Source organism: Melospiza georgiana, chromosome 9 (assembly GCF_028018845.1).
Source record: "Melospiza georgiana isolate bMelGeo1 chromosome 9, bMelGeo1.pri, whole genome shotgun sequence".
Lineage (NCBI taxonomy): Eukaryota > Metazoa > Chordata > Aves > Passeriformes > Passerellidae > Melospiza > Melospiza georgiana.
The window spans coordinates 24,354,961-25,508,393 of NC_080438.1; the positions used below are offsets into that span (position 1 = coordinate 24,354,961).

The 1,153,433-nt window shown below is 40.7% G+C and overlaps 3 protein-coding genes across 11 annotated transcripts; 1 reads left to right on the forward strand and 2 right to left on the reverse strand.

The window, feature by feature from the left end:
• Nucleotides 1-9,969: 9,969 nt before the first annotated feature.
• Nucleotides 9,970-887,768, reverse strand: LOC131087102 (BEN domain-containing protein 5-like). 5 transcript variants are annotated; one of them, XM_058030503.1, is made up of 14 exons: nt 887,282-887,322; nt 870,009-870,131; nt 840,615-840,739; nt 840,420-840,473; nt 674,159-674,253; nt 539,881-540,097; nt 425,615-425,654; nt 214,359-214,448; nt 189,291-189,405; nt 153,779-153,890; nt 102,475-102,627; nt 88,386-88,548; nt 21,283-21,379; nt 9,970-10,103 (listed from the first exon to the last, which is right to left on the reverse strand). In XM_058030503.1, exons 1-14 carry the CDS (start codon nt 887,310-887,312, stop codon nt 9,989-9,991), a joined length of 1,530 nt encoding a protein of 509 aa, XP_057886486.1. In that variant the 5' UTR covers nt 887,313-887,322; the 3' UTR covers nt 9,970-9,988. The 5 variants fall into 5 exon arrangements, with proteins under 5 accessions (XP_057886486.1, XP_057886488.1, XP_057886487.1 ...); XM_058030505.1 differs by lacking the exons at nt 840,420-840,473; nt 887,282-887,322 and adding an exon at nt 887,717-887,768; XM_058030504.1 differs by lacking the exon at nt 840,420-840,473.
• A 38,812-nt stretch (nt 887,769-926,580) lies between these two features.
• Nucleotides 926,581-988,802, forward strand: ELAVL4 (ELAV like RNA binding protein 4). 5 transcript variants are annotated; one of them, XM_058029896.1, is made up of 7 exons: nt 926,581-926,636; nt 946,315-946,555; nt 968,873-968,976; nt 978,958-979,111; nt 979,461-979,686; nt 981,089-981,127; nt 985,323-988,802. In XM_058029896.1, exons 2-7 carry the CDS (start codon nt 946,327-946,329, stop codon nt 985,648-985,650), a joined length of 1,080 nt encoding a protein of 359 aa, XP_057885879.1. In that variant the 5' UTR covers nt 926,581-926,636; nt 946,315-946,326; the 3' UTR covers nt 985,651-988,802. The 5 variants fall into 5 exon arrangements, with proteins under 5 accessions (XP_057885879.1, XP_057885878.1, XP_057885876.1 ...); XM_058029895.1 differs by lacking the exon at nt 926,581-926,636 and adding an exon at nt 927,185-927,431; XM_058029893.1 differs by lacking the exon at nt 926,581-926,636 and adding an exon at nt 927,637-927,696.
• Nucleotides 988,803-1,149,097: 160,295 nt separating this feature from the next.
• DMRTA2 (DMRT like family A2) lies at nt 1,149,098-1,151,635 on the reverse strand. The gene is made up of 2 exons (XM_058030249.1): nt 1,151,143-1,151,635; nt 1,149,098-1,150,987 (listed from the first exon to the last, which is right to left on the reverse strand). Exons 1-2 carry the CDS (start codon nt 1,151,633-1,151,635, stop codon nt 1,150,107-1,150,109), a joined length of 1,374 nt encoding a protein of 457 aa, XP_057886232.1. The 3' UTR covers nt 1,149,098-1,150,106.
• Between the last annotated feature and the right edge of the window lie 1,798 nt (nt 1,151,636-1,153,433).

Sequence of the window (1,153,433 nt, forward strand, 5' to 3'; positions counted from 1 at the left end):
GAAGAGTGTTCTGACATACTGCGTATTTAAAATAAAAAATGAGGAAGAATGGAGGAATCATTTGTGCAACAATCCCTAACTGAGCCTTCTTGAGCTTTGCCTGAAACCTTGGGGCACTTGGTCTGCCAGTCCTTTGAACTACAACTACACCAGAGTCAGAGGCCAGGGAGGGCAGCATTGCCCCTCCAGGCAGGGGTAGTTTCCAGTCCTGACCATTAAGAAAATCCAGCTTTACCTACCAAATACCCTGTTCAGAAAACATTAAAACCCTGTGTTCATTTGTAGGCATTCCTGCTGTTGGAGGAATTGCTGATGAGTGGGGCACAAGGCTGAACTTCCCTTTTCCACTTGCTTACCACTATCCCACTTGACCAGCTGTAAAGCACCTCCAAGTAGGAATGTTCCCTGTGTGCCAGTCATAGCATTTTTTTCTGTTTTGCATTGGTTTTCATAACTTTATTAGGTAGTGAGTGAATGTCTGGGATCAGAAGTGGTTTTAGTTGGGCTCAGCTCACTGTTAGGAGGTGTTATTATCCACACCCGTTTCCAGTGTAACTTCCCGGGAGCCCACATATTGGATCCCAATCCATAGCCATTCTGCTCATTTAACTTCAGCTATCTCTAAAGTGTTAACTGCTGAAAGCAGAAACGTGAAACCCTGCAACAGAGAGAGCTGATTAGAATTCAGCCCACTGTATCACCCCTAAATAGGAAATAAAGAATACATGGCTGTGATTAATCGTCCATAAATGGCCACTGCCTGCTTCCTCTGCTCCATACAAACACAGTCCACGTATTTATTCAGCTCACCAAAGGAGTAACAAGATCATTCCTATTTGTTAGGACCTGGGATTTAAGCAAGTACTTAAAGGGGAGCTCAGTTCTTGTGTGTCTGTAGACATGCACACACATCTACTCTTCTGTCTGGTTTTCACTATCCATGAGATAAATCAGAATTATTTTTTTTTAAAGGTGTAGTTGCCTATAGATCAAAATACATTGAGATGCAAAATCACAGCAATGTCAGTTTTAGTAAAATGATTTTTATGCTATTACAAACATCAGTCTCTAAGGATTGGCAATAATTGTACCATTAAGAAAAAATGTTTTGGCTTTTATGCGTTGCAGCTTGGCCAAATCTGACACCAGGACACTGGGAAAAAAATAATAAAAAAAATCATGTGATGCACAGAAATCTGACCCGTAGCTTGAAGCACTGGTGGGTAAAGTCTGTTTTTACCAGTTGTGGATACATTTCCATTGGAGCACCAGCTTGCCTGCTTCAGCTGTTCAGCTGAGCTCAGCGGAGCAGGGCTGCCTGCACCACTGCTCCCTGGCAAAACACAGAAACATCTTTCCTTTGCTGGGATTTGCACTCCGAGGGCTGCATCTGTGAACAGAGTGCTGCCTCCTGAACCTTTATCCTCTGCTGTCACTGGGTGCTTAGAAATTTCCCTGGAAATGTCACTTGCACAGGCATTGCAGTGGCAGTGGTGGTCTGGGAAGGGGAGGTGACACTTTGGAGATTTGGTCCCTTTGCCCCCAATTTTCCTGAATATCTTTAAGCAAATCCTTTGGTTTGTGGATGCCCTAGCTGATCAAAGGGGATTGATAACTACAACTCTCATTAAAGGCACTGGAGATCAAGGAGGGAAAAAAGCTGCACGAGAGCCAAATATTTATATTATTACCCTGCAAGATGGTGTAATTGCTGAGAAATGGCCAGAAAAATTGTCAAAATCATGGATAAGAAACAGGAAACAAAATCACAGAATGGATGATGTTGGAAAGAGTCTTGAGATCACCTTGTCTATCCTCTCTGCTCAGGCTGAGTTACTTACATGGAGTTGCACAGGGCTATACCTGGCTGGATTTTGAATATCTGCAGGGGTAGAGACTCCATAGCCTGCTCCATCACTTGACCACCCTCATAGTTAAAAAGAATTTTCTTGTGTTCAGATGGCATTTAATATATTTGTTTAAATTTGTGCCCTTTGCCTCTTGTGCAGCATGTGGCCCCCAGTGCCCCCCGGGGGAACCAGTGAGGCCCAGACAGGGACTGCATGTGACCAGATGTGATCTGATTTTGCCCAGTCACCTTTGAAATCCCAGTGTTCATGCTTTTTTTTCCCTCTTGATCTTCCTCAACAGGCTCCTTTTGCTTGGAGATCAGTCCCAGCTGGTGGAACCAGTGGGTGTAACAGGCTCCCATCGCCTGGAGATGCTCTAGCACCATCCAAGGCCTCCACACCCCCAGGAAGTCAGCAGAGATTACCCAGCAATAGGGAGCCTTTCCCAGGTGAGCCTGTTGTAAAACAGTGATTACCACCACCACAAGATTTCTCTTCTAGGAGAGAAAAAAAAAAAACCTCTCTTGCCTAAAGATGTTATCATGCATAATTCAGGGAAGAAATCCATACTGCATTTAAAAGATTACATCTTATCATCCAGGGTACTTATTAGCTTGATGATTTAAAAGTAGATGGGGATAGAGCCTTTCCTGCTATTCTGCAGTAGCATCAGTGGTGTGTGCTGATGAGTGATGGCCTCGTGGCTTGGTTTGTGGCTGAACTGCTTTTCTGATGCCACAGCTGGTCCAGATGGGATGGAGAAATTCCCAGTTCACAGCGAGCAGCCCTGGCTCTGTCTGTGTGTGTGTTTCACCAGACCACCATCCCGCTTCTTCCTGCTGGGTTTGGTTAAGTTTGTGGCAGGCAGCCACAAGGGGTTAGTGGTGTTTAGTTCCTCTGGTTAATGCCCTGTCCAGGAGCACACAGCACTCCCATCTTCCCAGGGGCAGGGGAAGATGCTTTGGGACAGTCAGGGGCACTGAAATGGTGAGGAGGTTGGAACAAAATTCAGGCAGATTTACCCTGGACAGCACTGGTTGTTCTGATGGCCCTTGGTGATTTCCAAATACATGTTCCCCTTCCCAGAACATGCCCTCCTTTTGACCTGGCATGTCCCATGCTGCATGAAACTTTGCTCAGAACAGGGCTGGGTTTCCACCTCTGCCCTCAGACTGTGCAGATTGTCACCATTTTTCTAAATCAAGAAAAACCTCTTTTTTTGTTTTTTCTTAAACCAACTCACACATGGGCTGGTTTAAATCAAATACAAATTTGAAAAGTATAGTGTAAGTTGTTTAAAAATGGCATTGCCCCAGCAAATAATTTCTTTCAAATACCAGGTGCACCAGATTGAACTTGGAGAGGGAGAACTTGGTTATGACCTAGTTTAATTATTTATTTATTTATTTATTTATTTTTATTTCTTACTATTTTTGCACCATCATTCTGTCCGTCTTATGCCTTGTGCCTCCCCTGCATCAGGAAGCAGGACATAGCAAAACTGAAAACTGGCCATTCACGGCAAAATTACTCCAGGTCACCATCTCAGGACCTATCTGCAATACCTAAATGAAGTAGCTTTTTTTTTTTTTTTTTTTTTTTTTTTTTTTTTTTAGTTTTTGGGGCTTATTCTAGGCTACATGCATATATTAAGAGTGAAAATATGCTGAAGTTGAGTGAGGTTGCTTAGGAAATCTTGATTTTTTAAATCAAATATATCCTGGGCAAGAAAAATTAACCCCAAAAGTGGCATGGAGGTTTCTAGGGTATTTCTCTGTGTGGCTTTCCATACAAGCTCTCATCTCAGAGATTTCCTGATTATATCATGGACTTAGAACTAGATGATAACCTGAGGACTCTGATTCTTACAGCCATTTCAGGCAGAAATCCTCAGATGAATGGCTTGGGAAGTCTCAGGATGGCTGAATGACAGCTTGGTTCAGGAACAGGGTGTACTGAACATGAAGCGTGAGAGTGAGTAAAAAGGAAGTATTCTTAAAAAAATCCTTCTCCTGTTTCAAGGTTGAGAGGTATGAAATGTCTGCATTTAACAGTTATTATTAATTACTGCTTACTCTCTGCCAACACTGCCTTGGGAGCATCTGTGATGATTTAGCCAAGCACCCATGGCCATCACTCAACTGGCTGCTGTGACTAAGCCATGGAGCCTCATTCACTTCCCTCTCTGGCTCTGTGACCCACTTCTGTCCTGTTTTAGCTCACTTCATCTGCCTGAGACTTGGGCCACCATGTGAGAAATGGGTGTTTCCTCACATGGAAAAAATGATATATAAGGAAACATTAGTATGAGGTAAAATTCATGGGGGTTTGGATGGCAGACATGAATCACAGAGATAAATATTCCTCACCTTATCCTAAATCTTGCAATATCTGATCCATAGAAGAGCTAAAAATTGCAGTCAAGATTTCCAGGTTAAAATCCTTGCTTTATTAAAAATAGCAAAATGCTTCTTCACCTAAAAAGAGCAAAGGTTCATTCCTGGAGGCTGAATCACAAGCTCTGTGAGACCCATGTTCCCATGCCAAAAAAGGGAGAAGAGGGGAGGACTCAAGACTTTCATGCTGAAGAACACCTCTATGCTCTAACCAGTTTCCTCAGCTAAAGTTAAACTCTGCTTCTCCCCCTTTTTTCTACCCTCTTCTTCCCACTTCTCAGTCAAGCCTCCTCAGACATACTTTGTGTTTTCCACTTGGTGACTCAGCATCAGCTGCTCAAACTCTTTGGGAGTGTGACAGGGCTGTGACCGACTGAGAGGGAAAAGAACTCTGCCTTAGGGGACACAGAAATGATTAAGTGCTAAGTACAACATGAATTTGCCAGAAAACAACATCCCCACCAAGAGCCTGCTGTCTCCCTGCAGGGCTGTGCTCAGCCTTCAGACTTGTGAACACCAGCGAGCAGATTTAGTGCTCATGGCAGCTCTGGAAGGGGCATCACACAACAAGGATAATGCTCAGGGCCTAAAATAATCACACCTCTAGAAATTTATTAACCCAGCCTTAAAATTGGCCCTAAATGCTGTAGAACAATCCTCATCAATCTTAGCAATACATGCATGGAGCAGCCCCAAAAACTTCCCTGCTTTCACCTGGCACCAAAGGGAAAAAAGTACAAATCCTCAGCATTTGTTCAGGCTGCTTTGGTTGAAAGTATCAGGGGTAACAACCCTAAAAGTGCAAAATGAACAGGGGGCTCTTTATACCCAGGGTAATTTTGTGTACAGTAGGATATTGACTCCCTTATGGCTGTCAGAAAGACTTCATCCCCAATGGCATAAGTTGCTCCAGTACTCTTTTCTTCCAAACCCTAGCTGGTAATAAAACTTTCCTTCAGATACACAGGCTATTGGTAGTGCAGTTTGAATTGGCTGGTTTCTGTTCCCATTGCTTCCAGACAGTAAATGTCAAGCTTTACTGGAAAACCAGCATTTTTATACTTCACAAATTTGGATTCTTTAAAACATTTCCGAAAATAAACAACTTTTTTGATGAAAGACATAATGAAAAAGAAAAATATCTGTTACATCCATGCCCATCAGTACTGATGCTCCCAGTCTCCCCTGTGTTCCTCCCACAGGAGGATTCAAAGCCCTACAGATGCACTCAAAAACATTTCATCCTTCCACATGTGCTGCTCTGCCATGGAGAGGTGCATGAGATGTGAAATAAATCACACCTTTCCGTACTGAGCAGCACTCCAAAGCATTTCATCCTTCCATGTGTGCTGCTCTGCCATGGAGGGGTGCATGAGATGTGAAATAAATTACACCTCCCCATACTGGGCAGGTGTGACAGCCCCTGACAGCCACGCTGCTGCCCTTGGATCTCTGCTCAGAGGCAGCAGATGGGGAGGAACATGAGTTATGAGAGGAGCTCCTCCATGCCAGGCAGAGCCACAGGAGGGGTATTGGCCTGTCCTGAAACCCTCTCTCACCACAAACACCCAGTCCCCAGAGCACTCACCTGCAGGGAAGGGACGAGGCCATGGTGGTCACTGTGCTGCTGAGGGTCACTCTGCTGCTCTGGCTGTGCTGTCCATGCCTGGAGGTATCGTGGCTGCACTCCCAGGGTGATGTGGAGGCAGTGGCCAGGCTGTGCCCATCCTCCCCCTGATGGCCCTGGCCACAGCAGCTCCATCCTTGGAGCCCTGGGTTTGCAGGGAGCCAGGGAACTTGCTCTTTGCTGCTAAACTGTGGTTAATACAGATGCTGAAGCACAGGGAAAACCTCCATCAAATCTGGCAAAGTGCTTTGAAATCTTTTTTCTGCAGAAGGACAGAGAGATTTTAGGGGATGGAAACCAGCTCCTTTGCCAGCCATGCCAATTGTTTTCAGCAACCTCCAGTGGGAAAAGAAACATACCGAGCTCTGCTTATGTATCGTTCCCATCCAGCACCATTCCCCTGGTTGCTGAGGAACCTGGTTTAACTCATTTTAATGTGCAAAGAAAGAGGTAGATAGACATGAACACACACACAAATACATAGAGCACACACACATAGACACACGTAATCTAGGAGGCAAAGAGAGAATCTGTACCTGCATTTGCGATATCTTCCTGCACCAGGTGAGGAAAGCATCTTTTTCCTTTTAACTGGGTGCTGTACCTACATTGTTTCCTTGCAGTCTATCTTTAGGTTATAGCAGTTCACAGGTTTTTTCAGCAGATGTGTTATTCAATTACTTCAGGGCTTTTCCATTTGTAATATTGCGAAGCAATGATAGCCAGCAGACTTCACCTGTCTTTTAGAGATAGCCAGCCTGGTAATTTTAACTCTGCCCATTTTATCCACACCAGTAAATCTCATAACATGGTTATAGAGAGATTCCAATTTTTGTAGAACCTTCTCCTGGGAATTCCTGTATACAGTATTGCCATAGTCTGTAATGGACATAACCTGTGATTGGATTAATGTTTCCCTAGTGAAGAAGTCAAAGCATTTCATGTTCCTATAACTGGTTTGCAGCTCTGCAGTAAAGGTCTTTGGTGTGGCAGAGAGAATAATTGCAAACTCAGCCCCAATCAGAATATATAATCCCCTCACAGTGAGGGTCTATCTCAGTGCAGTTAGACGGCCCGTGCAGGGGTTTGTAGTGGGATTTTCTTGTCAGGAGAGCAGAATGCATGGAAAACAAGTTAATTTCAGCATTTTAATATTCATCATCCAGTCCTGCAGAAGGGAGGCAAATGCATTGCTACTGCTCCAAGGGAGCAGCCTTGGGAACAGCCAAGGGAGCCTGCAGCTCCCCAGAGCAGGGAATGAGAAGAGGCAGGCAGGGCTTTGCAATGGGCCACTGGTCTCCTCACAAGAAAAGCCCTCCACTCGTGTTCAGATAAACATGTGCCTTTGTTCTTAAGAGTAAATATCATTCTGTCCAAATAGAAGCCTAGTTTTGGATGCATATTGGCTTCTGAACCTCTCAGCATCCCTGATGTCACCTAACCTTGGTCCTGACACAAGTGACTAATAAGGAATTACTCTTGGGAGTTCAATGTGCATTCCTTACATCTCAGACATGGATCATCTCCAGGAAGAAGAGGCTAATGGCAAGCCAGAAGTAGATTCTGAAGCAGGATCTGCCTGCTCAGGTGGAGGAAGAGAACTTCAGCACTCACATGGGAGGAAAGGGAACTAGACACTGGGAAAAAAAGGTCTCCTATATTCACCTCCCATGCTAGACTCCCCAAAAAATGGGGCTTGTAAACCCTCAGGCAAACTAGCAGAGACCCCTCAGTGAAAGAAAGGCTCAGGCTCCCATCCCCAGATTGTCAGGGAGAGCTTTGAAGAAACACAGCTGAAAGCAGCTGTGGGTCTCTGAGGAAAGCACCATAAAGTCAGCTCTGCCTATGGGCTGCAGGGGAGATGTGACTGGGATCTCAGCATGGAAAAGTTGGGTACTGGCAACTGTGGCTCGGCCAGAAGGTGCCAGAGACAAACGGAAAGAGGAATGAAATGGGAGGCAAGAGCAAAGAGCTTGAACAAGACATTCTGGAACGAGGATGGGTTCCAGGATGGGCGTGCTGCCCGGCTGAAGAGCAAGGCAGATGCTCTTGGCAGATAACCTTCTGTTTGGATGTTAAAGCATTGCTGGGCAGGTGGAGAGGATGGGAAGGTTAGCACCATGGGACTTGACAAATGGGATGTCATCATTCCCCATATGGGTAACTGTCTCCAATCTGTGCTTCCTGTGCCACTGAAAGGTTGGAATATCTCGGCAGAAAGGCAGCATCTCTGCCGGAGATGAGCAAACTACTTTAGGTCTGTCCTAAGACCTACAGATTTCAGGCTGTGGGGCAGATACCTGTGCACAAGACAGGTAAGAAGTGGAGACAGTGATTTTCAGGAAAATCCAGTTATTAAACTTAAAGTATTGACTTTTGCAAGTGTGGCAGAGGGAACCTTTGACAGCTGATAGCAGGGCAGCACAAGGGCTTGCCACAATCCAGCTGTCTTGGTTTTGAAGTGATCTGGGAGCCTGTGAGGAGGAAGAAATGGAAATGAAACAACACACTCATTCCACAGCTGCTTTTATCACTTTATTCATATTTCTAGAGTGGTCTTTTTGCAGCTAAGCAAATATTGAAACTCTCTCATTATATATATATATGTATGCATGTATATATAGTAACATCCAAAAATAAATAATGAAGAATTCTCCAAGTGTTTTTGCAATGAACATGGGAAAGAACATTTTAACTCCAGTAAACCAACTTTGAAAATCTTCCACTAAAACCCTATAAAACCCAGTGATAGTCATAAATTAGCACTAGATTAATTCAAAGGAGAACTTATTCCCCCCCTGCATACCTTCTAATCCATATCTCCAAGAGGTCATTTTAATTATCACACTGTCACTGCTATTCATTACTCTGCTTTTGGAGACAGAGAGCCAGCACTGTGCCTTTTGGAGGCCTTGGAATTCATCATATGAAGGCATTTTATTCTCCCCAAAAATGCACACAGTTTAACCCTCTCACCTTGAAATGCTGATGGTAGCAAGTTTTCTTGGTGTTCTAAATCGTTTTCCTTACAGTGGGATACCTCTTTCTTGCTTTCAAGCGAGTTCCCCTTGTCAGACAGCAACTAAGGAAAGCCCAGCTAACGGGTGGCCAATGCACAGATGCATTCAGCTCAAGGTTTGGCAGATCCTGAGTAGCTTGTCCTTCTTCAGAGACATGCAGAATCAAACTTTCAGCACTACTCCTGACTCACACTGCCTCAGTCATACATCTCTTGGCTAGTCTGGTCTTTCTGGACCCCAAACAGTTTTTCATGGAGGGTCATTGTCCCTGCCTGTTGGACAGGTCTCACAGCAAGTTTCATGCTGCAGGCTGACAGTCCCATTTCTCACATGACCCCTCTCCTCAAATGATCTGATAGAAGAGCAAAAAACCCAGCCATGCAGTGGATGATAAACTGCACACTGAGGAGCACCTGCCTGGCTCCCAGAAGCTATTTATCAGGCTCTTTTCATGCAAGCTAACAGGACTAGCACATGCAGGGCTTCTGAGCCCAGCACTAAAAGGGGAGACATCAGATGGTGCAGTAGAGAAGCCAGGACTCCCTCATTAGCTCATTGTATGGATTACCCCTTTAAAGAGAGAGAAGGAGACTGGTGGAGGAAGGAGAGGCTTTCTCATTTTAACAAATAGCTTTTCAGACACCACAAATGATTTCTGCAAATCTATCAGTTCACTCTTTTTTTTCCCCCTCACAGATAGGAAAAAAAACCCAAAAAAACCCCCTGAAATTGATTCACCATCTATAAATAAAAAAGAATCAATAGTAAAATTTCTAGCTAATTTCCCTCTGCCTCTTTGCTCCTTGGACTATTTGTTATCTTAGAAATATTTGTCTGAGGGAAAAAAAAAGAGAAACATCATCGATTCCTGACTGCGACGTGTTCCTCCACCTTGCCCTACAGCTCTCCTCTCCTCTCCTCTCCTCTCCTCTCCTCTCCTCTCCTCTCCTCTCCTCTCCTCTCCTCTCCTCTCCTCTCCTCTCCTCTCCTCTCCTCTCCTCTCCTCTCCTCTCCTCTCCTCTCCTCTCCTCTCCTCTCCTCTCCTCTCCTCTCCTCTCCTCTCCTCTCCTCTCCTCTCCTCTCCTCTCCTCTCTCTCAGCGTGTGGACACAGAAGAGTCCTTCAGGCTCCTCTTCTCAGGTTTTCCTCCAGCGTGGCAGTTCCCAGGGCCCCGTTGGGCAGTGCATTTATAGGGTGGCACGTTGTCCTTCCTGCCAAAGGAAAAAAGAGAGGATAGATGCTGTCAGCCCCTGCAGTGCTCCAGCAGCAGGTCAGTGTGAGTGGGGTGTGCTCTGAGGAGAAGCTGTGTGTGAAGTCTCACTGTGAAATGCATCTGTAAGGAAGGCTTTGGCAGCTCGAGAAAATTAGAGGTGTTAAAGACCAGCTGGTCCCATCCCTCTCTGGCCAGAGCAGGGTTAGTCCTTCCAGGAGGATTCAAGGGCTTTGTGCTAACTCTGAGCTCTCCAAGAGAAGGGTCCCATTACTTCTCTTTGGGTGAACCCCTTCCCACTGTTTTCTCCCACTGAGTTCCCTTCATTTCTGCTCATGAACAGCCCTCCTCTCACTATGAATATTTCCTTCTGGGGCATGTACCATCCCCAGGATGGCTGGGTTCACACATCTGCTCACAGCTGGATTGCCTCCAATGCCAGGAGTGTTCACAACTGGGTCAGAGTCTTTGGGGACAGACTGATTGTGTGGCCAGGGAACGCCCAGCACATGATGCCAGCTCTTCCAGCATCCAGACCAGTGCCTTCAAAGAGCCCACAAAGATGTGATACTGCTGTTTCACTGTGCCCATAACTCCAATTTCCTAACTCAAATTTTCTCACTCTAGCCAAATTTCAGTTGTCAGTATAGTTTGGAGTTTCCAGTGCCCCTTTCAGGCTGCAGCCCCAGCAGAGCTATGGGAGTTTTTTAACTGGCCTCCAAAGGAGCAGGGTTGTGATAAATACAAAGTGCTTTTTGCAGTGATGCCCCAGGAGTTCACAGGCTAAGAACTGAGCTTTTCACAGCCCAGCACCACAGAACCAGCTCCCCAGCTTCCCACAGCTTATCTGGTGGAAAGACTTGCTTTGTAACACTTCAGTTCCTGATAAGGAACTAAGTCTCATTACTCATTTCCCAGGCAAACACTCCTCTGTGTATGTGTTTACAGTGTGCATGATGAATTTTTGCTACTTTAAGGAAAAATAAATCTCTGTTAACAGTTAATTCTGCAACATTTCTGTTCTGTTTACTTATAGAGCCATTTTGGTTAGAGGTTGTAATTAAAATCCTCCATCTCACAGCCTGCCACTCTCGCTGCCCCTCTTCCCCCCAGGTCCTGGCACACTGCTCACAGCAAGATGGGCACAAGTGACCAAGACAGACTCAGCCCTGGTTTGTCTGTCTGTCTGGGCAGAGCCTGGCCCGGGGAAAAAGTGTCACGACTCACAGCATTGTGTCCAGAGTCCTTGCTTGATGAGAGGCTGAATTGCAGAGGGTGTGGGTCCTCCAGCATCATCCTCATTCAGGGAGGCACAGCCAGCACTGAGCTGTCCCAGAGCAGGGACCTTCCCTTCACAGCCTCTGCCAGCACTGGTGGCTCTCAGTGGGACTGAAAAGCTGACTCTGAGAAAAACACTGGGACCAGGAGCCAGAGGAACCATCTCTGGCTGCCCTGTAAGCCTGCCTGTGAGATTCCAGTGGAGAGTGGGGTCCCTCTACACTCACCCTAGAGCAGCCTGCACAATCCCCTGCAGGATACACCTTCAGACAGCTTCTCCTTTGTACAAGCAGCAAAACCCAGCTATCCATTCCCATCCCAAGGAAGGTAATGAAACTGTGCTGGCAGTGTTGCTCACAGCAGCCAAGGGGCTCCAGTGACCTTTCAGGGTGCTCCCTCAGGCAGCTCTTGGCCCCCTCAGCTGTGCCTTGCCAGCTTTGCTCATTTTCCCCCACTGCTGTGGCAGGGCACAAACGACGGTTCTCTACTTGTGCCTGATACACTCTGAGCTCTCAGTCTGCTCCCTCTGAGGTCAGTTTTGGTATTCCCCAAGGCAGCTGCTGACCCTGGGCAGGCTGGTGCTGGTGCTGTAGCAAACCCTACTGGGCCTCAGACACTGGCAGGGAGAGGAGCTCTGTCACACATCTGTGTCACACATCTGTGTCACACGTGAACTGACCTGCCAAAGGCCATGCAGCAGATCTGGGAAGAGCTGAAAAGAGCTGATGGAACCCCAGTTTTCTTGATCCCTGCACCCTGACTAACCCCAAGGAATTGGGCTTCTCTGTAGTGACGCAGAGAAACCTGCCTTCTTCACCACAAAATTGTTTGTTTTTCAGTACTTCTGCTTTTATTTGCAGAAGGAAGTTTTAATATACATTTTAAAAATTTGTAATAATGTAGTTGCTGATGGGACCCAGGGCTTAGAGGGCTTTACCTCCACCAGCCCCTCCCTCCCCACTGCCACAGCTGCTACCATTTACTGCATCTCTACAGTTCAATCACCAACCTAAGGCATAGTGCTATTTTGAAGAGATAAACATTGAGATAAAAATAAATAAATGAGGACCCTGGGAGGGAGACCTGAAAGGCACAGTGAAGTGAGAACAAGCAGTTTCTCTGGTTCTGTGTCTAATTACATTGACATGTTCCTAGACAGCACTGGAGACCCAAACACAGCAGCAGCTGTGAACCAAATGGAGACTCATGAAAAACATCAGGAAGCCAGGCTGGCAGCCCATCCCTTGCCCTGGGGCTGCATCAGCACTGCCCATGTCACTGCTGACAGCCTTCCTGCCCTCTCCCAGTGCTGGCTGGGCAGCAGGGCTCAGCTCCTGGTCCAATTTCTCTGCACCCACTCCAGTCACCCAGCAGCACTGCTGAGTGTCATTCCTACACTCCTCTATGCAAGTGAAGGAAACAATATAATGCAAAATATGAAAAGAGGATAAAAGTGGGTCCTAAACTTCCTTTTTCCTGATTTGGTTAACATAGGACAAGGAAATCCTGTCATGCCAACAGCACTTAGAGATGAGATTTTTAGACTCTGGCCTTTTTCAGCCCTCCACTGAACTGAAGCATCATGAGGATCAACCACTCAGTTCACATCAGGTACTTGTGACAAAGTGGTTTTTTTTGGACATACAGCCATAATCAAAGCACAGCTCTGCTACATGTTCATTGCACAGACAACAGTTAATCGTGCAGCCATGCAAACTGCTTTGCAAATTGAAATCTCAGAGGCATAGCAATTACAATACCAAATTTATACCACATCTCCCACTCAACTAATTGTACATCCAAAAAATCACCACTTGAATAATCTGAATACATTCACCTTTAGAGCTAAAAAAGCCTTTGCTACATGCTTGATCTCAACACAATTTTGAGTTACAGAACCCCATGGGAAAAAAAATGCCAACCTCTGATTTCAACAGGAAAATTGCTTCTATCTAAATACAGCAGATGCATAATTCACACTGACGTCTAACAGCCTGGTGTTCCCAGCAAAGCTTGTTTTTACTCTGCATAACTGGGGATGTTGCTATTGCTGCCTGCAGCTCTCCCAGCCCATCTACAGGACAAGCCCTGCTCTGAATGTAGTGTTCACATCCAAAATAACAGCACCTGGTTTCTAATTGTTAGCAAATCTTAAAGGCCTTAAAGTGAATTAGCAGACCTACAAACTAGGCTGATGTTTTGGATGGGTTGAGGTTTGCAGAGCCACCACTGGGGGCACGTTTGTGCTGCTGTGGCATTTTGAGCTCTTTCACACACACATTTTTTGACTTTTGTTTCCATCTCGTGAAGCAAGGCAAGGTGGGGAGATTTGAGCTAGTGACTTTGCAGCTGGTGTATTAAAGAAAGTCAAAACAGAAGAGAATTGGTGTTTAAATTGCAAAGGGAGGTAAAAATAAAGTTATCTAAGCCATGTGAGTGGGATCAAAAATGAGTCATCAAGGCTGGAAAAAGGGTAACCTCTGATCCCTGAGATTAAGAAATCTGGCTGCTGTTGTGTTGCTGCTGATCTAATTTTTACACTTTCCCTCCAAACAGAGGAGACACGTTTCCATTGTGTCCATCTCAGCTAAACAATCAATGCCTGATCAGTCCCAGTGCTTCACTCTCAGGGATGCACAATTAACCAGCTCCATGTTTGACACTGCAAGGGGAGCTCAGTATTTTCTGGGAATGCCTGACAAGTTTCAATCATACAGAACACAAACCAAATGACCCAGCAGATAATGACAGCCTGTGCCCTGACAGTTAGATAATGTGCATGCTCCAAAGCAAGGCCAATTAGAAGCAATAAAAACAAATTTGAAATGTTAGAGCAAAGGTCAGAAATGCTCAGACATTACAACAGGCTTGATTTTTCTTCTTCTCAAGCGCTCACCAGCACTATTTGCATTAAGTGAACATGTAGTCATGTTTGCCAGGTGGCCACCCGTCCATTACAGTGCATTGTGACTTCTGGGCCATACAAACCCCACTAAAGTGATGTGTGGAGAATCCCAGCACTACCTGGAAATCTCATCAGGTCCCTATCCTATGGCTCTGCCCTTCTGAGTACAGGGGCTGGCCCATACTGCTTATAGAGAAGGCAGATGTTAGAGGGTGTGCACATCTCTCCCGCCACCACAGAAGGGATTCTGCTGCTTGCCATCCATCCTTCACTTCCTGGCCTCCCCCCCCCAGCTCAGTGCAGCAAGACACACCTGCTTTATCCAGGAGACAGTGCCCAGAGGCAGGAATAATTAGTTTGTAGCTGGAGCCACACTATCACATAAGAGAAGGCGCCACAATTACAAGCGCGGCTCGCACACAGCCAGCGTTGTGTGCCTCTGCTGACCCAGCTGCAGAGAGCACAGGAATGGGTTTTGTCTTGGCTCCTGTCCTCCCATTTCCAAAGGAGCAGCAGGACAATAATGGATTGCACTCACCTGAGGAGATGTAGCAGAAAATGGCAGTCTCTTGAGCTCGTTCAAGTTAACAGCAGGATATTAGGATTAACATCCTGTGTGCATCAGACATTATCCACATCAATCCACCCCTCACACAGGTCCCTGTCTCTGCTTTCCAAATCCCAGGCCAGGGTGATGCATGAAGTAGCACAAACACTGTAAATCTTCTTATTGAGCTCTGGCTTCCTCAGAGCAGCAAGACCAGGGAAGGAGAAGGAAAGCAGGTGGGTACCTGCAGGCATACCTATGTGAGGATGCCTGGGAGAGCTAATCTAAATGCATTTAGGGTTTAAATGCAAAGCTGATTAGTGAAACCACAGCAAGCTCTTATGTGATATGCTCCTTCGGAGTTAAAGTAGCCATAATTCAATTTATTCATTTAGCTCATTTCCAAAAAGTAAATTAAAGTGTAGTAAATTAAATTAAAACAGCTGACAGCACCTCCATTTTGAAAAGGATTGTTAACGTGGACCCTGACTACTTCATACAGTAATGCAGATTATTTTTGCTTGCCAGGCCCCCCATCAGGCACATCAGCTCCCCATCCTGAAGTATTTTTACACTCCCTCTGGTCAGGGAGTCTCCAAGAGCAGCACCAAGCTGGACATGTGCTTGGGTGTTTGCACGTGCTTCAGTGTGCTCAAATCCAGGGTAAAATCCCTGCAGCTGGCAGCCTCGTTCCCAAGTGTTGGAGAAGCTAATTGTTGTAATGAGGAATTTTGGTGAAGCCTCTGCTGGGAGCTGGCCAAGCACTGCACATCTCTAAACTCTATAAATGGATCCTTTTCACTGAACCCATGAGAATGTCACTGTTCAAAACCTGGAAGGTGTTCTTTAGTGACAGCTACAAGTATCAAGAGTTGCATACAATGTGCAGATGTGTGTGGGAGCAAGCTGATTATAATTACCAATAAAGAAGGGGGGAGAAACCCCACAAAAATATTTTTTTAGGCAAAACCGATAATTTACCTTTAAACCTTAGTATTTCTTCCATTACTAACACAATTTACAGACCTGGAAACCAAATTGAAGTTGTTCTATTTTGCTGCCCTCATTCCATTTCCTCCCTCCTCTGCAAATTGTAAGAGGTTTTGCTGACCTTTCATTCATTTAGTCTAGAACATTTTTCCTGTTTATTACACTCTGCTCTCCTCTTAGCCTCTGAAAATGGTGGGAGAAAAGACAACAAGACAATAATTTAAGTTTGGGACAAGTGAGCTGGTGATGGAAGCACAGCCTCTCAGGAATAAAGCAGGGAGGTGCTCTCACTCCCAGCTCTCACGTCAGTCGTGGCCAGGTCAAAGAAAGCACAACCAGATTTAGGTGAAACCTCAAAAATCCTGAGCTTGAAAGTGTGGAGAGGAGTTTTTCTGAAACACGGGTAGAGGTGAACTCAGGAGACCACTGCAGACCCAGTGGGGCAGAAGGACCTGCACTCAGCACACGCCAGAGAGCAGCACAGCCCTGGCCTGGTGTCAGAGCCTGCCAGCCCACACAACCTCTGGGCACAGCTGCTGAGCGTTGAGGTGGGGCTCAAAATGAGCTGTCCAGGCAGAAGGACCTACCTTTGGTCAGGCTGTGCCCACACACAAAGCCTTCCCCATGCCCAGCCAGTGTGGTGCAGCAGGCAGCGCCCATGGCCTGTGAGCATGGTGGGACAGTCCCGTGGGCACATCCAGCCTGCTGGAGACACAGCTGGGCTCTCATACATCATCATTAGAGCTGCAAAGTCAAGCAGCAAAAGGAGGAATTGCCAGAATAAAGGCTGTCAGAGCAATTTTAATTCAACCTCCTGGCAGATATGCCTTCTGATGGGGTCTTTAATTACCTCATCACAGCCTACTTTTTCTTCAACAAGGCTGCTGCTTTATTCAGGGCACGATGGACAGACGGCAATTAATGAAGGGCCAGTCAATATTTTGTTCTGTCCTTTTTTCATTCAGTGTGTGGCTCCAGGCACTATTTGCCACATGCCATCAAATCCATGCTCTTAGAATTATTCATCTTCTTGGCTTCTCTCTCATGTGTATCAGTATAGCAATTGTGAGGTTCCCACATAGGAAGGAAATTCTTTTCCAGCACTTCTGTGAGCAGAACACAGAAACTCAAAGAAGTTCTGTGGGTTTTACCTATAGGAAAATATAGGGCAGACATGACCTGCAGAATGCTCCATCAGCGAGGCCCAGGTGGGATTTCTCAGGATATCCACACTGTCTCTGTTCAAAGCCCATCTTCCCTAACCTCTGACAGAGCTGTTTAAACACTCAGGACATCTAGAATTTGAAATTCAGTGTGCCCAGAATATGAGTAACATGGACCTGGTGGCTCTTAGAGAGAAAATGTCAGTGGTCTAAAGAGGGAAGATCTCTGGTGATGCTGGGCTCTGTCACAGCCAGGGAGCCAGAGTGAAAGAACAGAGAAATGCTGATATGGGCAAAGGGATGAGCTTCAGGCAGTGCAAACTGACTGGCATTTGTGAATTTCTCACCAAAATTCTTCTTTTCAACCTTAGTCATTCTCTGTAACAGCTGCGCTCTGCTGTCTCCTAATCTCTTACAAATTTTTCACCTTTCACCAACCTCCTTTCAGAGGAAGACATTTCACACTTTCAACCCAAGAAATCTTAACCTTTCCTCTGGCACAAGTAGAAAGAGGTGAGAGCAGGACAGAGACTTTGTCTCTGAAGAGTTCCCTGTGTCACTGGCAGCATCAAAGGGAGCCCCACTCAAATGGTTCCCAGTGAGTGCCCTGGGAGTGGAGCTCTGGTCACTGAGCAGCTTAGGAAAGGAACAAGAGGAGAGGGATGGCATGAACCTTCATTGCTGTCCAACAGCCCCTTTCTGCACAGCTCTGTGCCCACTTAACCCACCCTTAGAGAGCTGTCTTGGTGTCCAGGACAGGCTCTCTGAGCCTCTCTCAAGCACAGCTAAGTGGCAGTGCTCTCTTCTCCAGCAGGCAGCACAGAGCTCTCTCGTGCCCTGCTAGAAATTCATGGGCCTGCTGGCTTGTCACTCCAAAGAGCATCCAGCATTTTCAGCGAGGCTTTTAATTCATTAGCTCACAGAGGAAAATATTCTAACCTTCTTGCTCTCCTCAGCTGAGTCACTGATGCTTTCCTGCCTTGCTGCAGACACATCACCTTCAGGAAAATAATTACTTAGCATGGAGATAACAGCAGACATTATCTTTGTGAGCTGGGTGTTTGTTTGGCATCACAGGGTCTCCCTGCCTTGAGGACTGCAGGACACGCTGGGGTTACTCCTTCAAACCTGACCTTCCTTTGCAGGCTGTGGGAAACTCTGTGGTCACTCCAAGGGGAACTGGGGGATGCCTGAGGGAGCTCAGTAGGAGGAAAGGGCTGAAGGGTTCTGGGAGGAGCTGGATGAGCTGTGCTGGGCTCCATCACTGGAAGAGGTTGCCCAGAAAAGCTATGGATTCCTCATCACTGGAAGTGTTCAAAGCCTAGTTGGATGGGGCTGGTCTAGTGGAAGGTCCACCATCTAGGGGATGAAACTGGATGATCTTTAAAGTCCCTTCCAACCCAGAACAATCTATGATTCTGTGATATGGTGGCATTTGGGCTCCTGTAGGCAAGGACAAGTGGAATTTAACCCCAGGTCCAGCCAACCAGTTGGATTCACTTACAGGCACATACTGATGTCATACAGAGTATACAGTTATTTCTCTTGACCCTTGAAATAAGCTGCATTTTGGTAGCAGAGGGTGCCCCACCTCCAGCCTCAGACTTGTTCTGTAACCAGAGCTGGATCAGTTATTGCCTCTTACTCCAGATGATCCTGATCCCATTCCCACTGAACTGCCTGCATTGCCTGTGCTGTAGGATGGCTGCTCTCTCACAGCCTGACTGCAAGGACAAAGCTCTTGTAAAGGTGCCTGAATTTGGGTACCAGCCCTATTTCTGACCCTCAGGTCCACCTCTCCCTCTATGTGCCTCAATTTCCTTCTCCAAAGCACGGTGATTCCAACACAAACATTTCCTTCCTTGCGGCCAGACATGCTCTGGAAGTGTTGCAGGTTGTTGCTATTTCCAGGCCTGTCATTCTAACACATTTTGGCTGCACTAATTCCCTCAAACAGAAATTGTTCTGCCTGTCCTAGTCTGGGACAAAGCAGGCAATTAGCTGTCCCTTACACGTTTATTAACTCTGCAGCTTTCTTTCAATGACTATGTGAAATCCAGTAATGTTTAAATATATTTTCATAAACTGTGGGCACAACATGTCCTGTTTCCACTAATAACCGTGCCATATAATTAGTCCTGATTACACAGATATTTAGTATCATTTTACATATTCCAGTCCTTTCCTAGTGCCACTGCCTAGCCAAGGCATATTTAAAGCTACAGCCATCTCCCTTCTGTTTCCCAGCAGTTTGCAGCAATTCCTTTTGAAGAGGATTGCAGTTAACACAGCAGCTTCAAAGAACAATTTCATGATGGACATTTTAGGTGCATATATATATATATATATATATATATGTATATATAAAGGCTCTGATCAAATGTCAGATGACAAAGCCCAGGATACAAATACAAGGCATTTATCTACTTGCAGGGAAAAGCTAGTATTTGAAATCCATCAGGAAATTAACAACATGAATCTTTTAAAATCCATTCCTTAAACATCTGTTGGCTTAGGGCTGAACATTGACCGTATTTAGGGCTGAACATTGACCATATTTAGGATTTTACTGGGAGGTAGCACCCCCCAAACAAAAGATCCCTCACTGCATTAGGCTCTGGTGGGGGGGACAAGAAGAATTTGCTCTCTGCAACCCGATTAGAGATGTGTATCTTTCCCTGCTGGCGTGGCTGTCTCTATAGAGATGGACATGGATATTTGATGAGATTAAAATGCTTCACTTACCACTGTCAGTGGTTCTTTAATTTAAAATGAAGAAAGCAAACAACCATTCCTTTTGATGAGGTAACTGGATGATGCTATGGAAAAGCACTTTGCTGTCAGGTGGTAATTAGGTTCAGTAATAGTTGTGGGTTTTTAGCCTTGGAGGCTGTGGCCCCTGGGAGTCTGAGAGAAATGATACATTCAATTTCCGGAGGAGAGGGAGATGCTGGATGCTGTTCTCTGCTAACCCTGCAGGTCTCTGCAGATAAGAGCATTCAGAGCTGCAGTGCTGACAATCCTCCTTGAGCCAGCCTAAACTGTGGTGTCAAGATCAAGCAAACAGAAAAGGGAGATGGGCTCAAAGCAGGCCTGACACAGGCAGCCTGGCTCTGACCACATGTGTGAGGAGCTGCCAGAATGGCTGCAGTGAGAGGATTTTTAAAGGAACTCCAGCAATTGCTCTCTGGTCTGGGCTGATATTTGTAACATCCATCTTACACATCACTAGAAAATCTTCAGTAGGAAAGTGTTCCTTTGCAAACAAGGAACATTCCCACAGCTACTCTTTTAAGGGAGGAAAAAAGCAGGAAAATCTCAAGGTTCAGCTGCCTCCCTTGCCAATTTGGAATTGCCTTTTCCATTACAAAATATAAACTATATATCAAAATGTAAACTGTATATATTGGTTGTGCTGTTAAGAGTTGAAACCCAAATGAAACATTCCAATTGGTCCAAATGCATTTAATTGAAATTTTTCAGTTTGGAGGCATTATTGCTGTTTTCTCAGAACAGAGGCAAATACTGAGTATGATGTTTCCCATGAAACAGGTGCTCAGGTTCCTGCTCTGCTCCCCTCTGATGTTGTTACACAGCTCAGTGGCATCTCCCCTGCCCCTCACACAAGCTAAGCGACACTGAAAGGATGCAGCTGGCCAGCACCAGAGAAGGACCAGCAGTGCTGCAGGGAGCCAAGCCTGGGCATTTCATGCCTTTGTGCCTTGCCCACCAGTGCCTGACTTCACACCCCACTTCCTTTTGGGCTAGCACCCCCTGAGCTGATTTTGAACCCGGAGCAGGGGCTCGGGGTGAGAGGGGATCCCTGGACGGAGTGTCCAGCTGGGCTGGCAGCAGGATCCTGCCTCTGGCTGCCAGCACAGCTCCAAGGGAGGGAGAGCTCTGCCTCAGCACAGGCTTGCCAGCCACTTCCTGAAGCACTGAAAAAGTTTTCACTTCCAGAATTAAAACTTTGCGAAATAAAAGCGGGTCTGATTCGCTCTCGGGAGATAAATGAAGGGTAAGTCCATTAAAGATACTGGGGTGAGATTGGTGCACAGCAGACAGAATTCAGGAAAGATATCGATATCTCCAAAATCCTCTGAATATTTTTTTCAGACATAAACCAGGTATCTTTCCTGATCACAAGTGCTTTATTTCCAAATGGAATTTCAATAAAATAAGCGCAGTTAGACTAGCACATGTTATAAAGCTGTAATGCAGTAGCACTGAAGTTTAGTCAGGAAAGGTATTAAAAGAGCAGCCCAGCTGAAGCAAGAGAAATTGCTTTCTGACCTACCGAGTTTTAGGAGTCGGTGCGAGTGGTCCCTCCACCAAGGAGTTCAGCCTGTAGTAATCCAAGAATGTCCTGGCCACATTTCTTCCAAGCTTCATATCTGTGAGTTTTTAATTAAGGAGCATTTTCTTAATCATTAAAAGTACTACTAATAATAATAATAATTTTAAAAAAAGAGCAGAGTCTAAAGGTAAGTTATCGCTATTTAATGCAAGAGCAAGTTTTACATCAACCATCCCACAGAGTTCAGTCTCCAGGCAAAAATCACTTACACTGGCAGATAAGGTGGGGGTCATCTTGTTTGCTTCTTGTTTTCACAGGCAGATGCTGCATAGAAACACAGACAGGAGGAAACAATCTCCCTTTCCCCCCACACCTGGCTGCAGATCCCCGTGGTTCTCGTGAAATAATGCACTAGACAAAAGGGGCCCTCCAATTTCCACATTCAGGGAGAATAATTACCTTAAAATGCTTGGATACAGGCAGTATTTCTGTATCCAGGATACAAGGTCAGCTACACCACAGTGTGAACCTGCCATGGACCAGCGTACTGGAGGTTGGGGTTAATGCTGTAGTCCTGCACACCTTTAGCTCTGACCCCCAGAGTGTCGTGGGAGCATTCACTGTTCTCTCCCTGTGTTGCATTCAGGACCTGAAATGGTGATTTTAGCACCGACCTGGAAGGACAGCAGGTTACCTTAACAAGTTCAGCAGTAACTCTGGTGTTTCTTCTCACTAGCCACGATTTCTCCTCCAGCTGACCCCTAAACCCAGCATTAGGGAGCTGCTGCACATCAAAGCTGCCATGGGGACCTCAGGGGCACAGGAACCAGACCTTCCTGAAGACTCAGCTGCTGACAAAGAAGTTGAATAACCTGTGGATTGCACTGAAAAACAATATCCCAGACAACATGTCCATGGGGTGAACCTGCTGCTCATGTGAGAAGTCAGCATTAAGCCTGCCTGTTACAGAGCAGCATCCCCTTACCATCCACAGGGTGATGTCCAGCTGGGAGATACCAGTGGGCTCCATTATCCACAGATGTGTTGTGGGGACTGAAGGCTCCTTTATTTTCCTATTTTGAACTGATGCCTACCCTCAATAACCTCAGGGTGCTCCAGGGCACTGCCCCAGGGGGTGGTGGTGAGGAGCATTCAGCAGGGCTGCTGCAGCAGCTGAGGTGGGCACAGCACCTGGGGAGTCTGAAGGGATCTCTGCATCCAACACCCAGCAGTCCAGGAGGATAAACCATTGCTGGGGTGTTTTGTGTGTGTGTATGCGTACTCTGCTTTATCAGTAGTTGTCTGCTGATGTTGCCATTAGAGGAAAATTCCAGAAATGCAGCATCCCAGGGGCTTCCAGCAGCGCCACTGAAGGCACTGGCTCCTAAATGAAGCTTTTATTACCCGCCCACTTACATTAGACACATCAAAACAAGTCAGCCTGAGACATCAGGTTCACACAGCATTGTGAGCTTACTTTATCGTTTATTTATTTGTAAGGAAGGTCAAGCTGATGTGACAGTCTTTACTTCTCCAAAAATCCAGCCGCCAGCTCTGCTAGTGCTGCAGTCAAGTCTAGTGGCTGAGGATGACTCCTGATGTTGCTTTTCTCTCCAATGACCTTATCCTTCTTTTCCAGCTCCCACTGCTGTGCCTGGGGATGGTTCCATGGCTCTGTCCCTCCTGAGGGTCTATCCTGACACACTCCTGATCTTCATACCATGTGTGCTGTGGGCACCTCTGTTCTCCTGGCCAGCAGCAGGGCAGAGCTGGAGCAGCTGGTGCTCCCAGCTGTTGTTTGCATGGACAGGGAGAGGCAGCTTGTGGATCAGCACAGGCTGTGTGGATCAGCACCAGCTGTTCCCCAGCTGTTTCCCAGCTGTTCCCCAGCTGTGGCAGTGCCCAGTGAGCTCCCCTCGCAGCCTACCAGCACTGCTGGGCAAGCCCTGCATGCAGGGAGGCTCAGAAAGTTGGAGACAGCCTGAAGTTCAGCAATTCGAGGGAGGGCAGTGTTGCTCTGGAAGTGTTTTGTGGTTGTTTCTGGAATTTGGGGACGGCTGGGGGCAGCCTGGTTGCTGCAGATGTGGACTCAAAGCGGTGGTGAAGGTGAAGAGTTCAGAGTAGTCTGAGGAAGAGAGGAAGAAGGGGAGAGGGCTGTCAGACACTTAAGGGATTGAGAAGACTAACATGGCTTGATCTTGTGGTTTCTTTCATTTGCTCGTCACTTTAAAGACATAAAGTGGTAATTGGACTCAGTAAAGTCTTGAGGACATTTTGTCAGTGGCAATCTCAGAAAGCTCCTCTGCCAGAAGTGGCCCTGCTGCCCTTTTCTTTGTCTCTCTGCATTGCTTTTGTTTGCACGGTGGGAAGAACCTGACCCGCTGTCCTGGGGGAGGAAGCCCTTGGATGGCAGTGGGTGCAGACCAGGATGTGGCTCCACGAGCTCCTGCCTTAACCCTGACCTGCAGGAATCCAGTTCCACTGCTGAGCTCAGCTTAGGAACAGCTTTCTGAAGCTGGGGACAGCTAACCACTGGAATAAGCTGCCTTAGCACATGAGGAAATCTCCAGACCAGAGCTCTTCAAGAACAGGCTAAACCCAGAGCAGACATAAATGGTTTAGGTGTAACTGGCGCTGCATGAGATTTGGGTAAGGAAACATAAAAGGGCCTCTCAGGCCACTTCATCCCATTTTCCTACCGTTCTGAACGTATTTTGCACCCCACATAGAGACCTGTTTGCTAAGATAGCCAAGAAAGGTAAGGGCATTTTGCAGAGCATGGACACAGATGGAGAACGTGAAGAAACTGGAAATGCAGTGCCACATGCATCCATTGAAAAGTCACAAAATGGGAATAACTTGCAGTCAGCAATGATGAAGAGAGACTCAAGCCAGCATGGGATAAAAAATGTGCATGTTCTAATACTAGTCTCTCCAGCCATCCTGCCCCCTCTGCTCTGCCTGTCACTTCTGCAAGGGATGAGTGGTTCTGTCATGGAAATCAGGCACCTGATACATAAAACCAAGGGCAGAGCATTGGTCTCTCGCTGTGACTGTCCAGCCTGGGCAAGAGCTGGCATGACTCTCTCAGCAAGTGCCAACAGCACGTGTGTGCAGAACTGGTAGAGGAAAACAAATTAAAGCAATAACATTTGCATTCTTCTGTGGTGCACGGAAGGCTCAAGCTCCACTTTGGCATATAGAGTATCCTGAGCATGTAAATAACAGCTACTGCAACCCAAACCCACTTCCACTGGGTGGATTGGTCGGTTGGTTGGTTTTTAACCAGCTTCCTTTCTGCAGTCACACGTGCTGTGTGCCCACAGGAATTCCCTTCCTAGCCTGAGCTGCACTTGACAGAAGGCCATTTCCCTGCTACTCCCATCATGGGCGCTCAGCTTATACAAGACAGCCAAAATGCATTTGGGAGAGTCATGTTGGGAACAGCTGGGTGTGTCCTTACCTTCACTGGCACCTGCAGCTCCCTCTGATCTCTCTTCTTCCTTCAGAAACTCATTCCTTCACACTCCGTATTTCTACTTGGAAATGGAAACCAGTGTCCCTCCTGCAAACGCCCTTCTCACAGCATTCACTCTGTGAATGGCATCAGCAGATTTGGGGAGATTTCAGGACAGTCTGTTTATGCCCAACTCTGCCAAATTTCACAGATGTTCAGAGGTTCAAGAATCGTGCTGGGCTCTCTGCAGAATCCTGCACGTTTATGATCCCTACCATGCCCCACAGCCCAAAACTTCCAGCCCTGGTAAGAAGGGAGCACAGAGGAGTGGGGACTCTCACAAGCCATTACTAGTTTTCAGCTGACACGATTCATTGAGCCTATTGTGAACAGTCTGCTTAAGCTCCAGCCTCTGCAAGCGCAGACAGAGCCTTGTTCTGTCTGTGCATGGAGGCAATAAAAATCTCAATTTGGAAACCAGTTAGCAGTACAAGTCATTAGGGGAGGTACTAAATGTTGCTGCTTTAATAGCTCACTGATCCTTTAATAATGTCACTGCTGCAGAGCATGGTGGCACCGTTTGCTTGCTTTTGTTTTGCTTTTTGAAATTCAGGGTCATTCCACTTTCAAGTGAGTGGATTATCTCTCTTTCCTCCTTCTGCCAGACACTGCAAACTGCTTTAAATAATTAGAAAAAAAGGATGGCTCCTTCAAATTCACCATCTCATTTTCATAAGGTCCAGTGTCATGGCTTTGGAACGGGAAGAGAAACCATGATGGTGGTAAGGATTTGACAAGGGCAAAACAGTTAGCAGCCCCCACTCATCTTTGATAAGTCCTGTGGGGTCTCTGCCAAGCAGATTGGATCTCTGGTTTTATGTCTCATCTAGAGGACGACACCTCCATCAATTTGAAACACTGCACTGGGTTATTAGCTCATGGAATTCATCCAAGTTTAATCCTTAGTAGGATTTGAAATGTGACCATTCAGTCCGGAGGCACCACTGGCCAGACCCACGCAAGTCTTTTGTTTCAGACAAACAGCTTTAAGTTATCCTGAAGACAGACAGAGAGGAAGAAAAAAAAATGGAAAGGGAGAAAGAGGGTAAGGAAAATGAGAACAAAGAGAAAAATGAATCTTTTTAATAGCTCAAATTAAAAACCAGAAGAAGCTCTTTGTTTGACACAACTGAATTTTACAGCAAATCTCAGTCCACCCCAACAACGATCCTGTTATTTATGAAAAGAGGGTTATTTTGTTTGGGAGAGTCCCAGATGACTGTGGTCAGCGAGCATACTGTCAGCTTCACACAATCTCAAGAGAAATATGGATGAGGTTTTCTCATCTGCTTATAACAGCTTCCATCAATGGATCAAACCCCTTCCTGACTTGAACACGAGCTCTAATGGAAAATGGCATTACAGAGCTTTAAACCACCATGTTATATCATGCCAAGCCTGATCAGAGCTAGTCCTCTATTTTAGCAGAGCTGTTTTCAGCAGTTACTTACCTATTTTGTTTCACAGTGCTGACACTGCTCTCTAATAAACAGATGCTGCCCCAATCTCATCTCATGGGGGGCAAAGCAAAGTGTGGCTGGGGCAGAATAGAGACTCTGTGGTGAAGGAGGGTGGGGAGAGGGGCCATTCCAAGGCTTTTCACCAGCATTTAACATGGTGCAAGTCTGGCTGCTGATGATGCATCCTTCCCTGGGACTCACTCCAAGGAAAAAATGCCCCCAATTCCTAGCACAGCTGTTACATATTTCAAAATCTTTATCAAAGGAGGAGGAAGCTTCTAAAATGGGAGTGTGGGGAGGAGATCGGGCTTTCTATAGCTCCTGTAAGAACCAGGCTCAATGTGGGAATTACTGGGGATACCCTCTCCTGGTACTCAGCAGGTCAAACTCGAGAAACTCAGCCAGACCATCCAGCCTTAAAATCTATAAACCCTGAACTGCCAGCCTGGAAATAGCACAGGGACTTTCCCCAAGGAGAGCATTTCATTCCCGACAGCCCCAGCTCCTGATTCCAGATGGGAGAGACACTTTTGGAAGCCAAAGGTAACAGCAATGACGAGCCTTCATTTTTATTCCTCTTGTGTGTCATCAGGGAAGGAACCGGGCGGAAAGATCCCTGACTGACTATTTCAGGCTTTCAGGCCCTTTTCCTGAAATGCTTGATTGTGGTGGAAGAAATTACCAAGATGGGAGCTGTGTGCTCTTCTCCCTGAGTAATCAGAGGCCTGTAATTTTCTCTCCTGCTCTGAAGGAGGAGATTGGAGAACAGGTATCTTGGAGAGCACTGTTTTATCTGTGCTGGAGGGGCTGTGCTCAGGGACCACGCCGTGTGTCCCATGAACTCATTTCAATATCAGCCATTGCTTTTGTCCTCCTGAGCCGACCTGAAACAGGCAGATCCCACCTAACACCTGGGCATGGAGAACAGAGGAGGTGGTGGTGCTGCACAGGAGCCTGTGTGTTGGGAAGGATGAAAGTTTGACAAGAAAGCCTCACAGATATGTATGCTTAGCAGAAAGATTTTTAAATGTTGAGTCTGATGAAGGAATAGAGATAGAAGCAAGTTTTGATATAGAAGAAAGAAATTGCTGAGCCAGTCTTACTGGCTAACCAAGGAGGCAAAGGGTGTGTTAGTTAGAAGGGGTTTTTATAGCTTAGAGCAAAGGATAAACCCACCTCAAACAAGATGTTTTTACCAAGCAGAAAGACAGCACAGGCAAACAAGCCTGCCAACGTTGCAAGTAGAAAAAAGGTCTCAGAATTTTCTGCTGCAAGAAAACTGAAAAACAACTTCTAGCTTAAACTGTAATGTACTAACTTTTAGTGATTGGAGAATAGTAACGTGAATATGGTAATTATTGTAGTTATGATAAGCTATAGAAAAAGGTTAAGGTATAGATTGGTTCTACTGCATTAAGATGCTCAGCAAAGAAAAGTATATAATGCATTGTAACCAAAACCAAAGGGTCCCCAGGCCTGCCTGCAGCTGGAGCTGACAGCTGTAGGCACAGGCTCTGTCACCCTCAACCCTGGACTGCTGTAACCTCTTGGATGCAATAAACTGCATTTGGAGACCTGCCTGGAGTCCCACATCCCTCATTTCAGCTCTTACACCTGTGGCTGGACAAGCCAAGGGCTCCTGGCCCTGCTGGGGTGCTGGATCAAGGGGCAGCAGGGGCTGGAGGGGAGCAGAGTGTGGGGGAGCCCCAGTGTGCCCCAGCTCTGCAGCTTGTGAGACTGGGCACTGTAAGGAGGTGCCAGCTGAACCCATCGTGCTGCTGATGGGAGCCTGCCCGTGGCACTGAGCTGCAGAGTGCTGCCACACGTGTGGCCATGAGAAGGGAGCACCTGACTCAACAAGGATTCGAGACGCACAGGCAGGTACAGGAAATTCAGCGTGCCCAAACAAGCACAGAACAGTGAGGGCTGAGATGTCTCACTGGGAACACCACAGGCCCACAGCCCATTTTACCTCTGCGTCCATGTGCCTTTCCCAGAGCTGTGAGCATGATTTTACAGGGACACCTCTGACTGCTGCTCCATTGTCCTCATGCCATCTTCACATTGCTCCATGCAAGTGACATTTTGTCCATCTTACGGTCCCTCTGCAGTGGGAGATGGAAATGGCCCCTCCTGTAAATGGTAATCTGCCCTAAGCTATAAAATGACCAAAGAAAATGGTTTATTAAATATCTTGGCATTGCTGACTCCTGATGAGGTTTTCTGAGGGACAGAGGTCAGAGCCAAGCTCACATCTGAAAAAAGAAAAGACCCTGAAAGAATGAATTTCAGCATCAGTACATTTTAATTCATTAAAATATTGCAGCAGCATCACTTTGTAAATTGGTATACTGTAAAATTATGCATTTAAAACCTGATTGTAACAGCTTCTATCAAACTGTCCCAAAATTAATTTGGGCCTGAATTTACTGGTCTCACATTAATGTCTGATGGATCTTTAATAAGAATAGCAGGAAAACATAAGATGAGTCTCTTTTGTGATTTTAACATTTCTGATCTTTGCTATTGTTTAATTCTGGTTACTTGCCAGCTCTGGGAAGGAGCCCTTGTGGATTAGCTGACCTCAGCTCTTTACACAGTCAATGAAAATTACAGAGCTGATTCTCTCTGATGTACTGAGAAGGGATGAGGACGGGGAAGAAATTTCCAAGTGAAAATCCAGCATTCACATCCTTCTATCACTGATGAATGTTCTCAAATGCACGGGGGGAAAACAGCATGAAAAACAAAGCCTTAGCAGTTGTTTTCAGCTTGGTTGGAAATGCAAGAACAGTGCAATAATCTCCAATTGTAATTAACTCCCCCAAAATACGCTGGAAAATCATAAGCTGAACTCTTTGGGGATCCTCTCAGTCCCTCACAACATGACAATCCCTGTTGCTCCAGGTCTGGAAGTTCCCATTAGACATTCCACCCACTGCTTTGGGCATAACATTTACTACCACCCAAACAAAATCAGTTTCAAGATAAATGGTAGAAGGAGTGTTTCGACACACCAAAGTGTAGATAAACCATTTCTCATCTCTAAATTGCTGGAAGCTCATGACTTGTATAAATCACAACCAGGCATCTGTGATCTGTTGTGTGCTGCATTTTCCCTCTTCGGCTGCAGCTTCCACTGGCAGACAGGGCACAGTCAATAGCTTTGACAAGAGCAATCCTACAAAGAAGAAATTAAGAAATGGGATTGACTTAGAAATATGAGGAGCTAAGAAACATGGGGAGCTAAGAAACAGAAGCCTGAGTGTAGGTGGGTTTAAAGTTTTTGAGTAAAGAGCACTGAAGAGTGCTGGCAGTGATTGCAGGATTCACTGGGATTTTAGGGAACCTTCCTTCCCTGCCTGGGATACCACAGGTTCTGCAGTGTCCAAGGGGAACTGCTTGCACTTGCATCTGCTCTCCAGTGTCTGAGCAGATGTGGATGACCTCCTGAAACCTGCCTGAGGTCACCCAGCTGAAAAAGGACTCGGTCCAGTGGCTGTTGGATGGTCTAAGTCAAGATGCCTCTTAATAACTTGCTCAGAGTCACATTGGATTGATCCTGCTTTTAGTCAGTCTTTGTTAGGTCAAATCAAGGCACCATTGGCACTTGTAGTGGGCCAAATGCAGGGAAGGGACCAATTGTCCTCAGGAATTGGCTTAGCCCCTCTCTCAATCTATCCTGCAAGGAAAAAGGACCATGGCCTCAGAGGCTGTGCCTTTAAAAACACTTTCAGTCTCCAAGTAATAGTCATGCTTCAGTGTGTTCAACATTTCAGCTGAGCTCAGTACAAAGTGCAGTGATTTAAAGCCGGGAGATCAGGCGGGATTCAGCAAATTCAGAATTATTTATTTCTTTAGAGCAGAAAGTCTGACTACAGATTATTTACTGCAAATGGGTCTGTTTGGGGGAGGGGAGCAAGGCGAGAGGGTAGAGAAGGTGTGAATTGATTGATTGAAATTTTTTTCAATTAAAACAAGCAGTTTTTAAAAAAGATTTAATGTTTTATTGAAAACTGTGAAATAATTCAAGAGTCTGGAGCTGCACTAAGGGCAGATCATAGAGATGAAAATGGGGGGAGAAGAAACGAAATTTTTTATCCTGTGGAAGAAGGGAAGGAAGAAGAAAAAAAAAAAGAGAGGGGATTTATAATGGGAACTGCCCCTGGCCAAAGCAGAGGGGGCTTTCTCCCCAAAGCAGGGACACAATGAGCTGGGCCAGAGCTCTCCCCACACCAGTGTGACACACCTCACCATGGGTGGTCACTCCAGAGAGGTGGTGCTGGAAGGTAAGAGCAGGATTAGGGCTATTACTGGTAGGTAGAGCAACTAATGATATTTTTGTCATTGTAGGGAAGAAGTAAAATATTGCTATAATCTCCACCACTCCTAAGTTAATTGCCTCTTTGCTAATATAATTCCCATTCCCAGATAAATTTAGCTTTTTCTAAACCCTTTGAGTTTTCCTTTGTGTTTTACACTCAAGCTGGAATGCAGTGATAAGACACTATGCATATATATATATATATATATATATATATATACACGTATATATTTAATCTACACACACACAAATATAGTTATATATAGTCCCTGCCACAAATAACACTCTTCTGACTGCTAAAACAGCTTCTCCCTCAGGCTGAGCTGTTTTCCTCCATCCTGTCCCTGGGGAAGGGATGCTGGCTGTGTCCACAGAAGGATGCTGGAAATGTCTGCAGCTCTCCCCTTCTCCACTGCCTGTCTCTTCCCTGTGTTTCTCTGATGGGAATAAGCCATTGCCAAACTTCAGATCCACCATCTCCTGTCATTGTCACAACCACCAGCTTTCCTGGAACAGCTGGCAGTGTCCTGCTGTACAGTCAGTGTAGGAGTGGCCCTTGAATTTTGAAAGGGGCATCTCAGAGGAAGGTCTTGTGAGGGAATTGAGCATTGAGCGGTGGGGTAGCTTTGTAGCCACTGCCATCCTTGGTGAAATGGGGTTCACAGCAACATGCTTGTGACTGTAACCTAATCGGCAGCCTCTGGTTAAATTATTTTATGTGACTCTTCAATTAAACCTATCCTATTTTGCTATTGGCACAGTCTCACTCTCTGCTTGTGCTGCCTATATCTATTTCCATATTACTAACAAGAAGTAATTCCAGGAGCACTGTTTGCCTCTATTCCCAAGTTCCAGTATCATCCTGGAGGAGTCTCACTGGTGCCCAGCTCAGGTGACAGAACAGCTCCTCCCTCTCGGAGCCACACCTGGAATCACTGGGGAATATTCACTGGGGAGTATTCACCTACCAAAGGGTACCAAAGGATGTTTGCTGCAGCTGTGGCCCTGGTGCAGAGGGCTGGGGCTGTGTTTTCAGTGAGCAGCACCTCTGGTCCCTGCATGGAGAGCTCCCAGCTGCATCCCAGGCTCTGGTGGGAAGCAGGGTTTGCCTACTGTAGGGACATAAAGCTCCTGAAGTTGGTTTAGTTTCAGCTTCATTATCTGGATACTTCAAGGGCTTAAAAAAAAGGCTGATCAGGAGTATAGAAAGTCCAAGGAAGGAAAGCTGAAAAGATTTTTGGACTTTACCTCAAGGAATAGTGATAGAAAATGTGCAAATCAGTAAAGGCTGCTGTAGAACAGGATAAACTGTTCAGCATCTGCTGGTGATGGGACGAGAATCAACGGCCTTAATTTACAATAAAACACATTAAGATTAGACTTAGGGGGAAGCTTTTCAGTGATAAGACTAGTGGAGCAAAAGAAAAATATCTCCTGGAGAGGCAGTGGCATCTCCATCTTAAGACAGAATTAGGGAAAACAGCTATGAGGCCAGACAAAAGGAGAGTTGAACCTTTTTGAGGATGGAGGGGTCAGCAAAGGGTTGCCCTATAACTCAGTTCCTTGGGCTGAGGTCTTGCTGTACAGGAGCACTCTCCACCAGGTTTTTCTCAGACCTTAGTAAGGCAATTATGACAAGCCTCTGCTCCTTTTGCATGTCCAGCAAGAAGAATAAGGGGCACAAAATCACCACTTGGTAGCCCACAAGCCTCAAAAGACCATTATAACCAGCTCATCATTCACCACCTGCCCTGAGACTGAAAATTCAGCTCCTCTTCAAGGGCACCACTGTCTTCAGCTGAGTGGAATCCCAAGTCTCCTGTCCCACATGCATCTGCTCTTAACTTCTGAATTCAAACACTGCTCCTCTTTAAAAGCCTCTCTGCCTTTTGCTGATAATTAAAACATTGGTTGCACTCTGGGCTCGCTTTTCCAAGAGGTCTGGACAGCGTTGCAGGCAGTTCAGACAAACAAACACCCAGACAAACAGAATCCATTAGGAGCTGCCACTGCTGACTGTCGCCCTTTCGCATACATCACAGTGAAAAGGTTAATGCTTCCCAAAAGGGGTGGGAGAGACGGGTGGAGGGAAGGGCAGGAGGGATCCAATCCTGCGAGGACCAGATGTCAGAGATGCTCAATACCTCACAGAACGGGCTCCCCCGCCAGCAAGGCAATTGCCCATCTCTTGGCAAAGCTTCCCTTTGAGGGATCTATAATTTATTAGGGAAGGTGGAGTGCTGAATAAATTGTGCATAGAGATGAAGCAGAGATGATCACTAACTCAAATCCCTGGGAGCTTGGCATTTCCAATCTTTAGCTCCCATTTGTGTCCCCCCCCGGTCCCTCCGAAGCGAGCGAGCCAAAGAGCTGAATATCGACAAAACATAATGAGCTCATTGAGATCTAAGCGCTGCAATTAGCAGGGTGGAATGGAGCAGAGGGGCTGGGAGGCAGACTGTAATTATTTATAATGTTGATAATCACTTATGTGTAGTTAAAAATATAAATACATCCCAATGCTTGATGGCATTCACCACCCTTCAATTAGCTCCGTGCCCGCTAAGTAAGCGATAGCCAGGTACCCGCAGGAGAAAGGCTGAAGGTCTCTGTCTGGTGGCTGTGCTCACACACTGGTGGTGGCTGGGTGGAAGAAAAGCAGTTAAAGAAGGTGCCTTTGTGATAGCTCACACCACTACCTACTGCTAATGGAGTTGTGAAGGAGACAGTTCAGACAAGTGTTCTCGTGGCGGTGGATCACCCTCTGCCATCTTCTTTCCTAAATTTCATCTCCTCAGGTTGTCATCCAGAGGAGCAGAATTTGGTTAAATCAAGGGATGGCAGTGCAGAGAGCCCCCACTGGAGGTGAGGAGCCTTTTGCTGTGTGACCTGTGCTGCAGTCACAGAAGTACCCGTGGTGCATTACAGGGACACTTGAACTATCATGAGAAGCACTCAAACTCCAGCCTCACATGTCCCTGCACAGCTCACCTCATGCTGTTCCTCCTGTGCCTAAACCAGCTTCTTTAAAAATAGCTTGAGTCCCTCTGTGCTGCAGATACTTCCCTACTCCTGAAGATTTTCACTAGGAATAATTTTTTCAACAGAGTTATCCAGTCTGGATGATTCCAGAGATGGGCAATCAAAACCCTTCCTTTTTAGCAATATTCCATCTCCTTGTGGATAGCAAATCCAAATGCCTCTGTCACAAAAATATAAGGGATTTAATTAAATAGTTGGTCCAAATACAGTCATGTTTTACCAGCAAGAGGGAAGGGAGATAAAGAAATAGAAAGCAGCAAGTGTGAGTTGTAGGCATGCTCTCAGGGAAGATTCCATACCTGAGAACACCTTCACTTGACAGTATGCAGAAATGACCCTTATCATCCCCATAGTGCACTCCATTGGCATAAAAATTTTAATGAAAAACCAAGTAAGAGTAAAACCACAAGAAAGGGGGAGATTGCTGTACATCAAAAACAAATACATTTTGGTGTGGGAGAGTAGGTAAAACCCCAATCTGCCTGTACCATTGATTTCCTTCCAGGTGAAAGGAGCGTTTAACACACTGAGGACTTAAACTTGGACCCTTTTCAGTGCAAATTTACAGAGAGGACAGCAGTGAAGGAATGGTCACCAGAGTTTAGTGAGGGAGCTTAATGAAAACATGGACAATGTGGAAAGAAAACAAAAAGGAAAGAAAGAAAGAAGGCAAGCAGCAAGAACACAAACAGACTGTGTTGCAGTTGAAAAAGCTCTGAGAAAATACAGGCAGTGTTCAGTGAAACTGAAAGAGAAAAGAGCAAAAGCAGAGTAAATGGAAATTGTTCAAAGATAATTGAATGTATGTCCAAGCGCTGGCGTGTGCCAGCCAGCAATAAATGCACTGCCTGTGAAAACAAGCTGGTAGGGCACGGGGAGGAACTCCTTAAAGCAAACAAGGGGAGCAAGGAGCAGCTGCAAGTGGGGTGCAGGGCCAGGAATAGGGGACAAGGGATGGGGGATAAGGGATGACAGGCTGGGAAGGAGCTGGTGAGGCTGGAAATGAGGCAGAACAATGTGTCTTGAGCTGCATGCAAACAGGACCCCAGATCTACCTTGGGCATGGTGGAAATGTGAAAGAAAGGCAGCTGGATCACACTGCAAGGGCAGCCTGGCAGTGGCTGGGGGAGTTGGTATTTTTGGGATTGTGTTCTGGTTGAATAACCAACCATTCATTTAGTAAGATGGTGCAGGAAATCAGTCCTTGCTCTGTGCATGGCTTTGCAGGGGCTGAAGCAGCTAAAAGAGAAATATACCTCAGCTATTCTAGCAGACAAAGAGCAGAGAAAGCACAAAAAGGACAGCGAGCTTCTGGGGTGTCTAGAAAAAATTCCACAGAGAGAGCAGGAATAAAAGATTCTTTCACAAGAAATACCAAGCCAGTTCAGACCAAGCCTGACCTACTCCAACAGCCTGTCTTTGTCATCAGCCAGTGTCCAGAGGAAGAATTATAAGATTTACACCAAGGGATGAGCCTCTTCTCCCTGTATGAGGAGCAGTCTTGCTCCTGCAGCAAGGAGCGTTCTCAGTTCCTTGGGCACTGACCAGGACAAACACAGCTCAGCCCTTTTCAGAACCAATTTCCCTTCCCTGTTGCCTGGAAAGCCTACCAAGACCCCATACAACACCACACAGGCACAATTTCAAGTCCTGGGCCAGGAATCAACCAGGTATCACATCCTTTGAAGTGTGTTCCCAAAGGAAAAATTAGTCTAGAACTTAAGGGGTGTAGAAAGCTGGTCACCACAACAAATAAAACAATACCTGCCAATAGCAGAAACCTTTCAAAGGCTGCTGGGCTCCTCCATCTGACATAGATTAAAACAAAAACACAAAAGGGGATGTGATGTTTGCAACCATCAAGGAAAATGCAGCAGCACAAACAGGAAAAGGAGCCCTGTCCTCACTTGTTCCATGAGAACACACTGTCCTGGATCAAACTGACGCTTGCACCAGAGGAGACAGTGTAGACACATTGTGTGGAGAGAAGACCAGGGACTAGCATCAAAAATATTTCTACAAAGATTTTCTGGGAAAAAATCCCTTTGCCCCATCTGCATTTGTGTTTGCTGTGCACAGCCTTCCTCAGTTCTCAGGCAATCAGTGCAGAGCCGGCTCAGCTCTCACAGCCATGGAGTGATGCCTCACTCAGGTTCAGCAATCTCAGGCACAAGGAAACAAACCCAGGGAGAGGAGAGGAGATCCCACTGGAAGCAGATCCCCTGTTAAAGCATGGCTCTTGTGAAGAACAAGCCAAAAATTGAGCAACCACCCAAAAACTTCTTGGCAAAGTAATTTTTAGCTGATGTAGCTGAGAAAATGTGGGTCTATTTGCAGATCATTTGTCAGAGTATGCCAGACTGCTCAGAAGAAACACTTGAGCTGACTGCAATTCTGGTATTTTATTTTATTTTATTTTATTTTATTTTATTTTATTTTATTTTATTTTATTTTATTTTATTTTTAATATCAAAATGACTATAAGTGTTTTTTGTTTTCCAAGCAATTTGTTTCCAAAAAAGAGTATATGTTGATATCAACTACTATTTAAATATGGAGAGAAAATAAAAAGTAGGACCTTTCCAGTGGAAGCAACCTCAGCATTTAAATTATTTCAATGCTACAATATTGTTTCTTTGATGCAACCAGATAAACTCTAATTAGTTCTGACTAAAGCATCTGCTTTAGCAACACCTGGATCTACAAGCCAAGGAATCCAACAGAGAGACTTCTACTTACTTCAGTGTGCTTTGTAGAAGCTTCATGTTGGATTAACCAGTAAATTCAGTCAAAAACCCAGAGAACAAGGGTGAAATTAATTCAGGCTCCCCAAAAAGGAAAGAAGAGATTCTGGCAAGCAAATTCTGAAAGAGCAAAAGTGTCTGGATCCACCACCCTTTTATTTCTCTTTACCTCTTGCAGTAACCTGATGAACATGAGATGAATTTATGATGGTAGAAGCCAACTCAGCCAAGCCTACAGTGGCTCCAGAGCCTGCTATTCCCGTCCCAAGAGCCTGATTCCTTTATTGCAGTGTTTTTCATGGATGCTAAAATCCCCTTTATTCTCCTCTGAGCTGCTGTTGCCTTTGATTGTACAGAAGGGATTTCTAAATGCTTATTTACTACCATCCTCCTGTAATTCCTGCATCTGGGAAAAAAGGGAGACCAGTTCATTTTGAAACAAGATGTTCATCTTTTCGACAGCTAGCATGGACTGGGGCATCAATAAATTAAGGGTTCTAGGGATTAATTGATTGGAACAAGGTTGGTTAACTAAATGGGAACTAATCTGCTAGCAGGCAAACTGGAGCTGGGCTACATTTGTCCTCCATTAGTTTGGGCTGTGAAAATGAAAATTTGCTGATGATAGCAGTAATGCAAACAGGGATGCTGAGCAGAAAGGGAAAAAGGAGGTTTTTCTCCCTAAAGGAAATGTACACAGGCTCTGCTAGATCTGAAATGATATCTCGCTCAACCTCTTTTCTTTGTGAAAATCACTACTTCTGAAACAGGAATTCTAGTGAAGGGAAGATCCCATTATCAGCAGCAGTCACATTTCACAGCAATGTGATTAACTGCCGGTCACATGCGCCCCTCACTCACCACTTGTAGACAGCTCAATAATTTTAACGAGGAAAGAAGACTGTCTTTGCCTTTCTTCCTTCCTTTCTTCCTTCCTTTCTTCCCCCTCTTTTCTTTCTTCCCTCCCCTCCCTTCTCCCCTTTTAGACTTCCCTTACAAGGCAGGCAGTTGAGGCTGACCCTTCAGGAAAACCCCACCGGGACCTGGATATCACTTATCAAGTCTAAATATGCTGTCCTGGCCCAGGTTGATGTGAAGAGCGGCAGCCACGTCTGAGAAATCTCCCCCTTTCAGAACAAAACCAGTCACCTTGGCTGGGAAATACACTCCTTCCATCACAGTCACACTTCAATCACCAGCCTTTCCCTTGTCTCAGCTCCTGTCCTTGGTTCGGAGTATTTACAGCCCATCTGTCTGTCTCAAACACACTTCTCACTCAAGAGGGAAATTAATCTCTCCTTCTCTCCCCTCTCTGCTTTCTCTCTCCTTCTCCCTCCCCCCCTTCCCCCAACACTTGCAATTTGCCATGAACAGCTTCCCTTTTCTCATCTAAAATTCTCGATGACTTTGAAAATTGACTGCACCCACACACCTGGGCACGGTGAGAGATAATTGATTGCATTTTTATTTCGTCTCTTCCCTAAACTGTTTTCCTTGCTAATGGCCAGTTCTCTGCAAATTTTTTTTTTAAACTGACATTCAGTGTGAGGGACTGAGGGAAAGGAAGAAATAACCAGCTGCTGAATATTGTCTCTCCTGCCTCTCCAAGGAATTAAGAGCTCGATGAGTGATGAGGATCTTGCGTGGAGACAGATCAGCTCTCACAGGGTCCAGGTGATAGAAAGCTTTGCAGGACACCCTCTGGGGCTTTGCAAAGGGACGTGTCCTGTAGCACTGCTAAAGGCAAAGGTCACACAGGCTTCCCAACCACTAACTAGGGGTACCCCCACGTTTTTCTGTTCCACTTTTAAGGCTTAAGTTACTCACTGCTCCTGCACCTTCTTTCCAAACAGAGCAGGCTCCCTCTTTTACAAACAGGGAAACTGAGGCACAGTGGGGAAGGATGATTTCCATGAAATCTCCTGAGATGGGAGGCATTGCAGCTGCCAAAGCACAGAACTGGGAGAGAGAACATCCTTTTATGTCCAGCTTGGTATCAAGTGAGGGCAGAGGAACCAAATTATTTAGATATGAGCACTGACCTTGGCTCCTAAAGACTCTTAAAAAGTCAGACATGTTATTCAGGTAAAATACTGGCTGTGATTTCTCTGGCCCAGTTTCCCCATGGTAATAGTGATAGGCCAGTTTGATTGTGAATCTGCCTCTCATCACCAGGAATTGGTGGTAGTTCTTTTATGTCTCTCAGGCTGAAAGGATATTACCAGAACCTTTGCTCCTAGGAAAAAAATCTGCTTCTCCTCCCATCCTCTAACTCGTCTGTAAATCTTACTCCAGAGGGTGTAGTAGAGCTTATGGAGACTGAAATTAGGATGGAGAGATAAAGGATGGATTTCGCAGGGGGAATGAAACGGAATGGGTAAAACCAAGTCAATCAGCTGAACCTAGAAGGCTGGTTAGGTGAATTCTTCCTGCCTGTGTTGGCCTCCTTAAGGTCTTGTTTCTTGGTTAGTAAAAACTGCTCTTTGTGCTGGGAGGTGGCTCTCAGCACAGGAGTGTGCTGAGGGAAAAGCACAAGTTTCTGAGGTGTGCTGGGTCAGTCCATCTGCAGCTGGAGGCCCAGCAAGACCAAACTGGAGACAGATGGCAACACAGGAGAAGACACCTCTGAAATGACACACAGCATTTGACCTCAAATCCTGACAGACAGACTCTGTGTATCCAAATTGCCTGGAGAAACTGAACACACCCCTGGGCAAAATCACATTTGTATCTTACAAAAGAAGAAATAAACGGGAAAAGAAAAGGGCACAGTCCACAGTTTGAGGAAGATTATGAGCATTTCTTTTTGACAGTCTGGTTTAGCTGTGCAAGGAAAAGAGATGGGGCTCCTGAGGAGAAGGAAGGAAAAGGTCTGGATTCCACCTGCAGTAGGCACAAGCCTCTGATTCCCATTGCATCCATGGCCCACAAGATCCTAGCACTACAATCAGCCTTCAGCTTAATTCTATACCTGAGTGCTATGAATTGAGAAAAAAATAGACAGAGTTTGCAGTCATATATGATTTCTGCAGTGCAAGATGACAGAAATCCTGTAAAGTATCTTGATTTTGCCAGATTACTTCCCAAAACCTATTTTGGCACTGTGCAGTTTAAAATATACCCTGTGCTTTAGTTCACATCTATAGAGCAAAACTTGATCCAAAAGAAACAAAGAAATTTCTCCATGCACAGCTGCAGCCTCTCCAGCAAACTGTGAGTTTGCACTTAGCTGGGCTAAGCCAATTTACCTCAAGTCTCATAAAGCCAAAGCTACTCTAACATTTTGCTAATCTGTAAGAGACAGGAACATCCTTCACTTCTAACCTTTCCAGCAAGATCAGCTGATTAGATACATCAAATACGGGTGTCAGAGATAAGCCAGAGCAGCAGCAGTGGGAAATAAGATTTAGCCCCCACCTTCATTTAATTTTTATGATCAAAATGTTTCAAAACCCAGTTATGTCCAAGGGTATCCTCAGGTTGGATGAAGGTGTCAGGCAGGTACTGGACCCTTCTTTTCTCTTAGTTCATTGCAAAAGACAGAAAGAACAGGCTGGTGCTTCCAGGGATGCAGGGCAGCTTTCCAGGGAGAGATTCCTGGGGGTACATTTCTGAAGGATTTCGAGGCAAAGCTTATCCAACAATAGCATTTAGAAGAGAGTGGATGATATTGTTAGGCAGAATATAGGTTTGTCTGAAATATTCATCCTCTCCACACAAAACTGTTTCCTCTTTTGTCTATTTCAGTGAGAGCTCTCTACTTCTGTACTCTGAGATGTTTACATAACCTTCACTCAAGGACCACAGATTTAAGCACAAACATGTTTTATCCTTTCCTTTCACCTCATCCATGGATTTCTGTAAATGCAGGAATGGAGAAGTGCTCCCCAAGGCAGGCCCCCCTCTCATCAGTGTGCAGTGACCTCAGGGCTCAACCTTTGGCTTTGCCAAATGTGCGCAAACACAAAATTCGTACAGGGCTGCCATCCAATTCTGCTTTAACATTCCCTTTAGAAGTCAAACCTCCTTGTTATTTACTGCCAGCCTTCAGACCAAAGCAGCAATACCCATTCCTGGTGTGCTGACCTGTCACGACCTGCCCAGCCTTCCTGGCTATCCCCAGCATTACCAAAAACCATTCCAGGGCTGCTGGATGTCAGCAAGAGTTAACTTCTGCTGCCCCTACACAGCTCTATCCTCACAGGGGCCTGGAGGCCAACAATTGGCAGTTCCTCTATTTGCCAACTGGAAATCAGCCTCCTTTTTTCCTGAGTGCTCCATTAACAGGAACCCACAAGCAGGAGGATGAGGGACTCCAAGTCCCAGCCCAGTGGGAAGATTTCCTCTGTGTCCAGCAGGCCCTGGATCAGGATTCTGCCCAGGCAGGAGTTACTTGAAAAGAAAGAGCTGTTGTAATCTTTGGGGCAGAGCATCATCCACAAGTGTTAACCCTGCTCTGGTCTGTCAGCACCTCTGCTCCTTCCCTGCCTTACAGCATCATTTTTGGGGTCAGCATCTCCAGCTCAGGTACTGGGTATGACTGGGTATGCACTCCTGTGGGAATGAATGAAAAATCTTAAATTTGAAACGCAGAAGATGAAATCTCCAATGGTCCACATGACTCTGACTCTCTAAGCATCTCTAATCTTTGCATCTTTTTGGCCAGGCTGGGCTTTCTCTTTTTTTTTTTTTTTTTTTCCCACAAATATATTTCAAACAACAGGGGAAATGTAACAAACCAATCATTTAATTAGCAGGTACAGCAGAAAGCAGGAAAAGAGCAATGCTGTACACAGTGACTGTGTTTCCTCTCGATTTATTTCACACAGATGGAAGTGTTAGTGACAGCAAAAGAACTAATACTAATTCCTGAAAGAATAATTAAAAAAACCAAACCAAACAACTCCAAAGCCAACAAGAAGTTAACAGTACTGTTTATAGGCAGGCTGTAAAATGAGCAGCAGAAGGCTCAGCTGCATACAGAGAGACAAACTTAAACCTTTCTCTCTATAACACCCAGGGCTGCAAGTGAAGATGGTCTGTCTCCAAATAGAGATGAATAAGGAGCTGATAAATATGTCTGGAGTGGGCCTGTGCTTTAGAAGGGACAAGAAGGTCAGGTGGGCATGACAAAATTCTGGAAAAAGCTTGGAGCAAATATTGTTGGAAAAAAAACAAATGGACCACGTGCAGCATGCAGCTGAAGGAAATGTGGTGGTTTTAGGTCCATTTGCCAGTGGAAATGTGTCCACAAGACAAATCCTGCTGCTGAAGGGGTTGGCAGCCTTGTTGCATATTTTCACAGAATAAAAAGGCACTCAGTATGCTATTGAAAGTCTTTACTTTTCACTTCTAAGTCTGGTTCCACCAGATGAGGGCTGAGGCACAGGGGCATGGGTAAGCTCTCCTGTGGATACAGCTTTTTGGGGCTGTTAATTCAGCACTAAATTCACACACATGGGAAGCATTCTCATCAGAAGATATAAAAGCAATTCCTTGTATATGTCACACCATTCACAGTATCTCACAGGCACTCTCTGGAGCTTTCAAATACAGCACAGTCAGACCTGCTGAGACTTGGAGACACTGGGTCACCTCTGAATGCGCAGTTAGAGCCTTTCCCTACACCCCAGTGACCGGGCTGGTAATGGATGTTTCAGTGCAGAGCCCAGAAACCCAGAAACTGTCTCACAGCGATTACATCTGAGAGCACTGGGCTCTCAGAAACACAGCCTGCACTCAGCAGCTCTGCACAGCAAAACAAGCTGCAGGCAGCTGAAAGCACCTACTCCTTCAGGGAAACCTAAACCTTCAGGAATGCTCCTGAAACACCCAGCTGCAGCAGGGCAAACAGCAATCTCTCTCTCTCTCTTTCTGTGCTGCAGACCCCGTTTTCCAGATCTCCAGCTCTCATTCAGCTTGGGCAAACACTTCTGCCATGGCTGGAGAATGCTGTGGATGATGCAGGTTTCCCATGCTCAGAATTGAGGCACTTGAGAGCTGTGTTGCTCTACTCCTGCCTCTTAGCCTCAGTCAAAATCCACTCATGGACCTCACTGAAACACGTTGTCATTCTCTGTAAAGAATGTAAGCACCTCCAAGTGACTACAGGGGCAAACAAAGCCATGAGGTGAGGTCTGAACTCAGGACATCAGTGCTGGCATGAAGAGCAGCAGCAGCAGGGAATCTGAGGGGTGCACACTGACCTAAGGGCATTTCAGGGAGCAGCAGGGCTGTTCTGCAGCTCCACCAGCCCTTTCATCCACGGGCTCCACCTGCCTGTGCCCTCTCCTGGCTGGCTGAGCTCCTCACCAAGGTGAGCAGATGGAATTTGCCCACCTGGGCTTGTGCTTGGTTATCTTGCTGCATGCCCACTCATGGAACAAAGCACCTGCCAGTTTAGAAGCAGTCAGTGCTTAACCTTTACAAAGCCCCAAGAGGGATGGAAAAGGTGACGAGGAAAGATGAAATTAAAAAGAAATGAGTGATATGGTTTTGTTAACGGTTAATTGTGAAAGGTAACACCCAATTTTGATTCAGAATGGTGTGGCAAGGTCAGGCTGGATGGGGCTCTGAGCAACCTGGTCTAGGCTGAAGGGGGTTGGCACAAGGTGGTCTTTAGGGTCCCTTCCAACCCAAATAATTCTGATTCTATGCAAAAAGTCTGGTTGTCTGTCTCATTTGCTAAAGCACCTCTTCCCCAGCACGGTGATGACTCTACTCTTCGGTAATTCAGTTTAATTGAAATTCTATGCCTGTTAAATTCTGAGCCCTGTATCGATCAACATATGTCAACTGTGGAAAATTGTACTAAATTGTGTTGTTTTACTGTGCAGCAGTCAACTATCTGTTGGTGTCTGAAGTTAGTTTATTTCACCTACTCAAAATTGGGCCTGGACTGATATTGCATCTAGAATTGGATTTTCTGTTCTTGATTTTTAATAACTAGGATTTGCACCACACTCAGAGAGATAAACACAGCCAGAAATTGGGGCTGTGGATCTATCAGCTCTTAGGCACGAGGCAGAGCCCTGCCTGGTTTGGAGCTGCATGGGAAGCCTCAGGACCAGTGAGCCCTTGTGCAAGGTGCTGCTGGGATTTCAACAAGAGCTTTCTCCTCTCCCTGCTGGTCCTGAGCCTATCCCATGGCCCAGGACACTTGCCACTCAATCATGCTCTCCCCCTCTGTCTGGTTTGTTCCCATGCTGAACGGCCCTGAGTTATACTGACCTTTCTTCTCAAATCCTGTTTTCCAGATCTCCAGTTGTTTCTGCAGTTGTTCTCCTCCTGACCCACAATTTTTGGGGGTGGTGATATAAAAAAATAAAATCCGCACTCAGAACTAACCTCTGTGCCCTGGCTGTGACCTCACAAATGCTGAGGAAAGCAGAGGGCTCATTCCAGCACCTATTTCCATGAGAAAATGCTGGTTTCCCCCCAACGCAGAATTTATTTCATGCTGGTGATAGTTCCCAAATCCTTTTCATCACTAGTTTGCCTCCTGCCTCAATCCATAGAGCCAATTCCTCCTGCTTGTGTATAAATTCCTGCTTTACTTTCACTGAATTGCATCCTTCCTCTCTTTCATTTTTTTTTCTGAACATTTCTCCAATTTGTTTGATCTTCTCAAGTGGAAGCGCTTGCACTGAGCAGCCTCTACAAATACATGGTGCAGTTTAAATTCCCCAGTGTTAAAAATATCTGCTTGACTGTAAAACACTCTACTTTTTATATGGAAATAGCAGCTCACTGGGACACAAGTGGCGCTGTGCTGTATGGCATGCCGAAGCAATCTGGGAAAAAGGAAAACTAATACATACCAAAAGTAAAAATACAAAGTAAATACATAAATAAATAAATAAAGTAAGCAAATGGGATTGAATTTACAAATATATCAAAAAAGTCCTGTGTGGAGACATTTACTTTCCATGCAAAAGTAGTTTCTTATCCGCTCTTTTATCTCCATGCTGTGTGCACACTGTGCAGCTCAGGGGACTGACTGCTTGATGTGTTATTGATTTCAGGGGGAGGGGGACATACAGAACTGACAGAAACTTCTTTAGCAAGTAGCACAACTATTCACTCAACATCCATTGGCCTCTGAAACCAATTCTGTCCTCTTTTCCATGTTTTCTCATTTTGTTTTCAATCACCACTGACAGGTACCTTCAGCTCTCCTCTCTTTCACACCGCAGAGGGGAAGCAGCAATAATTAATTCTAATCACAGAGAAGAAAAGCACAACTGCAGAGAATGTCCACTGGAAAAATATGGTCAGAAACTCCCCACTCATGCTCCTGCCTGTCTGCAGCTATAATGCACAAAGAGCTGTGAATCCAAAAGGGAGAGGAAATGAACCTCTTGCTCGGTGTTCTGTGCTTGATCAGGAGTGAATGAGAGACAAAGCAAAGCTCTGTTTAAATTTCTGTGCAATGTGTAGATAAATAACTCAGAGGGAATGCACAAATGAAGATGGTCAGCAGAGCCCTCAGGACACATCTCTGCCACACTGGGACAAACTGGGAGAAGAACCCCTCAAGACAATTCCCACTTTCTGATACTGCATCCAGAATTTTACTGGCTAAATAAAAACTATTCTAAGTGGGAGGCCACCAGTGGACAGACCTGAGCTGCTCCTCTTGGTGTTTAACCCCTTAGGTAGAAGGTCAAAACGTTATCTTTTTTGGAGAAGAGAGACAGAAGTGCCATTAAACAAGAAAAGTTTTGAGGGAAAGAGACACAATTCTTTTAAGAAATGCCAATGGTAGAATATTACCTAAATAGTAATTTTAGAAAAACAGCTGTATAAAACCAAAATTAAACAAGGAAAAAAACCCCAACATTTTGTCTGATAGGTTTCTCTAATTTTTAAGTTTCTTCATTTAGATGCCTCTATCCTTGGGCTTAAACAAGTGTCTCAATAGCCTAACAACAGTGTTACAGGATTTGGTACAGGGATTTAGACATGTTTTCCTTTGAGGCAGGTGATGCCTCTAAATTTCATAGTGTTTTTTGAAATTCCACACGTTATATTTTACACCCTTTCTCCTCCAAGAAAAACATATGAACTGACTTAATCTTACAAAAGGCCGCAATATTTTTTTTTTCTCAAGTGATCCAAAATGTTTTACTCATGACTAATAAGGGGCTACGTCTGCATAAAAACATGAGTAATCACTTAGCAGCATCCATTAACACAAAGTAAAACCCCTTTAAGACAAAAACGATGAGCAATAAGTCTGCATGAGAAGTTCAGAGAGGAAAAAGATCATCACATCTGCATCACAGTTTGGCTTAGAGTGGTATCTGCCAGAACACCAAACACTAATGTCAGCTTTTGGTATGATACATGATGTGATCCAAGGGTGTATGAATTAAAAAACAAAACAAAACAAAACAAAACAAAAAACAAACAAAAAAAAAAAAAAAAAAAAAAAACCAAAAAAAACCAAACCAAAAAGAAACCCAAAAAATCCAAAAAGCAGTGAATAATTTCAATATCTCTGACTTCATGAAAAAGAGATGGTTACTCCAGCCATAAACTTAATTTGGAGGGGTCTGGGGAAAATAAAGAATGGTCTTATCTTGAGGTTTTGGATTCATGGAAGCTCCCAAAAAAAGCAACTGCTGCAATGTCCCACTTCTCTAGGGGCACAGGAGGGGTATTCTTAGATATTTATGGACATTCTTACTTGTGGTTTCTACTAGAATACGAAATAAAGAGAGCAAAAAGATGTTTTGCAGATATTTTGAACCCAAGAAAACATTTGGTTTGCCCTGGGGGATATACAAAGCCAATGGCCCTTGGAGCAATTTTAACTGGTATTTATTTCTCCTGCTTGGTGTAGGCACTCAGGGAAACATTTCTTGTGCTATTTCAGTGGCTTTATACTGCATAGAAGCTGAAAATCTCTGTGTCCTCATCTCTCTAACATATCACTGTGCTGACAGAGACAGGAAAAGCACCCAGCAAATGCAGTGTGTTGACTCGCTCCTGACATGCATAAAAGGAAGCAAGGAAGATGTAATTTCAGTATTTTATTATACTCCAATTTTCACTCAATCTGATTGTAACCAGCCATTTTCAGAGCCAATACTTCCATTCAGAGAGGCCTCAGAAGCGGGGACATTTTTTTATCAGTGTGAGAGTAGCTTATTGCAGTGTTGATTTATACCAAGGAGCAGGTGGGATAGCTCGGGCCAGCTTGAAGCTTTACCATTTAATAAGCAATGGGCAAATGCAACTCATCACTGTGTGGTCTGCTGGGAAAATACTGCTTGCTATTTTGATTTCCACAAAAGAGCTGATGCTTTTTTAAAGAATGTGTTGTGCTCCTGGAGGTGACAGAAACTCAGGTGATATGAAAGACATTGATTAATCAGGTAGGCATCCTCCAAAAATACATGTTTAATCTAAACATGCATAATTATATATGGATACTGTCTGGGGGCCCTCTTATAGATGCATTTGTTCTCATGTCAGGCCTTTTACCTCCTTCTGAAAACCTCAAAAAAGAAAAGGCAGCAGCAGGGCCAGAGGTGAAGAAATCTTAAAATCACAGAAGGGTTCAGGCCCTCCATGAGTTATGGGCAGTAGTTGGTCCTAGAACTACCAAAGGAATTCTTATTTTTTAGTTATTCCATCACTAATTTAGTTACCAGGTAGAGTTAACCAAAATACTAACAAATCTGAATTGTCATTATGTTCTCAAATGAAAATTTCAGGTTATTTTTACTAGCTTACTAGGAGTTTGTCGTTATTTATTTATTTTTTATTATTATAATATATAGGGACAGTGCATTCCTCAGTGATGCAGCTGAGATTTCAAATTCCAGACAGTGGCTGGGAGGAAATGGCACTGACTTGGCAGGCATGAAACATAGTTCTGTTTTAGCTGTGCAATTTATTTCCTATCTCACTTTGCACCTGCCTTTTCCTTCTCCCATAATACATTTGTCCATCTAAATTGAACAGCCTTCCCAGCAAGGATGGTCTTTCTCTTACTGTTTGTATCTGGCATCACTCAACAGGGCTCCTGTTTCCTCTGGAGTCCTGAGCAGTATTGTAACTCAGGCAATTAAGATGAGCAAAAAGCCTGATTATTCTGCCTAAAATAAGTCTGTAATGGAACTAACACTGTGCAGATGGGAGAACAGATACCTCATATGACTATTTTGCTCCATTACACAACAAAGAGTCAACTGTGAGCAGCTCTCTAACAAGCTGGATGTTGGTAATTTTTTGTCCGGAGCACTCAGCAAACGCTGATGAACAACAAGTGAGCGTGCATTTACGAGTGATTTGCTAACAAAACCTGGGAGCCAGGGCTGCTGCACAAGCTCTGCTGAAAAGAAATGGGCACACTTAGTTTGCTGTCAGCAGCAGAGGCATCTTCAGTGGTGCTAATGGAGGCTGGGGCTGCGGGCTCTGCAGGGCACGGATTTGGCTCGGCGTTCATACAGCACTTAGCACAGTGGGATCCTGCTCTGTTATGGGATGCCATGAATGCTAAATTAACACAAATACATATTTAGTAAGGAGCAAATGATAGATGTTTTGTGGACAGCCAGGCTGCCGCGTTATTTGGATTGCAGAGTTTCTCCTGCAGCCCAGGCAGTTCTAAGGAAATGCTGTAAAGATGCCCAGGAGCTGCCTCATGCAATATTCAATCAGCTGAAGTGATCCGAAGCACTGCTGGTATTAGAGAGCACGCTTTGCTGTATTCATCTGTGAGCTGTTCCCTTACAGAAATCTGAGCACACCAGAGGTCCAGAATCACAGGTAACATCTGACAGAAGTCTCTTTCTGTCTTAGAAATTCAGCCATCAACATCTGCTGAGATGGGTTCTGTTTCAGATGAGGTTTATGGAACAGCTATTGATTAAACCACAGCTTTAGTTCCATTTACCACTTACACACACATACACAAACAATTAAATACATTACTGAGCTGAATAGCATTTCAAATTAAAGGTGTTTCTGCCTTCAAAAGCACTTAAAAACATTATCCTCAGACATAAATATATATATATATGTTTGCACTGTTTAATTGACATTGTTTTCCCAACTCCTTCAAGTCACCTGTAATATCAAGTCAATTAAGTATTATTTTCCCAACCTATTTACTGAGCTACCTAGCAATCAATCCACCTACACACAGAGAGAACAAATGCTCATGGGGGATGGTAGATCTTAAAAAAAACACTGAAAAACTGTCAGCCTTCTCCAATGGCAGCCAGGCTCATAGCTTTGCAGGATTACACAGCCTGACATCTTGCAGAAAATAAGTCCATGGGATAAAAGCTCCATATTCTGACAGTACCATTCCCTCCCTGCAATCAATATACTCCTGCGTGGAATAGCATTACTATTTCAAGTTATACACATGCTAAATATGTTTTGGATTATGTTGGTATAAATAAATAGATGAGAACACATTTCTTTTCCATCTCTGGTCAGGAGATCACCCTCAGAACAGAAAGCAGTGCTGGGACAGGTCAATAACACTTGGGTAAATCAGGTTTGGTTCCTGCCATTGCCACCAGGTGACCTTGGGCATGTCACAGAGGGCCTGGCTTCCAAAGGGAGCTGAGCACAGGGAGGAGAGGCAGAAAACCCCAGGTGCTTGACATCATCCCCCTCAGCTCACAACACACTCAGCTAACCAGAGTCATCCCCCCAATATATTAAATTTTGCTGTATCTGTGTGCATGGCAATGCAGAAAGAAGAGGTAATATATAATCCACCACTTTTCTGTAGAAGGAGTCTAAATGAGGGTCAGTTCAGCTCACAGGTGGTTTATTTGCCAAGTCTCACTGTGGTCTCACTCACCAGGAAGCATGGGGGGTGATGGAACAGGAGAGGCTTTACCAGGTCTGAGAGGAGCTCCCACTGCAGCCTGAAGTATGGGGCTCCTCTTGTGAAAGGGCACATGATCCTACAGACAAATATTTTTTCCCTATATTTTTCCCTATTTTTCTATTCCCTATCCTTGTAAATCAAAGCATTAAATCCTGTTTTTTCCCCACTGCATCTCAGTTGGTCAGCACTGCATTTGTGCTGCATCTCAGACTCCATCCCTGAGCACCAGCACCGTCCTTAGCACAGGTGGGACTCCAATTCACACAGGAAAGTCTGGGTCTTTCAACCTGGACCAAAGAAATAAATCCTGGCCAATAAATCCTGCACAGAGCCAGCGTGAGGCTGGAGTCAGAGATGGCCCATAAAGCTCTTTCAGAGTGAAAACTATTACTGTTATTATTTGTAGTGCTTCATTTAGTAGAAGGGCAAGTCACACCCCTGTACAAGCAGGTACATTTTGGGGCACCGAGCCAGGTAGTAAAACAACTGTGACTTGTCAGGTGAGACAAGATCAGTCAGGCTAGGATTTGGAGTTCAAATCACTATTGGAAATGGAGCTTCCTGGGAGCTAGAGCAAACTAAATTAAAGCACAGATATTCACACTGCCAGAGGATTTCAAAATGAAATTTAAAGGGCTTCTTCACAGAGATGGGAGGGTAATGCAAACAAATGCCCATGAATATTTGTTCACATTTTACAAGCTTCTGCTTTGGCCATTTTCAGCCACCTTCAGTAGTTTAGTGTGTGTTCAAGTCATCCATATCTTGTGGTTCAAGAGTCACAGCATTTCAGTGCTCACTGCAGATAGGTTGTCTAACATTTTCAGCTGGGGAATAGCACCAGATGATTCCCCCTGCTCAGCTGTATCTGTTGGGACAGCCAACTTTGGAATTCAATACCAAATGAAAGTCAGAAACTTCCCTTCTTCTCAGACCACACCAGGTTTAGCAGAGGGACCTGCTTAGTGTTTCCAGAGCAGGGTTATTTATTTTTAGCCTTCTGTGCTCTTCTTGATCTGAAGAAAGATCCAGCTCCCATCATGAGGGCTCTCTGCTACCTTATGCCTAATGCCCATTCCTCTTTTTACTGCCCCGAGTTAATTTTTCCCTCATTAACAGCTGCTGTGCCTCCACATGATGTAAAATGGGATCCACCAGACCTGTTGTGTGAGAGGGTGCACACAAACTCTTCCCACAGCCCTTACAGCCTGCCTTTCATCATACTCAATGTGAACAGACCACAAGGAAAGGACAGAATTTCAGTGTAAATCAGCCACTCTTATATACTGAGGACAGTTCTGGAGCAGCCATTTAATCCCTTATTGTTCTTTTTCATAAGAAAAACACATTGCCTTCCATAAATCTTTGTTGTGAGTCCACAGGGTCATCTATTTGCCAAAAGAGCAATTATTGATTATTCCCAGCCTACAGCTGCTGTGGCTGTTCCTGAAGTGTGTGTTCTTCTCTAATCAGAGCTAAGGTTATGACACAGCTTTTGTCATCTGCTTTCCCAGAAAACAACAATATCCCTATGACATCCACAACCAGTGCAGTGGTATAAAACACCAGAAAGAATGGCTTCTTAGTGAGGGATCTTCTCTTATTAGAATCCCATATTTTAGCAGTCCTGATGCTCCTTTTAAATCAGTCAAATAACTGCAGTTGCAGTCCAGCCTCCGGATCTGTCTGAGCAGGAATCTCTGCCAACTCCTTCTAGCACATTGAGGCTTAGAGGAAAAATTAAGCAGCATTTCAAAGCACCAGTTAGGTGTAAGACTTAGCCAGGCACTCAGGGTAACAATCAATCACTTGAAATTTTAAAGCTGGGTGTTCTGATCCTTCTTTCTCACCAAATGATCCCGGTCTCACCAAGGAACAGTGAAAGACATGGGTGTGCTAAGTGATGTTCAGAGGTTTTGTATGAAATCCTCAGCCACTGCTGGGCCTGGCTGGCCCCAGGAAATGCCAGTGACACTCCTGCTTAGATCATTAGTTCGAATCAATGGTGATGGCTGGAAGGGGCTGCCGTGAAATGAGTTGCTAATAATCATCATGTGTACAGGCAGCATTTCAGGGTGGGCTGGCATGCCCCATGTCAGCCTCTACTTTATGTTCATGTGTATAATCCCCATATCAGATAACTCACACCCATTTAAGAGTACCAGTCTGGGAAAATAAATCCTCAGATAACCCGCACAAGTCAAATAATACACCAAATCAGATGTGGTGGGATGACCAAGGGTAGGAAAACTATTAGGGAAAAAGGTGCAGACTGTGGGAGTCAGAGGCAGTAGAGCTTGACTGGAGAGGAGAAGGGATGCTGAAATGTCCCCTCATCTCATCCATAAGTGTGGGCAGAGACCACACTGTTCCCAGAGCATTTTGGCTTGTTTTTTTCACAGAGAGTGAGCAGCCTGTTCATGAGAGAATCTAATACTATATGGAATAAATGAGATTTGAAAACTGCATATTTTCCACCCACACTACAATGGGCATTATTGCTGGCAGCCAGCAGTGGGAATAGCTGGGTAGACTAGCCTTAATTAGGAGGAAGGCATATTCTTCTCAGGAGAAAGCTAGGCTTGCAAATGTTTGCATCGAGCACATTCCGTGGATTTCAGACATAGCAGCATTTGCAAAGCAAGGTCTGATTGAAAATGGGTGTGCACTGTAGGGCATCATTTTCAATTCCTGCACAGGACATTTCTCCAGACAAGCAAAAGAGGACAGGATTTCAGATGCTGTCACTTCTTCCTTTGTGAATTGTAGGTGATGCATTCACCCAAAATACAAAATGTCAGAAGCAAGGGCCACAATATCTGCAGGGGCTGAGCCCTCTGAAACACTGCAGACCCTCAAGCTGCCATCTGGGAACCCTAGCTGAGCCATAAAGTAATTCAGAGTTGGGATCCTACACAGCCTTAGCATGTGTGGCCAAACCTGGTCTGCACTGATGCTGGGGAAAGTGTCACAGGCATCTTTTATGAAAAATCCTTTCTTTAGGACTTTTCCTCCTGAGAAGCTGAGAGGCTTCAAGAACAAAATGTAAACATTGATTATCTGCTACTATGGAATGCAACGGGTGGATCTGTGATTGGTCCATGTTGAATGTTTCTAATTAATGACCAATCACAGTTAGCTGGCTCAGACAGAGATTCTGAGCCATGAGCCTTTGTTATCATTCTTTCTTATTCTATTCTTAGCTAGCCTTCTGATGAAATCCTTTCTTCTATTCTTTTAGTATAGTTTTAATATATTATATATGATAAAATAATAAATCAAGCCTTCTGAAACATAGAGTCAAATCTTTGTCTCTTCTTTCAACCTAAGACCCCTGTGAACACGGTCACAGGAAAGAACAACTTGGACTGTCTTTTTAAGGTCTGCAATTGACAATAACGCCCCCTCAAATCATGCTGATGTTATTAGGGGGACCTCCTTTGGGATCAAAAGGGGTTAGGAAGGCCAGACAGATCAAGAGTTCCTCAAGCAGATAAATAATGTGAGCTCAACATTTGTAGAACAGTTTCGATGCCCTTCCTGCATTGGTGTTGTTTTCAGGAAACAGTTTGGAAACAAAATGCAGATTATTCTTCATGGTGAAAAGCCGAACTGTTGTATTGTTTATCCTGCTTTGGAAGTGTTTTGGCTGCAGACGTCTGGGCCTGGCTCCATTTCACTTCTGCATGGCTTCCAGCCTCCCCTGGAGACATCTCACACGCCTGCAGCCCTGTCCTCTGCCCTCCCACCAGCAGGCTGCCACCAAGCCAGGAGGTGCTGCTTCCTCCAGAGCAGTTGTCAGTGTCAGCACATGAATCCTCTGACAGATGGAGACTGAAAGCCACGAGAAAAACAGCCCTGCCCTCGAGATCAAATCCTTCAGCTTCCCACCACGTCTCGCTCCTCTTGCTCACCCAGGAGCTGCCTCCCCGAATCCCCCTGGAGGGGGAATTTCCTTAGGGCCAAAGCACAGAGCTGCCAAGAAGCTGCTGCAGCCCGGGTTTTGTTGTTTCACACTCTAATTACACATTAAGGTTTGGAATGTTTTCCAGGATTTTTTTTTTTTTTTAGAGGCAGCTGAGTCTCTCCATCCTGTCCCATCCAGATGGTGCTCCAACTGGATGCAAATCTTCAGACAACACTTCTGAAACTAAAAACCCAACAACAACAACAAAAAATGGAACTGAGTGAATTCTGTGCCTGTGTAAGAGATATGGCTGTGAGGGGGCAGGAGAAAAGAGGGAAATGCCTCAAATTCCTCCATAAGAGACATTCAGAGCTGGTGGCATTTGAGACATTTGAGCCTGGTGGCACCCAAGGGTCAGGATTTGACCCCACCACCCCACACCTGAAATGTCTGTGCTTCCAAAATACCAAGCCAGCATGGCCTGGGTTCAAAGAAAAGCACAACACAGTTCCTTTAGCTCCTTTACATTGTTATTGGTTGGGTCTGACTTTTAAAATTTCTTTTAAACTTAGAAACAAGAGGAGGTCATTGCCAAGTTCTCTCTGCGGGAGCTGAATCAAGACCACAAAGTCATGTAGATGGGAAGGCAAATACTGAGTTTTGGTCCTGTGAGGTGAAGGATTTGTAACCTTTCCTGAACACCCATGAGATTATTTACACAAATTCCTTTCTGGGTCCTGAGCTTGGGGAGCCAGAACGGCTCCTGACACAAGAACAGCAAGTGAGTACACAACAATCCAAGAGAAAGTAAATTGGAGCTGCTTTTAGATCACCTGCCATGCCATTATAAAGGAAGCTCCTCTATCTAAATGGCTTCACATTAATTTTCTTCATCTGTTTCACACTCTTCCCCCTTTATTGCCCCACTTCTCCAACAATACAAATTATGTTGGCTTGGACCTATTTTCTCTCCAGCAGTTCAATAATTTGGAGACAGCGATGCATCAGAGCTCTCAGTTGGAAAGCACATTCAAACATTTACTATTCTCTCCTAGGCTGATTACTCACTCAGAGTGCTTAAAAAAAATAATAGCAACATTAAAAACCAACAAAAATATCAACCTAAAACAAAAAGGAGAATATTAAAGTATACAGCATTAAAATAAACTCTGGCTCCCTTGCCAAAGTCATTAATAATTTTGGCTTTCAAAAAAAACCCAAAAAACCAAAGAGAAAAAATTTGGATTGCTCTGCTCTTCAAGTATCAAAACATCCAATTAACACAGCTAATTAGCGTCACAAACAGCAGTCAAAAGAATGGTAATTTAGATTCAGGATTTCAAAGGTTTCTTAATCCCAGGCCAATGCAACTAATCTCTCAGAGGCTGAAAGTGTTTTGTTATTGCAGTGCAATTGTGTAGCATCCCATCAATTAGTGGCATTGCAGGGAACACTCACTTACATGATTCATTTGTATAATCAGAACCTAAAAAAACCTTGGTGGAGCTGGGGGGGAAGGAGGGACAAGAAGGAACAGAAAAATCTGGTCCCTTAGAATGTGCAGTATCAATTTTTCTGAATAATTTATACCATAGCTGGAAATGATTGTGAGTAGCACCACATCCTTCCCCAAATGAGCGAGCAGGTGGAAGGGCTTCTGCTAGTTCTTAAGAGATTAATAGGAAAAGCAAAGCCAGCCCCACAAGTGACATTAGCTGGCCTGCAATTAGATGTGATGGCTGATACGAATGTTTTCTTAGAAAGGGAAATGAAAAGATCCCTTTCTCACCACCCTTCCCTTTATGCAGGAAACACAAAAATGGCAGGACTCTCAAGAAACAGACACTCTTACATCACAGTTTTTGCACATTCCCCAGTGATAATTTCACCCCAAAACCTCCTGGCAATCCCAAAGTTTTCCATGTATCTTATATCATCCTTCCCACTTCTGAAAATCCCGTCTTCCAGTGGGTAGGAATGCCTCACTGCTGGCATCAGTTTTTTTGTCTTGACTACAGAATTCATCAAATAAAGCTTTGAAGGTGTATCTACCACACCCTCTACTCATTGAGATCATGCATCAGCTGTTTTAGAGGTTAAATATGCTGAGAAATGAGCAAGGTCCAAGTTCAACACAAACTCCCTCTTCATTTGCCACGTTTCTCTCTAAGTTCTAGATCAGCTCAAACCTCGTTTCTGATCAAAACAACACAAAGTAGTGCCAGAGCTCTGGAATCAAACCATCTCTTCTGTCAGCATGACAAGATGAGAGGATTATGACAAAGATAATGACAAAGACATTTCATAATAATGGTGGTAAATCACTGATTTACTTTAAGCAGCCTCTACGCAGAGCTGAGCTGTTCAGTACAGCTCACACCTGGAAGAACAGAGTTTTCCAAATCTAAAACCAAAGTTTTTCTTTCCAGTATGTGCACACACTGCCCCACACCTCCCCACCATGGGACTCTTCAGCTCCATTTCCTCTTGGGTACAGAGCTGACTTCGAAACCATCAGCATTTCTACCACAGAGGTACCTGAGGGCTTCACTGCTCTGGGTGTCACAAAATTCAGTCCATGCTTAGAAGAGGCTGAGGGTAAAACACTCACTACAAAGCACTTGGTTGTACCCATGGTATCTTTTCTTCAGGTCTGAGAAAAAGAGAAATCCTGACAGCAAATGGACTTGAATCAAAACACAATCAAGCTGATGGAAAATGGATTATTTATGACAGGAGGGAACATTTGCCCTCTCCAATTCTAATTTCTAGCTCCTGTATCAAACCTGCCCTAAAACTGCAGTTAATAAGACTGCATTGAATGAGACAACCCATGAGCAGAACAGGCTCTGTAATGAGGTAAGTGCATGGCCAAACCTCACTGAAGCCAAGAACTGGGAACATACAAAAGCTGGGACCACTGTCTACATGAGCCCAGTAAATGATCCCAGTATCAGTTCTGGCCAAGGCAAAGTAGGTATAAAAAAGGTGTCTAGAGGTGAAAAAAGTTAATGCACAAATACAGTGCTCCCTCTTGAAACCACGACCATGTTTTAAGGCATAAAGCACTAATGAAGATGTATAGACTCAATCTCATGGACTTATAGACTGAATCTCTGCCTCACTTATATTAAGCTCTGGCTGGTCTCACCCACTCAATCATCCTTAACACACTCATTGGCATCAACAGCTCCTTTTTTCTGTACAGACAGGGCTCCTCATATGCTGCAGGTTTTGATATGAAGTCTAAAGAATGGATAATTATTAAAGAGTGCTTGGTTGTGGCTGGACACTGTGCTGGTTGGGTTGAGCTATTACCATTCACTCAAGAAAAAATAGGAGAAAGAAGACCTTTAGGAAAACCAGACAATGCAAAAAAAATCTCTGAACAGTATAGTTGATTAATGCATGTTATTAGAAATGGCCCAAATGGGAACCTTATCTATGAATTCCTTCACTGTTTTGGGACCGAGGAATTCTCAGATCAAAGTCTGCCTGCATTATTTTCACAATGGAACAGGTGTTAAAAAAGAGAAAGGAAGAATCTATATTCATTTCTGGTTGGCAACAGTCAGGATGCTTACCAGCCTTGCAGGATTCAAACCTCAAGGGCAGGTTTCCTTAGGGAAGAGGATATAATAGAAATATTTATATTATTTCTTTTAAAATACTGAATCTCAGAGTCAACAAATCACTCAATAGCATAAGGGTTATTTCTCCTCCCATCCTTATTTCTCCTCCCACCCAAACATATCCTAAATCTCTGTACAATTTAGCTTAGCCGACACTAAGGCAGGACATTCTCTGCAGCACATATGCATACGGGTGACAAAATTCAATTATTCAAATTATGTGACACTTTAACTGTTGTTCTGTTGTATAAAGAACAGTTGCTATCAAGTGATTAAAGGCTCATTCTGGTTCTGCCTCAAAGGAGAAAGTGATATTTTGATCAAGATGGTTCAAGGTTTTTCACATTCTGCTCCAGCTTGATAACAGAGCTCATGGACAAAAGAGAATGCAAAGGTAGGAGCTTAAAATATCTTAAATAACACTGCAGAAGTTACCATGTGGCTGGTGAAGTCAGGTTTTAGCTGAAATCATGCTTCTCAGCCTCAAGTTTGAGCAGTAAGGCTTGGCTAATTAAACCACAATAAAGCCTGTACTTATAAATAAACACATATAATCTATGTATCATATATTCCAGTAGATCATTTTCCAAAACTCACGTTCCTAATTTATGAAATGAAAAGAATATCTGCCTTCCTCTCTAGAGCAGTCTGAAATTCATAAGCATAAAGGTTATTGTTTCGGAGCTCTGAAATACTTCTCTTTATGTAGGGCACATTTACACAATTTCTTTCACCTTGCTTTTTCTAGAACTGTTTGGAAATGTGCAGTAGATTCACAGGCAGAATGAGTCTTTGTTTGACCAGGAAAAGTATTTTGAGGTCTGGCCTTCCTGGGGCTAGTGAGTCTAAGTCAGGTGCTGAAATGTGATCTTAGCATCATTTCTGTGTATATTAGCTCAGAGTTAATAGATAGGTACATAGATCTACATTACAATTAATAAGTGTGGCCAGGGAAAAGTAGGTCCCCCAGCACACCTTTCAGAAGCAAGCCGTTATTAATCAGCATTTTAACGAAGCATAATTACAACAGCTTATGGCTCCCACCAGGTAAAGCAATAATTATAGGTGCAACCAAATAAACAAGGAAAATAATTACCTATTTCTCAGAGCTAATATTAATTTAACCAGGCTTGGAGTGATGGCTAGACAGACAGCTTGGTGCTTTCACCAGGAAAAAACTGCTATGATTAGAGCAAAGTCACAGCTGCCATTGTCACAGAGCAGGGAAAGGCACAAAGTGTTTTTCACCTCCAGGATACCTCCCAGATACTTCAAATTCCCTGTGTGTGAGAAGCACATCTTCTCCTGGGAAGATGGGGTGAGACATCCTGGACTGAGGCACAGAGCCGTGCTGGATGGGCAGTGTGACACAGGCAGCTCTGAGTGCCCACCGTGGGAAGGGTGGGCAGGACACCACGCTTCCAGGGAATCTCTGCTTGACAGGAAAGTGAACCCTGATACTCAGAGCCATGCTGGATGGACAGAGTGACACAGGCAGCTCTGAGTGCCCACCATGGGAAGGGTGGGTGGGCAGGACATCACATTTCCAGGGAATCTCTGCTTGACAGGAAAGTTAACCACTGGCAGAGGAGGTCCCTGGGTTAGCCCCACCACTGTGACTGCCTCAGAGTAAGCGGTGCTGTTCAGATGGATCAGCAGAATCTGTTTAATAATTACTTTCCAGAGCAATTTCTGCTGTGCCATCCCTTCTATCCACGGAGAGCAGCAGACGCAGACGCACCAAGTGCTGCTGTAATATCTGGAGCACTCCAGGCTTCCTCTGGATTATGGTGGCTTGTAAGCACACCCCCTCCTGCACTCAGTGAGGCTTTCTGATTGCATTGGGGATCTCCCACTGCATCAATGCAGGCAAGTCCCTGGCATATGAAATAAAAACTAATGAAAGTTTTGGAATTTGTTTTCGTGATGCTCCCATCTCTCTATGGAAACACAAACAAAGAGGCTGATGATGATTTATTGCCCACTGCAGCCCAGTGGTGTTCTTGATTCCAGCTCTAATACTGTTAAAAATTAATACCTTAATGATTCTAATGCATGCTGGTATTACCTGGTGATCCTAAGGAAGGAGGTGGGGGTCACAGAATATGGTGGAATGCTGCCAAGCACAGGCTGTTCCTCCAAAGTCTTGGATTCTGCAGCGTGGTAGCAGAAATAGGCAAGGAAAGTATGAAGGTAACAGGACTAGCACTGCACAAAATCACAAGCTGCTGGGTCAAGGCTGAGACCAGATGATATTGGTAGTGATGTCATTATGACACAATCACAGCGTGGCTCTGCTGAGCCCACATTTGTCCTCAGGCTCCTTCCCAGCCCTGTGAGTGTTTCAGCAGCACAGTTTCATTGGGTTCTCCAGTGTTTCAGAACAAGTTGCACTGGTAAACAGATCTGTGACAACACTCCATGATGAAAGACCAGCTCTGTCTTTGAGCAGCATCGATTCCTCAGGCTGACCCAAGTCAGCACAGACCTGTCTGACTCCAGCCAAACAGCTGGCAGGGGAGAACCAGCCATTCTGAGAGCTCACTGAATTTAGTTCACTACACCAACCATTAGTGTTCAAACTGACAAACCATTTTCCCTCCTCTCTGAGTGTTGCAGTGTTGGGTTGCCCAGGTGTGAGGACCAGGCTCTGCCAAAAAACAAGTTCAGGAGTGGAGCATCCTTTGCTAGGGTTGCTTTGGCCTCATAATCAGAACAGCTCCTTCATTCTCATTTTTTCCTTTTTATTTATTTTTTTTCTCACAAGAATTACCAAGCCTGAAAACACTCACTTATATTTCATATTTAGCAAAGTGACTTTGCACATCCATGCTGCAAAGATAAAAGGAAACCACAAAAAGATATGAGGTGGGACTTAAGGCATTTCTGATATTAATAAAAACACAGTGACATAAGCACTCCTTAAGAAACCATGTTCTCCTGAGTAGCTCCATAACTAATCATTTGGGAAAAGGTTTGATATGTTTCAGCTAAGCTAAACCAAATCCCAAAGCCTTTTTAGCTTCACCATCACTAAATGGAGGCTTATGCCACTGTAATTTGGGTTTGAATTGAAGACATGAATGTCAATAGAGTCAAGAGGTTTGGATACAAGTGGGGTGGAAAATTTACCCTGCGGAACAGATTTTACCCCTTGCAAAAGCTGTAAAGCAAGGATTATACAGCAAATGAAGCTATATTGCCAAGAGGAGCACATTTAAACCCTTTAGGAAACTTTTATGTAATTTTATTATTCCTTTAATTTAATTTCTTAAAATCTCTTTCTCTCCCCACTCCAAACAGTAACCATGAAATGATGCACTGGAAGGAGACGTGGTGGTGCCAAATTCTCCTCAGCTGAGATGCTCTAAGCTCAATTTGAACTGACAAGGTGCCTGCACGAGGTGCTGAATCAAGTGCTTGTCTTGTGAAAAGCAACTTTTGCTTGCAACAAAGGGCATTCCTGGTCTGAGGATCATCATCCTACCACTCTCCCTTTTCATGGCACAAAATAGAGGAAAGCTTCCAACAGTACAAGAAGCAATAGATTTGTGACCCAGATGTCTGGGTCGCCCACGTGGGTTTTCTGAACCTAAAATGTTGTCCCAGGGATTCCTTAGGGCTAGATGCAAAAACAGAGCTAAAACCACCACAAGCAGTTAAAAAGCAATCAGAATTCCTAGGACACTGCTGGAATTAAAATAGGTTCAAGCCCTAGGTGTTTTATAAAATCTTGGGAGAGACTTATCTGTATTTTAAATGCCTCTAAAAACCTTCACCCGTCTTTTGCCTCAGTTCATCTATTTTAAGTACAGTAATAAGCATCATCCCTTGCCTCAGAAGTGTGCTATGACATTTCCTGAAATACATTAGTCAACTCTCGGGAGAGGTCCAAGGGGCAGCAAACTCTTTACATAACTATTGGTGAGGAGGAGAACTCATCCCATGCTAACCATGGTAGCATTTCACAGGAAAAAGGCTCGAAGTAAAGAAATGTTTTAAGAAAACTGTTTCTATTTAGCTGCTGTCTAAAGAAAAAGATGAAGACTCCACTGAATTTCCCCCTAATTTTTTTCTCCTTGGAAGCTTGTGTGATACTCCAAGTAGCTTTAGGAATCTTTCTAGGCAAATCAGACTCAAAGCTGTTGCTGCTGGCTGTCTGAGTCACTTGTACAAAGGTTTTCCATGCCACTTCATTTAGAAGGATGTTACCTTAACTTCAAATTCCAAGTGTAATTACAGGAAGGGTTTTGTTTAGCCTGGATGTACATTTAATGCCTGGCTGATCAAAGCAGGCTCTGCACATATCTGACTTCACAGAGCTACGCTGGCAAACTGGTGCAGAGAAGGGAAATGCAGTGGAACAGTGAGGGATCAGCAAGGATGCAAAACCATCTATCACTGGGACAAAGTCCAGGTAAGGGCTGGAAAAAGCCCTCTGCAGAAAGAGAGCCTGAAGGCCAAGGTGGCTTCTCCCAGCTGGTTGCCATCTCCTCACACTCCATAAAGAGCTGCACCATTCAGAGAATCAGTAAAATGTCTGTTCTGCAGTCACCAACAGGCACACATTTAGAGGAATTACCATAAGTCACTCTTTTTCTTTTACTTAAATGGTAAATGAAAATATGAGCGAGGTATACCTAAAGTCATCACTGTCCTTTCCCATCCCATCTCCTGAGTTCTGAAATACCCAGACCTGGCTGGAGGTCCTGTCCCCAGCCACCCCCCTCCATGTGTCCTGACGACCAGAAATGTGGGAGCTGCTGGTGACAGAGTCCATCTGAGGACCTGTGCAGCTGGGACCTCACCAGCTTGGGTCAGAAATGTGGCCACTCATGCAGATCTGAAAGAGATTTACCATCTCATCCACCTCCTCTTCCTCCCAGGCTATGAAGCCAGGCTTACAAAGAATTGCAGGTTTCTTCAGGTCTCCATGAAGCCAGGCTTACAAAGAATTGCAGGTTTTTTCAGGTCTATGGTATCCCCTGTAGAAGTCAAGGCTCTGGGAGCTGTATGATTACTTGAGATTTCCCCAGCATTCATTTAAAAATGCAATTGTATGCTTCACAGTTGGAGAGAAAAGCTTAATAATGCAACTGCATGCAGACCTAAATATAGACTCAAAAAGATTTAAAATACTCCCAAATACACCTGGCAGTGCTAGATTCCAGCTTCACTGGTGCATTCCCTTCTCTTCAAGCTTTTCTTGCAAGCACAGGGAAACCGGGGAGAGAATTAAAACAAACCAAAATAATGAAGAGCAACACATAACTGTGAAGGTTCAAAAACACTGAAGCAAGAATTAGGAGAAGACACAGTGACAGAAATTAACTCATTTACAAAGCCTGCCTGGGCTGCTGGGGTCCCTTTAACTGAACACAGCCCAGAAATGAGTCCACATTTATGCAACGAGAATGCTGATGAACGTCATCACCGTGCAATGGCTTCAAAATTGATTTGTAGGGGGTAGGAAGATTTTGTTCCACCTCCCTTAGTGGGGAAGCCAGACAGAGCTTTAAGCTTTATTGACTCTGGTATTACAATCACAGTTGCTGGTCTTTCAACCTGTTTCAGAATTGGAGAGAGGTTTTCTTCTCTGTATGACTGGGTACTGTGGCATGGTCGATTCTGTGCTGAATTGAAATTCATCAGAGCCTGCTTTGTCTCAACAGAGTAATAAAAGCCTAAAACGTTATTATGCATGAAATGGTTATGGAGCTGGTGAAAGGGTTGTTTCTCCCCCTTGCTGCAAAAAAGGGGAGGAGAGGGGAGATATCTGGCCTGACAATAAAAAGTGACTGGAAGAAAGATAAGTGTTTCACATAAAATGGGCTCGACCTGCAAAATTGTGTAAGAGAAGCAAAAAACATCAAATGGATCTTGGAGAAGGAGCCCAAATAATGAGATAAGAACCTCAGCCAGGCCTGGTGCTGCTCAGTGCAGGAGACTCACCTGAAATCTCTCTCTGCTCACAGTTAACCCAGTGTTTAAATACAGATGCAGTCTGCACATTCACCTCTTTTCTTGATCTCCTAACATGAGACATTAGCAGATACTCCAGGGCACAACACAGTTGTGCCAACACAAGACAGGGCTCCCCTGGCTCCAATCCTGCAGAGAATTCTGCACTTACAATACCCCTGTGGCCCAAGTGAGCATTTTTAAAAATTCCTCATGGAATCAAAAGGCTTCAGCAAGACCCAGCTTTCCTAATGGAAACTAAATTGGGAAAATATATGCACACAGTCCCAATATGAGTAAAGATAGAAGAGAACCTTTGTAGCAGATGAAGATACCTTGATCTTTAGAGGCTCATCAGTCCCAGCTTAAGCATTGCCCATGAAATACCTGTGTTTTAGGCTGCATTTTGTGCTGTTTGAGGCAGACTGGAGGTGATGCTGCTGTGTCAAACTCTGGCTGCATGTGCAGTTGAAAGGGGGCAGCTCACACAGGCACTTCTGGATGAAGGGCACACTCCGTGCAGCTTTTCTCTCCAAGTGCCTATTAGAGTTAATTAGCAATTAAGTAATTGAATTATATACAATTGCACAAAACACATATGCATAGAGACAGATAAGTACTATGCACTAGGGTGCCTATGTAAATATATATAGATATATCTATATATATCCACACCTCCATATACAGTCTGTTAAGTAGCACATACACATAAAATAAAGACACAGGAGGAACTTTACCCTTGCTGAACTAGACGGGGGTTTGCTAATTTGTTTGAATGGCACCCAGGCTCTGCCTGTGGCTGTTCCCCAGCCATTCTAGAGGCAGTTCCATGGTAGGGCAGCCTGCACCTACATACCATCACCTGCACTGATGAGACTCCCTTGCTGAACAGGGTAGCAGGAGATTTAAAGCCATGCCAAGCATCCTTGAGCTGCTGGGCACTTCCAGTTTTGAAGGAGGTAAGGAAAATTCCCAGACATGTGCTAAACAAACCTACAATGTCTGTGTGCTTCTGTAAATAGCTCGATATAAACCACACATTGTTTACCCTCATGAAAAAAAGGCTCATGAAAGTGTCTGGTCTCCAACCCCCTTGGATTCTCTCAGAGGGGGGGCTCTCAAAGCAATAACTATTAAAGTGTTCCTGCCATTTGTCTAATGCAATTCCATGCTCCACATCCATCTTTGGCGAGCTGACTTTCATTAACACTTCAAAAATAATTTAAGGTTTTCGCGGTGAAGGTTAGAAACTTTTCACAGCCCAGAGCTAATAGCTCTGCTGTTTACATGTTATAATGTCTTGATAACCTTTTCAAACATGCTGTGGCCGGCAGCTGGGACCTGTCCCTGCTATTTTTGTTCCCAGAATGTAACAGCAGAAACGCAATGACTTTGTGCCCCTGAAATGGTCACATTTCTTCTCTTTAGGCTTCAATTCCATTATAGCACTAACAGAAGGGGCCTCACCTTTTCAAGAGGCTCCCAGTGTACAGAAATACAACCCTGGCTGTCTTTTCCCTGGAGGAATGAAGCATGCTGATTGTCTCACTGGAAAATCAGTCTTGGGGGATAGGAGGAGGCCTTGCCTTGCCAATCCAGGGGTGCCTTGGAGAAGGCAATGAACATACACAAACCATTTTGCTTGGAAGAATCAGGTTAGGATTCCTGTTTTCAGATGCTGGATGGACAAAAGCACAATTCTAGTGTTTATTCCAGCACTGCAGCAAAACAAGTTCTGCAGCTCTCTTGCTTTGAGTTGTGCAGAGATTACAAATCTGTGCTGGTGACATGGCAGGCTGGCAAACAGTAGCTGGATGCTGTGGCATCCACTGGCTAGAAAATGCTGTCTCTGTCAAAAAGCAGGGGTCTCACTTGCTTCACTCTCCTGCCTGCTCAACAGCTGGAACAGGGAGGCAGGATGGAAGGTTGCTGTAGTTTCTAAAAGCCTTTCTAAAAACATCACACCAGCCTAATTTCAGCATACTGTCCTTAAAATTACTGGGCCAAAAAATGCCCTCAGACACAATTTACATGGAAATATTCAATCCCATGGAGAGCTCCAAGAGGGGTTTTCTCTCCCTTAAACCCAGAAGCAAATAAATGCAGCTGCTCCAAAGTGATAGTGAGCAAAGGCCCTGAAGCTGAGAGAATAGGACCAGTCCATTCCTATTAAGTTAAAACATTAAAAGTCCTGGACAAGCTATAAAAAACAGAGACATGATCAACTCAGTCAAATTTAGCAGACCTGGGGGCACATCCATGATTTTCTCTCTCTCCTGGGAGCTCTGCTAGATACAGCTCGGAGCAGCCAGAAGCACCACAGCACGTGTTACAAACAATGCGCTAAATGAGCCCTAAAAGAAATCGTTTTAATGATCATCTTTCTCCTTTTGGGCAGGGAAACGAGAGGCAGAGGTCAATTTGTGCCAGGATCCCTGTAGCCTTCTTGATGCCATTCAGAAACCAGATGAGGTGAAATGAGGGGTTGTGGATTCTTCCCAATCCAGAGAGGGTTCCAAAGGTGCCCATGGGCTGCTGCCACCACAGAGAGCTGGTCCTGGAGAGATGGATCTGCACATGGGATCCTAGAGAGCACAGGCTAAAGTATTTCTGGCTACTAGAGAGTCACCACCAAGTATCTTGAAGACAAGTACAGGCTTTTGATCTCCATCCAAGCGCTTTAATTTTTTAAGGTTGAGAAGTGATGACAAAAAACTTTTAAAAGATTCCTTGGCTGGGAAGGAGAGGGGAGTAAATCAAAGAGCAAGGTGTACATCCTACAATTTATTGTGGCTTATTTAGGCAGCCTGGCTAAATACTCCACAGAAAGCTGCGCATTCAGCAGAAATTTTGCAAGGAGTTAGCGTAGCAAATGAGAACAGATAGTGATCAGGCTACAGAACAGCAGAGCAGAGTCACTGTTAATTAAGAGACCTAAACGATGAGGCCCAGTGAATTAGGTCAGTGAATATGCCCCTTCCTGCCCCAGTTTTAGGCTGTGCAAATGACTCCAAGCCGGGTCGTTTTCAGAGTTCCTGTGGTTGCCAGTGGGGCCGTGTAATGGACGTGAGAAACACGGCCAAGAAACACCCAACAATTTAGATCTGCTCTAGAACTGGGTCAACATACGGCAAAAGAGAATTTAAGTCAACAAATGTAAAGTAATGTTCATCACCACACGATCCTCAGAACCCCTGCTAGGCCTAATTTATATAAATGGCTCAGAGAAGCTGACTGCAAACTGGTTAAGCCTGCTGACAACACAGAATTGGGGAAGTGGACACGGAGAGGGAAGGAGCAAGCAAGCAGAGAAATTCTACAGGGTCCTTAGCTTTGCTGGATAATTTGGACAAGGTGCAGCAAATAGCTCCTAATGTTGACAAATGCAAAAGCAATACAATTTATTTGCAAGACCTCAGGACAAAATGGGAATTGCCTTCAACTTTAGCAAGGGGAGGCTAAAATGGCTACAGCAGGAAGTCAGCAGCCTTTTTCACACAGAAGCCAGGTGGCACAGCCATATAATACATTTTTGAGCTAGGAAAGAAATCAAGGTGAAGGGAAAGAAAAAAAGCCACATTGAGGTTGCCTAAAGATAATCCCCCCAAAATCAGCAAAATGGACCTGCATTTATTATTACATCTCTACAGAAAAGTCTTTAGCTGGCAAAAATACCTGCATAGCTGATACTCTGATACTTATAGCCTAAGCACAGGTAAGACCTGGCTATAAGTGAACAGAGAAACCTTTGTGTAAGCCAGATGGAAAGGAGCTACAGCTAATTCTGGGTGACTTCTGAGTTACTTCTGGCAAGCCCTGCTTAGAAATTTCACTCCTGTGCTACATGAGCAGCCCCAGAGCACAGAAATGACAATGTCCAAAACAAAAGCCAAGTCTTGGAGAGAAGTTGTTTCTGTCATTGCCTCAAGATTGATTCTAGTCATACCCAAATGGGTTGCAAGGAAGGCTTTTCCAAATGATCAGGGATTGAGAGGTGTCAGGATAGGAGGCAGTGAGAGGCCAGTTTTGAGGGACAGCTGTCGCACAAGTTCTAACCCTGCCCATACCAGCCTAGCCAAGCTCCCACACTGCAGCACAGGGCAGGCTACAGAGATCAAGCCTAAAACCGAAAAAGAGGCAGAATCAACTTATTTTAAAAACAAAACTTCCCAGACTGTCCTCCATCTTCATAAAAGCCGTAGAAAGTAGCCTTTTGGAGTACTGTAGTTCAGACATTAAGAGCAGACTGCACAATGCTTTGGCAAATATACTACACAGCCATGGCTGACCTAGATACAGAGAAGTGATCCATGCTGTAATAGTGAAATGAGCAGCAGGAAAACCTATAGGACTACTGTAGGCTATAAAGGGGGAGAGTTCAGAAAGGAACCTAAAAGAGAGGGAATAAAAAATACAACACAGATGACATCACAACTGCGGTAGTCAAGGAAACATGTTTCATTTTTTCCCTCAGTTCAGAGCAAGCAATCATAAAATGGACAAAAATAGGAATTCAGAGCCATTCCTATCTTCTTCCCTGAGATTATACAACTTTCAGAGACAATAAAAAGCAAGGTTTAGTCAGTGTAGACTTAGGATCTAATCTTCACAAAGGTTTGATCTTTCAATGTTCAGCTCATAGTAATTTTGTTCCTCACTTCAATGCCCATTGCATCAGCCCAGGAACAACAGAACACTATGTACATGGTGAGAACTCCTTATCAGCCCCTTTTTGGGGTAGTCTATCAATCATCAACTATGTGTAACAGCATTTTATTAGCTACTCTAAGTTAAATGCTAGCAGCATTGTCAAGGTGCTGCAATTGTGCAGCTGAACTCCATTTTGAATCATTTTATGAATGCCATCTCCTTGAGCCCAACAGCCAACAAGCCATTATGTTTCTTACCCCAAACTAAATACCTCGGGCTCACAGGACCTGCAGAATGGTACCAGTGTCCCTCTTCCACTGTCAGAGCTTTTTACTCTCCAAAATTTAGAAAGCAGCTTAAGATGATTTGCACAGAAATGTGCCTCACAGCCAGGGAGACATCCAGAGAGGATGGAAACATCTTCTCCCTGAAACAATTCAATCATAAAGCAGCAAGCAAGACCACATCAGAAAAAAAAGGGAAAATAATGAATGTCAGGCATTGTATTTTGCTATTAGTTAACCAATGTATCCTAACATTGCCTTTCCTAGGGCAACAAAAACAAGTATATCGGAGTCCCCACCTCTCTACACTATCCTGATTAAAGTAGCTCCCAGTCATTTCCAAATGTAAATTTATAAAAGATGCTTCTCATTTTGCAAATTACTCAACATTTCTTGAAGCAGTGTCGCACATTTTGTCACAAGGGGGTGATGCACACTCCTCTACTGCAGGGCATGCAGAACCTGGAAAATGCCCCCACAAAGATGTAGTCCAAGGTGGGAGGCACGGGCCATCCAGTTGCATTCCAAACCTTGGGTGTTCATTTTACCAAACAAGCCTTCCATATGAGATCAAGAAAATACTGGTCAAAAAATATTGTTCCTTTTATTGCTTATATATTTATTTATTGCCCTCGCTTACGGAATGACCTAGTGAAAAAATATTGTTGTCTTTTATTTGCTTTTAAGTTATTGTATCATCTTACATTTTTATGTTTGTAGAGATTCCTAACCTTTGAGTCAACACTGTAGCTAACATTTAGATACTAAATTGTGAATGACAAACAGATCTGTGGCTATTAAAGCTAGCCTGATGCATCCTGTGGATCAGAAAGTTCTTGATGTCCTGACTGCAAAACCTGGGTGAACACTGCAGAATTTCCTCGGCCTTATGTCTCCCAGTTTGATTCATCTTTAGCACTATTCAGTAAAACTTTATTGCCACTAAAAGCTTTATCAAAGTGCATAGTGTTGCCTGAGGTCAGACCAGCCAAGCCTTGAGCCTCATATGAACTGTTTTGATGCATAGAAAATCTGTCTTTAACAATTCCAGCCTCTCCTAATAAACTGGCCCATCCCTGAAGAGCACCGACTTGGAAATATAATTAACCTCGATGTATTCTGCCTTGTGCAGCAAATAGCACTAGGAAGAAAGAGGGTTTTTATCTGATTCACTCTTAACTACTAAATCATGATTCCTTTTATTACGTTTTTGTGCATTTCGTCCTAGTGGGACATGGAAACAAGTTTGGGTAGTTTCATTGCCTGAATTTTCTGCTGCATACCAGCTGTCTGGTGTGGCTACATTCTCTGCCCTGGAAAAGAACATTTATTTCCCATTTCTATACTGTCTCCACCACTTTCCTAGGAGGGAAAGATCTTTTCCCTAACACAATTAAAATAAGTATAACAAAATATTCCTTCATCCTATATCTAGGCATTGTAAAGCCATTTTGTGGTGATGAAGTTATACACCTCCCAGTTCAGTTCAGTTTCATTGCTGTTCAGTTAAGCTGAAGCTTTGGCAGAGTATACAGTGCCATAGAGAGCCCAGAGCAGGCAGGACTAGACCTTTCATGGAGGTCTTGCTCAGTGATTGCTTCCCCACATGCACTGGTGATCTGGGGAGCTCCTTGCTAGCAAAAATCAAGGAAATTAAGAACTTGGGAGCATTGAAAAGAGAGGATGTGGCAGAGCCAGAGCACAGAAACATTGTCTAGCCTGTGGACCAGGGGAGAAGGTGGGATGAGCAGCAGGGAATGAGAAGAAGAGACCCAGCAGGTTTGAGGGAAGATGGACAAGAAGCTGCACACCTCAGCTGCACACCTCACACGCATGGATCTCCATGCCTTTCCCAGGTCACCCTGAAAATTTGCTGCTGCAGGAGGAAGGGACAGCCCTCACAGCCAGCTTTGCAGGCTGGGCACAATCCTGCTCCTGCTGCTTGTTGGATAACCAGGATGGCCTTGTTTGGCAGGGAACTTTACACACACGTGTCAGGTCCCCAGGGCAGCACAGCACCCACCACAGCAGCACCAGGCAGGTGCAAACACACCCACCCCTGGCTGGCAGTTTCAGGAAAAGGCTCTGTTTAGCTCCAGGTAAGCAAGGACCAGCAGAATGTGCTCCCTGCACTGTCCCTGTGCCTTGCAGGCAGCCTGCACTGCTCATTGCGGGGCTGTGACCAGCACTACATTCTCTCTTCCCCCCACATGCACTTTGTGTAGTATCTGGATTAAGGATGCCTCCTCTTGTCATTCAAACTGTCTGCTCCACTGCCCAGAGCTGAGCTGGCTGGAAAAGGAGAGGCACAAGAGCTGATATTCTCAACTTCCTTCCATAAAGAAGGGATTTAGTATATTTGTTATCTCAGTTTAGGTGGAAAGACAAGGAGACAGCAAACACCCATGAATTCGGAGGGAATGAAGCTGCATAAAGAAAGTTGGTGAGAGGAGAGGTGTCCCCATAACCACCAGAAACATCTAATCTTCCTTCCTGCCTTGCTGAAACAATCCTTTTGTTGTTCGCCCAAATGCAGCCATCGCCAGCTCTCATACCCAAAATAATTAGACTTGTGACATTTAAATGAAGGACTTTGGCAGGTGAGAAACAGCAGAAGAAAAGCACAGCAAAATGGCATTCTATGCCAGCCTTCCAGGGATATGGGGCAGCCACAATCTGGCTGGGAAAAAGGCTGCAAAAGCTCAAGGTGTCTGCCTCACTCATCTCACCTGTGTCTCTCAAGCAGAGGAGCAAAGTGCTGTCCCTGCTGGCTCCTGGTGGGCAGCAATGAAAGGAGGCTCACAAAGTGATATTTCTCTCTCTCTTGCCTTGAGCAGGTGCCAGCAGAAAGCTTTGGCAGCTGCTGAGTGTTGTGCTCTGGGAATTTCTGCAGCACAGAGTGTTGGTCTCACTGCCACAGTTGGATGACACCAGACCCGTTGGTGACAATGAGCCTTACAAGGAGAAGTGAAGGTGTAAAAACAAGATGAAATCCAAGCTGTGCTCTTTTGCAGGGCAGAAAGCATTTACTGACGTCAAGAACTGCAGCCCATTCCATTTGAGGTGTGTGTGGTGCCCAAAATGAATTCAAGAGACCACAAATTCACCTGAAAGATTGATTTCATGGCCTGAGAGTCAGAACATTAACTGTGCATCACTCAGCCCCAAAGCAGCCCCTCTTTTTCCATGTGTGCTGCTCCTCACAGCCATCCACCTTTCCCTGCCAAGGCTGGGAGAGGGCTGTGTGTCACCCCCCACTGCCACCACTGCCCAAAGGCACTAGGAAGGCAATGCAGGGAGAGGATCGGGGAGCTGGGAAGGGTGTGGGATGAGGTGTGAGGCCAGGGAGAGCAGAGGGCTCACAGGGCTGGTGTCACCTGTAACCACGGGCAGGAGCGTTGTGCCAATCCCACAGCAGATGGGGTAACACCTGACTTTTATTCCCAAAGAAGGTAACAAGTGGCAAGAAGGATTGCTTTCTGCAGAAAGGAATAAAGGCAATGCTAATTAAGCACCAAGCCTTCCTCTCTGCTTTGTTGCCAGCATTGATCCAAAAGCTACAGGGGTGACTACTGTGGGACAGATCTCATCTTTGGTGTCACTTTGATGATTTCAGTAGAAACATAACAGATGATGCAGGAGGAAATCAGCCAAGTAACTTCAACAAACTTGCACCAAGGTGCCAAACATCCCCCATGTACAGTCACCACTTCATCATCCTCACCATGAAGGGTGCCCTGCTCTGCTCACTGTCTCTCGTCCTGACCCAGCTCCTTACACATCCCCGGTGCAGCTGACAAAGAGAACAAACAAAATACAATCTGTGTGGCCTGTGCTTCAGCCACACAGTTAGCTCTACTCTAAGTCCAGCTCAAGCTTTCCACTCCCTGGAGCAAAAGAAGAAGCAATCAGCTGGCCCAAACACAAAGATCCCAGCACCAAAGCAGATCAGGAGCCACAGACAGGGAGCTCTGGGAAAGGGGAAAGTGTTTGCTGCCTCCTTCTTCCTTCCAACCCCTTCAACCTCCCCAAACATATTGCACAGATTACACAGCTGGAGGATGAGGATGAGCAAGAGCAGTGGCATTTGCAGAGACAGACAAACAGCAGCCAGAGAGTGAGGAGACAGAATCCCACCAGGAGCTGGCGTTCAGCATCTCTGTTTGCCCTGAAGCAGTTTCTGAAGCCAGAAGGTGCCTGCAAACTGTCTCCCAGTGTCCCTGCACCACAGCTCAGCTCTGCCAGGGCTCTGGGGAGGTGACTGGATCCCTGCACTGCCTTCCTGCAGCACTCCCCCTCTGCAGCTCCTTGTCTGCTGATGCACCCACTGTGGGTTTCCAGCTCCTGACAGGGTTAATTGGCAGCCCCAGCAGGGGAAATAAAATGTTTCAGCTCTGTGGTTGCTTTTTTTTCTGTCCTTGTTTGCTCAGGAGGCTGAGGGAAAGTGCCGGCTCCTGAAGGGTTACAGAGCAAGCACAGCAGGCAGCCAGCTGCTCTAGCTCTCTACCATTTATCCCTGCCCCATATTTGTGCCCCTTCGTGCTGCTCAGGTGCATTTGGCAGACAGACACCCCTGCTCCCCAAACCTGGGGCTATGGGGAGCAGAGGGCACAGGTCAGAACTGGGGGATGCCTGGGGCTGAGGGGGACAAGCCAAGGGGCACAGCCATGGGCACTGAGGGCCATTCTGCACCCAGCAGCAGCAGGAGCTTCTGCAGCCCTTTTTCTCTCCCTCCAAGGCTGTGCTTCAGCAGAGACAAAAGCCCCCTCCCAGCTTCTTCTCTGAAAGCACTCTCATTCCTTTTCCATTTTCATCTAAGTTTCCAATGAAGATTTATTACTCTGAGTGATTACACTGTCAGCCAAATGAGCAGGGAATAGGAATATCCTTTCTTCTTGCATTCCAGCCACTAGTCCGTTTGGCTCTCAGCAAAAAGAGCAGATTTAGCATGATTTTAGTCCCTTTTTCTTGCAGGTATTATTTATTTTCAGGTTGACAGCATGTGGGAAAACCCATCAAGAATCAGTACCCTGGGGCATGAAGCTGGGTTGTTATTCTCCTATTTAAAACCTCGAAGGAATGAGGTGGTCAGTTAAGCCTAAGTCATGTAAAACTCCAAGGCAAAGGCTCCCTATCAGCACTGAAAACCAGTCAGATGTGGCAGGAGAAGCAACTAACAAAAGGCAAAGAGGGCGGTGAGGAGACAGAAATGTCAAAGCAGAAGACAGCAATAGTTCCCATCCTACACTCAAAAAACAGGAATTGTACACAGCATGACAATTGCCAAGGAGATGAAGCATGCACGCATATGCAAAGAGATTTTACCCAAGACCTATGAGATCAAGATTTATTTTTGAAGATTGATTTGTCGGGCTTTTTGTTGATGTTGTGTGTAGGGTTTTTCCTCCCTGGGATAGGTGGAGAGTGGGACATTTTTGTTTTTAATTTTCATTTCCTTGTAACAAGAATATTCCCCTGTCATGTGAGAACGCAGCTGCAGCAATAACACCACACTACACCTGAATGACAAGGGCACAAACCTAAATGTAAATAAAAAGAGTACCCAACTAGTCTGATTTTGGTGCCCACCTGTGAGAAATGCAAGTAACAAACAGATTGCATCAAAAAAAACACCCCTCATGCTGGATTTCTGACATAACTGGTTAGATTATTAAAATGGTAATCAGTAAAAAGGGCAATTTCAATCAATCAACTTCATCTCCTAAGGAGAAGCCACAGGAGGGAGAGTGAAGGAGTCAGGAGATCTGGTTGTGCAGATTTAGGCAAATCACTTTGCTCTGTATGCCTGTTCCATTTTCCTTTTATCTCACTAGACTGTGTCCTAGCACTGTGTCATTGTCTAGACAACGCCATTTCTCCTGTCCTGCATTTTCATCCAAGAAAAAACTGGGGGAGGAAAGGACAGGGAACCGAGGCTGCAAAGCTCTTTACAGAGCCACAAACAGATTCACATCTCCACATCTCAACATCCCCAGTCACCAGCAAATGGCCAGAAAACCCTCTGGTAAAATGTTCCTTTTTTTCTTTCCTTATTTTGGTGCAACAGAGAAGGACAAGTTGCTGTTCTGTGAGTCCAAGCACAGCACCCTGCTCGGGGAGCCCAGGGCTCAGCCCTGCTGATGTTCTGCTCCTGTCAGCACAACACCACTTCTCTTCTCGGTTTGCTGTGACAAAACCCAGGAAACAGTGCAGAAAGGCAATGTTAACAACAAAAAACAAAAAACCAAACCCTGTCAGGATGGCAGAGCTGAAAGCTGCTAACTGGGGAAGGCAGGGAGGGCAGGAGGAGGGAGGGAGGTGGTGTGACCAGCCCCAGCCACAGCAGGTGTGGTGACATGGTGACATGCAGGGCGACCCCTTCACCTCAGGGTCATGCACAAGGTCCCAAAAGGCCCTCAATCAAAGCAGGGCTGAAGCATCCTAGCAAGGTCAGTGCAAACAAAGCTCACAGGAAAATCACAGCATTTTCAGGGCCTGCCTGTGCCAGCGAGGTTTGCCTGGCTCCCCTTGCTGGGCTGCGGATGGAGCCGTGGGATGGGGCTCCCAAACTGCCTGAGCTGCAGAGCACACGGGAGAAATAAATGACAGAAACAATGTCCCTCTGGGTTCTTCTCTTTCTCTGCATATGATGGTGTCACTGTGCATGTCACCCTGTGATACTGGGTTATTTATCATCACTGAGTGCCTAGATTGGCCCCGCTAGAGAAAAATCAAAGAAAGCAGCAGGGGCTGGGGTTTGATGAGGAGGAAACAAATTCTTCCCTTCAAGAGCATGCAAACTTCTCTGCTACCCCTTGCACACCCACACACACAATCCCAGGCTGCTCCTTTCCCCTGCCAGCAGCTCCTCCTCACGCATCCCTGCTCCTCTCCCTTTTCTCTGCTCAGACTCAGTGCCTTGTTTCTATGGATTTCTGTGTCAACTCCCTGAAGGATATTCACTGGAATGGACACATTTACAGGATTACTAACATTCTGAAAGCAGGTGGTGCTATTATAGTCATACAAAAGCCACCTATTTTTGGTGCCTTGTGCTGTCATCCTGTTAGGCTGTGCTTTGCTTTGCCTGGTTATTGTACCAGCTTTCAGCACCATTTCTGTGGGCTGCTCCACTTCCAGCTCTGTCTGCAGGGGCCTGATAGAGGAGCATCTTTGTTCACTGGCTTGGAGCTTCCCCACACAAAGAGAGGCCTGCAAGTTTCTCTTGCTGTCATCATTCATTTCCTTCATGAATCTTGAGAATGTACTTAAGAAAAAAGTTCTGCTATATGTGCATATCTAATGTATGCATACACTCACGCATGTAAATTTTCCTATGCAGAGCAGCAGTCTTAAAGTGAAATGTTAGAAGATGACTATATTCACTTTATCCTTATGTCACATTTCAGGTAATCACTTTGAAAGTCATCAGGTAAATTTTGAGTATTGTCTATGTTCTTCAGTTATGTCTGTTCATATTAACTGCTTTAATATCTCATCTTGTATTGGCTGGAAACTCTTAGATTGTCTAATCTCATTTCTTGGCACATGGTCTTACCTGTCCCTGCACTCCTGGGTTTGGTTGACAGCACTGCAAGGGTGCTGCACTTACCTGCAGCCACAGACGATCTCTGCCTAAATTCCATCTGAGCACCCAGCACTGAGAAGTAAATCGAGGTGAAACACAGGCACAAAGTTTAAATAAAATCACATTATCAGCAGCCACATTTACAGAGCCTCAGTTCTGAGACCTTACTAAACTACTGGTGAAATGATCAGGAAAAAACAATGTCAGCATGTGACAGTTTAAAAGTGCATGGAACAGAGCAGGGATCACTGCAGGAAGATCCTCAGGCAGACCAAAACCACCAGGATCTCCTCTGTCCTTTTCACCTTGAAGGGAGAAGCTGGATTTTCACTTTCAGCTCGGCACTTTGCAAAACCCGGCAATCTTGACTCCAGCTCCTTTTACTCCACATGAAGGCAGTGGAGGGCAGTATAAATTGTGCGTGTGCTTCCCAAAGTGTTTTATGCCAATCCAGCTCACGTGTGAGGGATTTGCATTCAGAGGGCTTACGGTAAGTACAGAATTATTAATACAGCGTTGCACTCGATAGCTGAGACACTGCTTGTAACCAGGGGGAAAAACCACCACCCTTCTGCTGTAAAGCATCTAAATGGGAATCAGGCTCAGCCTTGTCTCATAGCATAAATGTCCTGACCTGCTGTTCCCTACTTTGTAACACAAATTCAGCTATAATCAATTATGGCTTGAAATGTTCCTTAAACATAGAGAAAAATCCAAAGCACATGCAAAGGCCTCTGATGGTAACTGATGTGATGAAGCAGTGCAGGAAACTCCTTTTTCTTAAGGCTGATTCTCAGTGCCTCTGCAGACAGATGCAGTTGCTGTGCTGTGTACTGCTAACCTTGAACTGACATTAACAAATGTATCCAAACTTTCCTTTTCCAGCCAGGATGGGGACTCCTCTGGCGGCTGCGGCACATTCCCCTCTCCCCTCATTTCATGACCAACTCTCTCTTGGTAGCCAATAGAGGTCAAATCTAGATCCCATTGGTATTCATGGTGAAAACTATTGACACCAACAGGTCAGAGATAGCCAAGAGAGGATTTGTACAACAGAGAGAACATGAGCAGGAAAAGGCCACCTCAATCTCAGCTGGTGCAAACCAAGATAGTTACAGATTTACAGTAACAGAGAAGGCACTGGAAAAAAAAGACAAAAGAGAATAAAAGTATCCTTATTTAATCAGCTGGGATGCAAACACAGTCTTCTCACAGCCCTGTGCCACAGGAAAGCTTGGACTTGGCCAGGCTGCTGCAACAGGGATGCTCCGTATCCTGTAACCGCTACCACCGCTGGGGCAGTCCGGACACACGGGGGAAGCAAAGCGAGAAAAAACCCGCTTTGTTCCTGATTTTGGCCACCATCAGGAGCACATGCCCTGCTCTCAGCCGGCTGACACGGGGGGACGGCACGGTCGGTGCCAGAAGAGGGCACTTGAGCTCCAGCAAGCGAGAGATGCGCGGCAGGGCTCGGGCTGGACCAGCCCCGCCTGCGCCGCGGCACCGGGGATGCGCAAAGGACCGGGATGCGCAAAGGACCGGGATGCTGCTCCCGTGAGGGCACCGGGGATGCGCAAAGGACCGGGATGCTGCTCCCGATAGCGGCACCAAGCGCCCTCCTCGCTGTTCTCCTGCCCCAGGGCTTCCTCCAGCCCCTCTGTGAGCTCCTGCATCACACAGGTCCCTAACCTGGCTTCCATGGATGGTGTGCCCGCTGAAATTCTCTCCTTGCTGGAGCTTTTTGTGGTCACTTGCCCAGACTCCCTCTGGAGTGAAGTAACATTTACACTTCCTCCAGTCTTGCCCCCAGCAGAAGCATTTCTTGAGTCTCTTTCCTTTGCTCAGCTGCTTGTTCTCATCAAACTTGCCCAAACTTAATACTGCTGAGAACTTGTGTTGGTAGAAACCAAAAAAAAAATAAGGTCAGAAGTTTTGGGGTGAATGTGTATCAAACACACAAAAGCCTGCTGCCCAGCAAAGCATCCTAAACACAGAAGCTGTCTGCTTTTCCCAGCTGTGTCATCTGGTTCAAAACCAGACTAGTTTCCCTATAAACCTTACTCACTGAAGCACAAAACCTGCTCCCATCCCTCCAGGCACAACGTAATCAGCCATGCCTCATCTCCTTAGAAAACTCCTGACAACAAAATTTCACAGATTATGCAAAACCCTGAATTAAAGGCAAGAAAGGCCAGAGGAGATGAAGAAAAACAAACTGAATGATACAGCAAGTATGGCAATTTAGGTGTTGTTTTGAAAGCTTTGTTCTTTTTCTGTGGTGTTCCCTATGACAAATACGAAGCCATTTTCTTGTTTGAGATAGGTGAGCACAAAGTAATGGCTAATGTATCTGAACCAGCCCATAAACTCCCAGTGCATCAATCTATACCATCTAATTCTAAGTGGCTGCCTCAGAGTGGTTAGCCCTGTGTTTGCATCCCAAAAGTTTCCAGACACATGAATAAACCAAGCACGGATAAATCGGTCTGAAGGTCTGTTTCTCAGATGGATCTGGCAGCTGCCTCGGTTTATTGGCAGCTCATTTATCATCTCAAGAAAAATATTGATGGTTCTAGAGACACAGGCCCTTTCTGTGTCCTGGCTGAAGGAAAGCTGTCCTTCTGGGCAGGCTTTGGAAAGAAAGTCAATGCGGCGAAATCTGCTTGGCAGAAACGTGAGGGATGTGGTACAAAGAAGAATCATTAAGTAAGGAAGAAGGAGCACCAGGATGATAACCCTGTTGGCCTAGAAATAGCCCAGCCTCAAATCTTCACAGTATTACAGCAAGAATAGGAGATTGTGAGAGTGCTAACAGGCACAGTCATGGGCATCTTCTCAAGTGGAGGTATCACTGCTGTGCAGGAACAGACAAAGAGCCTGAAGCTGTGTTCTGCCAACAGCCAGCCACTCAGCAGACCCTGAAGAAATTCACAGAAACACAGTGATCAAAAGGCTTGAAAACAAGGGGACTGAAGGACTGGAAACTCTCTCCCCTTGGGCTGGCAGCATCATGCAGTCCTGACTCCATGTAGAGTGCTGGCAGTCCAGCTGCCTCTCTCCTTGAAGGACACTGGGAAGACAATTGCAGCCTCTGAGCCTTTTCCATTCCCTATCTTGACTAAACCAGCTGCATTCCATTTGAAGAGCATATTTAGGGATTTATTGAAAGCAATACTGAGATTTGTCATGAATTGATGTGGTGGGAAGAGATGTCACTTTTCACATGTCCCCTCAATATTCCTACAGCCAAATGTACAGAGACCTGTGTAAGTTTTGGCTACACATGGCACTCCTCTGCCCTGCAGATCCTCCTTGCTACACGAGAGGTCTTGAGCAGCTAACATTCATATTGGATTTCTTGAGAGACTGGATGATGGAGAAAAGATGAGTGGATTGTCACCTATCACTTGATATTTTATGCTATCAGATGACAATTGTGTGTTTAATAAGGATTGCTTAGTTTCAGAAAAAGAAATAACCAGCCTGACAGAATCACGAATGCAACCTGACTGTGGGAGCATGTTATCCAGAAGCTGCTTCACTGCACACCAGTCATAATGACACAAAGCAAGGTATTTGGGATATTGCAGTTTTCAAAAATGTAATCCCTTCAACAGGCAGTGTTGCCAGAATCTTTTAACCAAATGAACAAAAACTCCAGTGTATGCTGAACAGGAATTCAGTTAGTTTAAGAAGTTCTGAATCCTTCCTAAGTACCAGGAAAAAACCAAGAGGACAGGAGAGCAATCACAGTGTTAAGTGCATCAGGAACTGAACACATGATGTTTACAGTCTGTACTCTAAAACTGAAAGCTTTATTCTTCATTTGGTTCTTATACTTGCTGCTCATGTGACCAGAGTGCCATTTATCCTGAATGCAAACAAAAATCATACAACAAATACCACTGGAATCACTGGAGTTGATTCTCCATTACTTGGCAAGTCAAACAGTTGTGAATAGCCAGAGAAAAAATGTAAGATGACAAACCAGCTCTAGACATGGTTACCTGATCTGGTAATATTTTTCTGCTTATGATGTAGCGGGTAAGTACACAGCAAATAACTAAGCAAGCTGTGAAATTTCAAATGTGAAATACAGGTGGCTGATGGTCAATGCTGCTCCCAGGGTGACAGGTAGGAATCACAAAATAAAGCTTTCTGATGGTGGGCTTAAAACAAACAAGTCATTAGTAACCTATGGAAATCCATGACAAGGAAAGTTGTGGATGCTAAAAATGTATACAGGTTCATGGGAGACACATCCACTGACTGTTATCTCAGATAAAATCAATGTGTGGGTTTTGGTCTTTTCTCCCAAGTAACAAGTGATAGGACTAGAGAAAATGTCCTCAGGTTGTGCCAGAGAAGGTTTAGGTTGGATATTAGGAAACATTTCTTCACAGGAAGGGCTGTAAGGTACTGGAACAGGCTGCCCAGGGAAGTGATGGAGTCACTATTCCTGGAAGGATTTAAAGGATACATGGATGTGGCACCTGGAGACATGGTTTAGTGGTGGGCTTGGCAGTGCTGGGTTACTGGTTGGACTTGATGATCTTAGAGGTCTGTCCCACCCTAAATGACTTAATGAATTCAATAACTCTGGCTCTGGGATCCCCAATCCACTAATTGCTGGAAACCAAAGAATATTCTGGGGAAAATAGTTGCATGCTTATTCTGTTTTCAAATTCGTCTCAGGCACCTTATTTTGACCTCTGTGAGAGACAAGGCACTGCAGAGGACTGGTTTTGATCGGAGCTGATTTGGCTCTCCTCTTCTTAAGAGATGAGACATGAGAGAATCAGACCCACTCTTGCTCTTATCAAAACACAAAAGTTTCTGAACACCAGATCAAAGCTGCAGGTTATCTTTAGTTTCTGCCTGAGACATGTTCAAGCTTTGCTTTTCTGAACTGTGGACAAAGTTTCCCCTCTGGATGACAAGAAACACAGCTGGCTTAGGGTGGGCCTGCACTGGCCTTGGCTTGGATGGGTATTCCCACCACCAGGGAACTGAAAACTGACAAATTTCTGGCCTTTTTTAGCAGAGGTTTCATGGGGAAGGTGCAATCTGCTTTCCAGAATGCCACAAGATATCCTTTGTTAGGGCTTTCACAGGGGCTAGGGGATAAGTGTAGAGAGGGAAGGAAAGTGAAGTCTCAACTCACCAGGGCCATGCTCAGAAAGAAAAGGAGATGTTGGATCTGTTTCCTGTGACTTTCATGCCTACTGTCCTCCTCTGGTTTCTAACAATAGACATGCAGCTGTCCCTACTGGAGAGATTAATTGTGGTCTCTCTGCTCATTCAGCCAGCTATTTTTCATGAAACTCATAGGAATGTAATATCTCTGAGACCTTCATCACTGTCAAATTCAGTTGCAATTGGTCAAGCAGCTGAGAAAGACACACAGAGAGACATTTGTTTCTTTGCAGTTTCCTAAAAATCATCTCTGATCTTCTTTCAGAAGGTTGGTATTTGAGACTAAAGAAGTGGTTGTTAAAAAAGAGATTCTGCTCCCACCCTGGAAGTCCCTTTAATCAACAATAACCAAGATGATAGTAGCAAAATATGAAAGCAAGAAGGAGTAGTTTGGGTGAAAGGCAGTAAAAAGTGAACAAAACCACGAGACTGGGCGTGTCTGAGTAGTGAAACACCTCCTGGGAAAAGTCCCATGGGCTGACAGAAGGGCCTGGGGTAGGATTAATGACCTGAATGCCAACGAGATGGTGAGAACACAGGCAGGACAGGCACAGGGGAGAAAGAAAACTCAGTCAGATTTGAAGAGACACAGAGAAGAGGAAAAAGAACAGAAACATGGAGACACACAAACAGCACCACAGGCTGGCAGAAAGGGAGAGACCTCTCCAGAGACACTGCAATTTGGCTGTTTATTGCTTTTTGAAAAACAGCTTGTTCAGAATGGCTTTTCCTCTCTTCAATCCCAATGACATTTGGGAAAGCTTCAAACCACAGCATTGTCTAAAGCCCTTTCCTAACCTAAGTCTCCAACCCACAGACACTAATAATAACCACTCCCCTCAGACATTTCCAACAAATTGTTAATATATTTTAAGCCCTGCTCTCCATTGCCTTTCAGATTAGCCTTGCCCTTTCCTTTGCACTTAAGTTTAGCAAGTGTTACTAATAGGAATTTAACATTTACCAAAGAATTATTTTAACTACGGATCTAATAGCATTTGTATGGTGTTCTGAGCACCCAAGAGCCTCATATCAGTTCTATATGCTTAGTTTTGTCTAAGTTGCTTCTAAGAAAAAGGAAAAATGCATGTTTAAGGAAAAGAAAATTCATAACAGAGGCATTCAAACCCAGGAAAGCCAGCTCCAGGAAGGATAGCAGCAGTGTCTGGAAGGAGCTTTCCCTTCTTTATGTTATCCACAAACCTGCATTCACTCATGTGATCAACCTCACCTTCCAACTTTTCAGCAAAACCTCAACTTGTGCTTGGTCTAAGTTATTTTTTTCTGTGTACAAAAGAAATACCGAAAGAAAAAAAAGTTATGATTATTACTGTGCTTATTATTACAATATTATTATTGATCCATATTATTAGCTGGCAAATTTTATTGGTTTTTAAAAATATACTACCATCAAAACCTTTTTGAATTAGAGAGTTTTGTGCTTGCAGACCAAGAGTCACTGAGAGCTTGAGTGGAAAGCACCAGGGAGGCTTTCAGTCAGCAAAGCCTCAGTGACAGCTTGGCACCAGGAGCATTGGGTGTCTCACAGGGACCCCAAAGGCTGCATTGGATGAGACCATTTTTAGAGCTGGGCTTGTGAAGCTCAGTCTTCCCATGCCACTGGATACAGCCCTACTTGGGCTGAGGAGCACATCCTGAGCCAGCTCTGGGTTGAGGGCAGCTGCTGGGATGCCGGGGTGGTATTTGCACACGTGTCTCTAAGATGCTCAGCTCTGTACAAGGTCCCAGTTGCTGAATTCAGTTGTAAATATTGGTGGTTCTCAAATCAACCTGTCCAAATTCCCTAGTCCATGTTCACAGCTACTCAAGCCTTCCTGCTCTTCAAAGGAGGCAAACTCCTGTATTCATGTTTGAAACTGACTTGAGGGCATTTCTGTAAGTCTGAATATGCATCTTGCTTACATTCTCATCCCACAGCCACCATCTGTTCTATCCCCTGTACCTTGGGAAAGAAATATGCATACACAAGAGGAAAGAAAAGGTAACTGGAATCAGATGGTTAAATGGAATAATTTTGAAGATGTCTTCCAAGACTGATATTCTACAGTTAAGCAAAAAAAAAAAAAAAAAAAAAAAAAAGAATCTTTCTATAAAATAGAAAAGCACCCTTGTAATACACTTTGCACTTTTACTTTTATAGCATCTTTCATCTGAGGCTATCAAAGCACTTTGAGGAACAGATCCTAAGAAATCCATTACAAAAATTATGCATATTCCTAAGTTGACTGTAGTCACTTCCCTAAATTTCCATTTCTCTGACACTCCCAGACAGATTGACACAGTCAGTGCTACAGGCAACCAGATAGACAAATCTACATAAATATAAACTCTCCCCCGCAAACAGCCTCCCCTACAGAAGAGAAGTGTTTTTGTGCAGCATTGTCCACTCCACTGAGCCCTTTGAGGTGTGCATACTGCAGCACCATGTACTGCCTTGTACTTTCATTCCACTGCACTTCATTAAACAGACTTTCACTGTTTCTTAATTTTCTTTGAGCAGGTCCCACTGTATATACCCGATATGAACAAACACACAGATTCCTTCTGGGTATGAGCCAACAGCTGCAACCCTGAAAAATATCAGCTTCTTATATCATTAACTGAGTTTCCATGGTGCCCTGGGGCAGAGATATTGATGCTTGACAGCATTATCACTATAAAGTAACTTTACAACTCTATAATTTAACTCTATGCTTCCAGTAATATTAAGAGCATTTGAAATTGTGGCTGTAAACCTTGACACTTTCACACAGACTGGGGAGCTGAAAAGAGGATTTTGTTTCCTCTCCTCCAAACCAGCCCTAAACATGGTACTAAGAAACAAACACGACGTGCCAGGAGGTCACACAGAAAAATCTGCAGGATTAGGATTAATGCCATGTTTTGCAACACACAGAAAGGAGCCTGTTTGTAGGGCCTCAGCAGAAGAAGGAGACCTCTGGGTGCCTCTCCCTGAATATGTGCCTGATTTACTTTGAAATCATCTTGGCAAGAATCTCTAACACAAGTTCAAACCTAAGCCACGCTGAATAACCTCTGCAGAGCTCCCTCAGCTTTATCAGCACAGCTTTTCATACCTCATTGGCTTCTGCTAGTAATGTTGCCTTTACTGGCTGGGAATGAACTTGCAAAGGCCATAATCTGTCTCATAAGGATCTTCTCTTAAGGATATCACTAACAGAGATAGGAGGATCAGGACAGGCAGTTGCCAAAAAAAGAAATGTAAAAAAGCCCAAAATAACCAAGTACATTTGCCCTAGGGGACTGGCAGGTACATGAAGCTCTAAAAGTTATAGATGCTTTTACTGGAATTGTAGTTTGCATACAGATTCCTTTTCCCCAGGACAGGCATTTACTGAGATCCAAGTACTCTTTAAAAGGAATCTGGATGTAACAAATGACTGTTTCCTCTGGGGATTTAACTTCTCAAGTTCCCAGTCAAGCAGCAGGCAGATATTTTGCTTGAAGTTAAGAATAAGAATGAACCCAGTGGTCTCTGTGTCAAAAGCCCAGGATGTGAGCTCCTGTTAGGTGTTTGAAGAGATTCTAGTCAATCCAAGCCTTCATTCGATGGCTGTAACCACATAAATACATCTTTATGCCCACAAACAAGAGAGAGTTCAGCAGTGCACCTTTGGATGGGGTCCTTCTCCACCTGGAGGAAGCTTGCAATTGAGATAAAAATACACAAAAAAGCTATGGACATGCTGACAATTGTGATGCCCACCCATCTCAATGAACATTCTCCCCTACAGCTATGGTCATACCAGTTCCTGCCAGGTCTTCATCATTTCTGCCTTCCTGCCTCATGGCTGGGCTGTGGAAGAGTAAAATCCTTTTATTCTCTGTTATGAACTGCCTCCTTTGCAGCAAGCATCCAGCTCAAACACTCTAAAAAATGAACCAAATAGATTTTAGAGCTGTTGATGTGAGAGTCCTTTGCTGGCTGCTCTCAGGTCAGGCTGCCATGGCTGCTCTTCACAGCTGTAGTGGGATACTGGAGAGCACCAGCTCTGGGTGTGCTGGGCATTCCTCCTGCCTCCCCCTCTTTATCCCTTGTTCCCTGCCCAGCTCTGAGGCTGGTGAGAATCGAGGCAGCTCAGCAGCTCAGCTGCTGCTGGTGAGTGCTGCAGAGCAGTTTACAAGCCTCATGTCATAAGCCCTGTAAATGCCTAGTAAAACATGGAATTTAATGGAAGCGTATCAGCTCATTTTAAAGCTCCTTCACCTGGTGCTGAGCTAACTGTTGTTGTGCTGCCTTTTTTAATCAGTTACCGCCAAATGTGTGCATGTGTGAGAAGGGTTTTAAACGTTTCTCTGTCCACTTCCAGGAGAGTAACAGACAAGCCTACAATCCTCTTATTATGCCTTTGAAACAGAGTCCATTCACTGTTATCTGCAGCGCGTGTTATCATGGGGTTTTCTGCAGAGCTTCTGCATATCCCTAATGTTTCTCACACTCCAGGTATGTATCTGTTAGACACAGACCTAGCAGGCACACACACAGCTCTGCAGGAATGTCTAAGTGCTTTGTTTGCTGGGTGAAAATACAAGAGGAACTCCAGCAGTAGCCATTAGTGATGCCATGTCAGTCAAGGCCTGAGACATTGATGCAATCACGTTAATTCTCTGGGTTAGAAAAGGACAGAAACTCAACACTCTGCATGATGTTATCCCACCATATATGCCCCAAACATAAACACCCTCCACCAGGCTGGAGGAAGACCCTTCTCTCCTGGATTTCATTTAAACAGTGCAGCCCTAGTAGCCAATTTGTTTTTAGAACATTCCAGGTGTCATCCTCTAAATTCTGAACCAATTCATTTACAACATTCAGTCATACTAACTGGAGTAATTTGAAACTGATTTTCATTTCTAATGGTACCTTTCCATCCATTTTTCTTACTGAAAAAAGTTACTGTCCACACTAATGGGTAGAATTCAAACAATTAGACTGAAAGTCTGTCTTCCATTTTCATGCATGTAAGGTATTCATATATCTCAAAAATTACAAAGAATATTTCAGTCAGTCACACAAATCTGAAAAAAATGGATAATCTTACCTAATGTTAAAACATATCTATTACTGTCACACAGAAGTTTGCATGGATCACAGAGTTAGCATGTAAAACCTGGAGAACACAAAGAGATAAAAAACCACCAACAAACCTAATCCACTTATATAATGGCATGAAAGGGAGTAGTACTGTGATCTTACTTGCTACAAAAGCTGTAAAGAAAGGAAGCTGACAGGTATCATTACTTGTCACCAGAGCAAACACAAGTCTATTCAGAGTTTGTTCAGTATTTCTACCTGTCCACAGGAACAACATTAGGCTAAATTAATATTTTGCAGAATCTGGAGATCCTAATTGGTTTTGTTCTCTAAAAGGAGCCAGTATGGCTAGTTCTGGATGTGTGATCCACTTTGTAGTCTCTTTTCATGGTTGTGGGTGACCTGAATTTGAGGCTGAATCTCAGTCTGCACTCCTTAATCCAACAGTAGAAGCTTTGAACAATCCTAGCCTCCCTGATCCTGTTTCCATTGAAAGGAAAGGGAAATGGGAAAAGGGAAATGGGAAAAGGAAAAGAGAAGGGGAAAAAGGGAAAGGGAAAAAGGGAAATAACAAATAACATCACAGTGGGACAAAAAAAGCTCTAAGAAATACATCTTTAAAGACAGATTTCCAGAGTACTTGCACTATCAATTCAGTTCTTGGGCTTGCTGTATTTCTTCCTTTTTGTGCTTGAGTTGCTGCCTGCATGTAAGTAGATAGTTAATAGAAGCAGCCCTGTCCTTGGAGGCCAATATGAGCTGACTGCCTGTGTCTTTGGTTCAGGTCCATTAAAAAATCCGAGCATTAATTAATCACTGACTTGCAAATAGCCTGTTCCAGGCTAAATTGGAATGCTCTGCAATTGTTTTACTTTCGGTCACAGGCACTTCAGTGATGTGAAGCTTCCTCCCCTGCCAGGACAGGATGTGCATAAATCCAGTGGCTACTCCTGTGTTGGATCAGACCAGTCTAGAGCCTGTTCCAAGCAGCTCCATTGCTTCCACTAACCAGAAAACTGCACACGTGAGGAAAAGACCTCACAGGCAGTACTCTGGATAGAATTCCTACTCTGGATAGAATTGAAAAGGAAATAATAAAACCTTCCAGGGCAAAATGCCAGTGCAGCATACTCCATGGGCAAAGAGCCTCCCTCTGCTTGCTGTCTGCCAGGCCAACCAAAACCTGCTTCTCCTCCTTTTCCACTCAGCTGGGTGGAAACCCTAACTGCAGAAACCAAGCTGCTGCTTGAGCTTTCCCTGTGCCAGGGGGAAGGTTCTCTGCTCTGGATCCTGTTTTCTGTGCCCCAGCTGCTGATGGGATGAACAGGAATGGAGCAGGGAATGGAGCACCTCTGCCTGCAGCAGGCAAGGCAAGCCAAGCACATGGAGATGTGGGACCCCACAGGTGAAACTTCTGCCATGTGAAGCACACACCAGAAATCTTTATAGAAAAGGAGACTAAGCCAGTCTGATCTACCAGTCATGAAGGAAAACATATCCAAGGGAATCATGATCTCGTGTATATAGGGGCTCTTTCCGTTCCTCGCTGGAAAAACTGTGTTCTTGATAAATAAGGAATAGAAACAAGTAGTTTTCAGCATGAGCAGAAAATGAGGAAGAAAATTAAAGGTAAAACTAAGGCACAGGTTCTTGAAACACCAAAATACCATCTTAAGGAAATAAATACCTAAACCTAACAGTAACAACATTTTCTTCCACAATGGCAAGATATACTACATTTGTGCATGTTGCAAGGAGCTTTTCCTTCAGTTAACTTTACTGGGCAAAAAAGAGCTTCTATTGCAAATGCTCAAGCCTGGTAAATCACTTTTAATATATTCATCTCCCTCCTTCCCCCAAATTTCACTTTCAGTGGAGAAGTCAAACCAGAAAAGCCCAAATGAAAAACAATTCCTCTCCCTGCTCCCTGCTCCCTGTTTCTTGCTCTTATTCCCACACTGAGAGCCTATATACATGGATGGTGAAGAATCGTATCTCATATGAAAATTTCTCCCTTGCTATCCCCAACTTCCAAAATGCAGGGGAGAGGTAAATAGGCAATCACGGCTAATCTCTCTCCCTCTGCAGTGTTTCTAAACCTGTGAGAATTTCAAAAGCTGCCATGATAGAATGACAAAATGAAATAACACACCCAGCGCTGAAGTATGGGCACTGGCTGTTTGATTGAGCATGGTGACAAAAAGACAAAGAAAAACATAAAAGCAGATCATAAGACCAGTCAGAACAATTCTACAAATTGCTGATACATTGAGATAGCCAGATGGATATGTGTTTTTTGAGGAATGAGACACCGCTTCTATTTGAGCACTCAGAAAGGCCAACAACTTTGATGGTTTTGTTCTCACAATTTGACTTCTATTTCTTTGTCAACTGGCATTGAAGATTTGTCCTCGAGGCAGCTGCAGAACCTAATGGATCCTTTTGGCTGCAGTTCAAAGGCAGAGAAGATATTTTACTCAGTACCAAAGATGCACTCTCAACTTGCTATTAAAACAATAACACAAACACAGGGCTAATGAGGGAATAAGGAGAGAAATGAAGAAAGAAATGGAAGGCTGTGGAGGGGAATGGATCACAGACTCTCCAGGACTAGCTCCTATAACAAGTGTGTGAGACAATCTCCTACAAGAGGGAAATGGCTTATTTGATCTAATGTCTTTCTCTTCTTGAATTTCCACAGTATGGAGAATCAATATGAGGGAAATTAAAGCATCAGGAGCAGACTCACATTTCCACTTGTGTGTGTTCCTATCTCAGCAAACTCTTACGGAGACACAAGTATTTACCTTAAGTGCCCGGTCCACGTGTGCTGCAAGGGGATGGATTTCAGAAGGATACAGGCTTCCTCGGTGTAGGGCACGGCAGGAGCAGCTCCAGCCAGGATGTAGCTGTAGAAGGAGACCTCCAGAGTGTAGCAGTAGGATGTGTCATTGAGGAGCCCCCCAAGGAAGCGCCGGCCTGTGCCGGCTTTCACAGCGTCCCTGTTGAACGACGTGCTGGACTGCAGGAGCAAGAACACAGGAGAGCTCAGGAGTGCAGCAAGGGAAGGAGCCTCTGAGAGGACAGAAAAGCTTCACTCACACTGCCAGACCCCATTTGCCCTGTATAGTCCGCTCTGGGCTTTGATCACGGCCTGGAGGGGAAGCACGAATCTGGCACACAGGCTATAAATGATGCCTGGCAGACCCTCACAAAATTCATCTGGGCTCACCATTAATATCAGCTTTTCCTCTTCCCTCTCAGATAACACAAAGCAAGGCTGTCATATGCAGGAGTTGAAAGTGAGCCTTCCAGATCCCCCTTGCTCAGGAGTTAAGCTGCACCATTACCTGGATATTGGATTCCTTTGTCTCCACTGCATTCCCCTGTATCATCACCATCCCCCCCAACCCTTCACCTGGGCTCTTAATCAAAGCAGAAATACAGTGGCATTTATGTTTTGGTGAAACTTTCTCACCTAAGATATTTGACTGGTTCTTAAATTAGGTCACAGAAATTTCCACTTCACTAACTTCAATGTTAAGGGGGTTTTGCTCTCTGGGTGGAAAAATCTACCTCACTATTCTACAGCACCAGCAGCACAGTATAAAAGGCAGTATTTTGTGCTATTACTGAAGATCTGGCTGTAAGAACCCTATAGCTTTATGACTATTCATTTCAGGGGTGGAGGGGAGGACTCCAAGCATTTCCATAAATGAGTTTTAGCTCTCCTTTGAAGGCATGACATCTGGAGACTAAAGGGCAGCTCATCTTCAGGTCGATTGAAGTCTCAGAGCTTGTTCCTACCAACTAGACAGAAAAATGGATTCTGATTTCATTTTGATTTTCAGACTCTATTCAGAAACCTCATAACCATTAGGCTGAGCCAATCTGGGCTGAGCACAAGCTAGTGACAACCACAAAAAAAACGATCCAACTTGGATCTGTTGTATAAAAGGTCATTACATCTCCTGCTGTAAGAATTTTATGTTGCCAGTGAAACACAAAGGACCCTTAACACAGCTCAATGTTCAGTCATTGTGCCCATGGTGAATTCTTTGAGCTGTCCAGTGTCTACCTATGGAGCCTTAGGGCTGCTACCTTTTCTAGCCAACACCATGTGAATATTTATGAAATCCATCTCTTACCAAAACTGGGAAAAGAAAATTTCCTGTGTATTTAAGAAATGGGATGCAATGGTTCAAAATACTGAACTTTTCTAGACTGATTTTTCTAGAGAAAATCAGGTTAATACTGAAATGAGCAACAACTCTTGATAAATACTGTATAACAGGAAAAAAGCAGAAAAAAGCAGAAATACCTGTGGGTTTATTAACATTCTGAATGTCTTGAAATCTCTCTCATGTTGTAAAAAGGAAGGTTTTCCAGTTTAATTAGAATAAAATGGAATTGGGTTTCTTATTAGCATTATATATAGATGTTTCCAAATGCAACTTGTTGTCTTTTTGGTAACATAATATTTAACTTTGTGGTAATTTGTACACAGAATGCATTTTCCTATGTAGATATCATATAATTTCTGCCAAATTACATAGCAGAAGCCTGTAGGATATTCTGAATACCTGTGGGAGAGGGAGCAAAGCACTCATAAGGAATGCTGGGAAAATTAACTGTTAATTTGATATATGGGATAAAATACTTTAAGAGGTCTACAAGAGGGAATGTTCTCTGGATTCCAGCAAAATAAACCTTCAAAAGGCCACTGAGATCCTGAGGCAGAGGGAAGCTTTGGCCTCAGTTAAATTTCAGAAGCAGAGGAAGATGATCATGCTCAGGGGATTGCTTCCTGAGCCAAGTGAGCACCAACTTCAGTGGAAGGTGAAGGTGCTCCATGTTCAAACAAATGCCTGCAGTGGAACTTTTAATGCATGAGAGCATCAGCTGCTGGTGGAAACAAAGGAACAGGAAAACAAATGGCTCAGGACAGGATATTGGGCTTTGTGTGCAGAGGCATCGCTCACAAAGGGACTAAGCTAATTCTGAGGCTGTATTTGGCACAGGAAAAACAAGGAAAATGTGGGAGGAGGTGACTCAGGGAAGACATTAGGGATATAAGTACTTCAGTGAGTAGGAGACTCAGTTACTGATATGGAACATTTGAGAAGATTATGGAATCTCATCAACTCTGTTGAAAACAAATTGTACAAGTATCTGCTGAGTACAGTTGGTGGTTTTGGGATACAGTTTGCACATGAAATCCTTCTCCTATTTCCCATTATCTTAATCAGGCTAAAAAGAAAGTTATGAGTAGAATTCCTAATAGATGATTCTTGAGATGAATCTTACATAATATTTTCATCACAGTTCTTGGCACGGCAAAGGAGGAGCATGCCAACAAAATTTGCTGATGACACACTGTAGAATGAATCATCATTATGGAGGAGGTTCTGAATATCATACAAATAAAAAAGCAGTGGGATGACTTTGAGGGCCAGAGTGATTGTAGTCAGATGAAACTCAGCCACACAAGTGCCTGGTCATGCACTAAAGCATAATAATAAAAAAAAAAAAAAAATCTGCAATAGGCTAAAACCTTGTCAGCTGGAAATATATGGAGAGAGAGTCGGTTGTGTTACTTCACTGAAGTGGTTTTTGCTTTCTAGAAGAAGTTGAATCTAGTTATTGGCAAAATTGTATTTGCTGTATTTAAAAAGTGAGGCATAAGTAGTTTAAACATTATCAAGACAGTTACATAAATGGTAAAAAAAAAACAAACAAAAAACCCCACCAAAATTAACAACTTTTCACAGTTTGAAATTTTATAATGCTATTTCACGGAGCTTGGGGCTTTGGGTTTTATTTTGGGGGGTGAGGGACTGTGTTCCTTTTTCTTTTTCTGAGTATTTGTTTAATAGAAGAGTTTCAGTTTCAGCTGTCCAAAATTACTTGAAATGGTAAAGCATTAATAAATTCCTCTGTTATTTATTTGCCAAGTGGTAATGAATTGCCAGGAATAAAAACCGACCCTTCATTTAGGTACTCAAATGTAGATTTTTCAGGTTATAATTGTCCTCATTTTGAAAAAAACAAAAATCTGATGGCATAAGCCAACTTGGTGTCTTGGGTAAAAGATAAAATCTCTCATTTGACTCAAGAAGGTTGGGGTAGAACATAACAAATACATGTTCTAAAACAGCAGCTTGGGCCAGGCTGTAAAGAGAGTATTATAAGCCAAAATATGATTTGATATTTTATAGGAGAAAAAGAAAACTACAGATAAAAGAAAATTTAGGTAATGACAAGAAAGAGCAGCAGGTACTTGCTGAGTCTGACCTTCTACTCACTGTTTTAGCTCAAGATAAAGGCAGTGGGGAAAAAAAATTAAAACAACAACCGGCAAAACTTTGACTCCTCACCACAGCTGATCTTGAAGTTTTGCCCATGCACATTTATTTAATCAAACCCTAATCTGGGGAAAAAAGGGGTGGGGGCGGCAAGAGGAGGGCAAAAACACAGGGAAAGTTGTCTGCAAATGAGTCTCTTTCTTTTCTGGGAGAATCTATTTCCCTAAACCCCTTTGCAAAGCCAAACTGAAGTCATCATTAAACAAATGCACTGAGCAGGCACAGCAGGAGAACAGCTAAACAAATATTTATTTCTCCAAGGCTGAAACGCATGGGAGTGTTAACAACAGCAGCAGTGAGAAGCACAGTCTGCAGGGTGGGGGGAACACCAAAGACTTTGAAGTTCCTAAATAGTGATATTTGTATAAAATCAACAGTAATGCATTATTAAAACACACAGATACATTAAAGCTCACAGAAGGACTTTGCTTCCCAGCTGGTGTGAGGAAATTCAGTGAACAAATAGCTATCCACAGAACTAGAAGATGCCAAGAAATCCAGTGTAAAAAGAGCAGAGAAGGAAGGGTGAAGGATTCCCTTACTTTCTGGTGGAAAGAAACTCACCAGAAAAAACAGATTTCAAACACATTTGGGAGCCTCAAGGAGTGTCTCTCTACACATCAGCCATTAGTGGCAGCTTCCCCAGGCCTCCCTACCAGACTTCATTCCTCCTCCCCATGCTGTGCTGAGTGCCAAACTGTGTGACCAGTTTCCCTGCTGGGAATGGCAGGGAACAGCCAGGCAGTACAGAGACATTTGGGAACCAACTGGACCTTATTCAGGCATTGCAGCAGACAAAGATGTGTGGAAGGAAATAAGAAAAAAAAGGAAAAAAAAAAAAAAAAAAAAAAAAAAGCATGTAAATTCTTTTTGGAGTGATTTCAAAGCAGAAAAGGATCTTGGCCCTTGGCCCTTACAGATTCCCTGTAAGGACACTCAGTGGTCCAGTAAGGCTGGTGCCCCACAGTGTGTCTCCTGAGTGAATTCAGCCCCCTGGTAGGCAGTTTGTGAGCTCCACAGCCTGGGCAGCTCCCACAGGCCTGAGGGACGCTCTTGGCTCCTCAGCACTGCTCCACCTTCCCACTAACAGTGACCGGTGTCACAGATACATTTTATGAAAAATCCTTTCCTTAGGATTTTTCCTCCTGAGAAGCTGAGAGGCCTCAGGAACAAAATGTAAACAGTGATTATCTGCTGCTGTGGAATGCAACAGGTGCATCTGTGATTTGTCTCATGTGGTTGTTTCTAATTAATGGCCAATCACAGTCAGCTGGCTCGGACTCTCTGTCCGAGACAGAAGCTTTTGTTATTATTCTTTATTTTTCTATTCTTAGCTAGTCTTCTGATGCAATCCTTTCTTCTATTCTTTTAGTATAGTTTTAATATAATATATTATAAAATAATAAACCAAGCCTTCTGAAACATGGAGTCAGATCCTCGTCTCTTCCCTCATCCTCAGACCCCTGTGAACACGGTCACAACCGGAATGAACACACTGGGCAGTCCATGTTTACAGTGTGCTGATTGCCTCTGTGTGCCTCTGGCAGTCACAAGACTGGCTCCAAAAGGCAAGGAGGGACGTTTCTCACACATCTGAGACTGAATTTGTCCCATGTACCCTTTTCAGCCCTGATAAGCTTGGATTCTGAGTGGCCATGCATGGTGGGAACATTGGCTGGCGGGGTCTCCTCCTCAGAGAGGTCTCAGAGGGGACTAGGCCTGCTTCAGCACCTGAGAACCTCAGGCTGCACAAAAGGAGAAATTGGAGGCAAACACCACTAAAACTGGATCCAATCTGGAGTGGAAGAAGGGATAACAAAAAGGGATGAAATGTCAAGCAGGCTGTGTCCAGCCAGTGAGGAATAGGATCTTCATTCTCCCTTTCACTGATGGCAGGACAAAGGGACCTTGTCACCCAGAACTTTTCTGGGGAATGAATCTTTGTCATCTTCTGAAATTGCTCAGCACATTAAGAAGAAAGGAGCAAGGTATGACCACAGTGTAAATCAGATCTTGCCAGGTTCATAACATGGGATCCAGGATATGGACTGCACATCATTTATGACCAATCCTAAGGTGTTTCCCCAACCTAGCAAGAAAAGAAAAAAAAGTAGAAGGCATTCAGAAAAATGCCAACCAGGCAGAAATCTGGTCACAGGCTTTGACAGAATGCAGAAGATGAAATTCTGGCATAGCAAGGTCCAGGGAGGTTCCTGAAATTCAAGAGAGAGATTTTTACCAGCTGTTCACATCTCTTGCAACACAACTGATTATGGATGTGCCTGTGGAAGGAAGTAGCAAACTGCATATATCTTCAAAAATCTGAGCTCTAGTGTGCACATGAATGATTCCCAGATGAACACTTCTCCTCACAAAGAAAGTACCTGCATGAAACTCAAAATAAAGAGATCTTCCCTAAAGTTTCTAATATGTACATAGACAATGTAGGTCCAGGAAGGGTTCTACAATAGGATGTAGCATGTGCAACTGAATGCTCAAAAATCATAAAATTATGTTAGGAATCTTTCCTGGAGAAAAGCAGAGACAAAAACACCAAGAGGATTCATAATTAGAGAATATTTTCATATTGCAACATACAATTAAAAATATGCTTGGTCAGCCTATGCCATTTCCATAGCTGTGTTTCACAGCTGAGCCTAACCACTCCTAAAATACCCCACTCCAAACCCAGCAAAACTGCCCACATTTTGCTCATTCTACAGATAAGAAATAAACACTTTACCTGCTGGGGTAAACTGGGATTATGCATACAAGTTGTTTCATGTTCTTCAGTGATCACCACCCCACCAGCAATGGCTGGGTGTAATCAGGACTGATTTACAGCATCACCAGAGCTAGCTGCTGATGCTGCTGTTATAGATGAAGAGAAAGGTTTTTTCCCAAAGCAGGTCCGACCTCTATGAGCCCTCAACTCAGTGCCAGGTGTGGGGGAAAAAAAAAAAAAAAGATAATAAAAAAGTTAGTGCTCTAGGAATAAAGGAATGGTGCACTTGTCATCAAGGTAGAACAGACGTGCCATTGGGAAATGGACTTGAGCCCAGGCAGTGTCAAATCCATCTCAGAGAGCAGTTTTACAGTATCAGCTATAACTCACTCTCTCTCATTTTCTAGAATGCTTTATTGAAGTCTGCAAAAGTTTGAGAAAGGGCACAGAAATGCACTGGCTTTGGCATCTTTGCCACAGACAGAGCTGATTCCTGCCACGGTGTGTCCAGCTGCAAAACTTCACCTCCTTACTTCTCTGGAAGCACTGAGCAAACTTCTCACTTCAAAAGCCAGCTTAACTCTCTAACTCTGTTACAGACTGGAAAGTAGATGTGCTGGTGTGGTTTGGGGTTTTTTTGGGTATTTGTTTTGGTGGTTTTTGTGATAGGCTAACACCAACTCCATACCTGCTGGGTCTGGAGACTTGGAAATTATGGCGTTTGGGAGGCTGCTACCAGGCAGGCTTCTTCCAATTTATTTAACAAGCTGCAGTCAGCATCAATCCCCAAAGCAGACAGCTGATCTGAAGGAGGGAGCAGGCAAAGAGGAAGGATTCTGGGAGCAGAGGTGTGATGGAATGGGAACAGAGCTCAAAATTACTCCACAATTCATCTCACCTTGCAGCTTAGCCATGTTTCTGATACACAGAAATAAAACTTATTTCATCTCAAAACCAATTGTGACTACTGAAATCTGGGAAGAGGAGTTTTAGAAAAGTTCAGGATCATTTCAAAGAGGAATTCCATTGTTTGAGGCTTTTCCAGGTCCTGTAGGAACAGGCACATTGGACTGATAATTTCTGTGAATAGGGCTCACTCACTCTCACAGAAGGCTCTGCAGTTGACAGCATTTCCATAACTTCTGTGCCTGGTAGGAAACACTGAGGTGGGCAGAAAAGTCTGGGTTAGCTGGGGAATATTCTCTGATCTAGAGTTTGATTTGCTGAAGTCTGAGGAAAGGCAGGCAGAGGAGCCCTGGAATAGATTGACCTGCACCATGAAGGTGAAAATACCTAAAACTGAACCTTGAAGACCAAACAGCCTCAAGCCCTAAAAGATTTTTAATAATTCTCCTCCCTGTTTCTTTTTTCCTTTTTCCTCCTGCTCAATGGAAAGCAATCACCCTTTTCTAGAGGTAGCATCACTGTTGTAGGAGTACCATGAACACAACCTGCCTAGCACCACATTCTCAGGCTTTAAAGCGCAATTCTCCTCAGAGAAATAACAGTTTAAAGGTACATTGTCACCACACACACATCTGCTCCCCGAGGGGCTTCATTATCCCTCTAATGTGCAGTGCAGGAATACCAGATCTTTTCCCCTCCCAAGTGTCCTTCAGTCATGCCTGCTTAAGTTTCCTGATAAAAACACATATTTGCATGGTCATTAGGAGAGGTGTTGGAAGGAGGGAGCTTTATAAGCTCTCAGTTTATGCCTCAAGACCAAAAGTACCAAATTAGTTATTTTTTTTAAAAAAGAAATTCCGCAGCTAGAAAAGAAACTGGCTCTCACGGTTCAGGGTTTCAGCTGTTCACCTGTGAGAAGTACAATAGCTGCACTTTTTACTGCTCATTAATATCTGTGCTCTGCACCTTGAACCAGCACCAGTGCAGGGGTCTGGCCTGCATTTCCCATTCCCCAGAATCCTTCCCCACGTGCCCCTAAACTGGTTGTACTCCCAGCTCCCACCTTCCCCAGTGCTACAGCTCTGAAGTTGTTCATTGAGTTTGCTGGCTTTAGCTCAGCACTAACACGACTGGGATCCAAATCAAACCAGCAGCTCTCCTGAGGGACAGCTCCTTAAACAACACCTGCAGGGTGGAGGTGGCCTGAGACCTTCACAGAGCCAGGCAAGGCTTTTCCTACAGAGCTGGGCAGCCCATCACAGCCCACCTGGAAAGAACAAGAGGAGGAGGCAGATTCCACCACATCCTACCCTCAAAGCAAACCTCAGAGTTCTTTGTTACTGGATCTGCCATCCTCAACACACACACTCAGAGTGTATATCCCAAAATATCCTTCCTCAGGTCCCCTCAGCTCCTACTTTAGTGAGCCTGCATCTCCCCATCACCACAAGTGACAATGTCACCTACTCAAACATTACCCTGTCACCCATTACCCACGGTTAGGCTGGGCCTTCTCTCCCTTTTATGAGCCCACCCAAGCAGTGACCAGTGATGCACACAAATAGGGGATCTGAAATGTGTCAGGTTAATAATGAAGGAATGCTTTTCCCCCTTTTTTTTTACTAACAGCAGCCTCTGCTTCTCAGAGCACCTCCTCCCCCAAAGATGGCAATGGTGGCATTTCCTAGGCTAAGCTCTGCAGAACAATCACACTGTTTAGAAAATAACTCAAGTCTCTGGAGTTCTCACTTTCTCCATTTGTCAGTAGAAAACGAGACATTTCCTCAAAATATACAATAAAATAGCCTCTAGCAATAGCCTGCAATGCTTCTCTTTACAATACTTTTATGAGCGTGAGCGTGGTCTCCTGGGAGTGCTTTCATAATCATTTATACAAATGACAGAAAACTAGGACAATGAGAAGCAAAAAGGAAAATACAGCCATCATGCACCCAGTCGCTTTGAATAGTTTGCAGAAAAAAGTGTTTTTCTCCATGGCAAAGAGTTGTCCTCACTTGCAGGCCTAAATCAGGGGATCACAACCTTCCTGAGGTGGGACAGGATGCTGCTCCCAGAGCAACACAGTTCAGCTCATTGCTCACACTCCTTCTTGGCTCTCTCACTGCCCCAGGACAGTTCTCTGAGCCAGAGGTGTATTCTACATACATTAAAATATAATGTGGTTAAGAAGATAATACCCAAAAAGATATCCTTCATGAGGGACAGGTGTCCAGTTCTTTACTACCTCCCTGTCCCTCCTGCACAGCACAGTTTGTCCCATCTGAGGGGATTTGTGATGCTCTGCATGAGGGGCAGCTTGCAGGAGAACCTAGAGCATTTCCTTTCATTGCTGCTGCTCTGGGAGGCTGTCACCTGCTCCCAGCACGTTGACATTAGGTAAGAGTAATGTTGGTCTTTGAAAATAAACCATAAAATTGCTATGAAATCTTGTTTATTCTGTGTACATTCTAAATTTCTACCTGTGTGGGGATGGAGAAGGGACTGTCAACTCCTGCATGCACAAACAACAGGGCAAGAAGGTACTGAAAGAAAATCCATTTGTTCCAACACATCCCCCACCCTCCTTCTATTTTCAATACAAATTCAATCCTCTGTACACAAGGAAGGGTGAACTGGTGCAGCACAACATAATGGAACAGTTTCATTTCACTGAGACTCTCCAAAAGGCAGAGTCCTTGTGAGACCAAAGCCTGTAACACTGAGAAGGACAGACTTTACAGTCTGCTCCCTGTGCCACCAGAAACAATAAATAAATAATTAAATAAATAAATAAACAAATAAATAAATAAATAAATAAATTTCCTGTCTTGGCTCACCCGGCCCCCAGAATAAATAAATAAATAAATAAATAAATAAATAAATAAATTTATGGAGCAACACGTCCAAGAAGCAGCAAGCAGGAATGCATCCCAGAGGGGTGCTAAAGCATATAATAGCCGTATTTGTCTTCCTGCATATGCCTTGGTACAAGACTGCAAAAACAGGAGGCAGGATCATTTGTTGTGCTCAGGTTTTAAGAGATTTCTGAGTAGATCTGTTAAGCTTGCATGACATTAACAAAACCTACCTGAACACAGCAGCTTTTGCCTTTCTGGGAGAAGAGTCTTTTTTTACCAAAACAGCAGAGAGGCACTTAGGAGGGGGTGATGCAAGTGAGTATGGATTTTACTTCAGGATAAATTCCAGGCAACTTTTCTACCGCTTCCTCTTCCTTGCCCAGCCTCATACAAGCTGGGTTTTTTGTTATTTCAGAACAGATTATAGGGATTTGATCATTCAGTGCTCATATTACTGCCTCAAGCATTTGCACCACCACTGCCTTCAGAGGGAGGTGTCCAGCCAGGGTGAATCACAACAGCCCAGAGAGGCTGCCATAGGATGGAGGAGGTTTGCTGGAACAAACACATTTTCCCTAAGAAAGATTGGATGGGGGGATGCTGTGAGTATGAGAACAGCAGACCTGGAGTTTGTGGATCGAAGAAAGAAAGTCAGCAGAAGATATAAAGAGATTAAAATGTTTTTCTTCGTTGCTCTGTGTTTGATATCCAAACTAAAAAAAACCAAAAACAACTGAACAAAACACCACAGAAAGTACTAGTGCAAATCATTCAATATTTGCATCTTCTCATATTGCTGAGACAATGAGAGTCTCTAAAATATGTTTTAGGTGACAGTGTTATGGCATTGGAGTTAAGAACATGCTTCCCTAAAGGAAACTTGGTGGGTTGCTGTCTAGAGACTTCACTCTTGAGTGTGAGCATGATATAAAACAGGGAACTGCTGACAAAGAAACAAGACTTGCTCTTGGGACATCCAAGTTTTATTCTCCAATTTCTTCAAGCAAATTATTTCTCATCCATTTGTTATGTCTTTCTCAGCATGACTGGAAGCTTTTAGGGCTGTAGAATTCCTCAGCAGTTACCCATCATAATGGCACCCCAAGTTTTTTTCAGGGTCTTTGGCTAACTCTGGCACACAGAGGTCAAACAGTGTTTATAAGGAAGGTTGTCTGCTGGGAGGCTGAATACAAGAAAATTAAATGAGAACTCAAATGTATCCCAAGTGCTACCAGTTCACAGTCTAAAGGAAAAAAAAAAAAAAAGAAACCAAACTGACTGGATCAGGCCAAATACCTCTGCCTGGTTTTTATCCTTTAACTGAAAAGAAAAGCAATCTTTGCAAAGTGTTAAAGCCACCCAAGAATGGCTGCAGTTGTTTCTTTTAAACGAACCAGAGAGAACAGATGGTGTCCTCTCATTCTGTCACAGAGGTCAAAGTTAGCCACCTCTAAGACTAGCAGGTTCTTGAAATGCTCAAACGCTCAAGTCTGGTCCTTATGACTAATCCACTCTCCCCAACAAGAAAGGTCAAATGAAGAACATCCCTACAAAAACTGCAACTACTCCAAGCCATGGCTGATGTGTAATGCACTCAGACATGGTGTCAACAGCTGCTCCTAAAACACAGTGAGTCAGCCTTTCAAAAGAGCATGCCAGCTTTCACTGTTAGACCTTTCATATGGATTACATTTACTCCCCAGTGTTTAAAAATATCTTTCTTAAACATTGAAAATATAAAATGTTTTCCTTAAAGATTTTGTCCCTTTTGCCCAGGCAGCTGCCCAAGAACGTCTCATGTATTTATTTGGGAGCAAAACATCAAAACATCCTAGCCTTTCTTCCACTTTCCTTTTCTCATGCTGACAGCTAAACCAAAGGAAGGCCTCTGTTTTCTGAAGTCATGTACCAATGAGGAATTTCTGGTCCCTTTCACAACTTATGCCTCTGAACCACAGTCAGCCTTCCAGAGAGCTGTGGGATCACGAGTTCTGCCCAGCAGACAGGGCACAGAGACACTGGGTGACTCTCCTTTGGTCCTGTAACAGGCATGTGGGTACAAATCCCCTATCCATCCCCTACTCTAATCACCAACCTCCCTTGGATACTGTCATTTCAATAAAAAGGCCTATTGGCAATGACAGGTGAAGAAAGCAGCCCAGGCATGAAATGCACTCTAAAGTATATTAATAGAAGGTTGCCAGACGAAACGGCACAAGGCATTTGATCGCATCATCTCAGGCTTGTTGTTCATGCTCCTTTGCATCTGGCTGTGTGATTCCTGCCAGATTCTTGGCTGGAGGAGCAGAGGAGGATTTGCCTGCCTTCCCTAACCCGTGCCGGGCTCAGCTGCAATCACGCAGAGCGCTGAAAGAAATCCCTTTGAGTTGGGATTCATTCCGAACATGTAAAACCCAAATGACTGCTTCTCCAAAGTGAATCCCATTTCACAGCAAGTAGGTTATTAGTGTGGAACTCCATACAAGTAGCCTGCATTCAAAAGCCCTCTGCATTATTAATAGAAGATGAGCTTTTGACATCAAAGGAGAACCATTATGTATGCTAAACGGTGGCAAAAATTGTACCCGCACTTCAAACCTTTTCAGCGCTTTGTCCCTTGTAAATCAATCAAGGTTGACAGATGCTTTAAGGAGAGTAATCTTTTCAATGATACTGTCAATGGATAACATAATGGAACATTGTCTCTGTGCTGTGTGAAGACATGGAGCTAGTCAATTATGGACAACACTTCATGCAGCCGCCAGTTTTCACTTGAAGTGCTGCTGTTGAAGTATTATAATCCCAACAAATGGCCACAGCAGCATACAATGTAAATGAGACCTCCTGAAGCTTTGGAAAATTCATTAGTAACAACAGTGGTCCATTCCCACACTTTCAAACACCAGCCTGGTAATGTTAACGATGCACTTCCCCCCTTCCCTTTGAGCAGGCAGTAGGGCATATTTACATACACTATTTTAAACCTTCAGCACATTTCTCCCCCCCATTTTGGATTCCTTTCCTCTCTTCACCTGATATTTTCAACAAGTCACATAACCCACATGGCTGGAGGCTGGAAACAAGAAAACAGACCTTCCTACTTGGGGACAACGTCGTCACTTCACACATGTGAGACATTGGAAAAATGGCCTGGAGGGATGGCAGGGGAAAAGCTTCCAGCCTCAATGCACCCAGTGCCAGTAGCACCTGGGTGGAACTCTGCTCCAGAGTCAAAAGGGAGAGACTGTGCTGTTTATTTAGCTATTGGCTTCTATTTCCTGCATCATCTTCTCAAGGATTTTCCCTTTGTCAAGCAAGGCTTGTGCTAAGAGGAACACTTAATCTCCCACAGTAGCAGAGAGAAATCCCACACTTGAGCACAGAATCTCTAAACTCCTATCAACTGCAGGTTTTCATTGCTATGATCTGTGAATGCCCCTTACCCCTAACGTGTTTTTGAAACCAGGTGCACACCAGAAACTCAATCACTGAGGGTAAGAACAAGCTGTTCCTTGAACCCAGCTTCCCCTTTCCCAGTCTCCAAGATGCAAGTATTGGCCAATTGAAAATCCTCTTGCAGAACAGTTTTCTATGGTAATATCAAAGAATTTCATAATTATACATTCTCTTTGCCACTACTTTCAACAGATGTTATCTAACCTTTTCTTTCAAGGTGATTAATTTTATTTCTATTTGCTAGCATATTATTATTTAGAGTATACAAGTAAAATCTTTGACAAATTAATATAAACATTGGAACGATAAAGTTGATCCATTTGATCAAAAGACAAAAGATCTGACATGGTGTGCCAGTAATTCAGAGCCAAAGGTTATTAAACAGAAGATGGAAAACCTGCTTTTGTTCATGTGTCTGATGACATACATAAGATCACAACTTACCACTGCTGGATAAGGTCAATTTGAGAGGGAAGATGGTAGCTAATAATAAAATTTTTAAGTAAGCTTTTTTTTGTACTGAAATAAAATTCAGTCAAGTAAAGCCAGAGATTTGTCATAAAGGCAAAAAAGAAAACCCAAAAAACCCCCAACAAAACAAAAAACTAGGAAAAGATAATTAAGAAAAACTGACTTACATAAGAGAAGTCTTCAGCATTCTGACAGAGTAGCTTGGGAAAAACAGCCTGTCTCTGAAATCTTTCCTCATCCTCAAAGATGTTCCCATACATGAAGCCATTCATCATGGTGGAGTGGGCATGGATGTCGATATAGAACTCCAGGTTAATCTTCTGTTGAGGGAAAACAACAACAACAAAACATTCAGCACGAGATAAATCATAACTGAGTTATGCAGGTGAAGCCTCCCATAAATCCAGTCCTGCCATTCTTGAGCCCATCCATGGTGCCAGCAGCAGGGAGCCACGCTGAAGATCTCACTGTGATGCACACAACCTTCCTGCCTCTCTGTGGGGGCATGTGAAATACAGCAAAGGACCATGACAGACATTTCTTTGTCTTTTTTGAGAATATTGGAACATTATGCACAGGACACTGTGCAAAATAGAGCCAAACCATCCTTCATTGTGATACAGGGCTTACTGCCAGTGATAAAAATATGCACCTTCCAGTTCTAGAGCATGATTATTTGGTCATAGCTTTTCCATCTCTGCACAGTTCTGCACTGAATTATGCAGATGTTCCTTTCTGCCAGGTGAAACAGGCTCAAAATTGTGTAAAAAAGACTCCAGTATTTCCTGTGCAGTTTATTTCTTGTGTAGAAGGAGAAAATACTGCAAATGTTTTGTCTTCCTCCCCTTTCCAGCAGTAACTCAACAGAAAAACTCTCCAAAGCAAGTGACTGGAATACCTCTCTGCTTGTGCAGGACTCTGCACCAACTCTTGCTTCAAAAGAAGACAGCAGGACCCCCGGCACAGAAGTGCCTGCTCTGCCCACACCCTTCCCATGGCACCAGTGGGAAAGAGGGAATGTTCACCTGGATCCCTGCACACAGTGCCATCAGCAGCACTAAGGAGTGGTACCAGAGCAAATTCCACTGAATTACCATGATTCCCCAAATTCTTACAACCTCTGGACCTGAACGGATGACATGGCAAGCAAATCCCTGTCACCTGGCCAGCATGGGGCCATTGGGGCTGTCCTGGTGCCCAGATCTCACATGTCCCTGCCTCAGCAGAGGGATGGAGAGGAGCTCTGTTGGCAGCAGGATGCTCATGAAGCTTCTCCCTGTACTGAAACACATCAGGGAGCTCTGCAGCCCCAGTCTCTCCTGCACACAAAGCTTGCTGGACTGCTGGGGAGCACTGAGCCATGGGGCACTCCAGGGGGACAGGAAGGCAGGTTGGGCTGGGCATCATTTGGTATGTGACACTAATATAATACAGATTTACTTTCCCCCTGGCAGAAAACCAGTGTTTAATAATACCCAGCAACTGTTTAGTTTAATTAAACAACCTAGAGAGAGTAATAATGCATCTTATTAAGCCTCTGCTATGTTAAAATGCTAGCTAATGCAATATCAATATCTGACCATGCTTCATAGGAAAGGGAACATTTGATTGTGTTTGACTCTAATACAATAAATTGTTTGCTCCTGCCAAAACATTCTGCTGTGCTATAGAGGACCAGCCCTGCAATAAAGCACACATCTGCTATTTGGAGATACAGCACTGAGGAGAAAGATTAGCATTGACAGGATGAAACACCACACAGGATTTTCTTCCTCTCCAAGCATACAGAAATTAAAAACCAAGATTAAGTAATACTATTTTCATGAGATAATTTCCCCATTACAAACAGAATTTGATGAGATCAGATGCACACTGGCATATCACCATAAAACAGAACATCTTGTAGAGTCTCAAAACAGTGATTTGATGAAGTGAGCAGATAATCTAGTTAAACTGGGTATTTGTAAAGCATGAATGTCCTTCACACAGAAGTCAGTGACCTAAGTCATACTTATTTTAGAACAACCAGACAGAATTCTTTATAGGAACATAGTTACTAACATAAAATAATCGAGAAGCACAGTGAGATATATAACAATGGACTAGAATAATTTGTGACTTAAGACAAATAAAATTGCTGGTGTAAACTGCAGGATTTGTGGTATGTCATGGTGTACTTATTAATTGATGGTTTTCAAGTTGTTTCCAAAAGAAGGTGGCCACAAACAGAGATGCAGATTGCTAAGACAATTTTCCAGACACTATCCAGCAAGAAATTCACCTGCAGAACACGAGTGACCTGAGCCTCAGCTTAGTATTCAATTATCAAGCTATCCAGTCTAACACAGTGTCACTGGAGTATTTTCTAAACTCTCCTAGGACCTTCACTCAAAAAAAATTGTTGGTAGAAGTGTCACAGAGAATATTAGAAAGTCTCCTGGTGTACTGAAATTTCCTTGGAGATCTTTTTTGCTCACCAAAACCATTTTCAAATAATCTGCTTGCAGTGGTTATTTGTAAGGGAAGGGTGTCCTTCATAGATATCCCCTTCACTTTAAGATGAACCTTCCAGATCCCTTATTTGGAAGCTGTGACATTAAACAGGTAGCTCATCGCCCAAATAAGTGTTCAAAAACATTTTTCAAGTCATCCATTTCAAATTAATTAAAAAGTAATTGTCTAAGTTAGCCCACAATGACTATTCAACTGGAAGTTTTTTCTGGTCTTTGTTCCTTAGCCTCCAACTGAACATATAAAAATTTCTATTTCACACATTCTTGTGCACTAAATTTAGTCCAAACTTGCAACTGCCCATCCTATTCAGCATGTTTTTAAACATTGCAAGAGTAATTGCTAGTTAGATGTACTACTTCCAGACACTGCTGTGTGTGAGCAGAACAGCATTTCAGTGTTTCACATTTCTCCTCCTCACATTCATTACTTTATCAAAGGGAAACATGTTCAGCATTCTCCATTACAGAGCAAAATAATTCAGTGCATTGTTGATATAACACGAGTTTCTAATGGAAAAAGTCCTTTTATTCCCAGACACAAAGTTATTGTGGCCTTAAAATAGACAATAACAGCCACTAGGACGCTAAAGGTTTGCCACCTCGTGCCTCAAGTGGTAAACCAAGCAGCAGACAATTTGTTGGCACTCAAGAATTATGCTATGCTCCTGAACAATAATTGTATTTCTGCTTCCTCTTTAGAGTCATAGATATTCATAGGTGCTTTACAAGTAAGAACTGTTTCCCCCACTGCCACCTAAGCAAATTTCAGCAGGGGAATAAAGTTTTATACTTCAGTTGAGGTTCTCTGGAAGATTTTGACATAATTACTAATCTCCAGCAATTCAGGTAGGATCACAGAATTAACATTTTATGGAATATATAATGTCACCTACTGATGGCAATTTCAGCAAAGTCAGCAGAGAGGTGACCTCCTGAAATTGTTGCTCTTGGAGATAGGAGAACTTTAGTGGGAGAATGAAGTAAATAAACAAATGTTTGCATTTACATGAGCACATGCAAACACACTTAACCCACTGCTCTCTGCTGCCATACCCCAGGGGTACCTGCCAATATCTACACATCACAACCCAACCCCATCAGGGCTTCTCTTGCTGCAGCACCTGCAAGTGAGAGGGGGAATAGATTCAGACATGGCTCAAAGTCTCATATTCACATTTTCTTTATGCAGAAAATAATGAATAACTAGGCTCAAACGGCTCTGGATGCCAGAGCTGCCTTCTGAGAGACTTACCAGTTCCATCCTACAATATGATATTAAACTCATCATTTTCTGCTTTAGAGGTAGAATGCAAAATGATTCAGAAGCCTTCTGAAAGTCATCATGCAATTTAATTCTCTCAAGAGCCTTTTCTTTGTGCTTACAAGCAGTGGCAGACTTTTCCTCTCTCACAGTGTTTCTTAAGTAAAGCTGTAATTACCTGGATGACCCAGGTTACAGAGCTCCAGAAAACAAAGGCAGACTTGGTCTTTCTTTTCTCTGAGTCTCAAAACAGAAATCACTTACTAGACTGACAGAGACAATGATTGAACCCCACTTCTTTGGAAAGAAAAGATTCTCTCCCTTGAAAAGGATGGTTTTTATCTCTTCTTGGCACTTACCATATAAACCTAGCATAAATAAACAAGCAAATGAATTTCTGCTCTAAAGTTCATTTGAATCCCTACTGTTGTGACATGCATTTTCCTATTGAGTCAGTCTGAACATTCTGTCAGCTTCAGAAATGTACATATAAATTAGGGGGTGGTGAAAATGAAAGAAATCATGAATTAAGAAAAAAAACTCGCATTGTCAAGAGAGGAAATAGGTAAAGTAGTACAGAAGCTGGTTCATGATGGCACAGAGAAAGTTTTGAGAAAATAGAATCTCACTTGTCTGCATTTTTATTTCCTTCACTGAATGCCTTTTGGAAGGTCAGTAATTAAAGAGTAAAAGGAAATAACTATGTTAATAGCCAGTGCTGATGTGACCAAACTTAGACTTTGAACAGTGCAATTATGATTCTTAAGAAAACAGAGGTTTAATAAATAAATAAATAGAAGTCAGTAAATGCTATAATAAAAGGATAAATGTGCATTGAGCCCAGAACATGAGCCACTAGAGAGACAAGTGATGCAGGAAGAAGCCAGCTCTGTCCACCAGCTGTCACTTCAATATGGATTTTATTAATTCTTGGGCATAGCAATTGGTTTAGAGAGAGAGGCATCCAAAAGCCTTCTCCACTCCAATATTTCGTATAGGGGAAGGGATAAACTCCTTGCAATGTTTTATACAAGCTTCTAAAACCATGGACTGTCATTTGTTGCAAGGAAGGGAGCAGCCTCCAGGCAGATTTTGTGCTCTTGCTGCTGAACCACTGTTTGGAGTAAATGGACATTCAACAGCTGGCTCAGCAGATGGAGTGTGCCCCTTTTCATTCAGGGGACATTCAGAAATTCCCAGAAGAATAGGTCCTTTGATGCTTCCTCAGGTATGTCTCCGAAGCAAAATTCCTCAAAAGAATCTCTCAAAAGAAAATTTTGCACGTGTGTCTAAGACATCCCTTTTGACACAAACACATTGTTACCTCAGGATTAGCTATTTTGGCAATGCTTACAGTGGTGACACCAGAAAACCACAGGAGCACAGCATTCTCCTAAGGAAAATGAAGGAAAACTGAGCATTCAGCATCACATGGCCAGCAGTCCACATTCAGCTACAAAGCAGCATTTCTTCCTCTTTTAGCCCAATTGAATTGTGCCCGGTGCTTTGAATTACTCCTTGGAGATGTGTGACACTTGTCTCCTTCTGGCTTTCCAAGGGAGCATGAGGTGGGATTCAAACTGCCTGGATATGGTACACACATTTTCAAGCTTGAAATGCCTGCATTTGGATGCCTGGTAAGGTGGATTTTACCCAAATTACTTTTCTAGCCCTGTATTTCCCTCACCACCCCAAAAAAGCATTAAATTCTTCCACATTTTCCTCTGCTATCCTTTATATAACCTTTGACAAGTTAGTCCAACAGAATCATCCTCAGTTTTTTCAGACAATGCCAGCCACCTCTTATCAGAGGCACTATTTCACATTTATACCACTCCCCTTTTGTAACCATAGGGACAACATCTTTCTCCTTCCATTCATCATCTCACAGACCACCTGCTCATTCACCTCTGCAAACACCATGGCAACAACAGCAATTATTTACCCAAGAAATTAATCGTAGGGAAAGGAGTTACTATTTTTAAAAAACCTCAAGCAAAAAAGGTTTCCTCATCTTGTTTCCATAGAAAGGAAGATGCCAGTTTAGAACCACTCTTGTTCTCACTGATATGAAGCACAAAAGACAGTTTTGCTTTTTCTGCAGACACCTTTACAGTCTGACAATGTCTTTTAAGTGTCCCTGCAGAAGCCAGCACTGATGTGCCACTAATTCTGCATGACCTTCCAGCAACTCTTCACAACACTTCAAGCATTTTTTTCAGAACATTTCAATGATATTCCAGGAGCTGTTTTCTCTCAGAATGAACCACTCCAACCCAATTGCTATTCATAAGTAACTATTTACCAACCCTGTTTCATGGCAAATAATGATAAATAATGATACCTCTTGATGGTAGGAGTAACCTGGCATGACTCCCTAGAGCCTCAAAGGGGATGGAGAAGAGAATTCTGTTTGTCTGTGGTTCAGCAAAAGGATGGAAGCCCATCAGTACTGCTTTCCTGCCTGCCTTAAAAAGCAAGGAATGCTTTTATCCAGAGAAGAACAGGAACCTGAACCCTACTCTGGTGTGCCCATCAGCCACCCCAAAAGGAGCCAAACTCAGAGTGCTGGCCTCAGAGTGGGAGGTCAGCAACATGCATATTCTGATCCTGCCTTGTTATCTGCTCGCTTCTCTCACCTGCCAGAGCAGATAACAACACCTCCTGAGGATTAGCTGACGTTTGGAAAGCACTTTGAAGATATAAAGCATCACAGTGTGTGCGAGTGAAGTGTTAATTCATCTGCGGGGCCGGTTCGCTCTGACCCCTCTGCAGAGACGTCCAGTTAATGTCAGCTCTGGCAGGTTTTGCATTCAGGCACCTGTCCACCAGCCCCTGGACTGCAGCCAGCAATTCACACAGGACACACAGGAGCCGTCAGATGGCAGCAACATTTGGTCATGACAGGCCTGAATTGGATTTGAAAGGGTGACCTGGAGGTGAAAGGCTCTATCGAGAAGCCACTGCTGCTCAAATGCATATTAAATTAGAGAGGCTCCAAAGAGACAATGTTAAGACCCAGATCAAGTTTAGGCAAGACTTTCAGCTCAGCTGCATGGACAATTCTTGTGTAATTTTTGCTCTAAATGATCATGACCAGAAAATATACTCTTATGGATTTAGGGTCTGACCTCAAGCCAAAACTAGGAGTGTGAGCCTGAAGAAGTCCAGTGCTTGTTCTGTCTCCTCCTTCCTCTGTCTCTCATATGAAACAAATGTGCACATACACTCAGCACCATTGTTTTTTGACCTTCACAATTTCTGAAATCTTTCCTTGCCTGAATTATTAGAACAAAAGAGCAGTGGGACTGAACAGGGTCTTGGAGCATTTCCTCACCCCAAACTTTGCTGGTTTTACTGGGCTCTGCCCATCTCTGCCCACTTGTGTGTCACCAGCAGATGATCCACAGAAAAAATTTAGAAATTAGAATTAGAAACAGAACAATCAGAAAATGCTTTAGAAATCCTACCTTGCTCACTCCTCTGCTACTGAACAGCATTGGCTCTACAGAAAGAGGGCTCTTCAGAAAAGACAAGTGGCAAAAGAATCAAGAGCTTTTTAGAAGAGGGGAGAAATCCTACTAGAAAAGAGAATAAAAGAGAGAATAAAAGAAAGCAAGCAAGAGGGAAAGAGTAAAAGAAAGGCAGAGAGAAGATGAGGCAGTAACTGTTACTTATTCTCTTATAATTAAAGCAAGAAAATTAGGTTATGAAACAGAAATATCTAAATGACCATGTTTTCACTGGATAATTAAATTTAGCTCTGGTCTGGTTGTGAAGGTTCTCCCAGCTGAAATGCTCCCAGTGGCTGTATTGAAGGTTTTAGCATGCCTTGGTGCTGATCCTCAGACAGCAACTTGCTTGCTGTGTGACAATACACAAGCCATTTAATATCTTCAGGCATCATTAATTGCTGCTTATACGCCTGCAACTATATTAAGGTCAAGAATTCCTGTTCAACTATTCACTTCATAGCAGTATTAATAGCTTTGTGTTTTACCACTAACTTTTAATTATACCCCTGCAGAACCCTCGAACCAAGGAGCACAGACTTTACAAGTACATAAATAAGGACCAAAGACATTGCCTGCTTCTCTTCTAATTACAAAGGCAAAGAGTGGTAGACTAAAAACAATGGCTAGGAGTTATGGCTCCCTGTCCCCTAATTTCCTAGGAACTCTTGCAGTTGGACAAATTGTGTGTAAGCAAATCAAACTCTTTAACTACCAGTTTCTCTATATTCTCTCAAATAATATATATCATTATTCACTATTTCTTCTTAAATAAGTAGCAGCTGGCAGAATATAAAGTCATCAGGCAGAAGACCAAAGGCAAACAAAATGAAGTGTTTTTTAAATTAGCTTATACTGCAGCACTTACTGCCACTAGATTTTGGCCAAAACACAGGTGAACAGAAAGATCAATTAGAAAAATTCAAAGAAAAATTATGTTCTCACACTCCAAGCAGTGAGCACAACACCTTGAACATTAAATCCCAAATTACACATTATCAGTAGCTTTGCTCTCTTTTTAGCCTATCCCTTAGCATCTGCAATAAAATTCTGAGCCAAATAGACCTTGGGTTTGATGCAGCATCACTGTTCTTATTTTCCAATTACACCTTAATTTATGCTGCAGAATGAGACTTCTGTAGTTCTTAAAAAGGTAAAGTGTTGATTGGTGGTGAAAAGTATGGGTATTTCTACAGTTTAAACTCAATCTCCAAAAAGAGATTAGACAAATGACTCTAAGGCAGATCCTGATCTATATAAAGCTTTCAGCTCAACAAGCCCTAAAACAATGAGAACAATAAGCAAGACATCAAAGGTCAAAGTCCATTTTACAGATGTAAAATATTTTAGAGGCCCCCAGATTATCCAGGAAACTGGATTAGTTGGACTTTTTAGAGGACCTGTAAGGGTTGCTTTTATTTTACATAGATTTTTGTGGAGTAAGAAGCAAAAAGCCATACCTGGATGTCAAATGCAAGCCTGCTCAGCCAGGTGGGAGGAAGCAGCACTGCCTGTGTCATTCAGAGGTTAGGTGGGCCTCCATTTGCTTGAGAAGGCAGGAAGGCTGTGCATGGACACTGTGTACATGCTTTACCAGGGGACTGACAGCTGAAAGCCAAACCAGCTCTTTGAGTTCACCCTGCCTGGCCACAGGCAGGAGCTGTCCATGGTCCAGATTATCCTGACCCTGTTCCATGGTCGTTATCCTGACCCTGTTCCATGGTCATGATCCTCACTCTGTTCCATGGTCCTTATCCTGACTCTATTCCATGGTCATTATTCTGACTCTGTTCCATGGTCCTTATCCTGACCCTGTTCCATGGTCCTTATTCTGACCATGTTCCATGGTCCTTATCCTGACTCTATTCCATGGTCATTATTCTCACTCTGTTCCATGGTCATTATCCTGACTCTGTTCCATGGTCCTTACCCTGACTCTGTTCCATGGACCAGCTTATCCTGACTCTGTTCCATGGTCATTATCCTGATCCTGTTCCATGGTCATGATCCTGACTCTGTTCCATGGTCCTTATCCTGACTCTGTTCCATGGTCCTTATCCTGACCCTGTTCCATGGTCCTTATCCTGACTCTGTTCCATGGTCCTTACCCTGACTCTGTTCCATGGTCATTATCCTGACTCTGTTCCATGGTCATTGTCCTGACCCTGTTCCATGGTCATTGTCCTGACTCTGCTCCCTTGCAGGCTGAGCCTTTCAGTTCCTTCCTCGTGCTCAGGGTGAGCAGCCAGCACATGGAGGAAGAGATAAAAGTGAAAGCTGATAAACAGGAACACAACAGCACCGAAGGAGATTAGGGACTCTACAGCAGACATAAGTGCTGAGGGGAGGGACAGCATTCAAATACCAAACAGAACTGACCCTGGTGTTTTCTTGCTCACCCATGATTCATCCACAATGGGAAGAACAGGTTTTCTTGGCTTTGTCCTACTCAGAGACAACTGAGCATAACATTTTGTACCAAACTGTGGGATGTTTTCTCTGAGCTTTACATCTAGCAGTATTTATGGTCTGCACAGTGCTATAAAAGCTAAAATGTAATGCACATTTTGGAAGGGTCTGCCATTGCAACTGAAAGCACAACATATCATGCCTTTTCCAGGGCATGTTATCAGCATCAATTCTATATGAAACTTTTTTCTCCAAAATTCCCCTATTCCTACTTGGCCAAGAGGTGTCCTGGACTGCACCAAAAGCAGTGTGGCCAGCAGTCAAGGGAGGTGATTCTTCCCCTGTACCCTGCTCTTGACACCTCATCTGGAATGCTCTGTACAGTTCTGGGGCCCCCAACATAAAAATGACACAGAACTGCTGGAGCAAGTCCAGAGGAGACCACGAAGATGCTCAGAAGGATGGAGTGCCTCTCATGAAGACAGGCTGAGAGAGCTGAGGTTGCTCAGCCTGAAGAAGGAAAGTTCTTCTCCGGGGAAGTATAAGTCCTCCTCCAGGAAGGACTTGGAGCACCTTCCAGTACCTCCCTTGAGTGACAAGAAAGCTGGAGAGGGACTTTTGACAAGGACCTGTAGTGCAAGGACAAGGGAGGGGCAGGTTTTGATTAGATACTTGCAAAAAATTCTTTACTGTTAGGGCGGTGAGGCCCTGGCACAGGTTGCCCAGAGATGCTGCGGATGCCCCATCCCTGGCAGTGTCCAAAGCCAGGCTGGACACTCCCATGGGGCCCTGACCAACCTGGTCCAGTGGAAGGTGTCCCTGCCCATGGCAGGATATAGGAACAAGGTGATTTTTAAGGTTCCTCTCAACCCTAAACATTCTGTGGATCTGTGGTATTACTGCAGGCAATAATGCCACTTCGTGCTCCTCCTGTCAGACCAAACAGCAGGACAGCTAACTGTGCCTATAAGAAGAGTCACAACTTCTCAAAGACAATGTCTCCCCTGCAAGCACATCCTGGGGACTACTATTTTTTAGTATTTCAAACAGAAAGAATATTCAGTTCTTGCAGAAGATCAGGGGACTCAAGATTCAGCACAGTGCTCTAGAAAATAAGTGACAATCTCAAGAGGAGCCACCAGGGCATACTTAACAAAGGTATGGTAGACTCAAAAGAAGATTTCCCACCCTAGATAGCAGCAGCTGACCCACATGATCAATGGTTCACTCAGAGATTTAGGCAGTTTCTGCATGCTTTTTCTTCTATATATGTGTATATTCACCTTTATATGTGTGTAAAAATGCATCTTTAAGTACAAATATTTAGAACTTGCTTTCATCCTCCTCCTCTGTATCTGTTACAGCTGTCTGTAATGGACTACAAAGCAATTTGCTCTGAACTGTAAATAAATCAGACCAATATTTAATCCTTGCTCTCTTAAATGTTGCACATCACTGATGGTTTTCAGGTTGAGCATTGTGAACAAAAATATTGTGATTTAACCCTCTCAGGCAGATAAACACCACAGAGCCACTCACTCCCTCTGCAGTGGACTGGAGAAAAGAACCACGAGGATAAAAGTAAGAACACAAGGTTTGCTCTCCTATTCCAACCACAGACCACACAGCAAGGCAGAAACCATCTCCACTCCAAGCAGCAAAGTCTTGCACAAAACTTTGGCAGACAACTCGTGGGCAAAGCAAACTTTTGGTGAACTTTCTGTGTTTTTCCATAGTTTCCCTGACAGTTTCCTCCCCTCCACACTCCCACACACCACACTGAGAGTTGCAGAAAGTCCAGAGCTGTGCTTTAACTTTGCATTTCTCTGAAGGAAGGAGGTTGCTGCTATCTCTGATGGTTGGAGCCTGATCCTGTCATCATTAACTTTCACAGAGGCTCTTCATTTGCTGAATATTGGTCTGTAATAAGAAGCAGGAAGGATAGGCATTTTTATAGCAACTACCTGCCAACAGATTTCAATTCTTTATCCCTTCAAAATCCCACATCTGTCCATGTCTCCAGGCACTACTGGAAGAAGCTCTGCATTAGTTATTTTTATTATCAACATAAAAATCTTTCCATTTATTTATTTATTAAGGAGAAAAAAACAGCTATCTACAAAACTCAGTTCATTTTTTCCTTAGGCAGACATTTAAAGCTGTCTGCCAATATCTTTCCTTAATAAAAAAAATAAGCTAAAGTCTTTATTACACACTGTGTAACAAAATATGACCAGCTACATTCACCCAGCTGAGACATGCACCATCCATCTATCAGAAAAGATTGCTGTCACTGGAAGAGGAAACATCTGCTAAAGGAGGTGTTGTCTATCCCATACCTGAACCTGGCCACTGATGGTGCACCAGCCAGACCCCCAAAAAACCCCACTTTAAGGCTGGGTCTTTGCTTTTGCCTCTTAGACCGTGATATGAGTATTTTTCTGTGGTATATGTATTTTTCACATGAAGGCTGAAAAATACAACCCAAATTACTTCTGTACCTTGCACAAATACCCCTTGCCCCTTGGATGCATCTTCTGTCCCACATTTTGTGGCCTATATCATAAAAATATATATCCCCATATCCCTGGAAAGCAGGAAGGATTTGGAGGCCTGGCTGGGCTGTGGCTGTGTGGCAGAGCTGCTGCCTGCTCTCTTTCTGGGCTAGTGACTGGCATGTTAAACCCAAACAACACATCTTAGACTGACACAAGATGAAGCACATTAGGCAGATGGCATGTTTTTTCTGCACAAGCCAGTGCCAGAGTATTTCCTCCTAATGATCTTCTGTTCTTGTTCTCACAGCAAAATTAGTTTTAAAGCAAAGAGAAACAACAGGAAAAAAAAGTATGTAGCATGATGAGAGCAAAGATTACTCTGTGGGAAAAATATCAACAAGAGCAGGGTTTTGTTCTTTCAATCCCATGGCTTTTATTTATATATATATATATATATTGTTTATAAAAACAAACACCCTATTTTGTCAGACTTGAAAAGTCAAAATTTACATTTAAATGGAGACATTTAGCTGGGTTTTTTTCTCTCTCTCATCTCTTGAATGCAGAGTACAAAAGATTAAAAACTCTCAATTTTCCTAAATGGACGGATAACAGGTGAACTTTGCATTCTGAGAGCTATTCATTTAGTGAACAATGTTCCACTCAGCAAAAGACCAAAGCCCGGCTGATCAAGGGGAAAAGAGCACTGGCTACAAGGCCTGACACAGATTTGCTCAACAGCTGAGACCAGGAGAAGCTGTGATCCCATTGTGTCCTGTTCCCAAGGAGGAAATTATGCCATGTACAGCAACACCTACATCTCCAGATGTACAGTGGATCACTATCCAAGTGAAAATCGCTGCAATTTTAGAGATTGCAGTGCTACAATAGCCCTGGTTTCATTGCCAGAGCTACTGCAGATGTTTAAAATGTGAGGTGGTCTGCTTGTAAGAGAAAATGAGAAGACTTAAAACAAGTCCATAATTGCATGGCATTAAAGCTATTGTAAAATATCAAAGTGGACACAAATACCATGATGACCCTTAAAGCTTGCTACCAATTACCTTCCTTTAATTTTTTCCTTTTTTCTTTTCTTTTTTCTTGTTTACTTCCTGGCCAGGAAAATAATTACTCATTTTAGGCAGGGAGTCTATCAAGCAGGTACAAGTGCAAGCAAAGTGCTCAGATAATTCCACGTGAGCCCCATGGGAAGGTGCAGCAGCAGCTCATTCAATTCTGGGCTGCATTTCTCCTCTCTGCCTTTTGCTACCATACAGCTGATCCACAGTGTTAAAAGGAAAAACAAACCAAATGCTAACCTCGCGTTTTTTAAAATAAGGGTTATCCACAGATCCAACCAGCCCTTTGTAGGGTCTAATTTTAAAGGCTTTTAACAGTTTGTCATGTATTTTACTTAGTGAAATGCATCTATAAACCCCCACCAACAAACCACAAGAAGCCTCAACCACCTCCCTCTCCCCTGCCAAAAAAACCCAAAACCAAACCCCCAACCCCCCCAAAAAAGCCCACAAAAACCCCAAAAACTAAAACAAAAAAAGAAAAAAATAAAATCCACAAAAAACCAACACAAAAAACCCCCAGGAATAGTAATAACTGTTTGGAAAAGGCACAGACACAAAATCTAAATGCCTGGGAGGTGAATGCACTATCACTCCGTACCCAGCAGTAGGAAATTACTGACTCACTCTTTTAAAAAAGTTGCAAACAATGTTTCTAGACTCCCAGGACCAGAAGCTATCCCAATCACATTCCTATTGGGATATGTATTCTGATGTTCACCCATCATCTCATCTCTGTCGAGTTTCCCTTTCTGTCACTCTCACAAACCACACAAGAATCCATTGTTTAAGCAACAAATGCTGCCAGATTTTCTAGCAGTTCCAAACTTAAAAGCATTAAGAAAAATAATACAAGAGAATGGAATATGTTAAAGCAATTGATTCTGAATTTAAGCCTTATCCTGAGATTAAAAGGATTTTAACTGAGCCAGCAGGACAGACATCAGAATGTATGAAGAACTTGTATCCTGGTTTTCTTCTCAACCAACCAGGAGCATCTGGGAATATTTGGTTGTATCTGGAGCACTGACTTGACTGGTATCCATGTGGTACTGCTCCGAATAGTTTGAGAAGTCTGCCCAAGAAATAGATGAGCAATGCCTCCTTTCCCAAGCACACCTCTGTACAGCTGTGTCCATCCCTGTGGTTCCTCTACCCCAAATATGAAGCAGAGCTTTAAGGGAGTGCTGAGACCATTATGCCATCACTGCAGCTGCTGCAATGCTGTTTCTGGACACAGACTTAGCCAAAAAGCAGGAGGCTTTTGCTTCAGGCAACCCTTAGGACAAGATTTCAGCCTCCAAGTGATATCAGCTTGATTCAACCCTGAGTTCTCCTGAAAATATCACAGGATCCAATGAAACATTCCCGTTCATTGCCATTTCCTACCATGACCTGTTCTAACAATACTACACAAAGCTTACTGTGTATTTATTGTGTTGTGTGGGTATATATGCATTGTGTCTATTGTGTTGGTTTATTTACACATTTCATGTGGCATCCATGCCCACAACATCCAAATCTGACATCTGTTAATTCCACACAAGTGAACTCAGCTGGTCAAGAGGATATAAAGTGATATAAAATGTCATCTTTCGTGTTCTCTGGCTAAAGCCAGCCATGTAATCAGGCACTCTTTATGATGGGCATATCATGAGTAAGCAGTGATGACAGAGTTTATCAGATACCAAAGGCCACTCAAACACACTCCTGACTTTGCCTCTGCAGGAGTTTTTCAATCAGTGGTCCCAAACTTGGCACATGGTTATCACAGCAGGTGGAAACATGAAAACCTCTGGGTTACCTTCAAGCCCTAGCAGGAATTAGCATGGCCTTGAATTAACCTTGAATCTTACCCAAGGGAAGAGCTGTCCAATATGTTGAAACAAGCAGTACTAACTGGCTGCAGAGTGTGAGCTTTGGGACAGAACAGGGCTAATAAAGATACTGAGCCCTTCCTCCTGCTCCTCCAAAGTATGGCAGCTGAGCCCAAAGGGCCAGGCAGCAGCTAAAGCAGAGTTACATCTCATGCTGAATGCCCAGCTTCTCTGGAATGGCTTGTCTGCTCTGAAGAAGCATCTCCTGGGCTGGCTGGGTGGCCACAGGGTCTATGTGACACTTCCTTGAGTTACCTGAAACACTTTTATTTAAACTAGGCATTTCTGAAATTCCGTGGGTTTTTGCATCAAAAAATATTCTCGTATTCTTTTCAATAACCAATTTGTGGAGAAAAGGACTTTTAGAAATATTATTCAAAGAAGAATAAGCTCAGCACACAACTGCAGTCAGGTCCCTCACGGAAAGTGGTCCAGCCTGAAGGTACACAATCCTTAGTACCACCCCAACTTTTTAGCAGTCTGTCTTTACATCCGCAAATTTCCCTGCACAGGAGAGACCTTCTTCACATAACTCCTCCTTTTCCTCCACCCACCCCAAAATAACCCCACAAGCCAACAACCTATAGCTTTATGTGCAGTAATTTGACAACGTTGCAGTCCTAATCTGCAGCTGGGAAGCAGAGACACAAAGGCCAGTACCTGTGAAGAGAAGCAAAGCACAATTCAAGCCTGATTCTCTTCTGTGCCAACATGAGGGATTCATACTCAAACCACCATAGCTAAAACTGTGCTGGGCTGCTCAGCTGCCTGGAAAAACCAATACATATCATCCCACCATGTTCTGAGTGCTGGCTATTTTTTTTTTAAGTTTGGTTTGTTCTAGTTTTGGGGGTTTTTTGGGGTTTTGGTTTTTTGGGTTTTTTTTGTTGTTTTGTTTGTTTTGTTTTATTTTTGTCTTTTTTTCTTCTGGTTAATAGGTTTTGTTCTTTGTGGTGAGGTTATTTCTTGCTTTGTTTACAAGGGCTCTCCAGGTTCCAGTAAATGACACTGGGTTGTGTATAAAGCTGTGGCATTTTATTCTCTAATACCAGGAAATTAATATGCACACATTTTTCAGTTTTTTATCTTGTGAATACAAACACTGAATCAAAGCATCAAAAAGAAAGAAAGTGGGATTTTTTTTTTCTTGCCTAAGTTTTCTGGGACTCAATAATATTGTCAGTTTCTCTTTCTCTCCTGCTTCTATTTTGTCTTAAGGCTCTGCATCTTGGAAGACTGTGAAGCTGCTGTGTGATTTTTATCTCCATGATTAAAGTGTTACACTTTATTGAGCTCTTTGCATCAGCACCAAAATCTGCAATGCAGGATTTTACATAACACTTCATTTTCTCCTCGCACCATTACTGTTATTAACCTGGTCGCAATAAACAGAAAATACAGCTTGGCTCATGATGTACTCCTGAGTTTTTTGTGTGTGTGTGTGTGTGTGTGTGTGTGTGTGTGTGCATAACAGAAAAGGAAAAAGAAGAAAAAGAATGGAAATGAAAGGGCCTCCACCCTGTGAAAGACTAGTAATGGCTGCATGAACTTGTCATTTCCTTAAAGAAAAATCTCAGCCTTTCGGAGATAAAAGGAAAAGTTCTGTGCTGGACCTTCTGCATGTAAGGATTTCTTAAAAAAAAAAAAAAAGATCAAAACATAACATCCAAACTATTTCCAAATTCTCTAACTCATTGGACTTCTCGGATGGAAGATTTGACTGATATCCTACTTTCATTGATATCCTACTTTGGGATGTTGCTCGTTTCTTTATTTAAATGACAAAGAATGTGAGATCTGCCAAGGGGACACCAACAAAGGTTTGGAAAGCAGCTGAGGAGATGGATGTGCCAGCACAGGTGAACTTCCCCCTCCACCAGTGGCTGGAACCTGTGTGTTTCACAGACACAAGATCTCCGAGTTCCCAGGAAAATGAGAGTTTAATACCCAAATGTGTAGGAATCTGGGTTACTGACAGATATTCTCTTTCTGCTGGGGCAGGAGAGACCTGCAGGTTGTGGAGCAGAGACATCTAGATGTGTAAGCAAGCTACAGGAGCCATGAAAAAAGAGATGGGTTGTCCACGAACAGATGGTCACCAAAACTTGATTGAAGCCTAATCGGGGAAGGAGAAAGAAAGCCAGTGTGGGGAACCTGGCATGTCCCAGAGAGAGCCCTAAGAGGCAAAGTCAGTTTGGGTATGGCCTGACAGAAATGTTTCAGGAGCTTAGGCATCATCTCCAAAATAAAACAATTAGGAGGCCAGGCTTCCTAGACTTGCTCTTCCCTTTAGATAACAGAAGCTCTCCTTTTGCAGTCCTGAAATGCTGGTGGTGGGGAGTTGGGGGATATCATAGAAACCTGTGTCAAGCTCTCTGCACTCAGGTGCTGCAGGACCATGAGCTGCACTGTGCTGCCACAGCAGCCTCAGGCATCTCCTCCCAGGGTTGGTCAGGAAAGTCAATGCAGACTGGGCCCAGTGGCACTGCTATAGCTTACCCTGAAATGTTCTGGTTATTTTTGAAGGATTGTTTTGTTTTTTAACCCAAGAGAAATGTTTTAGGAAGCTCGCCAAGCTTCTGCCCCCTACTTATGTGGGTTCTGCTCTTTACTCATGCTATTTATTTTGTACTTGCTCTTTACTCAGTTTACTACAGCTTGAAATATAGCAGAACATTTTTCAGTTCGTCAGTGTGTTGTTTGCTGTCAAGGAGACGAAATGTTACTACTTTCCTCTGGAGAAGCTTAGGACATGATGGATGAAATGTCACAAATAATTAGACTTTTCTTATGAATTACATTTTTTAAACTTCTGTTTGCATGTCAGCAGGTGTGTTACGGATAGGCTGCATGGAAGGACCTGGGGAAATTTTAGTTCTCTGGGAACAGCAGTAATGTAATATCTGATAAGCCAGCTGAGACAAACTTTAAAAACTTCTACTATGGCAGTTTGGGGCTAGGAAAGATCTGAGTCCAGTGGCAGAATCAAAAAGATCCAATCCAGCTCCTGAATAGCATGGACATGATTAGGGATTTAAAGATTGCCTGACACAGTCTGACCTAAAGCCCATCCACTGCAGTGTCTTGTTTCCAATGGTGATGTTTTGTGGCACTGTTAAGCCCTACATGATATGACACCCAGTGATAATCTAAATAACTATCAGGCTTGGAGGAAATAAAAACTGCAGTTCACTTTCACACTTTGAGCAGAGATGTACTGCAGATAGGCAGATACTCAGATTGCATAAAATTATCCAGGAGACAGACATGAACAAACCCTCCAACTCTGAACTCTCCCTGGATAACTGCTCCACACTTTATGGACTGGGCACACGCCAATGAACACCCCCAAATACCTGAGGATGCTGAAAAATCTGCACAAAACAGTCACAGGTACTCACACACTGCTTCTTCTTTAGGGTTTATGTGAGTTTGGAGATCTCTCATCATTTTAATCTCCAAGTTTATAAATGGCCAGTTGTTACAGCAGTAAACACTGGATCAAACATAAAGCTGCAGCTGAATTACTGCTTTGAAATCTTGTACCACATGCAATGACTTTAAATTGCTTGCTTTGCTAGAAAGGCTGAAAAAATGTGAAGCCGTGACACTCTAAATCACACTAATCAATGATGCAAATCTTAACTGTATGAATGTATCAATAATGAGGAATGTTCCAGGGGAAAAAAACAGGGGAACTGCACACCTTTAAGACATCCCTTCCATAACCAACTTATTCTCATACATTGTAGAATCATCAAGAAAATATAAAGATTAATAATGACCTGGCAAAATTTACTTAACCCCTTTGATATGGAAATAAAGTCTTATTTTATCTATGGGGAAAAAATGCCTCTCACATGTTATTTGCCCAGCAATCTCAACTGATTAGGAGTGATTCAATTAAAATGGAAGCATTGCAGTGAATGACATAAAAAGCATCACTGAAATTTTCTCAGGAGATTTGAAATGTTATTTTTAATGCTAAAGATAAACTGTATACACACAAATGTTTGAAGGGGAAGTGGAGCCATGAAGTTCCAGTGTTCATAAACAGAACACAGCTTGTTTAGGTCATCACAGCATTTCAGATAAATATTATAGAATATTATAATATTATAGATTATAATATTATCAAAACAGGGCCTGGGAAAATAGTTTTCAAATACCAGGAAAGGAGGGGGAGACACCTCTCAAACCCTTTTTTTCTCCTTACTCAGAAAACAAAGCTGTGATCATCGACTCCTCTCTAAGGATCATAAAACAACAAAAGAAAATTGCCTCCCAATGGCTAACATGATGAGAGGGAAAAGAGGGAACTTGAGTAGCTCCTTGACTGTGTTGCTTCCTCCCAGCAACAGCTAATGAGATTCCCTGCCAAGGAGGAACCTGCCACACATCCTCTACATCAAAGGGGATCTGGAGGATATTCTATTGCCTTTGACTACCACGCTGCCTAGTGTGGCAGGAAGCCACATCTGAAAGTCCCCATGACCCCCAAAAGTCACATATTGCTCTCTGAGGGGCTTGGAAGCTGATAAAACCCATAACCAAGCCCTTGTTTTGCTGCTTCACAAACACTTGTATTCTAACAGCTGTGTGCAGGTTTATCAGAGAGAGGTGTTTGCATCTCTGCCTTCCTTAGTCAGGCCCATCATAACTTACATGGTCTGATCACTGTCCATCCTTCCTCTTCCTTCACACTGCAGCTAGAAGAAGCTCAGGAACCCTCAGATTTCCTGTAGTGAAATCACAGAGTTGCTCCTATGGTCGGTTCCCAATCCATGTTCCAGGTGCTACAAGCCATCCCTGTGATGGTGTTCACAGGGGTCTGAGGGTGAGGGAAGAGAGGAGGATCTGACTCCATGTTTTAGAAGGCTTGATTTATTATTTTATGATATATATTATATTAAAACTATACTAAAAGAATAGAAAAAAGGATTTCATCAGAAGGCTAGCTAAGAATAGAATAGAAAAGAATGATAACAAAGGCTTGTGGTTCAGACTCTGTGTCCGAGCCGGCTGACTGTGATTGGCCATTAATTAGAAACAGCCACATGAGACCAATCACAGATGCCCCTGTTGCATTCCACAGCAGCAGATAACTATTGTTTACATTTTGTTCCTGAGGCCTCTCATCTTCTCAGGAGGAAAAATCTTAAAGAAAGGATTTTTCATAAAAGATGTCTGTGACACATCCTCAGTGGGGCAAGGCTCAGTTGGCATCCCAGACACCTGTGGCTGCTGTCCAGCGTGCCTGTGCTCCCTGTGCCACTTTCTAGCTGGTCTTCAAACACTTATTGAGTTGACTCAGGGGGCAGGGTCACACTGCAGCCCAGCAACCAAGGCACAGGGGGAAAACAACCTGCCCAAGGTCACCCAGGATGTGAGGAAAAGCCAACCAGTGCTTTTGGTTTCTGTCCATTATGCTGCTGCTCTTGTTTTGGAGGGTTAGGGAGAGGCTCCAGGCGCTGAACTGAAACCTTTTCCATGTTAGACCCTGTTTTCAAGCAGAGTGAAGGTGGAGATTGTAACTACAAAAATGACAGGGAGATGGGAGGTCACTCATCTCTTTCTCTTCTACCTCTTCTGGGTAAGTATTTTGTTTAGGGGGGACAGGATGCCTTCATAGTCAATGCAGCTTCTACCACTGATCAGAAAGAAGCTGGTTTTCAGGGAAACTATTCAACAACCTTGCTATTTGCTGCACTTTACACTGGGAACCTTGCTTCCTTCATTTTGGGGCAGAGATATAAAGAAGTATTCCAACACGAAGGCATAATTTTGGCTCTGTTCCACTCGACTGGAGATAAGGATGCAGTGTCAGCTGCCTGGGAACATAGCTCCCAGTGCTCTGATATTTTTTTGGATTCCTCTGGTTGGGTCCCAAGTCACTGTGCTCATTTATCACACATTGAAGACTGTTGTTTCCTAGTACTCCTGCTACAGGGAATACTTCAGGAGGCCCTGCCTCCCCTGTTCCCAAGCCAGCAGAAACAAAAGGGGCAGAAGCTTCCATCTCATGCGGTGACATGTGCATTGATTCCTCAGCTCTGACACGGGCTTGGCATTTGACCTTCAACAAATCATCCAGCTCCCCCCAGCTCTCACTCTTATAATGGGCATGGCAGAAACCAGTTTGTTAAATCTCCATAAATCACCACCTCCTCATGAAAGACACTTTTCCATAGTGCCCAGTAGTGCAAATTCAATGGGATGCTGATCAGAACAGGAGCTGCTGTACCCTATATAGCCTGCCATTACACACACCTAAACACAGCACCCTTTTCTTGTGCTCCAGGGTGGAAGAGCAAGAATTACTGGTAATAGGAACATCTAGAAAAAATGTTATTTCAAAAGGTGCTGTTTACTTAAGAAATTACCCCTACTTTGTATTTAATATTTCATACCTAAGGTTCAATCAATGCAGGAAATTCTCCTTCTATTCTCGTATCTCAACAATAATGATGCAAAAGGTCATACAGCGTATCATCAATAAAATACTGTCTCTTGAAAATCAGTTTTCAGATAGTCAAATTATTTTTGAAATAGAAGTGCCATTCTTTAACCCTGACAGGAAGTTAGAGGAACAACATTCAGTTTCCATTTAAAAATCAGAGTGTAAAAGGGTAAGGAAAAAAAAATGCCCAAAAATCACTAACACAAATGTCATTCAGGCCTGGCAAAAAGGAACAGAGATTAAATGTTACCATTTATAGTTTGCAGCCTAAAGAGAAGATCACTGAGCTAGAGCATGACAATAAAATCTATTGCATGTATGCAAACTAGCCAGTCAAATCTCCAGTTCTCTGCAGGCTGGAAAAAATAACCAAAGGAAAAAGAAACAACAAAACATCAGAACAACTGAAAGAAGAAATAACACTTCAAAAACCTTTCTGTTTCAACTACATATAATAAGCTGTTCCTCATACTGGGGAAAGTCTGAGGGCTGAGTGTTTTTTCTTTTCCTTTTAATGTGAGATTTTTACTCTTACAATTTATCTTTAATGTTACTTGAACATAGGTTACTCTACCTGCACACCAAAATATACTGACTTGGAGTTTAATTTTGAGACACTTAACATTACATTTTCCCAAGCAATGGTTGCTCTTCTCCTGAATTTGATGGCTCGTTGAGCTTCCAGGTAAGAGCTGGTTTTACAGGGATGTCTCTGTACATTCTTTACAGTCCTTATAAAACTGCCTGGCCAGCCAGAGCACTCATTGCCTGGGGAACTTTTGGTAGGGGTAGGTTAATCTATGTGACCCCCATAGTTCATCTGAAACTGCTGCACAACTTTCTAAAGGGCCATCTTTATTTCCTCCTCCATCTCTGAGTGACTCCCAGCACACACTTTCTTCTCAAGGATAGATGGATCAAACACAGAGGTGAGCATAAACACATTTCTTCCTGGGAAAACATTTGCAGTGGGGTGGATAAAGACTCAAGGCTGCCCACTAACACCCACAGTCCCTTGTACACCAACTCCAGTGTAAAACCACGTAAATGTGCAAACACAATGATTGTGCTCCAGCAGAAGTATTCCTATTCCCACAAGAAATACAATCCAGATGCTGGAAGGGTTTTTTTATTAGCAGGGATCTGTCCTTTCCACTAATGAAAATAATTTTTCTGTTCTCTGAAAGAACCAGCAGATTCCATTCATTCCAGGTTAAAGTCTTTTTCCTGTATGCTAATGTGTTTGATTTTTAAGCTGATGATGGGTAGTCTGTCAAAGTTATTTCAATGTAGAGCAAAGGAGTAGCTCCACAGAGCTTGCGAGCCCTTCCTTCCCCATCCTCTGAAGCAGCATTAATCAGAACTGCTGCCTAAGCCACGGAACATTTTGCAACTCTACCCAGCCTTCTTCCCACCCCTTAACACCTCCTCTCCTCTTTCCCCCCACCCCATCAGCGCTGCTCCCCCAGCACAAATTGCCACACATCTGTACAAAGGACAGGCAGAAGAATAAGGTGACAGATCTTTAAGGAAAGAATAAAAATGCAAATTAACAAACACCAAATTTGCTGTAAACATTAAATACTTCAGACATGAAGCCTTCTGTGCTACAAGAGCGCTTTCAGCATTATCTATTCACAGCAGTTCCTCTGCTCCTGAGGGTCATAAACACTGAGAGATGGAGCCAGCAAAAAAGCTCTAGTTGAAATTCAGCTCACAGCAAAAGCAATTTCCGAGTGTGCAAAGTGCTGTCAGCAGGCCTGATGTTTGTGTATGAAATATAGACAATATGACTGGCCCATCGGCAGTCACTGTCAGCCTGATGGATGGGGCCTGGGCAGGAGTAAAGCGGCTGCCGTTAGGGCCCAGTCTATCAGATGCCTGATGGAGATTCGGGGGCTTAATGGAGGTAAAAGTTTCTTCTAATCGGGCAAAATTTTCCAGGGGTGATCACAGAGAAAATAAAAGGGATAACGATCTGATCCGAGGGCACGAGCAGGGCTGCCCCGCCTCGGCACGAAGCAAAAGAGGGAAGAGATGCATTCTCAATATGGAGGGAAATTGGTGTCTTTGTTCTTGGATGTCAGCTGTCCCAGAACAGACAGGACAGCCCTAAGGGTCACTGTGTGCACAAGGTGTTCCCCACTGCCCACACTCCTGGCATAATGAGAACATCACTCTGGTGTCCGTCACAGCATACCTCTTACTGATGGACACAGCACCACACCCATGCAGAAATATTTGTGAAACAGCCAGTTCAAATGTCCTCACTCCTTCTACCATTTGGAAACCAGCATCCTCACTATTTCCATTTTTCTTTTGTCTACAAGGTTGTTATGTGAGTAAAACCTGATGTGTGGGGCATCTGCAGTAAAAACACAGAGGGCTAAACTCCACATCCTACCTCATGCTATGGGGTCATTACCTCATGATGCCCCTCAGGCAGAAAAAGTAGAGACCATAGTAAAAAGGTATGGCATGGATCAGGGCACTTGTAGTGGTTCAGTTATTAGTACTCGTGCCAAGAAACCATGAAAATCAAAAGACTCTGTTGAAAAAACGCTGACCACTTCAATAAAAATAGAGAGCAATTAGAAATGAGCTTGTGCTTCAAAGTCCACGAAGCAGTCTGCAGCCAAACTGTATATATTTTGAAACTAAAGAAACCATAGCTTTGATCCATCCCTATTTGCAAAGGCAAAGAAGGGCTGACAGCTTGTGATGTTTGCCTCCCTTCAGGTATGTGAGAAGGCAAGTTCATATCCTAGGGAAAGGCAGAATTATTGCAGGTTTTTACTCCAAACCAGGACTGCTAAGCAGAAGAAATTTCAATGAATGCTTAAATTTCTTAAGCAAAACCACCATAAGAACTGAGGCAAAATGCAGAACAGGAAATTAAGATTGTGCACAAATGGGAAACGATCTCAGGTCTAGCAGTCTGTCTAACATTTTGGAAGAAGCGATATATTTCTACAAGAAACCACAGGTTGAGAAAACCCTTCCTCTCCACTGGGACTTTATACTTTTCACCCATCATTACAGGCTCTTCCTTGATCAGAAATAAAGACAACAGTAGCTGCTGGGGGTATTTGAGGACTTAAAAAATGGTCATTTCTTTGCACCAGTGTTTAAAAAGCTCTCCAACAGGAGAAACAGCAAACTTTTCAATACCCTAAATTGTCATCGTCATCATAATGGACCCAGGTTCAAGAGGATGGAGTACATTTGAATAGTTCCTACCTGACCTTCTAAACATACAACCTGCTGGTTCTTTCACCTCTCTAGGCATGTTCTCTGCAGCTGGAGATTTTCTTCCTTGGAAAACCTCTCCCCAAATACATCCATCCCTGCTCTCAGGCTGGCAGCTGGTCTTCACACACCAAACCCATCAGTGTTTCCATGATATTCTGTGGGGCTTCTCCTCTAGAACCCAGTTTGTTCTGCCCCAGACTCAGCTGGAAATTCTACATCCCAAAGCCCCAGCTTAGAACTTGTCACAAGGGCTGGCTGTTTCCTACTTACCAAAGGGACACAAGAGCAGGCAGGACTCAGCTGGAGACTCCTGGTAGCAAAGCAGCTCCTGACATTAATATCCTTTAGCACAGGCTCCACGAGAGCTGCTAACTGTGAGCTTTTTAAAAAGATTGCTGCATCCTTAAAAGGTTTTAAACCAAGCTCCTTCACACTATTACCAGCACCTGATGAAAACCACTACCCTATTGAACTCACCAGCGGGCCATTAGAAGTGTGTCAGATTATATTAACTAGGCAATTAAAAAAAAACACCCAACCAGCAACAACAAGGAGCAGCAGCCCGGCTGGTGAGGAGAGCCTGTCTGTCGTTTTGTAAATCCCCAAATTAATTTTGAAAGGCCACTTTCAGCCTGGAGTTAAGGCCAGATTTACCCTCTGCGTTGTCTGCAGCGAGCTGAATCTCTGCAGCAACCTGATGAAACTGATTATTTATGATAAGTGACTGACATTGGAACAGTGCCCAAAAGGCGAGGGAATGAAAGCTGCTGTGACCCCAAATGAGATGATTTTCTTTGATCAGCTTGCACCAACTTCTAAAAAAATTATGACTTTTGGTTTCGTAGGAGATCAAATAATTAAACAAACAGATGTGCAGATATTAATAACAAAAGGTGTTGCATGAGGGAAGCATTCAACCACAAACAAGCCATTTATTTTAAGACTTAAGTGTTGCTGAAATTCCCAATCAGAAGAAGAAAGAATGATTTTTAAGTGTGGTGTGGGAGACATTTTAGAGAACTGGGGGTAATTTAAAAGAGAATATGCTTTTTTGATGAGACTGCCAAAACCAAGATGCCTCTGGATAAAAAATAAAGCAAAAAAAAAAAGTTAATTTACATACAGACAGAGCTGTCAAGTGAGTCATCAGCAGAGAGAGGGATAACAAGTCTTTGGGTAACAACTCCCTTGTTAGGAAGATGGCAGCAAGAAGCAGGATCAAGCGAAAAGGAAAGTCACTGTACAGATGTTTTAAAGGAACAGTTAATATTTTCTCTGGTTTGAGGGGCTGAACATTGCAGCTGCTGGCTCGGTGCACGTGGAGAAAGCACCTGCATGAAGGATGCACAGCTGGGGAAATAATTGAGTAATGTCTTCTATTTCTGTTCTGCATACAAGGGTCTGAGCAAGGAGTTTGGGTCTGGACTCCAACCTGAATTTTCCTCAGGCTTATGCTGCTGGGGAAGGCAGGAAGGATGTTATTTTGGGGCTTTACCTCTCCAGGATAGTCAGAAGTGACTTGAGGAGGCACTGGGGACAGAGTGACAGGCCCTGTCCAAGAACTCTCAAGGAGTACCACACACCCACACACACTCCTTGAGTGCTTCTGGATGAAAAGCCCATGATAAGAAAAATAAATGAAAAACCTTTTGTCTAGAAGTGAATATTTCATGCAAAAATCCATTTTTCTGTTCTTATATGCTACCAAAACAAATCCTTACACTCTGCTGAAGCTAAATATCCCACAGAGAATTTATTTTAATAAAAACTAAAGTATGGCAAAGGCTTTACAAAGAAGAAAACCTTTAGGACCAGAACTCTCCTTATTCTGTTTTAACATGGCCATTTTCATGTATGTGTGTGTGGTGCAGAGCATTGTGCATGTGCACGGAATTTTACATTTGTGACCATTAACTATTTGAGTAAATATCAATGTGATTGTGGGTTTCTTCATGAGAGTACAGGAAATAGCTGTTAGAACAGAGCAAAGTGGGTTTTTATTAAAAACCCCAAAAACACAGTGGGGTAAGAAACAACATGGGTGTCTGTGAGGGTGAACTGGTTAATCTTGCAGTGTTCCTGTCTTCCAAGTTGCTACAGAAGTGACAAATCTACCCAAATTCCAGCCCAGGTGGCTCACAATTATCTGCATTTCCCCATCATGATTGCAGTGATGTAGACTGGAGGTGGGGTTCAGTTTCAGAAAGCAACACGTACCCACAACTCAAACTGACTTTGTCTGCCAGAAAATGCACAGAGCTCAATGCATTTGGTCTTACAGGAAACCACCAGCAAATTTTCCAATGGGATATTCTGAGAAAAGAGAGGTGCCCATCCAGGAGAGGATTCCTGGCTCCAGGGCTCTACATGCATCCAAGACATGATTCACACAGACATAAAAATGATCAGTTCTTTATGGCACATGGCCTTTCCTTCCTTTGCATGACCAAAGCAATGCCAGGATTCAAGACAAATGCCACATTATGATGTTGGGGTTGGTGGGACACACACACATATGACAGGGAGTGTCCACAGGAGCTGAAACAGCCTGGCATCCCCACCTTGCCTTGCTAATGCCAAAATGTCTCTGTGCAAACAGATGTTCCACTCCTGTGCAGCACCCTTCCCTTTATCAAGGTTTTATACCCTTCACTAAAAATCCTTCCCAACATTTTCCTCACTCTGACCTCGCTGCACAAGAGAACAGCAGCACCAGTGGTAATAAAATGTGTCCTTTAGTTTCAGGAGTCTGCCTTCCATTTAAAGCATGGAAATGGGAGGCAGCAGCTGCTGATGGCTGTATAAACATAACTGTCCACAGAGCATAACTGGCACTTTGCTGAACTCATCTCTGCAAAATAATAGATGTGGCTGGTCTGATGTGATAATACTTGATTGATTTACCCACATGGTATTTAAAATGTGGCTGATGTGACCCTTTTGCAACAGTCTACCCACAAACCCATAGATTTAAACTCCACACATTAAGTGGATTTGTTGGAAAGCTGGAATTCACAAATCAAAGAGGCTGTTAAGGTTCAATAATATGGTTGCATGATGAATGTAAAGCCAGAGCCCATTGCACGCTAAGTGTGTTGGATAAAAAGGCATCTCAACAATATCTTCGTGTGATCCCCATTCTTTTCTGCATCTTGACCCTTACCAAAGTTTTCCAAAGCTATGAAACCCAGATTTACAGACTTACCAATACAAAGAGCACAACTAAATAAAATTTCTTCTGAACACGCACCCACATGTTTGAGTGTTTATTCAGATTTCACCTGGACTTCAACCCCAGCCAGGCTTGAGCCCTCATTAACAATTGTGACTCCAATCCAACATTACCCAGTGACTCTGCTTGACAGCCACCAGTGCTTAGCAAGTCTGTAGTTCTTTATGTCTTGGAGTAGAGCATCATTTAATTTGTCCATATAGCTCAAATGCTTGCTTTGATATATAACAGAAAGGATCAAAGGAATCACTCACGACTGTTTTTCAGTGAGGTACCTACCAACACGTTTCCAAGAGCTACAGGCAATTTAGGGGGAAGATGTGGTGGGAATTATGGGTAAACAGCAGCAAAAATTACAATAAAATAGAGGAAAAACAAATGTTGCAACCACAGCAACAACAACCAGGAAAAAGCAGGTTTGTTTTGTTGGTTTTTTTTTTTTTTTTCCTGACTGGATTAAAACTTGTTTCCACTAACCAAAACAAAAAGAAAAGCTAACATTTCTAAGTAAAAAAATCCTTCTGATTGGAAGTTTTTATTTATTCCTTCTGTGAGTTTCAAAATAAAGCCCTATCAAGGGAGAAACTGACTATTTGCTTGTTTTTACCCTTGACAATCACAAAACCACATGTTCAGACAAACCTTTTAACTAAAGAAAACCTTTCTCTCCTCCCTGTGTTTCCCATATGTACACTCCCTATTATTCACCCTTTTTCATCAATAACTTCCAGCACTTGGAATTTATGTGCAGTATTTAATAAGAGCTGGTGTGAATGTCGAAAGCATCTTGGTAAGATGTTATATGTCAAAAAGCGATCATGTTACAGTGTGATGGATTAATATGAAGAAACAGCTTGAAGACAAGGTATTCATCTTTTTTTTCCTTTTTTTTTTTTAAATGACAACACTAATACATTTGTTTCAATTCTGAAATTAATTTCCTAATAGTAAGAAAGGTCAAAATGAATGAGAGACATATGAGCCTTTTTGTCATCTTTGACAAATTATCCAAAACAATCCTGTCAAATCAAAAGGGATAACATTTTGAGTAATAAATGTTAGTACTGATTAACTGGTCAAAGTTAATTCTTTCCAGGAATTGCAATATGCAAAAGGCAGGAATTCATTCATTTGCTTTGTTGTTTTTTGGTTTGTTTTTTTTTTTTTTTTAAATATTTCTTCTATCATGTTTTCAACATAGTTTTCTTGGAAACAGGCCAACCTGGTGTTTTCTGGGAATGATGCCTGTTGAATGGTACAGACTGAAAGTGGTATCTTCTGCAGTGCTCAGATGAGTGTTTTTGAAGTAATTTGAAAGATAAATGAGATTATTAATCAACAGAAAAGGGAAGGGTCTGTTTTGCAATGCCTCCTGGTTTCCAGATGCTTTGCAGTGGGATTGTGTTAGGGGTTTCTCCTGAGAGACAAATTCTCCTGAGTATGCAAAGAGTTAACACCCAGTTATAGAAAACTGAAACTTAAATCTACAAAACAGAAAGCTCTTCATCACGGCTGCTTCCAAACTGGTAAAGCTGCTGCGTTCTCTAGGGCTGGGTTGCTCTTCTGAGTGTGTTCAGTATGTTCAGAGGCTTTGAATTATTAGAAACTCCTTAGGGTAAGACTGGGGCAGAGAAACCACAGATCTCTCAGGGGATTCAAGGATCTGTCCAAGGGCAGAAGCCAATAAAGTCCAGCAGATGTTATGGGCTCTTCACCTTTTCCACCTGTGGGACTTCCTTTTGAAAAGAAAAATGGTCCCTTCATCCTATTTCACAAGCAACAAACTATGTGGGAAAGATGTAAGTTGCATTCAGTATTCCCCAAAACTGTGGAACAAATTGTTATGAACACCTGGTTAGAAAACCAGAATACACATAATTTAAATAGAATTTTGGGAATCTGTTTTTCCCAGGTGAAAATCCAGCCCAGCTCTCCAGGGACCAGATGTGATTCATAAGATGTGACTTCCTGGCGGAGTGTCTGCATCACAAAACAGTGACAAAGTTGTCTTACTTCTCCAACAATACCAGCTGGGCTAAGGAAAATTATTGCCTCTTCTTAAAAACCTTGGGGGTTTTCTATTCTGAAACTGTGGCAGCCACAGGAACATCATACCTCATCCCACAAGAACACCTTAACATCTCCCAAAGGCCTCACTGCACAGTGCAGAAAATCTTTTCTGTGTTTTTGTGAGGAGATTTCACCAGCAGAGCCTGCAGGTGCTGCACACAGGCACTGCTGTGCAATGGTGTGCAGGGAAAGGGCTGCTCTTAATTCAACCCACACAGCCACAATAATTTTCCTGGCTAAGCAACATTTCCAGCTTCATGCTGCCTTTCTGTCCTCTCTTGGTGACTTCAGCTGCTGCTGTGCATCAGTTCCAGAGGATCCAGAGCAGTGCCCAAACCAAGCTGAATTGCAAACAAGCTGAATTACAAGCATTGAGATGCAGCCACGGCGGGTACCACTGCAGGCTGGGCCCACCAGTGCCCATGAAGTACCTGGGATGCTGCAGCAACACACCCTCCACCACTGCACAGCCCCTCATTTAGGATCTTCTACTAGAAATACCCTCCTAGTGATCCCCACAGAACTGAATCATGGCCAGGGTCATCCTGACAGAAAATACCCAAATAATTTCTCTGTGCTGGTTTTCAGGCTTTTAGAAAAATTTCCTTTTTTCCCCTTTTAATTGGAAGACTACTCCAGAAGTCTAAAAAGAACCCCCATACTAAGGGAAGTTTTCCCCTTAACTTATTTCTGTAAACTTATTCTGCTAAACCTTTGGTCAACACTAAATAAATCCTTTTCTCTTTGGGGCTTATGCAAGTCAAAAAAGATCTGGAAGAGAGCACAGAGTTAGGTGACAGGGATGGGGAGAAATACGCTGAAGTCTGATAATTGCTCTTCTCAGAATAAAATGTTTCCAATTTATTACAGTTGGAAGGATTTATGCAGCATAGAGAAAGCTATATCAGTCCACACATATTAGCACAAGATTGGGCTCTCTATTATATCAACACTTTTCCAAAACAGGCAGCAGCATGACTAATCTCAAAGCTCCAAAAAAGAAAGTGTCTCTTCTTTGTTTGGCCTCTCAAATCTTCCAAATAATTCTCAAAATATGTTCCCTTCTCTTCACCTCCTCCTGCAACTAAAAAAAAAACCCACAGAAACCACAAACCCAAAACAACAACAATAAAAAACCAAAACACACACACACACACAAAAAAAAATCCCTGAGAAGAATTTAAAGAGCTCATTCAAAAGTAAAACACAAAGATAAAACCTCCAGTGGTAGATTCTTTCTAACTGGTGAATTTATTCTAAACTCAGTGCAGAGAACTGAGTAAAATAAAGGTCAGCCCCTGTGCTGGGAATTCCCCTGACCTTTCAGGCTACATCCATCATTGGTATTACACAGAATTTGCCATTTATCACACCAAACAGAGAGCAAATCTTTAACTCCTTTTCTCTTCCCAGCAGTACAGACCCAACAATTATTCAGATTTTAAAACAAAATCGATGTTTATCCAGCTCCTTCTCACAGCTCTGCCTCTTTGGGCTCCTCACTCTCCAAGCTCTGGATGTACAGCAGGAAACTGATGGAGCAGGGAGCACATGAGAGCCCATGTGTCTTGGGGAGATGGGTGCCAAGGGGTGGATTAAAAATCCATTTGGAAAGGCCTTTTAAAAAGGGTCTGCTTTCCTACTGACACCTACTGAAGGGTACTTGTGACAATCTACTTCCAAATTCAGGATCATGTCTGGGGAAGCCTGGCATTACTGAGGAAGAGGATTCTCTGAAAGTTTCAGGCCCTCAGATAGCATCAGGGAATTGTTCTGCTGCACTTTCTGCAGAAGTTTGGCACCTGCATACATCAGATTTGGATGGTTTTGAAGGATCCCCCCTGATGTGAAAGCATCCTGGATGGACGCAGTGAAGGGAGCAGCCCAGCCCTTGAGGTCACAGCCCTGCTCATCACCACAGATGAATTTCTCTCTGACATGGAAATCTCATTTTATCCTCAGGCTTTCTGGTAGCAAAGTATAGTCAGTCCAGAAGTGGAGACAAAAAGAAGAGAATATAAGGAGCAGCTATTTCCATGTGGGAATTCACCTTCCTCAAAGCCTGTGACCAGAGAAGCACTGCCCCTTCTCCAGGACTCATTCCAGAGAAGAAAATAAACAAGTCAGGGTTCTGGGGTCTGACACAACCACACTTGGAGCCATAGAAAGGAGGTCAAGGATAACTTCATCTCCATCTAAATGATCTCCTGTGTTTACAGCTGCCCAAAAATGCAGGGATGCCCTGAGAGACCTGCTCCCTGGGATGCCCCAGCTCAGCTCCCCAGGCTGACAGAGCATGGCAGGATTCAAAACAAGCCTCTTTCACCTCAGCACAGGGATCTCTTCCTTCCCTAAAAGCTGTCAGTACCTGCCTGAGCCACCCAGTGCCCTGGTGCCATTCAGTGGCTGCTGCTTGCATTCAATATTCACATTATCAGCACTAAGGACCAATTTGGGAGCTCCCAAGCTTCTCCCTCACTGAGAATGCAGGAAGAGGGGGCAGTTGCCAGGATATTTATGAAAGGGTGCATGGGACAACTATATCTGTGGAAGGTTAAACAGCCTAATGCATGATATGAGCATCTGTGTCATGAATCAGTGATTAAAGCAAAGCCTCTTTCATCAAAATTCAGCAATCCCAACCATGGTAAATAATAGGCTAATTAGGCATCTGCTCATCCCATGTCCAAAGGGACAGGCCAGTTCCTGGCACAAAGCAAAACATTTGTTGCACCAGCGAAAAGACATTTTCAAGCCTGTTGTCTACCTACAGCAGAAGAGATCAGCTCCTTCCTTTGCCAAAGGATGCTCTTCACAAGGAGGAAAGCAAGATCCCCTTCCTGCTGTCAGGGCTTACAAACTGCCCTTGGGTGGCTGAACCCAGCACCTGGTCCAGAGTGAGATGGATGGGAAACTTTGGACTAAATTTTAAAGCACTGATTGATTAGAAATGATAAAGTGGGGAGCTGGAATGTTCTAACTGCCCAAATGTGTCAGCTATAAGCTTTGAAGTTTGCATACAGTTAACAAGGGGACAGAATCTGACCAAGTTCCAAAATAGGCAGGTTTGGCCACAACAACAATTATTTTTCCTTGCATGGACTCAGTCACCCACGACATGCCCAATGGTTCCAGCAAAGGAACATGCTTTATTTGGTTCAGGACTGCTCCTCTCCACTCCCATCAAGTTAGGCTCACCTCCCTGTTCCCTTTGGCTCTGTAGGTACAGCTTAGCAGAGAAACTGATGCCTCATGTGCTGTGGTGGGGACAGCAGTGTCTCCACAGCTGGCTGTGGCCCTGGCACCGCTGCAGGGGCCAAATCCATTTGAATGACAGCCAGATTTAAGAGCAGATCTCCTAAGGCTGATTGAAATAACCCCAGAACTGCAAGGATTACATGCCAGCAGGGAGGCTGCAGATCCATCTTTATTCAGAATAAATGCCATGTCTTCCCAAGCACCCTTATCTATCCCTCACACATACCTCTAAGATCCCTTCAAGCAGTGAAGTGCTGCTGCCAGGTAACTGCATACCTGGAGGCCACTTGGCACCAGGCTGCCCCTCAAGCAAAATTTGTCACTAATTTTTCTGCCTGACACACTTTTAAAAACAGAGAAGTGGAGATTTTTTGTCTCAAGTTTTTTTGTCTCTTTTCCTCCTCATTTGGCTGGACATTGCAGAGGAAGGCTGGTCACCCCCTCCTAGAATACCATAAGAATAATCAGCAGCTCCCCTGAGTGTAATGAGCTATTTCTCAGATGGTTTTGTGCTCTTAGCCCACCACCTTAATGCCTCTGCAAGGTTCTGTATGCTCTAAAACCAGCCATGTGCCTGCTGTGGCATTCCCTGGTCTCCTGCACTGCTCCCCCAAGACAGACCAGATTTCCCATGGCAGCTTGCAGCAGACTTCAGAAAGGAAAGTTTTGCTAAATGCAAGATGGTCATGAATAACACAGGGAGTTTAATAACCTGTGTGTTATTTATTTTGCTCCTAAATTCAATCCATGCACTTTATTACATTCAAGGGTGTCAACTCACAAAATATGTCAAGCCTGCTCAGTTATTGCCCAATGTACAGTAAAGCTGTTTTCACTCATATTCCATGAGGTTATTCAAAATGACTTTAAAATGCTTACTGCTACAAGAAGTTCAGGGGAAAGCTAACATCCTCCCTGTGCCCTTCTGTCTCCATTTGTCTGGCTGAATATTTGTCCTTTTGTACCTTCAGCAAAATTTCAGCAAGGTTTTTCATACATATCCTGTCTGAGAGCTGTTTCTGAAAGCCATTACCAGATGCATTTTTAAAGGTATTGAGAACAGGGAGAAAAAAGTCGATCCTCTTAAAAATATCTTCCTTTTGCAAATACAATTTCTGATGTCAAACTGTTACAGCCAAATTGGCTCTTTCCACATTCTAAGTTTTTAAACATAAGTCACTTTGCCTTCTGAATTTTTGTATCTCCCCCTCCTCCTCTCCTTTAATTTTAATGTAGAGGGACTGAGTAGCACTGTGAGAAAAGCTTAGGCTATACAATCACTTCAGACGATCAGAGGAAAGTTAAAATAAATGGAATTTACTGGTACTAAAATAATAAAGCTCAGAGACATCTAAACAGCATTCACTTGCTTGCTTACCAGAACTAGTTATTTTGTGTATTGAAGTGACAGCCTTTCACACAGTGAAATAGCTTCACCTGTGCATTTCTACAACAACTCTACTAAGCTGATCAAATCTATGGTGAGGTGAAATCTGCACTTAGGAGGAGATAATCCAATATGCTCTGTCTGCAGTCTGTTCTGTCATTTCCAGTCCAAAGGATAAAAATCCTAAAATACCCCATCAAGTCCCAGTGTGGTTCAGGAGGACATTGACTTGGTTATTAACAAAATTAGCTAGGGTACAGAGGCAGTGAGCCCAAGTGCATTTGTTTATTCTCTCTACAGGTTGCTGAGCGAGGGTGGCAGCTGGCAGTGCCCTGCATCACACGAGTCAGAGCAGGAAAATTCCTCTCAGCCCTGGCATTCAGTGCCCAGGTTCCTGCAGGATGGCTCCCGCAGCTGACTGAGGGGCTGTGCTCCAGTTAGCACAGACCCTCCTGATGCTGGCCAGCCTGCAAAGCCAGATGGCAGCTCCTCCCTGGCATTTTGGGCCTGGGTACCCAGTGCAGAGCACAGCTTTTGCAATAGCCTGGTGAATGGCTCCCAAGCTTTATTTCAAATGCTCCAGCCTCTCCCTGAACTGCAGCACTACTAGATCCAATCATACTTCTGAACTCCACGGGGAAGAGATGCAGATAAATTCCTTTGCAAAATGCGTAATCAACAGGAAAACAATGCATAAAACATACTATAGGTGCAATATATGTATAGACACATACACATAAGGCTTTCCCCACTGCTCTCAGTGCGCAGATATTAATGGTTCAGGTGATAAAAAAAAATCAATCTGCATGGCTAAAAGCAGTCACAGTGATCATTTACAGCTTCCACTGACTTCAGTCAAAGATACCGGCACTCTCAAAACAAGACTAAAAACTAAAATAATGCTGCACTTGGATGGATTTCGGTGTTTCAGGTCTAGCAAGCTGCATTTGAAGTTATTTTCACTAATAACATAAAATCACAATGTCTGATATCCATTTTCATTGCCCTTTCCTATTAGAACGCTGCTGAAATCAACAAATTCGTTTGCAAACACTCTGTCCAGAATCCCACCTTATCCAACAGTGGTATATCTAATACAACAGTGGTACATCTAGTTCAACAGTGGTATATCTCAGTTTGACTAACACACAATAACTGCTAAATACTTGGTTTTGCAGAGAGCAATCCACTACTATGATAACTGTAAATAGGGTTGGATGGGGCTGGTTGCACCACTTCTCCTGGCAGCCCACTCCCAATCCCCCTTTCCAAGGGTCTCTAGAGGACACCTGAGCATTTACTCCCTCCCTTCCCCTAATCCTGTTAGAATGTAACCACACCACGTGGAGAATGGAATTAACAGGCTACAACCAGGATGAGATGGGATCAAGCAACCAGCATTTCAAGGAGAAGGAGAAAAGATGAAAACAGTTTTCACTTTCAATCAGATAATCTATCCTCCACCTTGGATTCTGGGGGAAAAAACCCAACCTCCTGATCTCGTAGTTAATCCTGTTCTCTGACCATCACCCCTTCCCAGCTATGGTGTCAGGCTTTTAAAACAGACTAAAACAGGTCAAAATATTCTGTCATGGTGAGACATATTCATCATCACAGAGCTGGAATATTATTTCTTATTTCCAGGGACAGCTGGGGGTTTGTGCTAGGAAAATCAAGTACACAGACTTAAATTGTTTTCTAAACAAAGAGCCAAATCCCCCAGCAGTATTAGGAGATTCAGCAGTTCCCACTCCTGCAGCTCTGCTTGGAGTTGCTGCAAGTAAAAACTCAGGATCAAAACCTTTTCTCCTGGCTTTTGCTTTCTAGTGAAAATTCCTTGCTGAACTGAACAAGCAAGGAGATGATGAAGTAATTTGCCCAGAGCTGTCAGGCTGGACAACATCCTACCTTCCTCACCCTTCTTACTCCTGGCTCAGGGCAGCTTCAGCCACTTTGATAATTTTTTAAAAGAAAGGAATACTCACTTATTTGAAAACAGAATTCGTAGGTGGTTTTGCACGCTGTTGTCACTGTGACTTATGTTTCCAAACAAGTGAAAATTAGGCTAACCTTTAAACCTTGCTGCATTGCCTGGCAGTCAAAACAAAAATGACAAAAAATATACTCTAATTTTAGCAGCCTCCAAGTGTGACATAGGCCAGGTTCTGACACATGCCATTTTCCTGAGTCACCAACATGTGGCATCCTGCTGCTCCAGCTTTCACACACCGTGGCTGAGGGATGATGGAATGTGTCTGCTGGTGGCAGTAATAGTCTGGTACCCCTAGCAACATTGGGCAAACTGTGAACCTTTGCTTACATCAGGCCAGATCAATACAGCCATTATCAAGGGACATAAACAGAATAAAAGGCTGTCTCTATTGCATGAGTTAACTGCAGCAAGAGGAGAACATCCAGTTCCTGAAGGGCAGACTCACCAACCAAGCACAGGCAATAACGTTTCCATGGACTACAAGTCATCGGGGAGGATTAAATCTGCTCCTGCTGAGATTTAATTCTACAGTGAGCCCTTTTTGGGGGAAGTCATAAACCACCACAAATTCTCTAGCAGAAGACCAATACTGAGATGAAGGCAGTTTATTTTCAAAAAAAACCCAAAACAATAGAATAGCTGGGCTCAGAACAGAAATAGATTTTTCTTGATGCACATCTAAGTAAACAGCCTTCAAACAGTGCTCTGCTGATGGGATCTTTTCCAGAGGTGACTATATTTCAGTAGGAGATAAACTGATTCCTAACTTGCATTTAAACTTCACAGGTTTGTCTTCAAGATATAATGAGACAGGACAGGATCCTATTTCAGAGGGTGCTGTTGAAAATCAAAACCGAAATGCAAGATATTCTCACAGTTAAAAACGGAACTTTGAGGGGCCAGCCCATCAACAAAAACATTTAAAGCAACAACATGTTTAACAAAATCACATGATAATCCTAGCAGCATTACATATTATGTACATACATGCAGTGTTGTTAGTTGGGCAAAAGCACCAAAACTACCAAAAAAACCCCATTAAATTCCGTATATCAACACATTTAAAGGGTTTATCTTGACTATGAGCTGGCAGGGTCCTTGTGGCCAAGGAGGTCCAGTGGGGTGAGCCTCAGCCCAAAGAAGAAGTTCTGCACACTGAGTGTGACAGTGCTCACAGGGGTCTCAGGCTGAGGGAAGAGACAAGGATCTGACTCCAAGTTTCAGAAAGCTTGATTTATTATTTTATTATATATATTACATTAAAACTATACTAAAATAATAGAAGAAAAGGTTTCATCAGAAGGTTAGGCTAAGAATAGAATAGAATGGAATGATAGCAAAGGCTCTGTCTCAGACTCTCTGTCTGAGACAGCTCACTGTGATTGGCCATTAATTAGAAACAACCACATGAGACTGATCACAGATGCACCTGTTGCATTCCATAGCAGGAGATAACCATTGTTTACATTTTGTTCCTGAGGCCTCTCAGCTTCTCAGGAGGAAAAATCCTAAGGAAAGGATTTTTCATAAAAAGATGTCTGTGACAGCTGAGCAGGACAGAGCACTGGGGCAGGCTAACCAGGCAGGTTATGGATTTGCCTCTCTGGAGACATTCCAAACCCACCTGGATTTGTTCCTGTGTAACCTGCCCAGGTGACCCTGCCTTGGAGGGGGCTGGATGATCTCTGTAGATCCTTCCTAAACCTAATGTCCTGTGATATTAGATACCAGACAAAAACACCGGGATGAAGGAGGGAGCAAACTTGGCACACACATGATTTTGCTGAGCTCCCTTTTCAGCAGTATCAAACACATTGCTGATTTTTCCTTCTTGCTCATATGCTCCATGGTGTGTGTTAACTTAAATTTTGCTGTTTATGTTCAAGAAACTCTCTGAATCTCCCAGATATACATTTATGGGAATCAAGGATTATCAGTCTTTATAATATGATCCCTCTTAAGAAATAATGAAATAATTATCAGCATTGTCTCTAAAGCAGTCACCCTGGAACACAAACAAGCAGCACAGAAATGAAGGAGGCAGCTCACAGGTTGGAGTGTCCCTGGCTTTCAGCATGCTCAGGCAGATTTATCACATAAAGGATGGTCAGATTCTGCAGCTCAGGCCAGCAAAATGACCCAGCTCAGTAATCCAGCTCTACACTGCAGTTTCCTATATGTCACTTCCCAGAAGGTAGATGACTGAGGAGAAAAAGAATTTTTTTTTCTTTTTTTAGAAAGAAAATAATTCTTTTAAAGAAAACCACCTTACCAGCACAGGAATGGAGTTTTGAAGATATTTGGAGAAAGATTTGATATTCCAGATGCTCTTGTGAGATAAATCCTCTAAGCTCTTTTAGATCAGTCATTTTCTCTAACAGCTAAACCAGCAGAAGTTGGGGAAGCTCAGACTTTGATGCCCATTTAGGAAAACCATGATGGATGATATTTAGTACTTTGTAAGTCAGACTAGATTATCACGGTGATTCCTGTCTGCTTTTAAAAACCTATTGATCCACTGGTGTCAGCACTGCAGAAGACAGCAAGCAGAAGCCTTCAAAATACTTTTAAGATGGGGACTATTGCTAACTTTGATGTGGTAAAATTCCAACATCATGATGTATCTCCTGACAAGAAGAAAATTAAACTTCTGTTAATTAATACATTAATTTTAATTGGATTTTTCACAAGGCATATAGTAATCAGATTCTGAAGAGATGACTGAATGCACCCACATAGGAAACATTGATCTGTCCTGTAACACTAACTTGAAAGATTTAAGCTACTAATTCAGTTTTCTTGTCTGAGGAGCCTTTCCAGCAGGTTTGCATATAGTGGTCCTCTGGGTTTGGGAGAGTTTCTAAGCATAAACTGGGGAAGGAAGACAGTAAAAAAGCTTTAACAAGAGTAGGAATTAAGTCTTGTTCCAGTGCAGCTTGAGCAATGCTAGGAATAGGTCATATACATCATGGAAACCAGCCATGAAATATAAGAACTTGCAGCTATCCAGAGACTGATTAATGATTCAAATAAGCAATTTCTTTTCATAATTGCACTTAGGGAACATTAGAGACACAGACCCCATTCAACAGCTTAAAATGGGCTCTAGATCAAGAAAACATATGCAAAACTGCAGGGTTGCTGCCTGCAAAAGCCAGCTAGTAATGCCACCAGCATTAAGCCATTTTTTGATGTCTATAAAACTAAAAGAGCAGTTTTTCAGGTTTAAGGAAAATAGGAACTCTGGAAGCAGCTCTGCTTCGTTACAATCCTCATAGGATGAGTTTGCAAAAGGAAAAGACTCTGGCAACCTGAAATCATAAAGGGTATCTATTATACTTTGCAGAAGGGAAGCAGAATTATCCGTTCAGCTCTAGTCACTCACTCTGTAACTAAAACCTATCTGCCTAAATATCCCCACTGGATCCATTAGTTGCCTTCCTTTCAGCTGTGAGGCAGTTGCTCTGTTTTCCTCACAGGATTCCTGTTCTCAGGCACGGGCTCTGGTTGACACAATAAACCAGGCACAAAAAATAAGCAGTGGAGAATCCTGTCTACAGGATTTAATACTATTTTGGCGTGGCATATGCCAAGAAATCAGTGGGCCCAGCCTATACCTCTGCATGTTGTCACAAAGACAATGTAATAATGGCCTCCCCTGAGGATAATGATCTTTTATCCAGGGAAATCATATAGTATGTAAACGTTTCCCATCAAAACACAGTTTCACTTCTTTTTCCCCTTCCTTTTTTTTTTTTGTATGGCACTGAAAAGTAACTCCACTAAAACTCAGATGTCCCCAGGCACCAGAATTGGAGGAATGCAGAGGTACACAGGACAGAACAGAGCCCTCTTTTAGGCAGAAAAAACACTATTGATTGTTCACAAACCTGATAGTGCCAACCCAGCCATCAAACAGCTGCTTTAATCAGGGAATAGTACAAGAGGCTGTGTCAGAGGAGCTGTCTTTTCTTTGCCATGCACAAGCTCATGAAAGAGCAGCCACACCGACCCCTGGATGTGGGCAGCAGAGGATGTTTAAGGAAACAATGCAACTAAAAGCAAAAATGAGCAAAAAAGCTCTGATCGTCCAAGAAAACTTGGATTCTTCACTTCTTTAAAATCATTTGGTTAGAAATTTACCAGTGCTTTTCAGAAATTCAAAATAGGCAACAGGTTGATTGCCTTTATCTTCATGCTCATCAAACCCCTCAAAAAAGGGTAGCAGATGTATAAATTCCACCTTCAAAAATGAAAACTCCCATTAAACCACTGTTATCCATGTTATCTGACTTGTCCCCCATAAAGAGCAGCTCTAATTTGGGAATTCCCTTTAGGCTCCTCACTGTGAACACCAAAGCAAATAACTCATTTAGCTTTTCTGGAAAGACCTTATTTTCCTTGAGCACTTCTTTTACATCTTGATCATCTATCAACCTTATAGACCTTCAGGCAGGCTTCTTGCCTCTGATGTGTTTGAAAAAGTTTTTATTATTAGTTTTTATGCCTTTAGCAAGTTATTCTTCAAAATTGTTTTTGTCTGCTATTATTATGGGTTTGCATTTGACTTACCAGAGTGTACTGTGGGTTTTTTTTTTTCCTTAGTTCATTTGGGCAAGACTTCAAAGGGTGTCCTTTAAAGCTAATGACCTTCTTCAGTCTAATAATCCCCTTTGCTAACTTCTCATGTAACCTTTTATAAGTTTTGGAGTTTTTCAAATAGGGATAACACACTGTATAAAGGTAAAACTGCAAAAATGCATCCTACAATGGTGATTTTATATAGCTGCCATGTCACCCCAAAGTGTTATTTTGTTCTGTTTTGCCCTTTTAGCTAATGCTTTTAGATTTCTTTTCCATTTTATGTTGGCCTCCTTTCAGAAGTACGTGCCCTTCTAAGGTCTTTCTGGTTTTCATATTCCACCAGGAATGATGAATTTGAGCGTGTTTTTATTTATTATTACGGAATATTTCTATCTTCAATCAAGACTTAATCCTCACTAAGGGATAAATTAAAAAAAAAAATACTCTTTTCTTCCAGGCTCTTTGATTTCTTGCTTCCAGAAGACGTAATTTTTAAAGTCTATAAATGTGGTTTCTACATCAATTTTAATCATGACCCTTAATTAGGCCCTCTTATTACATTCTTTGAGTCCTCATTGCTTCTGTGGCAATTCTGAGCATGACAGTAAAGTTGCTTAGTGCTACCATTCCATTTTGACATGAAATTTTAATGCACAGAGATCGTGGGATTTTTCAGTACTTGTTGATACAATTCCATTCCCTGCCTTTTTTTTTTTTTTTTTTTTTTCCTTCTTCTTTTCTTTTCTCTTTTTTGCTTCTGATCTTTCTTTGAACTGTAATGTCACTCCTCTGCTGGCTTGGTTTCCTCTGTTATTAGTGTATAATTTTACACTGCTATTCCAGTGCTGCCTGATTGAGATGCTATTATGTCAATATTCTCATTTAAAACCAGCATTTCACTTTACCCATCTTCATTGCATGCACTGGGCTAATTGTCCACTGGCTCTATTACTGCTATCTCACACCAGTAGAATAGCATGAACAGACATAGTTAGGTCAAACACTTGGCCAGCTGTCTCTAAATCATTTTTGAATACTAAGAGCTCTTTTGTATTAAATAAAAAAGCCCTGGCAGTGACTTTGCCCCTGTGTCTTAAAAGGCAAATGCAATCCCAGGGAAACGGAACAAAGGGCATGGTCCCAACACCTTCTGAAGTGGGGAAAATAAAATGGATCAGCTCCTTGCAGGCATTTCCACTTGCATCCTGTGAGCAGCCCTGGCAAGAGGCAGCTGGAATTGAGTGCTGCATTGTGCAGGAGCTCATTCTCCTCACTGCTCAGCAGTTCAAATGCAAGCACTGAAGCAGACTTGGCAGTGACCTTGGCTCTGACCCACTTTATAGAAGCACTTGGGGAAGGAGCAGAAGCAAAGGGGGAGTTTTTCATAAGTGGCTAAAAAAAAAAAAAAATAATATCTCAAACTCCCGTGTCTCGCTGCAAAACTGAGAAGGGGAGGAGAAACATGAAACCAGAATTACTGAGGAGGAGCTTAACGATATCTCCCAGACTCGAGGAAACTCTCAATGCAGCACTGAACACGTCAGCCACTCCCTGATTAATGCTACTTAAAATTAAAAAATCCGAAACCCTCTCTCCCCAATGCAGATGATAAGAGGAATTCAATAACATCACATCTGTAAAAATTACAGAATGTATAAGCAGGAAGAGGATGCAACAGAAGGAGAAAAGAATCCATGCTGAACCCCTCTTGTACAATCAGTCCAAGAAAAAAAATACATGTATTATATAAAGGGAATGTTTTCCTGCATTGGCAAGGAGTAAATTCTTTGAAGAGAAGGCTCTGATTCATCAGCAGGGGGCTGGCAGGTGCCCCCAGAAAAATAGAGAACATGGCTGTACGTCTTCAAAAAACTATTTTAGGAGACACTATTTCCTCAGAGGGATATTTGAGTTGTGTTCAGCCCCCTAGGCACATCCCAGGAAAACACAACCATGTTTTGATGGTAGAGAGGATACTAAAGCTTTGATGGATAATATTTTGATCCAAGGTAAAAGAGAGGAGTTTGACTAAAGGCCCTAAAGAGCCATGGAAAGAGACTGAGATGCTGAGCTAAAACTAAGAAAGCAACACCATAAGTTCCATGTAATAGCAATAAAACACCTGGAACAGAAGATAAGGTGTACAGTAGATCACTGCAAAGTGGAGGTCATAACTAACATGCCTGCCCCAAACAAACTGCAGCAGCTCACAGAGACTCCTCAGAGTGGCAAACTCCTGAAAAACACCCAAAAAAATCCCCAAAAAATTCCTCAGAATGGCAAACTGGAAAAAAAAATGGAAAAAAAAAAAAAATAAAACCCCCAAAAATTTCCTCAGAATGGCAAATTCCTGGAAAAAAAAAAACCCAAAAAAGTCCCCCAAAACTGCTTCAGCTGTTTAGAGCAGTACCAGAGGTACTACACACAGACACCCCACATCACAGAGAGAATGCAGGAAATAACAAAACCTGTGAGAATATCAGAGTTGAGTAAAGGGACACTTATCTAGAGATATTATAATGATCCACACATTAATTTGTCTGCAGTGCTTCATGCAAGTGTCTGGGTATCATGGAGAAAAGCTTAGAAGTGTCAGGTACAAATGAGAACTGGCCATTACTGTGCTGAAAAAAAGAAAATTTTAGTCACTGGGATTACAACATTTCATTCTATTTTGTGTTATTGGTTTTATCTGAAACTGTTCCTATTCTAGATAAAAACATCACCAAAAGGGATAGTAAAAAAAACTGTTCAACCTAGTCAACCAAAGAAACCACAACCTGTGCCAGAGATTACCACCATGAAATGATTAGCAAAATGATTGAGTGCAAACAGAGAGAAATTTTGTATCTGTAGACACATTTCAGACTTGTTTCCTGGAGACTCTGGAGTATTTCACAAAAATACAGTGGAGCATCATCCAGAGCTAGACTGTGAACATGCAAGTGTGATCAAAACAAAACAAAACCAGCCAAAAAGCCAGTCTAGTTTATATGAAATGTGATTTATAATTTCAAAACACAAATTTTACTCAGCAAAAAATAAGACTATTAGCACTGGTTGGCCTGAATAGCACTCCCTTCCTTGACTATCACTTTAACAAGGAGTTCACAGTTACAGGTAGAACTTCATCTAACAGTGTTAATGATTCCTAAAAGTTACCAAAGAAATTATATATTCACTTTTATATATACATTTATATTTATGAAGATTTACATGTTGAAAACAAATCAAAGGGAAGGGATAAAAATCATAGATTAATTTGAGATGAGAAGGTAATCTGTAGAGTTTATTGAGTGTATTCAACTGCCTCAAAAGGGAATTAACTCTATCTTAACCTTTTTCCAATAAATACCTGTCATAAAACCCTCCAGTGGCAAAGATTCAGCATCACCTGCAAATAATCTGTTCTAGTGTAAAACCAGCTCTGCTATTTGCAAGTTTCTTTGAATACTGTGTGTGTTTAAAGGGCTGTGGGAAGAAAGTTGCTAAGATCAGAAGCTGCTTCACCAGGTATGAACACAGAACATATTACTAGATCAAGACAGAATGTTTACTCCAGGAAGCAGAATTGTTAAAATTGCATGAAAGGAACTGGGGAGTTCTTCTGAATGCTCACAGATAAGATTGCTTATCAGAAAATGCCATAGCTAACAAACTGATCATGCACACCGCCCTTGCTTCTGTCAGCAGATACCAAATTTATCCTTATTTAACAATGAGTGGAGTTTAATGGGAATACTTTTAAACAGCCTATATGAAGTAGAATGTCAGCTAGAGCATTAGTAATTCTGATTATGCTGGTCCAACAGGAAGATGTGAAATAGTCAAAATCCATAAGCTTTTGGTGGGTACATCAGACTGCTAAATTACAGCACTGGGAGAAAGGTTGCCCTCGCTACTGTTCAACAAGGCAAGAATGATATTTTCAAAATACTGAAATTTACACTTCATTCAACAGGAACTTGCAAGAGAGAAGTGGCACAGGGCACTCCTGCAACACCAACAAAGTGGCACAAACGTGAGCATTGCCATAGCAAATGGACACAGGGCTATCACAGCTGAACACACAACTGCATCAGCAGAGGGGAGCCCTCCTCCAGTTTCAGGAGGAGAGAAATAAGAGGCAGCACATTGGCCATTGTGCCTAAGAAGAACTCAGAATAACATATACTGTATTATCCCAAGGATTGTTGGCAAAAGATGATGCCTGGCAATGGCTGTTTTGATATTGGAGTGAAAACCATCAGGTACAAATGACAGCCCAGGGTGTCTGATACTCTCTGAGTATCACTTCCTAGTGGGCTGTTAAAATTCAAGATTGAGTTAAAAATGATTATTCACTACTACTATGTTGTTTAGTAGGGGAAAGAAGTGAAAGACCTCTGCTAACAGTAGAATGGAGCCAGGTAGTGTGTGATGCTACAGAGCTCATTACCCTGTGTTAATCTGCTCTGACTCCCCACACCAGATGATGCAGACCTCAGCTGATCTGTTTGGCTCCAAGTGAGTTCTGAGCAACACCAAACCCCAACCCACAGCCTTTCCAAACATTTATTAACATCCAAACTGGCTTCAGCTAGAATGAGAATGAGCTTCTAATTTTCCAGTGAAATATTTTCCAGTTTGCTGCTCCGATTTATAACAGGAGCAGGGGAGATGATGAGGGAAAAGAAGAGTTTTTGAAGAGAAAACAATTGCTTGCAGTCATTCAAATGTTAGATTAGAAAATGCTACTTGAGGGCTTATTGCACAAGAAACCTAAATGTACGGTTTTGATGTGAAAACCTTGCAAAATCTGTTGTTGTACTTTACTTGTCAAATATCCAGTATCACATTGATGGTAATACTAACAACATCATTTCAGGAGATGAGTGGAAGCAGAGCCTCTGAGATTGACACACTTTACAGGACTGACAAAAATAAAATTTATGTCACTCTGCAAGCAAAGCACACACATCTTGGAGACCAACTGCATATTTCTAAATGTGGAGCTGTCTGGTGAAGAACGTGGCACTGTCCAAGGCAAAGCAATGTTGATTTGGGATAGCTGCAACCTGCAAAATATCAGTTCCAAGATTCTATGTCTATTATTCTGTGACTTAGATTTCCATAAAAACAGAATGCCTCTCTCAAAATGTAGCAGGGATAGGAGAAAAAACAAAAATCCTGATTTGTTTCATGGCAAAAGTTGAGGATAATGGGGAAATTGGGGGGTTGCATGTGCTGCACATGGAGCAGTCCCACAACACCACAGCTCCTGCACAATCACAACTCCTCTCCTTGACAGTACACTCCAAATGGTGCTGAGGATATTCAGCCCAAGGAGGACACCCATCAGCCTCCAAAGAAGGGTCTGAGGAGAGATTATAACACAAACCCAGTGGACTGTATGTTCAATAACTTTGGAAGAAAGCAAATATATTCTCTTTCTGAAGAGGAACACAATCATCTGCTGAAGAATCCAGTTACATTGACTTACCAGGCTAATTCCCCTGTACTGCTTGCCCACTCAAACCTACCTGGATCAAAAGCTGGGCCTCCTCAGAGACAGGAAGATTGGAAAATAATGATTTTTTTCAAATCTGAGCCTGCACACAGGATCTTAAAAAAAAATCCTCAAAACCACAAAAAGTGTCATTTACCCTTAAATATCAACCCTCCCCATGCCTAGAGTATTGTGTTTACTCATCCTGCCTTATTACTAATGCTGCTGTCAGCAGATACCCCCAAAGCCCTCAGGCTCCTTCCCTCCCTCTTTCCTGTCCTCAGCAATTGCAGATTGCCATCCTCTATCAGCCAATTCATCAGCCCTTGTGGCAGATGTCTGTGTGGTGGATCTAAAGGTTCCAGCCCAGCAGATGTTTAGCATGCTGGGGCTTTCATTTTCCATTGAAAACTTTCACCCAGAATAGTATTAAAAGTATGCAACATCAAGCACTCCAAAGTCAGGAATGGATAAAGAAATGTCAGTTTTGCAGAAATAATTTAAATTTTAGTATATATGTGCATGACAAAGGAGATGCTAATTAAGAGGCACATCCATTAAGTGGTAAGTTGTTTTTTTCAGTTTTGGATGGGTCTCTGGCTCACTCAGGGCACAAGGTGAACAGCATCTAGCAAAGGAATCATTTGCTTGTAGGACTCCAGCTTCATTTCAACAGGAGGTGGAAAACAGGCAGAACAGAAGAAATACAGAAGAAAGAACACAAACTCCAGTGTTGAGAGTGCTTGGGAGCCCTGAATCCCATGTCTGCATTTTCACTTGGGAGGAGCAAATGACTTGAAACAGATTCATCCCAAATGAATCCCAGTCACAGCCTATTCCTCGTCTCCTAGGTCCTAGGAGGACCAAATGACAGAAATAGTCAATCCCAATCTTCCATGCAGAAGCAAGGGGTAGATACAAGACAGTGCAGGTATCAGTCTTTGCTGAGTGACATGAAACAAATCTGATTCCAGGCATTCTAAACCATCTATCACCAATGAGTAGGTGTGATCACAACTGCTTCCTATCCACACAAGGATGAAACATTTGTCTCTCAGAGGGGTCCCTCCCCAGAAATAATCCACAGCTCTGCAATGCTCCCAAGGTATAGCAGTGAGCGGAACAAAGGAGCCCACAAGGAGACGAACAGTTTGTCTTCAGAGCAGGATCTGCACAGGCCACAGCAAACACAGGACAAGGCTGTACAATGAACACTGAAGGTAAAACATTGAGTAGCTGCTTATTGTGTGGGAGTTTTCCTTTGGAGAACTCAGTGAGGGAGAGGTCTAGAAGGGAGAATAACACCAGCCCCTGGGGAAAAAGGCCATAACACAATGCTCATAGCAAGGGGGCTGAGCTGACAGTGAGTGCACTCACTTAATCTGTTTTTAAAGGGTGCTGGAATGGCTCACATGAACATGCTTTAACAAACTGCAAACATGAGCCATCTGAGTTGGTTTAAACAATACATTCATGCTCTGAGATCATTCTGGTACCTGCTCCAGCACAGACAGGGAAAACATCAACAGGTATCAACTGGTGGAGTGATGGGAAGACATTGCTGGCTCGTGTATGGGCCGGAAAAGGGCTTGGGAACTGAAATAGCCCCAGCCAGCAGCACATGATTTAGAGGAGACTATCACTTCAGTCTCATCTGCAAGATTGATACCACTAGAAACAGCTGAGAATATCCCCTCACTCCATGTAGGTCAACATGATGGCGCAGATCATCAGAGTTACGGAGTCAAAATCAGTGGAGATCAAAATTCCTATTGTTTCTCATTTCTCAACACATCCATTCCCTCCCAAGGGCAATGTGGTCCTTATGGAATCTGAAACACTTTAAAAATAAAATAAAATAAGCTCACTTTGTAAAACCCAGAAGAACAGTGAACCACAAGTGCTATGGATTATTTTTATACAGTAACTACAGCAAACACTCAGCCTTGGAACACCCAGTGCTGGAATCTCTGTGGCTGTGGCATTGTGCGTGTGCCTCATACCCACTTCACTTATTTCTGTGTCACTCATCCTCCCTGCTCCAGAATGAACTTTTTTTTCAAAGGAAGGAGCTTATCTCCCATACTGCAGAGCAGAGGAAAAATCCTCCTATGCAGCAATATTTAAAACATGGTTTTATGGTCTTATGGCAGCTAATTTTCCTTAAGTGATTTAAGGGAATGAATACATCTAAAAGTCCTGCACTGAGCTGCTTTGCAATGGCAACATGAAGCCAAACTTCCCCTTGCTTTAAACAACCCAGTCTTCTGTGGACAGCCCTTCACAGCAGATCTTGTCTGCAATGGGAGGGATGAAGGTTATTTTTTTATTACATAATTCCTCAGGGAATTGGGTTTTGCATTTCATTTCATTTTCCCCAGTGTGGGAAGACTTTAGATGGGGAGGGGGTGGCAGGACAGATGTGTTCCAATGCAAAATGCCTGATGTGACACGGTTTGACACCAGCTCTCCTGCAGCAGGTCACCTGTGCATGCAGCCAGCCATCCATCATGTATTAGTCATCTGAAAGTAACATTCTACCCCTGAAAAGCACCGAACATTTTTAGCTGCCTGGAGGGATTCAAAGCAGGTTTTATTCCGGCACTCTGTCATAACTCAATAAGAGCAGTCACTGCTAAAGCAGCGCATGGACAGCCCCATGGCAGCTGTCTTGTCTCCCCCTTTTGTCCCAGCACTTTGGGTATGGTCTTTTCAGACCAATATTACTGGGATCACAGGGAATAAGAATCTGGTATTTCCTGAAAATAACAGTAATCTCATATACTGCATTGCATTGCTGAGCATCCCTGAAACTGCCAGAAAGGCTGGTGTTGACAAGGCCAGACAAGAACGTTTTTTTGGTGGGTAGCTAATTCACTAAGAGATGGAATTCTGAAGAGCAGCCTGAACTTTGCTGGTACTTTAATAAAAAAAATTCTAAAAAAGTACTTTAAAAAAAATAAATAACTTTGAAAATTAAATGTTTTAAAAGCTCCCTTTTCTTTCCCTCAGAAAGAAATGAACTGGAACTGGTTCATCTCAGGTTGATCACTGGGGAGAGCGGGAGACAGAAAGATGTAGGAAAAAAGAATTTCCATTTCAGATTAGCTCTCACCAAACAGTTTTGGTTTTGATTTTTCATTTTAGCCACCATAGCAAATTAATTCATTCTTCACACATAGCACAGCTGGAAGCTACCAGAATTTTCAAAGATTCCTTAGAATGGGATGAAGCTGAAAAGAACTTCCCCCTACCTCCAAGAATAGCTTTACTTTACTGACAGTGATTTTTCATAATTTCAGGATTCATTGCCTTACTGGCTACAAGCACTTCCCTACACCCAACTTTCTTGTAATGTTTAAAGACCTCTTCATTCTTGGGAAGAAACCTCTTCTTAAAGCAATCTGCATGCTCACTCCATTGACTAGAACAAAAATTATTTTGCTGTTCGAGGTAGAAAACAGAGGAAAGACCAGGCTGGCTTCAAAGCTCCTTTCTGTGCCTTTCCATCATCATCATCATCACTATAATGAGCTTAGGAGCCTTGGTCAGAGGCACAACGCACAGTGCAAGGTGCTGCAGAAACTGAATAGAAAGACAAATTCAATGCCAAACAATTAGTGGTCTAAGAAAATATTTTTCATGCAATTGGATTCCAGTCCATATGTAATGATCTTATCTATCACCCTATCTTCCTTGTACCTAAAAACTCCTCTGTACAGGTATTACTGGAAGATAAAAAGTCTAATTAAGATGTATTGGGAAAACCAGGAGTTAAATTAAAGGAGGTTCTATCCTATACATGATGTAGCCAGGGGTAAGAATCCTCTTTCTTTATTAGCAAGGCTAGCCAGGTTCTTTTTTCACAGAAACAAAAAAGGAAAGAAAGAAAAAACAAAAGGAAAAATTAGCAAAACTTCAGGGGCTTAAAGATTCAAATTCCCTCTCCATTGTGAGAAGCAAAAAGAAAAGACAAATACCAGGAATCCTATAATGAAAAAAATAATAATCTATAAAATCTCCTCTTATTTTTTGGTAGTGATTTTTTCCCTACCCATATCCATTTTTTTTTCCCCAGCAGTTTTTCTTAGGTGCCACGTTCAATAATCCTTCCGCGCTTTGATGTCAAACATTCAATAGCTGTCTGCCTCCCTCCCACTCCTCTTCTCCATATTCTCCTCAATCCATCTCCTCTGATTAGCTAAGATTTCACCTTCAAGAACACCTCTGCTTCTCTGAGTGAGCATGAGCGTGTGCGTGTGTCTTTATATAATATTTGCAAACATTCTCCCGCTCCTGCCCTGCACACCACACAGCCACCACTGCCAGAGCCCCGGATTAAGCATTGCTGCCATTCCCTAATTCAATTTGGGGGGCCTGCTGTTTTGAATCCTGCTCAGAGCATGAGAGCAGCTCAACTGAATTTAAGCCCCGCTTTCAGAATTATTCCGTAGTTAATCTGAGCTGAGCATCGTTCCACGCGCTTTCTCCACCTCTGGTGCTTCCCGTGGCCAAAGCCCAGCTGTTCCCCGCTCTCCTGCAGTGGAGGGGTGGCTCCCCCAGCACCAGGGGGGCTCAGCAGCCGTGTCCCCACTCACCGGGTTGTTGTACATGTCAATGATGAGCTCCTTCACTCCGTGCAGGGTGGGGTGAGCCCACGGAGAGGGATTGGCCCAGTGCCGGTTCAGGTCGAAGCCCAGCAGGGAGCACCTGCACACACACACACACAAAACAGACACAGAATTAGCAGGGCTGTGGCCTCTCCTTGGATCAGATGCAGAATTGGGGTTACATTCTGTGGCTGAAGTAGTTAAACGTTGGTCTCATGGGGGAAACAAAGCAAACCCTTCCCTGAGGAGAGCCTGCAGCAATGGCACCTCTCAGAAATGACATGACCAGCAGAATATCAACTGGAATATCAGCTCTGGCCATTCAGCCTTCTCCCTTCTCCACAGCCTGTGCTTACTGTATTCTTTGCCTTTCGCCAGCTTGGCTGTCACCCTGGTTTTTTTTAAGATTTTCTAAGCCTTCTGCTGTTGACGTTCTTGTAGCGAACTTTCTCACACACCTTCTGTAAATAACTCATTGTTTTGCATTCCTTTATGGAGGAAGAGAAAGTTGATGGACTGTTGGTTTGACCAGTGTCATTGGAGAGGTGGCACTGTCACCCTCCAATCCACTGTCACTTTTGGAAAACTATAAATGTTGGAGTCAGAAAATAAACTTCCCTCTTTTCCTTCACCTTGAGAATAGCAGTGTGAGCTTTCGTGTCCTATAGTGACAATTGGCAGCCTGGAGCAGCCTTGCCTGACCTTGGAGGTTCCCTTCTCTTTGGAGCTCAGGCTGAGGGTGATTCACACACTGCACCACCAAACTGGACCTTCAGCTTGTCCTCAGACAGGCTCTGACTCAGCAGGGCTCTTCATGATCAATGGCCATTAGGTTTGTGCTTAAGGGACTTAAAGCATGAACGTCATTGTTCCACTAACCCCGGGCCTCTGTCTCTTCCCCTCCTGCAATTGCCTGCACAAAAGTTAGCCAAGCAAACCAACAAGTTAAAATGATTATTGGCCGTCAGATCCTGTAGGCATTGGAGCATGGATGCCACCTTGGCTTCTCCTTCCTGCCCTGGCTCAGGTCCCTCCCAGGACACTGTCCTGACTTGGATTCTGCTGCTCACAGCCCCACAGAGGAGCATCCAATTCTTTGTGGGGCCCGACTGAAACTCAGGAGGGTGTTGACAGAGTGAGCCCTAAAATTGAAAATTTGAAATTTCAAAAAGAAATTAGAAATCTGGAAGTGGCACAAGTAGAAATCAGATACTCTGCCTACTGCAGAGATCACCTAGAAAACCTTTGGCTACTGATACATGCAGGAAGAAAACTGTGTCATCTCAAGCCAAGCTTGGGATGAGTTGGGTAAACTCTTGCTCAGGAATTCTGTAGAAGATCATACAAATAATACAAGCCCAGGTAGAGATGCAACTTCTTCTATAGTTAAAACAAACAAACAAAAAAATCAACCTTGCTGCTAAGCCTTAAAGCTTCTTGAGAAAAGAAGAGCTTTCATTGATCCCATGTCTATTACAAGAATGTCTGTTCAGCCTTAATCTTTTAAACACACCTATGCAAACTGGAGATTCACTCCAGCAGTGCTATCCTCTGACAAAAAAAAAAAAAATCTAAGAATCTGAAGACCCAAAACATAGGTTTAATTGGCAAAGAGAAAGGAAAATAAAACTAACAGAGGTGAAATACTTAAAAAGGTGAGGGGATGAAACCAGAGGATGAAATTCATTTCCAAACCTGATGAAAAAATATTTTCCTATGAACCAAAGGATGCAAAATTAATGTGACATTCTTTTGTAAAAGTTCCTATGGGTACCTAGGCAAGCAGGAGCTGCACTGCTCCTTGGGCTGACACAAGCCACCCATCAGCTCTGGGAGCTCAAACACCCAAGAGCAGCCCTGCAGCCCCATCACTGCTGCCCTGGGTGCCTGCAGGGGTGCAGAAGCCACCTCCTTGTCGTGGTGGCCACTTCTCTGCTTGTATAGAAACCAGATGGATTTTTTTTTTTCCTGGACATTTTAAACAACTACAATTCCACAGACAACTCAGAAAGTTGCTGCCATCCTACTCTACAGCATACTGTGTCAGATTTCTCTCTCTCTCTCTTCTTTTTGCCTGTATGTAAACTCTCTGCACTCGGCTCTACTAAATCCTATCTTCTTTTGAACTCATAGACATTAATAAAAACCAGAAGTACTTCCAGAGACGCAGGTGGAATTACACCAGGATAAAACTGGCAGAAGAGCAGAATGAGAGGAATGAGTTTTTCATTTAATAAAAGCAGAAACTGCCACGAGTTTTACTGTATTTTGGCACAGTTCCCAAGAAAACAACATCCTTACTGTAGAAAAACTTTCTTAAGAGCTCAGAATCTGAACCTAGATTTATATACTTAATGTGTCACACTTACATTTTCTTTTAATAATATTTAATACCAGAGAAAATGAGCATACTGTCAATATTAAATTTGGGGGTTGGGACTTTTTGGCTAACTTTATCTAAGTCATCCCCATAGAGAAAAGAGGTAAGTAATACTTAATTTTTATAAGATCCTAAGTAAGGCATTGTAATTTGCAGAATTTGGATGTGTCAGGAATGTCTGGTAAGAGATGAAGCTCATAGTTCATTTAAAACAACAAGAACAGTTGAAAATAGTTGTCTTTACTTGAAAAGACTTCATAAACAGAAGGAAGCAACGCTTAACAAACAAGTTATTCATTTGGGAAGCTCCTCTGAGCTGTTTAATAGGAATCCAAATTAATTTCCAAATATCATTTAGCTAGTCTTTGATGTGGTATATCACATATTTATCAATGTAACAACAATTAATTAACTTTCTGATGTAGGCATTACTATTTCTCTCCAGTCTGGAAACAGCGTAATATTTTCTCCCCGCTTCCACTTTCCAAGTCTTTTTTCTTTCCTTTTTTTTTTGCCTAAAGACAAATTTGTATCTACCACAGCCTCTCTTTATTCATCTGCTGCAAACTTGTGGCCTCTCTAAGGAAACATCAAGTTGTGTTCCTTGGTACTTCAGATTTGGTTATTGACTCTATTGCACGTGGAGCTGTCTCCCAGAGCTCACGTATATCAGGACATGGCCAAAACACACGGCGAGCGTCTCCCCCGTGCCCATTACAGATCCTGCATTCATTTCATTGTCTGGCTCCCAGCTGATGTGATCTCCCCCATGGCTAAGGCCTCCAATGCGAGAGCTTGAACAGGGTAACTTTAAAATTGCATCTTGCACTGCCTTTTAATTCGTCCTCCCAGTCTTAAACCAGCTAATTTCTGGAGCACTTTCCACTGCTTAACTGTTTGCCTGCTGCTTCAAACACTGGGTAGGCAAAGTAGAAATGCAGATATGCTCTGGAAACAGCAGGTCCATGGTGGGAAACAAGTGTGTCCTAAAATAATACATAACCTCTCAATATTTGAGACCAGCGCTTTTACTCAGAGTGCAAGAGTTGTCATTTGCTTCAATGAAGTTCCTCACATGGCTGTAACTGTTCCCTTAATTTAGAAAGTGCCTCCAAATCTGCCCTATACAGATTAGATTTATGTTGTGCTGTATATAAACTAATGTGCTCAGTATAAAATTAATAAAGGGAAAAAATCCCCTAAATTATATCAAAGAACTGCTTAAGGATGATCTTAGAAGGGGGACACAGAAGGCAAAAAATCAGGAAACATTACAGACTCCAGGAGGTACAAGGGAAGACAAAAAGAGCTTCAGAATTAGTGAGGGTTGGGACAAGGGCACTGGAGGATACCCCATTCCATGAGCATTAATGACCATGCCCATGAATGCTCTTATGAACATGGCAGGTCACAATGCCACAGAGCCTGATGAGAATGAGGTGTTGGCACAGACTCTCCCAGATCAGGAAAAAACATAAAATAGATAGCTACAAGCAAAGTAACAACCTGCAGCTATTACCTGATTTTGGTCTTCATTCCTACTGTAAAAACCTAGGATTTGGTCACATAGTCATTGCAACAAAAATGACATGTATGTAATTTAAAGCATTTAAGCTGATAACCATTGTTTGAATTTTGCATTATGCTTGCTATAGTTTGCTAGATGTAGAGACCACATGCTGTGCTTCTGCTTCGTGGCTGAATGTTCATTTAAATCAGGTTCTGTGAATATTCTTGTTGAATTAGAATTCGTGTTTCACCAACGTTTTCCAGCCTTTTCCTAAAATTTCTGTTTTCTGTAAGTAGATAAATTTATTACAGTGTTTATAAATTTACATAAACACAGTGCAAATGCAGTCAAAGCAAATGAGTTTCAAAATTGCACTGGAAACTGAAACATTTTGCAGTATTCATCCCTCCCTACTTGGGAGGCAGCCAGATCTGAAGAGGTTACCAGCTCAACTCAGTAAAACCAAAGATGTTCAGACCAGCACCCAGCTTGCTGGGCAGTTCTCTGGACAGAAACCCTCTCTGGGACTGAACTCATTGCTGCTTTTAAGGATTTCTTAAGCAGCTGCTTTAGTGACAACATTCTGAGGAAGGATTTAGTACCAAGGCCCATGCTGGGTTTATTTTTCAGGGCTTCTTCCTATTCTTTCAGGAAGAAGAAAGGATCTCTTCTTCCTGGAATGTCCAAGATACAGAAACCCGCAGGAACTCTGCCTTCCTTTACCTTCAGTCCTCCCTGCCCTGCTCGTTTTTCCTGCCGTGTGAGCCTAAATCTCTCCCTTACAGACCCATTTCCACAAGGTGAGATACGGAGAATAATGGAGGAAGGGAGCTAAAGAAATCCTTTTTCACGCCCTGTGATTTATTACAAAGGGAACCGTGCACCCTTCCCTCCAGCTCTGGAAGGCTGCGTTGGTTCATTGGATCAGCACCAGGTGAATCTCCAGATAATCTCCACACACACAAAGCCAGGGAGCTCCAACCCACGCCTGGCACCACCAGCAGGGTCAGGGTTTGGGGTTGGGAAGGCAGAGGGGAAGGGGGAGCGCTGTTTTAGAGGGCAGACAGGGGATAGCTGGTCCCTCTGGCTGCTGTCCCTTGCAGGCAGTGCCACGGGGCTGCAGCAGGGATGGCAAAGGCAAGGGCAGCACACACAAGGTTTGCTTCTCTTCACAAATATCACCTCAGAACTGATATGTTCTGTTTTACAAATCAGCTCCACACCTGCCAGCCAAGTCAGGTCTTCATTAGTGTGTGTTTCACCGTCTGGGTGCTTGGGGTTTGCCATTTATGCATTCGCCTATTATTCATTAAAAAGGACTCACTCAAGCCCACATATTCTAAAGCAATTAGGTTAGCAAGACATCCTAACACTCCAGCTTCAGAGAACCCCTGCTCTGAAAAGTCTCTCCTCCTCCCCAGCTTTCTGCATTTTTAATTTCGAGCTCTGGAAACCTTCACAAAGGCTATTTAACAGAGGCACTGCAGTGTGCTCCAGGCAGAGAGCAGCATTAGCTGGCAGAGACCACACGGTGGAGTAGATGTTTGCAGAATGAGCTCTGCCGGGTGTACTGACATAATTTTAAATCGTACATGACGGTTAAAGATGTGTTTCTCCATTTTCTGTGTAAACAATGTTAAATAAGAATAAACACAAAGGGATATTTTCTCCTTCTGATGAATACATGCATTTCTCAGGGCTGCTAATAGGTGTCACAGGCACACACACCAAGGAAGACACACATCCCCTCCTGACACAGGCACACTCTGATCTTCAGGATATGTCTCAATTCTTGTATTAACCCCCCTTACACACCCCAGGTAATGCCAGAAGGATTCCTGGGCACACAGCAGCATGCTGGAAATAAAAACCCATCCTGCAGGTAGGAGAACTCCACCCAGTGAGTGTGCCTGGCGTGTCAGAGGGTGAGACCCCTCCCTAGAGCAGCTCACCCCTGCAGCTGCCACAGGACTCTCTGTATTCCCACATGTGCATCGTGCCCAGCCCAGTTTCCAGTGGGACAGGGTTTCCAGCGCTTCCCCTGGGATGCAAGCCCAGCTTAGCAAAGCTCTCCCCTGGGAAGAGCCTGTCCCCAGGTGTGGATCTCTCCAGAGGACCCTGCAGGTCCAGTCCCACCTGTCCTGTCCTGCCCTGCCCTGGGAGGGCTCTCTCAGCTCCTGCTCCCAGCTGCATCTGAGTCACTGCCACGCCAATCCCGGGCACTCAGGTGTTTTAAACAACTTGATGGCAACACCTACAGTGCTTCCATTTTAAAGCCTGATTCATTGTTTGGCCTTTTCAAAACCAAACACATCACTGACTTAATGACACAGGAGACGGGTTTTTTTTCCAACTTTTGGATCCCAAAATATTTCCACTGTAGGCACAAGGCCTTCAGAACTCTCACATATGTAGCCCATAATGCAGTATTATGTAAACTTTCTTTTCTGATGTCCAAAAGCCACCTGCTCATGGATCACAAGCTGTGAAACACTGGGGAAGAGAATTTTAATATGTGCTTAATTTACTGGACTCCCACTCTGTCAACAAGTCAAACTCCTCTAGGCCCTCCTGCCCTATCTACTTGACTTCCCCAGAATGTCCTAACAAATGTTTCCCTTCAGATAATTAACCCTTCTTTAAAACATTTGTAATTTTTGTTGGTCTGTCTACATTCCTGGAGGGGCAGGTTGGGTGAAAATAAGTGTTTCATCATCGCAGTGGTTCACATTTCTGGAGATATGGCTGCTCTTGAATTGTGCTTTTGTTTCCACTTCTGGCCTTCCTCAGACACACAACACGTCTCAGAATTATTAGGGAATACTCCAGCTGTTATAGGATGGTATAGCTCCATATTACACATCTCCTATCCTGCCTGGCACACAAATCTGGAGCTCTACTCACTTCTAGGAAAGGGGAAAGACACATCCTGCTCCCTGCAGACCAGCATGATAAGAACACCCCCAGAAGATTGCTGAGCTCTCACCACCAGACCCATCACACACAGAGAGCTGCACTCAAAGGAGCCAACCTCAATGTCACAATGCTGAGTTCTTAAACTTAGGACAGAGCCTTCCTCAGCCCTGTGCTTGTCACTGCTGTGGCACAGACTTTAATTGCAGATTTAATCTCGCTTTATTGTCACAGGATCCTCACTGGTCATTAATGAGTGGACCATTCAGTATTTTGGCTTTTCCTTATTGTTCAATATACAGAGCTAGGCTGCTGCTTACTGCATGCTACTCAAAGCCTGCTCCAAGGACAGAGCTGTCCAGCTCTTCTTGGCTTTTCTAAAGTGCTCAGCACTGCAGGAGACAACTGCTTTATAAGCACTGATGGACTAATTTTCCCAACAGCACTGTTACAAGAGGGGACCACATTGTCCCCAGTTCATAAAAGAGCAACTGGGACAAAAATTGGCTTACATAAGAGACAGCCACTAATTTGTACCATTCTATCTGAGACGCCAAGGACAGGACTTTTTTAGGATAACATGGGTTTACATAGCATGTTACACATCCAGCACCTAACTCTGATTTGACCTGAAGCTGACTGTACTCAAGGCTTCTCTGTATCTGACAAAAAATGGCACTGTGAGTGGACAGAATATTAGAAACATCGAATTTTGTCAGAGATTACTAGAAAAGGGTAAGGTATTACTGGATCATGAATGGCGTTTGGGTGGGTTTCAGTTATACCTTAATTCAGCCATTTTTCTTGGCTTTATATCCTGATACTGCTGCATTCAGCTGTGTCTGAGAACCTGTTGTAACATGTGGTGGTTAGAGCTAGCACTGTGCCTGAGATTTCTTTGACTCTCCTGAATAGATTTAAATGATTACTTTGCTACATTTCAGGGTACCAGGCTACTTCCACCCAGGACATCCTCATAGGTCATGCCAGAACTCAGCCAGAAATCATCCACCTCCATCATCACAAAGGCCTTTTCCTCTTGGACATGCTGGAGGAAGGGTTTGACCTGATCCCAAGCAGCCAAGAAGGTGTGTGCTGGCCCTCAGGGAAGCAGCACAGGACTGGCAAGCTGCTGGCTGAACCCTAACAAGCAAAGTTTGACTCCCCAGCACCAAAACACATCTGATGGCTCCCTTTAATAATGTTTGCTAACAGGCTCTGACACACTTAGGTACTTCTCCCTCCCATACATAGCCAAAATACTAATTGTATTCCTGCATAGCCTTGCTGCATCTACAAATTGTTCAGCTTGAAAGTGACTTTTTGCATTTATAAGGAGACATTTATTTTGGGAAGGCCCTTTTGAATTTCCCTGCATTCCCATACACATGGTGTGCAAGCAGCCTTCTCCAGCTGCATTGGCCAGCAGATATTAAATGTCATCAGGAGTTAGAGCCAGGGACATGGCCATTAGCCAAACACTCCCTTTACCACAACTAACTGAAAGTTTTACAGTTGTATGCAAGCCCTGAATAAAACCCCAGTTGTCACCATACAGGGGAAGGACAAGTGACACAGTGGTTCACTCATCAGGGTGACACCATGGGACTGTCCTGTCGCTGCCTCTTATCCAACCCAGGTCACAACTGCAATGCCTCAGTTCTTCACTTGTAAAAATAATCATAAACCCTCCATGGTGTTTGGAGAGGGAAATACACGAAGGATTATGAAGTGTTTTGGTGCTACAGAGATGGGGATATGTTGGTGAGGGTCCAGAGTGACCCAGGGTCCCCAGGCAGGGGCAAAGGAGAGCTCTTTATTCCAAAACCAGGCCTTTTAAAGCCTTGTTTTCAGCTCCACAGTTTTAAACCATAACAAACATCATTCAACCAACCACCACACACCACAATGTGAACAAACAATGGTTACAGAACTTGTTTTTCTACCCCTAATTCAGCTGAGCCCCTTTCCCACAGTCCTGTTCTGCTTAGCCAAAGTACCAGGCCTGAGCTAGGGTTTTACAAGGCCTTCCCTTAATGCTTTATATGCAACAGGGTTTTATTGGGTTCCACAGATGGAGATTATGGAAGGGATTATGTTCTACAGATGGATTATGGAATCCAGTGATCTATGGAATCAAACAAAGGTTTTCTGATAGACTCTGAATTTTGTTGAAGTTCATTTCCAACAAGATTGCACAAGTTTGTAGTTAACAAACAATCCTGCAATGCCTATAAGAGCATATAAGATAAAATAACCATGAGATATCCCAGTCCAGTTTTTGAGAAACATTCTCTAAGGGTTTGGATGGAGAAAAGGGGTTGTGTTGGGTTGTGCTGTTGTATCAGTGAACATTCCCTCCTGTTTCTTCTACCCCTTACCACCTGTAAGTAAAGAAATTTTCCTCTCAAATCTGTCTTTATTCTCACTTTGAATTTCAAGGTTATCTGGCCCACTGGGTGTGTTACATATGGCTGTCTAATTAAAGAGTGAAGATTAACCTTATTCTATTAGATTATTTTAACACCTGCCAGGTGACTACTCTGCTTTAGCAAAGGCACAATGTGGCCAAATCAGTTAACAAAACTCCTATCAAAAAATCTAAACCCAAACAAAATACCACACCAAAACCTCTAGATTATTTCATTTTTGAAAGTCCATCAGGAACTTTGGAAAGTCCCAGAATCACTACCATGATAAACTAACATTTCAAAGCAGAAATAATACCAGTGTTATGTTTGTCACATAACATTTCAGAAGATGGCAAAGAAGTTGTAAAGTCCTGCTCTGCCTCTGATTGCAATCAATAAAAAGCCCAGATGCTTTAGAAGGGAGTTAAATCAGGCTCAGATTTTTCCCAATCACTTGTTAATTTAAAGGGCAGAGTTTTACCACCTGAGCTTCTCTGTGTGGTGCTGCCTCAGCCCAAACAACACAGAGAATGGGGAACTATTTGACAGCATGGTGGTCTCTGGTCCATTTCCAATTCCTACCTGAAATCACTTAGGCTTTAAACTGTCCACAGTCCCAGCAGTTGGGCACATTGTACACCCCAGAGGGGAAGATACCTGGCAAAGAGACATTTCTCATGATGCTCCGTGACACCTCCTCTTCCTCACTCAAAGCCACGTGAGAGGGATTTGGTGCCATCCCATGGGACGTGGTCACTTGTCTCATTTGGATGCTTGGAGCAGGAATGTAAAGCATTCAAAGTGTGGCTTCTATCAAAGTGTGGCTTCTATCAATCACTGCAACACACCAGCAGAATGTGATTTGATACCAAGCCAAGCTGAAACTACCCATTTCAGTTCCAGAGCACTGAAATATCTTATTGCAATGAATAATGGTGCAATGATAGATTAGTTTGGGAATCCTGATGAGAATGTTAAAGCTGAAAAATTTAAACCTTCAGGGATTCAGAGTTTTTAGTTTTGGTTTTTTTTGTTGGTCTTTTTTTTTTTTTTTTTTTTTGTTATGCCTCAAAAATAGGTGCCAATGGGTGTAAAATTGTCAGAAAAATGTATTATTATACCCTTTTCTGAGATGTATAAAAGAATGCAACAATTAATAAAGGCATGTAACTGTTCAAGAAAAGAGGTGAGGATGAAACACCAGGGAAAATGAAATCTGGTAATTGTTATACAGAAAGCCTAGGAAGGAGTTTAGGTGGAAGCTGATCATGGAGGGATTTGGGTTGGAAGAGACATTAAAGATCATTTAGTTCCAACCCCCTGCCAGGGGCAGGGACACCTTTCACTAGACCAGGTTCCTCAAAGCTCCCATCCATCCTTGGACAGTTTTGGGGATGGGACATGCACAGCTTTTAATCTCCATTGAAAAGATTATATAATGAAGTCAACTTTAATTAGGCAACAGAGAACTCAAATGAGGGGAAGACCCTCCCACATTATGATTTTTTTTTTATCCATGGCGATTTTCAAATCTTGCCCGTAAAAAGCCAAAAGTAACCAACACAACACCGAAGTTAGCCCCGCTTTGAGAATGGCTGAAGACCTCCAGAGTGCTACATTAAACAATTTTCTTTATAATTCTAAGAAAGTCCCAGGCACAAGAAAAGTTTCACTTGCTGCTCATACCTCAGTGGACACCAGGGAGCCCTGCTGTGGGACAGGCAGCTTCACAGGCTCACAGAATTACTTTTTTTTTTTCTTTCTGCATATTTGCAGCCTCACACAGTTCAGCACCCTCGAGATAAAATCCTACAGCAAAAATGTACAATGAATGGGAACATATATGAATGGGAAGCAGAGGAGCAAACAAATTTCAATTTCAAGCTTTCATGGCTTAGCATAAACAAACATGAAACAATTCATCCTCAAAATATGGGGGTGGGAGGGGGATACTGACAGTGTCCTCAAGACACACAGGGAGACTGAGAATGAGGGAGCCTGGAGCGAAGAGAACATTTCAAAACCTCTTTAAAGCCTTGGGAAAGTTTGAAGCAAAGATGAAACTTTCCTGATCCATTCAGTGGGTCTGCAAAAACAATTCTCTTCATCCACTGCCAGCCCCCAGACTGTCAAAAATAAGCCAGCTCTGTCAAATGTTGTTTTCTTCTTAACAAAAATGAGCTTTTAAAATATCCGTCAAAATTTGGAATGGGTGAACAGATTTTGAAAAAATAAGAACAGTCTAATAACTTTCTAGAGAAAGATGCAGAAATAGCTTCTAAAGAACTCACACTGAGCTAATTCTCTTTATGAGCCTGCAAAGTCTATTTAAATTTTATATTTTCCCCTCTTTTATTTTTCATGAATTCATCCTCTGCCTGCATCCGAGCTGATATGGGAGTAAAACTCAAAACTCTCATTTGGGATGGTGCCCCATTTCTACACCTTTTGGCAACAGGGAGTGCAGTGATCTGGAGGTGAATATGAAGTGATTAGGGGGATGGTTTGCTTCTGTTACAGGCTCTTGTAAACATTCATTTGAGCTGTAAATGGACAAAGGAAGAAAGTTCATCTTCCCAGGGGATCTATCCATTAGCTTGTTGTATCCCACACCATACAAACATCATACAACAGTGATTAACTGTGCAGGTTCTGGCTGTTTTAGCACAATGTCATCCTCCTGACAGGGCTCAGAAATCAATCCCTCCAGTCATATTCCACCCTGAAAAGTAGTTCAGTGTTTGTCAGGAGAGAAAGGAATCTCTTCAGCAGAGCTGTTACCTGGGTTGTTCAAGGCAGGACTAAGGTCTGAGTGTTGTGGCTTCCACTGTGCACTCATCTAGTTCTTTGATTTTGGTAGCCAGTGCTCCAAAAACCTTGGAGTTGTTCAGAAGTTGGTTCTTGCTGCCTTCTGACAGCAAAATGCAAGGCCCCATGTTTGCCAAGTCTCTCAAAATGTGATTATTGGAAGCATGTAGGGAAAAGAGCAATTCCTTACATTCAGAATCACATGATTCCTCTACACTGGCTTGACCTAAATGTCTGCCAAGAAAGTTGTGGTATCTCTTTCCAAAACTTACAAGGCAGAACTAATAAAATAAACCAAAAATGGGTCACTCTGGCCATGGATGGGCTTGAAAAAGAATGTGGAGGTAAACAAATCCGAGGATGACAAAAATTTAAATGCTTCACCTGCAGTCAAAGCTCATGGAAAGAGCAGTTTCATGGCCAGGAAGAGATGGAAATTACTTTCTCCACTTTAAAAGAGAATTTATTGAAGCCTTGAAGACAAGAACAGAAGCAAAGAAAACAAAAGAAAACAAAAGAAAACAGCCCAGAAGAGCTCTGAAAATCCAATCTCTCCCATCAGCCTCTGGAAAATGGATAACCTATGCGTGGTATGATTGAATTTCTCTGTTTCATCACCCTAGTGGAAGCATCTTGTATGAAACTCTGGTTTATGAATTGAGTTTTGAGAGGGACCTGGGAGAGCAGGAGTTATCCCAATCTAATCAGGATGTGACAAACACATGCATCAAAATGTTGCATTGTCAAGATCCAGAAGCCACTTAATTCCAGAAAGATTTTAAAGTTGAGAAAGGAGCTTTGGCAACAGGATTAGAAATGATGAGAAGGCAGATGAAAATCCAGACAGAGGAAGATAGCCCAATTTTTTTTTTCAAAAACATCCTTTCAAAAATTAGGCCATGTCCCTCCATGATTTCTTATTAACTTCTTATGCAAACCTCTGTTTTATTCAAATGAAGGACACAGTTGCCTTCTTCCATTTATTGTACCTTCTTCCTAAACATATGCTAATGATGGAATGAAAGACACCTGAACTGAGATAAATAACACCATAAAATCCTATAGACCCCACAGGTTAAAACACCACAAAACATTCTGAGCAAAATGCCCAACAAAGCAGATTAAATACAAGAATAACATGCAAATGTCATTGCCACAGAGCAGAGAAATGTGCTAATGCCAATGCCACAGGACAGGAAGCAAGATTCATGAGATTGATTTGTGATGGCTCCTAAACAAAAGCAGGGCACAAAAATAGCCTGTGATTATCAATAACATGAGATCAAATCAGAAAGCGTGTGCATTAAGAGAGATGGCATCAAATGCTTCCTTCAAAAGAAAAAGAACATCACAATCACTTTGTATTTGCCTGGTCTCAGCTTGCATTTCCTATCTAACTACTGAAGATAGTTTCACAGGATAAGTACAGATTAGCAAAATATTCAAGGTGATTGAATGGATTAGCATTATTGTTTAGCACAATGCAAGGTGATAGGAAAATCCACAGAAAAGAAAGATCTGTTATCTGGACAGCCACTTGAAATTATGCAGCTCACAGGCTGAATTCTTACATTTCTTGTAACATCATCAAGTGTCACAGTGGATGCCTGAAAACATTTCCAACTAAAGAGTGAGATTTAAAACTGGGGATCTTGAGCAACAGGTGGAACAAGGATTCCTAAGTAAACTGCTATCTTGTTTGTCACACAAATAGAAAATCCATATGCTAGTGCCAGAGGCAAAAAGAACATGTTCTAGCAAACAGCACAAAACACCCCAAACCCTGAAGAAACATTTGTCTGTAGGAAAGGGGTGGGAAAGAAAAAAAGAGATTAAATGCATCTAAAAAAGTCAAAATTACCTATAGAGTAATTAACTGTGTACTAAATCCCAGGCAGGTAGAAAGCACAAATGCCTGCATCCCCACTATCCTGGCCACTGTAATCATGTCCAGCAGCTTGGGCTGCCCATTTTCCCCACCCTTGTGGAGATACCCAGTGTAGGTAACAGATGTACTGATGTGCTATGCTCCCCTCAGGCCCCAAGGATGCAATACCTGATCAAACAGACAGACTGCTTCACACTGTGACAGGGATATTTGGGTTTTTTCTAGGCATCCAACGTTAATAGAGGTCAAACTGTGAACAAATCCACATAACCTGTGACTAGGGATGGAGATTTCGCATTCAGACATTGCAATTCCACACAGCTTTCTTCGCTTCCAGAATCAGAGACTTTGTGCCTCAAGAGCTGAACCAAATCCCCTAAAATTCAGACATCTCTGGTTTGCTTTTCATGGAGTTTTTTGGAGCATTTCACAAGCATTAATGGAATGTCCTCCAATGGTTCTGTGAGGCAGGTGCACAGAATTAGTTTCACTTTGCAACTAAGACCAAGGAGCAGAGGGGGATTGAGTGAATCAGCCAAGATCACTGTGCTTTTGTTTGACAGAGTCAGAAATAGAAATCAGGATTCCACAAAAAGTAAATAAAACCTCCCTCCCTGGAATATGCAACAAAATATTTGGCTAATTTTCACTGCATGCATCCTTACTGGGTTACGGCCAGGAAAGGAAACATCATTGCTCTGAGCAAGGTCACTCCCACAGCAAGTCCAGACAGACCTTCAGCCATCAATTGTGTGTGCAAATCCTCAAAAGAAATAAATATAAATATGAATATTTAAGATCCAAGATACTGGTATAAGGATTTCAGATATCTTAATAAGCCTCATTTATTGAAAAAAATCCAAATTAAGCCCTGTTTCCTCACAGGTAATTATGGAGGAAGAACTAAACAGCAAATGACACTGGCCAAGCAGACATAGATTTTCAGGTTAGCAAAATTACCTTCAGATATGAAAAAACAACTTGCCCTAGGCTGGGACAGACAAGTTTAGTCAATCTAAAGAAAAAACGTAGTGTTGATTCTCTTGAATTGGTACACTCTCTCCAGTGTAGCAGAAGAGCTTAACTGGTCTGTGTGGGGAGGTAAATAAGTAAACCCAGAGAGCCCTGCTTGCCCAAAGCACAAAAAACACCTCCCCACTCCACAGAATGTAATATCCAAGCTTAACTGAAAAACTTACAAATACATTATTTGGGATAAAAAGTCTGTTTGCTTTTTAATTCTCGTGACGTTTCTGACAAGATGACTATCAGACAAAGGTTCAGAAGATGTATAGCAGAAAAAGGGCCAATTAACAACTTTTTGCTCCTTCAAAAAAATTTGAAGCTGCTTTCCAGTAATGAACAATACACAAGCATATTACTGAAAGCTGAAAGGTGGCTTACTTGAAGTGATCAGCAAAATAATTGGGACAGTTCTCAAAAATAAAATCCTCTCTCTCTCCAAATTTGTGTTCATAGCTCTTCTGACTTCCCTCCAACCCCTGAATTATAAGTCAGGACTTTAATTTGCCAACATAGGCCATTTCTGCATTGGCACTAAACATCCTCTGTAGTCATTGCTGTGTTCATATTGGTCAGCAAAGGAGGATCATTTTAACTTTTGAGTAAAAATCTGACATCACAAAAACCTCTTTAGCCCTGTTTGCTCCATTTTGCCATGGAGCCTTTTCTTGTGTTTAAGGGGATGACAAAAAGTTGAGAAACTTTTAAATGTAAGAGGTTAGAAGGAGTTCTACATAGAGCAATAGACAGCCCTGGCCAAAATGCAAGTGTCTACATGACACTTGTAGCCACAAATGACAGCAAAAGATTCATATCACAAGGGGACAGGGGGTAAGGGGGAAGATATAAAAGAGCAGCAGATCAGTAATCAATGTAAGAATATTAGCTTAGTCCTCTATAGCAGTTCCCACGTTGAACACTTCACTGCTAATCAGACTGACCATTCATGTATAGATACTGAGCCAGAATTAGATCCTAGATACCTACATCCAGTATGATTACACTTTCTTAGAAGAATAAATTTTTTAAAAATTCCAGAGGGCTGATCCACACTCAGTATAAATTGGTACAAGTGTTGACAATTGTACGTGTGGATATCAGTAAATTTGAGATTTGAGTCGGATCTCCTGACTCTTGTTAAACAGCTTAAGAGAGGCAGGATAAATCTCACTCTAACCCCAGCCCCAAGTTAGCAGGGTTACAGAAATCTGTTCAAATGGCAGCTTATCCCACTGACTGTGGATGGCACAAATCACTTTCTGGGAATGCCCCACTGACCACAGCCAGCTCTACCAGTCCAGAACACATGACTAACTTTTAGATGGCCAAGACTAAACAAAACTAATCCAACTTGCATCATTCAAAAATGTATTTAAAGTGTAGGTGGTGTTATACCTACTAAGCAAAATCCAGAATCTACAGGGCAGGATCTGACAACAAGAAGACAACAATCCCTTAATCAAGTACACAAAATCTTTCAGGCTTTTCAAAATACTAAAACCCCAAGGGAAATTTTGTCCTCAACCAATTTCAAGTCAAGTTTTACAACCCAATGAGGTGCACAGTTTTTTCCAGTGAGTTTTTACGAATGGAGCATGCAAACCTTTGAAATTCTCTCATGGCTCATTTGTAGGCATCTCACTGTATCCCAGTGAGAGTGGATGAGAGGGATAATTGAAAATGGGACACACAGGCATCAAAACAAGCAAAAATGACCCCCTCCTTTCTCTTTTCCCTTTTCTTCTGGTTCATGCTTCTAAATGAAATCCCAGGCTGCCTTCCAACTGCTACTCAGAGCTGTCACACAGGAGGAACACGTAGAGAGCACTAAACCACTGACCTATTTCCATCCTTGGAGCTGCTGTGTCTAAACCCCTCGTTGTGAATTCTGCACACACACATGCACATGTGCACAGCAATTTCCCTGCGTGCTCCCACGAGGAACTATTTCCAACGCCTAACCTCAGCTCCTGGAGGAGCTCTCTGCTGCTTCCTGAACAGCTGTTAACCCCACGGCCTCAGTGCCCTCCATAATTAGGTTAACTTTTGGGAGCCTACCCTTTGGGGAAGACAATAGAAGCTTTGGCTCACTGACCCATCTTTTCTCTTCTCCACTGCATACTGCTCTATGTGTGAGATATTTGTATACAAGGAATCCTTTCATTTCTTTTAAAAATGCAAAGCACCGCTGCAGAGTGAATTAATCTAAAAGAGCACATTAATATGTGCAATTCATGCACACAGCAAAAGGCCACTGGAAATGAAACCAAGTGGCTTGTGCCTTCCTACAGCACCCAAATCACTGAAACAGCAAAAGGTGTCACAACCTGAGGGCTCTCAAACCCTCCCGCCCTCTTTTAGAGTAAAATAAAAAATGAAAGAGCTTTTTTACCCTATATGGCTTCTGAGCTACTTATATCACTTCCTAGGAAGAAGCAGCCACTGTCTTACTGATCTTGGCTGAACTTCAAAGATACAGAAAAGTTAATTGGATGAAATGAGGCTTCCAAAGAAAAACTTTGTGTGAAAAGCTCTTCAACCAAAGATGTGCATGCAATCGAAGGAGCTACAATATGGAGTGGCAGCAGCATTATTAGTGTTGTAGAGGAACGCATAATGCTTGGGAGAAAACTTTCCTTTGCTCTTTTTCCTCCAAAATGTTAAATTCTTTTCCTTTTCCCCTGCCCCACCTTCAATTTAAAGGTGTATAAAATAAGAAATGTAAAGGAAGTTAATGAAGGTAATATGGAACATTAAACCTGAGATTATTTTTAAAATGGCCATATTATCAGCCCCTGAAAAAGGATAAAGTAAATGTTGTTCCATTTTTATTTCTTGTTATAACAGTACTCTGACAAAAGTGAGTATAATTGTTGCACCTGAAGCTTTTTATCATTGTTCGCATAAGTTTTCTATTTCTACTTAATGTGGGTTTGTACTGGAGGAAGCCCTGGTCAGCAGAGTGCCAAGTACTGCACAATACAATTACCTTCTGGGAGTAGAGCAAACTTCTGGAGGAGATTTTTAGACAGTTATGCAGAACTGGACCAGAAAACTAAACTTCAAGGGGCCCAGACACCACATCTTGTCTACCAGTCATAGGGCATCAAACTCTGAATTTCTTGTTAGCAGATTCTGTCCCATGAAAAGTTGCTGGAATAAAGGGGAATTAGGCACAAGCTTCCTTTAAAAATATGTCCCAGAGCAGCTGCAGTCCAGGTAGTCAAATTAAAGCAAGTGTCATTGCTTGAAAGGTAATTGAAATGCCAAAATCAGTATGAGAATTTGTGCTAAGTCCTCTCTCAGGACTACACCGAGGCTCGTGATTCAATTAGGTATTACAGCACTAAAGCCGGACCTTCACTCCTAATCTCTGGGCAGAGGATTCAGTATTTTAGAGATAAAAAAAAGCAAATGACAGCACTTTCTTCCTCCTGTTCAGGTCTATATCCAGAAGGCCTGTTCTGCAGCTTTTTTAGGAGATTAGAAGCCTGTGTCTCCCACACACTGTAGTCACAGACGTGTGTTATAAGGCAAATGCCATTTCATTAAACCATCTCTGAAGAGGTTTTTTTTCTCTCTTATTTTAATTCTGGATAAAGCAAGTTCTAAAAACAACTCAGATTGTTGATCTTTTAGGACAACTAGAAAGAGTCTCCAGTGCAGCCTTAAAACATGCAGCTGTTACATTCTTGTTATTTACAGATCTAAGAATTTCTTGCAGATACCCTGGATCCTACTTGCTGTAGCATCAACTGTGTCCAGAAATACAACCTAATGTAGAACTACATCCATGTGCTGAAGAAGAATTACAGAGCTAGTTATAGAAACCTAACCTTACCAGAAAGCTGAATTTTTTGATTCTTTTAATTGATAATCTGCATAAAAGTTCTATTTAGCAAACAATGTCTTAAACAAAGGGAACCATCTTAAACTATATATACCAAATATTTCTGTCTTTTTGTTTTATTCTTGTTTTTAACAAACAGCTCTAGAAACCCATGTTTCCATGATGTTCTTGGGAGAATTGTAATTCTCAAGAGAAAATAGGGGAAAAAAAAGAGAGAGAGATAGTACAGCAAGGCATAATTGTCTCCTGCAGCTGAACACACTTCTCAAAGTTCCATTCCCTATATTCTGTGTGTCCTGAGATGCCCCATCCTGCCCCAAACCAGATCCTCAGCTAACAGGACAGAGGCAGCTGCTCTGGTCCCAACTCTGCTGCATTTATGCCTGCAGGCAAACCCTTGGGAAATTCTTCTTGCAGCTGGTTTACACCCACTCGTCCTCTTAGGCTCAGTCATGCAAAGGAACAAAATCCAGTGACAGAGGCTGTGGGAGATGAGAAATGCCAAACAGGCCACCAATACAGTGCATCTGAATGGAAACAAGCTCTAAGACTGCAATCAGAAGAGGAAATGTCATCCAACTCAAAATCCACTTGTCTCTCTCTTTCATTTACAGGACAAATAACTGCAGAGCCTTCCCCTCACCAGTGAGGGGCCACACTCTAAATTCCAAAGCCAAACATTGCAACATTTCACTCTCTGATTTGAGGAGTGCTATAAAGGACCTGGAGTATTAAAAGCTACTAAACAATCTTCATCTGGACTCCAGAAACCTTTGAGATGTCTCAGGCTCGCCAATCTCAACTTCAGCACCTGAGGACTACAAATTGCTAATGAAAACCACAAACCCCCAAATCCAGGGCAGAAATCTAAGGCTTTCCTCAAGAGCAGAGCAGGAGGCACAGCCTTGTACCTGAGCCACATCCAGCTCCAGCAGGGTGGAGTGAGAAGGGCACAGGAGCTTGGGAAGAGCACAGAACTGATGTCCAGGCTCCATCTCCCCTGAGATGTCCTGAAAGTACTGATTTAAGAGACATGGACTGGTATAAAACAAAGCTCTTACTACCAGCCAGTTATATTAAAGTAATTCCAACCATATGAATGACCACTTAGCATTTTTACTGTATTTTGTCACTGGCACTAACTCTAATTTGCAAGGCTACTTCTTTGGCTGTACAGTATGATGAACACATATATAGAGAGAAATTTAGGTGGTTGCTTTAGTTAAGAGGAAAAGCAAATATATTCTGTTCTTGACAGAACTCAGTACTAACTTTGACCTTCACCACTGGTCAAAGTCACATTGAGACCATTTAAGATCTCAGAGTTTAATACAATTTGTGACCTAATGATATAGGAAAATACTTTATTGTTTCCAAGACTACAGAAAAAAGATGTGGACTGAGATATCCATTATTAAGGATGTGGCCACATTCTTTTCTTAGCTCACAGCAGCACTCAGTCATGGCCTGCATCCAACTTAAGTAATTGTTCCAAATTCCATGTATCAGCCTTTTATTTTGCAGGTTGGAGATTGTATCTTTATAATAATAATTTTAAAAATCTATTTTTAATGTTTGACCTTAAATAAGGCACCATATCTATAATGAATTTGTCACCAAGGAACAGGCAGGTACAAACTATTTCTGCTTGTGGCAGCAATGGTCAAATGGTCAAAGCTGACTTTCCCCTTGCTTCTGCAGACCTGGAACATCTATAGGGCTCACACAGCTTCAGCTTCTGCTTAAGGCAAGTGTTCAGGGAGGCATCAGCAAAGTTAAATGGATTTTCTGAGGGAGTACAACATTTTATTTTGTGATGTTTCTTCCTTACCCTATTAAGCTTACATGATACCAAACCACAAACCCCCTCTGCATTGCAAAGTTGAAAGGAAAAGCCTCTAGCTTCCATTGATTCTAATGGAATTTGTCATTTGAAAGGAAGAAATTCTCTCCAGAACTCATAGAATACTTCAATTAGATGGAATGACTTCGTTTGTAGGCACTGTGTCAAATTTTCCCAGTCAAACAGTCCTTTAACTCTGAGAAAGACCAAGAAATCATTTGGTACATGGGCTTATTGCAAAAGAAAACTATGAGCACTACACAATAGCTTGAAAATCATACATTTTCAATCCAGAAAGAGGTTACTGTAATCATATTTGCTGATCTACCATTCATACACAAAGACCTTTTTTGAAGCCATTTTCTTTCACAAAAAAAATGAACCACCGCACCAAAAAAAAAATCCCAAAACCAATAAAGAACAACAAGAAAACAAACAAAATCCCAAACAGATATTTAAAAAAAATATTTTTATTTCAAATGAAAACAGTCCATCATGGAAAAAATACCATGTCCTCTTAGACTTGAATCTTCCTTTCTTGAGAAGCTGTTTCAAGACATTCACCTCTGTCATTCCCTCCCCTATTACTGTGAAAAGCACCCTTCCTGTTACTCCATGTTTATGTTCCTTATGTACATGCTCAGATCACAGACCACTCAGGTCCCCACATCATTCATTCCCTTGCTTGCTTTCTGCTAAACTAAACAAACAAAGCTCCAGGACTGCCTGGTGATAGAACAGCTTTTTCAAAACTATTCTTGCTGGTCTTTAGAACAGGTCAGACCTGTGCCAAACACAACTGTTTGCACATCAATGCCCTTGTCCAACTGGCTTTTGGAAAGCTGAATTTCCAAACATTCTGGGTGGTTTGAGATAGATCCAAGAAACACAGAGGAAAACTGAATGGTGAAATGGACTCAAACCCCCAGGATTCTAAGAAACAGAGTATTTTTTCATACATGAATGAGAAATAAAAGTCTGAGGTAGATTGATTGTTCAAAATATTTTGATTTTCTTATCAAGCAAGCTGTGGTTGTCTCCTCCTCCTGCTTCAAGATTAAAAAAAAAAAAAAACACCTCAGTTCCTGACTCAGTTCCTCTAAGGTAGCAGTCATTTGACTTCCATGGGAATTTATGAATCCTCAGCTGTGTTGTTACTGTTAACAAGAGCTGACAGTTAAATGCATTTCATTAACAGAAACGAGAACGAGAATGACAAAACTTTAGCAGATCAGATCTGTAATTGAAAAGGTGACCAATGTAAGGAGAAAGAGCTGTCTGCCAGGATTGCACTGCCTCGCCCCCACGCTGATAAGAGCCTTATCTGCTGCTCGTGGCCTGTCGCTCTCCCACACAAGCCAGCACAGCAGCAGCACGATGGAGATGTCAGGAGCAAACCCATGCCAGCATCACCTCTCCCTGCACATCAAGAGCAGGAGCAAAAGTAAATCCTGCTGGAAGGATTAAAACCAAAGGTTTTTCCCAGCTGAAAATGTACAGAAGATTAGCAAAGGCACAGCAGAAAGTAGAGGAGGGTGACAGGCACTTTGTTAATTGATTCTTTTCAGACTTGGAAGAGCAAGCAGAAGACCCAAGGACAACTGCTGGGGTATAAAACTTGCTGGGAGTGCTTTTATGGGATAGATATTCTCACTGTGCAGCTTCCTCACCAGCAAGCACTGCCAAAAGATTGGCTAGGCCTTGAACATCTGTGGATTTTCAAAACCTACTGAACAAACCTCTCTCCAGATGCACAGAAAGACACTTTAATCCAGATGTAAAACAATGGGTAGAACCATTTCACTGCTCAGCTGCAGCAGAATAACAGCAATCCTGGTGCTAGAATGTACTTGATGATTGAACTGGGAGCTGAGAGAGCTCCACAGATTTGCCCAAGGAGTAAAGAAGAGGAGAACATCTAAAAGTAATTTATTCTGAAGAAATACACCTTTTGGGTCAACCATCCTTTTCAAATGTATTTTGTCACTGAAAGCTCCTTCCCTGGGTTCACCAAATTTAGAGTAGTCCTACTCTCAGTGGATATATGAAGGTTATTCAGCCTGATTGTGTAGTTTGCTATTGTGTTCCCTTCCACCAACTGGAGGGAAGGAAAGGAAACGTGAAAAAGGAAAAAACCCGACCACTATTCATCCTATTATATTTAGTGCTCTGTCTTCCCCTGCTGTAACATCTTGCTTGATTGCCTTGTCCCCCTGCTGTGCCATACTCTTTTAGCTTTGAAAGCACTTGGGAAAGTGAGGATCATTTATGATACACTTGTATAGCATGTAGCAGGACAAGGCCATGGCTTCTGGTCAGCAGGGCAGTGTCAAGGCATTATTGACCATCTCAACATTCAGGCTCCCTTGCTGACCTCCATCTATTCAAACTCATGTACAAAATTTATTGTTAACAATACAAAATACAACCAGTCTGAGAGGCTTGGGCCACCTCTGTGACATCCTTCATTCAGTTCTTGGGAGTCACAAAGATACAGCCTTACTGCAAGCCCTTCCACGATGCACCTCACTCACTGCTTTGCAGAGAATCAAATCACAGCTCAGCCTACTCTGAGTAGACATTGGTCTTGTAAACAAGAAAAACATGTTCTTTCACTCAGATGTTGTCACAGACATCTTTTATGAAAAATCCTTTCCTTAGGATTTTTCCTACTGAGAAGCTGAGAGGCCTCAGGAACAAAATGTAAACAATGGTTATCTGCTGCTGTGGAATGCAACAGGTGCATCTGTGATTGGTCTCATGTTGGATGTTTGTAATTAATGGCCAATCACAGTGAGCTGGCTTGGACAGAGAGCCGAGCCACAAACCCTTGTTATAATTCCTTCCTTTTCTATTCTTAGCCAGCCTTCTGATGAAATCCTTTCTTCTATTCTTTTAGTATTGTTTTAGTATAATATACACCATAAAATAATAAATCAAGCCTTCTGAAACATGGAGTCAGATCCTCATCTCTTCCCTCACCCTCAGACCCCTGTGAACACCGTCACAAGCTGTTACTTGGAGAACCAAGGGAAAAACCTCTGCATCCTTTTCTTTCCCTGGCCATGATGTAGAGGCACTTCAGGGGGGTCAGGCTTTTCCAAGCTCCAACAGAGCTGGCAGAGTCCCAGGATAAATGCTGCATGGGGTGCTGGGAAGCTCCAGTCATTTTCCCAGCATTTGGATGTCTGAACAGCAGTGATTAAGGGAGGGGGCAGCTAAACCCACTACCACCAACAACAGCATTCCAGTGTTGTTAGAAATCCAGCTGTTCTCTGCAAAATGACAGGATTTACTGTTCCTATTTTGGTTAAAGAGACAGACAAAACTCCCCTTCCCCACCCATTATCATTGTCTAATCTCTCCAGCTCCGTGGCTGAGGCAGCATTGGCATTCCAGGCACGGGCAGCACAGGAGCAGCAGGTTTATGGTCTGTGCAGCCCAAGATCAGCACTGCTCGCCCCCCAGCAGCTGGGTGACACCCAGGAGCTGCACTGAAGCCACCTGCACCTCCAGGAATGTCCATCCTCCCCAGCCTGGGAGGGGACGAGGAGCCACAATCCCTGTCCCACGCACGCAGGCAGAGACACACAAGGCTTTTGTGGCTGGACACTGCACGTCCAGAAACCCCACATCCTCTTTCTGATCCCAGCTCCTCCAAGCTGGCAGAGAGCTCTTCCTGCAGCTCCCAGGCACCAACCAGGCAAGGCCATCAGCTGTCACATCTCCCTCCTCCCAGCCTGACATCCCCCCTCTGCCTGGCGCCAGGGGCAGCAGGGAAATAACCTGCTATGAGATTAATTGTTCCCTCTGCCAGGTCAGCACAGCTATGGTGGCTTCTGTATTTATAGGGAGCAGAGAGAAAAGGGGTCTGGGGGCAGTTTTTTTTGCCATGTGTACATGATAGGGTACAACAGTTGCATGGAAACAGCTTGTTTCCAGATTCTGACACCAAAAAGCCCCTGTTTTCTTAAATGGACATGCCAAGTCACCCAATTTATTACCAAAGAGTGTAAATAATCATTTGCTGCTGTTAGGAAATAATAATCCTAAAAATGAGATCACATGGGCGTGGCTGCTTTTGAGCACACCAAAACCCATCAAACAAATCACTGGCTGCCACTGTATTTCATTTCCAAGACCCCCAGAATCACTGCAGAACAGCCAACTACAATTTATGCTCTGGATTCAGAGTTGCTTTATGTCCATCCCACCCAAGCTGCCATGAAAAAAAAAGGATCCCTCTCTGCTCATTCTTCTCTCTGTCTGGTCCCACTTTTCTGGCTGCACTGGGAGTCAAGTGAGAACAGTTCTGTCAGGTTGGTTTTCTGTAGGATCAGTGTTTTTCTAGCTCACAGCACTGCCACACAAGCACCAGCAAAAAGGAGATGGCAGGGATGCACAGCCAGGAGGGAAAACGGAGCTGAACTGCTCCTCTGGGTACCCAGAACACATTTTCCTGAGCTTAAAGCAGCTGTGGAACAGCAGTGTCCCATCTCTTCGTGCTTCAGCAGAAAAGGGATGTGTACTAGCAGCTAAATAAAGTTTCCCTTACAAACACAAACTAAATTTTCAAATCAGCACCAGGACTAGTTTATAAGAGCTCAATGCCTTGCAAGCTCCTTAAACTCAATATTTAAATATGTTTCTTTTGGGACACTTCCCTTACAAGAACTAAGCCAAGCAAAATGTTTTTATTTTTTTTCAAACAGAAAATGAAAGATCACAACTCTGAACCTCTTAGAAGTGCTTCACAAGGCACTTCCAAATCACAAAGAGATTACAGTGTCTGGGAGTTAATGTGCTGACCAAGACATATGAGTGGGAGCTTTGGGCAGGTGTCTGCCTCTACACTCCTCAGAAGGGATGCACATCCTCAAATTCTTTAATCTTGTTTTATTAATACAATATTGGTTTAGATAATGAATGCTTATTATTTAGCTTTGTCTCAGGATTGTTTTGACATTACATGACACTGCCCTTAGGACCAATATTATAAATTAAACAGCAAGCTGCCATCATTTTAAGTGCTGCAATTTTAGAAATAAAAAAAATAAAAGAACAGCTGTCACCCAGGAAAAGAAAACAACAAAAGTGGAACCTAAACAAACATTCCCTTAGGCTGCTATTGTTTTCCTAATAGCTTGGATGGTTTTTCACCCTCCCCACCCACACAGCAGCAGCTGGAATAGGAAGACTGGACTTTTCTATGGCCAGTTGATAAATTCTTTCCCAATTTAGAGTATTGAACCCCTCCCTTGTATAGCATCATAACTGTATTATATACAATTATGAGTACAAGGAAAGAGGCTCTAGCAGAGATCAAGGGAATGATCAGTAGTTGCTGGTGATCTCGTGTAAATAGGTAGACTTCAAAAAATTCCAGGATGTCTGTCCAGAAAGGTCTTCAGGAAAAGTTAATTCTGTACAGCCTGCCCTGGCAGCTGGTGAATCTGTGCAGGTGAATAGATGTGGCTGAAATGGGACAGGGGAAGTGAGAAAACATTGAAAAAGATTCTGAGATGCTGCTTGGGGTGGTAGATTCTGAAACTGGGATACACTCTAATCACAAGCTGGGCCTTCCTATGGTCACAGACCACAGGCAAAGCGCCTTCCTCACTCTCCCTCTTTAGGCTGTTCACTCAAAAGGAACTATAGGTGCTCTCATGAAGGCAGAATTTGACCTCTAATTGGTAATTTCTAGAGTTAAGAAAAGAATTTCCCCTCTTGACTTGCAATTTCCATTTTTCACTTAATTGTTGCCTAGGCAATCCCTGCTGGCACAAGCAAGCACTGGAGCGTAACCTGTAAAGCTAAAATACAGAAGCAGCCTGGTTGCGCTCCATGCACAGCTGAGAGAGGGGTCCCAGCTCTCTGAGAGTCACAGAATCATAGAATATTCAGGTTGGAAGGGACATTTAAAGGCCCTATAGCCCAACTGCCTTGCAAAGAGCAGGGAGATCTGTAACTAGATCAGGTTGCTCAGACTTGGAAGTTTTCAGGGACCAGGCGTTTACCACCTCTTTGGCCAGCCTGTGCCCGTGCTTCACCATCCTCATCCTAAACATTTTTTCCATTATATCTAGTCTGAATCTACCCTGAATCTCTGAATGGTTTTATTTTAAAACCATTACCAATTGTTTTGTTGCTACAGGCCCTGCTAAAAAGATTGTTCTCATCATTTTGTAAGCCCCCTTGAAGCGTTGAAAGGCAGCTATAAGTTCTCCCTGGAGCCTTCTCCAGGCATTCAGGAAGTTCTGCCAAGTACCACAGCGGTCCTGTACTCCTCACCAGGAGTCAGCACAGAGAAATCTCTTCCAAAGTCACTCCTGAAGATGGGGCAGAATGGAGGAAACTGCTTAGGGAACAACCCAACCCAATAGCTGCGTTAGAGGGGGAAAACCAAACAGTGGCAAGGGCAGGAGGGAGAGAAAGCCCAGAGGGAACCAACACAGGCTCCTGAGCCACGGTGCTCATTCTGGGACCTTCAGCAAAGCAAGAGCAGCACAAACCTTGTTTGGGGGAATGGAGGAGACAAACAGGAGTTGGAATGGGGATTGTCCCCATTGCTGACACCTACACCTTATCGCAGGCCTTCTCCTCTTGGATGAAGCACCCAAAGGACCTCTCTGCTGCCCTTTGCCACTGCACTGACACTCCCCTCTGGTTTGCAAAACGAAAAAAAGACCCACAGCACGCTGGCAGAAGTTTACTAAGTCGTTCACATAATTTAAAAAAACCCACAATATAACCCCAAATAAAACACAAAAGCAAGGCAGTCAACCCAAAGAAAAAAAAAATCACTGGAGAATTCAGTCCTTTGTTTGCTGCTATGAACGGAACTCAGAGCTCCAACCACCAGAGATACAAGCCAGATTTATAGAGGAAATTAAAAAAAAGAGAAGAAAGCCAAATATGTTTAGTTACTTAACTGAAAGTAAATCTAAGAAACCCAGATGGGATTATTCAGGCCTAAGATCAGCTATTCAGGAGAGAAAAAAGAGAAGCAAATATTTCAACCAAACTGACTTTAACACCCCTGTTAATTACAAATACATTCTGGAAGATAAAGATATGCAAAAGAAATGAAGTCAGTGAAGGTCAAGAATAGGTTCCTGCAGCAGCTTACAGACATAAATGGCACTTAGGTACAAAACTTTGATTCACTTGGCTGGGATTCATGAGCTGGATGCTTATTCTCTGCATAATGGCTCAAAGGTAATAATCACAAATGGTTCTATTTAAATGGAAAATAAATAGCCCTGTCTCTTTAAGGACATCATGTCTCATTCTCAGTGGAATAGTGGCAGCTATAAAAAAAGCTATGATTTCAGTATTTCTTGTGATGGCTTCTCTCCCCGTTCATCTAAAAATAAAAGGCTACTCTGTAGCTCCAGATCAATCTAACTAAAAGAGAAGAATTCGCTTACAAAAACAAAATAGCAGCTCTGACACTAGTTAGGTATTCATCACATGTGGAAATGGCCCATAATGCTGCCTTCAAACCTTTCCAACAAGTTGTATTAAATTAGGTTGGGTTGGGATTTTTTTTTTTCCTTGCACCAAAAGCAAAATAAATATAGCTTTATTTAATGCTACTAAAACGTTCAGATTCAACTGGAACCCCAAGGCATGTGGCTTTGTTGTTAAAGCACATATAGTGACTCTATTGATTGGTGCAGTCCTCTGTGCAAGAGAATTTGTCACATCAATAGCAACTGAAAAATACTCAGGAGCTGTAATATGGTTTAAATGAGCAGTTACCACATCAATATAAAGAGCATTTCAACGGCAATAGATAGGAACCCTTTTGCAAACCTAGCATTTGTTTTAAGATAAAGCTTGACAACTTTTTTTTTTTTTTTTTCATTTTACAAGGGAGATTTTTTTAAGTAATGGCGAGCAAAGCAGCAAGCCCTGTGGCTGTGCTGTGGTGACAGCACTCTCTGGGCAATGAAAGCCACGATGGACAGAGAGCTTCCAGATGGGGAAGGAATGGCAATGCCACAAGCCAGGTGGGTGTGAGGGTCACAGATAACTCTGCTGCTCCTTGGGTTTGCCATTGCTGCTGCCCAGAGCACACCTGGGTCACAGCTGTGCACCCACCCCTGAATTTGCTTCCCAGAGCCCCAGCCTGGCTCACACATGAGCTGGGACATGCTGGATGTGAGAAAGACAGAAGTGAAGGTTTCCTTGCCCATCCTCAATGCCAAGAAAGAGCTGGGGGAGGAAAAACCTTCTGCCCTGCCTCTCCTCCAGCCTCCTGGGAGAAGGTGAACCATGAAATGGCCATTCCCAGCTGATATCCGATCTAGGTGGGCTCAGAGAGAGACTCACTGGCCTCAGTCACATGCAATCCTGTAGCCATGATATTTTCTGGAAAATCCCTTTGCCAGGATTTTTCTCCTGAGAAGCTGAGAAGCCTCAGAGGAAAAGAAAAACAATGATTATCTGCTGCTGTGGAATGCCACGGGTGCATCTTTGATTGGTCTCATGTGGTTGTTTTTAATTAATGGCCAGTCACAGTCAGCTGGCTCAGACTCTCTGAGAGCCACGAGCTTTTGTTATCATTCCACTTCTTTCTTTTCAAACCTTCTGATTAAATCCTTTCTTCTATTGTTTTAGTGCAGTTTTAATATAATATATATCATAAAATAATAAATCAGCTTTCTGAAACACAGAGTCAAGATTCTCATCTCTTTCCTCATCCTGGGGCCCCTGTGAACGTGAACACCACCACACAACCCTAGTTGAAAAGTCAAGCAAGGTGAGAAGTACAGGAAGCATCCTGAATGTGTGCATCGTGGGTTTGTGGGGTCTGGCACACAGAGCTGGGCTCCCAGACCTCCCCAGGGCATGCAGCCTCTGCTTTGGTCACAAATGAGTTGGAAAAAAAATATATAAATAGTAAATGCACGGCAAGGAATGAACCTCCATTTCATGGGCTGGAGGAATCCCTGTTTTTCAATAATGAGAAATAGTTCTGTGTTTCCCAAGGAGGGAGCATGCTTTTCCTGACTCAGTGTGTTTATAGAGCACCAACCTCTCTCAGCCTCATCCCTCCTTCCCTTGGGTTAAAGTGCAAGGGACATTCTGGTCATCCAGGCAAAAATCCCACTAGGCAGATCAAAACTGGAATGTGCTGCAAGTTTTGAGTAAGATGAGAAATTTCACACTATCCTGATATCTTCTGGGTAACTGCTTATTTTATGATGACTAATAGGCAATTACTATGGTAATACTGCAATACAACATGTGTGAGGTTTGGAAATGAGAAATTATAGGTAACTACTTTGGACTCATTTCTATGGTAACAAAAAGTAATTGTCATTAAATACCAGTTATATTGCTGCTGTACCTGGTAATTATAGATTTTTTTATGCCCAGTAACATAAATAAAACCAATAAATTTATTCAAAAGGTCCACGATTGTTTACTTATACGTTTCTATATAGAATACACAATGACAAACACCTAATTAGGAAAAATAAACTCCATTGAGAGCTTCATCTTGTCATCTGAGATGGATACTCTGTTTTTCAATTTAAGGAAATGCATGAATTTCACATCTATTAAATGAAGCTAAGGGGGAAAAAATACCTTCTCTGCCAGAAAAATAGGTGAAAATTAAAAAAGAGACAAACAAATTATACTCTGCATGTGTGGAGCTGTGTCTTACAACTGAATAAGTGATAGTAAAAACCACCTGACATATCCAGTCCCCCCAAAAGGGACATAAATAATAAAATAATTTGCATAAAGTCTACATGTGCCTTTACTGTTAAAAAAACTTCATGAATTACATGTGAACATGAATTTTTTGATTATTTCTTCAGTCACAGAAATAAAGTCCAGAAAAACATGTTCATGAGAAATCTGAAATATTTCATGCAATCTAAAGCCTAGTTTTCTGATTGTATTTCAGATCTTTCAAAAGTAATGTTTAGAAAAAGTCAGTTTTTAAACAAATTGCGCCATTAACAAACAAAAAAGGAATAAGACTGTCCTTTATAAAATGCTGGTATGAATGATTTAAAATGTTTCTCAAGCCTTCCCTTTATTTTTTTTACTGGAAACAGTCTGCTACATTTGACTTCCTTTTACAAGCTATTAAAGTCTTTACAAAACTGCATTTCTGAGACAAGAATATATCATTTTCTCAAAACATGAAATCCCAACACAGTTTTCACATGGACACTGACATTTTATGGTGAATTTGGTTTTCCAGTCTGGGAAGGGCTGGCCTCCTTTCTGTTCACCAAATTAATTTGTTAACCCCCTACACAAACAAGAGGTAAGGACTGTTTTGAGTTCAAAATATTGTCACTGACAGTGAAATGAGAAAGGATTGGAATCAGTGTGTGCCCTCTCCTCCCCATTCACACAAATTCTTTCATTCCCTACAATCTGGCCAGAAGGATACAGCAGTGGTGGGGTTTCAGACAATTTCAGCTAATTCATGGCTGTAATTTACTGAGGGCTGATGCTGCCACAGCTCCCCCAGAGAAAAAGGAGCAGAGAAAAGGAATGGGAGCACTCACTGGGACATGCAACAGACCCTACAGGGAAGGGTCAGGATATTTCATCTGCCTTGCCATGGCATTTCTGGGGTGCCTCAGTGAAGAGCTTCCCAGACTAAGCCACACATCCCTTCTGGTGCCCGTGTAGGATTTTGCCTCTGAAAGGTGAGGCTGACAAATTGGAACTAATCTAAGGCAGTGTGGTACAGTCATCTCGCCTGCAGGGACACATTTCAGCATTCAGCTGCAGAATGCCAGCTTAAGAACAAGCTCTTGATAAAGGAAAGTTCAGGCCAAGCCTGGGGATGCACAACTTTTAAATCAAGAACATTTTTTTTTCTCCCCTTAGTCTACCCCTTCCTCCCTGGGGATGGCAATATGATAATGCTGTACTGCAAATAGAGAGAGAAAAGTTGAGAAATCTCTCTTCACTGCACTAGTTTCCCTTTATTTCCTAAAGCTGTTTCACAGTTTAATCCATCAGAGAGGGTGAGATTAGTGTTATGGAGAAACTCACAAACATTTTTATTTTTGTGCCACATTTTTTTTTAAACTAAAGCTAAAGATCCAGTTGTGCACTACCCCCAGCAAAAGGAGTCCTTCTATTCAGGTGAGAGCTGAGGACAAGTTGTCAGCTAGAAGTGAGGGGAAATTATGCTGAAGACTCTCTGTTTTAGCTGGGTGAAACAATGGCATCTTCCTGGGCAATTTAATTAACAAACCCATGCAGCATAACATCATCCATGCACTGTAACTGCAAAGGCAGTTGCACTTAGAAGTGTAATGATACCAGGCTTTAAAACTTCAAGAAAAGGGAGAAGCCCGTCTTCCTGTTTTGGGAAAGACTCTACATCCTTGGCCACAGTGAACAGCAGGTACCTGTCATGATTCTGTATTTCAGGAGCAGCTGTAATCATGCAGCAAGAAAAGGACTTGGAGGGTGGTTTGTTTCCCACTGAAAAGAGTTAAAAAAAACCCAACAAACCAACCCCCCCCCCCCCAAAAAAAAAATAACCAACCCAACCAAACAGAAAACCGCAAAAACTTTCATTCAAATTGTGTATAGACTTCCTAAACATTCTGAATTAAAGGAGCTGCTTAATCGCCCCTGTACATCCCACAAGGCACCTTATCTTTTCATTCCTAATTGTAAAGGAATAAAAATTCTTAAACTCTTGCATAAACTTGAATAAATCAGTAAATTTTAGCATCCCATTTCCATGTATCCTGATACACTGAGCTCTGACATTCATTTCCATGACCATTTCTTTAAGAGCCACCTGAATATACCTGCAACATATAAACAATTTTCCTCACAGGTGAGTCTGTGCTTTATGGTTGCAGTCCTAAACTCACTTGTTGCTGGTGATGAAAATTTCACCACATCCAAGTCAGAGTCACAACCCATTTTGTTTGTTCTCTTGAGAATAAGCAACAGTTTGTGGAAAACAGGCAATTCATGGTGGCATTGTTGCAGATGTGGCCTAAACTCCTAAACCTCAGGTCACAACAACAAAGGAAGGAGGATTTTGGATGAGAGCACAGGACTCACACCCTCAGTCAGCCCTGCATCCCCCAAAATGGCAAGGAAGAAAATCTCACCAGATTAGCTGTTATTTTATCACTCTGGCTTGGTGAGTGGTTGGTTCCTGTCCTGGTGCCAGGAGAACAAGTCCATCCCATCCCATGGCATCCCATGGCATCACATTGCATCCACCGCATCGCATCGCATCGCATTGCATTGCATTGCATTGCATCTCATCCCATCCCATCCCATCCCATCCCATCCCATCCCATCCCATCCCATCCCATCCCATCCCATCCCATCCCATCCCATCCCATCCCATCCCATCCCATTATCCCATCCCATCCCATCCCTCCTCCCAGAGCTGCTGACGCTCTCAGGCTCCTCGTGGTGCCTGGGATTCCAGAGCACAGCCAAGTGCATCCAACAGTGCTCTTTGCCAGTTGTGCAAGGCTGCGCACTGGTGGGGTAAAAGAAAATCCCCTCTCACGCTGGCAGGAGATCAATTTACAAACTCAAGCATGAGGTTTAATTACCCATTTCATTATCTTAGCTTGCATAGTCAGAATGTGAACCTCCAATGAACCAAAGAAATAGTCACCAGCTGCTGCTTTGAGAAGGAGGGAGATAACAGGAAGAAGTTCAAATGCCTAAAACTGCTCTTGCTGCATGTGGCACCCCTTGGAGGTTATCCCCAGCCAACAGATCTGTGTTAGACCCCACTATGTGGAAAACTTCTGAAAGTCCTATTTATGTGCTAATCTGAACAAAGACCAAAAGAGATGAAGCAGAGTTATCTAGCCAATCACTGAGAAGCCTCAGAGTTAAATTTTCAAACACAAGCAAGTGATCCTTGGAGATTTTTTTAGACATTCATCCAGTAAATTCAAGTAAATAAATTGTGATGTGCTTGTGGATTTTGTATGAGCATGAAATAAAGTGTTTGCTGCAAATTATTCACTCAGCACTAGTTAACTGCAATGCTGGCACATTACTAGGCTTTTTAATATTCTTCTCGAGACAACAGGTAGCATTTTGCTTATTACCCTCATTTTTAAGTTATTAGTTACATTAGGCCATTTGTAAATACAGTGAAGAATTGCAAGAAAATAAAATGGTTTTTTTCATTTTTTCACTAGCTCATTAAAATTCTCTTTAGTTCAGGAGGGCTGAAAATCCTGCATATCATGGAAAGTTAAACCAAGATTACACCATCAAGCTCAGCAATTCCAAATTAATTCACATGCCCTTTCCCACTACCTGGCTTCCCAAAAGGCTTTTCAAGTTCTGAGCCATATGAATGCCTATAAAAAGCTGCATGTCTCTCAAAAACTATAAATAACAGAGCAGGGGAAAAACCCTACAGGGCAAGCGAACTTAGGGGAAAAACAAAAGCTGCTTAATTGCAATTGGAGTTTGCTTATGTGCAAGGCACCTGGAAGAAAGGAAAGTGATGTAGCATCAGATTCTAGAGCCATTTTGGGGCTTTATTCCAGTATAGTCACACATTCTGATAAATTCCCGGTGCTGTCTGATGCCACCCCTGCAGTGTCACTGACTGGTTTGGGATTTGTCAAGCATCACTGCAGCTGCAAGGAGCCACCTGTTCTGCGAAGCTTCACTCAGAACACACAGAACCACTGTGGAAATCACCCCCACAACTCCCTGCTGCTTCAGCTAAACAATGAGCAAAGAAAGGGAGGGATAAGGAGCACAGATCACAGGATCATAAACGCTGGAAAAGACCTCTAAAACCACTGAGCCCAGCCATTAACCCAGCACTGCTAATGCATGTCCCTAAGCACCACACCCGCACATTTTTTTAATATTTCCAGCGACAGTGATTCCACCACTGCCTTGGTTCCAATGCCTGATCACCTTTTCAGTAAAGATTTTTTTTTTCCTAATTCTTAATCCAAAACTCCCCTGGCACAACTTGAGGCTGTTTCCTCAACAAAGAGCTGCCAGCAGCCCCATGTTCTGCACCTTCTATCTTCCTCCTCCTCGGTGGTCTCCTCACCCGCACAATAACCCAGCCTTGTTCTGCTTAGCAATGCAACACCTAATTAGATCAAAGGTAGCCTGGCTACAAAGTGAATTGTGTTATTTAGTCTTGCACAGTAAGCAAAACCACATGCAGTATATTTCATTTCTCAGGGGCTTCTCCAGAGAACTGTGTGGTACATGTAATTGCCCCCACAAACAAATCATCAACTAATCAACTGCTTTTCATTATCACCTCCAGCAGCACATTTATTTTGTAAATAAATGCATTAAGAGCAAACAATTTTAGGGAAAACAAAAGATTATCTGAATACGATCTCAGCAGAGGAGGTGGTAAAGTAGTAATTCAAACACTAAAATGGAGCAAAATTAGCATAGGGTGGAATGATTATTCCATTCCATGTATCCCTATCTATTACAGTACAATAACAGAGTGAAATCTGTGACTTTAATGGATGATCTGGGTAGTTTAAGGGAGCTGTGATTGACTGACACATTTACATAGAGGCTGATGAGCAGCATAATGAGTGCATTCATAAAACACAGCTAAGGTCTAACTCTAAGCTGACATTAACTCCCACACTTAGAGGAAGCCTGTAGAGCAGATACTCTGCTGTCTTGAAGAGTTGCTCTCTACCTCCTGAAGCAAACAAATTCCCTATTTGCCCCTTTCCTAGGTGGGAATTTCAGGAAGCACATGGCCATGTGAGAATCTCCAGTTTAAGGGGAATTAATTGAAACAAGCCATGTAAGATTCAATGCCAAAACAGTGCAGGGTGTATAAGGCAAATACAACAATACATGGGTTCATCCCCCACACCATACCTGTAATTTCCTAGGTAAACTCCATCAGGATTGAGCATGGGAGCAATCTTGAACACCAGGTGGTCTCTCAGTACTTTTGCAATTGGATGGTGGCTCACGAGGAAATCAATTATACCTGAGGAAAAAAAATTAAAAAGGAGCTTGAAGAGGGGGGTCTGTGACATCAATGATTTCCAGGTATCTACTTGAAATTTCACATATAGAGGATTAGAATGATGACTCCTCCTGGTTCCTGGCACTGCTCCTGCTTCCAACAGAACAAACCACTTGCAATCATGCAGCACCTGCTTAAAACTCCAAGAACTTTAAAGAAAAATACGTGAATCTGTCCTCATAATGCAAGTACACCATGGCTGCATTACCAGACACTGTTAAGTTTCCACAGAGGGAGAAGTTACTGCTCATCAGCTAAGCCACAATAACAAAAAGGAGAAATGGAGTTACCCCTCACACCCAGCCTGCACAGAGCTCACCTTGTGAGTGGAAATTTGTGGAGATGAGCCATCTCAAATTCATTTCAGCATACATCCAGACCTACCCGTGATGTATGAACACAGATTTCAGATCACCTGCATGTATGAAGGGGTGTAAAATGCCTCACAAAAATTGGGAGAGTTGCACAATATGTGCACTGGGCACAGGGATATTGTGCAACTGGTGGACTGGAATTTATGAGGCCATACTCTTCACTTCTTCTGCACTCATAAAAACCAGAAGTAGCTCCACATCAGCAACTCCTTTAGTGTGGAGCCCAGGCAAGTGATGGGGAAGCAGATCCTAAATGCCCTTCCTTTGGGCACATCACAGCACCAGAGCCTGCAGGAAGAATCCTTATGATTCCTCTTGGCCTCATGCTTGGGGAGCCACTGAATATTCCTCAGCCCAGGGCTGGTGCTGGGGCAGGAGAAGGAACCTTGCAGCTAAATTCACTGCTCACCCCTCCACTGAGTTGCTACTGACAGAAATAGCTTCCAGGGAATTAGTGTGGAGATAAATTGAGTTCCTGTGTAATCTCAGGACACCCACAGATAGGTCATGACAATTCGCTATTTATTGTAAGGTCCATCCTGTGAAGCAGGAACCATTTACTGAATTTCCCCAGAATAAATCAATCACTACGGTCTAGTAACAGGATAAAATTAAGCAGAGAAAAATTAAGGCTGCTCATCAGTAAAATTTCAGTAATGGTGAGCTCTATTAGAGTGTGGAATTGTCTCTCCAGGGTAAGAGTGGAATCCCATCATCAGAAACATTTAACACTGGGCAGGGTAAAGCCTCAGGGAATAGCTATAACAAGCAATAATTCAGCATAGAAGGGATGGCCTGGGCTAACTAGCTGACTTCAGACCTGATGTTTTGTGATTCAATCAAAGTGTTAAAAAAAGCCCCTAAACCCCATGTTCATGCCAGGTTAAATGCACTTGTTTACAGCTTGGCTGGAACATGCATTAAAGATGAGACCAAAATCTCACATTCTGCATGACTCCTTCATTTTGCTAATTTCCTAAGGCCCACTTTGTATTTCAAATACCAGAAAGTCTGAACCTAGGCTGCTGTTGGAATGAATTCGAATTTTCTGAGGCATATGGAGAAAAATGAGGCTTCTGAAATGTCTGAGCTGATCAAGGCATAGTTGACTCTAAAGATCAGCAATTTTTCCATGTCTCAGTGACTAATCCTGAAGAGGAGAGAGGAACTTTCTGTAACCAGGTCTTCCACTCGAGAAGAAACTAAACCTGAATTTCTGAGGCAAATTAGCATATCCATAATTATATTTCTCAGGAAATGTTCCTGCAATTACCTCCTCTCGATGAAGGAAACTGAACATCGATCTGCTTTTTGGCTGCTGTTGTGACTTTCGTTCATTATCCAACAGCAAGAACACGGGGACACAGTTGGATCCTGAATAACCAGATTTCCTAACTGTATGCAAACACAAAAAGCTTAGCTACGTTAAACTGCTGCTCTGACTGTTTCCTGGCAGTGTCTGAAACACACACCACAGTACTCACACCTGGAGGGCGCAAAATCACTTAAAGGGAAACAAGCCCTTACTTAGCCCTTGGATTCCCAAGACCCCGTGCTGGTTTTAGTTTTAAAGAGCTTGCAACTTGACTCAACTAGACTCAAACTCATCAGTTTGTGTTTTCTAAAACACTTGGAGGAGTTAACTATTCAGAAATCAGTGTGTCCAGAACAAGGTTTATCCTAGGTTAGATAAGACCCTTCAAGTGGAAATAAAACCAGCACAAATATCGCATCATGTGCATTGTAGATCATTGCCTTTCTTTCAGGAGGTGACACAAGAGCCCAAACTCTCTTTTGCTGTGGCTGTCATGGTGCCGTGGAGAGGCTTGTCCAGGTTCTGCCCGTTTCCTGGTGAGGTCTCTGGTGTTGAGGTGACTCCAAGGTGTTAGAAAGTCTCTTTTTCCCAGCCCCAGGACCGAAGAAAAAGCAGAGATGTGTCAGTTCTGCTTTCCAAGGTTGTTTATTTTTTCTTATCTATAACATTCTTTCTCCAACCTGCTGAGGTCTGTCCAGCAGGTTGGGTTGGGGCACTCTGGCTGCCCTCAGGAGGGTGTTATGTTTTTATACTAAAAACCACATGTGCTTTATTTACAATAATTTTCCAATACCTATCACCTATGTTAGACAGCTTGTCTCTACTCTAAACCAATCCAGAAGTGCCACCATCCCAGCAGAAGATGGAGGCCAAGAAGGAGAAAGACAAGACACCCCCAGGTTCCTCCATCTTGCCTCTCAAACCCCTATTCTAAAACCCCAAAATTCTACTTTTTCAGCCTGTGACAAATTCACTATCATTCCATTCAAACCCCTGTGTCTTGTAACTCTTTGCACAAAGTTGGTAATTGTTTCCATGGGTAAAAATCAAAGGCACAGGTAGTTTTGACTCCATGCCAGGGTCCCTGAGCCCCCTGCCAGGGTCTCAAGCCCTCCAGGGGCAGTCAGAGGAATGTCCTGGGTTCCGAGAGTTTCCCCCCTGTTATTGCTGCAGCCTCACTCAGAGTTTGGCAGGAGCATCTTGGCAAATGAAAGCTGCAGTTCTCAGCTTCAGCAAGCAAATCCTGTTCCCCAAGAAAAAGCATGCAGTGGTGTGGAAGGCTGCACATAAACATGCAGAGGGTGAGGGTCTGCTGTGCCTGATTCACTGCTGCACCCAACTAAAGGATGCTGGGCGCCCAGAGCTTGGTGTCAAATGTGACCCAGCATCTCCCCAGGCACCCCAATCTGCCTGGGCTGCTGCAGCCAAGCTACCCATCAAAAGGAGATTTACTTGATTTTCTTACTTGGAAGACAGTTAAACCTGAAGAAGCCTTACCCCATTGGTAAAAATACCAAGGAAGAGTTAAAAATATCTCTCAGAATTCTAACCTGGAAGTAGAGGCAGTTCTAAGGAGCATGAGAAAGGCATGAGACAAAAGCATACGTTTACATATACAAAATTATGTATTTTATCACCCTAAAATTATGTATAATATCACCCTAAAATTATTGTAAGTATCCAAATAATCAATACAACTAGGAAATAGCTTTGTCCTTCAGAGGAACCCAATAGTTCTGGGCTGCCTGAAATAGTCCAGATCAATAATTTTTAAGATAAAAAGAGAGATATCAGAGTATTAAACAAAAAATACCATTGCCGAGAACTTGGTCCTCCTGTTAATAAATCAATACAAACTAAATTTTACAGCTCCTGTAATCAGCAAGAGACATATCAGTGTATCTCATTAGGCCAGGGTTAAGAATTTGGCAGCAACCAAAGCCCATTTAATATCATTTACTCCAAGGCAGACATGGCAATACAACAGATGCCCTAATTTATTTGTTGATCTTTGTATTAAAATAACAGTTTGCTGGTAAACAGGAAGGGTAATGATGCCAGTCACCCTTGTTAGTGGCTAATAATTGCTTAAATTGTCCACTAATTGACCTGTGGTACTGTTGAAGCACTGGATCGTGTTGCAGGGCATGAAGTAAACAAGGCCACTGTAATGTTGCTTTGGAGAATGACTTCTGGAAATAGAACTACTTATTGCCATAAATTTTCCTTTCACAGATGAGCAGATTAATTGGTCTGCCAATTAGTCTGCTATTAAAGAAAAAAAAAGGGCTGCCCACAGATTGGTTGGATCTTCGAACTGTAGCCCCAGTTTGGGTCAAAGGAAATAATCCAATCTGAACCAGTCACATCAGCTATGGAAAATAAGACAAGCATTATTTAAAGACACAAACCTCTGTGGCTGGAGATCAAGGAAAATAGCCAAATAATGAAGTATTAACTCTTCAAGAGACTTCAAAATGAAATAGAGGATGTGATGGAATGGGCCTACCGAGGCACATTACAGTGTGGAAAAGTTCTCCAATTAGAAGAAGCAAAACAATATGGATTATTTTCCTCCCAAGCTTTCTGGAAAGCAATTAAAATCTTTATATTTCAAATAATTATGTGCAATTATAGATGCTGCCTGGAACCAGAACAGCTCAGAAATCAGCATTCAGCCATGACACAGGAAGAGGCTTATTCATAGTCCACTAAAAATCCACCAAAGTCGTTACATCAACTTCAAGGAGATTTTCATAGTTACAAGCAAAAGGGAATAAAGAATTGAAAACAAAGAAAAGGGAAAACAATACACACAACTGCTAGCATTAGAGACATACCACATTGACTTAAAAATGTCAGACTCTTAAAAAATTTATTTCTTGGTAAACTCAGTTTAACTGAGATGGCACTAAATCTGGACCAAGCCCCTTCTACTCTGAGTCACTTCCTTATCGTTATTCTTTCTCAAGGCTGAATGCACTTTTTCAAATTTCTCCTGCCTTCTGCAGCTCAGCTCCTCTCATCTGCTCCAGTGTTAGGTCCTGTGGCATCTTTCTGCCCAGCCCAAATTATCTGCTGATTCTTCTCAAGCAAATTAATCATTCACCCCTCCATAACATGTCATTTCCACTGTTCTGTCAAGACATTTCCTCAACCAACATCCTTAAACTCTGTTTAAACTTCCTGCTGGCTCTAACATGACCTCTCCACATTTGCTCCTTCCAAAGAAAAGCCAGTCTTATCCCCTGCTTTTTCCATTACTCCATCCTTTCACCCTCAGTCTGACAATATATTTAATTGTGCAGCTATATAATACATTTGCCCTGCTCCTATTAGTGAAAATCTAATCAGCACAGACCCTAATGCAATATGGCAACTGCTAATGCAAACATACCCTGCACTGTATCTAGTATATGCCAAGAAAGGAGTGATTTATGTTTTCAGACCCATTTCCTAATGCTGGGTAGCTGCTGGTACCCTTCAGTCAGATCACCACAGCCTGCAGGTTAAAGAGAATGTGACAATTGGGCTCTAACAGCCATAGGATCTATTCACTGGAAAATAAATGTAAGGGAGTCCCAAATACTTATGCTTACATGAAACTGTTGAAATACACTGTTAAAGGAGACTGAATCCAATATGAATGACACTATAGTTATGTTTCTGTGGAGAGTAAGAAAGCAAAAATATGGGGTTAGGCTTTTTGGAGAGGGTTTTTAGTGTGACAGTGAAAAAAACCCAAACCAATCCAGACGCTAATGAACAAGCAGTTACAATCTCTTGCCTCCAAAAAGCAAGTGCAATACACAGAATAAACGACAGCAAGCCACCACCGTGCCACCATTTGCCTGAGAAGTGTTTCTCCTTCAGCAACAGGGCCCTCATCTATTGAGCCTTTGCTTTGTCTCATGGAACTGCAGGGAAAAAAACATAAACCAAAATAAAAAAATACAAAACATGACGAAGACAGATGGACCCTCTTCTCCACCCCAGCATGGTGGGGAAGGCATCACACTCCCACTGAACCCTGCCCAGCACAGGTCACAGCAATGCTGTGCCAGGATGGGCTCCAGAGAACACTCAGCTGCTCCTTCAGTGCAGCCCCAGCAAGGCCCAACAGGCAGAAATGGCCCAAAAATGCCTTATTCTGAGGTGCTTCAATGTTCAGCACAAGAACAAAAATAAAAGCATGTGAAGGGTGATGAACGAGCAGAGCTGACTCATAGTGAGGCTACTGACATGACCTCACATCATGCTGTCACCAAGATCATCGCAGAGGGATCCACATGCACAAGATCACCACAGATGCTGACTCTGCCCCTTCTTCCAGTTCTGCTCCTCCTCCTAATGTGGAAAAAACAGATTGGAAAACTCCAGTGTGTTTTGTCTGTAGTATTAAACACTTTTTTAGAAACACGGTTTTTGGGCAGGGGAAGGGGTGAAGAAGGGTGATGGTGACATCAATCCAAAGAGAATCAATAGATTTTGAATACTTTATTAATAGGTTGCTTGTGACAGTGTTCACAGGGGCCTTTGGATGAGGGAAAAGATGAGGATCTGACTCCACATTTCAGAAAGCTGATTTATTATTTTATGATATATATTACATTAAAACTATACTAAAAGAATAGAAGAAAAGGTTTCATCTCAGAAGGCTGGCTAAGAATAGAATAGAAAGGAATGAATGACAAAGGTTTGTGTCTTGGACAGAGAGTCTGAGCCAGCTGACTGTGATTGGCCATTAATTCCAAACATCTGCATGAGACCAATCACAGATCCACCTGTTGCATTCCACAGCCACAGATAATCATTGTTTATATTTTGTCCCTGAGGCCTCTCAGCTTCTCAGGAGGAAAAAAATCCCAAGGAAAGGATTTTCATAAAAAGATGTCTGCAACAGTTGCTTTGTCTTTCCAAAGGTCCCTTTGGAATCCATGGCAAAACAAAGGTTTATCTCATCAAAATTACAAAAGCTAATAGGCTGGTGAAGAAGCACTGCAAAACCAAAACAGGCACCTGGTTATGGTGTTAGAGGAAGGGAAATTTGATGTCTGAATTATGTCACCAGTTTCCTGGTGTACATCTGCATGCACGTGCCTCTCTCTCCGTAGTTTCTGGAACTGGGACCGGGAAAATCCAGAGCAGTGTCTGTTTTCCCTGAGCCCTCCCTGGCCACCCTCAGCACACCCAGGAGCAGGGCAAGGGAGGGCAGGATGCTCTCAGAGGGATGCAGCACCTTGCACCTTGCACCAAACCCGAGTGAGCATCCCTCAGACCCCACTTTCCAGGTCAGACTCTTCTCCTGCCTTCTCTGCTGATGTTCAGACTCCATTTGGACTTCCCCCAGGAAAGGCTCAGAGGGGACCTGCACAGGCCTGAGGGTGGCACATGATGAAAAGCAATCCAGGTGTTTGAAAATGCAGAGAAGTGAACAATTTTCCCCAGTGGCTCCTGTGGACAGGAAAGTCTCAAGGGAGACAACCAAGCAACAATTGCCCATGGCAAAACACATCAGAGCCACCCAAGGCAGGTGAGACAGCTCCAGGAAGGACATCCCTGGTTACATTATTTCTGAAGGGTACAGAAAGAAAAAGACTCATTGATTCTCTTGGAGTATCAAACCTTTTGATCACACAGCAATTTGTCCCCAGATAGACAGGTAAATATTTCAGGGCTAAGTAAGAAGATTTTCTTGCATGAGTTTGTTGGTTAAAAGCACCCCAGATAAAGTCTGTAGGTTCCCATGGCTATTTCAAGTTTTTTTTAAACCTGCAACCATAATAGCTATTGTAAAAAAAATCCAAAAAAACCAAACCAACAGTTACCACTTGTGCACTGTGCACAGAGCCCCACTTCACCTATTTTTAAAGAAGTTTTAATCAACCTGAGACAGAAAAGTTGCCCACCTAACTAAGGATCCAGCTGCAATAAGCAGATTGATTAGAAACACATCAAGCTATATTATGGCATGTTTGTTCTTTTATCTACCGTTTAGTCTCTCATCTATTCTCTGCTGTAACTCTTGGTCTCTTCAAAACACAGGATTAAAAGCAAAGGAAATCTCAAATAATGGGATAAAATGAATGTGCAGGAAATGAATGGGTGAATTAGATTACAGCAGATGAAACACTGAGGTCTCAAATGCAAAATGCAGGGAGTTTATTTAATTTGTTACTCTTTTAAAATGAAAATATGCTCACTGACTTGAATTAGTAATTTTCCTGTTCTAAGATATGTTAGGCCATTACAGCTAGGCCTGTTTCCAGAGCAGTGAAATAAATGGAAAACAGCCAGTCTCCCAGGGAACACAGCCCTCACTGCATTTTGCCAAGCTAGTGGAACACTGCTAATGTCAGCTCCAGAGAAAACCACAATTCTGCTGGAGGGGCTGCTGCAAAGGAATTGAGAATGACTGGCAACAAATACTTCAAATGGCAGAGCAAGGCACTGTGGATTTCCTCCAATTTTAATGTGCATGGTAAGCACAGACAGTAATTGATTTAAAGAAGATTTTAAAAACCCATCATTCCTGACCATTCCCTCCCTCCCACCCTACTACAGTTAGCCCAGGGTTTCGCAAATAATTAATCTGGAATTTGGTGTTGATGGAACAGAAATCCATGGGTAGCAACGGGAACAGCAGTCTGGAACCCCTAGCTGGATTCTGTCAGAATGAGAGAGAAAATAATTTCAAGTGTTTTCCAGAATCTCATAAGCATAAAAATCCTTCTCACACCACTGTAAGGATACAGGAGACACTTCTGCCATCACAGCCTCAATTGGCATTTGGCATCTATTCACATTGCAACTTCAATGAAGATTTGGAAAAATTGCGCCATAGTAAAACATTCTGGGACTCCTGGGTAAAGAAATGGACCTTGTTTCCCATTTTTATGTGTCTGCTGACTGGACAGGACTGACTGGGATGGAACCCTTTAAATTTATCATGGATATTCCACATAAAGGAGGCAAATTTACACCACTGCCTTTCATGTGCACTATCCTAGTATTTTTGAGAGAGTCCTACATTTAGACTGTGCAAACAAGGCCTCAGAACACCAAAGAGTTCCAGACCCTGATACTCCAGATGCATTTCAAACAGGGAGAATACACAGAGAAATGGATGTGACTGGAATAGCCAGTCACAAATCAGCAGTCTACAAGTACAATCAGTTCAGTGTAGAAAGTTGCTAAGTGATGAGTGTTTGGGATTTCCTATGTATTTTTATGAGCTGTTGCTCTTTCCTCAGAAAAAGATTCACATCTGCTTTGAAGGATATGCGGCTGCTGGTGCTTGGCTGGAGCACAACATCCCAATTCAGTGCTGAAAAGATATAGATATGCATTGCCAGCAAAACATAATTAAAGTTGGCATTCCCAGTGACTGGGATGTGGGACCAGGAGCCAGAATGCCAGATCTCAGTCTCTAGCACTGCTGATTTTTGGCAAGTTGCTACCAGAGTCTGCTATCTTAGTGTGTTCAACTTGAGATAGCAATGGCCAGATTTGCAGGGCAGCAAAACTGGCATCTCTGGGGCCAAAACCAGCAGATGGATTTTCCAAACAAACTCATGAAAGCTCATTGGAGCCGACTGTAGCTGGAAACATGGCAAGTGGCCACAAAATGCTAGGTGTTGAGTAAAATTCTGAAACTTTTCTGCTCTTACTCAGCTGTCACTAGTGACATCTGAGCTACTCACAGTCCATCCCCAACACACTCTTCCCTAAAGGTAAGCATTTTCTGAAAATCAGCCCTGTAGGGGTCAAGGTGGAAAGACTTTTGGTGACAGAAACAACAAGTGTTGCTGGTCAGTTCAAAATTGCAGCCCTGAATACTCTCACCCTTCCTCCCCTCCCCTCTTTTCCTTTCCCTTTCCTTTCCTTTCCTTTCCTTTCCTTTCCTTTCCTTTCCTTTCCTTTCCTTTCCTTTCCTTTCCTTTCCTTTCCTTTCCTTTCCTTTCCTTTCCTTTCCTTTCCTTTCCTTTCCTTTCCTTTCCTTTCCTTTCCTTTCCTTTCCTTTCCTTTCCTTTCCTTTCCTTTCCTTTCCTTTCCTTTCCTTTCCTTTCCTTTCCTTTCCTCACAGAAAGGAGCACACAAAGTGTTCCACAAACTATAGCTGTTCTCAGAACCTCACAGGATTACCTGGAGAGGGTAAAATGTGGCATATAATTTTGCCTGTTAAAATTGTCAGCCAACAAATAAAAGACAATTAAGCATTTTGCGAGGACAAGTCTAGTTCCTACTTTAAAATACTCTAGATATTTTATACTACCCAAAGCCTGATCCTGTCTGAAAATCCAAAAGAAAAAATAACATTACTAAACAGACTTGAGTAGATGATGAGACCGCACAAACGATCTTGTTACAAAAGATGCCCCAGGTCATATAATTCATGTAATTATTAGGTCATACATTCATGTAATCTTGTTCTGATAAAACTGTCTTCTAACATGCCCTTAAGAGTTCCTCTGAAGCTTTGGCACTTTAACAGCTGGAAACCCCAAGGAACCAAACAGTCTGACCCTTTCCTACTTGTTGGATGCAGCAATTTATGGCCTCAGGACTCATTTGGATGCCATTGAATTGGATTGTGCATATTTTCAGACTTTAGAATAAGAATAGAATGAGGAAAAAAGCCCTAGATTGAAGCTTGGGTGCTTGGATACTTGATCAGAGCAGCAGTGGGGTGCTGGTGGCACAATTTCCTGCAGCTCTGGGTGCAGGGCACTCGTGCTCTCCCCAGCAGCACCACCAGCCCAGGTGGAGCATCAGGTTAATCCCTGCCACCATTTCAGTGGTCTCTGCCTTTCCTCTTCCTTGCAGCAATGGGATGCCCACAAGTTTCAAAGCAGCAGACTAATTTAGGAGAGCAGAATGAGGCCAGGGCTGGATTTGTCTGTGAAAAGTGCAAACCTGCACGGAGGGAAGCAGACTGTCTGCCCTGCACAGAGATGAACTCATATCTCAGCCCCTTAATTACCCTGATGGCTGATGGTGCTTGCTTAACCTCAAACTAATCTCCCCTGGCCCAGGGGCAGTTGTGCAGCTCTCCAGCAGAACTGATGCAACAGCAAAGAGCTGTGACTTGAAAGAACCTGTCAGGCTGACAAAGAGAGGAGGTATTGGCAGGAGCACACAGCTCCTGCTTCAGGATTGCCTGAAGGGTTCCTAAATTCAGTGCACAGCACAGACTGAGTGGGTGGCTTCCTTGGCTGGCTTTCCTTTCTTTATTTTTCTTAATATGCTGTAAGGAGCTCGGAGTCCTCTTTGCATCAAAATGAGCCTACCAATACCCCCTGGATAATGCCTCTTTTCCTCCTGGGGAAAAACAAAAGGGTTCCTGGAGAAGCACTGCAAGGATCAGATGATCTTGTTTCATTAATGAATTATTTGGGATTTATCAGAATTCATTCTCAAGATGTTACCTCAAGAATATGATGTGCTTGTTCATTATTATTCAAAGTATGTCCCTCCCATGAGTGTGAGTCCCCCCGTCAGCTCAAAAAAATATTCACTGCATTATGGCCCTCAATTTTTACAGAATTAACTAATGGTAAATCCAGCTAGAGTTGAATAGAAATATGCAGAAGATTCCATCTATCCTGATGAGCGAGACAAGAGGCAAACCTTGGTTGCAAAGAGGGGAAAAATAAACATAAGGGGAGTAAAATCCAGAATGCATGAGCCAGAGTCAACCAGACTTTTCACCATGGCCCTGAAGGGGAGTTTCAGCTGTCCACTAACAGCACCAGCAAGGAGGTGAAAAATCCAGAAACAGAAAATCACTTCATTCTCCAGTTTGCGCTACTTAGAGCTGTAAGGGTCTTGGAGGGGAAACAGAGAAACTGCATCATTATTGGAGTGTTGCTGCTCTACCCAGGAGCTGGCTGAGCTCCCCGGAGCCTGGCAGATGACTGCTTTCCTGCCCATCATGACAACTGCACATGTGGAGGTCAGAAACCTTCCCAGGGCTGGCAACAAGACTGCACCACAAGTGTAAATTCCCCAAAGTTGCCTGCACTGGGGAAAAGATTCCCAGCGGAGCTATATAAGTGATAAAAATAAACTCTGATGGACACAAGGAGGACTAAGCAGACTTAGTTCTACTTGGGAAACCACTAAAAGTTGCAGGGAATAGCAAAAGAGGATGAACCCTCTCCTTTCAAGCCTTTTGTTGAATTGTCTCCCCAGACTCAGAGCACTTCCTATATGGCCAGAGATACCTTTCATAACCTGGCAGAGGTGCCTTTCTTTGGGAATTAGGAACCTTTGGGATTTCAGTGTGCTTGGTTAAACAAAGCTGGGCACTGGGAGCAGAGGCTGCACTAGTTTTACCCAATTTTACCCAGTTTTATCCAACTTTACCCAGTTTTACCCCTGGATCTGTCACAGAGTGCTGTTCTGCAGACCCAATGAACAAAGCAGCAGCCACACTGAGCTCTTACAGAATTATCTGTGGTCACAACAAGAACTGCAGAAACCTGAAGATGGATAGAGCAGCCCAAGCAAAGAACGTGCTGTAAGCTGAGAAGGCAAAAGGTGGATTTCTCTGGAGGCAGACAGAGAATACATTTACATATGAAAATCTAATACACAGTGAAAAAGGGAAAGGGCATTACATAAATAATGCGAGGCGAGGAATGAAAAATATGTATTTTTAAACACATTCTAAAAACGGTTTCCAGCATCTGCAAACATGTTGCTCAGCCAAGCAAAGACCCAGAGGCAGCAGGTTTGAGTCAGGCAGGCACACACAGACCAGAGGGGCCCTGCAGAACATCACTCATTCACACCAAGGTCCCTTCAGCTCTAGGGTGTTGGAGAGTATTTGGGGTATCTCCACTTTTAATTTGCCTTTATCTACAACAACCTGCAGACATTTGCTGCTGGCCACATCATAAGAGGGCTCCTCAGCCAGACAGACTCCTGGTGGCACCACTGCTGGGATGAAAGTGGAACACAAATTGCTGGGAAGGAGCAAGAGCACATTGATGCCCCCATGGGCGATGTGGTGCCCTAAAGCTCTGGTGTCACAGACATCTTTTCATGAAAATCCTTTCTTTAGGATTTTTTCCTCCTGGGAAGCTGAGAGGCCTCAGAAACAAAATGTAAACATTGATTATCTGCTGCTGTGGAATGCAACAGGTGCATCTGTGATTGGTCTCATGTGGATGTTTGGAATTAATGGCCAATCACAGTGAGCTGGCTTGGACTCTCTGTCTGAGCCACAAACCTTTGTTATTCATTCCTTTCTATTCTTAGCTTAGCTAGCCTTCTGAGGAGAACCTTTTCTTCCATTCTTTTAGTACAGTTTTAATGTAATATATATATCATAGAATAATAAGTCAGCCTTCTGAAACATGGAGTCAGATCTCCGTCTCTTCCTTCAACATAAGACCCCTGTGAGCACCGTCACACTCTGGATCTCCAGAGGACACAAGGACAGGACTCAGGAGAAAATTGGGATGTGGGAAAGGAACTCTTTCTTGTACTTCAGCCCAGGACTTTAATCCACTCACCTATGAAGAGCTGAGGTGTCCCCTCCTTAGGGCTGAGCCCCAGCTGCTCTCTTCTGCTGCAGATGTGGCTTTTCCATTCACATGTGGCACATCACACACTCCCCAGATGCAAACACTGGCAGCTTGGCCTGGCAGGAACCTGCACAGCCATTCCCCTCATTTCCCCCGTGGGCACGAACAACCAGATCGCTTTGTGACTCCTGATACACAGAACTTGCACTAAGCTAGCTGTAATGGCACCTTTTGGCTGCTTCATTGATTTCCACTTTACTGGGTGTGCAGGTTACACTGCTTCACTCTTACAGGATTTGCCTGTCCTTCCCTTCAGAGTGACTGGGAAGGCACAAGGAAGTTTCTCCCCTTTCCAGGGAGGCAGAGGCACCTGCAAGGCTCCAGTGGCAGAGCAGGGCACAAAGTCTGCTGGCACTGCAAGGCAGCAGCCCTAAAATGGACAACCAGAATCAGAGAGAGAGAGAGAATCCTGTTAATGGAGAGCTGTTTTACACTCTCCTGTGGTTGTTTATGGGCATGAGAAAGGCAAGAGTGGCATCAGCTTCCTCAGAGGAGGCTGCCTGTCCCCTGGAGCCAGAGGGAGCTTCCTGCCTGCTCTGGGTCTACCCCTCAAAGACATCCAAAAGTAACACATCAGCAAAACCAGAACAAAGCAGATATCTGTCCATCTCCTCCCTGACAGATGGCATCAAGGTAGTAGAGGCTGAGTTGTTCCAATCAGTGCCAAAGGACAGTTAAAACTGAAATGAAACATGGAAGTCCATTTGCACAGCAAAGTCTGGAGCTTCAGTTTTGACAGGTAAATAAAGCAGGGACTGTATGACTGTATTTGTACGTATTTTGTATGTAACACCTGAACTATTTCTGGGGAAAAGAAAAAAATGAGTGATTTATTAAAGAGAAACCTAATCCTCAGGAAAGATCTGATGGCCAAGAAAATGCTGGCTGCATCTGAACTTCCCCCCCTTGACTCAGAGGTGAAAGCTGTGGATCTGCAAGTTGCTTTCAGTGGTACTGGAGGGGACTTGTTGGATAGCTGCTTGCATTGGGTTCCAGCAGGAAAAAGCCTTTTTCCCTGTGGTTTATTTTTCTGTCTTATAGAAGAATAAAAAAAGTAATGACCATGTCTCTACATGAAGAAAGAAATTGCAAAAGCTCTGCTCTGCCCCTCATTGCTGGAGATGGATCTGTTCTTTTATTTACACTGCATGACATCCAGTCAAGGAAAAGCTCCACAGAAATAAATTAGGGTCACTCTCTGTCAGTGCAGGTGTGCTCCTGGCTGTTAAGCAACAGAATGTGGCATAAGCCCCTTCCTCCACTCCAGAGCAAATGTTGCTGTGAAAATGAAGATGCATTGCAGATCCTAAAGGTAATGGTAATTAGCACTGGAAAGGGAATAATCAGCAACATTTCCTCACATGACTAGGACCACCACAAGCATCTCTCCTTGTAAAGAAGTGAAATTCTCCAGGAGGGTATAAAAGTATATGTTTGCATCTGAGAAGTATGAGGGAGAAAAGTCAGAGGGATATAACTTTCAGGAGGCCTCCAAGGATTGAGGGGGTTTGTTGTTGTTGTATTAGGAAGAAGCAGCTAAAAAAGCCCCACTATTTCCTAAAGAATTCTGTTTGGAGACAGTCTTATTGCAAAATCAACTTTGAAGCATATTAAACTGAGAAGGCATAAGATGCTCTCATTCCAGACTAAGAATTGCTGTGGAAATGTTCTAATGCACTCTACATTCACAGTCTGCCTCAGATGCAAATGAAATCTCAAGTGCCAGCAAGCTCCAGACAGAAGCTCTCCCCAAGCACTTTGCAAGGATGGGTTTGAAATCTGGCAGCACTGTGACCACACCAGCTGATGTCAAGGTGCTCTTTCCCTCATTTCCTTGGCCACTGGGAGCAGTGCCAGGAAGAAAAATCAGAGTTCACATGTGACCAGGGGTGAGGACTTTCTAACTTTCTACCTTGAACAGAATTTAAAGGTCTTAAAGGTAAACTTAAGTTTAATAAACAGCCACTCTTGCTGCATGAAGGAGCCAGATTTCAGAAGGGAGAGGAGCCACAGAACACACTGGGCAAACTGAGATCCCAGTCATCTGCTGTCCCCAGGGCAGGGAATTACTGCAGGGAATTAGGGGTGCAGTTCCAACAGGTTTCCAGCTCTGTTCCCTGCCTCTCCCCAGGAATGAGAGACACACCCAGGCTTTGAAAGACGGCACCTGGACCAAGGCTGGATCACAGCATTTTCCAGTTCTACTCCTGACTCTCTGACAGATCATGTCCCGTTTGATGGAGGGCAGGTGAAGCTCACTGAGGCTGAATGGCTTCTCCTGTACCTGGAATTAGGCACCCTCCTGCTCTCCCTTTGCTGCTGTGACACCAAGCCCAAGTGTTTCTAAGGGAACAGGACATGAAGCTGATCAGTGTTGTACTAAAGTCACAGCAGCAGTCAAACTTTAATCACTACAAAAATTGAAAATGCTCAGTGATGCTCCTTTTGTGTAGGTGGAGGCCATGCAGAACCAGAACTTGCCCTGTTGTCATTGCCTGTGTCACACTTGTTCTGTAGTCACCCAAAGATTTGGCTTCTGCTTGCCAATAATATAGACCACATCCATCTTTATAACATTTTGCCTACACACTGTTCCACTGGCTGAAAATTTTGGAGTAAACTTTTATAATTTTGAACAAAATATCACATAAGGAGACCTGCAGACTTTTCCTTACCTCTTCTTTTAACTGACCACAGATCTTTGGCTTTCTTTGTTCTTTCCCTTCCCCACCACATTTTTTTCCCATCAGTGATAAAGTAACAAAAAAATAGAGGAACAAAAAAAAAGAGAAAGGGAAAATAGGAGAAAAATTAGTGAGCTTGTATTAAATTTGTAACAAAGCACTCTTTGAAAACCTGTGGCATTAGAAAAAAAAATACAAATTAATTATTTTTCATCCATGTCCAATTATCTTGTAAATTTAGCAGCAGCAAAGACTAATGCCATAACCTCCAAATCATAACACAGACACCAGGAGTGCGTTACCATTTGTGGAACATGTAATAAGTAATTTGACCTTTGAACTAACACTATGGGGCACATCTGGAAATTGCCACTTAGGGGTGACACCAGTCACTAGGGAACCAACCTTCCTGGCCAGAGTGACATTTTACAGAGCCCTTTTCCATTGTTCAAAACTCCCCTAAATTTACCCTTCCTGCCTACAAAGTGTTTAACAGAAGTTTCCCCCTGCATCAGGGTCCCAGCAAAGCAATTTGTGCCTACATTTATTCTTAGGTGAAATTAAGCAGAGCTGGCAATGAATGTGCCCCATTACCCTTTCCTTCCATGCCCAGAGTGCAGAGAAGCCTCAGCCTGCACTGAAAGAGCAAAGCCAAAGCCAATCTCTACAGGGCTGTTGTCTGCTTTTATCCCAAGTGCCTTCTCCTTGCCCTCCAGACAGGCTTTGCAGCCTTTTCTCTGTAAGCTGGAGAAGCCATGGCTCTCATAAACATGTGCACAATGTTTAGGCACTGACGAGCTTGTGAGTAATCTGTGCAGGGGCAGAGGGAAAGTTTAATCCCAGTGCCCTGGGGTCAAAGGAAAGTTTGCAGCGGCCAAGTCTCAGTCACTCATCAGGGCTGGCTCCTGAGAGCAAAGCAGGAGGAGCAGGAAGGTAAGTGCAGGGCACCTCGAGAGAAAAGGACTGAAAACAAAATGAAAACAACCCCCCAAAAAAATCAATTCAGCTGAACCCAGCCAGGGCAGGCAAAGAACAAAGGGTCAGAAGACAAAGCTGGAAACAATAGACCAGCAAGATGAGTATCAGTTGTGAGGAAGAGCCAGGGCACTGCTGGAGGAGAATGGAAAGGGCTTAAATTATAAAAACTAGAAGAGATTCCTAATTGTGAATGCTGACCTGCAATTTGATCAGCACAGCTCTCACACACTACTGCACTGACTGAAAGGGCTCATCTCAGTCTTGGTTCCTTGATGGCAGTGATGGTCACTTATCAGAGCCCTTGCTTTGCCATTAACAGAGTCATGAAATTGAGGTCTAAAGACAACCCTGAACCTCCTGTGGATTTTACATCTTTGTCCTGAGTTTTGCATATTTATTTCATGCCTTGGCCCTGAGAAGATCTGTTTCTGGAGCAATACTGCTCCCTAAAAGTGTAGGACTGGCTGCCCATGGCCATACAGAGCAATAAGCACAGAAAAGGACCCTGATAACTAGGCAGACATATTTAAGCACCTTCAGAATCCACTCAGACTGATTTTTAGTGGGAAAACCAGGTGATATTAAGGAAAGCCAAGTCATCATGAAGCCCAGGTAATCAGTATTTTCTCTTTTTCCTGTCCTCAGACATCAGCAATGTGCCCCAGTGTGTGCAAATGTGATGTGCTTTGCCCTAGAGGGAGGTTGGTAGGGCTGGGAGGAAATTATCTTTAACCTATGTTATCCAAAAGTATGAGCAGTCAAGAAACATTGCAAAACCAGGATGTTCAGGAGATTAATTGGGCAATCTCACATGGAGACAAAATAAATTTGCCTGTTGTTCTACAGCGAAAGCCTTTCTCAATGCTCCCCCTTGAAGACCAAGGGCTCCTTTAGCTCTGTGATTCTCCCAAAGAGGATTAGTTAAGCAGAGCTAGTCAAAGCTCTGGGCAAAGGGCAAACCAAATCAAACAAAGCCACTTTTGACATTTCTGAGCTGCAGAGGCACAGCTGACCTTGCTGTCCCAGGGCTGAGGAGTTACTGGGAGCAGAGGGATGAGCACACAGGGGTGAGCCTGCCTGAGCAGCCCAGCTTTCTGTTCCTGCTGCTGCAGATTGAACAGAAGAGCTGGGACAGCAGCCTCTGCTGCTGGTGGGGAGAGATGTCTCAGCCACAGATGACACAGCTTCTTCCTCAGGGAAAGCTCAGGTTTCCACAATTCTGGGGTTCCTCTGCAGTTGCAAACATGAACATCCAGCTCATGCATTGTCCACCTCCACACCCTGCCACCATCTCACCTTCTCTCTGTGCAGGAGTTCCAGAAAACACCTTGTAAAGGTGTAAATCACATGACTCCACAGCCTGAGGAATTTAAATCATCATAAATTTCCTCCAGTTCTGGAACCCAGGTGTATAACCTCTCACACCTGCCTGACACCACAGTGATTTGATTCAAAGTCTGTGGTACCTTGTATAAGCCAATGTCACACTGGGTGTTAGGAATCCCTCTAACAATCTATTTGCAACAACACAACTTGAAAAGGAGCTTTTATTTCCCTTACTCCAACATGGATGCTTTAGTATTCTCAGAACAACCTCTCTCTCCTGGGATACTTCACACTAAAATCTCATCCAGGAGATTTACTAGGGACAGACAATAGTGATTTTCATGTTGCTTTAGAAGCCAGGGAGAGTGTGTTTCCCTTTGTATTAAAGCTTAGGAGCTATGCACTCGAAGAAAAAAATCTTGGTGGGAAGGATGAATGCAATTTAACAACCTTAAGAGAGTCCTGCAGCTCATTTTATGGTTGGGCTGTTGGATTCTGCTGCCTTTGTTTGCTTCTCATCATTTGGTTTCCTGGACTCCTGTAAAAGAGCCCATGAACTGCAGCTCCTGCTCACCACATTCCATCACTGCTCCTAAGAGGTGAGCTGCTCCTGAAAGCATAGGAATATTCCCATCCTCCTGAAAGCAGAGCAGTGTTCCCATCCTCCTGAAAGCACGGGAGTGTTCCCATTGCCATCCTCTCTTGACACAACTTGTGCATGTCACTGTCTGGATGCAGAACACCATTAATTCATGGAAAGATTCTACTCTTCCTTTGACCAAGAGCAGTCACCTCAAGGGTAGAACTCTGCTCTAGGGGATGCACTTTCCTATGGACTGAAGCCAGAAAAGATTTTCATAGGATGTCAAAAATATTGAAAGGGAATGGAAGTTTTGTGTCTTTATACCTCAAAGGGTAGGGTGGCAAGAAAGTATAAAAAAATACCCTTAAAGTGGAGCTTCTGTGTTGCTCAGTTCTCTTCAGTCCTAGCAATGCAGCCACGAAGAGGAACACTGGAAAAGGCTCCCAAAAAAGCATTCCTGAACCAGAGAGTACCCATTCCTTGGCTGCCTGGCCATGGCAGAAACCCTCCTGCACCCAGAGATGCCTTACAGACACATCCAAAGAGGAATTGCACACTAAGCCTTTATACATATGCATTCCATTCACTTGGAGCCTAGAAGTAGCCAGGACAGCAGAAGTGTTTGCTTCCATTCTCTTTCATTTGGCAGAGAAGGCAGAAGTGAGACTTGACAGTAATACAACAAACATGCAATTACAGGATTCCTATCCCCTGTGGAATGGTATTTTCTTTCCTCCTCTGGTAGGAAACATAGCTTGGAAATGAAGATGAATTGGCTTGCTAGACAGAAGAATAAAACAGATCAAGTGAGATGCAAGCCATGCATTTATTCAGGTGCACCTTCAGTCTGATGGAAATCTGGCAGATGATGTCCCCAAGCTTCTGAGGACCCAACCATTGCCACCACACGGATTTCTAGGGGCACTGCTTTCTTCTGCAGTGCAGCTGCTGTTCCCAAAAGCATCTTACACCAATGGCTACAGAACTCAGTTTATTTCCCTTAGGAGGAATTTATACCCTGGAGACAGCTAAGCAAGGTCATCACCTCTGCTCCTTCAGAAAGGCTCTTTTCACAGGTAAAGGCTGAATTTGCACTTTTATATAAAACATGTCCTGGCCTTCAGTTACTATCACTTATGTCCTAATGCTCAAAAGATTTATGCTTAATAAAAGAAACAGAAGAGCAGCTTTTAACCCTGACAGTATATTCCTCCTCTTTCTTCATAAGAAAAGACAGAGTTTGGGTAAAATTCCAAGTAGAAGAAACAGGCTTCACAAGGATCCTTCTCATGCTTATGACTGTTTCCCACAAGAAATATAAAACACAAATCCCAAATAACAAAACAAAACAAACCCCATAACACAACCAAAAAACCCACCCAAGTCACATTTATTGTATTTTAGCAACTTCACTCTCCTACCAACTCCCTCAGGTTTCCTGAAGGATCAAATTCAAAGGATTTGAAGGCACTGCCTCCACAAAATGAACTAGAAAACAGTTTTAAGAGGCCACTTTGGAATCTGTCCAGGAGTTTAATCCTTCCTAGCACCTGGAGCACCTGACACAGAGAGCAAGTTCAATTACCCACCAGCCCAGTGAGTTATAGTGCAACATCAGGACTGGAGAGACAGCTGCTGGGAGACTTGTTTTCAGGCAGTCTGTTCCCTGCTATTCCATGCTTCAAACTTAGAATCAAAATTTGTACAAGTTTTCAGATTTTTTTTCCCTGCCCTCTGCTGGCGAGAGGGTGAGGGTTAAAAACACAGACAAAGGATGCAAACAGAAAATCAAGAGACCTTGCCCAGTGCAATCTGTTCTTCCATTTCGTATCATCTGATTTAAGGTGAAGCAAGGGAGAGCATTCATTTAAGCAGCTATAAAGAAAGAAAAAAAGATTTATTGAAAAGTAATTTTTTCTCCGTTTCTTATGGAAAAGAGTCACAGGTGTCTGTTTTTCTTATATTTTCTCTTTAATGGCTGTTCCCTTTTCAGCCCATAAGATTCAAGGTCAGCTCCAGGTTAAATTATACTGAGCCTGAGAGGCTCAGCAACTTCAAACCCAGTTATGGGATTCCTCTCCCTTCTGTATTGCACTGGGCTCCCATTCTGGCATCCCAGCCTGGAAATTCCTATTAGACGCTTGGGGTACAAATTTTCATTTTTGCATTTAGATGGCAAGATGGGTGCCACGGTGGAAAATCAACAATTGGCATCCCACTAATAGAACATGCTAAATCAGTGAGTAAAATTAATGTCCTGGTGCATCTAGACATGTTTAACCTTGGAATTACTGACTGCTGGCAAAAGTCAGAGCATACAGGATAAACTTAAATGTAGGAGTGTCTCCTACAACTTTCCATGGATGTGAATAGTGAGGGACAGTTGCTTTTCTCCCACAAAGAATATAAAATCTAGCAAACATAGGAAAGAAAATAAGACTCTGAGAATATTGGGGGCTAAAAATACCCCTATTGCCAAGTCTTGGATAAAATCCAATCCTTTTGAAAGCTGCCTTATGGTCAGTGTTTGGAGGGTAGGGGCTTGCACAGATTACTAGTGCACACTGTTACCTGACATCTGTAAGAGTCAGTTTATTTGCCTTTACAGTAAAGTATGGAAGAGAAAACAGCTCACGTTTTCTTAAAAGAAAATACTATGAGGGAGAAAAATGAGGAAAAATATCTAAGAAAGGAAAATAATCTAAACCCACAACTTCAGAACAATCCCTCAGAAATCTGAACAGGCCAAGAGAGAAGAGTTTGGGCTGTAAGATGAATTTCCACTCCTTTGTGCTCACTACAAAAGCCCTCCAGGAGTAGCAGTGATTCCAGCAGTTGGTTAAAAAATGGTCTATAATAGCAAAATGAAAACAAATCTTCTTAATCCTGGATCCTACTCCTACTTATTCATCCCTAGGAGTGGTGCAAACATCAATGCTCATGGTGACCATCACCATCTGAGCAGGAGAATGCCACCCTACCTTTGGATTGAAAGGTACTCATGTGAATATTCTGAATATCCTCTCTGATGGCTGGGTCTCCATTTCCAGCCCTGAGCTCCACCACAAGCAGTTAGGAACCACCAGGAAAACTTCCTAAAAAGGAGAACCATTGTACTAACTCCTAAAAGACCAAAACAGAAACAAAAGGTTCTTAATCCATCTTTTTGTGAAGAGGCCCTCCAGGGTTTTGTGGCAGCTGCAGCATGTGTGAAATATTACAGCATTTCTTTGTGACTGCTGGATGAGGTGCCTGATGGTTCTGAGGAGGTCTTGCCACTGCTGCAAGCACTCCACGGCTGGAAGGTGACAGAAATATCTATCCAAATTTAAAATACCTGCACATTTGCAGGAATGAAGGGCATTTGTATCCAAAACTCAGCTTTCAGTGGATTCTTCACAGTAGAATATGAAGAAAAATGACAGAGAAACAATTTTGAACAGAGAGACGACAAGATTTTTTAATCCCACAGGAATACAAAATCCTTGCTTAGATTCATAATATGTGGTTAAAGTGGAGGACAAAGGATTAAAAGACGAGCACAAGCATCTCATGATGTATTAAAGCTAGAAAACTTGCTTCTCAGGGGCCTTGACTAGTCAAAAACAAAAAAGTCCAAACAAACAAAAAAACAAACAAGAAAAACCCAAAAGCACATGCACACACACCAACCCCCCCCCCCAAAAAAAAAAAAAGGCAAACAAAAAAAAAATCAAAAAAAAAAACCCCAAAAAACTAAAAACCAAAGAAATGGGGCCTGTAATATGTAGTTTCTACCAGGTCCCAGGAATCTCCTGTTTGGAGTACACAGCTAAAAATCCCTCAGCAAAAACCAGCCCAAAGAGGGCAGGAAAGGAACTGGCCAGCTCAAAGAGAGGTAGAAAAGGGAGTAAGGAGTCAGATATTATCTTCAGGCTTTAAAGAAGACAGTGACTGAACAAATTAAAACCAAAGATCAATGGGAAAAAATGAAAACCAAAAAATATAAAGCTTTTTGCTCATTCTCTATTCCCCTGTGGACTGATTCTCCAAGCTTGGGCAGTCACAGTTCTGGTCTTCCATCCATGAGATGCTCCTGAGGAATATTTGGGATCAGTTTCCAGATCTTAATACTCCAGGTGGTGAGCATCATCAAACATTCAAGAAGAAATCTCTCCACCAAGAAAAAAAATAGTCCTGACATGTTCCATATGCACTGAGCTGGCATCTGGATATAAAATCTGCAACACCTAACTATGCCAAAAACCTTCCTGAGACTCCAGAAATAAAATTCCTAAGTGTGCCCTCAACTTGACTGCCAGAGGAATCTTTTTTATGCCTTCTTTTTATCCTCCCACACATAAGTTTCCAAAGATGGAGCAAGCACCCAGTTTCACATTTGGCAGTGCTAGGAACAACGCTGCAAAGGCCTTGAAATGTTTGACATTTCCCCTTGTGTGGATGCTGATTCTGCACAGGAGGCAGCTCTGCCTGCACGGGGCAGGGGCTCAGTGCAGAGCCCAGAGCCTCTGGAACCCAGCCACAAGTTTCTGATGTGCTTCTCCAAAACTCATATATTGATATTGCCTTGTTATTTTTCTTGTATTTCCTGCTTTTTTTTTTTTTTTAATTTGTTTGTGTTTTCTTTGTTTGCTTTTGGCTTTTTTTCTTGCAAAGCACAAAGTTTCCATGAGACAATCAGAGCATGACTTCTATCTAGCTGTTTCATCAGGCTAAGCATGCCACACGCTTTTACACATCCTTTTTTTTTTTTTTCCTGATTATTTCCCTTTTGAATAAACTCTCCATTATCAAAATAAAATAACATCATTTACAAAGCACCACCTCAGCAGCATGCCTCAGCTTTCATTTCACAGGGCTATGCCAGCAGCCACAAACAGAATCAAAGCAGCCAATTAAAAATCCATATTCATTAACAAACATCATGTGTGCTGTAATGCCCTGCATTGACTGTGGCACGGCAGGGGATGGGGAGCTCGCTGAGTTTCCCTGCTCTCAGTCTGAAGCATTGTTTTATTAGAGGAAGGGCTTTACCTTCGCTGCTCCAGGCCAGCAAGGAGAGTGTCCTGGGGCAGCTGCTCAGCACCTTTTCCCTCAATGATAGCAAATATAGCCCCTTTTCCCTCAATGATGCCAAACACAGCCCCTTGCCAGGATTTGGAGCGCACAGAGAAGACCATGAACCTGTGCCAGACCCTCCCCACCGAGGTCTTTGGGCACCAGCAGGGCCCATGTCAATGGAGCCTGTGGCACCACGAGCAGACAACAATAATAATAAACTCTGCATATGCTTGATTGATGCAGCTCATGGGCTCAGCAGGGCCAGGTCCAAGCTGCTGCAGTGAATTACCAAATTGCCCTGGCTCCAGGGGAGCTGCTTTGATTTACACCATCAACACTTCACTGCTGCACACGGTCACATGCATAAGTACAATATTTCAGGCCTGCACAATGAAGTTATATGAAGGCGTGCCGGGGTTATTTATTTATTTGTACCCACGAGCCAAGAGATTTACAACTCTTTATAAATACAAGCTGGGCAATTTGCTTTCTATTTTTAGCAGGAATGCTTTGTGCAGGAAACAGCTGTCAGCCACTGGGAGCTGTGTTCCTCAGAGCAGCAGCTTCAGACAAAGAGAGGCCTCTTAGAATTCAACTGGAAAGCTAGGGTCACTGCTTTGTGATGGAAAAGAAGCTGGAGATGGTACACAGCAAGAAAAAATATAAGCAGTTAACAGAATAAACCCCAGCAAAATGGGCTGGAAAAGCCATAAGAAAAGGACCTTTACACAAATATATTGCAAATGAGTGTGGCTGTCTCATTCTTCCCAAAAAAGCTTCAGAGCCCAGCTCTGTCCAAGTTCAGTAAACCTTCACAAGACTTGGAGCCAAGCTATTCCTGCAGCCTCAAGGAAGATGAGCAGCTGGGTATTAGATGAGAGACTCTGCTGATATCCTCACCGTGGAAAAATCTGCCACGTCCCATTTCAGAGCTAAAGCTATCCCCACCAAGCAGGAGACCAGACCCATCACATCTGCCACCTTGGGGCACACACTCACCTTGGCAGACGAAGGAAGAGGGAGTTTCCCCAGGATGGACCCGTGCTGTGATGAACACCACTTTCTGTTCAGCCCCTGGACGCAGGTTTGCTGCAGCAGAAAGGGGACAGAGAGGGAAAAAAAAAAAAAAAGAAAAGAAATTAAGATTATTAAACTGTGCCCCAGATGTAACAGCAAACAATTGTTAATTTTTAAAACACATCCTTTCATTAGAATTGGTGACACATCATAAACAAGCACAATCCCTGACCAAAGGGGCATCGTCACCAGGTCTCCTTCCCAGACGGCACAAGGGCTGCAAGAATAATAACATGCAGCCAAACCTGCAACAACAAATTTAGGTCTCTTTTTAAAGCCCAAGATTTACTGCAGAGAGTTTAACTGCACTGTAATTGTGCTCTCACTCGTGATAAATGTCCCCCTGGGCCACAGGAACAGCACTGGGGCTCCGGTCGAGGTAAAGCCAATTGCACCTTGCATTGCACTTGGTCCAAGCCCTAACAGTGCCAGGCAATGGCAAAGTGCTACAAATTATATTTATTAGGCTTTGCTCTGGAGGATTTAGAGGTGATTTTTTAAAAATCTTTTAAGTGTTTGGGACTGCATCTGCTCTAACTGAAAGAAAAGTTTTTAAAAAAAGTATAGAAAAGAGACCAAGATTAAATCCAGGAACCTTCTCCAGTGAGGGCATGAAAATGTGCCATTTCCCCTTCAAATTGCAGATAGGTGGAAGACAGATTTAGATCCCAACTATGCTGAATTTAACATGGGTTAATCCCTCAGTTTTGAAGCCACACCACTTTGGCCACCTGCTTTAGCTATAAACTACGTGGGTCAACCAGGATCCTTCTTTTGTTTGTGCTGCGACTGCACTTAATAAATAGCAAATGAAAATTATGCTCTTGCAAAATGGGTTCTGGGAATTTTAAAGACTATAAGAGGTCAGGACCTCAGTTAGATGGCTTATCTCAACCTGAACACACACAGCAGGGGTAATGCTAAACACAGCAGGCTCCAATTGCTAGAGACAGTTTAAATCTTTGTTTTGAAGTAAAAAGTTTACAGACTGGAAACTAAACCCAAGTTGTTGGGTTTTTTTTTTTTTGGATTTTTTTTTCTTCCTCTTTTAATTAGGTAGATTTATTGCACACATATCCAAAGTCAGACTTTTATTTTCAAAGAAGTGTGAGTCCTCAAGACCATACCTTAGTTAAATTTTTTTTCATTTCCCAAATTCTTAGAAGTGCTCCATTTTCCCCAGAGCAAATCACACCTTACAGAACCATAGGAATAATCAATACATTTTTTTGCTATTCTCAGGAGACAATTGAAGAAGGTTTCTTCTTTTATTTCCTTAGCATCTCAAAGTCCTGCAGCTGCTCTCCCTATAACTCAGCCATCCATTTGTTCTCTCTTACACCAGCTTCACCATTCCCTGATGTTTTTAAACCCCAGAGGCAAAGAAATATAAGAAAGAAAGTCTCTGCCAAACCCTGCAGCTGGTGGGGTCAATTCTCTCAGTAGAAGAAAAGTGGGAGGCAGCAAAAAGGAACACAACCACATCAGCCAGGAGTCGCTGACCATCCCACATAATTTGCATTAAGTAGTGTGGGAGGAAGGAGATAAATCACCAAACCAACTTTAGGGAACAAAAGGAGAAGGGTTGGGATCACTTTAGCAAGAGGACATGAGTTTTCCTCCCCTCTTGGCAAACCAGCATTGCATTAAAGGGTCTGTGGCACAGCACAGATGTGATGCTCAGCACCATGGCTGCTTTGGGTCTGGAACAGCACTGTCAGGAACCTCTTGGACAGAGGATTGCTTTGGGGTGTTTTGTGGCTTTGGCTTTGTTTTCAATTACAAAATTGTTGCTATTTATGCTTCATAACACTTATTAGAATCATTATTATGATCAATAACTTTCACTATGCAAGTCTATTTTAATTGGCAATGAATTAAAATCCCCACAAGTCAAGTCTGCTTTACCCCAATGGCAATTAGTAAATGATATCCTTGTCTTTCTCTTGACCCATGAGCCTTTCCTTTTTATTTTCTCCCCCTGTCCTGGGTAAGAGGGAGCAGCTGTGTGGGCATCTGGCTGCTAACCAAGGTTAACCCACTAAACAACCAGAAAACACAATTTCATTTTTTAATTTAAATGTTACATTAGAAATACATCCTATTTTCTACTTCAGGATTGAAAAGATCAATCAAAATTAAGAAGATTAGAAGTGTATAGCTTTGCTTAGTAGATGCCAAAAGCGCTTAAGCAAAATGACAGAAAGGCACACTCCATTCAGCCACAGCTTTCAGACTTGTGGAAATGCAGAGAAATCTGTTGTGGTACCACTTTTACCCTTGTCTACACCATACCAGTGAATCTTAGAAACAAAACTCTTTGACGAAACAGGTTTTTTGGAAAGAAAGGAAAGTAGACATGTCTGGAATGGTTCCTTTTCCATTTTATTTTCTGGAACATATACTGAAGATTTAAATGAACATTTTCTCTTCCCTTTGAAGTCTACCACTATCATCAGCATGGATAATATTTGCCTTGATTTATGAGAGACCTAAACAATCTGTCACTGTGTGTTACACCCCAGTGTCCTGCTCCTCACCCACTCAGAGGAGAATTCCCCAGAGCAAGGCTGTGGAGATCTGAGATGCTATTCAGAACAATCAACACTAATCTCAACATCTCTTCTGGCTCCCCAGCAACCACAGTAGTAATAAACACCGAGCAAATTTCACACTGAAAAGAAACTGAATGAGCTGCAAGCAAGCAGCTCAGACCTCTCATTCTGAGCATCACTTGTGCTGCTTGGCCCTCAACCCATGTTCCTTCCCCTCTAAAGCTTTGGCATGTCAAGCCAGTCACTTAACCCCACTGGCAGCACTCCCTCAGCTCTCACCCAGGAAACAGCAATTTCCACTCCTGGTTGCTTTATTGTGCTGCTGCAGCTAAAGCAGCACAGAAAAGATTTTCTACTTACAAAGAGAGAGAGAGTCAGATCGAATTCTAAACCTTCACGGCAAGGCAAGAAATTCACTTAGCCATTTTCATTCAATTTTCATTTTTATGCTACTATAAAAAACATGAAAATGATAGTATTTGTATATAGCAGCTTAATGGTAGGTATCTAGAACATTCAAGCAGAAATATTAAATTTATGGAATTCCATTTGCACCACCAAGATGAAGTACTATAACAGAACTGAGGTAGAACATCACTCCTCAACGTCCAGGATCTTCTCTGCCACCTTGCCAGACCAGAATCAGATGGCAAATTTGTGGCTTCTTTAGGTCTTGCAGTCATTATGTAGTTTATAATTCAAATTCACAAATTAGCACTCAGGATGAGAAGTCTGACCCTGGAAGTTGGGTTCAGAGAGCCTTTAGCCTGGTGCCTGTCAGGAGATCTTGGGAGTGAATTTCACTCCTTTGCAGAGGACTTCAAAGTTGAGAAAGGTACCAGAAAAATCTTGTCATCTCTGGAAGACCAGAAGGCTCCAGTCCATGGGAATCCATCATCCGACAAACATATGGCCAAATAACAATTTGATTTAAATACCCACGTACATTTTAATGGAACGTTATCCCCTGCAAATGAATTCCATATTGTCATCCTGTCTCAGGTACTTTGCACTACAAGGTGGGCTGCTGCCAGCATGTTTTTATTCAAAACCCTGTGAGTTAAATACTCCACAGAGGAAATCAAAGCAGCTCTATTACATTCCCCTCCTGTGTGCCACACCAGCTCGCCTGTGCCCAGCAGAGCTGGAACATCTGTGTTGAAAACAGCCCGGCCCCAAGTGCCTCATCCCCACCACATTAACCTGCTCCAGCAAATCAAATCCAAGCAGCATTTACTGCACTCTGGTTTTTCCTAAGAAACCAGATAAGCACCTAATCCCATTTATTTTTGCTCCTTCTGGCCACGAATGTCATTTCAGGTAGGAACGTGCATCTCAGCAATGCAGGAGTGCAAAGGAGCAGCGTTTTTGGTCACTGCTGAATCCCACTGGACTCGGTGGGGTCAGATTTTCTTTCTCACCTTCTTATAGTTGGCTTCAGCAGAACAAAGAAACTAAGAGAGACAGAAGGTGGAAATGATGCCATTTGTACCACAGAGTGATGAGCAAAAACTGGGATATAAGTTGTGGAAGTCAGACACCCGTTCCTATGCAGTTTTACCTGAAATGGGAGGCAGCAGCATTTTGTCTCCCATGCAAAAGCCATGGAAGGCCAGGTCTGTGATGAGGTAGCCCTGCTACAGGGGACCCTCACAGCTGATGGACTGCCCTCACCTCCACTCTGTCCTGCCTGGGGTTTTTTCAGCAGTCTCCTTTGTGCAAGGACCATCTCCTCAGCAATGGTCCTGCCTGTAATGCTCAAAACTGCATCCAAAACCTTCCGAGTTTTGGGTGTTCATTCAGGCTCTGTCCTTGACTCTGTCAGGTGCTTAAGTACATGATTTGTTGGATGGACTTGCGTCGTGCTCAAAAATGTGCTTAACCATAATTTTGGCATGAGAGCTCTGCTGAATTGGGGCCATTTTGCAGGAAGCCTGCCTCTGAGATCATTGTCACAATGTTTTAAAGTTGGAGATTGTGCAACTATTATCCTTTATTGCTCGTTTTATGCCAAAGTCTCCCTTTCTTTTTACATTCCTCTTAAAAGAGAAGCTATTTTGGAGCATTTAATATTATTTAATCTCTTTACTCTGGCAGCATAGAAATTACAGGAACCATTACAATGGTCCTGTGTGAGCGTATGCTTTATTGATGTATATGCTGACCTAATATCAAATTGATTTTACTCAGCTTTTCTGCTGACCATGGAAAAATGCAAATTGGGTATTATATTTGCACACTAATTTTATTGGGCCCCTGTGTCTTCATAAAAAGATAAAGTTTGGGCTAATAAAAATAAAACATTTCTGGGGCTAATATAGGCAAATGTTTATGTAGGCAGGTAACAAATTGGTTTGTCATTTAGGGGAACATAAAGAGCACTAAAATCATCTTTAGGCAAAATAGATTGGTGGCTTTTGCTTAGGTTTTAGCTTTCATTTGCAAAATCAATTTAATGTAGCACAGTGTCTCAAAGAAAGGGTGACACAGGATTAAGACATTAATTGTATTCCCCCTCCATAACTCCCCCTTATTCAGAGGCCCTGGGATTTGGGTTTGCTCTTGCTCAAAGCAAATTAAATATATTTCAGCAGAAAACAGGAAAAAGGAACTTTTAGACTTTTGCCATGTGTGAGCATCCCATTGGGACAAACAGGGGCAGGTAGCAAAGTAGGACTCAGTGTTCTGCAGGCAGATGCTGACAGAGATATCAACACTTGTCAGTGCCACCAGGAGTCTGAAAGCACAGTGGCTGTGTGATGTTCCTCCTGGATGTGGCTGTGTCCCTCCCTCCTCTTCCCTCTCAATCCTCTGTAGCAATGCCTTGTGCATCCTCATGGCCTGGAGCCCTGCTGGAATACATCTGAGTGAAGTTCCACCACAGTTTAAGTAGACAGGTGTATATCAACAGCCTAACTTCGTTTTATTGAAAGGAATTGGCCTATTTACATCTCAGAGCAGGCACTATTTCCACCCAGCTCTTGGTTTTCATCCCTTCCCCTTCCCTGCCTCAGTTGCAGGGTGTTCTGGAGGGGTTCCATGGGGTGGGAGGTTACATAAACAGTTTTGATGTTAATACTTGACTGCATTTTCAACGTAATAGCCCAGCAAAGGGATCTGACTGTGAAGCAAAAGGCCAGAAATATCTCCTGGTAAAATTATGCTGAAGCACAGATCGAATGACGCTGCAGAGCTATTTGCAAAATCAGAAATGGCAAATGCCTACAGAGCAAGAGCCCCCTTACCTCCCAGGCACGTTTGCTTGTTTTTAATCTTCATTACATCTTGTAAGCAACCATTTTTCCATTTGGGCTTTCTGATACTGGCAGCTCACTACGCTTTTGAGGCAGGAAAATTAAATGCACGCAAAACCAGTCAAGATACACTCACATCTTCCCTTCCTCCTCATCTCCACTAAAAAAAAAACCTCCAAAAAACACCTCTAAAAACCTGAGGTTTTGTTTTTTTAAATTATACATATGCATTTGAACGTTGGAACATACAGTCCTATGAATAAGAATAGAAATCTGGAATATGAGCAGCACATTATTCGTCCTCAAACAGCCAAGGTGATGACAACTCACAATTAAGGATGCAGACAGTAGCATTTAATGTCACCTACCTGCATCACTGTCATATCATAACAGTTTAGCAGGCAGGTCCCCAGCCTGCTTTCTTTTTCCCTTTTCTGCTTTGCTATTTATAAAGTCAGGTTGGAGTGTAGATCAACCTCTTGCCCTCCAGAGAGCGGAGGCACGCAGTAAATTATGGGAAGGCTAAGTGGTACATCAAATGTGTCTCCTCAAAGCTATACATCATCTTGTTAAATTTGATGTCTAATCCCAGAACCCCAGAAATCATTCCCAAAATCCCAGAAAATGCATGTGTCCTTCAGATGATATAGAACAAGAAAGTAAAGTTTACCTGCAGGGAAAAGAAAAAAAAAACACCAAGACAAAAACATTCCAGACACGATTTGCTAAAGCCTTCATTTTACTTGAGTGTCTTTCAGTGCCATTTCCTTAAATGCCATTGACTCAGAACTCACCCATCTGCACTTGAATACATGAACTCTGATCTACTGTACTCACTTCATTTTTCCTTGCAGTGGTTGACAATGAATTACAAACTGAATAAACCAAACATCCTATTTATCTCTCTCTAAAAATCTTACATCAGATAGAAATGCAGTATCTTACACATGCAGCAGCCCTTTTCCAGTCACCACCAGTGACAGCAATAATGATCTTCAGCCATTCCACAGGCTGACTGAGATCCACAGTGAGCCCCTCACCAGTGAGGAGAAGATGGAAACACTCAGGAGCTGGCCCAGAGGAAGCAGACTTCATCCTTTGGGAAGGAATCAATACTAACTGGTATCTTTCTTGCTCTCTCTGTTCACAGCTATCATCCCTCTAGAATTCTTGCTATCCCAGTAGCCTTTTTACAAAGGGATGGAACTAAAATATTCAGATGCAAGACATTTCCACCTGAAGTACTACATTACACGGGTACTTTTTCAGTTTGTCCTTAAAATCCAGGGATTCAGAAGATGATGTTAGGACCTGTTAAAAAGCAACTCTCTATCAGCTCTCTCCAGTGGAGAGGGCTACGGCTGTGTTTGTTTGCTGTAAGTATGCATGGACTTAAAGATAAGAGAATAATTCAGTCAAGGCAGAAAAGAGGGAATTACCACCCCCCTCACAAAGTAGTCCAGCAGTTACAGGAGCAGCCAGGACACCTTTGATCTGTTTTGGATTACTTTTCCAGTTTTGCTGTGGCTTTGCTTGTGATTAACCTTAGTGCTCAGGCTTTCCCATATAAAAACTGAGCAAAACCATGTGCACTTCAGAAAAGAATTGAGAGTCCCTGTACAGCTATTCCCAAAACTCTTCTAGTTTCTTTGAGATGCACAGCCACATCCTTGTGCTCTTCATGGATTTTTCCAAGTAAGGCAGCACTGAAAATGAGATTTAAAGCTGCCATGAGATTCAGCTCCAGAATCTGTGAGTCCAGCATCTCTAACCTCTCAAGGCCAATGGATAAAAAAATAAGGAAGGAACAAATTGCAACACAACATGCAAAAATTGGGACAGATGTTTCTGGGAAGCTGTAACTAAAAAACCTCCATTCAATGGGGCTAGTTCTCATATTATTCACTTAAGAAACAGGCAAAAAGTGTAACAAGAAGAGAATTAGGAAAAAAGAAAAAGTTGGAGCAGCATGAAAGAGTGGACAAGGCTGGAGACCTGCTCAGGTCTCCTTCTGTGAGGAAAAGAACTGAAAAGCAGCCAAAGTTTCAGCCTGCTGGGCTGAAGTCTCAGACCTGGGGGAGCAGTGAAGCAACACAACCAACACTGTCACCAATTCATCTCCTGTGTTCCACCTTTTTGACACTGACCTGAACAACATGAACCCTGCTCTCTTATTCTTCCTGACATCCATTGAAAAGAAGTGAGGACATGATCAATTACAGGACACAGGAGATGATTATTTTTTTTTGATTTATGTGTTGCATCAGACCCTCCCTGGGCAGAAGGACAAGGGCTGACAGGGTTAGGAAGAATAAAACCTTCAGTGCACAAAACCTTGAAAGCAGCGATCCCAAGCAAGATATGCAGGGTGTTCTTGCAAGGGGTTTTGGCTTTTACTGAACTATGACTTTGAGCTCTTCAGTAGCTGAGCTAGTGGTCAATAAAAAGCAACCTGCTGAAATGAGATTCATGAAGAGCCATGCTCCTCAGAATGTGACACTGACCTCTCTGGGAAGCACCAGCACTCTGTTTGGAGAGAGGCTTGAGCACACAGGCTAGAAAGAGACACCAGTAAATTGTTTCTCTTTTCATATTCATTGCTTGCCTGAAATCAGAATTCAGACCCGAACCCACAGCACCGAAAATTGAGATGCTCAGTAGAAGGTCTGACGCCCCAAATTCAAATTTTGAAATACTTCAGCAGGGTGGGGGATGCAGACAACCCTCAGGGCTGAAGTGCACATACCCCTAAGGCAGCCAGGAGCAAATCCTTCTTTACTGTCATGTTAGACATTGGCTTTAAATCAGGGTGAGAAACCTGTTCTTAATGTGAGCAGGGTGGCAGAGATGGGGTGGAACAGGCCCCCTTCTCACAGGCCCCTGCTTTTGTTCATTGATTCTTCTCAGATTTTAATCACAGGGACATGATGTCAGGGAGTCTGTGGCTTGGGAGGAGTTGACAGCCCTAAATCATCTTTGCTTAGGTGTATGCACTCCATTCACTGGCACCTGACTCCAAGACCAGCAAGGGTCACAGACACGGCCTCAGACAGAAGTGCACCAGGAATACTGGACATATATCATAAATCCCAGAGCCTGGCAGGACAAAGTCCTGTCACACCCTTGTCCTTTCATTCAAAAGGAAGCAGTGAGATACATGCTTGGAGGCAGGGCACTTTCCATTCTCGTTAAGGGCTAACAATTAAGCAAGCTGCCATTCTTATTCAGATGCTGCTTATGACATTTCCCCTCTGCTGCAAAAACAATTATCGCAAAGATGTTGAAATTCCACCTGGGCACATAAAACCTTCTCCTTCCCCAGCCAACCTGCTGCCTTAGCCCCCTGCCTTGTAACAAACTGAGAACAGCTCCTCTCACAGACGTGATCCCTCTCAAAGATCCCTGTAAGCACCACATTAACTTCGTGTGCACGCAAGTGCCCACCGATCCTAATTGTCCTTTTTGTCCCATCATTAGTTAGCAATAAATTCCAGAGGCACAGTCAATCAATACAGCACGGGCCATAAGGGAAAACACATTTTGTTGCCTGCACTAGGCACACACTGCAAGGCTGTGAGAGCTTTGCAAAACCTATCTAGTCAGCAAACTGTTAAAACCAATTTATACACACTCACATTCCCTCTCTCAAGGCAATAAGCCTATGGAGAATTTTAATTAAAGTCAAAGGAGCCTTTAAAAGTGGAAGGGGAGAAATCTAGCACAGCGAGAAATAAATTAATAAAAACACGCTCCAAGTTGAAGCTCAAGGGGATCACTTTCAGTCATCATTTATTTAAAGGATGGGACACGTCAAAGATGGGAATGTCAAGTGGGAGATGCTGTGAAGCAGCAGAGGACAGAAGAGGGGCTGATGAACTGCATGCCACAGCTTCTGTAGCAGATCATTTTTTGTCACTCAGGCTGCCCACCTGCTGCTTGATATTCACTAGCTCTCAAAGTTAGGCACTGGAATATCTGTGTGCCCTTTCACAGGTGAGCTGAGGAGGACCTTTTGGCTCATCTAGACCATTCTTATCTGGTCAGCATCCAATTTCTGTAGAAAATTATTCCTTTCTCTCAACATGAAGGAGTTTTTCTTGGTATTTAGCCAGTGGGTTCTTTTGCTGAATTTCATTCTATTTGTCACTTGCTTCTTCCCTTGGTGTTTATATCTTTTTAAAATTACTTAATTTTAAATACATCATTCTAGCTTTTGCTTGGGCCATAAACTACTCCAGAAGAATTGACTGACCCTTCTACAGGCAGGCAAACCACAGATCTGGTCAATTCTCATGTTCAGGAGCTCAGAGGAGGGCTGGCATCCTGCTCTTCACCTGTCATTTTCGCAGCCACCAAATCACATCTTGCAGCCTTTTCCATAGCACAGGCAAGAGATTTCTTCACTCTGGGCAAGTTGCAAACAAGCAATGCTACATTTCTTAACTTTAACAACTCCCAGTATGAGCTGCTGGAGCAACTTCTCATCACCTCCTGTAAGAGCTGAGTGCAAGAGGCTTGTGTGGATCAGTGCCCTCAGCAGCCACCTGGCTGCCAAACTGTGGCCGAGGGAATATCATACTGTGTCAAAACATCCCCAGCATCAGATGCAAATTAATCACCCATAATAATCATGTGATTGCACTGGAAACCAATCCACTCTCAGCCTTCAACTACAAGAAATATGGAGATCAAATATTGACTGCCTATCTTGACAGTCATTATCTTATTTAGAGAGTCCTGTGCTGTCAATTTTCCAGCTAGATCCCTTGGTAGAAACAAAAACTTCATGGATTAAAAAGACCCCACATTGGTTTCCATGTAAAAGCCTGGAAATACAATTCATTTCCAATGTAGAAAAAAAATTCAATTATTCAAAACATTAATAAGTATATTTGATAGTCAATGTAAATTGAGTTATGTTTTGCCCTTTCCCATAAAACAAACCAAAACACCCTTTTCATGGAAAGAGGGTTAGAAAGGTTAAAAAAAAATGAAGAAAGTCAAAGTCATTATGTTCCAATCAAACTTGATAAATATGTAAATTACAGCAACTAAACAATTGTCTTTGACAAATGGCTTCCACGTAATGGATTTTTCATAGTAATGAGGCTACAGTGCAATTGTATTTTTAAAGCCTTACATTTCTCATTAATAAAAAGTGAGTCAGTGTGCACAATGGGCATATTTACCAAAAAAAAAAAATTAAGAAGGAAATAAAATTTTCAGACAACAGTTGACATCACAGAGAGATGCCTGAGATGGTGTCATTGCTTCCATCAGCATTGACACATTGTTGACTTTAATTAAGGAAGTAACTTTAAATAAGTAAGTTGAGTTTAATTAAGTGGCTTGAACTTGAGGAACTACTCAGAGCCAGAAAAAAGCCCAGGACTTTGCCACTTGCAATTCAGTTGGGGTTTGTTTCTCCATCCAGATCAAAGATGCCAGCTGCAAATGCTACACAAGCCCTACAACACCCATGAAAATGGCAAAACGAGCAAGAAAATCACTTCATGGCATATCAGTAACTTCCCTGGCCACCAGCTTCTTCCTGCCTCATTGAGTCCACTGGCATTTCAGACTATGTCAACCTTCACACAGCACCTGTGCATCTCTTTATCTTTCTAGTGGAGTTTGAATGTGACTCCAAAGAAAAAGATTCACAGAAGAAGATGACCCTGGACCACACAGTCCTGCTTATCATTGTCCTCAGAACATTCCAGTACTCATCAGGGCATCTCTAAGCTTCTTACTCTTGATTTCTGCTCACTTGATGCACTTTGGACCAACAGAAGGGCAGCACCCAAGGTGGTTTGAGCCTGCAACAGCTTTTCCACGTAAAGGAGCAATGGCTGCAGTGAAAACATCTCAAGAACCACAAAGACTCCCTTGCCATGCACCCAGCTTTAGCAGGACACAGCACCCAGGGTCCCCTTTAGTGCAGGCTGCTGGCTATCCCCCCTTTCCAAGGCCTACAGCAGAAAATGGATTTTTCTCGTCTTTTCCAAAGGCCTTTCCTCTGCAGGCATCTTGCCACATCTGCAGAAGCAGTGCTGTTTTCCCCACCCCCACATCCATATTCATTCAAATAGAAAAAACAGGCTAATTGAAGGGGGAGTGGAAAACATTAATCCATTTTTCCAAGTTCCCCAACTTCCCCATCCTGTGTGTTATCCCCTATCACTGTGGTGCTAACAGGGCTCTGTTTACACATTCTGTATGGTACAAAATTCCTGAAGTATTGGGAGAATTTCAACATGCATGCCTACCTCATTTAATACAATTTTGGCTGCTCAGCCCTTCCTGTTTGAGGGAGGACTGCAGTCACATCCCCTCACTATAAGGAATTCTGCCACCTGGCATTTGAATTCCTGAGCCAAGGATACATGACTGAATTTGTATTTACTCCCAAACACTCTCTGTGCACCCAAGGGTCAGCCAATACAGGGTGGTGATAGATCAAAGGCTCTGCTGCTGATTTTAAGTTATTTAAAGTAAAAACAAACCTTCTCACCCCAATCTGCTGAAAGTACCTAAGGGTGAAGAAGGGAAAACACAGCCAGGGGGAATGTCAGTGGGAAATAAGGACAGAGGAGGTGGAGGAGAGGACTGTTTATAAGTCTTTTAATAAGCCTATAAACCCTGGCTATATCTCTGCATGCATGCATTTCTTTTGCTGATATAGGATGCATACTTCATGTAATGCTATTCTTGTGAGCCAAGAGAATCTGCATGTAAGACAGCAGGAGAATGCTAATGACCTTCAGCTGAGCTGGAATCCAGAAGCACTTCCCTTTATCCAAGGTAGGCTTCAGAGCCACCAGTCAACCTTGGGGTTCCTCATGGAGCTGAGAATCAGTGAGTACAACATGACCACACACATCCCAATCTGTGCTGTGTCCCCCACTTGCACAGGAGTTGGCAATTCTTCCCAAATACCCCTCAGGCTGTAGAAAAGGTATTTTTTAGGCAGCACTTTGTCAGTGAGAGAAAAGAAATTTCAAGCCCATTCAAGTGATGGATCCTTGAAGCAATATGGCTTAACCAGCTCATCCAGCACAGACTACTGAGTGGTTGGCACAGCCACCAGCAAAACATCTGTACCCCAACTCCCCACACCACCCTGGCCCCATCAGGCTGAAGGGACACTCCCTGGTCTCACCCAGACCTCTGATGAAAGCAATGTGTGTTACTCACACACCGTTACTCAGCCACACTGTTCTCCAGTCAAAAATATTTGAGAGATCTGGAGCTTTTTCAGATGAAAGAATAACTAATAGGGATACTCCAGATAAGTGTGAAAACAAGATGTCACCCTGCTGTCCTTAGGAGTATGTGACACAAAAGCTTGATTTGAATGAAAATCTAAGTCAGCACTTGCTTGTCTTCTCAGTTTATGGACTGATTTAGGAGAAACAGAGAACAGATTAGTCCTAATTTGCTTTATCTTTGCATTCCCAATCTATTGATTATAATAATTGTGGAAGCTATCTTCCCATTAGCCACAGTTATTACCATACAGAGCACATGCAAAAGCCAGAGTGGATTTAAGTGGTTTTGTTTCCAGTGTTGGTTTAATGTAGCCCTGAACATTTCCAAGGCACAGAAAGAAAAAAGAGAGCTTCCATGCCATTAAATTCAAGCAGATTTTTCTCATCATTGCAGAATTTAAGCTTTCAAACCCAACATGTCCACAATGATGATATTTAGGACTGAACCCTGGAGAGGCTTTTCAGAAGTTGTCAGGGCTGAGCCCAGACCACTGTCCTAGTTTTGAGAAAGCTTATAAAATGATGGAAAACTTTCTGAAGGTCATTGTCCTCTATAAAACACATAATGTAGCACTGTCTGAATATGAGGAGAAAAGTCAAAAATCCTGTGTTCTTTCTGTTGCTCTTCCACTGAACTGATGAGTAACCTTTCAAAAGACATTCAGGAATAAATCCGCAAACAGATTTAGCCACTAAAGTAGCCTAAATCCCATTTAAGTCCATAGTTTAGATCTTCAAAAACTGCATTCAGCTGTCACCTAGTTCAGGAGATGTCAGTATCCATGGGCAACTACAGCTCTCCCTTTGGCCAAGTCTCCCAGAAATCCATGTCCCTCTGCCTCTCCTGCTAGTTTTAATAGATATTTCCAAATTGTACCTAAGGGAAGAGCACCACAAAAATCACAGAGGTAAAAGAATAGTGGCAACAATCTCCAAGTTTTCAACACTCATAGGCTAAGAAGACTTGCCCAGAATTAGGAAAGTCTCCAGGCAAAACCCTTTCTTTAGGCTGAAGACACCTGAAACCACATTTGAGCTTCCAGGAATATCCTAAACACATTCGGCTGAAGAAATTTTTTCATTTTTTAAAGTACATAGCATTAAATAGCACAGGAAACAGAAACCTGTTTTACCTCCTTCCACACTGACACCCTGAATAGAAGATTACAGGATCCTGATTGCTCTTGCCCAACAGCTAATCCAGTGAATATTAACTTAGGTGACAAAGAAAAGTAGCGTCAGCATGGAGATAGAAGCACCTCTTCCCATCCCCAGAGCATGAAGACTGGGATTCTCTGAAAACTCAAATTTATAACACAGTTTGGAAACCCTAAAATTACAGGGGTATGTTAAAATATAGTTTCCCTATCCCAGCTCTCCCCTGACGTGTCTGTGTAACTTCAGGAGGGATGCCAGGGTGAGAGGACCTTCCCAGTGCTGACAGAAGATGTGAATTGAAAACAGGGACAGAATCCAAGGACTCTCCTTGAGTACACTCTACTTGACTGCCTTGAGTTCACTGGGCTTTTTCAAACCTTATTTTGGGCTTTTTCTGGGAGCTCAGATGACTACTGAAAAACTGATGGGTATTTTAAGCAGCAGACCAGGAACCTTCCAAACTGAGAGTGGTGAGGGAGGCACAGGTTGCCCAGAGAAGCTGTGGGTGTCCCATCCCTGGAATTGTTCAGGGCCAGGCTGGACAGTGCTCTGAGGACCCTGGCCCTGTGGAAGGTGTCTGCCCATTTCTGCAATGAGATGATCTTTAAGGTCTTTCCAACCCAGACCATTCTATGAAGAAAATTGGTACAGGGACTGTATATACCTGCCCTGCTTTTTTTTTATGTCTGTTTTCACAACTCTTGCTCTATTTTCCTTCATTTTGAAAGCACTAGTAATGATTATCTGGTTTCACACATTGCTTTGAGATCCTCAAATCAAATAAAACCTTCACATCTCTTTGCATTTATTACTAAAGCCAAATTGTGCCTGTTTCTTCTGTTCCCTGTACAACAATCTGGAAAGCACTTTCCCAAAAATCTGCACCTTGATCATGCAGTATTTTATCTACAAAAATGCAGATCTCAGGTTTTAGGGTGTTTTGTGGTTTTTTTCCCTTGAATGGATAGAAGACATCAGAAGAGGGAGAAAAAAAATCCCAAAACAAACGAGCAACAAAACTTTCCTGGGAATTTTTTTTGTTGTGTTCCTTTCCTACTCCTCTAGCTGTGGGTCACATATGTAAGTGGCCTTTCATGGCAACATACACCCACGATTATACCAATATAAATAAATAGTAGATATATTTTAGTTCAATTTTTAATACACCATTCAATCGGTCTTTTTCATAGAAAAAGAGAACCTGAGCTGCATATAAATGGGTCACAGTACCTCATGTTTACTGTTAAACATGAATTAAATCTGAGTAGCTTGGCATATCTCTATAATAAAAAAGGAACTATTAATAAGATTTCATTAAATGGGGAGCTAATATGTAACAGCCTTATATCAGATATGTGAAAACAGAGTTTCATAACAAGGTTGGGAAAAGTATTATCAAGGACCTAAGCAGAAAATCTGTCTTTCTCGATACTGGAGGAATTTATATTTGAAGAGTGTTCTTTCCTATTGAGATCTTCATTGACTTGTACAAAAATACCCCTTTTAATCTCAAATCCCCACTGGCATTTTCATATAAGCACTGAAAATGCTATTGGGCTTTAGAGATTTAATTTAATGAAGGAAAAGTATTTCTATTAAAGTGTGTAATTTTTTTTTATTTTATTTTTTTTCCTCAACACAACATCTTCTGAGAAATCAGGGAAACAGGATTATTTTAAGCTCTGAAAAACTGACTAACCTGTGCCCTTGTAGAACTCCTGCTTCACAAAGGAAGCTTAACAGCTGTGGCAAAGCCTGTAGGTGCACTTGAAAAGGGACCCTACTGTCCCAAGTCATCCTCACTGAGAATGCCAAGCCTGGAAAAGGCAGCAGGCAGAGAGGAAAAGAAATGTCCCCATGCAGCCAGGTTGTTTGTGCTAAACTGCTGCATCATTAAGCTCCATTTTGAAATGTCAAAGATGGGAAAAAACTCACCAAATAGTACTAAATCTTCTGCATTAATAGACTGATCCTCTCATCTGTTTGTGTCAAAAGGCATTAGGTCTGGCTGGGTAGGTAACAAATTCACTGTTGGGGTAAATGAAAGCCACTCCATCAATTTGGGCAGAATTGCACCCATTGGCTCCTGTGATGGACTGGGCTGAATTGTGTCATTTAAGATTCCCTCCATCCTGATTCTCACAGTGCTGCTTTTGTGAGGCTAAAATCTTTGTTTCATCTGCGGATCGCCCATGTCTTTCTTGTATGAATATTCATTACAAGCATAAATTCCTTTTCATATTGAGAAGGCAAGTGCACTTGACACCAGGAGGCCTCTCAACAGGACACTGCCAGGGCTGACAAGCTCAACAGCAGTTGTTCTATTTGTGTGCAGAGCCTGCACCAAGTTGAATTTCCTCAATTTAAAAAAAAAAAAAAGAAAAAGGTTGGTTTTTTTCTTACTTAGGAACAAGCTGATCACTGAGTTACAGCAATGCAAACCTTACAAGTCATCTACTACAACAACAGCTGGGCCCAGGAGTTAAATGAAAAAGCACTGTGACAGCAGGAGAGGGTAGAGCAGATATAAATACCTGACTTCTCATGAGATCTCCTGCTTATCTCATATTTGGACAGCCAGCTCTGCAGAGAGGTTATTTCTGCAAGGAGGTGCAGATAACAGAGTACCCAGACACCAACACAAAAAAGGAAAAGGGTCATCTCCTGCTTCTGAAGTGAGACAACCTCAATGGAAAGGAAGTCTGAAGGTCTGATTCCTCATAAGTTGCTTTAGGTTTCACCAGACCTACAGCCCAAACAAGAGCCTGCTGAATCTCACAGTTTCCTTTCCCAGGTTTAGCCGCCCATCCTCTCTGTTCAACATCCTCAGCCCTTCCAGGTAAGTAATATTTCCCCCAAGCATGAAATTGTGGACAAAAAGATAATTGTGCCATTGACCTCAATAGATCCATGATTCCCTTGTGTGCTCAGCCACAAGTATTTCACTCCCTGGGGTTTCTGTGGCTGCCCAGGGAAAGTCAAATTTGGGATTTCACACAGCTTCCTGCATCAGGTTTGTGGTTTGTGCCAAAGGAACTCATGCTTCATTTCCCAAGGTTAAAAAGTCAAATATGACAAATCTGGGAATATGGGCAATCACCTGAAGTAGCTGGAAAAGTAAATGCACCAGAGTCACAGATGGAACATAAAATTAATTTTCATTTAAGCCTAATTAAAACAGTGGTCAAAGATCATCCTTGAATCTTTATTTAATAAACATATTGTTTGGTGCATATATGGATAGCTACACATCTGAGCTAGACACACAACTATTTTACTCTAATTGGCTTCATTTATTTTTTATTGTGGGTAGCATGATGGACCACACTCTGATTTCATTTATTGCTCCTGAAATAGTCCCATGCAGGTGCACAGCTCAAGGGCAAAGATAGACACAGTGTTGATGCTTGGATTAACAAGCATCCAGAACTTCCCATTTCTACTCAAGTGTCACCCAAAAATTTGCAAATAGTGATTATACAACAGATTCCTTTTTTGTTTTGAGTGAAAGCAATCATTATTATTAAAACATTTTGACAGTGACTCTGATGTTTCCTTACTAAAGAAACAGGAGATGCACTGGGTTATGCCCTGCATAAAGCTACAGTCCTGCCTCAAAGGCTATCACAAAAGTGGCAGATTTGTTCCATCCTTCCACAATCTAAGCATAAACAGGAGAATAAAAACCTGATTTGATGGCACATGAGCTGCATAATATGAAGGTCCATTCTAGTTAATTTGTTTATTTTAAAACATCAGCAGATTCTTTTCAATCAGAAGCCAACCTGTCTCCCTAAACCAACTTACCCAACTTTTGATTCAGAACAATTCTGAAAGGTGCTGTTAATCCCTCATCATGAACAGCCTCAAACTTCGGACACAGGTGCAAACTTTACAAGTGACCTCTGTCACCTCAGGACACTGAACAAAAATCCCAGTACTGCTGATAAAAAAACCAAACAAAAACCCTTCTGGGTAAGGCTGAAGCCACCAGGGACCATCCTTCAGCCAGCACAAATTGTTCCTGCTCTGCTGGAGCCAGTGGAAATGTGACTCCTTGCCTCAGCTAAGGACTGGCCCCAAGTCACTGGCTCATCTCTAATGGCACTGCCAGGGGACAAGGTGGGTGGAAAGGAGAAAACAAGCAGGGAAAAAAGGTTGATGTGGAGCAGCAAACAGTGTTGTTGTTTTTTTGTTATTTTGGTTTTTTTAAGCAGCTGGCACTGTTAATAGAAATCCCCCCTCTTCCACTGCATTCTTATGCAAAGCTCAGATCTGAAGGTTACCTGCTTCCCCAGTGACTTGAAATGGAATTTTTTGTAAGGTAATCTCTTCAATCTGTCTCTTCCTGTATTTACAGAGCATAAAAGTAACCATAAAATGCCACCTTTTCTGAGCAAATCTAATCTGCCCTCCCAGTAATACCAGGCCACAAGATGATTATCTCATTTTCTCTTTGACAAATGTGGACTTATTGGCTGGTCATTGTCCAAAAATTGCATGTGTCTACATCAGATACATAGCGGTAAATACAAATAGAAACTATGGAACACTGAGCATAGGCAATAGGAGGCTGATGTCCCTGCCTGGTGACCTGTTCTGCAGAGTCAGTGACACAGAGCATCCTGTCATTTTCTCTGCTCTGTTTATGGCTCTTCCACTCCTCTTTTCCACTTCAGCTCCAGACAAGGAAAGAGGTAAAAAAGGACAAGAAGGGTAAAGAAAACTACTTCTGCATGAAGGGCAAAGGAATTACCAAGCTCTTAACAAAAGGAAAGCAGTAAAACAGCAAAAAAGGTTTTGGACACCTTGTTTGGGGTGATCAGGATGTCTATAAAGAGACAAGGGCAAAGGTTTCTAGGGAGGAGGTTTCACTAGATTTTGTGTGGATGGAGAAAAACTGCAACTGAAGCTCAACAAAAGAGGAAGAAGAGAGGAGGAAGAGAGGAGGGAAAAATAAGTATCTATTCTGGACTCCTGCTATGAAGGACTGGGAGAGGAAGAACCAGCCCTTAGAAAACCCAAAGCATTACTTAATTCAGCAAGCAATAACAAGCTGCCCAAAGGGAGCAGTGACAGCCTCAGTGGGGATGCTGCTCCTGCAGCATCAGGAGCTGCTGGTGTGCCAGCACAGTGACACTCAGCCTGAGTGGTGACAGCCCAATGTGACCACTGCAAGGCACAGCACAGCCCTTTCCCTGGAGTTTCAGTGCCTGGCTGAGCAAAGCCCAGCCCTGTCTGGGTCAGGCACACAGACTCAGGTTCTGAGCTCAAAGGAGAGCTCTCCTCTGCCCTCGGAGGTGGAAGCCTTGGATCCCTTTGCTGGGCTGGCTGTGGCAAGGTTTGTACCTCAGTCACAGAGCCAGGCTGGTGGGAGAGCTCCTTTGCCAGCAGTAGCGACAAGTGTTGCTAAAAAAAAAAAAGGAAAAAAAGGGGAAAAAAAAAGGGGGTAAAAAAAAGGGTGAAAGAAAGGTAAAAAAAAAAAGGGGTGGGAAAAAGGGGGTGGGAAAAAGGGGAAAAAAAAGGTAAAAAAAAGGGTGAAAAAAAGGGTGAAAAAAGGTGAAAAAAGGGTGAAATAAGGTAAAAAAAAGGTGAAAAAAAGGTAAAAAAAAGGGTAAAGAAGAAGGGTAAAAAAGGGGGGAAAATGGTTAAAAAGGGGGGGAAAAGGGGAAAAAAGGTAAAGAAAAAAGGGTAAAGAAAAAAGGGTAAGGAAAAAAAGGGTAAGGAAAAAAAGGGTAAAGAAAAGGTAAAAATGGTAAAAAAAGGGTTAAAAAGAAGGTTAAAAAAAGGGGGGGAAAGGGTGAACAAAAGGGTAAAACAAAAGGGTAAACAAAGGGGAAAAAAGGGTGAAAAAAAGGTAAAAAAAAAGGGGGGTAAAAAGGGGGGAAAAAGGGTAAAAATAAGGGGGGGAAGGCTACAAAAATAGGGGGGAAATGGTGGGGGAAAAAAGGGAAAAAGGGGGAAAAAAAGAAAAAAAGGGGAAAGGGGTAAAGAAAAAAGGGTAAAGAAAAAGGGTAAAAAATAAAAGTCACTTGTAGCCTTGGGCAGAGGGATGGAGAGTTCCTCTGGCTCCCTGGAAAAGCACAGGAGAGCAAAGCCTGACAAAGGAAGTACTGAGGCTGCAGGGAAGAGATTAGGCAGGAACACATCCAGGAGGATATTCAAAAAGCTCTGTCCTTTTTGGATCCACGGGATTTAGTTGATAAGGAGGAATCAGGCACCTAACTGCCTTCCTGTACCTTGGCTTTCAACCAGGATTCATCCCACCTGGCTTTCAGTATTTAAGTAATGAGCCAAGCACCTCCAGAGAGCAAAGCAAGCCTCAGTGGGACCAGGCACCCTTTGGAGCTTCCAGTCCTCTTGCACTGATGCCAGGGGAGTGTGGAGCCTCCAGCCTGGGCAGCTCAGATAAATGCTCATGCTTAGTTGTGACAAATCTGGAGTTTAGCCTCTCCCTGCTTCTCCCTCTGTGCAATAAAGGTCAGCCCTCTGCTGCCACAGGCACATCCATACCTACCACAGGCAATTCTCAGTGTGAGGGATTCATCCCTGCTTCTGCTTCACACAGGAGTTCTGCAGCTCAGGGATCTGAGGAAAACCTCAGGTCTGAGATACAGTTCTGTGAGGTGTGACACAGCCTGCATTCTATTCTGTGCCCGCCTTGTCCAAGCCAGGACCTGGGACTACCCGGTGTTGGGAGAAAATTCAGTAAAACCTTGTCTGTGTGGCGTGGAGAGCAAAGAAATGAGGGGGGAAATGCAGAAGTCTTGCTTAGGTCCAGCAGTCACATTAAAGAAGGCCCTTCACAGTCATTACACTTTATTCCTGCACTTCCATTTTCCACTATCATGAGGCACACTCCAAAGGCATATTTGCATTGCCAAGGTGTTACCAAAGTGAAGTGAAAGAGCTTAAAGCTTCTTTTATAGACAATGCATCTATTCATGGTAGATAAAGGGATTAAAGATCCTACTAAAATCCATTAGAATCAGGAGTAATACTGCCACATATAGTTTTATTTTGCACTTTTATTATACCTTTCCTCACAGGATAAGTGAGCACTTGTCAAATGAGAAATTAGGCTCTGCTACTTTAGCAGCATAAAATAAAAACTGTGCTTTCAGATAGAGAGGACAGCTCCACTGACAGCTGAAGGTCACACAGGAATAGAGCCTGGCTTGTGGCTTTCTGCTCTAAAGCCCATTCTCTTTTTCAATTAAAGGGATGACAGTGCCACATACACACAGTACTTGGGGTAAACATTTGTCTGAGTTCCTCATCTCCTCCTACCATTATCTGCACCATTTTTATTTGAATGCCTCATCTTTTTTTTCTTTTTTTTTTCCCCGAGTTTTCTGCAAAATTCAAATGAACCGTGAAGAGGAGAATGAGAGGTTTATTGAGCCATAGCAGGCTAACACTACCCATGCTCCTGCATGATTCGAATACTCAAGTGGCCCAGATGCTCTAACATTCAATTAATGAATTCCAGAGATTTGGGAAGGGGGTGGAGGGAATAAAAAAAAAATTACACAAGATGTTGGCTTTGCCGTTGCATTATCCTAGGTGTCTCAGTCTGATGAAGGTTAATGAGGAGAGTTCAAATGCTAAGACATAATTAAATAGCAATAATTAAAGAAGCTGACACTGCTAGAAGCAGCAAATGGAAAAAAGGTGAGACTGTTTCCCTTTAAAAGAAAGTAGGATGTTATTGCTCTAAACACAACCCTAACAGGTTTGTGAAATGAATCCCTGTATCCCAAAACACGAGGCAAGCACTCATTAATTGGTATCACTGCACATTTAGTGCTCTTGCCTTGCCCTCCCCAATGCCATTTGCCTGGTTTTGGATGGGATGCTCAGCACAGTGAAGCCCATTTGGCAAGGCTGGACCCTACTCAGATGGACATGAGCTGGTCCTGGCTGGCACAGAACTAACAGGGGTTCAGACATTGCCCAGATGAGCACTGACAATGAAAACCACTGTAGGACAGGCAATGACCTGATCTATGATATTCTAGAAGCAGCCAGTGCAGGACATAAAACTGAATGTTTGGAAAACTGGAATATTCAGATCCTAAAAGCTCTGGACATTTGGGTTCATTGGATGTCCTTGCTTTAGACTGGCTGGTTCACACAGCATGAAGCAGAAAGGAGGAAAAAGAAATGAAGCAACTTCTAATTTATTTTTCTAATTAATTTGCAGCTGCTAGTTAACATGCATCTTTTGTTAATGACATCAAAACTTCCCACTGTTCAGAAAATTTCACTGATTTACTGAACACTTAAGAATCACTCAGCACTGTCAACATGGCAAGGGCTGCCATGGTAAACACCAGTTTGCCTGCTGTTGAATTCCAACCCTGCATTAAGGGGGAGGGAGACAAGAAGATCTCTCCTAGCTGAATAAAGTTATGTTTAGATACATATGAGGAAAGGAAAGAAGAATGTGTTGTTAAAAATTCAGTGCGAGCCAGCCTCCCTCAGAAAGTGTCTTTTTTTAAAGCAGATTGATTCTGACATTTCACCTTTCTCCTGACCACGGGCTCCTGCAGAACTGGCACAGCATCCATCACTGCAAACACCTGAGGAGCAGTAAGTCTCCTTTTGTAAACCTGCCAGCAGCCAGTCAAGGCAAAACCTGCAGCTTTTTAAACAAAGGAGAAAAATCCAGTACCAGAGCAGACAGGTAAGAGCTCATTTTCATCCCAAAGTCACACCAGGATTTAAAGATGGGTCTCCACGGGTGAAAATCCAGTTCATCAAAGCACTGAGCTCCCATGAATGCTTTCTTGGGTAATTTTGTCTTTCTAAGAAACTTAAATTACGAGGAAAAAACACTAAGACTAACAACAACAAAAAAGCCACCCCTCCCTGCCCATCTCCATGAGTAAGGTGTGCTGCCCTTGCTCGGTGGTGAGCAAGGGGAATCTGTTTACAGATGACTGGTGGCTGAGCTTTTGGCAGCAGAAATGTGTCTCCCACAATTCTGTCCATCTAAGCTCAAGTGCTCTGCTGTCTCTTTCTACCTACAGATGTCTTAAATTCAAGGCAAGAACTTGGCAGGAGTCAGAAACCAGGCAAAAAGTACTGCAAATATATTCATGGAAGTTGTACATTTTGAAGCTTAGCAGACAGAAACCTAATTATAACTTCATAAGCTCTTCCCAAGGTTGATTCCACCAGTGGCAGAACCTGGATAATCAACTTTCTGAAGCTGGTCACAGGATAAAAAAAACCCTTATTTTCAGGACATGTTCAGGAGGGAGAAATTCTTCCAGTTATGCAGGAGTTCCAAAGCAATTGGCTCCAAAAGATCAACCATCCATTGTAGCCTTGGTACCAGCTCAAAAATAAAATAGTGATTACAAAAATCCAAATGGACAGCCCCAACCCAAAATCTGTAGGCAAAGGGCTCCTGACTCAAGAATTCACCCCCATTTCAGGATCTGCACCAGCAGAAATCCAAAGGGTGCTCACGTTAACTTTTAATGTGATAAAACCACTTTTGCCCTTCAAGGCTTTTTGCAGAGATTTCAAAGTGTCAGAAACTCAATTTGCATCCAGAGAAATGAGATAAATGCAAGCCATCTTTAGCTTTTAAGGCTAAAACCTGCTGAAGTTCCCATGACAATGACTAGAGGGCATTTAGATACATCTGCCTGCTCATGACATGTTTTCATTCTTTCACTGCCTCAACTGCTATACTCAAATAGCCTTTCCTTATTTTATCTCTTATGTTTCATATTTCTTTTCAATTTCTTTCTTTTTTTCAACCTTTTGTTGAGGTTTGTTTTTAGGGATTTGGGTGGGGTTTTTGATGTGCTTTGTTTGTTTGTTTTTAAGGATGAATTGCTTGAATGGCTCAGAAAAACACAACACGTAATTACCAATTGTGAATTGTTAAGAGCAACATAAAAAAGTCACAACAAATATTTACAGAACCTGCAACAACAGTCAAGGCCTCAGGTACTGATCATCAGCCCCCAGAAAATCAAGAGTTAAACATGAAGATCTTAACTGTTTTCTCCTTTGAACTGTTTTAATCAATCAGGATGGTCTATATTAACAGCCTTTAAGAGATTACAGGATGCAAAGACTAAAACTGGCCCTTAATAATCTAAACCTAAAATCTGGTCAGTTCAGGTGGACTATAGAGACAGTAAATATCCAGAAACAAAGACTTCTAAGAATTACTAACAAATCTCTGTCTGAGGAAGATTTTTTGCTGCTCAACTCTTCATCTCACTATTTCTTAAAAAATATTTTCTTGTTTTCAAGACAGTTTTTCCTGAAATAACTGCACCTAAAACACCAAGATTCTCTAGTCTGCTGTTAGAATAACATGTTCATGACAGAGGAGATAGAAAAGGAAGGAATAGGAGAGGAAAATAAGGAGGATATGGGGATCAGTTTCTGTGCATCAGCAAAAGACAAGTTTTATCAGGTTGGGAAAGCTGATGGAGAAAAAGTTGGAAGTAATTTATAGTTCTGTAATCCTACATAAATACAGCTATGATTCTGCTTTTATGTGTAACCTTTTCTTCACCTCACACATGGCACATTCTGCAGGCCAAGAGCTGTACCATTGTCTTTTATCCACGGTTAGGCACTTTTGCATTACTCCAAACTAATGAAACATAATGTTATCCTAATCTCCTCTGTAAAGCTTATCATCAATTGTCAATTATCCACAGCATTGGGATGAGAAGGGGAAATAAAGTTGGCTCAGCAAAAGAAATTGATAAGGTGAAGCACATTTAAATTCAATAAATCAGTCACTGTTTTTAAGATGTATATTTTTGAAAGGTGAATTTAAGAAGTAGGGTGAGATCATCAATGTGCAAAAGGGTTTTCAAAAGATTGATATCAAGATGATTCCTAAATAACATGGGTAATTGGCTGGTGAACAATCAAAAGACTTGACTACACTGCAGCTTCTTTCTTTCTTGGAAGTACATTTAAATGCCTCCTTTCATCTCTCACTGTGATTTATACTACTTTTACATAGTCTGCATTACAAGAAAGTTTTGGCCTTCAAATCAGATAGGTCCTCTAGGAACTCAATTATTCACCCAATGAAAAGCTACATGAAGGCCCTTCATATAATGATTTTTCCTGGAAGGTATTCCTAATGAAGTGATGCTCCAGTCAAACAGGATGGTGGACAAAAGGGGGCATCTGCAGGCAGCACATTCAAAATTATACATGCACAAAATTAAATTACTATTGAACCATCAATTTCACCATGTCAAGTTTTCTCATAACTAATGAGGAGGCTATTCTCAATTTTCGAAAGTATTGTGTACAAGGCAAGGCCATATACATCTGTCTCAGACAAAATCAGAAGGTTCTGCCTCTTAAGATTGCCAAAAAGTTGTAACATTCAAGCACAATAATTGAAAGTTTTGGCATTTACTTCAACATAAACACACAGAACACACATGCTGAGTACAGCAAAGAAATTTAGATTCTACTTTTAGAATCATATGTAGCAAATGTCCATGCCAGCATTCACCTGATTTCACTAAAAAGAGGGAAGAAACTACTAAATGGACTTATTTCTTTTAATAGGAAACCCTATATTTATTATCCTAGAGGCCAGGCATATGAGAACAGACACAGAACAGACACATTGTTTCCTCATTCAAATGTTTCACATTTTAAAAGGAGAAGAACAACAAAATTAAGAAAAGTTGACTTCTAAGAGGAGTCATCAAACGCAGTGGGGTTAAGACTGATTACCACATAAAACCCTGCCAATACCATTAGCCCTCTGTTTATAGTGAACATGCACAAGGTTTATTTTTCAAAGGCAGACCCTCCAGCATGCCAAGCCTGTTTTTTCATGCGGAGATGATGTGTATACTTCAAAAATCACATTTCTAAAGCTAGGAGACATATTCTGCAATGAAGCTGGGAAGGCACCTACAGAGTTTTGCTCATTTACATCACACAGTGTAGCAATCCATGATGCAGAATCTCTGTGGTACCCACTGCCCCTTCCACATTTAACTGATAACAACTCCATACTGGGAACCAAGTTTGTACAGAGAAAATTTTCCTTAACAGGAAGAAAACCATGCTAAAACTCCATCAGATTGGTATTTTACCTGGGACAGCCTGCCTCCCATCCTTCAGTAAACAGCCCAGTATGAATATAATATTCCACTGAGCCACCTAATAGTCCACTCTCTTCCCTCACTCCCTTAAGCACGAAGAGAAATTATATATGGTTTTTAAATTCATTCTTTTGGTAATAAAGAAGCTTCTTATCAGTGATTGCATGCATTTAAGTGATGTCCCCTGGAGGTGTAATTTTCCAGCCTACTCATTTTAGCATCTGTTGGACCAAACTGTATTTACAATCTCCCTGTGTACCAATATCTGACCCTTGGCCTTGAGGTAGGAATGCTGATTCCCAGCATTTATCTGACAATTCTCCTTTTCCTGCAGTGGCCTCCAAAAGTAAATGAAGATTAGTTTGCTTTCAGGGCTTATTGATTAGGCCCTGTAAAGGATGGTGGTTGTGAACTAACTCAGGTCATAATTGCTAAAGAGGTCTCGGGAGCCAGAGCAGTCATTTTCCTGCAAAGATAACTGAAACCACAGAGCAACACAAGCAAGATAAACACACCCTGGGTTTAGGGGTAGCTGGTGCTTTGTGCTGCAAAGAAACACACAAACAGAAGCATGTTTCCCCCTGCTTCAAAAAGACTCTCATCACTTTTTCCCTTAAGCTCAGGAAAGGAAATGGGGCGATCACAATCTCCAAGATGCTCCTGTGTGGTCACATATTTTCTTCTTGCACAGTGCTTTTCATCAAGGATCTCAAATTACTTTTCAAACACTGATTAAGCCCTACCTGTGAGATAAGCATTCTCACAGACACAGGAGGACACAGAGTGTTCAGCAGCTTATCCAAGGACACAGAGTTCCTGAGCTGTGGAGCTGGAATCCAAGCCCAGCCTTGGCAGGGGATGTGATCTCCAGAGTACACCTCCAAGCCACGATATTCCCTGCAAAGCTGCACAAACACACCACCCCTCCCTCAGAATGGCTTTATAAACACCTTCAGTTATTAAAGACAATCATCATGGGCCTCAAAATAAAATTCAAACGTCCTGTAGGAGCAGCAGTGGGCAGGAGGATGGCCTCGGGCTGGAAAGACATTGTGTTGGAGGAGGCTGGGAAAAGTGGGCCTGACAAGGGTTTCAGCCTTAAATTGGTTCTTGCTGAGGACAACAACAGATCATCTATCACCTCCCAATAGAGTTAAACCCCAGATCTAAGCCCAGGCCCCGGGGAAAAAGCATAAATAACAGGATTTGCACTGGGGAGGAACACAATGAAGAGCACTGCTCACCACTGACTTCTGTTGTGGAAGCACTGCAGTGGGAACATGAACTCAGGGTCTGCAGGCTTTGATGAGGCAAAACAACTGAGCTCAATACTAAGAAAAAACAGCTCAAATTTTGCACAGAGAAACAGTTTTTTTAACCTGTGTTTAATATTTCGCTTAATTCTCGTGAACTAAGTATGCTTGTAAAGTAGCCAGCTATAGGAAGTATCCAGATATGGGAAGAAATACAATATAAATATGTAAAAATATTTCAAATTTCTGTAGGGGATGATGAAGAAAAGTGAACTGCTTAATAAAATGCTGTTTAAACTTTAAAACAAAACAAGAGTAAAACACTTAAAATCTGAGATAAACCATAATTTAAAGCAGCTATACGGGGGAGTAATATTTGAAGTATGCACAAAGATACAAACTGAAGAAAGTGCAGAAAATATTAGTTGAGTAAAAAAAAAAAAAAAAAAAAAAAAAAGTGCAGCTTTTCAAATATTATGTATAATAAGCAAATTGCTGAAGTCTTGTTTCTCCTTATTCAGTTCCTGAACATCTGCCCTCATTTTTCTCATCCTGTGTCCACAAACCTCCCTCTCCCATCTGCAGAACCCCAACCCACACACGAATCCCTCACCTCTCCTGCCCTCTCTGCCCCTGCATTGGTTATGCCATCCTGTTTTCCTGCCTGGAGTTCATGCCTTGCTATTAAACACAGTAATTGCACTCTAGCCTTCAGCACAAAGAGGCAGTTTCAGGTATTTCGCCTGGATTCAATGTAGATTTCTGTGGTGGTTGGCCAGTAAGCCAAACAAAGACTGACTCTTAGTGAAGGGATAATATGCCTGTGTTCCTCACTGTTCACCACACAATTCTGCTTCCCACTTACTTTGATCATACAAGAGCAAAAAAAAAAAAAAGAAATTAGGATTTCTGATGTTGTTTCCTTTTTTCTTCTAGTTCACTTAAGGAACTAAAATCATACATCTTATACAAAATTATCACCAAAAGGACATATTTTGGGCCCTACAGCACAATCTGCAATGAGCTGTGCTGACATCCACTGTGTCTAACAAGATGCAGACCAGCTGAAGAATTTCTGGTTCTGCATTGACATTCTTCAGGCTGCAGAGCAATGTGCAGCTCACAATCATTATCTCATTAATATCTAAAATAATTCACGTGGTATTGTGCAACAAACACTGAGAAAAGATGCAATCAGTATTTCAAAACCAGCACATGGGAACCAGCACAGGAGAGGGATTTGAACCAGCATTTGTTGTGCAGAAACAGGTGTCGCCACTCATCTACACCACACAGAACAGCAATAAGGGAGAAAAAAGTATCTGTATATACTGTCATGAATTTTGCCTTTGCACATGCAGTTAGAGGAGGTTATTTATGGAATTCAAAGGCTAAATTTTTTTCTTTCATATCAAAACTCTTGAATATAGTAAAAAAACGTAAAATCAGATGTCATTTCTCAAGATGTTCCATTGGACTAAGGGTTGACAATTGATTTTTCTGGGCTCAGAAGATGATCCCAGGTAGGATTTAAGGCAATTGTGAAGTTAAACCCATTTTCTTCAGTGTACCTTTTGTCTTAAAAAGAAAATAATAGATATTTTTATACTAGTGTATATATATGTATGTATACACAGGCCAGCACTTCAGGCTGATTGAAAGATTACCTGCACAAAAAGACCTTGTTGCAAGACTCCTGAATCACTGATAATCAGTAAGCAGAGATGCAAGGGACCATATCCAAGGGAGAAAAGACTGTGTAAGCAGAGTTCCTCATCACTACCCTAATATCTAAATTTGGAAAGAACAGTAAAAACCACTCACACTTGCTTCACTGACGCGATTCAGCCAAACATCTGGAGAAACAAGTGTTTAGAAAAGCTCCTTCTTCCTACCTTTCTATTTTCTGTTCTTCCATTTTAGGATCCACTTTCAAGTGGTGCTGGTTATTTCGAACAGGCCAATTATATTCTTGAACAGGATTATTTCCCCTCTGCAAAATATGGCCACTCCTGTTCAGCAGAACTTGAATCCACTTGATTTTTCTAAAAATGAGAACACAAGCCCTCATTCCCCCTCTAAGCCTACTCCTCCTCCATTTCATCTCAAAATGCACATTTTGCCTGACATTCTGCACTGTGGTCTGCTCTGAATTTCCGTGGCTGGGGTAAAAAGCCAATTTCCTTTGCCTCAGCAAAATATGCAGAGCATCCAAGAATAAAAGCTCAAACCTATGATCAAATTTCTCAGTCCTGAGAAGCCTCTCACCTGGGACAATTCCTGTGGTCCAATGTGCTCAATTTGTGAAACAAATTCTTTGTGCTTAAAGATTAAAGCTTAAAGCAAAAGGTGTTGGGGCAGGATGATGCTTCTGCTCAGAAGGGCACAAGTGGCCAGAGACAGCCAGCAGGGCTCAGCTGATGCTGGATAAGTGGATGGGCTGATGGAATTTGGTCAGGTCTCATAAGGTCAGGCACACTTTGCCAGCACTCATTCTGTGTGAGCTTATAAAACCTGGCTATATTCTATGTGTATTACACCACACAAGGCAATATTTTAAGGGGTTGTCCTCAAAAATCCTCACCACACATTTGGGTAAGTGTCCTAGATGAAGGAGGCACTAAAGACTTGTTATACTCAGATGTTTTTTAACAAGCTCTGCCTGCACATCCCTCCACAGTTATGCTTCAAGATCTTGATGTTTATTTCTTACACACAAGACCCTTAGCTGACCGAAAACAAACAAAAAGCTTTGCCCTGAAGCAAGATACTTGACTGCTGGAGAGATGTTTAACTTTCCCTTTGTTCTTGGCCTGGGAGAGGAGGGGAAAAAGAGCTGAAATTCCTGGTTAAAGTTACTCTCATCATGCTGCATCAGAGCTGGCTAAATCAGTCACGCTGCATTACTCTACATGGCTGATTTAGCCTCCTATGATGAGTCACTGCAGTCAAGCGTCAGCAAAGAGATGTGCTACTTTAGAAAATAAAAAAAAAAAATTCAGGGCAGGTGCTGTGTGCCAAATTTTGCCTTCCAAATGGATTTTTTGTTGTTGTTGTTGTTGCTAATTTTTAAGCATGGTAGGAGTTTATTTGATCAGCTGTGACTCTTCAAAAAAAAATTTTTATCACCTTCATTCTTTATTAATTTTTGTCTGGAGGCCCCCAGTGCGGGTGGGACACTGTCACATTGAGCACTGCACATTTGTGTGGGAACAGGCAGTGACAGCATTCCCTACCATCTCAGCACTCCAGGGGAAAGAAAGAGCTCAGAGCAGGAGGAGTCTGCCTCAGGGTTCCCAGGGCCCAGACTATCATAGTTCTCTAAACCACCAAAAGCCCCTAAAATTAGTTCTGCTTTTCCACGTGTTTTAAAAGGCTCAGGGATGAAGGAGAAGGGGAAAAGTGAGACACAAGGATTTGGGCTCTGACAATAAGACAAGAAGTCAAGTTTTAGTGACCTTGACATCCTGTCCTTCCCCATTGTCTCTGCAGCTTTCAATGAGAGGTCCTCAAATCTTCCCGCCCCGAGAAAAAATGCAATGCCCAGCCTTGCCTAGGAATCATCAACGTGCTGCAGAAAAGGGGATGAAGAACAAACAAGCCACTGTCCTGCTGTTGTGGAGCACAGGCTCCACTGGGCTGGCTGAAAAGGCTTTTTTAGCACTTAAAGTTTTGGGTTGTATTTCTACAGAATCCAGAGACTATTTCAGTGCTCACAGATTGCAGAATAATCCAGGAAAACTATATAAATCATGGTCCCAAGATAGATCTCTTCTTCCTTTTCTTTTTTTTCCCCTGCCTTCATTTCCTACTTCCTCTCATTTGCTTTTAGATGCCTGGGTAGATTTAGATTAATCTTAGGGCTGAAATGTTACACTGAAGGGTTGTATTAATGCCTGATCCAGCTACTGCATCCTACTGTAATTCATGCACATCGGTAATAAAAATAATCCTCTGGGAAAAATATAGTGGGGAAAGGAATTTTTTTTTTTTAACTCCATGACTGTCAGCACATTTTCCTTCTAAAGAAAACTAAAAAAGAGTTTCTAAAAAGATACTGCAGTAGAAACCTTTAATGGAAATATCTCTAGGTAGCTGATGATTCTGATTCACTACGGACGCAGTTTGTTTTCAGTCTAAAATAAAACGAGTGGGAAAATTGCAAACCCAAAATATTATTAACTGCATTCCACATATTTCTTTCCTTCATTATTACTTTGCAGTTTCTAGTTTAAGAAGCCAAAGATCAGACTTCTCCACATATTGCAGAACCAATTCAAGTGCCACTTAATCACTTGCCGACAGCTAAATGGGTGCTCCAAAAAGACCCAGTCCTGTCCTCTTCACATGAGCATAATGTATCAGAACCCAGGTGCACCACTTCTAAAAAGCACAGTTTGCACCAATTTTTCCTACTGTTAAGCCTCTTTTAAGCAGCCTTCTAAAATAAGCATATTCTAATTGAACTGTTTGTAACACTTGGCAGCATCTTTTGCCACAGAAAAACTTTAAGTGCTTTTTCCATTTCTAAAAAGGCATCTAGGAAAAATAATAATAATAATAATAAAAAGACAGTTCATCCAAGGCCATAAGAGATCAGAGATTTTCTACAGAATTAATATGCACATATGAAGAATAAACAAGCATTTATTTACAGGGTATATTAATGGAGGAAAGGAAAAGAATTTTCCTTTGCATCACTACACCCACTGACATGAACAAGTAATCATTCAAATGCTTTTAAGAGATGCAGTCTTGCTTGTACAACTCTGGAGTCACAGAGAAATGAATGTAGATTACAGCAGCAATAGAGAAGCTATAAATACACATACTCTGCCAGTCACATCTGGTGGGGTTTTTTTAATATAAGATCATGGTATTGATATATTTCTTCTTGCAGATGATTTAAACAGTTATTTAGGATGTCAAGATTAAAAATAGTCTTTTAAAGAGCAGCAAAGGTATGATGGTATGATTCCTTGACTTCATTTACTACATTTTCATTTCAGAAAAAAACCCTGCTTACTTATGGAATATCCCAGCCATCAATCAAAGATAAGATCTTTAAACAAATAGGAAGCTTAAAATAAATTGTATTATGTGGGAAAATAAAATAAAGTAACACACCAATTAATTCAAATGAGTATTTTGCTGGAAAGGATTAATTTTAACACAATTTGAATTTCAAAGTTAAGGCAGTCTTCCCAAGTCTCCTACCTGTTGTTCATGCCTACCTTATCTGCATTTTCTATTTCACTGGTTTACAGTTAAAGTGGGGAAAGGGAGATTGAGTTAGAAATTTTAAAAGGCATGTTTTAGTTGACTTGTTCTCAAACAAAGATACAGCAAATCCTCCCTCACCCAGCTCAACCAAAACAAGCCTGATTGTTTATGATTTCAAAATGTGAAAGATTTTTAAGGTCTTAAATTGTCAAATGGTGACACCCCTTTCTGCCTACTTTAAATGATTATACTTTTAGCTTTTTTAAGTTCATCAATTCCTGACATTCTGTCTGACCTCTCTGCCATCTTAAATAAACAAAAGGAGAACACAAAAAAAAATCCACTCTCCCAGCAAAGACATTTGTTCAGAACAGATCAGAACTCACACAGGCCAGCATCACTGGAGAAAACTTGTATTTCCTTCTCAAACTGGTAATCACAGGAAATTTCTGATAGAAAAATATCTGGATTTTCTATTCCAACATTCTACTTTAGAAGGACTAAACTCAAAACTGAATGCAGTTGAGTCAAGGTATTTTCATTCCCATGCACAGCACAGCTGATCCCCAGGCAGAGCTAAACTGGGGAATTTGCATTTCCCCCTGCAAGGCCCAACAGGTCATGAGAACCTTGGCAACCTCCCAGCAGCCAATTCTTCCACACAAACCAGTCACAATTTTCTAAAATAAATTCTTCAGCAGATAAACATCCAGCAAGACTTTCTTAAACTGGGGACAAGAAGATTTTTTTTCTCTTTCCCCTTATGTTTATCAAATATTTATTGTTGCCATTGCAAAGAAGATATCACTTTCTAATTCCCAAGTACTTCTGTGTTCCTCTGGAATGGGGCACCATTTTGTTTTATAATCTCTAATTTTTTATAGATCTTCCCCTGCCCCTCAAACCTCAAGTGAAGGAGGACTGGCAAAGCATTATTTTGTATTTTTCTATGATTATATTATGCTCAGCACCAAGAGTGAATTTCAGAGGTGGTGATATCAACTATAATCCTGACTTCCTCTGAAAACTGAAGAATTCTGAGTCACTCTAAAACTTGATTTACGGTTTGGTGCTGTGAGTAATAAGCTGAAGCAAATAAGAACATGGTCCAAGTCAGCATCAACATACAGATTTTGCAGAATTATGCAAGCCAAGGATTGGGCCCAATAGGTATTTAATGTGAGCAGTAGCCTTTGCAGCATGCCACAACTCAGGACCTTTCAGACTGAGCAGAGCAAGACATATTTCTTGTATAGATGTAAACCTTAACTCAGCTCCAGCAAAGGCAGCTTTTGTAAAAGTAACACTGTAAGACCATCTAGAGCAGGACATAACACAACTCATCTTTATTAGCAAGCATGCATCATTTTTCATGGGGGAAACACACTATATCCAAAAAGGACAGGAAAAGGGAGACATAGATCATTTAATCTTCCAGGAGACAGAGGCAGATCCGTGTGAAAGCTGCCATGGAAGAAAACAGGACAATGAGAGTTTGTGATGAAAACAAAGGGAGAAGTTACAAGCAGAATACTTGAACATGACAAAGAAAAGGAACTCAGCAGTACAAAGATATGCCACACACTTACAGATCAAGGTTATCCAAGATTGATTTGAGACAAAAATCCTTTAATCCAAAAGTTCACCTGGCTATCCTAAAAACACCCTAAACTGTAGCTGCCGAATCATAAGGAAATGTGTAGGTAAGTTTTACTTTACCCACTGAGGTCTGTACTGCATCTTCCACTGAGCATGAAGCATTTCCAAGTTCAGTATCACTCCCAGAATAACATTACAATGTGCACAAAGCTATTTGTCAGCCCATAACCAAACACCCAAATTGGGTCTGACAGAACGTGCAATTGCTCACCCTGGACAACACTTGCTGTCCAAACAGATAGAGATTTTGTAGCTAAAGGGAACAATCTTTTAATTATTATTTTTAATCATCAGTGCAGACATCTCATTAATACGAACCAGAAAGGAACTTGACCTAACACAATATACCATGTCAGAAACGAACAAAGGACCATTCCTGTCTCATCAACAACCATTTTCAATTAAAATGTCCACATTTGGATTCAAGATTATTGCAAGAGACTTACTTTGGTGAATAATCTGGCTTTCCTAAGCAGGTCAGTGTTGGGTGAATAAAAGATCAAGGACAGTCTGTAACTATTCCCTCAGACAATCATGTACTCTGTATGTACCCCAGAAAAGCATTGGAAGGACTGGGTGCTAGGTCCTTGCATTCCACTGGAGACAGTTTTGTATGAATTTGACTCACTTCTACCCATGGAGTGCTCCAAATTTCCCTTTTGCTCTTCCATTTTGATTTTTTTCTTTTCTACTCTTTGTGTTTAAGGCAGTCCAGACTTGCTGGGCCCAGATGAACTTGGGATAACATTTTCAGGCACATTCAGCATCACAAAGAGCTTCAGTCCACTTCCAGGAGTTCTCAGAGACAGGCCCAGCAGACACAGCCAGTGGGGCACATTTTCCAAGAAACTAATGCAATAAGCAACAGAGTCTCCAAGTCTGGCGGAGAAAAAGAGGTCACCACATGTTTGGCAACACATCATTAACTCCCTAATTATGCACTAATGGACATCTGATTTTTCAAAACCACTACTTGATGCAATTACATTCCACTCTCTTACATTAAAGGAGAGCTGGAGCAGCACTACATCATCCACCTGCTGCATTTTTTTAAAAGTCCACTTAGTTCAGAAGGAATTAATCCCTTCTACCCACTGCTAATATCAGGCACCAAAAATAAAAATGTTTTTAGTATTTGAAGGAAAAACAAAATGCCCCATACTTTTGATCAGCAACCAGTCTTTGGTACTAACAGCTGTTAGGAATAGGTGGCCACTAAAAGGTTTCTGCAGAGCCCTGAGGTAATGGATGACAAGGTTTGGGCAAAAATCCATTCAAGTTATGCCAAATTGTACTGAATGTGTGCGAGTTCCTGGCCTACAACATCTGAGCCAATGCTAACAAAACACTTCTCACATGTTTTAATTCAGGACTAATTGCATATGCACCTATTCTGTCAGCTGGGGTAGTAACACATGGTTTGCCATGGCAGCAGAAGTTGCTGACTCCAACTTATAGCAAAAAAAATTTAAATAAAAGCAACACCACATTTCCATTATTTTTCCTGCTAATCCAAATGTACTCAAAAGCAGTTGCACCAGCACTCCAATGCTGGACACTTACCAATGTGGTGAGTGACTCCAAAGTTCTGGTACAAATAAAAAGTTCCCTCTTTTGTGTCTTTAGCCAGACAAGGCACCATTTCCCCGTTCTCAGAGCAACCACATGAAGACTTCCCAGGTACTCATGTCATGGACAAAGCACCAACAGACACTTTCTGAAGAATACCTGAAATAGAACCTCAACCTTTCAGGCAGAGCTGACCCAGTGTAGCTCTGACATGAAAGAGAATTTATAAAAAAAAAAAAAAAAACCAAAAAAACCAGACCCGAACCCAGTTTTAAGCCATTTATTTTAAGAACAGCCTAGTGTAGCCAAGGGAAGAATTTAGCCTCAATGAAACATAAATGAAATCCCATCAGGAAAGGCCTGTTTACATCCCAGCCCCAAAGGGCTTTTTTCAGAGTTCCTAGCATCCTCAGATGATTTCACTGCCATGATTTATATATAGCTAGGGAAGACCTTAGATGAAAATCACATGTGGAAATCTGCAGTGCTGCCAGGCGGCCTCTGGAGGGAAGAAAGTGCTGTGAAACTTCTGGAATGGTTTAAACCTCTGAGCCCCTGCAAGGCAATTTGGATTACACGATGGCCCATAGCAACATGCTGTTCCTGAACACACAAAGCATAAATATAGCAAATCGAGTTAATAGGTTTTGTGCTGCACATCTTGTTTTGTTTGCAGACAGTGCTACTAGAAACAGCTTCCAACCAGCTTTTCTTTTGTGATTGTTTTGGTCCAGCTCATGCCTGTTTATGCAAATATCCATTTTAAAGTTGTGACTGTGAAAAGCAATTGAGAGTGAGAAAGCACCAGTCAAGGGCTGGAAAGGATTGCTTGGATCAGTTCCCTCCCCACTCCAGACAATCATGGAAGAAAAGCCAGGATCAAGGAGGCGCTTAATGGTGTCTGCTTTCCCACTTTTCTCTCTAGCCCTTCTTTTGACCTTCCCAAAGGATGTTTCATCTTCCAGCTCCAGTACAGAAAGGGAAAGGCCTCACTCACGGTGTTGACTCTGGGCAATGCTGCCCAAGTGGAAGGAGACCACCTTCAGCATCACCTTCAGAGACAGAGACTGCCACAGCCACACCTTTTGTGTAATAAAGTCCTGCAGATTCACTGTGGACAATCCTAACCTGATGCAGCCAGGATTCAAGGCAGTACTTGGCCAGCAAGTGATCAAAGTGTGACTGTTTGCCTGTAATAACCTACTGCATTTTCTAATATTTTTGCTGCCCTTCCTTCTCAGAGCAAAGGCAAACAACCCACAATATTTGAGCCCCAGGCAACAGATTATCTACTTAATCCCAGTCTGGAGGTACAGAAACTAGCTGAAGGTTCACCTCCTGCCTGCTCTGAAAAGGCTCCTAGCAAACCCACTCTTCCTTAGCAGCAAACACTAAAAGAGCTCTCCAAAAAAATGGCACTGTATCCTACACATACTTTGGGTAAATTACACAGCTATATTTTTTTTCATAGCTCAAAAGTAGCCAAAGAAATTATTCCATATATTTGCAACCTTTTTCCATTCTGTGGTGGATTGTTTAGCAACCACTTGCAGGCACCTGACACGTGGAGGACTGCTCACCCCTCTGAGTCTAGTGCCCATTTGCAATCCTGGACCCTTTCCACTCTGCTCAAGGAGCCTGGTCCCTCTTGAAATGCTCCAGAAGACCTCATTTAATCTCAGCACCTGTAAAACTTGTCCCTGTTTAGCTTGCAGTGAGTGAAGAAATACACCAAGGTGTTGTTACTGTGCTGGAGGATGAGGGGGTAGAGTAGAAACAGAAAGTCACACTAGAGGCGAAGGAAAGCTTCAAGGGCAGTCCAAGGATCAGGAAATGTATCCAGCTCAATAGACCCAACATAACTTGGGTATTGACTTCATAACATACACAATTGTGAACTTTCCCAGGGCTTTTTACACATTAATTCATAGTTCACCTGGCACTCCCAGCTCTGCAAGCCTAAGCTCTACACTCCAGTTGCTCCAAAAAAAAATCCTCTCTGGGCTTGGCAGTCAGCTCTGCTCCCTGAGTTTTTCACAGCTACAGCTGAACGCGCCACCCACCACTGCTCATCCAGGGAATGCCACCATGCACTCAGCCCCTGGAGAGCCTCCCTGCAGGCCAGGCCACCAACTTCCTCAGCTGTGAGGGGTTTGGGAAAGCCACGGAACCACCTCAGCAAGCAGCAGTGTGCAAGCACTGCAGGGAACTGTGTCAGCAAAGGGAACCATTACACACAGGATCGGGGGTGGGAGTTGGTACTAGGAAGCAAGAGCAGGACCAGTGTGGAGGCCCTGGAGGGGTTTCTCCTAAGTTACACCCATTGGCTCCTTCCCCTGTTGCTATGCCTGAACACAGGTGCTCCTGAGGCTCTCCCTCCCTTTTCCCTGATTAGGCCTCACCTTGGCACTGCCTGGAGACCAAGGTCAGCCAGGAGGGCCCGGGGGAGAGATGTGAGGGTCTGAGGGGAGAACATCTCACTGCACAGCTGAATTACACATCTAAGGATATTATGCAAAAGTCTTTTTTGCTTCTTTACCCTGGACTTCACTAGCAGCAATTCAAACTGCAACTCAGCCCCTGGAGAGCCTCCTTGCAGGCCAGGCCACCAACGTCCTCAGCTGTGAGCGGTTTGGGAAAGCCATGGAACCATCCCAGCAAGCAGCAGTGTGCAAGCACTGCAGGGAACTGTGTCAGCAAAGGGACCCATTACACACAGGATTGGGGTGGGAATTTGTGCGAGGAAGCAAGAGCAGGACAAGTTCAATAGGAACTTGGCACATGCATCAGCTCACTTCATTGACACTGCAGCCATTTGAAAAATGCATCAACCAGCAGACGAGGGAAATTATCCAGCTGGGTTGCAGTGTCTGTCTCTCCGGAGCATTATCATCTCCAAGTCTTAATCCAGAGACACTTCAAGGAGAGTCAGGGATCTGGTGTCCCATCTCCTGCTGATGAGCTGGCAGGTATGGCAAGGAGACTTGGGAGATTCCCTTTTTAAATAAAAAATGCAGTTGCCAGCGCCAGCTGATGGGCATGAATGCAAATAAGCCATCCCAGAGCTGAACTCAGCCATGCCACATGTCAGCACCCCATCACTGCACTACATTATGTAAATCAACCTCTGAGAAAAACACAGCTAGGAAAGAAGCCGTAATCCTGGCAGGCCCTGCTCTGCCAAGTGCAGCCCCAGCTGCCAGCTCCATGCAGGAGTTACATCTCAGTGCCTGCAAACAGGCTGTAGGCTTTGCACTGGCTCTCCCTCTGCCTCTACTGCTGTTTTATTTACTCTGCACTGCCTACGTTAAGGGCAGGTCCCTGAGGACTGAGGGAGGGGGATCTAAGGGAGAGTCCAAATCCATGCTTTGGAACAGCACATTCTGCCCAGCTCCTTAAATTGGAATAACCATCCTGGCCCAGTTCCACCTCCCAGGTCAGGTCCAGGTCCACCTTAGCTGCTAAACTCAGCCATGCTTTGCACTACAAAATAAAGAAAATAAAGTGAAAAAAACAAAACCAAACTAGTTTTAATGACTTATTTAATGTTTTGTCAGGAACACTGAAGTTGCTCAGCAGTGAACTCTCCTGTTTATCTTCAGGGACTCAAACCACTCTGCCATCTGCTTTTGCTCACTTCTTATTTGCTCAGTGAAACCTCAAGCTTTGTTTTCAGGAATCCAGGACTGATCTAACTCACATCTATCCACAGTCCAGCCTTGGTACTTTTTGCTTTTCACTGGCTTTCTGTCTGCCCAATGCACCTCCCCTGCAATTCTGCTTTTTCCTACATGCACTTGTGCCCAATCCCATTTTTCAGTCACACCACTGGCTGCATTTCACCCACGACTCCAAACCCAAGCTTCCTGCCTCCCACTCACATCTCCCCAACAACTCATCCTCCCCCTTTACTCCCTGTGCTCCCTTCCAGGCTCCTAAGCAGCTTCTCTCTTTTGCTCACTCTTGTGGAAGTCTCACCTTCCACCCATGCATAAAATCTGCTATTTCTTACGTGCCTGACCACACTCCTTCCATTTGTGTCCCTGCAGAAACATCGCTTTGGTGAGAGCTTTCAAACAAGCTCACCAACAAATTGTAACAAACAGCTTGAAGACCAAGGTTTGGTGGTCTGATTCACCAGACCTATTTGTCTTGGATGTGATACTCACTGCCCTACTCAACTCATGAAAGCACTGAAGCAGGGACTGTGATTTCCTGTTCCACAAGGCACAGACCACACTGTCAAGGCCTAATAAACACCAGACAACCTTTCATTTCCTTATAATTAGTTGCATCATTTGACTCATGTTACAGGAAGAAAGGCACAAGAGCAATGCACAGGATTCATGCTATTTGGAAAAAAAAAAAAAAAAAAAAAAAGTGGATCAAATTCAAATGTAGTATCCAAGAAATATTTAAAGAACAATAAATCTTCAAAGACAGCATCATAACTGAAAGTAATCCTACAGTAGGGATGACATGCCCTATTCAGTCAGAAAAAGGAAATGTAGAATAGAAGTTTCTGTCCACATTATCTTTACATTATAGAAATGTTTGGTGGGCACAGGGGGAGGAAAGAGGGGAACAGGACAGGAAGTTTTCCTTTTACTGTGCAACATGTTGTACATTTTTAGCAACTCAAGATGTCAGAGTCTTCTCCTGGTGTGTGATTGCTGGTTTCACTTTTTGCAGGAAGAATTAGGAACTTCAGGGGCAGAATTAAATGCAGGAAAAGAAACATAAGCAACAAAAACTGGAGATGCTTTCAAGGTACCAGGGTAGCTGGTAAAAATATATTATATAGCCAGGAACTTCTTTTTATATGTTGTGATATAAAATAGACCATGTCCTAGTTTCAGACTCATGGAGGATGGTCATACAAGTATTTACATGATCCCATAACACCACACCCACACCCTTTGTGGGGGCTGCTGCTGTCCCCAGCTCCTCTAGTCAACCTGCAGCTGAGCTTTGCAAGAATCCATGCTGATCTGACTGTGGGAAAGAATAATTCCTGCAGGACACCAACCTTCCCATTGAGGCTTTAAATGCTCCTCTAGCTGGGGGTCACTCAACAAAGGTTGTGGTATCCCTCACCTCCATCTTACACCTGGGTGTGCCAAGGCCTGAAAAAAGGATTTTGGGAGGGACTGGAGGCCAGAAGAGCAGAGGCTGTGTTGGGGAGGGTTCAGCAAGATTAACTACCCTGGTATTAGCAGGATGTGTGTCATTCAAAGGGAGAATATCTAGTTTCAGTCTGCCTGATAACGTCTACAAGAGATTTATTGCAAGAGTGAGGAACAAGAAGCAAAGTGTAGAGTCTCAGTGGAGGAAGGGTGAACATCTGGTCTGAGGCAGATGACACTTTTGGAAATGATGGCCATGCAAATCACCCGTGTGCACGAGCTCAGAACAAAGAGTGCCCACAGCAGATGATCTCCAGGCTCGTGCTGCCATTTAAATGGGATCAGCTAAGAAACAGGAATGCCATTTTCATCTGCAGCAGATTTGTTTCACGGCATGCTGGGCCTGACTGGGCTTCTCTGCTAAAGAAATGAGAAATTCCTGGAGCCAAGGACATTAGGAGATGGGACGTGGTGCCTGCCAAGTCCCTCTTTCCCCAGGATGTGGAGGCTCCCAGCTCATTCTAGATCAGTCACAACACTGTGGGCAACCTGCCATCTCAGCCCATTCAGACACCAGCCAAACATCATTATGAAAGCTACAAACTCATCCACTCAGAGAAGTGAAAAAACATACATAGCACAATCAAGCCTGTCATCTGCCTGGGCTTTGGTTTGTGTCCATGTTTCAGAGTCACTTAATGAAGTGAAAACCAGATTTCATCTCTGAGTATCCAATAAAGTGTGGGGACATGCCAAGACAGAGAGCAAGGAAATGTGCTCTGTAACAGCCACAAGCAGGTGAGCCATCACATGAGGTCTCTCTAATTACACCCAAACAGAGCAGAGGCCACAGATTTTGTGGCACATGTGAGAATCAAAGGGTTTGGAGAATATTGATCTGGGCATAGTCCAGCACAGAGGAGACGCAGATTGGGGTGACAGGGAGAAGAGAACAAGGCTTATTTTGAAGGACAGTAAAAGCTTTTGTAATCAGGAGGGATGATGTAGTACAGCAATTCCTAAATTCCTTGGGAAGGCAAGACAAACACCTCTCACCCTGGCACCAAACCACAGCTCCCTCCAGATTCCTGTTACTGTCACTGAGACATAACAGCTGGGGATTACAGGAGAGTTAAGCTGCCATTCCAAAAGCAGAACACCACCATTTCCCAACACTTTAAATCTTAAATGCAAGAAGAAAGACAGGCAAACAGTTGAGAACCAGCACTCAATGGAAACTTTATGGATTTGGGAAAATCTCCACTCTCCCCTTGCCCTTCTCAAGTCCTTGGCTCAGCAGTTCTTCCTCCCTGGTTTAGGGTACAGCTTTAGGGCTGGCAAACAGACACCAAAGAGCCCATCAGCCCCACAGCTCCCAGCCCAATTCTGCTCATGGAAAAGCTGAGTGGGGCTTGAATTAGGATTGAGTGGCAGCTGAATGAACCTTCCAAGGCTGTCAGCCTTTGCTTGCTGCTCCCAAAAAAATCTCGCATGGGAAAATTTTTACTGGGGCACTTGAAGAAGGAAGAGCCAAATCAAAGCCCCATGAAAGGTCTGAGCAAGCCCACCACCCTCACAGGAGCACCTCAGCAGCTGGACTTAAAGCTGACAGGGCAAAGTCTGCAGTCTGCAGGTCACATCAGAACCTCTGCAGGCATTGGATGAAGCCTCCATCCCAGCAGACTCCCATCCCATCACTGACTGAAACAGCCAGACAAGATGGCATAACCTTCCTCCAAAATCCCTCCTGCAGCCAAGTCTGCTCAAAAGCTCTCCATGCAGGTCTTTTCTCTAAGAGAGAGCTGTTCTTTATCTAAGAGCAGCTAAGTCCAGCCTGGTATTTTAAATCTAGGCAGGGGACACTGTCATAGAAGTGCCCCATGAGCCATCTTCCACCAAGATTTTAGAGGTTCACCTTTGAGGCTACCATTTTCCTGTCAGATTTGGTTAGCTGATAGCAATCAGTGGCTCCAGAAGTTATGATGACACACTGCAGAGAGGAGGAATAAAAACAAATCATGGGAATAAAGTCTTAAGGGCTCCAAGTCGAGCGCTTAGGTTTAGGATTTGACAGGTGCTGCCCACACAAGTACAACCTGTATAACTGCTATCCAGTGGAGTAAGCACTATATATCTCAGCTGGCAGCTGGAATAGGGATGTAAGTCACAGAAAAGAGTTGTTTCCAAGCCAGCCATCACATAAAAGTAACTCTTTGTGGAGTTTCTCACATGCATTGTTAAAGCTGAGTTGTTGCTCGAAGGTACAAAGCAGAAAACCAACACAATCAAAACAGACTTTCAGAAGGGCAAGGAAATATGCCAACAAATACACTGCACAGGGCTTCACCTTGTCAAGATTTTGGCATGCACAGACTTGAAGAAACAAAGGGGAAAAAAAAGAAATCACCTTTTGCCACTTGCTTTAAGAAATTTCACAATCCTCTGAAAACTTACAATGAATAGCTTGTTTTGTCAGCGCTGATAAGCAGCTCCTGGATGGAAGACAAGGCAGCTCTCTGTTGAGCACGGCAATATTTTGTCAGGAAACCAATCAACAATATTAATGGCAAGTAAACTCCTTTATTAAGGGAAAGCGATTTCTGCTCACGTTCCTTGCACTGGCAGATGGCCTCCCATAGATTGCACACTTCAAGTCTAGCCCCAGAGAAAGGAACTGGGGGGAAGGTTTGTCCTTAGAAATAAATAAGCATAGTTTGATTTACCCTTAGAAGGGAAAAAAAATTAGATTACTCAACTGGCTCAGTTGTAAGAACACACAGAAACTACACTGACATTTGGACTTTTTATATTTTCAGAAAATTGAACTGACTTTCTAACTAACTGTCATCCTGCCTCTGCCAAAGGTCTTCCAGCTAGATCCAAAATACTGAAACCTGAAGAGAAACAAAGGTACTGTAATGAACAGAGAACATTCCTGAGTACCAAAGCACAGTTTATTCCTCACAAGATGCCTGACAACTTCCCATGCACACAGCAGGTCATTCAAGCCAACATCAACTCAACAAGAAGAAAGCAAAACTTTCTTAATAGAATATTAATTTATCTCCCTGTTCAAGCCAAGAGGGCTGAGAGACAGACAGAAGACTAAGAAGCTTTAGGAATGCTTATTGTTCTAACTCTGACAAAAAGTTTTCGTGTACTTTTTACTTATTAATTCCCTAGCTGCATTTTGATAAAGGCTCTTCTGGACAGAGATCAGTTGAATTCCTAATCAAAACCATGACAAGCAGGAGGAAAAAAAAAAACCCAACCAGAAAAAAACCAAAACTCAGAACCACTTCTGCTTCCCAGCATGAAAAATTCAGTGTAAAATCCCATGAGCTGCAGTCTAATGACATCACACTAATGGAAGAAGAGAAAACCTTCTAACAATTAAAAAGAGCCTTGCTGAGAAAACACACAGGAAATTGTCAAGCTGTCATTTGTCTCTCAGCCACAGCACATGGGACAGTGCTGGGGACTGCTGAACACCCATTTGTCTCTGTAATGGGCTGCACCAGGAAACAATACAGGCTCAACACTGAAGGAGGGGTTTCTTTGTTTGCTCTTAAACAGAAGGGCAACATCAGTTAAAGGATGCTGTGGTACCACCCACTGCTGCCTTTCCCATGTCCATGGTCCCACGCTCCCCTCTGCAGCACCTGCACAATCCTGAAGCATCTCCAAAAACATTGGAGCTCACCCATTGAACATAAAAAGGAGTTTGGCTTAATACATATTCAGTTTCCTGATAACAAAATTTGCGTAGACCGGAGAGCAAATTTTATTTTTTTTCCACATCCTGCACCTCCAGCAAAATTGCCAGGGAAGGTTTGGTTCCAGCCCCGTGGCTGCTGACACGGTGACGTGCACGGCAGGAAGAACACAGCTTGAGATTTAGATGCCAGGCTGAGCATTCAGCACAGAAACCTTGTTTTGGCTTTAAACCTGAGCAAATCTGATCTGGGAGTTCACTGATGGAGAATAAATATGGAAGAAACTGATTTCAGATTGTGTCTTTTGAAAGGATGAGTTGACAGGGCAAAAATAGCAAGTGCAATGGGTACCTGACTGCCATTGTTACATTTGTTTAAGCAGAGATTGCTGCAATGTTCAGGAGCTGCATAAAAGGCTCTGCAATATGCAATCAAGTCACAGGTCTGAAAACACACCAAGAAACATCCAGTAACTGTCACAAATGATAAGAGCTGGGCAGATAAAAGAAGCAATTACATCTTCTTTGAAACTCTATTTTGCTATTTTTAGTGCTTTAATCAAGGGCCCAATTCTTCCACCTTTCTTCACACCAAGTAATCCTTTCCTCTTTAATTATTTTCACTAGTATGGCTACAGGCAAACTAAGCTACAGTGGAGCCAGACTTGAGGGAATCGGAACCTGGCCCAAAACAATTTGGATGAGAAACAGAGACTCTGACAAAACACCATCATCACTGGATAAAAAAGAAAAAAAAACAACATGCCTTTTCCTCTTGGTGTGATGGACCCAGCCCAGAGCTGGAGGCTGAGGTTTGCTCACTGTGATATTTAGCCAGGGGCCTCTCTGGGGCTTTGCTAATCAGACCAACCGAGCTGGATCGTGGTCTGGTGCAGGGAAATACAGATGGCTATTAAGGATTGGACTGTGACCAACTCATTCACAAATGCTATCAGGCTATCAGACACTAGCCATTTCTGGGCAAATCCCAGAGGAGAGGGGTAAAAGGTGAAGTATTTCTTCAACAGCAGGGTTTTAGTATGAACTTCCACAGCAAATCCTGCCACGAGCGCCAGGCTGGGGAGCAATGTTCACACTGAGTTCTGCACTGGTTCAGTGGTCTGAATCAGAGTAGAAAGATCCAGAGCCAGAGCAAGGCTCCTTTTAATTGCTGTGATGTGTCTACACCAGCAAAGAGTCCAGCCCTGGAGAGGAAGGTGCATGAGCAAGACCCAGACAGCCATACCTAATGAGTTTGCTTTGCTTTGGAGCCCTGTCAGCACAGCACCTGGAGGAGGCTGTCAGTGCTGTAAACAAGAATCACCATTTGTCAGGTTCTGTATTTCACCTTCAGGACTTCATTCTGGTTCCTAACTGTTCACATTCAGATGCTCAGTGCATGCTCTGAGCCTTGCTCAGTCAGTATGCAGCACCCACTGCCTCTCTTGGTCCCCCCTCTAAGTCCCCATCTAGTTTGCTCTGTGTGCTGCACGTTTCAGGAAAAAATAAAGCTACAAAAACAACCCAGAAAGGAACCAAAGACAGGATTAGTGTCCCATTGCTATTTGTTAAGGTATGTTTCTGTGAAAGAAGCCAAATTTCTCTTTCCTGTCAACTCTTCTTCTTGGAGGAAGGGAGGACATTAATACAAAGAGAAAAAGCTCAAATGTACTCGAGTACAGATATTTCAAAACTATCTAGATCAGCAAAATAATAAAAATAAAAATAAAAATAAAAATAAAAATAAAAATAAAAATAAATTATTTTTCTGTAAATAAGTATGTAATAAATTATATATGTTTACATAATAAATACATAATAAATTATATATAATTTACATATGTTATATATAAATAAATAAACCCTGAACTTGATAGGGTACTGATCACAAAGTCTGCTCCCCCAGGAAGCACACAGAGCTTAAGTACATCTGGGAAAAGTGTCTCCAGGCACTGTGCTGCTGTGCCAATAGCAGCCCTGTGCTCCTGGGAGTGCCATTTAAAACACCATGGGGACAAGAGAAGAGCAGTGAGGGACAGCCCTTCACCCACCATCAACCCTTCACCTATTCCTATATTTAGGAAGCAGAATGTTTCCCAAAATTGAGAATAACCCCAAGTGGACCCTTAGCATCCCCCATCCCAACCTCCATCTAACAATAGAGTGCCTGGAAGTCTCTCTCTCCCTGCAGCATGATCCATCTCCTCTTCAACAGCCCTCCCCAGTCCTGTCCTCTGAAATATTTCCCATCTCTGCAGCCTGAGTTGGGGCTGCATGTGCCCAAAATGCCCCTTTTGTGCACAGTTTTAGGAACAGATTTCTGACTTTGGAGGAGTCCTGCTGTACCAGTGAATCCAGCCCAGGTGAGTCAAAGTGCTTCAACACAGTAACTCTACATCAGAGCCTTGTAAAATACAGGTGTTGCTGCAGTTCGCAGCTATTTGTCACAAGTAAGAAGTAGAGTGACACCTCTGTCTTACTGCCAGCACCAGGACAGAAAAGTGCCATCATTGAGGTGTCCGTGGGGCAGCCCACAAGCACAAGAACAGTAGAATCAGACAGGATGGGACTACAGGCTGGCACACTGCCACAAATGAGGTAATGGGGAAGGATTCTGAGCACCTCTGCTATCATACAGAACAGAGAACTGTGAAGCTCCTTTGCTCCAGAAAGGATTTCCTGCCAAAGCCCCAAACATCAGCCTCACGAGAGGGGTGCAAGGTACAGCAGTGGGAATTAGCTGTACAAGCAGCCCTGGTGTACCCTGACCCGAGTCAATTGAATAAGTGCTGTATTATTCCAGGCCCCATTTCAACAAGAAGCCATCTGACAGCTGCTACCTCACAAATTGCTCTGTAAAAACAGGTGCAAAATGGGCAGAAAGAGCTATGCTTCCCTTCCTTACTGAACTGGAGCACTCAGAAAAGATGGTCACTAAGAATGATGTTTTCAGAGGGCAGGAAAGATTGGAAGACCCTTCAGTTTCTTCTACAAAGCAAGGCAGCCCTGTAGCAGAACTGAAATGATGTATAGCTTAATTACAATCATGGTTTCATAAAATGGTCTGGGTTGGAAGGGGCTTTAAAGATCATCTTGTTCCAGACTCTCCTCCCACCATGGTCACCCACTACCAAATTGTTAATTTGTGAGGTCTTCAAAGATCCATAGCTGCAAAGGTGCTAAAAATGCAAAGTGTGTTTTTTAAAGCAATAATAATATATAGATACATATATATATATATATTCCTAGACTTCAGAAAAGCTCTATGAATCCAAAGAAAAGTAAAGAAAATGCCAAAACCCTGCATTTGGAGGAATGAGGCATAAAACACTTCAGGACATAATCAGTAAACACGACAATATTTCCAAACCAGCCTTTTGAAACTGCACAGAGTAAAGGCACACATATCTAGATTCTCACAAGGAAAGAGCAGCTCACCCACTCGTTATTTTGGTATTCTAAGAGGATCAAAAAGGCCATTTTAATTCTCCAAATCCTTCACAAAAATCTCTCTCAAACACATTTCAGGCAGGCTGGATGGAAAAGAAAGAAAACTGTGATCAGACACATCACGATTCGGGGAGATCTGAGTGCAGAAACCTGTGAGCATTTCCACAGAATGCAAAGCAGTAATTAAATGCTTCCTATGGAATAGAAAGGTTGTCCCTTGGACACTTCTGTCAATCTGCATTTAGGAGACACAGCAGCCCTCTCAGTTCAAGCACACAAGCACTCTGGTTCTTTGCTGGAGTGACCTTAGCTGTCAGCCCAGCCTGTCCTGTTCAATATCTGTAGCTCTGCCTGGTACCTTTTGTGAGCACGTGTTGGGATGAGGAGAGGCAAAAAGGAAAAAGCACAATGAAAAGGCAAAGCACTGGCCCCAATTAAAAAATTAAACAGGTGTCCTGAGACTGTCAGCCTGAAGATGGAGCATCTACATTTAATTAAAGGGATAAGTTTAACAGAAAATGCCACTCCAGCTACTGTCAGAATGCATGATTAATCTGTGATAAAATACCCAGCACTGTCTAACAGAAGCAGACGGCTGGGGGACACATATTTACACAATCACTTGTTATTTCTTCAAGATATTACCAATGACCCTGAGCTTAGTGTCAGTGCATTAAAACAAAATTCTCACATCTGGTCTTTTGAAATCTCAGACTTGCTGGAGGCTTTTCCCAGGCAGCCCCACGCAAGAGCACTCTGCTGGAGGCTGCAGCCTCTCCACCAGCAGTGGGGATCACCCCTTTCAGCGTCAGCTCATCAGCCCATCTCCTGCAGTGACACCAGGGCATGGCTCTTCCTGCAGCTCATCAGCAATGCCAGTCCTTTCCAAGAGGTTCCTTAACAGCCCTTTCATTCCCCTGCCACGGCAGTGGGTGCTGCGCCCGCCGCTAATCAACTCCTGCTCCAATTAGTGGCTAGGGTAGGGGGGTTCCCCTCGTGATTGATATACTCTGCTATTGAGCTGCTAAAGAGCACAATTATTTCTCCTCAGTCATAGAGACTGTTTGGCAAACCATTCAGGTCAGATAATATGCTCAACAGTGGCCTCAAGTTTAACTTTTCCTGCCCCTCTGAGCACGTTTAAATAACAGCTGCAAGGTCCTCAGTGGCTCTCAGCTAAGCTGGGTTTGTTTCCAGCCCCTGAGAATGGAGAATTGGCTTCCAGGACCTTTCTACATCTTCCCCCAGGGAGGGAACATTGTCTTTGCCTGCCTTGGGCTGCCTGAGTCCCCACCTGTAGATTCAGTTGTGCTTTGTTTCCTCTTCATGGGCTGGAAAGGTTTTAAGCATTAAACAAGGCTCCAAGGACACATCTGTGGAACTTCTGCTGGGCTGCTGCCCTGGACTGACACTCTGGCATACCATAACAGCTACAAACACCTGCACTCAGGGCTCTCACACACCAGGTACTCTCAGAAAGCTGATATCCATCTCTCCTCATACCAGCAGGTGAACGCATGGGGCCCACACAGAATGTGCCAAACCCTTCCAGGAATGAAATTATCATTTCCCAGAGCACAGCACAGTGCAACTGGCACGGAACAGGACATTATTTGATGCATCTGACTTCTGAATTTTAGGTCTTAATTTTATCCCTGAGAAAGATGAGGGAAAAAAAGGCAGGAAACACTATCTTAAAGTTCAGCTCTGCTTGATGCCAACAGTTCTTTCTACCTCTGTCCATGGCTATGCTCCTAGAATGAGGCTTCTCTTTGGAGACATGGTGGAGATTATTAAGACTTTGCTGAGATAACTTTGACTGTTCTACAGCAGAGCCACTTAATCAGCCACATGCTAAAAGCAGGCAGTCATGCCAAAGGTGTATTGTCACCATAAATACAAGATGTGTCACTGCTTTGACTGCCACTGAGCAAAGCTTTTGGCTGTCCTGGCATTTCTCTTAGCTTTTAATAATGGCATTTTCTGTAACAAGTTCATGCAATGTAAATAGCTTTTTATTTATTTTATTTACTTAGCCATCAGCTACCAGTCAACTACCACCAGCAAGGACCTAAATGGATGATAACCTGGAATACTACTACTTCTGCTTCCGCAGAAAGAGAGGCAGTGCTGTGAGAAAACCATTCTGTAAGTCTACAACTGGCTATAGGCATAGTTATTTATGATTTGTGTAGTCAAATGGTTGAGCTGCTCTTCAGTGCCCCTGAAGCATTGAACCAGACCTGAGGACACAAGGCTTGGACAGCAAACTGCCTGTCCCTCAAAACTGCTGCCTCCAGACCTCAGCTGCAGCATGAACTGCCTGCTTTGGCCTTCATTCCCAGAAGGATCAGCTGTCAGAGGAATGTCACAAACCACCCATATCATATTTCACATCCCCACTTGCATGCTTGATTAAATTAATAGTTATTGTGCTTGGTACCAAGACTTTCTGAAGGACAACACTTTGGTTTCTGAGACATTCCCCACCTCACACAATGTGCCTTCCATGATCTCCAGCCACAGTTAATAGCACTGTGGAGTTTTGCTCATGGAATTCACTTTCCTTGCCCATGGCTCTGTGACCACATTTTCTCTAAATGGTAGAATGGGATACAAAAAATCTCACAGATTCAGAACTGAGGACCTCACCCGGATGATAGAGGAAAAAGGAAAGGAAAATGCAGAAGAAATAACTTATTCAAGAGCGCATCCCATAACCCCTTGGAGAGAATTGGTATATTTTATGCTTTAGCATTACATGAGGATGAAATATACTAACTATTGGGCTCTTTGTCCCCTTTCCTAGCTGCTAGACTAACTCATTGCTTCCTTTTGCTCCCAAACAAAGATGGATTTTTGCAGGCTTTCTGCAGTTCTAGCATTTTCAGTAATTAAACTTATCTCTGAGGCAATCACATTTAGGATTACTGGGTTTGCTATCTCCAGGCTAATAGGGTCAAAATGCTTAGCTGCCCTCCTGCCTGCCAGTTTATAGCATTTTGCTAATGGATCATTTCCTTCCATGGGGATAACACTCTGGCTATTAGGTGTTCTCCTGTTGCACAGCAATTTTAGGTGATCAGGCAGTAATAATAAGTGTTCTTGTTAGATGGGAGACTTTATTGCCAGGTTAAAGAGCTACAAAGCAATAAGAATAACTTTTTGCTGGCAAAACAACTTCAGTCAAAGACAAGGAGCACTTCTGCTACTGGTTATCCAATTTTCACCTTGCTTATGCTCAGTTTTGCCACACTTGTACCCTCAGACTGCAAAACTGCTCAGATGATTATGCTTCAATGTTCTCATGTTGGAAGAATCCAAGTCCAACAGGTTTTTCTGTCTATTTTAACTGCATCCCTGAGAAGCTCTGTACCTGCAGCACCTTGTTTCTTGTTTTTATTCAGCATTATTCCCTTATCTTATGTCTCAGCCTCCCCTGCCCACAGAAGATCAGTGCAGCAGCCAAAGGTCTGAGCAAATGGGCACCCCTGTGCCTTGAAAAGTGGGGGGAACAAGAAAAAAAAAATGGTGCATGCAAATCAATTCTTTCTATGAAATGGAGTGTCTGTGCAAAATGGCATCACTCAGGCCAACTTCAGACCCACAGAAACCACTGTTTCCTTCCACTCTTTTCACTCCAAAGGGAGTTTATGCTTCTGTGGACAAAAACAATTGCAGTCATGTCTACTGCATTCTAGTCTCAATGCAAAGTGGAATGACAGTGGCTTACCCCCAGAATGTGTTTTGCTGGTAGGACCATTTAATATTACTCACTAGACCCTTCCAAATGAATGACTTGAAGGGAGAGGATTTGGGATTTTTTTTTTTTCCTAAGTTACTTGAAGGCAATTACATTGCACAGAAAGTAATAATCACTTGTCAGGCTCTCCACTTCACACATAGAGCCTTATTTCCATAGAGGTGAACACGTAGTAGTTCACTTGAATGCTCTTATTTTAAAGGATTTGGTGCAATCAGTGTGAACCTCATATTTTCTCTCTCTCTCTCTTTTTTTTCCCTTTTTTTAATTTTTTTTTTTTAAGAAACTAAGACAACCAATCTGGCATGAGTTCCATTCTTGAGAGCTCAAGAAAAGATGCATTGAAGTTAATTGGTGGCAAAATGAAGCAGGTTAAAGTGTGTCTCTTGAGTTCACAAAACTGGAATATGCACAGAGAAATCTATTCAATTATCTGTGGTAGTGAGATCTGTTTTGAGGAAATCCTTAATACTCAATCCATTTGTTCCTCTCACAGTCTCTGCCTGTGATCCCACCAGGCTGGGCCCATCTTGCAACTGGAGACAGTCAATGGAATTCAAACTTGGACTCAGGAAAAACAGTGCTGCTGGTTCTCTTCACCAGCACCACTTCACAGCCCACTCCTCTGATCAGACTGGAAGTGAAAAGGCAGAGAAGAAATAATAGGATTTTAGAGAAAACTCAGGACCACAGCCTTAATCATTTATTTCCAGGAAGCCTTAATCAGTTATTTCCAGAACTTTCCAAGAAGTTATTCTGGAGAATAACTGCTGAGCAATTCTAATTTATCTTTGCTAATGTCTACCAAATCTCAACTTATTTGCCTAAGCAAATATTAATCCTGAGCAGTTTGGTTAACAGCAAACACATTTTCCCTGGAGATAGCTGCCTTTCAGCATTGGGTGGCAGAACTGCACCCCAGCATCACAAACCCAGACTTAATTCTCCCTGTCACAGACCCACCCCTGGCTGGGGGGGTTCCTGAGCTCTACACAAGCCCCCAAGCTCTACACAAGCTGAACCAGGGAAGGCCAGCAGCTCTCCCAAGCTCATGGGTTAGCTCAAGCACAGTGCTAAAGTGGGAGCTTGACAAATTATTATTTTTCATGCCACCTAATGGCACTGTGGTACAAATGAAACATGCCTCAGACTGGCCCAGGCATGCCTTTGACTGCAGAATAGGTTTATCACACTGAGTGCAATGTACAATTTGCTCTGGGATCTCTCTGAGTGAAAGACAAGTCATTAACGTCCTCTAAACATCCTCCAGGAGCAGTAAGACAAAGAACAATCATGCACAGGCTCCGCTTTGAATAGCATCCTGATTTTGGCATCTTGTTTCCTATCCTCCATCAGCTTTCAGCAGGTGAGCTGAGGGGGAGATCTGGCTGCACTGGGCAGCAGGCTGAGCTGTGTTTGTTTGCTGTGGGGGTGGCTAATGAAAACAGCACAGCAGGTGCTGGGAAGGAGGGGCTGCTCTGCTGTCCGAGCTGGGCTCGCTCTGCCTCCTGCAAAACTTCCTCACTGAACTCCCACCCACACCAGGCACCAGGTGCAGGGATGTCTGGAATATGGAATCAGCTCTGAAGCAGAGAGGGAGGGAGGGAGAGCAGAGGGAAGATCTGTGCCCTGCCTTTTTCACACCTTTTGATTCTGCCAGGGCTGCAGGCATCGCCTGGCTCTCCACAGCTGCCTCCCACAGAAGCCCGGGCCATGCCCTAAATGTCAAGCCTGAATTTCCATAGTTATGAAGAGTCTGGATGTCAAGTGGCCCCTCCAGGCCTCACATTCATCTGAGGTTGGCAAGACCAGCACAGAGAGTGCTCACAGTTCAATTACAGGCATGACTAAAGATCAGGCACTGGCCAACAGACTGTACAGCAAGAAGCCCTTTCTCTTTGAAACACTCTTCAGCTTGGGCAAGTCTGTACTAGGACATCTTATCAGGTTATATTGTGGATAGATAAGGATTGGCAGAGCTAAAATTTTAAATATGGTTGTCACAACCTACAAGGATGCAAAGCCATTTTCCTCTATCTTTATCAATAGTTTCTCAGGGCAAATTCTTCAGTACACAGAATCCTGCAGCTCTAAACTGCAAGCCTACCTGTTGGCATCATATATACATATACATATATACATACATATATATATATATATACACACATATATATATACATATACATATGCATATATATACATATACATATATATTAAAAATATATATTTATAATATATATACATATATACTCATATATATATACACACACATATATACACACACACATATATATATAGAGAGAGAGTGAATCGTGCTTTGGTTCAAGAAAATCAGCTTAAAAAATCATACTAATACTACCCCAAGCTCACGGATTATTGATGGAAGGTCTCAATGTGTTTTTTTCCCCCTCAAAAAATACTAAATATTCTTTTTTTCCTGCTTCCTTTATGCTGTTTCCCTTTGATGAGTAATAAATAAAGAAGCAGTTGAAAACAGAATGTAAGTGCAAAGCCCCAGATCTGAAAGGGACAAAGACTCCATCTGTCACAGAGAAATCCAAAAATCCAAGTACCAGCTCAGAGCCCACCTGCCAAAAAGGTTTTATGTTTATGTTAAGTGTGGCTTTAAGGAACAGAAATGTTCTGGCAGATAAAGGCAGCCACGAGAATGACTAACTGAGATGCACAGACAATAATTCCCTCCTTTGATTTCCTCCACTGTCACTGCTATCAGTTAGACATCTGAATGAAAAATCAGCTTAGAAACTTTGATCCCTTTAAAAACAGAAAAACAAACTCTGTAATCCGGAAATCCTTGGAGGAATATGGAACTGCAGCATCCCCCCTATGCAGCACATTTGCAGCAGCTGTGGGGAGCAGGGGTCTGTGCCTTGGACCAGGCAGCTCAGGGTCCAGCACAGAGGTCTCTGCTCCCTTCTGGGCCTGATGTGCCTGGGGGAAGAAATTTTGTTCTTCAGTGCTGCTCCCAGAGCACGCCCACCCTCATGGCTTGCTTGCCATTTTGCACGTTTTAACAAAAGCAGAATTTCACTCTGATATTTCCCAGGCAGGAATGGAGATGGTTAAGTAGCCAGCTGTACCAAACAGGAGGTCCCCTAAATAGCTCAGATTCCTCTATACAGGCTTGTTTTTCTGCACACTCTGTTTTGCTCCTAGTAGACAGAGACTCTGAAATATCCGTCTGCTTCCCCAGAGCTCAGCCCTTTGCCTTCACCTCAAACACGGGAGAAAACACTACACCTTTACCTTTATGTTGAATTGGAATTAATTTTTTTTGTTTCTCTGGCCAAAGGCCAAGACCCAAGTGCTGGAGAATGAAAACACAATGAGCAGTACTGAAGAGCAGAAAGAGTAGAGACTGCAGAGGGGCAGCTCAGCAGCAGCATAATGAGATGTCCTGAGATAGTTCTTGAAAGGGCTGAAAGACCTCAGCACTAACCCTGCTTGGATATGGGAACACAGCCCCAGCACTGCTTTGCACTGGATGCAATGAACTCCAAATTGCAGAAATATCCCAAAATTCATCATAAAGGATCAAAATCTGCCACAAATCCATAGTGCAACCTGCTCACTCGGTCACACAGCACACCAGTGCCACTGGAGACTTGCCAAGCCATCCCCTTGACATTGGCAGGGGGATATGTACAAATCACCAATGGGACGGGGCTGCTGTGGAACGTGCCTTGAGCTGTTTTATTTTTCAGCATCAGTCTCATTACATGATTATGACAATGGGAAGATGCCAGCAGCTCACATCTCAGGCAGCAGACCAAGAATTTAATGTTACAACTTACTTTATAAGCTTTTTGACCAATCACACAAAGCAAAAGCATACTGACAGTAGTTCTATGTCATCACCATAAGCACATGAACCTTTGGTTAAAACAGTGCTTACTTACTTCGAATACAATACCTACTTGTAAGACTTAAAACACAACACTCAGAGCTCTATTATTAAGCTTCAACCTTCCTAATATCTTGTTAGATAAACTTTTCTGTAGCTTAGGGAGTTATTTTAGACAAGTGTTAATACACAGACCATTGTTCTATTTGTCTTTGCTTTTCTACAGTTTAAATAATTTTTCTGCTGACCTATCTCATGGTTGCTGCTTAACTCTAGTCACAGTTCTACTGCTTCCAGGGCCTGCCTTTTTCAGCTTTCCCAAAACCCTCTGATTTTAGATTCCCCACATCCCTTCATGACCCAGCTCCGTGCTGGGTGCCGCCCTTCCCCAGCTGGGCTCACCTGCTCCAGGTGGGATGGGGCAGCAGCATGGGCAGCAAGCCAAGCTCCTTTCTGAGGCACAGGGTAGGAGGAGGGCACACAGCTCCCATTCCCAGCTACCTCCCCCATACTGGTGCAAAATCTTTCCACAGAGCCACCCTGACTCACCCTGGGTCCCCTCAGCATCTGTGTCACCTCTGTGTGTCCCTGCTCCCTCCAGGGCCCTTTGTCTGCCAGCTCTATTAACCCATCTTTGCAGAGCACACAAAATACCTGACCTTTCCAAAAAGCCTCTCATATCCTTGGCCACTAAGGCAACATTTTCCTTCTGGAGTTTCTCTGCATCCTACGCACAGAAGGAAGCAAGAGCAGCTGGTTTCAGAGCCTCACACCTGAGGCAAACCTTACACTTTTGTCCTTTCCTAGCAGAGCCGTCCTCACTGATGGTTTTTTTCTCTCTGTGCGTGTTCAGTGCCTCTCTCCATCATCAGGAGAGCTCTGGGGGGGAATGTGCACCCCAGAGGATGCCCTTCAGTGGGGTCACTGGGAACAGCCCCCTCCTCCAGCTCCTGCAAAGGGGCACTGGCCCCAGCGTGCCACAGATGGAGAGCAGCTATGAAAAACAACAGCCCTCAACACCCCTGCACCCTGACCATTAACTATAATTGTATTCTACATCAATCACAGGAGTTCTCCCCTTAAAGGTTATTAAGTATAATTTCTACTATGCAAATAGTTCCAGCTTCATTAATGGATTTTTGGTTTCGAGTAGAAGTTGTTCTTTGATGAATGTCTCCAGATGTCAGTATCTGAAAAATGTATTGGGGGGGAAGAAAATTCTCCCTGATGCAATGTAAAAAAGGTCCACTGGAGAGAGTGGGCTGGGGAAGACAGAAATATAATTAAAACAATTAAAATTCCTATCTCATGACCATTTACAGATGCTCCAAAGTAGCTCTAAATTAAAGGGAAATGTCACAAAACATGGATGCTTCTGCCAAAAAGTAGCATTAAAAATGACAAATTCCAAAGAGCCTGAACATTCTCGTTAAATCCAAGGCTTTAACAGCTCAACCAAGGCAAGCAGAGTGGGTAGACAAAAAAAAAAAAAAAATAATTCACATCCAACAGTCAGCTGTGGAAATGAAGGAGAGGTGACCAGGGAAAAGCCATCCAGCAGAACAACGAGCCAACATGAGACCTATGGATTTTCAGATTTATTCCCACCAGATCAAGTAGTTTTTCTACCATCTCATCTTTAATGGATTCAGACTGTCTATTACTATGACCCTGGTTGCTGCCTTTTCTTAACCACAGATTTATTTTTTTATAAGTGTTTAAAAGCTCTGGTGATGAAAGGCTTCATCTGATATCAAGATTTGCTGGATGAAATCTCTCATGTACACTCACAACCCAGGTCCCAAGCCAAGGCAGAGAGAAGGCTGTGGGGTTGCATTTCCTCTGCTTTTTCTATTGTTGTTTTTCTCCCTCCCCTTCACTCCTGGGAGAAATTTCTTTTGGAATATTTTCTCATTTATATTGTAAGAAACCTCTGCTGGTGTGCTTGGGTAGGGAATCTTGGTTTGTTTTTTTTTTCCTAAATGCCATCTGCCTAAACTTCTTACACTCTCTCCCATTTAGGTTTACAGTGGAGAAACTCAATTATAAGAAATACAATAAATATTTATTGAACTGGCGAAGGCAATAGCACACGCCGAACACACTCCGTTTTCCTGGATATACTTTTTTTCCCCCCCCCCCTTCCCTGCATCAAGCCCTTGTTCTGTCAGGATTGTTTTCATGTTAGTATTAGTCAGTCACTCCCCATGTGTCAGGAAATGCAAACCATGCCTGCTGTGAGACAGGGAGCGCGGGTGCCACTTTGCAGCTCCTCGGGATGCGAGCTGGCACACAGACAAAGCGCACACAAAGGATGGGAGGCACCACAGCCTGCTCCTCCAAACAGCAAACTGGGCAAGTGACAACGCCTCGGGAGCAGGGCTGAGCTGGGGAGGAGGCAGCACGCAGGTTTGGGGAAGCTGAAGTGGAACTGGAGCAGGTAGAGGAGGTTTGCTTGGCAGGAAGCGGAGCTGCAGGGCACAGCTGCTCGAGGAAAGGAACATCTGTGCGTGGGGTCAGCCACTACAACCTGGAAGCAGAGCCTATTAAGTGGCCATCTGTAGATGGTTTGCTTATTTACAGGCCTTTCAGCAGTACAGCTCATCATTACCTAATAAGTGCTAATGAACTTGGCCAGATTCTGCAGCTGCAGAGGAGGTGGGGTTTTCATTCCTTCTCCAGCCTACAAAGAGCTTTAACTTTGGATGACTTCACCTTCAGGGGCTCAGCACTGGTTTGGTTGGGAGTATCCCTCTCTGGCTAAGGACTAGGTTAGACCTAGAGGAGGATTTGGCTCAGGCTCCCCTCTCTGTGATGGCCAAACCATACAGGATCCAACCTCCAGAGCACTTGGGGGCTGCTCAGCTGTTGTAGACATCTTTTATGGAAAATCCTTTCCTTAGGATTTTTCCTCCTGAGAAGCTGAGAGGCCTCAGGAACAAAATGTAAACATTGATTATCTGCTGCTGTGGAATGCAACAGGTGGATCTGTGATTGGTCTCATGTTAGTTTGTAATTAATGGCCAATCACAGTCCAGCTGGCTTGGACTCTCTGTCCGAGACACAAGCTTTTGTTATCATTCCTTTCTATTCTATTCTTAGCTAGCCTTTGGATGAAATACTTTCTTCTATTCTTTTAGTATAGTTTTAATATAATATTTATATCATAAAATAATAAATCAAGCCTTCTGAAACATGGAGTCAGATCCTCATCTCTTCCCTCATCCAAAACCCCTGTGAACACGGTCACACTCAGCAGTGCTGAGCAGGCTGCTGGCACACGGAGCTGAGAGCTCTCTGCAAGCCCTGGGGACGAGGTCCAGACCCAAACACACTCAGTGCAAGTGCTGGAAGAGCTAGCAGCTCAAAATCTTCCCAGGGGAGTCAATGCAGGCATCCCAAATGAGGAGTGAGGGCCTTCACGTCTGATCTCATCATGCAGAAAGCGCTCGCTACAGTCCGGAAATTAGCTCAGCCTTTCAGCATGCAGTGTGTGCTGCCCCAGCCAGAAAAAATTATAGGACAGGAAATTATTGTTGACTGGATCCATCATTATTCTTTTACCATCTGTTACCTTCAGGTTAGTGTTTCTCATAGCTCATACTGCTTTTCAGCACTGCATCCAATTTTAACTGACCAGAAGCTAAAAAAAAAAGTTCAGATTTTGATCAGTTCACCTTTAATTCCCAGGGAAGATTTCTGTCATGAAAAATGCTACAGAATCATTAATGAGCAGTTGTAGTGGAGACTTCTGTTTAATCTCCCATCCATCAGACAGCACCTTTGGCATTGCTGTGACCCCAGGCTTCCCACAACACCTGGCACTTACATAGTGCTTCACCTTCTCTAAGCATTTAATTGGCATAATAGATTAATGCTTATTGATTAGCTGACTCAGAAGGAGACCACCACATTCCAGGTTCCTGGTGTCCCTTTTTTGCAGCACATAGCCTTTAGCTGGTGGATAGGAAGGAGCTAGTTAACCTCTTAGTGTCTGGAATTTCACAGGTTTGGCGGTACAGGGAATTAGGAGGTACCAAGTGACATTCACAGGAGTGATAAAAAGCAGACTCACAACTTAAATAACCTCAATATTAACTATACTACATTTCTACAGATAATATCAAAGGAACAGTGTCAATCTGCTTGTCTGACCAAGGATTACTAATTTCTTTTACCTGTTCCTTTGGGAGCACACTTCCCCTCCCATCCCCTGAGCCTGGCTCAGGCCCCCAGGCCCAAACACAGCAAAAGGCCAAACTCCCACAGTAAATAATTACAGAAGTCTTCCAAAACTCCAAACAACTGTAAAAAAAAATAAAAATAAAAGTGTTTCTTGCCACTAGGCAGGCAGGAGCACCGTCTCCATCACAGGCAGATGTGCACGTGAAAAACAACAAAGCCAGTGAGGTGTGGAGCACATATCCTGTGAGGAGCAGCTGGGGGAGCTCGGGGTGTTTAGCCTGGAAAAGAAAAAGCTCATGGAGGACCTTATCTCTCCCTACACCAGCCTGAAAGGTGGGGCTCAATGTCCTCTCTCAAGGGACAGGACAAGAGGAGATGGCCTCAAGTTGTGCCAGGGAAGGTTTAGGCTGGATAACAGGAAAACATCTTCAGTGAAAGGGTTGTCAAGCATTGGAACAGGCTACTCAGGAAAGTGGTGGAGTCACCACCACTGGAGAAATTTAAGAGACATGTAAACGTGCTGCTAGGTTAATGGTTTAGTCAATGGTTTAGTCAAGGGTCATGGTTTAGTGGTAGACCTGGCAGTGCTGCGTTAGCAGTTGGACTCAAAGACCTTTCCCAGCCTAACTGATCCTATCACTCTGTGTCCCTCTACACAGGCACCTCGAGGAAGAACAGAAAAGCTGTTTGAAATGTCTGGGCTTCCCTTTTATACAGCAAAACCTACCAGGGAAAGGAAGTGTCCTCCCTTCAGGCAATGAGCACTGTTAGTAATGGATAACCACCAGCTGAAGAGGAGGCTTAGCAAGCCCAAATGCTGCCTGTAACAAAACACTTTTGGGCAGAAATAATATTCTTTAACACCTTCTTTGGCTAGGATTTAATACGTGTGAAATCAATGTTATAATCAAACGTAATACTCATTTCCTAGAATAATCCTCTGACACAGCACTTGCTATTTCAGCTGATTAGAAGCATTGTTCAAATAATAGAAATTCCTGATCAGTAACCCACAAGTCCAAGGCAAGATTTTTATTGTAGCCTAAGGCAGTTACTTCCCTTCATACTAAATGTTCACAAGTGGAGAAACACTTGTAGGAATTCTTCTGTTGCCATCAACTTAAACACTGTGTTCTCCCAGCAATGGACAAATAGTGGCTCATTAAGCTGTTGGTGCCTAAGCACCAATAAGTTTATGGTTAACAGCCAGACCTGTGCTCTTAAGGCCTGGTTTTAATTTTATTTTTCATACTTCAATAGGCAGAAGCAGAGAGGGAATCTCAGACTGCAAGACTCAATGGGGGAATGCAGGAAAGTCCTCAGGCAACAGGGATGGGATGCTGACAGTCCTAGGTGAGTGCTACAGGTGGAAAACATCTACCTTCAAAAGACTCACTTTCAGACATGATAGATTTCAATAAAGAGATGAAACTGATGGGAGGTTTTCTTTCTGCATTTCTGCCTGCTTTTGGCAGAGCAGACCTGAGCGTGCACGAAGGAGTTATGACTTGACAGCAGAAAGTTGTAAAGCTTTCCCTTCTTATCAAGGCAGAGCAGCTGAGACAGCCTATTCTACAGTTGGCTTTTTAATTGAAAGATTAGAAGTTCTCTTATGCAGCTTGCACAAAACACAGCATTTCAGAGAGGTCACCCAAGGTCCGTGCTCTGATAACTCCAGGGCTGGAACTGGCAGTGCCAGCAGCAAGGGGACAGCACGAGCTCAGGAGGCCAAAGTAAAGAGTTTGATCAAGCACCCTCATCTCAATTCAGTGTCCCTCAGGCTCAGGGGTTGCTGGGCTGCACAAAACCCCTCAAAGCAGAGTGGGGTGGTGTTTGTGGGAAGAGATGAGAATCTTGATTCCATGTTTCAGAGGGCTGATTTGTTATTTTATGATATATATTATATTAAAAGAAAATTATATACTAAAACTATGCTAAAGAAAGAGAAAGGAGACATCAGAAGGCTAACAAAGAAGAATGATAATGAAATCTTGTGGCTGACCAGAGAGTCTGACTCAGCTGGACCTGTGATTGCTCATCAAGTAAAAACAACCACATGAGAACAATCAAAGATGCACCTGTCACATTTCACAGCAGCAGATAATTATTGTTTACATTTCATTTCTGAGGCCTCTCAGCTCCTCAGGAGAAAAATCTTAATGAAAAGATTTTCATAAAATATGTCTGTGACACCAGAGCTCTGCCCTTTCATCCCCCAGTGCCTCGGGCTCCCCGGGGCCAGTGCAGTAGGACCAGCTCACAAATGAGAGCACAGATTAAAGCAGCTCAGCCTGGGACTGAGCCCAGCCCAAGGACCAGGGCTGGTGCCTCCAGGGAGGCTTTCCAGGCAGGCAGCAGCTGCAGCTCCTGCCCAGGGAGGGAGAGGCTTCAGTGGAGAGGGCACCTTGGCAGAATCATCAGCGGGACTCTGGTCATGCACCTTGAGCTCCTATTGAGGCCATCACATTTCATTCATGTAACTTATCTCTGACTCCTGTAACCCCCCAGGGAAACAGCAAACACTCCAGCTCTGCTGCCCAGGGGAAAAGAGCCAGGAGATGTCTCCCAGCAGAAAAGAGAGGAGTTTCATCTGCTGCATCCCCCTCTCAGTCCAGCTGCCCCACGTCCTGGCAGGGAACAGCAGGGAAACACCTGGGAGTGGGATGCAGGGACACCCACCCAGCCCAACACATCTCCCCAGTTTTCTATGCCACAGAAAACACCCACAGCCCTTCATAGACTGATCTGGAGTCAATTTCCAATAATTTCCAAGATGCAAAAATCCAGGCCATAAAATCCTGGTGTCTACTTGCAGCACAGACAGCAGAGGCATCTGCCAGCACCCTGGGAAACAGGAACCTACAATAAACACCTCACCAGAAATGGTCCCTGTCAAAATAAACAGGTGCACATTCCCATTTATTACTGCACTGCCATACACAGCCCAAGACTTATTTCCAGACTCAAGTGGTTCATTACTGAGGAGGATAAAAAAGGAAATGAAGACAGAGTCACTAAGGGAGAGCACGTTGAGTGAACATTCTCTGCTTCATGTTTTAACACCTGGGAGAATAACACAAACCTGGCCCACTAGAGTAGCTCAAGGATCCCTGGCATCCTGTGCCTGAAGGCACAATTACATTAAATAAGACAAACTTTGTTTTCCTCAACATATTTGAAATGAAACTCCATTAAAATGGGAGAATGTAGATTTTTTTTTTTTCCAGCTGATAATCTATTTCTGTTTTGTTTTAATCAGGCTTAAATATAAACAGTAAAAGGAAACTCTCCTCTCTTTAAGCCTTGCACAACTCATCCATCACCCATCTGTCCACCTTGCACCTCATTATTTATTATTCAATACTCAACAAGCTAGCATGCCAGTTAAGATTTTCCCTGAAGAAAGCTGGCATCTAGACAGACAGCAACTGCTATCAAAATGTTTCTTTTTGATTTCTCTGCCCTCCCTCACTCCATCCTCTGTGGTGGGAATAAATATAAAACCTTTAAAGTAAATAAAACACTTTTTAATGAACCAGCAAAAGCAAGAGGAAAAACAAAACTAAACAGAAGTCTGTTTTCTTTAGTCAGACTTTATCAGTGCTCCATTAAATCATTTTTCTCCTGGTCCCTTTCATCCTCCTGAGTTCTCCCTCATAAGGAAAATCTGCTCTCGGACACGTGCACGCTTCTGGATACAAGGCACATCTGTTGTTCAGACCTCAGGCCCAAAGCAGAACTCCAGCCATGGTGTTTCTTTTCCAGGCATCCCTCTAATGAGATGATTTAGCTGAGTGGATGCTGGAAAAAAAGCTACCATAATAACCCAGAAGTCTCATCTCAGCTGCTGGCTGCCCAAGCCAGGGAGCCAGAGGTACTGCCAGGGCTGGGTCCATCCCCTCCAGCACCACCCCACCCTCCCATGGGCACAGGGAGAGCCTGAAGGTCTCTGGAAATGCAGCCTCTGTTAAGGCTGCAGGTCCCCTCAATGCCAGGGGGAATCCCCAAAAGCAGAATTTTGCTTTCTGACTGAGCTATGCTGGCAGCCTCCAGCCAGTTTGGCTCTGCAAGCAGGAATTCCAGCAAGGATTCCCCCTGTTCCCGTCACACTGCACCCACAGTGCTGTCCAGAGGCAGCTGTCCAGCTGTGTCCAGGTGCCAGGGCCAGGCACTCACTCCTGCTGCCCCCAGGTGTCCCAGAATTTGTGTCCCTGCTGGCTCTGGGTGCACAGGCTCTGCCAGGCATTCAAACCATTCAGGGATACCAGCCCTGGACTTGGATCCTCACCACCCAGTGCACTGAGAGATAAACACACAGCTGCAGCTCCCACCTCCTCCTCCTCTATTTTGGGATTTGCAGAATAATTTAGCAGCGGCCTCCACTCCCAGCCTGAGGGTTACAGCCCCACAAGGCAGCTCCATTCAGAGCCCTGCACTGATCCATGTTAAAACACACACCTTAAAAAGAAAATAAAGCCCCAGACACCTCTGAAAAACAGGCCTTCCCCCCCCCACACACACTCTTCCAGACAGAGAACAACCTTGTGGCAAAGGCAGAACAGGGTAAACAAAGTGCCTTCCTCGCCATGATAACACCTTCCTATTTTTGTATCTTGTATTAAATAACATCCTCCTTTATAACACTCCCAGCAAGAAAATTTATCAGGAAAAACATAAGACAGAAAAGGTGAGATTTTTATTTTTTTTCCCCTTTCTTATCTCAAAGTTTCCTGCCTGTCAGGGTTTCACACATTGGCTGATGTGCCTTTCATGTAATACATGAATATAATTTATGCACGGATGTATCTGCAAGTGCTTGTGTTAGAGGGCTCTGTGCATAGGGGCACCTCTGTGAGGGCACAGCTTACACAGAGCCTGTGTGGATAGCTGGGTTAGGTGATTATGGGGAAAACCTCAGTTAATTTTCAGAAAATTTGGGAAGGAAGGAATGACAAAACTCTGTGACACGAGCTGGGCTTGGGGACAGAGGCTCACAAGTGGTGACTGCCACCCTCAGCTGCAGCTCAGGAGCTCCAAGCATGAGATACTCCTGGCACATCCAGGTCAGGCATGTGCCAAAACACAAATACATTTGTTAGCCACTCACCAGAAGGAAAAATGGAAAAAAAGAAGGAAAAAAAAAGCCTCAAAGTTTGGTGTTGGTTTGTTTCTTGTTTTCAGTATCCATTGCTCCCCTTCCTGAATGCCTCATTTATTTTGAATTCCAGTGACTTATACCAGTAATATAATGTCCTCATTCCCAAAATTCATTATGATCATTAAGGTTTAAAGCCCGCTCAGCAGTAAATGGAGACAAGGAGTAAATGATTCCTCTCTGGTCACACTACAAGGGGGAGGGAAAAGCCCTGGACACCCAGAGATGCTCACACAGCTGTGCCAGCCCTGGAGAAACACAGCTGCATCTTCCTCATCCTCCCTGGCTGAAGCATCAGGTCCCCTCTCTTACCAAGTACCTGATAATGCTTTAAAATGTCCTATAAACAGAGCTTAGCTCCACACACACCCCCAAAGTACAATGTTCTGCCAGGGAAATGGTCTTTTCTAATATCTTGTCTCCAGAAACAGCATAATCTAAAGTGTCAGTTGTTTCATAAATACAAACTAGCAAGACCTGCAGTTGTGGCTGGGGTTTTTTTATGAATCTGCTTTACTCCTTTAGCTGCTTACTCATTTGCACTTACCTTTTAGTCTGATCATGTAAGAGGTTTTGGAACAAGTACAGAGGAAGAATAAAAACATAATGGTCTCTCACTGCTCGAGGGCATAACTCTAATTAAAAAGAACATTCTTGCTTTTAGCACCCAGGCTCCTCTCTCCAAAACCTGAACTTTGACATTTTCAAACTGAGATTTAAAACAAGAAAATAATTCTCAGTGCCACGAGGAAGGACTGCCTGCACCGTGGAGCGGGAGAGGGGAGGGATGAGGGAGAGAGAGGTTCAAGGCTAATAGACTTATCAGGGGATGGGAGTCAGGAAAATGCAGATTTGCTCATCAGTGAGTGAGACCCGGGCTGGCAGTGCCACAGCTCTGCAGTGCTGCACCTACCTGAGGATGTGCTGCTCTCTCTGTTTAACCAGGGTGGCACCAACACACCAGCCCTGAACAGGGGATGTTCTCTGCCACCAGAAGACCTTCCAGGGCCAGGATCAGAGCCAGAGCTCCCCACTGGCAGAGGAGTTTTAAGGATGTCTCTGCTCACAGGGCGCTCTCCCAACTCCACAGCTCAACAGCCAAGCCCGCAGTGCTCCTCTTACAGCCTCACACTTGGAATGACAGCATAGACAGCATTGTATTCCTGCTGCAAACACATCCCACGCTCCCTAATCCAGCCCTTTACCCTCTCCCTGCCCTTCTTTGCAGACACAGCCTCCAGCTACAGGTTTAAGTCATTGAGTGAATTGGCAGAGCAGAATGGAAATTGGCAGCGCGTGCTGCTGAGTCACAGGTGTGGCAAAGCAGCTCCTTCTTCACAGGATAGGGTTTGCCTACAGCTCCCTTTACTCCCGAGATATATGAATTATAAATCTTAAGAGTATTTAAAATGTGTATTTTATAATTAGCTTCTTCTAATCAGCTGAAAACCATTCACTTCTGAATTACGACTGGGGAAAATAACAAAAAGTGTAGAACTCAGAAAGCAAGAAGACAACAGACACAAGATCAAGAAAGGAACAAATGAAATTTTTCAGGTTAGGAATCAAGAGTCATTGAAAAGAGCAATTTGGAAAGATGCATTACAGTTACAAAATTGACAGCAATACAAAATTAACTCGTACTACTCTATTTTAACTTCAACACATTACACACCACAGTTCATTTCCTCTTGTAACAATTCAATCAAGGAGCAATTAAATCATTATCACCTCCATCCAATATTAGTATTAATTTTATTTTAAACATCAATATAGAGGAAACATTTACCAACAACAAATAAAATCCCACACATATATGGATTTCTCAGCTGAAAATCAGCCCATCAGCTAATGTGAACGGATGAGTAAATAATTCCAATGGTTCACATCCAGCACATATTCCTACAAAATGCACATGTAACTGCTCCTGATGTGGCAGAGATGGAAGGATGTACAAGTGGGAAATCTGCATCTCCATGGGCCAGGCTACCCAGTGCAGGAAAGGAAATTCTCCATAACTCAGCATTAACCTGACTGCAGAGCTCTGAGCTAGCAGTGCAGAGAGCTAATGAGTGCTAGCAGAACAGCACATGTGCCCATAGAAACATTTGTACGAGAAGCATCTTTGTCATAGGACATGCAGGAGAACCCAGGAGCAGCTGCAGGATAACTTATTTTTGATTTGGAGTCCTCATCCTGTATAATAACATTAACTAGCTTCTTGGTGATTGACCAGCTTCATCCATCAGATGTTTCAAAGGAAAATAAAGCCACTCTGGAAACATTACTATGGGCAGATTTTCTTCCCCTTCCCTTTTTTTTTTTTTTTTTCCTCTACAGGAAAGGAAAAAAATTCTGGTCTTCATTTGCAATAGCAAAAATCCTTCTGCACATGAATGAAACCTAGCAAAGGCTGGGTATGGACACAAGATATGCAGAACTACAGGTCCCAGACTTTGACAAAGCAGTGAAGGAAGAGGGGATATATGGACCATCCTCTCCACCAGCATTGAGGGTTTGGCTGGTTTAGAAATATCCTTCAGAGCAGTGCAGAATTTTGCAATCATTGTCCTGCTGGGGTTTAGTTTATCTGGGATTTTAATTGTGTCCAGCAGTAATGTGTAATGAGAATGAAGGCTGTGCCAGCACACACAGAGGGGTTTTCCAAATAATTTAAAAGTGATTTAGATACTTGGAAAAAAAAAAGACCCAAACCTCAACTAATTGTTAACTAAGATATGGTCCAATTTCAATTATTCCACTGATTGATCTTTAAGTGATAGATTTTCAAACGGACCTATTAATGAAAAGTGTCCAGTTCCCATTAAAATGTAATGGGATTGATACATAATCTGTTCAGGCTCCTTGGAAAAATCCAGTTTAAATTAATCTGTGGAGAAGCTTTGTACTTCCCAGTTAGTAGAATTTACTCTTGCACTGCATAAATCTGATGAGTGCTAAACGAGATGCTCCTGAAGCATCTGTCCATATGTCTCTGCCCTGGACAACACCATCCATTCTAATCCAGTTCTGGACTTGGGCAATAGAAATCTCCTAATTTCCACTAACCATATGTTAGCTTTGCCATATGGAAAAGAATATGCAGTGATGACGGTGGTGACAGAGCCAGATTTCTTCCCATATGTAATCTAGAGTATGACAGTCTCTCCAGAGGAGGAAAAGCCAGGTACAGCCTGTGTATGTCCTGCAGGGAGAGCCCAAGTTGCCTAGCAAACACACTGAAAAAACTCTCACACAGAGTCTTCAAAAGTATGAATTATCTGCATAATTATTTTATAGTACCCAAATACAAAAGCTTGGTTTTCTGCCATGACCACTAAGACTTCAAACTGCAAGCAAAACCCTGATTATTTGGTATTACTGAGAATGTCACCCTCACAGAAATTCAGTGGTGTCCTGATGGGGTTTTATCAGCATCTCAGAAAAAAAAAAAAAAAAAAGTATAATTTAGGAGAAAAAAACACTTCATGGTTTTGAATTTGTGTTCTTCCAGTGTTAGGGTGCTGCTAGACATTTGGTCTGACAGGAGTGATGCAGGTGGCACAGTGGGGACAGAGTGAATATTTGCCCATCTTTGCCCAACAGAACTTGAGTTTAAGTCACAGGCAGGAGTCCAGTGATGGCAGCGTGCTCCCTCTCCTGCCCATCTCCTCACAGACTGAAAGCTCTGCCAGCAAGGCAAAAAACCCCCCAGGAATACAGGGAAGAGATTTTGCAGGTCCCCAGCTGTTCAGCTCAGCTGTCCATCCCCCTGTCCCACCTCACCAGGCTGTGGAAAGGGCTGCTCCAGAGCAATCCTGGGGAATGTCACACCCAGAGTATGTGACCAGGGCTGACATGGATCCTGCTGGTCCTGGCATTGGATTAGACCTCATCCACTGTGCTCAGGCAGCTCCCAGGGAAATGAGAGAGGCACAAATTATCCCCTGTGCTCAGCTAATTCATCCCTCTGCAAGGAAATCCACATCTCCAAGTGAAACAAAGCTTCTTCCTTCCTTCCATGGTGCCTCCAAGCAGATGTTCACATGTTCACCATTCTGAGTGCTGATACAGCCCAGAAAGGTTATCTAATTACAGAAACAATACTTATTGGATGCACTAATGCTTCTGCAATTTTAATAGCAATATGATAGCTAGGATTTATATTATTTTCCTTTTCTGATTAATTATTTACATAGAGACAAGCATAGATTATTAAGTACGTGTGCGCTGTGCCAGGCTGCAAAGAGATTTTTTAAAAAGAAAAGGGAAGAAAGAGACTCTAAACTTTTTTTTTTTTGGAAACAATCATCCAAGTGCTTTGATATCCTGTGATCCAGCAATTTGCATTGAGGCTCTTGGGACATTGGTGCAGAGCACAGATTTGATCCGGGACACTACAGGTAATGTTGTGAGAGAAAAAACACTGCTGTCAACACATCCATCCAGGAATGCTGTGTTCAGCCATAACTCCAACCAAATGCCTCAGAGGAGTGCATGGCACTGGGAAACATCATGAAATTGAGGTTGTTTTGCAGTGACTGTTCACCTGTTTCACATTTAACATGTCCCAAATGTGCTGACTGGAATCAGGAGAAAATTTAGGGACAACCAAGACTTCAGGGACAGACATCTACCATCCACCCAACCCATCTCAAAGCATGGCCATGAGTTCCTCAAGTAGATTGTACTGTGGTGGAAGCACACGTTTCCCCTCTTTTTAGTAAAAAATCCTCCAACATCTGTCTAAAATGTATCATACTTTCCTAAGATCAAGTAATTCTTGGAGGTTTGCCCCAATATACTTTAACAGATGTGTTAGATAATTATTGCTAAATGGCAACATTGAGCCTGGCCAGCTATTCAGGTGGGATGATCTCATTTTCAATATTTCATTTAAAAAATTCAAATTAGCTTAAGACACTTAAGGCTAGAGATAAAACTCTGCCCTTTGCAGAAATCTGAAAACCATGGCCACTGCACAACCATTCAGCTGGAAACACAAATCTGTTTAACACCTGTGCAAATTCCTCCCCATTTGTTTATCATTTTCCTTACCAAAAAGCACTTTGCTAACTTTCTGCAAATCCAGATATTTCTATGAAATGGTGTTTTGGTGCAGTGGTAAAATTAATGAGAGGAAATTCCTAAGGATGAAAAAGACAAATCTTTAGGCTTATGTCATTAAATTAATTTGGCTTGGAAAGAAATTAATCCTATCAAGTTTTAATCAGGTGGTGACTTTGCTTTGATTTGTGAATAACAGTTTTAATAAAATATATTTCACAGAACAGAAGAATCTCTAGTGCAAAATGCCCCACAGTCTCCTCCTCTGACTGGAATTTCTGGTCATTAAAAAAGCCAAAGCAGAACTATCACTACTTACCTCATCTGCAGCTATGAAAACGTGAGTGAGAGGTCAGAGGAGAGGGGAGAAAAAAAGAACTCTTGGAAAAAAAAGGGCTGGAAAATAAAAAATCTAATTAGAGTGACTCTAAAATTCTTCCACCCCTCATAGGTTAGGAGGGAACAATAGCAGGAGTCCACGAGCCTTAGCAGAGCACGCAGTTCCCTCTCACATCAGCTTTCATGGTATTGCAGGTGGATTAAGTAAATCACCTCAGGCATAAATTTATCATAAAAGATGGAGGGAATTCCTCCTTCCCCCAGCAGGACCAGGCAGCTGAAGGCAATCCAGCAGCCTGCTGGACCATGGGCAGGGCAGTGGCAGTGCAGGGAAGGGTCCCTGCCTGCCCCATGTGATGCCCTCCAAGTGGCTGGAGGACAGAGAGATACAAGAGATCCCTTCTAATCCCTGCTGCTGGAATACAGGTGTGCCACCCTTGCAGCTCCCAGGGGTGACAGCCCATGTCTGCAAGAGCAACAGCTCCAGAGGAAGAGGAGATTTGGGAACAGAAATATCCATGTATCACACAGCTCATAGAGGTCATGGCTTAGCCACAAAAAGAGCCTAGATCCAAATCAAAGGTGGCAGAAACATGGACCAAGGATAAACCTCATCTTCTCCAGGATCTAAAAGGAAACCAGACACTCTGGGAAAGGAGCCAGAATGGTGCAGATTCGTGTATCTGGGAACTGCAATGGTCTTGGTACCTTCCCAGCCTTGGGTGCTGGGGAAGGTGACACACACCAGAGGGAAAGCAGAAATACTCATGGATGGAAAACAGAAATACTCAGGGATGGAAAGCAGAAATACTCATGGATAGATAGCAGAAATACTCATGGATAGATAGCAGAAATACTCATGGTGTTTGCAGTCATGCTGCAGCCCCGTGAGCACCTCAACAGCATCTCTCATGGCCTGGCAGCCCTGCTCCCTCTGCCTGCTCTCCTGCAGCAGGATGGGCTGGGAGCAGGCACCTGTGTGCCTGCCAGGACCAAAGGCAGATCTAGACAGAGCTCCTGCCCCCACTATTTTCTGGTGAGGACTTCACAATAGAGTAAATCTCAGGTAGCAACGAGCCCTGCTGCGCGGGGAAAAGCTGAGTGTGACTGAGAAACCCTTCCATCACGCTGTCACAGAAAGCAAGTTCCCTGGGGCTTGAAGGAAGGCTGTGCCTTAAACGATTTGCTCTTTAATGGGCTTTTTCTTTGCAATCAGCATGTGAACTTTGAAAAACCACTGGTTTGGTTTCCAGAGTGTGCAGCCCTGAGCCCACGGAACCCACGCAGCTCGCTGCTCCCCCCGCGCCCCGCCAGCCTGATTGGCAACCCTGCCCAGAGAGCCTCCCTGCAATTTCTGCATCCTGCATTGTAGTAAAAATAATGTGCTGCTGATTTTAAAAAGGGTTTTTAAAAATATGCCATCCGAGCACTGCCTTGATAAAAGCTGAAAAAGATGCATTTTTAGTAACAGAAATGTGAGAAAAGAACAAAGTCTGGAACGGGGGAGTTTGGCCCAGGTGAGCACTGCAGACCCAGAGTCAGGTGGGATCCTCAGGAACCAGAGGGATTCAGGGTGGGAGTAAAGGATCCTTCAGAGCCAGTGAGAGTGAAGGGTCAGGCCTGGCTTTGTTCTTACCCCTCTCTAGAGAGAGGACAGGAGGTTCCTGAGGGTGACCTAGCGCAATGCACACACTGCACCAGAACTGGGGGGCTCTGCAAGACCCAGCTTCAGCCAGAAAAAAGGGCAGCAGCTGGGTGGGATGTGCAGGGAGGAGACTTCTCACTGCCTGCCATCCCTGCCCAAAACCCCCTCAGAGCCTGCTCTCCATGAGCATTCATGATTTGGGCTCCAGCACACACCTAGGACAGGACAGATGTTGTCCCCCAGGTCACACGTGATCCAGTGGACCAGAGCACTGATCCAAGGCACCATCTGTCACCTCTACAGCCAGACCAACCCTATTCCCCTTGTGCCCTGCATCTCCCACAGTGATTTCCTCCTGGCCTCTTTCTCCAAGGGCCCAATTGCCATCAGCATTTCTCATCCTTTAGGAGAGATGCAGAGGACTAAGGCTGAGCAGCAGCCTCTAACCCCTTCTCCTGAAACAAGCTTAGTCTTTGTTGCACTGTATTTACTTCTGTTTTCCAAGAGTAGGGAAAAGCAAACAATGTAGAAAACCTTTAATTTCACATTTTTTCCCAGCTGGTAAAAATGATAGCTGGATATGCACACATCAGTATAATCGTCTCCTAAACAAATGGCACAATGACAAACCGAGGGGGCGGGGAGAGGGGGAGCAGAGCACAAGCTGGTGTTTTCAATTTAGAAAGTATGCATTATTTACACTGCCATTATTCCACTCAATTTGAGTTCACGCTTTAGTCCTAATTTCAGTATAATCAAAGTCAATGAATATTTAATCAGCATTGCTTCCAGAAATTGAGTAATGCCATTAACATAATGTCCCCAGGACTTCAATGCCGATTTTCCTCAAAAGCATGGGACTTTCACTCTTCCTGCCCTTCCCCCCCATAACTTTAACCAGTTGATGCTCTGATCCCCACCTTTGCTGGGCTTAGCAAGGAGGGACATGCCCAAAATGCACAGAATGGGAGCACCACTTCCCAAAAGCAGGGTGTGTCCCCACTGATGCTGGTCCAGCCCCAGGATAGGTAATAAAAGCAGAGCATTTCCCCTCAATATGTCTCAGTATGGATAAGCATCGTAATAACAATAATCCATTTGCACTTCTGGAGCACCTTTCAATGGAGGGGCTCCAGTCCTTCTGCAGGCATTAATTAATGCCTCCCACTCCCCTGCAAGGAGGGCTCTTATTTGTGTGATAGCTAATCTACAGATAGGAAAGCTGGAGCATGATGAGGTTAAGCGCCTGGTTTGCATCCACCCAGGAATCCAGTGGCATTTGGGCAGAAGTCTGGAGCTCCGAGTGCCTCCAAGCTTCCTTCCCCAACCAACAGACTGTGCTGCTTCCCTAAAACGAGATCGAGAAAAGCAGCAGTACCTATGAATATTTATGAACAATACAAAATTACAGCATAAAAAATTGTACAGACATTTCAGAGCTGCTAAGTGATGGCTCCAGAGCTGTATCTCTCTGTGCACAGAGCATTCAGCAGTCAGGGCACACATGCCCCCTCCAGTGGGGCTGCATCTAATCTATCATCTTTTCTAACATGACTATCACTGTAATATCTCAGCAATGCCTTCAGCTGAAGACCTATCACAGCTTTCCATCTATCTGAGCTGGTTTATAAAGCTTTTCTCCATGGTGCTGGAAAATCTGTGGGGCATGTATTTTAAAATATTGGATAAATTCCCCACTTTCCCTTCTGTAAGTCTAGATAGAGCTTTAATGCAACCTTTATCAGTAATGAACAATCTCTTGTTGTCCCATAAAATTAGAATTAATCCTTTTTTATGTTAATAAGGAAGGAACAAAGTTCAATTTTGTTCACACAACACATACAGTTGGGAAGTCTGAGGTTACATATAGAAAGTACTTAGAAAGATATTCTAACCTGATTTTTAGAGGGTTTGACAGTTTGGGATCATCACACTTTCATAAACTCTTCCATGAACAATTTCTTATCACATATCTGTTCACTGGTTGCCTAATTTGCAAATCTCTCTGTTCTTCTCAGCAGGTTCCAGCATGGCACAGGCTCACCTTAGTGCAGGTGTTCTCTTCAGTAATGACATTAAGGATCATTTTTCAACTGCCGAAGATTTCTGAGTTGCACAGGTGCATGTGGCATATGGAAATTTTCATTCCCTACCTCTGAGAGTGGTCTTCAAAAATATTTTTTCTAAAAGTTTGCAAAGCTGTTGAAGCTCAAAACCAGAAATACTAATATGTGCTTATTTTGCTGAATTACATCATAGTTGTAACCAACTCAAGCACAGTCCCGCTGGCCTGGCCATGCATTTAGGCTGAGGCTGGCAAAGATGAAGTAGCACCTGACAGATTTACACTCCAGCTCCATGGAATTACCCTGATGTGTGTAAATATGAAGATCCAGTTTGCAATCATTTAAAAAGCTTTATTCTTGGCTCGTGTCAAGAGTTTGCACTTGGAGATGGAATGGGGGAAATAAAGGGTGCAGATGGAACAGGGATGGAGGAGTAAAGCCTGTGCCTGCAGAGGGAATGAGGAAGGACTTTGCTGGAGTAGGAGTGGGGATGTGTTTGTTGTGGTCTGGAGAAAGGCAGAGACGTGCTCAGCTCAGGAGCTCAAGTCAGCAGCAAAGAATATCTTGTACATGTCACTGGCATCATAGAATGAAAGCCCCCTGTAATCTCAAGGAAAGCCCTTCTGTGAGCCCAGGTAGCATTTTCCCAACCCATCTTGTCCTTAATAACAAATATTCTGAAGCCAGAAGATTAATGGTTTTGTGGCAGTGACACATTCTGCTGTCTCTTGAATGAAGTTGTCTCAGCCATGCTCCAGCAGCACCCCCTGACACCTCCCATTAATCCCAATGGCTTTAAACACCAACCTTAGCAAACACCAGTGCCACCCTGGCTGAGAGGGAGCAAACCTGGCTCCAGCTGCCTCTCAGCAGCAACAGGAATGAAACATGGGGGTTCTGCCCTGGAAAATCCACCTTCAGCGACTCTGAATGGAGACCAGTGGCTCTGACAACATCTAGGGATTCTTTCCTTTGAATGAGGGCAGAGCAGTCTCACTCAGGGTCTGCAGCACACCAGCACCCACAGAAGGGCTCTCACAGCTCTCACAGCCCTGCTGGGAAGGATTTCCACAGCCCTGCTCCTGACAGGCAGAGTAAGAGTTAAGCTGGAGGGTGGGGGAGAAGCCAGGGGATTGCCATAACATATCATCAGTGGCTCTATTAATAGGGTTCAGGTTATAACTTATTCATGAACTTGTGCACTTTTCACTCGTACAGCATGGCAGGGTAACTCAGGAACACTTATGAATGACACCACTAATGCACCAAAGAGAAAGGAAACACAGCTCTGCTGCTGTTGCACATTAAACCCATCTATTGCTCTTCAAGACCACAGCAGATCAGTCAGGCAGACATGGATACTGCTGTTAAAGGATCAGCCCCCAGAGCATCACCACCCCGCTGGGTCTGGCACGCCTTTGGCAGACACACAGCACATTAAATCTTTTCGTCTTGGCAATACTCGTGCAATTTGTCCTATGATTCCTGTCTCTGCAAACCCTCCTGAGCATTGCCAGATTCAACAGGCATCATCTCTCTCCACGGCCGTGGAGGCCCAAAGGCATTCCTCTTGCTCCATGCAAATCCATTGGAATTGGGAGCAATAGCCTCCTTTAAAAGTTCCACAATAGAACTCACAATGAACTGATGCTGATAAACTGGGACAAAGCAGAGTCCAAAGAGCTTCACACCCTGAAAAATCAGCTCTGTGGTTTTTGAAGTTCACCTCCATGGTTCTGAATGGCCCTGAGGGAAGGTGAGAACAATCCCTGGAACCAGGAGGTTGTGGCTGAACAGGCAGCACCTGCAAACATCAAATGGAGCTCGCAGAAATGTGAAGGCTCAAATTCCCATTGCTACTTCTGTTCCTGAAGGAGCTGAAGGCTTGTGCTATGGCACAAATCATTGAGGACTTAATAAATATGGCAAAGGAGATGGGTGTGTGAGTAGCAAGGCTGAGGGAAGAACCCAGATATCCCTAGGGACCAAGTGTATTCCTCTCACCTACACGCCTGGCAAGAGATTTAGCACTTGTCACCGGTCACTGTTTTATCTCCAGTGTCTTAATTGTCTTCCTGCTAGTTAGGGCTCATTGTATGTTCTATTGATTGTTGTTTCCCCACTAATTGACTGTGTGGTTGTTGGCTTCTTTAATTGCTATCCTGAAAGGCACTGTAAATTGTCCTGCATCAACATTAGTGATGGTAAGAAAACCAGAGTTGTGCAAGGAATTTCAGTATTAGTACAGTGGGGAAACAACAAGATCTTGGAATGCTCTCAGCCCATGTAATCCCCTCTCTCAGCCAACTCATTCTAACCTTGTACACCAAACATTAAAGTTTTCACTTTCACGTGCTGGATCAGGTTCTGGTTTTGCCCTATATTCTGGTTCAATATTAATTAAATCATATGATGGACATGCAGCACATCCTTTCCAACACTCATGGGCTTCCCAGCTCCTCCTCCAGTTACCTAAATCTGGTCCAAGACACAGAAGTCAGTGGGTATTTTCTTTAGACTTCCACAGACCTTTTGGCCCAGATCTTGAAACATTTATTATTTCTCACAGACATATGGGTACAGACAAGGGACCAAGGAGATTTTTCTAGGGGTCTAATTCCTACTAATTACCTCAGCCTTGTTAGAGCCTTTGAAAGTCTGACAAAGCACTCACCAGCATTTTTAGACAGTTGAATTGCTTTACCTGACTCAGTCCTCCAGCGCCCATATTTGCAAACATTGTCTGGTTATGCCAAACTCTTAATCCAGGTAACAGGACAGGATGAGTCAGTCATGCAATACATTTAACTGCTCTGGAGATGACAGAAGACTACAAGAAGAAAGATTAATTAAAGACCTAGACAAGGAAAAAAACCAACCTTTTTTTCCAGAAACCATTTAGCAGTGAAAGGTACTGGGCATTATTTGAGGCTTATTGAATCCATGCTGGCTCTCTCTTTTCTGGAATAGCATCAATACTGCGATTGATTCCAGACCTTTTCTTAGAAGAATCCCAGTTCTAATTTAATCCTATTGAGCAGCAGTCAGAAGCCCACCAAGGGAGGAATTCCACTCATTTCAGCCAAGCAGTGGTGGGTTTGACAAAACCAAAAGACATGCCTCTTGCCTTTTTTGAAGGCTTTTTGCCTTTTTGAAGGCCTTTTGCCTTTTTTGGAGGGTAACTGTCACTGCAGCAGTCCCTGTCACTGCCACTGCCTACTCCAAGAATGCAACATCCAGGATCTTGTTTGTTTTCCTATTAAGGCAACAAAAGTGCTTTGCTAGGTTTTGTGTAAAAAATGAAAATGTATTTTTAAAGATGATAAATGGTCCTTTTGGCTCCTGCTGCTTCCTTTTTTCTTTTCTATTCTGTTTTCTATTTTTTCTCCTAGGTAAGAAAAAAATCCCTCCCTTCCTGTGCAAATTCACACAGCTTTTCAACCGGTCAGAACAGGAGGTCACATTTCAGCTGATGAGAATATGCTATGAAAACTTGTGTGTGCTATGCCTACATATCCTGATCTCCCTCTTATTCCTTCTCACCCCTCCTAGATGCAAGAAAAGCAACAGAAAAAGAGAAATTCCCCCCTCAACACTTGAAGTCTATCCCCCAGCCTTCTCCAAAGCACTTGAGTAGTTGTTACTGTAAGAGAGGAGCTAAGGGGGACTTTGATTTATCCTGCCACATCCACAGGCCTTTCTTTAATTTTAGGATACTGTTCTTGAACTTTAATGGAATGATTAGTGATGTGCAGCAGCAGCAGCAAGAGGAAGAGCACAACTGAAGCCAGGAAAGCCTAGGGATGCAATCCCATCCATCTTTAGATGCCACATCCCCACCAATATCTGCTGTGAGCCCCAATTCATTAGGCTGGTGCAATCTCTTCAATAAAGCCCCACCTGTCCCCGCTGAGCAGCTTGTTAAACCTCACAAGTCAGTGCAGAACCAATTTGCTCAGCCCTCACTGCTCCCCAGCACTAACCTTATTAACCTTTAGGCAACGCAAAAGGGCTGTTCATTTGCTGGGATATCTGCTTTGGATTGAATGATGAGGAGTGTGATGGGAGCACCAGCCCAAGGGGCTCTGTCTCATCACCTGAGCAAGTGCCAGGTTCAGCTGGGTTTTTTTCAGAGGAGATGGATGGAGGAGCTCTATTTCCATGGGTCCTGCTGCTCTGTGCATATGTTCTGTTTGGCTTCACTTTGCCCTTTCATCTACAAATAAACCAGCTCACCTCCCTCTCCTTCAGAGTTCTGCATTCATGTGCACCCAGGGTTAACACTGTAGCCAAACCATGTCTTTAACTTAGATAAATTCATTCTGCTAAAACTTAGATAAATTCATTCTGCTAAAACTTAGATAAATTCACAATTCTTTAGTTGCCTTTCTGCCACCTCTTTTATGGAATTGTCTCTGTTTTCCCAGACTACTTTGGATCACCTTCTCTCTGAAAGCAGATTCATGCTCAGCAGCTTGAAAAAGAAGAATATACATCCACACACACACAGACCAACCTAATCCACATCTAATTCTAAGAAGCTGATGGCTGCTTGAGGAATGGCTCACTTTATAAATGAGAGTATATGAAATACCCTACAGAGAAGAGAGGGTACTCAGTACTTCTGCAGCTTTGTGCAATGCTCAGGTATTCTGAACTATTTCTACCTTTTGACAGTTTAAGCCTGTTTTTCCCCTGCCTTCTAGTCCACTCCCATCACTTATTGCAAACCCCACAGGGAGAAACAAAATAAAAGTATTCTCCTTTATCTGCAGCTCTCATGTCCTATATGTGCTACTTGTCAACATTATTTAACTGCAAACTTCTTGCTGCAACCTGATCTGATGGTCTACATTATTTCCTAGCTCTGCCTCATTGTAGGAGCACGAATAGAGAAGGTGGCAGAGTTCTTAAAAATGAAAGGGAGCAGAGACAATCTCCGAGAGGTTTATATCTGCATTTTGAGGTGCCTGACAAAAGTTTGCAAGCACATTTTGCCTGTGAACAGCACACTACCCACCACGTCTGAGGGTGCCAAAAAAAGCAAAACTTGGAGCACACACAGGGGAAGGACTGAGTTGAAAAAAAGCCAGTTCAGGATCTATCTGCTCACAACAACCAACAAGCACATAAATGTGTCTTGCACTCTTCTTTCCTCATCTCCACTCTGTGGCCACTCTCCAAAGAGAAGGCGGCGTGATGAGCCAGGGGAAAGCAAAGCAAAACACTCCTGTTTCAAGATCTCATTAGCTGGGAAGCTAATAAGTGCACTGGAGCTTTCATTCCTCAAGCTGAAACAGGAAAAGTTAAGAGGGGAAAAAAAAAACACCAACTTTTAAAGTGTCAGAATTTTTTACTTCTCATCTTGAACAGTGCCTCTGTACATTTTTAATAGCTGATCCTCCATGACACCCTTGGGAGCAAGGCTAGGGAGCCAGAACTTACTGGAGTGCTCACATCCCCATCTCAAAACCCAAAGCCTTTCCACAGAAAATAAGTTGATTGAAAAGCTGCATGAAGTGTCTCTCCTATTCAATCTAGAAGCTTATTAGCTACTTTTTGAGTCTTGAGCCATTGAGGTTTACTGGCCCCATGCCTTCAGCCTCATCTCCCCTTCCTCTGGGCCAAAAAACCTTCCTTAGCTTTCCTGCCCCAAACTTCTCAGAATTCACCCTTACTCTCTGCAGTGGAGGGGAGGAAGGCAAGGAGTCAAGGAGCTCTTTGATACAGCAGCTAGAGGGGGTCAGAGATTTAAATTTACCCAGAGGACAGATGATTAAAAAAAAAAAAAACAACCAAAAACCCAACCACCCAGAAACAACAAGTGAGACTGAAGGCTTTGTCTTTGTTTCAAGAACAAGAACTGAGTCAAATGCCTGTGATCGTGACCACGGGATCCTCCCACCTTCAGAAAAGCAAAGCACAATCTGCACACAATGGTAACGTTTTACACAGGTTATAGATAGCAAAAGGGTCTTTAAAAGAGAAAGTAATCTGAAGGAAAGGAGAAGCCGGATGAATTTTTCAAGTCATCCTCTTATTTAATAAATACAGGACAGAATCAATGGCTTCTGCTGAAATTCAGCAAAACATCCTTGGCGTTTTGGAGCATCCCTTTTAATTTCCACTGGGGGTGATTTTTTTTTCTCTTTTAAACTAATTTTTTTCTTCTTTTGAAGAATTTATAATCAAAGACCATAATTCCTCACTTACTACATGTTTATTTGCTTTCAGCTTCTTAAGACCAATGTACTTATGCTTAAAAATAATCACAAGTGCTACTAAAAGTGCAAATAAATTCTAAGCAGCCTAGCAAACAATGCTTCTAAACAATAGTCAGTGTTTATAAGCAATCCTATGACAACAGATGTGATAAAGAATTAACTATTACTTGTTAGGACTTAGGACTTCAGATCACTACAGAGAGTTGACCCAAATCCTCTGCACAAGACCCTGGGGTATGCATGATCCCACTTTTCAGAAAGTCTCTGTACTCCAGGTTGTGTGGTAGCACTTAGCCAAAGTTAAGAAAAACTTTTCATTTGTCTAAACTGGAGCCTGGTAGGCTTTTGTTTATTTTTGTCTGCTAAAAGTGACAAAAATATAAATTTCTGTTACTTAGAAATCTGATATTTATCAGGGAGCTCAGGCCAACACCCCTCACTTTCAATGGGAGAGAAGGGCTGGGGTACCCTTCAAACTGTGCCCTAGAGATGGCAGGCTGGATTTCATCTCTTCTCTTCTCTTCTCTTCTCTTCCTTCCAGTAATGTTTAAACATTTTTTAACTGATATGGAAAGAGACATTTTTAGGATGAATAAATGCCTTTCATTTTCTTGAGGGAAACTAAAGATGCCTAAACACACCCATGAAATTTGGAGTCCAGTTGTCTGCCTTTAGGTAGCTGTAAAAACATTTGGCATACAGATGCTGATCATACAACACGACAGAGCTAAAGGAGAAACTGAAACTCAGATATGCCCAGATCTTTATCTCTTAAATCTCTTTGTAAAACAGTGAGAAAAATGCACAGCTCCAGAACACCCCAGCCCCTTGCCCAGCATGCCAGGAGCGTGGTTGGGATTGCAATTATTGCCAACCATGGCGTTGCCCAAGCAATGTCATCACCACTGTCATGGAAGCCCAGTGGTTTTGTCACAGGGAACTGAAACCTGGTGCCTGGGAAACAACAGTGAGAGCTCGAGTTCCCATTCCAGAGTTCCCATTCCAGAGTTCCCATTCCAAAAGCAGCATGTGCCTCTGGCTCGGCAACCTCCTCTTCCCTGTCCTGTGGCCACAGAGGTCACTGCTGGAGGAGGAGACTCAGACTGTTCCCCTTAAGCCAGACAGTGTCTGAAGCTGGAGAAAAGTTTTACTTTCTCTTGTACTTTTTCTGATTTTCACTTTGGGTCACTTCCCTTTCAGCAGCAGAAGAGGCAAGAGGATTCACCCTTGGCAGATGGAGTCAGCTGCTGACAATACATTACACTTAAAATTCCTTTTAATATTCTGCTTAGACACACTGTAAAAGAAGAATGGATATCCCGAATAATTAAAATATGTTTAATTTGCATGGAGCTCAGGGCATTGTTCTGACATCAAACATCACTGTCAACCATATGTGGAATTTCAACTGCCAAGTGCTTCATTTATGTGAAAATTAGCTTAAGTGTACAAAGAATGAAAAATTTATGATTATTTCACATTTTAATAAATGCAGTGCTATGCATTAATTTAGACTTCTAAAACAATTTTGACAGTGACAAGGGAATCCTTCACAGACTAAGTGCTGCAGCGCGCCGTGCCTCACATGTCCTGCGGAATTGTGTGCTGGAGTGTTAAGGCAGTTAGATTTTTGTGTTTTTAAACAAAGATATTATATGACTATATCACTTAAAACACTGCCTCACTCTTCCCATGAGAGTGGCACAGAACCCATCAATGGCTTTCAGACAGATCAGCATCTCGCGTTACACAAAAATGTTTGCAGTGAGAAGAAAAAAAAGTGCATAAATTACATTGCTCAATGTAACAGGCACTGGCAACTTTCCTCAGACTTTTGTTGTACAGGAAAATCACTTGGGTGGTGACAGGATCTTCCACAAGGTGCTAAGATCTGGCACCAGTGCATTATTTTTCATGAGCATGTTCTGTTCTTCATGGTAAGACGTGAAGCTGCACCACCTCTTACCCCTTACAGGCTATGGGGGGTTTCTCCAGGCCTAAATGGAAGTCCCACCACGTTTTTTGGGGCCTGGGGCACCCCAGACTAAGAGAGGAAACATTGGCAGGCCCTCACAAACTGCTCCTTCTCTTGGTCCAACCAGAGGTCCCCTTCAAATGCCACTTTTCATATCACAATCAACTTTGCCTTTTGCATGACAAAATTAATAAAGCACTTCTGCAAATGTGGACTCGTAGGATCACAGGCTAGTTTGGGTTGGAAGGGGCCTTTAAAGGTCATCTGGTCCAGCCCCCTGCAATGAGCATCTTCAACCAACATCTGAAATTCTGTACAAACCCCCTGAACTCCAAATGTAACTGACACAAAGAAAGAAGAGAATTTTAGCCATTGTCAGCGCACATTAGTCTGACTTTTGTGCTTTGTAAGATCTGGCATTTACAGACATGTTAAACAGAGTACACTCCCCTCTCTGCATGTACTGCATGCTCAAAATCTACATTAAAAGAAGGTTATTAACACCATCCTGGCAGAGTTCAGAAAAGAGACCAAAACCAACTTCATTCTGCCATTTCCTAAGGTGGGGCTCTTTGAACAAATCTCTTTGGTGTATTTCGATTTCTTCTTTTCTTTCTTTCTTTTTTTTTTTTTTTGAAAGAAAGCAAACTTATAAAAATGGAAATTCTATCACATAGCCTCACCTTGAGCACAGATGAATTATAAACAGGGTTTGATCCTTCAGATCCACCTAGAGCTCTCAGCATGTGAGCTTATCTAGTAACCAAAAGCAGCAAAAAGCCTTCATCCTATCTGAGAATCAGCTCTGAAAGGAGATGAGATCAGAGACATGCTTTGCTATTGGCTTTCATGGCTGTTTCCTGACAGCAAAATAGTACTAAGAATAAAGAACCTTAAGACCCATTCCAGCTGCTTTAAACAGGTGTGATCTGGCAGGCATAGCCACTTCTGTAAGCTCTGAAACGTGAGTCAAAATCTCCCCTTCATGGTCTGGTTACTTCTGGCCTTTGCTGTCCAAATGCAGATCTCATTCCTTGTTGCAGGAACAAAAAAGAGCAGCATCAACCTCTGCTAGGGCAGGAGGAAACTTTTGCTCTCTGTGTCTTGGGCACCAGAAAGCTTGGCCTGGCACAGGGAGTGAGTCACTTGGAAAATCTGCTGGCTGGGTGTTCAAGAAGCAAGTGCTGTATGTGTTTATATGGCATTTTGCAGGTCCATGACCTGCACGTGGCCTTTGGGTGAATGTGGGAATGGCCATTTTCTGGGGTTGGGAGCAGAGCCCAGGACACTGCTTGAGTCCCCCCTGTGTCATTGTTTGATGGTTTGGATGGCACCAGCCAAGCCCAGACTGTCACTTCTGGCCTGGGTGGGCAGGCACAGGTGGCATGCTGTGGTATTTTTGGGGTCCCCTCATCATGGGGAGGAAAAATGAATCTGACTCCATGTTCTTAGAAGGCTAATTTATTACCATATTATATTATATTATATTAATTATATTATATAATGCTATACTAAAACTACACTAAAGAATAGAGAAAGGATACAGACAGAAAGCTAAAAGATAATAATGAAAAACTCATTACTCCTTCCAGAGTCCAGTCACAGCTGGACTGTGATTGGTCATCAAGTCAAAACAATTCACATGAAACCAATCAAACAATGACCAGTTGGTAAACAATGTCCAAACCACATTCCAAAGCAGCAAAACACAGGAGAAGCAGATCAGATAATTGTTGCTTTCATTTTTCTCTGAGGCTTCTCAGCTTCCCAGGAGAAGAAATCCTGGCGAAGGGATTTTTCAGAAAATATGACAGTGACAGCATGCCATGGGCCAGCTGGAAATGGAGGACAATGGAAGGCTAATTTATTATCATGTTATGTTATGTTATGTTATGTTATGTTATGTTATGTTATGTTATGCTATCCTAAAACTACACTAAAGAGTAGAGAAATGATAGTTACAGAAGGCTTAACAAGATACTAATGAAAAACCCATGATTCTCTCCAGAGTCCCAACACAGCCTGACCGTGATTGGTCATTAAGTCGAAACAATTCACATGTTGGATAAACAATGTCCAAACCACATTCCAAAGCAGCAAAACACAGGAGAAGCAAATCAGATAACTGTTGTTTTCATTTTTCTCTGAGGCTTCTCAGCTTCCCTGGTGAAAGGATTTTTCAGAAAATATGATGGTGACAGTTTTGGTCTGAGACTGAGGTGAATCCCTTCCCCTGCAACTTCTCCTGTAAGATGTCACTGGAGGCAGAGCTGGTGCTCCCTGCCAACCTGGCACCACACAGGGACCAGGCAAATGCCACCTGCCTTGCTTGGTCCTCCCTGCCACTGCTCTAATGCCTCTGTAGCCCTCAGGCTGAGTTTGCACTCATTCACTTGGTGTCTGTCAAAGAAAATGAAAATGCAAGCAAGAAAATCGATGTTTGGGGTTTTTTAAACAAGTTACTTTACTGACATTTATGCTGCAGGTGCTAGGTGGTGTTTGTTTAAAACGGCCTACCAGGGCAGGGGAAATAATGGTTCAAAAAAAGTCCCCCTGGAATGAAAACATCTCCATGGGCTTTACACTGGATAGTAGATATGTCATAACTTACATAATCACCTCAAGTGGGATTTCAAAAGTATTCTGCTCTAGTCTTATTCCCACCCCAAACTGAAGACAATTTTAAGCACTGATTTGAATAGAGACATTTAAGAGCCTCAATATTTCTCCAACACTTTTCACTAAGCTTTTGTGCAGCCTGTAAGTGAGATGAGAGTGGTATTTGCATATTTGTAAAATAGCACGTGGATCATTTTTATCTGGAGAATACTGCTGAAAACTGCCATCAGAAATTAGGGGAAAATCTAGAAGTGTGCATTTAGAAGCAGATGAGAGGCTGGTCTTTTATTTGGCTATAAATTTGTGTGGAATACAATTGTCTGAATTTGTTGGGGGAAAAATTTTCTTGCGATTCGAGGACCACAGTGGGATGTTTTCAGCCAGATGAAATTGAGATCATCCTGGTGTTAAATATTTGCTGGAGGAGGTTAGGCCTTCAACCTAATACCAGCACTCTGCCCCAAGGAATTGTATCTAACTGCAGAATGTTTTGTCAAAAGCACTATCATCACATGCTATTTTCAAACCAGAAACACTAAACCAGAGAAATGCAGCTGGGAAGAGGAAAAACAGGGAAAGAGCAGAAAAAATAGAAGGAAAAGGGAGCTTGCACCAGCCAGGAGAGCCAGCAGCAGCCAAGAGAGCTCCTTTTGTTTACATCAAGGGTGACCAAAACTGAGCTTTCCCTCCCCATTTTGCAGCAGCAAGGCAAGCCAGCCACATACAATCCTCCCTCCATGGTTTGAGCAGTTTGAAGGATGTGCTTGGGGCTGTCAGTGATGAAACACCCTCTAAGGAGGCTGAAAATGCAGGGGAGGAGACGGAGCTGGAGATGGAGCTGAGGGACAAAACAGGATCAGGACAGGCTGAAACTTCACAATTGAGACTCTTACATAGAATGAAAACAAACTGAAAATTTGGTATCACCTGTCAGATACCAAAACAGGAATTGTCTCTTCCCCCATCAAATTATATGTCCCCAGAACAGTAAAAATAGGTTTTGTGTGTAAAAAGGTTTTGTGTGCAAACACTGCTGCTGAATTATGATGCTCATATTGTGGGCCAGGATTTCTGCACTAGCCCAAGGCCACAGTCCAAGAAGAATTGAGAAGACAAAAATCCTTAGATGTAAACTCCTCAGAAGCAATAAAAATGCAGTCATGACTCAGATTGGTCACCACAGTTTTGGTGAGGATACACATGCCTGAATAAATATATATTATATATCTGCAGCTGCAAATCTAGCACAGGCATAACACCTGGAGAAACCCAGAGTGGCTGCAGAACCCAGAGACACAGAATATTCAGCCAAGCCCTGCAGCAAATCATCAAGTTTGGAGAAGACCTCCAAGATCATCAACTCCAACCTTTGACAGAAAACCCCCTTGAAGAAACCACCTTGGCAGGGTTGTCTGGACAGCTCCCACCCACAAGAGACAAGCAGAGGTAGGTACACAAAGCACAGCTACACCATATTTACCACCTGGCAGAACAGCTAAGATCTGTTTAAGGGTCTGTGCCAGCCCCAGCAGGTCCCTGTGTGTGCAAACAGAGCCAGGGGGGTCCCTGGTGGGACAATGCCCCCAAGGTCCTGCAGTGGTGACAAAGTTGGGCTCTGTGCCCCTAATCCTGCCAGGAGGAGGCAGAGGATGAGCTCAGCCACTGGAAAAGGGATGTTGAACACATCCTTCCACACCTCCTGCCAGCTGCTGGCAGCTGCTCACCTTGGTGGGAGGTGCAGTGCCACAGGAGCAGGTAGATGGAACAGGAGGAATCTGTCAAGGACTTCAGAGAAACAAAAAAGGAAAAAAAAAAAAGAATTAAATAGAAAAAGGGGTTGGGGGATAATTACAAAACAAGTATTTTTAATGGTTGCTGGCAGAAACCCCAACCCTTGTATTTAAATGGCTTTTTTAATTAAAAAACAGCAGGCTATGAATGCTAATCTCTCTGAGCAGAAAGCTCCTGATGGTTTGCCTGTTTCCAAAAGACTAAATCAATCAGCAAGAAGGCTAACCCCATCGTGGGAACAGCATTGCAGAATGTTCCTCAACTTTCAGAGACTCCATGTGCTGCACTCCTGAACACACAGGGCAAGGTGTAAACTAACACCAACACTGCAACATTCACAAAACATGTCCAAGAGTGCTTTTACTTATTTTTTCCTAGATCTGATCTGTCTTTCCTTGTTACTTCAGAATGTTGTTTTTTTGTTGTTTTTTTTTTTTTTTTCTAGCTAAAAATATCAATGGAGGCCTGCCAGGCTAAAATGTGCAGTTTGAGTCCCTAAGTGTTTGGGTAGGGAATATTCCAATTGCTCCACATTTTTGCCTATGTAAACTATTTAACTTGCAAATCAGAAAGCAATGTTGTATGACACACTTGGGTTTTTCTTGGAATCTCAGCAGACATGCAGAGAAAAAAAAAACATATTACCAGCAGAGAGAGTGAGGAGAAGAGAGAAAAGAGAGAAAGAGAGAGAGAGAGAGAAGGATGTCAACCATATAGTACAAAAATAAATTGTTAGCAATTTTTTATGAACTGAGTTTTCCCAAATGTAAAGCAATTTAACAATTTTGTGCCATTGCAATTCACATAATCTATGGGTAGAGGGATTTGAAAGGAAAATCCAGCCCTATTTTATTCTCTGTCAAGAATTATGTGTCATTTTGTTTCTTCCCCACATTTTATATTTGTATAAAGTGTGAGAGAAAGGAAGGCTCACCAGGGAAGGCCACTAGCAGGGAAATCCCTAAGAAAATCTGGTGTGGAAGGCTACCTAACCTGGCACCGCCATGCAGTTTGCAAAAAAAACCAAATAAAATCCAAATATTATGTATATGCATTTAAGTTAACCCAGTCTACTGGTCTCACAAAGATGTTCAAGAAATATTTTGCGCCAAGTTGCTACACAGAAAGAGGAGGTAAAGAGGTCCATCAGTGATGTGCACATCTTTTCTAGAATCTGGCTACACCAGGAGCCAAGGTTCCTTCAAAGGCAGGAGGGTTTACTCTGCACCAAAGCTGTGACTGGGACAAGTGAAAAGCCTCAAAGATATCAGCACTCACTCTGTGTGACGACACTTGATGCACCTGGATGCTCTGTACAGCTCCTGCCATAACTTTGAGGCGCCCTGTAAGACTCAGTGATGGAAGAAGATTTGCAGAGGTGCTGCTCAAATTACTGCCTGGTGCCCTTTCCTTAAATCAGGCTAAGCTTTCACCGGGATCAAGGTAGGGAACAGCTCCAAGGAATTTCTCTGCAAATTCATTTTGCAGGATGCTGATTTCTCATTATGAGAGAACACAAATCCATTTGACGAGAAATGTTCTCTTTCCAGTCTCATTTCGTTTCACAACCTGTGGCCTAAACCTCAGGTGGATTTTCAAATAAGCCAGAGCTTGTCCTTGCAAGGGAACCTCTGAAGGAAACAAACACAGAGAGCACGTTAGCATCTTTTGTGTTACTGCCCAGTGCAGCAAGAGAGCACAGGAACACCTTGACAGAAGTGACGTGTGCCCCTCATTCTGCGTGCAAGAAACCAAAAATACTTTGCAGATTTCTGTGAATTGTGCCACACAGCCTTTCCAAGTTGCTCTTTCCCCCCTTTTCTCAGATGGGGGAACTTGAGGGATGGCTGATAGGAAAGCAGGCCAAGGGAAACTCCCAAAGTGATTTGGGAGCTAGAACAAATGAAATCTCCTGTACTTCAAGAACTACACCACTCTGTGCTCCAAAACCCACAAATTTTTTTTCATACAGAAATGACTGACTTCATACATTTTGCATCCAAGTGCCACACTGACACTTGCCATTCTTGGCACTGAGGAGCTAAATTTATCACTGTCTTCTTTAATATGCCCCAGGAAAGGCAGAATTAGAGATGTCCTGCTGCCTGGCTTGCAGCAGCTCCCCGTTGTTAATCCAGCCACGGAACATCCCCACCAGAAATCTCTTCCAGCTTGATTTGCTCTCTCCACTGAACAGCAGCACGTGGATCAAACCAGCCCAAGCAGCTTGCTGTCCACCTGCTTCTCAAGTGCAACCAAGCAGAAGAAAACCACTCTGACAATTTGAAAGGGGACTACAACCAATTTAGAAGGAAATGATCGCACAGAGCCCAACCCGGTGCCTCGGACGGCGTCACGGAGCAATCCTCCATCACTTGATGTGCTGGGGCTGTCACTCTGCTGATTTCAAATGAGCTCAGGTAAACCAGTTCCACGAGCATGATTCACTTTAAAACACTTCCACTCCAGGGCATCACTCTGCATCGCTGCCACTTGTGTACTTTCAAAGAGTATTTATACCATGCTTTTCATTTCTTGAAGCAGATTTATAGAGATAAAATGTGGCAAAGGCAGCCCCTTTAATGACTAATAATCTGATTTCTTTATGGGAAGCAGGAAAGCTCTGGTATGGATGTAACCATCAATTTGTTTATCATGTCTAGGCCAAGTTCTTCACCTATGACAGATCTATGCTAGTTAGGTGTGGAGTAAACAACACTGGGAGCTATACTTACCTAAGACTGATCCTTAAAATCCTCTGGATTTTCAGATGAGAGAGTCATATTTTTGTTTGGTTGAACACTGTTGACCTAAACATCACTTGCTGCCATGGAACTGCATTAAGTATTCATTGACTTTCAGACTCAAACTACAGTTCAGCATTTCCTTAGGTACTTCAGAAAGAAGCTTGGCTGTAGCATTTTATCCTGAAGTCTCTAATGCCATCCAGTATTAATTTCTTTGCCAAGAATCAAGTCAGTCCAAGTCCCTCTGTGCTCCAGGAGACTGCAGGGACTGCCAGAGCAAACCTCACAGGACATTGCTAGAGAAACCTCAGGAAGGCAGTGGAAAGCCAAGCTGAGCTCTGTTGCTTTTGGGACAGTATAAACACCACAGTGGGTAAACCAGCCACAAAACAAATTTTAGAAAAACCAACCAAACAAGTAAAAAACCACACAAGCAAACAAAGCACGAACATACACTTCCAGGGAAGCCTCAGGGGGGAGGGAAACAGCCTGCTGTGGTGGGTACTTGAGGTTGATAATGGTCAAATAACATGACCTAGAAGGGATCAGCAGGATCTTTAACTGTTATATGGCTACAAGCTGTATGGCTAGAAACTTCAAATACTCCTGCAAGGAAACATCACAGATAAAGCACATCCACAGATTATCTTCTACTTTCCATATACCATGAATGGAATTTTGTTTGAAACTAAACTGACTTTTTCCAGGTCTTGCTGTGGCTTCTCAAGGGAAAAGCATAAAAAAGCTGCATAAATTATGGCTAACAGAGGTGGGCTTTTTTTCCCCCAAAGAATTTGAAAAGCAGAAGGAACCTGCATTGTCCAGCTTGTAACAAAGGCCCTTCCTCCCATTAAGTGGCTACACACATTTTAGCTTCTCAGTCCTTCTCATGGCATTAGGTTAATTATCAACTCTTTAGGGCCCCAAGTCTTACTTGTGAGGTGGTAAATGAAATCCAACTCCTTTATGGTCCTGCCCAACTTCCTAATAAAGTCCAGCAAGGTTGGCAACAGGAGAATCTTCAATGTTTTCAGGTGAGCATTGCTTCCACATTGAACCAAGTTACATTTATTATCTTCTAGTCTGGCTTCTGTATTTTAATTCATAGAAGACCACATTCACCCATCTTTTATCTGCAAATCTGACAGCTGTAATAAAGCAATACTGCACATTTCCCCTGGTTGTGGTGTTATTCAGGCTGGGAAGAGCCATTCTGCAGGGCAGAGACCTGGGGCTGCCAGCTGCACAGGACAAGGGGAGGCAGCCCCAGCGCCCCCAGCAGCTCCCACAGCTGAGGGCTGACCCGGTCCCATCCTTCCTCACACCCCAGATCAGATGTTCCAGACACTGAGATGTGGGTTTTGGAGCAGGGGAGTGGGGAATCAGGGAATTCAGACTGCAGGGAGGCCATGGCACAGAGCCAGCAGGATGGAGCCATGGAAAGGCTCTGTGTCGGGATCTTTAGCTTATCAGAGTGACCCCGAGAAAAGTTGGAAAGTCTCTTTTCCCAGCCCGGTGCTCAAAGAAGGAATCAGGGCTCTTCATTTCTCGGTCTCAAGGTTGTTTATCATATCTTATCTATAAAATTCTTTCTCCTGTCCTGCCGAGGTCCATCCAGCAGGACAGTTCCAGGCACTCTGCCTGCCCCAGGGTAGTGTTACCTCTTTATACTAAGAACTCTGTATACAATGTTTACAATTACTTTCCAATATCTATCACCTATACTAGACAGTGAGCTTCTACTCTAAACCAATCTGAAAGTTCCAACATTACAGCAGAAGATGGAGGCCAAGAAGAAGAAGAAGAAAGGCTGGACACACCCAGTTCCCTCCATCTTGCCTCCTGAACCCAATACCAAAAACCCCAAAATCTACTTATTCATCCTGTGATAACTTCACTGTTATTCTACCTAAACTTTGTGCCTTGCTGATCCTCATCTAAGGTTGGTAATTTGCTCCACGGGTCACAATCAAACCCACAGGGGCATCTTAGGCTCTGTGCCAGGGTCTCTGAGCCCCCTGGCAGGGTCCTGGCTCCTGACAGCTCTGCTGCAGGGACTCTGGAGGGATGCACAGGCAGAGCATCCCCGTGCTTTGGGCACATCTGGCTGCCTCTGCACAGCAGCCTCCTGGCACTGAGGCACCTGCTCATGAGCTCCTGTGAGGAACAGGAGCTGTGCTCATCCTCATCCTCCTCACCCCCATCCCACGGGGGGAGGAATCCAGCCCTGCCCTGACTCCCTGCACGGGGTCAGGCTGTGAATTTGGCCTCACTGGATCCAGATGTGCTCCGTGGTGTCCCAGTCCCTCCCTGTTTAACGAGGATTTGTCCCAGCAGCGCCCCTCTGGTGCCTTTTGGAAGCTCTGGCTGCAGCTGCAGAGCTCACTCTGTGCTTCACTAAGAGCAAACTGGGCTTTCAATGACATAATTACAGCCCTATATTAAAATGTTATATTTAAATGATCTCATTCTTCATCAGCAAAGGATATCCCTAACCAAAACAAATTCTTCTATATCATTTATTGTATTTAAGATAATTTAATTCATGCTGGAAGGCAGCAAATGAATAAATTCCACAGCACTTTATTTAAATATTTTTGAACAAATCTTGAAAGATGTTTTCATTTAGCTGAAAGCATACTAATAGCAATTTTTTTCCTCTACCACAATAAAAAATATGGGTTTCTTTTTATTGCACTTGTTAAAATAAATGGCATTTTTAATAAAGACTGTCCCCATAACAACATATATGATTTGATCACATTATGAAATAAATGTCATGTGAGATTATACATTTCAAAGCAGACAGTTTATGTTCCTTTAGTTATTAAATTCAATCAGTTTTACTTTTTTTTTTTTCCTGAAGGCAGGTATGGTTTTGATTAAAATGTGACCCCAAAAGCAGAATAATTTTAGTGAGAGTGCATTTTCATTTTTTGAAGGTTTATCTACCTTCCCATAGGAACTTAGAAGAAAAAAAAAAAAAGTATGGCTTTCAATGGCAGAATTATAATTTAGTTTCCTTTGACTGACATTTTTATTCCCAAGAAGACCATGTTACAGCACAGTGCTGAGTGGAAAACTTCAAGCTAACTAACTAGTTACTATGTTTTTAGCCCATAAAATGGATCTAATGTTACAAATGGTCCCAATATCCATCTCTTGTAGAAACTCAGCCCCGAACCACAGCCTGTGCCATCAGACCAGGCTGTGACAGTGAACCACCACAGGACCTGCAGGGAATTTTGATTTCCCCCAGAAACTACCGGAGAACTATTAGATACGAGCATGGGGATGCAGAGGACCATCCAGAAGTGACCCACAGGACCATACCCATGGCTCCATACAGGCTGGCACTTCCTCCACAGGTTTTGGATTGTACCCTCACCAAGAGCAAACCCTCTTTCCTGTCTCTGAGTGTCTCCTTCCTGCCCACCCTGGTTGCTGAGGGACATGATTCAGGGTAAAGTCCCTCCTCGGGAGGCCCACAGGTCAGAAGCTGGTCCAGCTCTGAGATGGAAGTTGGGTCCTGGAGTGGTTTGGCCATTCCTCCTCACACAGGTGCCCCTAGCACCACTCTCACACATCCATGGTCAGTACAGTGGGACACCTGCCTGGACAGCAGTATAGGAAAACCAGCCCATTTTGGGCCTGTCCAGAATGCCCATTGATAATTTCTGGATCATTTCCCTCTTTTAGGAACGCAAAAATCAGAGCACTTTGGAAGAGAAGGCTTCATGGTGCCCCTGAGGTCTCCCTCACAACACCAAAGACACAGAATGTGGCTCTGCCAGCCCCAGGTGTGACTATCACTGCTGGCTCTTCAGACACTGAATTTTTCTTCAGTCTTTCTAAAGCCCTCCATCCTATCTAGACACTTTTACTGCACAACAGCCTTGTTTCAACAAATGAAGCTCCTGTTAAAAATCACTGACAACACGGGTGTTGGCTTAATAAAGAAATTACTTTTAATCTAAACATCACCATCTGTCAGGCCCTGAAAAGGAAAAACAACAACAAAAAAAAAGAAAAAGTGCAGCGATGCACAGCCATGGAGCAGCATTTGAAAGCTCCCATCCCAGCTCTCACCGAGCATGAACACTGAATATTAAACAAACACCTGAAGCTACATGTGCCACCAGCTCAAAGCATCACTTCATTTTCTGCTGCGTGCTGCAATTTAGGGAGAGCATCGCGGGCGCTGCTGTCTGTGACGCCTGGAATTATCCATGGGAGATGCTCACACCACATCCCACAGATCCTGCAGGAGCCACAGGGGTGCCACCAGGGCAGGGCACGTGTCCTGGAGCTTGTCCTGGCCACGTGTGGTGCCCAGGAAGGTGGGGACAGGCACAGGCTCTCTGTGATGGTGTTTGCAGAGGTCCTGGGAAGAGGGGAGGATCTGACTCCATATTTCAGAAGGCTTGGTTTATTATTTTATGATATATATTGTATTAAAACTATATTAAAACTATGCTAAAAGAATAGAAGAAAAGATTTCATCAGGAAGCTTGCAAGCAAAGGAAAGGAAATGGAATGATAACAAAATCCTGTGACTGACCAGTGAGTCTGAAACAGCCAGACTGTGTTTGGCCATTAATGAGAAACAACCCCATGAGACCAATCACAGATGCACCTGTTGCATTCCACAGCAGCAGATAATCAATGTTTACATTTTGTTCCTGAGGCCTCTCGGCTTCTCAGGAGAAAAAGTCCTAAGGAAAGGATTTTTCATAAAACGTGTCTGTGACACCTCTCCTTGGGCAGGAGCAGCTGAGGCTCTTTCTCTGTCTGCCCTGGGGTGGCCTGACCCCCATGGGGGCACTGACTCTGACCTTCATTCATGGAAAAAGCTTCCTAGACTTTAAGATAGACTAGAATCCACAAAAGTGTTAAATAGATTATAGAGAGAATTGGTGAGAAATTGAGGGTTTGGGATTTTTAGTGTGCTATGGATGGAAGCAAGATGGAGGACACCACAGGGTGTCCTCCTGGGTTTCTTCTTCATGCTTCTTCTTCCCTCTTCTCCATGGGTTTGGGTGGAATTTTGTAACTGGGCAGAAAATTCTGCATTGTGGGCTCTGTGGGATCAGTTATTGGGTTAAAAGTTTAGTCTTAAAAGACCTTGTAACAGGAGACTGTTGGCCATTTTGTGCCTTCTAATGAAAAGCTGCCCAACTCACTGTAGTGAGACTGATAAGAAATAATAAACACTTAAGTCTGGACATGAATTACTGCATCAAGTGCCTTCAATCCAGACCCAGAGACACCCACAGCTGGGACTCCCACGGGGCTGCATGCCTTGCATCTGCACCTGCCCCAGGAGCTGCTGAGGGCGGCTTCCATTGACACCCTGGGCCAGCTGCTGGAGGCAGAGCTATGAGAGGATAAAGAGGGGAGGATGCAGATCAGGAGCAGCTTTCTGCAACACTGTCAGGAATTCTGCTGGAGCAAAGTTTCTGATGGCTGACTCGTGCTGAGGTTGGATGAATTGGTGGGAAGACGGCTGGGTCAGGAGGAAAGTCAGTGGTTGACTTCCCCATCATTCCCAACAGCTCTGAGCAAAAATAATCCCGGGATTAAATGATTCCATCAGCAGCTGAGCTCTAAGGAAGCTTGGTCTGTGCTTGCTGTACCTCCCTGTGACATTCCCATCAAACTTCCACATTATTGCCCAGTCCCTCCACCTGGCAGAGGAGCAGCAGTGCCTGCCCACCCCATCCCACACCCAAGGGCAGCTGGGCAGCAGGGAAGGGGCTGGAAAACAGGCAGAAATACCCTGGCAAGCACCACTGGCAACCCAGGATGGCTGAGTGAATCCAGAGTGAGCAGTCAGATGTTTTACAGACATTTAACTGATCTCCCAATATCCTGCTAAATCTCTCAGGAAATGCTCAGTAAACCCTACTGCCTGCACACTGGAAGTGACAGTCCTCTGCAATTAAAAATGCCTGGAAATGGCTCTCCACTCCTCTGTACAAATAATCCAGAGTACAAGCAAATAAACAAAATAAAATTGCTTTCTCAGAAGCAGCTGCGGGGCATCTGGAAAAAAGATGTTCAGGAAACTCAAGCAGAAACAGTGACCCAGACTTGCTCCTTTGGCAGTTCCTGCCCCACTGTCTCCTGTTTTCTGGAGCAAACTCTCCTGCTTATGCCTTGAGGAAAATTTGTACTGAAAAATTTAAAAAATGCAAAAAAAAAAAATCGCACCTTTACCAACCAGCATCCTTCTGCTCACATGAGTTTCTTGCTGTGCTGGTGATGGTAGAAATAAAGCCAATTAAAACCAAACTCCAGAAGTCAATCAAATTTTTTGCCCTTCATCCCTTTGTTGTGAGGGAACACTGCATGTTCTCCTCAAGTTACCTCCCCAAGCAACAATCCCATTTACTTTTTGACCTCTGTAAATTAAAACAAGTTTGGAGCTCTCTTGGTTCAGAGCTGTGACTCCATTTACTTGTGAAATTGTTTATTCAAGCAATTCCCACTCTGTAGCATCAAAGTTTGTTGTTAATAGTTGCAGACCACTAATCTACACGATGAATATAACAAAGCTTGAGGAGGAATCCCAAATGGACGGGCGTGATAAGAGATGGGAGAAAGAGGAAAGAGGCTGGCAAAGCTCCAGGTATGCAATATTTTTGTGCCTGACCTCTTTAATTACTTCAACACCAAGCTAGACTGGCAGATGAGCTCCAGAGCTACTCCAGTGATACCAAGGACTTTCATTTCTGTTAAAAAGATGAGGCTTAATTTTTATTCCACAGTATGGAGGTGCCTCCATACTGAACAATTCACCCCAGCACAAAGAGGAAATTACTTTAAAACTGAAAAACAAAGAACTTCACAGCACTTTTCTGCAGTAGAATGTACACATATACCAGCAAATGTACACATATACCCTTCTGAGTGCCACTGCCAGAGAAATATCTCATTGCTAACAGGAGATCAGGGGTTGTGTTGCCACCTCAAGGTCTCAGATGCAGGTAACTGGGATGGGGACTCTGGAATGATGTTCTGGCTGCTTGTTCCAGCCACTCATCCTAAGGGACCACCATGGGGACCAGGTCTGCAGCCACTGTTCCTGGCCCTGGGGAGACCAATGGCAGAGATGTCTGGGTGAAAGGTTATTGCTAAATGAAGGTTCTACCATTTCAAAGGTTACATTTTTATTCTCTGTTGGTGGGTTGGGTTTTTTCCCCCTCTATTTTTTTTTAAGATCTACAACACTTCAAAACAAAAACAGCAAAATGAAATATCTATCTGCAGCTAAAATCAGCAAGCTGGAGAGATCCTGACTTCTGGAACTTCTCCCTAAGTAGCTGGGATTTTTATCTTTCCCCTCCCAGCTCGTCAGAGGCCTGTCTCCTTTCCCCACATCTTTTATGAGGTCTATCATTGAGAAGGTTTAAAATCCCTCAAATGTTTTCACCAAATATCTGTAACTCTCCTCACCCTGGGATTGGAAACTGGGGAGGGAAAAAAGATTTTTCAGCCGCAACTTGTCTCAAAGCATGAAGCCAAGACAGAATCCTTCATTAGGTTTTGTGCTATATACCCTCTAGTAAAATTAGCAACATCTGATTTTGGAAGCAAAAAAAAAAAAAACAGATCACAATGTAATATACTATCTTGCCCTTCACAATTGAAAAGATCTTGTAAGAGTGAATAAAATTTCATTAATTTCATGATAACAAAATTTCATGATAACAAAAAGTTATCATTATCAGGTACATTTACTGAAGAAAAACATTCAAATGACTGAACTGATCTTACTCTGTTAAAAATGGCAAAACAACCACAGGAGTTTCTAAAGCAGAGCTTAGAAATTCAATGAAAAATGCCTGGTTCAACATTACTGATTTGGGTGAGCAGCTTGGGCTTGACTGATGCTCATAATTTTTTTCACTGTGAAGTGGAATTGTTACTGACCCTCCAGGCTGAACTGGAAAAATAAATCTGTATTGCAGTCTTGTCAATCCAGAAAGTATCAAGACCTGAGCCTGAAACTTCATTCTTAACCTGAGATACGGAAGAAAACTCTGCTGCTGGTGAGAGATCTGCAAAATGGATTAGGAAGAATTTTGCTTTTGGTTTGATGTTCAAATTAGATTACTAATTCACAGAGTCCTTTTTACTGTTTAATAAATTCAGATGAAAAGGAAAGATACAAATTCTCACAGTTCTCTTGCTACTTAATACATTCAGATGAAAAGGAAAGATAGAACATAATCAACATGTGTTAATTTATGCAGATCTTTCCCTAGCTCCATGTTTTAAAATGTCTTTTTTAGATAAAAGGCCAATAACACTCAGCATTTTTCATCTTCAAAGTGCTTTGAAAATATTAAGTAGCAAATCAGCACAGCACAACCATCAGGGTCCATAAAGATTAGCATCCCTGTTTAAAGAGCAATTCCAAGCAGAAAGGTTATGGGATTTCCTCACTAACCAGCAGCCTATGCCAAGGAGAGGTGCTGGTTAGCAAATTCATAACTTGAGGTGCAACATCAGATAAGAGCTGGGCTCTAAGTCATTCATCACAGGCAATGTGTGTTCTAAATCTTGGTGACCGGCACTACCTGAAGCTTAAAAAATGCAAAAAAAATGGGCATCCTGCAGAAAAAAGGTGAATTGTTGGGGAGTGCTTCAGCAGTGCATCCTTTTGTTCAGGAGCCATGAGATAAGAGAGACTCACTAAGTGGGGGCTAAATGCAGCTCTCATGCTGGATCCAGCATCTCACATTGGGCTGTGTCAGCTCCCTGGAGCTCTCCATATCACACCTGGGCTGGGAAGAGCACCCCACACTGCCCTGAGCACAGGGATCAGGCAGCACACCCAGGTGAACCTCTGGATGTGCTCAGCACACCCAGGTGCAGCTCTGGATGCCCTCAGCCAGTGCCTCTCAGAGCGCTGAGAGCTGCTTCCTCCCAGCCTTCCCAGAGCACAGATCTTCTGATCCAGATATTCCGATCAGTGCCAAGGGTTGCGTGGGCAGATGCCTTTCTGTCACAGACGGCACAAACACATTGTAAACAAACTGCTGAAACTCCTCCTACAAAACAAGATCACTTTCTAGCTCTCCCACTGGCAGGTCCTTCCCGTCGCCCCTGCTCAGCCTGAGCCACACCACTGGGGAAACTTTCACTACGAGCAATTTCAATACTTCTCCTTTCAAGCTCATTGTTTCCTCCCTGTTCATTATTTCCTGTCCATAACATAAAGGCACTTTCCTGAAGATCATCAGTAAGGAAACAGGGAAAGGGGTGGGTGTGGGTGTGCATTAGATTCACCTCAGCTGCTAAGGGCAGGTAGTGTGAGAACTGGGAATATCCCACAGAAAGGCAAAGTAACAAAGACACAAAAAGTGAAAATCATAATGGTTTATGCAAGGATGTAAGCCACAGCTATAGAGAAGGCTTCTTTTGGTGCCATTTTATTTTCTTTCCTTTTTAAAGATGGACAGCACAGGGCAAAGCGAGGATCTCTGGGCGACAAAAAGCAGAGCTGGAAACATTCCCAGGCTGTAAGTGGGTCATGTGCAGCACCAAATCTTGCTGCAACATCAGCACACCAAGGGCCTACTTTTTTTTTTAGACCCAGGGTGTTGTTGTGGGCTGTTTTGGGAGTGCCCCCAGCAGCAGCAGATCTGCACTGGCACTTTCTCCAGTCATTCATAACAAGGCTCAGTGATGCAAGGGCAGGCAGCAGCATCGATGGGCTGCGGGCCAGGAGGTGAAATGCCACAGCAATGTTCTAGCCCAGGGCCTCTAAGACAAACATCAGAGTGAGAAAGAGGAGTTCACCAGAGTTCAGGGCTCAGCCACGCTGCCTGGGCCTGCCCTTCCCCACAGCATCAAACACTGGGGCCTGCCCTTCCCCACAGCACCCCACGACCCCACACTGGGGTCCTGCCTCCACCTTCAAAGCCTCTCCAAATTGTCAGGAGACCTCTGAGAATGGTGTCTGGGCTTTGGCTGGCACTGCACTGTGGACTTTGATCCCAGATAACCCTGTCCCTTCCTGCTGGAGGAGCTTCCTCTGCCTCTTGAGCCCTGCCTCACAAGCAGATGCAGAACCTCAGGCAGGAGGGTTTTTCTCAGCCCCCAGCCCTGGGGATCTGGGATAAAGGATGGGGTTTCCTCCTGTCCCAGTGCTCCACCCCATAGCCACACTTGCACACCTCCCATGCCCCATCTGCCCCTCAGCCCCTCTGACAGGAGGAAGTGTCGCAGACATCTTTTTATGAAAATCCTTTCTTGGGTTTTTTCCTTCCTGAGAAGCCGAGAGGCCTCAGGAAAAAAATGTAAACAATGATTATCTGCTGCTGTGGAATGCAACAGGTGCATCTGTGATTGGTCTCATGTGGTTGTTTGGAATTAATGGCAAATCACAGCACAGTTGGCTCTCTCTGTCCGAGCCACAAGCCTTTGTTGATTCATTCTTTTCTATTCTTAGCTAGCCTTCTGATGAGAACTTTTTCTTCTATTCTTTTAGAATAGTTTTAATGTAATACATATCATAAAATAAAAAATCAAGCCTTCTGAAATATGGAGTCAGATCCTCATCTCTTCCTTCAACATCAGAGCCCTGTGAACACCATCACAGGAAGCAAACACCAGACCCAAGCAGTGGGACTCAGCTCAGGGCTGAATCAAGGCTGAATGTCATGTGCCAGCACTGTCTGTAATTATAACTGTTTACTCTTCTGAGAGCAAAATGTTCATCTACTCCAAAAAACCAGACCCACCTCCCAACATTTAAATACTTTCTGAATACAGTGCCTGTCTTACAACACACTTTATCAAAGGTCTGGGCTATCAAAGGTTGCATACTCCGTGGGAAAAGTAATATCCGCTTTAGCTTTCAAATATTTTGGCTTTTATTAAAAATGTGTACAACAAAAGCTTTATGCTGTTGTCATATACAAAAGAGATAACAAATGGCATATACAAAGCAGATAAAAAATGCAAAGAAGTGGAAATCTGTCAGCTATTAATATCAAAAGGCCACACAGAGAATGAAAGGCAAAAAAGTTTTTCTCTACATGAGCAAACCAGGTTACTGTGTTTTCCAAGCAGCACATGAGGGGACAGCCAGCAGTGCAGGACAGAGGTGTTACCTCAGCTGACATCTGGGAAAAGTGGCACCAGAGCCAGCACAGGCATGTCCCAGCTTCCACAAGTCTCTTTTGGCTTTGAAAGCTCTAATCTGGTGCAAAAACTTTGAATAATTCACTGATTTGGGTGCTGTAAAATCCACACACCCATTGTCAGAGGGCATTAGACAGATCAGCTCCTGACTCCTGTCATTTGCTCCTGTACACACAAAGGCTGAAATGTCTGTCCCTGACAATTCCAAATGTGCAGAAAAACAGAAAACTCCACAAATAGCAGCAACTGAAGCTTCATGGGGATGTTTTTAGTCTTACAATGGGGAAAGCTTTGGGCAGAATGGAAGTTTGTTGGGGAAAAAAAAAACTTTAAACCTGGGGCTAATGCTTTAATTTCTAACAATAAAAATACTACTACTAAAAAAAAAAAAAAAAAAAAAAAAAAAAAAACAAACAAAAAACCAAAAACCAAACTGCAACAAACAGAAATTAGCTTTAACTTAGCATTTCAGGTATGGTAGAAGAGTGATGTATATAATAGAAAGGATTTTTCCAATGGACAGGAAACTACATTGGGAAGAGGGAGGAATAGGATTCTCAGCTCTGGAAGAAACCAAGGCAACAAGTTTAAGAAACTTTTGCCACAAACTCCTCTGTTTCCAGGTCGCTGGTGAAAGGAAGGCAAGTTCTTTTGTGAAAGGGTTTTGTGAGCTGTGAGCACATAAGCACAGAATAAGCATCACTTTTAGATTATTTTACAGGAAGATAGTTTTTCCCCTTCATTCAGAAAGATAGATACAACTTTTTTCGTTTGTTTTTTCTTTTTGGAAGGTTTTTTTTTGTTTTATTTTGGGGTTTTTTGCTTCATTTCATAGCTAATCTGGATTTGGAGCTTGAAATTACCCTTCTTTTCTCATTAAAAAAATCTGATGAGGCCGCAAATAATCAGATTTCAGTACGCATCTATGAAAAGTATTTCTACCTTTTGTTCATCTCTATTCCTGTGTAAAGTACTTATGTTTTCACACTTCAGGGTCCTTTAAGAGGTAAATTACATTTGACAACCTATGCTTCTTTTTATTAAGGAAAAAATTGATGGCTGCTGGCTTACATCACTATCATAGATGATTTGGAGGCCTATAAGGATAGAAAATGAAATTATGTTTGTTGGTTTTTTCCCCCCTAAACTGATATTAAACTTTCCTCCCTTTGACCTTTTGGACTGGCTTGCCCACGACACCATTTCATTTGCATTCCAGCCAAACATAGCACTGTCAGTGCCATGTCAGGTAGAACAAAGCCAGACAAACTCAAAATAACAGGTGGTTTGGATTTTCAACCACTGGCAATGACACCAAGGTTAAGATGTAATTTCTTTTTAGAACAGCTGCTGGGAAAAAAAACTGCTGAAGGAGCCAGGCATTGGAAAGCTCTCAGCAGAACCATCTATTGACAGAGAAGGCTGATCCAAAGGGATATTTCACCAGTTTCCATCTTTCTGCTGGGAAAGTTTAAAGATGAATTTCTTTGTATTTGGCTAGAGAGTTTGCTCAGCAAGTTTGCTCAACTTATTAAAGCACTGCAAGGGGAAGTACACAACAAAACGTGCTCCCATGCACGTGAGTTTCGTGGGCAGAAAGGAGGAAAGGAGGATAACACTGGGGAAACTCAAACTAGAAGCATGGGCCATTGCATTCAGAGTCCAAATATTTGGCATTGACAGAGCAATAATTGCCTTGTGAACAAGACACTATTTAGAAATTCAGAAGTACAAAATGTCAGTCACAGACGAGTCAATCAGTACCATATAATGAGAAATAGAATATAGAAGCTCATGGCTTTGGGAACCAACATAAAGAGAACATTTAGAAAAATGGTTTTTGCTTGCCACTGCTTCCCTGCACCAAAGGTGAATTCTCCATGAGGTATTTGTCACTCTTGGTCACCAATGTAAAGTTCAGTTGGTGAAACTGCAGGCACACAACTCCAGCAACCAAAGCTCAGGGTGTCCTTTGCTAGCACGAGCGTCCCATCCCATGTGCATCACAGGAAGGTTTGTCTCATCTCTCAGGGAACCTGGGAGAAACTGAGCACATGCCCACAGTGTTCACACTCCTCCCACACCATTTCTTGCAGTCAGGCCTGCATCACTTTGGTTTCACTGATGGCTACCCCCTTGTCTCTCTCTGACTCTCCAGAGAGTGATATTTTAATTGTCTGTGCCCTTTTTTTGGTCTGTCAGCTCCCAGTCTCAGCTAAACAGCTGGGCAGCTTTGGCTGGAGTCCAGAATTAACATAAGTTGTTTTTAACCTCTCAAAGCAAAGGCCTTGCACGTGGCTCCCCTGGGTGACCTCTGGGCACAAGGATCTGCTATTTAAAAACATCACCATGTGCAAACCACCAACCTCCTGAGACGGCTGTGCAGGACCTTGGCCATGGCCTGGGCCTGAGGGGCATCTGGGCACTGTCACTGAGCAGAATATTATTCTCACCCCTTCTGAGCCAAACAGCACCAGAAACAGCTCCAAAGGATCTGGGAGCATTTAAATACCATTCAAGTTCTAGTTTTTACCAGTTTAGCACCCAAACCCCCTTCTAGAGCCAGACAATCAGGTTTCCTGTCTAAAGGGGGACTGCACAGCATCCTGTCCACTGTCCAAGGCAGGCAGGGCTGCCACAGGGCGAGGGGAGGGTTTGAAGCACAGGCATGAAGTTCACTATTTAAGAGCTTGGCCATGATTATCAAACACAAGCTGCCAGTGATCAGTGGCTGCTCTGCTCTGCAGCAGCAAATCCCTGCTCCAAAGTGCTCAGGCACAGCTGTGCCAGAGCTGCGTGGAATTTGCTGATGAAAGGACTTTGAGACTGAAAGTTAGTCTACTTTCTCCAACTTTCCAGCTCTCAAACAGAGATATTACTGCTTTCTACAAACCCTTGAAACATCAGGACATCTCTGCTCCAGAGGTGAGACGAGGACTCGGGCACAGCTCCGCAAATGTTGACTTACATAACTTCCAGAGTCAGAGCACAGAGCGTGGTGTGCAGGGGCTGTCTGAGAGATCCAGGTGCTGTGCCACTGGCAGAGCAGGGATTAATAAGTGCTCAGCAATGCAGGGTAGGCTGCTCCTCTTTAATCGCAGGGATGCACAAAGCATGAGTGGCTATTTGCTCACCTGAGCAGCTCCATCAGTAAATGGTGATGCAGGGAGCAGCAACCCAGCCTGCCCCACACTCAGAGCCTGAGCTGCCTGCTTCGGCCATCAGGACACAAAACCTGGGAAAACTACACCCACTTGAGCCTGCGTGCTTGACAGGGCCCCCAGATATTTGTGTTGACTCAGTAATTCAAGAGTTCTAATCCCATGGCTAAATATCAGCTGGCCCTCATCAGTTCTCATTGGGAGAGGACAGAATGAGAAACCATTAGTTTACTTTTGGCTTCCCTACAAAACAGTGCATTCTCCCAGGCAGCAGCCATCCATTCCACCAGTGTTAGCAGCGAGGTCCTGGTCCAGGACAGGGGTTGCTAAGCAATATGGAAATACAAACAATAAATGAGTAACAGCCACCTGCAAAAGATTACGCACCGAGCTGTACCTTGCCATGAAAGCCTGTGTTTGAAACTTCATCTCATTTGGATTCAAATTTGCTGAAATCAAATTTATAAAGAAGGAATGATTATTGTACAGAAGGTTTTGAGAGATGTAAACACTTTCTTTTCTATTACTGTGATTCACTTTGGGTTGTTCTCTACTGTTAGGCATTTAAAGCATGCAGCTCTGTGGAACACAATGGCTGGTTTCCTTATTACAGCACGCACTGGAAACTGCTTAAATATATTTTTCTGTCAACACGTATTTGTGATTCCCATATTTGAGGAGCGACTGCTGCTCTGTGTACACGTGCCACCAGCATGACTGATGCCAGAACGGTGTTTGCACAACTCCACTTCGGCAAAGATTAAAAGCTGCTCCTAAGAAATCCTCTTTACAATGCCCAGCTATGCAAACAGCCCATACTAGGACATCTCACCAGAGAAACTTCCTCTCAAGGCCACCTCGCACTGGCTGTACCCGCCCTGAGCTTGAGCAATGGGGCTGCTACTGTGCAGAGGGCAGATTCCTTCCCTGTGGGCTTGGTTTGTCACCCATTGGAAAGGTTCCATTGCCTCTAATAGGACTTCAGAGCCTCTCTGCAGCACGTCCCGCGCCCAGGGCTGGCCAGGGCCACAGAGAGCAGGCACAGAGCAGTGCAGGCAACAAGATCCTCAGGCTGGGGCTTCAGGACTCCATTGCGCCTTTGGAATGCGATCCACAGAGTTAAGAAACAAAAGATGCACCCTCTTGTCTACATTTTTGTTGCCCTTGGACCTGTGAACCAGTACAGCTATGTCATTCTGTGTATTGCCATAAACAAAGCTAATTTGGGGGTTTTCTGGTTGCATATGAAACAATGGGAAACGAAGGGAAAAAATCCCATTTTTTGACAGCGGAAAACCAGCAAAACAATTCACTCTAAATCTTGGCATCCAGCTCAGCCACAGCAGCACTCAGACTCCTGTTCTGGCCATGTGGGAACCAAAGCGACCTCCCCTTCTGTGCACTTCCACAGCAAAACCCAGAAGTAGTTTGGCTTCTTTTGGCTCACAGAGAGAGGGTTGAGGTTTGTAGCCACCGTAGACCAATTGCTCTCACACACAAACACAAAGCTATGTTTTGCTCAACTGCAGCAATTTAACGACAAATTTGAACGTTTGTCATCAAAATATTATCCTACCTGGGGCTAAATGCTCTTCTCAACCTTTGTACACAGCTGGTATAATCTTGCTGTGTACCCAAAACAAAAAGGTAATTTGCCTTGGTTATCTGGTGGGAGGGTTTTGCTGGGTTTTTGGGTGTTTTTTGTTTGTTTTTGAGGGTTTTTTTGTTTGGTTTGGCGGGGTTTTTTTTGAGGTTTGATTTTTGTGTTTTTTTGGTTGGTTGGGGTTTTTTTGGTTGATTGGTTTTTTTTTGTTTCGTAAGTTAAGAAGCTTTCAGCTGGAGTTTCCTCCCTGGCTCAGAGACAGGAAGGTGGCTGCGGATGGGCAGGTAAAAGATGGGCAGGTAAAACTGTGCAAATCCCAAAGTGCCAGCTTCTGTGGGAAGGTGTGTGGTGTTTGGGATTCTGGGCAAGTGAAGCAAGGCCAGGCAGTGCTGAGGCAGCAGAGGGAATTAGACTAATCCCAGCTCCAAGGGAGGTGCCAGGTTACAGAGCCGGATGCGGAGCTTAGCATTCGCTTTCTCAGGAATTCGCTCCCCTCCTAACTGGGCTGCTGAGGAGATTTCACTCCGCGTTATTGCTTAAGCTCACAATCACTCCGTGCTTAAAGATTAATCTGCACAATAAACACAACAACAGCTACTAGAATTGAGGGCATCAGGGAGCAACGTGAACATTCGGGGTGGTTTTTTTTGGGATATTACGCATGCAGCTCAAGAGTTGCAAAGTTCAAAATTAATCTTGCCACAAGTCCTCAAGGCAAACAAAGACCGATGAGTGGGGCATTACAAACCATTAGCTCACCTGAGCTATTCATGTTTCATAAATAAAAACAAAGAAAAACAATGGTGGAGCTCAGCCTGGTGTTGCAACTGTACCATGGGGAAGAGCAGGTACAGTACCCCAGAAATCAGAGCCATCAAAATATCAAAAAATGGCTAAAATATTCCAAGTGTCACTATCTGAAGCTACCCAAGAACCTTGAAAACACAGCTCCCATTAAATTTATCTTCCAGATGACTTTCCAGATCCCAGCCTCAAGTTTGCACTGACATTCCCCAGTTTATAAAAGCCTTTTGATGGTTTTCAGGTAAAGATCATACAGTGTTATTTTATGACTTTTAGAACAGAGGACTTGGGATTGTGTCGTCAGTGCTCATTTCTGACTCAAGGTGCAATGCTGAACAAGTCACCAGCACCCTGTTTTTGAGAACTATCAGTCATTTACTGACAAGAAAACTACTTTCCCCACTGGGACAATTTGAGGCTTCATTAAAAATGTTTACAAACAGTTTTAGAACAGGTAAAACTCTGCATAAAAGCAAAGGCAGTTTTCATTTATGCACTGGTTAAGGACAGACTCTAGAGAAACAAACTAATGGCACCATACTGAGAGGTAATATCAGTATGATGTGGCAACAGAGAAATATCAGATGGGAAGTAGAGATCCTTCCAGATGACTTTCAGAAGTGGAATAATGGAGGTGAGATTAAGTTTGACAGCAAGTTCCTACAGTGATAGGAAGTCTGCTATACATTAACTCAAAGGAAGGATAACAACCTCAGCAGAGGCATTGATTGCAGCTGAATTATGAGCCCTCAGCATGACAAAGCCATGAAGATATTTCTAGAGAAAGGCATTTCTGGAAAGATAATGTCTCTGTAAAATGTACTGTTACCACCCAAGATAAAACCCAGCACAAAAGCATCACTGATGGGGAAAGATCAGGCAAGTGCAGGAGACACTGAGCAGGATAACAGCAGATGAATTGGTGAGTGTATCTCCCAAGAAAAAATTTAAAAGACAGGTCAGCCTAGCAAAGGTAAAGTGGATATGATCTCTCATAAACTCTTCAGAGACAGGAGAAAAAAGCCACTCAAACTTGGCAGTAACTCAAGAACAAATAAATAGACTGCTGCTCGTGAGTAAATTCAAACTGGAAGCTGGGTGGGGGGAAACATAATAATCAAGTTCTGGAGAACAATGTTCTCAGTTTATCTGCCATTAGCACAGAAAAAGCAAAATTGGAACAGATTGACCCGTGGAACAGTGGGACTTCAACAGCACAGGACCAGCAACTTCAGTCCTGTGTTACAGGTCCAGCAGCAGGTCCAGACACTTCCAGGGCTGCAGAATAGTGGAACAGATATTCTTGGAAAACTTTCCAAAATGAGCAAGGAGACCCTTACATCTTCTAAATTCTTCCTTTCTATAGCAGACTGTAATGCTTATTTTAACTCACCTGAAATATCATCTTACTCCTCCACTAGCCCAAGCCTTCCAGTTAACCTGAACTATCTGACACATTCATACAGTTTGATGTGACCTGCAGCAAGGCAATTCAGGCTACAGCTGGAATGATTATTTCACTATTTATTCCCTCTTTCAAGAAAAACCACATATATATCACAACGCATGAATCCTTGGCTTGATAAGGTGTTGTGCTCTTTTTAATACACCCTTCCCTGGGTTTCACTGGGGATACACCCAGTATCCATAATGCCCCAGAGACACCACCCACATTTTCTACCATCATCTTTAATACAAAGAATTCATTTGTATCCTTCTACAGGCAAGACAATGCCAGATGAATTTAGGCAAAGAAGAGATTGTCACATAGCTTCCAACCCTGGGAGTCAGCAAGGGATTAGCAGCAACAGGACTCTCTGTCCCGTGCTCAGGCTTCACTAAGCAGTGCCAAGGGATTCGTGGCTCTGCAAGGATGTAGGCCATGCCAGAGGGGACACAGGCAGTCCTGCAGGAGCCTGCAGGCAATTAAAAGCAGTGATGCAGCCGAGCATCACCACGGGCAGTGAAAAGGGACTTCCCCTGAGAGTGGAAATCGCAGACAGGAACAATCTATTCGTCTCCCATGTCCCTGACAAGAAGGGAAGACTTAGTTATAAAGGCTTTAAAATGCAATGAGTCACTTCTCAAAAGAGGTCACTGAAATTTTGCCATGAGTCACTTCTCAAAAGAGGTCACTGGCTACTGAAATTTTGCTGAAGTGTTTAATACAGAGAAAACCCTTGAATAACAAATACAAATCCCTCTAATCATACCATGTCTGATTCTTACAGTAATTACATTTGGGGTACCTGACAGTACAAAGGGGAGATTTTCACATGCAGAGCAGAGGCAATACTGGCCGACAAACCATCCCTCTGCTAAAAAAGCCCCACTAAAGTTCATTTCCCAGACCAGGAAAGAGTTTGTTACCCAGCAATAAAACAGGAGATCACAAACTTCTGTGGAACTGCCTGTGCAGTCCTTGCTCAAGGAGCAGGATGCCATGCAGGTTCCCTGAGCAGTGCACACAAAGCACCACCCACCCTAAACGCATTCAGCAAACTCTGCAGCCTGTGGGACTCTCTGCATCTCACCACAGGTCATTGATGAGAAGCTAAACTCTCACACACAGAGGGTGAAAATCCAGCAAGATCTTGCACCACAAAGGTGAAACCTCTCAGGTACAGGTTCTACCTGAGCTCCCAAACAGGAAATCGGATTAGCCGGGCGAGCGAGGAGACCTTGAGAGCAACTTCTGCACCACCCATAACCGTGCAAAACATCAGCAAGGCCTTGCCCAGAGTGTTTTTAATAATCCTGCAGCACTGGGGTAAGGGCATCAGCTGGTTTCTGCCCTCGGTATTACAACATGCACCTAAACTGCTCTGACCTAACTCCTCCCATCATTAAGGCACTAGTTAGTTAAAACCTTGCCAACCCCTCCCAATCCACGTGGGAAAGGGTGGGAAAGGGTCACCTTCCACCAGCCCCAGAGAGGGAGGGAGCCCAGACCAGGCAGAATTTGCCAGAACCTTTTTTCCTGAGGTCATCAGATGAAGGTGATAATTTTAACCAGAACAGCTCAGCAATGATGTCCTGTCCATTCTCTGGAAGCTGGACAAACCAGCATGTGAGCTTTCAATGGGCAGAGATATTAATTTCAAATCAATAGGAAGCTCAAAAAATATCAATAGGCATTTAGGAGTGAAAAATTAATTACTTTTCAAAGGGTGCAGTACACAAATTTCCTGGTGCCTTTACAAATAGAAATAAGTCAATAACACGATTTCATAACGTTTATAAATGACTAAGTTAATTAACACGGAATCTTCAGAGAGATGATGAAGGAAATTTAGAAGAACCTTGTCTAGCATAATTCAAAATTCTCAAAGGAAGGAAGTGATTTCTTAGAAGAGATTAATTGTAAGTTTTTTTACTTTACCTTGATAGAATATCTGTTTACATATTTAAGCTGGTTTTGACCTTCAAAATTCTGGCAAAGAACAATTTTCATTAAACCATCTCAGTGGAGGAACTCGGCAGTTCCTCATCTCATCGGTTAAGAGGGGATATTGAGCATTTAGCAGGAATGGTCAGACAAAATGTGTGTAAGTCATATCCAAAGCAGCCTTTAATTTCTCACAGCAGACACAGCAAGGGCTGATGCACAGCAAGCTCTGCTGTCAGGTCAGATTCCTTCTTGGGACTTGGCTGGAGGCTCCAGAGTGGAGCAATTCCACAAAAGTTGAAGTTTCTCCCTGGGGATACCCTACCCAGTTCTAATATCACAACATAATGATAACTTGTGATAACTCTTCCCCATCCTTTGGCAATTCAAAGGCATCTTCATCCAAGGCAACCCTGCACATATCCTGTAGACACATTCCACAGGAGTAAAATGGCTCTGGCTTCCCTTTCTTCCAAGTTTTACCTCTTCAGTGTCCTATTTTCTGTGAAACTCTGTTCACCTGCTGCCCTTCACAGCCCAGCTGGGCCCCGTCACCCACCTGCCTGGCCCAGCTGTGAGTGCAGGAATGAGCAGCTGGAAAAAGCAGGAGGAACGTGCTCTGTCTCCTCACTGGCATGTGAGAGGTACAGAACCAGAGGAAAGTGGAGCAGAGATAAACACTCATTTGAAGAACAACATTTCCAGGACAGAGCTACACTTAGTAATAGAGTAAAAATACACTGGGACATCAATTGGTTAAGTATCGCATTATATCAGAGATTTTTTCTTCAAAATTAAATTAAGGTTGGCCCACAAAATGAAGTTAGTATTGTATATCATATTTTAATACAAAGTGACGTGTCCTAAACCACTGGATTGTATCACATTAACTAAACCAAACACTCCTATAGAAAGAATTTCCATAAAACTCAAATGAGTTTGGGTAGTCATAAAGGAAAAGCATTTCAAAAAATGAGTCAGTCATGACCTAGAAAATCTGTGGTGGAAGGAGAGTGAAGGCACTCAGTCAGTCTATTGAGGTGTTTGTGAGCTGCACAAATACTGGGGGAAGGCATTAAGACAGGCAAATTAAGAGCTAGGAATAAGTTAAGCCAGAAAGACTCACAGAGAAATAAGGCACAAGTTGGGCAGCGAGGGCAGTACTAAGCGCTGGAATAAGCCACTCAAGGAAAAGATGGATTTCACACTTTGATGGATTCTCAAGAATGCTTGATTTTTCTGAACAGCACTGCTGTGGTCCAGCCAAGGTTTCTTTTCAAGGGAGCAGCTGAGTGAAGTTTTGTGATGTGTTCTGCAGGGAGCCACACCAGCTCATGGAGCAGCCCAGCAGCCACCACAGCCTGCACACCTCCAGGCACAGCAAAAACACCCTTATCAGGAGCCACACTCAGATCACAGCATTGGAAATGGCTCTTTCTTGCCCAGTTCACCAGGTGGCTGCTCTCACACAGCAGCTGGGAAAAGGAACTAACAGAGGGCAGATTAAAGCCATAGATCAGAATGAATCTGTCAAGGTGTCCAATGTTTTCCAGCACTCACCTGGGCACTGCCATAAGGTGTGAAACTTCCAGGCCACTGACCCTCTGCAAAAGCAGGGGAACCTCTGAGAAATGAATGTTTTTAAGAGATACTGCTGAAAGATTTACTTATTCCATGTTACCACTTAAAGACCTCCATGTGAGAATGAAATTTTCTTTGCTACAATCTAGGCACTGACAGGGCAGGGGGGGAAAAAAAAATAAAAAAAAAACAAGAAAATGCTGCTGTGTGAAGTCCCTGAATGGCAAAGTCTGCCTTACAGTGACAGCAGCACTACCAGATCTCCCAAGGAAATGCTCTAGTTCTGTGTCAGTCACCCCCAGGAATAACAAGCAGGTATTTCACTTCAGAGCCCTGCTGACAATTTGCAAGGCAGGAATCATGAAACGCTCCTGCCTTGTCCCTCTGAGGCAAGCACAGACTCCCATTTGCAGAAGGAACAGCACGGAGAAAGGAACACCAGGAAAACAGGCAGGGCTGGGGACCATCAGGAATATTATCCAGTTGTGGGTTTACATGGCACAGGCAGATTTACACAGAATAATGGCACATCACACCTGTACACACACAGCTGTGTATCTGGAATAGATAGAGGTCCCTGGCTGCAGAAGAAAATGCTGATTTTGCCTCTTCCTAAAGGTTAAATTCTGGGAGTTTTAAGAGTGATTGGATTTTTTTTAATTAATACAACTTTTCACTGATTGAAACCTTAAATTCCAGGTAAACTGCTTGGGATTTTGCTCTTTGGGTACTGACTTCACCTCAGTTACACATACTAACTGTCTGGGGGAAAGGGGGAAAGGACTATGTGACCCTTCTACCACCTCTTCTTTGCCTTCTTCCACCACCAGACTGGGATGCCCCTCCACACCAGGCTGGGTGAGTGAATCTCAGCTATTCTGTAAGCTCAGGAAAGCCGCAGAGTGGAATTTGCCCACATCCACCAATGTGGCAAGAAACCTTTCTTGGATGAGCTGCATTAGGGGACAGTAGCTAAAGAGAAACCAACCCTCCAGGGTGTCCTTCCCAGTCCTGGAAAGGAGGGTGGCTCCTTGCATTGTCCTCCAAAGGAGAGATGATCCTACAAGAGCACCTTCAGCCTTGTTTAACCTCAAAGGCACACCCTGGGTTGCTTATTCCTGTAGGGATCTACAGCAAAAAGAAGAACTTGATCCTGGAAGATGAAAGTGTCCTTGCAAATGCCACGAAAACCAATGAGTGTCAAAGAATTTTAATATACAGTGCAGGAAAAGAAAGCAAACTCCTACTTTACAGAGTTTTAGTTTTTCATAACCTAAGACTCTTAAAGAAATGAAAACACAGAACATTAATTTGAAGGCAATGCTTTGACCCATCCACCTTCCATCCTACACACTTTGAGAATTATTCTCTAAAGGTACTTCCATAAATCCTGCAAAGGACTCCATAAGGAAAGGCAAAGTCATAGTTCATCTGGCTCACAAATACAGAATGTCCAAATGGACTATTTTCAAGTATCAGTGGCTTAATACCCCAACTGAAACATGGAGAAAGACATCTCCCAGAATGATACTCAATTAATTACAAGAAAAATGAGAAATACATGAAAGCACATCTTTTTTTTTTTAACTAAACTACAATTCAGTAAGATTTAAATAAACATTTGGGCTGACATTAAAGATATATTTGAGTATAAAGGATATGAAGCTCCCAAAAAGCTTTTTCATCTGAGTCTCCTGTGGAAGGGGCTGGTAGCAGTGTGATATGGCACTACCAAGGCACATTCCCTCTGTTGCTGTCCCAGGGCATCATTCACATCCAGCAGGGTGAACACCAAAGGGTGCTCACAGCCAATTCTTCTAATGATCAGCTATCCCATGAAACCTGCACCCCTCTCCACTCCAAAAGCATGAAAGCTCAGGCCAACTATAAAGGATACAAAAACACCAACACACGTCACTTCTCATCTTCTATTTCACAGAACTTTTAGCAATTGTTATGTTACAATAAAAGCTAAATCCTCCCCAGCCTATGCCTCTCTTGGGTTGTTCAGGAAATTTTCTGTGACTCTTTAATTTCAAATCACTAAAGACCAAAATTCAGCATGACAGTAGGTAGCCTGATGCAATAAACATATATATTCATAAAGACTTCAGTTCCATTAAGGCTTTACTATCAATAAACAAGGAACATAAAGTTGATATAATGCTAAATGTGGAGGAAACAATTTTCTTTGTAGGAGGAAGTTTTCTAGCCAGAAGGCAGCACAGAAAAAAATCCTTTAGGCTCAGCTTCTTCCTCCCCTCCCAGAGTCACTTTCCCCTTTGCTCTGATCCAGCCATAATGCAACTTCATCTGATGTTGTAAGTGAGGTATTTTCCTCTTTATGGTAAACAAATGATCTCACAACCACAGAACCATGATTTCACTGCATGACAAGAGGGTATCTGATGCACGGAATGAAAGTTATTGTTCAAACATAAACAGGAAAAATAATTGTAAAAGTAAAACAGATGAACAAGCACATAAATTAATTCCTTCCTGAATCACTGCTCCTGTTGTCCAAGTCCAAATGATTCTCTTTCCCTATTTAGGAACCCTGAGGGGATGAAAAAATATCCAAGATGGTGAAATTAAAAATTAGCTATTGAGCACGAAACACGCAATGATTGCACTTCATAACGCTTTTATTGCCTCGGTATTGTATGAATCACTTCAGAGTTCCACACTGTTATGATGAAAAAAATGACACCAATAAAGTCTGAGCAATTGATGTTATGACTTCATCAATCCGAGACTAAAGGCACAAACAGAATGACAAATATTTTCAAGAGTATGGAGAAAGCTACCACCTCATTCTGAGGAGGCAGAAGTTGTGTCTTTGTCTCTTTCAGAAGAGAATTCTCATGTCAGAAAGATGGAATATTGAAATAATCCTCAGCGCAGCTCCATGTGACACAACCTTGCTTTCCCTTTCTGAAACCAGCCAGATTTGGTGTTCTCAAGAGCTAATACACAGTGAAGCCACAGCTAATACACAATGTTCCCAATTCACACAATTCTCTGAGCTTCTGCATCAAGATTGTATCATTTTAACAATGACCTGCACTTAGCCTTAATTTTTAAAAGTCTATAGATTCTGGAAGTGTGAAGTAGAATTATCTTTGCAATTTCAGTAAATCCCAAAAAGTTCAATTTATTGCTACTTAAAACTTCCAAGAGGACAATAATCTCTGCTTAAGACAACAAAGCAGCCATCACAGTAATCTCTCAGATACAACATCAAAGGTAAGGTGCAAAGAAGTGACCTCCCACAGGGAGAATGCACCTGCTTTTGACAGCCAACAACAGCTAACCAATGCAACCTTGAATTCCTACTTAGAGTTCAACTTCGACATAAGTATTTTACTATTTTCTTTAAAAACTCTCCCATCTCTATAAAGCACCCGTAAATCCAAACCTGTTCTGGAACAGCAGAGGTGAACAATTTTTTCCCCTCTCTAATAAATACTAGTTTTCTTTTTTTTTAATTGAGTGGCTAGATTTCAGCTATTAAAGTCCCTGGTATGATTCTTTCCTTTAACACAACAGCTCATATCCCTTATAAAATCACTAATAGAAAATAAAGCCCTTTTTGTTAACTCTAATCTTGCTTCCTTGCAAGTGTGCCAGAGGCACTTTAATATGGATCAGATCATGAATATCACAAATTACTGCAGCAACGTGTGGCAACAGAAGATCAGATTATTCATACAACAGCAATATCTCCTTCCTGCTTTGATTAAAAAAAAAAAAAGAGTAAACTGTCACTTCCTCTTAAATCCATGTCTTTCTGATCCTTACAAATCCAGGTTTACAGTATGAGGTAATGGCATAGCACAAACCTTAGAATGACGAATGAGGGGTATTACAGGGTGTAATAAAACCTACTTCACTTTCTGTCAAAAATCTCTCCTGTTTCTCATGATGTACAGGTAAGAAGTTACCCTAGAGCAGGAAAAAGTTAGTAGGGACTCTTTTCTGTAAAGTTTCCTATGGCAGATTCACAGCAGACGCAATATGAACAAAGCAAACTATGTACGGGCAGGCACAATTATGGAAAAATTAATGTACCAACAAGAACAGCCCTGGTCATAAACGCAGTGCAGGAAAATGAAATGAAACTCACAGTTAATTTATACATCAGTTTTGCAATGCAGAAAAGCACACCTCATTAAAGTTCCTATTTTTCTTGGGTATTGCTGGAACATGGAACTGCAGCCTATTTCCCTACTTCAAACAGACACACTAGGAAACAATTGTACAACCTTGATACTGGCTCATGGGGAGGGAAAGGACAAGAGTAATGACCAAATAAAAGTATAAAATGTTATTCACACACCCATTACTCCCTGCAGAGCACTCAGCACGCTGCCATACAACCACAGTGTGCAGAAATGGCTTATTATTAGCAAAAAACTTATTTTCAGTATCCAAAGATTTCGTTCAAGTTGAAACACAATGTTCTACCTTTAATATATCCTACTTCTTTAACATGTCTCAACAAAGTTTCGAGTGGCACATTAAACATCACTTGCCCAGTCCAACAGACACATTTCTTAGCCCCCATTGACACTACGTTTCAAAGGGAACTGAACTTTTTTGTGCCACTCAAATATCCGTGTTGAACTCAAATGAAAACTAGCCCGGGCTGATGAAATCTCCAGGAAAAATTTAATGATGCCTTCCAAGATACTGTGCCCAAGGAGAACATTTTAATTCTTCAGCAAAATGCAGTATTAACATCTGATGGGACTAGTACGTCAAGGAGAAGCCCTAGAAAGGTGATGCTGGTTTTGCAGAAGGAATTAACACCTCTGATTTTTGGGGCCAGCCTGGAGTCCTAACTCTAATTAAATTCTAAGCTGCTTTTTCCAGGTTTCATAAAATAGGCTTATCTTCTAAGAAGTTCAGCTTGATCTTCTCATTAAAGAATGTGTTACAATGGAAACACATTAGTACTAAAGCCATAAAATACTAAGGAAATTATGGGCACTTTCCCCAAAATAGCGGGTTGCCTTAGTATCACGTAAAAAAAACCCAACCCTGTACATTCACAAGTCTGCTTGAAAAGGGGAAACTTGCTGTTTAAATGTTTTTTCAGTGTTATCTCTTTTTGTTCTCTTTAATTAATAAAAGGATACATGCAGTGACATTTTAAACACTAATCTGCTATTTAGCATCCCAAATTAGGAAACATAAACATTTATGCACTTCATTAAACACTACCTAAGAACACTTTTGATATTAGCAGGAGACAAGGGAGGCCATTCAAAGAAACTTCAGGGCACACATAAGACACTGGAAAAACACACTCCTGCTCTTTCCACCCCTCACCACAAAAGCTCTGGCTCCATCCCATGGGAAGCAGCTGTTGAGAAATGAACCCCGGAAACCAATGGGATCTGACACACCAGTTCAGTCACACTGTGGGTTAAGGGAAGGGACAGGAATGCAGGTGCACCAGTGGTGAAAATTTGGTGTTCCTGTTTGGCAGCACAGCACGAGGCTGGTGCAAGGTAACCATAAAAGTGACTTTAGAAAGCATAATGCAGACACTTAGCTATGAGTTAAGACACTAATTACATACAGGTGAAGTACAGGGAGAAACAACCTGCTGTTTATCTCATCTCTTCCAAGAGAGGGAGGGCAGGTCTAGCACACCTCCTCTTCCCCTCTTTTTCTTACACTCACCCAGCCCTTTAAAGCGTTGTCATCTTATTTCAAAGCTCCCATACCTTTTCAGTGATTTCTCACGGACAGCTCCTCACAGCACTGACTCTTCTTCACAGCACAACCAACAAATTCCAACTGTCCTCTCACCCAGCTAACCCCCTCTTTTGTAGCACTCATCTCCTCATTGGAGACAGCTGTGGCCTGTTAAGTTCAGGGCTGTTCTTAATCTTTGGTGATGAGCACAGCTGCAAGTCCTCAGGTGTGAGATTGCCTTCTGCACTATTCTCTCACATTCTATCCCTCCACATTAAAGAATTGTGGTATCATTTAGGTTGGAAAATACCTTTAAGATCACCAAGTCCAGGCATTCACCCAGCACTGCCTATCCCACCACTAACCCATGTCCCCAAGTGCCACATCTATATCTTTTATCATTTAAATACTTCCAGGCATAGTGAGTCCACCCCAGCAGCCTGTTCCTTTCCACATTATCTACATTACAGGACACTGAAAAAGGCTTCACCTCAGGGTGAACCAGTGCTACAGGAAGGTGATAAAAAATGGGAAGTTTTTCAAGACTACAGGAAACAGAATTGCAGTGGTAAAGAAACAAATGCTGACACTTGGGAACAGGTAGGCTGCAAGGGAGACAATCACAGCTGTGAGCACAGAATAAATGGAAGGTTAAGTGAGACCACAAACCCTCAAAATTCATCAATCCAGATCTCAAGTTATCTCTAAATCCTTCATGAAAAGAGAATATTTTGCTTCACTTACACGCAATAACATATAGTTCAATGACAAATGACATTTTTGATGACAAATTATTTCTAAAAACTTTGCATCGCAAGTCTAACTTCAATGTAGAAAATTATTTTTATTTGTAATTAAAATTTGTGCTAAAAGTGTCCATTGTTAAATGATGGACCCAAACAAAATTGTACTAAATTTTCTACTGTACATACTCTTGCCATAGTGTGGCAAATTTTAGATTGTTTGAAAGTACAAATACACTAAAAAGGTAATATTTCAAGAACAATAGTATGGACACACTGAGAAACTTTATACCACAACCAGAAATTTGAAGTGTCTAGGTCCCTGTAAAAGAAGTGGTTTTAGATTTATTTATTAAAATGAATTATCATCAATTTACAGCTTACAGCTTTGGGTTCTTTGTTGTTCATTGTTTAGTTTTTGTTTTTTTAACTGTGATGGTAATAGTGATCTGCCTACAAGATAATTGAAAAAGAAACGTTCTTTGTGTATTTTTGATCAAATATATTGTTAGAGATCAAAACAAAGATTTATAAAAACAAACGATTGAAATTTCATTTCAGAAAAAAACACTTTGTAAAATACAGTAAAATCCTTTCCAATAGCAAAGTGAATTTTGTACAGTTCTTCCTTCTAAGCAGATGTTTTACTGCAGCTGAGATCCAACAACTCCAGCAAAACTCAAAGCAGGGCAAACGGGTCGGTGTCCACAGAGCCAGAACCAATGTACAACCGCAGGTAACAAACTGCAACTTGCTGGAGAAACCTTGGAAACTTCAGTTTTCATTGGGAGTGAACTTACAATATATCTTACATTAGTTAAAAGCAGTTTACACCATGACAGAACTGCTCAAAAAACGAATCAGTTATAGGCAGAGAGCAACGCTTCAATTCAGCTTCTCCCATCAGCAAAAATGCCACACAAATCAAAAACCAACACTTAAGTAAAACACTAAGACTTTATTAAAAATCCAAAATTTATTGCAAATTGTACTTTGCAATTTCCCTCCTTTCTTCATTTTTACATGATTTATTGATATCCATGATTTTTTCACAGATGTACTTGTTGACTTTGGAGAGTCTCTGTGCAATTTCAGTTTCATCCACAGTTTCTTGTGCTATTCTATCATACAAACATTCTGGGGAGAAAAAAAAAGGAAAGAGTCATTAGGATATTTTTAGAAAACACAATAGCCCTGAGTTGGGCTGACAACTCAAGAGACAGCAGTGAGTAAGCACTGTGTATATTTGTTGCAAGACAAGAGAAGCTTTCCTTGATTCACTGTCTATCTTGTTTCAGTCAAGATTTGTCACCAGGCTTGAATCAGTGGCATGACCAACTTCCAGTTATGCTGTGACTACATTAATAGGCTTTCCATACAGAAACAAGGCTAAACCCAACCTTTTACAGTGCCAGCCTTGCCTGCCTGACCCCTGCATCTGTCTGAATCTCCACAACAGATTTAGTCTCCTCCCAGGTGAAGTGTCCCACCAGAGCTGTATCCACAGGGAGTCACTCCCACCTTCACCCCTTCAGCAGGGTATGGAAATGACAATGCTCAGGAAGAGAAGCAGTAAACAGCAGGAGAACACCTTAACTCATTTATTTCATTTTTTGTATCTCTTCTGTATTAATGTTCGTGTCTTTATCAGCTGCCCTGTCCCTGGGCTTATTTCATTTTTACTGGTGGATTATTCAGGACAAGTGCCATCTCCTTGCATGTTTGATCAATACACATTCTGAAATACACATTATCTGGAATTCAAAAAGCAAGTGATAGCAGTAACTGCAAAAGCAATGTGGGCAGTGAAAGTTGAGACAATTTTTCTTCCCAGATTTGGAAGTTTGGTGCCAGAACCCTGCAGAAGTTACTGAAATCTGAAGTGGAGCAACACACATAACTCCTTAGTGACAGGCAGGTTTGGGTTTTTTTGGTTTTCATAAACAGACCAAGTATTTTGTTGTGTAGGCTTCCCAGACTGGTTAAACAAATTCTGTTCTCCTTTGCCTAGTGATCTATTCCATTAGCTGTTTATTGCTTCATATACAGAAAGCCATAGAGATTATTGCTTAATTAATGTGCTTTACAACATTTCTAATGCACCATATTAAAAAGTTATGAAAATTAAGTACTATGCATGTTTTGTAGTTCATTTGGAAACCTCTGAGAAGTTTTATAAAAGGTTATTTTGCATTAACAAGGTTTATAACAGTGCACATCCATCACACTTTTTATCATTTCTTTATTACATACTACACAGTGGGGATTTTTAAGAAGCTATAGAGATATCAGACACATTAAGAGCTAATGTTGTCATTCAAAAATCTATTTTAAATAAGTTAGTCTGTGTCCACAGAATGATGAGAACATCTAAAGCAATGTGAATTTTATGTTGTAAGATGTACTGAATATAAAATAAATGAAATTAACCAGCATGCAGCCTGATAGCTGAAATGCTGATCATCCATAAACTATGATTGGAAATACAACACCTAAGAAGAGGCACATCACATCCCTGGGAGCCTGAAGAAGGGCAGTGTGTTTGCAGGACACAAGCTGGCCCTACAAGGGTGTCAGAACACTCCCAGGCAGATACACCCAGTAAGGTGAACTCCCAGTGAAAGACAGGCTGTGTTGTTCATTTAGCCACAAAGCCAAGCAAAGAATCACTTAACACAACTCATTCAAAAGCTGTAATTTTAAAAGTTGGTGTGAATCAGAAAGATCCTTGATCACAGTTTTTCCTCTCCATCTCTTCCATTTTTGTGAGAGGGTGTACAAGTAGTTTAGTGCTTGCATAAGGACACTGGCTTAGGGCTTCAAAGAATAATTTAGAGGTTCTGCTCCCTTGTTTTTTGGCTTTACAGGAGCACCCTTTGTACTGCTGAATACCAAAGATTCGAGTAGACCTCAAAGGCTAACCAGGAGCTTCACTACTTTTGGTGATGCCTGATCCAAATCACTGGCTGTGGAAAACTCTCTCAAACCTCAACTATTTGTCCCCTTGCTGGTCATTAGCTTGTTTTGTTTTGCTTTCTTCTCCATGGTGGGGCAAGACCTGCTTACACTGACGCAAAGGACACGACAACATGGAAAATCATGGTTATGAACTACCCAGTCCCACTGATACAGGCAGCCTGACACCTCCAACACTGGCCATGCAGATTAACTGGTTCAAGAGGAGATTGTACAGGCTGGAGTCTAACAAAAGGGAAACCAGAGACAAGGTGAAAGAAACACTAAAAAGAGGAACATGGAAAACCAGGGCATGTAACAGTAGAATTCAAATGAGGGTTGAGGCTTGAAAGCAGAAGTATGACAGAAAACACAGAAAAACGAGGAAATAGGGAAGAGCTGAATTGCTGGAGAGTGTAAAGGTATGGAAGAGAAGAAAGGGAAGGGCCCCATCTGCCTCTCATCATGTACCTGTTGGAGCAGACTCCCAAACTCACTGCAGCCAAAACAAGGGGAGTTAGAAGAAAGCTGTCATTTAAATGGCTTGAGCCATTAGAGTAGCCCTGACAAAAGTAGAAGAGGAAATTCTCACAGAAACAACCTTGCCAGCAGCACTGAGGAGCAAAAGCCTCCAGCAGGGAAACTGGAAACCACATTGCAATGGGCCAGTGGAAAATAACCCCCTTGTGCTGCGTGCTTGTAAATGCACACCAGGGCAACCAATTCTGCTTCCCCTTTGGGAGAGCCACTGCCACAGAGTGGATACCTTATGTGGCCAGTACGTCACTGCTCAGCTACATCTGTAAAGATTGTACCTAAAGACCCCAGACAGAACTAGAAAATCAGCATGGAACAGTTTCAACCCTTTCACATATAATCCTGAAGCAGCTTAGTGGAAAAAAAACCCCACGTCCTTTCCTCATTTCTTATAAACTAAGAAAGATGACAGTACGGAGATAAGTTTCCAATTTCTCCCCACACAACACAGACGCAGACACACACACACACTCAGAGAGGAACTGTATTTCTTACTCCAAAACATGGTACTTTCATGGCCAATTACACCACCTCTTAATGAGTTCACAGTTAAGAGCACATAGCAACTAAGAACAGGAAATGCAGAATAATGAAGCTCTACCAAATGGGGAGGTTTCTTTCAGCCCTACTGCAATTTAGAATGGACACAAAACCTAAAAATCCAATTTCAGTATGCATTCCATGAGGAAACAACTCAGTTCTGACTTAAAAAGAAGCCTGAAATACCAAGAGAGACAGAAATGATGCAACACAGGCATGATGATGCAAAGGGACTGAAATTCACCATTCACTTTAAATAAAGGAGAAAGCCTCCTCTCTCTCAAAGTACTACACACATGGACTCAGGCTTGCAGTTACTGAAAGTGTCATTGCAATTTTCCCTACCAGATGAGGTCAGCGATTCACACTTCCTGTCCAAATTCCAATTCAAGTGCAATAATTAATTTTTACTATTTCCATTTTCTTCACTTAAAAGGGTAGAACTGCTCTTTCTTGCCTTTGAAGGTATGCGTATTTTTATAGTCACAGCTATAATGGTTTCTGTGCCTCATGCCAGAGCTGGTTATGTTCTGGATAAAAGAATGTCGTAAAGCTACTCTCAGTCTTGTTTAAAGGAATATATGCACTTTAAAAAAATCAGCATGTTACAAATGAATTCTAGAACAACATGTTGTTCTCCAGGCTCAGAGTCCTGCCCTGCAAGTGGTCTAAAGTGATGATTTTCAAACCTTACTGAAGTCAATGTACAACAATGTACAGCTGTGGAGGCCTGCACTGTGCACAGCTATTGCAATGTGTTCTACTGCTCCTGGGTACGTATGCACTTCACAATGCAATAGCAATCTGAATTACAGTTTTTAATCAGTTAATTTTAAATGAGCTGAAAAGAAGCATCTTTCAACTCGTTGATTAATGGTTAAACTCCAAAGCAGGAAGCAAAAGTTTTCAAATAACCTACCTCTGACAATGCTTAATTTGTGAGGTGAGAGAGGTGGCTTGGGAACGGCATCTTTCTTTTTTTTGGTTGCAACTCCTGTGACACTTCTGTTCTTGAGAACATCTGTTCCCCAAATCATAACCGCTAGATTTTTTGTATACTTTGAATCTCCTTGTGTTACTTGCAGCTGGTGCCATTTCTCCTCATCTACCCAAATTCCACTGCCAAGATGGACCTAGAAGGTAGTAATAATAACAACTTATCTATGGTATGTAGCACACAACAGTATCCAAGTGCTGTAGGAACATTAATATTAGGAACTAAAATAACAGTAATTAGGGCTGAACAAATTCATTTTGCCTAACTCTGAAACTCTTCCAACTTTGTGGGTCAGGGAGTTCAAGTCAACCTCAATAAATAATATAGTTCCTTTTAGTAATCCCTACTTTTCCCCCCCACATAACCTCTCTCCTGAAAGACTGTGGTCAGGAACAGAGATCGGAGAAGGAAACAGTGAACACATCCAGCATTATATAATTATGCAGAGCATATAAACCAAGCAGTTGCACCAGCCTAATTCAGGAGCAAGATGAAACACTTCCCTTTGGCTAAAACACTTTACCCAAAGCATATTCCAGAGGCAGTAGAGACAGAATTACTTCCTAAATTGTATCCTGTACCTGTTGGCAAGAGCCAGCCTGATTGTTTGAAGTAACTGGAAGGGGAGAAAGGATTTTGAGAGCTCCAATTTCAATATAAGCCAGGAGAGTTTGGAAGCTTTGAAAAACTTCCAGTTCTAACACTAAGTGTGCCTATCATGTACGATCAATGTAAATGCACCACATGAATACTGTTTTGTGGTTAGGCAATGACCCATTGCAGCAACATCATAATCTTTCCATTATCTGAACAATGGGAAGTCGAGGTATTTCACTGAAGTAGTAAAGCAGGATAATATGGGCACTGGAAAAACACAGTGTGAAGCCACTGGAGAGTCTCCATAAGGAAGATGCTCAAGTCTAGTTTTGCTTATTAGCCTTGGTCAGCACTGACTGTGCCTGGCTGTCTCCCACAGGGCTACCCTATGTCTCCACCCCAAGATTCCCAGTGCTCCAGTCTAATGCCATACAAGAATCCAAGCACCATCCTTAGACTGCCACTACGTGCTTGAGCTGACAGCCCTGACCCTCAGGACACCTTCCAGCACCAGCACACAGGTAACTCCACCAGTAACCAGCACAAGTCTGACACAAGTGCAACCAGGACACACACGCTGGCCCTGCATGGAACCACAAACACTTTGCACCCTGTCTGTCCATGCTCCAGCTCCTGGAGTACAGTGCAGGCTCCTCAACTACCTGTGCACACAGCAGCTTTGTTCACTTCACTCATTGGGACACACACCTGCTCTCATCATAACAAAGGTGTGACCTACAGCTGCCAGCTGCTGATCAGAGCTCACTGCACTCACCTTCAGACAATCTGGACAAGTGCAACATACCAAACAATTGGATTGCTACATAGCCAAAATCTAGCTTTGATTAGGTCTGGTCCAATGGGGGTTCTTCCCGCAGCACTAACACTTAAAACTAACTTTTGACCTTCTTATGATTAAAAAAAAATGCTATCAACAAAATCCCACAGCAAAACTGCATGAGAAGACTGTTTGCCTTAACTGCTCTGCTGTTAGTTTTCTGTGGTTTTATTCATTTCATCTGGCTTTACATAAACTGTGCCTGCTACCCACACAAATCTGAGCAGTATCACAGAAGTCCCATTAAATGCAATGAAAATTGGAAAAAGCTACTGTAAAATTTTATATACCAACATTTTACTGCCTGTATTCAACTGAATACCCTTTTTCCTGTAAATGGAAACCTGCTTTAATTATTAATGAGGACTATAACCCCAAGAAATTTCTTGTTACACAACGGCATCCTTCAAAAGCAACTAGATGTTTAAAAACTTAAATAGAGTAATATGACTGGTTTGACTACAAGCTATGTTATATTAAAAAAAAAGAAAACTCTACCTTCCTTAAAGCATAAAACCATGCAGCAAGCTGCCTCTCCTGCAGAATCTCCTGCACTAAAGGGATTCTAGGAAGCTTTTCACAAGTCTGCATGGACAGAAATTAAACTAGTAACAACCACAACACAAACACCCTCTTTTTTTTTTCCTTTTTCTCTGTTGTTGAGCCTCTTCATAAATGGTTTTTAAAAAGGCACACTCTTTTTGGTGCTCTCTACATATTTTGTTAGGCAACTTCAATGAGCAGTGAGCAGTCTGTGCTCAAAAATAATTTCAGTGCATTTTTTAATTCAGTTATTTCTGGTTAGATCTTGGAAAAGTTCTTCAGGAAAATGTCTGAAAGTTACCTAGAAAATAACTAAGATTAGAAATGTTGTGACATAGCAAATTTTGGATGTTTGTATTACATTAGTGGTAGGGATTGCTGTATTTCATCAAAAATCGAACTCTTCTCTGCCAAAATTAGGGTTTGCCTTTGCCAAAGATTATTTAGTCTCTAAAGCCACTACATTATTCATTAGCTTGAAGTTACTCAAAAGAAAAGAACAAGTTACAGGAAGTATTTTTAATATTTATGCTTCAGAGTGATCATCTCTTCCTTTAACATGCTTCATTTATTAAAACAGCAATTGCTGGTATGAAACACCTATGGCAACTACAACTATGTGACAGACAGCCACAGCCACAGCATTCTTACATCTCCATTTTCTATTTCTAGCACTGTTAGGGTGAGGAATTCAATCTGCCTGTGTCTCAGTTTACCTCTCTACAACAGGCCCTACTGTTTCCTATCAGCCCCAAAGCTCAGTGAACTCCACACTCAGCAGACATTCCCCTCTTGCTGGAAGAGCTGCCCCACGAGCCAGACTCTTGTCTTGATGAAATCAATGGGAAATTTACTCCCAATTTCAGCAACTGTGGGATCAACCTTCAAGCACAACGCAACGGAGACGGCAGCGAATTCAAAGCGACGCTCACCAGCGTGGCTGTGCTAACATCTGCAACAGATCTAAAACGTGTCTCAGAAGATGAACCCTTTTTTTTCCTTTCTTTCTTCTTCTTTCTTTTCTTTAAATGAATGCCATAGGCTCTTTTTCAGTGACTCCGTTTTCCCTCTGGAGGGAAGAAATTTATCTGTTCTGAAAGAATCCTACTAAGATCAAATCTGGTGCCACAAAGGGTAAGATTTGTAAAAAAAAAGTACTTCAACTACTCTAGTGGTGCATATCAATAAAGGAATACTGAAATAAAGCCATAAACAAGGAAAACTGAAGAAAACTACCCTCCAACACTCTAAATTCATTATTAGTTCACATTTTTGGCATCTGAGCTGGCTGCAGACCTATTAAATAGGCAAACCAAGAAGCAAAATTACAAAAAGAAAATTAAAGAGATACTTATATGTGTAAAGACAGAAAACTTCAGCAAAAGTGCCAAGAAGCTGACAGATGAAAAAGGGTGCAGAAAAAGCTGCATACAAATACTAAAGGATGTGCCCTATCCCACAGACCTTAAGTGGAAGAGAAGGAGGTAGAGGAAACTCACACAGTAATACACCCTAAGTACTCATTGCACAAATTTACACAAAATAATCAAGGAAATAACATATTTAAATATATTAGCCAAGAAATGCTATCTGAACCAAATACCTGTCAAACTGTCAAGATTCTACTATTTTTCACATACATTCTGTCCCCAGTGATTATGTTGAATTCTTCCTCAAGAGGGACAGACATTGTGCAGTCAATCTTTTAACACCAATCTGAAAACGCAGTTTCATGCTATATTCCTTCAGTAATTCCACTGCACAGCAAAGCTGGAATGGATGCTTCCTCCCTAAAGATTCTCAGATTAGGGTCCCAAATGCATCTCTGTACACCAAGAAACAGGATCTGCACAGGCAATTCTGAAGGAATTACAGTTTTGTAGAAGAAACATCACATTTATTTAATGATAATGAAAACAGCTGTAAAAGCAGGCCTAGGTAGATGAGCAGTTAATGTGTTAAACAGGCTGAAATCTGAAAAGCTCTCAGTCAGGTCCTGGCAAACTAGAGCTAGATGGTATTTCAGCAACTTCACAAAGTCTCTGGAAAGTAGCACTACATCAGCTCAATTCAGTGGCAATGCTCCTACCAACAGCAAGGGAGCCCATTTTCCTTCCAGGGTTCATAACTACCTCCTGCACTCGAACTCAAACATGAGAGCTTCTCTGCAATATGACTAAAGCACATTATAAACATTAAAAACCCTTTAGGAAGAAGTATTTTGGTTAAGTAGACTCATTTGGTTAAGTAATTTTATAACATGGGTTATTGACTTTGGTCAATATTTGGTGTATTTATGGATGCCACCAACTGAAGACTATGTCAATTTGCCTGTGCATGAATATTTATTTAATATCTATATTCCTCATGTTGCACATCATTCAATGCTCTCACCACTGAGAATATTTTTCTATGCTCTTCATATCTGTGTAACTTCACAATTCTCCTCAGCATAACAGCACACCTTCATGAAAACTGAGGAAGCTTCTACAAGCTGCTACCATGCAACACCCCCACAATCAATGAAAATTCCACACGAACATCACCAGATGGACATTTAAAAATGACTCATGCTATATTTAATATAAAATACCTTTCCATTCTCGAGAATATACTTGTCCATTACTGGAACAGGGGCAGGGTAGTACGTTGATGTATTTGCTTCCTCACTGAAGGTCTTCTGTACCTCAGGTTCGGGCTCAATTGTTTCAGGTTTTACTTTTTCAACCTCAATGGCAGGTCCTAGACAGTTAAGAAAAGAGAGCTGTCTGCTATCCCAGAGAACATGAAATCAATCCCTTCATCACCCATGATTAGCATAAAATAACATATTAGTCATGTTCAATTTAATGTTAGAAGTAATCTAAACCAAAATCCTACTTCTGAACATAAGTAACTAAAAGCAGGATAAGTATTCCTGCTTTATAAACATTAAAATGTTTAATTTTAATTTAAGTGTTTAATTTTAGTCCTAAAGCATAAGGACAATTACAGATATGGGTAAGATTTCTTCACACTACGGAAATTATGTCAAAATGACACTGAAATTACAAAGCAAAAGCAACAATAGTAATTCTTCAAATAAGAATTGCCATATAGTTGCATAGGAACCTGCATAATTTACTGTGATAATTACATAAATTATCCACACAGAATTACAAATATTATAGAAATCCAAAATCTCTTTAGATATAACAGAGGTGTATAAAAGTAGGGAGGATCTGCAGAAATGCTATGAAGGAAACAGACTTAGGCTCCTTATGCTGAAGTATCATGCACAGAAAGAATATCAAAGGTTAAAAAACCCCACATAAATTAGAATTTTGATTTGTCCAATTCATCCAACACCGATTTTTGTTTTTAATCAACAAAAATAATGCACAAATTAAACAACGGAATACTACTAAGCCTATGTTTGAGACTTAAAAGTGGATTAGTTATTTTGTTAGTCATCAACTTTTCCAGAGCGAAGACATAAAATGTTCCTAAAAGGACAGAAGAACAAACTTAAGTGATTTGTGAACTGGATTTCCTGACTCCATTCCTTGCAGGGGTTCCACCAGAAGTCTAGGCTATGGCCCCAAGCCTATCAGTGTCCCTTGAAGTGTGGCTCTAGGGTCCCAAGAAGCTCCAGCAGGCACTCAAGTTCCATGCAGGGCCGGTGGCTCCACAGCACAGCAAGGTTAGACTCTGGACACCATGTCCAGAACTCTAAGGATAAACTCACCCACTTGTCAGTGCTAATTGTCCCAGGCTGGTGCTGAGAGCACTGCAGCACTCTGCAGCCCAACCCTGACATCTTCAGCCAGCAACAACTCGATCAGGAGGTGACCCCTGAGCTCCCTGCTCAGTGTTTGTGCACACAGACCCAGCCCTGAGCTGATCCAACTCTGCGAGTCACGCTGGCACCACAGCTCAGGTCTTAGTCACGCATCCTAAATAGTTCCTGTGCCTGGAACAAGCACAGCGTTCATCCCTCCCACTTTGTGCAGGTTCATTTAGAGATTATTATACAGCAATAGCAGTGCTTCCTCCGTTGTCAGCATTTGACATTTATCCTATAGCTTATCCTACACCTACAGAGCCAGCTCAGTGTTCTCAGCTGGCTGCCACTCCACGCTCACCAATGACTAAAAGTTGTCTTGGCAACTCAGACAATCCTACGCTGCAGTGCCATCAACATGAGGGTCTTATGAGCCAGCCCCATGGCACAAACAGAGAAATCACAAAACATCCAATTTGCATCATAATTTCATAGTCATCTTAGTAAACACCTCTAATACAATGAATATACAACAGTACAGCCAAGACAAGCTGAACTTCCTAAACTTCAGACTGTAAAGCTGATTGAGACTGGGGAAGACCTGGACTGGGTAAAGCACCCAAAGCCTGCCCTCAGCATGGGCACAGCTGAAGAAGCAGATGCAGGGATGTCATTGCCAGTGTGACCTTAAGAAGTCATCTCTGAAGCTGTTACTTCACATTCTTCCACAAAGGGCTATTTTCTTATACTTTGAAAGTCACTTTAAGGGAGACACCTAAGTATAACCACCTTCTTCCTAGCAGGAAACATTTATTTCCCTTTAAACACTTTTACTACTCCCTATTTAGAAGACTTTTACTGTTTTTAGTCATATATTGACACAGCTGGAATTTGGTTTCCAGAGCTTCCCCAAGGAAAAAGCTGATTAAAGTCCACAACAACCACAGCTCTCACAGGTCAGAATACCTCTGCTCCAATTCATGCTTTAACCACTTGCTTAGAAGTCACCAAAAGAAAGCCTTTAAAATCTCTTTTTCATATCCTGATTTTTGATTCCCAAACAGAAACCTGCCTCTAACCAGGCAGTCTCCACAGCCACTTCCACAGCCACTAAACTCTGCATTTTCAACCCTGCAGGCTGGGAATTGCACATGCAGCCTGCACCCCTGCCTGCCAACAGAGCACTGTGCCCCATTCACCACACTCCAAGCTCCCCCTCTCTGCATCTTATTTTAAAGAAGAAAAATGGGACATACAAAAATATATACCTCCATCTAAAGGCTTAACAATGACAGCACTTATGTAATAAGGATCAGGGAAAACCAAAAAAAGACGATTTTCAGAATGCAAGAAGGAAACAAATGTTTTATTGCAAAATCGTTCTCCTGACTGCTATTTTTTTAGAATATCCAAGAGGCCAGCAAACTCAAATCAGGATGAAGTGGTAGAAGGCTTCCCTTTACCTTCCCTTTTCCTCAAAAATGCATCTTAGGCTACATGCTACTCCTGAAATTAGTAAGAAAGTAAAACCAAATTGACTGATAAAGTGGTCAGCATACATTTGTAAGCAGTAAGTTTTTGAACATGGTCTACCAGAATTTGAAGCAAAACAACACAAGTGTGAGAAGTGGTAATATTGGTACTTTCTGTACTTGAAAGAAACCTTGGGCCTTTTTTTTTTTGTAAACATCAAAAAGCCAAACAAATGTAGAAAAGCAGAAAAACAGTAATTCCTGACATGTGGGTAAGACACAAATCCCATTTCATTCTCCCTACTCTGGTGTCAGTCCCCAAAACAGTGCAAACTGGATCACTAAAATTAAACTGGGATTAAAAATAAAACCTTGGGGGTCTGTGTGCACATGCTGATGAATCAATGTTTCTGAATGAATGTGAATATACCACCTGACTTTGGAGCAACACTACTTCTCAGCAATCTAACATGAAGCTGAAGAAATTATCAGGGAGCTAAAAACACTCAAGCATTATCCCTACAGAACTTCAGTACTTCTGACCATGTTTCCAGCCACAGGAAATGGCACAGATGTTGCCTGTGAGACAGCTATTTTTTAAAGAAGTTATTGAAATTTTTCTTTTGCAATCCAAGGGCTATTTAAAGTCCCTACAGGGGAGGGTCAGTTATTTAATTCTTTAAATTATCCTACTTTCTAATGATAAAAAGAGGGCCAATTAGGTGTGTTTTCAGGTGCAACAAAACAAACTGCAAACGCCTACAGCTGCAGGGCTTCCAGCTCCCCACGTGGGCAAGGCAAGAGGCTGCACACATTATTCCAGGAGCTCAAGAGGGACACCATAACCTTTCCCACAACAGTCATCCCATTTTTCCACTGCTCTGGTCCCTAGATGGTGAAATGCCTGCCTTCTCCACGAAGGGATGTGCCTGGAAATAATATACTAAAATCATGAAGATGGCATTAAGCATTTCTCCATGGATCAGTACTGATTTCACTGCTGTAGTTTGCCACAGCCGCCTCCAAGGCTCTTTTGTGACAAAGAGCAATTTGGTGTCACCATGAGGAAGATGAACCTCCTCACTCCTGCTACAAAAGTGGCTCCAGTTTAGTAGCAGAGCTGAAGGCCTAAATCTCAAGTACAATGCATTGACTTCCAGCTCCTCACTGAATTCAACACGTTGATGGGAAATTAGGAGACTGACTACTTGACTGCACGTTAGCTCAAGAGACTGTTCTATATTTGATCTGCAAGTTTAAAATGGCAACAGGCAAGCATTTCCCACAGCTGCAATTCATCAGCACAAACCAGCTGTCATCTCATGCAAAGAAATCACAAGTCTCTAAGGTGAAACAGAAATGCAATTAGTTTGCATTAAGTCCAGCCTGCTAGAAGTGCAGTGTAACATAAATTACATGTAATTTGAAACTCTAGGTTTAAGAGATCACTGCAACTGCAGATGAATTCAGGATGTAATTTATTTTCAGAACAATTTTCAGATATTATTCACATACCCAAACATACCTCATTTATAAGCTGGAAAAGTAAGGAAGACTAAAAAAGTCTTTATATATCTATTCTTGATTAAAAGTAGTACTTTTTCATACTGTCATCAGACTCTCTAATTTAGAACATGCTGAAGATGTCTCCCTTGCTAATTATTCATAAGTTTTGTATTGATCTTTCTAGAACATGGTTGTTTCTCTGCTGTAAATGAGGCTAAAAGGAAAAACAACAGAGTAAGCAACAGTTAATACACTGAGTCTTAGGAAATTCAAACCCTGTGAAGGACAAAGCCAGCACGGCCAAATTCCACCTTTACCATCCAATGTTCCTTACAAGTAATATTAACAAAGAATTTTTTTTTGGAAGTGTCATATAGCTGATGTTTTTCCAGGCATGTGATTAAATTTAAAGAACTTGTCTTCAACGGAACTGGGATTTGTTTTCAGTTGTCACACTGATACATACAATAGAAATGCATGCCCAATATTTAGAGAAGATTCAGTATTTTTTTCCCAGGGTTTCTTTTCCTCTTTCTTTTCTTTTTTTTTTCTTTTTTCTCTTTTTCTCCTAAAGTTTCTTTATTTGGCTGAAGCAAAAAAATGCATCTTCTTTTTCTTAAAGTGAAAGAAAAGAGATAGAATTCAGTAGCTGTCTTCATTTCACTGCTGGTCTCACCACTCCAACTGCTGTCAAGTCTACCAACTAAATTGGTACTTTACGCTGTTCAGCCCCATTGCCTACCAACATCTGGCTCGTGCTCCATTCCCATAAATTCCAGCTAACTACTTGCAGATGAAGAAACATCTTTCCATCCAAGGAAAATTTTAGAAAGCTCAGTGGAATCTCCTGCCAACCACATCGTCTTTTTCAGGCTGCGGCAACCTTGCCTATTTAGTTTTATTTAGAAAGTTAACTAGAATGTTTATGGTAAGTAACGACATTTTAATTGTGCACAGTGTAACAATGATGAGCATTCACAATCAGACACCCAGTTTAGGTTGTGGGACACTCCAAGAACCTGGCTCCAACCTGAACACATGCTACAGCACAGGCACATGCTCTCCCAGGTCCAGCTCTGTATGTGAGGGTAACTCAGACCCACATGCAAATTGCATGCACTCGTTCCAGTCCAGGAGAAGAGCCAATATCCAGCTCACATGCAAAAATTAAGTTTCCAGATACACAAAGGCAGACATAAGAATGGCATGCTAAGTTTGGATGCATAGATTTCAACCAAGTTTCAGTCACCGAGCAAATCTTCAACACAGCAGTACCACATTCTAATTGCAAATAAATGTAATTAGTCAATTTTTGAAGGTATTCCAAGGGTACCATCTTCAATGAAAAGGATGAACTTTTTATTTTGTCTTTTTTCCCATTTATTCCAACATAATGCTTAAATAATTGTTATAAACTCAAACAAAGGAGCAATTGACCCAAGATATTTAAAACTGAAATCCAAATTACAAAAACCTGCATTTTGCAACAAGTGTTGATAAACGGGACACTAACATAAAGCCTTTTTAATTATGCTTTTAACAATCCATTGTTTTCCAAATAGCATGGCTGTTTAAAGCCACTGCTAAAACTTCAGGAATATATCACATTTTAATAAGCTACTAATGGGAAGAGGGGTCAGAAAATGGAAGGTAACATAGTCACAGAACAACAAACAAAATCCCTAACTGCAAAGGATAAATTAGTTTTAGCCCAACTATTCATATTCATTCCAGCGCCTTTTCTTTACTTTTTTTTTTATAACTGGAACATATTGGTATATTTTGCAGATGACGCTTTATTAACTTTTTCAGCATATATTGGAAGGTCAGAGACTCTTTATAATACAGCTGCTTAAAATGGAACTCTGATTCAGCCATACCAGCACAAAGACCTCTAGTTTTTAAAGAAAACCCCAGACGTACATAGCATACAAATTCGACACATATTGTACAGCCACAGCAGAAAACCCTTTTAACATTCAATGTCCAGCTTCACAACCACTGCTATTCTTCAAATCCATTTCCATGACTATTGATCACACCTGCAAAATTCATTCAAACCAGTCCCACTTAAGTCCGGCACTTACCACTACCTAGTCTTAGGAGCAGTACATCCTGGAGCCTCCTGTTCAAGTCTCTGAGCTCTTTCATTTCTGACACGAGTGCCCCATACTCCTTGAGCTTCTTTGCCTGTTGCACAAGCTGTCTCCGCGTTCTCTCAAGCTCCTGTTGAATGTGTCTCATCTCTTCCTGTTGCTGCTGGTAACTCCTCAGCAATTCCTCATAGAGAATCCGAGGAACTACAGCATCGTCCATATTGTTCATGCCTTCTGTAGCCTCCATAAAAGCCTCCTCAGGGCTGGAAGTATTACTGAGACTCATCCCGTTCTGTTTCTCAAGGCGAGCAACAACTGCTTCAATGCTTTTGTGTGTACCTTCACTTTGTTTCCTCCCATCTTGTCTCTGCATGTTATAATAAAAAACAAATAAATTAGGAGAGTCTTGGGAACTGGTAATATTCTTGTCTTTCAAAAGACTAAGACAAAGCCAATCTGCAAAAATATTTTGCCTAACAGGTTCTTATGGATATAATATGCAGCACAACTAGCATGCAGTTGTAACTCAGCTAAATGCATGTACAAACTTCTGAGGCAGTTAAAGGCTTCCTGCATTTGTGCAACACTTACAAAGGCAGTGTATACAGTTCACTTGATTCTGTATCATTAATTTCTTTTTGAAAAAGTTGATCCACATCTCTTTTTCTTTAAAGTTTACCCTTAACATTCAGATTCCTGACAGCAATTGATTTTCTGATAAGCAAGAGAAAGAACAACTGTGTTCTCCACTTGTCACCTGTGACGACACCAGAGGTGAAAGCAGCACAGGTACAAAGCTGTTCTGTGAACTGAGGGCTTGTCCTTCCCACACTTTGGGAGACAAAACCTTCACTGAGTATCTCTACAGCACGTTTACCCAACTGTCTGATGCCAGTGACTGAGTTAACACTATCAGCAAACACTGAAAGGGATTTGAAAACACTGAAGCTGGAGACAGAATATATCATCCAGCCTCATCTTCCTTATCAACTGATTCCTTCTATATTAGTACTGCATTGCAGAGGCTTCAGGACCTGGCAACTCTCAGTGGAATTTTACCTTCAGTCATCTGCACAAACCCTACAAATTAAATCACACCACTTTCCTGGGGCCTGGATAGTGGGATTAATATGTGACAGTACACGTAAAGTCACTAAGTTTTACTGGCCAAATAAGAAAAGGCATTTGAATTTCCAAGCAACTGCAAAGAAAGTAAATGCAGCTCACAGAGTAGAGGTGAGAAGCTCTACTCATATCAAATTCCCCTACCACAATATCCATGAGTAATGTGGTAGAAAACAAAATTATTTGATGTTACACCTCCAGCATTCATCTTCTAAAAAAAATTAACAATTAAAAAAAGCTGGCCCAACACAAATTCCTTGTGTTTTCTCCACACACAAGGAAATGTACTAATATCACTCCTGCAGCTGCAAAACACATGAAACCATGGAGCAGTATCTTATTCTGAAGGTTGGCAGACTTTTAAAGAAATAATTTGATATTGAAAAATAAATACATTTCCATAGTGGGTCTCTGGCATTTGAACCTAAAAAGGCAACTGGGAGTTATCATGGAGGGATACAGTCCTGTCAATTCTTCTTTTCAATCACTGCAGTTGGGCAGTCTCAGAGCACCCTTCCCAATGCCAAACAAGCAGTGAGCAATGTCACAAGTGCCACCAAGAACAGCTGGTACAGTTGGGTACTGGTGACTTTTAAGGCATTTAGAGCCAAAGTGGAAGAGCATTGTTGCATCAGTCCCAGGTGGCAGTCACACTGTGCAGACAGTATACACAGGAAAACATCTGACTGCACTTAAATCAGGTTTTGAAAACCCATACCCCACCCCCACACACAATGTGACCCAATTTCACCAAACACACTGTTTTAAGGGGATCAAAAGCAAGCCTGGAATTCTTAAGCTAGGATGTTCATACATGCCCCAAGCACTTACAAAAAAAGATAAAAAAAGGAGAGGAGGGAAAAAAAAACCAGAAAGACTTCAGTACCTTACTGTGTCTAAGCTCCACATCTTCTTCCCCATAATCTGTAACTTCCCCAGCTTCTTCTATGTGATTGAGAGAGAGTTTGGGGATTTTAATTTTCTTCTGCATCACACTGTTCTCAAGGTCAGTTTTGTCCTCTAAAATGTATATTAAAAATAAGGTTTTGTTACATTAATCAGTGTTCTTACTTTCAAATACTACATGATTTAGGCATGACCAGTTACAAAAACCCAACCTCCCATGCTCCAATCCCCTCATAATACCATGATCAAATTAGTCCATGGTGTAAATCCACTGATGCCCACTGGCAATTCTAGAGTTTCAACTGGGGATCAGGCTGGCCCAACACACAGATAAATACAGAAAAATGCCAAGCTAAATTCAAGTGATCAAAAGTGTTGATGAGTGGCTTGTACTATTACCAAAGTAAGAGCTGAAGAGGCTGTAAATAAAACTTCCTGCATTGCTCTAAATTATGTTTACCAATGGTATTTTCATATTCATAATCCATTGCTGCAGTTCAAAATCTGCTTAGGGTTAAAGTGAAAATAAACTTGGTAATTCATCCCATACTCTAACCATCATCTGTCAGCAGCACAGATCTATTTGCACACATGGCAGATTCTGCTGTTCTGCAAAGTGCAGGGCTGGAAAAGGGAATGTTGCTGGAGAGCCTCAAAGTGCACTACACAAAAGTTGCATAGGAACCAAATCTGTAACAAAATTACTCCACAACCCTATTTCATTAATTAATGGATTTCATCCTTTTCCTTTAGATACTATTGGCGAAGGCAATAAATCTTTGCATCTCATTAAAAATTTGAAATAAAGTATTTTCAAGTCTGTAACATTTTGGTGTATCTCAAAATTAGGTATTTAAAAATATTAATCTGAAAATACATTCAAAATATTTTAATATTCCTGAAAAGGTAGAGAGGGGACAGTGAACCAAGAGTCTCCCAAAATGTGCCTGTGATAGGTAAAACTCCTGCAGAACAGACAAGGTCTGAGAAGATTCATTTGCTCCTGGCAGAGTCAAGGAGAACTGCATTTAAACTGTCAAGCATTGCCTTTGTACACCGAGAGCTTATGAACAGGAAAATATTTTGAGTCTTCCTATCCACCTGCAAATTTTATTCTGCAAATGTCCCATGAATATTTTTGAAAGTGCCAAGGAGGATGGCCCCTATGAGTGCTTAGTTGCATTGACTTTTGCTTTCTCAAATTAGCATCTCTCCACAGGACCTCAAAATGGTTTGTGTTGACAGTGTAGGAAAGGGAAACAAAGGTAAATCACTGTTTAATGAGGAGCAAGGCATTCATTAGAAATGAATTACACAGATGAATGCAATTCATTTTGTTACAGATAGAAATGGATCTCTTGTAGGCAAATGGTGATATTACAGCCCAAGGCTATGTAAAAAGAATAGGCAAAGAACATGCAGAATGAGACATTAGACAACCTGAAATGAAACGCAGATGGTAGCAATAAATACTAAGACAGATGCAAAAAGAAACAGATAAACAACAAAAACCAGCTAGGCTTATTTTAGATCATTCTCCATTCCCCAGAGCATCGTGGATGCTTATCCCAGTAAAACAAAAAGGCAATCCAACTGTTTCAGTTTTAAAAAATAAACCCCTATGTTTTCATTTATCTGGAAAATGTAGGTTCATCAGAAAAGTGAGATAAGCCAATTCTAATGCCAGAGAGATGAGAAGAAAATATGGAAGCCCTTCCCAAAAAAAAACAAATAATACAGACTTCCAGACTAAAGGATAGACTGATGGGTATTGGTATTTACTTGGAATTTGAAAATAAATGAATCCATATTGAAAAGGGCAAAAAAAGAAAACCACCAACATTTTCTGTGTTTATGTATTTTGGGGTATTGGATGGATTGAGGAATCCTTTGCTAAACTATGTTCTCTCAATTCCTTGGAGGAAGAACAGCACGTGGATACTGCAGAGCCAGCTTCTCCAGACTGTTTGACCAAACCATCTTCCATAGGACATGAACTCCTTCTTCATTTAAAGAATTCAGATCAGCTTCTGTCCTCTGAAATAACCCTTGGCCTCACAACCAGATGGACACAATCCTTTACTTGACACAGTTACCCATTTGTCTGCTGAGAACTCTCTGGGGTCACCAGAAGCCAGAACCACACAGCAACTGGACAGAGACACAAGGTATCCTCCCCATGGCAGGGAAAGAGACTCTTGAAACAATCAAGGACAGGGCTCACAGAGGAGTAAATGCCTGTGCAGACTACAGAAGTCAGCAAATACTTTCCAGCGAAAAAACCAACATTGAAACAAAAACAATGTGGAAGAATAGTAATATTTGTCTTTGATTTTGGCTTTTAAAGTAATTTCAAAATGGTTAATAACACATTCTGTGCACTTAACAATGAAAATGAAAGAAAATATTTAGTTTGGGGTCAAAGAGAACAAATGCAAATTATCTGAATTCTTCATTCTCTTCACTCAATTTCAGTTTGTTTATAAAATTTATGTTTGCAAAACTTCACTGGTTTTGAAGTTTGTTTAGACATCTCCTTACGAATGCTTAGTTTGTACATTGCTGGCACGTAACTATCAACACAGTTCTCTTTCTGTTCATTTGACTTTTTGTTTTACTGCTTATCTGTACATGAAGAAGTAACACAAAAAAAAGGAACTGTTTTTTCCATACACAAAATTTGAAGAAACAATGAGTTTATATAAGTTAAAGCTCAGGAACTTTCGATGCATTCAGCAAGCAAATAAATGTTCCTCTGCCTTCCAACAACAATACATGTAATATTTTTTTACATATGCTCTGGTCTTTGAAAGCTTATTTATACCTAACACAATCCATCCAGTGTGTTGAATATGAAAAGGCCTTTTGTTCTTTTTCTTTTTTTTTTAAAGTGCATTTCTAACCTCTGTTGTCTTCTGCATTAGCTGCAGATAGAGCCAGAAAAATCTCATCCTGAATTTGAGATTAATGCTGGAGTTCTGGCTCTTGTTCTGTAAATATTAATGGAATTTGGGAAGGGGTGGGAGGGAGAGAGTGGAGACTGGGGGAAGGGTAGGAGAAACATGAATATGCATTTACAGCAGTTCTCCTTAGGATGCTCTGTCTCTTGTTGTGGCAGCAAACAAAATACAGGTACAAAAGGACAATCCAGCAAAAAACAACACACCTGTGATTTTGAGTCAGAAGAACACCAGGATAGGAACCAAATATATGTACAAGCTCCAATTCAATGCCTGAGGCTACATAAAAGAGAGAAGGGCAGCCTAAAAGCATTGCAACTCAGAGCCTCATTTTGTAACGACCTAAATAATTTGTCTGGACTTTGTTCCCAGTCATTTAAACCTTGCTGGAAGTTAAAAATTACACCTTCCCCTAGGTGGCTACGATCAGCTTGTTAGAAAGTTGTGTCTATTGTTTTCCCTAGATATGCAATGAGTGGTGCAGTGATATCAATTACTGAGAACTAGCACTTAACATACTTAATTAGGCACTCATAACAAAATATGCAGGGTGGAATGCAAGATACAAGAATGGATTCCCTCTGTTCTTCAGGAAGGGACATTCTGAAAGACACATGTAAATTAGGAAAAACTGCTTTTGTTCACAGAGAACCTGGCATTCTGTGATTCAAGATAAAGAGCAAAGCATGCTGAAATAACCATGCCCCAAGAAAAGGTCAGACTTGGAGAGATCTTGGCAGCCAGCTCCTCCTGGTGCTGAGGCACAGGGCTCAAGAGCCAGGGCACATGACAGGGTCCCTCCCCATCCAGATTTGGGAACAGGCAGTCAGGAAAAAGTGAACTGCTGAGGAATTCCACGGTGCCTGGGAACACACTTGGCCTCAGCTCAGCGCTCTAAGAAAGAAAAGCCAAAAAAGCAACTCTGCATTTAAAAATCTCTATCAACTAGCAAAGGATAAACTGTTCCTGGAATGCTTTCTTCAATGAGGCCCTCATTCCAGTGTCAGGATGGGTGGATCCAAGCCAAAAGGTGACAGCTTCAAGTCCAGAGGGGAAGGGAACTGAGGCAGAGAAAGCAACTTCAACAGGGCAGGGAGTTGGTTAAATGCAAGGAGAAATATGTTAGTGCTCTAAAACTGAAAACTCTGTTGTGGGATGTAAAGTAAAACTATGAAAATCTCGAAGTCCCCTTAAAGCATTCCTTACTTTCTAATTTAGAAATAAGGACTGAAGAAACTAATTCCTTCAAAAAAGAGTTCAAATACTGATTTTTTTTCTATCTTTGGAATGAAAGCTGGAAAATTAAAGGAAGAGAGCTCTGCACTCCAAATGGATGAGGGATGGCAGGTCTGGTATCAGTCCAAAGAAGGGGCTTGGCAATGCCATAAATCTTACAGTAATAAAATGAAAGAACCTTGAACAGAATTCATCCTTCCCTCAAGCCTTCAAAAAAATTCCACTCCTTGTGAAAAATGATATGCTGACAGATGAAAAAACTTACCATCAGCCTTCCCATTTCCAGGCATGCACCCAGCACATATGGACAACACCTGCACAAGATTCCCCTCACACTGCTGCACTGAGCAGCTTTGGTACTGATTCAGCCAGGTTGCTTCTACAGAGAAGGTAAGATCACCTGCCTGGGCAGGCTGTGCCCTGGTTACACATCAGGAAAAGCAAAAGATGCACAAGAACCAAAGCCAACACATAAGCACAACAGGGCATGGATTCCTAAGTGCCACTTACACACAAATAAACAATATTCAGCACTGCTGTGACTGAGAAGGAAAACAGCATGATAATAATAATAATTTTTTTTTAAAAGCCACCTAGCTTATTTGAAGCTGGGAAAAAAAGAACTATAAATTACTTTCTTAGCTAATTTAATGCAAACATTAAAGGAGGGCTGGAAGAGGAAGAAGAGATGATATTTCAGAAAATGTAATGATCCTGCAGGCTCAGGAGATATTCAGGATACAAAGCAGGAAGAAATGTGCCTCACAGGAGTACCCTGAGATTATGACCACTACCAAGGAAGAAACTGAGAATGACAGTAACAAACACAGGCCAACAGACAGCAGCAGAAATGCAGAAGTTATTTGAAGAGAACAGGTGCCATCAAAACCAATGCAGCTAAAAAGGGAGGAGTGTGCAAAGGCAGGGTCAACCAGGTGCTGGCACAGTCAATTCAAGATTTGGATAGTAAAATTTACTATAGGGTTTTGCTCCTTTTTTTTTTTTTTTTTGCAGACTAGAGGACAGCTTTGTTGGAAGGACAGAGAAAATATTCCAGAAATAAACACTGGGCACAGCAAAAGCACTTCAGAAGTCTATTTAGTTGGACATAAAGGTATAGCTGAGTGTAAGCAACAAAGCAGATGAGGAGTATGTAAGAGACAGCAAGATTTTGGGTTGGGAATGACAAACGAGATTATTCCTCCTCTTGACTCCAAGTTCAAGACAAATGGACAAAAATTGTAGGAAAATACATTGGGACATCCTAAGCATAAACTGAAAAAGATTTCTGCTCAGGGTGTCAGAAAGGGAAGCTGAGAGAAAATGTGAGAAAAGTTAGCAATAAAAAGGCAGAGCTGAGAGATGCCATCATCTGGGCTTGTATCACTCCCAAAATTTTAAGAACTAAGTTGTTCTGCAGCACTTCACCAAAAAGAGCAAATGACAGCAACACACAAATGAGTGACTGGAAGGTTGTCTTCAGAGCACAAAGAAGAGTGAGCAAAGAAGTCAGGGAAGAACAACACATCAAGCAGCACTGTGACAGGCAGGGCTGATAAGCACAGGAAGGTGAAGACATGCACTTGAGGAGCTGGCCCAAAAGGCTGCTAAATCTTGTGAAGTGAATTTCAATAAAGTCTGAAGAATAGGAAACAGGGTGAAAATAATTCTTAATCAAACTGGGGGAAGGCAAGATAGAAAGGTCTCAAACAACTGCTTGACAGATTTAGAGATGATGGGTAAGAAGGATGATGTGCCAGGAGCCTGAACCAGGAGTGCTCACTGATGATGGAGAGAAAGCCACACCTGCTCCATACAAAGGCACTAAAGAAGGGAGAGAAAGATTAAGGAGCCAAAATCCTACAGAAGCAGAGCACAGATTACATAAACCTCTTAAATCCTCTCTGAAGTCCTACATCAAGTCTGGCTCTTGCTCATTAATATTTAATACAGGAACACAAGTAAATGCACAGAGCACGGACCTGCTGCTGCTCTCACAAAACCCAAAACAAACTAAAACTAAAAAAAACAAACTACCATGCCAGCTACTGAAGCAAATAATGTTCAGGTCTCAATGCAATTTTTCTTCCAGTGGAACAACTGAGATACCCAGTCTAATTCTGGTAGGAGTGACAGTTATTGATATGGGCCACCTATCTGTAGTCAAATTTCTAATGCACATGAGGACACTCAAGCACTTTGTAACATTCTCCTTTTGCATGCACTCACTTACCAGCATTGCTCAGATCTACAGTCCTGAGTATCAGCCCAGATACTCTGCTGCAAGAAAAACCTACGTGTATTTTCTTCTTTAATTTCCATTATAAACAGAAAATCTATTTTTCAGTTCTGAAGTGAACACAAAGTCTCATCAAAAATAATTAACAAAAGGCAACACAGCTCAAACTAACACAACTAAAAACAGCCATTATTCTTTGTCAGCAAAACTCTCCCTTTCACTAAACTTTCAGTGATACCAGAACTTGGCTGCAGCACAAACACATGGAGCTGGACAATCAAGTTATGAAAAGACTACTCTGAGAAACAGGAAATCAGGCTCTCTACAACACTAAGGATAGTTTTAATCCTGGCCCAATATTTACTGAAATACTGACCTTGAATAATTCAAACTTTTCATCTTACTGTCTCCATCTAGCTCACTGAAGTGTTGTACAGATTTGTTAATATTTGTACAATACTCTGCACATGTCAAACACAAAGGATTACAGCTATTATAGAACAACTCTCTTAATCCTTTCTGAAACAAGTACACTAATACAGCATTACCATCACATTTAAAAGAAACCCTGAAAACAAGCAGGATGTGAAAATGCCATCCTTTACATCTTTCCTCTGCACCTACACATGAAACTCAACTATGGGCATTACTTTTCAAAAATTGGAACAAAAATATTTATAACAAAGCTATGTATTTCTTTAGAAGTTCAAAAGCTCATTTAAAGAGCTCCTCAATCCCAATGCCAGCTACAATTTGTCAGTCTGGCTGCCCTCACCAGTCCCTCTGTATTAGACTGTACAATTATACTGGGGACAAACCCTGTGATGATCTGATGGTCACACAAAGCCATGGAGATGCTGTCCAGCAGGTAAAGCCTGCAGAGAACACTCCAGGAAGCCTCCACATCCCTGCCCAAGGAATAAGCTCACTGTGGAAATACAGGGTAGATTCATGCATTTTTTCAGCTTCCATACAAAAAATGACAATGTGGTTCAGCCTCTACTATTTATAAAGAAATTCTTTAAAAACACAAATAATTGACTGACTGGCACTTAGGCAATACACTGGAAAAAATGTTTTACTGTTAAATTATGAAAATAAAAACATTAAGTTACATTTTCTCCCTTTTCACTCCCTTGCAAATTTTAGTACATTTTAATTAGTTTTAGTTACCATAGCTACCATAACCATACTATCTTTGAAGTCAGTTTTATTAAAATCCTGAATTTCATATTTTTACTGTATGCTGGCTGAGCTTATACAACATTTACAAGTATAAGTGATGTCAAGTGGTGCAACATAATACTAAGACCATGAAAAACAACAATAGTGTAGGTCACCTGTATTTCCTTATGTTCCAAAAATAAATTAGATGATTTCTTACCATTAAGATAAAAAGAAAACGTGACTGAGGAACAAGCAGGTCAGTTGAGAAGGGTTAAAGGCAAAACAAACAAAAAAATGTATATTCAGAATAAGCAGGGTAATACAGGAAATGAGGAAATTAAATATAAGTGCAAGATCTTCTTGCACAGATAAATCCCAGCTTTTTAATCAATTTTTACTGTCATTTTAGCCTGCTGATGACATCACCCCTCTCATTAGGGTTACTCCAAACCATGACTTAGAAGTTACAGTTTTAAAAGTTCCAAAATTTTTTTGCTGCTGCCATTTAGCCTTGTGTCAATGTGCCATAATAAGGCTTCAACACTGAAAAAACATAACACCAAAAAGACCCCACAAATTGTGCCTTTGTGGAAGTCCTTCCTAGCTCAGAGATGGTCCTACACTTGAATTTAGAAGAAGGGAAAAAATTCCTCCACTCTTCATCTTACATGAGTTAAAAATAAACCAGAAATGGATCAAATACAAAATGAGTGTGAAATTTAGCTTTAAATATTTTTCATGAATACTGCCACACTTGTGTTCAGGACTATATTTAGGAGTGTGAAGCAGTTGGTTACTCTGTTAGAGAAAATGATTTGCTGAACCTCTGCATCCAGCCAGCTTTTACTTGCTGAAAAGGTAAAACACAGCAGTAGCATATCAGCTAAGGGTGACAAAGTAGGCCATGCACATCAAATATCACAGTAAAAAATTTAAAAAATGGAAAAAAAAAAGCTATTCTGAACAAGGTTACTTCAGCACTGGCTGAACTGCTGGGCTTAGTTTCTCCCAATGACTGGAGTGGGCTCTTGGCATGGCAAGAGCTGCACAGGCACAGGAGGTGACACCACCGTTAGGGACAGCTGGACTGGCTGCTCAGGGACAGTGACCCAAAAGCTCATCCCAAGTACTCCCAAACTAGCCCAGGAAAAACCAAACTGATTAAAAACAGCCTGTGAGGAACCACTACCAGTACTGGGATGTTTCCTACAACCTCTTCCTGATTTTTCTTTACTCAGAACAACCCTTGGCATCACCTGAGAAGCACCTGCAGGTGCTTTGACATTTTTCCTGGTGCCACTTCTCCCCAGGTCTCAGTCACACACCATCCAAGCAATGCATCCCAGCAGGGGACAGGCCCAGAGATTCCTGGGAACAAAGAGGCAGCTGTCCCTGCCACAATGGCTCATTCACCCCACTGACTGCCCTGGGAAAGGAAATGGGACAGATGGAGCATGCAGGAACAGAGGATGGAGCATGGAGACAGTGGCCACAGCCAGGACCTGCTTCAGCTACTCCCCACGCTGAATCAGGCAAGGAGGAAAATCCTCAGAGAAGCTCAAGACTATGGAAATACCAATAAAAGCTTGGATTTTAATATCACACATCAAGACAACTTCCTGACCTAAATTTTGTATATTCTTGATAAATCTCTTATTGCAAATTTTTCAGTGTTCCAGAATTTGACAAGGGTCCATGAAATTTCCATAGCAAAGAAGTTTGGATACACACTTAGTTGAAACACTCTCAACCTTACTCAAGAATCATCTAAGTTAAAATCTTTCTATGAACAGATATTTTATATCCTTCTGAAATTCATAGTAACATCTCACCATGGGCTGCACAGGCTCTTAAAGAAAAAAAAAATCACATAACCTACTCCAATAAAAAGTGGAGCTAATATTTTATAAAGGGGCAAGAAAGGATAGGGATGCTCCAGGTATTAACACATTTGCTGGGGCAGTTAAGGAATTGCTGTGAGAATCTGATGGAGATATGTTTGCTATGAAAGTGTGGGTGGGAAATGTTGAGGGCAGCAGCTAGAGAGCACAATTAGTTACTGCAGCCAGGAAAGAACACCTCCTAGGAGAAGACAGTCATTATTAACTTGTTAACAAACATAGCCTGAAGTAGGGAACTTTTAGAAGGCTCTGAAACTCAATTCATTCCATCTAATATTCATCACCTAGAAAAGAAAGGAAAAGCTCCAATGGAGTCATCTAAAGATCATGCTGCTATAAGATGCATATGCTCAGAGACAACATCCTGCTAGTGACTATCAGACAGTGTGGAAAAGCTGCAAGTGGCACGTGTGTGTCAAGGAGAGGGACCAGAAAAAACAGCTCTGGGGCATTTTGAGGAGAGGACAGAAAAGAAGAAAAAGGAAGGGTGTGGATGATCAGGAAACAGACAAGCTGTCTGCAATTTTTGTATTCTCAACAAGACAGACCAGCTACCATCACCTCAAGACTCTGTAGTCAAACTCCAGGCTGCTGAGCTCTATCTTCCATTCAAGAGCAAGAAAAGTTATTCCTTTATTAGCACATAGCATCAGCTGCTGCTAGCCAAATGGTGAACTTGTTAAGGCAAGGGACACTGACTGTAACATGCCTTCTGTGGCTGGAAGGTCTGCAGCTATCTGAGTCAGGCCAGCCTTTCTGCTTTGAGCCCCAGTCTTTGGCTAATTTTTGATAAAGTGGAAGGTTCCCAGGCCAACTCAGCCCAGCAGTTCCCAAGCCTGCACACAGGGACACAGGGAAGGCACAGCTGCTCAGAGTTCATCTACAGCTCTTCTCTAACACTATCACACCACTCACCACAGAATGAAACACAACAGTATTTATCTCCACAACATACCAAGTCTCTCACAATTACCTGATGATCATGAGCGTGATCTACACACTTCCCTCTTTTATTTTTCATTTTTGAACTCATGATGCCTTTAGAGCAGCGCTCTCTGCTCTGCAGAAACAATATCCCTCACAAGTGCATTGGCTTCCAACCATCCAACCTCAGCACAAAGGATCAAAGATTTCCTTCTAGACTCTCTCAAAAGAGGACAATTGTTTTATGAACTCTTCACACAACCAGTGCTTCAATAAAGCTTTGCATTGTGGGCATAAACCTGTACTTAGGCCTGTGTGAATTCCTACATTACAAGGGTAGATGTTTGAAAGGTATCTAAATTTCTTTAGACATAATAGGAAAGGAAAACTCTTTTCAAAAGAAAAAAAAAAACATTAATGTGTCTTGTATCTTTTCTTTCCTTCTTTTCTTCAAGTTGCCAGAAAGGAAAAACAAATGGATCTGTTTATCAAACTATGACTAATTTCCACTGCATGGACACTGTTTGATCAGGAAAATATATATAAAAAGCTAGAACTTTGTTTACTTGACCAGCTTTACATGCAACAAAATTGGTCACCATTTAAACTGTAAAAGAACACTTTGCAGGCTCAAAAAAACACATTTTCCCCTCTTTTATTCTTTTTTGTTGTCTGTTTATTTTAATATCTGAAATTTATTTTAATATCTGTAGCATAACTTTGATCCTGAAGCCTCTTCCCTGTGGGGAATTCTTGGACCAAAGCAGTAAACCCATAAAGTCATTGATGTATGGTTTGTGCAGTTAAGAGTTCCTTCCAAAAAATTCACAATCAACTATGTATATTTTAAATACAAAAGTAACTTTATACACATTATTTTCCTTATTACTAAGGCTAAAAACCTTTGGAATTAAAAGTTCTGTTCTGGTACATGAAACGTTACTGCAGACTTGCAAAATTATTTTTAACTAAATAAGCAGTTTGTATAAACATTGTATAACTTGCAATGTTTGCCACAAAAACTTGTCATAATCTGAGTTGGTCACTATAAAGCAAGAATTGTGCTATGATGTCTTCATGAAGACCAAGTTTTCTCTTCAAGGTTTTTAACCACAATAAAACCAAATACCAATATTAACATTTTGGGGAGAAATGAAAACTTCAGAAGTGACCCTTGGTATACAACTTCTGTTGAATTCACCTAAGGTATTCTTACATGGTACAAGCTGGGAAGAAGGAGAGAAGTAAAGACTCTTGGTGTTCAAGTGAGAAGTTTTCCAAGAATGCAAAACCCAGATCTAGTCAGAATACACTGAGATGAGAGAGCTGTAAAAAAGACAGCTGTGTGTTTCCTTGTGCTCCTGGCTCAACAGGAGAATTTCCTGTAGAAATTAGAACCTCTGGAGAGCAATTAGTGCAGATCACTAACACAGGTAACAAATCTTGTTCTCTAAAGGAAACAGTGTATATTGGTTTGTTCTGGTTCAAGATACATGAAACAAAGAGAAACTGTACAGAAGAATTCAGGAGGGCACATCTTGGGCAGACACAGGCTCTGCCTGGAACAAGGGAACTGGCAAAGATAAGCACTTGCTGCTGGAGAACTGAGGCAACCTGGTGGGCCCAACATGGGAGCAAAGGTCTAATCTATCTAAATATCATTTCTAAATGTTTCTCTGGAGCATTTTAGCTGTGTTGAGACAGGGAGGAGGAACTGAAAGGGCACTGCTGCTGCAGGTGCCCAGAGGGACAGAGGAAGGTGAAGAGCAATGGGATGCTGTCTGTGGGAAGAGACCATGCCAACTCTGGGCGCTGGGATTGTTGCCTTCCATGGATCCGACAGGGAAAATGCAAGAAACACTTCACAAACACTCCTCTGCCACAGGCAGGGCAGCCAGAACATGGGCTGGCACAGGACTACAAAAACTTAGCAGGAGAATCCACTCCTCTGCTAGATGGCCTAAGTAGAGTCCTCCTGAAGTTCTGGTGTTGCAAATACTCAGAAACTGGAAAACCTTTGCAGGGAACTCATGTGTAGCTGTTCCTGGTTCTTTTGAGGTATTTGTTTATGGTCAATATTAGAAAGAGGATAATGGCAAAAGTCACTGCCGAGCCAGGAACAAACTGGGCCACCACCAGTCTAAACTGGCTCAGGAACGGCTAACTTCTAAAAATAAAATTAGAAAATTACCAGTTTTAGGTGGCTTTAACACCAAGTTACTTTGTTTAGACATCAAAGCTCAGCACTGCCTTCTAAGAGCTCCAGACTAAACAAAAGAGTTTTCTTAGCCCATTCCATATTTGGGGAATTAGACATAACCAGTACTTCGCCCAAACTGAAAAAGTCAGGATAACAATCCAGTGTCCTCTTTGCTGCCCAGACTGACATTTCAAATGGTCATTAAAGTCTTTCAAAAGCCTATTGGGCAAGCCCACACTAACCAGCAATTTGCTACAACCACCAACCTCCTTTCTATGTCAACTACGACTATGGCAGCGAGGAAACTTACACAAAGTCTTCACGGAAACACTGCCAGAGTCGCTATCTGGGGGCAATGTCCTGACAGCACTATCTCACCGGGGCTGAACACCTTCAGATGGCCAAAACACGGGGTTATTTCAAGCATACGCTTGAATTGGTCCCCTTAGCTTGGAGACATTTGTTATCTCTGGACACGAAACAAACCAAAGGCAGCCAAGCCCACGCTCAACACGAGCAGTACCTGGAGGTCTGGTTCCACTATTGGTGAAGTCACTTAAACTAACAAAGCGGACATAAAGCAGCACCCCTCACAATTGGCAACAACTGCAAAGGTACACAAATGACTCCATGCACTATAAATAAGCCGTAGACGAAAACCTAAACTTTTTTTTTTTTCTTTCTTTTTTTTTTTTTTTGTTCAGTCTCCACAGCCCCCCTCCCCGGCGGGGGCATCACGGGGGGGTCGCGGCTATTTTGGAAACCGAGCCTTGGGCCCCCTCACGGACCCGGGGCTGCCCCTCCCCACCCCGGCCCTCGCCCCCCACCATCCCTCCCCTCCCCTCCCCTCCCTCCTTCCCTCAGCGGGGAGGGGGCGGCATCGCCCCCCGCCCGCGGCCCGGCCCGCCCTCACCTGCCAGCGCCAGGATCTGGGCCTTGTGCAGCAGCAGCCGGTCGCCCCACTCGCCGGGGCTCTCGTCGTCCTCGTCCGCCGCCTCCTCGGGGTTGCGGTACACGGTGTAGACCTTCTGGTTGTCGAAGTCCTGCTGGGAGGTGGGGCTGAAGTCCCGCACGCGGGACACGGGCAGCGCGTAGCACACGTTGTCCTCCAGGAACCGCACGAACGCGTACATGGTGCGGGGCGGCCGCGCGGCTCCGCGCCCGCCGCCGTATTGTTCCTGCGGCCGCCTCTGCGCTCGGCTGAGCGGGCCTGGCCGCGCCGCCCGCCGGGCCCCAGACGGCGCCGGCCAGGCGCGAGCAATCTAGCGCGGAGCGACGCGAGCGGGGCGGGCCCGGGCGGGGGCAGCGGGAGCGGCCGCGGCCCCGCTCGGTGCCCGCCGCAAACAGCGCCGCACACAGCCCCGTACACAGCCCCGGCCCCGCTCGGTGTCCGCCGCACACAGCCCCGTACACAGCCCCGGCCCCGCTCGGTGTCCGCCGCACACAGCGCCCCGCACAGTCCCGCTCGGCCCCGGCCCGCCCCGCACAGCCCCGTACGGCCCCGCTCGGTGCCCGCCGCGCACAAACGGCGCCCCGCCCGCGGCCCCTCACGGCCCCCGCCCTGCCGGCCGCCACCGTGCAGCTCCGCACTGCCCCGGCTCCCCCGCCAGGGACACGGGTCCCGCCTCCCCCGTACGATCTCGCCTCCGAGAAGGGCCTCGGGAAGGTGTTTTTGCCCCCAGGTTGAGAACTCCGTACGCGTGTGCCGCAGAAAAAGGCTTTGTTCCAGAGAATCATGGAGTGGTTTGTGCTGGAAGAGGCCTTAAAGATCGTCTCGTTCCAGTCCTGCTGCCCCAGGCAGGGACAGCCTCCACTGGACCAGGTTCTCCAAGCACCATCCAACCTGGCCTTGAACACTTCCAGCAGGGATTCCAGGGATGGTGCATCCGTGACTTCCCCGGACAGCCTGTACCACCCTGACCACTCTAAAGCATTTTTTCCTGGTAGCCAATGTAAACTTGCACTCTTTCATTTTGAAGCTGTTCCCCATTGTCCTGTCACTACAAGCTCTTGTAATAAGTCTCTCCTCATCTCTCCTCTTAAGTCTCTTTCAGGTGCTGCAAGGCCATAGTAAGGTCACCCTGACGCCTTCTCCAGGCTGAGCAATCCCAAATCTCTCAGTCTTTCCTCCTTGGAGAGGTGCTCCATCGCTCTGATCACCTTTGGAGGGGTAACAGAGAGGTGACACGCAGTGGGATTTTTGAGAGCCAGGGCAGAGCCAGCAAGTGCAGCGAAAGGGGCAGGAGGGAGCTGTGTGAGGAGAGTGGATCCTTCCTGGGCTGACAACAGAACCCCACACTCATCTACCACTTGGCAACAGCACTGGAGCATCAGCTTTTGCATGGAGGTCCTCCTGGGAATGCAGAACCACCTGCATTCCATCATTCCCATGTCCTCTCCCAAAAGAGCACAGAGAGCTGAGAAATGCTGTGCAGGTGTGTCAGAACCAGGCTTAGAGGCGGCACAGGCTTTATCACAAATTCCCAAACTTTTGGAGACTTAGATACAAAGTATGGATGTTTTGAGGTTCACGTATGAAAAGGGTTAAGTGGCAAAATTGCTTTAGGTTCAGAGCAAACTCATACTGCTGTTGTTAGTCCTGAGATCTGTTTTACCCAGCTAGACCTAGGAACAGAACAGTCACATGGGGAGAACTATGTAATGTAAAAATAGAAAGAAAAAAAAATCACAGAATGAGTACAAGAGAGAGGCATCACCAGTTTTTTGTTTGCAAAACACCAACACAAAGTGAAACCAAAATATATCTTCTTTCTGGGTTTTCATATCCCTGGGCATTTGCAGTACTATCTGTGCCCATTGCACTGAGTAAAACCACACTGTGCTTGTTTTTCCTGGTTATCTTTTATAGACTTCCTCCTCTACATGGGGTTAGACCACAAGCTGGAAAACATAGAGTTCAGTTTTGACTGAGCACTGGCACAGGTTCCCAGAGAGCTGGTGGAGTTTCCATCTTTGGAGGTAACTCAGAACCATCTGGACATGGTCTTGGGCAACCTCTTGAGCAGGGGCTGGATTAGGGGAGCTCCTGAGCCCTCTCCCAGCCTCAGCCATTCTGTGACAGTGCCAGAAACTTTTGGTTGTGCCCAGCAGAAATCTGTCTTAAACAGCACATGAAAACACAAGGAATCTATACAGATGTAGTTAAGCCTATGTAAGTATTTCCCCAACAAGCTGCAAACTTCCCATGCAGTAATGGCAGCTTTATTATTTTAGCAATTACAGAGTTTTGCAAATACTCCAGTTTAAAACTGGGGATTTAAATGGCAGTACTTTATGTTAACAATAAAGTATTGCCAGACTCGTGTGTAATTACAGGCAAATATAACTCTGCTACAAAGTATGGATGACAAATGTATTCTAGTAGCAAGTCTGCAAGGGAAATGAAATTCCAGCAAGGATTGTGTTGCTGATCAAACAATACCAGCTGCTGTATCACTGCTGTCTCCTCTACCTCGTGTTACAGTGGGGTACAGGGAGCTGCAGAGAGATGACAGGACAGGCTGATTGCTGGAATTACTCCATGGACATTGTTAAAATGATATGAACTACAATTTTGTTCTACTGAGTTCAGTGGCCAGTGAGGGATTGGGTAGGCTGCTTCCTGCCAGGATTGTATTCCCTCCACAGCTGAATTCTATTAGGGAATAGGAACTCAGAGCAATGGTAAAACTGGAAATAAAAGGAAACAAAGAGAAGGTCAGGACTCAAAAATTAGCTTGAGTTGGAAGGGGAGAGATCTCTTTGGGTATCCAAGAATGCTTGGATAATTTGTCTCAATGAAAGGAAACCAAAAGGCTTCATGTGAAGGCAGTTAGCATCATAGTGTGTTTGTTGGTTGGTTGGTTGGGGCTTTTGGGGAAAAGGAACACTCTAATCTGGTGTTTAGATTATTTTACGTTTGAATGTTCAATTACAGCCAAGACTGTAAAGATTTTTGCATCAGCATCAAAAAAATAAAAGGTCTCAAATCCTTTAGGCAGGCTGTTTCACAGTTCTCCACTGAAGGACATTTTTGGGAACAGATAAGGGTTGGGATGATAAATGCATGTTTACTCTTGGTCCCTTGCACACACGTTGAGCCAGAAGGCATTATAATGCTAAAGAATTAATAATGATTGCATACATTTTTTTCTTCTGCCTACAAGGAACAGTGTTAATTTCTGGCTTTAAAATCTATAAATAATCTGCACTGGTTAGCTGTGAAGCTGAGGAAAAATCCATTAAAGCAGCGAATGAAACACAAGTCACTTGTCACTCCTGTCTTTTGGACCTTTCCCATTTCTACTAATGGTTAGCCAGCTGCTTTAACATGGAGTTGAGCTTGAAGTTTAAAGGTGCAGAATTTTTTTAAAGGTATAGATTTTAAAACTCATTGTAAAGGGAATTACTGGAACCTTACTGGATTTAAATCCCTGAGCCAGTCCAGCCTTTTAGAAACAGCACAGCCCTGCTGAGAAGTAAATTGTTGTACTTTCAAAATGCAAATGAAGCCTCAGCTGAGAAAGTAATACTGTCACTCCAAGAGTGGAAAAACCACAGAACACAGTCCCAGCCCTTGTGGGACTCCTGAGTGGCTCTTTCTTGGAACACTACTTATATTTTGCTGGTGTTATTTTTCTTGAAAAGTAAAAAAAAGCGTTCAAGCAAAAGCAAATGTCTGCAGCTTTCATGTGCAGTCTGTGCTTTCACTTAAAGATAGAAAATGAAGAGCTAATCGTTCCGATAAAAGTTATGCAGGTGCCAAATCTCTTTTCCCAGCAAAACATTAAAATTAGGCTCATCATTCACATTATTGCATATTTAGTACCAAATTCTCAAAGGACACCATATTGACTTTAAATCTGCTAAAGAAGAAATTCCCATTTTCTTTTAATGTCCCAGTGGAGGTGCTTCACTACTACCTGACTTTTCAGCAGTAACCATGCATTGGACTACAAATAGGAATCCCTACACATTGAATATGTGGTTTAGAAAACTATTGTTTCTAAACTTCTCATTTGTTCTCTGGGTAGCGCATTTTTGACCCAGTTGTTTTCAAGCTCAAATATACCTTGAAGGAAAGATATAGTCACAGTTTTTTGGGTAACACTGTATTGGAGCAATGGCATTAAAAGTCATACAGATTAAAGAAGAACTCAGCTAACAGGCACAAGAACTGAAGAGTGTTCAAAGGTTTATATATGTTCAGGCACACAATATACTCACAGTCTGGCTAATTTTTATGAAGAATATGATTGGTAGAGTGGTCAGAAGATACTTCCATTCCATGGTTTACATTTTTTACCATACAATGAAGTGCAGGACAAAGTCATTTCCATGTATAAATGTATTTTCCTCTGAACAAAGTCAGATACAGCTTCTAGGTGTTTTAAGAGAGAGGGTGGTTGGAAGGAGGGAATCTACTACCCAGACGGAGCATTCCAGAGGGTTTTTCCCCTTTGTATTTGAAAATAAATTTTAACTCTTGAGACACTGTCACCACACTGTGCTTTCAGCATCACAGTGATTACATGTAAAAATACAAGCAAACAAAAATAAAGTCCTTTCCTGTGTGATCCTAGAAGATGGATAAGAAAATATTTGTGTCCATATATAATTCTGAAGCACTCTGTTACCAAGAGTAAGGGAACCTAGATTACATAGATAAATTCTGAAGATTTAATCTTTTCAGATCTATGGTCTTACACCATCCTCAGTCCCAATTCCTCAGAGTGATCTAACTTTTCTCAGGGCTGTAGTCAATCATCTTTTACAGTAAACTCTCACACCCTCACAGAATATTCTTTCAAAGAAATGAAACCCAAGGCACATTTCATGGATCCATTGGCATAGGAGACACTTATTTCCCAGCTGGTGCATTCTGTAGCATGAAAAGGTAATGATTAAGCCAAAGTGTCCACAGGAGAAGGCACTTGTCTCACTGTTAATGACTGGCTGGAGAAACCAAGGACCAAAGAAAAAGCCAGACAGTCATTAACTGCTGAAAATTCCTGACCTAAAGGTCATTATTACTATTATAAAATTGGAAAATAAAAAAGTAATTATCGTCTTTGGGTCTTTATATGATTAAAAATATAAAATTCCGGTGTCTGTTGCTGTGGATACTGGTCGGTAAGGTACTTATCTTTCCCATTCTGGCAGGCTATGCAATGGATAGATCTGGGACTGGCAACCCTTCAGGAATGTGTGCCAGACTGTATTTTCCTCTGCCAAATTACAGGTTAAACGTGCCCACAGAAAGTCAACAGGAACCAGGAGACGCTGCCAGTCGGCACCATCTCTCCTCGGTGAAAGCAGCCATTCCCCCACCCTCACCCAGCCCTCTCTGGAGCTGCAAATGACTCTCAAACATTGTGTCTTTCAGCTCTACCCTCATGTACCATTCCAAATCCTGCTAAATGCCATCTTTTGCACTCAAGTAAAATGCTGATTTCCATGTGATAAACTCCTTTCCTGTGAGGAGGGCAGGGAGGGCTCTGTGTGAGCTGACTCGTGCACGGACTCACCTGTAAAACGCGTCCTTCAGGTGCCATTGCCGCTGTCTGCAAAAACCGCTCTGGAGACGATATTGCTCTTGCAGCCCAAATGATCTTTATTGCTACTACCATCCACTGATGGCTTCAGCCTATATATTTTCACTCTAACTGGAAATTTTATTTGAGATTTGCCCTTTCCTATTATAAACCAGACTTTCCCCTGACTTTTGACAGACATTTTACTAATACGACTCTAAAAGTAGCTTTACATACCTAGATTTTGCACCCCTGCAATAATTTGGCTCCTTCGTCACTTCAGATGAAAAAGTGACTTTCTTTTGGCAAAGACTAAAGTCTTTTTGTAACCTTTGGGCTTCAGTGTAAAATATCATTACTAGACACTGCCTGTGATTATGTTATGGTTTAGACAGATCCTCTAAGATGATATTAATGACCCTTTTTCATAATATTTTCATTTTGGTTTTCTATTGTCACATCTGTGCAGCACTGCTCTGTCTTGAACAAGCAGTTGTGTCTTATACTGACAGGGAAAATGATCCTGCAGCCCTTTTCTGCAGAGAGCTATTCTGCTTGAGAGGTTCATACAAGTAGTGTAGGATAGACACAGAAGGAAAGGAGGTCAGCTACTAAAAATGCAGGGCTGCGTTTTTTCCAAAAAGGTACCTCCACATACTCCCACTTTCCTTTAGAAATCTGCTTATAGCAAGAGCGTGGACAGGCTCCAGAGATGGTTCTTGCTGTTTTGGAAGCTTCTGGACAATCAGCAGCTGCAGGAATTGGATTGAGTGAAGGCAGAGTCAAAACTGCTTAAATAGATGTTCTCACAACGCAGTGCTTTTTAATTTATACTCCTGTCATATTCCTTCTAATCCCTTTCAAGACTGGTTTATATTTCATTATAAAGTGAGTTGAGTTTTTAGAAGATGTTCCCAGGACTTAGTGCTCACATCTCACTACTTCAGAAGGTAGAGTTTTCTACTTCTGATGGAAGTCACAATCAGAAATGGACCAGCTGCTCTTCTGAAGAACTTCAACTAATGCGAGCACTTAAAATCCTGTTGTGGAAGGTGAAAGGGAGATAACAGAGCAGGAATAATCCTTGGAATATTTCAGGAAAGTGCCTTCCTCAGCTGTGCATTGTTAATAATCATGTTTAAATTAAAAGAACAGAAAATGAAAGCTGAAACTTCTGGCAAGTGAAAGTGCTCCCTAATCTAAAATCCTTCACTATGCTCTCTGAACCTCTCCACTCTAAATAAAACCAGACATATTTATCATTTATGAGTTACAAATGAAGCTGCACCTGGTCTGCTCTAGTAGGTGAATTAAAAAAAAAAAAAAAAAAAAAAACAACAACACGCAGCAAGCAAATGTGAATGTGAATTGGAAGGAATTGCTGTGACTCAGCTCTCAAAAATTCATATAAGGGGGTAACTGTGATAGACCCCTCCAAGAATTGTTCTAGTTTTTCAAAGCAGAGTAACTCCTTTTGTCTCACACAGTGTAGATGATTGGCATAGCATAGGAAACTGATAATCCAAGAGGTGTTTGAAACCTCAAGGGTCTTCTTGCTTTGCTGGTATTTTCCACCAAAGCCTGAGCAACATCTATTGTGCAATAATATTTAACATTCACGGGAATCAGGATAATTTTTAAAGTGTGATCAGAAAAAAAGGGCCTTTCCTAGGCTGTCCCAGAATTCCTCATAACAAAGAGAGCTTTGTTTCATAAAGAAATACCTTGCACTGGAATACCCTAGGGAAACCAGGGTTTGGGGTTTTTTTAAACAAAGAAGGGAATGTTCGAATTCGAGGTTTCCTTTAAGTACTCTTCTGAAGTGAATATTTTTAAGGATGCCCTATTAAGTTCATGCATGAAATGTCACCCAGCCGTTAGTATATTTCTATGCAAATACAGCTGTGAAAGCTAATAACTGAAATCTGCATTTTTTCCACATTTCCAGTGTATTAAGCAACTTCTCATTCTTTCCTGTTTTGTAACTCACGTTAGCCTCTTGTATCAATAGAACAAAGCTCAGGTTATACTGCTTCCTGCTTGAATTCATCTGCAAACATCACAGGTGGACATTTGAATAAGCAATTTAATGTATACATTTTTATTCAGTTCAGTATACTGATTTTCTCCTGGCAGGAATAAGAATTCTGCAAGATGACTGCAGAGAAACACACCATTCAGAATATGAATTGGAATATTCTTGCAGTGCTTTCAGTGAGGATGGTGTGATATTAAGATTAGAATCCTGCATATAATCAGATTTTGATGCTTGTACACATAGTGTGGTATTTCTTTTCCTTTACAAGATTTGTATGCAAAAACACAGCAATCCAATATTTGGAACATGCACTGTCTGCAGATACTACACCATTCAAACTGATGAAAAAATAATGTCAAGGAAAATAAGAAAGTGTTTGGGGCACTGCTGAATACAAACTTTGCTAAATTCATCAGAAGTAGTTTTACTGTTCTGAATACAGAAAATATTGCAAAACCAGTCCTCCCAGAACAGTGAGATCAAACAGGGCTTGTGTCCATCCCTTTATTAAATCTTGGACTAAAGATTGACTCTTGGGAGCTGTGAATATTTCTCTAATCTTTCAAATTCTCTGATTTAAAACACACAGAATTTCTTTCAAATGGCCTATATTTTCTAAATTCCCTCTCTTATTATTTACCAGTACATATAAGAGGTAATAAAACAGAAAAGATAAGATAGGTGGGGATTTAATTAGAAGCAAAAGGGGGCACTACTGAGAATATATCACAGTATTTAAAGAACATAAATACAATGCATACCTTCAGCTTTTATCCAAAAATGCAAGAGAAAAGACCACAAAGCAAAGGAAATCTGAATTTTTTTAAGGGCCAAAAGGAATCAGCCCAGTGCAGTTGCTCAAGATTTTGGTTCAATGGTTAACTGATTGGGAAGTAAGCTAATAATGCTTTAGATAAAATTTCACTGATGACAAGTGATGAATTGACACATTTATTTAGAAGCAATGATAGTTCAGTAGACACCCTTATCTGTCCTGCCTCTGACATGGAGGCATGATCTAGAATCACAGAATCATGGAATCATTTAGGTTGCAAAAGACCTTTAAGGTCATCAATTCCAGCCATTAACCCAGCACTGCCAAGCCCACCACTCACCCATGTTCCTGAGCACCACAGCTACACCTCTTTTAATTAACTCCAGAGATGGCAACTCTACCACTTGCCTTGGCAGCCGGGTCCAGGGATTGACAACCCTTTCAGCAAAGCATTTTCTTTCTAATGTCCAATCTGAACCTCTCCTGGTGCAATCAGAGTGCTCTGCCCCTTGTTGTGGGGAGAAGAGACCGACCCCCACCTGGCTACAGCCTCTGTCCATGGAGATGTGGACAGAGAAAAGTGATCAGTGACAGTGATAAGTGACAGTGACAGTGATCAGTGACAGTGATCTCCGCTGACCCCCCGTTCTCCAGGCTGGGCCCCACAGCTCCCTCAGCTGCTCCTCCCCAGACCTGTGCTCCAGACCCTGCCCCAGCCCCGCTGCCCTTCCCTGGGCTCGCTCCAGCCCCTCAATGTCACGAGGGGCATGAGGGGCCCAGAGCTGAGCACAGCACTCGAGGTGTGGCCCCAGGACAGGGGGACAGTCCCTGCCCTGCTCCTGCTGCCACCCCATTGCTGGGACAAGCCAAGTGCCACCTGGGCACAGCTGGCTCATGTTCAGCCCCTACTGACCAGCACCCCCAGGACATTTTCACGGTCTCTCACTAAGATCACTCCTGGCAGCTCTCATGGGTTTCATTTGTTTCGGGGTTTTTTTGACTCTGTTAACCAAAAGAACAAGGATAATAGCCGTTCTTGCCCTCACATCATGTAACAAAATGAACTCAGAGGTTGGATGTAGCAAGGACTCTGGTGGACCTCAGATATCTGTATGCAGCTTTACAATCCAGGAAAAGTGAGAGAGTTATTGCTTACCCTGCAGGGCTGTCTCAGTACAAGATCTCAAATACCATCTGTGCTCAGCGTGGAAGCTGCCAAAACCCCATCCACGGAAACAGGGAGCACAGAGGGTTGTAACTCCCATCTTGCTCTGGAGCAAAGAGTGAAAAAAGACACCTCCATCCTCTTACTCTAACAGCTTAAAATTCTAACCCCTGGCAGGTGCAGATACAAAGTTCCTTTCAAAATTAGACTAAGGGAGATTTCTTTCAAAATCCACCAACAAGACCGGGGGATCACCAGAGTGATGTCTCCCATTTTTAATTGATAAGCTCCTTGCTGGGACCCTTGCCTGGCAAGTGAGGTGCCTGGCTTTGGTCCCCCCATTTGCCTGAAGGGGTTCAGCCCTCCCACTCTGCACGTCCACTCATAAAATCCTTTTCTTCCCCTAAACACACATAATTTCCTCTAGTCAAAACCCCCAGGAGAAGGATGCATCTGTCTCCCAGTCTCCTGCTCAATGCATTGCACTCCAGATGAGTTCTTACTGATCACTTGTAAAGGTAAAAGCACAGTAAGTGACTAAGCTACTGCAGGGTCATCTATTTCTCCCACTGAGAGCAAACTACTTTGAATTTACTCACATTCATAGAATCATTAAACGGTTTGGGTTTGAAGGGACCTTAAATATTATCTAAAATCACCTCCCTTGACCTGCTGACTGCCCTGCTCTTGATAGGTGTGGCTTTCTGGGCTGCAGGCACACATGGCCAGGTCATGTTGAGCTTCTCATTAACCAGCATCCTCAAGTCCTTCTCCTTAGGGCTGCTCTTAATCCATTCTCTGTCCAGCCTGTATTTGTGACTTGGATTGCCCCAATCCATGTGCAGAACTTTATTTTAAGAGCTCATATATAAGAGCAGTCAATGTAAATCAGCAAATTTGCAGAACACTTGTTATTCCTGAGTAATTTCTTTAGGGGTCTGTATTCTAGAGAGAAAAGTATTGCTGAAGTGGGAAGTAAAAAATGTAAGTAGCAATTAGATTTTCTCTTAAATACTCAAATAGCTCCAAGGTTATGTTTTCTCTGAAAAATATTCTCAGTGAGTGTATTCGGTGCTCTTGTAGCACATTACATGTTTTAGCTTCTTTGGGGATTCAGTTTTTTATACCTTCAGATTTTAAGGCAAATGGAAGTGGAAAAAATGCTTACATATGAATGCCTTGCTTTAATTGTTTTAACATTTTGGGGTTTATTTGATTGTGGTCCTTTCTCAAATAGCAGGGCCAATATAAATGCCATGCTTAAAATGCTTAAAACTAGAATTCCCTCTGTTTTAAAATTTTGCCTAAAATGGCAGCTGTATCTTTGAGATGCTATTTAATTAACATCAGTGAAAGACTGTCAGTAATCAGTACTGCTGAGTGGTTTATTTACTTGGAAAAAAATATGGGTTTCAGTGCTTAACTTTCATCTTTTTAAGTTTAGAAGTTTTGGTACCAGCGATATAATTTGCAAAGTTATCTCTAGGCAATTAAAAAATATTCTATCGTTTAACCTTTGGATGATGTATAAATATGCATAGACACTCCTACAAGGCAATTTGTCTGCCAATCTGGAAAATGCTAACGCTGTAGTCAATAAGTCAACAGTCTGCAATGTTAAATTATGAAATCATAAAGAAGTGCAACTCGCATTCAATCCAGATATAAAGATCCTAAGGATTTCCAATTTTCTGTGTGGGACAATAAATTTCAGAGGCGATTGTATTCTGCCCCAATAATCACGATTGGCACAGCGTGTTCAGGTATTGTTGCAGAGATTAAAACCACAAAAACAGAGTGGAACAGCTCAGCATCAGATAATCACAAGCAATTCTGTGTCAGCAACAGACAGCTGGAGACATATGCCAACAATATTGTAAAAGTGGGAAAATGGAGATTTCGTGACAGCAAGGACGTGGGTTTCATACATTAAGCTAAGTTTCAACCCAAAACATTGAAATTGGTGTTCACAAATAACAGCTCTCTGTCACAGTGTTCAGAAAGTCTACTATTTAGCATAAAAAACTATGTAAAGCAAAATTAGGCAGAAGGAGGTATTTGTTTCTCTAATATTTTGCATGTTGACCAGCTATTTGATTTCAGTGTTATCATAGACAAAGAGATCAGAATATTTTTTGCCAGATCAGCTGGAAGAATTGTCCAGTTGTGGACCCGACTAATGATTTGTGAGACTCCTGTGTAAAAAAGCAGTTAGATGGAATTTTATCTACAAATATTTGTCTAAAGATTTTTTCTTCCAAGTACAGTTTAAAAGAAAATGAACAAATCTTGACCTAACTTGAGCTATTCTGTTTTTCCCTTTCCCTTGAGTTTCAAGTGTCCCTGTTCTTCCTTGATACTCATTCCCCTCTATCCCCACTTTTGTCTTTCACTTTTTAAAATTAAACATCTACTAAGAAGTAAGTCCAAGAATAAAGGCTGAAAAAATCCTATTATATTTATTGCTGTGAAGCAGAAGAGAGTGCAGGGAAAATACTTAGACTTGTGAAGCAAAAAATAATCTACCTTTCCACTGTTTTCTCTCAGAGCCTCCTTTATAGACCCATAAAATCCTTTTCTTCCTTTTTTCTGTAGGTGACCATATAAAATCAAGATAAAAAATTCAAGGCTCTGAACCCAAAAACCCCACATTTCCTATTTTCACAAAGAGTTCTCAGAAAACCCTTTGTATGTTGGATTTCTTGTAAAAACGGGAAATAGATTGAAAATATTCATGAGGAAGTAAAAGCTGTTCTGATGAGTTCACTTCCCCTGCATATGAAGAGCAGTTTCAAAGTGATGTTTTACAGAGGTGGCTGGGCCCGTTTTGTGATTTTGCTGTTGAAGCCCCACCTTTGTGTCCCAAGTGCTTTGTCCTGGGATCTGGCTGTGATTCCTGAAGCTGTGACTCTCAGCGAGGGTAATGGAGACGAGTGGCTTGTGAGGAAGCTCAGGCCCAGGTCCCTGAGGTGTTTGTGTTTTAGGGCTCAGAGCCTGGTGCAGGTTGAGGAGCGATGTAAATGCTTCAGGCACCACAGAAAGAGTTTGAAAAACCAACGCGACAAGAGGCGTCAGCGGGGAATGGCAGATTGATTGCAACAAGCAATGCCAAAAAGTTCTGCAAAGAAGAAAAATGTCTGAGTAAAAGAAATAAAGAAGAAAGGAGGGAAAGGGTAGTAAGAGCTTGCACGCCTCCGGCAACTTGCCTGCAGATCAATGTGCATTGGGGACAATTAATCGAGCAATTCCTATGACTGGCTTTTTACACTGGTGTGTAAACCTTGATGATGCTGTTCAGTCCAGATCAACAGGTTGGATGGACAGGATCTACCCTAAAAATCAACTTTACTGAAACTTGAGTGGCTTGATGAAGCTCGTCTTTTGGATCAATGGAAGGCCAGCACCTCCAGATGAGAGATCACCCATCAATTTAGGGGTAGGAAGGACCATTCTCTCCTGAAGTGATTATTGGTTCCTCAAATATGGAGCACAGGCTGGACTCATGGTGTTGGTGTGGCTGAAGCAATATGGGGTAAGTTCTAACCTACACCTTCTCCTTCCCTCCAAGATTAATACCTTTTGTGGTAGCTTTTTTAAACAGACAAGAACAGAAGCTCTTAATTTTGGGATGTAGTGAACCACACTCTGAACCACAAACCTGTGTGAACAAAGGCCCAAAGCCAGCATATCTAATCCTGAGAGGCTCACAGAGATCCAAAGATGATTTCCAGCCCCACAGAGCCCATGCACAGCACCCATCTGCTGCCACAGCAGGATGTGACTACAACAATCCTACATCTGATGATTAAAACCTGCTTTTACTCGTGTTTGGGGTCGCTACCATGCAAAATGCATTACAGCAGCCTCCATGCTCCTCTCCAGCTGGAGAACAGCCCATCAGATCAGCCCTGCTGCAGGAAAACTAAAGCCACCTCACAGTCTCACCTTACCCAGGCCAGAACACTGACTGCTGCAAAAAACATGAATCAGGAGTAAAACAGAGGGCTGAATACATTAATCAAAATGATCACCGTTGCAAGATCTGCAAAGAACAAAGAAAACAAATCCAAGGAAAGTTAACACCAGAAACCATTTGCAAGGCTGTACAAGTCAGCTAATGAAATAACTGTCAATGTAGACACAAACCTTTTGTGCTTTCACACAATTTAAATATAAAGTAATTTGCATTCAGGTATCCAAGTCTCCCTGAAAAAAAGATTAACAATAGGATTCGCTTTCTTTCTACAACCTTTTTTCTCCCCCCCCTTCCCCCCAGGGGTGGCTCTGATAAGGTCACCTTATTAATGCAGATCTCTGTTTTTCAGAAAGCAGCCAGGAGTTTAACTGTTTCACTGTGAAATGATCTATGAGATGAGAACAGTCCATTTTTTATCCTTGATTGATCATTTCAGCATATATAACAGCAAATCCTAAGGGACACCACTCAAATCCCTGCCTCAGAATGACCTAGAGACTCAGCTCTAAAAAGTGTTGCGCTCCACTACACAATCCTTCAGCGTTTTTTCTCAACTTTGCATTTTCCACTGAACATAATAAAGTTGCCTTGCATCATTACAGTTCTCTGTAGGAAAAAAAAAAAAAAAATCTCATAAATAAGTAAAAAGTTTCAACAGCTGAGAATTGGGTGCCACTACAGCCTGCTGAGGAGCTGAGCCATCAAGCAGTTAATGCCTTTTCCCTAGGCACAAAGGCAGGAGCAGGTCTATGATCTCAATTCAGGTGTCACGGCTTCTCATTTCCTTCCCTGGCCACCAGACACCTGTTTCCCTGCTCTTAATAGGCTGTGATGGGAACTGCCTGGTGCCAAAATCACAGGCTCTGGCTCCTCTATGATGAGTTGAAAATAAAGCGATTGCCCTTTTTTTTCTTTTTTTTTTTTTTTTTTTTTTTTTTTTTTTTTGTTATTTACTGTGTCTAAGCTTTATCTCAATTCCATTGTTGGTTTATTCTTCTCCATTCTGTGTGCTTCCAGCCAACTAATCTTCGTTTTGCTTTTTTTGATGACTTTATGCTGACATATACAGAGAACTTAAATAAATCATTACGATTATAAATAGCAATGGCTGGATTACAAAGGATTCTGGAACACTTGTGATAGTAAATTAGCAGGCAGGCAAACCTACAGCTGCCAGCAGCTGATGTAATATTTTAGAGAATTGTTTTCTGGATTGCGTAAGGGAGAATTGTTGTCCTTTGAGCTTCGTTCTCAGTTTCTTTCAGTCTGTCAAATGGTTCAACAATGTGATGCTCACACAAAGTTCACAGAGAAACAGCTTATAAATCCTAAATATCATACACACAGCCTGTTTCAGACTTCACAAGTTAGAATTTAGGAAAAAAAAAAGGTCCACAGAGATATCTGTCTATTGCTAACAGCACCCCTGAACAGATATACATTATATCCACAGAAACAGCTACCACATCAAGGAACATTTGCACTAATTTCCCCCTTTTTTCCTTCTATCCTTTCTTCATAAACATCAAACTCCAACAGGCTATTGTATTATAATAGTGCAGCCTGTAAATTCCTGTAATCAACTGTTGGAGCAACATTAATTATGGAGACTTTGTACAGGCCACATGCATCTTTACATCCCTTTATAAAATGCTGACACATTCCCCATCTAAAAGGGATTACAATCACAGAGGATGATCCTGCAAATGCCCACTATTGAATGTAGCATTTGCTATCATGAGTAAGCCCACTGAAGCTACCAGAAACTCACATGGCCAGACGAAAAGCTCTGATTCACATATATGACTAACAAAGGTGTTCAGACCACAACATTTTCTGTCTGATTATGCATTGGCAGACTGAGATTTAGGGGGCTGATGCTTTCAGATTTGAGAATCAGTCTGGGACAGCAGTCTGGCTGGGAGATGACGCAGGTAGGAGGTGCAAGAACAGGCAGTGGGTGCCCTCAGAAATAAGCTTAGAGAAGGAAGACAAAGTTTGGGAAGGAAGGCATCAGGTATTTATGTTGTAATGATGATGAAGTTGAGATGGGAGGGGTACATGACGTGCAAGGGATACAGGAGATAATAGCAGAGATGTACTAAAGACAAGATTTGGATTAGGTGGGATTTAGCCAGCAGGGACAGAAGGCTCAGTGCTAATATTGAAAAGATGGGGAAGCAATAAAAGGATTCAAAGAGCAAGAGGCTTAGTTGTGAGCAGCAGGAGGAGTGATTCTTAGCCAATCCATTGCACTTAGGTAGTAGCTGTTGCTCAAAGGCAGCATGCAGAAGGTGTTGTCCACAAAAAGTCTCATAAAACTCCCAGAGTAGGGCATGGAGTTGGGTTCCTGATGCTGTGCCGGTCTGGCAGGCAGGCTGTGGGGTGAGTCATGCCATGAAGCAACCCTACAGACACCCTGTGAGAGCAGCTCGTGGAGCGAGCACCCCGAGATGGAATGCCCTTGGATTGAAAGGAATACGTTGTTCCTTGGCACAATGTGTAACTGCCTTTCACTTGTCTCGTTTGGAGAGAGTGATTTTAGTCTTTGGCAGCGATGAGTGGCACATGTTGGAGGTGTTTTGCCTAAGGTGTGCTATTTCATTAGCTGAATGTTGCTTAACAAAGCCTCATCATTTCAGAAGGCACGCTGTAATGAATTATTTGCAGGTTATCACTGATGGATACATAAAATCCACTGAAAGCATCAGCTGTCACTCAGCAATTGCACGGCCTGAATATTTATTACCTTTTATTTATTTTATGCCTATTCTATATCATGGACAGGTAAGAATTCTAAGACATGTTAAAAATCATTTCTGCTGATAAACATCCACAATGTTAAAATCAATCTCTCTTCATCCCCACCCAAAACAAAGCAATTCTCTCTCCTCCTATGCCCTGTATTATTAAAGGCCTGAGTTTAGGGAGTGTTCTTGCTACAGTGCCTGGTGTTGGCCAACTCATATTCTCCCACAAATGCCCCTAAAAAATCACCATTAGCATGCAACGATCCAGGGACAGAATAAAGCAAGATTAGTGTAACAATGATTAGCTTTAGTGTAGAGCATTATAAGGTCAAATTTCTGGTTGCTGGTCTGGGTGACTATTTTTACAGCACAGTGTAACTGAGAAAGGGGCTGCTGACTATTCTCAGGTTTGTGTTAAGGCTCTTGCTATGCCCAGTGGGAATGAGAGCTTTCCCAACACTGTGACACCACACAGGGCTGGCTTTACCTTCGTTTTCCATAATAAATTCTTGCCTGTTGAATATTAAAGTATACCTTCAATCACAGACTATGTAAATATTGGTGACATTATTCTGAAAATCTTACACTTCCCAAAGTGATTGTTTTAAAGGCTATTAGTACTTGAGAGGTGGGGGTCTTTGGAATTACACAGTCTGTATACAGCAACTTTGGGATGACATGCTAAGGAGAAGTATGTCTGGCGAAGACGTAAAAACAACAAAGATAAGAATATTTTTAAATTACTTCAAAACACAACTTGAAGCAACAAACACAAAAGAAGGAATGAACACTTGTCTTCTATTTTGCTTTATAAAGAATAAACCAAATGAGAAAGGGATTGGGATCTGAGGGTAGTTCAGAACAATTGTAACACTGCAGCTAAAGATTTGTTACTCTTCACTTTGCAGATCATGAACTTCCATAAACATGGGAGGACAGGTACAAACCCAGGACTGGCAATAGGTCAGAACACAACTGGCTGCAATGGGGAGTGCTCACAGCAAGTCTGAACCATGAAATACAAAGCCCTCCTGCAGAGACAAGGCAGGTGGAATAGCTGCACTTTACTTGATAAAGCACATCATCTGATTCATATTTCTGTCATCAGATTGTTTTCTTGTTTTGTTTGTAATTTGCATGAAGTATCCTGAGTTGAGCCTGGATTTCATTGAGGTAAATAGACTAATTTTTTTAATGACCTTCACCTGCTGCTTATATACTGGTCTCTTAGGTCCAAAAGGGATTTGAGGATAAAGGAAAATATAAAACCAAATCAAATCAAAAGAACAAGCCTAACTGGATTAAAATAAATAAGCCTGTATATACTGTCCTCAATTATTGACAACTCTTTGGATTATTACTTCTGAATTGAAGCTGACATGCCCCCATGTGATGCACTAAAGCAGTTTAAAGCTTTAACAGATACAGAAATTTAAGGACTCAATTCCTATCTTAACATAAAACTAGAGTGTTTTGATTTGTTGGAACTTGGGCAATTAGTAATGATACATTTGCTGACAGGTCTTGAGCAGGAACAATCACAAACACTGTGACTCGGTACAAGATTTATTTGTCAGAGTGCATGCTTTTTAAATCTGAGTAAAAATGGATTCTGTAAACTGATTGAGATTAATTAAAGGTATAACTCAGGGAAGGAAAAAAAATGACTCACTGCACATTTATTTTCAGATCATTTTTCACTGGAAAGTTTGCAGGTCTAACAAGCAGAAGCTACTGACACAGTGTGCAAATGGTTCTGCTTTCACATCACAGGAGAGGGATTTTTTTCTCATTTTTCTTTCCTTGGCTTGTCTGATAGCCAGGTGTCCAGTCTGTGAGGTTCCTGCCAAGGCACCAGGGAAAAATGTATATTTCTGAGCAGAAGCTGACCTTACCTACTTCAGGAAAGAGAATGATTCTGGAAGGTCTGGGAAAATACTCCCTGTATGAAATTTCTCAGCAGTAAGGAGGCAAATATAGAAGAGCTTAAAATATAGATTTGCTCATGTATTTTTTTAATGCTTGAGTCTATAAACACCAAAGAAGAAAAAGAAAGTGATGTAAATTATAAAGGCTTCAGCGAGTGGTTGCAGGCTGCAGTGTCCCAGGGTAAGCCTATGGCTTTAGCCACTTCCCCAAAAGGCTCTTTGAACAACTGCAGCTTTTATTGTAATTGAAAACAAAACAAAAAGCTGAACCCCAATAGATTTGTATTTCAGGTCATTCAGCTGCTGTAAATTGATACCCCATCAAGGGAGGGGCTGAAGTGACACCCATGCAGTTGTGTCCCATATCACTGTTGCAGTACAGCCTGGGGCAGCTGGTGAGCAGAGCCCAACCCTTGAATCCCTTACCCAAACCCCTGATTTTTCCCTGGAGGAGCTGGGGAACTGCTCTCCTACAGCACACGCCTTTCACACAGGTGGGCAGGACCCCTCAGCCCCAGAAGCAACAGTGCCATAAAACCTGATAGCAGCAGCAACCTGATTTATTCCTTGCAAGCAAGAGCAGACGTTCCAGCCCCTTCCTGGAAGGAACATTTTCTGTGGGACAGCACAGGGAAATTCAGGGAGGTGACTTGGAGGGGTGAAAGGCAGGGACATGGTCCCTGGGAGAAATGAAGGGGGAAGTGAGAGAAAAAACATGACTGGTTCCCTTATTATCCAGTTGAAACCCAGCAGAGATTTCAGGGCTTAACGTGATACTGTGAAACATCAAAATTATCAGTTGTGCCCAGACCTAAGGACAAAATATTATTTGTCATAGTATTGGGCAAAACTTCAATGTAAGAATGGGCATCAAGAAACAAAAGGACATATTTTTAAAAGTGATGTTACTCCAGAAGTTCCTTCAGGTATTTTTATTCAGTGTTTCAAAGAACTTGTTAACAGAAATACTTCTCAAAGTCTTTCTTTTTTCCACCATTTCCATCCATGCCACTGCTCCTGCTCAAAGGGACAAGTCCCCAAAGCAATAGAAATGAATGGAAAGTGAAAAGAAAGTTCAGTAGCCAGAGCTGCTGCCTTGCTTGGTTATTCTGGTACTGCTCTCTGGGAACACTCTGCTCCCAGCCAGCTCTGCAGAGAGGGACTCTTGCCACCTTCCAGCCAGGCCAGAGAGGATAATCTATCTGAGTGCCTGTGAAAATCACATAATCCTTTTCCATCAGGATTAATATCCAATGTCACACCAGTCTGATACATACAGGATGAAGTCTGACACTTCTTGTTATAAAGGTCACGGAAGGAAACAATCTCTGCCGTCCCCAAAGCAGAACCCATAAGTGACAAATTTCCATTCCCCTCTGTGTGTGTTAAAGAGGCAATCTTCATCATCACTATTTTTATTTATTCCTGGGAACAATTTCCACCTGGTGAGCCTGGAGCCTGCGTCTGGGTAGTTTTATTCCAGCTGCAGCAATAGTTTAATGGGAGTGAAGCTAACAGCAGCATCGCTCCTTCCCTGTGCAGTTCAGCTGCTGCCTGTCCCCCTGCAGAGATACCTGTTGTGATTCTTGCAGGAGAAAAATGACCCATTTTCAGGTACACACAAAGAAGCATTACAAAATAAACCAAACTGCTGCCTGCACTTCATCACAAGTTACAGCAACCTCATCACCTGCAGAAAATGTGTTATTACATATATGAGACAGATCATAACTGGAAGTTGGAGGCTCACTAGTCATAAATTCAGGCCCAAGCAGTAAGGAAATGTATTTTTCCTCGTTCATTTTTAGCCAACAGTATGTGAACAGCAGTTTGAAAAGCTGGTGATGCAGGGAGGCTTGGAACAACTACAGCACATTCAATCGACATAAGGACGGGATCAGGTCTTGTTATGTATTCATCTTATTCTACCTTGTTAAAATCTAATCCAGCTTGCACCATCTTCAAGACCTGGAGCAGGCCCAGAAGAGCAAATCAAGCTCTCCTCGATGGCATAGAGCAGGCAGGTCCTGCCTTTTGGGATTATTAAAAGATCCCATTTTACATCTTAACCCTGCAGGCAGAAACAAGTCTGCAAGTCACCTTACATGAGGAAATGAAGGAAGGTGTTACATCATTAAAAGCCAGGCTAGGGTTTCTAAGTGGAGGCACACACATTAACTAATTGAATCACTATCTTCTTATCTTGGGGAGACAAGCTGCTGTTACTCCAGATTAAAATGCAAATGTTCACCATCTTTCAAATAGTAATGTGAATTTGAAGTTGGGGACTGGCCTTTCTGTAAGCTTTAACTGCTCTCTTTGCTCTCCAGGCCTGCAAACAGACAGTGTTATTCTGATTGCTCACACTGCTGAACCCTGAATGTCTATCCATACTGGTGTTTTGCCAACTTTTGCCATCTTCAGCCTCAATGTTTTGTAATTTTTCATAACAGTTCAATACTTCATAAACAATGTACCTTAGGAAATAATAGGTATACATACATCTTACTGATAGTATAGGCATCAGCTTACTAACAACCTTTCATAGAGACCAAACAACTCATAATAAATTACAGAATTAGGAAATAAGTTATCCAGACTGAGTGTCCTGTTCCTCCCCCTTCATCATTTTCAGGGATTCTTTCACTGGTATTGACTTGAAAATACCACAAAAAAAATATTATAGGACAGGATTAAAATTCAGAATGAGCATGACAACTTGAAGAAAGAGCCTGATGAAAAAATGGTGAGAGATCAATAAGGACAAGGTTATACATAAGGAATACCTAACTGAACAAATGCAAGCTAGAAGACAACCTGAGAGATTTTGCAAGAAACTGTGACATATCTTAAATCAGAAACTCAACCCAAGTCAACAGCATCAGACTTTACAAATGAGGCAAATATGAAATATAGGATTTGATCTGCCTGCTTTTATACAGCCTGAGCTGGAGCAGTGGAGAAATTGTTGTGCAGGGAGTCCTGGGCAGAGCAAGGACCTGTACAGAGATGACACAGGGGAAATGGCTGGAAGGAGTGAGGTTGTTTAGTCTTAAAAAAAGCAAATTTCAGGTACTTGAAGTCTATTGTGGAAAAGGAAAGAAATTATTTAGTCTGTATTGTGGAAGGGGTAGAAGGAATGGACTTTTTAGTGCAGCAGGGTCAGTTTAGTTCAGGCATCAGCAGACTGCTCTGAGCTGAGGCTGCAGGATGGGGATGGGGAGTCTCTGTCCCTCGAGGTGACACAAATATCCCCCAGAAAAATACATTTTTTCTCTCTCTGTCTTTCCCAGTAACTACTCTGAAATCAGCCATCCATCTGAAATGCCACAAACACATGGTGACTGTTTCCTTGGCTTGGGCTGGGCCAGATGACTCTCCAGGAATCTCCTGGGACCACTGTCCAAGACTTTGTGGCACCATCTCTGGTCAGGATAATGTAAGGGTGCTAACCCAAAGGAAACAACTCTTGCAAAATCCCAGAATCACGCTGTGTACCCCTGAGCCCAGACACCTGGCATTTCAGGGGAGACCAGAAGCGTGACAGAGAGATGTTTGCTGCTGCATTTTGCCTGCAGCAAACCCAAACGCACGGCAGTGCCACGTGCCCATCCTGCAGCAGGGGAGGGTGCTGGCACACAGCCATGGGGCAGAGGGGCTCAGCAGGCTCCTCTGGACTCTGCAGGAGCTAAAGACTGCTCAGCAATGTGCTCACACCAGTCACAGCCTGGAAATGCATCCCAGGCTTGCTCCTGTGGGAAGTGCAGGGGTATCTCATGAAGGAGAGGCTACTTCAGCAGGAGCAAGCAGGAGGAATAGAACCATGTGGACTGAAACAATAAATTGCCGTCACATCTGTCAACTGTTCCTTTTATTTAGTCAACAACTATCCAACTCAGTATATTTGCTTTGAAGGAGGGAGAGAAAAGCTGGCAAAACCAAGATGAATTCTGAAGGGGGAAAAAAATAACCTTTTTAATTTTTTTTCTTTTTTTTTTTTTTTTTTTTTTTTTTTGTGACCCATATTTTTAAGCATTTATTCACATTGACTTTTTAAGGGAGAGAAAAACACATAATTTGCACTTTGGGATAAGTTGAAGGTGTCCATGCAATTTCATGGATGGCAGAATACCAATTTTGCTTAAATGATAGAGTCCCACCACATGTCTCTTATTTAAATGACCTGAAAATAAGAGATATGAAGGCATAAGCAAGAACAGAAAATGAACCTAAATATATAAAACTAGTGCATTGTGTGATATTTCTTGGTGTGTATTTCACTGTGCATACCAAGCCCACTCTTGGACATTGTTATCCCTGGCATTAGCCCTCTTTGGAGTGGTCATCCTCATCACAAGCAGCCCAGAGCTCTGCTGGGTGTGTACAGAACAGCCAAACACTTAGGGAAAACTCCCAGCTCACTAACAAAGCCAGGAGATGGAATTTTTGTTCATAAAACCCACACTGTGTTGGAAGAGCAATATAGCCCTTCTGTGGGACCCATGGTACAATAAAAGCAGCAAAAGCTGGATGCCATCCAGGATTCCCATAGCATTTGAAACATTGGCATTGAAAGAATTTTGTTTCTGAATTGCAACAAACAAACGAGGGAAAAAAAATTAAAGAAGTTAAAAGTGAGGTGTCCTGAAGATAATAATACCAGGTTTTGTTTTCAAAACCTGAAATATTTATGTCTTATATCATAAAAAGATATTTCAAACATAGCATCATTCCAAATTTTCTCTCAACTTCATCCAGTCAACTTTGGCTTCATGTACTTTAACTCCTCTTCCCCTATTTATTTGCTTTGTTTTTTAATACAGTTTCCTGAGATCCTGCTGCGTCCTCTCTCACTTTTCCTGTTTCTCAGAGGAACAGATGGCAGAAAGTTTTAATACATTTTTCTCTCTGTCTTTCCCAGTAACTACTCTGAAATCAACTGTCCGTCTGAAATGCCACGAAGCCTTCAACGTCAATGTTCTTTGCCTCGAGTTTACCCAGGTATTGTCATCTTGGAGCTTTTGCTCTCACACCTCCCTGAAAACACAAAGCCTCTCCTGGTTTTTAGGTAACACCTGACGTCTGAATAGAGTTCCTTGCCACCCAAATCGAGCTGGGATGTTTGACTCCCAGCACAGCACCCAACCTGCTGCTCTAATCCAGGAGCTTGCTGTCTTCTTGTTCTCCCTAGCCACATCTGCCCCTCAGATCCTTGCCAGCCCTTAATCTGAGTGTAACTCTACCCACACATCCTTCATGCAAATAACTTCTTAAAAATGCTTTTCCAAGAAAGCACATCAGTGTAATTCCAGAGAAATAAATGACGGAGGCAAACATGTTTTGAAAATTCAGGGTGAGCGAAGTGTGACCTCCTCTGCTTGGAAATTTAATCACTATGAAATTCTCTGGCATTGTGTGCCTTTATTTATTATTCCCATGTAGGATCTATTCCTGTTTTCCCTCACCTCAGTGGCATCTGGGTGGGTTATGAGACCTTAACTTCCACTGAGAAGAAAGTAAATGCTCATTTACACCAGCCCAAGTGGCAGAGCACCTGTGTTGTCCCTAACACTGTCAGTAGGTAACTTGTTCCACTCATGCAGGGGGTCATTCTGTTGTGTGCCAAAGGGAATCCCACTTTCAGATTGGATCATTTCATGCACAGCACCTTTCTGAATGCCCAGGGGCCCAAACCTGAGTGAGTTCTGACTCAGGGATAGGCAAGACATGAAAGATGGTGCCCCAGTCCCCAGCCAGGAGGCTGCAGTCAGCAGCTCTCAGAAATGAATCTGTGGCTCATTTTTTCTTGCACATTCTTTATGCACTGTATAAGTGTTTAATAAAAGCTTTACAGTAGTGCTTTTATTTTGCCTAATTCTTTTTAATTTTCCTATGCTTTAATTAGCTGCATTTAATTCACACAAAATAAAGTATTAGGTTTGTGCTTTCCTCTGGGCCAAGTCATCGTACTTCCAGGAATCATTAAAGTACACATGGGCCCAGCAATGTAAGCTTACTTGTAATATTAAAAGGACTATTTAACAAGAGCAGTAACTGTTGATTCCCTTTCCAGATTTGTCACAGTTCAAATGCTGAAAGAAAGTAAATAGTATATTTCATTACACACATTATTCTGACATTTGTTCAAATAATGTGCTTTGTTTTGTATGACCTTAAGAAAAACAAGTGCCTTACTTCAGAGCAGGATATGTCCCTTTGACTTGTAAAGAGCAGCAGATTTCAGCATGGTTCAGTACAAGACATCCTTGTGCAATTCCACTGAAATTAATTCTGAGTTTGGGGGGTTTTGGGGGCTTCTCACTTTATTTCAACTATGTCATCTCTGGGAGCTAAGTAGTTGCTCTGGCCATATTGGGAGGGAAAGTGTGTTAAGCAGTGAACAGCAGTGTTTTCAAGTGTTCATTCCACATACTGAAATAAAGGAATTTTGTAAAGGCGCCCTAACAACAGCACCCAGCATTTCTGCAGCACTGAAACACCCACCCATTCCTGGGATGGGCAGAGTTGTAAAATCTAGAGGATTTATACAAATACAGATGTGCAATTCAGAGCAAACTAGGACAACAGAAACATCCTGTTAGGCAGTGCACAATGAATGCAGAAGAAATTTCCTATGCACATTCTCTAATTGCCCTGAGTGGGGAGAAGAATAATAACCTAACATTGAATAGTTATGTTATAACTGAGAAATAACATACTTTCCTGAATTTCTTGTTGAAAAAGGTAGTGCCCCCTGGCTTGGCTGCTGTTGTGGGACAAAGCCCAGCAGCAGCACTCCCTGTGCCCAGTGTGACAGAAACCAGAGGGAGCAGCCCAGGGTGGATGGCTCAGTCACTCTGCAAACCCACCCAACAGGAACATCCATCACGTTATAAATATCCCATTGCCACCCTCGAGCAGATGGAGCACAGCACTTGCCTCGCTAATCAGCAGAATATAATTCACCTGAACTCTCAAACCGAATTCATTCTCGCGAGGGGAAATCACTCAAATTCACCTACTGCTTTCCTGAAGGAGTGCAAACCGCAGAGGGGAGCGTGTGCCTTTGCTGACAAAAGCTCAAAGAAAAATACTGAAAATTAGGGAAAAGCAATAAACAGAAAACCCCATATGCTGTGGGGAAAAAAAAAAAAGAATAAGTTGATGTGCTTACTGGCTTACCAAAATACAGACTTAATGTACTTGAAGAATTGAGGTATTTTCCATATTTTATTTAAACAGAGCAGAGAAGGTATTGTGAGGCAGATTTTTTGAGCTATTTAAACATAAAGCTTCTAAAAAATTATAGGTTTACCATCCTGAGTTCCATTTGCATTTTCTTGCTGTTCACATACCCTGAGAATACGCAGTGACCAAAGGTGGGGAGCAAGAAAGGAAACTGGGGAAAGAGAAATGTAAATAAATTCTAAAAAAATCCAACACATTGATATTGTTGATCTGGAAACAAAATGAAAGGCAAACCCAGAAAGGCCCAAGCTCTGAAAACAGACTGCTAACCACAAGAAAATAAGGGTTTCATGTGGAAGCTTCTTTCCTATTTCAATCCAGTTTTCAGCTTTTCAATGCTACCAGCTCATTTCATTGTTCTCTCTTCCCTGGATTCCCTATTTCTTTACCAGGTGACAACAACAGGCAACTCCCAGATGTTCAAGAGAGTAACTGAGCACCTCAGTTCTTCTGCCTGTGATCAGCAGCTGGTATTTTACAATCTCCTGACTCTGACTTCAGGACCCTTGTGCAGAGAGGGAAGTCAGTCACAGTTAAACCACAAGTTTCTACCCTGCTTCACACAAAACGAGACAGATCAGGAAGGCAGCTCCCTGTGGGTGTTGCTCAGCATCATCTGATCACCCCCTATCTGCTGAGACAAATGAATTTCTAGTAAAAATCATGAACTGTAGGAACAACAAAACTCCCTGCAAGTAGAACATTCCTAGAAGTGCAGAAATTGCTTTTGACCTTGAAAGGGAACTATTGAGAGCAAAATTGTGTGAAATTCAGAAGTCAGGAAAGAGCCTGATTTGAGGAATCCATTTATCTGAGTAACTGGTAACTTTACAAAATCAGCATTGTAGTATGTGTGCCCACAGGAAGGGCTGGGTGGCAGCCTGCAGTGTGTGATCCTTGGGAAGAGGGGGAAATTCCACCTGGAGCTCTGCTCAAGGCCAATTTACAGCCCTGTGTAAAGGACATATTTTATTTAACTGAAAATACGGTACAAAAAGCATTACCTTGCCTCATCCAAGGAACTTCTGTGCAATGATTTGTCTGATTCTCCTGCAGTTTTAAAATGAAAATGCCATTCTGCCTATTGGCTTATTATCTTACCTGGACTGAGAAATTAAAATGACACATAGGTCTTGTGCACGTGCCTGTAAACTCTTTCCTGAATTTAAACCTTTTTGTAAAACTAACATAAAATTTGGCTGTTTCACAGCAATTCCTGTAACAATGGAGTTCTGTTATCCTGTTTATCTAATCTTGATGCAAATAAATAAAAAAAAAAACAAACCAAAAATGACCTGATGCTTCAAAAGAGCCAATTATTCACAGACAGACAATCAGGCAAATTTGAACTGTGGGAAACCTTTAAACTTTTGAAATGAGAGCAAGCTGAATCCTCCTTTAGGCAGGCTGCAGCTTTCAGCCTCTCTTGAAACACGGATGGGATAAACTGCCACCAGACTGGAAATGGCTCAGAAAGAGCTGGAAAGTGAGATGCCAAGAGAAAAAAGGGATTGCACAAGGTGGGAAAGAAAGGTCATGCTAGTGTTGGGGAAAGACCAGGAGAAATTTTTGAGAATGTTTCTCTTTGCACATGAGCCATAATGAGCTGGGTGTAAAACTAAAGGGCCAAATTATGTATTATGAAAGAGTTCTAAATGACGGAACATATGCGTTAACATATTTCAAGTGATATGTTTTAAAAACATTATCAAGCTTTTATGCACATGTTGCATCGTTCAGCTCCTAAATTCTGCTGCGAGATCTGTGGGAGGAGATAGCCTGCTTGCTTTGATTCCCAGCCTTCACTTTGTGTGCTGCCTGAACACACATTCCCAAATGTGCTTGGAGAACAAGATTAACCCCTGACGTGCAGCCACGCAGCACAGTCCTGTGGGAGCTGCTTTTTCTGTGAAACAAAGAACTCCATGCACATTGCTTCATCACCAGGTGACTCAGAAATTCCTGCTCTGCTCTCATGGCAGACCCAAGGACGGCTGGACAGGTGCCCTTTCTGCCTCAGATCTAGGGGTACATTAAGAAATAACATATGTGCACAGTAATGTTTTAAGGAATTTTGCATTTATTTTCAACCTCTTCATATAAAGGGGAAATACCCCAGACATCTGAAAGCACAAGGGGCAGTGAATGTTAACCCAGTCCTGATGTGCAGCCCTTGACCAGACTGCACAAGGGCGGGAGCGCTACCCTACACAAACACTGCTCAAGCCAATCCTTAAACACCCTGACACACACAACTGGGATTCATACTGAGCATTTCAGCATCAATTATGGAGATCAAGGGGTTTGTATGACTAAACAGCTTCAGGGGTCTGACAGGTATTTACTGTACAAGTCAAATAAAAGACATCTGAGAGATGCCAGAGCCCAAACCCACAGTGACAGTGGGGCAGGACACAGGAATTGGTAACAAAACTTTGCAATGATTTAAAATCCCAAAAATGGTCATTAGGGATTTTAGGATTGAAATAACTGTGCAAGAAAGCCATGAATGCCAGCCTTGCTTTGTCTTTAAATGGGTATTCAAAATATAAAGTCGAATTTACTTAGGAAAGCTGCAAAACTTGAAGATTTTGTGTAGCTGCAAGAAACTTGGAGATTATGTGTAGTGAATAGGTTCAAAGAGAGAAGCTGTGGTTACAGCAGCAGGCAGTGGACATTTCATGTTAGCAGTTGCTGCAACACCACGAGATTATCAGCGCTGGGGAAGAGTGATCTGACAGCTGAAAATGGGAAGAGAAGTGGCAGCAAGGTTAAGGCATGGTCAATACTATGGAGAAAAGGGCTCTGGCTCCTGTCTCAGTAATTTCTTTGCTAGCACTGGTGGAAGTGGAATAGGGATCTTGTCTGTCATCTTCATTCTCCTAAGATTTTGTTTCTTTTTTGAGTAGGAAATTTAAGCTGGTGCGTGGGTGAAAGCAAGAACTCATGAAAGTAAACATGAAACAAACTGAGCACCCCACATGTCTGTGGCTGGATCCTGTGCAGCAGACACTGCTAGAGCCTGCAAGGAGAAGTGACACTGCCCAGCCCTGCTCTCCCATCCCTCTCCCTGAGCAGTGCCATTTGGAATTGCCAGGGACAGGATTTGTACTTGGCACAGGAATAACTTCCCTGCTCTGTGCAGCTCCGTTCTCACCACAATCCCAAAAAGATCCAGAAAACCTTTCCCACTGGGCTGCCAATAAGAGGCAGAGATTATTAAACACGCACAGAGACTCTTTCAAGGGAAATTTTAGCTCAAGTCCATATGGTTCCTTATCAGACACTGGACATCAGCTACTGCTTTTTAGCTGCAGTGGCACCAACAGAGAGCCCATGTCCAGCCTGCTCTCACCAACATCTACAACATCACTCACTAAATGTGCCCTTCATTGCACCCTCCACTGGCTCCCTCCCCAGCATAGAGCAGCCACCACCTCAGAAGAGATGATGAGCTTTGCTCTTCACCACCAAACTTCATAACGGTTTGTCATTCAGGTGGCTGAATAGTTCATAGCAGCTAAAATTACTCCTGTGACAGCATTACCTGTTAATTGTCTGCCCGCTGATAGAATCTCTCCTTACAGTTATATATGCCCTCTCTTTAGGAAGCAGCCAGTTTCAGTAAAACACCATTAATATAATTAATATATTTCATTACCTTTGTTCTGCTTCAGTTATTTTTCAATGGAAAAGCTGAAGAATTTCAATAGCTAGGAGAAGAAATAATGTCACCTTGAACATGGAATTTCTTCATTATGATTCCTGAATTTGATTTCCAGCATGGAAGTGGAATGTATTTGTCAGGATAATGGCCAAAAAGGGAAACAATAGGAAGCCTTTGTTATTTTAAATAGTTAAGTTGTTACACAATATGATGGACTTCTTCTGTTGTACCTTAATGGATAGTAACACAATCAATAAATGGCTGTAACAATTTCATTCTGCTTCACCTGCTGTAATTGAAAAATAACTCAAGCAGAACTTTGGAGTAGTTTGTGATGTATATTTTTTTCTTCTGCCCTCCCCTGTCCTTTTCTTTTTTCCTTTTTTTGATTAAGATAAAGATTACACTTTAGTGATTGGAGTAGGTGTAATTGTTATTATAAACACCTTTCAACAAGCTGTTGTACCCTGAGAACAATCCTGCAAGGCTGCAATAGAATGAATGAAATCAAGGGGAAAAAACATGGATCTGAGAGGCACGAACAAGGATGTCATTGGTAGAGAGAGAAAATAGGAAGGGATGAGGTGCTGCCATTCACTGCCTAAGACTGTTCAATCTGGAGTGGCCACCACATCCTCTGCTAGAAAATGACTAACAGAAAACTATTGAACTAAAGTCCATCAGCTCTGCTTGGGACAAACCTGAAGGAACTCTAGGAATTCCAGGCAGAAGATTTCTGTGTTATAAATGCATGGGGGAGAAATTGTTTCAGCTGTATTTTTACCCAGCTGCAGTATTAAGAACACATGTACTGCAGTCATGTCCAAAAGAATTGTTTGTAAGAACTTATGTGTGAGAATTCCAAATGGTGATGCAGTAATCATGAAAAGAAAGACTACAAACTATGGAAATTTGGAATGGAAGCTATGTTTAAAAGCAGATATGGAAACAGTTAAACAGCACTCAGCCCACCATGCATGCTTCAAGTGCACAGGAAAGATTAAAAACATGACAAAAATATTTTTTGCTTTTTAAGAAGTGAAGTGTAACAAGCACATCCTATTTTCAAAGTAGGAGCTCCTAATTTTGCTCCCCAGTACAAGAGACATGACAAAATTATCCAAAAGATTGACTTTGGATCCAATGATTGACTTTCCATGGGTTCAATATGTTGCTTATCACAGAATCTTAGGCTAGAAGGGACCTTAATGAACATCTAGTTCCAACCCCCACAATACTGGTGATAAGAGACAAGAGGTTCCATTTACTGCCTTAATTACTTTGCAAAGTGATTGGTTTGGGGGTTTTGCGTTTTTGTTATTTGTTTTGGTTTTATTTTTAGTAAAAATCTCTGCCACTCTATATTTTGTACTACAGAAATCAGGGCTAAAGAAATGTGACCTGAGTTGTGATCATCTTGTGTTCCTGTGGATTTGTTTCACCACCAGCCCGAGAAAGTTCTGCCCTGCACAAATGAGTTTCTTATTACTGCAAAGAGTGAGTTTTGTTGTGTGGAGAGACTGTCACTGTGGACCTGCTACAAAGGAAGGGGCAGCCTGATGAGGGAAGAGTTTGAATTTAAAGTTTCCGGATGTGACCTTCCATCTGATGTCTGGAAGCTTTGTTTGGAAGAAACAATGGTGACAGTTGTTATATTTTAGTCTTTCACCGGGCAGCCATCAGTCATGTAAGGTCTTCAAAGATAGAATGATTTGCTGCATTGTGACCTAAATGCTGCTAATGAGCAGGTCTGATCTGAAGCAGCCAGTGAAGAGGCTTTGGTGATATCATAATGGACAGTAAGAGTAAAATATTACCAAGTTGTCAGCTGTTAATTGACACGGTTAACTACTATAGTCAACTTAAAGATTTGAATTCCAAAGAAAACACAAATGTTTTCCGTAGTATTTGCCAAGCATCAAAGCTGATGGTTTATACGTTTCCCCCTCCTATTTAAAGAATACTTGGGGGAAAATAATCCACTTAAAAAAACCCTTCCAACTTAAACTCTTCTCTTTGGGCACTTCAGTCCACAGCAGTCTCATTTTCTGGGTTCCCTTACTGCTCACTTCTCTCTAATTAGAGCCAAGAGAATAGATCACAGCAAGTAACTTACTCAACAAATTTAGCTTCTTTTCTGCTCTCCAAATGTCTGCAAGCAGATTGCAATTTCCTCAAAACTGTTCATTATTCAAATTTACTGTATATATTTTTTCTCCCTCTGAGTATTTCTCTATGGATTGATCAAGAACAGTTTGCTTTAAGTATTCTGTATTCAAAATCCCAGCTGCCTTCAGTAGTTGTGATTAAATATAGAAGTCATGTGATGCCATCCCTGCTTCTCAAATGCAAAAGCATAACTCTTTTTTAGACCCCAATTTGGCAAGGAATTTAAGCATGTGCCTAGAAGTAAGCCTAAACGTTCTGCACCACAGAGATGAGACTATTTACCTCATTAAAGTTTAACATGCTTTAAACATTTTCTTGGATCCAAGCCAAACAATATCTTCTCTCCTCCCCCTGCTCCCCCCCGCCCAGCAACACGAGGAATTTTACTCATTTACTTGGATTATTTGTTCCCCTAGCTCCAATCTTTCACAAAACATTTAATATATAGGACACTGCTAAGTCCATGATTTGCCTTCTCTGAGTCTCTCTCCTGGCCACAGAAGTGCTAGTTCCAATGATCTCCCCAGTCTGGGAATTATTTTAACTAAATTCCATTCTTAGTCTTATGACAAAGCTAAGAACACTTTATATTTAACATTATTATGTTAGCATAAACACACAGTCCATATAGGAAATCCACCTGATATTTCCATGTAAATTCAGATGGAACCATCACAGGGCCCAACTGCTTAAATCCCACTAGAGCAACCATTTGAAAATTCAGATGGAAATTCTGCAGTGATGGTCTCCAAGAGTTTACAGGAGAGTCCATTTGACAAAGTTAAACATTTCATGTTGCAGGAGTTCACACATTTAGTCCTGTACCTCTGCATCAGAGATCAGTGTGTTCGTGGTGGCCTGAGGGGTGAAGCTCTCTCCTATCCCATGGCAACAATATTTTCAGATGCTTTAATAGCAAGTAAGACTTATGTAGAAGAAGGTAACAAAACAAAAACCCCAATGAAACCCCCACCTTCCAGAAAGAGAATTAACAACTGTGAAGACAATGTGTTTATTATTATCTTGTCTTGTCAATGATGAGTTTTAAGAGTGATTTACCCAAGCTGTTCATCAGCAGTCTCAGGACTGTGTAATGACAAACTTCCTAAAGGTCTCTCCTGAAATTCTTTAGCAGTTTTTACTAAAGGCTGCAGGAACATTATGTCAAGACTATATCCAGATTAGGATGCATCAAAACATCCTCCAATGCCCAACACTTTGCATATTTATTTTTAAATAGTGCATATATTCTCTGATACGTTTTGTAGTACCTAATGAACCTATGCTGTGTGACAGATGTACAGATTCTTCCTGATTTCATGTTGATTTTATACATTTATTTTGAAACAAGACCACGCCCTGGCCAGTGCACAGCTTGCCAAAATAGCAGTTAATTCTCTTTGACTCAAGTTATATGCACAAGGGGAATTCTGAGGGTTTATGCTGGATATTATATGGGAAAGACCTGACTCTGTGTTTTGAAATGGGCTGTATAGTTCATAGCAGGCAATTTTCCTCAAAAGTGCAAGATTCCACAAAGTAGAAGATGTGAAGCAAAGTGCAAAAATATCTCTGATTTTTTTCTCAAGCTTCCTGCTGCAACTGACTCATGCCTGTCGTTCAACATATCTCTCATCTGGTCTTTCAGGTGCTGTCACTGTGAGCAGGATGAACAGTGGCTGCAGGATTTACTTGGGGGGGAGATGGCAAAGTGATTCAGAACAAAAACTCGCTGACAGACTGGCTGACAAAAAAATCCCAACACAAAACAAAGCTTTAAGGACAGATAGACCCTGGAGTCATTCAGCTTTTGATCTTGGTGGCAATGTGCAAAGCCTGTTACACAAGATGTTTCTCACTGCATGGACCAGTGTGTCCAAACTTATCACATCCAGCACAACTTACCTGGACCTGGCATCTGATGCACGTGCTGAGATAATTTGAGAGATGTCTCACGTCACTGGCTCGGACTCTAACTTCAAATGAGCACTAATTTCTAAATGTACCCTTAAATAAACACACACATAACACAAACAGGACTTGCAAGCTCATTTAAAAATAAATTAGTGCATTCAGTGGATGACCAGGAGAGGGTGTCTTCAATGCCTTTCAGCAGTTCTACCCAGACATCCAGCAAAAATTGCAGTGTGGAAACAGAAATCCTCATCTGGTGGGAGCTTGAATCAGTAGGCAAACAATTTCAAGGTAATCATTCAATGGGGAAAAAAAAAGAAAAGCTATTTTTCAGTACATATGAAAGAACAGGAATATGCAGACTAACAAACCTCACATCTCATGGCTCCTTTGAAGATCTGGAAGGCTACAGTGGTGCTGGGTAGTGCTAAGCAGACTGTGTCACACACGGCGCCGTCGCTGGGGTGTGAAATGCAGATTCTGATTACGCTGTCAGTTCTGAGCTGAGCTTTTTCTGTAGCCTGTATTTCTAGAACTCAAAAATATTTATATAGCATCCATTTCTGTCGCACCTTCCATCCCACAGAATCCCGGAGTGCCAGCCAAACAGAGATCAACTCCGTGCGGGGATGGCTTCACCCAGCGCCGAAAGGCAGCAGCTGTGGAGCTGCACGTGGCAATGCCCCAGACCTTGGTGTGACAGGGAATGGCACCATGCAAGCTGTGTGCAATGGGAACACAGGGAGACCAGCCCAAATGCCATTGCTGAGGCTGAGATCTCAGCCAGCACCCATTGAAAGGGCTAAGCAGCATTGCTGCCTTAATGCGCTCCAGGCCGGCTTAAAATTCTTGCAGATTTTGAGGTTAATACCCTAATTTATCTTCCAGTGCCTTTTCAACTCCTGCATATTTTGGAGCAGTTGTAATCAAGTGCACATGTCACTTTAAAGCAAGAACTAATGATGAAGCAGATTCCATTGCTCTGGAAGGCACAGTTTCCATGATGTATTTTGGTGAAACCTTTGTCAGCTAGAGGTCAGGCTGCTTTAATTGTACAACAGCAAAGAATGAAAGGCCTAATAGATGTATTCACACCTGAAAAAGCCACCAAAAAAAAAAAAAAAAAAAAAAGAAAAAAAAAAAGAGGGGGAGAAAATTCAAGTGCGAAGCAGTAAATTTTTTAATGCTTATCAGCTGCAGAAAGGTATCCACATAATAGACTTCACAGGACAAATTTATGATTCTGCAAATGTTCCCTTCATTTAAATCAGCATCCCAGTGACTTTATATCTGCAAATCACCCTAAAATCCTGATGGCCTGAAATTCTAAATGCCACAATGGACCATCTCATGTTCATTCTTCCTGGTAAACAGGGAGGAGGATCTATCATAATGACACTGGGGCCTTTTTGAGGAGCCCAAGGTCTGGCAATTATGCATATTAGGCTGAGTGTTTAAGTCCAATAATGGGGTTTTAGTGATGGATGGATCATCCTTTCCTGTACTTCTAAGATGCTTGTGATAGCTGAATTGTCCCCAAGTGGCACCCATAAATTTTGGCCTTTCAGAAAGGCCCACATATTGTGTAGGTATCACCCAAAGCCCTCATTAGTTAGACTGTGACCTTTGGTGCGTGACTATCAGGCAAAAGCCTACAAAAGGCCTGTGTTCGATTAGCACTGCAATTTGTTCATTATCTCCTGACAGGAATTTGCAAGTGTCAAAGACAATTCTGTTATGAAAAGGTCAAGATCTGAGTGGTGGGGAGAGAGAGCATCACTCTCAGAAATTCTGCCCCAGCAGCAGCTGAAGGCACCACCTGATTCTCACCCACTTCATTCTGGGTACCAGGAGCCAGGAGCAGGTAAATTGCAATTTCACATAATTCATCATCACAGGAGTTAAATCACTTCAGGATAAAAACGGGTTTTCTGCTTTTTTACTTAAAATTATGGAAATTGTTTCTGACAGCAAATTGCTCCTAATTAATTTACGGTCTCTGCTGGGAAAACGCACTGTACTGTTGATTTCTACCTTCTACAGACTTAATTATTAAAAAAGCAAAATTTTCCTAAACTATTAACTTCTGTGCTGCCAGAATTAAGAGTTATAGGAACTGGAAGGGAGGCTGGGTCTGGCGTGCAACCAGTCTGAGGTTTCACTGCACACCTGCAGACAAATGATCCCTCCAGTGTCACCCTGGTAATGTAAGGAGCATTATCGCCATTTTAGAAGACTCGATTTTGTTTCATTTTGGAAAAAAGTCAAGCTTCTACAATTGCAACATTGGCTGTCACACCACTGAGCTGCCCCGTAGCTCTTGACCCTTGCCTTGGATGAACTGAGACCTGCGGTGGGTGATGGACACCCAGAACTGGTCTGTCCTTAGCTCTTGGTTTTCCTGTCCCCTACCTGAGGCTGTGAAGCAGTTCACAAGGCTATAAATACTTCTCTGATGACAAGCTGCCACGGCACTAATGTGGGAAGGGGGAAAAGTGACCGTGCTGAGAGCTTCAGGTTCTCAAACTTGTGGAACCTCTGAGACAGAGCAGAGTGGACAAGATAGCAAAGATGGAAACATGCAGGTTCATAGTCAGGTGAAAGCCAGACTGCAGCAATACAAATTTCATCAGTACACTAGAGGCAGAAGAGAGGAGAAGAGAACCATTACTCCTTTGAGAAAAATGGGTGTTGAATCTTCAGGGCTGGGGACTGCAACCAACCAACAAAAAGGAAAGAAACTGAAGGATCACAAAATCTCTGTAATGAAAATTAGGGGATTGAGGGTGAGAGGTGAATGGCCAAAATCAGGACTAGGCTACTAATACTGAAGGGCAGAAAATAGAAGAAAAGTTCCATTTTGAGTCACAGCCCATGTTTACAGTGCAGCCCACCTGCACCTCCTGGACACAACAGAACAGCCTCAGACTGGTGGTACAGAGGTCTGAGAGGGCACTGAAATGTCTCCTAATCCACAAGGATAAAATCCTCTTTTCTTGGATGTTTTCACCTTTTCCATCTAGATTCCAGCCAAGTCTCAGTGCCAAATTCCTCATGGCAGCACAGAGGTGTAATATGCGCTGTGATCCATTCCCCTGTTATTTTCTTGAGGTGCAGGACATCCAATTACTCTCTTTGTTGGAATTCAAAACTTGTCGTTATCTCTTTGGCAACTGATGATAAAACCTTTGGTAGTGCATACTGGCATTGGTAAAATGTCAAAAGACCTACTGTACAAGCACAGAAAATTTGACCCACTTTTGTAATACTACAAGGGTCAGAGTCTTACAGTAAATCCAGTGGGAAAGTTTGGCACAAGCCCATCTGATCCATGATATTTAGTTCTATGAGTTAGATTTACCCAGCTGCTTTCATTTTCTAAGCTGTCCCTGCTGAATGATTCCCATCGCTTGCTGCGTGAAGAGAAAGCAGCAGCAGATCACAGAAGAATCTAGAAAATGTTGTTCTAATATTTTTTTACATCACTCCTTTGCTGACAGCTGTGACATTTAAGAGGAGGGAAGGATTGGTGAATGAGGATTCACGGCATTCTTGGTTGCCATCAGGGAAACAGCAGCATTGGCACAGAGGGGATGTGCATATTATTAAAGTACCAACAAATACACTCGAGCCTGATACACTTTAAACCTGAGATACACGAAAAGGAGCATTGTTGCCATCAGAGAAAACACTTCATATTATCACAGAGGAAAAAAATAAGTAGGGTTTGAGAGTTTGAGGGCAAACAAACCCTGCAACAATTTGCACAGCTATTAAAAGAAAAAACAAAAGAAACCTCCAAACAATTAAAGGAAACAAACAAAAACCAAACAAAACCAAACTTCACTGCAAGAATCAACTAAAAGGCCAGGAAAACACAAATTAAGGCTGGGAGCTAGTAGAGAATTACATAGCACACAAGGCAACCTTAACTCTACCCTTTCAGCAGCAATTTGAAAAAGAGTCAAAACAAAAGAGGAAAATTGTTAGAAATCAGGATATTTGGGATTACTGTGAAAAATACTGCAAAACACCATAAAATATTAATACAAAATGGGTCACTCAATAGTCTCCATTCTTTCCTTTGTTTCTTATAAACAGACATTATTCCAATTTGCTTGTTGTAAGAACAGTGGCCAATTTCAACTTGCAGTAATAGTTTTTCTCAAAAGGTCATCCAGTGATCAATACTGCTTCCTGCCCACAAAACATTTAAACATGTACCTTGTTTAGAATTTTAAATAAACATTTATGATGCTTATGAAGACATGTTTGATGTTCTTCACTGTCTCCTGAAGCAGGCAAACACCACAATCTGAGGTCATCTCAGGAAAGTGTAACCTGTGAGTGCAGGCAGCTGGGGCTGGAATGTTACCTGAGCTTACTGCTGCCATTAGGGAAAACACCTGAGCTGAATGACAATTGAGTTCTGCCAGTTCAGCTGGGAAGGGAGCACTGCTGGGCTTGGTGGTTGACACAAAGAGAAGTTAATAATTACAGAATGTAGCATATCATTTTGAAGGGACTTAAGGGAAATTTCCTTCTTGATAAAGGGAAGTTTACTGCTCCTATGAAAAAAAAATGCAGGAGGAGCAAAAAGATAATAAAATGCAGGATTCACTAAAGATAATAATCTAAAAAGACATTGATGATTGTTAATGTGCTGCCTCATCAGATGGAGAAAAAGAAAAATTTAACATGCAATAGGAGACTTCAACCTCCAAACAAGCCCCCTTTATCCTGAGGGCATTCCCTAGGAGGCACAAGGAATTACACAGGGAGTTTTTTACTGACAGGCTCAGGTAGCGACCCTGGCAGGAACAGTCAACAAAAGCAAGCAGCAAGTGAAACTCTTGACTGCTGCAATGAGTGTGGTGTGGGACTGACCCCGAGGACATCTGGCAGCTTCAGCTGGTGCAGGAGGTGGCTGCCTGCCACCGAGGATGAGTCAATGGACAAGAGCATGCTGCACCTGCTCTTGGGCTCCTGCTGGCTGCCAGTCTCAGTCCAGGTGCAGGCTGAAGTGCTGGTTATTAACTATGGAGTCCTTGGGGATGTAGCAACTCAGCGACCTCAGAACGCCAAAAACCACGGCTCGATTTTCCTGCGATCTTTAGGAGCAGCAAAAGGACTGTCCCAAATGAAATGGTTCTTGATCGCCATCCAGTTCAACTGCCCAGCATCCCCTGTGGCAGCCTTCTGATGCAACTGGTGAGGGTTTCTGGACACTCTTGATGCACTGCTCTACCTCATGGTCCCCCAGATCATCTTCCTGTATCTGACCTTTCTGTGACAGCAGTTTGGATCCCATCAGGAATCTTCTTGATGAAAACCAAACGTTTTTTCATCAAAACTTCAGCATGAGCAACAATTCTAACTGCAAAGCAGATGGTGATGAGTATGCACTATTTATTTAGAGTTAAGGTTTTGCCTTTCATTTAATGCTGTGCCACTTGAATGCTCCTGTGATGGGTTTATAAATGTCTGCAACTACAAAATGCAGCAGGTAAGGTGGAGCAAAAGTCTTTATAAAAATGGAAGTAGGAAGAGCAGAAATGTACTCCTGTGACACAGTTTGCTGGGTAGAGGTCTGGGACAGAGGCCATGACTCCCACAGCCTTTCCTGAATGTGACACTGAGTGACATCATGGGAGCTGTGTATCTCTGCCAGGTAAACATAAGAGATGAAAAATCCCCAATTCTTACATAAAGACTGATATCATGAAGTGACAAGCTGTAAACTATACTACTAAAATCACCACCATTAGCACTTGTGAATAACCAACTTAAACATGAAAATATTTCCAACAACCGAAATCCCAAGTATTGATGAGGATATTTTCTCAAATTTTCTTGTCAAAACAAGAAAATTTTACAGTCATTTTACAGACAGAAAGAACGACCATCAAGTCTTTCTTATGCTCAAAAGAGAAAGAATCATCAGGTTGCAGAAAATTCCCCACTTTTCCAAACTCTCTCCCCATGGATAGGGGACCTGCTGGCCAGCTACATCTCCTTTGCCACTACATCTTTATAACTGAACTTTTATGTCCTGAATTCTAGTGGGAACATAAAGTTTCACAGGTACAGTAAGTGAAGACAGCACTTTTCATGGTTATTTAAGTAAAATATCCTAAAATAAAGTGTTAGGCTGCCAAAATCACTAACTTTTTCAAAATCTTCTGATGATGGATCTTTATTATTTGTTAACAAGAGGAACATTTAGCAATAACTAATATTGGACAGAAATCAAGAAGGGTATTGCTTTTTGCCAGCACAAATGCTCCAGGACAGTGTCAGCTTGGCAGAGGTCAGAAATAGCATTCCTGGTTGGATTTTTCCTGACTATTTTGACAGATTAAAGAAAACTGCATTTTTTTAATAAGTTTTTGTTGGGTTTTTTGCCCAGGATATGCATGCTTACAGTAACTCTTGAACCTGTTGAACAATTTCAAGCTCTTAGACAAAGGGTAGTAGCCTGCAAAATCAGAGGCTCCTTCACTTTTAATGAAAACAGGCAGACCATTCAAGGAGAAAGAGACTATTAAAGCGTCTTCATCAGAGGAAAATTTGTAGTATGAGCTCACTACTTATTAAAGACCAGGAAACCCATACTTGCAAGCAGGCATTATTAATCTTTCTGCTAGGAGAACTGCTTATTCTAAAGAAGTGCCATGTGCTGCTGTGCTTCCAAGATACAAGATGACAAATTCATTAAATGTCAAAGGAGCTGTGTATACATCAGAAATGGAGCAGACACGGGCGCTAACCGGGCTCTTTGTGTGCCTGAGGTGAGCTGCTTTCTCCCAGCCCGTGCAGCTGAATTCCTCACGCTTGTTTGTGGATCAGAAGGTGGTACACGAAGAGAGGGCGAGGAGCAAATCTTGGGGAGGCAGAGCAGAGCCAGGCAAAGTGCAGAGCCTGTGCCAGAAAGCTTTTTACACAGACCTCGCATGCCTGTGCTGGAAAAGAGGCGAGAGCTCTGCATCTGGCCCGTGCAGCTGCCAGAGCCACCCCAGGAGTGATGGAGAAAAACAGAGCTGAGGAATGCCAAGGGCAGCACAAACCTCTGCGCCAGCACCGGGACGCGATGCCAAGTGAGGAGCAGGATTGCATGCCTCCACCTTGAAATGGCATGCCTTTTTAATAAAGGAAATTTGGATGGAGGAGCAACTTGCCTGGGCACATTTTTTACATGTTTTTAGACTATGTAAAAGGAATAAATGACCAAAACACTTGTGTCTGCACCTATAGCGAGCCCAGCGGTAGTGTGAAAGCTGCCAGCATAACTAAATGAAATCTGCACTGATGCCAACCACAATCCTCAGCTGAGCTGAATATTGCAGAGCTTGGCAGCTGGGGTCTCTGATTGCCATTCAAACAGGTGGTGAGGAGTACAAATGAGACCTCAGTATCTGGTGATCCCAAAGAATCAATGGATTGAAATTATGATGCCCGAGATTGCAGAAAATGGTAAAGAGAAAAAAAATGGACAAGAGTGAAGCTAAACTACGACATGAAAATTCAGGGTAGGCCAGAAAACCTTGCATCCCTCAACAAGAAAATAGCAAAAGCATACTGTATTCCCTATTTGTATTTAGGTCATGGACTTTTTTAAGGCGTAAAAGCACATTAGTATTAGAATAGCCTCTGAAGCAGATGAAGCACATTAACTCTGCAGTTCACTGATGATATGACATCAATGTTGTCATGTATCCATTTGCAAAAATCCAGATTATTCCTTCCTTTGATCCCTGAAAAAGAGAAGCCTCAGATGCCTTTGAGAAAATATCCTCATCAATACTGAAGCACTTGCAGAGCAGTCTGCCACAGGGAGGGAAAGGACTGAGATTGAAAATGAAACATTTGAATTTCAGCCTTCCTCTATTCTTCTAAAACAAAGGAATATAGGAGGGGTGCAGAGTCCATGGGGAATAGCCATAAATTAGACAACTTTTTCAGGTGTGCCATGACTTCAGAGCCCAGGCTGGTGGTGAATGAAAGTCATGTCCATCTGTGGGCTGTTTGCTGGCAGAGTAGTTTAGCCAAAGCTTCTGTGGCACAAGCCCTATTGCTGGCTGTCACAATTGACACTAATTAACACCCTTGCTGACAGCCTTGGGGGAAAAGGCCAGGGGCTGGATGGGCACAAAGGCTGGGTTGGCCTCTTCCCCCTCCAGCTTGTCTCCTTGAGGGGAGCAGTGGAGGCACACTGGGACATGCTTGGCCTGCCAGGACCTTGTGGTGTCTGTTCTGGGCATGAACACACCAAACTCCACGGCTGGAAATTGCTGGGCTGCCTGGCTGTCTGCAAATCCATTCGATAATAAGAGAAGAACCAGAGGGAGTATTTTACAAACAGAGTCTAGAAGAGACATTACAAAGGTAGCTATAATTTAATTGTTTGTCAGCATTCAGTAGACTCTCCATTAAAATTCAAAGAATAGCCCAGACCCCACAACAATTGGAATAAGAAGTATGGTTTATGTAATGTGATTTCTATTTCTTATGCACAGGAGCATTTTTCTTCTAACACCGTGCTGGAAGTGTTAGGTTACCCTGTCAAATTTTTCAAGTCTGCCACTGAGAAGAAGAGACCAACGCTGTGATGAAACTGAAGAAATGTTCTCAGAGATTTTTAATGCACCAGCTTTTCCAGAAGACAGTGACTTTGGTGTGTCATTGAATGAAGTCTTCACACTCTAAAAGCTGATATCCAGTGTGTAAAAGTCTAGAGCCCTTATGCAAACACAGAGTAACCCTGGAAGCTGGACCTTGTTTATACCAAGTAGCAAAAGACTGCTACCAAGTGAAAAGCTATACAAACAAATCTGCTAAACAGAGCAGTGTTTCTGGGGTAAATCCATCTCAAATTTGGCTTTACTTCAGGCTTCTGTCAAGTAGATGCTCTCCTTACAGACCATTTAGGGAATCAAAACTAAACAGAGGAATTAATAATACTGCGTAAAACTCTCCACTTTTCATTGTATGCAATCCACTCCATGGCCAAATTTTTGACCATTTTCCCCACTGCAGGCAAAACAAAAAATACCTTCCCACTGTTCAGTAAGAATTTCATACAATTTTAAGGCAAGAAGAGAAAAAATTGCTTCATAAAAGGGAAACCTCTAAAAGCAATCCACAGAGAAGAAGCTAAGATAGTATCAAAGATGCTTATCAAATCATTCTTGAAGTGAGATCAATTGATTACTGTGAGTTCCACAGAAACAGAGCATTAACATTTGGGAACAGACTCCACCTCCTGCCTCCTTTCCAGCACCAACCCATGCCAATCCTTTCGCAAGAGGAAAAATGCATTTGGCAATTTTGCAGATGTAGTATCCTCGGACACTGTGTATCAGGCTCTGGTGCATGAAATGTGATAATTCTTCAAGGTTTTTATACTTTCAGGCTATAGCAAATACAGCATATAAAAGTGTGATATTAATTCAAAACAGAAAACTGAAAAACCCCAACAACTTAGAATCTTGTTTTGCCAGTTTTAAGAGGAGAGACTGCTTCTGGATGCTCAGGGATACACCCACAACAGGCTTTTACCTGCTCAAGAATCCACCCACAACAGGCTTTTTTTTTTTCTCATGGCAGGCTGAAGCCTTAAATATTGCATGCAATTTTCAAGGCTTGCAGCCAAATTTCAGGGTAGCAACACGTAAATTCTTAGAAGGCCTTAGTGAGCCTGTTATTCTCATTTGTCCATTCTGATTATTACTGGCCTTTTTAAAATGGTAAAATAGTAAAATATACTCACAGGCAAAAGAATTCGGGAAATGAGCACATATTTCATTAAGAGAAGTATTAATTAGCATTTCTGAATGGTTTCACATTCAATGGCAACATAATTTTGCTTATCAAATGCAAAAGTCCAACCTTCCAGCAGTAAAGATAACAACTACTAAATATTGTTCAAAACATAAACCAGCAAATACTTAGATGCTTGCCTTGCCTTTCCACATGATGCATTACAATAACAGCTGCTATTTTACTTTGTTAACAGCGATTTTTCTCTCACTAAATTAAACAATACCCAAACCAAATTGAGTGAATTTTGGTGGTACCCTGAGTTAAAAATAATTTTGGATAAACATGTTTGACAACTAGTAAGTTAATGAAACATTTATTTCCTCCATATCACATCCTAAGCATTTTAAGTTTTGAAGCCTACATATCTGTGCATCTCCTCATGCTTTGGTTCACATCACAGAGCAATCCTGAAGCACACAAAATGGATTCCCCTTGGATGAAATTTAATTAGAAGATGTGCTCCAATCACCAACAGGCATTCCAGCCACAGGAGCAGACCTGAGCTGATCCAATGGGAAAACCTCAGGAATGCACACAGTAGGGTATGGTCATGTGTTCAGTGCCAAATGTTCCGCTCCAAAAAATCCAATTCTGTCAGTCCATACAATTTGTTAATCTAAACACAGCCTGAGCAACAGGCTCTGAGTATTTATCTCAATTGTCTCCACTCCAGAGTTTCTTTGCATGCTCAATGTAAATGTTTTCAGATATTTCAGCTGCATGGGGCAAAGAGGAATGAACATTTTGGTTCTTTTCACTTCTTGTTGCAGTGCCATAAGTGGTGGCTGATGGGAAATAAAACAAATACTGCAGATTGTTTTGATTCCTGTCAAGGCTGTTATTACACTGTTCACATATGACTTTTTTTTTTTCTAAAAAACCACTTTGCAAAATAACATGTCTGGTGCTTCACATTGCTGTTGTCAAATAGTCCAGACTATCTCAACATTCTTCCTGTCATATTCCAGAGTATGGCAGAGGAATGATCAAAATGATTTTCTGGGTTTCTGAGCTGAGAAAAAACACGGATTTCCACAATGAATGCTCTTGTTCTTTGGGAGCATCCCCAGTCTTTGAATTCCAGTTGCTCTTCATAACCACATTAAAGATGTGCAGATAAAAACCCAGATTTTTTTATTGCATTTGGAATAGAAAAGGGCTGTATGTGTAACTTTTAAAATAAATGTCTCAGGCACAGTGATGTTCAGTACATTGCTTTAATTGTTTGGAATCTGAAAGTTAAATTCTATTACCTCCACCACAACTTGAATATGAACTCTGAAGAAATGCTCTTATTTGTCAAGTTGGCTGAGCGAGGAGAGCACTACCCTTACAGGGATTTCAAATCAATCCTACTCCAGGAGGTAACTGCCACTACTAATAAGGATTTTGTTTGCAATTTGCTGTACGTTTCCTCAGGATGTCACTTTGCTCATCAAGCAAGCCTGCAGGCACTCACTCCACTCCAAACAATATAAAGCCATTAAATTCTTTTGCCTTGTTAAGGGGAAACACAAACTTCCATCCACCCAAATAGAAAGGTAAGTGGAAAAGTAATGTTCTACCCCATGCAAGTGATTTTTCTAAGTTATTATTTTAGCAATGTGAGCTCCCTTCCAGTTTGATCTTTAACTTTTGTGAGACTGTCAGAGTTTCACATACGAAATAAGAGTAATATGTTGGGGGTTTTTTTCCAGAAGCAGATCTGCTCTGTTCACTCACTCCTTATTCTTCATGCTTCCAACAACTTTTGCTTTCTGGGACATTGCCAATTAGCCCAAAGATTTCCAGAGGTAGTTCATCACACTGGACACTCAAAGTGGAAGAGGAGTGAAGTACAACAGAAATGTAATTTTTGGTAGGCTGCTCAATGCTGTGTCTGATCCAGCCATTTTGGGTGTTTTAAGCATCATCTCATTTGTCCATGTAGATCCATTAACTCCAGAGTACTTCAGCAGATTATTGTTCTTTACTCCCCTGTTCTCTTGTCTCTGTTTCTTGCTTAGCACAGCATGAAATACTTCAACTGGTTTACATGATGTAATTGGTCACCTTGAAGCCAGGAGAGATGCACTGAGTGTTTGAGAGCTGACTGTGAGCTCTGCTCTTGTGTTGGAACTATACAGACTCCGTTCTAAAACTTCACATATTCTATTTAACTCTGGCTGTTTCCACTTCTCCTTGGTAGCTTTTCTAACTCTAGAGCTCTGCACTGGCATAACTCTTGGCTGTGATCACACCCTGGTAGTACTTGGATATGTTTATTTCCTCTGACTAAAGGGCAGATCTTCCCAGAAATCCATCTCTGATGCTCTGCCCATTTCGACACTGTCTGAGCACCACAGAGAGATTCTGAGCAAAACAAAGCTGTAAATTATTTACCTGCTTGATTCTAAACCCAGGCAAGCAATGATTTCATCCCTCCACAGCAAGTCCATATAATTTCAGGCAGCCTCGGAGAAGGCCAGTCCAGCTCATGCCCCACCCAGTTCAGTCAACATTACTGGAAATATTCTGCTTTAAATTTCATACCAGGCTGTACAAAAGACCTTTGCCTGTTGCCATGGGATTCTGCTCCTGATTGTAAGAGATAGACAAAATACCTTTTGACAGTTCTTTGCTGTAAATATGTTCCTGTTGTAAATTGACCTCTTATTTTGTCCGTGCCCAGGGACATAATTCCAATTAAAACTTTGGATTGTGGCTCTCCTGTTTGTGTAGCACAAACAGGCACTTGCACTTTCTCCACAAAGGCAAATTGCATATGTGATTTGGAAATTGTCTTTTTTAAAAAGCAAGTACACACATGCTACCAGTAAACTCAAACCTACCTCCAAATGTGTGTTACAGCATCTCCCTGTCTCACTTTTATGACCTAAACTGAGTTTAAAGTCTTATAATTTAAACTGGTTTCTCAAATTTTGATACTTCAATGCCTTTTATTTGTAAGTGAAAACAAGAATAACATGTGTTGAGGTATAAAATATTTTGAGATACAGTTTTGACATTCTGATGCATTCTGTGTCCCTGTGTATATTACATAAAAAAAGAAAAAAATTGGTTTGAATACATCTCTTTTCAGGCTTCATCCAACTTAATTACTAGACAAACACAATCCCAAATTCTTTTGGTCAATACTGCTCCATCAAACAGGCTCTGGCTGCATTCCTGGCTTTAAGAAGCAGAAATCTGGGGGTTTTCTTTCTATGCTGAAATGCATTATATTGTGTGAAGGATCCAGCCAGTCAGGAGATCAGGGTTGCACTGTGTGACAAGCCTTTCTACATCTTTCTTTACCACTCAGCAGTGATGTTTTAATCACTGACAAATCATCATTAGAGGTCTCATTGGGCCCACTAGGGTGAAAGGAACCCATTAAAGAGAGCCCCATTCAAGTGAGGCTCCCCCATGATGAGCGATGTGTGAGATGTGTCAGTTCACTGAACTTTAACCTGTTCCATGCATTCTATATTTTAAAAAGGTTGTAAGGCACTAAATCAAACACCTTATAAAGTTTATGCGGCTTCATCAACATATATGTGATATACTCAAAGGCCAAAAATAATTGTTTGACAAATCCTTTTTCTCTCCAAACACGGACTGCCTTTCATTAGGATTTAACTTTTGCTAACTAAACCTTCATCAGCCTTTTAATTAGTTTCCTGGGGTTGTTGCCAAAATACCAGTCTGTGCTAACCTGTGTCACACGAGCTGCCTTCCTGAGTATTTGCACAATAAAAAGGCAAAGGCACCCCCCATTTCCAAAACACATTAATTTAGCAGAGCATTGGGTCTGAGGTGATCCCAGCTCCTACCAGGACTCCTGTACTCCTGATTTAAGAGTGTTTATCCCCAACAAAATCCCTCTCTGTTATTGCTGGACTTGAAAACATTTTGCCCCAAGGTGACAGAAATTAAAAGAAACTCTCATATGGGCCTTTTGAAAATCATAATTTTGAACTAAAACCTGAGTTTTAGTTTATTTAGAATTAAAGATATCCCAGAAAATAAACTAAACTAGAACTTTTTGTTTTGCCCACATGGATTTTTCCTTCATGTCTTTTATTTTCTTTTTTCTCCCTTTCTTTTCTTCCCCTTCTCCTATTTATTACTTGAAAGCTATTTATGTCCCCTATTCCCATTAAGGCTAAACATTTGCTATTAATTTTAAATGCTTTCTTCATTGTGTCACTGAACCATAACGCATTTTTTAGCTAAATTTGTTTTCTTTCATGTCAAGGGATGTGGCTTTGGAGATATACAATTAATATATTTTCTTACCAAAAAAAAACCAAAAAAACCAAAAAAACCCACACAGAAAAAGAACAGAAAAGTATTTTTGCTAAAAAAAATAAATATTTGCTAAGAAATTTGTACAGCTGTGGGAATTTAATCCTTCTCAAGCACACCATAGTACACCCTTCTTTTATCCCTTACTGAACATAAACTTGCTATGATTATTGGGCCAGTAGTAACTTGTAGTTATTGTTGTATTTGTCCATAATCACGCAGCTCAAAATACAGGATGCAGTATCTTCAACTATTAAAAAAACCATAAACTTTAGAACATCAATTCAAGCTCCACTCCATAGTTGCAGATCCTACAGGAAAAAAAATAAAAATCACAGCTCTACTTGATTTCTTTTCAGATGAAGTAATTTTGCTGATCACCCTCATTGTCTTTCAGAGTACCTCTGCTGGCTCTGCCACCTATTTTGTGAGCCATGCATTGTTACATCTAATTTATTCTTTAGTTTTGCTGGCATCAAACACCACATTTTTGACTGCTTTTGTGCTCTGGGATGTCACTCCTGAGGGGTTGGAACTCCTCAGGTCAAGAGAACTGCTCAGAAATTTGGGGCACAGCATCCATATTATCTTTAGGAGCTTTCAGCTCCTGTATCATGAAATGCAATCCTGTGGGTAGGGATTGCCTTCCTGGACTTCCTTGTCCAAGTCCATCACAGCTGAATTGCCAGCCACATTTGGAGGAAATCTTGCCAACCACATTTGAAGAAAATCAGGAATATGCCATTATTCTGGCTCTGGATCCTAAATGGACCATCTGCCTGAGCTGCCTGCAAGTCCTGGACAGAACCAAAGTTCAGTCGTGTCTGTCTTCTCTGTGTCACAGGAGCACACAACAGTTTCAGTTACAATAAAGAAAAAAAGGTAAAAGTCATATTACTGCCCTATTATTGTACCACAAACATATTTGTAACTCCACAGCATCTCCACGTTCCTCTGAGCTGGGCTGTGTGTCTGTGCTCCAGTGGGGCAGTTTCTGAAGGCAATACCAGCATGGACAGGGTGTTTCTTTCTGGAACTGATCATCTATGAACAATGGATACAGATAAAACAGGGGAGAAAATGTCCTGCCTTTCCCAGGCACTGATGTGTGACCCACAGAGCTGCCTCAGGTAACACAATGGTGTTGTGTAAAGTTTCAGCAACACGCTGCTCATTTCCAAATTCCCTCAGCTGTTTGCTGGGAAAGCTCTGAAGCTACACTGATGAGCTGTGCAACCTAGTGCCCAGCTTTTTCAACTGCTCCTATAGATAAGTCCATATAGATACTGTTCATATAAACAAGGGCTCTGTTTTGCATTTAACTTGGCAAATAAAGACCTAAATACACAAATATACAAAATTTAATCCAAAGCGTCTCTGCTGTTGATATAAAGTTTGCAGTAAATAGAAGATAAAATATGTAAATATTTGAACAAAAATATAATTAAAATAAATGAGAGAAACTCGTGTTTTCACATCTGGTCATTGGTGCCAATTGCCAGCCTCACATTTCCTCTTCAGGACTCAGTTGATTAAGGTAGCCATGACATATTTTCTGTCAAGAAGCCATTCATGCCTATAAAGATATATATCCCAACCTCACTCTCCCAAAATAGCAAATTCATTCAGATTTTGTAAGACATGCAAATGCTGCAGCTTCACTGATGCTCATGGAAGGTATCTGCCTCACTTGGGATACATGCAAAAGAGTTTTATTACTTGTTGGATTTTTTTCTCTTTTTTTTTATCACCTGCTGTTGTTCTCCCAGCTCCTCACTTTCCAATACAACTTAAAAACACTCAACCTCCCACAAAGCCCATTCCCTAGCAACAAAACTCCATTAGAATGAATGTTCTAGGAATGATGGTCCCTTACTACAATAATTGAATTATAAAATCCACCTTGGCCTCCTCACTCTGTATCCAGCACCAAGTGGACAAGGCTGGGAGGCTCCTCCCCTCCCTGGTATATCTCAGCCTTGGTGTTGAGGAACTGTCTTCTCCTGGGATGAGAGCCTAATTTATCATCTCTGTAATGATGCATGTTCCTTGTTTCATCCAGCTGCCTTCTTTGGAAGAAATGGACAGCTAAATAGATTTAAATAGATTATATCCTAATTAATAATTAACATTTAAAGCAGATATACAAAATGGCTCACAGCCAAGTGGGAAATAAACCCTTTTCTTCAAGCTACAATTAATTTCTTCCAGAGATGAAATGATAAGAAGTACAAGAAAATATTTAGCAACATTTATCTGCACGTTGAAATAGAACTATTATGACCTGAAAAATGTGTGGAAATGTTCCTGACATCTGGTCCTCCTTGATAATATTCTTCCATGGTGCTCAAACAAAATGCTGAATAACAAATACAACACAAAGCTCTGCCTCCTATCCCATAAAGTCTGCTTTTCCCTACTCTTTTTTTCCTCCCCTTTGTCTAAAAATTAAATAAAATACATGAAATTAATCCAGTGAAGAAAAAAATATCCCAGGATTCAGAGGAGAAATCCTTAAATTTCTACTTATTCTCAGCAAAGTCTGAAAAAAAGTGAGCTTGAGCACTGACCAGATTTGCAGACCCTCTTACAGCAAAGATTGCAGGGCCACTTTGCTGCCACTTTTAAGCTCCAGGCTGCTGGGCTGTGAATGTAGGAAGGGATATTCCACGGCATTTGAAGACAAGCTTGAAAACATGCATTACATATATTTAATGTAGTAAATAAAGCATTCTTCCCCCACAGCTCCAGCAATGCAATCCAGTGCTGTTAAACTCCGCGCTTACATTTGCCTTTGCTCAATCCCTTTCTATCCAGAGAGCATTCATTTCCTCTTCCCTCCAAACACAGCTGCTCTAATCCCAAGGCTCAGAATAAGCCACATTTCAGCACAGGGAGCAGGAGCAGAGGCCAAGGAGCCAAGCCAGACCTGCCAATTCTCCAGGCTGCTGTCACTCCCTCTGTCCCAGGCCTCCACAGGTGATGTTTCCCTCTATTTCCATATTTCCATTCTATTTCCCTCTATTTCCATCTTTTGGAAACAGCAGGCAGAGATGGGGTTGTATCATGTGCTCCACCCTGATTTTTGATATATATGGGGCCCTGAAGAACCTGATTTAGGGAAGAGGCAGGGAGGAGAACATGATGATTTTTACCACCCCTTCCAGTGCAAGCCATTCTATGATTCCATGATGTATTTCACATGGACAAAACATGAAGGATTGAGCTCTTTTCCAGATGGGGACTGCACCCAGCAGAGGATTTACCTGCTGATGGATCCTTTGGCACCACTGCAATAACCCAGATAATTACAAATTGTTATCTTGAGCCAGAGCCTACAGGTCAAACTGGCCCAGAGGCTTCAAATGGAAGCTCACATCACCTTTGAGTGAGTGAACATTAAAAGAAAGGAAGCAGACTTTATCTTTAAGGCTGTGCTAGGCAAACATCTCTTGCAGAAAGTGAATAATAAATATGCTGTGTGCCATGGTAATGTCCATGGGGGGAGGTAAGGAATTGCTATAAAACATGGTATTCTAACTACTACAGATGTTGCTGCTAGAATTTACAGTTTTCCCTGTGTGCTTATCTCTCCTCACCAGTTTCTGCACATTGAATCACATTCAAACATGAGCCATTTGAAGCCATCATTTTATTATTTTAACCTTTTTTTGTTTTGGAGCTACTATTAATTTCTTCTGTGCTATTCTGTAATGTTAAATAGATTCAAGAACTGTATTTACAAACCACATGCAATCCTATTTTGGCACATGTAAATTACATGCAAATACATTCTAAATTAGTTTGTTTATCACTCCAGAATTCTAATCCAAAGGTTTTGTTTTTTAAATTTAGTTTTTATTCTGACATGTTTACAAATGAGTTTGACTCTGGAAAATAACTTAATAAACTCAGGGTTAGCTATGCAATTAGAGGAGGCATCGGGGAACCATAAAACCTGGAAAACAACATTTACATCTTTTGTACATCCAAGATTCCACCTTTTTTTTCCCTACCTTAAATTCATCATTTCAAAATATTGCTGTTATTTTCGTATGAGGACAAACAGCAAGAACTCATTTTTATAACCAATGACCCCTCTCTCCAACAAGCAATTCATGGGGTAGCACTGGATAAAATGCATAAAGTAGAAGATTTCATTATAAAAAAAGAGAAAATGAAAAATAACTGAATTAACATTGATCATGACTTTTCAACAGCATTTCTTATTATTACAGCCAGGCAAAGTCTCCTGTGGGCAGTAAAGCTTTCCCATGTATTATTAGCCCTCTACAGAAAGCTATGAAAAGACACAAATCTGTTTTGTCAAAGGACAGAAGAGCATTTAGTTATAGGAGGAAGTATGGCCATAATCCATTGTGGGGTTGAAGGTGAAGAAAACAGAACTATAACACGGAGCCTTAAGAGAGTAATACCCTGCAGTTAATTCCTGAGCTCCATGGCCAGGCTGGCCAGGCTGCAGCGAGAGCTCACTCCCAGGGCAGCCTGGCACCTCCAGGTTTGTATTTATGGGCAGCAGCACTGCTGCCTGCCAGCGCTGCTCGTGCTGGGTGCTCCCAGAGGCGATTTTGGGATGCCACAAGGGGCCACTCAGCTGTTGCGAGCACCAACACCCTGACAGAGCTGTCCCTCAGAGGTGGGAATGCCTTGCTTGGCTGTGCTGCTGCTGGGGATTCAGCCCAGAGTCCAAATGAGACGTTTATGAAAGTTCCCCAGCCCATGGAAAGATATTTGAGTGTTTGGATAACAAAACTGCAGCCCACCCCCTGGAGTGAGGGGCTCAGCTCGGGATCAGCATGAAGTCGCTTTCGTTGTTTGGTTTGTCCAACCTCCAACAAGAATTAGGGGTTTGGTCCAAGTCAGCTGCAATTTAAGTGCTCTGGACCAGATCCCAAAGCAAACGTGCAGCAGGTCTAAGTGAGGGTTCCTTTGGCTTCCAGCCACAGGCCCTACACCCTCGCAGTCCCTGGAAGGAAGGTGGGCTCAGCACAGGGAACAGGCAGCAGCACAACAGGATTTGGCATCACTGTGAGACTCCTTGGAGGATGGGCAGGAAAATCAGGGTCTCTACACTAATCCTTCCCTTCCCTTCCCTTCCCTTCCCTTCCCTTCCCTTCCCTTCCCTTCCCTTCCCTTCCCTTCCCTTCCCTTCCCTTCCCTTCCCTTCCCTTCCCTTCCCTTCCCTTCCCTTCCCTTCCCTTCCCTTCCCTTCCCTTCCCTTCCCTTCCCTTCCCTTCCCTTCCCTTCCCTTCCCTTCCCTTCCCTTCCCTTCCCTTCCCTTCCCTTCCCTTCCCTTCCCTTCCTCCCTGTAGTCCCCAGAGGACAAAGACAAGGGATGCAGCTGTGCAACAGGGCAGGTAATAAAATAAAGCATCATGAATAACACAATCTCCTGCTATCTCCCAGCTATTTGGAGAATGGTTATTTTCATTTTGGTTCATATGGCCCAGAAATGTGACTCTGGTTTATGCTGCCTCCTCCCTCATCCTCTCTGCCTTGTGCCCCTTCCCCTCCTGTGCCCGGCTCCTCTGGCAGCAGTCTCTGTCCTGGCACTCTCAGCAGGGTCTTGTGCCACGTCAGGAGCAGAGCCTGGTGTTCAAACAGAGCTTCACCTTCCTTTAACTGCTTCCTAAGGACACTGCAGTGCTGCCACTCTAGCAGCCCTCACGTTACCTCATTTAGCAGCAGCTCAAATGACTCCCTCCCAAACTGCACTGAGCTGTGTGATGAACAAGTCTCTTTTCCACCATGGCTTATGCTGCACTTACAGTCAGAATTCACAGAACCAGCACACCTTCCCCATTCAAATCTCCGCTAAAAATTCCTTTGTTATAAGCTCAAAATAATAATAAGAGCTCTGGGTTATCCTTTCTTGAGGGTTTCCCTGTGACCTTGGCTGACTGCTTTAACAGAAACGTTCTGCATACAAAAAAAAGAGCCCACTGGCAATCCTTAGAAACAAATGAGCTTAGGAAAAGAGCTCTGTGCAGTTCCTGCTCCCGTCTTCCTCAGTCCCACTCATTGTTGCTGTACAATCACCACTGCTTCTGCCATTTTCTGTTACACCAGAGATTGGAGGAAAGGGAGAGCAAAGAGACATAGTTCTATAAAAATAACATTTTATTTTTGACATTCTCTTTCCATGTTTCCCATTCGCTGCCCTGATCTTTGTCTGCTTAAGTTGCCAATTATTCAGGAGCAGCTTGGTGTCACTGCATCCAGCAGGATGACACCCCTGTGGACTGGGGTACATGGATGCTGCTAAAATAGAAATTAAAAAAAAAAATTAAAATACACAAGCTAAAATTCAGGCCCAGGTGCAATTCAGCTGTACTGGGGTAACAGCACCCTAAAGCCAGTGAGAAAAAGACTTGGGGCTTATCTGTCTCTGGCACAGAAGCCAGGTAACAAGGCTTGGAGGGAGCTGTCCCCACACTGGTGAGGCTTCAGCACAGCTCTGCTGTTCAGGGCTCTGCTGGCTCATGCATTTCTGCACTGTGTTCCATTTTGTAGTGTCAATATAATCCTCTGCTGCCTTTTAGATATTTAATACAATGATTTCCACTTAGTCTTGTTCAGGTCGCTCAGCAAGAAGAAATGTGCCTAAGTGAAGAGTGACAGATGACCTTGAGAATTAAAATTTCATTAAAAAGGAAGAATGTTTTCCATCCTTTCCATCTGATACTGAAGAAATAAGGTGTTTATGAGAAAAAAAGTTCTATTTTAAGTTTTCCCCTAGCTTACACAAGAAGAGGATCACAATACACCTGTGCACAGACTTGCTGATTTTCAGTCCCTCTAAATGAGGGAGATGCTCATTGTGAAGTAAAACAGAAAGTATTATGTGCAAACATTTACAGCATAAAAAGCCTTGTCACCTGGGATACTTGCTGCTCCTGAAAATTCTGATCAAAGATAAGAACCAAGACAACTCACTGTAATCAATTATGCACACATAGTCCTCAGCCTATGCGCAATTCATAAAAATAACACTAAAAACACAACGTGGATTTACATGCAGAAATGAAATGTGGACATGGTCAGAACACTAATCTTCTGATTGCTATCTTAAATTGGCATTGCTGGCACTTTGAGCAGGTCCCTGGCTAGACACACTGTTCCCTTGAAGAGATTTCCAGCAGTCCTTCAGCAGCTCCTGCTCACACCAGAGGAGCTACAGAGCCGCAGCCCAGGGCTGGAGGTGACATGAGGCAGCACCCAGGGAGTGAGGGCTGCAACAACCTGGACGTGGGTTTTATGTCCATGCAGGCAGCGATGATGAACCCCCACACACATCCCCAAAGTCCTCATGGTGCATGGAAAGCCTTCATTTGACAATCTCACTGGATTTAACACAGGAACGATGCCCGGCCCTAATCCCATGTGTAGCACAGAGCCCCCCCGTACATGGACTGACCAGAGGCAGTGGTCACTCTCCCATATTGATCACTAAATCCAAAAGGGAAGTTGAAGATGCATGAAGATACACCTTCAACCGGCTGGTTTCAAGCAGGCATGAACATGCTCCGATTGTTGTCCTCACAAATACCAAATTCACACTATGAAGTCTTTTCTGGCTCTTTCCCACCCACCCTTATAACAGCAAAGCCAAGGAATTCATGTTGCAATATCAATCCTCTCATCAGCTTTATACCCCTCAAAACCTGTGAAATATTTAGATTTCCACGTGAGGATTTGTTCCTGTTTTGCTGTAGCTGACATCCTTTCCTCACAGGTGTTACACATTTTTGCCCAGGTGAGCCCTAAAGAGTACCCAGTGACTTAATGAGCAGATCAATTACTGTTCATAAGAAAAGATACTGTCTCTTTAAAGGTTATTTGAAGGTTGATTGCTATCTTATTGCTTATATCCTGCAAATCTATTCAGCCTTATGAATGAATTTGACCTTTTTATACTTACTGGGGGAAAAAAACAGAACAGAAGTTAATTTAGAGCTCTATAATACAACATTTTTTCCCAGAGAAATGAAAGGGCATTCAAATCGATACCTGCACAATAACACTCTGATGAATGTTTGCACCCAATTTTCTCATTTTGCTAACTTGAGATTGGGCATTTTGAATAGTTCTCAAAGAACATATTCTTTATGTGCTGTGAAGTATGTGGTATTGTGTCCAAACAATGCTAGAGGATAATCATTATAGGAGTGTCACTGGGCCTGAAAAGGTCAGTTAGTTAGAAATGTCAGCTTTCAATGCAACTGTGCTGGACCTTCCCATGTAAGGAACCAATTAAAGGGACATGCCAAGGTGCATGGAAACACCATGGTGACCCAGAATAATAATAAGGAATTGTGGCAAAGCTTGATATTTTTCTTCAAAAGTAATGGATTAGCCTTTAGAATATCTTCTCTGCAGTCTTATTTTGACTTTGCAAATATCACTTCTTCTACATGTATCCAAAAAAAAAGGTCACTTTTTTAAATGCAAAGGTGGGGATGAAACAGCCTTACTCAAAGTAAACATTCTGCAAACAAATGGGGATAAAGTTCTGGTTTCATTATTGAATCAAAAAAGTGCCATTTCTGTAGAACTCAAAACTGGGATATTGGAGACGGATGTGGGTGATGGTGAGGAACACAGGTGGAAATAGGTCAGGAAACAGGCAGAAAGATCAGTGAGGACTCATTCTCTTGGGACATGGTGTGAGGGAAGGGAAAAGGCACTGCAGTAGGAGGCATCTCTGCAATTATTATTCTGGCAAATGCAGAGGTATAACTGAGAATTAGGAAGGTACTGATCTGCATGAAAGAGTAATTACAAGCAACAATATTATTTCTCCTTATCACAGCAAATGGAAATTCTTGCAGCTCTTCAGATGAGAAATTGGATATAGTAAAATTTCCTAATTAGCCTCGGGACAGCTGAAGCCAACCTAATGACACAAAAAAAGGAAAAAGAGACCACGTCTTCCTTCTGCTCTCTGTTAGTGCAATTATCTTGCTAAAGTTTCATCAAGTCTGGAAAAAACTTCTTCCTGTGGCTTTATGGTTCAGCTAAGACAGGCAACACGAGAATTTCACTTTGAGCAGAGATTCTAGCATTTGTATTTTATTTTCATGGTAGGGAAATTCTTGTACTGTGGGTTCAGACAATCCATTGCCATGCTGAGCAGTGAGATTCTGACTCCCCCAGTTATCTCATATTATTGTGGGCAAACGGGTGGATTAATACCCAGTGATATGGGAAATAATTCACTGAGCATTAAAAGACTCAATTATTACTGGAATTTTAAGTAATTTCTTTTCTCCACCAGCTTTGCAAGTAAAGGAGTGTAAGAAGCTTCAGTAACAAACACGAGCAGTGGTTAAGTTAGGCTGTTTAAAATCTTCAATGCCATCCTTTGACACATACTTAGACCAAAATCAATCTGCTATTAATTAATAAGGACTTGCAAAAAAAAAAAATGTTCCCGAGTTTTAGCAGCAAACAACTTTCTGTCACATTTTATTAGTTGGTATCATTTTTACTAATACCTGTCTTATAGCTTCATGACTTTGAGTTCATATTATTTTCATGCTTCAATTAGAAAGAAGTTGATAGCCAGACTATCCAGGAAGGTAATGGAAAGTCTTGTAGCAGGGCTTAGTGGTGAAATTTATAGTTAAATGAAACTTTGAAATATACTATAAAACTTCTCCTTCCTTTACGCACTTTTACTTGAGGTCTCATAAACAGTAATATGTAGAAATGCAAAACTTAATCAGCTAAAAAATATAGCAAATCCCACATATCACTTTATGCAATGCCAGGAGAGCAGAAATATATTTTCCTAACCAGAGGAAATTAACTAGGCAACAGTCCTATATCTATAATTTAAAGCAGTAAAATATGTATGGCAGAAGCTAAAGCCACCTTAAAAGAATTCAGGGTAGCAGTATATCACAAATTAATGAAATGGAGACATTTTTAGAGCATGCAGCACTGATGATATTAAAGGGGGGAGAATATTTCACCACATAGATCAGACTGATAAATACTTTTAAAATCAAGCTTTTTTCCCTGTTTAAATGTGTAAGATCTTGAATGTTAGGAGGAAGCACGTAGAAGCCATTAACACTTCTGACCAAATCTCAATAGAGATTAGGATTATTTTACTCTGTCCCTGCCTGTAAAGCTCTGATGTGGTTTACACATTAGGAAAATCTGAGTAAATCAAAAGCCAGGAATTACAGAGTCAGCACTTACATTTTTTCATCTAAAACAGAGCTGAAAGAAACTTAAAAAAAATGGCTTTATATTCTGTGCTGTAGCCAAGCTGGACACTACGGAATATTCAACCACCCCAGGTTTTTTAAATGCAATCAATTTACTGCTGCCAAATGTAGTAGGTTTATGTACATCTGGGAAACATGCACCTACGGTGCTGATGAATTTCTCCTGACATTGCACTGATTTCAAGAGAATGTTATTTTAAATTGGCAGTAGAGAGACTGGTAGAGAAGGATAAAGCCCTGAGGATGGCTGAATCAAAGAGAATTTCAAAAGAATTTTCCTGATGGTTCTTGGATAATATCACATGTTAGCTATTTTCAAAGCCAATAGTTTCCAACACACTTCCATTTATGGTATCAATAATTAAAAAATACTTCAGTGGGAGAGGAACTTACCTTACTGAGAAGAGAAATTGGAAAGCTGTGTTATTATCATAAACACAGGAGATGCAAAAAGCTGTGTCTCCATGGAGAAGCTATGGAAACAGGGGTATCTTATTTGCAGCTATTGAGTGGTTACCACAAAATGTGATGTGATTGCATGTGCGTGTTCAAAGTGCTACAAGAACATGATCACAGAGAAATGAAGGGCAGATCCTCGTCTCCTTTGTGCAACAAGGCCAAATTAAACCACTTCAAGCTTTGGTCCTACACCTCAAAGACAACTAGAATAGCGTTAAGGACATGTTTTGGATCCAATTCAGGGGTAAAGCTGTGTTTAAAGAAAATTTAAATTACCAAAACTTAAATCTCATTATGTCCCACTCCCTGCCAGCATGTCCCTGCTAGCTCCTAATGAATTTTTAACATCCTTCCCCCACCCCACTGCGCACACCAGCCCTGACTCGGGCACCCTGAACTGTACAGCAGCACTCTAATTGCACCTCACATGTCAAGGGGCAAGAAGAAAGCAGTGTGGTGAGAGCATTGGTAAATTTAACTTAACATTCCTCCAGCTCCTCAGCAGCAAGGCAGAGCAGAGAACTCCCCTCCACATTTTACAGGGGTGTCAGTTACTTCAAAGGAATGTATTTGAGCACGAGGGAGCCTGGCTTGCTCCCAGCTTATGCATCATTTGTGTCTGGCTGTTTCTGGAGATCCACAGCAAAGAAAAGACTTCCTCCAGTTTGGGGCACAGTGTGGAGCTTGCCATACCTGCTTTATTAGGGTGCTGGAAGAGGTGAGCCCTGCATGTTGCATACAAACAGCGTAGTTGGAGCTGCAGCTCCAGCCATCTGTATTCCTGTTTCTTTTATTTTTTTCACTTTTGCCCAGGCTTGTTTCAGTCCAGGGTATAGATTAATGGTCTATACCTCTTCGGTTTAACATACAGATGTGCTTTTACCAGTTCAGGCAGGTTTCAGGAAGCCAAGCACCCATTGCTTGGGAGTTGGAAGCCACATGGAGCAGGGCAAAAGGCAGCGCTGGATCACTCTTGGTGTGGGTTCAGCACAGCATAGGCAGGGGCGAGGTTCAGGGAACAAGAAACAAATTCTGATCCTTCTGGGGGAATTCTGGGGCATCATGCAGCAGCCATGGCCATGGGGAGCAGGGTGACTGTCATGAGACAACGTTAAGGTTTCTGTGATTCCACAAACTCCCTTTAAATGTTTCGGTGCCTGAGTCTCAACAAAACTTACATTAATGGCATTATTTAACCTTGTAATTAGTCTCATTAATTGGCTGATCAGTTTTTGGAAATTGTTTTAGCAGCACATGGAGAACAGCTGTTGTACTATCTGAGAGGGATCGCCATCGATTCTTGACGAAAGGTAGAAAAAACTGGTTCAAGAGCTTCACACACACACAAGAAAAAGAGATGATATTCATTGTGACAGAAGTGCAAATCTCAGAGGTCACCTTTTCTTTTGAAGCCCTTTGTCTATTCTCACAATTAAGCAATAGGGTTTTGGTGGCCGACACCCCTAGTGGGACACGGAGGACTTTCACAATTCCAACTAAAGCTGTGTGACCTCTGCCAAAAGCAAAGGCTGCCTGCCTGCGGCAAGGTGGAGAACACAAACAAGTCCCAGAGGATTGGCAGGTGCAACTAAACAGCTCAGCCCCTCATTTGAATCAGTAAATTAAGGGTTGACAGTGATTATGGCTGATCTCAGCCATCATAACTGATATCACGACTTTGTAAAAGCAGACTGTCAATGTCAGATCTTAGAACTAGGACTCAAAGAATTAAATATTTTAAAGTAGCAGTCTCCAAAGACAGATAAAAGCCCCAAGGCTATGATTTATTTTATTTTATTTTTGTATTTGTAGGGCTGAAAGTAGACCCTTTAATCCACAGGCTGACATTTTCCAATCCTACTAGGAATTGAGTGCCTAACTTTTTCAACCCCTTTGAAAAATCTCAGCTTTAGGCTCTTTGGTAAGTTTGGCCTGATCCAGCACCAAGCTTCTTTTGAAAATGCCTCTACTGAAGGAAAAACTACAGGCACATTATTATGTAATCGTGAACAAATATTATTTTTTCCCCTCTGTATACAGTTATGGTAGATTTCTGGTTAAATATCAAAGGCTAAAATTTGCATTTCAGAAAAGGTATAGAAAAGGTATTTTCTTTGTTATAGAAAGCTTTTCCCCCACTTTTAGTGCAGCATGCTTACCTACACAGTTATTGAAGGTCCTTCTAATTGCTGTGTTCATTTAGTAGATTGCTTTATTAAACAGAGACCTGATCAGCTATTTACTGATCACATCTACACACAAACTCAACCCAATCAACCCTTTTACACTGAATACTGTGTCAGAAATTATGAGAAAAGTATCATAAGTTTGTTTTACAGAAAAGTCTCATATTAAGTAATTCTAGCCCCTAACTCTCATTTCTCTTATTGAAAAAGTGCCTGTAGACTTTGGTGCCCTTATCCAAGATCTGAGTGTGTGCTATGATTAAGACCTTCAGACATCTTTTTTTTTTTACTTTTTCCTCTAGAAACAGGGAATGCTGAAGATATGGAAAATGAAAAATGTGCCATGTTTGTCCTTGAAGTTACAGTTAGAATAGTGACAATAGCTGTATCACACTGTATTGTTGCTTTTATCAGCAAGTGCCCTGAGCATACATTAACATAATTGCAAACTGCGTGAAAAGTGAACATGCAAAAATGTGATGCAATTGCCAATAGCCTCAAACATCTGTCCCAACAAAGTGCTCCTCCTCCTTATTTTAATTCTTATTATTTTAACAAGGTTAGTGAAGGAGAAACCATGTCACAGATTATATCTACATTCAGAGTGTCAGAACAATTATTGATGCGAAATTGTTATCCAAGCAAATGTGTGTCACATTTTGTTCACTTCCCATAACACCTGTTCACTCTGCTAGCACATTATTACCAGTTAAGGCCAGAATTCATTAGTCCCAGTTAAAGCCCACCTGAAAGCTTAATTCATACACACATCTGAAAAATGGACAAAGTTAAACCTAAATGTGGCACTATTTGAGCAGGGCTTCATCTGAAGCTGATGGGCAGCAAACTTCTGTAGCAGCTAATGGAAAGAAAGTGAGCCAGGCAAAGAGGAATAAATTAAAAGCCACCCAGCCTTAAGGGCTGAGATCACAGAGGAGCACAACTGAACCAACCTGCATTTCCACCACGGTGCTGAGACTTTCAAAACTCGCTCTTGCCACAGCCCGACACTTTCCCAAGAAGAACAAATTTTGGTTTATCTTCTCTATAGGTAAATTACAAAAGCCATTATGAAGCAGATGGTTTAAGGCATTTTAATTCCTCCTAAATATTTCCTGCCCCACTTTGGGGTTCTCAGCCCTGAGCCTGGACCTTGTGTCTCCTTCCACACACGTCGAGTGCCACCATCTCCCAGCTCCCCAGACTGCTCCCGTTTGCCACCAAGGAAAGTCAAGCTTGCATTTCTGTGATACTTGAACACACTCCGTGAATTTGAGGGCATCTGCCCTGCAGATATACCACTAACTGTAACCCCAGGAGGCTTAAAGAAATATCAGCACTCCAATTCATAGAGTAAAGGTCTGAGGAGGCAGCTCTGTGAACGGATAACTGCCCGGGGCTTTGCCGAGCACAATATAGCTGTCACTTGTTATTAGGTGAAAGATTTTCTGGGGAACAGTGTTTTTCATTTTGCATGTCAGAGACGGGGGAAAAAACACATTTAGACAACCATCTCTTTAAGAAAAGAGAAGAGAGCGGCGCGGCAGAGCTCACTTACCGGGGCTGGTTATTGTCAGGAGGTCAAGCCGCCGCTTCTGCTGAAAAACAAATTATAAAGGAATTGTTAAAAGGGGACTAATTTTAGCGGGTCAGCTTAGACCTGCAAAGTAAGTGTTCTGACATTTACAGCAGGATTAATTACAAGTTACATGGCTCACTGTAACTCTTTTGGAAGGGATCCACATGTATTTTATGAGGGAGTAAAATCCCCTTCCTCAGTCGTTTTAATGTGTCTTTATTTGCCCTTATAACGTGTTACTATTTCTTTTTTGGAACATATACTTGAAATGGATAGCTGGAAGCACAGATGGACCGATATATTTATAAAAGTGATTTCTGATTCCACAGGGAAGAAGACATGGAACCAGGACAAGCAACTCTAAATTCTTTATTCATATCAATCATTGACTCAATGCCTGTATGTGATCAAACACAATTATATCGCCTTGGGGTGAACCTTTCAAAGATGTGCAGAAGGATCTAGACAAACCCAGGACTGATAAAAGGAAGGCTTCTTTACATGCTGAGTGCAGTCAGCCCATGGATCTTGTTGCCACTGGATATCCCTCATCCCAAAAGCTTGCCAGATTTGATCATCACTGGATATGTGTACAGACAGCAAAATACAGGCAGTTATTATGGCAAATAACCCAGTTTACACAGAGGACTGGTTTCTGGAATGGCTGCAAACCTTTACAGGATGAACAAACCCATACTATGAGAAAGTTAGGAAAATGTTTGGCCTGGAACAAGCCAAAAATCCCACCAAAGCCTTTGTGACGGTGAGTACATCTGAGGTTCCCTTTTCCTGTAACACATAGCCAGCGCTGTTACCTACTCCATGTTCCCAGTCTCAGATGATCTCTCTACCACTGTCTCTCTGTAGCTTGCCACTTAAATCCAGGTGCTCCTGGACCATTATCATCTTTTCTCCACTTTTCTGTGGGCTGAGAGCTTTCTGTCACAAGCAGGACTTTCCCCATCTCACGGACAGACTGCTACTGCCCCTTCATCATAGCACTTTCCAACTTACTGTCTTCTTCCTAACTTTGCCCAACATCAGTGTGTCTAGCAGGTATTGAAGATTATACTGTCCATTTTAATTTCTCTCTCCTAATTTGCTCAATAATGTCTGTGTTACTTTCATTTATTGTCAGCCCTATTGATCTTCCAATCTAATTCTCATCACTGCGCTCACTGTATTCCCTATGTGACAGCCGAAAGTCCTTGAGGAGGAAACATTGACTTGGCATTCCCTACCCTGAGAGCTCTTCCTTGGAAATCATGACTGATGAAACTCCTTTCCAAACCCATCACTTCCCTGTGGTAAAGCTTCACTGTCTGAAGTGCATGGACACAGTTGGCCATCCACTGAATACACTTGAGCTGTGTGGGGCACAACAGCAAATTTGGCCTGCTGGAATGCCAAGTGGGGTGTCAGGCTGGAAAAAACCATATTTTCTGAAACCTTCTTGGCCTTCAGTTCCTTACCTCTGGCACAACAAAAAATGTATTTGAGAGAAAATTCCTATCTATCTTTTTCCAGAGGTGCTCCTTGTTCTCTTCACTCTGCTAAGTCATTCCAAGCATGACCTTAGCAGTGTGCTAAAGCATATTTGCTTTAGTCTAAAATACTGGGGCCAAACCTTTTTCCAGGTGTGCCATGGTAAAAGGGAGCAGAAAACCCTGCTGCTGCCTTGTGCAACCTGCTTATCCTCCTCCTTTCCTGGGAGCAGCAAAGCAGGGTAAGAAATCCTATGTGTGAGCACAGGACCCACCTTCCCAAGGGGAGCTGTGAGACAAAACATCTCCTAATGAGCTAAATTTTATATAGATCCTGCACCTTAATCCTGATTCATATGTACAAAGCTGTGAAATGCCAGAGCTCAGCCCCCACTGGGCCCAAAGCTTTGCTTACATTTCTCAGCACAACTGGAACTCCAAATGCTGTATATCTAACGAGCAGCCAGAGCAGAAAATATATATCTGAAGCCTATACTCCGTGAAAGCCTCTCTGCTAGGAAAAAAGGTGGAATATAAATATCCTGCATTAAAGAAAGTTGGAAAATGTAAAAATATGGAACAGAGAGAAAGGCATGCAGCCCAACTGGCCCTCAATCCTCAAATGGGGTAAAAATAAACATTAAGTGAAAAACCAAAATAGCTTAGCTTGATGCGTCAGGAAAACAAAAGCATATAGGACAGGTCAGACAAATGGGAAGTAAAATGAAATTATTACAAGTCAAATGTTCAGTTTGTAACTTTTTTCCAGGTTGAATGCTGCCTTCAAGCTGACCTTGGAAAAAACAAATTAACTCCAGATCCAGGAAATCTTTGTGTATATGTTGAACTTTAAGCTGAAGTCATTTCTCTGACTTCAAGTAGAGCAGCACTGATCTTTTGCATCTAACACCTAACTGCTGCAAGGGATTTGAAATGCCACCAGCTTCCTGACACTGGCTCCACCCAAGAGCTCGAGGCTGGAGCTCGGTGATTCCTGCCTGCCTGCTGACAGAGGGAGGAAAATATTCTCAGCTCTGACCTTCACTGGACCTTGGAGAGCTTTCTCTGCTTTAGCTCCTCCAGGGAAGTTTGTGTACACTCACCCCAGCCCTGCAGAGAAGCAAACAGCAGAGTGCATTCCAGAATCATGCATTTAAACATGCAAAGATGCCCTAATTATGGACACAATCACTTTCAGGAAATTCCTGCCTGCTCTCAGATCTCAGGGCTAGCTCTGCCGTTTCCAGGGCTCGGCTGGATGCAGGCAGCCTAGTAACTAGATGGATTAAAAAAAAAAAAAAAAAACAAAAAAACAAAAAACCCAGACAGACTCACTTATGAGCAGCTATAAAAACAGCAGTATTTGAATTTAAAGAGAGAGACATTACAAATGTCACACCCATTAATAAAATAATTTCATCAGAAGAATCGTGGCTGTGGGGCTTTATGTATTTGCTTCTTTCTTCAGTGCTGAAAGATGCAAATTGCAGCTGTGGCCCCCCTCCAGCATGATCACCCTCTCCCTGTTTTGACAGATTTCTTGAAAGACTCAGCTCACAAGATGTCTGGCTTTTTTTGTTCTGCCTTTAGGAATTTTCCACTTCTCAAACACCTGCCCCTGCTGAGATGCTTGGGACCATCCCAATCTTCAGGCAACCCACTGTCCCAAGAATTTCTTACAATCTGAGCACTGAAATGTGATGAGTGCTGTCCCCGGTTGGGAAAGTGGTGACAGCATCCCATGTCTCTAAGGCTGGGTTTCACCCACGTTGACAAAAGGGCATTCCACAAGAGACACAAAAATGATCCCCACGGCATCAGCCATAATTTACAAGAGGCAAACAGAAATATTCCCTGCATCATCACAGAATCGCTGCTGCTGCTGTAATCCTGTCCTGCCCTTAAGGGGCAGCATCCTCTTTTCCACTCTGCTGAATGTTTGAGATCCCAAGGGCAGGAAGAGGCCACTGGTGATTCATCCTGTTCCCACCTGGAGCAGTTTCCATCTCTGGCACTACCAGAGGCACAGTCCCTCCAGCACACCAGGGCTCAGAGCAAATCTGCAGCGGATCGTGCTCACTTCCACAAAATTAACACAATCCTTAATTAATGCAATAAGCACTGATGAGTAATAAATCATATTAAAATACAAGGAAGGCAATTTTTTAATAAATTAAGCATTGATTCACTCAATAAATATTAATCTGCTAAGCATCAAGAATTCATTACATTTTAGGGAACCAGCTGAAGAACGTTGTTGGTGAGCCGGTCTGCAGTGTGCAGAATGGTCCCTGTTCACCCATAATATACACTTACTTTTAACTAATTCCTGAATTTATCAAGTCAAACAACTTGCCTGAAAGTAAGTCTGGATTATTATTCCATTGCAAAATGCAATTTTCTCAACACAGATTCTAACTAACCCTTCAGATTTTTTCCTGTTTCTTAGTAGCTCCTTTTCTAAGTACCTCCTTTCTCTTCCTTGGTTTTGGAGGTCTTTAAAATATTTGCTGACTGGTGTCACTTAATTTTCACCTCAATTAACTTAGCAAGAGTTGCAAAACTAGGAAAAAAAATTGCAGGGGGAGTGTAAATTAACTCATTCATTTAAGTTTAGCTTATCTATGAGATGTTCTTTCACACTTTGCTCTCTGCAGAGTTCCTCCAACCTTTTATATAGATGTGGGATGTGCTGCACTTGCTTTGACTGTTATCTACAGATTAGCAAAAGAGAAGGAAAAAAAGCCAGATGCAAAGATGCCCCACGAGACTGATATGGAGCTGTTTCTGTAGCAACCGATGATTTCCTTCTCATGTAAGAATGAGCCTCGTCATATCTAATTCTGAATGTATCTGGGCCTTCCTTGCCAGCCAAAGCTGTGTCAAGTATTAAGTCAATATAGTCAGAAAGAGTGATAAAAAAGCAATTATAAAGTCATCTTCCTACTCCTTCTCCAGCCATGATCCAAAAAATATCCTTATCCCTGCCTTCTGTCCCAGCACATCATCTCCAGGCCCCAGCAGCGCAGGTAAGTGGGGATGGAGCTGGCAGCAGCTACTCAGGGGTCTATTCCACACACGATGCTGGAAGCTCCTTCAGCTTCCCAGCCATGCACATCCCAGGAGCCAGCAGAGCTTTTCCTAAACAGCAAGGCCATCTCTTCCTGCCTTGCTCCATATAAAATTCCTAAGCCTGGAACTGAGATCACTTCATCCCTAGAAAGCTCCTGCTGGCTTTGTGCCTTTCACTGCCTTCACTCCGTGGGCAGTTTTTGCTGCAGCTGTGAACCCAAAACCAGGCTGCCCACCCACTGACAGCTCCTGCCACTGCCCCCTCACAGGAAGCTGCAGTTGACTCTCTGGGACCTCACAAGGACTTTGTCTTCTTGTTTTACCCAGCCTGGTCTGTGCTATCGATTTCTTCCCCCTAATTTGAGTGTGTTTTGAACATGTGTCTGTCCCTCACCACCTTCAATTTACTGTGCAGAGGGTTTAAGATTGAAATGAATTGCACAATGTTGGTTTTTTTTTTTTTTCCTGGAAACTTTGCCACAAGTTGTCACTAATGGCACCTTTTCTTTTTGACTTCAAAACGAGCGTTTCTTTTCTGTAAACTGTGTTGACACAAGAGTAATTGAAACCAGTGTATCTTATCACAAATAAAGCTGAGGATGCACTGAAGGGTGCATTTCACATTTCTGTGGCCTCTATGATTGCCACAATGTGCAATGTCAATGCTTTGGAAATCTGTCTTTCCACATTATGGCATGAAGGAACCCAGGGGTTCAGAAGAGGATGAAGGAGATCCCAAGAGTGCAGCTTGGCACAGGTGGGTGGCACAATGTGAGTGCCCACAGGAACCACCATGGTTTGCACTGGAGGGAAAACGTGCAGGATGGGCAGGCTAAAGGCTCTATCCCATCCTTCTTGTTGCCACAGGATAAGAAATATTCAGGGCTGATCAACATCTGGATAAATTTTTTAAGGAAGGCTTTGATGAAGGAAGGTGGTGGGGAAAAAGTGATCATCCATATCTGCCCAGTTCCTAGTTACTCAAATGCAAATTTCACTCCTTGTACCTCCTTCCCTTCAGAGTGCAAGAGTTACCTCCAAAGATAAACTCTTGATTTAAGTAATGGCACCAAAAAGTACTAATTCAAATCCTACAAAAATTGATAATTCAACGATTTAAAGCTGTCTTCCCCCCTCCCCCCTCACATGATTCTGAGCAATAATCTTTTCTTTCCATCCTAAAATCACAGACTTTTGTTCACATAATGAAACAAGGTCTCACATTTTGTACTTCCTTTATGATTAGCTGCTAAGTTTCCTGATATAATGATAAAATGAACCAGTCAGCTTGTTGACACTTGACTGGGATTTTAGCAAATTGCATCTGCTGTAGCCTACCCTGTGGAATCAATTATTGATAATATAGGTGTGGAAGAACATTTATAAAGTGGTTTGGGATATGTTATTGCTCATGCTAAGAACTATAATGAGCATTTTAAGCCATTTTGACAGTGACCTCTGCAGGTATTTGATCACTGCAATGTGTGGTAACTCAATTCTGCTTTAGAATCAAAACCAAGCCCAAATAATGAAAGACAGTGCCAAACTTTTAAGCTAGTTTACTCATTCTTCCAGTGCACATCCTCTCCTACTTAATACCTGACACTTGCCTATTTCTTTCCAAAAACCAGTGATGCATGGTGCCTTCCTACTTTCCCAAGGCACTGCCAAACAAGTAGCTGAGACTTCTCCTTCTCCCCCCTTGAACTATTTGTCTCAGGAACAAAAGATCTACACATAATGTTCTTACAGCCCTGCTGTGCTCCAAAGCTGTGCAGAATGAACATTAATACAACAAAGGTTAAGCAAAGGTGGAAAAGCCATTTTTTAGCACACAATCTATGTCAGTAGGAGAAGGTTGCAGCCCCTTGGTAAGCAGGTAGAGCTGTAGATCATTGTCCAAGCCATGGGAGACATTCTCAGATTTATGGGCCCCACAAATTCATGGCTTTTTCCACATGTTCTTGAATGACATCTACTCATCATTCATCTATAGGTTGCCTTATTTCCATATGCAGCTGCCATAAAGCAGTAACCAGATTCATAGTGAGTCACTAGGAATGCAAAAAATGGCACCTCTCTGTTCTCTGTGTAATTAATAATCAGAACAAAAAGTTGTTGAGGCTATCTCATCTCTAGAAAGAACTGGTCCTTAATTTTGCCATAAAAGTTATAACAGCAGAAAGCCTCTTGACTGAGGGAAAAGAAAGGATGATATAGCCAATACCTTTGTTCTGCTCTTCCCCAAAAGCTCTGGGCCTGCAAGAAAAGAAAGAAGAGAAGAGAAGAGAAGAGAAGAGAAGAGAAGAGAAGAGAAGAGAAGAGAAGAGAAGAGAAGAGAAGAGAAGAGAAGAGAAGAGAAGAGAAGAGAAGAGAAGAGAAGAGAAGAGAAGAGAAGAGAAGAGAAGAGAAGAGAAGAGAAGAGAAGAGAAGAGAAGAGAAGAGAAGAGAAGAGAAGAGAAGAGAAGAGAAGAGAAGAGAAGAGAAAAGAGGCCCATTCTCCATGGTCTGGCCCCACATCCAGATTGGTATCAAGACTTTTTTTAGCTGCACTTTCTTGTGCATGTTTTAAATGTACTTCTATAGCAAGGGTTCAGGATCTACTCATTCCACAATTTAACTCAGCACTCTGAGGGGTTTGTTTTGGTGAAACACTGCCATGCAGGTTTTTCATAGTTTCTTGTATTACTATGTAAATTGCAGAGCTGTGGTTATAATCCTGTGCTTGTGACATCAATTACTTAATGCCTATAGAGATTATTGTAATGCTGCAAACAACAGATTATGTTTTAAAGTACATAGTAAGCAGCAGGAACTAATAAACTCTTTTACTTAAGATTTATTTATTTTGAAAAATAGAGTAAATAAGGGCAGGAAAAACTGCACAGACCCCACACAGTGCCATTAACAACCAAAATCCATCCATGACACACATCCCTCCAGGCACTGCCTTGCAATCCTTTAGCTGAGATTCCTGTCTTACATTAAGTTTTACCAAGGAAAGGAGAAGCATTCCTGAAAGCAATTATGAACTTTGAAAGTTCATCATTTGTTGGGGGGCAGGGGGAGAGAAGCAACAGTGTTCAATGAATGCTTAATTAGAAACAAAGCATATCTACCTATACCAGTAATGGGATATTGACTGACCAGCCACTGTTTATGGGCTGGTTTAGATAACAGGACAGATTAACCCCCAACATAGGCAATTTTTTAAACTAAACATGCAATTGTAGAGCCTGTGATTACATCATAAGGGAGAGACAAATTCAGGGGTTCTTGTCCCTGCTCTGGACCTTGAAATTCAGCTCTGAACCCACAGATCGTTTCTCCCAAATATTCTTTTGCTGTCTATAGCTAAATAAATTTTTATTCAAATTGGTACTGCAGTACCAAAATTCATATTTGACCTAAGCAGCTTAGCTACCAGCTAGTAGCAGTTTAGTAGCAGTTTTCTATTCTCCTCATGTCAACTAATACTAAGTTTAATAAGCTGTCGTCATGCCAGAATAGCCATGACACTGGTGGGGAGAAGAGTGGCTTGGGTTCAAAGGCATTACTGGTTTGCAAAAAAAGGGAATTCTAGGAGAAGGAAAAAAAACCCCAAAACCACCTCAAGTTCTGAAGATGTTGGGAAAATTTCTGAAACATGAGAATTTTTCACTGAGAGAGTGATTGATTTCAGCCCTCCAAACTCTGCTCAGGCACCTCTGCAGCCACAGACTTTTCTGCAATAGAGACAGGCAGGGGGAAAGGGGGTATAACTCTGTATTTTCACATTTAAACTAGGAGGATTGTTGAAAATCCCTCCCTCAACCCCCACATATTATGTAATGCCTCTTAATTACTCTATATGAGTTAAGGCAACATGATAAAAATTTCATCAAAAAGTTAAATTAGAATCTGTTATGTATGGACAAATATATAAATTTATATGCTCAACTATTGTGGTCTCATCTAATTTGAAGGTTTTCATCTAATTTCAGTTTGAGTCTGTTTCCTTTCACAATCCATGGCAGTGAGTTTGTTTTCCTATTGCTCAAAATTATTTTTTTTTCCAAACCAGACCACTGCTTGTCATATTCACTTCAACAAATGATTCAGAGCATCCCAATCTTTATTCCCCCAAAACCTGCCTATTTAATTACAGCCCATGACAGCGTTGTCTGGAGAAGTCAAATGGCACAAATGAGCGTGGGCTTTTCTGAAGGTAAAAGGAACAATCTGACTTTCCAAACAGACCCATCACTTTCTCATTTGTTTCTGAAGCAATCTCGTTGTGCTTTCCTATGAAATGTGCTAAAATCATCACTAATTCCTGCAGCTGAGGCACCAAAGTTGTGGAACAAGGTACAATCAGGCTGCAACTGCTATCAAAATTCCTAAGGACTACCAGGGCAGCTCTGGGACTCCCCACAGCCCCTCCCAGGGTCACTCTGCCTTTGTACACTTTGTAATTCATGTTTAGTCAACGGGTGGTGTCTCTACAATTGTTGATAAAAAAGCCAAATGGAGGCTACTGCAGCCAAGGCAGCATTTCACTCCATACATCTCAACTGGGACAGTTTAATCTTAGTTTTTAAATTTGGCATTTTAAACCCAAATCCTTCAACCAGGTGCTTTAAACTGTGAAAATCATTCCAGGGGAATTTTTATTCACAGCAGTTGAAGAGAGTTATATGTGTTGTAAATAATATGTTATGTTATATTAAAGGAGAAAATAAAAGTTTGGTTCATCAGAATCACTGAGCTGAATTAGTTTTCCTGGGAGCAGCCTCAGTGGGGAGTTGTACAAGAAAATGAGGCCATCCAGATATTACAAGTTTGCTCCTCTCCTCAGTCCATGTCAGGTTATTCTGACTAATAAAACAGGGGACAACATTTGTCCTGTCAGCTGAAGGGAGATAAGGGGTCTGAAACCCTCATTTCATTAGCCTCGTTGCTAACTGGCTCAAATTATCTCTCTTTTACAGTTGTTCCATAAGCAATTCACTGGGGACCTGCCACCTGATGTACATCTAAAGGTGCTTGAAAAACCCAGAGCACACACTGGTGAAAAATCTGAGCGCTGGTGAAAAATCTGGTCACTGGCAAACTGGGCACTGCTTTGAGCAGGAGGAGCTACTGGGAGAGGGAAGGGAACCAAATGCCCTATTAACCAATCTTAACATGAAACTGCTCATTTTTTGCATCACAAATGTGGAGATGCTTCAGGGTCCAGCCCAGCCAAAGGCTGAATTTCCCCCTGGTGAGTCCCTGGGGGCAGGTTGTGCCCCTCAGAACCAGATCCCCACCAGACAGAAGCTGAGATTTGCTCACATGCAACAAACATTCAACCAAGGACATGGTAATTCTGTCATGAGACAAAGCAGTTGTCCTTTGGGCTGCACAGAAAATATGTTTCTCTGGGTAATTTGAAATGTGGATGTTCAGCTATGATTTGTGAGTCACTCTGAAGTTTCCATTTTTTTTTTTTTAGAAATAGATAGTTGTTGTATTTTAACTACCATTCCCTTATTTACATTCTTCATTTTTTAGAAGAAATCCAAGAGGTTTCCAAACATCCATTGAGCATTAACCTCAAAAATTAATTATCTAGATGTTTGCAACAACATTTACACACTGTGTTAGGAAAAGCAATTTGCTTCCCCAAAGAGTACCTATTTTTCAGTTAGCAAAAAAAGCTGTGGTATGTCAAGAATAACTCAGGGGGAAGCATCAGTCCATCATTTCAAATCAATTTCACAGTTGCAGGAAAGGTGAACAGAGTTTCCACAGGTGAAAATGCCAGGAAAATTTATCCTTGTTCTTAGCCTGAACTCCATTGTGTCAGACAGCAATTTTTCAGGGGTTTTTTAAAAGAAAAATTTTTTTGAAAGACCAACACAAATGTAAATGTTCTAATTTATAGTGGCAAAATTAGGTGTCAGATTCATTCCTTGTTTTCAGTGAGCTCAAATTTTTCTTTTGGGCACTGCAGACAGAGAACATTTTTCCTCCTGAATTGTGGCTCCCTTTGCCACGGTCCTGTGGGTTTGGGTTATGGAGGAGATGTGGGAGCCCAGCTCAGCTTTGCCCTCTCCACTCCAGCTTTTCCCCAGAGAAAAGTTTATTCCCCACAGACCACTCCAGAAGAAACTGTCTCTGCTATTTCAGCCACCAGAAATATATCTGTGCTAATTTACAGCTGGAAAAAAAAAAAAATGAGACTTCACATCTCTTATATCCCCCAAATAAATAAACTAAACGGTTCAGATAATACAATAGAATCAGTATTTTCAAATGAGCTTTTTAATGAAGCCTGAATAGATTTCCAGCCCACATGAGCAGAAAACTAAGTAAAATAATTGGGGATTACTGTTAAAAAGCTCCTTGAAAAATAAAAAAAAAAAAAGAAAAAAGGAAAAAAGGAAAAGAAAGAGAAATTGATCTTAGGGCAGAAAAGGCACTTTGCATACAAGGAACTGGCAAAGCAAGGGGCAGCAGAGAAGAAAGTGTTAAGAGAACTGAAGATAAAAAGGTGCCATTAGGAAGATGGCTTTGGAGCAAATTACACAGAAATAAGATGAATTTTTTCTTAAAACCAAATAAGCAAACAAACCAGCTCCCCCAGCCCTCTGATCAGCAAAGAAATCAGAACTGTCAGCTTTCATCTGCCTCGCACAATAAACCTAAACTCAAAAGAATAGTTAAGTTTTGATTCAAGCCACACAAAGCTAATTTTGCTGGCCATGGCTTTCCCTAACTAGGTGTTTTGGACTCCGAGGAACGTGAGATTTTCTAGGTTGGAGAGTGTTTTAGTATTGCTACAGTGTCAACTTTGAATTATGCACGGGTTTTTAAATATGGATCTGTTCCTCTACTTATGATGACAGGCACATTCACATCATATAAAATTGGGAATGAGGAGAGCTAAACAAAGCCAGTGAGTTCTGAATTGATCACCTAAAACATCTGCTGTATTGCTTAGGAATTGCAGCCCATATGGTATTTCAGAGCATCCAATATTTGGAGGCACACTACCTATGCAGAGCATCCATAAAATGTCAGAAACACCCATTTTGGCTATTTCAGTCTTAACTCTGGATGTTCTTTTTTTAAAATAAAAAGCCTAAAATTATTTCTGGGTTTATTTTTTCTGTTTTGTCGTATAATTTGATTGCAATCAACTTATCTCCTGCCCTAAGTCTCCCCTGCGTTTCTGTACACTGGGAATGTTAATAGTGTTCAAAACAACAACAAGAAATTAATGGAAAAGAGAAAAATAAGTGATCATCTAAATGTTATCCTTCCTATCTCAGCCAATCTGCCCCTTGCACTTATTCTGAATCTCACCACCATTAAGGTACAATAATCCCACAGCAACCCTAACACAGTATTGATTAACAACAAATCAGAAATATGCATTTAAAATGGGAGTTTCCTCTGATTTAAAAATCCTGCTATATCCAGGTCTTGCCAAGAGAAAGGATGTGACATTTTTCAGCAACTGACCTCAGAGTGAATTAGACACCCAAATAATTTTTAAGCAGTAATGTATTTTTGAGAATGATTCTAAGCATCAAAATCTCACTAAAACAAGTCAGACTGGAGCCTCTAATTTTGCATCAAAAAATAGCAAGGCAAAACATCTCAAATCATCAAATAAAATTATTTTTTTTAAATTCTACTGGCCAATTACCTGCTTTGCTTTGCAAGTTAGGCTTTGTTTTGTGGGGAGATAAGAAAGGCTGGATGGTCACAACCACTCAGACCACATCCCAAAGGAGGAGAGAGCTGCTGTGCAAAACAGAGAAAATACCAAATGGGGCATTGGAGCCACAGAGCCAGAGGAGCCATTGCATTGAAAATAAATTCTTCAAATGGCAACTAGTCTGGGGAACAGTGCAGGTTCAGAAAAGATGGCAGAGATCAGCTGAAATACTTGCAATTTCTCATGACAGAGTTTCCTTTAACCAGTCCAAGCTCAGAGAGAGGTAAGGGTGAACCATGAATCAACACTCACCGAGTCTCTCTGGTAAACTTATTATTTGTTGTTGCAGTCTCTTGCACAACTCAAGACAAAGGCTTTCCCTCTGCAGATAAACACTAATAAAAGTGCCTGTATTTTCCCTTTCTGCCTCAAATCTAATCCATGGGTAAAAATCGGTAGCAAGTTGCATAATTCTTAGAATCCCTCCAAAATTTATTGGATTATGTTCTACAAGTGATTACAAAAAAACCCCAGCACTAATTGACCCTTTATATCATGAGGCAAATTGGATATATCTTATTCATCCATCTCAAACATTCAGAATTTCAGAATTAATTCAGTATTTCAGAATAAAAATATCATTTTGGAGTGGCCAAGAGGTGAGTTAGGTACCAGTTTTGGCAATTCCAGCTCACATAAACAGAAGGCAATCTGGAGCCCAAACTGCAACACACAAAATTGTATACAATTTAAAACAAGTTCTGTGCCTAGCAAGAATTGTCCAGTTTAGCAGGATTACTATTTCTAATGCTGGAATGCTAAAATATGTTATTTAATGAAGCTGCAATGTGTACTTCATGATAGCCAGCTGAATAGTACTGAAAATTAAAAGCTTATTTTCTCTCTTTGTACCCTGAAGTCGTTGAAACCTAACAGAGCAAAACTCACAGCTCACATTATCTCTGCCATAAACTTATTCTAAACCTAAAAGGCCTCAAACTTTGTAAGAAAAACAAAATTCGGAGCTTTTTGTAAAAGAGCAGATCCCAAAAGCAAAACCACTGCTAGAGCAGAGAGAATTCTGTCAGGGCTCCCTCTTTTGGCAACAAAATAAAAGCTTCGCAGATCATCATGAAAAGCTTTTCACAGGGGGTTCTTTGCTCGCAGGAGTGCAAACCTCACATCACACAAGGCCTGGCTGCATTTTATCTTCTAGGGAAGACCTCAGCTGCCCAAAAGTCTTCATTTAGCCACACAAAAAGTGCTGCTGCTGCTGCTGCTGCTCATGAATTTTGGAGTTACTTTCACTGTCCCTTGATTCTGAAGATTACTTGGAGCAAGAGGAACCACTCAAAACTCCACATTTTGCTGGGAGCAAAAATCTTGCTGGGAGCTCAGAGTTATAGGACTGGCCAGGAGCAGGCAGAAACAAAAGCAATTTGGCATTGGCTGGGATAAAAATCACAGGATTACTCAAGAAAATAGGTCACAGAGGACAGGCCAAAGAACAAGTGTGAAAAATGGCTTTTTCTGATTAGTCCCTTCCTGGGAAGTGTGCCAGAAAGTACAGAAGGTCCCCAAGAAATTTCCTCAGGCTAAGTTTCACTGTGCAGCTTTTCCACAGAAGCTGTCAAATGGAAAAAAAAAAAAAATCTAGAAATTTTTTATCACTATTGGGACTGCTGGTACAGAAGATTTGTACCTGGATTTTACACAGGATTTCTAAGAGCTGCTGATGGCTTGGGAAGGGACAGGGCCTGAATTTGTCACCTGAATTAGTCACTTACCTGGGGGCTGGGATGTGCAAGGAAGGAAAATCTGTTCACCTGAGCTGCTCCTACATTTCTCAGTAAAATGGAGTTTGGGGTCAGTATGCACAACCCACAGGCAATTTAAGGCAAGTTCTTTAGTATTATACTAAAACCACAGACACATTCATATTAATTTGGCCTTGTAGGCACATATAAATATATATTTATATCTAATAAAATATAGGAAAGGCTTTGGATAACTTTTTCCTGATATTCACCTGATATTCTGAAACTCTGGTTTTTGTTTTTGTTTTTGTTTTTGTTTTTTATAATGGGAGCTTTTTAGCAACTTTTGGTAAGGATTATTGAAATTTAAAGGTTCATTGTGTTATAATTGTGTCATCCAGGCCCCAAAGGCTTTTGTGTTACTGCTGTCCTGTGGGGAATTGAGCAACGGGATGCTGGTTTTGTGAACTCAGGGAGAGCTCCTTATAAACATGACAGATATTATGGGGTCTTTCAATTTAAATACCTTGTCTGCAAAAGGCAGATTGTTCTGGATTTATACACATAAAGAGAATATCATGCTAACTTTTTATTAAAAATTAAAATCTTTTGAGTCACAACAGAAATCAATATACCACAATTTGAGTGAAGTAGAATGATGATCCTGTGGTTAAGTAATTGAAAAGGGAATTGAGTAATCTGTCATTCTCCCTGCTCTGGGCAACTTAGCTCTGGATGTCTTAAGCACTGCATTGTAGGCTCTTAAAAGAGTTAGGCATCATATTTCCAAAAGCAATTTCAGCAAACAAGGCAGCATTTGGGGTACATTCCTAAATAAAAGTTGCATTTTTTACATTTTGCACATCCTGGAATTGTGGCCTTTTCCAACATGCTGGACTAAGAGGTTCAAGGAGCTCAACAAGGTGGCCAGTGAGGATGGGAGGCATGATCTGAGACAATCAAGCATTGCCCATCTCTAACCTGGCGGGTGAGAACTGACTGTGGCTGTAGAATGTGAGGCTGGGCAGGAGCTGCTGAGAGCTCTGAAATGTGCAGAACCCAGCGCTGGGCCTGCCTGAAACTGGCTTTGAAAAGCATCCTCTGACACCTCGAAGCTCTTCTGAAAATGAGACTGAACCACCTAAAGTGTTCATGCATTACTCTACATGGTCTTGTGCATGTCAAGCTCTAAATTCAAGAGCTCTTTGGGAAACCACGCTGCTCAGCTAAGCAAGAAGGAGGCTGCATTTCCTTCCTTTTGTTCTTTCCCTCTTTTACCAGCACCAGTTTTCCCTGTCTGGGAGAACCTCATGCAGTGTTGAGGTGCTAGAGTCAGTTTTTTGTGCAGATTGTCCTTTGCTGCATGTACACACACAATCTCATCACTGCCTGGCTGTCGCGTGGAGCGAGGTGGGCGCACGTGGGTGACCACGAGGGTTTAAAGAATAAAGGCAACAAAAATGCAAAAAGATGGATGGTAAAGACAGGCAAGTGATGATGCAATTCTGTATGAAAGTATATCTGTGCAATCAGTGTGGGCAAAATCTGTCCAGGCTACCTGAATCTGGAGGGATGCTTCTTTCCATTACAAGCCAACGCAGCAGCTCAGGAAGAGAAGTGTTTGCCTTCATTTTGAATTTGCCTGCCTTTTGCCACAACCTTAATTTCACTGAGTTGCTGAGTTTTGTGTCTTCATAAAATGCACCATTCAAGCTTCCAGCAGACATGCAGATTAGCCTTATCCCAAAGCACCTCATCTCTATTTATCCCGGGATAATTAGTCACATAAATTAGAAGTCATTACCAAAGGCTACAAAAACCTTTAGCAAGGGCTTGTTGACAGGCTAAACATGTTTAAAATATTTTTAGGGTGGGAAGAGAGGGGTGTGTATGTGGGGGGAGGTGGGGGGAAGAGAAATATCATCATCAGAGGAAGGAAATTCTGTCAGAGGAAATGGGGCTGTGTTAATCTGTATTCATCCCTAAAGAAAGACTTATAGCATTCTGTGCTGCCACGGTGATATATAACAGAGGACATTTCAAATGCCAAGCCATAAAAGTGTATTTTCTTCATTACATTTTCGTTGAATGCTTTGATCTTCCCATTTTACACTATAAGTTTGATTCGTCATTACTTTCCAGTAAGAAACTGCCACATTTGATTGTGGAAAGAAGAATTCTTATCTAATTGCAATTTGTAAGCACAGGATTTAGTGTATTGTTGCCTGAAAAATGGAACTGTCTAAATTATTTTCCCTGAAACTAACATCCTCAACAAATAAAAGCAACATATGATAGCTGGGAATAATTAAAGAAAAAATGACACCTACTGTTACATGAATAAAGAAAATATGTTGATGACAAGAAAGGGGGGGGGGGGGAAGTGATTTCCCTGCAGTTTTGGTAAAACACAAAAGCATCACATTTTACTTCTTTTAACACATTTGCTCAATGAATTGGAAAAAAAAAAAAAGCAATCCCATCCTCCAGAGCAGGCTGCAATGTACAGTTATTTCCCTGCAGCCCGAGCAGAGCTCGTCAGACATTTTGGATTTGCTGTGCAGGCACAGCAGCCCTGCCTGAGTGTCCCGACACCCAGCAGCCTTTCCCGAGTCACGAGAGAGCGGCCACGAGAGTCTGGGCGTGCAGAAAATCCTCCCTGTTTGCTGCCTCACTTTCAACAGCCATTTTGATCTCTTAAGGTGTCTGTACGTGTTTTAAAAAAATCAGTTTTCAGGCAACTTTCTGCTTCTTCGAACCTTTTCTTTTTTATTTTCTGCTTTATTGCTCGTCGTCCCAGCTCCCTCACATGTGCTTATCTATTCCCTTCCCCAATATTAAGCAACTCATAGAAAACCTCTGGTAACAAAACATGTAATATTCTGTTATCATTTGGCATTTTACCATCCAAAGCTTAGAGTATTTGTCTTTTTTTCCTTTGTTTTCAGCACTGTCCTGCCTCGCCCCTCCCCACAGCATTCACATATTCATTACAGATGCCTTGATAAACTCGTTTCCACTCCATGGGGTATGAATAGGGTTATGGAAATCACCTATCTATAGCAATACATGATAACAAATATGCAGTGATAGCTCTGAGAGATGAATTATTCCCCACTCTCAACAGCATCACAACGGTATAATTTGTAACTTGTTGGAGGAAATGCTATCCTGATATTAGTGAGTTTTCCAGCCCATTCTGAGATCAATTCTGCTCCAGCTACTCCCCCAATGTACTCAAGAAAGTTTGAAGCCAGGCTGGATTTTTCTACCCAAGTTGGCAATGCAGCTTTGACTGCAGAAAAGATATAATCAGAAGATATCAGACAATAATGTGTAATGTACTTATAGAAATATACCTAGAATATGACTAAGTACTACAGGAGCACTATTACAATCTACTGTAATAATTACCTGCAAGCAAATATAAACACAGTCAAAAGAAACACTATTAATCTCTAAAAACAACCAAAAAAAATCTGATTATGTATCTTCATTGTTTACAAATGGTCCCAAGTATTGTCTCAAAATACAGAGCATTACTCCAAGTAGAAGCACAGTAGTAATGAGTGGGTTTGCAAGACAAAAATAAATAAATAAAATGGTTACTCTGGAATTTGGGTCATACTGCAGCAGCAATGGGGTTGAGCAGCTGTGTGAGGGATGCAGCCAAAACCTGGTTAGAAGCCACTGGCCTTTTGTGGAGATAGAAGGAACACTCTACATGAGTCACCTTCTGAGCCACCTGCAAACTGCCTGTCAGCAAGCTCTCAAAATAGCAAAATCCTGCTGGGGGGTGGGCATATGCATCTCTTTCTTGGAGCAGGATCTCCATTTAGTAATAATAAATACTTAATGAAAAGAGGGCTTTATGCAAGAGTAAAATATGTTTTTCAAACATCCAGGTACTGAACTGGGTGTTAGAAATTGGCAACAGCTGCACAAGAATTCTAGAGCTGGAGAGAGGCCTAAGTCAATGAGATAATAACCACCTTGAAGATGAGTGCCCATTTCACCAGGATTCCTCTGATCACGGCTGCAATGCCATGTTTCACCTCTATTACATGGAATTGTTCTCTGCATTGCCAATCATTAGGATTGGAGCAGAAGAATTTGCTGTGCACCTCAGGTGAATATCATGTAAAATCCAGGGAAATGAGCTCTAAACCCAGTTATTCCAGTGCTGGTGTCCCAGCATCACTGGGAGCAGCTGCTCAGCAGCCCTGTCACTGCCTGCAGCCACAGTTCCCCTTCCTAGATATAGAGAAGGACCAACCCGATTAGGAAACACTTATTGGCATTAAGCATCCACTAAATGATCTCCCAAGCTCCCTTCCAACCTCAGTGATTCTATGAAATATTCCTTTATGTCACTAAACACGAGCAGATCTGATCAAATATTGATTTCCAGCACTGCTCTTCCCCAGGCAGGTTTTCTGTAACATTGTGAGGAGTCAAGTGATGGGGAGGATGAGGGATGTTTTCCCCTACCCTGCCTCTTTTGGAGCCTCAGGGAGTTCTTTACAGATTCAAGAGAAACAAAACACATGTGGCTTTGAAGAGAGACAGCTCCTTCTTAGGACTGCCAGAACTGCTTTGGGTCTGAGGGGTTTCTCTTGGACCATTCAAAGGAGAAGTTTTGGACCAGGCTCTGGATGTCCCCTTCACCACGTGGACTCCACAAGCTTCTCCAAATCTGAGATATTAATGAAAATAAAAGGAACAAACAAACAATACCGTTTCCTGGCATCTTAGCTCTGGCAGACTTCTTGTTGCTTAAAAGGGAAAATTTCCATTTCTATCAAATAAGTTATGGCTATTGCTGCAGTCATTCACTTCACATGAAAGATTTCTGGATACTGCAGTGTTAGATAAAAGCCCTAAAATATCTGGGATAAGGGACTGTCCCTGGCCCACACTATTTCAAAATATTTGCCAGGCAAAATCAAAATGTGACCTTCTTCAGTAACAAAAAGAGCATTATTTATTTATTTTTCAATTTCCCCTAAAAGTTCCCCAATGTACAAAGAAAGTGGCATTACTGCAGGGCATATCACAAGCATTTGGGCGAGTAGGAAAGAAAAAGGAAAACTCTCCCACTGAGCTCCTCTTTTTCTGAAGCATCATTCTATGATCAGGAGTGAGCTGTTTTGATTTCTTTCTTTGGTTTGGTTTTTTTTTTTTTTTTTTATTGCTTTCCTATATTGTACCAGATTTTTTTTTCTTGACTGCAGAAAACATTTTCAGTCTGGAATAATTTTTAACTACTTCATTAAATTGTCCTAAAATACAAAGAATTTCAAAACAGTGTGCTTTTATGATGTGAAAATTCTTTCTAGAGCTTTATGGAGCTACTGCTGTGAAATCATAAATCAGCATGGGCAAAACAATGAACCATAATATTTTGCACGGATGTGGGAGGAACAGTTCCTGGTCTTTTATATAACTTCTAATCTATGTTAAGCAAGAAGCATTAAGAGTAACTTAGAGACACTGTCAGAGTTTGAAAACAGGTATGATAAAGAAAAAGAATTCACTATTGGGTCTGAGTTTACCCATGAAACAGGGTAAACTCAGACCCTTTCAAAAATTATCTGAGCATCCTCAAATCCAAAATGAAGTCAGTGGAGTCCTGCAGCAGCTCTGTGGCTATGAAACTCAGTTGCCCATTTTTTAATGGAGAATGGCAAAATACCTTGTGGGGATACAGAGCAATTTAAAGCATTATGAAGACAAAACACTAAGTACCACTTCTTACTGTACACACCATTTCATCAGGGCATTTTTAATCAGCATGCCTCCGAGAGAGCCGGGCTCAGCTCCACAATATTTAATGTCAATGGCTGCTGGTTAGCAGGGGTGGCAATTCTGCTTAGTGGGGACATCTTCCAGTGATTTAGCAGTGATTAGTGCTGCTCAGTCTCCTGCTGCCTGTGCTGCTCCTGTCTCCAACAATAGCTGCTTGCTGTCCTCAGCACTTCTGCCTGCTGGAAATTGCTGGCAGTGATTTTCCAGCACCCCCTTTCTTCCTGACACCCTCCCCAATTCCTGGAAAGAGCTTTGCTCCCCGGGGCTTGGGATGAGCCCACTGCACGAGCAGGGATGCTGTGGCTGGCAGCACTGCACTGCTGGGGGAGCATCCAGGCCCTTTCTCAATGCATCCAACATTTAATCCCCCCTCCATGGAACTGTTCAGTGGCAGCAAAACACTTTGACACAAGTTTTCAGAACCTTGGGTATGAGCGCTGTTGTGAGAAGGGAATTTTTTATGATCTCCTTCGTCCATTCAACAGGGAGCTCAGCACACACTGGTCCTTTAAGAAATTCAACAATTTTGATAATTTTTGTATGGTCCTTTTCTCTGGGACAGAATTATTCTTTTGCACATTCTGTCTCTAGCGTGCTCACACATTAAATACCAGTAAATGTATTAGTGTTGCTGAAGTCTGCTAAAAGTCCAGACCTGCAATTTCAATACTTTAAATCAGTAATACCATTTGACTGCTTCCTTCCCAATGAAAACAGTGGTTGTTCTTTTGTGGGTTGGACTGGTTAAATGATGATTCATTAAATTCCAAGAAAAAAAAATCTTTCAGTTTTTAATAATTAGTTTCATTCAAATTTAATAACAATGCAGCTTGAATAGAATCCTGATTTAGTGACAGAAAACAGCAGAATCAGTCCTTGCTTTTTATTTTGTCTCACAATACCCTTCGTCTCTCACAGGACACTTTGGGCTTATTATATCAGCAGTAGATGATACCATGTTTAAAATATCAGTTATCTGCTATTGGGTTTGCCATAAATTTCTTGTGTAATCTTCAGCAAGTTACCAGTTTACCATCTAAAGGAATTAACTTCACACTGTGCTCTACCTGTTCTGGACATTATATGGTTTCCTTAATAAATATAATAGCAAGAACAGATAGGAGGATATTTTTAAGTGTTTTAAAGGAGAGAAAATGATAAAATACTAGGGGGGCTTTTTGTTTGGTGGGGTTTTTTTGTTTGTTTGATTGATTTTTTCTTCTTTGCTAACAACCAAAGAACCTTAAAGGAAGCCTTTGAGCAATAGCTGGTATTGCTGGTATCCACTGCTGTTAGAAGAATTTGCAATTTTTTTTGTATTCAAATGGCATCAATAAAATGATGGTTTATGAATACTCTTTAAAATGCAGAGAGGGAAAGAGAATACAGAAAGCTGTATAGTAATACAATATTCCAAAAACTGCAGCCTGTGAACCCCAGACAATAAGGACTCTATAACAATGGAAGTCTACAGTGTACATAGAGTTTTGATATCAGACTATTTTTTAATCAGAGAATGAATTTTATCAATGTTGGTCTAAAGTAACCTTGGGCACCGTTAAGATTGCTAAAGGGGGAAGGAGACTGGATAAAATAATTACATATAAATCTCCAAGAAGAAATTGCATTTGATCCCAAGTACACATAGAATATATTACAGCCAGGCTATTTTTAAAATACTTACTCAAAGAGATTGAACAATATGAATTTTCTTGGGCATGAAAAGGAAAAAAAAGCACCTGCTTTTCATAACCATTTTATAAATTGTCCTTATACTTCTTTAAAGACTGCAGGAGAAATACTCACTTGACATAATTGGTTCTAGACCTGCATCTTCAGAAAGTGTCTAGAAGCAAGACCCACAAGGTCTCAAAATTTGCACCCCTACATTGTAAACTACAAGCAAGTTTAAGTGCCAAGATTTTTCAGCATTGTTCAGGAATCAATTTTTTCTTTCTTTCTTTTTTTCTTGTTCATCTTTATAGTGAATTCTACACACGTGGAAAACCATGCTCAATGAGTGATAAATGTCCACTGGAGACCAAAGCTCCTGAGATTGGGATAAGGCCACATCATGAACTTCTCCCTCAAAGTTGCTGCCGTGGCAAAGCCACTGAGACTCGGTGTGATTGAGGCACCCAAGTGAGGCTGAGCTGCATTCCTTGCTCAGAAACAATTGGGTGCACTGATTTGCATAATGGTGCACACATTTGCATTGTGAGCAACTTTTGTAATATTGTATGTGGATGCTCCTTGTGCCATAAACCGACTGAAGTTCACAGCCTTGGATATTTAGAAACCATTAAGTGTAAGTTAGTTATCTTGTCTCTCTTTAATATCAATGGATGGATTAAATCCCTTCCATAGGATGAATCTTTTTACTTCTCTAGGATAAATGTCCTAGGGGAGAGTGAATCATCTTTTAGAGTTTCCTTGCACACACCAGCAATTTAGAAAGAGCCCAAATTGGCAGCTCAAACAAGGTCTTAACTAAGGTTTGTCATCAGATGAAATTAATTTCACCCTAAAGTTTGTAAAGACTGGAAGGCACATGAGGACAGCAACTTCCCTGTGCCATCCAGCTGCTGATGCTTCTTTCTGGATTAGGTTTTTTAAACTTAATCTTTGTAGGAAGATTCTCAACACAGTTGTGAAGAAAGGAGGCAGAAACTTCCATTTCTAGTTTAAGTCCCTTTAGCAAGAGATGCTATAGAATAAGAAAAATCTAAAAATAGAGAAAGGAGTTTTGAAATACTTAAACCACATTACATAAGCAGAACTAACAAGCAAAACAAGTCAGATGAATTTCAAATGGTACTATATATAACCTTGTAAATAATACCATTCTAGAAGGCTGATTTTCTGAATCAGAGAGCCAGTTAGCATTAATGGACATAACTTCTGTGAGAGATAACAAAACGAAAGGAGGTTAAGGGTTGAACATTTTGCTCTGTTTATTCTCTAAAATCCAATTAACTTCAGGTATTTGAGAAGACAAAGCTTGAAGAACACATCTGAAGAAACGTAAGGGATTGAGACTCCTGAAGGAACAGGAAGAACTCTTGATACAAACATTGCCACACATCCAACAGGGTAAATTCTTTGAATTAGGCATGAAAGAAACAAGAGCTCTTCCCAACAGTCCGGAATGGAGGTATTTTTGTAATTTCTGATCTTCTTTCTGTGCCTCTAAAGTCATCACCTCCAGCAGCTTGAAATCCAGCACTGCTGCCTGTGCCAGGTACCTGTATTCATTAGCACCAGCATCTGACAATTGCTGGGTGGCACCTGCTCAGCACTGGGGTTAGGGGCTCATTTGTGCTCCTTGGATGCACAGGCAAGAAGAAAAGTTGAGATGCGTAAGCAGACATTGCACAAACAATTTGTCAGTGATTTAAAAATAAAAAAAAAAAAAAAAAAGAAAGGGAAAATCTCCCCCCAAAAGAAAGGGAAAACATAAGGTACTGTTCTGGAAGATAGGTGTGCTACAAACACAGCGTAAGTTTGTGAGCTTAGTAACTAGCAAAACTTTTGACAAAGGTGTATGAAGGTGGATCTGCCATGATGCAGCTTTGAGGGAAAAGCACTCAGTCACAGAGAGAGGAGTAAACTCTGACAGGATGAGCTGCAACCTTCCATCAGTCCATCCACGTGAGCCCCACAGGTTGCTCTGCTTTCACAAGAACAAGTGAAAAGGTAAAAGGGAACAGCTCCATCCCACTGAACAATCAGGATTGACCCAGGAGAGAGGGACACCATTAACCCAAGCAAATACATATACACAGGGACATATCCAGCTTCCAGAAACTGATAAAACCCAGACCGTGACTCAGCTAGGGGAATTAAGTGTGCCTGATGTCAGTCATGCTTGCACTTATATATGAAGAAAACTATCTGCTTAGAAACAATTCATAAGCAATGACAGGCAAAATGTTTTGGGGTTTTTTTCCCATGTAATGGCTGGGATGGGGAAGCTGCTCTGCAAATTAAGCCCCTGCAAGAAATCCAGGGATGAAGTGACTTTGTTGTACTGAACAGGAGTTTCAGCTAATTTTGGGCAAAAGCATTCTCTCATTTTCACCCAAAGTTCTATATCCCCCTCATGGAGTTCCAGTGCAGAAACTGATATTAACTTTTACTGTGTCATTATAATAAAAAGAAGAAATTTTAGGAAAATAAGCTTGGAGATACTAAATATCAGTAAAAAGAAATGTTAGCACAAAATTAATAGTAATTTGTGTTGCTGGAAGTGAAGATAGATAAACACCTGAAGGGAAACTGTACAAATTGAGGATTTGTGCTCTCCTAAAGTCAGTAGGGTTCTTGTATTTCTGGGCCATCTATATTCTCTCAAACACTAAGTTTGCAGAAGAACTTTCTCTGTATAGACATGTTTTGAAAATGGCAGTCTGTCAAGCCACACTATGTGGGATCCATCTCACTTATCTTTACAGGATATGCATCAAAGCTGAACTGGTCAACTGGGATTTTCTTAAAATAAGAGAAACAGGCCCCTCCAAAGGACTGTTAGTCTCATCTATTGTAAACAACAAGCTCAGGATGGAGCACAGTGCCCTGTACATCTGGGGGTTTTTTTTGTCTTCATCTATTCCTGCAGAAATCCAAGTCTAATTGGTAAGGTCAGACGAGAATAACTCTCCCCAGTAAGACAACACATTAGCATGTTCTCCTGGAGTCACAGATACGTTTCAGAAATAAAGAGCAGCCTTGGCTGAGGGAGGGAATGCAGAATTGGATCCCTATAGTGCTAGACAGAGTGTCAACAAAATTGGCTGTAGCTGAAAGGTATGAAATCAGCTCTCCATCTCAGCGCTGTCCATGCAGCTCTGGATTCCCTGTAGTGCTGCTTCTCCTCTTTCACCCTATTCTAGTTGATTTGGGATTAAAATATGAAAGCAGCTGGAGCAGAGTGGTTTTATTAAACAGCTGCTGTAGAGGAAGGCTTTGAGCTACCTCCTGTTACTTTGAAAGATACAAGGCCAATAAATCTACTTCTGAGCAATGGTAACAACACGCTCCGTGTTAGCGCTGCTCCTGCCCTGTTTGCTTGTCCTGTGAGAAAGATGAATGGCTGTCATGCCTCACATGAGGATCATAAATAGCCTGGTATGAGAAAACGAATTCGGCGTTTATGGGGCACCAGTGCCAGCGAAAGCATTTGTTGGGAGCGTGCCAGCTCTGGCTTGCTTGTGAAAACCACTGAGTTTTCTTTTCTCACATCACTCCTTCCACTAAAGAGCCTTTGGAGTTTATGCCCACACCAGCATGAGCGCTGTGAGGGAATCAGTGCCTGCTTTTAGCTGGAGAGAGGGTTACCAATGCTTCCACAAATTATGTTCTAAGCCTGTGGCTGTGGCAGCAAAAAAAACCCCAAAACCAAATAAACAAACAAACAAACAAACAAACAAACAACTAAAAAAAAAAATTAAAACCCAAAACCCAAAAACAAACAAAAAAACCCCCAAAAAGAACCAAAAAAAACCCCAAAAAACACCAAAAAACCCCATAAAAAACATAAAAAATCTTCAAAAAAACCCTACCAAACCCCCCCCAAAAACCAAAAAACACAAAAAAAAAAATACAAAAAAACCCCACAAAAAACCAAAAAAATACCCAAAAGAGCAAAACCAAAACCCAAAAAACCCCAAAACCAAACGAAAAACCTAAACCACCAAAAAAATTTTTTCTGCCTCTATGAAAACTGAGGTAAGATATTTCATACAAATGGTAGCTCGAACTGAAATGCTGGGCAGCACTGAAGCCAGGAAAGGAAAAAGGATTTCTCTAAAAGGTCTTCGACAAGGTTATCAATCTAGATAGGCAATATTCTTTAATGAGGAGCTTGTAGGCAGAACAAAATAAACAGTATGGGTGGCAACTTACAGTCTCAATTATCTGGAAACAACTGTATTTGTTGAGAATGATTTTGAAATCAGAATGTCTCTCCAAGTAAATATCCAATGTCAGTTATATTGGAGGACTTGTTTACTCTACATTAAGGAGGTTCTCATCCATTTGTATCCAGCAAAATAAAGCAGGCACTGCCAGCCAATTAAACTGGTTCCAGTTACTGTCTATAAATCTGTAAATGGTCATTTTTAAAATATATTTGTCAATTCTTATTTTAATTATATAAGAAGTACATTTTATGATCATCAAATTAAAATAGCAGCTAACCCATCTCATTAAACCTATCTGAAAGGAAACAAAATGCACACTGAAATGACAAATACCAATTGTTGAATCATCTATCAGAACTGAGAGCCAACAAGCATTTTCCTTAAAAACCCTGAAAAAAAAAAGTGAAGCAGCATTTCTGAAATAAATGAGTCTGGCAATACAAGCTGAAATGGAAAGGGCACTCCTGCACATTGCTCACCCCACCACAGCTCTCAGTGTGCCTTGGTTTTGGGTAACTGGGAATGTCAGGTGAGGAGAGTTCCACAGTGCAATAAGGAGCTCCTGGGACTGGGATTTTCTGGGTTCTGTTTTGAGGGAATAGAAATAGCATTTGGCTACCAAACTCCTGACTCCATAGCTCCTACAAATTGGAGCCAAGTTCTCCAACAGGGAATGCTTAGAAACACAGATAAATGTGTTTCTACTCCATGCCCTGCAGCATCTCTAATCTTGATTACACAATGAAAACCACAGCCCACACTCCATCGCAGCTACCCTGAGTCAAACCATGGGTAAAATTTCTGGGCTTCTTGGAGTCTATGGGCAGACCAGTTGATCAGACAGCATTTGGAGCCAGATTTTCTGCTGGCTTAACACCATTAGTGTTGGTGGAGTTGTGCCAACAGAGAATTTGGCCCTTGAGCTTGGAGTCAGTTTTCTGAAAACCTGTCCATCTCCAAGCAACCACAGAATGTGCTGTGGAGGGCACACAGAGACCAAAGCAAATAAGAGGTGCTTTTTAAAAAAAAAAAAATCCATATGAGTACTTTTGGTCTGCCACCAAAAAATAAATAGTGCCTTCAGCTTTCCACCATCTGCAGCACCTGTAATTGCACAGCCCAGGCTCAAAAGGGGCCTGCAGGCTGAAACTGGTTTTGGTTTTAGATCTTACAAATGCTCCATCTCCTGTGAGGTAATGCTGGGTTTTTTAAGACTTTTTCAAGGTTTAATTGTCTCACGGTACATGTGCAATTCATCCAGGTCACTTGCATGCAAGCACTGTCTCTAATATGTCCTGCCTATCTTTTCAGACCATTTTTTAGTGATCAGGAAAGATTTTTTTCACTGTTTTCTTTTCCTCTACTGTTCCTTTTTTTTTTTTTTTTTTTTTTTTTTGCCTGCTGGCAATAATTATAAGTTGTGCAGACACAAAAAAAGCGGATATTAAATACTCTGTATTTTATTAAAAATACTGTCATAGGCTTCAGTCCTGAACCAGCAGTCTGACTAATACATATTTGCCTTCCTCTGGGACATAAACATAGTCATTATTCCTGACAAAACAAAAAAAAAAGGGGGGGGGGGGAAGAATTGTAGCTATTTAGTAACAATTTAAGGTTTTCATTTACTGCCTTGCAATGCAATAATGTACATGCATCTGTGTAATTGTTTTTCCTATGCATTCCAGTTGAAATGGATCCTACCTCTTAGATTCATGGCAATGAAACATTTATAGCACATATTCTGAGATTAATTTATATTTCACATATTCTGAGATTAATTTATATTTATCCTATCATATTACATTATTAATATTAACATGCCACTCCTCCCCTTTAATTGTCCTTTTCTTTTCATAATAATAGTTTCATAATAATAATAATAGTGAGGAAATCCAGCACAAAATTTTTTATCCTATCCTAGTCCAAGGATGTTTGGCCAACTCTTGAGGTGTTATAGCACTAGCTGATTTATACCAGCTGAAGGTCTCATATCTCATTTCAAACTGTGTTTCACTTCAGTTCTCAGACTGTTGTGATAATTCTTCAACTTGATCAGCTCTGTTTGTGCAGTTGTCAAACCCTTTCTTTCAGTCCTTGTTTGCTGAAGAAAGGTGCATGTGAAGAAAGGTGTAGGTGAGGAACCTACCCACAAAGTTAAATTCTGTAAAAATCTTTGACTCAATACACAGGGAAAAAAATTCTCTTTATTGGCCTCATGCTGTGTTTGCTGTTTTCTGCTTGGTTTTTAGAAATGTTTGCTGATCACTGTTCAATGCAATTCTGACTGGAATCACACAAATTGGACTGGGCTTGAATTGCTGGGATAAAATGCTGTTTTACAGCTCAGCTCTGTTTTCTACAAAATGTGAGAAAGAGAAGACCCTCTGCTGAAGTTCTATTGGAACAGCTGGATCAACGTAAATGAAATTGTGCAAAAGCTCTGACTGCTGAGCTTTGGAGTCCAGAGATAGTCTCAGATAAAATATCTTTAATCAACTTAATACCACAACAATTAAGGAGAGATCTCATGTCATGTTCTTAGGGTGAGAGATCAGAGCATTCTGAATTTGTGTATAGATAATACAGTGGCTTGGATATTGGTTTCATTTCTGCCTGATCCAGGAAATGGAATTCGCTTCTTGGGCATACAAAGCACCAGATAATACTCTCACAGTCCCCTGCTTCTGGGCAGTATCTACCCTCAAATGATCTGAAAATGTATTACATGGAGTGAGCTGCACAGCGGTTCAGCAAAGCATAAAGATTGGAGTTGATTATCAGACGGCATTAGTACTACAGACCTCAAAAATATTTCCTTACCTGCTGCATTAAATCCTGATATCTCAAAGAGTGTTAACTCTTGGAAACAGATGAAATAAGGGTTGTGGGCACACAGCAAAGGCTGGGGCCTCCTCATTTGGAGGGAACAAAGGACACAGCAAGAAATGGTGCAAAAGAATTAATCTGACTGACATTTACCACTATTAAGTGGCAGGAGACAAGGACAGTTTAATGAAACAGAAGGGCTGAACATTTGAAACATTATATGAATAATTCTTAAAATATGCATAGCTAATCTCTGAAACGCTCTGGCACAATCCAGTAAAGAAAGATTTAGTATGATTTAAGAATTATTTGATTTCTGTGCATCTAATGAGAATATTCAGGGGTACTTCTGGGTAGAAAGAAGTAAAGGAATTAGCTCTTTGCTTAGAGTAAGACTTTAACCATTTTCTGGTATTTTAAGAAGAAATCAGGCCATAATATGTAATTTCATGGCTGCCCACTTTAGGAACTCTCAATGATGTGCTTGTTACAGCTCATTACTGGTTACAGGATGAAGCTGCTCGTTGATCTGATTTGGTGTGTGGTTACTTTTTTACAAATGCTTGGGGTGAGGTAAGAGTGATTTACCTGAGGTGACAGAGAAAATCAGTGACACAACTGGGAGCAGGTCCCAGGAGGCTGAATCTCAGCTCCAATAGCTAAGTTGACACTACTCACTTCTCAGTTTTGTAAATAAAGGAACAAAGACCTCTTAAAGAGGGAAAAAAGGCACATTAACTTTGCAAGCATGAGGCATTTATTATCTGTGTGCACATATCACATTTTAAACCCTGTGACAAAGTAATATTCCAGCCATTTTGCAGATGAAGCAGCGCTGGAATTGGTTTAGGCTCATTCAGTAAAAGAAGGAGTTAAAGCACATCTGGTTCCTGCAGTGGGTACTGAAATGTGCACACTGAAATGTGTCAAGGCACACTGAATTTTGCCTTCTGCAGCCTCTGCACTGCTGCTGCAGCTGCCCCTGTGCTGGGAAATGCATCACCCTTGGCTGTCTGGTGACTCCACCTGCACCTCTCTGACCCCTAAAACACCTTGCCCAGGTCCAGGATGGGCAGACAGGCAGAGGAACCACAGAATCACAGAATGGTTTGGGTTGGAAGGGAACATAAATGATGATGTAGCAGCAAGCAGCTTGCCAAGGCCTCTAAAGCAAGTCCCCAATGCGACTCAGCCTCTAAATCTATAGCTGAATTAACAAGCAATACCAGTTTCTTTTTAAATCAGTAGGATTTCAGATGTGTTACCAAATAATATTTTTTCTATAACACCAGTTAATGCCCCTATAGAAATAATGATTTCTGCTGCCTGTTCATACACTGGTAACTAGCCACAAAATAACTAGCAACTTGAACTTCTGCACTGGGTGAAAAGATTCAGATCAAATCCATAATTTCTAGATACCACTGGTTTCTCAAGTAAGTGAAGTTTCTACCAGGAAGTAATGAGAAAACAAATTCCTAGAGATACATCACAAATTTATTTTCTATGTGAATCCTGTTAAGCCTAAAGCAGGACACACTTCACTCATCTCAGATTTTTGGGACGTACTGATGTACTTGAGCACCTTCATGTCACTTCCACTACTGCCAGCAATCTTCCCCAAATCTGAAGCATCTGGTTTCATTTCTGATTAACATCAGGAAAGAAAGCATCCCCTGTGAAGAGCTGAGTTTGACTTGAATATAAACTTAATTATCAGCCTCAGAGCATATGAATCACTTGGTAAACTATATCCTGCCTTAGTCCTGCTGAGGTCACTGCCAGGGGATCAAAAAAGAGTGAAAGTTGGAGTGAAAGTTGGAGTGAAAGTCCAATACATCAAGTGCAGACGAGTGAGATGTTACAAAGGGATGTGGATTTTGAGTTTAACAGAGGCAGCTCTAAAACATTCAGAAAATGATCATTCATTGTCATGGCTTTCATGGTCCAAAGGCTACTGGCATCTTATTTCTGAAAAAGCAAGTATACTTCTCTTTCTAAGCTCTGCTCTGTGTATGCATCAAAATGTACTTTGTTTTGACCATCTTTATGCAAAACCCTATTTTCTCTTTAATTATCACCACTACAACATGTGTTTAAATAAGCAATCCAATCTCTGTGTGAAAATCCACTGCATATCTGTTTGATCTGAAGACAAACTGATGTGTTCAATCTACTGAAAGCAAATCTGTGACATGAATATTCACAGTCCATTTAAACAAAGCTTCACAAAATAATTTGAGTGGTTACTGAGAAGCACTGCAGAAGGTACTGTGTCTGGTGAATTCTCTCTTCTCAGATGTTTGAAGAGATAATTGCTGCCTACACCTTCTATATGGAGAGATTAAAAAAAGGCTTTGGACAATAAGATGCAAAGAACAAATTACTCTTACCAGTGGGCTGAAATATCACATCCATGTGTACAGTTGACATAAATCCAAATTAAGGCTGATGTGGAGAGCCTCATGCTCTGATTGCCAGTTCCATACTTGCCTTTATACAAAGTCTTTAGCCTCTGAAAGACTGTCAGGTTTATTTTCCTGAGCTCAGCATTCATGCATGCAGATAGATGCATAAGCATTCACCCTCTTATCCATACTTCAATTTTTGTATACAGTAAGAAGACTCAGAAAGCAGAATATGCTGATATAATTTCATTAAGTTTGCTTCTAAGATGGTTTTAGTCATCAGGGTGCGGGCTGCTGTTTGCACTGGATGACTATCCCCAGGGCAAAGAGCTACCTGAAGGAATGGGGCTTTGGGGAGAGCTGCTTTTTCTCTGTGAATTCACTCCTGCTTTTGAATTCCCAGCTCCCAAGATTCACAGCTCATACACCACTGAAGGGGAGGAGAAAAAATGCAATTAGAAGATAAAGTATGTACCAGTGTGAGAGCTGAACAGGAAAGTGCTGGCACATCTCTGTTAACCCCATGCATTTGTATCTGCTTCCTCATGGCCAGGAGGGTTTGGTGTCAGCCCAGGTCACAGAGCAGAGGCAGAGTCAGGTGTTTGCACATCCAGGGGCAGCTCAGGGAGATGCCAACAGAGACACTAGCGCCCCTCTCTTCAGTTTCCTCATAACATTTAACACTCTTTTTTTCCCTACTTTTTTGTGTTCTGACTATCTACAGCTCCCACATCAGCTCACAGAGTCCCCGTGAGGGCTCTCACGAAGCCCTGCCCCATCAGGGCTGGAAATTCAGGAGGATCAGGGACCCACCCTGGTAACTTTCCCCTCATTATTGGCCACTGGGGCACTGCTGGAGCAAGAAGCTGGAATGCAGCTTAATGACAGTAAATAATGAAATAACATTCATTCTGTGGTGTCCCCCAGAATGAATGTTATTTCATTATTGACTATCATTCCTGATTTTTGCCCAGTCACATGGATGTCAAAGCACCAAGCCAGAAGCTCCTCACAGAACCTGTGAGCTGACCACGCTGTCCTCATGCACAGTCCTGTGGAAATAATCCAAAAAACTTTACCATTTATATATATGTTCAGGGAGAGTTAAAAATACCCACAAACTGAGGGAAGCCAGGTGTCCATTCATCCATGCACCTGCACCTGTTTTTCAATTTTGGGTTCTATACGTGGTGACATCAGCATTAGTGACCCAAGGGAGCATCCCTGATGCCCACAAAACTAGTTTTTATTTAGAGAAATCAGCCTTTAAATAACGACACTGAAATGTTCTTATTTAGTTGCATCTGTAAGGTTTTACTCAGGCATTGCTTGGTATTAACATGCTGTGTTTATCTCTAAGTACCAAACTCCTTTCTGTCCAAAAAAATGATACTGAAAATGCATAAAAGCAACATACTGTGAATAAACAGCTTATCTTGGGGGAGAAAGATAAAATTCACAAAACTTAAAATGGGGGAAACCTCCTTCACTGTTGAATTTACCATTTATAGATTAATCTGTCCATTGTGTTTCTATGAAAAGCTTTTCTGGCATTCTACTCAGAAAAACAAAATCTACATTTAAATGAATGTAAGAGTGTAATACAGCAGGAGCCTGTCAGATTGTTTTATACCTCATTGCTATAATTTAATGTTATTGATGCAACCTAGATTATGTTTGAGAAATGAGATCGTGCAAATTCTCTCTCATAAATCAACCAATGTGGCACAAAATATTAGGCTACAGCATTATGTAGTTCTGAAACTATTATATGACCTCAAAGTTCCCTAAAAGGCTTCAAATTGGCATAGACTAAGAATTTGCTAAGGGTATGTTTTCAAAGGGAATAGCTGTTGCTTGTTCATGGCTTAAACATTATACTATGCCAGTAATAAAATACCAGTGATGCATGCAAATGGAAAATCGTGCTGCTTTTTGTGGTAAAAAGGTTAATTCCTTTGGAAGAAACCAAGTCCCTGGATAAAAAGCATATCTCAGCCACCTGACTAACACACAGACATTTCAGTACAGTTTTATTGTATACAAGGGCTAGGAAAATCTAATAATATCCTGCTTTTTTCCCTAAGATTCAGCAGGTAAAAGCTCTGATTGAATTTCATCTTGATTTCATTAAATATTCATAAAGGCCAATTAGAAGGGCAGCTAAGTAGGCCACAAGGCTCCCTTCCATCATCCTGTCAAAGGCAGTCCATCAGACAGTCCTGTTTGCATTAGGGCCTGTAGTCAATATCTTCATTCAATCTTTATGTAGTATCCCTCTAAATCACTCCTCCATCCCACTTTACGGCTTTTATGGACAGACAAGGGGGGAAAAAAATCTAATAATTCTGAAGGCAAGATGCTTACTCGGTAGAAAGCAAAATGCAAATGAGAAAAAACATCCTCAATCAAATGTTGGAATGAAAATCTTTTCTTTAATGAGCAATGACATTGGTAGAGCACTGATTACATTGAAGAAAAACTGTTTAAAATTCATAATCAATCAAGCAAGTTTATTTTAACCTTTCATGACTAAACCGCTGGGTTACAGTTTAATTTATTGATGGTGCTTATCTCTCCCTTCAACCACTAATTTTAAAATTACAACCCATATAGAATATGCTGAGTTGAGTCACGAAAATATATACTGATGTTTATATTCAAAGAAACCTATTAGCTCTGCCTGTTTCCCTTTAAAGATTCAGTGGCCTTTCCATACATGCCATGTTATATATATTTGCAGTTTATGCAGCTGAAATGCATTAACTCCACTGATGCCTCGCTGGACTGAAGTGTCCTGGCAGTTTTCATATTCTGGCCTGTTTGTCAGATAGAGCTGAGCAATTATTATTTTTTCTAGATGAGCATGAGGTAGTGCCTCATCCTGCCACTAACCACCCACTCCTGGCTCAGAGGGCATTGCCTTCCTTGAAACTTCATGAAATTTGAGGATTTTGCAGATAGGCTTTTACTGTGAGCTTTCTAAATTTGTCTATATCAGGTATCATAAAAAGAAAATTATTTGCTTTACTATTGGCTCTCTTTCCAGAAGGACTTAAGGAATGCTGTGGGTTATAGCAAGGTAAGATTGGTTTATATCTTGCTTGAATCAGTTACCTTTGCTCAAATTGCTGTTTTATACAACATGAAAATGTTGTCCCATTTTGGTTTTAAAAGACTTTCAAGCTCTCTCTTCCATTTTCTGAAAACAATGAAATATCTTTCCAACCTAACACAGGGCATGGAAATGTAAGTTTCACCATTCTGAGTTTAAAAATACATTACTACAAATTCCAGAGACCTAATGAGAACAAGCCTCTCTAGTTTCTATAGGCTGTCTTCATTTCCTTCATGATGATTCCTTGGGAATCTTTAGCAGAGCAAACTCTGTAGGTCATTTTCTGTAGAGCAGCTCCGTGTTTCCTTCCTACAGTATTTGCACGTGTTCAGCTAAGCAAGCTGCACCTAATCCTTAATTAATATTTTCTGTTCTTTTCTTTTTTCAATGTGTTTAATTACTAACTACTTACTTCTCTTGGTGACAAAGAAATTGAAGGATGGATATCGCTGAGAGTTGTTAGCAAGTAGGGGAGACAATTGTGTGTCTTTGTTATGCAGCTTCACCTGAGGACACTTGACAGTCTCAAAGGGGTTGCCATGAGAATAAATATATTTTTGAACAGTACTCTTTTATTTTCTCAGCAACTTATTAGATTATTAAAATGTACTTCCAGCATTCTTTATATTAAAAATATTGCCATAAAATTTACTTTATTCAGTTTTGAACAGAGATTGGATTATTCCTTTCTACCCGGCTCCCTGCCCTTCTTACTATATGTACAGCTCCATTAGGGTAAAATGTGGATCTCTGGGCAATTCTGAGTTTGGTCATCTGAGAGGCTGAAAAATATGGTCATCCCATTTAACATGCCCTGTAAACTACTGAGAGACAACATTTAGTCTTTCTGGACTGTGTTTGGTCTGCACTTAGTCCTGCTTGCTTAGGTCAGGCAAGAACCATGAGCAAATTATTCAGGGTTCCCAGTAGGGTGAAGCGAAACACGATTTTCATTTGCTTTGGGAAGGCCAGCTCTCTGCAAAGGAGCTCAAATCTCTTCTTGTCTCTCCAGGCACATCCCAGGGCACAGCCTGGACACTCTGGGTGTGGGTAGGGGTTGGCGCAGGGTCCCCTTTACTCCACCACATCTCTGATTAATCCTGCAGTCCTTACTCTGTCTCTCTGCCTTAACAAAATGCCTTGTGTGGTAAGGAAATCACACCAAAAGGCTGCAAGCAGATCAGGGAAAGGGAAGATATTTATCATCTTGTTTGGCCTGCAAAGAGTTTGATATGCCGCCCACAGGCCACTGGAATGACAGAGCCTTTAAAATATTTGAGTATCATTTTAATGGAGTAGACATTTTCTACCTGCTCTCTGTTAGCTTTCTTAAATCTTGGTCCCATTTCAGTACCAGTTAATTTGAAAAACAACAAGAATAAAGTACACAGAAGCTGCTTTAGGCAGACCTAAGATAACCTGCTGTATTGGACATTCCTACCCATAAACTTCTGGCATTAACCATAAACCATCCTAATCACCACTGGAGCTGCATTTCTGTCGCTTTCCTAAACTGTGAGCAGAGAAAATCCCTGACCTGTAAAAAAAACTAGAAAAATGTCAAATGGCTGAGTTTGTATCTTGTGTTCAAATGATTATTTAAAGACTCCATCCTGAAAAATTTAAAGCTTAAGTAAACTACTTCTTTCCATTCCTCCCCTTCTGTGTTAAGAAAAAAAAACCATGTCAAATATTCACTGCCCAGTTGTATTTGCTACAATGGCAGCCAAAAAATCCCCGACAGGATGTTGGGAACCCCCAGGAAAGCTGTTGCATACAAGCCAGGATGATTTCACTGCTATGCACACCCTTGTGAACATGAATGTTTTGAACCTTGTGTTTGGTTCCTGCATTCTAGGAAGGACACGTGGGGTACTGCATCCAACAGGAGGAGGATGTGGATCAGTCTGAGAAGAACACAAGGATGATCAGGAGAGTAAATCACCTCTCCTGTGAGGAAAGGCTGAGAGAGCTGATGTTGGTCAGCCTGGAGAAGAGAAAGCCCTTGTGCTTTCAGTATTACTGAGGCCTGTAAGGAAGATGGGGACAGACTTTTTGGCAAACAGTAGGACAAAGGGGAAACCAAAAGGGAAAAGATTGCAACTAAAAAAAGAATAAATTCAAACTAGGTATAAGGATGGCTTTTTTTACAGTGAGGGTGGTAAAACACCGGCACAAGTTTCCCACAGAGGTCATGGATGCCCCATCCCTGGAAACAATCAGGGTGAGGTTGGACAGGGCTCTAAACAGCCTGATCTAGTTAAAGATCTCCCTATTCATTTCAGAGGTTTGGACCAGATGGCCTTTAATGGTCCCTTCCAACCCAAATCATTCTGTGATTCTACATTTCTATTACATAGCTCAATGAACTTTTTCTGACTCCAGGACATAGCACAAGGACAGAGGGTACAGAGAAGGGTTAAAAATGAGTAAGATAATGAAGAAACTGCCTAATGAGGAGAGTGAAATTGCTGTTTTTTTTCAGCTTGTAGGGAAGTCTGTAAGATGGGATAGAGGGTTGCAAAATCCTGGAGCTTGTGGATAATATGAAATCAGAAAAGAGAGTTGTTACTCACCAAATATCCCAATTACAACCAGGTGCCATTATTCTTACTGAAACTAGTGAAACACAGGGTTAACCCAGACAAAATTATAGTGTTTAAATAGCAGAGACTGAAATTCTGGAATTTGTAGCCATAGGAGGCCGTGGAGACAGATAGCACTGGCAAGTTTAAAAAGAACTCCAGGCACATCAGGTCCACAAACAGATCCTAAAGTGAATAGGTGAGGATGTAGTTTTTAATATCCCTAATCCAATGCTGGTGTCTGCTGAGAGGTTGAGGAGGGAAGGCACTGCAAGCAGTGGCCAGCCTGATCCACCCTCTGTATTGAGCATCTCTTGCTGCCACTGTGGGAAACAGAGCCCTGAGTTAGACAGACCCCTGCCTGCCTCAGCAGGGCCCTTCTGATGTTTCTATATTGCTCTGCAAAAGTGAATGTTCTCTGAAAGATGTGCAGATTGCACCTGTGGATGGTAGGTTTAAAAATAAAAAAAGAGATAAGTTGAGCAAAAAATGGAATATGACATGTTTTTAGGGGGTTACAGAGGAAGGAGACTGAAGTCTATTATAGTGAAAAAAGAATTCTAAGTGTCAGGGATCAGTGGTGAGAGGAATTGAAACCAAAAGTACAATGGGAAAATTGTTTTCTTAGGGCTGAAAGGGTGGTGGATACCCAAGTGCAGATGGGAGAGCATGAATCATTTGTGGCCTTAGTTCTGCTTGTCTGTTAAATGAGGTTTATGCTATTTATCCTGACAGAAAACACAGAAGCTTAATTTGTTATGTTTCAAAGAATTTTGTAGAAGCTGAAATGCAAATTGCTTGGAGATGGATCCAAAATGTGCATAATTCAATAAGGCAATTTTCAATAATTTCCAAGATGCCCTGTGGAAACCAGCTCTTAGCACTGCACACCAGGTTTAGCAGCAAACTGCTCAATGAGGGCATTTGTTTTGCAAACCATGCTCTCATCATCTTCTGGAGGAAAACAGGGATGGATGAACTTTTAAGTTCCTAACACTGAATGAAACTGGAAGTAATTTCCCCTACCAGAGCATACCATGTTGTAGTTACCATCCTAGATCATCAAGAAAACAAAAAGGTGACTTCTTTTTTAGGATAAAGAGAGCTATTTATACTGAAAAACTATTCTTAGCTCTGTACAAATAAAATCTGTTCAGGAGCAGCCCTTAATGAGTTTTGTAGCTTTTAGAAATGTTTGCTGATCTACACATCTAGAAGAATCATAAGAATTTGTGGCGGTTTTTCTGCTTCTTTTTAAGAGCACATTTCTTTCTCCATATTTCTGCAGTTTTTCACATTCTTGTTCTGGATACACACAATTACTTCCATTAGGCAGCCTAGATACACCAAGAGAGAAATAGGAATGTTTCCCTTTATCCTCCAAAAGCAAATGTAATCATGTTCCCTTGCTGATTTGTGTTTTGAAATTACCATTCTAATCCAATAGTTTAATTTTATTATACCCTTCAGTCTAACAGACCAGGCAGAGAATGTGTAATCACAAACAAAGGGCCAAATCCTGCTTGCCATACTAATGGGAGTAGTCCCACTGATTATAATGGGACTACATCAAGCCTTACCCTTAACTAATGTGAAATGAGATAAACACACTCAGACTCTGCTGCAGGGTTTTCTTGGAGCATTTCTCCAGGCTTGTTACTGAGATTTTAAAACACTGTCTAATGTAGTGCTGAAAGTTCCACCAAAGTGGAAAAAAACATCTTCTTCATTGGAAAGTGCAAGCATTCTGATATTTAGCCCATGTTGAGATAAAAAGCCTCAAATATAGTATTTATATATAGGCATTTGAGGTGTTTAAATGTAATATATTTTAGTACCCTTTTGCAAAAGAAGCCATGTGATCTTTCAGGTCGAAACCCACAGATTTAACCATTTCCTGCTCCTCAACAGAATTAGCTGTAAATCAGAGTGGTGATGGGGAAAAGGACATTTCACCAGTTCTCCCTTTAGCTCTCCTGGTGCTCATCCCATATGGAATTCCCTTTGCCCTGAATCCCTGACAGGTCACACAGCATCTGCAGAACTGTGGGGGGAAATCTCTCCTCTGGTTTTATCTCAGCTCCCAAACCCATTCTCGCCTGATATTCTCAAACCTTCTCAGTCGAGCCTTCAAGGTAAAGAAAATGTAAGTTGTAAAGGGTAGCTGAGACTTATAAAAGAAATCAGGTGGGAGACTTGTAGAGAGAGGTGTTAAATAGTTGCAATATGGGCAAAGAAAGAGCTATAAAGTGAAAAATAAATCCTGGGAAGTACAGCAAACCTATGCTGCTGCCTAAGCAGTATAACCTTTGCTAGGCTATTAAAAACCTACTTTAAAATAATATAATTGATTCCCTACCTCTCCACTCCAACCTTCTGTACAACTAGGATGGAAAAATTTGGAAAACATTTCGGGACATAAAAAAATAAAGAAGGGGGAAGGAGAGGTTTAGTACTTGGGTTAGGGATTTTTTTGTGAGTTTTTTAATATTTTTTCCCCTGAAATGGTCTGCTCTCAGCTCTTTCAGAACCTAGGTGGCTGTGTGTAATATTCAAACTTTTCAATCCTTTAACATAATGTTTATTTCTGTCAGCTGAGCAACCTTTTTATCCAGTTCTCTGATTTAGTATACTGCAAACAAAATACAGCTTTAAAGCCTTCATACTTTCCCATTATCAGGTCCTATGTGCACATTTGGCTTTTTATTCTTGACTGTATGTTATTTACACAGAACATCTTTCCTTGGACTCATAAAAGTGTCTAACTGACCATGTTTCTGATATACAAGAGCCAGTCAATATAAAAGATGTAGAATGAATTGATGACCAAAACTTGCCTTTTCCAAGCCATCATCAGCAGTGCAATAAAAATGATTCAAACACCCAGCATGAGTCATGCTGGCAATCTGATGGGATCATTGTTTCCCAAAAAGGAAGCCTGTACAGAAGCCTCTGTGCTATTCATTTCACCAGCCTTCTTTTAAAATAATAAAGCAACACAAGGCTTGTCAGAAATCAGGTCTTACCCAAACAGGACCACTGCTCAAACACCCCTGCCATTCCCCTGTTCCTAAGAAAGCCTGGGGACACACCACAGCCTTAGAGCACACAACTCAAATGGGAAAAAAACAAAAATCCAGAGTACTTTGGAAGTACTTCCCAAAATCAGGGTTCCTTTCCTGAAAAGAAAAGCTGGCACCCTCTCTTTTACACTGCTTTAGATCCATTCATCCCTGGATTAGGTTAAGGAGGTCACACTCCTTTGTAACCGAATTGATACACCTTATTCAGGAGTTAAGTCACCCTAAGCAACCTGAACAGCTAAAGGAGAGAGACAGACACCTCCAGAAAGCATTTGAGCCAACTTAAGATCAAATTCACTATGGAAGTGCCTTTTTCTTCACTGATTACCAAGAAAGCCCCAGATCAAGCTCCTAGCTTAGAGCAAATCTCAGCAAAATGCTAAAAAAAGGATCAGTTAGGGCTGTAGACATCTGCAGAGGCAGGCAAATACCTTAATCCAAACCAGGCAGCCAGTAGCTATCACAGCTCACTAACAACATCTACCCTCATTTTACACCAGTGTTCTCTACAGAAAGATGTTTGTTCTGTAAAGAAAGACAAAGCATGCAAAGAATTTGGATCATCAGTGAAAATGAGAGAAAAAACTGGCCTAAACTCACCTGCCTTCTTCCATTCCCCAATGGCACAAAGGGGAAGGGTCCCCTTGAGCCATTTCTATTCATATATGTTCAAATCATATATATCTATATATTTTTTTTCACATTTGTATTTCTATTCATATATGTAAATAAGGAAATACATTATATATACAATGTTCTGGCCTAAATAGTGTTGGTGAAGTGGACAAGATGAGCCTGATGCAAGGCCGTGATGATGAGGATGGTGCTCCTCATCCACCACTTACATTAGGGAAGTTTTGCTCATAGCACATGGCAGCTGTTCACGCATAACAGCAAATAGTGCCAGTTCTGTTCAGGAGAAAATAATACAAAACTGGCTATCACTTCTTCAGTTCTCAAACTGAGATACCAAGATTCATGATATTTTGGCCCAGAAGTGATATGTGGCATCTCAAAATACATACTTAAAAAAAAAATAATAGTAGTTACTGACCTTTCCTGTCTTTCTGGGTAACAAGACACAGTCCAGTCAAGCTCCTTTTGAGTTTTGCTAAGAAAATAATTTTAAATGCCACAGAAGGCACTCCACAGCCTTTTCCCCACATGTGTGTCAACCCTTCATGAAGGGTTCTCTTGACACAGAATTTTAGAAGCTGAAATACAAAAAGGGAGAGCAAGAACCATCAGGACAAAACCATGTGAATCTTCTGCCCCTTCAGAAGGAACATATGGAGTGCATCTAAGTCCTTGAAAAAGTGGCTTGAAAAAGTGGTTTGGAAAAACAACCAGGCTTTTATACATGATAAAAATTGGGCGAAAAAGACACCAAATGGGGACAAATGTGCCTGAGCCTTTGCCCACTGAGGCAAGAGGCCAAGCTGCAGATGAGAGCAGGCCCAGGAGCTGAGATCCCGGCAGCTGGAAGGGAAATTGGGAAGTCTGGGAGGGAGAAAGGAGAAAGACATCCAAAGATTTCACTGGGGTAATGTTCTTCCAGCTTGGAGCAGCACACTGAGCCACCCTGCAGGGCAGAAAGTGGCACAAAGACTTTTAATGGCTCTGATTTTGTACTCTTCTACCCTCCTCTGATGGTTTGTGTGGGCAAGCAGACTCCTTGCATGGTAACACAAAACAGTCAAAGCAGTATTATCCAAGCACGCTTCAGCAAATTGGGAGATCAAGAGGCAGACAAAACTGACAGACTGAAACTGGAGGTGCCACAGAACTGTAATATGATAAATAACAGCTATAGCAAATTCAGAGGGTATTTCGTTTATTCTTTGCCAGAGGTAGAACAAATGTTGAGTGGCCAGCAATGGATTGATTTTTCTCTGTCAGCTGATGCTGTTCAGAGTCTGAATTGTAATTACTATGCTACTATTACCTGAGTTACAAAAATCTACTCAAGGTTTTCCTTCATCATGTGCAGAACAGGAAACTTGGGAGTAAAAACTGAGCAAAGAATTAATACAACTATAAATATAAATGCTGATGTGAGAGGCATACATTTTCCTCTGACTGGAGCTGCTCACACTTCCAGTAACTAATACCTCATTCAGAAGGGCTGAATTTCAGCCATCCCACAAAGCAAGGACAAGGACTCACGGTCAGCTACAATGTGGTGCACCAAGGCAGGCATGCCAGCTTTCTATTATCACGGTGAGATTCCATCACTGCATTAAGCCAAGTTGCTTGACAGCTATGAAAAAGACAGCTTCATCCACTTTTATCAGAACACTGACCTTCTCAGGAAATAACAGGATATATCCTGCTATCATTCCTCACATGAAACTCCTGTTGGGGTCAATAGGAATTTGGCTAAAAATGTGAAATCAGTACTTGGCCCATAATGTTTAGTGCCACATAACAGGCTATTGGGAAAGGATCCAGCCTTAAGCATCAGCTCTCATTAACTACACTGCAGATTCCATTTCAAAAGACTTTCTGAAATTTTCTGTGCACATTAAGTACCAAGAGCCAGATCCTGAGCTGATGTAAATCAGAATATCCACGATGAAGTCAAAGAAATAAGGTCAATAAAAATCAGTCAATGAACTCAATACAGCTAAGGAAAACTACGCAACAGAGAATCTGGCCCAATGAATAATTCTTTAGTCCAAGCAATGCTGCAGAATTTTTTATCTGCAGTGACTGATCTTTTCTGCATATTCTGTGGTTCTTCACCTGTGGAAGGTCATTAGATGAAACTGCTGGAAACCCCAATACAACAAAGACTGTACTGTGAATAAATTAAGTTCTGGACTGTAAAACAGCATTTTGCCCTACTATAATAAATAAAATTCTTTTCTGAATTTTGTGATGGTCTGACTTTTCTTGTGATAGAACAATAGCATAATTTACTATCTAACAAATCCCTGACTACAGGAAAGGGGGGAAATTCTCTTCTGCCTACTTATTTTCCTGATTTTTATAGTCTTCTGTGTTATGTAAAAAAGGAAATAGGCTCAAATGTTTCTTTTTAAATTAAGCACTGCTAAATATGTAGCTTTCTTTCATCTTGTTTGCATATAACTTACCCAATCTAGAGCCCTGGCCAATATTTTTGGATCCACATTCCTAAGAAAATATATTTGAACTACCTTACAGATTACAAGTCTGCAACATAAGTGTTTGTAGAGATCAAAAGCCTCCACACAGGTATTCAGTCAACAGGTATAAACATTTGGACAATAATTTTGATCATGTCATAGAACTCACTTTTCCAAGCCGTTTTTAACAACAATAATTTACAGTACCATAAATTTCCTAACAAGAAAACAGGAATATTTTTAAGCTAAGCACTGCACAAATGCCAGCCAAGGTGAGAGTTGCAAAAATAATAATACAGAAGTCCTGTCACAACCTCTCCTACACTCCAGAGAGCAAAAAATGGAGCAGTAAAAGCAAATACACTTTATGATACTGCACTGCAACAAGTCACCTTCTCTCTGTGTACAATTTGGGTTTTCAGGAAGTCTGTGCACCTTGGCATTTATTTGGTAAAACTAAAAGCTGGAGATGAATCTGGAATGTGTCTTAGACCATGCAGCATTCTGGCAGGATCAGCAAAGCCCTAAAAGGGGCCCACATAAAAACCAACTCCATTACTCTACCTCCCTCTTTGCAGTATTCCTTCAGCTTGTGCTTGAAGGCCATCAAAATATGAAATTGCCTTAAATATGGAAGCTGCATGACAACATTTCAATTAAAAAGCTTTTAGGAAAGGTCGTGGAAGGCATCTATAACATATATCCAAAGGTCTTGGGATGGAGAAGGGTACAATATGGGTCATGTCACAATTATGGTAAATTGGGCAAAGCAGTTTCCTGAGACTGCTCCAAGCAGAATAAAAGTGATTGAGAAAGTCACAATATGACAGGTATTAATAAGTACTACCTATCATAATGTTTGATATATCTTTTATCAAAAGGATCCCAGAGCACTTTGTAAAACTCTACGTGAACTAATTTCTTTTATCACTAACACATTCCCATATTTCTGAGAAAGCAGTGCACTGATGAACTCTACACAGCAGCACAGCATGAAATTTCTCATAATCCCAGAAAGTGAAGAATACCATTTCTGTTTGAAGTTTGGGCAGGGAAATCTGCATTTAGGGGTAAGTTCTCACTGGCACAGTACATTTTCAATAGCAAACATCCTGAAGGGCTGCTTCCTTCTGTCCAAAGCCAACAACATCCAGCACAGCTGTGCACTTTGTAACAACTTTTTTAGAGTAAGTTCAGAAGAGGAGCATCAGTCACTGAATCACCAGGAATATGCCCTTCCAAATCCATGTCCAATACCAAGGTTTCCTATTAAAGCACTGCCTCAGATCAAGATGATCTGAATTATCAGAACTGAAGAGATTCCAGTCCATGTGACACAGCAAATCCCACACTCCTACATTATTTAACAGTCAGTAAAATATCAAAACCCTTCCTGGAATCTTACCTGAGGATCTAGGAATGGTGACCTAAAAGCCATAAAGTGTTTAAACAATAATTTTAAAAAAGAAGCAAAGAAATAGATTGCTGAAGAGGAAATCTTCAAGGGCCTGGATTTGACAGGCTTGTCAATATTAAGCAAAAATATGTGCCTAAAGTAAGGAGAGGATGAAAACAAAAGCCTATTACCAAGTCCAAAATATTTCCTTTTGGTACAGACTGCCATCTTCTTACCTTGTCTTCCTTCAACTCTGAGCCTATTCTTTAAATATATATCATCCATCTATCTATCTATCTATCTATCTATCTATCTATCTATCTATCTATCTATCTATCTATCTATCTATCTATTTCTCTACCTGCCTATCTTCAGTGAAACAACAATGCAAAAATGCGATTTTTTTCCTATGCCCAGAAAGCTGGGAGGAAGCATGCCTGATGTCATAAGGATGCAAAATTACAGGGAAAAGAGCTCTCAGAAAACAAATCTGTCTCTTGTGTCTTGGGAGGAGTTTGATTAGTGTGACTATGTATTTTTTCTGGGTATTATTATTTTTTCCTGTGCCTGTGAAGGCTAAATGAATAATTATATTGCAAGAGTTCAGCCTAAGAAAAGTATTCATTTGCAAAGAAAGGTATATACAGCTCCATTTGTTAATCTTAAAATCTCTCCTTTTCCAGGCCATACAATTGAAAATGTGCTGGCGTTTTTTTAATATGCCTTTCATAATTTTGATGATGGCAAGACAAATGTTCACTTGATTTTTCAAAGGATAGTTCGAGGTCTTTAAAATCTGTGAAACACTTTTATTAAATGAGATATGTCTCAAATGAGGATTTTCCAAAATATGAAACCCTTCCACATTTACATGCATTTGTCCAGGTCGTATTTCTCCCTTGCCTTGAATTTTTCCCTGACTTCAAAATGTCCCAGCAGGGCAGTGTAGGTAAGAGGACATTGCAATCCTATGGATCCTATGGATCACCATTCCCGTCGCTTCTATTATTCCCTAGAAATCATCTGAGATCTGCACACGGGGATTCCTGCCTCCCCAGCCCACCACATGCGCACACACACACAAGCACACAAAGGATTATTTTATACTGACATTCAGCTGCCAGCTCATTTTATCCTGGTCTTTATAAAATAATATCCTAAGTAGCCTATTAGCTTTAAGGTCAAAGTCTTTGTCTATTTTCTAAATCTGTTCCCTGCTCTCCCCCCCCCCCGCCCCCCACTTCCTTTCCTTTCATTACCCTTTCCTATCAATTATCTCATCCCTGCCTGCTGCCCATCTGAGCGAGCCAGCAGGACCCCCTCAGTGCCCGCCAGATTGTCTCATTCAGCGAGCTCTCAGGTTGCTGCTGATTGCCGTCTTTATTCATTACCAAAACACTTGCTACGCGCCGCTCGGGCCCTGGCAACCGCGGGCGAGGCGCTGCCAGCGAGAACGTAATTACTGCTGCACCACAAACAGAGCAGGGACGGAGGGAAGGATGGAGGGATGGAGTGATGGAGGGATGGATGGGCTCTGCTGTGAGTTCTTAGGAGCAGCAGTGAGACGGGCCTGGCCTGGTTCCGTGCTGGAGCTGGCCGCGGGTTTGCCGCGCGCTAATGATCGGCCCGACTCGCGGTTCTGACGGGCCTGGTCTGAGACAAAACGCATCTCTAAACAAACAAACACAGCAGCGATTTGCAGGTGTGGGATAGGGTATGAGAGGAGCTCTGCCTGAGCTTTCATCCATGGGTTTGTGAAGTGCATGGCGCTTCCACAGAGCCATGAGCGCTGCTTGGATGTGGAAGGTGGGCTGGGGGCCTGCTCTGATCCATGGGAGGCTGCCCATAAGGGCAGAGCTCCTTTTCCTTATTTCTTCACTGAACAAAAACAGTTATTACACACGGTTAGTCAGCCTGAAGTCTCCCAAGTGATGATTGTCTTCCCAAAGGGGCTGAATGTTACTTTCAAATGATCTCAGGCACAGACTATCCTTTTCTCTCCTTGTGTGCAAATTGCACAAGTTCTTATTTTGTCCCCTGTATTTATTGCCCTTCCCTGTAAAAATCCACCTTAAAATTTCACTCTTCCATTGGGGAAGTAAAGCTGAGCAGTGTTGCTGTTTCTAAAACATGTTTATTAGGGGAAGATCATTCTAACATCAGCTGAAAGCTTCTCTGTGCCTTTTGTATCTGCTCTTCAAATCCTTAATCTTTAAAGTGCTCACAACGAGGAAAATGCCTTAATGCTAAGAAGTCTCTAGCAGATTTGAAAGTTAAATTCAAGCAGCATTTATCTCACCATCAATGGGAAGGATTTATCCTATTACCTATTACTGCCATTGACAAGAATGGGTTCTGTGTATCTCCAACACACAATGGGAAGCAGACCCATCTAAAACTTCTCATACAGGAAAAATCACCTTTGATCCAAGCAGTATCAAACTGTATGACAGCAGTTATAGTGATAACACTGTACATCACATGGAGAATAATTGATGAACTGAAAGGAAGCCAAAGAGATAATTAAAAAAAAAATAAAAGAAAAAAGAGAGAAAAAAAAGGAGAAACCTTTCATACCACAGAGTTACAAAGACCTTGCCCCTGGATTTGTTTGCAGTGCTTTGCTTAAGGTTTAATTCTATTGATTACACATTCCATTTTCCAAAGTGCCATTTGCCTGAAGGAGCAGGTGGTGTTTGCTGTTTCCATTTAACTGATATATTAGCCATGTGGTGCACTGCATCAGTGGGCAGTATTAATCAATTTACGGCAAGATGACAGAGAGAATCACTCACAGCAAAATTGCAAGGGGGAAAAAAAGGACAAAAGCAGGAAAATAATGACCATTAATGGGGAACTTGAAAACAGAAAAAACCAAAATCTGGGCTTTTAATACTTCTCTTTCATAACAAATGGAATTGGAAAAATTTAGGAGCAGCCAGTGTTTGAAAGGAGACAAATATTGCTGTGTTCAGTGCAGTACTTTTTGTAAGCACTTTGCTGTTTGGCATTGTGTGATGAATACACAGTCACAGACCTCAATACTTGCTGAGAAACTTAGATTTCCCTCCCTTAACTAAAAGCAAAATGCATTATACAAGATCGAAGTTAGTGCAGCTCTTTTCTTGCAAGATCCATTAAGTTTCTATATGTGAAAATTATTTTTGTGCTACTTTATATATTATTTGAATAAATATTTTCAATTTGTGAATTTAGTATGAAAATTTCTATGACACTGAGGCGTTCAGGTTCAAATCAGCCGGTTCCTTCTATCTGTAAAGTTTTTATTTAAGAAAAAAAAAAAAAAGAAAACAAATTTCACATTGTTCTGTAATTATGTTTCTTCAAAAATATATCTTGATTTAAATTCAGTGAGAAAATAGAGAAAGACACATGCAGAGGAGGGCAAGTGACTTCCTCTCAATTTGCAGTCAGGAAATTCATACCTTTCTTCAGGAATCACAGGAAAGACACCAAACTTCAACTAAATAGTTTTGCACTCCAAATTGCTTCCTCATCCACAAAATAAATTGGCAGAGGAGCTTTAGGCTCCCCAAGAGTGTCTCCAGCAGGAGCCTGGAGGGCCTTGCATTTCCCAGTGAGGTCAGTCACGCCAGAGGAAGAGCAGCACATCCCTCTGCCACAAATCCCACTGTCCCTTCCCCATCCAACATTTTCGCCCTCCAAAACTGGGTCCAGGCCCACCCTGCATCCCCTGCTAACAGAGAAACGCCCTGGCCACATCCACGCTGGGTTAATTTGGATGCTGCAGCAGAGATTCTCCAGGGAGCAGAAGTTGAGTTCAGGCTTCAGGGCCAGGCTGGATCAGCCCCTGAAAACCTGACCCAGAGAGTGCAACCCCTGCCCATGGCAGGGGGCTTGGGGCCAGCTGAGCTTTAAGGGCTTTTCTACCCAAACCATCCCATTGTTCAATGATTCTGTAAGCCACAGAAAAGGCCCAGGATGGCTGAAGATTTCTTGAAGTTTGCAGAATCAAAGGATTCTGCAAGAAATGCAAACCCTCCCATTGAATACCTAGCAACACAGGGACAAAGAGCTGAAAGGAATGTGAGCCCATGTAAAAGGAGAGGCTCCATTTAGGAACTGTCAGATGTTCCTGAACAGCATGTAATCCATCTCCTTTGTCTCCTTGCACATGCTGTCTCCTATAAACTGACTTATCCCTAACTATCTGATGCATTTTGTTGTTTAACATTCTGTCCTTCCTCATTGTTATAAAGTATGAGGATGCAGTGAAACTATGCTTCATAAATTAACAAATAATAATATAACACTGCTTCAGAAACTTGTCTAAATGATGTAATGTTATCATGAATCATAGCCTTAATGAGGATAAAGGAAATATTTGGCAATATAGTATCATACTGCAAAATTCAATGCAATGAAGTTATAAAAGCTTTCAGAAGTACCTCATCATTAAATAAATTTAGCAAAATTTTCAATTTGATGGCTTGTCCTGGATTAATAAACTTGTGGAGAGTTTGCTTTTGCATCTTTTGTGGTTTTTCCTCTTTGCATCTCTGGACAGAGAGGGAGTTTGAGCATCTGAGCAAGTTTACAGGGTCTAAGTGAAGATGACAATAATCTGAAAAGCCGAACTGGGAAAATCACTTTAAAACATTAAGTGAAATTGTACATGGGCTAATTTACAGACTAGGGACTCTTAAGGGAAATTTCTTTTATCCTCCTGAGCTACTTCATAGCAAAACATTATCAGGAAACCATTTCAAAAAATCATGCCAGCTTAGGAATTGCCACAATTAATGAATCTCATGGACCAATCCTCCCCATTGTTCTTTCCTTAACAATGTCTAATAGCTTGTATTTTGGAAGAAAATGTGAAAAAACCCCACAGCCTTGCTGCACGCAGCTGTAAGGTTACTCCCTTTGGTCTCCTCACAATTGCTAAAATGAAATAATTTAATGCTGAAGCATATGCTTTAATATTATGGGAAACTTGTTAAGCAATTAGAACTCCAGCTTTTCTTTATAAGCATTCAAGGAGCTGATCTTAGGGGAATGTTTCTGTATTTTTGGTCTCTGTTACACCTGGTGTCTAACAGTTCCACAGTGGATTTTTTCATGGTACTACTCCAGCAGCAGGCACTATTCTTGCCACCCTGTGGATTACCATTGTTTTACATAGATTTTGGTCTGTTTGCTGTGATTTTTGTTGCAATACACTGTGTAAAGACACAATATAGCAGCTGCTGAGTGTTCCATCACCTTTGCCAAGCTTTGCAGCTCTCACTCAGACAGGCACACCCAGGATTTGAGATGCTAATTAGTTCAGGAGATGCAGTGGGAAGGACTACTCACATCTCTACCCACCGAAACAGAGGACATGGAAATAGAGCTGTGAATTTCTATTTGCAATTTCTGCTTTAGTATTCTCACTCTGTGCTTTCTGCTCAAACATGAAAATGTCTTTAGTGATGCTGTAAGTAACTGCAATAGATTGCCACAAGCCACGATGAAGGAGAAGGGCCTTAACATCTCTAGCTTAATATTTTCATGATAATTTTTTTATACACACCCAAACACATAGTTCTGGTGTCAGGCTGCTTATATGCTGTTGTGAAGGGATTCACAGAATAATGCTGCTAAGGGAAAGATGCTTTAGGAGCTGCAGTGCCTCCATCTCTCTAAAAGGAGTGGTGGGACAGCAGAGTGACCTGCCCTGGCAATAGGAACGATGCCACTCATGACTTTGATCCCAGAGCACATTGCCAATGCACTGCAGAGCACCTTACAGCACTGCTCTCCACCTCCATCAGCACCACAGCCTTCCAAGAGCGGCGTGATTGCAGCCCTGAGCCCATTCCTCTCCTTGTCTCCTAAGGAACACAAGCAATTTATTTTCTCCTCTGCAGCAGTGCCCTCCTTCCTGGCCTGGCACATCACTCCAAGTCACTTGGTGTGATGTAAGGGCGGGCAGAGACTGGCTCTCATCAGCAATTCTGCATGGTTATGCCCATGTAGAATAAAGGCAGCCTTCTCCACACCAGGCTGCTTATTAAACAGCTCTTAATGGTCTGTGAGACCTTCCCTCTTCCCTCTGCCTCCAAAAATGTACCTTGCTTTATGGGACTTGTGGGAACTACAGGCTGACTACGTGGAACTAGAAAAGGATGAATTCTAATTAAGAGATAATGTCAGTGGAATAGAACTTTGTCACAGGATAATGATCCCCTGCTGTTAGATAAATATGGAAGCAAAACTTAGGCAGTTTTTGAAAATAAACAGTGAGGTGATGCCAAGATGTTTATATTCAGGAAGGGAAACATTTATCCCTCTGCAGTATTTCTATTTCATGGGGTTTTTTAATTAAAAAAAACCAATCCTTCCCTCCCACACAACAGAAAACATCTTCATTAATGACCTTGGCCTTGCAAACCATCAGCAGTGTACAATCCTCACTGAAATCCAAGAGAGGTGGAAAGCAGCACTGACAGGTTCACCTTAGGGAGGTAATAGAGTTTTGAGAACGTCATCAATAAAGCTTAGCAATGATTAGTAATATTTTTCCACTTATTAATACTCAAATTACTAGCTATAATGAGCCAAACTACCTTCTGGCAAAAGTCCTTTTTGTCAATGGAAGTACGCCAGCAGGCAATTTGGTTCAGTGTTTTACATTTACTGTATATGTATTCAGTGGGCAAATTTTGATCTGTTACCTGTTTATATTTGGAGCACATCAACAAAAGTCAGTGGAATTGCAAAGTGAAAACTATGCAAAATCTGCTTATTAATGTTTTCACACTGTATTTCTTTAATTTACAATTTCTTGGGAGCTGGGAAGAAAATAGAGCATGCAAAATACAGTGACTTATCAAAATCTGAAGGGAAAAAGCTGCAGAAGTCAAACTGCATGGCAGTGACTTTGTTTGCTATGTCTGCCAAAATAGTTCTCTTCCTCCAATGCAGCTGGAGGTCACATGAAAAAAAAAAAAAAAAAAAGTGTGGGGAGAAAACCTGGCTGCTGCTTCAGGCTGCAGAAAAGTGCATCAGAAACACCAAGCTTGGAAGTTCCAGGTAACCAACCAACCACAGGCTCTGGTTTTTAACCTCTGTTTAAGGGAAAAGCCTTGCTCCCACTCTATTTTCTGGTTTCTAGTCAATCTAGGAAGGGATACAATCAGGGTGCACTTGTTGGTCCCAAATCCTTGGATATGTTTGGGGTTAATCCCAGAAATGAATGTGAGCCCTGCACCAGTGCCAATGCAGCTCTGGAGTGGCTTCTCCACTACCCCCAGCAAGAAGGAAGTTGGAAATTTTTTGAAGGATGACACAGAGGCATCAATGTGCCAGCAAGAAAAAAAGCAGCACTGACATGCCATCAATTGGAACTTATCTCACATGACAGAACCTATGCCACGAGGATTCAGCTGCTTCCCTCCACAATTTAGGCTCCATCCTGTCCCAAATTGCAGATTTTGTCAACTGACAAAAAAGCGTCGCACTGATATTTCAGCAAGAATGAGCATAGTTTTAGTTAAATTGATTAAATGAATCTGGTACACTTCTACATTGTTTTTTCTGATCTGTTATTTTCATAATATGGTATTTAGCTGCCAGGAATTACGATCAGGAAAATTCAGTGTCTTGTGTTTGTTTTGGGTCTTTTTTTTTTCTAGATGAGCGAGTATAAAATAAAATCAATTAAAAAGCAGGAATGCAATTTGTAGTGGCACTTCGCAATGACTGATTAATATTTTTTGAATATTTTTCCACCATAAATCTGTTCAGCTTAAATCCCTTCCCTAGGAAACTATTTAAAAATGAATCAACTTGTCAGCATTTTGTTTAAATGTCTTAAGTAGCATCACTGTTTTTGTTGTTGTTATTAGTGGAGAGTAACTTTGGGGTTTTTTGCCACACAGAGGATTCCAGGAGCTCTGGCTCCGTGCGTGGCCCAACTATTTGATATTCAGGCTGCTTTGCCCCCTCTTCCATTGCTATGACAAGGTTACACAAAGTCTGCAGCTCGGTGAAAACAGGTTCCTCTGGAAGCTGCAACTCTGACAGACTTCGTGCACAGCAAGGCACCCGTGACATCCTGGCGTCTGCCAGCTCCATTCCTGCTTGATTAGCTCTTGGTTACCTCAGTGATAATGTCTGGAGGCACTGATTAATGCACAATAATGGTACATCTCACTGGAAAGATAAGCTTATAGAGGATCAATTAAACAGTGGCAATTTCACAGCCTGCAAGCTGGGAGAATGGTACCTGCAGCCTTTTCTGGGAGCTGTTTTTTACCCAGTCTCTTTTGCTTGCTCTAGAATTTTCATTTAAAATGCTGACTATCATAGGGGGGGAAGAAAGAAACACCCTGAAAACGAAAGGTGATGGTATCCATTAAAATTACAAGGGAAAATGAATATGAATCAAGGCCCCTGAACATTCCTTCAGCTGTCAGAGGGCTACAAATTCTGCTTAGATGATAAGACAAGAAGTTTTTTCAAATGCAAACTTGCCATAAATGGTACATAGGAGAATGCCATTGTTTCATGCAATTACATTGTTGCCTGGGCAACCATGTACAAAAGTTAATGTAAGTACAGGTTTAAAGATGAAGTGTCTCCCTGAATTGGAATAAAACCCCATTTAATAGTATAGATGATCCACAGGAAAAAAAAATGACCTGAATGTAACTATAAAAAGACCTCTTCTTCAGAAGGAGTATAAATTAAAGGTTATCTTCCTCCTTCAGTTTTTAGTCAGTCATTTTAATAATAATAATAATAATAATAAAAGCAGAAATCTTCAAGTACTATATCTTAATAGACATAACAATGAAAATTTAAAGAAAATTAATATCATCTTCATATCAGAAAGATTTAGAGAGATTCATCCTCTAAATAAAAAATTCACAGGACAGTTTTTCTCATAAGGGCATTTAGCACAGACAACAAATTATTTTGCCCTAGAAAACACCACTATGAGAAAGTATTTTATTGAAATGCATCCAGAGATTGTTCTTCCAATAATTATATTTAATGCTGATGGGGAGGGAGAAAGCTCATATTGTACTGGGCAGTCAGTTTTATTACTGGAATGACTACACTTCTTCCTATCATCAGGCTGGAATTAATGGCAGAATTATGGCCCATTATGTCTATTGCAATGACTTCTCCGGAAGAGGGTGACCAAAGACATATATTTGAATGTGGAACTAAAGCACACTGTTGAATGTATTCTTTGGAGTATTTTGCCTCCCTGGTCACAAGCCAAAGTGGAGAAACATCCAGAAATCATGACAGACAGAGGACATGAAACAGCAGAAGAGCAGAAATTAAGAAAGACAAAGATCTCCCTTGTTATGCAGTCATGGGTTTGGGGTTTTTTTAAATCAAAATATAATCTGTGAGGTGTAAATCCTGCATTTACACCCCTATTTATAATGACAACAACTGCCACTGCCTGTCAAATCAAAAGAAATACCTTTCTCAATTTGCAGGGAAGATTAAAAATAGTCTTCTTTCTTTCCTTTACAAATACAGGTATTATTTTTGAAGGAAAAATATACTCTTGTGCAGTCTCTTTCATTGTTAAAAAAATAAAACAAAACAAAGATGTGTCCTGTATTTAGAAAGGACAAAACACAAGAAAACTTATTGAAAGGAACAATGCTGTACTACTGCAGACATGGAGCAGCTGACCTAGCAGGCCTTTTCCATCTCTTATGTCTCTGACTCTGTGAGAAATGGTACAAATGCATAATAAAGTCTAACACATATTCACTAAGACACCGAGCAACTGAAATACGTAACAAAATAACACAATTTTGCCTGCTAGGAAATGGTAAGTGTGTTTTGCTGAAAACGTCAGTTAGGAAGAAGAGATTTCTGGCCGATGTTGAAAGAAAAACCTCTTTGTGTTAATCCAGTTGGGCATGATTTTCACAAGTGCAGAACACTTAAAACTCCACTTGAAGTCAATAGAAGCTGCAAGTGCTCAGCACAGCTCAAAATCAAGCCCCTCGGGAACTGGTGAAGAACAAAGAGCAAGGAACTTGTGCCTCAGATAAACTGACTGTCAAAATTTGTAGAGCTGCCATCATCTTCTCATTTAAACATGTTCTTAACACCTTCCTCTGCCTCTGAGTGATAGCTATAAGTCACTCCAATCTGGCACTGGTTAGGCAAGCAGCAAGCTAAGATTTCTGCATTTATGCTAATGCATGTGATTTGGAATGATCATCTTGCGTGTGGAACTCCGCATCTGTACCTTTTAATGCATTTAACACACTCGTGCTGTTTCCTACACAGGTTAAAGTTATTAGAACAGATACCTTCATAAAACATCAATTAGATGCGATCAGTTCTCTCTCTTTTTTTTTTCTTTTTTATTTTTTTTTAAATTCATTATTATGGATCTCTCCAAAGCTGGAAGACCAAAATAATCAACAAATTATTCAGCTTCAGCTTGGTGGTTATCAACCTGAGCTTGTAGAAATTGCAAGATTATTAAGCGACATTACAAACCACAGGTAATTGGAAGGTATCAATCTTTGGGTGTCTGTCAGATTAGGGTTATAAATCAACACAGTTAAGAACAAAGAAGGAATTGGACATTGAGCCATTTTCTTAAAAATGTACTGACAACTCCAGTAACTGCAGTTTGTTTCTGAGGAAATAGGAGAACTTAAAACATTGTCTCTGTTTGATAAGAAAGGGGATCTTATTGGAATTCTTATGAAGAGGAAAAAATGTCTTGTTATGACTCATAAAATAATAATAGTATGAATAATACTTTGCATTGTTTTAGAGCCTTCTATCTCAGAAGCTGAAAGTAACTTTATAAAAATTAATGGATTAATCTTGACACTTCATCTTTGAGGTGAACCATTATCTTTGTTTTACAGATATTAAACTAAAGGCAAACAGATTCTACACATCTTGATAGATTAACACTTGGAGCAAGCATTAAATACAGTCTTTGCAGGAAATGCTGGCCTTCTGTGGAAGCAAGGCAGAATTATCAGTTCATCTGTTGGCATAATCCAGATCATATGAAATTGCTTTTGAACCTGATGGTCAGTGACACTTGAAAGAACTGAAGTCAATAATTGGTAATTTCCTCCTGAAGTCTGGAGGCAAGCAAAGGCAATGATCCAACATAGTGTCCCTCTGGCATCAAGGTCTACATTTTCCAGACCTTTTATTTGGCAACAATACCTGATAGCCAACAGGAACATACAACTCAGGACAAGCCATGGTTTGTTTCCTTCCACCCAGAGGATCTCCTGGAGCACATCTTGTGAAAAGGGGAAAAGGAGGGGTTGTGTTGGGGCTAGGGGACACAGTAAACTGATCTGCGGGATACCAGGATTAAACAGTTCTATGTATGCTTAGTTAAAAAATAAAATTTATTTCAGAAACCAGTCCCTTTAGGAAAAAAAAACATCAAACACCTGAGTGCTAAAACACATCTTTCAATATCTATCCTTCATTTTTGCCTAATGACATATGCCTGAATAGCCACCAATCCAGAGTACTTTGGAAAAGATCTTAATCTGTCTGAAATGGAAGAGCTGTCACACTGAGATAAGCTCAAGGACTAAAAATTTGTTTTACTAAAAATTGCTATCTGGAAATTCTTTCTGTAGCAAGGTAAACAGTTCCAGCTAACCTACTTTCTACAGAGTCAAAGGAAATATTTTCAAAGGATACCAGAGGTTCACATACCAAAACGCAAATGAATTTCTCCGTGCTTGCTTATATACTTGTGTTTATCATGACTGGGCCCCTATCACAGTGTCAGCTTAACAGAAGTGAAAGTCAAAAGCCATCTAAGTATGTGTTCCTGTGCACACCTGCAATAACACTTCACTGCATGACTGAAGGCATAAATGCATTGGCACAGCAATGCGAATAGGTGAGGTTCAAACTGATGAAAACTGTTTGGAGATGCATATCCTGGGGATGGGCCAGAATTGCATGGTTTATTATTAAGACCCTTGGGGTCATCCAGGACAGATATTACTGACCATAGCCAATTCTGGGAGTGTACTGTTGATGGTGTATTATTCATGTAGTGCTACATAAAATTAACACAACGGTGAGGAAATATTGGCTACAATCCTAGCAATAAAGCTCTCACCTAATATGAGGGCCATTATTAATGAGGAGAAATAAATTATGTGCTTTACCTCTTCCTTCATGTTCTCCAATGTAACATGGGCTCTTTTACACCTTGTATAGATTTTGAAGACTGGTGTAAGGCTCATATGGATCTCTTTGGAAGATAAAAGGTTTTTATGTATGAGGTATGGAAGACCACGTAGTTCAGTTCACCTCAGCTGCAGAGCTCTAGTGATAATATATAAATCATCATGCCACCAGGGCTAGGTATCTTTGAAGGATCTCTACATTTGAAGCTCTCCTAATCTCAGATCTGATTCTCTTTATCTCTTCAATCAGAAGACGAGGCAATATATAAGAGAGCAAGGTGGAAGCATAGCTGATGAGTTCCTCATTTAACAACTAAAGCTAAAAAGAAGAAATTTCCAGGACTTGAGAACTGTCCCAAGGTCAGCTGCCTTCACTCATGCTCATTTTGGAAGGGGAAGATTGGTTTATAGACATGGCTTTGGAGGATGCCTCCAGTACAGGAAGTTTACACAGGACCACACGTTTGGCTCAATGCAGGATGTGATGCCGTGGGGAAGAAGAGCATTTCCCTGAGCTCTGGATGCTCCCAGTTAGTGAGCACACCAGCTCAGCACACCGGGGAGAGCAGCACAGTTGACAGGCCCATCCGATTTCAATTAGCATTTCAGCTTCAGCTGACAAGTCAGAAAGACAGAGTAGGGGAAAGCCGAACGCGAGGCAGCGAAACATGGCACAGAAACTCAGCAGACAGGGAAATAACGTAAAGGCTGCTTGATTTGCAAATTGACTCATGCAGCAAAAGCAGTTTCCTTATTATTGTTTTACAAGACAGAAAATTAAGGTGGGGGGGGCAGATATATAACTACATGAAATTATTTAAACCTCAAAGAAAATATCTGGAAAATGTGGATGGCTCATCCACTTGAAAATGCTGTAGAAGTAACAGGCAGGGGGAGCTCCTCTACTGGTCACAGGTGAGATAAAAACCAGAAGGTCCAGGAGCTGCTGTCATCACTGAGCTGGGGCAATGCTGGCCACCTGCTAATTAAAGGCTCTGACATAGCTACCAAAAAATTCAAGGCTATGGGATTTCCCACCAGCTACAAGATGAGTGGACACAAAAGTCAGGATCTATTACAACTGGCATTTTTTGGCGAAAATGAGCTACACTTCAGATCTATTTTCCCTCAGGGTTTTGAAGAAGGGGGACAGATGGTTGGATAATTTATACCATTTGGCATGAGGTTACATTTGAAAAAAAAAGAGAAGAGAAAATAAAGGAAACCGAGAGAGACAGAGAGGCATGAGCTATACATAACTGAGCAGAGAGGCAATCACTAGACACAGATCTGCTCAGGCAGCACCACCAGTGTGTGTCGCTAAATATTATAATGGCAATTTTAAATGGAAGATAGGGATTGGTGACGCCACTGAGGAGAAATTAGAGTGGACAATATGAACATTTATTTTCTAAACATCCCCATCTGAAGATCTCAGAAAGCTCTTGCATCTGTTTGTTTACATTAATACATGATCATGCTTTTCAATTCATATTCTTACTCATCACAAGGTATCAGCTTTCAGTGGTTCACTTTCTCCAGACTTCAGCTTGCAGCAAATACCACCATTTTTCTTGTACAGCAATGGACAGTAAAGTTCTAGTTAATACTAGATCAATTTTAGGAGTGATCATATTAAAAAATCCAAAATATGATGGTCAATTGCAGTGTAATGAACTTCAGAGCACATAAAAGTGAGATGAGCTCAGCGGAGTAGTAAACGCTACACATTCCCAAACTGAGAAATAACAAATCATCTAAAGGGCACTACAAAGGGAAACACAGCAAATGGAAGTCTTTTTCAGCCTGGCTTCCTGAGGAATCCAGTTTATGTAAAAATCCCTAATAATTTTTCCGTCTTCTCTACCATCACTGCACCCAGTAGCCAGTTGTCATTGAATCTCTCAAAGACACCTGATTGATATATGGATATTGGGTGGTTTAGGCACAGGAATGGGTTGCCCAGTAAAGCTGGGGATGCTGCATCCCTGGAAATGTCCATGACCATGTTGGATGGGGCTTTGATGAAACTGCTCTAGTGGAAGGTTCCCCTGTCCATGAAAGGGTGTGGGACAAGGTGATCTCTAAGATCCCTTCCAACCCAAACCGCTCTGTGGCTTTGATTCTATGATATTGCAGTTAGACAGGTTTTACAGGGGGAAATAAAGGAGAGACACTCAAAATAGATCCACAGCTGAGGAAAAACTCATAGCCTATACTTCATGGTGCATTACAGCACAGCTGCCACACAAAGCAGTGCCACAGGGAGCCTCTGTCTACTGTCCACTGCTTCCATGCGCATCTGCAAAATGAATCCAAACCAACAAATATTCCTGAGCCCCTCTGGCTGGTGGAGGTGCAACACTTACCTCAGCAGCCTCAATTCCCAACCCCAGCACTGCTCAGTAGCTAACATTTACTCTCTTAAACGTGTTTCTCAAACAGCCACCTCGGGAAGGTCTTGGAAAAAGCCAAAGCAATCAAAATACGTACGGAGAGCTGTGTCAAATCTAAAGCTGTAAATATTAAAAAGCCATTGCATGAATATTGCAAAGCTAAATGCTGCATGTTGGCAGAAAGCCCACAGTTGCCAGTGACCTTCTTTGGGAAGGGAAGGCCGACCTCCAAACAGCCGTATGGGGGTTGCCTGTGTTTGTGTTTATTGTGCATATAAATATATGCTGGTCTGTTGACCAAGTTTGTGGGACATTTACAGTAGTTATTAAACTCAATCTGTATTGTTTCAACCTTTCCAGAGCTCTGACAATGTTTGTACAATACATGCTGTCATCTACAAAAGAAACTGGGGGAAAAAACTAAAAGGAAAGGGGGATAATACGGGACAGAGAGGCTGTCACAGCCTTGGTGTCTTCCCAGGTGGGGACAGGAGAGGCTGAGACCAACACAGGGGTAGCCAGTGCTGCAGCTCAGGAGACTCCAATTCCTCAAAGCTGAAGCAAAAAGCAGCAGCTCTGTCCTGGCCACACACAGGCTGCTATGGAGGCAGCTGTGGCTGTACACACTCTGCTGCATTTGCACCAAAAATCTGCCTTGTACTTGGTGCAGACTGGGAGAGGCACAGCAAGAGCCAACGTGATGAACCTTTGAATACACTTAAATGTTCAACATTTACACCGTGACCAGACAGCCTTGCTGTGCTCCTTGGACTTGGTATTTTGTTGTGAAGCCATCTCTGTCAGAATTAAAAATCCAGATAAACCCCACCACAGTGAATCTGAACTTGCTTCAGTGGAAAAAAGTCAGACCATGTTTTGAAAATCCCCATCATCTTCTCAGGGTGAAAGAAACCCCAGAAGATGATCTTTTAGCAGAGGAAGGGTTGGTGAACACCTTAGACACATCTCTGGCACTAAGGTTTTTATTCACTGGGCTTTTAATTTGTTTTCACAGCGGTTTGAACAAATTGAATTTGTTAATTAAAGCGGTAAAATGAAATGCTGAACATTATTGACTAGATGCTAATTACATTAGAAGAGATATCGGGGGAGGGAGGAGTCCTTGTTTTCAATAGCCAGGACAAATCATATTAAGAGAGACAAGTGATCAGTCTGAGCCTAAATTCTGCAGGGAAAAAACTGTTTACATGTTGTGGTTTAATGTTTATCATTCATGATCTTCAATTGGCAATACCAATAGAAACATGATTACTGCAGCTTGCTATTGTACCTCTTTTCAAATTTCACTCTAGTTTATAACATTCACTAAGCAGAGGTCATTACCCAATTAAATGCAATGATGCTCACTGTGCTAATCAGGAAGGACATTATTTTAAAGTTGGCCTCATGAAAATGCAAGCAGTTCACATTCCATGTCTGAAAAACCCTTTGAGTGTTCAAGCTGTAACTTTTAGTATTAAAAAAATTATTATCAAGTTGATTGTTTTGTTTCTTCATACTCCCTTTCATTTAATGACTTTAATTTCCATATTAGCATATTATTTTCAGCAAAATTTTAATTTCACCCTTCATCTATTTGCATGGGAATGGCTGGAATTTGGTATTACTTTCCTCAGTGTAATTTAACATAAATATAACCATAGTCCTTCCTGTTAATGACCACTACACAATTTCTGTTATGTGGGTATCCAGCCCCAACCTTGTGAGTTATTTGTAAACAAAATGCTTTCACCACATGACTGAAATCACTACCTTCAAAATAGTCTCTCTAAAATCCTGCTGCTGTGGAATTGCCAAGAGATTTTGGCTCCTGAGGTACCTAAATAATGTCTGAAAATAGAACTGAGCCCCTAGATTACTTAATTGATAATTAATATTTTACTCTACGTGCAGTAGTTCCTTTCCAGATTGGAGCTATAGATACCAACACATCTGATCAAAGTGCAATCCAGCTCAAGCCCTCAGAGTTGTATTGACTTTGCAGTGTGAACAGGGGCAATAAAGATTACCAGAAGCTCAACAGCTCAGAATCCAGAGAGAGGAGATTTGCTGAGTAAGAGGAACCATTTTTAGACTAACCATTTTCTTCCTCTCTGTTGTGCTCATAATCATGACCCTTTTTTGAACACCACCAGGATACTTAGTGCTTTACAAAAACACAAGGAGACTTTCAGAAAGAATGAAGGCATTTCCTTCTAAAAGGCATCAAACCTCTGCTGCTCATAAATACACTGTAAACAATAGATGAAGCCTCATTATAAAGAAACAAAGAACAATTGTAGCACAGAGAATCAGTGTTAAACCTTGCTGGGCAGAGGGAATAAACATTGTTCTTCCTTTAGAGTCACAGCAGAGAAGTGGCAATAAAATGATAAAAGACTGATTAATGTAAATGGAATAAACTGAAGCATCAATTTCTATGTCTAAGAAACAGGAGCAGAGCAAAAAAAGCCTGAACTGCAACCATCAGGAGCAGAAAAAGCAGCTGCAAAGCAGGGCACAGCCACCTGCATTAGCTTAAGCAATGAGTGCAATAAAGCCCCAAGCACAGGAAGGTGATAAATTAAAGGTTCTCAGCTCTGGCATGTTGAGAGTGCCTTAACAGGGACAAAGAGAAAACAAATACTCTTCCTGTTAGCTGTTAAGGGCATGTACTTTGCTCTCCTTTCCAGTATGGACAAACAGTGCACAGAATGGCCTAAATGACACATTTCCATTTACTTTCTTTTGGGAAGTGAATTGCCTGGCAGCAACACAACCTGGTTGGGCTCAGTAGGGTCCTGAATGCTCAGCCCATGTGTAACTTCATGCACTCAGGCAGGCTCATTGAATCTGTGGGTTTGCACAATGGGCCCTTTGAGCATGGCCAGTGCTCAGGAGAGTGGTGGCCCTGGGAATGCTGGTGCTCCAAAGGCTCTTCAGCCAGGAAACAAAGCCAGTCAAACCATGGCACATACACTGAGAATGACCCCACACATGGCCAGTAGGTCTGATAAACAGAGTATAGATTCATGATGCACAAGAAAGGACTTATGGATGCAGAAACGAGGCATAAATTGAAGCTGATTTTCACAATGGTTCTATTTAGAAAAATAGATTCCTCCAATAATAGTTCAGGATTTTTTTCTCACACGTCTCTTATAAAGAAAACAGAATGTGACCTTATGATATCTAAAATCCAGGTACAATACAGAGAGCTGACAGGTACAGCCTTGGCTGATGGGTCTGCAGAGATTTCTTCAAGGTACAGATGTGCAGCCTGCACCTCTGGGAACCCATTCCTTCAGATGACACCAACTTCAAACAGCATCATGCACTTATTCTCTGCTTATTCCTTTTTGAAGTTCTTAAAGAGAGTAGAATAACAATCAAGAGCCTGATCCTTCCTGCCTAACCTCATTCTGGTCGTTTGAGGTTTTTGGTATCTGAAACAAACAAAATCTGGTTCTGTGTCTGTCTAATCATAAATCTGTTGAAAAACTACTCTCTAATAAAGCAGACTTAATCCTACTAAGTCTGCCCTTTGCTAGTTCTAACTTTTTATTCATATATACTTTATTTACACTCTAAACTGTGAGTAGCTTGGGTACTGAGGTTTTGGAGGAGTCTCCTCAACAAGTTTCCTTGAACGTTTTGAGTGGAGTGCGTATAACACAAAGTTTAAGCTTGAGCCAAATTCTTGGCCAAAGAAATGGAAGAGAGAAAAAAACCCCAGAAACCTGAAGTAAAATACATGGGAATGCCACAGCAGAAGTTATTAGCACTAATGCTTCCGAGCTCCTGCTGCGTTGACGTGGTTTTACAGATACTCAGTGAAGGTCTGTTGCTCAACAAAAGAATTTTGCTCTATGTTTGCATGGAAGAAGTAATAAATTTATTACAATCAGTGAGCAAAATCCAAAAAGATTGGACATCTGCCTTGGAATCTGCTCGCTATAGAGAAAACTGTTTAATATTGGCAAAGAAACAAATCTGAGAAGAGCACAGGACCTAATTAAAGGAGACGTGCTTAGAAAACAGATACCAAAATGACAAACACTGCCTTTGGACTAGAGATGAACCATGAAGAGAGAGTATGAATTTCAGGGTGCTTATTTTTTGAGGTTTTCAGGCAGGCTTGTTAGAACTCTGTGGTACCAGGGCTGGTGAGGCTCTGGCAGTGCCCTCAATGGCTCTGTGTGTTTCAGAAAGGTTCTCTTTCCAAACTCTTCTGGGAGGACTGAGCACGCCCTGCTCCACCAGAAACATGTACTACAGAGAGGAGAGGTTTTAATTGATTGCCTTCAATATAGCTGAGGAAAAATGCACAGAACAGACTTACCATGAATTTACTATTTAGATGTTTTATTGATTAAAAACAAATGGCCAATATGGCAAGTCTCTGTCTGCACATTTGTTTCCTTTTTATTTCAACTAATGCTCAAACAGAAAAGTAGCTTTGCTCCAGGGTCCCTCCATTTCATTCATGTTCTGGCCTGCAGAAGTTTATATCTGACATCAGAGGGATATTTCTTTTAATATATTTTTTTAAATTCATATGGACATTTTATTATCCTTTTTTGCCTTAACCAGTTTAATTCATTTTCTGACGTCATGAGAGGAGGAATTTCACTTTTTCCATGTGACAGAAAATCAGGTCTTAAAACTTCAAATGTAGTGTCACCATTGCCTTTACCAAGCCACACTGGAGCTCAGGACTGAGTTCTGCAGGACACAGCTGTGGACAGTCAGAAAATTCTAGGCAACATTACCCTCTGGAGCTGTTTGTGTTTTGAGAATTGTGTCTGGATTCCAAAGATCAAAACTTTACTTTCTGCTTGCCTTCCACCTGCATTTCTGAAAAACAAGAATTCTAACTTCACAAGGATTGCTTGTTAGATAGTGCTCCTGGCCCTCGGGAAACTTTCAGAAGCTTCAACTGGCTCAGAGGAATCTAAAATTAAAGGATGACCTTAGTGACCTTCATCATGAAAGTCTGTGCCAGCTAGCAATAATCTGGTTCATATTTTGGGAAGTCAGTAAAACATCACCAAGGAGAAAAGTTTTAAAAATGAATGTAAAAAGCCAAGGGTATTGAAATTAGCACCAAATTCGGACAGCCATTTAAGTTTCCATTTCCAGTAATTCCTAATTGTGGTCAAAGAACATGAAGAATTTCAGTCCATTTCCTCCAGAACAGATTAATGCTGCACTCAAAAGCAATAAACTAAAACACAAAACATAATTGAAAAAATGGAACTGGAAGTCCTTGGTCAGGCTAATGGATGTAAGAAGTGAAGCAATTTGTGAGCTCTTGTTGCTCCCTCTGAGCTGTTCCCTACCACTCTGGTAATGAGACAGTACCACAAAGTTTGTCACTGGAGTGTTAGAACAAATCAACAAAGAGTCAAAAGGTACCACACCTCTCAAGAAACTGTCTCCAGATTTGTCTTAGAAGCAGAAGGAATTCATATTGCAGTGCTTTGAAGTAAACCTATTGTGTGTTTGGACTTATTTAGATCTGCACCTGTACTGAAAGTGTTACCAAACCTCTAACAACATTTGCTACAGAGCCACAACACACTCTTGTGACAAAAACACACTTATGTACACAAAACCTAGGCTGTTTTACCTAAAATATCCCAACCAGACAAGCTGTGAATGTCCCTGTACACTCTGCATCCCAAATGTGGGGGCCATCCCAGCAGCACAGGAGGTGACACAGTGAACTGAACCCTACAACAGGTAATCATGGCACTCTCCATTGCCAGCAGCACTGCACAACTGCTGCCAGTAATGATGTCCATCACACAGCACTGCAGCTGGGTGATTAAAGAAGAGGACTCTGGACCTCAAATTTCTTTGTTTTGCCATTCACATGCTATGGAGTCCTAGATTCTTTTCAGAGCTGATATGTCAATGCACTCATTATGGTTTAGCTGAGGTCTGTGTATTGTTCTTCATATATATTCACAGCATACAGTAAACTCTAATAGCTCCTTTGGAGCTTTAACACTGTATGCTGTAAATGGTTATTAACAATAGTATTCATTCATTTACATGTAATGGATTCATAATAGCAAAAGTAGAGTGAAAATCTTATGCTGTAATATAAAAAGTAGATACTGCATAAAGGCAGCATTTTAATACTCAATACTCTGACTGCTTTAATTATTTTTTAAATATCAATAGGTCCTGCTTCAGTAGCTTGTAAAATTACACAAACCAAAGCAGCCCTTGTGTCAAAGGAGCACAATGAATAGGGTGCACAAAGGCAGAGATCTCCACAGGCCGCCTTCCCACAGACTTGCCCATGGTGGGGATGGGAATCCATTCACACAAGGATCTCTCCCTGTGAATGGGCACCAGGATGGAGATGATCCCACCCCTGCAGTGCCCAACATGGAATGCCTCTCCTCCAGCCACTCACAGGTGCTCCAGGGAGTTGCAGTCCATGTGCTGGAAGGCAGAGGAGGCAAAAGAAGAAAACCACCAGGGAGAAATTCATAATACTTTCCAAAATCTACAGGCAAGTCATATAATCTCCACATGATCACCTTTAACAGGACATTCTTTAACCACTAAAAAGTTCTCTGGAAGGGAAATTGAAGCTGACATAAAAGTCCAAAATGGCTCCATGGAACTGAGAAATGAAGTCCTCCATTTCTGACTGCTGCCATAGAGGAATAAATCCTGGTTCCTCCAAATAGGAAAATCCCCAAAAGACTCCTCACTGAAAACTGTCCTTCTCAGCGCTTTTCAGTGTACATTGCCAGATCCTTGTTTTTTCTACTGCTTCAAATAAAAATACCAGCAAACAAGTCAAATGGATGCAAGTTAGGACAGACAAAGACATTCCACAGAAAATGACTGAGGCACTCACTCCCCACAGCCACGGTGGCAAACATCTAATGGAACTTTACAGATGCAGCTCACCACTGGTGCAGAGAAAGGGGCAGAGAGAAAGCAGCAGCTCTGTGGACATTCCTAATAAACTGAGGGAGAAATAGTCTTTCTTTGTGGGTTATTTTAGGGTTTCTTAAAGTTCAAACGCTGCTAAAGCTAATCAAAGGAACGGATTTGAAAATGGAGTCACTGGCAAACCATGAACACACTATGAAGACTGACACCACTGTGAGAAAGCAGTTGAGATTCCAGTATAGGTTTGCTAAAGTCATGTTTTATCTATCCAAGAGTTTAGTACAGTTGGGAGTGTATTTTCTGTGGATTTTTTTTTTTTCTCAGAATTTGAGATAGCTTCTTTCAGCAAAATCTGAGATGGTAGAATAACATAAGGATATCAGGTCTCATTATATCAGCTTAATAACTGGTTTCTTTAGTCATTCAGAAATCTAATGGAAACTGTAAACATCAATACAAATTTAGCTTTAGTTGGTATCCTCTGAATACCACTAATTTAGCCATTAGTTAGATTGCCTCATAACATAAATGCAATGCCTTTCTTCTTAAGCAATAAGATGAAATAGAAGAGGAAAAACATACATGAATTCATGATAGTGAGCACCAGATATGCCATTAAAGGGATTTTTTGGAATCTGAGAAGGTTCATATATAGCTAAAGGATACTGAAGCTTTTGTCTAGCAGAGAAAAAGGAAAAGAAAAAGGTTTTTAAGGGATTCACTGCATAAACTGTTTCTGGAAGCCAAGTCCAACACCCAGTAAAATCCACCAGCAGTTATTTATCACACAGGAATAATTTGCTCCAATACTTGAATACTTCAGGGTGAACAGTAAAGAGCAAATGTTGTTCTTTGTTTTGCTGTTTCTTATTTTTATTTGGCTAATCAAAGGTACTGAAATCACACTGACATCAGCCATGTTCTAATTTACCTGTGGTTTACAGCTGTTGTTTTCGAGCTTACACTAAAGGTCAGCAGGGCTGCTTGTATCCCTGTCAAGGACGTTCACAACATCTTATAAGTCAGTAATATTTGGGAAAAACAAGAATCAAGAAGATTAGCTGCAATGCCATTTATTTTTGTCTACTTATTAAACTACTATTCCAATGTATTTTATATCTGTAACTATTTAATATAATTAGCTGCAAAGCAATGACATTTTTTATAGCATTGGAGATAAAAAGCTAATATGTTAACCCCCAGGACCCAATTTTTGTGAGGTGAGAGTTTGCTCATTATATTCAAATTAGTAGAGATACAAGAGCACAGGCAGTTATATAGCTTATCTTTTCTGCAAATATATGTAGACCACTCTAAAATGATTTGCCTCTTTTTTTCCCTGGCTATAAATAACTGGAAAGATAGGTTTCTGGTTTGTGCTAAAACTGAGTCTTAAACTATGAATATCACAGAAAAAAAAATTGTTCTTTTACATCTGAATGTAAATGTTTACTTCTATATCATAACTATCTCTTTGTTCATGGGAATGAAAAATAAAGCTTAATATATTCAGAGTTTCATTGCTATTAGCAACACAAAACCCAGCTTTGTCTCAGATCACAACTGATTAAAAATAATATTCAATTGTAATTATCAAAATTGTACCCAATCAAAAGAGCTGCTGTATTGCAGGCATATTCAGAACTTCACGGACAGAGGGCAAGGAAGGAGGTTAGAAAATCTTAATGTGAAAGCAATTTGTATGATCTGCATAGTAACTTAATCAACAGCAAAAACAAAGTCATTTCTTCCGTGCTCCTCGTTTGTATTTTTATATTTAACTGTGTTCTGAGTGGTGCCAATTACCAATGTGAGAGTTACAGAGTTGATTATCTCCCTGATTCTAGAGAGTCCTGTTCCATTGATAAGAATATCTGGTGTACAGCCTGTATCACACAATGCTGCTCCATCGCCTGATATTGAGTTAAAAGGACCATAAATCCTGCTTGGCAACCTGGTCTGCTGGAATAATGGAAAGTACTTGGCAGCAGTGGCTGAGCTGTAATTCAAGCTCATCTCCTCAGACAACTGGAGAGGGACACACATGGCCGCAGAACTCATTTCGGAGTCTGAAAGCCATTAAACATCTTTTGCTGGCTTCTACACCAAGGACTGTGATGCCAGAACCTCAGTGCCAAGGGATACCCAAAGGGAAGGCATATGGTCTGCTTTCACTTGTGCTAAAGAGTTCATTCTTGTTATTTAAAGAAATAATGGAATGTGTGCTTCTTTCTTTATCAACACCCTGCCTATTTTAAAGGAGGTATAATGATACGTAATTAAATCAAATACTGTATTTAAGCCTCCTTCACACTGTGCACTGTTGTATCTGCAGAATGGTGGATGTGCAAAGAAGGGAAAAGTCCCAGGAGGGAGCCCAGCTCACCTCTGTGCTCCTCCAAAGAGTGCCTTGAAAAGAGCGAGAGGCATCGCTCATCCATGCTCTTCCAGTCCCACAGCAAACCATGCTGTGGGGACATTTTCTATCAACAGGGCAAGGAATGCTGCTTCTGATGTATAGCAGGTACCAAAGACTCACTCTCAGGCAGAAATGAATGCTTGTAAAAGCAATCAATGTTTCCCCTTGTGTAACCTTCGCTTACATGATCTAATCTCACATCAAACCCCTCATCTTAGCACGCAACTGAAATCTGCAAAATTAATGTCAATATTAATAAAGTTGTCGGTGCAGTGTGTTAGAACTGTGTGCAAAAAACCTGGAGTTGGTTTAGAGCAACTGGTACAGCACGAGCTTATTGTGAGTCTTTATTTCATTCCATGTAGGATTTTTTTCATTTTTTTTCATTTTCATTCCTGTAGGATTCACAGACTGGCTGTGACACCAACACTAAATATAACCAGCAGCCAGAAATAAGGAACAGAAAGAGCAGGTACAAAGAAATGGGAGGACTCTGTAAGAAGCTGGAATGAGGTTAGAATTCTTTGCATCTTTTCTTCAAGCATACTTATAGGGGGAAAGGAGTGGAGCTGGAGCTGCTGGATAAGCAGACCAATGCTCCAGCCTTTTAGATCTGCTGTTCTTACAGCTCATTTAAAGCCTTGCCTCTATTCCCTGAATCAATACTCGGGCAGCTATTTTGACAATCTCACTCTGGTGGTGTTTCTCCTGGAAGGATGGACAAAGGGGAGAGGGCAATCATCTCAACAAGGTCCAAGCCCTCAAAGGTTTCCAAGGCAGAAAGAAATTGAAATATCAGATACCAATTGCTGAGATTGGCATCACAAAACAGCACCTGGTCAAGGAACACTGGGTGACTGAGTCAGTGAGAGAATTCATGTGGCAAGACAAACAAGCTATTGTTTATAAAAAATATAGACCAATTTAAATATATAGTTTCCTGTTATCAATTAAAATTTCATCCTTAAATACCCACATAGACAACACTACAAAAATCTGAATCCTGAATAGATCAAATAAAAACTGGATACAAATCACATCTGAAGTACGTATTCCTTCTTCCCCTCACCTTTTGTTCATCTAGGAAATGGAAATTTCACAATCAAATGATTTCATAAAATGCAAGTTTCATAAAAGAGTTAAAAAACAAGTCAGATAAATGAAAGCAGGTACTACTCCACCTCCCAGAGTAAACACACTAATGGAGGGATAATTATTCCATTAAGACACAGGCTACAACAAGACAATGAAACTGAACATAGAAACATCAATTTTATAACTCACTGTGCTATAATTATTCTCTGGCTCAGTGAATGCATATACCCTTTCAGAAACCTACCGTGCCTTTCATCTTACATAAAGGATTAAATCTTTAACCCACACACAGGAAATACAGCCTTCTGTAACATTCCCATATTACTCCCTGCACACTGCTAGATACTGCTCATTTATAGTAAAATCTGACTATTTGCAACATCTGAGGAATGTTGTCCAAATGGCTTTTTTTCACATATGTGTATGTATCTCTGACCTGATTACATCTTCCTCAACTACACATCCAAGAGTATAATACATTCCTAAGCAGCAAACGAAACTATTCATGGGGAAATCTGGGAAGAATTCAAAGATCTTCAGTGTGAATGATAATTATGATGTATAATTGGACGACAAACATATTTCCCTTGAAAATCCAGGAACAGGAATGACCCCTTCCAAATAACACAGTACAAGATATCTAAACGCATTTTCCGAGCAGCATTCACCCAATTAAAATTACAAACACACACACAAAAAAGAAACCAAATTAATGTGATATAAGAGTTTCATTCATATCTACTACAGCTCTACCTGAACATAAACCAATGTGCCATTTACACAGCAGATACTCTCAGTAATATTCTGCTCTTTCTCCATGCATAAGACACTCAATACTATGAAGAGGAGTTTATATGTATAGGGAGATGGAATCCAAATTAATCTAGTAGAAATTTGAATAAAATTCCTCCTGTAAATTATTTGTGAGGTCTGCTTGGTAAACCATTGACCATTTTTTCTGTACTGTTCTTTCAAACACAGCCAGTGCTTTGTGTAGAACATACTGCTGGTTGTGTTTCGTGTATATACAAAAATACTGATTTACAACACTTTTCTCTGCCCAAGCAATACCACATGAACACACACATCTGGTAAACTTGCTGATAACACTCACACAGAGAACCCTGTGAGTTCATTCTGAATTATAATATCTCTGTAAATCTGAGTAACAGCAGCAAGCAGAAAATCATTCAAAGGTTTTCCTGTAAAACACGAGGTTAGTAACCAACGGTCAACTTCACTGGGTTCCTTTATCCCTATCGAAAGTAAATCGTTGCCATGCAATTTGTTTGCCCTGAAGCTACAGAAACCAGGCACTGACTCCCTCTGCTCTGTCATTCCTGCTCCCATCCTTTCAGCTGGTAAAAGTGCCAGTTTAGTGCTATCAAATGTGAAGAATCAATATGCTGGCAGACACCAGTAGCACGTTGAGCCATCAGACCATAACAGTCTGAGATCAGTTTTATTTTTTTCCCTTTTGTTTTTGTGCTGCTTTTTCCCTACTGTCTTATCTGGAGTCACTGGATAGAAGCCATCTATCAATCAAGAAAAGTCTCAACAAGGTTTATTACTCAGCTGCTCAAAATAGGGAATATAGATCAGGCCTCATTATTATCACAGAATATGTTAGAATCTACTTTATTTCTGCAGTGATTCTTTCTCTTTGCCACATTAACCTAATGGCATAACTTTAATTGACCCACAGGCTACTGACTTACTGAGAAATGTAGCTGAGACTTCCTATAAATAAAAGGTCCCTGAACTAATTGGAAAAAAATAATTTGCAATGTCAGTAATACCCGTGGTCAGTATTTTATTTACCTTACTCAATTGTGTTTGTACATGTGCCTGCAGGAACTGATGGCCACAGACCATTTCTTTGAATTCTTGGAAATGTCTTCTCCCCAGCAATCAAAATTTATTATTCCCTCCATTCTAATGCAAAGCAGGTTGTTTTCCAAAACTGTTCTTACAGCAGAGAAAACTGAATGCTTTGTGTTTTCCACCCTCAGTAGAACTAATCCTGGAATAAGAGTTACCCATCTATTTCTGTGCATCAGTGGATGTAGGCCACAGAGAGAAGAAGATTTGCAGAGGTGTGGAACTCGTATGTGAGCCAAACACCACCTCCACACTGGATTCTTCTGTCCTCATCTGTAATGAAGCTGATCATCTGAAGGATGAGTCAGCCTGGTACAAGGCTGGCACACAACAGCAGTTTTCCTTACTGCTACATAAGGGACAGGAACTGGGTCTAATTTCTTCCCCCTTAAAATCCGAACTTTCAAAATTAGGCAATCCCATTGTAATTTTATCATAATTAAAGACTGAGGCGTACAGTGACAGCGCTGCTCTCTGAATTCACAGAGATTCATTCCGGGATTTCTTGCTATCCTGTAATTAGCACAATGAAGAACCTTGAAATTCACTTAGCAATTAGCAGTGATGAACAAAAATGAGTTGCCTTTAAGGCACTTAGGCCATATTCACACATCTTATTTTAAGAACCAAGCTGCCTAATTTCCACACCTGCAAACCATGCTCCTGGATCTGGAAGGATGATTCAGACAGCTTAAGTTAGGACTGAAATTTTTTGTATCCAGAATCACACTGACACAGTTTGGATCCAAGTGCAGGCACTGCTTTCCTCCCTGTTGCCAGTCACACTGAGTCCTACCCTGGTCTCTCATTCTAAATGTGAGATATTCCACGTCTAAAGGCTTTAAATCCCAGGTCAAATAGCAAGAGAAGCCAGCTAAAGGCCAGCTTTGCATGTCATGGCTGATGCTGTCCGGAAGGATTTCCAGGATGTGTCAGTATTAGACGTGTCAAAGAAGCGAGGAGAAATGCCCTGCATGTCAGGAGGCTTGTCAATAACTCTAAACCTGAGAGCAGGAGAAGCAGATAACCATAAAATGATGCTTTGCATATTCAACTGTTTGATAAGCTCTGAAAATGCAATTTAATGGCTCTGTACAAATGCCAGGATTGTTGCTCTTTTAGAAATGAAAAGATTAAAAAACAATATATATTGCATTATCCCTCTCCTGTGCCACCGAGGAATGTGCCAACCAATATTCCTCATAGAAAAGCCCTCATTCTTCACCTCACCTTTTGCAGTTTACACCTACTTTTGACAGCAAATACCTCTATGATTAAGCATATAATCCCATTTCTTTGTTGTGACGGATTGCTGACCAAATAATTAAACTATTTCTATTTTTTATTTTGGATCTGTACTTAAATAGGTGAAATCAGTAACAGGCATTACTTTAATCCCATTGTGGTTTTAATTTGATTTACTTTATGCATGCTAAGAAGGTCTTTGTTCCACATCTTTCCAGAAACCAAGAACGATGAGGTGAAATCCTGGTTCTTTGCTTGGATTGAGACCCAGAATTCCTGCTGAGTGCAGGAACCACCCAAGTGCAAGAGATGGGAAATAAAAAGCCACTGGAATGTCTTCAACTTCCTAAAACTCAAATGGTTCTAGATGTTTGATTGATTGATGCATAAATTTTTTTTGTGCCATCTCAATGTCAGTAGATAAAAGAAAGTACATTAATGACAGACTAATTCCCCTTGTTGCTTTGTTGTTGTTTTTTTTTTTTTACTTGAGAAATGCTTATAATATGAAAGCATTTTTTTAAAAAGTATTTTTAGATAAATCAGTCTTCTATAAGGAACCTAGCTACATTTTTTATTTTTCCATCTACTTAACTCTGGTTTGTGAGAAAGAAGAACTTCTGTTATCAGACTTTTTAAAAGTAAAGAAAGCTTTCTATCTAACCTATTTTACATGTATTTTTATAAACCACTAAAAAAAATAGGAAAACCCTAATGTTCACCCATAAAAGTTCAGAGGACAAATAATTTTGGTTCACACTGAGAGCGAAGGCTGACCGGAGAGTTCCATGGCAGGCTGAGAAGGGAGACCACCACAGCATCCTTATTTAAAACACATCCTACTCAATCATACCTTCTTTATCACCATGGCACACCTCACACTGCAAAGTTTCACAAAAACTGCAACTGATCTGTGTCATTTATTTCCACTTGAGCCAATTAAAGAACAGTGATTGGAAAAGCATTCTCTGTAAATTATTTCCATTTGGACTACAAAGCTGGGCAAATCTGGAGTTTTGTGATAACCTTGTTTCAGTATTTTTAAGCAACTGATAGATAGAAGAGAAACAATACCAAACAGATTAGGGCATTATCTATCCAATTAAGAAAGAGAAAGGAACACTCCAGTCTTGGATGATTTGGCAAGTAATGCATTTGTGTGCACTTTCTTTTCCCTTTATTATTACAAAGCAATGACTTGGACCCACAATGCTTTATTGTTGTAAATATTAAGCACTTTACTTATAGATGGTTCAGCTTCATTTCACTAAACCATCTTCTATTCACCTCCTTAAATGCATGCAGGCATAGGGAGGAGGAACTTGATGATAAAGGTAAACATATTCACATATATTTTTGGCTTGGACCCAGAGGTCAGGTCTTGCTGCCTCTCAGTACAATGGAATTTTTTCACTGACTTCAGTGAGAGCAGGATTGGACCACTGGGCTACAAACACCCCATCCCAGCATTGTAATGAAACAGGGACATAAGACTCTGATCAGTGTGTTCCTGCACTGACTGGTGGAAGAGCTGCCAGCTGTCATTCAAAAAGAAATTTCTCGGTCGAAATTTAAGCCACAATACTAAGTAGATGGTTCTAAAACTTTAGGTGTTATCAGTGGATTTCAAGCTACCTGATACAGATGCAATGAGTTACAGCAGAACAAGAAATCACCTATTGCACCTGGGTATGCCAAAGTACCTTAGAGCATATCTCAGCTTTAACCAAGAAACTTATGAAGACTTTGTGGATGAGGAATGGGTCTGAGAAACAGCTTACTCTTTATATTATCTTCCTCTGTGACCATGGGAAAAGCATTCATCTTGTTTACTCCATCTTTAAAATCAGGCTAAAAATATATTATTCATCTTTAGGCAGGGCTGAGTTATTGATGGCAATGGCTGTGTAACTGTTCACCATTATTCATTATTATCAGAACTGAAAGCTTTGCAATGGATCAGACAATAAAATCTAATAATTTCTGTTTATCAGTGAGTCAAGCTAAACAGAACTTGATTTTCTTGTAACAAAACTAACATATCTGTGCTTTCCCTCTCTTTCTCAGGTAATCCAATGATTGAATCCTCCTACATTTAGAAAAGCTATTGAGAAAGTAAATGTGCAGAAAGTTTGCCATGGAAACATATTGGACTGTAAACCTGGACTTCCTGGGTCTTTTGACTTTAATTTTTTTCTCATATACTACAAAAGAGATTTTGAAAGCTGACGTCAGTAGTTAATCACAGTGGCATCTTCTAGGCATCATTTTGTATTCCAAGAACTTTACTGTGTTAAACTCCATCTAACCCATCTGCAACCCATTCCCAGTGAATCAGAGATCAATCCCTCTGACACCAGGAAAGCCTTCACCCCACGCTCTGCAATTTGCAGGGGCAGCTGAGGCAAGTCCTGGAAGGAGCTGAGGAATTAGCAGTTAGAAGGAAACACAGAAAACATGTGCCCAGTTGCCAGTCAGAGAGTCAGACAGCTCCAGGTTAGAGTTATTTCACCTTGAGCCCTAGAAAATCTGAGTTGAAATTGCACATTTCATAATTTTTTTTTTCTAATACAGTGCAGTTCACTTTCAGAGGTAGGAGGCTCATTTAAGAGGGTGCATTACTGCAGAACTCATGAGCACAAATATTTCTGAGCTAACCTGTTCTTATTTCATGGAAAATAGGTTGGTGCAATGCAATCGTGCTATCCTTAATCAATGGATCTCCCATAGAAACTCCCTTCTCATTTCCCTCCAACACAACAGCTCCAGAGGAAGCAGAATGTTGAAGAAAGAATGTGAAAGATCTCTTGACTGTGTTTGTTGCAATTTCATATACAGACTGATGGCAGTGTGAATCATTTATGTCCCTATAAAATTAGTGCTTAGAGCTTCTAAAATATTACTGTTTTCCAACACAGTTTATATTTTTTGACTTGTAGAAGTTATAATCAAGATACCCTATGGATCTTCAGTAATTAATGAGATACAGAAATCAAAGGCTACTGAAGCACCACAATTTGCTATATTACATTATTTATGCAAGCTAAGAAAAAAAATATAAATTTGCTCTTGCTGGATGACTGTCACTAGTGGACATGTAACCCACAACATTTTGTCTACCTCCATGAATGATTAATTAAAAGAAAAAATAGTTAATCAAGATAAACTTCTACACCTAGCTAACAGAGAACTGAAAGTTTATCATGTCTAAATATGTTTCTCATACATTTACTGCAAATTAGTTTTTGAAAGTGAATTTCAAGGTCTGCTGGCTCCAAGGTTCACTAACTCAGTTTTCATTAAGTTTTCACAAATGATCTACTGTAGCATTATTCTTTTATAGTAGTGGAGATTTAAGGCCCAGTATGAAAAGCAATTATACTGTCAGAAAAGTGTATTTTGACTTATTAAAATATTGAAAGGTTTTGTGAAACTATTTATTTTGGTCCTCATTTGGAGTGCATGTTGACAGTGTTATGAAGAAAGTCTTGTTTTGGGTTGTATCTCTCATTTTACCTCCTTGTTGAAAACTTGATATAATCTTACTTAGGAGTTATGTTAAATACTTGTGTAGGTAATAAATACAAAGTGATTGTGGTTCTGCCCTGCAGTTGGCCCACTGGATTTATTGTGCTTGATCTGTTTTATATTAATGATGCTTATGTGTTAGTTAAAAGTATATTAATTTTATTTCTGTAAATACTGAAGATGTTTAAAAGAAAATCTGGATATTTAGCAGTCTGATGAGTTACATGAGTCATATCAAGAAACAATTTTGTCCAATTTTCTTGGATCACTTGTTTCAACTGCATTGCATTAACTTTTTCCAATTACCTCATTATCTGGCAGAGTGTTATTTTTATATCCTGTTTGAGCACTATTCATCTCAAATAACTGACTTGGAGAGCAACCACAATGCTCTCTTTTGGCAAAAGTCTGGGGAAAGCTTAAAATATGAGGAAAGGATTTACCCTCCAATTGTTTCATGGCACCTAGGAATAAATTCAGCTGTTTGCCTCTTGACTTCCTTTCCAGAGCAAGTGACTAAGAAGTATTTAAGGAAAGGACAAAAAGTGGGTGATAATTGATTCAACTTAACCCTTGATCTTGTTACACAAAAGCCATTGTTCAAGACACAAGAGGAAGAAGAGATGACATTACTACTTAGTTACTTCTAAAAGTCAATGCCTACACAGGCAACAGAAAATAAGGGGTTTTTTTCTGCCTCTAAAAAAAATAGTACCATGTAATTTCTTTTTTACCCATCTCAATTAGATTACTTCGATTACTGTGTACATTAGTCATGAAAAAGAATAACTTCCAAGTTTATCATTTTTGCCTGGCTTTGTCCAATTGTGTAATCATGTAGATTGACATGAAATTCTAGGAACTACCAGAAAGGAGCTGGTGGTTTTCTTTGCAGGAATCTCATTATGTCCAAGCCAAAAAAACAACAGTAGGTGTGAGATGAATGTATATGCTAATGCAAGGCTTGTAGGAAATAAGCAGGAGGAACAGGATGTGTTAAACAACTAATAAAAACCTTTTTTTATTAGCAGCAAGACTTGGAGAAATTATACATAGAATTATGTGTAGAAAGGTGTCTGGGGTCTGATTAAACCCTCGAGAAAGGAAGAGGGCAGTGAAAGGAGGCATGGATCAGATGACATCTTTTGAGAAGGGAAAGGCAGAGAAGAGTAACATAAAGACAAATAAAGGCCTACTTTCAAGACCAATAACCTCTGTGAGCTGCAGGGTTAGATAGCACAGGACACAAGTGTAAACCTATTAATGACACAAATACGAGTCATGGCACCATGCAAGAAGTGTGCTCATTTTAGTGAGAGACAAACTTGGGGAAATCCCAAGCTCCCCAGTGACATAAAACACAGAAAGAAATGGCACAGAACATGAAAATACATATTACAAAAGTTAAGAAGTAGACTTTGGAGAATGGAAAGAAATAAAAGGGCCAGAATACAAAGTGAGATACAGCAAGGAGGTCCAGAAAATTCCCTACAGGAACATTTTCTAAATTCAATAACAGTAGAGCTAGATCAAGAACAAATTGCTCACTATTACATACAGAAGAAAAACTAGCAGCAAACATTAAGATTGCTGAAGTATTTAAAACCATATTGTTCCAGCCTTCCTGAAAAACTTCAATTATTAAGAGAAAGTTGTGCTCAGAATGCAAGCTACACAGCCCTTTGACTTCCCTCAGCAGAGATCTTTGGCTCTTTCACAGTTTTAATACAATAAATGCAGTATGGAAAGCCATAAAGTTATTTCTACCAAATAAATGTATTCACAGTACCATAGCATGGTTTTCATTTTACCTTACAGCCACTTGCAAAACAATGGCCTCCATATCACAAGCACAGGAAAAATTCAGTTTGAAGTCATGTCGCATGGTACTGGCCCTACCAACTCCTGGTTAAATGCTGACACATTGAGATTTTGCTATTTTATTGATTTCCCTTAATTACATTGATTGTAGAGGTTATGCACTGTCATTGTTTAAGCTGTAAATACTCATTACATCCATTAGGATCGTTACTTTGAGAAGTGAAGAGGAAGCTCTGTAATAACTACAGAAAAAAAGTTTTAGTTATAACTTATGGTACTAGAAACAAATTGCCAATAGGATCCAGTTCTTAGGTGTTAGTAATGAGTCTTTTCATCAACAGAGTTAGCTACTAATTAAGCCTCCAAGCTCGTGGTCTATTAGCATACTCTCTCTAAATGCATTGATATTCTAGCACACAAGGTAAGGGATTTATTTTCCTAATTCTAAAAGCTAAGGGGCTGGTCCCCTTTTGACAGGTTTACAAAACTCTTCATATTTTTAATAGTTCTACATGTAAGATCTTGCTCTGCAAACAACCTAATTAGGGCTAAAGGAACAGATACAGATTTAAATAAGTTAGTGTGGATTCTTTATAATTAACTTTCCATGAGTTCTCCTGGCGTTTTCCCAGCATGATGTGGCTTTCTCCTGGCTCTTCACTTCTACATTGTCCGCTCCTCCAAAGGCCATAGATCATTTCCTGTTCTGCAGCTGAAATAGCACAGCTTCAAAGGCTGTGACTAACATCATTTAAACCATTATCATTTTTTTACCCAACTATTATTAAACAAATTGATTTCCCCCCAGTCTCCGCGATAAAGAAAATCACTCATTCATTTTGTGTGTTCTTGGAAATCTATGTTTCTTCTTTAAATCACATAATAGCAGGAATTAGGAAAAATGATCATTTATCTGATGTCAGTAAGTTGGGGAAAGCTATTACATTTGTCATCATGCAGGAAACTGCCATTACATTAGGCCAATTTTTGCAACTAATATTTTTTTGATTCATTCACTACTCAAAAATTGTAATTGTCTTTGAACCTTTTTAATTGTCCCACTGGAAATAAGAATACTTTGGACTGTATCTGATGTGACTTAAAAATAAAATTTTTGTTTAAAATAATCTCTTCATGTTCCTCATAGCAAAAAAACTTTTCTAGACAAAACAAACAGGTTTTGAAGATGGGAAATGTTAGCAAGATACTAAAATACTTTTTCTTTTTTTTTTCCACCTTAAAATCTAAAGCACTTGCCCCATAAGTGTGGCATAGAGACTGAATGATCTGCCACGTGTCATGTTCCATCATCCCACAGTCCTTGTCATCCCCTCATTGCATATTCTGCCTATGCAGTAGGACTGAAGTGAAAAGGATGATGGTGTTTTTGCCAGCCATAAAGTCTGCATATCTCCACAAAAATCTTTTGTAAAAGGATATAGAAAGTAATACAATGACATCTGTGATGAATCTGGGTAGCCATGTGAGAAATACCAAGCTCAGCACACATTCTGGTAAGAAACAGCTGATATCTGTTCCCATTTAATAGAACTACTCTTGCTAGTAGAATAAACAAAGTTTTTATTTATTCTGCAGTTAGTTATATAAAATCATTTCGTGTGAGTGCCTGCTAGCAGAATCTGAAGAAAGCAGCCAATCCTGTTCGTTTTCATGACAGATGGTATAAAGTAGTGTTTAAGGCACTGGTGGGAAAATGGAGACAGAGATTTTAATCTTGAATTCCCCACGGAGCTGCAGTACAGCCTGTAATGCCAGCTCACTGCTCTGTGCCTCTGTTTACCTTTTCCCATTTCTACATTTCAGAAGGGAGCTTTTCTCCCTGGGTACAATCATCCAGTGCCTGCAGGAAAAGGCCACAGTACCAGTGAGAGCACTAAGCAGGGTCCCAGGACCAGCAGTGCCACCAGTTTTATGTAAACCTCTTATTTACTCCATAAAAGCACTGCAGTGTACAAACAGGATGCACTGAGAAAGGCTCCCTGGTAGAGATTTTCTCTCTGAACTGTTGTTTTGCCACATAACAAGAGCTTTAAGATCACTGAAAGGGTTATCTGAATTCCATGGCTAGTAAATGAGCGAGGTTTTTGGCAGTAAATTCATGCAAAGCCAGGGCTGCTGAACTTCAACAGCTGACACTGGCTTCTGCAGGTGCGAAATCACAGATGGTTACATGTCATTACTGCCACAGAAGTGCTACTGAATTCACTAACATTTGCCAGGCTGTGCAGAATACTGTACACACAATATGCTATAGGATTCAGGCAGCCCTGGACACCACATATTCAGGATACTCCTCTGTGCTCAGTAATAAACAAAATGATTCAATGTGTAGGTCCTATATTAACATCCATATCTTTGTTCTTCAGACTTCACCTTCTCCTTTTAAAGAGGATTACAGTTCACACCCAAGAGGACCTGGTTTTGTGCACAACAAATGGCAAGGTCAAATTAGACATATATAAAGCTTTAGTCTCCAACATGGTGTCCCTGACACTGTGTTGTTAGGGATGAGAGTTTGGCCAATCATCAATAACAATTTTGTCCTTGCTTTCCCTCCTCCTGCTGCAGGAAACAAGCCCCAGGCTACTGCAGGCACTTCATACACTGGGACAGAGCAGGCTCAGTAATTCAGGACCTATTATTTAGCAAGAGAATGGGCTGTGATCCTTCTGATCCTCCACAGAAAATAACATAGAATCCAACAGGACCTTATGTTTGCAACAGTCAACTCACACCTTCTCATTGATTTAAGTTCTCATTTTTCTGTCTCCCTTTAAGAGGAATTTTTTTATATTGAAATTGCACTCAGGGTAATAACCAATTTACAACTTTTTTCACATTCCTATTGCAGACAAATAGATTGTGATCAGAAGTGTTTTAAAACCACAATTCTACTAATGCTATCTACTTGACAAATTGCCCATAATACGTGAGAAAACCAAACAAAGTCATACTAATCCAGACTTCAGAGAACAAAAGTATCAGCTATGGCTCATTTTGTAGTTCATTTTGCTTCCACTCAGATACTTAGATCCTTATCCTTAAAATGGAACAGAGATGAAGGACAAAAAATACTGAGAACACTCTGTTACTTAAGAGGAGCTTTACAGATTGACCACTAAGTTGCAGGTGTCCAGAGGGCAAAATCTGGTCTTTATATATTTTCTGAGATAGAGAACACTTGCTGTAATGGGAGATTATAGAAGTGGAAAGAGGTATTACTTTTTTTTTTCCCCTAAAAGATAGTGGAGAGTAACTACAGGCTAAGAATTCTCCTTTGCTAACCTGTCTAAAATACAATAATTACATGACAGAGTAAAAGTGATCCTGTGCCAACAGAAATCCATGGCAGCTAATCACACTGCTGTATGGCTGACCACGTACTTAGTGATATAAACAAATTAATTCCCAAAAGATAGTTAATCCAGCTTTTCTAGCCCCCTAGTAACATTGTGGAGCCTGTGCACTAATACCTAACAGCATGTACTTTATATCATTTGGTGGCAACTTTTCCATTAACTGGCAACAAAGGACTTTTTTATTTGGATTTAGAAATTCCCAAAGCAAATTTTCTGAAGGGCAAACTTACATAACACCATTTAATTTGTAATGATTCCAGATCCCAACAGTGTGAGGGCTCCTACTGAAGCCTGTTCTGTTGCCTTTAACCAGAAATGTGATGGTTATAACAACAGACCAAACCAGAAATGTGCCTGCAATGTAAAAAAATATTTTTACAGATAAAAGATGTGATGAAAAAATAAACATTTATCACACATTTTGGTTAGACCAGCATGGGGCTGAAGGAAAGGACACACAGTTGTCTAATGAGCTCTTGGAGCTGCTCTAAACAAAAAACCAACAAATTAACCAAAAAAAGGGACCAAAATCTCATTGCCTCATCTGCAAACCCCTGCCCTTGGTTAAATGGAGGAAGGGTCTGACTCCACCCAAGTTTCCCCATCTGCTTCTGAGGGGCACAAAAAAAATAACTGTTGTGTCACATTCCTATAATGATGCAGAAATTATTAGCTCTCATAAATTCAAATTAATAAAATAAAACAATCTCATATGATCCTCTCTCTTCCTTCCAAAATAAATACGTCAAATTTATCTCAAAAGCTACTTTCCATAAGTGTCCTATTTTCCTTTTACATTATGTGGCAGCATTAGAATATCATTATTCTCTGAAAATGGATGTTTAAGAACACTTTGATAGTGTTTAAATTTTTTCCCTTTTTCTACTGATTTATTGTACATTCCAAAAATACCCTGGAGCAAAACATTTGTTTTGGTTTGGGAAAGGAGAAGTCAAAAATATATTTGCTATATTTGTCTCAGTCAAATCCAAATTTGAACTCAGTCTTCAAGGTACAAAAAACTCCCAAGAAATGAAACAAAAACATATATATCCCTTACTTCTGTCCTTCTCCTTCGTTCTCTATATTGATACAGAATTTGTGTCGCTGGAGGCATAACCCTTTATTCCTGGAGTTAATTTTTTTCCTCCAACTGGTTATACTGATAAAAATTTAATATCATATTCTGAAGTCTTTGACTTTCCCTTGCATATCTTCATTCTTTGCGATTTCTGTTGTGGGCCCATATCTAACTTCCACATTCCTTTGCTGTAGGAATGTAGGAAATAATGAATATTTGCATAGTTAGTGATAAGTGATGAAAACTGGGACAGGACAGCTGCATAAATAATTCTAATTGTGAAGGAAAGTCTAATGACCCACCTGTAATTCACCCTGCACCCTGGTAAAGACACAGGGGCTGAAGTTACATAAAGTTAGTCTAGGAATCCAAGTTAGAACAATAAATATTTAAAACATAGTTATAAGTGATTGTTAAAAATTCCTTTATACTTTAATAACTGTTTCTAATAGAAAGTTGCCTGTATCCTCAGTCCACAGATGGCTGACAAATATTTCTTAAGAAAAGCAGGGAATTCTTCTGATATATAGGTAACTGAACAAAACAAACAACTTAGCAATGAAAATTTTCCAATAGAGCTTTCTGATACAAGTCCATATATTTCATATGTTACTCGGTGTGAATTCAAGAGCCTCCCTCTGCCATTTTGGGATGGTTTTGGTCTGCTGGGGGTCTCTGCCCCATTTGCTGAGCCAGTGTGAATGCCTCAGCTACTCAAGGGTATCCAAAGCAGTCCTAGAAAAACTTCTGAACAACTGAATCTTGTCTCAAATAATGCCAGAAAACTGGAGTTAAACAAGTGGAAGGAAGATCAAATAAAGGCGCTTGATGTCAAAGATGTTACACACTTTCTACTCTCCAAAACTGATAACCAAGCTGGGAAAATTCTCTCATTTAATTTATGATGAATGGTATTCTACATCCAACAAGGAAATATTTTTCTCACGCTTCTGACTCCATTTTCTGTCTTTGATTATCTTTTACATTGTCTGTAGCAGTGTCCCTTCATGATCAGCTTTCTGAAAATACCCTCTAAGGGGAAAAGACAAGTCATTCTGAAGAAGAGTTGTTCTCTTTGGACTGACTTTAACTGGTGTAAGCTGACACCATCTTCCATTTATCATCAGGTCAGAGCACACATATAAGCAGTTACTATGGAGCAGCTTATGCATTGCAAATTAACACCTCTGTTTAAATATCACTAATTTATTCACATGCTCACTCCCTTAATCTTAGCAAGAGAATTGCATTAGACTGCAACAGCCACAGAAAGACAAGAAATTAGTTATAAACAAGCCACATTCACATATAAGATTTTATAATATTTTCAAATACTCTTTTGACCCGCAATCCTCAGTATTTACAAAACAAAAAATTATACATTTCTAAAGAGATTGTTAAGAGAAAATTCCGCTAGTACTTGAACGATTCAACCCCCACTCATCTTTCTACACACAAAATGTATATTGGGGGAATGGTGCATATGGAAAGCATATGGACTGTGGCTAAAATGGAGCAAAACCACCTTTTTTGGTAAGAATCCTGTGTGAAGCACTCACATCTGCAGAGTAACAGTGATGGCCCTTTAACATATGCAAGTTATTCTCCCCTCTGAATTCAGCCAGTGGTTCTTTAACCGACAGACACCAGTAAGAAGCCGTGGCTTCATTCCCAGCAAATTCATCTGTCTCAGGGAGCAAAGGAGAATGTAACATTGGAATTATGCATGAGAACCGAGCATGGAAACTTATCTGGATTGACCAAGAAAGGAAAAACAGCCCAGACATATGGGGTGGTGTAGGAAAAGGCACAGATTCTCCTGTAGGAGCATGGCACTGCCAGAAGAGCTAAGCATAAACAGCCAGCTGAGAGCAAGAAATGTCTGAGAATGAAGGGCAAAATGAGCTGGGTAGGAGGGAGAAGAAACACCAAGCGGAAAATGAAGGGATTTGGTTTGGTTTAGAATGAAAATATAATCCAGCTCTTGGATTTCAAGGAAGAGGGTAGTAGAGAGTATCAAGTTAAGACAGCTAAGTTAAGGGTGTGTTTCATGAATTTCAAGGTTGTTCACTCTCCTTCAAAGAATCCAGAGAAGTTTATAGTGCAAGATGCTAAAAATATTTCTAGATACTAACCTAGCAATGCAGATCACATTAACATACAGCTTTGTAAGGAATGGTACATAAATTAGAACTATTTGCAAAGGAATGGAAATAATAAGCTCATATAGAATGATAAATGTGTGTTATTAATACTCTGTTGTCTTAATTGCAAGCCTTTTGTTCTCTAATACAGAATGAGAATATTCCCTGCAATACAATTATTCTCTTGATTGTTGGTTAGATTAGGATTTGCCACAGGGCTTTCTGCTTCACAAAATATTTTACTTGTATGAAGAAACCATGAAATGCAGGCAGATATCAAACAGTGAAGTCAAAGAAAACAGATCATGTTTGCTCTGTCATTCTTCCTTAACTATCTAACTGGTCATTTATGGATGGGAGTGCCTCCCACATGAGGAAGTGAACAGGACTCACATGCTCAGTTCAGAATTTGATGGGTGGGTATTCTGTGTGTTATTCCAGAAAAAAAATAATTTTAAAAATGGAAGAAAAAATTGTAAGGAGCCACTTTATTTGAGCCATTTCCAATTCCTTTTGGCCAAACCTGAAATAATCTTATTTGTTCACACACTGCCTACTGATAGAGTAATATGAACATCATGGAACTGAAAATACAAGTAAACAAACCTTTCTTTTAAGACCTTTATGACTCAGCAGGTCATGATTTTCCAATCACTAGGTGAGTCAGAACTAAGCCTGTGAAATGGTGTTAGAAAGTACAAGACTTGATCATCTGCAGTGCAAGAATCACTGTCCTGACCATCCTTGTAATTAAGTTATCCATTCCTGTTGTAATGGAATGTGTCCCAGCCGAATTCCCACTCTGGTACTTTCTCCCTGTCCCAGCTTGCTCCTGAAATTTCATTTGGGTGTAGAACTCAGTTTGTTCTGCCCTGAACAGGGAGCTGAGGCTGTGTGTGGCTAAATGCTGTCCTGGTTAATGTTTATTATGATGCCACTTTGAGATACTTCAGTGAAAAGCACAACAGAAACACAAAGAACAGGTCCCTGACTCCAGCCTGGAAGAACCAGATCAAGGGAAGATATTTGAGAGACAGATTGAGAGAACCACCCTGTGAGGTTTCCACCCAACCAAATGGAATCTTGCAGCATTTTTGACAGAAGCAGCAAGGTTGCAGGATGTGTGCATATCATGGCTTGTTGCTAATGGAGATTATTGTCCGTGTTTATTCAATCAATATCAGCATGTCTGAGGGGACTGGAAAGGCACTAATAAGGACACACATTGTTTGGGGTAAACACAGAGCTGATTACAGCCACATCCACTTGGTTTGGAACTAAGATGTAAATGGGTATTTTCGAGATGCTGATAGTGGCAAGTACAATTCACCTGGCAATGAGAGAAGAGGACAGAACCTTCTGGGCTCTCTGTTGCTCCCAGAACAATCCTTGGACTCGCCATGGGTCTGGCTCAGCTCCTGGCAGCCTCTCAAGCCACTGCACTGAGAATATTTAGTGTACAGCTACACTCTGCAGCGGGGAATGCAGACACAAGCCAGGTAACTCACCTAGATATTCCCCTCCTATTGTATATACCCAGGCTGCCAAATTGTGCAGCCTAAGAGACTGCAAGCCAACAAAGGATTTGTCACAGAGAGTATGTGCCATGGGACAATGAAGCACAGAGATGCTCAGAAGTTGGCTCTGAGATCACAGCTGGAAACTGAATGTAAATTACATTATGGAAGTCTATTGCACATCGACTTCAGATTTGATCAGAAAACAGAACTGTGTGATTGCTGCACAGTGAAGAAATCCTTTGAGAATAAATATTCACACTGTTATTGTTTAGAAGATGAATGATCATATTGGCCCTCAAGAATGCCCTCACAGAAATAATCTGTTCAGACTTTTCAGTCAGATATGTGTATGCCATTTTAAGTGAGGAAAGAAACAATCTTGCCTCGATAGAGCTTATATTCTGACAGGAATGTCAGCTACATCACTAGGGACTCTGTCTAAAAAAAGGACTTGGAGGCATAAAATTGAAATCAGGAGGAATTTTGGTAGAGAAACCCAGAGCTGTGATCCCGAGTTGTGAACCTCAGCTGCCACTTGTATCCCATTCATTCAGCATTTTGTGGCTGTAAAGCTGACTAGAGACTAGCAAGTTCTGCTTTGGCACCCACTCAGAATTGCCTGAGTTTTGACAGAGCTGAGCGGTTTGGCTCTTAACCCAGTCAGGCAAAAGGAGACTTGGCATTGCTGATGACAAAGAAAATAGTTTTTGGAGAATTAAATGCATTTTTTCAATTTGCTGAAATAGAGTAATTCCAATCATTAGCAGAAGTACAGAATGGCCTGACCATTGCATTTCAGACCTTGGTTTTTCTATGCACACAATGGTACAGCACATTAACTCTTCTGCTAAAGTAGCCCTGGATGACATTCCATCTGTACTATGATGGATCTCCAGTCACTTCCTGGAACAAGGTGCAGTGCACAAAATCCAACTTTGTGCCTACATAGATTTTTTTTCAGATATAGGAACTTAGAAACCAAGAGCAAAACTGCATTCACATAGTACTCAAACTTTGTCACTATTTTCTCATCCTTCAGGAGATTACTGGTGACAATTGTCTCCAGGTCTGGTGGTGCTAAATACCTGCAGTTCCTGTGAAAGTTCAGTAGAACTGAGAATGCCTGATAATTTGACAAACTCTCACAGCAATTTTATACTTGCTGCCAACAGAATAATATGGGAAAAAATAACATTTGGTATTTTCTTAGAACTTTGTCACAGAGCAGTATCTGTGAAGAAAAATAAATCTCGTGGTCATCACCCATAGACAAGTCTGGAAGCTGATACCTGGAAATACTTTAAAAGCAATGACAAAATTTATTCACTTTAACAGTACAGGACAGCACACATGAAAAGGTTGTTTAACTGTTTCTCTCTGAGTTGTAGCATTCAGATAGACACGATTCTGGAAGTGTTCAAAACCTGAAAAGCAGCCTCTGAGATCTTTGACAAGGTGCAGAAATACCTCAAAATAAGCAAGTCTTATCACCATAAAGGAAAATTGCACATGGCACAGCATCACCTCCTCTCAACCTCCACCTCCCTGGAAATCCACCAAGAGTGCTGAGGGAGAGGCAGAGGAAAAGGGCTGGGAAGGCAGGCAGGAACAACACCATTTGCGCAAGAAATGTTAGATTCCTCTCTCCTTTAAGCTTTTGCACGTAGATCCCTCACAGAGCAGGGAATGTTAAACACTGCTATAGACTAAATGTCATTCCTTTACTAACCTCAGAAGCTGAATGAAGCCAGGAGGAATTGCTCTCCCAAAAGTTGCAAAGAACAGGGAGTAAACAGAAATTCTTCCAAACCCAGGTAAGAAACTGAGGTGGCAGCAGACTCAGATGATCTTTGCTCCACCTGCTCATGGGGACTTTGCAGGTTCCAAGCAGGGAATTGTTCATTCCCAAGTTTTTCATATGTACTTGTATGTATGTTCATACATACAAGTACATATGAACATAAAATATGCTATGTTCAAAGAGTTCCACGATAAACTTCCAACATTTCAACAAAACAGCTGGAGTAAAAGAATGAACTACAGTATTGCAAACTGAACAATGAAACAAAACAAAACAAAATCGCAAACAAACAAAAACCCCACAAAACACCAAACAAATGAAAAAAAAACCACCCCAGAGACAAACCCTAAACATATGGCAGTAGAATTCAAATACTTCTTTTCTCTTTATTCACAGCAAAAGGCTTATATAGACATACAAGCTACAAATGTCACTGTCTAATGTATCTAATATGCAATATATAGTGTTATACTGTAATGGCTAAAACTTTCATCTTCTTCATGTAAAGATGAATGTACTCTTTAACTGGAAGAAGCAATCATAAGGAATGCATCACTAGGGCTATTTACTATTTGTTATTGGCAGTTCAACATTTCCAAGCATGTTTGGAAGGAATATTTGGACCGTGTATTCAGCAATTTTAAAGATTGTCCTGGTATTATTTACAGACTCCAAGCAGAAGTGTTATTTCTAATAATTTAAGGCACTGTTCTCAAAATTCTTCTGTCTAACACTTGTGCCTTGTCTCTCTCACAATACATACATTTTTTACCTCTCTTAAACCTTATCCCATCACCCACTCCACTTTTACTAGTTTAAAAAATGCCTGTGGCACCCCAAATGCCACCAGCAGCACTCTGCTATTCATCCCTGCTCCTCTTCTGTACATTGTCTGCAGGTAAATATCACATTACTCCCAGGATTACAAATGAGCCTTTGGGATTTTTCAAATGGAGGAAAGACATTTGTGGGGAACAAAATAACACAATCCTTAATCTTCTCCCCTATAAAAGGAAGCCACAGCTTAACTTGAGACTGGTATAATTTTCTTAAATCTCGGCACCTTCAGAGGAGCAGTCATCCTCAGGAAGGTCAGCTCATCCAAGCCACCCCTGACTTTTTGATGTGATAAGCTCAGAACAACACATCAAACCTGAAATTCAGTGTAAATATCCATCATTTAACTGCTTTGCAACAACTCACACACAAGAAGTTCTTCCCAATTTGTCACACCAATGGCAGGCTCAGTTTAAGGTATGATGATGACCACTGAAAATTGCACCCTTTTGGCCAACATTAAGACAAAAGGTATTTTTAACAGACATCATTACCTGTTGAATTAATGTTTGCCTGTACATATAGGCTTATATGTGTGTGCCTATATGTAATTACATTTCACCCTCCCCAGCCTTTTCCTCTCTCACATTCCCACACATGCATCCTTGGAAAGGAGAAAAACCTTCTGTGTATTTTTATTGGCCTGTCAATCTGCTAACTTTTTTTTTCCCTTCCATAACTGGAATGTCATGTAGCATGTCAGTCCTCCTGCTTTCCCTTTCACCAGAATTAAGCACCCTGCATGACTGCAGAGAAAGCTGCTGGGGGAAAAGGCAATTTCTTTTCAACATTTAGATTTGATACAAGAGGTGCCATACATTGCCTATCCAGGAAAAGAGACACCAAGATCAAATCCAACATTTTAAATCTAAAGTATTCCATTTCCTGTCCTCTGTTAAAATACATACTAAGAAAAAGACACAGATTTCATTTGGTGGAGTGAAACCAAGCAGAATTCTTATCAACCTGGGAATCAAACCCAAAGCATCCATAACAGGCTTAGAAATGAATCTTTGAAGTCTCACTTTAAAATTGACCCCTGAGGTTCTGGTGACCATCAAAATGTTACAGCATGAAATTTAGGAGACAAGGTTTATCACTGTTTCTTTAAAGTAACCAGCAGGTGATGCTTGCAGTGATGCTGCCATAAGGATACTCACTCACCATTCCAAATTTTCCTCTTCCATTCTGTTATTCCATCCATCCATCCCCCTCCCTCCTTTCCCTGAACACCCCCAAAAATATAACACTTAAACTGGATGAAAAAATACAGTAACTAAAAAAGTTCCTATAATAAGCTGGGAACTGGCATGACTATCTGTCTTTAAGTGTGAGCATTCACAGCTCTGTTTCAAAACCTATTCAAACCTGGATAGCCTTTTGTGGGGACAAATGGGGCTGCTGCCAGTTTCCACCAAGTTATAAAATTTTCAGCGTCACAATAAATTGTGAGACAAGGAGAAGAGAAATTCAATTTAACAAGGAACTCGTAACTTTTCATTGAAGGAGTGCTCAATTGTGGGACAAGGAAGAAAGAGTGAGAGGTACAGTGTGCATCAATATCTTATCCCTTTCTTTCTGGGTTGTCCTTGGAGGCTTGTCCATAATTTACTTTCCCAGGGGAAATTTAACACAAGTGTAGCAATTTTTCCTTTCATCCTCCTGATGGACTGAGCTAGCCTCAGAAAAAAAGGAAGGGGTAAAAAAAGAAGGAGAATGGGAAGATGCACAGATATTGTTTACCCTGCAGATCATGTATTATTTTTACCTTCAGATGTACATATTTTGATAGTAGTGCTAACTGTGCACACACACACGCACACGCCGGGGCAGTGTGATCAATGGCAGGGGTCAATAATCCCATTTCAGAAGCAGTTCTGCTGCAGACTGAAACGAAACAGAGTAAAGTCTAAAGTAATGAAATGTGACAGAGCCACATTCACTGCCATCCTCCAAATATGGGGAGAAATACATTTCTACACGAGGAAATCCAAACTGTCAAATTAGCTCCGCTCATATAATAAACAGGGCTACACGTGGCATCATCCTTAGAATTTGCCTTCTCCAATTAACTGTAATATGATCTCACAAAGTCTGATTTTTGTTGGAGTATGAATGACTAACCTTCAGGTTTCCTTGTGAGCAAATAGCCTATCTCATTAGTTCACAATATTAATCAAATCTTTTATTCCCTCTTTATATTTGCTGTATCACAGTGATACTATAGCTTCTTCAATTGGTTAAATCAAAAAATGATCTATAAACAATCACAGTGCCTTTAGTACCATAATTGTCAATGCATCTCATTACATTGGGCAGGGCTGGTGACAGCTGGCAAATCTGTCTTTGATCTATGAGCAATCCCAGGCCTGGCTGAAGCTGCCCCTCAGTCAATATAAACGTCAGAAGCAATAGCACTGTGCTGTAAAGTGTGATCTCAGAAACAATGGAGCCTCCTTCCAAAGCACTGGGCAGATCCAAGGCTGCGAGCAAGCCTAGGGGTCTCCCTGTGGCAAACTGTGGGTATGAGTGCAGCAAAATCAATTTGGTGGAACTCTGCACCCCTGCATTAGAGCAGCCTAGGGGAATAGGAAAAGCAGCAGAGCAGATATTTAGGACTTTTACTGCTGGAAGGAAGCTGCACAGAGATGGGTGTTTTCTTGTCCTGTCTTTGGGTTTCCCCCATGTCATAAATAAAGTTAGTTATGGACAAAATAGATTGTTTTGTGTATCTCTATATTAGCCATTTACTCATCCTAATCCACCTTTTCTGTCCTACTTTTCCTTTTCCCAACTTCTGCTTCTGGAAAGGTGACTTCCATTTCTATAAAATTAAAAATCTCAGTACAGACAGGAAATGTAACTGATGTCTGCAGCAATAATTTCATGGCGCTTTTGACTTGTTTCCAATTGTCACTAGAATTTAAAAATGGATAATTCCATTAATTTAATAAAGTATAAGTTCAGTTCAGGAAGTGCTAATTGAAGAAAATTCCCCAGAAGTAGTAATTAAAGAATGAACATGTGATGCAGATGTTTTTGATGGAAATCCCAAAAAATAGGTATTACCTAACCCAGTCCAATCTCTGAATTGAGAATCTAAAAGAAAAGGTGGACGTACTACAGCTGTCATATGTGGCCAGCAGAGAGCTGGAGAGGTGACAGATGATGAAGAGCAGGTTAATCATAGAAAACTGGTCACTGTGTTATTTGGACCACTTCAAAGTCTGTGGTCTAGATGCAACGAAATATGGAAGTATACATTTATGAATAAAAATATCTACAGAACAAAGGAACTACCCATCTGGTAGGGATAAAAGTAAAAATCCAAATAAGTGTGTACATGAGACACATACATAAAGAGACATCAAGGGTAACAAAAAACACTTTATAAAAAAAAAAACCAATTTATAAACAAAAAACACTCCAGTAAGAGTGATATCAAGGGAAAGGCTACTCTGCTCCTTAAGAAAGAAGTGAAACATGATGGATGATGGCAAAAGACTAATGAATATCTAATTTTTTCACCTCAGTCTCTACTATAAGGTCAATCACAATCATGTATCTATCACAATTAATTTCACTGACAAAGGGCCAGACTTGAGCCTCAAATAGGGAAGGTACAATATTTAGAGTACTTAGATAAGGTGGATGTTTTTAAACAAGGTGAGTCTAATGAACTTCATCCACCAGTACTTACAGAGCTAAATGGGAATCTCAAAGTCAAAGTCTCAGGGCTTATTTCTGAGAACTTAAAAAGGACAGTGGATGATAAAGTGGAAGCCCTAGGAAAGGGCCAGTGTAATGTCTACCTTTAAAAAGTATTTTAAAGAAATAGGCAAGCCTGACAATTGTAAGCCAATCAGCTTATCTTCAATGCATGGAAAAATACTGAAACAAAGAGCCCAACCCTTTGTGAGTGCCCGGAAGGCAATGAGAACATGTATAACATCCAACATGGATTTGTCAAGAGCAATCATGTCAGAGCAATCTAATTTTCTTCCCTGATAAGGTAACAGGCCTTGTGGACAGAGGGAAAGCATCAGATGTCATTTGTACTCTGGACTCTTTTTGATCCCCTTCCCCATATCAATCTTCTAAGCCAACCATGGAAGCACGATTCAGATGGAAATAGTACAAAGTGGCTGCAACACTGATTCAGAAAAAACATGCTTGGGGCGTGATTAGCAATGTTCCTATTGACATGAAATGCTACCTCAAGTGACAATCTGGATGAGGCCCTCCTAAGTCTGGTAACATTTAGGATTTTGATTAATGACCTGGAAAATAGCATCACATACACACTTGCTGTGACAATATCCTTCTCAGAGGCATTAAAAATACACTGGATTTATAATGACCAGAATTCAGAGAAAACTTGATGAATTTAAAGATCTGGTTCGGAAGCCACACTGCTTGTTTAGTAGGGATAAATGTAAAGTACTTCACTGAGCCAAGAAAAATTAACTACTTGGGATGGAGAAGCACTGACATTGGTAGCCATTCTGTAGAAAATTAAAACTTACTGTGGATCACAAGCTGGATAATCCATCAACAATATCACGCTGCCCCAGTAAAGATGAATGTCCTACTGCAATAGATAAATTAGTTCTACTTTGTTTGACACAGAAGAATCTTTCTACTCAGCACCAGGAAAGCTGCAGCTGCATTTTATTTGATCCAGTCTGAAGAACTGCACCTCCAAAAACTGAAGACCAACTTGTGATAACCCAGAAGAAATTTATGATTTAGGGAACACAAGTAAGAATTGAGGTTGCTAAAAAAAACAAACAGAGAAAAAAAAAAAAAAAAGAAGTACAGATATAAATAAAATGCTGTTAAAATCTAAAAAAATAAAAACAAGCCAACAAAAAAAAATTAAGGGGGGAAAATGGAAAAGAAAGGAAAAAAGCCCCAAACCACAAAACTGGTAAACAGCTCTTTGTGCTGATGTTAGATAGGGCAAGGCAAAAAAGACTTAAAGAGCAGCCAGGGAGACTGAGGCTAGATTTTAGGGAAAAAACTGTCAGGCAGTAAAAAGCAATAAACAGTAGAGAAGACAGATTGCCTGTGGAAGTTCTGGAATACTCCTGGAAAAAGCTGTCAGAAATAACACAGAAATCCTTCCAAAATAAATGTGGATCTTGCCACACTAAAAGGGTGATCCAGGCTGCCCAAAGGTCCTTCCCACTGGTGTGATTCCACGAGCCCTACTGAAATGTCCCAGAAATCAGATCCTTGCACATCATGTTTGGGAGCAGTGAGCAAAATTAAATATCTAAATTTTTACAAATAAAGTATTCTATAAAGCTGAATGGAATTATGGAAATTTAGAACCTATATTTTAAAAAAAGATGTTGAGAAACTGAAAGACACAGCAAGAAGCCACAGGAAATACTTAAGGGGGGAATATATCTTGACATGAGACTCAAATACTACAAAGTGCTGCATTACAATTACCATTAACTTCCCATCTCTATCCCCCCCCCCGTAGAAGCAAATGATTTCTTAATCTTGTAGCAAAAAATTAGCTACCAGAGGAAAAAAAAATTACATAATCCAAGATTGATTCAACTCAAAAATTAGATTTATGTTTTTAACAGTGAAAGTAATCAGACACTGGAACAAATTACCAAAGGAAGCAGTAGATACTCTGCTTCCTGAAGCCTTGAAATCAAGACTGGATGCTGTCCCAAAAGACAGACTTCAGTCATACGTAGGTTAAAAGTTCAACCCAAGGCAATACAGGTTTAATTTAACAGTCTGTGATGTCCTAGAGGGATCCCACAACTGTTCAAAGTCCAGGAATTAATTTAAAGTGAGCCTGAACTTCTTTTCATCTGAACAGGAGGGTCCCTACACCCAGAGACTGGTGTTGCAGCCTGAAGTGGCACTGTCTCCATTGCCATGGGGTATTTTCATACACTGGGCTTCTTTTTCATAGCCCTATGAACTCAGAAATATCCTTTCCCAACAGAAAGTTGGGAAATGAAAAAATTATATTTTAAAATATAATTTTAATATAATAAAAATATGATATATAAAATATAATATAATATCATGTAATATATATAAATATATATATTATATACATATATGGAATATACATAAAATATAATACTCACCCTCCCAAACCCTCAGAACTTATTTTGCTCAAACAGCAGAAAATGAAAAGTTCTAGAAATCCAAATGGGTAATTTGTGATACGTTTCTCTTTTTCAGAACTTTAAGAATCTGCTATTTAATGCCTTATTTAGTCTGTAAAAGTTCTGCCTGCTTTAAGAGCAAAAGGATTAATGGTTTCAAATTCCAGCGTGTTGACCTTTATTCAACATTAAAATGCTTATTTGAGCATTCTGCCATGGTACCAGTAAGCCTCTGTCTAATGAAAATTGTAAGGGAAAGAAAGTTTAACTCCCATATGCCCACAAATAGAATTATTTTGCATTAGGAGGTTTAGGGGATCTTTTGTGCACACACACACAGAGGTAACATTGGTGCAAAGTGCACTACAACCACAGAGTACACATGCTGCTGCTCTGGCTGCAGGCTGAATGTTACAGCAATATTAATGATGATGAAGAATAAAAATGGTTAAGAGCTCCTGCTCCCGAGTTATTGCCCTGAATTATTTGTGACAGCAAATAATTTGAGGCAAAGTCAAACAAAAGCAAATCATACCAGTTGCTTCTGAAATAAATTACAGAACTTCGCTTCCAAACACCAAAAAAGCCTGATGGAAACCGAAGAAGGAATTTGCATACCAGGGTACAGGGTGTGTGCTAAGAGAGCAAATCAAAGTGGGGAAGGGGAGGCCAAGGTGATGCTGAACAGGAGAGAGGGGAGGCTGTAAGTGCTGGGGCTGGTACAGCAGGATGGGCTGGAGAGAAGCTGGGGGCAATGAAGAGACATTGCTGCTGCTGCAGACCTGCAGGGCACCTGCTGAACACAGGCAATTGTCCCTGGGGGCTGATGCAGAGAGAGAAAGCCTTCAACACTCTGAATCACCACTCTGATACCGACTCCAGCAACAGCTGTGCAAAAAGCAAAGCAGGGGGAACGTCTTTGTCAAGGCAGGCTCCAACTCACCCCTCTCAGCTGAGAAGGAAACAGGATCGAGTGCAATCTACAGCATCACAGGGATGGCACATGCAAGGGATTAATTGCCAGCTAAGGTTTTGTGATCACACTCTTACCATACTTCAGTAAATCTTTTTCTTTTTATGAAAGACTACAGGTCAGTCTTTTAAGTACTGAAAGGCTTCTTGGGCAAAACCACAGTTGTTACAACAGTTTTTTGAATAAAAAAAATAAGTTGCTCAGAACCTAAAGAGCTGAAATAACTTCCCAATGGTAAAAAGCAAACAACAGCTTATCTGAAGAAGGGGCATTGAGCAAGCACATTTTAAAATGTTACAATAATTTTGTAAGAATTACAAAATGTGTCATAACTGAAGTTAGTCGTGACTAAGAAATTATGCATAGGACAAGTAAGGAACAGCAGAATCAACACTGCAGGAATGTGCAGGTTTAAGGAGATGAGAATAGGAGACAGGAAAATCAATTTTTTGCATGATAAATGTTCATATGCAAAATAGCATGAGCAAAAAAACCCAGCTGTGAAGAATGTGGCAGTGAAGGGGATCAAATCATTATGCATCAGAGTGAATATTTCATCATTCTAATTCAAACTTCCTGTGCAAATATTAACAGAACCACAGGAAAAGAAAATTCCTATAAAGCATGCCAGCATTTTGCTAAAAATACATACAACCACTCCAGAACTGCAAATATAATTCAAAATTCCCAACTCTCTTAGAAGTCTGACTTCACTGAACATAGAATAAATTCAGGCACAGAGGAAACCAGAATGGAGAAGGCAGAGGTGGATTTATTTCTGCCTCTTAAACAACTTTAAATAAACTAAAGGCAAGGCAAGACATGCTTAGAGTGAATAAAAGGAATAAAGTTGGAGAGGGAAAAAAAGTGTTCCATAAAGATTCCTTTAAAATTATGTTCCTTTATTACGTATTGAAAGTCGAAGTAATTGTTTTTTAACCTAACACTAAAAGGAACAAAAAAGCTTTATTTAAAAAATCCAATCAGTGAGTGACTGCAAAAATAATGGTGTCTGCCAGGAGTACTGATGCCTCTAAAGAAATATATATTTAGTTTGGCTTACTCAGCAGTGCTCCAAAAAACTCTAGGAATCATTCTGGGTGGAATATGCATTTTTAATAAATACCAACAAACAAAGGGAAAAAAAATCAATTCAACACAGAAAAAAAAGGCCATAAAGTTTCTTCCAGCTCTGAAATGCAAGCATTGTCTTAGCCCAGCTCCTTTTTCAGTCATATACAGACAGCACAACAACGAAACACAGCAAGCTTGAACTGAGCTCTCTGACTTTCTGTAGGTAAAAACGATGGCACTGTATCCATCAATCCTACTGCAAGGAATTGGCTGCCAGGACAAGGACTGGGGGATACCCGCAGTGTGCCATCCCACACCACAAGGAACAGAGGGATTGGGGCCAATCTATGCAGCAATTGATCCTTACTGCTGCCATAAATCTCACCTGCAAGCACTGTTGTACTCTGAATCAAAATATCATTTGCCATAGCTCATTGTTCATCTCATTCCAAATTTAATGCCATGCAATTAACAAAACTACTCTAAATTTATCCCCAAAGCTTATGTGCAGCATGCTGGACTTGTGAGATGAAACAGGCATGTGGTAAAACATGCTCCTGTTTTTGCTGATTCTCAGCATAAATGTTTCCTCCCCTCTTATCAGTTGCCTGAACACCAGCATGCTACAATCAACTTCCTGCTAGTTAGTTAAGATTCTTGCCTGCTTGCCTTTCTTCTCTAAATACAGCTCTCTCATGCTGCTATTGATCAGTGACTGAAGAAAAAAAAGGCAGGATGAAACTCCTTTTTCTTTCCTTTCCTTTTTTTTTTGTTATTGATATTTTTTTAAAAGGTCCTTTCATCTCCTCCTCTACCAGGAAAGCATTACTGGATGGAAATACAAGAGTAATGAATCTAAAGCTGTTCAGCACCAAACTACCTAGAAATGGGAAACATCCCCCTAGAATTGAGCCTCCTGCTTTCCAGTGAAGCAGCACACATGCACTCCAATTACTTTCCCTGTTACAACATTAGTAACTCAAGGAAATTCTGCTCCAGTCAATTGTGCTTCCAGAGATTACATGCCATTGGGAAAAAGGGCAGAATGTGACCCACTTCTTTTTCGTCATAAAAAACTATCAAGGATGATAGGTAGCACATCAAAATATTTAATATGATTTTATAGTTTAAGATTTATAGCCTCACACTGCCCATGAAGTCTCTACTTCTAAGCAGTTTATGCCATTAGCAGGAGGGGTTAATTCCAGCAGAAGTTTTGAAAGCCCCTTCCCACCTCTCTGGTCATCCCTCAGAGCACAGGAGTACCAGAGGCAGCTGAAAACAGAGCAATGTATATTTAGCCTGCAGTGTTATATAACCTGTCTGTTAACAAATGCAAGACACAAAGTAAAGTCATGTAACCCAATTGAAACAGTTCGTTCTGGAGGTTGATTTCCCTTGGGAAACTGAAACATCAAGTAAGAAACTGAACCAGTTAAATATAACCTTTTTAAAGGGCAAAAGAATTCAAAGGTAATCAAGGATTTTTTTTTTCCTCAGAAGGGCATTTATAATTATATTCCACTCTTATTTATAACAACCCTTTTAATGTTGGTACTACAAAGAACTCCACAGAAAGCCAGCTTTGCTTTATATAACAGGATTCAATCTCCACGTGGTTTTTATATGCAAAACATCTTCTACACAAGGTATGCAGTGACAAAAGCACATTTCCCTGAAGAAACAAGGAATGTGTTTTCAAAGTGGTTCATGAGCCTTCAGCCACGTGCCTTTTGCTAATATTGTGGGAGACTCGAGAAGAAATCCTTTACTCTTGTTTTGAGAAAATAATGGCAAGTGACTCCATGTGCAAATACAGTGAGCTCAGAACCTAGTGGATAATTCCCTTTGTTAACCTAGAATAGAATGGTTTGCTTTAATCTCCTGATTACTGAGGAGAAGGAAACAGAACAATTACCAGACTGTTTGTTTCAGTTTCTTTCCACTGGTTAGGCAGGTATAAGCTAAGAAGTAGAAATGATGGGCACGAGGCAAAACCTCCTGAAGCAGAAGCACTTTTCAAAATTCAGCACCAGAGTGACCAGGTGGTCTGTGATTAATCATTTAAGATCCCAAGTTTCGTGTTCATGTTGTGTTAGGACACAACATCTTGTGTTATGAAAACAACAGTGGGAATTTCAGAGTGGGATCTGGAGGTGCACAAAGCCAATGAGAAGGAAATCTACAACAAAGGGTAAGGATAGGTTTGGGTGGGACAAGCTCCTGCACAGAAGGTCTGCTGGATGCAGTAGAAATGAATTATACAGAAACCTGCTGCTGTGCATCTTCTACAGACCCAGCAGATACTCGCACAGTCTCACTCTGCAGTCTGTTACCCTTGAACAATAAAAACAATGCAAAGGGCAGAGCCTTCACACAGCCAGAGATGCTCTCAAATTATGCTGCACAGATTAAAAACGTGCAGGAGTTTCCCAGGATGCTATAAATTATTGATCTATCCCATTTCTCATGTTGCCCAAATGCTTGTAAATGTTACCACACAAAAAACATCTGTAGCAAACCGCCCTAATAAATTTATTCCGCGAAGAAAAAGAAAAGTTAATTTAATCTCAGAATTACATGAGAGACATTCTGTTTGAGTAGCAGCAAGCATGCAGGATCCCAGCATGGATTCCATTGTGCATACCTGCTCAAAGTCTCAGCAGACACACACTGAACACCTGCAAGAGCCTGACAGAGGCAATCGGGCTGGTGATTTCTTACCCACAACAGGCAATCTGTTGATACACTATGAAACCAGTATTAGGAGATGCTTTAGTCAAAATGCTGCAGGTTATTAATCACAGCTCTGGGGTTTCTGACAGGATGTTTTGATAAAATAAATCTATTTTAAGTGACTGTAATGAAATACTAACCGGTTTTTGAAGGGCTTTTAAGATGTTTTTAAGAAGTTTCAGATCAAAGGCTCAGTTAATGTAACCTCCATGCATTAAATATTTAGTACTTATTCAGTCACTTGAGCACTCAGGCATCTTGACATTGTAAAAGGAGGAGAGGGAAATTGAGTTTAAGTCAGTTTTACACAGTGGGATTTTTCAGTTTTTATGTTAAAATCCCAGGCATGTAATTTTAATACAAAGGGGTCTATTCTTCTACAACAGTATATGCACCACCCATTAAAAGAATTCTTTGTTCACCTGCATAGATGGGAGAATAAATCCTCTATAGAGTCACTTCAGTAGAAACTGTTGTGCTGGGATTAACATCATGATTGAACATTATTCTGTCTCTGAGCTCTCTGATGGACAAAACCAAATGCACACACTTCTCCTTCCTGAACAAGGAGGCTCTTACAAGGAACACAGAATTTTAACAATAGCAGATAGACTTAAGCAAGTTCTTTTTAGATATCTGGATTATGTGACTGTAAGATTTATCCCCTTTCTAGCATCACCAAATTCCAACAGCTGCTCTTTACCATTTCATTTCTTCCAAAAAGTGCTCAGAGGTCTCCAAAACAGATGAAAGAAATAATCCTATTTGGGGGCTTATTAAAATAGATGTCTTAAATTAATAAACTGCAGATAAGTAGGGGCTGGATATCCATGCTGAAAATGCAATACTGTATATAAATTTTACAATTTCTGAAGCACCACCTTCCTTTTGAAAGCTCAGTGAGTGTAGTAGGAGCTTGAGGATGACTTCAAGCAGAATGATGACACTCCTGAGTGCATTTCTTGGCTCACTTGCAGAGGATTATAGACACTAAAATATTAAAAATTGCCTTTGAAACTATTGCCATGACCCACATTAACAGCTATTCTCAGAATCAAGGAAGGTATTGTGCATTTCCATCCTGTTTAACACAAACATGGACACATCCAAGTTCTTTGATTTGCACAGTTGCTCCAAGGCTCTTGTGTTTCGCATTAATTTGTAATAAATAAAGAAAAGGAACAACCTTACCTCAAACACTACCCATATATGGAAAAAATCCAGCAAACGGTTCTGCATATTTTTCACAGACATTTCCCAAATTTCATCACAAACATTTTCCCAAAATGTACAACGTGATTGAAGATGACTGCACCCTAACTTGAAAGAAGCTAAAACTGACCTCTGAAGTAATGGCAGCAATACATATTCCCAAATCTGGTAAGGCATCATCATTTCATGACCTTATTTGTCATAAATGTCTTCTGAATGTTAAACAAGCACAAAGGCTGTGTGTCACCACGGGCTGAGCTGTGACACAAAGACAAACAGCCACTGAAAGCATCCACATGGATCTCATGGTAACCCCATGATCTCATCTGTTTTTCTCAAAGAATTGTCTTGTTCTTTCCTGCTTTCACTGCTGGCCATGGCTCTGGAGCTCCTGTCTTCTCTGCCATCTTAAATTATATAAACACATGGTGCAAGAAGGTGCAAGGTGATTTTACAGGATTTTACATTTCTTTGTACATCACTTGAGTATTTCTTATGCATGGTTGCCTCTGTGTGCACGCCACTGTAAGAAACTCCCAAACAGTAAATTAAACAAATTAATCCTTGCTCTGCTGAAGAAGAAACTATGTCAGAACTGTTCTATGCAAAGAAATCCAAACCACAAGACAACCCTTGCCACATAAAGAATGTTAAATACTCCAACAGGTCCCTCACTGATTTACCCAACAGTCAGAATGTGTCTACAAGGTACTACTGAATAACCTCATGTCTGTGTTTCTTTTATGGCTTCTCTGATTGTTTTGAGAGTGGAGACCTGTGTTAAAACCACCTAAACAGCCAATGAATCAAGATGATTCCTGAATAATTTAGCTGTGTGAAAGTAGATCTCTAAAGATCTCCTGGAATCTTACAAATCAGTTATATCCTCAAAGCAGGAAGCTTAGGAAAAGGCAGAGATAAAAATATGGTTAATTATGAAGCAAAAAACAAATAATCTAGATGTAATCTAGGAGAACCTTTATGGTAACAGCTCAGGAGAAGTCAGGTTTCAGATCTTGTCCTGCTGCCTCTGTCACTGACATTGCACTCCAAAGGAAAGCAGCTTGGACAGGGGGAGGGTAAGGAGGTTCTGACCAATGCTCCAGTGCAGGTGCCATGAAAAATGAGAGGAACAATAGTAGTGGTTTTGATAATAGTAAAAGAAAAAAAGCCTTTACCCAGTTCTATAGAAACTGAATTCAGCATTATGAAATACTCAGCTTGACTATGGCACTTTCAGATGCTCTGTCGATTAAAAATGAGAAAGGAAGGAAAAAAGAAAAAAAAAATGGAAAGGAGAGGCTGTCCAAAATTAGCAACATTAAAACATTAAGTATTTCAAATGGTATTGATCAGAAGACAGGAAATGTGAGAATTATCACATATGTTTCCTTATAGAAATTAATGCCATTCAGATAGATTCCAGTCTATTGTTAGTTGCATGTTTCAACTTGCAATGAATATGACGTTTTGAAATCAGGATATAGCCACACATAATGCTTTGAGATGCAATGGACTTCTGAAAAAAAGCAATCTTGGCTGTATGTTAGCTATTAACAGAATTGTCCCAGGCTTTCAGAATTTGGGACCATTTGAGTAACAATCAGTTTATACAACTCTAATAGGGTGAAGGTGTCTCTCAGAGAGATTAAACTTGGACTGTCCTGGAACAAAATGTGTAAAATTTTGTGCTCATGTTGGCTGCACCAGAGGTGCAGATGGGTATTCCCAGCACACATGAGGTGGCATGAAGCTGCTGTAAGGAATTCTATCCATGATCATTGCTGAAATACATCTGCCACCAGTGCTAAGTGCAGGCAGGGAGATCAGATCCAGAGGTTTACTACTACAACACATTGCTGCTATGCAGACGGCTGTGATCCTTACCTTATCATCATTATGGGGTTTTTTAAATCAGAGAAAGAGTATGTTGAAACACCTTTGTGATTTCTAGTTAATTTCTGTGCAATACAATTCCCAGAAAAGCCCAATGTTCTGAACTCTGTGCACATGGGCTCCCTGTTATGTTAAAGCCACATCTCCTGTTGACGTTTTCAAATAAATCATGGAGTGAGTGCTGCTATCCTACTTTCTAGTACAGGCTATCCTACTTTCTAGCACATGGAACAACTTCTGAAACTAATCAAAGAAGGTGTCTTTTGTGAATTAGTATTTTAGGGATGTTAATCATCACCAGTCCAAGGTCTTTCTAAACCTCTTGTTGTGATTCAGCACTATTGCATGTAAAGATAATAACTTGTGACTGTATGAAAGAAAAGAGAGCTTATCTGCATTTCAAAAAATACATAGACATAAAAAAGGGTCACTCCCCTAGGTTATCTTAAAAAAGGGATTAAGGACCAATTACTCTGTGGTCCCCATTTGCAGGAGAGAATTTCTTTCTTTCTGAGTAAGTTTTCAGATTGAGCATGTCAGGAAATTTGTGCCATTACATGCAAACACATGAAACTGGGGTGAAAATAATTTCTAGAATCCAGTTTGTTAATGAATGAACACAGGTGCAGTTCTTATCAAACAAGGAAAGACAGACGTGAACAGGGAAATTTTTTGCATGCAGTTTTCATTAATTTCCACCAAAAATTTGCTTGGCTGGTGTACAGGAGTTTCTGGAGATGGCTGCTACAGGAACCATCAGTTTACTTTCCTTGGTACCACCTGATGGTTTCTACTGTCTCTGCAGTACATAGAAGGGGAAGTGATTGCTGTCCAGGAGCTTTGCAATACATTGATTTTCCTTTTTTTTCTGATTTAACTTTCTAATGAGCAGAGAGAGACTGGCATACATAAATTCTTTGTATTGTAACATACATAAATTCATTGTCGTTCTAAAGGAAGTCCAGATTTCTAAAAGAAGAGTTTTTATTTGCCTATATTTCTCTAGGAAGATGAAAAATCTGAGATTTCAGAGACCACAGTCATTTTGCTCCATTATTGTCATAGCAACAAATTATCTTGAAGCACTGTATGCAACATCTATAGCCATTTGCAGTATAGCTCTAGCTACTAACTTGTTTCTGTTAATGGCTGGCATGAACCAGTCTCTGTAATCTCTGCAATTTAATTGATGAACCACAAAACAAATGGTCATAGTTAATAAAATTATATTTTGCCATCTGTGTCCAGTAATGAGAAAATCTGAATTATAGGAATGAAAAAGAATGAAGTTTTCTTCCAAACAGATCAATGCATCCCACCTCTTTGTCAGCATTAAATTAGATGTTATCTGTTGCTGTGTATTTCCCTCTTTGGTTGCCATGGCTAATGGGAGTTTCAGCCACGATGGACAAGAATTTTGTTTGACCATGGGGAATATAATACCTTTTCCTCTGTTTTCCTATGACTCTGTGTGGTATGAGTCTACAATCTTATTTGGTCTGAGTGCATCCAAGTCTCACTTATAGGAGGACAATTTTGTTCAGCTCTGCAGTGTTATTTGCTGTTACAAAACCTTATCTATTTCTATAAAAGAAATCTAGAGGATATGTGCAGTTTTATTCCTAAAGCTCTAAAGGTTTTCAAAATCAGCTGGAGCTGAGGGCAAATCTGGTGCTGCCACAGTATCTTGTAAGGATGATTACAACAGCACTAAGGTACACCTTTGGAACACATATTCTGTTTTCCTGAGTTCACATTCTGAGCAGTTTGTTCCCTTGAGAGCAAGGACATAAATTGTCTGGACTCTTCATAAAGAGGCCACTACAATTTAAAGGAAAAACCAAAACAAAAAACAACCCAGCCCAAAACCTTTTATAAATTTTCTAGGAACCTCTATATCATTAATTCCCCTAACAGATAGATGGTCCCCATACAGAAGATAGCAAGGTATTTTATGGTGATTAGTTGATTACCTAGACCTTGCCAAAGATTTGGAGCATTTCCTTAAGCTTTAGAGAGGAAGACAGACTAAGGCAAGAAGGAGAGTATATTATATCCACTCACAGGAGACAAAGAAGATGCAATGCTGCTGAGCACCCTGTTGTGTGCAGCAACACTATTCTTGTTCTACATAGTACCTTTCAGATTTTGAAATATTCATTGTTTGGATTAATATCTATGTCTAGGTCTCAGACAAGTCTTGATGGATCTCACTGTATTGCCAAATACCTCCTCTTTTTTCACCACAGTACCATCAACCCCTGTTTTAGTCATCATCTGTTAATCTATAAAGTGCCCTTAATCAGTCATCTCTGACATTCCTATAAATTTCCCATCAGACATAACACATTACAGGCTATTTTTCATTCTCAGAAGGCAAATAAGAAAAACAGACTTGAGGTCTTGAATCACATAAACTGTGCAAAATAGCAGACTGCATTTCTAACTCTTTTCCTGAAAGCCACAGCCATAATTTGAGGAGCTCAGCAGCGACAAAAATAGGGCCTGATTTCCAAACCACTAAACTTGTTTTTGGGGTGCAATTGTCAGCAGTTGGGGCTCAGTTTTGTGCATCAGGAGCTCTGAAAAGAGAAGTTTGTGTGAAGTGAATGTGAAAAGGTGCTGGGAGCCGCTCGGGAAGCGCGATGGGCTGCGCTGTCCAGGGTCCTGACAAGGATGGGAGAACTCGGTCCTGCCCTGAGCTCCATCTAAATTGTCTGGTTGCTGAGGCTGACCTCTCAAAATGAACACCAAAGGCTTTCCCACAGGCTGCTTCCATGCAGTCCAGGTTTCTGCAATATTCTCCTTTCCCACAAAATGACACTGCAGTCAGAACAATGTTATGAACCTTAACTTACTGATATTTATGCAATATTTCGGAGGCTGTCAGAGCAAAAGTTCAAAAAAAAAAAAAAGTTTTCTTTAAAGACAGGCATGAGATTTTCCCTTATTCCATGCTGAGAACAGTGCAGCACTCATACATATGGAAAGACTAGTTAATATTTTAATTTTAAGCAACATAGATGTTTTTAAAAAAGGGGGGGAAGGAAAAACAAACAACATTTAACAATATGCAGCTGTTACTAATGAATTTAGAAGCTGAATTTAGATTAAAAATAGAATTATGGATATTAATGTATTATTATAAGCCACCATAATGTAGGAGAAAAAAATTATGTATTATAAAATCCTGAAGTTGTCAGATTTTGAGAAAGTAATAGTCACCTTAAATTTTAACTAATTAGGACTAAGTGCAAAATTGGACGCAATTAATGAGAAACTAAAAATAAATGGGAGGGAAATTATTTCTAAAACAGATTCTTCTTTCATGCATACTCATGAAAACTCCTGAGATGGATGGTACCTCTCCTTTGTCTTCCTCCATGTCACACATTTATTAGAACATCAGAAAAGGTGGTTCAGAAAAACACATTTTCTGTAGAAAGGTATGTCCACAATTCTAGGGAATTCTGAGTGAAAATATTTGACTGTGGGCCTAAGGCTAGCTCTTTTTTTTTCCACTGGAAATGTCATGTAACTGGGGCCTTTTCAATCCGTGTTCATTTTCTCAGATTGTTCTCTGCTGCCACAGTATGGTGCTCAGCTGCTGTTTGAAAACATGAAAAAGAGGATCTTTATCAGAGACTGCAGTTCTTTTCATGTACCAATATGACTGGTTGCCATGTAAGATCTCTTTTAGAGTATTAAAAAGGCTTTAAGCTGTATCTTATATTTCCTAAGAAGTGAAAAAAATGATTTTCAATTAAGTACCTACTGCTTTACATTAAAAAGTTTCTGTCTCCTTGTGTTATTTGTATGTCATTTGGTCTTCAAAACAAAGATAAATATTGCTTTCAGTATTTGTGGATAATAGCAGCACTTCAATAGCAGCAACATTTTCTACAAAAACACTCTTTTTTAATCTTTTCCAGGAATATCATAGTCTTCTAAAATAAAATATGTTTGAATGGAACACGATGTCTTAAAATAAGGATGGTATTGGCCTCCCTCACATGTAGGTTTGATGTGCTTCATCATTACACTATTCTTTGATTCAAAAATACTTTGCTAACAGTGCAGAAAAGTAAGGGTCATTAAAATCACACTGAAATCAACCACAGATCACAGGCTACACATAATATCTCTCAGCTGTGCTTCCTTGTATGTGCTATATTTTCATGACCCTTACTTCCTCTCTTCAAGTACCTATCTTCAAATACTTGGGTCAACACTAAGGATGCACTCAGCAAGCTGGGGCCACATGAGCTACACTGCCTTGGTCTCTCCTATCTTATAATCTGCATCGAAATATGTTCTTATGTCTTTATTTTCTCATTTCTACATGATATCTCCCCAAATCACTTCTGACATACAGGCAGAAGTCTTCTCAGAGCCTGCTTTTAGCTTTCAAGGCTTAAGGACAAAAGAGATAAAGTCTTACTGAACATGTGCATGGCAAGGATAAAGAACTTCAGGATTAGCACAGATCCCTTATGCAGAAGACCTCAAATGCAAACCTTATTCATACAATACTAAAAAAAAAATAAAGATTGCTGAGCAATGATGGGATTCACTTTATACACAGATATTTAGCATATTTATAGAAAAGTGCAAAAATAGGGGTTTTATTACTATTATTTTTTGCCTGTAGTCATGTTGTTATAGTGGTAGTACAAGTTCACAACAAAACATTAGGGCACCAGGCCTAAGTGCTGTTTGTTTTGACCTTGGAGCTTAAGGACATTTTACACGCATTAAACTTGATGTCATGAACTGTGCCAGTGTCTTCAACATGCCTATTTAGCATATTTAACAAGTTTAAAGCTACACTTAAGTGTTTTGCTGGATCGAAGCCACAATGCTCAGTTTACATAAATTATGTGAACAAGATTTTGCCTGAGGTATTTAGAGATTTTAAAATATTATACGTACATTCTAGAGCTGGTATAAAGTTAAATCAATAAATAGTTCTTTCTTTGGTTAAATTAAAAGGCATAAATCCAAATCATTTGGACTGTGCAGACTTTGAAATTGTTAAATAAGCCTTCAATCCCAAGGTTTCATCCCTACAGGTAATGTGAGCCAGGCTAACCATCTTTGGGGTCTACAGTCAAAGAATAAAGATTAAAAATACTGCTCCAGCCCCACAGATGCATTACACAGCCACCACTCAGGAGATCTGAACAGAAACCAACTCAAAGACAGCCAAAATCCCAGCAGAGTCAATGCAGTGAAGTGCTACGGGGCAAATGTAGTTAATAGCTCCACATAGCACAATTTCCCCTCCGCGCCAGCACATCCAGCATCACTATCAACATGGTAATTATTGCTTAGTGCTCTGCTGCAAAGCAGGGAAAACACATTTCTGGAAATGGAACTGCAAGAAGACTGAAGGCATTTTAGGGTTTTCTCAGGGCCCTACACAACCTCAAAACATACTCATGTTTTGCAGGGCAACAAAATAGATTTTAAAACCATGAAAAAGCTTTATGTTGGTGTACACACAGGACCTCAGACTGAGGGGTTTTTATGAGATTATATTAATTGGTTGTGCCATGTTATTTCCCAAACACCAACTAAATAACAGGGATTCTAGCCAGCACTGAACATGGGAAGTAAAAATAGGTTCTCTGTGTCCCCAGAAGCTTAGGGTGCAGTAACTAAAGGCAACTGCATAGATCAGAAGTTCAACTCACAGTATGGACAAAAACAGTAGGTTTCCCACTGGGATTAAAATTACCCCATGGAACTTTGTGGAACTCAACCAAATAGGAGAAAGTGCTGAGGACAGGAATGAATAAAACCTGCCTTTTACTTGTAATTTGCCATTGCCATGAGAAAAGGAGCCAGACCCTGAAATGCCTTCCTGCACGCGGCTGTGAGCTCAGCCATTTCAGGACATCTGACTGGATCACTAGTGTTCCCTTTCTGGGTTGAAACCTGGACAAGCAACATTTTATTCCAGCATTTCCATAAAATACAGGAGTACATATTAAGGGATGGAGCAAATAGGGAACAGAAAAGACAGAAGGGCAAGGAAGACAAGTCCTAGAGCAGGATGTGAAGTCATGTGAAGTGGCACTGAGGTGGGGATATGGAGTGCATAGAGGAGAAGACGACTACCTTGTGCAGTCCTGGTATTTAAAAGACCTCACAGCTATTTTGGATTTGCCCTTCAGAACTCAAAGAGATAAGGGGAATGAATAGGAAAGAACAAAGCAGGATAAGTAACATAAGAGCAGAAAACAAATACCACAGCTTTTTTCTTCTAGCTATCTTAGGAGTACAAACTAAATGGAAAGAAAAGGGAAGGTTAGATCTGAGGTAAAGAAAGGGCAAGCCAGATGAAGGACAAGTGTGGAGTAAAGGTGAGATGAAGAGTCTGACTTGGAAATGGGAAGAGCCATGAAGCAAAAGGCCAACCTGAACAGCTACAAAAAGTCCAGTGAAAACTTCAGAAAAGTCACTGAGTTTCCAAAGGTTTCCCTGAGTGGCTACAAGATGAAAGGGTAAAGCTTGGGACCTGTGCAAGAAAACAGATTGCATAGACTAACTTTGCCACACACAATTCATTTGCTGTCATTTCTTTCAGGAAGTTTCTTCTTAATAAAATAGATCATAACATTTTTTTTTTTCTTCAGATGATTGCTTACCTCAATGGGCTTTTTGTGCTCAAAGCTTCTTTTTTGGTCAAGTGCTTTTTCCAAGAGTTTTTATTAAATGGAGAATAGTAGTTATAAAATGTGAGCTGCAAAATGGACTTAAGATTTGAATCCTTCTTCACAATTCAAGATTTTTTTACTCATAATTAGATAAAGAGCAGTTAGGGCAAATGCTTCTAGAAATTATTTTACTTTATCAAACAGTGTTCTTTCTGTAAATTAAGAAATAACCAGCTTATGCACTTAGTAACCTTGCATGATATTAGCTTCAAATTATGGTTTCATTGTTTGTTTTTTTCAAAAAATATATACTGCTGCCAACTTACACCAAAGTATTTCTTGTTTTTACCATGAACCCTTGTGTATATCCCACAGACAGAGGGCAACATTCAATAGTAACATCATTTCACCTATCCATCCTACTCTGCGATTCCCACAGGCCAGGTTATCTCCCAGAACTCCCTTTAAATTGTAACAAAGACATTTTCCTTAAAACTGATGGTATAGAATAGTCCCCTGTAATTTTTCATGTTATTTATATAATTTCCCTGGTAGCACGCTGTGCTATTATATGCTATAAATCATATTTTATTTTGGAAAGAACTGCTGGTGGTGCTATTTTTAGGTCTAAATCTACTTCTGCTGATATCCAATCCAGCTAAGAAAATAGCTGTAGGAACATTTAAAATCTCACATACAGTGTTGGGATGACATCCACATTACGAATGTTTTGGGAACAGCAGCACTATAGGAGTGAAAAATACACCACTGCATAAAGATAATGTGTCCTGAACATATACATAGCTGCACTTTTAAACTACTGAGAAATGAGAAAGGGGATTTACTTTTCCTAAGCACGATTTCTGTGGCCTTTTTCAGGCCAAGTAAATTGCCACAAATTACATTTACATGACATTTCAACCTAGTTACAGTCAAATCCATTGGAAAATACAGTATCTGACACCAACAGGATTTCAGAGGTACATTACATTACACAGAAGCCTGTAACTTCTATTTTTTTTTCCAAAGACCAAGAGTATACTTTTCTTTTACAGAGCTGTTATTACATAACCCAGAGTTGAATGCAGAAATGGGAATTTTAACCTTAGAAAAACTGCCTATTTTCTTTGCTTCATGCTTTAAAACGTTCATAACTGAGCAGTTAAAAATGGACCAGTAGAAAACGGCAGAACCGATCAAGAATTTTTACTGGGGTACGAAGTCATTTAGTCAGTAAATAAAGGAAATTTGGTCAACCAAGCGGCAATGTGACATCTGGTGTGCAGTTTCACAGTCTTAGGGCATCATTCTGCTTCTCTCTGGTACCAGCATGAATCAGGAGTAACTCATGTAAATTAAAAGCCAAAGTGGTGTGGAGTCAGGAGGAAGCACTCTGTGTCCCAGTCTGTCTTTCAGTGTTCCGTATCTGACTTAAGAGATGGGCTCGTTTACAGAGCCCTACATTAGACATATTGCCTCCTTGTTTTAAAATATGTGTGTTTAATATTTAATTTAACAGAACTCCATATTCCAGTCTCTGTGTACTGTGGGAGTCCCTTTGAGGCTCGTGGTTTGCATGTGCAGTCACAGTTCTCCTCGAGTGTAATTTGGAAGCACCATTGCCTAATGGAGTGAAAGGAAGTATCTGGCTCTGATTAATCCTGGTTCTCTTTGGAGTGAGTAATGAAAATAATGCCCAGCCAGTGTCAATTTGTAAAGTGGGCTGTAGGAGTTGAGCCAGGCTGTCCAAAACTCATTTAATTTATTATGTATGTCGGTGGAATAGTGGTGGAGGCACAAGTCCCATCAATTGTCCACACACTTCAAGCACACACAGGCAACTTGAACTACCAGCTTCAAATGACAACACACTCCAAAATTTTGCCAACTCTTAAAAATTGGTTATAATGCTACACATATAGCTATTGCACGTGAAACTGAGTAAGTATCATAAAATAGGTACTGTAAATATAAAATGTGCCTGTGCTTATATTTTCATAGAAATATAAAAATTGGTTTAATTATGTTGTGCTGTGGAATATTGCATAGCATTTGCTGAGAGGAGAGACACATCAATGATATGCAAAAAAGTAATTCTACAATTCAAAAAAGTGCTCACAGATTTTGGACTTCTGATCTGTTGGGGCAAACCAAAGAAAATCTGAAGATATCCAAGGCCAATAACAGCAGAACGAAAATAGCAGTTTAAATGGCACCTGAGTGACCATCTCAGCTCACTTGCAGGAGAGACTATTTTCAAGAACATTTGGCACATCTAGTATGTGGGATAGCTCTCTGAAGTAAAGAATATAAGCATTAAAAGGTCAGAAATAGTACAGCTAAGTTATCCATTTAAATGGGAATGGGAAACTTTGCCATTTGGCTCTGAACCATTTTGTCATTCTCCATCCTAATGACAATTACATGTCCCATACCGATATTTCACTTTCAATTTTCATAGAATTAGTGATAGTATTTCAGGAGTTAACGGAGGCAGAGTACTTTCTTTAGAGAAGATATGAAATTAGATTAGAAATTAGATTGCCTTGAAAACATTATATGCAGCAAAATGTGCACTCAGCCTCCAGGAGTAATCCTCTAGGCATGGCTTCTTGTGACTTGAGTTTTTATTTTTCACAGCAAAGGAAAAAAAAGCAAAAACCAAAAGAGATCCAAAAATCTGTGGTGAGATTCTGCCATCTCCAAGAGACACAGCTCAAAACCACCTAATCCAGGAGAAGTGAAATTACAAACACTTCCCCATCCTCCCAGTCACAGACTGCAGCAGGGGGCTGTGAGATTCCCCTGGGATGAACCCGAGGGGACCAGCAGCTGCGTGGCAGCTGGACAGATGTGCTGCAGCTTCCCCTCCCATGTTCTCCCTCCTCAGCCTGTGCCCAGCATGAGGAACCAAACAGAGTTTGTCCTCAGATGGCACCTTTAAAATACCTTTCCCCATGTGCTGCCAGGGGTACCGTCCCTTGGCCAGGAATAGAGCTTCTGAGGGCCTCTTTATGCCAATCTGATTCCTCTTATCTTACATAAGGGGCCAGGGCAGGGACAGAGCTCTCCTTCTCAGCTCTAAATCTATCCTATATGGCACGCAATCCTCCAAAGTACAGCCAGCTTCTGCTTTTATGGAGCACTGTGCAGTGAAGAATGAAGGATCCTGTTTTTCACCATTTAAAGATGTATGATAGCAACAAAGCTCTATGTTAAAATATTTAACTTGCAGAGAACTTATGGAAATTGTCTATTCAAGCTCAGCAAAGACATTAAATTACCAAGCTGTTCTAGGACAGTTGTGTGTGGAGAAAAGCCAGAAATGCTCTGAGATTGTAATGTTGCTCACAAAGATTGCAGCATGAGCCTGATTCAGAAGCTTTTTTATACAGCTTGGGGAGCTGCAAAATGTTACCATATCAATTTATGCAAAACATACTGTGTGTGTACATATAGATATAAAAGCAGGACTTATACACAGCACATTTCCTGCCACATTTTGAGTGGCATCTGTTTGTTTAGCATGCGGAAATATGAAAAATAATATTTAGCAACTACTGGTAACACAATGTTAACAAGATTTAAGAGTATAGCTCTGTCTGTCAAAATGCAGATAAAAGACAAATCCTTCAATCTCTGTGTTTTAATCAGTCAGATCAGAGGTTTGATGAATATGCAAATTAGACTGTTTATACACTAGTTTCAGAGTGAAAGGAAACAAATTCAGTTTCATTATAGAATTAATGACAGCTCTGTCCTCTAAGATTAATAATTAAAGCCCTACACACATTAAGATGATAGTGCTCTTTCCGCCCAGCCTCTGCAGATTTTACTTTTCTGTTTTTTAATACCCCTTTCCCTTATAATTGTTTGTCCCCCTAATTGGAATGATTAATAATTAATGCCAGTTCATGGATATGCAATAGTCATCTTTAGAACAAAAACTGTAGTTAACCTACAAAAAGGGTTAAAAAATTACTTCCTTTTAAATTCTGATTTTGCTCTTGCCTGTAAGTTAATTTTTTCTCCAAGTTTAATGCCACCATAGGAATTTCAATGGCCTGCTTTAATGATTGAAGCTTTTCATTTGTTTCAGTGCAGGACATACATATGATTTCATTTTGATGCTCACAATATATGCTGGGTTTCTTTTCAAAGCCCCTGCTGCTGGTATCAGCAGCCTTCACAACTTTCTGATTCTGAAAGACACACTACAAGTTTCAACCAAATCAAATCTCAGATAAAAAGATTAAGAGTGTGGTACAAGTGCATTATAAAGTTTGAGAAAGCAAAAGTTAAAAAAAAAAAGAAGAAAAACAGAGAAAAGAGATTTGAGCTATTATTTTTTAATCTGATGATTTCTGAGTTGACATGGGAGTGGCTGAGTCATGCTTGCCAAATCCCCTGGACAGGCAACATTTCAGAGGAAGATTATAGCAAAGTGAACAGACGTTCAGCCTTACCATTAACTCCCCTTTCTGCTCCAGAAGAACTATGACACTTCATTTTCTGTGGCCATTAGGATCTACACAGAGACCACTAAATCCCTTCTAATTGCAAATGACCAAAGCACGGATTTTTAAGATAAAAGAAAATTGCTGGTTTGTGCATGTTTTGCATTATTTTATCAAGAAAAGTTGTCTTCTGGGTCAAAAACCCCATATTTCTTTCTGAACAGAAAAGCTCTTCCAGAAAGACAAATGGTCAGAGTACTCTTAAAATCACATTTCTACAATAAAGCTGTTTGGGTTTCATATTTTAATTTCCTTAGAGGTGAAATGATCCTACGGAGGAATCCAGCATTGGCTTGACTATCTCAAAGGAAATATTTTATGTGACATTAAACTAGCATTTGCCTATACTCCACCATGCAGATCCACCCACTTCCTCCTGTGTCATTGACAGCAAGAAAACAAATCTGTGTATGTGGGTGCTTTAGCAAGGATGATGAATGGTGCTCTGGAAGCATTTTAGGGTGGACAGACATCCATGAGGAAGCTTGCTGGTACTTACCACGCTGAGCCCCAGCAATTCCCTGCAGAAGTAGTCCATGTTCCTCCTCTGGAGGTTGTCCAGGTAGTGCTGCAGGCGGGTGTAGGTGTAGGGGTAGCAGTAGGCAAACTGGTAGGTGTCGTCCTCTCGGTCGAAGCAGAAAGCAAAGGACATGACATAGTTCTTCCTGTGGTCTGGGCAGCGGTAGTAATACACGTTTTTGGAGGGGATTCTTTGCCTGAAAAAACAAAAACAAAAATGTGTCTGTAAGTTAATTTTTTCCTCCAAGTTTTATGCCACCATAGGAAACTCAATATGTATGAATTGATGCGTATCGACATGGACATTAGAGATCTGATCTGTGTGAGATTCAGATTCCCCCCAAAGTAAACGAAGTGGAGCAGCTTGAGCAGCTCAGGAGCTGGTGAGGAGATCCCAGAGCCTGTGTTTGGGAGCACCTGTGCAGAGCAGGGCTGTGACAGCCCCAGTGCCACTGTCACCACTGGGAGTGCAGCTCTGCCCTGTGCCCAGGCTGGCAGAGCCACCAGAGCAGGGAGAGCATCATTCAGCCAGGGAAACCCATTCCCACAAAGTGAAAAGGATGCACAGGCTGTTCAAATACCCTCTACTTCACTATCAGGCTGCTGCAGCCTCACACCACTCATAACTCAAAGACAGGCTCCAGCCAAACCTACACCCTTTCTTACAGGTTCAATTCACCAGCACAGAGAGGAGGCACAGCTAATGAAGGAATGCCAGCATAAGGCAACACTGACAAAACTATTCCTGAAAACCAGAACAACTTTTTATATAGATATCCTTATCAACATCTAGCCAACGAAAAGATAAATTCTTGAGGTTAAAAAACAAACAAACAACAAACAACCTAAAAATCATACAAGAAAAATTCAGGTATGGGAAATAACCAGATCTTAAAACAGAAAGCAAAGAAGAATTCCTTTGTTATATTTGTTCCCATTCTAAATAGGACTGCTGGTCTCCTCAACATTTCTGGTTTATCTGACAAGATAGAAATGAATGTACACAATGGTAAATAATTATATTAAAGGCATTTATGAAATTGTTATCAAGGTGGTATCTCTTTGAGGAATAACAAATATCTGCCTGCAATCTCTCACACAGCTCAAGTTATTTTCTTACTTTTCAAGAGAAATAAGTAATATTTCAGAGGTGGGGCAAAAATTTGTTCTATGGATGGGAGATGTTCACTATTTCTGCTTGTATGCTTGGTACATTTCTTAGGTGGAATTTCCAGCTTCATTCAGACAGGAATAGTCTCCAATCATGCCATGCACTTGTAATTTGATGTAAGTAACTTACCAGTCATGTTTGGCAACAAAATGCTATGGTCCTGCAGACTTTACCTGATTCAATTACACAATCTTATAAACAGGTCTCATCTAATGATTGAAGCAGATCTCAGCTATACTGGGATCATGGTGAGGGAGAAGCATAACAAGATTTACAGACATAGCACCAGTAATGTGTGTCTTTGTAATCATTCCCAGAAGCTGGTCTGCTGCAGAGCCTCAGTTTTGGCCTCTCATTGCTAATCTGAATTAGAGGACAAAACCCTCTCATTATACACAGGTACATGTTTGCCAATTAGCAGCAGTTAACGAGTCTGACCAGCAAGACTCAGGATCTGCAAAGAGAAACAGAAAGGAATTGAGATCTTCTTGAGAAAGCAAAATAAAGAACCAGTGATGCAGTTAATTACAGTCAGAAAAAGAATTTATCTGCCCTTTTTAATGCCCTGCTTCTTGAACATTCAGGACCTCAATAACTTCCCCATCATGACTGAACATGAGCCAGCTGTGCCCAGGTGGGCAGGAAGGCCAGGGGCACCAGGGGCACCTGGCTTGTCCCACCACCTGGCTCGTGGTGGAGTCACCATTCCTGGAGGTATTTAAAGGATGCATAGATGTGGCACCTGGGAATGTATTTGAGGGGCAGCATTGGCAGTGCCAGGATAAATTTGTACTCAATGATATTAAAGGACTTTTCCAACCTAATGAAAACTAATCAAATCCATGATTTGATTTTTTTTTTTTTTTTTTTTTTTTTTTTTTTTTTTTTTGTTAAATTTGTTTACCACTAAGATCTGGAAATTCTATTTAACACTAATATAAAAGACAGAAAAACAAACAAACCTTTTATTCTTTTTTAAAAAGTATCAGTAGGGAAAAAATGCCACCAGCCATCTGCATGCAGCCCTTTTACCTAATGGTTTTCTTCAGTATCTTAACATATTTCTATCATTCTCCCTGACTCTGGAGTGCTATAGGACATCCCTCATTTGATCTCAAATCAAGCAGATGATATGGCAGCGGGTAAATCTATTCCAGCTCCCAGTCCTCAAACCGTAATGCAAGTTTAAACAGTGTGTTGCTGAGTTGTTGAACTTTATTTGTTTCCAAATTAGCATGGGGAAAATAATAAAGGACAAGCCTCACTCTGTACTATAAAACTTTCATGTAAAATGAGACCAATAGGAGGAAATTCAGGATTTGAGAAAGGCTAATGCTAATTGAAATTCATCTGCTGATAGTTAATGTTTAAATGACACATAGTTCTCCTTGGTTCAATAACTTTCTACTTTTAAGCAAGTTGAAGACAACTTTGTTAATGTATTAAAGGCACTTCTGATATTTCATTCCCTTTCCCCTTCATTATAAAAGCTAAGCATCTGTTTTATTATCCACTTTGACACATCACTTTATGGCTGCATTTGGCTATTATGGCTAATCTTGATGTCTAGGACATCTGGTATTGACATTTCACTATCTGGTGTCTGACACAACAGCAGAAACCATCCTCAGTTCCTAGGTTTAAACTCACCCTCTCAGGGCACAAAGTGCCCAAACTCTTAATTCAAACCATATCTTCCAAAAATAATTATAATAGTACTCTTGTCACTGCTAATCTATTTTTATCTCTCCTAGCACTTTGTCACTGCTAATCTATTTGTGAGTCATACAGAGAAAGAGAGTTAGCATTTAGATACCAACAACACATCTTTACACACAGGAGCTTAATCAGATTGAGATCTTATCAGGGAATTAAAGAAGAAAAGAAAAAAGGGAAAGAAAAGGAAAGAAAAGAGACAAAGTGCTAGATATCACCAACTGAGTTTTTGATAACGAAAAGACATTGCTCAGTTCTTGAATTAACCTTTGTGTCCTAGACACACTATTGTTTACTCTTTCCCTTTTTTGTTCTATGCCTTCTGGAAAAGGACACCCACACACTGTGGCAGCAGCTGCTCCTATTAATTTAAAGCTATTACAAAAATTAAAATTAAACCCAATTACTTTGGCTGGTTTATAGCTGGGGAATGGCTTAGTCTGATTGTTCCCTCTGGTTATGGACAAAAACAATATTCCTACCTACAGGCAGCTGCCAGTGGAATACTAATGCATCTAGGGCCTGGCAGGAACAGATTCAGAATGCAGAGTCTAACTGCATTTCTTACTAAAGAAAAATATCTTATCACGGATCTGCAGAAATGCACCAAGTCCTCACTCTGAGTCACAATGAAGCTGATTTGTAGTTAGAGGCAGGAAGGCAAAATGATGGTGGAAACCTCAGTGCTCTGATTTGTCCCTCTGCATTTCCAGGCAGCTCACACTCAGCAATGCATCCTGCTAATTGATGCTCAGCTGCCCGGATGTCTGAGCTCCCGAGTGGTTCTTTAAAGGAGAACCACCCCCTTTCCAAGCACAGCCACAGAGAATAACGTGCAAACATCTCGTTTCCAGTCTGGTTTCTAGGTGTATTTAAAGAAATGGAGCTTGATATCATACATTGGTTTGACACTAATTCAGAATGCCTAGCCTTAAAGATAAACACAAAAATCTTTCTGTCCAAGGAAGGAGGAGGCACAGAAATGGGGAGTTTCTCTCTATTTTGATGCTAACAATCCAGTGGCAAAAACTTGAGCCTTTGAGTGTCTTCTCCTCCTGTCTGACAAGGCAGCACACCCAACCCAGAGGATTTGTTGCTCCAAGTGTGAATGTCCATGAGCTCTCCTGTTCCTCTGTTGGCAGCAGTGCAGTCTGGAGTCAGGACGTTTGCTTTATTTTGGTAGTGTGCAGCAGGATCAAATTTGTCAGTGTACAAAAAATAAAAATTAAAATTGTAGTCCTCATTCAGTATCAAAAACCTGATGGCTCTAGAGGCCCCAAGATCTTAGTCCTTGGTACTGCAAGAGGCAGTAAGGAGTATAATTCAGAATTTCGAAAACTTTATCCTAACTATGCGTCTAATTTTATATACTCCATACTCTACACTACAATTTTAAATTCAGGTCTAATAATTTTGACTTTAAAATCAAACTTTTTATTCTCTGTCATGCTTTTATCTTTTCTTCTTATTATTTTTTCTGCTACTTTTTGCTTCTTTCCATTTGAAAATTGGGAGTTAATCAATGCTTTGGAGGACAAACACTGGTGGTACTGATGGTACTGCTTTGTGGAATGTAAGTTTTAAACATGGAAGGGTGATAATCAAATCCTCTTGTGGCACCACAGCACAAGTAATTACGAAATAACAATTTTTGGAACGCTTTCCTCTCCCTATTGCATGACCAAAGCAGGGAGCTATGGCCCAGCCAAATTCCCAATGACTTTAATGAGCAGCATAAATAGTCTTTGGACTGCTTTTAATATGGCACTCATAAAGTAATTATTCAGTCCCTTGCCTCCACAGGATGGGGTTAGACATAACCAGTCAGGAGACTTCAAAGTAAGATGATGATCTTTGGAGCAAAAACAAAAAACTGCAGGTGCTGTAAAAAATCGATGGCCAAAAAAAGAAAAATTCCTGGATCTGGCTTGTAGAGAAATGCTCAAGTTGTGGTGCAGCATTAACTGTGGTGACACACTGTGGTGAGCGTTTCCAATTGCCATCACTTTGCATGGGGAGGGATAACACTGAACAAATTCACAAATCTCCAAGCCTGCCTATAGAGCTCAAAGGGGTGGGCCTGAGTCACAATCTCAGACAAAATTAAGCCTCCTGATCCAAAACTTGATTCTGATTCAACTTTGAAAAATAACCTCCAGGTATTTATTGATGTTGTCCTAAATACTAGATTTGGCTTCTCTTTATGAGTGCTTAAATTTCAGTCCTAGAGCTGGATGTCCCCAATTATTCACTGCAAGAAATCCAACAAACTCTGGACAAAATCTAAGGATGTAAATCTTGTGCTGCAAACTCCTCTTCTGGAAGGCAGCCCTTTTCTTCCTCATTTCTTTCCCTGTTAGTCTAAGCCATTATTTTTCTTCTTGCTTATTCTTGTTGACAAGTGGAGCTGACCATCTTCAAAATTCTTAGCTTACTTGTGACAAAATAAGTTTGTAGGGTTTTTTTCCTTGCACATAATTTTATATTTGATTCACAGAGCATGGAGTGACAGTGAATATGTCAGATGGTGTTAAATATTTTTTGCAGACAACTGAATGGGTTTTGGCACAGCTAACTCAGTTTCAGACACTGCAAAACATGTCCTGCTTTCTTTCTTCCTACTGTGTATTACAATGTTCCCCAAATATATTCATAACTTAAGACCTCAAGGTTTTCCACCTCTAACAGTATCTGGTTTCTTCTTAAGTATAAAAATCAAAATATTGTGTAATTCAATTTAATAAAAATCAGAAACTCTACACATTAAGCATGCAGCTTTCATTTTAATTGAAATAATTAACCAACATCTATCAAAACTGTTAGAGAATTCAAATAATATTGAATTGCACAAAGATTGCTTGTAAAGTCTCTTCATTCTTTACAACTTCAAGGAGACAACACTGCATTTTTAACCATTTTTTCTCTAAATTCCATTAATTCATTAAGCTTTTTTTTCCTTTTTGAGAGAAAAAGCAGGGAAGAAGCAGGGAAGGGTCATGATTGCAGGATATGAAGCAACACTAAAAACCTGTCCCCAAGTTCTGCTGGCAGAAATGAAGTCACCATCCTTCAGTTTGCCAGAATTAGGAGAATTAAAGGGAGGGATGATAAAGTGGCAAGAAATAATTTTTAAAATTACTGAATTAACTTTAAGCAACTTCATATCAGATAGGGCAACACTCAATCCCTCGAATGGTGAAAAGTGTTGGTCCAGCATCTCCAAACTCAGTTTGGTTTTGTGGGAGGAGGCTTCATTCAATGCCTCTATTACTTCCCACGTGTCTATCTCCCCTAAACATGAAATCTGTCCACAAAGGTCAAAAATTATCACTCTTTTGACAAAACACTTCAACATGTCTGAGAGCAGCTGTCAGCTGATAGCAAAATCCAAAATCTTCTGCCAGCAGCAGGTACAAGTGGGATTTCCAGTGCACAAGCACCAATTCCCTTTCTCCCTCCCTCCTGCCCACCTTCAGAGCCAGAGCCACACTCCCCCTTCCATCTTCTGTTTATTCTGTCCAGTTGCTAAATCTCAAACTGCAGGGACTTCCCTCTGTTGGAGCAGCAGCTCCAACACTGCAATTATTCCACAGAAACTCTCTTTTAAACTGCAGGGATAATGAATGGTGCTGAATTTTTCTTCAGTCAAAATATGATTTGCCTACTGACCACAGGTATTCTGGCCATAGATTGTTTCAACAGAAATATCTCTATGCAGTGCTTGTAAATGACAAAAAAGAAAGAGAAGGAGAAAAGACAATTTTCCATACATATGTTGTGATCCTCTGAAGATATCATGAGTGCAAGAGAAGGATTCAGGGGCCAGCATTTATGTCTTGAAATGCAGCTACCAAGAGAAAAAAACCAAATTAAAAATAAAATTTAAAAATATTTTAATTTGTGATAAGAATCCCTGAATAAGGAAAGGTACAAGGGAAGTAAAGGAGTGATACACCACTGTAGTTCCAAAGTTTGCAGTGTAGAAAAGAAAAACAAAAGGGTTTTGAACAAACTGAGAAAGGGTAGCCACAAATGCTGTAAATAAGTGGAAAAATTTAAAAAATAAAGTCAGCATAAATAATGTTGTACCAGAAAAAGGTGAGGACAAGAAATGTTCCACCTCAGCACAATGCCTGTCCTGGCTTTGACCTGTACCAGACTCTCTGACCACAAAAGAGCAAAGCTCCTGACAACTTCAGAATACAGTTTGCATATACTGACATCAGGGAGCAAATAAGCAAATAAAATCCAGAAGAATGTGTATCACTGACTGCATTGGGAAAGAAGGTAGGTCAGGAGACAGAGAGAAGGGGACAAGGCTGGCACAGCACGAGCACACTAGCTACAAATTGGCCAGGAACAAGGTAATGGGATGACTTAAAATAAATGCCCTTTTAGGTCTTTGCTTCGTCTACAATCTCTGGAAAGAAAAATCATGCTTGAGAGAATCATGACCTGGACGAATTTTAGGAAAGGCTGCTTGGTGAGAAATAGTTAATTCTTACTAAGAATCTCCTCAAAACACATTTATTTCAATTTTTTTTTCAACAGACAATTCAGATGAATTCCAAAGAATTTCACCAAACAATTTATCCATTAGCACAATAATTTAACATCTTCATGACCAAATTCAGCATTTTACTCCGTAATTCTTTCCCGTCTCCACTATAATCTGACATACAACCCCTTCAGATTATGTTGACTGGAAAGCACATACAGGATGATACAGGCTGTGAAACCGAGTCCTTAGGATGTTTGGAGCATGTGTTGGCCTGGGAATGAGGGACCAACCTCAATCCCTCAATCCCAAATTCAAGTCCCTGAACTGCATTACCAGTAGACCACTGGGTCAGCTCTAATAGCCTCTTAGCCTCAATTACCTAATTAGCCTTTTCTTCAGTCTCCTCTTCTCCCTTTCCCATCTGTTCATATATTCCCACCACTCCCTGTTCTTCTGCAAGAATAATTTTTAAAATCTATGTTAACTTCATTTAGGTTAGTCTCAGGTGACTTCTCTATGCAAGAATAATTTATAAGTCTCATAAGAGCCCCAACTTGAAGAAGCTTTTCAGTAACATATGAATTCTGAAATCCATGCTGAAAATGTTGATGATCTCAACAGTCTAAATACAAAGTTGAGATTTTTAATTTAAATCATTTAGATGTGAATTTTAAGTAACTACCAAAGGAAGGAGAACAGATAGGAAAGAGGTTTCTGCCAATTGTAGCTTGGTTGATATTGAACTGCCCTTAGCAAGATCTCAAACCCTCTGGAAGCCTTTGCCTTCCCAAAGTATATTATTCCTGATAAAGATCAGTGCATCTCTGATAGTAGATGATGTATGAGCAGGATAAAGACAAAAGAAAACAGGAAATTGTCATCATGGATCCGACTTTGTTAGCTGGGGAAACTTCCCCATAATATTTTGCTTTATCCTCTCATCTGTCTACACACAATGAAGACTGAGTTCAGTAATTCATTTTTAATGCCCCATTTCTTACGCCTTCTAGCACCTTGTTCCCTTTTTCTACCATAACAGCATCTCAAACGACTTCTGCTGTGGAACTGCCAACAGCAATCTTCAGGGTTTTTCCCTTTAGTCAGAGGATAACGTTTTTGTGTGCTTTCCTCCACAGACTAACTTCTCATTTATCAGGAATGAACCTTCTTGCCAGATCACCCAGAAGTTTGCAAGAGTGTGCTACAGGCTTAAATTACTTAAGTAATTACACGTCATTTGTAAATGTTACCACCTAATCCTTCACCTCTCTCTCCCAGGATCATTAATAAAGATATTTAGCATGTGACCTGATAGTTAACTTTAAGAAACACAGCTGCTGGCCTTTTAGTGGGATGAAAACTGACCACTTAGCCCTCTGCCTTTTTGTTTCCTTGTCGGGTTTTGATCTATGGGGATACTTGCCCTGTCACCATATGTGACTACTTAGCCTTTGCAGCAGTGTCTTGTGACAGACTTTGTCACATGCTTTTAAAAAGTCAAAATACATTATGTCAGGCAGCTCATGTCTCCTAAGCCTGGGAGCTGAAACCCAAAGGCGAGGAAACATTCCCAGGAATTCCCAGGGGGAAAGTGCACCTTGGCATCCAGTGCAACCCAAGGGAGATAAACTGGGAAGGTTGGTGAGAAAGCCAGAAACACATTTCATTGGCAATATTGCAGCTATTCATCTAAGTAAAATTATATTTTTTTCTGTTACAAAAGGAGTTACTTCATCAAAAGGAGAAAATGTGGAAAAGACCACGTCAACTGACTGTCCAAGTGAGTCAATCCAGGAAGAGTTATAAAGCAGCAAAATACAAAGGTTTCACCTTAAAAAAAAAAAAAAAAAAAAGTTAAAAAAAGGGGGTGGGGGGTAAAAAGGAGACTCGTCTTCAAGTCTTCTGCAAGACATGCTAGTCCCAGAAGCTGTTTAAGCCTCTCTTAAGAGCTGGGAGCCTGTGCTTGGTTCTCAGCCCTGTGCTTATTTTCCAAGGTTTGAAACAACAAAACGAGTCAGCAGAGGGGTGGGAGATGATGGGAGCAGTGGGTGAGAGCACCATGGACTGCAGAGCACCCAGAGCTGTGGCCAGCAGAAGTTCTAGGTGTGGCCTGCCAGGAAATGCTTGGCTGGGGAAGTGAAGAGCCAACAAAACAACACAGTGGCCTCACTAGATGAAAATACTGCTGGTACAGTTATAGCTTGGAGCTGGTGATTGCTACTCTGAACATCCAACCTGTTGGAGTCCTCTTTGATCCTTTTCAGGAAAACTGAAAAGGGTGGTCTAACATTGCTTATTTTACCACCCAATTCCTATTTGTCAGTGAGGGAAATTCTCTCTCTGAGCACCAGTGAGTTCAGGACTGGTTTCTGGGAAAGGGATGATGTCAGCATGTCAGCAGATGACCCCCTGAAATTCAGACATGGCTTTTGTGGCTGTCAATCAAGTCCAAGGGAAAAGGGTTATCTAAATCTTTTTATTCCTCTCTCTTTTCTGTGTGGCCGTGACAGGGCACTGACAGAGGAAGGACGCTGGGCTAGAGGGAATTTTGGTCTGATCCAGGATGATCATTCTAATTCCTTTTTATGGGCACATCCACAGAGTTCTAAGCAATGTAGTCAGACATGGTTTTCCTTTGCTGAAGCTGTTCTCATTAAAGTCTCTCACATCATGATCTTCCAGGTGTTTTATTATTCCCTTTTAAATTCCTGTTTCGACCATTGGCAATGTGCAGATGTAATGCTTACTGGTCTAAATATAGGATAAACCCCAGATACTTGCCAACCCTCTGGAAAAGAGCTTGGTTTTAATGAGAGTGCATATCTTTGTTAGCACTTCACCTAATTCATTCCTAATCTTCCTCAGAATTCTTTTATACATAAATCATGTGGGACTGATGATTTACTACTTTTTAATTAATCAATTTGCTCCATCTTCTCAATCTCTGATAGTGCCTCATCTTTATTTCCAGAAAAGAGCAGGTCTAAGATAGGTACCTCCTTTTTTGCCATAAAGACTGACTTATGCTCTAGAACTCCTGATTTCTCTGCGTGAAAACACATAATTTTAAAACATGTACAAGACATGACAATGTGAGAGCAAAATAATTTAAATTCAGCATCGAAAATTTTTTGTTTCTTCTCCAGGCTACAGATCTTGCACGTACACAAATTTTATTCTCCATGCTCCTCTGTAAGCTCCTTCAAATTCCCTCCTTTCACCTCCCTCCATTAAAAAAAAACTACTTTATGACATCCTCCTACTCTTGAGAGTGTTGCAGAGTACCCATCTCCAAGGGTGCTTGCATTTCTCTACAACAAGAAGAGGCTGTAGTTCTCCCATTTACCCCCTGTGCCAGCATGTGGCCTGTTAGCAATGGCAATGCTGCATTTTCAGAACTAAACATGCATTGTGCTGGGCAGCCCTGCCTTTTGTGTCCTTCGGTTATCCCTTCTGGAGACAGCACTCAGAGCTATCACATTAAACATACAGCAGAGAAAAAAAAAAGAATTCTGGAAGGAAAAGCCTCAGTTTTCCCAGTCAGAAGGGAGCAACAAACATGGCGAGCCCTTTTCTTGAAAGATGAAAGTGAATGAAACAGGACTTCAGTACTCTGGCTCACAGACCAGGGGCTGCTGCTTTGCAAGCACCCTGGGCCTCCCAGCTCCAACACCTGCTGACCTTGATCCCAATCCCCACTGAGCCCAGCTCTAAGGAAAAACACCCCCTAGATGGCCACCTAGAGAATAAAATCCTTATTTTAGTGAGAGGAAAAAAAATCTAGTATTTTCTTGCTGCTCAAATCCTTTGTCATCCCATTCACATTGCTATGTTTGCCCACTGGGGCTGGTTCAGAAACAACCTGAGTAGGGTTTCTTCCCCAGGTAACAGAGATGGACTCAATGCAAAGGTGCTCAGTCTGCAGGGGAAATAAAAGACAATTTCCTCCTTCCCTCTTTTCCAACATTCCTAGCTACTGACACCCAGAGCAGTATTGATCTAAGAGAAGACTAAATATCCTGCTCTCTCAGTTTCTCCTTATTTGCAGTACACGTGGAAACATGGGAGCAGAGGGAAAAAGATGGGAGCGGGGGGCCCAGGCAGTCAGAAACCATTGTACACACCTGGGATTTCTCATCCCAGACACAAAGTTAAAAAAATGAGATGCTGCAATGGTTGGAGCTGTTGAAGACAGGAGAAATTGAAAAATGGTGTGTTACACTAATCTTGTTTTTCCAAACTGTATGCGTGATATCACCCAGGCCACTCCAATTTTTCACAATAATAGTTACAGCATCATTTTTCTTGATAGCCCTTTAAAAAATATTCATTTTGGGAAAACTCTGTAGTTTGTTGCTTTGCTTTTTTTTTTTCCTCTACCTGAACATTCAGTGTCACAAAATGGAGCAACTGCAATCCTTATGCATATTTAAAAGTACTGCCCCATTTCACCGTGCTGAGTTTGTTTAGACTACAAGAGCATTACCTCCTTTACCCTCTTCTGCAACATAACTAGACATGATGGCAAAGGGAAGGGAAATGTAGGATACATTTCGTTAAATTACACCAGGTTTTATTTAGCCTTGAAAGACTCTTCACATTCTCCTGCAGCTGACAAAGTTCCAGACACTTTTCCACTTTTCCTTCCTCTTTGGACTGTTATAAAACACAGCGAGAGAATGCACACACTGCTCCCAGGTCAGCAGGGAGGCTGATACCCTGAGCTGTCTATCAGGTAGTTGTCTACAAGCCAGTGATCACCAATGCAGTGCAGAATTTGATATCTGGTCAACAAAAGCATTTTTTTGTCTGTGCTCTCAGGAAATGTAATCAAAATAGAGGAGACTCTCCTCGCTCTTCACCCCTCAAAGATTCCCTGAGCTAAATCCTCAGGAAGCTCTGGGAAGAGGAATGGAGGTTTATGGCATGCAGTTTGAGTTCCAAGTGACAGACATGTACCTGTAAAAACCATGCCTCCAGTGATTTCTAGGCACACACTGTAAGGCTCCAGAGAGGTTGGTTACTCTTAAAATCATTGTTCAAATGTTTGCACTTCCAGGGCCCAATCAATGAGATAATCTAAGCAGGTGCTGCACTGGTTGCTAGTCCAGGCCAATTACCACAGATTCCTAGTGAAATACATGTGGTACTCATAGATTCCAGATGAGGAAAAAGTGGGAGGAGAAAACCCTAAAAGAAAACCTTAGGTTAAAAAAAATTAAAAAAAAAGGAAAACAGAAAATAACCCAAGATGATGGGGTATCCTTATTTGTTTCTCAGTATTTCCTAAACTGTCAGCAGCAACAACAATTTAACCATGAAATCATACACGGAAGGATGTGAAAACTTTAGGTAAAGCAAAATATGATCAATTCCATGCACTTTGTCTTTCTATTTTTTAAATGAAACATTAACAATTAGCAGTAATGCTCCTCAGTTTCTTTCAGGTTTTTACCCTGCATCACCATAATGAGTTACCCTTACCTTCACCATGTTAGACAACCCTGCATAAAAACATTAGCATCTACAGAAAAGCCAATAGGACTATCACTGCATTTAATTTATATTTGATGTAAGGTTTTCTGGGGATTACTTTACATTTCTCCCAGGAACTCATCTGTTTCACATATCTAAATGTTTGGTCCAAATATTATCTTCCATTTTGGACAAGTAAGGCTTTGTAGGACTGGCATGTTTGTTAAAAACAGCAGTCTTTACAGCAATAAGGATGAGGTGTTGAAACAAAGCATCTAAAAATCTTCCAAACAGTGTCAGGAAGCTGTAATATTTATGCCTAAATAAGAGAAAATAAGAGAAAGCAACATATGGGATACAAAAACTTTTATAAGCAAATCATCTTCAAAATGCTCCATATATTGTGTATTTCCAGGAGAATGACAGGACATTTGTCAAAATACATGTAGGAAATTTTTGTAAGAGTACTTGAAAAATAATATACACAGCTCTCAGTTTAAAAACACAAATGGTGAAAATTTAGCTTGTAATAACATTAATTTAAGCTTTTAATATTTAAAAGCTTTCAAGTAGGAGTCACAATTTCTTACCTGTTGCTTTTCCAGGCAATACCATGTATTAAACATTGTCCCTCTGGTCTTTAAATGGGACCAGAAGGCACAGAGGTGTTGTATATCCAAACACAGGTGTGTGTTAATTATTATGGCCAGCATCTTAGGAAATTTAGCCATATAATACTGTAAACATGAAATACTGTAAACATGTAAAATGTATGGAATTTTCACTGAAATAGTGGGGAAAATTCAATACACATAGACGTGCAATTAATTAAAAAAATACATCAAGCTATTACATAGCCCATTGGTTTGAAATCTTTGTGGAAGACTTTGCATCTGTCTCATTTTCTCACAGCTGTACATTAGCTCAGCTTTGAGCAGAGTCCTGCTGAATATGAACCACAGTTTTAAGTAGGATTCATAAATTAGGGTTTAGCATTAAGAGGCAGGAAGGTAGATGCCATTTCCTATTCCATTAATGACTATAAAAATTCAAGCACAGGAAAAATATATGCTGAAAGGTCTTAAAAGTTAACATCTGACTTTAAAAAAGGAAGCCATATACTATATTAAAACATGAAAACAGAAGAACAAAAATTATTTCTGTGTCATTTCATACACTATTTGTATATATAAAAACATAGGTATATATTAAATCCCACAGCACTAAAAATGAAAATATAAAACCTCCAAAAGTTCTTTAGCTTTATTTACCTGGATTGGAACTGGGAGAAAAAATGGTATCATGGCTTATAACATTTTCAACTGGATGTGATCATGCTCATATTCCTTTATGAATCTCTGTCTCAGAATCATTAAACTTGATGTCCATTAACGACGAGGGCCTGGCTGGTTAAACCACTTACCCCAGACATAATCCATGAGCCACACAGCAGTGCTGGTGCAGATAACGCGGCCCTGCTGCACACACTGCTGGGGTCTCCATCAGGAGATGCCTGGCTTGTGTTTGTGCCATGGACACATCAAACTCCCAGGGGAGCAGGCTAAAAGGCCAAGGCATTTTCATAACTCAAGCAAACCAAATCTGAGCCCAACTTTCCCTGACAGATCAGTTTGTGCTGCTCTCAGCCTGTTCCTAGCACTCCATTGTTAGAATGCAATGTGGGTTTTAAGTGACAAGACACAGCTATTGCAGACAGCCAGCACAAAAACTGCCTTTCACTGTTATTATTTTAAAATTGCTACTATTAAATTCAAAACAAGCAATATAAATGGAAACATTAAAAAAAAAGTATTGTCTTAAGTTGAAATTACAAACATCAGAAGGGAAATTAAATGACCTCAGGAATAAATAGGAAGAGCACACACAAACCATAACCCAGTGCTTTTGTTTCACAACTGTCTCTCCAGTGCCTGACTGACTGAAGCCTCTAATTTGCTAGATAAACATGCTGTAAGTCATCATTTACCCCCCAAAACCCCCTGATCAGCCCAGAGCTGTTACAGCCACACAGTGTCCCAGGATTTGCACAGTCAGGAAAAACTCTTCAAAACCATGCAGGAGAAATGCTGCAAATCCAAAAACGAAGACCTAAAGAAAGGCTCGAAAATGCAACATTTCATACCTCCTGAATGACGACACAAGATCTCTATGACAGTTGTCTGAGAGAGAGCTAATGGACCTGGCAAATTCAAGAGAGATAAGAAAGGCACAGTAGCATTGTCTATTAGAACAACAGATTGAACTGGGAAAAGCAAACACATCCAGCCAGAAGAGCTCCTGTGCCTTAAAGCTTTCTGCTTTTCTCAATTCAGCCAGCTCATTTCATAAAATATTCTACCTTTAGCTCGTATCCACTTCATGACTGAGCATACTTGTTACAGGTTAGTGGTGCCTTTGATTCCTTTTCGGTCTCTCCCAAGCAAACACTCTAAGTGACTCATCCTACATCTCCACTTTTCCTGGAATCGTGTCTCATGATTTCCTCCCACCTTCTTCCACCACTGTAACACATTTCATCAGCAAAAATGCAAAAACCCACCACAGACTTCCTTTGAGAAGCTGTGGTCATAAGAGAAGTACAATGATTTAGAACAGTATTCAGAAATCAGAATTGTTGTCTGTCAGTCAAACCTGATAATCAGAGTAAAGACTTTATGTGTAGCTTAAAACCAGGACTATCACCTAAATTGCTAGGCCACATTCAAGCTGACCAGGGAAACATTAACATTAAAATACAAATGACACCTGCACTGACAGAGATGAGTGATTGGCATGTCTGACCTCAGCACTTGCAGGCATTACTATGTAATACATTAAGCCAATCTAAACAAAAAAAAAAATTGTATTACAGTAGCTAAATTTAAGTCCTGTCTTCTATTTTCCACTGTGTCTTGCAGCCTTTTACCCTGCAAAATCTCATATATTAGTATTAAAACCTTTTATTCCATCTCAGAGAATGATCCTGTCTCTATCAATTCCTCACTGTATCTCACCAGCCTTTTAAGACCAGTTTTAGGCATGTAAAGAATAATGAAAAGTTCAGAAATTTATTTTGATTTCCTGCAATATGCTACCCAACAGTTTTCTGTTGTGTTATATGACCTTTCTGCCTAGCTAGTGTTTTGCTATTGATTTTAATTACTCAGTTTAATTTACTGCATGCCAACACAAAGCTGTTTACTCCTACTTGCCAAAATGTTGTCGTAGTCTCCCAGAGGAGGGCAAAATGAGAAAACTTTACATGTTTTACAGTTACATGCTATTCATTATAAAGAATTTAATAGATTCACTTCACATAAATGTCACCGTGCTCACATGTAGCCACTAAACACACCAAAACATCACACAGGAAGGAAAATCCTGAGCCATTCAGAGAAGAGGTAAGAATGTAAAAGCCTTAATTTATAAAAGGCTTTGACTTGAAGCAGTTTAGATTTTCTGCTTTGCCATTCTCCTCGGAACAAGTGAGGGAGTTAGGACCATATGTTCTCCTTCTGCATAAGAAAAATCATGGACAGAAATGAATGAGTCCTGGAACCACACAGTGATTATAAATCCAGGTAAATTCTACCTTGCCCCATAATCCAGTTTCAGGGTGAGAAAGAGGGAATGCTAATTTCTGACCACTCTTTTCTTGCCACACATCACAGAAATGATGAGAAGAAACCTCTTTGTGAGAGGATCCTACAAGCAGAATGTTCTTCCAAGAGAAATTATGTTGGCATAATAGAAGTTGGCAATGCTGGAAGATGAAGGAAGCTCATTTCTGAGGTAACAGCTGAGCCCTTTTACTGAGCAGTGCTCATCAGTCCAGTTCCTCTGTGAGGAGGCAGATAGGAAGGGGTAGTAGGGCTGGAGAAACTCAGGAGAAGAATCTCTGTCTCTTACTACACCTTGGAAAACCTATAAGGGAATTAAACCTTTTATTTCTTTGTAGAGAAAACATAAAAAAAAAAAAAGGCAATTTCAAAACCCTCATACCAGCTCAACATTTCAGCTAGACATGAAAATTCACAAAAGGTAATTTATTTCCCATATAATTATTTTGAAACCTACTGATCCATGGTTATGGAATCCTATTGTGCTGGGATTCTAGAGACCCAAAACAAAAAAGCCCAAACTTGCTCAAGTGATGAATGAAAATAGTTTTTGGTGCATTTGATCATCTTTGAAACTATGCATTATACTGACTAAGATTCATGTTTTTTAAACACCAGGTCATCTACCACCTCTTTGATTTCAATTGTGTTTAAAAATAGGATCATCTGATGATAGTACTGTGTTATAAAAGCTTCACCAACTCAGCTCAATTGTAGAGTGCTCTTGAGGAATGATAAGATCTTTGGACAAAGTTGAATATCAAGATGATACATGCTAAGAATATGAAAATTCTCTATTTGAGTACCTTGTTTACAGAGTGAGAGTCAATCTCCTGCAGAACCTTTGAAAATTGTATTTTAAATTAGGGGGGAAAATGATCGAAAATACGAAACCCATTAATTTTTCATAGTGCTTTTTATTTGTTTATTGCGGTTTTATATTTACCATAATATTCATCTGAAATTAGAGATTTTATCCTGAGACTCTCACCACTACAAAGCATTTATAAAGCTATAAAGTCAAGCTCTTAAAACAACACTTGTTCAAAACCATGGTGATTCACTGTGAAAATATGCATAGCCTAAAATTTTCTTATGACCTTGATGTAAACCATAAACTGAACAAGACTTCCCTAAAATCCAGGCCTGTGTTGGTTCAGTGCAGGGACAGATTTGCTTGAAGGCTTCCATAAGAGTTGAAATGAGGCTGGGAAACTTGCCTTTGCTCCATCTTCCACTGTACTTTGTACAGCTGAAAGACCAAAGGCTCTTTGGAGGGGAGGCATTGGCTAAACCAGCAGCCAGTGCCTTAGAGCATTGGCTGGTAGTTTAGAGCTAAATGTTCAACAGATTCTCAAGTCTAAATAAAGTGTATCTGCTGCCTGTCCAATACAAGAAAAGAGTCAGACACCTCTGAATGTGAGGCAGCAGGAAATGCCCGGAGCCAGGACAATTTCATCTGCTCTGTGATCACAGGATAATTCAGGTTGGAAGGGACCTCAAGAGGTCATCAAATCCAACTTCCTTCTCAAGTCAGGGTCAGCTATGAGATCAGAGCGCGTTTTTCAAGAGGTTTATGCAGTCAGGTCGTGCAGACCCTGGTGACAGTGGCAGTGTCATTTGCTGGACACTCTATCAGCAGTTAACACCTGCCCAGCTTGAGGGAGACCTGCCATGACTGTCACCTCCGCCCAAGAATTGTCCCCTCGGGGCAGGGACTAACCAGGCTGCTGCTGGCTTGGCTCACACAGGAAAGTCCTCTCTTCTTACACACATGGTCCATTTTACATGAGGAGAATTCAAGCATTTCTTGGAGAAGAAAACTTACAGCAGCCCAGCAAAGATATTTTCTTCATCTACATTATATATATTTGTTTTCTGCAAAACCTGGAAAGTTCTCTGGGAAGATCCCACTCATGAGATTAAGCCCAGAACAGGCTGAAGAATACCCAGTTTACAAGTCTTGGCAGAAGCTAAAGATCAGGATTTGGCTCCTGACATTATTACAACTGACAAATGTATGGATGCATCCTAGATAGGTCTTTAAACATCCAAGAAATTCATAAGTCAAAACGTAGGAACTTAGAGACCAAAAATATTTGTGAACTTACAAACCTAGACAGCAGCCCTGCAGGGACTTTAAAACTTCACATCTATACTTGGGTTTCAATAACTGGAATCAGACTCAATTCTAAACAAGTTCTTGTGAAGATCCATCTTCTAGACCAGGAAACTGGCAGAATATTACAATACCAAATGGCAACAGTACCAAAACACAGCAGACCTCAAGAAAGCTCATTAATAGCCCCACAGAGCTAAAACAAATATGAAGTAAAACAAAAAAAAAAAAAATCAATATTCAAAACCTTATTCCCAAATTCTCCAGGTGGCACTGTGTACAAAATTATACATCTAAACTCAACATCCAGTCTTCCAACACCCAGTATTAAAAATGCCAAATCTGAAATCATTTACCAGCAGGTGTAATGCTTGCTATCATTAGCAGCACTGCTCTAAATCAGAGTGGTAAATAGTAAATCAGAGAGACTACTCCTGGCAGTAAGCATTATGCCCACAAGTAATAGTTTATAGTTGCCAGCCCAACAAATGTCGTGCTATGATTTTCCTAGCTGTAGCAGTAATAAGATGCCAAACTATACTGTGAAAAATGACATAGATGTTGAAAACATATTTGGCTTTTCTTTTTTTTTTACACATGGTCTACACAGATTCAATAAGGAAATGGAAGTCTGTTACTCCAATGCTGTAAGAAATAAATTATCTGCACTGCATAGTTTATTGTTCCATCCTGCAGATATTTTTGACCACTAGTAAATTATTTTAAAGTAGCATGCAGACATGTAGCCTACTCTCCCACATACTTTCTAGGGCTGAAAATCCTTTGTCAAAAAGAAAACATCTTCACACAAGGCTCTACACCCAACAGGACAAGCAAAGTACAAGCTGTTTCTTGATAGCCCACAAGGGTTTGCATGGGGACTCTTGGAAATCAGTGACTGCCCTTGTGAACATACCTGTCACCAGCTGATCCTGCTGAAAACACAGGGCACTTCCACAGCTGAAGTCATAGAATGGGCTAGAAGATCTACTTTAAGCCCTGAGATCTACTCATCTGCTGCTTTATGACATTTTAGAAGTAACTTCATTAAAAAAAACAACAAAGCCATAACCAAAGAAACAAAAAAATAAAAAGAAAAACAAAAATACCCCACTAAAAAAAAAAAATTGAAACATTCAGGTAGCCTTTTTTTCTTTTTTTTTTCTATTTTTTTTTTTTAAGATACTAGCCTCTTTCACAGGTTCTTTAAATTATCATAAACTCTAGTGCAAATCCTTAGGACAAAAAATCCTTGATCCTAGGAGACCAGTGAGAGTTGTCCTAAACCTGTCTGACAGTTCCTTACATATCACAGCTGTGAAGGTTGTAATGGATCATGGACTGAATTATGAAATTCTAATATGCTATGGCTTTTTTTCTTTACTCTAAAATTAGGATTTTTCCCTTGAAAGGTCATTAAAAGTTTTCCCCATTATTTGTTATGATAAATCAGCCTTTACCCATAACCAGCCTGGAGACCTTTACAACTTCTGAGCCCAGAATTTCCATTTGAATGAGTCATGTTTTTTCTCACAATAACCCCAATTCTCTCTCCTTGTTAATATGGTTGCCCCTGGTGCTGCATTAGCTAATCCCTTCAAGAAGGCAGCTAGCAGGACCAGGAATTGGGAGTTCAAAGGTCACCCCCAATATCTCCCCAGTGGCAACATGAGGTGAGCAATGACATAGAGAATTTCTTATTTTTTTTTAAATAAATCTAGCACCCTTTGCTGCTGCCAAAATTACTCCCTATGACTTCACAGCATGTAAACATTTCCTATTTTATACAGTGCCTAGAGTTTTTCTGCTAAAGGAACATGACTCTTAAGATTTATACTCCTGGTCATATTGCATTTGAAAATATTTTAGGCTACTCTGTTTATTTATTCCTCTTCTCTTCCTTACTCATAATAATACCCTAGATACCTAAAAATGGTATCACTTTTCTTATCTGAAAGTGGGCTGTCTGCCAATTTCTGGAATTTAGCTCTCTAGCTAGACCTAGTCTTCTTTAATATTCAGAAGATACAGATCTGTTATTTTAACCAGAATACATTTCACTATGTACAGATTCTTGGACTATCTCTATTAGAAGTGCAATTATATACAACACAGAGCTTAACTTCATTTAAAGAGTTTGTTATGCACTGCTCAAAAATTATAGATGTGCTTTTACAAACCAAAACCAAAACAAGCCAAAGGTATATAAAACTTACTGTGTCCACCAAGGATTGTCAGGCTGTCTCCCAAGAAATCAAAGACGCTTAAAAATACCAGATATCTTTTTTAAAATTTTCAATCCCTCACAGAGAACTATAGGGCAAAATACTTCATGGGCACACAAAAAAAGCTCCTGTTCAGAGGTTCTTGTTATGACTTATCTCTCTGGAGACCGTATAAGACATTGTCTTTTCCCACTGTAAAACCTTTTTATATGTTCTGCTCGGTCTGATTTCGGAAAGAAAAAAGGACATTTTCTCTCTTGCAGTCTGATTCAGAATAAAGCATTCATCTAAAAGGAAGGTATAAACTGGGCATATACAGATGGGTCTTGTAATTTACTGTGTTCTATGACATCACCTAAAACACCCCTTGAAAGTGACTACTCTGTTTTCTGCTTTTGTCTGTGAAATAAATTTTCGTACCAATACACGTGTCCAGACTTCTGCTAGAAGTTTTGCAAAGATGGTCTTGTGAGATTAATCTTTGACATTTGTACTACAAAGTCCACTTTAGCTTGGAAAAAAATGGGTAAATAACAGGGGTTTAACTTTAAAAAGATACACCTATGTAAGGAAATTTTTAACAGATGTTCTTCACATGGTTATTTTTCCATTCATAATTCCACTTCTTAGAATGCAACAGCTACCTTGCTGGTACAAAATAACCTTGCATTATACTATTTCTGCAAAGAAATAAAAAGGGAAAGGTAAGTTATAATATATTTCAGAGGTGAAGGAATACTTATGTTACTCTTTCCATTGCAATATCATAGCTTTGCTAATGGCAGCCTGCTGCGCAGGTAAAAAGAAAAAGGGAAAAAAAGGAAGAAAGGAAAAAAGGGAAGAAAGGGAACCTGGTTAATTAGAGTACAGTTGCTGCTTTATTGCAGCATTACTGCTAAGTGCACTGAGATGCCTTCCCATAGGCAGGTGCCGGTGGCTGTACAGCTCATTTAGCCTGGGTGAGTAATGTCAGATCAGGAGGAGAGAGAAAGGCTTGTGTCTTCAAACTTTCAATCTGCCTCCATTATCTGTGATCAAGGTGGAACCACAGGGGAGTGGAATTACTGGCAGGTCTAGGACAAGTGAAGAGACAGTGAATCTATAAGACATATTAATCATCTTTCCCTTCTCTTGGCTGGCGCCAGCCTGCGCCTCCGACTCCCCGGCGCCAGGCAAATGGATTCTCTGTCCCCACAGGTACAAGCCAGCGCCTTTCAGGGGCAAGTCATCAGAATAATAATTACTGACACTGCTGAGATCAGCCCTAACCAGTCCAAAAGAGAAGAGAAAGTAGGAGAGAAACACATTTCCTGAACTTTCATACCGGTATTTATGGCACTGAGATATTTTTCAATTACATTAAGGACTTTCAAATTCTATAATTCTGAATCTAGGTTTCTCAGTATTGTAGTAGCATCACCAATGTAGTATGACTATTTAAAATCTTTACAGTTTCTCTTTAAAACATAATTTAGATCTGTTGCTGAGGTGTGAGCACAGAGAAGTGGATATTGCATCAGCTATATTATGACAAGTGTTAAAACTCAGTTGATATGAAAAAGAACATGACCCTTGCATGAGTTCCTTTGCTTAGCTCTGAAACAGAGGTTTGATGTATCTGCTCTTAGAAATAAATATGAAATAGGCATTAATATAAAAATCATTATAAATACCATGCAGCAATTGCCACATATATGCATAAATAAATATATAAACTCAGAAATATTTTAAAGGCATAAGCATAATTTTAAAACAGTTAATTTAACACAGTATGACTATTCTGAATTTTATTGCAACAAGGAGAATTTTTAGTGCCTTTTCTCTCCAAAGCATTATTTATAAATACAAACAATATAATACAATGCATTATCAAACCTATATAGAAGAATAAACTCCAGCAAAAATCTATTTCTGTTTCAATTCAGTAATTGTACCAATATAGAAAGAGTTCAGAATAACAAATAAGGCAATTTGTTACATTTTACACTAAGAAAATCTTACATTACAACATATTGTACATTACAGCACAGAACATGAAATATTTTCTTGGTCCTGATTACAATCAGTTCAATATCTGACTGTCATTGATACTGAGCTCAATATAAGAGTATTACAGCAAAATGTCAAATTACTTGCCAGAATAACATGACAAAACTGGCTCATTAACATATGCTGCTTGATGAACCCTCCATGTAAATACAAATCTTAACTTCAAGAGTTTACATCATAAAGTATCTGACCTTGAGTTCAGCTTGGAGCTCGCCACACACCTGCAGCCATGTAAGCAACAATAATGCTAATATTTGTGTTTGCCATTTTGTGTTAAGGACCAAAAAAAAGAAAAGAAAAAGAAATGGATTCAAGCAGTAACATGTGTTCATTTATTTTCAAATCAGCAATTTCGAAGTTTACTGACAGACAGTGCAGAGCAGGGGAATGACTTGAAAATGCAAAATCAAATCAAATCCCTGCTTTCTTGGTGATCAGCTGCAGCAGCAGCTCCAAGTCAGCCAATCCACACTCACTATTGATTTTTCTGCTGGTCTTAAGTGACTTTGGACACTGATCAATGTTCTAAAAGAGAAATATTAAATCTCATAAAGGAAAATGCACATCTGACTAAAGAGCAGCAATGAAAGCAAAAGTTTGCCAAAAGATAAAAGGATGTGCATATTTAATGGTAGCCAGGCTCTCAGGACACAGACAGCCACTCTAAAAGCAAAATTAAGCTATAGCCTTTTTTTTTTTTTTGTGAGAATTGTAGAATAAAAATTTCTTTGACGTGCTCTCAAAGTTATTTAGAATTTTATCTGGCAATATAAACAATCCCCCTGTGCCTGCAGTGTTTACTGCTGTTATAGATATATAGACCCCTAGAAGATATAAAATAGCAGTGGAAAGCTGTTAGATTTTTAAAGTAAAATATGTTTTTTTAAGAAATATTAAAAGTTCATAACTATTCCATTATTTCCATATCCCAGTGTTTATTGTAATTTCACTCTTTTTTTTTCTTTTCAGTATAGACCACAAATTTTTCAGAAAGTTTATCATTAATTGAATGAGCTATAACTATTTTTTTTTTAACTCAGCTATTTACAAAGGGGAACCTTGATGCACCAGCAATCCCAGCTAAGACCCTGTGATAGATACAGTGTATTCAGATATCAGCTGGCGTGACAGTGCCTAATCCTGAGTAACGTGACCAAGAGCCAAGGGAATGCTATTTCTCTCCGTTGTTCCAAACAACAGATGCTGTCAATTAACTTTAAGCAGCGTCCAAGAAAACCCTTTTGTTATATTTTGCAGTATTATGCAGAAAGTGTCACCTCTGGAAATGAGGGAACAAGCTGTTTTTCATTATCATTCAATTGTCCCAATCAATCTGACAATTACAAAGAGAAAAAGTCTTAATCACTAGACACATGCTAGTTGCTGCTAGTTTTACCAGCTGCAAAGGAAAAAGGGAAAGGAAAAGAACTACAGCCCCCCACAAACAACAGAAACAACAAAAATAAAAACAACAAAAGAAAAACCAAACAGAAAAATTACAAAACTGTTTTCCTATTTAGAGATGTAACCCAAAAGCATACCTGCATTAGGGTGAAAGATAATTGAATACACAGTGTTATGCTAGGTATGGGAATAGCCATTGCAACAAATTAGTAATTAAATCAGCTTATGCTGTTGATTTACTGTGGCTTTTATAGAAGTACCATTTGCTGTGTACAAAGAAACAGCCATCAGCCTCTTATTCATTTGAATACAAGAAAAGTTGTTCATTAAAGTTGTGACTAGTGAATTTCCATATCATTAAAGTACTGTATACATAAGCAATAAAGGAGCTTTCTGGGAGCTGGTGAGACAATGAGTGTAAATACAGATGGCCAGATTCATCTATTTGGCTGGGAGGACTGAGGCTGCACAAAGGTGGCATTGCCAGCGGGGACGTGGGCAGGGCTGGAACTGCTGCTCTGGTGACTCTCCTCAAGGGCCTCAAACAGTAAATGCAGTTTTTACACTGGAAAAACTCCTTTTTATCTTCTGATCTGTGCTTTCCTGCACGTGTAACATTTTTATGCAGAAAATTCAAGCAATAGCATACTGTGCCTATGAGGAAGGATTCTCATACTCTCAATTTCTGCTCTTTGAGTCTCAGTTGTTTCGTAAACTGACCCACCATAATACCTTCACCTGGCCTGCTCATCCCACCAGTGTTTATGAGAAAATAAAGGATAGCTTGGTGGCCCATTCCTCAGGGAGCATAAGTTCCTACATAACCTCTATTTGAACAGTAAACAAGCTACAGATTTGGCCTGCCATCAGGATTTTGAAGGATTCGATCTATCTGGAATTTCTACAGTAATAAATACCATCCCATGGAAAAAATAATTGTACTTTTCAGTACATTCAAATGTTCTCTCTCCTACCATCACCCAGAATAGAGCAGCAGGCAGCAGCTTTTGGAAGAGAACTGGCATCAGGAGTCTCTCAGTGACACATGCACTGGCTGGTGAGTGACATCCATTAGAATAGGTATTCCAGTAAATGCCAGATATGTGACACTGAAAGTATCTGTCTGATGCAAGTCTTTCAGCGTGCACCAGTTATGTTTTGTCATCTCCTCTCAAACAGCTCCACTGTCACTAAAACACAGAGAACATTCCGTGTTCCCCACCACGCTGCTCTGGCCATCAGCACCTGGCCACTAAAGGGGGGCCACAGATGGAAACTATTCCAGAACTATTGGCAACCTTGTTGAATCCTTCATCCTGATGCCATTCTTGAAGGAAACAAGGGTGAAAAAAAATGCCTTGGTTTGCTGATATTCTCACTCAAGAAGCTACATGTGGGGTTTTTTTGTACCTTTATCAAAAAGGGCCCACTTTCCTTTATCTGACTGTGTAGGATCTTTCAAAAAGTTGCACTACAGTGAGGTCCCTGGGCCCTGAAGCAGTTCACATAAAAGTGTGCTTACACTCTGGAGGCCAAGACTATGATGCTGGTACATAAACCTGGATTTCAGTTTTCGTCCTCAGGAAATCTGCTAGTCACAATAATTCCAAACCATGCACATAAAGATATAAAGATCAATGCACAAAAGAGATTCACAGTAAGTATTAAAACAAAACACATATCTTACAGCAATCCATAAGACTTAGATGAGAAGGAAATTTGATACCTGAGGCATGAAGAAGAAGAAAGAACAGGTAAGCCTTCCTGATAAAAAAAGAGAACTCTCAGGTGCTGCATTTGGCAATCACACACAGTTTTGTACACTCTGACCAATAAATCTATGAAACTGCAGTCCAGGCCCATAAGGCAATGAACAAAGTGGGACAACTCAGAGAAAAACAAATAATTTTGATTTCTAATCTCTCTGGAGATAAGACTTGTAGACATCATGGGCCCTGAAAAGGCCACCTGCCCAAGATAGAAAAACAATCTTTGACCCCAAACCTGTCTAAAACCAGGAGATGAGAAGACTGCAAGGGGAAATTGGCTCTGAGAGTTTTCTCAAGAGGTGGCAAATTTGTGGCTGGTTGTAAAACTACTCTTTCTTCTTGGCAGGCTTTTCTGATTTCTAAACTATTCAAGGTAGTTCAGGTTTCACTAAAGGCACATAAAGATGGAAAGAGGTTTTTGTCTTAGCTAGGCCCTTTCAATGGGAATTTTCTGCCCTCACCCCCAATTAACCTGTAAAATTGATACAAGTCACTCAGAGGGGGAATCTCAGTTACTGTGGGATTGCTTATCCACTGAAGACATTTTTTGCTGTAGAAAATCTTTATTTTATAACATAAAATTTCCTTTACTACCTACAGTGACAGCACAGATCCCATACAGACCTGCATTACTTGTGTAGGGAAAGGCTAGCTCTTTCTATAAAGTATAGAAGATGGTACTTTAATTTTTATTTTTGAAAACTAGCATCCCTTTGAAAAATAATTTTTAAAGAGATAATGTATTTTTTGAGATGTATATGTTTGTTTGTATAAAAGAGAGGAAAATCAAGCTAATTACTCTTTTAATAGATCTTTTTGTTTTGGTGTGATTTTTTGTCCAAAACTGAGAAATAAGAATGTTGCTTGATCCATTTCTCTTTGTACAGTTCAACTGCCCTTGCCATAAAATTAAACACTTCGGTAAGATAAAATTACCATCCTTTTGCATTTTATCTTGATAGTGGAGGAATAAAGTACTACTTTTTATTGTAATTATACTGATCTGCATGTGTCTGTTCAGTCTTTCAAGATCTCTTTTAAATAAACTCTTGAGTCTGTGCTGCTTCCTTCTTGAATGTTTTTCTTCATTCTACTGTGTGGAAGAACTTACAGAATAGAGAGAACAGGTGTGTTTATTAACAGTTATGAGGCACTCAACCAGAATCTTACCATTTTCATTTACAGTTGGACTGCAAGAGTGCATATGTAAAAGTGCAACTTCAGAATGACTGAAACTATTCAAAACACCAGATCCAGATGAAAAAAAAGGGAAAAGACCAATTATCACAGAAGAAGCACCTTGTTTCGACTTACTCAGAGTAAAATGTCTTAAAAAACCCAGACTCGTTTTGAAATGTATGAAGATTTAATTTGCAACAGACATAGGTAGCTAAAAAGAAAATATAAGAATTTTAAAAGTAAGGAACATGAATGAAATTGTGCACAAAGCTCTATAGCACTGGGGAGTATTAGAGGACACTAAAGACCGGTGACTCTCTGAGACTCAGCTTGGCACTGTCAGAGATCACAAATACTGCATGTGAGCACTCAGCACCTCCAGAGGAAGGCAGGAAAGGAGGAATGAAGCCAGTTCAGGATTATAAAGTGTGTAGAAGGGGAAAAACATTATTTTTTAAAAAATAACTAATTAAATTTAAATAGAACAAAGAAGTTTCTGCAAGGAGCACAGGCAGTGATGGAGGTGCAGCTCCATCTTTCCACGGGAACTCAGAGCCATCTCAGGAAATCAGCAGCAGCCAAAGCTCACCCTGTGCCAGCCCCCACAGGCAGTGGGGTTAAATGGGGAGGAAGTTCTCCTCTGCTGCTCTGGGCTGCCTGTCTGGAGCCAGAGGAGCAGGAAGTAATTCCTCGTCTCACACTGCTGCTTCTTGGCCTCCACCAAAATCTCCCTGCTGTCACTAAGGAAGAGATGCTGCTGGAGTACCTCAGAAAGATGTATGAAAAAAATAACCTCCCAGAAGCCAATTAAAATGTAGGCCAAATGCTCAGGGAAAATTTCTGTAAACACAGGTGGAGTGTGCCAGCTCTGTGGAAAGTGGGTGTTTTTAATAAAAATGATGGAGAAGGGCTGCAAGGCAGACTGCTGAGGGGAGTCAGAAACCTGCAGCTGCTTTCTGGGGATGGAGGGGGAGGATCCATCCATGGCAGGATCTGGGTAGGCCTGGCTTTCGTTAGCAGGGCAGGAACAAGAAAAAACAAGGAGTATGATAAGGAATGATTGGAGAAGCTGGCTATCAGAAGGCAGAAATAATTTAAAACGGTAATAAATGAAAAGAGTAAGAGGGAAAATGGCACTTTGGACAGAATGCCAAAGTGCACTTCAGGTGACCTGGGATTGTTGGCTTAAACCACCAGAGATGAAAGGGCAGTCTGGAATACATTTAAAAACACTCACTCTTTATGCAATACAACAAAGTAGGGATGAATTTGGAAGAAGTTATGGAACAATTCTTAATGGTATTTAGAAATCTACACAACCTTCCCTAATCGTACAAGGGTCGGGCAGGAAAGGATATTCCTCAGTATTTTCAGCAATACATTTTGGATAATCTCCTCATCTTGGCCCATTCCAGGGGAAACCTCACTGCTCTGAACCCATTTACCACAATGGATGCACCTCTAGTAGATACAAAATAAAGATGGGAAAGAAGCAGAGCCCAGCCCTGCTGCAGCTAATGGCACTAATCAGCTATTGATGAGTCCTCAATGTCAGTAATAGACCAGGCATTAATGAGGAATGCTCACTGCTGATTTATTAGCAAGATAATCCTATGACAGAGAAGAACTGTTGTTGGAGAAAATGCCCATTCAGTGGGAGAATAATAACAGAATAATAATAAATAATAATAAGTGGGAGCACCACACACAGGTTCAAGCCCTTCTGTGTTGCCCATCCCTGGCAGGCTCTGTCAGCTATTGTGGAATGACCTTACTGGGAAGCATGCAAAATACAGGATGCATCTCTGCCTCAGGAAGCTAATTAAAAAGAAAAAGCAAGATAAAATACGTGGAAATACCTTTAGCTAATTCAGATCTTTGGTTGATAACAAAGCAAGACAAATTGCAAAGATCTGATACAAGTTCTGTGTGGGTTTTTAGCTATGTGAAGTATTTTCTTTGCAAAATTGGATGGAGCATTTTTATTCTTAATAACTGAAAGTGTAATGTACTGTATTTTATGCTATTATAGAATTGTGTAAAGGTTATTTTGCTGCTAGTTCAATGCATATTTTCATATGCAAATGACACAAATTAAATTATCTCGAATAGTAGCAGAAATTCCAGGAGAATAGTATTTTAAATATAAATCCTCATCCCCTCAAGTCATATTATAGATAGAAAATTGCTTCTGTATTTATATTTTTTCATTAAAAATAAAATTATTAATTTTACAAGTTAATTTACCTTCCCCATCACAACACCAAAATTGAAATTATATATTCTAATGCTTAGAGATATTAAAGACTGGTTTATTGAAAGCAACTTACTGTTTTAGGAACATCTTCTTGATAAGTGCATGCTGCTGCTACACTCCTACAACATTTGTAAAGATTTTATTGAACAGACTGTGCATTGCTGCTTGGGTTTTGCTAAGCTTTATAGAATTCGGATTTGCTCAGGAACGTACAAGAGGTTTTATGCACAACCTTACACTTTTTTTCCAGTTTTGGATATTTGAAGGGAGCTCTGCAGAAGCCTTGGTCATGGGTTTTAGGGAAAGGCCTGGCTGCAGTGCAGTGACTGTCTCAGGATGGTCTCAGAAGGGTTAATGGGAACAACCTGCTCCCCCCACACACCACGTGGAAACTCACTTTTATTTCCACACAGCTTTCTTTCTATTATAACCTGATCATAACCTTCAAAGATGAATCTTGGTGAACCATAGTAATGGGTTTATAAGAATAAGACGTGAAAACACCTCCAGCATTTTCACAGCCTCATCTCTTCCCTCAAAAGAAATCTTCCTTTCATTTAATAATAGGGCTTATTCTTTCTTCTATTAATAAAATGATAGCTTTGCTCTCTTTTAGATTTTTATATTGTGCCTAACTAAGGTCAAAGAAGGCTCAGGTTGGGCATCTCTTTGCAATAATTTCATGTTGGAGGAAGAAGAAATATATGTAGCAGGGAAATTATCCCACCAGCTAGACAAGAACCCGTGTTTAGTCACTGAGCCACTTGAAGGTTAATCAGATATCCAACCAATCCCATCAACAGGGATGTGATGAATATTTGATTCAGACTAATTAGTAGGGAAATCCAGACATTCTGAAGGTATTTGGAATGGCTTAGACAGTGACCTGGAAAAAGAATAGAGGTAGCAATACTCCCCATTATTACACTCCAAAAATTACTGCACTCCCCCTTAGGTCACCTTCACAACCCCAGAAGGGTTGCAGGTGTGAATAACAATAATCAGAAATAAAGGTAGGTGTTATAATTTCTCTTTCTTTTGTCAGTATTTCCCCAGAAATGGAGATTATGGACATCATGGCTGTGCTCAGCCTGGAGGAGAATGTAGTTCCAAGGGGTTAGGAGACACTTACACAAAAGGTATAATATTTGTTACTTTATGCATCTCCAAAGGCCTGAAATAAGGTGATAAAACTTAGTGCAGCCAATACTTTCAGAAATACCACCTTCACACCAACACTGTTCTGTTCCAGAAGAAAATGCTGCACAGTCTAGGGCAGAAAGCAAGTCCTCCTCCCTCTAGCTGGACCTTTCCCTCTCCAAGGAATTCTTCCCTGGAAAGTTTTGTGCGCTGCAGACACATTTGACACACAGTGCCTCAGATCAAGATAAGCAATTACTGCATTATTAGCAAAAGAAACTTAAAACCTGTGATTTCTATAACACTGTGATTGGTAAATTGGTATCATCACTCTTGCCAAACCTTGGTGAATTGGTATTATCACTCTTGCCAAACCTGCATTTTCCCCCCACCAAAGTACTGCAAACCTTGACACAACAAGGTTTATAAACCAAATCCACCAAATCCTAAAGCTGGCCTGCAAGCAGTGCCATTTAGAATTTCTAAATGGATGAATACAAAAAGAGAGAAAAAGAAATGCCCTGAGTGGCCTTTTCCCCTCACGAGACAAAAGCCTTTACAAGGGGAACTCTTTGTTGGTCAGATCATTTCTCTTGTCAGGTTTTGACTCTGTTTCGATTATACAGTCAGTAATAACTCTGTGAGAACATCGCTATTAACTAAAAAGGTTAATATCTTGACTTGGATTTCTCTCCTTTCTAAGAAAGAAGTTGAAACAAAATTTCAGATTAAAATGAAAAAAATAAAAAAGGCCCCCACAAATTCTAAATCAGAAATGTCAAAAGTAAAAAAAGTGATATGTTCTCTCAAAATATGATGATGTAGAAAAAGAAACTTTCTCTTGAGTAGATACCAGTGTGAGCATACCTTGTCTTACATTTCCCAGTCAGCAAGGGTGCAAATATTTCATTTTGACTGTAGAAAAAATATCCAATTTTTACTGAAGGAAAAAAGAACTGTGCTACAGAAGGAATTTCAAGTAGTTTTACCACCAGTGACAGACAGAAACAAGAATATAGAAATAAATGGGAAAAGCCATTCACTGAATAAAGGGTGCCATTACACAGGGTGCTAAAATTCTTCCTTTTAATGAGGCTTGACCATGTCCTAGCACTCTCCATGGTCACTTGGACTCAACATGGCTAACAAATTGCAGGCTTGGACATGAATGATGGATTTCTGCACGTTAATAGAAAATGAATAATTGGAATACATTTTTTTTCTTCTTCAGATCAGACTACTGAGAGATCTACACAGGCCCACATGTACACAGAGCCACACAGTTTACAGGAAAATAGAAAAAAATCACACCAAAGTGTGATCCATGACTTAAGTGACCAGCCTACATGATCAAATGGGGTGTTCCAAGGACACTTTTACTCCATGGGTTTCTAGGATTGGACCCTAAACTAAAAAGTCAAGTGATCTAAAGGCTTTTGAAAACTGACTTAAAAATACCCCACGGCCCTTAAAACACCTCACTTGTCAGTTTATAACTTGAGCTGTAAAAAAGATGCAGAAATAGAAATAGATGCAGAAAGGAAAGAGGAAGATGGGAAATGGCTAAAAGAACCTGCTCCAAAACAGAAATCCAGTGTCAAACTATACCTGTGTTTATCCAGCAACTGACCACAAAAATTACATTTCCAGGCAAAAGTACACAATTTTTGTAACAAGCTGCAGAAACCCTTATTATAAATCCCTACTAGCTTTATGCCAAAAGTGTGCCTAAAAACAGTCTCATTTTTTATAGCACTACATTAATGCATTTGACTTTTTAAAAATCCTGTAAAGCCCAACATTCATATTTAACAAATGCATAAAAAGAAAATTAAACACTGAGATAAATTATGAGAGTAACATTTTATAGGGATCTGACTGTTTTGCTCAGAAAAAAAAAACTTATTGATAGGTATTTCTTTATAAGATAATTAGATTTCTTTCATAGTGTAAAGAAATATAAAAGATATTTAGAAACTACACAGGCAAATTTTCTCTTTCATGTTTTCATTACACATCCTAGAAATATAACAAAAAGACACATTTTTGAAACAACAAAAAAATGTCTCTGAACGAGCCAATATTTCAAAACGATAATACATGACAAAATATATCAAAATAATTATAAAAGTGATTCAGACAAAATTGACTCTACATATTTTAAGTTAAATAGCAAGCTGTTAGTCTAAGCAAGATAATCTTATGCTTCTCAGTCATTTTTCTTCACAGCTTTTAAGGAAACACAGAATGCTTGAGGTTGGAAGGGATCTCTGGAGATTGTTTAGTCCAAGCCCTGCCTTGGAGCAGGGTCAGTTCCTGCAGGTTCTCCAGGAATGTTCTCAGTGGGGCTTAAATAACACCATGAATGGACACTCTACAACCTCTCTGAGCAACCTTATCATTAAAGAAGCTTTTCCCAGCATTCCAGATATGTTCCAGCAGCACTGAAGGGAAAAGGAGGATCCTGTCCCTCATCCTTCCGCTAAAGCTTCCCTGCTTCCACTTCTGGCATCTCATGGGCTTTCTCAAATTAATGAAAACACATTAAACCACTGGAAGTTGTTAATAAAAAAATAAATTAAGCTCAAAGGCAACAGCTTAAAAAAAATGAGATGAGGGTTCAGTGTGGAAATATGGCCCCACAGTTCTCAGATTCTATTTAACAGCTTCTATAAAAAGCAGAGTGGTTCTGAGAACAGTGCTGTAAGAAATCCACATGCTTTGCTTCTAAGAAAAAGGATGTTTTGACATTAGTTTTAGGTAGGTCAAGCTTTTACTTTCAGATTTTATTTGTAAAGCAAAAAACTGTTATCACAGAGAGGAAAAAGAAGGTATGCTAGCTAGCAACAGGGAGTTGATTAATGCACAGCTGAAGACCTAAAAATGCCATGAATTTCCTGGCAAAGTATGTTAACGAGCAACAGGGAGCTGATGCAGCTGAGGACAAAAAATTCCATGAATTTGTTGGCAAACCCATAGAAACTGCACATGTTACTGCAGGACACTAAATGCATAGTCCTGCAAGATGCTGGGTCTCACCCCAGCAATTAAATCCTCCACAAACTCAAGTCCTGTTCTGAGCTCACCACAGATCAGTTTAAGGGCCCTATTTTTGTTATCTTCAGCACATTGTTTACACTTCTCGGAATTAGTCTATTTCCTTTTAATTACAGTTTGGCAAATCATTGCTCCCAACTGTTTGTTCAAAGACACTTTGAAAAACAAGCCTTTAAGTTTCAGAAGAAAATTTTTACAACTGCACAGAGTTGCTCTCAAAATCCAAACAGGAGCGTGGCTTTCTCACTGAGGAATTCATCACACTTCTTTCTAGAATCTGGATGAACCTTCAAGGTGTAACACCTTTGCAAATATTTAATCTTCCAGACGAGGATTCATGCCCAATGGTATGAATTATCAGGGGGAAAAAATACACAGACTAGGTGTGTTTGTGGAAAAAAAGCTGCATTAGGACTGATCAAAGATTCATCCAAATTGATGTTCAATTCATAATAATGAACAAAAATAAGTTCTGAGGATAAATATAACAATGCCAGTGCAGCTATTATGAAAAGAGTTAAAGTGCAAAAAGATTCAAAATATGACGTTTTCATCTCATGTACAATCCACAGACAAATGTAGAGATATGCAAAAAATCAGGCAGGAAGAAAAACAGATGATAATTACCAACAAGCAATAGGATCTGCAGAGCATAGGTAATTTCAAATAAATAAGATTACAGTTTCATAAAGATAACAGCGCAGCAACACAAAACAAAGTTATCCCATCTAAGAGACTGCTGAGGAAACAATAAGGCTACAGAGATCCTAACTTGGGTCCTGGAAATGTGCCTTATCACAGTACTGACACCTCCAACAGAATATTTCCCACTTCTCAGGAAGGCTGGAGGTGAGGGAGAGATCACAGGGAAGCAACTGCACTGTTCACACTTCTGTGGCACGCTGGGTACACCCTGGGGTGAGGATCTCTCCTTTGCAGGGCAATGACAGGCACTCTATCAACATCCCTGCTTCAGGCTTCACAAAGTATTTGGCTTCCTCTCTCATAATATTTGGAATGAAAACAGCACTATCCAAATGTCATGAACCTCCATTTTCTTTAATTAAATTGACTACATTGATGGAGCCAGAAAGGCTTCTGAACATGAGGAATCACTCCATGAAATATTTCTAGTGTGGGCCCCTTGTAAATTTACCCTTTTCTGGCAGTTTTGTGAATAAAAAAAAGAAAACATGGTGATATGGTAGGTGACATATGCAGAATACACTTTGAGAATAATGACATGGATAAATCACTGGGGTGATATATTTTAATATAAGGAACATCATCATGGGTTAGGTCAGTGGTCCATCTAACTCAAAACTGTCTCTGCGTTTGGCAAGTTCTGCAGGACACAACCTAAAAAGAGACAGCAAATCACTCAGCAACTATTTTACTTTAGAATAAGGAGACACTGGGTAGGATAAAACACCACGGTAATTAGACCTTCAATGGACAACAGCAAACACAAATACTGACCACATACATGCAATGAGTTCTGGTCTGCACCATCAAGCAGAATAAAGTTGTGATAGAAACACTTCAAGAGAGAAAAAAAAAAAAAATAAAGTTGTAATAATGGAAAAGTTTGGAAGAGAATCATATTTCATCTGTGGCCGGCTGAAAGGGCATGTCTGCAGTGGAGGCCCTGCTGAGGCTGCAGAGCGTGGTCACACTCAGATGGGCTCTGCAGGCTGGCACAGGGCACAGTCATGCTCGGGCAGCTGCAACAGCCCAAAAAGCTGCCCAGGTTTGTGGGTGACATTTAGAAGGCAGAAACATTTGTAACCTCAGCTGAATGAGGGCTAGTGAAGGCCCGAGACTGAAAGCTGAAACTACAGTAGTTCAAGCTAAGAACAGCGCGTGCATTTTCAAACAGGAGGATTATCGATCATCAAAAAGAAAAAAAAATTAAAAATAAATCTTAAAAGATTCTGTTAATCGCTCTCTATTACCTGACATCCATAAATCAAAAGTAGATTTTCTGGGAGTTACACTGTAACATTTTGAGCTCACTGCAGAATTTATGAGTATTACTCTCAAATCTGTTCCCTGTGAGAAGCAGCACCAGATCACCACGGTGGTACACGATACTCTTAGCAGCCAGGAGAGCAGTGCTCTCTGCTTTCTTATGAGTGCAGATACTGGTTTATTCCCTATGGATTTTTCAGTGTTCCTAGAAGGAGGTATCGCAGATAGGGAGAGGAAAGAGGCCCTTGGATTCTCCTAGTGCTCAGGCAATGGAATCAGCAAGGTGGTGAGTACAGAACTTCCATGAAAGATAAACTCGATCCATGCAACCCAGAATTTGTGGTAGGGATAATTTGGGTAAAGAGAGAGGCCAAGCAGAGCTGACACACATGTACCAGCAGTAAAATGTTTACATCTGGGTTCTGTTTACTGGCCACATCTTTCACAGACCTCTTAGCTTCTATTTACGACATATCTTCTTCAAAAATTATAAATTGTTTTAGCTGGAACTGTCAGCACTGTGCTGACAATGCTTAGTTGTATTGATTTTATGATGGAATATTATTTGCTTTGTTGAAGGTTTTGCAGAGCTGTTTCTAATCTAGTGATAGATGTTGGCAAACTATCCTTAGGAATTTTAACATTCTGACGGTTCTTGCAGTCTGAATATAATTAATAAAAAAAAGCTGTAGCAAACTGCTTAGTGAAACAAGACTATGGTTTGAGTCATTTCATTACAGTCTTTGACTAACAAATTGGAATCAATTTGTAAGGACAGAAGAGAAGATTATTTTGGCATTTAGAGTATATTTAGAATGAGGGAAACATGAGATACCTCTTTTTGTTCCATCATTTAACCCATTGTCTCCAAGATACACATTTTATTACTTTGGGGATTAATCATTTTAATTTCCTATTTTTTTTTCCTGTCTGTTCACTTGTATTTACCTACTTTCATCTCTCTTCAGACTCAGTATGAATCAGGCCAATAATTTGGGATGCAGTGAGAAAAACTGAGAATTATTAGCGAATTTTTTGCTTTGTGCATAGCAAAAGAAAAACAGGAAAAAATAACAATAAAAATGAAAAAATATTATAGAGCAGAGCTGGTTTGATATGGTTTCCAATAGAGTTTCTCCAAGACAAGCAAAAGAAATGAGCCCATTTGAGCAAATTAAAAGTTGTCTGGGAGGAGCACGAGGGAGCACAGCACAAGAAACAAGAGCAGGGCTCTGAACAATGAAAGCAGGGAGATGCTGGATTTTGTTGCTTGCTTTTCAAGCCATCTGCTCCTCAGGCATGAAGGAGTTTAAAAAGTGACCCAGAGACGTGACTGGACCATACAAAACACAATAGTAGGCACATGCCTTTTAATTAAAATCAGTGATTACACTGCAAAACATCTGCTGAAGAAAAGGTTTTTATTTGGCCTTACAAATTGATAGTATGTTTTCAGTTAAAGGAAAATCTTAATTGTCCAATTTTTGATGCTGCAAGTATTTTCTAAACTAAAATAGGGATAACTGTGGTGTATATTTATATAGGAAATGACCTTCCATACTGTCTTTATCTGAGAACTCATCTCTCTTTCATCATCAAAAAAGACATAATACTACATAAAGAAAATACAATATGGATGTTCTTTCATATTAGATTTTAACCATGATTAAAATAGGACTCTAAAGCCAGAGCTGCTGAAGTCTCTGGGATTTGCAATTATACTTGGCAGCAAACAAATGGGAACTATAGGGGAGAAGTGTATGCTACAGCATATAAACAAAAGGCAGGAAGATAACTATGAAACATTTTATCAATGCTCAGCAAGAAAGAGCATTTATATCTTGAGCTGAGAGATGAGTCCATCCTTCATGGCTTAAACAGAAAAAAATGTTTTTTTGGATCCATGCAGACAGACTGGAAATGACAGTGGGAGCATTAGATTCTTAAAATTCCAAGCTAAGAAAATTTCAATGGTATCTGATTGGTTATGTCTTAATTTCATAGCACATAAGTATTCAAGATAAGAATTTCCCTACTTTTCAAGTGATTAGAGGCAAATCTCTCAGCCAAAACAGCTAAACAAGGTATTATTATTTTAAAATGCTTCAGAAATTCTGTAGATGTTAAAAACCAACCTGCTTCAGCTTTATTTCCATACAAGGGCACAAAGCTAGCTGCCAATAAAAATAAATTATCTGGGAAGCAATCAGAAAACCTCACAAACACTAAATAAAATGCCATAAGGTACTGTACCAGGAGTACCATACCATAAGGTACCATAAGCACTGAAATATATTGTGTGTCAAACCGTGTTAGCAAATATGCTTCACTAACACTCATCAAGGAGCAGAAAAACCCGAGCTTCTATTCCCCTAATCCTTAGAGCAGAAAGCATTTTATAAATAGATGTTTTAAAAAAACCACAGTATATTGCTGTTGTTCCAATATTTTACTGTTACTGCTCACTTACAGTATCTGACTTGCTTCCTAAACACATGTAAGGAAATTCATATTTAGAGCTGACTTGGAGGGCAAAAATTTCAATCTCAGACTGAAATCAAAGTTGAACACTGCCTGGGCTCAGAGCTTTCTTAAACGCTGCCCAGGTCTTCAATACTCAATGAAAACAGTTTCCAAGTCCTTTCTCTGCCAATTTATCAGAATCTTATTTATAACATACACTGACTTTGAGCTTCATTTGCTGGGATAGAACATCTGAGACAGATGATGGGGGCACACAAATGAAGGTTTAAGCTGAGCCAGGGGTGTCAGGTGGGAGAGGAAGGAATGAGAGGACACTGCTGTCACTCCTTGTGCCCCACTCTGGCAGTGCCAGTGTGATGTGCTGGGTCTGGCCACACAGCCCAGCCTTCACAGAGATGTGGTTTGGTGCCCGCATGGAAATGGGGAGGAGCTGGAAACACCATTTGCACCTTCAAAGAGCAAACACCAACACAGATCTGGGTAAACCGCCCTGCATTAAGTGTAAGCCTACCTGAGGATTCTATATCCCCTCCAGTGTTAAATAAATTCCCACAGGTATCCCCTCAACAATGCTTCATATTTTGATGCCTATAAAATTTAAATACTAAATATGAAACACATCACAGGACCTCTGTTCTGTGGATAATTAAAACAGGATAATTAAAACTATTTGTTCATCACCACTTCTCCCCCTTGAACTTTCAAAAAGGGCAGAAAAAATCAGAAGCCTCAAGTATAATTATAGCTGTGTTCAGCTATTCTTCCTCCCTGGGAACTGACTGAACTGCAAAAAAAGAAGGCAAATATGGTGGGCATGGACAGCAGATGAGACTGGACACCTTCTAGAGCACTCCTGATGCAACTTCTGGATCTTTGGGAATAGATCCATCCTTTTTAAAGAACACAGCCCTAAGAAAGAGTTCAGGCAAACTTTTGACCTGTGTGTCCTCAATTCTCAGTGACCCACAAATTGCCAAATAGACTTTGATTTACAATGCTCTTTCCCCCTCTTTTCTCATAAAAACAGCTGCCCTAAGAAGAACATTAAAGTGCCATGTTGCTTAAAACATATCACCTGCTAACATCTTCATTAAACAACAGCATTTGAACCCTTAATGCCAATTGTAAAGTTTCTGTTGGATTTCTGGGATTCTGTTTAAAGCAGGAGTTATTTTGCTTCTTTAATGTTGGTGGGTCCCTGACAGCTGACATCATTACTCCAAAGGATACAAAGGACTTAAAAGTACCTTTCAGGCATTGATTTAAATCAAACAGCAGTGGAGGAAAATGAACTTGTGTGTGAAAGGTTTGAATCTTCTGACATACATTTCCTCACATTTGCAAGTAGGTTGAATACTGCAATTGAATAACTGCATCAAAAGAAATGAAAGATATGAATACTTGCACTAATTTTTTTTTTTAGTTTGTATCTCTCAGTGCTGATAATCTAACAAGGATATATTTTTCAATCACATCTCATTACTAAATGAAAGTAAGCTTTTATACTTCTTTAAATGGAGATTGAGAAAATGGTAAAGTCAGCATTGGAATTCAGCAGTGCTGAAATTTGCCACCACTACAAGACAAAGTAGGCTTTGTTGTCATTTCAGCATGATTACTTTTCCCATAAGATTCTGACTCACCCCCACAATAATTTTCAACCAAAAAAAAAAGTAGAAGGAGAAAAAATGGGCTTTTTTAAAGTAAAATCGTAGCTTCTAAAATAAACTTCCCTGAACAAAACATTTCTTGTTTTTCAGATTTCATGTCCTTGATTAAATATTAAAGATGAAACATTGCAGAGCATCAGCATATTTCTTCATTAAACCAAAGGGACATCCTGAAGATATCCTTGTGCTTTATTTCTGCCTGGCTATACCACGGGATCAGCAAAATATGCAACAAATATAACCTTGACCACTGCCTTCCATTCAACAGGGACCTGAGGGTTTACATTGCATTATCCCTGGGGTTATCTATTTTAGTTTTTCTATTTTTATGTGTTTAGACACAAATTATTTACAAACTGCTGGTTTGCAGTGACTAATTTCAAAAAAAAAAAAAAAAAAAAGAAAAAAAGGAAAATCAGCAAAAAGAAGAAAGATCTTTCAAAAAATTCAGTACAATCTTGAGTAAGCAGGAGATGGGGAACAAACAACCAGAAGGAGCAAGAGAACAGGACAACAGCTGAAGCCAGAGGGTTTCTGTTCAAGAGCAGTTTATGATGGAAGGTACAAAACAGAGATATATCCCAGGCAATTCCTGGATCAGAAGAATATTGACTATCAAGAATATATTCCTGTCCACAAATCAAGCTCAATGTAATATAAAAATAGTAAGAAAAACAAAATTCACTGCTGAGGAGAGCTATGAATCACTAAAGAGTAAAAGGCAGGTAGCTTGACATGAAGACAAACATCTTAAGAGGTTTTTTCCTCTGATGAATTATGAAAAAATGTTTTTTGACTTGAAATGCTGCACTTTCCATTACACCTATGCATGGGTCAAAGCATTTCAAAACTGCTTTTTACAGAAAATAATGGTGTGGTGGGGTAATCAACAAACCCACAGGAGAAGATCATTGATCAATGGCTAAAAAATGCAGAGAGACTAAAGCGACACTTCCACCAAATTAATACTTATTTAATTAAATCTAGTCCAGGAAATGAGCACAAGGCATTCTCATAGGAGCCAAGAGCCTGGCAATGGATGCTCCTGCATGTGGAAAAACAGGCTCTGGTTCAAGGTTTTAGCTGTGGCAAAGCCAAAAAACTACTTGAGCCTGGGTCCTACACATCTTCAATAACTTCATGAATCTCACCAAAACTCCACCCTGAACCTAGGAAATTGTTAGCCAGTGAAACCTTGAATATGAAGAAATATTTGTTAAAAAATAAAAAAAAGTCCATTCTTTTATCTTCCATTTTTCAAATAGTTCATTTAGTTAAAACACTTCCTGATAGTTCATTTCTCTGACCAGGCAAACACAGTGAAGTGCTGCACACAAAGAAAACTCCAAGCCCAGAAGAGCTTACATTTAAATCTTTATATCTGAGAATCCAAGAATGAGACAAAAAAACCCAAGAAAAGTTTCTTTTCATTTAGAAGGCTAAATGATTATAACTTTTCCTTTGTTAATGTGCAGATTTCTTTTTATTAGCATTGAAGATTAAATGAATAGGAATTGACAAAAGACGGAATTCTGATTCCAGCTAAGTCAGTTTGTAAAACAACCCTTTAGAAATGAAACTCTTCCTGTACAACTTCTTCTAACAGTAATGGAGCGTGTAGGGCTAACAGCATAACAAGCTAAAAATAAGCTCTCACAGATATTAAAAGTAGATGCCAAGAAGAAGATCTGGACATTTGTTTGAATTCAGATTCTCACTTGGCAGTGTTCTGAAGGCAAACCTAATTAAAGGTTACAGTTGGCTACATTGCATTACCCAGACATTACAGACTGTAATTGTTCTAGGACCATGTGAGTGTTTAATTTCTACAAAAAAAAAACACCTCACAGTTAAATTAAACATTTATCTATTTGAGATAGTGAGCTAAACACCCACTCAAAAGAAAAGAAAAAGAAGTCAGAAAAGGTAACTGAATGAATAGCAACATAACAGTTAGAAAACTTTTGCTAGTTCCACTTCCATTATAATACTCAGCATGAAGCTCACAGCACTACCACATGCAGAAGGATGTTGCATAGAGAAAATTGGTTTATTGTCTGAGAAATACAGGAAATCCCTCTCTCCTCTTTTGTTTCTGAACAATTAATGCAGTGCTGGTTAGGCACAGTCTGGAATTGGGCACCTAACACAATAATGGCCAAGACTGAAATGAAATTAAAGAACCAAGTTCCACCTTCACTGGAGCAGAGGGCTGAGCACCACTGTGGAGTGCCAGACACTTGTTCAATTAGTTCCTACACCCAAGTGCATCTCAGTTGAAATTTTCCACCTCTCAAGATGCAAGCTATCCTTTTTTTGGGTGAGCTGCTCTCATTCCCTGCTGCGATGACTGCTAAGAGCTCTGTCCAAATGGAGCAGGAAGAAATTGGCCCATGAAACTTGAACCTGGTCCATTGATGCATCTGAAGCCCACCAACCCACTGATTTTCTTGGGCAACTTAACCTTGAAGACACAAAAAACTGTGTAAGAAAACTCAAAAGCTCTGGAGTTAGGCCTTAATTTCCTGAGCTGAGCCCCCACGATCTGATTTTAGCACACAGCAACCTCTCTAAAGCCTCCCAGAGGCACTTGAACAGTCAAATTTGGTCAGGACTGTACTCTCTGGTGCTGATGCCTCACTTTTTTGCAGCAGCGTGATGGTTGGATTACTCACACTGGGAGTAGGAGGCAGTGGATTTAAATCTCTGAACATTCTGATGGAACCAAATTTGTATTTTCCATGTCCTGGGAGAATGACTAAATCCCTGCCTCCAGCCTGATGACTCTAAGTGAGTTTCCACGCTCCACTCCCTGCAATGTACATACATTTTTACAAGAGATCTACACTGGATAAAAAAGAAACATTGTGGGTCACCTGATGTAAATGGTACTATGAATCTTTAAGTGTTTGATGAAAAGTTGAACTGTTTTAAAAATATATCACTTTCTTGGACTTCAGAGATCTGTGAAGGACCCTGCACTCCAAGTGAAAAGGACCCTGCACTCCAAGTGAAAGCTTTAATTCCTGAGAATAAGAGGGAGAAAAATAGTGCTAGAAGTGGTTTGAGGATATGTGCCAAATTTGATGTGCAATTGGCACAGATCTGGCTCAGTGCTCTTGCACAGCTTGGGTTGCCAGGGAATGTCACTGTTGAACTGGATTAGTGCCCCCACCATGCCCTGGAGTTTCAGGGATCCCAGCTGCAAAGACCATCCTTAGATTTGCATCCTGGTAGACCCAAATCCAGACAGGTACTCATCACCTTATTGCTGCTTCCCCAAGGTCAGCCTCAAGTTTCACATTGATCAGCTGCATCCCAGTGAAAAACACGGCCAAAGCCTGGTTTCAGCTAACAGCTCGTGCTGAGGCTGCTATTTAATTTCGCTGTCTTAGAACAAAACTTTCAGAGATGTTCTGTTTGCCTAAAGACAAAAGGCTTATTTATACTCTGATTTTATATCCCTACCAGATACTTGCATTTCCAGAGGATGGCTATGTTTAGAAATTCATCTATGTAAATAAAGTGACTTACACAGCTCTGGGTCCCTGAATAACACATTTACAGATAAATCAATGGGTTTGCTCTGTTCCAGCTGGAAATCTTTCACCTGAAGCCATGCAAAGTGGATCCTATCTTACATTTTACATCACCAGCAAAAACTCTCAGCTTTAATTTTGGCAGAATCACATTTTCTATGAGTGACAAAGAGGAAGAGGTAAAAGAATTGCTCTGTTTCCAAGAGGAGGTGGAATCTGCAGAATCTGGCTGCAACAATCTATGTTTTTCAAGTCTCCATGTCTCATGGGGTCCTTTGCACTTGTGAGCAGGAAGTAAAAGTGTGAAAGAGAAGAAAGCTACGAACAGATGTGCTGCCCCCTTTATCATGAAGTCTGTGACTTCAACATTTTAAGTCATTTTATGTTAAAATACGAAATTCACAAAAAAACATTCACAAAAACCCATTAGTAAGGCTGGCAGATTTAAATCTCTGTGCTGAAATGGAGACTTCCAACACAAGTGAAGCATGTAGTAATGCATAGAAAATACAGTATATTAAACACAAAGAACAAGGTTATGATCAAAAACAACATGAACTTAAAAATTCATGGTTACTCATGCTACACCATATGTCTTCCACCACCTAGCCACAACAGGGTGCCCTTTAATTACTCTGCTAATGTGCTCTTTGTGTCTAAGTGCTAGAAGACATATGGTACATTTCAGTTGTAGCCATGAATTTCATGTCTTTAATGCTTTCTGTCAAAATTGAGATGTCCTTTTAAATGTATACATGTGTATACATTTGAATTCAAATGCTGATATTGTCACCTCTTTGAATCCCTATACTGTTCTGCACCTCATGGTGCAATTCATTTATACTCCATTTCAGGAGCAAATGGATAAAAAATTGAAATCTATTATATTTTTATTGCACAGACATATTAAAACCAAACAAAAACACAGCACCACCTACTTAATGACCTGGAAGAGGGAGGGAAAAGCAGCTAAATCACCAGTTATATAAAAATGGCTTTTTAGTCTCAAACTTTCTCGCTGAGCTTACACACCGAAATACTAAGTGAATCGACTGCACTTCTGCCTTATTCTTTGAGATTGTATCAGAGAGCAGCTTTGCAATTTATTGTCATGTGCTGCTGTCCATTAACAGACAATATTTTTAATATATTTTTTCATTTCAGGTTGAAAAGGAAGAGGGTTTTGTCAGTCTCCTCAATTTTTCTGCTAGTGACAGTTCAGATAGGAGCTGATGAATGAAAATGCCATTCTGATGTGCCTAATGTATTGTAGGCAGCAATCAGATCTTTGGTATAAACAAGGTGCAACACGGACTTCAGAACATGGTATTCCTCATCTTAAAAGGTGTCAGTGTCTAGACAAAGAGGATGACATCCTTTAAAGTGCCTTTGGAAATTAGACAGCGATTCAATGCACCCTGGACTCAGATGGTGGTGATGTGCTTGATGTATGTACAGTCAAGACAATTAAGTTACATTAATCACATTCTGAGTCAATTACAGTTCCAGAGAGATTTGGGGTTTGCCCTGTGTAGGAAGAAAGCTCATTTTATGTTCCAGTTACAATAAAGAATTTCTCAAGCATCTCCTGTGTCATTTAGGGTTTAAATCAGAGACAGCTCTCGCATCAGCCACTGAATACTACGATGCTTCCTCCAGTCCCCCAAACTGCCACCTGCAAAGGCTTCAAATGCTGCTGCTCAGACCGAACAGATCAAGGTCAAATATTGTGCTAGAAAACATAGGCTTAAAGTACCCCATGCCATTTTATGAGTTAGGAAAGTTACAGACTGTTCCACTTTACAATTAATAGCCAGTGAGAAAAACAGAAATGTAGCTCTGTGATGGGTGGAGTTTATTCTTTCAGGCTTGATGATGATGCTGCTGCACTTTTAAATTAACCAACATTCTGATGCTTGTCTTTGATCTGTAAACTCACAGGAAGTGCAGTTTCTTACCAGGAGGAATGCTGGGTACAACCTGGAAGTCCAGCATTTGGCTGTTCTTACTCTGGAAACCATAAATAAATCCCTCATCTAAGCCAGTTTCTGAATATGACCAAAACACAATCATCTCAGTACTAATCACAGGAAAATAATTGTAAAACTGAAAGACACAGAGAAGTTCCCCTCTACCATGATTGCCTAGAAGTGCTGTCCTTTTTTGTTGCCTTTATCAGCATAATAGCTCCATTTGAGACAAGGGAGCAGGAGAACCATGGCACGAGGAGATTAGGTTATTGGGGATTAGGTGGACAAATTCCACACATTCCGACATAAAATGAAAACTCTCTGTAGCCATTTATGATTCAGTTTTCTTGAAAATATGCCAACTGAATTATAGCTGTTTGAGACCAATCTGCCAAAATTCACAGGATAAAGCAAAATGTTTACAAGGTAATGCAACTCAGTGCACAAGATGGCTAACAGCACATACAGCTAAAGATTCACAGCTATTCAGGGGAAAAGAGACAAAGTGCTGTAAACAATTTTCTATGAAATAGCTTTCAAAACACTGCCCAAACCAGATAAAACACTAGAGGCTATAAAAAATTGCCAGAAATTGCAAGTTCATGCTTTCAATAACCCTCCAACTTGGCAGTGTCTTTCTACAATTGCGTTAAAAGAAAATAAATTCTATTTACATGGGCAATGAGCTCGGTTTCCATATTTGCAACTTCCAAAGACAGTCCGAGTGCAAGGCCAACCTGGGAGGTCAAATTAATTACAACTGTCTCTTGTAAAGGTTTGCATATTGGAAAATTGCTGCTAATCTGAATTCATATCCAGCACAATAAAATGACATTTGAAGCAGAAGAACAGAATAAACTATTTCGTGGAGGATTAGTTAATTGCAAACAAAGTATAATAGATTACTCTGAATCAAAGTCTCCTTATGGGAGATCAAGGATTATGCTTATTTTAGCACTGGGACAATGACTCAGATTTCTTCACACAAATTTAAGCTGCGAAAATAAAACTAAAAGGTAAAAATTCAGCCAGACTCATTATTTACTATTATTCTCCCTAGAAATAGCAAAAAATAAAACATTTTGCCTCAGAAATATGGCATTAATTTTTTTTAGATGATTTTTTAGTAATGAACGCTTGAGTGCATCCAGAGGAGGACAAGGAGGCTGGTGAGAGCCTGGGAACACAAATCCTGTGAGGAGCAATTGAGGGAGCTGGGGGTGTTCAGCCTGGAGAAAAGGAGACTCAGGGGTGACCTTATTGCTCTCTACAAATTCCTGGAAGGTGGCTGTGGTCAGGTGGGGTTGGTCTCTTTCTATAGGTAGCACCAACAGAACCAGAGGACACAGTCTGAAGATGTGCCGAGGGAAATACAGGCTGGAAATTAGGAAAAAGAAAATTATGGAAAGAGTGATAAAATACTAGAATGGTCTGCCCAGGGAGGTGGGGTAGTCACCACTCCTGGATGAGTTTAAAAAAAGCCTGGATGTGGCACTGGGTGCCAGGGTGTAGTTGAGGTGCTTGGCCTGGGTTGGACTCAATGATCTTGAAGGTCTCTTCCAACCCAGTCATTCTGTGAGAGTATTAAACAGAACTATACACCACTGATAAAATTAGAGAAAGCTTTAAATCCAGCAGGATTTTCCATTAACATTTGACAAACACCTTTTTCTTAAAAAAATATGCTTCTGTGGTTCAGGCTTGACTTTATATCTATGACTGCATTGAAATAAACTGAGCAAAGACCTGAGGGATGCCATATGTGTGGACAGAACAAAAAGTGAAATGATATTTAGATAGGAGGATGGCTTCAACTATCAGTGTCAGAAGTTTAGATGGCCTATTACAGTGAAGAAATAAATAAAAGTCCCTTTGTTCTTTTAGGCTGGGGGTTCTGGGGGCCTTTTTATTTTTTAGTTTTCATTAACTACTAAACATGAGAAGATTTCTTTCTCTCTTTTGTCCAGAAAAATAAAAAAGTTCCCTTGTGGTTGATTTTCATCCAGTTTCTTCATGAAAGAACTATCAAAGAAAGTTACAGTGTATATTACTTTTCATTTCAGAAGGATTTCAGCAATCCCTAAACCTCCAATAGAATCTTCTTGACAACCTAATCTCTTTGTAGTAGTAGCTAAATTAAACCAAACTGTCATCAGTGAAAGCTCTCAGGAGTCACTCAAGGATATTCAGTACATATGATCTATAAGGGTACAGTAACCCATCTTTAAAAAAAACTCTTTAGGGTAAAAATTGTTATTAAAGACCAAAGTCTTCTCAGGGCATTTGTATTTAACAATTATTTTTGTCTATTCTCATCTTCCAAATGACCTCAATCTTTTTTATTTGAAGTTTATTTGAAGTTTAGCTTCAAAAATTATGTCTTCATTGGCCAAAAAAAAAACCAAAAAAAACCTCAACCCCAAAATAATATAAACTTCTAGAAAAACAAATTGTTGTTGTTGAGTTGAACATAAAAAAAAATACCATAGATTGTATTTTCATATAATTAGTGTAATGTCCAGACACTTAGATCTTTTCAGGTATTTCTATGAGAGCAAGAAAAACACATTGCACAAATGATGCATTAATGCTACATTTTGAGTAAGGGATGAAGGTATCCAAACTGCTTGACACAATACCACCATTATGAAGAAAGAAACTGATTTTCATTCCTACAAATTGAAACAGAGGATAAAAACAGGTGTGAAAGAAATTTTACTTGAGCTGCTGATCACACTTAACAAGTTTTTATACCTGGCTGGACCCTGAAATGCTCAATGATGGGAGCAGGATTCAGATCTGGTCAAGACAGAGTATCTGACCACAAAATCCACACATTCCACAACCTGCCACCCCATAATTCAGATACTGACACTTTAATTTATTCAAAAGAATATGTGAAATGTGCTGCTAAACAGAGAAAAAAAACAAAAAAGCCCTGAATTCCAAATTTCACCAGCATTTTTCATTCCATGAAAGGAAGTGGGGCTGTTTTAAAATATCAGGAACATTTGTCTTTGTGAAGTGTATCTATGGTATTTTCCTTGCTCTGAGTGGAGAATGGGATATACACCATGATAAACTTTACTACTAAACGTGATAAACATTAACTTCCATACTGAGAATCCCTAAAACCACTGATATCAATTACACAGCCTGGAAAATGTCAAAGCTCCAAACTACTATCATGATTTTCACTCCATGTTGTCCAAGGCCAGAAGGATAAATCCATTATAGAGCACCTACAGACTTTTGAATACTGATTTTGCTGCAGGTAGTGCAGCTTTGCAATTGAAAATCAAACTCCTTGCTACTGGCTGTACATGTAGATTTAAAGTAAGAGTTTAGAAACCCAAGTCTGGAGACAAGTTATCTATATTCTTAATTAAGGAATGGTTAAGAAGATGACACAGACCCAGGAGCCCCTGGGACACATTGCTATGGAAAAAAAAGTGGGGAAAAATGCTATTGTGAGCAAAAGTAGATCTCACTGCTTTATGCTTCTGGTTTTCTTCAGTTTGGGGAATTTTTTTTTTAAATTAACACATGAGGAGATGATAAATAAAACCTCTCAGACATTTTTTTATGAGACATGAAACTAATTTGCATGCTGTCTTGCTTTCAGGTTGCAGCAACAGATACCATTTTCAGAGACAGGGACACACTTGTCACCATGATGACTACAACTGAGTTATCGTTATCTCTGTAACACCACAGAATATGTTCAAGATGAGGGAACAAAACAAGGAGAGTTAAAACATTTTGTTTTCCCATTTGTAGGAAAATTGCAGGAAAATTTGTGGGAAAATAATTCAAAAAAATGGGAGGAAGGAATATGTACAATCCACTTTGCAACTCCTGCCACAACCTGAGGAGTCAGGTGAGCCCAGCACCTTGAACCTCCAGCTTTACTCAGCTGAGTGGGTGGCAGCTATTTAATGAAACAGCATTTTAAGAGCACCAAGGAAAGCTCCATCCCGGGTGTTATTAGTGCATTGTGTCCTCCGTGAGAGTGATGGCAAGCAGGAGCTGCTAAATGGTATCAGTCAAATACAGCGATTTGTTAGTGGTGCTGTCACCTGCGCGCGAGCGTTGGCTGCTCTCGCCGCGCTCTGCTGTTCACAGCCAGGGAACACTCGGCCTCTGTCTGTCTGTCAGCCCCAGGTTATCTCTGAGCTTTTGTCACCTGAAGGCATATTTAGACATGGCAACACGCAAACCACCTTTTTCTCACTCATCAACACCTTGTATTACAGTGTCAGAGAGAGGATATTGCACAAAGGACCCTGACTAGCCAAATTGGTTGGTGAGATGTCAAAGCCATTTTGTGGCAATCAAATGAACATATTTATTCACAGATGAAATAACTGAACATAGATTTACCGTAGTTTTGATTCAGTCCTCGTCTTTCCTGCAGGAACAAACAAAAGCTTTCATCTTGGACAGCAATGCAGATGGTAAAAGCAAAAGAACATTACAGAAAAAGATCTGTCTTAAAATTCAGACTTTATATAACAAGTTACTTGAAAGGGCAAACAGAATGCTGTCATATTTCTTTCCATCTTAGAAGGAGCCCCACAACAGAACTTCTATTTTAAATAAAAAGAAATACTGTAAAAAGTTAAATAATTAAGAAAAATCTTCAAGCCCTAGTAATTGGAAGGGTCCCAAAATCCCTTTGTGTTTCATGCTGAGATGCACAGAGAGTTGTTCCTATTTAATTGAAAATGTATTAACATTACAATTTCAAAGGATCAAAAATAAAAGGAGTTCCCTGAAAATTTAAACCAGGCTTCCAGTGTTTCCTGTTGTGCTGAAGAAAGATCTATTTTTAATGGTATAAACTGTAGAAAAGGACCTAAAGAGGGCAATTTCTTCATTCTTCAGGGAAACTGGTGGGACGTAAAATGGTGTATAATTAGTTTTGGTGGGTTTTCTTTTCAAATATATTTAAAACTTTGTGAAGATTAATGCTCCCACACATCTGCATTCAAGGACAAACTTTATCTGAAGGGTGTTTTCAATAATTTTAGATCCCACTAATTTAAATTTACAAATACTAAAGACTACTTTGAAACCCTTAAAAAGGTTTACACTTTCTTTTTCATGTTTTAAAATTCTGACTTATTATAATATTGCATATTCTTTTAATGTTAATTATTTTTCCTTCTTGATATATTATGGATATCTTTGTAGTCTCAAGAAAAGACCTTGCTTATATTTATAAAAACATATATATGAACTAAAAGTTAAAAAAAAAGGAAGTTAACACACTCATAGAATGATAGAATTGTTAAGGTTGGAAAAGGCTTTAAGATCATCATGTCCAACAGTCACCATGTTCACCATTAAATCTTGTCCCCAAGTTCCATATCCATACAATTTTTTAACACTTCCAGTGATTGCAACTCCACCATTTTTCTGGGTAACCTGTTCTGATGCTTGGCAGCCCTTTCTGAGATTTTTTTCTTTTTTTTGTAATGTCTAACCCACACTTCCCCTGGTGCAACTTGAGGCCATTTCCTCTCATCCTTGTCACTTAACTGGGAGAAGAGACCGACCCTCACCTCACTACAGCCTCCGTTGGTGATGAGGTCCCTCCTGAGCCTCTTTTCCTCCAGGATAAACATCTCCAGTTGCTCCTCACAGGACTTGTGCCCCAGACCCTGCCCCAGCTTTGCTGCCCTAAGATCCTATTTCTGAATACCATTTCTGAATATTCATCTTCCCAGGTGGATGTTTGTGACTAAAGCGAAAGCAAGCACAACCAATTTAAAGGAATTGTCAGCAGGAATCGTACTCAAACACCCTGGTATTATATTTTATATAAATTTTTTGAAAGCTGCCTTCTTACAACTTGTGATGCCTCGTAAAAACTGTAATTTCATAACAAGTAGTCACTCAGTGGTCATGCCATTTTATGGGAGAGTGCAATCAATGGCACAACAGTAATTGGGAAACATCATGCTTATCAAAGTGTACTTTTACTTTGGTCTCCAATTATCCCAAACTTTGAAAGGCCTGATGCATAAGGCAGTCAGAACGCCTTAGATCAATACTGGTGGAGTGAGCAACTGACACTTCTTGGCACCATAAATTAAATGATTACATCAATCATTTTTCCTTTTTTATTTAAACAATGTTAAGGCAACAAAACACTGCCACAGGATCAATGTCTCCTGCTTGGAAAATAAATTCTTCAACACTTATGCAGCAGCAGGAGATTGCTATTGTACAACAACAGTCTATACCACTTTCTTAATTACAGCAACAATCATTAGTGTTTGTGCTGGGTTTGGGTGAGATAATTTTATTCCTAGTAGCTTCTATAGTGCTGTGGTTTGGATTTAGGGTAAGAAAATAATGCAAACACTGATGTTTCAGTTGTTGCTGAGCAGTATTTACACTTGTCAAGGACTTTTAGGCTTCTCTGCTTTTTATATTTTATTTTTGGTATATCATTGATATAATTATTATTTAAATTATTAAACTGTTCTTGCCTCAACCCACAAGTTTCCTTACTTCATCTTTCCAATTCTCTTCCCCATCCCACAGGGGAATATGAACAAGCAGCTGGGTGGTTCTTAGTTGTTGGGGCTAAACCTTGACACTTATGAGGAAGAAATACTGAGTTTCTCTTAAAACATACTTCCTTGCAGGGCATACTTGTACTGCTTCAGAAGGGGCAGGAGCTGGTTTTGTTTAAGGTTTTGTTTAAGGTTTTGTTTTAACAAAACATAAAATGACCCAAAAATAGGAAAGGAAATCCGCCCAGGATGCCTGACCAGCGCTCAAACCCCTGCACTGGAGCTGGTCAGCCAGCAGCAAGGCTGAGGTCAAACCAATTTGCTGCACAGAGGCATCCACACCTTCTGGCTGGGGTACACGTCCCCTTCAGTGGCTCCTCACAGGTGACATGCACGCGAGCAGCAGGAGCTGCTGGCTGTGGTTCCCTCTACAACCTACACGTGAACCCTCCCCATGCACCCGTGTTCCTCTCAGAGCTGTGCCAGCACTCTTGGCTGAGCACCTACAGTGGGCATATGGTGCACCTTGAGTGTGTGCTGGCACCTGGAGGATGTGCTCTCACACCTGTGTGACCCATCCACACACACTCCTCCAGTGCCCTCCCACAGCTCTTTCAGCCACGTGGCCAGCCCTAGGAGCTGCTGGTTTTTCCAATCATTCCTTGTTCAGAAGTCACCCCTGCAAATGGAGATGCAGCTGGTCAGGATTGCATCTTTTGCCAAGATATAGGTAATCCTGGTTTTATCCACTGCTTGCTGTGAGGAAACTGCAAATGATGCTGGAGCCCAATATAATTTCAAGTATCCAACTCTACGGGTGCCAATTTTTATTTCAGGCATGAATTTGTGTCCTGAAAATGCAGCTCATCAGTGATGTTGACTGCTCACACACTTCCATCAGCACAGCAATGATAATTCACTTGTTAATACCACAATACCAAAATCATGTGCAATAAATCTGCGATACATTGGGTTCCAGTTAGCTCCTTTTAGAGACTGAGATGTTCTCCATCACCTACAGCCAGTGCTAATTCTTTGTGTTGAGCAGAAGGAATGCTCCTTTTCCAGTTCATAGATCACCTCGAGCCATGCCCAGGAAAACCCATTCCTCTGGATTGAGCCAGGCTTTGTAAGGCACAGCCTTGTGGGGGATTGTTCCCTGAACTGGCTTTCTGCTTTGCCTAAACCAGGAGACACTTCATTGCTGTTCCCAGGGATAACACAGTATTAAAATGTTTCATCTTTTTCTCTTATAGTTCTTTATCTAAATATATTCTTCACGTAACCTACAACAGAAAATTAGAATCCAGGACTTCTTAATTTATTTTAATTTTTTTCATATACAAGCACCATACAAACCATACAGAAATCACAGATCTCTGGCCCTTATTATATGTGAAAATTTACAGGGACTTTTGAGAATAATGTCCAAGTACCTCTGCATTTCTCTATGGGTTAATGAGTAGTTAAACTTGGTAAAAACACAATGCTGGCTCGCCAAGCATACCATTCAAACAAAATTTCCAAGAGCATGTAAAAGTAGATATTTATCTCTCTAATCAATAAAAGTGGAATCATAAGTTCTTTGTGCTTTTTGTGAAATAGCTGGTAGCTTCTATTCAGACAGATTATGCCAATTTGGATGTGATACTCCACAAAAAGGGTTCACATTACATTTCAAGAATTAGATTACTGGAGTAAGAGAAACAAAATATTTTGATCACATCTCATCCAGCAAGAATATCTGATCTCCTCCCAAAAAAGCAACAACTCAAAGCTTCAGCAGAATCACATTACTCTGCTCGGGGATATTGGAGAGGCAGCTTCCATTACAAGTGTCTGCACTGCCTAATTAGCCAGTGGGCTTTGGGGCACAGTTGCCTCAGAATACCCACTTTTGTCTTTGGCACTTGGAAATGAAGCTTTGTAAGAGAACACTGGGCCCTTGGGGATGAGCATGCAATTTGCAGAATGCAGCTGAGACCTCCTGCCTGCTCGGTAATGGAGCAGGCAGGCAGAGCGGGGCTGAATCTGGGAGAACTTTCTTAGAGGGTGACAGAGCGGAGAGAGAGGCTCCTCTCCACTCTTCCCCGAGTTGAGAAAGATGTCTCAGGATTGCAGACTTCATTATTCCTTCTGAGAAGGAGCTGGTGGAGGTGACTGATGACAAGTGTGACAGATGTGATTGGGAACATCGGATGTGACCCGGGCTGTGCTGCCCTGCTCTCAACAACAATGCAGTCAGAGGAGACTTTCACTCCGAGCCTTTGCTAATACTTCATAATAAAAAGAAATTCCATGATGAAAAAAAGGAATCAAAAGCTCAGCCTTAACCTTGAGGTGGTTTCATCATCTGAAGCAGCTGACATATTGCCTCACTGGATCACACACACACACTCACATCCCCCCAAAAAAAGATATGGCAACAGTAATAGATGTCCTGAAGCAAGAGTTTCAGTTTATAATGACTCATGTAGCAACTGCATTCTCAGAAATTAAGTATAGTGTAAATGATATGACTGCTTTGCCAGAGTGGGGTGTAAGCTCAGATGAAACATCCAAGAGAATAATCCTATTATGGCCTGGCAGCTGGGTAACTGTGAGAAAAGAAACAAGTTGTTTATACATCTGAGTCATCATCTACTGAACTGAATTATTTGAATGTGAGGGCTCTGAGACCTTTCATTAATGAACATGTGGGAAAAACATGCCTACTGTTAGTCCATAAAGACAGGTGGGGCAAAAAATTTGCTGCAGAAAAAACCCAAATTATATGTAATAATATTAAATAACAAGGAGGAAGATTTTGGTATTAAATACAAATCTGGAGGGAAAAAAAGTTCCAAAGAAAGTAAAAATTTTGTTCAGGCATTTACCCCTCTGTCTAGTTCGTCTTCATCTATTGAAAGGATGAAAGGTTGCAAGTGAGAACTACCATAATGAGATATTTTACTGGACACATTTACCCATTAGACAAAAACAGAATCTTTGCCACCAATAAGAGTTCTGATTGTTCCATTTAAGCCAGACAATTTTCGGCCAGGCTGTTTTGTCATCAGTCCAGTCTGTTCTCACTGGTACCTGAAATTTGTATCAAATGCTGGAGGCTGGAATGTCCCAAATCATTAATTTTGGGCAGCTGTTAAAGAAGTGCAAGCCCAGGTCAGGCACTTGCTCTTTGCCCACGTGGGTGCTTGGCTACATTGAGCCTCCATAACAAAAGACACAACCCCATTCAATCCAACTCTGAACAACTGAACACACAAGCACCCAAATCACATTGAAATTGATAAAGTTAACCATATTCCTGCAGGTTTTGCTGAACAGGTGCTTCAAGGAAATATTCTGAAAAGTACAATTTATTCATAGTTGTGGCTATAAAATTAGGAGATGTCAACACTTATGTCACACTTCCAAGTTATTGACTTTTACCTTTCCTAGCAATAGGAAAGAATTTGTAGTAGGTGCCAAATTGGGCCAGCACCAATGATAATCAGCTAAAAAGCAAAATATATTTGGCACCAGATACCAACAAGGTTCACCACTGCCACACTTAATGAATAACACTGTTTGTTTCTTGTGTGCAGGCAGCTGTCATTTTGAAGCAGATAAGACAAACCTTGCTTTGCATGTTCTTCTGGAGATTACAGAACACTACTCAATTCAACTGCTGCAGACAAAATTTTGGGGATGCCATTACCCTGCTGGCAATGCACAGTTCTGCTCTATCAGAGGGCCCAGGCACACTGTGACAGCATCATGGAGCCACTAAAGATGCAAAAGAACTCCAAGATCATCAAGTCCAGCCTTCGAGAAAACACCACTGAGCCCACTAAACCATATTGCAAAGTGCCACTTCTGCTCATTTTTGAACACTTCAGTGACTCCACCAGCCTGTTCCATCTCTCCCTCACAACTGATTTGAGCTCTTCAGGCCTGCCACAACTAAATTAGTGCGTGAGAAAAGGGTCAATAACAGGAAATGGTCAGAAGGACATAAGACATGAAAAGAAAAACTACAGAAGGATGCAGTTATAGGTGCCTCCCCAGAGTGGACAGATTTGCTCATGATCAGGGTTTCTCCCAGCTGACCTACTTCACCTTGAAGCAGCCAACATTTCTGGGCTGTGTAATTCATTTCTCACATAGAGACACACTATTCTTCAATAAAAATAAAAAAAAAATATCCAAGTTCTATACATTTGTGTCTCAGCTTCATCACTCAAATTCCAAGTCGCCTTCCCTCTGTGATAAACAACAAATCTCTGTGCATTTACAGACTAGTAGCTGGTAGCTATGAATTTTAGCAGTTTACCTTGCTGTCTTTTTAGGTGTTTGGTCTTTTATAGGGGACAGCTACCAGGGGGGAATATTTTGTGGTGAAATTGGTGCACATACATCACTTGGTCAACACTCTGCAATAATGAGCTCTGTGTTGTTTCACTCCATGCAGGTATCATCACACAAAGGTGATAACACCACAGTTAATTTTTCATCTGGTTTCCAACAATCCCACTTACCCAACGTTTTTATTAATCAGCCTATTCCATACTGATGCTGAAGCTATTATATGCACACATTTCAGTCTTGGAGGAAAGCTGTAGTAATTTTACTATGCTTGAGCATGTTTTGAGACAAGTGACACTGGGGCAGCAGTTTTAATTGCCTTGAGTTGGTGAGAATCAGATATAGCCAAACACTGTCACACTATAAATGGAAGTGTAATGGGTATCTGAGATAAACAGAAGCACAAACAACTCAACTGCAAATGAGCAAAATCTGTTCACAAGGCAGTCTTATGAAATAATTGAGCACTTCTGTGCATTATGTTTTTGCTTGGACTATTACCAGTCAGGTGCATCAGACATTATTGCAAATTACAAACCTGATTTCTCATGTACTGTGGAAAAATTTGCCCTGAAAACAAAAGGCCATCTCAACCAGATTCCAGCTCTTGTTCTCAGATTGCTCCAGCTTGTTCTAGAACTCTCTCCCTGCATTTCACCCCTGCTTCCAGCCCTTGGCTTTGACAAGAGTTTAATGTTTGTTAATAATAAGACTCCTCATCCATAATGCTGACCACAGCGAGGAATTTTGGGCTCTGTACAACCACTCCAGTGTCCCTGCTGTTGCAATGTTCCAGAGCTGGCCTGACTCCATAGGGACCTTGGCTTCCCTCTCAAATGATTTTCCCATAAAGTCATGGCTCTCGCTGATCACTCCTGACCAATAGATTCCAGCACTCCAAGGTTCTTACTTCTCACTCTTAGCAGGAATTGGAAAATATTCATTTCTGCCAGTTGACATGCCAACAAACATCCCAACTGTGGGTCATTGACTCAAGCATTGTCCCCCTTTCCTGCAACCACGCTGCTCTGAGCCAGCTGGGGCTCCCAGCCACCCTCCCCTCCAAACAATAATTAAGACCAAGGAAATCAAAAATCTCAAAGTTAACCCCTTCACCGATTCAATCCTACAGAAATGTAAACTTGAAAAATACATAGTAGCTCTCTACCAACTTTAAACATCTGTATCATCAGGATAACAGCAAGTTATCCTGACAATAATAACATAGCAGCAGCAAGTTTGGCCTGTGATTTATGCCAGTAAAACATAGATTCATATTCTCATAATAAGAAATTTCACTGTGAAGAAGATTGTTCATTTGTTACAAAATTATCTTCATAATATAATAATTTAATACCTCCCTACTGGCAACAGATCCAAATATTCAGGTTATTCTTAGAACCAACATTTTTAAAGTAATTTTTTTTTATTATAGCTATTTATGTGGCTGCCACAGCATAGCATTAGACTATTTGGTCCCTGAAGAACTAATTCTAAAACATATTTTTGGCACAGCAGGCTATGCTTTATGGATTGGAAATTTAGGAAGATACTGAAGATTAACCAAGGAATGAGCACAAGACCTGGCAATCATACTTTCCACCCCAGTTCAAGCCCAGAATCTGTTATTTAGATGCCTGAAAAACCCAAAAAACCAACCCACACTCCAGTGGGCACCACCCTCACAGGATGCTCTCACAAACCAAGCAGGCCCCTGCTCAAATGTCTGGTGTGGGTGAGCTATCTAAAGCTGCAGCACAGCATATGAGTACCACACACTATCATATGCTTGGAAGTGCACATCTGCTCAAAAATGAGACTTTACTCCCCTACCAGGAGGTGTGTTCGGCCAGAAAGGAACCCCCATCACACAGCCTGACACACACATGCCACCTTGATACAGGAGGCATTCATAAGATGCCCACATCCAGAGGAGATGCTGACATTTCAGTCCCAAGAGATGACCTGCAGACACTTGGGGAATCTCCAAGCAACCCCTTGGATAGGAGGAGCAGAGAGCAAGACAGCCAGGTCATTTTAATGACACAGAAGGTCAGCAGCCCTGATTTAAGCAGCATTTAATAAAAATGCATTGCATTAAAGACCTGATAAGCTGAGAAAATGAATAGAACGTAGCTGAAATTCATTAGTTATTTATCATTTTTATCATTCCTCTCATTTTAAATGAATAAGTTATTATACAGTTTGAACAAAACTGCTTAACAAAACCATACATCAACTGCAGAGCCTAAGATGGCCACCTGCTCAGCTAAAATTATAGCATCAATACATTAAATAATCATTCTTCTCTAGATGTATATATATCTACACCTTTTTTAGCTTTGGTATTTTGGATGAAATGTTCAACCACTACTTGTAACTACAGGATACGATCAAGAGGTGGCAGCAGAATTGCCAAGAATTCCTCTCCAGACATACTTTTTGTGCACTTCATTCTAGAAGCAGACCATTTCCTTGACATCCCCCATAGAGGAGCAGTTCTCAACTCTCATTATAAACTTGGATTTTTAATCACTTCTTCTTACAAGTTTGGTGCATGGAATAACACATGTTCATATATATACTGCACTATATTGCCAAGTAGGCAACGTAAGAAATGTTCTTAAACTTGACTGTGTTTATACTTTCAGTTTTTCTGGGATCAGCTGACTGTGCAGTCACTACTACCAGCTAATTTAAACAACTTAAACTGACAGAACATGTTACAGCAATTCCATGTTGCACCGTGACACGTGTACAAGCATTAGCATCACAGCCAGAGTGTTACAGCTGAAACATAAAAAAGGAGCACAGGAATAAATCACTAATTTTCAGGATGTTCTTGTTTGTGACTACAGATACATAATTCTAGGACAATGATTCTGTTCCAGTCAACAGAACTTCAGCATTTAAAGACAAATTTTTTGTCTTTTAAAGACAAATTTTAATGCACAAATGTGCGAATCAACACAAGATTGCATGAGGTGCCCTGCCTCCTACTGTCATTCTCTGCATGTGACCAACAATAGAAATTGGAAAAAGTCCAGCAGCTGTGTTTAAGTGTCTGCAGTTTTGCACAGATGCCCAGTAACATTCTGGTCAGCACTTGTACCATACATAGCACATGGGAAAGCATGGACAAGCACAATGGGTAGAAAAATAAAGGGCATGTCAAAATAGCAGCTAGTCTGCAAAATTAAATAGATTAATTTTTAAATCTTGACCCATACCCTTCCTGCATATGCAAAATAATGAATTTTTCATTGCATAGCGAAATCTTCATTGCCTGTACTTCCCATGGAATTCAAGCAACATTGAGGAAACAAAAGGCAGGCCACAGTTATTGATGTGCAGCTGCTCTATACTTTGCTTTCTCTTCAGTGCTCAATACGTGGCCTCCTGACTAACTGCACACTCTGCAGAAGGGGCAATCAGAAAATCAGCGCATGGGCTCATCACAGGCACTCATTTGGGCTGTATTCCCTTGTTCCCATATTTTTCACTGCATTCTGTAAGGAGAAGCAGAATTAAGACAGGAGCTGTTCCTCCTGACTGGAGAAGTGCAACTTCCCCACCTTGGACTACATGGGCAAAGCTGGGGGCTCTCTGAACCCAGAGCTCCAGAGCAGGTGGAACCGCAGCTCCCAGTTAGTCCTTTGATAGAACCACTATGCCCAGTTGGTCCCTTGTCACACCACCAAGAGTGGTGGAGGACACTCCTTGCTCTCAATGCGGCGATGGCAAACATCTCCTCAGGGGTAGGGGACAAGCAAGATAGCGGCACTGTCTGGAACATGTAGAAAATGCAGAACCGCCAGTTTTTGGAAGTAAAATAAATAATGATTCTTTCTGTCAAGATGTCAAAACACAAATCCTTATGCATTCTGTGGGGAATTTACTAAAAAAAACCTTTAGTTCTAGGCTACTCATAGATCACTTACATTTGTTAATGCTGTTCAAATAAAAGCCTTGTTTTAAGGGAAAAATAATTGTACTTGTGTTGACGTTTTTCATAGTTAAAACCAGTGGCACTGCTGGAAGATGTATAAAATATAAAGCACACTGCACAACTCCTTTTTCAGTTAATTATACTGTCATTTGATGCATCATTCTGGGGTTATTTCCCCCCTCTTACTGAGCCTTCAGCCAACTCTGAAAATGCTTTGGTAGAGTAAATTGAAACCAATACTGGAAGCTGTTTCACACTTAGGAATTAGGTCCTTTATGATGAAATTATACACTTCATGATAAACCTGATATCACAATGATGCTGCTGGAACAGAACCCCTTAGTTGCTGAACAGACACATCAATCCCTTCAATTTTAGAACAATGGTTTTGTAACTCATTTATGACCTTACATATCTGAAGTAGGAAAAAAAAAAAAAACCATCACAAACTACAGTGTAGCAAACTATGAAAGAAAACACCAATATTTTGTGGTTTAAAACTGAAGTACAAAAGTAGTTAAAATGACAGCGCAGCTTACACATCCCACTCTCTTGCTAATAATTTTGCTGTTGTAGCCAGCCATAGCAAAATCACCTGAGCTCCTGGGGATCACTGGCATGAGTGCAGAAACAAAACCCTCACATGCTGCACAAATCCCCATCACCCGGGGCTTTTACCACGGGCAGCCTTGGCATTGCTCAGCACCCCACTGCTCCTGCCATCCTTCGCACGCAGTTATCGCCGTAGGACCCGCCGTCGTTTAGATGGAGAACATGAATTTGCATCAGAACAGAAAAAGGCCTTTTGGCCCCAAATCCGCACTTTCTGAGTACTTTTCTCAACATAGAGACTGACACAAAAAGAACACAACCCTCCTTTTTGAACTGGACCCCAAGGTAAACCAGTAAGACAAAATAACAAACCACATGCCATAGGGAAGCCCGGTAAGAGGGGAAATGGGGCCTCTCCCTCTCACAGACTGCTGACTTTCAGGCAGACAAAAATATCCATAAAACAATTCAATTAAAATGATTCAGCAGGCCAACTTCAGCTCTCCTTACCAACAGACTACTGTAATGCCACTGAAATTAAGATAATTATTCTGCATTATTATTTTGCATGAGTGCCAGGGGCAGGAGGATTTGCCTGGTAAATGACCTACAAGTCTTTAAATCACCATACAATAGAAATAGCTCCCTAAAAATTACTCATTCAGTGTTTAAGTTCCATATATTAATGTATATCTTGTGCCTTCATCTATATTCAATGTAAACTCATTTGTAGAATAAGAAAAACCAGAAATGAATTATGGAGGGCTTGGTAAGGATTGAAAGATAATAACAAATTCAGATGACTCCCCTTATTTTAATAGCAGAATTAGAATGTACAGATCAGGGAGAAGAAGTCCATTCAAATAGGAAAAACACAAAAGCCAGGAGTGAAATGACAATCCTAAACCAGTTGTTTCAGTGTCTGCAGTGAAGGGTGATGGGCCAGACAAATCTGATTCACAGCAAGGAGCAGGATTTAGTTGTACAGTAGCAGATAAGAGTGGAGATGAGGGATGGCAAGCTTTCGTAGAGTTGTGGTGACTAAGAAAAAATATGTACCAGGGACTGGACAGATAAAATATAGCTGGTGATATAAACCAGAACAGTATGTCAGTATTTCCACTGGTAAACTCAAATATTATACAGCCCCCACATCTGCATTGCAGCCTGGAAAGAATTTATCAGTATTTATGTTAATCAAATATTTTAAATCCAATATATTAAAAATTATTATATATTAAAAATAACGAGTCACTATTCTCTCATTCTTTGTTTAGGCTGTAACACAACAGCTGTGATAACATATTTTCAGTTATCTGATGCATCCACAAACCACAGTCTCTACGAACACAACAAATTAAAAATGAAAATAAATAAATAACTGCATTACATTAACAAATTAGAGAAGCCATGCTCAATAGAAGAGAAACCTCTGAAGTGATGAACTACTGATAAAGTGTCCAGTCCAAACCTTGTGCAGTGCACAGACCTTGGCAGGTCACCAAAAGGTGAGAGGTGTACAGGTTTTACCAAAAATACTCAGCCTTCTCGGGCACCTACATCTGGTGCTCTCTGCAGGTGGCCCAAACTCCATCCCAGCCACTGCACCTGGAATTTTATCTTGGCTGGCTCCAGCTGCCAGGGAAGGTAAGTCAAATGGAAACACAAGATCCAGAGGCTGGAGTTTACCCATCTGAATAGAGCAGCAAGGCAGCCCCTTCACTGGTGCCCATCTTTTCAAAGATACAGGAAGGAAGGCACACCAATATCCTAAAACATCCATGCCATTCTCACCCTGTGCCCAGGCAGCACCTGAATCACCCCTCCTCACACTGTCCCTTTGAGCCACATTGACTTTAAGAAAGACAAGACTTCAGTAAATCTAAAATCAGCAAACTGTGAGCCTAATCCTACACAGCCAACAAGGAAAAGAACACACCAATAGTGTCTCTGAAATTTCACATACAGACTGAAACACTTCTACCCTCCAGCAGGAAGCTGGTCCTGCTGCTCCCTGCACATGCTGCAGATCCAAGTAACTCTGCAAAGGTAATCTTGAACAGACCCCATCACAGTAAACCCCAGCAAGAGGTGAAAATCTATAATTAATGATCACTGTCAATTTAGCATCTCCCATGAGCGATTCCAGAAAGCTGAAGTCTTGACATTTTGAGAGTTATCATAATCAATTTAATTAGTTGAAAAATGGTTATTCTCAGTATAATGGCCACTCTAACTGTTCCTAAAGTCCCGAGGACACCAGGATTTAAGAGCATTCAGAAGGACTTACCTGTTGAGAGACTGATGCACTCCATGAAGTGGAGATTATGACAGATAAGGTGCAGGGAATAAAAGGCTTTTAGAAGGATTATAAACAGACACACAATCCTAATGTTTCATAATAATTAAGCAGCCTGAAACAGTTATCCCAGCCGCTACTCTACATGTGTGATTGATGCAGACTTTTCCAGATTTAAAAATTACAGCGTAAATGATTATGCCATAGCAATTCCAGAAAAGGACTGGTCTTCTTTTCCCATTAAATTAAGATTCAGAGAGAATGTACTGGAGAGAAAGCCACCCCACAACTCAATCAGTTCTTTAAATAGATAACACAGGACACAGGAATTATTCAGGGTTTTAATGAGACTTAGTGGAAAAAGCAACAACAAAAATCCTGAGGCAAAACCTCCCCAATTAGGAGACTTTTTATCTCGCTTTATGTTTAGCTTAGAAACCTTAGCATCCCTGCAGTCTACAAGCAAAAAAATTCTTTACATAGCAGGTTTCAAAGATTGCCTAACAATCAATATTTGGGAAGAGCTACATGAGAAATTTCCCCTGTGATTTGGCAATGACTCCGATTCCCCAAGGTCTGTGTTACTGACATTGCTGCAAATGTAGTGCAAGCAATGAAAAATGGAAGCTGCACATACTGTGCTTTCCCTGTTGCCTTTACTCAAGTCATAACTCACTCTTGCATATACTGTAATTTAACCTGTGGAGATCCCAGAGGGGGCTGTACAAACACCGTGTGGAAACTTAACCCCATCATTAAAACAGTATCACAGATTTTGCTGATTATTGAGTGTTTTCCAGTAGATCACTCAGCTGAACTTTCTTGCGTTAAGCAGAGCTTCGTCCAATTCATAAATTAATTTCTCGTATTAGGCAAATCCCCACAGAACTTTGGCACCTAAAATCAGCCAGGAGCTGAGAAATTAAAGCCATGTATGTCAAATAGCATGTCCCTTAAGGTGTCACAAGTCACTATATAAAAAAACAAGATACACGACTACTGGTTTTAAATTTGGAGCTGGGCATCTGCTGAAGTTACCCTTGGAGGAAAAGCTCGATCTTTGGGCAAAGACTGTGCTCTGTCTCACAAACACCCAGCTGAAGTCTGGCACCCCTTCAGACCTGATACCCTCCACTCAAATTGTTAGCAGGTATTAGCTGTCACGTTCCATTAGCCCCTCATCATGCTATCTTGCATCATGCCAGCATATAATGTGATTTAATGGGACATGACGTGACATATGTGAGGTGACGTGATGTGATGTGACAGCTACCGTTTAAAGGGGAACACACCTATTTTTGAATTAGATGTCCATTATCAATTAAAGCTGCTCTGGTGATGGTCAGAAATTTATATGTCAAGCCCAAGGAAACTAACCAGCATGTGTTGCCTGCACTACTGAACTGATGAGCTGGGAATCCGCCAGCCACCCAAATTATCCTTGGGTAATTTGACAGATCTGTAATATAAGCTCTGTGTATCAGTTCCATGTCATATTTGCTCAGTACTACTGAAAGCATGTTTTTGCCATTTTTCTCCTTCATCCATCATAATTAAAATCACCTAAAACGGTGATTTCCAAGCTGTAACTTTGGTTCTGTTATTATCAGCTGCTGTGCTCAGTACGTGAGAGAAAAAGAGGACAAAGAATATTCTGCTGTTGCTGCAGTGAACAAAGTGCTGAGAGCATGGCAAAAATGGTCATTTAACTGACCAGATACAATGTGGAGCTAATACTAAAGTTAGGAAGAGCAGCACACACCGTGAGCAATAAAACCTTTTTGCATTCACTCCTGCGCAATGATTTTTTCTCCCTCAGTAAAGACATTAAGTGCTTGATGCTTAAAACCAAAAAAGATTTGCATAGGTGCAATGAGATTGTCATAAATCTGTTGTAGGCAACAGGCTATGGAATGTATGCATAATTCAGAAGGAGAGAGAGCCTGCAGATGAGTTCGGCGTACGAGCGAAATTCAGACGCTGTGGTGCAGCAGCTTTACAATGCATAAGGAACGCACATTATCCTTATGCAGATTAAAGTATTGATTCTTCATCATGCTATAGCTCAGCCATTAATATTCATGCAAACCCTCGGGGCTGGTCACCTTGCAGGGAGGCACAGAGCGGTGCGGGATCAGCCCCGTTTTCCGCCGGCGCCTCAGCTCTGGAGAGAGCTCTCTGTGCATCACCGTAACATGGCTTCCCTTCCCGGGAGTGATATCCCTGCTCTTGCTGCTCAGTTGACTGTTTCTGATGATCTTGCTGCTGCTGCAAAAAAGGGTAAAGCTGCTGCCTCTAGATTTCCCGATGCAAAAATTGCACTTCAAGGCCGGATGGCAGCTTGAAGGTCACACACGCTGACGCCTTGCATGCCAGAGACAGGAAGCCTAATTTTAGCCCACAAGAAAGCTAGAGTGCTGATTAGAAAAAATGAGATTCTATAATGCTTCAAAAGCTTTACAGGGGAAAATTATTCTTAGCACAAGATATCCCATCATACCTATGGGATGCAATGCTTCAAGGATGTAGAAAGAAAAGGTTTCCATAATAAGTGGTGGAAATGAATGAAAAGTAATTACACAATTGTCTAAAGCAGTGAATGTTGAAAGAGAGTGTGGATATAATAGGATTATATAGTGATTCTTTACCTTATGATCATCCAGCATCATAGGATAATAGAGAAATAAGTAGCAGGCTGTGGATTAAAGGCGCTGGAAATATTTATAGTTGTATTTCCTGGCATAGCAGTTTCTACAAAAACCTGCAACATGAACTGTAGACTGTGCCACCTTTTCCTCCACAAAACACTCCCAGATTTAGTATGAAGGCTTCCACACAGGTCTGTCTTATCAGAGAGCCTGGTCTCACCCGAGTGGCCAAGCAGGAGCAGACAGTCTGTGTGGTATCTGCCCCTGATATTCTGCCAAGTGCCAATGGTTGTTCCATGAATTGGAGCCTGGTGCCTTAAGAAAGGGAAGTTATGTTGCTAGGAGAGGTTGTTTCACAGCCAGCTCCATTCATGATCACACATATTTTCCCTTTCTCCTCTTTGTAGCCCGTATCATTCTTGCAGAATATATTGCACTCACTTGCAGAGACAAACAGCTCTCTCCCTGCACTCATTTCTAAAATGCTGCTTAAAAGCATTTAGTGACCAGAAGAGATGGGCAGACAGAGAAGGGCCATGACCAGCTCCCTAAACACCACTTGCAGCTACTGCTGAGAACCACACCAGGAATCTCCAGCTGGGCAAACTCCTGGAAGAGCTCAACAGGAATTCTGTGGCTCCATGATCAGCTCTGCTGTCACGCACTGGTTACATCCAGTGTGCCACTAAGGCACTGCACATGGTGACCATGACAGAGAAACGTTGTGCCTTCCACGTCCTTTGTTTCAGTAATAAAGCAGCTTTGGGGAAGCTTTTGGGAAAGATTTATTTGGAATTTTCACTTTCCTGATCACAGTTACATATATTGCTTAACATTCACACAGTCCTCACTGTAATTTTCAAGTTCTCAAATGGTTGCAACAATCATTTCTGAACTTCATACAATGCAATTACAAAACAAGCATAACCAGTTCATAAAACATGCCACAAAGATCATTACCAACATTTCTGCTCCCCCAGACTTTTTGTCTGTGTCAATTCATAAGAATAAAGTTGAGTTCTGGATTTACTTTTGTAAGCATTTCATAATGCATTTCTCCTAAAGCTTTTCAATAAAAAAATTAAAATAAATGTGCCAGAACAGGAAGCAGTAAAGTTAAAGGGAGCAGTGCCCATTCAAAAGTTTCAATCAAATTCTCCTATAGGCACCTGGCATATCTGATATGTGAAATTTATTTGCTTGCATATACCTATTGATGGAGATTTGACAGATTATTGGCATAAATTGCTGGATTATTAATCTACAGTGCATTTTTCCTACTTATTTTCAGGATAATTTTGAACTAAATGCTTTACTTCATTCTGTATAGAGAATTCTGTCCCTTTACTTCATTCTGTATAGAGTTCTTGAAAAAGCACTGCAAACAAGCAGGAACTGCAAAGGAAAACCAAGGTTGAGTTGTTTGGGGTTATATTCCTGTATTTTGCACTTTCAGGCACAGTGTTTATTTAATTATAATGATATATTTATCACTGGGGAGTTTCTGTTCCCATCCAGATTTAGATGTTCAAATCAAGGTCAGAAATTGCATTTTAGACTCAAACTTCAGATTCCAAGTCTGACCTGTTTTTTTTTTTTCAAACACACACAGAGTACACAATTCCTCAAATTCAGGTAAACTTGAAAAGCAATTGAGAACATAAAAACAGCCATACTGAGCCCAGAAACCCCTCTTGCACTGTATTACATTTCCAACAACAGCCATAAGTGGATAAGTAGGGAAAAGTATAAAACCAGGAAAAGTATGAATCATTATTTCCCCAAATATTCACTCAGATTTCACTTTTTCTCAACTTAGGGACTCCCTGAACCAGACACAATAACCATGTGTTCAGCTAAACCTCAGTGAATTCCTCCTCCATGAACTTGACCATTCTCCCCTTAGACCAATAGAGAATTTTAGCACCCATCAATCTTTTGGCAAGATCACCTAGCCAACACATGAGATCTGTGTCTTTTTATTTCTTTTAAATCTGGCTCCTGCTACCTTCATTTGATTTCCCCTGGCTCTTGGACAAGATACTGTGATGAGAATGTGAACAACTGAGCCTTATCAGCACTTTATGATTTTATAGACTGCTATCACAGTCTCCATCAGCCCTCTCTTTTCCAGACTGAAAGATCCTCATTTATTTAATCATTCCTAATACAGAAGCTCTTCCATTCTTTGCTTATCTTTTAGACCTTTCATGGAGCCCTCCTCAGTTCTACTGCAGCCTTTTGGAGACTGGGGAGGAGGGAGGTCTGTAGGGCTGGCAAAAACTTCTCAGTGTCTAGCTGGGGGCAGATCATGGATTTTCACAATAATTATATTCTTCATTTCTTTTTTATTATCATTTTTCTAATTATTTCTAACATTTGATTTGTTATCTAGCCATTACTGAGCAGTGAACTGACTCAGGGACTTAGCTACTGTCAGTGGAATATCTTACCCCAGTAGATGATAACATCACACAACATCATCATAGATCTAGGCAGTATGGAATTTTTTTTTCCTCATGTGCACCACCTGACATTTACCTACACTGAATTTATCTGCTATTTTATTCTGCAGACACTCACGCTATCTGTTTTTCATTTGTCAAGCAAAACAAGGCAGATTATCTGTGTGTACGTCAGCATCCTCTGGACACATTTTTAGAGTGGGCTATTTGTCCCATCATCTTTGAATGATAGAAATTGCTCCTGCATTTGTTAAGGTATTTGCCCCATCTGTCCAAAGAGGTCACAGCATGGATTTATTCCAGTTTAATTCATAAAAATAATATCTTGCTGGAGGGTTCACTGTGCTAAGTCCCCACTTCTTAGACCTCAGAATACATGCACACAAAGCTGCTCAGACAATCTCAGACATGTTTTTAGCTGAATATTGAAATAAAGACGCTTTGCAGAAATTTCTAAACATTCAGCAAACCTCAGGCATAATCCTGGAGGACTCTTGCCTGTGCCTCCCAGCTCAAAGACAGGTTTGAAGCTCCTGGTTGCTCCCAGGTTCAGCAGTGCTGTGGTATTCCCTGGACTTCCCAGCCCAAGCCCCTCTGGAGACAGTTTCTAGATAAAGGTCTTGGTGCAGCCTCTTTGGGTCCTGGAAACTCTGACAGCTGAACAAAAAAGCTGCCAAATGTTTCCAGTTATTTTTATAATTTAAGGAATTGTTTTAGCAAGCTGATCAGTTGCTCTGGTGTTATTTATTAGCAAGCAAACACAACCAGTGGGAATTGCGTTACCTTCTGCCCACAGTTACAAGGAATTTCCAAGGTTTGCTGCATATTACCTATTTCCCCTTGGAAAAAATCTGGATTGTCTTTGATAAGGAAAACAATGCAAGATTTTTACAAAACAAATATTTGCATAATTATACTGTGGGTTTGGTCTTGTTTTCATATTTTCTGGTTTTGCACCCATTTGAGAAGAACTTTTTCACAAATAATTTTTTCAAAACCTCGACCAAGCACAATTTGTTCTTTTAAAGGGAAAAAAATTGTTTAGATTTCTGCCACCTTCAGATGACTTTTTTGTTCAATTTCACAGGTGTTAAGGATGTTCATTATTTAACAAATCACATCATCAGGAGGATATCTAAAATCAAATCTATTAAATTGTCAATAGCCAGAATTAAGACTTCAGATTTATTTCAGCAGGAAAATAATTTATTTATATGTTCATATTGGCAACTGTTTCTCCAGAGGAAAAAAATTACTATCCATATACACCTTCCAAGTCCCTAATGAATTCTTCCATTGCCATGTGAAAACTTTTACACTTGAATAATCAGCTGTTTGATGGCTTACCATTAAAAGTAAATAAATCAACAATTCAAGCATGGTTTAGATTCCCATGCAGGGGAGTGGCAGAAAAATGAAACAAACAAACAAAAATCACAATTCTAAATATTTCTAGAACATATTTTCATCTAAAACTAAGTAGCATTTATTGATGAAAAAGCTTCAGCTATATTGGAAATTCAAAACATCTGTTTTCAGAGCAGAAAACCCCAAACTACTAAACTTCTCAATTCTTATAGAGACCTTTTCTCACAGATCTGTGCCTTGTACTCTAATTCCTGGAGATGATCTTTACTCTCACTGATCTAAAAGGGCAACTTGAATGATGAAGCATTGCAGTAGAGGTCTACTGCATTTCAAATTTTAGATCCCCAAAAAAAGTGAAAAATTTTTGGCAGCATCATGAAAATATCTGTTCCTCCTAAAATAGAAACAACAGAATATGCTTCAGCGACTCTTTGACTACACAAATCAGTAATTGCAAATATCAGATGATTGTTCTTTCAGTACAGGAAAGAATCTCAATAGTTTCATAACAGAACAATTCCTGTGTGATTTTTTTTTTTTTAGAAGACAAAATATAATCATTTTAACCCAAGGATTGAAGTGCCTTTCTCCTTCAATTATATAAATCCTACACCAGATTAGAAGACAAAATCATATTTCTGTCTACATTACAACCTGAAATGAAACAGGTTTTTTGCTATATTGACAGAAATATTTATCTCCAGGGGCCTGCATTTGCTCTTACTGAAGTTAATGCAAAAAATCTAATTGGTTTCAATGGCAGCAGGAAATGTTCTGAGGCTCCATTCATGTGCCTTTCTGAAGAAAACACAAGGAGAACTTTTGTGGCCGTTATCCCCTCCCTCTTTTATCATTTATCGATTATTTTCCTTTTGCCCACATTTCAAAATTTTAACAGTCAGACATAATTGCTGGGGCTTAGAAAGAAACTGCCATGTGGGAAATGTATTTCTTGGGCACCTTTGAATTATTTTAAACTGTCACCTCTCGGAGACTGCTGGCTGGCAAGACTCCTGCTCTGTTCCACAGTGTCAAATTCTACATTGGATACTGCCCATTTTTTGGAAAGATGTACAGAATTATATTTGTGCTTTGCATTAAAATATAGCTAATTTTTTTTATACACAAAGTGTTAGATTCACAGGGTGCTGTTTTCATGAAGGAAACAAGGGAAGGAAAAACATGGAAAAGGCAAAAATTGTTTTAGGCACAAGTGAAGAACATAAAAATATCCTGCTTCCATCTAATTTTTTTTTCCTATAGGGATGCTTTTAATTGTTGGTTGGGTGGGGTTTTTACCAGTATACTTGAAATAGAGCAGACAAGGGCCCATGGCCAGACAGTAATGGGAAAGCTAAGACACTGTTACTGGAATGGGCTGGGTTGGAAGATATCTTAAACACCATCTATTCCCAAAGCCCTGCCATGGGCAGGATCACCAGCCACTATCCCAGGGTGCTCAGAGCCCCATCCAGCCTGGCCAGGAACATTTGCAGGGATGGCACAGCCATATCCTCTCTGGGCAGCCTCTGCTCTCACAGGAAAGAATTTCTCCCCAACACCTCCTTCCTAAACACAGCGACAGAAAAGGTCAGAACTCACACTGCTCACATTAATATTGCAAATCCACCTCTACAGAAATGGGAAACAAATTGAAATTAATTCATTGTTTGCTGGTTTCCATATCCTCGAGTCTTCTGAGCAATCAAATCTAAAACTAGTACAAGGTGACTACTCAAGTATCTTTCTAAAAGAAACCAACTGCAGAAGAGTTTTTCCTGATTACTTTGTTCACTCAAACCAAGTGTTTCCACACTGCTAGAAAAAGTATTTCCATACGTAAAGCCCAGGTGCAATCTAGTCACACACACACTAATAATACACAGCTCTTTCCCCAGGCATACTATTTACATTATGGATTTATTATTGTCTTCTGTTATGTTGACACGAAATAATCTTCCATCTCCTTCTATGTTAAAAGAGTGCAAGCGTCCTTTGCTCAGTAAATAATTCAAAGACATATAAATATTTTAAGAACAATAAGCAGTATATTTTAGAGCAGTGGAAGAGAACTGAAATTAGTTATTTGTAGCTGAGATCTTGATTGCAGCAACATAATTGTTTTTCAGTTTTCATTATCCCACAGTGAACCAAATTTCTCCCTTTACTTTGAGACACTGAATATTTACTTTCATCTGCAAAAGTAATTTTTATGAAAAAACACAAAAGCGTTCAAGCATGAACTTCCAATGCTTCCAAAATCTCTGTGCTAAACAAAGGGAAATTTACTTATAATAATTTGTTGGTCCTGCATACAAAATTTTAAACCATGGTATATTAATCTTTTTTCTCAAATATTATGTTTATGGGTTAGTAGATACAACCTCATAGAATATTTGAATATAATTAACTTGTGAAAAAGTTTCAGTTAAAAGGAGCTTTTCTTGATCACACTGAAATAACAAAGAGGAAAATTTCTTATTCTTTTTATATTCACATAGTAACTATAGTTGAAATGATAAATCAAAACTGACCTACAGTCAAAAGTAATAGAAGTTTAGAAAGCTGAATAATGTGCAGACACAGCAAAAATTCATTTGGGAATCAGTTATTGCTAGCTATTCTTCTATGATCTGAGGCTGGCCCTCAGATCTGCAATGCAGATCTCCAAAATCTGGAAGGTGACAGGCTATAAGGCCTGGCAGGAGATCCACATTAATATTGTCAATGCATTCACATGTCATCTTGTTTCCCTTAAAAGATTAGCGCAGAATTTGTGTCTCCCATTCCCTTTTCACTGTCGGCTAGGCCTGCCCTAACACATGTGTAAGAAGCAAATATTAAAACTCTGTGTAGTAGTGAAGTTTTAGGCACAGTTGACTTGGTATTAATTTTAAAATATGAAGGGTGAAAAGTTTCAGGGATAAAAGAAGAAAAAACATGTAAAGCTATAGATTGCTTGCAGAACAAGCAGCCACCCATCTCTGAGCAGCCAGCCCCTGTCACTGGATAAGGATATTTTGTAAGGGAGCATTTGGCTGCAGTCCTTCAGCATGGCTTTGACAGCTGCAAACCTCAGCGCTACAGACCACTCTTTAAACCCTCAGAAATTAACAACTTCAATTTAAACAGCGCTTCTGAAACACTCAACAGTGCAAAACCCAGAGAAAAATATCTGTTTGATCAGATATTTTCTATGAAGGTGATTAAAAATATACTTTAGGGGAAGTTTGGCTATTTGTGAAATAGGTAACAGCAAGCATGTCCCATGCTTCAGTAAATTTTAAGTGGGGACCTCATTCCACCTCCATCACACAGCACTGCATGACAAACACAGGGCTCAGAGAAACTTTGTCAAATGGAAAAGAAATATTTTGAGGAAGAGAGATGACCAGGAGTATGAAAGCCAGGGACTGACCTCACCCAGTCTCTTTTACAAAGTAACACATCCTTTTCGAAATCTTTGTCCATTTAAAACAAGGAGATTTTGTAAGTTTTGGGTTAAGTCCCTTTTTCTTCATCCTATTGTCCCTTTCCTTAGCTTTGTCCTGAATAGGGCTTGTTATCCTTTGGTTTTTCCCCCTCTTCCTGTTTGTTTTAGAAGCCTGAGGGTTACATAAAATACTCTTTGAAGTCCAACAGAAATTTAGTAGCTGCCCTTGTGACCTTGATAAAGATCAAGGATAGACTTGACTTAACACTGCTAAAAGGCAGTAGCAAAAAAAAAATTGGAAATATCCCATTAGAAAATACAGGAGAAATAACCCCTTCAGCCCTCAGCAATATCAGTGACACATTTGCATACTCCCAAACACGGAAAACAACAATTTCAGTACTACAACTACCTTTTCAAACATATTTCTAATTTTTCAAGAGAGCAGGTTGTAAATGCAAGTGCTTATTTAATTCTCTAATGCACCTTTTGTCATAGGCATTTTGTTGTGCTTTATTTTCAGATCCAGACAGAAGTATTGGAAAATACCTAACCAGAATTCCTCCAGCTCCAGACACCTAAGGCAATACCAATATTTTCCCCTCATACAACAACTTCACAGACCTTTTACCTGGAGACCTGCAGGACCAGGTGAGGCTTTTTTTAGATTTGGACCAAGTTTCCAACCTAAATCCCTGGCAATCTCAACCTCAGCATTTTGGGAGATACATGATGTTTCAGATGAGTTTCATTATGACCAGAGTGACCAGTGAGGGCCATTGCACACACCACAGTGAAGTATTTTGAGAAAGGTCAATCTAGGAACTTTAAGAAATTAGTATAACCATGGATTTTGTTTAGATTACTTTATGAGTAAAAACATGATAACAAGACATCCTAATTGACTATATCCCATGGACTTTAAAAGTGTCAGAGCAATTTAGCCTTTAAAGCACTACATAAAATATTTTATCACATCTCTGCCTCAGTAACTTTAATAAACTACACAGCCTTCAGGGACCAGGCTCCTTATAAATTAACTGCCTTCAACTTGCTGCACAAGGGTCTTTATCTGTTGTCAGCTTAATTATGTGTTTAATTTTATTTTTAACATTTTTTTTAAATGACCCACACCAAGAGAAGCCTAGATTGTTTAATTAAACAAATGAATATGGTTATATCTAGCACGATCAAAGCACTAATTTGTCATACTAATGTTTTGTACAAAGCTGATAGTTCCATTGTAGTGCTGATACACTAGTTTAGTCTCAAGTTTATCAGCTCACCTTTCCAGCAGTAATTTAAAGTTTAACTTTGTTCCACCGCCCTCTTACAACTAATTGGCTGTAGCTTTTCCCTGGTGCCTCCACAGAAGCCAGGCTCTAATAAGTTATTAGGCAATAGTTAATGCATTATTGCTTATGCATGTGATCCAAACTCACACTGTGCTCCAGGAGGGCTCACATGAGTGTCTGGGTAGCAGAACACAGCTGCACAAGTTGTTCACTTCAGCTGCAAAGGCCTCAAAGCACTTTAGCCACTTACGTTAAAGGGTAACAGAAATGGGAGAAGAGGCTTTCAGCTCTCTCTGCTGATTTGGCTGCAAGAGGGAGGAAAGGAAAGAGAGCCAAAGTTTGTCAGCCCCAATCCTCAAAAAACACTCACTTGTAACAGGAGTCTTCATCTCCCTATATGCTCCCAAAAAGGAGTTTACTTTTCACACTGAAGTATGAAATTAGAACAAAATTAGAACAAAATCATTGGAAACCAGGTTATTCTGCTGCTGTGTGACAATACAGAGCAGCAAGGCTACCATCAGACAATCAGTCTCACTGCGTGAGAAGCTTTGACAGGTGAGATTATCCTCCCTTTCCTTCCCTTCCCAAGCAAACTCTAGATTAGACACCCAATTAAGGAATGAGACCCTGATTTTGATAAAAACAGGAGCTGAAGGCAGGTCTTTCACACTTGAGAAAGGCTCTAAGACGACATGACTGCATAGCAGCTGTGCAGAAGGAAGAACAGTAGTTTTTGGGGGTGGAAACAGGTATTTAGAACCCAAATTCAGCACAGCTTCTCATTGGTTTCAATGAAAAGACACACTCCCAGGGCACTGAGGAAGGTACTAAGCCCTTGAAGCTGAATTTAAATTACTCATTCCCCACACTTTGTAAAGAGTAAGGAAGAAAAAGGGGAGCAAATGGGATTTTGAGGAGACCCACAGAAGAACTTGAGTGTTTGACATCTAGTGGGAAGGCACCCTGTCTTTCTGGAAGTTGTGTCTCCCTTTGAGGTCTCCATATTCCCACTTTCCCCTAAGAGCAAGAATTCTTCTTCATAGAATTATTAGTGTTTCAGTCTCATGATTTTCAGTCGATATTGTGATTTTTTTTTTTTTTTTTTTGATATTCTGACTCCTGACCCATGCACACCAGGACTGGCAATAAGGTCAGAGCACATTTGCCTTCTTTAATATTAATATCTCTTATGTAGCCCTTTTAGGAAACTGCTTAGAAGTCACAGCCATGCAACACAGTAAAGGGAATCAATTGTTTCACATTTCCTGAAGGCCCACAACAACCCTCCTTCCCCAGCTCACAGAAGTGACAAGGCAGCAGATGTGGGAACATGATGAAGCACTAAGCACTGGCTGTAGGGTCCGTTTGGTCAAGGGGCTCCTCACTTGTCAAAAGCAGAGGAGGGGCAGTGGCTGGGGGTGACAAAGTCCATCCTGTCACAGAGGTGCCAATTATCACAATGGCTAATTTATAATGGGAGGTCACTTCTCTTAGTGTGGATTTAAAGCTCAGGTCGGCAGAAGTCAAATATGTATTTTTTGAAATCTTCAGTGCCAGGATGACACCAGGCAGTAGATGGGAATGGTGCAGGGTGACACAATTTGATTGATGGTGGCTCCACAGTGCATATGCAGAGCAACTTCAGCAAGTGATAGAAGGCACCTGGTAAAAGTCCATGGTGAAGGTCAAAGCTGCCAGAACCTTTATATATGTGGGAAGATGCCAGGGAAAGAGCAATAACTTTTAGGAATGCTAAAAGAAGTAAAAAGCTGAAAAGTACAATTGCAAGATCTTGTGGAATTTATGGCTTGCTTGGTTAATGTGTCTGGCTGGCTGATTGATAGCTCCATTGTGGCAATAATGCAATAGCAGAAAGTGAAGTTCAACTGCCCATCTTTCTAGACAAAATGTAGAACTTTCACTTTGTTCACAGTGCCCTCAGACCAGCAAGGACTGACTTGTTTTCTCAAATGCATTGCAGATGCTCATAAGTTATTACCCAATTACTTTTTTGCCACATGCATCCAAGCAGTTAGTACATGAAATTTAAGACTCACACTTAATGGAAAACTTTGAGAAGGATTTTGGTTAAAATGCTTCTCTATATAAACCCTGGATTCTTCTGTTTTCTTGGATAAATTTTCTGCAAGTCCTTTGATTTTAGGAATTTCATTTACTTCTCTGTTTTTGTCTTCATCTGAAACCATTATGTTTTACTCATTTTTCTCCACAGAAATTATGTCATCGATGAAGCATGATGGCTTCAAGGCAGAAACAGAAAATAAACATTTAATGTTTTCAAAATTAAAATATAAAAATATTGGTCTAACATAACCAAAATATGCTAGCTTCATGTTGCAAAAGTAAAAGCAATGAGCCGCCAAAGGGGCCAAATCATCAAATGAAAGCAATAATTGATTTAAAAGGTTCTGTGCTAGTTTTCCCCTAGCTGCAAAACTAGCTGAATTAAAGATATGATTGACAGCTTCTTCTTTTCAAGTTTTCTGAATCATAACTCACTAAGAATGGTTTTCACTTGTTGAAATTATGATGAAGATCATGATTTAAGCCAAAGCTTCCCACACTGAATCTTTGGACTTAGATGTTCCTTTGACTGTTGCGTGAACTCTGCCCAGATCAAAAACTCTCATCACAATTTGCTCCTCTCTGTACAAGTTTGTAAAATTCCAACTAAATTTCCCCAAGATTAATCTTCTGATTTGTAGCAGTCACCATGTTTTCCTCTTAGGTTCAGTTGAAAATAAGCCAGAAAGTTTTCCTCCCATACTCCTGATTTCTTTCTTCCCCACAATGAATCTCTGTGGAGGAACCCTTTTGAAAGTAGAAGATCCAGACCAAAGGAATTAAAGAAGGAAAGAAAGAAAAGCAGACCAGGTGGCCAAGAAACTTTTTGAAGATGGGATTTGTTGCTAATGATTTATCCACTCCACTGGAAATACCAGAGCTGGGTTTGCAGCCAGATGCCAGGATGGCTCTGCAATTTCAGCCCCTGCACACCCCTGTCTCAAGGAGGGCATTCCCAGACCCCACAGACCCTGCCCCAGGAGCACTGTGCTGCAGCCAGCAGAAAGCGCCCCTGATCTGCCCACGAGCCATGCACAAGTACAAATTCTGGTGCTTTGCCTGTGTGCAAATCAAGGCTGTACAGCATCCACACCTCTGGGTGCGTACATGGAGGCAACTGGGCTGGCCTGATAATTTCTCTGGTTTTATAGATTGCTGTGGAGTTATATTTTGACATATAGTTCACTATATTAAATAATTATTCCATATCTATCAGGTAGGGGTAAAGGGATCCTCAGCTACCACAGCTGGTAAGAAATGGTACATTATAAATTACATTTGCTTTTATAAATCAGTATAATCAGATTCCCAGTCCAGCTCTTAAAATCATCATTACTTCAGGTAACGTAGTATATTACAAGACTCACCTAACTTCTGCAAACTTCTAATTCTTGCTAAGAAATCCATTCCTTCACAGAAGCCATCAGATATTTCACTTACATTGAGAACTCTATTCTATGACAGTACCAGTTAAACATCCATTTATTTTTTTTCTATGCCTTTCTCATTTGCTGAAAGCCTGGGCAACAGTACACCTTAGGTTAATCCCAACATTTTAATTAGTTCCAAGCTGACAGCTATTTGTACTTTCAGTAATAAATTTCAAAGTCACTGAAAAGTAGATTAGTGTGTAATTTAGGAGAGCTTGCTCGTGTGTTTCACTTCTCTGTGAAAGAGACACGCTCATGAGATTAAGCTCTAGCCTGGCAGAGAACCTGCTTTTCCTAGCACATATTTGCTTCTGATACCATAAATTATGTTTAAATCCTGACTTGGCCAGCCTGATGGTGGCAAGCAGTTCACAGAAGGTGGCTCATTTGCAGGTTGAATACTCAGGGAAGTTGTCCCATTCTTTGAGATACTGCCTGGTTAATCACCTAATTTGATCTTCCTCAGTTCTTATGTTCTTCATGTGCTGCTCCAATACAGATGCTCATGGAGGTCACTGCATTTCCAAGCAAATTAACTTGGTTTTGCCATCATTCACACCTCTGGATGCTCTCTCTCTCCATAAATACTTCTTGATGACCTGTACCATCAGTGCTTCCATTCACCTGAGACTACTGCATGTCATCTACGACAGAAAGAAAACTACTGTGCTCAAAGGTAAGGTCTTATTGGAGGGTTTGTGTGCTGTTTTATTTATTTGGGAGGAAACTGGTTCTTCAAGCAGAGAAAGTGACCCTGAGGGTTTGACAGGGTCAGGTCAGACTTAGCCAGTGACATAAAATTATGCACCAGTCATCATTCTTCAATATATACTTCAGGGAATGAAAGAGAAATGAAAACCTGTTCCAGAGTATACAAATCTTCTTTCTTTGCAATCTAGACACTACACAAATACACCTGATTCCAAATGTCTTACAATATTGTAAAGTTATAATATCGAATTTTACAAATTCATTCCCTGCTGTACCATCAGATTTGAACCTTCCTTGTGCTTCCACAAATAAAATAGGAATGTGCTTTCTTTTACAGATGCTGGAAATGACTAGATAATGCATTTCACAACCATGCCAATGGTTATTTTCTTTCACTCATCATCTTTTGTTCACTGCCAGTTATTTCAGTTGGCAGATGTGGTTTCACAATCCTCTATAATTGTATCTGCTAACATTGCATAGCTGAAAGTTCCTCCCCAGAGCCTCTTTAGATATTTCTTATGCCCACTTCAGGTCTGTTTCCCATTAGTTATTTCCTTACAGAATAATTTCTTCAGTAAATGCCTCTTGCCCAACTGTGGAAGGCATTCTCCTTACCCAACGGAGATAGGAAATGGTAGCACACATTCCCTTTTCACTTTCTGGCTGGCCCAGGACAAAAATAAAGCAACTGTGCTCCTCAGTAGGAGCTCAGATAACCCCACTGCAGGAGCTTCTGTATTTCCTCTTTCTATGTTATTTATTCACATCCCTGCAGGGGATGACTGGAGGGGCACCTACCAGAGGGTTTTCCCAGCAAAAGGAGCAGAATTATTTAGGCTATGCTAGGTCTGATCTGTACAGTTGTCAGTAAATGTAGACCACAATAAAAACGGATTTAAAATGTTAAGAAATTCTCCAGATGTTTTAACAGTAAGCATTAACAAGTGATACAATTGATATTAGAACAGATACAGTAATTAATTCAAAATAATTTTCCCATTTTGACTCTTTCCCCCGCCATCCCAACCTTAGAAAGAACCAAACACTATCTAATCAACACTTTATGTTTTCCCCACCACTTCATAAAGATATTTTTAATTTCCTTCAGGCAGTCATATTAATAACAAAAAGTTCAGTTTCTGTTCTAGAAATATTTTGAAACCCTATGCATACATACACACAGGAAGTGAGAGTAAATAGTTGCTGTAAACATAATGAAAAACTGCTAAAATTTAGACTTTGCTAAAAACTAATTTGATTTCTCAGTTATGTTAAAATCATCACAAACACTAATCTACAGCTGGTAGTCTCAACTGTTCCTTCACTCGTAGGGATTAAAGATGAGTATAAAAGTCTAAAACAAATGTGAAAATTAAAATTGAAATTTCAAAAATACCCTGCCGAAAATAGGACAAGAATTTTTTTAGAATTATTTTCCTTCCTTAATTATATCTGAATTGCAGCTTATTTCCTACATCATAGAATGTTTTTTGTTGGAAAAGACCTTGAAGATCTTGAAGACTATCTAGTTCCAACCCCCTGCCATGGGCAGTGATACCTTACACTAAGCCAGTTTGCTCAGAGCCTGCCCTCTGAAGAATTTCTTCCTACTATCCAGTCTAAACCTACCATCTGTCAGTTTAAAGCTATAGAAACCCACCAAAAAAGAAAAAAACAAACCACCAAAAGACTCCCCCACAAACCCAAACAAACAAATAAAAACCACAAAAACCCACAAAATCCAAAACAAAAAAATCTCAAAAAACACCCCCCCAAAACAAAAATAATCAAAAACACACAGACACACAAAACCCCCAACCAACCAAAAAAAAACATCAACAACAACAACAAAAAAAAAAACGTATCCAAAAAACAAAGGCCCAAAAAAACCCAAATCCCAAACAAACCAAAAAAAACTCAAAACCACCTGCAGAGATTCTGCCCTGGATGAATGATGATAACTAGACCACAGAAAGGGATTTTTCTAATTTTAAAGGTATTTAAGCATTTCCTTAAAGAGTTTTAAATATACTGTGCTGCTTTTGACTGTGACAGAGTAGTTTTTTTTCATAGCAGTCAGTATGGAGCTATATTTTGGGCTTTGCTGAAAACAGTTTTGATAGCACAGGTATGTTTTAGTTTTTGCCAAGCAGTGCTTACACAGAAACATCAACTAACAACAAATCGTTCCTGTGATTTACACCCTTTCTCTGACAGAAAAAAATTTACATTATAATCAAACTAGTTGCCCACCCTGGGGGAGCAGCTGTGCTGAAGTCTCCACAGTCAACAATATTGGGATGTCTCCTGTCAGGCAAATGGGAAGGATGGCTGGGGTGCAGTCTCACAGCATCCAGCCTGGGAAGCACAGATATGCCCTGACATTTGGGACAGATACCCAGCAGTGATGCTACAACAGAGATGAGCAATATAACCCACTTCTCAATCCTCTAGTCAATTGGAGCTGTCAAGTGGCACCTCGTACTTGGCTAATGTGAAACTCTTCAAGAATGTCCAACAGTTGGGTGCTGTCAAGTATTTTGCTGAAATCTACAGTCCTTAAAAGCAAGGAAGTCTAATAGGATATGTATGTAAATCATGCAAAGTACTGCTAAGGATGTGACAAATCATACGATAGGAACAGCTTCAAAGCCCAGCAGCATGTGCCAATCTGTGCCCTGATTACTGATTAACATTCAGAAACATTTCAGAGACAAGCCAGGCTCAAGACAGGATTGGAAGTGATATATGTTATGTGAGAGGTACATTCATTTTCATAAGTGACTCTTCAGAGACTTTTGATAATTCCCAGAGGGACCTCCCTCTAATGATTTAACAAAGTGATCAAGGATCAAGGCACCTAGAATTCATGAACAGCATGACTCTGCCTCCCTTTCATGTCTGACATCCTAAGGACAAAGAAACTATGAAAGGTTCACAGCTGCAACAAAAGTGAGAATTGTTAAAATACAGCAGCGATGGCAGTTCCAAAGGAATTAGTCTGCACTCAGCAAAACTTTCCAACAAACAAATAATTCCAGAAAAAATTCCCTCTAGCCTATTTCAGTATAAATCAATGATACCTTTTCAGATGTGCCCCATACTCTTCTACTACGACCCCACAAATATAGCAGCATATTAGTTGGACTATTCTTAGATCAGTAGGGCAGACTTTATATAAATTCTTTGTGATTTGCCTTGTCTGTATGCCCACCTAACTATTCTCAGCTGTTGCTTGTATTTGCTTTCTCCAGGGCACATCATACCCAGCATAAACTGATGCTATGACAAAGAGATGAGAGTGCTCTATTTTGCCATTTTCAATATCCCAGGATGCTGTAAGAGAGGAGTGCTTTACCAGGCATGGTTTACTTTTGCTAGAACCCTTCCAACTACTAAGAAACTCTCCATATATTCATAAATAAAGCACGGATAGGTACACATAAAATGAGACAAAACAGGACAAGAAGTCACTGAGAAAATAACACAGTACAGTCTCAGCTTCTTGTGGAGAAGTAGAAAGACACAGAAAGGAGCAAGTAAAGCACAGAGGGATGCTAAAGTCCATATGTTACCTTGAGAAAAAAGTGCTCCCAGTGATCGGCATCTGGGGCCAGCAGATGCCAGGCTTGCCTAATGAGGGGCCACAGCAGCTCCCAGCTCTGTCACAGGATGAAGGGCAGAGGAAAGAGACCCATTCCCCACCACAGCCCACAGCAGCAAAAAGAACACCATGATCATTAAAAGAGTGAAAGGGAAGTCATTTTAAAAAGCTTAAATACCAGACAGGTGTTTACCACTGCCATACACTGCAATCTAGATTTGATAGCAATGCAATATTTGAATATGATGACTAAACACAATTTTTTCTGTCACATATTGAATTGACTCCTAGGCTCCTTTTCCCACACCCTTGCTACTTAGCAGCTACTAAAATAAGGTCACTAATTTCAGAACGAATTTTGCCCAAATTCTGTTCCACCTCTTTTTGTCCTACTCTTGAAGGGAGTTTTGCTCATTTGCCTGATTAAACTGCTTTGGTTGCTGAGAATCTGGAAATATCTCAACAAGTCAGGATACATTTTCCTGAGAAACAGGAATTCTGGGAAGTTTTATTTCATTAATTGATCCATTCCTGTGAGTGCAGATAAATATGCACTGAGCAGTACATAATTTGTTTGCAAAATAGGTACACATAGCTTAAGCTATCTCAGCTGAAGTCTATGGAAATCACTGAGTGACCTCTATTAGAGGGCCTTAGGATTTTACACTGAAGCTGTAAGATCCAAGGGGCAATTACTAAGGAAAGAAAGCAATAAATTATGTGAACTGAAATGTGTGTGGTCTGTCTGCTGCTATGGATATTTCTAAAATAGTATTTGAAATACTGCCTTAAGGGAGCACTGACCAGTTCAATGTATTCCATACAGCCCTAGGAAGAAAGTTCCAAGCCAAACACCAAATATTTTTTTAAAGTAAATAATTAAATAAATAAAAACATCCTGCTTAGCGTTGCTAAACATTGAGCATGGAAATGAGGTGCAGGTTAGCATTACAAAATTTGACCCTGAATCAATACATTATAAAATATATATTTAAATAAATGTAAATTCTTTAAAACAAAGATGAGACACTTGTGAACAGATTAAGAGTCTAGACTTTGATATTTTATTTATGTTTTAATAATTCTGCTGTTTGTATTCTCTCCTCTCTAAGTGAAGGTTATACCTGGAATTGTCACCAAGATAGGTGAGAAGCACTTCAAACTATTTACAGCCAGATTTGCACTTCCTCAGAAGTTTTTGGCACTTGAATGCAATGATTTTTTTAAAGGTCCTCATTGTGTCAAGGAGACAAGATAGGATTCCAACTAATGCTTTCCTCCTTTGATCCCTTGCAGGACCTTGCAACATTTCTAAACACAGTTTCTAACTTTTTTCAGTGGATAAAATCCAAATCTCTGTGAAAACGGTGGCAGAATTCTCCTTGTCCCTAGCAACCTTTGGAACAGGAGCTGTATACCATGCTGACTGCAGGTATACTTAGGAGTGAGTCTTCATTTTCTTTTCATTTTACTCCATCGTTATCTTTTCTCATAAATTAATAGCAGTGGCTTGTGAAATTTAAAGATCTGGTAGAAATGTTCTACTCGGAAGACATCGTAAAAATAGGTGTACCTTTAGTGTTTGCCAACTGCTTACTAGATAATAAACAAACTCATAATGCCAAACACTGCAAGCAATTTTCAGTGAAAACTCCTTTAGCAACCCCTGTCTAAAATTTGATTACTGTATTTGGTACATTGATTTAGCAATGAAAGTAACAACAATATCATAATTTTGAACTTCCTTGCAGGAGTGTTGTAGAGATACACTTAAGTTCATGTTTGTGTAGCTTTCCCTGTCTGCTTTAAATTATGAAATGCATTATTTAAGGAGAGTGATAACAGCTCTAATTGCAAATAAAAACAGGGTGTATCTTTGAAAAGTGCCCCTGTGAGACGTTACAGCTAAACCCAGTACTACAGGAACAGCACATAAAACCTGATAGATTATAGAAAAAAAGCCCAGTGACAGTTTTCATGGTCTGTTCACCCCATATTGCATTTCTGAAGAAAGCATTCTTAGTTAAATTTGCTCAGTGAGCAACAGAAACACTGTTATTTATGTGTGCTTAGAAGCTCCTATTACAGACTGAGGCCTCACTGTGTAAGGTGCAGTACAAATATTACAGAAACTTGCCCAGCTGGAAAGGATGCATGATGTGAATATTATAAATATGTTCTGTTTACAGTTGTATTGTAACCTTTATTTTTCCGTTCAGACACCTCCTGTCCATTGCCAGTTATTTCTGATGTCCCACTGAATTCCCAAGCACTACCATGACATCTCACACTGGGTTTGATGTCACTAATGCCACACTTGCTCTGGAAAAAGAGTAGGAGGGGTTGTCTGCTATTTAGCTCTGATAAAAATCCATAAACATTGCAAACATTGTTTGTCCTTCCCTAACCTCCAGAAATTCTAGAGCACACCCTCCCAAGGCATTCAGTGTTTGGACAACATTCTCAGACACATGGTGGGGTTCTTGGGGCTGATGCGTGCAGGGTCAGGAAATGGACTTCAATGATCCTTGTGGGTTCTTTCCAGCTCAGGGTATTCTATGATTCTATGGAAAAACTTAGAATAATTGAAATTTTTAGCACTAGATTTAAGGTTGGCTTTCACTGATGCACAAGGCTAGCTGATTTTAGTTTTAATGATATTTAAAAAGTGGTAACACTATCAACAATAGGAGTAGACTATTTGTTATGCAGATGCCATTGGCTGATAGAGAACCTACTTTACTCTCAACTCATTTCCATGGTTTGCGATATGCAAAAATTGAAGACAAAGTTTTACCTTGATAAATGCCTCTTTCTTTTTCTGAAAGCCTTTAACTCAGACTTCCAGATTGTCTGATGAAGCATGCAATGCTCTCAATGCACCTCCCAGCTAGTGGGACTGGTGACTTTGCCTTCAGTTTTAGCTGTCTCTCACTCATAAAGCACAAAAATATAATTAGTATATCACTCAGCACTCAATGGTATGTTCTTTATGTTCATGTAATTTATCTCCAATTTGTCAAAGCTCCTGTCAAATTGCCTACCGCTACATGGTGCCTTATTCCAGGTCTGTCCACTGACATGAAAGTCTTGAAACCAGGCAGATGGTTTTGTGAAGTAAAGACTGTTTTGCCTCAAGCAAGAAGCTTGTAGATTAAAAGAAAGGTTAATTCAAAAATAATCCAAGGTAAAGATAAAAATTTGACAGATGTGCGCGGTTCTTTCGCCAATCCCCTTTTCCACGGTGTCACTGCAGTATTTATATATTCTAGATCATACCTATGTGGAAGTGTACAAAAATTTATCATGGGAGCAAGGATCTGAAATTAATTCCTAATCAGCAAAGAGTATCCTGGCAACATTACTGGGTCTAAATTCCCTTAGCCCACAGGCCACGAGAAACCCCTGCAGCTCCGCGCTTTCAAAGTCCTCCGAGCAGATATTGTCAGGACTTTGTGGTATAGATTATCTGGTTTGGCACTATCACATTCCGCTCATGTGGAATGTCAGTGTAGGCTTGTGAAATGATCTTTAAAAAGCAAATTAATTTTTAGAAAAACGCGATCTTCCAAAGGAATGTAATCAAGATGTCACATGGGGAATTGCAATGCCTCCTGGTTTCAGGAGGGTAGTGAAGAGGAGAACAATCTCCGTTGTATCTGTTGGGTTTATGTCAAGTTCTACATAAATAATTAAAAGAAAACCCCAAACTACTAAGATGTCTTGTGCCTGTCTATTTTTGGAGGAAAGAGAAAGAAGTAGGTATTATTACAGAGTAACAAATCAAGATATTATTTCAAATTTGCCCACCAAATCTGTCCCACTCGTGCCCAAGGGGTCTTTACAAACATTTATGACTTAAAACCACACCCTAAATTAGGGCTCCTCTTACTAAAATAGACAATAAATGAATGGTTGCAATGAGAAATTATGAATGAACTTTACAGACTTTGGATGTTTGCCTTAATCCACATCTGGCAGTTAATACAGCACCATCATAAAAAGATTTTACTTTGAAGATGAACATCTTTGAAATAACTGGATTTTGTATGTTAAAAAAAATTCTTCCCCTACTTCAGGCTGCAAAATGTCTTAGAAATGTCTTCAACACAGCCTTTTCCATGGCATTCTGGCATTATTTTAGAAGTGTTTTATATGTTTATATTTCTATTTTAGAATTGTCTCAAATAAGCCAAACAGCACTTAACAAAACAAGATAATTTGTGGCATATGTTCTTTGTGACTATGCCTCAGATTTAACTACAACAAATTTGACACTTCTAAAGTTTTTTGATAAGGATTTCTTGACATTCCCATCTCAGGTTTCCCACTGTTTTGTCTCAGGACAAGGAGATGACCTTTACAACATTTCACTACCAGCAGCTGAGGCCCAGGATCTGGGCAGGGCTCTCCCAGCTTAGCAGTGCCCACCTGGTTTATCCTCTGTCTATGGCACCACAGCAGTTTTTGTATAAAAATTACAGGAGAGGTAAAACTGGCACCCAGCCCTGCCAGGGAGCACAGAGCAGGGTTAAGGACAGGCAGGAAAATTCCTTCGGATTTGGCTCAAGCCACTTAGCTCTGAGATCTTAAACCAAAGCTATTAAAAAGAGACACACCCCAAACAGCCTAAACTTTGTGATCAGATGTGATGGATTTTCCTGGAGCCTCAGTGCCTTAGCTATGCAAGCCACATTTTGCCATGCTGAAACAAGAACTAAATACCTTTGCCAGTCACAACCTCAGAACTGAAACAGGGACAAAACCTGTGAGATCTATAAACCTCCATCCTTTTTTTTTCCTAAACCTTCCTTTCTGACCACTAAAACTATTCTCATCCTATCACAGTTATTCTACTTATCTCAGTTTCATTTGTATCTCTGTCATACTGTATGCACTAAGTGATTTCCCCAGTCCAGATTTAGGAACTGGCTCCTTCCATCCTGTGCCAGAAGATTTTTGAACTCCAGTGTTTGCAGAGGTTGTTTCTGCAGTCAGGCATAGCTAATGGTAGCTATTCTGAAACAGCCAACATCTGCTTCAGTACTTTTAACTCAATTTTATCAGCCACTCCATGTCCACTATTCTTGTTTTCTCCTGCTGTCATTTTATAGGATATTTTCTCAATTTTGCTTTTGCAAGGATTACTCTGATTGAGAGTAGATAAGTGAACAAATGCAATCGGCAGCGCCACTAAGCAGCAATGTTTCATCCAGCTCCCAGAGGTTAACACTCAGGCTTTAATGGAACAGAACTGCGACTTCTGTAGCTTTAAGAAAGCTGTCCATGCTAACCTTAGTTTTTCCTTTCAGTATGACTTCTAATTTGATCAAACCCTGTAAGTATCTAGTGTGAAACAGATGGTGTGTGTTTGGGAAAGTTTAAAAAGGGAGCATAATATACTCCCTTTGGCGGGCGACTGTGAAATGCATCTGTTCTCTCCGCAGCGCGGCTCCTCTCCCGGCTGCAGGCGGGCGCTGCGAAAGCCTCCCCACGCCGCGCCCGCTCCGTGCGGCTGAATCACTCTGCTCCCGTTCTGCTCGGGGCCCCGCTCCCCTCGGAACTGAATGCTAATCAGGCCGCCACCCTTCATTTATTTATTTATTTAAAAAAAAATAAAGGGCAAACATTAACAAAATGAGGCCTTGGAGAGAGCCCTGTCACTCGCGCGCTGCGGGCCGAGGTTTGGGAAGGTTCGGGATGCTCTGCGCTGATCAGGAGCGCAGCGGGGTTTAGATGAGGGGTGAGCAGCCCCTGGCCCACACAGCCGAGCCAGACACTGAACAGCAGCAGGGAGATGTGGCATATCTGGGAGTGAACAGCGACAGCCACCAAAACCCGAGTTCAGCAAGGGCAAGGAGCGAAACAGATGCTGATCACCAGGCTGAGGGGCAACCCCACACCTTAGTGCCTCCTGGCACACTTCACTTTCTCATGCAGGAAAAAAAAAAAAGAGCAACACAGGTGGAAATCATCCCCCTTTAAAAATGGGAAATCTGCATTAAAATGGTCACAAAATTATTTATCAGCTTGGAAAGGCAATGCCCATCAATTTGCCCCAGAGTCCAGAGTGGAGATCAGATGACTCAATGAGTTAAATCAACATTCATTTGGTTTTCCTGTGTATCATCCATCAGAGATATGGTTTAAAATTTAAATTTAACCCCACACACATAGCACCAGTGCAATATTAAATCAGAGCCTGGCTTAAGCTGCCAGCAAAAATATTTTTGGGGTCTAGTCACGAAGATGGGAATGTGCGTAACACGTAAGCTTTAAGGAAATTACTAGCCAAGAGCACCAAGATCTCATCAATAATCACCTTTGCATTAAAACACTGATGAGTCATGAGCAGTACTCTGTGATTATCCAGACTGCACAGACACTGGCTTCAGAGAGAAACTGGAGCTTTGATTCCAGCTTCACTACTAGAGAAACAACAGAGGAAAGGAAACTGAGCCAGACTAACAAAAAAAGCTGAAGCACTCTGTATCCAGAATGCTGTTCATTCTATGCAACCTCTCTCCAATTTATTTTTTTTTTTTTGCTTTCCAATGGTTATACATCACTGTTATGTGAGGAAATCACTTGAACCCATTATTCACCTATGTTATTTCAAAGATTTTGGGGCTTATTTTTATCAACAATTGCCCACTGGCCAAACAGATTTACACATCTGTTCATAAGCAAAGCAACTCCAGGTACTGATCCTGGAAAATCTTAATTGTTTTGGGCATTTCAGTATAATACTTCTTTAAAAATCAAATCACTGCAATGCTCTTTGAGATTGCAAATATATTATTGCACTTCTGAATTTTGCTAGCTCGAGTGACATATTTTGATTTCTGACATTTCAAATTGGTTCTTTTCATCTGTTAAATTTAAACCAAAGGTAGAGGAACCAAAAGCTAAATCTCAGCAGCACTTCAGGGTAGTAATAATCTTGTGAAATGACCTCTTGGTTCCTGTATTCCCCCAACACCATTTTCCAAAAGTCACTTTTTAGGTAGTATAAAAATTTAATTAAAGTTAATGAATTGCTTTGGGACTGCCAGATTAATACAAAAAAAATACAGTCAAGGAAAAAGTGTTTTCAATACTGAAGAATTCAGAAACATTAACACACAAAGAGGAAAACACCATTGTAAAAATTCAGGGCAAGTTTAGGGCGTTTCTTTAGATAAAACAGATTTTATTTCCCTCTTCAATTTTCAGAATAAAAGGTTGGCCATGGGATGTACAGCTGCTACTCAGATATATAGCATATGAACCAATCTTCATAGAAAGTAGTCGCCCCTTCTACATAGATGGTTATGATTAAGCACTTTATATTATCCCTTTTTAAAAACATAAAGCAATTAAAAAGTAACAGGGCATTCTGGAAAATGGAATTCCTCACTGTAAACCCCAGTCTCAGTTGTTATAAATACTTAAACACAAAAAAATAAACTTTATCATTTAAAGGCAAATAAAGCTACGCTTCTCTCTCAAACTGGAAAGTCCCAAAGGCTTTATATTCTAAAGTCTTTCCTCTAAAAGATCTTTCCAATTTATTTTCAAAATAGAAACCAGCAGGACAAAGGACTAAAGGGTCCCCGTGGAATGGAAGTGTAGGCATGATCTTCCCTTTCACTCTACTCAGATTTGTTTAACTACAAAATTCTAACACATTTGGCCACGACTGGGAAGAATCAGCTTCGCTAACTCGGCCGTTGTGCTGTCCGTGCCCTTGTGGTCAGTATAAAACTAAACAAAATTTATTCAATACTTTTGGCTAACTGCATTCCAATAAAGAATTACAGAACTTCACCAAGCTAGAATGTACAATCAAGAGCACAAACCAGGGACAGCTAAGCTGATTCTTCAGCCATCTGCAGTGGCACTGGGACAACTGCTCACCTTTGGCAGCAGAGAAAGCCACAGAGCCAGGGGGAGCCCCGGGGCTCCCCACCTGCAGCTGGGGATGTGTCACCTGGGCAAGGTCCCAGCAGGGCAAAAACCTGCAGCCCAGCCTGGCATCACTGCCCCTCTGCTCTCACAGGGCTGGGCACTGGGCAAACCCTGCCCTACTTAGCTGGCAGAGCTCTGCTGCTCAGGGATGAGAGGATGAGAGATGTTCATATCAACAGCACTTGCAGCAGGGCTTGTGTTGATCAGGAACCAGGTGAAGCAAACCAGAACTCACTGTTTTCCAGTTAAGCACCATATGCAACGCTGATGATGAAGATGGAGGTGATAAAAGGATCACTGATCGGATCCATCGTTTAAAATGAGTTTTGCATACAGTGACAGACATGCAAACATTAGTTTTCTGATGAATACCATGACTGTGATAGCACTGACATTTTGCCAGAGCTATTTTCAAACATTTATGGTTTGCTCACCACAAAAGAATACTGGTGAGCTTGTGAGTGTGTGAAACATCTGGGGAAATGCTGCATCTGCAATCAAAGCCAGCAGAGTAGAACAGCAGGCACATTTTATTTACAGGTTTAGACATTTATCAATAACTCAGTTATGCTCAGTGTTACTCAGGCATGAGGCTAACAAACCTTTTAATAGACTAGGATTAAAAGTCAAATGCTGAAGGAATATATTTGTAGCTGGAGTTTTACTAGTAACAGAACAAATTGCATAATTTGTAAAGTCTTTGGCATAGTGATTCTCTCAAACCACAATACATAGACACAACCTGAATATAATTTGGCTTTAATTATAGCTGTGATAGCAAGCACTATATGAAGTTTATTAGTTCTATAAGTTAGAAAGGTAAACTTTACTTTTGAAAGCATGAATAAATTGTAGAATATAAGCAAATTTAAAACGCAAAATCTCCATTTTGTATATACTAGCAGCCTCCAAAAAAAAACCAACAAAAACTGAGGAAGCAGAAATAACTGAGCACAAAAACCATCACATTTAAAAATGTAAAACCATTGACAGCACAAGCTAAACCTTTAAACATGATAGATAATTACATAGCATTTGAACGCTGATTATTAATTTGGATTCTGTGCTATGCTTGCAGCTAAAAATTACTCTGGCATTAAAACCAGAGCTAAACCCAGGCAAACAGTGTGTTATTTTTACAGCATATCTATGTTTGATTACAATACCAGAGGGAGAAGGGAATACAGACAGAATGGCCATGCCTGCACCTCTCACACAACAACAAACAAGTGGCCAAGAGTTCCTGCAGTGCTCCTGGTGCTCAGGTGCCAGAATCCGTGCTGCTCCTGAAGGAAACCTGCTCCCAAGCTCAAGCACAGGCACAGAAGAAGATAGCAAATGCTGTCTCTGCCCACAGAACAACTGAGGCTGTCAGGAACCTTTCTCGTGGCAAGATCTCAAACATTTTTTCTGGATAATTCTTATTCTACTCTGAGAGACCCATATAAGAAAAAAAAAAATATCCACCTGTTGATTAAGCTGTTCATCCAGAAGACAGGGGTAAGAATTCAGGAGTAAGAACTTCTGTTTCTCCTGTCTTGGGCCTAGAGTAGAAATAGCTTTTGACTCATTAATTTTCTAATGACTAAAGGTGACACATTATTTATGTCATTTTGTAACTGTCTCAAAATATGAGGTAGAATTATTTCTCTGGTTGTTGGACAGCTGCTTCAAAACCCCCTTCCTCCAGTATTCAGAAATCTTCTAATTTCCAGTCTAAATTAATTCATTGACAGTGTTACCCATGTGGTTTTCCTTCAATGCCAACTTTTCCTCTTGGATATCAATCCTAAATTATATTACTAGGGTAAATTTTAGCCTTTCTCTGGCTTCACTTTACTGGAATAAACAAAAAAGATCTTCTGTGTGACTGCTCTTTCCTTGGCCTTCTCTGTACCTGTGCCAAGGTACCTTTTATGAAAATAGATGATAAAAAATATACACAGTACTCTACAGAGTATCCTTTGGCTTTAAAAAATATATAGCTCAGCCCAGAGAATGACTTTTTGAGTACTCAGAAGAGAAAGACAAGGCACAAACGGACAAATTTACATTCTCTGTATGATTAATTCCAAGCCATCAGTCCACCTTCTTCATTGGGTATAGTATTAATAGTTCCCTAAAATGAGACAGCCATCTGATCCACAAAAGCCACACTAGGAGGTGTACAGGTGTACATAAGAAGTCTTTTTATTTGCATAAAGTAAAAACTGGGCCTGTGTTATTTCATTCCTCCTTTCCTGGCCCCAGCACTAATTTATAGGATGACTGTCTAATCGTCTAAGAAGGCTGAAGTGGGAGGTATTAAAAATACATTTTAACTAGATCTTGAATGACCAAAAATATAATTTGGCCCGAGTCTGACTTTCAGCAGACAGAAGGGAATCCAGTTAATGCTGGATCAACAGTGAAATATATTTAGAAATGCAATAGAAAATGCCCCAGTAGATCAAGGACCTTTTGAATCTCTTCACTTTCTTTCCTATATATGCATAGAAGTATCCTGCACATTTGCTATTTTTTGTTTTTTGCATTAAGTCTGCCTTTATAATACATCTTGCCTATTTTTTATATGTTGGAGATGAGTCATGTCACACTCCAGTCACCACTAAAATCCTACTTCTTGTACCTACGTGGGTATCAACATATGCTTGGGTTATTAGAGATTTCAAGTAGAAATTAAAAAAATACCACAAGATACTCTACTCTAACTGGTCAGATAATCAATGCTGAAATAAACTGAAAGCCTTAATTATTTAAAAGAGTGATGAAGACAGTTCTGCTTCTGCTTACCCTTGTGAATGTAAGAAAACTGTGGCATGAAAATCTCCTGTCTCATCACAGGGCTCCTACATGTTCTGTTTCCAGAGACTTTTTGCTGTTTGAAATTAATTCTAATTTTAGGGAGACACTGAAACTCAAGATAAGATTAAATGCTAAGAACCATGCATACCTTCTTTTTCAGTCCTTTTAAGTGCATATGTTATTGCCCACACACATCTAGCATATAATTGTTGGCAGTGATGTTTTTTGGCTGGCACATCCTTTGGTGGTTGAAGGTTTCTGTATTGCTAAAATGAAATTGTATGACTGCCTCAGAGCGAGACAGATAGGGGGGTGGGAAAAGTTCATATTGACATACTGCACTTTCCCAATTAAGTTAAATATCACCACACTCAGAAAATGCTCTGCTGAGAGATTTGGTGTCTACCTTTGCTATAAGATTTTGGCAGTTTGTTGGCATTTAGCAGTTAATTTTGCCAAACTGCAGACGAGACTAAGGGACAAAAATGCCTCCATTATATTTCTGACTGTCTGGCAGACTTACATTTGACCAAGGGCAAATCTCTCAGATGAATATTTTTAAAGCTAGAGTGGCTCATCCAAATTATCTCTTTTCAGCTGCTGGGGATGCTTGGTATTCTCTGGTAATCAGAGGGCAGCAATTGCATATTGGGCACCTGAAAGAGCAAAAGATAGATATCACATAGAAGCCACTTTTGTTTCTCATCATTTACAGGCTTAGGATCCTTGATTAGACAAAGGATAGATAAAACTTGGACAGGGTCTGCAAATTTCACATCGTCCTGCCAATTCGCCTGAAGCCTTATCTGGAAAGACTGCTTTAAGATGTCAGAGGGAAGTTCATCCTCATGCTCACAGAAGCTGCCAAAAAGAATGTAATTGTGACAGGTTTTGTTTTTTGTTGTTGTTTTTTTGAATGTGAATACCATCAGTTCCTTTCACACAGACTCCCAAACAACCATCAGATGATAATGAATTTCTGTCAATACAGACCCGAGCCAAATTTGAACTGGCAAGCTACAAATGAAAGGCTCTCTATCTGTTACCTATCACCTGGGCTATCCATTCCTTCCTGCTCACACTTATTCCTAATTTACAAATAAGCTGTCATTCAAAGTCAAAGACTAAAATTAGTTGGGGAAAATAAAGAAACACTGTTTAAATACACACTTCACACCCAGATTTTACAGTAGCAGCAAACAGTGAAGCCATGAAGTGGTGAGGAAATACACTGGGTGCACCATTGCTGCAGCTACAAGTGTTCTCTCTGAAGTGTTAAGCACAATTCAATATTCAGCCAGGACTTTTCATTTTTGGCCCAGCCTCACCCACTGTCACTGAAGGAGGACATGGGAGAAGAGCTTATACACAGGAGCTTTTTTACATAAAGATGTTTCCCAGATGAGAAATCCTGAAGAGGAAACCTCTGAGTCCTCCATATTTCAAGTATGCAACAGCCAAGACCCCTCATTGCTCTGGTCATGAAAATGGCAGTAAAAACTCAACTGATTCCAGAACCAGCTCTGGAAGCAAACTTGGATACCTACTGTGGTCTCAGCCTTCCCATGTATGGAGTTCATCAGACCTATCCATGGGAGATGACACAATGCCATTTACAACAGCAGGAAATGAAACTGAGACTGATTTAATTTGGTACATCTTGATCGAGTGGACTGGATCCTTCTAAAGGCTGCTGATATTTTTTTAATGTGTTCTGACATTCAAAGAACTTCTACATAGTCCCCACCAGCAAAGAACTGCAATTTAATTGCTCACTGCTTTTGCAAAACACTTCCCATTTCCCAGCTAGACTGTGTACACTGTATTTTAAAACATTAACATCTATTAAGTGAATCCATTTGCAATGCACACAAAATGTCTGGGGATTTGTTTTGTGCAGCAATGAGGAAATGGCTGAGAAGGAGAGACCAAGAAAAAGGATGGATATGGGGATGGACCTAGGGCTGAGAGAGACATCTCAACACCCAGTGAAGGGAAGAAATACCTACCCAAGACCAGCCCCAAAGGAGATTCACAGATAAACACTACTGAAACAATGAGCATTAAAAAAAATTCTCCTGAAGACATCCAGGCATGGCTTTCTAAACAGCAAAGCCACTCCACTAGCAGCTTGGGTTCAAATTCCCAGTGCTCTTCCACATGAAACTAAAGTCTTTCCCAATGCCATACAACCTGGCATCATCACAGCCCAATTAAAATCTTTGTTCCAGTAGACTAAATGAAATGAAGGAATAGATGTGGCTAAACAAATTTAAAATACTTGTGAATGGCATTTAGAAATGTGAAGAAAAGTTCTTTGTCTATGTGGGGAAGCCACATGCATCAATTCTCCAGAGCAAGAAGTGGGAAAGAAGCTCCAGTGTTTGTTTACCTCATGTACCTGCGGTTTTGGCTCTTAGCAGGGAGCTTCCAAACACTCCTAACAGAACAGAGCCCACACTGTTTAATTCAAATTGAAAGATTTCTTAACCTGAACTCCCTTGACTTTACCATGAGGATTTCTTCCTGCTGGGTCACTCAATCTCTGCCTCCAGTGGAGCAGGAGCATGGTTAAAATTGACCCTTCTGCTATAACCTCCCACCTGCAGCACTGAACCTGATGAAACAACCCTGGGCATGGGAAGGGTTCTGAGAACCTGAACCCAGTGGCAGCAACACACTGTGATACACACAGTCCACAAGACAAGGCTGAACGAATAAATGAGTTAAAGTGTTTCAAGTACTGAAAAGCTGACAAAAATTTAAAAATATTAAACTAACTAACCTCAACCTACAGAGAAAAAAAGGGACCAATTAATAATTTGTTTAATGATTAAACCAAATGTCAGATAAATGTCTCCGGTTTGGTAGCAGTGGCACATGGTCCATGACTGTATGCTGTGGTTTCAGAAAACCATTGTCAGTGGTTTTCATTTAAGAGCAGCAGAGGTCCCACCTAGAGGTGGAGACGTTTGTTCTTCTGCCACCTGCAGCCCCGTGGTTACTGAGAATAAGGGCTATTACATGTGCAGTTTACAAAACATTAGTATTTCATATTCCTCTATGTTAATTACTAATGGAATGCAATTAACTGATTCTCTCATGAACTGTGATACCAGATATAACAAGCCTGATTCCTTTCTCACTGTGACATAAATTAGCAGTAACTTCATTAATGCAAATAACATTATATTGTATAAAAAGGATGAATGGATGAAAATAGAGATGAGTTAGGATAATCTAATATCAGGGCAACACATTAGAACAATACATCAAGCCAAGGAATAACAGAAAACATTTTAAAGGACTAATACATTTTTAAAACACTGCTATAATAATGTGTTCAAAACTGCATTTTTTACATTTCTAAAAGCCTCACAAAATGCAAGGAAGCAGTCAGAAATGCAGATTAGGGAAGGCTACCTGATGTTTTGGCCATCCTCTGCTGAAATGTAGCAGCAAGCACAGAATTTGGTGTTTCAATTTTCACTTTTAAGGGATTAACTTTTCTCCCTCATGCTAATTTAAATTTCACCTTAATTTGCCTCTCTAAGCTGTGTGTTTGAGTTTTCTAATTAAATGTAAATACTTAGTACATTTTTTAAAATAATCTGGTTTAAATTCTGTAAGAAAGTAGCACGTAGTCTTTAAAAATGTCATATCTGAAAAAAACCTAAAGCTTTACTTACAAATAACAAGACTCCAAAGGTCAGAAGTGAAATGTTTAATTTCTATGACTGTTGTCTAGAATCTTCCTAGCCTCCCACTAGTGGGCTTTTAGGCACAGCCTCCAAAGGTCAGGATCCTGCATGTGACAGGAATTAAGAAAGGTACAAACATTTCCTGGAGGCTGCAGTTTGGCACACAGATGGTTAAAGGCTCCATGTGTTAATAAGTTGTCCATGATTCAGAAAAATCTCTATTTATCAAGATCCAAACTGCACAGTCTGGCTGGGGGAGAATAAGTGGATAAGAAGAACAAGAAATACCATCCCCCGCTGGATACACACCACTGATTCTTTTGCACCTACCAAGTAGAAGGGCTTGACAAGATATATTTGTTTTTCAGTTAATATTCATAAAAGGTGTGAATAGGATTCAGAACTTTTTAGTACAAAGCAAATCCAAACAAAAGGAATACTCAAATTAAAACTCTCATTTTTTTTCAAGACACAGCAGCCTTTTCTAAGCTTTATTAGAAAATTATCATGCCAGCTGTCTCTTTTCCCTGACTGTTATTCACACAATATGCCTCTCTCTTGTTTCTTTTCAGCTTTGTACATGTATAATAATGAGTTTTCTAGAATGGAAAACCCAGCGGAATATTAAAATTGCAAAGAGCAGCTCTTTGAGTTAATTTCACCAAAGTGCATCACAACATAATACAGTGTAGTAAGAATGAATTTCTAATAGGAATTCATTCATGGAAAAATTAATTAAAGAAAATGTTATTGCTAATATAGCTTTTCATATATGTACTGTTATGTATTGGCAGTAATAAAAGCTAAACATCCAAAAATCCAAACTGCACATGACATAGTTCCTGCCCTGTTTCATGAAAAATATCTTTTCACAATAACACAGCACATATTCACTCTAGAAATGTAACTTATTATGATATTACTGAATTACAAAGCAGGGGGAAGACTACTCCCCACAGATACTTTTTTACCAAATTCTTACATTAAAAAAGAAGTTCTAGCCTTATCAAAATGAAAGTTGGTAGATCAATATTTTCATAATATTAATCAAAAAATGTAAGAATAAAATGAAATTTCCTAATTAAAAAATTAGACAATGTCAACATCAAAGATTGGGATATCACATATAAAGAAAAACCTTGAGGAGTAAAGTAATAGAGGTAGGATGAAATTCAGTGCAGTGAAGGGTATGTAAGTGGAGACTAAAAATTATGAACCTGAGCTGCAGAACACAGAAAAGGGAAGGAAGAAAAAGATATATAGGATGATATGTATAGACTTAAAAAAAAAAAAAAAAAAGGCAAATGTGATCACAGAAAGAATACATCAATCAGTTCATTTCCTAAAGAGCTTTAAAAAATCCTCCCAGGACTGCTTAAAGCACTGACAAGGCCCTGCCTGGGTTCCTGTGTACTGGAGGGAGTTGCAAAAGATGCAGGGAAGTAAAATACAGGAATTAGGAAGGGCCATACTATCAAATAAAATAGTCCAATACGAATTTCCTCATCTGGGAAGTCAAAAAAGCCTGTAGATAGAAATATTTGTTCAAGGGGGAAAATCAAGCTAAAAATCAGCGCTGGAACAGAAACAAATGGCCATGAACAAAATCAGAATAAACCAGTCATGAATAAATTTAGCCTAGGGATTAGGAGGTTTCTAACTATCAGAGAACCAAAGCACAGACTCAGCATCCAAAGGTAGAAAAAGATGCTTCTTTTAACTTGGAATGTGATAGATTGTGAAAATTTTATGTGAAATAATTGCCTGTGATAGAAGAAGACCAAGCAATATGGTTTCAGGAGATTCCTTCCAATCCCAAGTTCTTAAATTCATATTCAACTATGCAAATTACACTCACTCTTTGTCAAACAGAATACATACATCTCTCTCTCATAAAGATCAAAATGTTTTCCTGTTTTTCCTCTGGTTTCAGCATGTCTCAATTATAGCTTTCAATGTTTTGAATTTTTGTTTTTCCTAATAGGCTCAAACTTGCCTTAAATATTTGCTTATGAAACCACATTTATACATCTGATTTCATGTCCTAGGTACTCACTGCTCCTGTTACACAACATTTCTGTGGCAGAACAAGCAGAAACAATCCCAAAACAAAGCAGTCTTTACCTTGGTACTCATTCATCATGGGAAATGCAAGTTTTAACCTCCTTCAGCAAAGGAGAAGCCAAACCCAAGACCTCACCTAGTACGTGAAAACTCTCAATACATCCCACAGTATTTGTCACATAAGCACATCACCAAACCCTCTAGATTCTGTCTTGGAGGTTTTTCTACAGATATACACCCAGATTCGACTTCATGAATATTTTAAACACAAGTTTCAAATGTTTAGCCACACGCAGGAAAGCAAGTAATGAGCAGGCAGCAATCAGAAGGGGACAGCCTGCAATGATCACAGAGACAGGCTGATAAACCAGCTGCTGGCAAGGTGCTTCTCTTCCCTCAACACCACCTTCTTCTTTTTTTAAATGTGTAAAGTGCTGTTCAGAATATCTGATCGACAGAAAGGAAAGTCAAATAATGATAATTTTCCTGGAATATATTACAGATGGCTAGTCATTCATGTGTCAGCTTTCTTTAAATCTGTGAGGAATGAAAGTGATCTCAAAAGCCTCACTGTGCACAAAGTTACATATTTAAAAGCAAGTTTAAAAATCTGTGGTTTAGCCCTTTGAAGCTTTTTGCAGCTTTTCCCTTTGTTTCAAGGCCTGTAGACATGTTCTCTTTTTTGTACCATCTAAACATTAAAATTGCAGCTCCCTTAGGATGAATGACTTGTGCTCAGAGTTGACTTTTTATCAATCATGTTAATTTGGAAATAAGCTATTGGTTTGACTTTTTATTCATCATAGTCAAAAGGGGATTGTGTTAGCCCTGTCCCATTTGCCCTTAATTAACAACCATTGAATCCCCATATTAATTAGCAGAGCTATTAGTAATTTTACATCACTCTTCAGTATAGTAGATAATTAAAAGTCCAATTAATAAAACTGTGGTATTCATAATTTGTATAAACCTATTATGAAACAATAAACCTGATTACACTATAGCTTTTTACATGCTTGTTTATTGATATAACACTGCCTGAATTTAAAAATAATTTACAGCCTTATAAAGGTATTTAAGTGGTGCCTTTAGTTTAATTCATCTGGCACATGAAACTTCTGAGATGACAGACTCCAGTACCTCCTGAAAGAGCCCAAGAAATAATTGCCACTATTGGAAATGAGCAACATTTTTGTACATGTCGTTTTGGGGACTTCTTTTTACATTCACAAAACCATGAACCTTCATTTTTATTTATAACACAGCACCAGAGAGTGATTGATTCCTGCTTGTGCACAGGAGGTGCGATCCAGAAGACAGCAACTCTAAATGACAGCTACAGCTTAATTGGCATCATCCAAGGGAAGCTGTCCTGCTGAAGCACTGAACCATCATTTCCCTAAGGCACCTTGGCCTTGCCACATCCCCAGTCAGCATCACTTTTGCATTTTCAGATAAAGTGCCTCAGGGCCCTTTGCTGGAAGATCTGTGCCAAGGACCTCTGAAACCATGAAGCCCAATGCCTTAAAACTTTTTGTCACGGTCTTTGATGAAAACGAGGCAGAGATTTACATTAATAAAAATCTGGACAGGTGAAAATTGTCAAAGATGCTCGGGTGACAGGGGCAAGATACTTAAAGCTGAATCAGTCCTGCCTACCTTGTACCCACAATACAACTTCTGGGGTTAACTATAAAGTCAATGACTTATTCCTCAAAACTGAATTAATACCATTTGAACCATTTCAGAAGTCTGCCAGATAACTAATAGGTAACAGGTAGAAGTATCATTTGTAGAGGAACCTACAGATTCTGAGTTGCAAAGAAAACAACAAATCATAAACGCAACTTGCTGGACAGGTAACACCAAATTTATTTTCGGATACTTGCCCAAAACCTTTCATCAAGACTAATTTACCTCTACCTGCTTTCCTAATAGTAGTTCCACTGTTTTTAACTGGTGTTTATAAATCTTTGGTCACAGATTTCAAGGGCCTTCAAGATCTTCTATAAAATCTCCTGTTCCACAAGGTTTTGAAAACCTGATGTATGTTAAATGTTTCCTGTTCAAGTCAGTGCAGTGACTGAGTACTCACAGCCCACAAAAATGTAAATTCCTTTTCTTTTGGGTTTTTATCCTGGGTTATAGTCTCTAATCATCACTTAATATTTCTTTATAGACAATTTATAAATATAGTGATAAAAGCCTATTCTCTGGGATTTTTAAATCTTCTCTGTGAAATAAGCAACTCCTCTGATTTAAATTCTAGGAAGACATTCAAGAAGTCACTGTTTCCTCACCAAAGAAATTCATTTAAATTTCAAGTTTAAAGTTAAATCTAATTCTGCATCCCTGTTTAATTAAGAAATCTTTAGCTCTTTTCACTGAGGATTTGTAACTCCCTACTGCATTCTCACTAGAACTAGTTCGATTTGCCGAGTTTAATTTTTATCACAGTTCCCTGGCTTTCTACTTCTGTCATGTACTCCCAGGCAAAAACCACCTGTTAAAAAGCCCTACAAGCTTTCATTTGTAATAAGAGGTTAAAAATTAGAGAAAAGCAGTAGAAATGTATGCCAACTCTGACATTCCCTCAGGAAACGTTGCAAGTTAGGGAAATTTTTCAATATTATGAACTAAAGGCTTAGGCTGTCATTTCTGTGGGAATTGCTGATATTCTGCTGCTATGACTTTTGTGCAAATGAAACTCTGTGTGGGTGAGAACTGTATTTAAGTAGAGTGGCTGTGAATTTATAAAATGCAGACAAGATGTTCTGCTGCAATTTAGTAAGATTTTGCAATTGCAAACAAACAGGAAACATACCTCAAAGCCAGCTTATCAATATGCAGGTGAAAGACAGAGAAGAGAGTATCTCCCACTACAACCTCTCTTCTCTACTCTTTCCTTCAAATAAATGTATTCTCATGTCACAAAGTATTGCTCAGGAAAGCACTAATATGAAAAGAAATGATACCTATTTAATATATCAACATCTTGAAAGGATTTGCATCTCAAGTTGTGGTTTGTGGAAAAATGGATATATCTATAATAAACCCTGATCTTATAATTTACTTTTCCTACATTTGAAATTCAAGATGGTGACTCACTTTCCAGCACATTATCAACACAATGCAATATTGATTCTGTGAAGTAATTTCCTAAAGTTACACAGAATTTCCAGCATCCAGGTATTTTGATCATCTCCGTCACTCATATTTTATAATCCTTTGGAAGAAGCTGTGGTTATAAACCAAATGGCAAGGAAAATATTTCCAATATTCCTTAAAAATCTATCTAATATCTCTTACAAAGCACCATTTTCAAGGATTTTAAAATAGCTAGAATACCAAACTTCTGATTTATGTTTTTAAACAGAAGTGTTTTACCCATTTTTCTAAAGAAAAATGAAATCACTCTTCTTATTGATTTTTTAAAGGTTTCCATTTCAACAGCAGCCAACAACAGGAATCTTGGCAACATCAGTATAACTCAATTGCAGACATGCATTTTAGTGGTGTGTCCAAACCTCTTTTTTAATTTTGTGAGCAATATATGTGCTGGAATCATTACCTTACCATAGAAGGTTTTTCCCTGCTTTTCCCTCCTGTTAGCGAGGAAAGACACTGGGCACAATGACTAAGGTATAAGAACAGAGATTTCAGAGTGCAGAACACTCCAGATACATGGTGAAAGGAAGGAAAACTCACACCTCATTCCATACCCTAAGCATGAATATTTAGGCTCGGTTTCATCCCTGCTACATTTAAAATACCTTCCCTATAATCAGCACATCACGCTGACACATGCTGGTGGTGGATCTGACCCTTCATCCACAGCAAGGCTTCCTTCCCAAGCAAAACGCAGAGCCCTACATCTGAAGTGGCTATCAGGCATCTCACAGAAACAACACAACGTGACAGCCCTTCAGAAGAGGAAGGGAAGATGACAATTAATTGGAATTTCGAGGGAAATTTTTGGAAGGGTATAAGTGGAATACTAAGAGTATGTACTACTCTGTAAGACTACTCTTTTTAGTAAAGAGGTTGCACACATTGCTGGCTTTCCAAGAAATAATGCAGGACATCATTGACCTCAGCCTGAAGTGTTCATGAAAGTAAATTGCAGCAGCTATGCCTGTGTTTGTAGGGTCCAGCTAAATCACTACTCAGTTAAAATAAATGCCTGCTTTTCATTAGATTTGATGAAATCACTAATAATGTCTCTAGACTAAAAAATTACAATCCTTTTATCTGAGGAAAATAGTCATAGATTGGTGGGAATTAGAACACCTGAAATGACTGTCAGCTTGTTCTGTTTGAGTCCAGATGGCCAGGAAAAAGTCAAAGTCTATGATGGGTAAACTTCTTCCCTTTGGCTGTTTTAACTGTTCTACAGAACAGAATTTAGGGCATTGTTTTTTATTATTAAAATGCTACAACAAAGATAATCAGAGTAACATCCCACACTGTGATGAAGTAGTAAAGAGAGCAAAGAAATTAAAACAATCATTGAAAAATCCAGAGAGCTATGACTCCTTTTTATTAGAGATGCTCTGGACTGTGTGCCAACAAGGTTGCAAACTGAAGAGGAATCTCTCACCCTGTCCTTGTACACTGTCATTCATCCTGTCAGCTCATTCCCCAACGTGACCCTGGAGATACTCATTAAATGAAGGGGTCTAAGTGACAAGATGGTGAAAAGAAGACCAAAAAAAAAAAATAAACCACTTTCAGTAAGCTGAAAATTTTAAACTGTGCTAAGGAGATCTGCCATCTGGGATGTTGGAATGCAAAGAGAAGGAGCATTTGGAGTTGGGAATATGAGTCTAGTATGGGGCATATTGTTTCTACTCCTATGGATTCATCACTCTTCTCCAAGCCAGCATATTCTACTTCCTGTAACTTCATAAGCAAGGATCAGAATTCACCAACCAAACCTCAACAGTGTCCTTGTGTCCAGCATGGTGGGAGATTAACATGGACTAATTTTGGTTCAGTCTTTACTGTTTAGTCTGCCAGCAGAGACATTCCCACCAGAAGCAGAACTACACATATGATACCCTACACTGCTACGAAGAGTCACAACTGCCCCATCACAGCCAGGCATTTCTGAGAGTAGCAGTAGATCCTTGCAGGTCTGAAGAAGGATATTTTTATCACTGTAGAGGTGTGCATATGTAGATGAAAGGAAGAGAGAAGCCCCGCCAAGTCTTACTCATCTGATGGCAGACAATTTCTTCACCCTGCACCTATTTTAAGACATCTTTTAAAAGTATCTGTACCTACAAAAAAATAGGCAGTGTGTATTTCAAGAAGACATTTAGAATCACACCGTTTAACAGCAGAAAAGGGGGTAGAAATTTCTCTGCCCAAAGAGTGGATGGCCTTTCAATAAATCTTTAGAAACAAACACCTCTGCGACCTTGAATTTCAGTGTAGAAAAATTCTGTTCTGCATAGGATTATCTGTTAAACATATGCTATGCCTAAAGTAGGCCACCAAACACAAACAAATAGCAACTCAGAAGGAATTACCTGAAATTTGTTATTTCTGTGTTTTGACTGAATAATCAGAAGAGTACTTCCTCGAGTATTCAGAGCCTGTCTCTCCTGCCCTGCCTCCAGCAGTTCAAATTTTCTGTTTATCCTATCTATAAATACGTCATGAATGACCCAGAAGAATTTGAAACTTCACTGTCACCTCCCAAAATCAGTGTGCACAACTGGCTCTGCAAACACCCTGCTCTGCCACCTGGGCAGCCACCACAGCAGAGGCTGCCCAACACCTCAAACAGCCAGGTGGGCAGCACTTTGCTGCTTCCCCGAGTCAGTGAGCCTTGAAACAAGGAGGATCAACCACAAGAACCCTGCCACCTTGCCAATGCTGTCCAGTTCTTTCCTAATGTACCCAGCAGCAAAACTGGAGAGCTAAACATATCAGTTGTTTTTTCCTGTTTCGAGCACAGAGCGCATATTAACAAAGAACAAATTATTCTGTTTTTTCATCATTCCTTGAGAAACGAAGCATCACTGTGTGCTATCACAATGGTTTATTTGCTGTGGCATTCAGTTCAGAATGTTCCTTTAAAAAATTTATAGCTGCATTAAAGTGAGTCCTTGTGAGGAGAAGGAGACTGGCTGGAAGAATTGAGGTGAGCGGAGTTTCAGGCTGTGTCAAGGCTACAGATTTCTGCCAGCATCACTGCAATGACTGTGGATAAGTACCAGTTAAATCCCTGCCATTGGAAGAGTTCACTCAAATGCTCATAATCTAAATCCACTGACCAGCGTAAAGTGCAGCAACTCCATCATAATGTTATCCTGGGAAAGAGTTTCTACTATAAGTGCAGACCTCCTAGGTGAAACCAGAGACTGATACATGTTTCAACTTCTGCGGAATAGCTATTCATTTCATTCATGCTTTTTATCCCCCAACTCTAAAATTTTGGCCTCTCTAACTCAGTAAAATCAATTCTTCAAAGAAATTCAGAGAAATGATACCTGGCAGGTCAGAAATGCACAACAAACATGACAGATATTCAACAAACTGGATTAACAAATGCTTAACTTGCACCTTACTGCCTACAGTACTTCTTCCCCTGTAAATCAGGCTGCAGGAGGACGGAGCAGGAAGAAGTGGTGCACAGAGAGGGCAGAGACAATGCTGAATCAGAGCTCCCCAGCCATCAGCAGAGCTCACAGCAGCGCCAGGCTGACTCATCCCAGGCAGGACTGAGTGTCTCAGGACCCGCAGCCTGGTTCCCGTCCATCACCTGCAGAGCCTGCCCTGGCATCATTCAGACTCCACTGCACTGATTTCCTATCCACTGCACTGATTTCCCATCCAAGAGGGGCTTGGCTTTGAATGGTGACTTTGCAGAGGCTGGTTTAGGGATCCAAAGCACCAAGTGTATCACCTTTAATTTGCACCATGAATCAGTAAATGATTTATTACTGTCATCCACACTGATTTCTCCATCGCTATAAAGTCAGTCAAAAACTTGGAAAAGTCCTTAATTGAATTTTAGGCAAATCTGAATTTCCCTTCTCTAGAAAATTTTGAATAAACAGCTACATTCAGTATTTTTAGTGTTACCTTATCACAAAGCCACTTAAAAGGATTAATTTGAGACCACTATCTGACTGGAATGCTTTTATTTACATTTAAGATTTTACAGAACACTGCTTAAGAGCTTGTCACTAGACAAATTCACTTAAAGATATTTTCAGTTTCTGTGAAGGATTTTCTGAACTTCAGCTATAATATATTCCTGGATTCTTTTCACCCTTTGTCAGCTGCAACTCCCATGTCTACAGTAAAAGGCTGGGCCTCTCAGATATAGGTGTTTATATGATTCTATTCTCTATGGACTGGCTTCACTAGATAGTAAAACACCTGGAAGCCTTTAGATACAATGGAAGAACACCAATAAAGTAACTGGAAATGTGTTTTTAATAAACTGATTCTAAATTTCCTTATATGCATCATAAGCTCTTGTATCCCCAAGAGGGCTTATTAGATACAGATAAAATGTTTCAGAAAATTCCTATCACCTAACTACTTTAAGCTGCATTAATCATTTTAAATTCTACCCAAATCATGAGCAAAAAGTCTGCGCTCATTTAATGAATATAAATGCTTTCACTTCCATAACTAAATTTCTTGGGCTGAAGTTTTACAAACATTTAATGGGAGATGTTCACAGAAAATCCATTAAACAAATAAAAGGTTGCATGTGCAAATTTCCTGTGCAGTATGCTGTGTGGAAATTCATCCCCTTTATTACTTAGCATTTTCTTTTCAAATATCAGGGTTGGATTTTAAATACTGAAAAGTCATTATTTCAATACTTTGTATTTTTTTTTTTACATTTCATTACTTATAATATTTCTTTAAAAGCATTTCCTTGCAAGTCATTCCAAGTCTTCCCTAGCCATGCAGAAAAAAAAAAAAAGGTGAGGAATGGCACAGAAACCTGTGGACATGTTCTTAATTCATTCTCCTATCTCCATGGCATATATACCACTGAAATGCAGATGTTTTTGTGAGATTAAATTTCCTGGCTCCTACATTTATTATCTAAATAAACAGCAATTAATTCTGGCAGGTCTGGTTCTATGTTTCAGACTCTGAAATCTCTGATCAGAAACTTTCTCGTTTCCTTTGAGACCCACGGACTCTGTCCTTCCCCATTTTATATTCCATGTCTGTGCCGAGGTGCCAGCAGGCATCCCATAACGCCGTGGCCACGAACAAGGACCTGCAGGTGACACTTCCTCCTGCATTAAGCTGCAGCCAGCTGTCCCAGGGTAGGATGACACCAACGACTTGAGGAAGGCAGCTGGCTGAAGTGAAACCTAGATCACGAGATACCAGATTAGTCAAGGATAAATGGCAAAGGACTGGGATTTGGGAATTCTCTGCTCAGTTTCTGTTTCTACTCCATTTGTGACCGTAAGTAAATCACTCAGTCCCAGAACCCCCAAGAGGTAATTAGACACCAAATTTCCAAAGATTTCAAGCTCGTTTCAGTTTCCAAACCTAAGCAGGTCTAAACCCTAATTAAAATTTCCAGGTCTGATCTGAGCCAAAGCTGTGAACACCAACACTATTCTTTCTATCCAGGTATATGTCATTATGGGAAACTAATTTTGGTGAAAATTATGGCAGGGATGCATCACCCCAGTGCACTTGAGGCTCCTCTCAATAAAGCAAAAGCTCTGAGAAGCCAACATGCCCTTCAGGCTCTCAGCACAGAACTGCAGCTCATGGGCAGAGCTCAGTGCTCTGTTTGAGACACCCATAAAATACATTTCTGGAATACCATAAATTAATTTAGTTAGACAGAAAACCAAAAGAGAGAAACCAGTTCTGGAATGAAGAACTCTGCCTTCTCAGTGTGAAAAGGGTACAAAATCTCCTGTGCCACTTAAATGGAAAGTGCAGGAATAGAAACAGTTGCACAAAGCAGCTTCTTCCATCCTTTTTTGACTGAGCAAGTATGCTAAAAATTCAGACTACTTACATTCAGAGAAACACTAATGCAAGAGCTTCCTTGGCATGCCACCTAGCACTCTGGGAATTCCTCTTCACAGAAGCTAAGCAACTGGCTCAGTAGGTAGGATATTTTTATCAAGTTCAAGAAGATTAAGTGCCCAAATGCAAGAGAAATAAAGTAGAAGTTTTATGTTTAACTCTTTTCAGCCTTCTTTGAAAATGAAGAACAGTACTCCCAGGTGAATTACAGCTTTGACTTCATGACTCCTAACTTTGCACATACTTTCTGTATTAGTAATAACGTCTCCAATAAAACTCATCCATGCAATAAGCTCACTGAAGCCAAAGAAATTACAATGATGACTACTTTGGTCTACTGTTTCTTAATTAGCTTCTTTCACATTCAATTGACTGTGTTTTAGCCAGCTCCACAAAACCAAAGGTTATTGTATGGAGAGTCACTTCTTTGCTGTGCTGGTTGTAAATCAGAGGGATCTGCAAAAGCTTCTGCATCCAGCCCTCTCCATGCCTGCCTGGGAGCACAGGGAGCTGCCCTGGGGCTCAGCCACATGGGCTCTGCTGAAGCTTCTCTGCAGGGCTGGACATTTGCAGCTGGGAGGAGTTTGGAGTTTGGCCACAGGCACAGGACAGGTAGGCTGTAGCCAAACCTTCCCTCCTCCAGCCAGAGCAGGATGAACACTTCCACAAGTGGTGTTTGGGGTTTTTTTTATCTTTGCTGGCAAATTCTCTGAAGAGCACTTTGGAAACACAAACCAGCTGGAAGCACCTGGCGCTGCAAGTCCCCCCGGGGCAGGGAGAGGCAGAACTTGTGCAGTTACAGGAGGGCACAGGGACACTTAGTGACACTTACTGACTTTGTGGGATGTTTGGACCTACACAAATCTCAGAGAAGCAGAAAATTTTAAAGGCTATGTCCCTGGGGTCTACAGAGAAGAAAAAAAAAATATGTTTTCCCAAGCTGCAGATTTTCAGTGCGTACACTAACGAAAAGAACCGTGTGCAATTTCTTGGCCTTCCCATATGTATTTTATGTATTTCCCAAAGGGTAAAAAGTGGGTCACAGATGAATGGAGACACAGATGAATTTCTACCATCAAATATTAACAAGCCTGAACAATTTTTTTTAATCCAAAACTCATTTTGTTAGGCATTCCTGAACACATTTGAGGTTTGGAGTTAACACCCACAAGAGTCTAACACACAGGCAAGTTGTCCCTTAAATGCCCTCCACCAAAAAACACTTTTGTGCTTCCACACAGCTCTCTTCAGGCCATCCTTCCCTATCTGAGACCAAGGCCTGACAACTCTTCCATCCCACTTTAGGTCCTCTCTGTTAACTGAGTGGATCTGCTCTCCCTTCTCCAAAGACCACCCAGCCAGGCCCTGTTTTGGAGCTGTCTGGATAAATTCCCATGGTGAAACCTCACTCAGAGTCCACGCCGTGGACACACCTCAATGGAAAGGACACATCTCTCACCTCATTCCTACTTTCCATCTTTAGGGTTCTTCTGTTCTTTAAGCTATATTTACTTCAGGGGTTCAAATCCAGTGTGAAGCGTTTCTCAGATCCAGGCAGAGGTGGGAGGGCAGAGAAGCAGAACCTTGTCCAGACAGTGGTTGAGGTTGGTGGTTTGGTTGGGTTTTTTTACAGAGATGGTTTGAACTTTGCATAGTCATTCAGGATGGATTTTCATAGCTGCTCAGGCAGATTCATGTATTTTAGCTGTCCCTAGAGCCCCACTCAATATTTTTTCGGACTTGCTTGAAATTTGGACTTGCCACTGCTTTTAATGGATGCCCCTTCAAGCAAAGACACAGATGCCTTGAAATGTTTATAGGAAAACACAGGAATCAAACACAAGGAAGTTCACTGCTTAAGGAGGTATCATTTCAGTGGAGACAAGAGAAAAACAGCAGTGCAGGTCCATATGGGGAATAAAGTACTGAAACTTATTTTCTATTTTCTTACAATTCTTAACTACAGCAAAAAAGGGATAGATCTTTTTATGGTTTTTGCTCCAATAAACATGTAACAATCACATCCTGAAATTTTACAGTCCCAATAGGTCTCCATATTCTAGAAGGATTAGCATCATTTTTTCTCTTTTTTGTCTTTTCCAGGATAGCCACAATATTTCAGGGCCTAATATAGCTTAGCTGGAGCTCAGCTTTAACAGCAACCCTCAAATACTTCCTTTATAATTTAAATACATATATAACTAAGGAAAAAAAGGAATAGAAAGTTAAAAATCCATTTTCAAAATCCTTCTCTCAGGAATGTAACCCAGAATGATAAAGAACAAGGCATTAATCTTCATTTGCAGGGAACAACATAAGACAACTTGGTCTGCTTTGCCCCTTGTGATTTGTTTCAGCACCCCAAATGTCTGAAAAACAAAAACACTGCTATTGTACTTATCAGAACTCTCTCCATATATTTATTTATATTTTTTTAAATCTTCTAAAAGGCACAAACAACCTGTCAGAGATATTCAAGCATATGCAAAATTCTAACTAGACAGACAAAAATAATCTTTGTTCTTTTTCCCATGTGCACTGTGGGAGTTTTGTCTTGTTTGTGTGATTGATCAGTTTGTATTTTACTTCAGCAAAATCATTTTTCACACACAGTACATGCAGTTTGGGAGCAGAAGAAAAATATTCCAGCCAGAGCTCTTACTGGACAATGTAAAGTCAATACAGAGAACTGCAATGTTCAACAAGATTACAAAGAGTCCCACCAAATAACATTAGAATCCCTCTGAGAAATAATAATGATTTCAGTTTTTCTTGCCTAGTAGCCAGGTTGGTTCCTGAGTTGTTGGGAGGGTGGGGTGGGTGATCAACCCCAAACAAGATTTTTAACATCCACTCTATTTTCTGTGAAAAATAAGCCTTTTGGGGAATCAAATGGCAAATGAAACATCAGAATATTGGCAGAAAAAGTTAAAGCCAGCAATGAATGCATCAGTCACCTTCAGAAAAGGTCACATTTCTTTTGATCATTCTTCAGTATGCTGCAATAATAGAAGCATAGTTGTACTTCCCATGTATTCCTCTTCATGTTCTCCCTTCCCAGCTGACCTTACAAAGATAGCCTCTATGAATTCCTATTTTGCCATCCGAGCACAGCAATGCTCTTTTTGTCAGCAATGAAGGTGAAAGATAGTCATGCTATCTTTCAACTGTACTACTTGGAAGAGAGTTCCTTGCTTTTGCCCCTAGCAATCTTTAAATAAATTTGTTAATCGTTAAGATTGCTTCCTATGACTGATCCCACAGCTGCCTTTCTTTTTGACACTGAGTTTTACAATTTGCATTCCTTGTACATCTCGAGCATCCTTGCTGATGTAAGTCAATGGGAGATCGAGACAGGTGCAGAAGGAAGAATTACAATCACTGTCCATAAATTGCTTTTAATTCATAGCAATTCTTCAGAGTTTTTTACACAAATGTGTTGACAGGTTATGCATTTCCTCAACAGAATTTACTTCTGCACAACACCCATCTAAAACAAATCCTTGTATTTTTTCCCTTTACTTATGGCAGCATTTACTAAATTTGGTGAAACTACAAAATTTCTACAGTCAGAGGGTTAAAAGCCACAGAAGTGAAAGATATCACTACAACATTGCAGACACTTTTGTGCAGATTTCCAAAGCTAAAATTGTACTTCATGCTCAGTGTAGCATTTTCCCTCGTGTGAGTGCATGTATTCTGCTAATCACAGTCATCACTGCATCCTACTTCACTGCTCAATGACGGGGGGAGAGGATCTTTCATTCCCAAAATAGCTCTGATCTTATAAGTGTGCTCATCAGCCAGTTTAGACAGTGCCATCTAATTGAAGTCAATCACAGAAAAATTATTAAAAAACAAGTTTGAAAAAGCAGCGTGTATGTGGCAACAATGCAGCAAACCCTCTCACAGCCTTCTGCCTTCACAGTATTTGTTGCTTTTGCAATATGTAACTTGATCATTTTTCTAGACAGGAATTTTTAGAATCCTCTACAAATAACCCACAGTATCAATAGTAATCAGCTCAGCAGGAGTCACCATCTTTAACATTTCTATATTTTTTTTTCAGAACCATACTGCTGTTTACCCAGAAGTTTAAAGGAGAATCCCATAATTTCTGGGGGGGAAAAAAACGTAAGTTGCTGTTTTAGTGTGTTTTCCAGATACTCATCCCTTACTCTGACACTCTGAGTGACCTTAGGCATTTCAATTGACCTCTGTAAGCCTCAGTCAGCTCAGCTAAAAGACAGAGTCCCTTTGAAAAGCAGATGTTGTATCAGTGCTGCGTTTTCTTGGATAAATGCATTTAAAATTAAAAGAAAGCTATGACTGCTCAACGACCTTTCAGTACACTTAATGTCAAGGGCCTTTCTTTCGGAGACTGAGTGTCTATCTGGAATTGCTAATGCAATTTAAAGGAAAAAGAGAAAAATCAAATTGCAACAGCTCACAGAGATGCAGAGGTAGGGATTGCCTTTTCATTGATATTATATGCCTTGGCTCTATCACATCTTTTTTCTGGGTGCATTTCAAGATAAATCATTTATAGTATTGTAATATCTTATATTCACGCAGCTTTTAATTTTAAAGTTCTGTATTTATGCTGGATCTTTCATGCCAAAACATCTCAAAATACATCCAAACTTAAAATTTTAATGAAAAAAAAAAAAAAAAAGAAACCAAATTGACAGGAAGCTAAGAAACAGCCCTGGGTATGTGCAAGAAGAGAAAACACAGTTTACATAATGAGGATACAATCTCCCACCACATCCCCAGGCCCTGCCAGCCGAGCATGGATGTTTGCACTTGTCAGGTGCTGATTCCACACGCTGTGCTGAGCAGCTGTGAGCCCCCAGCGAGCACAGTGAGCAGGGCAGGGTTGGTGGCAGGGGTGACTGACGGCCCCAGGGCTGGGGACAGCTCTGGCAGTGGCTGGAGCAGCCCCTGGGGTGGGCAGGGGTGTTCATCAGCTCCTCTGGCAGTGACTCAGCACATACACGCATTCCAGAATGGCTCACTGTAATCTCCTGTAGACTTTAAATCCTTTTAGTCACTGCCTGCTCTTTTCACCATTACATCCCCCCTCTTTTGCTTTTTAAGGAAAGATATTATAATATCCACCAGTCTTCTTTTTCTCAAGTCCAGAGAGCCAGGTGTTATTTTATTTATCTAAATCAGTTACCAGTTACTTCTTAACTGGATCCAGCCCTGTCTTCATTTAAATGAAACTGCTTTCAGTGCAACTCTCCAGGATGTATTGTCTTAAGAAAGGCCACATTCTGCTTACTATTCCATCCTCTATCACACAAGTGCAATGACTTGCAAACACAAGTACATCACTATTTCTCACTGTAAACCCATCCCAAGTTTCTCTCATCACCAGAGGTCCCATAAGTATGAGGAAAAATGGAAGGAAGAAATAAACATAACACTACAAATTCCCACATTCCAAACCCACAACTGCTCGTAAGCCTTTGCCAAACCTATGTGTGCTGCAGATCCCTGCTCTAAACATGCTGTAAAGTCAACTTCAGAGTACTGTTAACTCCATTTAAGATGAACTGCACCCACAACTGCAGGAAAAGGTGACAAAGAAGCTGTTTTGGTGTTTCACTTCACCCTCATCCCTGTGCTACACAGTTTACCTGAAGCATCTGGCTGCAGCAGACTGATGTGGCAGAAACCTTGTGCACAAAGTGAATTCCTGGCATGTTTGCTGAGCTGCTGTCCAGGGAGAGAGGAAACCTGCCCAGACCATCAGTGCCTGTCACCTTCCCAGTGGCCACTGTCACTTCCTTGGGGAAAACAGCACATGTTCCTTCCCTCCAGCCCTCCCAGTTCACAGCCTGGTACTACCAGCAATGAACAATGAAAAGCAGTAATTATTTACTAGTAAAGAGGGATAACAAGTAGGAGTTTTAATGTTACTCTATTACTATTAAACAAACACACTTACTGTGGTTTTAATGCATACTCTTCATTATCTTCTGTTGGCTTGAGTTCTATGTGTAAAAAAAGAAATTGCAGGGCCTTCCTAATAAATAAGATTCAAGTAGTGTTTATGCTTTGCAGCCTTGCAAACAGTAGTTGACTTTATCACTTGAAAACATTCTGAATAATTTTGAATCATCCTCTGAAGACTCCTAACTGAATTCCCTCAGATATTTTGGGAGTCTCTTTTTACATATAGATACCTGAGTTGATACCTGAGGACTGTATAATTGTCCATGCACTCAGACCAACACAACTCACAAAAATATCCTCAAGGGCCATATCAAAATCCTTGTTAAAGTTGAGGTAAATAACCACTTTCCCATGTGCCATCTGCAAGGGCAATAGAAGGCAACCAGGCTGATTAAGCATCCAAATGCCTTCCTCTTCACAGCCCAGAGATATCTTCTAAGAGAACCTGCTCCATACAGGGCCCAAAATGGCCCTCTAGGCCATTTTGAAGATAGGGACATTTGTCTTTCTCCAGTCAATAAGAAACTCTCCCTGTTTCCATTTCCATTCCAGGGCAACAAACAGTGACAGAGGACATCAGCCAGCGCCCTGAGCACCTTGGATGCTGCTCATCTTCCTCCATGGCCCTGGAGGGAAGGAGCTCCTGCAGTCCTGTCCCTGAATCTGTCACACCAGCAATGCAATAACCAGTGTGAGAGTGGGCACTGCACTTCACATATCTGCTCTGCACAAAACATTTCTTATGCTGTCTCTGTCTCACAACCTTATCATTTCCTCACAACAGAAAGATCAATCAATTTCATAAGCAATGTCTCCCAGGCTGGCTTTGATACTAAATGGTGGCATAGCATTGCCAACACCTTAATCCTCACACGCTCAAACACGTTCGGCTGCAACAGTTTTGACATGCGGGTCAGAAGGTTGATTTGAAAATAACCAAAGCAGTTCATAAGGTTAATTTGATAACATCCAAACCTGTAATCTGCAATCAGCTGAAGGAAGGAAAGATCTCCTGCTGCACAGGTGGTACAAAGACACCCATGTTACCCATAGCAGCTGGGAACAAAAATCAACAACATTGTTGTAGTAAATTGACAATGTGTACGCAAACCCTTTGAAACAATGTGCATAAACACCTCCTGTGAGAAACAAAAGCAGTCAAAAATGAAAATACAACAGTCTGCTGTGAGCTACACTATTTAATGTCTCACATGCAGTCATGCCTATGATTTTGCATTAGTTTCGTTTCCCATGATCCCAGGTTTGTAATCTGGGACTGCTGAATTCTCAGACAGGAATACTGACCTGCCAGATGTTTTTGATTTGGGATCATATATTCCCTCTACTTTATTTATCCCTCACAATTAGAGACTCAAAGCCACATTACCTGTGCCTTCCTGCACTGCCAGCAATGCTTGTGACAGCCTCTGTCCTCTGTGGGGACTGCAGGGTCAGCCTGGACAGCTGATCACCCTAAAAAACCCCTACAACACACAATCCTACACTCTGCTTTCAGACAGACACAAAAATCACTGAAAGGACCCAATTATGGCCCTGCTGGTTGAGCACACAGGCAGAGCAGTGGTGAATTGTTGTTTCTTTATGCCTAGAAGAAATCACACCTATCAGAGATTCCAAAAACTGACTGGGCTCTACTTCTTCCCAACCTAGAATGCCACCACCCCTTTGGAGCAGCAGTGCCATGTTCCCCGCTCCTCTCACCAGCCCAGACAATGTGTTCTTCCAGCAGCTTCCACAGACAAATGCTCTTTGCACATTTCCTACAGACAGGTCCCCTACTCCAGCTGTTCCCCGAAGAGCTTGACAATGTTCCTTCCCAGAACCCCACAATATTTGTCAGTAATTTCTGCTATAGATTCCCTGTAACACATTGTTTGTGTGCTCTTGATTATGTTCTACCAGGCTGCTTACCCCATTTTCCGTGGCTTATTCTGATGTTACCATGGTACCATAATAAGTACAAGTAGAGACTCTCCAACAGTAGATCACCTTTTACTGCACTACCCTTTCACTGAAAAGGAAGCAATCCACCTCAGTACTGCTTCTTTTATTTCTTCTTTTTTTTTACTGAACTATTACCTAAAAGCCCCAAGAGCTTTCTAAAATATTTGCCCTCCACAGTTTAAACTTTTTTTCTTATTTGAAGTCTTCCATTGAGTAAGACAATTCCCAACAAAGTGATTTCAGAAAGAAAAAAAGAATACAAAACCCCCCAAAAAATACAAAAAAAAAAAAACACCCACAAAAGAAACAAAAAAAAAAAAAAAAAAAAGGAAGAAGAAAAAAAATTAAATCTCAAAGAGAAACTACCAACCAAAATGACAAAAAAACCATCACAGATTTGAATACCAGATATGTAATGAGTGGTTATGGGAAATGCAGACTCGTAATCACCACACTCCTATTTCTTGCTAGACTCTCATCAACAACAGAACAAATCTATGTCAAGCTTAGATGAGATCAGATTATTAAAAGCAGAAGGATTTTTGCAAGATACTGGCAAATATGAGATCAACTGGATTTCAAAATTTCCATCAAAAAATGGTTTTCACAAGCTCCAAAGAAAATCAGATTTTTTAAAACAGCACCCACGTGCATCATACCTAGAAGCATGTGGAAACACAACCTGCAAGATGTACCAACCCTACAAGTCCTGTGGGCTCCAGGAAGAAAGTTTCGATTACATCAATGATCATATATACAATGATATTCATATTTTTCATTAATATGAATATTTTTTCCACCAGTGTCTGGTGAAAAAACGACTATCACTGCTACAAGGAATAAGTGGTAATTGATCCAGAAGTGCAGGCACCATCTCAGTCTTGCACAGCTGTGGTGAAGCTCCTTCAAAGTCACTTTTCCAGCAGCCAGGCAGCACCTATAGTTTCATTACTAAAAGCAGCATGCTGGAAGCAAGAGAACAGATAAGCCTGGGAGGGTCTTTGAAATTATTCATAGCCTTTCTACTGACAGTTTCAGCAGAACTTTTAACATTAAACAGCTTGCAAACAGAGATCAACAGCACATCAGCTCGTACTGACTACAAACCTGCCGCAGGTTTCAAGCGATACGCAGTGGGCATTAGCACAGCTCAAAGGGGTTTTAAAAAGGCTGCAGGAAGCTGGAAAATGCAGATATTTCAAGCATGATTCATGATCTAACTGTTGCTCATGATAATTTTGTTGGGCAATATACACTGTGTAGTTCTTGAAGGGAATAATTTGTATTATTTTCTCATTATACAGCTCATTTTTTTAGCTATTGGAAAATAAAGAATGGCTGGATTTGTACCTGTTTCTTTGGTAATGGGACACTACATGATTGACAATGCAATTACCAGTGAAAAGGTTTTGATATGCCAAGTAATACTTAAAATAGAACTTCAATATTTTTCATGTACAGAGCTGTGGGTTTCGTAACAACCTGTTTTTCTGCAACTCAAGAAATCTTCACAGGTTCAAGAAAAATTCCTTTAAACTTGATATTTGTGAAGAGACACGCGCATATAAGAGACATTCGAGCATTCCATGTAAAGGTTGGGGAAATTAACGTTTCAATTACATGAAGAGTACAGTTACACTTTTATAGATCTTCATGAACTGAAAGAACCTTTTTTATTTGAAAAACATTAAAAATCTGTCTCTTCTAACGATATTGAGAGATATTTTAGACCTCAATTTCCATATCTACTTTAAGCCAAGTTAGTATGTGGGCATGTTACATTAATGTCGACTTATTCCTTCCCCTTTACTATCATTTTTCTCCTCTAAGCTTGCCAGGTACATTCTGACAGTTGGAAGACACTGAGATTTACCAGATTCAAGCTCTTGTATAGAGGTACATCTATTACTGCCAAAAAAATAAAAAATAATGTACTATAATTATTTAGTTAGGCCATTAAAAAAAAAAATCCTTATTTCACCTTTAGACTTAAATCTTCACTTGCCTTGAAGAAAATGTGAATGTCTGTCTCTGCTGTGACTACCCAGAACATGGTCTGGATTCTATACAATACAGATGCAGTTTCACAGTTCTGGTTTGCATCATGCTTCTCTTAGGACTGATGATTTAGGATATTTCCTGCTTTCTCTTAGGGCTTTCCTACTATTACAAATCTCTTCCTTTTACTTTCTGTTCTTTCTCTCCTCTTGTTTATTACTGGTATTCACCACCATTGCTGAGAGAAGTTTTCCATTTCTTGATGGAGGACAGTAACCTCCTCACTCCTCCAATCTGTTCTGGTAAAAGAGACTGAAATGCAAACCCTGCTGGGGAGCTGTCTTCTTTCACCTTGAATTTCAGCACTCATGACCAAGCCTGTCTCTGTTTGTTATCCCAGGCCAAGATACATGGCAGCTTCTAAGAAAAATGTGGGACCACACCTGGAGCTTGCCAGTGTTTTCTGAGGACACCAGGAAGGCAGAACAACTGAATCTTCAGCTGAAGAGATGCTGCAGGTGTGTTCACAACATATCTTGGCAGGAAGAGAATAGAGTGTTCCAGCTGTCCACTCAAGGAAGTGAATTGAGGGGGATTTTTATATGAACCACAATTTTCCTCGGCTAGCGCATGATCCAGAACCATTTGCTAAAATGAAAGATTTTTCCCCTCCTTGGAGAGTTTGACTTTAGCTCCAGCCCCATCTCTCTCTGCCTTTAGGTGGATCTCAGCCAGCTGCTCCTCACACACGGGTGCAGATCCCAGCCAGGCAAAGGATGTCAGGGACAAACTCCTCAGGAACAGCAGTCAGTGGGATTTAGGGTTGATGGCCACCTGTGCATTTCTGGCATTTGGGAGAGGTCCACATCCATCAAGGCACTTAAAAATGTGCCCCACTCTGACTGCAATCAAACTCTCAAAATAAAGGGAATGCTTCACCTGAGACCACAACATCCCACAATGTGATGGAGGAAAGGAGCCAACCTTACATTGACTTAAATCTAAAAATGGCTCCAGCTAAACCCAGAGGTTTCTCCAGATTTTCCCTGATATGAAAATGCCTATTGTATTCACAAGCCCCACAGCCACCACACTAAGTTCTTTATCTTGTAAGTTCATTCTTTACTTTCTCAACAGAAATATCTATATAATTATTCTATGCATGAGTAATATTGGCTCAGAAAAATCAACTAACATGGGATTCAGCAGACCCAAGAATTATGCAAAGACTGTTTTAAGCAGCTTACTATTTAAAAGAAAGAATTTTTTTTAAAGTACATCTACCAAAAAAAGCAATAAAGTTCTTTGCATACAAGCAAATTAGCAATATTTTTTCACATCAACTGAAAAGCTGCCGACATTGAAAATTAAAAACAGTCACTGCATGAGGAGAGAAAAGCTGCATAATTACAAAAAGTATAGTTATAAATGTCCTTTTGTGAGAGTTCATAAATGAGAGTTTGATGGGAGAAAGAAGGAAAATAAGAATAAACATAAATTTTTTTAAAACAACCCAGAGATTAGTGGGTCCAATATTCAGAGATATTGGACCCACTACAAAAATCAGCCACAATCCCCCTATTTTTCAGCTGTAGTTTTACTGCAATTAGTGAAGCCACACCAGTCTGCTTAAAGTATAACATCACCTAAATATATTCCATTTCTAAACAATATTTCCTTACAATTGTTTCTTTCTCATTGTTCCTACCCTTCCCCTACCTTTATACTGTCTTTGAATGCCAGTGGGTGGTTATGGAAAACATTTGCTGTCATATCAAGGGCTTTCAGCCTCCAGTAACCCTGTTAGAACAGGTCTTTAATTAGCATTACAAATAATTGCTGACTACATTTTTGTTCTGGGATGCAGAGAAAAGTTGATTTGAAACTAATTCCAATTCAGGAATTTTATTTCTTTTTCTGCAGTTCAGAGATAGAGATGGAAGAATGGTCCTCACTCAGAAGTGACTGGCAACCTCTTTATACATTATTTTCCAGGTCATTTCACTGAGTGTTTTGCAGGTATTCCATTTCATTCCTTGGCAACTGACCCAAAACTTTGAGCTGGATTACTTGAGAGATAGGCATTGTCTTTGGTATCCTTGGGTAAAATAAAGCTATTTTTCTAGCCTTCAATTCTTCCCAATATACCAGTCAAGATTTCCCCTCACAGCTCTCACATTTTTTTTCTTTATAATGGCATTTTGGCCTTAATTATTAGGATCAGAGGAAAAACATCCATATCTTTATAAATTAGAAAATGTTTAATAAGAATGAGCTTGAACAAATTTTTGTTATAATGAAAGGATTAAGATGCCTGATAGCATTAATATTTAGGAAAAATTAAACAAAATTGCTTTTTATCTGCTGCAAACTATGTTAAATATTTAATATGCCACATTATAAGGGCACCATTTGCACAAAGGGTATGACAACCTTTGTGTTATGAACCTTCATTTCAGCAGTTCAAACTTAGTTGGAAAAACTTCTAAAAGCTAAATTTAAAACCAAGTACAGGGGGGTTTTTTTGGCAGTTAGAGCTGAGAAAAACTTCAAACCTGTGCAGGGCTCCAGCAGAACATTTTGCAAACAGTTGGGGCTAAAGAGGCTGCCTCTCCTGACCCAGCACATGGTTTATTTAGGAGGGAGCACTGAGTTTAATTGTTCTGGAACTTGTGGGAAGCCTTTCTGTTGCTTAGCTTGGAGTGTCTGGATGTATTTTTAGACAGCTTTGAAACATTAAAAAAAAAAAAAAAAAGCAAGTATTCTGAGGTGATAAAGGGTGATTTCTTTTTTCAGTAATCTAGCAAGAGATAACTTTAATGTAAATATTGTGAGAGGAAAACTCTAGCTCTCAGATTATAATAAATGAGTATAATATTCCTTTATAACTAATAAGGTGTGATAAATCTGCTAGGATCAGTAGTATGCTTCTGAAAAAAAAGAGAAAATCACTTTCTGAAGCCTGAAATCCTGGAAATTTTCAAGCTTTCCCTGGGAGTTTAAACAAATAAATCTCCAGAAAAAAACCAAAATAAGTAAGCCCCAGAACCCAAGTTGGGCCTGCTTACAGCCACCTATATAGAGCATGAAATTTTAAGGTAATAATGTAACAGTATAATGTAGTAAATTTGGTACTGGATTTTTACTGCTTGCAGATCACTGAACTGAGAAACAAATAAAATGAAAAAATTCTGAGGTTGTGCCTAAGCTGCTCCTTACAATGACCTTGAAAAAAAATCTATTATCTTTTGCTTTTCTCTCTCCTCCTGTAAAATGTGATAATAAATACTAGTTAGACCTTCTATCTTGGGATGGGACTCTGAGCAGAAAACAGCAAAAAATTACAACCACTTTGCTTTTGCTGGCTGAGTTTCCAAAGTCAGCCTCACACTCTATAACAACAAAAATGTTACCAGAATCACCCCAACTCTTCAAAACCTATTCACAATTATTTTATTGTTACTGTGGTGTAACTCAATCCATGACCAGCTTCTGAACACTACTGGGTTTTCACAGCTGTAACATCCTTATTTCCAAGGCACAGCTGTGTGAAGTTCACATCTCACATTCGAGGAAATCCAGTATTAAACAGGAAAAGGAGAAAAGTAAAACAATCTCAGAGACACTGCAGTTCCTTATTAGCTTCCAGATTTTCTGACTCTGGTATATATAGTTGCATTTAGATATAATAGAAAAAATTAAGAGACATTTTACTATGTTGCAGTCTTATAGACAGGAAAAAAGAGTAGTTGACCAGCATTTCAAAGCTACCACTGTTTCATTTGAAATTAAGATAGAAGATATCCAGCAGAATCTTGCACAAAGTGAAGGTAAAAAATTAGTATTGTTCAAAAACTCTCCAGATTCAAGTCTGATTTACCACTAGAACAGTAACAAGATATATCTTTATGTATCTAGATTTTAATAAAATCAACCTAAATTATATTTTTTTGACCTTGACTACAATATCTGTATTATGTCACTTAGGGTCAGAGGTTTTTTTGACATTTTAAAGTGTTTCTAATTCCCTCCCAATGCAAAAGTGGTAGGATACCAACATGAGAAATGAGTACAGAAGCACACTGGAACTCAAAATATCAAGTATCTCTACTTAAAGGTACATCTTAGAAAGTACACTCCAATAAATAGCTTTTACTGAGGCATTAGTGATCATTAAGCTCTCATGCATGTGGCTCATGCTGTCAGGCAGATCATATTAGTGATACTTGTAAATGTTGTGCATCTGCTAGAAAGTCTCAGCTTCACTTACCAGAAGGTTTTCTAAACATTAATTCACATTTTTGGTGGCTTCAAGAGAGATAGATTTTATTAATTACATGTTAAATTAAAGCTGCAAACAGCCTTTATTTATGTTAGTACAAGATTCTGTCAAGGGATATCTTTATTTCATTGCACTCTACTTTCCAAGAACTGAAACCTTCAAAAGAAACTCTAATAACAAGTTTGGTTTGGACCTAAAATTGTATACTAACCTTTGAAACAAAGAACAAAAGGAAACCTTCAGTTTCGACTGTAAATATTAGGGTATTGAAATATCAGGTTGTGCTGAACACATACATTTGGAGGGCAGAAACTTTTCAAGCATGAAATCCCTCCCTCAAGGAAGGCAAACTGAAATCAAAACCAAAACTACAAAAGCAAACCTTTGGAAATGCACCATGCCATTTTCACTGCCATCACTCTCCTTCCCACACCTGCTGCTGCTTTGGGTGTGTTGATGTTTTGCTGGAGGAGAGCTTTCCTTACCTGCAGAATTTCAGGGGAAACCACACAGTGGCAGTACTGTGAATGCAAACACTCTGCTCTGTTGTGCAGAAGCTGCTAACAACTAAAATACAGTTTTCCAGCCTTGCTTGTGGTTAAGTTGGCTGTTTCTTTTCTATATAGAAGAACATGCAGTCAACATGTAATTTATTTCCTTTCTAAATTTTAGTATCCAGAGGCCCCAGGCACAGTCACAATTCACTCCAGGCTATTTTCTTGCCCTTTGTACCCCCTTCACTTCCTCTACCCAGATATGTTTGTAAAGCTCCGTTCCTTAGTGAACACTTGGAATTCTTTGCCAAAAGAAAAGGAAAGGGAAACAAACTGAAGGAGCATCCCCATACAAAAATAACAACACACCCACCCCAGACATTTATGATTCATCTGGGTTATTGGTTTCTGTCCTTTCACAGCACACAGAAACAAGTTGATGAGTATTAGAAATGACAAATCCAGAATGCTCTGTTCACTTCCCTGTACTCTGAGACTCTTGTCAAAGACTGCAGCCACACAGATCACAGATGTCAACTTCTGATTTACAGGCACTTCACATCAGCTGGGAAATTTCCATTCTTTTGGAAATTTCCTCCTGGTGAACATTCTCTGATTGTAAATAATTTTCTGGTTTTAAAACCCCCAGATTTCAGGCAGGAATGTAACAGTTAATATGAACATGTATTCTTGACGAGCATGACATACAGCACAGGGTTTGTAGTTTGTTTGTTTTATAACTTATACAGAAAGGTCTATTTACATCCATCATTCCCACCTAAATCAATTCCCCTTCATTTCACCAGGTACACACACAGTATTTCTCTCTTTTTTTTTTTTTTTTTTTCCTCCTTTCAAAGCAAGAATCAGCTTTTTTTCCCTTCAGGGGTTAACACTCAGTGAATCTGAATGTGTTTCCTTCCCTACTTATCTTTGCTTTTAGCTACAGAAGCTGTTCCTGAAGGTAAAGCCCTTCTGACTGCACATGCAGCAGCACTTTTCCCCTGGCTGAGTCATTCCTCAAGTTCACAGAGTTGAAACAAGCCAAACACTTCCAGGGCAGGATTGGCATCACAATCCTTTCCACCAGCACCCCCAGGATAGAGACAGTCCCTCAGGAGAGCCCAGGGAATTATGTTTAATAAAAAACTTCACAGAAAAGTACACATGCTACATGACTCCCCTTCATTGACTGAATGACATTTAAAAAACAACCATAAGAACATTAAAGTATCCAGCACCATAGCAGATGGGGGAAAAAAATTCTCTTTCTTATCAAAGCTAGATTATTATATCACTTCTGATTGTGAAGCCATGGGTTACTGGTGTTTTTTAATTCCACTAGGAAAAATATTAGGAGAGGATTTTATCACATATTAAAAGGCACAGTAAGTTATTTTAACTTGGATATTCCTCAATTTATTTCTAACGTAAATCTATCCTTTTAAGTTGAATCTCTTTATCTTGAGCTGAAATGTCTCTGCCTATAAATTTTGTAAATGGTATCACATATTTCCAATAAACAATTCCAGAAGAATTCTCCGCAGAATGAATTCAGCATTTTTACAGCAGCATCTCAGAAAGGCTAAAAAACCAATGATGTTTTCAAACAAAAAACAAAAAGAAGTACCATTTTCTTCCCCAATCTCAATAGCAATTCCCTATTAGGGAAGTTACTAATTTTACCATTTCGTGTCATTTTACGACAAGTCCAGTTACCTGGTACAAGTCCCTAATAAATTAACACCAAATCCTTACTGAAAGTCTAATCCTTGAGCTGCTGAGAGGACACTCTCTGCTCATGACTATGTTTCTCATGGCACGGTACCTTTGGCCACACGTTTTGGGGCAGATCAGCAGAGTGAGCACACACACCTTTCTCACACACCTACAAGTATCTCTGATGGGACAGGCTGTGCCAGAAAGTCCCACAGCCTCTCACCAGGGATGCCAACCTCTCATGGGGCTTGGGAAGAGCATAGAATGGGGAAAAATTGAGAATAAACCTAGAAAAGGGCACAAGGCAGCCCCTAAGGGAGGTGGCCCAAGGCAGGCCACAGCCCGGCCTCACGCGGGGCGCTTGCTTTCCAACAAACCAGTCCAGCTAAAATAAACACTTTATGGCTTCTTTATCAACATTTTTAACAATTCCCACACACCAATCATTGTTAAAAGATAAAATCAGGTAAGGGCTCACATGCTGCTGGTGTAGGAGCTGAGGAATCCCTCCCGGGGTGTGTGGGGATCCCCTTCTACCTCAGAGCATCCGGCTCCCTGAGGGGCTGCTTTGAACCACCTGCAGCAGGTACAGCCCTGAGGGTGGGCACTGCACTGCTCACCTGAACTGCTCACGCACCTGCACTGCCCACCTGAACTGCTCACCTGCACTGCTCACCTATCTGAACTGCTCACCCACCTGCACTGCTCACCTGAACTGCTCACCCACCTGCACTGCTCACCTGCACTGCCCATCAGCATGGTTCACCCACCTGCACAGCTCACCCACCTGCATTGCCCACCTGCACTGCTCTCCTTCATTGTTCACCCCTACACACCTGCACAGCTCACCCATCTGCTCTGCCCACCCACACTGCACCTCTGCCACCCATCTGCACAGAATGAATTCAGCATTTTTACAGCAGCGCCTCAGAAAGGCTAGAACCCAGTGATTTTCAAACAACAACCAAACAGAAACACCATTTTGCCCGCTCCTCACTCATCTGCTCTGCTCTCCTTCACCCACCTTCATTCCTCTCCCCCACCCACCTGCACATTCAAGCTGTGGGCATGCCCAGCCTGGGAATGCCACCCCAGGTACCAGGAAATGCCCCAGACCAGCTGCCCAATACCCTGGGAGCCCATAATGACAACCCAGCCCTGCATCCCACCCAGAGGAGCTCAGCAGAAGGCAGGGAAAGCTGCAAGGAAACCTGAGGGTGGTAATGAAGGCACTGTGTGGTTCAGACCTCTACCAAAGACCCGTGGTTTCCACAGGGATGCTGTTCCAGCCGGGAACCAGCCCTGCCCAGGCCACTCACCCAGCACAGCCCATCCCCTCCCCAGCAGCACTCTGATTTTCCAGAGGCAGGGAACTGTCAGCAGAGCTGCCAGCTTTCCCCTGAGAGCCTGGAGCCTCACCTTTCCATTACCCAAAACATCTGACAGCCAGTTATCCTCATGCTGCCTGAGCAGTACTAGACAGAATGATTGGAATTAGTATTTGCTGCCAAAAAATATTGGATACTTTCTAATCACACTAGGAGAGCTCTTGCTAGGTTTTCAATCTCAGAGATGCTTAATATAGTGAAGCAGGAAGACAAAGTTTCACTTTCAAGCTGGAATTCAATAATCCTACTTGAAGCAGTTTTAAAAAAAAAACTTTAAGCACTGCCTCAGCATCTAGAGATACAGGAAAGACCTTATCCCTATTGTATTATCATTACATTTTAATTCTTCCAAATATGTGCCATATCATACAGAAGTTAATTCATAACTTATCCCTAGTAATCACAGCATAAAACCCAGGTTTTTTATCTTTTGGGTTTGTATACAACTGTTGAATCCCATGAGTCCAAGTTCAATATACAGCACCTATTATTTTAATGTTCTGATGATGCATTATCACTTGCCATACTTATTTACTGCTTATTTTCTCTACAGTTCTCAATTTCCACAGTACAGCAAAATGTTTTTGTCTTCTATTTTATTTTCTATTAAAAGAGAAATTGAACTCATTGCTTTGACTTTTTCCATGGCACCTCGAATATAAGGCAAGCACCCGATAACGGTCTCACTTTTATCAGAAATTCACACCTTTTCCTCTGTACTAAACATTGTTTCTTCACAGCAAATGAATAAAAAACTTTGTTGTTAATGATATAAGCAAACACTTAAAAATATTAGGCTGGATGTTTCAGCCTTAACTTTGCTTAGAATTGTATTTCTGATGTATTGCACATTCTATGCTTTTATGTCATATGTAAATTTAAACAGGACTATGTATTTTTAAAACCCTGTGTTGAAAGATCTTTAAAGTTGCAAGGCTAAGTGAAGGAAAGCCAAAATTTAACCTGACTGTGCTGCGTCCTGGTGCATTCTCAATTATATTATGTCATAGGTTATTACATCTTGTTAAATTCAACTTGTCTAGCACTCTTCAGACCATTAAAAGATTCTTAAAGAGATGTTACATTTTCTGATTACAGTTTTTGGCTCTTATTTGTGTAGTCTTGTGTTAACAGTCTGATTTTCAAGTACATTTCTTGGTGACACTCAGCTTTGTCTGTGTAGAGCTCTTACTACTAAGTACTTACAGCTGATAAATGCCATTCTTAACAGAGGTGATTTTCATTCTGCTTCACTCCATTAGCCCAAAGTATAAAATTGCAATGAAAAGCTGCAATGTCCTCTTGGTAGTTTGACTCTACTTTGAGCTCAGTGCTGCCCATATTTATCTAACTTACAGACTCATTTCAGGGGAAAAAAGCTTCAATTTTATGTACTTTTTGTTAAACCTGCCAAGGTTAGGGACCCAGTTCTGTGAGCACTTTTTCATGCAATCAGTTCCACCAAATGCCCATCACCTGAGGAGAGAGAATGACCTGTTTCAAGATGGGATATAATGCACAGCTCTGGTCATATTTTGCAGCTATTAAACTCAATACCATGGACTGTAGTGGGAAAAACCTACAATTCAGTTGTTTTAAACTGCCACAAAATCTCCCAACTGCAAATTTCATTGTGGTTTGCACTGGTGATGGGGGAGCTATTTTCACACAACTGTATGCTTTTAAGATTTTTTTGAAGTTCTCATCAGAACCCCAGTAATTAAGTATTTATAGATGACAAAAATGCACCTAACAGGAACAAACCCATTTGTTTCCTATGGGCTTCAAACCTTTCATGAATAAAGTAGTGCCAAGGGTAACCTTTCATGAATACAACCTTAGGGATCACAGAGTGCCCTCAATCAATGCAGGGAACTCATGTTGACAGAGTATATGGGAAACAGATTGAGGTATTAAAGCACATAGCCTCTGGTGTTTTAGATGTAAATACTATAACCATCAAATATTTAGACTCTTATGTAAACAGTATGTCATTTTTTAAACAGTTACTGCTTGGAATAAATCTTTAAGGATGGAATTTTCAGAAGTTCTCAGTATTGGTCTAACTTTGCTCTTACTGAAATCAATCATAAAATTTTCACAACTTTAAAAAAGGACTTTGTCTGTTTATATGTCTCCACAGCACTAAGCACAATAAGTCTTGATCCTGGCTGGGGCCTTTTGACTCTGCTGTAATCTAAATAAATTGATTTATAGGAGATCAGTTAGATAAATGAGAAAACACACACATACATATAAAACAGCTAGGGTTTTTCATGATGGCATAGCAGCCTTTGGATCTTCTTCATCATTTTATCTTGGAATCCTAAAACTCATTTGCTTTTCCTTATATTAATTTCTTTGTTATTAGTTTTCTCCAACATAATTCCATCTTAAATTTGCAGTGAAGTATCCCTCCAATAAAATGTAGCGTTGACACAAATCCCATTTAATCTACACAATAAACACATTAATTTTGGGATCTGACTCAAACATTGTTTCAGCAGAATATAATATCTCCTCTATTCCACAAAAGCTGTTGTTAATTACAGTGATATGTTCACTTGGAACATATCACTGGTAGAGAGTAGATTCCATATCAGTGGATTCCATATCAAGCAGAGAGAAGATTCCATATCAGTGATATGAAATCTCCTCACTACTTCCAGGAATAAGCACCTTTGCTGATCTGGGAAACAGGAAGAGAGTGTGTTTATTTTACAGGTTTGTAGAGTGGTTAGAACCAGTATTTTTTGTTATTTTGCAAGATTCACACAAACATTAATTTACCCAGGGATTGGCAGTTATTTCACTTTAATATACATGCCAGCCTGAAACCTGTCTAAAAAGATCTTATTTTCTGCCAAAGACCTGCACTAAGACCAAGACAAAGCTTCTGCTTTTCACTCAACGTGGGATTTCAAAAGGTTGATACTGAAATGCTTTTCTCCCTATTTTCTCCACATAAAATGCTGTAAGTTATTTAAATGAAGGCTATTGTGACTGTGTTCACTGGGGTTCTTGGATGAGGAAAGAGATGAGGATCTGACTCCATGTTTCAGAAGGCTTGGTTTATTATTTTATGATATATATTACATTAAAACTATACTAAAAGAATAGAAGAAAATATTTTGGCAGAAGGCTAGCTAAGAATAGAATAGCAAAGAATGATAACAAAAGTTTGTGGCTCGGCTTTCTGTCTGAGCCAGCTAACTGTGAGTGGCCATTAATTACAAACATCCAACATGGGCCAATCACAGATGCACCTGTTGCATTCCACAGCAGCAGATAATCAATGTTTACATTTTGTTCCTGAGGCCTCTCAGCTTCTCAGGAGGAAAAATCCTAAGGAAAGAATTTTCCATAAAATTTGTCTGCAACAGCTGTGGTTCCCCAGACAGTTCTCAAGGCATTTTTGTGGGAGCTGCCACCCCCATTCCTTTGTCTCAGCTCCCTTACTGCTCCTGTGGTTGGAGCTGTACAGCTGATTTTGGATCTCTGCCAAGACCCAGACCAAGACTAAATCCTATTTCTCTTCCTTCAAAGCTTGGTTTTAACCACTGCCAGGCTGGTGCTGCCGTGCAGAGCTGTGCAGGATGAGGGAGGAGCTGGAGCTGCACCAACACCCACCTGTGCCACGGGGACACATTCCTGAGCCTCCAAAAACATTCTCACCACATCCCTCAGGAAAGCAGGAGCAAGCACACATGACATCACAGAGCTGGCAGAAGAACAAACCTCCAGGAGTAGCCAAAGTTGTAAAATAGGCCATGGAAAGAATCAGGTAATGCTAACAGCTTGCTCATCTTCCTCACCTAAATTCAGGTGATGCTATCACTAGCCCCAGCCTGCCACATATTTTATAGTAAGCAGTTTTAGTCTTTCAGATTAGCAAGCTATATATATATTTAGTGCTTTATTCTCAAACTGTTTCACCACAAATGACAGCTCATTTCACAAACAGCTTATCTTATGGCTAAAGATATATAAATACATACTAAAAATGCTGCTGAAAGTCTCAGAATGTATAATGCAGCCTGGTAGACATGGTAGTGATTGTAACACTGCATTGTAGACACAAATGTTAAAGAAACTTGGCAAGAAGCAACACATTTTAGCTACTCAAAATTCAGATTTTCTCAGACTTGTCCCCTTCTGATGAATGGAACATATGGGAGTATTGTTCATAAAACTTACATTGCTTTTCTTGATGTCTACCAAAATTCCTCATCATGACAATATTTACCAAGATACATAAAGATTCAAATTTGAATTAATTACCCAGAAGTTTTTCTGTGCTTCCAGGTTTGCTGGAAAAGAAAAACACTTCAGAAGCAATGTGTTATGAGCGTTCAGCAGTAGATGTTTTAGCAGCAGAGGTAGCAGAGTGCTTGCTGGGGAAGGGGCCTATCCAGTTAAAAGCCATCACTGCTGAGTGAGATAAAAGACAGGGAAGAAAGAAGCTGCTTTGCCAAGAAGCAGTTTGAAATCTGACATTATAAACAAAACACATTTAGATCTAGACATAAATCCTCCGTATGCTGAAGGCTCAGTAATATTTTAGCTAGCATTATTACTCACAAACAAACAGTTCCTGAAATACAGCATCAAAACTGCAGAACAGCCTTTAACCTTGTGTTCATCCACTCAAGAGCCATGTTATTTATTATCCTTTATCCCTTAATTATGGGGACTTCACCTACTGCTCTCTACTCATTTGAAATGCAGAATAAAATACAATGGATGTCTAAAGACTTAACAGGTGTCAACCAGATATTTGCCAGCTACTGCTACTATTCTACTGGGAGGAGTTGCTGTTCTATAAATACTAATTAGAGTTTTGCACATGATCTTGCTGAAATACCTAAGGTGATGAGTGGCCAGTTGTTACTTTTAAAAGATTAGCACAATTTGAAAAACTAATGTCCCCAATGAGGCAATGCTCACACTGAATAATCAAGAGTTATAGCTGCTCTCTGCCCAAAGGGAATATTTGCTCACTTCATCATTTGGAAAATCTGCTGCCTCTCGAACAATTCACTCTTCTATTTAACTTTGCGAAACTTGTAAAACTTTGTGCAATCAATAAATTAGTACAGTGTATGGACTTAGATGGTCTTCCACTGCTATGCCCACGTGGCAGGCCTTTTCACTACCTTTACTTCCAAAGACAGAGCTCTTAGTGTGAAAACATGATTAAGAAACTGCAACAAAATAATGTTGCACTTAAATCAAGCAGCAAAGTAAAATAGGATTATAGCACAAAGTCCATAAACCCAGCAAAAATTCAATTTCCTCAAATCCATCTCCCTTCAAATTCTTCACATCCACTAAACAGGAAAAACAGACACAGGCAAATCAGAACAGGTCTCTATGATACTGAGATTTTATATTAAAAATTTATATCTAGTAATTTTTGATTTCAAAATACCCTCCAATTCTCTAAAATCTTGGTGCAATATAGCTGAAAAAACAGTACATTTTAAGCAAAATATTAAAGTGACACAGCCTGTTTCCTTGGTTTGTAATAAAATCTTGAGTTTTATCTTGTCCAGTCTACTGTGGAAAGCAACTGATGTCACAAGGTGTGACACATTGCTGTATTTCTATATGTGAGCTGTGCTTCAATGCAGTGAATTTGATACAACTGATATAATCCCTTACTATTTAGTGTCCATGACCACATGTGGGTAAAACATACACATCATTTTAATCAGAATTTTTTTGCGGGCTTTAATTTTTTAAAAAAGAAATGTTTTTCTTTACAGTGAAACCTATATTTTTCTTTATCCCTCAAGGATGTCCCTACTGCTTCCTCTTTTCCAGTAGCTCATTACTGGAAATGTTTGGCCTTGCTTCAAAAGAGAAGAATATGTCAACACCAGAACATCTGTGTCCACATAGAGTGCTTTGATGACAGTGATATACTCCATTTACATCAGTAACACTGAGCTGAACCTTGATGCTGTCTGCATTTAAAGATCTTACCCCACAGGGCAAGAGAATACAGGTCAAAAACGTTGATCTCTGTTTGACACACTCTCTACTTCAAGAGCACTTGGCAGCAATTTGTTCCAGAGTCAAGAATCAAACTCACAAAGTGTTGCAAAGCTCGGAGCCATGTTTGCATAACCACATTCAAAACAAATATTAAAATTCACAGTCTCTGGAGGCCAATCTACTTTTGATATGCAGGGGTTTGTGAGCAATACAGTCAAATTCTAGCCTGAATACAGGAGGAGTTTTCATTTAAATCCAAAAGCCTTAACTCGGGCTTCAACATCTGCTATTAAGAGGGATAATGTACCTATATCTCTCAAATGCAAAAAGGAAAAAAGGCACTTTATCATCTAAAAAAAAAAACTGATCATCTAAAAAGGGAGTGGAATAGTTATGTGTGACACAGGGTTGTGCCTATCAGTGTGGTCAGAGGACGTTGGGTGAATTTTGGTACAGTACAAAAGAAGGCACAATAATGATTAATTCCTCAAATATTTCATAAAGAGGAGTTCAGAGATGAAGCCTGACCTACAGAATATTTGTAGCCCATGGCTACTGGTAATCTTCCCTTTAACTGGATTTTAAAACCTTTAGCCTTTTTTTCAGCTTTTTTTAATTAATATATCATTTTCCAATTTAATTACATTGTGCCCACAAAAACTGCTATGCTGACATAAACCCTAATATGAGGTGGAGAGTTCCAATAGTTTCCCTCCACACCTTCTTCCCCTCATGTAGAGCTCAGCACTTTTGCAGCATTGAATGATCCGGTATTGCTTACAAGACTAATACATACAGAACATCAAACAGGATCCAATCAATGCAGCTGGATATTGCCCTGCTCGTGCTCAAGGACCACAGCCACCTGTGTGCTGCAACAGCAGCTGCCACTGCTGCTAAATCCTATTTCAGCAAACAGAGAAAGAGAAAATTTTGTTTACAGGTTGCACTAGAATGCCATGGAAACAGATACAGAGGTAACTGTGAAAGGCATAATCCAAATGGAAGACAGCCCTGATAGAGCTCATATATCCAAAAATAATATATATGTTTTCCCACTTGGCAAACACATGCATAAATCCTATTAACATCAAGACAGAAAATTATACTGAGTAGACCCCAATATCACCAAGGTCCCTGATAACAGTATGAATTAATGTGCACCTTCAAAGCAGAGCAAGATGTTTTCATATGCAGACTATTAGAAAAAAATAAAAATATCTTAATAGAATAATCATCTTTTTAAAGAAAAAAAATTACATCTTGAATTTTTGAAACAGGATTAAAGTATGGTAGTAGCCCTGTAAAAGGAAGCTGCTCAGCACCTGCTGCCTACACTGTGCCTGGCTTCAGGCAATGTTATTCATTCCTCACTTTCATGGGAGCAAAATACACCCTCTAAAAATATAAAACACAAAAATAAATAGATCTCCAGGGAAATTGAAGAGAAATCGGTTTTAAAAATAGTGAAGGAGCCTCTGTGTTCTAAAAAAATAAGTCCATTTTGCATTGTTTTGTAAGATTTACACTTTAATTTGAAACCAAAGTAAGGCATAAAATTTGTATGAAAGCAATATCTGATTTATAGATAAACTTAAAACACAATACACTTAGCTGCAAATACCAGACCCCAGTGAGAGAAGCTAAAGGTTTTGAAAGATGATTAAAATATGCTTGATAAATGTGGCCCTGAAATGCCCCAAAAGATTTTTCTGAAGTTAAATAGTAAACACAATTAACATGGCTTTTGCTACAAAAACACTAAATGCAATGGATTTTTTAAATTAATTTTCAATGTTATTACATGTTCCTATTGAGCTGGAATTGACTCAATCCACTAACTGTACTGTGAGTCAGTTCTTTTGTCCATATGACCTTGCAATCTAGACAAAAAGCCAAATATCCATTCTGTTGGTCATATGAAGAGGAAGCCACACAATGAGAACAATTTTATGACCACCATTTCCATCTTGTCAGTGGAAAATTTGTGACAGTTGAAGCATTTAAGAAAGATATATTCATAAAACCCAGATAATGTCCAGCTTGATCAAATGTATCACTAATTAACCAATAAAAAGCAGCAGCTGTGAAGGCCGACAAGAATAACTTACTGTACACCTCTGGCCTAACCTCACTATCCATATTCAAACAAGTCTCCTGGCAAAGGCAAATCAAATAATTCTTGGGAGTCTTGCATGCATTCAGACTCACTAGATTTACATATTATTATTCACAGTAGATGTTTCATTACATTTGCTTTGAGAAAATGTACAATCTATATGGGTATTCACATGTTTAATATGCACATGAGTTCCCATTTTGTACATTTTATGGAGCGGATGATGAGGTTGCTTGGCCTCCCTCTGCCTTAGACCAAGCACTGCTCATTCACATGAGGTCAACTCACGTGGCAGAGCTCAGGGCTCACATTCTCCCACCAAACTCCAGGCACCCCAAAAAAGGCAGAACAATTCCAAGCAGCTTTTCAAAACCAGACCAACCCCAGTCCATCTCCCATAATATTTGCAGATTTTTTGGGGGGAGATAAATGCAGGCGAAAAATGGTACAATTACTGTCCTAAGAGCTGGAAAGTTGCTGAAAAACAATTTGCCCCAAGCCCTGACTGCTCAGTTTGCTCAAATGGACATCCCTTCAGTCATGGCATCTGTAACAAGGCACTACAGGGGCCTCCAGAATTCACATTCACATCTGCTCCAAAGAGAACCCGTCCTCACAACACTGCTGCATCAAGGTTCTCATACTCTCAGGTAAAAGCGCTCCACAACCACGGGGTCTTTGGTACAAATGCCAAGTAAAACACGTTTATCTCATTAATTCTTTGAGAGAATAACTCACCATTTTGGTCGGCTTGTGGATTTCACCATTGGAGCCATCCCATCTCTGTAGAGGCTTTTTGTTTTACTGAAGTTGACAACATTGAAAATTACTCTCTGGAGAGGAAAAAAAAGGAAAAGAAAAGACATCAGGTACAAATTCTGAAAGACTTTCTACATGTGTTGTCTATACCAGATGCATAAAAATATACACAGATAACATATGCAATAGATGTGTAGCTTATGAATTATTGGTGTTCTCCATGGACTCAGATAATGGATATCCTGTCTGTTTCAAGTATTTAAAATGTCCATGTTGTTTCACACTGCATTGATACATGTGAAATATATGTTTTTAATTTAGCACGCTGATTTTTCAGTTGGAATCCTAACCAGATGAAAAAATGAGCAGAGTGTGCTGCAGTTAACATTATAGAGGTGGATGGAAAGCTGGGAGATGGAGTAGCATTCCTTGAGAAAACCTTCTAACTGCTTCACAGAATCATAGGATAGGAAGGATAGAAACATAGAATTGCTGAAGCTGGAAAAGATTTCCAAGATCAAGTCCAACCATTAAATCCAGCACTGCCAAGTCTGTGGATGAACCATGTCCCTGAGTACCATGATAGGAATATTTCTCTTCCCCTGGCAAAAGGAAGAATTTTCTTTTGCAAGAAGTGTACAGGATATCTACCCAGAAATTGCACATAGCCATCAGTTGCTTGAATATGAAGGAAATATTCTAAATCTGATCTTAGTTTAAACTAAAACTTTGGGGAAAATGAAGATGATATTTAACAGGTCAAGGGAAGAGTAGAATTTAGATCTTTAAGGGTAATGGACTGATACTAAAAGCAAATTAATGCAGGGGGAAGACAAGAGAAAACAGAGAAAAAACCTTTTTCTTTACCATCTGTCTGCTTCAAGTCATTTCATACAAAATTACTTATTCTGTCTCTGTTAAGAAAATCTAAATTGGATCTAGCTCATCTCATGGAGAACACTGACTTTTCAGATGGCAAATGCAGCATCCCTCATTTGTTGTACTCTTTTGATACCCAGTGTTGATGTACTCCAAGAAAACAAAATATGAAGTCTAAATTAGTTTTTATAAAACAGTCCACAATATAGTGATACATTCAATTTCTATCTCTCTTTGTTTTTTTAAAGGTAAAAGTGAAGACAAACCACTAAAAAATATATTCACACTTTTCTTTTAGAGCAAACTATTGTAACATTGGCACCCTTCATAATGGTCCAAAAGAAGCCTAAGAACTGATTGATCACTGTTTAGAAATTAAACAATTTTTGACTAAAACAACAAGCTTTAATATGTAAAACTTTGCAAAATCAAATCTGGACCTTCCAGACAGTCTGCTCAGGCTACAGGGAGTGAGAAGATTAAAGTGAAAGGAATCAGCAGTGGGACACCAACAGGAACCAGGCACATTTATCCTTTCATATGGGACAGGTAGGAAGCCAGGTAAACTGCATAGCCCTAAGTGGCTCTGTACTCAAGAAAAATTAAGGTTTTTTTGAGGTAAGGTAGTGCTGAAGATTTTGTGAATGGGAGCACATACTTCTATGCTGCAAATTCTGCCAATCAGTAAAAGCAAAATCTAAAAATAACCTCTAGGTTTGACTAGAACTGACATGAAAAACTAGCAAGTTGAGAAAATCACTTTTTTGAAGGTGGTAATTCAATTTTGCACCAAAAGCAGTAGGGAAACTACATATCCCTGCGCAAGAGTTTCCATGCATTTTGAGATTTTCTAGTGGTCATGAGATGAACTTATTTTTATAATTCTGGATAAAAGAATGCACTTAAATTTACAGAATGTTATGTTTGTAATTTTAGGTATTTAGGCTATTGCTTATCTGATGAAATATCCACTTTGGGAGGTCTCTAGTTATTTTCCATCTTGCATTTATAATGGATGGCTTTAAGTTAGAGAATGGTATTCATGCTTTATGCTCTACATGGAAACATTCCCCTCTATTAGAATGCTCAGATTTTCCTCTGTTACTTAACTCTGTTCATATTTTTGAAAACAAATTAAGTTGCAACAAATTGGTTTGTTAATCTTGATGTTTGCATGGAGTGAATGAAACAAACAAGATCTCCAAACCAATTGCCTTAAACTTTGGATGCAATCATGTCACTGTTGGAAAGGGAAAGTTGCTAATTTTGTTACATACTGACTCAGAGCAGACAGCTGGTAGAGAATGTTCTTATTCCAATCAAGCTTATTTTGTATAATGAGTTGGGCAAATGTACACAACTGGGTAAGCAATGTATATAAAAACAAAAATATGCAGCTCATTTAACAAAACACCGCCGATTATTGCGTCCCGAGCGTGGAGCGGGCGCTCAGCAACGCGTGCAATTCCCCCAGCATGGCACCGAGCTGGATTGGCAGAACCAAAGGTTTAACAGCACAGAGCAGAACTTTATCAACACACACACACACCACTGAAGCCATAAAGCACACAAACCGAAGCACTCAAATGAGCAGCTGAACTCCGTCAAGTGCTCCTGGTGATGGTTAAAACAGTCCATGCAGCTCAGCCAGTGGAGTGTGCGAAAATGTAATGACTACAGGATGCACACTGGATACACGCGCTGGAAAAATATGCAGCTTGCTCAATAAGGTATGCAAACAGCTTTGAACTGAATGCTGTCATAAAAGGCTGTGATACAGCAATCAAAGTTTTGCTGAACAGATCTAATTTTTAGTCTAATTTCTGTCTATACTTATATCCTTTAACACAGCAGTTATGCAGCATAAAGAGCAAAAGGAAGAGAAACAAAGTGAGCACATTCTAATTTTTAGTCTAATTTCTGTCTATACTTATAGCCTTTAACACACCAGTTAGGCAGCATAAAGAGCAAAAGGACTAAAAACAAACTGAGCACGTTAAAACATTTTTTGCAAGAAAATGATCACTATTCTGAATTATTATATCAGTCATAGAGATGTGCAAGATTGTCATCTTACAATCTTGTAAGCAATATAATTGAGATACTCCAAAATGAGTATTCAAGAATTTAAGAAATGTCAAGTTAAGAAAATAAAATTAGATTAAATGTACTTAAAATTCCCTATAAATTGTTCTGGTCTCCAGAGCATCAATACAGAGAAAAATGGTGGAAATTCTTACAATAAAAATACCTGTTGGGTATTTGGGAGTGTACGAACACCGCTAATAGAAGCAATATTCAAACTGATGCTGTACCAGAAATTATAATTCTGTGCTTTCGCTTCAGTTTTAGGATAAAATCTTAAATCCATTGCATTATTTTGGCAAACTGATCTGCAGTTTCTGGGTAGGTGGAAGAGGCATGGTGCAGAAAATCCTCTCAGGAGAGCACCGAGTCAAACCACGCTCCTGGGGATGCACCAGGATGTGTTGTGGCTTCACAGCATGAGGGAAGAAAACTGCTGCTGTCTCAGGCTCTGTGCTTGGGCTGCCAAATCTGAGACAGATGTTGGAGAACATGAGACAAGGCAGGCAAGTTCTGCCTACTGAGAGAAGAAGGAGGAGGACCTCTTTCCATAACATGGGCAATAAGTATGAAATTGAAGGTGTCTTGCTCATAAAACCACTCAGACAGAAAACAAAGGAAAAGCTTGGTACCTCCTTTAGCCTTAAAATTTACATAGAAATTGAATTTATGTCTGATTTTCCTTACAGTCCTTTGCAGACTTACTTCACGAATTAAAAGCACAATCAGGTATTAAGAGACGCTCAAGTATATTTAAGGTGAGCAAGATAAAGATGAGCCATGAACAAAAGGAGGAAAGGTGGCTGAATTACATCACATTTTCTTCTTATTGCCAGCAGTTTTCCTGACTGGTGCTGGAAGGAGCTGCTGGCTGTCTGGGGAGCAAGCACACAGCAGGGTGGGTTTGGTTTGGAGCTGAAGGCTCTGAGAGGGGAGGGTTGCATTGAGCATCACATTCCAACAGGCTGGTGGGAGCACAGGGTTCACCCAGCTCCTGGCAGGTTTTCCAACTGGAGCAGGTTTCCAAAAGAAAGTCACACCTTTGACAAAGGTTAAGCGCCTTCCCCCAGGATCAGGACACATTAGGTCCCTTCAAAAAGGCTCCCAGGTTTATTTTGCACGGTTTTCCCTGGCTGGCTGCTCACAGAAATAAATGTGCAGCTCTGGCTGGCATTAAAAGGGAAAAAAAAAAAAAACAAACATACCATAGAACACCACAAAATTCTGCCTGAGGCAGACACCTGGCACGGAAAATTTTGTGTCAAATCATTACAAGTATGAGAAGTTTTAACTAACCGAAAATAGGGTTTGCAGTAGGAAGTGTCAGGTTTCTTAATACTGTACATTCACAGATGTAACATACATGTATTAAATATTTAAAATTATATAATATATTTAATATTAATAGCATAACAATTTCAATTCAGCGGACAATGCTGATTGCTACCAGTATGAGCTATCAAAGTACCTGGGGACCAATTGTTTGAAGTCAGTCATGAACAATTTCTTCATTTAATCAGCCAAAATAAGACAACTGGGCACTAAGTGTTACTATTAAGACATTTCAGCTGAAATTAAGCTGAGCTTCTTTTCTTTGAATGAACATTAAAATCCAAAGGTGGTGGATATCATGGGGCTCTGCCTCGCTTATGCTGCTTGATCTTGCTTTCCTCTCCTGTAGATTCTTTAGATATTACAGTGTTTTGTGAATTCCTGAAACCTGCACCTTTTTTGAGTTGGGTTCTTGTCTTGGAAAGATTCTTGGTTATCCTTTCCTTCGTTTTTTTAAAAGGTAAAGATATACGTTTTCATCCCTTTAAAGGGCAGATCTACTTCAGAAGGAGAGAAAGGGAAAAAAAAAAAAAAAACACAGAGAAAGAAAAATGAACCAAACTCATGACTTGTGAGATTTTGAGACACCATTTGTGAATGTGAGAAAGTGGCAACAAGGGATTGCTGCCTGCTCACCAAAAAAAGTGCTGCATTTTGGTATTTGAGTCAGAAGGTCTTTAGGATCCTTTCTGACAAAGCACCTTATACAAAGCTGTACAAAAATAAATTACACTGGAGGGACTTCCAAATGGCAAGAAAAAAGTGTCACCTGCAACTGTTATCAATGCTGAGGAAAACAAGTAATATAACAGTCAGCTCTGTGCAAAATCCCCAATGAGAACTTACAAATAGCGTTTTTCTGACCTTTTCAAATTTAAATCATTCATTACTGCTAACATTTTAAAATAAGCCATGCTTTTTCTTTTCCCTTTGTAGGAACACTTGTCCTTTCAAATGGAAAAGTTTTTAATATTGACAGCATTTAGCCTTTTTCTCTTCAGCTAAGGAGCTTTCAAAACCTGCTGATGCTCAGGAGGGGAACATAAATTCTCACTTTCAGAGGGGGGAGGATGCTGGGGACCACTGAGAGCTCCACCAGCCTCTCTCATCAGCTGCACCTGTGTCTTGTTAACTGGAAACTGCCGAGTCTTTACAACACAACAAAATTTTAGGAAAGTGACGCAGCAAATGTATTACAGATTGTGAATTATTAGTGTTTTTCCCTTGGTAGAGATCTTCATTTAGTTACTTGAAAGAGAGGAATGCTGAAACCTGGGATGTTGCAAAGAGCAACATTAAAAGGAGACCCAAAGGACTTTAATACCACAACACTTCTGATATAATGCTTTGCTAACTATTAAATTAGTTTAGCCTTTATTGTGGTATTTGTCTGTGTGTGGGAGATATTCTTGGGTTTGGTGCCAGCCCAGCCCCCTTAAGCTGTATGAGTGGTTTTCAGGCAATGGTGGGTCAATGGCAAAAAATGCTTTTACAAATAATTACAAGTTTAGGCATTTGCCCAGTTATCTGTCCTTTCTGCCAGTACCTTTTTTGCCCTCAAACTCATAGGCTGAGGCATAGACACACAGGAGTTGTAAGACCTGTGCAAGCCAGTGTTCCTTCCCCATTTGGAATTTCACTTTTACCTCACTAAGTTCTATGACAGGGGGAAGCTGTGGAGAAGATCCTGGTCCAGCAGAAAGATTTCAAAAGGATTTTCAGCGGAATTCCTACTCCCTGTGTAATCCCATGCTGTGGAATGACCACTAACCTGGCTCCTCTGTGTGACCTGTTGGACTTGAAAATTATGAGAGCAAGAAGCACTCCAAGTTTTCCCAGCTCAACTTTTTTTTGGAAAAACAGCAATTTTTTCAATGAACAGAATAACAGTATTGTTCTCTTGCAATCGTAAGTCAGCTTTCTGTTCTAACTTTTCATCTGAACATCAATAATCTGACACTTTCAATTGAAAACTCAGAAATGTCCATTTGGAAAGCCAGCACTTGTGTAATTAGACTGACTCCTGTTCCTTGCTCCCTTGGGCCAAAATCTCCAATAGAATTGCAAATGTGTCACAAGACATATATTGAATTGTGTTGATTCATCAAAAAGAAAATAGCACAAGTCCTGACAGGGCATATAACCAGGCTACACAGTTATTTAAAACAGGTTGGAAGCTGAAACCTTCTTGCCATTTTTTTCCATTTTTTGTAGCAAAAGGTCAAATTTTTTGCAAAACTAACAAAGACATCTTTATTTAATTAGCTTGGGGGGAAAAAACAAGTACTTCTATTATTTCCTATTTCTTAATATATATGCAGACTTTGGCAAAAGAGGCACCTCTAGTTCCATTGCTGGGAAGTTGCAGAGCTACAGGGATGTGAGAGCAACTTTTTATTTGCTAACTGACAGGTGCCTGAGCCCTGTTGGTCTTGCCATTGCCCTTTTCCACATCCATGAATATCTTCAGGAATCAGCAATACAAGAAAACAGTGCACAGTCTTTCTCTGAGACTTTCTCAACCAGCTGAATTATTTCCTAATAGATTCCATGCCACACTGCAGCCACTGCCAGATGACATTTGAAGTAGCATCATGTATTAAACTCATTCTGCATAATTACAGAAGCTATCCATGTTTAGGTTCTATATTCTTTTCAATCAATATTATGGCTGCAGGTGGATAGTAACAGCTGGCTGTTCTGGAACGTGTTAGCAAAATTTGCGGATATCTTACATCCCTCAAGAGGAAGCAGCTGAAAAGACTTACATTTTCCTTTTCCTAATAGAAATTATTTAGCCTGTGAGAAGAAATGCTACAAGGTTTTGTAGGATTTGAAATGGTTATAATAGTAACATCTTCTTGATGGGACGAAAAGGTAATGCTGTCAATGAAATGTTTTCTACTGCAAATCCCCTTCATGGTGCAGGCCCCATAGGAGGCTTCAAAACAATGAGATCAGTCTGGAAAGGGGAAAGAGCCAAAAAAAGTCAGCACATACAGGAACTATGGTAAGAACCAAAAGCCCATGTTTATGAGCACTGGCATAAAGTGTGTCCTGAAGAGCAGAGCACGAAGTGGCACTAAGTTCATGTGGGAGCATTCCACACACTCTGCTCAGACTGCTTTTCTGGGCCCCTCATAAAGTGCAAATCAGCCCATGATCCAGAATGAAAGCCTCCCTTACCAACAAGGGATGCACTTCCCTACAAATTAGACCCTGGTGATGGACACCAAAGGGATGCAGAGCTTAAAGCATGCAGGTGGAGTGTGAACACTCTCACCCCAAACACTGCAAGGCAGCAGGTGACAGCGGCACTAACAATGACAGAGTGGGACTGATATTTGTATGGATCATGACTCTGCTCAATCCCTAAACACACAGAAGGTAGCAATCTCAATTTAAATAGCGTGCAAACAGAAAGGCAGAAATCCATCTGATACCCAGGCTGGAAGATGAGAATGAAAAAGCCTTTTCAAGTGTAGGTCCTTGTGAGGAAGATAAAGAAAGCCCTGTTAAGGGAGAGATTTGGATGAAGCTTTTCCAGCAATTGTTTACTTTCTATTTTTGCAGCTGGCATTTTTCACAGTTAAAAGCTAACGTTTGTCTGGAGCTTGTGGGAAAATTCTGTGGGGGAAAAGAAGGAGATGATAACACATAGAAGGCAAAACAGGATATATGGGAGAGCTCAAAAACCAGCACCAATGTATTTGCCTCAGTGTTCTCTGATGGGTTAGAAAACAATGACATTTTGATGTGTACAGCCGCTGGTTATTACTGCCAGTGGTCTTGGTCATGTTACTATGATCATAGCCTTGCAAACATAAACCCTCTCTATTTACTTCTCCAGTAACTAAGCACAGATGGGCTTTGTGTCCAGGTTATTCATGGAGGTCCTTGGTTTTCCCTTTATTTTCTTTAATTCAAGCATTTTAGAAGCTATTACAATGAAACCTTTGAACCTTCTATGTTCTTCCATGCATGGCTCTGAATAGTAATAGAATAAAGGTTTCCCATATTGTACAGCTCCTTTATATTTAGACAGAATTTGAATTGGATCCTTACTGGAGTAGCTGCAGCACTGATGAAAAAAAAAAAAAAAAAAAAAAAAAAACGTTTTTTGAGAGAAAATATAAACTACATGCTATCAATTTCATGAAAATGAGAGATATTATTATAGCACGTACCCTCTAGTTTTCTTTTGCAAAATTAATAATCCATTCTATTTCTGTATTGCAGGGTTCAAATAATGGGGTTTTTTCTGCTCTTTCTAGCTGAATCCTTTTGCATTACTGCAACATTCACACAATTCACCGATTTCTATAAGAAAAGGTAATCGATGTGTTAGTGCACATTGGAATCTTAGCATTGACAACCAGGAGCTTGCAGTATCGATTTGAAAAAAAAAATGCTCATGATTTCTACAGTTCTTTAGCACTATTTCTTGTATTTTCAATTTCCACTGCTTAGAATTCTACTCCAAGAGTTTAACTCATGTACTAACAGACTATTCAAAGTTTTGTGCTTCAAAAGAAAACCCAGGGGTAAGTAGAAGGAAATCTGATCTAATTCCTGCTGGTTTTTGTGTGCCTATTTGACATTTAGAATAAGACCTCAGAACTGCCTTAACCAACCCTAATAGTGAGGGGATATACGAATTGCACTCAAAGCTTTGAAAATCCCATTCTGGAGCTGAGATGCTGAATGTTAGATTCAAATGCTGATCTCTGTCTGTTTGCAAAGGTGATTCACAGCATGTGGAATAAACATGTTTTGGCAGTGTCATAAACAGAACAGCTAAACAAAGGAGCAGGGAGGATTTCAATAGGCAAGTTAAGTGTCTTAAAGCAAGGTGCCCTGCGCTGTGTTTGTGTAACATGGGTGTCATTCCCCTCTGGCATTCCCTCCCTGGCACTGGAATGGGGGAAAAACGCCTAAAAATGGCAAATTCTCATTACTGGGGTGAGCAGAAAAACTGCAATCCAGTCACTCAGGTCCTTTTGCTTTCAAATGCCAGAGGTAAAACTTCATTTTGCCCTGCCTGAGTTTCAAATGCGGATAAAAAAAAAAAAAATTTGTGTTCAGAAAAGCTCTCAATCACATAAATATTTAGCTCCACTTTAAGTGTTCCTAGAGGCTTAAAGTTAAGCAAACATTCACACTTTCTTGCTGAGCATGGGTGGATTTCTGATTCAGGATTTAAGGCAGCCTAGAATTATGGGAGAAAGATGCTGGGTTTGCCAAAACTCCCATAGGCACCATTTATCCTTAGTAAGTGATCACTGTAGATTGGAAGTGACGTTTCTGCAGCTTTGTGATGCAGCCACATTTTTATCACTGTTACAGATCAACTTTAAGTGTAATATTGTTTTGTTAGTTTATGTAAATCAATCTGCTGTATGAATAAAAGGAATTTGGAAATGGATTGCCCATCTTTATTGGCTTTGAAGTACTGAGTATTTGGTACTTTGCTGAAACTATTATATTATATTGAGTTATAAGAAACATTGCTCAGATACTAAGCAAGTCTCAGCACAAATTCTGGTCATTTTCCATCAAAAACAAGGCTCCAAAAAGATATAAATATGGCACAGGGCTGAACATCTTTCTAAAAAAAATTGTATCATGTACAGCCAAAGCCCCTTTCAATATGATACAGATTTGATTTTCCTTCAGATCCCTTCCAAAAGGTAGAGTAGAAATCTGCTGCGAAGTGCCCTCCTAGTAGAGAAAACATCATCTCTAAATGGTTGCTTATTCTTCTGCAAAGCAACAGTAACAGCAGGCTGCTATGAGGCTACTATGAATGCTCCATGCATTTTAACAGGTAAATTCTGCACTTTTAATATGCCAGGTTGATGGAATATTCAAAGTTGCTGAAAACCCTTCTGGGGAAATGTGAAAATTGATAACATTGCTTCTCATAACTCAGTATTTTAATACATCATCTCAATATTAACCGTAATGCTGCAAAAAGATCTTTCACACTTTATGTTGTTCAATTTTTTCATTTTGGAAAAGACTCAAGTTTTTTTGGAAACCATATGTAAATATAATTCCTTTCAGATTTCCTAGAATTTTAAAATTGTAACAGCACAAGATACAAATTATTAGCAAAGAAAAAATTTGTAATCAAAGATCCAAGACACCCCTCAGTTCCCTTCCGAAGAAATCACAGCTGATCATCTCTCATTTCCCAGAGTATCATTTCAGCCCTGAGCTTTCCAGAACACTAATGCAGTTTACATTTATTTTTACTGCAATGCATATGATAGTTTTTTCCTTGATTTTACTTATATCTATAGCTACATCACCTCATGAACACTGCTCTGACAGCCAGCCTATAACCACGTATCACACAGGCAAAATCTGCAAACATTATTTTGGTGGCCAAGCCTGGGGAGGGGAAGGAACCCACTTATCACTAAGGAGGCAGGAAAATACAAACAAAACAAGTGCATGCAGTGGCAGGAGCAGAAGACATTCAATAAACAAAAAATGCTAATATGACCTTAACAATAATGAGGAGTTTCCCACAAAATTGAAACGGTGCTCTGTCACCAAAGCACAAATTCCCATTGCATGGGAGAATGCTTTTCTGTGCCCCTTATGTGCTTGACACTGGATTCAACAGGAATTTCAGTTATGCTAGGAATGAAGACTGAAGCTGCAAATGTGACTGCGAGAAATAAGATGGTGATTGAGATTTGGGATGTCAGCTGCAAGAGCAGCACACTGGGTGCCTCAGGAGGGTGAAATACACTGCCCCAGTTCTGGATCATTAGGGATTTACTGGGCACAAATCAAAGAAATCTAAACAGTCCAGCCCAGCCCAGCTGCTGAGATCCCTGGGGTGGGAGAGCTGAGTCATCCACGCTCTGTGGCAGCACTGACTGCAAACTTGGCTGTCACCCTGGGTTTTTTTTAAGTTTTCTAAGCTTTCTGATGTTTACATTTTTCTAAGGAACTTTCTCACGTGCTTTTCTGTAAATAACTCATTGTTTTGCACTCTTTTCTGGAGCAGAAATTTGATGGACTGTTGGTTTGTCCCTGTCATTGGAGAGGTGGCACTGTCATCCTCCAATCCCCCGTCACTTTGGAAAACCTATAAATGTTGGAGTCAGAAATTAAACTTCCTTATTTTTACCTTGGAGATTCCAGTGTCTGTGTCATTTTATTTTGTGTCCTATAGCAACACTCAGCCACCCAAGGCTCCCCCATATGGGACCCTCCTTCCTTCCACTTGAAAATGTGATAATGATGACAATGCCAGCACTGCACTGCTAACCTGTGACAGCACAGCCCCAGATCAGAGCCTGGAGATAAACAGGCCCCTCACACCAAAATTTCAAACATCCTTTCCTTATATCTGTGACTCCTTAAATAAACTTGCAGAGCGATGTCCCCCATCATCACATAAAAACCTTGCCACTAAAAAAATAATAATTAAAAAAAATAATGAAGTGTACATGAGAAAGTCATATACAAGTAAAAAATTACACAAGAGAAAAAGGAGAAGCTTCAGAATTAATCACTGCGACTCAGACCGTGGAAAGACTCACTTATCAAGTCTAAGAGGGGTAAGAAGAAAATAGGAAAAGCAGAAAAAAGCAAACAGAAGTTGTTGTTGTAAGAGTCTGTGGTTTGGGAAGGAAAAAAGCTGCTAAATCCCCTCCTGGAGCTCATTTCTGTAAATATACAAGTATGTTGTACTGCTTGCTAAAGGAAAGGTTACAGCCCATCATGAACCAGAGCCCTGTTAAGAAATAAGAGCATAGACATAAAAAAGGGGAAATTTTTACTTCACTCCCTTGTGCTTTTTACTTCACTCCCTGCAAGCCCTTGTGCTTTCCCTGTGTTTTAAGGCAGTTCTAACAGGGCTGCTGATTTGCCTTTACCATGCCAGCCCCTATGGAATGCTGACATAAAAATATTACCATGAAGATTTTGCCATGTTAAAAAATGCCCAACTTCCAAAACTGAGTTGGGTCAAAAAAATGAGTCAGGTTCCCTCTTTTGGAAAGGACAATTCCTCTTCTCATATTGTTCCTCACAGCACATGCTTTGAGCCTTTTCATCCTCAAGGAATTGACTTCTAAAAGCATGCCAATAGGAAAAAAAACAACAACAACAACTGCCTTGCAGGATAGATTAAAATTTTGTCCAAGTTTGTAACTCTATTACCCTAACAATAAACCAGATTATAGGATATTTTACTAGAACACTGACAATTCTAAAACCTATTAAAAATATGAACAAATCAATAAAGATAAAGCTGAATTATACATATAAGGAACATTTTCTTTATTGAACAATTCTTATAGATCGCTTTGAAATAACATTGTTCTAGATGTTTGCTTGGATGATCTTATTGCTGAGTTCCAATGTGATAACTACAGCAGTTCTGCATTATGTCCTTACCAACAGCAAACAAGCAGAAGAAAGGAAAGACATTCAGATATAAACATACATGAAGTCTCTTGTAAATAGCTTCAAGGGTTTAATCACATTAACAGCATGTTTATTATTTTTTTTAAAATTTCTAAAACACAGCTGGGAATAGAAAAAGTTTCATTACAAACACAACCCTTGGTAAATATGTTGAATTACTCTAGTTAGTTACTTCTGCTGAGACCTGTGTAATAGAATAGAATTGGTAAAGAATTATGATCCTTTATATATGCATGAAAAGTAAACCAGAGAAATGGTCTGGTAAATTAAAAAAATCTGTTTTGAAGTTTATAAAAATGTTTTCTCTGCATTTTGTAAGTTTCTGTATATAAATACAAGGTTAGCAGAGTAAATTATAGTTTGAAATCAGGACAGCTCTGGTCTCCAGAATTTGGTATGGCTGACCACAAAAGGATTGTAAGGTTTATTTTAACCTTAATAGATTTCAAATTGAGTAAAAATTGTTATTTCAGTGCCAGAACATGTTATGGCAGACTCCATTTTCTAATATACACATAGGTTTCCCAAAGAAAGATACCATTGCATAGCCAGAATTTTCTTAGGAAAAAGTCAGGGCAATTCATTTCTCTTTGCTTCTTTCACCCCTGGGAGGACCTCTCACAATAAGAATTGTCAGTGCCTTATTTATAATGGCAGATCTCAGGTTTGATTCTGGCAGCTTTTGATCTCTTGATGGCCCAAAAGCTTTCAAATACAGAAGAATCTGATGCTTTTTTGGCATCCTGCAGTGTGCCTAAACCTCAAAAGCAAGTTTTAGTCCCAGAAGTGAATTACTGAAGCAATGTAAACAAAACACAAACGTCACAAAATGATGAATATCTCAAACAAAATGTCTTTGTCAGACAGATGACAACCTCAGATCACTTGAAAAGCATTTGTAGAAACTCTGCATTTTGCAAACAAACTTCTGTTTTACAACCTAAAACTAAAAAGTACACGAAAACAATGAATTATTAAAACTGCAAATATTCTTTTTTTGACATTGATATAAAAATTCAAATATCTCCATTCTTTTAAACATTTAGTCCCTGTAAAAAAAAGATCCCTGCATGCTTCTACACCACAGAAATGTACAAAACTACCCAGTCACAACATAGCTGTCAGAAAAAGGATACAAGAGCTCCACTGAACACTGCCTTCAACAAAGCTCTCATATTTGATTTATTGAAAAAGAACAGAACAAATGAGAGGCAAAATATTTTATATCATTTGAAGAAATAACTTCTGAGCAGTATGTGACAATGAGAGCTATTTTATGCCCAGAAACCTCTTTTTGGATCGTCTGTATTTTAGGTAAGACCTCTGTGCGCATGCAGAAGACAATTTTACATTTCAAATGGGAGAATGTCTGCCTTTTTGCTCCCATTAATACATTATTCTTTAATTCTTAGCAAAGCCTAAGGTTTTCTTTTTCCATTGTGATGATGGAAAGGGAAGGCAGAGAGGAAGGAGAGGGAAGGGACCATGCTCTGCTACAAAAGGTGTGGGGGATGTTTGTTTGGGTTTTTATTTTAGCACAAAGATGCACTAAATGTGGTTTTTTCAACCAATTTTCAGGTTTATGTCCCTCAGTGCTGCTTTCAGGTTGCAGTGGATGCTGTAAAATACCAGATCTATGCCTCAGCCTATTAGACATCATGCTTTTCCTTTTTTTAAGCAAACTGAAAACAGAGATAAAATGCTGTAGACTAGCAGGCTTGATACTGTAACCTTTTTATACCAGCTATAACTACATTAACATAAAGATAGCTACTGTAATATCATTACTGGGAATCAAGGCACTTTGAAAATCTTTGCTCCTTGTGCCAATTTGTGATGGAGTTAAATTAGCAATAAAGCTCTGTAGTAGTAACACGGCCATTAGTTAAAAAAAAAAAAAAAAAAAGTTAAAAAAAAAGTGAGAATACATTTGGAAATAATTCAAAGAGATTGGGGAATGACAGCAGAGGATTTGCCAGACTAATGAAATTCCTCATTCCTAACCTTTAAATACCTGCATGTACTGTACAAGGCCCCATTCTGACTAAATCTGTGCTGCTAGGTTTACAAATAAACCTGCTAAACCTTTTGCATTATTGATCAGGGATGCCGTGCTTAACCCACATGTCCTATTTACATTCTATTTCTTTTACACTTCTGAGATATAATGTGTCTTTTACAAAACAAGAGCTCTTTGCATTTAAACCCTGCAGTTTGTGTTCTTCATACAATTTAATGGCTGTAAGCAATTTAGAAGGTTAGTCTTTGAATAGTAGATAAAACTGGCAATATTTATTGGTAAATAAATGCCCTAATTATAATAATTTAGGAACATTTCCAATATATGCTTTTTTCCAAATAAATAGCTGCAAAAATTATTTCCTTCATATAATAATAATATTTAAATAAAGACTGTGTAACAACTCTACATCATTTTAATGTTATCATAAGATGTTTTCCACCTATTCTAAACAAAATTCAAGCATTTCTAAACTTAAAAAAAAGAAATAAATATGTGGATTCAAATATAGCAAATTTAACCTTGTGTTCTGCACACAAAAACTAAGCCTACCTTTCCAAGGCTTGTAAAAGAGAGGCTGGCACTGCACCAAAGACAAGTTTAGATGAAATAAGACAGGTCTTGAAAAAATTTTCTGTTTCAGGACAATTGGGAAAAATTCTGCCTCCTTATTCCTGCTTTCTGAGGAATGTAATGATCAAATACTCTTTAACAGTAGGTGTGCTACTCACCCACACCCTTGCTGACCAGAATCACCTTATAAATTCTTTAAAAGCACCTAAAAAGTTTTCAAACAGTTCCTCAGGTTCGAAATTTGCCCATTTGTACCACCAGGCATTTTGAGTGTCAGTGTTTCTGAAGCCAGAAAAGGAAAATCATCAGCCACTTCAAGCAGGTCCTGCTTTGACATCAGAAAGTCAATTCACTCAGCTTAGCAGCATTCAATTCTCAACAACATTTTGTTCTGGGTCTCTGTCAAGTTATTCTAGGCTGTGAAATTGTCAGGAATGATGGATGACTATCAGCCTTCTGCTATCTTTTTCTTTCTCCTTAGAGATTTGCGGCTGCTGACTGCAAAGCAAATTCCTCTTTTCTCTTTTTTTTTGCACAACACACCAAATGAACAACAGTAATTATGAGGAAGCCTACACTACAATTATTTTAGCACTTAACTTTGTATTGACATCTGTAAGAGACAGAGCTCTCTAGATTGATTAGCAATGATATAGCTTCCTGCCTTTTACTACTATTGCTGCAGTCATGCTTTACATGCAATTTGTTCAAAATAAAAACCCCCACTGGTTTTTTCTCTTAATATTTTAAATTAAAAATTCAACTAATCACTGAAAAATTCTAATACTAATATTAATATAGGGCATTATCACTAATATACCAGTATTTCAGTCCATGTAATATTTGTAAAACAATCAAAGCTGACTAAAGAGAATAATTTAAGGATAATGGGATTTTGTTGGGGAATATGCTAAAGCTACATTATTTGTCCAGGTTGAAATCCTTGCTTGAACAAATCCTGTTTGGCCAGCCATTGCAGTCCTGGCATACCTAAAGGAAAAATTACTGAAAAATTACTGACAGAATTTTTTGTCAAGAATTTAAACCATGTACTAAAACTAAATACAGAAAGAAACATCCAGCCCAGGAAATGAACAATTTTGGAAGGAAAAATGAGAGAAAATAAACTGGAACATCCTTCAAACCCATGCAAATTATAATCCAGTCTCCCATATTTCTACTGTATTCAAAATAACTGCAAACTTTCTCACAAACAGCTCTCCAGCAATAACAATGCATTAATTAATCTCCATTACTCTCAGCCACAAAGCTGTTCCCTTCAATTACACATCAGATCTGCTCAGCTCACTACACAGGGCTGCACACACAGTGGGATGGAGCCTGTTCCATCCCAGAGCGTGGACAAGGCTGAAAAACAGAGTCAGCACCCCCAAGGAAACCATTATCAGATACCCTCATCATTGACTTTAACATCACATTCAAACAGAACCAGAACATTTTCCAAAAATCCTAAATAAAGCAGAAAGATTTACCCTAAATATGCCCCAGCCAGGCCAAAGGCTGACATTGGTCTGTCTCATCTCCCATGAAATACATGGGAGGTAGAAATAAAAGTCTGACCCTCGTAAGTTCCTATGATGAGGCAGGAAACATTTTTGTGGTTTAGAATTTACAAAATACGAAAGTGGATGCATACAAATGGGGTAATACTCACACAAAGATTTCCTCCTTGACCTTTTTTGTTTCAAATTCCTTTTTTATGTTGTGTTCTGTTTCTTTTAAATAGCAAGTGTGGCACCCACAGACATTTAATACAGATTTGGTGGGGTTATTTGCTATTGTTTCAGCATTCTCTCATTTCCCTCAGCCTCACTAATGGATAACCATTTTATTATGGGATAATTCTCAATGAGTAAATCCAAATGAAAGGATACAGACTACAGAAAAATAGAAACTCTGCTACCTAGAAAAACAAAATCTGAGGAATAATGGCAAAATTCAGCTCAGTGCCTTTTCATGACATCCTGCAACCACCCCTGGATTCACCAGAATCTATGGAAGGTCCTATCACTTGTTATGTGTTTTTATTTTGTTTGCTGTACAGAAGGACTCACCAGGAAACCAGGGATGGATCCAGCTGGTATTAACAGTAAATTACCTTCATGCTTTGCCCTGTTGTGACAGAATTCTGTCATAGCACTTGCAAAGGCATTAATAAGTGTTTAAACTGCATGGTTCACTCCCACAAAAAATATCAGAAGGTCAGCTTAATATTTCTGAACTTCAATATATAAAAGTTGACTTCTCCTAGGTTTTAGAAAAACAAGCAGCTTTGACTTGTGAGCAGAATGTGCTTTTCAGCACAACACCTGCATACAGGGATTTGAACACCATTATGGTGAACCAGAAGTAATATTAATTCTACAGAAAAAAATTGACTGAAACAAAAATCAAATTAGCCCAAACTGAAGTTTCAGGACTTGGTCATGAATGGAATTGTCCCCACCTTACTAAAAAAATTACTTTCAAACATGGGGTCACTACCAGGTCAAAGACTATCAGGATCTTTAATCTAGAAGTCTGTAAAATATGGAGTCAAATTTTACATTGAAGGTACCTAATCAGTGGGACTGTATTACCACAATTAATCCTTAATCAGATAAATTAACTCGCTGGTATGTTTAAAGAAAATTTCAATCTTTTCCTGCAGTAGAAAAATGAATTTATCCTCTCCTAGGAAATGTCCTAAATGTCTCCCTCAAAAAGTCATTAGCTGGAATCAGTGGTATATGGTAACTTAATGTCAGAAAAAGAGGTAACAGACGTTAACAGTCCCTTAATGAGATGAAATGCAATTTAAACTGTAATCTCATTACCTAAAAATAAATAAACCTCTTCTGCTTTACCTTTTGGACTTAGCTTAGGCCTATTTGTTTTATCTCCATTTAGATTTCAACTTTAATCATATCTCAGAAGCTTTTACACAGAAGAACTGCAGTAGCAACTGAGTTTGTCTACAATATTTGCTTGCTTGTAGCTGTTTACTCTGAAATTTCTCATTTGCTGCCAAATAGAAGGCAATGTCCAAAGCCATAGAGCAGAGATAAGAGTTTAAATCTCACTATCAAGAGAATCAGCCTCTCAACAGAAAAGTTGGAACCATATTAAATTAAATATTACTTTACCTTCAATGCATCCATTTATTTTTCTTATACCAAGAGTATCCAGATATGTGTATAAATAAATGTGGCATGAACCCTTTTTTATCATTTTGTAACATGATTCTAATATTATCTTCCAGCTTGTAAGAATGCCTTTATTGGTAGCTGTGTGAAAAAATATCTCATATATGGATATCTGCCCATATTATATAAAAAAATCTAAGAGGGGATAAGAGAGTAAAAGAAGTATATTCATCTTCATGCATGTATGTATTAAATATTGATAATTAATATCTGCAGCAAGAATGAGTTTAAAAGGAATTTCCAAAAAGAAAAGCAAACCCATTACCACTCCACAAGACATTTATGCACAACGCACTGTATGAACAGTCTTTCAAGGAAACCACATGAAACTAAAGCCAAATTAATTTCCATTTCCCCAAAATTTCAAGTACAGCATATTTCCCTCTAACTCATCATTATGCTCCAGCCAGGCTGCTATTTACCAATTTTCTTTGATTATATTCTGTGTAACATACATACCCCATGTATTAAGTAGAAATTAAAACACTTCTCCCTCCCAAGCTTACGAACCAGAAATCATTTGAATGCACTTATTGTATTCTCAAATCCGCAAGATGAGAGTGGGTGCCTTTAGAAAAGGTCATATTTTCTTTATCATTCTCCACCCCTTTCTAAGCTTTTATTTTATCAGAAAGAGAACATTTCCTATAACTCTTAGCACCCCAAAACGAGATGTTCTCCTACACAACTCCACCAGGGGCTCTCTGGTACCATTTTGCACGAGGGCATGGCTTGGGACACGTTGGCTCACGCTGATAAACACAAACAAGGAGTGACAACTAAACAATGAGGCCAGCTGGAATCCCAGTCTGTGGAGGGCAATGCCACAAAGGGAGGTCCCAGTTTGGGCAGCACAGAACTGGTGAGGTTTCTGTGTAAGGAGAGGTCACCTTCACCCTCTTGGTGGCACCTTGGGGCAGACACAAGAAGAAATCTTTGTAACTCATAATTCAGGTACACAGCATGGCACGTCACGTTTTCCTCTAAGATTTGTGATTCTACTGTTATCAGGTTTCAAATTTCATTTCTCAAAGCTTGAATATGTTACTTAGATCAGATTTATCTATCTTTTCTTTAATAAACCCATAAAGCCCTTTTGGTACATTCCTCAGTGAACTGTCTTTTCCCTTGATGTATTTGAAAATGAAAAGAGATAAAAATTCTGCAAAATTTGGTTAATGGAGAAGAAAAGAATTTCAACATTGGCCATTTCCTAGCTGAAGACTCCAGAAGTTTGCATGGAGATCTATGGGCTATGGTAGTTCTCAGAAATGAAATACATTTTACTGAATAAATCCTTTCTCTTCCTTTCAGTTCTTTCATGATTTGTTTTCAGGCAAGTTGAATTTTTGACAGAACTCGTTGAAAATGTAACAGTGTAACCTATCCATTAATCAAGGAATTATTTCAAAGCTGAGGAACGATCAGATTTCAGACAGCATCAGGAACAGGAAAAGTTTTGAAGCACTGTGGGAGAAACCTGAGTAACACTCAACCAGCTCTGAGTCATGACCATCTTTTGTATTTTCACAGAATTATAAGATTAAAATTGAGCAATCTTCACTGGATATTCAACTAAAAAATTTTGTAGGTAGAACATTTTTAAGACCTTTACTTCTACATATAAAGATATAAAGATATTTATCTTATGGCCATGTCTCATCCTTATCATGTTTTAAAGACTGATCAACTCCTCAGTTGTACTGATCAAGTCATCAGTAATATTTCAATAAGAAATTATCAAGACCCCTGTTATATGCCTGCAATTAAAAATTATATTTTTATATTATGCCTAATAGGGGAAATAATTAAAATTCCATCATTATTCATATTTTTTCATAGTTATCCATATTTAGTCTAGTGCCTGGGTAAGTGAACAGCAGCATTATCAGCTGCAAAAGATAAGATGCTCTCAAAGTTCAAAATGTTTGGTCGCATTCTACTTTTCAGATGACCTGATATTTCTGAGACACTTTCACTTCCTTCTTCAAAGTAATCAAATAGACATTTGAGGCTAAAAAACTACTTTAAAAATTGATATTATAGTTTTGAAATCTCAGGCGCCATGGAGAAGAATATACCTTTTCAACCAAGCTTTCAATTATTTTTTCCCCATCTGGAGAAAGGAGCTAACATAGTTTATTCTGCAGTATCCCCACACATCTCACAGTAATTTCAAATATATTGACACTGCCAACACTGAAAGTCCTCCATGTCCCCTCTGCCATATCCCCTGAAAAACCCTTACTGGCCACACCAGCCATCCCAGGGGCAGCAAAATTCAATTTTGCCTCACTGCTGACAAGCCTTAAGCTGCCTCTGATATGAATAATAAGCAAAGATCCCATTGGACTCAGCGCTGCACAGAGACACAGCAATGAGTTGGTCCCTGCCACAAAAGCTTACAAGCTAATTAATGAAAAAACAGGTTTAGTCCTATCTGTAAAACAATGCAAAGATGTAAATGGGAGCCCCAGGGTGGGTGGTCCAGTGCTGCAAAATTTTTGAGTTTAAAAAGGCAGGACCTGGGCACATTTCTAAGTTATCTTAAAATTATTCTCCTAAAGCCATCCAGAAGGAAGTAGGGAGAAGGGAAATGTTAAAGAAAAAGGCTGCAGTTAGAATTGTCTCTCTGCTATAGGCTGGGGTTTAATCCAGTTATCTCACTCTGTTGTTTTTTCCATAATCTTGGCATTTAAGCACTTTTTGATTCTTTCACTTCACTAAAAAAACAGAATGATCACATTAAAGTATTCCTCCTTTGTGACTTTTAACAACCTAGCAAGAGAATATAATCCAACGCAGTGTTATATCCTCCTACAAACAGGTAGAGGTGATAACTCTAAACTGTGCGAACTGCACTTTTTATCTCTCTGATGTTACTATTATTAACTGCTTCACTGTGGATAATTTTAGCACAAACATACAGAAATTCTGCCTTATAGTCAAAAAACAACATTACATTTCTTTAAGCTAAGAAGAATCCATCTTCCACAATGCTTCCTCAACCCCAGCAACTTTTTTTTGAATACTTTTTTAATGAACTATTTGGCAAATCTGCTGCAGCATGAAAACAAACTATTAAATTCAATGAAATATAAATAGCTCAAGGTGCTACTAAGAAAAAAGGATGCACAATAGCACTTTAAACAGTGGCTCCCAGTCTGGGTGAAAATACCAGTTGCAGTGTTATTCCCACTGGAAAGGTAATCTTTAAGTGCAGAGGCACAAAGCCTGTAGGATTCATCTGCAGAAGAGTTTTCTCCAGGGTTTACACCTACCTGCCTGTGTGCTTTAGAGGGTGGGAAATTCACAGGGCCCTATCTACTGTCTCATCCCTTTTTTTTTTTTTTTGCAGATTTTGTATGGCTGCAGGCTCCAGAGCATCACTGCTATAAGCACCAGGAGGCTTGAGGAAAAACTCCTTGAATAAAGCCAGGTAAAACTCGGTCTGGACAAGAGAAGTGAGGCAGTTTGAGTCACAGAATTTTGGGGTTCAAGAGGAGGGAAGAGTAACCCCACTCTGTATGGAGTGTTCTGCCTGCAGGCTTCTGCCTTGCACAAGAAAACTCTGAGAAGTGATTCTTTGTTAATTCTTATTAAATCTTACTTTAGCCATCCTGTTTCCCCTGGGACAGTGTCCCTTTTTTCATACAAAATTTAAAACAGGACTAAAATTTCAGGCAAACTTGCCTACTGGAGAGCACATTAAAAATATCAGACAATGAAAATAACTTGCAATTGAAATGGGGTTTTATTAGAAGAGCTTTAAACTGTGGTCTTCACAATACAAACCATATGGAGTGACCACAGCTTCTGACAGAGAAGGCTGTATGCAGAGAATATATCTAAATGTTTAAAATTAATTATCCCAGTCTATTATTTCTATCCATTAGGGAAATGTTTGGTTTAATTTTTTTATCTGCTTTAATTAGAAAGACAAATATGAAACATAAATAAATTAAGGAAGAGGAGGTTACTAGGGAGAAAAAATCCTCAGTAAACTAGAAAATTCTTTCCACATTGTCCAGTCTTTCTTGTAAAGAATCAGATCGGAATAAATCTAAATAATTTGGAGTGTCTAAATGTAATAGAAAAATTACAGAAAAACAAATACTAAATAACTATGCAGTTGCCAGAAGAAATGGGAAAAAAAAATCACAGTATCCAACATAACACAGAATTCTTTGTTACTTATTTGCTGCAGTTGGTCTAGCAGATACACAGCCACAAGATGCTCCTAAGTGTTTCTGAAATCAGACAGAATGGATCTCTGAATTTAGTGTCTGTGTCACAGACATCTGCCTTAAAAATGGAAAGCACTGTACTCTGACTTCTATTTCTGAAATTTCTATTTATCCTCTAAGAGCATATTTTTAGGTTCTTCAGAAACTCACAGATGAGATTACTCTTATTTGACTCTTCCACTTGTCCTATATATAAAGTTGAGAGAAATTTCAGCAAAATGCATCATTTACTATAAATTTATCTAGAAATGTATTCAGCAGTATTTGAGAAAAGTGGTCCTTTTAAACCTCTGAAAAATTCCTTTGACTTCTGGAAGTCTGGAGTCTTCTGAATTTGCTTTTCCTTCTCAGAACACTTTTGATTACCAGGAACGAATTGTTGAAAATTACTGTTGTGGCAAAAAACAGTTTCTATGTTTCCAAATACTTTTATCTCCTGTTTATTTTCCAAAACTTTCAGGTTCTGTTCTATTAATTTTTCTCTGCCTGGATGCACAGCTAACTGCAACATAAATCATCTGACGACACGGATTTATCACATCTGGAAGATTCTCTTCAGCACTGTCTGCAAGGTTAAACATTTGCTTTTTAATCCACCTGTATTTCTCATTTCCCCATTTTATCTGGCACATTTAAACGAGATGCAAAATATACTTTCTACTCACTCATGAAATAACTGTGACAGGATATAACAGCTGTGGGAAATGGAGAAGACAACCTTTAAAACATTCACAGAAAGGGATACCAGGACTCTGGGATGCTGTTCCCACATGCAACATTAAGCAGGACTCAATGAATCAGGATACTATGGCAGGGAAAAAGTTTTCTCAAATCTGAGACAATTTTTTCTCAAATTTGAGACAATTTGTGGCTGGTTGGGCACTGGGCATTTTCACAGGAGCGCTGCTCAATCCCATCTCACAGCCCTGGGTCTGACACTGGCAAATTTTGTAATCATAAGACATCTGTGGGCCCCACTTTTCCATCAGCAGGACTAAAATGGCAGCACTTCTTCCCTTAGTTAATTGGTGTCAACTAATTAATATCTGAAAGCTGCAACATGAATGAAACTCTATTTATAAGGACAGTTACTTGTCCCTGATAATGGACAAACAGGATAGAAAAAGAGAGGAAAGAGAACCTTGATTGCCAGTGCAGATTTCTCCTGTTGTTATCCTACCTCATCAGTCCTTCCTGCTCCAACACTCCAATTTTCAGCTTTTCCACCAGTGGGAAAAAAAAATATATCTGCTCCATAAGGCTGGAAGTATATTTGCAAATGAAGTGCCCCAGGCCACTGTGCAATGATCAAGTGGGAAGCTCCAAATAACTACGAAGTGCCAAGGTGAAAGAGCATCCATCCACAGGCAGTGCAATAGGATTTATCCCTAATAGGTGAAAAATGTGAGCTTAGATCCAAAATCCTGTGAGCCTTTCTCAGCTGGGACTTCAGCACTAGCAGCATCCAAGCAGCTCTGGTTTGTATTTGACTGCCTCATTTCAAAGAGTATCTCAAAGAGACACCCAAGTAGGAAAAGTTGAAATGTGTGTTAAATATCAGGAAGTATAAACACTGACATTTATCTGAAAGTATTTTTAATAATGGTTCCACTTTTCCACAAAAAAAAAACCTATTCTCAATAACACCTGCCTCCTTCTGTTATCTGGAGGAGGCATTTCTATGACTCTAGTGTGAAATAGGAAAAAAGGAAATAGAAAATTGGAGCAAGCCCACATGTGCTGCTGAACAAAATGGTTTCTGAATTAAAACGAGTCTGACGTGTATTTCTAAAGCTTGCACTGCCTAGATAGGTTTGAAATATAAGCAGCTTTGCCAGTAAATAAGCAAGTAAACAGCAGAGGAGGGCATGATAAGGGAAGGACCAAGTCAACACTCTCCCTGGAAAGTGAGAGCCTACAATTAAGAAATAAGATAACACCAGGAGGTTTATCTCCATTTCAGTCGCAGATGTGCCCATATGATTTATATGTGAAAAACAATATCAAAACAAACCAAATCAAAACAGTCTTCACATTTATGGGGCTGTGAGTTTGTACTTCTCTTCAGTTACAGTGATAATTAAGAGTAGACATTTGAAACACCCACTTCAAGAAACGAACATACTTAATATAGGGTAAGATAACACAGAACTTAGTAAAGATGTCAGCTCAGTCTAAAATCATAATTACTGTGTACAACTTGCTCCTGAGAGGTTTTCCCAGTAGAAATAATTGCATTACTTCAAGTTCCTTTTATTAAAAAAAAAAAAATTATAGATAGGCATAACATGTAATTTTGCAAACAAAAAATACTGTTTTCCTTTTATTCCCAGATTTTATATTTCCCTGGCAAAATGCTGCAGACTGCAGGGAAAACAGTAACATTCAGCTTGGAGTAAACTTTAACACTCTGAATCAGATTATATTTAAATTAAACAGCTGCACAATTAATGATAGAATGAGCAAACTTCCTAATTACCCAAAGTATAACTTTAATTTTTATGATCTTGTTATCTGTTACCCACCAGCTGGACTACTGCATTCCTTTCTGGCCCTCATCCTACCCAAAAGAATATTTTGGTTGTTCTGAAGGAAAAAACAGTTACAGAAGGGTGATATACTGAGATTGAGAATACAAGGAGTAGCTTTGCTTTTGCATTTTAAATTATTGCCTAGCCTCCACAGCACACATATCACCACCCCATAACTCTCATCAAACCTAAAATTTTTGATACAATAATGTGTTTTTACAAAAGCTATCAGGCTGATTAAAGATTTCAAATGATACACAAGTCCATTATTTCCTAAGTTGGTTGAAAATGTTGAATGTCTCCACTGCTGCAAATGCATGGTGCCATTCTGTGGCCTGGATTTGTTCCCACCAACTGGATAATCCCACACCTTTGGAGAAGGAAATGTGAGCTGTCCCTACCCTGTGTCTGTGCAATGTGGGCACAAAAGGTCTGCAGGTCCTCCAGTGCTGCAGCAACAAAGGAAAATCCCAGGAACAGGTAAAAATGGCATTTATGGTATTTACAGTAGCCATATGCTGAAAATATTGGTTCTTTCAATCTCCACAACCCTCTGGATCCCCCACTTGGATTATATTAGGCTTCATTTAAAATGAAGGGAACAAAACTCCCAGCATTTCAATATATTAGTTCCATTAAAATGAGGTTTCCTTTTATTGGCACAATCTGGTCTTAAGGCTGAAAGTACTTACTTACAGAGATGTGTTATATCTATGAAATTGTGCAACATATTAATACTCAATCAAGATAGAAAAAAATAATTTTCTTGTTTATCTCTTTCCCACAGAGGCTCTTATCAAATGCTGCAAAAGCAACTTCAGTCCTTATAGATACTCCCCAAAATTTACAGACTATCAGTTACAAATCAGCCTTGATCAGCTAGGGGGCAGGGGGAGAATAAAAAACCACCTTTTACTTTAAAGTCTCCATATCCAGTTTTTCCCTCATATTTGAAGTTAAGAAGAAAAGATTATTTTTTTACTTTTAAATGAATCAGCATTTACTCATAATCTGGCAACTGACCACAGTCACATTTTTCTCCAGTGAGTTTAAGGCCCTTGAGACTACAAATGAGACTGTTTTTTACCCCTTCTTTTTAAAGTGACAAGGCTGAAAGTGGAGTAGAAATGCAGCAAAAGTACTCAGTGCATGTTGTAGTTTCCAAGCGATTAAAAAATAACCCAAAACCACTCTATGTGCTTATGCATGTTATTAAGCCAAGATAAAATCATAGAGTGATGCGTAAATTCATGGTTCTGGGTGCATCTATCAGGAATTTAGTGAGAACAAAACTGCAGTTGGAGAGCCCTCATTTTCTCCTTTGTGATAGGATGTGACATTGCCAATCACCATGAAACCAGTTGGAAAACAAAATTTCAAAGGGAACCTCACAACAGCACCTCAGTCTCAAACACCCCTAAGCTCAGAGAGAAAAATTTCCTCCTGGAGGTTGAATCCAATTGTTACAAGTGAGCTGAGCATGAGGAATGATCCAAACAAACCTTCGGTGTGGGAGGAGTTCACTTTTGGGTTTGAACTCTGGGCCAACCTTCATGAATTTCACAAATCAGCTGTGAAAACAATTCCATTCACAGTGTGAAGATTTCTGAGCTATTCTATAACTCATTAAGTGTGTGTTAAAAGTCAAATCAATTATTTCCTCGTAGACACCAAACAAGTCCTAGCTACATAATAAATAGAAGAAACACTATTTATTAAGTAACAAGTGTAATTATTTCCTGAGCAATCACATTCTCTTCCCTTAGAAATAATCATTTCCTTTGTTCTCCCAGCCTTAGGCTTCTTCCCCACTCATTTTTCTCTTCTGTATAAATTTTCTCGTAAGAAAGGAGGAGTTTCACTCAAATAGCTTTTCCCAGAGAGAGTATTTACACCCACTTTTCAGAGCTGGGAAAAAGTAGGCAGTTCTTCATGTCTTATTTCCTTCCCAGGACATGGTAGAGCCCCTCTCACTGGAAGTTTTTGAGATAAAATTGTTCAGGGTGCTAAATAATCTCCTCTAAGCTCATTGCTCACAAAATGGTTCCCACCAAGCTCCCTTCAAAACTGGGCTATTACATGATTTTGTACTTTGAATAAAGAGAATTTTTCTCCCTCCAAGCAGCAAGTCCCATGGATTCTAAAGTGCTTGCCAGCTCTGCAAGGAAATGGAAACAATTGGAACAATTGAAATAGTGACAGGGAAGGACAAGTTATCTCTGGGTGACCTCTGTGCAGCAAGGCCACTGAACCTATGTGGAGCCTCACTATTGTTCAGCAGAAGTTATTTGATAAAATGATGATGACAACTTTCTTTATCACAATCTTCCCCTCCTGTTCCATCTTCATTTTAAATTTGAGAATTCAGCACTATATTTTATTAAGCATAACTTGATTACGTGAAGACACTGTGATGATATTACTATTGACTAGGATATTAGAATAACCTTGAAAACCAGAATTCTTTTAGAACATTAAATGATCCTATTAATATTTTCGACCTCTGCTCCCTGCTATCACTACCCTCTACGGACTCTGTAGTACAAAAGTAGAAATTAAAGGAGAGTGATAACGTGCACTCTCTATTTTCTGTATATTTTTATATATGTGCATATTGTGTTCACCTACAACTAAATGCACAAATCTCTGCTCTTGAAGGTCAACCTACACATGAAGGCTGACCATTTAAAGGTCAGTAAATTCCAGACACTGAGCATCAGGTGGTGATCAGTGTTGGTCACATCCAAAGAACAGGCTGAACAGAAGAAAAGGGAGTTTTCCTCACAGGTGGCAAACAAAATTTCATGCTGCCCTGCCTCACTTATTCGGCCTTCAGCAGCCCCTGTGTGAGATAAATTTCTCACCAGGGAGAGAGGAGCAGCATCACCTGAGACAGTGCTCCAGCCCTGACATTGTCAATTCCCATTTCTGCCTGTCAGCAATGGGTTCCCTCCAGCAGGTCCAGCTGGGAGGTGTCCAAGCACCCCCAACCCCACACAGGAACAGCCCAGCCCCAACCCTTTCCCCAGAGTCACTGCACACACCTGGAAAACAAACTGCACTGGGGGAAGGCTGATTTAGCTGGTGGGAGAGAAATAAGAGACATCATTTGTGCAACAGAGATGTGAAAATAACTGATTTCCCAGCCAGACAGCTGAACAAAAATGTTATCAGCTTAATCAGGTTAGCAGGTCTCATGTTTTCAAAGTAGTTTTCTTTAGCCTTAAGAAACTAACTGACTGAAATCCATTTGAACTTGGTCCTAGAACCTTGAAAATCTCCGGAAAATCTCCACTGTATATGGCCACTGACTTGTCATCAGAGAAGGGATTCCAAATTTTCCTTCTGCCACTGAGGTGAGTGTTTCAGCCTCTAGGTTAAAGGGTTTCTGCCAATTTGAATCTTCTCAGCATTATTTTGCATTTCCAATGTCACAACATCCCTTATCAGGTCACTTCTGAATGTTTGTGCCCTTGCTTTGATCACAGCTGTTCAAGAAACTGCTGCAAAAAGTTTCTTCTCCCAAGTCAGTTGCTTTGGCCATACAAGCCTTTAAATCCCTGCACACATTTGTTTTCACAGCTGTATCCAAGTTATTCACCTTCATTTGCAAAACTCCTTACAGGCTCGGATCAAAACAAGCATTTCAGTAATTTTGTTTCTCTCCTTAAGCCCTCACACAAATCCCAGCATACTGTATATCCAAATTTGATGAGCTGTAATGAGAACAAAATAGTAAATGATCACGTTCCTAACCATCATATTAAAATTATGCAGTGGTTAAGGAATTATATCCTGAATGGAGCAGAGCACTGCTCTGCTACACCAGTGTAAATCTATAGTAACTCCAGACAACTCACTGAGATTTACACAGATGTTCTGGGGACAAAATCTGACCCACAGACCTTTGGGAAGTATATTAGGCCCGTGAGGTTTTGTAAGTAGGGCACAGCGAGGATTACATCACATTTTAATAGAAAGCCTGTTCTTAGAAGTGAAGGGTTTTGCACTTGTTGGAAGGTGCTTGTCAAATGAGAAATAGGAGAGCAGGAGGAACTGAAGAATAGCAGCCTTATGTCATGGGTAGTCTATGAAAGGCAGCCTTGAATAGAGTGCACTATAAAGAAAGAATATTGTTATGTTTTCTGACAAGGATCTGGTTTGCTAAGTGATTCTTGAACTCCACGGGGGGACTTGTCTCTTCACCTTGATTTAAAAGAACGCACAAACAATACCACTTAAAATATGCTCAGGCTGTCTTCTGATTTCACTGAAAGAATCTCAGAACAAGGCAAAACAGATGGTACTGAAGCCCTTTCCTTTAGCTAATACTGGCTGTACTTATAAGTCTGGAAAGAGCGAGAGGTTTAAGAAGAAAAACAGACCTTATGTTTTCTTCTTTTTTTTTTTTTTTTAATTGTCAGGGCCTATAAATAAAGAGAAAGTTATTAATCCAATTATTTTCTGTGAAGTATTGATTCACTGCAGAGTGATCCAAGCTAACTGATACTGTGTGTTGCCTTTTCATCAACAGCAGAAAAGAGCTTAGTACATTGGATCAGTTCTCCATAATAAAACATGGACTAGAGTTTATTTATCATTTTGATTAAAGTAATTTCCCTGTAGATCTGCAGTTTCTTATGTTAGAAACAGAATTCTCTGATGCAGTTATAGGTATTCTACTTGTTATACATAACTCTCTCATTGTCATTCTTTTCTAAAAAGACAATGTTCATTTTACTATTTCTTGCATTTTTAATCATATTCTCAAGGAGAAAAACAGAAACCATGCATTACCACAAAAGACCAACCCCCTGTAATCATGGAGAAAATCTTGTAGTGACAAGATGCTTGGATTATTACAGAAAATTTATAAATGCTAAGAGAAATTAAAACAAACTGTCACAAATATTTTTTTTTATTATCTATTCATGCAGAGGATGAAAAGGCAGAAAAGAGAACCAAGAAGTCTGAGATTGAAGAGAGCCTTTGTTACCATAGATACTGGGCAGGTGTGTCATTCTCAACTATAAGCACACATATGATAAGAGTCTTCTGACTGCAAATGCACCTGAATAAAATGAGGAAGAGTTGTAACAAAAAAAGAAAAGGAGGCAGAGAGACTGAGCTGTTTCACACCTCCAGCTTATCTCGTAGTTGATGTGTTATCAAGTCTCTGAAATTTCCATCTAAACAAAGAGCAAGCAGATTTTTAGAATTTGCTGGGTTGTGAGCTTTCAAATCTGTTCGCCCTGCATTCCACCACTTTCACACAGATTTTAATACCAAATAGTCATGAGATGAGTGGTATTTCTAGATATCCAAGCCTGTCTTTCAGACCTTTCTGTCTTCATACACAGAAGTTGAAAAAACATTTTTTTTTCTTGGAGATCTGTGTGAAAAGCATGGGAGAAAAAAATAGCTGATGGCAACAATTGTTGTTTAGAAAAGAGACAAAATGTTTAAAAATTCTGTTTCTCAAAACTTCTAAATGCATATTAGAGATGCACTTGCTAACACTCAGCAGCAGTAACAACCTACACAAAATGATAGAAAATTCTTTCAAATTGCCAGTCCCAACATTGTATTCTTGAAATGTAAAGAAAAATGTTCATGTAAATGTTCAAGGCAGAAGTCAACCTTCTTTGGATGCACGTGTGATTATCTTTGGAAGATTATTACAGCTGGTTTCATTAAATGACTTCCACTATTCACCTACAATACAACTGATAGTTTGCATCAACTTTGTGCACATCAAAGGAAAAAAAAATGAAAGAAGCAACAAACACTAAGCCATTTTTTTAAATTATTAATTTTATATCACCATAACTAAGATATAGGAATTTCCTTTTCCTTGCAGTCAAATTCATTGGTGATAATGGCTTGGAATGTGAGTTATTAAACAAAAAGTCATTCTGCCCACTTAATCTACATATTGGCTTATTTGTGAGATAATTCCCTATGAATTTTACTTATTTCTTCCCAACAGGCAGGAGACTGTCTTTCACAAGATTTTGCTAGAGGAAAAATTACAATAAAACTCTGACTTAAGTGTTTCTAACCTAAAAAAAAAATTTAATTTCAGCTGTAGATAATGATTTTATCTGAATCACGAGTGTTCATGCTCATCTCACTTCTGTTACAACACCTTCACATACATTGCATCAACATCACCAGATCTTTATTCCTGAAAGATGTTTCATTGAGAAGGCAGAAAACCCTGTGTGAGCCAAAGCTTGGCAGGTATTTCATCAAAGAAGGGGTAGGCCTCTGGGAATATAAAGCATTAGTCATTACAGGGAAATTAATGATGATCTTTACCTTAAATATCTTCTTCATGTCTGTGAATAATAACAACTTGCTGTATCTAACTACGTTTCTACCTCAATCCGCAACTGTGGGCAGAAATTACCTGCAGTGTTCCAATAATAAAATCCCATTTCAATATCAGAACACTGGCTGCTGCTTTCTCCAGCTGGCTACTCCCTGGTCTTGCAGAAGAGCTTTGGTTTCTCCTTGAAGAACCACCTGGTGACCCAGGAGGAAACTGAGTTTTCACTCTGAGGTTCCCAGGACGTCACTGTGGACAAGGTGCCACCACACACCTCACATGTGATTTTCAGAAAGAAGGATGACTTCATCCCTAGGTTTTGAAAATGCCTCCTTTCAATGCAACAAAGTGAGTCCTGACCACAGGATGTCACTGAAGCTCATGCTTCACAGGAGCATGGGATTTTGCATTGCCATCCTAGTCAAAATGCAATACCCAATCCTTCACATTAGCTTTAATTAGATCCACTCATGTTCTTCAACTTGATGATAGTATAGACTTCTATGACTAATTACTCTCAGTAATCACAATGCTAATAAAAATCTTTGTATAGCAGAAATCATCCATTAATTGAACGTTAATCTCATGAAGCCATTTACCCATTTATGTGTTTTCACTAAAAGCCAACGGCACATATACGTTTTTCAAAGAAGCAGAGGCTTAAAATATTTTTCTGATGTTATCTTGAAGCTATGTTCCAGATGAAGCAAACTCCATTCTTCACCTCCAGCCATCAAGCCTCACACCAAAGACCTATTCAAACTCTGAGATGTATCATCAGTCTATCCACAGACAGCAGTACTGCCCAGATCCAGGTACCAAGAAAATCCTGCCTACCTGCTTCCATGATCATTGGGAATCCTCATTAACACACAGGCCATGTCCCTCTACCAGCCAGGAAACCAGGTGATTTCACTTCAAGAATTCAACAGGTTTTCAACAAAAAAAAAATATTAATGATTGTCTAATTCTTAGCCATTTCATCTCTGTTTTCCCAGCTGGTAAAAGAGACGTGGGAGTGACAAATCCTCCCTTGGCCCAATTTGACGTTTCCTTTCTTCTTCAAGAATGCAATAGGTTGTCTAATAGTGAATTCTCTTTCACCTTCCTTACCTACCTTGATAAAACAAAGTCAATTACCATCCAAATCCAAGCTTTGTTGTCACAAAGAAATATATCAAAGGCTGCCTAAAAGCTCAACTGAGTTGAACATCTTCCATTAGCACAATGTGGATTGCAGCAAGGATTAGGAATAGAGGTTACCCTAACATTGCTCAGTTTTTTGTTGATGGAGAGCATTTGCTCACCGTTTTTCCCCTTGGAACACAGCAGCATGCAATAGATTTAATCTCTAGAGTTCTCTGATATGCCAGAGGAAGGGATGTCTGCTAAAATTCCTTCAGAGACCCCATGCCTTGCATGGAGGGACACATGCACAGGGCAGATATGAAGCACTACACACCCTCTCCACATTTCAGTTGCAGAAACATTCTTTTCATCCAGATTGGCTCTGTGTTAAACCAAGATCACCAGATTAACCATCAGTGAACTGCTGAAACCAAACTGAGGAGCAGCCCTGGTGAGACCCTGTGAGAGCAGGTGATACTTTGAAGCATTGCCATTGCAGTGCAGGCTTTTTTGGAAGCTCCCAGCTGGGAATGTCTGAGCCATTCTCCAGTCTGATGATTCTCAGACTCCACTTCATTACAGAAGCTGTGAACTGCCTGGAAATTTGACTAGAAATTGTTCCATGCTTAATGTGATGGTCTGGCTTCATTGATGTCTGCTGCCATGTATTTCCCTCATCCCATCCTCTCCCACAGACCATCAAGTTCTTCAAACTCCCATCTGCAGAACACACCAGCAGCAGACACCATAAGGTTCAGGGATACTTCCTTTTCTTTGGTGCCCTGTTTTCTTACAACTCCTCCTGACAGAGAAATTATTCCTAGGAAAGTTTAAACAGCGAAATACAGTGCATCTCCTCAGCCACCAAGATTTTCAAGAACAGTTCTGAATTCTACTCTCTGCATCAGCTTCCCCTAAAGTTTAAATAATTCTCTCCTCCGAGGGATTTATGTGCCCATCCCAGTGAAAAAGCCTCCATGAAAAGGATTTTATGATCACAACTCTACTTCTGACACAGAAGACGGGTACGGCTCCACCATGTATCAGATGAAATTTTTTAATGAGCTGCTTTGGAGCCTGGGATAATTTATGCCACAGTCTATGTCATTCCAAGTACACACTCATTTGACCTGTTGGCTGATAACAAAACCCTAACATGATTTGAAGAACAAATGCAGGGGGAGGGGGTTACATTACATGATTGCCCTACAGGAGGGCAGGACAGAAGTATCACTCATGATGAATCATGGGTCTGTGGCAATGGCTTAATGAAAATATATGCTGTTACTTCTAATCCAGGATTGTGCTTTTTTTGCCATGTTTCAGGCAAATAAATGGAAAAGAACCTCAGTTAGCTGGGCTGCAGTAACACACAAAGAGGACATTTGGTTCTGCCCATACTAATTTCTAATATCCTTGCATTTTCCTATAACTTTAGGGTTTTATTAAATGAAGTCCATTTATGAAAGCTGTTACGGAACAGATACAAAATCCTCTCAGACTTAAGTCAAACAAAAACTAAACATTAGCTAGTGCAGAGGCAGGAAAGGACTAATGTATATTTCTGTTGTTTTGTGGGGTTTTTTTTCCTGGGAATTTAAAATCTGCATTTAACAGTGGTAATGGTTGAGAGATAATCCCTGGAACCACTTAAGACAGAGAACTTTGTTACTGCTTGTCCTTATCTGGATAATCAAATAATAAAGTCCAACTGGCTACCAAAGCAGAGCTTTCAACTTAACTCTGAAATACTTTAAATGTAATTTGTTCAGTAAACTGCAGTACATTAAATTTCTATATTAAGTAAATTATAAGGAAGAGTGCACTTTGCAAAATTAAAAAGTGCTCCGTTAACTTATCTATTACTCCTCTGGGAAAGTTTCCAAAGTGTGTCTAGTACAATTAGGTACTTTCCTTATGGACAGTCTATAGCCAGGAAAGAATTCTTGCAGCTCAGCAAATGTGTTTCCAGTATTGTTGTAGACTTCTTTTGATTTTCCAAGGTGAAACTACTTGATCACAAACACCATTTTTTTTTAGGTTGTATGGACAGATTGAAGAGTTTTAGATAAAAATAACTACCTAAACCTGTATCTGGCAGTTAGAATCAAAGAAATATTGATCACCTGCTTTTAAGTGACTTTTTAAAAAAGTACTCTTTGTAAATGCATTTAGAATAAAAGTAAGTGGGATACAAGATACAGTGGATTTACCTCAATAAAGTGTCCCACTACACAGCAATTACGAAATACCTACATCACATGCTATAGAAGAAAAGGAGATATTACATTCAAGATGTCATTTTTAGAGGAAAAGATACCAATGCTTCACAAGGACATGAAAAATAATTGACCCCAAACAGAAAAAAAAGGGTTTTTTTCTGTAAAGTCTTCCATTCTAAACCGATTTTTTTACTATTTGGATACAGAATTCCGAGCGTGTAGGAGTCTCAGTACCCTATCATTGAGATAACCCAACTGATCAATGCTTTTTAGTTACAGTCTCTTCTTAATTACTGTAATGGCAAAAATCTTATTTGCATGAGATATTCCACCCTTTGGACCTTGCCAGACAAAGTCCAAGAGGAAAAAAAAAAAAGGAGGGGAGACCCCTCACTTTACTGCCATTACAAGAAATGTCTGTAAAAGCCCTCTGTTAAAAGAAAGTTAACATTTTTGAAAGCATTGTATTTTGTTAGTGTGTGTAGCCAGAAAAATAAATAAACTGAAACTGCATCTGCGGAAGCTTATAGGAGAATCAAAGATTAAGGTCACAGCGTGGCCAGGCTTTCAAATCAACCATATTGAGAGCTCTGCAAAAGCTGGAAGACCCTGGAGGTTAGATACAACAGGCACCATCAGAAACCTTCTCTCCCAAAGAGAAACTGCATCAGCTGAGAAGTCACAGATATCTCCAGTGGAATGTCTGAACTCCAGGTCAGTGATGTGCTTGCTAGAACTTCAATATCACCCTTCCCACAGAAAATATTCCCACATCATCTACTGATTTTAAATGCCACCATCCCAAAAAAAGTTTCACGTGAGCAGTAGTCATGCTAAAAGCAGAAAATAACTCCTATCATGTGTGTGGTCTTTTAACACCACAACTAATGTTTTGTTTTTTTTTTTTCACTCACCTATTTTTCAAAGGCCTGGGTTGTGCATCCCCAGGCCTTCAGCAGCTGGCACACAGCTGGCCACAGCTTCCTGGACATGTTAAAATAACAATGACCATTTGCCATATGAGGGAATGGTTTGTGGGTGGCAGGGAGGACCTTGTCAGTGCTCTGCTCTTGCTGTAAGTGGCTGCAGACTCCAGTGGGATTAGAGAGGTGGCTTCTACACCTTTTGCATCTGTATGAATGATGCATTGTTTTAACAAGATCGTTCCAAAGAGTCATCTTACTGAAATATCTCTCAAGGATTAAGAAAGGTTTATTACCAGTTGAATGCTCAGCAACTATAAATACACTACCCATTTTATTCCAAACTGCCTTTTCATGAGCTGGCTCTGCCAGGGCACAGGCACAAGGTGAGCCACACACTGCATACAGAAAAGCCTGCAGAAGAACAAACAACCATGGATAGCTCTCTGGCTGGAGACAGCTGGTGCTGACTCAGGTACAGAGGAGCCTGGCAGACACTGTCATTCACTTCCTCAAGCCCTTTGAGGAGCTAGTTTGAAAAATAAGCTCTGGAGATGTGTGTATGTGTGTCATCATGCCAGCTGTCAGGGCTCTGACAGTCCCCCCTCAGCATGTGAGTACTGGATCAAGGCAACGAGGCCAAAAAAAGGAAGTGTTATCTTGTCTTTCTGAGCTGTTTAACAGTGTGGTGTCAGCGAAGGCACCATGTAGAATGAGTTCTGATTCCTTAGCTCAGGCACTTCTCTGCCAGTTCCCCATTTCCCCAAGACAATGCCAGAACTGTCACGCACACTCAAGCTGAGGAACATCGGGGAAAATCCCAGTCATCCAAGAAGCAATAATAAAGACCAAAGATTATCATCGCGCCCACCTGGAAGCTGCAAACGTAATGAGCTATTTGGAAAAGCTCATGACAACCTCAAACTCGAGTGACTCTTGCTTCTGCCAAAAGTGAGCCAGCTCTGAACCTCGCTGCTCGCAGAGCAGGTCTTGCTGAGTGGTGCAAGTCTAACACCAGCTCACTTCCACATCTTGCAAACCTGGCTTTGTCTTCGCTTGGAGCTCTTCCCAGCAACATTCTTTCTGAGAGGCTCTTCAGCTACACTGAGGATGTTACATCTAAAAACAGATGCCAGCTCCTGCCAGCAAATGCAAAATGGCTCGTCGCCTTGCAGCTTAATCTGCCCACGCTCGGCTTCTGTACCAGTGGCTATTTGCAACTTTTTACCAGGATTTTCAGGCTACTTGTGCACATTATGCACTTAATTTTCACAGAAAATTTCTGGTAGTTATTATCACGTAAGCTAAAGTGCTTATATCATATATTCCCCGTTTTAATTTTTAAGTAGATCTACAAGTGCTGGAAACCAAGCAGCAATTTGCTTCCCTCCCTAGGATTCTTTTTCCCTTCCATTCCTCAAGTCTGTGAAACATTTGTCACAGGTAGCATATATAAAATGCATTGAGAGACATTTGCCTTCCCACTCTTCCTTACAGAACAATCTTTAAACCTTTTGGGATGCATGCTGCAAATAGGATTTTAATTTTCAGTATTTGTACATTTAATGCATAGCAGATGACTTAACTCCTACTCTTATTTGCTTGGAGCCTTTCATTGTGGATAACTTTGGAGGATTGCTGTGGAAAGTGTGTGTTGGGGGGGAAATTCCACAATTTCATATGCTGTACTAAAGTCAGAGGACTGCATTTTAGTTTAAAAGGGGAAGAAAATATTTATATTTAGAGGTATTAGTAATTGACAACATCATTGTCTCAATGTAAGCATTTGACTTAGGGGATCTGGACCACTTTCTGGCAAAACTCACCTCTTCCAGTATTTACGGTACCATTATTTATATCCACAGATGTTATAGAAATTATGTCCTTAGAAATGTGCCTGAACTGTAGTATAGTTAGATATCTACAATAATCCCAAGTCATAAATGTCCATTAATACAAATTTTTGCTTGGAAGAACACTTCTCAAAATCCCCCTTCTCTCCTCCTTTCCACCTTCAGGAGCTTGCAGCCTGCTGACACCCTCCCATCCTTTTCCCATATTTTCTTTCATTCCCACAGCTGCAGCACCAGGATGCAGCCTCTGGACTTATCCTACCCAGCCTGAAACCTAAAACCAAGGAGAGAATGCCAAGAGAAATTTTTTTCCCCAAACTGGCAGTGTCATTCCCAACCTTGCAGCTTTACACCAGCATCTATGTTGCTTTTGGTGCCCAGAACATAAATGAAAACTGCTTTTGTGCACAGCAAAGTCCTGAGTGATCAAACTGCCAAGCAAATACCTGGTTCTCCCCACATCCCCTGCCATATCCAGAAGTCAGGAGCTGATCTTTTTGAATGCTGCACCTTATTGCAAGTGGCACAGCTTTGTCAGGTCTCTATTGAGCTGTTCCAGACCCTGGCTTCTCCACAGACCTGACAGAGCACAAGTAGAAATGTCTTCTCACTCATCATCAGATTGTTAGTAAACAAGGCACATTAAGCAGTGTTTCTGTTCAACAAAGACCCTGCTGGGTAATTTTGGATCGTTTACCCCCAGTTAACCATTAATTGCTACATAAAATTTTAATCTCCATTTAAACAGACTAAAGCTCTGTGTCTGTTTCTGTGTCAGCCTCAAGACAGCAGTAACTTTGCAGCTGTGGAATACTGACTGCTTCATATTTCCTAAGCAGAAAGGCAACATCATGCACAACCCAAATGTTAAATGAGGAACTGAAAAAAAAAAAAAAAAAAAGACAAAAATTGCCATTGTGAATAAGAGAGATCAAGAAAGGGTGGAAAGGGAAAGAGCAAGAAGGCTCTTTAAAATTAAAAAATTAACAAAAGGTAAGTCAGATTTTTATTTTTGATACTAGGGTAAGTATTCCCTTTAAAGGAACTGGGAGTTCTTTAACACTTTGAGGGAGTTAACTGCCAAAAAAAATTTTTTTGAGAATTGTTAATATGATGAATTAACCAAAACCTAACAAGTTTTGCTCCCACACCACTTTCCTCTGTGACTTGTGCTCAGCGACCACCACAGGCTCCCTGCATGGGTGGCTTCTGCTGGGCTCTGCCCCTTGGCAGAACAATCTGAATTTTGGTGATGTTAAAAGGGATGTATTGATTCAGAACATCACATGCTTAACAAAATCCCACATAAAAATAGCACATTTATAAACATCTTCCCTTGACATAATCACAAAGGATTGAAGGAAAAAATCACTTTTCTTTTGTGCACCTCCACACACACACACACAGACACTCAGGGGAAGCTCCAAGCTTCTTGCCAGGAAGGGACTGATCTCCACCTGCTGAAGGGAAAAGCAGATGTCCCATGGGCAAAGTCAAATGCAAAGCAAACAGCTCCTTGGAGCCTGATTTCTGAAGAAAAGGAGAAATAAAGAAGATCTATGGCTTCCCTCAGCCAGAGAGGGAAATCCTGGCTCCACTGATGCCAGTGGGATCCTGTTCCTGCCTTCAGTCAGGCTGGAGTATTAACCAGCATGTTTAAACAGAAAGAAAGGGAGCTGCTTGTAACCAATTTTACCACCTTGTTTTATCCTAAACATTAGGGAACTTACTCCCATCTCCATTTTGTGCCTATCTTTTTTCCTCTTTTCTCAGTTTCTCCCTCTTCTTGGACTTTGCAAGCTCCACATGTAGTCCTAGGCAGTATTTAATCCTCATTTGCATCCTGAATTAAATGAGGCACCATTGAAATGGTGAGCTGTGTGCAGGCCCTCTAACTAGGAAAGAATTTCCTGCTGACTTTGGGATGTTTTGACAGGATCCTGCTCCTCAGCTCTTGGCATCATGAGTCTTTTCAGCAAAAGCATGCATCTGGTTTAGAAAGAGTTTGACATACTAAGGACTTCTACATCCAGATCTATAGCTGAAAATACACGGAGGAAAATCCAACAACAATGCATTTTACTAATATCCTTCTCTTCAGTGTTATGAAATTGCTAAAAAGCATTCACAGGAAAAAGTTATAAAAATTGATAGTTCCTACATTGTTAGTTATACAAAAATAATTTCCTTTATCACAAAAATGGTCTTACAAATGATTATTTTTATTATTTTTAATGTTATTTTCAAAAAGCAAAAATGTAAATCTTCAGGCTAAGACATATTTAAGGCATATTTAACCAGACTCAGGAAGGCAGATATCCACATTTTAATTAATAGGCCTTCAAAGGCAGATCCTGGGAAACTATCTATCTGGACACAAATCTGTTCCCTGCTCCTCAGAAAAAAAAAAGACAAGATGTCTCACGGATTAAATATAAATGTAAATGAGGGAGATCATTTGTTTCTTTTTCTGAATAAAAGTATAAAAAAAAAGTTACTCTTCTTTGTTAACTGATTTCTGTGTTGAGGCTAAAATAATGAACAACAGCCAGGGGAACTATAAGACTTTCTTACCCCTATATATATATATATATATATATATATAGCAAACATCTGAGGATAAGGATTTTATGTGGGTTTTTTCCATCACATGAGGCAGTAGTGGAAATAAATGAATTTTTATGAGCCATATGAAGATTTTCCAGACAAAATTATGCCAAGGAAGTCTGCCAGAAAAATTTGGGCTTTCTCTGATTGATCTCCATTATTACAAAAGTCCTGGACTAGACACAGCAAATACAGCCTTGGAATTTCAGCTATGACTTCTGTAGTGAGCAAATCTATTCCCTTACCATCAAAAGACTGAGAATCCCAGTAAAGGAAATCTTGAATATGTGTTTTAATTGAGGGAGAAACAGTGAGGCACTTTTCTTAGATATGTATTTGCTTTTGATTTTTAAAACACTTTTGGCTGGAGTAAATTCAGTGTAAGATTAAATCTACAGCACACCCTCCAAGATTCCATCAAAATTCTGAGGCTGTAGGGAAAACTTGAATAAAAGTAGCTGTCTTAAGGCACCAAAAATGCTTTTCAACATACTCTGAAAGAGGAAAGTGTTGCTCCTTTGTGTATATAATGGTAGGGAAAAAGTGCATCAGTGAATTGCTGCCGTGCATGAAGAGGGTTCAGGTAACACTAAAATCCTTGCTCATCACCTCTCTGTAGATTTTCAAGGGCGTGCAATGAAATGTCTCAGTAGAAAATTTGTAAGACAACACCTGTGTATTCAGCTAACCTGACAATTCATGTGAATTTGGGACACTGACTTCAGACACCAGAATGGTCATTCCTCATATATGATTTGGGTTAATAATGTTCCTATATGGAAATTAATTCAATCCATATTATATGATGGTCATCAGAAAAACTCCTTAAACACAGAAAATGTTCCTCACCAGACAGACAGCAAAGTGACAAAATAAAATTGCATCACCAAACTTCAGAATTCTGGATTATTAATAATTCTGAATTTTCCTACAGTTTGCTCTGACAAAGTACGAGCAACAAGACCAAAGGGGTTCAGCTCTGTGCCACCTGGCATTTCTGTTCCCATAACAGCACAGGGAAGAACCCACAGTCCCTGTCCATCCCCTCCACGAGCCCAAAGGGTGGAATACAGATTTCTTGTCAGTTTTGCCAAATCCTGAATTGTTGGTAGCTTTTGGCAGCCCTTTGGAAGTGGCTAATTTTTGCTCAATCTTACAGTTTGATCTCCATGCATAGAAATACAATGTTGGTGGCTAATTAAATTGTGCAATCCAAACAAATGTTCCATGCTTCTGTCATGCCCCAAAGATCCTCTACATTTAATAACTCTTCCTGTACTGCATTTCTACTCTATTATAAAGCACCCATTCAGATTTGGAAAAATTCCAAGCAGCAGCCACATACAATTTGCAATGACTTGGACTGAAATAATAAAAATTCTATTTCCTGTTCTTGCTGACTTGCCACCTCCCCTAACACCAAGACTTTATGTGAGAAAGCAGTCACCTGTTACATTTTTCCTTTCTGGCTCAGTGTGAGTACAAATTCCTCCCCTAAGTCCCATAAGATGCTAAGGTGCTTTCTCAGAAAAGCTGCTGCACCACAGTCATTACTCTGATTTCATGGAGAGATTGTGACAGGACCAGAAGGAATAGCAAGGCAAGAAATAGTAAAAAAAAAAAAACAAAAAACCAAAAACCTTCAGATGGGACTTGGAAAAGATAAAATTCAAATGTTTGTTTTTCAAAACAGAATTAAAGATGCATTAAATTGATGGTTGACAATCATTTATGGACCTTGAATTATTGAATACAAATTAGATTTAAACTTACCATTATTTCAGAACAGTTTGGAATATGAGCTGAATATTTTCCAAGGCCTAATAGCAGGAATTTGATAACATTATGCAAAGTAGTATATCCAGCATAATACTAAACCACCATAGAATAAAACAGAAACAGCAATCACTGCTATAATATGTAGGAGTTGAAGGCGTGAAGCAAACACAAGCCATTGATAAAAGTCAACATTTGCCAGGCATTACCATACAGTTCCTGCAGATACCTCCCATTCTGAGTGGAGAAAAATCCCAACGAATCGTTCTATACTACTATGAAATAACTGATGGCATGTTTATGACCTTTTCAGATCAAAAGCAAATTATAGCTTATAATGAGAATATTTACACAATAATGTGAATTCAGTATGCTGCATATCAAATTTAACCACAAGTCAGGAATTGGAACAGTAAAATGCCACACAGTACTTCATTATGATTCAGGATAGCCAGGTGATAATTCTAGTGCTTTGCTGATTATAATTTCTTTAGCAGACAATGTAATGAAAGAAAAAATGGGAACAGTGGAAACATTTTGGCATGATTAAATGGCCACTGTGTTCAAACAAAAGTTCTGATCTAAATCTATTCTGAATTAAATAGCTGCCAGAGAGAGTATTAATCTAACGCCTGGGCAGTGGAATGGGACTTGTGATTTGGCTTCTTTCTCCAGCCCCACGGGACACTGCACCAAGCCACTGTTTTTTAGAGTTTCCATTTCTATTTTACAAATGGATATCGCAATGCATTTTACAGCCAATGTAGTGACGTATTAGCACGCTCAGGAAGCAGACAGGAGTGCATCTACCTTTTTCCAACAACAAGTCCAGCCCAGAGGGTCCAAATGTAATTGAATGTGGACAGCATGACACATGAATTAAAATCAAACCCAAGTAAAAAAGGTATTTGGCACACAAAGACTTTTTTTTTAATGTGTTTTAACTGTCAGTATGATTTAGTTAAGTTTTACAAAGCTTTCTGTTCCACAACTTTACAGCTATGATATAAACAAAAATTCATACTGTCAAAACACCGAGTCTAAATTGTGTTGCTTTATTTTTACCATAATAAATACAGCAGATATGGCTCTGCTAGAAAAGCATGGCAGCATTTTGTAAATGGAGAGGACCAGACCTGGGGGATCAGTCAGCGTGTCCAAGGGCAGGGCTCTCACCCAGACTGGAGAAAAGGGCAGGCAGGAACCTTATGGAACTCAGCAAGGAGAAAGGCAAAGTCCTGCAAGCCCTTGCTGTGACCGTGGTCACAAGGGTTTGCAGGATGAGAGAGAGACAAGAATGTTGATTCCATGATCAGAAGTTTTGATTTATTATTTTATGGTATATATATAACATATGACTATACTAAAAAGAATAGAAAGAGAAATTCTCAGAAGGCTAGCTAAGAATAGAAAAGAATGATAACAAGGAGCTCTCTCCGACTCTGTCCCAGAGAGAGCTCAGTTCTTGATTGGCCATTAATTGTACACATCCAACATGGGCCAATCACAGATGCACCTGTTGCATTCCACAGCAGCAGGTAACCATTGTTTACATTATTTTTCTGGGGCCTCAGCTTCCCAGAAGGGAAAATCCTAAAGAAAGGATTTTTAGTGAAAAGGATGTCTGCAACGCCTTGCCATGACAGGGAAGTTTCACACAAGCCAACCATGTGCACTAGCAGCAAAGCAGGACAGCAGCACCCTTGGATATCTGAACAGGAGCATGGCCAGGGGATGTCACACAGCAATTACTCCTCTCGGCTCAGCCCTTGTCTCGATTTCCCCTTCAGATACAATTGATCACCTGGAGCAAGCTCAGCTCTGGGGTGGCTGTGGGGTGAAGCTCTTGCTCTGGGGCGGAGGGGCAGGCCTGGCTCAGTCTGGAGAAGAGACCCCAGAGCCTCCAAAGGGTTCCACAGAGGAGGGACCAGGCTCTCCACAGTGCTGCATCCCACCAGGACAAGCAACAACTGATACAAATTGGAATTAGAGCAGATCTGATGGCACTGGAGGAGAAACTTGTTTCCCATGAGGACAGCACAGAGAGGTTGTGCCATTGCTGTCCTTGGAGGTTTTCAAGATCTGACTGGATAAAGCCCTGAGCAACTTGGTCTGATTTCACAGCTGGCTCTGCTTTGAGAAGGAGGCTGGACTAGAGATCTCCTGAGGTTCTTTCCAACCTCAATTATTCTGTGATTCCACGATTCTGTAATTAACTGAGCATGAAACCTAAGCTGGAAAGAAATTAAATTGCTTTCTTCTTACCCCAAACCTCTGTGAAACTATTTTTTGTTTAATTATTTCTGACAACTGACATGGAGAGCTAGCTTTCAGTATTCTCCAGTAAATAAAGTTATGTAGCTTGACTGACTGCACAAAATTTGACATATTAGAACTTGGTGCAGCAAAGAAAGCATGTGGATTTTTAGCCTGATGTGTATATTTTTATACTGAAAACTGCCTGTGACTCAGAGCAACTTAAGAAAGAAAGAAACTCTGCACAGCTGGATTCACAATCAAGGACCAGTTTACTGATTTTAAATTTCCTGCATATTTACTAAAGCATTGCTTGATGCACTTTCCTCTTGCATATCTCAGTCTTAAAGGCAATAGAAACTGCAAAAGATATAGTAAGTTCAATAATTATAATCCTATCTTAATTAGCATCATTCATTTTTAGACAGACCTTTAATTATTTGCATACAAGCGAGTCTGTGGAATCTCATGAACAGAAAACAACAAATAGTGGGCAAGGGCTTGGATTTGGAGGCAGAGCCCTTCTATATGTATTCTGTCAGATGTAGAGGCCAGATGACCTGCTTCTTTGGAGGCTTTAGAAAATGAAATGGAAATGATTCTGTGGAGAACAGAGGCCATGATCTCTTCATATCCTACTCATAATCCCTTGCCCTTCCTGCCTGCTTCTCTGGGATTATCTATTTTGACTTCACACAGAGAAGTTTAAGCATACAAAACCCAGGGACCTTTTACCCACCCCAGATGTAAGCTCATATGTCTTCCTTAGTGACTGTGAGCACTGTGAGCACTGCGCTCTTCTCCCATGAGGGAGCCTGGATCATGCTTAAATTAGTTTTTAGTTTCTCGAGATCAAATGAGAGAATAAACATGATCAGAGAAGAAAGAGTTAAGAGAGCCATGGCTAAGTTGTGGCTATTTTCTCTCCTCAGTTTGCATCCTCCTGAAGGCAGCCAGGGTGGCTCATTGTATGTCCAATCCTGGATATTGACAGAATGAGGTAGAAGTTAATGGCTGAATGCAGCAACAGGCCTTGTAGCTAAAAAAGCAAAATAAGCACATTGCACACAGCTCTATTTTTTATTAAATACAGTTTAAAGCCTGGCATTAAGGGTGCTGTTTTTTGTTTTTCTAAAAATCCCAGATCGTTTGAGGACAGGCTGCCAAGTTCATCCATCAACTCAGCAACTGAAATATTGGTGTTCTAAAAAATTTATACAGCATGAGTTCTCCACAACCTGAAACTGTGGAGACTTTTGTTTTTAAATTATAGTCTTCCACTTCATTTCAATCCTTTTTCTTAAAAGGCAAGGCCTCTGTTTTAGAAAAGCATGTTTGCCTTTTGTGAGCTACATGGCCTTGAGAAGAACAGGTATTTTCTGCAGGATGCAGGACCCAGAGGCTGGAGGATGGGAATTTTAAGCATGTATTTAGCTGTGTCCATGTTAGAGCTACAGTTTTCTTCTGGGAAATCTCATTTTCTATTACCACAAGTCAGAATGTTCTACAACGAACTCTGACTTCTCGAAAACACAATTTTAGGCAATGAAACATCTCTTTCTACAATAAACACACATCTTTCGACTGTTGTTTTTATAGAATCAGAATAATTCAGGTCAGAAGCAAATTTGGGAGGTTATCTCAGCCAAGCTCCTGCTCAAAGCAAGTTTTATATTCAACAAGAAAATATAGGCAATGTGTAATGATTATGCTGGAACTTAATTAGCCTCAAAAAGATAACATCCTAACCTCTGTCCAGCTCTCTTTCATGCAGACGGATGACACACAGTTGGAAGTGTACAAGAATACAGCCTGCATTGTGAAACAAAAATAGATCTGGCACAAATGTCATAAGGCATAAAACAGTAAGGGAAGTTGTAAAGGTAAAGCTGAAGTTTGCACATGGAACAATACAAACCAAATCTCCCTTCATGACAAGTTTCCCTTTTCAAAATAATTCAACTTTTTGAAGAACAGCAAAAGGGAGAAGCAAGCGATTGTCATTGGTTTACTTAGGAAAAATCCATCAAAATGCATTTCAAATGCATTCAAGTTTGTGTATCTATGCAAATTCCTGATTTTATTTCCTTATGACTAAAAAGGGCTTTAGTGAGGGAGAGCCTGACCCTCCCTCATGTCCAAGCTGAGTAACATTTGACTGACATGGAGCCGGCAGAAGATAAGGATCATATCTCATTATTATCACTAAGATGCCAAACAGTGCAGTGATTCCTCTTTAAATTCAGTTAATTTTCCTCATTAAAACATAAGACAAAAGTTCTCGTTGACCCTAAAATTCTCTGCAAATCCCAATGCAAGGTGTCTGGTAAAAGGCAATGAAATGCAACCCACATCCAATACTTTATTTGATATTGAAAAGAATGTAAAGCCATTCCTGCAACAGACAAACCACCAGTTTCATTAAACTAAAACAGAATTGTTCCTAACATGTGGTGGTAAACCCATTAGTTCTGCATGACGGTGTAACTTTGCAAAGTAAGCCATATGTGGAAGTTTAATTGTTGTTTGTTTATTAAGCTAGTTGCAAAACTGTTAATTATGTACTAATACAATGCTTTAAAACTGTCCAATAATTAGCTAAATACGTTGGTTGTTTTCTCTGATGAACCAGCCTCACACATTCTAAGCAAATATCTACATATCCTGCTCTAAGGTCAGATTTTCACACTGTTCAGCCTCTCTGAGACTAAGAACTGAGTCAATGGCAGCATGGATACACATAATCACCACAGGTAATTTAACCATTCCAAAACAACTTCTGAAAGCAAAAGATCTCTATGTGTTGAAATACAGACTCATGGAAGAGAAAAATAATGTAATTACTTCAGAGAGTGTTAAAAGTGTGACCAAACTCAGCTTACATAGATTGGCCAACAGTGAGCCTATTATTTAGATGCAGAGTTTCTCGGGAGCTGATGCCCCTGAAACAATACAGGGCTAAAAATATTGTTACAGTTACCACTTGCAAAGGTAAAAGCCATCAAGGGTTGGTCAAAAGAAGGGAAAAAATCCCAAACAAGCTGAAAAATCCTATTAAAAATAAACACAAACAGCTTTCCTTTTGCTCTATACTATTTTCAAGGGGAGCTCCCTTTAACCAGCCAAGAGATTAATCGCTTTTTTTTTCCTTTTCCTTTTTTTTTTTTACAATATCACACAAACACAAACCAAAACACACAAATAAAACTTTGAACGCACCAGCACCCTGAACCGCACATACAACTGTTACTGGCTCAGGCAACACTTAGTGACAAAGCTTATGGCTTTCCATCTGTCACCCGGGGAGCCGGCGGCGGCGGCGCGGAGCCGCGCTCGGTGACCCACCGCAGGGGCGAGGATCCGCTCCTCAGCTGGCTGCTGCACAGCTCGGGGAATGCCCAGGACAGCTGGGCACACAGCGCAGGGCACGGCTCATCCCAGCCGGGGAAACGGCCCACGCCGCCCTGGAAGCGTTTCTGGATTAAGTCGCGAAATGGGAAACGGGCGCGTGGCGCACTCGGAGAAAGAAAAGACCATGGAAGCTCAGAGGGACCGTTCTCTGGTTTGCTGGAGGCTCTAGAAGTAAATTACGTTCGGTCCAGTTTCTCCGGCCCATGTGAAATGAAGTTTCCCTCAGCACAGGCAAACTACACCATCTCCTGCAAGCAAAGAGTTTCCTACGCCAAAGACAAAATTTATATTGATGCGAATCCTAGCTCTTCCCAGGATTCAGCCTTTCAAGTTGAAAAAGCCTGAAAAAGGCAACAATTTAATAGAAAACCTAGCTTAGGCCTTTCCTATTACTGTCTGTGACACTGTAGGGGAAAATATGTACAGTCTTTGCCAATCAGTTCAATGCACTCATTGTACAATCAGAGAAATTGCCAGTTTCCAGAGAAAGTGGACTGGGGACATCCAAAAACCTCTGAAAAACACCCAAAGCCTTCATCTTGTGCTCAGAGGAGATTTTCTGATTTTAAAAAAGACACAACTAGAGTAAGCCCAGATATATGATGGCAGCAGCAAAGAATAATTTTCATAACCAGACAAAAGTTGTAATTAGTTTAAACCCTCCTTGTCTGTTTGTATAATATTTTTGAGCAGATGGCTTTGGCAAAGAGCTGGGATTTGCACGCCCACTTGCATTTTGCAGTGATAAAATAGAGATGAAAGACATATCTTGGGTCATCCAGTCCACTGCCCTATCAGTGAAGGATTGATCCCTGCAACATGCAAACCAGCAGTCAACCATTTGCCATCTGATGCACACAGTTATCCAAACAGAAGGGATCTATAGGGAAGATCACCAGGCATAGAGAGAGGGGGGTGAGAAATGCATAAGAAATCAGGAACGTTTACATTGGTAAAGGAAAAAATATTTACTGCGGAATGAGCTTCATGGAGAGTCAATAGTCACAAGAGAGCAAGGCTTCAGCTACAAAAGCAAAATGTTTTGTAAGATAGGCATGTAAAACACAGCAAATCGTTGGTCTTGCTACCAGTATAGAAGAACCATCTCTGCTGCTTCCAATGCTTGTAAAGAAATGGCAAAGGAACTGGAGTCATCCTTGCAAAGTTAGACATTTTGCAACCACAGATAACTGTATGGCTACCAGGCAGCCTTCCCAATCCTGAAACATGGCAAGCTGGAAATGCCTTCACATGGATTCTGGCATACACTTAATGATGAATCCTCCTGGTATTTCTAGTACATGTTTCTCCCTATTTATCATTTATTTAGTGTTATAGTCCCCCCATTTTCATGACTAAGCTTCCTCTCTTTTGTGTTCTTTCTTTTAAAAAGTTCTTCTGACAATTGTCTATGATCAAAACCAGGTTGAAGCAATGACTTAGACTGTCCATACCAAGAGAATTTAGAGTGTACCTTTCTCTTTTTGCATTTAAGTACAAAGCCATCCTGCAGGTCTTTCACCAATTCTGCTCCTACATAATCCATATTTATCAGTTTCATTTACTATAAAAAGCCTGCAGTACTTCCTGTAAAGAACAGCTCTGCAAAACAAAGGTAAAATACACATACCTCTACATTGTGTGTCAGTCCACACAAGTGAAGATCTGCATTATATTCTATTTTTATATATACATTTTAAAGCCCCAACCGTTTCCATTTGATTTTCTCCCTCGGATATGTACTTAGCATCTAAATATTCTAATTATTATTTGAATGATGGCAAATGAAAAGCCCCAGTAGCCCATTGATGAGTGCTTATCACATCTCCAATTCTCATCTGAGCACTTCTAAAGCCCCTTTTGAGCTTGTATTTCAGCATTCCCCTAAAAATAATGGGAGCTATAATTAGAGCAGTGCAGTAACAAGACTTAACAAATAACAATCAAAGGACAGCCACCAACTGCTAAAATACAGAAGAGGAGCACCATCAAGGCCACATATCAGTGAGAACTCTCTATAAATCAGAGCAGCACAAACAGAGCTCAGACCTCTGGTAAATGTCTACATCAGAATTGCTGAGGTTAGATTGGCAGATTAGAAAAATAAATCCATTTCTTTCTGTCTGAGAGGGAAAAGATACAATGCTGGGCACAAAGATTACAATAGAAGCTTTTGCATTGTTACTCCAAAGGCAAATAATTGGAGGCCTTTTCTTTAACCAAAATAATAAAAAAAAAAAAAAGGAAAGTGGTTATTTATATGCCTTTAATGGATTTTCTCACCTTGCAAGGCTACTGCCATTGAAGGACACTGAGCTCAGACTTTCCTCACACTCCAGAAAAGAAAAGAAAAAAAAAAAGAGAGAAAAGAAAATTAAGAAAGACAAGAAAAAACATAGCTTTCCTTCAGGAGAGGTGGCATTCTAAAAATATAGATGTGCAATGGACTTAACCACATCATACACAGACACGGAAACAAATCTAATAACTACACTTCTGGCTAGATAACAGAGGTAAGTACAGTCCAGAAGGCTTACTCTTGCTTTACTTTCAGCTTCTTACTTATTTTTAGATTTAACTGGATGGAGACTCTGAATTCAGAGAAACATAAATCAGATATGACGAAAAAAATTCCTTGCGCACAAAGAAATAGCACATAAAGACTGTGGGCTTTAAAATTTTTTCTTGGAAATACCATTTTGTACATCCTATCGCAGGACTTCAGTGTCTTCCAACATTACAAAAAATACCTGCAAAACACACTTTGTGAGGGGGGACACTCAGGATCTTGCTGAAGGCTGTTCAAACACCAGCTGCCAACTTGAGGGCAAATCTCAGAGTCTGCGCCCTTCCACTTTGTGCTCTTCCACCTCAAATGCTTCCCCCCATTGCTGACAGCAGGGAAATCTCAATCTACCAAAGCAAATTTTGATTTTGAAGCAATCAAGTTATTTCCTGGGCCGAAATGTCTGCTGAAAAACCCTGCCTGGCTCAGTAACCAAACTTGTACAGTATTGCAAAGCTGGTGCTGTAAAGCAGCACAAAGTCCCAGTGACTGCCAAAAGGAAAGGGATCCTGTTACTGTCAATAGGATTTTCTTGCTCTGCCTCCTCCAGTTCATGAAATATCCTTTGATACTAACCAAAATAAAACCTAACGATTCAAAATACAATAAGGAAACAATTACAAAAATTATGTCACACATCAGTATAAAGGGCGTCTTGGTTCTTTGTGGATATGCCAAAGACAGTAGCGTTCTGCATTATTCCATCAATTTACTGCTGCAAAATGGAATAGATCTGAAATTGAGCGCAAACTGCAAGGAAGTCTTGAGATCACACCCTTCCCTTTCAAAAACTACCTAGGAGTCTGGTTATTGAGGTATATTTTGGTGCTCCAGAGACTCTAATTCCAGGCACTGTGCTGCTGAGTTTCCATCACAAGAGCAGCTCGTTTTATACCTCAAAAATGACTCCTCCTTTTATTAGCATTTCTGAACAATGGAAACACAGTGTTTTGTAGTTTTGGAACAAATAAGATTGTCACACAAAACCTGCCTATTATCCCAACTTACAAGAATGTTTTTGTCAGAGCAGTGCTAAAAAATTCCCTTATTCCAGTTGGCTAAAGAAACCCAAAAAAGCACCCAGAACAAAACAAAACCAAACAGACACAAAATTATCTCAGTGTAACAGATTGATCTCTTAGTAAGATCATGAGAACTGCAATTGAAAACGTGTCACAGCCAGAAAGTCCTCTCCAAAAATGCCAAATTTGAGCTGAGTCACTTCTCTTGGGCTAAACAGAGAGAGTCCATGCAGGGCAGCCATGGGAGAAGCTTTGTCTGCCCTGCACCCAAGCAAGGAGATAAAACAAGAGCTCTGCTTTCCTGGGGTGCAATTGTTCCCCACTTCAGAGCCACAAACAAGGCTTCTTGCTCATCAGCACTGAAAGAAAAGAAATCATTCTGGCAGACAATAGTGAAAATTATGATTAAAGAACAAAGATTCGGTGGAAAATAGGCCCTGGGAATTGGAATGCAAGCCTGCCTTGGTGTGTTCAAGGGAAATGCAATGTCTTTTACCCTAAAAGACCATCCTTTCCTACAGGGACTAAAGCTTCCTTTAGACTCTTTGTGAACAGAAATGTTGTAAGGGTTAGACAATAGTCCTTAAACACCTTTCAAATGCTTCATTTAAACATGAATGCAGTAATATAGACGCTGAGAAAAGAACCAGCTGATTAGCCAGTCTGATTTAGGATGTGTATTTAATAAAGATGAAAAACCACCTTTTTCTGCTTTCCAACAAGTAAATGCCTTATCTATCAACCTAAATTTTTCCAATGTTTTACTCTTTGAAATGAAAAAATATTAAAATAGGACACAATCAGCACAAATTGGCTGCAAGAAAAAAAAAAAAAGAAAATAAACCTTTTTACAGTTTCATTGCTATTTGCATGCCAAATGTAAACTTGAAGCAAAGTGACCTTGGTTATAAAAAATAAGAAAGCAATGTCAGAATTCATAGGACATACCATTAGTATTTCATTCTGACAGGTAGGAAATAGGCATGTCAGCAGTGAATGTTACAGACTGAGCTGTGGCCCTGATCGCAGTCAAAGTGGTAAATTTCTGCCTACAAAAGTAATTTCCATCAAAACAAAAAGTACTTTAAATAATACAACTATCTCCAGATGAAAATAACTTTCTATGGCTGAGCTCAAAGGCAAACAAATGAAAATGCAACAAATAGCTTTTGTATTGTGTAAATGCCAGAAATGTAACATTAGGTGCCATTAAATTGTACAATGGTTAAATATTCTGTGAGCTTTCCAGTTCCTAGAAACTTCTTCCATAGGAAAACTCTACTGAAAAGATTGGTTACACAAAGGCTTCATAAATGGACTTATTATTGTATTCAAAAAATCTGAATTATAACACTGAAACTAGGCAAGCAACATCTGTACCTATTTAGCTAATCATATTGTGATGTGATCAAATAATCACTCAAATGTTCAATAATTAATAGATGCACGAACCAAAGTTTCCATTACTAATATAATCAGTAATGAAAACTTACTACCATTATTTCAAAAAATTTAGGTAGAAAGAATAAATTAAATACCAGTTAAACCAAGTTTTTACAATCAAGGCAAGTCCATGACTAATGCAACAAAGTTTTAATAAGTTTACTTTTATTTTGATACATGAAGCTCAAAGGCCATTCCTGCCTTCATTTTCAAACTGCATTACCAATTCTAATATTTCATCTCCCTGGAGAATCTCATGGAATTTCACATTGTATGCTACCACCTACACTACCAAGAAAATGGAAAAAAAAAAATCTTTGTAATTGGAAAGATCTAACATACTTTACAAAAGTGGTAAAAAAATCAGTAAGTTACAAACCTAATAACAGAGGTCTTTACTAAGAGAGGATGAATCCACAATTTATTCACCTCTTGAAGACAAGGTTTATATCTGCTGTCATCATTTGCCATCAGCTTCATACACCATCAGATTCCTAAATGCTACATCATTTAACATTTAGGCATTCCTCATGCTAATCCAAACAATCACCAGCTAAGCATTCAATTAGGAGTGCCCTAAACCAGGACAATTAATATTCCACTCTTTTCCTTCAGTGGAGGCAACTATGGACCATCTCGCTCTCACACTCTAACTGGGCAATCCTCTGATTAGGGAAAAATAAATTATTTCCTACTGAAGGAGCTCTGTTGATACATCACTTGGTGATGCCTGTGGTGCTTATATGTGAAAGGATCCAGTGAAAGGACTCTCCAGACACCACTGGTGTACACAAAAACTGTAAACCAAACATTTAAAACCCATCACTGCTCCAGGCCCAGCTGGTTCTCCCTCCTGCTCCTGTCAGCATGGAGATGTGCAGCTCCACAGAAGCACCACATCCCACCCTGGTCATGCTCCTGATGGAATCCTGTGCCCAGGTATCTGGTTGCCTTCTGTGACTCTGGAAAATGAGCATTGTCTTTGGAAGTGACTGATCCTTTCCACTGACTCCCTTTCCACTTCTCTCCAACGGAAAGAAGGCACACTTAGACAAAACACTAGTTTTAAAGCAATGCAAGACAAGACCCATCCCAGCTGTACTAATAATGGACAGATTAGTCAGAAAATAACTTGAAATTATGAATGATTTCTCTTTTTTTGCCAGGATGGTGCTTTTATCATGCCAAAAAGTATCAGGAAAGAAACCCAACCAAACTGGTCTAGGGAAAGAAGAAAATCAGGTGTGGTTTGGACCATATTATGTTACACCCATTAGTGAACTTCTCAGCAGGTTCTGCATAAAGCTCATTCACGCCCTCTTTCATTGAAGTGAAAATTGGACATTGGAAGTAAAAGGGGATGGAACTGGGGAAATGGGGAATAATTGATTACAAGTTTTACAAGAATTACTAAAGGGAATGTCAGTTTCCCTTGGCTCCTGACCAAGATTTAGTCATATTCATCACTAAGACACACCTTCATCCTCCTACCAACAAAAACAATGTTCTAAAATATTATCCACTGTACAAATATACAGCCTTCAGGGAATAAACTTTGAACATTCTTTAAATGTGAAAAATTTAACTAGAGCAACATTATTTCAACTTTTTCTCCTTTTCATCACATCTTTAAAAAAGGCTAGAAGTACTATTCCCTGAAGGATTAAAAAAATAGGTCATAGATAAATGCAAAGCAAAACCATTTAAATAAAGATTTGATAAAATAAAAGACTTTGTGAGCATCTAGTAGAAATAACATACAGAAAAGCATCTAAGATAGGAGGCAATCATTCAGAGACATTTTCCCATACTCAGCCTTTATTTTAGGAATGCACTGTGTAAGGGATTTATCATGACACAGTGGGAAGAAAAACACCCAAGTCTCTCTGACCTCACCTGCCTGCTGTTGCTGGCACCTCTGAAACCTTCCCTTCCCCCCCAGTGGACTCTAATACCTCTGATCTCATTTCCTTCTTATAATTGCTGAGCACACACACGGTTTAATACACGAACTTGTACCTTTCATATTGTCAGAAGAACTATCAGAATACTCACGCTAAATCCTTGTACATTTTGCCTTATTTTACCAAAGGATTACGTACCTCTCCCATTCACATATAAAACATGTCTTTTAATGATGTACTTTTAGAAAAGTCTAATTAAAATTCAATGCATAAAAGCGTGCAAGGGCTGATAACCCACAGAACTCAGCAGACCCTAGTTAACATTCTAATGCATCCTCCATTTGGAGAGAGACAGAAAGACTTTTCCACCTCGGTGGCAGACACTAATGATACTTGCAAATATGACTAATGTCTTCATTGGTGAAAAATTAATGCACCACAATAATTTTTCTACCTGGGGTTAATGAACATGTCAGATGCTGAAAATGAGTTGTTTGAAAGTAAATTACTATAATCTATATTTAGAAGACTCTGCTCTTGGAAAAAAAAAAACCTATGGTGTGGTTGATATCCTCTGCTTATTTTTGTCATGAATTTTGCTGTCCACACAGTGAGACTACACTATGCTGTTTCATTGGTGCAAGGGGATGTTTTATTTTTCCTAAAATGCCCAGTTTCTGGAGGGGAAGTCCAGTTTGATTCCACTTGCCACAAACATTATTTCAGCTATAAGAGCAGTAGGACCAAGCTGTCCATGAAAACCAGCTTATCTTCACTAAGGTTAGACCCAAAGCAGCATCTCACTGGGCATTTTGGAAAATCCAGACAGTCACTTTACAGCTTGTCCTTCATCTGAAGAGGAGGGAATAATTTCCCAATTTTGATTGCTTCCTCTCCCATAACTCCCCTTTTTCTTTACACCAAAGTTAATGAATGCTCTAGGAAGCTGTGTGAATAGAAAATACCTTCAAGAAATAGCCATAGCAGAGAGAAGGGAGTTGTTCTGTCAGTGAAGGGAGTTCACTATAGATCAGTCTAAAATTTTTAGAGCCATGCTCCTTCCAAAGCACTTGGGGTGTCAGCTGTCTAGTGGGATCTGGTATGATCTGGTTAGTGGGAATTAGTAACAATTTTGAAATATGGGGCTTATTCCTTATGTTGGAATCATCTTTTGCCTTCAACTGTGATCACTTCTTCAGAAAATATGCAAATGCATTCATCTTCTAAATGCCATTTCTAACAGAGCACAGAACTCCAACTCCACATTTAGCACTGCAAGTGTAACTCCACAACATTTCTTTCAAAATGCGCAAGCAGAGAAAAAAGGGTACAGAAGAGTATGCCTGGCCTTTATTCAGGTTTCAGCAGTAGCTCATGGTGAGTTTAGGGAGTTGGAAGTATTCTGAATCGAAATTTAAAGGCTTTAAGTAATGACAGACTCAATACATTCCTTCACAACCCATCCCAAAGGCTAGGTACTCCTTCCTACCGTCAGAACATATGCACTTTATTTACTTCTGGTACCTTGCTGACTTTAATTCTGGCCAAAAGACATTTTCATCTAGTTTTAAAAGCATCTCCAGTATTAGATGCCTTTACCTACATGAGCAGTTACACACCATGACTTGGCAGCTTCTTGATTACGTGCTCAAAAAGTAGAGAAACAGAACTTCTGTAAATGACAATGATTCAGTGCTTGAGGCTGCATAAATATTCCATGTCTCTGGATTTCCTGGTCACATATGGGTGTCTGGCCAATCTGAGCCAGCCCTATGGAACCACAGTCAGTTCTCAGAATCAATCCCGTTCCAGGGAACACCTGGAACTGAGTGATTAATCCAGTCCACTTCCAGCAGAGCAAAGACTTTTTCTGAGAATTATCAATTCACTCTAGCACAGGAAATATGCTCAAATTTAGGTCTCACAGGGTTCTGAAATAATCACTTCCCAGATGACAGAATGTTTACTATTTCTTCAGATTCCCATGGATAAAACATTAAGACTTTTGCTGCTAACCTTTTATCCCCCAATTTCATTTCAACTTTCTGAACAATGATTGCTTTCCCTCATTTCTTGTTTTTTACAGTACTTTGAGTTAGGATAGCAAACACACAATAGAACTTTACTATTCTTAAATAAGCTGTCTACCCACAAAAATTTTGTCACTCCATTTTGACAGATCAAGTAATAATTTTATCTACCATGGGAGAGTATAAACTGTACCAGTACAGGAATCATAGTGGGCGTATAAGCTGTAACCATCATAAATGACACTTTTTATTCCCTTTGAAAATCCTCCTGATTTATTACATTTACTTAGAGACTGTCACAGCTTATTTTTACTAGACACATTTTTTTTTAACATTCCATCAAGTGAACTCCTATTTGATGCAGAGCAAACTGATAGAAAATGGTGACACTCTCACCCAAGCTGTCATTATTCAAAATGATTTCTTCTGCTCAGGTTGTTTTCATTTAGTAAAATAATTTGATTTTTCTATGTCTGCCCACATTCTATTCACAGGAGGAAAAGGAAGCTCAAAACAATGTCTTCTGCATTTAATATGCAAGGAGAATGCTTAATAGAATCATTTGCAGGATAATTAAAAGTCTGCTGATACATCTTAAGAAAGTGTGAAACAAAGTACAAAATGAATAGAGCCAAATGGCAATTGCTTATTTCTGTAGAATGAGTGCTAAGTCAAAGAGGTCATAATTGCTGTTTTGCATATGGAAAACAGTTAACAGGGTTTTATAGATATATTTTCTGCATTAAAGCTAAAGCTGATTGTTTTCATACAGAAGTTAGTTGAATATCACAAATGAAAATGTTAAAGGGTAGTGCTGCTAGCTCTGCCTGTGATATCAAGGAAAAGAAGTCCACAAATTCAAATACAACCAAGGAATGGCATCAGTTGAAGTCAATTCCTGCTCACATTTATAAAATGGCACATTCAGCTTCAATACAACTCCTCTGAAACAAACATGACATTTTCTGGCAAACCAAAAGAAATCTACCTAATTCATTCATACGACACCTATCAAAATGCTAATGCTGTAGAGTTAATAAATGGTTGCACAGTGTTCCCCAAGCCCTGTCCCCACACTCTGTAAGTTCTTATGTTTCAAATCTAAGAGAAATTTTCTTAAGTAACCACTTTCTGAGGCAGATACATAAGTCCTATTATGAATTATGGGAATTGTGTGTGCTCACTGAGGACAGACTATGGCCACCAGCTGTGCCAGTTATCCTGATTATATTCATTTCTCATGAAGTGGATAGCCCCTTATCTGGCTTTTTTATGACTACAAATTAGTTCTTAATTACAGTCAGTCATTGTAATTTCAGAGCAACTGCTAGCTCAAGCATTGACCCATTTTAGTGAATTATAAGCAAAGTAGATAGCATAGATTCCTTTATTCCCCAAACACTAAAAAAAGAGAAAATTCTTAAAATTTGGCATTCCTGTTCCACTCCTGCCTACTGTTTAGACATTATCACAACTGTTCCCTACATCTGCTGATGTTCACCTCCAAATAACAGTTGCCATGAGACTGTGCAATTGAGGTTAAAAAAAAAATAATGTAAAGATCATGCCACCCAAATTAATGCAAGTCAAGGATCTCACTGTAGGCACAATGCATTCTGTTAGCTCTCTGAGACAGTAACCAATTGCTGCAGTGACTTTACTTGTGACTGCTTTTAGGTCGAGGAAGAAGAGAATTATGCCACAGCCTCTAATTATCTGCATTTAGAGAGTGTAAGCATTGTAGTGATCTCTATTCAGAGACAGAAAAACTTCTGCCTGACTTGAATTGTTAATGCTATTGTTGTGATTTCAGTAGCATGGAGGAAATTACAAATCCAGGTGGCATTAGCAGTGGGAACCTGAGGCACTGCATTGTTCTGATGTCACATTTCATGCCTGTGCAACTCTTTGGCACCACCACAGACTCACTCATCCAGCGGTGACTCCAATTTGAAAGCCAGTTAAACCCAGTGAAACACAATGGAAAGAGTGAAATCAGCATTTCATTTTCTTGGGTTTCAATTGTTAACAGTGCAAAAACTTTCACAGCACATTGTAAAGTGGTGATTTCCCTTGATTCCAGCGGCTCCTGGTGTGCCAGATTGTGCGCGGACGTTCAAGTATTTCTATTTATGTTTTCAGTTTGTATCTGTGTTTCAACTTGTATTTTGCGTTCTACATCTTCAGAACCTACATCTACATCCACAAGGGTCTGTTTTCCCACATTGCAGCCCTGAAGCTCAGCAGGCACCTGTGCTCAGCACTCCTGGGGAGGTGCCAGTGCCCTGCTGTGCTGATTCCCCCTCAGATCCTCAAGGCTGTGCCCTGGCTGATGTCTGTGGAAAGGATACAGCCTGCTCCCCTGGTTCCACCAGCTCCAGCAAACTGACACAAAGGTCGAGGGGTAGAGACAAGGGCAAGGGCATGGCCTGCTCCCCTGCCCACCTGCCCCAGGGAGCAGCAGCAGAGCTGCCTCTGCGGCGCTTTCAGGTGCCAAGGCAGAGGAAGCTCCTCGCATCCTCACCAAAGAGTGTGCTTGTCACAGAGAGCCCCGAGCAAGTATTAGAATTCAGCTGCCAGAACTAGAAAGACCAAGACACAGCCACAGTCCCAATGTCTGTCATGTTGGGAAGTGAGAAAAATGTAACACATCCACTTGGAGCATTGACAGATACTGAATAGGAGCTGATGCTTTTCCTGCCTAAGAGGTAACACAGAGACCAAAACAAAATTCATGCACTCGTCTTACACATCTTGCACTGACTTGAGACTAATGCCATGTCCCACACAGAGCAAATGATACATTAATTTCCTTAGCAAATACATAGGGATCCATTTTGTTTACTTTAAAGCAAAAACACTGCAAGGGCCTCCACTGTGAAGAAAGAAAGAACAAGTCTAGCTATGATATGCCAGGAACCTTTTCACCATCAGTTTTCAAGTCATTCTTCCTTACTCTTCTGCTTCTGGGCTAATTAATTATACACTAAACATACTGCTAGTGTGATAAAAATAATTAATTAAACATGGTCACAGGCTAGAACATTAATTGTGACAATATATTACACTTACTGCTGCCTGTCTCTTTGAGCTAATATGAACTTAGCAACATGCAGGGATTCCAGCCTGGCAAATATGTCTGCATATTTACTGTAATAAAAATGTGCACAGAACAGTATTTATTGTTAGTATGGGGCAATGTCTGGACAGTAGTAAGGAAATCTGCATTTCTTTATACCATGACAGGAGGTCAACACTTCCCTGGGTTCTCAGATCTCTCAGAAAAAAAAACCAAACCCCAAACTAATTTTGTCTGATTTTTTTTTCACTGGGGGTTCTCTGAAGAAGCAGAGTCTGAGCTGCTGAAAAGGGCAGGAAAAAGAAGGGCTGGGCAGAGAATGAACAAACTTCAGCAAACACAATATTAAGCCGATTTTAGGGGTTCCAGGGCTGGCAAGTACACAGGTATTATTCTCAGCAAGACCAAGAAGATTCTTTAAAGAGATTAGTAACATTTACCTTGAGCACAGGAAATGTTCTGAGAATTCATCACTTGATGCCTACAGTGCTGAAAACACAGCATGTTGCAGCAGCATTAAGTATTATTAGTGTGCTTACCTGCAGCTCCTATATCCTACCAGATGGCACACAGAGTTTACTTTCTCTTTTTAAATTGCCAGAAAAAAAAAAAAAAAACCAAACATGTTATTCATAAGAAGGTATTATAGCATTTTTTAGTGTATAAAACATGAAAATGATGATTTTTAAGACAATAGTTCTGCTGGATGCTTTTTCCCTTTCACTGGGAGGGTCAGACATGGCATGTACACAGCACACAGGAAGAGAATAATTCATAGCACACACTGAAGTGAACAAGACCTTTGAGGCAGATTAAACTACATACCATAAGAGAGAAAATCAAGACCTAAAATACCTTGCCAACGGTTTTGGGCTTTTCAAGCTTTAAAGAAAGAAACTGTGCCATAGATACATAACAATTTAATAGATAAAACATTTAAATGATTTGTGCTGGAACTTTTATGTGTAGTGTGTGCAGTTAAAGTGCTTTTTAAAAATGATGGTTAATTTTTCAGTTGTTCTATCATTTCTCCTTGGCTGGAAAAAGAAGAGTTTTATGACACCTTTCTTGGCAAGTGGATTTAGCACCTTCTAGTACTGAAGTTCATTCATTAGCATAAGCTTTTATTACAAGCCATAAACTCCTCTTTATCTCAACTGCCAGGGGTGAGGACACCAAGGCATCATCTCCCATCATTGGTAGATGGAAAAACATCTCCCATTTGATTTCAATATACACAGCACATGTTTGAACCTGTAATGTGAATATCCTCATCTTTTAAAGGTTACCAGTAACAAAGCAGCATCTAAGAGTCATGACAAATATATTCAAAAAATAAAAAAAAGAACCCTAAAACATCAAAACACAGAAACAAAGGAGAAATGTAAGTGAAATACTTTATTTCTATCACTTATTCCACCTCACTTATAAAGTGGGATTTTTTTTTAAATGATGCCTTCTACAACTTTGATTATTTTTACTACAAGGATCTGCTGCAGTCATGCCACCAACCCTGAACCATGGGCCAGGATATTATGCTAAACCACTATAATCATTAAATAAAATCTTCATGGATAGATTTTTTTAATATAATAGCTATAATAAATAATTATAAGAGCTAAAATACTTTTTTATCTGGGCATTCCAATTTACCCTTATTTTCGTTTTCAGAAATAAAAACTGTAATGACACTGGTCATTAAATTGATATCTTCCATCTTTTATGGTATTTTTTAGACTTTATCCATATCAGTCTGGTGTAATTTGACTTGTATAAGCACCTATCATCAGAATACTGCAAAAAATGTTTTTATGAAAATAAGATACAAACAAGAGAGTCCAGAATAGAGACTTCATAGCAGTCTTGCTTTTCAAGAGAAAACAAACAGAGACATAACTTTAGTTTGTATTATGTTGCTTCCTAAAGACAATGAACTAACTAGAAAAACATTCCTTTTATTTTAATGTTCATTCAAAGAGAGGAAAAAACACTCATCAGAATTAACCTGTAAAGACCATAAATCTTACCTGGAGGACAAAAGTACAGCATTATTGTTTAATATTCTTCTTTGTTGCCAGGTCTTTGGAAAACACTGCTTTGCTTTACCTTACAGAAATACTTTGCAGCTTTGCATACAACTCAGTCAGAATCTCTGATTACAAAGATTCCAAATCAACAGGATGGAGATGACAGGGACACAATACCAAGTTCAGTTTGTCACACCAGTAAGAAGCATCACTGTGTTTTACACCATAGCACTCATATTTCTGAGACTTTTAGCATTAATGTCAAAGCTTTTCCCCACCAAAAAAAGAAGTCACATCTTCTTTTACACTTCTGTGAAACTCCCACTAAAAGTAACCAGAAATGAGTACTGTGCTTTTCCCAAAGAAAACCCCTTTGTTCTTTGATAAAAATAAAGATTACAGGATAATGCTTTCCATTTTCCAAAGAAAGAATAATTTAGGAAGCTTTCTAGGATTTTCTTTGAACTGCATTTATATTCCTGTGTGCTGATAGCAAGCACAAGGAAATGTGCTTTCCTCTATTTCAGCACTTAAGCCCCACTCATAAAAATTAGGTGCTTAGGAACCAATTAAATAGCTTTGCCTTAGTGAGCAGAGTGTTACCAGTGAGGGAGAAGAGTCACCTGTGGTCCCAGTTTGGACTCAGATTTCCCATTAATAGTTGTTTCTTATTAACAGTTGTCAGGAAGAGAAAAAGAAAATATTTTGGAAATTTAATCACACCATCACTTAAAGGATAACTCATAGGTAATTGCATATGAAAAACTACAAATTATTTTGTTTTGTATGCAAAATTTGAACAAAAGAGAAACCACTGAGGATTAGTAAGTTAGAAATAACATAGATATTGTCTGATTTACTGATTTGTTGGTTTGATGCCATGTGAACAGGCTGTTCTTGGTAGATTTTATATTGAATATTCATCAGGGGCAGAGAAGAAGAAGGAAAGGGTGGGAAGAGATTTACTCAAGGTATCCATGTGTCATCCTCTTTGGGGACAATTTTTCCTAATTTTGTGAGACATTAATCACCTCCCTCCCATAAAGTAAAGTAACGTGAGTACTTCAGATTTTTACTTCAGTCTTTTGGGCCTCAACATCCAGAGAGATGATGCATATCCAGGGGGGTAAAACCCCAAAGCAGTTAGAAGTTAAAACCCCAGGGCAGTCCCACTTGCCCACCACATCTTTACTGCCACAACCTCCTGATGACAAAGCATTCTGCTCGAGCACAGAACAAAAGATTGTAAAATGCATTTTCATAGCAGAGCCAAAATTGCTGTGGTAATAAAAATTTATTTTCTTTTCCTCTTTGAAGGCTACTGCATAGGCAATCCATTATTAGTGGCTCACGGCCAGCAACTGGCTGTGAATTGAGCTGGTGAATTAATCAGCCTATGTAGAAAAGACCCAGAATTCTGGTCATATTTCTGGATATGTGAGTGTGCAAAGGAGGTCCCAAACAATGACAATTTTTCTGTTTCTCTAATGCAAATGGTTTAATGATGGATGATCCCATTCCTCTAATGTCCATGTGGATGTTTCATATAACTACTTGAATTTGCACCTGAACTTAATTCCTTTCACCATCACTGATGAAAATACTGTTTCCTCATATAATCCAAAAACAGCAATGCATCTTCCAGAGAGTTGAAATATGAGATATACGTTGCTAAATCTGCTGCTTTCATAGCTGAGCTGCTTCTTCACAGTGGGGAGAGTGACTGTGCATATCCTTTCCTTTATAAATTTGGCATATAGTGCTGCTTGTTACCATTGGATTAATCTATCTTCAAGTCAACTGTAAAGTTACACAAATATTTGAGCTCTGACCTTCAGTGTATTCCCAGGTTTCTCCAAGTCTTTTACCTGATGATGATCCAAAAACATTTCTTAGTGCCTAATGATGGATGCATCCCTCTGGCATTGCTTGGCAGAGCATTAGAGGAGAAGAGATATCTCCATATGTAGCTGATATCTTCCCATAAATCTAACAAAATTTAACCTCCTTACTTTGGAGGATAGATAAAAGCAGGAGGAACCCAAGAACTCCAGATCAAGGGTTGTCTTGAACAGAACCTACTCTTTTAGTTCCAAAGAACTTTTGCCTTCTCCATATCTGTCTCCAGCCATAGAGATACTTGGGGAAAAGTTCTGAAAAATACTGATAGGTAAATATAGCCCAAAAATAAAGGTAATAATCTTACTGATCCATTGTTTCCAGCTTCTTTGATTCTGAAAGCTTGTGAACAATTTGTAACCAAGAGAGGAATGGTATAGATCATTTACATTAATTATAATACAGGTTTCAAACAAATCTTCCCAGACACAAAATAGTTACACTTTCATTTTGGAACTTCCACAGTTCACTGAAGGAAAAAGCAAAGCATGAGTGTAATGCCTTCTCTCATTCTTTAATTTAAAGGGCAAATATATAAGCCCTACAAGAAAAAAACAATAGCCTATGAATTCCTGAGAAGCCCCTTGTGACAATTGAGATTCCCATGAACCAGCAACAAAATCCACAGTGGTCTGCAGTGATACCTAAAACCTAAACTCCTCCATAGGCTAATATTAAAGTCAAAACTCCTGATATTCCATCTTGGCCAAAGTTCTGCTACCAGTCCACTGGGAAATAATGGGAAAAATAAACAAACAAACAAACTAGCATTCATGTATCTGTCTTGATGGTACAATTGTGCAGAAACCTCCTGAAACTAATTTTATGAAACTAAAATACATCCATAGCACTCACTTTAAGGAATATTTGATTGCACTCACTTTAAGGAATATTGATAAAAGTACTCTGGGCTGTACCTCACCAAGATCAAAAGCAAATTTCTTTAGAAATTCAGTAAACTCAGTAACTTCAACACTTGACATTGATTGCTCAGTAAAGAATTTTGTCCAGCAACTAAAGAAAAAGATATTTCTATGACTAACACAGCACAGATGATCTTTTTCATTTGTTTCCAGAGGCAGATGTTTTCTCTGGGTATTTGAACTCCTAGAAATGAGGTGGAGGACAGAATCACCAACACACACAAATATAAACTCTCTCAGCTCCAGCCAGATTTGCAGAGCATGGGGGAATGGTGCCATGAGGGTGGGAATTCTCTGAAGGCTTCCATGCCCCAGGAGCAAGGCTGAAACAACTGCTGCATCCCATCCCTACAGAGACCAAGGATAATCCTGCCTCTTGGAAAACACCCTTTGGAACAGAAAGCCTTCATGACCACAATCAGAGCTGCCACCCCTTACTCTGTTATAATTACTGTCAGAGTAAACAGAACACTCATGCAAGAATCCAGGATAATGATATAAAAGCAAGAACACTTGTCAGAGTCCAGGAGGATATTGGATTTTGGCGCTGTATAGAGCAAAACAGCAAAGCTGTTGTTGAATGCCCACACTGACAGCATTTTTTCAGCTTATTGAAAACTCCTCATGATTTGCACAAACACATTAACCGTGTCTTCTACTCGGCCAATATGTCTTTGTCTCTATTCCTGTAGGAATAAATATTAATTCCCAAATTATTACATTATAAATGAGTATATAACATATAATGAATATATATATTCATTATGTATTATATATGTATATGAGCATATAATGAATTTATAATGACTACACAATTTCTGTCATAATTTTTTTTTTTTTTTTTTGCAAAATGCAAAAATTTCTTGTCTTTCTAAAATGTTGAAATAAAAGTATATCTACATTAAATAATAGATTCTGGGGCCATGGCCAGAGCCATCATCTCCTGGATTATCTTTAGGCAAGCACCCATAATCCAGTTTTCCTTAGCAACAGTTGATTTTGTGCAAGTGACATGGAACTGAGCAGAAGCATGTTGTTGACATTTCAGTGTACATAAAGTAGCAGAGAAAAGACCCAGTGTGGAGGTGACATGTGATATTTACAGCATGGAAAGATCTCGTTACAACCTTTCCCTGTTCCATGAGGGACCTCTCCCTGAGGCAAGCCTATGGTTTTCTGCAGTCAAAAATGGCACACCTTGCCATGAACAGCCCCTTGCTCCAGGGCCACGGGTTCTCCTGCCTGCTCCTGCTGCCTCTATCTGGTAGCAATTCTTTAAAGGTTACTCATTTTTATTACACCCCAAACGCCCCTCATTTCTTTCCCCTTGCTCTGACAGCTCCCAGTGAAACCCCAATGGTGTTAACACCTCCCAGCAGCACTATTGTATTCCTGCTCCTCGCTGCCTACTGCACTTCAAGGTAATTCTTTTCCCAAAATCTTTCCAGGATGACCTTGTCCTCCACTATTCCCAAGCTGTACATGGAACACAAAGGTGGGAAAATTCAGCACATAATATATACAGGTGCAAAATCATCTTACAATACCAAATGAGCTCTCAAAATGAGAGATATTTCTCATCTGGACCACTGCCATTATCAGTGTATTTTCATTAATTTATCACTTTTTTTTTTTTCTTCCTCTGGTATCTCTTCATGAATATTTTCTTTCCCAGCTAAAATTATCTTTTAAATTTATGCTGAGTAGTAAGACAACGTGTTTACCGTAAATAATTCAGCAACGTAAAATATTTGAAAAAACTCTGGGGGAAACCAGTTATTTACATAACTAAACTTTCTAACGGATACGAAGCTGACAATTTTACTTGCTTCATCATCAGAAAACTTCAGAGTTTTTGTCATTGACCAGGACTCCGTGGTGCCAAGTGCTGCGTTAGCAGAGAACAACACCCCAGCTCCTGCCCCAGACAGCTCACCATCTGCAAGGCAAGGGGAGCACGGACAGATGGAGAGGGATGGAAGGTGACAAGATGCTTGTGATCACTGCTCTAGGCAGCAGTCAGAGCAGGACAACACTGCTGTCCAGTTTTAAACAGTCACCACAGAAAAGAAGAGTTTTAAGGATGTACAACTCTCCTAAGCCACTGGAACAGATCAGCGATTTGCCATTTATTTTTACTTTCTAATTTGAACTCTCTTTTTCCTCTCTCCAGGCTCTCAGGTTCTCTCTGAATAAAAACATGTAGTAAAAAATCAAAAATACAACTACTACTTTCACTTGGAGAACCCCTACTTGCTGATAAATTCACATTATGTTTAAACACCCCCTTCGAGCTTTATAAAAATTTTAGCATATTTTATAATGTATACAAGAGCATGCACTTGCTTGAATGCAAGATTTATACCTATTTTACTGTTGTTAGCAAAGACATGGCTTGAAATTCAGACCTAAACCACTCTGTCTGTAGAAAAAAAATGGTGAAATGACCAAATAAAATTGATTATGATGATGATGTAAGCAGTAAGGTTTAATATACTACAGTATAATCCAACACATCAGGCTAAATTTCACCTCAGTCTGCACTAACTCCTGCTGGAGACTCTGAGCATAGCAGTAACAGGGAAGCTACACACAGACAAAATGGAGTTCATAATTTTTACAAAAGAAAATAAGAGTGATTATGGCTCCAACAAATCAATATGGATAGGGGGGAGAGAAATACACTCCTCCCCATCTCTTCAGATTATCTACATTCTGGTAAATTTCATAACTTGTCTTTCATAGTGAAAAGCAAAACATGCATCCTTAAAAAATTTACACTGCCTGATGTAGCAGATTTTAAACAATTAAAGCCTAACTCCTTTCTAAGTGGATGCAATTTTAGGACAAACACGAAGTAGAATAAGTATTTCAATTAGCACTTACATTCCACTCTGAGAAGCATTTTAAAAAAGAAATAATTATCAAGAGTCCAAGCCAGGGGTGTACACTTCACAGATGCAAACAAACTGTGGCTGCCAGGAGGAATCTATCTCTACAAATCTTCATTTTCAGTCACAGTGAATTCTCTGAATGATTAATATATTTACAAACCAACTAAAAACCACAAACCAAATTATATACATTCATGTTTCTCCTATCAGACCAGGCTCCTCATCTTGCCTCAGACTGAAGTGATATCAGCACCAATCATCTTGCTGACATAAATATCATCCCTGAAGCCATATTGAAGGGTAGAACCAAACTTTAAGCAGGTTTAATTTGACTATTTGGAACAGTTTTCTCCAACTTCCTGTGCATTATTCCCATCTAAAACTTCTTTATGCAGCTACATGTCACAGATGACTTGGACAAGGCAAAGACAAAGCAAAGACCCTCCCCAGGTCAATAAACATATATATTTCAAATCAATGCACCATGGTGTCCACACCCAGTTGTGATCTCAGGTATTGCAGCTATACACATTTTACCCCAGAAAGCTGTAAGACATAATTCCCATATTATCTTTTTCCCTACCAGAAATGTCCAGCTGCTACAGCCACATTCACTTGATTCCTCCTCATCGCTACCTTGGTTTATTTACATGTGGTAATATCTCAAACTTGTAAAAATACCTTGCTTAGTCCACAAGCTGCAGCAATGTATAAATTGCTTTCCAATGCCTTTGCATAGACCAGGCTTAACATAAAAACAAAATGCTGCCATCCATGTGTCAGAAATATGATAAATAGCAGAGATGGAAGGCAGAGAGGAGGCCTGTGTTTAAAACTTGTGTAAAACTTCCTCCCTCCCCTCTGGTACATCAAAGAGGGTTGGTGCTCTGAAGCACCACAAAAGATGAGGCAGGTGATGCTGGGAGCTGTGGCAGGCAGAGCCTGCTCCCTGCACATGGAATACTCAGCCAGAAGCACAGCATGCCCAAGAGGCTGCTCAGGAGGAGGAGGAGGATGGAAGTTTGGGGGGAGAGCGGAGCGTGGCAGCAAACTGAAGATGCAGAAGTTAAATGGCAGTAGGTTAAGCTGGCATGGCACACGCAGCCAGACAAAAGGTACTGCCTCTTCCTCAACAGCACTGAGCTGCAGGAAGGAAAGGGAGAATAAAAAGAAATTATTGAGGGAGGTAAAAGAATAAACATAATCAACAGAACACAAGGGAAAAGAAAGCAAAGCAGACTGAGATATGAAGTGATTCTAGAAACGAAACAAAAATCTCCCAACAGCACAAATGCAAAATGGGGACAAACTGTGAATAAAAATGGTTAAAGGCAGGCCTCAGTTTACTGCTGGCATAGTTAACATGCTGCACCAGGTTGGAGGGAGATAGCTGCTGCTGCTCTGCTGAAACACCCACCCAGAACAGCGCTCGGTCACAGCCAGCGCCACTGCTCAGCCTGGGACCACACATGGCAGGAGACACCAAAACAGGGCAGCAAGCCACAATACATTCCTGCAGGAGACAATCAGCCACCGATGCTATATTGTAATAGCAGCCAAAGGCAAGAAAAGAACAAAAAAAAAATAAGTATTCTTCACAGGGAGAAGTCTTTAATGTTTTGCAGATACAAGAAAAAGAGATGTACTGCACCTGCAGCAAACAACGTGAATAAAAAGAATTGTATTAGCAGGAGCTAAATAAATATTTGCTAAATAATACATAATATGCATTTTATTTTTGAGTTTTCAGCTGCTCTTTTCAAACACCTCTAATGATTCAATAGCTGAATTAACTAACTGGGGGGGAAAAAGCCCCAGTCTCTGGAAAGCAGTTTAGATGTGGAAAGAGAAATACTCTGAATTAAGGTATCTTAAGGAAATAAACCCAATCTCAGGGTTTAATTTACTCAGTTTGCCTCCAAGAATTGAACAAACTTGGGTGGGCAATTTGAAGACTATTTAATCTCATCCCTAATCTATACACTAATAACAAATGTAGTGATTCTCAAGAAGCTGTTAACTGAACAAACAACAGAAAGAGAATCAGCTGTCTGCCATATGTTTCTTGTTTATTTAAACAAAAATATCCATTCTGTGTTCAATCCACTGTCCATCCAAGTCAATGAAAAGACTCTTACTAGTTTGAACAAGTAAGTCAATGGAATAAAGTCAATGTGGTTTTACATTTGGAATCTTTTTGTATATTAGCACTACAAGTGAACCAAACCTCATCAGCTGAAAAACTAAATAAAACTTTAAAAGGTGTGCTTAGTTGGTGTGTGTTGACGTGTTAAAACTTTGCACTCCAGGAATTCAACACAGCAGCTGGTTTCTTAAAACTCTATTCAAAAGTCTAAATGCTCATGGGTACACTCAGCTCCCTGCTTTGTGGATGAAAAAATTCCATTTGAGCATAAAATACCCATTGCTTTGGGTACACAAAGGTAAATCTTTTCTCATTTCAAGATGTCTTCCTATTTGCATTCATTCCAGAGGGAAGACTTTGAGAAATAAGAAATTAGTTTCTTGCGGGCTAAATAGATTCCCTAAAATTTGAGATAAAACCTGCTTTCAGCAAATAAAGGTATTATTTAAATACATTAAATACTTGGATTTCAATTTATTCAAATATCTTAATTATTACATTTAAATACAGTATTTAAATATTTAAATATAGTGTTTAAATAGATATTAATTAAAGATAGAAAGAAGCATTACTATGGAACAAAATGTAGAACAGCCCTGAAGAAGCAATATTAGCCTGAGTTCTGGAACAATGTCTTTGCTTCTGGTCCTACTCACAAAAAATATGGAGGATCATTCTAATTCTGTTTCAGATGATCTGTTTCCTATTTCATTCTCAAGTGGCTCAATTCATGCACAGACACTTCACAAACTAAACTTTCCCTCATGCAAATATTAAGTACCAGCATGCAAAGTCACCATATCCTGCAAACCTGAAAGAGATTTAGAAGACATTTACTCATTAAATCCTATTTTTCCCTTTTACATAACGTTGTTTTTTGACAACACTAACAAGTCCCTTTTTTTCTTTCATTAAATATTGACATCTTGCACCTTTTGCTTCATTCAAAGCAGACATTCAAAAAAACAAAACAAACCCAAACCACAACACCACAAAAACAAGAAGAAAGGTCTCTTTGACAGTTGTACCTGACCTTCAAAGAGTCATTCATCTGGGCCCAAAACATTCTAAGAAACCAGATGTTTTTCCCTACATGGAAGCCACAACTGGGACGTGCTGGCTTAGGAAGTCAGTCCACTGAGATCTCCTGTAGCAGCCAAACCCAGCAGCCTCCTCTGCCACTGCCTCGAGGAGGAATTCTGACCCAGTCAACCATCCATGTGATGGATACAGTGACAGACAGAAATAAAGTGTCTTGTGTAATTTGCCTGCCCGCAATTCAGACTTTGCAGAAATCCTTGACCAAACCCTGGAAAACGAGCACACAGGAATCCAGCATAGTTTGAGCTGCAGCCTCCACAAACGTGGCAATGGAACAGCTTGAAACGTTCAGACACATTAAAAGTGCCTGGAAATTTTCAAATATTCATTTGCAATAATTATCGTACCTCAAAGCCCGAGTCTTCAGACCACCACTCCCCCAAAGAGCTGTGCTAGAGAGCAGAAATGGAAGGTTCTTCCAACAGGTGGGCAGATGCAAACTCATTTCCAATTGCCCTCCAGCTTGGATCTGTGTAACCCAATGAAATCTAGTCTCATCACTTAGTTAAATTTAACTATGTTTACATTAGGGCAACACTGAAGACCATGAATTTCAAGTGAATTCAATTGTTTTCCTTTTGAGTGAGTCCCCCTCCTTCAGTCTGACGTGGCAATACAATAATCAGCTGACAGTGCAGCACGAGCATGGCAGGAGATGTAAAAGAAATTCTATTGACTTGGGCTACAGGAGGAAATCCCTCACCAATGTGAGAGAAAATGGGGTTTGGACAGAAGTCACTGGGCTTCCTGTGCACCCTTTGCCTCCCAAGTTACAACAGAGATCCTTGGCTACTGCACTCAACACACCCACACTCCTCCTCCTCATCCTCTCCCAAATAACTGGCACTACCAACATTGCTATAATCCAGATCTGGGTGGCCTCGCTCCTCCAGCTCCCTCTTTTTGTATTGAGAAGAATGAAAAGCTCAGAGAATTTATTTCAGTGTCAAGCAGATTTTACTTTGAGTCAACAACAGGATTTCCAGGAGCTTCAAGGGACATGGCAGTAGATCCTCTGGGTGGCAATGTACATTCCAATGTTGGATTAAACTTAGAACTTCTTTCACAAGTTTATTTTCTCATCCCAGAACATTGGCAAACAATGAATTCTATGCTACTACATAACTCTTGCATTTTCTGTCAAGATACTTCCGTATAACATTAGACACATTACTTTTCATCAAAAAGAATTGCAAAATAATACGTGGATGGAATTTCTTACCATGAAGATGTTAGTCTAAATGTTTTGATTGTATTATGTGAAACTCATAAAATGAAATTTCTACACTATAAAAGCATTTTTAGTAGATTACAAAACACTTAAGTAGCGGATATGACTAATTCAATAAAAGTCAATAGGAAACTGATATGATTACACTTTTTCCATTTTTGCTTCCGCTTCATTTATCATTTACTCACAAAACACATGCCTGTATCTTCACAAAATTTCATTTCTATAAGCAACATTATTCATGTTTCATGAACTTGACCAAGTTCAGAAACTAAAATTACTTGTAATCTACCTTATTGGGCTCCTACATTAAAGTTCTGACCCTGCTGGCCCCAGCTAATAGAACCAACTCTGGTGTGAGGCAGGTTTTACTTAAGCTGAAGTAAAGAATTTGTATTTTCCATTTAATGCTGCAGCCACGTGTCAAAGTAAATTATTTAAACAAGTAATTCTGCTGGCAAATGTATCCATGAAGTGGCAGATGGTGTACAGGAGCAGGAAGATAGCCCTGCTCCAAGGCCAACCACAAGTGTCCCTCCTACAAGGCAGAGTACTTCACTGCTGCAACCAAAGTCTGAAGTTATGAATGCATAAAGAACCATGTAGTTCAAAAAAAAAAAAAAAAGCAATCTCCATAAACTGAATCCTGAAGTTCCTTATTTAATTTTAACTCAATCAAATTTCCCTTTCAATAATATTTAAATCTTGTTCACCATAGATCTCAAAGTACTTTACAAAGCAGCATAAGCCTTATTATCTCACTGAAGTTAAAAGGAGATTGTCCTAAGGAAGGAAAGAACAAGGATTTCAGGATTTGTCTCAATAAAAAGTATAAAAAACCTGCTAGAGTTGAACAGATCTATTATATCAGAGAAAAGCTAAAACTGTAATGTTTCCTTTTTTTCAATTAGGTTTTTTTAACAAATTAGTCAAAATATAATCACTACATCTTGTAATACCCTGTAGACTAACATCAGAGCATTTACTTACTTAATTTGTGGTTACAAGTTTGGGAACTTTTTCATGTGCCAAGGAAAATTTTCAGATAGAAATTTTATTTATCATTTACAGAAGAGATTAAGGGCAGTTTACAAGAGAGCAACAGAACCATTTTGCCATCTGTCCATGTAGAAAAGGGATTTTCAGAGCACAGAGCACAATTGCAATGGTGTTTTCTAGCTCAGTTTAGCAGCCACAAACATGAAGCACTGCTGGATGCAGCCACTGTCCAGGAGTGCCTGTTGTGATGTCTGGGTGCTGGAGGACACCTGCAAAAACTGGGCACACATTTTCCCCTGGAATTTAAAGGGCAATGAATGTGTGGGACCACCAAGAGATTTTGGCCCAGGGACAAAGCTTGTCACAGCTAAGGAGCAGGGACGTGAACCTCAGGTGCAAGAAAGAATTCCCTAAAATAGTCTTGGAAAAGGCCTTTAGCGATTCCCAGCAGGGAAACAACCCTTGGGGAGGCCAAGGAGAGCTCGGGAACAAGAGCAGGCCTCAAACACCATCAGTGTGGAAAGGACACTCCTTCCTCTGGGATCACCCCAGGCAAGAGGCCAGAGGAGAGACACCCTCCATTATCAACTAAATTAAAGAATCATGGGCTGAGCACTTCTCTCCAGAGCATGGGTGGTGCTTAGGGGGGCCAGGAACAACCTTGGCAGCTCTGGCAGGCAACGGACTGAAGACACAGAAAGAATTGTAGCAGCAAAATCTCAGGTATCCACCAGACTTCAGACATCTGAAGGCTTGAAGGATTTAAAAGATCCCATAAATTAGGTGAAATTTACACACCATTTGCTTGCCAGTTCCTGGAAGTACTTTTCTTTTAAAATCACATCCTTTCTATCTGTAATAGAAGGCAATTATATATTTGGACTTGAGAGCATGTAATATTTTGAAAATTTACAATATAAATATTTCTCACAGAGTTGTAATTTTCCTCAGGTGATCATAAGAGCTACAGCACATTCATCTGACTAACAATGCAGGAAGATATATACATATTTCAGGATTAATGATAGGGTGCTTAAAGCAGCTTGCAATAATACTCAGAAGAATAAGAGATTGTCATTAAAAAAAAGGCAGAGGAAAATTTTGGGATTGCAAACTAGAATTATTCTGCATAGGTAGTTCTACTTATTACTTCTTGAATATGATATAACTTCATTGATGTGAATGAACAGAAAGGCATCAGATATTGTTTTCTTTGTTGTCACTTAAGTGGTTCCTGATTGCTGGAGGTATCTTCATTAGGCTGGGCATAAAGAAACCCATACATTTTAAATGGGTGCTTTTTTTTTTTTTTTTTGCCCATTTTAACAACATTCTTTTTGCTAAAACATCCAGAGGAAACTGTAAAATAAAATTTTCTACTTCTGCAATGACAAGGTCGCCAGTCCCAATTCAACATTGTTTAAAAAAAATGGATGGCATTATAGCTTGAGAAAATTATTTAACATTCCCTAGCCTGCAGTCTGAGCCCCTTGTTACAGGCAAAAATGCCAGTGGTAACATACTCTAAAAGCCTCATCTTCTACAACTGAAAGAAATACAACATTTGTGTATCACTCACAGTATGAGGTATTTATTTATAATGCTGCAAACTGTCAGCTCCCGTTTTATTTCCATTATATAGAGGATGTCAGGAACTGTCAAGAGGAAGAGTTTTTCCAAGGGACCAGCCATGGAAAGGCAGTGGATTGATGGGGTGGATGCTGCAGTGAACTCACACTGCTGGCCATCAGGGAGATCTTGTGGGGCAGCCACAGGATTGTGGGGCTGAGCACAAACTCCTCCAACTCAGGGTGCACTGGGGGCTCCTGACACCAGAAAGAGGCAGAATTAAAACCTGCACATATAAAATGTATCAGGGAAGCTGTCATTTAAGGAAGGAAAAAAAGCATTTATACTAAAGAAAACCCCAAGCAAGAGTAAGAGAACAGCAATGATTAAATTTAGACTGAGAATTCGTCGACTATTTCTGACCATCTGAGAGGCGAAGTTGTAGAAACCCGTCTCACTATGAGCGCTGGGTTAATAACCTAACCCATCCTGATCTGTGAGGCTCAGACTGAAGGAAACACGGTGTGCACAGCTCCACGGAGAGTGGGATCCCCTCACAGAGATGCAAACCCACTGGGAACAGCCAAGGACACGAGAGCAGCTCAGGAGCATTAGCACAGCTCCCCACCCACTGTTCGATTTCTCGCCTGAGCTGTGCTTCCCCTTCCCTCCACAGCACCACAGACAACTTCATATAAATGGCTTTTGGAATCTGTTCCCTCTCTCTTCACACTTATTTGATCTTTCTTCTCTCTCACTACGCATTCTAAGCTCTGCCCTTGGCTTCGTCCAGTCCTCCCCTTCTCCCACAAAGACTATTCTCTTTGAATGCTGCATTCCCTTTCATAATTTAACAGTCCTTTCCTCTCCCACACATCCTGGCACCCACAATTTTTATTCCCATCTGCTGCTTTATGCCTAGGATTGAAATATTTACCAGAAACATAGTAACTAGTGAACTAAATGAAGAAATGGAGCCCATTTTCCAGAGACAATATGTAGAGAGCAAACCAGATCATCTTGTTCATCTTCAGATAGATGCACTGATACCTCTAAATCCATACTGGGAAAACAAAGAAGCAGCTTCTGGCAGGGATGAACAAAAGTATAGAACAGTGAAGCCCAAGACACAGCAGCTTTAAGAAGACTTTCTTTATGACCTAGACACACACATCCATTGCACAAAAAAAAGTCCTGAACATTTTATCACTGCATATGGAAATTCCTTTCAGTGTGTTCTTCTCAAACTTAAACCCATGTTTTCTCACATTCAACCAATGTTGTATAAAAAACCTGGAGAGTCCTTACTCATCAGGCTTTGTGGGAAAGAGAGAACACTTCATCTTTCCTTCCTGCTTTCTCACATCACAGCACTTTTGTGCTCCTGAGGTGGGATTAAAGGTGACAGCAGGACAGATTAGCAAAACAATAATAGGCTGTCTTCAGGTGGATCTTCTGCACCAAATTCTTCCACCAATATCTCCTTCATCTCACTGTTTTCATAAGGGGCACCTGAGTTGAAGCAGACCTGGTCTTGGGAGTTCTGTTCATCCCATGTTTCCCCAAGGGTTCTCCTCCACATCACCATACCCAGGTCTAAACACACAAATTTGCTGACTGTGGTTAGAGAAATATTAGAAACTCTGATACAGCTGTTACACATGCCCCAGCCTGCCTGCTGTGGTGGGGAAACTGTGCCTCACACAAGCAACAAGGGAGACCAAAATGGAAGTGGCAAAGCAAAAGAGGAGAGGAGGACTCCTTCCTCACTTGTGAGCACACCTGGGCTGCAGACACCAAACACTGCCAGGCTGAACCTGTGGGCTTGCACAGACATTTCCTGGACAGGTCAGTCCATTTGGCTGAGAGTTGCAAGTGTTAATTTTTTTACTTTTTCCTAAGGAATATTTTCCCACTGCTTTTGTGTTTCCCTTTTCCTCCAGACCTGCTTGTCCTAATGAGTGTTTTCCCATCAGGGAAAAAAATACCCACTGATAGAGCTGTATAAAAACTAGGAATAATCATAGCCATTATGTACCTTTCCCAAGAATAGAAACCTTGAAGTTTTAAATTTCAAGAGGTCTCCTGCATCCAGATTTGCATTTTTGGTCTATTCAATGGAGATAATAAACTTGTCATTAACTTAACACAGGAACTGCTGCAGATATCATCAATCATGCACTTGGTTTACTTTTACTTTTTACTTTCCACAAAATTGAGTAGAGAAGCCACTTTGCTTCTTAACATGCTAATCACTTTCAAAACACCTGTATCCCCTTTGTCAACCGTGCATCTTTTATTAGTATTGGTGAATTGGTTTTAAACAGAATTCTCCAAAGTCCCAGATATGAAAGAACAATCAACATGTCAACTCACATATTAGTAAGAGACTATCACACATCAGATCTTTTCAATGTTTGTGATTCTATTGGGATAATATGGATTGAAATAGTATATCACAAACACAGAAAGGAAAGTCTCCAGTGACAACAGTACATCAATGATGTCAAAACACTGTCAAATAAAGCTATTATTCTTCCAGCTGATACTTTCACTTGCATAGTTTGCCTTTGTTATGGTGTAATTTCCCCTGTATTTTCATTGTTCAAGATTCAAGCAGTTATTAATTTTATACACACGCGTCAGATCAGACATTAAACACAGGAATATTTTAAGCTTTTGGGAGTTATGCTGTTCACTACAGAATTGTCTTCCCTCTTAGGAAAGCTTTTCATGCCTTAAAGGGTACCATAAATGTACCCTTTGTTTTTAAACACCACTGAACATATAGATGAAAACTGAAAAAAACAACTAAGGAATGCACTCTGTAGTTGAAGACATTCAATTGGAACACATTTTATTTCATAGTTTACTATAGCAATGGGCAGAACTATTTTAATCATGAAAAAATTTTGTAACATTATGCCCTAAAGCCCTCTCTGAGCACAAAAAGACAAGACTTTCCTGGAAAGATTTATCAAAGCCACCCAAAAAAAGCAAGATATAAATGTTTTCTAAGAGCTCTCATCAGCTTGTGCAGGCTTTGAAGTTATAGTATGCCTTAAAAGTACGTTATTGCATGTTACAGTACACAAAAATATTAAGAAAATATCTCTGTTGTAAAAAAAATAGATAAGCAGCACTCAAGTGAGACTCTTACTAATTTACTATCCATTATCAGTGCAACTTCGAGTGAACAAACCCCCCAGCTCTAAACACAACATCTGTGGAAAGAAAGTATATTTCCCAACTCTGTAAAGTACTATGAAATTCTGGGTGAAAAGCAATTTCTTAATACAAAACTCATCAGCCCTACAACAAAAAACATTATAATTGATATTAAAGCACTAAGCACATTCAGCAGGAACTAATGACAAATGCTGCTACCAAGCTCCATGTTTAGTGCTGCATCTTTCCTCCTGCCTCTCTTCTGTGCTGTTCTGTGGAAATGTTTATCTTTTCTCTATTCTTGGGGGAAAACAAACCCAAAAATATCTAAATGTCTTGTACTTGTTACCTATGGAAAGAAATAACTCAGTGTCCTGTCCCACAGTGCTCATCTGTGCCAGTCTAGGAGTAGAGCAATTAAACACAGATAGATATCTCTCTAAGCTCCAGTCACAGCTGACATCCCTGAAGACCTAAATCCCTTCAAACACATGGATTTTTCAGGCTGAAAGACAGGATATTATAAATAGCTGCAAAGAGACAATTCAATAATTATATCACAGCTTCACCCAGTCTAAAAATATTCATAGAGTAGAGATTTTTAGTAAGTTTCAGGAGTTTAGAAATATGACTGTTAGCCCATGATTATATTCCTGCTTTGAGTATGAAAGAGCCACACAATTTTCCTCTAACACATACACACCTGTAACAACACACAAAATATAATACCTGCTTCCTGACAAAACAATTTGTTGCATATATCTCTGTAATGGCAAAATGGAAACACTGACTCTTTCTCCTTTAATCTCTGTACTTCTTTTTGAAGACAGCATTGGGCTGGGTTTTTTGCCTTTTTCTTTTTCCTCTAAATGAAGAAAATAATACCTTTGGCACATTCTGTCAATGATTCTGTCATTCTGCAACCTGCCCACAGAAAACCTGTCTCCATAGTCCCTCTTTCATCTATTTAGCATCACTTCTTCACAAGAAGCAACTGCACTTGTAGCTGTACCAACGTCCCAATCTTGGGCTAAAGCCTGAGATTAGAGGTAAATATGATCTGTCTGGGGAGGTGATGTTGCCCTCAGGGCAGCCTCTGGCAACCAAAATATAATAAATCAGAGGGTTGGGGCTCCCCTTTAAATACTGAGAGGGCAGCTCGCTTCCCAGGATCTAGTAAGCACAACTGTCATGCCCAGATCTTATGACTGTGACTAAAGAAAGCCATTATTTATTGGTATGATTGTTATTATAATAGAGTCCTAATAACAGCTGGCACTGGACATGCATGTGGTGCTTGTGCTGAGAATATTTTCAAATAAGTCTAAAGAGAATGTGGAGATTTGAGGTAATGCTGTAAAAACAGAAGTGATACTGTTACGTTGGAATAAAACCTGGCTGCTTCAGCCTTTGTCCTGGGACAGCAGTGGGGAGTCAGGGTTTACCACAGGAATTCTGTATTTCACATGATTAAATTAACCCATTTAATGATTTGAAACAATTCTATGGTTCCAGCCAGGGGCAAGGCACAAAGAGCACATCCCTAGGGCTGCTCTGGTGGTGCTCTAAGACGGATTCTGAAGAAAGAGTTGGCATCTCTTATTCAGCCAAGTGGGTACTTGCCCACCAAGTTTTTGACCCCCAAAGCACTTCCATGCTCAATATCTTGTTTGTTCCCTCCTACACTCATTTTATCAGTACATCTGTTAAAAAATAACAACCAAAACTACTGCTCACAATCCATAACCATCTTAGAAGATGGATTCTCCATGACAAATAAGACTTTAACAGGACCCTAATACAGCTCAATAAGGGACATCTAAAATCCTTCCCTCAGTGCTTCCTCTGACTTTAATGCTCCGAAAACAAACTGATTGGTTTGGAGTGAAGTTATAAAAAATGGCCAAAAAATATTTTTCCTCCAGCAAGCAGCTTCAATAACCTTGAAATGTAAAAAATATTATCACATTTTGAAACCATATTTCCTAATTCCATAGCCTGGTCAGATAAAACTTTCAGAGAGGAGATCTCTAAGCAGTATTCACTTTTATGGCTATTTAGTTTGCATTTAAATTAAATTAATCAGAAAGGCATAATAATATATATTTATTTGGTTCAATCATTGCAAGCTGACTTTATTTGGGAAGTGTTATATACATCTTGCTGAGTCTAACACATTTAAATTTAATGAAAATAATTTTCACCAAGTATCTTTCCTCATATGATCACTCTCAATAGTAATTTCCTGTTGTTATTCTCCTCTCCTTAATCCAAATTTTGTTCAACTTGCTTAAGTAGTAATTTGTCCTTCTGTGCATGATGGTTGTGGTCTCTCATCACACTTACAGGACTTTTTCCACTCTAATGGCAATTTCCTTTGTGAGAAGAAGAGCTCCTCTTGATGATGATGACTAAATTATGTGCGTATCAGAAAACGTGGCTCTGATTAAAAATGGAACTGAGTGGACATGTTGTGTCTTTTACCCATCAGAGCTTGGAGGGGAGACAAAAAATACAGAGAGAAGACCAAGGGAAAGTCTTCTGAAAGAGTCCTGTGAAGCACAGCCACTCCCCAAATCGCCACTGTAAATCATTTGTACTGCACTGGAATTGTGCAGTGGGGAGAAAAGGGCAAGGCAGAGCTAACACCAGGCTTGGTGCTTCTATTTCATCTGTTCAGGGAGAAACAGAATGTGGCCACAGCCCACAAAACCAGGCTAGAAAGGTTAAATTTGCTTTAGAGCTGCACCCAAAGTGTTTGGCACCTTCCACACTCCTCTGCACAGCGCTGCAGTCCAGCAGTTCTGGTCAATCTGAAACTAATTATTTCTTGGTAGACAAGTGTATTTCTGTAGGATGAAACTCCATTCAGCACTTGTCTGCAAAGCATTTAGAATCTTATTATAATCCATGTGACCTGTTTCTATTTTAAGTGGAGTAATTCACCAAACTGACACTGATAATTCCAACTAAAGTTTTACAGTCAGTCACAGGAAGTACTGCGTGGGGAGATTTCTTTCTTTCTCTTCAGTATTTTTTGTGTATCTCTGTATATTATGAAAGTGGGAATTAATCTTGAACCAATGCAGTTTTTGGAATACACTCTATACATCCTTAAGACCCAGGCAAGGCTGGCAGCAACTATTCAGTTTTCAGAGTTGATTTCTTAGATATAGAATAAGGTGTTTTGAGAAGAATGATACTTGAATAGTATGATTTCTTTTAAATATTTGGTTTATAAGCACAAGAACAAGATAAAGTCAATCTGGTATGAGAGGAACTAATGTGGTAACCTGCAACAGAAACAAAAGGATCAACCTGAGATCTCAGGCTATTCTACCATGTGTATCTGTCAAATAGTTTTAATTTTTTTAATAAAGAATCAAAAGCCTGTTTGATTTTTCATGTGATTTAGCACCTTTTCTGTGTGACAGTAAAGGGAGAGCCAATATCTGCATGCTTCCCAGACTCAGTGTGTGAGATGACCTTTCGAAAGCCACTTTACCATGGAATGGCTCAGCTCCCCATCCGTAAGGTGGCAAAATTTTTCTTATGACACAATAAGCACTTTCAAGATCTACTCACAAGAAGTGTTCACATTAGAACATGCCAGGTAATACTTAGGCAACAACAACAGTAATGAGCTTTAGGCAATAAACAACATTCTTAAAAATGTGTAATTAAATGAGAAATAAACACCCCATTCTGCTCAGCACTTGCTCAGACACACCAGCAGTAAGATATCTAGGTTTGGTCCTCTCCAGGTCATGAGAGACACTGAAAACCTGCCAGTGATGCAGTAGGAGGCCACCACAATGATTAACGTGTTTGAGAAGGTAAAATACAAAGAAATGTTGACAGTCTTGGATTCGCTCAGCTTAGAGGGCTGAGAGCAGCAAGTACAAACACTGGCAGTCAAAAACTGCAGCTAACCTTGGCAAGAACCATGCCTTGACAGATCCTAATTCCGCTGAGAAGTATTCCCATAAAAGTCTACATAGTTTGTCTTGCTCTGGAGCATTAAAATGTAGGAAATGCAAGGAAAAGACCTTATGGCATTTGAATAGCCAATTCTATTGATCCAGTGCAGGCACAAAGATCAAACCCTTGCCTGTCCACTCCAGACTCTGTGAGAGATGTTTGCCAATAGGGCTTGTTGAATGCATTTCTGCGGCAGAGGAGATGAACCACAGATATTGTGATTCTGTGGGAAAACACACCAGCTCCCCAGACAAATCCCCCCTTTGCATTAAGGAGCTGCTGTGACACTTGCTTGCTTGTTCATGCAAAGCACTGCTCTGCTGGTGTCTGTCATTAAATGGACACTTCAGCCAGCAGTGGCCAGGAGCTTTCACCATTGCTGTCACACAGCAAAGATTGAACCTCTTCTCACAGGAACCCATCCAGGGAACACCCCTTGGGTTGGTTTGTTGGGATGGATATTCTGCTACTGGCTAAGGGAATCTGGTCCAGTGGCAATATTAAAAAAAAAAAAAAAAAAAAAAAAAAAGGAAAAAATTTAAAAAACCGAGTGATCCTCAAAGCTGGTAGACTAGTAGAATTCTGATATCTGGGCAACTCTTAACAAAATCAGCAAATTATCTGATCAATAAAAAGGCAGGGGTAAACTGACCTAAGTACAGTCACATCTGAGCTGGAACAACATGACTTCTTCCATGAAGAATTTTTACCCACACACACAGAATGATAGACATCAGTATCCATGTTTGTTCTTCATATATTGGATAGGAATATCTGAAGACTATAACACAGCACATGAATTTTTTGTGCAAAATTTAAGGTGTTCTTGAACTTAAAGTATCCCCTATAAAAGAGATGAGGACTGAAGGAAAATGAGCACCAACAATCGCTTACAAGAGAACCAACAATAATGCTCTCCACATATGGGTCACATGGAAATAACAATAACAAAATGATAGCTAAAAACTTACATAATGCACATCATTGGCAATGCTGTCAGAAAATCAATCCAGACAAATTTAAGCTTCATATTGAATTCATTACTTTTCAAAAATATTTCAGATAATCCAAAATGCTTCCCCATGCCAGGAATTTACTCACAGCTGCATAACATGTTGGTGGGAACAATTTCCTTGAGTGGAGGAAAGGATACAAAGGAATGCAATTGTAAATGTAATGGGCACAGGAAAAGAAAACCAATATATGAGGAGTTGCATTAGATAGCCAAATAGATATATTTCTGCTCAATCATCCTGACTATGTGCACAATGCTACCAGCTTTAAAATTATTTGCAACATTAATATGTGTTTCACTGTCACGTCCACTGCTGCATCCATGATGAAGTAAAAACATTAAACCTTTCAAGAGAGGATTCTGGAGGCCATCCAGTAATTAATTTTACTAGGAAAACTGAGAGAAGAAAGTGAATGTAGATAACAAAGGATGTGAAGCACATAACAAAACAGTGGCCACAAACATTTTTGCTGTTGATTCAACAGAGGTTGGTGACCTTACTGGATAAACAAAGAGAAGCAATAATCACATTTAACTAGCATGAGGCACCTCCACATCCAGAAGATTGTAGAGGTCATTTACTCATATATTCTAATTTCGTGAACAAAGAAAATCTGTACAGGTTTTAGAGATGATCAGTACATGCTGTACTGCCATTTGAGAAAAGGAAAGAAAATAAAAGCAAGTTTGGCATGCATTAAAGAAGGAAGTTCAAGAGGAATTGCTGTGGTCAAGGCATCATAGACAGCAAGCAAGCTTACATTCAAAAACCATATTTATCTATAAATATGACAAAAGTGAATAAAAACAAAACTGATGGGAAAAAAACCGAATGAAATCAGTTGATATTGATATCAACTCCCATAAGTGAAACAAGATGATTGTAGCAGCAAGTGTTTAATATTTCTAAGCCTTGCTGTAAAAAGCAAAAACAACACTACAATTAATCTAATAAACATTAAAAATATAATTTAATCATCATTCCATTCCAGCAGCCTTAAATGAAGATTTCAGTGAAACAATAAAGTATAAACTACATGTACAGCAGATCTTTTCTCAAGGAAAGGTTCACAGTGTTTGTCTATCATTTGTGTACACCACCATTGCACCTTTCCCTGCGTTGTGCCATTTCATAGAGCAATTATTTTGATTGGTTATTCTTATGTGCATCTTTTTCTGCCCAGTGCCAGGGGCAACGAGGAAAACACTCAGGTCTCATGCTTCAAACACATCTGAGATGCTCCCATTTTTAGTTTTCTAACTTTTAAGGCAAGGAGTTGAAGTCTACTAAATTTCAGCACTTCCTATAAATTGATTCCATTTATTTAGATAATATTTTTCTGAGCATTTACTCTAAAAAGAATCTGAAATTTGACTGTACACTTCGTGCTCTTTCCAGCTTACACAGCTATGCAGCACTGCATAAATTATATTGGTATTGAAGATGCACGGTTTCTCTATAAACTGTACATTATTGGAGAATGGATGCTGTGTAAGTAGGTGACAAAAGCCTGCTGTCACCAGACATCAATCAGCCCTGCATATCACCAGGCTCCAGCATTACTGCCAGAAGATGGGAAGGGTCCCACATGAGGAGCACCAAATGCTGCCCAAATGCAGAGAAGGGGACAACAGCCTAATAAGAGCTCTGTGATTAGTAGGAATTAATAATTAATCCCACCTTTTTAATCTTTGCTTTTAAACAGTTAAGCTGCCACTTAGAAGAGGCATATTGTCAGCAAAACCTAATTCTTTTTAATCCATGTGCTGCCTGCATGACATTCCTGTGGTTTTTCCCACACACACTGAACTCGGAGGCAATGCCAAGGAGACAATATCTTGCTTAACACAAAATCTGTGTTAAGCCTTTCACAAAGTACAATAACTCCTTAAGTACCCATGAAAATCCATGGCAAGCACTTTCAGACATGGGATGATGTCTTTCATTTTGACTTTAAAGCTGAAAATTCAGTCAGCCTGAAATATTGTGTATCAAAAGTTGAGACAGAGCATCCATTAGCATTGCTCCACTGAACTTCATTGTTTGGCTACGAAACCTCTCACCAATGATGCTTAATTTATACTGCATTTGCAAAGGCAACAATTACCTCTAATGCCATTTTTCCTTTGTTCTGATGGCCTTTTTTGATCTCTCACCTCATTGAAAAACCCTGTGATTTTAATCAATATGTAGTTAACAGCAAAATGTTGTAAAAACATCTTCTCTGACTATGTCAAAACTCCCCTGTATACCATATCCAGCATCTAGAGACTGATAAAAAACATGTCAAGTGCAACATCACTAAGCAGTAGCCAGCTCTTATTTTAATAGTATTCATAAATGGTGGCTAATTTAAGTGCATTGTATTGGACTGATAATGGAGTCTCAGTTATTGCTCATCTCTAGAAGCATCTATTCATATGTAAAGCAAAGACATTAGCCATGTAATTAGCCTGCAGCATAACTATCATCCTTCACTCAATCATTTCAGTTCCAACTGCCCAAACAATAGTAACATTTCACAATGTTTTCACTTGAAATAGCTGGTGCCTTAATCATAGTGTGAATTTCTTATGAAAAGCTCCCACAGATAGTGTACACCATGCTGGGAAAATGAGTTTAAGTACAAGAAACCGATTAAAACTCTAACAATCTCCTAAGGATAATTTGTTAAAGGGGCTTTGTTACTTTGCGTTCTCTCTAAAAATAATCTAGTTCTTTATTAAAAGGTTCAGCACCTAAATAACTACTTAAGATTGTATAAGAATAATCAATGTTTTTCCCTTTGTTGGCTACATACATTTATATTAAACAGAAATGCAATTTCACTGTTAGTTTTAATAATATTTTCGCATATTTCTATTTCATTATTCATGATTCTGTTCTGAAAGAAAAGAATATAATCCCTCAAAGCAATTATTAGAAAGATCTAAGTTTATTTTAGGATGGAAGTTAAACTAAAAGGACCTTTATGATGTTTTCTGCTGTAGTAGGGCCCTAGATTCTAAGACTTGTGCATCCCATCTTCCTTTTGTTCTTATGTTGCTGCATTTATGAATGTTGTTTTCAAGACATATTAAGTTATCTATAAAGAGCATCCTTAGAAGCAATCTGACACAGAAAGGCATCAGCAGGTGGGAAGGAAAAATAAAAAAGAGAGGGGAGGATTGGGATCCAGAAAAGCCAAAAACAGCCACTTGGAGCCTTGAAACACTCAGAAAAATTATTTCCTCCAGCCATATCACAGATATTCTCCTTTGTATTCCACTCATTTACCTAAAGAACAGTAAAGTGAGCCTTTAAATTTATTCTCTTCCCACATTATTTTTTAGCATTTCATAAAAACATTTAAATCTTTTCCTCAAACATCTTCAGTTGGGGAGAAAATAATGGGAAAACTACTACAATTTGCAAGAAAAGTCTACATAAATTTACCTCAGTATATTATGTAAAATGACTGAATACCTCAAAGCTTCAGTGTGTGTTAGCTGGCAAGTTTCAGTTCTGTTCCAATAATTTCTACTCCAATAACACGATGATAAATAATTTTACTGAGCTAAGATGGAACTGAAGTTGTGTGCACTTTCATGAAAATATGATTATCTTAAAATCAAATATGAGATTTCCACCTGAACATATGAATAAGAGCTGCAAATGTGATGTCAGTGCCTAGCAGGGACCCTAAGAGTAATGGAAGTGAAATGACATGTATATTGTATTATCTTTACAGTAGTTTGGAGACCTGGTTTTATGGACAGAATGGCAAAACAGCACAGGAAAATGCGAATTAATTGATCTAAATGATAGTGCAGAAGGCAGTCTCCAACCTAAGCTGCAGATAATGACAAAAAAACAGGGAATTGCACTTCTTAACTTGCCAGAGTCCCAAGGTGAAGCAGGAGAAGAGTTCTCAGTTGCTCAGGGAAACTTTGAGCAAGCCCAAAATGGAAAGGGCCACTGAAGAACTGCGTGCTGGACCAGCTCCATTTGTTTAATTTAAGGGAGACAGCTGCTGCGATTTACATAAATTGTGCTTTATTGATCCACAGAGATTCTTGTGGCAGCTTGCCTTCCCCCAGAAAAAAAAAAAAAGAGAGAAAAGAATGCCTTGTCATCCTCCCCATGTCTTAGAGGCACCAGAAGAAATACTGAGCAGGTTTTTTGCATTAACTCAGAGTTTACGGTTGAAGTTTGAAGACGTGCAACATCAATTGCAGTATCAGAGACTAGGTTTGGGTTTCACGTGGGAAGAAAACACATCAGAAATAGAGATGGGAGGAAAAGCACTTTGTAAAGCACGTAAAACAGAAGGATAAAGATGGGAAAATTAAAATATTTTTGCATGAGCTTGGTTTTCTTCCTTGGCAATTTTTTTAAAGAGAGGAATTAATATATTTTTGGGAGACTGTGATAAATATAGATCTCTGAGGGCAGGGGGCAAAGCATAAATGAAGGCCCAGAGGATCCAAGCTTTCATGTGAGCTGCCACTTTAATATGCGCATTGCAGGAGACAGGTAGGATCAATCAAACAATGTTTGCATAGTGTTGTGGAAATTTCAAGTAATGTAAAATTGCTAAGAATTATTATTAGGTATAAGACACATGCAAAGGAATCTGTAAAATTAAAAAAAAAAATCACACAAAAATAACACTAGCTAGCTAACCAAGATATTCTAATTAAACACACATACTTTTATCAGGTACTCAAACTTGTCTCCATGCCAGTGTCAGCCTCTGGATTAGCCATGGGCAACTGCTGGGGAACAGCAAGAGCAGAAAAGGAAGAAAATAAAATGTCTGTTGAGCCACAGGGTGTTGGGAAAAGAAGAAGGAGGCACTGGAGAACTGCAGCATGATCCTCAGGCAGAGCACTCTGAGTGCTCTGCCCACCCACAGCCCACACATTGCTCTGGGCTAAAACCCAGCTCAGTCCCAACGCAGCCAACAGAAAATGACATTTGCGACATCCTAAGGTTAGCCTAACATTAATTAAACCATCACAGCGCTGCACTATTATCCTCTTTACTTATTTCTTTTGTGGATTTTACTTTTCCTTGAGAAACAGTCATTTCCAATTAGAATTTCGTAATAAGTCTGAATGTCAGAACTCCCCAAGTATGAATGTCATCTTTGTTTAGAGGCTGGAAGGAAGAACTGGAAGCAGAGATGTCCTTGAGCACTAAAATTAGCTGAAATTCTCATTTACCACAGGAACCTGAACGTGGCATTAGACCTCAAAGTGGCTAAACCAGATTTGCTGCAAAAGAACATTCCAGCACTTCCTGTTTCCCTGGAAGCCTGTGGTGATCCCTGGCAGTGCTGAGATTCCCAGGGGAAATCAGAACCTGGCAAGTGCCAATCCAACACAGCCAAACCATCCAATGCTGCACACAGCCTTCAGATTTTCCCTTCTCACCAATATTTTACCAGTGAGGATTTCCTCCTCCAAAAATCCCTGCTCTGATGCTTCAGGCCCACAGGAATTTGGACCTGAGGGATTTCATGCAAGTGGCTAAGAGTGAGCCCCTGCTCTTCCCAAGGTTTTTGTGCAAATGCCACAAAACCTCTGTGCAGGGGATGTAAATCCACCTTCCCAATAAAGGACCAGCTGCCTACATGGTCATTTCCCTACCATAATCTGCTGCACTGAAAGATATTTTGGGTAGATCACCAGGTAACACCTTCATGCAAAACTTGCAGTAAGAAAACATGGATCCCATCATCCAGATTCCCTTTGAAGTATTATTATATCTGGTGTTTGATTATTCACCTCCATCTATTGTTAGACACTCTGCATTTTCCTAAGAAAATTATGGTGCTGTTTATTAAGCAACAGATTATTTTTTTTTTGCCAAAGGGTACACAACAATAAAATGCTTTTTTTTTTCAAATATAATTGTTTCTGTTCAGAACAAGTGTTTATAAACATGTTGCCATGTGAACTGAATCAAGAAAACTGCCCTTTCTTCTTTTATCTCAGCCTTCAGGAAAAGTGAGAACTGCATTAAAGATGGGGTTTAACCTTTCAGTAAAGTTGTTGCAGGCATTTTGAATATTTTCATATGGCTAAGTTTGTTCAATATTTCATAGGTAGTGCTTTGTACTGAATGCCAGAGCTGCACACTTAGAAAATGGCAGTAGAATTTAGCAATATTGCTGCATACCAGAGGTAAGCCTACATTCACTACTCCAACATTTCACTCCGCCAGCCTTCACTCAAAGCAATTTAACATGGAAAAAAACTTAAATCATTGAGATACAACAAGGCAAAATACATCAGTCATCCAACAAGAGAACCTGACACTGCTGCACAATGTACAGATCATTTGCCAAAGTCAAAGGTGACAGAAAATTAAGAAATATACAAACACAACTAAGAGCACCAGGTAAACCTGAAAAGGCAGAAAATAAATCACTTTGTCCTGCCAAGGTTAAGACTGAACCATGAACTTTCTTGCATTTGGAATTTCATAGGAGGGAATAGATCTTGAGATCTCATGCACAGAAGCTGGGTTAATTCCACCTTAATTTTTTTTACTCCATGGCTCACCTAGAACAGCCAATGCTTCATTAGCATCAGTTTTAAGCTACTCCAAGGTTTGGAATGTACAAGAAACATGGAATTATTTACTGCAGTTTGGGCTCTGATAGTTACCAGGACAGGCAGAGGAAAAAAGTAAAGCTGCTCCAAACACAGAACTCTGGGTTAAGCAAAACTTGTCTTCTCCATTATAACAAGACATTATAATCTGCACAATAAAAGTCTTCTGGACTAAACAATCATTTTCTTGGTTAAATGCCTCTTACTGTCAGCATTGAGGCTTGTTGCTTTGGAGAAAATCCTCCTTTTTAAAATAAAAGAGGTTAGTTTTGACATGCAAAATTTGCTCTTCAACTGATAAGAAAAGTCATAGAAACAATACTTGTAACCTGAGGATGCCTGCATCGAAAGTGAAAGCAAACTAAAATATGATAAACTGCACAAAACCAAGCAAAATTGTTTCTTTGCCTCATTAAAGTATTAGGTGGAGGAAATCTGTTCTGATTCGTTTTCTTGCAAATGAACATTTTTACTGAGATATTTATGTATGCAAATATAACAGAATAATTAACAGTACAGGAGTAATATGAGTGTGTACAAAACTGCCCATTAAGATTCCACACACTGTCCTAATTACTGACATGGGAGAGATTCTTATGACTTGGAAAGCTCAACAAGAGAGTCCTTTAGTAGTAGGAATTGTATAAAATAGACAGTATTGAAATATTTCTTAAACTATTGCCAGCATCTATAATGACAAGATTTGTCATTATAGATGACAAAATTTGAAAATTTGACTTTTCCATTGTTTGATTTACAAACTCCCCCTAAAATATGCTTACTTGTAAAGCTATTTATCTTTCTCTCAACCAACCCACGTGGTTTATGGTGGTGGTTTGACATTGTTATTGTATTTCACCACTCAGGTATTTGGATACCCAATTGTATAAATGACTATTTTCAAACAGTTAAATCCCCAAAAGAAAACAGGATGTGAGCCAAAAAAATTTTAAGTGAGATGAACCGAAGCCTGGAATACATCTGTGTTTACACATGGTCTGTTAGTCTGCAAATATATGTGGGCAACTGTGCACACCTAATTCCACAAATCTGAGTTCATAAATTCATTTCCTTCACTCCCAGTTGACACTGTCAATGCATTCTTCAGTCATTTTGCTGAAAGAGGATCAAGTGTGCCAGCCACGAGAGTGACTTTCGAGGCTGCAAACACTTTCCTAGAGAAAGGGACTGATAAAACTGCCTTACTTTGCATATGGTAGGAAAACAGAAGATACCAAAGGTTATTTACTACTGATATGTTCCACATTTAAAAGAACAATCTTAAGCCCACTGCCTGTCCCTTGAGCCATCTGGTCCCTCCATTATTAATTGTTCTACCCGACCTTCACAAGAGAAGAAAAATATTGTTGTATCTTCTTTTATCTTGTCTTATAATAGGAATCATGTTTCATAGTGTTGAAATAAATTACTTGCACAGTGATCAAACATCTTAGCTTCGTTTCAGCATTTAATCACCCGTGAAAGCCTTTTATTGCGTTGTATACTCCAAAGTCATGAACATTATTTCCTATCTATTCTATGGAAAGTATCTTTCATTTTATTTTTCAATTACATCTCAAATTCTATCGTTCTTCCAGCAAGCATTTTGGTGTAATCCAAATGCATGAAAGACCTTTGTTTCCCTGGTATTTAAAGCAAAATACTCTGGCTATAGTAATACTAATTTCATTGACACTACTTTATTTCCACTCAATATATACATTAAAAAGCCTCAGAAAACAATAATAAATAAAATCAATACATCAGGCAATGGAACAGACTATGGTTTTTCTAAAATCCATTATGTTTTCTAGGCTGCTTGTCAAAGCATCATTGCAAAACAATAGTCCTGCACCAATTCTGCCCAAAACCCTCACCAAGTTTATGGATGTTTAAGACAATTATTTAGTGTCACAAACCTCAGTATAGGTTGGGCAACATACCTAGATTTTTGTTTGGTGAGCTAGCTCAAAGTCAAACTGCTCTTTCAGATGCATAAGGAACACTCACATGTTTACAAATTAGAGAAAAAACCCCACCCTTCAAGATTTTTAATAGCAAAACACACACCAATTGCTACTCTAGAAAGCCAGATTAAGAGAGGTATAAAGGAGGGAAAACATTTCTTGAAAACCCAGTCAATCTGTGTCACAATCAGGGAGTTTTATATCACATCCTACAAGTATTAGTGCAGCTGAAATAAGTGCAACAACTTAGAGTGACAGAGGAACTAAAGCCCCATCTAACATCTGTGACCAGGCCACGCACAATTTGAACCAAATTTAAGTGGGCCCTGTTTTGGGCAGGAAGCTGGTTCTCAAAGGAAACCCCACCTTTTCTATTACTCTGCTCATCCATAAACCACAGGGGTTGTTATCAGGAATACTTAACAATATATTAATTTAAACCATTCATCATAATAACCTTTTCAAAAGTTCTAATTTTCAAACAAGCTCTAGGACAGTGCTCCAGTAGAAGCATTGGTGGCAAAGCAAAATAAACAGTTTTTAGATAAAGTTTAAAAACTTTCTGCCCCATCAGCCACCTGCAGCAATGCAGGACTGGCACAGATGAAACAATTGTTCCCTCTTGAATATTCCTATGCTCCATTGAAAGCCTTTTCAGTAAACAACCATTACATATTTTTTTTTATACAGAGTATAAAAAATTCTGGTATGAGAAGAAGAAATATTCACCCTTTTACAGCTTCATCCAGTTTAAATTAGAGTTATGGCTAATAGTTCACTAATTTCTGATTGTGAAAATAGAAAATATTTTACATCTTATATAAATTCACTTTTATTGAAATATGATGGCAGTGAATTTGGATGCTGAATTCCAGAATGCGACAAATGCTATTTCTGTTACAGTAGCTTTTTCTACCCCTTGAGAATTTTTCCATTCTCATTGGTTTCATAGATTATGAGTTTTTAGATAGTAGTAAAGCTTCTTATACATAAATATGAGAAAACAGTAGAAAAGAATAAATAAACAGCATTTGTTTGGAATGATTATTTAGCTGATAGATTTTGGTCTTAAGCAAACAAGGAAAAATGCATCCTCTAAAATGATAAATGTTTGAAAAACTTAGTTATTTACTTCTCCCACCTAAGGCTGGGGATATTTTACACTGAACATTACTGAGAGCACACAAACAGATTATATTGATTTCAATTAGAAAATCATGTGAATAGATCTGTCACCCTTGATAACCTTTCACTGGAACTTTGATTGTTGCATTATGAGCTGAAACTGCATATATTATTAGAGACAATACTTCAGCAAAAAAGCACATTTATTCTAAAGACAGATTAATTTATTTTAAATCGTCTTAAGTATTAGCAGCACTACTACCAGTATCAGTTAGTTTACCAGTATTATCATGAAATAGTTCTCTCAAAGTGAAGGGGTTTAGGGGGTTTTTACAATATACTTAAAAAATAAATAACTATTTCTAGGAAGAAAATTAAGAACTCCTTCACAGAACTCTGTACAATTCCCCAATAAATTTTCTAAAGCTTTAATTCCATGTCAGAACACATAGTCCAGGCTAATCAGCTCTGGACAGGCTAGAAAGAGTAACATATAAACCACGTTCCTCAGACTCTCCACTGTGACCTTCAGCCAAATTCCCAGCACCACAAATCCCCCAGTCCAGTTTCAGCAGGAAATGAAGCCACACTGCAGTTAAAATATTGTTTTAAATATCTTTTTCAGGCTGTGTCTAAGCTTTAGGTCAAGGTGAAGCAGCAGCTCACAGGCAAAATATGTTGGCAAAGGAGTCAACACATGTTGGGGATTACATCACTGTCCCACTAATACAGATATGCCAGAATTCCCCAGATACAGAAATCTTAATGAACTTCAGTGTTCAATTCACAATGAACAACAAACTTTAAAAATCCAAAAACAAGGTGACAGAGGTTTCACCCAGTAACTCCAAATAGAAACATTTTACTAGGATGTTAAATAAACCTTTCAAAGTGTTTCAAGTCAATTCGTAGAGGGTTGAGTGACTGAAGAGGAAGATATTTCAAGCTAGCTTGTACCAGAGAAAAATTTGAGATACTCAACCTTTATTCTGAAATTGACTGTTTTTTGTAGAAACTGTACACAGCTGCAATTTGAGGAAGCTACCTCAGAAAGGAGAGGTGCTTCTCCTTTTTTCTCATGTATATGTGCTCACCAACAGGCAGAGATCACAAGGAGAAGCAAAAGAGGCCTCCAACACCCATCTCTGGGAGCACAGGCACTGCCTCAATAGGCTGACCCTCTCTGTTTAATTCCCATTACTGGAGAAGATCAACATCATCTGCTGGAAGGTGTCCCTGCCCATGGCAGGGAGTTGGAATTAGATCATCTTTAAAGGTCCTTCCAACCTCAACCGCTCAGTGATTCTGGAATCATGTTCAGCACCACAGCTGACCTCTTTATTTCCAGATTATTCTGATTTTAAAGACTTTGAGCATTTCTTTCCATAGTTTCCTGTGTGAATCTCCTGATCTGACAAATATTCTCCCTCTCCCCAGCCACCACAGATGCCCTCTGCACTTCAGTCCTTACTGAGGCAATAACCAGAAGAACCCATTTGCTCCCGTGATTTCTCCTGTGCTGCTCATGTCATTGCAGCACACACTCTCCTGTTTACAGAATATCTAGATTTGCAGAGTGGGAAGGCTGCAGATGAGCATCTCACTCGAAAATGAACTAAATCACTGCTATTTTTACTCTCTCTATACGTTCTCTGCCAATCCTCACCGATTCTATCTGTGCACCTAACAAAGTCTCCTTTTGTCTCTTGCTTGACCACAGACCTTCCTCCCTGAGGCCTGCCCTCTGGTTTTATTCAGAATTTGTCAGTCCTGCCTGCCCACAGCCTGTTCTGGCTGGGCCAGGCTCAGCACTAAGCTCCCTTTTGTCCAGCTGCCTCCAGAGCACAAAGGGGGCTCCACAGCCAGGTTTGATTGCACCAAATGCCCACTGGTGCAGGTCCCTCCACTAATCTCCAGCCAGACAAAAAGAAGGGCTTTAATCCTTGAAATCCTCTTAATGACCTTCCAAAGACATGGCCATCAGTCTTCCTGCAGTCCCTCAGGCAGAATGCTCTAGGTTTAAAAATCTTTCCAGATAACTCCCCAAAACGTTGACTGACACCAGGAAAATACATAAGGCACACATTGTAATAACTGTAATACAGTAACTGGCAGTACTAAGAGGAGAAATAATAGCTTTTCAGGCAAACATTAAAGTCAGGGCAAGTTAACTCAGTCTGAGTAAACAAATTGTACAAAAGTCCAATTTTTGTGAAATGAGTCCTACTGAGCACAATACTTCCCATTAGTCACACAATAATTATGCAACCACACAGCAAACAAACCACAGCCTTTCCCTTTCTTCTGTCTTGGTTGCTGAGGACTCATGAGGATACAGACATTATTGAGTAAAAGCATTAATCTCTGAAAAAGCATGTTTGCAATGCTCATTTTGTCCCATGAAAGAAATATGAAACCAGAAATTACCAATAATTTCACTGTGGAAGCACAGGAAAGTATTTATGAGGTACACCACTCACAGTGCTCTGAAGGATCAGAGCACAGAACTGACTGAAGATTTTAAATTAAGGGTATTTATCTTAACTAAACATGTGAAACAATTTTAAAAATACAATTAACTGGTCAAAACACCAGCAATATAGGATGTTGTGGAACATACACATGTGAGGTTTTCACTCCTGTCAGCTAAGTACACAGTTCTTAAAGCTTCCACTCTTGTCAAAGTATGTTGGAGTTTGTATAAACTATTTCCACAGTTCTTCACACTCAATCTTAACAAAAACAAATTCAAATCTCAGTACAGTTTTAGTTACAGTCTATAATAACAATGGCTGTAACACAACCATCTTTCCAATGGTAGAGAAAAGAAATCTCTCTTCTCAGTTTGGTCAACAGCTTGTGATTGGATCAGATCACTATTTTCAAGTTAACCAATATTTTGTGATTTATTAAAAAGACTTAATTTCACTCTCTTCAGTGGGATTGAATATTTAGCTACTTATTTGAAGCCATCATTTCAATGATTTCAGAAAGTTCAAATATCCCAAACTCATTAAAATACATACTATAGTTAGAGTAAATCAAGGTTTTGAGGATTTTGTTTTAGTTCTGAAAAAAATCCCAAATGAACACGCCACTTCAGATGTTAAATAATACAGGAAGGGATATTAGAACTGAAAATAATTACAGGGATTACATTTCAGTTCCTAGATAATCCTGTTACATAAGAAATTTGAGTTATACCAAGATTTGAGATGGACTAATAATTATTTCTTCAAATAATAAATCCCATTTCTTTAAGAGCTGAAATAAATTTATTCCAAATAATGGTTGTGGGGTGGTGGTGTTTTTTTGGGGGTGGGGGTGTTTTTCCCAAATAAAGTAAAATTGTTTCAGTTACTCTGTTCTACAGCATTGCAGGTTTCTGCACTGGGAATGCCTTATACTAGGTGGTTTCTTGGCCTTAAATCTAATTAATCTCGCATCTATTTCCTCCAAGCAGAGTGACTGCAGAGAAAGTTCATGGTCAGGATGTTGCCACAAACTCAGATTTCAATCAGATGAGGAAAAAACTGAGGCAGAGCTTTTAGGCTTTAATATAATGGAACATAAGAAATACCATTTGACCAAAAAGTTGATTTCCAATTTGGAAATGGATTTTGAGCTTGCTTCTATTTTACTTCACCGGAGCATTTTTTTTTCTGGGTTAGGGAAGAGGGGGGATTACTTGGTTTTGTTGATCTGGGGTCTTTTATCAGGCAGTAAAGAGTATGAACTGTTTCTTTGCAGTTTGAGATGGTGAAGAGTCACCTAACTTTTCTCTGCATGTTAAAATCAGCTATTTAACTATAAAAGTGACAAAATTCCCTGCAGAAAATACTTCCAAATCTTTCATATTTAACTGTGGGCAATAATATAAACCAAAGAAAAACTTTAAATAAATCTATAAAATATGGTAACCGGATCGAATTATAAACATTTTGAGATACCTTTTTAAAAGTTCTCAGGCAAGTTTAAGCTATCCAACGTAATCTGTGTTTTTGGGAACTTAAAAATTTTAAGCTTTCATTGATATTGACAACACTTGCATTTGTGATCAGTTTCAATATGTTTTGGGAATTTTTTCAATATGCCAAAACCTCATTGTTTTTATTCTTTTCATTCCTCTCTGGAAGATACTCATAACAATGAAAACTTCCATTAAAAAAAAACCTTAAAGGAAACTTTAGACATGAGTTCACATGTTACCAACCTCAAGAAGTTACAATAAAGGTCTGAGCCAGGAAAATCTCCCTAAAATCCTTCAAACAGCAAGACTTAGGTGCAGAACACAAAGTTACCTCCAGTGTAATTATTGCCCATCTGAGGGATAACCCACATGCCAATGAAGAGGAAAAGGTAAAGGTTCAGTGGCAGGTGACTGCACAGTCATGGACATTAAAGATCTGAACATTTCAGGGAGTCAGGGAAGCTCAGTGAGAATTGTCACTCAGCAGTGAACAGCTGCCTCTCTAAAATTCAGATTAGAGCAAATGGCCTCAAAACCACTCATAAAGCCAGGACACCAGAATGAACATTTAGTTTAAGCGGTGCAAAGTTAAGGGAATGAAAAAAAGCTTCAAACTCCTGCCTGGCTGACATTTTTATTTGTAACCACTGAGTAAAAACCATTTTCTAGAGCAGCAATGATGAGATGTTTAATATGAATTATATATCTAATGACACAACCTCACCTCAGGATCAATTGCATATCTTGCAGCAACAGCAGATTTCCAAGTTGCTGTGATTTCTGTTGGACATGCCACATGCCTGTGCCTCATGGCACAAAACAACTATTTTTAAAAGTGGCCTCCCCGGTTCAGTACTGGCCACAGGTGTCAGAAATCAAACACAGGGCTGTTTCCCACCCCATAGGGATCTCAAGCAGAAAGGACAGCCTGGGTCACAAGATCCACAGCATCACTGGGATGGAAGAAACCTTAAAGATCATTGAGTCCAACCCATGCCCTAACAGCTCAACTAAACCCTGGCACCCAGTGCCTCATCCAGGCTTTGTTAAACACACCCAGGGATGGTGACTCCACCACCACCAGGCAGCCATTCCAGAACTTTATCACTCTTTCCATGATTTTTTTTCTTTTTGTGTGGACAAGGCAGCCAGAAAAACAATTATTAGCACATCAAAGCATTTTTTCATAGCAAATACCCTTATTACTTCAATATTATCCCTGCTGTGAGCAGGAAGAGGGACCTGACCATGGGCACAGTGGGAAGCAGCAGCACAGACTGTGTTTGGTCACACCTGAGGAAAGCCATGGAACAGCAGTGCAGGGAACACTGTCCAGGCAAGTCACACCTCTGATGGACTGCAGCACAATTTGGCCTGCAAATGTTACAAGAGTTTTAGGGCAATGACCCTAATAACCGTATCCTGGCAGAAGAGCACCTTTTTTACAGCTCATATATGCATTTAAATCCATTTTCGATGAAATTTGGAGAAGAATTTGAAGGAAAATAATCAGATTAACTGAAATTAAAACCTGGCCATTTAATAGAGAAACATTTGACCTAACAAGAACTTATATTAATGCAAAACATTGAAAAGAGGCCCAGTTTGGACTCTTGCGCTCCTCCTCTCCAGCAGAGCCATTTGCTCTGGTTCATCACTGCAGCTTGGGAGAGACCCAGGCTGGAGACAAACCCAGCTCATGAGCAGGCCTAAATGCTTTCTGCCTAAACAGACTGCAAGAAATGACTGAAAAACTGCAAAAACCACGAGCCTGAGGCAACACAATGTGTCAATAAAGCTGCCAAATATCATCAGCACAGCTGCACTCCAAATCCTTGGTTTAATCATTCTGCAGTCTTATGTCAAACATGTCTTGCCACCTATTATTCAAAATACAAACACAAAACAAAGAAAACCCTCCAGTGTTTTCTAGAGCTTTTCTTAATCTTAGTAAGGCTCATTGTATCAGCCACATGGCAAGGAGCTGAAGCAATGTTGTGGGACTTAGAAATGCTATTTCTCAGAAGGAAAAGTTTGAAAAAAATTTAACTGTTTACTATTCCTGCCAATAAATGTGTTCCTGACAGTTGCAGTTCTATTACTATGCTTTGTCTTCTAGCAATAAGAAAACACAATGGTGTAGAATTTAAAAAATTATGCAAAAGAGTGTGAAAACAGAAAATACAGGAGAAAAAATTATTTGTTTTTAAAAAGTCTTCCTTGGGTATTTCTGCGGATTGCAAACAGAATTTTTTACAACGTTTGACAGAATTACACTTATTCCATGGAAAAAAAGTCTGCTGTATTTCTAGGAAATCTCTTCACTTACAGGAACAAATTGATAACACCAAGTGCTGAAAGGCACAAAGGTCAAAAAAATGGTCCTTGCCCTGTCCCTCTGTGCTGAAGGACAGTTACTATCTCATTGTCTGAATTTATTTTCTTTAATAAGGCATACTCCAAAGCACATTCTGTCGCATGATCATCATTATTAATTAAATTAAAACACCATTTTCAATTAAAGAGTAAAGTACACAACATAATGCAGTATGTCTGAGATATTGGTTCCATATATTCATTTACTTCCTAATTTATAGTTTGATCTTCTTGAATACAAATAGAAGTCATTAGTGCAAATTAATGATGTTCTTATTAAAAGTTTAATAAGAGAAGTGCTCTAAGAGTGTGACTCTTAGTCATTCATCTCTGTGCTCATCTTGCAATAGTTGGATGGTATTTCAGAACCAAAAACAGAATAGGACACTACAGCCTTTACCCCTTTTTACGTACCAATACCGTCATTAATTGATATGAATAAAGAACTCTTGGTCCTGCATGATGAAGAACCTGTGTAAAAATAATTTCTTTACTTAACCTTTAATTATTTATGGCTGTTGTATTTTTAAAGAAAATTAAAAGTACTTTTTTATTACTGCAGTGGTTATAAAACCCCATTACCAAAGGAAGTACTGTGCCTGCCCAGCTCCCAGGAACAAACACAGATTTCACCAGCAGGACTGTGTCATTCCTTGACCCAGAGCACCTGTCTGGAGGGAGTTAATGGAGGAGAGGAGGAGCATGAAACAAGCACAGGGAACAGCATGAGAGAAGGTGGGCAGCTGTGTGGAAACACATAAAGGAAGCTGTTAAAAAAAAAAAATCTGCAGGAATTTATAGAGTGAGTAGGAATATGCAATAAAAAGCACCCTGGCCTCGTGATACAATGAAAGGTATGCCTTGTTTTTCTCATTTACATTATACTTTGAACATTCTCAAACTATGACCCTTTTAGAATGCAGCCTTAGCAGCAATCTGTAAAAAGTGGGACTCTCAGAACTAAGATGCAGCCTACAAGAAGAAAAAAACAAAGCCTCAAACAGCAGCTTTTGCATAACAGTCCTTAAGAGTCAAGATTATAGATCCAAATCCTGTTATGTAATCCCATTTCCCCAGTAGAAAAGTCCCAATGGCAGACACTCAGGAGTCCATTATATGAAATTTCCAGGGACTCTTTCTCTGCAATATCTCCTTTGTATGACACAGCCTTGACACCCTCTCCCCCTGCTTCTGGGACACCTCAATTTAGCCAGACCCCAGTGTTTCCCCCTCAGCCTGACCACCCTCCCTGGTGTGGCTCCCCAGAAACTGCAGCCAAATGAGGGGAACCAGGACCCCTCAAAAGGCACCAACAGCTTTCAGTTCTTTGCTGCCTATAGGAGGTCACTTTAGGAAAATCCCATCTGCTTTCTGCAGCCAGGCAGGCAGAAACAACTGTGAATTGTGGCACCTGTGAACTCGTCAATTCTCCCCTTGCTCATTTGTAACTCCTAGTTCTGCATGTGCGTTCAGTCTGTTATTCAAAAGAGTTAACTAGAATCTATCTTCTTCAACCCTCACAAAACCCTTCTGGCTTTTAGTGCTTTCAGTATAAAATAGAAATTACTTCAGAATGGAAAACAAGCATCTTTGATTTCACCTTCCAGAAATTAGTGTAAAAAGCAAAAATTTAGAGTTGAGTCCTTCTCTATTGACTAAATATTCCTCCCTAGCTTATTACCCATGGCACATAACAAAGATCTCTTCTCTTTTTTAAATGTACTTTCTCCTAACGACTAAAGATACTCATAACAAAGAAAACTTCCATTAAAAAAATCTTGAAGGAAACTTTAAACATGGGTTCACATCGTGAAGTCTGGATTAGAAATGTTTCTGAAAGATCGTTTGATACTAAAGGTAGAAATATGTTCCAACAGTCCTAAGACAGTGTCTAAGGAAATCCCTGTTTGCCTTCTCAACCTTGTTTTGTCACTCATCTATTAGTTATGTGCATATTAATCTCATGTACAAGGTTAAAATCAGTATTGGACAGAAAGTGACAGGAATTCAGTCCCTGTTCTAAAAACTCCTGTCATGTCCTGGAGCTGTACTTACAAATATTGCACAAAGTAGCTGAAATATGTGCACGATAACACAAATTGTGAAACATTTATTTGACTTCAATAATGCCTTACTTGCAACGTAAATTGCTACTTCAAAACTGCCATGTTAGCCTACTTAACTTTAGGGTGTCAGCATTTATAAAATATGGATGCTGAGCCTGTACATTCAAATACAACAGGAAATTAATATGTATGCTGCAACCACTTGCACTTAGAGACACATATCCTGGAGTAAGAGGTATATTATATTTCCAATTTAAAAGAAAAAAAATTGATCAGATTTCAAGTATCCTGAAGAAGCCCCTCATTGTTTCCTTTTTTGAGCATGAATCAATAAAGTAAGCATTAAAGTCTCTGACTGAGGAAAATAAAATGAACCCATACCATTTAGAGCCATGAAATTTAATATTGGAGAGAGTGACAGGAACAAATATGCAGCTGTATGAAGTGAATATCTTAAAAAATAAACCGCACCAAAATGGTTGTTCTTAATCTCAGACAGTCAATGTTGCATTATTAAATAAATTCTTTTTTAACAAAGCTCAAGGTTCCTTAAGTTCTGTAACTTGGGTATTTCTCTCCTAACAGTTGTCAATTCATATTCCAATTTCCATATCAGAGTGTGGCCTCCCAGGATATGAAAGCTCCCATTTTGAGTAAGTTCTTTGTATCACCTATCAAAAACTTTTTTCTCTACTCAGGCAAAAATTACCCCAGCACAGAGGACCAGAGTAAAACACAGCTCTTAAATAGATGGATTATGGTGCATCAGTAACACAGGCACCTTTTCTTTTGTTCAGAGAGATTCAAATACACATTGGAGCCCATTATGGTGCTGAAAGTACCCATAGGAATAAGTAATTTCCTTCTATCAGCAGAAGCAGTTTTTGTGCAGCACAGTTCTCACTCAGGCAAAGGTCCCATGAAGTCATACAATTAAATTAGAACAGTTTTACTTGATGATTTTCAGGTCAATTTTGAAGAATGGAAAAAATACTCTTTTTTATAGAACACCACCAAAACTTAATCCAGTGAGAGCTCTGAAGAATTAAGAAGTCTCAGGCAAATACTTTTCACTCTACAGAGCACTCCATAAGTTTTCTGCTTCCATTCAAACAAGTTGTACTTGTGGTTTTTATACTTGAAACAATTTGCAGCCATATCCCTTTGCCGTACTGTATCACCACACTTATCAAACTTGCCAGAGTTATACACATATTGATTTCTTTTGCATTGTCTAACTACTAAGAATTTATCTTGCTAGCCAAATTTTGGCCTGCTGCCTTCCATCAAAATCATATACATATATGCAGAATTATCTGTATAATCTGCAATTCATAATTGTTATTGAATTGAATAATGGTTATTCAAGGACACATGAAGGAATGAAAGCTATTCCTACAAGTTTGCTTATGAGTTTTGCTGTATGAGCAGCAGAATTTCTTCATTTACCGACTGTACGCCAAGTCCAAAACCCAGAGGAAAGTTCGCTTTCTATGTTCTACCTGTGATTATTTTAGATTTTCTGGCAGATAATCAGGCACAGGTCAGTGCTGGAACATGTCCCAATAATCCAAACACAGCACAAATGGTCATGTAGAAATTTAAGTCTACGCTGCACAGAGTTTTCAGTCTAGAAGAGTTTCTGTATGAACCAGATTGAATAATTAAAAATTTTTTAAAAAGCCTAAAGTCCATTTTATTTTACAAATTCAATGCCACAGAAGTGTGGATCAGTTGTTAGGAACTTTCTGCCCTTCCTTTGTGGCACCAACTACACAAATCAGTTCATCTCCAAGCCATTTATTTGCTCAAATTATTAACATCAATTTAAATAACCCCCATTTATAGTTTCTATCCTTCTGTCTTTTTTGATTGGAGAATATCTTCTTTGCTGTTACCTCAGAATAAAATCAGTTTGCTGGGGAAGGGAATTCTCAGCTTTAAATGACAGCTGTCATATTTTGTTATGGAAGCGCAACTCTATTTAATGGACCCGATTGCGCAATTTGCTGCGCCTACCTCACATTGTGTGGGCTCCTGTGTCTGAGCAGAGCTGCAGGATCAGTGCCAAACTAAAACAGAAACATGCAGTGGGGGAAAGTGGGGGCAAAAGAAGTGCCAGGAAAAGCTCTTGTGTCACAAAAACCAGGCTGGGCACATTGCAGTGCCAGCCCCAGCAGGTGACACCTCAGGTGGGCTCAAGGACAGCTCAGCATCTTTAACTGGGAGCAGGAGAAGAAACTCTGGGCATGGAACTCTGAGCATCCCCTTCCCAGAGCAGCTCTGACAATCAGGATTCTGCTGGGGCCCTTGTCAGGAATACACAAAGTGACTCAGAGATTTTGTGCAGCACTAAACTGCAGCGTTTGACTCATTCAGGAGCTCCAAAACTGTTTTAAGAGAGGCACATTTAAAATAAAATTCTGTTCTATTGTAAGTGTACTATATGTCCATAACTTAATATGGGATACATGTCTTTTTTTCTTAAAAAACAAGATATTTTCAGAGAACAGTGATAAAGGACTAGTGCTTCAAGCCCTGAGAGTGTAATATGCCAGCTGTAATGAGAAATCAGTGATTACACCTGAGATAATTTAATAAATTCAAATTTTTTTTCCAGTGAGAATATGAATTGCCACCTACTGATATTTAAATTTTCTATGGCAAAATCTAAGAATGCAACACTGCTGCTGTGATTTTTTTCCCCACACATCCCTCCCTCTCTCCTTCAATGAATTGCACATTTTACTGAGATATGCCCCCTGCCCTGGGCTAACAGACTGGATCAATACTCTCTCAACATAGGTATAAACACAAAGAAAGGAGGAGTCACGAGGGGGAAAAGTCAAGAGTTAGGGCTAAAATTCCTGTTCAGCTTCCTTGGCAGGCTGACTCCCTAAACCAACCTTTGGGAAACACAGTGCTGCTGCAGCAATCCTTTTCCCACTGTAGTTGTGAATATTTCAGAAAAAACAAATACTTTCAAGAGTGGCCAGTGGCAATTACAATTTCCATCTGAACCAGAAAAAAAAATAAAAAGCCAATTCAGTTTCATTAGGGAACAATCTTCTCCTCTTCCTTGAAAACTCAAGGGCCTGACAATGAATTAAGATTTATAGAAAAATCCTTTCACTACCTAAATGGAATTATGATTTTGCCATTAACGCAGAGTCAAGATGTTCACTCTGTGTATGAAGATAACTTTTTAGCAGGGATGGCATGGGTAAGTAATATCATAAACTGCAATTCTGTGGCAATTTCCTAATGGTCTGCAAGGAGCAAAAGACACAATGAATTTAATGTGTCCAAAAAGAAGACTGATCACTGCCAGGACAGGAATAAATGATGCTGAGGCCAGAGCACAGCAGACCCAATGATAAAAGACTGGTGAAAACATACTTTCCTGCACTTTCTTTACTCTGCAAACACTGAATTTATTTCCTTTCTTGTCCATTTCTCTTCAGCAAGCTGGTTGCAGCAAACAAAATTAACCATTGCCTCTTATAAATCTTGCAAATGCAGATTTAGAGATAGCAGAACACATGACAGGCATTTGTTATCTTGGATGGAGTTTCTGGAAAGCACTCGATTTTCCAGCAGCAGAGAAAACCATAAGGAAATTCAGGGCTGGAATCAGCCCTGAATGTCACAGAGGACACTGCTGAAAAAACACAGTACAACCCACAATGGCCAGGCATTCTGAGACCAGTTTGGGGTTTTGTACGGTTTTTCTTAAATCTATCTGAATTATTCAGAACTTTTGTGCTTTAGTGTTCAACTACAGTAACTTTGGATAATTTCTTTTTTAAGCAGTTACTCTTAAAAAAACTTGTGGCCAGTAGGCTAAAGAGATGCTGGAGTGATCTGCCACTGGTTTCTGCTTTTAACAGAGTTCTGTGGGGGGAAAAAAAATATCGTTTCTTACAGTCTTAGAAGGCAATGAAAATATTAATAAAGAGCCAGGCAGATTACCCCAGTTCACCCCATGAGGATGTTAGAAGAAAAAGCTGACAGAGGATTCAATTGATAAAGAATTAAAGGACAAAACATTTTAAAAAAGCCAATCAAAACGATTTTATGGAAAATGAGACTCATAAAAAGTTGTTTTATTATTTTAAAGGGAGGCTGATTGTGTTAATCTCGCATGTAATATAGGTTTTAAAGCTATTTCAATCCATACTGCATGCAAGTAATTTACAGATTAGCTTAACAAAATATCAGCAAAGCACATATTAGATGTACCAGAAGCCAGCTAACTTGGATGTGATTCCCCACTGGAAATACTCTGTGAAACCCATCAGCTGTTTTAGAAAAGCATTGGAGGGATTAATGTGCACACGGACAGGGAACATGTTCATCTAAAGGGGAGAATTCAGGTTTCTAATAAAACCTGCAAGCAAATAATACAGAGGATGAGCGGCTCAAGAAGTGAACTAAAATATCTGTTTTGCCTTATGTGCATATATCGAATTAGAATTTGGTTTTTTAATCTGGGAGAAAAACTGAAAAGGAACAAACTTTTTGCTAAGTATCAGAAACAGGAGATATAGGAAATGCCAAGTTCATACTGAATGAGTAATTAAACATTGGGACTCCCTAGAGTGCTGCAGAGGGGCAAATTTGACTCCTGAATGCCTAAACAAGAATAAAATAAGAACTACAACATTAATTCTACTTAAGACCCTGGAAAGTCTGACATTCAGGCTGTACATAGTTCCAGTGTTCCTGTTTTAAAAGTGGTTGTTGAAAAGTGAATTCCCAAAGTGATTTAAAAGTACCTTACAGCAAAACTGCTGGAGCTCAGTGCTTTTAATTAAAAAAAAAAAAAACTAAACACAAGCACAGTCCAAGAAGTTAGCACACTGTTAAAGTCATTTCACAGAGAATGAATTACAGTGCATTAGCTCTGTATACAAACAGTTTTAAATTATACTCTGGCCTTTATCCAAGGGAGCTTCTTCCACCACAGAACCAGCAGAAGGACAAGGACCTGTCTCACCCACAGCTCTCAAGGAGCTGCTGCTTCTGGATGGAATTTCACACAGCTTTGCCAGTGCAGGCAAGGGCAGAGGAGGGAATGAAATGCAGTGTGTTGAACCTTTCCAAAGGACAATAAATGCTTTGTTCTAAGTGCTTTTTAAACATGGAACCAGCCAGACAGCTCTTAAGAACCTGTACTGCTAATTTTTTAATTTAAAAACCAAAGGTTAGAAGATATTACCGAGTTTAGCAATTCTTTTCTCTGTTGAGATCTTTGAATGATGATCAGACATTTTCAGGAGATATATTATGATTAAACACTGTTTATCATTAACAGATAGAATGCAAGACTGATAGCATGCAATAAAGCAGATGAATTATGTTTTTCTGAAAGGCTTTAATTGTAACTACACTGTACAGCCAAGTTACTGATTGCATTTCAAAAGTTTAGGAGATTAAGTACAAAGGATAGTCAGATCAGTACCACAGCCTCTGAAAGATACTGCAAAAGTGAATTTGGAGATCTCAGGTCAGCTCACAGTCAAAAGCTGGTTCAAACTGAGCATTATGCTAATGTAATTTATTTATTTCATGATAAAACATTACAATTTATATTAGCATATTCTTCAAATACCTCAGAGAAGTATTACAGCAAATAGAAGTATTTAAGGGCAATGACAAGCACATGAAATTAGAAATAAAAAAAAGAAACTATATAAAGAGAATTAAAATCAAGCACATTTTTACATTATGCATCATACAAATTAGTCACTAATTATGAAAATGTTCTCCAGCTTCACAAGTGGTATTGCCTGTACTATTTTATCCTTTGCTAGGCATCTTTTTGAAGCACTTTTTTATATCTTCTTTCTATTAGGCTGTCAGCAGTAATCAATGTTAATACACTCAATTACACACAGCAATTTAAGAAATAATCAGTTTTAAACACTACAGTGTTGCCATACTCCTGGTGGCCTGTATTATTAGGTCTTCACTCTGTAGTACATATTCAATGCAGAGTTTAAAATGGTGTAAAACATTCACTTTCAAGTCATAAACTTATTTTTCTCACTCAAGTGTTCTCCTCTCTGAGAAAAGCTGATTTGCTTGAATGTTCTAGGTGAGAACATAAGACTGAAGATTTCTGGTGCTGCTAGCAGCAATAAAGTTAATGATGTTTTCTCAAGAAACCTTCCTTTTCTCTAAAGATTCAGTTTAGTTACATAACAGATAAATTACCATCATACATTGCTCACAAGGCAGATATATTGCATTTATTTAATTCAGATATGCTTCTTTAACAGCTTTCAACTAAGTTTTGGAGCATTGTTAAAAGTTACATGCAGAGAACTTGCAAATTAGACTTTTTGTCCTATAACAGTGATAAAGTTATTATTTCATCATCTTTATTACGGAATAAAAGAGGAAGCAATTTTCTGAAAGCACCTAATCTCATAAACAAGTTATGTGCTTTTGAAAAATGGGAGTCTGCATTGTTGAGCAATTTTGAAAGTTTTCTATCATTTTACTCACCTGTCCCAGCTTAGTGAAGATGATAAATAATTCCAAACATTGCAGCATTGTAAACCACTGCCTCTAAGTCTAAACCTGACAGCAGGACCACACAAGATCCCACTCATATAAAAGCACAGCTACACAGAATGCTTTTCTCTAGCAGGAACTCCAAGCACACTGAAAGCAGCTCAAAGGGGAGATTCTCACAGGTGTTCCCTATTTATTTCAGCTTTTCCGTTGGAGAGTTGTGGAATGGTTGAATAGACTCAGCTGCAACTGGAGCAAGCAGGAGCTGTACATCAAATGAAGTATTGTGTGCTGGTGAGTAGGCACAAAAATCAAGCCTCAGATGTCTCAAACTGGGCACATACAATATGCCTGACATTTGTCTGTGCTTGAGAGCAGAAATAGTCTCTCCTCAACAAACATGCATTAAGGTGGCAATTTATTTCACATTGTAAGACACTCCAATCTCACCACAATGAGTGCTATAGAAAAGCCCATGAGGAAGTTCATTATTCTGCCTTCAGCACAGCATTTAAATAGTGTATAGTAAACAGCCTATGCTGCAGCCTGGGACCACACACTGAACAAGATAAAACAAAATACTGGATCACTGCTCATTAAATTCTTATCTCTTATGTGAAAGCAATGTGAGATTACATATTTAAAGACTGCAGAGCAGGGCATGCTCACAAGGCAGGCTGCTGGGGCAGCCCACAAGCAATCCTCACACTTTTCAGAGGTGCAGTCTGCATCCAGTGCTTGTCCTACCTACACTTTGCATTTCTTTTCCTTTTATCAATTATGGGTTTTTATTCAGAATCCTCAAGTGAGTCACCAATAACAAGACAGAATATTGTCTTATCTCTGCAAGAGCTCCCATAATCCCCAAGGCCTCATAGTCTCAAAAAAGTCACTAAACCTTCAGTCTAAAAACTCTAAAAACAGAACACCCCACACTTCTAATCCTCTGCCTTCCCCACCCTTTATTTGTTATCATCTGGTTATAAATCCCTGCTCTCCCAGTCCTGTTATGAATTTCAAATAATCATCTCTCAAAACCAACTGTTTAACCTTTTCTTCCCTGGTGGGAAAAAGCAGATCCCATCATACAGTTAAATTAAAACTGCAGGCAGCCTAACTTATACATGTGAGATACTGAAACTTTTGCATTCTTTTTTTAGTAAGTATGGTGGGTTTAAAGTATAGAAAAGATGGTAGTGTTTGGAAATGTGATGCATTTCACAGCATCTCAGCACAACAGGAAGTTTCCTCCTTTGCACTCCCACTATGTTTCAAAGAAATAACTTTGCTTTACATTTTTTCTCCAGTGTTTTACAATGTGAAGAGTAACCCTTGACTACCATCAGCCATCTTCTGCTGGATCTGAGGATATCTATCACACAGTGGAAAGGGGTGGCAAATGTAATGTTATAGATTTCCACGTTTCTTTTCTTTCTGCAATGTCCATATCTAGTTGTTTAAATTATTATTAAAGTGATAATTAGTCTTACTGCTGGCCAGGTAAACACGGCCTTGTGTTTGAATGGCAAGCTGGGCTTTTCCTGCCTGCATTTGGAACAGCAAAAAACAGTTTGTAGATAAAATTTCTAATACTTTTCTCTGAGATACACTGTCAGAAATACAGCCAGGCTCACTTCCACATATTTGTGGAGACTCCACTGCTTGGCCTAAGTCTGAGATTAAGCCAGGCTCAGATACTAGCACGATCACATGTACAGCCTGTGAAAAAGAGAGGAAAGCTTCTCCCTTGCCTCTATCTCTAGTGAATCACCCCCCAGCTTCTGACAGAAATGCAATCTTGTTCTCAGGGCCCAAACTAAGTACAGAGGGAAAATACTGCACTGTGGAACAGCCAGGAGTAATTGGTGACTGTTAGCAGCAAAAACTGCAGGCTTGCATGGCCCAGTGTTATGTACAGCAATACACAAACACTCATATATGTGTGTGTTAGCCCAATCCATGCTGTTTAACACTAAAACATTGGCCTGTTACTGAATACAAGCTTTCAAGGCAGTAGAAGCATTAACTCATCAGGCCTCAAAAAAAAAGAAAATGGCAAAAACTTTTTTGGCAATTCCACAGAGGCATCCACGGACTCAGCTGAGGCTCCCTTGTCCCCAGCCTCCAGACTGAGATGCCAAGCAATTGATTTAATTAATCAAAGTACTTCCATAATCTGGAGGAGGCAATATGACCAATGGTTCAAGCACAAGGCCTGGGGTTCAGTCAATTCTAATACAACTACACAGTGGAATTTTTCTGCAAGATTTTCATCAGCTCATATACTTTTTATGCCTTAAAATAATTAAAGGCTTGACCACTATCCAATTTCTTCAATTTTACTGTACAGGAGACAAAAGCAGCATTTGGACCTGGCTGTTTTACTTTCTGTAGTTATTTTTTTTTATCCTACCATACAATAATTATTGAGGATTTTAAGTTAGCTTTGCAAAGACTTGCTGACTTCCTCATTCCCACTTATTTCAATGAGTCAAGAAGCAAAATGTCCCAGAAATAGTGTGCCAAAAGATTTTTAATACTTGTAAATACTTGTAAAAAATGTAAAATATATTTTAAAGTGAGGTGAATTGAAAACTATTAATGTCTTCTAGAATTCTATTATTCATGCACATATTTCTTCAACTTGTAAAACAAGCAAGTTAGATGCCTGCAACCACTACAAGCAAAGCAAATATTCTGTCTTCAGTTTCTGTATGGTGAAATTGGCATCAGGACCAACATAGACACCCCAAGGAAAAAAAAAATAAAATAAAATCAGAGATCCCTCCTCTCAGCAGAACTGTTCACATCCAATTTCTCAGATCCACAGTTACAGAAAGAAACTACCATATGCACCTCAGGAAAAAAGGAAGAGGAAATCAGACTCCCTCACCATCCACTGGCTTCCCTGTTTTACTCCCTGTCCTCAGCTTTTATTTAAGGAGATATGAAAACATTAGGATTTATTATAAACTTTGAAATTTATGCACAGTGGACAAAAGAGCTTATATTTTACTGCTATGCAAGGAGTATGAACATACAGCAAATTCACATTCAGGCTGAGTACATCTGAAGCTCTTTGAATCACAGAAAAGGCAATTAATCTTAGTAACCTCACAGAGAACTGACAGTGTGTTTTAACATAGTCAAAATGCTGAAGGTCCTTGAATGCTTTCTAATAAAAAAATGTTATGAATTTTTGAATTTTATGTTTACTGTCTCATCTCTGTGGGGAACCTAATGAAAAATGCAGTATGGGAACACAGTATGGATATTTCATGTAAATAATTGCTGTAAATGTTTATTATTGGAAATGCAACCATACATGACTCTTAAATGTAATCTATATTACAGACTAATAAAATAATTGATTGTGATTACTGATCATATCAAATTTTTGTTCACATTAATAGTGTTTCTAGGGAAAGATGACATGCTAGGTAGAGCATGTGCTTAAGAGAAGCCATGCTTTGAAGAGCAGGGGAAGAATATATTTATTATTTACTGGTATTTATTTCATAACATTCATGCAAATTCAGTACGTGAGTGACTGAAACAAAATCTCCACTACTGCTTAAAGTACAAAATTATGCAAAGCATTTTCACAATGCACTGTCATTTTCAAGGCATTAACACCATCCCATATTATCACAAATTACAATAAAGAAAGAAGAGGTCATCAGTTAATGTTCTTAAGCACAGCCCTTTTTCTTATTCTGGGTGAGCATTTACAAAAGAATAATAGTCCATTTTCTTTGATTAAGGGATTTGTTAGTTGGGAAACGCTTCAATACTGCTCTTTCTGATGCATAAAAAGTACTTTCTTTTATATTCACAAAATCACAGAAAAGTCAAATTTGGAAGAGATCTCTGCAGGATGCCTTGTCCAATGCTCTTGCTTGAGCAGTGTGAACTAAAGCAGGCTGTCAAGGACCACATTCTGACAAGTTTTTAATACCTTCAGAGACAAACTCCATACCCTCTCAGAGCAAGTCGTTTCAGTGTTCCATCAGACTTGCAATAACAAATATGTTTAAAAAATTATGCCCTCATAGTCCCACACTCCTCCTGTGTCCCCTGCTCCTGCCATGCCTCTCAGGGTTCACTCATCTGGGTATTGTCACCATCAATTTCAAGTTCATGGCCTCTTGCCTGGGGCTCCCACCCAGAGCTCGGTCTGGAGCTCAACCTGCAAACTGAGCTGCTCCAGGTGTGCTCCTCAACACCAGCTCCCAAAAGATGTTTATGCTTACTGATTACACCCACTTCCCTGTCAATCTACTCTGTTTAAATTTCCCTTCACTTCATCCTCCTCCATCAGGGGTAAGCCTTCCATGCTCCAGGCTTCACATTGGCCTCAGGGAATTGAGAGCCTTGAAAAGCAGTCTGACCAACAAACACTGAGAAATTGGTCAAAATTCCTACTCCTTCCCTGTGTCTTGTATCACCACACTGCCCCTCTCCCTTGGCAGCAAGCCCACAATTTATCTTGTCTTTTACAGATAACTTCTTGTTTCCCTCCAAGTCCCTGGAAAACCCAAATCCAGCTGGGTTTTGGCTTTCTTAACCCCATCCCTGAAGGTTCAAACAGTCTCTCTACTTTTTCCTGGTCACCCACTCTTCTTCCATCTCTTGTACATTTTCTTTTCACATCTGAGCTTTTCCAGGACCAACCTGTCCACCCATGCAGGACTCTTGCTCATCTGATTTCTCTCTCATCAGGATAGATGATTCCTTTAAAACCAACCATCTCTCCAGGACCCCTCTTTCCTCCAGGGCTGTAACCCATGGGATTCTTCTCTAAACAGATGAAATTCTGCCCTTATGAAGTCTAAGAGGTCATTTTAGATTTCTGCTTCCTCTCAGGAGCATGCACCATATTGTCCTCCCTCTTCCAGACTTCACTTTGCCAATAATGAGTAAGGATGTGTTAATTGTACTCAGAAATAAGATATAGATTTTTTTTTTTTTTTTTCTCAGCCCTTGATGAGCTAGACTGCTCTGTAAATTTGAACCTAGCTTATTTCTAATAATAATGGATGTATCACTGGGAACACCTAAGAAGGGACTATCAGTCCTTTCTGCAGCTCTGCCTTAAATTCACTTCTCTACACCCCTTAAAGTGTCTTCAAGGCACACAATACTATAGTAATTAGATATTTTAACTACACATTTTTATACCTAAACTTTTAAAATCTACTTATGACAGTTTCTATTCTTTTTCTGGGGTTCATGGAAACTTATTAGGGCAATAAACCCATTAATGAAACACTGTGGTTGAGAATTTTAATGCAGTGAAGTCAAGAAATGAGCTTGAAATTACAGTTCTGCATATGAACCAGTGCATATGAATAACCTATCTCATATGCATATTGACTAAAATATTCATCACTCTATCCAGCAAGACAAAATTCATCACACACACAGTGTAATCCCTAATAAATGCTGAAATACTGAGGTTCACTCTTGGATTCCAGAACTATGTCAAATGCCAGGAAAGAAATGTTGATATATTTGGATATAGGACAGGAACCAAGGTAACTGGCATAAAATAATTTACTATTCCAAAACGAAGAGGGGAAGAAATTAAATACAAGCTGAACTGTGACAAAACCGTAGACTTATGCTTAAAACTTCTATTTAAGATAAGTATTTCTCTCACATTTTTCTTTCTTCTTACTGATCCTGGCTACAACTTAATTGGTAATTTATTTTTTTCTGCATAAACACTAAATGAACATCTTACTGCAACATTGTTGTAGACCTGATGGTGTAATGAAGGCTAAGTTTGTAGACTGCTCCTCACATACAAAAAAAGTCACTTTTCTTTACACATTTTATTATGGATGTGCATTGAATAATTGTCATTTGTATTGTAATAATAATAGTAATTATTTCTGCTGGTCTTTCCTTAGATACTCCTCACAGTTTAAAAGCTCCTCTACAAGCATTCATGGTAACAAATATTATTTAATGGGAAGATGACGTTCAAGAACACAAACAGTCTATAAAGAAACACTCTGGCCATGAAGTGTAAATGCATCTGCAGTCTTTGAGATAAAAACAGTTCTATGCCCAAAAAAAGTGTGACTGAATAGAAACTTCTCTATAAAGAATCATTAAATTATTTTCCTTAGGAATTGCTTTTAACAAAACAAATTGCTTTAAGAATTTTTTAAGAAAGTATTGATTAATCAGCTATAACAAAAATGGAAAGAGGCACATACTCTAGAGAAACTATAGGCAGAAGGTTATTTGGGTTTAAGAGGAACTGTAACCAGGCTTCATTTTATTTCTATTTCTTGTATTCTGTATTTCAAGAAGATGACCTACATAAATAAATTTTCATACAATCACACCAAAAAACTGTTGATATGATGGATTGGTGTATAAAGGGCCTTGGGAAACCAAGGAAGAGCAGAATTCAGAAGTGTCAAAGCATAAGGAAGCTGTTTTGGGCAGGAAAGAAAACTTACATGGCCTTCCATAACCACAATTCCCATTTTCACTGGGTCCATCAAGCCTGCTGATATGTGCTGTGGGAGATGGCTACACAAGCACCCTTGAGTGGTAGGGAACTGAGGTACAGTCCAGGGAACACCTGGGTTTGGAACTAAATCTGTGCAGAACAGACCACTCTGTTTCCAAAAACAGCAATATAACCCCTGTGTTTGCAATGCAAACATGCACACTGATATTATATGCCACAAGTAAATCAAAATATAGTCAACAATTAAAATCTCCAGAAGCTGTATGGAAGTTAAACGTGATTTATGTAAGGGGACACTTCCTGCGTGGGCTGAAAAATAAATCAAAAGAAACTCAGGTGCAGAGCTCCAGTCCTCTCTCTTTGTCTTATCACGGACATCACTCCTGTGTTGTCCCTGTTGTTGCTGATTTCCCCATTTAGACACATCACATTTTATCAGTGCTTTTTAAAGGCCATAAATCTGGAATTCTCTCTCCTGAAGGCTTGCAAATCCTCACTCCAAATAGTTTCTAGAGACAAAGTGTCACTTTGGTTTTGTATTTCTCTGTTCAGTAGATTATAAACAATACATATCTCACATATGGCATTATTCAGTATTAAATCCTGAAACTGCTTTAAAAAGGAAGTCACTAACATTTTTCCCATTATATAGATGTGGAAAATGAAGCAAGCTGATAGGCAAATTTGGCCTGGCCAGTGAATATGATCTCCTAAGTTTCAGTTCAGTGCTCTGTCAAATAGAATCACTGCTTTTAGCAATTAATACAAAGTAGTTTATCATTTTCTTATTATGCAGGGTTCATTTAGCTACTCTGATAAATGTGGTTTATATGTTTACAGGATTATTTATGTAGGCTACATTTACAAGAGGGTTGCCTACTTCAGTGATGGATCAACATACAGAGAACTTGCAAATGAACACCTAAAGAAACACATTTGTAGAAAAGATAGTGTAAGAATTACTCAGGAACTTCTATCTTAATTATGTGATGAAGTACATGAAAAACATGTAGTCATAGCACAGGCATATATTTATGCAGACAATGAGAAAACCAAGTTAGTAACCAAATTTTATACCAAAAAAAAAAAGCACGTGTTTGATCTGAGTGTGGAGTTAATACTGCCACACAATCGGAACACATCTCCCCATAATGTGTCATCCAGAAGTATCACTAACATTTAAAACCATTCAATGCCAAACCATTGGCAGTAGTTGTTACACAGATAAAGCCCGTCCAGAGCAAGTGATGCAATTTAGGAAAGACTGCATAAAGCAAAGTCTGAACAGGGACAAGTGATCAAGCACATTTATATTTTTAGAAGGCCCAGATTAACAAGACCTGTGGTAAAGGGCGAGTGCCAATCTCAGTCACAGCTTGCCACTGCTGCAAGAGAGCTCTGCTTCCAACATCCAACTCTGGAACATGGCAAAGAATTTAAACTGGGGTTAATTTTGTTCTCTGCTTAACAACCAGACCTGAATTGCTTTAGTATTACCCACCTACTCAAAAGGCAGAAAAAGCAATTTTTTCCTGTGAATACTGTCTTTCATGAGAAAGTTGTTAATACTAAAGCAGCACCAATTATTTTCCATCGTGTAAATCTAACAAAAAAAAAAAAAAAAACAAGCTTCATGCTGGTTTCACTAGTGGCACAAATTTTTTCACATGGTGAGAACCTGCAGAGAAATGAGTCAGGTTCTAGATATCTCAACCATCTCTGAATCTAGTACAGTCACAGCACAGAAAAATCATTTTAATATTTCAGTCAGCCAACCAGTTTATCAGGCCCAAAGCAGCCTCAAGCCAACAACAGGACCCGTGAGAATTGTTTACACATTAAGACATTATACTTCAAACCATTTTCAGACCACTTGTCAAGAAAAGTAGGAATTGTCAATGCTTACCACATCCAGCATCTGTTTGAAAAGAAATCGATGTCCCTTTCCAGAAATCCATGATTTCTCATGGACTTCTGCTCCTCAGCACAAACAAACTCCAACTGTCCTCTCACTCAGCTAACCCCCTCTTTTGTAGCACTCATCTCCTTATTGGACACAGCTGCGGCCTATTAAGTTCAGGCCTGTTCCTAATCTTTGGTGATTAGCACAGCTGCAACTCCTCAGGTGTGAGACTACATTCTGCACTATTTTCTTGCATTCTATCCCTCCACAGCATTGGTAAAAAGAAGGAGATGGTGTCCCTCAAATAGCATTTCAGTCATAGCTGTTTGTGTTGTGCCATATAATCCAGTTAACAGCTCTTTGGAAGATCCAAGTGTGGGTCTCTTTTATCCACAAAGTGTGGTGAGTAAGTAGAATATTTGATTCAAGAATCAAGCACATATTAAACTCAGTCTAAACAACATCCTTCACAAGTGCCTATGAGGCCATTACTTAGACAACCAACATGAAAAATGAGGTGAAAAGGACTGTTTTAGCCACTTCCAAGGTCCTGCTAAGTCAGTGCTCACTTGTAAACCAGAAGATGCATGAACACTCAAAGGAACCTTTTTTGGTTCAAGAGCTCTCATTGTTACACTCTTCAGATGCACCAAATTTAATTTCTGCACCTGCAAAGAAAGCAGCATCAAGAACCCAGTTCAGAGTTCTTAGCTCGTTGCCTTCAGTAAAGGCACAAAGGTACAAACAAGGTGCTGTCACTGACTTTTGTCAAAGTCTTCCAATCTCTGTGTGTCTATTGTGCTTTAACAGAGGTGCCATTTATGTCACTCTACACTTAAATCCTGTGCTCAATAAATGCTTTCCCTCAGGTTGTGGCTTCCAGCCTGGATCAGGCCCAGCCCAGCAGAGCATGAGTGGGGTTTGTGCATCTCCAGCCTTGAATAACTTGTCAAAGAGTCTCCATCCTTCCTGTAGTGCAACACCATATAGGATCCTACAGTATTTCCTATTTAATTTAAGTGATGTAATCTATTTTAGAACACTTTCTTTGGTTTGACAAAAACACACATGATAGGCATGAATCTCCTTTTAATTTGGTTATTGCCACTTTTTGTGTCATGAAAAATTTACAATATTATAGACTGCTGATAAATATATATTTGATAATAAATTAATATGGATCATATTAATATTTCTTTATTACTGCTTTGTTCATTTTCTTTATTATTTTAATTAATTCTTTATTTATTATTCTTTATTAAGATATCAATTTCTTCCATTGCTGTCAGTTGGAGTTTTAATAGACATGAATAGATATTCAAAAGACATGAATAGACATTTTAATACTTTTCAATAGTATTCATGCAAATTATTATAATACCAGCAATTATTTTCTCTAATACTCTTGTATTCATGTCCTTCAAGTTTTGTGAACCACTGAACTGTCAGGAAAAAAAAAACTAAATGATTTTTCCTTTAGCAGTATTATTTCAATTAGATTAATATTTCCCAAGTTTATAATTAATTTGACAGAAATGTCATTATAGTAAAAAGTCAATACTCCTTCTGTTCCTTGCTGGCAAACTTTCCCTACAGTGTAGAATTTTATAACAGTGCCAAAAATCATCAATTTGCCTAAATATGGATATACACATGTCAAATATTTGTTTCTTTTTACTTATTCCTTTAGCACCTATTACTATACTAGATAGATGAATCTTCTGTTATTTATTATTTGAAACACAATAAAACAATGAAAATAGACATTTTATATAAATGTCCAGTACTTCTGCAAATGTTGCCATGGTCCTTTGGGTTATAAATATTTCTTGTGCTAGAGCACCCCACCTTAGAGTAACAGGAAATATAATTTTATATATTGAAAATTGGAGACCATATTATGATAATTATTTTCAGCCCAGAAGAACTGAAAACATCAGACATTTATTGTATGAAGTGTTTACAAGTGCTGTGATGGCCAAAAGCAAATTTCACACAAAGAATTTTATATTAATTCTTGCAGGTTTAAAGCTGTCTTCATCTCTCTAGACTGTGAATAAGAGAGAAATTTTGTAATTCTAATGCCTGAACTAACATATCTTAAAACCCTCTTTAAATAAGGAGGGAATACTTTATGCTGGTAAGTTCTTAGCCATTCCAGATAATTTTGATAATTTCTCATCATGATAAAATCACATTTCCTAAGACAGATGTTTTGAAATTGGAGAAGGGAAAAAACAGCTCATGTTCCCTATTCCAATAATTAGTGCAGCATTGTTTTAACAATGGTACCTTCTACTAATGTTTGTTTCTGTTTTTTAAATGTTAATTAGTGTAGCTGCCGTTTAGTCACACCTACTTTTATTTTGTAATTTAAGCATCTGCTGGTGCCCACAAGAGATTCTAATAGACATTTTTTCTGACCTCATACTATGACCTTTATGTTTTTATGCACCACTAGTCTTGGAAAACTATTGCAAGGTGTATTGATCTCATTATCAAATCTTCATCCTCATGTGTATTTGGATATTTTAACTTCCTGAAATTGGACCATGGCAGTATTTTATTTCCCTCCATTAAATTTTAATAGTTTCCCATACTGTCTCAAAATACTCTCCTTTACTTTTAAATATTTACAGGGCATCACCATGTACCTTTCCCAATCTTAGGTATTATTTAATCAATTCTTACCCTGAGGAGCATTTAACAAACAATTCACTAAATTTGATGTCAGCACACCTATTTATACCTTTCAGCAGGCATTTTCTCTTGCTGCACCACAGCCTTACATAATTTTTTCCAGCCTTCCATAATTTTTTGCAGTTTTTCTCTTGACTTCAACAAACAAGTGCTTTTCTGAATTGAATGTCAACTACAAAAAATTTTTCATACACACTTTAAGCTGCTCCAACATGAAATTCACACTTTATAACATTTTTTACAAACTCTAAATGAAAACCTAATTTGCAGTACTTGAAATATTTCATATCTCATTTCAAGAATGGGTTTTGTCCCATATGAAACTTGCTTTTGCTGTTGTTGATCTACATTTTTACAGAAATTAAAAAATACTGAGGTAATTAGAGGAAGTCCACAAGACCAAACATCCAAGAACCATAGGAAAGAAGAGCTGAAAGGAACCATGAGGGGTAACTGCAGGACCAGAAGAGAAAGTTATTATAAACATTGACAAAGACCAAAACTACTCAGATATTTACCATTCACACCCTTGTGATTTCATCTTGATCATACATCCCTTTCTATGAGAATAGTTTTTATCTAAATCTCTAATGAAAGAGGCTTCACAAACCAGACAGTCTGTTCCATTCACTAACTCTGTAGTTAGAAAAGCTCTTTACCATCTAATTTAAATCTTTTGCTGTGGGTAAAATTCTATGACATGAAGATATGAAGAACCACTGTTTACTGTATCTTTAGATTTCCCTCCTCTAAAATTTCAAGTTACCTATATCCTTCTTGAGAAAAATCCTAAAGCAAGACATGTTATCCATTTCAACACCACCAGCCAGAGAGAAATTGTAATAATTATCTCATGAGATAATTATTATATATCATAGAAAAATATGTCCTGTTTTGCCATTCAATTGCAATAATTCAAATTCAGTTTTTACTTCACTATTGCCCTCCTACTGTCATATAGTGCAATTCCCTAATCAGTGACTTTATATTTTGTACTCAAGGTTTATTTTTCCTTCCTAAAAATAACACTTTTGTCCCCTTGTTACTGGATCATTCCTGCAGGTCTGTCCAGATCACTCAGAATACTTAGAACTTCTTTCAATGGATTTGCAGACCCTCCCATTTTAACTGATTACAAAATATTAACTTATTACAATCTCATGAAAACCCAAACAAGAAAAACACTAAATATTTCACTTGGGTTTTCACTTCTTTGGTTTTTTTAATTCTTTTATTTTTGAACCTTTAATGTAATAATAATCAAAGTGACCTTTTGGACTGTAGCAGTAAAAAAAATTAGACTTAAATTTGTTATGAAATAAATTTATGGGTGTGTATGCCAGCTCAGAGGTTTTTCCAGCGCATCCTTGACAACACAGGGATGGCTCCAGTGGGTTAATTGGAAACTGCCCCAGAGGCAGCTGAGTTGCTGGCAGCACAGCACTAGAAGTCACATATTTCTGAGCTACAATGTGCTAGTTTTTATTAATTATTACAAGTATTAAATGATAGTACCATTAAAGCATGGTAACCACTTCATTTCTTCCATAAAAATTACAGAGAGTGACCCTTGGCACAAAGAAGTTGCTTAATAAATCAGTTATACATTAACTGTGAAGCAAATTTATTTATTGGTACCTGCAATTTTTTAAGATTCAAAGCACAGATAAAAGATTCTGATATATATCTTTACAATAAAAAAAAAAAACCTAGAGGCCATTCTCTCAAAGATGCAATGACAGTGGAAGGGCATCTTGCTGAAGTAAACTAATATATGAAGCAGTTAAACTATGACAAAAAGGTGAAATATTATTAAATATAATTCATTTATTCACTTATGAATACTGTATGTGCATCTACAAAGGTATGCTTCTTAATGTAATTTAATGGCTTTGAATGTAATTTTCACACTATTTAAAGATCTGACCCTTCTCTGCAACATCAGTTTCTCAATAATCAGCACTTTTATGTTTGCTAACTCCCAATAATATCTGTAAAATAAAGGACATCACAGAGTGATCTCTGCATCTTTTAACTTCAGTCTAACCTTTGCCTTGTTCTGCATAGTGCCATCCTGAGAACCATCTCAGCTAAGCTTTCTAAACAAAGGAAGTCTCAGTTATCTCTCTTTCCTTCTATAAATATTGTCAACCTAGCAACAACGTGATTAACTATGATTGTTACTAATAAAAGTAGTAGGTAGTTCCCTGCATATTTCCATTTTAGTTTCTAGACAGAAGAAAAGCCTTTTTAATATTGGCAGAGAATGGATTTTCTTCCTACTATGAAGTATTATAGCACTGAACAAAGTCTTTCTGATCAAACCATACCATAATAGCTTTTGTCTCGTGTCACTATATGTTAGCCAGCATCAGAAGAGAAAATAAGCAGAGGCTTGCTATTGTGCCTCTATTTTAAAAGGGCCTTCCATCTGGTAGGAAGCAGAAGCCATCAGCACTGTAATTAAAATGCAATTACTGTCCCCCGCCGCAATCCCAGGACGACCATTCCATCTGTGTGATATACAGTGGAAAAACCACAATTTTTTGCACTTTTCTAGCCCCATTAAGTTTATTCTCTTTCTATTAATTAATCTAACAGCACTAAGGGATCGTTCCTGTTTTGCAAGCCATTGTGTCACAAACTGCGCGCTCACAAAGACTGAAACCACATGAATTTTTAAAACTCTCCGCTATCACTGTGACATAAAACCTTAATTACTTCTGACTAAATCTGTAATTAAAATATATCACCGCAGCAGATTTACCTGCGTGTGGGTGTTGGAGTGCATGCTTCTGTGACTGTCACAAATGAATCATTCGGAGACGGTGTCATAAAAGGGGGGATTAGCATGTATGACAGAAAGGATGGGGAAAAGGGACTTGAAAATGAAAAAAACTGGATGCAGTCTAGGAAAAAGTTGTACACTGGTAAAATAAGAAAGTAATTCTCTTATTTTGTGGATTTTTTTCCAATATAAATATTCATAATGTGCATGGACACATAGCAAATGCTCCAACGTAAATTTATTCCTCTGTGTTCCTACATTTTAATGTGCTACCTTGACCTTACAACAATAAAATGACAATAAGTATAATCTCTGGTACTGCAAAACAAAATCCCATAATATTTTTCATAGCAATCCATCTTGTATTCATGAAGATAATCTCATAATCTACCCTTCCTTTCATTCACAACTGTGCAGTCCAAGGCCTTCCATCTGCAAAGCAAGAAAATCTTAAAATCTTTGTGAGAAGTACAAGCATTGTGCATATCAAGCAGAATTATTAGCTAAATATTAAGGTGAAATCTTAGCCCTGTCATAGCTTGTTGGAGTTTTGCCTTTGACTTCAGTGAAGTCAAGGAGTATTTTGTCTTTTCTTTTAAAGCATGTTGCTAGGGGAAAACAAAGAAACAAGGCTCTCTGCAAATGCCCAGCTGCAAGAAGTGAGCAGACTAGCAGTGAACCTCAGCACAAGAATCCTAGCTGTAAAATGTCATGTGAAAATTAGATTAAAAGGCCTGGAAAATAATAAATTCCCTAGTTCCTTTTTTTTTTTTTTTTTTTTTTTTTTTTTGAGCATCTTGGAATCCATTAAGGTTCAGCATGTGCATAAGTGTTTTTTACAAACTCAGCATTTGGGCTCAATATGTCTCCAACAGAAGAGAATTTTGGCATTTCGTAATTTTAATAAAGGGGAAGGACAGAAGTATTTATGAAATGTTTAGGACAGCTTCCTGCAGCTCATAGGTCATTAAATGTGCCACTCACCCTCTTATTTAGTACAATGACATGGTTTTAGCCAGGGCATAGAGTCCCTTGTCAAAGGTACCACAGAACATGGAGTCTCAATTTCAGAGTTTACTCCAGCAGACAATGATTCTGACCAGTAAGAATTTGCACCTCCCTCCAACTTGTTTTATCTGGTTTAAGATTCCAGCATTAGTTTCTACCAAGGTTCTGTGCATGAATAAAAAAAGCTTTTTAATACCCCATATTTTCTTCCTGTGAATTTACTTGCACACTGTAATCATGTTACCTATCAATCTTCTTTTGATAAGATAAACAGATTGAGCTATTTAAATCTCCCACTATAAAGCATTTTCTCCAGCTCTTAAAATGTGTCTTCTTCCTGCACCTCCTGCAATTTTAAAAATGTTGAGAACAGCGTGTAAAACACTCTCCATCCTCAAGGTAAGACAAAAATGACAACATTTGCTGCTTTATGTGGTTACTAAAATAAGCTGAACTAGGAACTGGCCCTCAGCAAGGAGAAAATCATCTCCCATGAGTGGCTCCAGCCAGACCCTGTGGAGAGAGGCTTCCCACAAACACTGTGGAGATCTTTAGCTTGCATGCAGTAGGCTACCAATGATACCCTAATTGGCAAAATCTTGTTTACTGCAAGGGAAGTCTCACAGGACAGGCAGCTACAGAGAACCTACAAGAATTTAGTGGGTTCACAAGTTACTGTCTCACTGGAACCAGATGGTTTGGCTATAGCTTGTCTCTGTGTAGGAAAGCAGTTCTCACACACTTCCTATAAATGTTGTCATTCAAACTGGTATTTTTTAAATCCACAAGAGTGATGATTTGGTGTTGCTTAAAAAAAAAAGAAAAAAGAAAGTGATATCACATGTTCCCCAGCCTCAAATGCTGAGTATTCCACAAATGAAGGTATATTATTCTTATTAAGAAAACACAGAAATATTAACTACATGTGATTGAATGAATAAAGCTTAATATTAAACACTGGTCATGTATGAGATATATTGGCACTTAGATACATAAAAAGGAGCTAAATTTACATTAAAACCTATAACATTTTATAGCAATCTCTCAAACATAATTGCTTATAACTCAAGCAAAGATAAAGAGGTTCGATATGTTGGCTTTCTGACTACAATACAGTTTTATGATAAAGCTTAATAAAATAATTGTTTTTAAAATTATTCTGAACTTGCCTTTTAAAAAAACATGAATATCCAAGCGGGATTTTTCATTCTGCTCCAGTGCTGCTCTTCTCATTACCTAGATCACTTCCTGTCCAGGGGAAGCATATTACACACACATCCAGTAAACATCCAGTTCTAGTGCATATGACAGCACTTAGTGGCCTACTTTGAGGTCCTTTTCACCTTTAGACCCCAGTGATACAATATATTTAGAAATAAACTGCACACAAAAATATCCAGCCTAAGAAAATATAAACATGACACTGTGGGCCTACATAATTCATCTGATGGGGGCGAGAGTTGAATAAGACCAGATACACTCTGCCAATTATTCTGTCAATACATTTATAGGTGTTTGGAACATAATAATTGCATACCCCCAAATGCTGTCCAGTGCTATTAGTTTCACCTCCTAGGGACACCCTGCAGAACACCAGCTACTGCTGTGCCACAGGAAAAAGAAGTCTGCATTTAGTAGGAAGACCTAGATGGAATTAAATTAACTAACAAGGAACTGGAGGATATACCAGGGACCTGTCTCTGCATGCCCTCTCCAAAGCACCTCCCAAATAAATACATTATAAATTGGAATGGCAACCCATACTGACAACAAATGCTAAGAATTTTAAAGAAGGACAGAAGAAAATTGGAAGGTTTTTTTTACAGAAAACACACAAGAATATATGTTTAAAACATGGTATCTGCTTCAAGCCCTTCCCAGTGCACAGAAGCTGCCTGCAAAGGTAACAAAGACCTCCTGACTGCCACCGTGAGCAGCAGCCACACACTGGGATCTGTTTTGCTAACACAGTGCATAAAGCAATGCAAAATTAGCTTTCATATCATACAGTCTATCACTGTTTGACCCTCTGGGCTCTTTTTATTTATAGCGTGTAGTTTCTTGTTTACTTTAGTGTTTTCGTATTAAATAAATATTCATGAAAGTGCACTCTTCCTGAAATTGGGTCATTTAGGGACTATCCCATTAAAAATAGATTTACTTTTTTTACAGGTGTTATCCATTAAGGTAGGGAATAGACAAACTCAGCCAATTGTATCTGTCAAGAAGATGTTAGTCCTTCCAGAAAGTCTGTCCTTTACATATATAGCACTTAATAGCAAAATGACTAACTTCATACTTTGGGGAATTTTTTATTGTTGCACGATTTGTATCTGAGGGTTTGAGGAGATATTTTAATCCTTCCAAGTTGTTCAGATGCTGGCACCAGGCTTATAAATAAAAGCTTTCTCTTATTGGCTAAGATGTGGGCAGCCAATTGCAAGAGTGGCTCAGGGAAGAGGAGTTTAACTCCTCGCTGGGATTAAACACAAACCAGTGGCAGAAGGAAAAGCAGAACAGTGGCATGGTCTGTCCTAGGGCAGAGAAAATTGGAATTTCCATGGAGCAGAGCATCCAGTAGGGCTTAGTTTAATGAGGCTCTTGGTGAAATGAACTCGTGTAGGGCTTGTGCAGAGAACAGTGTGGGTTCCTAAATTCAGCCTTCATCTCCCATATATACCCAAATGTTGGAATGAGTGTGGAATGAGAGTTCTTGGAGCATGTCTAGAGAGCAGGTAACGTCTGTGACAGATGCCTGGGAAGAACTGGCAAGGCTTGGACATGAGCTGAACAAAAGCCCAGGACTGGAGGAATGGAAAGAGGCAGGCACTTCTACAGAGCCATCCATCACCCCACTCCCTCCCACAAACTGCTTTAAAATGGGATGAAAAGCCTTTCAGAGGGACTTGAGTGGGGTGAGAAGCACTCAGGGAGTTTGGACACCTAAGCTAGACAGGAGATCTAAACTTTGGACTGTGACATTTAAGTGAAATGAATTTTAGGATTAACATGGACACTTCATCAAAAGATCCAAGCAAATTTGTCTGGTGCATTTCCCCAGTCAGAACTGGTATTTTTAGTCCAGACACCACCAACCACTACTATGGATATTTCACACTAGTTATGAAATAAAACTGTTTGAAAATTAAATCTTTGCAGAAAGAAGGCAGGAAAACATTTTGATCATTTTCATGCCAGTGAGCCTGTGATGAATCACAATTTCATCACATGGCAATAAACTCAGGTCCAAATTTTCAGAATGTAACTTGCTGCTAATACACTTCTAATAATTTGATATTGCAGCTATTACCAAGAGATGAGCTATATCAGCCAACAAGTTTTCTCTTCACCAGACCCTGTTGTATCAAATGACTAACAAAATGAAAATAGATGTTTTAAAAATTTTTATGCACAGGGGAGTGTTAAAAAGAAATTATTCATTTTCCATGGATATTTTCCTAGCAACTTGAATAGTCTTGGAAAATATTCTTAATATGTTCAATAGGATATTAATACAGAATTCAATAGCTTCCATTCAAAAGATAAAAACAACTACAGAGAAAAGCAATTTTCAAATGCAGCAATTGTTGCAAACATTGGTTGTTTAAAAATAAGACAAAGATTATAACAGAACATTAAGAAGTGAAAGAAGTCACAATAACTAACCTCAAATCAGCCTTGCAAAGTCTTAATTGCCCACTGTCTGGAGTGAGAAATTCTTTTGACGGGCAAGTAAATTATCATTAGTCTTGTCTATTATGGTCAATCATTGTGTTCAAATGCTGATGAGTGAATTTATGTCTGGGCTGGTGCATTCTCATGTCAACTTTCAAATTAAGTCACAAGTCAGGGCACAAAAGAATCTAAAATCAGCTGTTTAAATTTATTCATCTGCATAATGATATCCATAACCTTTAACCTTTATTGTAACAGGAATTCCTCTAAGTGGTTTTAAAAACCATAAAAGTGTTTGTGTGTAAGAAGGTATATATGTGAACATCTAACTAAAAGATCCATGTAAGATCCTCCGTTTCCTTTCATGGGAAACTACTCTCCAACACTTCAGTCTCTGCTGAATAAAACTGCAAAGCAAAACTCAGGTAGAAGAGCTGAACAGGCTTCAGAAAGGAGAGCTCCAGTTCTGGGCAAATGAGGCAGATTTATTCCCTGGCTGGCTGGCAACAAATAGAGACTGAGGAATCTCCAACAGCAGCACTGCTCTTGAAAGAGCTGAAAATCTGAGAGTATAATATGGCATTGCTGAATGCAAGTGGCAACAACAACAAACCACCATTATCAGATACCCAGCACCACACTGGAGCAGCCCTTAGCTAAAGAAATTATTAATAATAGTAACGAACTAATAATAGTGATGAATGCAAAGCAAATCTTGCTTTCTGAATAGTTTCAGCATTTTGCCTGGAACGAGAATGAAGTTTTTCTAATACATTGATACATGGATGGCATAGGTAGTAATGCTGCTAATAACTGACTTCTAATGCCCTTCAACCAGCTTTGGAGTTGTCTATAACAAAATTAACATGTCTGGAAAATTTTACATTAAACAAATACATTATACATTCCTGTGGTAGTAGCTAGAGAGGAATATTGAAGAGAAGGAACATAACACCTTCTTACCTCTAATTAAATATTACTAAATTCTCAAGTTTGAGAGCTTATAGTCCTGAAAGCTTCACTTCCATTCTATTCATACAACAGCACATTTTTATTTTTGGCATTAGTCTAGGACAGACTTTCCATTCATACAGGTACTTCATGTCAGGCAGGCACACAGGCTGGGTTGGGTGAATGACTTCTCAGAATCCCCAGGATGATCACTTCATCTTCAGTGTGTGAGATTATTTGTATTTGGGGACAGAGGGGAGAGGGGAAGGTGTGATCCTGAAATAAGCATTTTTGTGTATTTTGCTGGAAGAAAAAACAATTAATCCCATAGTTTATAACAGAGATAAGCTCTAGATATATGTTTCAATAGACTCACTTTTCTGTGGCCATACAGAAAAAATTCAGATGCAGTGGCCATCAACAGGGACTCAGTGCAACAGAGCAACGAAAGCAGCTTGAGAATTTCACAAATTTATAGATGAAAGGCCTGAGGGGATCATGGTGATGATCTAATCTAACTTTTTTGTAACAAAGGCATGTACTAATTCTCTTTTGAATTAAAGTAGATATTTTAGGGTGAAAATATCCATCAGTTGCCATTGATGGAGAATGAACCAGCCTATGGTAAATCATTCCAACATTAATTAATTTAACGGTTATAAATAATCTCAGTTTCAAATTCCAGTCATTCTATTTATACTTTTATTTACTGAATTGAAAATCCCATTATCAAAGTTTTGTTTCCTAATATTTTTCTCAATCTTGTTGCTCTTCTCTAGAGCCAGACCTTATATTTTCTTTACCTTATACAGTCAATTCATAAAGAAACTTGAGTCAATCTCTGTTTTTTTCAAGGTCCTTTTTCCTGTGCCAAAGTTCTTTCATCTAGATGGACATGAACACCTATCCCTTCCATTATTTATTACTTGCTCAGCTCTTCATCACTGTCTTCATCTGTCCCTCTGTTTTCCAAGTGCATGAGGCAGAGCTGAAATAAGTGCAGATGCTTTTGGGAATGTTCTTGTCTGTCAAGGATTGGACTGGGACTAAGGTTTCCTTTACATTAACAACAAAAGAAATGTTTAAATTAATTGCATAGAGTTAGGAATGGTAGCAGTTACATCCTATAGAAAAATATGCTGAAACTATCTAAATTATCATATCAAGGCCCAAGAGTTCAAATCAGAAGATCAATTGCAAATGGCTATGCCTAGAACTAGTGTAAAATAATTCTGAACTAAACCCAAGTTTCCTATGGTGCTTAAGCACCTACATAGTAATTAAAGTTTAGCCTTAAGCGTAGGACTCCTTTGAAAACCATGAAATAAACTGGTAGCATCTAGTCATTTCATTTTAAATGCTTTAGTGATTTATTTATAGAAAATAACATTGAAAAGCTTTGAAAAAGTAGATGGTTAGCATTATGACCATGTGTCATTCTATGCTAAAAAATACTCTAAGAAATAAAGCCTGCTGTTACCTACAGTGAACAGCCATTTATCACTTTGAAGAATATATGATCTAATCTTTTCAGAAAAATGGGCAGAGCTTTAACTTGAGTACAGGGCAGACTTACACTCAGACAAAATCACTTGGATAGGTCACTTCCTGATCAGATTTCTAATGTTTATTCAGTTCTAATGTGACTAACCCATAATCACTGGTAAGGAGCTGATAGTTATTTTCCCTATAAAGGCACAGAGTACTCAATTTTGACTACTTTTAAAACCTACAGACAAAAACTACAATAACTACAAGCACTCCAGAAAAATATTATTGCTGATAGGTGTTAATTTTGAAAAGAACATTCTTTGCAAAAATGTGGCCATTATTTGATGCTTTTTGTAGGTACTGAAAGTAACTAGGTCATTTCCTTGCATTCCCCATAGATCCTTTCTGTCCTTAAAAGTCTTCATAAACACAAGCTATCATTTTTCCTGTGCATACTGAGAAATGTGCTCGTTACAGGAGTTATATTTTGATCAGGCAGAAGGGAATGAAGCTCAGTTGTGATTCACCATCTACAGAAATCTTCTCCCAAGTGCAAACTAATCTAAATGCTACATATATATCTTCCTTAACGATATATATCAGCAATTAGCATATATATGGGCATATACACTATATATTAGTGTGTGTGTGTTAGTGCACACACAGTAATTCAGAGTTGAAGGAATCTTTCTAATGTATAAATGTAACAGCATTATTGAAACATTTCTTAGACTCTATCACACTAGATACTGTGCTTATACCATGCCTATCTACTGTCTAATTAACTCTCTTGGGATTTCATCTTTTGTACACAATCCAACCACACAAACCCCACTAATAACAAGAATACATCATCTTCAAAATAACCTTACCTTGAACTTAGGGTTTAACCTTAAATTTTCTTTCCTTATCAAATTAACTTTAAAAAGAAAATTTGTTTTGCATTCCATTAGAACTTGAAAAAATAATAGTCTAGGGGGAAAAAATCACAAAATTAAAAACTTAGATAATTCCACAAAAAATAAGAGAATATGATACTATATGTGCATATATATATATTATATATTTGCTGCTCCCCGTGCTCTGAAATATTCTTATTGATGGAAAACATTATGTAATTACAGTTAGGAGCAATTGCAAGCTGCCATGAAATTTGGACAGCTCAGTAAAAACATACTAAATAGGACATTACACAGGTAACCAAAGAGTAAATATGCTTCAACTTTCACACTATTCAAAAATAGACTGCCAAAGGCTGCAGAGGGAAAAGGCATGTCAATTAGTTTGTTCAATGTACCCTCAGTTGCACTGATCTCAAACACCTGAGATCACAAAAATGACACCTCTAACACTTTCAGATCCCAAAGAAGAAATTGGTGTGTGAGTTAAGAACAAGATGTTCCACTGGATTAATATGAAATTATGTAGCTGTTCTGAAACACCAGAAATTCTATGGATTTTGCTACTTTTACTGATTTAGGCAGTCTATCAATAGTATTGAGGTAATCTTGTGGGTGCTCATTGTCCTGGGTATATATATGAAAAGAATTTGGGTCTAAATAAATAGACCTAAGCTTCAAAAATAAACTAGATACATGGTGTTGTATCTAGTTTTGAAAAGTTTTTGACCTTTTGTGGAATCACCAACACACTTCCATAAAAACAGCTGGTCATTTATGCTTGTTTATAAGAAAAGGGGTTCTTCATCCTACTGTTCTTATTTTTATGGGACTAATGTTTGAGAGTTATTAATTGTCTAGTCTGGAAACAAAAGTTTTTATACTACATGCCTGTACTACATCACAAGGATCACATAATATTATATTTTCTGAAGTTTTCAGGGACTGGGAGCAGAGAAAGCCAAACAGGTTTCATTTACTTCTCATAGGGATTTGTGGATTCTGTTTGCTTGTTTGGTTTGGGTTTATATGTCATCCTTACAAGAAGTGAACAACACCCCAATTCTCAGAAGCTCTGGGTACTGTTCTCACACATAACTCAGTGCTCTATAAACATATTTGGAGCTAATATGACCACAGTTCTTCTACTAACCAAGCTAATTAAGTTAGAGTTAGATCACTGGCTTATGTAGACAAACCTCAGAAGGCAAAAGTTGTGCAGAATAGAATAAATAAGTGATTAGCTTGCAACTGAGTATATTTTACTTTTAAGCTGAAGTGATTTTTTTAAAAAAAATTTCCTGCTGGCATATCAATAGCAGAATAGATTTTCTAAAATTATTTTTATCAATACTTTAGAGCAAGACTTCTTTTGGAGTGATACGGTCAAATTCAGGCAATAATGTATTGGGTGAAATTGTTACCCCTGGCTATATTTTGATAAATAAAGGGCTTTCTTATTTAAGATTCTAGATCAAACCGTTCTACTTGAAATCATAGAGCAGGCCTAGTTATTAAATTTTACAGTGACATGAAATGAAAAACTCAACAATAACTAATTGTGCTAATATTTAAATACGTATTAGCTTTCAATCATTAATTAAGCTTGTTTTGTATCAGTTCTGCAATTAACAGAACTTCAGTTTGTTTTCACTTTCAACAAGTAACAGTTAAAATAAATTGTTAGAATTTAAAAATCAAATTCTATCATTCTCCTAATGAATCACACCTCATGTTTAGCACTCTTTATTCCAGAACTAATTACGTGGTGCACACAAGCATTCCTAAGATAAATGTTTATTACGGAAATGATAACATGACTGCAACATAATGGTAATATCATGATGCAATTACAATGAATCACTATAATCCGTGGAGTGTTTTGAGATACTCAGATATGCAGTACACTTCAGATACACCATGTTGTGTTGTCTCATTCACCCAGGCATAGCAGAAATCTAAGTTCTTCTTCATTATTTTGCCACTGTTGTGTACTGCTGGTATTATCCTCATGTTTGGGAGTTTCAGGCCTTGTGCAATTTCAGATTTTTAATCTGGATTGTGCCCAAAATCAGAGGGAAGAAATGGTGTTGGTTGAAGGAGTTTTAAGCATTAAGATCAAGGCAGGCACGTGGGAAAGCACAAGGAAACAATGAAAGTGTTGGTCAGCCCCAGTCACTGTGGCCATACACAGAAGTCTGGTCACATCGCCTCACCATCTGTGCCAAGGGGGAAAAACCAGTTTTACAAGACAGGAAAAGAGAATAATGGGTTATTTTCATAACTGTAACCACAAAGCAGTAAACTAAATAATGACCACAATTCGCACCCCTTCATGCATTGCAGTGTGAAGTTTGAGGCAGTTGTCAGTGGAATCAAAACTTTTCTTTCTTTTTAAACATATTTTCTATATGTGAACCTCTGAGATTTTTGAGATTTTCTAACAGAATTTAGATGTTCCCTGAAAGAATCTTCCTTTTTTTTTCTTTTTTTTTTTTTTTTTTTTTTTGTTCTTTTCTGGAGTTTTCCTTATTTCAAAACAGATATGTTCCCAACTGTAAACATGATTTTCCCCTTTGCATTTAAGTCAGTCCTATATCTTTCCCACTCGTGTCTCTATGTATAATGAATACTGAATTTACTATTTCTTTTTTGGCATTTACAAATGAAATGTAATTATAATAAGCCATTTGTGACTTTACCTGCAGGCTTTTGGTATTTAAATTGTCCCTTTGCTCTCTTCTGTGGCACTTTTTCATTCCACCCTTTACATCTGGAAACCCTTCCTTGGCTACATCCTCTTTTCTCACTAATTGGATACTTCCCAGAGACACACACAAAAAAAACTTTAAAATATATTCCCAAAATATCTCACCAAAGCTAAATAAAGATCAAAAACTTAACTAAAGTGTGGTTAAAAAAAAAAAAAACCACTCAGATTTTCCTGCATTTTATTACCATCCAGTACTGGATACCTTGAATTTATATTCTGTAAGAAAGGAACCTTCCTCTCCATGTTATCTGCAAAGCACTGAGCACACCTGTGGTGTTAAATGAAAAGTTATAATAGATACATGGGTGAATAGCATTAAATGGCAGTGGGCACAAAGATATTCACTGGATCACCTGTTCTGACCAGCCTAATTAATGTGGTAATTGTGCATGCATTATTTAGTGCACAGACTTTCCTCAGTGACAAAAGCCACATTGTGAGTGGCCACCAGCCCCATCCTGGTAATTTCACTCACACGCAACAACTTCCAGAGTTAAAATCTGTGTCCCACGTTAAAAAGAGAAAAGAAACCATGCCATGTTGTGGCAAGCGACAAAGGAATTATTAAGCAAAAAGACAGAAAATAATTGCACTAATTTTTTATTCTATCTTCTATCATTTTTGAAGGGACACAAATTTAGTATCCTCGCTTTCCGAAACCTTCGGCCTCCTAACCAGCTTAATTGGTCTCTGTTCATTTCTTACTCAGATCATTTATAAGCTGCCTCCATGGTCCCTGCTGCCTTTTCAAAGCAGCATATGGTCCCTCCATTCATGATAGTCACAATTTCTATTAGTGAGTAAAGGAGAAAAAAAATGTTAATGTCATAATTAGACTGCAGCAGAAAAAGCCTGAAACAAAATTTGGGATTCAAGAATGAAGGTATCAATGGAGACAATAAGTCTGAAACATCACCCACCCCGGAGGATTTTTAGTGCATTTTTAGTCCATTAACTTCTACAATACTCAGTGTAGATATTAGGCTATGTTTAAAAAAGAAATTCAGGTTTAAATACACTACAATAAGCATCTGTTGCATATGTTGTTCAAACCTCAAGGATTGTCTTTCTTATTGTGCTTTTACATGTGATTAAAAAATAATGCCAATAATGCCACATAGCCTCTTACATTTAAATCGAGCCAAGATCAATTAATTAAGAAAAATGTCTCAGTATTGAACTGATTAACTCACAAAATGCAGAAGAGAGTTTAAATACAGAGAGTTAGTGTCCATCCCATATGATTAAATATTGCAATTAAAAGACAAAAATACAAGTGGCCATTACCTTTAGGCCTCTCTTTTACAAACTATGCTATTTGAATTATTTTTTTTATAAATTTATCAAATAGTATTTGAATTTGAATTTTAACTACACCAAGAAATGTTTCTACAGCTATAGGAATGAAGAGTGAGGTCACAAGTTCTAATTCCTTCCAGTGGTTAGCAACAGGTAAGGCCCATTGTTATTATAAATATATTTTAAATTCTTCAAATACTCCTTATTAGTTTCAACCTTTAAAAAATAAATACATATTCTATCAAACTTAGGCATACTCATGGCTTAATGTCATTTTGTCCTTTCTACTGGCATTTTCTAAGTTACAATCAAAAATAAAAATATTTTTAACTTCTCTTTCAGTTCTTAGATTTTTATTTCCTTTTTTTTGATAGTTAATCTATTTAGTTTCACTCTGCTAGCCAGCTTGGATGAAAGGTTAACGCATTGCTAATTGAGATATACTGGGTATTACTTTGAACAGCAGAGGCAGCTTTTATGGATGGTGATATGAATTCAATAAAGCTGAATTAGCATGAAATAAGGCTAATTTAGTGCCTGCATACTTATCAATTGATTTCAAATTTTCTTCTTTAATGTTTTTTTTTTTTTTTTCATTCAGGAAAATAACTATTTGTTATACAGGTCATTAACTTGTTTCAGCCCAATAAAAGCACCAGTTGTGTCAGCTCCAGAACTGTATATTAAAAAGTCCTTCTGTTCTCATCACATCTCACCCTCATTCCCACCATCTCACCATTTGCACAGATTCCAAACTGAAATGACCCTACAGGTGGATTTTATCTTTAGATCCCTCGAATTAGTATGTTTTAGGTGTATTTTCTATCTGTTGAAAATATTTAAGAAATATTATTATGTTTAAATATTCGGAATTTTATATGGTTAAATATAAGAAATATTACATAGTTAAAGTATAAAAAGGAACCAGCTCTCTTATTACCTCTTTTAGATATATACAAAGAGTACATCATGATTAAGTTACTTGACCTGTTTTAGGAATGACAAAATCCAGCTCTGTGTTCTTAAGAGGATACAGTAGAAATGTGTAGGGTAAGAATCTATTATTAAATAGTTCCCAAGAAAAGATAAGCCTTCCTATATAAGGATACAGTTCTTATTTCTCGGTAATTTTACACAGGACAAATTTTTTCATAAATAAAAATTATAATAGAAACATAAATTTTAATATAATAGACCATATTTCAACAAATTCAATTTGCATTCCCTCAGTGCAGGTGGTTATTTATTACAGTGTATACACACATAATCTTGATGTTTTGAAGGTGACTCAGAGTGGCTGAGTGAGTAAGCCAGGGACAGTCAGGGAAAGCATTTACTCAGCATCTAGAGTACATATTACAAGCTCAGCTCTGCATGAAGGGCAATTTGGACTATGAAGAAGCAGCAAAAGGAATCAAGGACAACTGTAGTTTGATACTTCCAATCTCATCAACTGAGAGCAAAATCCCATTTTTAAAGGGGGAAAAAAAAGGCTAAAGATAAAAACCCCGTTCACAAAAATAGTTCAAGTACAGCCCTGAGAATTTGCAATAATGAAAGTGTGTGTATTATTGTGTGGTTAAAAAAATAACAGCTGCATTTTTCTGAAAACTATTTCAAGGCTAGTAGATCTGTTTAAGAATTTTTCTCTTTTTTTCTTTTTTTTCCCTTTTCCCTTAAATAGAAAGCAATTTGATTTTATGCCACTGCTACTTAAAATATATAAATAAAACCTGGAGCAGTGAGGAAAAAAAGAAAAGGAGAGAAATAATAAAAGTGATCTAAAGTCAAAGAGAAAGAGAGAAAGGAAAAGAGAGGTTTGAATCTAGAAGGAATGATGGAAGACAAGTCCTGAAAACAGTGAGAAAGGGAAATAGGCACAAGAAACTGCAGGTAAAGACACAGAAGTTACTCTGAGTTGGACAAAAACATTTCTTATAGAATACTTTACATATGTATATGTATTTTTGCAAAGAGACCCCCAGAAGACACCTTTTTAAAAAAATCTATGTAATAGCAACATATTTACCCAAGAAAGGTGTTCCCCAAATTTGAATCATTTTCAGTAATAGTTTAAAAGTAATAAATCATGTTTACTCACAATTATAGGTTACACTTTTTTCCTTATTTAACACTGAAATAAAACTGACATAAATTAGCTCTTTGAGATTTATCCATCAGTAATTTTGTCCCAGTCTCCTTGCTCTGCCTGATACCCCTGATTTACTCTGCTGCAACACTGACAATCTCATTTGTAATGCCTTGGCAGTAAGACCCATTTAAATCAATAGATACACATGTATGTTCTCAAACTTCATCTTTCTGCCAACAGCCTTAATTTAGATGCCCACAGTCATAAGGATTTTATAGGCTATTCTATTTCTTTTATGTTATATGCAGCCAACTTCCATGAAGTTGTTAATTTTACTAAAAACCCTACCAGCATTTAGGCATTTTACATCATTGCAGTTATTATCTCAAAGCTAATCAGAGACAAGCAGCACTAACAGTTCCAAATTGGAGGTGCTTGTGCAAAATAAATAATAAGTAAGAAAAAGTAATTTAACAAATATTAATAGCAATATCTATGATGCAGATAGCATTTTACATGTATGTCTACAGTACTTACAGAATACAATATGTACTACTGTCTTTTACCAATTAGTGAAACTGGAGTAAAGTTTTAGGTAGCCCTGGAAAGAGAGTAAAGAAGGAATCTGAGCACACAATTTCCTTATTCCCAACTTTTGGGCTCACATGGCTCGCATCATTAATTTCAAGACATAATTATGCTTTGATTGTCTCAAAGCTGATTATGCATCATAATTTTCAGACCTATAAAGTAACAAATGAAGCTTTTGACCAAATAGGATGGAGTCCAAGCCGGATGAAGCCTATCCTGGCCTCTATCCAGGAAAGCACACTCCTCCCTTCCAACAAGACTTACACTGGCAATGGGCACAGCTAGTTAAATATCAGTTGGTATTCATCACAAAATACCATTTACAGAGTTTAGCAGAACTCCTTCCAAACTATCCTAATCCTGGAACTTATTACTTATCCCAAAAGCAAGTTGTTTAATTCAACTTCTTGGGTAAATCAGGTTTCCACCTGTGAATTAAGGTTTATAAACTAATCCCTATTATTGTCATTTATCAAAAGGAGCATGTGAAAAGATGCTAATTTGAATGCAAGTACGGTTGCACAATCCTGTTTGTACATATTTCATTGTCAATATTTTACATTGTTCTATATGCAAACCAATTCTAATGCAAACTATTTAATTTCCCCCAGGTAATGAGAAGGTAAAGGATGTAATCAAGATATAAATCTAGATTCTGCTCTTTTCCAGCTAGTACAAATGTAACACGAATTAAAGTTTGATTTACCAACAAAACAGGCAGAGTTCTAAGGCAAATGGCCTCAGATGTCATTTCCCTCATCTCACTACCATACAAAATAATTTGGCACTCTGGGCAGCTTCCTGTCTAATCCATGTTGTAGATTTCTAATGACAGACACCACAACTTTTCTAGGAATATCATTTCAGGGATTCTCTGCCTCTACCTAATACCTGCTCTGAATTCTCCTGCAGCACTTCCAATGTGCTACAACAGTTAAAGTTTGTTGGTTACTGCCCAAATCACAAGAGACCACACATACTCAAAATTGTCATGTTCCATCTCAATATTCCCTCTAATAAGCTGAAGTCCTTCAATTTTTCATTGCAGATCACCTACAACACTTCAGATCATCATTTCCACTCTTCTCTCAGTTGCCTCCATCCAGCCCACAGTTTCCTGGAAGTGAATATGCAAAACAGGATGCAGTTTGTCCTTGTTCATGCTGGGAAAAGCTAAAAAATTACTCCACACATGTTCTAGGCTAGGCTTCTGCTTCTATAGTCCAGAATGCTTTTTCCTCTCTCCAAGTGAAAGATCATTTTGAATTCTAATTTTTTTGTCTGAAAAATCTGTCCTAGAATGTTGTCAACACATAGAAATTTAATTCCATCATCTAAGTCTAATGAGGAACAGAATTCCACTGAGTCCCACCCAATAGGTTTTTTCACAGCTTTGACTGTGAGCTACTAAACCATTCTCTGGATAAGCTTTCAAAGAAATATTGTATCAGCTATAACATAATCTCATCTTTTTGCTAATGATATCATTTGTTAATGATAATATTATTAGTAACAAGGACAAAGCCCTTCTGCACCTGCCATTTCTTCTCCAACCACAAAACTTACAAAATCTTCCTGTTTTAAAATTGTACAGAATTTGTTGTTTAATTTATATTTCAGTATCTATTTGATTTCACAGAACTTTTTTGCTTCAGAATTGTTTTATAAAAATGGCAAAATTAACCCACCTATCTACCTCCTAACCATAAGCAGAACTTTAAAAGCATTCTAACACTTAACTCTCCTCTGTTAAACAAAAAGAATCACACTGCTTTTAGAGTTTACTGTGGGGAATCTTTCGTCTTCAGAGACAAGCAGAAGATGTCTGGTAAGAAAAGAGATGGGGAAAAATATCCTCCCTACGCTTCAGCATTCACAAGATGTGTCAAGTTTAAATGAATCATGGAGGGGAAATAAAAAGGCTTCTTCTCTTATAGGGGATCACTTTTGAAAAAGAACAGTCAAATGAGCATTTTGCAGAACATCACATGGTGCTTGGATTGTATAAATAACAGAGTACTTTCCTTGAACATCAGTTGCACCAATGCACAGTTACTTTGCCCAGAAAAAAAAAAAATAATAAAATTTATTAGCCATGTCCTGTTGCCTCGTACAGTATCTTAGCGACCTAATGGTATTACTTGAGCAACATTGTTGTCAGAGTAGAGATGGCCCCAAATTGAATTCAAATACCCTTGAGCCTCACTTAGCTGAGAAATAGGCTAGGACACAGTTGTTAGACCAGGTCAAAGAGGGAAAAGGTAGAAGAGAGCTCACAAATGCTTGAGGGAAGAAAAGTGAAAATGAAATGGATTACACTGCAAAGAGAAAAGAGCAAACAAAAAGGATTATTTAAACAGGAAATGCTAAAGAAGAACAAAAGGTTTTTAGAAAGGTAAAAGAAGTATGAGTTAGCAACCATGAACTATACAACTCTGCTATGTTCCAGCCCCCTCATTTCTTTTCTTACATTTATAAAGTTCTTAAATAAGAAGCAAATCAGAGGTTTAGATATTTAATTATCTCTACATACTATGCAAACTCTTATTATCCTGTTGTGCTCTGGCACTGGCATACCTCTATATTGACTTCAGTGGGAATACTCAAAGTATGTGATGCTACATGCACAAATCTCTCCAGGAGCACAGCTTTCCAGAGTCTGACCTCCAAAGAAACCCCACTGGCATGTTAGTTCTGCCTGGCAAGCAGACATCCTCCATGGACATCCTCCATATTCAAAGCTAATAGTTTGTCATTTCCAGGGAATCTTATAAATAGTTAATGGGGAGAAAAATTTTTTTCCCTTCTCTGTTCCTTTAGCAAAGTAACCATAGCAAGTATATAAAATCTTCATTCTTCTGATCATATTGTCAGCCAAATTCTACCTAAAGAAATTTAAGAAGTCTTTTTTGATGTTTCAAGCAAAGTGAGAAAAGTATCTGTTAGGGTCACTTATTTTGAACTTATGTTTTTCTGTCAGACTTGAGGGTGGGTCTGCTTGTCCTCAGTTCAGAATTTCTGCTCAGTAACTTCTGCATTATTCTGTCTGATGAAGTTAGAACAGCCACTCTGGGGGAAAAAAGAAGTTATTCAAGTTACAAGCATCCTAAGGAGTAACCCATTGTGTTGTCCAATTTTACTGAACATACAGTACACACTTCCCAATCACAACCCAAAGTTTAAAAAGCTTTTCTTGCAATGGTTATAAAAAATGTATTTAATGTTAGAACATTGATCAGACTCGATGATCTTAAAGGTCTCTTCCAACCTAGAAATTCTGTGATTTTGTGATTCTGTGTCATACAGAAGCAAATAAGGTGTAACCACTTCTGTTCTTCAGTTTCCTATGTCCGCTGTGGCAGGTACCTTCCCTGAGCTGTGACCCTCAGCTGTCCTTTGTCATGCTGGAATGGCCCCTTGGAGCCACCTCCTCAAAGAGGCAGCCAAATAAATTCTAATATTCAGCTAAAGGATCCATTTTCTTTCTGGACATGCTGAGGTTTTTAAATGTTTCTACCACTCTTTATTTTGATCTATGCAGAAGGATGGAAGTTACAACAATTTAAAGTTTTTAATCATCCAAGGCTGCATAAACCCAGTCACCTACACATTTGGAGAGGAGGTTAATCCATGTATCCCTAAGACTTCCTGCCCAGCACAGGAAAGACATAGATATGAAATACAAGTATTGCTCACCTTCTTCTTTGGTGTTTGTTTAAAGTTATCTTTGGAACCAGATGACCGTGGAAATAGGATAAAATTAGGGTTGGGGTGGGGGTGAAACCCTCCTTAAGTCTTGAATTATGAAATTTCCCGTCCTGTGGATGCTAGATACCCTAGCACTAGCTTTGTGACCATGACAGCATTATTTGGCTTCTCCTAACAGATGCTGGCCTAAAAAGACCATGTGAGTTGCTATTTCTGCTACATAGAGGGAAAGTTTTCAGCTTCAGTGTTGGACACACTTAGTGGAGTGATAAAGGACTTGCTCTGCCTCCCTGTGTGTGCCTGTTTGTACTGAAGGGACACCACACCAGCTGCTGAAATACATGAACTGCTCCCTTATCCCAAGCTACCTTTGTACACTTCATATTTCCGTGACTGGTATACAAATGGAATCAATCTTGCTCTGCCGGTAATTTTTATATTGAATATTTTTATTCACAATTTTTAATGTGCACTTCCTCACTAATTTAAGTATAGCAGCCTTGGAGACCAGTCTCTGGTGGTGGCAAAGACCTGGCATTTGGGTGGGCTTCTTTTCCATGGGAAATTTTCCACCAATTTTGCTACCACCTGAGAATATTCTGTGAAATCACCACAGCTTACCAGTATTTTAAAAGAAATTGTTGCTGAGAAAGTTAAAGACATAAAACATTTTTGTCAAGAGGAAATTTTCTGCACTTTCCATTTTTATTCCACACTCTGATTATAGGTAAAGATGTAGTTCTCTGCTCCTATATATTTACAGACACATATATCCCTGGAGTTAATCTACTTAATACAAAAAGTAAACCCTGTTTTTCTGGAGATTTGAATTATTAGAACATATTTTCCTTTTTTCCTCATCTTTTTTAGAACCAAAGCTTCTGTAATTTTGCATTTCATATGTGTAAGCTTTTTATAACATGTTGGAGCAGAATCAGAGGGACTTTTAAATTGAAAGTCTTTTCCCTGTGAAATTAATGTGGATGGTATTATTGTAGAAAAATACTCAGACAAGAAAGACAGGCAACTAGGGAAGTATTCCAAATATGGTTGGAAGGGGATTTCATCTTCCACTGTCCTGGATAAAATGCTGTAGGATATAACTCTGTAATCTGAAACACAGAAATCTAATTAAGCCTCATAAAATTAAGCTGTTTTATAAAAAAGCCTGTTTGACTGACATGTATTTTGAGCCTAACTTTCCAACTCTAGTAGTGCACCATTACTTATGCATGTGCTCAGCACATGAAACACAACCTACCTTATCTAACCGTAGGAAACCATGAGATGAGAAACAAAAACCAAAACGAAATCTAGTCAATATATTTAGTCGATACTTTTATCTTTGAAAAGGGTCCCAGAAGCTTTAATGTTCACCAGAGATCAGGATCTAGAGTTTATCTGCACCTTCAGAGAATAACATCTCCATCAGCACTCCTTCTGGCATCACTAATTAAAGAACAATCTACTGATTTACTGACATGAGCTGGAATATAAGAGAATTCACACAAAACTGCTTTGGAATGAATAGTCCTGCAATTCTAAAATCCCAATACACTAAACCATGTTAACTTTAGTGCCATTTGGTGGGAAAAACAATACAGATATCTGTAAACGTGCTTAATATGCAAATGAGAATATAATTATATTTTAACATCTTCTCTTAAAGTTTAGGTCATGTAATATAAATATGATCCAAAACTTTGAGACCATAATATTTTGTTATAAAGTTATAAAGGCACTGTATGCTCTCTGCCCATAATTTAAGGACTCAGTAAACATGCCCAAATGCACGAAAGCAAACATGCATTTCTATTTTCAGAAGTCAGGAGGGTAGCTATACAGCCACAATTCTTGCATGGAAATTGGAATTTTTCTGCAATTTTGACAGCACAATATGAGCAGCAAGTTATCCATCTTCCTTCACTAATCAAACAAGGAAAAATAATTAAAAAGAGACTTAAGCAATTTCATTTTTATTAAACCAAATGGATGATTAGGCTGAAGTTTAGTAGAAAATGCCAGACAGTTATAAACTAAGAGAAAAAGGTATAATGATACCCACTGGTTTGAAGCTGAAACTCAACAAATACACACAAGAAATAAGGAATATCTTGCTAATGAAGATAATTAGCAACTAAAACAACAATTGGGACAATTTTTTTTTCACAATTTATGGATGTTACGTAAAGAAGGCATCAGTCATTTCTTGTACAATAGGCTTTGCACTTATCAGTAATTGTAACAAGCTTTATCTGTACTGATTCCTTTCTAAATTCCATTAAACACTCCATGAACTGGAGACTGTAGGTCCTACTGATGCCTTTGGTGATACCAATGCAACATTCACTTAATGTCTATCCAAGATTATTTTCCTAAATACATTCTATTGATGTCTCACAGCCACAGCTGATCAGCACATACCCTCAACCATTTCTCACCCTTTGTGTTTTGCAATTAATGGATTCCTCTTTGTGACAGTTTCATGTGATTAACCACTAAATCTTACAGTTCACACTGTCCTACCTTACTTCAGTTGTGCTGCTGAAGTTCCCTATGGGATAAATATAATCTAGCCTGATCCTTGCCTTTAATAGCCACACTTCCCATTGTCATGGGTGTGATCCAATTATGAGAAAACTCCTTCTGATGATACCAAGAAGCAGTGGAAAGCTGTGTTCCACAGAAGAAACTGCTGAATTGTTGGTCTGATGTTCTTTCTAATGCAAATAAAAGAAAACCTTAAATACCCCAGAATCAACAAGAGAAAACAGGACTGACATCATATTTATACCCACAGATAGGCAGACCTGGGACCTGAATGACACACCTTGCTCCAGTGGTTGCTGTGATTGAAGGAGAACTGAAAAGGAGCCAGAGAGGGGCTCTTGGTCAGGGACTGCAGTGACAGAACAAGGAGTATTGAGTACAAATTAAAAGAGGGGGAATTTAGGTTAGATACTGGGAAGAAATTCTTCGAGGCCAGTGTTGGATGGAGCATCCTGCTCTAGTGGGAGGTGTCCCTGCCCATGGCTGGATGATCTTTAAGGTCTCTTGTAATCCTTAAAATTCTATATGATTCCATGATTCTGTGAAACGGTTTGCTGAATATAATATAATTATTGTAGACTGACAAGGCCCTTTTCCACTGTGTCCCTTCATAAAACAAGGGACTCACATCTGTGTTTACATGAGGCAGAGGGATGGACAGATGGAGAACAGACTGAAAAGTCTCCACGGGCATAAGGTGGGAAAATAAAGCAGGGAGTCTACCAGGATATAGCCTGTAAAGACTGGGAGTTAAAGTTGGTGTCTTTAGAGCTCGACTGAGGTTACCTAGTGCACCAATTATTACATTAACTAGGGATCTCTCATCCTGGAGCCAAACACATTCCTGATTTTTTGCAGGATCAAGCTCTCTAAGCAAAATTCATGTGACTTCAGAACATCACTGCAATATGCAAGCTGGATTAAAATATGTAACACTGTTGGGAGGTGGCAAATAGGAACTCAGCAGCAGCAAAATATAACAAGAAAATGAGAAACAGATATAAGAGAATAAGTTTTAGTAAGATAATGTCTTTAGAGAAGTAAACCTTCAGAACAATAAAAGAAGTAAACCAATAATATATGTATTCCTTTAATAAAAGCAGAATGCAATATTCTATTTTAATTGAGTAAATTGAAATGTAGTATACACTTTGGTTTATGCACATTATTTAATCCTTTAGCTAGTTTTCTTTAATTTTTTTAAATTTATAATGATTTCTTAAATTATTACTTATATAACACAAGACTGAAAGGCAAGCTTCATAAATCAGCTCATACCATAATAAAAGTTGCTTTATTTCTTATTATGAGGGTTTTACAGGATTCTACAATGTCATCCCACAGTCTGCCCACTCCTTTTTAACTTTCTAAAAGAAATATTGGAAAAGTCCATGCATGAAGGCATTAATACTTAAAATTCCGCATTAACATATTTGCAGACAAATTATCAGTCAATTTTTGCAGACAGCAGTTTGCAGACAATCCTACAAAGGCAGACATACTTCATAACTTTGTATTATTTACCTGGAGTGCACTTATTCATTGCAAAGTTAATCGAGGTACAAATCTCTGCAGAATGTAAGTCAGGATAGTATCTTGTCTGGGAATATATTTCTGCAGATATAAACAACCCCTCAAATTTGGAGAAAGAATCACTCTGTAATGTCACACACATATATATATATTTGTAATTTGCACCACGAAACACAGCGAGAGTTATCTAAGTCAGTATTTTTACATTGCAAGAAGACTCTCAAAAGGAATGCAGTTTTGAAAAGTAATAAATCCCTCTTTTTTAAATCACCAATAGCTTTAGTTCAGCAAAAGCATCATCACTTGCTGTTTGTTTCTAAAGACTCTATTTTTCAGTTTTTAAAAATATGGTCAACATTTTCTTTATGGTTTAATTTTCTTTTCAGGGCTTCTCCTTTTTATACTCTCATTTTCTACCTAAACTGAAATAATGTTATTACCTTATATTCACATTTCTAAAACCTTCCAGTACCTTTGAAGTATTATTGTCCTCATTAATATACAACACTTTCCAATTTAGTACAATCTAAGAATGTAATTCAAGGTCTATTCCTCCCCCACATCATTTACGAAATTGTCAAATAAAATTAGACTTATCACCAAACCTGGCAGTCCTTTAATGAGCAGTTTCATCTTGGTTGTAATTATTTTTTGTTTGTGTACATTCAGTGATTTTTCATTCTACTTCTCACAAATTATAGCAACTTTTACATTTTACCCGGTGGAAATCATAATTTTTTCCCCTTTTCACTTTGGAATCTCTATGTACCACATTACATAGATTGCTTTATGCCTATATAAAAATCTGAAGAAATTAATAATATTAGGAAGCTGCCTAGTAGAGTGTTTTATTGCATTTTCTTTCTCTTTAGTTATTGTTGGTGTTGTTGCTTTTGCTGCTAATTATTCTAACAGGAACTCAAAGGTAATTACACATGATCATGAGGAAGTGCATAAACCCACTAGTCCCTGTTTCCTCACTGTCTCCTTAGACTTTGTCCCACTATTCCATAAGGCTTTCCAAGATAATTCTCTTACCCTTATTTAATTCCTCTATTTATTCATATTTTCTGCATTTTCTTTTCATATTTTCTGGTACTTTCCTGACAGTTCAGGAGGTTTTTTAGAAAAAAAAAAACTTAAATTTGTAAAATATATTCAATAATTTCCATTAATAGTGTCGTATCCAACTAGCATAAATTTCTGCATTTTAGTAATGATCCTGAAAAATTTCTTTCTACATGGAAAGTCTGTAAGCATTAAAGGATACCTGTCACACTTTTCATATGACAAAATAAAACCTGAATGATTTCTATGGTCTAAAATCCTGAAGATCCTGTGAATTTGAGGGAGTTCCCACCATTAATGTTGCAAAAGAAATTTATTTCAAATTTAAATCATTCAATAAGTATTACATCAAAGGACTTATTTTTAAAAGCAAAAATGTAGATTTCAAATAATCTCAATACAATTCATTACGGCAGAACACCTATTTTTCATCACTGAAGCTCTAGCTAAGATATTATATTTTCCTTTGCAGTGCAAATTGTGATATTTCCAACCTCTACCACTAAAAAAAAACAAACCTGGCACAATATGGCAAAATAATTATCACTTTATCACTGAACACTATCATTAAACTGAATTTCAGTCTTGGAGGGAAGAGGATAAATGATACCATAAATATGCAACATTTCAGTGTGGTGCAAGATACTACTCGTAATTATCAAGTTGTGATTAACATTATCAAATGCTATTATCAAGCTCTATTATTGTAGATCTGCTGCTGCACAAACTGGAGTTTTCTCTCCAATTTTGAATCTATTTTGTTATAGGTGTGTTTGGCTCTGACTTCTGCACCTTTGGTTATTGTATTTCTATAAAAGCCCTGAAGGTTATGTAAATAGCAGCTACATTTAAACGAAAATTTTAAATTTTCTTTATTACTAGAACATGGGTAAAATTTAGCTAACAATTTTGTGCAGTTAAGTTTTTTCCTTTAGCACATATTTGATTCACCCTTTCCCAAGCACACCATATATACAAATTGAATTTCAAATTGTATCCTTGGGCATATTCACAAGGTAACTATCTTTTAAAACTCTTTGTCTTTTGAACTGATCTTGAGATCATACAGCCTTCATGATTGCAAGGTGGACAGAAATACAAGTTTTCAGGCTGTGGTATCTTACATTTTGTGATTTGTGTCTCATGTCATTAAAAAATAACTTTTCATTGTCTAACATGGCAGGTAAACGAGCAGTGCACTATTTATATTTACTATTCATGCATCTTTCCTCATATGTACCTTCAACTACCAATATTCTACTTATTAATCCATGACAAGCCATTAACCAGTAAATGGAAAATTCTGGTAGTTGTTACAAAATTATCACACTCAACATTTTATGAGTTCCTGAGGTCACCTTTCTGCAGGAACAAAATGGTTCTATTTTCATTGCACTACAGTGTAAAAGGGAGACTTTCAGGAATTTTAGCAGACCATCAAGAATAGTTATTAATGCTCAAAAGGCATCTGTGTTGTCAATTGAAACAGTATTATGAGAAAGAAAAACACTCCACTGATTTCCCATATTTGATAAAATTCCTGCTGAGGAATAACCTGAAACCTGAAAAAACACTTCTGTGGTAACCAACCTCACAGATATATTTCTTCCAGTGCTTTACTGCTCAGGGGCTTTCCAAGGAAAATAAGAGGTCACAGTTTATACTCATTACTTTCTTATTTATATCTTATGATTTTGAGATTACAGTTGATATTAATGGAAGAAGAGAATTAATGTATTGATCAAAGAGCATGTCTGGCACAGAGAATTCTTTGTGCAGTCCTGACACTGTTATTTCAACCTCGAGGTAGAATTCCATTGCTGTAAAAGAAACTGAAAATTCGCACCTGGTGTTTTACATGAGCCAGTAAATGCAGGCACATGAACTTGAACGGGCAGACTCTGGTGACTATTTGGGTACTCTCACAAAAACATCCCTCACTTTCAGATGGAAATGGAAATACTGTTCTGCATAAGTTCTAACAGGAATGAACAGCTGGGAGGCAGAATTGATGGTTAGCCTTAAGGATAATATTGTCAAAAGAACAAATGAGTCTTATGTGGTCATTAGTGCATTTAGTAAAGAAATTTGAGGGCCTCAAACTTTCAGAGGACTAACATCTCAAACAGGTTAGCTAAAGGAATACTTTATTTTGAAGCATAGCTGGCCAAATTAAGGAATTTATAATAGCAGGGAATTCATCTGTCTGCAATAGAAACTCTCTTCTGTCCAGTATTGTATTATTTCTGTATATTTCACACAGCAGACAGGATGGCAGAGGGATATTCAGCCACTAACCACTAAGTTCTCATTATGTCCTAAATTCCCTCCTTTCTCCAATTTTAACCTTTTAAAATTGAAATCTTCAGTTGAAGATTTTTTTTGTTCATCATCCTATTTAATTTTTTTCAGTTTAGAAGGAACTGATATAACATCCTACTCCACACTTAGGACTTTTTTATTTGATGTATATCTAAAAACACACAATAATCACAGGGGTTTTTTTATTCAGTAGCAAGACAATATTCCTGTATAGAAATGCCAAATTATTCTCCTATCTGACTGTGCTGTTGGGTCATGGAATCCTTCATGGAGACAAAGCAACTGCTTACTGTTAAATAAGCCTATCCAAATCATGAATATAATGCTAGGTTTCTCTAGGGACAAGAAAAACAATCCCACAAAAAGCAAAATTATAACAAGCAATGTGCTGGTTGAACTGCATTTCATTTTCCATTCAGTAAGCAGTCAAAATAGAAAAAGACTATTGTGTTTGGTATGTAAATTTAAGGGGAAAAGCCATGCTGTTTTGACTCTATAATATGGATTATTTTGAACAAAATGGCAGCCATCACCAGTGTCTGCAGTGTATTTCAAGCAGCATATTGTACAATTCAGATAGAGTATATATCATGTTGCTTGCACCATACCATAAATGGGTGTAGGAATAACACTCTGGCACCTGGAGCCAAAATGATCTCTCACGTTCTGTGGTGAGAATTTCTTTCTAAATAATATACACTTAGCAAAATACCATCAGAGAAGTATTTTCTACCCTGATGTTCTGCAAATTGAGGATTAGAAGTGATGCTCAGCCTTTCAGAAAGAAATCATTATCTAGTCATTAACTTTTCTTTTACCCTCCCTCTCTTCTTAAAAAACCAAAGTGTAAATGAAACTGTTTAAGAAATAACATTGCAAACAACTAAATGCTTATGCCCACACAAATGACTAAATAGGAAGGTGAAACATAATTATGTTCATTTACAGTCTGATTTCTGACATCAAGCACTGAGTGTGTTCATTCACTCTTTTATGGGCAAACACCAATTTTTAATTAATTCACTCAATTTGAAGAAACCAAGTCAAACTGTTGAACACATTCATAGCAATTATATTTTAAAACAACAGAAAGATAGTGACTATGCATCTTGTTTAAGTAAAATAGGAATCTCATTAACTTGAAAAAGATATTGCTCATCTTCAGAGAGAGGCAGATACAACAGCTACTTAAAAAAGGAAAAACTGAAGATAGAAAATAGTACAGTACACATAATATAAATAGAGATAGTGTCAATTAGGTGGGATTATTAATACACTGGCAACTGAGTCTGTGGAGAAAGACATTATTGAACAATCGTGTTTGTTTGTTTCAGTATAAAAGTCAGATGCAATTACTTTTCAAATGCATTCATTTGACACTCCACTATTTCTGTAAGTACATTTGTGTATGCATGCCCCTCAATATTATGATATTTTGAAGAATTTTGTCTTCTCTCCTGTTAAGTACCACCTATCCAGAATGTCAAGCATTATTCTTCAGAAGGCTGCATGGAAGTTGAGCATGCAAAAATGGGCAAACACACTGCTCAAACTGCAGGACTTGGTATGTTTACAAAAGAAAGCTTTTATACACACTCAGCTAAATCTGAGTGGGCAGCCTTGGGAACCTGACCAACATGTTTCTAGGCTTTTAAATGCATTTGTAGCATGGGCAATGATGATACATTCATTTAATAGGTTAATGTATTTAAATAATTGGCAAGTTCAATGATAAACATTTTTTTTTCATTCGCTCTAAGCACTACAAATATATCTAAAATAACTTTCTATGGATTTTGCTGTGGGGCCAAATGCGTGCAACCACTGCCTCATGAGCTAATTTACTTCTTACCCAAAACTTAATCATAAATACTTAGTATTGTTTAATCTCAGTGAAAATTTGCACACAATAGAGCTTCAAATACAGTTGCAGACTCTTCATCATTCAACGTGCATCCATGATGCCTTTAATCAGAATAAGGTACTTGTAAAATGTGGACAACACATACACCAATAAGTCTTCAGCATGTACAAAGCAAATTTTAGGGTAAAGGGTATAAATTATTTGACAATAGCTTTTTAATTAAAAAAACAAATTTGTCAAGGCTGAAGCTTTCCAATGTTTCTGTATTTTCCCAATGACTACACATTTTTTTCCTACAGTAAATGATAACCTCATGTGAATCTCCTTCTGTTTGGTTTACCTGTTGAAAACATTCATAAAGATGCAATAAAAAGAGGCAATAAATTCATTTACAGCTCAGCACTGAGGGACCTGTGATCCATACTGCTCAAGCTGTGAGTAATAACAATTTCTAAGTGAGGCCAGTAGTGTATATGGTGCGCACCATTTTCTCTTCTTTCTAACATCACAAGGTACAGTGGCATCATAGCTGAGAGAATTGTGGAAAACACACTGGCTTTGACTGGATGTCCCAGTTGGAAGCCCAGAGGAGGGTGGTGGATAGGGTTACATCCAGTTCACAAGTGGTTTTCCCCAAGGGTCAGGACTGGGGTCAGTTCTGGTTCATCTCCTCATTGATGATCTGGACAAGGGGATTGGGTGCACATTCAGTTCACAGACGACACCAAGTCAGGCAGGTGTGTGGATCTGCTGGAGTACAGGAAGGCTCTGCAGAGGGATCTGGACAGGCTGGGTCATTGGGATGAGGGAACTGTAGGAGGTTCAATGAGACAAAGTGCCAGATCCTGCACTTGGATCACAACAATACCTGTCAGTGCTGCTGATCACTTTTCTCTGTCCACATCTCCATGGACAGAGGCTGTAGCCAGGTGGGGGGGTTGGTCTCTTCTCCCCACAACCAGGGACAGGACACCAATTGCACCAGGAGAGGTTCAGATTGGACATTAGAAAGAAAATTCTTTGCTGAAAGGGCTGTCAAGCTCTAGACCTGGCTGCCAAGGCAAGTGGTAGAGTTGCCATCCCTGGAGATATTTAAAAGAGGTGTAGATGTGGTGCTCAGGGACATGGGTTAGTGGTGGGCTTGGCAGTGCTGGGCTAATGGCTGGAATTGATGATCTTAAAAGTCTTTTCCAACCCAAACTATTCCACAGTTCTATGGTTTCTGTCTTGATCACCAGGATCCCTATTCTAATCATATTAACTTTCACTTTTAAAAGGCAAAATGTTGTATGATCTGTGAGGCCTAACCAAAAGGGCACTCAGAAGAGAATGTCAGATATCCTTTCATGTTTGAACTAACATTATCAACTGCTGCACGTTTACATACAAATAAAATGTTAAATTAATGTAGTTTATTTACACAGGTTGATGCAAGTATGTATGCAAACCAATGGGCACACTGTAGCTTTGCATAAACAAACCACTCCTCTAAAGGGAACTATGAATAAAAGCTTTATTTAGCACAGCAGTAATTTATCCTCTAAACAACTTCACACAGTTAGAGGGAATAAAGTGAAAAACAAAGGAATATAAATGATTAAAAGCTATTTGCTGTGATACTTCACTAGAAATGAAGATTATAGAGGGCAAGAAATTTCCAGTCAGGACAAAAGGCTTTTTAAATCTTTTAAATCTTTTGTTGTGCCTGTGACTACAGGTTGAAATGATTGATTTTCCTCTATGACAGTATCTTAAATTGTGTGTCACATAGTCAAAATTTAAAGCTTGATAGGTCCACAGAACAGTTTTAAAATCATTCAAAGAAGCTCAAAATTTAATTAGGAAAAACATTAGACCAATTAAGACAAAATGGTAGCATAAAATATTAAGGTAAAACATGTATTAGTGTGACATTTGCATTTTTATGAAGTATGAATCACAAAGAAATAAAAACTGCTGCTAAATTTCAGTTAAGTCCCTTTTAAAAATCTTGTTTCCATGGCAATGCTGAGGATGTAAGATATGGATTTTTTATTTAAAAAAAAAAAAGAAACTCACAACAGTTTAAATGAGAAATAGCAACATCATGGCCTCCTTTCAATTTCCTAATATGCCCAAGAGGCACAGAAAATAAGTCACCAAGACATCAATGCCAGGAATAATGCAGGAGGGCAGAACCCTACTTATTCCACTGGCTTGCAGTATGCTGCTAAATAAACACATTCACCAGTGTAATTCTGCTGCAAGCACACTAATTGTTAGCAGGCAACAGTATTTTTTGCAATCTGAAGGCCTGGTAGAGCCCATTCAATCAGGAAAGCTTAATAACAGCACTCATTACCAAGATGAGCTGAAATTCCACTACAAAGGCTACCTATGACAAAAGTAACCAAGTGATTATTCTTTTACATTCCAGATCTAAGAAAAGTTGTTCAAGTCTCTAATGAGTAATCAGGGATTGAGGTTTCTAGGCTACAAAAATCCTGTTATGGCAAAAAAGGCAGAAACCTAACACCCAAATCAATACTGTATTACTCTCTCCACAGGCAAGAGCTGCTGGGTCAGGAAAATCATGAAAAATTCATAGTGAAGGTGGTCAAGTCATCCATAAGATAGAGAAAATAATGCTATATCTAAAGATCCCTTGAGCAATCGAAGACATTTTATAGATTTCACCATGGATAAGTGCTGGTTTGTCTCATCTATGTACCTTAATACTGTTCCTCTCTTGTTTCTAACAGTAAATGAGGATGGTCTGGTCTATATTTACTGCCTTTCCTATTTACTTTATTAATTTCTCTCTCTTTGTGCTCCACTGTTGTTGCAACAGCTGCCCTCAAGAGAATTCTGAGTCACTCCTGCTAGAAGAATAAGCAGGTAACATCTTGGAGGAGTCCTCTATCTACATTCCTCAGCAGGGATGAGCTTAATTCAGACTAAGAGAAAAAGTTAGGAATATCCTGCTCCTTTTTTGTGACATCAATTCTGCCAAAGGGGAGCAAGCAACAGCCTTCATTTTTATCAAGTCAAAACTCTCAAGCATAAAAAAGAAAAATACAATTTTATTTCATATAAGGGTAATAGAAGGAAAGGAATTGTTTCAAGACACACATATGGACAAGATTTGAGCATGATTAATAACTGGGTTTGCACATCTTCATTCCTCCTGCAGCATCAAATTTGTGCCTAACAAAATAACAGTAAAAAAAGTAAAATGGCAAAGCAGGTCCCCCTGTACAATATATAATAAAGTAAGTAATAAAAAGGAACCCTAAGAATAGCAAGAAGTGATAGAAATCTAACTGCCAGATAGAAGACATAGCACTTTCTAAAGGTTCATAAACATTTCTGAAAACTGGGGAAAGGCACATTCTTCCACAATGCACAGAAAACCAAAGCTTTCCAGTAGGATGAGCTGCACAGCTATCCCACACCTGTAAAAGATTTAAACATTCTATGATTCAAGACACGAGACACTTTGTGGAAAATGGATATAGTCATGATTAAATCTGTTATGCCAAAATAAGATAAACAATGTAAGAAAGACTGTGCATCTCTCTGCCACTGAGGAAAAAGAATTAAATTAAGGATGAAAACTGCTAGTCCATTTTGTCAATTGTCTGCAGGATGCAGCACTGTCTCCTGTTCTGTAACAGCAATGCCTATCTAGTGAGCCATTTAAGAAACTGTTAAAGTTTTTTATTGTGTTTAAAAAATATTATTCACCTGGGAATGTAATAGTCCAAGTATATTGCCTCTCCAGATACACATTAGACTCAATCATGTGCAAGTTCTTGGAATAATCTAGAATATAATCAATAGAGGGGCAAGACATGTTCTCTCTTAAACTTGAATGTGCTGGACATTCACCTAGAACATTAATAAACATCTCTGGCCTTGTTATATAATGCCAGTCAAAGACCCAGAGAACAATTCCATACATCAAATGTATTTCACGTTTTTAGTTTGGATTCCTTTTCTTTAGGAAAATCAGGAAAGAATATAGGAAGCAAAAGCAGGAAAAAATTAATTGGACAGTAGTGGGAGACTTAGCTCTGAAGGCTTATGCAATTTTACTTGAAAGCACATGAGAGAATTTATAGAGATTGGTGCCAAGGAATATAAAGGCCAATTTTCCAAGGTGCTAATAGTACTGAAATGTCACTAAAGCCAGTGGAAACTCTGGTTATATTGCACTTCTTAGAAAATGTTTGAAAATAGCGAGTCCATAACAGGGACCTTGTGAAATCACTTGTGGCACCTGTATTCCCCTAGCAGAGCAAATATCAGCACAGAAAGCAGAGGTTATTTTGAAGTAGAGGGGTGCAATCAGCTGCCAGGTAAAAAAGGACTCATTATTGGAACCATGTAGCATGATCAGGCAGGATGTATTCACACCATGGGCCAGTACCACAGAAGACGACACACGACAATATGAGCCACCAACACACTGCTGTGTGAAAAAGAGTGTTCAAACAAATTCACCAATGATTGTTCTTGAATGGTAGATCAGAATATTTAAGGTTGGGGTTTTTTTTAAACTGCATTGGCCAATGTCCAAATCTATTAAAGTTTTAAAAAAACTGTTTCCCAAAGAAAACAGGTCTTCTAGAGAGTGATACAAAGAGTCATGAACGTCAACACTTCTGGGGATGCCAGTACTTCACTATAAATGGATTAATATTTTCACCTAGGTGAACATAGCAAAATGTTACCTTGGTGACATGAGAATAATGGAAATCTGGTGCTTCAATGAGAGCCACATGTGGGGCTAAACACTGATTTTTGTCAGAGCTCTCCATTGCCACCAGCTGAACTCTGCTGATTCCAGAGTAACCCAGCCTGTGGCCAGGCTCTGCCTCAAGTGCCTTGTCTAGGAGTTTCCATTTACATGGCTTAGGTTTCAAGTTCTCTGGGTTAAAACACTTGCAAGAGTAGCACAAAAGATGCCAGTTGTCTTCTTTTAGCTTATGGGTATTTATTATGTATTAGCACTAACATGGTTATTTGCATGGCAGACAGAATTTTTCTTTTTTTCATTTCTCCCCACAGAAGTTCTATAAAATATTCTGTTCTAAGACATTCTTATAATAGCATGTAGATACAAAAAATATAAGTTTCATTAGAAAAGAATGAATTATTGGGAAAAGGAATACACTATTTAAATAAACAAAATCAGTGTTTCCTGCATAAAGATAAGGATACTCCCTAGGAGAATGTTGAAAACTTTGCATTTGTTCTTGTTAATTATACACTTTATCTTCAAAACCAGGAAAAAATTCAAAATATTTTTCATTAATTTTTCACATATATATAGCACATCTATTAATAAAATAATCTTTGGGTGTAGCAGAATACATTTTACAACCTGATAAGCATTGCATTACACACAAAGTAAAATGGCTGTATCATTTACTGTGCTCCTCTCAGTTAATATCTGTAACAGCCTGCATCTTCTCACAATATTCTAACTTTACATTGCTACAAAACACAATTTCATAAATTGTAAAGGTCTGTACAAACAAGGAATGTATTTTAATAGAGAAAACTTGACACTATCACTGCACTTTTCTTCATAAATACTCTTTTCTTTCTTTGACATTTTTTTGGCTTACACAACAGGGTGCCAAACATTTGTGACAGCTTACAATAGAAAAACAATATTGCTTTTAGTTAACAATGTTAGCTATGAATATATATTGACAGCATTTTCACTGCAGATTTGCTGCCAACATAATACAAAGCAAATAGCATTCAATATGTTGGAACACTCAGGGGAATTAAAGAGTTTCAAAAACAAATTTATGGCATTAGGTGCTGAATGCTAAATCTAATGAAAATGCAAATTCAGAAGTATCTCCTGCACATACTTCATGCAAAGGAACACAGTTTGGCAAAGTGATAAAATTAAGATTGTTTAAGTCAGGAGAAAATTATGTTAAAATGCCTCTGCTTGTTTGGCTTTTTAGAAAGCCAGTTTTACCACAAAGATTAATTTTTTTCCAAAATTCTTTCTGCTTTTCTTCCTTGAAGTACATCAGAGAGAGATCATAAAAAACCTCTGAATTCAAAATGCTCCCAAACGTTTTGAGAGAATACAACTACATCATTTTATAATTTTAAAATTTGTAGGTTCACTACTAATCACATACAAACCCAAGCATCACTGTTCCCTTGAAACAACAGAAGCCAAGTTTTCCATCCAACTCTGTATATTTATTATCTCCAAAACAAGCAAAGGAGTGCATAGAAATTATGATTTCAATGTAAATAATAAAATACAGTAATTTACTGCAACATTGTAGTCTCATCTCCCATATATTAACATGTATTTTTAAAATCAAACATTTCTTGATCATACTTTATACCTGACATGACACTAATAGTTTTTAAACCATTTACAAAGAAAATTAATGGAGGTTAACAATATCACAATGCCAAGAAACAAAAAATTGATCGGATTTTGTAGCTGTTGAAATAATAATATTTTATTAATTTTTAGGTGAACGTGATGTTTATCATGACTGAAACATAACAAGCTATTCAACACTTATATCTAACAGTCTCCTTGTAAGACATAAAAATATTATCTAAGTTTTAAAATAACTTGTTTAGATAGACAAAAAATTACATTGTTATAAAAACAAATTCTTCAAAGGTTGCACTCTGGTATTTGTGAAGGCATTTTGTACGCTAAATAACAAAGAAAAAACAAAAGAAAAAGGAAAAAGTATTTGTAGAACAATATTTAGGTATAAGCACTGAAGTGTGAAATTATTATAATCCATAATTATCAAAGTCACTATAAGACACAGAAATGTATGAATTTCAGGTTTATTAGAAAGCTGAATGGAGCACATTTTAGGATTAAGCTTGGCCATCACACACAGTTTTCCATGAGGCTCATACTACTTGCATTATAGAATAGCCTAAACTGCAAAATTATGCAGTGCTTCCCACTCTGGCGAGAGAGCCACAACTCCACATTTAGATCTGCAAAGGAAAATGAGGAAATGCAAAGCTTCCCTTTGGCTAAGCTATGAATTTCAAAACGTGCTTTAGAGCTCACCCAGTGCAATATGGAGCCGTGTTCTCCCAGCACCAAACGAGCTGATTTTATAGAAGCTGAAAGACTGAAACTGGTGAGGATGGAATAAACACAGTTAATTTGTTAACGTCTACTCTGTCTCTTTTCACTAACTGTCAAGGAAATCATATTTTGCATTTTTTTTCAGTATGTGCTTGGAAAGGATTTCCCAGTAACCTACACTCAATCTCACTGAAGGGTGACAACAGAAATCAATATGTGTCTCTGAAGAATAATCTAGCCAAACATTTACATTTAGAAAATTCATTTGTATCTATGCATGAGAAATTCCTGGCGAAAAAAAAAAAAAAAAAAATTATCTCCCTGCATACATGCCATCTCTTTTTATAGGCTGATTTTTATAATGAACATGCTTTAAATCAATGAAATTAATATATATGACTCCATGTAAAATAACACTAGGTTATTTTGACCTAGGTAGGTAGCTTTATTAACTTCTGGTTCAAATAAATCCTTCTGCAGCCATAGTGAAGGGACAACCCACAAGGAACAGCTATTGTAGCTTCATCCTGGATATTCCAAAGCCATGGAATTGCCATTCCACATGCCTGCTAGGAAGGATATTCAGTTTAATCTGGCTATTGAGGTGATTCTAAACCTAACACTGGGGTACTCAGCATCACTGTCAAATTTGCAGGGCCAGGGAATGCCCTGCCATGGACCCCACAAGACTCTGTAGGGCTCTGATTTTGGGATTAGTTTTGCCCACAGAGTTCACAGAAGATCAGAACATGAACACACAACAAGCTGGAAAGCTGCAATTCTGCTTCCCTGCATCACTCCTGAGTACAACATGGTCCTGCATGAAACCATGCAAAGGGAAAGGAAAACCTGCTGGGAGAATCTGCACATTGGTGTAATATTCCTTTTATAAAGGTTTTAATAAACATCTTCTGCAAAGCTTCATGAGAATTTTCAGAGGGACAATGAACACAGCACCGTTCAAAAATTATGCTGCACAATTAGAAAATTAAATAAGTGTTCTGTAGAGCACCATCAGTTCAAGACAGGTAAAATTGCCATTCCAATAAAAGCTTGTTACAATGTTCAAGGTTAAGGCTCAGAATTCATGCATTTTGGTGTTTAGTAGGACAATACATTTATTAAGTGGGCAAAAATTTTGGTAGCACTGCTCTTCTCACAGTTGAAAATTATAATTAGGAAGTGGTTGTCCAATTTGTTGTCTCTAATCTTGGAAAATTATTAGGGAAAAAAGAGAGTGGTAAACAGGAGCCACAACCCTGTTCAGTGACTGGCTTAGAGAAAACAAATATTTGGGGCAGATTATTTGTATTCCTTATGCCAAGGCACTAAAAGCTTCAGAAAGATTATCCTTTCTATTACAATGTAAACGCCATTCAACAACATGCACTAGATTTAGCAGAAAATACAGGCAGTTGTTTTAAATCTATGCTGAATGTGTTCCACTGTATATACATCCTCTAGTAAAAGGAGTAATAAAAAACTCATTTCTACTTGAAAAAACTTGCCGAGGTTTAGTTCCTACATAACATAATGCATATTTAGACTATCATGTTATTCTGTAAAAGATGTCCAAACAAGATGATTTGATGTTGGAATAGTCATCTCAGAACAACCAGAGCAATGTAAGGTAAAATAATTGTCAAGTCAATCTCTAGCTTAAACTTTATTGCAGAAATAAATTGAACTCTGCTCTAGCTTTTTGACACGTAATTCTGATACTAATGGGTTCAAATCCATTTCTCTTTGCTCTCCTTCCTAACAGGAAGCCTTATGTAATACTGTGTCAGAAATCTACCAGTTACTGGCTAATGTTTCCCTTAAATAAAAAGTCTCTGCCTGTAATAGTATTAACAGCTGCCATCAGTTTACAGTAATGAGCCTCAGTTCATCATGGTAGTGCTGCTATGAAAATTAGAAGCTTCCATGGAGCTTCTCAAACCACAAAAAAAATTACCAGAGCCATCCTGAGCTGTGGTGTAACAGCAGATGTTGCCTATCCAGGGTGCACAGGTCAGATCCTAAACAGGGGGAACTGTACTCAATCATCAGAACCACTCAGCTGATTATTCTGCATTCTGTATATAAAACACAACAGCTCTATGTTGAGTCACTTTATAAATCCAGTGTTAATTTTCCTTAATTTCTCAAAGCAAAAAAAAAATGCACAGTAGTTTTACATAGTATTTCACAGCTTCTTCAATAGATAAATTAAAATATATTTTGCTAGAAGAAACTTAATAATTTTACTACACATAATGTAATATCTCAGGTAACCTATACAGTTTTCCAGTTTCAATTAACAGTGAAAACAAACAAAGAAACAAACGAAAAGAAACGTAGCTACAAATCATGGCATTTTAATTTTAAATTGAAAGTGGATATCTTAATGTGTGATAGCTCCAGAGTTTTATAAACTAAGCATATACTTGTAAGCAGTATTGCAAAGGAACAAAATATTAAACTGAGATCAGGATGGAATTCTTCTGTGGCATTTAACACTGTAGGAACTTCCCTCCCTCCGAAATCAATGGGAGACATGGATTATTCTGAATTATTAAAAAATTAAAAATTATTCTGAATTTAAAAGATAAAAAAATCTAAAAGCAGGAAAGTTCAAAACATTTCATCTTCACTTCTTCAATGCATGCTTCTACATTCTGATAGAAAGACTTGTCAGTAATAAAAGGAAAATGAAACCAAATTTGCATGGAAGACAATTCACTCTGGAACTAAAAAAGGGAGTATTTAATCAGAAATCAAAAAGGTTTTAAATTGAAAGAAAAGTAAGCATGTCACATCACTGACATCAAGATCATCACAGCGCTGATTTTGTTGATGACATCTATAATGTGTTTTTGACATTTTGAGTGACAGATGCCACCAATAAGGGAATTAAACACACCTGGCCATTAGTTTCCTGGAGGCAAAAGGCAGTGTTAAATCTGAAGAGTACAGTATGTGTGCAGTAATTACTGAACACTGGAATCTGAAATGTTCTTACAGACACCTGGAACAGAGAATGTTTGTGAATTTAACACTGCCTTGCCAAGAGTGAATATTTCACCAGGACAGAGGCTGTTCTGGTCATGCTGACTGTTTCCCCTGTTTACCAACCTACCTGCATTCATTACTTTTAAATTATGATACCTGTCATGACAGCTTTGGATAATTTCATGGACATGCACACTGTATTGCACTTACCAAAGTTTCACATGCACCCTCAATCTATTCCAAGCACAACTGAATTATTGATCCAAAATAAAATTATATGTACATGAAACGATTCCAACTTGGAAGAATCATCATTTATAAATCTAATTTTATACATGACCAATATAGACACAAGTTTCCAAAATGGTAACATTATTTTTCTCCAAAACTGCAGTATGTTCAATAGATTTTTCTTTTTTAAAATGTTGAGACACACATGCAATCTATTTTAAATGTCATCACTTTGTTTCTTATTTCACTATAATTTCATATGGCTTCCTCAGTAAGTAAATTATTACCTCAACTGCTATAGGTATCATCTAACCCTGTGCACATTTGACTTATGATAAAATTGTACCACTTTCCAACACAGGGATCAGTTAAACTACTTTTAAAAATACAAAGGCTCCTTTGAAATAATCCATTTTAATTTTTAATACAAATTTCAGATAATTCAAGCCCTTGCCTAAAAAAAAGTAACAGACTCATATTACCAGGTGCTATGGTACCACAAGGTCTTATTTGCATCATGATTCTGCCTCTATCCTTCTTTATCCTTTTATTTTTCAAGTTGAAGGGCATGTGCTACTCACATAAATAATCTGCTTACCCTGTAGTAAATCTGTTACTAAAAAGTTATTATCTCAATGCACTTACCTCAGTCTCTCGTGTTTTCTAGGGAGATAGGTGTAGATTTATGCACGATTTTATTATAAATAAAATATACATATGCACACAAACACAGCTTTAAGGAACTTGGCCAGTGCAGGATATGCAGTGCAACATTGTCATACACAGAGATGCCATAGGATTAAACAAAAACCAACTTAAAGTCCAGACTTTTGCTGCTTCGAAATTATAAAAGGAATCCCAAAGGATACAAACACAGAACTGATTTTGCTCAACTGTTGTCATATTTGCTAGTGAACACCAAAGAATTTTCACTGAAATCATTCTCTAATTGAGATTAATTTTTTTTACTTGATTTTTCCTGATGAAAATGTTTCAAGACATCTTTGGCTCCTTTTTAATCTTACAAAACTGATTATAACTTCAACCTTTATGCAGTATTTGCTTTTCTCCAAGGGAAAATAAATCATGATATGATATGACATGATAATGACGAATGATAATGACTGGCAAACCCAGCAGCCTTAGATGCACGCCAAAGTTTAAATTTTAACCAAGTTCAGCCACAAGAACTGAAATCCACTATTTGATAGCTGAGAGAAAAGGAAAAACTTCACTCACATATGAAACAAATAAAAATTTGATACTGCTCTAACTAAATCAATACTAACACTACAGTAAGCAGGAAATGAAAAGTTATAGCAGTGGTGCTACTCACAGTTACACCTTGAAGGCAAAATGGGAATGTGAGCTGGTAGTGTCAGCTGGGTTACTGATATCCATTTAACCTCTTAAATATAGATGGCTTTCAGGAAAAGTATCAGAACTAAGGAAACAAAATAAATTCATATGACAAAAAACAAAACTGGGGTGTGAAAAACATCAGGTTTTGCCTACCTGTGTAAACAGTGACTGAAATACCAAAATACAGGAAGAGTTGGACATCTCTTTCCAGAGTGCTAAAAATTCACATAAGAGTACATAAAGATGGGGAACAGCTGAAGGCTTCCTAAACAGGGAAAATTCAAATAATACAGTGATTTTCCTTGCAAATTATTAACAGCTATTTGGAGAGATTACAGGAGCTGACCAGAAGAGGATTAATAAATTATAATGCAAATTATTAATAATGAGTGATGTATACCTAATTTATTAATAAGGCATAAGCAATGAAACACACTAAAGAAATTACGCATTTAAGGTTGGTTAGGAATTGTTGCAAAAAAATGCTTTATTCATTCACTTCATATGTATTCACTTGAAAATTCCAAATCTGCACTCTTTCATAAAAGCCTGCCCTTTTACATATGCATTTTCCAAAGCTAGGTAAATGCAATATAGCCTTTAATACACAGTAAAGAAAATATCTGTCTTCTCAAATGAGAAGCTGGAAAGAGTATAAGATGTTATAAAGCATCTTGATACCAGTAACTTAAATCCCCAAATGACAGTAGAGCAAAGCAAGTCTGCTTAAGAAGAAGAAAGTAAAAAGGTAGCCTGTTTCCAACTTTAGCCTGCTTTTGATGTCATATTCACTCCATCTTACTTTGGATGCAGCTTCTGCAGGAATTAACTGCACAGAATGAGTTCTTAGGTCAGAAAAAAAGGTTGAGTACCTCAAATTATGCCTGCTTTTCTTTTTTTTCCTCCCTGCTCCTCCAAAATGTGTCAGTTGGCATGAAGAGAGACATTGTCTCTCCCTATACACGTACCACTCATATCTTTAAACAATCACAGCTGTGGCATCATAAAGAAGCAGTTGTCTGCTAAGGATCATTGAGTTGTTTTAGGACAGTAAAAAAAGGCCTGAACATATTAAAAAATCCACTGTCAATAACAAGTATTTCCTGAATATCTAATCAATTAAAGACAACAGAGATCTTACAGCCTTTTATATTTTACAAAACAGTGTAGGACAAAAAGAACATAAAATTCTACAATGACAGTTCCATGCATTCGTAATAATGTCCAGCTATGATAATCTCTGTCTTACCTCAGCATCCTGTTTAAAATTCTGAAGAGCAGGCTATCCTTTTTCCTGGTCCATACTCACACATAAAAAACTCCAAAAAATTCATGAGTCAAAATTCTAGTTTCAGTCCAACAGCAACTGAAGTAACAGAGAAAATGCCTTTGAAGTAAATAACATTTGGTTCTTTGATTTTAACCTCAATCTGGATTGATTTATTAACTGTAAGTAATGATCAAGTCCTAGCTGCCAAATATCCATTCTTCTCCTCTATCCTTCTTGGTATATTTTGTCAGTACCTTTGTGATGAAGAACTCCAAATGTGTTTATCAACACTTACAGAACAAAATTTGGCACTATTAGGAAACCCCTTCTGTTGGAAATTCTTTTTTTAATCTCAGTGAAAATACCATTTCTCAACATGATTCATCCGACAGCAGAGCTCCTCAGGGTACACACACACACAGAATTTGTCATGAGGCCTAGATGTACATTAGTTAGTGGTATAATATGGCTGCTATGTCTTAAATCAAAAATCCTCAAATATTTTTAATCCTTTCATTGATTTCTTGTATTTAACTCTTATCTCTTCTCAAATTGCTCAAAAGAAAATTTTCTAGGACAAAGATCATCTTTTTCCAGTGTGGTTATAGTATCTGGAACAGTGAGTGTTGAGAAGAATTCTGGCTATGGCCCTCAAAAACAATAATCATTCTTTTCGCCTGTAAAATCCTCCAATATCAGTATACCAGAATATTTTTTATAATTTATCACACGTACACACATCTCTTTTTTTTCTCAAAAAGCTCAAATGAATCACTGTTGCTAGTAATAGCATTAAAGCCATTCTAGCTCAGAGGTAATCTTGCACCTGAAGCACTGTGTATTTAAAATACTTGAAAGGCAATTGGGAGATGAAATTTGTTCATCCAATTTCCGACTGCGCAGAGAAGAAATTTAGCAAAATTTGATGGTGTTTGAAGGGCCATGGCTGAAATGAATAGGAAGCAACCCCTGCCCAGTAAAGAGCATTATCAGGAATAGAGAGCAGCCTGTGACATGTATATAATTAGAGAAATTGGAGGCTTTGCCCATGAGACCATGTGTTCCACAGCAAATCCTATTTCCTTCACTCTCCCTTTCATGTATATGTGTAAATCATAAAAGTCTATGTATTTTCTTTACATATAACATATCAGTTTCTTTACTTCTTTTCCAATATTGGTGTTAATTGAATTCACCAAACAAGTAACAAAAAAAGAACCATAGCTCACATCTTTTCAGACCGAGTACCAAGTCATAAACCATGTAAGGAGACCAAAATACCAAATTTTACATCTTGCAGATATCTCACATGATGGCTCATTTCCTCCCATTAATATAAGGTATTAGCTTTTTTTAAAATCATTTTTCCTTGTTAAAAAAAGTACAAATAAAACTGACAACAAAAAATGCCTGATGTGAAAGCTCAAATCATAAGGAGGAAGAAATTAATTTACCAACTTCCAAATTAAAAAAAAAAGTCTGTTGGTTCTACTTCAACGTCAGGAAGTGAACATCAAATAAACCAAGTTTATAATAAAATTCTAAAAATAATTCTGGAAATATTAGGGCTGTCACTGGCATGGCACAGAGCTTAGCTCTATTACCTATGAAGCACAACAGTAACCTCAGACATACGTAACAGGAGCAAGGAAGCAATCACTCTAAAAAAGACTTCTGTATGATAGGGAAAAACAAATTAGGCCTGAGTTTCCATAGTGATACAGCAACAAAAGGCTGCTGCAATTTCCAGCTGTCTACAGTGAGGCAGTAACAGAGCAAAGGGACTCGAGCCCCTTCTCTGTAAATTGGTATTAACATACTTAGAATTATCCAATAAATTTTAGTTCTGCACTATAAAGAAAATATTGAAGGAACTGGAAGAGGAAGAATAATAATAAAAACAAGAAGTTCTGCAAGAAGCAAAATTACTAAATGCTATGGATTTGGATTTCATGGTTGGATTCTCTGGTATCTTAAAATGCAAATTCCAATGAGTACTTTCTCCTATTCATCTCCTCTGTGAATTCTCTGATGTTTAATAAGAAATGATCTCATACTATAGCCTGTCTGCCAGTGGGAACACTAATGGGTCTCTTACCCATCTGGCAGCCTGTTTTCCCAAAACTTACAGGAATTCCTGTCCAGTGATGCTGAAACTGGCCAAGAGTTAAGAAGCTATTGAAGGAGAAAAGAGAGGAGAGGGGATCAGCAGCCATACAAACACCTAGGCTAGCAAGTAGACAGTGTGATCATACAAGCTTTACTTCCTTGGGAAACCGGGATAATTATCAAAGGACTGAAAGACTCACTTATGATGAAAGTCTAAAGTCCCCAAAGCAGAAAAATACTTAAAAGGTAAAGTGGTCTATTGGATATAGGGCTGAAAGAACCAAACATGATAGCTAGGTTGACACACAAATGATGAGGAATGTTGTAATTCACAGAAATATAAATGTTAGTCAGGGATGATGAGGATTTATTTGTACCAAGAGGAGTTATTACTAAGCAGAATTGCAACTGGGAATTGTGGGATTAAATAAAGGAAAGCTTTAGGCTAAAAATCAAGGAACACTGTAAGTGAGAGGAGTCTATAAAACAGTTTTGAGACATAGGAAATGGAAGCTCCATGATTTAAGAAAATTAAAACAAGAAGAAAGCAAAGAACCTGTTTCTTATAGAATAATGCATGGATGGTAAGATTAGCTGGAATGTCTAACTGGTCTTTCTTTTCATTTATCAGTAGATTAATAACACAAAATTCTGCACTAATAGATAATATAAAAAACAAAAATAGCTACTCTTTGTGACTCCTTATCCAAAAGGCTGAAACCAGACCTAATATATATAAATGTATTGATGTGCCTTCTTCACACATTACTTATATGATATATCAAAAATAAATACAATATTATCTAGGTAACGATTTATAGAGAGCTATTAAAATATCTACTTTTATACATAATGTGATCAAAGGTCCTCTGTATTTGCATTAGTGAAATGTTTTGAAGCAATACTGAATAGTTTGGGCTTCCTTGTTACTGTTTTCTAGTAAAACATAAAATAATCAAAATGCAGAAAACAAATTACATTACACAGTATGTTTGATGTAGCAACTTCTAACTTTCATTTAATATAGCTGAGCTGCAATGACTAATGCTGCCCATGGCCTGTAGTACAAAGACCTAAAAAAGGTTCCAGACTAGATTACGTCCAGGCAGGTCCCATTTTAACGGAAATTGGAGAGATGAGAAAAAGATTATAGCAGCACACATTATAAAAACAGACCTCACAAGTCAAACTTAATAGTGGAACCATTCTCTTTCATGTAGACAGCCATGAAAACAAATATCCTGTAAGCACGAGATATATATTGTATCTTTCTACCCGATCTCTTTGCCTCCTTGAGACAGATTCCCATTCATCTCATGACTATATAATTTGATCATAGTTGAGTAAGGCACAGCAGGGGAAAGGGTCTGTCTGATAAAGTATCAGGCTCCAGGACGATAGATAAACAATTTCATGATTTCCAGTTGTAACAGGAATGATGCAGTGCTGGATATTAATACAGGAATACAACTATCAAGCCTCTGCATTTTCTCTTACTAAATATGCTTTATTTCCATTAAGTAAAAATGACAGACTGATTCTGATAAACTAAGGCAGGCCACCAGAGCAAAATTCAAGGCGCATGTGAAAAGTGAAATGAAATTTTTGTATTATTATTTTTCAATGTGAAAGTTAGTATATAACTTTTATTAGTGATAAAATAGAGCAAGGATGTTTCTTTCTCAAGGGGCATCTTTACTGCAAAAAACATTCTTTAAAAGTAAGTGAAACAGTTGCCTATCAATTTGCTTCACATTTAAACCTCCTCTTTCACAAGGGACACGTTGGCAAGCAACTCTCCTCTGCTACAAGTCACTGGGGAAATGCCTGTTTGCACAGCTACCCCATTGTTCTACAGGTATTAAATGAAGGCTTGAGTGATAATATTTGAACAGCTATGATGGACTTCTTTTTCGTATATTAACACACATATTTGGTTAGAATGCAAAAGCACAAATATTGGCAGCCACTATTAATACCAGTTTTGTTAGTTGGCAAAAATTATACTGCCTTTGCAATTACCTCCTGTCTTGGATAGCCGAAAAGCATGGTCATACCCACTCCTGCTGATACCTGCTTTTATTTTAAAAAAAATCAAAGAACAAAGATACATTTTAAAGAAATTTTTAGTTGCAAACCCGGGGTGCCATCTTCTTTATTAAAGTAAACATGTTCTGGAGTAAGCAATTTTTGAATTTCTAATTTATTATCACTTACCTGTGATTCCTTCACGTTTTCCACGGTGAAGTTGAACCAGACTCGGAAGCGAGGGTTGCAGGTGTCTGGCCTGATGAAGAGGTCATACTCAAACTCTGAGACGTGGTCCACCCTGCCAAGGTTCCCTACCAAGAACAGATGAAACAGGATGAGTTTTCATGAATGCCTGATCAACTCTCCAGGAACAACACTGAGAAAAGTTTTTAAAACTCCTGCCTCCATTTGTTGCAATATACAAGTAAAATAGGCCTTACAAGAGTTCACAATTATTTTTTAAAGGTAGCTCAGAATTATTTTTAAAGGCTTCATTGTAGTCAAGATAAATTATATAGCAGTAAGCTGCATGCACATGAATACATTAAAAATAAGACAACAGAGATTTTTATTATTCAATCAAATTGACCTTTTGTCTCCTCTTATCTGAATACTCCAATTATGTGTTCTAACATCCTTTTAATTGTTTCCTTTATTCTTTTTTCACTTTTCTAATGATGTCTCAGCACACCTCTTAGTCCCCACCTGATAGGATTTCTTTCTTTCCAACTGTTGCTCATGCTCATGTAACATTAAAGAGTCCCCAGATTTCTGCCTGGCCCCTCTGGCTGTTGCTCTAAGCATCCCTCTCTCCCCACAGATGGTCCAGCCTTCATCTCTTCAGTGATTCAAAAAAAAATCTCAATCCCTTTCCTTCACCACTTACAGCCACTATCACCTCCTTCCAAAGACACAAATGAGATTTTGCTTCAGCTTGTTCCCAGTGAATTTCATGGAATAGTATTTTTAACTATAGTCAGAGCTACATTGTCCCCTATGGCATTATTCAGCAGGCAACTACACAGGCTATAGAAATGAAGTTCAGCACTGGAAAAACCCACTAAGTGCTTTTAAATTGCTAAAATGGCATTTTTCCTTTGAAGTGTGCCAAGATTTTTAGAGACAGGGTTTAGACTGTCCATTTCATTTATACACTACAAAAATAAGACTTTACTTTTCCTGATCCAATCCAAAACCCATCTCATCTTGTAAGACAGGGCCATGTTTTAGCTCACAGGCTAAATTATATTTCTTTTTTAAAAGTAGCACTGAAAACCTGGGTTTATGGTTTCAGATCTATTTCTGGGGTTAGATATATCTTCTTGGGTTGGAAATATACTGTTAGGTTCTAATGTGTATTTATAAGGTTGTTTGAGCTAAATGATTCCCTCTTCAGCAAGTCCCACTGCAGTCAATAGGACTGTTCTCTGGCAACACATTGCTCAATACCAGCATGAGCAGCAAAATTCAGCTGATCTGCTGCTCTGGGCTGGAAAAGAAGAGGAAAAAAGACATTTTTAATTCTGTTTATCAATACAGCTCCGGGATTTCTACCTTATCCTAAATTGTTTTTGGCTTTACTAATGGAACATGCTTAATCTTCTCTATTTTTAATGTTATCCTCTACTTTCCTACCCACATCCTTCTTTTCAGAAGAAAATTCTCTCCACTGCTTCCCTCTGCAGAGACCTGCTCCACGCTCTCAATCTGTTCCTGAGGGCTTGCCTCAAGGAGACACTTGGCATTGGAAATATTTGGAAAAACAGCTCTATTGCAAAGCCAGGAGGCCTCTGCCAAACACAAATAATGTCACCAGCCGTGGTGGGTGCCCGTGCCCAGGTGCTGGAGTGGGCTGCAGGCCTGGCTCTTGGGGAGGCTGTGCTGCCCCTTTCCCTTCCGGCTCATTCCTGACAATCCCAAATGGCTCCAGAAAGCCTCACCCATGGCCAGCCCAGCCCCTCAGCCCAGGTGGTGAAAATGTGTCCAGTGAAGGGCAAAATCCTACACAGGCAGAGGGGCGAGGGAGCCTGAGGAGGACTGAGGAGGAGGAGGGAAGGGGATGCTCTGGGAGCCAGGACAGAGAGCCCTGTGTCCTGTGGGGAGAGGCTGGAGCAGGTTGGTGTCCCTTGGAGGAGCACTGACCCACAAAGGGTCTGGAGCAGGTTGGTGTCCCTTGGAGGAGCAGTGGCCCACAAAGAACCCAGGCTGGAGCAGGTTGGTGTCCCTTGGAGGAGCACTGACCCACAAAGGGTCTGGAGCAGGTTGGTGTTTCCTGGAGGAGCAGTGACCCACAAAGAACTCAGACTGGAGCAGGTTGGTGTCTCCTGGAGGAGCAGTGACCCACAGAGGACCCAGGTTGGAGCAGGTTGGTGTCTCCTGGAAGAACAGGGACCTACAAAGAACCCAGGCTGGAGCAGGTGCTCCTGACAGGACTGCGGCCCTGGGAAGGGAAAAGGCCCAGGGTGGAGCAGGGGAGCAAGGAAGGCTCAGCCCTCACCCCTTGCACAGCTCCTTGTGTGGGGAAGATGATCCTGGGGAAACAGGGAAGGGCAGGGAGAAGGTGTTGGTTTAGTTTCTCTTTGATTTTCACTATGCAAAGCTATTTTAACTGGCAATAAATGAGTCTCCTCAGAGCAGAGTGTTCTGCCTGTGTAGGCCATTGGTGAGTGCCCTCCCTCTCCACACCACCACCCAGGAGCTTTTTCACCTCATTTTCACCCCTGTCCTGCTGAGGAGTGGTGGTGAGAGAGCACTGGCTGGCCAAATCCATCCCACCAATGCTCCTTGTTTTATTTTTCATTAAATGCCATGCATAAATGACATAGCTGGGATAATAATATTCCTTGGATATTTCAAGATTTAGGTAGTCCAGGGTATTCATCCCGAAAGTTTAGATTCCAGTTGCGTCACAGGTCACAGATTTAGATCTCTCTGGACAAAGTTTGCTGTGTGAATTCACTTCAGCCTGAGCTGTGCATGTGATCCTGGCAGAGTCTCTAGGGTTAAGGCAGCAGGCTGCATGAACACAGATGGTGGGCTTGGTCCATCTTGTCAACTAATAAACTAATATACATGCCTCCCAGCAATCCCAGCAATTCCAGACATGGATTAAGTTATCTGCAGCACAGAGCAGAGGTGCAAATTTTGATGGAATTACTCCCAAAGAAGGACACAGAAGCAATTAAATTCATACTTAAAGTTCAAAGACCATTAAAAACTTGTACTGCAAGGCATAAGAAACTAAAAGATTATTAAGTGAATAATTAAAACAGAGCAAAATGAGACCTTGATTTTGACCTTTTGCACATTTCAGTTTCTTTTTCAACATCAAGCCAACCTGAACTGGATAGGGAACAGATGACCCAGAACTGCTTTACAGGGTCCTCAGGATCCCTAAACTAGCACTGGAGAATTGTACTGATGTCGGGGAATCATGGATGGTGAAGAGCTGGTGTGCTGAAGCAACTGCCATCCAGTCTGCTCTGGAAAACTCATCTCAAACCCAGCACAGCCCTTTAAAATGTAATCATCTGTGTGCTTGACTCCTCAGGAACCCCAACATGGTTTTCTCTCTTGATTTGAATACTCCCTTCCCTCCTAATGCACTGGGGCTTTTTTCTTTCTGTGAGTTTATTGGTTTATTATTAGTTTTTGCCTCTTACCAGGCACACATCAGCTGCCATTGTCACCTGCAGCCCTCTGCAGTTTGGTGTCATTTGGACATTTCATTAGCCCACTATTTCGTCTCTGTCTCCCAGATGCTAAAGAGGCTGGACTGAGCACTAATGCCTCCGGTAACTAATTCAACAAGTTCCTCGTGCTCAATAGACTATTGTTTGTAATACCACAGCCTTTGCTCACAATCTGTCAGCCTAATTTCAGCCCACATAGCAATGTCATTAAACAAGACAGCAGTTTTGGTACAAAGAAGCCAAGAACTGTAGGAACAAAACACCTCCTCACTTGAAGAGATGCTTTGTAGAAAACTGATAATGCCACCGAAAAACATTTCTTGGTGTCCAAGCAAGGATTTAAACTTCCCAATGTTAATCTCATAAAAAAAAAAACTTCACCGTTTTTTGTCCTGCCTTCAGAGTGCTGTAATCATGGCAAATGCATTTATTCCAATGGATGAGAATTATATTCCAATACCACAGGTCCCACAGTGACATGCATTAGGAACTATGGAATTTAAACATTGATTACAGCATTCCATTTAGAAATTAAGCCATTTTAACATTTTAACACTCAAAATAAACAATTTTTTTCGTACATGCAAACCACCTCTAAACTAATTTTTTTTAATACATTTTAATTCCTTTTTTATTTCTTGCCTTTGTGCTAAATACACAGCAAGAGAGAAAACAATTTAATAAGTGGGTCGACAGCAAGTTCCTCCTGTGTCCCAGGATTTTCTGTGCAATTCCACAATGCATACACTGTACTTTGCAGCACCTGCAGCCAACAGTTTCTGTGCTGAAAATGTGACAAATGTAAGAGAAAGCCAGATAGCACCAATTTTGTGAAATGAACCTTTCAACAGTTTTCAGTTATGACACAACTGCTGTATGACCCCTCGTGTGCACAGTTCTTATTCTGTGTGCATTACTATTCTGGTCACTTGTGGTATCAGTAAGAGAGTCTGTTCACAACCTCATTGGTTAAGTATCTTCTTCTAAAATCAGAGAAAAAGTCTCACACCACTGAAACATCAGCTTTGCTTTACTTCACTTTGAGTTCATGCCCATGTGAACTCATCACTACTCCATTCCATAAATACAGAACTTGTATATATGAGAGTATAGAGAACTCTTCAAAGCCTCATCACGTCATATCTAGTGATTAGCACTATATTTGGGGGTTAAGATTATAAAACACAAGATATTAATGTTATTTAAGGTACATGTATGATTAATGAACTGATTAATGAGATCTGCCACAGGAAAAAAAAACCCCAACAACACTGTAAGCAATAAAATTTGAACTGGTTGGCATTCTAAGACAATTCTTTTTTAACTTTTTTTTAATAATTTGGGTGCACATCTGTATGCAAATGACTGTCTGACTACATCTACATCTACTACATCTTTTTACCTACAAAAGGTAAAACAAGAAATTTATTAGGGTAGCCAGCACTTTGCTAAACATTTTGGACTTTCTCTCCTATGCACTCTGAAATTAGTTGTGGGGGTTTTTTTCTATTATTATTTTACTTTACAGAAATATTAGCATGGATCTTTTTAAACTGATGGGGAGATGTGAACAAATCAAATTCCCAAATGTCTATAAACTGACTTTCACTTAGCCTTGGGGTTTGTTTTTAAGGCACGCTCAATTTTCAGTCACAGTTCTGTTCAATACTCTTAGCATACTGAGAAAAGAGGAGACATACTTTCCTTTAATCATTCGAGCTGAAATTCTTAATTATATTTGCTTAAATTACTTCACAGAGTAATGTTTAGTGCAATGCTCTCAAAATGTGAATAGTGAAAGGGGTCAATAGCATGTTTCAAGTTTCTTTAAAAGTCAGAAAAAAGCCCAATGATACTATTTTATTAATCATGCAACACACACTTAGTCCTCATAAAATATTAATGTTATTGCTTCCTGCATCAATAAAAAGTGTACTTTACACAAAGAAAGAAAACCTGCCGAAGAAAATGCTAGCTAAAGTTACTAAACATTCTAACAATTATCATAAAAATGCTAGAAAAGAAAATATAGATATGTTAAGCAATCCTAAAATCTCCTTAAACCGCACATTGTGCTTGCCTACAGAGAATTTTTAAGATGAAAAATAGACCTTGAGGGTCTTAGACAAGCCTGAGGCAATATAAAGAAAAAGGTCAAACACTCTGCTAAAAAGGACCGTTATCTTCAGAACAACAACTTATCAGCCAGCTTGCAGCCCTGCTTATTTACAGTTATTGGTCCCAGAGGAAGTGCACTTCAGCGCAGGGCGCGATTACTTTGTAATGAGTTTGCCAGAAATGGTAAAGGAAACTAATTTGTAACAATGCGCTGCTCCCGGCACATGAACTTTCTCAGACACTTTTTTTTTTTTTTTTTTTTTTTTGTCCGGCCATGAATAACTAACTTCAGCCTCCCTAATAAGCAGTGAAAACAGAAGTGCTCTAAAGCCGACTGAGTCGCGAGCATAAATGTGCTGAAATATCAGTGATTATCCCTCTCAGCTGTCCATTACAGTACTCATGATGACCACCAATTCCCCTGTGGTGGATATATAGAATGCAGGTTTCAGGGGGTGGATTTGCACATGAAAATTAACACCATTTGGAAGAAAATAGCCTGCACCTGTCACAGATTAGCAACAAAAGGTCAAATGCCTCCTTTTACACCTAGAGCACTTGCATATTGTATGTCTTGCTTATAGGAGCCTAATTCTAGTTTCTTAATTCAGAAAAGTGAGCACCATGGTGAACTGGGGAGAAAAAAAGAATTAAATCTTGGCTAAAAGCTATCAATAAATCTATTGATCAAGATACATATGAATGGAAGTAGCTGAGGCAATCTCTGTCTCTAAAAGAGGTAGTTTTTCAAAAGAGAATTACACAAAGTGCTCTTCTGTTTTTGTCAATATGCTGCCAGGTTTTGAAATGCTATTTTTCATCCACACAATAAAAATCTTGACAAGTAAGCAATAGAAAATCACTAATACACTTGCAGCTGCATTTCAATCTATACAAATTCTTTAAACAAAAACAACCAAGGAACAGATTGGAATATACATCATTTTCACCAGTTGAACCTGGGATCAAGTCCAAGATAGCCAAAAAGTATTAATCTATATTTCATGCAACTCCACATTTCCCAAAATAAGGTAAAATGTTGAATACAGAATAACCTCTATGAAATTCATCCTTACAGATCATAAAACACATTGAGATGATAATGCAAGTAAATTTTATTTATATGTTCTAAATGGAACAGGAACTACAGGGACTGAGATCTGTAAAAACTTCTCTCTAGTGAAAGATTAGATATCTTCTGAAAGGAGTGCATCTAGGAATATCAGATGTAAATTCCCACTCGCTTTATGGTCTTTGCCTGTGAAAAGAGTTCATAAAAAATAGTTTGGCAATAAGTCCTAAAGAACTTCTAAATAGTATTTGATTTCTAAATAGGAAAAAAAAAATCTAATGAAAAAGGGATGATATCTGAAAAGCCATGACAGTTTTTGCATTGCACATTCTCCTAGACTCATGCTCAGAGCAAATGTCAGCTCAAGAGACTTGAAACTACAAAGCATGATTTCAAAAAATAAAATGCCATAAAAACCACATATACAACACCTGTAAATTATAGTTTAAATTATTAAAATTGCACATATCAAGCTCTGCAATGCAAAATATTATCTTCACTACCACAGTTGAATCAATGTTCTGCAGAAAATCTCTCACTAATCTTCACCAATATAGCATTCTTTTAAAAATCTGGTGTTTCCGTTAAAACCAAAGCAATGCTCATGACTCCACTTTTGGTCAAAATCCAGATTTCCTTTGAAAAATGGTCAAGAATATCAAACAGGCAAAGCAATTCAAAAGTACATGGCTCAAAAAGCTGGATGCTTCAGAATTGAAGTCTCTTTTCTATCTTCCCTCCTCAATTAAATAAGTTTAAATTGTTGTTTCCATCATGTTTTAAGTTTTTATCAATAGTGACATCCAAATAGCAGTATATCAGTAGTTTTTTGTGAAAAATACTGTATGGAAACAATGGCTTAGTCTTAGCAGCAGCTAAGGTAAAAGGCCAGGTTCCATCTCTGCAAAGGGCAGATCAGGATGTAGAGCTCACAGAGGCCGAGAAACTCTGATTGAACTTTTAATGTAAGCAGACCATGTGAGAAAATCTAATTGTGACTGAGAGCACATGAAAATTCTAGCTTTACGCTTTTCTTGTTTATCAATGTAAGCAGAATTAAAATAAAATGTATCAATTTGGTTGGAGGGGGGCATATAATTATGGATATCTACTGGTTTATTTGTTTCTTTTGGTGTTGATCTTAATTCACAACAATGAGAGCCTGATCTGCTTTCCACACCTTTTCAGGATCACAGACTTCCATTCTCTCCAATACTTTTCCTCCCAGGTGCCACAAGTGAGGTGCACTGGATCCATTTCCTGGGGGCACTTGGCCCACAGGCCTGGGAACACAGTTACTGCTCCTCAGTGGTCCCCAAAAAGTGTCATGAACAAATCTTTAATTCCTTTGCATTGAGTTAAATTGCAGAAATATTAATGATGTGTGGCCTAGACTAAAACACCCACAGGAGTTTTATAAATTAAAACTTTTATCTGAATTAGAGTAGGAGGCAGAATTGTCTTCCACGCAGAAAATTAAGAGAATTAAAAACCTTTAAGAAAGAAGAACTGGTTGAAAAAGGAGAGAATCATAATCAATCTTAAATCTATTTGTTGAATATAAAAGAAGGAGGGGTGAGGTGGCCAATGCCATGATTTATTTTACTAAAAGCACTTAAAAATATTCCCATATTCTAGGAGTCCAAGCAGTGCTGTCGATGGATAGATTTAGGATGAGTTCTTCCTTTCAGAAAAAATATTTTTTCTTGGTCACAGGTGTTTGAATGATGTCTGGGCAAAGGGGAAGGGGGAATAAAAGGATTAAAATTTATTAAGTAGGCTTGAGGTTCCTCCTGCAATGAGGATACAGTTACAGAGAATTTACATTATAAAATAACTGTAAAGTTCTAGCATGTGTTAATGCCAAAGGCCACCTACTGACATCACTTGCAACTTTCTTTTACAGACCAGGAGAATAAACAATGCAATTTAGAAACACAACACAAGCAGCTAGAACTGGAATATTTTCTGTCTTTTTATGTTCATTAAGTAGAGCAGTCTTATTGGTGATGCCAGTTTAGAGCACAGTCAAAAACAGCAACAAGTATTCGTGAATATTTAGTGATCATGATTGCTCAAGAACCAAATAGCACAGAATACAAGTAACAGATATCCCAAAATGCTACAAAGATCATTGTGTAAGCAGCCGGCTCACATATGTATTAAGAAATTATACAATACAATCTTGCTGAAAGAATTCAATAGTTTTGATCAAATTAGATTGATATTTAATCACTTGCAGCCAAAGAGCCTTATTTCAAAATTGCCCTTTTCAATAAAAACTAATGCTTTCAGTCAAAGGACCCAAAAAACCTAGTGCTGCAAAGAATAAAAGGTCAATGTTCACCGAGTAGGGAAATTGTAACTGATGAATAAAATGGAGTCAGCCTCTTGACTCCTTCTCCTAGATCTGTGAGAGTCTTATAAATCACAGAAATATCAGCAGAGCCCAAGACTGCAGGAAAAATGCTCCAAAAATTCACAAAATCATGTAAACACACAAACTAGCAGTGATAAAGCTGCAACTTAGTGGGGAGTGTCAAGAGTGCTTAAAAATCAGAGGCCTGTGCCCTAAGATGGCCATCCCACACCCACTACACCAAATCCACCAAATCCCCAGAAAAACAGATTTCTCAGCTCCCTCTTTATCAACTCCCCAAAGGCCTCCAATGACAGATGGGCAGTTATTTAGCCACGGCAGCGAACCTTTGTTAGAGGAAAATCAGAATACAAAGAGGTTTTGCATTAGCGTCACGAAACTCAGCTCTCTTTAACAAAGCGTGCGCTCCCAAAATGAGCCTCTCACGGCCGGGCTTGTACCACATCCTTCAGAGCAGAGCTCTTAAAGGAAAAGCAATTTGGGGAAATTTCTGTTTGGAAGTCACTTAGCATATAATGGGTGCTATCCTAAATAAATAATGAATGAGTTAATAAATAAATTATAACGACGTCTGCAGCCTTAACCACGGAAGCAACCACCAGCCAAGGCAGATGAGGGAGCAGGAACTGCAGGACCACAGAGGGATGTACCATCACTGGTGTCACAGACAGAAACATGTCCCAAATACTGACTTGTTGGGGCCTGATGCTCCGTGCACACCACTGAAATCTGTTGCTCTCTGCAGCCTCTGATGCAAAACAGCACAAGTGTGCCAAAAAAAATGTATTAAAAATGGTTGAAAAGTTTTTAAGCTGCATATTCTTTATTCTTTAGTACATCACAGCAGTGCTACTTATGTAATGCTTCCTACTCAATATATTCATCATTTTGCAAAGACCCTGAGAATTCTTGTAATGCAAAAGACAAGGAAGTTCTTTCATCCTACAAGAGAGGATATTCCTGTTGATTTATTACTGCACAGTAATGCTGTAATTCTGCATTTGGCCTAGTTTGGTACCTTATACACAGAATCACCATTTTTTTCAGGAGAATCCTTCCAATGTATAACTACACACTGATACTTGAATAAAAATTAATAGATGGAAACCTTAATCAGAGACCTACAGTTATGTTACATTCTCAAGGACCTCTCAAAAGTCACCAGAACTGTAAATAAAATCAGAAGTTTTTATTAAAGAATATTAATGGAAAGGTTCCAGGTATTGCCCTATAAAAGAATCTTGTTTTCCTGGATAAGAACCTTCTTTAAACAATAAATTACTGGATTTATAGCTGCAACTTTCTTTATCTTATAAAAAAATCCTTGGAAAGAGGTACTGCAAGGATAGGCTTTCCACACAAATACTGAATGTGAATAATATCTGTCCTACATACAGCTTTTGCAGAAGAAACAGTCTTATTTTAGTTTATTATAAAACTGAATTTGATTCTCTATGCCATTATCAATCTAGTCACAAAAACAGTTTGGGGGCTAGAAATGTTATTCTCATTCAATACATTAATCCCATCATTTCATTGCCTAAAAGTGGTATCTTACCATATAATCTCCATGATAAAATTTACAGATAGACTTTCCTGCAGTCTGGGTGCATTTTTAGCCATTTCATCAGATTAGACTGATACACAACTTTTCTGTTCATCTCCTCCTCCTCCTCTGCAGCTCCTACTCTGACATTCTTTTGTAGAACAAGGTGATTTCTCCACTTTTCTCTTTATTATACAGCATTTTGGTCCTTCTGTAGGTAATGGGACTTGCTCCTGTATTTTCACTTATACAATTTTCTGACTCCTGTGTCTTGCTATTTTCCTTTCCTCCAGACACCAGCCTGTTCTGGAAGCTCCCCTTGACTTTCAAATTTACCAATATTTATGAAATGCCAATACTATTCATAACATAAGTACATTATGTTGGTTTTGTTTTATAATGCTGCTAGAATTCATACAGGCCTTTGTAACTGTATCCACATGGATGTAACAGAAAACTGCTTCCCCTCATTTATCTTTGTTTAGCTAAAGCTTAAATTAGACCTTAAAGAACTATCCAGTTGATGTCATTTTTTCAATCAGAAGTGATAATTTAAATATTGACATTTTAGATGGCACCAACATGTTTTTGATTTCTGCATGGTTACAATGGTTTTTTATATCTCAATGTCTGTCTTAATTTTGTTGGGGTTTTGGTGTTTTGTTGGGTTTTTTTTTATTATTTTGCTGAATTCAGAAGCGTTTCTTTTTATTTCAAAGTATTTCTATGTTTGTAGTAAATTAAACATTAATCTTTCTCTGCAAATGTCAAGTGATATTTAAATGTTTTTCTGGCAGATAAATGATTATTAATATTAATGCAATAAAATCACAGCTCTTTGTCCTTTCTTTGATATTTAAGAAAAAATTAAGAATGTCAAAACAGTTCTGCAAAAAGAGAATTCATTGGTCTACCATCCACTCTTCATTAGCCTGAGAGGTAAAAAATTACTGATCTTGTGAGACAATGTGTTTATAGAATCAGAAAGGGTTGAAAATGAATTACTCTATCAGTGGTAGAGTGTGTATCACTTCAATGTGAAAATGCCTCGTTAAAGTTCATTTTAATTTAAAGCCCCCTTTTGTCATTCAAAACGCTTTAGCACAATGAAAGAATCTTTGTCACTTTCATAATTAGCCCCTCTTGCACTAAATGAGAATAAAATCTGATCAGAAGTCCATACAGGCAAGGTCATAAATCAAAGGGAAAAGCTCCACAACATTCCTGTAAGATGTCCAAAGGCACACATAGCCTGGAATTAAAGCACTGCAGTCAGGATCCACTCCCAGAAACACAGCACAAAAAAAGCCCCAATAATATCTGTTTGACAGGCTAAATTTATCTCCATATTCTGTAGCCCTATAAACACATTTTGCTGTTTAGATACAAAAGCAATTTCAGCACCAAGGACAATCCAGGAAAGCAAACAGCTGTTAAAGTGCTACTATCACCATTTGCCAAGCAAAGTCAAATTAATTTAACTTAATGCTCTCACTTCAAACTGTGGCAGTAAAACAAAAATAAAAGAAAAAACACCATATATGATAATTGTCATAAAGTAGGAAAAAAGTTGTATTAACAGAAAAAACTCCTTAGGAAATCAAGTTTGATTTTATACACAGCAGTGAGTATGCGGCCCAGCTCAAATGTAAACTGGATTTTATTCAACTTATTTTCATTTTCAGATGAAAGTAAAAAGACATTTTGAAAGATGTAATAGAATTCTCAACCTTGGAGAGTTATGGAGAGAGTGACAGCACATCACTCTCTCTACTCAGGGATCATAAGAACACCAACAGATATCCAAGCCATCAACATATTATTTTACTCCTCATGTTAACACAAAATGAGGATTTCATCAGAAAATGATGCCTAAAACATGGGGAGAGAGAAGGGCAAGGAAAGGGCAAGGTAGGAAGTTGAAGGGAAGACTGCTATAAAGTGGCAGCCAGCAATGAAAATTTGTACTCTACAATAGATACACCTTTTATAATTCCATGTATTATGTTAACATTAAATGCTAATTTTATATTTTAATCAGATGAGAGTACTTTTAAAGGAGCTACATCCATACAAACAGGAACTTTCATGAAAATTCACATTTACATCTATAAAGTATACATATATGTGAAGACATTTGTATTTGTACAGCTCTACCTTGAAATACATTGCTAGATCCACTAAAATTGTGCAACTTTCCTTTATGAGATTTTGGGTTTTAACAATATTTTCTCTGCAGAGCCAAGCTATTTCTGTAATTTTTTTGCAGAACCAAGCTATTAATGTTCTTTCTCTAGCCATGCAAACACCAAATTGCTTCCAAAGGAATGCCTTGTTTGGAGGACGTGGTTGCTTCCACATCTCTCACATGTTCCCGAAATTCCTCGTTACAACAATTATATAATGACCACAAATAATTCAATTCCACATATTTGGAGACATGTGGAATTGGCCTGCTAAGCAACAGACTGAAGAGATCAGTGTGACAAAAAGAGAGCACTGCCTTTCTCCATCCCCCCACAATCTCACCCTTCAGTTTGCCATCATTGAGCTTCTCATGTTGGCTCAGGTAGGGAGCACCTTGGTTTCCTCCTGGACACAGCCCCCCTGTGCTTTAGGCACAAAAGAAATGTAATTTCCCTTGTCTCTCAGACATACAGGTATCTCAAAAGTGCAATTTGCAAACTCCCATACAAGCAAAGCAAGCCTGGGAACTGTGACGAGGGCGTGCAGGTGATTAGAGAAAGAAAATGGATTTAAGATGGATGGGATGAGAATCTGAGTCAGACATATTATTGAAATTGAACTCCCTAGATCTTTTTCTTATAAGTGAGTATTCCAAAAAGCCAATAAAGCTTTTAAACAAAAAGCAGGCTTTTTTGCTATATAATAACCTAGATTAATTGGCTTTTAAATACAGAAAACTCAAAATGACAAAGCATGACAGAACAAAAATCAAAACAGAACTCTTGTGCCCATTGTGCATTTACTTTTCACCTTTATCTGAATCTCAAAAAATGTGGAGGAAACTATGATTTTAAAGCAAATCACATCACATACTCACTTTTTCTGCTTTTCTGATAATTCTTTGATATCCAGAAGTTTCTAGCCTACCAAGACGCCCACTTAAGCTTGATTTAGGATTCCAATTAAGTGGAGCAAATTTTTTTTTTTATTTGACTGTATCTCCAATTTTTCTTTTCTCACTGGGTTTGAGTTTGGTAGGAACATATTTTTTCCAAAAAGCAAAAAAAATCTAAAAAAGAAATATGTAGATTTTCAAAATAGACAAAATTTTCTCAGAAATTATTTTATGAACCCATTAAAAAAAAAAAAAAACAGCATTTCTAAAGCAATTAGTACTTAAATAACCTTACAGTGATTGTTGAGCTGTATTATTGTGTCTCATGGGCATGAAGTGACCTTGATCAATTATACAGATCCAATGTTGCTTTTGACTCTTCAAAGGCAGGGACTTACACACACTTTGCAGTACTACTTCTATTCAGAATTAGGCTGAATTTCTCAAGAGGGGTGCCAATTTACCTCTACATAAGATTTAAAGAATATCAAAAATTTCAGTTAAAAACAACAACAAAACATGCTACTTTTGTTACATATTATGTTATACTTCTAATAGTACACCCCAACAATATAAGAAGCTGCTGATATAACAGGAGCTCTTTAGAACATAATAAACATTAACTATGAAATTAAGGGGTTAATTAAAATTACTTCTTTAAATATATCCATGGTTAATTCCAATTTTCAGATTGAATCTACATGTATGTGCTTTACAACACATTCATTCATTACGACATACAAAAGTCTTTGTGTTATTAAATGCATTGGAAAGTTTTAATACATTATGAAACACTGGACAAGAACTTAAATAACAAAACAATTACCATCTTAAGAAGCAAGTAATTATTTGTGGTTCCTAATTTCAATAACATTCTAGTACTTTAACCTCAATAACCTGTATTTCTTTAGTTTACTTACTTGGAGGTAAAAATTAGATATTTAATGTGTTAATAAAAAAATTTTTACATGTTGCTATCCATATTGAAAACTTCCAAATAAAGAAGTTAACAAATGCCAGTAACTTTAACCAAACAGACCTGCTGTTGCAAAAGCCAGTCTTCAAAACCAGGAACTTTTTAAAAGTCTGTCTGTTCATGTTCATATTTTTACCACACTGACAGAAAACATTATCTCTGTGACTGAGAAATTACTTTCTGTCACACTGCTGATGTGAAGGCAGTCAGCAACAGAAGCACCTTTGGCTTCAGAACACCCCAGACTCACAGGAAACATGGCAGTCCCACCGTACCCTCTAAAGATGGGAATAATTTATACTTTGGGAATTGTAATTAGAGTGTAAAAGAACTCCAATTCTGAACAGGTGGGCAGCTTCTTACAATTACTACGATGGCAGAGGTATTGTAAATATCAATTTATAAACTCTTTTACCAGTAAGTATATAAATAGGGGATATCAGAAAACCTAAAGGGCTAGTAGCTATATTTTAATTTTTTAAAAAACCCAAGTTTTGTTGTTAGCAAAGTTATTTTTTTAAGCTCATATAAAGTTTCACCTGAAAAAATCCGTTCTATAAACACTGAGCGATTTGGCCTCAGTGTACAGAACAAGTTATTCCAGGGTCACATGGATATTTGTGTCTTTTTTGCACTTTCTCTCATTATTTTTGCTTTTGCTGCTGCATTTTGCTGCTCATCAAGGCCTAGAACAGGCTGGAATGAACCCCCAGAGTCACCCTGAGCACTGCATGGCAAGGGCGTGGTCCAAGGTGGCCCCACCTGTAAGTGCCACACCAGGACAGTGACACTGCCCTCTGCTCCCACACTGAACTGACCCTCCACCTTCCTGTGCAGGGCATCTGACACCAAACCACACCAGGACATTCTTCCAGTATTGTCCAGCAAAAAAAAAAAAAAAAAAAAAAAAAAAAAAAAAAAAAAAAAAAAAAAAAAAAAAGGAATGATAAGGAATGATTGGCTAACAAGTTTATTTAACTTGGTTAGATTTTTTTTTTGTGTTGAAATCCTTCTGCAAGATTGGAAATAATTCACAAACGTTATCTTTCCAATATAACATCCACAGTAAAATGACATTGGATTGCATAATTAGCCAAAACTGAATTTTCTCCACATTTTCTACGTCATACCCTGTAGAATTTTATGGTGTTAGAATATAGTAGCCTATATTTGCTCTTACTAGGAAGTCATGTAGATAAAGAAGACCAAATCACAATTATCAAATTACAATAATACAGCTTTCTGATTTCAGCATTCTTCCTTTCTCAGAAGAAGCAACAATTTAACATATGTCTTCCAGTTATTATTATCAGTTAGCAAAGCTTGTTACAGAACTGTCAAAGAACACAATATTGCTTTTCTCCTCATCTAGGTTAAATCAGCCAAAACTGAATAGGTTGCAAAAGATAATGCTTGTTCTCTCTCCTCTTTCTTTACTCAGCTGGTTCATTCTTCATTAGTCTGACTCAGAGAAGATAACCTAACACAATTTTTCCAACAGTATTTAAGTTTCCCCGTGCTGCTGAAATAATATCAGTTATTGTTACATTCTATCTGAAATAGTATCTATTATTCCTGATACCTGTTGAAGCGTGGCAGACTATTATAAAATAGCATCCCTACAAAGGAAAGTCCATCTCAGCCACCGTGATTCAGGATGACACATACTTTGTTCAGTTTTAAAGAGTAATCAGAGGTGTGGGCTTAAATCCAATTAGTGTGCTTCAAAGAAGATAATGTCAAAATGCTTCAAATGGTGATTCCACCATGTAACACTGAAGCTCCAAACTTCTGGGAGCCTCAGATTTCTGGAACTATAAAATGAAAACAAAAGTACCTTGTAAAGCACACAGTGATCTCCTGCTGTAAAGGACTATAAGCAAAAGTTATTATTAACTAGGCTAACATTCTAAATAGAAAATAAGATCAACATATTCACATCCTAAGAAGTATCTAGATGTCATTGTGACACTGCAGATACATGGGACAGACACTTTTAATTGAATTCCTTGTAATCACTGAGAATATTCTCCTTTTCCTGCCATCTAATCAGTTCAGACCCCTCTGGCATCCCCTCTCACTGACCTGTGGCCAATTGAGTGACAGAGCATTTGCCCACTTGCCACACAACTACTCATTCATAGAAAGTTTCACAAGCTGATGGCCTGACCCAAAACCAACAGAAACTAGTTATGCAGAAATTTTTCCTCTGATTTCTGCTCTGGACCAGGCACTGAAGATTTGGTATCTGTCGACACAGACCCCCGTCCTAAAGAAAATATTTAGAGTGCACAGCTGAAGTTGGAGTTTTGGGAAAGAAACATTTCATGTCTAAAAGAGCATGCAGACTGAAAAAGGACAAACATCAGGACAATAGCTCTGGATCTCACTTCTTTTGAAGGTTAAATATATATAAATATAAATTAAGACATTAAAGAAGAAAAAAAATAGGAAGCATTTTGGAAAGGCAGATTTACAAAAATCTCTCAAGGTGGAATACTGGTAGAGGAAATTTTAAAAATTGGAAACTTGATTAAAATAAAATGGACAAAATGTTTACTGATGAAAATTAAATGCAAATATGAGGGAAGGAAATAAATTGATCTCTAAATCCAAAAGGATAAAGAAGAGCACACAGATGGGAATAATGAAAAACAAAACAAATTCTAATGGCAGACCAATAACATGGAGTCCTAGAGGTGATAACAGCAAGATTTAATTTGATACAGCAGTTAATGTACAGGCCCAAGGAGTGAGGCTCCACATTCTCTCAACATTCTCTCAACAAGAAGATACTTTAGCAATAACATTTACACAAATGCAGAGAGTAAAGAGAACTAACAGACAGGAGAGCACGGAGATAATCAAGTAAGAGGATGAGAAGTGTCTGGGATGAGTGAGAACCACCCTGAAGCTAATGAAACAGAAGGGCCACTGAAATACACACAGTAATAACCAGAAGTCAAGTTCCAACTTGCTATCAGCTTTTATTTCTCAGACAAAAGTATAAATTAATTATAACATTGCTGCCCCATTCCTTGTTTTAACTTTACTTTTAGTAAGGAGCACAGCTACCATCCATCACCCCGGCGAGCTCAGGCACAAAGCTCTGGTGTTCTGACAGCAATGGATCTGTAACAGCACAAAACTCCAGAGTGAACTCACCCTCCAATCTCAAGATATTTTTGGCTGTGCTAACACTGCTAAACAATCTGATTTAACTGTACCTACACAAGAGGCCATCAGCCCAGTGCAGGTACATGGGCAGTTTTATGTTGCATTGAAGGTGTTTCATTATACAACTTAACATCATATGAAATATATATGTAAACCCTCTATAATTGGATCCTAATATAATAAAAACTGCAAGTAAGAAGAAAGACCAAAAAGGAACACAAGTGTCAAAAAGAATTCTTAGTCAATCATTCAAAAAACTCACTGTGAACATAATTTCTTAAGCTGACCACCAAAATGCTAAAAGGAAAAGGAAAACACCCTAGATGTATTATTCCTTAGCTCTCCATATTTTATATTGCATTCATGATATAGGCTTAAAAGTTTTTTCACATCAGAAATATGACATTCACTCAAAATCCTAAAAAAGGCTACTAAAATGAATTATTCATAACATAATACAGTAGCAACAATAAACATTCAAACCAATTTTTTTTTTAAACAGAATAAATTATTCTTCTTATGAAAAAGCTACAGTTTCAGATGAGAAAAAAGAGATGTGATTCCACCAGAAACTGTTAGAACATAATAATAACCCTTAATATATTATGGTAATTTACCTTCACATTATGTTATTGTAGTAGATACTGGAATTCCAGTAGCTGTCTAAAGAAACACAGTGATAATTTATGGTTTGTTCCCAGTTTGTTTTCAGAAATACAAACACTAAATCAAAATTAGCATGCTAAAGGCTGAACCTAGAAGGCAATTAGGTTACTAAATAGCATCGATAAATGCAAAATGAAGCTCTGCATGTATCCAAAACAATGTGCTTCCCACCTAATAACTTGTATCCAAATTCTTGTTAGGCTGAGCAAAAAAAATTCCAAAATATTTTCTCCTGAAATCAGATAGTATCCATCCAAGAATAAAAACACTTATTGTTTATGAAACACCTCTTCTGAAGTATGTTTTCCAGCCAGTATTCTTTCAAAAGTACAGACCACTGTTTATTTCACAGCATTTTGTCTCTTCTTGCATTAGAGTGGCAGCTCAAACAAGCAAAGATCTTAATTTGGCTTGTTAACTTTGGAACAGCAGGCAGTTGAGAATTTTTAAGTGATTTAAAGGACAACAAGAACAGAATCTCTCTAAAGTGTATTCTAATTTCAGGACAAAAAAAGAGAAAGTATTAATCTTGTAAGTGATCTCTTAGGGATTTCTGGAGATGGTCTAGTCCTACAAGAGGGTCAGCATGAGGAGGCTGCCCTGAGCTGCATCTGCCCAGGTTTGGAGCACCTCTGTGGATGGAGACTCTATGGCCCCTCTGGCAGCTTGTGCCAGTGTCTTCAGCCCACTGGGAAAAAAATCAAACATGACCACACAAAGGGTAGGATTTACAAGGTAGAAGGAAAGGGTGAGGGAGCTGGGCCTGTTCAACCCTGGGAAGACGTGACTGAGAGGGGCCCTCATCTGCCTGTCAGTGTCTGCAGGGAGGGATCAGAGCCAGGACCAGGCTCTGCTCGGTGGTGCCCAGCAATGGCACAAGAGGATCAGGCAGAAACTGATGCACAGGAAATTCCACCTGGACACGAGGAAGAATTTTCCTGTGCAGTGACTGAGCAGTGGAAAAGGATGCCCAGACGGGGTGTGGAATCTCCCTCACTGGAAATATTCCGGAACTCTGTGCACACAACCCTATGCCATGTGCTTGAGCAGGAAGGTGGGACAAGGTGACACGCTGTGGTCCCTTCCCACCATCCTGGGATTCTGTGAAAGGTATTCCTGTATCTGGGGCTGGGCAGGAAGTACAAGGATCATTGTTCTGCCAGCTGGTGCTGCCTGAGCCCTGTCCTGAGCCAGGAATAGTACCACCACATGTTGGGTCACACAGTGGCAGAGAAGGAGCAGCTCAGCACCGCTGTGCCCATGGCCAGGGGCCCTTCAAGGGCAGGGGCTCACATGAACATTTCTAATGGTTCTTCTCTGCTTTAGTCCCCTTCCTTCTGTTCCCCTATTCTTTACAGCATCCCTGTTTGATCAAATCTAGTAGACATAGTACAAGATATGAAATTTCCTACATTTCAGTCTGAATTTGGCTCACATAGATCTGATGCAAAGCACTCTCAATGTTTCTCAGCCATTTTGCACTCATTTCACACAGCTGAAATTCACTACAAAAGGCACTAGGCAGACAAGAACCAGGGCTTTTGTGTTCCTGTCTTCTGCAAAACAGGGATAATATTACAGGTTACTGAACTAACTGAACAAAATACCACTATTTAGTGAAGCAGAATATTTCAATGTTCTCCCAAGATGAAAATAAAGCCTTTCCAATACCTCTTAGCTCCCAAATATTTACTGTTCAGGTGATACTTTTTCTTTTATTCTGAGTACAGCCACTCCTTGTGATAGTCTATATAGCACCATCTGCATAAGCAGAGTAAAGAACACTTCAACTTCTTCTAGTTCTGAAGGGCTCTGATTTCAAAAGATAGAGGTTAAGCATACAAACAGGACAGTGAGGGCAGAGTACTTTACTACTTTCAGGAAATAGCAAGGAGCAGCATTCCTGGCAAAATAAACAACTCCAGAATTTTTCCACTGGCACTGCTCTACATTGTATTTTCCCTGGGTTTGAGAACCCAGCAAGATGAAATTTGGGAAGGGTGGTTGGCAGCTCTTTTAAAGGCTCAAAATCAGATAAAAACCTAAGGTACAGTTAAGGTCTGCACTGCATCCATCAGAAGAGATTGACCTGGACCTACCAATCACTCAAAACTAACACGATTCTCTATTTTAAGAAGCAATTATTCAAAGCAATTATTTCCTTAGTCAGTAACTGAGGCAGAGGTCACTTGTTATTCTATAGAGTAACCACAGATATATTCAAATCCAGGGATTCTATATGAGAAGAATTTTGCATCTCCTCATTAGTGACTTCCAATGGTGCTAAAAAATCTTTAGGTACAGCACAAACTCATCTAGACATTTTTCCTTCACACTTTTAACTGTCCCAGCCTTCTATTCTGTCACTATATATACATACCTCTATACATTCCTGATGTCACATTCATGTTCATATTAACATGTGCAGTTTGAAATAAACACAGCTGCATTTATGTCAATGATTTTATATTCAAATATATCTGATTATGCTGAAATAAACACAGCTGCATTTATTTCAGTGATTGTACATTCAGATAAGGATATTTGTTCAGTGTAATGTAATGTTCCTTCACACTGGCAGGGACATTGCTATTCTTTCTTGTATTTCCCTCTATCATTTTTCCAGATGGAAAATTTTGAACAGAGCCAGAAAAATGGAAACTGGAAAATTTATCTCAGAACCTGATATGTAGGAAAATACTTTTGCTTATTCTCAAAAACTACTTTGCCATCTTTATAGAAAGTATCTTTGTTGTTGAGGGTCTTCTTAATTCCTTCTCTGTCATAGTACTTACAAAAATCCCATGAAAACTTTAAAATCGGATGGGAATCTAGTTTCAGAATGTGCAAAATCTTAAGAACAGATCTGCATCAGGTCTGTTGCTGGACAACACCACCTTCAGCCACTGTCCTCCTTAGAAAAAAAAATTTGAATAGAAACAAGAACTGTAAGATTTTCCTTCCTATTATTTGATCAAAGTATACTTTTGCATGATGTTAATTTTGGCTTGCAACTATAACCTCAAATCTGTTTCTAGAAAATAACAGAACATTATTAAATGTACTAACAGTGATAAACCATTTAATCAGATGCATCTATCAGGTGAGATCAAGGTCCAGCTCAGTAACTGCCAGAAATGGATCCCTGTAGAGGAGCAGAAGAAAAACAGCAATCATTGGAAGACACAGCCTAGTATAATTCCCTAATTTACAAGGTACAGTTTATGAACCTTCTGAGCCAGAAATGGTGTCAGTGTTTGGTAGCTCTCAACTGATCTTTCTTTCCTGGGCTTGTCAGTTTGTTTTTTTTATTGAAAGCATGACACATGTCAAGTTTTAGCATCCACAATGTTCTGCAGGAAGAAGTTCCATAGTTTAATTAAACAACATGTAAGGAATCATTCTCCTTTGTTTGCTTTCAACATATTAACTTCTAGTTTCATTTGATGGCCCTTAGTATTTTGTACAAAGAGAACAGACAGGGAAACACTGATATTTTAACTAGAAGTCATGATTTTACAGACCTTTAATATATTATTCCTCAGTTGCCTTTTTTCTAGACTAGGGATCCATACTGTATTTAGTTGTTTCTGATACTGGGACTGTTGTAAATCTGCTGTGAGCTTACAATATCTGATCACAGACATTTCTGCTTTTGTTTCCAGTTGCTTATTCTGATGCCTTTCAGGTCAGTCAAAGAGCAAATCAACACATGTTCTTGAATATCAGCTGAGGAGATACAAACACTCGGGAAGAGGGAGGAGAGGACTGGTCCTGAAGAAGGTTGTGTGAGAATCAGATGGTAAATTGACTGTAAAAATCATAAGTGTCACAACAACTGCAATTATCATCCTAGTTCTTCGCTCTTGTTGTTACAGTAATACTTCCTGCATTTTTTAGTTCCATAGGTCATTAATATCTATTTTCCACAAGTTATGCTATCTGACTAATGCCATATGTGTTGGCTGGCATCACAGTGACATCAAGCACTCCCCATTTGTAAAAATGCCTTCCATACTATATCTGTTTAGATATTTAAAAGGTTAATATTTAGTTCCATTTGCAATGCTGACCTAGCAAGAAAGAAATTAATTTGGCATTACAGCAGTAACATCAATTTCCCATGTAACTTTAGTAATGCATTTACTGGAAAGAGATTAATATCAATTCCATAAATCATTCACGTGCTTTTTCCGGAGTTTGAGACATCTGAGTAATGTCATATATGTTAACTGATAGCACTCTGTGCATGCTACTTCCATTAATCTATGCCTACTGTCATCATTAAAACACACAGAAAAATTAAAATCAATCTTTTGCTCATACTTTTTTCTGACTTTTAACTTGCAGTAGTCCAAAGGTATTGATACTCTGGTAGAGTAAAACTACTCTGAACTGGGAACAGACATGTTCAGAAATGGGAAACATTTGCTAAATTATCCCTACTGGCAGCAATAACCACTTCATGCCTTTCTGTGAAATGTGACATAAATTACTGTCGAAAAATAAGAAAATAACTAAAATGTTTCATTAATCAGACACACCTTGATGCCTCAAAAGCAGGCTGAAAACAGACATCATTACTGAAATAACACAAAGACTTTCATTCCTTTGTTTCTACTTTACAGATGAGCATCCTTGTAGAAGTGAAAGACAAAACAGTTCCACCTGACTTAGTGATTCTAGATATACATGAGATTATAAAACAGGAAAATTGGAATATCAACTATTTTTGCTCCAAAACACAGTTTAGCCTACTACTAAAAGTGTTTGCACTGGAAGAAAGTATCCTTACACAGCTTTTGCACTTTCTATTTCTACTGAGGTGCCATTATGACACTTGCCTGTATTGCTTTATTCCTGTTCTAGGGTATCATCACAGTGCTGCTGAAATCAGGGGGAAGAAGGGTTTTTCTGTTCATTTAAACACAAACACACAGAGGGTCAGATTGTTTAATAATTTTGCAAGCACACTACAATTCTATGTTAGATGGCAAAAATACAACTATTTCTTAGGCTGGATTTCAGTTTTCCTTTGAGCATGATACTTAACAATATCATCGTATGTGTTGTCTTAGTTTTCATTTTTAAGTTTTATCAAACAAAAATTTCTATTCCAGAAAATGCTTTGCAAATCAAATTGTACAATATTTTACAAATTACAACTAAGAATAATCACCCCTAATTTTAGCTGTCTAAAGTTACATGTCAAGTCTTAACAACTGGGACAGAAGCAGCCCCAAAGGGCAATCCATCCTATATTATCTGTGCTTTTGTTCAGAAGATATCTTTCATGGTAAAGCTCAATGGCCTATTTCACGCCTCTAAGTGGTTACAATGAGATCAGCGGAATTACAATCACTTATTGCAATTTTGAGTGTTGTGCAAAGTGTTTTATAAGTACATTATCCTATTTTTGAAATATAGAAGGATATTTAAAACCTTAACAAAAATGATACGAGGGTACTTCTCAGTCATATGAGATCTCTTAATACATTGTAAGTTTTAACTTTTTCCAACTGATTAATATCATTTGCAATCCGTCAGCACTGAATTTTTTTATCAGGTTTCTAATGCAAAATATTTTACAAACCTGCTGCAGGAAAAGACAAACCAACGTTTGTGAATCATTTTCATTGCAAGGTGGTGGTACAGCAGTTAACATAATTTGAGGCTTACAGTAATTGAGATTGAATCTAAAATTTTACAAAACTTTAATTACAATCTTTTGAACATAAACCACAATACAGAAATTACCCAATCATAACATTTTTTCATAAAAAAAATAAGAATTCATCCAAAGGATAGAAGATTTAATGACTCTTGGCGGAGTTCCACTTTTTGGTTGAAATGAGAATAAAAGCAGACAGCAGCTTCATTTCTAATTTCAAGAAACACAGTATTTTTTAACAGTTAAACAGCATTATATTTGATTAACAAGCCAAAATATATATTTTCAAAGCCTTATTAAAAGCCCCTGTATTTAACAGTGTAAATGCTGAGATTTACAAACCTCTGTGAGCCAACACTGCTCCTTCAATTCTCAAAAGTAATTATAAAACAAGCAATTTGAGCCACAAGCAGCAGAAACTGTCGAGCTTGGGGTTTTTAACCATGCTCACAGCACATCACAGTCTGCAGCCCGACTCCAGCTCCCTCCCATATTCCCTCTCCATCCCAGGCCAGGCAGGACTGGGGTGCAGCCCCGAGCGTGCCAGAGCCACCAACCAACCCATCCCTGGGGACTGCAGCCCAGTGACACCAGGCAAAAGCAACACTTGAACCTCCCCTGCATTCTTCTGCAGCAAAGCCGCACCTGGCAGAGTCAGCCCAAGGTTTTCATCTGCCAGTTCTGCTCCATGGACAGCCCAGGGAGGCAAAAGCTGGAGAACAACAAGAGCCCACCTCTGTGATGGAGCCAGGGAGGCAACTGGAGGATACATCCTGCAAACAGCCTTGGCACAATGAGGAGAAAGGTGGGGCTTTGTAAGAGCTGAGTAATTCAGTTTATGTTTTCTTTGTTCACTTTGCAAAATACATAGAAAAAGCTTCTCATGCATCATGTTAAATTCATTAAAAATTTGTGACCTCATGCAGAAGCAAAGTTATTGCAGATATGTAAGCTCCCAGAAAAACAAGTGGCTTCCAGCCCTGGAGGTATCATCTCCAAAAACATCTCTTACAGTTAAAATGACTAAGCAGATAAAACAGCTCTTAGCCACAATACAGAATAGGCTGCTGACTTAATGGATGCCATCAGGAATCACAAGCACGAAGGCAACAAAAGACAGTAGAGGCAGATGGCTAAACTTTTAAGTCCTTTAGATAAAATGTCTGAAATACCAACTCACCTTGAGTATGAAATGCCAGATTCTTTGAGGAACATGTTCATATCAAAATCTGGGCCCTCTTTAATCAGGAAGGACTTTTTTGCATAGCAGAAATTAATACATCCTTTAACCCAGAGCACTATGTTGTGCAAAATTCCCATTTTGACAGAACAGAGGGTGGGATGAGAGGTAAACATTTGTACAGTTGTGCATTGCTGCGAAACTGATGAAACTGCGAAATTAATGAATATTAGGAAACACAATTACAACTGACCAAATGTATATATTTCAGATGTATACATTTAAATTTGTACTGTGTATAGGTAGCTGTGCTTCCATTTTTCACTGAAAATAACTCATGTTTCTTGCAAAAACTTAAATTATCGGAAAAGTATGGCTTGGTATGCAAGAAATCTGAATTTTTATCATTTTCTTTCATGCTAATGATAAATTAATGTAAAAAGTTTCTTTTGGCTGTATAGATTCTTAAATATTAATAAAGATAACAAGTAAGATTACAGGCAGAACATTAACTATGGGAACTTGAACTATGGGAAGCACAAATTCCTCACATACTTGCAAGTTGATAATTCTCCACCTTCTTTACTCCTCTGTCAGTTATTAATAAGATAAAGGGCTGAGGCCCCTTTCTTCATTTTCAGTAATTGCATTTATTTCACAGCAATGATTTTTTCCCTGGTAATAGATTCATTAAGGGTAAGAAAAGTGCCAGGCACCAGCTGCACTGGTTCAGCTCCTTCAGAAAAGGACCTGGACAGTATAAGGGTTCACAAGTTTTATAGAAGTCAACAGTACCATGCTATTGTGAAAAAGATTGGACTGTCACATTGCAGAAGTAAATAGATTGCAAGGCATGTCATGTAATAAACTCCACACAGGATTGGCACCAGCTTATCTGGGTATCATGCTCACCTTGGACCACTGCCAATCAAGAAAGGCAGAAAACAGCTGGAGATAGGCCAGAGGAAATAAAAACAGCTGGAGATAGGCCAGAGGAAATAAAGAATGAGAGAAAATTCAGAAAATGTGAGCACTAAGGAACCATTGAAAAAAATAGCAGTTATTTAACCTGAGGAGGGAAAGGCCAAGGAAAGATATGATAGCAGCTTTCCATTAAGTCAAAGAAAAAAGGAATAATCTGCTTTCTGTGCCTATAGGACTGGACAAGAATTAATGCCTTTTTTGTAAGAACATTTCTACATAGAAAGAAAATGTTTCTTATATTGAGCAAATTGCAGTATTAGAATGGATTGCTGCTTTCTCATTGAAACTCACTGAAAGTCTCTGAAAAAGATAAATATCTGTCAGGAATGGCAAAAATAGCTTAATTTGCCTCTCAACAACAGAATGGATTAAAGAGAAATCCCAGTGCCCAATTCTATGTTTCCTTATTTTTTTTTGAAAGCATGGCAGTTCAAAACAGCAAGCTGGACATTGGTTTTAAGACTACATAAAAACACACCTCTGTCTCAAACAAATTCATACTTTTCCATGTTATTTAATACAATAATTATAGCAGTTACTAAAATGAAACCACTTTAAGTAGCATTTCTTCTGCATGTATTAATAGTTTTCCTGATTTCTACAAGTTTAATACCCCTTCTCTATTCTGAAATCTGTTTACTTCCATTTCTACAACATAAAACAGTCATTGAAAAATAGGTGCTTTCTTTCTATCAACCAGACCTTTCAAGAAAGCAGAGAATGCAGCCAAAAAACGAAAATCCCACATTAAAAAATATTTAATACTACTTCTATTTTAGAATCATAGAATGGCTTGGGTTGCAAGGGGTCATAAATATAATTTTGTTGCAACTCCCCTGCCTAGGACAGAGCCACCATCCACTATCCCAGGGTGCTCAGAGCCCCATCCAACCAGGCCTTGAACACTTCCAGGGATGGGGCAGCCACAGCTTCTCTGGGCAACCTGTGCCTCCCCAGCTTCATTGTAAACAATTTCTTCCTCATAGCCCACCTAAATCTCAGTTTAAACCCCTTTCTCCCTGCCCTGTCCCCACAGACCTTGGTAAAAAGTCTTTCTCCACCTTTTTTATAGGCCCCCTTCACATCCTGAGAGGCCACAAAAGTCTCCTCAGAGCCTTCTCTCCTCCAGGCCAGGCCAGCCCAGTATTCCCAGCCTGTGTCCATAGCACAGGAGCCCCTGGAGCATCTCCAGGGCCTCCTCTGGGCCCCTCCAGCAGGTTCCTGTATTTCTTCTTGGGGGGACCCCAGGGCTGGGGGCAGTACTGCAGGTGGGGTCAGTTTTACCATCTGCTCTTTGAAAAAGGCACTTTCAGTAGGATATTATATTTAAGGTGGTACTCAAAGAGCATCAAAACAATATTATAAATGCTGTATCCTACTGTGTGGACAATAGGGTGGGATAGATTTCATTATTATCAACAATTTCATAAGTTATCCAGAATCAGTTAATTTGCTTTGACCAGTCAAGGTACTCTAAGCAATTACTTGGCTGACATAGAACAAAAGATGAAGTGAATTTACATATGAAGTGTACACAATATTACTCTCACTCTTGCTAATACATTGTGATCATGAGAAAGTAAATGAAGGTATTAATTTCATTCACACTTGTGTTTTGGAAGCGTCTGAATATGCCAAGCAACATCACAGCCTCATCATGCTATAATGTAAATAAATACAGTATTTCAAACAGCACCTGCTTCTATCATATTCTATTATTACCAAAGTATGTAAAGTGTGAACATTACCTTTGAACGGAATAAACATTTTAATTTAAAAATATAATTAATTCCATTGTTCAAAAACTGGAATTAAACCATCATGCAATGACTCATAATACTTCACAAATAATTTGATGACTGCTACTGATCTTTATTCATTGCAGAGAAGTTTAGCACAATAAAGTAAATTTCCCAGCTTGGCCATGATTCATTTCTTAAGCTGTTTTCTGATACAAAAATGCAAAAACCCCACATAACTATTATAAAATAGCACTCAAAGTATGTTTAAAAATACCAAACTATTGTCTGAACCTTCAGAGACACACCTTAAAAAAATAGTCTTTATTATTCACTGCATCATTTGCACTTCTTACATAATGTAATCACAGGATTTAAATAACTCAATTTAATATTTATCCAGTAACTGGCAGCCAGTATTCTACCCTGAGGGATGTAACTTTTTATAAAAAGCTCATTTTACAAGACACTGGAGTAGTTTTGGCATTACCATCACCTCTCACATAAACCATGCAGAAAACTATAGTTTATCCTGCCAAATGCCTTTTCTACATATGGTGTTTAACAGTGCTCTGTAGGTCTGAAGGCCAGTAATAATAGATTTAAGCTAAAAATCTGGTAGCACATGTATGTAACACAAAAAATTAAACAATGCTACATTTTCATGGATATATTTACCTACATACCCCAAATGCATATAAGCAATTAAAATTACCCTTTAAATTAATGTGCTAACTATAACTCCTGTAAAAACAGTTTCAGTTTGCAGCAGCTTCCTAAAGTTTAATTCTCCTATTGACATCAGAGGCAGAACTTCCATTAACCTCAGCAAAATAGGATCAGGCCACAGGAAACCCAAAGTAATATATTTAAAGATAGCACATACAGATTTTCAAAATTCTCTAATTATGCAAGGATGGGCTGGGCACTCTACTGGGTTAACTGCCGAAGTAAACTTCTAAATTAAAATTTTAAATAGCACATTTTAAATACTACATCATAAATACATAAATACTACCACATAAATAATGACAGAATAAAATCCTCTTATGTGTCCACATGTGGTTAAAGATGGACTGATGAAATTTTTATTGTAGGCAACAGCAACCTCACAACCTTTTTGACATTTGAAGTCTGACTTAAAGTCAAGTGTGACTGAAGGGAATCAGCTGGATTTGTTAAGTAGTATTTAATGTAAGTCTTCTTTATAATTAAGACACTTCATAAAAAGATTAGTGATGGAGTTTAAAATGTTAATATATTGACAACTGGGTAACATAATGCTGAAAATACTCACCACTTTCAAAACAGGCATCAAATATAAGATGTCCTTTTTTGGGCTGCCCACAGTAACCAGCTGGGAGAACAATGTACTTGCTCACGTTCCCTGCTATGATATCATCACTTCCCATGGCGCTGCCTGTTGCAGTAAAAGTGAAAAAAAAAAAAAACCATGAGCATAAAACAAAATATATTTAATATATAAAAACCAATAGAAGGTTCCCCACACATTTCTACATAAAATAAATTTTTCACCATTTAACATCTGCATCAGTAAATTAATTCTTTCTTTTCAAAGTGTATAGAAGAATTTGATATAATAATGGCATAATCTGCTAAAGCCTCTCTAAGGGACAAACCACCCAGCCTGGTCCCTTGCATGTTTATGACATGTGGCTGAGCCCTCTCATATGCATTAGTCTGATATTCAGCTGCATCTACTTTTTTCAGCAGGAATTCTCTAGCTTTAGATCCTGCTGGATTCCCTGGAACTGAACTCCTCATCAGGTTCTTTATCACAACACTCAGAAGCTTCTTCCTCTCTATCAGCATTAATGGGATCTTCTTTCTCTATCTTACTGCCTACTTTCATGCATCTTAAATGAACTTAGAACCTTTGAGACCATTCACTCTCACTCAAATTGGAAATTTTAGAATTATTAGAAGGAAGAGACATACGCCCATAGAGCCATGTGACTGAGCCCTCCTTGTTAGGAAACAAAACTCAGAAAAATAACTTGAATAATTATACTTTTTAAGGGGCATTATTTCATGGTAAAATATAGAAGGACGTAAGTTTCCATTCAATGGCATGATTTTTGTCAAAATACATCAGTACCGAATACACTGAAGGCTTTATCCTTAAATTAAAATTATAATAACAAATTGCAGTCTACAAAATATTTGTTTCAAAATAGGGACAGAAGAACACTAATTTATTTTTTTTTCCATTTGAGATATGTACAATAAAGCAAGCAAATAATTGTATATTATATCATAGATTTATATTATAGCGCAAGAAGCACTCAGCACTTTCTTCACTACTTACAGCTTGGACAAGAAATATTTAACAATAGAAAAACTATTTTCTGTATTATAGAAATGAAGAAATGGTATAGCTTCAAGTGCAGAAGGCATGTGATGGGATAATGGGATGATAATATCTTATTTCACTCTGATAAATAGGGCTACTAAGGCTTCTAGAAATAGACTTTTGGTCTGTACTGATTTTTTTGACATTTAAATGGGTTATGGGGGATGATAAATGTGACATAAAGCTCAATTTGTTTTATTTTTATATTGAAAACTATTTCACACAAATGTTACAAGCAATTCATATTGTCCCTGAATGAGAAAAACAGCTTATTAATTAAAAGTGACCTTTCCATACATAAAAGTATTCCACCTCTTGAGGCAAAACACCTTAGCCAAGGTAACAAATTATATCAATGTATTAGTGACACCATAGTTAAAGGGTTTGTCAGCCTTTCTATCATATACCCATATTTTCACAGGTACATAAATCCCACACTGAAAAATATGCAAGTCCAGGTCAATATCTGGCATATGAATCCCCGCTCTTCCCCAGGAAGAAATTTGGAACTTACTTTCTTTGGGAAGTACTACAACAGAACAAACAGAATTTAGACCTTTTCTTACTTTATCATAATCTAGAATTGTAGATACTTAATAATGCATTATAGTATTTATTTAGCAAAATTATTATTTGTAACCTCTGGGTTATTTGTTTTAGACTGAATAATTACCAACAGACAGCAATCTGTGGCATTTAAATTGTTTTCTTTAAGTGTATAATTGATACTTAGGATATTTTAACTGGATGTTTTTTACCAGCATGCTGATACAATTTGCTTAAAGCCTGGGAACAGCAGAGACAAACTGAGGCCTGGATGGGGCATCTGTGAATCTGCATGGCTGTGATCCTGTCCCTTGACAAAATTCACCCCTCTGCATTGAGCAAGCTGCAGTGCAGAGCAGCAGCCAGAGGAAAACTCTTCCTCGGTTTCACCTGAGTTGGATCAATACATCCCTCTTGCAGTTAAGATTAGTCAAGTTGGTCATCTGCAATCAAACTTCATGGAATTAAGGATACAAAGAAAAATTAGTGGAAAACCTGCGAATCACTGTGAGTGCCTGAGCTGAAAGAATGGGAGGCAGGGCATCGCCTGAGTAGAGCTGTTTGAAAACTGGACTCCTCTTGGTAAATGTTCCTTTTGAGTCTCAACTAAAAGTAACAGACCTCTTAGAAATTTTAGAAGGTAACTGGGAAAAAGCTGAAGAAACTAGAAAGGATTACATTCATAGCACTGCCACCATAAGACAGCGGAGGAAAAGCAGGCAGAAAGAGAGAGTTACATCTCCCTGGCAATTTAGAAAATCTGCCAATGGAGACTTTACACAATGCAGAAGGAAGCTGTCAAGTAACTGTGTCCCAGCAAAAAGTTTCCATCTGCTCCTCCTGACCTAATGTAGCCCTCCAGGAATGAGAATAAAATCATCAAATAGCCTGCAATTCATAGTCATTTAGCAATATTACTCTCCTAGCATGCTCTTTATTCCACAGTAATTAGAATATTCACAATGCACTATTGCTCTATTTTGAGTTATATTATCTTTAATCTCTAAACATGCAAAACTGCTGGTTTTGAATGGCATATTATTCAGCAGCACAACAGCACCACGTCCCTTCTGGCATGTTCTCCTTGGGTGATAAAGAAAAGGCCAGAGCAGTGCCTGACAAGGAGCCTGTGTGAGTCCATGATAAACCATGGCTTCACGCCTGTGTGCTCAGCAGAGGCAGAGAGCAGGGCTGGGAGCACATCACCACCCTCAGATGGAGAGAACAGCGACCCTGGGCTCCTCTGGCCAATCCTGAGATCCTGTCCTCACAACTGGGGAGCCCTCAGCACATTTTCCTGCCTGGAGGCAAAGATGTATGACAGAACCTTGTGGGGAAGGAAAATAGCTCTTCAATCTGAAACAAACTGAAAGGGAAAGAAGAGAATTAACTGAAGTACATCCTGCACATTCCACTTAAGGAGACCAGATTCTCCTTTGAGAAAAAGGTTAGATAAGACAAGCAAAGGCAAAACCAAGCAAAGAAATTGTCTCAGAATGTAGTTCTTATTTTGTCAATTATTTTTCTTATGGGTTGTAAGACACATAGCTATTTTATTCTAATTCTTCATAGCTTAAACTCCAGGAGGCTCCAGCAAATCCCTAGGATTTACTTTTACTGCAGTATTAAACTTTAATGGTAATTTTCTATCAGGTATAAAATCTGTGGGTGCCTGAAATCTCTGTAAGTGTATAAGGCTTTAAAATAAAACCTGGGCAGAGTCTTCTGGTATCTGCATTCATCACTATTGTCATTGTGGATATATTTCACATCAAACTAGTGAAAATGAATAGAATCAGTTCCAGGAGACTGGGATTCGTGGGAGGGAGAGTTTGGAAATTTCCAGAGTTTCTTTGCCCTTCTTAAATGCAAAGGGTAAAGCCAACTTTTTTTTTTTTTTTTTTTCATTTAGGAAAAGATGAAATCAGTATTTGCTACAATAAACATCATGCAAATTTAAGTATATTTTCTTTAAACACTGTAGTTTTCAGAGGTAGGTACCTCTTTAGAAAGTAACAGGGACTCTGGATTGGGTAAACAACAAGCCCAGCTTACAAAAGTGCCAAACATGAAAACCCAGGGAGCAAGCAGCCAGCAGCTACCCTCATGCTACATTAGGCAGGAGAGCACAGCTACATTAAAACAGACATGGAAAAATATAGCAAGAATTTGCCTGGAAAACCTGCATCTTTCTTCTAATCACACTGCCTAACAATGACAGCCAATTAGAAAGGTGAGGTAACACAAAAACCTGCAACAACTGCAAGGAAACTTTGTGGAAGTCTTTCTTTAATTACAAATGTCATCAAGATACCCTACATTCTCTTATGAGATCCTTATTTTAGAATAAAATTAGAATACATTTTGCTGCTGGAAACATCTATGGTATAAAGATCTAATAGCCAGATCCCTATCATCCAGGGGCCAGGAAAAATTTTCCAGGTATCCTAGATAAGCTCCATCAGCCTTGAGCAGTACTGTTAATAGAAACCCACACAAAGAAGTGAATCTGAACTCTTAGTACAGTTTGAAATGAAAAAAACTAATTCAGATGACCAACAGCAACTCCTATTAGCTCCAAAACATTCCAAGTCTCCAGATGAATACTGCTCAACTCACGCTTTGGCTAAGCAGCACTAAAGGAAGTTATGCCAATAACAGTGTCTGCTCCACAAACCTGAAAACAATGTCATTTTAGCAAAATTCTTTCAAATGATAGTATTTAGTACAAGTCTATAGTCTCAACAGCTGATTATGTTCTCTTATTCTTTGACTTTTTTTTTTTAATAAAAGCTTTTATATCATTGTCCCTAGGCTTCAGAAACACTGATATTCAAGAGGACAAGCTATCTCTGCTATGAATTCTGAATGCTCTGCAGCCATTCTAAAAATCCTATGGGCAGCAGCAGTCAGGAACTTGGAATTCCAGCTCCATTGACTTAAAAATGCTAAGAAAAAGAAGAAAACACAACTGTCATTTTGATCTTCACAGCCATGTATCCCGAAGCAAGGTTTGGGCATGACCCAGAGAATCTAAACATACTGCAGAGTGCTGTCAGTCTGAAATGTACTTAAATCACAGGCACTGTGATCTGAAAAGAAAGGGGAAAAAATGTATTTAGACTACAAATTCCAGGGTTTGAGACAATATCCAGCATGACAGCAGCCACACCTGCTGCCTCACATTGGGGTACTGAGCCCATTCTGTCACCATTACCTATTTCAAAAGTCCAGCAAGGAAAACATTGGTTACCACAAGAAAGCATTGTCATATAGCTTGGTCTAGCTCTAAAAAATGGTAACATTGTGTTGTCATTTAAAAACCAAATTTGAGATAAAGCAGCTTTGCAGCAATTGTCTCTTCAATTACTTTCCTCCTACGGTTTGACCAACAGACTGCTTGTCAAGTCTGTCTCCAAACTGTGAGATGATATTCATACAACCAAAGTAAAGATGAACTATAGTTTAGCACAGATTATTAGGAAAATTCTGAGATTTGTACAGATTCACAGGTACTGAAAGTAGTAGAAATAAACTGCCATCTTACTGCCAGGTGCTTGAAAGAGCTTGTGGTTGGTCGCATCATAGGAAGGAAACAAAATTAATGGTTTGGGTCTTTAATTTATTGCACAAGTTACTCTTTCTTCAGAGGCTTCCCAGACAATATTACCTTTCAACTTTCCTAACACAACTCCTTAGCTAACCCACCATTAATTTTTATTTTGGGTTAGAAGCTTAAGTAGATCTAAATAGCTCATGCCTCTTTAGCTGCACAGACCCAAACTCCTTTACTCTAGCAGAAGGTGTGGAATTGGTGTCTGAGGCAAAGCTCAGGGTGGCAAATCTCATTCTTATGTACAAATATGTAAAGCAAAATGGTCACTAAAGGAGGTGACATATGGGGTGCCTATGAAAGGCTCAGTGGCACCACAAGGAGGACTTTGCCTGCAATACACTGAGCAGAAATCCCAGGGGAAGCAGGCACAAAAAGGTACACGAGGTGCTTAGCCCAAAACAAAGCACTGACCACTAGGCTGGTCAAGTGTGAAAAGGTGATGAGAAATCTCCACTATTTGGTCCTTTCAAAAAGACCAGATCCACGTAGAGATACAACTATCAATCCAAGGTCAATTATAGCTGCTATCCAAAATCCAATGAGGAACATTCAGCTGGAGATATTTGGCAGACACTGCTCTGCCCAATGACTCCTCACTCCCAGGGGCTGCCATTGTCTTACGAGTTTATAGAAAAAGAAGAAAAAAGTCACTTGCGTGGAGTTGCACTTATTTCATATGTGATATTTATTTCCAATCTTCAACCTAAAAGCTTTACTTCAAGACTACTCATTTATTATCTCAGTGTGGGCTATCCCCAAGGATATACCTTTCTGTTAGAGACAAATGGCAATGAAATTTTTTTTATCACTTCAGTGAAATCCAAAGTGTCCAAGAAGGCATGAACAGATTTTTCTACTGAAAATTTTAAAAAGCAATTAATGCTTTGAACTCAGCAAGCAAAAGAAAAAAGTCCATTACTCTTTTTACTGCATTTATAAGCTCTAGACTAAAATTCTACCACGAATGAAAAAAAAAGAATGAAAATACAGTTGTATTAAATACATAAACTGAAAAGATGTTTATTCAAAAACATTGCAAGGATCAGTGAATTTCATTATATATAGATTTATTTTTAACAAGTATTTGGTATCTTGATAACATCAAAGGTATCACATGATTCAACAGTTGCTATAGTAGCAATACTTAAGTAAAAAAAACACATCAAACAAAAGCATAAAACATATAAACAGTAAACAAAATTATAGTACATAATATGCAACACCAGCTAGCAGAAAAAAGAGAAGATAATAGCTATTGAGTTGAACTAGTCCTCAGAGTTGCATCCACAAAAAAGTATCAGCAAGTCCACCCTTTCTGGGAAATAAGGGATGGCTCAGAGAATTAGCTCTGCATGTGAATGAGAGGAGATGCTGAAACACCAGCAAAGAATACACAGGAATTCAAGTTCTGGGTCAAGAAAAAGAAAATTTGGGAATGTTCCTACCATTCCAGGGGAAAATCTGTGTCTAGGGGTTCTGAAGCAGGAAAAGAACTGAAGAGTTAAAGCCAATCCCTTATGTGGTACCACAGAACTTCAAGAAGGGAAACTCTTCCATAGCATCCCATATATTTCTGAAATTTGTATGCAACTGATTTCCCAAAGACAAGGAGGGCATGTGACCTGCAAAAAATACTGAGTCAAGCAGGCAGGCAATTGCAGGGTTTGGAATTGTAGTGGAGGAAATTTCAGGTAAGGGAAAAACCTGATATTACTCACAAAACTGGAAAAAGATGGTAGTGGTTGAAGTTACTCACTAGTATTTGCTGGTGCCATCCTAAAATGCTGTAAATATTTCCCATGCTATTTAATACTGAAACAAATCAGCTTTTATACAGCCAGGTTTGTGTTATATGTGATGGAGCATAAAAATAGTGGAAGGAAAGGGAGATATTCATGGATATATGCTGTGTATAAATACATATATACTCCTAGACAATATGTACACACCCATGTTTCAGGTGCCCTGGATGTGAGGCACTGATTTAACAAAAGCACGTTATCTTGCTTAAACTTGACAGCATAACTGGAAGAAGTAATGAGAAAATAAATTTCTAAACCAAAGATAACTCACATGGAGCCAAGCTAAATGTAAATAAAGCATCTTAGATGTAGCAACCAATGCTGTGACCCTGACCCAAGATTATATAGCCTTTAGTTACTAACAAAGTTTAATCTCTCCAAGTTAACAACTCTGTGTGTCTCCTTGCTTGGGGACCAGCTGATTCTCAGCTGGGAAACTGAAAAAGACTCAATAGGTAATAAATATTCTTGATATAACAGAGAAGTAGGTAAATTTCAGCTTTTGCAAAAGGCCAAGGCTTTATTTCTTGTCCTAGTTTTCAGACTCCTCAGCCCTGACTATCACATTCAAAATGTTTGTCCACAAAAGACATCTCGTAAAAATACCAGGTATGAAGTACTATGGAAGCCTTTCAAGAGTATCAGCAAGGTCAAGCATGGAACATATAAACAGCACTGTTTGTGTTTATGAAAATTAGCCTGCTCGTGCCAAATTCCCATCACTTTTCATGGCTTACTGTGCCTGCTGATTGAACGGGAACTTTCCAAATTTATGTTTAAAGAGACGTCTATGCCAAAGTCTGGAAGCATGAGGTTATTTGCTGAATCCCAGGAAGGCCAAAGGCAGACAGCATGGCTGTGATGCTGAGCTAGCAAGCTGGATCATGGACATTATTGCAGGGTTAGCACTGAGGGAATACAGCTGTGCTTTCTAATTTGGATAGGGCTTTGATCTCATTCTCAGCTATTCTTCACAAGCAATCAGCCTGGTGAGCCTCAACACAGGTCAGCTCTGGCACTACACCAAACCAACTATTAACAGCTATTTAAATTTTTTCATACCTAAAGTGCAACTACTGTAAATTTCTTGCAGATGCACATCCAAATTTTTTAAAAAATATTTGATTATCACTAATTCAAGTGTTCAGAGACCTCAATTCAATTTCTGACTCAACCACTAACATCATTATGGTGGTAATGAATCTTCATCCATGGGAAACTGAGCCTTCCATGAGAGCTCCAGGGCAGGCAGAAAATCCTGTGGGGAAACACATCAGCAGCTTTGCACAGCACCATCTCTCTGTTCAAGACCCTGTATTTCCCAAGGGACTGGAACAAAGGTGGTCACTGCAGCTGCTTGGGCTTCCATCCTGAGTGTGGGAAATGAAACCTGGGCAACCTCAGAGCATGGACAACTTCCATCCTGGTTATTACACACCATTCCTTTATTCTTCTTTGGGTTAAACTGCTGTTTCCCTTGGCTCTTGCTTCCTATTCACCTGTTGTTTAGGGATGTAGGGATGTCTTCTGCCAGTTAACTTAAGCCAGCAATAGTTTCAGCCACAGTTTCTTCACTTTTGGGTTACACTCTTCTTCACTATTGCATATTTAAAATAATTTGGGGATTTTAGTACTACTTCTGAAATAATTTGTTCCCCCAGGTTGCTGAAATCAATTACACTATTAATTACTGCCCTAGTTATAATTACTCATTGAAACAACTCCTTTCACTTCTTTGTTTAGAACAGCATTCCTCCCTACTTTCCAAAAGTCCATTCCAAAAAGTAGTATTTTAAACTATCCAGAATTTCTTTGATCCAAGCATTGCCCACTCACATTCCCTTTATTTAAAAACATAATCTAGCATTTCATTCCAAACAATTTGATCATTGCAGTTTTATTTTATTCACAAAGCACTGTATAGCAGAAAAAAAAATTAAATATTCTTTCAGAATTCCCATTTTCTAACATAAAAAATGTCAGCAAAAACAAACGATCTATTAACTGTCTTGCATCAGCAACATAACAGGAATAAAACTACAGAGAACACTACTAACTAATACAGCATATTCAGCAGTTTTTTTAACTAAGCAAATACTAAGTTGATACAATATTTATGGGAATATGAAATGCATACAAAATATTTCAAATATTCAGAACACAAGCCAAAAATTCCACCTTCAAGAAGGCTTACACAGAGAAAGCTCTGAGATCAAATTACTGTTTATTTGTACTGCTCAGAAATAAAATAACCAGCAGATATAGTGGTATTGTGCCTAGTTACAAAACATCTGCTGTTCTGGAGCACCACAGGCTTTGGGTGTAGGTAAGCAGTACAGAGCCAAGTTTATCTCACAATCCTATTTCACATGGACAGCTCCCATGAAATAATGGTGCTGCTTTTGGATTTGTATAGGTTATTTGAGGAATTTTTCATTAATCAAACACACCATAGCACCTCATCTGCATTTTATACGCATGAAAACCTGATAGTGACTTGCCAGGCTTCCAGCACTGAAGTTGTCTGTAATGGCAAAGTGCCTCTGCTGCTTATTGCAAATGAAAACACATCAGCAGAGCTGCAATGAATCCAAACAGGCTCCCTTTGCGATGGATTCCTGCTGCTCTGCTCTGGTGATTCACGGCAACTGATGTTCCACTTGCTTTAGCGGAGATTGAAATTCAACACATTTTTCAAGGTGCTTATGAAACAAAATGTAAAAGAAAATTTTGCTAGTTTTCACTCATGATTGTGAGATCCACTGCTAAGTAAACAGCTCTGTGAATTAGTATTTAAACGGAATCATTAGAGAGCTTATTAACCTAATAGTAATAATTTAAGACAACTACTTTTTCCTCCATTCCCTTTTCTACGCTCGATTTTTGACATAATGCAACTATGAAATCAGCTAGTTTACCATTCTGAGAGAACAGGGATACATATGGATATTAGAAAATATATGTATCAAAACATAGAAGCTTTAGTCTCTAACATTTATACATTACTTATCCTAAAACAGAACCAGTCACGAAAAGCATTTACTATGCACAAATACATCAAATTCATTGCCAAACATTTGCAGGATGAGAGCCCTAGATTTAATACTGAAGTTCACATTCTGAGTTTGAGAGTCCACGACAAAATGAAATGGAAGTCATTATTATTTTGGTAGAGCAGTTTTCCAAACCATTTCAACATACAAATAGTAAAATTACTTCAAGAAACTTATGTAAAAATCCAAAGTTAACAAATACAGAACTTCTTAAATGGCAGCCTTGGCTTCTGTGGCAAAGTCAAGAAAATTGGTTGTGGGGACAATGTGACAAGGAAGCTGGGATACAGGATACATTGATGTGTACCCATAACCAACTTCAATTAATTGTAAATTGGTTTCCCTCTATTATAGATTAATGGTAGACACAGCTTGAGCCCAGAAGAACTCATTATTTCAGGTACAGTGCAATCTAAACGTGACAATTCTGCATCGAGGCTCTGCCAACAACCTTTGGGCATCACTTGAGAAATCTAAGCTGGTTTCTACAGATTTCCATCTGTAGTTCTGGAAAAGGGCAGCACGATCAATCCTCCAGAAACAAGAGTGATGGAGCCTGATGCACACACCCAGGTGGCTGTGCTGGAGCTGCTGTGCATCAGCAGCACTGCTGTGAGCAAAGCAGCACGGCTGCATCTCAGCAACATCAGCAGGAAACAGCTGCACAAACCCTCCGTGTCCTCCAGCACCTCCTTTATCCAGGGGCTGCTGCTTTCTGTCACCAAGTTATCAGACATCTTCATTTAAAAACTTAAAAACAGGGAATGACGACTATTCAGCCATTTCCTTCTGTCCATGGAGGAAAGAGGAAGAGGAAGGAAGATTTCCCAGCGCAGACAAGTTGTTCATCCCTCCTGTGGCAGCTGACAGCTACTGTGTGAGGTGCCCCACCTGGAGGGTGGGCTGGTGCTGCAGATCTGTGTCCCAGTCCTGGCAGTGGCCCCATGTGGGATCAAGCTGGTTCCATTGTAACACAGGGACATGACTCCAAACCCCTATTTTATTCAGCATTGAATCTATATAGCTCCACTTCCAAAAACAGAAAAGCTATGTAGGCCACATAAATGCATTCTGAGGTTGATCTGGTCTTTTGCATGAGACTTGAGCCTACTAAAAGCAATGACAGCCACGCTAAAGAAACTTGCAGAAACTTCTGTTTTACAAATTTCAGTATAAAACTTATTAAAATTCTCAATGTGTCTCATTTTACTTTTTACAAATTCAAAAGCCTCCTCTCACAAGTGCTAGTAATTAATAGGGTGCTTTGAACTTCACTGAAAGAAAAAACGTTGGGAGGCTTGAGGTAAGTAACTTTTCAAAGCTTTGATTATTCGTCAAAGAAAAAATGTATGAAATATGGCTAGGAAATGGTAAACCATTCAAAAATGGCAACTGGAACACCCAACACATTCCTGTTTCTTTCTTTTTCTGAAATTATATCTGCTGGCTGTATAAAGCCTTCATTAGTATTTCTCAGGTCTCCTTATATGGCAAATTATGTAACAAAAATATGATCAAAGCTTTAAGTACCAAATATACATTAGCAGCTCTTCTTCAATGAATTTTTCTAGTGGGGATTTTTTTTCCACTGGATAACTGAAAAATGTTGGAAATTACCTGAATAGCAGCCTACTGGCAACAGAGTCTAATGATCACTAGAATATCAGTAGAATACCTTTCTGCAGCAACTAGAGTTAATTTCTGTGCAGAACTTCAATGAATATTTCACCTTACACAGTTAAAACTGAAATAGTTAATAATCTTACAAAGGGCCTCAGATTTACTAAGAAACCTTTCTCTAATGTCCCCTGGATTTCCAACTGCTCTGGCTGAAACGTACCAATGCAATCAGTAAGTTCTGGCAAATGTCTTTATTGAACAAAAGCCATTTTAGATTTGTTTACAAATCTATCCTGCAGCATTTTATAAACAACTGCAAACAGCTCCTTCTGCTGTGTGAACATCTGCAAGGCTGGGCCCAGTCCCCACAGTTTTTCGGTGACGTTTGAAGCCTCCTCGTGTTGATAGGAGGACACAGTGGGCAGATCCCTTCCAGCACGAAGGCTGCAGTGTCTCTACCCAAACACTGGAATTCTGCAACGCTCACAGGCTAGTTGTGTACATTACAAAATAAGCTCTGTTGTTTGTGTACACTTTAAAATTCAGAAATTATTTAGGAAAAGGTAATTCAAGTGAAGAAATTAAGTTTACCTGGAGAATCAGAAGTACTGCTGATGTACAGTGTTATTTTAATGACCAAGATTAAGTACTATTGTTAAAGTAATTAGCTGATCTCTCCTATTTTATATTTCCCCATGATAAAGCTAGTGAATTAGTTATCAAAAAAGCCTACATTTAAAGACAAATCAATTATTTTCTTATTTAGTTTGGCTTTTTTATTTAATAATTAAGGCCATTGAAAAAAAAGCAGTTATGTGTCTGATACTAGAATGTTGTCATACCACATGTGATTAAATACTTTTAAAAGAATAACTATTCTTTTTTGAAAGAATAATGAAAAGCTATGTGCAAAACAATCCAGCTCAGCACAATCATATTGAAATCAATTATAAAACATTGCAGCATTTACACAGCTGTTCTATTGGCCCCGTCACATGCAGATCTCTAAAATAATGAGCTGAACACCAATTGTTTTAGGAACACTAATTACTGCACAAACTTTGGGTGGGGCTTGAGCATTCAGCAGAGGTTTGCAGATTTCCTCCTTGAAGCCAGGTCACAGCACTGCTGTGAACACCTTGAAAATTCCAACCATTCTTAACATGAAATGTGACTCAACACCACTCTGCAAGGTACCGACTGTGACATGTAAACAAACATTAAAAACTCCACATTCAGCTGGGAAGCCTGTTTATTCTGATAACCAGGATTTTTGGGCTAAAGGCATTTATTTATATCCTGTCCAGTACTGTGAGTACATGCCTTTCCTTGCTTTCTCTATGATTTCAGTGATGATGACACAATGAAACACCAGAAATACTAATATCCACAAAATGACTAGCAATTGTGGAATAACACATATTAGAACTGTCAATCCAGGCTAATATGCAGTTGCCTCAGATAGAAAACTATTACAGAACTCAGAGATAACCTGCACCCTCTGATCACTCAGGCCTCCAGATGCAAGTCCTCTGAAGGTAATACAGATGCCTTGAACAGAAACCTGGTGGGGAAAATGAGATAACTAGTGAAATTCTAAATTGGAAAACACTTTCATCTGGTTCATGGGTCAAAAACTTTAGCAAATACAGGCACTCTGTACTCACTTTGACCTACTCTAAACCCTCCTTAGAGAAGCTAAAATGTCACCTTTGCTACAGAACTGGAAAAATAACATTCATCTAGTTTTGATGAAACTTAACTAAACTGGTTCTTTTCCTGTATCCTGTATCTTCCAGAGGTTTATGACAGCAAGGTCAGCTGAGCAGAACAACTGGAAATCAAACCAAGAAGCTCCTGAGAGTAACTAACTGCACTCAGTTCTTTTCATCCTCCTGCAAACTTCATTTGTGAAGATTTACGTTGCTTTTAAGTTGGATTCCCAGTCTGAGACATGAAGGTTTCAGCCTGGAAAACCAAACAGGAGGCACACAAATTCAGAGTTTGCTGCAAAAAGCTGATTTATACACTTTCAAGAAAGCAGGTAGGACTAAGGAGCCAACTGCAATGGTAAAATGATTAATTCAGAGTAAAGTGAGCTGATTTGCAGAACTCTAACCAAACATCAGAATATAGAAACTATTTTAATGTATTAGAGCAGATGTCTGCCTAGTCCAGTGAGGACAGCAGCAGAATATGAACTCTGTACTAGACAGGTGTGAGATAATCTACCTTCCATATTAAGTCTCAGTTTTACTTGAAATTGCACTGAAACCATGATGGAGAGAACAATGCTGGGCATAAGAGTCGACTAAAAGCTGATGGAAATCCCTCTCCTGAAATGCTTACTCCAATTCTGTGTGTCCTAATCCCCCTTCCCAAATAAAAAAAAAAAAACTAAAAAGGTTAAAAATTTGCAGAAACAAAAACAAAAATCTTCTGCAAGGAAAAGGAATGGAATATGCAAATGTTTGTATATAGGGAAAGAGTACAAATAATTACCAGTATAAAACAGATTAAGATATTTACTTTCCTATGACAGGAAGAGATACTAATAAAACTGAAACAAAAAATTCTTGCTTTATAAAAATATGTATTTTCCATAAAGTATAATTAATTTACAAAATGTCTTGACACAGTGTATTTTCAAATCTAGGAGTTTAGAGGGGTCATAGGCATCCTAGATGTGCCTAATTCTCTGTCAGATAACCTTTAGGAAGAAACCTAATTTTTATAATCCCTTATCTCTAAGTGCACACTGCATTTTTTCTGACACCAACTCTTGTCAAACCTGGGTTCTGAACTAAATCAGTAAAGAATGGTCATCACAGCAATCTGTGCTGCTATAAACCATGAATAAGTTACCATCCATTTCTCTGTAACACAGTTTCCTTATGCAAAAATTGCAGATATCAGTATTTCAAGATGAGAAGATGAGATGATGAGAGTTATTACTTGTGTTTTCTGATCCTTGACGAAAAACATAATGTTGCTGTTAAAAAAATTAAAAAAAAACTAAAACAAAACAAAACAAAAACCATCCAGCAAGTATCACACACTGATACTGGCTAAATTGATTTATTTGAACAATGTTCAGTCCTTCTGTAATGGCTTTATTTTCCTTGCATTTGTGCAAAATGCAGGTTCCAGAGCTACATTCCTGTCTCCCCTACAGACTGCTCAAGATCTCACACGTGATGAAGATACACTAAGCAGTGAGGATGCAGCAGGAACATTCCCCAATTATGTGCTCAACAACAGTGTCAGTGTCACCCAGCAGTAAAGGGGAGGAAAAAAAGAGATTCTTTGAGGGATTTGCCATGGAAAGAACCTGCCTGTCAACTTAGTGTCAGCTGACAGTCAGAAAAAATCCAAAACATCCCACCTTTTTTTCTCACAGTCTACTTTCCATGACCTTTCTTAAAAGTGGGCCAAGATCACAAGCTCGCTTCCTTTTCTCTGAGGGTTTTGGGTCTTTTCCCTATCTTTGTGGTTATATGCATTTTTAATTCCTTATCTGGCTTCTCCAAAACAGAAGGACCTGCAAATTAAACTTTCAAAGTGGCCAGACAAGCACTGTATAACTCAAGCAGACAAGGACCAGGACATGAATTCAGCACAAGCTGGAACACAACATTTGTGAGAAAATCATCGGTTAGTCAGCTGCAGTGGTCAGAAGTGGGAAAAGTTCTGGGCCAGGCTGAAATTAAAAAACAAATACTATGATGCTGCAGGTTTAAGCAATACAGCAGAGAACACAATGTAAATTAACCTGGAAGTAGTATGAAATTTACATTCCATGTTGAAGTTACTGACAAGGGCACAGGAGGTAGGCAAGAGAGCTGACAAAGTCCAAAGGCCACCAGAGATCTGTTCCCCAATTCACAGCTCAGGCAGAGCTGATCACCTGTGTTAGCAGTGCTGCAGAGTGCAGAGGATGAAAATAATCATCTGCTCCATGGAAAAGTTCAACACACAAAAAACTTCACAGTGTTTTTCCATGGGTTCATAAACAGCACGGCTGAACTCATATGGACAATCCATTTAGATGCAGACTCTGTAGTTTCATTTCCCAGAACACAACAGCATTTGACATACTTATCCCTTTTTTTCACCTAAAATGGACTAAAAATCCAAGATCAGTTCTATGGGTAATGCATATTTATTTGGAGCCACTTCTGAGGCTAAAAAGCGGAGGTGCAGCAGCTAACACAGCAGGCTGGGAAAATGAACTCCTGGTTCAGGAACCCAGATAATTTATGTATGGTACTGTGGGAGATTAAATATTCAGGAATACTGTCATCTTTGTTCCATCTTCCAAATGTTAGTATCTCTGATTTTCATAATATATTTTGAGGGCTTTTGTTTTCATGTGGACTGGAAAAGACCTTAACTGTGTTTTGTTACAACAGGAAAGACCCTTCCTTGTACCTAGAGGGTCCTTATCATTTATGAGGAGACACAAAGCTTCAGCTTCACAGACAAACTTATCTCACATAGACAGTTAAAGCCACTTTAATACATCCTGAATAGGAAGAATAACATTTGGCACCTTCCTTAAAGAAATCTTCAGTGTAAGGGAGGGGAGCTGTCAGGTGTGCTGCTCGCTGTCCCTCTGCAGCCTCCGGGTACTTTAAACCTCCCAGACAGGTCAAGCAGCACCTGCAGGTCAACCCGCAAGCTACCAGCCTTGTGCTGCAGTTTCAGTCCCAGACCTGAGTCTTCATGTATTATTTTCTCATGCTAATTCACGCAGGCGGCCGTTCCTTGTGTAAGGGGAGCTCCTCTGCACCGCCGGTCTGCTCTGCTCTTCGCCACCGCCACCTTTGCCCCTGCGCGGGAGGACGGGGCAGGGTGCGGGAGGATGAGGATGGAGCAGGGTGCGGGAGGATGGGGATGGGGCAGGGTGCGGGAGGATGGAGCAGGGTGCGGGAGGATGGGGATGGGGCAGGGTGCGCGAGGATGGAGCAGGGTGCGGGAGGATGGGGATGGGGCAGGGTGCGGGAGGATGGAGCAGGGTGCGGGAGGATGGGGATGGGGCAGGGTGCGGGAGGATGGGGATGGAGCAGGGTGCGGGAGGATGGGGATGGGGCAGGGTGCGGGAGGATGGAGCAGGGTGCGGGAGGATGGGGATGGGGCAGGGTGCAGGCTGCCCCACCACCAGCCTCCTCCTCGGCCCCGCAGCGCCGGCCGGGTGAGCCGGCCTGTGGCCCTCACACCTTCCACGCCACAGCGGGTCAGTCCCGCTCAGGCAGGCCTGGAGCGAGGCGGGCTCTTCCCTCTCTACCTGCCTGAAGGAGCTTCCCCACGACCACCTTGTCCCTGGGAAGACTCTCCTCATCCCCCAAGGGAAGGGGCTTTGCCCTTCGTCACAGCTCCTGCCGCGGTCCCTTCACCACCTTAATGCCCTCGGCCAGAGGTGCTCCCCCCCGTCTCCCCCAGGAGAAGGGCTCGGTCTCCGCACTCCGCTGCGAGCCGGGCCCCCTGTACCGCCAGAAGCCCCTGGAGAAGGGGGGCTCCCCCTCTCCCCCCGCCCAGGCGCCTGCGGCTGGCACTGACCCGTCTCTGCCGTCCTGCTCCTCTCCGCCATATTTGTTGTCATCCCGCCACCCCCCCCCAACGCCGCCCGGCCGTCGCCATGGCAACGCGCGTCAGCGCCATGGGGGAGCCCCGCGCCCCCCCCCCCCCCCCCCCCCGTCATGGCGGCAGGGCTGACGGCCCTCCCCGGGGACAGCCTGCCCGGGGACAGCTTTCCCTGCGAGCGGCTGCCCCGGCTCATCCTGCCCGGAGAGAGCCTTTCCCGGGAGCGCCTGCCCAGGAACAGCCCGCGCGGGAAGCAGCGTCCGCTTCCATCCTCGCCCAGCCCGGCGGCCGCCGCGGTGGTGGCGGGCGGGGCATGAGGGGAGCAGCGCCGGCCGCCCGCCCCTCACGCAGCACGGTTCCCTCCCGCACGGCCGCGCCCGCCCCGCCCCGCCTCCCGCGGCCGCTGTTTACCGGCGCTGCTCGGACGGGGAAAGCAGGGCTCGTTTTCTGCTCCCTGGTGGCTGCCCGCCACTTCGACAATTGTCGTCACTGAACCCCGGAGGACGGCTACACTGCCGGTAGTGGAGCTCCTCCCGGGGCTCCTGCCTGCCCGTGGGAGTCGGTGTGGGCCTGAGGTGCGCGTAGGGCGCTGAGGAGGAGAGGCTTGTTGTCACAGAGTACCAGTTAGGTTGGAAAAGACCTCTGAGATCATCAAGTCCAATCTAAGATCCAACACCACTATGTCACCTAGACCATGGCACCAAGTGCCATGTCCAGTCCTTCCTTAACACCTTCAGGGACGGCGACTCCATCACCTCCCTGTGCGGTCTATTCCCACATCTAATCACCCTTTCTATGAAGAAATCTTCCTATTGTCCGATGTCCTGGTGTTACATGTGCCCCTCCACACAGCTCAGGGCAGCGGGGGGCAGAGGGGCCGGCGGCCTGTGTGCGTTCGGGGTCTCTGTCACCCCAGGGGAGGCGAGCACTTCCCTCAGGCTCCGATTCCAGCCCCATCCCGGCAGAGATGGCCAATGCATGTGTGTGTGACTGCCCCACCCTGCCCCACGACTCAGCAGGTGAGTCTGGTCATGTGGCAGTTATGTCAACTTTTATTTTATTTTATTTTTTAATTTCTTAAGGCAGCCCAGTGGGGAGCTTCATTATGTGCGTGAGTGTTGCCCGTCTGTCTCGTTGCCCCAGCCCCAGCAGGTGAGGCTGACCATATGGCAAATGCAGCGCTGGGGACGGGAGGGCTCCTGCGTGCGCGTGTTCGCGGGCCCGCTGGGTGACACTCACCATGTGGCGAACACGGCCATGAAGGCTCTGGTGTACAGGGGCTAATTATGTGTGCGAGTCCCCGGGGACCCGGCAGCCTGGGTGTGATCATGCGTGTCTCACTAATGCTGAGGCGCAAGCTGCATTGTGCATCCTCCACGCAGACAGCTCCAGCCTCTGGGAAGCGAGGCTGACCGCGGGAGGAGCGCAGGGTTACAAGCACAAGCATCAAGACTCGTGTTTTATGTGCATACACAGGCACATGTGGGGCTGGATGCACCCCGAACCAGGCGGCTCTTAAAACTCTGAAACAGGGAGTACACGAGCCGTGCTGAGCAATGGAAACAGGCAGGACTGTGGTTATGGTTATGCACGCACTCAGGTGTTTGCTTCCTTAGACCTTAGTAAATTAAAGTAATCACTTCCTAGTGACTAGTCAGGGAAACAATCCAAGATTAAAAATTAAGGCATGTAAAGTTGTATCTTTGTCCATCTAAGTTCTGTTATTTAAACGTTACTTTACCTCTTTGTCTTCCTACCTAGTATATGCCTTTTCTGCTCCAGTTCAGCTCCTCTTAACAACACTCAGGTGGATAATACCTACAGGTTCTACATACTTAGATTTTTCTGTGGGTCGCTTGCTAGCTCTCTCCCTGAAAAAGAGAAAGCTTGCTCCTTTTTGCAGCCTTGTTCATTCTTCTTTTAGTTCATAGTTCTCTGGTTATTTTTGCAGCATTTATTTTTGTGGTTTCATTTCCTTTACTGTTTCCTTTATTTTTCAGTGGCACTTAGGCCTCTTTCCTTTATCTATTCCTCTTCTCTCTCAGTATCTTACTTTAGTATTATATAAGCTAATTGAACATTTCTTCAGCCACATTCCTGTTCCATGATGAAATACCTGTCTCAAGTGGTGTACCAAGGGGGCTTTGTGATGGGCTTGGAAGATACACCCTGGCAGAGAAGAATGTTGAAGGTCATCTAGATCCAAGCTCTGCAAAAATATTTTCTAGACATTCCCCTCTGCAGTCTTTCTAAACTATAGGTGGTCACTTGCATACTAAAAAGGTGGATTTGTCTCGCTGCTGACAGTGAGCTACACTAAGTGCACACACCCCCACAGACATATTCTTTTCCTTACAGCCTTGCTCCAGGCCAAATCACCCAGGCCTTCTGCTCTTCCTTATCTATTGCTGGGTAAATGATCCTGGGACTTCCCTCTTCAGAATATGCCACATGTACTCTGATCTTTCTCTTCTTTCTTTTATGTTCCCTGATAGCCATGTCCCGCCCCAACTCTCCTTCAAATAATTTCTCATAGTCCTGATCTCTTCATTCCTTTATTTGAGATTTTTTTTTTCCTATTTCTAGGTCTTAAACAGTTCTGTCCAAGTTTGCAGCTCTAGTCTGGTTTCTTACCATGTCCCCACATCCCCTTATTCCCTTTGTTCTACTTGCTATTCCAGCTTTAGTGTCCCCTCATCCATATTTCATTTCTATCTATTATTACCCATATAGCATTTTTCATCTGTAAATTTCTAAGAATTAAGTGCCTGTGGAGAGACTTTCCATATCTGTTCTTCGGGTGACCTCTTTATTCACATTTCTCTGTGACTGGCTTCTATGGTGACCACAAATACTAATCCAAAGGCCTTTTGCATCTAATTGCCAGCCGATTAACTCAACTGAAATACCTGCAAGAAGTTCTATTGAAACCAGAGACATTTGGGGGAAAGCACTTTTGCCATTCAAATTATCTCTTCTGAGTTAACACACTTGAAAAACCTAGAAATGCCACACTCATTTTTTTTAGTCTGAGTTTAATGCTATGTTATAGTCACCTCACCAAGCTGAAGTGGTGTTAAATATAGATGATATGCAGTCTTTCCAAAAACAGTAAGATAATTTGACAAGAGAGGACTGGAAAGTTCATATAGAAAGTTCTTTTGGAAATAGAAAGATAACTGGATGGTGTAATTCGAATCAGGGCTGAAGAATGAGGGAAATGGTCTTCAGGAGGAGCAGTTGCTTATTTTTATTTGTGCATTTTTAAAGCACCTGAGAACATTTTGGGGTTTTCATTAGTACAAAGAGGCCTTTGGCCCTAACAGTCTGCATTTGGACATTACAAAACAACAAATAATAACAGAACACTGTTGCAAGACACTGGTGCCCTGGTTGTCCTCACATTTGCTGCTTCAGCCCAATTCCTTGTTCCAGCACGTCCCTCCTCCCCCTTCTGCATCTTGGCAAGCAGAAGCTGCCTCACTTCTGTGGCTCTTTGCAGCTTATTCCCACCCCACCATCTTTTAATAGCCTATGGAGAAACCAACGGCTTCCCCCCACACATTTCATTCAGTAATAACTCTCTACTTGTTACATTTTCAAACCAGCACCTTCATGCTTTCCCTCGCTGCTGCTTCGCACTCCCACTCACTTAATTTTCCTCCTTCAAATCCCTCCCTAAAAATCTCCTCTGCTGTGATGTCTACCGAAGGAATGGTAATGAATTGTCAGCTGTGTGCCAAGCTGAGTGTCTGTGGTGGGGACTGGTCTGATGTGCTGGGCAGCCGCTGCTTGTGTGGGAGTGGCAGTGCCTGGAACAGCCCCTCTTTCCACTCTGCTCACTGTGGGTCCTGGGATGGGCCCTTAAAACTCGTTATGTAAGCAAACAAAAATAAATTGAGGCAATGGAAATGGAAATGCTGGCCAAAATCAGGAAGATTAGACAATATTTCAGTTATGATTCATCAGCTTAGGTAAATTTACATAAAAATTAGTGTGACTGACAACTCCCTTCATTGCAAATATTGAGAAATACATTATTTTTCTAAATACAGATTTGTGCCATTTTTCTACTTATTTTTAATCTATAAGGACTTGAGGAGTATGCTTTACTTTTTTTATCTGTGCTTGTATTTGAAACATTAGATATTCCATTGTTTGTTTATCTTTCGTTTGCAGCCTGCGAGGCTGTGGTGATTAAAGAATAATAACATAAGAGCAAGACTTGAAAGGAAAAAGATTCCTGATCACATTTTTTTTAACATGAGGACAATTCAAATATGTTGAAGATCGAATGATTTGTGTTATACATTCAATATTTCTGATTCAGCTAGAGGTGGCTGCTGTCAATACATGTCTGTCGAAACCCCAAAGAAAATCAGTAAAAATCCAATTTTACAATCCTGATATTGTCAGTGTTTAAGAAATTGGCAAAAAAATGCCCTTTCTTATACATTACAAAAAAGCCAGTAAGGTGCATTATTGATTTTTCACAAATCGTTTGTAAGTGACTGTTAAGGCTGGATGAGAAGGAGAAGATGGAGCATTAGCACGAGTTTTGCATCTGTTTCACACAACACATGCATGGTGCATGTTGTGGCTCTTCAAGGTGGGGATTTAAGAATCCAGGTGTAATTGTGTAGAAATCACATAGTTACTCTTTTTTTGTATCCCTTTCCCCATGTAGAATAAAGTAGTGCAGGCATTCAAGTGTATTTCAACTGTGACTACTGTCAGAGAAAAGGCCATAGAAATGGTTCTGATGCAAACAGGGCATCCATGGTGGCTGAGCAGGCACAACCCAATTTTAAAAACCAGGAAAAGGAGAAAGAAAAGCAAAATTCTGGTCAGAGTTTTTTGCCAGATTATTATGGTCTGGTGGATTCAGAGATAAAATTAAATCTGATAAAGAAAGAAAAAGCCAAAATGAAAACCAAAGCCCAGACAGGTAGCAAAATTGAAGTGAATTTTAAACTATGCACATAGTGGAGGAATCCTATAATCTTATTATTGTAACCTTGATCCATTCGTTCTCCCAGCATTTATTGCTCTCATTAGTTATGTAATATCTAAAAGCACACTGTAAATTTTTTTGTGTCAGGACAGTATCTTTAATGTATTCTGAACATGCCTAGTATAATTAGAGAGCTTTATACAAAAATAATATTACCTGCTGGGGTTTTTTTCTGTATTATTTCTAAGCATAGGAAAAATTAAAATGCAGCAAGTCTGGAAAGGTCAAACTGAATCTCCCCTCATTCTGTGCATGATTTCAGAAATAATCAAAAAGTTATGCTGAGATAACTGATATGAAACCAGTGACACTATCATCACAAAACTTGGATCAATTTGTGCCCATGCAGGCGAAGCATCATCTCATTTCACACCTGAAAATATTTTTTTTAATTCTATGTTTTATAGATATTTTGAACTGTTTGTTCCTAACGGTTTGTTCCCACAGATGTGCATCAATATTGTGTAATTACACAGAGACACTGTCGGCCCAAAGGAGCCCAGGCTGCAAACTGTGCTGTAGGGAAGGTGAACAACCTGTGCCTCCAGGATATGGAATGCTGCCTTGCTCTTCCACTCTTCCACAAGCACTTCTGGGGATCACCAAGGTGCAGAGCTCTCTCAGGTGCACATCCTTGCTCTTTCAGTCCCTCTAAGCCAGGCAGGGCTGACAAGGGCTTGGCTGCCAGTGTGCACTTCTGCCCTGCATTTGACCAGGAAGGGGAAGGAAGGTCAGTGCCAGCCACCTGGGTGCAGAATGGAAAAAGAGATGTTACCCAAGGCCACGAGTGTCACAGACACATTTTATGAAAAATCCTTTCCTTGGCATTTTTTCTCCTGAGAAGATGAGAGGCCTCAGGAACAAAATGTAAACAATGGTTATCTGCTGCTGTGGAATGCAACAGGGGCATCTGAGATTGGTCTTATGTGGCTGTTTCTAATTAATGGCCAATCAATTGGACTCTGTGTCTGAGACACAAGCTTTTGTTATCATTCTTTCTTTCTCTATTCTTAGCCAGCCTTCTGATGAAATCCTTTCTTCTATTCTTATATATAGTTTTAATAATATATATATCACAAAATAATAAATCAAGCCTTCTGAAACATGGAGTCAGATCCTCTCTCTTCCCTCATCCTAAGACCCCTGCGAACACCATCACACATGAGTAAACCCTTGCTATTACAAAAAGGAGACTTTGAAATTCTTTTCAGGAAATAACCTTCATTTTTAAGTTGCCATCAGAAAGGTGTACACAGGTACGTGATAAAAGGGCACTTTATCTGGGAAAGGTGAAGGGCTAAGTTAGCTCTCCTGGGATTTGAGCATGTGGATCAAGATGGTTTAGGATTTCAAACCCAAAGAATAATGCTAAGCTAGAATTCTGTGCCACTCAGAGGAGCAGCCCAAAGAACTCTTCTACAGTGGAACCCTGGAATTCCCTGGAAGCCCTCAGTGGGGAAAGCACTTTCCAGGGGGTTCTAATTGTGGAGCTGCTAAACACAGTCAGTAACTTGACGGGTGTTCCCAAAGGGTCTGCAGGATCCTGGTCCAGTCCCAGTGGCAAAGATTACTACACCTATACTTAGAAACAAAAATACATGCTTGTGTGATGTTTTAATATACTTACTGGGAATATTTAATATCCAAGTATTAGTTTTTCATTAATATTTCAATGTTATTATGGACATTGTCCAGACTCAGTCCTGTGTCTATATTTACAGACACATTTTATGCATTGCATTTTAATCATCTATAAACTTTACAGTTCTCTGCTGTCTTTTAATCCTTTTCAGTATCTACTGTGATAAAATTCTTTTAATGTAGCCAATAAACATCTGGAAAAATGAGAGAGGTACAATGAGAACTTGATTTTGGATTAACAATTGTTTGCTGTCTTGAAACTGATTATTTGGCCCTCAACTGAAATTTAATTCTTAGAGAAAAGAAGAATTCATAATGAATTTAAGAACCATGTTAAATTCCATACTTATAAAATAAATTCATGGTTTCTCAAGGTTCCAGTGGCACAGAAAAAGGAGCAGCAAATCTCTGAGAGACAATCACTACATGTAGCAGCTGGGAGAGAGGAGGTAAACTGAAATGGCAGGAATTTACTTGAGACTGCAATAAGCTTATGTTCACTAACACATGGCAACTAATATACGATAAAATCCCAGTGCAGAAAGGCCATTTTTAGTTTTCACATTTGTTAGCAGATCATGGTAAACAGTTGGCTCACCCTAGTATGCACTTGTCTTCTCTAGCATTTTTTTCTCACACTAAGTGGCAAGGAACTCTCTTTTGCTCCTATCATATACAAGTCTTACAAGTACTCAGATAGGAGTGGAGGAGACCTGTGCCAATGTCAGCCACACAGATGAACAATGATGGGTTTATTGCTTTTAGGAATCCAAGGAATGAACTCAGGGGCTGCAGGCTGTTTGCCTTTGGTTGCTAAGTTCTTGTGAGGGCTCAAGACTCAGCCCTTGAGGTCCTGGTTCACCTTTCGCCTTCACTGGAGCATTGCTGCACTCCCAGTTACTCCACAAGCCCTTCAGTGCCACCAAAACAAGTCCTTGCAGTGCAAAATATTATCAACATTTGCCTTTAGCAATAGTACAGTAAGGAAAAGTCAAGCCCATAGCAGCACTCCACCAGCTCAGGAAAGGGATAAGAACACGTTAGACCCATTCTCTGTGGTATCCAGGGTACAGAGTAAAGCAAAATACGGGACCGACCGAGGCCAACAACATTCCCTCAAGAATACAAAAACAAGAGTTGTTCAGTGAATCTAGTCCTAAATACTACCTGCTATGGCAAAATAATGAGAACTCAAGAGAAAAACATCATTATGCCCCTAAGGAAAAAGTAATTTCTGATGATGGTCCACAAGATGGTCAGGGACTAGTGCTCCCCACACAAACTCCAGGCTGACTGTGGTGAGATAGGCAGACCTGGCTTTAGTGGTGCTAGAGAATCAGTACACCAAGGCCACATCCTGAGTAACATTTTAAAATCACTATTTTATGTGTTTGGAGAAACACATGAAACACACAGCATCTTTTCTTTAATCTCTTTATGTCATCCAAGTAACACAAAATTCTAGATATTCCTGAACACCATGATTACCAAAATTGTTTCCCTTATTATAATAGCAGTGCTGAGAAGTGAATATCCAGTGAGACGTAATCACACCCAATTATCTGTCCCCAGCCTTGAACCTAGAGTCTGTAGAAAAACTCACATGAACTTTTCAAGGTTTGTATCCATAATATTTTCTGCATTCAGTGACCCTTCCAGCCTGCAAACTTTCTGCTCCTCACTGCAACCTGACCCTACAGATGATAAAAAATTCTTCAAATTAAGATCTTAAGGAAATGAATGAGTATATATGTATCTGATCAGAATCTACAGAAATAATTTAATGTAATTACTAGCTAATCCATCTTGAAATCAAGGACAATTTAAAAATTAAGGCATTAGGATGAAATTAGAATCACTTGAAGTTGGATGAAGGAAGTACACTGTAAAAAATGTGGTTACATTACCATGTTTATCTTCTAAATGAAGATATTTGGTGAAGCACAGATGGGCTACAGTATTTTGTAATCCTCTGACCCATAAGGATTGGCACTGAGACAGTGTTCCCACTAATACATCTCTCACTCCATACTTTTCCACGTGGCATTGAAATACTACATTTGGGAGCTCATTGACTCACTTAGGAGGGCGGCTGCTGTACCAGAGAAAGGAAGCTGATTTCCTTTTCATATTTTGAGCACACATAAAAGTGGTAGCAACTTAGGAATCAGCTCTTAGAAAAAGGACCTAGAATAGAAAAGCTCTTAAAATCTAACCTGCCAGAAAATAATGTTCCATTATAGAGGAGAAAGGAAGCTCAATACTGAGGGTCTGATTAAGGAGGGGGCACAGCACTGTCCAGGACAGCTGATCTTGACCATTCCTGAAACTGTGCCACAATTGTAATGAGGGGCAGAGCTGCTCACAAGCCAGGCTCAGTATCTGCACCTGGACAATTTCTGTAGAGGAGGGCTTCCAAGTACATTCCAGCTTTGCTTAAAATTCTGTGCTGGAGTCTGCAGGATTGGACACTACAGCAGTGACCCCATCAGCCACCTGAAGTTACACCCTCCTGATGGGGTCATGTGTGACTCAGCAATCACTTAAGGATTCTACTATAGCACAAGAAACTTATTTGGATTCCAAAGTACCAGCCTTGCCCATCAGGACCTTCCTCCCAAAAGCAAGAGCTTTAAAGGGGAGCAGCTGCAGCCAGCCTGTGAACCTGAAAGTGACAGAAATGTGAGTAAAATGTCCCAGTGTGGCATGGCACTCTGACAGAGATCCACACAAGAGGCACGACTAAAGGAAGCATAAAAATAGATGCTATTTAATTAGAACCTTCACAGAAAAGCATCTGGTATAATTGGTTAAGGGGAAGTCTTCACTCAGGCAACATTTATTGGGATATAAACAATGTCCAGTTGCAAACACTAATTAAACAGCAGGGCTAAGGTAACTGAGTTTTGCCTGCCTGACTAAGATGTAATGTTTATAATCCGTGCTGTTATGGGACAACTGTGAGAACAAATAATAGCATATCCAAAAAGTCAATTATGCCCTTCTTTTTGTAATGACATGCTCCAGAGGTCAGAGAATACTTGGTCTCTAAGTAACATAGCCAGTTTTTGATAGATATTGACACTTAATTGCTGTTCAGTGTTTGTGAGGGAAGTGGCAGTGGCAAAACCAGCCTGGTGGATATCCTACCCTGTCTGGTGATGTCTTATGTGACCAGCACCACCAAGCTCTAGGCACCCTCATGCCCTTTGGTTTCAGCAAACAAATTCTCTTGATTTTGAGCCATGTGGCTCATAACAGTTCCTCTAGGAACTCATATAATTGACCATGTATTATTTCAAGATGTCCTTTCAAAGAAAGTTCACTCTTAAGTTTTGGTAATAGATATATATAAAGTTTGAATTAATGCAAATTCCGTGGCAGGTAATATCTGTGTATTTACAAATTCATATTGCAAACCCATATTGCAGAACTTCTTCAGACCTTCTGCAATGGGTGCAGCCTGGCTTTCCCTCACCCCTCCCTGGCTGCCTCCAGGTTATTCACAGGCCAGCCTGGACCTTCTACAGCATCTCCAGCTCCCTTTCTCCTTGGTAGCAAAATACCTGCCATACCAATCCCTTCAAAGACAGTCTCTATAACAAAGAGAATTCTGATTTATTAATGTTCTTCTTGCTTATCTTCCTTGTACTGTTGGAATGACCTAATGCTGCAAATGGCAAGAAAATGAGAGGTTTGGAGGGCAATCATCCAGAACCATAGCACATCTCAAGCTGGAAGGTACCATAAGGATCATCAAGGCCAACTCTCTGCTCCTTGCATGACTCCTGATCCATGTGACTCAGAATGTCATCTTCTGTGAAGAGGGAGGTATGTTTGCCCTTGAGTGGCATTCTAGGCACTAACACAGTCTGTGGGATTAAGAAGCACCATTTGTCACACATGATGAACAACTGAAGTAGAGAATCTGCCATGAAGAGCCTTGTCCAAAGCAGTGACACCCACAGGAGCTTTATGTCTTTTATGCAAACACCATTAAGGCTTTCTTTTTAATAGTTATCATGACACAGTATGGGCTACGGTGCATTTGCTGCACTTTCCAACTGTGGCCCCCAAACAACGTGAATTCTGTGAGAAGGCTGCAGGTGAGCAGTGACAGATAAATGCAGTGATATCTTAAGTTAGTTTATAGACTTTTAATGTTCACATAATTTTCTCACAAACTAAACACCTGCAGCAAGTGGAAAATCTAACATTAAAAACTTGTAATTTTTTTAAGTTCATAGCCTCTAGCAAGATATTAAAATGAGCAGTAGGTATAAAACCATACTCAAAACCTTAAATGTTTTCAGAATAATTTTTACTTTTAATAATTTAATTTATTGCATTTTAGGTTTGAAAGTTGCAAGGACAATTTCAAACGAAAACTTCAAAAACAAGATATAACCAAAGACTTTTTAAGGATGAAAGAACACATGTAAGGAGGATCAAGACCCAACAGTGAGATCAGCTATTAGCTAATTAAATATGTGACTAAAATTCATCATTTTAAATAGCAGCCGTATTGATGGTGAGCAATCTGGTAAGCAAACAAATGATAGTGGATTTTTTTTTCATCTCTTCAGAGAGAAACATTTATCTTAATAAGATTCACTGTGCCATAATACACGTGGAATAAGTCAATGTCTACTAATTAAAGGACATTGTCAACCTGATTTTCTAAACAGCTAATTAAAATATGTAGCATCTAACAACAGCTTTTCTTGCAAAACATGCTGTTAAAAATACACATCCCTGGAAAAGTTACTTGTTTTTCTATTCCCTTGTGTTTGCTTTTTTAAATGGTTTCTCAAGAAAGGAGGATCTGCTGAGCTGAGGTTCTATTTCTGTACCAAGTTCCATTGATACACACCCCTGTACTAAGGCAGAAGCCCAATGATTTGTAGCTCTAAAAGGCTAGACAAGACAACAATGACCCCAGTCCTAAAGGTCTGCTGTTGTTGCTTTTTCAGAGATGACATGGCATTCCCCTCTCTGGTTTTTGTGAGGGTTTTAGATAGTCTAGACGTTACTTGAAACTGTAAAATTTTCAGGAATAAATGTGATTTTCATATTGATGAGGAAATTTAACCTCCCATTTTATGTATCACATTAGTTTCTCAGAATTAGCAGGCTTCTCTCTTTCTTATTCTGATTCTGTAAGTAGCTTTTTCAAGAGAAAGAAGTTGTTGTAGATCTGTCAGCAAGGCTCTGGGAGTAGGAGGATGTTTGGATTTCCGGCATATTGCAACGCAGTTCTTGGCCACCAGCAAAGCTATGTGTGTGAATCTCATTTTATATCCGTTGTTTGCAATACCACATATTTTAAGAGGCATTTGAAATAGTCTCTGTACTCCTAATCACAAATCATTCCCTAAAACATGCTGAGAAGGCAAAATACAGACCTTTACAGGACTCATGTCAAGACAGACAGCGGATGAAATGATGCTGTCATGGAATTAAAATAAAATCAGTTATATCTTGAACAATACAGTCTGTGTTCAAAGTTCTTAGCTCAAATCAGCTTATTGCTTGTTATGTTTTTCTCTCCCAATTCAGATTGTCATTTTCTCTGACATACCTTTTACATTAAAACATTAGCCAGCTAATCTCATTAGCCAGTTTTTAAATCTATATTAAAATATATTTTTGCCATGCAGAAACCTAAGACAGTAGACTACAAACTCTGTGACTAATTATTTTCAAACCTGGAAGTATGCAGAGCTCATCTTCAATTCTTATTTGCATTATTTTTTCTCTAAAGATCACCCGAGTCACCACTCCCACCATTTCCCCTTCTTTTCTAGCCTCGACCAGTACAAAGAAAACATCATTTTCCCAGCCAAGGCATATGCAGCATCCTTCAGAATGCGTCACAGCAGATCCCTCAGCAGCCAGAGGAATCACTGTGCTAATGTGAAGTCCTTCCTGCCCAGCAGCACAGAACAAGCTTGGGATCACCACACGTTTTTTATTCTCCAGCAAAGAGGTGATTTTAGCATTGTTTTACCTAATAAACATTTTCCTTTCATGCAGCTGTGCCCTTGTGTGGACAAGCACTCAGCTCCTCCTCTCAAATTATGACAACTCAGTGACTGACCAGAGGCTTTGGCAATCTTCTATGGGACAATGACTTGAAACCAAATCTCTCTCTTGCAAATAATTCCAGAATAAAATGTAACTGAGGGCTGTGTAAACAATGATTTAGGAGGGCAAAATACATTTTACTTTTCTATAGCTCTCTGCATTCTACAGTGTTTACAGGAGTTAAAATCTAGTTTAGTCATTAATCAGGTACGAATCAAAGAAACTCAGGAGATGCTGTTGTTGAGAAAGTAGAATTATTTTCACACAAAGAATCATTTTCCTCATTATAACTTCTTAATATCTTCAATAAACAAACCCATTATTTTGAATTGTATCAAGAAATTTTCATCTGTAATACAGGTCAAACAAAAAACATTAAAATGCTGAAGGCAGTTTGGTTTTTTAAATACACATCTAGTGTGTTCATTGCCATAATGCAATACTGTAAATGCCAAAAAAGTGAATCACTGACATATAATTTTAAAATGCCAGTGATTTCCCAGCTGTCACTGATCTTGGAAAATTTCCCCAGTAGCATGTGGAGATCAATAATTGTTTACAGACTTTTTAGTCCCACTTTATAAGGACTTATCACTGTGGACTATGTCAAACCTTTTAACTGTGAAGTTTAAGCCTGGTTTCACGTAAATCTATGCAAAAACCCATCATACTAAAGAAATGCAAGAACAATGATCCAGGGAACTACTTTATGTCCTCTGGGACAATAATGCTGCAAGTCTGCAGGCGCCATTCCTGACGAAAGAAAGGTGATTAGAAGTGGTATCCAGCATGGCTTTTCCAAGGTTTGCCCAACCTGACCAAGCCTAATGACCTTCTGTGATGCCCTGGAAGATGTGCAGACAGCTGTAGATGTTTCCTACCTTGCCTTCAGCAAGGCTTTCAGCATGGTCCCCACAGCAGCCTCTATCACATCCTCAACAAACTGATTTCAGTGTTGACCCTGATCTGAGCAGTTTGCACTAGAAAACCTCCTAAAGTCTGTTCCAACTGAATGATTCTATGGTTCTGAGAAAGAGGATTCTCAAAGTTCACCTTTGCCATCCATCCTATCCTTAGGTTTTCCCTATACATGTGTAGTTCTGGGCTGATGTCAAAAGTAAGTAAATTAACATGTCCTCCTCATCCTTGTAGCTCAGAAGCAGGTTTAAGATCAATACCCTGTGCAACGTTAATGGCAACGTTAATGTATCCCATTAGCAGAAAATACCCTTCTCACTCACTATTTTTCTCTCCTTGCACACATATTCATGTGAAAGCGGGTAAAGAACCTTTCTCTTCTGAATCCAGATGATTTTCTATTCAATGTTTTTCAGAAAAGGTACTGAAAAATAATTTTGTCTTTGATTATGTCTCTTTACAGCTTATTCATCAATGTTTTTCGTTATGGTAGATCAATTCTCTTCTGTGCTCATCCATTTCTCTTTTGTTTCATCTAATTTTTCATCAGCTGAGTCTTTTTCTTATTTAACTGAAATGAGAGCTCAGGTTTCACACGCATCACTGTGTCCATAGCTCTAAACATTAATTGGAAAAGAAACTGTGATACAAATTGGTAAAAGGGCATGCTATATCCCAACAATGTAAAGAAATGGGAGTTCTGCGCTGCTCTTGTGAAACCAAAAATTTAATTCTATCACTCCATGCACTGAAGTCAAACAGTCTGAATCTGGTGTCCCCTACAACCTTTCAGAGGTTTCATCTCTTCACAGCTCCATTCGTACTGCAAACTCCCTGCTTAGCAAACCAGGCATTGCAGGCACTCCTCAAAATGAACAATAACACCGCAGTGTAGTCATTTGTCACAGAACTGCACACTCTAAATGTGACACTATTTAGCAAATAGTAGAAGTGTATACTGGAAATGAACCATATATTTTCTTCCTAATTCCTTTATTAAGAGTGGTTAAACACATTAAGTTGTGCAGTTTCCTATCCAAGGTCTTATTTTCAGCATTATAAAACACTGCCAGAAAGTATTTAAACCTTCTTTGTGTATATCATCATAAAGAAAAAAATCTGAATGGTAAGGAAAACTTCCAAACTTACAGATTTAAAGTGGCAACTGGAATTCTCCAAATTTGTGCAATTAAAACCACATAAAATGGAATTTCTAAGATATAATATATATACAAAATGATTAAGCATGAAAATAGCCAGAAGGCTTTTTCGGGCAACTATAGCATACATTGGTGGCTTTGCCACAAACTGAAGCCAAATTAACTTCTTTTAAACCCATGAGAAATCCAGCACTTTTCCTGAGGTGCAGTACCTTGTATATCAATAGTGGAAGCAGTTTAAACACTTTCAAACAGAAAAAAATATCTTAAAAGTCCAGAAAGATATAAACAACATACTCTTCTTCTTTATCCTTGTTCCTTTTTTCACTCCTGGCTATGCAAACTAGAAAAAAGTAGGTTGTGATAGCAGTGGAAGACTCACCAAAATACATTTCCAAACTAAGAAAAAATATTTAAATTGGTATAAAAAAAAATCAATAGTTATACTGACAGTTGAAGGCAGAGTGAATAGGAAGTCATGTGGCTCTGAGGCCTGATCTTTTAAGCTGCCCCTAATTAAATGCAGCTTTGCTCTTACTGGATGTTAAGAGCTTTCCAGGTTACTGCCCGTATTAAAGGAAAATTAGATACTTATCTGTATGAATGTTGCAAAGTTGATTGAAAAAAGATAATGTGTGAAGACTGTGTCAAAAAATAATATTGCTGATTCATTCTAATGTGCTTAGACATTCCTGAACTCTGATGGTTCATCTGTACCTCATAGTATGGGTCATAATCCTTAGCAGATAAATGCTTAATCCGAGATAAATCGTAATAAATCCAAATGAGATTAGACCTTTACCAAAATACCCAATGAGTGGTGTAAAAACATCTTTGAGTGACTGTGATACATCAGTGGGAGTCACCAACTGAATTCTTTACAGAATAGCAGAGAAGGTGCAATAATACTTAAAAGCAAAGCAGAACTGTTCTGATCAGCACCACTCGGGGGCTGGTGTTGAGTGCTCTTCACCAGCCTCCCTTCTTAACAATATTCCTCTGATCTGCAAGGCTTCATGGTTTACATCAGTGTTCTGTCAAAGTCACCTACTTTCTGAAACAAATGTTTTATTTATCTCCTCCTTCCCACTCCTACTATTGTGAATCCGAATAAAACCTGCAGGAGCCTTAAGGCTAAAACATTCAGAGGCATCCACTGGCATTTTCATCCCCTCTGTATTCATAGCTTATGATATCAGGTTAACTCGTTAAGTATTTACAGTAAAGGACATCTTTGCATACCATTTTAGAAAATCAAAAAGCCACAGTTACTGAAATCCATGGTTCTATGACTGAGTTAATGTGTTATGGTTAGAGATGGACAAAAATATAAGAAAAGCTGTTTGCTGCTAAGATCTGAGATTGCTATGAAAATCTGAACTCTTTATCTGGAAGAAATTCTGCCTGCCTTTACTTGTGACACAAATATAACCTCTTAACCTGCTAAAAGTAAACAAAAGGCTGTTGTCTTGAATAAAAAGTATTTCAGCTACATTTTTAAGTTTTTTTATTCTGTAATAATAAAACCTCCAAGAAATTTGTTCTAAAAATTTTTTTTGCCTTACATCAAGCGATTTAGAGGAAAAATCATTACAAGAAATCACTATTTAATAAATTGCAACCTGAATTAAATTACAGTTGTGAATGAAGGTGCCCATGGAAGTCAGAGTTCCATTAGCATTACTGAACATACTCAGAGTCGTGATCCTGGGACATTGACTTCATGGGAGTTTTGACTGTGGGAAGAATTAAAGTTTGTATCTGATGTCCTCAAAGCCTTTGATGTGTTTATAGCTTTTATAGGTCAGTTGCAAAGATAAGCTTTGTAATGGCTTTCTACACTTACCCTGGAAAAGCACTTACACTCTCTTTCCATTGCTTAAAATACAGAACTATTTACTTCTGACACTTGCTATTTGTTCTAAACATCGCGGTGTGCATTACCCGTGTATCGATTCACAAAGCAGCCTCTGAACGGGCAATTTCCTCACCCTGCTCTGACAGCACAGAGAAGCCCCCAGATGTTGTCATGTCTGCTGCCATTTCATCATCGGGTGATGCGAGTGCAGCTCTGCCCTGGGTGCTGTGATTGTAGCAGTGCCCTGGGTAAGGATGCAAACACAGCTCTGCCCTGGGTGCTGTGACTGTAGCAGTGCCCTGGGTAAGGATGCAAACACAGCTCTGCCCTGGGTGCTGTGACTGTAGCAGTGCCCTGGGTAGGGATGCAAACACAGCTCTGCCCTGGGTGCTGTGATTGTAGCAGTGACCAGGGTAAGGATGCAAACACAGCTCTGCCCTGGGTGCTGTGACTGTAGCAGTGCCCTGGGTAAGGATGGGAGCACAGCTCTGCCCTGGGTGCTGTGATTTCAGCAGTGCCCTGGATAAAGATGCTCTGCCCTGGGTGCTGTGACTGTAGCAGTGCCCTGGGTAAGGAGGCAAACACAGCTCTGCCCTGGGTGCTGTGACTGTAGCAGTGCCCTGGGTAGGGATGTGAGCACAGCTTTGCCCTGTGTGCTGTGATTTCAGCAGTGCCCTGGGTAGGCATGTGAGCACAGCTTTGCCCTGTGTGCTGTGATTGTAGCAGTGCCCTGGGTAGGCATGTGAGCACAGCTTTGCCCTGTGTGCTGTGATTTCAGCAGTGCCCTGGGTAAGGATGCAAACACAGCTCTGCCCTGGGTGCTGTGATTTCAGCAGTGACCAGGGTAAGGATGCAAGCACAGCTCTGCCCTGGGTGCTGTGACTGTAGCAGTGCCCTGGGTAAGGATGGGAGCACAGCTCTGCCCTGGATGCTGTGACTGTAGCAGTGCCCTGGGTAAGGATGCAAACACAGCTCTGCCCTGGGTGCTGTGATTGTAGCAGTGACCAGGGTAAGGATGAGAGCACAGCTCTGCCCTGGGTGCTGTGATTGTAGCAGTGCCCTGGGTAAGGATGCTCTGCCCTGGGTGCTGTGATTGTAGCAGTGCCCTGGGTAAGGATGCTCTGCCCTGGGTGCTGTGATTGTAGCAGTGACCAGGGTAAGGATGCAAACACAGCTCTGCCCTGGGTGCTGTGATTTCAGCAGTGCCCTGGGTAAGCGTTTCTCCCTGGCAGCTCCCGCCCTCCATCTGGGCCAGGCTTCCCAGCTCCAGCAGGTCCCGTCGTTGGTGGCTCCGAGGAGACAAAGGAACGGGGCGGGCTGTGGGAGGAGAATGGTGAGCAGGGTGCTCAAGGTAGAGACAGAGACACAGAGCAACACAGGTGATCTCTGGCGCAGGTGCAGAATGAGCACTCACGTCCTCTGAGCTGAGACTTCACTTTCACTGCCTACAACACACGACTCATTTTTCTGAAGGAGAAAAGTAAGTTCTTATTTTAGAAGGTGTTTTTGTTGGTGGTTTCACCATGTAACTAAGAAATGAAGTAGCATGAAAATTAACTAAATCTTTTACTTTGTGTAGCCTCTAAATCACGCATTAGCAGCATTCAGTTATAAGAAACATTCACAATTACTTCTTATTTGAGCAGATCTACCTGGAATTCTCTTTCCATAATAACTACATTGGTCTTTACACTTCTCAAGGGTACAGAAGGCTTTTCTATGACTATTTTTGGTTACATTTTTAAAGAGTTGGTAGGAGTAGCCTCTGAATCCAAACCTGCATCATCCAGCCAATGCTACACAATGATCATTAGTTGTACAACAGTGTAGACCTTTCCCTACACCTGTGGAGAAACATTTGTGCTGTAACCAGATCCAGTAGGAACTACAAAATAATAGATGCACATTTTTGGAGTATTAAGTAATTTTATTTTTTTTTTTCTTGAGACCTAAAACTTCTGGGCAAATAACTGAAATCCTGAATAGTGCAGCCTGGGTATGCCACAAATAAAAAAAGCTGTGTAAGAGATGTCATTTTGTTGGGTATACAGAGCTCAAAGTGAAATGCTTTTAGAAAAGCTGTTGTCTAATGTGGTGATACCTTATCATTTAATGGATTGATGCCCTTTTCCTGGCTGTTGTTTGCAGCTAGACTTCTCAGTTTTTAAGAGTATCAATACCTCTTCAGAAGTTGTAGAGGCTGTAAGTCAGGAAGGATTTTCCATCATTCTGTCAAAATAAACACAAGGAAAATATCCAGCGCACCTAAAAGTACAGCAACACTACTTTGGGTGGGAGAGAGGCACTCTGAGACCAGGACACTGGGAAGGGGCAGATGATTTAATATAAGAGTGCTGTGAGAAAGTCAAACTTGTTTAGAGGAAAACAAATAATCTTACTTTAGCTTTGTCTGGATTCCTGACAATGACATTTCATATCTCCTCTGTTTAGAATAATTCATGTATTTTAGGGGTTGTCTGCACAGAGTGTATCACAGATCTTTTCCCTATGTGATAGCATGTCTCTAAAACAAGAGAATTTGGACCAAACTAATAGACAGATGAAGCCAAACAAACAAATTGCTGCTATGCTAATTTCTGAAACAGATGGCTCTGATCCAGCATTTGCTGGGAAATGCAATTCCTTGTCAATCTAACACAGAATCATGTCTGCCTTTCTGTAATCCTGTATGTATAGCATATAGGGATGAATCTGGCTCAGGATACTCCACCCACAGCTAAATTTATACACAAAGAACTGAAAATCAAAGTGCATAAACAAGTACAAATTCTGCTGTCCGTACTGGAAGCGGAGATTGGACCCTGTTTTGAAGTTTCAGGTACAGATCTTCAAAAGGCCCAAGATGTTCAGTCTTACCTCACTTTGTGGTAGAAATACCCTTGAAATTAATGCTAGTTGTATATATGGCTTGCAGCACTGAAGTAAAGCAGGCAAGCTAGAAGCCTTTCATTCTTTTAGAAGGGATTTTATTTAAATATCTGAGATTCTGTTACTTTTAGCCAAGGTACGAGAAACAAAAATAAGTCAGTAAAAAGGTAAATAATTTCACACCCAGGTTCCTGACCAGGCCACAGCTGAGGCTGTGGGTCTAGCTCAGCTTCTTCAGACAGTCTGTCTTCACTGCTGCTGAATCTTCATCTAAATTTAGCCTAATGTTAAGGATGACCTACACAGCAAGAAAATAAACTGTTTGAAAAAATATAGGACAAAGCTTATGTCTAAGGAAAAGCTTCCCACAACGTTCTATTTGTGGCACACGATCATACATTTGTGTCACATCATCTTATCCTTTCCTTGATTGAAAAAGAGGCTTTTTAACCTACTGAAAATTCTTCCTCATACATCTTCACAGCCGAGGGTCACGAGCCCAGTCAGAGACAGGGGGAAAGCACAAACCTCACCCTGCCCGCCGCACTTCATCAATTTCCATTCCCACACCGGGAGCCACCTGCGAGGGAGCGGAGCCGTGCGGACCCTCCTGAATGCGCGCAACCCCGGCTCTGGCTCTTCCCTCCCGCCCCCCGCACGTGTTCCCTCTCGGCGGCCAGGGTTTGCACAGCTGCCGCGGGTTGTGTGTGCCATAAGAGCCCTGTCCCCGAGCGGGGCCAGCGGAGCGTGGCGGTGCCGCCTCACGCCGCCGCCCAGCGCCCCGCCCGCCTGCGCGGGAGACCCCGTCGGTGCCAGCGCCACGTGCGGCCGCGCGCCCCCCTCGAGGCCGTCCCGCGGCGGCGGAAGATGCGCGGCCGGAGCGCGGTGAGAGAGCGGAGCCGGGGCGGGCGGGAGGGAGGGCGGCGGTGGGGACGGGGCGCAGCGGCCTTGCCGCCTTCTCCCTTCTCCTTTCTCCTGTCCGCCAGCGCTCCCGGGGCGCGGAGGTTGAACCCCCCGTTCCCTCTTCCCGTGCCGCCCGGAGCGGGCCCGCCGCGCTCGGACCGCTTTGGTTGATGCCGCCTAAGCGAAAGGCTTGGGGTTCACTCTGCTCTAAACAAAAGGCTTATTTTTTTTATTTTATTTTTTAGCAATAAGAAAGTAAGTTTGCACTGTGTTTCCTATAGTAAAGGTTTTAGAATGGAAATTTATCCATCGGAGGCTTGCGGCGTGAGGCCTCTGGGCAGCGGGACCGGGGGATCCGCTGGGACGGGGACCGGCTGCTCCCGGTGCCCGTGGCCGGGCGCTCCCCGTGGCCTCCCCGGTGCCCGTGGCCGGGCGCTCCCCGTGGCCTCCCCGGTGCCCGCGGCCGTGGGTGGCTTCTCCCTCTGTCTATCCCTCTTCACCTTCCAGTGCCTTCTCCTTGTTTCCCTACCTGTGTTACTCTGTGATGCGCACGAGAGTTGCAGGCTCAGTCCCCTTCACTGTGATGAGTACAATTAAGGTGTTTTTAATTAAAGTCATTACCCATGACTGTAGTTTTAATTGCCTAATAGTTACTCTGGAAGTTAGTGCTGTTTTTATGCTGATGGCATTATTTTTTTTTTCCTGTAGCCTGTTGATGGTATATGAAGTATTCCCAGGTGTTAAAAGGTTGGCATGGGTAGAGTTTAAACTTCTGTTCGTTTGTTATGCCATATATAAAATAAAATCAAAAGGAAATTCTATCAATGAACATTTGTGTTAAAAAATATAGATTTCCCTAAATGTTTTCCCTGAGTTCTTTTTCAGTGCGATGGCATGCTTTGAGTAAGACTCACTGGCTGTGGAGGCTGGCTGGCAGTAAGGCTGCCTACGGTGATAAATCATCCTTTAAATTTCACCAAAGCAAGAGCAGGACAGCTCATATTGCATCACTTGCTCAATTTGTTTATTGGTTCTTAAGTAGGTCTCCCACTGGCGTCATTGGAAGGTTGTTGTATCCAGTGGCACCCTCAGTGCTATTTAAGACTTTTATTATCTCCTTGTATTAATAGAGGGCCACAGAATATTATTTAACAGGTATATTGGACATTTGGTTTTGTGCCAGCACTCGGCCTTTTCTTGTAAGAAAGGCCAGGGAGAGCAGTTGAGAATTCTTTTAATAAAAACAAAGCAATAGTTCCCCCTGTTTTTTAATTCAGAAATTCCAGAACACTATTGGAAACCTTAAACAAGAAAGTCCTAGTGGTTGAGAAGCAGAGCCTGCAACACATTCAAAGCAAAAATGAAATTGATAGTCTAATTTTACTATCCACACTGAGTGACATCTGAAATAGTAAGGAAGCCCAAATGATGGAAAGTAAATTAGATTTTTAAATTAGATAATGTTTGAAGATGTTAGAGTATTACTACATTTATTTCCTTGTTAATATTCTGAGGTGTTTTAGGAAAAAGTAAGGAAAGATAAATCATACCAAAATAATTTAAATGACACTTTAAAAAAATCAATTACTGTGTGAGGCTTATTGCTATGCAGAGGAAGAAGCCTTTGCACAGAAATAAGCCTTTTACTTTATTCCACCTATTGAACAGAAAAGTGTAGACTAGGGAGAAAGTGCTTGTCTAGCTTTGGCAGTAGAGGAGCCTGGAAATAGTCTGAGGAAATGGAGATTGCATTCCATTTCAGCACTGCTGGTGAGTTACCTGACACAGGCATGTGTATTTTTATCTACATTTTAAAGGGGGTTTGAAACACAGTTAACTTTTTTTAGCCATATGCAGGAAGGACTTGTTATTTTTGTCTCAATATGGAGGAAACACCTGAAATGTACAAGTTTTAAAATGAATGACTTTCAAGGAAGATGTGTAATGTGTCATTAGTTAAGAGAAAGCTGCTTTATATATTTAGTGGCTTTTTGAAAGGGGGAAAAGGTGACACCCTACAGCCATAAGTCAGAAAGCTACAGGCAGGACAGCATTGTCTGGAACTTTAAATGTGGAATGAGAAAGGTGCTGTTGTGGGCAGACAATTCTTCCTGGGTAGTTTAAGGGTTACCTTATTAGTGTGTAGTGATACAGCAGAACAGAATTTTAGGAGGTTATAGACTTCTCTTAAATGTAAGACTAGATTTTTCTAAAAACTGAAATTTGCCTTCTGTGGAGGCGCAGAAATAAGCTGGAAGATGGTTCCTGAGTTTGGTAATCACAAAGAGTTAACATGTATCCCAATGGAGGGTTGGTTTTTGTGCCAACACTGTAGGGGAGAGGCAGGAGTTGTTAATTGCAAGTCGCTTTCTGTTTGCATTCTGGGCTGGAGGTGGGAATTCCTTTTTTACCCGGGGTTTTTTGGGGTTTGTTTTTTTTCCCTAGGTAAAAACTTGGGGTTTTTGCAGCTGGGAGTCAGCAACTTTTTATTAATTTTCTGGAAATAGATGTGTAGCAAATAAGTTCTTAAATAACTTCAGGTTGTGTCAGCATTTTTCTTTGCTTGTTTCTATCAGCATTAACTGTTACTGTTCAAATCAGCCTAGTAACAGTTTTGAAGAATGGCAAAAGTAATGAGAATGGATGTATTTTCACGAAAGGGTAGTATATAAGAGCAGAGAAGTAAAACCTTAATATTGCCAGTTAGATTGCTATTATCTGTAACTGCTTTCTGGCCCTAAGGGAAGTAGATACCTCTAACAGTAAAATCTGTGTGAAACAGCATCATATTCTTATACTGGTCTAGCTGCCTGGATAAAAGGAAAACATGTGGAGTGTAGCATTATTGATGTGGCAGTTTTATCAGGATCCATTTGTAGTAACTGTGGATTTGTTCAGGATTAATGGGGGGAGTGTGTAATAATTATAATTCTGGCCCTGCAAGAATGATACTGTCTAGGCAGAGAAGAGTGTGTCTCAAAACTAGTGACAAAACATGCCTGCCATACAGAGTTAAAGCTCGGTGGTATTTTTGTCACTTTTGCTTAGTTTTTGAATAAATTGATGGAAGAATCCTGCATTGAAACAACAGAGGAGTTCAAACAAGGTGTAGGATTAAAGAGCAAGCTGAAAAATCATGACTAAACTCAGAAACAGTGACAAAATAATTGTGGTCACTTCTAATTAGCCTGTTTACTTCATGGTACCAATTCAGATTTTTCTAAGAAAATGTATACACCGGTGTTTTTTTAATTAGCTCCCCTTGATTTTTCTTACATATCTTAATTAAAAGTTTGGTGGTAGTTGTTAATTATGATGTACTTGTTTAGCCTTTTGTTTAGTCTTTGTTCTGTTTATGAATGCTGCCTTCGAACAGCACTGCTCTTACTCAAACATCTTGCACGATAGTTTTCCTTGGGGGTTATGGAAATGATAATCAGCCTTATGCTTGCTCTGTTTCCAGGTGCCAGAAAGAGACTCTCTGGAAACAGGAGCTCAGCAAACAGACATTTTGTGTTGTACCATCACCTAGTCCAGTTTGTCAAAGGTGGAATTTTAAAGTATTAGATTGGGCTGTAATGATAAGCAATCTGCTAGGGGATTTTCATGTTTCTGCCTTGGTTGGACTTCAAAGTTCTGGTTTCAGTGACCTTCTTTGTTCTGTTTTGTGTGAAAAGAGGGTTGTAGTGGAGAATCTAAAAGTGTGTTGTCCTTCCTGCAGTCTTTTGTGTTTTGTTGGGTTTTTTCCTCTCCAAATTCTTGCAGCAAGTGTAGCATAGAAGCACAGAAAACTCTTAACCTCTTGCAAAAAGAAATAACATGTCAAATATTACAGTGTATAACTGGATTCAGAAAGCAATTGACTTGTGAACTAGGCTTGGTGAACCATTTTATTCACAATGTCTTTTCATTACTTATTCAGATAATTGATGCAATGTTTGAAGTCCCTGAAGTGCACAGAAGCATCTGCAATTTCATTGACATAGTAAACTATTTTAGAAAAAAAAGTACTTCAGTGTCCTTACAATAGACAAAATATGCAGCCTTTGTTTCCATAAAGATTTAAAGTTAATGCATGGGAGATTGAGTTTGGGATTTCCATAAATTAAGGGGAGTTCTCACCTTTCAACAGTTGGGTTTTTAGTACTGAAAAACAAGTGTAGTTTCTCTGTGGGGTTGTGTGACTTCATTAAAAATAAGCATTCTGGTGCTTCCCCCTGGTTATAAAAACTACTAATAATAAATGGTGGTATTTGTAAAACTGCTGACACTTCAGCAGTCGAAGAACACACTGAACAGATGCCTCCTGTTGCCCTGCACTTGAGAGTGTTTACTGGTGCTTCATGCAGCCTAGGTCATATTCTTGTTTTCGTGTTTCTGAGTGCTCCTGTAGCCTCTTCCCTCTGAATGCAGTCAGCTGCTCCCTGATTTGGTTTACATGCTCTTAGTGTCTCCCTCGGGTTCTCTCCATTCACCCGTCTTTCACAACAGGCTCTGCAAGCTTTGTTAATCAGCTCATCCATTTGCATTAGAAGGTGGTTTGTTTTTTTTTTTTTCCAGCACAAGAAAAATGGTTTTCACCCCTCACTGCTTGCTGTCATGCCTTAGTTTGGAGATTTGTAGTTTATCAAATTTATCACTTGCTGTACTGAGAGATAGAGCTACTTTTCTGTAGGTTGCTTTTTTTTTTTTTTTGCATGTGTGTCCATCTATGTTACCTGGCCCCTTGCCTGCCTTTATAAAAAAAGCTTATTTTTTCTTCTTGATTGATTTCTTCCACTTGGTTCCTTTCATTTTCTTCACTGACTAGTAGTTCTATCACTTCTGGGATTTCATGCACTATTTCCAACACAGTTGACTTTATTTGAACCATTGTCCTCCATATTTTCATGCAATGTATAGCTAAAAAGTCTTTGTGTAGCTGAACTCATTGCATCTTGCTGTTGTTAGTTTTCCTTTGTTTTTTAGGCCTTTTTCAGTTAGGCACAGTGACTTGCTGTAAAATACCTACATGGTGATGTTTTCTTTTGTCCAGTATATAAACAGTGGATTTCTTGAGCTTCCCAACTATCATGTCTGCTATATATCCTTTTGTATTTACTTCCTACAAATGCATAATTCTCAATGTCTTTTAATGGGTTGTAATATGTCAATTCATGCATTTTTGACATCCTTGCCAGTTTTAGTTGCAGCAGCCCATGTAAAGTCACCTTTTGCCAAGCTGTTGCTCATTGCTTATGCAGAACCCCGAATTGTCAAAGGTATATAAAAATGGATATTGTTTAAAAGAAGTAACTTTTATTGGGAAAGCTTTGTATGTCAAAAGTGAAGCTTTCCTATTAAAATGATGTGATACAAGCTGGTCTGATACAGACTCTGTGTACAGGTCTGTCACTTGCCAACAGTTTTAATTGTTCTTCCTCATTCAAGTATTTCTGGTTTTGAATAACTTCTGTCTCATTATGCTCCTTGTTTTTCAAGAGAAGTCCTTGCTCTACCCTGCTTGTATGTTGTTCATGTATTCCCTGCTTAATACATTTCTAACCCACCGGCAGGTCTTCAACAGATATCAGAAAGGTGGAATTTTCAAAGATGCTGAACTACCACAGGTTTTGCAAAATCAAATGTCCAAAAAGGGTCTTAATTTGCTCTCATCTCTTTGGGAATTGCACATCAGCAAGACTGGATGCTGGAGCTTTAGAAAAGCATTGTTTCCACAGGACACGGTTCCTGCTAGCAGCCTTAATGTGTGGGAGATTATTTCTGCCATGCCATGATGAGAAGAGATAAAGCACTTTGTATACCCTTACTGGCATCCTAGGTAACATCTCATAATCCAGACAATTTACTTTTGCTTGAATTGAGATGCTTGTTGCTGTTCACAATACCAAGCCTTCTGTTAATGTACTCATTGCTGAATTCCACTGCTCTACAGAAAACATCAGCTTTAATTATGTCTTGGAAGAGTTGTTCAAGTTCTGTCACTCAGGGCTGCACGCTGTGGTTTGCACTGGGCTCACTGGGGCTCTTCTCAGCAGCAGGGAGCATGCAATAGCACCAGGATTGCTCTCTGCAGCTCTCCTTGGATGTGGCACCAGCCAGAGGAAGTTAATAAGCACCACAGATGAAAGCAGGGAAGGAATCAAAGATGAAAAGAGATTGGTAGAGAAGGAAAAAATGGCATTTTTTTGAAGTAAGTAGCACATTAAGCAGATTGGGTCCTATTGGTTTGTTTTGCCTTTTTTCTGTTCTGAGGTGGAAGCATGATATTTATTGGCCAGAAAGGCAGTTTCTGGAAGAATGATGTGCCTAGAAAGAGAGGACTAAACCTCAGCATGCTTAAAGATGGTTGCTGCATGTTTCACTCAGGGATGGGATGTATCTTTACTGTCCTGTACTCCTTCTGATCTGCATCAATTTTCTGTGTAGGTTGCTCCTGTAGGAGCTCAAGGATTTCAGACTTGTGCAGGTAGGAAGAGCCTCCAGGAATGTCCACCAGGCAGCTTGTCTTAGCAGATATGTGATATAGAGGAAAGGAGCAAGAAGCAACAAATACTTGATATTTGGAATGTAATTCTGTGTCATGCTGGGCGTTTTTCAGTCCACCAGATAATTTACACTGACTGAATAATGTCAGGAGGTTTCACTGTTTCACATGCTCTGCAAAGCTTCTCTTTCCCAGTAAGTCAGAGTTCTGTGATATCTGAACTGGGCTTACCCTGTCACAACAGGACAGCCAAATTTCCCATTTCACCAGTGGGAGCTTAGGAGGAAGAGCAGTTGCCAGTTTGCATTTGCCACAGCTGGCAGAGTGACTGGAGAGGTGAGAAACTTCCTCTCCAGCCCAGATATCTTCCTCTGGCAGCAGTAAAGACAAACTGATGCCAGATTTCTCTCTCTCCACGTGTCCTCTGCTGGTATGTGGGGGAAGATATTAAGGTCAGCCCCAGGCTCCGTGTGCTGTGACAGCATAGGTTGTTCCCTTACACAGATGGTCTGGCTAATGAGAGTACATTGCTGAGCAGCTCTGAATCAGGGTTATTAACACCCAGAACTAACTGCACTTCATGGAACCACGGAGTTCAATCATCTGTAGTACTGGGATGCTCTGTGTGGCACAGACACTCACTTCTTGTGTGCCTCTCTGTGCATCTTGCTAGTCTTACCCTGCAAATGTCTGACTGGTGAAAATCCCAACCTGAGAGATGCTGTCTATTGTGTGGTTTTCCATCCACTTTCCCAATGGTAAAATGGTCTACTTAGAAACTGACAACTCAGAATTTTGCCCTCTGTGCCCCAGCCCTGAGCTTAAATGGAGCACCTGGGTTTGGGAGGTGGTGGAGGCTGCAGGTGGGACCCATCAGGGCACTCAGCCCTGGGAGTACATGGCAGTGCCATGCTCCCAGCTCTTCTTCCTTGCCTGACTCCCACAATCTCATGTTGCACTCTGCAGGTCACTCTACTGGAAACCTGTTTGGCATTTTGCCAGGTTATGTTGCTTTTTGTAGTGTTGAACAACACATTTGGGATCTTCTTGCAGTATGGGAATGTCATTGGCTGGTGTGCTTTTGCTTTTCCTCTGTCCTGTTGACCTGTCAGCTCTGATGCTCAGCAGTTGCCCTTTCACAGAATGGTGAGGCTGAGTTGGTGGGCAGGATAGGAAAATGCTGAGGAGCAAATTTGGTACACTGGAGCATCTGGCCTGTTCATCTTAATGTCACAAGCAGTCTCTTGTGTAGAAATTGTGAGGGTTTTTTTTTTCTGGAATCTTAAATAGATGAATCAAGTGGAGCCTCCATTAAGCTTGATTGCAGTGTTTTTAAAATTATTTCTATCTGGGTCTTCTGGAAGCATTTGGAGCAAGATTTTACTGTATACACTTACATGTTGTTTTTTTCCCAACATTCATTTTTAGTATCTGGTCTTATTTTGGTTTGCATAGTTGATGTGACTGTATCTGTGAGATGTTTTTTTCCTTCATTCATTACTTAAAAGCTTATGAAATGTGCAATAGCATCTAGTTTTGACAGATTTTTTTAATAAATTACTGTTATGATCCTAATGATACAGAAGGAGAGGTTGGCTCTGCTTTCCACATGGAACAGCAAGTGATGAAATTCAGGGAGTTCATTGCTGGAGGGAATTCTGCATCTGTCAGCAGCGTGTGCAGAGCTGCAGTCCTTGTCATGGCAGTGCTCATACCTGGTGCAGAGGGCACAGGCTCTGTGTATGGGGGAGTCTTGAACATCCCAAGACCTGACTGATGCCAGTGGAAAGAGAAAAGCAAACCTCTGTGTGTGTCAAGCCCATCCAGGTTGCTGAGGAATGTTGTGTGCTAGTAGGAGTTTGCTGAGCATCCCAAGTGTTTGTGCCCATGTGGCAGCTGAGAAGTGACAAGAGCAGGAATGGATGGAGCCATGTCACCATCCTCCAGCCTGGGATAGTCTCCCAGCCAGCTGAAGAGGGTGGCTTCCTGAACAGATGATTGCTCCTAAATAATTGGCCTCATTTTCTGTGTTGACAGTCTTCCAGTTAACAGTGAGGTCAGTGGGAGTAATTGGTTAATAGCTTCATTGTGTCTTAAATTTAAATAGCACCATTAACCTCAAAGGTCATGAGCTGAAATTTCTACTACCAAACCACAGAATTTGATGGTGTGCACCTATACTGCCCTGTTACTTTGGCAGAAAGCACAAAATTATGGAAGTAGTCTGGAGAAAGACACCACCAATATGCTGGAGAGATTTTGCAATTTGTTGCCAGCAGTTGAAATTCCTTGTCAAATGTTCCACATCACTGATGTCTGGCTTTCCTTTACCCACAGAAGTAGGACCCTCTACCACAGCAGAATAAGATCTCTTTAACACCTTTAAAAAAAAGTAAACATATTTTTTTGTACACTAGTTCTATGTTGGTTATCTATGCTTGCTTGGAACACTTTAAGTGAATTTTCTTAGGCATGGGACTATGAAAAATGTTAAAAATAGAGGACTGTTTTGTTTATTATGTGAGTTTAAAGTTCCTTCATTGTACGATGTCAGAAGAACAATTAAGTTTTATCTGAGCAGAGCAGGGTGTCCCTAGGTGCAGGTTACAATGCATCCAGTGATACTATTAAAAGAAAGATTGTTTGTTGTTGCATTGGGGAATCCTTATAAAACATCAGGAAAACTGCCTGGAAGAATATAAATGTGTTCAGGCAATGGAGTGAAATATTCTTAAACTGCAGGGTGATGGCCTGTAGCTGGATGGGTTTTCAGAGCAGCTGTTTTGATGTGATTGTTGCTTTTCCCAACAGCCATAAATTGGATGTACTAGAACCCTTTTTTTTTCTGAAGGCTTTGCTGTTTGGAGGTCCAGAATCAAAGCTTTTGTTATGAAAGCGAGATTATCTAGCCTACAGTTCATGAAATAAACTTTGCTGTTTTTTTTTTTTTCCTTTTGATGAGTTGTTTACATGCTTCCAAAGATGTTGGGCTTTTTCTGTGTACAGAGCAATGTAGTCTTGCAGGATTTGCTTTGTGTAGCTCTTATGGGTGCGCTGAGTGTTGGCCTTGGTGTGAGTCTGTGTCAAACTTGCCTTGCTTGAATTGCTACTCCCTGAAGTACTTATTTGTCCTTATGAACAGCTGTGCTGAGTTAAATCCAGGATTGCACTGTGGAGTTAAGAGACCCTAGTGTGGCTAAAGCTCATTTAGGTGAGGGTCAGCTGGAGACCACCTGCTTTGGTCACCTGGTAAGCCCATGGTGGGACTGGGCTGACCAAAGGTGGACTTTGTGCTGGAGCAAGGCTCCCCTGGGGATCACTGGAGACCTCCTTAGTGTGCAGCCAGTGAAGAAGAGCTTGGTTTACCTTCCTCTCAGGAATCTGTAGAGCAGGACAGATGCGCTGTGCCGTGGAAGTGCCCATTGCCTAGAGCCTCCTGTACAAAGGGCTGGGGAGAGTCACTGCCCAGCAGATGGGTAACCTCAGGTGAGGTGAATTAGAGTAACTGCCCAGCAGATGGGAAAACTCAGGTGAGGTGAATTCATCCACACTGGCTTCTAGGACTGGTGAAGCCCATCCTCTCACATGCAGCTTTTCTCCATGGACTGGAGAAACCACAAGCAGCCTGGCTGCTGCCTCATCTTCTACCTGCCTGTGCAATGAAAAACAAATCAGTGTGGCTGTGGAAGAGACAGTTCAGCACAGAAGTAAACTCACTCTTGGGTGCCAACCTGCCAGCTTCTCCAGCTGGGCTACACAAATCCCTTGAAGCCCTAGCACCAAATTTCTATTGCTAGGTAACTGGAACATAAAGTTATTTATTAGGAAGGTTAGGCACCAGAGCAACTTTTATACCTACTAGCATATTTTTAATTTTTTTAAAAGGACAGTATTAAAAATAGACATTTTTCATCTGCCCTACTTTAAAGGAAGCTAAAAATCATCTGCTGAGGTATGTTGTACTTTGCAAAGACAAGTTTAAAGAAAACCATAGGTCTGCATGAAAATCTGAGACCTGGGTAGGAAAGCTCAAGTCATCCTGATCCCATGAGATGAGCTCCAGGAACTCTAGAGGGCAAAAAGAGGAGCTGCAGATGAGTTCTTTCAGTTGTCTTTCTTTAGCCTCTCCCTGATTTTGTCAGTATGGAAAGTTGAGTGTTGGCATTGCTCTTCTCTTAAATACTGCATCCGTTCTGGGTTTCATACCCATTACCTTCTCTGTATTTTACTTTGTTTTCCTTATTAAAAAATTGTCATTTCTGTAATCTAAATTATACACTGAAGACTTGTGTTAGCCATATTCATGAGGGAGCTGTTTATCCCTGAGATTTGGGTACCTTATTTAGGCAGCTTACCTAAGCTTTATTTCTTAAGGGGTAGAAATAAAACAGACGTACACAGGAAGCTTCTTGGAAGTCCTGGAACTTGTATATACAGGTGTAAGCTTAGTAAAGCCATTTTAAAGTTTTTCTCCTTTCCAGCATCCTTGGTTTTGGGATAGGTTACATGAAAGGGTTTACTCAGAAATTACTGAGGATTGTTTTTTTTTAATGTATGAAATTGTAATACTTATTTACCTTCTGCCTGCTGCTACTAAAATACTCTGTGTAAAGTGCCAGCTGCTCTAACGAGAAGTAATTTGGACAATTAATAGCTCTTGATGCTTTTTGTTGTCTTCATTCTCTTTTGTATCTTCCCTGCTTCTGCATCCTTCCTGTGTAATTGCAAGTTGCAGGAGGCATAACCCTTCTGCATGCTGCTCACAGGTCTCCTTTGATTCCTCCTGTACCTCTGTTCTGATCCAGCCACCTCACACTCATCCCCAGATCTCTTTCTGATCACTGTCTCAAAGCTTGGAAACATCGGCACATTAATCCCCTTTCAGGTTTTTATCTTTGTTCTTGTTATTGATATTGTTTGGCCTGAGTGCAAGGTGTATAGCACACTGTATTACAGATGGGCTTAAAGCAAATCCATCAACTGTTCTAAAATTAGGCAATGCTGGTTGCAAGACCCTGTTCACATTTTTTATGAGGGTTTTTGTGCTTATACATAGGCACATTAAAAATGGCTGAACTCATGTAAATCTCCCTGGTAAGTCTGGAGTTCTTCAGTGTCTAGGTCCTTTCATTATTTACAAGTAAATACATTTTAAAAATGCAGTCATAAATCTTTGAAAACATCTTCATTTGTGCTCAGCTGAAACTTTGCTAACTGTATTATACAAAATTGACAGCAATGTAGAAATGTTTTAACTCTCCCTGTAGGTAGGATTGAGTTCTGCTTGTAGTGATAGGAAAGCAAGCTGTAGGATTTAGGATGTCTGTCGCATGCAACTTTTAGTATCTCTGAATTTAAAAGGAGGAAAACAAAATCAGGGGGCTGAAGGCATTAAAATCTCTATTCATGAGCCAAAAGTAAAAGAACTGGAAGGGGGAGAAAGGTGCCAGTAATTCTTGCTGCTGTGTTAACATGTTTACCTGCAGTGTATGCTGCCTTTTGCCTTTCGGTCTTGCGGTGCTGACAGTGGGTTCTTTAAAATGTGTTGAAAATTGGCCGGGCAGGACATGGTGGGACGGAGTGGATGCTCTGTGTTGCAGAGCAGCAGTTCAGAGCTGGGACAGGAGTGTGGGGCCAAGGGCATTGCTGGCCTCCAGACTTGCTGGGAAGGTGCTGAATCATCTTCTCCCAACCCTTCTTGCACTGCAGCAGAGCTGCTGGCCCCCTTCCCTGGCTGGCCTGTGCCCTGACAGGGACAGGAATCCTCTGCTGAGGTTATTCCCTGGCACACACGCGTGCCTGAATCTGTGTGGCTGCCCAGCTTCCAGCTGTGGCACTGAGGATGTGGTTCCTATCACTGCTAAGGCTTCTCTCACCATCAGTGCTATTTACATCTATTCATTTTGTTACCTCTGTGCTCTGCTGTGCCCTGGAGAGTTTTGTTCCAGTCTCCTGGCGCTCAAACATAAGTATCCACAGTGGGGTTTGCAAATACGCACATCTTTGGAAAATTGGCATGTGATACTTAGAGCAGCTATGCAGCATCCAAATTACACATCTCATAAGGCATGAAAAAGAAAGTGGGCAAGCAACATTAAATAGCATATTTGTGCAAAAGCAGCTGAAGTGTGATTTCTGTGGGAACTGTGACTACTTGCCTAAGCTTTGTGCATCTAAATTCCTCATTTAGGGTTGTAAGTATTTAGGAAGGCTTTCTGTCTGGTTTTATATCTAGTGTCTAGCTCTTTAAGGAGCTAGAGCTCTGACTACTCTTGATTCTTCTTCTGGGTTGGCTTTTTTTTTTTCCTTTCTCTCTTTTCTGGGTTCAGATCCAAACGGTGATAGTTTCTCCAGGTAGCTGTGTGTTATATTTCATCTCCTCGGCATCAGGAGGAATTTCATTGCACCACACAGAACATTGCATCGGCAGCAGAGCTTGTACACTTGTCAGTGGGTTCCACAGCAGGGGCAGGGTAGGAGGCAGGGACAGGTTCCTGTGTTTGAGTGGATCATTAAAGAAAAGCTAATAAAAGCTCAGGACCACATCAGTCATCTTTTTCAACTACTGTTTTCTCAGAAATTGTATTGTGGTTTTGTTGGGGTTTTTTTATATGGCTGGTGTTCAGTTATCATGACTTACATATTTTGCAGTGAAACCTTAAAAATTTAACTCTGTTCCATGAAATACATTAATTCACTAACCTTTAAGAGCCTAAAAAACATTTCCAATGTCATGCAAGGTTAGTCTCAATCACCCACTCCTGCCTGATTTCCACAGGGCAGTTGGTAAGGTGTTTTATTTTGCTGGTTCCTTTTTAAATTACTCAGTAGATAAACAAATTATGTACATATACACTTAACTGTAATATGTTCAAGTAACAGTGAAAAAAGCCCCCTTGTTGTGTGAGTAAATAACCTGTTTAGCCATTGTTTTTCCCTCTACCCCTCAGTCCCTGCCACCTCCTGCACACAAGTACAGCAAAGGGCAGTCAGCTTAATTGGGCTGGTTTCTTTTTTTCTTTCCTATTCTCTTTGCTGAAATCTGGCTTTGGGTTAGATGCCATGAACAATTCAGCTCTGGCTTTCTCATCTGAGTTTGTCAGCATCACATGAATTATATGTTTAGCTTTTCAGTTTCTTGTAATTTCAGAGGGTTTTAAATTAGTTAATTTCTTCTCTCTGTGTATATTTATAAGATTTTTGCTCACCTTCATGTTCCTGTTTTTTCCTAGTGCACTTTTTTAGTTAGTCATGCAATGCATTTGCATGGGGTTATAGGTGAGGGAGGATATTTTAAATTATTATGAGGTCTTCTGATGAAAACACTGTGTGAGCTCAGTGTTGCTGAAGACAGTGTTGATGTGGTATCTTGAACTGGAGGCTGTTTCCACAGAGGTTCTTGAATTACTGCATAGGACAAACCCTGGTGCTTGCATTGTGTAATGTCCTTTCCCTGCCCGTTATCTTTATTAAATCATTTTGTACACAAGATCCATCTCTTGCTCACACATGCCTCTCCTTGGTTCCTCATCCACCTGCACCCTCCCATCTGTCAAACAACCAAATAACTCTTTGATAAGAATTAAATGTTAATTTTATGAGAGGAATGTCTTGAAAAAGAGTAAAACTGTTCCAGAGATAAATGCTTAGATCTCCAGAAGAGTAGAAAATGAGGGGATGGAAAATGCCAGGTTGTAGTTCACAGGCAGCAGCATTTAAATGGTTTGCTATAATCATATTAGGATAGAATTAAATTGAGTTCTTTATTTTGTGCTGCAGTGGAATAGGACTGTTACTGATCATTTTCTCCTCCCTCTTGCTTTGATGATTAGTGTGAAAACTCAAGCAGCAAAAATTACAGGAGTTGTGCAGCAGTGCAGGGAGACAGTGGTGTGAGGAGGTCTGACTTGGAGTGTTGTGTCCTTGCACATGAGAGCTCTGGTGCTTCCCTAATAGACTGAAAATGAGACCACTGCTGCTTTATAAGAGGTCTGTTCCAGCCACATTGCTCTACAGCTTGGCAGATGGTGGCATGTGAATGGTTTCATATTGATTGGATGGATTTGCCTCGGGGTAATAGGAGTATGGGTCCTTAAAGATGTAATTCTAGATAGTTTTTTTTTCTTTTTATTAAAAAAAAAATCCAACAAAAATGTGCATTTGTAAAACACCTCTCTTTACATGAGTGGGGTGTGTGGTAATCAAAGCACTGAAGTTACCTGGAAATGAAAAGTCCTTAAATAGATTATCACAAAGACCAAAAAGCCAAGAATACTTATTTACTAAGTGATTACGTTTTTACATTAGAAGAAAGTGACACTTTTAATTAGTGTTCAAGGCATATGGTGAATGAGAAAATAAGCTTATTTCATGCAAACAGAAATCGATGCAAATAACCTTTCTCATATAAAAAGGGATGACTTGAAACTCAATACATATTCAAGAAGGTTAAGTCATTACTGCATCACTTTAATATTAGTTAAAGGCCAGCAAAGAAAATCACTACTCTGCATATACTTACTCAGCATGGATTGCTATAAGTGACAGGAAATAGGTGATGGTGCTTTGTAGGTGGTAAATCTAAAGAAGCCCTTGTCCATCTAATGCATTTATTCCTTCACCTCAGCAAATAACCTTTTGGACTCTGCCTTAGCACAGGTAGTTGCCAGAGATGCCCTGGTTCCTCCAGCAGTTCTTCCCAGCTGGTAAAGACATTTTGTGGCGCTCTTTTATTGTTCTTTCTCACACCTCTGCTTTGTGCTTTCAGTCTTGTAAATGTTGTTTGTAAATCCTTCGGTATGAAATGACTTTTCAAATGTATTTGTACAGCACCTAACACAAAGATCCCAATCTCATTCATGCCTCTGGGTGTTGCTGTAGAGCGTTGAGTGAATTGGTATTTTTTATAGTAATGGAAGTATTTCTTGAGGTATTTGACCTTAAATAAAGTGGATAAAAAATACTTAAATAGCTTGCAGACATGATGGAATAGGGACAGTTTGATACCTTGGGAGTCTTAGGTGCTATTGAGCACTGGATCGTTTCCACGTATTTCAGTCTTGTGCTCTGATGCGTGCAATGGTGGTTTAGTAAATGAATTTAAGCCACAGTAAGTCATAGCAGTATCTTATCAAGTTTCTTCAATTTGCTTGAAGGTATAGTTCATATTTTCTAGCAGAATTATTTGCATGCTGAATTTTGTCTTCCCATGAAAGAACCCTATTGTGAACGTAATGCTGATTTTTGTTCTTCTGTAGTACAAACCAGTTAGTTGGCTGTGCTTTCCCTTTTAATTATACTTTGTTCTCAAAACTGATTGGATTTTACCACTTTTGCTGAATGAAAAGCTCCTGCATAAATTTTGAGGTCCCTTTAAAAAAAAAAATCTGTGTTAAAAGCTAAGTGATTTTAGGGTTTTGTTCATGGGCTTGCTGCTGGGGAGGAAAGGGCATAAAGCAGTGACAATTTTTTTTCCTCCTGCTTGATAAGTGTAGGGGGGATTTACGTTGTATATCACAACCAGCAGCTATTCCAAGAAAAATCTTTAAGATGGTTACTTGGATCTGTGTACACTGCCCACCTGGTGGTTATGGAGTGAACTGTTACTTTAAAGAATAGTTTAAACAACAGCCATGTTTGGGGCAGGCTAATCTTGCAAAGAGAGCAGTACATATAACAGGAGTCTACAGTGTGATAAGGGGAAAATTCAGCTCACTGACTAGATGTTTTAATGTGCGAACTCTAGGGAAATAACATATTGACTATTCTGTTGTGCGCAAGAAAATTGAAGAACCCTTTGCAGACAGAGGGCTTGCAAAGGATTCTTTCTGTTTCTCTTAACCAAAATCTGTGGCAAGATGTTTGAAATCAGCAGGACGCTTAATGCTGCTTTGTTAAATAATGAGGTAATATTTTGTCACTTTTTCTGGGCAGCATCTGTTTTTTCTCCTTTTTCATATGTTGGTGAAGGATTCAGTTTAATCTTATGCAAGTAAGAGATTTTTATTTTTTTTTTAAAAATCATTCTTCAGTTTATTATTTTTTTCCTTTTGATGCTTTTGGAGAATTGGGTTGTCTTTTATTTGCGGTTTCAATCGGCTGCTGTTGCCTAGGACATTATGCCACGTAAGGCTTCTAAACTGCACAGAGTAGGTAGTTATTAACGCTGAATTGGCTTCTGGTATAGTCCATCTGGGCTCTGTATGAGAGAGCTTGCTAGCGGCTACTGATGCTAAGATACCCGCAACCTTTGGGATGTATGCGTGGTGGAGAGGGGCTCAGTGATATGAGATCACTTCTTTTAAGGGAAACTGTCATTAATGAGTCAAGAAACTGCTCATTTATGGTAAGGAGAGGGAGGGGGGGGCTGGGAAACAACCCTGTGATTTCATTTTGATATTGGATTAGCTGTTTAAGACAAGTTTCTTTTTGTGGGGATGGAAGATTGCACTAAAAATATGCTTTGCTCAGGGGCTTGCTGGCTGATGCTGGAGAGGCTGTATAGAGAATCTGATGCTTTGCAAATGTCACCACCGTGATGCGGTGGTCAGTCCCTTTCCCTGAAAGATAAATGGTACTATTGGAAACACGAGAATAAGGTTGACTTTTTCAACAATAGGGTTCTGCCTTTGTCTTTCCAGAGAGAGGCCTCTGAGGATGCTTGAGCATTTGTTTTAGTGTTTCTCGGGAAGGCTGCGTGTGTGGGGTGCTTTTTGGGAGAGCGGTCAGTGTGCAGAGTACCTGGATTTATACATGGATAAGATTAGCTAATTTTTGAGAGGAGCAGCGTGCGATTATTGTTTCAGAAAAATGGCTGAATCTTGATATGCACAACGAATTTATAGTAACAAAGTAGGCTGAAGTTGAAAAGACTTAAAAATAATTTCTGGGTGCCTTCTGTGGTGTTATTAACCCCTGAAGATACCTTAAGTAAAAAATATGCACTACAGATCTAACTTTAATATTTGATGTATGTTTGGACAGGAATCTGTGGTAATATACTAGCTGTTGTAGCATTTTGATATCTGTGTGTTCAGTCTAATAGGTCACCTAAATTTGAGTTAGGAAATGTATCTTACAGGCTCCTTTAATCTATGTTAGTTTTTACTAAGCTACAAATGTGCTCAGAGACATGCATGGTGAGAGAAATCCTCTGCAGCCTTTCACATTGTTCATATTTTAATTGAATTCAGTGCTCATTCCACAAATCGATTGTATGATGTTTTTTAAATGTGGTTTTTCTCCTTGCTTGGTTTGTGTATAGCTGGATTTTATGAGCTTTGCTACATTTCATACGTTTTATTGGTGTGTTTAGTCTCTGTGTGTTTGAGTGTATCCACGCTTTAAAGAAATTTAAAATGTACTGAATGTCAGTCCCCAGCTTAGTAGTGTGGAGGGAATATTTATACTTTTTAAAAGATGAAATTGGTAGAACAATGATTTGATTTATGTGTTTTGAAAATGGGTTTTGTGGTTTGTAGTCAGGTTTTCTTTCTCTAGGAAAGAGCTAAGTGAGCTTACAATGTGGCCCATCCTAGCTTTCTCGGTTTTCAGTTCTTACATTTAAAAACGCTTTCAGTGGTACTGATTTTTTTATTTTTTAAGTATTTCGTTGTTGAAATTAATCTGTGGATGGTAAAACTAAATGATCCTATGTGTATCGATAGGGTAATACTCGGTTGCTTTAGTTGAGATAAATGTAAATTCAAGGTTTGTTGTAATTACAGAGTGTTAAGCCTGGTTATTTAATACAGAGCATGCTTTAGGAAAATACCTCTCGAGTCAAGAGAAAGAAATGAATGCTTCCTAACTTGAGAGAATTCTTACAGAACTTGCCGTGGTCGGAAGGGGGTAAAATATTGCCGTTGGAAGTGAAGTTTTGTTAGTTTGTCAGTGGCAGCGAGCGGAGGATTAATGAGTGTGCATTGTTAAGTTAAGCACGTTTCTCGAAGGCTGGAAAAGAAAATTCTTTTAAATGCCCAAAGTTCGCTGTTGTTTTATTTCCTGTCGAGCTGAAGAATAATGAAGCGAGGTGGCAAAATAATTCTGAAATACTACTGTCGTTCGGGGGGAGCGCCCGATAAAGAGGTGTCTGCTGTGCCTTAGACATTGTCAAGTGGCAGCAACATCAAATCCACTCCTTTAAAAATACGTATTTTAAAAAACCTCACCGGGCGGAAGGAAGGAGAGATGGGTTGATTATTAAAATCAATAGTACCTGAAAATAAATGCAGCTTTAAATGCACGTCAAAGTGCTTTTGTTGTGCCTTTAAGCCTAGAGGCAGATCATTAAATATGCATTTCTCCGGAAAGCAACTGTCGAAAAAGATAAGGTGGTTAAAATACGCCGGACCTGGGAGCGGGGCGCGCAGGAGGTAAGGAGATGTAGGCACTGGAGCATGGCCGAGGTACGGCACCGCCGGGCCCAGGGGTGGGAACAGGGGGAACCAAAAAAAAAAAAAAGAAAAAAAAATTAAAAAAAAAAAAAACGGGGCTGCGTGTTGTTTCTTCAACCGGGCCTTAATTACTAGACACAAGCAGCAGTTCAGAAATCTGGTCTCTGTTGTTGTAGAGGTCACCGCATCATTAACATTGTCAATCTGGCAGCGGCTAATTTCAATAGCACCTGATGTCGCAACGCCTCCCCCCCCACACGCACCACACACACACCCTCCCTCCCCCCCCCCCCCGCCGCACCCCCCCGCGCGCGCGGCGCGCTCGGCCAATCAGCGCGCGGCGCCGCTGACAGATGGTCCCATAAATGGCGGTAAAGGGGCGACGGCGGCCGCCAGTCGCAGCAGGGCCCGCGCCGCTCCGCGCGCTCCGCTCCGCGCGTCCCGCCCCGCGCCGCTCCGCGCTCCGCCCGCCGCCGGCGCCGCCGCCCTCCCGCCGCAGCACCACACTGAGACAACGAGATAATATACTTAGCTATTATTATTTATTATTTATTATTATTATTATTATTATTGTCGCTGCCGCTATTATTATTTTTTTAATTATCGATAATAATTTCTCGCTGCACAAACGTCTAGCAGTGTGCTTTGTGGCTCTTCAAAAAAAAACAAAAAGAGAATAATAATAATAAAATAATTCCCTGAAACCTTAGCAAAACCGTTAGAAGAGTTGAAGCCTTTCAAGACACCCAATATTTGCCATTAAGAATGGTTATGGTAGGTATTAGTAGTTTTAAAATCTGATCGTAGCGGGTTTATATAGAGGTAGATATAGAAGCTAACATACAGGTTTTCCCCGAATCTGCATCATTCTCAGTCTGTGTTTTCCCATGAATTTAGTTTTCTGCTACTGATCTGTTTGTACATGATCTCTCCCTTTCCCCCCCTCCTCCCTTTCTCTTTCCCCCTCTCTCTCGCTCTCTCTCTTTCATATTTAATGTCTGCGTATCCTTTAATAAAGGATGTACTTTGTCATTTTAAGGTAATTGCGATTTCTCTCAGAATAAAGAGAAAAGCTCATTTCTAATGCAAGGCTGGTATGTGGCTAACTGAAATGCAAAAGGAAGAAGAGGCTTTTTTTTTTTAAGGGTGGGGGAGAGTTAATTTCCACATTGACATTTTGGAGATACAAATGCAGAGCAAAATCCTTGGGGGGGGGGGAATGTTAAAAAAAAAAAAGCCTCGAGATTGGTAATTTTGTTTTTGGTGGACTGCGCAATAGGTATGGTAATTTTAAAAGAGGGTGATTTATATGAGCTTCAGTAAATGCTGCATATTGTATTTCAAAGAGTTTCCTGTCGTGACCTCATAAAAAGAGGAGGAGGCTTGTATGTGTTGCAGTGCCTAGTATATGTCGATTTTGTTGCATCGTTGGGCAGCAGCGCTGTAAGAAGGAATGTCAGCTTTTACATAACGCTCTTTTTGCTTTTGACTCTGTGAGGGGCTGTAAGGGTCCATCTTTGTGATCACAGATGGAGTGGAATGGCTTGAAAATGGTAAGTGAACGGGGAGAGCCTGCTCGTGGGGTTTTGTCTCGTTTCTCGTGTGCCTCGCGAATTTCTTTTGTTCAGGGCGGCGGATCGTGAGTCATAAAATAAAATTAGAGAGCCTTGTTTATTTTTTTTTTTTTTTTTTTTTTTTTTTCGGTGGGATATGTCTGCCTGTGCATATGTATCTGTACATCCATTTCCCGTGCCCAGCCGCGATGGCACTCCACAGCGTTTCCATTGAACGTTGCGTTTCAGTTGAGCGCGGATGGTCTCTGCTGACAGTCACGGTGTCATGGTACCGCGTGTGCCTGGCGGAGCGGGCGGCCGATGATGCCTTTTAATCTCCGTTCCTATTACACCAGCCTTAAATACAAACCTCATAATCGCCTCTAAAAATCCAGGTATCGCGTTTCCCATGGAGCCGGTGCTGTCGAGGATGGATGGATGGGTGGATGGATGGATGGATGGAAGCAAGGGTGTGTTTTTTTTGTGTCGGGGTGGGGGCTGGGGTTGGGGGGGTTGGGGGAAGAGAGCCGTGTTGTTTTTGTGCTTTTTTAAATGCCGGGAGAAGTCAAAGCCATTTATGTGAAAAATAGTATTTCTATTTTTAGCCCGTATTCTCCTGGCGGAGGAGCCCGGACGTGCTCATCTCGTCCCCTCTTTTGTGCTTTTCCTTACAGATTGTGCAAAATGGCATGATCAGACACACAACTGCGGGCACCGGGGCTGCGCCGAGCGGGGCGACCCGGGTGGGGGCTGGGGCCGCCCGCACAATGCCCGGCCCTGCTGCCAGCCCCGGCATGGGGGGCGCGGGGACCCCCCCTTTCCCCCCTCATTTAACGTTTTGCAGACTTTTGCCGCGGATATTTATTATAACCGGGGAAACAAAGCGACGGTCTTTTCCCATTCTTACAGGATTGTCTTTGTCTAGCTGCTTGTTTTGATGGGTGTAAAACAAATAAGATTAGACTGAGCAGCCGAACTGAAAGCGATAGCTGGGAGGAAAAGCCAATGAAAGGTTGCCGGGGAAACGAGCATAGGGGAAGCTGAGTGGGGGAGCAGGTGGCAATCATGTGGGAATACTGCAAACAGTGTAAAAAAAAAACCTAAAAAAAAAAAAGAAGCAGGGGCTACCTCGATTATCTCTGCTCTTCTTTGTGGCAGTCACAACTTTAATTATTCTTTATAAATAGGTGTTAATTACATTTCTGGCTCAGGCTTACAGTGATTTCTAGAAATCTGGTTTTAAGCATCTGTTCTTTCTCCTTTGCAAAAGAGGGTTATCTTTTTTTTTTCTTCCCCCTCCCTGCTGTGAAATTGTACGTGCAAAAAATTGCAAGGAATCCTGTGAGGCAGTATAAAAAAAAATGTAAATTATATTGAATGAAGTTGACAGAGGTATAATAGTGAACTCCCACAGCTGATAGCTTCTGCAAATCATTTCTTAGAATTTTCCAGCAAATGTCCCTATGAGAACAGTAGGTAGAATGAATTTACCCTAAGCAGTGATTTTGTGTTAAGTGATATTGGTAATTTTACGAAATCAGATGGTTATATGGCAGAATAATCGGTTCAGGGGAGTTCACCATATTTTAGGGTTTAGGCACTGAGAGGAATTGACAAAAATACTGAAATTATTCTTCTCTTCGTCTCCGGCCCCACCTTTAGCCACAGTCTCTTCTATATCTGCTGGAGCAATATCCACTTCTAGTGTCAGGCTCCTTGTGGCAACTCTACTTTTTAAACCATGGCTGAATATTTTGTTAATCTTGATGGTCTCTTAATTGTAGTGGCAAACAATAATGGGAAATAGCTGGTGGTGCTAGAAGTGTTAAAAAAGCGTAGTAGACTAGTAAGTGATAGACAGTAGCGTAAAAGATATAAAAATGTGGTTGCCCAGAAAACGTTCATCTATCACACATCAGGAGGCATAAGAAGCAAAGCAGGAATATAGAACACGCCTTTCTTTCTGTCTTTGGATTTGCAGATATTTTTACTTTATTCCTTTCTCTGGTGCAGGGTTACTTTGAATGCGAATTCAAGCGGGGATAGTAGTGCTTGGTTGAAATAAGAATTTAAAAAATTAAATACCCTTTTTAATTTGTTTTAAGTATTGCTTCTGCTGCAGTCCTTTCTGTGAAAAAGTGATTGAATGGCCCTCTGAAAACTGCACTGCTTTACAATGTAGAGGGGGAGAAAAAATCTTGAGGGGGTGTGTGCGTGTGTAAAATTCCGTATTTTACAGTCTGTGCATGTGCAGAGATGCATTCTGACATGCATTGTAGTTGTACGTGAGAGTAAAATAATTTTTCTTCTGTCCAAAACAGAGATACTGTGTTCTAAATCTGTTAACTTAGTCATGACAATAAATAAGGGTGCCTTTTATTATACACAGCTGCATTGTTTGTTTTAAGAGTCATCAGCTAGTAGTTACATTTTCATTTTCTGTTCAATTTCGTGTTTCTACAAAGATTTAAAAATAATGCAATCCTTGTTTTACGGTGCACGTGTTCCTGCCCTGATCTTCCTCTTTTCTTTGTTTTAAGATTATATTAATGAATACAGCCTGCATGTACATAGTGACATTTTCTTTCTGCATGTAAAAGATTGCATTGTAAATCTTCCTATAGAAAAAATAGCTGTTAAGTTAGTGAAATAGAATTAAGATTGCTAGTAATACTAAATGATGAAAATGTAAAACCTTTCTGTTGAGACAAAAAGATACAGGAAATGTCCTTAGACATGACATTTTTCTTTTTTTTTTTAATTGTTGTCTTGGTGTACTAGTCAGAAAGGAGGCAATCTTACAATTGGATACTGATGCAATGTGAATACCAGCCATCAGTTTAAAATCCTGTCCTCATGTACTCTGCTAATCAAGTTCCCATGTTAGATACAGGGATGCCTCTCCACTGGTGACTGGCTTGGTTGCCTCCTTTGCTTTCCTCTTCTTTATTAATTTTACCTTTTTGAGCTCTCTCAAAGTGAGCCCGAGCTGTTGTGACAAAGGATGGTTACAATGAGCTGGAAGGGGTATACTTAAAAATCCTATTTGAATGGGTTTGAAATAGTCTTCATCATCTTTATTTGGTCCCATTAAATATTGTGACTTTATTGAAAGAAAATCTAGTTGCATTAATCTTACATATATTTAATGGATTAATTTTTTTAAATAGTATCTTCTAACTTACAGGGCATGGGTTTTTTTCCTCAGCCTTCCTATTTGGTATGCTGGGAGTGTACTAATTAAATGCAGGTTATTTTCTGTGAGTAATTGTCATACTGTTGGTACATAACCTAGAGCCACTCTACACCCTGAGGTTTTTCAGAAGAAATAAGGTATGATTGCATCCCATATTCTGGCAGGGGAATTTGGGGTCTTCTTTGGGAGCTTGGACTTTGGAAATAATTTCAGCAAACAGCCCAGGCAAGAAATGGACAGTGGCAGAGAATATTGTGGTGAGAGAGATGCAGATAACTTGACAAATCCACTTGTCTGTTTTGGCAATCTGTGTCCTCTGGACACCTCATTTACATGCCTGGACACATCAAAATGTACATTTGTTCGTCTGTGGGACAGCTAACTGGATACACTCCGATGCACTGGCAAATACTGCAATGCAGTATTTTTTCAATGTCATTGGGGTTTTGGGGGACAAGTGGGCACAAACAGTTTTATTGTAAGTGAGGTGATGTTAAGAAGCATGGTACCTCTCTAAGGGATAGGCCAGATTTTGCAAAATTCACTAATCTGTGGTGGAAAGTCACCCCTCCCCCTTGCACTCTTCTTCTCTTGCTCTTTTCCTTTCTGTGTAGGGTGGAGGAAGAGATGGGTACGTGTGTATTTGTGTGTGTGGTTGTGCATGTGTATCTTCCTTTCCCAATTGAATGGATGTAAAGGAAAACGCTGGGATTTGCATGAGGAGGGAAAGGACATTTGTGTAAGGTAACACTTCCCAACTGTTTCTGTAAATGTCTAGTCACCAGCGGTCTAGGACTTGGTGCAACTTTAAAAGAAGACACATTTTTAATTTTCTAAAGAACTTTCTGAAGAGGAGGGCAATGTTGCAATTCAACAAGTATGACTGATAGATTAAATCCTAATAAAACAGGGTATCTGTAAAGGGTATCTGTACCTCGCCTTAGCCTTGGGGTATGTTTAACCATTTGAGATAATGTAAAAGGAAGAGGTTGGAGAAACTGATACTTAGAGACTCATTGCTTGCTTTTCCCGTGAAATGATCAGTCTTTACTTTTTTAAATACTGGAATATTTTAGGTGCAAGGGGCTTTTGTAGGTCACTAGCTTAACAGCAAGAAGAAGAAAGGGGGGAGAAAAGGTCTCAGTGTGTTAGAGGCAGTAATTGTATAAAATTAGCCATCTAGAAAAGGCAGGAAAGGCTTGCAGGAAAGAAGGAGGCACTAATATGTGAAACAGCACTGTGCTAGTCAGGGAGATAATGAGTGATAAATTTGAACTGGTGCAGTGGTGTGATGCCCATTAATTTCTCAGAACCTTGACTTTGCAGGTTTGTTACTCTGTTGTTCACACCTTTAATTATAACTAGTTTTGGATGATAGCTTGGGGCACTGGAGATGAGACCTTTTGTTTGTTGTTTACTCATTTAAATATTCAGAGTTTGCAATAGCATTGGAACATCAGTGTTAGAAATTACATACTCTCAGATGAGATTATAGTAAGAATGCAGTTAATTCTTGGAATTGCTTAACATTGTCTTATTTCTAGCATTTACATTGCTTGCATGAATTTATTACGAATTAGCTCAGCAATATTAGGTTGAGCTTTATTTTCTGTAGTGAAAATCTGTGTGCCCTAATGGAGCTCCTGATGCGTTATTGCTTATTTAGAGCCCCAAAAAGTAGGGAGGAAGTGGAGAGCCCATCTTATCTATTGTTCTACCCTTGACAGTGCCTTTCATGAGGACTCTCACCTCAATGGCTAAGAAAATCTGTACAAGTCAAGCAATGCTGAGAACCAGTTAGGAATTGTCAATTAAATGGGGAGAAAAGACAGCATATTATGAAAATATTTAAAATAAAGGATAGCTAAACCTTTGTGTGTCCTCTCTGGAAATGAGATGTAGTTGCAGAGTGTAAGATACCAACCTGGCTTTGACAATATTTAGAGGCATGATGTATAGAAAATGCTGTAGTACGCCTTCGTTGCTAAGGCACGCGCAGTTGCATCAGCAATGCTGTTGTGATGGGAAATTATTCGTCCTTGAATTCTGGGGGAAAATAAGCTTTCATTTATTTTGTTCTTTTAATTTTAAACTTCTCTAATTGCTATAAAATTCCGTACACTGCTGCTGGTAGTCTTCCCAGTCTGGAGCCGTGCGCCAGCGTGTTTTCGGCGTCAGGGCGGTGACATTTGGTGGCTTTGGAGCGCTGGGGACCCTTGGAGCTGAAGGTGGCGCGATAACGTGTGTTTGTTTCAAAGCAGACGCCCGTGACTATGGGAGGTGGCTCTGGCTTGCAGTGCTTCGAGAAGGTTCCTCGCGTAACGCGTCCGTGCCCACGTAAGTGATGCTGGCGTTGGCAGAGGGCAGCAGCGCCACTGGAGCCTCTCCGGTAGCGCCGGCCCTTCGGCTCCGGCCGCTCTGCCGTGCACCTGGCAGCGCTCGCCGAGCCGCGCACGGAGCCCCAAACCGCTTCCGCGGGTTCCGCTTCCCAAGGGACGTGCGGAGAGAAGGTCCCACCCGATCCCCATGTAGAGGCCCCTAAGGGTTGCTGCTGGAGCAGGTAACTGTGCCCCGGTCCTACCTGTTGGCCTGTAGTTGCATGCAGTCCCCTTTGGAGAGGCTGAGTGGTTTCCTGAGCACTTCCCAAGTATTTTCTGCCAGGCTGAGTGCTGTTGAAAAGCCTTTGTAGAGACATGAGGGATGAAGGACGTGTGTCCTTCTTGCTTTTCTTCCTTTTAAGAATCTCTCATGGTTGCATTCTAGAAAACCAGCAAAGACAACAATTTACTCAGAATTTATAATTGAAGGAGAACTGCCTCCTCTTGTAATGTTATGTCTAATTGCCCAGCAAGGACGTGGAATTTCTGCTACTGCTGGTCAGGACAGTTGCTAGAAGTCCTTGTTTCTCTACTGTTCTTTACAGCAAAACTGGCGTTTGTGAGTTTGGGAATTATTATTGCTAGACAGAAGTTCATTGGAAGGCTTGACAATGAGGATTTTTTTGGTTAATACATGGATTAATTAAAAGACTCTTCATGTCTATGAAGTGCTTGGTGTGTGTGGAAGTCAACCTGGTTCTAGTAGTTCTGATTAGAGGGTCATAAAAAACTACATGGGCAAAATACTAACAAACCTTTTTAAAGAGTTGAGTGCTGATCTGGAGAGGAGGCCAGGCCTTTTTTCAGTCCCCTTCAGCTGATAAATAGACACCCGTAGTCAGCAGCAGTTTAATGTTAGATAACATGAAATTCATGACTCAACGGCATGAAATAACCCGTATTTAAGTCACTACACTGTGGTGGAGTGTTAACACTTTCTGCTTTGGGGATCAGAGGTATTTGGAGTATTTGGCTTTTCTGCCTGCCTGAAGGGTTTATAAATGTGACTGTTAATTGCAGTACTTGTATTAATCTTCTGTTGGTCCTTCTTAATCTTTTAATGGTGGTCGGTGACTTTTTCCTTTACTATGTGCAGAAGATCTTGTGGGCAAAGATGTTATTTCTGTAATGCACAAGGCACAGTCACGACTCCGTAGAAGTAATAATGTATGTAAATAAATGCTTCTTAAATAAAAATAGTTCTAATATATCTTTGTTCCAAATGAAGTTACTGGCAGTAGATGAGTAGGGGGAAGTTGATTTTTAGCAGAAAGCATGAATACTGGAAATTCTTCCTAATATGCCTGTGCAAGCTATACTGTGACAATGTTGCTGTCGATTCCCTTCCTGTGAGAGCAGCTGTTCAGGGAATTAAACTCTTTGCTTGATGCGGAGGGTCCTGAAAAATTCAGTGTGCAGCTACGGTGGTGGCTGTGGCCATTTTTAGTGTGGCCGTTGATAGGAGCTAACTCTGATCCAGCACAGTAGCATATTGTTCTTTAGCCTAACTGGGCCAGGACAGAATTATCATTCTGTATTTCGTGTGCTCTGTGAGAGATTCCGGAGAGCACTTCAGAATTTGACATTGTGTTTGATAATTTATAGAGCACAGTTTATATTTAACTGTAGACATACTAATCCAGGGGAAAAGAGTAGTGTATTTTTAGAATCCTTTTTTTATTGTCTGTGCTTGTCATCACCCAACTACTGAAAGAAGTGCTCGCAAATGTAAATGCTCAGATAGAAATTGAGTTTAATTTCCATCGTTAGGCTTTGCTAAGTGCACAAGTGAATGTTACTTGTGTGATGTTCTCTGAGGTGATCAAGGAGCTTTGCAGCCGTGCGTAGCTGATGCGGCTGCTGGAGGAGCAGTTCTCCTCCAGCATTTCAGCACCAGGCTGGACCAGGACACTGGGGCTGAGTGCCTCCATGGCCAGGGTGCTTGGCTGGTGTGGTCGTTTTAATAGTGACAGTGTGACTTCTGTCACCAGCCTGTCTGAGGTGAAACGGATGGAAGTGGATCCAGCTCCAGGTTTAAAGCGCCTGCCTGTGGCCGCTGTGTGCTTTAAGGAAAGCACAGCCAATAGAGGACAGTAACTTGGTTCCTTTGGCTTTTTTAATACTCAAGCATTAGTTCCTGTGTGTTTAGGCTCTTAGGACATTTCCCCCTGCTGATCTCTAATAGTGGATGTTGTATTTCCAGTTACTTTTTGATGTCTAAGTGAAATGTCATTTGTGGGGCTTGGAGTCAGCTGGGGTGGTCTATGTTTCCCCCCGTCCCCAAGCACCTGAGCCTGAGCAGGGACTGAGCTTGGCAGGGCTCCCATTGGGTGCTTGAGCAGAATTATTTGAACCACTGGTTTGTTATCTATAAGGTCTGCTCAGCTTTTGAAGAGGAGTTTTGGTACATTTTTAATTTCTTGCTGTTCAGGGTATGTTTGTTCTTTTACATTTATTAAGGAAGGTGTTTGGTTTGGCCTGTGGCATGCTTCTCTTCTGTAGTACAGAGATTAATAGTTTGTCTAGGATAGAAAATAAGGATCTGTCAGCCTGACCTGTGACAGATATGTCCTTGATATTTTGTCCTTTATTGATGAAGAATATATTCCTAATCTCTAATAAGTCTTTGAGTTTAGCATAGATGCTTTCATGCATGAGATTGTTTGAATTTAAGCATTACTGAGATATTTATCCCATGCAGTACTTTAAAACTTACTCATTTAAGCCATTTTGTAGGTAGCTTTGTGAGACCATCTGAGTAAACAGCTACCTCTGTTCTCTCAAAGGTGATTTCTGATTATTTTGCTCCCAGAAGCTTCTCAAACTTAAAATTTCTATTATCCACTCACTTTCATTAAGATGGTGATGGCATATTATTTTCAGTAATTTATTGTAACTTTATCTAACATAGGTATGTTACAGAAGTAAGAATGCTTATGTTTTATGAGAAGGTTATTTCCATAAGCAATGCTAGTGTGATACAGAGCTGTAGACTAGCAGGTGAATTGTGGTAAAGATGTAAATTTCTTTGTTATTTTTCATCTGGTTAAGTTTTAAGAGAAATACTGATAGCTTGCAGCAGGCAAACATTTCTTATGATGGAGATAGGACTTAGCTGAACATCATAGTTTCTATTTTGGGGTCTGTCTCGCTTAGACCTGCAAGCTGCAGTATCCATAGAGATGCTGTTGCCAGCAGTTGAGATGTACACATGTTGATTAGTGTTTCCTAATTGCATTTAGCAGTGTGTCTTCATTAACATCCTGTTGAGGACAGAGCCTTAAAACATCTTGGTTGGGTTGTGTGTTTCACTAAGCCATCCATTCCTGCCTAATAGAAGCCTGGCTTTGCATGAAAAATACATGGGCAACATTTTCAGAAGAGCTTATGGTTTAGGATCTGAAATCCTATTGCAGTGAACTTTAATGAATATTAAATTGCTTAAGGGCTTCTGAAAATTGCAGCTTTTTGTTTCTAGAACTTCAGTAGAAATAACAGCAGTGGGGGGTTGGATGTTCCTAGGCTTCACGGAGAGCCTGCACTGTCCTTGCTTTGCTTTGCCTTCTGGTAAGTAGATGCTTTTAGGTTTCAGTATGGCTCATAACACAGGTTTCACTGACTAAACTCTGGGGTTGCAAATGATTCTAGATTATTTTCTTAAAGGGAAAAAAGCATAAAGTGGAATTGTGACAGGTCTACAGCAGCTGAAGACTTGCAGCTGTCTGCTTCTTTCATGAACATGTACGTCCCCGTGGGAATCTGTGCGTCAGTACACAGTGCCACATACATATTCCCAAGTCAGTAATAGAATTCAGCTACAGATTAGCAATATATAACTCAGTAATAGAGTCAGTAAACCAAACAAGTAAGTAGTGATTAGGAAACAAAACTGAGCTAAAAATAAAATTCAGAAAGTAACCAGAAATATAAAAAGACTCTCAATTTCCTTTGCTTTCATTTCAGTGTATTTTTAGGCTGCATGTCCTTTAGACTGAGAATGTCTTAAGTGTTGATCTCTTCCACGTTCTTACTGTCTAATATGTAGGCTTTTGAGAGACCCTCTTCAGTATTTCAGTTTTCCTCGTGTCCTTACTGTTTTTGTTGGTATATCTGTTTTTTTATCACCCTGTTAACACTTATTTCAAACATGGTTTCTGTTAGTCACAGTCTCTTTTTCAAGAGGGACAGTGCAGTCACTGGGAGACCTCTTGCCTTCGTGGTATCTAATATCTGCAGCCCATGGAGAAAGAAGATGGTTTCATCAAATTTTGGCTTGGAGTGTCAATCAAAGAGCTCTTTTTGCTGAGACTTGATTTTTTTTTTTTTTTTTTTTTTTATTCCTTTAGCCTTTGTATGAGTCTTGAGAGAGCAAGTAGTAGCCTCAGTGAAAAGACAGGAGGGAATAAGAAGCAATCTGGAATGATGAAATTACTAAAATAAAGCCCTTGTAAAATTTTAGGCACCGGGTTGCCTGGTATGAATTTGGCAGAAGTAGAAGTGCGATTGAAGAAGAAATAGATGTTCCTTCAGAAGTGAAGGCCTGACCGTGTTGTCTTTATTTCAGTCCGAAAATAGCGCAGCCCTTTGAGCAGAGGCGGCGGGTGACCCCCAGAGACGCGGGTGGGCAGGAGCCGCTGGTGGCCTGGCCCAGGACACAAGTAGGACACAGCCCTGCCACCAGCCTCTGTTGTGGTCTGTGGGATCCAAGTGGTTGTAGGGGTTTTTAACCTGAGCTGGTTGGGTCCCTCATCTAATAGGACACATCCATTTTCCTCTCCTGGTCTTTTCGGTGATGCCTTTCTCCAAAGCTGTGTTCCAGAGTGCTGTTTGAATGCTGCGAAGTCAAGGTTATGTTTTCCTGCCTCTTCCTGTCTGAATTGCATTTAATGGTAGAAATTATCATATATGCTGGTGAAACCATTCTAAATAAACTAGGGGATAACTGGCTGGCATTCCAAAAGTCAGTTTGTCTTAATGTAAAGGACGACCCTTATCCAGAGACAGAAGGAAACTTCTGTGCCCAGCACCTATTACACCACTTTCTTCCTTACCATCTCCCAAGTGCTGTTGCTGTGGGCTTCAATAAGATACTGGGAGAACACTGAAGAATAGAGCCAAGCACCTCTGATGTTTCCAACAGGCATAGTTGCCAATAATCTTTGCAAGAGGCAAAGAAAAAGCTGGAAATAGTTGCAAGTAAAGCTCAGTGGAAGTTCATAAAGCATCTCATATTTTGTGAGCTGAGGTAATACACAACACAGAATTATAACTATATTCTGCTTCTGGACAAACATGGTTGTCCTTATAAATGTGCCATTTCTGCTTCCCAGAAACTGCTGTGTGTGGAGCGCTTGTCCGTGCACCTGCTCCCCAGTCCTGTGTATTTCCTCTGAGCTTTGCAGAGTGCTGAGCTCTATGAATGATAATTGTAGTTCTCCTCCTCCAATTTCTTACCCCCAGAGTACCTGCAGGAAGAGTAAGAGATTATGCAAAGTATGTGGTATGGTGCCTTTGTTCCTATCTTCAGTGTAGTTACTGGATGTGTAGTTCCAGGAGTGTTTTCCCCTACTGCTCAACTAGTAGCTGTTGAAATAGTTGCAACTTATTTTGGTGCATACTTTTCACTGCCTACTCATTCCCTTTTGTTCTTAAAATCAAATACAAAACTGTAGAGCCCATATCTTTGTAGGAGCAGAAGACATCTGAAACTCTCAAAAAACCTGTAGTTTAGTGCATCATTATTATATTGGTTTTCTTTTTGAATAGGTTGTTAGGAGTGGTATCTTATCAGTGGGCCAGGTTTGAGGGTAGGGTGGTGCATTACAGGGCTGTCACAGCTTCCTGTTTAACTTCAGCAGTTTGCTTAGATACTTTCATCTGGTTTGACTTTTATTTCACTTCTGTGAAATCTGGAATAAAAAGTATCAGGTTTTGCCTGTTTTTGTCACTGTGCTGGTAGAGCAGCAGTCCCTGCCTTACTGCCCATTTGTACAGCACAACTTGGTGCTGCTGTGGGTTATGACCTTCAGGCACTGCAGTGATAACAAGTAATATTGCCAGTAAACTTTGCTTTCATTTCACTGCAGACTGGGGACAGAATATTTTGGTTTAGCATATTCATGAAAAAGCTTATTATGGACTGGTTCAGGATAAATTTAGCTATTAAAGAAAATAATTTTCTCCTTTATTTGAACTGAGGCTTGCATCTTAAAATGAATGCATTTGTTGTCTCCATTTGGATCATTTTTGTGCTCTGCACAATTATTGTGGCACCATAAATGTGAATTTGCTGAAAGTGTTTGAACGCCATTTCAACCTGAGTGCAGCTCACTCTGAAAGCAAGTTAAGACGGCTGTGTCTGTGCCATGAGAGCCAGAGATTGCCAGTTTTCTGAGCTGAGACTTTCAGCTGTTTCTATATTTAAAATATTAAATGTGACTTTTACTCCAAGGAAGGTAAAGATGTAGCATGTAGAAGTGTGTGTGAGTGGGGAACATGTCAAAATATGGAGGGTTAGATAATGATTTGTTTCTGGGGTATTGGGTTTGCCTCCAGGCAGATAGACTAAAAAGCTTCATTTCCCCCCTTTATTTCATGTTCATGATGTATTTATTAGGTAAATAATAGCAAAGTCTAGTTGTGCAGTACGTAAGCTTTAATAAAAATGTAATTGACAGTGAAATTTGACAGTTGTTACAGTTAAGAGAATCTGTACTGGAGCTGCACACAGAGCATCATTTGCTGCTCCTGAGGTCACTTAAGAAAAAGCCCACGTGTGGTCCAGGTGCACCTGCTTCTTGCTCTGGCTGCAGTTGTGGTTTTGAACCAAGGAAGGCTTAAAAAAAAGGCCTAAACTTTATGTTCTTTTCCTTTAACACTCTGATGGGAAGGTGGCATGATGTGTCCTGAACATTCTGTGATCCAGTGCCTCATTCTGTGAAAAAATGTGCTAAATCCTCATGGAGCAAGTAGCAGTCTGGTGCATTTTAAACTGGGCTGGGGTTCCTGGGCTGGAGCAGGGCTGAGGGGCCTGGATGTGTTTGTGTGTTGTGCTCCATGCCCATGGATCAGCCTCCTGGCTTTGGCATGGCTATTGATGGCTCAGCAGATGGCAAGGCTGTGCATGGGCTGGTCGGGCAGCCCCTGTAAATGGGGATTTTCTCACCTGCAGAAAACTTCTGGGGGAACAGACTTGTACTGTGCTGACTTCCATTCAAAAGAGCAGATATGCAGGGAGTTAAAGCCTGTTCCCTCATTGTATGAGGGAAACCTTTGTGAATCTACATTTATTTTCTTTGAGAGGTTTTGTTTGTTTCTTCTTTTGTCATCGTTTTTCACGAGATGGCTGTGGGACCTCTGCCATGGCACCATTTGTTTTCACTTGTAAAAGCAAACAACTTGCAATGCTAATTAAAGAGCTTTTTTAGATAAAGTAAGAGCTTTGCATTATTTATCTAAACTCTTTTTTATGGGAGAATGTTCTGAGTTTGTTCATTAATGAACACTTAGAAATAATATAAAATTAGACCTCATGAATTCTTCATGAGGTGTAATTTGCCATGATCTTTTTTCTTGGCATTTAGGTGCTGTGAACAGTTCATTATTCATAGCTAACTTTTTTGACTTCTGAGTCCTCAAAATGGATATGTCTGCATGAATTTTCTGGGGTTTAGAATTTTTTTCAGATTTTGATTTTAGGAGGAGATTGCTTCTGGTGTGTTTAGAAATACTCCTCTTTAGTGCCTGTAAATAACACTTAAGATTTTTTGTGATTTTTTTTTTTAATACATACAAAATTAGTTTGTTTATTGTGGACTATGGTCAGTAGAGTATACATAATTCAGACAGCAGGAATGGATGCTGACTATTTGCTGAATGCAAGCTCCTTTTGCTGTACATATGTGAAAGCCTCAGTTCAACATGCAGCCCTTCTTTTAGACTGCTGAGAAGGAATTTTGTAAATATAAAAAATGTATATTAACATTTACCAAGCCATTGGCTATTGCTTATGCATGCAATAGGGAGATAAGGCTGTCTTAGTCTGTGGGTAGTTTTCCAAATGATTCATTAACTGTGCTTTGTAATGGTAGATGGATGTCACACATTTACTGTAATAAGTGAAGATTAGTGTCAGTTACTCCAGCTTGTAATAGTTGGTAATTGTAATAGTTCTGTTTATACATACAGGTATTTTTTGCGTTATTGTTGGAGCTAATATTTTAGCAGGAATAAATTGAAATTAGTTGAATTAATTGAAAAAACAATGGAAATGTGATGGAAGTATTTCTGAAACATTAGTAATGTAGGAGTAGCTCTAATGGGTATTTGTGGCAGATACTCTGTGGGAGAGGTTTATACCAAGCCTTTTGGTAAGCAGTGTTTTGCAAAACACTGGCAAAGCTTCTGTTGTCTTCCCCAAAGCATTTATTTGTGAAATCTGTCAAACTAAAATACCTCATACTTTGCTGATACATTACCATAGTGAGAAAAGTAGCACACCAGGATATGGTCATTTTTTTAAAGCAGGAGTCTGATGAAATCCATGCACAATTTGAAACATGTAACTTACTAAATCAGTGTTGAAATTCTACCACAGATAGTATTTGTCAGCGTTAGAATATTGGTGGCTAAATGATCAAATGTCTGTTAGCAATAACTGCAGTTTATTCCTCAAAGATGCTATTACCCTATATATAGAGTATTATGTGGCAGTATTGGGAGTTTGGCAAGTTATTGCCCCCAAAAAATGCTTCTTTATACCAGTAGCATGTGAATGTCATCACACATGACATTTGCACCGTAATATTTCAGGACCGGTAGTAACTGCCTAAATTGGGTCAGAAAAGGTCTACAAAAAGAGATGTTGCTCAGAGCACAGATATTGCTGAATTTACTTGCTTATGGAGGTTTAAGAATACCTTCAGGGATAACAGTATATTTTGTTTTTAAAAAATTAACATAGGTGTTAAGTCACTCTTGAATTTTCAACGTTTGTTTTGCCTATATCCAGATGTATCCTTGATGAGTTAGGCTGACTTAGAGCTTTCTTGGGTATTTTGGTAGAATTTAATTGCAGCCCAATACTTTTCTGTATGTTAAAAAAAATTATTACCAGTAATTAAAACACAAAGCTAACTGTGTGCCCTAGAAACTGGAGTATTGATTTTAAAAATACTCACATTGTGGTACAGGTATTGAATTAAAAATTTAAATCTTAGTGTTGTGCATAGAGGAAAAAAAAAACATACAGCGACTGTCATGTTGAAATCTATCTGAATAAATAATATTCCTCTTATGTAATGTGCTGACTGATGTGGAATCAACAGCTACTTAATATTAAAGCCAGTGCTTGACAATAAACATCCCAAGGCATGCACACTGAACTCTGCCCGGGGTTTGAGCTTCGGGTGTGTCGGGGACAGGACCAAATGTTTGGGGAGGAGAGCCAGGGCTTCCCTTTTGGTTACCATTAATTAATGTGAGTTTCTATTCATGCAGGAGTCAGAATGCACACCTGAAGCGTTATTCCTTTGTGCCTGTGAGAGCTTCGAATGCCAGCTCTGCTACAGAACTGCTTTGCACAGAAATCACTCTGTAAATGGAGACTTAAAATTATGCAGTAAAAAAAACATATCTGAAGTCCTTTATCAGAAATGCTTTTCATAATTCAACATTTCTCTCTATCCATTATCTTTTTTTTTTAATATGTGTATAGCAAATGGATTTTCAGTAACCTATGACTTGGCAATAATTTGAAGGGCAAATAAGTGCCTTGGTTTTCCGTTCTACTATTAAATAATCAGGAAAACCTAATTGGAGTTGAGAATAACTAGGAAGAAAACCTGGCACCTGGTGCAAAATCAGTTTATGCCAAGATACTTTGAAGTATATGAGGAAATGTACTTGTTCAGGAACAGATTTTTACCGAGCAGCTTACTCTTAATGTTCTGAATGTGTTAAATGTCTTGGGTTGAATTCTGTTCCTTTGCTTGGTGGGGGAAAGTATGAATGCTGAAAATTTAACTAAAAACCTTTTGCAAAATGCCTAAGTAGGACACCAAGCAGTTAGGAATTTTGTTTTCTTTCACAGATTTTAAAAAGATCCAGGGTTATTGTCTACCGCGGGGAACTATAGATAGCTTTTGAGTCTGTTGCTAATAATAGATGCTGTACCTTCCTCGGTGAGTGGTGCTGAAGTCCTGCTTCTGCTGAAACTGAAACCAGAGGTGTGCTGTCCCTGCTGGCTCCAGGGGGGCAGGATCAGTCCCTAAAACCGCAGCTCATCTTGTGGGGTTTTGCATTGGGAAGAATACGGTCCGGTGATGTAAAGGCGGGCGGGAGGCTGCCGTTAACCATGTCAGCTGCTTCACTCACCCTCTCACTGTGCCTTGGCGTCGGGACTGGCATTTTCTCCCCCAGATTTCGGCCGGGTGGCTGCGGGTGTGGGCCGTAGGAGCGGGCTGTGCCGAGCGGGAGCGCGGCCGCCTTGGGGTGCGAACCCCGGCCCCGCAGCGGCTGCTGGAGCTCGGAGCCGTGGGGTCGCGGAGGTGCGGAGATCAAGGCATGATCTTCCAGCTGGAATCCCGAGCTAAACAGATTTAGCAGCATCTGAAGCGTTTAAGTAGTACGTGTGAGTAAATACATGGGTGGAATTAGCTTGGAGAAGGGAAGGGAGTATGGCCGATGCCGGGTAGAAGAGGGAATCTTGAAGGAAGAGCGTGTGGGGCTGGCACAGCTTGGCCAAGGATGCCAGCAGCGCTTGGTGCCACGTGGCTGGTAAAATTGGCAGGGGGATTCTGGTTTGGATGTGCCCATGTCTTTCAAGAAGTGACTATTTTTGTGCAGTTTATTTTCAAAATGATTTCTGCTGTGTGGTTTTAAGGCATCTCTGTTAAGCACAATGTGGCAAGGCTTCTTTTTATTTAAAAGCTGTTAAACCAAGTAGCTATTCCTGGGCTTGATAATAAAAATAATGGTAATTCAAAACTTATTTCCATTGATAAAAAAGAGGGTTATTTCCTAAATGAGGCATTAAACTAACACTGAAGCGTTTCAATTAAAAAAAAAGACATGGCCAGAATATAACCTATTTAGACTCTGAGCCACCCTCATGCAGTTAATTTTAGAATCGACACCCCTTTTTTGGAGTGTGTGTGTCCCCATCCTCCTGAATTACGGGCCTAATTTGTCACAATATGTACATCCCTGGATTTAAAAAAGAAAGCAAATTAAGTCTGGAGTAATTATAATAATTACAGGATCGGCAGAATACCAGGTTCAGAGTGTGTGGTGCCTTAGCCCCCTGTTCTCCCGTGCTGTCCCTGGGCAGTGGAATCTCCTGCCTGGGGCAGCAGTTTGCATCACTGACTCTGGTGGAGGGAAGCTGAGCCCATCTGAGGGATGATCTTCGATGCCAGTGAAGCTGCACATCACAAACCTCACAGCAGGCAGCAAGAGCCACCATTTGTATTGCTTCAATTTATCCAGAACTGAGGCTAAGCTGTCCCTTCCTTTGGCAGCACTGGGGACAGTGAAGCTGGGCTAGAACCCACAGTAGAGGCAAATTATATAGAAAAAGCTCGAAGTACCCAGGTTTTTCTGCTTCCTTTGTCTGCCTGTGCAGTTTTGGGATGGAAACTTGTGTTCTGCAGATAAACATGCAGGCAGCTTTGCTCACGTGATGGGTGACACTGGTGACAATGGGGCTACTGTCCTGCAACACACTTTGTTAAGCTGGATTCTTATTTGTCGTTTTTTGGAAAGGTCTATTTAAGTCTCTTCGGTGAAAATTGGAGATTTCTGTTTCAGGATAGATGTGCTTGTTATAATTGCAGCCTTCACCTGTGCCTGATAAGCCTTTCTTTGATTAAACCTTTTTGATTATAGTAAATGTCTGAAGACCTTTGTATCTGTGAAGATTGCAAATCCAGGGCTCTATTATTTAAAGAGATGTCAGTTCCTTAGTGGAAAATATAGGTGGAGAATATAGGTCATCACTGGAACCAGTCAATGGTATGTCTTGGGACACCAAGTTTATTAATTGAAGGCAAGCTGAGTGACGATATGGTGCAGATTGACTGTGCCTGGTTAATGTTGTTGTCATTGCACTCTGTGATACAGTTATTAAATAGGTAAAATATTTTACCTTTTCATATAGAGCCATACACTTACTTCATCTGATTTAATGGAACTATAATTTTAATTATGATTATTACCTTAAATTATAATTAAATTTATGTGGTTTAAATTTACATTTGTGAAAATGGCTGCGTGATGAAAGCAGAAATCAGCTTCGCATTAACAAAAAAAGGTTTTTTTTAACTGCATCTTAGTATATGCTCACAGCCAAAGACTAGCATGACCTACTTTGCAACAATAACAGAGGAATCAAGCCGGGTTTTTTTGTTGAAGTATCTAAATTGGCCATGAATGCTACCTACTCATTCGTTTGTGAGTATCTTTAAAAATAGCTATTGTATCTATGAAACTTAAGGGTGGTTTTTTTTCCCCTTTCTCTTATTTTGCTGCAGATAATTAGCACCATGGAGCCTCAGGTGTCGAATGGCCCTACTTCCAATACAACCAATGGACCCTCCAGCAACAGTAGAAACTGCCCTTCCCCCATGCAGACAGGGGCTGCTACAGATGACAGCAAAACCAACCTCATAGTCAACTATTTACCCCAGAACATGACCCAGGAGGAGTTCAGGAGTCTCTTCGGGAGCATTGGCGAAATCGAATCCTGCAAGCTCGTGAGAGACAAAATCACAGGTAAGCGCTTGGTGTTGTGGGGTTTGCCTGGTAAGGGTCGGCTTGTGCTTGGGGTCAGCAGAGCCCTGGTGCTGCTGTATTGCAAGTGCTAACACAGGCACTGCGTCTGCTGCATTCCCTAACTTCAGGGGCAGGCCTTTTGTTTTCAGGGCTGCACACTGGATCTAGAGCAGCTGAGAAGCCCCTTGTCTCTCAGCATCTACAGATCTGGGGGAGAAGTCTGAACATTGCCAGGCTGCATGTGTGTAACACACTGTGCAGCTTCCTGCAGGAGAGCTTAGACAGTGGCCTTGCTTTCCTCTTCATTCTCATTTTTATTTAACACGGACTGGTCTGAATGGCTTGAGCCAAATGATGGTTCCTAATTCTGTCTCTGCCATTTGAGCTTCCCCTCATTAATTTCAGCCTGTTTAAGACCACTCTAAAGTGAGATGGTTCTGCATGTCCATCACAGCTTATTGACCATGGTGTTCTGGAGCAGCACTGGGCTATTCTTGAGACACACTGCTCTGGATTTCATTCAGACAGCTCTAGATAATAGTTAAGTAACTCTGGTCCCCAAAAACATTCTAGTTTGCAGGGATCCTTTTTCATATGAAGTGGTGCCCGTTGGTAGGTGCCTTCAGAATAGCAGCCTCCCATGGCAGATGCTGCCTCAACAAGGAGAGGTCTGCACTGTCACTAGAGGAGGTGTGGATGGGTGCAGATGCACCTGGCCTGATCCACATCCTTGATGCTGCAGCCAGGAATCCACTGGTGCACAAGATGGGATGAACAATCAGCTTTTATAGGTTAGTTTTCTGGGTTGTGTGTCTACTCACACCGTAGGTGGGAGCAGCTGAAATTTCACTGCTGTTCAGTGCATCACCAGTGCTGTTATGTTTAGCACAGAGAGCAGCAGCCTTGGGAGGGAAAGGGTTCCAAAAAAGGAGTCAGCTCCCCTCAGAGGCTCTTCTGGCAACTTGGGGGTGTGCTCTGTGGGAAGAGGCACCATGGGAAGATGAGGAATTAAAATGCAAATCTTCATACCTGCTTCTATAACATCCTGGCAGCCATTGTACTGGCAGCATTAGCATGATCTGCTTAGTGCTTTTCAACATGCAATGTTCCTTTTTTGTTTACTTCCCGACACACAGCACTGCTCTGGTTGAACACAAGGCACATAACAAATGGCAGTAGCTGCAGGGCAGCTTGAGTCCTCACAAGTGTAGTCCAGCAGAGCTTTCTTTAGCACATTGACCATGATGTATCTATTGCAGTAAATCTTCTGATTTGGCCACAGCTCCGGGTGTTCTGAAAAGAAGATTGAAAAATGGAGTTGACTTTTATTTACTTTGGGGTTTTTTTTCTACAGGCCTTTGTTTTTCTTCTAGGCTGAAAATAATCTGAAAAATTTAACTGCAGGTTAGTTCAGTTATTTCAGGCAGAAGTGAAACCTTCATCTACAGGAGTCTAGGGTGCCTAGCTTGAATTTTCATCTTGTGTTTCACGAGCTTTTACTACTTACTCTATCCCTCAAATTCATGATGATGTTCTTACAATAAATTTTCAAGACTTAAGATATTCAGTGTTGTTTTCATAGAGAATGTCTTTGGACAGAGAGCCATTACTTCATCGGCAAGGAACAGTATTCTTTTTGTTTCATTCCATCTCCAGGCTTTTGTCTTTCTGTTTGAAGATATGAGAAATTTGCTATATGATCTTCTGACACATTCTTGGGTAGTTTTTTTGCCTGTGCTTTTTGTTTCCATACAAGGTGCATAAATCTTTGATCATTAAAATACTTTAAAGGAACCATTCTTTAAAAAAAACTTGTGTAGATGCCTTGAGGACATTACCCCTACGTGTTGTTTTAAGAGGTGATACAAGTACAAAAGAGCCATATTTGCAAAAAAAAAATTGTGCTCTAAATTATCTGTGCTGTTTTTGAAAACAGAATTTCATCTGCCAAGGTTTTCAGGCCTGTTATCAAGGCATTGTGCAACATTAGTGAATTTGAGGATGCATATTCATTCCTCACATTGAATTCAGAGTTAGTAAATCAAATTCAGTCCTCTGCCAGAAGCAGTTCATGTTTTTAAGGCTCTTAGAACATGGAGAGTAACAAAATGGAAATGCACTGAGGTCACAGCCAGCTCATCTCTCTGGATCATCATGTAAGCATGCTCTTCATTAGGCCCCTGGACTGGTTTTTTGGGAGGGGAGGGATGGAGGTATGCCAGTAGGCTGCAGGAGGAATGACTGGCTTTTCAGGGGTTCTTTGCTTTTTCCTTATTAAAAATCAATAGAAGTATTTTTTTCAGGCAGTGAAAGCTATATTGAAAAAAAACCCCCAGTGAAGTCTTAAGCTATTGCTTCCGCAGTGAAGATGTGAAAGAGTTTGGATTTTACCTGCTTTTAGACTTGTCATTGTTTCTGTTGAAAATTTTGTGGCTTTAATAAATCTAAGCTAAGCATGCTCTGTTTTGTTATGCCTTTTAAAAATGTGCTGTTCTTTCTGTTAAAAGTCTGGTTTGTCTTCATATATTGTAAGTTTGCTTCCTTCTTGCTGGGCTGAATTATCAGGCAAATCAAAAAAAAGTCAGAAGAAAAAGTTGTAGGGAGAGCTTGCTTCAAGAAAAATAGAAAAGGTCATAAACCAAATCATGATTAAATAGTTCTCCTGGCAAAACCATAGTAGAAAATCTCAAATGTATTTCTGAAGATAGGTAGCATTGAATTGGCTCATATAAAAGATTCTATTTCCCTTGTCAAGGAGCTGCAAAGTTGCGGGTTTTTTTTTTTAGGATAATGTTGAGTCTTCTGAAATGTTTTTTTTCAAGGAGTTAAAAGGCATAGCAAGTCTTTTTAAACATACTGGATCTCTCCAATAAAATTCATAACCTGAGCTCTTATTCATTTTAAATTTGGTTAAACAATGACAGGAGTAGTCATCTGCTCCAAGTCTTTTTGCAGCCTTAGAACAGTAGTAGGAGTTTTTAATAAAATTGGTTTATGAAGTTGCCCCCTCGCTTTGGGGAGGCACATGTTAAAACAAGCATATTCCTTTACTAAAAAACTATGCTAATTTGGTAGTACACCGCTCTGAGTTGAATAGGAATGACAGCTTCTAAGACAGCCTTTAATTTGGTATTCAAAACCAAAATCGTAAACTTGGGTTTTGTTTGGTAGCTTCTCAGAACAGGCAGGATATACAGTAGCATTTTTTAAAGATGCTAATGACTTGAGAGAGGAGATGGAAGTCAGGCATACATTTTAATTATGGGGGAGGGGTTGCAATAGCAAAAATGGTTTGGGGTTTTTTTTTTTTTTTCCACTGCAGAGATTTTAAGGGAATGAGACAAGGAAAAACAAGACTGAAGATAGTTGCCTTCATTTGGCAGGGGTGTTTAATAAAAGCAGAACTTGTGGTTGTAAAGTGTGCTTATTAAATTCTTCATTTACACTACCTAATTAATTCTAGCGTTTTAAATTAACAGTGAAACTGGTCCCTGCTGTACCATTTCATAGCTACAGCATATTTCGTCCAACAACCCAGTTGTTCAGGTTTAATCAGCTGCGCTCAAAAAATGAGAAGGAACTTGGGTTAAAAAAAACCCAGCTAAGTGGCATAAACATTTTAGAACAGCATTAGATGAGAGGAGGTGACTTCAGGGAGGAAACCTATGGCTTCAGATGGATGCGAGTGAGGCTCAGCACTAACCAGAAATGCTAAGCTAGAGTGTGTTGCAGATGCTCTTTATTTCTTATTTTGTCTGAAGAAAACCAGTGACAAATATCTTCATTGCTTGAGGGAGAGGGCTTGAATTCATGGGAATTTTCAGAGAAGAAATGCTGAACTTGTTTTGTCCTGTGTTTGCAAACAAAAGATCCAGTCAGCGTAGTGTCCGTCAGATACTGTAAGAGCTGCTGGCCCTCTGAGTTGTCCTTGTTGACATAGTTTGTGTGTGGGAGAAGGGGATGTTTGTTACTAGTTTTTTAATTCATTTGGTAGGTTTTTTTTTTCCTTTTTTTGTTTTTCTGTAATTTACCCAGGAACTTACCTCTTTGAATCTTCAAATGATTGGTATCCAAAACTCTTTGGCTTGCAAATCTTTTGCATCTTCAAATGATCCAGGGATGTTGTAAAGCAGAATACTTATTGATACAAGATTTCTGTGCATCCCTTAAGTTATGGCAGGGTTTGCATAATTCTACTGTGTGGTACAATTTGATGTTCTTTGCATGTATAATCAGGAACTTTGTTGTTCCTCTGCCCAGAATATAACTCTGTTGGATTTAGGTTTTTTTAATTGTTCTTTTTTTGAATTTTCAATTCCTTTAAGATCATGTACAAAGATTGAACCCTTTCACTTTAGTTTCAGATATTTATAATATTACTGATGCAGGTTTAGATTAAAACTGCCGTTCAGAAATAATCATGACATTGTAAGTATAATTTAAATATCAATGAGTGAAAAGGACAGAAGGAAATACTGACTACTTTACCTGTAGCCTTCTCTAGAAGTTATGGATTGTCTACTCCTTACTCCTTGGGATGTTCAAGCATAGGATCCAAGAACCAAAACCTACTAAAATGGCAGAATCAGAAATCATGCAGTCTTATGATAGTACTGGAAGGTATTTTTCACAAGAGAAGTGTGCAGTGCTCATTCCTGTATGGAAACCAATAAATTGTTGACCTGGGAAGGCTGTTCTGCTCCTTCAATCCAGAAGTTTGTCCACACTGAGTTGGTATTATGTGCTATGTAGAAAAAAATGTTTCCAACTTTCCTGTAAAGTAAGAATCCCATATTAAAATGCTGCTGCTGTAAAAAGCAAAGACCCAGATTTTATTTAACCAAATGATGGGGAACTAGTGTGTTTCTATCTAGAACATGCTGTTCAGAGCTACAAGTTTGCAGTTTGCTGAAATTTGGAGCTTAATTAAGCAGCGTTAATTTCAGCATCTGCATTTGGAAAGCAAGGGATGGAGAAGTTCTGTATCCTCAGGGGCAGAAGCCATTAACTGCACACTGGTGATGCCCAGGGAGGCAGGAGAGAAGGCAAGCAGGAATGGTCGTGCTCTCCAGGAGGGAATTTCTGGGGTCTGATGGCAATTGTGCAGTTGCAGGAAAACCCTGAAGCTTTCCCTGGTAGGCAGACATCACCTAGTATTGGCCCAGTGTTGGCAGCAGCCAAGGTTTATGTATTTAATTGTGGAGGTTTTGAGGCATGGTAGAGGAGATAACCAGGAGGTCCCAATGGGTCCATCTGGGTTGGAGTCAAAGGAGATCTGGAATCTCATCATAATATAAAGAGGCAAAGCAAAAATGGGAAAAATAGCTAGGGAACAAGCCTTTGGTAAGGCAGTTTGTGACAATAGGTAACTGTCGCACGGTCAAGTCTGCAAGTGAAACACTTAAGCTGGAAATTGCAGAGATATTAGTGAAATTGTGCGGCTTTGTCAAGGGGAAAAAAGATTTATTTTTATTTACAGGAAATAGTTCACAGCTATTTATGCTTAGAAGCTGCAGATAGAACATATATTCATTGAAAAATAAATTCACATACAAAGGCTGGCAGTGTTTCATCTATCTTTTCTTTAATAATTTTGTAAAATGGTGTGCCAAAAGTGTCCTGTGGAAAGGAAAAAAAAGCTCCATATGCAGATTAATATCATTTACAGTGAAACCCAGCATTAAGGTACCTGATCTGAGATCACTGGAAATCTAACCTGAGCATGAACTGCTTCTGCATTTGATGTCCAGTTCACTGATTGTGCTTTGGAAGTGCCTTCCATTTTGAGATATTCCTGGTTCCAGCGGTTTTCCCCACGCAAAATACATTAAACAGATAGGATTATAGAATGCAAGGATTATGTTAGATAAGACTTATAAACTCTTCAGAAAGTATGTAAACACTCATGCCTCCTAGCATAAGCCCACCTAATAACAGGGTTTAGGAGAAAAATACCTTGTAGAGGTAGTTTATTCCCTTGTTGACTTGGAAGGGGTTTTAGTAATTCTCTGTAAAGCAGTGGTAACTAGTCACTGATCTCTGATCATTTATTTGGCACAGATATTGTTGGACTGAGTGTTAGCAGCAATTTCATTGCTCTGGTAGAAGAGGAGAAATAATACAGTCCTTCAGAACACGGGGGAAAATTATTTCGTGCAGTGGTGTTCACCATAAATTGAATATATATTTCTGGCATTTGGCTTGATTGCATTTAAAGGTCATATTTAGTAGTGCCTCTCAAATTGGTTGTATAGGGAATCTCTGTAAGAAGCTGTGGAGTTCTTGCATTTGACTTCCTTGAAAGCAAAAGACTTATTTGCTGAAATAAGAAAAATATTTATACAGCAAAGTATTCAGCTAGGGTTCTTTTGTCTGACAGAATAATACCAAATTAGGTGAATTGCCTTAGGTTTTTCAGGAAGTGACTGTACGTTGGCCCCACTGTATTTATTAGGTAAAGGAGATTTGTATGGAAGTTACTTCTTTATGTTGAATACAATGCAGTGAGGAAAGAGTGGTCAGAGCAGTGTTAGTGCAGCTGAAAGTCAAGTGCCCAAAGAAGCACAAGTCTAAGATAATGTAGTTTGGAACTGAAAAGAAAAAATTCTTTCTGCTCATCAGATGGAATACAGACTATGCTTTAGTTTTTCATTTTATGCAGAGAATGAAATATTAAGATATGTGGAAAAGCAGACATGTTTCAGAGTCTTTTAAATTTGAAATCTAGAATTATTTTTAAAGGACTAAATATATGGCTCTGAATGTTATTAAAGACCTTTGATAAATTGATCTTAATTTCATAGCCTAGTTATTTTTACAGCTTATTTCCTGAAGTATATTCTGTTCTGGAGCAGAGATAAACGTAATTTCCATGTTGCATATCCTATTTTAAGGGCTGCAGATTCAAGACAATCCCCAAATATTGATTATTTTAATGAACATTTGCATTAAGTATCTGAACTTAGCACTGTGGGGGAGGAGACACAGAAATGGTAGCGAGTGTCTCAGTGCTGGATCTCTAAAATGTTTTTTTGTGTGGTTTGATGTCTGTGCTGAACACTGAGGAGAATGGTCAAATTAGCATCCATCATTTTCTTTATCACTTCTCTGCAGTCGCCTGGTGCAGACTCTGTGCCGGCGAACAAAAGAATTTTGATTTCTTGATTATTGGAAAAAAGCAATTGAAATGAGTGTTGGGGCAAATAGGCAGAGAGCAAGCAGGCACATGGCCCTTGTGCTGCAAAAGAGCTTTCTAATTAACTTCACTGGTTTCAATCCTGAGCTGCTTCTGCAGTGTATTAAATGCCTCTAATGCATATTTAGAGTGTTCTTCAGTTTTTGCCGCTTGGTTTGAGTAAATACCATCACCATCCTCTCAAGCCCAGTGTGGAAGGATTACCAGGGTGGTTTTCCTCAAGAGCACAAGCCTGCATCTCTGAGCTCATGACCTCCTGATACAAGGTTACTTGTGAGGCTTTCCAGTGTCTGCTGACCTCCTGCTCTGAGCCTTTTTTCCATCTCTTCTGTCACCTGCTTTGAAGAGAAGCCATCTGCCAGGGGACAGCCAGTGGAACGGCTCAGGTGCAACCCTCTCTTGGTGGCACTCCACCCTTCACTTGCAGTGTTCTCTCTCCTTTTTGGATCATTCTGCCCTCTCTTCCAGAAGCTCAGACCCTGTCCTTCAGCACTTTGCACAGCTGCTTCTCTCTGTAACTTTTTCTTTCCTTTTAGCTGAAGGAGAAAGGGGAGGAAAGGAATGTGAGTGCCAGGAAAGCTCTGGGAGACTGTCACCCACTAGCAAGGCACTCCCTGCTGAGGCAGGGTCCTGTGGGGCAGCAGCAGACAGCTCACCCAGGTACCTGTCAGGGCTCCAAGGCTGATTTTCCCAGTGTTTCTCCATTCCCTGCTGCTCAAGGAGTTCTGCCCTCCAGCCATACCTGTGAGCTGTACTGTGGCTGTCACCTCTGCCTGCTTCCCTTTGTGCTTTTGCTACACAGCTTGTCCAGGAGCAGAAGTGACCTGTGTAAAACCAGTCCAAATGCTTTGGAAATTGATCTGCCTCCCGCTCTCCCTCTTCACAAGCCCTATTTTCACCAACACTGCATGTGGAGTTTCTTCTTGACTTTCAGAGGGTGTTCAGTAAACTTGTGACCGGGGTTGCTTGACCTGCCTGCAGTAGCTCATTCTCTGAATCAGTGAGCCAGGGAGTCCTTGTCCCTTCTGTCTTGCAGAGCTGATCCATCATCAGCTGAGTTCCCCCTAGCAAGCTGTTTGTTTTCTCTTCGGCCAAAAGAGTTCTGCCATGGTGATCTTCACCTTTGCTTCTGGGAATGGTCAACCTGAGACTTTCAGACCAGGATTGGGATCTGCTGCTCCTAGGAGTGTGAATGTCCTCAGCATTCCTGCCTCTCCTCTGTTTTCTGCTACCTCAGTTTGTGTGCAGTCCCTAAACTGATCAAAGTCATCTTTCAGTTTCCATCCCCTCAGAATACATCCTTCAGATTTTTGCTTTTGGGGTTATTCTGTGACTTGAGGGAAGACCCATTTGCATGATCAAGCCAACCTCTTTGCTGTCTATTTATCAAATGAGATACAATTTGTCAAGGGCCAAGTTCCTTTTGGGATATTTACTCCATGGAGGTCTTGCCTGACCTTAAATCCTTTTTTTTCTCCTTTGCTTCCAGAAAGCTTCAGAAATTCAATCTCACTGCTTGGAAACTTAGGACACTGTTTTAAACTGACTTACAGCTAAAACTTCTTAACTTCTAGTTTTGCTGTTAAACACAAGGATATATGGAGAGGGTGTTTTCTACACCCTTAACACTGCTCACCACTTCTTTTCTCCTGCATAAAACATGGTTTCTCTTGCTGCCTGAGCTGGGAATCCAGAAACCTTTGTGTGCAGCTCACTAGCAGTCCTGTGCTCAGAGTCAGCACAGATAACCATCTCAGGAATCTGGGCTATTGGAAGTTGCTCTGATGCACAGTCTTTGCCAACAAATCTCTGGATTGCATCAGCATTCTCTTCATGTCCTGTGCTTCATTCCTGGAATAGTCATTGATAGGGTACTGCAGCCTCTGACTTTTCAAACTGTTTGTGATACAGCCTGACTTTTGTTTGGGCTCTTCTGAATCTCTCCACATCTATTAAGAAAGATTTTGCTCAGGTACCATGTTTCCCATTTTTGTGATGCCACAATCTCATGGTCACTCTACATTCTCGTTACTGCAAAATTCTCATTCTATGAAAAGAGAAGAGAGAAAGCAAGCATCATGGCCAGTCCATTTAATTGGCTTTGGTCGCTGACACTGCTTTGGCTGACTCACTGCTGCATGTTGTTGGATTCCTGAGCAGGATCCATCACTGACTTTGCAGATGTTGCTGCTTGTCCCTGCTAGGAATTTCGGTGCGAGTACCTGACTTGCAGGTGCTGCTGGAGGCAGGATATTGGACCAGGCAGACCTCTGCTCTGACAGTTCTGCTGTTCACTCTCAGCATCTGTTTAATCAGCTTGAGGGGCAAAAAACCTGAACACCTATTACTTTTATTCACAAGAGCCTATACTGCCTTTTTTTTTTCCAGTTAGATGATTTTCAAGGGGTGTTGCAAAAGCAGATGGACAAAAAGCTGCGTCATACTCACCTGCAAGCAAACAAATGGCAGCATTGCCAGTGTGATTAATTGTTGCTGTACTAGAGGGACTGCTGTTCCTGCAGTGCAAGCTCTAATCTCCCTGCTGCCCTATTCAGATAATTGTGCTCACACACATTTGGAAGCACCTTAAGTTAGGTATCAACAGGCTCCCTTCCTCTTGCTGCAGAATTCTAGGACCCAAAAAATGAGGCTGCCTCCTCCTTCTCTGGGAAGCTGTTGGCTGGATGGAGGGGGTGTATTGACTTTGCTGGCTGTGAGGATGGTAGGTAGGGCATGAGAAGATAGGACATGTAACAAGAAGTATTCTCCAGCAGTTCCTTTTTTAGACTCCTCTGTTCTCCTACTTGCTGTATCTGTGTCATTTCTATTTACCAGTGCATATCTTTGCCCAGTTCTGTTTCTTTAAACATTTTCCTGCTCTGGAAGCCACTTTGTGTTAACCAAAAAAAAAAACCCAACAACCCAGCCCCAAACATGAACAGCTTGGGAGCTTGACTGGTAACATATTTTTCCCTTATGCTTTCTGCTGCATTGGAATAGCTGCTCTGGTGCCTTCATTTTGGTTGTTGGTAGTATTGAGGCACTTGCTTGCTCCAGGTCAGGTATTTTGCCAAAGTGGAAACAAAAGGAACAAGTTCATTGACCACCTACCCGCTTAATATTGTGAAAAGCCTTTAATAAGAGTTGTGATTCACAGGAATTGCCCTGTTTTTTAGTGGTGGTTGGCCAACAATGGCAGAAATCTGCCATCTTGAAAAGAGCAGAATTTTTATGCTGGAGAAAATTTACTGAGGAGCATATTCATGCTAATATTCTTCTCAAAAAATTACCAAGATTAAGTGTTAGAACTAAGTAGTATGTGTGCACAAAGTCATAACATTTTCTCCTTGAAATGGTTTTCATTACTTTTGTTACCTGCAGGTACCTAAAAGGAATGTTTTAAACATTTGAAGCCCAACTTAAATTCCTGCTCTTGCTTTAAAATTCTTGGAGGTTCTATCTTAAAGCTGAAACAAATTTATGGTGAGGCTCCCTGCAGTCCATATATCAGTGCATAGCAAAATTTTTATAGGTAGCATGTTTTGGAATATGATGGAGCAGCTTTACCTTTCTCAGCATCTTTCCAGATGCTGTGTAAAGTCATCTACGTAAATCTAACTATTACAGATTAACCTTCTTAGCTGTCAGGTTGCAGCTTTTATTTATGTTTCTGCTGATCAGATTAAAAATGCTGCAGTCACGAGTTGTGTTGTTAATATTAAATTTTGTATTTCAGTCTGTAATAAATTACTTTCCTCTGTGCATTGGAAAAAGTGGTTAGTAGAGCTCAGAGTTTAATTAGTAGGCTGTTGATGAGACAGAACAGGTATTGAGAGTCATTGTTCTGAATTACTGTGAAATTTGTTAGTATTGTTATGGCTTTTGTTTTTTGCTGTTTGACAGAGGCTGAGGTACAAAACCTTAAATGTCGCTGAATTAAATCATTTAATGACAAAATTACCAGGGCCTTTTGAGTTTGCAGTCAAACAGGTTTCAGATATTGATGTTGCAGTATAAGATTATGTCCTGGTTAATATGCTTGTTTTGCAAAACATATTCTTGTTGTTTTTCCAGTTCTATGTTCCTCTGCCATTTCCTTTAGACTGTAAGCTTTACTGCCGCCATTTCTATATGAAATTATTCCAAGCTTGCTGATGCACTGGCTTTTCTAGATCTTGGCTTGTCTTTCCCATGTTTTTCTGCTTGCTTCCTTCTTATTGATAGAGTATGTTTTTGGCCTTTTTATTAAAATATCTAGCCTATGAACCAAGATTTTTGTTGAGCCAGGACTCTTTCCACTCTGCAGTTCTCTGGCACTTCATGAAAGTAGGAACCTTGGTCTGTGTGCAAGCTCTCTCCTGGTTCTGTTGTTTTGCCTTTCTTCTACCACTCACTGCCATAATTTTGTAGTGGAGCTTCTCACAACCTTTACTCTGGGTGTTTGGCACTGCCCTTTTTCATACAAGTTTGGTACATTTTGCACCAAAACCGTGTATGTGGTACAGTATGGGCTCACTGTACTCTGAACTTAGTGTGCCTTTGGTTGAAGCCGAATTATTGAGCAGTGAATAATCACTCTTTCTTTTGGTTTGCCTTCAACTTCTGGTCCATTGTTCAGTATTAAATTTTTAGTTGCATTCTGCTTTCATCTAAATCTCAGAAGTGCCAGCATTTGGGATGATGTGCAGGAGGGAAGATACATGTGCTGTAATGAAGCGTGTGCCTCTTCTGTGACCTGCTGGCTCGTGCTCTTGGAGTGCCTTTTCTCTTTGGTTCCAGACAATGATTCCTTCTACCCTTCTGTAATTTCATCTTTTTTTGAGTAACAATATTAAAAGCAGCACTTCTAATATTTCATCTTCAGTCATAGTCTTTACACATTTGAAATATCTATAGGCTTTTGTATCTCACTTTGGTCAGATTTCATCAAAGGATACCATATTTTAGTGTTTTAGCACTGAACACTTCTAAGCTTGTATCTTAAGTCACTCTTGAGCATTAGGTCTTATTTTTAAAATGTCGTGACTGCAGAAATTTGCCTTCTGTTCGTTGCCTTCCTTTTCTCTGGTGCATCCATTCCTTGTTGGAGTTGTGGTCTTTACCATTCTTTCTGTACTGCTTGTCCAGTGATGCTGTCCTTTCTCCCCAGTGTGACATCCCCTGTTTGGGATGAGAACTGCTTCCTACAGCATCGTGCATGGTTAATATAATGCAGTGACTTCTTTAATTCCTTTTGCAGATTTTTTTTTCCACACTGCTGATAACCATTTTTATGTGCTGCTACATCATTCAGGGGATTTTTTTCTGGTTCTATTTGTTTTCACTTTTTCTCACTGAGTCTTGTTTTCACTTAGCCTGTTTGTTTCTAATGTCTGCATTCTTGTGTTTAAGTCATCTCTTCAGCATTGAATTTACTGTTTAGGATAGACAAGTCATGGCTGTTTCTTGTCCATTCATGCCTGTCCCCAGAACACTGGATTTTTATAGTACAGTCCCTGTTCTGTTCTGGGACAAAGCAGGGAGGAGTGCAGCCCTGCTCCTCTCGGAACAGCTGCTAATTCAGAGGCTGTGTGCTCCTTGAAGGAAGGGGGAGGAGAAGATGAAAAGAAGGGGAAGCAAGAGATGTCAACTGAGGGGAGCAAAATCCAAGTATTTGTTCAGAAATGGAGCTCACTTGTCTTGTGTATGTCAGGAGCAGTAGCTTTTCAAAACCTATTTAATCAGTTGCTTGCAGTAGTATGAACACACCCATGCTGAAAATCCAGTTTTGCATTTAAAGAAACTTGATAAAAGCAAGCAAACAAAAAAGAAAAAGGAGGATAATGTAGTCTACAGAACATGAAATGTATGTGTTGTTTACAAGATATCTCTAGCCCAGCACAACTCTCAATGGACCAATGATAAGGTTCCAGTCTTAGAGGGGGGGAGCTGCAGTTTTAGCTCCCTGTTTTAGTGGCTGTGTTACTCTGTCCAAGTTCACCCTGGGAATTGTGATGCCTTTCAGTTTTTCTTCTCCAAAACAGGAATAAAAGTCAGTGGTGTTTGTGGAGAAAGGCATGTTTCAGAGGTAAAATGCTTCCATGCTATGGTAATGTGAACCACAGAAGACTCCAGCCAAGTCAGCAGCATCTGTCTCAAAGTGCCACTTGAACTTTGCAGGCCATTAGTCCGTGTCCTCAAGCACAGCAGTGGCACAGCTGACTTGGTTGGACTCTGTAGTCTGCATGAGAGAGCAAAGCCTTGTTTCAGGTGAGATGGAGTCTGTAAGGCACAATTTTCAAGAGCAGATGTGTCTTACCTTGCTGGTCAAGTACAAAATAGAGTACTTGCATGGTTTTGGAAGACCTCTGGAAGTTTCTGTGGGGGTAGGATTTTTGGTAGGATCTGGTCATGCTGGGCAGTAGCAGGCTGTCAGAGGGTGCTCCATCTTGTTCTGTGTTGGGAGTTGGATATATGGGGCCATTCTAAAGTGAAAATAATTACTGTGTCTATTTTTGAAAAATGGCAGTTACTGTCAATTGGTATTTAATTTAGACAAGAACTGCTACTGCTTCAGCATTTCTGAAAATCAAGACATTAAATTACACCATCTTGCATTAAGAAATTTGTCAGACCTACAGAAAAGGACAAAACTCATGTTATCTCCTCTAGCACTGCCTGGCAAAATCAAGCTTTCTGACTCAAGGTGCTGGCTGAGTGATATTTCTTTCTGTTGTGGGGAGCTTGCAGATGGGCTTGGGGAGTATTGCTTTGATTTTGAGGTCACTGTGTCCAGGTCCTCGTGGCTCTCTTCCAGTGCCATGTGAAGGTCCAGGGTTTGTAGTCACCTCACCATCACTAATAACCTGCTTTAGCTGCATTTATAGGATTTGTTTCACATTTTTTGGGCAATGCTTCTTTTTATTCCCCTTTTATTTTTCTAGGCTTGTTGTCATGGTATCTGGCACTTCCCATTCAGATATTAAAATTGAGTGAGTGGTGTCTGTATGTCTGGTTCATTTTCCCTCTCTTATCCTCTCCCCGAGGGAGAGTTTTACGTGGGATGTAGCACACTGTTTGCAAGGGCTTCCTTTGGGGGATTTTTTAATCACGTAGCAGCGTCTCTGTTGGGGAAGGCCTGGTGCAAAGGAGCCCCTTCCACTTGGGCTGGGGTTTATTAAATCCTGTGTGCACAGGGCTCCCGTGGGACCTCATTGTGTCTCCCCTCGAGCTCCCCAAAAAAAGGTTTCACTCCTGCATGAATGAGCTTTCAGCTGAGTCTCTCTGGCATGAAGGCAGTGATAGGAATTTTCTCTGTGCAGGTACCTGATGGGGAGTGCCATTGCTGTTTGGGTATCAGGGCTCTGATGCCTTAGGAGGAGAGTTTGCTTGAGGGATCTTGTTCCATCTGAGGATCTTTGTCGTTGTGTAGGCTTTGCAGGTGCTCTAGCTGTGGAACATGGAGGATTTTTCACAGAGGTTTGGGGTTAGCTTTACTTTATTTTTTTGTGAAGCTATGGGCGTGTTTCTTAGGAGGGGATCTGTTACTGTTTGTCTGCAACATGGCTTTGCTCTCCAGTTGTATTTTAAGGATCTACAGAACTTGGATAGTGCTGGTGGCTGTGGCTGTTTTTAACCAAAGACAAATCATGCTTCTTAATTGTAGGTGCATTGTAGCATCTCACCATATCTGGGGCTCTAGATTGGATTGCATTTAAATACAGCTGACCTTTCCTAATGTATAGGGGTGGGATCTTCTCAAAAGAAATAAGGAGAATTCAAGTATAGTAATTTGATGGAAGGTTCTGAAACAAAGCTTGTACCCAGACACCTTCCTGCAAAAAGCAAAAGACAAATGATTTATCCCTCATGCCTGCCTGTCTGGTTTTTTCTTTGAGAAAGATTGTGCATTTTCCCCTAAATTCTTACAAAAGTGAGTTAACAGGGGGAGAATGTTTTCCATTTCCAATGGAATGTTGTCCATTTCATGGACAATGTGTATTGAATGAATCCTAGTTTGTACAAACATAAGGAGTCTGTATTGTAAATAAGCTATAGACTAAATGGGTGCTGTGATAGAGCTGCACTAAGCACAGAACAAGTTACCCTTCATAGATGGGTTACAGTGAATTGTGACAGTGACAGCCTCAGCTTAATTGTTTGGTCCTAGGAGCACTGTGTGCAGAAGATGTTTCCCTTCTGGTTTGGTTCTCCTGAGACTGCAGTGTGCATTGCTGGGGTGACAGCAGGTGATTTTCCTTGGTAAAGAGATGGAGAATGAATGAGACTGACATTACTGGTATAAAAAAGCATCAGGCAAGGAGCAGGTTTTGAACTGGGCTCATGATCAGATCTCATTTTCTCTTGATCTGAATTTTCTCTCTATAGCTTACCTCCTTTTTAAGGTGAACAGCTCTATTTGTTGGTGACTGTTGTGGAAACAACAAGAAAAAAAAAAAAAGTCATTTCACTTGACCCTCTTTGCACATTATAAATGTATCATCTCAAGGATATTTATGTAGCCTTCTCCAAAATCCTCTACTTCATACAGCGTTTTGTATGAGATGCAGTCATTCCTTTTCATCCCAGGAATGTGTTTAAAAGACTTCTGAATTGGTTTGAAGGCTCACAGGGTGGTGTTCTGAAATGGACCTGTCTGCTGGAGCAGGGACAGCCTTGAATGTCAGAATTCTCTTTGGTTTTCTCTTGTTTAAAAGACAGAAAACAATCTCCCTGCCATCCATCCATAGGTTCTATTTATTCCAAACATCTCAATCTTGAGAAACAGTGGGAAAAGTGGAGTAGTTATGTGCAGGTTTGCTTGAAGAGCCACAGGTGTACAGCAAGTTTCGCTTAGCTTTTGCCACAGAGAGAAGCTCACCCTGCGACCAGTTCCTTCCCTGAATTTCACCCAGGTTTGAACAGGTGCAAATGGACCTGGGGAGATGTGGAGAATTGGTGGTGAGCATTATTTATCTTTGGGTCCCCAAGGCAGGGTGACTGAAGGCTGCTGCTGTCTGACTCGTGCCTGGCTGATGTGAGATGAGCTGTCAGACGCGCCCTACTTCCCAAGGGAGGGACGGTGCCGCCGCTCGCAGAACGCCTGTCTGCAGGGAGGGCAGCTTTAATTAGGTTTTACATTTGGGCAGGGCACAACAAAAACACAATTTGAGGCAGTTCAGATCACTGCTGTCCCATCCTCTGCTTGTTCTCATGAGTGGCTGCTTATAGTGGGGACCATAGTTCTTTAATTCCACAGTAATTTATTTCCAACTAAAAAAGATGGTTTTAACCACTCTTTTATTTACTTGGTCACTGGTGGGCAATTAAAAGTTGTACTCATCTCTGAGTTGCTCTTAGAATAGTTTCTTGCAGTAGGAAGGCTTCAGACTTTCTGAGGATGTAGTTTGCTTCTGTTTTGCTTGTGGCAATGATTGTTCTTCATAGAACCAGCAGGAACAGTGTATTTGTAGAGCTTCAGAGTAGAAGAGATTATTGAGCACTTAACACATCCTGCCAAAGCATTCCATGGATTAATTTCTTCTTGAGCTAGAGCATAGCTTTCAGAAAAAAAATCAAGCCTTCAGAATTTCCTGTGGTAGAACTGACAAAATGGTTGGTAGGTACTTAAATTTGTGTTACTTTCCATGTCAAAAACACAGAGCAAATGGCTTCCACAGGAAAACAGCGTTTGCTGTGCTGTTTCTAGTCTGGTTTCACTTGCCAAGCAGTGGGATTTGGGATACATAACTCTATGGGCAAACATTAGTAAGAAAACAAAAATTTGTACTCCAGGTGAATGCTAATGTAGTAATGTTCAGGTTCAGCTTCATTCAAATTACTTACAACTTTTTGATCAGGTGGGCAGATTGACCCCCTTATCTCAACTGAAGGAGTCCTTGTGCTGAAGTCAATTCTCATGGCCCCATCACCAAGGCATCAGTATCTTGCTTGGAGCACATGCACCAGGACTGGGCTCTTCCTCAGCAAAGCACAGGCACATCAGAAGCAGCAATTTTTCCTTCCTTGTCTGATTGTGTGACTTTTATGGCAAGAATGGTTTTAACTCTTGTGTCAATGGTGCAAGCTTGATGTAGCCTGTGTCAGTCTTTGATTTCAGCCCTCCTAAGGCATGGCACAGTTAACTTGGTTTGGCAGGATGTAATCTTTGTGCTGTGCAAATGTGTGTATTTGTGGTTTACTGAGGAGCTTAAATTGCTTGTGATTTTCCTCTGTCCTCTTTGTACTTATCCTCTCCTCCTGTCTTTCTGCAGTCAATTTTCTCAAGCAAGGAGTTTGGGTTTTTTCCACTTAGTGGTGGAAATAAACAATTTAGGGCCAAGATCTGTTTCCTGAGATAGATGCTTTCCTACAGGTCTTTCTCGTGATTTCCTGTTCACAAGTCCCAGTAAGAGATCTGTTGGCTTCTTTAATCCGTTTAATGTGTGCCCTGTTAATTTTGTTTTAGTCAATTAATAAGCAGTACCAAATCAAGTCCTTTAGAGAAGACCAAGTATATCAGTGTTGATTAAATGGCATTCTTAAAATTTATAGGTCAAACTTGTAATCTCATCAAGAAGGTTGTCAGTTCAGTTTGACAGAATCTATTTTCCATAGACTTAATTTGATTGACATTGATTTTATTACCCCCTCACTAATTTTTTATTATTGAAGTCCAGTATTGAATATTCTGTAAACTTGCCTTGCTCAGCATTAGACTGCTGGACCTGTAAGTACTTGGGCTGTCCAGTCCCCCCTCTTTGAATTCCAGTACAAACATTTTTCCTCCAGGCTTCTGGAATTTCTTGATCACAAAAGAGAGCCATTAGCCCCTTTTTTTTTTTTTTTTGGAGTCTGTTCTCTGCAAATAATCCAGATCATTTAATTTAAACATATATAACTTCAGGAGCTCCTGTTTAGCATTCACCTGGGTATATCTTCACATACCTCTTCAGGTGTACATAATGCCTCTTGTCTCTCTACTGTTACTATTAGTATCTCCTGGTGAGTCAGGATGAGTGTTAAGGGATCTTTTTTCAGTAACCTAAAAAAAAAAAAAAAAAAAGTATTTTGTTATTCCAACCTTTACTAGAGGCATTTTATGCCTTTTTAAAATCTGTTTTCTATGGTATTTCTGTTCTAACTTAGAGGGATTTTTCTATGTGTTTTCCCTTTACTTAGCATAATTATGGAGTTGGCCAATGTAGACTGGCTTACAGTGGAAGTAAAGGAAGGTGGAGGTCTTTGACACTGCCTTTTTCACAGTTGCAGGTTTTTGGTTGTGTGGGTAAAAATGATACATAAAAAAATAGGGTGAATTGATTTTTTTTTTTCCTGTATTTTTTCTCATGGCTTGTTTTAAGCGCAGTTTTCAGCTCTGAAATGGAACTTTCTCAAATGCAAAACATGTACATTTCCAGTTTGGGTTTGGCTTTGCCTGTTTTGGTTTTTTTTAAGACTGTCAAGTCCTCGATAACTTCTAACCCTGTTACTGCTCATTTTCAGACCAGATTCTGGGAGGTCCACTATCCATTTTCTCCTGCTAGAGAGAACATTCGGAAAGAGCAGTGGGAATAGCAAGATAACAAGGTGTTGTTTTAGGATCATCTAGAAATATCTCTTGCCTGACCTACTGAATCACAGCATGTGATGAACTATTGGATTCCAAATCACAGAAAATATTTACTATTTACGGTGCTGTTCCTGGGAAGTGTAGCATGGGAATGAACTACAGTGTCTGTGTGGGATCCCACTGAGAGGTCCAGCTGCTTGCTTTGTGCTGCCAGATTGTGTCCAAAGAAGTGTTACCCTTTTGGAGAACATGCAGGAAGAGCACATGATGAAGAAAATAGGGAAGTTCATACTGTTTACTGTATTTTGGAAGAAATCCTTTCCTTTCTTCACCTGTTACAGTTTTTAGTTCTTTCGTATCTGGAGTCTGTTTTGTGTGACATAAGGTACATTGCTCTTGAGAGGAATTTGAAACTCATGTTTTTAGCTGCATGTATAAATTTTTTTGGCTTCTTAACTGTAAATGTTTAGCACAGTAAAACTTTATGATGTTTTCCACAGTCATCATAAAGCTTTTCACAGACAAAAAACGAATCTGAGTTTGTCTTTTCAATTTTTTGAGACTGAGGGTTTGTGTCAGTTTTTAAACACATGATAATATTTAGGCAAGATTGTTGAAAATACAAAGTAACCAAACAAAATAGACCCTTGAAGTGGAAAGCTCTTAATGGGAAGTATTTTTTTCCTTCAGCTTTGCTGGTACAGTGAGGTCTATGCCAGGACACAGCAGAAGGAATTTGCTGATGGAAACAACTGCACCGAGCTTTCAATGGGCTGTGAAGGGTGTGGAGTTTGAGGTTTTAAGATAAAAGGGGTATTCATTGACTTAACAGAAATTCAGTGCTCAAAATTCTGAGCGTTCACCCTTTTTTGTGAGCGTACAGTACAGCTAATATAGCAATCAGTGGGACATGAATTCACAACCAAATGCTTCTGAGTAACAGCCTGCTATCCTGGTACAAATTTCATATATTTCTTGATGTCCAGGAGTAAATACACTGACAAAAAGAAATCTTGTTTCTGACCTGTTATTTGAAAGAAAAATGCTATGACAGTGTAATAGTTTTCATTAAGCCAGGTTCTGCAGTCCTGCATGCAGACAAGACTAACTTTATTTGTTTTGGTATGTTATCCTTCACCTGGAGAAAATATATTTATCCATTGCCACTTGGTAGTGAGAATGAGAGATGATATCTAAATAACTTGAGTGTTACTGGGGGACTCAAAGAAAAATGTTGTGTAATTGTGATGTCATTAATTTCTTGTATTGCCATTTATTTCCCTTTCCTACTGCTGGTGCTGTCTGTGGGTTTGCTGTCCATGGTCCCTCTTGTGTGAGTACTTGCAGAAGTAAGAATGTTTCTATGGGAGATTGTTGAAAAGCAGTGTATACATAGTAGAGGTTGGTCAGTCCATGTGCCCTGAGAATAGCAGTGGCTGGACATGGAAGCCCAGGATCAGACATTGGCCATAAATCCCAGTCTCACACCACCTACTCCTGCTCTCTGTGTACCTTTGAAGCCCAGAGGTGATTAATAGGGAAAGGATACAAACACAGGTTATCCATCTCTGATCCTTGAGTCTCCTTCCCCCCATAAAAAGATGTGTTTCCTAGGGAATGGCTTTCCTCTCCCTGGGATTGTTTAGGATTAAATGTATCAAAGATTTGATGTATTCAGAGGTGCAGGGATTGGGGCTGTATAAAATACCTCAGGTAGGCAAGCAGAAGAAGGCATGGCAGGGAAAGTATCTTTACAGTATTTTTGCTCTAGGCTTTGTGCTCAGCCAGACTTCAGGTCATTCTTGGTTAATGTCATGTAACTTGGGTAAGAATATTTTTGTTGAGATTAGTTCAGCGCTCCAGGAAGACAGAGTATGTTTTTATACTTTTTTTCTGAGGTTGAATTGATGGGACGGAATTGCTCCTTGGCTGTACTGTATGTTAAAACAGCCATTTCTTCTCCTTCGCCTGCAAGTGGGCATTTCAGGCATGAACTGCAGTGTTTCCATGGATTTTTAGTCTTCCATTGCATAGTTAGCAGCTTTTAGGGCTTTGATCTGATTTCGTAAGACAGAAGCGCTCCCTGTATTTGTGTTACAGCAAACACTGTATTTTTGGTGGCGTCTGACTTTGAGAAACACACAGATGCTTTTTTGTAGTCCAGGAGACAAAGAAACAAAGCTTTGTGCTGGGAGGCAGGATCTGTGCCTCCAGGGGACATCAAGGCACTTGGTGTGCAGCTGCCTTCCCAAGCTCCCCTTCCTCCTGGTGAGCAGGAGCTGGGTCGCTGCTTGCTGCTCCCGTGGCTAGAAACCTCCACAAATGCTGCTCCTCTCCTGGGGAGGCATTTTCACATGTTTCCTTTCTCACTGCCTGTGAGCAGCAGCGTTTTGATCACATCAGTGCTGAGGGACAGGTGGTTTTTTGGCATGCTGTGCCCCAGATACACAGAAGGGTGTATGAGAGGGAGCCTGACAGGATGGTTCACCTGCCTGCTTGGGCTTACTGATTCTTGAAACGTGGTTATCTGTGTGTGTTTCTGAGTTCATGTGCCTTAAAAAAAAAAGAAAAAAAAAAACCCTGCGTTTTCCAAACATGCAAAATAAGTTCAGTAGGATGCTGGAAGGAAGGGATCTGGAAGCGGCTGTCTGTCACGTTGCATTAATAGAATTGGTGCTGCAAAGCTGCTGCTTGGGAACTGGGAAGAGATCCCTGTGGATCGGGTTCTCCCAGCCCTGTGCAGCCCCACAGCCCCGTGTGTGTGTGATCCCTGCAGTGCCCACAGCACGGCCTCTCCAGCCCCGTGTCACTTAGCCCAGGTATTGCCCGGGTCTGTTCTGCTGCAAACACACACACACACACGGGTCTGGCTGGGCAGGCAGGAGCTGCTGAAAGGCTTCTGGCTGCTGCAGTGGCCTCCTGCCATCCCGTGCACAGCAGCAGTTGTTGCACTGTTTGGGTTTGCTGTCATCTCGAATGCTCCGAGGGGAGCTCTAATGTGGTCCCTCGCCCGGCTGCAATTTGGGCTGTCCCTTCTCCTATTTACTGGCTGCTCACTGAGCAGTGAAAAGAGATGTAAAGGTGGTTTTCTGTTCCTCAGCTCCCTTGAGGTTAGTGTAAAAATGCAGTTTCCTAGTTTTGTGGTTTAAATACTTCAAGATTTGTTTATAAACAGCAGCAAAATTATATGTGTGTGTTTATTTAATTTTAAGAGGTGGCCTTGTTACTGGCAGGTCAGCCAGTTATATTTATTAGGAGCTCAGCACAAAACTATTACACAGTTCTGTTGCTGTCAAGCCTCATAGAAGCTTTGCAGTAAACTCCTGGGGAAGGCAGGGTGAGGAGTTGCTGCTTCTTGTTCTCACAGAAGGATCTTCAGAGCAGCAGTTTAAATTTATGATGGCTCCCCCTGTATTAAGGAGATAAAGAAATGGTGAAAACAGCATAGAGACTCTAAGGGAAAGCAGGGATGAAATGAACAGTGTAAGAATATTGTGCTTCCACTCTTGAAAGTTGTTCCTGTGCTGAAAAATATTGAGTCTTTTTTTCTTTATTTCTTGTGTTTCAACAGGGCAGAGTTTAGGGTATGGATTCGTTAACTACATTGATCCAAAGGATGCAGAGAAAGCCATTAACACTTTAAATGGACTCAGACTCCAGACCAAAACCATAAAGGTAAGACAATATAAAATGCCTTTTGCTCAATTCAGGAATGGGAGAAAGTAGTTGGAACTGTTTCTGGCAATTTCATCACTATTTTCTTCTCCATTGTAAGGGGGTTAACGAGCTCCTCCTTGGAACAATGAGCAGACATGCAGAAGATGAAATCTCTCTTCTCTGAAATTGCTGCTATTGTTAAAGAGAGGGGAAAGTAACAGGAAGCTCTTTAAAGCATGACAGTGAGGCTTAAATGTAGAATAGAACAGCCAGAGTGATACCATTATCCATAAACAGGTGAAGTACCTGATGATGTATTCAGAACTTACATGTTTCCTTATGTTTTCATGGGAAATACTTTGTCACTGAGTTCTCCTTTAGTGACACTCCTGTCATTACCAGGTGTTGAAAGCATGTTTCTCACAAGTTAGAATATGTCATTCTCAAATAAAATTTTTTTCTGAATTTCCACATCCTTAATTTGATTTATTTTTTTAAAAGCTGGAGGCTTCCCACCGAAGTCTCTTATTTCATTGTTTGTAATAGACCATTAGTTATTCAATGACCTTCTTAAGTGGTCTCACAAGAAAAGCAAGCTTCTACACTGTCACCATTTTTGCTGCATGGCTGATAAAGCTGTTCTGGAACAGCTTACAGAAGATTTCCACATCCCAAATTCTGACAAATAATACAGCTTAAGGGATGTGAATCAAAAAATTGAACAGGAGCAAACAGCAGATCAGATTCAAATTATCTGAAACTGCTTTGATCGTTTTTTGGAATGCTGGCTTTTGATTTGCACCATTTTCTTAATTTTTCTTCTGTAGTTAATTTGTATTTCAAAGCTAAAAGTGTTAATATAAAAATAGAATTTTTACTGTACTGAATATTGGTACAAGTAATGTCAGTGATGTTGTATCTTGCAAAAAAAGATACAATGTAATGTAGCCAATACTGTGGGTTTTGGGAATCTGGCTAAAGATTGTGGTTTGGACAAAGTGGTGTTCCCTGAAGCAAAAATATTTATTGGATTCTGGTGTATTTCTGAGGATTGTTTCAAGCAGGTTTTTCCCCTGATGTTTGATCAGTGAGGAGTAGAAGTGCTGAGCTGAGGGTTATGAAAGTGGTGGAGCAGCTGATGGATTTCATAGGCAAGGCTGCTTCCAAACCTCCCTCAGACCATCCAGATCCCATCCCACAGACAGGCATGTGGGCCATGCATCAAAATGCTCCCAGCATGGTTTTGTAGAGCTAATGGAAACACTTACAGGAATATGTAAGGCAAGGCAGCAAAATCTACCATCTTATCAACTGCTGCAGGTGGAAATGCAGGCTTGGACTCAGCAGTTTCCACTTAGAGTGAAAAGTTGCTCTCCAAATTGCTTTTAAAGGCACATTATGGGGGGAAAAATATTTTGAAAATGCTTATTAAGAATTCAGTAGAACTTGAAAAATCTAGATCAGTTTTTCATGCAGCACATGTATATTTTGAACATTATTCAGCCGTAGGAAAGAGCTGCGTTTCTTGTCCCTAAGTACCTCTGCTGCTTTGCCTCTGTTTTTCTTTTTTGTGAACCAGAGCAATGCTATTACATTCATAATATTTCAAGGTTACAGGAAACGCATGCAGTAAAAGGCCTCCAGAAACTGGAACCCAAACCAATTATTATTATACATTTCACATGCAAAATTAAACCATTATGCTTTATCATCTGTAGTAAGACTTTTGTTATCTGGGAACATCCTGTGTAAAATCTTATTCATGGTACTTTTTTTAAATTCAGTATAAGTTTTAGAAATTCAGTGGTTTGTTTTGGGGTTTGCATGTTAATTGATAGCTTGTAAACTAGCATCAAATAAAAGGACATGGGGGGGCCCTTGAAAGCTGTTAAATTTAATAATAAGCAAAGAGATTGATCTAATCTACATGCATAGGAGCTGTGTAAGTTCTTCTATGGCTGGGAGGAAGCATAGGGTTTGGGATTTTTTTTTAAATAAATTTGGGTTTATGCAGTTGCCTAAAACAAACCCAAGGGAGCCTTCTATCCCAACAGCCAAAGTTTTGGCCCCAGGGACATCCAATCAGTAGTTTCCAACCCAGCTTTTCATTGCAGAATTACATGTGAATGCCTTACCTTTACCCCCTTGGCTTTTTTATATTTTTAGTTATGTTTTACTTCTGGAAATCCTGATAAATTAGGCCTGCATTCCCTAGTACTGTGCAGTGGGGATGGAGCTTTCCCAGTGTTCACACTGAGGGATAAATCAGGTGTATTCTGTGCTACCAGTGGCGTTTGTGTTGCTGGAGAGATGTCTGGTTTCCAAAGGGTTTCAAGGTGATGAGGAGCAGAACTCAGCACTGCTGAACCTCCTCACTGCCCATTGCTCCCACATGCTGCTTTCCAGCATCTCACTGTCCTTCTTTGTAAGGCTGAAGTATTTAAACTTGTGAAAATACTATATTTAATTATCAGACCCAATTACTTTAGCTACAGATGCCCTTTACAGTTACTAAAAATGCACCATGGGTGCATTAAAAAAGTCTCTCTCAAGAGAACATCTAGAAATGAATTCGGTAACACATAGTTTTGCAGGCTAAAAAATATTTAGTAGAACAACATTGAGCTGGAAAAGTACTGACGATTACTTTGTTCTGCTTTCTTCATGAATGTGGCTGGTTTTTTTGCTTCAGAATCAATCTGTAAATATCCTATTGATGGATGGGCTGAACCTTGGCTCCTGTCCATGTATGTTGGGTAGCTGCAGTCCTCCAGGTGGAATGTCTCTGGCTGCCTTTTTGGAAGCTGTTTTGATGGAAAGCAAGTTGAAATGAGTAATCTGTGAAAGCCTTTTCCAGTGGCAAATTACTTCTACTTGCCAAGGTCACTGTGGTCCTGCTGGCTTTGTCCCATCTGTCTCGTGGGCTCTGCTGTTCCTTGCACCTAGACTGAGCATGAGGTGGCTCTGGGGAGTTGTATTTGCACTCTTTTTTTGACCCCACAAGGCTTAATTCCTGTTTAAAAATAATATATGTACTTTATGCATGTGGCCCGAGATGCTGTCCTTTTCACTTCTGTAACATTTTTGTGGCAGCTTAATGTTCTCTCTCTCTCCTGATGCCTTGCAAAACAGCCATGCAGTCACAGGAGGAACTGGTTTAATAGCAGGATCAGCAGAACAGCCAAGCACAGTCGGCTCTGATGTGTGGACTAAAATAACTGGAGAAATGTTCTTTTTATTCTGTCATTGTTATGATAAATAATCCCTTTTCACTCTAGCAGCTAAAATATTTATGTGCATTTTATTTAAGTCAATGATGCCCTTTCAAGTCAAAGTTGAGAGGTGACGATTTACAGAATATCTGTTGGGGAAAAGCATTGGAGGGAGTTGTGTTTGGTGGTAATAGGTTATACACATTTTGTTCTTCCTCAGCTGATCATAGTGCATATTTTATTTACGTGATTTCATAGCAGCATCTTCTTGTGAGAGAGAAAAGCTTCACTTTATTTTTACAGCTAAAGCTTGACATGATTCTGCAAAACAGTTTAGAGTGAGGGAAGAGACAGTGTGTGTTGAAATAAATATATATTCCAGAAATTGAATCTATTTTTAGAAATTAAATTTGCCCATCCATAAAAGCATATGAAAGGTCACTGCTGCTGTTGAAGATTGCCTGGCAATTCAGTTGCATCAAATATCAGAAGGAAAATAAGATGTGTGATGCATGGGGTACAGATTGTTTAAACTGCTGCTTTGCCCTGGAAAAGGACAACGCCTGAAAGATGCGAGGGAAGTGTTTTACAATTTACTTGGGGATTCAGGTGACCTGGCCTTGTTGGAACAAGGGCAGAACAGTTTTGAAAGGAAGTTTGAAATCTAAAAAGAGCCAGTGACCCCCTGAAGTGCAGTCTTGTGCACCCCTCTCTTCCTTTTTCTCTGTTGCCTGAGAAATAGGTTTGCTTCTTCCTTCCCTCACAGGAGCAGGCGCATGCTGTGACACTGCTGGAGCAAAGGGAGATGTCCCCAGAGAGGGGAGAAGGAATCTGGGTTCTCTGAGCCCTTGATAAGCTCCAGTTTTAAAATCCGTCATATCTATCCGATGGTAAAATACCAAATGGATAAGATGATTCCTCTGTGCTCAGAGACTTTTTATTAAATTTAACTGAAAATTAAAACTAGAAATAGCATGAAATTCTGTATTTCTGCTTTATTCTCCTGTTTTGATCAATAGGTCTGGATGGTCCTAGTTTAAAATACAGCAAAAAAGGCTGTGGGAGAAAGTAATGCTGCTTTTTCTGAAAATAAAGTAGTAACATTACTGCTGAAAGATCTTCCTATTTATCTTGGTTTCTGTGGCATTTTTCAAAATGCCAGCTATTTCCACAAAACTCAGGCTCTAAATCTGTCCATGTTAATTCTTGTAATTGTCCACAAAACTACAAGCCATCCTGTCACTGTAGGGTAGCCAAATAACAGCAGCCTCAGACTTCTCTGTCCTACAAAGTCATTTGTCAAAAAGATTGCCTTCCAGCCGTGCTGCGCGGAGGAGGAGGAGGGATTGCAGCAGGGAGGGCTGGGGAGGAGCCTGCATCTCCTGCACCCCATCCTAGACTCTTGGGGAGCTGTGGGGGAGCTCAGCGCAATTTGGGTGGCAGCCAGAAAGCGCTGGGTCACTGACAGTGATGGTAGCAGAGCTCTGGTGTTGGGTGCCCTTGGTGCAATGCTCAGCCTAAACCTGGTGTTTTCCAGCCGTGTTTTTCCACAGCCTCCCCAGGGCCACCGAGCCTGCTGGGCACTGCCTGCAGCCTCCTGTCCCTCTGAAGAAATGGGATGTGCAAGGCTGGGTGGTAAGGAGAGGGTGTACAGAGAGATCAGGGCAAGGCACAGGAGGAGCTTGGATGTTCTGCAAGGAGGAAGAGATGGAAGGTTGGGATGTTGGAAGGTGCTGGGAGTAGCTGAGGTTGTTGGACTGCAGCAAGGAGGGATTTGCATTTTTGAGTGTCTTTGTGTGCATTGAGCCCCCTTTTTTCCCCCCCTTTTCTGAAAATTCACATTACAGGCACAAACTGCAGATTTGGGATGTAGCTGTTGTATAGCTCCATCTAAAATTAACTGCTGTTCTCTTTTATGGTAGCTCACAGTTAGTCAAAGAGGGGTCATTTTCTGTGGCTGCTGCTCCCCAAGACAAAATCTTGGACCAGAAACTTGAAAGATGCTGCAAACCTGGAAAGCCTCAACTAAAGAGGCTCCTGTTTTGCTCTTTGGGAGCCTCTGTCAGTGTAACCCTTTGGACTTTGTAGTGCTTGTTAACAAACCTTCCCCCACACTTTGTGCCTGCAGTGATACTGGTGCTCAGAGGACCTTTCAGTGCTGCATTTGAAGATCCAGCTTTGGTTCTGCTGCTTCCAGCAGGCACCAGAGAGTCTCTGCCTCTTAATTTCATGCATCTTCGCTTAATCGGGATTTTTCTTTTTACTGCCTCAGTTTTGCCAGTGAGTCCTTTTCACTCCACCGAGCCTGAGCAATTATTTCTCTTAGCCTTGCTCTTGATACAGCCAGGAGTGTTCCTAGGTTATTATCTATGGATGTCTTTCCTGAAATGATGGGATAGACCATTGTACCTGCAATTATAATTAATCTCTGTAAAATGGCATTGAATCGCTCAACAGTAAAGTGCATCGTCACTCCCCTCCATCCTCCAGCCAAGGGCTTAGTGAAGAGAAAGGACAGAGCAGTGCAAGCATCAGATGTGAAAGTATTCCACATCCTGGTCTTCAGCCTCTGGACCAGAGGGCTTTTGTGTTTGCTTGTTCTGACAAAGCACAGAACTTTCACAGGAGGGTGTCTCAAATCTGCCTTTGCACAAAATTAGGACACAGTTGAGGGTCTGGAAGTGGTTGTGAGGAAATGTCTCTTTCTGCTATAGCCCATTCACTGGTGCTAAGATGATTTTACTTCTAGTTCTGGATGTGCATTAAACAAGTGAGACTGTGCTTTATTTATGTGTGAGGTGTTTGAGTTGGTTGTGCTAAAGCTCTTCCAGTTTGTACTAGTGGGACAAGGGGCAGCAAGTGAGGGAAGGGTTGTCCCCATTTTAAACTGGACTTCAGGCAGAAAAAAGCCAAGTGACTCACCCCAAAAATCACACAAGAAATCCTGTGTCTTGAAGAGTCACAAAAGGACAAAGCAGTCACAAAAGGACATAGCAGAGTCTCTGTATTAAGGTCACCAAGGAGTCTGGTATTTTTGAATGTTAGACAAACGTTCTGAAAGCTGCCCAGGGAGTCACTTATCACTGACTGCCCCTTAGCTGCTTGTGGCTGAGAGGTGCCCTGGGTGGATGCCTTGGTGGTCCTTGAGTGCCTGTGCTGCACCCTGATTCAAGGCTCCTGCATGGTTTCCCATTCTCCAGGTGAGGGATGGTAGATGCAGAGGAGCAAGGCACATCTCAGAGAAGGTTGGCATCTGCAGAATTAGCTGCTTGGTTGCTGCTCAGGTGTCTCCAGGGCAGGGTGGCTGCGCTGGCAGAGCAAATCATTCAGGAAAGATGCAGTTCCTCTTCAGAGCAGAGCAGAGTTAAATTTTACAAGGGGGCTCCTAGAAATGGACTTTGGAGATGTTTGAGAGGTCCAGGATTAGCACAGGAGTTGAAGGCTTCTCTTACAGGGAGCAGCAGCAAAGTGGTTAAGTGGCACTGTTCAAATGGCTGCTGTTGCTTGTTCCAGAAGATAAATGGGATGCGTTCATGCCTCTGGGTGCCTTTGCTGTGGGCTCTGGCTTGGGAAGGCCAGACGGCTTCAATTTATGTTCTGAAGAGTCTCGAGTTTAGTAATTCTTCAAAAAGTTTTCTGTATGGGAAAGCAGGTAGGAAATCAATAGGGAAGATAATTACTTGGAGATACTTTCTGTGCACTTGAAGAAAAATGTGCTTTGCCATGGAAGATATGAAATGCTGTACCTTCTGATGCTGCAGTGGTGTTGGGAAACAGTGGTGCAGCCTCTGGAGATCGCTGTTTATTATGAAGAGAAGCCCTTACACAGGCTAATGCTCAATGTCAGATGAGAAATGTCCTATTAAATGTTTTTCATAGTTATTATAAATGTATTTATAGAAACTAACATCTGAGGCCAGCAAGCCATTAAATGAATTCTACAATATTTTATTCTCTTCCTTGCAAATTTGACCGCAGAACTCCTGAATGATCTTCTGCAGTGAAATCCAACACCGTGGTTCGACCTTCAACCGTTGTACGAGCGGACATATATTTTAATGCTGAGAAATGCCTGGGTCAAACAGTAGCTTGGTGTTCTCTAGCTCATTATTTGGAGTCCTAGCCACCACAAGGAATTCATACTCTTTTCTGTTTCAACGCTCTGTTTCATTACAGGGTGGTAACACTGCCGTGAGCAAAGGAAGGGGAAAAAAAAAATCATTTTTGAGTGTGAATATAAAGAATTAATGCAGCGTCCTCACGCAGCGCTTTGCGGTTTGCAGGGATAAAATGGGAGCTGGTTTTTGCTCCCATTTTAACTCACACAGCATAAGGAGCTTCTGGTGTGATGGAGGGTCAGGGTGGGCGATTTCTTCCTTTGATAGCTCACACACGGGAAGACATCCCGTCCTCAGCACTAACTGAATAATAGCTTGAAAGCAGAATGGCACACTCTAACCGATCGATTTGTCATTGGCTGACCTCAGAGGGAAGATGAAAAAGATTCAAAAGCAGATAAATAATTGACATTACTAGCCTTGAGTCCATTCAGCTCCGCAACCTTTTCTCCTTGATATTAAAGACGGCTGAGTTGCTTTTGGCAGCTTCTTTCTTTGGCTCAGGCTCCCCTGCAGCCTGAATGTTTGATTGCAGGAGGAAATAAAAACTAGACCTGAGCAGCAATAGGTGCTCACATGTGCTGTGAGTGGAGGGTTGGGAGTGTGAGCAGCCTCTCCTTCCTCTGCCTGCCTGCAAGGCCCACGAGAGCAGAGAGCCTTCTGTAAGTAGAAGTGTATATATATATAAAATGTCAGGCACTCATTGCTCTGGGAAGTAGTGTTTTTTGCATATCCCAATACTTTTCATCTTCCCTGTAACGTGGCATTTGGTTAATGAATGTGCCAGAGTGAGAAACCCAAAGGAAACCCCTGGCTGTTTGCCCAGGAACTTTTATTCATTTTGCTGTTCTCAGTTTTGAGGAATAGGTAAGATCCCTACCCTCACTCCAGAGAGGCTCTTAAATGTTTTTTAAGCTGTTATTTCTAAAGTAGGTTGAACTGTAGATGCCTGAGCTCTCACAGTGCCCTCTGAAGGTGAGGCATTTGCAGAGTGGGGAGGGAGAATCTGCTTTTCCAAATGCTCCAGCACCAAACCAAGCTGTAGGTAAAAGCACCATGTGATTGTCCCTGGTATCCCCAGGGTCTGGATTGAGCCCTGTTACATAAAAGCCAAGTTGTGCCATCCATGTGTGTTTTGGTCCTGGGTCCATCAGAGGGATGTTCAGGACCAGCAGGGAAGTGATGGAAATGCTGCACCCCATCAGCACAAAATGACACAAAATGTGACACAAATTATTTTCTACCCCAATATCCTCCTTCCTTTCAGCACCTGAAGGTTTCTGCTCTTCTCATGTCTGCTTTGTGCTGTGTGCCTGAGCTTGCCTCCATTGATGCAAATGTTTTCTCTAACCTCTATTTTATATTTCTTTCCCTGAATTTTCCACCTCCTCTCCCCAGCCTTCTCTGTAAATGTTAGATTTAAAAGGTTATGGACAAACATGTAAGTTACAAAGAAATTGCCAAAAACCTTAAAATCTAGCATCTTTAGACTTTGTCTGCTATTATGCAGAGAAGATTGTGGAAGCAAATATTAGTCATTAACATAATTTTCTGTGTTGAGTCAACATCTATTTTTAGGTGTGGAGCACATAAAGACAACTCTTTGACACATAAAACACATAGACATGCATTTGACATCCTCTCTGTTCAGGCTGAGGCTCAGGGAAAAGGGAATACAATTGCTGAATGTATTGTATTCGTGATGGGAACCCCCCCCACTTCCTTCCTAGACACATTTTAAGACATAATGCAGGAGAGTGCTGATCTGTTTATATTGAAATAAATCAAAATGAAGTGCAGAATATTCAGCTTGGTTTCCAATGCTTTTTCAGATGTGCTGCAAAGTAATTCATGATCTGTGCTGAAAGTTTGCCATTAGGCTTTATCCAGGAAGTGTTTTTATTATGTTAAATGTGTTTATTCTAAATGTATATATTATTTTAGAAGTGCAGAAGGCTTTTTATGCACCTATTATAATTATAAATCTGATTCATAGGTAGAAGAGCAGTTAAGAGGCTTGAATTAGTAATTTTCCAACAGCACACATGCAGAGCCACAGCTAGATTTTCTTGTTTGCTCGGTCATAATATTTTATGGTCTGATTCTGGGCTTTATAATGCAAGGGAACTTCTCGTGATAAATTGCAGATCCGACAATGAGTGTCAGTCTACAGCTCCCTGAGCAGATGTTCATTTAGTCTAATTTCACCAGTACTTTACTGTTCATCCAGAACAGATCTTGCCAGCTCAGGATGCAAACACAAAGAGAGAGAGCACAAAAGATCGCTCTGCAAATAACCTGATCTGTTTCAGACACTTGGAGGGGGAAAAGAAAAACATGCGGGGACTTGAGCGTGCGGGGCTGGCTACGGCAAATCATCTGCACACCCACGGCCGTGGGGGGATTCACAGAGCCGCGCGTGGGAAGGTGCACATCAATCCACCTCTGAACAATGGGCTTTTATCACTGCACTTCAGAACCCTTGTGTCTGTTTTAAGGTCTCTGCAGCTCTCCCTTTGTTCCTCCAGCCTTTCCTGGCTCTGCTGGTTTGGCAGAACGGGTCCTGTCTGAACTGCAGGGTTGTGTCTTGTGAAAGAAGAGAACATGATCTGTCCAAAATGCCCAGGGTGGCTGTAGCTCACTAACACTCCTCTCTTTTCTCTCCATAGGTGTCGTATGCCCGTCCAAGTTCGGCCTCCATCCGGGATGCCAACCTGTATGTCAGCGGCCTTCCCAAAACCATGACCCAGAAAGAATTAGAGCAGTTATTCTCACAATATGGGCGCATCATCACCTCACGGATTCTGGTTGATCAAGTCACAGGTTAAAAGAAAACTTTTCTTGATAAGTGCATGGTTTTTCTTTTGGAAGTGGCAAAATTGCAAATGTCTGCAGCTGGGTTTTTTTGACTTGTAGTGTAAAATGCAGTGCCTGTTTCCTTATAAATGTAACTAGAGGTATAACTGCTGCCTCTTTAATGAGGAACTATCAAAATACAGAATATTGTTTACTTAAATTCGTTGGGATTGGGAAGAGGATTTTTCTTTACAGGACTTGCCTTAATTTGCAAACCACCTATTGTGAGAAGTTGAACCCAATGTTCAGTTTGTTCGTTGCATAAATGAGGCTGTTCCTACGAATATTCATCTCTTCACATGTTTTTACTTCCCAGGGGTTTCTCGAGGTGTGGGATTTATCCGTTTTGATAAGAGAATAGAGGCAGAAGAAGCCATAAAGGGACTAAATGGCCAGAAGCCTAGTGGTGCTACAGAACCAATTACTGTGAAGTTTGCCAATAACCCCAGCCAGAAAACAAGCCAGGCACTCCTTTCACAGCTGTATCAGTCTCCCAACAGACGCTACCCTGGACCACTTCACCACCAGGCTCAGAGATTCAGGTAATTACCTGGAAAAGAACTGAGGTTCCACCAGCGACAACAATGTGGGGCAGGTGCTGTGCAGGAAAATATGCTTTAGTTGCGTAGGCTGACCTGATTTTGTTTGTAAAATTAAATATTCTTTCCTGGAGAATGAGGAGGAAAATCTGCTGACAGCAGTAGTCATGTTGTATTTACTAAAACAGCTGAAGTACTGTACAATCAGATCTCATGAAGGCTCACAGAAAAAGGGAGGACAGAATAGAGTTACTCTGGTAATCAAATGAGCAGTGACTGTCCTGTTCTTTCTCTCTTTTTGGGTAATGCTTTTATTTTCTGCTGTATTACTACAGTTTTGATGCAGCTTAGACTTTGATGTTAATGACAGTGGATTGGTAGCAGGAAAAAAGCTGAGTCTGTCCCAGTCAGCAGGAGTATCATTAAATTTATTAGCCTGAGATATCTGCTCTTAGTATAAAGAGCCCTTGTATTAGTCTTTGGTGTGAGGCTTCAGATGCTTTTGGGGATGTTTTATGCTTTGCATTCGGAATATACTGTTTCCATCTGATGCATAAGGCAGAGTTAGCAGTATGTGATGTTCCTATTACTTTCATACTTAATAGTTCTCAGGCAGCCCAGCTTTCAAATAAAAAAGTCTGCCTTCAAGAAAGAAAACTTGGACATATTTGCATAACTGAGTTGCACACTGGCTTTAGAGAATTATCCAGAAGTAATTTTAGTTTGTCAGTGATGGAAAGTGCTAATGAATTAAAGATCATAAAAAGTCAGTCATTGGATACATTAAATTTACACTTGTTTTTGTGTCTTTGGCATGCAGCTGTGTCCATTGAGGTTATCACTGTATCATTCCATGGACAGAAGGACTTTATTGTGCTGCCATGGAAAGCAGATGATTAAATTCTACAAAATTTGGTGGTCAATTTAGATTGACATGTCATGAAGGATTAATGCTAAATATATATAATAAAATTGGGAGAATGTATTATACTAAAGCAGATTATCAAAGATTATCAAGAAGTTTTCCAGTTCCAGCAGTTTTGGACTTAATATTTTATTTTTAAATTAACTGTAAATATAAGGTGAGCAGTTAAATTACCAAAAAAAGTTGAGTTATTAAAAAAAAAATACAAATCCTAAGTGCATCTTTTAAAACCAAGCTATAAAGGTTAAGCTTTTCTCTAGACTGTAGACAAGTTTAAAAAAGGCTTTTAAATGCTCTGGTGGAAATTTAAGCACAACCTCAGACTTAACAAAGCAGGCCGGGAGTTGTTAGGCTCCTTAGATGTGTGGGAAACTTGTTGAACGTTTCTTCTTTGAAAATGGAACACTATTAATAATAGTTCCATTGAGCGATCTTGCCATCTGTGAGACATTAACCCAAAGACCCTCCTTCTCTTTTCAGGCTGGACAATTTGCTTAATATGGCCTATGGCGTAAAGAGGTAATTAGAATTCCACAGATTGCCAGATGTCCGTGTTGGCACAGATTGGTGCTACAATTTATTTTTTTTTAATTCACTAACTTTATTTTTTTTATCCCTTCTTTTCTTCCACCAGCATGTCAAATTCTTTTTAAGTTTGGACTTCAGTTGGTTTTGTTACTTTAAAGGCCTCACGCACAAGTTCTGTGGGGTTTTTCAACCTTTTTTTATTTACAGGTGGGCTTCTCAAATGGTTTAGGTGCCACAGCTACAAGCATTGAAATTGCAGTTGCTCTGCTAAGTGGTGCTTTTTTTCAGAATCAAAACTATTAACTTGAGTTTTTAACAAATCTCTGATCTGATAATAGAAAATTTAAGTCAAAAATCAGAATTAGGCTGCTGTGGTCTCTCACAGTTAGGACCACATCATAAGTTTGACTTGAAAATACAGCTGTGTGCCCCTCAATCAGCCCAAAGTTTCTTTTGTTACAGGTTTAATACTTTGAATTTTTTTTTTCAGTCCTTGAAATTTATTTTTTGTTTGTTTAAAATAGCTGTGTGTTTGTATGTGCACGCATGTGTGAAAGCTCAGCTGATCTGTCAACATTTCTGCTGTTCCATGAGTATGTTTGGTAGCTAAAATGAGATGATGTGGTGTTAGTGTTTCTTTTAATGGCAACATCAGCATAAGCGATCCTTGCAGCAAAACAAAGGTGTAGTCTTATTCCTGATGTTGCCCTAAAATGTCCAGATTAAGATGAGAAAATCTGAAATGGTCTACTCACCACACTTGAAAACCATTTGAGCTTTTGTTTGAAGCTCATCCTCTAAAATGGTATGGTAAGTATATCTTTACAGTAGCTAGTAGCAGACAGTAAGGTGGGGTTTAACCCCTCAGTAACTCAGTGCAGCTCTGAACTCTTGAGTACTCAAAAGAGCCAAGTCAAACCAGAGCTTCTCCCCAGCAGCAGCAGCAGTGCTGGTGTTCCTGGGCACGTTGGTTGTGTTGGGGTATCCTGAGTGGTGATGGGGATGTGGTCAGTCAGAACCCCCTGATTTTACCACACTGCCCTTCCCCTGTGCTCTCCCACCTTATTTGTTCCATGATATCTCGTCAGAAACGATGGAAACTCTTCCAGCTGGTTGTCTGTCCAGGTGCAGGTCAGTGTCAGAAGGATGGGTTTGTTCTGGGAGACTTCCCTGGGGTTTTGCTGCTGCTGCTCCTTTGCTGGAATTGGGCTGGCGTGTGGTGCAGGATAGGCTCAGCCTGAGCAGAGGAAAAGAGCAATTACCTGCCTTTATAGGTTATACATCTGCTTTCTCAACATTGTCTGCAGCGTTACTCTAAAAACACAGCAGTGCTCAAAGTCATTTTGCAGGCATCTTAAATTAGTTCTTATCTCCTCTCAGCAAACCTTGGCAATTGTACCTGCACTAGCAAAACCTGAATTTATAGGTGCAGGGTGACAAAAAATACCACACTGATAATTTCTGAAGCTGCTTCAGAAACAGGAGATTGGCTCTCCCTGTGCTAACTGTGTGGTACTGATGGAAAATGAGACATGCTGATGTGGAAAAAAGGTTTTGTGGAGGCTAATTTCAGATCACTTGCTAGAAGCAAAGCTCCTTATGCGATAGGTGATCTTGTATTTGTGTCAATACACTTGCACCAGTTTCGTGCATGTTCTGTTGGATTTACAGCAGCTGCTGTGCTCATGGCACATAAATAGTTGAAAACTGCATAGCTCCTAAAGGTTTCCAGGGAAAAGCTGCTCTCCAGTGAACTGTAGGAAGCTTTAACCCTTTGCATCAGGGAAGCACTTCTTTAGAATGCAAAGCCTTATAATGCATTGTGACACGCACGGCTTTGCATTGTACGGGTTTTATTTCATCCTTACTTAGAGCATGGTGTGTCCCTCAGTGTTGTATTTCACATTAAATTTAAACATTCCAGAAAGGCAGTGTTTGCTGGCTTGTGTATATTGCTGGCACAGTCAGCACTGGCCAGTGATTGGGCTTGAAGTCCCATCTTGCAGATTTTGAAATGAGCTGAAGCTGTTGCATTGTACAAGCCCTGGCTGTGCCTTATTTCCAATCCTTATTTCCACCTACAGTGGAAGGAGCAGTAGAAATTGGCCTTGTCCAGCCTTTCTGTGCTGAACTGTTCTGATAATGTCACTAGTTTCACTGTGCGGGAGAGAAACTAAAATGTGTCGAGATAAGGATTTGCAAAAGTGAAGTTGAGTTGGAAAATTGCCATGGATTTTTAATAAACTGTCTGCAAACCTTCCTGAGGATCTGATGCTGTGAGCATTTGTGAACTGCTCATTTACAGCACAGCTACACCCCAGTGATGATCCTCAGCTTAAGATGTATATTCCAAGTGTCTTCTTTTTCCCTGAATATACATAAAAAGTGCCGTCAGGCGTCAACAGAACAGTGAGCAACCATCAAGTGTGTAGTTTCCTTTATGGTTATTTAATATACACTGCATAATACTGTGCAGATTGCGAAATGTGGAAATTATTACAAGTGTAAAAAGTTTTGGAGAGCACAAGAACTCGCTCAGCAACAGAGTATCTCCCTCTGCTCCCTCAATCATCGCTCAGAAAATCCTGAGGAATTATTATTCCATTCTGGTATTGAAACTCATCATATTGAAGGTACACGTGAAACTGGATTTTTAAGACGTTTCCTCTGTGCAGTTGTTATTTTAAAACGTATCCCAAAGTGTAGCTTCAGAAAGCATGTCAATTTTTTTTCCACACTGATGAAAGGAAAATTATGTTGATCCTGAGGGCTGATACTGCTTAACATCTTCATTAATAACCTGAGTCATGGGCTGCGCTGCGCCCTCCTCGCATTAGCGGGTGACGCTAAACTGGTGAGGAGCAGGGGCTGTCACTGCTGCTGGCCATGGCTGCCACTGGGGAGACCTTGGAAAGCTGCAGGAACACGCTGAAATTCGGGACAGGCAAATGTGGAGTTTAGCCCCTGACTGCTGCCTTCGGCTGCCTGCAAGGGGCTTTAGAAAGAAGGTGAAGCCGAGTTTTTTGCAGAGGTCAGACGCAGGAGGACAAGAATCAGCAGTGACAGGCTGCAGCAGGGGAAATTCCACTTGAGGATAAGGGAAACTCATCTGCAGTGAGGATGGAGCCCTGCAGCAGCGGCTGCAGGAGCAGCATTCCTGTCCTTGGAGATCTCCCAAGCTTCCCTCTGCAGGGCCATGAGCAGCAGGTCTCATTTGAGAAGTTTGCCTTGCTTGGAGCAGGAGGCTGATCAGATGATCTCCCTAGATCCTGCCTAGCCTTTGTTATCCCATGATGGATCCGTGCTCCTAAACACCTGGCTTTATCTGCTCTCTTTGGATATTCGAGGTAAAGTCCCAAAGGACAGCGAGGGAGAAACAGTAGGGTGCTCTGTTGAATTCTGGGAGTTAGTTCCTGCATTGTCTTTTTGAAGGACCTAAAGCCTGTCATGGAAATGAAGCCTCACGGTATGAAGGTATCAGTGATGTGCTCATTAACTGTATTTATGTTCAACTTATTCTACAATTGCTGCATAAACCTTCTTCTCTATGCGGCTAGCTTTAGTACTCTTTATCACCTGGATTTTTTCCCCAGTGTATGTCAATTAAGGACCGTGTTAGGAGGAGAAATAAAATCTACCACTTAGAGACATCTCTCTAATAGTATTTTTAGCTGAAGAAGCTACCGTTACAGCTGAATCCTGACAAAGGCATTTCTTATTAATCTTTAAAATAGGTCTTGAAGTTTGCTTGGGTTTTTTCGCTGCAGACTAGTAGGAGACGAAGCATTAGATTTCTATTGTCCTGAAACTTATATCAGTGCTGGAAATAAGTGGCAAATTTCTACAGGCCCTTTTTACACGAGCTGTTGTTTATCACAGTGTGTGCAGGCCCTCTCTGACTCAGATTGTCCTCAAGCATTTCTTTTCTGAGGTCTTTGTACACATCTAAGCAGGGCTTATCCTCGGCGGGAGATGCATTTATGCCCAGATTTGGCGATTTCATTTATTTAGCACAGCTCCCCTCTGCTTCAGCAGGAGTTAGAGAGCAAGGGTGGCTCTGTGGTCATCTTCCAGGGACAGGATCCAGAACCTTCAGTACCATTGGCTTATTTACTTTAAAGTCTTGGAGCCCTGTAGCTCGTGCCAAGAGATATATTTAGAATAGACCCCTCTTTTTGCTCGGTAGGTTTTCTCCGATCACAATTGATGGTATGACGAGCCTTGTGGGAATGAATATCCCTGGTCACACCGGGACTGGATGGTGCATCTTCGTCTACAACTTGTCCCCCGACTCGGATGAGAGCGTGCTGTGGCAGTTGTTTGGTCCCTTTGGAGCGGTCAATAATGTCAAGGTGATCCGCGATTTCAACACCAACAAGTGCAAGGGATTTGGCTTTGTCACCATGACCAACTACGACGAAGCTGCCATGGCCATTGCCAGCCTTAATGGATACCGTTTAGGAGACAGAGTATTGCAAGTTTCCTTTAAAACCAATAAAACCCACAAATCCTGAATTTCATATCCTTACTTACTAAAATATATATATATAAATATATATACGAACAAAACAAAACAAAAAAAAAAACTCTTCAAGGCTTATATTCAACCATGGACTTTATAAGCCAGTGTTGCCTAAGTATTAAAACATTGGATATCCTGTGAGGAACAGGAAAGGATTTTATAATGCTTAGAAAAAAAAAAAACCTTTGATGCATTGAATGTTCTTTCATAGCTGTCGTTGTTGAATATAATATACATAGATAACAATGTGCAGGGATTTTTACCCGGCCAGCTAGTTTTACTACCTTCCTTGAAGGTGGGTCTTTTTAAGATGACCATTCACTCATTTGAAAAAATAATAAAACAAAAAACAATTTTTACGAACTAATGGGATTAAAAGCGAGAAAAAAAAAGATTTTTGTTTTCTTTTCTGTTTTTTCAAAACATTGATTGAATCAGATTGGTAAACCCCCCACACAAATTAAAGAGGAACAATAAAAATTGCAAAAAGAAGAACATAATTTTGCAACTTTTTTTATTTTTCCTTTTTTCTTTTGTATCATGTGAACTAAACAGTCTTCTGTTAGGGAATGGGGTAACGGGGGATACCTGATGACATAACAATTTAAATAACATTAACAATGTTGCCAAAGAGGTGGTCTCTTTGCTGAAAATGGGTTTCAAGAAAAATCTATTTTTATAAAATATAAAGAATTTTTACAAGAGAATCTGGATTTGAGAAAAAATATTTTGACTGGCTAATTTAGGGGAAATTGACAACTTTGTCATGTTCATACTGCACTGGTAACTTTTTAGAGATCAAGATGTGTGTTTTAAACTGGATTAGTAGATTGTTTTTTGAAGGATGGGCTACAAACAGATGATCTTCGTATCTTTTCATAGCATGTAATAAAAATATTAAATACAGTACGGGAGAGTGTTCTTCCCAGGCACGCAGTTACCCACAGTCAAAACCCAAAAGCAAGGAGATGAGTTGCAAGACGGTTTTTCTTTAAGTCATCAGTATGGGATATCAGCAGAACAAAAGTTAAAAAAATTAATTTTTTGATCAAAAACTTCCTTGGTTTGAGCAGTAGGTGCTACAAAATTATTTACATATCTTAGTATCATAGTTAAATGTAATGTGTTTAGAAAAAAATACATTTGCTTTAAATTTGTTAAGAATTTTCAAATTCACTTTATAGCCCAAGCTAATATAATTGGGCTGTGTTGGCACATTTGGAACACTGTTTATGTTGCTTGAAACACTTATTTATTTAATTGCCGATGTGATGCATATGGCCAAAATCAAATATAGCTAGTTTGGCTAGTCTACTTATTTGTTTACTTAAACTATGGGAAGAAGCATATTATTGTGTCATTTTGTTGTGTGTGTATGTGTATATATAATATAAATATATATATATATAAAGTTATTTTTTCTTTTGGTTAATTTATTATAAGTTGTAACACTTTGCTAGTTTTGTTTGTATATGTCTTAAAATGTTTTCTTATGATACTTAAGTGACAGAGGTATCAAGGTAACTTGTGTAGAAATATTGTTTGATATATTGTCATGTTTGTTGTGAATATTTTTTCTTACTGCACAGTAGAAAAGAAAACAACTGGGTCTTTATTTTAATGTAATTCAGATTGGGGAAAACAGAGCTAAGGGAACAAAATGACTGAGGGGGTGCTCTCCCATGTCCAGTGCACTGATCATTTTAGTATGTTTGTGCTTTGTACGGTTATATATTTAAAACAAAAAAGGGTCATGCTCTTCCCTGAGTACTAGAAACAGTTACTCGCTATGCATAATCTAGTTGATAGTTAAATTTGCTATTGCTTTTCTTGTCTTGTTATATAAAATCTTTTCAATACAAGTTTAGTCTTAATGGTAATAAAACGTTATGGTTATTTATAACTTGTGCTTATTTTGTGCATTTTTTCCATGCTATACCCACTAACTGCATGTAGACTAAGTATTGTTTTTTCACACTGAAGAGGCAAACTTTTGTAGTAGACAAATAACTAAAAGCAAAGGCTGCATCATAATTTTATCAGTTTTTTACTTTAACAATGTTAGATTTTAGTTTAAAGGAACACTCATTCAATGTTCAGGGAAACCTTTATACATCATCTGCTATGAATGAGCGCAGTTTGCTGGGAAAGTTTTGATGCATTTGCTAAGCATTAGTGGGGAAGGCATGTCAGAATCTTTTCTCTACGATGTGTTTTACTATCTGAATAATAATAATAATTTAAAAAATCTTTCTTAGGACCAGGCAGTTGTATACTTTAGTTATAATGAATGACTTCATGTTAACCTTGCTAGTTTAGATCATTTCTGAGGGAAAGTATTGTAAATGTTTTTTTCATAACCTTGTTGTGTTTGAATTATTTGTACTTTAATTGTCCAGACAATAAATGAAAGTGTGTAGAATGGCTATGGACTTTCCACCTTTTTAAGTGTGTTCAGATGTTTTAGTGTTCCCAGCCGCACCTCAGCCGAGGTCCAGGTTTAGTCTCTGATTCCAGAAGCAAGGTCTTCAAGAGAGAAACGTTCTAGTCAAACCAGATTGAGCATATTCATGATTTGTTTTTCCTTCCGAGGGCCAGAAAGAATCGGCCGTTTATTTAAGATGTTGAACACCAAATACCAAACTGTAACTTTGATTTATTTGAATGTGGAAGATGCTGAAGGGTTTCTACTATATACAGTATTTTTACACAATGAAAATATTAACTCAGTCAATATCAACACTTTAAATCATAGTGAGCAAATTTCAGTGATAACAGTTTTTAAGCCATCATTTAGTTTGACTTTTCTATGAATATGCTATGAATGTCATGCAATATGAAACAGTGTACATATTGTCTGATGTACAACAGTATATATGATCACATTCCAAATTTGATTCTTTTCACCATGTGTTATAACTAGAGTTGATACTTCTTTCAGTTGACTTGTTTGAATCTCATTAATACAAATATTCACTTCATGTTTATGTTCTGTAACATTCACTAATTGAGAATATGTACCTTGTAAAACTGCAGCATTGAATTTCGTAACTGAGATTAGGAAACTCTATCAGAGGGCTGGATGGACTGTGTGGTTCTTCAGCTCCTTCACCTATTAATAAACTCGTGTTTTTGTGAGATTAAGTTACCATGTTGGTTATAATAATTAATTTCAAGCCACAGAATGAGTTTGTTCTTAAATTTACAGCTTGCTCAATTCATCCTTAAATCCACCTCACAACGCCATGGTGAGACTTGGCTCTGAAAAACATCATCCTTCCATCTACCTATATATGTATATACACATATTTTGATCATATACATATATATAAACACTTTACAACATGCATCAGCCCATTGGAAAAAAAAAAAAAAAACACTGCACTTTCCATTTAGGAAAGTGAAATTTTATAACCAGCACTATTTACTATGGTTCTATCTGCTTTATAGCATTTGTTAGGGTTGTCACCTAAGTTTTCTGCAGTCCTTTCTTCAGAAAGTAGTGAGACCAAAACCACTGTATGGTCTGGCACTGGGGCCAGTTTTGGTTATCTCCACACTTCCACTTAAGGGTTGGCTCCTTGTCTTTACCTCTCCCACAGAACCTTTTTGCCCATTCAGCAGCTTGGTGAGCTCCTGTGAGCTGAAGCACACCAGTAACATGAGAGAAAGGACTCTGCTACCTTTAGAGATCTGGGATGCAAAGTTCAGTCCCCTTTTGGGGGTATCACAAATGGGAACAGGATAAAAACAGTCTCAGGCTGGTTCCCTGTGCTGCTCCTATGGGAGCATTTTCAGAAACTTTACTGAACCACAGTTTCTGCCCAGCTGGGATCAGAACCACATTTCACTAACGCACATTCAAAGTAATCAAGGTTTATATTTCCTTCTTGAAAGGGTAATCACTCTTTCTGCAATTAGTGAGCCTGCTGCATAAATGGAAAACCACCTGGGGGAGGGTGTTTCAAGTGCATTCACTTTGTGTTCCACTTCAGCTTACCTTAGACACGGAGCTGGGCTTGGAGCGCACTGAGAGAGGAGCGTGTGTTGGGAAATAGCAGCTGACAGCTCCAAAGGAGCAGGGAGCCACCCTTAAATCCACACTGAGGCCATTCAGCTTTCCTGGTGCCCCTGGGCTTGTGGCAGCCAAACACACGAGCACTCTGGTGCTCTTTTCCAGTGGGAGGGATGGACAGGGGGGTCTGGGTACTTGGATCAGCCTCAGGGTCACTGAGGGGAGAGGCACACCCAGGGCTGTTTGGGGAAGCCTTTCTCCATCACCAGAAACCAGGCAAGGCTGTTACCTTGCACATGTCACTGACATGGCTACAGAGGGATGAGGTCAGAGTGTGGTGACAGCAAAGATTTGCTCCCTGCCCCGGAGATCTTGCAGGCTGAGCTCCCTGCACAGGAGTAATTCATTGTGTGCACAGAGCAAAGTGAAAGGAGATCAAATCCAGCATAACTTCACAAAAGCTCTGACGTCTCAGAATAATACAGTGTCTCTCTTCTGAAGATACCTGACTTCCTAAACCCAGGAGATGGGATGGAGCCGCTCCAGCTGAGCCTCAGCAGCTCACAGGGGACACGTAACCTGGGCACAAACAGGGGCTGCTGCAGGAGGGAAACACAAGGCACACACAGACACAAATCCTGTGGGATGCTGCAGTGCAGCCCCATGCTCAGCACACTGCCTGCATCCCAGGTGCTTTGGGGGTACCTTCGGTGCCTGGGGAGTGGTGGTGCTGCTGCAAGAGGCACTTCTGAGGCCTCTCCCAGAAACACTGTGTGCCACTGGTGTGCTTGAGGAATTCCAGTGGGATCACGTGCAGTATGGCACCAGGGTGATCAAAACAGAAACTCTGAAGTCACCAAGCTTGAATTGTTTCTACCTCCCATAAACGCAACACCTGTGTTTTAAAAAGCCTGCTCCTGTAAATCTCCCCAGAGCTGAGCATTAGAGAGGGCTGTAAGAAGAAAAGTGCCCAAAAGGAGGGCTCATACAAAGGCACCCTGATTTAGCTCACCCACAGTTAAAGACAAGAAATCAGACTGGTTCTTCCAGATTAGCAGTTTTCTGAAATACTCTTTCTACTCACAGTAGAAATAACTGGGAGGATGGATACACACACACACGCAACAGCTGCTTTTCAGACACAGTTGGAAGTTTTGCTTGCCACGCTCCTAAGGTATCAGTGATATTTTTAAATGCCAATCCAGCATATTTTAAAATATTTCATCTAAAATTTCACTGAGAGTTTAAATATTACAGAGCTGCAAATTTTTCCTTGTGCAGTAGCAAAAAATAAAATCCTAAACCCCTCTATTCTATTCATTCCACAATAAACCTCCTGTCTCACATCGCTGGGGTTTGGAGCTGCCAGCAAGCAAGACCCAGCTGCTGCTGCTTGCAGGAAAGCAAAATCTGCAGCAGGTTCATATTCCCTGGCCCAGAGAGCAAGCAAACCCATGTGCTAAGGGGAGCATTGCTCTGCCAACAGGTCCAGAAGCTTGTTTTTGTCACCAGAACCATGTGTCTTGTACCCAGGCCCTCCAGCCCAGCCACCAGCCTCATGCTGCTGAGACCCCTTGGCCCCTGTCAGGTGTGACATCCTCATCCTCCCTCTGGAGCATCCTTGGGGTGAGCCCAGCCTTGCTCTGGAGTCTGAAGGACAGAGGGGACAGGATTTACTTCTCTGCCAATCCACCCCATGGCACAGGGTCCCCCACACTGGGACTCTCCCTGCAGGCCCACAGCGCCCACTGCATCACTGAAAATAACCAAATTCCCTAAATTCCATTTCTGATCAGCCATCCCAGTGGCCCAGTAGCCCTCACTCAGGAGGAGGAGGAGCAGGTGAACCACCACCTCTGGCCTTATTTTGTCCATCCTGAACCTCTGCTTAACACCACAGCCATTCGGGCCCTGGGTTCCCCCCTTTCCAAGGCCACCAGTGTGACCCTGTCCCAGACAAAGCCACATTTTTGGTGCCACCCAAGCACATGGTGCCGTGGGGCTGCTGAGTGCCTGACCTCCCCTGAAATGCTCCAAGTTCTCTTTCTCCTCCAAAACCAGGCAGGAGCCGGGGATGCTGCATGGCCAGAGCGCGGGTTTTTCATAATGACACAAGAGTTTATCAAATCAGAGGAAACAAAAATCCCCTAAACTCTGAAAATTAATATAAGCAATGCCACTGGAAGAGCAGTTATTTACTAATAAATCCCTGCCAAAGGAAAAGGGGTTGAGTTTGGAGCCTTGGCTTTGCTGGGGCATCACTGTGTGTGCCACTGAGTGTGGCTGAACTGCCCCAGAAACCTTCCCAAGAAACCTGGCAGTCCCAAAATGCTAAATTTTATTTAGTGACTTTTAAACACACACAGTCATTACCTCCTCAGTCTGAACATCAGGACTGACTAGAGTTGCCACAATCCATTTGTTTAAAGCAGCACTTAAGGCTTTTCTTCCTTGCATTTTGTTGGAATTGCACAGGTCCCAGCAAAATGATATGCAAGAATTAGCTTTTTACGAACAATACAATTCTGATTTTAAATCAGCACATGAGACAATTAATTTTGTAAGATAAGGAATCTGTTGCAAATATACAGCAGTACACCCACACATCACCATCTGCTGTGGAGAATTAAATGTACAACTCACAAATTAAATCCTGCAAAGTTGGTGCAAAAAGGTCCTTGCCTTGAATTTAAACAAGGCTGTGGAAACCTGCAAACACATTGCAAAAGATCATGAAAACAATAACAAATTTGTCCATCTGTGAGTCAGTTCTAGCAGGGTTGGGGTTTTGTTTTGTTTTTTTATATTGGTGCATTTGCAATAAATGTTGCAGCTCACAATGCAAGTTGTGTAAACTATATTTGAGCTCTCCTGGCCAGGAAAAGTCACTCTTGGAGGTGCTCCTTACATGTCCCATGACTTTATCCCAGGTCTTCTATTCTTACAGAGAGGAAAAACAAAACAAATTCCTTTTTTTTCATACTCAGTTTATTGAAGAAAAAAAAAATTGGCAAATCTGGCAATTGTTGTGGATGTTTTATTATTAGATTTATTAACAAACACTGTTCCACTGAAGTGAGGAAAAATAAACATCAACAATTACTGCTGCCATGAAAAAATTCTGACAAGCACAAATATCTGCATCCCTTTGACTCCCCTGGAGCCAAACCTTCATTCTCTGATTTTCCCTCACATGTTCTTCTAGCACGCTGCTTTTCATTTATTTTTACACCTGGCAGAACCACCGTGAGACTAAGTCACATTTCCTGGTCTCCTGCACTGAGGAAGTGTCTCTCAAACCTTGCTGGCCAAGAAAGGCAGAGAAGCCTCTGGGCCTGGACACACCAGTGGAACACAGGGTGGGTGTGAGGAGGAGGCTGGAGCAGCCTGGAAGCCAAGCTCCGTGCTCCTCTGCCTTCCTTGTGTTTGGCTTTCACCCCCACGTCTGCTGGGCACTCACGGGCTGTGAATGAGCCTGGGACCTGCTGCTCACACTCTCTCCAGCTGTGCACCTCACTAAAGCTGGCCTTTGCAGCTTTAGGGTGACCAAAGCTGGGCCAGTGATCTCTGAAATGCAGGTGCCCTTCTCTTTTCTTTTTTAATGGGATGCTGGGCAAGCACACTGGCATTTTCCCTGGTTACTCCTTGATAAACACTGTCTCACAGCACACACACCACCAAGCCCATCAGCATCTGGAGTTCTACCTGCACATCCCCAAACCACAGGGCAGGAAATACAAAATACAGCATTCCCCTGCCACAAACAAAAATTGCTCTGGGTTGGTGTTCTCAGGGATTTTTAGTAGGGTGGGTTTTGTTTTTTTTTTTTTTTGAGAATGAAAAGATTTCCTAAACCTTTTCTGAGATGCATGTGCTGCTTTAGCACACACTTATCCTCTCACACACCTGGGAAGTGCTCTCAGTACACACACCCCGAGTATAATTTATGCTGAGGGGCCTGCTACATGTTTAACTCAGATAAAGTGTATCCATAATTAAGAACTGCAGCATCAGAGGTGCGAGGCGCGGGGAAATTCGCGGAAAGGATCCTATCGACGGAACGAATGCTGCCGAGGACTATTTAAAACCACAACCTAATCAGAATACTACGCCTCTCTATATATTTATATCAATATCAGCAACCCTTTGACATCCCCAGCACTGCTAACACTCTGCCTGGAAGCCGACTTATCGCAGCTGCCTTGGGCACACTCGCATGCATAAAAAATCAAGTGACTCGATTAATCAGGGGAAGTTGCTGAATCATGGGCTTGCAGCCCTGCCTGCCCAGCCCTGGCTATCCATGGGAAACTGGCAGCCTGGCACTGGGATTAATCCCTATCAGCTGGTCTGCAGACCTGTGCGGCCCTTTGCCGGCATTTTTTCATGAGAAATAGAATCTTAAACATTTCAGGCCTGAAAAAATAGCCGTGTCAAAGGGTTGGGAGTGTGTGTGTGAGAGAAGAGAATTGGACCCCAAGTGGCAAAAGGGAAGTGGAGCTCGGGAGAAGAGAGAGGAAAGCTGGGAGCAAGAAAATCCTGGCCCCACCTGGAAGCACAGCCAGGTGCAGGTGTATCCCAGCTCGAGCAAACCCTGTCTGAAATTCAGCAGCCCCACCAAGGGAAGGGCAGGAAGAAGTGAGGGATGTGTGATAGGGGTGGGGATGGAAAGCAAAAGTAGCCAGGCTGTAGCACCAGTGCAACCACACCAGGAAAATGGGAGCAGCTCTGGGTCTCCTGGGCATGAGCTGCCTTGCCTTGGGCTTTCGGAAGTCAGAGAGGCTGGGGGAAAAAAATTGTCCTTAACACATAAAGAGCAATTTGTCCAGAAGTAAAAAAAGATAAAGGTCTAGGGGATGTGTTTTATTTGACACTCCTTGCAAGGCTTACCCTGCCCAGGGTCTAGCAAGCCTCACCTGCTCTCAGGACAACTGGGGCCTTTGGGAGAAAGAGCTTCCTTTCTGTGCCAGCTGTGTCTGGAAAAAAGAGATGAAAAACCCCTTGGAAACAATTCACTGAGCCCTACAGGGACCATGTGCAGCAGCCCTGCTGTCTGGCCATGTCAGATGGGAATGGTGCTTTTTGTCTTGGAGTTCAAACCCTCCCCTCCAAAGACATTATCCTTTGGTTGGATCTTCAGGTGAGACAAACAGCCACTGCTCCTCTGAAGGACCCTGCCCCAGCTGCTTTCTGCTAGGAAATCAAGAAACTTTCTGTTTAAAGAAACACATTTGCCAAATCTTTACTGCCAGGCAGCTGGTCGAGGCTTTTGCTTTGCTTTTTCAGAGGGTAAGTTAAGTGTCCTTGAATGAGTGTCTGGAATAAAAGGAAAAGGAGGGCAAGCACCCTTTGTGCCAAACCTCTTATGCTTCCTCCAGTGTGACACTGCTGCACTTGTGAATAATCATATTAACATATATTAGAGGAGTTGTGTGCCAGTAATGGAAGAGATTGTGAAACCACAGTACCTTATCTATTAAAATAGCCAGAGCAATAATATCATGTCAGCTGAATTAAAAAGCAGAGAGGACACCAGTCAGGTTGATCACTGCCTAAACTCAGTGTATCTTTGGCTACACACATATATATTTCAATATGAACTGGCTCTGTGTGTATTTTCAATATTAAGAGATAAAATACTGCTCTTTGCCATGTTATAAACCAAGTTTGTGCAATGGAACAGATTTTTAAAGCTAAGTTAAAACCTCTTGAGACTAAAGGTTTTATAATGGAAATGCTGACAGACTCTTAACTGGAGCACTGGGATCTCTCTTGCTATTATGACCAGATAAACCAACAAGGTAATTCAATGTAGTGTTCCAGCTCCAAGACACTAACACACTCCTTCTGGTCCCAGGTGCTGAGGGGAAGTTAAATATAAAACTTAATGAAACTGCTGTGACTGACTACAGGGCTGGCTGGTTGCCCCTGCACCAGGGAAAGGTGAATTTCCCTCCTGGGAAGGTGTCTGAAAGGCAGGCTGGTTCAAGTGCAAGCTCTGGCTGGAGCCTTCTAAACTTCACAGAAGTCAAATGGCTTTCTAAAGCCTAATGGGTGGCTAAAGTTGGAAAGCTGTGAGAATCAAACCCAGTCTCTGCACACACACCTGACAAAGAACTGGCTGGAAGCACAGACAGGTCCAACACTCTCCCAAAACTCCACACAAGGGTGCTGGGGGCAGGATCTCTGCTCACAGGGGCTGGGGCACACAGACCTGCCGTCCCTCCCTGCAAAATTTCCCCAGAAGCCTTCAGTTCAGCAACTCAAATGCCAGGGAACCCAGCTCTGCTCTCAAAGCACAGCCTCAGGGATGCTGGGGTGCCAGCCCTGGCCCCAGAGGCAGGGGACAGCGGTGGGGTTGTGCTAAGCTGGCACAGCAGCTCTCCAGCTTCTGTCCAAACAGACAGCAAAGCTGCCAGCATCAGGAACGCCATTCATGCCATGCTTTGACACCCAGAAAACTTTGCTACTCCTTTTTGTGCTGCTTATAATATCACCAAGACTACTGGGAGGTGCACACGCTGCCTCTACCTACACATGAAACCCTGAGCAAAGGTCCCAGGGTTGGAGGGCTGGTAGCACTGCCTACTGTCAAGACTGTCTGACATTTCCAATTACAAGACTCTATTTTCAGCTGCTTATAACTGTCATATTTTGACCAGTGACTTGTCATTTTTCCATCCTGGGCATCTGCCGCAGGCTGAATTTTTTTGGAAAGCTTCAGCCAAAACAATATAGCTACTCCCAAGGGCAAGGCCAGGGAACAATGCACTGTTTTGTAATTGTAAAAGAGAAAAAGAACTGACATCCTCTTCTTTAAGATGCACCACGAGGCCTCACGGTTTGGATAGGGGAGAGTAGAAATTCAGTCGATCTGTGACCTTTGTGTTAAGGATGTGCCTTTTTGTTACTGCCATGAAAATCTATGCAAGTGTGGCCAAGTGAAAGCATTTGGAAAAATTCCAACCTGATTTCTTCAGCAAACACTTTTCTTTCATTGAGAATCCTAAAAGCTTTGAGGATCCTGTTCTGCCGGGCTCATCTTGCCCTCCAGCTTGTGTAGAAGGGAGTAGCCCCATCCCAAAGGCAAAGAGATGAGGGGAGAAAAGGCAGAACTGGAACAAGGAGGAGATGGAGGGGAGCAGGCAGAGTGATTTGCACCCACCAGAGCTGCTGGCTTTCCAGGGCAGGGAATGGCATCCAGGATCCTGGGTCTCAGCATCAGGAGGCTGCCAGGAAGTGCTGTGAGATCCCACTGTGCCCGCTGGGAAGCAGCAGCTTTTACAGCTCCTGGGTTCACAGCCCACCAGCAGGAGCTGCAGCTGGAAGTGCTCCACACTCTGGAAATCAGGTGCCAAAATGAGCAGCAAACATTTAGCAACCCCATGCAAAAGGCTGGGTTAAACTCCCTTCCCAGGCCCACTGAGATTTTGGCAGGTCCATCCCGTGCCCAGCTGCATTCCCACAGGCCTCCCAAATCCACTGCAAACAAAGCAGGCACCTGTGGGAAAGCATCCCTGGCTCACCTGTGCTCCCAAAGCCATCCTGGGCACCAGCTTCTCCTGCACCCAGTCCTGTGACACCAAAACCACACACAAGTGGTGCAGGAGGCTTCTGTTCATGGACTGCCTGAATTTTTACTCCAGGAATACAATCCTTCATTATGCCCTTTGAATATGGAAATATAGGAGAGAGAAAATGGAGGCTGCCAGGACAACTCTCCTTTCTTGAGAGTTGTCTTTGATTGGCACATCCTTCCTTTACAGAAAGCTGATGTTTACTACTGCAATATATTTATTTTGAAACTCAGTTCGTCCGCTGTAAGAAATTACTCAGACCATTAATTTTGGAAGCCAATGCTGAGAGATCATGAATGTTAAGAATTCTAATTATGTTTGGTCTGGAAAATTTAATGAATAAAAGAGACTTTTCATAAGAATCTCAAGCCATAATATTTTAATGCTATTGGCATTAATTAAAATATCTGGAATTTTTAAAGGACCCCTTTCCTTCTCCCTTTAAATATTTTACTCCTACCATTAGAACAGAAACAGAATTTTGCTAAAGCCACAAAAAAAAAATGTTCTCTCTGGCTGATCATCTCATTTATAATCGTGTCATGGCGGGAACAACCTTTCGCTGAAATTTTGTTTATGCTTCAAAAATTTTTCTCCTAATAACATCTTCCCCACCCCCCTTCCCAAGCACTAGCAGGCCTGGATTTGCCTTCTGTGCAGGGCTAGGGAGATAAAAGTCCAGATGATTTGGCATCCTACAAGGGACTGAACTCTCAGTGCCTGATTAATGACACTATCCATCTCAGAAGGTAGTGATTCCCTCCTTTAGAGCTCAGGGGCAAAAAATAGCCTAACCTTTGAATTCATGCTTCATCATCCTCCTCTGGCATTTGTGGCTTTCTGCAGGACACAGGGCTCAGTGCTGCCCTGCTCCCCACACCCACCAGCACAGCAAGCACCTGGCAAAGAGGGGGCACCTGCTGCTCTGCTGCTGCGCTGCAGGCACCCTGGGTTCCCATGGGTTTGGTGCCGTGTCCTGGGTGCACAAAAAAAGCAAATTTCTAGGGGAACCCTTGCACTGCAGGGTGGGCAGATCATGACTGCAGGGCCAAGGTCTCTGCTGCTTGTGCTGTGACCAGTGGCAGCAGTGCTGAATGCAGAGGTTAGAGAAGCTCTGGCTCTGAGGTCTTGGGAAGTGGGCTCATTCCCTGACTTGAGAGCTCAAATGAGCTCAGAAAGATAAAAGGGTTTTTTTTTTGTCTCTGATCTTAAGCTCACGGGTTTTTACTTGGATTTTTCTTAGTATCTAAATATACAGTCGCTTGCTAGTTAGTAATAGTGGGACCTCACCTTGTTTGATGGTGTTCTCAGTTTTTAGAGTGCCTAATTAAAGGAAGGACACAGGAACTGCCAGTGCTCAGCCATTGAGAAAATGGAGCCAGTGGGTTTTCCAGGCACTGAATGTGCCAGGAACTGCCTCAGATGGAGCCAGCACTGTGCCATTGCCTGGGCAAGGCAGGGGCAGGTGAATGGAACATTAGGGGCTGTGAAGAAGCTGCCATGCCCTCAGACACATTTAAAAAGGCATTTTCTCTTGAAAAGGCCACCACTGTAGTTGTGAAATTTGAAAAGTGAAAACAACAAAACAGCATTTTGCAGTGGATCGGGGGAAGCAGTTTCCACAAGAACTGGAAACAACAGAAGGAGGAGGTTGAGCTTTATTTCTACCAAATTGGGCACAGCCTCCTCTGTCTCAGAGGTTCTTGGCACATGGCAAGGCTGCTGCTGTTGGGACTCTGCACATCACCATTGCAGAGAGGCAGGTCACTGCTTCCTGGCAGCACCTTCTCCTCCAGCACAAAGATGCGGATTCAGCAGGCTGCCAAGCCTGTCTCTGCTTATTTCAGTGCTGGGCACAGCCAGGTGTCACACAGGTGAGGTTGCACACAGACACACAGGAGGCCCAGAGGGCTTTTATCTATTTTCTCCATGTGGCTGAGAGAGCACTCAAAGGCACCTGCTGATTCTGTATGTTCGGTGCCGCAGAGAGGAAAATCGATGTGGGAGATACAGATGGCTTCAGTGGTACAGGCTATTCCAGCCTGCTTTCCTGATGGAAACACAACTGATTCACTCTTAGTGCCTTAACTTCACTGACCAGTGTATTTTGTTTCATTATTCAAAGGCAAACACTGAAGAAACATGTTGTGAACATGCCTGGTTCTTTCAGGTGGAAGGAGGTGAGAACCATTTGTGCTGAAGCATTTCAGAGACTTGTTTTAGTGACTTCACGTGGTTTCAGGAAGCTTTTCCTCTCATATTGAGCTGCCTTTTGCAGGTGTTTTTTTTTCCTACACCTTGGGATCCAGTATCATTTCCTTGTTTTTTCTGCACTCCAGTGCTATCAGCCATCCTCAAGTGTTTGTCTCATCACTTTCAAGACTGCACCCCTGCCCAGGAAAACAGTGAGGGACAAACTTTCTGCTCTCTGCAGGCATTTCTCCCAATAAGCTGGAAAATAATGTTTGTTTGGCTCATATTCTTAGCTAGCTGCAGACTCCCCACTGATACCCCCTGCCCTGTCAATTGCTAGCTAATCGTGCCTGCAGTAAAAGTAAACCAAACTGTGGAGTTATTCAGCAGCAGCAGAAGGATCCATTAAAACAGATGATGCTCTGTGCTCCATTTCTGTCCTCATCCTCTGGGATCACCCTGCCTGGGCTCTGCCCCAGGGCACACCCACGCTCTGCAGAGTCACCCTGGAGTGTCCCCTCCAAGGGCTGCCAGGCTCATCTCAAAGGGACAGGGCAAATCCAGGCCAGGGGGCTGTCCCTGAGGGACCTGGCTGCCAGGGGATATTAACAGGCAGGAATGCTCTCCAGGAATGCTCGGGGGCAGGAAGATGTCCAGGGGGCTGCTGTGATGGTTTTTCAGCTTTCTTATCCTTGACACACAGGCAGCAAAGCAGCTCAGTATTTGGTTTGACTGAGGCTTCAAGGGGAGCAATCTCCTATAGTGTTCAGGCCCTAGGGAGGCAAAAAAAAATGCACAGTGGTGATGTCCTGGAGCCAGTTCAGCCTTGAAACTCAGTGGCTGCCTGGCAGCAGGAGAGACCCCGGCCTGGAGGGAGGAGCGGGGTTTCTGAAGGCCTTTGGAACAGGCCTGTGGTATTTCACAAAGTCATAAACTCACAGAATGGTCTGGGTTGGAAGGGACCTTAGAAATCACCTCATTCCACCCCCTGCCATGGGCAGGGACACCTCCCACTGTCCCAGGGTGCTCAGAGCCACATCCAGCCTGGCCTTGGACACTTCATGGATATCACAGCCACAGCTTCTCTGGGCACCCTGTGCCAGGGCCTGCCCACCCCGCAGGGAGCAATTCCTTCCTAACAGCAAATCTATACCTGCCTCTACCAGTTTAAAGCCATTCCCCCTTGTGAAAAGCCTCAATCCACATTTACATCCCTTCCCCTGAGAGTGAATTTGTTCCAAGGCCTTTATGTCTGTCCCTGTGGGTTTTGTTGCCCCTGTGAAGATCAGCTCAGGCTCAGCCTTGCTCCCAGCATTGGCTTCCTGGAGATCCTGCTGTACAGAGTAACAAATACATCCCTGTTACACCCATGAGCTCAATTCAGGCACCTCCAGCTGGGATATAACCCCTCCTAACAGGGGTGCCCTGTGGGGTCAAGAGGCCCTGGAGCTGGAAGATGAGGGACACTGATGGAATGGAGTCACCTCAGCTGGGCCCTGCACAGCCACCACTGCTGCTCCAGAGAGCACTGTGCTCATGGCTGGACCTTGCTGGGCTTCCTCTCCCCACTTTGCTTAATTGTGTGACATTAAAGCCATCCCTGAGCCAGTAGGACAGGCGTGTGCAGAAAGTACCTATTTACCTTGCAGGTTTTTAAATTCAAATGGGTTATGTAAAGCAGCACAGTCTACACAATTTAAATTGGCCTGACTTCTGAAAGCTGCAGGTTCCAGGACCTGAAAGAAAGCCTGCAGCTAGGCTGAGTATCCAAGGGAGGTCCTCCTGGCATACAAAGATCAAGCACAATCTGAAATTCAAACATACCTTTACGCTTAGTTTTTATCTTATTTCAGTTTCACGCAAAATAATGTTGCCCTAGAAATGAAATTTCCCCACATGTCTGGCACAGCTCTACAATGGCCATTTAGTGGAGCAGTAAAGCAAAGCACCAGGTACTTGACAGCTCTTTTTGTGTCACTCCCACCATGCCTTCTAATTCCAGAGAGCTGCTGCCATGTACTCCAACAGGGTTTCTTTGCTTTCCTGAAGCAGTTACATGACTTAAGAGCTTGGTCATCTTTCCTGTTAATAGGAATTGAGGAATTCTACATAGGAGGGGCACATGGGCAGAAAGCTCTGCACATTAAAATCAAGCTTGCTCAGGACACCACTAATATCATCCACACAGCTCTACAAAAGGAATTTTTATTATTTTCCCAGCTTAACATGCTAGCATTAATATTTCATTACTAGATTTCACTGTGATTTTGGTCCTGTTACTGTCTCAACCAATTTATTGCTTGAGAAGGTTATTTTTAATCTTCAGCAGTAACTGAGAATATACCCTCAGAAAACCTTTCCCAATGTGGAATTTCTTTGCTGTTTCATTATAATTGAGGTGATGCTGTATCCAACAGCTCTTTATGAGAACAAAATATATTTTAAGAGAAGAGGGAGTTTTATCAGTTTCTAGCTGAAAGTCTGCATTGCCCACTTGTCTTAATTTGTAATTATAGAATTCCAGACATTACGAATGAGGAGAATGAGCTAAAAAGATGTGATTTGATACAGAAAGGCTGGGTTTAGCACTGAGCACTCAGTGCTTCTGAGGTCCTACAGCACTGGTGCTCCAGCAGTTTCCCTTTGAAAAATGAAGGTGTTTATTTGGGCTCCGATTGAAATAAGGTCGAGAATGTAAAAGCACAGGCAGCATTAGGCCAGGTTTGCTCCTCTTTAGGTTTGTGATTTAAGGCCATGTCTCAGAGACAGTCCTGGCAGACAGAGAATGAGACAGGACCAAAGCCTGCACAGAGAGTCTGGTCCTGACCCCATCTCCAACCAGCCTCAAGGGTTTAGCACACAGGCTGTGCACTAACTGTAAGAGGAAAAAAACAGGACTCAAAAAAGGTCTCTCAAAATCTGCTTCGGAGTTACAAAATGTTTCCCGGTGTCAAACACAAGCAATTAGTGTTATTTATTCATCCCCTTAAAACATCTCTCTCTCCAGTTCCAATTCCCTCCAGCCAGGTACTGCCAGTGATATTGCACCTCCCCTTAATTCCAGCCTGATGGATTTAGGACAGGATGTGCCATTTTGGTCCCTTATCCTACCCTGGGGAGTCTGCTCTCTTTGCTTTGTGGACAACTTCTTTGTCCTAAGTGCAGGGTTATTTTCCCAGCTGTTGTGGGGATGGGGCAGGGATGCAGGCAGTTCTCTACCAACCACTGACATAAAGAATAACTGATCCCTCACCAGCCAAGAAATTCAGACTATTCCCACAGGTACACAGAAAAGCACAGGGTGCTGGCCTAGCATCAAGCAGATAATTTTCCTTTTCCCATAAACTCAGAATGTTGTGACAACTCCTAAGGGGATTTTTCTTCCCCTTTAGGGGAGGGTGCACAAACCCTCCCCTAAATCCTACCTGGGGTAACACCACCCTCCATGTGCACCAAACCAGCCATGAGGGGCTCCCCTGGGATGCCTTGTGCCCCTCCAGAGTGTATCCCCAGCACTTCAGCCCAAAGGAAATCGTGGATCTGTGCCTGTCTGTGCAGCCTGGAGCAGCATTAACTTCCAGGGGCACCTGAAAGGGTCACTGGGGTGCAAATCCCCACTCCAGCCCCACATCCCAGTGCAGTCTGTTCAGGGATAGGGACACATCAGCAGCTCCCCAGCACACCGCAGGTACCTGCATTTCCAGGGGTTTTACTGCTCAAGTGCTTATTCTAAAGCCTCTCCTGGGGTAATCATAGCGTAATCATCTAATTTGGGGAACTTAAAACCAATTCAGAGAGGAACCAAAGGACAAAAATTTTTCACTCTGAGTTTTTGTGGTTCTCAAAGCCTGCTGGTGAGTGGCCCAAACAGAAGAGTTCATCAGTACTTGGGCAAGGTTTTGGGGAGAAACCAGGAGGTGGGCTCATAGTTATCCCTTTAACAGACTCCAGGAACAAAGCTAATCCAAATCAAATGGTCTGTCTTTGACACAGCATCAAGCAACTCATAAAAGACTTCCTGGATTCTAAATATTGGGTACATTCTTCACGGGAAAGATGAGCAGCAGACCACATTTTTCATTGAAAACACTTTCTTCTGTAATTTTTCCTGATCTGAGAGTTGTAACAAGCGCATGGAAATTACAAGCTGCTACAAAAATTACAGAGACTAAAACTACAATTTTATCCTCCTGCATTAGAACAATTTTAACGTTGTTAGAGGAATATATCTCTGCAATTTTAAAATTATTTGAGTCATGACAGAAAGACTCACAACTGCAATATTTATCTTTCAGATTCATCTTAGGATGTTCCTGAAGACTTGTGAGATGTCACATTATATAGCATTTTGTGGGGACTGGAGAATGTCACTTTGACAAGCAACACATGTAAATTGGAGCCATTGATTATGGGGAATTTAATTTTATCTATTCTGTATTCATGGTACAATAAATAAAAATACTTCAGTGGTCACTGTAGGACTGCAGCAACTTCTACAGAAATGCAATTTATAGTTGCATATTTTTAACAGCGAGCTTCGGCGTACATTTGATTAAATTCTGCTTTCCAGTGCACTTAATGAGAATTCTAATTCTCCAGAGATTTCTATAGGCATGCCAGGTAAAGAGGAGTCTATCAAGTCAGAGCTGTGGTTGTTAGTACAAGGAGCTGGTTCCTTTGAAGAGAAATAAAATTCATAAGCATGCACACATATATTTTAATATTGCCAAGATACATATTGGCAGAGCAATAAATAGTGAGAAGATTTATAACCCACTCTATTTCCCAATGTATACAAATGCAAGTGATGCTTGTGAGGTATAACATCTTTTGGGCATGTGTTTGAACTGAGGGGCTGGAGCAAAGCTTATTTATTTCAGGTTCTCAGAAAAATTGAGGTTGATTCAGTCTCTGCATTTCTTCAAGTTATCCCATTGATTTCCCTGCCTGCCTGATGAGGAAGGTGAAGGACTTTCTCTAAGGGATGCAATGTCAAGCCCTGACTGAGGACCATCCACTTCTCTAAATAAACAGAGTCAAAAAATAAAAAAATTCTTACCTGCTCCTATTTGGTATCTCTCTGCTCCAAATCACGATAATTTTTATAAGGACTATCTCACTACCACAATCATTTTCTTACAGCAACTTGGAAACACATTTACCCTTCCTGTCAGGAATATTGGGGGTGTCCAGAGGGGACAGCTCCTTCCTATACCAATCTGTAGCCACAACCTCACCTCAGGTAAATTCTACAAGAGATAATTTAGTTTTGGCAAGTGTTTTTCCCTTGGCTGCAGAGCTGGGAGAAGGACAAGCCCTGCTGAACACAGGGACAATTTTGCCTTGTTCAGTCTGCCTTGTTGGAGCCCGGGTGCTGGAGACTGTGAGTGAAAGCCTGGGCACATTCAGCTCAGAGGCAAAACCCTGCCACAGGAATGGGACCAGGAATTCTTCCATGCAGGGATGGGTGCATCTGCCAGGTCTGGAAAATTATAATGGCTGCTTGTCTCCAGACTTGTTCTGGATTTGCTGCAGAGTTTATTGATTACTGGGTGCTTACATCATTTTTTTTGTGTAAAAGTATGAACAAGATTATCTAGCTTTATGTCACTTTTAATATGCATCTTTCAAATTAGCTGAGGAGCTCAGTAAATTTGCACCCACCTTTCTGATGGGAACTCAGTGAGAGTTGCTATTCAGGGTAGCAGAAGGGGGACATTGGCAAGACAGGGAGAGAGCAGAGAGTGGAGCTGTGCCCCACACTGCAGTCATCTGGTCACAGTGTTATTCTTTAGGAGACTTTTCTTGCTGTCACTACTATTAGTCCTGGAATTAAACTAAAAATTGGTCTCCCCTAAAGAATATAAAAGAATATAATAAACCTTTCTTTTTATCCTCTCAGCTGTTACACTCTGAACCAGTGGGTTATTATTATTGTAATACTGACCAATGCTCAATTTCTAATTCTTACACTGGAATCAAAAATAAAACCACATTAGGAGAAAAAAAAAAAAAAGCAACCAACCAAAAGACAACCAAACCCAAACCACAAGAAAAGAACAAATTAAATATGGCTTGTGCTTATGCTGATTTTCAGAAATAGGTTAATAAACATTGCTCAGATGAAAGGAGCTTCAAGCGTTAAAGAAAGAAATCAGAAGGTCTCACTTAAGTGATTTTTTGGCAGGAATCAAATTAACAAATATAATATGGATTGCTGACAAGGTGCTTGATCATTCTCAGCAGCAAGGAAATTTTTATGTATATATTATATTTATTTATATAGATATATATGCATGAGTTTGTGTTTGAGTTGATTCCATTAACACTTCATTTGACAATGATAAATAGCATTTTTATTGAAAAGGAAAAGATCATGAAGTCCTGATTTGCAAGAGCAAGTTAGAATATATGACATTATTATGTCCTACTGCTTTTTCTTCTTCTTTAAAAAACACCTTCAATGCCAGCACAAAAGAACGGAAACATTTTATTTAGTGCGTAGACAATTTCAATCTGCAAATAACAAAAAGTACTTTTTTTTTTTTTTTTTTTTTTTTTATAAGAGGGTGGAGGACAAACCAGGAAGGGAAACATCAAAGACACTTTAATTAGATCGTGGAATTCTTTCTTAAGCAGTTCAGCTTCTTAATTTCTGTTAAACGCAAGCCCCGTCCATCCGGGGACTGATTCTGTCGGTCCGTGTCTGTGTCTGTGTGCCCGTTCCCATCTCTCTGGGCATCCGCGGCTCCGGAGCGGCGCCGAGCATCCCGAGCTGCAGGACGCAGCCCCGCTTTGACAGTGATTGCGGCTGACACCGACAGGCACTCACACCCCACTCTCGGGCTCGTTTTGTTTGGCCTCGCGTCGTCCGGCCAAAGTTAAAAATAAAGCGTTTAGGGCCAGGCCGTAGTCAGCTCTCCCCGCGCCTCCGCAGTGCGAGGGGGAGGAAGGGGAGGCGACGCTCCGCGTTCTGCACCACTCGCATCAAGGTCAGGCAGAACTGCTGCGAGAGCAGAGCCGGAGCCGCCCGCAGCACGTGGTGCGCCAGGAAAGAGCTTTTCCTCCGGGGAAAATCACCTAAAAATTCCCTCCCAATCACCCGCGGGTCCGGCGGGGCTGAGAGATGCTCGGGCGTCGCCCCCACTGATTCAGGCAGGCGGATTTAGCTGGCCACGCCCCGGTGCAAGCAGCTCCTGAGCCTCGGGGCTCTTGGAAAATTTTCCATCAAAACTTTCAGGGGAAGTATCTGGTTTCCTTGAAAATGTCAGCATGTTTTTATTTCATTCTGCCAGGCAAATTAAATATGGACAATGGAAAAAGATATTAGCAGAAACGCAGGAACCCTAACGGCAGGGGAAGGGGACAGTATGCATTTTGTCAATGAGAAGCTGATATTTCCAGCTGAACGTTTTGGATTAAAATGGTGATGGCCTGACTAGGCAAAATAATAACTGGACAAACCTACCTCTCATTTATGAGGAGCTCTATTTCAGATATTTATGCAGTGAAGTTGACTGCTTCCCACCCTCCCAGCTCCCACATTTCTCACTGTCAAAGAGGTGGATACCGGCAAAACATTTTCCTTTCCCTAATTTCCTAAGGCTGGAGAATCTCCCTGCTACCCCTGAGCGCCAAAGCTGCAGAACTGCTGTAACCCTGCTCTGTACCAAGGCTGCTGGGGCTCACCTGAGGGGCATTCAGGGGAAAAAACTGAGTTGGATTTCTGTGAATATGGGACCAGAATGAATGAGAACAGGAGGATGGGACAGACTCCAGTGGTGACAGAGCCCACCAGACAGACATCTGCTGCATCCCCCAGACACACACCCACCTCCCTCACTGAAATACTGACAGGGGTTCTCCCCACTGCTGCTGTGGAAGGCTTTTCCAGAAACTCACATCTTTCCTTAGAAACCTTCTGCTAAAATACAGGGTCACTTACGGATGCCTAGCTTACAGTTATTTATGTATCAATAACGTCTAATCTTAAAACAACCCCCTTCATCCCTATCATGTTTATGGATGACTCTCTGCAGGCTTTAATCTGCTAAGGCACAATCCCTCTTCTCCCACTGAACTATTCAATGCACCTCCCCTAGCCTGAATTTCTTTCTTTCAAACACAGGTGGTTACCACTGGTCCCTACATTTCTGAAAAAGCCTTACTATGGCCTTCTAAAGGGTATTCATTTTTTTCCAGCTTGACTGGAAATGCTTCTTTCGATATAATGCCAAATATATGCCCCATTCTTCTGTATCTGTCCAACCAAGAAGCCTTACCTTATATTAGAAATTGCCATTAGTTCCCAGCTACCTGATCTTGCCACTTGAACTGCTCAGTGTAATCCCATTTATATCTTCCTGGTCCCTGAGGATATTCTGTTTTTCTGTATGCTGTCAGCCTCCTTGCTATTGACAAACCCTCCCACCTCCAGCCATCAGCACATTTCTCTAGCAGGTTCTTTTTGTGCCTAGTTGATTAATGAAAATATTAAGTGATATTAGTCCCCAGACTGTGCCTTCAGAAACTCCACTTTTAGCTCTCTCCAGCCTGGTATTTCCTCTTTCAGCATCATCTGTTATTATCTCCTTTAGCCAGTTTCTATTTATTTTACAATCCTGGGCCTAATCTTCATCATTCCCAATCAAACAATTCCCCATGTAGTTCTGTGTCAGATGTTTCTCTCTCAGTGTATACACATCACATCTATTGCAGTTTTCTTTGTCTAAAAAGATCAGGATAATCTAAAGATTATCAAGTTAATCTCATAAATCTGCTTTCAGTAAACCTATTCTGTGTGTTATCCTACTTCTGCCATTTGCTATGCTCTCTATTCCTCTGCTTTCCAGAAGCACTCTAATGCCTTGTGTGCTACTGATGCCATGTTAATATGCCTACATTTAACTAGAACACAATTTTTTTTCCTATTTGGATACAGGAATCATATTTGAAATTTCTCTTGCCACTCTAACACAGTTTCAAATACCCTTCAAGCAGAAGTGCAGTTTTGAATGCCAGTTCCTTCAGACAGCTGGGACACAGATGCTTGGAAACCACTCCTTGAATTTCACTTCTACCTCAAAGGCATCATTTTCACCCTTCCAAGCTCACTCCCATAAAGCCAGTTTCTCCCATCCAAGCTCAGAGCCTTTATCCAAATTGAACACAGAGCCACAAAACCATCTCAGTTTTGGAAAGCAACTATGCCAACCTTAAACCCATCCTCCCTCAAGCCAACCTCACTGTTACTTTCCGTACTGTCATCTAATTTTGATGGCTGAAAACACCACTGTTGTTTTTTCAATTTCTTTTGCTACTTTTGAATATACTTCAATTTCCATTTTACCTCTGTGATTCTGGATCTTACACTTCCTGTTGATCACTGTTTCCATTCCTGGGAGACTTTACCATTTTGAGATTTCATAATTTCCTCTCAGTAAAAATACCTGCAATGGAACAATATCAGAAGAACATTATATTCTAAGACATTGCCAACATTTGTTTTTATCCTTTCTACAGTGCAACACAATTTCTTTATTTTTATTGACTTCAAAAATGTCTTATATTTGAAAGCATTGCTCCACACGTTCAGAACAGCAGGTTCACTGAAGCTGAATGTTGATTGGAAAGCAAACTCCTCGTGCTGAGTTGGACCAGGGCTCTGTATGGTCCATGCGTCCAGCTAAACCCACCCATGCAAAGTGTCATTGCAGCTGGAAATGTCTCCCCATCAGAACAAATCTCCTGGATTTAGTCCTTCTCTGTGTTAAGTTTGCAAGTCAAAAGAGGGTTTCTTTAATGTCACCTTTGAAATGTCGCTTTCAGGTCTGCAGTCAAACCCTGCCTTTATTTCCTCCTCCCTAATCACCAGCACCAGGCTGGTTTAGCAAAGGAATGACAGCTCAGGAGTGCAAAGCCCAAACTGTGAGCTTGTTTAAGGATCAGGCTCTTTAACTGGAACTGCAGAAGGCATGTGGCAATCCATCCACCTCTCCATGGTAATTTTGACTTTGTAGGGCTTTGAGCTTAAAACTGAATTGTGGAGTCCAATGGAGGTTGTGTTGACAGAGGGAAAACAGCTTTCTAGACTAGGCACTTGTCAGATTTCCAGGTTAAACACAAGGTCCACATTGGCAGAGCCCTTTCTCTGGGTTAGGCACCACCAGCAAGGTGCACAGCCCTGGAGCTTTGCAGGTTTGGGGAGTGGAAATGTCTCTGCAATGCAAAAGAACCACACTGCTGTTCCCACCACACGGTTCAGTCCCCAAAGCAACCCCATGAATCCATAGCTTATTTCCATCAAATCAAAAGCTAGAATAAAAATTTTCAAGTGCTCTTGGCCACAGTAGTGATCTTTTTTCATAGAGAAGCAGATGTCTTTCAAATACCTTTTTTTGTAATATTCCTAGTATTTGGTATCTTAGATAAGCTCGGGAATGCTTGATTGTAACTGTTAGTACCTTCTGGCAGGTTTCATGTATAGGAATGGAAACATGAAGATTCAATGATTTATCTAATGACAGGACTGAGATATAGCTGCCAAGTGAAAACTGAATCCACTATTTCAGCTTCATGCACATGGTCAGCTCACTTTAATGTGAGATATGTCTGTAACTCATTTCAAAACTAACTGAAATCCTACCCTGCTTCATAAATCAGATTATAGTTTCTCTGTGAAGTAGGAGTTAATTATTAAACATGGCTCCAATCTTAATTTTAAGTATCTCCTATTAGTACACAGCTATATCCTGGACTTGGTACCACTGAAAAGGCTATTCTTGTTGTAACATCTAAAAAAGATGATTAATGTCCTATACCTCTGGTCCTGTGGTATTGATTTGCTGCCCCACTTAACAGGAATATGTTGCTAAGGTAAGTGACTTATTTCCATCCCTTTCTTTATTGAATTGTCCTCTAAGTGAAGAAAGCTGGCTCCCCTGTACTGAAAATTATCTTGCTTCCATTAACAAGATGGCAAAAAATAATATATTATTTCATGCTTCAACATTTCAAGTAAACCTTTCCATTTTGTTCACTGGCACACAAAGAAGAATATTTATTCAGATAACCACAAGGCCATATATAATAAATGGATAATGTGACTTTTAGCAGTAACTTTTTTCTATCATGAATTTTGCTTTGATACTTGTCTTCTGTTTCATTTAGAATTCCCAGCCCTTCATTATTAAATTATAGCCTACAAACTATTAAAATTTACCAATTAGAACTGACAGATACTTTTTTCAAAGTGAAGATTTAAGAGTTGATTTATTGCAAGAAAATATTCACATCCTTCATGCACGAGCAGCATTTGCCCAGCTTGCTCTGAGTAGCTGCTGGATTTACCAGCCCAGGCTCCCCCATCATTGCAGGTGAAAGGAAGAGAAAGAGGGATGAACAGTTTAACATGGAAAAAAGCCTTAGACAGAAAAAAAAAATCTCTGCTACAGATGGCTGTTGGCACTAAAGCAAAAAGTATAAACGAGATAACTAAAGGAGAAGGTTTCTAATCATAACAGAGAAGTTGTTCTAGAAGAGACTTCCATAAGAGTGGTGCAACAAAAGAAAGCCCAACTACCTGCAAGATGGACCTCAATATAAATGTTCAGGATTATGTGATTTGAGCACCAGGAACAACTGGGGGTTTGACTTCCTGCTTGCTTCCATTGTGAATTAACAATGCAACAATCAGACTTTTGCTTGAACTGTATTATCAATAACAATGTGTAATTTTATGGTTTGTGTATTGCTGGAGCTCAGGTCATCTTCCAAACTCCCCAAAGGAAATGCAAGGAGTGCAAAAGCAGCCAATGAGCTGGTGAGCTTGGAAATGTGGTTGAAGTGGAATGTGTTGAAAAGGAACGAGGTGGAAAGTGACTGGATCACAGTCCAGGTCCAGGTCCAGGTCCAGATCCAGGTCCAGGTCCAGGTCCAGGTCCAGGTCCAGGTCCAGGTCCAGGTCCAGGTCCAGGTCCAAACTTGTCTGGAAAAGCAAAGGTGGCAAAGCACAGCAAAGCAAAATCTGAGATGTAAAGATAGCAAAGAAAGCTGTCCTCACACATAACCAGGAAGGAAGACAGAGAGCGCTGCAGAGGAGCCATCCCAGAGCTGGGTGGAGAAGGAGAGAAGTCCCTGGTCACAGAACACTCCTCTGCAGGTGAAGCCCACGAGCAAAATCAGGTACCTGAGAGGAAGAAAGGGAGGTAAATGAATTCTGAAATTAGGTTTGCTCCTACAAATTAGTAGAGGTTTGCAGGCTGAGGGAGAATGGAAGCAAGAGTTTTAACATCTAGATCCTCGCTGGTGGCTCTGTAACTTGGGCAGCAGCACAGGCACCTAAACACAAGTGGGGCTTTGAAGAACAAGCACGTGATAACTCTGAAAAGGAGTCAGCACCTGTACTTACCTTACAAATTTACTGCTCAATATTTTGAAATCCTGAAAGTGACCCATTAAGATCCTTCTAGTTCCAGCCTTATTTCTATGATAAGATTCTTTTGACATGTCCTGAAACCTAGAGGCAAGTGACTAAATATATTTCCATACAATTTAACACCTGCTTGCATTAATCTACATTCCCACCATAGTATACGTATTATTTTAAACATTAATTTTCAACAATTTAAAAAATATAATTTCTAAGTGAAAGGTGACACAAATCAATATTGTTTTCAGTGTTACACAGAAGGCTACAGCTACCTAAATCCATGTTCAAAGCAGAGATGGAAAAGACACTACTTCTCTCTTTATATAAGTATGGAAAATAAGGAAGTTTGTCCCTGAGACCATGTTGTATTTCAGACACTGCAATGTGGTAACAGCATAATTAGGAGGGGTGTATTGTTGTTGACAGCCTCATGGTAGTGATCACCATCATCTGCCATTGTTAATCACACCAAAAATTCAAAAGTGAATTGGAAATTCAGCCAATAAGACTGCCAGATGCTTCTGGCTCCTTATTCCTGTGATCAAGCTTCATATCCATCCGGGTATCAAATCAAAATAATCAGGTTTTAGGTCTTTCACATATTCATAGCATTTTGTTTTCCCTAGAAAACTGTGTCTGATGTCAATTTCTGCATTTAGTGTAAATGAAAAGCCATTTTCTAGGGGAAGGTCACTTCTGTAGACATGTCCATGCAGGAATTAAAAGTTTCCTCTTGTTTCAGACCGGTATTGCAGCCCACCTAACAACTACAGCCAGAGAAACCTTCTAGGTCAGTCAAATCTTGGCAAAATTTCCAACTACAAGCTTGTTGATAATTAATTATTTTGAGAAAGTTTATTAGGAAAAATCAGAATCCATATATAAAATCATCTTATGCCAGGTGTGAATTTTCTAACTAAAAGTGGCAAATCCTCCTACTCCACAAAATGTGCACAGAGGTAATAAATCCAGCATTAAATAATAATTTCACTGTGCCTTTGGCTATACAATGGTTTCAAGTGCTTTTCTTTTCCACATTATAACCAGTCACTGATTTGTGTTCTTGAGATCCATAATGATGGCAAAGAGTTAAATTCAGGAAATATAAAGAGTGGTTCTTCATGATACTTTTTTGACCAGAAGAACAGCATAAGGAAACTTATCTTGCATTTCACTCTGACAATGTTTTCCTATCATTTCACTCAAATTATCATTCGTGTACAGTATTTATTTTTAATTTAAAATTAAAACGCTGAATAATTAAGTACCATGGAGAATACTGATGTGTGGAACAAAGTGGGACAAATAGACTCTGTCTACAAGATTTCTATGATCCTCTCTCCATTAACATAAGCATGAGTTCTACTGGGTATTTACATATTAGATTTGGCAAGCAATAATACAATGAGAAGTAATTTCTGCATTAATATTTTTCTTTCAAATAAGACAAGTTCCTGAACTTGTCAAACATAAATGCAAAATTATGAAAAACAATCCTAACCAAAAACTCTTGTTATTAAAATGCATGGCAACTAATTATTGATCTGATGCTATTCTGCATAAAGAAGACATGCTTGGCTGAACAAAAATATTTTAAAATCATTAATATACATGTGTTTATTTTACTGAGTCTAAATTGGAAGTGGTAGATTACTCTTATTGTCTAACGAATTAGAAAGTGTGACAATACTGCTGTACAGCACTGATGTATGATATCTTTCTCCTTAAACTTATTAATTTCTGTCAAATTAAAACTAAAACACTACTGCAAACCTGGAACAGCCACAGTATGAAAATCAAATGTGAATTGCTATTAGAAAAGCCATAGTACCTTAGATTGCTCCAGGCAAACACACAGAGATACAATACTAAACATAGTCTTTGTATAAGAAAGGAAAGGGAAAAATCTCTTGTGGGACGTGCTGCCAGTTGAAGCTGAAGCCCTGTCAAAACTGCAGTTCTTCTGTGGGAACATGGTGAAATCGAAAATCTTTGTGCAGCTGGGGTTTCTCTTCCCTTCAGCTTTCCACTTGAAACAAAAACCTAAGTGAAATTCAGTTCACTGCAGATTTGCCAATGCATCATTTCACTCTAAGGACAGATTAATAATTTCTGAACTTATTTCAACTGAATTTCATGGTCAAGATATCCCGTAATTTTACACCTCCCCACAATGACCTTTATACTGTACTTATTTTACAAAATACCACTGGTAACGTTTTTTCCATTCCAACAAGCTTCAGGATACATATATCTTGATATTACTTTGCAATTACTATGGTGTGGAGTGCTCTGTAAATAATCAATGACATGTAGCTCGTTCTCTATAAAATTCTGAGGAGCACAGTACTGAAGCCTGTTCATCTTTAATGCATTTTTACAAGTCAAAGTTAACCTTTATGGAAGGTGCAAGCTCATTTCAATGGATTCCTAAATCAGCCCTGCTAATCTAACTCTGGATAACCAGAAATGTATAATATAACAATAGCAACACACCTGCTGCACAGTGTGCCTTCCCCACAGAAAGTACTGTGACACAACAACTCCATAGCCTGAACATCCCAAAAAAATCTTTGATAATTTCTCTAAAAGCAGGTTCTGACACCCTTGGCATATTTCCTTTCTGTTATTCATGGGGACAAAGTAGCAAATGCTGCTGTCACAGCTGAAAGTTTTTCTGGGTTTATATCCCAGTCACTGCCAGAGCACACAAAGCACCCAAATGGTACGTGATGCACCCAGAGGCACTCAGTAGTTAAACAAATCCCCCAGAGCCTTCTCTTCCAGGGAATATTAACACAGGGATACACTGCCTGCATGTAGATATCCTGTCTGAAAGTGCAGTGGTACATTCCTGTAAAAAGATCCCAACATTCTGACTCCTGTACGTCCCTGATTTTAGGAAGAACTGGTTGCCACCTGGGAGTAGTTGTTGTACAGCACTGCTGGGGACAATTAGGAAAGTTTTTCTAGGAGGTGAAATACACTCTAGGTTATTCTGGTGATCCAGGGGCCAGCTGGGTGAAGGACTGTCCACTGTGTACCAAGCCTTTTCTTTGCCACCATGAGGCGCTGCCCTGGAGAACACGAGCAATGAGTGCCCTACAGAAAACATACAGCTCATGTCATTCATTAACTTCTGCTTTAACAACTCTTTTGGCAAGGTATTAATTGCTCTAGACCTGTCCTCTCTTTGCAATCAGGCCTCTTACCCTTCCCTGTGCCCTGCTCCTGCTCGGTCGGTGCTGCTGTGATCCACTGCTCCTCACCGAGCTTCCTGCTGCCCAAGGCTCTCCTGGCAGGGGCAAATTGCTCTGGAATTGCTCTTGCTGTCCTTCTGCTGAGGTGTTTTATTGCTTTTGTAGATATTGATCTGCTTTTGGAAATGTTGGAACCAAAAATCTCCTTCCGTGAAAACGTCCAAGAGAAGAATTTCTTCAGGACGGATAAACTCCAAAGCTATTCTCTGACAAACTCCCTGTAAGCCATGGTTTTCAGAAGCACAGGAATGATTCATATGGAACAGGCTACCAATAAAGACTGGAACAAGCCATAGTTGCTCACTATGACATGCTATGGAAAGGGATATTCAGAGTTCTAAACCAGTATCTTCACAGCCTGGAGCCTCTAGGCTATCTCTGGGACTGGTATCTCCCATCTGCTCTCTGACAGGAAAGCTCTATTAGAGAGGAGGTGTGACAGGCAGTACAGTGATTGTGTTATTTTGGTGAAGTCACTTCGCCATGTCAAACATAACATCAGATTTCCCTGAACACTGCTCGCTAGATCTGAGCACAATTTTCCAACTTTCAGTTTAACGGGAGGCTCAGTGCAAAAGGAAACACCATTTTGAAGGGAATTGTTTCATTTCATTTACAAAACAAGACTATACTAAGATTTTCCTGCTGTTTACTCAGTAGAATATACTTTTGATTTTGGCAAATACAGTTCCTTCCAACTACATCAAAACTCCATTACAAATACAAAGTAATCAACAAAAAAGGGCTGATGCAAGCACATCACCACAGTACTGAGAATTTGGGTAAACAATTCTCCAAACCCTTTGCTTGCCTTCTCCCCTGTACAGTTATTCTTTCACCTTTATTACCTGCCACTGCTAGATGAGACAAGCAAGAGTTTTATTTGTGTTGTGGTGGCACATAAGAGCTCATCTCGTAAATGGACCCCACTGCTTTATGTTACATAAACCTCACAGTAACACATTATTTCTACAAATGAACACAGTTAAAATTCTTACAATTGGTCTCACATTGATCTACTCCTTCATCTCGACCTTTCCCATCACCGAAAATTGACTAGGATATAAACACGCAAAAGCAGAAATAAAGATTTTTAATAGGTCAGATCCCTAAGAACTGGAGAAGCTTGGAGGAGGTCAATGGAGTTGTACTGATTTACAGCAGATGAATATGCATTTGCCATGGCATACTGGCCCCATATGAATGTATGGGAAGAAAAATTGCTACAAAAGAAAGGGAGAAAAAAAATCAGCAATACTTTTATAATGTTTTACATGAATCCCTAATGTAAGCAGCTCAATAAATGTTTTGAATCTTTACTGTAAGAATATAATGAACAGTGAAAATTGTGTTGTTCTTTTGATGTAGTAAGTTGAGAGCTCTTAGTGAATCAACTTTAATTCTTTCAGATACTGATGGTTTACTTACCAAGGAACTCAGCTGGCTTTTTAAATAAATGTGGTAATTTAAAACTACTTTGGTAAAAAAAGTTTAATGACAGCTGAAAACTGAAAAGTATAAAAGATGGAGGTTCAATGAATAAAGCATTTTCTCCTTCTGCTTTCCAGGTTTAGCTGATGGCTAAACAAGTGCTGTTTTCCAGGACTATTAGTTATTATCCCATAACAAATTGGTTGAGTTCAGCTCCTCATATGGTGGAAAGAAAAACTACATAAAAACCCCCAAATAAACTCTGGCTGTGATGAAAGTGGTGGCAGAGCTCCATTATTTCCCATGTTCTCAGCTTGCTTCCAATCTTCATAAACTCACTGTAATGGCAAAAATTGAGCAACAGAAATGGTGGTAAACTGTGGACTGCCAATTCTCTGCTATCTCATGTCTTAAAGTCACACAAAACTGCAGCATTCACTCCTGGTGTCTAAAATTATCAGCAACAGGAACACAATACAATGTAAGAGATGAGGACAAGCGAAGGATTATTTTCAAAGGTTTGGATTTGGTCATCAGTGAAAAACTGTTCACATGACCACCAACAATCTAATCTTATTTTCTCAACACATGAGGAAATGATTCATTATCTAATCTTATTTACATCATGAGCATCCAAGTCATTCTCTTACTCTCTTTTTTAATCCTTAAATCCCAGCTAAATGGATTATGCCAGTACAATTTCTGTTTCGAAATCCTACCTCCGATTGCCTTCTGGGCAGAAATAAATACCATCATATGTATTCAGTCTAAACTGTGGAGTCAAGTCCTCGTGCGAGCTAAATTAGCAGAGCTTTTCAAATGTATAGCAAGTTGCATCTACTTTATTTGTTCACAGCTATTGAAGTATTGGCTCCCAGTGTAGGCAGAGAAATTCAGGACTCCTCAGATATTTTCTTTACCACTTGAATGTAGTTAAGAATCATATTTCAACAATTTGTTCATAACTATTAAATATCTAAAACAATTAAAAATATATAACTATTAAATGTATATTAAAAATAGCCCTCAATGGCACCCTGTCAGTACCCAGGTTGAAATAAAGACAGAATGTGAAGTCTGAACAGCAGAAAGGAGTAGAGGAAGACTCTAGATGGTTACTGAAAAACTTCATATGTATATCTTCTCTATTTTTCTAAGTGACCAAGTTATCCAAACAACCTGGAATATTTCCAGTCAAAAGGCATACTTTCTCCTGAAACTCTTCGTAGTAGCTTTGTTCTCAGAGGACACAGAATATTTTTTCAGAATACAATGTCTAGTTACCATAGAAAACCTCCAGGGAATTCTGGCCCATGTTTTTAGCCTTTGTAAATCCTCTTCATACCTTTCTGGCTGCACTTGTTTACAAGGATTCATGAGAAATGTGGAAGTCACAATTTTTTTACCAGTAAATGCAGGAGGCAAACTGGTTTAATGATGTGGAGGCAAACTGGTTTAATGATGTGGAGGCTGCTCCAGAAATCACCTCTGTCCTTCCCTCCAGCTCATTTAAACCCAGGCAGGTCTCCTGGCCATGTCTCAGGATTTGGTCATCAGCAACTTAAGTTTAATTGCTGCATAAAAGCATTGCCCTTGCTTCCAGTAAAATGGGATTACAACGAGCTTGTCATCTGAGCCCTTTATTTTGTTATATGGTCTTTATGAGTGTGGTATCCAGTGCACTCAGCATTTGCAGGGAGCCTGTCATCAGGGAGAAACTGAGGCAGAGATAAATTGCATGACTTGCCCTGAAACTGAACTCAATTGAACTCAAACTGAACTCAAATTTTCTAAGTCCCAACCTGACAACTACTGGAATCATCTGTCACTAAAATAATAAGAAATTTAGAAGAAATTGGTATGCTCTACCCATCCTCCTCTCCACTTACCTACTTTGGTGTTTGATTCTGTTTCTTAATCTGGATCAGTATCTTATAAATTTTTAAGAACAAAGTGTCTTGATTTATGATAAAGTTCATAATTCTAAATCTGTCTAAATACAAGGTTCCATGAAATCCTAGGAAGATTACATGCCAAAATGTTTAAGGGGAGAAAATTAGGCTTGGCTTTGTCCAGAAAATAGGATCATCCATATTTACCTGGAGAGAAACTTTGTCCACATTACACATGAATTGTGGGGGTGGTTGTTTGGTTGATTTGTTTGTTTTGCTAGTATTTTCTTTGGGTATTTTAGCAAAAATAAGAGCTTGTACCTCTAAGAAAAGCAGACCAGCAATTTAGTTCAGTAATTTAGTCAGGATTTTTAACATTCCCTATATCCCTACTCTGCTATTCTCAGACTGTCCCTTTCAATAGTTTCCTCTGTATTTATTAAATAATACAAATCATGTTAAAATAGGGCTGGTCATTGAAACTCTGAGAGATTTATGTTTATAGAATAGCTTTGACGGCACTAATGTAAATGCAAGGGGCATAAAAGAAGCATGAAATATAAAGCAGAAGAGAGGACAAATTCCAATGAAATCATCCAAGTTTTCAAAAAAAATTTCACTGATTAGTTTCAGTACCTCACTTCCTATTACAATGTCCTCTTCTTTTCTCTTCACAGAAAACTAGTGCATACACAATAAATAATATTGGTATTAACAGAGATACACTAAACTAAAAAAGGATGAGTTAGTAATGAAGTAGTTAACATGAAGAGGGGAAAAAATGCAAATAATGCTGGTATTAACATAGATGCACTAAATTTAAAAAAAGAATGAGTTGGTAATGAAGTAGTTAACATGAAGAGGAAAAAGCCCTGGGTGTATTTGGCTGATCCAGCTCATGCTGTCAGTTCAACAGGCAGCAGCAGTGAAGGTTGGTAAGATGCTAGCACACATTAAGAAAGGTATATCTGTAACGAAGCCAGTAAAATTACATTTTTACTATGTAAGACCCTGTGGTGGTAGACCAAATCTGGAATATAATGTCCAATTCTGGTCATGAGAGTGGAAGACAGATGTAAATAAAATGGAGAAAGTACAGCAGAGGGCAACCAACATGATTAATGTACTGGAGAATGCTGGCAAAGTAGCTGAGAGAATGATGAAATGGGAATTATTTAGCCTCAAGGAAAGGTGATTAGGAGGTGAACTGACTGAAATATTTAAACTACCTATGGGTTTTTATAAAATTAAGCTTGAAGGTGAATTTGAAATTTTTTGACAGACCAGAAATAAGGGAGGCAGGATTAAATACACATTACATTAATGTCCTCACAGGCCACTGGGGTACATGTGTTGGCTGCATGAGATGCCAACATGTGGAAACTGCAGCTCAGGCTTTGTGCTCCAACGTGTGGGCACACAGGGCCTTGGAACAGCCTGGCATTCCTGGTTGGAGCTGAAGGCTCAGTCAGTGACAGCATCAGCAGCAAACTCCCCTCTGGGCAGTGAGAGTGCTCAGTGCAGGCCATGGCCATGAGGAGTGGGGCTGCCTGCTCCTTTCCACACCTGCAGAGTGGCTAAAAGCCTGGATCCCAAATGGAGCGGTCAGCTCCCTGCCAGCAGGTTTATGGGGTGACACATTCTGCGTCACTGGATGGATGCTCTGAACCTGAGGGGGGGATTCATCCCAGCCACCTTTGGCCACCCAAGGCGGGGCAAGGCACTGACTTTGCTTGGTCACCTGAGCTCATTGCAGGCACTGGAGAGAGGAAGAACTGAGGGGCATGGAACACAAGCCCTGTGAGGAACTGAAGGATTTGGGGGTGTTCAGCCTGGAGAAAAGGAGACTCAGGGGTGACCTTATCACTCTCCACATCTCCTGAAAGGTGGCTGTAGTCAGGTGGGGTTGGTCTCTCTCTCCAAGCAGCAACTGACAGAACCACAGGACACAGTCTTAAACTGCACCAAGGGAAATACAGGTTGGATATTATGAAAAATTTTTTTACAAAAAGGGTGATAAAGTACTAGAATGGTCTGCCCAGGGAGGTGGAGGAGTCACCATCCCTGGGTGTGTTTAACAAAGCCTGGATGTGGCGCTGGGTGCCAGGGTATAGTTGAGGTGTTGGGGCTGGGTTGGACTCGATGATCTTGAAGGTCTCTTCCAGATTCTTCTTGTGATTATCTGATTCTGTGATTCTGTGAATTCTGTGATTCTGTGAATCCTGTGAGCTGCCAATGCAGAGCTCCCTGCCTGTCCTAAGGCAGGTACCTAAGATAGGTGACATTAATTGCTCTCTGGAGGTCTCTTTCTCTTTCCATTTTCTCTGCTGGCAGCCTCACATGGAACCAGGCTGGAATCCCAGTGCTAGGCACCTTTCTGGCAACCATTGCCATGATGCCTCTGAGCTGACATGAAGAGGAGAATCCATGAGCACACAGAAAGAACAGAGACTACTGAGAAGTGGGCGCCAGAATTTAGGTAGATGGCATTGAAAACAAGATTTAAGTCCCCAGGGAGAGGTGAGGGAGATGAGGAGGAGAGGTAAAGAGTTCAAACTCACTTACAGCAATTCAGGAATCTGGGAGTTAAGCACAAATTTTTGATGAACAAACAGTTCAGTTTGCCACTGATGGATGAAGGCTCTGGATCTGCATTGAGGCAGTCCTGACATGGTACTTAAACAATGCAGACTAAGAAAAATAAACTGCACATGAACAAAGAAATGGAGAGGACACAGTGGCTATTAACAGTGAAATATGGCAGTTTTAATTAGCAAATGCTAATTGTAGGACTGGATATACAGTGGAATGGAAACATTGAATCTCAGGTGGAAGTAGGTGATAGCAAAATACTATTAATCTGAAAAGGTATAATGAGAAAAACAAAGTAAGGGAAAATGGAAAGGCTGATTGTTCCTTCCAGCAAGAAAATGTTATTATCAATAAAAAAATTAAGTGAAGCCTATTTTTTCTGTATTGGAACGAATTTTATACAGTATGTATAATGCTTGAATTATATTTTTTGCATTAAGAAGCCTAAAAATGGATAATATTAATTTCCAAAATAATATAGACTGGAGTAAATCATGGAAATCCAGTAATACTAAAATAAAATTCTGTAGATTTTACAGCAGGAGAAGGGGAACATAAGAAGGAAGAGCTAGAAAGTGAGTAACATGTAGAAGTAAATCATCAAATCAGAACATAAATGTCTGGATAGATTTAAAGATAAAAAAATTCAAGCAGAGTTACCAATTTTCACCATTTGAAAACTATGTTAGCAATAATGGGAGGAAAAAAACAGTAGCAAAACCATAAATTCTGATGGATCCTCTCTGTTTCAAACTCTGTTGGGTTTATACCCCACCTGCATGGGATGAAAGAGGATCATAATTGCCCTGGACTTTGTTTCCAAAAATGAACAAAGCTGAGCAATAAAACACACAATTAAAATTCAGCAATCACACCATTAGACCTGAAATATTTGTAAGGAAAAGGCAGTGACATCAAGTAATGCTGTTATTACAGTCAGACTCTAAAAGAACATAAAATAAATTTTAGAAATATCTTGAACAAAGTGTTGGACAGAAAAGAGATTACAGTGTACTGGTAAATATTTAAGAGCAGGTAAAGATGATAAAATCAAAATTAATTCCATCAGAGCCCACCAGATTGCAGCTGAAGAGTTTGGAGCTGCATACAGTTTTGCTGAAGCATAAAATCACAGATAAACAGGAGTAGTCACAAATACTGGGAAAAAACATTAACATTAGTGTCTGCACCATACCAAATCTATTGATTTTTTTTAAGGTAACATAAAACGGTTTTATTTTACTGGGTGGAAACATAAACTGAATGTGAAGAGAAATTGCAGATATTGGAACTATTTACACTAAAAAAAGACTGAGAGGTTATGATAAAAGTCAAAAAAAGCAGTTTAACAGCCCTGCTCAGTTCCTTGTGATTGTTTTTGTCCTTCCAGGAGTACAAGGGAAACACAATGAGACTGAACAGTTGCAAATTCAAAAACATTAAAACTTGATAACTCTGGTACTGCTACCTCACCAAGACTCAGAAGGTAAACTGCAGCGAATAGGCAGTGTGCACAGGATAATTCTTTTTTTTTTTTTTTTCCTTCTTTTAAATGGTTTTGAAGCACTTTGCTTCAGAATCTTCACCATCCCTCAACTATCAGGACTGGTAGGAAAGGATGATGGGCACAGTTATCCCGTAATTGCACCTCCGCCTGCAGAACTGTCATGGATTGTTGTTAAAGGATTGGACAACGCAAATCCTTCTGAGTCAAATCTTCCTCTTTGTGTGTGTTTTTTTGAAGAGAATAAAGGACATCTTAGGGAAGAGGGGAAGAATCCGTCCGTATTCCAAGCTCTAAAATTGCACTTATGCCTGTGTTTGTACAATGAACGCACATTTAAGAAACCCATGGGTTTTGCTGTGGAAACATAATTATTATGAACTTAAAAACATCTAGACAGAAAGATATGACTCCCATCCATACTTTCACCTTCCTATCAGAGAAGAAGGACGGTGAACTGGCTCCTTTTAATAGCTCCAGAAAAATGGCAGCATGTTTCTGCTCACACACTGACAGGGAAGGACTTGACTGCTTGAAAAAGTAGTGGTTGCCAGCTGTGCTCTGAGTAAAACTGGGGTTGGTCTGATAAAACTGCCAGCCCAAGTGCAATACAGAAAATGAAGCCTTGGCAATATCATGTAAGGATAGGCTGAAAATTATTTCATGTATTTTATCACAACTGAACTCTGAACATGGTGGGTGTCTGCAAAGAGTGGAGGCTAATAACACAGTGTTTCAAAACACAGACTCATGGCCGTGTGGCCCCTGAGACAGTCTCTTACCTTTCACAGGACCAAATGTGAGCAAGATGTTGTTGTAGCAACAGTTTTTGTTGCTCAGCCCATTTGCTCTGTGCCTTCAGGAGGAGCGTGTGAGGGGACATTGACACTGGAGACGTCTCCTGAAATGCTGCTGTGACCTGCAGGGCTCTGCAGCTCATTCGCACAGAGGGATGAGGCCCTTGGGTCCATGGACAGAGTTTTGGAGATTCTCCATCCTCCTATGCCATGAACCTACAACACAATGGGAAGGATGCCTGCTAAACACTGTGCCTCAGTTTCCCACTTACAAATGAGGACAGCAAAGCATTTCTGTTGTGCAGTGTAGGATAACCCTCACCATTACAGCCTAGAGTGCGTTCTGATGTCTCAGAGGTAAACACAGATGAACTGCACAGCTTTATCAGCCTTAAAATGGCAAAGAAGCTCTTGGGCTGTTACAAGGACTGAGGCTTTTTCTCCCACTGTGCTTTCCACTCAGAATGCCCCAAACGCATGGCGAGGACAGAACGCTGTGATGGCAGGGCCAGTGGGTACTGAAGTGTGGCTTTGTCAGTTTAATAAGCTGCTGCTCTTGCAAAAATGGCTGCAGTCTCTAAACTTAACCCCTGAGAACTTCAATTATTTTATCTACCAATCTTTTGGATTACTGACACCCTCTAAGGGAAAAGCTGTTGTCTTGGATTAGCCAAAGCAGCTACAATGCTGTCTTCCTTAGAGACGGAGGATGACTTAGCTGTCTTATCCTTGGAAAATCTATATAATCCAAAGATTAATCCAGAAGACCCTGATCTCTTTGCAGCGAAAGGCCATTCCTAACAAACTGCCTTCTCTCTAGTAAAGCTAGCTCTTCACTTTCTCTTTCAGCCTAGAGTAAAAAGAGCTGTAATTGTCCTAATAAAAGCATTTTAGTGTCATGGATAGCAACTGTCATAATACAATTTCTTGCCTAGACAAAATTTATCCAGAGAATAAAATGGTTCCTACATTGCTTGCTATGAAAAAAAAAAAAGATAGAGAGTTAATTGCTATCAGTTAAATGAAAGCATGGAGGAAACTGGATGAACAGCTTTCCCTTGGATCTCCTACAGGTGTCTTAGGCTACAAAATACTAGGTACTGTATGTGTGTTGACTTTAAAATCATTATGGGATACAAAATAATGCACATTGTCTCTCTGAGCTGCTTCATTAGCCTGATTTACCTCCAAGGTTCCTGTTTCAGGCAAGTCTGCTAGTCTTGCATACAAAGGGATCAGCCACAGAGCTCTGCAGCGTGAGCCGAGCCTTTTGTCCTTCCAGTAAGAGGGAATAAAGTACAAAACAAAAACAAACCTTCCCTGCAAAAGTAGCCTGTCAAATTAGCAGGGCATTTCAAACACAAGGATCTTCAAATCCTCACTTCTGCTCTATTTAAGAGACAGAGGAGAAAAGCCTTATTTAGCAACAAAACACTGTCCTTGAGACACTTGGCTTTTAAAATACCTAATCGATCAATCTCTCCCTTCCTCTGTCCTTCCTTTAAGAGAGAAGATTGAATGTAGTTTGAAAAGAAATGTCCAAGAAAGCTCATCTGTGTGACAAAGCGAAAGCCAGACCTAAAGCAAACAGAAAAAGCTGAAAATATCCCTGCTCCTCTGGAAAATGTGGGAAAAGAGGCAGTCCTGGGGCGGGGTGCGGGAGCTCCACGGGCTGTCGAAGTGCACTGCAAGTGGAGCCACATAAAGCATCTCACCTGCCCCTACCAGTGACTGTGGGACATTTCAGAGCGTGACCTTTTGAAATGTACATAAAATACTGGAGATCGTCTCCTCTCCTGAGGGCATCCGTAGCATGAAACTGAAGGTGGCCTCACAGTTGGCAGAAAGTGTGTGGGGCTTTCTGTTTACATTTATTTGTGTACAGACACTGGCTTGTTTGCTGTTTTTTTTTCTAAATTACTGCCCTCTGCATTTCCTTCATTTTACATGCACTGCTGTTAAATCACTTTTTCTGATAAATATGGAAACATGATGAGTTGAAAAAATCCTTCCATGTCAATTCTGCAGTTCATATTCATGCTGAGATTGTATCTAATTTTGAAAATCTTCACACTTGTGCCCTGCCATCATGTGTAATCTTTTATGCATGGCTACCTCCACTGCTGCTGAAGCAGTTGCTATGCGACAGATGAACCTGCTCCGTGGGGCCCTGACATTAGTAAAAGCAAATTGACCACAGGAGCACTAATCTAGCATGAAAAGCAGTTGGTGCCGTGCATTTCCTAGAGAAGGATTACCTAATCAACAAGCAAAACCTCCTTTTAAACGTGAGCTGAATTACCTGGGTCTGGATTTCCCCGTTTCGCACCTTTTCGCTTCACCAAATCATCCTGAAGAGTGAAGCCTGCAAAGGTACATTACTCAAGAGGAGCAGGGACTCACCTGGGATCAGATTCTCCAGCTCTCCCCCTGGCCTGCTGGCAAATTTGTCACCTGGGCTGATAGTTCCTGCAACTTCTTTCTCCAAGGTGACCAAAAACTGGTAATGAAGACAAATATAGACAAAAGATGGTCAGACTACGGTGAATGTCACCCTCTTGTCACCTCACTGATAAACCACATCAGCTTGAAGTGTCAGAAAGGGGTTAGATGAGAAAGTGGTCACCTAATCCACAGGGAGCCCAGGGTGTAATGCCTGCTCAAAAACCACCACAGCATGCTGCTGCCATTTTTTGAGAAAGTGATCTCAAGGGAATCATACTTTGCCAGCCAGATCACTACTAACGTCATTATTAGTGATTTAACCCTGCAAGTACTGGGCAATTTTCTTTGAATCCATCACCAAACATATGATTATATTAGAGAAAATGAGTCCTGACTCACATAAAGGTTCAGCTGACCTCTGTCTGGATGTTTCTGAGGAGGATAAGGCTGATAATCTACTGTTTTCTCCTAGAGGTAGAAAGGCTTTTTAACCTTTATCTTGCCACAGGAAAACAGAGTTGGAAAACTTGACTTCAAAAGCCACTTGTGAAGAGGCAAAGGTTTTATCATGAGAAACATTTTCAGGACAATTACAGGCACTCCTGGAGGATCCTCCAGATTTGGGGGATCCAAATTGGCCCAACTGAGGTGCCTCCAACTTCATTGCATCCCAGTGAGATATGATTTTTTGCATGAGAACTTCCTTCCCTCCTGTTTCTAGTGTGGTGCACCACAAAGAAATCCAACAATCCAGGGTGCAGTGCTCCAGCATGTCAGAATTGTGTGCCTGGATATTACAGAAACAGCATTTTCTGTAAGACATGGGAATGCTACAGGTGGAAGACATGGGAATGCTACAGTCAAGGTTAAAATCATGTCTTGACTGCATTTTGACTGCACCCAGTTTGTACCAACAGCTCAACATGCTTACCTCCAAGTGCAGATAAAGAGAGAATTTGGTGACATCTTCACAGGGATAACACTGAAAACTGTTGCATCACAAGGCTCAGAAAAGGATGACGGATAGGAGAACAGAAATCACCTCTTACAAAATCTTGATCTCTTCCTTAACTCTTTGTTTTCCTCAATTTCTGAACTCAACAGCAACTACAACAATACTTGCTGTTCTTAAATTAATAGTTTCATTTAGTCCATCAAATGAGTTTTATTTTTAGTGCTGCTACTGCTTGTACTTAACTCTTGTTAAGGCTCATGGTACAAGGGTTCCTGACTATTCACTGAGTGACATGAAGGGACTTAGTGGTACAACTTCCATTAACCTTGGTAGGATCCACACAGCTAAATCCCCACCCTGAATATTTACCCTCCATGGTCTCTGTCTCTTCTGGTCTGTACAAATTGCCTCGAAGAGGGACATAAATAAATGCATCTATGCTGCCTTTGGTGCAGTTTAAGCATGGGGAGCAGAGATTCAGAACATCTGAGCTGTGCTTGGGTAGGTCCTGCCCCACAGCCCCTCACTGCCACACACACACCAGCACAAGAGAATTCTTCCTACCAGCTGAGCTTCTTTTCTGTGCAGGTCTGTCTCCTGCCACAGACAAGGAGCCATCATGTCCTGTGCTGTAGGAATTTCATTTAGAGCCATCACAAATGAATCAGGATCATGTGTAGGACCGGTGAGAGCCTGGGAGTTCAGCTCACATTCATGCAGGGGTTATTTGGTTCATACCAAACCTGTGCCCCAGCACAGATCTCAGGGCATCAGCAGACATCAGCCAGGGGCAGCATCATGCGCTGGGAGAGTCCAACAAAGAATTTCAGACTGTACTTTTTGCCATACACATTACTGTGAAGCAACCTCTGTACCCCAGAACTCCAACCTGACTAAAATTTGTAGTTTCACACTCTGCAGTTTGAGGCAAAGGCAAATCTTCATTTCCCATGTCCAGGCCTTGCTGAGGTTGCCATGTGCTGTAAATCTGCACCCAAGTTCTCATCCACAAGGGGCTGAACAACTTCAGCTGGTAATTCTGTAGTGTCTTTTAACTTGCTAGCCAAGGCAACAAACATCTCCTATGAATCAGGTTCAATATTCCTAATGAAAACCAAAACTGCTCCTCTGCCAGTTGGAGCTCCTGCTGTTTTCATGGCCAGTTTAAGAACATATTTTCTTGCCTCATGTTTAACTAGTTCTTTTCTTTCTTCACTCATCCTTCTCACAGCAAGCATGCACACAATTCAGTGTCTATCCTTATGAAGAGAAAAATTATGCTCATGCTGTCTTGACTTGATCAGGCTCAGCAAGATTTCAGGCTGGGTGTTATGGCCTAAGGAGAAGAGCTGTGCAAGCCAGCTCCAGTTCTAGAAAGCTGTAAAGGTGCTTCAGCACACCATTCCACCTGAGCAAACTATTTATGCACTGCAGGGTGCTTCAGTGGAGCTCCAGGGCCACTCTGAGGCTGCTATTTCCAGATTGGAGTGCACCATCTGGATGCAGGAGCTTGGGCAGGTGCTAGCTCAAGGCTTTCTTTGCTGTACTTCAATGCACAGAATAGACACATCCCCCTTGTCACCCTCTGTCCTTTCCAGCACCTGTTTCAGCTTGACTTTGTTTTCCTTGAAGGAAAATGATGAGAACTATAAGGGTGAGATTGTCCTGAACTCATCATGTGTTTTGTACAATGGTCCTAATAATTCCCTCTTTCTGCTGGAAATACCTGTCTTAATGGATCCTGGGACCACATATGGGGCTTCTGCCCATTCATGTTAATTTAATCTCTCCCATTGTTCATCAGAGCTCTTTTCCTGCCCTAACAGCCACTTCTTTTTTTGGAGCAGTGACACAAATTATCATTAAGCAGGGCAATGCTCAAACCCTCAAGGGCTACAATCAGGTTTCAGGGTTCCGTGTGGGAGGACTGCACCAGAATACTATAATCCTTTCTTTATTCTTTAATGATCATTACACTCTCCATGTATTAATAAAACTCATTTCCTATCCTTCTGGATATGCAAGACAAAAGTAATTAAAACAAAAATTAAGAAGCTCTTGTTGTATATAACAACAACAAGGGTCCAAGCTCAGTTTTCAGCAGAGCTCCTACAGCTTGATCCTGTGCCCAAAAATGTCATTGAAAAATCTCATGGAATCACAGAATGCTTTGGGTTGGAAGGGACCCTAAAGATCATTTGGTTCCAACCCCTCTGCCCCAGGTAGGGGCACCTTCCACTAGACCAGGTTGATGAAATCCCCATCCAGGCTGGCTGTGAACATTTCCAGGGATAGGAGATCCACAGCTTCTCTGGGCAAACTGTGCCAGGGCCTCCCAACCCTCACAGGGAAGAGTTTATTCCCAATATCTAAGGCAAGTCTGTAATTTTCAATTTAGAGCCATTGCTGCTTGTCCTGTCTCTCCAGACCTTTCTCCAAAGCCCTCTCCAGGTCTCTTGTGGCCACTCTAGGCACAGGAAGGTTCTCTAAGACCTCCCTGGAGCTTTCTCTTCTCCCAGCTCAGGCTGTCTCCATAGGAGAGGTGCTCCAGCCCTCTGCTGATCTTTGTGGCCTCCTCTGGACCCACTCCAGCAGTTCCTTGTCCTTCTGTGCCCTTCTCTCATGTTTTGGTGCCTCTGAGAGTTAAATTTCTGTCCCTTTCTATGCAGTTCACCAAGGGCTGGGAACAGAAATGCATGAACTTCAAAGTCAAAGATGGGAGGAGAGGAGTGTCCTAAAAAATGTGAAGCCCAAACTTATATGTTTCCAGTGATGAAAACTAATTATAAAATCAGAATGCATTACCATAATTGTTTATATCTGTGTTTTAAGGAATTTGCTGTCTTCTGAATCTAATAAACGAAGGAACTGAAGCTTGACTGCTACAACAGTTTTTAATCTGTTTGGAAATTAATCCAAACAATGAAGAAATGCTTTCCAGTACTACAAGAAAACGTTACAGTAAGGAAAGAAAATGGAAGGGAAAGAGAAACCTTTAAAGAAAGCGGGGAAAAAAGAAACTAACAAAACATTTAATTATTATCTGGGGATAATTAGGGGCAGAGTGTTGCTGCTTCTCCTGGAGGGCAGGTATTCCTCAAGCACCTGCTCCTACCTCTGCAGCTGAGGCAGATCAATTCAAAGGATAAAACATCAGATAGAGAATAATTGCTTTAGAGCAGGCAAAGCAGACAGAGTTTTAGTATAACTATGTTTAGAATTAGCACAGATCCTTCATCCTATTCTTGGCCATAAAAGAGAAATTAGTCTGTTTCCCACATCTCTCACTTGTACAGCTGTTCACCTCATCACATTGTGCACAGAGTTGTTAGAGCTGCCGAAGATTAAACTAGTTTTTGGCAAAGATTGCAAGGTAGGCAGTTTTCTGTCAGATGGGGAGTCTGTGTAGGAGGTTAATAATATCAGGCACACCCAATGAGAGCAGTCATGGCACACAGGCCAATAAAAGCCCTAAAATCAACAGCACTTTTGAAATTCATCTCAACCCAATTTTTCACAGACATGGTCAGGAGGCTTTGGTTTGCTTCCTCATGAGAACCCGTTCCTATCACCTGAGCTCAGCTAATTTCTGTAGTTCAGGGTCAGCAAAGTCTCCAAGATGTGAATGAGCAAAGAGAGCCAGTAAATGGTGTTTTTATCCCACTCATGACCTTCCAGGTGCCCACACAAATGCAGCAGTGGAGAGAAGCAGGCAGTTGTTAGTGCTGTTACCTGTGTTACACTTGTACAGGGCATCAAAACCCAGCTTTGGTTCCAGTCTTTCCGAGCAAGCACAGCTTCCAGCAGGAGCAAGCCTGCTAATTTCATGGTGCTGAGTGTCACTGATCCCAGGCATGGATGCTGTGGCTCTCAATCCAGTATTAACAGCCACTTATTCACCAGCCAAAAACACTAAACTCAGCAGCTCCACGCTGGAATATTGCAGGGAGTGCTCCAGAAAAACTCTCCAAACAAAAGTTCTATCTCTGACTCAGAAACAAATCCTCTGACATTTTGTCTGCGGAAGCCATCTAAAAATATCTTTTTAATCATGATTTGGCCAAAATAATCTCTAGCAAGGGTGAAACAGTGAGTGTCCAAGGCTTGCTGCAGAATGAGTATGTCAGAGGTGCAGCTGGGTGCCCAGCTGAGGCAGGGCTGGGTGCTGAAGGCAGAGCTCAGCTGCTTATCCACAAGGGAAGGTGCAGTGGGGTGAATTTCTCACATTTTCTCAGCCATTGTAAAGAAATTCTCTCCCTCTTCTCTTTTTGAGGATGAAAGTAGCATTTGTAGCTTGTTAAAAAAAAAAAAAAAAAAAAAAAAAAAAAAAAAAAAAAAAAAAAAAGAAAAAGAAAATGAAACTTGCTAGAGGACATTCTATTTCTAATCCAGCCTGTGTGCATCTCCCACATGTTCCTGAATTTTCTGTGGCAATAGGTGTTTGTTGTATTCCTGTATGGAATCTTAAATAGCTTTATAACACCATCTCTTCAGATGTCTCATTACTCCTAAAAACAATGTTGTGTTAGAAGTGTTTGCTTTCTTTCATTTTTGTTTCAAGATTTAAAAAGGCGGCTGCTAAAGAGATTGATTTTCAGTTTTTAAAATGCTCCACTCCTAAGTAATACAGCATCATGTGCCTCTCAGATGGAGATCACGGTTTGGCTGCATGCTCAACCAAGCTGCTTTCCTTGGGAAAATATCACAGCTGGGATGTGACCTGCTTCAAATCCCATGCTATGGATCTAGGCTTGGATTTCATTTCTGCAGGAAAGCAGCCCACCTCAGTTTGTCGGCCCTTTGAGCAGGATTTACGCGCTACTCGCTCAGGCCAAGCACAGTGTTAGCCCTCAATAATAATAATGGGTTGTGAAAGGAGTTCATAACTGGATGTATGAGATAAAGAATATTTGAAGAGCAAAGGTTGACAATACTCTCAGGGATAATGGCATTATTTCAGGGAATCTCTCTAAGCAGCATGTCTGAGAGGAATTTGTTCCCCACAGACCACAGTGCCAGCCTGCACCTACTTTATTTTCCCAGCCATTACCAATCCAGCATTTCTTCTTCAAACCCTTTGGAGCCACAGACCTTTTGAACACACATACTCCCAGAAGGAGTTTAGCACTCCAAATAAAATAAAGTAATTAAGCATAATAAAATAAAATATGAAGATAACAAAGACTGGTTAGCAATACCTACACAAACCTTGCTGTTTGAAAAGTGCTACAGATTTTGTTGCACACTCTTCCTGCTAGGACAAGTACTTTGTAAGTAATCACAATTTTGCTGCCTCAGAGAATGTGATTTCAGCTGCTTCCTGCTCAATAAAGTGAACATCCAAATCAGAGTGGAAAAAAATTCAATCAGAAATCTCTCAATATTCACAAATTTCTTCCAGGTGCTCTGCAAAGCTGCTCACAGTGTATTCTGCATGTTTTAATGAACTGTTTGTTGTTGCTACAACAGGAAGCTCTGGTGTGGGGAAATGAGCTCCCTGGCATGGGAAGCAGTACTCCTCTGACCTCTTGCAGCCTCTCCATTTTTGTATTCTCATCAAAAGATTTCTACACTGAAATCAACCTGCACAAACTCAACGTGTTTGAATCATACGTAGACATCGGCTTTTTTCCTCCCCTCCCCATTTTCTTTTGTATACCTTCCTGTGCCTGTAAATGCCCAGGAAAACTGTAGAGAATATCCTTTTGGGTCCCAATTAAGATTCTGAACTGCTGTTCTCTGTATGATAACAACCTGAAGTGCTGACAACACGCTACCTGTCAACAGGCAAATGAAGGCCAACCATCTGTTCTACTATAAATTGTCTCCATTACTCTCAACTTGAAAATCTGCTTTAAAAGACTCCCCAATTATCCAGTAACCTGAGCCAAACGATGCAGTGTTATTTTAACTAAAATCGTCATTGTACACAAGAAAAATAAACATAAAAAGCTCTGAACAAAGAGAGATTTTTGAAAAGTTGGTTTATGTCTGATTTTGTGTGTACAGCTCTGATGTTTGTGCTGGAGCAGCTCAGAGTTGCAGAAGCAAAAAGCATCAGATTGCTGCTGGTAAATCCTGAATTTCAGTGGATAGGGAGCTGGCTATACCCTCCTACCCAGAAGCTTTTTTCTCAAACAGGTTTGGTTTGATTTTATTTCAGTTAAGTTGGGCTTGCATCTAGTCCCAGAACCTTCATGTCCAAAAGTAAAGATCAGCAAAACCAAGCACTAAAGCAAGGGTTCAGTTCTGCCTGCTTACCTGTCCATGGAACATTCCCTATTCCTCAGGCTGTCCTTGTATTGTTAGCTGGCTTCTTTCTTTGGGACATTCCCTGCTTGTTAAAACTCTGAAACCTCGATGGAAATTTTAAAATGAGACCCAGTACAGAATTTATATAGTTATAAATGAGCAGATGTGCTGGGCTGGTAATCTAACCCAGATTTCCCCTATTCAGTAACCAAAAACTTGCATCAGCACCTGGGGCAAGCAAGCAGGCCAGTCTTAAATGCTGCTCAGGGGATTCATCTACTGATCACATCTACTAAACTATATGTAACAGCACTCAGATTTTGAAAACAGGAACCATTTACAGGATCCATTTTACTCACAGAGCCGGAAAGCTCAGCAGACTTCCTATGTACAAAGAAAATATATTATAAAACTGTTCATAATTTTTGTTGTCTAGAGATTACAGATAGCAAAGATATCATTGACTGAATGAAAAATTATGGAAAATACATGGGCTTAGTTTGCAGATGCAAGAATTGGGATATGGGATTCCACTGGAAAACCTGCAGGCATCTTCAGAACCATCTTAGGGCGCAGGTGGTAAATTGAAGATTCAGACAGCAAAGAAGAAATCCAAAACAGGGAGACAGAGGCATGTAAATGTTTTTGTCATTGAGGTGACTTTTACAAGGCCATTCACCTGTATAAGGCCCTATTGACAAGAAAATGGTTGCAATTTGCAGTACTTAAATGACACAGAAACACTCCAAAATACTTAGCAACGAAACAACAGTACTTGATCCCATGCTATGGACCCAGCAACATGAAATAACTGCTTTTTATAAAGCCTTGTGTTGGAATAACACTTTGTGCTCCGTGGTATTTACTAGGGAAGTGAAACATAGAGAAAAATAAGATGACACAGTTGCCTTCATTATGAATGGCTTTTTGAAAATTCATATTTCTTCATTCATACAAAAGAAAGACAGGAACTTGTAGACTGTACCAGATATTTCCAAGAAATTCAGAAAATGAGGCAAAGGTAAAAAACTGAATAAATGACTTCGAGTCATCAGTGTAACACAAAAATGAATCAGATCATTCAACACAAGGTGCAGCCTTCAACTGGGAAACAAATCTGTGCTTGTGTCATGACCCTTGAGATATTGTTTTCCATTTATGGACTTTATTTTTCCTCCTACAGATTTCTGTGTAAAGGAAAGTCTGCCTCTTGTTTTGATATACTAAATTGCTTTGGGTTTTGCTGGCTGGCTGACCTGATGGGAGTTTTGGGTTTTGGTTAGGTTTGTCATTCTCCTTTGCGAAATATGCAGCCAAGATTTGGGTCCAGGGCAGTTGTGTTTGCCTTTGCACCAGCACCACCAGCCTGCACTTGCTGCTGGCACTTACAACTTTCCACTGGTGCAGTAATCCTAGGAATCAACACACCCAAGTATTTGCAAAGAGCAGAACACAGAACTGTTTGCATTTCTGCCAGCTTCCTGTGGTATATAATCTGAAAATATGCAGATTGCTGAAATGTAGTTACCCGCTCCGGCAGCCATGCCCAGTATGTATTCCATGAGTTTTGTCTCACCCAGTGCAGTGGAGGATCCGTGGATCTATGGACGCACACCTGGGCCTCTGAGCACCTCCCTGCAGTCTGGAAATGCTCAGTGAATGGTCAGGCAGCACAAGCTCTTTGAACAGGTGACTCACTGAAGAGCTGATCCACCTCCAAATAAACGCTGTTACTAACTTGAGCCAAATTGGAACAATATCACATTATCTTAAATTTAGAATTACATCTGAAACAAATCTGGAGATAACACAGGAAATCTATCTTATTAAATTTGTACCAAAGTCCCAAACCAAGGACTAATTTACATTATGGAAGAGAAGGCATGTGAAGAGCACCATTTCTCAATGTCACAAACCAAAATAATGCTAAATCAGGCACCAAATGTAGCCCAGGTTGGTCCTCACAGCCAGACCTCTGTGCAATTTCACACCAACATTCAATTGTCACACCTCTAGTCATCAACTATTTGGAGATTTGGGGCAGGGGGACAATCTCCAAAGACAAAAGTCTAAAGAAATAAAGCCAAGAGCTTGTTTGCATCACACAATTGCTCATTCTGTGAACTCAGCTACCTCGTTTCTTGTTGCTTCAGTCAGGAACAGCTCACAAAGGACCTGGGTACCACCTTCTAAACAAGCATGTCAAAACAGCAATCCAGCAAAAAGTGAAATACCTGATATATAAATGCCTATTAGCTGATGTAAAATACAGTAAGGGAAGGAGGAAATGTATATTCAACTATGTGACAGGTATTTCAAAGCACCACATAATTAGCTTTGTTTAGTTATTTTAATTTTGTTTTTATTGGCAAGATGCAGCATAAAAAATCCACTAATTAGATAGGAAGTTCCCCTAAAGACATCTATCAACGGTTTCTATTAATACAGGCAACTGTGAGTAAGTAGGTAGGATGGAAAAACATTCAAAACCAACTTTTTAGTTAATTAAATTGAGGTCTGGATGCAAAATACTTTTTCCCCCATCAACAAATGTTCAGTCGCATTTCTTAGAAAATTGGTGTGAAAAATAATCCTAAATCTGAGGAACCTGTCAGAATTTTGATTTCCATCCACTCTGTTTCTCATCACTTCAACACAGTGACACCAAGTTTATTATCTCTATGGCTTGCTGAGCTCCACAGAGAAATCCACCATCCCCAGCAGTAAGAACTGTGTATCCACCAATTAATGTTGATTTTTTGGGTTTTTTTTTTTATTTTTGTTGAGGTAGGGATTCAAGGTATTTGAGATTATAGTTTATGTTTAGGTTTAGATGTTTAATTTTTTTAATTTATGTTATAGTTTTACAGTAGTCAGTTTTGTAGTTTTTTATTAATAAGGTATAACATGGTTAACTATTTTTTGCTATAAGGTTTTTTAAGGTTAAACTATTTAATTAAAAAATGATACATTATTTTTATTTTTAACTTAATAATTAATTATTCAAAGTCCGCAATGAGGACATTTTTGTTTAATTACAAAATATTGCTTAAACTTATGAAGAAAAAGGGTGTTTGATGTGTAGGGTGGCAGAACTTCTTTAACACTTGCACTCCTTGGCCTTACATAATTACAGATTAATAATAATGGAAGTACCACCAACTGCTGAGCCTGGGTTCTCTTAGACAGAAAGCTCTGATTTTTTTTTTTTTTTTTTCTTGTCTTGACTAAAAAATGTACAGAGACATTTTATGGAACTCAGGCTGGCCAGCAATTGGCCATGTTGCCATCTGAGGGCTGATGGTCAGGTGAGGTCCAATGCTGCAGGAATGCATCGACAGTCCCCATGGAAAGATTTATATTGAGTGGGTCTCAGAAATACATGGCCACAACTTGGAGACAGTGTACTCTGGTTCTGATGGTGCCACAGAGCAGCAGGGAGGAAGCAGGGCAGCAGCAGATGACTTAGAACACATTCATTGAATATTTGGAGTCTCTGTGCTGTTCTGCCTGGGAGGAAGGGCAGAAATCAGCCACATCCTCGTTGCTGTGTAGGCTGGAGCAGTCCTCAATGGGGCCTTTGTGTGGAGCCTGTGTGGACACCTGGCATGGCATTAACACCACATCTGGAGTGCACAGCTGCAATTTAAGCCCCCTGAGCTCACCTGGGGTGTGTGCCTGTGTGTGCTGGGAGAGCAGGCGGGATGGGCATCGCCTGCCAAGAGCAGAGGCAACATTGACAAGCACCCAAGCAGCAGAGATGGTCATGGATCCCAGAGTCCCTCCAGCCTTGTGGCCAGGCTCTGGCTGGGCAGGCAGCCCAGCATGGAGTCTGGGTCCATGTGGAAATCCGGGGAGTGTCTCCTTCCCGAGCCAGGCAGAGTCCAGCTGCTCGGGAGGGGAAGGATGCGGAGCCACTGAGAGAGATTGACAAGGCAAGGTCTGCTGAAGGACAGCCAAACAGAGCCTGCTCTCCCTGCAGGCACCAAGAGGGGCAGGTGAATGGCCAAGCTAGAAAAGAAGCCCTGCTTTTAATTCCTGCTGTACATAATGCAGGTAGCAGGAAAGGAGCAGCTGAGGAGTGAATTTGCTGAACAGATACAGCACGCAGCGCTCTGTGTAGCATTCCTCCTCACATTTAGAAAATAACTAGATCTCATGCTTATTTCCCTTCCCTTCTCTATATCTAAATTCATATTCTTTACCACCTGCGTGTGCAGAATGGAATAAATAATGATTACCACTGTGATAGAGAACTCCTGCTAAAATCCCAGTAAGTCATCAAATGGTTGTTACGTACAAAGATAATGCAGTCAATAGTGAGGCTTTTTCAGCAGGGTTAGGCAGCAACACTATATGTGCATGTTTTATTAGTTACAAAAATGGGTATTTCAGTATAAGCACCACATGTAGATCAAACTGACAGACTCCTTTGGGATTAAGCCCCATCGCCTTCTGAATGCAAGACAAGCATAAAACCACTGCAGCAACGGGGAAAAAAAAATCAGCTTGAAAATAATTAAACAGCAAGGCAGCCACCCATAATGATATTCAGCAGAACACATTAGGGACAGTTTGCTGGGAATGCACAAGAGCACTCCAGTTGTTTAATTAACATTGAAACGGCGGTTCCACAAGAACTAAAAATCCTGTTAATTTATGTGTCTCTTAATGATGCTCATTTAAATACTGTCAACTTTTCTCCAGTTTAATATTCATGATTTTTAGTCATTAAAACACCACTCTCAGCTTGTGGATTCACCGAGAAACACGAATTGTTTGATGATGATGTCAGTTCTTTAAAAAGTTCTTTTCCCCTTAAAGTGTAAATCTCTCAATGCTCATCACGAGGGTCATTGTAGTCTGGTCTATAAATACCATTTTTATCATTCCTATAATATAATAAACCACAATGTTCTCTCTCACCTTCAAAGACGAGCCCTGCTTGCATAGTCAGGAGTTATTTATGTAAAGGTAGTTATCTTTTTATGACGGAGCATCTCAGCTGGTTAATGTAATGGCTTTATATATTGGGATACTGGGCTCAAGTCCCACTTTAGATTATAAAAACTATTTTCATCCAGGGTAGGAAACATTACATTAAAGATAATTTTAGTGCTGGAAAGTCGCTTGCAGCTGGATATTAAAAAGATACTGCCAATGTAGGCAGAAGTCAAATTTTGACCTCCTCAGAATCAGTAAATCCATGGTCTGAATGAACACTTGATTCCATGGAACCTTTGTTTCCCTGTCCTTTCCCTGTGCTGGCAAGTTCAGATAGCCTCCAATGCTGCCTCCTTGGCAGAAACTATGATGGAGCCTCCTGTGACTGGGACTTCTCCAGAAAAAATGTTATATATTGATCTTCTATGGTCAGAGAAATTCCATTAAGGTTTTCATAAATTGAAAGAATACGGCTTATTTGCACAGTTAATCTTTTCATTGTATAATGAGAATTTAGATTTCAAGGAAAAGATGAACATTTTCAGCAAGACAGAGAGCAGAACATTGGAACAGAAGTACAGACAGCCACAGATGGACATTTCTTCCCTCACAAGGGCATTTCTTCCTACCATTTTTGTTCTAAGTACCAGCCCTTAAACACCTTCTTAATTCCCTCCTCTGATGAAGCCATGTTTTCCAGGGCAAGATATATTATTCCTTTTATTCTTCTTTTTAATACCCAAACAATTGGAAGTGCCTCTTATTAGGTACTTTATATTTTTCTCTAAGTGGATTGTAAAAAATATTAATAAAAGACAGGTTCTGGCTTAAAAGAGGTCATATACAAAGAGCAGATGAAATCTTGTTAGCACTCCAATTCCCACTGCATACTTTTAAGACCTAGCTGAGTTCCCTGTCTCAGGGTTTTTTTATTATTCCTGTCAGATTTCCAGTACACATTGAAATGCAACAGTGCCATATAATTTTTCTGAAAGACAGTTTGTTTGGCATTTTAGACAGACATCCAACACAACAAAATGTACTTTATTATACAGAGAGAAAAATATTCTGTGAACCAGGCAGCACAGAACTTACACTACCTGATTAGTAGCAAAGCCAATATTTATCACCTACTTCTGCTCATTTCAGTTTTTGCATTTTATTCTTTCCCTGTTGTTTCATATTTACAATCTGCACTTCATAACTAAATATCTTAATGTGGTTTACCTCTGAAAAAAGCAGTCATAACTAGATGGTCTAGACATAATCTTAATTACAAAAATGCTATCCTCTGTCTGAAGTGCTTTTTATGCAGTTACTGTTGCTATTTTCTTCCAGAAGCATTTCAATTAAGCAAGTAATCTGTATTAACTTATTGTGTACACATTTTAATGTGATATACATTATTTTCAGCATCATTCATCCCCGAAGAGATCTTTCTATTTATTTTAGTAGTCTAAATGTTCTCTTTTTCAGCAAAGGATTCTTTTTTCATTATACCTTATGATGGCCTAATTATTAAATGCAATTCCTTGGGACCATAATTTTGGGATAAAGCCTGATACATAGTTCTAGCATGAAATATATAACCATTTTTATTCTGCTTTAATCTGTAATAGATTTTCTCCACTAAAAGTGCATTATAGCTCCAGATTGATCTATGAGTGGTCTATGCAATTCCAATGTCCCTATTGTTTTTCATGTTGATCATAGAAAAAAAAATTATTAACATCCTAATTTTTAATTTTTTTTTTTTAGTAAAAAAGGAGGCAATTCTTAAGGTAAAACATGTTAATTCTATCTATGGCAACTTCATCTGTTTACATCATTACAGATAAATTTGAGAACATAAACCTAATAAGATAACACAGCTCTTCCATTTTGGTATTTATACTTCCATATCCAAGCCTTTTGACATTGCTTTCAGGAGGCACTTGAAACTTAGGCATTGCCTCTAAACTGGTTCCCATGTGAAGGTTTCCATTACATTAAATTGGTATTTTGTATAGCCAGCATCAAGTAATCAGCATATGATATCTATTCCCAGTACATTTATTTACTAAACTTCTTCAGTGTCCCTAATCTTTGGCACTAATGGTTCAATAATTAAACAAATTATAATGAACAGTCTTCTCTTGTTCCTTGTTTTTGAAGCACTTGAACCCAATGCACAAGGAAAGTCGTTTCACATGCTAATTCAATTCTGAAAGCATTTTTCATGTTTCTCCAACATCCCAATTAAACACAGAGATCCTACCAAGAAAAACAGAACACTTTCTCTGGACCTACATATTGTGAAAAAGCCTCGTTTTCAGAATCTGTGATGTGCTAAATGTCTCACAAGAATTCCTTGCACTTACCTAAGGGAATTCTTTCCTAAAACACAGATTGGTTTGCATCAGCAGAAGCTTTCTTGTCTCTATTTCTTCCAAGACTTATTGGAAAAGACTTGGCTAAGGAGGGAGGTTGATTAGGCTCATCCTGGTTTGGAAGGAGTTTCTCAACTATTTTTAAGGGGGGAAAGTTGTCAGCTAAGTATTCAATTTCCATGGAGAAAAGAGCCCTCTGTAAGAGGGAAGGTACTTGTGTCCTAAATATTTCAGGGAGGCATCCAGTAGATCATGACTCTTCCCTATTTTTAATGTACCTATATCACATTCTTCAGATGTTTAGAAACCCTGCAATAGATCAGCTGACCCTCCATGTTTCCATATTTATTAATATGCATTTGTGCAGAGTTATGACACCTGCATTTTACAAATCTCTTCATTTTGCTTGACCTTGTTTCTGAGCACTCCTTGTTCTTGTAGCTGTCTTAGATCATCTATTAAAATTAAATCTGCCTGCTAATGTGTCTAACATCTTCCCTATGGAGAAGAAAAAATGCCAAAGGCTACTGGTTTGCAAATAGAAGTTCTTTCTGGGCTTTGGCTCTTGTTTATGTCAGTAGTGGCTCTGTCTGAATGGATGTTTCACTTTTTCCTCTCATGAAAATCTTTCTCATTATGGCTCCTGCAAAGCACTAACTTGTTGCTCTGAGTCTACGTTTGTGTCTATCTCATGTTTTTTCTAAATCCACTATGCAAGCAAGCATATATCCCTTTATAATTGCTTTAAAGGCCCCTTCCTAGGATTCTGAAGATAAATTCTGTAAGAGATTGCCCAGCATATAATTATTGTGTGATTTTCTGGTTTATTCACACTTTCTTTCAGTGCTACTTAATCTCCCTCTTTTCCTCTGACATGGACTTTATTTTTATGAATACCAATGCACAGTCAGAGATACTGCTGTTCTTATTATAATACTGAGAATCTCACATAATAGACTTCTTGATATCAAAATTAAATCACCTGGAGTATGTATTTTGAGCAATTCAGAGAAATAAATATATTCTGTTAAGTCATAGAAATCTTCCAAAGTCCATCAGCTCTGGGGTTTATAAACTGATTCCAACATTTAAGCTTTTTCAGTGAAGCTGCTGGAAGACTTGTTTGTGTATCCTGGGCTGGGCTGATGCAGCAACAATTATCTGTGAATCCAGAGCTGCTGCAAGCACTAATCAAACAGTAAAATTTCATATTGGTAAACATCAGTGACAAAGTCATCTTCCTTCTGCATCTGGTTTAAAACTTCTACAGTCCAATGCTACTTGTACAGGCATTAATAAAAACACAGTTTTTAATGGCAGCAAAACACTTCCATAGCGAGCTCCCTATGGTTTTTTGGTGCCATCCATTTTCTCCTTCAGGTGAGCTTCCTGATGAGTCACTGCCCACATTTCTGTGTTTTACTGGTTTTGATTTGTGCTTTACTGAGGTTTGGTTTTGTTTGGGTTCTTTTATTTATGAAAAAGGGTATTTTTAATTGATTGCTTTTGCTCCATTTTTAAAATCTGGTTTGCTGATTTCTGCTATATTCAATAACAATATTGAGCTTTATTTTTACTTAGTGGTATCTCTTCATTATGCTTGTGGGGGGGTTTTTCTTGTATCTCCATGTCTCCTAATCAGACTTCTGATTATATTGAACATTGAACCAAATTATAGCAAAACTTTAAACTATAGGTTAGCCCTATGCTACATTTTTTTCTTTGTTCTATGTTTTCTGGTATCCATATTAGCAATGGCAAACTTTCATAATGTAAGCTCTCATAGTTCTTACTTGTTATTTGTTGGAAATTTGTTTCTTAAACTGTATCTTTATAATTTTAGCACACAACTCATTATATACATTTTTCTGCCACCAAGGCAGTATTTTTTCACAGCACAAGCACAGTGTTTTATTACATTCAAAAGGCATATGAATTCCCTTTCTCCTATAGTTAATGAGCCCTCAGGTGAAATACACTTAACTTGGGTCTAATCAGTGCCTATTTGTTCTTGCTTCCAGCAATGAGGTCAGGAACTTTTGGACTTCCCCTGGCACAGAGAAAGCATGGGTTTGACTTACTTGTTAAATATTTAGGGTTGTTGAGAACTCTGGAGCATAGTGCTCCTATGGAGATGTTTGCAGATTTGTGTTAATAAAGTCCCCTTGGTTGTGCTCCACTGTTGTCTCTTTTGATGTCCAGAAAACTAATCACTATCAAAACATAACTCTGCTATGCCTGGATGACTTCATTTACTGCATCCTCAAACCCTGATACTTTCTGAATTTTATTTGACTATAATAATGCAAAGTTTTAGGCATCTGCTTGTCAAAGGAGTTGCATGTCCGTGGCCACGTTTTCAAACTCTGGTTTTGTCCCCACACTCTTGTTTTTCAGTTCTATCCATTAGGTCACAGACTTCCCCTTGCTTGTTCCCTCTCTGTCCCCATGACTCTTGCATAATTGGTTTTACATTGGCCTACTTTCAGTTGGAGATGAGGAAGGTATCCCTTGCTAGCACTGTAAAATAGCCAATTTGCAGGTAGGAAGAATGTTCTCATTGAAGGTTGGAGGTGGATGTTTGAATCTCCTCAGCTGGAGCAGAATTTAACCTAAATTCCTCCACTCTGAGAACATTCTCATCACAAGCTTTTGCTGCTTTGTCCTGTTCTTTCCCATGCCCCTTGTGCATTTTAAACATAGGAAGTATTACTGTCTTTGTACCTTGTTCAGAGAGTTCAGTGACTACAGACCTCAAAGAACTCCTTAAATACAAAAGAGCCAGAGTTTTGGATGTTTCCACTTGCACTGCCTATTGCCTAGTTTAAGTTCCCTCCCATTGCTATGTTTGTTTGCTTAACTCTCTTTAGCCCCTGTACAGAAATCTCAAGCACATGACTTTTACTTTTTCACTCTAATCCCACAGCTGAGAACCCAGTTTTTAGTCCAAGCACCAAGAACCCTAGCTCTTTTTGGAATCTATCCTATAAGTCTGGCATGTTTTTGTCCTGGATTCCGGAATCTGCAGCCTGAGAACCATCTATTTCCTACCCTAGCCATAGCTCTAGTCCCAAACTGTCACATGGGGACAGCTTGACCTCTAAAAAAAATCTGACAGACTAGTGTTATGAATTTTTCTCTCACAAAATAGCTAGGGAAAAAAAAGACATCTTTTCTTTAAAACAGTAATTAAGTAACCCTATCTCCTTCCTCCTAACAGCCTATTGAAGGAACATTTGAATAGGGGAAGGCAAAATCCTAATCCATTATATCATAATAATGACATATTGTTTGGCATGGGCAGAGAATTGTGCTGCAGTATAGTGATTAAAGCATCCATTTATAAAAACTATTTCAATTAGTGCATGAGTAAATATTTAAGTCAAAATTCAGCAGTGCTTAAGCATATGTTTAAATCACACAGAGTACACAATCAGTGTGGTGCACACGTTCTTCTTGTCTACTGTTGAACATTCTGTAATACTTGGAATCAGTTTGTTTTAGTGGGTCAGAAACACAGAAGGAGATGAAGTGAACCTCAAAAGATGCAGTGCACAGTGGATTGGCAGTTCTCTTTTGGCAGTTACCTTTTCTTTTCTTTCCCCAAGTAAAAATCAAACTGAGATTCTAGATTCATAGGCGTGAAGGGAAGGAGAGCACAGGCTTTCATCCTCTGGACCAGCAGCCAACTTCACTATGATTTCCTTGCAAGAATGAACAGTTAGTTGGTCAGCAAGGACTTAACAGACATCATGTACTGCCCTGTACTTGGCTGAACTGGATCTTTGTGTTCATCTCGTTAAATGCAAAGCAGATTTTGGCTAAAACAGGTTTAGAATGAATTCATAACAGTTTTATAAAGTTTCATGGGAGATGCCTCAGCACAACTCCCTGCACCCCTTGTGAGGAGCTGGACTCTCACATTTTCAGATGTGCTGCTCCCGCTGACAGCCAGTCAGTGCCAAACTGACTGTCAAGAACACTTCAGTGCAGATCCAGTGAAGATTCAGAGATCAGGTTTTATAAGGTTTTCATCTCCCTCCTGCCCTCCCTGAAGCAGCAATGCTCTCTTCAAAAGCAGGATTTGAGTGAGAGGTGCAGCCCTGCAGTAATTTACAAACAGCACAGCAATTTACAAACATATTTCATTACAGTTATCTATTTGGAAAAATTAAAGTAAAATGTTTACCCTCTTAATTGACCATAGGGAGCCAAATACTTTGTGAATGTAAATTATAACTGTGATTAAAATATAAGCTGCACTTTCTCAATATTCATAGTGATGTCTGGTACAAGCAGCATTAACATAAATTCATATATTTTCTTATCTCTCCAAACCCATACTTTTATTCAAATGAAAAGTTTATTATTTATTATTCTCTTGGTGGGAGTTGGGGTTTATGCCTCCATAAAGAATCTAAGCTGTCATATTTTCTTTATCCCATATTTGCCAGGTTGCCTTGTGGTTCATTTATTTGTTAAATGTATTGATCTGTTCCAGCCATTATGCACTTCATAAACAGCTGTGGACTAATTGGTATTCATGTGTTGGGAGTATTTTCTTATAGTACTGAAGTGATACAGTGAAGTTTATAGCTTCAAATGATAGTTCAGTGCACTGTTTTTGAAGTTCAAATACAGAAAAAGACCAAGTTAAAAAATGTTGTAAGAAATATTAGGCTAACTTTTATAAAGGATTTTTTTTCTGTTCTCTGAAAATCCAAGTAAAAGAACATGAGAGGAAAGCAACCATTCAGGAACTACATAATTCTGCCTCTATCAGCATGCATGCAAACAGCTGCACCCTTCTTGAACTCCCTGCAACTCCTCCAAACAGCTTAGAACAACTTCTATTCATAAACAACACTGCCTACCTCACTTAAAACTCAACTCTAGCTTTTATCTCCTGCCCCTGGAAGGATGCTTAAAGCCAGTCCTGATTCTGAGTAGATCCATGCAGACCAAACTCACAGCCAAGACTCAGGTTCTCAGCAAGAGCAATCTCTTGTTGCTCTGGTTTTATGTAGAGGAGTTTTCAAGCAGCAGTTCAGCAGCCATTGCCCAATTGTGTGACTTTGACCAGCACTGGCAGCAAGTTAAATGCTTGAATATTCTGAGAGATCCAATTTACATTATTTTATGAATTTACTCCTTGCCTGGGGCCTGGCAGCGTCACTGGCAGCAGGAGCTATCAGGGGCACTCTCACTCCAGTGAGGCCACATTATTCTGATCCTGCCCTGTGCCCTGCTAAGCTGTTCATGAGACTGTCCAGCCTCAACTCCTCTGCTACCAGAAGATTTTTATTCTTCCTTACCCAAGGAACAAACACCACACCAATCCCCTCTGATGTGTTGGGTGCAGCACTGAGTGGTGGCTCCTGGCAGCCCCAGCCTGGCCATTTGAGCAGAGGTAAATGCATTTGAAATGTCAGGATGAAGTCCAGAGACTTTTTGGAACACTCCTGAGCAGCAAGGAGAGGGTTTCCATTAAGGGACAGGTCAGAATTCTTCCTGGGGTCAAGAGATGACTTTCCTGAGTGCATCCAAGCTGACATTTGCTGTTACCCATAGAAAGCAGCAACACAGAACAGAGTCATCAATTGCCTGGTGGCTGAGTTCAGGTTTACTCCTTGCCAATTGAGGGGCTTTAGCTGGTAGAAATTAGGACTACAGGCTTTTGAGCAAATATTAAACATCAATAAGGTTCCTGGTGTACAAATAAACCTTGTAGCTACACAGGAAATATTATATCTTTGTTTATTTCTACTTAAAAGGCATCTTCACTAAAATTTGGGAATGGAAAGCTGTCATCTTACTTGCTAACATGATAGAGCATATAGTGATCCACTTGTATTGTGTACACTGTGAGACATAGATTAATATTATTATTTAAATTATCATCACATACAACATCTTTAATCAAAGATTAACATTACATTGGGGTTTTGCTGCATGTGCACAGGAAAAAATTCTCTATTCTACAAATGGTACAAAAGCCATAGAAAAACAAAGGGAGAAAGTTAAGAGTGATGCATTTATTTTTACATCTACATTTATTTTTATATTTATTTTAAAATCAGTTATACATAAGATTTTGATCATAAAAATAAAATATTAACATATTATCTGTCATCTTTTTGGTTTTTTCCTTCAGCTTCAAAACAGAGCTCATTAGAGAGGTTCACCTTTGTTTGTACATGGGCTCCAGTCAGTACCACTTCCAACATGATGTCTGATATGTCCTTTACTACAGGAGAATCTTTCTACATCTGAGGGATTCCACAGAGATTTAAACAAAAGCCAACAATCACACTCATATTACTTTAATTTTAGGCCTGTTTGCACCTTATTAAAACTGATGCAGTACATGGAGTTTAAGAAAAGGTGAATGCTTTTGGAATCTGAGAGTTTACCTGATTTCTAGGCCCTGTTCTGAGCCTAGAGAGGAAAATATATTTCACCATTTTCTTAGGCTTGCAAGAAAATCCCACAAAAATGGTGTCACCCTGTAGAACTAATTACTTCTCATCACCACTAATAGAAATGGGGATGTTTCTCCATGTGACAGGCCCTGCAATACAGGAGAAATAATTTCTGTTACTGTAAGAGAACTGAACCAAGGCACAAGTAGATTTTAGAGATAATAAACCTGAAGAAAAGCTTTGGTTTTGACCTACACGAGGTGTTCTGTTCCTAACCAATGCCAACACAATCATCTGATTCACAACTGACAAGAAGTTCTGCAGCTGAAATCCAACAACTGAAGGAACTCAGAGTCTCAAAAGTGTTGAGACACATAACTCCCTCAGAAATCAAGGCACTGGAATACCTGCAGGGGTGATGGCCTTGTCACCTCCCAGCAAGAGAAGGGCTCATAAGGCTGTGACAGGTTAGGTACAAGCAGAAGTTGCAGGAACCACAGTCAGGTAATAACTGCTGTTTCGTGGGCGTGTGTTGGTGCTCCTCACACCTTTGCTCCCAGATCTGCTCCAGCTGGTAGTTTCAATCATCAGTGTGCTCCCACTAAGGCTGCATTAGCCAAAGGCAACTTGCAGCTGGATCTTGGGTTCTGGGCTCATTCCAGAGCATTGATGTGTTCTGGGTGTCTTTCATCAATCAGAAGGGCAAGAGCGCCACTTCTACCCACTATAAAACCTCAGCAATCAAGGCTGCAGAAAGATCTGCAGTGGCACTCCATGAATTTCCAGATGTGCCCATGTAGAGACCAAGGCCACATGCCTTTCGCCAGGGGTTTTTCCTGTGCCTTGCATGCCTGAGATTTGTCTGATATGCCTTTAGAAACCCATCCATTCCTTCATTTAGGGAGGACCTAATTTATCTTTGTGCTTCTCCTGCACCTCGAGTCAGAAGACAGACACATCCATAATGCATGGCTTTGTGATGTGTGCTCCATGACAGCTGCAATCTGTGAAGCACACACCAAAACTCCTTGAGAAAAGCTCTTGCTGTGAGCTGAGGCCAGCCACACGTAACACCCCTCTCCTTCACAGCACACTTTACAGTGCTGAGGGTACTGTTTTCTACCCTCCATCTCAAAGCATTCACTGCTGGAAAACTCTTCAGCATCTGCATATTGGGCAATGATATAAACACACATCTGCCTCCAGTTCCCTGTGTCTCTGAAACAACATATTAGATTTTGAGATACACTTAAGCAAGGGAGATTTGGAAAATTGCATATCATCTTCAGGGTCAGTGAAAAATTTAACTGGCAACTACATTACAGATACATTTAATCCATTAGTCTGTCTCATGTAAGTGAGATTAATAAATGCAAGGCTTAGATTTGTTCCTTCAGTATCCAGCAGAACGTGTTTCTGAGGAGTCATCTCGCCTTCCTGATTGCTCTCATTTACAGGCCCAGGGAAGAGCACAAGCCCCTTTCTAAAACGTACCCACGTCCTGAGGCTGCTCTCAGAAGAGCCAGAGCAGCAATCCTCTTGTGTTAGCAAGCTGGGGCTCTCCTGGAACGTGGATCTCCAGCTGGCTTGGGAACACACTCCATCCAACCCTTTCTGCCCTGCCCCAAAGGCATTCCCACATGGGAACAGAGCTGTCCACCCACCATGCATGGATCCATGCACTCATGGGATCATTTCAGGTGAATGATCTGCCTTCTTCACCAGCTCCACGTCCCTTTCCAGGCTGCCTGGAGGTTACAGCTGTTTAAAACCTTGAGCAGGGTATTTTTCCCAGCAGATCACCACAATAGCTGAAATCAATGGGAGATTTTACAGTAATGCAGTAATGTGGACCTCTTTATATGCAGTCCATGTAAAGAGGTCCAGGCTGGAAAATTTTCTAGTGAAGGCCAGAGGATTTCCGTACCTCTGGCTTAAAAAAAAGAGGGGGGAAAAGGTTTCATATTTTTTCAATGGCTCAGTGTAAAATGTTCCTCTTAATTTGCACATTCCTCACATTCAGTGGCCATGGAATTTATGAATATTGTCACTCACGGAGGCAAATGCTGTAAATAACCCACCTAAGAATGCGACTTTTAAAAAGGAGGAATGTGAAGCCCTTTTGGGTAGAAGAGATGTCCTTCTGGATTATGCATGTGACACTCCAGTGTTAAAATTAGGGACCATTCGAACTACATTTCTCTCAGATCTTTCTCCCTCTCTTTGCCAAGGCTTTCAGAGAGGGTTTAATTTTTTTTCTTTACGATACCCTGAGGAAATACCTCTCATGTTGGGTCAGCATCTTGAGCTGTCTGCAGCATTTCCAAGACTAGCTTCCGAGGTTTTGCCCTCTGAGAAAATCAGTAAAGAGGAAGGCATGATGTGATCATACATTAGCTGGCCACAATCTCCCTCTATGGCTGCTCTTAATGCACTCAGTAGCTCCAGTGGAGCTGCCCTTCCTGAGCAACAGGAAAAGCCACTACTCTGTGAGTGATGCATTACAGCCTAGCTCCACTGAACAAATTAATGCAATTATTGTATTAATTTAAAATTTCAGTCCCTCAGAACAATAGTTCTTTATCCCCAATTTCCCCTGAATATTTCTCTGTTGTCATGGGCCTCAAATGGGAAGAGGTTTCCACCTGGGTCTAGTCCTTCAAGGTGTGTGAACAGCCCATGTCATTCCCAGATTTTGGTGTATCCATTCCATGCAGAGGTATAAGATAGGTTCTGGTTCATTCCTGTTCCCTTGGCCAGGATAAAGTCTGACCCACAGCACTGCTGTTAGTTTTTAGAAAACTAACACAGGTGAGATTTTCTCACCTTCTTTCACTAATATTTTGTTTGAGAGATCTCCAGAGTACTGTTTGTAATGACTCCCCTCAACAGATGAGCCTGGGACTTGGTAATCACCACTGAGTGATTAGACCTGTGGAAGAAATTAAAACTAAACCAAACAAGCATTTTCCATGGTGCATCTCACCCACTAAGCAGCCCTGCACAGGGATGGAAAATTTCCTTCCCAATGTCCACAAATGATCAGTTCCTGCCTTGGAGCACTGAGCTGGATTCGATTACACTGAAATCATTATTTCAGTTCATGTAACTCCAGACTACTAGTGATACCCAATGACTCTGGCACGCTGGGAATTCAATCAAATGTTTATACTAAGGGGGACTATTTACTCCAGCCCCTAGAGGTACCACTTTAAAAAAATCCCCTGAATATCGCTGAAATTAATATTAAGACTTTATACCCTCATGTATTTTTTGAGGATTTATATATGTTGAGATATCATTTTTCCTACCACTTATCCTCTTACATACTCCCACAATATCTCATCTGTGGCATTTTCCCAGATGGGGCCCACAGCAACGTTCTTGTAGCTTTTGGCTCACTTAACACTCCCGCCTAACAAAATCCTTGATTTGACAAGGTCTTCTCTGCTGCAACACCCGTTCCTACAGACCCCCAGGCTCTGTGTGTTGGGAACTCACCTCTCTGTTTGCTGCATGGCATCCTCTGTGCACTGCACACCCCAGAAGTGGCCATGGATCTGATTCTCCTCCGTCCCGCAGTCTCCTAAGGAAAAGGAAGCTCTGGGAGCGCCCACGCAAGGCACTGCCAGAGAAACAGCAGAAATTTGGCATTCTGCATCTGTGTAGGCAACAAGACAAAGTGAAAGGCGGCAGATAACTGAGCTCTTTATTGCTTCTCGACCATAATTTTCCTGTTTTCAAAATGGATCGTTCCAAATGGAACGGCGGGGCTGACAGCCTGCGCACTGGCTTCCATGGGCTCTGCCTCACATTTCTATTTCTGGGTGTGAAGGCCTAATTTTCAGAGGCAGATTATTTTTGAAACTGAGCCTCTACCCCTTTCACTGCTCTTGATTTACATGTGATTTTTCAAACAATTAAAATGTGCATATTGTCATCACAAGGCCAAAACATCTCTTCATCTCTTCTTCATTTTCATTTCCCCACAGCACGGTTTTCAACAAGTGAACTTGGCACTGAACAGAGCCTCCTTGCCACTCCTGCCTGAATGGGGCTTCAGTCACCCTGCAAATGTTCACACGGCATTTCATCTGATTTCATCTTTGTGTATTCAAGCACACACTCACATTTTCTTCTCCCATTTTTTTCCTCCCATCATGAGTTACTTTTATTCCTTTACAAGCCCCTTAATTTTTACAGACTCTTCTACCTAAACCATTTTCATATTGGCCTTTGAATTGAGCACTTGTGCTGTAGTCTGTGACATGCAGATTTTTTTTACAGGTATCTCACAAATTCTCAGTATTTCTTAAATTTCTGAAGTCAGCAAACAGGGCAAAACACCTGCCAATTATTTCCCTGAACTAAGCCAGATTTTCTAAGTCAATCAGTGTGTTCCCATTCAGATATTTAATCATCCTCTGCTTCTCTCAACCTGCCAATTCATGCTGCACTTCTGGCAGACCAAACTGATATTTAGATACTATTGAGCACCAATTCACAGGATTGTTTGCACACAGGTGTGCCCTGAGGTTCCCATCACTTGCTGCAAACATGTCAGGAACCCAAGCCACACATTTTATCCAGAACATTTGGACAGTGGAGATAAAAATTCTGCCACTTTCCCAGGAGGGACTAAAAAAGATGGACACAATGGGAAGATCTGTAATTTTTGTACTGTCACAGACCCCATAAACTCTGTCCCATACAGCTATTTTAAACTGTGCTTTTAAGAAAAATGAATAAGTGTGACGGAAGATTGGGCACTAGGAGAATTTTAGAGAATCACAGCCAACATTTTAGAGAATCACAAATAATTTTCTTCATATTAGACAATGTTCCTTTTACACTGTATCCAACTAATTTTTCTAGGAAATGTCAACATACAAGTGATTGCCATGTGTTCCCTGAAAATTGATACTATACTTAGGAACATAAGAATTAAAAAAAAATCCGCTAATTAATGAAGATTTTCCACTGCCAGTTCCTACAGCTGAGTTCTTCACCTACAAAAATCTTCTAGGTTTCTTTATTTTTAAAAATCTATTAATAATAATCCTAAATAGTATCAGAATTTTGTGATGTAAGTAAACTAGGCTTTCTCAGATGTGCAAAGCAGGTTTGGCCCCAGACGTTATCTCAAAGGAAACAGAATTTCATGCAGTTTGTTCAAGACAAAGCTGGCTTCTCCTTCCTGAAAATTTTTCTGCAAGTCTATCTTCCATCTGTGCCTTGGCTTTGTCCTACAAATCACAGCAGCACAAGGCACTGATCTTCAAAATGTCAATGTTTTCTTATTTAGATGCTACACATCTAATAAATAGCCCTTCCCTGTCCTTCAGTGATACCATGTGCAGTTTCAGCACAGAAGGATCTCAGAGGACACTGTCTAAACAGTGGCCTATCAATGCAGCCACTTGCTGATGTGTTTTTGGTGTTTACAGAATACTTCACTCAACATCTAGCTCAGATTTCCTTCCTTAGGAGGTGAACACGCTGCCTAGGAGTCACAGCCAAGGTCACAGCTGCAAGTGAGCATCCTGCTCAGAGAATGTCCCAGCAGATCTACAGTACAGCCTGTGCAGCTCACGCATTGACAGAATTCAGGCTATGCCCATTTTTAAATTTCATTTTAAATTACTGAGAAAACACTTGCCCAGGCATTGCCTTCCAAATACGGGTGTTTTTAGTTACTGGCAAAGATGTATAATCATTATCTGTCCCTGGCTACAGTGGGATTTGTTTACCCACTAAAAGATGTTTTGGATCCTGCATTTCCACTGTGAGGTGAGCTCTTCCCAGGTCAGGCTGATGTGGAAAGGTCAAATCCCCAGGGTACATAACCAGAGCACATGCAAACAGGCTCCCAGTCACCTCCATGGCTATTTGCTTGTTCCATGGACAAGCAAAGCAATTTGAAATATGTGCCAGGATATTTGTGTCCATCTTCGACATAAGGACAGAGCACCGTTCTTATAACTGGAATTCAGCTCCACAAAAATCACCCTGGCTCCTTGCCTTACCATTGTGCTCCAAAGATCTCCACTGAAAATTAAGTTTATGCCTTTGGTTATTGCATGGCCACAGCTGAGATGGTGCAGCTGCCTCTCCAACTTCTCCAGCAGGTTATTCTGCACACTCATCCTCATGGCCTCAACCTTTTGGGGTGCCCTGTGCCACACTGCACTGCTTACCACCAAGGAAACATCAACAGCCTCATGCACTGATACTGCCTAACGTGTCTTTGTCAAACACTTAATGAAGCACATATTGGGTCTGCTGATCTGACTGTCAATTTATTCTGAATAAATCCACATGCCAAAGGATTTAGGTGCCAAAAGCTGGAAGAGCTTTCAAGATTATTTTTTTTTTTTTTAGCCCTGACCATGATAGCTGCACAGCAATATGCCATCTGAAGCAAGAGATGTTTGAAAACTTGGAATACCAGGTAGTTCAAAATCACAAATCTCTGTGGCTTCCTCTGAAAAATGACTCTTTGGCTCTACCCCAACAAGCAGAAATGACAAGCCTACGAGATCCCTTTTTATACTACAGAGCAGAGGTATTAATTTCATGTTGTAAGCATAACCTGTGACCAGCCTGGGAAAGTGGCAATTACATTATTTTGTTTGGGTTTGTTTTGCTTCTGTCCCTGTTTTGCACAGCCCACATGCAGCTGAACTAGCAAAGCTTAAGAGGGAGTAAGAGCCCCAAAATGAATGTCACAAAGGAGAAAAGGTTGTGTTTCACTGGCAGCAGATCTATTTTAGGACCTGCCCACTCCACTCCTGATGTTGCACTCTTGCAGCTCCCTGGTTATGTGGCACACCGAGCCTGCCTCCCTGACCCTGCCCTGACTGAAGGTGATGGGGAGAGGGCAGGGAAGGGCAGGAGTGAGCAAAGGCTGCAGGAACGTGGGAGGCCAGGCTTTCTTGAAACAGCAATGGAGAGATAAACTAATTACCGAGTGTGAAATTGATAAACGATAAAGCAGCCATCGTTAAACAGCCCTGGTGTTGAGCACACATGTTCTGCATCCACGTATGCAGTGCTGCTGCTGGGCTTTCCACTGCTGCTCCTGGCTTCTCCTTTCTGCCCTGAGCAAGGGCAAGGCATTTATCCCAGCTCCTGGCCTTTCCCTCCTCATTGATTGAGGGAAGCAAGGTCAGCCACCCCAATCTGGCCTTTAAAGCAGAACTGCCCATCACTCGGAGCCACCAGAACCAGACGAAGGTTATTTAAAGTCTTCCCTGAAACAGTTAGGAGGGAATTTGCATATGGGAGGATTTGGGATGGAATTAGGATCTCCAAGCACCATAACTGATCAGAGGGCTTTGGCCCAGCCAGGTGGATGAAAGTCCTCTCTTTAGACTGCATCTTGCTTGGCTTTGGAGCCCCTGAACAGAGAGGGCTGCAAGGCATCTTCACAAAGAGAACACCAGAGAAGCTAATATTACCTGAGTTAAGCTCTGCACAATAAAGGAATCCTTCTAAAAATGTAATAAACACCCATTCAAATGACAGTGGAACCCCAGCTCCATGTTTAACACTGGCCCATGGTTATTCCAAATCTTTGTTAAAGTACTTCAGGGAAAAAAAACAGCACCTCTGTAGCACTTAGGGATGGTCATCAGAATGACCCTGATAACCCAGACTCATAAATACATGGAAGTAATAACCATGCAAAATAAAAAGCTTGCAAACTACTGTAAACAAACAGAAAAAAGTCCAGAAGGGAGAGACTCAATTATAGGACAAACCTGTCAAGGTTTCATTAAAAGACTGATTTAAAGTGAAAAAAATCAGGAAAACTCCAAAGTTGGGCCAAAACATCATCCTTCACTTATCCTCTGGTACCTGCACATCAGAGCTAATAGTGCCTTCTCTGAGCAGTGGGTGACCTTCTGTACCAAGTGTGCTGCAATAACTAAATACAGCAGGGGTGAATTGAAGATGACATTTCAGCCTTTAACTGAATTTCCTACATTTCTTCAATTTACGCCAGACCCTTACATTATTTCAACTTATCTTTCCTCTGATGGCATACAAACCAGGGGTTCAGAGAGCGGCACTCGCAAACAGGGGCACATACACATACCAAGCAATTATTGCATTGCAAAATTATCTGCACAATCATCTCTCATTAAATATTTGTCTTCAGAAAGACCTGCAGGAACTGCTCTTTTCCACACACAACCCCTCTGCAGCCCTTGACCAAGGAATCCTGCTAGCAAACATCCAGCCAAAGCACCTGAATTTGACTCATGCTGCACCATTAAAATGAGTCAATAATTTCATCAATCCAGCAAGAAATTGCAAGTCACTTCATTTATAAACAGGCCTTTGAGGGATTTTTTTTTCCAGTAACAAAAGGAGAAACAGAAAGACTTCCTTTGCAGATAAATGCTGCAGGGGGAAAAAAAAAAAGACAATTTTTACAGAAATCATTCAGCACTGTTAGCCTGTTGGTACAGTGTACACCTTGGCTGCACATCAGCTGTTATTGGATAGCAGAAGCTGTATCCATCTGTAACTTCCATTAAAATAGAATGCCACTGCATAATTATATCTGGATTTTTTAATTCTTTTTTTCCTTTTTTTTCTTTTTTCTTTTTTCTTTTTTTTTTTTTTTTTTTTTTTTTTTTTTTTTGCATAGGATACCAGTAAATCTTTCTTTCTCTGTTGGAACACACACAATATGTGAAATCTGCATTTACAGCCAAAAAATGGGTGCACAGCATCAAAGCATAGCATAGAAATTGAGCATGATAAAAACAAAGCAGCAAGAAAACTGAAACATCAAATGGCTCTTACTTGATACTTCTGCCATTCATAGCATCTAAAAATTAAAATAAAAAAATACAAGAAGAGCCATGTTTGTTTCAGAAAAATAGCCATATCAGATATTTCCATATGAAAACTATATACATGTCTAATTCCAGAGCAAACAGGGATAATTCTGTCCTCCCCTTGTCACACAGAGCACAGACTTGTCAAGAGAGCAATTCAGCTCCCTGCTTCAGGTGGTGCCCGGCTACCAACAGAATTGCCTTGATGCCTTAGCCCTGATGACCGAGGAGTAGCAGGCAGACAATACTTCACATTTCCAGCCTCAGTCACTCCTGGAGCTGGCTCGGTTACAAGGAATAATTCTGATTCTCAGCAAGTTTAACGCATTTGCATGAAAGAAATAATTTACTCTGTTGCACCCCCTAGTGGGATTATTTAGAGTATTCAGATCCTCACGGTTTTGTTATTTCTCTATTCATAGTACACGTTAACTAAGGGGAGTCACAAAAGGATGTACTTAGGTTCCCAAATTAATTTACTTCAAGGTTAACTGACATTTCTCTCTTTTGTTGGTGGTTTCCAATAAGGAATAGTAAGGCACATCGCACCCTGTGATACATAAACGTTTGATATAATCATGAATTTCTGGTTTGTGAGCTGGGTTCTATTTTCAGTTTAAACCCAGAGTAGAAAGACTTTCTATTCCAGGGAAAAATTACTCATTCTCTTTTTAAGGTCAAGCAATACATGTAATAAGGAGAGATCCAAAGAGAGGAGGAGAAAATGTGGAGTTGGTGCATTATTAATGCCAGCTATCTCCAATGCGTCCAATAAGTTTGTGCAAATTGGCAAATGGCAAAAAGTCACAGTATTGTTAACATCATTATTTGACTTTGTGTCTGTGTTGTTCCTACCTCGGTGAACTTACCTGGAAAAAAAATCAGCCCCATGATAAATGAAGCAAAGGATGAAGGAACCAAATTACCAGGACTCAAATCTTGGAATTTTTTTTTTTTTTTTTTTTTTTTGGATTTTTTTTTTTTTTTTTTTGCTGTTGGGCTGATTGTGCTCTCATTGTAAAGAGAGCTGTTTGTCAGACGCAGCTCACAGATTCAGCGTGTCCAGGGCTAACACTGCACACAAACCATGGACAGGAAGCTTTTGGAAAATCAGGCCCAAATGTTGTGTTCAGAGCAGTGACACCTGGAGAGGACACAGGGCTGGTAACAACAGCTGGGAGCTCCATCCTTGCTGCAGCTTCCTCATGGCAGACACAGAAGGAGAGAGGCATAAAACTGTCCTCAAACCCCAACCTGGCCATTGTTGAAGTGGAGCAGAGGAGCACAGACAATTTTCCCTTCTCTGCACAGCACATCAAGGGCAGAATAAAGAGCTGCTGTAGGTGCCACTGGGCTGCTGGAAGGCATTTCCCCCTTCCCCCAGGTCTGCCCAGTCTTGCTGAAGCTCTCACCCTCTAAGGGTTTTAACTACATGTATAAAGATGTACAGACAATCTCAAATTGCCTTCCTCTCTGCACTATGACTTAAAATATCAAGGCACTTCCAACAAGTCCTGACATCGGATGGCAAGAAGGAGCAAACAAAGAGATCTAGCTTATCTTTTGTGCTTAGATATATTTTATACCAGAGTATAAAGGAAATCAATATTCCCATCATAAATCTTGCTTACTCTCCTTATAGAGGCGATGGCTGACTTCCATGTGAAAATGTCAAAATAAAAGCACTTTGCTCTCCAAGAGACTTTGGTTCAATCAGGCATAATACAGCACAAACAACCATAATGTAAATAAATGCACCGAGAATGCAAACATCCACAGGAGGCAGGACTGTCAGAGCCCTCTTACTTCCACCAGGGATATTTATCCACTGCCTGGGCAGAGTGGGAGCATCTCCTGCTCGCTGCCCACCAGAACGAGCGTGGGCTCTGTAATCTGATGAGCCGTGATTTTCCCTCATCCATTAACATTCAAAATGGTTTCTTTCTGCTTCCTTGCAGCCCCTTAGATGGTTGACCAGAACATAAACAGGAAAAACCATTCATATTAGCCAGGAAGGCTGACTTTGGCTGGCTGCCTGTGTAACTATGATAATCAGCCATTCTTAAAGCGTTATCAATGAAAACCGTCTTGAAATCCACACGCGCTGTGGAAAACATGAATCTGTCCTGGTGAACCCTTGTGACGCAGCCACTGCTCTTCTGCTTCACCATGGCTGACACAGATCACATCAAAGCCATTACGACCAAAAAGAAGATTAATAACTTCTGCAATTTTAACTATAAATGTGTTAACAGGACTATGTTTACATACTTTGGATTAAAAAAGAATCAACGCTAACAAGTAACTTGAGAAGCTCATTATAATTTCACATTAGTGAATTACCAATGAATTATTTTGAGGAAATTGCTTCCTTGCAAAACCAGGACACTGGAAAGAACAATCTTATGTGTATAAAATTAAATTCTAGCAAATCTATCTGACAGACAATAGATAGGGAAAGTATATATTTCCAATAATGGGCATTTGCAATTCACAATAATTTTATCTGTGCGTGTATCTGAAACAAGAAGAAAACACAAGGGAAGATTTTGTAGGGAAGTGTTGATAACAGAGGTAACAGGATGAAAAGAATAAAAATAAAATTGCTTCCAGTAACCTGGCGGCAAAAACTAAAGCACAGTGTCATCAATATCCATGACATCCGTGAACAGAGTCATCACAATGCTAAAAAAATCATATTTCATTTTCTCTGTTCAGGTTAGCCCTGCGATCTGGCACCTCTGCTTCTCGTTATAATGCTGTCAGTAGGTGAAATTCACAGGACAAGGGCTGTGTGTTACTTATGTCCTACTTAAGCCTACATTTACTCAGGGTGTGTACCATAACCTGTCACACCTAAATGCTTCTTTTGATCATTGATACGTGGTTTTAAATTATTTTGATCCAAATATCAGAGGCATTTTATCTTTTCAGCGATGCAGGTGTAAAAGCAAAACCTTACATTACCACGAGTTCGGATTTAATTTTTCATACAGAAGGACTATTTTTCATTTTGGTGCTCCTCACATGCTGATATTAACACCTGTGCAAACTGAGTGTAAAAGGAGATCAAATCACAATTCCCCAATCACATCAGCTGTGGTATTTTGCACCCGCTTGGCACAGATGCAATTTATTATATGAGATTAAACACAGTGGTGAATCAGGCCTCCTGTATTTAAAACAACAGCTCATATTTTCACCTATAGATAACATCACCAGATCTAGGCAGGGGGGAAATAATGTTTTGAGTTCATCTTAAATTCTCATGGATTCCTGTAACTATCACCAGGTAATCCTGTGGCTGAAAGGCACCACTCAGTAGCCCAAGAAAGACAAAGTTTTTATAAATCAGGCTCAAAATGCACAGGCATGACTGTGCCAGTAAGATGCCACAGTGCATAGCTGTTACAGACCTCTTGGGTTTGAAAATAATAAATACATGCCAAATATAATGGCAAAATAGTCAAAATGTCATCAATAACACAGCAACATAACTCTATAAGGAAATACTGTAACCCAAATTTTACTGCCTCTTAGGGATTGCTGATTCAAAGGGGAAAAACAAGCTGAGTTTCCATCTTTGAAAAATACCCTCCAAAAAAGGTTCCCTACGTCACATCAACGTGGTCTGTAATGTGGAAATTGTAGAGTGGGAGAATAAATTATCAGCAAATTAATTGGATATAAATAGAATGCTGTTATGTGTTTGGCTTTAGCTGTCAGCAGCTCAGCACTCAGAGCTGATCATGGGTGTTGTTTTATTCAATCAAATAAGACCCTTTATATTATAGTGTTCTATATTCTGTAACTGGAACTATTATAATTTGAGCTGAAGCAGTTATCTTTACTACCTTGTGAATACAATCTGAAAGAGTTACAGAAAATGCTGATATACTTAGGATGACCTTCTTTGGTTCAGTGGTGTTACAGGCATACATTTTTTTCTTTTTTTGTTACTAGGAAGGAGAAAATTACGTTGGGTTAAAATGAATACTAATGAAACTCCTTAGTTAGCTTTCTTTGTGATAAGAATAAAAAATTGGAGCTATGTTCCTCTAGAATCTCAAGCAATTTTTGTCCTTTATTCTGATAGAAAGATTACTGACAGTAGAGAAGGAGAGCAAAGTAATTTCATAAAATATCTGCATTTTTAAGAATGCTTTTGTTGCAAAAATGTTGGTGTGCAATTTCTTCAATCTACTTTTAAGGCTGTAAAGAAAAAGTACCTATTTGTTCTGCACTGCAACAATGCCAGCTGCATTCAATCAACTAAAAAGCTGCAAGCCATAAACCTTCCTCCACAGCTATAGAAGAAAAAAAGGCAGGGCCATAAAAATTCATCAGGATAATGTAGAGATGAGGCGTGTTTGAATCACCATCCCTGCAATCAACCAATCACTCATCCTGTGGCATTTACAGCACATCTCATTCCCCTGTTCCTTAAGGACAATTGATTTTCCTGATTCCATTAGCATAACGGCAAGGAAAATGACTGCAGTGCAATATTTCTGGAAACTTCCAACAAGTATGCTGTGTGCTGGAGTGTGACCATAATAATAAGCTACCTAGCTAGCAACTGCGTGTGCTGCTGCTGCTGCTGCTATGGTATCACATCCAAGGGAGAAGGACACAGACTAAGCAATTTTGGGTTCATGCACAGGGGGGAGAAAAAAAAATGCTTTCACAGAATATAAACCAAAAACTCACTTAAGCAAATAAACATAATTTCAAGGCGGGTTGATCAGTAGGCAACATCTAGCAGGCCTTGAGCATTATTGTGTTATGGTTAATAATTCCATTTTCTGAAACATTAGTAATACTTCTGCATTCCTCAATGGCTTTTTTACTCCTGTTTTAGCTTAGGTTTAAAACAGAAGAAAATGAAACTTTAATATCAGAGTTTTGTTATAAATATACAAGAAGAATGCATCAGTGGATTCCCCAAAGAATTTACAACCATTCACAGCATTACACAGTCATCAGCACTAAGCAGGGGTCTCCACATTTTTCAGTTTTCTCTGTAAGTTCAATGATAATATCCACACTAGCTTAAATTATTCAAGATGATGAAACTTTATTGGTGAACATGCACTGCCTAAATTTAAAACTGTACATTATTATCTTCCCTTGTGAATGTATTTTAAGGATGTGTTAAGCTTTTTGAAGTGTAATTCAGAGACTACTGTATCTCAAACAACATAAAATACTTTTCATCTTGTGAAGGATCCTTTAGACTTCTAAGGTCCTATCTGTTGTACATTTTTAAGTCCCTTTATAGTTTCAAACCCAGTGGGTTACGCATGTTAAATTCAATCCCTAAATTGAATTCAAAGTTGATACGAGCCTGCCTGCAGAACTAAGGAAAGTCTTCCTATTATAAGAACCAAAAGTCAATATTTTTAACCCCTCATTGACATGGAGGTTTTTTTCTTTATCCCTAGAAATGCTCCAATATTCCTTACAAAAGGAAAAAAAAAAAAGAAGAAGAAGAAGAACTTAATTTCAATTGCATCCTGACAGGACTACCAGCATGGCCCAGACTCTCACAAGAATTTTTACTGTTGTGGTTTTTTACTATTATTATTTTACATTCGATAATCTTATTCATAAATATAAATCCTTTCTTCCCAAGCGTGATAAATACATGGGACTTGCAGAGAACTTAAAACTTACCTACAATAAAAAAACATAGATATAAAGAGGAGAAAATTAAGAGTTACATTGCAATTAAGAGTCACATCTCAGTGTGAAAGCCCAGTGGTTCACTGAGATCAGACACAAGCAACCCATAGCCCCATCTCAGGCCATGGTAGGACTGAAAATTCATAATAACCAGGACAAATACCCAACAGTGATTCCTCTGTAAATCATCATCAAAACGCAGCGACTACAGAAATTCTGCCTTCTGCACAAAGGCACCCCATAAACCAAATGCCCCACTACTGAAGCGCCCCATGGGGATTGTCAGGGATCTTCAGGGAACAACTCTGGGACAAACAGGAAAGGATCTGTCAGAGTCCAAGTCTTGGAACTGCTCCTTTGACCCTGGGATACTGATGGCAGCTGCTTCTGAGCAGAGTGAAATCCTGTGGCTACTCCAGCTCCTGCCCAAAACTGCAGCAAACCCAGCGTGGGCAGAGCAGGGTGCCCCTGGAACCCTTTGTGCTGCTCCCAGTGCTGCTTCCCCAGCTTCCACCCTCTGATTAACAGCACAGGCAGAGCAAGAACAACCTTGGATACACTCAAAACAATTAGCTTTCAGGAAAGGCTTCTGTCATCAATTCTGTCTATCTCACAAAGTTAGAAAATCCCTTGATACGCTGCCCATGTCACTATGCTAAATAACAGCAACTATTCTTAATTAAAAATGATCTCTGGGTGTAGCTTTCCTTCTTCATGGACGTCTACAAAGAATAATAGTATAAGGATCACAATGCCAGAAAGGAATAAGCCCAAATCTGTCTAAACTCTAGAGACCTGGATGCTCTTCTCTTACATAAAAAGTCACTCAAGGGTTTGTTTTGATTGCTTGCAGCATCTAATTTTGCCCACACAGATTAGCCCATTTTGGCCCTGGGTGTGTGGTTTTAATTCCTCTTGTTTACATCTCAGCCCAATGTTTTACATTCTGCCAGGAACCAAGCATTTTGCAAGCTGAATGCAAATGTCAAATAACCTTTTCAACAGAAATAAAATGGTTTGAGGCAGGTCATGGTCTCCTGCTCTGGCAGATCCAAGTTTACACCCCTGGCTGACAAATACTTAATGTACAGATTTAGACAAATGATAGAGATTCTCTCTGCCTCCATTTTCTCATCTACATAACCTAATGGATAAGGATATACCATTGCTTTGGAGAAGTCTTATCAGATTAGCTGATATTTGGGCAGCAGTGTGACACCATGGTCCATCTCACCACTGAAACAGCCATTCCAGAGTCTGCTTAAAAGAGAACAGCAAAATGCCTACTTGATATAAAAAGGAAAGGAAAAACATGTGATTTGAATCTCTGTCACCCGCTGTGATTTAACCCCACAAAAATATCTCGAGCTCATGGGTATTAATACCACACAATGCTCCCAGTGACTGTCAGTCCAGGCCTTTCCTGGGCATATTCTGCAACTACAGTGGGTGGGGCCAGCCCCACAGCCAGGGTAAAGAGGCATCATTTGCTAGAGGGGGACTGTAATGGACAATGGCATTAGCACAGCTCCTCCCTTAAAGCAGATTTCTCCTCCTGATGAGGATGAGAATGTTCATGTGCACTTGTTGATCAACACCAGGGATCAGAGCCACAAGCAGATTCACTGGTTTAAAATTTAGACATCCAAAGCACAAATTATATTCAAAGTAGAAGCAGACCAAAATAAAGAGGAAAGATTATTTTGTGGGGTTTTATAGTTGGTCAGGAACTTGTCTTAATAGCTCCTCTGAAAAACAGCACTATCAGCAAAGACGCCCTACAGTGTGAGGGCATCAGCTCTAAACTAACTCAGAGGGAAATGCAAATCTATTAAGTCAACACCAGTTGTCTCTGACCTATTTAGTCCTTATCTGCCCACAAGCTTATTCTGATTTACTGAAAGCAGTTTATCCAGGATGAGCTAAGCCCCTGTTACTAATTGGTGAGCATCTTGTTTCACATTGGCCTAAATGTCTTAAACTCAGCTAAAAAACTCTAGTTTAGAAAGATCAAAGTGTCTACACAGCTATCCACATTGCTTTAACTAAGGTCTTTTTAAATTGAATCTTAAATTAGTCTGCATTAACTGAATCCTTTTAATTAAGGTGCATGCTTGAGCCCAGGATAGTGCCTATTTGCGTGCTGACCAAAGACCTGGTTAACTGGCACAGAAAACCCATTGGGCAAAAGACACCTCACTTCCCAAATGTTTCTTTTCTGTTTTGCTTCCAGGCATCAGAACCAGAAAGCCTCCAGGTCCCCTGAAGTGTGCTGAACCTTGATCCTAGAAGTGCTGTCACACAGAGTGAAAATGAGGTACATGAGAGCATGAATAATAAATATCACATTGCACTACATAGCTCCTTGGCATGCAAATGTCAAGAACTGGATCGTCAGCACAATATTCAGTCCAGTTCACAGGCTGAATATAGTATTAGGTGCTGTTGTTTATTTTTTAAACTCAATCAAAAATGTCCCTCAGACAAGCTAACAGTTTAGGCCAAAATAGTAAGAAATGCCCCCTACCTCAGGAGGCAAACCAGGGTCAGTCTCAGTTGGGTCAGGGAGTATAAAGCCCTCTGTCTCACCAAGACTGATGTCAAGCAGAAAAGTAGATTTACTTCTTTATTTCTGACTCCCTCCTGTTTCCCAAAGCTGCAGCTAACAGCTCCTCAAACCTCAGCACTGGCTGTTCTGCTACAAACCAGACACTGGGAGATCCTTGCAAACCCCTCAGCACCCGCACTCCTGCCCACGTAAGGGGTGAGTGGGGGCAGAGGGAATAAAGATCAGAGTGGAAGTTTTCAGGAAAAAAAATGTGCAAGGAGGGGTCAGGAGAGGTTCCACATTTTTGCTGTCGCTTGTTTCTCTGATCTGATTCCTTCCAATTCCCAGCATGGCTTGTTCCTCATCCCAGCTCTCCCTATAACCATTATTTATTTTGTGCTCAAATGAACACTTCTAGCTTGTAGGGAAAGCTGACACTGGAGGCAAACAATATTAAGCCTCACACTATGAGAAATCCAAAATTATACAGGAACACAAGCCACAACATGACTTGTGTAGGAGAGGAAGGAAAAAGGACCCACATCTTGACCCCTGTGAGATGATGCTACCTTTGGTTGCCAGAAAAGGTATTTTCTCTTTATGTCAGCTCTCAGTCACTCTGTGAACAGCTGTTTATATTTCTTCCTTCCTTGGACATGATTCTAAAAATGCACAATGTTGATCTGCAGCTCCAGCATTTACCACCTCCTTTCAGCTGTAGAACCAGATTCCATATTCAGAGAGAAATTCTGCCTGCTCCCCTGAGGGCACCGAGGGAATCCAGGGAGAAATGCAACTGAGGGACCCTTGTACATGTGGGATATGATCTAAAAAAGAGCAGGGCAGACTCAGCAGCCCATCCCTGCACCATGTGTGGCAGCAGGGCTTGTAAGGTCACTGTAGAAAGAAGGGGAGCAGAAGAGGCACTCTTGAGGTGACCAGGAGTCCGTCCCTTTCTGCCTCGACTCAGGAGAAACTTCTCTCTTTAGGAGGAAGTGTCTGCCCCTGGAGAATAGACACAGCCTTCAAGACAAGGCCTCCTGTTTTCCACTCATAATGTGCCTTTTAACGGCGTTAAATTGCTCTGCACATTAGTGAGGTGGATAATTAATAAATAATAATAATAATTACTTGATGCCGGTTCCATCTGGCATCTGCCGGAGAGCTCAGCCCTCAGTGTGGCTTGGAAATGCTTTCAGCACTCACCAGTCAGACACCATCAGGCCACTCCAGGGCTGCTGGTAAGAGACAGTCTGGGCAGCACAGGGGAGGGGTTTCTTGTTCACAAGGCCGCTGGATTTATTTAGTATCATATAAAAGCCCTTAGGAAAAAAACCTCCTTCCTTTCACTTAACTCCCTGCCAAGAAATTACTTGGGGGAATGGGGAAAATGCTCTTTTAAAGGCTATTAAATGTTATTGTTAAAAGAAAAAGGTTCCCATAATGTAATGCCTTCCCCACAGCAGTTCGCTCCTCTCCCCAAAACAGCATCTCAGTTTCCTGTTTGTTTTGCACTAGCAAACTCAAGTTGACACTGTGGCTCCTGATGAATAGGTTCTTTATGTCATTGTTAATAGTTCTCCAAAAGGAGACTATTTGGCTTTATAATTGCAGCAGCAGCTACCTTCGGGGACTCACAAAACAAACAAAAAATATTATTTACCCTTTCCTCAGACAATCTTTAAAGTCCCTTCCAACCCAAAACATTCCTTGACTATCTCAGAGGAAGGCAACTTCCTTTTTTCTTCAAGAACTTGGGTGAGAAACTCATTTTAAATATCACCAAAGTCCTGCTCATTCATCACTGCGTGTGCAAGGAGAGCAATGCCATTACCTCTAGGCAAGGGCTGACCCTGCGAAGATGGAAGTTCCAGGGCTGCCCAAGGTCATGAGCATTGCAGGCTGCTGCAGACCAAAACTTCAAAGGAAACTTCCAGCATTACTTTTAATCACTGTCACCCTCCAACATCACGTCTAAGGAAATCTGAGCCTGATCTGAGGCTTGCATTCCTGACCAAATCTATTAAGCAAACTATACATCAAGGAGATTATTCAAAATACTGCAGCACTGCTAAGCGCACCAGCAAGAGAGCAAGCCTGGAGTTTGTAACCTTTGGCAATTTTTGGCACCTGATATGTATGTACAGATGCATGCAAATAGTACACAAAGGCTGGAGAGGTTTTTCCCTTCCCAGCCCCAGATCTGAGTGCCCATCCTACAGCAATTGGTGAGCTGGCACCAGCCCCAACATTTGACTCAGACTGGATCTGAATTTATTACACTGATTTTAAGCAGAGCAGAAACTGGAGCAAAACAAACAAAAGCCAAACAAACAAACAAACAAAAAAAAAAAAAAAAAAAAACAAAAAAAAAAAACAGGAGGCCCTATTTTCACATCCTTGGCATTCATTTGACAACAGGCAGGGTGTTTTTAGCCCTGGTGTTGCTGTCTCCCCGGCAGAGAAGTAAGAAGGAACTTATTTTTCTTTTTTTTTTTTTCAGTTTTAAAAGCCTAGTAATGTTTAAGTTGGCTCTTGCTATACATACAGCCCCCAGGTGACATCACAGCTTTGAGGTTCAATGTGGAATGTGAAGCTATTACAGTGGGAGGGGAAGAGGGAAGAAGTAATTTTAAAAATCAGACTGGCAGCCAGAGTTCTGAATGGCAGCTACCAGCAGCTGTCCTGGCTTTGAACTGCCACTGGTTTATTTTCAAAAGTCAGCTCAGGAGCATAAACTCCCCATCCCACTTTCAGCATTTTTAATAAAAATTCAAAGTGAGGAGTTGTGATGGCCCTGAGTAAAAGCAATTGAAAGAAGCAGGGTTGCCTACGAATCTGGAGAAAGGAAATTTTCTTGTTACATTTGCAGCAGCAAAGGAAAGAAAATGAGAAAAGGGAAGGAAAAACCCCAGAAAGCCTGGAGTGGTCAAAGGGTCAAGAAGAAAAAGAGAGGGACAAGTTCAGTTTGTTGTTGTTAGAGGACAGGCACAGTTACCAGCACATTGAGTGTCACTTGTGTGGACAGTGGTACTGCTGACATCAGTGCACTCAAGAGAGCAAATCCTGCCAGCCCTTGCACCCTCCAATGTCTTCAATGAATTGTCCCAATTCCACGAGGAATCCACACAGGACTGGATGGAATTCCATATTCTGGGAGCCATGGAGTGGGAATGGCAAGTGTAAATGGACCCAATATCTTCACTGTGAAATACTGCATGCTTAAAAAAGAGAAATAATGAAACCCTAGGGTTATCCATGTAACAACTCTTGGTTTTTATTTGAAAAACGTAATCAGGAATTCTTATTACTCCCAAATAGTGTTTTAAAATAAAAAGCAATCCCTTCCCTCCTGCCTTGGGCATACAGTGCTGAAACTTGCAGATGGAAGTCACTCTTGCAGACAGTGCTCCCTGATCCTGCCAGGAGTTGGAGTGGGGACAGGGAAATCTTCAGGGTAAAATAACGGGAGCAGAGGTCCTGTAGGACAAGAAGATGATGAATTCCAAGGGAGCAAAGAGAGCAAAACATCAGAGGAAGAGATTCTGGGTTAAGGAAGCAGAACAGCAGTGGAGGGAAAAGCCTTGTGGGAGAGCAGAGTAGCAGGAGAGGTGAGCCATGGCAGAGGAGAGCCCAGAGTGGCAGAGCCAAATCTGCAGATGGCTTTGGGAATGCTGGATCCAAAACTGCAGGAAAAGGAGAATAATGTAAATGCAGTGAGTTGGAGGGGAGGTTCTGTCTAATAAATTACAAAATTATGTTTACAATCAGGAACACTTTCTAAGACAGCCTTTTCCATTTGTCAGAGCTGAAGAATAGCCACACTTGAGATACTGCTCATGGTGTTGAGAGTCACAGTCTACTCTGTCTAGGTGTCCCTCAGTGACTTTGTATGATATTTAACAGGTTCTTGTACTTTGTCCACCACAAGTTAGAGCTAAACTGAGGAGCTACTCCTGGAACAAGAGCAGGAAAATTTCCTATTTTTCATCTGACCAATTTTCTCAAACTATACTCTTTAGAGTTGCTATTTTCTAAGGCTGGAAAACTTCAGTAGAAATTATCCAAGTTCTTCTATGAAAAGGCAGAAAGGAATGTATGTATCTACAAGAAGAAAAAGAAATCCAGCCTTCAGGGGTTCTTTAACCAGATGTGGAACCAAACCAACCACCAAAGAAAGATGAATCCTGAACTGAAAATTGACTCTGCTGGTTCCCCATGGAGCCCAGCTCATGAGTTTTGACTCTCTTGGTTCTCACTCTGACTTGACTTTGAGTTCAAATCAAAGATTACATGTGCAGTCATCCTTTGACCTTGCATTTTTGCCAGTGTTAAACAATGAGTTCCATAGATTAATTCTCTCTTTGTACCATATGTACAATTATATAAATTGTTTTCTATCTAGATACAGAGCTAGACAGGAAGCTGAGGCAGACACCAGCACAGAGATTATAGATAATCACTGTTCATTTACTGGTCCCTACCCCCACAGAACTGGCTAAGTTAATGAGCTCTGAAATATGAGTTTCAAAAAAACTTTCATTTCAATAATATTCTACACCCTCGGGCTCCTCTTAAACTTTTTTTGCAACAATAACACCATTCAAACTAACATTCACATGTGAATTACAGTGATACTGCACCCCATGAAAATGCAGAAAAAATGAAAAAGAAAAGGAAAGAAAGCAGTCTGCCAGCTATCTTAGCCACATTCAAATTAATCAGCAGCAGCTCCCAAGGACAGGTGAATGGCCCCCAAGAAAACCAGAAACTGCCCAGCCTTCCACCATATACTGCAAAGGAGCAGCTGGAAAGCAGAAAGATCACAAGGTTTATTTCTCAGAATCTCTGCCCTGCTCAAAGTGCAGCAAGCACCAGCTTCCTAGAGGGACTTTCTATCAGATTATTGATGCCACCACTCTCCTAAAGAGATACCCACACTGCTCATCATCAGAATGTGCAGCAGCAATTCCAAGGTTAACCTTGCCCCAAGCCTGTACGTGACCCACAGAGCAGAGACTAATTCACTAAACTCTGCTGCTTCCAGCTTTGCCCTCCCTTGCAGTGATGCAGCTCCAGAGCTGCCACAAACACCGTGCAGAGATCTCCCCCAGGAAATCCCACGCAGAGGATCTGCAGAAAGATCTGACTCACAGATTTATGCCCAGTACAGATGGGTGAGATTTGCCCTCCCAGCTCAAGTCAGGGCCTGTTTTTGAAGTCCTCCAGCAACCTGAACAAGTTAGCTAACACTTAATGGAATTCCAAAAGCTCAGTGGAAATCAGAAGAGAGTGGCCAGGCACTTCTGTAATTCTGGTTAGGCAGCTACTGACACCAGCACCATTCAAAATGTGGCTGTGGAGCTCTTTAGAAAAGCTGCCTTTCATGTTTTGTACATCATTCATGTGCACATTGATTTGGATGCCTATCCAGGAAACCTACAATCCAAAAATATGACTTTCATGAGCAGAGCAGGCCAAACCCACAGCACGGGTCCCTTACATACTTCAGCCCCACAAAGTCTGAATTCTGATCCCAGTCCAAATCTAATCTGAATTCACCTCTACACATCAACATCTGTGCTGCAATTTTTGCTGAAGTTTCATGCCATAATGCTGCAAGAAGAACTCAAGATTTCCAAAAGCAATAAGGGTAAGCCAAGACCACAGCAGGAGCTGGGATCTGGGCTCTGATTTGTTGCTGGAATTTCAAACCTTCAGGTTACAGGTTATTGTTCTGCCTCTGAGCCAGTGAGGAGCTCTGTCTGATGGCAGGAATTTGAGCTGCCTAGTGCTCATCACAGGACTCAGATATTCCTTTCCAATTTTCATTATGTGGCCTTGGATCTCTCTGATTCACAGAATAAAGTAAATGAGAGTGAAGTGAATTTTTTAAAGGCTCTGTTATTTCTGTCTCAGCTAATTGTGTAATCCAGTTCTGTGCAATAACAATCACATACGTTTTCTGTACGAGGTTCAGCCTTATACACAAAACCTTTTCAACACAGTTCTTTTAATATCCCTGTGCCTACACAATTCCAGTGCAATCCAACAGAGTGGGCTGGCCAACTCACAACTGGTGGCTGTTGATTTTTTTGTTTGTTTATTTGCAGATCATCAAGAGCATGTGAAGAGTGGGTATGTGTGAAAAGAACTGCAGACTGAGCAGCTTAAAATTGGATTGCTTGAGCAAAAAACACTCTTTTCCTGTTCAAAATTGTTCAGGACTGAATCCTGACCTCAAGGTAAAGCAGAGAAAACTGATTTTGAAAAGGATGGCATCTTCAGCTGTTTGAAAAAAGGAGCAGATTCTATTTATAGGCACAGGTTGTTCTCTCCCAAGGCAAAGGACAGGAGAAACATCATTCTGCTCTGCAGCCCTATAGCTGCTGGGGTAACCTTTGTATCTGCACTACCTGCAATCAGGCTGATCACCACTGCATACACAGCTTGCCCACCCTATTTCAGAAGCTGTGGCAAGGAAATATCTCTGAAGTTGAGAGCCCCACGCAGCTGATCCTGTCTGGCTCTGCTGGCTCCTGCAAATCCAGGGATTTGAAAGCCTCCCTTCTCATGCTCGCCCGGAATAATGGGTGGTCAGAGAAGCCCTGTGGCTTGGAGAGAAAAACATAAAGATGTTAGATGCTCCTTCTTCCCAGCAAGGCCTATATTAGCTTTGCAGTGAATAATTATTATGGTATCTCAGAACAATTACAAGCCAAGAATCTCAAAACTGAAATGAGAGGTCATTTTTGGATAAGAAGTGCAGCGTGACCAGGGGGTGAGGCTGGGGAAAGGACCCTGAGCACCATGAGCTGAGGGGCTCTGTCTCAGCACCTTAATGCAGCCCCACAGTGCAGGAGTGCCCTGAGAGTGCCCTCCAATCAGGCTGAGCTGACCCATCAGAAAATGGGAGATGACTGTGGATAAACGGTCCATATGCTGAATGCCTAGGCATTTAATGAAAAATTTTCCTAATAGAAAAATTTTCCATGCTCAATATTTTTCATTGACTACCTTTTTACAATTTTACCCATTTAATAGCAACTGTCATTAAGTTATTTTCTATGTAATATCAACCGAAAATCATTTATTTCCTGCTCCAAACAGCAATTAATGCCAATTATTTTACACAGCACCATGAACTGCTACAGATTTTTCAATTTTCCACTCAGCTTCTCTACATAATTTTTTATTATTTTAGTTTAGTTTATTTTTCAACTATTTGAAACAAGAGGCTGAATTTGTGATTTAATCTTTTTTTGGCAAAAAAGAATTGAAAAGGCCCAACTATTACAGCAAAAGGAATCCTATTTTTTAAAAAGAAGAATAATAAAGATGCACCATTGTCTTGCTGACTTTGATTTTAACTTAGGGAATGTCAATATTCACAACAGAAAATCCAAGGCAGAGCTGTGTTATACTACAATGGACAGGGTGCCTTTTTTATGTTATAAAAACAAGTTTCTGACATGGTTCTGTTCCTGTGACAAGGTGGCAAATTTGAGACCCTAGGACTGCTTTCTTTCTTGATGATAGCAAATGCTACATCTTGAAGATTTCTTGATTGCCAGGCCAAGGTCAGAGCTGTGATGAGCAGTGGAGACTGGATCCAAGGAGTGATCCCAGAAAGAGTTAATGCTTTCCTTTGACTTAGCTCTGGTCTGACCATCTGACAATTTCCTGAAAGTTTACTTTTTTCCCATGAGATTGGTTCCATTGTTACAGATAATGGAAAGGAACTTCGTGTTTTTGAACATTTACAAATGTTAGGTTTTAATTTAATGAAGATATTTTCATTTTTTATCAACTCTTTTAGAGAAGAAGCCTATTTTCCTGGTTTGCTGCAGATGGATTTTGTGAATTCTGTTTCACAGCAGTTCCTTCCACTTTACGCTCATTAGGTCTGCCTCAATCTACTGTTGCCTCCCCTAAATCTGCCAGACCTACACAAGGACCAGAAGAAAATACTCCAGAAAATGTCTGATGCAGCAGAGCCTTCAAACTCAACGCCTTCTCCTTAATCCTCATCTTTCTTGAAGAATTTCACCTTCAGTAACTAAAATAATGGAAAATCCCTCTTCAGAAAGTTTCTTTAATCAAATGAAATGATAGATCCATGTTTTACTCTCGTGGCTAAAGTCCAAAAACACACACTCTGTCAATGGTGTTGAATTTAGCATTTTTGTGATAAAGTTCTTTGAGCTCCTTTTCAAATAAACATGTTCAGCTATAAATGAATAAATCATGCAAATACATGTTAATGTATACATAAATTAACACAACATAATAAGGAAAATGAAGAAACAAGATTACGAATTTTCTGCACCTCCAAAATATGAGAGTGATATTTGCTTTAGAAAGAACAAACTCATTTAGAGAAAAAGCTTATATAGATACAAACAAACCCAAATCGCCAATGAAAGCTAATTTTATGTTCAGCAAAGAAGGAAGATGTGCTTCCCACTACAATAGGCAAAACCCAATTAGATTAGGCAAACTTAGAAACACAGAAACAGAATTTCACTTAGTAAATAAAATCTCTGAGTCGAATTCTGTTGTCCACTCCACGTTCACAGCCCCCACAAAATGAGTCAGAGATTCTGAGGAACTGCATTTATTGTGTGTTAAGAATGGGAGAAGTTGGCAGGAGAATCTGCCTCAAAAATTCAACTTCTCAAATAAATTTCTCATTAAAATTATTTATTTTCTCTTTCCTGACTTAACATTATTTCATCTTCTCTTTTTCAGCTTTGAATGTCTTTAAATTAAGACCACAAAACCAGCATTTGGGAAGTACTGCTCACAAATCAGCACCTCAACATGCTTGCTCCATACATATGCCCTCTGCAATGGGATGGAGTTTTCCAAGTATTCCCCCTTTGCCTAGCCCTGTTCCCAGGACCCATTTCAATGGACACAGAATAATGCATTGCTGACTGGTTTTTAAATTTCTGCACAGTCCTGGTTTCTGTTATCAGTCTTACCAACAAGCTGCTGTTATTGCTAGAGGTGTCATAAATCTGTGGTTTGTGAGGTTACAAAGAACTTCTCTTGCTCTCTAACAGCCACAGACAGTAGTTTTCTAAGATAAACCCAAACTCCAGAACAATGCTGCCAAGTTTAGAAGAAAAACATCTCCTGATAGATAGCCTGCATTGCTTCTCACTGCCACATGTTGAGGGTTTGTTTATTAATATCAAGTGTATTTTGACAAACGATGCTCAGGTTTCTGCTGAATTCTGCTTTCTGTTCACAGGAATCAAACAGTAAAATAAAGACACCTCACAGCTCAGAAATGCTCAACAGAACCATTTGCTTAAATCAGATGCCTTTCACCCTGAGCAACCTTCCTGAGAAGAGCAGAAAATTCAGCCTAAGTCTCCCTGATAGCCATCTGAAGATGGAAGTTTTTATCACAGTCAAGCAGAGTATAAAGTAAGGACACAGATCTGATGCCTCTCATCTGTCTAATGCATTTGCCAGACCCTTATCTCTGCACCTGGATGCCACAACTGACTCCATTTACCAGTCAGTTTTGATACACGGACTCATAGGCTGATTCTCCACATTACCACTTTAAATATCTGATTGCTTATCTGGAATGACAGCCCTGTTAGAACCAATTCATTCCTCACAGTGTCCTGGACCTTGGCCCTCTCCTTAAGCTGGAGAGAAGCAGAGCAGATTTTGATTTGCAGCAGCCTTATGCCCGCTGGTCCTCTGCCCTTCCCAGCATGTCAGCCTTTGCACAAACGCATATTTTTATTTTAGGATTCAATTCAGCATCCAAGTAGAGCACGTGGAAATATTCTGACTACATGAAATGCTAGTTGCTCAGATTCTGGTCATTTTTCCACACAGTAGTTGAAAAATAAGCACAGCTGAGAACGTCCCTCTGCTCTGTCCTCCAAATCACCCAGCTTGCAACCATTTCTCCTGGTGAGTCCAAGGCTAATATTGACATGTCAGAGAAGTTCAGATATATTTCTCCTTCAGTACAAAGAATATGTGCTTTCCTGACAGACTTCAGTACAGAACTGTCAACAAAAATATCAGTACAATAAAGCTACAAAGTTAACAACCCATTCTGTGGTTTCTGGAGATGTCAGTAGTTATTATAAATGACTTTCCAGTTAATTACCTGTTTTGAAAATTAAGGAGATTGGGGGTTCACAGCTGCTCCAATAAGTAGCTTCAGTGCCCGCCTCATCCCATTGAGTATGATAAATAATATATTCTCTACCACCCAGACTGCCAGACAGTGGCTGTGTCAAACCCCTCAGAGAGCACACTTTGTCTGCCATGTGTTACAGGCAACATTTATGACAAAAGTAGAAATTAGATGGTGGTTAATCTTGCTTCTCTGTGTCCCATGTGGGGCACAAGCACAGTTGTAGTGTGGCTGGCTGGATGACACTCAGAAAAAATGATCTCAGCAAATTGTGTGTACATCAGGATACAGCACAAAGAATGGGCTCAGGAAATTATTTTTGGTGAATTGGGCAATGAGGTAGTCTCTTAAAAGAGAAACGAGGTGACAGAAGAGCAAATTTTATTTCCCCTTAAAACAAAAAAAAAAACCACCAGCAAGCTTTACATTACAGTTAGATCACAGTGAAGAAGAATGAAATCATACTGCTCTGGGGTTTTTAATTTGCTTCTTATTGCTGCTTAGGCTATTTAGCTTGCAGATCATAATAAACTCTGTTATAATGACAGCACCAGAAGATGGATCCAGCTTATAAAAATACCACTAAAGTAATAGCAGTAAGTTCTGCATTTTAGTTCCTGTGAGATGCAAAAGGAACAATTCTCATTTCAGTTACATGCTTATAAACAAGGTAAATGTGATAGTCACACTGACAAATTAAGGCAAGTGAGACCAGTCCTGGACTCAGATTCAGGCTGTCCTCACACTGTAACAACACAGGACAGGAATCAAAGTTTTGCCTGAAGAGAAACTCTGAGTAAGCCTCACCTCTTTCTAAATGAGATTTGATGCAGCTCACGAAGTAACTTAAAGTCAACCCCCAGCTGTGACTTCCCTCTGAACACTTTTTTAAATATATAATTGTAGCATGAAGATCATTAGAGGGAGCATAAGTTAAGAGAATCATAATTCTCTAAAGGAACATGCTGGCTAGAGTTAGAGATTCCTTATATCAAAGCACAAGGACAGGTAACACTGGTACCTCTTCATTTCTCAGCATCTCCTGTCTAACACACATCACCCCAAAAAAGCAGCACCACTCATGACTAGCAATGCCATTTTTCATTTAAAATCCTGCTTTCAACTAAACCATGGGTTTGTATCAAGGAGTTGGGAGCTGTAGCTACACTTCATAGTGGAACTGTCCAAATTTCAGCATTTCTGCCCACGGTTGACATATTTTACTGAAACAAATAAACACAGTGATGGATCTGAACACCACAAGGAGCAGCCTGCACATAATGTGTTCTGTCTAAGACTGAATTAAATGTACAATAATGCCTGGTCTGAGAGGTGTTAACTCATCTTGGGAGTTTCTGAGAACTCCTGGGAATTCTTTTAGGAGAAGCAGAGTTTTCACTTCACTTTGATGAATCTTTTATTTCCTCCCTGATTTTTAATGAAATGCAGGAACTTTAACTCCTAAAAGTTGATAACAGCTGGCATCCTTTTGCTTTCACGCTTCACATCTTTTCATTCTTAAGAGCCTTGCCAATCTTGTTTTGACCCCTCAACTCTGCATTTCTTTCTGTCTGTTGATGCAGTGACTGGTTTACCACTACGGAAGAATAGTCATATAGAAGATCACTTGCTGTATAATAAACTTTAAACTTAACATTTCTTTCCAGTTCTGTATAGAATACAGTAATTCCCCAAACATTCAACTTCACATAGGCTAGGCTGGAATAAACAAACCAGCCTCCTGCATTCTCCTCTGAAGATTTTCAAAGGCTCTACAGCACTCAAATCAGGAATCACATTGATTTTCAGTAAATCCTTTCTCCTAATTCCTCTAAAGCGTTTCAGAAAACCTCCTGCAAAAAGCCTCAGAAAACATATGTAGTGCAGTCTCAGGGACATAAAATGGAAGGTGATGTTAAAAAATGTTTATATTTGCTATACCAATTGCATGCTGACATGAATGCCCAACATAAATTTCTCTGTAGAAAGATACAGGACTACAGGGCTACAGCTTTACTAAAATGGCCTGCTCATTATCATAAAATCTATTGATCTATTTTCATTAGGTAGAGCCATCTTTGCCTTCACTGGAAAGATCTAGAAATCATAATCTTTTTTCCTTTAATTTCATAATACAAGGCCTTCAGCTAGGATGACAATTTTGGTCTGTAAAACCGTAAATATTTGTCTATTCAAAGGCAGCATTTATTTTACAAAGGCACACATAGCAGTTTTGCCTCTGACAAGTTCCTTGTTTATTTATTACTCTAATAACAAATAGACTGTCATCCCTGCTGGGCCTCAAAGATGAACTAAATCTGCTGACACAACTGATTGGGAGTGGCTGCAAATTATTTTATTAAAAACTGTGCAATAGCAGATTCATGGTGGGGAGAGTGTTTAAATCATAATTCTGTTATTGCTCTATATGTTCCATAGTAACAACACCCAAAGAAGCCAGAAACACTTCTGTAACCCTCATGTTTATATTGCAGAGTTTGATTTTCATTTTGTCCAAACAGGAGAGAGGCAGTGAAGGGAAGACAGATTTCTTTTGTGTTGAGTGCTCTGTGTGCACACACACCAAGAGCAAAGCACAGCATCTTAATTAGATGGGTCCAGAGGCTCTGGCAGACAAGGGAGAGTGACAGTCACTGGGCATGCTTGATAGCTCTCTCTAAAGCAGGGCAGAGTCTTTCTGGGAAAAGCAAGACAGATCCATACATCTCCAATTTCGTAGAGCTGAGCCAACCAGAACGTGATAGGAAAGGACGAGAAGACAGTGAGGAAAAGATTCTCTATGTAGTAGGGGACAGCAGTCCTAGGACACATTGTGCCTCACCAGGTCACCTGCTGTGCTGGCCTTAAAGACAGAATGGGGAGAAATCCCCAGCATCTTGGATAGAATGGGGAGAAATCACTGCCTGACAGAAATTCCCAGCATCTTGGATAGAATGGGGAGAAATCACAGCCTGGCTCCAGAACCATGGCCCCAAGACAGGACAACCCAGCAGAGGCCCACCCTGGGACCCACTGAGCAGCAAGGCCCTGGCAATTAGGTAACAGCAACAGTAAAAAGGAAAATTGCCTCTTTTTATCTGTTTTAAAGAATTCCCATTTAATAGTTCTGTTTAGCAGTATCATTCACAGAGCCTTTAAATGCAGGAGGCAGATGTTTGCATGTATGAACAGCCAGGCCTTGAGAAGGAGTTTGTGACACTCATTGTCTTGCCTGCCTCCCAGGCTTAATGCCTTCTGGGCTCTCACAAAGGTCTCCCCCAGAATGAGCTTTTGGAGCAGTGGAGATTTAGGAGAGGCACAAGAGAAAGGGAACAGATTAGAAACACATAAAATTAACTCAGCCTTTTTGTGAATCACCTCCTTGTCCTGCAGCTGTCACTGGAGCTCACAAAGCTGTGCACTAGAATGAATCCTCTCTTCCCACGTTGGTGCCACAGGAGCTGCCCAGCATTCCATCTCCTGCTCCATGCCACGAGGTGCAACCCCAGCTGGCTGCACACCTACCTGGCTTGGTTCACAGGCCCTCCACACCCCCTGCCACACATTACTGCCTTCTCTAGTTTGTCAGCTTGGCTAATATTTCAGCCCAAAAGAGAGCTAGGGTAGCTGAGATGTGCCAATCACCCCACTTCAGACAAGCTGGGCTGTGTGGCAAAGAGAAACTCGAGACTGGCACACCTTCAGTGAGGAGAGCACATGTGAGGGAGGACAGTGGGATTCTTGCACACCTGGATGGACAGATCAGAACCCAGAGTGGAGGAACCAAATGCCACAAAAAGGCTGCTGAGCTGCTTAATTCTGGTTGGGGTGAGGGGGACAGAGACTTGGAGCACTGCCCTGAGCCAAGGGTGGCTGCCTGACTCACCACCAGGACATTGCTGTGCAGAATGAGAGTGAAGCAAGGAGAGGACTATTGTGCATCAAAAGGGTCTTTTCTGACAACACAGATTTCCTGGGATGAACCATTCACAATCAAGGAGGTGCCTAACAGCACAAATAAACATTAACATCACGGAAAATGTTTCTCTAGTCCAGATTTTAGGTCCCTGCAGAGAACACAGCTGGGAATCTCTGCATCCTTTAGTCTTCCTTAAATATGTCGAGGCACCTGAATTTTATGGTGGACTCTGCTCAGAGAGGAATTAGGTGGGACCAACCCCCTGGGCACCTTCCCTCCCTGTATTCCCTGGCTCCTGAGCTGGCCAGGTCGTTACCCTGCGCTCTGCAATAGCTGCTGTAGTCATTTGGTCATGTGGTTTGAGGCATTTCCAAGGAAACCTCTCAGCAATTATTTCTGGAGATGGAAAGCAGTCTTTTAGTGTGTCTTGCTATCTATTCCACGTACTTTATATTATAACAATTTATTCTGCAATGTGATTACATGTTGGCATAGACTCTGATTAGAGCTTTAAACAGGAACTAACAGCAGTTATGTTGAATATGTTTTTCATCTGATGATGCACAATACCATTGATTGGATGTAGATTATATTCAGCATTAACTCCGGCTATATAAAAATATCACAAAGAAAAGTCTATCTCATGGCACAGAATACTCTTTAATTGCATGGATGCTTAGTACATGTTGTGACTTCTGCTTTTTTAAAAAATCCTCTACACAAGAAAAGTCATGCCTGTAACAGGAATATTAATCCAAGAAATTATCAAGCATTGTTTACTTTTCCTCATAATCTCTGCAGGTTTTTTTTTTATTTTCACCCACGCACTGTCATGAACATACAGTGATAGGGGTAAAAAAAAAAAAAAAAAGCTGGATATTTTGTTGTCTAAAGATAAAAGTTTAAAGTTCATAATGTCAGGATTCAGGAAATGTATTAACTGTTTCTTGCTGACTGCAGATGTACTGCAAAGCTCTGATAATGTTTTTTTTCTTCATAATACCCCTTGAAACTCATATCTTCACTGCACCTTATACTTTTGCCATCCTACAGACTCAGAGCATCTTTAACAGATCTGTACCCCTTGGAGATGAGAAATGTCACTAAGTGTCCAATTTATTTGCCCATGATCATGGGGCCTGCAGCAGAACAGACCTGAATGAGGACAGGTCTCTAAGTCACTTTTTTTATCCCTGAAAACCTAACTGCTGTTGGCTTTCTAGGGCTGTGGAAGGAGGTTGGGAACAGATATTTCAGACTCCCTGACAGGATTTGATAGGATGTACATGACAAAAAAAATGAAGAAGCTAACCATGATATCACTACAAATTCAAGAAAGACTGAGCTGTGCAGAGATTTCCAGCTGAGCTCTCCACATAACCAGAAAGGAGGGAAATGCTGAAAAAGGCAAGTATGAAAAGGCAGGGTCAGATTCAGTCCCTCCTCAGCACCATCAAAGACAATGAGGACTTGCAGGTGTGAATGAAGAAAGTGGAACCATGGTATGTCTTTGGGGAACTTTTGTAACAAATTCTGTTCAGTTTATTCCCTTATTGGACAATTTATTCTCCATCCATTTGGGTCAAATAAAGGAGGCAAAAAGTTGGAAGGGGAAGTAGGAAAGAACAGATCTGATAGGGACAGAACTAAGGAAGGAGACATAGGGAGCCCTGATCAGTTTTTTGAGAAATAGAAAGAGGAATTTCTGTCTCCACTGTAATTACCCACAGCCGGTGGTGAATCCTCCATTTTACCTCAAACCAGGTCTAGGGCAGAAACTTTTACCTGTGCTGTACCATTTCTAATTCCAGAAAAGTCCATGGTTTTTTAATTTATTTTTTACATTTTTTATTAACTTACGCTGCTAATATAATCTTGTCTTATATTGGTACACTTGTAGTTTTGCTAATTATATTTTGGGCCAGGTGCCCACCAGGAGTGCTTGGCCCCTCAGCTCTATCAGAAAACGTTTTTACTTTAATTTAGGCCTTACAAGGTAGAGGAGCACATCTTTGGCAGATGGAAAACAGTGATTATCAATTGCCCTAGAGAATACTCTGATTCATGTTATTATCTGCAGGTAGAATCAAGTGCAGAGAGTCATAGGAGTTAAAATGAAAAACATTTTAATGGCACCATTCCAAATTTTAAAAAATTAAGAAAAAATTTTATGTCTCATGAGAAAGTTTCTTTTCATCCTAAGTTCCTGTAACATACTGATGGTGTTATTTTTGCACTTATTATTGAAGCAATTGTCTTCTGAAAATTACATATAGCTGAAAGAGCAAAATCAAACCAATAAATGGGTGGAGAGAAGGGGGAAGAAGATTTGGTGATAGTGTTGGAAAAAATTTCTATTCATATACAGGAGGGTAAAAATGAGCTGGGGTTTAAGCAAAGTCCATTTAGGTAATGATTTCTGCAGAGAACATTATGAAATGAATATGCAGCAACGGAACAAGAGAAGGAGAGAGTCCAAACCTTCCCCAAACTGTGCCTAATGTATTAGAAAAACTAATGGCTGGTGAGCAGTTAGCTGAAAGGGAGACAGCACCTTTCCACACAGAGAAAGTTTAATGCTGAAGCATTAGAGATAAAGGATTCAGTATTCACTGGTGGCATTGTGTCCACCCACAGCAACATGGTCAATGGACCAGAAGGGAATATTTCATTGAGTTTTAACACAGGCAAAGAAATGCCTTTAAATTTTTTTTGTATGAATCTCATCCAAGGTAATAAAAAAGCCAAAATGTGGTAGAAGAACAGAAGACCTTGATGTACCCATCAAGAACAGCTCAAGTGGGTTATTATGAATAGGGTTCTGCCAGGATTTTACCCACCATAAAGACAGTAAGCATGGATAGGCAATTGCAGAAATGTACAGACACTACCAGGATGATATTAGCAAGACAAGGATGAAAGAGACTGATATAATACACACCAGAGAAAAAATAGAAGTACCATCAAAACAACATGAGCATGTGCACTTACTCTGTTGTTACAAGCCCTTGTTTGGAGGGTGAAAGCTGCCAGTTCCCTGACAGCAGAATGCATTGCTAATCATAGAGCAGGCTACACTGGCAGGCTTTCAAATGCAAGTGAAAGTATTCATCTGCAGAAGAAAGAAGGTCAAAAGTCAGTGAATTCTTTGCATACTTCAGTTCTTCAGATGTTTGTAGGGTTTGCTTTTCCTATTTGAACTGTAATGAGCACCAAACTACACAAAAGACCATGTTTAAGAATGATCTCCAAACTGGACTGACCCACAATTTCTCATAAAATTATTTCTTACTATTTTCAATATTCAGAGCAGCACTGATCACCAAAGACTACATGATCTCTCTACTTGTTATAGTCACATCACTTCAAGTAAGTAATTTTTTCTCCTAATAAAAGTCTATCCAATAACTCTGGCTACAATATATCACCTTATTATTTATATATCTTGCCTAATACAATATTGCCTTGGGGCCCTGTTCATAACGGCCCTAGACACCCAATGTGACAAGCAGACCTCTGCTTGGACTTGGATTTATTTGTCCTTGATTTATTAGTCCTTTGTTGCCACCTGAAGATTCAATTGCCCTCCTCTTCAAGTAAGGGGCTCTCTAGATGCCCTAAACTGTAGAGGACAGTTGGATCCATTGTTCCTTGACAACTTTTCTTAATTTTTCAGCCTCGGACCTTTTGAATTTAATCCTGTCAATTTTCTACTTGCTCTTTCCTGGTCCTCAGGAGAAGTTTCTTCAACTAACCACATAACAAAAACTGTAATAAATAGTCTGGATAATTTATAAGCAAAATTTTAGTGTCCATCTCATGTCCTGAGGTTCATCCACATATATCACAAAGAAGAATTAATCCATAGATTATGAATGGAGACAGACATGGCTAAATACATAATCTATAATGCATACAGTCAGGAAAATAATGTCTGTGACAGGATACAAGAATTCAGACATAATGAATACCATTTCACAAATGTACAGGTTACACTGAATTAGAGAGACATACCAGACTCTGAAGAATTTTAGAAAGCTGCAAGAGAAAACAGTCTGATGTGTGAATTAATTGTCTGACCCCTGCTTCAAATATGTCATATCCCTGTCATTTCATTTAATTAAAAGACTGTATAATCATGAACATAATCATAAATGCAATGTTTAAGGAAAATCTGATTTGAACCTTTGTACTTGGGTCACATGTAATGTAATTCACTTTTACTCTCTTCCTAAAGAGATTCATATACAGAACTGCTACACAAATATATAAAACATAGATTAAATAATGTCTGTTCCAAAGAAACAGTAACTCTTCAACCAAAATATTTAAAACAAAATGGATAAACTCACTAATCCCATCACAACACCACATTACCTAATTGGACAGAGAAATACTGACATTTTGTAGGACTAGCTTGTAGCATGCATGACAAAATCACATCACTCTGATGGCAGTACTGGAGGCATAAGCCTTTTTTCAAAATTAATTAATTCTTTTTACTGAAATGCATTTGAAAACATGTCCTTGGCCTACTACAATGGCCATATAAGAAAAGCCTTGGAAGCTGAAATAACTCTGACTTTGTTGTTGACTTTTCCTGTACTTTGCTGATGGAATGTCATTGCCCTGTGTGTACTCAGATGATCATTCATGCTAATTTGTGATCAGTTAAAGTATCTTCACCATTTCAATGCAATAAATACCAGCCTATGTTGTACAAATCAGCAGGGATTGCTAGGAATATATTAGTCTGAAAGAACAAGACTAATATGTATAGCAGGATTCAGTACTAATCATTCTCCTCTCCTTACTTGCAGGACTTTTTTTCCATTTTTTTTCCTATTTAGAGACATTGCTGTTATAAATTTAGTTTGTGCCTGTCTTTCAAAGGTTTGCATTGAAATCTGAAAACAGCTACTCTCTTAACTCAGGATTTGATATTTACAGCCACACTTCACAAACCTTTTGTTAAAGATCCCCTGCACCTATTACAAGTCTGTAGGAGCATGTTGTTTATGAACTTGAAATGATAGAGACACACTGAGTGGTTCCTTTTAGGCAACATATGGCACCTACCTGGATATACTGCAGTGCTGTGGGTCATTTGCTACAATTAATAGAGCTAGCCAAGATAAAGAAAGGCCACAAAAGGAAAAAAAAAAAAAAAGTCTTTTAAGGTTTTGCTCCAAACTGAATTGAAATGAAGATTTGAGACTTTCAAAAAATTGCATTTTGAAAGGATTGAAACATGCTATTTCTCAGACTGGCTGGGAGAAAGCCACAGGAAGCAGCAACATGAAGGAGGAAAGAATGGCCCTTGGTCCTGTTCAGTCTCATTCTACTCAGGGTAGAATGAGCCCTCTGCTTTGGGAAAGGTTTCCTGGGCTCACTTCACTTGCCCCAAAGTGAAATTAAAGGTGAACTGATCATTATGGAAAAGCTGAACAAGCTGCTCTGCAAAGGACTCCAGGCCCCAGGCTGCAGGTCACCCCTCACAAGGCTGCCTTCCTAGGCAGAGCTCGCATATTCCCTGTTTCAGGTGATGTTTTCATGCTCCCTGATTGAGATGATGCTGCAGGAGAGCCCCTGGCAGCTCTGGAAGGCTGTGCTTGAGCTGGAAGCCCCCTGTGAGCACCCCAACCTTGCAGCAGCCCCACTGTGGACACTGTTTAGATCAACCCCAGTGCGGATTGCTCAGCCCAACCCCACGAGCTGTAGCCATAGCATTTCCAGAGTGTGTGGCTCTAGGACAAGTTAAAAACTAAAACACAGGTCTGTAGCCTTGGAAAACTTGTTCTGCACAAAGAAGTCCTTGAATCTTAAGAGAAAAGGTCTGAGCAGTGAATGCCACAGCATTCACGGCTTCAGAGCGGCCAGCCTGGAGCTGCAGGTCATGAAAGCACCTCTGGATGTAGGTAACCCACTCCTCCTGTATCAAATACACCTCTGGATATGGGTAACCCACTCCCTCTGTGTCAAATACAAAATATTTCCTTAGCCATGGACACTGGGACACCCCACCGGAGAGCTGCCCTGAGAGTGGCAGGGAATTTTCAGCCCCTCTCGTGTTGCAGCTCATGAAAGGCACCTCGTTGTTCAGGCAACAAACATGAATCCCCAGTCCTCTGTGAGTAAATGTTTTGAAAATAGGGAGCTAAATGTCTCCTTTAAGGCTTTAATGTTTCAAACATCGTGATGAAAAATTGAAGCAACGTTACTTCCTGCAGAGGTGAGACAGAAATAAATCAGGGGAGTAATTTACTTCAAAGGTCTCTATGTTTACCTCTGCCTGTCTCCTAACTGGGACACCAATCTTACTGACTGAAACCAAGAATGTAGTCAAGGGAAAAATGTCCACAAAATGCTCAGAATAGTCCAAATGAATGTAAATTCTGATGGGTTTGGGATTGGTTCAGGCAGTTTTGTATTACATTACAGCATTAGGTGTTAATTTTCAGTTTTGTTTGCATTTCTTGTCACAGTTAAAACCAAATTCTCTCTAAGCCAGAGCAGCCTTAGCAGCTCTGCTGGAAACCAATGGGAATTGGTGCTGGACAGAGTATTTCTGTCTTCCATAAAGAGCCCCAGCATTGCCACAAGCCCAGAGGGCGTGCTTCATGCCAGAACCTCTGGGTAATCCGTGCCAGGGAGGAGAGAAATCACAATATAGCACTTGGATCCTTGAGATACATTTGGGTAATGGGCTGCACTTGCTCTGTCACTTCCCATTCCTGAGTCCTGTAGTCATTCACGCAATCTGCTATATTTTGCCTTACCCAAAAAAAGCAACAGGCTATTTTAAGTTGTTATATTTATTTCAGATTAAGAAAGCAATAAATCAAGAGAGTGGCAAAGGTTTTATAAGTGAACGCAAAGTGAATTGCCGTGTAGGAGGGAAAGCCAGACAACTCTGAATTGCAATAAAAAGGACTTACAGAAGAGATTGCCTGTTGCTTGTTAAGCACAGCAAATGGTAGCAGTTTGCTTTTATCAAAATACGTGGTTTTTGAAGAATGAAATCTGACAGAACCATCCTCAAACACCCAGAAGTGTTCTGCCCAGATTCCCTGCTCATGTCCACTATACACAATTATTGTCTGGCTCTGCAAGGCAGAATGTTTAAAGATTAAAAAGTGCAGTGCACAGAAAAATGAGACTTAAGAATGACATCATCAAACACAACACAAAATGAGGCAGAATTACTAAAGGATTCCCTGGAGCAACCACAAGTCCTGCTGAGAACGTTCCTGCTGGGGCTCCCTAATTAATGTACCCATTTTCCACCTGTCACACAGCAGAATTAAACTCACTGCATCTCTGCTTTAATTCTCCACTCAATCAATAATTCGGATAACGGATTCAAAGTTCTGTAGATTCTATGTATTGATCTTCTCCCACCCTCAATTTGCCAGTTGTCTCCACTAACTTTGAGCAGTACGTCACTGAAAGTCCATTTCATTTAAAATGTAATCACTTTGCCAATGCTGAACTGCTTGCCAGTTTTATTAGTCTTCAGAAAACTTTCCCAAAATATGGAGCTGTAAACACATTGAGTATAGCTTAGAAGCAGAAATCTTTGTTCAATCCATGACTTCTCTCGCAATAAAATTACTCTGTGCAGATACATAGACAGAAATTCCATATTTTAACCACTAAACCCTTGCAAAGTTCACCAGAACTAGGCTACAGCTTCAAATACACTTTTCTTTTTTTTTCTCTATGGCAACTTCAAATAATTTTTGCTGATTGGAAAAAAAAAGTTTTACTTATAATATTTTAAAATAAAAGGTTTGTAACCAAAAGACAAATAATAAACCTACCCTCATTCTGCTGAGGCAGCCTCTATCTTTTGCAACCCTGTAAAGATAGATCTCCAAACCTCATGAGGTTTCACAGTAATTAATGCAAACCATTTAGATCTGATTCTGAAAGCTGAATGGACTAAACAATGGAAGGTAAATTACTTTTTGCTGTTTTACATCTTTTCAATTCCTCGGCAAGGGTCAGAGCTGACACGGGGAAGATTAAATAGCATACAGCACAAAACGACCCTTATCACTGCCTTTCTGGAAAATTTGTTTTCTATGTATGTAAAAGGTATATAATGCTCTTGACTAAGAAGATACATGGGCATCATTACTATGTTTATACCAAGTGAATAGAAATAGATCAGAAGACGCTCAGTTATTGGAGGAGAGATAGCAGAAGGAAGTTATTAAAATACAGAGAAAGTACTGTTAGCAGCAGCCAATGCAAGACAGGTCCCTGCATTGTTTTTCTGAAGATAAAATTCACTGAAAGAAAGTTACCAGAAAAAAAGTAAGTTTCTGATAGCAGTCAAGTCAGACATGAGTAAGGACACCAAACCCACTGTGTTCAGCTCCTAAAGCTCAGAGTCTGGCTCCAGCAGTGCCACAGTGATGCATTTTCCCAGAAGAACCTGTGCCCAGCCCTGTGTCTTTCCAGCATGTGTGCCATGGGGAAAAGGCTGATGCATGAAGCCTGGAAAATCTGGTATTTGGTCAGCTCCCTTCCTGTCCCTAGTAAATTCTTCATTTGCATAGTAGCTTTGAAATATTACTAGATATTTTTTTTTTCCTTGATCTACCAAGTTGGTACACCACCAGTAACCAGTCACCTTGGAAGAAACAAGGGAAAAACTTTGATAATTTCTATAAAAAAGGGAGTTGAAGAGAATTAGAAAGGTTTACCAGCCTGGCAAAGATCTTCCAGCTGGCCTGACTGCCAGTTGTGCTCGGGAGCTCATAAGTACTCAAAAATAATTTAGGATAGCCATAAAATCATACATCATATCAACCACTTGTTTGGTTTCTGGTAGGTTAGGAGTTTATAAATTTGTAAATTCTGTTATCCTAGGCTGCTTAAACCCATGTTAGAAGTGATCTCAGAGCTCAGATTTCTCAGAGAGGAGATCTCAGATTTAAGGTTAGCCTTTGAAATTAATGGTAGACTTGCAGTAGAAGAAAGGATTAGATTTTTATTATATTTTCCATTCTTTTAAAATGAGTTGGAATATTATTAATTAGCTTCATTTCCTGGAAAAGTTCTCAAATTAAATAATCAACCATATTATAAGTGCCTGCAAGATAATAAGGAAATGGGTTACACCCAACAAAGATTCTGTCAGGAAGTCATCTTGCCAAGAAACCATCATTTATTTGTTAACAAGATAATGGGCTCTGTGGATAAGGGAGGAACAGTTAATATTGTACCTTGAATCTAATAACATTTGCCATGTGATCTTACATGATAGCCCAACAATGGCATGAATTAAGCTGCTGCAGGTTGGGTACACAACTCTTTGGATTATCATGCTCAAAGACAAATTACCTCTGTCATTTTTCCATACTTAGACAAGATCACAGCATGGTTTCTGCAAAGGATTTGTCCTAAATGTTGCTAGGCTCAATACTTTCTGTAATGGTACCATCACAGGGTATGTAGCTGTCACCTTCAGATGACAAGAAACTTGGAAAGACTGACAGTTTATCAAGAAAACAAAAACAGATTTCATAGTGATTGTGGCAACCTGGAAAAATGCTCAGAAAAAAATGGGGTAAACAATTTGAGATATGGTACCTGTGAATAACCAGCTGTTGATGCATACAGTGTAAAATCACTAAGTAGTTAAGAACTTTTATTTTAAAAAAAAATTAGCTAGAATTTTTAATTATTTGAGCTGAAAATGAATTAATAGTAACATGCTGTTTCACAAAAGGAAACAGAGAGAGTCAGACCTGTAAAGACCATTCCACAATGATTCTGCTCTCTTTGCCACACTGTCACCATCTGCTTCAGAAAGATGCAGACAGGAATCCACAGCAGAGCCCCCTGCATCACAAATCAGAGGGCAAAGTCAAAAATGTGACCAGTTAGAAAAGGTAGAAAGAATTCTGATTGTTTCTATAGAGGACATACCTGAGAAGGGGTGCAAGCACAATTCCTGTGTAAATAAATAAATAAGTTAATAAATCTTGCACACAGGAAAAGACCAATTTGTGTGCCCCATGTCCTTGGGAACAAGATGTACACAGCTAATGCAGCAAGCAGAAGTTAGACCAAGGGAAAACACACCCTGGAGAAAAGGACAATGCAGCACTGGGATATCCTCCTCAGGGCAGGATCTGAGGCTCCCCTCAGCAGAGACCCTGGAGAAGAGGCTTGCAGAGAGCTCCAGGAAAAGCTTGCAGAAAACTCCAGCAGTGACAGGTGGGGCTGAGGGGGGCACTGAGCCCATCTCAGGCGCCCCAGCTGCTCTGAGCTGCACAGCTGCATCTCAGCCAGATGTTCTGCAGGCAGGAGGAACACACACACAGGAGAAACATGCCAGAGTTACCTTTGCCCAGCAGTGGAAATATGACTCTGCAGATTTTTATGAAATATTTGTGGTCTCTCCCAGCCTTGCATGGACACTTGCAAACCTCTGCCTTCCTGAATTGGAAAATGTGTTTTTCCATTGGAATTTCAGACCGAGTGAGCAATTCCAGCTACATTATCAATGAGGTCAGGACAAAAATGAACAAGATCAATGCTTGTACGTGGCTATGCACATAAACTGTGGGACCTGGGAGCCCTTCCAAGTTCTTCAGTCCCATTCAGTGTTTCATTCACCTCCTGACTCAATGTAAATCAGATGGCAAATGCTGTCCCTCACTGTCTGCATGTTACAGTCTCCATGGGGAAGGAATGCAGATGTACAAGCCAGGGAGAAATTTGCTTGCCATCCTTGCACTAGGCTAAAGCTGTAGATAGCCAATATATAAAAATCAGTGCCTGGCTTTTCAAACTCAGATCACCCACCAGGATCAGATTATGATGTTTTTCCAGAAGACTCTGGGACTGGCTTTTTGATGTACTGTTTTGTTGCCATAACCTTGATGCATTGGTTCTCCACACCCAAGGTCTCAGTGTTTAGCTACAATAAATCTAAATCAGTTGTTCTGTTCTATTTATTTTCTGTGGGTCCAGTGCTAAATGGGTTGGTCTTGAAGAGAACCTATTTCACTAAGCTGAAACAAAACCCCCTATCCTGACAGTATTTATTAGAAATGAGATCAGTAGCTAGTGGGGAAGAAGCCCAGCAGAAGATATGTCTATTCTGCAGTTGGACTAAAGAAAAGGGCATTTCACTTACAAAAAATTGTCACTTATTTACTATTTGAAGAGAAAAATCTCATAATATATTAACTATATTTGTAAAGCCTGCAAAGTCACAGTTGCATTGATTTATACCAACAAATGCACTGTCTATGTCATTTATTTAAACACAGTGAGAACAATTCTTTTTAGAAAAAAAATGCACAGGATTTGGCAAATGCATAAAATTCCTCAGTTCCTGTCAAACAACAGACTTATCCTGTGGACACACTGAAAAAAATCATAGAATAGTTTGGGTTGGAGCTTAAAGATCATCTCATTGCAACCCCCTTGTCATGCTCAGGGCCACCTTCCTCAAGACCAGGCTGCACATGGCCCCATCCAACCTGGCCTTGAGCACTTCCATGGATGGGGCAGCCACAGCTTCTCTGGAATCCTGTTCCAGTGTCTCACCACACTCACAGGGAAGAATCTCTCCCCAACATCTCATCCAAAACCTGCCCTATTACAGTTTAAAGTCACCAGATAAGTGCTACAGTAGGATTCATGCAGCCTACCCTGTGCCAGCCATTTCCCAAGGCTTTTTGGAGAGGTGAACAGAGGAATCCATGGGAGGCCTTAAATCAGCCCTTGACAATACCATGATGTTAGCTCAGATGTGCACAGAGCACACTGCAGTAGCACAGGTTTCCCTCAGATCCCACATGTACAAACTGAACAGCTATTTGTGCACGAGCAGCTCACTCCTAACATTGTCTCTATTAAGACTACAAAGCTTGTTTTGTCCTGATTAGGACATTTTTGTCATGTAACCATTTATTATTGAATATAAGGATGAAAAAAAATGTCATGCTACAAGGGTTTTAGACTGCAGTCTATTCTGCAATGATGCAAGGCTCCTGGTAAGACATTTTAGTTGCAGACTATATCAAAACAAACTTTGAAAACAATACCTTCAAGGAGTGGTAGCAATGAGTCCTTTCTATTTCAATAAAAGCTTTCCATCTCAAGATCCTAAAGAGCTTTTTAAATATTAATCAAGCCTCTAAGCAGCCCTGGAGATGCTAAAATACTGCAGCCAATGATCAATTAAACCATACACAGTTTATCCACTTTATAGATAAGGCATGGCACAAATGCAGAAGTACCCAAAGTTGCTTTTTCACAGAGCCAGATGAGGCTCTCCTGAGTGGATGGGAGCCACTTTGGCATCTGAAATATCCTCTTTACAGTGTCCCATGATGACTGTGCTATCCAGGCTTGTCCATTTATCCTGGGGATCCAAATTCCTATTAGAGGAGAAGTGACTGCTACTTCTATTTTATCATAGATGAGTGACTGAGGTACAGGGAGATAAATGATTTGCCCAAGGTCACACAAGAGACCTGTAGCAGAGAAATAGGGTATTGCTCAGTATTCCTGTTTCTCCTCAACAGCTGAAATGGTTCTTTCTTTATTTTCCTTTATTTTTTTACATCCCTTTTTCAGCACAGTCCAGAGGGTACTGAATCAGTCTGAATGACATGTTATCTGGCAGTGTGGGGATTTATTTTTTGTTACAGTTTTGACATGTGTAATGAGTAAAACATTCTGTACTTGCAGCATTATTTATCCTGCAGCCTGAACTGCAGTGCTCAAAAACTCCCAGTGACTGCACCTTTCAGAGCACATGGAAGGGTAGCCTGTTATTTGTCAAAGCTCACAAAGGCATTGCTGAGAGTGCAAGCTTTGTTCCTCAGACAGGGCTGCTCTTCCCCCTTTTATGCTGCAAATTTCTGGGCAATGTCAATACCCGTTTAAGAGGTCTCCCACTCTCTGGGCTCTTTCTGTCATGTGCTGACATCTTCTAGGAATCAGCAGATTTTATGCCTCTCTTCAATTCACTTGACCTGCCTCCAAATATGTTCCTGGCATCAGAAAAGCCATTCCCCACACACACACATGATGAAGCCCAGATCAATAGCACAGGATAAAAACAAACAAGCTAACTAAGGCAAGTCTAAAGTCTTAAGAGCTATCCACAGATGCTGCTATCTGGACTGTTCAATATGATCTTCTGAATTGCACACAGCAGGGTTTCATTTGCTACAAATAGCTTTGCACCAGCAGCATCTTCAATAATTTTATCATGCAGTGTTCCCTAGATAGACCAATATTTCATTTAATAAACAGCAAATTAAAATAGCAAATGTAGTGAAAGACAAAGCATGAATAGATTTGCTTCCGAGTTTTAAAGGGAAAGATTGAAATTTTTTTTGTTTGCTTGTTTGGTTGGTTTGTTTTATTTTATTTTTTAGTATTTCTATAGTTGCTCATAAGGTCACCTTCATGACAATTCCAACAGGGGTTTATCTTGTAGTGCTCACTCTGACATACAGCCTGATGATTTATTATTGCTTAGTTCTTGATACTGTTCACTGCACAATCCAATCTAAGAGAGACACATATTTCTCAATTCAGGGACTTCTTTTATTTTATGAGAAATCAGCTTGGTGCTTTGTGGTAAAAACTAGACTTGGCATTTGATCTTAATTTTTTTTAAGTATTTCTTTCTATTCTTTGTTTCTCTGCTGTATCTTTGATGTATTCTAGAATCATTTTTGTTTTCTATCCTTTGCTTTTCTCCTCTCACCCTATTTTTCTGTGGCTACACCCTAAAGAAAAATCTGGCACGGCAGCAGTTTCTTACAGACACTCTTATCTAGATTTCTCTTTCATACTAGTGGGTGACATGGTGATAGATTTCATAGGTTTTCTCTTCTCATTTGGGAGAAAGAATATAATTATGCAAAGGGGGGTGAGATGGGCAGTAGGAATATATCACTATTAACCCACCAGAACACATGCAGATTCACTGTGGTTATGTGCTTAGAGGGAGGAAAAAAAGCCCTTCATGTGCTAGACAAGACATTTTTCCTTTCCTTGCATTAATATCCATTCAAGGGTAAGCCAACAATTCTCCTCGTGTCATTCCAGTGTCTATGGTGTTGTGATATGGGGCTATTTAAGCTCTGCTTGGCTGCAAAGCTGTCTCCAGTGCTCCCTTGGAGTGTCTAAGCCATTTGGAATCATTAACCCACATGGACCAGGCTGCCCACACGTCCCAGACATTCCTCCAAGGCTGCCAGTCATTAGCTGGTACGTTAAGTAGCTAATGGTGCTCTCACAATATCTGCTGCATCATGCAGGTGCAGCAAAATAAACATTTTTTTTCTCACTGGTGCTTTGTCCTAAATCATTAAGGACCCCAATCCTGCAAAGATTTATGTCTGTGAATAAGTTTACTCACATGAGCAATCCTGTTTCAACCCTCTTAAACACGTGCTTGTAGGGTCAGAGTCTTGATGATCAAAATATCAGGTGTTTGGCTAAAAGCTAATGGAAATGCAAAACAGCATCAGAAAGCAGCAAAAAAAAAAAAAAAAACGCAAGCACTTTCTGCTCTGTATTTTTTTTTTTGTCCTGAGAAATATTTGCAGAAGTATCCAACTCGAGAACAAAGATTAATAGTCACACCTGCTATCCTATGATCGCATTACTTCCCTGCTAATTGATCAGTATATAAAATATATAATATTTTATATATTTATATAAAAGAAATATGAATATTCCCCAACGCTGCTGGTAAGGGAGATGAAGTGAGGATATGTAAATTATTGAAGCCATAAACTGCTTGTGGAGCCTCCTGGCTCTGCTGGGAGGCTCGGGGGGATCAGCTGGCTGTCCCTGGTGGGGCTGGGCTGCAGCAAGGTTAAGCAAGCACCCCCAGCTCGTGTCTGCAGCTCTCAGACACCTTTGCTGACTCGCTGGCGCCAAGAAGTCAGGCACCACCCTCTACCCCCAGAGCAGCACAGGAGGTTGCAAATGGTAAATTTAATACCGCAGCAGGAGGTGCCATTTACAGTCCCAAAGGATAAGTCTCCCCCTCTTCTCTTTCATGCTCATATAAACAAATGGAGGCTGATGCAATTTTGAATCCTGTTGGCTTGTTTTGGTTTTAAATATGTAATTTCCTCCTTATTTTAGCATCTAGGCAGGGTAACATTAAAGGATTTTTGTACACATGACTGATGGTTAAACTGCAATGAGGATTTGTGTTTTATTAATCCATTAAAGCATTGGCAAATACAAGCAAATAAAATAAAAAAACCCTACCAGTAAAAAATTTGGGACTTATTAGTAATATGCAATTTGGAAGAAAAGGAGATTAAGGTGCCTGCACAACCAAGCCTTACACAGAGTATTCTTTATCTTAGTTTAAAAGACAAACAAAATTTACTCAGAAAAGACTATCAAATATTTGTATAATGCTTGCCTGGTTTTCTCCTTCTATTGTAGCAGAGTCATTCTTAGAACAATCTCTTTAAAAGGTTAAAACCATGTAATATTTTCATTTTTAAAAAATTACATATTGCCAGGCACTGTTTGAAAGAATAAAATAATATCTAATGAAAACCACTGCCTCATCAATTCAACCCACTCTTTTTCTATGTTGCTAGAACAATGCAAGACAACATCTTTTGTATGACCAAAAATTTTTTTAAATAATTACAGTCTATATTGGAAAGATGCTTCAAATCAATAATTTTACAAAGGGTGTTTGAGATTAATGCATTAATTAAATAATTGGAAAAATGCAAGGCGGGAGAAATACACAGCTTCTAAAAACAGAGAACAAAAATTGTTACATTTGAGGAGAAGAGTGAGACGTTTTTAGAGGATGCAAGGACCACATCTGCTCCTCAGTCCAGTTTCCTACACAATGTGGGCCAGAGGATTCCACTTAGCGGCTTCTGGGTCATACCTGGTCATGTGAGGTTGGATGATCTCATCCCTTTCAGAAGAGCACCAATTCTTATAATCAGAGAGTCTCTTTTATTTCCGGGCAAACTCTTGCAGGCATGCACTTACTCTCACTGTTAAATAAATGGGGCAGCAGAGGTAAAGGAGCCTTGGCAGCTGTGAGTGACAGGGTGGATGGCAGAAATGGGAAAGGAGAGAGATCACAGAACACCTCAAATTGGAAGGCACCCATGAAGATCATTGAGTTCAACTCCTAGCAGGCCAAACACACATCTAGAATTAGTGGACCAGAGGAGTGGGCCAGCACATTAGCAGGAAACATCGAGCATTTCCCTTGTCGGCATAAATATCTGAGACATTTCAGCCATAAATTACAAAGACCACACCAGGCTGCAGGTTCCTGTTGTACTCCAGCACAACCACCAGCACAGGGCCAGATTTACCAGCTGAGCCCCCAGGATGCCACAGATCCTGAGCAGGGCTCCTGCAGGAGGCAGAACACGGGATCGGGCGCGGCACAGAGGGAAAGCAGAGCCAGGCCCGCACACTCCAAATGCAGGCAGGCAAACAGTAAATAATTAACCAGTGCATCCATTCAAATGAGGACGAAGGGAGAGTCTGAGGACACGAGGAATGTTTTGCTCTCCTGTCTCGCACACAACCCTCCCAGTGGAGGCGAGGGCAGCGGGGAAGGCACGCAGGCCTGTGCTGCTCAGCACACACACCTTGGGCTCAGGCTGCAGCCACAGGCCCCAGACAGCTCTGAAACCCTGTTACCCTCACAGCCTCCCTCTGCACTGTAGCCCTCTCCCTCTCCATGAAACACAAATTTAACTCTGATTTTTTTTTCTTTTTTGTCCACAGTTTAAATGCGAGATTCATCTCTGCTTCCTTATTAGTATAAGGAAAGGAGGCCTGCATTTGGCTGTCTGACACATCACAAAAAACATGGAGCATTCATTAAAGATTTATGGCAACATCAAACATTCTGCTTTACTTTCAATTTTGTCACATAATCCCAATAAAACAGTGATTTAGCTGTATGTGTTAAAGTTATTTGTCAGTGCTGAGTCCTTCCTGTATCACTGCTGACACACAAATACGTAATCCAGTGAAGTCAGCCTCCATGGGGTCTGTCTCTTTTGGGAGCATTTTAAGGATATTTCTTCCACAGGAGTATGCTCAGACTGGGCTCTATATTATTTAAGCTTTCCAGGAAAAAATAAAAAGAAAAAAATCCTCTTAAGTAATGCATTAGTGTTATTCTTATCTAGAGAAGACTTGTGGGACTAAGTGAAAAGATAAAGGAAATAACAGAGACATGTAGCAGTGCTAATGTTAATATTTGATTAGAAATATTCCAAACAAGATGTCAAGACAAATTCAGCTCTTGTTATCAACACACACCCAGCTCATTGAGGCTGGAGTAGTATGTTCAGAAGTACATCTTAGAACTTAAGTTATTTGAAATTAGCTTGTGTTCAAAAAAATTAAGATCAATTCCAGAAAAAACAAACAAAACAACCCTTCTAATGTAATGCTCAGAATTAATTAGCAAGGACAAGAACTACTGGAATCAAATTCATACCTGTTTTTCTATTATTACATGTTTCTTAATTTAGAGCAACACTGTGTGCAACATCAAACCATTTGATTTCTTCCTCCCAAAGTCTTAAATTAAATAATGTCAGTACCTGAAGTCCTCATACTTAACACATTTTCAATTCTTTGACCACATCTGCCATAGGCATAATCTCCTGAATTTAAGTGGCATGACAGCACTGTTCTCTGTTACACCACGTCACTTCACTCCCCTTTTCACACAGTTTCATGTATTCAATTGTTAATTGTAAATGTTTTTATACAGGACTTGTCTACTGCAGCAAGGAAGAAAACAATCTAAAAAAACAACCTGCCTCAGGTTGTAAGTCACCGTGATGGTGCCAATATTGTCATTGTCGATGTGCAAGGAGAAGATGGAGAAAGAAAGGCACACAATTAAGTCTAAGCTGATGGCATGATACCCAGAAGCAATTGTCAGAGAGAGAAACAAGGAGATGGAATTGGATGCAGAGCAGTCAGGAGCAGAGAAATAGAGCTGTGTCTCAGCTGGGCAAGGATAGCAGGTGAAATTATACAACTGGACAACATCAGCTGGAGACAAAGCAGGCAAAATTTTAAAATGGTAAAATAAATAAAACAGAAAAACAGGAAAAAGGGGGAACTGAGGAAGAAAAGAGCTGCTAAGTAGGGATGGGGAAAGCATGGAGTAAGTGCCAAGGGAAGTTGGAATGTTGAGAAGACTTAAGAAATAAGAAGAAAGATCAAGAAGGCTGGAGATGGCAATCTGGCCAATAAACCATTGCTTGAGACTTGGTAAAAGCCCACCAGAACTCAACCCTGAGCCAGGATGAAACTGCAGGAGAAAAACTCACAACAGCTCCTGACTGTGCTGTGGCCTTCTCAAAACACACCTTGGTGGGACTTAGGCTATTGGGTATGTCAGAGGATTCACCTGTTCCCTCTGTCTGAACTCCCCCATTTCCACATGACTGGAATAATAATTGTTTCCTGCATGGTAGCTCTGTACAGGCTAGGAGGGGAGACAGTACTGGAGCCATAGAAAGGTCCGAGATGTGTGAAAACATTTCAAGAGAATGGTTGAGGACACATTTCCAGATGATGGGCACAAAAGTCAGCAGCAGCCAGAAATGAGGGGAAGCAAAGACAGACCCAAGGCAGTGGGCAGAAGGGGTAGAGAGAATTGTCAGGAGCATCCAACATGGACAAGGAGCATTGGAGGCTTAGATCATGTTACTGTGCATCTGTAAGTATTACCTGCGTAGCCCCCTTTCACCATTCCCCCCTTTTTATATGTATTTCCTCTGCTCTTCCAGATATCTTTCATAGAAATTACAATTACTGTAATTTCAGGTATCTGCCTCTATTTCAAGATGTCTGCATGCACCTTAGCTCCTCTATGGAAGGTGTTTCACAACAGCCGTAAGGAAAAAGAAAGATCAGAAGGGGGAATCAAAAGCCACCATAACTAATAAAGCTGACTTAATTAGACAGTATACAATTATTTTATGATCCATGAGGTTTCCTGCAATAATTCAGTCAGTGAAACAAAGTACATGTTGGATTTTTTCTTTCCATGAGAAACCACCTCTTCCATAATGTTTAAACAGCATTATGACCCAACCAGTAATAAATACAAGGCTTTCAAATACAACTGCACAGGAATCCATAAACTACAGAATGGTTTGTGATGTATTTACTTCAGCTTGCTTCAAAGCAGGACTAGCCTTTCTTAAAAAAGGAAAAAAAACCCACAACAAAGAATTGACCTTGGTTTTGCTGAGTAAAATCATTGACAATATTTCATGGGGAAAAGATAGAGTGTTAAAACACAAAATCTTTTTATATTAAGACATGTCAAGTTACATCAGGAATAGTTTTGGACTATGCAACTGTATTTTGTCTCAGGCATTTGCTAAACTTAACAAGCTGAAATAGACAACAGTAGAGTTGTTAAGATTTATTTCTTATTTTCTTCAAAATGCCTGTGTTTGTTTCTGAGCAAGAGGATGATTTCCCCATCCTGAGAAACAGTGAGAGAGACAGTATTTCTCAGTGTAAGCCGGGAGATGGAAATTAATGAAAGATACTTGTAAATCATTCATCAGCCTTGGCAGTGCCAGGCATTTTGCATTTCAATACCTCCATGGCTCTAAGAAGAGCAGAAGGTGAGTTTATAGAAACCAGCCTCTTTCCTCATCAAATGTAGCACGGATTTACCGGGAGAAGGATTTTTACCCTTCCATCTCGTGATTAGGGAAGAGCCGACCATTGTAGCAGTTCTCCTCTGAAATGTTCCTGGCATGCTGACAGACTTTTTCCCCAGCACTATTGCATCCTAACGAGCAAGGCTCCAGCCTGCTGTAAGAGCTGCTTCTCTCGCTTACCACAAGGTTTTGTGCACATGTATGTGGCTCTTCTGAGAATAAATTGTGAACACTGTGTTTGCCATGTACAAGCATTCCTTTTTTGAGGCACTGCATCTCCTCATTGAAGACATTCAGCTTCTTCCTAAGGCAGCAGGATACTGGTTGTCACATTATGTTTTAATCTTAGATGACAGCATATTTTTCAAGTGTCCCTGCGTGTACCTCAAAGTTTCCTCCTCTCTCTTGACAAAAAGTTGCTCCCAAACAAGCAAGAAATTGTGAACTAGGGGTAATAATTCCTTTGTGATAATTCCTTTCTAAAGGGCTTTGCTTTCTCTGATTTTCTTTTCTTTTCCTTCTTCTAACTCAGGCTGCTTGCCCATATCAACATTTAGAAAGTGCAAATTCAATTAAAAAAAAAAAAAAAAAAAAAAAGGCACATCTGTTTTGGTAGAACTACAACAAAAATGTGAAAAAGCAGAAATACTTCTCGTTCAGCTACAAGAGCTGTGGCAGAAGTCGGAGGGCTCACTTATCTGAGTTACAGCATATTCCATGAACCTGATTGTGCCCTAATGATAGCACTGTCCTTTAGCAAAGCCCTGGGGCCACGCAAAGTGTTCAGTGCCGTGGACAGCAGCTCATGTTTTGCTCACTGCCTAAGGCCTAAATAGGCCTTTCATATACAGGCCAGATGTTCACTCTTTCTTAGGCCAGCTTAAGGCTAGAACAAACCTTTTCAACCAGGGTTTATCAGAGTTTCTAAATTACATGCTGGGAAGAAATTTAATTGGTTTAATTAAGAAAGTTTATTTCATGGTAATTCAGTTTTGTTATGCTGCAAGACTTAATGTGTCCTCTGATAGGAGTGATTTGTTATAAATATTCATACCAATTCTCTTCTCATCCAAGCCAAAAAAATATATATTCAAATAGGAAGTTGCACATTTAAAAAAAAACAGTATTTTCTATACTTTGGAACATGACTGACCAAACCTCCTCACACTAGCATCCAAGCTATTTAAGTTAGGGTAATTGTCATCTCTCTATATAAATGACACACTGCTCAACAGAAATGTCAAAGGCAACAAGGTCACATCCTGACTGCTTTTTTCCCGTGGAGTTTTAATCATTATTTTTGTTGACCTATTGCTGTGTGTTGCTGAGGTTTGGGGGCTTGTTTTGGATTTGCTTGGGTTTTTTCCCAAAAACCATAAAAAACCCAAAACATTTTATATAATATTATTCAAGACAAATATCACAAAGCTATTATTTATTGTGTTTTGAAGTGAGCCCTGCCTGACTGAGATGCCTGACAATACAGCCAGGGTAGAGGCAGTGTAAACTAGAGGCCCTGCTACCTGTGAAGGTCATGACTTAATCCTTTACACTGAACAGACACCATGACTTAGCTAAAAATCTAAGTTCACAGACATCAGTCACTACCATAATGGGCCTGCAGGTCAGGCAAGACAACAGGAGGAAAACTAATGTGGATGCAGTTGGGTTCTTCTGAGGCTCAGGCATCCTTCACACTGGTCTCTCTTTGCCCCTCACCACCAATCATTACCACTGTGAGGAGGCTGCAAGGAACATTCCTTGGATGCAGAGAAGATCCACACAGATCAATAATGGGTTCATTCTTTCAGCAGCAAATTTAGTGCAGGCAAATGGTGCCTGGGGACGGTACTGGTGTCCCCTGCCCTGGCACCACAACCCCTGCTGGTCCCAGCACTGAGTCCCCAAACCCACCAAACTGCAATCAGGCAATAGTTTGCCCCTGTAAATCAAAACTAGAGAGAAGTCTGCAAGAATATCACAGGAGAAATCCCTGAGCTGCTGTTATCACCTTCGTGAGATTTTCCATTGCACCAATCCATCAATGCCACGCGCAGGATCCTGGCTCTGCTTTAGCTGCTGTTCAAACACAGGTAGAAGCACCATTTCCCAAATGAACAGCTAATCTAAAAGAACACAAGAAGAGCAGGAGAAAGAGACATGCCAGAAGTGTTATACACTGAAGAGACAGAGGAAATATTTTTGATTAGAGCAACCCAAGGTGCTCCGTTTTTAATATGCTGAACTCCATTTACTAGGTTTTTCCATTTAAAAAACCCCAACCAAACAACTAAGTAGTAATCAAGGCTTTCCAAAAACTTTATTTGCCAGTCACAGCATGACTCTGAAAGTCATTTATTTTGTGGGTCTCAGTTTGGCCCTGAGATAGAAGACATTTTTACACATATTATGCAGATTTGCATGATTTCCTCAAGGCTTCTAAAAACTGCACTTCTCAGACATGAAAAAACACACAGGTATATTTTCAAATATTTCTTTTCAAATACTTTTACACTTCTGGCAAATTAAGCAATGAAAAAATACTTGGGTTATTTACTAGGATCCACAGTGGAACCTGAAGTCAGGAGTTACACTGAACAGACAAAAAGAGAATGTATTTTTTTGTTCTCCCAGTCTGTCTTGCCTTGTATGATTTGCAGCAGACCAAGAACAGCTCTTGATTCTCTGTCTGAGCTGGGGGCTGATGTAGTATCTGACAGCACAAAGAGACCCTTGAACACATTTTAATAGATTTTAATGTGATTTCTCATGTAAAAAAAAAAAAAAAAAAAAAAAAAAAGGAATAAAAGTAAAAGAATTATCTGTAGGAATTTCAGCACAGTATCTACAAAAGGGTTATTTTTAACATCCATCATTTAAAACCTCTTTATAGGAAAGGTCCTGAGCTACCCTCACTTATATGTACAGCCAAGAGAGACTCAGAATGAAGAGCAAGAACAATTGTATTTTAAAGGATGTGTGAGTTCCTTTCTTCTCTGTTAATACTACACTGTGCAGGACACTTTATCACCCAGTACCTATAAAAGCTGCAGTGCTTTCAGATATTCATGCCAAAAAATAAAATAAAATAAAACCAACCTGCAAATAACCCCCTACTCTTCAGCAAACAGATCAACTTTTTCTCAGCTGGTTAAATTAGGGAAGTGATGAGCCTTCCCTAGGTTACTAAAACACATAAATCAGATATCTTGACAACACCTCTCTGCCAAATCATAACATGAAAAACAAATCCATTTACAAAAAATCCGATTGATACAAATGGTATTTTCTTTTCAGTTCCCATGGCTATATGAGTATTTGAGGCAACAAGAAGGTAGAATTAATCTTCTTTAATACTGCAAGGAACACATTTCAAAATAAACAGTATTATCAATCTATTCCTTTTTTATCAAAACAAAAAGGATAAAGAAACAGCATTGCTGAGTATTATAGTGAGGGACTGGCAGAACCAGGCATATGTAGCTGACACTACCCCAGGGAAAGAAACAATCTGCCTTTTTAGCTGCCCTACCTGCACTTGGGGGTTAGATAAGTGCAGGTTAGAAAAGTGAAGGTTAGGAAAGTGTAGTTTCCTTCCACAGTCTAAATGTGCCAGCCTGTCACAGCACCACAGACAATAGATGGCTGGTGACTGCTTGCTCTCTGTCTGATTTTCTGCAGCTCCTGGTGACAGCTCTTTCTCTCAAGTTTACCAGATCAGCATTGCCATAATGGCTCATGGCGATGCAGCAATGCAGGGCTACCTGCACAGATGCACATTTATTCCTTCTGTTGACAGAAACTCAATTCATTTTTCAGAATCCACAAGATAGCTCCCTACAAAATGTGCTGTGGAGAACTCTCAATTACAGCGAATTGAGTAGTTTTGAGAACAAACCATTGGGAGAAAACATTATGTGACAAAAGCACCTCAAATTCAAATATGCTCTTTCCAGAGAAAGAAAAAAAAATCTTAAAATAAAAATCATGACCCAGAGAACATCACTTACACGTGTGCACCAAAAAAATATGTTGCCCTTCTGAGTTTCCAGAATCAATTTCTGTATTTGGATGCAATTGTTTAATCCTTTGTTTACCTTTGTAAAACTCCTTAGAAAAGGAAGTGTATGGAGCAACCTGGTTGCAAGCAATGTCATATTCTTGGATGAGATGAGGAATCCACTGAAAGGGTTGTAATAAATGAAGTGTGGGGAGGGGAGAAGGAAGAAAATTGGAATACAAAGCTATGAGACCATTATATGAATTTAAAAGAATGGCATAATGGACAGAGGCAGAGATACCAGGTGTGACAAGAAAAATAAAAGCTTTAAACTTCAGTATCACATGCAGAGAGGAAAAGCCCATCAGGAGCAAAGTATTCCAGATGATGGAGGAGATAATTTCTGCTATGAATTTTTTAATACATCAGAGAGAAATGAGCTACGTGCCAAAACAGCGAGAAAGAAAAACTCACAGAAGTCTGACCAAAGACACCAGTACTTGTTACCAAGATGAACAGTTGGGCTGCAAAAATCTTAGCTTTTATTTTAGACAGACCTATCTATTCTTCAGTAATATCCACTTGGACATCTGCAACAAAATTTACTTAATTCACCTCTCTGACCACAGGTAAAGTCACTATATTAAAAACTTGCTGTTAATATTTTCTCTTCCTCTCAAATGCATACCTTTCTTATGAATCACTGCAAGTGTGCTATACTTTAGCTTTAATTCACCTGCAGATTTATCTGGGAACAAAAAGATTATTTAAAAGAAGTAATTTTTAACGTTTCTCTACACTTTTACAATTGCTTTCAATGGTATTTGGTATAATATATAGTTTTGGCTATACATTGTGCCACTCTGAGTGCAGACACACCATTCAACCACAAATTATCTCTGCTTCTCATTGCTAATATTTATTCACTGCATGAATCCCATGCAGGAACTACACCTTAAAGCAACCTCAGCCCTCTGTGAAATTAGAAACTGAAGACTGTTTCATTAGCCACCTTTTATTTGATGTCGACATTGCACAGGCTTTAGACTGAAGTTCATAACCTGTTCATAAGCAGTATTTTTTCAGTTCACTTGCTACCATGGAAAAGAACCAAACCAATTAAGAATGCTAAAATTGCCATTTCGTTTTCACTAAGGAAAGAGAGAGATTCTGCTAAACTGACAATAAAGAAAAAATATCTCACTATGGGAATTACCCAATTTGACTAGATAGGTCATTTCATTAACTAAAAAGTAACAACATCTCTAATCAGTCTTTCTCACCTATAAATTACCATTTTTATCTCTTCAAATCTTTAATTCACTGTTGCTTTTCTTCCCTTTTGCTAACAACTACTGCCTTTGAAACACTACCATCCACCACATCAAAGGCATTTCAAATAGAGGGGGGTTCACTTTGGATTGTACAGCACACAGATTATTTTCCCCATTTTTCCCCCCACTGGTATATTTTAATATAAATTTGCTTAAACTACATTACAATGTGTCATTTATAACAAACATTAATTGTCATGGGAAGTAGGTCAAGTAAAACCTGTCCAGTGAACTCCCCTCCAAAGCACAAAGAGCAACAAGAAGAGGAATCTTTCATGAGCAAGGTGAATTCAGCCTCAAAGCAGCTTTCTACATTAAATGGTGCAAAGAGATGGAGGGGGAAATCCACAACCACAAGGAAAGCACAATGCCCACGTTGGATGGATGCATATTTTGGTGAACTAGTATGAACTAATATATGAACATATATTTATATGAACTAGTATTCATAGCTAAACACATATGTACACACAGAAATATGTAGATAAAAGACCAAATGGCAAGTTAAAGCTGTTTTCAGAAATTCCAAACTTCTGGGGCTGATAACTCAGGCAGACATTCATCCTAGCACTGGACCCCAGTATCAAATACCAGACACAGGTCACTGCTGTCATCTCTCCAGATGTGTTTCTATCTTGCTAATTGTGTAAAAGGAAATTCAGATTGGTTAAGGCAAAGCTGAGAGCAGGGACTTTTCAGCTGAGGGTCCTGACTATGAAATTCCATGTGTTCAGCAAAGCCCCTTCTTTGACCATCTTCAAAGTTCAGACTGAGACTTTTCTACTCCAATGTTCCATATCTGACTGTTTTTCCTGCCTTCTCTTTGCTACTGCTCTTTTTGGCTATCTGTCCCTCACTCTCCTCACTAAGAAAGGCTCCTCTCACAGAAGCATTGAATCTTCCTCTTTTCTGAGGTTTTATTTTAGATCTGTACACTGTCCTAGATACAGTCAGCACTCTAGACAATGGCAGAATAGATAAGGAACTTCAAACTTTCACCAAGAAAGTATTTCACAGAAGCTTCCAGCAGAACAGAGATGTGGCGAGTTACCCCACTTATCCTTAAAGAACATTTGGAAAATAATATAGGAACAAGCCAGAGTCACACAATTACAGCATTGGTGAGTCCAGTCTCACACCATCACCAGAAACATTAAACATCACTCTCAAATTACTGTCAGGGGTTCATTTCTGTTTATGCTCACTGTAGAAATCAATAAGTCCACTGGTGCTCTGCCCTCTGACTGAACAAATTCCTCTGGTAAAACTTCCCCAGTGCCCTCAGCATCCTCTCCAGTGTACAGGCATCACCATCAAGCAAGGAAAAAAAAGGCAAATTTCTCTACAAAGGTGAGAAAAACCTTCTTTTTCACCTAGAAACTACTTTGGCAAAAGACACTACAATTTGCATCATCATTGCAACACATTGGTTGCTGCATATGAGTGAATATATTTTTAATTTTTCAAAGTCCTGTGTCACTTGATCAATGCAGTGCCTTAAATAAGCCTATGTACCAACGATCTACATTCAACTCAAATGAGATTTGGCCATGCAAATTTCCCTGGATTAATGAACTTTTACACATGATTTTTCTTTCATGCAATGAAATCACTACCTGTACCAGAACTCATGAAATAAATACCCATAAATAGCAACACAAACAAGTACTCATAAATAGCAGCCTCACTGTGTAGGTCCTAGCAGGCTGTTGAAGTGACCTGAATATTCCAGTTCAATTCCCAGGTCCTATTCCCCTGCTTCTTCCAGAAGTGTCAGAATGCTGATGAGTTTAATCACTAATACAATAGATCATACACAGGGCACAGTCCATCATGTGGGAATGGGTTTAAAAAAAAATTATTTCACCTATCAGGGGTCATTTCCTAAGGCTAGAAAGCTGCTCAAGCACTCTTTGGCAGATCAAAAGTCTATTTACCCTTCAGCAAGGAATCATTTTTCTCTGTTCTCTAATCTCTTGAATATTATATGATATAACTGATACTACACAACAGTTTTTGCAGCTTGTAGCTCTTACCATTGCCCAGGTTTCCTTGTAGATATAAGGAAACTCAGGAAATCTGTATTTTTTCCTGCTTTAGTCTCATTATTATTTAAATGGAAGATTGTATGTAAATGATATTAAATCAAATGTTTCTGTACTGTTGTCTCCTATATAGACATACCTTAACATCCTTTCTAAGCAGCACTAATGTGCTGTCTTCAAGCTACCACACCTTGTTAGCAATGCACCTTTTAATCTGTCACATTTTCCATTTGCTTCATTCTGCCAACAGAAGGGTTTTTTCCTCTAGCTTGAAGTACTTTCTACCAATATCCAAACAATAATTAAAATAAAAGCCTAACAATTAGCAACACCAACTGGTATTTCTTTCAGATTTTTTTCCATGTAATTCAAACATGTCAAGACACTGAGTAACCATTATTAACTGCAGTTTGTTATAGTCAGAAAAAAAATGACTGCTAGAGGACTAAAGTGCTCTGCCACATGCCAAACAGGCTGCCAAAGGCATAATGAGGAATAAAACACTGAATTCCAGTCTCCAAGTTCAGTGATTAATCCATGGTGAGATTGGGAATGGTCATTTGCCAACACAAACTCAAAAAATCTACATGTATCAATTATTTGAGGAAGCATTAAGGGATTGGGGCTCTTTTCTGGCCCTTGGGGCTAATTTAATGTGATCATAAACAAATAACCACTATATGCCATGGTTTCACTGTCTGTCTACCACGGATATTTACATCTACAGGAAGATTCAGTTTTCTCTTGGATTTTTGTATAGACCATCATGTCAATATTAAGTGTCTTTGGGCTACAGTGTGAAACTGTTTAATTCACGTGGGTTCTAGCAGGATGTGAGATACTCAGCTGAATTATCTTTCAAATATCATTCAGTATTACAAACACCAGCACCAGTCTGCTGGAAATTATTACATTTAAACAATGTCAATGAAAAATAAGGAGCCAGAGTTTGTCTTCTTGCTTGGATGCAGAACATGAATCAGTGCAGTGATACCTGAGATTACAGGTCAAATTGAAAACAAATTTGCTGATGGAGTCATAATTTGCAGAAGATTCAGAACAAATTTTAAAACTTCAATTGTGCAAATATTTTAAATCACTCAGAGGAAGAAGGAAATTTTTAAGCCATTAATAAATATCAGCTAACATCCTTGAATCAGGCAGAAATGTATTTTTTCTGCTTCTGTACTTCAACAGAACTTTCCAAAGATACCTGCTCCTCCGAATAAGTGAATTTTATTTCATGGTGACGGCAGCTATCAGACAAATCCTTGCATCATTCCCCCCCTTGCTTCCCAATGCAGCAGTGAGAGAGAGATTAAATCAAAGAAGATGCTACCAGGTAAAACCTCTTCACACATGGAATAGGCAAAACAATTTTTTCTGCTGTTACCAGCTTGCTCTAAAGAACCTATAACACACCCAGTAATTCACTTAAATGTCTTATTTTTCCCTTACTTTTAAGTGGAACAGTTTGTTCCAAATGTGAAAGGACTTGGCCATTCCCTTTGTCCTGTTCCCAGCTCTGTCCCTGCCTGGTGACTTTGTCCTTAATTTTCAGCCATTTTTGCCCTCATTCACAGATCTCTGTTACCAATGTACAGCAAGCCCATACAGATTACACAAAATTTTCAGACACAATATAAATTATCATTCCTGTCTTGATACTTTCCATATAATTTTTTAAAGTATGAAAAGAAATGCAGTGTATTACTTAGAAAACAGATTTTAGTGTTCTTTCCATCAACTAACCAGATAAAAATATGATAGGGTAAGCCTAAGTTTGGGGATTTTAGTCCTGCTCTGGAAGCAATTAAGTTACAAATTTTCAGACTACAATGGGGTCTTTCATAGACTTGTGTAAGATTTTGGTGGTTTTTTTTAAATAACATCTTCTCTGTGATATTAGAAAGCTCAATGTCTCACTGTTGCTTAGCTTCTGTTTGCTTCCTTTCTTTACAATATTTCATATGTAGTATTCAGAGATAACTTCTTTAATTTCCTGCTGTAGTCAAATTCTGCTTGGTACATTCATAAAAAGCAGTGTCACTTTTGGGGAAAATTTAAAAACCACACACACACAAAGTACACAGACTTCTCCCACTGGGGTTTTGTCTTGCCAAGATCTTGGTATCTTTGCTTAGAACCCCGGACTGCCCTCATGTCATCAGTCCTAGCACCAGAAGCAGTTTTCTATAAACAGGTTTGGAATGTCTTAGTTTTATAGACACCTTGGTATAACAGTACTACAGTCAAGAAGAAATTTTTATGTCAAGTATTTCAGTTCTGCATTGTTATATTTTTTGACTCATTATACTGTTTATGAAAATTTAGTTTGCTCTGTGATTTAGCACCCAGACCAATGACCTTTATACTTCTTATTTGTTGAAGAGCACCATGATTCTGCATTATACAGTATATTCCTTCTGTCAAGCTCTCTTGAACTTTCTGAATTTTCTTAACCACCATGGATAGAATGAAAACTAAGCTCGGACATCCATCCTATGGAAAAATCCATCATAGCTTGCTTTTCAGTTGAACTGTAGACAGATTGTCCACCAGTCAAGGCACAAAAGTTTATTATCCAGGGTGTACTTGTATCCATTTCCAAAAAGCAGCTTGCATGTATGCCCAAGTGCAATAAATTTCTTGTGCTCCAATGTATTTATGGAAGTGGGTAATCAGCACTCGCTTTTGAACGAGCCCTTTTTAATTTGATGCCTTCCCCAATTTCATTTCATTCCAGCCTGTGCCAAAGAAGGAGCTGCCCTAACAGCCTCATTTTGTCAGGCTGCAGCTGCCAGGGACTCAGGGGTTTAAAATTTGCTGATGGGGAGGCAGAGGGAGGATAGTACACACAGAATATGGGGGGTTTACTCTGTATTTCAAAATGCCACAGGGTAAATATTAAAATTAAAGTATTTTTTTATGTTGGGAGGTATGCCTATACTAGCTGCAGGTGCTCTTTCTCCCATCACTCCTGTACTCTCAATACCCTAAGAATCATAAAATAAGGCTTTGCCTTTCTCACATGGGCAGAGCTGAGGTTGCTGGAAGCAGCTGGAGATGGACGGGACCTGCTGCCAGTTACCAGCTGGAAACCCTCTGCCTCCAGGGTTCATCTCTTCACCAACCTGGAGCTGCACTCCGCAGGTGGAGAACTCCTGGGGCACAGCAAAATGCCACAATAACCAGGGAGAATGCAGGAAACACCTCTGTTTCATGGGCTCTCCCTGTGGGCTTCAAAAAGGGATGTACAGACAGGCAACTGCAAAAGCCTCAGGACTGCTGAGGGGCAAGGAATAAAAGAGTTGCAGCTTCTTCCAGAAATCACAAACTCTGATACAGAAAAGCCCAGAAACAAAGTGTTCTTTCCTCCACCCACATCCCCACGTTCTGCAGGAATCCATTTCACTAACCTGTGCTGCTGACTAGGGGTTTCATCCTTAGCTCCAGCTCTCAGATTCCCTCTGAACAATGGGAATATTGCCACAGAGTCCAGTGAGTGCTGGCTCAGGGAATGACTTTCTGAGAGAGATTGCTGGGCCTGGAAATGGAAATGTGCATCAAATGCAGATTGCTATGAAGTTATGGGACCAGGAGCAATTGACCAAAGCGAGAAATCCATATTAAATGGAAAAATTATGCAGCATGCAGCCAAAGGAAAGGACTTAGGGACAATTCCTAAAAGCTGTAATCCTAGCTTGAGGATGCAATTAAATAAGAAAAAAAAAATGAAAAGAAAAGTGTGTTGGGAGACAGGAGACAGAAATGCATTGAGAGAGCAGAATACAAATCACCTAAGGATGCTGCTGCTTTCCAGGCTGGCAGCTGGACCCTCAGGTGGACAGACCCCATTTGTCTGTGGCTGAGAGAGGAGCCTCTCACAGCAGCACCCAGGTAGGACAGCAGAAAGGGAGGGACACTGCAGGCACATGCCATGTCCTCAGATATCCCCAGCACAAGCACAGCACACACATCTCCTCACGCAGCTTTGCTTTCTCATCCCAATTCTGCCAGCATCTAAAGCAATTGTGATTCCACCCAGAACAGAGAAAATAGGGCTAGGACCTCTCCGACACTTTCTATACCTGACTAAGATAAAAATAAAAGAAACAACTCTGTTGAGCTAAGTGGCTTTTCCATTCTAACAATCTTCATGCCCTTGAAATTTAGTTTGAAATGGAGCGGCCTCCTATTTCCACATCAAAAATCAATACAATCAACAGGTTAAAACATTCTCAGTTACAATGAAACTGCATCTCAGGAAACAGTGCATGGTACTTTAAGAAACAGCTGAAAGCTTAAAGACCATAAGAAAATAGAAAATCTCTTTGTTTGCCCAAGGCAATGACATGGAACTATAGATGAGCCCCAGAGAGAAACCTGAGGAGATGGGGTGTCCATTCCCACCTTTGTGACCTTGGGCAAGTCACTTTGCTGTCCCCTGCCAGAACAAAGCAAAAATGCTTTTTTCCCTAAGGTGGCTCAAGATCTCTATGAAGAAATTGTATTTCTCTTAATAATCCTCTAAATACCAGATGTATATGCTCAATATAACAATACACAGCCATTTAACACAAGGCTGTAGCAGAAGAAAAGATCTCAGACTCTGTGTGACTTGCACTAATTCACCCAAATGACCCTCCAGAAAATATTGTGGACCTGCAGTAAAAGTCTAATTTTTATTCACATGAAACAAAAAGGAAGCAGCTTAGCATGCATGCAGTCAGATAAATCAGAATGTACCTTTCCACAATCAAATTAAGAATGAAATTAAATTCACTAATCTCATGCTAAAATATTGACAACAGCCTGATTTAAATGTCTTTCTTAATGACCAGACTCCCAAAGCATCCAGCTTCCTTAGAGGTCCAGGCTAACACACTGCATCTCTTAACTGAGCATCCTGACCACAGGATGTAGGGGCACAGTAGTTCCCTGTCTTTGCTTTGAGATCAGAAGCAATAGAAAATCATATTTTGGGATTGTTTCGGGATTTTTTTCATTTCACCCCTCTGTTTATGGAATGTCTGCACGAGGATATGAGGGTGAGACTTTTCAAAGAGCCTGACAAGGTACAGATCATAAACTCCAGGAATCCCATACACATTTCTAAGAGGGTGAGTGTGTGCATGTGTGTAAATAAAATGGCCTAGTTTAAAATGTCTTTAATAACCAGAATCTGCCGGGCTGAAGCACACGGCTGTGAGCTCCCCCTGCTGTCTCTGGAGCTCAAACGAATGAATCGTCTTCAGATGCTTCTGCAAACACTTTTGATATTGGCTCAAGGTCAAAGCAGTGGACTGCTGTAAGGACACGAATTTTAGCCTCACTAGCGTCACAGAACAAAAACTGGCAATAAGGACATTATGTGTTTTATTTTGATACCACTGGAGGACTTTTACAGTGGCTACCAATTCAGATTTCAGTGATACTGCTTAATTTACAGACTAGTAGATTAAAACCATTTTACGCAATCTTTATGCCTCTAAAAATCACCCACCCAGTAACAGATGAAAAATCAAATTGGTAGGAGAACATGTGCTATCTTTTACCTTAGACATGAGCACTTGAAACAATATATGCCCAGCTACAGTCAAACACTAATAACCTCTTTGATCAGTTGTAAATCCTGGACCACCTAAGCTAAAAAATAAATTACAAAAACATTATTTACATCCCTCACATTTTAAAGGATACAGCAGGCTTCCACAAATGTGGAAGGCATGTCATGGAGTGGCCCAATAATACAAGATTACACATTTAAAATAGACCAAATTTAATATTTTATTATTACTACCAAAACCATGACTTCCAGCTTTTTTTCACGGCACTCTCACCAAGAACTTGGGGGACATTGTCCATTCTCATCTGTTGGCTATATTTTATACAGTTCGTGATTTTTTTGGCAAAGGTTTTTATATCACACAGAAGTTTGGATGTGAACAAGTCAGTTCATTTATTGCTGCATTTCCAGGCCCATTTCAAAAGGAATTGCTGACATCTACTGGTTCAAATTATAAAATACTCAAATTACAGTCTTTCCTTACAAATAAAATCTAATGGCTCTGACTTCTTCCTCAGTTGATGGCAGAAAAGGCAATTCTGTTGAAATAAGCAGAAATAAACCCATTCTCTCCCATTTAGCAGTTCATCTCCTCTCTATGCTTTCTGGCAGACATGAGTGTCTAGAATTATATCTGCTAGCACCGACAATTTTTTGAGCTTGAAAACCACAGGGAACATTTGGCTGCTGTGTGAGGCTGCTCCACCCAGTACAACACAAACCCCTCACATTTTGTGCTGAAAATCCACAAGCAATTCTGCAGATCTGATGCAACACAGGATTAGTATCCTCATCCCCCTCATCCTCAGAAGAGACCGAGCTCCCACCCAGGGCTGTATTTCTGGACCTTGGGGCTGCTGCTCAGACACTCCAGTGCCACACTGGGCACTCCAGCTGTCCCTGCAATGCCTGGGGTGCCAAAGATTTGGGAAAGGGGTGGAGAGGAGGAGAGGAGAGGGGCTGAAGTGCTCCAGTAAGTCATTTGGTATTTCACACTGGGAGGTTTTAAACAGACCTGTTGCCCTCATCCTTCCTTGGGATCATGCACTCAACACCCACCCTCTGAATTCAACACCAAGCCAGGTCAGCTGCTGCAGGTGCTGTGTCTCAGTACACACAAAACCCGTCTTGTCCCACCTCTGTGTTTATTCATGACTTCTCCTGACTCTTTCTGGAGCAGGGAAGAGCAGGCACAGTGTGCTCTGAGCACCCTTCTGGAGTGGCCCACAAGAGAGACCTTTCTATGTTGCATTCCAGAGATCAAGTCTGGGTGCTCTGGGGTTTTGGCTGGAGCAGGGACAGCTTGGTAGTGGTAGGATGGCATTGCAAGCAAGTCTGCAGATGCCAGCTTGGGAAACTGGAGACACTCATAAGGCCAGAAAGCAGCTCTGACTACTTTGAAAATGTTTCTTAGATGGAAAACTGTGGCAATTAGAGAGGCAGACAGGTACCTGAGGGCATCTGGAGACACAGGTCAAGCGCAGCCCATTTAGCAGGCAGTAAAACTAGGACAACTTCCTATGCCAAATCCTAAGGTTTTACCTCAAAACAAGCTTTCTCCTTTTATACTCCTAAGGGCAGCAAACCCAATTTTTACTTCTTCTGCAGACATCCAGAATTGTACTGCTGTCAACTGCATCACCACTGGCAAATCAGGACCTTTCCTCTCATTGCCAGTACCTGGCCAAAGCATCAGACAAGCACAAGGGCAATTAAAACATCACCCTGCTCCAGGAAACACATTGAAAGCCCACAGGCTTCAGTGATAACATTTAAGTAGGCTAACATCAAAATGCAGACCTGGCTAACAATGAGTATCAGGTAGCAAAGATGGACTTCTCTTTCCATGGGTCCTTTTTCCTCGTCACAAATTAAAACAGAGATCTGCTCTGCATAATGCAGCTATTGTTTCACATTTTAAAAATCCTTAATTTCAAAAATGCATTTTGAGACACAGGAAAATAGTTTTCACTGCTGTAGTTTTCAACACTTTGAAGAAACTCTTGAGATAGGGCATTAATGTAGGAAAACAGGAAAGCACCTGACAGCAGCAGGAATGCAGCAGGGCGTGGGATGACTGGAAAACACAAACAGAATAACCAAAATCCCACACAGAGCAAGATGTGAAAATAGATGCTGGAGAGGAGGAAGAAAGCTCTGGCATGTCAGATGCTGATCACAGAGATGCAGGGCAGTGGCTTCCCAAGTCAGCTCTCAGCACCTTACCAACAGCAGGAATGTGAAGGGCTGTGGTTATCAGGCCTAATTCACTTTTTCAGAAGAAAGCCTTCAAGAAAGCTCTATCCTATACCTGTAGGATAGAAGCAGTCACTGTGCAAAGTTACTACAAATGAGAGAAACTAGCACAAGAATCCATCCATTTTATCTTACATTCACAGGCAGATAAAATTAAGAAATGGTAGGGTCAGCACTGGCCCTCCAGAGAACCAGGCTCTATTCAAGACGGGAATGTAAAAGTGCCTGAACATTTTCTTGCAGAATTGAATTAGGAAGTTGGCCAGGTAAAGAGGACTGAAAATTGATGGAAAATGAGAGTGTGATTTTGGGTCAAGGAGAACTGAAGTTAAAAACAGTAAGAGATAGGCAGATAGACAATGAATGCACTTTAATGACCACACAGAGACCCATTTCAAACAGTGCTTTATAACCTTCCTGCTACTCATCAGGTCTCAGCCAGCCCGTGGAGGATGCGCTTGACATGCTGCAGTGAATAGAAAAGTTCAAACATTAATTCATCCACACCGAGGTATGCCCTGCCCTAAGGGCATGCAGCTTCAATTGGATGGATCTAGAACATGAGAGGAGATACAGAAAAACAAGAAAGCAAACAAATATTGAGAGGTATTATCAAGGCAAGCCATACACCTTTTGAATGTTTGGGGGTTTTTTTTAATTTCTGTGGTAAAGCAAAATAAAGAATGGGATAACACTGAGCAAATAGAAGCACAAAGAAATGCCTGAGATGCCTGACCACATTACAAATCCAGGTGCTTTTGATCAAAAAAGCAAGTTAGCCACAGAGGAGGGAAAGGTATGGGAGTAGTCATTTTTGATGGTAAAACTACATTTTATTTCATGATAGTGTTTCAATAGCATGGTGGCTTTTTGTTTACCTGTGGATTCAGGCAGTGCAGAGACACACAGCCATGCTAATTGAGATGTTCAGTCACTCATGACTAGTCTGAATAGACAAAAAAAATCCAAGATGAAGTAGACACTTTTCCAAAGTCAAGATCAATTTAGAATTTATGAGTAAAAACAATAAACAGATAAAAGACCAGCTGTAAAAAGTAAAATCCAAACTTGCATTGTCCAAGAGTTTGATTCAAGCTCATCCAAATTTCAGGGTATTTGCTGTGTGTTTCTGTGATGCCAGTAAGAGAATATGGCTTAAGATCAGCCTTTAATTAGATAGATTGTCCTCTGTCCACAGGCCCATTAAGCACAGACGCTCCTGCCAAAGACAAAAGCAGAACTTCTAGAAATTTTGGAAAGGGATGAAGAGGGAGGTCTTAAGAAATAAATGATATTTTGGAAAACAGTATTTGGATTTAGTTAAAATAGAAGATATCTCCTTAGTCGCAATGTACAAAACCTTGAGAGGCTGTGATGCCTGCATGGCCAGGTAATGTCAGGTAGGTGCTGTTATTAATTGGTTATTTCAGACTTTTACTCAGTTGGTTTTGCAGACAAATGTTCTTCTGCCATTTGGCTGCATCCACAGCAAGGATAGAAGATTGTCATCACTTCTTCATGCTAACAAGGCAGTAATAAAAGAGAACTGGCAGTCAGGAATGAAACTGTAGAAAATTTAAATGGTGGAGCCATAGCATTGGTGCCAAATATTTCCAGTAAAGGGATATAATTATTTTCAGGTACTTACACTGTGACAGGAAAGAAATAGCTGAGAGCTTTTGGTTTTGGCTCTTTACCCCTAAAGCTGCAGAGGCAAGATGTACCAAATACACAGAGCAATGATCCAGTCTGGGAGCTTCTGCTTCTGGCATCCATAGCTGAAGTGACTTCAGAGACCAGGAGATTATAAAGCTGCTGAGCTTTTCACTTTGAATCACCTCATACTCAACACATCCTTTAAGGCCAAGCATATGGCTAGGAAAGTCTGAGCAACTCAAAGTTTTCTCTCTTAATCCTTTGGCTGACTGGTGACAAGTGTCTCAGGATTAATGGAACAGGACATTGAGGGAGAATCCACTGAATACAAATCACCTGAGAAAGGCTCCACAACGTTTCTCCCCACTTTCAAGCTAAGAGCTCAGCACCAGTGTTTTGGAATTTGCCTGACACTTCCCTGATTCACTAAGATGTTCAACTTCCACACGTATTTAACAAACTAGGTATCTGTTGGTGACATTTGTACAGGAGGCAAGTTAACTCAGTGCCAAGCAGACATTCACTATTCACCCCAAGAGGGGATATATTCTCACAGCAGGAGGAAGAGCAAGTTCTTGGAATTCTGCATTTATACATTAAAGGAAAACAAAAATCAGAGAAAATACTGAACAGCAAAAAAGAAATTACAAAGAGAAAGAATATCTCCTACAAGAAAACAACCCTTAATTAGATACTATAGGTTATTTTCTTTAGGGCATGTAGCATGCAGATGAGGAAGTACCTTTGCAGTATTAGGGACCTTTCCTACTAGTTTCCAACAAGGTTGGCATTCATTTAGCTCAGCAAGGAAGTTACTACACTTTGGGAAGAGAGAAGCAAACAGCCAAGAGAGTGCAAATCACTGCAGCACACCCAGCAAACCTCACTCAGTGGCTTCAGGCTTAGAAATGGAATCATTCAGGTCTCAGCCCAGTGCAGCTCACATTCCCTGGAAATTCTCTATTAGGAACAAGGCTGAGTCTATCCTATTTTTAGCTTTGTCAGGCTTTCTGAAACACTGGGCAAACCACTTGCTACACCTCAACTTGTCACCTGTAAAATGGGCACTTTGCCCTTGGCACACCCCACCTCAAGGCCTGATTCACACATTCACTAACACTGTTAGAAATACCAGTACTCCATTCATTCAGAACACTGATCTGTCTTAAAATGTTCCATTTCCCATTTCTTTCCAGGCCATCTGCAAAAGCATGCATGGATATAAAATTTACTTCTAAATACTGTGAGAATGGTTGTGCTTAGAAATTCATCTGCAGTCCTCTACTTGCTCGCCTTCCGCTACAACTTCCTGGAATAAGTATAGACTATGCCTCAGGAAAACAAAGCCATTTGAAAAGAGAACAGCTGCCATGGTGCTGAGTCAATACAGGCAGACAAAATAAAATAAAATAAAGAAACTACACTGCATCTGTGGCAATGTGTTTCCCCCCTTCCATCACAATATCCCGATGCACCAGGCCCTGGCAGCAGTTTAGCAAACAGCCCAAGCGTGTGCTTCAGAGAAATGCATCCAAACCCTGAGCCCATTAAAATGGCACACTGGATCCTGCAACGGGGCATCCACCCAGCTGCTATTGCAGCATCTGCTTTAGAGATGTTTCCTCTGCCTCAGTCAGGCCCCTCTAAGCCATCTTCCTCTAAGGGGTGAGCTGGGAAAAGGTGCAGTGGTTACTTATTGTTGTTAACAGCAGCAATAAAGGTAAAAGGCTCCAAAAACTCCACCACCCTTTGCCAGGCATTGGCAGAGAGGTGCTGTTCATCTTTTCTGGCGACAAGAGTAGGTTTAGAGTGAATATTTCATCTGTGCTTTCACACAGCTCCATTGCAGTTATTTCACAACCTGGTGAAGTTTTCTACACTTGGCAGATGTGAGTGCAACCCAGCACTTAAATTTTGGTCCTCGCAGGGACCACCAAGTCCTGGGGAGACACTAGAAATGCTTTCTCAGTGTTGGGATATTATCTATGACATCCCTCATTTACTCTGTCAGCTGCACTAGAACATACAGTGACATAGAGGATATAAAGTTACAGTAAATACAGCCTTGGAAGCATCCAGAAATATTGAATCAAACCAACAAAACAAAAAAAAAAATGTTTGGCATCCTGGCCAGGGAATTCAGGGCTTGAATAATCCCTTCAAACTTTTACTTCAATTGAGGCTGAAGAGTGTTCTGCTTATTTAAAAGACACCTGCAAAAAAAAAAAAAAAAAAAAAAAAAAGGGAAAAAAAAAAAAGAAGAAACAAAACTCACCCACCCCTACTTTTAAAAGTGGGAAAACCATGCCATGTGTTCAAAAGCAAAGTTTAAAAATGGCAGCTTTGTGAATGTTCTGAACCATAAACTGGTTTTGTGAATATTATGAAAAGCAAAATGTACATTAGCAAATTGCAACATTCATACTCTGTGAAAGAGAATTTGTACAGCTGTAGACTGGTACATTTGATCTGCAAAACTTCACTAGAACAGTTTTTTACAGGAACAAGCCAAATTCTTTAAAAACCTTTCTTTGCTTTGGGATAGAGCCTTTTAGACACGAATAAGCTCATTTTTATTGTCCTCTCCTTATTCTGAAACACATTTTCATGGATGTAAAGGACTTTTCACTGGGGCATAAAGCAGAACCCCAGACATGGCTGAACCAGCACCTAACAGCACTTCCTTTTGTACAGAATTTCTTATAACTTTGTACACAATCCTTTATTCCCCACACCTCTGAAAAGGGGGCAGGGTGCTGTTTCTGCCTTTTCCCAGGAATTTGTTTGGAAGGCTGAGTCCTTTTTGAGATTTCCACTTTATTCCTCTGCTCAGCACCTCCTGGCAGAGGGAAGGGTGGATGGGACCCTCCTCTCTGCAATTTTGTTTCTGACTGCACAAGTGAGTTTTACACAAAAATCAAATTGAGTAAAAAAAAAAAATAGGGAAACATATTTTATGGACACAGATTAGGAGTCTTGACACTACCAATCAGCACTTTATGGGACAAGATATAATTAAGATGTCAAAAATAATAAATTAGCACCAAAATAGAGCATATTTAATAATAAAACTTTCCTGTTCATAAAGAACTTTTTCTATTGAACAAAAAGCTTCTCTAATATAAAAGAAAAAACTATGTTAGACTTGAATTATCATTTATATCAGCTTCTTTGCACTTTTCCAGCAACATAAATGAATCTATAGTGAGTACAAATAACCTACATTTAGTCTTATCTGTTGATATTGCAGAATTGGTAAAAAGAGGCATTGTGGTAAGGATCATACCTGGTATGTTCACAATAGTTTTATCTAGGGAAGAACTTTATTAGCAGCATGAAACTGAATTTTATGTATTATAATGAGAGGAAATCACAGCAAGACGTTCAGATGTGCCTTTGTATGCATGTAGATCAAGCACCTCTGAATTTTTATCATGGTATACTTTGTCAACTGCTGCCTGCCAGGAGGCATTCAGTGGTGAACACTGTGGGATCTGCATTTCCAGCTCTAACCCTAAAAACAGAAATCTTCATACCAATGAGTAAATGCTCAGGTTTCCTGAGCCTCTCTGACTGAAAACACTAAGGTTCTTAGGTAACTGCATCTTTTAAGTACTTTTTGCAGAGTTCTGTAACTCAATATGAGGATCACGGTCCCAAACTTTTGCTTTCTTTTAGGAAATTACCAATTATTCACATAGTTATATCTAATAATGGGATTATATTAAAATATTTCCTGAAACTTTGCCATTGGCCAGCTGTAACTGAAGTGTTTCCTCAGCTCTTACTGCTTTATCTAGTAGAGAAATATTTTGCTAGATATCTCTATAGCAGGCTTGTTATAAATTAGCAACATTTCTATGTTCTCCTTACACTGGAAGTATGCAAGCACAAGGAACTTTACTCACACAAGTAGGGCCAAAAAGTCAAACAAGAGTATTCATCAAATATCTATACTGTGCATCTAATGCTTGTAGGACTGAAAAGCTGATCTAAAGTACTGACTAAAAATAGCCAGCATTTCTTTGGGTTTGAAATACAATAAAGCAAGCAAATAATGGATGACAAATCATTCGGCTATTTTATATATGGGTATTCAAGAATAAAAAAATCAGATTTTTGTTGTATAGTCATTATTGACATTTTTAGAATTGTATGAAAATTCTGGCTAGGAACACATTTCCAAAAACTGAAGGAATAAAAAGCCTTAACTGGTAGTACCTGGAAATTTTAATTAAGCTTGACCTTGAAAGATGTAAGAAAAACAATCTGCCAAGAAACCATTTCATCTTCACAGGAGTAGATTTGATGTCTTACATTCCTACTCAGATGACCAAATCAGACTTCTTTATGCACCCTTCCCAGAAATTGCAAACTATTCCACATAAGCAAAAAAAGCCTGGTTCCCCTTTATTTTAAGAGCAGGGTGGAAGAATTTTAGTCATTTTCTTTGCATTGGTTAAATGATGTCTTGTAGCTATCACAACTTGAAAGAAAAGAGTGTGACCTGAAAAGGTTGGCTAGAAGTAAAAGTACATTATTTATCTACACTGTCACTGCCTAAACCATTCTAACAAAAATCTGAAACATTTAGACTCATCAATGCAGACAGAATGGAGCTCTTCCTACCAGCTCTGGGCTTATTCAAAGGTTAGGCTCAATTTAGTGCCAGTTCAAACTCATTTAAAACCCCATCCATGGATTGAGTTTTCTGTCTGTGCTGCTGGGGCAGCTGAAGGAGGAGGAAGATGAGATCAGAGCGTTTCAGCTATCTTGATTCACTTTTGAATTAATGTCTATAATGTCATGTGTACAAACTGGATCTACTCCTGCAATTTAATTTTTACTTTTTTTCTTTTTTTTCAGTGAGGCCAGGGCAGGTTTCTGTTTTCAGCTAGGAACCTGTATCAAAGTGAAGCTAAACTCTGATCATAGAACTCTTGAGTCACTCCAAAATCTCAATTTGGTGTTGTACATCCTCACAGACTAAGAAAAATGTTCCTCAGCCTTTTTTTTTTCTTTCTTTCCTTGTTGTTTTGCTCTCTCAAGAGCACAAATTCTTTCTAGCACATGCCTAGGCAAGGCAGAGGCAAAGCTTTAAGTCATTCTTTCTCCTTAAAACTAAAGCAGCAGAGCAAGAGGCGTCATTAGCATAAGTGGAAGAGTCAACAACTTAAAGTAGTTTTAAAACCTTATACGTTCACCAAGAAATATTTCACAGGGAAATGAAAAAGGCACATAAAATACAGAAAGCCATAACAATGTCTGCCAAAATCTAGATGCAAATACACTTGGGATTGGTTCCGCTTTGTGTTTGTTTTAGTTCCGCTGTGGCGCTGAGCTCCGCCTGGAGCTGACTCGCGGCGCTCCTGAAAGGAAACAAAGTTTTAACATCTCAACTGGGGAGCGCAATCCTCCCAGAAACTGCATCTCCACGGCTTTCGCTGCCTGACCAAGGAGAATTATCTGATTCAGAAAATGCTTGACACCTCTAACAGCTTCCCCGCAGGCCCAAGTGCCTTGCCTAGCCTGAATTAGCTGTAGCAGATAATTCTGCAGGAAATGTTTAGCAAGCTTATTAGGCCTTTGCATATTAACACAGAAGGGGGAAAAAAACCTTTTGCCACGGCTATTGAATCCTGCATGTAAAATATTTTCCAGTGAAAAGATGACAGCAGACTGCCTTTTTGCTATTTGCTTCTGTCATCAGCCTCAGTTTAATTCAAAGTTTATTGAAGTAAATGGGAGTCAGAAATTTAATGAACTTATAAAATACAATTATTGTATACATTCCCATTAAAGGGTACTTCAGGACATGGTAGAGACTCACAGAATCACAGAATGTTAAGGGGATGGAATGGAACTCAAAGGTAATTTAGTCTCAACCTCACTCCATGGGCAGGGACACCTCCCAGTAGACCATGTTCCTCAAGGCTCCATTCCACCTGCATTTCAACACTGCCAGGGATATCCACAACCTACCTGGGCCTCACCACCCTCACAGTAAAAAATTTCTTCCTAATAGCTAAGCTAATTTTCCTCTCTTTCAGCTTGCACCCATTACTTCTTGTCCTACTGCTACATTTCCTGATAAAGAACCCCTCTCCAGCTTCCCTGCAGGCCCCTTCAGACACTGGAATATTTTCTCAAGAGATGGGATGGGCAAGCTGCATTGGTTCACTGTGACACCTGCCTCACTCTGAAGAGTTCTAACTGAAAAAAAAATTGTACAAAAATTAGAAAGAAAAACACACAATATGAGAAGGAGGAAAATACCATCTGGTTCAAGGTCTAAAATAAAGCCTAACCAGACAAAGCACTCTCCTGCAATTTAGTTACAGCGATCTCAGCTGGGCTCAGCTGTGTGTGTCAGGTCCCATCAGAAATGCTCTTGGTCTCTGTCACTTCTTTTCAAGTTCACAGGAACCAGGGCCCTCCCCAGTGCCCAGCTCTGAGCTGTCAGCCCCAAACCCAGCATGCATTAAACCAGCCAAGGTTACACCTTAAACAGCTTTGTTGTCTGGCTAGGTGGGAAGGCCTGAGCTACAGAAAGGTTTCCAGAGTAGCATGAGGCTCTTTCACAGGGTGTCTCTTCCAAAAACAAGTCTTTCCTCATTTTTATTTTTGTAAAAAAAAAAAAAAAAAAAAAGTGTGGGACTATTCAATCTCAGGTGATAATATCTGAAGGTGCAGATGGGTGCATCTATTTGCCTGCCATCACCACACCAAGGTTTCTTCTCCTGCTGAGGATCCCATTAACATGTAAATCTTCCCCATTCTTGCCTGACACCTGAATTTTTCAAAATAATTTAGCATCTCTTTTTCTCACCTGCAGGGCAACTCTCTTCCTTTTAAATGTTAAATAGGCATTTGGTGGCTTAGCCTAAAGTATTAAATTCAGAACCATTTATCAGTTTCCCTCACCTCCCTTCACCCCTATTCATCTCTCAATCACCACTGTAGAGAAGATGGAACTGTCTTTGGTTCTCCTCCATCCACACTTCTCCTCAATAACCAAGGATGTTAAATGGTGTAAAGTATCCCATGGGCAGGTGACAGGAAGATTTGGTCAGTGCTCTTTGGAGGTGGCCTGCACAATTACATTTCTGGGTTTGCCAATCACAGGCACCATGAGAAAATCTGAATTCTGCTCTACCCTTGTAAAATGGAAGCAATCAGAGAGTTCCACATCCAAGCCTGTACCACCTCCTGCAAGCTGGCTGTCAGATGTTCTTTGCTCACCCTTGGAGATATCTTGGTTCTACTGCTCAGCAAATACCCATCAACATTGACAGAATCAGGATTTTATCCTGCATTGCCTATAATGCCCCACTGCATCAGAGTTTGGATAGTGCCCTTTAATACATTCATGTATATTTACTATGTTTATATTTTGAACCAAGAGATGCCAGGAGCTCTCATCCTATCATAAAACCTGACAGCCTGAATTTGAGTAGTGACAAGCCTGTGGATGACTCTGCTGAAAAGCCTTGAGTAAGGCTTCCTTCAGCTTCACAAGTTTTACTGCACCACAAGACTTGGACAGCACAACAGTGGCTAACCAAAGTCAGTGTCATCCAGCTGCTCCAGCCTGGCAGGGGCTCCACTGCAGAAAACAGCATAAATTGAACAGAAAAACTAATGTTTGCTCTGCCAGCTGCACCTGCCTATCAAATCATGCCACCCATTAAAGGTTATTTTCCAAAATCTCTTAACCTAATAAACTGAACAGACACAATGATTCTTATGCTGCTATGAAATACTGCAGCCTGTCAGTGCTGGAATACTTAACTATCAAATCTACCAGTTAGTTCTCCTCTCCAGAGAATTTTAACTCGTGACAAAAGTGAACTGGAGAGGCAGATGTTTTTATGGCAGTTTTGAGAGAGAAGCAGATCCCACATCAGAAAAGAGAGTTTGAAAACAGCCTTCCCTCTCTCCCAGTTATGCAAGAAGAAGTGTCTCCATTAAATGTTTACAAACCCCACCATCCAAGAGGCACAGAGCAATAGGTTTAAATAAATAAAAACAAAGGTTTGTGCCATTTAGTACCGGTGTACACACACACAGAGCAGGTTTGTTTTAGTCTATTACACAAAATAACTGCCTCAGATGTTGTTATGGGCACTCATCTCTGACATGGGACATTTAATTCCCCATCAGAATCAATTAACTCATGGTTGAGACTACAGCTGCAGGGAATACTAATTAATAACTATTAATTAGTCAATTAAAGGTTGGGACAACCTGTCAGCCTCTGTCTCAGGTGAGTGTTACACAATACAAGGCTCACTGAAACAACCAGTTTGAAACTAAGCACATTTTCCTTTTGAGGAAAGCAATTAATCTGCTGCTTGTAATTCTGCTCAGTTTCTTCATTAAAAGCAGCATTCTTCCCCCTGTGCTACAGACTGTGCCCAGCAGATAACCTTCCTTGCTGTGCTCACCTTGAGAGCACAGCCCTGGTCATGGTCCACTGTGTCCTCATCATCAGATCCTGCAGCAAGGGGAGGGATTGCTTGGGCAGCTCCCACAGCTGCAGCCCTAGCAGGACTCTGCAAGCCTGCCTGGAGGCTGGGAGGAGGATGCTGTGCCAGCAGACACTGGTTTCTGTGCTAACCAAACTGGAAAAGGAACCTGCTTCCCCCCCGCAAAACCAACTGACAGCTTAGGAATTCCAGCTGCAGAGCAGGAGGTCAGAAATCTCCAAGTCCCTGGTGAGGCCACCAGCACCTGGAGATGCTCCTGAAAGTGGAAGCCACCTTCCAGAAAGCTGGGAGGATGGTTTATGTGCAGCCCTGCTCGCTGAGCTGCTGCACACCTGCAGAGCCACTGGAATGGCTTCCTCCACAAGGGTATTAAAATAGCTTGTCAGCATCTCAAAATACAGCAAAGTAGTTATATAAGGATAAGCCCAAAGATAGCCAAGGTTTACAACTTGGGTGGGAGGGGAATTGAACAAAAATAACACACAACCTAAGAATATATTCTGCACAATTTTTCCTATATGAGATTTCTCTAAAGCAGCCTTGAAAATAGTCTCTGTGAAATCAAGCCGGAGAACAAAGGAATTAAATCATAATTCCTGCAGAATTCTGCTCCTGCAGAAAATATATGTTAAGAAAGGAAGTTAAAGAATGGAAACTAATGACTTCTGCTAATTCTTTAAGAGGATATAATCCCAATAAATTCACTGGAGAAAGCCATGTCTAGTGCAAGCAAAGAGGCTGAAACCCCTGACTCTGGATCAACCCATGTAAAAATACCTCAAACCACTGAATAACTACAAAATTATAACACAGAGAGAAAAGATACCAAAACCACTCCAATGACAGCAGCACTTAGGAGATTTTTCCTTTTTGAAGGCATCTGTGCTGCTTCTGGCAAGGAAAACTAGTAAGGGCAAGGCAATCTCTAACTCTTTGTGGGTACAGGAGACAAGCCAACTCATAGGGGGTTTTTTGCTGTCATTATTTGTCTACTCAAAGTTAACTGTACAAAGAGAGAGGATGGCCAAGTTGCAAATGTTACACTATTCTCTAGGGCCTTTCCATACACTCCCTCCATGATCTTGATCAATTCTGATGTCTAAGAGTGCATGTTTCTGGTCCAGACCTTCTGTCAAAATCATGTCAGAGGTTTCTTCACATAACCTCCAGCTGCACATCCCCATTTCTTTAAAATGCTCATTCTCCATTTAGTCTAACCAAAAACCACACCTCCCCAAAGTCAATAACTGAGGATTTCAGATGTACATAAGTGTGGAACCCACCAGATTGGGAGCTCTGCAATTATCTGTCACAGAGAAATGTGCCACCGGTATTTGGGTACAAAATGGCTAGGACTTCTCAAAATTTCTGGAAGTAATAAAACAAAAGCCTTTCTTTAAAGCACAGAGGCAGAAGAACAAAGGGAAGAGGAAATTAAAGTAAATCTTGCACCACTGAGCTGGCACAGAGCACTAGATCAATGCCAGCACACAGCTCGGCTGTAGGGAGCTCTGCATGCTGATCACCAGCAGCCTGCATGCAAATGCTTCACTGAGGGAAGAACAAAGAACAAAGAGAGAAAGCAAACACAAAAGTACATGCACCATCATGCCATTTGGGTTTATTCATAAAAGGAATTTCATTCCTTGCTTCCTCCTCTGAAATGTTGCTTTAACAGGATGGCTCCCTCTGCATTTGCAATATAGCAAATTTCAGCAACTCCAATTACACATCGCCATGCGTGCAGCAGGGATGCTGCATCCACCTTTACTGACAAACAACAAAAATGAATTTTATCAGTTCAAAGACTTCTCTCTAAACATGCATTCAAAGGAAACCATTTCTAAGAGTGAGTTTTCTCTTGTCAGCATCACAGTATACACAGGTGGGCTGGGGTGGAGGGGAAGTGCTGCACGTCGTTGTGAAATTTCTGAGGGATTTCTGCCTCCATTATCATTAATAGCTGGATTTTCTGGTATTCCCTAATGTCTGCAAGTCTTCCTCAATCACTTCATCAAAGACAACAGAGCTTGATTTCTCAACAAGTTGTCAGCTTTTAATAGTCTATCCATAATAGCAGCGTTTTTTAGATTAGTAAGATTAGGAAGCAGATTTTTAAAGATTTTCCAGCACCAAAAAGAGCAGGTAAGAAATGCAGCAGCATTTCAGGAAATTCAGCTACCATTATGAAACATACAGCAATGCCTGAATGTAAAGATACACACAAGTTATTTGTGTACTCACAGTCAGGAATGGGCTGGACCCAAACACAAAAAAGCAGGAATACAGTTCATTCCCTCCAATGACCTTCAGGCCAGGTCATCCCTTCCCATGGGGCTCAAAGTGATGTAGATTGCCAGGTAAAACCCAGCCTAGCTTCACACAGCACCTGTGCCCTGCTCCTGCTCAGGCACCAATTGGGAAAACAGTTCTGGGTCTCAATCCACAGCTTTCCCCCTTTGGGGATTTTCCCTTCTGTGTCTGCTCCCAGAAATATCTGCAGCAAAACCCAGGGTACCAGCACAGCATCAGCCCCCTGGCAGAGGCAATTCCCTCAGATCCTTGGGACACAGGCAGGAACACAGGGAAAACATGTGGGGAATCCCTTTCCATAGGGCTGCAAAGGAAACTCACTGAAAGCAGATGCTTACTGAGGAGTCCTAAACAAAGTCTGTGATTAAAGCCAACCCAAATAATCAGATGCAGTTTGTTCCTTCTAATCATCAAACTGGTGTCCACATTATCCCTGACATGTGAAAGGAAAAGATTGAATGTTCAGTTTATTAATTTACTTCTTTAATAACTGCCTGTGTGATGCCTCATTTGTTATATATTTCTCCCTCACACTGTTCCAAGAGCAAATACAAGTTTTAATATTGTTTATGTTACTATCATCTGAAAATTAATAGCTTTTCATATATCTTTTGACTTCCTAGTGGCTACAAGGAAAAAAAATCTTAAATATATTCAAGGCTAAGTGTCATTTAAACTGCCTCTGATATACATGTATTATAGTAAATTACCATAAACATGCTATGCAGTGATGGAGACAAATGCCCAAAGAGAAAACCCATGTAAACAAGATAACTAAAACTGTCTTATACATATTTAAGGGATCCATAAATGAGAGCTAGTCATAAACTTGACAAAGGTAATAGAAGATATATGTTAAACTTCATTGCTATAAAATTCAGGTTAAAAAGGTGATATAAATATTTTAGTCTTTTATCTAAGACTCCATCATTAAAGATTTAGTCCCACTTCAGCTGCTTTGGGGAGGTTGGAATGTTTTTTTTTCCTTTTCCACCTCTTTTTTAAAAACTTTTGCACTTTTTGTTAGTTGATTTGAGTACTGATTGATTTTATCATGGCTTTTGGGTATTTGGTATTTTCCCTGAATTCCCAGGTACTCAAACACAATATTTGCAGGGTAATCTTACCACATGCAATTTCTAGTTCCCAGGTTGGAAAGAAGTGTGTCTAAAAATGTGGAAGAGAGATATAAAGGATGCCTTAAAAGTCCAGAAAAATGTAAAAAATTAGTTTTCAAAATAGGAATAAATAAATAAAACCCCAACATAAACCACTATTTATTTGTTATGGTGAACCTCAAGAACTGTTGACATGGTTTCTAATCTTTTACAAGTTTGACACCCCAGCCAGCACTGGAGGCAAACACAGAGCTTGTCATGGGCTCAAAATCCAGATTCAGGAACAGAACTGTCCCAGCTTTACACCAACATCTGTCCCAGCAAAACTCCTTGACAAATATTTATCCTTATACACAAAAAAATATATCACCCTGAGGTGCACAACTTCCATGTGTAACACGGAAATAGCTGCTAATGCTCATTACATGCAAAATTAGGTGTTAATGCTCATTACAGGCACACTGGCATTGAATGTCATGTAAATGTTGCTCTTGTGCTCAGTTTACTGTAGTCATCTTTAATTTTTTATAAAAATAGGCAAGTGAGGTTTACTCATTGAATCTAACCCCAACCCAAATCAAATTCTATGGGTTTTCCAGATCAGAAAGATGCAGGAGCAGCAATAGGATGGCCTTGGCATGGCTTTCCCAGAGAGTGCTCCTGGAGCTGAGGGCTCTTTGTCTCTCTCCTGCAAAACCACGTTGGTACTTTGGGTCCTGCTCTCTTGGTCTGTCTCTCAGTAATTTTCTCATGAGGGCAGCTCAATTTTCAAGTGTTTCCCCCTCTCACCCCCAACAGCCACTCCTGGTAATTTCTAACTCTGAAAGCCAGGCCAGGGCTTTTCTGGCTGGCACATGAGCAGCAGCAGACTGTGAAATCAGAGGTTAGCTAATAAGCCATCAGGCCAGTCTGGACTGTCACTGCAGTCCTGGCAGAAGTAATAACACTGACTTAGTCAGCAGAGTAACAAAATGTAGCTCTGAACATTCCCAGGTAGCAGAAATCCACAGGCTGAAAATCCTTCCATTCATGAGCGTTGCTTTTGAGTCTGGAATCACAGGAAAAGGTGCTATAATTCAAAAATTTTCTGAGGTATTTTGCTAATTGAGTTAACTTTCTAGTGTTTATTTTAGATCCTATGCCTCAGGGAAAGAGAAGAATTTTTTCACTCGGAGCTTTTCTCACTTAATTTAGCAAAGGTGGGCCAGAACAAAGGTCCTTGATCCATATATTCCCATACATTCTATTCCTCAAAATTCAAAATCTGACCTTGTGCCTGTGATCCATCTGTCCCCCCAGCACCATTGTGTACCTTCCTACCCTCCCTCTCTGAGCCTGCTTGCCATTCTCTGTGCCTGCTTGCCACCTGTTTGTTTTCTCTTCATCAACTTTTTTGGGAAGGTGCCATTTCATTTTCCGTCAAGTCTCTTCTCTCTTTCATTGATTCTCATCTGTATTTTTCCCTTCTGCCCTCACCCAGCTCTACACACATTTTCTTCTCCATTAAGTTAACTCACAATTCATCAAGATTGTGCACTCCAGAGCCAAGCAGATATGGAGCATTTGAGAAGGAAAGGCAGGGATTGCTCCAGCTCACTAATAAAGGGTATCAATCTTGCTCCCATTTTAATGAAACAAGTTGTAAGCTTCCCTTAGTCACACTAATGAAAGTGTTTTGCCAAGTTTATCCCTAGCATGAATTCCACAAAAAATAGGCAAAGAAGGGGGTACAGCATTGAGAATAATGAATGGATATTTTTAGCTAAAGGATATTACGTATCAGAAAAACTAATAATGTTTTGGGGTTGGGAATAGGATAATAACATCCACCTCTGGGTGAAGGGGAGGGCCAGGACCCTCACTCTAAAGGGCACACATAATTTCCATTATCTATGTTCACAAGGTCAGTGTAGACACATCTGTGAAGGTCCTGGGGAGGGGTGAGGGATTTTGTTCCATTATTGAAAGGGTTTTATAGCATCAAAGCCAGGAGCAGAGGTAACTCCAACATTCCTCTTCAGAATTCCTCTTGCATTCCCCCGGAGTAACCACTGCTGACATTTACCACACAGCCCTGCCCTAACTGGATAGATCTCATCTCTCAGGGCTGCTCAGGACGTGCAGCTTCCACTGGGAACCATTCACATCCCTGGACACAGGGGGGAAAAGCCCCTCTAAACTGCTTCAGGGATCAGGGCTTTATTTCCAAGGGTGGAAAAGGAGCTGTCTGCACACAGCTGAGGACTGCGTTTTCCAAGTCACTTCACTTTCCTGCTAACATCACTTCAGGGGCTTAAAAGCCATTCCCCATCCCCAAATCAAATTCTGCTTTCCCAGTTTCATCCTTATCTCCCTCTCCCACCAGCACTCAGTGAGTTGGATATAGCCTAATGCCAACTGTGCTGCCATGAGCTGCTGTGAAGTCTCTGTGTATTCTTTAGCTCACATTTCTCCAGACAGGAGCTGCAGAAGAGCTTTTCCCCCTTTTCCAGCTGGAAGGGTTCCTCAGCACGGCTGTCCCAAAGCCAGCGTGCTTCCTTTGCTTCTCCATCGCCAAATTCTGCTCCAGGCCACCTTGGGCCCCTGGCAAAGGGCTCAGGAGCAAAGGGAGCAGGAAGGACTGGAATAGCTCCCCACACACCTCACTGCTCCTGTGAATCTCCCCAGCTCTCCATTCCCAAGTTACAGATGTGTCATTGTGAGAAAGACGCAGCCACCTCAGTCTGGTGTCTGCCCTCATCTCATGATCCATACCATTGCAATATTACACCAGTATGAATACTGATTTTAATGCTTTATTCTCCCTTATTCCCGTGAGAGATCTCATTTGCCTTCATCCTGAAATAATATGACATATTATCACCAGTTATCACAAACTACAATTGCTCTGTCTCTCCTGGGAAGTGTATTTTATACCTGCCTTCTCACCAGGACAAATCCTTAAGAATTACTAAAAACAGAGAAAATCTGGATCTGATCTACCTGAGCCTTTGTACTGCAATGTGACAAAAAAAAAAGAAAAAAAAAAAAAAAAAAAAAGAATGAATGAGGGGGGGAAAGCCAAGTCATCATCAGAATATAGGATCTTAGCATCAAGTTCACAACTGTCAAAAAGATCAACTCATTGTGACAGGGCACTTCTTACCTTGATGAGTACAAAAGACAAGCTGTGATGATAAGTTATTATGGTTAGATTGGGTTTTTTAAATGATAAATGAACTCCTTGGTTGTTTTCTCTCTTGTGATAGTTCTGAAAGGAGAGACTGTACAATGGCAGAGCATAATTGAATTGTAAAGACAGAGGCACAGATGGATAACAACTCTCTGTCATTTGTTCCCGAAACTTCCTAAATGAAACTCACATCAAAATGTGAAAATCCGTAAAGCATCATTAATTTCAAGGGATCAGAGTAAGATTTTAAGCAGGAACTATGAAATAGTTTCTGTGTGTACTCTTCTGATGTCTTTCCTATTTCATCTAATTAACAATAAAACAGATGTCCCGTGACAAAATCAGCTTTTTCATCCAATAACACCCTGACAATCTAAAAATGCCAAACCCTTCACATATGTAAGTTAAATGTCACTGGAGACAGTTGATGCAATTTAAAGATAAAAGCAAAGGGAATATTAACTTTGGCTAACTGTCTACAGGGGTGCAAAAGAACTCTATTGTCTGCCCTTCAAGGTTACAGATCTCTAGTGCAGTGAATTTTGAAGTAACCTTGTTCTTTAAATGTAATTTTCCAATACTTTTAAAAGTTAAATTGGTGAGTTACAAATCTTAAGGTAAATTTTATATATATATATAATTTTTTTATATATTTATATATATATGTATGTTGAAGTACTCAAAGCTCTTTTAAAGTCCCATATTCCGAAGTAGAAGTGGTCTGTATTTCCTGTCACCCAGTTGTAAGAGCCAGGAATAAAGGACGATTAAACTTCAGCTCAGAAGAAATAAACCAGTAATATAATAGCAAAATGGATCTGGCTTCCTTTCTGTGGCTACATAAACATGGGAAAACTCACAGCATTGCTATGTACTGACAATCAGTAGCTCAAATATTCCAGAACCACAAATATTCACTCATTAGCAGTCTGTACCTGCTGCTAATTTACCACCTGCCTCCTCTAGATGATGCACAGGTCGTTCACATGCAGGCTGGCATCAAAGGCAGGCTTTGGACAGGGAATTCTCCATTTGTCTATGTTTTTTTTAGGAATTACACATGGAGGAAGGCAGTCAAGGCTGCTTCAGGTGGTGAAGTCTGATACAGAAATATTCACAACCTTCAGTCTAAGAATGTCTCCTCCTCATGTGTGCCTTCACAGAAAATTAAGTTATTTTTGGTATTCAGAAGATACCCTTTAGAACAATACAATTATTCTGAAGATAGTACATCTCTTTATGAAATGTGATCCCCAGCACTCAGAGAGGCTCTGGAGAAGTTAATCATTGTTGCAATCCTGTGTCTTTTCCAATTCACGCAGCTCTGTGATTGACAGAAACTCCCAAAGCAGAATCCAATTAAGTATAATTTTGATTCTCATAAGACAAGTCTGCCTTTGTTGTAACACCAAAATCAGTTCTGAAACACAGATAAAACAGATATTAAATAATGTAATCTGAAGCTTCTCAGAGAGAATAAATGCCACCAATAATAATGCTGCCACTGTTCCCTTCTGCAGAATTCAGAGTTGGTTCTCTCCAAAACTGAAATATGAACATCTCCAGTTATAAGATACCAGGGGGCAGATTTTTGAGGTTTTTAGGTGGTGAAACTGCAAAACCTCACAGAGATTTTCAGAAACACCAGGACTCCCACTGAACCAAGTTACAAACTAATCCTCAGAGTATGAGAGCTATGAACACATTGTTGTTGTGTCACCTTTAGCAGATTATATTGTCTGTGATTCACCTTCTGTGTAAAGAAGTGCTTTGACAATGCTGGGTACAGGGCTGAAGGTACAGCAATGCACTGTCTGTGGGAATAATCACCATGATTTGTTATCCAAAAACCTTCAGAACTTCTGCATTGCCACACTACTACCTATCTTAAATACTGTCCAAAACTTGATCCATTCACCCACTATATTTCTTGCTCCACCAAAACCCACTTCAGCTGTGATCAGTTCTTCCACACAGCCATGATTTGACAGAGCTTTTCTCCTCCTTCTCTCACACACTGAGGAATAGGATATAGGAGTTTGTTGTTTGCAAAGGCCCTCTGCCAGACTGGGGTCAGAAATTAACTCCATCTTCTCTTTCAGTGCCCACACCATGCCAGACACAGGATGGTTTCCCATCACCTGCCTGATTCATCTACCTGCTGCCTTTGTTTAGTGCCTGGCGCCACTGGCAGCCCCTGCAATCACAGTGACAGCCATTTACAGGTGCTGACAGATTTGCTCCTTTCCATCTCTTCATTCTGCTCTTTTCCCGGAGCCAGCAGAAAGGACACAAATCCTCGAGATGTCGTCACAGACTCACTGCAGGTATTGACTAGCCAACACTACAGGAGGAAAAAAAAACTTAAAATCACTTCTAATAAAGGGCCACATTTCAGGAATTAGGTTTGGATTCTCAACCACAAAGGCTGAAAGCCCAGAGGAGCGGGTGCAGCCCCGGTGGGACGGCCTGGGGGACAGCAGTGACCCCCAAAATGGGACAGTGGGACAGCCTGGGGGATAGCAGTGACTCCAAAAGGGAACAGGAGTGACACCCAAAGGGGACAGGAGTGATCCCCAAAGGGGACGGCCCAGGGACAGTGGTGACCCCAAAGGGGACAGCAGTGGCTCTGCAGGGACAGCCCAGGGACACCACTGACCCTCAAAGGGGACAGCAGTGAACCCAAAGGGGACATCCCAGGGACAGTGGTGACCCCAAAGGGGACAGCAGTGACCAGAAAGGTGACAGCAATGACCCCCAAAGGGGACAGCCCGGGGACAGCAGTGACCCCCAAAGGGACAAGGGGACATCAGTGTCTCCGCGGGGACATCCCAGGCCCAGCCCGGGGACCCTCAGGCCCAGCCAGGCCGCTCCGCAGTCTCTGCTGCCCTCTCGTGGCCGAGCGCGGCGGAGCCCGCGCCGCTCCAGGGCCGCCTGAGCTCCCTCAGGAAATCCCGTCCTTAAACACTTCCCTGGAAAATCCCGACCCTAAACATTTCCCTGGGAAATCCCGTCCCTAAACATTTCCCTGGAAAATCCCGTCCCGAAACATCTCCCTGGGAAATCCCGTCCCGAAACATCTCCCTGGGAAATGCGGGAATGAAACATTTAGTTGGTTCCTGCAGTGGTTTAAATCGACCATCGTGCTTCCAGCCCGGCGGGATGCCGGTGTCACATCAGGGCTGCAAAAAGCAAACCCTAAATCCACCCACACTGCGGTCACAGCAGCAGAGCTCAGCCCTGCAGGGTGGTTTGCAAAGTCCCAAAGGACAGATTTGTTCTTCTCCACCTTTGGGCCTGCATTCAGGGATTGGGATCAGAGGGGGAAAGGCAGGGAGAGTCAATGGAGAAACTTGTGCAAGGTCACCACCATCTATTTAGAGCCTGCACACACAGACCCACCTTGATCATGCTGTGCCTTAGGCCTGTGTCACCTCCACTGGGTGACACAATGTTTTATTCCTTACACCAAACAACCGTGAAATGGAAAATATTACACAACCAAAGCTTTCTTCAGGACAAAAACCCAAATCACCACAACCAAACCACCCAAGCTGACGTGATCTACACCATAAACTCACTTTTCTATTCCCTATATTCCTCGTGGCCACCATAAATTGAAAGCATTTCACACAATTCAGTGGAAGTATAGCCAGAGCGCTAAGTAAACATATTGGCACAGAGGCAGCATGAGCAGCTCAGCACACTCATGAATGGGCAAAAAGCCTCCACTAGTTATGACAGGAAAATTTGGCGCTGGAAAGGGTTTCTATTTTTAGCCCAGCTTCCAAAGGAAATGAGGTTTCTGCAATTGTAGTACGTGCAAATGTTGTGTGTCAGTCATCTGCACCACAATCCTACTATCACTGCTCTGCCTAAACAGCCACCTGTAGCCTGTGTCTCATAAATTATGAAAATGCATTGGAACTTGGTTCATATAGCAAGTCTAAGAGCAGAAAAATTCCCTGGAAGTGCTCTGATTACAAAGCTTCTGACCAACTTAAGGACCTGCACAGAAGGCTGAAGGATTTATTGCTGACTCCTCCTTTTGTCCCTGTCAGAGTAACCAAGTTCAGTCAAGTTTCCAGCAAGGATCTGCAGTCCACATGCTTCACTCCACAAGCCAGACCAGTGCAAAATAAATAAACAAAAATATTTTTTTTAAAAATTTAAAAATCAAGAATCAAATTTACCAGTTTGTGAATGGGTCAGCAGAGACAAGATGTGCCAATGGGGGTGAGAAGGGTCTGGGTGTGCTCAGTGACACCCAGCAGCAGGCAGGAATCCCAGCTGGCTCTGGCTCATTGCACAGACCCACAGCAAGGATCCCTGCCCCAAAGCACTGGGGTTTGAGCAGCACAGAAAGTGGAGACAGGAGAGAGTCACTCGCTGTTGAGCACAAAGCTGAGACTGCATCTGAGGTCATCAGATGATTGCAAATGGGTTTAACATTTGTGGCATATTTGTTTTTACCTAAATTAAATAAGGGCTTTGGGAAATGGCAGAAATAGGCCTTTTTATTTATTTAAATTGCCTTTCATACTGTGTTAATAAAAGTATTGCATGACATTCTCAGCTGCTGTTCCCTTAGTAGCTAGAATTTCCTCCCTCTGTGAATTTCTGGTGCTGACATTTTACTTTTTTTCTAATCTTTGGGCTCAAGGCAAATTTTTTTCACCCTGATTTCTTTACAAATATTTGGGGCTTGCTCCTGCATTCCTCAAAGCCAGTGAAAATCCTGAATGTGCAAGGAATGCAGAAGCAAACCACAGAGTAATTTACGTTTTCTATTTCACTTGCTTTGAAAGTCCCTGAAGAGACATATCACTGTTTATTACTACAATAAAACTTTCCTAATTCACTCAAGTGAGTTAATGACTGAGAAACCTCCTGGATATTACCAAACTGGCAAAACATAAATGATTACTGCACGATTTTCTGAAAAGCAAACCTAATAGAAGCTTTTTTTTTTCTTGTTAAATACACCTGTATTTTATTAGTTGTTGCAGTGAGAGAGCACAGCTTCTGTGGTTTGCTTGAAACCTCAACATGTGAGACTGCAAGAGATCTGTGACTCTTTAACCTGAAAAACACAGGTTTTCAGGTGTTTAGTTTGCAGTTTTAGACAACTCCCACCATCTTGGGGTGTGTCTAAAAATCACCACAAGTGAGATTAATGAGATCCCACTGAACAGTTTTCCCTTTCTGCTTGCATTTCAACCAGGTCTGTCAACAGCAGCTGCTGGAGATTTATCCCTGCCGTGTCACTTTTATTTACCTGTTGCATGCGAGCATAGTATCAAATTAAGAGCTGACTTAGGGGTTATTTGTTGGTTTTTTTCCCAGCCTGAGGCCCACCCAGCACAAGGGACCTTTATTGCCACAGGTGTCCCTGGCTGCACTGCTCCAACACAAATAAAGAATCCATCAAATTCAGCCGCTGCTCGTTTACAGGGGCGTGGATGAGAATAATCTCGTGTGGGGTGCCAGGACTGTGCTGGCTCCGCACAAACCAGGGTGAGGAACAGGAATACCTGAGACACCAGCCCAGCTTTGACCACACAGTGGCAGCAGAACCAAGACACTGCTCAGACAAGCCCCGGATCCAACCTGCCACAGCAGCAAACAGGGAAACAGCACTGAAAAAATGCTTTGGATAAAATATAAAACAGAACTGGAAGCTGTAGAGGGCTCGATTTGCTCCTTCCAGCTTGAGGCAATACCTCATTTTGCTGGAAAGACCCACGGTGTGTTTGCAGCCTGACTGAAAGGTGCAGCCGGGGACAAGCCCTGCCGCTGACTGACCCCAAAGGGCTCCAGGGAAAGGGTGAAGGAGCTGAGGTGAAATGCAGCAGGCAGCAAATCCTGTCAGCATTCTGCTGGAACTCCAAACAACGTTCTGGAACAAATGGTTCCAACCCATTAATTGCAAAAGGCAGTTTAGTGGGTTTTGCTCAGTCAACAGAAGTAAAATTGTTTATTAATTAATTAATAAAAATAAAACAACAGGCATGAAAAGAGGGCTTGATTTGCTTCCCACTGCCATGAGTAATTCAGGAACAACTGTCTCCATGTCTGAATATTTTTGTTTATGCCACTCTCAGCCAGTGGAATGAACAAACCAGCTTGGAATGGCAAAGGAGCAAAGTCAACCCCATCCCATTCCTGGCTGTCAGCAGAAAAAGAAAGCCCAGCTCCTCCTCCCTGCCACCATGGGGTGACATCCCCTGGGAGTGGGGGTCCCTCTGTGCAAAGGTCGCAGCCTGAGACCCCCCAGCCAGGGCAGGAGAGCAGAAGCTGATGTTCTCCTCCCCAGGCTGCACCCACAGCATCCTCGGGTCAAAACACCCAGAGCAGGACTCACGGTGCTCACATGGAGCAAACAAGAGGCAGCACAGGAAAACAAACAGCACAAGGGATGGAGGAGCAGGGTGAGGAAGAAGAAGAAAAAAGCTCCGTGGTCTGCAGAATCCACAAATCCCCTTTGAGGAAATGGGCTGAACAGTCGGGATGGGAGGGAGGAGCAAGGAAAGCGATGGGGAATTTTCCCTCTTGTTGCAGTCCCCTGTAGGGACCCTGCTCCAAATCCCGCCCTGCCCTCTCTCACACCCTGCTGGGCTGTCCTAACCCCACTGGGATGAGCTCTGGGGCCAGCCTTGGGAAGTGCCACAGAGCAGCAACAACTGCGCAGCCAGCAGGGAACAGCACAGCACACCCGCAGCAGCTGGAAGGAAAATTGGGGTTTCTGGGGCTTCACTGCACAAAACACCATAAATTAACAAAATATCCTTCTGCAAATATCCACGTGCATTTCTGCAGCCAGGTGTGGGGTGGGAAGGGGGGAAGCACTGTCTGGGGGCAAAGGGAATCATCCACAGCCATGAACAAACTTGTCAGGGGCTGAATGCTGCAAACTCGGAGGAGGATGGCAGCATGTGTGCACCACGCACATTTTTCACTTGGCTGTGACCATTTAACTGAACAGAGAGTCATCTGCCTTAATCATTATTATTAAATTTATTATTCATTAACCACATGAATTATTGAAATTTAAGACTTTGGATCCTGGAAGCTGTTGAGAGACACTGGCTGCCTCCAGTTTCTGATAGTGGGCAAGAGCCTGTTCTGCTGGTACTGCCAGCCTGGACTCCTGAGCAACAAATCAGAGCTGCTCTTGGACTGCTTCAAACATAATATTTTAATAGCTATGTCATTCCCTTCAATTCATCAAACCTTTAGGCTTAATGGCTTTTTCTTCCTCAGCTAGGCGGCTAAAAGTTTGGGTTTAAAGTTCTTGAGGAATTCCAGGACTCTGGGATTCAGATGACAAAAATCCTTTCAGTACTAAAGACATTCAGTAAGTCACCGAGTTGAGCCAGCATTCACAGCTCAGGTTTGCTAGGTGCAGTAATTGTTCTCCTTTCTCTCTTTCAAACTCCAGCTGGGAGTTCCCTTGCACAGGAGGGAAGTTTGGGCTGAGAAGGACCCAGTACACCTGTACATATCCCGGTACACCTGCACACATCCCAGCACACCTGTGCCCCAGGTAACTCCCCCTGAGCCCACAGGAGCTCCATGCACAGGAAATTTAAGCCCAGCCTGCCTCAGCCACAATGAGGTGCCCAAACCACATTTCTTTCTGCATCTCCTTGCAAAGGGGACACCCCTCAACCTCTGCACTTCCACTGATGCCACTGGAACAAGAGCTCAGCAGGCACCTTTAAAGTTTTAGAGGTCATTGTTAAAACAAAGAGGTTTAGGAGACACCACCACTGTTACAAACCCCCTGCATTGTCCTGATCTTGGATTTTAATGGCAATGAGGGAGAAACCCCTTTGAAAAGTGTCTCACATGCAGCCACAGGAATCTGCTCCTAACTTAGAGAGAGGGGCTGCAGGGAAAAATATGCAATTTACTTGTTTAAAAAAATAAAATTACTTCTAAACAATAAAAGTGTAATGGAAAGAGGGAGGAAAAAAGATCCAAGGTGACTTTTAACTTCTACTTAACTCAAAATAGATAAATTATAGAGATCAGATACATCCAATACCTTGATTTTATACTGTTCATGACCACGTGACTTTTTCATGTTACTTGTAGAAAACCCTACACTTGTATTATATGATCTGTCAAAACTATTACTTTTCCTCAGTGAGGAATGCTTCCCCCTAAATAAGTCAGCTCTCATTTTGACAGAGTTCCAGCTGATAAGATAAAACCCAATATGCATATTTTGCATCCCTTCTTCAAGTCCTTATAAGCTGGGGTGAATTTCTATAAGAATAAGGAATTCATAGCTTACACTTGTATAAACCTGCTTGGTCCTAAGAAAGAGCTGGATGAAGGATGGAAGGAAATTGGGAATAGTGACTTTTGCTGCATGGTTCTCAGGTCTTCCTTAAGGTCAGTAAATCAACATGACATTCCCAGGAAAGATAAAAAGATCCTACATCATTTTTCTTAGCTATATTTCTCTTAATGATAATTACTTTATGCTTGACCAGAAATTCTACTGTGCTGAGATGACTACAGCCTTTCCATGTTCAAGCAGCATCTCTACTCTGCTAATACTCACCTGCTTTTCAACATCAACATGAAACAAAGGAAGTTCTAATTTCATTATTACTGAATGTTTGGTGCATACTTGGAGCTGTCCAAGGCACACAGGGGGAAAAAAGTTTTGTATTGCAGAATTTTTAAATATGGGAAACATGTCAGTATGAGTCACTGAGAACATTCATGTGCATGAAATAACTCAGGGGTTCTCAAGGTCAGGTCCAGCTCAGGTATTTCAAGTTTAAAAGGGGATCTCAGACCCAGAGCCACATGTTCTGCTCCCTGATTTCCCATCTTATCCTTGCAGTGTGGATTTCACAGAGTTCACACACAATGGTTTTGGTTTTAATGTCCCATTCTAATCCTTGTCCTTATCATTATCTTTGTAATCTACACAAAACAAACTCCCTCACAAAACACCCATTTCTCATTGATCTCCTGAGAATAAGTTTGCCATAATCAGCAGCCCTGCTAAATTATCCTCAACCCTAAATCAGCACAGAGTCAGCATGCGTGACATGATGCAGAGGGAGCTGCTGGGCTGGGAAATTTAATTGGTAAAGAACTACAAATGGTAAATGAATTCATAAGGGTAGGAGATTAGATAGATAGATAGATAGATAGATAGATAGATAGATAGATAGATAGATAGATAGATAGATAGATAGATAGATAGATAGATAATGTGCCTACACTGACATATTTATGTGTGCACACACACACAGAGATTACTGTCACTGAAATCAGCCACATCTTCACACACAGATCTGTGAATTGACCATTTGGTTAATAGGTAATTTCTTTAGACATAAAGCAAAAGCCTGAAATGATTAAACAGCTGCCACGTGGCTCAGTCAAAAAGTGGGAGTTTTTTGCCATCCTTTAAAGTAATCTCTACTACACCAGCAATTCATTACACCTCAATATAGGCAGGAAACATTGTTTTGACTTTTTTTTCCTTCGTTATATTGAACACAATCAATCCAGGGAAAGAGAATTTCAACCTTTCTCCTCGCCAGTGTTTAGAAATATAGCACAAGTCCCTAAAAAATAGCCACAAGGCTATAAACATCAGTGGTTTCCTGAAAGTAACTTGTCAAAGCACTCCCAGCATTTCAGCTGGGCCATCAAGTCTTTTGCAAGGTCAAGTGTTACACAGATGGCATGGAGAAATGTTTAATGTTTGAAAAACATTACTGTTCCTAATTTTTTTTTCAGGTGAAATGCTTATTAAATTAATTGTACAGGATGTGACAGAAGTTATTGGAAATTGTATTTTCAGCTCTACAGTTGGCACTCGCATACTGGCCTTTTTTCTTTTCCATGTTCCATCATGAGATGATAGTTGGTTGGTTGGTTGCTTGCTTGCTTGCTTGCTTTGGCTTTATCTCCAGTCAGATTCCTCTCTCAGTTTTACCTGCTCATAAAGTGTGGAGCCATCACAGAAACTTTCCTGGCTGCCATCACACTCAGGATTGTTTGGATAACACCACAATTGCTTCACATTTTCTTGTCACAGAGCAAATTCCACCTTCAATTTTTGAATTGTATTTCAAAAGAAAACTCCTGCTTAAACACCAGTGACACACAACAGTCCCATATCATTGCCATTATCTTTTGCAATAGTTTTGCAGTGCTGTCAGCACCAGGGTGACATTTTAATGGTGAATTTCATGTTTCCTCTTTCTTACACCACTCTCTCATTTCCTCCAGGCTACAAAGCCAAGGTGGATGGGTTTGCTAGAATGTCAACTGGATTTTCCCCTTTCCAACAACATGAATGTCTTTATTGTTCATTAAATGCTGTTCTGCAAATACTGGCCAATGGTATTTCTGTAGCTTAAACATTAGAAGCCTATAGGATTCTGCAGATTATATAAAAAATATTTTGTATTTTTGTACTCCACCTCTCCATCCTGTTAAGTCTATTGATTTAATAAAACAAGTCATCTAAAATTCTTTTTTTTTTTTTTTAATCACAGCAAGGAATGCCAGTAGGAATAGCTGTTCTCACTGCAAGTTGTCTAGGCAGAGAAGAGCTCATAATTCATTGTCTGCCTAAGAAATTCTCTAAGGAGAAGATTTTTACTTCTCCATCTTGTTTGCTCTATTGGTTGATTGGCATGTATCTCTGTATATAACTATATCTATGGCACAATGTTATAATAGCAAGGAAAACAAAATTACTACCTCTGCCTGACATTTCATCAGCACTGCTTGGGAAATATCATCCCTGAAAAACACAGAACAGGGGGTTACAATTAACACTAAGAAGTGTTAATTAGACAGAGCTGAAATGACTTATTATAAAGCAGAGGGTATTTTACTTTTCTGTGTCTCACAACAGTGCAGCTTCCTGAGTGAAGTCAGGGGCTCTGCTTGGGAAGCAGAAAGTGAGGAGATGTGTAACCCCTTGTTTGCTGTGCTTTATCACTGCACAAGTACTTATTAGCAAACATCTTCCTTGGCACATGTCCGTGTATGTATTCAGGACACAGGGTCTCCTTTGCCATTGTTAGAGCTCTGCTCTAAACTCTGAGGAATTTGACACATTTTAATGAATGAGGACAGAGTCCAGGAGAGCTTTCCTGCTACAGAGATTGCACACTTAATTAGGACCCTTATTAAAAATAAATACTCAAGTAGTACAAAAGTCTGCAATTCAAGTCTCAAGTGTCTCATGCTGAAACTGGAGACTGTCAATATTAATAGTCACTTTAAAAAAAAATAATAAATTGTTTTTTGTAGCTCAAGGTCACACAGTGTTGGTAAATCAGCAGCAGAATTTAGTACACAAACCAAATCTTCAGAGACCCATGTGCAGTTTTCACTACAAAACCTTACAGCTTCCTTCATTTGCAAGGTGCCAGTGGTGCTCTGAAACAGCAATATCTCATTCTTATTCCATGAGAATAATCCAGCGAAAGTTAAACAAACCAACCTGCAAAATAAAGGATAATTGTACCTTTCAAGAGACTGGAGATAAGAAGTTGGTATGCTTGACTTTCAGTGTAGCACACTCAGCTGAAGCATCAGTTCAACCCGCTTCAAAATCATCTCGTTCTCAGATTAATCTCAGAACTGGCCCAGAGCTCACCCACTGAGCACCAGCAGCTCTCTGCCACCTCAGGAAGCATTTTGGCTGTGTGCATCCTGCCTCCAGACAATATTCTCTGCTTGGGACTATCAGGAAACAAAGGCAAATTCTGCCCAAGTGAGTCCAGAATCTGAGTGTAACACCTGAGAGCCCCATCCACACCTCAAACTAAACCGAGGAAAGGAGACTCCTGATTCATTGACATATGTGGCAAAATAAAACCTAAATAGCAACAACCAGAGTGATACACACTAATATTTTCATGGTTACTGTTGCTCATAAAGCCTTCAAAAACCTTTGAGAAAATCAGCTACAACTTGCTTTTCCGAAACTGATGAGAAATGCTCAGAACACCAAAAGTCAGACACCAAAACTGTAGAAGAAATCATGTGTATGAAAACATAAAAGGAAAAAAAAAAAGGCATGAGAGTCAAGCAGCCTGAGAGTCAAAAGTTTTCAAATATTTCAAATTTAACATATGATCTGAGGATCTGTCCAAAGAAGTTCTTAAAGATAAAAATTTTGTACAAATTTCCATTCTAAGTTAACCCTTGAACTGGGGGAGCATGTCTTTCAATAAAGGCTGAAAAAAAAAATATTAATGATACCATAAACATCTGCAAAACAAAGGAGACAGTCAACAAAGATGGCTCTGTGCAAAACATTTACTGAAAATCACCAACATGATCCCTTTTGCTGTTGCATTTTGGACGCCAGATGGCTGGAGGGAGTTCCAGCAGGCAATTTCTTAATGAGGGTGCCTCTGCCCAATGTCATCAATGTCCATCAGATGCAGAATCAACCCTGCTGAGGCTTCCAGGAAAATCAGACATTTTACCAGTGACTTCACCAGGTCAGCCTCAGCTTTTCACAGTTTACAGAACATCATTTGCTGGTGTTCAGTTCAGCCCAATTTATCAGGACTAACTTCCCTTGGACATTTCAGTGATGGGGAGTAAAACAGAAATGCTGTGAGGCTCCTTGAACAGCTTGAGCTCCACTTTTGGCCCTGTTTTTAAGAGCACACCTATCTTTTATCACCTCCATCACCACTGACCTCCAGTTTAGCAGAGCCATTTCCCTCTCAAGAGCTGAGTGTCCCATTTTGCCAGCCTGATTCTGGTTAGTACCAAACCTTCTAGCCAAGCAGACTGGTATCCTCATCCCATACAGGTTTGCAGCCCTTTCCAATCCAATATATCCCTGTCCTTGCTTGCCAAGACAACACAATTTCTTCTTTCTGTGACCAAGATACTGAAAACTAGCTGTGCACAGGGCAAGTTAATCTTTCAGCCTGGCAGCAGAGTCCAGAGACCTTCCCATGCAACCCTCAGGATGTCCCTCAGTAATGGTGACACACATGGCAGTGTCCAAGTGCTACATCCTGAACATTTTGAAATGGTTGCACTGCCAGTAAATTAGAGCTGGGTTAACTCATTCATCTGGTGAGCTTTGGGCAACAGATTATATTTGTAAACCACGTGATGGGCTAATTTTGCCCCAAATCCTGCTACCATCAATTCTTATGTTCCCGGATATTTTCCTGTGGATCCGAAAACAGAAATTCGATTAGTGTTTTGATACCCTTTTCACCCCTTGAACAGGAAGAATATTATAATGTAATTATTGCAGAAAAGAGGCCCTGAGAACCCCTTTCTGATCCCTTCTGGTACACATGAAGCTCTCATGGAGAAGGGTAAGAGTTTTTTGTGGAGCCATGTGTTCCTCGCCAAATCTACTGGAGCAATTTTCCTACTCTTGGCCCCACTGCATCAAGATTGCTTTCTCTGTGTCAAAGAAAATCTTCAATAATGTGGATAAAAAGAATTATTAGAGAAATCAAACATAATTCATCCCTCTAAGCAGGAAAAAAAAGCCAGGCATCTCCTAGCACACATTCTAGCACACTGGACAGAGCATTGCAATTTTAGTCCTGTGTGCCTGATCATTTGACATTTACTCCTATTGAACAGGCCCTTAATTAGATTCTCCTGCCAGAATAAGATATCTGACTCTCCCCTTACAAAGCAAAGGCTCTCCAAAGTTATAATCTCCACTACCTGCCCCATTCATTTAGCTGTAAATATCTATGGCTAACCTTGCAAGCAGGAGATTTAGAAATCTCAGGAAATCCATAGGCCCTACCCAAGGTAAACCACGGGCTTCCCCAAGCCACGAGAGGAAATCAATATCCCATATCCCCCTTACAAGGCAGCTAGGCAGTGCTTTGCTACCTTTGTTCCCTGTGAAGCTGTTTCACTGCTCGGTCCCACCGGCACAAATCCCAGCTCCTCCTCGCTGTCTCCTCCTGCTGAGAGGCTCTGTCTGGATCCAGCTCCCCTTAGCAGGGGTCACACTCCCCTCCTCACCCTGGCTCCAGGTCCTGCTGGCCTTTCAGCCCTTTTCAGCATCTGCTGAATGGTTTGTAGGGGCCCTGCCTCTGTCTCGTTGAGTTTCTGTGAACCTCTCCTATATTCTGGCCCAGAGCTAGGAGCCCACTTCACTCCCAAACATCTGATTTTAGCAACGACCTCAGCATTCCAAGGCCAGCCAGTCTTGTTAAATCTCTCTGTAAACATAAACCCCAAGCAGATCTTTTTGAAAGCCTCTGTAATTCATGGTTTCCATCTGCCTGTCAGACCACACTAAAAGATCCACTCTCTGTTTCTGGTTTCCTTTCCACTTCCCTCTTCCACCCAGGAGCCTGCCCTGCTCTCACAAACCTACTAAAACTTGCACAGATCCTGCCCATCTATTCTATTTTCCCAGTTAAACAGGCAAATACTTTCTGAGGATATGTAAGGCGGATCTGTAACTATTAATGGGTAATAAGACTTTGGGTGACCTGCTTTCAAGGGATTTCTAGATCTTTCTTTCTGAAATTTATCTATGGTTTTATCCACTTTTTTTTTATCTATTCATGTATTGAGGAGAAAAAAATAAGTTTTTAGAAGCATAACTTTCATAAACTTCACACCACATTAATAAGATTCAAAACAAGAAAGGAGGGAATATAAAACAGAAAAAAACCCCAAACCTGTCTGAATTCATACTAGCTGCAAAAACACTCACATTGACAGCATGCCAAGGGATTCACCCTTACCCCTCACAGATCTGCATTACAGAGCTTCTGTGTGAAGCCAGGATCCACACAGCACCATCTCTTACAGAAAATTAATCCCCAAACCAGTACATGACAAAATTGCTCTTCCAGGCCATCAAAACAGGGCTGTCAGGAAGCAATGCTTCTCCCCCTGTAGTTTAGAGTTTGCAAGGATTTCAGATAAAACCTAAGATAAGATTTTAGCTCCCACATACAGGTAAATCCAGTACTGCACAAAACAGCATTCCAAACAGAATTATCCCCCAGGCAGGTGTCTCATCATCTCCTTGTCCACTTCTGCCAGAATTCATACCTGGAGTGAGGAGGAACACATGCTTATGCCAGATCTTGGATTGAACAGGCCTCAGAACAGACTTCAGTATTATTAGAAATATTTACCAAAGAGCCACTTGCAGTTAAAGCTGTCAGTAATAGCCTGGTCTTTCAGCATTTTCATCTCTCTGGATGTTCTTGCAATCAGTGAGAGCAGCCAGCACTGCTCTACTCTTGCAGCCCCTTGCTCAGGGTTTGAGTGTGGCTGCAATGGAGCCTCCTGACCTCTGAGAGCACCTGAGAACACTCATCTGAAATTAGGGACTTTCCATTTTCTCCTTGGAAATCCCACCACGCAGGACCACCTCACCCAGAGCCTCGTCAAGCCCTAAAGGCTCCCTCAGGAAAGGCAGATATACATAGATATTATATATTATTATATTAGATAATGCACAGCAGGTGAAACATTTTCATCTTACTCTTGTAACACGGACACCAAGATCTTATTTTAGTGAGTCCAGAATATTTCCACAGCTCTTAATACTGCATCCCAGTTCTCCATTAGCTCTTGTGAGCCTAAGACCCCATCAGCCCCTTGCCCTGATCTTCTCTTCTGGAATTCACCCCTTCCCTCCTCTCCACCTTTCTCTTTTACCTTCAGGCATCATCCAGCGCCAGAATTACTTACCAAGGTATCTTCTCCAGCTATTTCAGCTCTTAGCCAGGGTGAGGCAGCTCGTCCCCCCGCCCTTTAACCTCTTCCTGCCCCGGGGCAGCTCCCTCGCATTGACAGCGCCTCCCCCGCACCAGCACCGCACCCTCCTGCCCTTGCCGCACTCAGTGATTCCCACCAAACCCTCCCAGTGATTCCCACCAAACCACAGCCGGGCACACGAATTAACAATGAATTCAGTGCCAAGGTGAACTGCCTGGCTCTGCTGGCCGCTCCCGGGGAAAGGCGGCGGCGGCTCTCGCTGGACCCATCCCGGCAGCTGCTCCTGGGTCAGCAGCATCTCTCCCGTTGGTTATAAATTCCCTAATTACATAGAAATCAGTAGTAGTGGCTGAAAATGAATAATTTCCAGGTTAAAATGTGTGTCTAAATTAATTCTATCTTTTTCTCTTTTTCTTTTTTTTTTTTTTTTTTTTTTTTTTTTGTCTTTTTTTCTTTTTTTTTTTTTTTCTAGTGGTGTTTCCTTGGTGTTCTTTTTTCCTAGTAAGCTCGTTTTGGAGATGGGATACCAACCAGCTTTGTGCAGTTTCAGGGAGGTTTTTTTCCCGTGCCTTTTATTTTCCGAACTTACAGCTAGCAGCGGGTTTGTGGGACTTTTTTGGTTTTCTCCTAATAAATAAAGTAGAGAAAAATAAAGGGGAAACTGGAAAGGAACAGTAACAAGCGGAAAATATTTTTTTTTTTGCAACGGTGTGTTAGTATTTCTGTCGAAATTCCGAGAGATGGAAATCGGAATGAATTTTCACCTCAAAGGCAGCATAAAACGGCGGAACACTCCGTTCCTCTCCCGGTGCAACCCCGCGTCCCTCGCTCGCTTCCATCTGTTGAGCTCCAGACGTGCCGCTGCTGCCCCGGGAGAGCCGCAGCCCCCGGGGCTCCCTGGAAGCCTCCGCCGGCTCTTCCTACGGAGCTGCTCCTCCTCGTTCCTTCCACCTGCTTAATCACATTTAAATATATTAAATACTTTCCCATTGTTGTTCCGGCATCGGAGTAATTGCCGCAGTTGCCATGGGGATGTTATGACAACACGGGAGGGGGGGATGCCCGCCCCGTGAGAAGAGGCAGAGGTGGGACGGGGCAGTTCGTGTGCCTGACACCGGCGCTGCGAGCAGCCCGGGAGCTCCCGGTGTCACCGGCGCCCGGGGGAGCGTGGCCTGTGTGTGTCCCAGCGAGGGGTGGGACGGGGAGAGCCGCGCTCCCTCCGCGGTGCCACCGGCGGCAGCTGTGTTTGCCCTCTGCCGGCACAAAAGGCCATCCCATGCCATCCCATCCCACCCCATCCCATCCCATCCCATCCCATCCCATCCCTCCCCGCCTCGGGATGCGCGGTGCTTTCCAGCCCGGCAAACGCGGGGCGAGTCCCGGGACAGCCGCGACAGCGCTACCGCGGCCGCGGGAAAGACGGAGCGAGAGTCGGGACTCTTCCCTCGGTCTCCAGTAAAACAACCCGGCCCTGGCTGCCCAGGGCGCCGCTGGAAGCAGAACCAGCGCCATTCCCTGCCTTGTGCGCTCCCCTGGCCCCAGCGGCGCGCCGGGGATGCTCCGCACCAGCCCGCTCCTGCATGCCGGGCCCTCGGCAGCCGGCCGGGAATGCGGAGGGGTGGGCAAGAGGCGGCTCTGGGAAGCGTGGGAGGGTGGCGGGGGTTCCCCCCTCAGGCTGGAAACCAAAGTGCCCGGCCTGGAAAAGCCTCCCCGGCTCGGCCGGGCTGCCCAGGCTGCCGCGCTGCAGCACGGCGCGGGGAGGTTCATTTTAGGTGAAGGAATGTCATTTCGCTACTAAATGGTTAGACTAATTTGATCTTTATTATGCTGTGGATTAGGACTGATTCATATTAAACACGAGTGCAGTTAATATAACTCTGGAACGTGTCCCGCTGTATGTACAGCAGCCGCTGCGGCAGCCCCGCCGCTTCCTGCGACCCGTGGATTAAGATTTAATTAACAGGGAAGTTTGCGAGCGCTCGCCCGCAGCCTCTCTGCTTCACAAATAATTTATACTCCGTTCCGCCGATTTTTATTCAAGTGACAGCATTTTATTTTACTCTAAAAGGGACCTGAATATTTTATGTTCTGCCAGAGGCTTCTGTATACGAACCTGTCCGAGGCAGCTCCAAACCCAAGGGATTTTTTTCTTGAATTTTTTTCTAATCTATGGGAATTACTTTAGTACGATAATTTGTCAGAAACTCTCACCCCACCCTCCCTCCTCCTACTCCCCCCCAATCTAACTCCCTAAACTACCCACATGAAAGTTAATCGTCGTGATCCCCATTGTCGGCTGTATAAATCCAAGCTCAAGCCAACCTCCAAGACACGGCAACAATTCTGATAAATTGTCCTGCTCGCCTAACTACACAAGAATGGCTTTTATAATTAAAAGGGGAGCTGAGTTAAATCAACAGCTCCTAAGCCCTTCTCAACAGGGCTAGAATAGGAGAAATGTGGCGACCTGATTTCTTTAAGTAGCAGCTCTTTGTAGCTCGTTCATAATCCTAGATATGGAAACCCATCCTGCACAAAGTCAGCTGCCAAGCAAAAAAGGGAAAAAAATAGGAAAAAAAAGTTTATTCAGATGCTCAACGTCCATCTTTTTTTCCCCCCAGTCTAACATAACCCTAGCACTTTATAACCAAACAGACAACTCCTTTTCCAATTAAAGTGGAATTAGGAAACTCAATCAAATTAGCTCACTATTAAAGCCCTTCTTTATTAAACGGTTTTATTGTAGTAATATTAAGTTTCACCCGCTCTTGGAACACGAGACTTTAAAAAGTTTCCCTTGCCATATTGATTTGGCTGCTCCCAGGATGGACCGGGGTCAAAAGTATTTGCCTAGGTGTAATCTGCAATATTCACTTACTATTTTGGTGGGGTTTTGTTTTGGGTTTGGGTTTTAGGGTTTTTTTTTTTAAAGAAAATCGTAAAATTGTATCCAAGTTGATCGATGGCATGCGGGATGGAAAGAATTGCGTTTTGATGCAATTTGGTTTTACCCAGGAGCTTCCCTGCGCTCGCAGCCCCACCAGTACATTAACTGGTTGGTAGGAGCCGCGCTGGCAGCTCCCAGCCAATGTTTACACAGTTATATTTGAAGTGAGAAAGTAAACAGTCCAGCTGTGCCACGGAGCGGTTCGCTGGGATTAGGTTTCCATACCAACCAACTTTAGGAGCTTTTACAGTCTTAATTCAAGCATGCACTGAACTTGTTCTTTGTAATAGTTTTCCTGGGCCAAACACTCCCAGGCCTGGCAGGAAAGTCGCGCTCCGGCCCTGGGCGGGATCGCCGCTCGGGATGCTCGGGGCGCGCCCGCTGCCCCCGCTCGTCCCAGCGCAGGAATAAACACAGGCAGGAAAGCCCTTCACTTTTTGATCTCCGAGAACATTTGGGCACCGTTGCCAAAAAAAAAGGAAAAAAAGAGAGAGAGAAAAAAAAAAAGAAAAAAGCCACTCGAGTAGGCTTTACCCTCGGATGAGGGTGAAGGACACACAGCTCCGAAAACAGCTCTGAAACCTTCCCTGCACTGATCTTAACTCATCCACCTCTCCCACAAGCGCACCTTTGCAATCTGAAAAAAAGTCATTATTATAGATCCCTTTGCTTATTTTGACACGAAAACAACCGAAAGGCACAATCCGATTTCAGATACGAGGGGTAAAACCTTACTGCTGCTACACAACCCGCAGGTCGCAAGGTGGGATTCGATTTAACCAGGCTTCTCTTTGCAACACTTCCAAATTTCCTAACTATGACCAAAAACATCAGATACCGAAGTAAGAAATCCTGCTTAAATTTATACCTCTGTAGGTTTGGTGGGGATTTTTTCCGCAGGCATAAATAAGAAAAATATCAGAACCAGAAATAAACGTATTTGACAATTTCAGTTTATAAGGAATTTGCTCTTGCTTGTACGCTTCGTTTTTATTTATAAATTTATCTGAAGAATATCTAGCTTGACCATGATAAAAATGTAGTAAACATGTTTGTACTATTTGCATAAACTCCTTTAAATATTGAATGCACTTGTCAAATGAATTTCCCAAAACACACTTCCATCATCTCATAAAATGCCACTTGCCATTCATAAGACCGATTTTTTTTTTTTAATAGAAAATAACATTTATTTCTATGAAATGGAAACACAGAATTACCTGTTAGAAACAGCAAGAAGTTTGCTACATCGGAACAAGAAAGCAATTTTCTTGCAGATCACAAATGAAGGAGGCTTATTAAACCATCATACACCATTGGCGCCAGGGTCCTACGGACAGTTACAAATATATCTACTTTCCAATGTTATATACAGACCGCAACGTTTCTGGGGGCGGGAAGGAAAAGGTTTTCAATTTGACAATGTTTCATCTATATGCCTGGTAAGTATTACAATGCGCTGCCTAACCTTTAGCTTAACGTTAATACCGAGTTCACCTACGAGTTACATTAATAACTTAGATTTCCATTTTATAACATTATACACTTGCTAGTATACATATATATATATATGTATGTGTTTGTGGGAAAGGGCGCTCGCGTGTGTGCCCACCCCACGACGCGCCGAGGATATCCATGCTTATGGCCATAAGCAACAAAGAGCGACTCATGTCTGGACAATGAAAGTGCACCTTGATCACCTTAACACACCTACGCCCGTCCGCGCCGGGCTCCGCACGCAGCCCCCGCCTGCACGGGGGGAAGAGAGAGCAAACCCCCGTGTCCGTCCACCCGTGCCTACCTAGCTACCTCTACACAGACGAGCTTTAGGAAGCCGCTATTGCTTCTCGGGGGTGTTGTTGACCATGGGCCCGTAGAGCCCTCCGGAGTACACCTGCTCCTTGTGCACGGCCGAGCGCTCCCGCATCAGGTCGCTGAAGGCGTAGTCCACGGGCGGCCGGAACCCCAGCGTGGGCATCAGCCCGGCCGTGGAGTAGGGGGTCATGAAGGCCAGTCCCCGGCTGTGCGCCGAGTAGGCGAGGCGCAGCGGGTTCAGTCCCAGGTGCGTGCCCAGCGGGTAGGCGCCGGCCTCGGCCCCGAAGTGCGTGGCGTTGGGCTGCAGCGGGGAGAAGGCGGAGCGGCTGCCCAGCGTGCCGATGGCCGGGGCCATGGCGCCCGCGATCAGGGGCCGGTGGTGGGCGGCGGCGGCGGCGGCGGGGGTGGGCGGCAGGCCCTGCAAGGCGCCGTCCCGGGCCCAGCCCTCCTCGGGGCCCTTCTCCGGGCCGCGGTTGTTGAGGATCTGCTCGATGGCCTGTACCACGTCCCCGCCGCAGCCCTGCAGCACCAGCTCCAGCACGCTGCGCTTGTGCGCCGGGAAGACGCGCGTCAGGATGTCGATGGGAGTCCGCTGCCGGCCGCCGGCCGAGGGCGACGGGTCCTGCTCGTCCTTGTCCGCCTCGGAGCCCGAGTCCGAGCCCAGCGGGCTGATGGAGCCCGGGCTCTCCTCCCCCTCCTTCGGGCCCTTGGAGACGGGGGAGCTCAGGAAGGACTCGCCGTCCCCGTTCTCCGAGCCCGAGCCGTGGCGAGCGTCTGGGGAGGAGGTGCCGGGCACGGACTCGCCGTCCGGGGAGAGGGGCTTCCCGCCCGCCTGCTGCGGGGTGACGGCGCGGCTCGGCAGCAGCGTCTTGGGGAACAGCTCGAACTTCTGCATCTTGGACTCTGCGGGCCGGGGGGGCAGAAGGAAGAGACACCGTCAGTGGGGCTGCCCCGCGGAGCGCCCCGGCCGTCGGCGGGACCCCCGCCCGCAGCTCCGCGCCCCGCTCGTGTCCCGTCCCCCCGTCACCCCCGATCGAGGGCTCGCAGCGCGTCCTTACCTGAGGCGCCGGCGCCTCCCTCGCCGCCGGCCCCGGCGCAGACGGAGCCGAACACCTCGTAGGCGGGCCGGGGCGGGATGATGCCGTTGGCGGCCGCCAGCGCCAGCCCCTCGGCCGTGCCGTAGAGCAGCTGCAGCTCCCGGGCCTCGTTCTCCTCCTGCGCCTGCTGCCGGCGCAGCGCCACCTGAGCGGCCATGACGCGCTGCCGCTCGGCGATCAGGGTGCACTTGGCGCACATGCAGTCCTTCCAGCGGCAGTACCGCTTGTGGCCCTTCAGCGCCGACACCACGCCGTGGTTGCGGCACCGGGCGCACTTGGGCGTCCGCGGGTACTTCTCGGCCGCCCGCAGCAGCAGCGGCGGCGCCCGCAGCAAGCTCCCGGCCACGCTCACCGGCAGCGTGGCCGCCGCCGCCGCCGCCGCGGCCGCCACCGAGCTGGGGGGCACCGGGGGGGGCGCGGCGGGCACGCTGGGCAGCTCCGAGCGCAGCTCCATCCCGGCCAGCCCGCCTCGAGAGAGCGGCCCCCCCTCCCCGGCCTCCCCCAAAGCGACGCGGGGCGGGGGAGCCCCTGCGCCGCACCCGCGCCCGGGCGCGGAGAGGCTCCCGTCGCCTTCAAGCGCAATCACGAGCGGGGGGCGCGCAGAGCCCCGGGAGCGGGCATGCAAACCCCGGCGCCCGTCCCCTCGCCTCGCCCGACGCCCCCGTCCCCCCGCGGCGGGGTTCAACTGAGGAGGGGCCCTTCGGGAGCCGTTCCGCGCCCTCCTCCCCTCCGCGCCCGAAAAGCAAAGCTAACACAAGAAAATCCGAGAAAACTTAGATCACTCTCGCCTCCGTGCTCTCCGTGCGCGTCTGGCCGGGCAGCACCAAGTTCATCGCGCCAGGCTCAGAGCCGAGCTCTCCCGTCCGCGCTCACGGTGCCACCCGAGCTGCCCGCTAAGCTCCGATCCCCCGTCCCCCTGCAACTGCGGCCACAGACTAGCAGCGTCCCTCCAAAGAACAATCCGGCACCTTCAACGACAGGATCCCTCGCGAGGCTAAAATCCAGCAGAGAATAGCGGGAAAAATAAAAATAAAAAATCGCCCCGTCTGCCGAGCAGCACCTCCGCAGATGGGCGGAGGAGCCGCGGCGAGCCCGGAGCGGCGGGCGGGCCGGGCCGGGCGCGGAGCCCCCCGGGAGGCGGCGCGGGCCTGGCGGAGCGGAGCGGAGAGGAGCAGAGCGGAGCGGAGGAGAAGGAGCGGAGGGAGCGGAGGGAGCGGAGCGCTGCCCGCCCGCCGCCACTCGCGCTATTGTTGCGGCCCGCGTTGCCATTAGGCAACATTGGACAACAATGTGGCGCCTGCCATTGGCCAGGGCCCGCGCGCGCCGCGCTGATTGGCCGCGCCGCGCCCGCCGCGCCCGCGGAGCGCCGGGAGCGCCCGGGGGCAGCGCGGGGACCGCGGGGGCGCGCCTGGAGCCCGGCACCCCGGCCCGCACCGAGCGCGGCTGCTTTAATTCATCGGTAACAACGGCACTTGCCAAGCGCTTGGGCTGTTTTCCCTGGGTGTTACTTGTCGTAAGGGGAGGGGGGAATATGCTGCGCAAGGTGACAATTCAATTTGTGGTGTCTCCCCTCCCCTTGGAGATTTTGTTTTATGATAGTACGTAACGACGCCTCTCTCCTTCCTTCCTTCCTTCCTTCCTTCCTTCCTTCCTTCCTTCCTTCCTTCCTTCCTTCCTTCCTTCCTTCCTTCCTTCCTTCCTTCCTTCCTTCCTTCCTTCCTTCCTTCCTTCCTTCCTTCCTTCCTTCCTTCCTTCCTTCCTTCCTTCCTTCCTTCCTTCCTTCCTTCCTTCCTTCCTTCCTTCCTTTCCTTCCTTTCCTTCCTTTCCTTCCTTTCCTTCCTTTCCTTCCTTTCCTTCCTTTCCTTCCTTCCCTCCTTCCCTCCTTCCTTTCCCCTCTCTCTCCTCATGGGTCAATGTCCGGGTGCTGCCACGGCAGGAGAAGCAAGGTGAGTATGATTTTCCATCCTTTCTCTGCCCTTTAGGCTGGGGGAGCCCTGCCCGCCCCTCGCTCCCCAGAAAGTAAAGTTGGTTCTTCCTTTCTCCTGCCAGCTGTTTGCGTGACTACGTGTTCAACAGGCGCCTTCCCCGCGGGGACAACACACCCGAGGGACTGATTTTGGAGGAGGAGGAGGAGGCTGCGGGCTGGTTACTGTATATTAACCCCGGAGCTTTTGTTTTAGCATCGGCCGCCCGGGTTTGACGTCACCTTGGCGGGCAGCGCTCGGAGGCAGCGCTCGGTGGGAAATAACGCG

Bases quoted from the DNA above. Each gene is read 5' to 3' on its own strand.
- ELAVL4 (XM_058029893.1), top strand. From the start codon at position 927,652: ATGTCTGCGTATCCTTTAATAAAGGATGTACTTTGTCATTTTAAG. The intron at 927,697-946,314 runs GTAATTGCGATT...ATTTTGCTGCAG, and splicing joins ATGTACTTTGTCATTTTAAG to ATAATTAGCACCATGGAGCC. The intron at 946,556-968,872 runs GTAAGCGCTTGG...GTGTTTCAACAG, and splicing joins CGTGAGAGACAAAATCACAG to GGCAGAGTTTAGGGTATGGA.
- LOC131087102 (XM_058030503.1), bottom strand. From the start codon at position 887,312: ATGGCGGAGAGGAGCAGGACGGCAGAGACGG. The intron at 214,449-425,614 runs GTAAGTGAGCTC...TTTCTGCTGCAG, and splicing joins CCTGACAATAACCAGCCCCG to CAAACCTGCGTCCAGGGGCT. The intron at 21,380-88,385 runs GTATCCTTCTGA...AAAAACTCACAG, and splicing joins GCCCTACACCGAGGAAGCCT to ATATGAAGCTTGGAAGAAAT.
- DMRTA2 (XM_058030249.1), bottom strand. From the start codon at position 1,151,635: ATGGAGCTGCGCTCGGAGCTGCCCAGCGTGCCCGCCGCGCCCCCCCCG. The intron at 1,150,988-1,151,142 runs GTAAGGACGCGC...CCCGGCCCGCAG, and splicing joins GGGAGGCGCCGGCGCCTCAG to AGTCCAAGATGCAGAAGTTC.